Here is a 1,130,005-nt window from a genome sequence, read left to right as displayed (position 1 = left end):
CTATGAGTACGTTTAAATGTTCTTATGAGTATGGAGAAAGGTTGCAGAGGCTGGGAGAATGGATAAAGGAAGAGAAGGGAAAACAAGGACAATAATAAGAACACTATAGCAAAATGGAAAATAGGACTATAAAATTGTATCGTAACATTACAGTTAATGTGTGAACATTGCACATGAGTATGGACAAGATGGGACTCCTAATAGGTTACCAGCCTGTTAGAGTACAACATCTAAAGCCAGACTTCGGTGATTTAAGTACTGGCTCCGCCACTTTGCAAATGGTGACTCTGTTAGCCTTCAGTTTTCTCATGTGTAAAATGCATTTAATAATCACATCTGTCTTATGAGGTTGATATGATGGTACATTTTATCAGGGTTAATATGTAAAGGACAGTGTATGCCCAGTAAATGTTATTTACTGAAGTTACTATGTGAAATTGTTAACTTATATTGTGATTCCTGACATACTTCGGTTTACTTCTACCATCTTATTTTGTGTTTTCTATTTTTGATGAGCTTTTTGGTCTCATCTCTTTTTTGCCTTTTATTTATAGTAACCAATTTTTCTTTATCATCTCCCATCCTTCCCCAGTGAGTTCAGAAATTATGCATTCTGTCATTAATCTTTTAATGGTTACTTAAAAATTTTTTAACACACATACTTAACAGTTTTACATTATTCATTATCTCTCCCCTCCTCCCAAATTGTGTAAGGATTTTAGGGTACTTTTCCTCTGAATAGTCTCTGTCTCATCTTCTGTTACTGTTTTCTAGAATTTTAAAGCCTATCATTTCTGTGTGTCTTTCTGAGTCAAGTCAGCGCACCATATTGTTTGGAAGTCCTTCAGAATTTTTTCTAGGCATATACAAACATTTTAGAGTGTATGTGTACATATGTGTTTATAAATATGTATGCAATTTTTCTTTAACAAAAATATGTACTCACCTAAGCTTGTCTAAGCGTATTGCAGTCATCTGTCCATGACAGTCTGTAGAAAATTCATCTAATACACATTTAGAAATCCCTTCTCTCCTGAAGGAATGCTAGCGGTGGAGGGTGGCGTGGGGAATGTGTGGCCCTGGAAGCATTAGGACAGGTATAGTACTGCCAGAGGTGTGGGGAATTTTTGTTAGCCCTTGGGAAGGCACAGATCCATTGACAGCTTGTCAGTTGTCCTTAAAGCCATAAAGGTTTTTCCGTGAATCATTTCCAAATGGTTTTGATAATGGTTTTTCCTTAAGACTTTCCCAGGAACTCTGTAGAAGTGAAGTGTGAATGTATATTTAGAAAAGCATCACACCACAAATCTTAGAAGATTCCTACAGTGAGTGACCCACACGGAAAGGGTGATGAAGGCAAATAAAAAGCAGTTGATATTTTGGAGTCTGTTGGTTTGTTTCTTGAGAAATTTGCTTGGTTTGGTGGATTATATCCCTCCCAAAGCATTTTTTAAAAACATATATACGGGCGTGCCTGGGTGGCTCAGTCGATTAAGCGTCCGACTTCGGCTCAGGTCATGATCTCACGGTCCGTGAGTTTGAGCCCCGCATCGGGCTCTGTGCTGACAGCTCAGAGCCTGGAGCCTGTTTCAGATTCTGTGTCTCCCTCTCTCTCTGCCCCTCCCTGTTCATGCTCTGTCTCTCTCTGTCTCAAAAATAAATAAACGTTAAAAAAAAATAAAAACAATAAAAACATATATATGAATATGTATATGTGTGTATTTGTATTTACATTACTCCATAATAAAAACTTTTTGTATTTGAGCCCCTAGAAAAAGGATGCACTTATAAAAATTGCCATAAACTGAACAGTGAAAAGGAAGGTGTGGTTCTTTTTCTTCTAGCTCTGGACAAAGTTGTGTGCTATTTTTTTAAATGTTGATTTCCAGCTGAAGGTCATTCTCTAATGCTTTCTTTAGAATTCTTAATATTTGTATCCATTCTCACAATACAGAGAATCACTGACAATAACAGTTTATCTGTTACAATACTTTTTCTTAAATGTAGATGTCTACTTTTCCTTGTTTACTTTTTTCTTTGGTGACATGTCGATTTTTGATCATGAGGATAGGACTCTGAAGAAGCCCCAGATAGCAGAATGTGAGTACATAGCATCAGAGTCCTGCATGGTGGAGAGAACCAAGTAGATACTCCTCTCCAGTTGACCTAGTGTGTTCAGTATAATAAGCTGAGGATTTTGAATTTTACATTCAACAGTATCGGGAATAAACTTTTGTGCATTGTATCACAGGAGAACACATCTCTGCATCTAAGAACATGGTGGTCAATGTCATCTAGAGCTCCCAAGGACCTAATGGCAGACTTTGGGCTAAGAATGAAGAAAGCTATTTCTTCAGTTGAGGAGAGAGTGGGAAGGGGAGATGAGAGAAAATGTTTTCAGGATTGAGTGGATGATTAGTCACATTTGAAGCTCTTCTATTAAAAGATGGGACTCCTAGAACATGTTTATTGTCTCTTTCCACAAGGATAGGACAAGGGGGTCCCTGAGAGAAAGGTAAGTCTGGGAAGCCAGGAGTCTGGGCTTCCAGATGTAGCTGTTTCTTCCCTCTTGGAGAGTCCCTGTGTCTAACCTTGGAGAATCTGAGTTTGGTTATTTTAGAGAATCAGTGGGTTTCCTTTCAGTTATCTTTATATATGTAATCATTACTTGCCCTTCCTATTCTAGGTAATATATGCATGTGGCATTTGGCTTTCCATGTGGTACCCTTTAGGTCATGAATGCAGTAGCTTGTCCTCTTTCGTTTTTGGTTCTCAGATTAAATTATGTGCATTCTGATTTGGTTGTTTAGTCTTTGAGATTAGTTTGTTTGAGCCTGACCCTGAGGGTGGATCTGTGCTGAGTGTGTGGACAAGATCAGGCTCCAGGGTTTGCCACACAAAAGGACCAGGGACTAGTCACCAAATCCCTGATAAAAGTAGTGCTAAATTGCTTATGAATTGCATGTATGCTCCACATGGTTTCTCACCTCTGTTTGGACACAATATAAGAACAAATTGGGAGATAATCTCACCTCTCAGAGATTATCTCTGTTTATCTTTTGATGTATATTGTTCCATGTAGTTTAATAAACCCCAGGATGCTGATTTGGAATGTGCCTTCTTCATTTTTTTTTTTTTTTTTAGTGTTTGTTTATTTATTTTGAGAGAGAGAGCATGCATGCACAAGTAGAGGAGGATCAGAGAGAGAGGGAGAGAGGAAATCCTGAGCAGACTCTGCCCTGTCAGCCTAGAGCCTAATACAGAGAGCTTGATCCCATGAACGGTGAGATCATGACCTGAGCCGAAATCAAGAGTCTGACACTTAACTGACTGAGCCACTTCAGTGCCCCTGGAACCTGCTTTCTTTATGTAACAACATGTTAGGAAAAATTGCTATGTTGCTTAGCACTCTCTCAAATTAGAAAAAGAAAAAAATGAATCAAATCAGTAATCAGTATGGCTTACATAGTGTGGCCTTCCTCTATATACATTTTAAAAGCTGAAAGTTAGCCTTTGGTGAAAGAGTGCACACTCTTTCCATGATTAGTCTTTACTCCTGTCCTTCTGTTTGTTTGCTTTTCTTCAGCACAGACAAAAATTCCGTGACTGAATTTAAATATGGTTGATGTCATCATTTTGCTTTAAGACTTGGAGAAGGTATCTTATTCTGTCCAGGTCTTTTCCTATTTCTTTCTTCCTGCTATCTAAAACAGTTGTAGGCTGGAAGTAGTAATAAATATGCTGTCATTCATCATCTTGTAGGTTACTTTCTTTGTAAAATGCTTAGCCTTTAGATGTCATGGAACTCCTGAATGTACTGTTCTTTTCTTATCAGGACCTAGAGGAATCCCCCAGAATGAAGCTGAGTCTTACCAAGGTAGTTAATGGCTGTCGCCTAGGAAAAATAAAAAACCTGGGCAAAACAGGAGACCGCACCATGGACATTCCAGCCTGCCTTCTGTACACCAAGACCGGCTCTGCCCCACATCTGACCCATCAGACACTGCATGCTATCCACGGGGTTCCTGCCATGGCTCAGCTTACACTGTCCTCACTGTAAGTGTTAGATCTGATCATTTAAGTATAACTCTGGCAGCAGCTTAGATACCTTAATAAGGTACAGCAAAGAGAAAAGACTTTTATATAAATATATAATTTATTGTCAAGTTAGCTAATACGCAGTGTATACGGTGTGCTCTTGGCTTTGGGAGTAGATTCCCATGATTCTTCACTTACATAAAACACCCCGTACTCATCCCAACAAGTACCCTTCTCAATCGCCAGCATCCATTTTCCCTGCCCCCTGATGCCTGACCCCCCACTCCGTTCCACCCTCAGTTTGTTCTCCATATTTAAAAGTCTGTTATGGTTTGCCTCCCTCTCTGTTTGTAACTATATATATATTTTTTTTCCTTCCCTTCCCCCATGGTCTTCTGTTAAGTTTCTCAACTTCCACATATGAGTAAAACATGATATTTGCCTTTCCCTGACTGACTTATTTCATTTAGCATAATACCCTCCAATTCCATCCACGTTGTTACAAATGGTAAGATTTCATTCTTTTTCATTGCCACGTAGTATTCCTGTGTGTGTGTGTGTGTGTGTGTGTGTGTGTGTGTGTGTACACACCACATTGTCTTTATCTGTTCATCAGTTGATGAACATTTGGGATCTACATAATTTGGCTATTGTTAAAAATGCTGCTATAAACATTGGGGTACATGTGCCCCTACAGCACTCCTGTATCCTTTGGATAAATTCCTAATAGTGCTATTGCTGGGTCATAGGGTAATTCAATCTTTAATTTTTTGAGTAATCTCCAAACTGTTTTCCAGAGCAGCTGCACCAGTTTGTATTCCCATCAACAATGCAAGAGTGTTCCCTTTTCTCCACATCCTCGCCAACATCTGTAGTTTCCTGAGTTATTAATGTCAGCCACTCTGACTGGTGTGACGTCGTATCTCAATGTAGTTTTGATTTGTATTTCCTTGATGATGAGCAATGTTGAGCACCTTTTCATATGTCTGTTAGCCATTTGGATGTCTTCTTTAGAAAAATGTCTATTCATGTTTCTGCCCATTCTTCCCTGGATTGTTTGTTTTTTGGGAGAAGACTTTTTTGATTATATGTACAAAAACTTGTAGATTTTTAGAGTGAAATCAGAGATACCAAATATTATACATTATCTGACCCTAATCTGGAAGCCACAGGCCAGACCTACATACCAGAGCTGCTTCACTATTCTTCTGATCCAACCGTGCCAGTATGGCGGCTTTCATTGCCATTACTCCCAGAGGTGACAGGCAGGGAATGCTAGGTAAGAACTAAACTTAGACTCTAGAGTCTGTCTTCATGTACCAGCCTCAAACTTTTCCCTTTATCTGCATATGTACTTGCTAGTACTATTTTATGAAAACAAAACTAATGGAGTTAAATCATTTTATGTAATGTACATACTGACTTTATCCTTCATTGAAGAACATGCTATATGGTGAAATAACTCTGCAATATTGTGTTAATAATAGGGGAGGAAGGAAATCCGGGTATTAGAAGCACTTAATCTTTGGCAGTTTCTGTTCCCACAGAAACACTTGTAAAGTGAAGATCTATGCTCTGGCTAATGAACACAGCCCAATGAGTTGGGACTCTTGAATAATGGCATGCTTTGTTGTTCAAGAGTACATTTACTGTCAGCTGTTGCATAGAGTATCTGTAGAACAATTCATTATGTATTTTTCTGATTTGCTCATAGGGCAGAACACCATGAGGTCTTGGCAGAATATAAGGAAGGAATTGGAAAGTTCATAGGTAAAAATTGTTATTTGTGTTTGTCTTGTGATGTATTAATTTGAAGTTTGGAGGTGCTGCTGACTGATCTTTCATTCAGATACTTATTCATTAATTTAATGAGCACTTACTGGGCATCTGAGAACCACACATTGGGGATTCAAAGATGAATAGCAACAGTTGCTTCCCCAGTGGAACTCAGAGCCTGTCTGGGATAAAGATTAATAGGTAATTGTAGTAGGATACAGTGACCGCATTTGCAGGATTAGGAATATGTACATGTACCGTGAGACCCCAGAGAGAGGAGCACATAATTTGCTGTAGGGGGTACGTGTGGAAGGAGGTCGGACTAAAGAAAGGATTCTTGAGAAAGAGGATGAAGGGGTATCTCAGCTGAGTCCAGGAAAAGTAGAAGTTACCCAGGTCAGGAGGTGGGCACAGTGGTGGAAGTACACACGTGTGGGCAGACACACCAGGCACAGAGCAAAGACCCGGAGGTAAAAAGCTGCATGAGACATACCTAAGATTCAAAGCAGTCTAGCATGTTTGAGCCTAAAACATAATGCAGAAGATCAAGTGTTTACCTATAGCTATATTTTCATGTTAATATTTATTATCTTTTGTTCCAGAAATAGGATTTTATATGCAAATGTATGTGTCCATTTGTTTGTAGGAAAGCTTAGCAGTGCCAGCTTGAGAATCCATTCTTCTGTAGACAACTTTCTCCTGAAGCTTTCTCCCAATATCTAAGACTCACATAAGTGAATGAAAATTTTGTTTCCATTGGTTATTCAGTCCTCTGCTTCTGAGGGAAACTTCATGATAACTTGGTGGTAGTCACAAGGCCTTGTATTTCATTAGAGGAATTTATGTAATGTTTTCCTTGGACTGAAACCAATTTTAATTTTTCTTTAACGTTTATTAAGAAAATTTCTTTTAACATTTATTAATTTTTGAGAGTTGGAGGGAGAGAAAGCATGAGTGGGGGAACGGAAGAGAGGGAGACATAGAATCCAAAGCAGGCTCCAGGCTCTGAGCTGTCAGCACAGAGCCCAACGTAGGACTCAAACCCATGGACCGTGAGATCATGACCTGAGCTGAAGTCCAAAACTTAACCAACTGAGCCACCCAGGCTCCACTAACATTTATTTTTGAGAGAGAGAGACAGACAAAGCATGAGCAGGGAGGGGCAGAGAGAGAGGGAGACACAGAATCCAAAGCAGGTTCTAGGCTCTGAGCTGTCAGCACAGAGCCTAACGTGGGCTCAAACTCAAGAACCATGAGAATCATGATCTGAGTCAAAGTCAGACACTTAACTGACTGAGCCACTGAGGCCCCTCTAGACCAAAACCAATTTTAAAACCAGATTTAAAGTATACAATTATAAATATATAGTATAAGTACATACATATATATGTATTATATATGTAATTAAATATATAATTGAGTGAAAATAGCTAAATAAGCTTTCTAGGGATAACCATACTAACTGAAATTATGGAAATAGGTGGAGAGCTGCAGAGTTGTTTTTTGTTTTTGTTTTTATTTTTTAGTTTGCTTTATTTTCTGGGTCTTTTTTCAGTAAAATCCTTTTTTTAGTAAAATGCAGGGTTGCATATGAAATTTAAGCACATATGGTTTAGTAAGCACTTTTTTGGATTTTTTTTAATGGCAATATTTTTGAATAAACAACCTAAGAAATTGTCATCTTGAGTCAATGAAACTTACTGAGAATTTGATCCATTTTCAATATCCTGTAGCTTACCTGTAATTCTGCCTCAAGGTCCCATGTTGTGGGATGGCTTGCTTATTAATGAGATTACCTTTTGACCATATTGTTTTATCTTTCCAGTAGCTAGTTCCTTTGGATGGTACCTAGAATGAACATACTTGATATCAAATTTTTCTTCAAAACAAATCAAGTAGGGTCAATGTGGCCCTAAACACTTATTGTATCTCATACTTCAAGATGTACTTTTTTTGTAGCAACTCGTTGGTCATTCGACATGAACCTTTAATTCTTTTTTCAGATGAGTAGGTTTTAAAGGTAACTTTTTCATTCATGTTGACAGGCCTCTTATAATTCTAAGATCGGATATGAACAGTTTACTATGTTTAGAGTTGCTTTATCCAGCAGTACACTTATAAAGCTGCACTCTGTTACAACACAGTGTAATTGTTGATGTAAGTGCTTTCAAGAGTTCTTTTCTATGTCTATACAGGCATGCCAGAATCGCTCTTGTACTGTTCCCTGCATGATCCAGTCAGCCCCTGCCCAGCCGGTTATGTAACGAACAAGGTGTGTTCTCAGAAGGGCCTCCAAGGCTGCAGCTTTGTCCCAGATAGTCAGCCTATTGTATCCCTCCAATGCTGGATCCCACTGTCTGGGTTCCTAGCCCATTCCTGACCCCTTTATACCTTTTCCTTATGTCTGTGAATATAATGGGAGGTGTGGTTTATAGGAATTAGAGTAGGGCTGCCTGTGGATGGGGTTAAGGTAAGGAATATATCCTCAGCATTTTCATTGTTGCAAAAAATTGGGGGATGAAGGAAGGTCAAGTACATGGCAAAAAAAAAAAAGAAAAGAAAGAAAGAAATTGCTATGATGGTAGAAAGCAATAATTTTTTTATGCCATGCTTTATTTGCAGTTTTAACAACCTCAGGAAGTGCTAGGGAAGTTGCTGATGAGTGTTATCACATGTATAACTATATATAGTAGAGTCTCAGTGTAATACTGCTTGCTTTTAGAACAGAATTTGAAAAAGCTGGGTGCACAGCCAGAGATTTTAGCTAGTGAAGAACAGTATCAAAAAGACTTCATTACAAGTTTTCACCTGAGACATGGCACATTGGTCTTGTCTCTGAGGACTACATTCTGGCAAGGCCTCGGTATATACTGCTGCTTTACAAATGCAATTACTTTTCCTGTACCTACTTTATTGATGTCAACAATATCTGTTAATCTTGACTAAGTATTTTAAATTATTCTTCTGCTTTAAACTTTATTTTGTAATTTTAATCCAAAAGATGATATTTTTACTTCTGTTATCTACCCCATTTGTAAAGGAAAGAGGATTTATTTAAACAGTGTTTTGTTTTTTAAATGTTTATTTTTGAGAGAGAGGGAGAGACATGGAGTGTGAGCAGGGGAGGGGGAGAGAGAGAGGGAGACACAGATCCCGAAGCAGACTCCAGGTTCTGAGCAAGCTGTCAGTACAGAACCCGATGCGAGGCTCAAACTCACGAAACATGAGATCATGATCTGAGCCGAAGTTGGACGCTCAACCAACTGAGCCACCCAGGTGCCCCTAAATAGTGTTCTTAATTAAGCCTTAGGCCAGAATAAAAAGATGTATGTGGCTTCCCCATTTATGTCCTTGTCAATCTCTTCTAAGAAGAAAGATACTGTAGAGGAAGGAGTAACCAAAAAAAGAACATTATATGGAGATGCTTATGTATTATCTGACTTACTTTTTTTATCTGTATCTAACTCAAGCTAGTAAATACTTACTAACCTTCAATAATATGTAAGGGTCTAGACTAGGCTTTTGGGGTACAAACATGAATTGAGATATTCTAGCCAGAGTACTTATAAAAGTACTTATAAGGTACTTATAAAAGTATTTCTTATGAAAGAAATAAGTACAAATTACTGTAAGAGCTTAGAAGAGTGAGTGATGGATTATGCCCAGATAGGTTTGGGAAGCACAATACAGTAGATGATATTTGAAGTCTGTCCTGAAGGATGCATAGTATTTTACCAGGCAGAGAAGAAGGGAAGGGCATTTCAGCCAAAAGGAACAATGTGATCAAAGACAGAGAAAGATTGAAGTCTGTGGTGTATTTAGGAACAGCATGCATGGGGTGGGGTCTCAGAGAATAGAAGACTGGACTAGAGAAATATAACAAAGAATTCTTGGGGCTAGCTCAGAAGCTGGCTGTGTGGCCACCGAAGGGTTCTCTAAGAGCTATAAGGTCCTTGGAGAATTGGAAAATGGTGCAGGAAGCTTCTTCTACTCACCATAGCTAGGATATTGAATTGCCACCATATCTCCATTTGTAAAGAGGAATTAGGGGCGCCTGGGTGGTGCAGTCGGTTAAGCGGCCGACTTCAGCCAGGTCACGATCTCGCGGTCCGTGAGTTCGAGCTCCGCGTCAGGCTCTGGGCGGATGGCTCGGAGCCTGGAGCCTGTTTCCGATTCTGTGTCTCCCTCTCTCTCTGACCCTCCCCCGTTCATGCTCTGTCTCTCTCTGTCCCAAAAATAAATAAACGTTGAAAAAAAAAATTTAAAAAAAAGAGGAATTAAATTTACTATTGCTTTACCATTTTATTATTATTCTTTTTATTTGCATTTTGCTCTTGCTCATTCCTCATTATTTTGTTCCCTGACAGTCTGTGTCGGTGTGGGGTGTTGGGGGACGAGTCGAAATGACTGCTTCCAAGTTCATGGCAATTCAGCAGGCCCTTCAGGCAGACTGGTTCCAGTGCCTCTCAGATGGAGAGGCATCTTGTGAGGAAGCAACTTCCATAAAAAGAGCCAGAAAGTCTGTTGATCGATCACTTCTATTCCTGGATAATTGTCTCCGGCTGCAGGAAGAGTCAGAGGTAAGGCTGTACCGCTCACCACTCCTTTCTGTTTGAAACTGTCCCTTACTTAGGTTCCTTTTCTGCTCCTCCTCCCACTTCTCTGCTTCTCACTTCCTGGTCTCTTTTACTCTCCTGTTTTCTTTTCCTGAACCATAACTATTCTTGCTCTCTAGGATTCTGTCTTAGGCTCCTTTTCACCCCACTCTGGATTTTTTCCCTGGGCAGCTTTCCCTTAGTTTTAATTGCTGAATAATTCTGAAATTGCATGTACAATCAAGATCACTCTGCTTAGCTTCAGAATTGTATACAGTGGACTTTAGCCGAGTTGTATTAGAATATCCCTCATATGCACCTCAAACTCAAAGTAACCAAACTCAGTATCTGATCTCCTCAAACCTCTTCTTTTCTTCTGTTTCTCGGTTTATAGCAGCCACCAAGTTCCTCAGCCCAGAAATTTGAGTCTTTCAAGGCTTCGTTTAATACCCAATTTAATATCCAACTGTCCACTCCTTCTTGATTCCTAGGAATCCTTCTTGATTTCTAGGATCTGCCTCCTCCTCCCCATCCTTCTTATCACCACCTGGAGGCAGAATAACCTCATCATCTCTTATGTGGACAGTTACCTTTTAATTATTCTCTCTGTCTCTGGTGTCATTTCCATCCAATCCATCTTCAGCCCTGCTGTCTGAGAAGTCTTCATAAAACACGAATATGAGCCCATAAGAACTTCCTGAAAAGAATTTAATGACTTTCCATTCAGCGCTTATGTGGCAGGGACAGCCTGCTGTTACCTGGCCTCTGCCCACTTCTCCAGCTCAGGACTGGCTGCAGCTGGCACTCTGGCCCTTCTCAGTCACTTGCAGTTCCCAGCAGTGTTACCCTGTGTCATTCTGCTGACGCTCTACATGGACTTCCTTCTGGGCTGTTTCTTTTTTTCTTATCTCCAGTCGTATTCCTTCTCTTGCTTCCAGATCCAGCTCATTCCATTACATTCATTGTTCTAGGAAGCTGTCCCTGACCCTTCCAGGGAGTTCTGTTCATCCTTTGCCACCCCTTTAATTTGTATGTGGCCATATTATATAGCTCATTTTATATTGTAGTGCAATGATTTCTTCATGTGTTTGTCTTTATTACATTGTGACCTCCTTAAACTCATTTTCTGAGCATCATTTTTGTATCTCCATCATGTAGCAGAATGCCTGACATAAGGAAGCCCTCGATAAATGCTTGCTGATGGTAGCTGGGTATGACAGGGTAGGGAGGATGTAGCTGTGGCAGGAAATAAGAGATCCTGGGTGCAGAGTGAATGAAGCTCACTAGGAGAGAGCAGAGCTAGTGGGAGAAGAGAAGGTGTGACCACAAGGGAGAATTCAAGCATTGACACCATTGATGTGGAGGAATCCTGAGCAGTGGTTAGGTCCCACTGTGGCAAAGCGCATTGAGTCTGAAGAACATTGTTATCTTAAGTGTACCAATAAAAAATGTAATTGGCTACCAATGTTAGTGTACATGAAATGATTAGAAGAGACCTTAGTTGTCATTCTGAATAGAACGCTCAGTATCCGCAGTAAGAGTTCAGCGTGGGGACATTGCCGTGGGTCCTAATTGTTAGCGTTGCTCACTAGCAATTGTTTTGAGCCGGTAATTATCCTTGTAGGATGAGTAATGTTTCCATGAGTAGAAAGGAGGACAGGGAGTGTGACAGCATGATTATTAGAACAGCTGGATGAGCCTCAAGCCCCTCTTCCATGCTAGTCAGCCTTACCATTTCACATTATTGCTGTGTGTTGGTCCCTCTTTCTATCCCTATAATCATGCTATTGTCTTGACATGATTATTACATGGTTATTACTCTTACATGTGTCTCATTTTTTTCTTGAAAGGGAACTTTTTAGTACTATTATGTACAGGAAAAGCAACAGCACACACTTAGCCCAATTTGGTGACCAGTTCTTTAGCCATTGCCTTTTCCAACTTGGCAATGCAAACCACTGACTTTGGACCCAGGATGTTGCCTCCCCAGTGATGGCGGACCTCATCATATCTGTCATTGTAATTGGTCCTGATGGCTTCCAGCAGTTTAGCCAGAGCTCCTTTGTCTTCTGAGTTAACCTGTGTGAAGGGACAGTGGTGCAGGTCTTCCTGTGGACCAGATGCCCCACCTGGCCTTCCCCTTGATGATACAGTATGGAACTCCCATCTTAGGACCCACTGCAGGCAGGAAGACAACCAGCTCAATGGGACCCATATCATGTGCAGTCACTACCAGCTGAGCCATTTTGTTTTCCGCCAAGGTGGTAACAGTATTAGCCCCAGCTTGAGGAACGGGCGGCCTCTTAGTGGGGACATCCCCTATGTTGGCAGCTTTCTTAGCCCAGGCCTACAATCTCTTTCTTCTCTTGCTTTGGTCTGTATTTGTGGGCCAGCTTAGGCGTTGAGTAGCTGTGTGGCCATCCAAGACCAACGTCCTGAGTGGACTGGTTAATTGTGGGAGGTACTTTTAGACGTTTATGGAGAAGAGCCCTTTGCCGCTGCAACTGGATATAGTTGCAACTGGACAAAGTGGGTGAGGTCCCTTTTGGGCTGGATGTCCTATTTGATGCCAAAGTTCTTGGGCCTTTTCTGAGACTGGGAATTGACCACCTTCTTGGCCTCCTGCTTCTTCATGACAGCAGAGGCCAGAGCCACCTTCTTCCCCTTAGGCTTCTCTCCTTCCAGCATCTTGGATGGCTGGAGGAGAGAGCACCTATGTTCCATTTTAGATAGTAAGTTATATGATTATGCTTCTTACATCCATGAAAGGAGGTTTTCCAGATAGGGCTGTGTCAGTCATGGAAAGGGGCAGGCCTGTGTAACTACCTACTTTGTATGTCTGCATACCTCTTTTCCTCACTGGATCCTCTTACTCTCTTTTTTTTTATAATGTTTATTTATTTTTGAGAGAGAGAGAGCATGAGCAGGGGAGGGACAGAGAGAGAGGGAGACACAATCCAAAACAGGCTTCAGGCTCTGAGCTGTCGGCACAGAGCCCAATCTGGGGCTCAAACTCACAAACCGTGAGATCATGACCTGAGCTAAAGTGGGATGCTTAACCAACTGAGCCACCCACGCGCCCCTGGATCCTGTTATTCTGAATGCCCTTAAATACTTAAATACTGTTGCTGGCATTCTTTTCTTCATATATTTCCTAGGCCAGGGATGGCAAATGGGTTTCATCCCAAGGTGCTTGGAGCTGTGCCTGGGTGCAGCAGGAAGAGAGTTATCTGTCAGCCATGTCTGCCATGGGGAGTGGCAGCAGCATGCCAGGCATCTGTCGTTCTAGCCGGGCAGTCACATTTGTATCACACATGTCTGAAACTTTAGGTCTGTATACTTAGCGGCTGATACCTCAAACTCACAATGCACAAAACAGAATGATCATCTTGCCTCACCCTCCACTGTTTTCCTAGAATTTTCTATCCCTTCTCATCCTCTCTCTGGACTTCCAAAACAGGAGCTAGGAGTCATCCCAGACTTTTCCCCCTCTCCTTGGGCTACTAATTGGTCAAGTTTGTGGATCGTACCTTCTAATGAGTTTTCAGATCCTGCCCCTCCCCTTCACCCACTGCCACTGTTTTAGTCTGGGTCCTCTTGGTCTTTCATCTGGATTATTAAAGTTGCCTCCTACCCATCCTTTAGCCATATTTACTCTTAATTCATTTCTGTACACAGCAGCCCAAGTGTTCCTTCTGTTTGTGTCCCTCTTGCTTAAACTGAGAAGTGAAATTCCCTTTTCACAGCAATCCAGGCTCCTTCCCCATTCCTCTCTTCTACCAGAGAGCCACTGTCAATTTGCATTTTTCCATGCAAACCTTACTTTTTAGTTGCATATACATAGTGTTTACATATATACATGACTATATGGGGTTCTTATTGCACGAATATGATCATATGCTCAGAAGTGTGCTTGTTTTGTTTAGCAGTATCTCAGAATTTCATTTCTTGTCAATGCCTATGTTGCTATATCCACTGCATTCTTTTTAAAACACCTGAGTAGGAAGACACTATGAATGTATCATAATTTATTTAGGCCTTTACTCTATTAATGTATACTTGTTTCCAGTTTTTCATTATTCTAAACATTTTGTGAATATACCTTGGTGCTTATGAATGAATATACTCGTAGGAGAGATTCTTATAAGTGGAATTTTAGGACATAGGATTAAAGCATCGACATTTTGACAAGTTTTGTTTAGTTGGCCCTCCCAAAAAGCAGAACTAATTTCTACTCTTCTTTAGTTATCAGAGTATGTGTCCTTTCTCTAACACTTTTTCCTCCACTGTGTCACTATCTGTCTTTTAACAATTTTGTCAGTGTGATGGGCAAAAACGGTACCTAATTGTTGCCAATTTGTATTTCCCTACTGGTGAGGTTTAGTTAGCTCTCCATATGTGTACAGGGCATTCACATTTATTTTTCAGAAGTTCCTATTCACATTCACATATTTGCCCAGATGTCTGTGGGTTGTCATTTCCTTAGAAGGTTTGTTGGAGGCTTTTCTATGGTATAAGTATAGTATGGTATCTATTCCGACAAGCAGTGAGTTCTCCTTTGCCTCTCAACTCCTTTGTTGAGAGTGTGCTTCACTAGAGAAGTTTTGATGATTTTGTACTCAAATATGTTAGCCTTTTTGGGTAAGCTTTAGCTTGCTTAGGTAGGCCTTTCTTACCCTAAGATTATAAAAACTTGAATATATCTTTCTGATACTTCTATAACTATGTTTTTATGTTTAGATTATAGGGCTCTGTGGGATGTGTTTTTGAAGATGGTGTGCAAAGTAGTTTTTAGTTTTTCGCAAATGGACAGTTAGTTCCCAACCGTACAGTTCTTTTCTTTTTTTAATGTTTATTTTTTAGAGAGAGAGAGAGAGAGAGACAGACAGACAGAGTGTGAGTAGGGGAGGGGCAGAGAGAGAGGGAGACACAGAATCCGAAGCAGGCTCCAGGCTCTGAGCTGTTAGTACAGAGTCCAACACGGGGTTGAACCCAGGAACTGTGAGATCATGACCTGAGCCGAAGTCGGACGCTTAACCCACTGACTCACCATGTGCCCCCCAACCATAAAGTTCTTAAAGTCATCTCTAAGAGACTTGGAGGTAACCTAAATTGTACTTGCTCAGTGTTAATTTAATCTAAGCTCAAACATGACTATATGTGCTTATTGCCTCAGTTTCTACTCAGTCTTTTCTTACTTATTTGGGTGGCTTTCAAGTTGTGGTTTTTGGAGCCCTAAAGATTCTCAGGGAGGAGGGAGTATCATCCTCCTTTCATGCTTCAGCTGTAGCAACTGCACTGAGATCTCTTCTATCTCTTGGTCTTCCATGTATAGTCCTTTTAAACGAAGGTTTCCACTACTGGAAACAGTTAAAGCATCCAGTCTTTTCTTCCTGTAGGTCCTTCGGAAAAGTACCATCATTGGTGTGATTGAAGGTGGAGATGTGATGGAGGAGAGACTGAGGTCAGCACGAGAGACAGCCAAGCGGCCCGTAGGTGGCTTCCTTCTGGATGGCTTTCAAGGGAATCCCACAACCCTGGAAACTAGACTGTACTTGCTGTCATCAGTCACTGCAGAGCTGCCGGAGGACAAACCCAGGCTAGTGTTCAGTTAGGACGCAGGCCAAGTTTCGTGGGCTTCAATGCAGGGGTGCTGGTGATTGTGTATTATGCCGAGTCTCTACATGGGCATGTCTTTTGATGAACTGATTATGCCTTTTCTGGGCTGAATCTGCTCAGGCTGACTGTGGGAAGAGTTTCCATCACAGCTGTCCTGCCTTTGATTTCAGAATATAGACAAGGACAATTGTCATGTGAACTAGTTTATTTGATCCTCATAAGGGAGGGCAGGTGTTATACTGTTTCCCTTCATTTTTGTGCCAAGTGCAAATATTCTTCATTATAACATGGCCCCTGGGGACAGGAATAAAGTCGTATAGGACTGTGGCCTTAATCAAGGGAAGTTGAGGACAGATCGGGGGTGCCTAGCAGAACGAAGGTGGGCTGTAATAATAAGAACCTGGAAGAAGTTCTTAGATTTGAGGCATGTAGTAACTGTCATTTTTTTTTTAAATCAAGGGTACTGGCATCATTAATGGGACTAGTTCTTTCCATAAACAGGATTCAGTATGTACTGGTGTAGAGAGGTGATCTACAAGATTTAAAGCTAAAAATCCTAAGGTTCTAAGTACAGCTGATGTCTTTCTTATTATACTACTGCCATTTTTCTTTTTGTTTTGTTTTGTTTTGCTTTTTAATCTCTAGTTTTTGTCCAACGTGGTGTGAATATTTATGCTTTTTTCCCTACACATCTGTTTAGAGGTTTGATTATGGGATGCTGCTTTATACCTCTCGGGCTGTTGGATGCTATATAGTATATGTAAATTTTACCACTTTAAAAAAATCCCAGGATAACTTGCAATAAAGTGTATGAATCTTATGGACAGCGTGATGAATTTTTACACATGTATACAGCCCTGTAACACAGAGTTGAACAGCCAGAACCACCAACCCTTTGCCAGTGCAGCCAGAACTTCCCCCATCGTTTTAACCTGGTTCTCTTGTGTTCATTGTTCCCCCTCCTGTGATTATCTTGTTCTGGTGCAGATAGCAGTCCAGCACTAGTATTTCCAGTCATTTTCTAGACTTCTTTGAGCTAAATGCTCACAGATGTCTGTTACTGGATTTGAGTGCTGGGATTGTTTTTCATCCTATATGTGTGTAGAAATGCTGTCTTTAGTTGGAGAGGAGTTCTAAAACATTAGTTGAAGGAAACTGTAGTCATATATATAAATGTTCTGGTTGTTTAATATTACATAAGATTTTTTTGGACTTCTCTTAGAAATCAGGGAGTCTGTTAGCTTTTCTCTGCCAGTTCATAAAAGGGACTGTGGGTAGAAAAACAAACTAAGAAAAGCAGCCAGCAGCCAACCCTGATCCAGGGTGTCTCCCCTTCTTGTTTTAGTGGCAAAACCTGGTTGAGTGTGATTAACCCTCCCAGAATGCCTTACCCATTACCTCTGAAAATACCACCTCATTCCATGTAGACTTTTTATTAATGGAGAAAATACAAAGAAGAATAAAGCCAAATAGAGTTTTAGATCCTGTGGGCAGAGTTCAAATTCTGAGAGCAAGAGTTGCTTTGTAAATGAACCTATGAAGAATACAACAGATAAAAATGTCTTTGTTAAACCAATTATAAAAAAGAAACTATAGGTAAAATACAGTTAAGACATGGAAAGTATTTGAGGGGGAAATAAAGCACACAGCTTTGTACTTTTTTTGTTTTTTAATCTTTTAAAAATTGTGAAGTATAGTTGACCTATAGCTTTGCCCCCTTAAAAAAAAATCTGTGTAGTGGATAGATAGACTGTAAAGTTCAGTTGAAGACTAGGGAGGCTGTTCAGAAGGAATTGGCGGGGGAAGGAAACTAACTTTATTGAACTTCTCTTTGGGACTTGAAACTCCTCTGTGTGTTTTTACAGTTAACTCCTTAATCTTCGCAACACATCTGTGAGCTATGTATTATGCTTTTGTTTTTAAAGTTAGAAAACTAAAACCCAGAATGGTTAAGAAACCTCCCTAAAGTCACACAGTAAGTAAATAAAGGGCAGAACTGGGATTCGAGCCCAGGTCCCTCTGCTGCCCAAGTCCTGCATTCTTTCCACCACACCTTATTATCTGTTGCCTGCTACACAGTCTGGCATTGTCCTCACGTCAGTGTTCCTACTGTTGTTTTCACAGGCTCATCTGTGGAGTCAGCCGACCAGATGAGGTGCTCGAGTGTATTGAAAGAGGAGTGGACTTATTTGAGAGTTTCTTCCCTTATCAAGTGACAGAGCGGGGATGTGCCCTGACTTTCAGCTTTGATTACCAGCCGAACCCTGAAGAGACGTGTAGGTTTTCTGAAGTTAGTCTCTGTGATAGCCTCAAGTATCTTCTATTTCCTCTTCATTTTTGGCTTGAGTCACAAGCCAGAGATATGTGCATACTGTAACATCAGCCTTTTATAAAACTACATTTTTGTTTCTTATCTATACGCTCTGGCATGTTGGCACACAAAACCCGGTCGGTTCTTAGTGCTATCCCTGTAGCTCATCAATTATTTGGAAGTGATTTTATAGTGAGCAGAACCAAGAAAAACAAAACACTTTCTATTAACAATTTGAAAAAAGAACATTCAGAGTGAATAGTGATGAAAATCTAAGAACAGAAAACCTTTTAACTGCTTACTAAAAGTTAACTCAGTTTTTCACAAAAGAGTTCTTGTCTGCTTTTTGCCAAGGCCATGCTATCAAAATACAGAAGAGTCGTACCCCATCTGATCCTAGTGTCACTTTTGCTTTTTTGGGTTTTTCACAGAGATGTGAAAGCTGTTTTCCTCTGCTAATATTGCTTTGAAGTACCACCATCTTTTTTTATTGTTTAGTTAGAAGTCAAGAAAATCAGTTCCAGAGTCTGACATTTAACTGACAGTAGGAAAAGAACTGGGATATGGGCTATGGGCGTCGGGCTGGGGTCCCAGTTTCTCAGGTGGCTGTTGCATGCCCAGTCTGCCCGCTGGCCTTCGCAAGGGGCTCTCCCTTCCCGCTTCCTGCTGTCCTTTGAGCTCCTCCGTCACCACCAGCCTTACATTGAACTCAGGCCAGAGACTTCTTAAAGGTTCACTTTATTCCCCAGAAGTTATTAAAATTTCATCCAGAAGATGTTATAGTTTTATAAAGCAAACTAACCATTAACCGAAATTGGATTATTCTGGAAACAAATTGGTTTGCTCAAATTCTTATATATAGAAGGTCAGTTTTACTGTCCTTTAAACTGACCATAATATAATGTATGCTGATGAAAAAGCATACCACAAACTCTATAAATGTTCATTTACAAGCTTAATTATTTCCATAAAGACATGGGTAACTGTTATTCTGTACCATGAATATATAAAACTCTACAAAGAACCCGATACTGAATTCTCAGGAACACACAAGTTCCTTTTTTGGCTAGAGAAAGGTGTTTCTTCATGATTAGGAAAACTGAAACAGTTTGAACATTTTCCATTAAAGTATTATTAATAATCATATTTGTGTATGTGTGTGTATAGTAAGTTAAAGTCTTTTGCCAATTACAAAGTGACAATTGCAAAGGAGTAAGTTGCCTGTATAGGAACTAATATAGTTCCCCCTAGTGACAAGAATTTTGCAAAAAGCCAGGGTGTTATTGCAGTTTTCCACATCAGCATACAAATTCATGGCAGCAAAATTATAACAGCCTCAATGCTGAGGTCACTTCTTTCTTTCCTTTGATCTGGACAAAATTATCTTCTTAGTGCTGTTTATTTTCCTTGGGCCAACCCTGAACTTGTTACTACTCCTTCCCAGTAATACTTCTCTGCTTGCCCCTGTTCAAGACAGCTGGCTCTTTGCATAGTAACTGGTGTTTCTCTTATAAATCCAGGAACATTCTTTTCTTTTTTTTTCTTTTTTTTTTTTTAATTTTTTTTTAACGTTTATTTATTTTTGAGACAGAGAGACAGAGCATGAACAGGGGAGGGGCAGAGAGAGAGGGAGACACAGAATCTGAAACAGGCTCCAGGCTCTGAGCTGTCAGCACAGAGCCCGATGCGGGGCTCAAACTCACGGACCGTGAGATCATGACCTGAGCCGAAGTCGGACGCTTAACCGACTGAGCCACCCAGGCGCCCCAGGAACATTCTTTTCTAAAGAGTTCAGGGGAACAACTCAAGTCCCCATTTAGTTCTGGATAATCTGAGTTCCTTCCAGGGACTCCATACAGAATACATAAATTAAAACTATATTCTACTTTTAATCTATTTGGAACATAGGCAGTTACAAAGCACAATTTGCATGTACATTTTGATGAGACATAACTCCCAACACACACACATCCACCCGCTTCCAGGGGCTCCTGGGTGGCTCAGTCGGTTGAGTTTCCGACTTCGGCTCAAGTCATGATCTCACAGCTGGTGAGTTCAAGCCCCGTGTCGGGCTCTGTGCTGACAGCTGGGAGCCTGGAGCCTGCTTCAGATTCTGTGTCTCCCTGTCTCTCTGCCCCTCTCCCACTTGCATTCTGTCTCTGTCTCTCAAAAATAAATAAACATTAAAAAAAAAAAAAAGATTTCCACCCCCCTCCAAACACACACACACACACACACTCCCTGTTTTCTTAAAATCATTCCTTGACAGTAAGATTATATATTACATACTTGTAACCATAGTTTGCTTAGACATTGTTGAATCTCCAAGTTTTGATAATCTAGAGAATGTCAGTGATCATCTTGGTCCATATTACTACTTTCCTTGTGTCATTTCCTTAGGATAAATTCTCATGAGTGGAATTACAGAGTCAAAGGGCATAAAATAGTAACTAGAATAAAAATCTCCCAATGGCCACTCTTTATCTGATTTTCATTCAAGACTTTTTGTTGATTTGTCCTTTAGTATCACAACAAAATGGGACACAGGAAGAAATAAAATACACAGATCAAACAAAGAAAATTAAAACAACCAGTTGCAACCAAGAAATTACATCATTTGAAATTAATCTGAAGGAAAAAAAGTAAGGAATTTTTTTAAGTTTGGATTTTGATGTCTGACTTTTTAATTTCAGTCTGTTTTAAAAGTTTATGTAACTGTTCCCTTTTCAGTTTATGACTTCATAAAATATTTATAGTTGGATATTATTTGGGCCTTCTCAAATTCAGTTCCAGAAAAACTCTTTTTTTCTGCAGATGAATTTGTGTACTTTGTCTTGTCAGAAAACCGAGGCTAGATAACTGTTGTTTTAGAAGAGCTGTCAGAAACATTAGGCCAAATACATTGTCTGGTGTCTTCTACTCTTTCCAGTTACTTTAAATAATGACAGAGCAAGATAAAGATTTCAAGATAAAAAACAACAAAGTGTTTAAATTCTAAGGAACTTAGGTCATCTTGGTTATATACAGATTATAAATCTTAATAAAAGATTTCCCTCTATAAAGAATGAACTAAGAGATCTTGTAACTTTGTATTTGGCCTAAAGTGGTAATTATTAGTGAACCAGTGAGGGGGTTTTCTGTGAGTTTGGTACTCTCACTTCTGTGCTGGCGTGTTTTTGGTCTTATGTAAAGGAACACTCTAGGGATTTAGACTTACTTATGTCTTTCTAGTAATAGTACAGACTTGAAAATTTATGAAAGAATATGAAAATCCTAGGTCTAATCTATATTCTACAGGGGCTTCTTGATTGTAGGTCTGAAATGGTGATGTTTACCACATTTAACTTCTTGGAAAATGGCCAAGGAGATTCATTGCTGTTTTTAAAATGCTAGGGTAATATAAATGGGTTACTACTAAAATTCCCTTACATTATAGATTTAACTGGAAATTGCAGTTTTCTTATTGTCAGCACTAGACCTAAAGTTCAGATCCTAGCACTGCTCTTGACTCTGTGACCTTGGTCAAGTTGTTTAACTTAAAAGCTGATAAAAAGTGACACATGTAGTGCTTAGTATGTGTCCAGCAGTGTCCAAATCCTTTGCTATATCAACTCATTTAATTCTTGCAATAAGTCTCTAAGGTAGGTACTGTTATTACACTTATTCCCATTACAGATGAAAAAGTAAAGACACAGAGGGAGGTTAAATGACTTGCCTGAGTGAGTCGAGTAAGGCATCAAACCTAGGTGTGGTAGCATCAAACCCGTCCTCTTGACCCCCCCCCTCCCTGCCACCGGCAGAGATTAAGTGAGACAGTCTTTGTCAAAGTGCTTTGTAAACCACAGGAATCTATGCAAGTGAAAGGTCATATTGTGTCTTCGGGTCCTAGTTCTGGTGGCGAGTGGGAAAAAAGTGTCATTCATCAGAACAGTGTTTGCTATCATTGTGTGCCTTTGCAGTGTGACCGACAAAGCTCGGCATGAGGGAGTGATCACGTGACTCTCCTGATGCTCCTGTGTAAGCCTCAGTCCAGGAGGTTATATCTGTCAGAAGAAGACTCCCGAGTCTCCTGACTCATGCTCTGTGTTAACTTTTCACTTCGTTGTCATCTTAAGCAGGTGACCGGCACTACATTTGCCAGTGATGTTATTAACTATTGGTTATATACCAGCAGAATAGATAGCAGATTTCTTATATTCCTCACTTACTGGAATATTGTTGTAACTTCCTTTCTCAGGTACCAGGAGGACTTTGATCCACTTGTGAGAGGGTGTTCCTGTTACTGCTGTAAGAATCATACTCGTGCGTACATCCACCATCTGCTGGTGACCAACGAGCTGTTGGCTGGAGTCCTGCTTATGATGCACAACTTTGAACACTATTTTGGTTTTTTCCACTCCATCCGGGAAGCACTAAGAAGTGACAGACTGGCACAGTTGAAAGAGCTCATCCGCAGGCAAGCGTCTTGAGACCTGGCATACACAAATCAGACTTTTCACACTGAGACCGCCCCACTGTTGTCACACAGGAAGAAGAGAAGGAGAAACAATCTTAGCTTTAATTATTTGTATTTGAGAATAAGGTGTACGCAAATAAGGAATGTTTGTATCAAACTCTGCCTCCATGAGAAAGGAGATTTCTTATAAAGACTTAAGTGACCCCAACTGATCAGAAAGAATTAAACCATGACCTTTAATATTTCAATGCTAACTTTTTTTTTTTTTTTTTTTTGAGAGAGAGAGAGAGAGAGCACACATGTTTGTGCATGTGGGGGCAGGGGCAGAGGGAGAGGGAGAATCTTAAGCAGGCTCCATGCTCAATGCAGAGCCTGATACGGGGCTTGATCTCACAACTATGAGATCATGACCTGAGCCAAAATCAAGAGTCAGACACTTAACTGACTGAGCCATCCAGGCGCCCCTCAGTGCTAACTCTTTTAGTCAATGGAGATTCGTTTAGTCAAAGACGAAAGCTTTAGGTGAGAAGGGACAGCCTTGAAGTGGGGTTGATGAGATTGTGTGGGTTCATTGAATTAGATTAGAGCTGGAAAGGAGATGATTGGTCATGAGCAGCATGACTTCTGTAGACATATGGCTGTTGACTGTAAAAGGCATCTAGCTGATTTAAGAGCTTCCTAGTTTTAATTCTTATATTCTCAGGGCCCTCTTGGACACTTCTGCCTTCCAACCTGCCCCAGTACTGCAGTCAGTCAGAAAAGGTTCTTGGGACTTAACCAGGCTCACATCTTCATGGAATGTGGGGCTCACACATTTCTCCTATGATCAGTTGGCCGAGGATACACTCTTTCATTTGACCACGTTATCCGTATGTGACTTGTCTATGTCCATGCAGTGGCCTGTTATGAGCCGAAAAGTTTGCCCAGATGTTTTTGTCTGGTCATACAGATCCACTATGGTCTACCCTGGGCTCATTAATAGTCTAAGCACATAACAAGTGTAGCCCCATCACTGCACATCATTCACTATGTGCCCACTTGGATGGAGCCCTGGCCTGGCAATTATAAGATTGGGTTTCACTTCTACTCAGCTGTGACACCTGAGCAAATAACTTAACCTCCCCTTGCCTATTTCCTCCTGAACAAACAGGGACAGGTATGGTGGATAGCACCACATGACCTTCTAAAATTCCATCCAGCTCTAATGATTGGGGAGCAAAAAGTTTTAGATTGGAGGCAGCCTTCTTGTGTCCTGGTTTATTGATCACTGTTGGCCTGGTGAAAAATGCAGTGGGCAAAATGCTAGAATCGGGCAATAGTAGAGAAGTTTGCGAGCCTTGAAAGAGGTTAGCCTGTGAATTCTGAAGTGCTTGGTGAATTGGCATCAGATCCTGAGGCTGTGAAATCTTCTTGGGGCATCTCTGATTCTATGAGTTTTCTGCTCTCACCAAAAGAGTGACATTCATGTTGATGGTGCGACAGGTAATTTTCATTTTCTTTAGGCTTTTCTATATTTGTCATGTTTTCTGTAAGAATATATATACACTTGTGTACACACACAGTTTTTGTAAAAGCAACAGAACCAAAAAGATGCCTTTGTTTTTATAGGAGCATGGAATATATTTGTTTTACATTATTAGAATATATTTTGCTGTTTGTTCATTTCAGTGGGCATTACTGAACATTGTGTTTAATTATTATGTGGTTACTATATTTTTATGTGTTGGGTATCTATATGTTTTTCTTTTATTAATGGTTTAGGAAGGTTCATAGCATTCCTATAATCTCTCTGCCATGAATGGCAAGGGTACTTATGAAAGAGTTTCTGCTCTCAAAGAGCTGATTGCTTTGAAATAGATTAGACTTATTCATATGTTTGTATTCCTGTTCAATGTCAAATCCTTTGTTGGAGGAATATTAATAAATATCCCAGAATCCATATAAAATTTATGAGTTTTATTTATGTTCAAAACACTGAATATTCTCCCCAGCATTGTTCATTTTTCTGGGTCTTTTTCTTATTAGCACATTTGAAAAAAATGTTTCTTTCCTTTAATGTAAGTCTATTAAAGTCAATAGCCAATAAACACTTTTAATTAAAAAAATATACTGTCTTCTTTTCTGTAAATAGTAGTGAGTCTATTGAACAAAATATTAAATTTCCATGATACTAGAGATTTTCTCCACTGGAAAAAAGATTTTTTTTCTACATTTATTTCATGTGTAGTCATTGTTTTAAGGGCACTTAATGCTGAATGCAGAATCCAAGGAGATTCAACAATGTACCTGTCTCTTTAAATTATATAATTAGGGGCCTTAAGACCATGCTAGCACATAATAAAAATAATAATAACCACAACCTAGGGAGCATTTTTAATGTACCAGGTACCTTTGTAAGTGCTTTCCATATATATCTTGTTGACCCTTAGAATGAGGCTGTGAAGCGCTGATATTATTATTCATCTGTTAAGAACGAAGTTTCAGGAAGGTTGAGTAGCCTGCCTGGGGGCCTACCAGGCATTTCTGGAAGGTTGAGTAGTTTGCCTAAGGGCCTACCACTAGTCAGCTCCCAAGTTCAACTTCAGCGGCATCTGACTAAAACTCTGCGGTTAACCATTACACTAAATAGCTTCTTGTGACTTGCCCCTGGGTTGAGGGGGCTAAGGGAAGGGAGGAGAGAATAGAAGGGCCGTGTGGCCTGAGGTATGGGGTGCTTCTGGAGCTTCACTGCAGCCCAGCCCTGGCTCCCACTCCTCCAATGGGGAATGGCCGATATCGGCCTATGTAGTCCACAGTCCCATGCTGGCACCTGTAGGTGCTCAGCGTGAGTTGCCATTCCATGTTCCCCAATTCCTTCAGCCCCCAGTTTGGGGACTCTAATCACGTCCTGAATGGCGTTGAAAGGGTTGAGGTCTGTGATCAGTTCAAGTGGACTCGGGGAATCAATAGGAGTCGGAGGTGTCCTAGATGTCTTGGGGGAGCGATAATGTTATTCTCTGGGAATAAAGGGAAGAGATTCTTCTAAAATATTTTTTAAGCCAAATACTTGTGTAATTAAAGCATTTTAATAAAAATTTCAAACAAAGATCATCAAAAGGTCAAGATTAGAGTGTGTAAGCAACTATCTTATCCAGGATGGTTTTTTTTTTTTTTTCTGTCCAGGCAGCTTGGAGCTCACTGAGAAACCACAGAGTTAAATGATTATCCTGTGCCTTCCTGATTAGAAACAGGCTGCTCTCTGCAGTTTGATTAGTCTCGCTCGTAGCTATGGGATTACAGCTTATTAAAACTGACAGTGCTATGGAGGGCAGGGAGCCGGGAAGGTCAAACTTACATGCTGAGCCAGCCACCAGCAAGGCTCTGCCTTTACCTGAAGGTTTTGTGTAATTGGCATTCATTTTAATATTCTTTTTCATTTCTTTCCCTTTTTTTCAGCGTTTGGGTCTCATCCTCATTTTACTTACACCCTTTGTCTCCCTTCTTTCTTGGGAGAGTCCCTGACTTGTGACCACATGACCCAAATAACAGTGGGGGAAAAAAATCGAACCCAGTGTAAGCAATGTAAATTAGGGTAACCATACATCCTTGTTGCCCATAATAGCCCTGTTTTGTGTCTCTGCGTCCAGGCATAATTACCAACGGCACCCTCTTTTACCCTCAAAAGTGCCTTAGTTTGGATGACAAATTATATGGTTACCATAATGAGGGATAGAGATGGTCAGACCAGAGAGCAGGTGCTTTGCTTCATCTAAACTGGAACAGCTGCTACCCACCTCTAACCAATCGCTGCTGTGGGTCCACTGCTGTCAAATCTTCCAGTGTCTCAGCGAAGACCCAAATCTGGATTTTCAGAAATCGCACAATTTGTAAATGCTGGTTCCATTTTTAAAAAATATTCTGCTAGCCAAACAAATCCTAGGTGTGCTGAGTTTGCAGCCCCTGGTTTAGAATCTGGAGGGAAAGCTTTGACATCTTTAGCGTTTTTATATTTCTCAGTGACTCATCAAAACATACAGAAAAAGCACCTCTGGTTTCTAGCTCCGGCAGCTGATTACAGATTCCCAGATTAAGAGATCCCCACATTGTCCCAACTCCATGGCAGGATCCCCCGAGAACAACTAGCACAATTCTAAATCTGCTCAAAGGGAAAAGAAAGCATCATCCTGTTCAGCCAATTTTATGGATGAGAACTGTGAGCCCTGGAGAACGAAGACCAGCAGTCAGTCGGTCTTTCAAGGAGTTTAAACAGACACATGTTTCTTTCCAGTTACCACTTTGGCTCTCCTACATCATCCTGTATTTTCTGCTGAGTGGTGGCCTTCCAGGGTCAGCAGTGATTGCCCAGAACTTACTTTCCAATGATTCTGACTCACAAAGCCGGCTGGGACCGGGACATACGGGCTCCTATTGCACCTTCCAGCATTAATAGCAATAGTCCTAACACAGTGAGGGTGCAATTACAGTTTGTCAAGTGAACGAATATTCTTGTAGCTGTTGAGGCATCCTCTTCGGATTGTAGCCAGCTGAACACTGGTTAGAAGTGACTTGCACAGCAGTGCGTGGTAGGACCTAGGCTGAATGTCTCATCAGTGGTGGTTTTATGTCTCTCTATGCCAGGCAGGCTCCCAGTGACCTGGCACATTTTTTTCCTTCTTTTACTGGGTTCGCTTTGTACCATTAGCATCTCCTAGTGCTGGCCTCAAAGCAATTTCCTCTGCTTTGACAAGAGGAACTCACAGTGAACTTTTCTTTTGTTCTCATTCCTCACCATGCACTTTGAGACCAGGCTGAAGTTGCCAAGGAGTTCAAACGACCCGTGCTTCTGCCGGTATGATTCAGAGGGATTAGCACGTCCTCTCTGCACACTGTCCCTGATGTTCGCCTCCTTCCCTGAACTGCTGTCCCCTGCTGTCTGCTCCTTTGTCTGAGAAGCATATTTTCTCTTATTATCACCTAGTTCCCTGCCTGTTTCGAATGGCTTCAGCTCGCCTCCTAATGAAATCAAGATGTTGCTATTAATGGTCTTCTCTTTCCTAACAGCTTAGAGTCACTTCCTTTTGTTTAGTCCTTTTTCCCTTCCCTCCCAAACCACACACTCATCTCTGTTTCAAATAAAAATTTCCTAACCCTTTCATAACTACTGCTTTATAGCTGCTAGCAATAAGGCACAAGAGGGAGGAGATAAAAGTAAGTGGAGAGAACCCAGAAGGTGAGGGGGTGAGGGATCCTCCAATAACTGAGAAACAGGGCAAGCGTCTTTAGGAGGCTTCTTGTATGAAGAAATTAGGTCAGATTAGCCCTCCAGACTGAACGTTATAAACCCAGTAGTCTGGTGAAGTTTTCCTGTAGTTTTTACGAATGGAATGGAAAAATGGTTTCCCCTCTGAAGATCTGTTTTCCTTCCAAATAGTTAAAATTTTGTCTAGCAACATCCCAGTATCATTTGTGTTAGCCATAAATCCATTCATAAGATCCAGTGACATAATAGATGTAAGAGTTTCTCAAATCACGCCCCCAAAAGTTAAAATATTTACCCACATAATCCAGCATTTCCCATTCCCTACTTACTTATTTTTATTTTGGTTTAACATTTGGTTTAACAATAACATTTCCATCATAATTCCATTTATCATTCCCCATGCTGAAGAAAATACAAGCTATGCAAATATCCTCAGTTCTCCCCACATAGTAATTTACACATCAAAAGAGAAAAAAAGAGAGTGACAGAATATGTTCGATTTTTTCTTTTTTTATCCTATGTCTGATTTTGGTTAGACTCTCCAATTTCATGTTGTCTGAGTAGAAAAGTTGCTTCTAGTCATGTTGAAAAAGTCAGTTCAACTTTACTTTTCCACTCAAACATTCAGCTATTACCACAAATCCCACGTGTCAAAAAACAGATTTATTCTCTCTCATCAACCACACTAGTTCTCCACTGCAATTTCCTTACCTCTGTCAGTGGCCTCTGTCTTCTAGTCAGTCTGGTAGGGAAAAATGATAAAGTGGCGGACAGGACTGGTAGGGAAATTCCAGTCCCCACCCAAAGACTCCCCTTCCGGGTTCTTCTTCCTACCTTGCTTATTGCACATGCGCGCCAAATTACTACTAATGCGGAAGTAACAGACTATAAATTGTCCCCCATGCTTGCGCTCCGGGGCTCCGGGCTCAGACCTCTGGAGAACAATCTCCTCTGAACCCACCGATGTGAAATAAACCTCCTGCCTTCCAAGATGCCCAAGTGCCGCTTGGTTCTTCCGCCGGGTGATCCAGAGCAGGTTCCGTAAGATTCGGTTCCCTGACCAGGAAACCCGACCGCGCTGGCCCGTTGTTGCCACCGGTTTGGGAAAATGGTGAGGCGATGATGGAACGAGGAATCGCAGCCGAGAAGGTGCTCCCTGCCTGATATGCGTCATTCTCCCACTTCGTCGCCTCAGGCTGGCCCCGCTCTGCCGTTCCCGCTGGGCTCGAGGAGACTTGGCAGGTGAGGACCTGGACCTGTCATCGGATACCGGTAACGCCTAGGGCCCCTGACCCGGTCAGACCCACCCGTCAGGGTGGAAGGAGAGCCTGATCACCTCCTGTAGACCTTTCAGAGGTCTCACAGGTTGGGGTTCCCAGGGAGGGAATGTATTAACCTCAGGTCTGAATGTGTGAGTGAATGTGCAGTGCAACCTGGTCCTCCAGTTGGGACTGAATCTGTGGCTCCATGGGCAGGTACCCTTAAGGTCCCCAAAAGCCCAGGGAGTCTGAGTGGGCCTGTCTGTGATTCTGTGGTGAACGGCATACAGTTTATGGCAAAATTGGAATCGTTTCTGATCCTAAGTCATAAAGCTGAGACCGCTACTGCGAAGCGTCACCTAAGTTACTTGGGAACATGGCCAGATGGGCACCTAACTGGTCTCCTCATTAGAGGGGGCACCCCTACTCCTCTGTCTTTGCAACTCCGTCTCACGGGAACATTATGGGGTTGGGAAAAGAGCAAAAAAGGGGTTTTCAGGAGATTATGGAATTAAGATGACCCCCGGCAAGTTAAGGACCCTATGTGAGTTGAAATGGCCCACTTTTGGGGTAGGATGGCCCTTTGAGAGAACCTTAGATGTCCCAACGGTTCACCACATCCAGCATGTTGTCACCGGGGAACCAAGTCACCCTGATAAGTTCCCATATAATGACTCCTGGTTAGAGATTGCCCAAACCCTTCTCCCTTGGGTGTGATTTACCTGCAACAAACAGGGACAGGCTAGGGTCTTACTCGCCTTGACAAAGCAGCCCAAGGAAGGTCAACAGAAGTCCTGACCTCCACAAATTCTCACCGGTGACCAATCTTGCCCCTGCCATATGTTCCCCTGAGACTGTCAGCACCTAACCCCCCAGTTCCCAAAACTCTGCCACCTTCGGTCTCCCCACCACCTCCAGACTTGGCAGATCCTCTCTCCCCTAGACCAACAGCCAGATTGTGCCCTCTGCCAGGCACAAGTGCTCTCCAGATGCTGGTCCACATCAGCCAGTACCAAGAAGCTCTCCTCCAGGGTATCTGAGCAGGGCCTAAGAAGCCCATGAATATGCTCAGCAGCAAGGGGAATCCCCCAGGGATTATTATGAGAGGCTACACCCTGTTTGATTCCGAGGCACAAAAGAACCACGACAAAAGGATGGGGAAGGTCCAGCCACCAAAAGGGGGATGGCCCAGAACCTCCTGAGAAAGGGATCAGTGCGCCTACTGCAAGGAGAAAGAACGTTTAAACAATGAATGTCCCAACTGGGAAAGTCCCAGAAACCCAGCCGATATGCAGAATAACCCTGCAGAGGGGCGCCTGGGTGGCGCAGTCGGTTAAGCGTCTGACTTCAGCCAGGTCACGATCTCGTGGTCCATGAGTTCGAGCCCCGCGTCAGGCTCTGGGCTGATGGCTCAGAGCCTGGAGCCTGTTTCCGATTCTGTGTCTCCCTCTCTCTCTGCCCCTCCCCCGTTCATGCTCTGTCTCTCTCTGTCCCAAAAATAAATAAACGTTGAAAAAAAAAAAATTAAAAAAAAAAAGAATAACCCTGCAGAAAAGACCTCATAGGCCTAGCAGGAATAGATTCAGATTGAGGGGGGCCAGGCTCACTTCTTCTTGGCCCCCATGAGCCCACGGTCAAAATAAAAGTAGGGGGCCAAACTGTGACTTTTATGTGAACTCAGGGGCCACATGGTATGGCATGAATTCCTCTACCTACCTGAGTGCCCTATCCCTCTCCTTGGCGGGGATGTACTCTCAAAGCTGGGGGCCCAAATAACCTTTGAGCCAACAGGACGCACCAGCGTCATGTCCAATTGGACAAGAAGAATAAGTCCCCCTCATAATGGCAATCACTACAGCAAGAAAGAAAAAATGGAGGCTATTCTGCACACAGGTCCAACCGAGTGGCCCGCCCGAATTCAGGGCTGCCTTCCCCACTGTCTGGGCTGAGGACAATCCCCCTGGACTTGCCCATAACCAGGCCCCTGTCATTGTAAAGTTAATCCCAGGGGCTCAATCAGAGAGACAGTGGCAATACCCCCTCCCACCAGAGGCAAGGGCAGGCATCCAAGAACACCCTGCTCTTGCCAGTCAAGAAGCCAGGAGGAGGGTAGCAACCAGTTCAAGACATACAAGCTATCAACAAAGTAACTGTCTCCTTGCACCCAGTTCTCCCAAACCCGTACACCCTTCTCAGCCAGATCCAGACTCTGACAGCTGGTTTACTTAAAGGATGCCTTCTTCTGCCTCCGCTTGGCCCCCCAGAGCCAACCCTTGTTTGCCTTTGAATGGACCGAACCAGACACGGGGCGTCAGATGCAACTGACTTGGACGCACCTCCCATAGGGGTTTATAAAAACTCCCCTACCCTCTTTGGGGAGACACTGGCCAGAGACTTTGCTGGCTTTCCAAGGGAGGCCACATGCTACACCCTTCTCCAGTATGTGGAAGACCTCCTCCTTGCCAGCAATACCTAAGAGAATTGTACAGAGGGCACAAAGGCCCTTAACCTGGGTGCCAAGGAGAGGGATAGGACACTCAGGTAGGTAGAGGAATTCATGCCATACCGTGTGGCCCCTGAGTTCACATAAAAGTCATAGTTTGGCCCCCTACTTTCATTTTGACCGTGGGCTCATGGGGGCCAAGACTCAGGATATCAGGTCTCATAAAAAAAGCACTAGAGCCAGAGAGAAAGAAGGTCATCAGCTCCTTACCCCAGCCCCAAACTAAGAGGGGGCTATGAGAATTCCTGGGGGGTTGCAGGATTCTGCCAAATCTGGATTCCTGGGCTCTTGTAAATAGCAAGAATAATCTCTTGGTAGGACTGGATTGAGAACCCCCTGTCTGGACAGAGGAGGCCGAAGTCGCCTTCCTAGAGATAAAGGCCACCTTGGGACAGGCACCAGCCCTTGGCCTGCTGAATATAAAAAAGCCTTTTTAATCTCTTTGTGCATGAGAAGGAAAAGGTTGCCCTCGGGGTTCTCATACAGACCGTTGGCCCTTGGCAACAGCCAGTAGCATACCTGTGGAAGAGGCTGAACCCAGTGGCAGCAGGGTGGCCACCATGCCTTAGTGGCCACAGTTCTGCTCATTAAGGGGGCAGATAATCTCACCCTGGGACAAGAACTAAATGTCAAGTTCCCTCATGCTGTCGTGTCTCTCATAAACACTCAAGGACACCGCTTCCTCTCCAACTCTTGGCTACCACAATACCAGGGGCTCCTCTGCAAAATCCATGGGTCACTCTTAAAATAGTGCAGATGCTGAACCCCACAACTTTCCTACCCTCTGAGAAAGGAAAACCAGACCATGACTGTTCTGAGGTGACCAATAAAGTATTTGCAAGTCGCTCAGATCTACGTGACCAGTCTCTACAGAACCCAGACCTCACCTTGTTCAGTGATGGTAGCAGTTTTATCACAGAGGGTGTTCAAAAGGCAGGGTATGCAGTGACAACTACAGATGAAGTCCTAGAGGCCAATGCCCTACCTGTGGGATGGTCAGCACAGCAGGCTGAATTATATGCCCTAGTCTGGGCCCTCACCATCAGTGAGGGCAAATGATCTACACCAACTCGCAGTGTGCCTTCACTACCGGGACAAGAGGTACACATACACGGGGCAATCTACAAAGAGAGGGGCCTCTTCACCGCCGTGGGGAAGACCATCAAAAACAAGGAGGAAATACTAAAGCTCCTCAAGGCCATCTGGCTTCCAAAAGAAGTTGCAGTTCTATACTGCAAAGGACACCAGAAAGGAGATGACCCTACAGCACGAGGGAATCGTCTAACAGACAAAGCGGCCAAGATAGCAGCTGATAAGGAGGTATAGACATGGCTCTCTCCTTTATCCATGCCATGACCCCCCCCCCCAGGAGTTCAAAGAAGAAATTGTCTCCCCATTTGGCTTACTGGCCACAATCCACAGCGATAATGGGCCTGCATTTGTAGCGGACTGCTTACTGGCCTCAAAGCTCAGGGAAAGTAGAGTGGATGATTCACACCCTCAAGTGAACCTTAGCCAAGTTCTATCAGGAAACAGTCCTCCTGTGGCCAGACCTGTTGCCCCGGCCCTCCTGCATGTCCATTGCACACCAGGAACTAATATATGGGAGGCCCCCTCCATGTCTAGGGAGCCTCCCAGGTAACTTACACCAAATAGGGGATAAGAGAACAACTTCAAGCTTTAGGGGCCACCATAAATGAGTTACAATGTTATACCATAGAGAGGGCCCCAATCTCATTAGGATCTCCTGTACCTCCCCCCCCCCCCAGGGGACTCGGTCTGGGTCAAAGATTGGAAAAAAAGACCCTCTCAAACCACAGTGGACTGGGCCTTATACCGTTATTCTGACTACCCCTACTGCCCTCAAGGTTACAGATATCACTCCATGGGTCCACCACTCCAGAGTCAAGAGGACCAATCCTGAGGAGCCCCAGACTTGGAAGTCTGACCCAAGTTCGACAAACCTGCTCCAAGCGACCTTCCAGAGAGTCCTAGATTCTTGGGATCTTCAGCCCTGCTCCAGTCATACCCCAGGAGCTGGCTGGTCTATATATGGCAGAAGCTTGAAGAATCGCCAGTCCTATAAAATAAATAGACTGTCCTTACTCCTTGCCATCGGATTGGCAGAGCTTGCCCCAGGAAGCTGGGAAAACAGTGAGAGGTTCCTGTTTGCACTCTCATTGCTCTTATGGGTAGGATGTTTTGTTGGTATTGGTTGCATCAAGTCTGGGCCCCATTTGTAAACCTTCAGCCCTAAGGCCCAGGCTAAATGAATGGTGTTGCTACCTGTCCTCCTAGGGGCAGGAATAGCCATGGGAACAGGGACTGGCTTAGGAGGCATAGGCTCTTCTGTGGGACTACTCCCTAGTGTCCTTGCTGAGCCAAATAAGTTCCCTGGCAGGAGTTTCACTCCAGAACAGATGGGCACTTGACCTCCTCACTGCCAAGAAAGGGGGCACCTGCATCTTCCTTGGAGAAGAATGTTGTTACTTTGTAAACCAGTCGGGAATAGTCACAACCAAAGTCAAGGAACTAAGGGAAAGGACCAGCCCATAATAAATGAAGATGATGCCTTCTAATACAGCCTATATCTATTTAAGGGAGCATCAAAGCAGGGGAATGATAGGGAAAAATTATGTTATAAGACAGCTGACAGGACTGATAGGGGAATGCCAGTCCCCACCGGTTTCTTCTTGCTACCCCTCTTGCTGTGCACGCGCACCAAATTACTACTAATGTGGAAGTAACAGACTGTAAATTGTCCCCACGCTTGAGGTTGGGTATCAGACCTGTGGAGAGTGATCTCCTCTGAGCCCACCAGTGTGAAATAAACCTCCTCCCTTCCAAGATCTCCGAGTGCCACTTGGTTCTTCTGCTGGGTGATCCAGACCAGGTTCCATAACAAATCCATCTGGAAACCTGTTCCTTGGATGAATGATAGAACTCATAGAAGGGATGGGGATGGGATATTTTAAGGGAGAGATCAACAAGACTTGATGACTGGCTAAACAGCGTGATTCAAGGCTGATTTACCATCCATCCTGCCCTATGTCCCTTTCAGTCCTCCCCCATTCCTTTCTTCCTCCTTTACATATATCATTCACTGCTACTAGGCTAAGCTGTCATAAATATTATCTTCTGTGGGATACTCTTTAACTAAAAACCATCAGTGGCTCCCCAGTGCCCTCCAGAGCAAGGCTGGGCTGGCTGATGAATTCCTAGGCCTGTCATAATCAGACCCTATCCAATTGCTGTGGGCTCCCACTTTTTCCCAATGGTCATATCCTAATCGTACCGTTCTTCAAGGTCCAGCCTAAGAACGAAATCTTCCATAAAAACTTGCCGTTCTAGAATCCTAGACTCTCAGGATTGAAAGAGGAGGGGCAACTATTCTGGTTTTCCTTGTTCAGAAAGGCATCACCAACCAGGGCTCTAGGTGTTTTGTTTGCTCAGGTCTTCAATCCTGTAAGCCTCGTCTCCCAACTATGAGCTCTGTGAGGGAAGGGTAATTCCTCACAAAGGAATATCCCCAACTCTTGCCCCAGCTTACAACAGTTGTGTCCACTGAAATAATTAAAGGGGGAGAGTGAGACTAGTTTTCTTCCCACCACAGGCCTGCAGTATGCCTTCTGCTCCTCTGTCTTTAACGTAGTGCCTGTCCTATCCCTCATTGCATTACAATTTGTTCAATGATTCCTGTGCTTTAGCATACCACCTTCTTTACTGCTCATGGCAGACCTCTGAAGTTGATATTTTCCCATTTACAGAGAAGAAACTGAGACTCGGAGAGGTTAAGTGACTTACTCAAGCATACAAAGCAGGAGATCCAGGATCTAAACAGTGTACTATGACTCTGAAGCCCAGCATTTTCCTATTTTGCTTCCTGACCTCCCCAAACTACGCTTTTCTTACACAGAGCATCCGCTGTACTTCAAGAGCAAAGGCCAGAGGTAGGTAGAGGCTGATGTCTCCTGTGATCACCTCTCTTGGTTGTCCTCTGGGCTACCCCCATCATTACTCCCTGGCACTCCAGAACTGGTAAGTCAGGATGACTTAGTAACTGTTTTCTTTTCCCTTTTTTGTTCCCTGAAATCTACAGCTGCATTTTAATGATGAGAGGACTGAGGAGTGACCCAGAGATTGTAATTTTGTTTTGGTCAAAGGCTCATACATTTACATACAAATGAAAAGCAAAAGGACATGTAAATTGTAGAAAGGGGGAAAAATTAGCCTTGCTCCTTTTCAGAAAGAGAATTCTTTGGTGACGTGGAGAATATAATTTTAGAACCAGAAGAAATGTTACAGATCATCTATTCAACTCCCTTATTTTATAGAGGTGGAACCCAGGCCCAGACAGTGTGACTAACCCAAAGCCCAACAGGAAATAAGAGGCAAGGCAGGAACAAGAGCCTAGGTTTTCTTTCTCAGTCCCAGCCCTTTTCCATGTCCTATCTCTTGTTCTGCGTTGACGCATCCTGAGTACTCTAAAGCAGCTCCTACATGCTTAGGAGCATATACTACTTGCTTAGGATGGTTAATTTCATATGTTGACTGGGCTAAGGGATGCCTAGAAAGCTGGTAAAACATTGTTTTTTCTCGTGTTTGTGAAGGTGTTTGGGGAAGAAATTAACATTTGAGTCTGTAGACTAAATAAAGAAGATGCTCTCACTAGTTCAGTCCAATCTGTTGAGGGCCTGCATAAAATAGAAAAGATGGAGGAAGGATGCATTTACTGTCTTTCTTGAGCTGGGACATCTATCTTTCGTGGATCAATGCTCCTCAGGCCTTCAGACTTGGATTAGAACTTATAGCGCTGGTCCTCAGTTTCTCTGGGCTTCCTGCTTGTGGATGGCAGATCAGACCTTGGGACTTCTCAGTCTCTGTAATCATGTAAGCCAATTCCTGTAATAAATCTCTCCTATCTATTTATCTGTCTGTCTATCTATCTGTCTGTCTCCTATTGGCTCTGCTTCTCTGGAGAACCCTGGAAGAAATTATTTCACCACTCTGGCACTAGCTATAGCTTCCTAGCTGCTGGGATAACAGTGATTCTTGAACATAGTGGTTATTCTATTTGCAGATACTTTTTTAGAAAATTTTTATAGGAATATTATTATTGTTTTTAAGTTTATTTTGAGAGAGAGACCCAGCATAAATGGGGGGGAGGGGCAAAGAGAGAGAAGGAGAGAGAATCCTAAGCAGGCTTTGCACCGTCAGTGCAGAGCCCAATGTGGGGCTCAAACCCACAAACCATGAGATCATGACCTGAGCTGAAGTCAGATGCTTAACCACTGAGTCACCCAGATGCCCCGTAGATAACATTTTTAAAAGACTTCATTGACATAATATGACTATGGGCATCATGGAAGTTGGCAAAGATGTCTCAAGCCCTTTCTAATGTATTATGCCATTTATTATGCCATAATGTATTATGCCCTCTCTGCCTATGCCCAACCCATAATTATAAAGGACCCACTGATTTTTATGGGTTGCTGGTTTGTATCAGGAGAGGAGAAGGAGTGAGCAATGCTGCTCATCTCCCAGGATCCTCTCAGGTAATCCTATCTTTTTCTCAGGGTCCTTGATAGTCTATGGAATTTAATCCAGCCAAAAAGTACATAAAAACCAACATCTTGATCAAGGATTTCCCATATTTTGTCACCAGGGATATGCTCAGTCACATACATCTTCCTCACCCTAATTCTTTTTAGTACCTAGTATTCATTTTTACATGCAGTCAGTATCCACTTTTAAATAAGTTTCAGGCTGTCTTGACACTTGGGATTCAATGACAAATATCCCACAGAGAACATCTGCCTTCCTGAAACTTTCAGACCAGGAGCAAACTCCAAAATTACATGTATTCTACAGAATTAAAAAGCTTTACTTTGCTCATGTAATCTACCAAATCAGGGGAGGAGGAGTCAAGATGGCGGAACAGCATGGAAGTTTTTTGTGTGTCTCGCGTCCATGAAATACAGCCAGACCAACACTAAACCATCTTGCACACCTAGAAAACTGATCTGAGGATTAACACAACAATATGCACAACCTGAACCACAGAATTCAGCAGGTACGCGGCATGGAGAGGTGAACTTGGGGAGTGAGAAGCTGTGGGAAGGGAGGTGCTTTGCGGGCGGAGAGAGGACAGAGATGGGGTGGCGGGGGGGGTGGAGAATACGGGAAAAGCACCCCTCCCCAAAAGCAGCTGGAGAGAAAGTAGAAAATTGGAAACAGCCACAAGGACTAAACTAAAAAGGGAAAAAGGAGAAAGGAGAGGGTTTAATTCCATTAAGACTGTAAACAAGGGGAGCGCAAAGTCTGCAACTCTGCAGCTTGATACCTGGTGGTGCTCTGGTGGGAAGGGAGAATCCCCAGGAACAGAGTGGGGTCTGGGAGGTTCTTGGGCCACACAGGGAAAAGCGGTTCCACTGCTGGAAGGACATTTGGTAGAGACTGTTGAAGCCACCTGGTCCCAGCAGACCCCAGAAAATGGCCACATTCACTGGTGCTGGAACAGGTCATTAAGGGTGAAGACTGGTGCCAGATGTGTGTTGTGATTTTCCATAATCCCTAAAACGCTGCTGCTACACTATCTGGCAAACTTCTGGGGTGGGCTGGCACCCGGCTGCAGTCTCGGGGCACCGGCAGCAGCAGGGTCCAGCAAGCGTTCCTGGGTGCAGCCGACATTCGTCCATTGCTCATTTGGCCATTGCTCGGTGAGACCCTCCCACAGAAGGGTGGAAGGGGGTCAAAGCCGCAGTCCTTCAGACGTAAGGGGCCAGGGAAAACAGCTGCATCTGAGACAAAACTCGAGAGAGAGGTACTGCCTGGGGCCTGGTCATGGACAGTGAAAAAGTAGGAAGTGGACGAAGGCTGAAGACAGATGACAGGTGCGCAATTGCTGATCGGGGAGAACAGAGTTCCAATACTAGAGACTTGGTAGCTGGGTCACGCCATTTTCACCATTCCCGCACATGTGCATACGCACCTATGAGAGCCACAACACTCCACCCCAGTAGGCTAGCAGCGCCATCTAGTGGAGAACAGAGCTATTACACTGAGCCCTGCCCAACTGGGCCAACCTTGCTCTTCAAGAACACAAGTCTCACTGTCTACTTAGTTTATGGACTATAAAGCACTTCATAGTCTGACTTCTATGGGAAAATGAAGTAATTTCAGTCCTATTTCAATCTGTTAGGTCCATCTATTCAATTTTCTTTCTTTTTTTTCTTTTTCACTTCTTTTCTTTAATACAGAAAGAGAAAAAATTCATTTTTATTTTCAATTTTAATTACAAATATTTTTATTTAATTTTTTACTATATTTTTTACTTATGTGTAAATTTTTTCAAATTCTGTTTTACTTCCATAATTTTATTTTATTTTATTTATTTATTTATTTTTAATGTTTTTAGTTTTTTTATTTTATTTTTTCCAACGTTTATTTATTTTTGGGACAGAGAGAGACAGAGCATGAACGGGGGAGGGGCAGAGAGAGAGGGAGACACAGAATCGGAAACAGGCTCCAGGCTCTGAGCCATCAGCCCAGAGCCCGACGCGGGGCTCGAACTCACAGACCACAAGATCGTGACCTGGCTGAAGTCGGACGCTTAACCGACTGCGCCACCCAGGCGCCCCTTCCATAATTTTATTTTAGTCTACTTCAGTGTATTTACTTTTTCAGATTTTCAAATGATTTTCTTTTTCTTTTTTCTTTTTTGTTTCTTTTCTTTTTCTTGAATGCAGAAAAAGAAAAACTTAATTTTTACTTTCAATTTCTATTAAAAATATTTTTCCTTAATTTTTTTACTATGGTTTTTGCTTTTATGTAAATTTTTTCAAATTCTATTTTACTTCCATCATTTTATTTTAGTCTACTACAGTGTATTCACTTTTTCAAATTTTCAAACAATTTCCTTTTTTTCTTTTCTCTTTTTTCTCTTTTTCGTTTCTTTTTCTTGAATACAGAAAGAAAAAATCATTTTTATTTTTAATTTTTATTAAAAATATTTTTCTTTAATTTTTTTCTGCTATATTCTTTTGTGTAAATTTTTTCAAATTCTATTTTACTCCCATAATTTCATTTTAGTCTACTTCAGTGTATTCATTTTTTCAAATTCTCAAATGATTTCCTCTCCGCCCCCCCCTTTTTCTCTAATCTGTCAAACCACTTTCAACACCCAAACCAACACACCTAGGATCTAGCATCATTTATTCTATTTGTGTGTGTGTGTGTTTAATTTTTTAATTTTAATATTTTTTTAATTTTAATTTTTCTACCTCATTAATTCCTTTTCTCCCTTCAAAATGACAAAATGAAGGAATTCACCCCAAAAGAAAGAGCATGAAGAAACAATAGCCAGGGATTTAACCAACACAGATACAAGCAAGATGTCTGAACCAGAATTTAGAATCACGATAATAAGAATACTAGCTGGAGTCGAAATAGATTAGAATCCCTTTCTGCAGAGATAAAAGAAGTAAAAACTAGTCAGAATGAAATTAAAAATGCTATAACTGAGCTGCAATCATGGATGGATGCTGTGGCAGCAAGGATGGATGAGGCAGAACAGAGAATCAGCGATACAGAGGACAATCTTATGGAGAATAATAGAGCAGAAAAAAAGAGGGAGATGAAAGCAAAAGAGCACGATTTAAGAATTAGAGAAATCAGTGACTCATTATAAAGGAATAACATCAGAATCACAGGGGTCCCAGAAGAGGAAGAGAGAGAAATAGGGGTAGAAGGGTTGTGTGAGCAAATCATAGCAGAAAACTTTCCTAACCTGGGGAAAGACACAGACATCAAAATCCAGGAAGTACAGAGGACCCCCCATTAGATTCAACAAAAACCGACCATCAACAAGGCATATCATAGTCAAATTCACAAAATACTCAGGTAAGGAGAGAATCATGAAAGCAGCAAGGGAAAAAAAGTCCCTAACCTACAAGGGAAGACAGATCAGGTTTGCAGCAGACCTATCTACAAGAAACTTGGCAAGCCAGAAAGGAATGGCAGATATATTCAATGTGCTGAATCAGAAAAATATGCAGCCAGGAACTCTTTATCCAGCAAGGCTGTCATTCAAAATAGAAGGAGAGATAAAGTTTCCCAAACAAAAATGAAAGGCGTTTGTGACCACTAAACCAGCCCTGCAAGAAATTTTAAGGGGGACTCTCTGAGGGGAGAAAGGATGAAAAAAAAAAATATATATGTATACATATCAAAAGCAACAAAGATTACAAAGGACCAGAGAACGCCACCAGAAACTCCAACTCTACAAGCATCATAATAGCAATAAATTAATATCTTTCAGTAATCTACCAAATCATATCCCAACTACAAAAGAAGACTATAAAACTGTCTTAGGAGATGAGAGAATGTGGACAATCACTAGATGACAATATCAGTAGATAAATCAAAATGTTAGAGATGTTTATTATTCGTTCTCAAAGGAATAGAACTATGGACCAAATCAGTGAGGTGAGTTTGCCTCTGAGCTGGTGGCTGGGTCACTCCCACTAATTCAGTTTGCATGGTCTCCCTGGTAAGACTCCCAACAAATCCATAATCCCTCAAAAAAAGTATAATCATTCCCTTTTTATATTTGAGGGATTCCCTATTTATATTTGGCTGAAACAGTCAAATAACTGCTTAAAATTACTCTAATTTCAGGCATATCTGGTTCTGAAACCTGTGCTATTATTTCTACCCTCACCCCCTCCTCACTGGTGTGTGGGCCCAGGGTAAGCCCCTGCAATGGGTATGAAGACAATATAACCTGCCTACTCTTACTAAATGTGTTTTGGGACACCTGGCTGTCTCTGTCAGTGGAGCATGTGACTCTTGATCTCAGGGTTGTGAGTTCAGCCCCACATTGGGTGTAGAGATTGCCTAAAAATAAAATCTTTAAAACAAAATAAACCTGTTTCTATGGACCCATGTCACCAGATTTTTTTTAACAAAATTCTGAAAAATGTAATTTATTCTTGATATCTAAGAAGATAATCATGGGAATAGAGACCTTTTCTAATGACCCTGCAATTATTCAAAACCTTTTTGGAGCAGTATCTGGAAATCGAGTATGGGAAGGAGCTCAGACCAGAAAGTACATCAATGAGTACTCATAATGATAACACTGTATATATGCTTTAAATTTTAGAAAACAACAAAAAGGTATTTAAATCCATGTCTCATGAGAAGGTCAAGCTAAGTAATTCTGGTTTTTAAAAGGATGTGGGTATACGGGTTGAAGTGACTGCAAAATAATTTACTGCTGGTTTCCTTGTATGATTCTGAAGTCCATAACAAGATCCTAGCTACGTAGCCACATTTGGAGTGTTCATTTGGAGATTAGAAAAGCAAAAAGGTTGTCATTTCATAGTCTAAACCTGTTTAGATGCTCAGTGATATTTGTTGGTGAACGATCTATTCATTTCACAAACCTGTATTGCCTGCTTATGTATCCCACATTGGCTAGATGGTGGAGACTCAAAGGTGAAACTGTCAGGGTTTTTGCTTTTGAAATCAGAGCTTACTGGAGAAAATAAATGCTTCATTGCAAAACAGTACAGTAATCACTTTGCTGATGGGATATACAAAGCACCATGGTATAAAAGTGGGAAAATTTTTCTCACCATGTTTTCTGAACCAAAATAAGAACATGTAGTTTGATGAATGCAAATCTACTTATGGGAGCAGAATTGACTTGGTAACTTAAAAAAGGATGTATAGAGTTTACCAAGGGAGGAATATTCCAGGTCAGTAATTAAGTGGTCTGAGAGCTCCCCCCAGATTTGCCTATGTTCTTTCCACAACGCCCTGTTGCCTCTGATTATCCTTCCATTATTTATCACTGACTCACTTAACCACAATTTACTGACTGACTAGGGTGGGCAGTGTAAGTGATACAAAAGCAAAAGAGCATTGCCTTTTTTGATAAAGCAAAACCTAGAACCTGCCAAGTGTAGCACTGGAGGAAGGTGATGCTCCATGAGGGGGTAGCCAGCTGACACTAGCAATTCCAGTGTTCTCCCTCTGAGATTTAACCTCCTCTGGAGCTTTTAGGTGGTCTGTTTCCTGTGGGCTTCTCTCGAAGAAACACTGGCTCAAGCTGGATTTGAAACGTTTGTTTCTTTCCCAGAAAGCAGTTGAAATTTCATTTTTTCATGTAATAGAGCAGATTTAGACTTACAGTCTTTACCCCCCCCCCCCACCCCCTTCAGCAACTGGGGATTGATACAGAGTGGGAACACAGGGGAGACTGGCCAACAATTGGGTGTCTGCTCCAGAGCTAGGGGGTGTGTTGCAGCCACAGTCCTACCACTCCTGGAGTCAGAAGTGATTGATGTATTAATCAGGCTCAGCCTATCTCCAGTATCTCCTTTGCAGTGAGTTCAATAAACAAGACCCTCTCCATTCTTTGACAGTAACATTAGACAGCAAACTGGTGCCATTTTTTTTAGTGGTAGCCAGTCAGTTCATGGCCAGTCTTGTGTTTTCTATTCTTATCTGTTCCCCTTACTCCCACCTAGATTATTTTAAAGAAAATCTCTGACATTTTATAGTTTCATTTGTAAATATTTCAATATGTATCTTTAAAAGATAAGGACTCTAGGGGCACCTGGATGGCCCAGTCGGTTGAACGTTTGGCTTCAGTTCAGGTCATGATCTTGCGGTTCGTGAATCTGAGCCTCACATTAGGCTCCCCGCTGTCAGCGCAGAGCCTGGTTGGGATCCTCTGTCCCCTTCTCTTTGCCCTTCCCCCACTCACACACACACACACTCTCTCTCTTTCTCAAAAATAAATAAACATTAAAAATAAATAAAAGATAAGGACTCTTTAAAAATGTAAACACAGTACTATTATTTCACTTAAAAATTAATAGTACCTTACTATAACCAAATACCTAGACAGTATTAAAATCTCCTCCATCATCTCGTAATTTTTTACAGTTGGTTTGTTTGAATCAGCATCCATGTAGCTACTGACTGCTTGAAGTGTGGCTAGTCAAAATTGTGATATGCAAGTGTAAAATATACAACAGATTTTAGAAACTTAACACATAAAAAAGGTGTTAAACATTAATAATTTTTACATTGATATGTTTCAATAATAATACTTTTATATATTGGGATAACTAAAATATGGCATTAAAATTAATTTCATGTATTTATTTTTACATTTTAGATGTGGCTAGTAGAAAATTTTAAATTACCTGTGTGGTTTACATTGTATTTCTGTCGGATAGTGCTGATCTAGAGGCTTAATCAGGTTCAGGTTTGATTTTTTTGGCAGAACTATTTCATAAGAGGTGGTGGTTTGTTCTTTCATTTTGAGGCACATAATGGTTGGTTCACTTTTTATCCTGTTAAGGATTGATCGGTAGTTCTAGCATTGCAGCCTGATCCACCTGTGTCTAGTACTCCATTAGCTTTTCACCTAGTGGTCTGAGCAGCCACTAATGATCATTTCTCACATCCTCTCTTTCTTTTCTTCTTTTTTAAAAATTTATTTATTTAAATTCAAGTTAGCATTGCTTTCAGGAGTAGCACCCAGTGATTCATCACTTACATATAAAACCCAGTGCTTATCCCAACAAGTGCCCTCCTTAATGCCCATCATCCATTTAGCCCATCCCCTCACCCACCTCTCCTCCAGCAACCCTCAGTTTGTTCTCTGTATTTAAGAGTCTCTTATGGTTTGCCTCCCTCTGTTTTTATCTTATTTTTCCTTCCCTTCCCCTATATTCACCTGTTGTGTTTTTTAAATTCCACATATGAATGAAATCATATGATATTTGTCTGCCTGACTTATTTGGCTTACCATAATACCCTCTAGTTCGATCCATGTTGTTGCAAATGGCAAGATTTTATTCTTTCTGATTGCTGAGTAATATTCCATTATATATATGTACCACATCTTCTTTATCCATTCAGCAGTTGATGGACATTTGGGCTCTTTCCATAATTTGGCTATTGTTGATAGCTCCGCTATAAACATTGGGGTGCATGTGTCTCTTCAAATCAGCATTTTGTATCCTTTGGATAAATAGCTAGTAGTGCAATTGCTGGCTCATACAGTAGTTCAATTTTTCCAGATCCACTCTTTCATTAGAGGGTGCTGTTGACTGAATGTTTGCGTTCCCCCCACCCCTAAATTCTTGTTAAACCCTAACCTCAGTGTGATGGTATTTGGAGGTGGGTCTTTGGGAAATAATTAGGTTTGGATGAGATCACAATAGAGTCCTTATGTGGGATTAGTGCCCTTATAAGAAGAAACCAGAAAACTTAGCTTTCTCTTTCTACTCTGTGAGGATACAGCAAGAAAGTGGCCTTCTGCAAACCAGGAGGAAAGCTCTCACCAGGACCTGAGGTCTTGGCACCGCCAGCCTACAGAACTGGGAGAAATCAGTGTTTATTTTTCATGCCACCCAGACTATGATATTTTGGTTTAGCAGCCCAAGTTGACTAAGACAATCCATTGTTCCTTCTGCTTTTAAGTAGGAATATTTCTATTAAAAAATACTTTCCTTCATCAAAGATTTAGTTATACTGAAGTTCAAATTATAGGAGATGAAAAATTCTTTCCTGTGTTTACCAGTTGTCAAAAGAATGAGTTGGTTTTTTGGCCTCCTTTAAAAGTAGCCAATGAGGATTTGAAAAAAAAAAATATGTTTTAAGTATCATAATGAACTCATGGATTTTAACCATTTATTGTTTTAAAAACCATTACAGTTATTTATTTATTTATTTTTTGATGCTCAAATTGTTTGCGCTTTGACCACTGGAGGGACGGGGACCATCATGCAAGCTTCTGAGTCCTTCTGACACAACCCCAATCTTTTTTTATTTTTTTCTTGCTGGTATAATAAGATGTTCCAGGATCACATTTTAAATTTCCTGCCCCCCAACCTGGAATTAATTACTTTCCAAATAAGTTCTGATTCCTTTTATTGGAAAGTGTTTTTTTCAGAGACCATAATCTGGGTTCTAGGAGTATTTATTGCTAAATTTATGGTTGTTGCTTCTAAGTACTTTAGTGGAAAGAGCAAAGAAATACATTTTTTTTCAACGTTTATTTATTTTTGGGACAGAGAGAGACAGAGCATGAACGGGGGAGGGGCAGAGAGAGAGGGAGACACAGAATCGGAAACAGGCTCCAGGCTCTGAGCCATCAGCCCAGAGCCTGACGCGGGGCTCGAACTCACGGACCGCGAGATCGTGACCTGGCTGAAGTCGGACGCTTAACCAACTGCGCCACCCAGGCGCCCCAGAAATACATATTTTTTAAAAGAGAAAATACATTGTGTGTTCAAATTCAAATTTAGACTATGATGTTTTTACAGAACTTTTGTATTTTATATTTGTATCTCTTTACACTAAAAACTTAGGTCCTGATGGCATCAGCCTAACACTTATTTTGCTTCATCCACACACAGACATATGTCATAGTGTCAGAATAACAATTTCAAATATTATTACTAACAATGCGATATCTCATAACCGTATAAAGGTTCTTTATAATTCTTCATGCTCTTGAGGATATACATGTCTTAGAGAGGTATGGTCAAATTACCATGTTTTTGAAGTCACTTGAAATGACTCCTCTCTGTGGTTAAATTAACTCTCTTCACTCTCTTTTTAGGGGTTGCTTATTTTCATGAATATTTAATCCAGATAAGAGTGAGTTGTTTTTTTTCCTCTCAATATTTTTAAATGTTCCATTCCATTCTCTTGTTGCTTGCCTAGTTTCTGAAGAAGTTTGTCGTAATTCTTATCCTTGTTCTCTACAATTAAGTTGTTTTTTTCCCCTCTGGCTTCCTTCAAGGCTTTTTTCTTCCTTCTTTGTCATTGGTTTTCTGCAGTTTGAATATGATGTTCCTAGATTTATTTATTTATTATTATTTTTTAATATGTATCCTGTTCAATGTTCTCTGAGCTTCCTGGATCTGTGTTTTGATGCCTGTCATTAATTTTGGACAATTCTTCTTCATTGTTACTTCAAATATTTCTTTAGCTCCATTTAATCTTCTCCTTCTGGTATTCCAATTACTGATATGTAACACTTTTTGAAATTATGCCATAGTTCTTGAATATTCTGGGGTTTTTTGTTTTTATTCTGTTTGTTCTTTGCATTTCAGTTGGGGAAGTTTCTACTGACACATCTTCAAACTCACTGATTCTTTCCTTGACCATGTCCAGTTTGCTGATGAGTCCATCAAATGTATTCTTCATGTCTATATTTGTGTTTTTTTATTTACAGCATTTCTTTTTTATTTTTTCTTAGAGTTTTAATCTCTCTGTTTCATCTCTCCCATCTGCTTTTGCACCTTGTCTACTTTCCCCATTAGAATCTATAATATATCAATCATATTTATTTTAAATACCCTGTCTGATAACTTGAAAATCTGTCATAGCTGGTGCTTACTTTTTTTCTTCAGGCTATGCTTTTTTCTTGCCCCCTCAGATGCTTTGTAATTTTTTGTTGAAATCCAGAAATGATGTATCAGATAATAAGAACTCAGGTAAGTAGATCTTTAGTGTGAGGCTTTATGTTAGTCTGACTAGGAGTAGGGCTGTATGTAATGTTTGTTATAGCTGTAGGTGTTGAAAGCTTCAAATTCTTTTAGTACCTTTGTTTTTTCCCCACTGTTGTTTTGGGTTTCCTTAAGAGTTCCTTCTTAAATAGAATTTGTGCCTTGCAGCTCTTTCAGCTATAATCCAGTTCTTACATTGGAGCCCTGATGATATGGCAGTAAGATGTGTGGGAGGGGAAGCATTCTATAATCTTATCACTAAATCGCAGTCTGTTAGTGGGGCTGTGTCCCTGACCTGTGACTTTCAGAAGTGTTTCTTAGTTTTCTTATTCCTGCCTCCCTGGCCCTTAGGTGAGACAGAAAGCCTAGAGAAGGCTGAATTTGGGTAGTGATCCTTCCCATGAGGTAATATAAGACTCTGGTAAAATATCTTTCCTCTGTAATATAGGCCTTTGCTATGAAGAATACTTAGGATATTTCAAAATGGTTTTATTTCCCCTCCCCCTGCAAGAGACTGAAGAGTTTTTTCTTTTACTTAAAAAAAAAAAATGTTTATTTGTTTATTTTGAGAGAAAGAGAGAGAGAAAGGGAGGGACAGAGGGAGAGGGAGAGAGAGAGAGAGAGAGAATCCCAAGTAGGCTCCGTGCTGACAGGGCAGAGCCTGACGTGGGACTCTTTCTCACAAACCATGACAACATGACTTGAGCTGAAATTGAGGAAAATGCTTAACTGACTGAGCCACTCAGGCACCCCATCTTGGCTCTTCATCATGAGAAGCTGGTGTGGGGCCTCCCAATACAGTGGGCCCTTGGAGTCTCTCATTCTCACCGTAGTTCATACTCAGCCTCCAGCAATCTGTTAAAATGACCATTTAAGAGTTCCTACCAGAATCTTCTGCCTGACGTGAGCTGATATCAGAAAAGTTGTGTACCTGGGCGACTCAGTCGGTTAAGTGTCCAACTCTTGATTTCTGCTCAGGTCATGATCTCGTGGATCATGGGATCAAAACCCACATTGGGATCTGCACTGACAGCATGGAGCATGCTTGGGATTCTCTCTCCCTCCCTCTATGCCCCTTCCATGCTAGTGCACACATGAGCTCGCTCTCTCTCTCAAATAAATAAACATTAAAAAAAACCTCAAACTTTCATTTATCATAAAAATGTTCCCATGTTATGAAAATTCCATGTAAATATTATTTAAAATATTTTCTAAATCTCTACATCTGCTCTACACCAATGCTTTCCAATAGAATTTTCTGTGTTGATGGGAATGTTCTAATGTGTGGTGTTTACAGAGTGACCACTGGCCTCATGTGGTTATTGAGTACTAAAAACGTTCCTAGGGCAATGAGGAACTGGATTTTTAATTTTACTTAATTTCAACTAATTTAAATTTAAATAGGCATATATGGCCAGTGACTATGGGATTGCACAGCACAGCTCTTGACACACTAGCCTTCCTTCAGAGCTTCTTTTTTTTTTTTTTTTTTTTATATAGATGACATTTTATTTTTTTTTTTTTTATGAAGTTTATTGACAAATTGGTTTCCATACAACACCCAGTGCTCATCCCAAAAGGTGCCCTCCTCAATACCCATCACCCACCCGCCCCTCCCTCCCACCCCCCATCAACCCTCAGTTTGTTCTCAGTTTTTAACAGTCTCTTATGCTTTGGCTCTCTCCCACTCTAACGTCTTTTTTTTTTCTCCCTTCCCCTCCCCCATGGGTTCCTGTTGAGTTTCTCAGGATCCACATAAGAGTGAAACCATATGGTATCTGTCTTTCTCTGTATGGCTTATTTCACTTAGCATCACACTCTCCAGTTCCATCCACGTTGCTACAAAAGGCCATATTTCATTTTTTCTCATTGCCACGTAGTATTCCATTGTGTATATAAACCACAATTTCTTTATCCATTCATCAGTTGATGGACATTTAGGCTCTTTCCATAATTTGGCTATTGTTGAGAGTGCTGCTATGAACATTGGGGTACAAGTGCCCCTATGCATCAGTACTCCTGTATCCCTTGGGTAGATTCCTAGCAGTGCTATTGCTGGGTCATAGGGTAGGTCTATTTTTAATTTTCTGAGGAACCTCCACACTGTTTTCCAGAGCGGCTGCACCAATTTGCATTCCCACCAACAGTGCAAGAGGGTTCCCGTTTCTCCACATCCTCTCCAGCATCTATAGTCTCCTGATTTGTTCATTTTGGCCACTCTGACTGGCGTGAGGTGATACCTGAGTGTGGTTTTGATTTGTATTTCCCTGATAAGGAGCGACGCTGAACATCTTTTCATGTGCCTGTTGGCCATCTGGATGTCTTCTTTAGAGAAGTGTCTATTCATGTTTTCTGCCCATTTCTTCACTGGGTTATTTGTTTTTCGGGTGTGGAGTTTGGTGAGCTCTTTATAGATTTTAGATACTAGCCCTTTGTCCGATATGTCATTTGCAAATATCTTTTCCCATTCCGTTGGTTGTCTTTTAGTTTTGTTGGTTGTTTCCTTTGCTGTGCAGAAGCTTTTTATCTTCATAAGGTCCCAGTAATTCACTTTTGCTTTTAATTCCCTTGCCTTTGGGGATGTGTCGAGTAAGAGATTGCTACGGCTGAGGTCAGAGAGGTCTTTTCCTGCTTTCTCCTCTAAGGTTCTGATGGTTTCCTGTCTCACATTTAGGTCCTTTATCCATTTTGAGTTTATTTTTGTAAATGGTGTGAGAAAGTGGTCTAGTTTCAACCTTCTGCATGTTGCTGTCCAGTTCTCCCAGCACCATTTGTTAAAGAGGCTGTCTTTTTTCCATTGGATGTTCTTTCCTGCTTTGTCAAAGATGAGTTGGCCATATGTTTGTGGGTCTAGTTCTGGGGTTTCTATTCTATTCCATTGGTCTGTGTGTCTGTTTTTGTGCCAATACCATGCTGTCTTGATGATGACAGCTTTGTAGTAGAGGCTGAAGTCTGGGATTGTGATGCCTCCTGCTTTGGTCTTCTTCTTCAAAATTCCTTTGGCTATTCGGGGCCTTTTGTGGTTCCATATGAATTTTAGGATTGCTTGTTCTAGTTTCGAGAAGAATGCTGGTGCAATTTTGATTGGGATTGCATTGAATGTGTAGATAGCTTTGGGTAGTATTGACATTTTGACAATATTTATTTTTCCAATCCATGAGCAGGGAATGTCTTTCCATTTCTTTAAATCTTCTTCAATTACCTTCATAAGCTTTCTATAGTTTTCAGCATACAGATCCTTTACATCTTTGGTTAGATTTATTCCTAGGTATTTTATGCTTTTTGGTGCAATTGTGAATGGGATCAGTTTCTTTATTTGTCTTTCTGTTGCTTCATTGTTAGTGTATAAGAATGCAACTGATTTCTGTACATTGATTTTGTATCCTGCAACTTTGCTGAATTCATGTATCAGTTCTAGCAGACTTTTGGTGGAGTCTATCGGATTTTCCATGTATAATATCATGTCATCTGCAAAAAGCGAAAGCTTGACTTCATCTTTGCCAATTTTGATGCCTTTGATTTCCTTTTGTTGTCTGATTGCTGATGCTAGAACTTCCAGCACTATGTTAAATAACAACGGTGAGAGTGGGCATCCCTGTCGTGTTCCTGATCTCAGGGAAAAAGCTCTCAGTTTTTCCCCGTTGAGGATGATGTTAGCTGTGGGCTTTTCATAAATGGCTTTTATGATCTTTAAGTATGTTCCTTCTATCCCGACTTTCTCAAGGGTTTTTATTAAGAAAGGGTGCTGGATTTTATCAAAGGCCTTTTCTGCATCGATTGACAGGATCATATGGTTCTTCTCTTTTTTTTTGTTAATGTGATGTATCACGTTGATTGATTTGCGAATGTTGAACCAGCCCTGCATCCCAGGAATGAATCCCACTTGATCATGGTGAATAATTCTTTTTATATGCTGTTGAATTCGATTTGCTAGTATCTTATTGAGAATTTTGGCATCCATATTCATCAGGGATATTGGCCTGTAGTTCTCTTTTTTTACTGGGTCTCTGTCTGGTTTAGGAATCAAAGTAATACTGGCTTCATAGAATGAGTCTGGAAGTTTTCCTTCCCTTTCTATTTCTTGGAATAGCTTGAGAAGGATAGGTATTATCTCTGCTTTAAACGTCTGGTAGAACTCCCCTGGGAAGCCATCTGGTCCTGGACTCTTATTTGTTGGGAGATTTTTGATAACCGATTCAATTTCTTCGCTGGTTATGGGTCTGTTCAAGCTTTCTATTTCCTCCTGATTGAGTTTTGGAAGAGTGTGGGTGTTCAGGAATTTGTCCATTTCTTCCAGGTTGTCCAATTTGTTGGCATATAATTTTTCATAGTATTCCCTGATAGTTGTTTGTATCTCTGAGGGATTGGTTGTAATAATTCCATTTTCATTCATGATTTTATCTATTTGGGTCATCTCCCTTTTCTTTTTGAGAAGCCTGGCTAGAGGTTTGTCAATTTTGTTTATTTTTTCAAAAAACCAACTCTTGGTTTCGTTGATCTGCTCTACAGTTTTTTTAGATTCTATATTGTTTATTTCTGCTCTGATCTTTATTATTTCTCTTCTTCTGCTGGGTTTAGGCTGCCTTTGCTGTTCTGCTTCTATTTCCTTTAGGTGTGCTGTTAGATTTTGTATTTGGGATTTTTCTTGTTTCTTGAGATAGGCCTGGATTGCGATGTATTTTCCTCTCAGGACTGCCTTCGCTGCGTCCCAAAGCGTTTGGATTGTTGTATTTTCATTTTCGTTTGTTTCCATATATTTTTTGATTTCTTCTCTAATTGCCTGGTTGACCCACTCATTCGTGAGTAGGGTGTTCTTTAACCTCCATGCTTTTGGAGGTTTTCCAGACTTTTTCCTGTGGTTGACTTCAAGCTTCATAGCATTGTGGTCTGAAAGTATGCATGGTATAATTTCAATTCTTGTAAACTTATGAAGGGCTGATTTGTGACCCAGTATATGATCTATCTTGGAGAATGTTCCATGTGCACTCGAGAAGAAAGTATATTCTGTTGCTTTGGGATGCAGAGTTCTAAATATATCTGTCAAGTCCATCTGATCCAGAGTCTCATTCAGGGCCCTTGTTTCTTTATTGACCGTGTGTCTAGATGATCTATCCATTTCTGTAAGTGGGGTGTTAAAGTCCCCAGCAATTACCACATTCTTATCAATAAGGTTGCTTATGTTTATGAGTAATTGTTTTATATATTTGGGGGCTCCGGTATTCGGCGCATAGACATTTATAATTGTTAGCTCTTCCTGATGGATAGACCCTGTAACTATTATATAATGTCCTTCTTCATCTCTTGTTACAGCCTTTAATTTAAAGTCTAGTTTGTCTGATATAAGTATGGCTACTCCAGCTTTCTTCTGGCTTCCAGTAGCATGATAAATAGTTCTCCATCCCCTCACTCTCAATCTAAAGGTGTCCTCAGGTCTAAAATGAGTCTCTTGTAGACAGCAAATAGATGGGTCTTGTTTTTTTATCCATTCTGATACCCTATGTCTTTTGGTTGGCGCATTTAATCCATTTACATTCAGTGTTATTATAGAAAGATACGGGTTTAGAGTCATTGTGATGTCTGTATGTTTTATGCTTGTAGTGATGTCTGTGGTACTTTGTCTCACAGGGTCCCCCTTAGGATCTCTTGTAGGGCTGGTTTAGTGGTGACAAATTCCTTCAGTTTTTGTTTGTTTGGGAAGACCTTTATCTCTCCTTCTATTCTAAATGACAGACTTGCTGGATAAAGGATTCTTGGCTGCATATTTTTGCTGTCTAGCACCCTGAAAATCTCGTGCCAATTCTTTCTGGCCTGCCAAGTTTCAAAAGAGAGATCAGTCACGAGTCTTATAGGTCTCCCTTTATATGTGAGGGCACGTTTACCCCTTGCTGCTTTCAGAATTTTCTCTTTATCCTTGTATTTTGCCAGTTTCACTATGATATGTCGTGCAGAAGATCGATTCAAGTTACGTCTGAAGGGAGTTCTCTGTGCCTCTTGGATTTCAATGCCTTTTTCCTTCCCCAGTTCAGGGAAGTTCTCAGCTATAATTTCTTCAAGTACCCCTTCAGCACCTTTCCCTCTCTCTTCCTCCTCTGGGATACCAATTATGCGTAAATTATTTCTTTTTAGTGTATCACTTAGTTCTCTAATTTTCCCCTCATACTCCTGGATTTTTTTATCTCTCTTTTTCTCAGCTTCCTCTTTTTCCATAACTTTATCTTCTAGTTCACCTATTCTCTCCTCTGCCTCTTCCATCCGAGCTGTGGTGGTTTGCATTTTGTTTTCCATTTCCTTTAAAGCGTTTTTCAGCTCCTCGTGCCTGTTCATTAGTCCCCTGATGTCTGTAGCAAGAGATTCTCTGCTGTCCTGTATGCTGTTTTCCAGCCCAGCGATTAATTTTATGACTATTATTCTAAATTCACTTTCTGTTATATTATTTAAATCCTTTTTGATCAGCTCATTAGCTGTTGTTATTTCCTGGAGATTCTTCTGGGGGGAATTCTTCCGCTTGGTCATTTTGGATAGTCCCTGGTGTGGTGAGGGCCTGCAGGGCACTTCCCCTGTGCTGTGGTGTATAACTGGAGTTGGTGGGCGGGGCCGCAGTCCGACCTGATGTCTGCCCCCAGCCCACCGCTGGGGCCACAGTCAGACTGGTGTGTGCCTTCTCTTCCCCTCTCCTAGGGGCGGGATTCACTGTGGGGTGGCGTGGCCCGTCTGGGCTACTTGCACACTGCCAGGCTTGTGATGCTGGGGATCTGGCGTATTAGCTGGGGTGGGAAGGCAAGGTGCACGGCGGCAGGGGGGGCAGGCTTAGCTCGCTTCTCCTTAGGTGATCCACTTCAGGAGGGGCCCTGTGCAGCCGGAGGGAGTCAGATCGCTGCCGGAGGTTTGGCTCCGCAGAAGCACAGAGTTGGGTGTTCGCGCGGAGCGAGCAATTTCCCTGGCCGGAGCCGGTTCCCTTTGGGATTTTGGCTGGGGGATGGGCGGGGGAGATGGCGCTGGAGAGCGCCTTTGTTCCCCGCCAAACTGAGCTCTGTCGTCCGGGGGCTCCGCAGCTCACCCTCCCTTTGTCCTCCAGCCTTCCCGCTTTCTGAGCAGAGCTGTTAACTTATGACCTCCCAGACGCTAAGTCGCGCTTGCTGTCGGAACACAGTCCGTCAGGCCCCTCCGCTTTTGCAAGCCGGACTCGGGGGCTCTGCTTGGCCGGCGAGCCGCCCCTCCGCCCTGGCTCCCTCCCGCCAGTCCGTGGAGCGCGCACCGCCTCGCCGCCCTTCCTACCCTCTTCCGTGGGCCTCTCGTCTGCACTTGGGTCCGGTGACTCTGTTCTGCTAATCCTCTGGCGGTTTTCTGGGTTATTTAGGCAGGTGTAGGTGGAATCTAAGTGATCAGCAGGATGCGCGGTGAGCCCAGCGTCCTCCTACGCCGCCATCTTCTCTACCTCAGAGCTTCTTTTAAAGCTTGAACTCACAAGTGTTTTTTTCCCCTTCTGGGACCTTCACATGTGTTCTTTGCTTTGCATGGAACAATCTGCCCCAGACTCATTTCATGGAAACTTATTTCTTTTATTTTTTTTAATGTTTTATTTGAATTTTTGAGAGACAGAGTGCAAGCAGAGGAGGGGCAGAGAGAGAGGGAGACACAGAACCCAAAGCAAGCTCCAGGCTCTGAACTGTCAGCACAGAGCCCAATGTGGGGCTCAAAATCACCAACGTGAGATCATGACCTGAACCAAAGTCAGACGCTTAACCTCCTGAGCCACCCAGGCACCCCCATGGAAAATTTATTTCTATCCTAGACGATTTTCTATGCATTCCTTCTTCAGATTGGCCTTCCCTGGCCCTTCAATCTATAGAAGGTTAGTTTCCCCTATTATTCTTGCTCATAAAAGTGTCCTTGCTTCTTTTAGAGTATTTACCCCAACTTGTAATTATACCCTCATGTGTATACATCTTTATTTAATATCTCTTTCTCCTACCAAGCTATAAGTCCCATGAAACCAGGGAGCACACTTGTATCACTCATCATTCTATCTCTGGGCTCCAGAACAATTTCTGGCCCACAATAGAACTTCAAAAATCAAAGGTAAAACAGTGAGTAGCGTTCTGTTTGTGTAACTACTAGGGCAACACAACAAGAACCAATTGTTTATTTGTCCTCCTTAAGTTTTTGGGTTTTTTTTCCCTTGACAGGAATTAAAACACACATTCCCATTTCTACCCCAATGATGTTGCTCATCAATAGATAAAAGTAAACAAATAATATAAAAACTTTGAAATTTATCCTACATTTCCCAGTGTGAAACCTGGTAAAGGTTTGAAGGCAATGGTGATAGATGTGGGTGGAGATTGGTAGGATGGAGTTACCAGGCAAGCTTTTGTTTTCTTCTTCATTGAAAGGATACACTCCTAATTTTCTAGCTTTTCTCTAGCATTGTCACTGAATTCTTTCTTTCTTACTAACATTTCTCAGAGCTGCTCTTTCTTGTTTCTAAGCCATCATTTAATTTTCACTTGATAAAGATATTTTCCTTCTTTCTATTTCTACTCTATTAGAACAACTTCCCTTATCTCATAGGAACTTTGCTCCCTCACTTTTACCTCCCTTTGCAAATCCTGAGCAAACCTTGCCCTTATCTCCACTCCCCTCTCTCTATCTCAGTCTTCTAGACAGGTTTGTCTTTATAATATTTTCAAAAGTAAAGTAAATCATCTAACAGGATTGGCACATTGTTATCTCATGAAGCACTCTTATTTCTTTAGTCTTTTCTCAATTCCCATCTTTGTGGGGACAGGGCAATTCTTGAGTTAAAAAAACTCATTGCTTGGGGTGCCTAGGTGGCTCAGTTGGTTAAGTGTACAACTTCGGCCCAGGTCATGATCCTGTGCTTTGTGGGTTCGAGCCCTGCATCAGGCTCTGTGCTGATAGCTTAGAGCCTGGAACCTACTTCAGATTCTGTGTCTCCCTCTCTCTCTGCCCCTCCCCTGCTTGCACTTGTCTCTCTGTCTCCCAAAAATAAACATTAAAAAAAATAAAAACAAAAAACAAAACTCAGTGCTCAATGTTTTTTGCTCAAAATCTTCCCTTATGACACTTGATTTCTACTCAGTTTCACACCCAGAATCTCATCCTTGATATTTTCAGGCAACATATCAATGATTAAGCACAAGTAGTAGATACTCTTTTATAGATAGATCACGCTTTCCAATTTAAATTTTCTTACCCATGATTTCTCTGAAGTAGACAGGACAGAGATCATTGCCCTCATCTTACTCCTCAAGCAGCTGAGACATGGAAAGATTTACTCTTTAGAGTTTGTCAGCAGAAGAAGGTGGACTTTAATTGAAGTTTATAGAAGCAGGTACGTTAGGAAATGGAAATCCCCAGTAGTCAGGGGTTACAGACAGGGACAGCCAGTTCTCTCTACAAGTGCTTTCTTCATTTGGCTCCACTCATGGACTTCTCTGGAAGCAGTGGTAGGTGAGTTTTCCTGGTACTGACAAAGGCTTGCTCCAATACATGAACAGAAAGCATTTCAGTTCAACAAAAGCAGAATCTGGAAGAAAAGCCCAAGAGGCTTGCAAGCATCCTGGAAGGAAGCAGGAAAACAACCAGAGGGGAAAAGGACAAGAGGAAAGTAGGAGGGGGAGGGAGAATAAGTGACAGAGAAGGAAAAAGGTGTGAAATAATTTGCCCCTAATTTGTCTTTATGAAAATTTGATATATGAAAATTCCTACTTGAAAATGAGATAAATAAAGAGGTAATTATTTGCATTACAAATTAACTCTTCACTTCAAAAGAGTATTTACCACAGGTGTGATTCTATGATGTGAGAATTTAGAAAGGAATATGACTTGGGGGAGGTAGGAGATTTAAACAATAAAATCCTGATTATGTAATATAATAGGAAATAATCCACAGATAAAGGGGGAGCCATCTAAAGAAGGAGGTGGTTGTACAGGGAGCTCTCTGCAGAGCTCAGGTTTTTTAAAAGGTATATGAACAAAAGACAGAGAGAGGGGATTATAGATAAGCTTGAACACAAAAGACTATCATACACCTTCAAGAATGAAAAAAAGGAGGCTAAAGTCAGGAATAAACCTAGCTTTACAAAAGTGCTAAAGGCTGCTATAAGGATGTAAAAGCTTTGCTTAGAGTTGAGAGAACAAACATGGGGCAACTTGTTCTTTGAGTAAGTGAGGTTGTGCAGTGTTAACAGAAGTTAGGTAGTTCTTATGTTTTTCAATTATTTACTTTGCTTCTTTTCCAAGGTGCAAAAAGACACAGGAAATTGGATTTTTCTTAGACAGTGTGGAAGGAGGGTATTGATATTAGCCCACCTGGGCAAGGAATGGAGATTCCCAGGGTTTAGTCATCAAAGACAGGAGAAGATGTGGGGGCCTCCAGGCCAGATTTGGTAGAAAGGTGGGCAGGAGAAGACACAGCAGAGGGACAAAGCCAGGAAGACAGTGATCTGTCTCTTCCCTCTTCCACAATCTGCTCAGATGTTGAGTAAATTCCACTAAAACTTATTAATTGCTTAGTGTGAGTGGATTTCTTATAGAAATAGAAGATGAAACTCAGCCTGGCTCTCAAGGGCACCTAGGGAAAATGAAAACCAATTTTTAGATGCAGGGGCCAGAGAAAAGGGACAGTAGGATATACCACCTTCAATTTTGAAAAGAAGGTGCAATGAGAATTGAAGTCCCACAGAGTTGAGAAAGGAAGAAAACAGGGAACCTTTCTAAAGTGGATTTAAGTTTCTAGAGCCAGAGGAATTATATGCCAGGAAATTGAAATAATGTGAAATAATAAAGGGGTTCTCAGAGCCTTTATCAGTAATCTATTGGTGAGTACAGCTAATGGAAGAAGTGCCTGAAGGCTGAAGGCTTTTTACAAAGGGGAACACATTAGATTCTACCAACTATGGATCGGTGAGCCCTGACATCCATTCTACTGCAAATGATTAGCATAAGGTGAAGCCAATCATGGTATTACATTCCCTTTGCCAGGATGCATTGCAGAGTGCAACAGTGACTTAATCCTCATTAGGAAGACACAAGGGGAAGTCTGCTGGGGGTAACAGGCAAAGAAATGACACCAAGAGAAGGGTGGTTCTGCTGCTGGTAGACATTGTTGTGTTGGATAGGACTCCTGGAACTGCCCCATCATTACCTTGTACTCATGAGGTAGGGGATGAGGAGCCAGCTTGAGCACAAAACCAGTACAGGTTTCCCCTGTATGTGAAAGTGGGAGTGCTCCTATGAAACCTTTTGTAAGCCGAAATGGAGTAAAGTGAAGAATCAATTACCATTAATTTATATGGAAAATTATTTGAGCATTCCCAGACCACCAAAATAACCTCTCAGGCCCTTTCTGATATCTTAGGACACACCTTGCTAGCAGATACACAAAACAAATCAAGATAAAGCACAGATGCTCACAGACACAGTTCAAAGCTCTGACAGCTTGATGCTGAGATGCTACATGTAGTTCCTGGGGAAGGAGCTTGGTGGGGTCACTCTGGCGACTCTGAATGCCTGCAGCCTCTATAATGGCTGGTTGCAACACAAACTCTGAATGTTATTTTCGCTTTTCACCTTTTTTCATAAAAGAGAAAATCCTTTTTGGATTTCTTTTGTTAGAAAAAAATAGGTACTAACGTAGGTCTTTGTAAAAGCAAAGTGGCGTAACTTGAACTTTCAAAAAGCAAAGGATACCTGTACTCGGAGTTTAGCAGAGAGGTGAGCTAGAAAGAACCTAAATCAATGATGACATTGATAAGCCACTGAATCTGCGAACCTGAAGCTCATACTACCTATAGTGTTCTTCCTAAGTGGTAATAGTAAACTTTCTAATTAAGGCAATTTGAGACCGGGTTTTCTGCCAGTTGGGGCAAAGAAATTGTAACTGATACAATGGCATATGCTAATTTTCAACAAAACATTTTACAGATATTTTTATAGTGTCCTTGATATAAAACTAACTTGGGGCTGGACACAACAACTGCAAGTATATTTGTGGACTATTGAAAGCGTGATTATAACCTATGCCAAGTCCTACAAACATTGTTTGGCTCTGAGGATTGAAGCCTCATTTGTTTTATAAATAACTTGACGTCATCCCCTTTGATACCTTCAAAGCCAGTCTAAGACAGAAGATAGAGTTAAAATTCATTTAAAGTGACTTCACATACTGGAATGCTATGATAAAAGCAACAAGTTGAATAAAGGACAAATACAAGGTCCAGTACTGGCTCCAAAAATCTAGGACACATATTAGGACACAGAAGTTCAAAACTTTCATGGAAGACATCTGGGAACTTTAGGTGAGCATGGATAGTGGATGCTATTCTCTGCTGCCTAGATTTCCCTTTCAAAGCTAAGGCAACAGTTGCCCCAGTTGTGGGGTGTATTGGTGGCTAATGGCCAGTGGCTTTCAGCTGAATCCCTCTCCAGACATGGTCCTCAGCCGAAGAGAGCTGTGTCCCTCACTTCCCAAGTTGGGCCTCCTCCTTGGAGATAGCTGCTTTACATACTTGATCAATATGGGTATATAAAGGCCCATGTACCTAAGGGTGGGAAAAATCTGAAGGGCCATCTCAGATCCAGAAAACCATATGTGATCTTCTAAAGCCCTTGTTACAATTGAATCAGAGTGACTTGGGTCATGACCTGGTAAAGCCTATGGTATAGGAAATATCATTGATAGGAAAAAATACCCTGTAGATTTTATGGCAAGCCTTAACAGGAAAATCCAAAAAGACCCCTAAGATTCAGAAGTGAGCCAAGCTACCTGTAGCAGGGTACTATATACCTTTCGAAAAATAACTCTTGGTGTGCTACTGGTTCTTGGTAGAAACAGAGAAGCTGATGATGTGATATCAAGTGTTTATGCAGCCAGAACTACCCATCATAAGTTTTGTCAGACCCCCAACAACAATCAAAAGGAAAAAAAGTTGTACATCTGGGATCAAGTATGAGCATAGCCAGAGATAAATAATAAACTGCATGATTGGTGGCCCAGACTTCTATGTCACTCGCCACCCTTGCACTGATATCTCACCCTTAGCTCATATTTATGGGTACCATGGGGTGAGAGGAAAAGCTGAATTTGGTTTATGAATAGGTAAGATCAATATGTGGTTGAAAAACTAAGTAGACTATTGCTGTACTTCATGGGTGCAGCTCTACTCAGGGATGTCTCGAAAGAAAGGGATGAAAGGAATTCTTCCTAGTGGACAAAGCCTCAGGCAGCATGCCTGTCAAGAGAAATATTTTGAGGTAATAATATATATCACTAAAGGGCAGTAATGAATGACTTGGACAGTTAACTCTACACAACCTAGGAAACAGAAAGTCTTAGCTAGTCGATGCCAGCCAACTTCTATCAATGCTGGCACAGTAGGCACATTAAGGGATGAGCAGGTAAGAAATGGACTCACCATCCTAGAAAGGCTAATTGATCTTGATCATCAGGAGAAGGTAGTTCTGCTCCTACATAATGGAGACAGAAAAGAATACTCCCTTGCCCAACGCGCCTGGGTGGCTCAGTCATTTAGACATCTGACTCTTGATATTGGCTTAGGTCATAATCTCAGCATTTGTGAGACCAAACCCTGTCTGACTCTGCACTGACAGTGTGGAGTCTGCTTGGGATTCTCTCTCCCTCTCTCTACCCTTCCCCTGCTTGCTCTCTCTCTCTCAAAATAAATAAACATTAAAAAAAAGAAGAAGAAGAAACAGACCTTAAAGAATACTCCCTTGCTCAATATCAGTGGTAAGGGACAAATACAACAAACATGGCCTGAGAAATGGTGGCAAGGGAGAAGGTTATGTGTGGCCTCAAAACATGGGCTCCCAGTTGCCAAGGCTTATCTAATTACTGCTGCTATTGAATATCCAGCTTCCTAGTAACAGACACCTGCACTGAACTCCCAAAAAGGCTCCAACTCTTGAAAAGATCAACCAGCTTCTTAATGGCAAGTTACATACAATGGGCACTTCCACAGTGTGATTCATCCTGATAGAAATTGACTGGAATCAACTAATATTCCAATATGGACTTCTCCTTCCTACTCAGACAACCTTAGCCAGACAGTGCTTATGTAGCATTTGATCCACTGGAATAGAATTGCATCAGACCAAGATAATTGCTTATATCAGTGGAGGTATGGCCGTGTGCACATAACAATGAGATCCACTGCTTCTTTTACATATTACACCTCCCAGAAGCTGCTGGCCTAATGGAATATGCAATAGCTTTTTGCATGCACAACTGAAGCATCTGCTTGGAGCTGATATTCTGATGATGGAGCACCAGCCTTCAGACACAAGATACACTCTAAATCAAAGACCATTAATGGTGCTGACCCCATCAGTGGAATGCATGGATCTAGGAAACAAAAAATGGAAGTAGAAGTGCCCCCGCCTAATGTTATTTTCCCTGACGCGCTTGAGGGTCAGGGAAATTTTGTACTTCTTGTCTCTGTGCTTCTGGACTCTGCAGATTTAGAGGTCCTTGCTCTTCTTTTTTTTTTAAGTAACTTTATTGAGACATATTTTACATAGCATGTAATTCACCCACTTCAAGTGCATAATTCAATGTTTTTTAGTAAGTTTACCAAGTTGTACAACCATCACAATAAATCCATTTTAAAATGTTTGTGTTATCCCAATAATATTCTCATGCCCATTTACTATTAATCCCCATTCCCACCCTCTGCCCCAGGCAACCACTAATCTACTCTCTGTATAAGTTTGCCTTTTCTGGACATTTTATATAAATGGAATCCTACAATATATAGTCTCTTGCTGCTTGCTTCTTCCACTTAGTAAAAGCTTCTGAGATTTATCTGTGTCATAGTATGTACCATTAGTTTGTTACTTTTCATTGTTGAATAGTATTTTGTTGTATGGATACACCACATTTTGTCTATCCATTCACTAATTGAAGGACATTTGGGTTATTTCCAACTTTTGGCTATTATGAATAATGCTGTAAAGAACAGTAATGTGCACGTCATTGTGTGAATATTTGTTTTCATTTCTTTTGGGTAGATGTCCAGGAGCAGAATCACCAGATGATACGGTAAATCTATGTTTAACTTTTTAAGGACTGTCAAAACATTTTCCAAAGTGACTGCATCATTTTACATTCTCATCAGCAATGTATAAGGATCCCCATTTCTCTACCCACGCTCTAACATTTGTTATTATCTTTTTTTTTATTTTGTAGCCATTCTTTGATGACTAATAATGATCATTTTTTTTATGTGTCTATAGGTAATTTTTAAATCTTTTTTATTAAAATGTCCATTAACATATTAAGCCTTTTTTGGGGGGTGGGGTTAGGTGATTGAATTGTTTGTCTTATTGAATTGTAAAAGTTCTTTGTACATTTTTTTTTTTTAAGTAAACTCTGTGCCCCAGTGTGGAACTCACAACCCTGACTGAGATCAAGAGTCACATGCTGAACCACCTGAGCCAACCAGGCATCCTCTTTATATTCTGGATACAGTCCTTTATCAGATATGTGTCTTGCAAATATTTTGCAAGCCAGTCTTATTGTTTCTAAATGGTGTCTATGACATGCAAAGTTTTGAGTTTTCGTAAGTCCCATTTACCTTTTCTTTCTTTTTTATGGTGTTTGTAACGTCATATCTAAAAAATCTTTGCCTATGTTAAGGTCTCAAAGATTCTTACCTACATTTCCTTTTTAAAGTTTTATTGTTTAGCTCTTATATTTAATTTTATAATCCATTTTGAATTAATTTTTGGGTATAGCATGAGGTTGGGCCTAAATTTATGTTTTTGCATGTAAGTATCTAATTATCCTAGCACTATTTGTTTAAAAGGCTCTCCTTTCCTCAATGGAAAATCAAAAGGATTTGTTTTTAGACTTTTGATTCTGTTCCATTGATCTATATAACTATACTATGCCAATTCCATACTCTTGATAACTGTAGTTTTTTAGTAAGTTTTGAAATTGGAAAGTAAACATTCTCCAACTTTGTCCTTCTTTTCAAACATTATTTTAGCTGCTCTGGATTGTTTGCATTCCCATATAAATTTCACAATCTGCTTATAAGTTTCTGGGAGAAAAAAAAAAGATCTGTTGGACTTTTGAGAAGGATTGCATTACATACGTAGATCAATTTAGAGAGAATTGCCATCTAAACAATGTTGAGTCTTCCAATCAAAGAACATGGAGCCTCTAGGTCCTGTTCTTTTTTATATGTTTTAAATTAAAAAAAATATGAAGGTCAAATTCACATAACATAAAATTTACCATTTCAAAGTGAGCAATTCAGTGGCATTTAGTACCTCTATCTGTTGTGAACACTTTTTCTGTCTAGTTCCAAACATTTTCATCACTCTGAAAGAAATCATACATCCATTAAGCAGTTAGTCCCCATACCCTCTTCACCCACCTTTAGAAACCACCGATCTATTTTTATCTCTATGGATTTAACTATTCTAGATATCATAAAATATGTGACCTTTTGTGTCTGGCTTCTTCCACTTAGCATATTGTTTTTGAGGTTCATCTACATTGTAGCATGTACCAGTACTTCATTCCTTTTCATGGCTGAATAAAATCCCATTGTATGGATATACCACAATTCATTTATGCATTTGTGTGTTGATGGCCATTTGGATTCTTTCCAAATTTTTGGCTATTATGAGTAGTGTTGCTATGAACATTTCTACGCAAGTTTTTTTTTTTTTTTAAAGACTTGTTTTCAATTCTTTGGGATATACACCGGAGTGAAATTGCTGGATCATGAAGTAATGCTATGTTTAACTTTTTGAGGTAAAGATCCTTGCTCTTAAAGGAGAAATATGTCTAGTAGGGGATGAAAATCCCATTAAGCTTTAAGTTATGTCTTTCACCTAGTCATTTGGAGCTCCTTGTGCCGGGGGACCAACAGATAAGAGATGGAGCATCCTGGCAAAGATAACTGAATCCTGATAAGGAGAAGTTAAGGATGTTGTTACACAATGAGCACAGGGAAGAATACATTTGGTGCCAGTATGGTCCACTAAAGTGTCTCTTTGTCTTCCTTTGTTTAATTTTGCCAATATATGGATAAGTGTAGCAGCCATGGTCTGAGAAAGTTACCATATCCCTCAGGGTCACTCCATCAGATTTGTCCCTAGACCAGTAGAGTGCTAATCAGTAGTGAGGGGCATCTAGAATAGATGATGGAAGAAGACAACAATGAGAATTATTTTGACATTGAGACCAGTTGGTTTGACAAAGATTATAGTCCATCCCACTCAACTTCCACAGAAAGAGAGACCAACTAGATTCCTGACGAAGCTGTTTCTAGAATTTATCATATAAAGAAAGTGGAGCCAAATGGCATTTAGTGTATGCTGTGGTGTGCACCCAGATCTCCCCTTCAGGATTGGGGAATTTGTTCCCCCAGTTGCCAGGAGTGTTGACAATGAGAGCTTTCAACTGCAGAGAGCCTCCTTGCCTAAAGCACGCCTCCTTCCCAGGGATGGTCCACATCCAACTTCTGGCTGGGGGCCATAAAAGTCCCTGCTTGCTGAGAAATCCCAGAAAGACTAAGTTCCTTGTATGACTGCATCACAGTTCAACTCCTCCTTCTGCTGAATCTGACTTCTGACTTCCTTTACATATAGGTGTTGATCCCTAAAGCATATCCCATTGAAGTTATCTATTCAGCATGCAAATCTCCTTCTTAGGATTTCAATAGGAGCCCTAAGAGTCTGTATAATTTTTGGGGTCATTAAAAATAGAATATTTGAATTATGCAGAAATGAGTCCATAGCACTCTGAACTGGTTAAATAAATGGCATTTAGAAGATTGTATTCTATCTGGTGCCCTATATTTTAAGGGAAACACTAACAACATAGCTACATCCAGAAGAAATCAATGAAGATGGAGAGTGTAAGAAAATGTCACCTGGAGTAGAAAAAGGAATTGAGACTTTGGTGAACTGTCTTAATCCCACAAAGGCAGTCATTGGGAAGATGGAATAGAAGTTTCTGTGCTGGAGGAGGGAACAGGGGTGCAAAGGTAGATTTTATAAGAAGACAGATTTTGGTTGAAAGGAGGGAGGAATTTTCTGAAGGATAACCTGTCACTTGGTCACTTGTATTGGGGAGAAGTGATCCAGTTTCTTAATATGGCTGGATGATCATGGGTCAGAGATGTTAGAATTTCTGCAATAAGTTGGAGACTGGGCTAAAGTCCCTTCCAACTTCCAAATCCCATGATTTTAGGTTGTGATAAATGGAAGCTTTTCAGGGGTCTTTAATATAGAATCTTATGGAATCTGTAAACCATAATGCAGGTAAACTTAACTCTATTACGTTAAGTTTTCTTAGAAGGAAAATACTGTCCTTCACCTTAGCCCATCTGCAATGGTGCTAAATGGGGTAGGAGAAGTACATGATATTCCCTCAGCTTTCCTTAGCCCCAATGGGTTTGCTGTTGAATTCCTTTTTATTTTATTTTATTTTGTTAAGACAGTGAGAAACAACTAAGGATGTTCTTTGAACAGTTTTGACTTTTATTAATAAGCATGTTTGTAGGTTTTTAGGCCTCAGAAGATAATTTATGCCCTTCTAGAATTATTTTTAGCTTGTCTTATCATAGCTTAGGAATCCAGATTTACCACTTTTACTGATAACAAAGTTAAGCACCAGGAAGTTTGCAGAATTGACTCAAGCCACTAAAGAGACTATATGCCAAGGCTGGAATCTAACCTCATATTTTAAATGACAGAGCTTTTGTGAATTTACACAAGTCATCCAAATTCCAAGTCCTCTTGCCTTCCACTTTCACCATATTTTATGGATTGATTTGTGTTCCCCCAAAAAGGTATTTTGAGGTTCTAACCCCCAGAACCTGTAAATGTAAACTTATTTTGAAATAGGGTCTTTGCAGATATAATCAAATTAAGATTGGATTAGGGAAGGATCTAATTCGATGACTTATAAGAAGAGGGAAACTTGAACACAGACATATAGCAAGAGAACGCCATGTGAAGAAGGAGGAGAGATTGGTGTTCCTCTGCCCCACTTAGGGACATTAAGGATTGCTGGTAACATCAAGATCTAGGAGGAGGCTAAGAATGATCTTCCCCTACAGCCTTCAGAGAGTATGGCTCTGTCAACACCTTGATTTTGGACTTGGAGCTTCCAGAACCATGAGATAAATCTCTGTTGTGTTAAGCCACACAGTTTGTGGTCATTTGATACGGCAGCCCTAGGAAACTAATGCTCCATATCCAGTGTGCTTCTCTCAGGAGAAAAGAGATGGAGTAAGAAGAAAGGCTGTTAGGCTGAGACATCATGAGGAGCAAAGATGGAAAGTCTTGAGGAATACCTGTGTTCTGATCCTCATTCCCTGGCCAGGAGAGGAACAGAGGCCCCAAGGTCACCTTTAGCAAGCGCGTATCTGCCATTAGCCTGGCGTCATATCACTCTATACTTGGGCACATGGCTGGATGAGCAGGGAAAGGGTGTGCTGTTAGGGACTAGCCATTTGCCTAACAACTTCACTATAAATCCAGCCAAGTATCCTGGGAACATTTAGGGAATAAAAGACAAGAGAAAAATCAGATTTCATGTGGGAGGCTGAACAGATTGTGCCTGATAGCATGAGACAATTAGAGAATCAGCAAAGAGAAAGAAAGATGGGCTGTGAACCAGATAGCAATGATAAAAATAGCTGCTTAGGGGGATGATGATGATGATGATGATGATGAAGATGATAATAATATCAATGATAATAATCTCTCACATTTGTTAGAGCTTATCGTTGTCAAACACTTCTAATTCATAATGTAGTCTGATCTTCATCTAGTGAGTAAGGCCATTGGGATGGGTGGGGCAAGACGTCCCAGGACTTGTGCTTGGCACAGACTCCTAGGTTCTGCCTCTGCTAGTGTGTGCGACAGAGCAGGGCTGACATCGGCATCACCCTCCACTGAATCTCCGTGTCAGGAGGTAGTCATGGAAACTCACTTCCCTCCTAAGCTGATGAGGAGAGAATTAGGTAGAAAGGAGGAATCAAGTTAATTGCCTGTCATCCCCTCTCTGCTCTGTGTGTGTTGACTCAAATTAAGCTTTTTCAGCTTTCTGATATCAGCAGATACCAAAGGATGGGAGCACAGGCCTGGGAGTCAGGACCTGCTGGAAACAGCCAATTCTGAGCAAATCCCTTAACCTTTCTGCTCCTCTGTTTAGTTCTGACCCAAGCATTCAGGAAGACAAATCTCTTTGCTTGACCCCCTCGATTTCTGACCCAAACTCTCTGAACTGCCTTAATTTTAACCGTCCCTGATTCTACATCCATTCAGCCAGCCATTTCTCCACTTGTATAGAAAAGAGCAAAGAATTCAAATTGAATTTTGCATTTATTGAAATTCACTGTAGCACAGAGGGAAGTAATTAAATAAGTCAGTTAAGTAAGTCGTCTGTAATGTGTGTTGCCCACATGGAGGGAAGTGGGGGAAAGATCTAGAGGTTTTCTGCAAGTTGTATCACCACCTGCTCAGTTACCACCTAAGCAGAGCTGGAGGAGGTCTCCAAAGATGAGGCCCTTTCTTTTCCTGCCCTATGGCCTCTTCTCTACAGCCAGATGGAATTATTTGAGATGCCTTGAATGCTTCTTCCTTGTTTACATCTTTAGCCCTTCAAAGGTTTTCTCTGTCTGGTACACTGTTCCTACTTTTTAATTATGTCTTAACTCTGACAATACTTGTCTGGGAAGACTTGTTAGGGCTGAATATTGAACTTCCAAACACTATATGAATTCTTTTTACTATAGACAAAAAGTAGGTCATTGGTATATGCATAAGTTAGACTTTCCCAGTGTGCTACAAGCTTCTGGGGGCAGGGACCTTGTCTTCCTTGATGATGTTTCCCAGCACTAACACCATGCCTGGCACACAGAAGGTGATAAATCAACATTTATTTATTTATTGAATAAGTGATTGATTTAGTAAATGAGCAATGAAAGGAGAGTTAGAGGATATGTGCTAAGAAAAGGAAATATTTACTTATGATCTGGAGTTGAATGTTGGTTGCAATCCTTCCGGATTTCCACGCTTATTTGCATTTCACCCAAACAGTATGGGAAGCTCTGAGGCTTCATTAGGCCCCAGAACAGGTTTGCCCTCAACAACTCTGCTCTGCTTCATTCAGGGCAACATTTCTCCTGCAATTTTTGGCTATGCTGGCTCTGAGAGTGCAAAGCTCTGAGGTTAAGTGCTGGTTCGTAGTGGGAACTATAGAGGTCGAGGTGGTAGAATGAAGAATCCCAAGATGAAGAGGCTGAAGGGAGTGTTTGGTATTCCCTTAGAAGGCTCTGCCTGGATCAGAAGAAAATTCTGAGAAGGGAATGTTGTCTCAGATTAGAGATAAGAGACACTGTCTAGGAGAAAAGAAGCCTCTCAGCTTAATGGTGAAGGTGACAGTATGACTTTCTCCTTGTATCTATATGGAGTTTATAGTTTTTATAGAAGAGTTCAGTATATTTGACTGTGTGTCTGTCATTAGCCAACTGTGGGACAATAGTTCTGGACTTGAGTTTCCTTTTGTACAAATGAAGGAGAGAGTAGAAACAAATACTCTCTAAATTCTGTAGCATGATTTTATAAAAACAGATTATGAATTTCCTGGGTGACTGTTTTAGAAATTGAACATGGCAGGAGAGTGAGAGCAATGCCTCGGGCTGGGTTCTTCAGGAAGTTTAGGGGTGGCAGTGGGTCAGGTAGGCTGAAGCTCTCCCAGCGATCTTTGTCCCATTCTTTTCTCCCTGTCTTTTTCTCCCACCCATTTACCTCTCTGGTGGAAGGCAGTGTGTCATAGTAGTTAGTTGTATGGGCTTGCGAAGCAGGTAGAAGTATATTCAAATCCCAGCTCTGGGGGTGCCTAGGTGGCTCAGTCAGTTGAGTGTCTGACTTCGGTTCAGGTCATGATCTCACGGTTCTTTGAGGTTGAGCCCTGCAACAGGCTCACTGATGTCAGCACAGAGTCTGCTTAGGATCCTCTATCCCCCTCTCTCTGCTCCTCTCCCATTCCCTGCCCCTGTCAAAAATAAATAAACATTAAAAAAAAAAAAATCCCAGCTCTGCCACTATGTATAACCTGAGGCAAATTTCTTGACTTCCCTTAGCCTCAATTTCCTCACCTACAAAACTGAGTTTATCTTCTTAAGGTTATCATAAAGTTTTAATGATGTAAGGTTTTCGATGTAAGGAAGGATACACAATATTTGCTATTCATTCTTCCTCATAAATATATTAGTGCTGATGTGGCCTATGTTTTTGTTTTTAGTACTCTAATTTTGACATGGAATTTTATTAATTTTAACCCACTATCCTACTTGTTTTCTGTTTATTGTGCATGAGAAAATCTAGGAATCATGTACTTTTACTTCTTCAGATATGTAACTGTCTCAGTCCCCAGTTCTGCTTGCACCATAAACCTACTGAGCTAGATGGTATAAGGTACAAGAACTAGTGGGCACACAAAATTTTTCCACTGAGTTAAAATATAAATACTGATATACACAACAACATGTTAAAAATGCTGGCATTAAAAGCATTCAGGAGTAACAGGTAACTAAGTCACTGGGGATATATATTTCCTTCTTATACACTTAAGGGTTAGAGGAATAAAAATTGGGCAAAGGAAGCCTTGGATTCTTTGTGAAGTTCTTGTGCACTTTAAAGCTTTACCAGCACTGGGACACCTGGGTGGCTTAGTCCATTAACCGTCCGACTCTTCATTTCAGATCAGGTTATGATCTCACGGTTCGTGGATTCCAGCCCTGCATCGGGCTCCGTGCTGACATCAGGGAGCCTGCTTGGGATTCTCTTTCTCTCTGACCCTCCACCGTTTATGCATGCTCTCTTTCTCTCTGTCTCTTTCAAAATAAATAAATAAACTTCTAATAAAAAAAAAGTAAAATATTACCAGGATTGCTGTGGGCATCTGTCATGCCTGTGCACTAACAGCTCTTAACAGTAAATTTATTGAAGTTCGATATGATAACACTTCATAAATTATCTGTAAATTGTATCTTGATTCTGTAGTCAATAAGAAATAGCTTCTGTAGGTGAACAGGTAGTGGTGAGAATATTCAAGTTCCTTCTAAATGCAATTTTGAATGACATCGACACATTATTTTTATAATGCCTTTCATTTCAGTTGTTGGAGTGGTCACGTTCAGATTCTGCATTAGGCCTTTATAAAGACTGTCCGTGTGCTGTCTTTGGACAGCTACATGCCTGGTGCCCTCAGTTCTGAGGTCTACTGGCAGTCTAGGGGAGTCTCTTCCATGCTCACAAATGAACAAACATAGGAGCAGGTGGTGGGATCCTTGAGGGCAGGAGCTGTTTTATTCATTGTCATATATCCAGAGCCTGGGAGGTGACCGGCACTTTGTAGACACTTAGGACTTACTGGGTTTAGGGTCTGAAAGTATTTGGTCTCTGTTAAGCAGGAGATGATGCCTGGGAATAAAAAGTTTATAGCATTATGAAAAGCATATCTGAGGCATGTTATGAACTGCATGGTTTAAAGTGATACTACAGTGGGAGCCATCATTCCTTTTCCACTTAACAACCTCATCCTGAATTACTCTGAGGTTGAGTCTCTGGGATTATGAGAATGGAGTCAAAGGGTCTTCTTAGCTAGAGCTACAATACAGGGGTAACAAGGTTTGAAAGGAAGCCCATGTCCCAATGTGGGACAATGTCTTCCTCAGGGCGAGGAATTTTCCTCACCAAATGCAGCCAGATTCTACAGAGAGGTAGAAGCACTGGCCTTGTCCTTATAGTTCAGGATACAATGAACCAAAGGAATGACCAAAAGGGTCTTGGCCCACAAAAGTACAGGGTCAGCCTGATAGTTTAATTATAGGCTCAAAGGAAGAGAGACTGGCTGTTTTGCAAGATGGTTTACTGGCTGAGATTTCAAGGACCCCTGGCGAGTTGACAATTATGAGATCTGTTCATTTTTCCTTCACTGTGATGAATCATGCCTCGGATGACAATTTGGTGTGTGTGTGTGTGTGTGTGTGTGTGTGTGTGTGTGTGTAGAGTCGAGTCACGTTTTATCAGCTTCTCTCTGAATTATTGCTTATCATTCAGGGACCTCCCAAGCACTTGAAGATTTACAGGATGAAGTCAGAGTTTTAGCTGGGGAGGTAGAACATTCTGTTTAGGAAGAAGCAGTTGGTTACACCTGCTACTCAGGGATGTCCTGGCTCCAGGAATCTTCCTACCCCATGCCAGAGAACATAGCACAGTCTTTCTCAGCAGGCCCTGGCCAGTTGCCCAGTGGCCTGGTAGCTAAAGGTGGCCACAGCGAGTATGTTCTCCTCTCCTTCAGCAAGACAGGATCTTGAGGAAAGCTTTACGGAACTCAACATTGAAGGTGGTATAGATCACAGGGTTGAGGGCACTGTTCACGTAGCCCAGCCACGTGGTGGCGCTGTAAAGCTCTGGGGACACATGGCAGACTTGGCAGTGGGTATTGAGAACGTGGGTCAAAAAGAAGGGCAGCCAGCAGACAATGAAGGTCCCTGGGTTACAAAGGAAGAGAGAAATTGGGTAAGGGGTTTGCTCACTCTTTCTGTTATAACAATGAAAATGACTCATGGTTGTTATCTGCCAGAGGCTATGCTGGAATTTTACATACCCGTTTATTTGTATACCAACCCTATGAAGTAGGTGTGATTAGCCACTTTTTTGGCGGGGGTGGTGAGAAAACTACATGCTTACATCTTTGATTCATCTCAGGCCTTTGTTCCTAAATCAGTTTTCTAGTTTGCTATTTAGGTAGTTCTTTACCAGTCTTTTCTACTTCTCGATTCAATTCAAATGTTTATTTAATGTCTAGCTGTGCGAGACCTGATCCTAGGCACTGATAGGGAAGAAGACCTTAAAGACATGACTGACAGTTCCTGCTGTGGAGATTACATCTAGATGTTCTCACAAAGTCCCTAAGATATGAAAAAGTGAGGTTTGTCAGTGACAATGAACAGAATAAATTGCCTTCACTAACTCTATATGGTACCTGTGACTTATTGATTTTTTCTTAATTTAAATAAATCCTCTATTTTTCTCCTATAATGACTAACCCTGATTTTATTCATAACAGGAAATTTGGTAAATACAGAAATGTGAAAGAAGGAAAATAACCATCCACCACTCAAAGACAATCACTTTTGACATCTTGGTAAATTAATTTTCGTATTTTTTTCTCTGTATTTAAAATAATCTAGATGTTATTGCACCATATGACTGAAGTTTTTTGCATCCCTATTTTTTTCACTTAATAATTTAGAATACAAGTAAGCATTTATTAAATATCTAATACGTGCCAGAAATTTTTATTGAATTGTTATCTTCTTTATTATTTGATTTGTCCATTACAACTCCACGTGATGGGCAACAAACCCAATAGCTAAATGCAGCTCAACTAGGCCACTTGTTAAATTTCATGTTTCGTAAATTTCAGCCTAGGTCTTTTGAATTTTCACTGGAGTTAACATTTATACATAACCCCTCCTCAGTTGTATTGCAAACATTTATAAATATTACAGCTATTTGAATTTCCAATTTCTGACAAATGTGGTTCCTTAGTACCCCCGGTCAGCTCCACCAACTCAACCTAACCCGACCAAATCCAACGCAACTCAATGCAACATGACCCAAACTCACCAAGCACAATGACCAACATCTGGGTTGCCTTTTTCTCCCGAAGTGGCACTCCGCGGGATTGCAAGGGCCCCAACTTTAGAGATGTCGACAACCTGCCGTTACTGAGTTTTCGAACCTCTAAGCTGAGCTTGGGTGCCATGGTGGGGCTGAGGGAGTTCTGAGTCCTCCCCTCCCTTTTCAACTCTCCTCCTGCTTCTTGGAAGCCTGGTTGCCCCAAGGCAGTATCTTGGCAGATGCTGTAGTAGCGCTTCAGCTCCAGGTGTGCCCGGCCAGGGGATAGTGGCTGCAGGTGGGACAAGAGAGGGTCCTGAGACTCCTGGGGACACTGTTTACCTTCTGAATGTTCCTGAAAAGGAAAGAGGATGCAAAAAAGTTAGAGGAAACCATCATGCTGTGAAACCTACATCTGAAAGTAGTGGGATCACAAAAAGTTACGGTATGTGAAATCTACTTCTGACTTTACAACTAAAAAACACCCATCAGATATAGAACATTAGAGAATCACAATAATCCCCTTAGGAGGGTCGTATAGGGTTATAGCCTGGCCTTTTTGAGCTAGAATGACCTGGATATACAGAGGAACACATTAAATGACACTACTAAGATGTAAATCATAAAATCTGGAATGTGGGGAAGTCTGTAAGATAAATGACTCAGTTTTCTTTTTCTCCAACAAATAAATTGCGACAAAAACAACAGTAACATTTACCAGTTGCAAAGTATGGGTCTTATTTGAATTTTGATTCAAATAAACCAACTACGAAAAATTTACAAAACAATTGGGGTAATGTGAACACTGATTGGATATTTAATGATATTAAGGAGTTATTGATTTGATATTAAGGAGTTATTGATTTGCTTAGTGTGATGTCTTGTGGTTACATGTTTATAAAATAGTCTGTATCCCTTAGAGAGTCTTACAGAAATATTTTTGGCTTAAATGTTATGATACTTGGGATTTGCTTTGTAAGAATCCAGTAGGCATGGATGAGTATAGGTGGGAGTGTAGATGAAATAAGACTGGCCATGAGTTGATAATTGTTGAAGCTGGCTGATGGCTACTGAAGGATTTGTTATATTTGTCTTTCTACTTTTTTATTTTTGAAATTTTCCACAATAAAAAGTAGAAAGAAAGAAAGAAAGAAAGAAAGAAAGAAAGAAAGAAAGAAAGAAAGAAAGAAAGAAAAAAAAGAAAAAAACCCAGGATTTTCATCTCAGCTTTCCTACTTATCAGATATATCCTTGGGCAAGTTAATTAAATACCTCTGAGCCTCATTTGTAAAACAGAAAAGAAATTGGGGGAAAAAAAGGTTTAGGATGAGTAGACCCTGAGAGTAAAAAACTGCAGCTATTTGGATGTTTCTGGTATTTGGCAGGGATGTATGTGTTCAACATCTGAACTTCTTTCTATGCTTGAAGAATCAGACTCTGTGTCAATCTTGAGTAGTAGGCAGGACCCCTCAGCTCCCATTATTGAAACCATAAAAGCCATATGTTTACTCTCCCCACATCCTCACTGGTCATCTAGAACTCTGGCACATAAACCAAGCCCAGCAAATTAGAGAATTGTACCTAAGACCTTGAATTGGAGCTTGTGAAGCTGGGAGACTTTAGAATATGTCTAGCAGTTGGGGCACCTGGGTGGCTCAGTCAGTTAAGCGTCCGACTAGCTCAGGTCATGATCTCATGGTTCATGAGTTCGAGCCCCGCATCAGGCTCTGTGCTGACAGCTCACAGCTTGGAGCCTGCTTCAGATTCTGTGTCTCCATCTCTCTCTGCCCCTCCCCACTCGTGCTGTCTCTCTCTCTCATAAATATAAATAAAAACATTTAAAAAAGAAAAGAATATGTCTAGCATACTGTGGCAGTCAGTGTCCAGTGTCCTAGGTCTTCCAATCAGATTCTTCCTTAGGCATGAACAGCATCATCTGAAGTTATTCTTCATTGTCTGAGCTACTTTGGTATCCTTCTAGTAAATTCCTTTTTCTGTATGTTAGTCAGTGTTAGCAACCAAGAATGCTCACTACTTTCTCCTTAGTTCAAGGAATCACAGTGCTAGTGCACTGTACACACTCAGAAACATTGCTGAATGAATGAATGCAATAGGCCTTTAATATGATACAGTATTTTTAAAACTCTGCTCCATAGAGGTGTTCATAGGGATTCTAGTATAACATAATTTAAAAATTTTTGATGGGGTTTTAAAATAATTCATATAAACATATTGTGTTTTTTTAATTTTTAAAATTTATTTTATATATATATAGAGAGAGAGCACAAGTGGGGGAGAAGGGCAGAGGGGGAGGGAGAGAGAGAGAGAGAGAGAGAGAGAGAGAGAGAGAGAGAGAATCTTAAGCAGACTCCACGCTCAGCATGGGGCCCAACCCAGGGCTCAATTCCATGACCCTGGGATCCTGACCTGAGTCGAAATCAAGAGTCTGATGCTCAACTGACTGAGCCACCCAGGTGCCCTAGGCATATTGTGTTTTTATCTGAATGGCCATTTATAACCAATATTATTATTGTGCTGGCATCTAGTAATCTAAAAGTGACAATATTTAACTTCAAATGCATTACTTCTGAAACTAAAGGACTGGGGACAAATTCTTGAGTATTATGAAATCTCAGGTTTGAGAACATTGATCTAGTATAATTTGTCTCTATTTTACAGATGTGGAAACTCAGTCCTGAAGAAGCAAAGTGATCTTTTCAAGCATATATATTGGTGAGTGTATTTTTCAGCTCTCTGCAAATGCTCATCACTACCGTCATGACTGGCAGGAAGAAACACTGGATTCCTCTGGGTCTGGCTGACAGAGCCCTCCACTCCCAGGTGGTAGGACAGGACCTGTTTCTCCATACTCCTGGCAATGCCAGCCTCTTGGCTCTCCATTCTCTCTTTAGAAGTTACTGCTTTTCTTCCTTTTGGCCTTAGAGTCTCCTCAGACCTTAGATCTGCTATAGGCAACTTTAAAATTCTTGCCTATTTTTAAAAAATTATTTACAGCAAGAATCTCTATCTGCTATACCAGGCATGTGTAAAAAGTGGTTAATTAACTATACAGAGATTGGACAAAGCTCAGACCTTCATCATTATGAGGTTTTGAAATTTTATTCCTAATGTTTACTTGGAGTTCAGGGAGAGGAATATTGATCTTCTATTTAACAGCTCCATTCTGTGCTCAGCTTACTTGGGAAGGCAGGGCTGGATTGAAGTAAAAGGACAAGGATAAGGGTGACCACAAAATTGTCTTGGTTTTCCCCCATATACAGTGGGAAACAGAACACTTGAAAGTCTCACATTAGCATCTCTTCTCTGCTTTTTTGGCTCTGCCCATGTATGCTTCATTGATACCCTGTTCCCTCTAGGCAGGTGACTCTGGATGACATCCTCACACCACGCCAAGAGTCAGTGGCTCTAGTCATTGGGATCTATCTCCATAGTGATATGCTTTCTGAATATCATTTGGAGATTCCTATTCTGGAGCTCAAATCAGGATCTCATCTTTATTAACAAGTAAGGGATTGGGGCCAGTCCATTCTGGGGTGGAAGTGGAAGCAAGTCAAGTCAGCATCTTGAGAAAAGGTATCCTATTCTTCTCCTATAATCAAAGCCATGGCTTACTTACCATTTGCCCCGTGGCATCTGATGGAAATCTGTCCCTTATTGAAAACTGCCGAATGGGGTGCAGCCTCAGACAGGAAGACTAGGGTAGGTTGAAGGAGAAAAAGCTGTAGGTTAAGTTCTACATGGTTGAGCCATATAGATGCCAATGTTTGAAATATAATATGTTCCTATCCTCAGTCTCAGGTCCTTACCTCTTATTTCATGGGGACCAATATTCTTGTTCTACCCAAGTGTTGGAATTTCAACTTTGAGAGACTGACTCTCACTCAGGTCATTATAGGTTAATCTAAACATCCAAATTGGACCTGCCTTCAAGATCAAATTCAGTTCTTACTCTGTTTATGAAGCCCTTTCCTAAGCATATTGACCTCTCTTTTCTCATAACCTCCAGAGCACTTATATTTTGGTGCTTAATTGTCTTCATCTCAGTTCATAAATGTCGCATCCAGTTTGGGGCTGTTAGTTAACTTTGAGTGGAGGGAGGTGTGCTTTATTTGCTTGTCTGGATTCTAAACTCCATGAAGGCAGAGGCCGTATAATATTCCTGCTACCCCTTCTTTAGCAGATTGCAAGTGACTGGTATCCATCCATTTATGCTTCAAGTACATCTTGTGCCAGACACTGGGATAAATAGGCTTTATAGCTCAAGCAAATGGAAGATCAGTGCTGAGGTAGCTCTCCTTTTCAGGGCCTTGAAAGGCCCCATAAAACACATCATCAGTTTTCCATTTCACAAGCTGGGCAGCATCTTGACACAGGGGCAGATCTAGTAAGGAAAAGAGGTTTCCATGGACCCCAGTGATTCTTAGAATAAGATGTCTGCTAAAAAGTCAGTCCTGGGGACCGACCAGTGGTGCGTGGGACAACTGCACACTAAGACTGCGAATCCTGTGTGACATTTGAACTTCTGGCCATTTGGGAGCAATGAAAAACTCTGATGGAAAGGAGAAGTCCAGAAACCATCCTATAATATTGCCAAGCAATATGAGCTCCAAGGAAGACTAGCAGTGCACTTTTTGATTTAATTTCCTACTCGAAAGCATAGCTAATCCCAGCGGATTAGAAGGTGGGTGTCAGGTGTGTGTGTCCTGAGGGGCAGTATGGCAAAAGCATGTCCTGCTGGACACAAGGCTGGAGGCCACCAGGCTGGGGACTGTTTCTCCTCTGTCCCTCCAGGGTGCTTACTTGTTGTGGGAAGCTAGGTCTGACACTGATGCACTGACTGTTCTGTCGAGTGAGGATCCGTTTCCGTCTCCTCTGTCTCAACACCACATAGATCCTGGCATAGACAAGGACCGTCACTCCAAAGGGCAGGTAGAAGGACACCACTGAAGAGTAGATGACAAAATCAGGGTTGGAGATGGAGCAGACGGTGGGGTCTCCTGTGAGTGAGAGAAAAGGAGAAAGCAAAGCAGTTTGCCAAGTAGGAGACATCAGTGGGGAGTGTACAATATGGTCTCATATCTTGTGTGGCGTCTCCACCATCTAATCCACACAGAGCTTTGGGAAGCAGGGCTTCCCAGCACCCCCCACTCCCTCATCATGTCTCGGTTCACATCCTACCTCATATGCAGAGGCTCTTAAAAGCCAGGAGCAAAAGTGGGTATAAGTATGCTTCTATTTTTGGAAAAATGGATATACCCACACATGGACACACACATGTGTGTGCCTACATACTTGTTTCAAGCATTGTCTTTAAGATTACTAGTGTTTGCTTCTAGGGAGGGTCACAGGGCAGCTACCAATCTAGGGTAGAAGGGAGACCTACATATATGTATGTGTATATATATTCCCTCGCACCTTATGTTTTACCATGGGCAAGAATTTATTTTCCCATTAAAAATATTGAAAGCATATACATGAGAAAGAGCAAAGAGAAAACACAGAGCTATTTCAGAATCACTGACCCCTGAAGACCCTCAGTATACCATCACTGAGCCTGCACTGTCATCCTGTCCTTTCTCTCCTATCTGGATAAACTGCTGCCTGTCCCTAGATTAGGCTTTGAGACCTCTCCCACAATTTCTCCATGCTTGAAGTCCTGTGAAGCCTGTCAGTGGGCAGAGTGACACTATGGTGAGCAGTGAGTGGGGCCCTGCCCCAACTCCCATTGGGTCTGGCCTGAGTGTATGTCTTGTCAGTGGGGCAGCAATTCTGGAAGCTTCTCTCTGCTGAGTCCCAGATGAGGTGGTGAGGACAGTGAGTCCTCTCCCCCAGGAGATGAGGTGCTTTGTCTCAATTATTTCATTGAAATAGTACTGTGCTGTTGGTACAATAACTATTGGGTGAATCCAAGAATGATGAATATATGAGCAAAGCAGACAAATGAGCATTTTGCAGGAGCACAGAAGCAGTCATTGGCTGGAGCATAGAGGGGAAAGCCTCATAATGTGATTGACGATATTTACCCCAAATAATTTCAACATTTAAGGAGGAAAGGATGATAAGCACTCACCAACTTCCTATTTCAGCAAAAGTATATGGAACACCTACTATGTTCTAGGCACCATGCTGGATGATAAAAACACTAAGTAGCCTTACTAAGTGGTCAAAGAGGCTTTTGTGAGCTAGCCTGGAAACCTGAGTCCCACAGAGGTGTGAAGGGCAGGGCTGGAAGCAGGTTGCCTTGACAGGTTCATAAACTTAAAGCTAATTGAAGGCTTTGTCTTCAGCTTGTTTCTAAAGACAGAAGAGCCTGATGCATCTGAATTTAGGATGAGTCTATTATTCTTTTAGTTTTGGGTTTCTCAACTGGGATCCCACCAGCTCCCGTGTTCTGAAAGCCAGATGAGGTGTTCTGCTGCTCAAATCTAGATAGCAGTCCTCCATTTCCTTGTTTTGAAGGAAATTTAAGACCACTGTTTTTATCTGTGAAATGAAGGGATTGTGCTGCCCATTCAGAGATTTTTAGAGTTTCCTCTAGAGCCACCACTCTCTGCTCCACTGCTGTCAATGATGGGAATTTCAGCTAGACTGCTGGGCCTCGGTGGGGAGCTGGGGCAACTCTAGTGAGCCAGGACCCCCAACCTTGGGACTCTCTGCAACCCAAGATCCTGCCTTATTTCTTATCCAGAAATGCATGTTGCTCTTTTCTCGTACAATGAGGACAACTCCAAGATGGAAGAAACTGATGTTCAACATTTTTCTGCCTTGTGTTGTCTGACAATTCACAATCTCATATAGCAGCCTATTTCATTAAAAAGAGCTCTGCCAGGGGCACCTGGGTGGCTCAGTCAGTTGAGCATCCGACTACAGCTCAGGTCATGATTTCACAGTTCGTGGGCTTGAGCCTAGCATCAGGCTCTGTGCTGACAGCTCGGAGCCTAGATCTGCTTCAGATTCTGTGTCTCCCTCTCTCTCTGCCCTTCTCTCACTCATGTTCTGTCTCTCTCTTTCAAAAAGAAATAAACATTAAAAAAACAGCTTTGCCAGAAAGTTCTTTTGTGTTGCAGTTCTTAGTGAAAATCCAGCCACTTCCAATATCAGGTGTCATTGGCAGTATCCTGCCCTTTTCTCCTCTACTTTTCACAGGTGAGTAGGAAAAATGGCTGAGAGAAGTCATTTATATTGGGCTTTCAAATGAACTTGGGAACTTCCTTATAGATGGAAGAAGTGCTAGAGGAACCCACATCTATCACAATAATGAAACTGTACTGTGAAGGTCAGGCTGAGGCAGAGAAGGACAGCTGGGCTTCCTCCCTTTGAGTTCTGCTCACTAATTCCCTGAACTGTGCTCTAGGATGAGGTGACTGGTCTCTAGGTCCACCAGCAGAACTACTAGTGCTTAGATTTTCTTTGGAGCAGGTGCATAGTTAAATCTTGATGTATAGAAACCTTTTCTAATACACGTAATAACAACAATAGCATTAGCTCATATCCATTGGGCACTTACAATGAACCTGAAGCTTGGATGTGATACATGAATAAGTGGAGGGCTGACTATTGTCTTATGAATAAACTTAAAAGTAAGAGAGAGCAGGGCGCCTGGCTGGATCAGTCAGAAGGGCATGTGACTCCTGATCTTGGGTTGGTGAGTTCGAGCCCCACGTTGGATATAGAGATTACTAAAACAAAAATAAACTAAAAAAGAAACTTAAAAAAAATTGCAATAGAATAAATCATGTACTTAAAAAAAAGTGAGAGAGAGATTGAAAGAGATGAGACAGAAGTGAGTGTACGTGTTAAGTCATGGGCATTTTCTTCCTTCTTAATTCTATATTTGAAAATCCTTTTGGAAAGATTTTTCTGAATTTTGTTTCTGGAATAATAATGATCTCACTGGTGACAACAACACCAATTAGCTCATCATTCTTCTGCACTTTAGATGTAGACATTAACTGGGAACTCTGTCTAACGTCAGAGTTTGAGACTGTTTTAACTGTTACTAGGGTGTGTGTATCTGTGGGAGTGAGTAAAACAGCCCCCGCCAACCCCCATGAATGAGTAAGAGGAACCACTCACCCGAGTGAATGGTGGTGGGGATTTGCTGCTGGCCAGGGGCAAGCAGTGCCTTGGTCTAGCAGTGGTCGTGAGATCCCATACTACAAATTCCAACTTAGAATAATGTATTTTTGTATAGAAAGTAGGTTATAGAGGGTGGTTTAGTTATCAGACTAACCCAAAAAGCACATTTAACACTCATCAAAAATAGCATTTTATTTATTATTATTTTTTTAACATTTATTTATTCTTGAGAGACAGAGAGAGACAGAGCTTGAGCAGGGGAGAGGCAGATAGAGAATCCGAAGCAGGATCCAGGCTCTGAGCTGTCAGCACAGAACCCCACGTGGGGCTTGAACCCACAAACTGCAAGATCATGACCTGAGCCAAAGTTGGATGCTTAACCAACTGAGCCACCCAGGCGCCCCTCAAAAATAGTATTTTAATGCCAGGCAGCCTCTTAGAGTTGGGTTAGGGAATGTTGCTTTGGGGAGTAAATGTGTGTCCACAACCATGTTTGTGTGTATAAAGTGTCATGCAGTGAAAACAACAAAGTAACTAATGGTAAAGAGTAATGCAAACATGATAATAACATCGTATTTTAGGAACACCTTGAGTTAACTAGGCAAATATTTGCTGGATGATTCAGCTGCTTAACCTTTAATGAAACAGAGAAAGAAGCCTGACCTTGAGCATGCAGTGTGTGTTTGGCAGGTCTATGTATGTTATTCCAATTTATTCTTGACTTAATCATAAAAAGAAAAGCTCTATGAAGGAAGGAGAGTGGAATTATATCACATGTAGTGTCAGAGTCTAAGGTCAGTGATGAAAGTGAACATTATATAGAGCTGAAATTTGCTTTGAAAAATCTCCTGAATCACATACAAAGATATACATGGTTTTATTACAGCCCTGAAGAGCAGTAAGTAAAGATGTGTGATACATACATTAATATGTCATATATGTATTCTAAAGAGTTCAAACACAGCATGCAATTTTAGAAATGAAGTTACTAGGTTTATTTGCAGGAGGCCATATATACAAATAAATGCTGGTAACTTTCTGACTGAGTATATAGACTCAGTCTATATATTTCAATTTGCTCAAGTTTATGCTTCAGTGTATCCCAAATTTATCAATATGAAAACTTAGAAAAGTTAAGTAGATTGTTCAAGGAGACATAGCTGGTAAGTAGTAGAATTGAAGTTTGAATGTAGGTTTTTCTAATTCCAGAGCCTCTGTTTTCCTAAATGTGTTTTGACTTTTATTTTATTTTTTTTAATTTTTAAAAAATGTTTATGTATTTATTTTGAAAGAGAGAGAGAGAATCTCAAGCAGACTCCATGTTGTCAGCATAGAGCCTGACATGGGGCTTGATCTTATGAACCATGAGATCATGACCTGAGCTGAAATCAAGAATTGGACGCTTAACCAACTGAGCCACCCAGGTGCCCTGTTTTGACTTTCAAATTATTGGTCAGCAAATGACTCTTTGATGACTATTTATAAGTTAGGATTTGCCTGTAATTATATGCAATGTGTTACATATAATATCTGTATATATATAAATACACAGCTATGTGATTTGTACATATATACCAGAAATTAATGATCTTAGAAGATAGTAGGACTTAAATCAATCCAAATGGACAAAATAAGAATCCCAGGTGAACACTAAAACATGACTCAATTAGTTCTCTTTTAGCAAATACTCAGTGTTTATTATCAATACCTGTAACCTTACTGTATATGCTAATAGTTTTCATTCAACACATGAAATTCCTGAGGCTGAAAGATGGACATGGAACAGCGAAAGAAGACTGACCCCTATGAGGTATAGATTTGGATCAGGGTCTTACGTCTAAAAACCAAACATCTCAGATATTCACATTGTTAATCCACATGTCCGTCCATCCATCCATCCATCCATCCATCCATCCATCTGTCCATCCAATAGAAGATGTACCATGTGCCAACCATCATGGCCAGAATTTTTGTATATTAAGATATAGGAATATACTCTCAAATAATTTAGGGATCTATACTAGCTCTCAAATGCCAGAAATGATTGTTATTCAGTAAAAAATTAGAAATATAGATCCTGTTTGAGGGCTTTTATAGCATTATTTTGCATTGTAAGCCCATTATGAATTGTCATTTTTTCATTAGCAAACTTCACCTGAATTACTAAATAGCTTAATTTGTTAACTGGCACATTGCTTCAAATGAATACAATATCATTTCTTTCAAAATAAGGATGTGCTAGAGTTTTCACTAACTCAGGCAGAACTTCATGTGCCAATAAGTGATGAGATTTTGCTTTATGCTTTAATCAAAATCCAAAACACTGCAGCCTATGGTATCCTTATTTGATTACAAAGTATGCTGATCAGGGTCAGAAATTTCCAGGCTAAGTACCACTGATAGCCACTCAGGCGTGCTATGAATCACATGGGTGTTGTAAGAGGGACCATCATTTTTACCTGTGGTGTTGAAGCCAAGGAGGAGAGGGCAAGACACGGCAAAGGCTAGTACCCACACGGCTGTAATCATGAGGGCCACACGCCGACAGGAGCTCTGTCCTGTGCCATGTTGGTAGTGGACTGGCATGACCACTGCAGTGTACCTGTGAACAGAAGGGGAGAGAGGATAAACATGATGAGAAGGGATGGGGGAATTGTTCAAAAGACAAGTTGACAGAGGCTCGTAGAGAACTAATGTGGGTGATACATGTGGCAGGAGAGAAACATTTTGGTTGGAGGAAGAGAGAAAGGTTATTTGAGTAAAAATGCAGAAAGGCTGAGATAACAGAGATGAACCCAGTGAGCAGGGAAAGGGAGAAAGAAGAAAAAAGTGAGTAAAGCAACAGACTGGGCGGCTGGAAAGCTTGTTTGCCAGTGGCGGTTGAGGACCAGCATACCTGAGCCTTGTATTCATGTACCCTAACCCTAGACTCTGGGTACTGGTCCGTGCCTTTACTTTCTCCCACAGTTTTTCAGATAATGCTAGAACTGTGCCCAAAGAGGCTGTTCACCCCTGCTTGTATCCTAATATAAATTCCGACCCTCATAGTGACAACTATTTCAAGTGGCAGACATTTTAAAAAAATAGAGATGAGTAATATCTAGTGAAGGCTTATTTCAAAATCCAGTTTTCATGCTCTCTTAGTCCATTCAGGCTGCCATAGCAAAAATAGCATAGACTGAGTGGCTTAAACAACAAACATTTATTTTTCACAGGTCAGAAGGCTGAGAAGTCCGAGATCAAGGCACTGGCAGATTCATTGTCTGGTGAGAGCCCATTTCCTTGTTCATTGATGGCTATTTTTTCACTGTGTCCTCACGTGGCTGAAGGGGCAAAGGAGTGATCTGGGGTCTCTTTTCTAACGGCATTAATCTCATTTCTGAGGGCTTTACCCTCATGACCTAATCATCACCAAAGGCCTCATTTCCTAATACCATCACTTTGGGGGTTAGGATTACAACATACGAATTTGGGGGAGACATAGACATTCAGTCTACAGCAAAGGCTCTTGCATGGTTAATACACAGTTCTTTGTGTTATTGGACATCGTCTTTTCTGTGGCAACTCCTCTCACACATTTCCAGCTACTTAGCAGAAACATAGCAGGTCCTATACATTTGCTTACTATGATGTCTTCCCCATTTATCCATGCATCTCTTTCCTACCAGCTGCTTTCTGTGATGGCCACAGCCTCCTGCAGGTCTCTGCTGCCAGGTTCTAAAAGGAAATGTAATCATGTCCTCCCCATCCCTGACCCCCCAGCTGGAAACTGAGAAAGGCAGAATTTCTGCCCTGTACAATCCCCAAAGTTGAATGTAGACTGCACTTGAGAATAGGACATGATGTCACTGCTGTGATTGGATTACTAATCAATAGACTGAGTTATTCAAAAGAGAGATTATCCTGGGTGGGCCTGGCTTAATCAGCCTTAAAAGGGATTGGGCAAGTTCACTAATGAGACCAGACAACTGCCTGCCTCAGGGTTGGAGAGAGATAGCTCCCAAATGATTTGTTACTTGATGGCCAAATCATTTTATAGCCTTGGTATTCCTCATAGGTCCTTGCACAAAGCAAGTAGGAAGAAGCTGTTGATTGATTGCCTTGTGGATTCTGAAGGCCTTCCACATGAGAGGACAATTCTAATTCTAGTCAGGCTCAAGGAATCCAGTGTGCATTTCTGTGTCCATAGAGACTTAAGTTTTCTTTGTCCTCTCAGTGTCCAGGGAACATAGAGGCCAGATTCAGGGTAGGATCCTCCTTAGCTCCCTTGTTAGTCTCAAGGAAGGGGAGAACAGCCCCTGGGCGGGAGGGGGTGGGGCACATAAGCTCCTCCTCTCTGTGCCAGCCTGCCTAAATCATCAGCCCCTGGTGCACCTGGCCTTGGAGTTCATGTGTTACATTTGCATTCCCACAAGAGCAGCTTGAGAGTCAGCTCTGAGGGCTGAGATGGAGGCAGACTCTGCAGAACTTGGCCTTGGTACCATGATATGTGACAGAAGTGGCTCCTTTCTCAAGAAGGAGAAATAGAGGTCCTTATTTAATAAGTTCAAATTAAGATCCCACCATCAACCCCAAGGGAGGCCTGTAGGAACTCAGTTCCCTTCTTCTGATGCACAGACATTATAAATCCTGCCTGGAATCCCTAACTTGGCAATCAGGGAGCAGGCCTGTAGTACCTCATGTTCCTCTAGGCTTCTTGCTCTCCTCAGGGCTTTGGACTCAGGGCAGTGGGCTGCGGCTTTGAGTCAAGTATGTCTGGCCCTCAGCAGTGATCCCTGAGGCACCTTGGAAGAAAGACTGAGCCTTGAAAACAGCTGTTGGGAGCTGGGTAGGAGAGGTGTGACCAACTTCTTCCTCTCTAGACCAGCAGTTGGTCCTGGGGCCTTCTATTTACATAATGTCTTTTGATAAAAAAGAGCCTGGCTCTCCAGGTGGAAACAGCCCTAATTTGTACCATTTGTCAATTTCCATGGTAGAAGTACTCCCACCTTTGCCCATTTCAAGCCACACCAAAGGTTTACTAACTGGTTCAAAAATTCTTAAAATGTTGCCCTTTCAGCTCTTGCCAGCTATTAGGAGCTGGCTCCAGGCATGCCACTGAGCATTTTCCTAGGTATGCTTCAATGTTCAGCAACTCCTTGGAAGCTCCTGTTAATTCAAGAAGTGTGGGGAATGCTGGTTCCATTTTCTAGAGGAGGAATCAGAGACATAGAGAGGTTACATGATGAACCCAAGATCCCACAGCTGGTCGTGGAAGAGCCAGGTCTCCCACCGCTGAGGCCAGTGTCTCTCTGGTGTGCCTCACTTCCTCTCAAGGGCACTGTCAAGTCTCTGAGGCCTTGTGGGGAAAAGGGCTTCCTCAGGAAAGGAGGCATTCTATTCGAGAGCATGTGGGATTCCCAGAATTTTCCCCAATTAGTTTGATTCTATTAATTACGGGCAGGGGTGCGGTGGGGCAGCGCTCCTGTTAAAATACAGATTCCCAGGCCCCAGGCTAATTTAATTAAGTACTTCCAGAGTGGAACCCAGAAATGCGCGTTTTTAAATGCACCCCTACCTATCGTGGGGCCTATCCGGGGCTTGAACTCAAGACCCTGAGATCAAGACCTAAGCTAAGAATCAAGAGTCCAAGGCTTAACCGACTGGGTCACCCAGACACCCTAAATGTGCATTTTGAACAAGCAAGTGTGTCTTACAATTAGACAAGTTTGAAGTCTGCACCAAGGAAAATTTCAGTCAGAAATTCTTGTAACGGTTAAGAAGTGAGAGACGACGCTACATTTACCACTGTTATGTTACTTTTTTTTGGGGGGGGTATTATTTTTTAAACATGATTAAACTTCTAGAATAAACGAGGCCCCCAAGTTCGCCTGCAGGGTTTTCCGCCAGGAAGCCTGTTGCGGGTGACCGAGACAAAGGTGCTGTTCCGGAACTAGCCATCGGAGGGCACCATAATGCAGCGAGAACTGCCAGCGCGGCAGGGTGAGAAGTTCACGGCTCACCTGGTGGCGTTCCGGACCCCGTGGGGAGGCAGGGGGGCGGGGAAGGCTCGGCTCTGCAAGTTCTCGGAGGCCTGCGGCGGCCCAGAATTCCCACCCGGGTAGGCTGCTCCACAGCTGGTCTCCTCCCGAATCGGCCGCAGGTGACCGCCGGCAGCGAGGGCAGGGCTGGACGTAGACGCGAGCAGTTGGCGGGCCTGGGCTGTCTCTAAGTGCGGCCGCTGCGCTCGCCGAGCTGTTCCAGGGCGACTCTGCGCGCCACCTCGCTTCCTCGCCTCCTCCTGTTTCAGCGCCTAGTTCACCGGGCTCTTTCCGGCGTGGCTGGAGCACTGGCAGTGTGTAAAGTGGTTAAGTCCGTGGCGGTCGGAAACAGACTGATAAGCGTCTGAATCCCAGTTCTTCCACTTAACTGTGTGGCCACGGGCCAGAATTTGGCTTCTCCGAGATACAATTCCCTTATGTGTACATTGGGGATAATGATTCAGCCCGATAGGGCGGTTATGAACACTAAATAAGATTATCTCTGTGAAGTCTTTTAGCACAATGCCTGGTACCTATTCAACATTTAAAAAGCCCCATTATTATTATTATTATTATTATTATTATTATTGTCATAGTATTGTGCTAGCCCAAAGAATGTGATTATTCATATGGATGAGTTTACGGGTATCTTCCCCTTGTTCCTGGGAACATTAAAGGGAACATTATTTATCAAACAAATATATATAACACTTTCTATGTGCTAGGCAACTGTTTGAAGTGCTTTACAAATATTAACTCATTTGATTCTTGTAATAACTGTGTTACTATGATCTCCACTAAACAGATAAGGGAACAGAGGCCCAGAGAGGGTAACTGACTGGCCGGTGGCCACATTGCTATTAGGTGGTAGGGCCAGGATTTGTAGCCAGGCAGTGGGGCCCCGGAGCTAAGGGGCCCAGAGTGTGGCTAGGCGCCTCTGCGCAGGGCAGTGTGCTATAGAAGAAAGCGTGTGACTGGATCCTTACTCCTGCACCTACCAGCGGTGTGGTGTGAGCAGACTACACAGTGTAGCCTCAGACTGTTCACTTGTAAAGTGGGGATAATACACCTGTCTCGCTGGGGTGTTGTGACGGTTAGCAATAATGAAAAGCTTTTAGCGTGGCACACAGTACATTCTGCACAAGTGGTAGCTATTTGAGATTAGCACGGAGCAGCCAGGGCACTGAAGACATAGGAGATATGCCTCTTTTACTCCAAGTTGCAGTGGGCTGCCAGAGGCAGCATGGCCAGAAGCTTTGCTCTTGATGTCCCATCCCTACTTCCACCAGTGAAGGGGTGGCTCATTATAATAGAGTACTGGTGGGGGAGTCAGGAGGCCCCAGTTCTAGTCCCAGACCGAAGAGGCTGCAGGAGCCCCTACAAGCATGTAACGTTTCTGCACAAAGGAGTTAAACTACGATGCCCCTTCTGATTCCCAGTTCTGTGACTGGGCTTTGTAGGCTCCTCACTCTGCTGAAGCTCTCAGGATCCTGGCAGAACGTGACCTCCACCTGAAGCCCCGTCCTAAGGCAGGAGGTATGTGTGGGGGCACTGATGAAGGTGCCTCCTCAGGAAGCTGGCGTGCAGAGTGGGGGAGGAAAGAGACTGGTCTGGGTGGGAGGGCCTGAGTCTAACTCCCTGCCTGGGTTTAATGAGCCCCAGAGCTCTGTGAGGGCTGCTTTTCACCACCTTTTATTTGGTCAGACAGGGGGCTCAATAAATCTTTAGTTCTGTGGACTCCCCTCCTGAAATTGTTGAAGGAGAAAGCTTTTTGCAAATGACTGGAAAGCCCTTTGCAAATATAAAGTACTTATTTAGATGCAAACTAAAAATCCAAGGTGCCTGTGACTCATCTGGTACCTATTGTGCTTGCTGCAAAGACGCGGAGGCTTGCCTGTGTGATGGGTGCCATTTGAGAGCCACTTAAAGAACTCCCTGGTGAATGAATTTGGTTGCATTATTCCTGGGCCCCTAGCGGAGGACTCTAATTCTCACCACTCAGAATGTGTCCTCCTCCTCTGACACTTTCTCAGCCCTCTCCCAGAGTCAGTTCTGACCCAGGATGCTGTGGGAGGGGGCTGGTCCCCTGGGGAGGCAAGGAGCCAAGGAGGGGTGGGGGGGGGAAGTAGGGGTTTGTGCTTTTTAAAGCAGAAAAGGCAGCATTAATCCAAGCATCCAGGGCTATGCCTGAGAATCTAATGACAATAGTATTACTTGCTTTCAAAACCCCTTTTTATCATTTCCTTTTCTTTCCTATCTCTTACTACCCTGTTATTACATAGCAGGGCTTCATGGCCAAAAAATGCTGAATCCATTCGGTCAAGTTTGTCAGACTGGTGACTAGCATTGTGTGAAGACCAAAGGTCTGCATGAATGACTGCATTTTTAATGAATTGACCAGTGATTTGGCATCACATGAACAGAATTTAATGCTGTGTACTGCACACTGCCATGAAGGATGATGGAGACAGCTTTTCCAAGGCCTGTTTTCATCCCTGGAATAGAGAGGAGCCTCCATCTTGAGATTTGGTGAGGATTGGTTCATGTAGATGTACCAGCCAAGAAGAAAGCATCCTTCTCTGTTGGAGTCTAAGGCATGACTTGTTCCTCAGATTTCAGGTAGTGAGGGCAACGCCTTCTGGGAGTTGTCCCCTATGGGACAGAGCCAATTCAAGGTTTATCCTTTTGGTTGTGAAAGTGGTGAAAAGTAGAAGTGTCTGTCAAGCGTGGCTGCTGCCAGTGCAATGGTGCTCTTGTGCAGGCTAGGAAAAGGCCCCCTCTCCTGGCCGACTCAAGATTTGCAAAGAAACACTGGTTGAATTCAGTTCCCAAACGCTTGTGCAGGGCACAACCTGCACAACCTCACCTGCCAGCCCCATGCTTGTGAATGTGTGTGGATGGAGTGTGTAGGCACACTCTTAAGAGGGTGGAGAGTAGGGTCAGGAGCCAAGAGGCAAGGAGGGGGCTGCCCCAGAGCCTCTTCTAAGAAGCTCCCTGCTCTGCTCTTCACCCACTCTCTCATGTTCTTTCTGAAGGTACACATTTGTGCTATAAACGTTGGCTACCCTCAGACAAAGACCGCTCAGTTTGGTTTAATATTCTTTGTTCAAGGTCTGTAATAGGCGCAGCAGGGAGACTCACAGTGATAAGGAACTAGGACTAGTATAAGAGTTTGGGGAAGTGGAGGTGATGATATAGCAAACTAGATGCAGCCTGCTACTTATGTAAATTATATATTTAGGTACTAAATGGCCAGAAATCACACAAAAGACTTAGAAGAGTTCTGTTCTCAGAGACCTAAAAATATTATAAAATCCCCAACTATCCCTTCATTTTAAAACAGCTTTATCAAGATATAAGTCGCATGCCACATAATTCAATGTGTACCATTCAATGTTTTGGGGTATATTTATAGAATTATGCAACTATCTCCCTTGATTTTGAAATACATTCTTTAATGGTGGGAGTCCCAGCTGTATGAACATCTTCTTTAATTTTCCTTCTCAGGTGGATAGCCAATCAAAGGATAAAGACAAAAGACTATCCAGTTGACTGGTTGGCCTGCAGTATCACTACAAGGAGGGGTTTTCACATCCATTCTTCGGTCACTGTTCAAGATTCCCATTTCAGCCCGTGAAAGGGAGTTTAGGGTGTTGATAGGGAGGGCACAACCCTGGGTGGTGCAAATGTCCAACACAGGGAAATGAGAAGGACCTGCTTTAGATCCTTTAGCGTAGTTACAGAAAAAGCGCTATGAGAGTTCAGGGGTAACTGAATCAAGTTTGTAGAAATTGACAAGTGTGGTAGACCTTGAAGCAAGAGAGGAACTTAGGCAGGGCAACCCAGAAAGTGATGAAATTGAAAAGATAGACGGAGGCCATATTGTAGAAAACTTTGAATCCTAGGCTGTGAAGGTAGTTTTAACATTTATTTCACAGGCCAAGGAGACGCTGAAGGGTTGTGAGTAGGATAATGGATGTTTGGACTTTACTTCTGGGGAGAGTAATTCTGAGAGTGGTGTGCAGGACCAGTCAGGAGGCTGTGGCAAAAGACTGGGGGAGAGGTCATAGGAACCTAAAATAAGCAGGCATAGTAAGAAAGGAAAGATAGGGGCAAATTTGGGGGAAAATGGCAAAAATGGAGTCTGTAAGCCTTGAGTGCTTAGATGTGGGAGATGAAGAAGAGAGAGGAGTCGAACAAAACTGAGATTGTAAGGCAATGATGTTGCCAATAAGGGATGATCAGATTAAGATTGGTTTTGGTTCTTTGATGGTTTGATGGTTTGGCTTTTAACGTGTTGCCTTGAAGGAGCCAGTGAGGTATCTAGGTGGTAATGCGGTTTGAAACTCAGGGGAAGTATTAGGGGTGTAGCTGGCGATTTGAGGAGGCTTAGCACAAAGCCTAAGATTATGAACTTGGAGTCAGACATGAATTCAAATGCTGGCACTGCTCTGTACTAGGGGTGTGACTTTAGGCAAATTCCTTAATTCCATTCAGAAGCCCGGAAATGAAGATAATAATAGCAGCTGAGTTGTGAAGATGAAGTGAGTTAGTGCACGTTAAAGCCTTAGTCCAGTATGGTAGATTCTCAGTGATTGGCAGAGTTTGTTTGGGAGTGAGTGGATGGTTTTGCTGGGAGAAAGAGTATAGGAGGGAGAAAGGATGGAAGAGGAGGGAGGTGGGAGGGGACTCAGAGAAGGGAAGGTTGGAGGCTCTTGCATGGCAACAGAGGCTGTGGGCTGGAGAGCAAGCTCCTTTCCCCAGGGCCCCCTGTGGGCCTGGAGATGTCCATGGGAGCCATGAGCAAGTCCAAGGCCCAGGCAGGGGAAAAGGGAAAGAGGAGAGGAAACAAAAGGAGAGGAAAAGTGAGGAACAGAGGCTCCTAGGGCCAGGGCTGGGCACTCTCGGTAGGGAAAGCGAGGCTGCTTAGCTGGGACATGCATCAAGGTGACTCACAATCACAGAAATCCACTCCACCAACCAGAAAGCAATTCTAAAAACATCACCGTTTCCTTGTTTTCCTTAAACTCCACGAAGGAAATAAATAGATCGTAGCCATAATGCCTAAAATCGCCTTTCTCCCCATACACTTCTCTCTTCTCTCCCTCCTTGCAAATACTCCCAAGCATTTCTCTCTCCTCTCTCTTTTCCTCTTTCTCCTACCTCTTCATCAAAAACAAACAACATAATAATGGGAAATTTTTCCTCCAAAGTCTTGTCAGCTCACCTTTTTTGTCTGTGTCCTGCTCTCCCTTTTCTCCCAATTAGAAATCACAAAAACCCCAGAGGATGGTGGGAAGGCAAAACCAGAATCCTCTTTAGGGGTCTAGGAAGAAGGAAAGGCTAGGAAAGCTATAGGATAATTATTTTTCTCCTGCCACAGGGGTTTCTTCTCTTCTGCAAACATTAGTTTAAAAGAAAACGAGAGAGATGTCCTAAGTGGTAAATTCTACTTGACAGTGACCCCAGTGTCCTCAAGTGCAAAGCCTGGGCCTCAAATATAGCAGAAGCAGCTTTCCCAGGCTGGTTTCCCACGCCACCTGGCAGCCTAGACCTGGTAGAAGGGGAATCCAAGCTCTACCTGTCGATGCTGATGGCGCAGAGGTTCAGGATGCTGGCTGTACACATCATGACATCCAGGGTGACGAAAACATCACAGCAAATTCGGCTGAAAGTCCAGACTCCACCTGTTACCTGAGCATCAGAGACAAGGATGTTAGTGTTTCCCCCGACAACCCAGTCAAGTCTATTGCCTTCCCTAGGCTAGCCTGCACGTGCTGACATGCCCTCCCTCTGGCTGGTACCATTGTGCCAAAGGGAGTCAGACACTGAGGAGTTCCAGGCTGCTCAAGATGATCGGTCACCCAAGAAAGGACAGATTCACAGAATGTTAGAAAATTAGTGCTGGAATTAGTCCAGTGTTTCTGAAAGTGTGGTCCACAGTGGGGTGCTTCTTAAAGATACAGATTTCTGAACCCTTCCTTAGGTCTACTGAGTCAGAATCTCTGAATCTGGAGCCCATGAATTTTCATTTAAAAAAATTTTTTTTAATGTTTATTTTTGAGATGGAGACAGAGCACGAGTGGGGGAGGGGCAGAGAGAGAGGGAGACACAGAATCTGAAACAGGCTCCAGGCTGTGAGCAAGCAGTCAGCACAGGGCCTGATGCGGGGCTCGAACCCACGAACCTTGAGATCATGACCTGAGCCGAAGTCGGACACTCAACCGACTGAGCCACCCAGGCACCCCCATGAATTTTCATTTTTAAATACTCCCTCTGGCCCTCTCCCCCACTCCCTCCAAATACACCAAGATTTGAGAATTACTGATCTAGTTCAAACTCAGGAGGCAACTAAAGCTCCTCGTGGTTAAGTGGTATGCCCATAGATGCCCAGCTGGTAGTGAGAAGAGCTTGGGTGATAGCCAGATGTGTGCATTGTGCCAAGACTGCCTTTCTGAAGCCCTCCTCACAGTGGAGAGCTTACCATGTACCCAGGAAACAGGCTGGGAACACGTTTTTCATGACACTTACCTCTAAAATGAAAAATCTGTCTGGCTTCTGGTTTTAAAGCTTGGAAGCATTCTAGAACAATATCTGTAAGAACCTGTGTGAAGTAAGTCTGTGCCAATGTACCTGGCTTGGATGCCCTGGTTTCAGTCACCAGGAGGTGGGGGAACAATGGGTCCAGGGCATCAGAAAGGGGTGCTGATTCTATGACTCACAGCACCAGTAAGGATGGTCCTGGCCTCACGCATTTACATGTGTGTTCTAAGCTCCCAAACTTCCTCCTGGTCATGCTTACAGAGTGCCAGGAACTTAGGTAATTTAATTGGTATCCTAGCATATTTCTATTTTATTTTAAAACTTTTTACATAAGCGAATCAAACCAGACATGTTCAGGGAGACTGTTACTTTCACAGTGCCCATAAACTCCATTCTTGGGCCCTGAGGCATTTGTGCCTCTGCCCTTGGGGACCATGCTTCTCAAGGGGAAACCTGTGAAGCTTTGTGCCCCTGGCTGTAGCTGGGTGCTCATGATATCCCTTCTGGGCAGGCCCAGTGGCTCTCTAAGAGAAAGGGGATTGAAAAATAGGTACACTAACCTCTGAAGTAGCTTCTCAAGGGAAAAAACAGGTATTGTCCAAATGAGAGTGTGTGAAGATGGTGTTGTTCCTCTGGTTAGTTTTTCTCATCCAAGATTCATGTTACGTGGCCAAGTCACTTTACTGTTCATTTCTGATTTATTCCACTAAAGAAAGGTTGTGAAAGTCTCTCTTCCCTAATCACTTCTTTCCCCTTAGATTTATTTCTTTTCAGCACCCGATGTTAGCCCTGTATTTGGTCTTCTCCAGACTCTATTTTGAGAAGCCTTCACCAAGGATATTTTGTTTAAAAGCAACAATGAAAAGTTCAAACTAGTGATGAAGTTGTTATTTTTGTTCATTAGGTTGTGGATTTACTTTCTTATAGTTCAACCATTTGGCTCTATATAAATAAGGCCTAATATGAATTTATAGGAATTCTGAGAATGAGAAACTCATCAAAAGGGAGCTGTATAGTCATAATAACACAATGATTTAAGGGAGCCAGGAGAATAAAGGACGGTTTTCTCAGTACACTGGATGGTTGTATACTGTAAAAGCTTCTTGCAGAAGTTGAATTTTGTATACTAAGTCTCATTTTAACATAAGTCTACTATGCAATTTATGTCTTAAATTGGGTAAAGCCTACTTTTTTTTTTTTTTGCAAAATTGTGAATGCCTGTGTCTGTGAGTTGGGGGTGAAAATGTAGGTGAGAGAGGATAGTTACAATAATAGCAAACTCCAGTGCTTGCTGGGTATTCATTCATTTGTTCGTTCATTCATTCATTCATTCATTCATGAAGCAAGTAGTTGTGAGGCCCCTTAGTTTGTAGAAGGAGGATTTGCTTTGTGTTTTAAGAGGTCTTAAAAATGTACTTCAGGCCTTGTCCTTGAAGAACTTATGTGATAACTGAGGAGCAAGGCATTCTTAAATAAAATGACTAGAGATCATTATGAGATCCTAACATTGTTAATACAATCTAACATTTATTGAGAACTTACTCTGCACGAGTCACTGACCAACATGACCCATTCTGGGAATGTCTATACCTTTGAAGCTTTAGATTCTGAAAACTGAATTTGTTCTTTACTGTATGTGCCCTTAAAGCTTTTGGGGGACAAATGATATGCTTACTTGATAGGAAATTGAATTACTGTTCCTTAATTCTGTAGGAGCAGGGACTATTCTGAAAGAGTCAGTGGTCTCTGACATAACCTGTATTAGTACAAATAGCTAACATTTCTTGAATGCTTACTAAGTCTTGATTCTGCAAAGCACTCTACATACATGGCCTCTATTGCCACTTGTAATCCTATGAGAGACTGCTACTGTTTTTACCACAGAGAAAGGGACGAAAGCTGGGAGAGGGTCAGCACTTCCCCCAGGGTGGCACAGCTAGCAGAGGCAGACAGGGCATTGGGATGGAGGTCATTGCCTGCCCTGCTATAGGGGGGTAGTGAAAGCACACAGCTGGCAGGATTTTTGGTACCCTGCTTCTTTAGCCCCTGGAGGCCAAAGCCCTCAAGGTCTCCCCTGGCTTCCCCTGTGCCACCCTCTTCTGGTTTCCTCTCTCTTTTTTTTAAATCTTTATTTATTTATTTATTTATTTATTTATTTTTTGAGAGAGAGAGAGAGAGAGAGAGAGAGACAGAGGGCAAGCGGGGGAGGGGCAAAGAGGGGGAGACACAGAATCTGAAGTAGCCTCCAGGCTCTGAGCTGTCAGCACAGAGCCCGACGCAGGGCTCGAACTCACAAACTGTGAGATCATGACCTGAGCTGAAGTCGGATGCTTCACCGACTGAGCCACCCAGTCGCCCCTACTTTCCTCTTTTCCTGTCCCCACTTCTACCATCAAATTTCCCATTCTCCTTGATCTCAACTAAGTGTCAAAAGGAAAAAAAAAGTCTGATCAGCTGATTGAAGTAACTCCCACTAAGGTACCATCACTAGCCTTTCCTGGAGCTTACTCCTGAAAAAGAATCTCTAACTGGTGGGATATGTAATGGAAATCCTTTTTTTTTTTTTCTTTACTGGAGTCCTCCACACCAAGTAAATACTAATAAGCAATCAATAGAGCTGCAAAGGACCAAGCACATGGTTAAGTAACTCTCACACGTGAGGTAAATATTATTTCCAGGTTAAAGGTAAAGAAGTGGAGACTGAGAATGGCCAAGTGGTTTGCCTAAGGACGCATAGCTAGTAAAAGCAGCTGGCGTTACAAACCCTGAATATTAACGATTACTCTATTTTGCCTCTCACAGGTTAGCACCTTGGTGCACACCTTCTGGGAAGTCTACAGGTCCACCCCGTTCTACCACCTGGGAGGGAGAAGAGCTGGTCCTGGCCCATCCATCCACCACACAGCCAGTATCAACTGAGTGTCTGATACTTCGCTCCGGTGAGCATATTCAAGTGAGTGGAGCCTGTGTTTGCCCCCAGGGCCTCAGACCGTAGTGTGCACATGTTTGGGGGAGTCACGTATGAATGGGTCCGGGGGTGAGCTGAGGGCCCATGAGGGATACACGCAGGAAATAACTAGGATACAATGTGAAAAGTGCTCAGGGGGACATAAGGACAAAGTGTGGGGAGAACATAAAAGGTAAGGTGAGCTTGGAAATTGAAGGAGAAAAAAAAAAAAAAGCAAAACCAAAATCTGATCGATTTAAGGCTCTGTAGAGACATGATTCTACCTTTCTCCTAAATTCTAATGAATAACTCACTCCAGAATTGTGCAATGGCCAGGTGGTGTTACTCTCACTTGCTAATGAATATAAGTAACTCCCTTTGGCGATACAGAAGGTGGGAGTAAGCAAGGCAGCGTCTTCAGGTACTGAAATTGGCTATTGATTTCCAACAGACACAGCCTGAGGCAGCATTTCCCAAATTTACTGATTAGAAGACAGCATTCCCCAAATCACCTGAGGCTCTTGTTAAACAAAATGATTCTCAGGCCCCACTCGGAATAATAAGTCCCTCCAGTGAATCTTACTGCCTGGGAGGTTTGGGCATGCGGGGGTGGGGGTGGAGGGCAAGACACTGTCTTCAGAAACGGTCATCCCTAAAGCACAGCTTCTTGAGCATTCGGTGCCCCATGGATCCCTTTGGTCTGATGGTTCCCTTTCCAGAAGAATATTTTCAAGTGCATACAATAAAATACAGTGGATCACAAAGAATATCAATTATACTGAAATACAGTTACCAAAGTATTTTAATGTATGTGCTTCTTTAATAATGCATTAAATCACAAGACCTAGTGGCAGGCAGGTCCAAAATCTGTAATTTCAAAGTACTGGTGAGTGTAAATGGTATTTCAAAGTGTCTGCAACAACTGTAATGTGATTTGAAAACGTAAATATCTGTGATTTCTACTGGTGACACTAAAGATTTTTTCTGCTGTGGGTTGATGCCTACATTCATAATTGAAGAAAATACTAAATGTCAGTCTAGTGAAAATAAAGGAGTAATTTTATTTACATCCAAGTTGATGGCCTCCCCTGATTAAGAGTGCTTGCTCTAAGGGATGGATTTTTAGTTGTTTGGGAGATGTCCAAGAGGCAAACATGGAACTACTTCTCTAGCCTCTTCATTCCATTTTTGTTTGCCACATTTGGAATCTTTTGGGGGGTGGGCAGGGGGATTGCTGTGGGGAAAGATAGGGGATTCAATGATCTGAATCCCAATTTCCTCATCTGTGAAATGGGGGGTTTTACAGATTAGTGGTTCCTAAATGTCATATGGTAGCAGATGGCCAGCTGCCTGCACAAATTACTCAGGCTAGGAGTAGGGCTGGGGCAGGGGGTGCTGGTACAGTTACTACAGACTTCCAGGGCCACCCCTGGACATTCTGGTTTGGGAGATCTTGAGTAGGTCCAACAGTCTGTATTTTGAACAAGCAGCTCCCTATAATAAAGGTTTAGCTCAGAACTGCTCAAAGTTTAGACGTGTAAGACTCGTGGAGAACCCATTTAAAATGCTGACTCTCTTTGGGACACCTGGGTGGCTCAGTCGGTTAAGTATCCGACTTTGGCTCAGGTCATGATCTCAAGGTTCCTGAGCTGGAGCTCCGTGCGGGGCTCTGTGCAGATAGTGTGGAGCCTGCTTGGGATTCTCTCTCTCCCCTTCTCTCTCTGCCCCTCCCCCATACATGCATGCTCTCTTTCTTTCTCTCACAATAAACAAACAAACAAATAAATAAAAGCAGAGATAAAAAAGAGAATATAGAAATAAAATAAATAAATAAAATACAGACTCTCCTTTATTTCTAACAATCAACATCATTATAAGGGCCAGAGGCTCCTTTCCCAAAACCCGGTAGCTCTTTCTCATCATCACTATCTGACCTTGATGACTCCCTGGGGTGAGTTTCCTTGCCTGAACCCCACCCTGCTCTTTTTTGCTAGGTCTGCATAACTTAACTCTCACATCTTTTCGCCTGTCCACACTGGGACCCAAGTATTCTGAGTTTATTATTCTAAATGTTCCTCTGGCTGCTTACGTTGTCTTTCTGGCTTGATATAAGTGCATTAAACATTACAAAAGGTGGTTAACCGAGTGGAACAAAATGGGATGTTTGTGCTTGGAGAGGGAGCTCCACACAGACTGCAGTGTCTAAAGCAGGAAATTAAAACCTTGAGAGGGAATCAGAGATAGAACTATTTGTTATGGCACAGAAAAGAGTTTTCGAGAAAATGCTGCAAACTGAATTAATGAGACAGCCAGGCCAACGCCCTCTAAAATAGAACCTGCTTTGAGATCACCTGCATGATTTTTATCCTGAACTTCCCTGCTAGGCCTGAGGACAAAGAACACTGAAGAAGGCCTCTGCTAGCCCCCCTGCCGAAGCCTAGGCTCCTGTGAGCCTTAGTGATGAGAATGGTATCAGTGAAAGCCACTGTAGTGCATACTAGCTGGTTGTTCTCTGGAAAGAACACATCATCTATGCTAAACCAACTCTTCTATCCAGTGATTAGTTCAGAGAAAATCATGTGCCAGAAGCCAGTTCAATCAAAGTACACCTTGACACTTCTACTTGGAATTCTGAGACACAGATTTCCTCTCTTGGTGGAGTGGTATGGGGTACACATGTAAGGCCTATCGCTTACCCTGTGCCTGTGGATAAGGCCAATACATAAAAGAGAGCTGAGAGAATTGTGGGGAAATGGAGCTGGAGCCCTGTTCAAACTGTGCCTGTAGCCCACCCTACCACAGGACTTTTAAAGTTCCTGGTATGAGAGCCAATGCATTCTGTTTATTGGCTTAAACAGTCAATTGGAACTAAGTTTTCTTTTACTTACAACTAAAAGTATCTTCCCCTCCCCCCCACCCTTTTTAATTTAAATTTTAGTTAACAGTGCAATATTGGCTTCAGGAGTAGAATTCAGTGATTCATCACTTATATACAACTCCCAGTACTCATCACAAGTGCCGTCCTTAGGACCCATCATCTATCTAGCCCATCCCTCACCCACCTTCCCTATAGCAACCCTCAGTTTTTTCTCAATCATTAAAGGTCTCTTGGTTTGTTTCCCTCTCTTCTCTTCCTTACCCCCTTCCCATATGTTCATTTGTTTTGTTTCTTAAATTCCACATATAAGTAAAATCATATGGCATTTGTTTTTCTCTGATTGACCTATTTTGCTTAGCATAATACACCCTAGCTCCATCCACATCATTGTAAATGGCAAGATTTCATTCTTTTTGATGGCTGAGTAATATTCCTTGTAAACATATACCACATCTTCTTTATCCATTCGTCAGTTGATGGACATTTGGGCTCTCTCCATAGTTTGGCTATGGTTGACAATGCTGCTATCAACATTGGGGTCCATGTACCCCTTCAAATCTGTATTTTTGTATCCTTTGAGTAAATGCCTAGTAGTGCAGTTGCTGGGTTGTAAGGTAGTTCTGTTTTTAGTCTCTTGAAAAAGTGTCTTAACTGAGATATTTATAGCTCCCACTTCTTAGTTATCAAAGTGCCTTCTCAGTTGATGACAGTTAAGCCTATCATGAAGCCTGTGACATAGGGGAAGTATAGCTGTCACCTCCATTTGATTCACTTAATTCCATGTCCTCTGACTCCCAGTTCTGAGTCTTTCCGTAGAATAATCCTACGCTGGAATGACATTCATCCCAGTGAATTTCACCAGAAGTGCAATGTTATGGGACATTTTATTTGCCTATCTCACAGCAATTCCTCCCACCACATCTTCTTTTTATTTTTTTTTTTTTTTTTTCAGCGTTTATTTATTTTTGGGACAGAGAGAGACAGAGCATGAACGGGGGAGGGGCAGAGAGAGAGGGAGACACAGAATCGGAAACAGGCTCCAGGCTCTGAGCCATCAGCCCAGAGCCCGACGCGGGGCTCGAACTCCCGGACCGCGAGATCGTGACCTGGCTGAAGTCGGACGCTTAACCGACTGCGCCACCCAGGCGCCCCCACATCTTCTTTTTAAATAAAACCCACATTTTCACTTTCTTTTCTATCCTCCCTTGTATCCTTCCCTTATGATCCAGCTTTGGCTAATTAAACTTAAGTGAAGTCCTTTAGGAGATGCTTTGAGGCACTCCAGGGAAAGGGCTTCTTTCTTTCTCTCTTCTTTTCTTTTTTCCTTCCTCCCTTCTGTTCACTTCCCTTCCCTTCCATTCCCTTTCGTTAAAAAAAAAAAAAAAATTACAGTTTATTTACTATTGAGAGACAGAGAGAGACAGAGCATGAACCTGGGAGGGGCAGAGAGAGGAGGAGACACAGAATCCAAAGCAGGCTCCAGGCTCTGAGCTGTCAGCACAGAGCCCAACACAGGGCTCGAACTCACAAACCGCAAGATCATGACCTGAGCCGAAGTTGGGCGCTTAACCGACTGAGCCACCCAGGCACCCCTCGTTCCCTTTATTTCTTTTTCTACTGTCCCCACCCATCCTATCTATCTATCTGTCTATCTATCTATCTATTTCGTTTTAAATTTACATCCAAGTTAGTTAGCATATACCCACCCATCCTATTTTTGAATATGGCCATGATGCTGAGAGTTATGGCAGCCATCCTATGAGTAGCATGAGGCACTAAGCCAGTTTGCCAAGGATGGAAGAGATTGGTCCTTGATGACACCATGGTGCAACTGAATCAACACAAACAATTGCCTTCCTCCAGAATTCTGGTTGTGTGAGAAAAGTAACTCCTATTTGTTTAGGCCACAGTTAGTCATATTTTCCAATATTTATAGCCATACATACTGGAGCTGGCAAAATTTGGCAATTTTCCTTTGAAAGAAGGTATCTGGCTGGTATGAGCCAAAATTTCCTTCAAAGAATATGGATGTATTCAAGTCAAAGCACAGGAAGCTATGAATTTGGCAGCTAGTTTGGCCACCACATGGTGTTCTTCTCATTCCTGTGCTCTCCTCTTGGGTGCCCTCATGCCTACAGCAGTCTCTGTGCTATGGTCAACATTGCATCCTTTCCTCTTTCTAAGGGAGCTCTTAGGTATGATCATGTAATTACTCGACCAGCTGCTCAAATCGTATGACCATTAGGAGAAGTTAGTGAGAATAATGCTTTGCTCTTCTCTGAGACCCAGGGACTTATATAGTTACAGTCCCTTTAAGGACTCAAAGTACTCTTTTCTCTCCTTAAGATTCCCTGTCTACTTTTGAAGTCCACAGAAAGCAGGCAGGTATTTAAGATGAGGAAAAGTATATACTGTGGTTGGTTAGGGAGACCTGGTCCTTTGGATTAGAACCATCTAGTATCTTAACTGGCTGTCTGTTAATTATGGCTGCTTTAAGTCATGTTGTCTTTTATTGAGAGAGACTCTTAGTGGACTGTTGGCCAAATTGGTACAGAAATATTAAGTTGCATTGACTAGAGTTTTAAAGAAAATGTGTAAGACAAAAAAGAGGTCCCAAAGCCCATTTCCCAGTGGAGAGATGTCTCTCAAATTTTCTCTATAAGATTGCAGAGTTATTTGACCATGATTTTGATCACTGAATACTTGCCCCAAAGAACCTGTTGGACAGAATGCCTATGGGTTTTTATGAGAGGGAACCAAGAGCTCCACCAGAGCTCATCTCAGGAGGGAAAACTCATAATTTCCCAGGGTGCCTGGGTGGCTCAGTTGGTTAAGCATCTGACTTCAGCTCAGGTCAAAGTCTCATGGTTTGTTCATGAATTCAAGCCCCACATCTGACAGTGCAGAGCCTGCTTCTGATCCTCTGCCTCCCTCTCTCTCGGCCCTTCCCCTGATGGTGCTCTCTCTCTCTCAAGAATAAATAAACATTAAAAAAAAAAAACCCTCATAGACCTAACCTACAGAAAGTCCAGTAAACCTCTGGCAAGATTTCCTGCTGGCTCTCTGTGGGCTCAGTTAGTCTTCTACACTCAGCAGTAGAAGGGAGACATCATCAATTTTGGCAGGTGTGGCTAGCAGGGGATGGCATGGGTGTCTAGTGTGGAAAAATCACAATGTCCATATCCTACACTGGTATCTACAGAGATTTTCCATATGGTCTATCCAGAGTATTGGAAGCAACCACAAATGGACAGTTGACGAGTGACCCTGAATGGCTTTGTTATAGACACCAGAAGACTGGTTTTATTTCAGAGGCAATTAAGGTGTTCATTATCATGGAGGTCCTCATCTTGACCTGTCTGACTGAAAGACTTAAGAATCTTTGTAATGTATACCGAGAAACACTCTGAGGTGTGGGATGGTGGTGTGTCCATATTATTTATTATGGATCACTAAATAATCCATACTGGTTTGTAGCACCTAAAGTCTGCCTTACTCTTGAACAGAAATATCATATGTGTCTAACTCCTTTTCAGTCTCACTATTGTTAGATGTAAAAAAAAAAAAAAGGAAACAATTCATTGTAACAATAGATATAGCTGCAGACAGTACAAGCAGGAATTGCCCATATAATGCATACATTACAGAAAGGATGCATTTAATCATTCATATATCAAATATTTATTTAGTACATATTATGTGCCAGGTAGTACGTTTGGGCTACAGGAGAAAAAGAACAAAGATATAGCTTCTGACTTCAAGGTTGCTTCAGTCATTTTGGGTTGACAGAAAAGTCAAGATAATTATAAGATCTTTTGCCATCAGGATTATCCTAACTGGGAGAAATTAGTGCTTATTTTTTTGAAGTCTTCCCTCAGCCTTTACCTCTGCCCCAATAAGCCTAGATGTTTTTCTGCTTTTCCTTTACTTTTCTATTTTCTTGATTTCTTTCTTTTTTGTTTCCCCTTTGAGATCATAAGTCTAATTTTAGTTCCCAGTCATTCTTTAATAGGGGTACCAGCCTAGGCAGTCTATGGTTGAGGTTTTTACTCTCCTGTGATATGTCATACTTAATTAACTGTCACCTTCACTATTAATATTAACTGAGATATTAATTTGATGAATTTTAATTTCTCTTAATCATAGCATCATTTTGATCCTTCATTGGATACCTCTTTAAAATGATACATGATACACGGTGCAGGAGAGACATATTTATAGTACATTAAAGTGTTTTTTTAAAAAAAACTTCAGTAATTGCATGTTTTCCTGGTAAGAATATCTGTTTCTTGAACAGGTGTACCCTGATTCCTTTGTTAGCAAATGGATGTTTTGTCTTGATCACCTCCTGACTCTGTTTTGCACTTTCAAATGAAAATACTTTCAAATTTAAGAACTGTTTCTCTCCAGAAGAATTCTCCAGGGTTTGCTGCATTATCTGACTGGTAAGGGCTCTGTACTATTAATGGAGGCATCAAAAATATAAATGTGAAGGTTGGGTCTATTTGGTAGCAGAGTCTGTGGAGAGCTGGTACCCAGGAGGAAAGAACTGAGTCCGAGGGCAACTAAACCATCAAAAGAAGTCTGATCTATTTGCAGACTGTTTTTTTCTCTTTTTTCCCCTCATTCATTAAAAAATTCTTTCTGGTTTTTCTGTGATTCCTTCTGAGTCCCCCTGCACCCTCACTGTTGTCTCAGGTCCTTTCTGCACATCCCCAGCCCTCTATATATTGAAACACTGATGCAGACACCCATGGACTGCCTCCCCCAAGCCCCCACATCTTTGCAATGTGATTGGCAAAGAGAATAAACCTGATTAATTTTTTTAAGTAGGCTCCAAGCGCAGCGTGGAATGTGATGTGGGGATTGAATTTATGACCCTGAGATCAGGGGTCACATGCTCAACTGACTGAGCCACCCAGGCACCCTGGACCTGATGCATTTTTAGGATGAGTCTCCTCACTCAAGTCCAGTCACCTGGTTGTTGGAGACCCAGGAACACAATCAATTCCCAGCTCCTTGGTTCTGATATGGGCAAGTGAGGCTGGATAATGACAGCTCTCAGGCCTTCAGTTTCCTTATGAAAGGGAGAATGAGAGGGGCTCTCCTTCCTTCCCAGTCCCTGGATCATGACAGGGAGCATTTTGAACCTGGAAGGCCAGTACTCAGGGAAGACAAGGACAAGTACAGTCACACAGGCAGCCTGCACTTGGGGCTTACTCACCTCCAGGTATACCACCCAGGGCATCACCAAGGTGGCCACCAGCAGGTCCGCCACGGCCAGGCTCACCACCAGGTAGTTGGTGGTGGTTTGCAAAGCCCGTTCTCTCAGCACTGCCACACATACCAGACCATTGCCGAAGACGATGGCCAGGATGAGCACGCAGTAGGAGAGGGCATAGTAGGCATGTGGGCGGGCTCGGCTGGCCCCCGTGGAGTTCTCTGCCCCACAGGTGGAGTTGATGTGGCCACTCAGCTGGCTCAGAGGCGCCATAGCCCAATGGGAGAAGAGTGACCCCAATGGGTTTCCTGGGAGGAGACAGAAAACAATGTCTATAAAATTAGATACTTTGGAGCTTTTTTATTTATTGCTTTAACAAATAATTATTGAGCACTTTCTATATGCCTGGTAGTGTTTTAAGCACTGGAAATACAGCAATGAACAAAAGGGATACATATTCTTGCCCTCATGTAGCCCCCATTCTGAAGGAAAATACAGTAAGAAATAAGATAAATAAAGGATGTAGTATGTTCGATAGTGATATGCATTTTGGAGAAGGATAGATCAGAGAAGGAGGTAAGGAGATGGGGAGAATTGTGTGTGTGTGTGTGTGTGTGTGTGTGTGTGTGTGTGTGTGTATGTGTAGGATATCTGAGGGCAATTTTTAATCAGAGTAATCAGGAAGCCCTCGTGGAGAAGGGGACAACTGAGTCAAGACCTGGAGGACATGAGGAAGCCAACCATGCAGATATCTGCAGGAAGAGTGGTTCAAGCAGAAACGATAGCAGGTACAAAGGCAGGACAGGCTGATGTGTGGAAGGTGGCAGGGAACCATAGTGTCTGGAGTGAAGTGAGGCAGGTACAGAGCAGAAGGGGGTGAGGTCGAGAGGTTGTGCAGGGCCATTGAGAGAGCTGTGCTTGGACTCTGAGTGAGGTGGAGAGCTGTGGCTGGATTAGAATCCCAGCTCTGCCACTTCCTACCACTGGGCCCTTGGCATGTTATTGCATCTCCCTGAACTTCATTGTCCTCCTCTGTAAAGTGGAGGGAATCCCGTAGGGTTTTTGTGACTAGCAAGTGAGCTATTAAGTATGTAAGACATTGAAAGTTATGATACCTAGCAAGCTATGTAAGTGTGAGCTCTTTTTCTCTTACTGGTCTGTCTGCCTTAGCTTCCCATCCCCCTTTCCTTGTTTCCTCTGTCTTCTTCTCTGTTGCCTCTGTTTGCTTTTTCTCCTGCTCCCTCTGTCTCTTCCTTTAGTTTCCCATTCTCCCTCTTGTATTTTACATGAGGCATGGTAGGAATGCGATGCTGGCTTGTGGCAGAAAAACTCAAGAGTAATGGGGTATAGAGGCAGTACAGTGGTTTTTATGTTTAGGGAAAATCCACGTGTGGAATTTTATTTGAAACCTCCTAATTTTAAAAGATTGGTTACCAATTAAAAAAAATATTTAAGCCCCGTGGAGTCCCTCCTCCTTCCACCTGCAAAATCCCACATCCATGGGCCAATGACCCATGACCATCAGTTTTCGGCCTCTGACAGGGTCCAAAGCCCTCACTTTCCAAACAGGGAAATTGAGACCCAGAGAGGTGAGTAATATGTCTTAGGTCGTAAAGCTTGTTAGCAGCAGAACTGGCATGCAGGCCTTGTGATTTTTCCAACACTCTCCTGTGGCATCTGAAAGCTACAACAGTTGTTGTGTTGTGATCCCACTGGGATGAACTAATCCTCAAACTGTGGGGACTTTGGACTTAGAGTGGGAAAGGCTCAGAGCCCATCCATTGCCTCCATGACACCAGCCTGTTGGGGCTGAAGAAGAGACTCTGGGCTCTTAGAGCCACATTTGTGCATGTCTGGGTAGAGATGGGGGTGGGGAGGGAAGGAGACAAAAATCACCATCTCCTGTAGAAAAATATGGAAATACCTGTGTCACAATGGTAGCAGTGCATCAAAGCCTTATGTGCTGGAAGAGGGACTCTTGCCCTGCAATCTTTGCTTTAGAAGGTCCCACTCTGGACCCCCTCTGTCATATCCTCCCCATGGGATGAGGTCATGCCCCCACCCCTCCAACAGTGCCAAGGAATGGGTCCACCAAGAGTTCACACTGCTATTCTGGATCACACTCTGGGTACCAAAGTCACAGAATTCTCTGCCCCAAATGCATGGACCCTGTTTCCAAGGCACAGGCCCTATTTTGGATCTGTCACCCTGAGGGTAGACTGTGTCATGTGTATTTGGGGCCCCTGGGCTCAAGCAATAGCTCTTTCGGGGGCCTCACATGAGTGGCTTGGGTGTAGCCTGAGGTAAGGAGAGAAGAGGATGGTGTCCCTGGGGCAGGAGTTGGGATGGAAGGCAGCTTCTCATGCCCTCTCACATTTTGCATTGAACTTTTAAGTGCCCAGGAATCCTGAATTCAAACCTAGCCTTCCAGATGGTTATGAAGGTATATTTGTCAAGGCAGGAGGATTAAACATTTTATTCACTGGTTTGTTGGTTATAACTAAAATATTTAGACATGGAGTACACAGGAACGCTCGCTCCAGCGTATCCCTGGCAGAGATAGAGGCTGACTTGGTGGCCAGGATTTGCTGTCAATCCTGTATCTGCAGCTCTCCTTCGATGAGGGTATTGGCCTAATCATGTCTGGCATTTTATGCCTCATTTTGAAATGTTTCATCCTGGAATGCAAAAGTGTTAAAATGAATAAATGATTGTAAGGGGCTGACTTGGAATGAATGCAGAGAATTGTTTTTTTTTTAAATTGTTCTTTATCTTGGCACACTATTTGTACTCAATATATTTTAAAATATAATAGTAGTTTTTGACAATAATTATAATTTTCTCATTATTTGGAAAGGGCAGCTGCTACCCTGAATATATCAGTGCTGCTGCCAAGAGCTTTGTGAAAAATACAATGCTTTCTGATTGTTCAAGGATATTTTCACCTTTGAGATTGGCTTGGACACAGAACACCTTTCCTTCTGTGACTGGACCACTTTGAAAAGTAGTGGCCAGAAATTAGTCTCTCATGGGGTCTGTAGCTGACCAATGATGTCTTAGTCTCATCTTGTCTGATAGGTAAGATAAAGCACAAAACCTTGGGATATTTGTTCTGATCTTGGACTTCTTACTCTGCTGAGGTTTGATAGCTACTTAAAAATAGTATAGCTGAGGGGCGCCTGGGTGGCTCAGTCAGTTGGGCGGCCGACTTCGGCTCAGGTCATGATCTCACGGTCCGTGAGTTCGAGGCCCGCATCGGGCTCTGTGCTGACAGCTCAGAGCCTGGAGCCTGTTTCAGATTCTGTGTCTCCCTCTCTCTGACCCTTCCCCGTTCATGCTCTGTCTCTCTCTGTCTCAAAAATAAATAAACGTTAAAAAAAAATAAAAAAAAATAGTACAGCTGAGTGTCAATGACTAGTTATACAAAAAGAAACCCTCAACTCTGAAAGTCAATTCTGAGCCTGATGTTGGAATCACAACTGCATGGATTTCTGATTTATTATTATTATTTTTGCATTGTATCATATCTGGCCTAAGATTCTTTATAGTAGAAGGTAGGTGTGAACCTTGGTTGTCCAAGCAGTTCCTGATGAGTTGTGGGTGTGGGGGATGGAAGCAGAATATGAGTGAGATGCTGGATTACTCCCTGCCTCTCAGCTAATTGTATCAACTTTCTCCCTCCTTAGGTCTATCTATCCATCTTTTCTTTCTTTCTTTTTCTTCCTTCCTTCCTTCCTTCCTTCCTTCCTTCCTTCCTTCCTTCCTTCTTTCCTCCTCCTCCCCCCTTTGCCCTCCTCCTCCTCTTTCTCCTCCTCCTCTTCCTTCTCCTTCTCCTCCTCCTCCTCCTCCTCCTCCTCCTCCTCCTCCTCCTCCTCCTTCTTCACTAGGATTGCTTATATAACACATAGCTGGGCTGGGCTTCTTCATTTCCTTCTCCCTCTGAGAAATATATTACCAGATGGCAAACTGGTTTCAGGAGAGCCTGGAGAATTTGTTACCTTAATAATCACTCTCTAAGTAATATATATTTATAGTCTGGTTTCCTCATCAGCAAAATGAGGATATCATACCCACTCCATGGAGTTACTGTGAAGATCAATAAAATTATATATGTAAAGGTTTGGCAGTACTGACGATTTGGGCTGGATAATTCTTTGTTTGGGGGACGGTGTTGTCCTGTGCATTTGAGGATCTTTAGCAGCATCCCTGACATGTACACACTAGTACCAGTAACACTTCCCTTCACCCAGGTTGTGACAACCAACAAATGCCTCCAGACATTGTCAAATGTCATTTGGGTGGCAAAATTGTCCTCCCAGGTGAGAATCATGACTCTAGCATAATGCCTGGCACAAGCACTTGAAGTACTGTGGCTTTTATTGTTAAAGGAGAAGAAGGAATAAGTGAAGCGGTCAAGTAAACTACTACTGCAGAGTGGCTAATGGACCTGGAGATTAGGAGATTACTGGTGACCACAATAAAGAGTGGTAGTAGTTAAGAATGGATGGGAGGTGAGAAAGTGGAGAAGGCAAGGACTAGAAGATTATGGCTGGCCTTACTCTTTTAAGATTCATTCTACATAACACTACTCACAAATTTTAATGAGCCTTTGATCTTCTTACAAAGTATTGATTTATTTTGGTTTTTATAGTTTATTTTAGCATCTCTGAAAGTGAGTGCATAGTCTATTTTAAAAAGGAAAGTGACAAAGAGTGGTAAGGTCCCCATCAACTATGACATATATCCTGCTTCACTGATATTCAGTCCCTCAGGGCTGAGCTACCTCATGCGTGGAGCATTTGTGGGGTGCCTCCTTGGCACTTGGTTGCATACCAGGCTTGTTAGGAAGATACTCATTAAGGCTTACAAGGTTTTAATTATTTGTTCCCTTTCCTTAAGGATATTAAATTAGGCAAAAAACAAACACAATAAAAACTAAAACACTTGAGTTCTCATCTCCTTCTGAAGATAGTAGTCATCATCTCTTCTGGTTACTACCACGTGCCAGGCACTGGTACTTTACATGTATAATCTTAATATTTACAGTAGCCCTGAAGGTGGATATTGATATCCTTTTTTTTTACATAGATTAAAAAACCGAGTCAAAGAAAGGTTCAGTAACTTTCTCAAGATTATATACTATATAGGAAGCTGTATAGAGCCTAGCTTTGATCTTAAGTCTCCTTAAATATGAAACTCACAACTTATTTAATGTGTCTATTCTGGGGGTGGACATTGATGTATGGAGTCATTTCCAAGTAGAGATTTTTTTTTCTAAACCCAGAACAGAACACCTTAATAGCAGGGTTCCATGGCCAAATCTTCATTTGTATCATAGATTCCTGTCTTTTGCTATCTCTAACCTTTCACTCAGTTATATCCTGACCTCTAGTCTCCATAGCTTTTCTGGTTCTGGGCTTCAATGCAGATTTGCTATATTGGTTGAAAAGGTTGATAATTATGGCTAAAATTTGTAAGCATTTTCATATTTAAATCTCACAACAACCTGATAAAGGAGGTAGGTGCTAGTATTACTCCCATTTTGCTGATGAAGAAAGTAAGTAATAGAAAGGTTAAGTATATTGTTGGGGTCATACAATAATAAATGATGAAACTGATTCAACCCGAGATCTGTTTCTGGACCTTATTTTCTTAACTACTCCACTATTGAGGTAAGGAAGACAAACTTGAAATAGAGACTCATTTGAAAACCTTGCCTTTTCAGAGTATCTTGTTCATAGCACCTGACCAAGAACAGTGAAGTCAGTGCAGGTGCACACTGCATTTGAAATAGTGGGAGTTACATTGTCATTATTATTAGAGGTAGTCTTTAGCATTTCTATGGCACTTTGTTCTTGAAAGTTGTTGTCTAGTTTATTTTCCTAATGAAGATTCACAAATGCATTAAAACACATAGCATATTTATACATTCGGGCATATTTACACTGTTGGAAATTGTACAGGGAAAAACCATAGCTAGTCTCTGAGATCCAGTAGCTAAGGTAATATACATTTTTTTCTCTAATTAAACCTGCCCCATAGAGCAGAGAATTCCCACTTTCCATCACAACTTCGAATGACCAAGCATTTTATCATTCTAATCAGAGATAAAATGGGAACTCAATAGATCAGTCAATAAATAAGCAAATTATAATCAATGGCAAACTTCAGTGCATTAGGTATTGATTTTAATATTGAGTAAGACCTATTTGGTATTTGCTTTAATTCATATTCTATAATAAGCAACCTTATGTATAGATGCTTTAATATCAGGCATTCATTTGGATACTGTCAGTATTTTCCTTGCTTGAGACCCCTGCTCACTGCTAGCCATACAGACCTTTGAAAATGTTCAACTAAAAATAAACAAGTGTCTGAGTAAGAATCTTTTTCATATCATGTTTGCTTCTCTTTGGCTACAAGAGATCCAATGGTGTGTCAAGCAGTGATTCTTCACTCTTACCCCAGGACAGATATCTTACTGACCTTTTAGTATTAGTAAGCAAAGGGCTTCACCTATAAAGTGCAGATAGGAATGCAGAATGAGTTTAGAATCCAAGTTCCACTTTGCTATTGCTGCATTATTATTGTGCGTGCGTTTTGATAGTATTCAGTTAAACTAAATGCATGAACTGGATATGCATAAACTAAATGCATGCCTAATTACAATGACTTCCATTGACCCAATAAGCTACAATAAGTAATGAAAGTCCAACAATTAAACAACAACAATACCCTCAAAATCATATGCTATCATTAAAGAAAACATACACAATCATCATCTCAAGTACTGCATATCTCTGTTGGGAATAATTGAATTCTGACTTGGAAACAGCCTGACTTTAAATAGACCATTGAAAACAATGCCTCTCTAAACCCTCAGCCCTGGATTACCAGGATGCTAAATTGGGAAGTTTAAAATGACAGACCCTTACAATTAAGTGAGACCCTTAAGGGGAATACAATCAACTTCCATACAAATCCCAGGGATAGTAACAGCTTTTTATTTTCCATCTTTTAATTCTGTCTTGATATAGCCTCTAGAGCCCATGAGGATCTAATTTTGGGGGAAAAAGAGAAAGAGAACAGGTTTCTATTGTTCAAGAAATGAGGGAAAAATGACAACAGTTTCTTCGGGGATTTTAGGTTTTTAAATAAGAGAGGGTACAGAGTTTTAATGCATATTCTTAGAGAACCACAGAACCCCAAGCTGGTTAAATAACCTTCCAGGAAATGCTGTGTATTAAATTAGAAACAAAAGGAAGAATTACTTACCCTGAAAATTTCTTCTGATTTCTGGAGACTGTGGAGTTTAGCACCTCAGCTCCTGCAGTCATTTACTGACAGCAGACATGCCCAAGCAAAGCAAACTTTGCCTTTCCTAGGACACAGAAACTGTGGAAATGAACAGAAGGAAAATCACCCATTTTTGCTTCTAAGGTGAAATCACTTGTGGGCTGCTCTTAAAGCTTTCCTATTAGACCTTACTGCATGCTTCATAGCTGCTTTCAAATTCATGCGTTTTCTCTGGAGGACTTGGGAGGGACCCTAAACTGATCAGTGCTTGGGTCAGCCCTTCAGAGGCTCTGTCCTTGGTGCTGAAAGCGAGATGTAGCAGGCTGAAAGCAGGATTCGTTTTCTATCTCGCTCTCCTCTTTTCCCTCTGAGCCTCTATCTGCTGCGTGCTATGCTTTTTTAGTACATGTGTGTTTTCCCCTCGGTGCTCTTTTTATCCCAGTTATTCCACTGTCTTTCCTTCAATGCTTTAATTTCTTTTGAATAACTCTAACCTTCCTCAGCTTAATTGCCAGTGCAGGTTTCGGTGGGTGTAAAGATGATTGGTACAGAAGAAGCAACAGATCAACAAATCGATACCACAAGTGGTTAATATAAATCAGTGTAATTTAAAACACAATTGACAGAATAATTGAACTTGGAGGTGTAAGCTTGTCTGGGAAAAGAAAGTTAAAGGAAATATATTACAGTGGAAGCAAAACCAAGGCACGGAATATAACTGGTGATAAAGATGCGATAAGCTTAATACTGTGAGAAATGTTAAATATTTGTTTAACAGCACTCCTTGCATTCAGAGAACTTTACAAAATCATTTGTGGATTCATTCTCATTGTTCTTCTGAGGTATATGTGAGTAATTTTTCTTTTCTTTTTTAACTTTGCTTTATTTTGAGAGAGAGGCAGAGAGGGGGGAGAGAGAATCCCAAGCAGGCTCTGCACTGTCAACCCAGTGCATTATATGGGGCTCAAATTCACAAACCATGAGGTCATGACCTGAGCCAAAATCAAGAGTCGAATGCTTAACTGACTGAGCCACTGTGTGGCTGATGCCCCTATGTGAGTAAATTTTCTAATTTCAGAACTGGCCAAAGCGGGATACAACTAAGCGCAATGTAAGTAAAAGTCAGTTTCTGAAGCACCACTAGAACTTAATCTTAATATGGTCACCTGTCCATATAACATCCTACCATGGAATCCTAACTATTCCCTGTTCTCTTGTTTTTGAGCTCTTCTTCTTCCTTCAGACAGGGTGGCAATTCTTTCACTCCTTTCTCTGCCAACAGTGGATGTGCTTGGCAGTTGCACTGCAGATTGTCATGGGGAAGCTAGTCCCAGTTTGACTATGCTGGAGACCTCTGCTGGCTGAGAAAGAAGCAGAGGCAACAACAAGGTTTAAATACTGCTGTTACTAACAACAACCACGTTTATTGAGCATATACTATTTAGTCAGTCATTTTTAATGCACTCTTTCTTTTAATCCTTTCAACAACCCTGAAAGGTAGGTATTATTTTTACATCCCTAATTCATAAGTAGGAAAACTGAGGCTTAGGGAGGTTAAAATAATTTCTGAAGGTCACACAGCTGACAAACGGTGAAGTCAGGATTTGGATCCAGACATCTTAGTTCTGGAGCATGTTCTCTTATCCACTGTGCTATAATTCTTCAAAGGTGAAAAATTCAGATTTCCTCAGAGACTGACAATATGTCATAGAGAATAATAATTATAATGACAAAAATTATGATATCAATGATACACTATTTGTATGGTGACTTATAATTTTAAATTCATGTTCTTGTCTGCATCTTACATAAATCCTTATGATGCCCATTTTTATAGAGGCTGTTGTGGATTTAATTGTATCCCTCCACCCCCTACTCCCACCCCAAATCCATATATTAAAAGCCCCTCAGAACATGACTAGATTTAGAGATAAAATCTTTAAAGAGGTGACTAAGTTAAAATGGTGTCCTTAATCCAATCTCACTGTTGTCCCTATAAAAAGACAAAGAGATACAGGGAGACATGCAGAGAGGAAAGGCCATGTGAGGACACAACAAAAAGGTATCCATCTGCAAGTCAAGGAAAGAGGACTCAGGAGAAACCAAACCTGCTGACGTGTTGAACTTGGACTTCTAGCTTCCAGAACTGTGAAACAATTAATGTATATCATTTAAGCCCCAATCTGTGGTATTTTGTTATGTCAGCTGTAGGAAACTAATACAGAGGCTAGAGAGGTTAGGTCCCATATCCAAGGTTGCTTATGATTTATAAGGCATAAATACATTGTTATGTGGCATAATTGTATTGAATGTGTCCTAAACCTGGAACTCCCAGCTTGAATGTAAACCCTTAGTGTCTTCTCACGTGGGCTAGGGGATCAAAAGAATATGCACTGTCCAGGGTTGGCATGTCTGACATGTAAAATCAGAGAGAGTGTGTGAGTGGAATGAAGCAGAGGTGTATTAAAAATTCAAGGTCTTAAGTGCTCATTTTCAGTATCATGGTTCTGTGTTTATTTTCTTTAACATCTGAAGATATTGTATCTAATGATAATACAGCTCTGGTAATGCATAAATGTAGCAGGGAAGGCCACATTTCTAAACTTTCTGTGTTGGGATCCCATGGTGTATCCTCACAGGGCAGCTATAAATGTTGCTGGCAAAATTTTCCTCAGCATTTTTTTGAATGTCTTTTTGGGCAAAGTTCAAAGGAAGATAATGAGGGATAAAGATTCTTATTCTAATTCTATATAGGAGCAATGGATAGAGGAGTTAACAGATCCAGGATGTCACCTCAGTCTCCAACAGCTGTCTCTCTCATAGACTTCCTGACTGCCTTGGTGAATAGAAGGGGATTGGTGTAGGAAATGAAAGGGGGTGGTGAGTGAGGTGGTCTTTTCTCTCAGGACATCAGTATAGGTGAAGATCAGCAATTGCTCCTTTTAATCTGGCACTTTTCATTCATACTCACAACACTGAACAAATTTAATTATTTTAAGTAAATGGAACTCTTATTCATGATTGGCATTGAAGATTTTGAGATCTGCCTTCTGGGAAGAACTCCAGGACGCCTACAGAACAGACATGCTTGGGCAGAAATCAAGAAAAATGCAGATCATTTTTCTCATCTTCCTTCCAGGAACCCATCTCAATAGCATGACTGGAACATTCCCATGCATCAGCCAAACAGTGCTTCATGAGGGAAGTCTTTATCTTTTGAACTTGCAATAAGAGGTTTAGAGCAAGAGTTAAGAGGCAGTGAGTTTCTGATACATAGGCATGCTCAGTGGTTTTGTTTCAAAGGGAATTGAGGCAAACGTGTGGTAGAAATATTCCCTTATGATTTTTGCAGTACTGTTCCAGGGTAGCAATTCTTTGGTTTCATCACTGGAATCTTGCATTTCAGCACCAAAGACTGAGTGCAACATGGCTGTTTCGCACTACTCTAAACTTCCACAGAGCTCACACTCAGCAGGACAGTGTGGAGACCAAATGTGGAGGTGTGGGGAGCCAATTTACAGGGCCCTATATGAACAGAGGAACATTTTGTTTCCATGTCTCAGCAAAACTAGCATTTCTTACTGTGAAATGGAAGATTTGGTTATGATCATCTTAAATTGCATAAGTACCTATCTAGCCCCTCAGTGTGTTTTTCCCTGGAATCGGACCTCATGTTGTAGCATGTAAACGTAAGCTAGCAAATGCAGTAAGTGGTCCAGACAGTATAGTTGCCCCTTCCTATCCCAGCCCTATTCCTCCCAATGGCACTGTGGTCTTGCCATAGATGAGAACTGTCTGAGAAAGCCTTAGGTCTTATGTTTGAATTCACTCTGCTGCTGTCATAAATTTTTTGAAAGAGAAAAATAGCTGAATTCATTTATTATTGGCCAGTACTAGGCTCCAATATTGATTCCTTTCTACCAGAGAATGGCAGTAAATAACTTATTAGTCCTCCCAGCCAATCAGATTGGTATCCAGTCACTCTTTTACAGATAGCAGAGTGAGGGTAGGGAAGGTGGGGTGATATTTGTCTTCATATTCAGACGTACTGTTCTGTGGGCTTGCATCTTACTTCCTTCTTAAACATCCTTCCTCATTTTTCCAGCTATTTTCTTCCTGTTTTTTTCTACTCTATATCAGATAGTCGTCTATTCTTCTACCTTTTCTTCAATTTCTTCCAATGTATTCTATATTTCTTTTCTTCTCCAAAAAACATATAAATGGGAATGGAAGTGGGCTAGAATAGAAAATGTATACCATGATTAACTTATTGTATGTTCAAAAAGGATTTGGGGTTGATAAGTATGGCATATTGTATTTCCCAAAGATGACCACAATTGTATTTCCCATCCCTCATTGTCTTCTGGAATTTTGTCATTTCACCATCAAGAGGTAGAGTCTCTTGTCTCTCTTCTTGAACCTGGCAGGCCTTTGTAACTGCCTTAACTAATAAAGTATGATGAAAAGGATGCTGTGTTATTTCTGAGGCCAGGCCATGAAGATGCCATATACTTCCATTTTGTTGTTTTTGAGACACTTGCTTTTGGAACTCTGTCACCATGCTATGAGAAGCCCAAGCAGCCCATGGAGGGGCCCACATGGAGAGGAACCAACATGGTTGTCCCACAGACCTGTCTGAGCTTCCAGCTGAAAGCCATCACCAACTTGCCACCCATAAGAGTGATTCATTTTGAAAGTGACTTTTCTAATTTCCAATTGACCTATTCCACTTAATGTCATGTGGAACGGAGATAAGCTGTTGTGGCAAATTTCTGCCCAAATTTCAGATTCATGAGCAAAATAAATGTTTGATACTGTTTTAAGTTAGTAATTTTATTGTGTAGCAATAGATAATACATATATGGAGACTGAGTCTTTCCAGAACTTGTTGTATTTAAAATTTTTTTTATGTTTATTTATTTTTGAGAGAGAGGGAGAGACAGAACATGAGCAGGGGAGGGTAGAGAGAAAGGAGGGAGACACAGAATCCAAAGCAGGCTCCAGGCTCTAAGCTGTCAGCACAGAGCCCAACATGGGGCTTGAACCCACGAACTGCGAGATCATGACCTGAGCTGAAGTTGGACGCTCAGCCAACTGAGCCACCCAGGTGCCCCAAGAGAACTTGTATTTAGTGTTCAGAAATGCACATCTCAAATTTTATCAAATCCCATCACATTTTGAAACAATTGCCGTTTTGTTATTTAGTGTGTTTTGTTTGAATCTCAGATGCTGTTTAGCTTAGACATTTTATAAAAATCTTGTTACTCAAAGTATGGGCCATGGACCAGGTCTGGCAGCTTCAGTTTTACTTCGGAAGCTGTTAGAAATGGAGAATTTACAGTTGCACAAAAAACCATAAAATACCTAGGAATAAATCTAACCAAAGAGGTGAAAAATCTATATGCTGAAAACTACAGAAAGCTTATGAAAGAAATTGAAGGAGACACACACACACACAAAAAAAATGGAAAAAGATCCCATGCTCCTGGCTAGGAAGAACAAATATTGTTAAAATGTCGATACTACCCAAAGCAATCAACATATTCAATGCAATCCCTATCAAAATAACACCAGCTTTCTTCACAGAACTAGAACAAATAATCCTAAAATTTGTGTGGAACCAGAAAAGACTCTGAATAGCCAAAGCAATCTTGAAAAAGAAAACCAAAGCAGGAGGCATCACAATCCCGTACTTCAAGCTATACTACAAAGCTGTAATCATCAAGACAGTATGGTACTAGCACAGGAACAGACACTCAGATCAATGGAACAGAATAGAGAACTCAGTAATGGACCCACAAATGTATGGCCAACTAATCTTTGACAAAGCAGGAAAGAATATCCAATGGAATAAAGACAGTCTCTTCAGCAAGTGGTGCTGGGAAAACTGGACAGCGACATGCAGAAGAATGAACCTGGACCACTTTCTAACACCATACACAAAAACAAACTCAAAATAGATGAAAGACCTAAATGTAAGACAGGAAGCTATCAAAATCCTCAAGGAGAAAGCAGGCAAAAACCTCTTTGATCTTGCCCGCAGTAACTTCTTACTCAACACATCTCCAGAGGCAAGGGAAACAAAAGCAAAAATGAACTACTGGGACCTCATCAACATAAAAAGCTTCTGCATAGTGAAACAAACAATCAGCAAAACTAAAAGGCAACTGAAAGAATGGGAGAAGATATTTGCAAATGACCTATCAGATAAAGGGTTAGTATCCAAAATCTATAAAGAACTTATCAAACTCAACACCCCAAAAACAAATAATCCAGTGAAGAAATGGGCAAAAGACATGAATAGACACTTCTCCAAAGAAGACATCCAGATGGCCAACCGACACATGAAAATATGCTCAACATCATTCATCATCAGGGAAATACAAATCAAAACCACAATGAGATACCACCTTACACCTGTCAAGATGGCTAACATTAACAACTCAGGCAACAACAGATGTTGGCAAGGATGTGGAGAAAGAGGATATCTTTTGCATTGTTGGTGGGAATGCGAGCCGGTGCAGTCATTCTGGAAAACAGTATGGAGGTTCCTCAAAAAGTTAAAAATAGACTACCCTATGACCCAGCAATTGCACTACTAGGCATTTATCCAAGGGATACAGGTGTGCTGTTTCAAAGGGACACATGCACCCCCATGCTTATAGCAGCACTATCAACAATAGCCAAAGTATGGAAAAAGCCCAAATGTCCACTGATGGATGAATGGATAAAGAAGATGTGGTATATGTATACAATGGAGTATTACTCAGCAATCAAAAAGAATGAAATCTTGCCATTTGCAACTACATGGATAGAACTGGAGGGTATTATGCTAAGTGAAATTAGTCAGAGAAAGACAAAAATCATATGACTTCACTCATATGAGGACTTTAAGAGACAAAAGAGATGAACATAAGGGAAGGGAAACGAAAATAATATAAAAACAGGGAGGGGGACAAAACAGAAGAGACTCAAAAATATGGAGAACAAACTGAGTGTTACTGGAGGGGTTGTGGGAGGGGGGATGGGCTAAATGGGTAAGGGGTACTAAGGAATCTACTCCTGAAATCATTGTTTCACTATGTGCTAATTAATTTGGATGTAAATTTTAAAAAATAAAATAAAAAAAAAAAAGAAATGGAGAATCTTGAGCCCAATGCCACACTTACTAAATCCAGAATCTGCATCTTAACAAGGTGCCCAGGATATTCTTTAAAGTTTGAGAAGCACTGGTATAAAGAATAAGCTCATAAAACAGATGCAGGTATAGACGTTAGACAACTTATTATTTGTTTTCCATTTGCTTTTCTTACCACCCTATGAATGAGGAGGCTGTGTGTGGGGGAGGAGGGGAATGAAGGAAATGGATGACAGGTGTTACAACAGAAGTAGAAATGGCTGGGAAAGTGAGGACATAGGAGCCCAAAAGGGTCCTTGAGACTCTAGACTATGTGGAGTATGTTTCAATTGTTTTACTCTTGGAGGTTTGGGACATTATGGGGAATAAGATGGAGGGATAGTAGAAGTAATTTACTTTTTCATAATTGACAACATTCTATTACGGAATAGACTGTGATTTTCTTGAAGATAATATATATGTTTATTTTGTAAAAATCGTTTTAAAACCCTTTAGGATTTCCCAGGAGGAAATGTTCTCTGAGATTGGAAATAGACTATTATTATTGTTGCCATAAGTTGGGGTTTCAGTGTTCACATGCCATGCCTCTCTTCGGTAAGTGACTTTATAATGGCTTGATCCCTGCCCTAGAGTACAAAGGAGCTCTTTTATCTTCATATCTGATTTTTCAAGATACTCAGCATGTGTAAAGTATATCTATAGTCCATTCTCTACAGGTTACACTTTCTAATCCTCACAATTTAGTTCATACAAGCAGACAGGACTTGTAGAACTTTGTATGTTAATGACAATAATCTTGCATTCAGTGGTAGCTTTTGTTCCCTCCACAGCCCTTTAGCAAACTTTTTGTTGATGTCCAAATATCTTACTGCACTGCTATGATTGAAATATGGTCACTTCCAGAGTGAAGAGAAGTGACAGACAATTATAAATGGGCTGGTTTGAAAAAGGACAAATACAACCATCAAAACAAGGGCATTAGGTGTCATTAGAGCTCTTGAGGGAGTTAAAAACTCCCATTTATTGAGATATTATCCTTTTTCCTAGACATGGCTATTTCTTCCTCTTTCCTATCTTATTTTATCTTAAGAGAGGATTTCTCTCTCAAACTGGTCTCAACTCTTTTTGTCTTAAATATGCCCTATAAAAGTGCTGATGGTCATCAGGCTTTGGTCATGGTAGGATACTTAGTAGAACCATAACTGATAGCTCAAGGAAGTGGATTGTGCTTATATCCATCCTGACCACACCTCTGAAATGAGTCACTAGATAGAGAATTTCAATGTGGTCATGATTCCTATGCGTTAGGATTAGAAAAGGAAAGGAAAAGATGGGCGTATATTCCCCTCTGCATAAAGGTATCCAAGTGTGTTTTCCAATGTACAAAGGAAAGAATCAGTTTCATTATTTTGGCTGGAGCTTTGGCAAACAACAGAAAATCCTTTCTCTCAACTGAACTAAATGATAAGAAGTTGATTATCTCACAGAGGAAGTTCAGAGGTAGGTGACTTCACACTGATTCATCAGGAATCATTTCTTTCTTTCTGTTCTGCCAATCTTAGCATATAGGTCTTGTCCTCAGGCTAGCTTGCCTCATGGTCATAAGATGGCTGCATCAGCTCTTGGTCTTCTATTCTCACACACTATCCAGAGGTGGAGAAAGAGATCTGCTTATAAGATGGAAGAAGCCCTTTCCTAGAAGTTATTTAGCAAATTCTCTTTATGCTTCATTTGCCACATTTACATCACATGCCCATGCTTGAACCAATCCCTAGCAAAGAGAATGAGAACACTGCTATTGAGAGATTTATCAGGACGTTCCTGAGTCACAGGGGAAAAGACTGGATACCTGAACAAAATATGCAGTTTTGCTAGCAAGGAAGAGGGTAGGAAGTGGTGAATGGCTACTCTTGAAATTAAAATAACCCCCAACAATGTTGTTAGGGAGAACCACCTAAAATGGAGCCTAGGTGGCTCAGTTGGTTGAGCACTCAACTCTTGATCTCAGCTCAGGTCTTGATCTCAGGGTTGTGAGTTCAAGCTCCATGTTGGGTGTGGAGTCTATTTAACACACACACACACACACACACACACACACACACACACACACACACACACACATACACCCCAAACAAGAAAGGAATATCATAGCTGCATTAAAATGTTTGTAAAAAGAACAACAATCATGCTACTCTACTTTCATTATGCAATTTCATTCTAATCTTTTTTCACATATGTGTATACTTTTACATAGTTGAAAATTTGATTTTGTAGTCTGTGTTTACCATGCAAATTATTGTGAATAATATTTGTACACATTTTACATTATTGTTTTTACCTTTGATGACTAAATTATTTTTTATTGAGTTGATTTTAATCCATCTCTATCATTTGAACCTTTTACTGTCATTAATACCATTGCAAAAAAAAACTTTAAAAGAGATATTTGTAGTAAGCAAACATGAAATGTGAGGTTGTTACCGGCACATCAAGAAAAGCAAGGGCAGGTAGCTGAAAGATCATCAGACTCGGAATCTGAGACAAGAATTTTGTCTTAACCCTGCTATATGTTTGCTTTCACTGGATTATTAATCTTTTGGGCCTCAGTTTCCTTTCTTGGAAAAAATAAATTTGGAATAAATAAGGTATAGGATCATTTCCAGCTCCCATTTTCCATAATTTTATGAATTCTAAGATCCTTTGAAAAGCATAAGTGCTTGGGCCTCAGGCTGGAATATTGACTTAGTAGAGGCATCAAATTGAAAACTGGTGGCCACGTTATGGCTGCAGAAAACTTGGGTTTAGCCAGCTCATTTTTATGTAAAGTGAATGCAAGTACTTTTTAGATAGAGCATGCATGATCCATTTAGACCACAGTTTTCTCCACTGTTGTCTTTCAGAAAGATGCCTCATGCTCTCATAGTACTTGTCTTGTCCCTGAAGGACTTTGAGTTTGCAACCCCTGGAAGAGGGTGAGACTTGTGATTAAATGAATCACCTACCTGAATTGAGCTAGCTTTCCATGGAAGTCTTCTTGTGGAGTATTGTTGAGAGGCAGCCTTATTTGTTCGCAAGATCCAGTGATGGTTTCCATGTTATGCACATAAACACCTTGTCAGGCACCAGAGACAGGTTGGAGAGGATGATTGATGGGAGTGGGCTTGTGAAATCACACCTGCTGTCACAGCAGATGGGGAAAAAAGCCGGAGTAACCTGTGGAATTGCTGATTCTTTTTGAAAATTCACTCCTAAAAACATTATTTTAGTTCTTTTGCATACTTTAGAAAGAGCCAGTATCACAATCCAGGCTCTAGGGGAGTGACTACTCTATGAGTTTTCAGGAGCATAATTTCAATAAAATAGCAAGAACCCTTCAACAACCAGGTGAACTGGTGTTTGAGCTATGGGGTGGTGAGGCAACTCTTTCTTTGCCAAGCGAAAAAAAAAAAAAGATGTCATTCAAGCTGCAATTCCTGGCTAGCTGCCCACAGGGCATATAAGCCTATCCTCAGTGAATGTTATCCCAGTCCACACATAGCATTGCCTTTGGAGCACAAAATGCATCTTACAAAAAAAAAAAAAAAAAAAAAAAAAGAAAGAAAGAGATGAAATTGACTTTGCACAGAGCAAACCAATGAATGGTCAATGGGAAACAAGGGATATTTACACCAATAGGGAATCCATGAAGCAGTGCTCTGAGATCACTGTTTAAACCTCACTTATTGTTGGCTCTGTCTTACCATTATGTTATCCTAATTTTACCTGATATGCATTAAAAAATGTATTCAGCAAACTAGTTGACTCTCCACTATGTTTACTGCACTGTTTTATGGAAGGTACAAAGAAGTATGTTTAGGTGGGGAGAATATATGCACATGTGCTGAGCTAAGAAGCAGGGGACAAGTTTAACAGGACTAGGCAGCAGGCTATAAAAGAGAGGCATCAAGGCAGGATATGATTAAATCCAAAGGAACCCTACAGACATAGCTGTGTGAAGAGGGAAAAGGCGCATCATCTGAGTGGAGTAAGACTTTCCAGAGAAGCTGGGAATTGATTTGGGTGTTACAGTGCATAGGAGTAAGGTTTGATCTAGGGTATGGTAAGGGAGAACAGTTTCACATACTAGAGTCTAAAATCTCAGGCAGTTCAATTATTCACTCACTCATTCATGCATGTATGCATTCATTCATTTGTTCAAAAAATACTTATTGAGCATCAGTGCAATGCCACGCCTGTTTTAGGATGAGGGATACAGTGAATAATCATGACAGACAAATCCCTGCTCTGATATGGGAGACAGAGAATAAAACCAGCAAACAAAGGAAAGTTTCAGGTAGTGATTAGCATTATGCAAAGAGGTAGAATTGGGTGATGTGACAGTGATTGGGTGACTACAACAGAGTAGGTACTTTCTTTGCTGCTCTGAAGAGATGATGGCTAAGTGAAGATCTGAACGACAGAAAGCAGCCAGCCGTGCAAAGGTCAGGGGGAAGAGCATTCCTGGCAGAGGAAACAGCTGGTGCAGAGACCCTGAGATGGGAACATGTTTGGCACATTTGAGGAGGCCAGTGTCACTGGAGTGTAGGGGATGACAGGAGGGGTGGAACAAGGTGGGACTGGAGAGGGAATATGCCAGATGGTATAGGAGTTTGGATTTTATTCTAAGTGGGATGGAAGGCATTTGAAGGCTTAAGCAGAGGAATGATATATTTGTAATGCAGAAATTTCTGGCTGCTGTATATGAGAATGGGTCACAATCGGAGGAAAAGAGGAAGCAGTGGTCAGGGAAGGGGCTAGCGTGGCAATCCAGAAGCACACTGGAGGTTCTTGGACTCCAGTGGTGGAACTGGAGATGGGGGAGAAGTGATTACATTTGGGTTACATTTGGGAGACAGAGTTGACAGGACTTAACAGTAGGTTGAATGTGGCCGTGAGGGAAATGGAGTTGCCAAGATAGTGACAGCATTGGACTCACTTATTAAGAATGTGCTGATTTCTCTGAAATGCTTATGGAAACTCTATCACAGCATTGAACTCTCCAAACAAAAGTTAACGTATTGTGAAAATAAACAAAGACCAACCAAATGAGAAAACCAAGGATTATTTATTCAGAGCTCTTAAAAGCAAGAGAGTCAGCCACTGTCACTAGTGTTATGGCAGACACTCAAAGGCAGGCAGCTTTATAGTGAAAAAATGGAAGGCTGTACGTGTGCCCTGATTGGAGGCTGTTGGCCTGGGGGAGCTCTATGTGGGCTAGAGGAGGGTGTCCTATGTGATTGGTTAAGGGGGGATATTTGGCGTTCTGTGGTTAGCCCTAAGTTGGAAGTAGGGAAAATCATTAGGGAAGTTGTCAGTTACTAATGAAAACCTCTTCACTTCTGGCTGATTGTTACATAAATTATTATTTAGCTCCTGGGTTGTCACTAGAGATAGAAATCTGGCTTCCTGCAAGTCTGACTTACAGCAAGATGGCTTCCTGGGTTGTTTATTCTAGGTAAAGGGTTGCTTTCCTCAGAAGGTTGCTACAAGTTGTAGGGCCAACTTCTTTTTTTTTTTTTTTTTTTTTTTTTAATTTTTTTTTCAACGTTTTTATTTATTTTTGGGACAGAGAGAGACAGAACATGAACGGGGGAGGGGCAGAGAGAGAGGGAGACACAGAATCGGAAACAGGCTCCAGGCTCCGAGCCATCAGCCCAGAGCCTGACGCGGGGCCCGAACCCACAGACCGCGAGATCGTGACCTGGCTGAAGTCGGACGCTCAACCGACTGCGCCACCCAGGCGCCCCTAACTTCTATTTTTATATATGGTCTGACTATTGTAGTCAGACTACATAGACTCTCAATGTCTTGAAAATCCTTGTTTTTATTTTCAAAGCATGTCATAAATTTCTACATATCTTTTTTTTCCCTCCAAGCTCCTGCAAATCTATCTCTCTTCACCTCTTTCTTGTTCCATGTTTCTATTTCTGCTCCAACCTCAGTTTTCCATTGGAAATTAGACATTCCTTCAATGGCTTATAGAGCTCTCACCTCTCCCAGATAACTATTTTATAACAGATATTAGTTGAGTTTCCAATCATAAGACCCAGGGTTGCCCAATGACGTTTTATGTCCACCTATTTTAATCATCAAAAGAACATTCTCTAGATTTCAAAGAGTGGTTTACCAAGTAGTGCTGATAAGTAAACTTTGTTACTGGTCTGAAACAGGGTAAATACAGAAATTGAGAGTAAGCCTTCAGAAACATATGTAACAGTTTGACAAGATAAATTTATATCTGTTGAACTTAATATTTAAATTTTAGGCTTACAAGCTTTTTTTTTTTTCCCCCATTTCATCAATCCAGTGTATGGGTTGGAAATTAAAAAAAAACTCAGACTTTCATAACATTAGTTTGAGAAGCACTGTGCTAGAGTCCTCACAGGGATCAATACTAGAAAAACTGGAAGGAAAAGAGGAATGGAAAGGAGAACAAACAGTTAATGCTTCCATATAGGGTTGAAGATAGTGGCTGAGCTGACTGAAGAAGGGCTACTTCTCCAGCCTAGAAGGCTTCCTGTCCCTATATCTCAGAAGGGTTCCTGAGTCAACTGGGCCTACACTGGACTTTGGTTTCTTAAGCTCTGCCAACACAGAACATCCCTACTGTGTATGGAAACCTGCTCTGGCTTGGTGGGCAGAAGTGGGTACGGGTCAGGCAGAGGAGGAACACTTGCTCTTTCCTTGTTTCCTAACTGGAGTCTCCCTCAAACACTCACACCTCCTCTTCCTGGGGTTTGTATGTATCTAATCCCTGGAGTCCTTTACACATTAAAGACGTAGAGGGATACAATATCAAAGTCTAGAGAAAAATCTTAAAATAAGCATCTTAGATTTCATTTGTTCAGTTTTTCTGTGGATAAATGATCACACATGCACAGTTTGGGCATATGAACCAGGTTCAGTCAGCGTTTTTGTTGAGTTCACTGAGTAGATACAACTTAGGTTGTCTTGTTGCCCTATTCCTCCGTCACCATCCCTTCTGGGGTCTCCTGGTCAGTTCTAATTTAAAATATTCTATCCTATAAGTAAATTCCTATCTGTTGGATTATGTCTTCTGATTTTTGATTTATAGAATATGGTCAAGGTGTCAATCATATTCCATCCGTGTCCACCTCAGTGACCAAGGTAGCATGCCCTAAATGATATCCCAAAATGACAAGTGTGATTTTTGTCCTTCTCCAAGTCAGTGTTTTAAAGTCACTTTCCTCATTCTATTTCCATCTAGCTAGTGGTTTTCCTGTCTAGTTGTGTTTTGGAAGGCACATGCTGGCGGGTCCTCCTGAATCCTAAATCCATTGCATTTTCTTTCCTTCACACCTCTATAGACGTGCCAGGAATGCCAGCCTTTCTGATCTTATAAAACCATGCTGCATGCTGTCATCAGTTTTCCCTGGGATGACCTTGGAGTGACCACCTGCTTTTCCACGTTCCTTTGAAGGAAAGCATGTTGTCTTATTTCACAAAAGTCACTTCCTGCCTTGCCTCCTTCCACAAAAAAGACTGACATAAGTCTTGGGTCATATTGCAAAGATTTTTTTTTTTCTTTTGAAATCACTCAAGTAAAACAAAGTCTCCTCTTGCTTTCAAGTCATTTGCTACTAATGTTCAGAGCAAAATCTGCTTCTTGTAGTCATCCACAGTGAAGGAGGAACAACTTTCTTAAGACTTGGGGAAGCTGTCTGCTCTCAATTCTTGGGAAATTCCCCCAGGCAGCCATCTCCAATCAGCTCTAATCTACTCATCAGTGATTTTCCTTCAAAAGGAACCACTTGAGGCTGAGCCAGAGGCTTTTCAAGTGCTTTAGGTCTTTCGGGGAGTATGGAGGAAGGCAAAGAGGGTGGGTGAAGAAAGGGGGGGCGATGGAAGGATTTATGAATCTGCTACTAAATACCAGTAAAACCGTTTCTGGAGGAAGACTGAATTCTAAGAGGGAGGATGTTATTTCATGTAAGTTACTTTTGTTTTATTTTTGTCTTATTTTCAATAACTGGAAGATAGTTTCAGAAATCTCTGCAAAATGAAGGCCAAGTATGTACAGCCCTAGTTTAGTGAAGGGATGCCAAGCTGACAGGTCCAAAAATGATAATGCACCCTAGGAAAAACACGAACATCAAAATGAGGCAATGTTAAATGTTTGCAATCACATAGTCAATAAAATGTATAACATTATGGAAAGATTTCAATTTTTCACAAGTTGGCTAAGCAAAGTAAGTTCTATAGCTGTCTTTATTATTCACATAGTAGCAGAAACTGGCAAAGAGAGACAATAAGACATAGTGTGACTTTTAAAAGTTATTGGCCTTGTGACTGAAAGTCTAGATAGTTTTGCTTTCTAGTTTGAAGTTAATTCAAAGTGGGGAGGGATAGCTAGTATAATCAATGTTGGTTTTTGCAGTTAGGATTCAAAGGGTTAAACAGAAAGCATTTCTATTTATATCATAAAACAGTTTAAAATAAAAAAAATCTTAGTTCCATATAAAATATCAATTTATCTAAGTAGAGGATCTGACTTGACAATACCGTAGGGGATTAACACTTTGTGGGGAGTGGTTGATTGGAATTTAAATTTAAAAAGATTTAACTGTCTGAAAATAGGCAAACCAAAAGAGAGAGACTCTTGAATACAGAGAATAAATGAGGGTTGCTGGAGGGGTGTTGGGTGGGGGAATGGGCTAAATGGGTGATGGGAATTAAGGAGGGCACTTGTTGGGATGAGCACTGGGTGTTATATGTAAGTGATGAATTCTACTAAATTCTACTCCTGAAATCATTATTAAACTAATGTTAACTAACTTGGATTTAAATAAAATTTAAAAATTAAAAAAAAAGGATTTAACAGTCTGATTAAAGGAAATGTCCACAAAACTTCAAAACTATGCCACCTAAGGCTGTAGAAGCAAAAATTTACAAAACCAGGGAGAGAATGTTCTCTTTGTGCTCCAAACTGTCCAGGCAACCTTTGGAATGTTGCTGTGCAACAAGAGCACATTCTGAGCAGGACAGTCCTATTGGTGGAGAGATACACGATGATGGTATTCATGAGGAAGCACTGACTCATGCAGTGTCTCTCACACTATGTTTCATAATCACCCCTAGAATTTTTTCTAATTTGAAGTATGCAATTCGATAAGTTTTAACATAAGTTTGGCACCCCTGGGAACATCACTATGATCAAGATGGTGAACAAATTCATCGCCCACAAGAGCTTCCTTGTGCCTATTTGTAATCACTCCCAACCATCCCTTTCTGTATCCAACCCCTATTCCCAGGCAACCACTTTTCTGTCACTACAAATTAGTTTACATTGCTAAGAATTTTCTTTAAATAGAATCAGGCAGCATGCACTTTTTTTCGCCTTTCACTTGGCATAGTTATTTTGTATTTTCCTTCTTTTATTTTTTTAAAAAGTTTATTTATTTTGAGAGAGAGAGAGAGAGAGCGAGCACGTGCACACACATAGGGGAAAGGCAGAGAGAGAGGGAGAGAGAGAATCCCAAACAGGCTCCATACTGTCAGAGCAGAGCCTTATGCGGGCCTCAAACCCACAACCTGGGAGATCAGGACCTGAGCTGAAGTTGGACGCTTAACCAACTGAGCCACCCAGGTGCCCCTATTTTGTATTCTTTCATATGGTGAGTGTGTATCAATAATTCATTTCTTTTTAACACCAAGTAGTATCTCATTATTTATTTGTCTTAGTGCAGATATGTGCTCTATTTCTCATGGGTGAATACCTAGGAAGAATAGAATGGCTGGATCGTGTGATAGGTGTAAAAGAGTTCCACACTGTTTTCCAAAGTGGTGGTACTATTTTACATTCCCACTTGCAGTGTATGAAGTTCTAGCTCCCCACATCCTTACCAATACTTGTATGGCCAGTCTTTTTATTTCAGTCATACTGATAAATGTGAGGTGATAACTCACTGTGGTTTTAACTTGTGTTACCCCAATGAACAATGATGTTGAGCATATTTTCATGTACTTACTTACTATCTGTATATCTTCATGTCAGTGAAATGTCTATTCAAATCTTTTCTTCATTTTATAGAGGGCATTTATTTTCTTATTATTGAGTTTTGAAAGTTTGTTATACATTCTAGATATACGTATTTTATCTGATATTTTCTTTCATAATATATTTTTCCAGTCTGATTTAGCTTTCATTTTTTTAATAGTGTCTTTTGAAGAGTAAAAGTTTAAAATTTTGATGAAGTCCAATTTATCAATATTTTCTTTTCAATGGATTATGTTTTGGTGTCTTGTGTAAGAAATTTTGCCTAAGCCAGGCACAAAGATTTTTTTTTTCCCCTAGAAGTTTTATCATATTAGTTTGTATACTTAGGTCCATGATATGTTTTGAGTTAATTTTTGTTTATGGTACAAGACATGGATTGGAGTTCATAGTTTTGCATAAGGTTATCCATTGTTTTCTACCACCAGTTGTTGAAAAAACTGTTTTTTTCTGCACTGTATTGTTCTTGCCCCTTTGTCAAAAATGAGTGTCCTTATATGTATAGGCGTGTTTCTAGATTCTCTTTCATTCCATTAATCTATTTGTTTATCTTGACACCAGGACCACACTGTCTTGATTACTGTAGCCTTATAATGGCTTGAGATCAGGTAGTGTCAGACCTCTGACTGTTTTTATTTTTCAATTGTTTGTCTGGTCTAGGTACTTTGTATTTTCATACAAAGTTTAAAATCAACTTTTACTTTTTACCAGAAATGTCTTCAGGGATTCTGTGTATGTTACATGTTACTCCATAGATCAATTTGGAGTCTTCCTTACAAATGAATATTGAAATTTTCAACATAGGAATAAAGATATACCTCTTCATTTATTTAGGTCTCAGTTTTTCTCAGCCATGTTTTGTAGCTTTTAGTGTGTAGGCCTTTCATTTTTGTCAGATTTATCTCTAAGTATTTTATATTCTTAATGCTATTGGCAATGATATTTCATATTTCAAGTTCCAGTTATTTGTTGGTAGTATATAGAAATACAATGTCTTTTTTAAAAAAATGTTTGTTTGTTTGTTTGTTTATAGAGGGGGAGAGAGAATCCCAAGCAGGCTCCATGCTCAGCATGGAGCTCAACACAGGGCTTGATCCCACAACTGTGAGATCATGACCAGAGCAGAAATCAAGGGTTGGTCACTCAACTGACTGAACCACCAGGTACCCTGAAATGTGATTCCTTCTTATATATTGATTTTGTATCCTGCAATCTTGAACTTACTAATTCTAGTACTTTTTAAAGGTAGATTATTTTGGATTTTATAAATAGATGATTGTGTCATTTGAAAATACTGGTAGTTTCATTTTTTTTCCTATCTGACTGAGGTTTATTTCTCTTTCTCTTTCTCTGTTGGTATGACTCTTTCTCTATAAACAAACAAACAAACAAATATTTAAAAATTCTTACTGTGTTTCATATTTGATAGTTTCTATTTTTAATGTGAAATTTACTAATCTTTTCATCTGTGATGTCTAACCTGCCATTAATCCCATTCCATAAATTTTTCATCTCCCAAATTGTAGTTTTCTTATCTAGAAATTCAATGTTTTTTCCTTTGCATGCTTGTACTTACTTTCTGAATCTCAAGAATGCAGTTATAATAATTATTTTAATGTCTTTACCTGCCAAATTTAATACCTGGATCAGTTCAGGGTCATTGTTGTTTGATATCCACCCCCACACCCCCCCATTATAGGGAGTTAATAACTATTGGAACTAACCCCTGAGTGAGATTTAAAATTTTCCTGGTTTAACAACTGATTAGCAGGCCAAAAATTAAACAGTTCAAATTATAACGTAAATCAGAAGAGCCATGAAGAATGTTCTTTAAAGAGAGGCATATACATTATTAATTGGTTGTTGGGAACCTGGAAGTACAAAGTACATTACTGATGAGAAGTAGATGAATGAGAGGTGACAACAGCTGCAACAACAGGGAAATACAATTAGAAATTCAGAAAAAACTAAGTACATACGAGAAAGTCATGTTCTAAAAATGAAGTAAATTACACTGTATGAGATGAGCCATTGATGGAAATGGAAAAGCAGCATTTTCTGAAATAATGAAGTAAGATTTCAAATATTTCAGAAAGATGAAGAGAACGAACTGATGTTTTGTATTCATGCGTCATTTCTTTGGGCTTGTTGTAATTACTAGATTTAATAATATTCCTGCAACGTATTTAGTTTTTCCCTCTTGAAACTAATTTGTCTTTTTTATAGACTATGTTTTCTTTCAGAGCAACCTGTCCCTATTAATTTCCTTTAAAGTTTCAAGCTTTGTTCTCTTTTTAAATAAAAAAAAATTTTGTTCTTGTTGTTTAATCTTAGTGGTATCTTCAGATGCTTAAGAGACATTTGATGAAGTGTTACTTCTTGGAAAATTAAACTTATGCCCATTAAGAAACACATATTGAAAAACTTTCACGCAACTACTTAACCCTCTTAATCTCTTAATGATTTTCTTAAATTTTTTTTAACATCAAAGAAAAAAATTGGGGGATGCAAAAGTTCTTGTTTCAAAGAAATTATTTTCTGAAGTTCAGTGATGCCTAAGGTTTTTTTTTAGTACATTTTTTTCTGTCACATTGACAATAAAATTATATCTCATAGTTTTTATTTAAGAAGAAAAGATATATATTGACAGCCTTTGTGTTGGGTAAGAAGTTTATCATTCATTTATTTCTTTCCTATCTCCTCTCCCAAGTCCTAGATTTTATTTATAAAATTGGACATCTTATAATCAGATTATTTTTGTTATCTTTTAGATTATTAGCTTTCTGACTACAGAATTACATTTGGCATTATTTTAACTTCTAAAAACAGTGAATAGCAATTCTTTTTTATTAGATGTACTGTAGGTGGTTGTCCCTGGGGAGCAGACATGGAGATATATTACAGTTCAACTTGTTCCTCTGCCCAATCCTGCTTTCCAGGACCCTTGTTCCTAGAGAGGATTTCCTACATCTTCCCTTTTAGGCTTCTCCCTCAGATGCCACCACCATTGCTGTTTCCTCTTATTGAAATGTTTTCAATTTTGTCCTTCAGATTTCTGCAATATTCAATCTGTTATTCATTTGTTTTTATGACTGTTTTTAATTCTCACAATAATGGCTTGCTTGTTTTAAGTCTCCATGAAATCTTTCCTTCTTTTATATTGCTTTCTCTTTATTACTAATGGTTTTAGTTTTGTAAATAAAATGTTCTTTCTCGAGAATTCTAAAAGAAACAAGAACATTTGGGGGACATTTCTCCTTCAAAGAAGACTTTTTTTTTTTCTCCATTAGAGTGATCTTTTTCTTTGGGAGTATTTACATATATTTTAGATTATATTTTAATTTACTTATTGGTTTTTTAGCTAGAATATTTGTATTACATTTTATTGCTTGCTATAAGGTGTATAATTTACATCTGTAACTGTTCATTGTCTGTCTAGAATTAATATTAACAAGAATAGTATTCACTTCACATGAAATGTAAAAATATTTCAACCATAAAGGTCCATTTATTCCCACCCAGATCCAGATTCTTTAGGCTATGGTTGTTATATGTATTTCATCTGCATACATTATAAACTCCAACAAGGTAATGCTGTTGTTTTGCTTTAAACAATTTAATGTATTTTAATGGAAATGAGAAGAATAAATAGTCCTATACATTTACCAGGTATTAACAATTTCTGATGCTTTTCATTCCTTGCTGCAGATTTTTATTTCCATTTGACTTCATTTTCCTTTAGCCTGAAGAATGTCACCTGATTGCTCTGATAGCTCACATCTACTGCCGATGAATTCTTTTAACTTTCTTGATTTTGTCTCCTTTTTTGAAGGATATTTTTGCTGGATATAGAATCCTGGGTTGACTTTTTTTAATTTTTGTTTTCCTTTCAGGACTTTAAAGTGATTCTCTCTTTATCTTTAACATTTAGCGGTTTGACTATGATGCTGCTGCTACACATCGTTTTCCTTGTGTTTATTCTGCCTAGAGTTGAATCTGCCTAAAGTGAGTTTGTAAATTTATGTTTTTCACCCACATTGGAAAACTTTTGGCCATTATTTTTCAAATAATTTTTTATTACTCCTTTCCACACTTTTCTCCTTCAATGACACAAATTATATATGTTTTAGACCTTTTGATATTGTCTTATGGGTCTCTGAAAGCTGTTTATTTTTTCTTCCAATACTTTTTCTTACTTTTTCAGGGTGAGTAATTTCTATCACCTTATCTTTGTTCTCTCCTTTGTCATCTCCATTGTATTGTTAGGTCCATGCAGTGATTAAAAAAAATGTTTTGATTTTTTAGTTCTTGAATTTATATTTGGTTTTTAAAATATAGTTTCTATATGTCTGGTGGGATTTTCTATCATTTTTTTTTTTCATTGCAAGCATAATTTTCTTTAACTCATCAAGTATAGTTACCACAGTTGCTAATCTAGCATTTGGGTCATTTTGAAGTTGCTCTTCATTTATTTTTCTCTTGAGAACAAGTCGTCACATTTTCCTGGTTCTGTGTGTGTTGAATAATTTCATCCTTGACATCGTGAATGGTAGGTGTGGAATCCATTACATTCTTCTACAAATTTATTTTGCTGGTATTGTTTTATTAGGCAATTAACATGATAGTACTAAAAATGCAAATTGTTTTTTTGATAACAACTCAAACCTTAATTCATTTGTTTTATCTTTTAGTTGGAGTTTGCCCCATATATATGTGGTTCAGGAGCTAACCAGAGATTTAGATGGACTTTATACACAGAGTTTGAGGTTCTTCCACTCTGGCTCCCTTTTTTCTGGGATTCATCCCTCAATTTTCAGGGACTGTGGTTCTCTAACACTGTCATCTGGTTCTTCAGGCCAGACAGATTGTGATTTTCTGTTGGAGTTTTAGCTGCTCTGAACAGTTACTTACTGCAGCCTGCCTTCAACCTAAACACTATAAAAATGGCAATTTGACATGTGCTCATTCCTTTTTACACTCTTTTAACACTCCTCCATAATCTACCTGCTTTTGTTCATTCTCTGGTGCCTTTGGATAGTTCGCCTTTTGTATTTTGTGGAAAGTTCATAGCTGACATCTGCAAGAGAATCAGTCTGGTTGGAACTTACTTTGTCATAACCGGAATTGGAACCAAATTCTTTTCTTTTGAATCACAGAATCTTTATCAAGACAGTAATTTTCCTGTGCTTACTCATCTTTAAGAAGTCAATCTATGCTTGACATTTATCAACTTACTGTAAAGCAAGAGTTGGAATGACTTTTTAAAGAGATTGTTGTGGTCAGTTTCTCAACCCCCAAGTGCAAAATGAAGAAAAAAGTGTAAAGTAAAAGTTTACTTATTTTGTAAATCTGTGTTTTTAGTGTAGAGATGCTGAAGGCTTAAGGGAGTGAAGAGGCAGCTGGAGCCAGGAGCAAACTCTACAGGGGATTTTGTCTCTGTGCCAAAGGGTTTCTCTTTTGTGTTTGGTATGGGATAATCTTCATATGTTTCTGATTTTTTGCCTGGCAGGGCAACCTATACCATATATTATGTTGGAACTAAGCCTCGCCTATCCTCAGCTCAGTACATGAATTAACTTTCTAATAACTAGAGGTTGCCAGTACTGAGTTTGATCCCACATAAATAGTGAGTTGTTTATCACTGGAATTATTCAAATAGAAGTTTGATGATCATCCATACTTTCTTATTATTACCTCTACTTTTATTATGAGAGGTAGTGGGAGAATATGTTACTTTGTTCCCCCTGGTACATAGTAGGTGCTCAATAACTAAAGGTTCAATAAACAAGTATTTATTGAACTCATTGCATGAATGAATTGAAATAGAGGGTTTTTTTTTTTCTGCAACATGGGAAAGCATTTTGCATTTTGAAGGGCAAGGACTGAAGAATTAGGGTAAATATTATCTAATGTCTTTACTTTAGAATATTCTGGTGGAAGAGGACATGAATAGGGCATTAGACCATTTTTAAAAAAGCAATTATTTGATTACAATCAGTTATTTGAAACAATCAGCATATGAAACTGAAAATACCTATTTAAAAATAATTTGAAATTATCACTGTAGAAGAAATTTGGACCATGATGGGATGGCTCATGGCATGCTCTCAGAGCCTAGAAGAGTTCGTGTGTTTAACTCTGCATCTTTCTTTTGTTAGTTCTTTATGTTCTCAAAGAAAAAGCTGTTAGAGTGTTACACAATTGGAACACTCAAACAGGTGTTCCTTGTCTTCTGGTCTAGCTATCAGATAATCATTACAAACAGTACCAAAATGAGTCTTATTTCCTATTAAGAAAGGTTAGAACAGACTTGGTGTTTGTAATTAGTCATACTCAGGAAGCAGTGTGCTTTATCTGAAGATGTTGGCGCAGTCATATTGACTTTTCAAAAACATTTGTAACCATAAGGTGATCTGGACACTAGAAACTACCTGGAAGATTTTAATTGCTTTAGGGATTTCATCTAATTTTTACAGTTACTCCAGCCATGGCTATTATTCAATTCACACCTCCTTCCCTTCCCTGCCCCACTTCATTAGTTGAACAAAGCAAGATTGCATAATAGTACAATAGAATACCATTCACATAGTAAGTGTCCATTAAATATTTGAATGGAGAAATGAGGGGCGCCTGGGTGGCGCAGTCGGTTAAGCGTCCGACTTCAGCCAGGTCACGATCTCACGGTCCGTGAGTTCGAGCCCCGCGTCAGGCTCTGGGCTGATGGCTCGGAGCCTGGAGCCTGTTTCCGATTCTGTGTCTCCCTCTCTCTCTGCCCCTCCCCCGTTCATGCTCTGTCTCTCTCTGTCCCAAAAATAAATAAACGTGGAAAAAAAAAAAAAAATTTGAATGGAGAAATGAATGGTCTATTTTATTCATCAGGTACCTGGAAACTAAAGTTAAATAATTCTTCCCTCATTTAAAGTGGCACAGACAGATGTTTATAAGCTTGGGTAGGAAAGTAACTTTGCTCTAAAATACTATAAGCTGTCGTCTAATGTACACTTTGATATGTGCCAGGCCCCTTCCTAGATAATTCATAATTTCATTTATACTTTATAATACCTTACGCGCTAGGCATTGTTATCCTCATTTTACAGAGAGAGAGAGACTGAAGCATTAGAGACTTTGGGTAAATAGCTCATGACCAATCGCTCAAGAAGCTGCAGAGCCAGGATTTGAACCCCAGGACACCTGGCATCAAGTCTGAGCGCTTAACCACTGACTTAGACTGCAGTAGGAAATACAGCTGAGCAACATTAGAACCTGTGAAATCACTTCAAGTCCTGAGGGAAACTGAGGTGAAAAGAGAATGATCTAATGAAGGCAAATATGGCTTTTGTCTAATTTTTACCTGAGACCATGAGCATATGTCTGTTCTCTAAATTATCGTAGGCAATATAGTAATCTCTCCCCGATTCCTTCTCAGATTATTAGAGCTGAGAATTTACGGAAAGTATAGTGCTTCAAAACTGACAACCAAGGAAGTAGCTGTCAGTGGAAGCAAATCTGACTTCCCCTTACAGCCTCTTTTGTGTCGCAGATCTGGCAGGACATAGTCCAAGGCATCCACACTATTGCCTGTATGGCCTCTGCTGATGGTTAAGTATTTAATTCAATAATGTGTTGAGCAGCTAGTGTACTACATTATATTAATTATTTTTTTTAATGTGGAAACATAGATATGACATAAAATTTGCCATTTTAATCATTTTAAGTGTACAATTCAATGGTATTAATTACATTCATAATGCCACACAATCATCACTACTTTCTGTTTCTAAAAACCCTTTCATAATCCCAGACAGAAACTCTGTACCCCTTGTGCAGTAACTCCCCCCATTACTCTCTTCCCCTCGTCTCTGGTAATTTCTAATATACTTTCAGTCTCTATGAATTTACCTATTCTATACAAAGGTGGCAGTTTCTCCACATCCTTACCAACACTTAGCTCCCTTTTAAAAAAATGATAGCCATCTTAGTAGGTATGAAATGGTATCTCATTTTGGTTTTGATTTTCATTTCCCTAGTGACTAATGATGTTGAGCATCTTTTTATGTGCTTATCAGCCATTTGTATATCTTCTTTGGAGAAATGTTTATTCAAGTGCTTTTGCCCATTTTTAAATGGAGTTGTCATCTTTTTGTTGCTGAGCTGTAGGAGTTACATTCAGTATCTTTAATCTTTAACACAGCCCTGCAAATTAGGTATTATTACCCTAACTTCACAGAGGAGAAAACCAAGGCTTAGAGAGGTTGGGTTGCTTTCCTGAGAGCCTACAATAAGTGGCAGAACCAAAGTTTGAACCCATGTGTGGATGAGTGGTAGGTAGTCGCTAGGATGGCTCCCCATGATGCCTTCCTCCTGGTATTCATGCCCTTGTGTAATCCCTTCCCCTTGAGTGTGGGCTGCTGTTAATGACTCATTTATAATGGATAGAATACAGCAAAAGAGATGGAATGCCACTTCTGGGATTAGGTTGCAGAAAAATGTGACTTCCATCTTGCTTGCTCCCTTTCATTCTCCTGCTTTTTGCTCTGAGAGAAGCTAGTTGCCATGTTGTGAACTATGTGATAGAGAGACTTCTGTGGCAAGGAGCTGAAGGAGGCCTCTGGCCAACAGCCAGTGAGGAGGTGAGGCCTTCAGTCCAGAATACTGTGAGGAACTGAATTCTGCAACAACTGTGTGAAGTGCTTAGAAGTGGATCTTCCCTCAATCAGGCCTTCAGATGAGACTGTAGTCTTAGCCAGCAGCTTGATTGTATCCTTGTGAGAAACCTGGAGGTACAGTCTTCTGGCTGATATGCACCCACATTCTTGATCCACAAAAACTGTGAGATAATAAATGTTTGCTGTTTTAAGCTGCTGTTTTGGAGTAATTATACAGCAACCCATAACTAACGTACCATGTTTACTCCTCGTTTAGTAAGGACCTTAAATTGGCTTAAATACTAGGCAAAGATACTTTAAAGAAGATAATGGGGTAGGTCATCTTTGTGGGCCTGTTTGGGCACAGCAAGCCAGGCCAGCCTAAAGAAGAGCTAAATTGGGAAGTGGGAATAGTTGAGCTCTCTGTGGTTGTGAGTGGTATACAGAAAATATATCTGTGTATTGACTTCTAGATGGTTCAGGTTCAGCTGATACTCTAGTTTCCCTGGGGGAGCACAGAAGAACAATCTTCTGAAATATCTTTACCTGCTTCTCTGGCTTCTCTTTGTTCTGTCATTGGGTAGAAAGGTACAAGGGAGAGGGATGAATGGGTTATGATTTCTTCCTACTATAGAACTTGTTGGAATTGCAACCACAATGTTTATATTCTAGAGTTGTTAAGGCTTTGGGAAGACTGAATTGTACAAGCGAATCCACCACCACCACCATCATCATCATCGTCATCAACCACAACATCAGTAACAACTATTGATGGTGACTAGTGTTATGAACCTGTAGTTCTTGAATGAACTATAGGGGGTTAAACGAAGCCCTTGAAATTATAAGCATGACGGTGTATGTTTGTGCAAATGTACATTTTTCTGCAGAGAGGGCCCATAATTTTCATAGATTCTCAAAGGGCTATGGGATCCTGAAATAGTTAAGAACCACTGCTTGAGTTTCTTATTCCCTGCTGTAAGTCTCCTCACTGTTGTTGATTCTCTGTCTCAAAGCAATCTAGATGTTGGAGAAGATGTTACTAATGTTACTTACATATGTGTATATGTTTACATTATGTTATGTTTATGCACACACACATGTGGGTGTATATATATACACACACATATATGTGGTATGTATATGGTATATATACATATGTGTGTGTGTGTGTGTGTATGCCATATATACCATTACCAACAAGTGTTAACATCTAATTTCCCCGCCCTGTAAAGAGAAGCCAACGCTGTAGTAAAGTCTTCCTCTACCATCTCCACTGTGGGAGTGGTGGCAGAGAGAGTAAAGAACTTGTATTTTTAGTCCTATAGTACATGACTAATCTGAGGGTATCAGATGGCAATGTCTATGCTGGGAGTTGATCAGGGTACTACCAAACGGATTGAAAGTAAACTTACTGCCTCTCAGGCCAGTGAAAGCTTGGAATAGTTTGTATGATCAAAGAAATAAGGAGATATAACATTATTTAACAACTTGGTTCTTTGAGGTACTTTATACCACTATTTATGGTTATTTAGTTGTATCTTGTTTATGGGAGTTTTCATACTAGATTACCCAACTGGAATTTTAACACTACAATAAGGAGCTTGTCCATTTCAGGCTTGTGTCTAAACAGTGATGATCTTTTTGAGACAGTATACAATCTGTATTCCTGTAGCTCTTCCTAGTTTACGAAACGTTATTTTTTTTCCTCCAATAATCTTATAGCGTAGGCAGGGATCATTACCCTCTATTTTACAGATGAAGAAGCAGAGCCTCAGAGAGATCAAGGGACTTTCCAAAAATCATAGATTTGGTGAGTGGTGGTGGAGGTGGGTGGTGAGGGGGCTTCCGATGCAGGCTTTAGGTTCCAAGTCCTGGGTGCCATCTGCCACTGCACACAGTGGGGCATAGTGAGCCCGGAATGGAACTTGTGGGCTGTCCTTTTCCAGCTGGTACCAGAAAGGTAGGTTGGAGATAAAGTGTATCAGAATTGCCCTTCTTTTAGCTTCCTGTAAGAGACACAGAATAGTTTTTTAATAATGAAAGTATAATTTACATACAGTGAAATGCACAGACACTAAGTGTACAATTTGATCAGTTTTGACAAATGCAGATACTCATGTAATGCACATACAATCAAGATGTAGAAAGTTCTGTCACTTCCTGTCCTTCTCAATCAATCTTCCCCTCCCTCCCCACCAGTTCTTTCAATCACATCCTCTTGCCAAATAACTTCAGTTCTGATTTCTGTCCCGTAGATTTGGGGAACTGGTTTATGATGGTTCTGTTGTGGTCACCTATGGGAAGAGTTAGATGGGTAGCAGTGACTGTTATCTCTGGTTGCCATGGTCAACCTGGAACCAGGCTACATATGAGCCACTTGGATAGGTCAGCCAACTTTATCACTGAACAGAGGCAGTGTCTCTGTGACAACAAGTCCCTTCTGTACTCACTAGGCAGTGAGGAGCATTTCAACAGCTTTGAGACCTTGCCTGAGGCTCTTTTTGGCACGCACATAACATAGCACTGGAATCCAGTTAATGTTGAGACAAAATATCACCCCCATCCCATTCCACCTCTGGGGAGAGTAGGTTATAAGCACACAGATATGTACTCCCAGGTTCCTCCTCAAGACACAGACTGTCCCCTGCATACAGGGCTGGGAAGATGAGTTACTCCCCAATGCCCATTAGCCAACATCATTATCATCTTCAATTGCAACCACCACTACTCCCTGTTTATTAGTGGTGACTCTGGTGATTCTGTCTAGGTGATGTGCATGTGGGGGCCACTCCTTTTTAGGAGGGAAATGGGTTTGAGAAATTGCACAACAACCAGGAGGTGACAGGTAAGTGACTGGACCAGACTCAGGAGGTGCTTCTAAGGAAAGATGCCTGGCTTCCCAGTACAGTGTCCCATACCTCAGGGCCATTTCTAGCCAGGGAACCTCTTTCAGAGGGTGGGGTCAGCCAGGAGGTTTTCCCTTCCACCCCAAAACTGTCTTCCTTGCCAGTTCCTTGAAAGGATATTCTTTGTCTGCTTCCTTCACGCAGACTGAGAGAGTGAGGCCATTTTGTACTCGGAGCAAGATCCAGCTCATGGTTTTCCCATCCTAGGCTGAGCTCACTCTCTGCCCTGATTAGGAAAGGTGCTAGGAGTGTGGAGCACACTATCTAGCCAAGCTGGGGGCAGCAGCAGGAGAGAGCTTTTTTTTTTTTTTTTTTTTTGGAACATGCTCACTGAAGGCTCTTCTTGGTCATGCCAATGAAGTGCAGGGGTGGGGACCAGTTCACCTACACATTCCAGGGTATGAAAGAGAGCATGGATCCAGACAGTAACTTGTTTGCATTTGTCATTGCCTATCTTTGTCTCCAACTGGCAAGCTAGAATGGAGTTGGCACTCCAGCAACGGCAGCAGGGAGTCATAGCCTTTTCATAAACGCGTGGAGAAACAGGGGATCAGCAGGTACAGGGTACAATGGCTCAGGTGGAGCACAGGGAATTTATGGTTTTATAAAAAAAGATTCTAGGTTCTTCTTTTCCCCTCGCCAACTGATAATCAGTTTTCCCAGTTGCTTCCCTATTGCCCCCAACTTATTCAAAACTGCACAAATTCAGATAATCCCTCTTCATCTAGACAAAAAACATAAAAGGAAAAGACAGTCAGTCAAGAATCTGCTTGATTAGCGTTTCAGGAGAAAGCTAACACGAGTCTTCAGGGATGAAAATAAATGGCTCCGAGCCTGGGCTGTGGTCATAAGGCTGACCTTGTCACACTCTAAGCGAGGAAGGCAAAGGAAGGAATTAGAGCTCCCGTCCCAGTGTGATTACGGTTATACCCTTAACAGGACATGGCGGTGTTTTTTGGCATTCAATTATGTTTGCTATGCGTGCGTGCATACACTCACACACTCACACACACAGAGCTGGAATTGAAATCATCTCAAGTGAGAATTCTTGTGATGCATTTAAGGGCCTGCATTTGACAGGTTGCTACCTAGTTATGGACTAAAATCTCACCAGGCACCCCCATAGCTTATCGCCTGTCATTTCAAAACAAAGACATCCTGCTTCCCCTTTCTGTGTCACATCTCATCGACTCATTCTCAGCAGAATCTTACTTTCATTACAAGCTTGGTGCCACCTCCCTGACTTTCATCAGATGAGAACTTGAAAAAAAAAAAAAAAGAATAAAGACAAAAAATCCCGTTCCATGTTTTGACTTGGACTCTAGGTGTTATTCTCTCAGTCCAGCTTGAAAGGAAAAAAGCCCACCCCACGAGGGGGCAGGCCTGCTTCCCTGTCTTCTGCCACCACACAGTCTCTGAAGTGTGTGAAGAAGAGAGGAAGAGACAATTAACACTCAGCACCAATCTGCATTTCCTTTTTAGCTGCCATTTACACGCTGCTCAGGTTTTGAAAACCAGCATTTCATGCTGCTCCCTAGAGAGCCAGCACCAGCTTCAGCAGGACCCATCTGCACAGCAGTCACAGTGCTGAAAGCTTCAGCCAACCCAGAATTCATTTATTTATTTTTTGAAAAATGAAAGAGAGGAAGAGAGAGTGCGAGCCAGTGAGCCGGGTGAAAAGAATAGATTGGAATCTGGTAATATTTAACGCACATGCTTGACCAATCCCTGCGCTGGTCTAGACAGGGGTGAGTCAGTGGAGGTTTTCTTTGATCATCTTCTAGATTAGTGTGAGCAGTGAGTGAATGAGCAAGAGCCGTGTGACAACAGGGGCTGACAGGCTGTGAGGTTGGAGGCAGGAAGGACACACTCGATAAGTTTCGGCGCTGCTCATCAGCCTGTGTGTCAGCACGCTCTTGCTGACGGGGAACAGCAGGGAGGAAAGCCATACTGGGAAGTCACTGCTGGTGTGGGACAAGTTACAGGATGCTTCTGGAGGAGGGAAATGTGTGTCATCAACTCCTCAGGTCTGGCCCACTTGCTTTATTTCCTCCTGCCCACCACCCCCCCCCCCCCAAAGGGTTGGGAATGGAAGCATAATAGCTTCGATAACCTTTGTTATTTTATCATTATTATTTTTTAAACTGAATTCAGCACCACAGGAGGTCACAGAGTCAATGGTCACAGCTGGCTTTTAAAAAGGGGTTGAGTCATGTTGTGATTGGTAAACAGAGACTCAGCCTGAGATGAGGGCAATCAAATTTCCTGCTTCAAGGCATGGGTTGATCACCACAGGGGTCAGAAAGAAGTGTTTTTCTCATGCAAGTCCTGGCATGAATATCTAGGTGAATGCATAAAAAAAAAAGAAAAAAAAAGAAAAAAAAAGCTAACTTCTCCCTTTGAAGAGGGAGCAGGGCTGAAAAGCCCATCCTTATTTCAATAGACCAATGAGTGTTCTGATTCCATCTAGCTCTGCTCAAATGGCAGTTGTGATTATAGTGTTACAGATGCATTTCCCATCTAAGCAGGGCAAGATGTCACTGTCTGCTTGGGCGCAGATTTACCAAGGGACGTGCACAGGTGTGCTCAGATGGGGAAAAATACCTCAGGGCAGGTTTGGAGGGGGTGGTGAACATATGGCAGTTGGAATAGAAACTGCTGAGGGTTTTTTTGTTTGTTTTTTTTGAAGAAGACTCCTAAGAAACCCATAGTATCTATGGATGCAGTTACATGTCAGGTCAAACAAGATGTTCTCAGGATAGATACAAGGGTGTTTTGAATCTCTCCTAATAACACAGATATGTAACTTGAGTTTCTCAGCCTGCCAGACAGGGGGCAAAAATAAGGTTATAATAAACAGCTTTTGTTCTTTTGGCTCTGCCCTCACTAGGTGGAGCCTCCAATCCTTCAAATTCATGAATAGTTCTTAGAGGCACTGGTGGCAAGGATGTCCCTCTTCTACTGTTGTGACTCAATGCTACTGGAGTTAGATGGCATGGGTTTGAATCCCACATTCATTCATTCAAAATACATTTAGAAAGAGTGCCCACTATGAACCCAACACCATTCTAGATGCTAAGGAAAAGGTGGTCCAAGCTCCCTTTGTAATTGAGGTTCTAGTGAAGGGAGACAAATATAATAAATAAGCAACTAAATATATAATATTCCAGAGAGGGATAAATGCTATGGATAAAAATACATTGGCATGGGGGGGGGTAGGGAGAACAGGTGGTGAAGGTAATGGTGGTTCGATGTTAGATTAGGCAGTGAAGGGCTCACTTTTTTTTTAATTGAAGTATAATTGACATACAATATCCTATTAGTTTCAGGTGTACATCACAGTGATACAATATTTTTATACATTATGAAATGATCCCCACAATAAGTCTAGTTACCATCTGTCACCATACAAAGTTATTACAATATTATTGACTATATTCCCTATGCTGTACATTCTATCCCTGCGACTTACTTGTAACTGGAAGTGTGTACCTGGTAATCCCCTTCAGTTATTTTGCCAGGCCCCCAACTCCCTCTTACTCTGGTAACCAACAGTTTGTTTCCTGTATCTGTGAGTCTGTTTTCTGTTTGGTTAGTTCATTTGTTTTGCTTTTTAGATTCCACATACAAATGAGATCATACGGTATTTGTGTTTTTCCATCCGACTTATTTCACTTAGCATAAAACCCTCTAGGGTTGTCCATCCATGTTATTGCAAATAAAAAGCTCACCTCTGGGGTGATTCTTTTGTAGACACTGAAAGGGACAAGCTCTTTGGGGGAAGGAATCAAAGAAGAAAGAGCAGTAGGCACAAAGCCAAGGGAGCAGGAGTATGTTTTGTGTGTCCCAGGAACAGCAAGGAAGCCAGTTGACTACCAAAGTCCAGATATCAAAGGAGAGGTCTAGGCTGGACCTGTCACCTGAGGAATGATTGTAGCTGGAAGAGGGAAAAGATCTGAAACCCTAGGAGATTGTAACATCTCAATGTTGAGGGAGACCAGGAGGAATAAGCACAGGATACCGAGGTGGTCAACTGGTGAGGGAGGGTTGTCCCAGAATGGAAGGGGAAAAAAAGCATCTTAAGGAAGGTGTGGACACCTGCATCAAACACTACTGGCAGTTCATGTTAGAATGAGAATTTACCACTGCACTCAGCAATGAGAAGTCACTGCTGCCCTTGACAAGAGCTGTTTCCGCAGAATGGAGGGAACAAGAGCCTACTTGGGATGTGTTCAAGAAAAGACAGAAGAGAAGAATGGGAGGGAGGGTGTAAAGACAACCATTTTAAGGAGTTTGATTATAAAGGGGAACAGAAATGGAGTAGCAGTTTGATTTAGATGTGGAGTTAGAGGAAGTTGTTTGTGTTTTTGATCAGAGAAATAACATCCTGTTTGTATATGGATTCCAAAAGAAGGAAACTGGTACTAAAGCAATGTCCTTGGGTAGGCATGAGGGGGTGGGCTCTAGTGAAAAGTGGAGGGATTGGCTTTAGATAGCAGGTGGACAGTTCACCCAGAACAATGAGAGGCCAGGGAAACACATGGGCAGAAATGCAGAAAGATGGGCAGGCGTGATTGTAGAAACTTCACTTTCTCAGTGAAGTTATGAGCTGTGAGCTCTTTAGGGGGAAGAAGTATTGGAGATTTCAAGAGAGAGGAGGTGAAAGAGTCCCAGGAAGGTGAGTGGACATGGAAGGTAGGCTGCCAGGCACCGCAGGGCCCACTTGAGGTTTGTGGTAACAACTAAAGGGAGATCAGTCAGCATGGTTGTTTCCTTCAGTTGCACTTGGCTGCCCCCATGCAGACATGGGGTAAGGGGAGAGTTGAATAGCTTCGGGTTTTGCCAGCTGAGCATGCTGAAGGGAAATTGGTTGAGGCAGTTGAAGGTATACACAGGGAGTAACACCATCATGGTCCATGGAAGTTGGGTAAGGAGGGCAGAAGATAGTGAAGGGGTGAGAGGCAATTATAGGATACCAGGAACCTTGGCTTGTAGGTCCTGGTGTGGTCCAAGAATTTTTGGGGCTGGGGCATTAGAAAAGGTGAGCTGGAAAGTCCAAGAGGGAGATGCTGAAACAGAGTACAGCTGCAGTTGTGGTTAGTGATGATGTCTAGGCAGGAGCATGGACATGGGGGGCTAGCTGAGGTAGGTAGAAGAAAATCAGCTTCCTGTTGTAGTTTACATGGCGGTGCTCCCTGAAGCCCAACTCTGTGTTTAAAGCACCAGGAACTGTGATAGAAGTGGCTTTGGAAAGAGTCCAACTAAACTAGAATCTTCAAAGAATAAGTGGGAGGGACACAGAGGTCAGGGATAAGGAGGGAGAGGGACAGTGAAGAGGAAGTCTAGCTCACCCTCTGGCTTGAGAGAAGCTTGAGAGAAATGGAAGTGAAGACAACTCCATCTGGGGGGGTAGACAGTCCTCCATTTGTTAGCCATGTGACCCTGGGGGCGTTATTTAACCTCCTTGTGCCTTTGTTTTTGCAAATGTAGAATGGAGATAATAATTGTACCCTCATAGGATTGTTCTGAGGATCCAATGGGAATGTATGAGGTGTGCTTAGCACAGACCCTGGCCCAACATGGGTTTGTTTCTTTGTTTTCAATTGAAGCAGTTCTGTCAGCTTCAATCCGGGTCACTGGAGCTCCTGTTTTTCTGAAGGGACAAGAATGAGTCCTTGCCAGGTGCTGGGTGCTTCTCAGGGAGGGTGAGGTGCAGGGCTGAGACCAGGAAGAGATGCTGGCTTATCCACGAGAGGCACAGTTCAGAGAGGAGGGTGAGGCTAGAAGTCCTGCCGCCAAGACAGAGCAATTAAATATGTAGAAGGCGGAGAGGCTTGACAGAAGAAATGGAAGTAAAACATGTTTCTAATCAGAGCCACGATGAGGGCTGCCTGGAGGCTCTATTGGTAATTGATGTGCCTCTGACAATAATTAGAAACAATTTCTGGGGACTTACAGGATAGAGTCACCTAGTGATATTATTTACCATGGAGAGTAGTGTCTGGAGTGAAAATGGATGTTATTGTTTCCTCAGAACACATTAGAAGGTGACTTCATGGTGAATAGATTTTTCAAGATATTTGACATTCACTGACTTTCTATTTAACTCCTCTTAGTCACAGAGGCCATTACTGTAATGACAATACCTGGATTTATCTCTTTTAATGGCAGAAGACATGTGGGAGATAAATCCTCCCAGTGTTGGGTCCCTGACTCCCTGAGCTGCTGAGACACCTGAGGCATTCTGGGAATGCAGCAGCCCAGAGCACAGCTTCAGTCCAAGGGTGACTCACCCACAGAGGCCAAGGGGCAGGATTAGCACAAACCACATTGCCTTTTTCTAATGTGAGCTTTATTTTATGCTACTTGGGATTACGTGTGATAATGTATGTAAAGTGCCAGAGCTTGGCACATAGCAAGCACTCAGAAAGTGTTGGCTCATTAATTATTATTTTCTTGGGTTCTTCTGATAAGACTTTGAGACCGTGCGTATTTGGCAAACTCCAAGCCCTGGGGATGGTGGTAGAGCTGAGAGAGAATCAGTGGCATTATAGGGCCGTGGAGCTAGTGGGTTATATTCCTCTTGGGACAGCCATGGTTCAGTGGCTGGAGTTTTTCCTTGAGTTGACTTTTTTAAGCCTGTAGGCAAGATGCCAAATGGCAGTTCAGCAAGGGTACTACATAGGGGTTGGAAATAAAAACTTTACAGATCAGACAACATGCAATTGCCTTCTGCCCCCTCTGTGCTGGCGGACCAGGGAGCACTGATGTGGTGTCCATGGAATGGGGCATCTAAAACTGTAACCTAGCCTCCAGGCTAGAGGGGCAAATGGAGACCTGACAGCTTACCTCACATTCCTGCCGGTTCATCAGGATGGGAAACAACAATAAAGGCTTGTTGAGGTCTAAGCCCTACAGATGGTTCTCAAAAGGAGTATTATTGGCATTTGGGGTTGGGGTGGGGGAACAGTTCTTCACTGGGTGGGACTGTACCAACAATGCAGGATATATGGTACCTGAGGCCTCTGTCTCAGTAACGTCAGTAGAGCTTACCTCACAGGTGCTGCAAGAACCAAAAGGTTTCTTAACCTCCCCAGGTTGGGAACCACAGTGTGAGGAACGACAAGCCTGGGTTATCCTCCCTGCAAATATGCCTGCACACCTGCTAGCTGGTGGCCACCTGACCTCAGCTCCGTCACTCCCTCATCCTGGTTCTTTTTTTTTTTTTTTAGTGTTTATTTATTTTTGAGAGAGAGAGAATATGAGTGCATGAAAGGGGAAGGGGCAGAGAGAGAGGGAGACACACAATCTGAAGCAGGCTCCAAGCTGTTAGCAAAGAGCCTGATGCGGGGCTCGAACTCACGAACCATGTGATCATGACCTGAGACAAAGTCAGACGTTTAACCAACTAAGCCATCCAGGCACACCCCGCCCCCCCCCCCCCCCCCCCCGCCCTCATCCTGGTTCTTAAGTGTATAAGGCTGGCAGAGTGAGTTCTCAGAGTTGAAAAGTATTTAAAGATTGTAGATCCTGACTGGCCCCTCCTTGGAGATGTGGCCTTTCCTGAGGGGGCTGTATTAGTCACACTACCCCAGTCATGCTTGAGTATGACCGGCAGAGGGTGATTGAACCTAAGGCCAATGGAGCTTCAGATTCAGAACCTCTTCCAAGGCTTGTGTATGAACGAAACTTGATAAGATTCCCAAATTTGAAACATCCTAGAATTTTAGATGACATTACCAGTAACTCCTCACTTGAGAAGCTTGGCGGTGGAATGATATTAAGAATAGCTGCAGATTATTATGTCTGTGTGTGCCAGGCACTCTGCACCAGGTGCTTTCAATGGTTCTGTGCATTCCTTTTTCATTACCCCTATTTTATAATTGAGGAAATTCAGGCACAGAGAGGTGCTTAAGATCACACCTTACAACAGGGTTAAGAATCAGGATTCAAACTCCCACGTTTCTGACCCCAAAGTCCCATGTGTTCTGCATTTGGCTACACTGCCTTTCAGGCAGGGGGAATAGCTAATACCAGGAAGTGTGTGTCTAGTAAAGGGGTTTGTATTTATCTGAAGAGTGGGTGTCCAGCTTAGGCTGGCAGCAAGGGGTCCCTGCAGAGGTGGGCTTTGGGCGGGCACGGTGGTGAGTGGGAGCAGTTTAAGAGGAGAAGGGGTGGGGGTGGAACACTCTGGAGGGAACTTGAAGAGTCTGACCAGGCCAAGTTCAATCCAGAAGTTACTATTCATGAAACAACAGTGGCATTGCCCTTCTCTCACTGATCAGAGGCCATGGAGCCCTCGGACTTGCCAGTTCTGGAGCAGACAGGCAAGGCTGGGCCGACAGGCAGGAGAGTCAGCAGAGGCATTTCTCTGTTGGCAGAGATTTGGTATTTGAAGTACAGGTTGGGTAAGTATAGGCATTAAGAATGTACGTTTTCAGAAAAGAGTAAATAAAGGCACACGCACAAGACAGACACACCCCAGTATGCACTCACGTGGGGCAAGAGCAGTGCCCCACAGAGAGGAGAATTCCAGAGAGGCCAGAAGGAGACACATTATCTTACCCACAGCAAGTGAGGGGATCTCTCCAATGGTTTCTTAGTGAGGAAGAGTTTGAAATGTACATGAGAAACCCCTCTTATCTCACTCGTTCAGTGTTGTATATAATTATGCTTAACTAAGCTATGTGTGATTTTCATTATATAATGTAGCTTCATTATCAACATTCCCCTCTTTGCCATCATAAAGTAAAGAATTAAAGATTCACTGGGTAATCTGACAATTAGCAAAATGGAAAATGCACAAGCTCTGTGAGCCGCTTGTTGGAAGGTATCTGACAGAACTACTAGCACGGGTACATAAAGAAATATGGACAAAGATATTTATTACAGGACCAGTTGAATAAATTATGGGTCAGTAGACAGTGGATTACTATGTAATCATTAGAAAAGGCTTGAATAGATTTATATTAAGTGAAAAAAAAAAGCAATGTGTAGGATAATCTTATTGTGTAATGTGCAAACACAGTCTTTTTATTATTTTAAAATTTCTGTGTGTTATGTATATATCTACACATGTTTGTGTGAACAATGCAGAAAAAACTCTGGAAGGACTGTGGATACCTTTGAGAGCTGAAGTTAGAAATAAGAAGGAATTTTCAGTTTTTTATTTACACCATTCCCCAGAAGGTAGAAGTAGTGGGTTTGTGGGTGAGTTTTGTTTCCTTTTTGCACTTTTGCAATATTTTTCCAAATTTCCCATAAAGAACCCATGCTGCTTTGATGATCGAGCTTCATTTCTGCCTGGGAAGCAGCATGGTGTATGTAGTAGCCCCACTGTATGCAGAAGCTGAAGCAAAGCATATGGTTGTGCAGTCAGCACACCTGAGTTCACATTCCCTCTACTGCTGTGCAGTAGATGATGGCTGTGAAGAGATGACTTCACCTCTCCGTGTCACAGTTTGTATCCCATGAGATTGTTGGGAGGGTTCAGTGAGACCCTTTGTGCAGAGGGTGTGGTCAGGATTTAGGAATGGTTGAGTATGGACTTCCTTGCAGGAAAGATCAAGCTCCAGTGCACAGGTAGACAGGTTGATGTTGAGCCAAGGGCTATGTTTTGCTGTCTCCATCTAAGATCGGAGGGACAGGACCCAACTGGAGGCGAAACAGGCCAATGAAGAGATGAGAGTAGTGTCAGGACCCTGCTTGGGGTGCTTTTCCTCTCTCAGTAGAGCCACAGGGAAAAGGTCCAGAATAACCCTTAAATTTGAGTCCTTGCCCACCTTACATGTGGTCCAGTGAGGTTTTTCCTTCCTCCTACAGACCTCACTTCTGCCTGATTTTCTGGGACTGAAGTCTGAAGGTTTTAGTAGGGGACCTACCTTACCCTCCTCCACTGGGAGGCAGGGAGAAAGGGAACCTACCCTTTCTGCCAAGTTCTACAATGCCCTTAGCCAATCTGGTCAGGTTGCACCTGTTACCCAATCTTCCCTCAGCTTTCTTCATTTTGAAGCTTGAACAAACCATCAGTCACCGGGAGCTGGGTTCTGCCTATGGTGGAAATTGGTTTCTCAGAATTTACTGTTGGCCTCTAAAATCATGAACACTGAAAATAACTCATGGCCCCATTTGTGGTTCCTTTTCAGATAAATCATAAGCCAGACAAATCTAGTGTGAAAGTCACAGTGGCCAATGTAGATATCAGCATATTTAGGCTCTCTTATTTGACTGATTTGACTGTTTAATGAAACAGGCCTCCAAGTAACTGAAAATGGTCACCTGAAGGCCGTGTAAGGACAACTACACACTGAAAAACACCCGAGTGTGTGGAAGCTCCGTGTCTGAAAGCACCCCTCCCTCTTGGTAGGTGAGAACACAGCTATGTCACTTTGCCTCTTGAGATCTCTTACAGTTCTGAGAATACAGGGGAAGGCACAGATGGCCAAGATGTCTCACAGTCTGGCCCTAGTCATTATTGCCAGCCTCACCTCCTACCAACTTCCCTTCCTGCACTTTGCCCCCTGCCTCCTAAACCATCTTGAGAGACTTGCTCCTCTCTGACACCTAAGACATGTGTCTCTCTCCAAGCCAGCTCATGCTTTCCCATCCATAGTGGTTTGTGTTGCTTCTCTGATTGGCTAATTCCAATGCATTCTGAGTGACCCCATTCAGCTATAATCTGCTCTAAATGTCTTTCTAGAGTCTTCTACCTTGGTGTTTCCTAAGACTTTGTTCATACTTCACTGGTCTTACTGTTTTTTAATTTTGGTAATATTTTGTTTACTTAGTTACTATTTACTTATACTTATTTATCTTATCATGGTGTGTTATATACTTAATCAGTAGCTCTCAAACCTCAGGGGGCAAAAGTATTTACAAGTGGCAGTAGCAACAACAACAATTTATTGAACACGTATAACATGCAGGCCTGGGATTGGTAAAATAGTGGACTACACAATAGACTGGGTCCTAGAATGTATTCTGTTATTGTGTTCCTTCTTCCAGAAGGGACCTCTGATTCCAGAGCTTTACTGTGGAGCCTGGGAATCCGCAGGTACTAATTACAACCCTGGATGATTCTGATATAAGTTGTTGGAGACACACTCTTTAGGTAACAGTGTAGTAAACTTACAGTTTATATGAATGTAATGAATATCATTTACAATATTGCTGTAGAATAAATTTGAATCCAAGTGCCTTGAGCCTGGTGTGTGAGAACTAGCCACTTAGTTAGTGAGCAAAGCTAATTAACCATCTAGGACCCTCATCTCAACGATAGTGTGTTGTGTTTCTCTTACAGTCTTGTAGTAAATGGTGTAACATTTCCTAAACAAGTATACTAGTGAACCTAATTCTGCAATACATGGGAAAATGTACTAGGTGCTATAATTGCAGAATAAAGAAAGTGCTATTGGGTAACAGAAGAGGGAGAAATTAATTTTGACTGGGATAATTAATTTATAGCTAGCAGTTGAATGAAATGCCAAAAGCAAACAAACACACACAGGTGTTCAGGATTGTTTTTCTGACACCATTTGCTATTCATTTGTGTGTTGCTTGCTATGAGCAGGAACATGGGTATAACTGGAGATCTGTGAATGCCAATCTTCAAGACAAGGAGCTGCCAAGGAGGGCTTTGATATGGCCAAAGAATTTTATTTTGCATTTCAGAAATCTCATTACAATTATGTCTTAGTAGACAATAGTGAGATATATTCAATTCCAAGCCCACAAAAATCATAACATGGAGGAAAGGCTCTGTAGAGGTTACACAATAACTTACCTTTATGGAATTTTTACATCTCCCAGAGGAAGCATGAAATTATGCAATTTTTATACGATTAATCAATTCCAGAATAGTCTGTTTGTCCAAGTAGCGGACTTTTGGCTTCTCTCTCCCTGTAGTAGTGCTTTGTTGGTTGGTTGAGGATTTCGTCGGAGAACTGGGGAAAGATCCTGGAATTTAGCGAGAAACACCATATTAACATCAGACATGTATGTATTCATTAACAACTTCTAGAACTATTTGTTGAGCACTTACTACATGCCAAGCATAATGTTAAGCACTATAAGTCAATACCCCACAAAACAGGCCCTGACTTCACTCTCATGTAGACACAATCTAGTGGGAGTTACAGAAAAGTGAAGGGATATGGATTTACATTTGAAGTGATTGGTTAAAGTAGTTTGGTTAAAGTAAAGTGATTGGTTAAAGTCGTGATTGGTTAAAGACATTTTTCATGGCCCAAGAAGTAGGGGTAGGTAACAAGCAGTTCTTTGGGAGAGTCCATAAGCTGGCTCATAGGACAAATAAGAAGTACAGAGTCCGTAAGTAGGGACACCAAAAAAAGGCAATTAGAAGCAGCAATTTAAGGATTGGCCTCTGGGTGATCATTCCTGGGAATGGTCCTTTAGTCTGATGCCCTTAAAGACTGGCCATGGGTTTGCTGTGTGGCATGTTGTCTTAAGGGTGCTGCTCAGGGACTAATGCTCACAGAAGAGAAACCCCCTGGGCCTGGAACAAGGTCAAGTAGACTGAACAAGCCTGTGCCTGGTGCCCCAGACACTTACAGTGCACTCATTGAGCTTTGTATTGGTGGACTGAGCTTCATACAGCAGAAACCACTCTAGTGAACTTAAGTAGAAATATTACCAGATACTGCTATTACCAGATATTGGCTCAAAGAGCTAGCTCTAGGATTCTCCTCAAAGAACACTTCCAGGCTTCAAAGTCATACAAACCTCGGCTATAATCCAAGCAGTTGCATTTCTGCTTCAGGAGGCCACTGAATTAAGAGGCTGCTGACTCAGATTGCCTCTGCCTCAGTCCATACCAGCAAATGGATAGGTGCTTTCTGTCTTCCTCTTTTCAAGTTTATTCGGTAAAACTGGAGTTTTTCTGGAATTCTAGCTGCAAGGGAGCCTGGGAAATGTAGTTTTTGGCTTTCTGGACTCTTCAGCATAGGAAGGCACACTAGAAGGAGGTTAGAATAAATTTGGAGTAAGCTAATTACAGTATCTGCTATAGGTATGCATCTCTCCCTGGTCTAATCAGGTACAAGTGGGAGATTCAAATACAACATATCCAACTTCCACCATTTTAATTAATAGGATGAAGGTTTTAGGGATAGAATATTGGATCTCCTGGCCCTGCAGGGTCAGGGATTTGGGTACTTTTTCAAAGGTTGTAGGAGCTGGAGAAGGACAGCCATGAAACTGACAGCCAGGATGTGATGGAAAGGGCCAGGCACAGCCAACAGAGAATATTCTGGAATGCAGTGGGAGATGAGAGAGGAGTAATGGAGGTACATAATTCAGAGGGGTAGCTGAGCCTCAAAGGCCAGAGAAAGCAGTTGAGATTTCAAGAGCAGGAACTCAGGAATGGTTCACTTTGTTATTCTGATTAATTGTTGGAGAAGTCATGATGTTGACCTATTACTGAGTTAATTAGGAGGTCATATGCATACCACCCAGTGTCTTCCCAACACTCCGGTCACTCAGTGGTTGATCTTAGTCTCAAGATTTCCTGAGAGACGCAGATCACTCAATCTGATTACCTCACCGAGCAGCTTTCCTTCTGGGATAGGCTTTGTCTTCCCCAGTGGGACTGGGTCATGAGATTCACCTGCAGGCTCAGTCTGACCCAGATCCTGAGCCAACTGTGACAGAGGCAGGAGGTGAGAGAATTCCAGCCTCATCATTCAGGAGGATTCAAAGAGAAAACTAGATGCCAACAGACCTGGTATGTGGACCACTATGGGTTCATTCCCTTTATTCATTCACTTAACATTGAGCCCCTGTTATGCACCAGACACATGCACACTCTGCAGGGTGATCTAATGCAAGCAAGATGAGTCAGACACCATTAGGTGGAGAAGTGATGGAACAGCATATCATGCAAGAGAAAATAGGATGTGCATAAGCCTTGTGGCTGAAGTGGAAGTAATGAAAGTCAGCGTGGCTGGAGAGATGGGCAGGGGCTGGACAGTGAAGGCTTTATTGACTCCATTAGAGACTTGTGCTTTCTCCTAAGAGTATAGGGAAGCCATTGAAAAACGTGTTAGGTGGGAAGATGGACATTAGATCACACTTTATCATCAGTCCCATGCTTGCTTTCTTGAAGGATTGATAAGATGGGGAGAGGCTAAAGTAGGTACAGGGAGATCAGGTAGGAAGCTCTGCAGTAGTAGTGAAGGTAAGAGATGATAATCACACAGAGGGGGGTAGTGCTAAGGAGGAAGAAATTTGGAGGAGGAAGAAGACAATATAAGAAATGAACAGTTTTGTTCTTTTCTCTCTAGTCACTTCAAACACTATTTTCATTTTTATTTTTTTATAAAAATTTTTAAAATGTTTTATTTATTTATTTTTTTTTTCGAGAGAGAAAGACAGAGCATGAGTCAGGGAGGGACAGAGAGAGAGAGAGGAAGACACAGAACTTGAAGCAGGCTCCAGGCTCTGAGCTGCCAGCACGGAGCCCAAAGTGGGGCTTGAGTTCACAAACCGTGAGATTATGACCTGAGCCAAAGTCGGATGCCTAGCCAACTGAGCCACCCAGGAGACCCTATTTTCATTTTTAGACTTGTTTTTTATTCTCATATTTATCTTTCTAACTTTTATACTAGCATAAGAAAATCAAAGGGAATAGATCTATTTAGGAAAAGTCACATCACAATATGGATATGCTTGCATATAACACATGCCAAAGATTCTGAAGTGGTATATAGTCTGTATTATATATAGTGCCATGGTTAAGAGCATGGATTTTGCAGAGTAATAGTGATGTGACCCCTCATGAGCTATTTCACCTTTCTGGGCTTCAGATTCAGTGTCTACAAAATGAGGATTGATAGTACCAAACTCGGTGGCTGCTCTGAGAATTAAATGAGACAATCCCTATAAAGCCATTAGCATAGGTCCTGGCATAATGAAAATGCTTGATGAATGTTAACTTGTGTTGTTCTTCATAGATATTATCTGACCAACCTCTACACAGTTGGTTGATGGTCCTGTGGACCTTCAGAGCCACCGTGGAGCAATGTGTAAGCAATTATTGCAAGGACCCTAAAAAAGGTTATTCTTTAATTCTGCCTTTTTCCCCTAAAGCGAGGTTCTGTCTCTGTGACTGCAGAACTTGTTGGAGAAGGATTTCATGGCAAGGAGGGTGGGGAGGAGGGAGGAGAAAGGATTGGTGAGGGGGAAGACTATGAAGTGGGACACAGGATTACTGCTCCCGTTGGGTAATGTTGGTAATAGTTTTATTGTGGCTCATTTGTTGTAAAGCTCTCATTTGTTTTTTATTCCTCATTCATTGTGTGCCAAGCACTGATACAGGTATTGAGGATACTGTCATGAACAAAGTCTCAGCTTCTATGGAGCTTACATTTTGGTGAGGTTATCTTTTTTGTCAGCAATTTTATCTTCCTGGAAGTCTTAGTTGGCCCTCACTTCTTCCTCCATGATAGGAATGAAAAGATCCAGTAGAACACACTGCCTATTCTAGATCCATATTGAAAAGAGTTTTATTGTGTGGAGTTTGGTGTTTACTCTTCCTATGGAAATTCAGTTTGTCTTCTGTAAGGAAGGGGAATAATAGAGAAGTTAATCACTCCAAAGAATCATCCTCCTATCAGTCTTCAAAATATCCATGTTGTCAGAGATGAAGAAAATGAGGCTGAGAGCTTAAGTGATTTTCCCAAGTGGAGGTGGGACTCAAGATTTGGATTTTACAATCCCATGCTTGATTTCTGTTTTCCACCAACTGGGAGTTATTTGCTCAACTGTAAACAAATAAATTGAATGGCATTAGCCCAGTTGACAGTTGGCTTGATGTTGGTGGTTAGAGTTTCCAGTTAATAGATTTTACAGTGAATACACTTTCAGATAGAGTAGTCTTCTTGGCATATGACAGAGCTTAGTGGTTCCCAAATGCTGAGTCCACGGACCAATGTCTATGATAGAGTCATCACCAATCTCAACAAAATGCGAAATAAATTTAAGTTAAAGGCTGTTCTTCTCATAATGTCTTTTCAACTTTTTGTTATGAGATGATGATGAAAGTAAGAGGTAGTTAGGCGTTTGTTTTCAAATTGCTATTTTACAAAATAAAAGGTTGGCAAGCCTATGTCTTGCAATTCTTTCTTTGTTACAGTTTACTGCTGGGTAAATTCAAAAGGTTGGGGAAAACTGATGCAGCCAATGAAATGAAAAAATAGAAGTTCTGTTTCTAGAAATATGGAATACTAGGTGTTAAAAAAAGATCCTCCTAGTGCAAAACACCTAAAAAGGAAGTAAAATTGGAAAAATTAGATATAAAAAAATGCATAGTTGTATTGGCAAGAAAGGAAAATTCTTAGAGACCAGAAATGACAAGAAGGCACAAATCAAAGAAAACTACACCTGGGAGAGACAAGACAAATCTCAAGGTGTGAACAATGTGGGAAATAGGATCTAAGACTTTTGCCTAAAGCTAGTGCTCCCCAATGGTCATATCCTTGGTGAAAAGAGGAAGTAAGAAAAAAAAGTGCCCCTCAAAGGAAGCCCAGTATACAACTGCCTGTCTTACCCTTGGGATACTAGGAAGGATGAATTTCTCCTAAGAAATTCATAGCCATGAGTCATTCTCATAGGATTTAACGCTAGAATTCCCATTACTAATATGAGCTGAAAAATCCCAAGCTGAGAATCCAAAATAGTCTGAGTTGGGTAGTCTCTCTCCAGGTACCTGATGGGAGCAGGTAAATTTTCTCTGAAGGCGTGCTTCTTGATTTCGGCCTTAAAGAATTCCTACAGATATAATTCCAATTAACATTAGCTCAAAATTAAAAACCACAAAATATATGAAGAAATAAAATGTCATGGCTAGCAATCAAGAGAAACATCAAGAAACAAAATCAGAACTTTAAAAATTTCAAATATTAGAAATGTTGGATACAAAATATAAAAGAGGTATTAAAGTATAAGAAATTACCAGGTATATACCTGGTAATTTCTTAATTTTTAAAAAATTTTAAACTTTTAAACTTTAAACTTTTAAACTTTAAACTTTTAAAAAATTTTCATGTTTATTCATTTTTGAGAGACACAGCTCAAGTTGGGGTGGGGCAGAGAGAGAGGGAGACACAGAATCCAAAGCAGTCTCCAGGCTCTGAGCTGTCAGCACAGAGCCTGATGTGGGGCTCGAATCCACAAACTGTGAGATCATGACCTGAGCCAAAGTCAGTTGCTTAACTGACTGAGCCCCCCAGGTGCCCCCCCCAGGTATATTTTTTAAAAAGAACCAATTAGAACTTGTATAAGTGAAAAATAAAACCACTGGCATTTAGAAGTTTCACTTACACAGGTGGAAAGAGAGTTAGTGAACTGGAAGATAGATATGAAATAATTACTCTGAAAGCGTGGAAGAACCAGGTTGCAAATATGGGAGATAGATTAAGAGAAATTAAAGATAAAGTCAGAAGGTGCAATATACATCTAAGTAGAATTACAGGAAGAAATAATAGAGATAATGAGAGAGATGCATACCCAAAGTTATAATGAAGGGAAAATTTCCAGAACTGATGAAATAGAAGAAACCTTAAATTCAAAAATCCTTATGAATACCAAGCATGATAAATTAGAAAGCCACACCTAGGGGCACCTGGGTGGCTCAGTCGGTTGAGCGTCCTATTTCAGCTCAGGTCATGATCTCACAATTCGTGAGTTCGAGCCCCACATCGGGCTGTCTGCTGACAGCTCAGAGCCTGGAGCCTGCTTCGGATTCTGTGTCTCCCTCTCTCTCTGCTCTTCCCCTGCTCACATGCTGTCTCTCTCTCAAAAATAAATAAAGATTAAAAAAAAAAAAAAGAAAGCCACACCTAGACACACTGTATTGAAGTTATAGAATATAAAGATAAACAGACCTTGGAAAAGCTACAGAGAAAAGAAAAATAAGCTATGAAGGAATGATAAGAAGTTGATAGCTGACTTCTCAACAGCATCTATCGAAATTAAAGGAGAGATACACATTCACAATCCTTCATTGAAAAATAGGTAACAATATCTAAAGAATTGTATCCTCAAAAGGCTTACATTGTAGTAGCATTATGAAAACACCTTTTTAACCATAACTGGAATGAATTGGCCCACAAACTTGAAATACAGAATTTTTTCCCTATGTTTTTAGCCAGCCATTTGATCACTCATGTGTCCCACCTGCTTTATTTTCAGGAAGCTCAGTGTCTTCTTTCGAGAGTTACCATGCCCTTTAAATTGAATTGTCTAAGAACACTGGATACTTACTCCAAAGTGTATTAGTCCTCTTCTAATGCCAGATGTAGAGGGAAATGGATTTGGTCAGTTTATACCACCCAGTGCAGTTACTTTTTCACTGATGTATGTATTGTAGTTGAATTTGGCCTTGAAAAATTCCATGGATATTTGTCCATTGCAAAGACATTTTGATGAGTTCAGATCATTGTTTGATCAGTTTAACTTATAACTTTCTTGAGTAGAAATCATAACCTCCCAGAGAGCAGTGGGTCACATTGACTACTACCACCATTTTCAGATGGAAAATTACTGTACTTATTTCCCAGAGCGGTCACCTGCCTTCTCAGAGTGGAGGCAGAGTTTTAAAACCATAGGAAACACCAAAAGTCTTATATTCATCTTTCCCAGGGCAATGACACCTGCTTAGTCTATACTTATATGACCAGGGGGACTACTCAATGACCCTCACAGGATCTTCTCCAGGGGATCATTTCTCTTCTTCTATAGACTGAATGTTTGTGTCCTCTCAAAATTCATGTTGAACTCTAAGCTCCAGTGTGATAGGATTTGGAAGCGAGGACTTTTGGAGGTAATTAGGTCACGAGAGCAGAAGCCTCATGAATGGGATTGATACCCTTGTAAAAGAGACCCAGGAGAGCTCCCTTGTTCCTTCCACCATGTAAGGACACGGTGAGAAGACAGTTGTCTATGAACCAGGGAGTGGTTCTCACCAGACACCCAATCTGCTGGGGCTTTGATCTTGGACTTGGCCAGCCTCCATAACTGTGAGAAATAAAATTCTGTTGTTTATAAGCCACTCAGTTTATAGTATTTTGTTATAGCAACCTGGACTAAGACATTCTTCTAAGCTACAAGGTCTTTTCACTTCTCATTCACAGCCCACTTTCAGCAACTGATCCCAAATGGGCAGAATCTACTTATATCATGACACAGCTGCCAACTTCTCTTGCTAAAGGAGAACAAAACTCACAGAATCCATTTCTCATGGGGCAACTCTATGAGGCAGACTACTATAGCTGAAATGCCTGAACATACGTTTACCTGTGGGTAACAGGTATGCTTGTGTGAAAATCTCATTCCTTGCTTATTTCTAAATAGGGAAAGTATTTCTGATGGTATATGATTGCCAGTGAATGATGCGAACAAATATTCACATATATTGTGAGGGAGGGTGTAGGCAAATCTGAAGGTATAATCAGTAGATATCAAACTTGTTTTCCTTTCCAGAAAATAGGTCTGATTGCTTGGCATGAATATTACATTGGAAAGAGGCAGAAATACTTCATTTCTTCATTCAGAATGCAAACATGTATCATGAGGTCTGAAAGTAAATCCAGCATACCTAACCACATTCATTCTGCGGCAAATATCTAGAAATCAGCTGTGGCCTGCACACGTGTATTTATGTTTGTGTGTATGTGTGTGTGTACACAGATACATTGATTAATAGCAACGAGTACTTTCCTTGTGATCAAATCCAAGGAGATTAAAAACTTGACATCTAGTACCTAACCAGTTGCAAAAGGGTATTTATAAGTTACTAGGATTTCAAAGGAAATGAATGTTCGTTGAAGACTAGCCTATGCTGAGCTCTCTTTTATGTGTTATTCTACATATATGTTAGCTCAATGTTTTTAAGCTACCTTATCATTTATTAAATGTGGTCAAGTAACTTTGGATCCTTGATCTCAGCTTTTTAAAGGCATAATAAAAATCCTGTAAAATTCAGGCCTTATAAGATATAATAGGAGGCATTTTTACTCCAAGGTGCTATTTTTATTAAAATATTGGAATCAATTATTACAAAATAATATGTGATGCTCATTTAAGAACTTGCAGACAATATTTCAGTAAATAAAGTAAAAACTGAAAGTTCCCTACACCCCTGATGGATTCCACTTCCCACTAGGCCACTGGTAATAGCATTACATTTCTCCCTCCTGATCTAGTTTTATTTCCTGCATCATGCTCTTTTACTTAACACTGTATCTGGGAGATATGTTAACCTCAGTACTAACAGAGATAGATTGTCCTTCCATAGTACTTCATAGAACAAATATACCATAATTATTTCTTTACTGATACACACTTAGGCTGTTTTCAATGTTTCATTTATAAAAACAAATTTATAGCACTTATTTTTATACACATATCTCTGTACATTTGTCAGAATATTTCTCTTGAGTAGATTTCTAGAAATTGAATTAATATGTCAAAGGATCTATATATTTATATTTAATGAATATATTGTATTCATTAAAATTTAAAAAAAATTTTCCTTAAAGTTAGCTAGATTTTCTTTAGTTTGTTTTAGCTCCAATTTAACCTCTAGAAAACTGCTGACATGGTTTTGCAGAAGCCCCTCACAGAGGACTAAAGATGCTGAGAAAATGTGAGGGAAAGACTTTAGGCTCACCTGCTAAAGTCACACAGCTCCAGGACCATCCCTGTGTCCCTGACAAAATGAATCAAAGCAAGTAGACAGAAGTTAAGAAAAACTGAGAGTGCTGGGTGTTCAAAACCAAAGATTTAGAAAAAAAATACCTTAGAGGATCCTGGCTAGCTCAGTCAGTTAAGCATCTGACTCTTGATTTTAGCTCAGGGCATGATCTCACAGTTTGTGGGATTGAGCCCTATTTTCGGTTCCGTGCTAGGCATGGAGTCTGTTTGGGATTCTCTCTCTCTCTCCCTTTCTCTCTGCCTCTCCCCTACTCACTTTCTTTCACTCTCTAAAAAATAAATAAATAAACATTTAAAAAACTAAAATCTTAAATAGTCTCTCTTTTTTAAAAAAAGTATTTATTTTTGAGAGTGAGAGAGAGAGAGACAGAGTGCAAGTGAGGGAGGGGCAGACAGAAAGGGAGACACAGAATCCGAAGCAGGCTCCAGGCTCTGAGCTATCAGCACAGAGCCTGACGTGTGGCTCAAACCCATGAACTATGAGATCATGACCAGAGCTGAAGTCAGATGCTTAACTGACTGAGTCGCCCAGGTGCCCCTCTTTTTTTTTTTTTTTTTTTTAAGCTTCATGCCCAGTGTGGGGGCCAATGCGGGGCTTAAACTCATGACCCAAAGATCAAGACCTGAGCTGAGATCAAGAGTCTGGCACTTAACCAACAGAGCCACCTAGTCACCCCAAAATCATCTAAATCTTAAATGATGCAGGAAGTTTCACAGGCAGTTGAATACGTAGATCCTTATCTCCTTAATTATAAAATAATCTTATGTGGCACTATTTTAAATATTCTAACTTTTTACAAATTTCAAGTATTTCATGACTTAAGCCTTCATATTTCTCACAAAGACTTATGCTTATCAAGACTAGAGGCAGTGTTTTGGAATAAAGAGTGCATTCAACAAATCCTTATAGAGCGACTCTCAACTGTCCAACTCTCCTGTCACTAGCTGTAAGTGAATATGTATATAAAGGACAAATAAAGGGCCAGGCCCTGTTAGCTTTCAGATATCCCCAAGGAAAGAAATGTATGCACATTTCCTTGGGCGTGGCTTTCAGAGAAGTATGAGAGAAGCCGTGCACTCATTTGTTTTTGTTTTCTCTCCTGCTTCCCTTCTCCTTGCTCTTTTTTGTTTGTTTGTTTGTTTGTTTATTATTTTGAGAGAGAGTGAGAGCATGAGCAGGGGAGGGGGAGAGAGAAAGAGAGAGAAGGAGAGAGAGAGAATGCAGGAGCAGTAGAGGGAGAGGGAGAGAGAGAGAATCCCAAGCAGTCTCCACACTGTCAGCATGGAGCCTGACACAGGGCTTGAACTCACAAAATGTGAGATGATGAGCTGAGCCAAAACCAAGAGTCAGACCCTTAACCGACTCAGGCACCCAGGCGACCCCTTTCTCCTTGTTTTTTGAAGTAATCTTGAAATGGGCTCAGTGACACCTATGGAGAGAAGTGTGACTGACCTTTCTTCTAAGTGCCCTACAACCAAGAGGTCTTTCTCCCGCATGAATATTCAGATGTCAAGTAAGAGGTTTTCTGTGACCAAGTGATTTTCCATAGTAGTTAGATTCAAAAGTCCTTTTCCCTGTATAAGTTCTTGGATGTTGACTGAGGTAGGCACGTGCAAAGGCCCTCCCACATATCTTAATGCTCAAGGAGTTTCTCTCCAACATGAATCCTTCAATGCTGAGTGAGCAGTGAGCAGCAGCTTCAGGCTTTCCTGTATTCACTGCATTCAGAGAGTCGCCCCAGCATCACTCCTTGGGTGTCAAGGGAAGGAAAAGCTGTTACAAAGGGCCTTCTCACACTATTTGTACTCAGCGTTTTCTTTCTCTAGAGCGCATCCTCATGTGCCTCCTTTTGCGTGTGGACTAAAAGGAGGAGGGTAGGCAAAGGCTTTTCCACATTCACTGCACTCATAGGGCTTCTCTCCAGTGTGACTCCTGATGTGTTGAGTGAGGGAGACACTGTAGTAAAAACCTTTCCCACAGTCTTTACACTCATAAGGCTTTTGTGCATTGTGGGTCATGCCATGTCCAATAAAAACAGAGTGGTAGATGAAGGTCTTTCCACATTCGCTGCACGTGTAGGGCTTCTGTCTGGTGTGAATCCTCTTGTATTGAGTGAAAGCAGAGTTGTGGTGAAAGGCATTCCCACATTCGTTGCACCCGGAGGCTGGGTCATGCTACGTGGGACAAAAACAGTGATAGTTGAAGGTCTTTCTACGTTCACTGCACTTATAGGGCTTCTTGCCAGGGTGGATCTGCTGGTGATACATGAGGTGTGTGCATGGATGTTGTCAGCATGGGGCTAACAACCTTTCCACACTTGATGTACTTATTGGACATCTCTCCAGTGTGAATCCTCATTTGTCAAAGTCTACCTTTTCATGAAAGGCTTTCCCACACTTGTGGCATTCTTAAGGTTTCACTCCAGTGTGAATGCACTGATGTCAGACAAGGAGGCAATTCTTGTTAAATGCTTTCCTGCATTCTTTGCATTTGTTTAGGATCTACTCTGCATGAACCAAAGTGCCTTTACATGGTCCCTGTGAGTCACAGTCATGGAAAGCATCTCCTGCAGTGTCTTGCTTCTGTAAAACCCTTGAGTGCAGACTCTTCATCTGTCCCCAGCCACTTGTATTCAAGGCTCATCTTCTCCAGGAGGGCCTCCTTGTGGGAGACTGTAACTGGTCTCAAGTGCCCTTCCTGCATTTCCAACAACCATTCCTGATCTCTGGCTTGCCTCAACCTGCAGGACCTTCTGGTGTCCTGAGTGAGTCTTGAAGCAAGTCCTTCTGAGACAAAGCTGGCTACTCTTGGGTTTAACCTGTCACCTGGACAGGTGCTTCAGTAAAGACCTCTCTGTCTCTTACCAGTGCCTCAGCTGTTAGGTCAACTCTGATTTGGGAACTGCATGCTCCAGTGAGACCGGGGGTCTGCAGGTCTCCACACGCACTCCCCAGAATGGGGTCCTCTGGGCCTGGTCCAGTTGCCCTCACTCCTTCCAAGTGAAGGTCATGGACGGATCCAAACACTGCCTCCTGGAACGCTGTGCACAAAAGGCGCACGCAACACTGCTTCCACCTGCACAGAGCTTGCCTGAGACTACGGATACCAGAGCACACAGTGCCCAGCTGCTGCGGCGGAACTACAAGTCCCAGAGGCCTTTAGTTTAAGTTTTTTATTTTGGGGAATTGAACCTTCAGTTACCCTGCAACAAAGTTCATACGTGTGTGGTAGGAAGTACACTCCAGTTGTGTCAGGGAGAACTTCTAAACATGTACTCAAATATGCATGTGACCATGCTGCAAGGAATTTTGTCATGCGGGGTGTGGGGCGTGTCCTACTTGCCGCTTTATTCTCCGTACTGACCCACATAAAACTGTACACAGGGGCTGGGTATGAAAATCAGTCCAGTCCAGATACTGAGTGTTGGGGAAGGCAAGGAAATTCAAGATGTCTTTTATGGTGTGTATGGTTCTGTCTTTAGTAAAACTGCTTTGAAAAAGTGTGGCCTTGCTTCCTACCAGTCTTTCCAAGGAGAAGCTTTTCCATGCGTGCCTCAGGAGACATGTACAAGAATGTTCAAGACAGTAAACATCTGGAGGGAGTCCTGGAAAGAGGGTAGATGAATGCCTTCTCCACAGAATGGAACATTTCCTCAACCGTCTGACAGTGCTCTAGCCTAGGCTGTAGCAGGGAACTGGAAGCATCACAATTGACATTGCAGAACCTGGGAAAGTTAGGGCCCAGCAGTGCCAAGTCCCTCTGGAGCTGGTGAGGAGCAGAGGCCATCATGGGGAGCATGGGGAGAGAGTTTGAGCATGACCCTGAGCCACTGCCCTCCCCTGTCCAAGCTGGAACTAGTTATGACCATGAAGAGCAGATCTTGGGACTAGAGAAGGAGAGGCTAATTTGAAGGTTCTGGTAGGCACTGGAAAGAACACTGGTGGTCACTGACACTCTGGATGTTGGGACCTCCACCTGTCATTGCTCTTCTTGAAGTTGTTTGGAATGGTCATCTCTGATAGTATGACCAGCTCAAGAGGAGAGAGCTAAAGATGCTGCCATTGCAGGACTCCCAGTGAAATGGCTTGACAGGGTGACTTTCAGCCAATACTTAAACTTTGTTTTATTCTTCTGTCTTCTGTGCTGGCCAAAACCTCCTGTAGATGGAATGTTGAAGAGAAGGGGCGATAGCAAGTGCTCTTTTTATTTCCCTGATGTTAAAAAAAAATCTAGTATTTCATAATTGAGATTATGTTTAGTATAGATTTTTGTTGACATTACCTGCTTGATCACTTTCATAACATTTGTAAATATTAGGGTCAGAGAAATGAAAGACTAGACAAACATATCACCTGGGAAGATCCAACAGAGTTTTCTCATCCATGGGACTTATTGGAAGTCAGTGCAGTGAGGATACAAGGCAGAGAGGTAGCTGTGTTTTCTCAATATCGGACTCTCTCCAGAATAAGAGGCAATAGTGGATGGCCATGACTATGCCTGGCAGCTATGCATGAGATAATCTGAATAAGTGCTGGACTGTCTTGGCCAGGACAGGTGCGCCCATCAGCCTCAGGATGCTACACATTTGAGACAAAATTTTCTCCAGCAGTGGTTCTCCAAGTGTGGTCCTTGGTCTCAGCTGTATTCACTTTTAAGAGTTCAAGAAAGGCTGGCCCCTAAATACTGATGTCATAACCAGAATAGTGTGGGCAATTACAAAATGAGTTAGCTTTGCTTCTTGAAAAGTCCATTTTTTTCTTTAGTGAATTTAAAATAGTTTCAATCATATAGAGCAGTTTCTGAAATGATTAATACTTTCAGTCATTTGAGCCATCAGTAGCAATGCTTTTAAGTAGCCTGAATATCTTAGCCAGGAGTTGGTACAAATTAGGTCACATCAGAAGCAATGCTATACTCAGAGTCTGTTATTAGCCATTCTCAATGGCTTCACATGAGGCTTCTGTGTCAGCCAGGGCTGCTGCAGTTGACAACCATTGTGAGTGCACACTGTCACAACTTTTGGTTCCTGACCATACCCATGGTCCACCACTATTCCTCTGCCTCCCTTTAGCATTGTAGTCCAAGCATGAGTATAGACTTTTTCTCTGGTATTAGACCGGATTATGAGTTTAATAAGACTTTGCTAAAGGCTGGGGATTTTGAGGGGCTTCCACACAAAGAATAACTTCCAATTGGCTACTAGCTATCGTTCTTAAAGCCCTCAGTTCCTAGTCTGTCCTCCTGGGGCCTCCATAAGACTGCATTTCTATTCAGAGAACATTCTTTCCCCTTAAGGAAGAACCCAGGTTTTCTCTAACACCAAGAAACACCTTAAACATGCCTTAATTCCTCAGAGTCTAGGCCCCAAGACAAGGTGCAGGGAGAGGAAGTTTCCTTCCCAACTCCATCTTAGGCCTGTCTTTTACTACACCCACCAATCAGGAGAATGATATAGTATCTACTTCCTTTAGTGGAGACTCTGCCCCCATTCACACAGTATTACCCTGTGTCTTCGTTAGTACATCCCTTTAGGACATAACTGGGTAATATTTATATAAAATATACATACTTACTGGTTGATTGCATCTCCTGCAAAAGATGTTGAAGTCCTAACCCCCAGTAAGTACACACAAATGTGATTTTATTTGGAAAGAGGATCTTTGTGAATGATAAAGTTAAGAATAAGGTCATTAGGATGGTCCCTAGACTAATACAGTTTATCCTTATAAAAAACTTTTAGAAAAAAGAGCTGCTTTCATTAGAAAGAATGATTATGATGGGAAAGAATAATGTTTTCAACAGATGGTGCTGGGACAACTGGATCCTCATGCAAACGAAAGAACTTGAATTCTTGCCTCACATACACAAAAACTTAAAATGGATCATAGACTCAAATGTGAGAGCTAAAACAATAAAACTCTTAGAAGAAAACAGGCGTAAATTTCCGTAATCTCAGTTTAGGCAGTGGTTTCTTACACATGATACCAAAAGCATGAGCAACAGAAGGAAAAAACAGACAAACTTGGTTTCATACAAATTAAAAATTTGGGCTTCAAAGGACACCATTGACCAGGTGCCTAGATGGCTCAGGTGGTTAAGTGTGTGACTCTTGATTTCAACTCAGGTCATGATCTCACAGTTGTTTAGATTGAGCCCCACATCAGGCTCTGTGCTGGGTGTGGAACCTGCTTGGGATTCTCTCTTTCCCTCCCCCTTCCACCCCCCCCCAAACAAACAAACAAAAGAAAAGAAAAGAAAAGAAAAGAAAAGAAAAGAAAAGAAAAACAAAAACAAAGGACACCACAGAATAGGCACAAATATTTACAAATTATATACTTGATAAGGGATTTGTATTCCTTGTACAAATAACTCTTATGACTTAATCAAAAGACAAAGAACCCAATTAAAATGAGCAAAGAATTTGGAAAGCTATTTCTTCATAAAGGATATGTAAGTAGCCAATAGCACATGAAAAAATGTTCAGTGCCATTAGCCATTAGGAAAATGAAAATCAAAACCACAGTGAGTTACCATTTCACACTTAGGGGATGACTAAAACTGAAAAGAATAACAAGTATTGGTGAGGATGTGGAGGAATTGGAACCCTCATATGCTGCTGGTGGGAATATCAAATGCTGCAACTGTTTTGGAAAACAGTGTGGTAGTTACTCAAAATTTTAAATGTAGAGTTAGTTACCATTTTAACTTTTACCATTTTAGTTTTACTAAAGGCTAGGTTGTTTCATTTTAAATAACACCTTGTAGAGGACATCCACAGTGTAATCCAGGCTGCGTTTCCACAAGCTCTGTGGGGATCTCCTTTCAGAAGCCCCGAGTGAGGTGAAGATCATCTACTTGGCCACTCTTTGGAAGAATCTAAATCTATTGTTAGAAAGGACACATTCCTGCAGACACCCTCTACTGAGGTACAAGTTTGTCTGCCATGCAGACTAGGAACTGAGGTCCTGTGAACTGAGGTCCACAGGACCACACAGAAAATGTAGCTTGTTGGAAGCACAACAGCTCCATGATCTCTACTTTTCTGTGGTCTCCACCTCTTCTAGGAGGTGTTTCCATATGGTTAAGTTCCACTGGTGAATGCTGTGTTTTACCTATTCTGGAAAATATGTGTTTTATTTTCCAGATCTGTTCTGTTGCCAGTTAGCAGAAATACAATACAGTAAAACCTTGGTTTGCGAGCATAATTCATTCCAGAAACATGCTTGTGATCCAAAGCACTTGTATATCAAAGCAAATTTCCCTATAAGAAATAATGGAAACTCAGATGATTCGTTCCACAACGCAAAAATATTCATATAAAAACGATTACAATTCTGTAATATAATACAAAATAATAAATAAAAATAAATAAATTAACTTACCTTTGAAAACCTTCCTGGCTGGTCTGAGGGAGACAAGAGAGAAGAGAGTTATTGTGCAGGATGACTTTCACTATCACTAATGGAATTACTGCTATCTATTGGCTCAATGGAATCTTTTTCTTTCGTGCAACTTCAACATGGAACTTCTCCAATGACACTTACTTTTGTCTCCCTTTGAGGATTTCACAGAAATGTAACGTTGTGTTGTCGTTAAACAGACTTATCGCTCACACTGCTATAGCCTTATTCGGGTGGTGATTTCTATAAAAATTTGCACTATTTCCCACATTTTCCACATCTCCCTAATCTCTTTTGAAATAAGGGATTCCTCTGCCTTTTTCTCCTCCTCTTCTGTAGACAAGATGCAGACTTCTTATAAAATCTGGCAATTTTGGCCACTTTGCATACCTCGTTTGTACTTCTCCATGATTTCCTTCTTAACTTCCACTGTAATCATCTCCTTCTTACCACCTTTCTTTTCAACCTTTTTCTGCATGGGGGCCATTGTATATAGTCGCACGGATGTTGACTATAGTACAGTATTAATAAACTCTTGCCATATACTGTATTTAATGTAACTGGCAATAAGGCAGCAGAGGAAAGGGTCTCTACCTGCAGGCAGCCTGACCTAGATTGAAGCAAAGCATTCCTAAGCTGACTCTTGTATGGAAAAGCTAAGGACTGTCCATAGGCGCTTTGAAGTGATCAAAAGTACACTAGGGCAAGTTGTGGGCACCTTCCAGTGTTTTGAAAAATCACTGTTTTTTGCCAAACACTGCAGCCTGAGACTGAGCATGGGAGATGATCACCCACAATCTCACAGAGAGAGAAAGAGAGAGGAGAACCATTGGCTCAGTTGTGATCATGGGACATTCAGTGTCACGTACTACTCATATTGCAAGACATCACTTGTTTATCAAGTTAAAATTTATTAGAAATGGTTTGCTCATCTTGTGGAACACTCACAGAACAAGTTACTCGCAATCCAAGGTTTTACCGTATTCCTGTCATTTCATCTTAGAATCTGACTCCTGAGTCCATCTGTAGTAGCAAAGGATCCCAGTTCTGTCTCAAAGAAGACCGGGAGCGAGTTATTTCCACCTGGGAAGTCCTTGAGCATGTAGAACGCCCTTTGACTTCTTTCCCACTCAGCACAAGGTACTTCATGGGTTCATCAGTGCTGCTAAGCTTAGAGTCTTCAAATTTATCCTATGCAAATGTTCAGGCCAGGGCGATTGTCCTTCACTTGGTCAGATCCATTTACCATGGCTCTCTGCATAAAACATAGAGGAGGAGAAGGAGGAAGAGGAACTTATAGCATGAAAACATGTAGGACCTTGCTGTGGAGCCAAACCTCCTGTCCCCTTTTCACTCTGTGCTGGTAGAAAGGAGGGGAGCAGACGGGCCAGAAATAGGCCTGGGAAATGGAAGAGAACTAGAAGGCTCCCAGCCCTGCTCAGAACTTCTCTCTGGATGCTGCTGGCCCCACACCAGACTAGCTGGTGGGAAACCCACTCCAGGCAAACCCACAGATTTCTAGAATGCAGTGCAGTCCTACCCCTCGCATCACAGCAAGCCTGCCCAGCCACTCTTTAAATTCCTCAGTAAGGAGATGGGGAAGAGAAACTCCAAAAGCTGATGGGCCGGGGCTCTTAGCAACAAGATCTCCTGACCTGCAGGCAGGAAAATGAAAATCAAAACAGTGACTTTTAAAGAAACTGACAAGAGTGATATATTTCAATGCTGACACATACTTTGCCCCCAGAAGCAAAATCCAATGGAAAGGAAAGGTCTTGAAATGTTTTTAGAGGTGAGTTAAAACAGCTTTAAGGGCTGGTGGTCTTTTGATTGCTCCCCTCCCCCAGCCCAGGCTCCCAGAGGAGGGAAGCCCCATGGGAGATTCTCTATTTAAAGCAAAAGGAAGCAAAGAACTAAATCTCCCCAGGCACTTCTGGTGGCCAGCCAGATTCTAGAAACTTTGTTAACTCAATTTCCTTCCTCCTGTAGAAAGGCTTCTTGAAGAACTCATCCTTTCCAGACTCACCTGTGATTTCTTCCTTCACCTCTTTGCCTGTTTCTTGCCCCTGCATGGCAAGTTTTTATTCCTTCTCTAAATGTTCAAGGCCCACCTAAAATGCCCTTCCTCTAAAAACGTGAATTCTCCTTGATTCTCTGTATTAGGAATAAATTCTCCTTTGTATCTCTCTAGTCCTTTATCCTTTATCTCATACCACTTTCACCTTCTGCCTGGTGATAAGGCTAATATTGTGCTCAGCCTGACTCTCCCCAGAGACCACAAGCTCGCCAGACCAGAATTCCTGTTGAATTCATCTTTATATCTCCCAGAGTAGGAAACACTGTCCCTCGCATGTGGTCCTTGAGTGAATACATGTTTTGTCTAATTTGATTCCTTATATAACTCAGAAAAAAGGTGTTTTATACCCCTTTTTTATTGTGAAGTATAATCATCACACAGTCTCCTATCAGTTGTACATCATGGTGTTCATCGATCGGTTGTACATCATGGTGATTTGATACTTTTGTACATTACGAAATGATCCCCACAAAAGTCTAGTTAGCCATCTGTCACCATACAAAGCTATTACAGTATTACTGACTATATTCCCATGGCCCAAAGAAGAGAATGAAGTCTTACCAGTGCTTCCTGCTTCAAACAAGATTAAGTCTAACAAACAACAAACAAAAATACCACAACAAAACTCAGGGAAGTGTAGCCATTGATTATCTGTTTGGGGAGCCAGCTTCCCCTTGTGTGGGAGTAGTCCACTTCCAAGGCAGCAGGTTGTTACTCCTGCCACCTTGAGGACCAGCTCCTCCTCCTTTCCTTCTGTGGGGAGTTGCCTGTGGGAAACGGAGCTACTGCCATGAGCTGAACACCTGCCTCTCACATGCCCAGTGGACTCTGAAGTCCCTTCCCATGGTGGTTGCTGTAGGGAAGGATGAATTTCTGTTTTCTTCAGAAAATATCCTTTCTGACTAGAGGTTTCCCATGTGCTTCTTGTCTGTTCTACTTGTCTACCATTTGCTGACAGGTTGCCCAACTCCTCAATTATTCATATGCATATATATAAATAAATAAATACTTATTTATTTCTTCTTTGGCATGTTTCCCATTACCAGGCCAACGTCAGATCCTTCACAGGTTGTTATGAGATATCAAAGTCTCCCTCAGTAATATCCCACTAGAAACATTCAGGACTAGGAAACCGAGAGAAAACCTTGCTGTTTTTCGGTCTAGGAGAGTTTGACAACTCAAAATGTGAAGGCCAAGGTTTGAGATAGAATTGACTTGTTGGATAACCTTAGGAAATTCACTTCACCATTCAGTTTCTTCATTTGGAAAATGAAGGATGAGCTCTGATAATCTGGACCTATGAGTTTTCCTCTCACCACTTTTAGACTATCTCAGTCTTCAGTGAGACTATGGGATATGGGCCATATGGATCCAAGTGTGAAAAAAAACTACATAAATCTCAGAATAGGGAGGGTATATTAAAGAGAAAATGTGATCAGGGGCACCTGGGTGGCTCAGTCGGTTAAGCGTCCGACTTCAGCTCAGGTCGTGATCTTGCAGTTCGTATGGTTGAGCCCCGCGTGGGCTCTGTGCTGACAGCTCAGAGCCTGGAGACTGCTTCAGATTTTGTGTCTCCCTCCCTCTCTTGTGCCTCCCCAACTTGTGCTTTGTCTCTCTCTCTCTCAAAAATGAATAATCATTTAAAAAAAAAGAGAGAAAATGCCATCAGAAGCAGATTCATGAATTCGTAAAATCATAATTGCATGTATAACTCCAATTTGTAATTTAAAGGGCAAATATCACATGGACCACTGTGTTCTGTTTTAATTCAATATAACTCAGGATTCCCACCTCAAAGCTCTCAAAGTCCTTTGCCAAAACGTCTGATCCAGTCTTGGCCATCTCTAAGTGTTGGATGGATGACCATTCCACCTCTAAGAACTCATTAACTAACTCCTCCCATGCGTGTCCTTCCCAGCCTGCCACCCCCAGCCATAAGATTGGACTAAGATGAGGAAGGAAGGATCCTGAATACAGTCTTTACTAAAGCCTAACTAGGGGACCTCCCAAACCATGCTTTCCCAGTCTTGGCTGCCTTAGCCATTATCCGTGGCTGCTTCTTGTTTTCTTATCCTTCCAAAGGCTGATCCATAGAGTTGCCCAAAGCTGCCAATTTGAATTCAGTCCCTTTTGGGGCACCTGGGTGGCGCAGTTGGTTAAGCGTCCGACTTCAGCCAGGTCACGATCTCGCAGTCCGTGAGTTTGAGCCCCGCGTCAGGCTCTGGGCTGATGGCTCGGAGCCTGGAGCCTGCTTCCGATTCTGTGTCTCCCTCTCTCTCTGCCCCTCCCCCGTTCATGCTCTGTCTCTCTCTGTCCCAAAAATAAATAAACGTTGAAACAAACAAACAAAAAAAAAAAACTTTGAATTCAGTCCCTTCTATCAGTGACTGAATAGGTGTGGCTGTTACTGTTTGAGACCTTCAACTCTCCTGAAGATTTTTTGGCTTCCCTTCCACAATGGGAGTGAATGGAGCTCATCTGGGAATGTTCTAGAAATGTTTTGATCTTTGGTAGAAGTAGGACGGGTTGCTGTGGTACTGCTCTCTGGAATTAGCCTGATACAAGGTAGCCTGATTTATTCCAGCCCACTGTCTCTCCAGACTCTTCATTAAAAAAATGCCCAGTTTTGTAGGTTTTTTTTTATTATGCCCACAGTTTGAAACTCTCCCCTCAGCAATGTTAGGGGTTAGCTCCTCATCACTCCCATATTCAGAGTACATTCCAGAACCCCTCTACAACATTCTCCATAATAGAAGAGTATACATCCTTCAAAATACCCAACTGGTTTGGTCCCTAAATATTTCTCAAAGAGCCTCTTTGATTTATTCATTAAAGCTTAATAGATGGACTGTGGTTCTGGCCAAGATAGAACAGCTCCATTTCTCACTAGTCTTCCCTCTTACAACTAAAAAGTTCCTGATATAACAAACACAGAGACTCTGAAAGGTAAATGGAACAGATGTATTGCCTTGAAACTCAAGACTTGAGAAATGATACAATGGTGAGCTTCCTGGGTTTGTTTGTTTGATTTTGCCTCTATAGCCCAGACTTCAGGATGCTGAAGTCTTCAACCTGAAACCTACAACAGGTAACAAAACAACACAAAAACAACAAACAAACAGATAAAATCCAAGAAAAATTTTCTCTCTCTAGTCAAAAGAGCAGCCTAGTAGAACAGAAAATCTTTTTGGTACTACCTGGCTTACTCCAGCTAATGAATAGCCAGTATACTGGAAAAAGAACAATCAGTTTGTGGTGGCAGATGTATAAAGTACAAGAGTGAATGAAGACACATAGACAGGTCTTCATGAAGATGCAAGCAGGGCCAACACATGTCAGAGAGCTTGAGTGGTAGATGAAGTACTATTGCTGAAATTCTTTGGACTCTATTTTTTAGATAAATTTAGAGGCACTACAGACATGATTTAAGGAGATAACAATGGGTTCATATTTATTTAAGTTTTAGGTGCATCGTGTCAAGGGCTAACAGGAGGCAACTGAAGTATTCCATGTGAGAGATGATGAAAGCTTCCATTTTGGCAAGGACATTGGAGATTTGGAGGTGAGGGAAGATTCCAAAAATTTAAGGACTTGGTAATTGGATGTTAGGGTGGTGGTAAAGAAAAATTAGGTGTCAAGAATGACTTTTAGGATTCTAACTTGGATGACTGTGTAGATGGATGCCATCAACTGAGATAGAGAGTATAGAAGTGAGTGTGTTGGAAGTGGAAATGTTGAGTTCAGTTTTGAACATGGTGAGTTTTCAGTACCTGTGGGTCACCCAGGTAGAGAATTCTCCCCATATCATCAGTTGTTCAGGTGTGAAGGGGGTCTTACAGTAGGGAGGAGAATAGATCCTTGTTTTTATTTAAAGTCTTCTCTCTCACCAGGATCCAGGACCCAGGATCTAGATTATGACTAAGGGTTGGGAGCTAGGATGGATCCAAGTGACACATTCCATTCAGGAACTGACAGGAGCAGAGATTCTGAGAACTGAGGCTTTGTTCCTAAATCAGACTACCAGTGACTCATGCTGCCTTTTCATGCAGAGTCTTGTTTCTTGGGATTTCTGGTTTTTTAGCAAATTTTCCAGTCTTTCCTGGGAGGTCTGCTCATCTGGGTCAGACATACCCACATTCCAATTTTTACAATACAAAGAAGGGGTTGAGATGGGAGCAGGGCAAGAGGCATACAAGATAGAAAATTGATAGCTCTGAGACACAGGGGTGAGAGTTATGAGCCTGGTAAAATAGCTCAAAAAGGGAAACAGAGGGCATCACAAAATATCTTCCCGGCATGATGAAGAGATAGGGCGGGCATGGAGACTGTAGGAAGTCAGGACTTCCTATGACCTGGCATAGCAGCCAAGTTAGTGAACAAGGATCCACTATGCCAAAGTTGGAGTGTTTGGATCATTAGGAAAGATTCTGAAGAATTAATGAGGTCAGATGGCAGATGGGGCCTGAAAGGGACCATTTGGTTCTTATAAACCAGAGCCACCTTCATCGGCCCTCAAGAAACAGAGGGGAACTCATGGGACTAAGAATAACTAGTGTTTATAGAGCTCTTTTCATTTGAGTCAAGATGACTGAGTGGTAGGAAACTTTGTAGATGATAAGGCTGAACTGTAAATAGCTTACAGTAATTTAAAAAATGGCCCAACATTCTTTGAGACTACTTTCCATCGAGAGGTGTTGTCCATGTCCCCTCCTCTCAAATCTGAGCAGGTTTGTGATTATTTTGACCAACAGAGAATGGCAGAGGTGGAACTCTGTGACTTTTAAGTCTAGGTCATAAGTTCTCTTGAGGTATGCGTAGCATCCATGTAAAATATCTGACCACCCCAAGATGGCCAGGATGAAGATGCCATATGAAGGCTCTCTGGTCAACAGGCACAGTTGAACTCAGCCTTCCAGCCATCCCCACCAAGGTACCAGACATGCTATTGAAGCCATTTTGGATCCTCCAGACCATCCCATCTGCAAACTGAGTTCTAATGAATGACATCAATGAATGCACTAGAAGCAAAAAACTTACTGTTATGGCCCAAATTGTATCCCCCACCAAATTCATATATTGAAATCCTGACCACCAATACTTCAGAATGTTCCTAAGAGTGTGACTGTATTTGGAGATAGGGTCTTTAGAGTGGAGATTAAGTTAAAATGACGTTGCATGAGTGGGCCAGAATCCAATATGACTGGGGTCCTTCTAAGAAGAGATTAGGATACAGACACACATAGAGGGAAGACTACATGAAGGCATATGGAGAAGATGGCCATCTACAAGGCAGAGAGAATATTTTCCACAGCCAATTTACTGATGTAGTAGGTGTTTATTTAGTGATTCATGAATTAGCCAGCATCCATTCCAGAAGTTAGAAAGGAGCTCCAAAGCAAGAGGATTTTTAAAAACCAGAGTGAGCAAGAACAAGGATGTTATACTGGGCTTTTGCTGACTGGTTGAAGCATAGTTAGTTTTCTTGTGTGGAGAAAAGAAAGTCTTTGATGCAGGTCAGGTAACTCGTGGGAATTGGTTGATCCAGGCCTTCTTTTTTCTGGGAAAGCCTAACATAGAAACTTAGTTAAGTTTTGGTTTGCTGACATGTGGCTTAGCATGAGTGACTCCATCTTGGATATACTCTCATTACTTTAATAGGCCTCAGAAAATCAACCCTGCCTGGCAACACCTTGGTCTTAGACTTCAGAATCGTGAAGGTATTAATTTCTGTTGTTTAAACCACCTGCTCTGTGGTACTTTTTTATGGCAGCCTGAGAAAACTAAAATATTCATACAACTAAAATACGAATGTCTCACCTTACAGAAATTGTGAAAGATACTTAAATGGCTACTGTTTTAAGTCACTGAGTTTTTAGGTAGTATGTTACACAGCAGTGGGAATAGGAACAAGTTTGGACTTCTCAAGTTCCTCTTCCTCTTAGGGATATCTAGTTTCTAACTGCATTGTCAGTTTAGGATGGATCACAGTGAGTAACCTTGAAGAATTGAAACTACCAGAGAGAGAGAGAGAGAGAGAGGATGCTGTGAAAGGCCAGAGCTCAGACTTACAGCTTTTATGACACTGGAGAACCAGAAACTTATAAACAGAGGTTTGAAAATATTTTCTCATTAGTCTGAGAAAAATGGAAAGAAACTGTATGCAGAATGCAGCTTCATATAGTCATTCTATGGCTATGTCATTTGGTCAGGTGGGATTCCTTGGGAGAGAGAATTACAGTACCAGATTGCAGGCCGAGGGCCCCGTCTGACCTAGATTCTGATTTTTTAAAAGAGTGATTATAGCTCTGGAGGCAGGGGTTAGGTCTCATGGCCCCCACCAGGAAGTACTTTTCTTAGCCGTGGGGGATATTACATTACAGCTAATTACAGGCTGTCTGCTAAGATTTTCTAATTACTTCACTTACATTAGTCTTCCTTTCCTAAGGATCCTGTCAGCTTTTGGAAAGCATCTTGAGGACAGGGGCACACGTCTCTGGGTTTTCTACCCCATGCTGTGCCCTCTTCAGTACCAGCCACCCCAAAGACATCAGCTAGCAGAGGTAGACAGTAGAAGATGAGTCACTGTACGCATGGGCTCTGGGGTCAGCCTGGTTGTGTTCAAATCCGAATTGTACTTCTTATTAGCTTTGTGACCTGGGGAAAATTGGCTAACTTCTCCAAACCTGTTTCCTCGTCTGCAGAATGGGAATACTAACAGTACCTACCTTACTTATCATGCAGTTGGAAGTGTGCCTGTACTTCAGTAAATGAAGTAAATGCTTTATTCACATTAGTAAGTTCTCACATTAATATATATATACATATACATGTATATATATATTTACTTCCATTTGGTCTAAAAGTTCAAGAGCTTCTACCTCCTCACTGCTGTCAGGTTTGGGGTTTTGCATGCAAGGAGGGGAGCAGACAGGCAGAAATGGTTGCAGCTAAAGAGCATGGGTTTGGGAAAGATCTAAACCCCAGCTTCCCTCTCTCTATAGGCTGGGTAAATTTGCTTAAGCCCATGTCTTTGACATCAGGCCACATGGCAAGGATTTCCAAGGCCTGGCTGTCACCACTTCTCTCACCTACTACTCTTACCTCCTAGTGGACAAATCCCAGGTGGCCATCTGCTCCTGTGTCAGACCAGAGGCCCCCACCAAAGCCAGAAGGACTGAATATCTACCCCTGCCATAGCTGGGGTTTGAGAAATTAAAAGGGACCATGTTAATTAGAAAATGCTTAATTAGGAAACCAGTTCCCTAGAAGAAAGGGAATTAATTGAAAAATAGACCTTAATCAAAAAGTTTTGGGCACAAAAATCCAGTGTGGGATCTGGTTTGTACTGGCTTGCGGACATGATTGTGTACTTTTCAAAGTTCATGTTCAGTGACATCATGTTGGGAATTTGAAATCACCATGGTGGGTGTATTGACACCACTGACATTGACAAAGCCTACAAACTTGGGACTTTTTTTCTGGGAGAACTGTTGTTCATCATGTACTACCACACAACTGCAAAAATCTAACTTGTATTCCAGTCAGAGGGCTCACTTGTGTCTGGGTCTAGAAACTTGTAGAATCACAGCCTTTGCAATGTCTCAATTCCTTCAAAGCTGATGTCTGCAACATAAGTTGCAAAGATGAGTCATTGGGGTACTTAAAGAAGATATCACATTTGTTATTTAAATATTTTTACATAATATCTAACTTTTTCTATTCTCACGTTCTGTTTTATAATGTATAAAATATGTTACTACAGCCCTATGTTTATATACTTCATATATATAAACATTAGGGAAGTCATTGCTTAATATTTTTTTAACTGATGGTATATAAAATTAAAAGGAAAAATGTGGAGAGCATTGTTTTAGGGTAAAAGAAAAGAGAATTGGTTCTAAGAAATTCAGACAGGATGATGTAGGAGTAGTGTGTGTATGTTGGCGTGGTAGTAGGGACATGAGATGTTAGAGGTGAAGATAAAAAGTAGAAAAGGTGGCCTCATTGCTATTTTAGGGTAGGATATGTTCATTGACATGCAAGAAGGAAGGTGGGCCACTGCAGTGATCAAGGCAGTGAGGCAGGCTGCTCCTGGATCTGGGAGGAGGATTTCACAACCTGGAGGGTTGGTTACAGTGACTGCTGGCCCCACCCCCCAAGAGATTAGGATTCAGCTGGGTGGTGATGGGGCCTGAGAATTTGCATTTCTTCCAAGTTTTAAGCCATGTGATGCTGCTGGTCTAGGGTTACACTTTGAAAACAAGTGATTTAAAGATGAGTTTTCTCTTTTGAAGATAAAAGGGATATTGCTGATGGCAATCCATAGGACTTAGAGGGCAGAATAGGAGAGTTTGGAGTGGAGTAGGCAGGAAGGGTGGGAAATTGGGTCAGATTAAAACCTTAAAGGAAGAAGAGTCCAAGTGGCAAGCATTGACCTAGGAGCCTTCGACTTCTGGTGCTGGCTAAGACAAGCAGGAATATAAACCATGCTGGGCTTAGCCCTGTGTGCAATCTCCTTGTTGGCAGAGAGCTAAATTGAGAGCACTAAATCGAGCTCTGAAGACCACACCTTAATTTTGACTATTTCTTCCTATCTTGGCAGAATTCTACATGCTGTTGGTTATTCATTCCTCAGATCATTTCTCACCTTTCTTATGAAGTCTTCTCAGACACTCTGGAAAGGGAGTGTCAATTCTATAAGTCCAAGAGAATGTGTGTCTGTTTTGAGGCAGGACTATGAGTGCCACAGTCTGACACGTCCACTCGCCCTCCAGCCCCACAGGAGACATGGTGTCCCCAATACTTTTAGAGGAGCATCAAGCCATTTGTGCTTACCACTTGACCTGCTCGGCCAAGGGGGCAGGCTACGCACATCAACCTTGTGAGATCAGGTGGGGATTTATAAATCAATGTTCCCCACCTTTACCGAGAATTTGGTCATACCTTCCCTTGAGCTATGACACCATTCACATCTATAATGTTTTGTTTTTCACAGCGTATGTTTGTAAACATTCAGTCTAAGCATGCCCGAGCGTCCCATCATATTTCTGAAGTGTTGCCTAGGAGCACACGAATCTGGGTATGTGAATTAACACTGTCATCGCGACTCTGTCCAGGCATTGGCTGCATGCCAACACTTGTTACTGCTTCTGCATGTGCCTTCATATTATTAAGCTATATCTCCTTGCTCTAAGATTAGATATCCATACTTCAGCCGCACAACTACGGCTTTCTTTTCTTACCTAATACAAATGACAATCCTATAAATCTACCTTTGCTTGTCTCTGCCAATCGTTCGCACATATAGCCTACCTTATATTTTATGGTGTTTTTGTTTGGGCCTAAAACTTTCTACTTGGATTGTGAACTCCTTGAATAACCTTTTTCTTCTTTGTATCAACTATAATGCCTAGCACAGCAGTTTTGCAAAGTAAGTGCTCAATATTTGTTGATTGATTGACATGAAAAAATGTGTTAGGGCTGCTAGATTTGTTATGACAGAGAATCAAGCAGCCTTAGCTCAGACTAGGAACTGCCTACCCAATATGAGGAATTTGGCTAAATACTGAAAAGCTCTAGTTATTATGACATTTTAAATTAATTGTATATTTCCAACTGTATTTTTCAGTTTTATGCATAATTATTATTATGCTAAATGGTATTTATACTTAAATGTTTAGTAGTTAATGTAAGCGACTGAAATTAGTAATGTCTCACAGTCAAACCAAATTCATTTTTAATTATTCTCTTCTCACAGCCTTTCTATTGACAATTCCACCAATGCAATGCACCCTTGAATTCTAATCACCCTGTACCATGTTCAGGTGGGTTAAAAGACAGAGGCCGCAAGTTCAGTCCTGAAATAGGCAGGGGCCTCCTTGTAAGGGGTCTCCTCCCCTCCCTCCGCAGCACTGGCTCTTTGACCTTGGGCTTCCCCATCCTGACTGTGCATCCTGCCTGCTGCCTTCCTCTCCCTGCTGTTTCCTTTCCTTTAATTTTGACTTTTTGCTATGAATTTTGAGTTTCTAGACAAGTAGAATGATAACGCTTAATACCCATATTCCTATCACCTAAATTAAGCAGTCAACATTGTGCACCTTTTCTTTATTATTTTTTTAGGGATTTAAAAATCACATACATTATGGCATTTCACACTTAAAAGCTTCAGTGGAAATCTCCCCAGACTTTTCCTGTGTAGCCAGTGTCATTATCGCACCATAGTAGTTTGTTAGGGCTGGCATAACACTCACAGATACCACAGACTGTGTGGCTTAAACAACAGAACTTTATTTTCTCACAGTTCTGGAGGCTGGAAGGCCAAGATCAAGGTGTGGGCAGGTTTGGTTTCTTCTGAGGCTTCTCTCCTTGGTTTGTAGGAGATGATTTAAAAGAATATAAACATTTGGTTAAATTTATGATTTAAAAGAATATATTACATATATTGATTCAAGAATTCATTCATTCAAGAATATATATATTTATATATTATGTATATACATAAATCATGATTTAAAATCAATTGTATTTATAGTTCAAATTCAAATTTAATATTACAGGGGTTTATTTAATTATTTGAATGTATACTTCTATTTCCTCTTATGTTGAAAAGTTTGGTTTCTAACAACATTAATATAATTACCTATTTGTTATATTGTTTTTTCAAAATAATGAGAAAACTGAATGACTGGAATATATTTGTTTATCCTAGAATATATCCCACTAAGGAAACACAAAGTGCTAAGTTTTAAACTCAGTTAACTGTTTTCTCTGTGTAGTTATGCTGTTCATTTTAGATGCAATTAGATTAATTTGTTTCTTTATTCCTTCAATTTTAGGGATGGCCTTTCTTTCACTTTTGTTTTATATAATATGTATTTTTAGATATGTAAAACATTGACACCCTAGAAATTAAATGCTATACCCAAAGAAGTTTCTCTTCCATCTCAATCCCCCCTCTATCCCATCCCTCTTCTGCCATCTAACATTAACTAATTTAAAACATTGAGTTCTGATTAATTCTTAACAGTGTTCCTTATTACAAACATAGGCAAAATTGTGCTCACATTCTCATTCCCCTTTACCCCTTCCCATGAGGTTTGCATATTATACACATTTTTGGGCACCATACCTTTTCATTTAAGTCTTCTGGAGATCACTCCGTGTTAATATATCAAGATTACTCTCATTCTCTTCATGGTTGCCCAGTTATGCCTCACATGAGGGTGCCAGAGTTTATTCAATAAGGAACTGGGTGTCACAGTTTATTCAACAAGATTGATAGACATTTGAGTCATTTCATGTTTTTTTTGCTAGTACACGTAATGCCTCAACAAGTAATGTTTTGCATATGTCATTTCACATTTGTTTTTCTAAAATTATTTTAATGTTTATTTATTTTTGAGAAAGAGAGACAGAGATGAATATGGGGGAGGGGCAGAGAGAGAGGGAGACACAGAATCTGAAGCAGCTCTAGGTTCGGAGCTGTCAGCACAGAGCCCAAAGTGGGGCTCAAACTCACGAACCGTGAGACCATGACCTGAGCTGAAGTCAGACACTTAACTGACTGAACCACCCAGGAGCCCCTGTCATTTCATATTTGTGAAGTTATATCCTTAGAATAGATTTCCAGAAGTAGGATTCCCAGGTCCTTGATAGATACTGACAAATTCTCCTCCAAAGGAATGATGTCGTTTCATATTCCCAACAGCGTTCTATGGCAAGACTTGCTTCCCCACAGCCTCACTACTAGAGTGTATTGTTACAGTCCTGACGTTAGCCAATCTGGTGGGGGAGACATGGTATCCCAGTGTTGTTTTAATGCACGTCTCTCTCTTTACAACGGGGGTTGAAGAAGTTTCCATATGTTTAAGGAACATTTGTATTTCTCTTGCTATAAACCATCAGTTCGTGTATTTTGGCATGTTCAGGGTGGTTGGTCTTTTTCTTTTTTGATTTCCAGGAACTCTTTATGTTAAAGAGATGAATCATTTGGCTGTGAAATAAGTTCCAAATATTTGTTCCTAGTTTGTCATTTGTCTTTTCACCCCTATGACTTTTTAGTGCAAAAATCTTTTTTTTTTTTTTTTAAATATGTACTCATGGGTACCTGGGTAGCTCAGTGGGTGAAGCGTTGGAATCTTGATTTTGGGTCAGGTCATGATCTCATGAGTTCATGAGTTTGAGCCCTGCATTGGGCTCTGCACTGACAGTGAAGTGCCTGCTTGGGATTCTCTCTGCCTCGCTTTCTATGCCCCTCCCCTGCTTGTGCGCTCTCTCTCTCTCTCTCTCTCTCTCAAAAAAAAAAAAAAAAAATATGTAGTCAAATTCCTCACCATGTTGTATTTATAGATTCCAGATTTTGAGTCACAGTTAAAAAGGTTGTCTCCACTTCCAGGTTTCAAAGGAATTCACAGATGTTTTCTTTTAATATATGTATGGTTTCATTTAAAATTTTATTTGAATAGCTGATTCATTATGGAAAGTTTTCTTTGTATGACTTTTGCACATTTCTTGTTAAATTTATTCCTAAATATTCTTTCTTTTCTTTTCTTTTCTTTTCTTTTCTTTTCTTTTTTTTTGCTGCTATTGTAAATGTGGATTCTCTCCCAAATATCTTACAACTGGTTGATGATTGTATATAGGAAAACTATTTGTTTATTTATATTAATTTTATATCCTGCCAATTTAACAGAATTCTACTGTTTATGGTATTTTTCCCATTGATTCTCTGGGTTTTCTGCTTATACAAGCCTTGATAACTAGAGATAGTTTTTTATATCTTTATTTCTAATTCTTATGCCTCTAACTGCATCTTTTACTTAATCAAATTAGCTAATACTTTTGATCAGTGGTTAACTAGTTGCAGCAATAGTGAGTACCTTGTCTTATTCCTGACTTTAGTGGGAATACCTCTAGTGTCTTCCCATCAAAACAGATGTTGGCTTTGGATGCCCAGGTGGCTCACTTTGTTGAGTCGGCTCTTGATTTCGCCTCAGGTCATGATTCTGGGGTCATAGGATTGAGCCCAGCATTGGGCTCCATGCTGAGGATGAAGCCAGTTTAGGATTCTCTCTCCCTCTCCCTCTGCCCCTCTCCCCTGTTTGCACTCTCTCTCTCTAAAATGAAAAATTAAAAATAAAAAAGAAGAAGAAGCTTTCTGTGTGGATTTCACTGTCGATCAATTCATTCGCTCAAAAAAAAAAAGAAGATTTTGGTTTTGGGGCTGGTTGTGTGTGTGTGTGTGTGTGTGTGTGTGTGTGTGTGTGTAATTATGTTAAGAAAGAATTTATCGATTTTTATTTTGCTGAATGTTTTTTTAAAATAATTCATGGGATTGAATTTTCTTTTCAGCATCAAAGGAAATGACCATTTGCTTTTTCTATGTGGATATAGTATTTAATATTAATGAATTTTTTTTGGTATTGAGTCACCCTGCAATCATGGTATAGACTCCCTGGTCATTGTGTATTTTGCTTAATATGCTTTTGGCATCTGTGTGGCAACTTTTATTTAGAATTTTTCCTTCAATATTCATAAGAGATTAGGATCTGATTTTCTTTTATTGTGTGCAATCTTAATCATTTTTATATCAGTTTGAAATTCACTTCATAGAACTAATTTGGAAGTTTTCTTTTGTGTTGTATGTCTGTATATTTTCAGTAACATTGAAATGATCTTCTCTCTAAAGGCTTATTATAGTTCCCCTGTGAAATCATCTAGGCCTGGCATTCTTTTCAGTTGGGGAGGGAGAGCTCTTGATGGTTAGGAGGTTCCTTGAAAGATGTTTCCCTGTACTTCTATCCCTCATCCTATGTGTTTGCAATACTGAGGGCTCCAGGTGGCAGGAAGTAGGAAATAAGGCTGCAGGGGTAGAGGATACCTTTCTAAAGGCAGATGAGGTCTGGGGTGGATTGAAAGTATAATCACCTTTAGGGTGGAGAAGGGACAAGAGGGGAGTAATGTCGGAGGGGAGGTGTGGGTGCGCCAGCGAGAGAAGCCAGAGAGGCCCAGGCTGAGGAGAGATCAGCTGCTTCTTCCCAAAGATTTTTCTTCTGACTCTGCATTCCAACCTCTCCTGGGGGGTCTCTGTCCTATTTTCACAGCTGAGAAGGCAAAGGAAGTTTCCCGTAGTCCACAGCCTCTGTCAGGGAGGTTCTCAGAGTCACCTTACCTGAGGGAGCTTAGACTAACAACAGTCAGCAATCCCCTCCCCAAATTCTCCCCATTTGCATTTGTCCTGAGCCAGTTTTAGCCTACAAGTCCTGTGGCTCACAGACTTATTAAAAATCTTGAAGTCATAGACAGGTCTGAGGCAGCTCTCTCAACAAGAGGTTTGGAACAACCACTCCACTGCTCAGATAGCTCTGCTGTGAGATGGCTTTACTTTGGCAAATGGTAGATGGGGGTAGGCTCTTCTGGGTGCCTTGAGAGTCCATGCCACCTTCTTTCCCTTGCTTCCTGTCTCTCAGCTTCCTCAGCCCTCTGTGGACCTGCAGGAGACCCGCCTTGGCCACAATACAGCCTATCACCAACAGGTGCTGGGGTCTGTGAGGTAAAGAGTGGGAGCACTTGGCTAGAAAGGTCACCTCCCTGCAGCTTCAGGATGTTGCATTTGATCAAAGACAAGGAAGGGGAGGGAGAGGAAAGTTGTGATATCCCTGAAGCTCCCCACCACTTCTGAACCCAAGGAAAGACTTTGGAGAGGCTGAAGCTCACACGCACTGCTTAGAGATTGTTCTGTGCTCCAAATGGTGTTTCCTGAGTACAGGTTGCAGGCCTTGTGGAAAGTGTGACCACTCTCAGTGCCCCCCTCACCCTGTGCTATGATCTCTTCCAGGCCACAGATTTCTAGCTGGAGCTGATGGAGTGGGTGGTGGGTTTGCAGGGTGAGGGAAAGGCTGGGGAGTGCTTTACATTTTAGGCCAGCAGTGGGGCCTGCTTGGGATTCTCTCTCTCCCCTTCTCTCTGCTCCTCCCTCCCTGGGGCTCTCTCTCTCTTTCTCTCTCTCTCAAAATAAATAAATAAACTTAAAAAAAAAAAAGAGACACTTAAAAAAAAAGAAACAATTAGAGAAACTCTTTAACCTTTTTTAAAAAACTTAGTCTAAGTTTCTTGGGGTTTCTTATTATATAAGATAGATCCTACCTCTATGGCTTTCACCCATCCTACTGTGGAAACCCAGGCTGTAAATTTTTTATAACCCAAACTCCAGTGTCCCCCTCTCTGTGCTCTATTTCCACTACTTGCTCTCAGCTCTCCCACCCTGGGCTTCTCTGCCTGGATAGCCGGTTTTGGAAACACTCTGAACCCTCCCTTGGACACACATTAGGTATTACAACTTCCTCAGCTTCAGGCACTGTGACTGTTGAGAGGAGATTGGAAGAGATGTCTCTCCATGTGAGCCTTGAAGCTGAGTTAAGGCAGAGAGAAGTTGATGAGGCATATGTTGTCTAAGAGGCTGGAGGTGGGCTATGGGGGGATGCGTGGGTCGTGGTATCCAGTTAGGAATGGGTGGAACCCAGGGAAGACAGAAAGTGGTTTGAGATGGGGCATCCTGTGGGGGAGAAGGGGAACAGGAGGGCAGGAGCGTGGACAGTGTGGAACACTCAGGTTGCTTCTCTGGAGTGGAGGGGCACAGCACCAGGCTTTAGATGTTCCTCCTGGTGGAACAGCAGATTTTCAGGATGTGCACCATGAAACATGCCCAAGGTAGCAGAGGTGAGCCCTAGAGGCAGGTGAACAGAGACCCTCCACCTCCTTCGCCCAGAGTGTAGCTTCACTGGAGAGCAAGCTTTGAGTATCTGAAGGCAGGGGCTGTGATTATTCATCCTGTGTTCCCAGAGCCTGGTGCTGAGTCTGGTGTTTCGTAGGCTCTTTGGACTCTCAAGTGAATAAAAGAACAGAGGGAAGGAAGGAAGAAGGATGGGTCAGCAGTACAACTTGATAATGAGCTGGAAACTCCAGATGAGTATTGATCAGCTCCTTTCCAGGGTCAGGTAATTGGGGCTCATCCTCCTCTGCACTAGTGATTTTCATGGGCAGGGGATGGGGGGTCACCAGTCATAAGAAAACTCCCTCTTCTGGTCTCCTCTGACTCTGCTGGGTTAGAGAAACTAAGCCAGAGTTCAACAAAATCTCAGTCCAGATAGACGAGACAGAAGAAATCAGATTCAAGAAGAGGACCTCATTTAAAGGAAAGTTGCTCTGTTGTCTGAGACTTTTTGTCCTGCCCACATCTAGTCTCTGAAGTAAATGCATCTTGTTCACTGGCTCATTAGATTTCAAGCGCAAGTCTTGGTCTGTAAAGTGTGCAAACTTAGATTTCTCTTAATGGGTGCACATTTTTTAGTAGGATGAAGCCAGGGGAGCCCAGTGACCTCCACAGGCTCTTCAGAATCTTGGGCGTTACCAGATACACAGGGCCCTTGAGCTTGTTAGACAAAGGCTGATACAAAACAAGTGCATCAAGACAGAATTTAAAAACAGCAGATTAACTAATAGTAACCGAAAGACCAATGCGTCTGTAACCACATTTTTGTTTATTTTTTAGTGTGTTTCCTTCATGGTCTTTCTTGTGGCTCACCCTATGCAGTTTGTGTACTTGTTGAGAGCTTTTTTTTTTTTTTAAATCTGTCTCTGACATTGTTTCTGCTGAACTCAGTTTTTCCGAGACCCTCTCTCCTCATAGGCTCAGTTTTGGCCTGCCAGCCACAGTCCTCCAGTTTCCGTGGTAGAAGAGGCCTAGGCTGCTTCCTGTGGGCCCCCCGCTGGGCAGAAGCATGCAGTGGTATCTCCTCCTGATTTGGGCACAGGGGCTGAGGCAGGCTCCCCTCCCCACCTCAGGTAAGGCCTATAAATCCAGCCTGGAACTGGAGAAACAGAAGGAGGAAGTAAGTCTGGGAGTGGAAGTGAGGGAAGGAAAGGCATAGTTTTCAGAATCCTGTGGCCCCTCATGTGAGAAAAGGCAGCGTCTGGGAAGCAGGTTCTGTTTTGGGTGGCAGATGGAGGCCTTGGGGTTGGGGTGTCTGACTGGCCAACCCAAGAAAGGAAATGGGGAGAGAAAGGAAACAAGGAGGAGGGATGATCAGTTTGCTTGTAGAAGTTCACTCCCGTTTCATCGTTCTTTCTTCTGTCCTTGAGGAAACTTCTAGAAAGACATTGTACATTTTCTGTGGATCAAAAATGTCTTCTTCACAGATTCCAGAGAGTCTACCATTATAGACTGAATTTACATTAGATATGGTTCCTTCCATAATAAAAATCTTAGACATATGTTTCTGAGGGGGGCACAGATATTGAGACACTATATTATAATTTAATTTGTATGTTGTTTTTTTTGAACCATTTGAGGGTGGAGCTATACCCAGATGATGGGCGGTGGTCAGTGCTGAGGAGGGTGGTTTTGTCTGGGAGAAACAAGTTTCTCTCCAGTCTTCCTTTCCTTTGGATTTTGTGGCTTTCCTGAAGGTTTTTCCAGGCACCTCAAACAGCAGTCAGACAAACAGCAAGGTTTTATTTCAAGGAATAGTGTGCCCAGCGTAGAACTGGCTGCTGGAAGATGAAGTAAAACAAAAGTGGTGGCTGACAGGGCTTATGTTGTAGGTAGGGAGACAAAATAAGTACATGGAAATAATCAAAGAGCTTGTCATGAAGCTAGATTATAGCAGCATATCCTGAGTGGGTGAAGTGTAGCAGTTATAGTCCATGTGGGGAGTGACAGGATGGACAGGAGACACTGTCATTCCACAGACCAATTCTAGCCTCAAAGCCCTTTAGGATTTCTATGGGAACATTCCAGGACAGCTGTTGACATAGGACTCATGCACATTTTCTCCCCTTCCCTAGGAGCCGTGTCAGGCAGGATAGTAACAATGGGGAACGTTTCTGCAGAGGAAGGTGGCTCTGTCACCTTGCAATGTCGTCTCTCCTCTACCACTGCCAAAGTGACACAGGTCAACTGGGAGCAGCAGGACCAACTTCTGGCCGTTCATCATGCTAACCTGGGGTGGTACCTCTGCCCAGCCTTCAGGGAGCGAGTGGTCCCCGGGCCCAACCTGGGCCTCACCCTGCAGTCGCTGACCAGGAATGATACAGGGGAATACTTTTGTACCTATCACACCTACCCCGACGGGATATACAGAGGGACACTCTTTCTGGAAGTCCTACAAAGCTCAGGTATGCGCTCTGGAGCAGGGTGGCTAATGAACTTTCATCCTCCAGAACAGAAGATGTGTTCCTGCTAAACACTGTAAGAACAGGGTCTTTCAACCCTGGTTCACATTCAAATCACCAGGGAGCTTTTAAATGACACTGATGCTGGAGCCGCATCCCAGACCAATTTAATCAGAATCTCTAGGGGCAAAGTTGGGATGTAATAGATTCTAAAAGCATGCCTGGTGATTCAGATGTGCAGCCAGAATTGAGAGCCACTGTTTTGGGTAAGAAGGGCATCTTATATGTGTTGGTTAGGAAGAACACTTATTAAGGTCATTTGGGAAGGGTTCTCATTTATTGGTTTAGGATTAACCAGGCAAATTAGAACTAGCTTCTGGGGCACCTGGGTGGCTCAGTCAGTTAAGTGTCTGACTTTGGCTCAGGTCGTGATCTCACAGTTCATGAGTTTGAGCCCCACTTTGAGCTCTGTGCTAACAGCTCAGAGCCTGGAGCCTGCCTCAGATTCTGTGTCTCCCTCTCTCTCTGCCCCTCCCTAGCTCATGCTGTCTCTCTCTCTCTTTCAAATATAAACATTTAAAAAAATAAAAAGAAAGAATTAACTTCTAAGTTTTTTTTTTATGTTTATTTATTTTTGAGAGAGAGAGAGAGAGCAGGGGAGGGGCAAAAAGAGAGGGAGACAGAGGATCTGAAGCAGGCTCTGCCCTGACAGCAGAGAGCCCGATGTGGGGCTCAAACTCTCAAACCTCGAAATCATGACCTGAACTGAAGTCAGATGCTCAATCGACTGAGCCACTCAGGCGCCCCTAGCTTTTAAGTTTTACAAAGGATTAAAACACAGTGTGTGCTAAATGTAAATACATAATAATTTACCTTTGTATGGTACCTCATAGTTTCCAGAGTGCTCTCACATTCATTATCACCTGAACACTTAAACCAGTTCTCTGCAAAGTGGGAAAAGATTTTTGCATCTGAGAAACAGTATAGCAGAGTGGTGATGAGCTCAGACTATGACACCAGAGAGCCTGGGTCCAAATCTTGGTGCTGCTGTTGACCTCAGACAAGATTACTCAGCTTCTCTGTGCATTGATTTTCTCATCTGTGAAATGAAAATAGATGTAACCTTATGAGGTTCTAACATAGGACTGAATACCATACTACAAGAAAATGCCCTGAAACAAGGCCTGGAATGGGGCGCCTGGGTGGCTCAGTCAGTTAAGCATCCAACTCTTGGTTTCGGCTCAGGTCATGATCTCACGGTTTCGTGGGTTTAGGCTCCACATTGGGCTCTTCACTGACAGCACTGTGGAACCTGCTTGGGATTCTCTCTCCTTCTCTCTCTGCCCCTCCCCCACTCGTGCTGTCTCTGTCTTTCTCAAAATAAATAAATAAACTGAAAAAGAACAAAAGAAAAAACAAGGCCTGGAACATGGTAAGTACTGTTAGCTCTGACTGCCAGCCACTCCCATGTCACTATTTGATGGAGGTGGAGGCTGGGCCTTACAGCTGCTCAGAGCAGTAGAGCTGGTTTTAACACAGATGATCTGGTTCCATTAAATTACACCCTCAGAGCTTCTTGCTTTTTATTTTATTTTATTTTTTATTTGAGAGAGAGAGAGAGAATGAGAATCTTTAGCAGGCTCCGCACTTAGCGTGTAGCCTGACAGGGCTTGATCCCACAACCCCAGAATCATCGCCTGAGCTGAAATCAAGAGTCAGGTCCTCAACCAACAGAGCCACCCAGGTGCCCCTAGACCCTCAGAGCTTCTGCCTGTTACTATCGATTGTGTTGGAGATTAAGCTTTATGAGTTAGCAAAATATGTGTAGACTGAGAAGATAAAAGGCTACTTTAAAGTTCTTTTCAATGCTGCTTCTTGGCTGGCTCTGACATAGGTCAATGCTGCATGTGGGGAAGAGCCTATATCCTTTCTGGTTCTATGCACAGCCCGCCGCAGCCCTTCTGCCCCCAGAAGCTGTGTTCTCCATGACTACTTTGCTCCCCATCTGCCCTTTTCCCCTACCTGTGGCCAAAGCAAGAGGCTGAGTCTGCAGTGCAAGAGGAACTCATCCTGGGGAGCGTGGGCTCCCTCCCCCCTGGTACCGTGTGGGTCTATGGGCACTGCCTTGTCCTTAGTGACTGCAATTCCTTAGCCACCTTTCCCACAGTGTAAGCCCTTAGAGGGAAGAGGGCCTGCCTCTGCTATACCCTTCTCTCAAAACTTCCCTGCACCCCGGGGATCTGCCCAAGCTCCTAGGAAGGAGGTGGGAATAGGACAAGGCAGCCTGGAAACCCTTCTACCTACAGTACAGCACATATCTGAGCAATTGTTCTGTTTCTCTCTCGCTGTCCTTGGATCAGCTGTCACTCTTTTCAAAACTCCCTTTCTGCTTCTTCTCCTTACACTTTATGTCTTAGTGGAAATTCATTTGTTCATGCTTTAATTCCATATTGCAAATATTTATTAAGCACCTGCTATGTACCAGGTGCTGAGAAAAAACAGGATAAACCTCCAGAACGTTACTCTCTCCAGGGTCTCACAGATGGAAAAATGTTACAGGTTTAATGTGAAAGGTTATATTCTTTCCCCCCTCTTTTTTGTGCTTTAATTAATTAATTTTATTTTAATTTTTAATTAAACATTTTTTACTAGTATGATTATAAATGAAATTTAATAAAATGTTCACTCTCTGGGTTTTTTTTTCTGGATGTTATTTTTTGTTTCATTTCATGATTAGCATGGAAAGTGATTTTGTCAAATAGAGGAAGGGAGTGTTAACAATGGTCTGCTTTGGTTCCAGAGATTAGCCATTGATTTTACAGTGAGCCAGGTAGATGCTCTTCCGTTCAAGGAGCTGGGCTTAAAGACTCCAGTCCTATGGTTACAGAAAGACCTGGCCAGCCTGCACCTCTGTGCCCTGACACAGAGGCTTCCCTGTGTAATGGCTGCCCTTTGCTTCTGGCTTTCACCCCCCCGCATCTTCACTTTGTCGCCCCTCCAGTGGCTGAGCGCAGCGCTGGGTTCCAGATCCCACTGCTTGGAGCCATGGCCATAGTGCTGGCAGTCATCTGCATGGCAGTCATCGTGGTGGTCACATTGACCAGAAAGGTAAAGACTGTGGCTGCACATCTCAGTCATGGCCACTCTGCCCCTGCCACCCTGTCCTTTCATGTCCCCTTCCTGTCCAGAGAGAGACCTTGATGTGCTCTCCCCCACTGCCCTACATATCTGTTTTACGGTCCTTGCTCTGCCTTTCAGTGAAGTTGTTTACGCTCTTCTTCTGTCCCTTTCCTTGTCTGGGAACTGCAGAAAGGCTGGACCTGTATTCCCCCCCATCTTGCTGTCACCTACAGCTCCTAGTTCTTGCCTGTCCCTGAAGCCACTCCCTAGAGAGTTTGATTTATCTATTGTGAGTTTGCTGTATTTTGGGCATCTACTCGGTACTAGGGATTTTTGTGGGTTAGCTTATGTAATTTTAACAACCTTCTGTGGTGTTGGGATACTCAGCAGTTCTACAGGATGAGAAATAAACATTCCCCAAATTTAGGGGAAAAAGGTACATGGCAAGATCAGTAGGCTATACATTCTCTGTTGCTCTAGCTTAAGAGGTCATGCAGCTGAAAGAGTGCTGGATGGGGAAGTAGATGATGTCGTGTCTGAGCTCAGCATTGAGGGTGATTACAGGGAAAGTTGTGGAGTCTCCCAGGTCTCCATTTCCTCATCCAGAAAGTGGGGATGATGGTGATTCTACTTGCTCTGTATCACAGAGCTGTGATGAAAAGGTGGCACAGTACCTGTGACGGCCTTGTAAACAACGAAGAATTAGGTGAATGTGCTTGTGTTGTAAACTGGTAGCTACTGATTAGGATGAATGAAAGAATTTCTGCTCCCTGTTTTGTCTGCCCTTTTGGACTTTTAAAGCCATCCCAGGTCGCCTTAATTTCAGTCACCAAACATTTGGGGGAAAGCAAGTCTGTGATTGCCAATATCTTTTTCCACCTCATCCTAGACCCTCCTCCCTTGTTCCTGATTCACTTTCCCCCCAAACTGGGTTCGGCTCAGTGAACAACCCAGCTCTTCATCCCTGACATTTCTTTCTCTGGACCATGTGCTTGGTGCTGTTATTACTGATATATGTGGGTTTACAGCTACCACCTTATTTTCTTCATATATGTTTTGCCTGTTTTTTCCCTACTCTTTCTTGCTGTCTTTTGAATTAAGTACTTACTATTATAGAAAGATCTATTTGGTAATTATGCTAGATTTGCTATTCTTTTAGTGGTTACACTAGATATTACAAATCATACCCCTGACTTATTCAAGTACAGTATAAATTAGTGCTTTAATCATGTCTTGGATTTTGCAAGAATCTTAGGGCGCATTAACTCTTTTTTACCTACTTTCCCAACTTATTGCTATTATTACCATGTGTTTTAGTTTTATATATATTTTAGACCCTGCAAGAAATTAGTATTGTTTTTAGAGTCACTATTCACTTAGATTTATTTTCTAAGATTTTACTTTCTGTTGCTCTTTACTTCTTCCTGCATTTCCTGTCTTGTACCTAGGATCATTTTCCTTCTGTCTGAATAATATTGCTTATATTTCCTTTTGTGTAGGTGATGAATTATCTTGTTTTTTTTTGGTCTGAAAATATCTTTAATTTTTCCTTAATTTAAAAATGATATATTTGTTTTGCTGGGTATACAATTCTATGTTGGCAGTTACTTTCTTTCAGGACATGGAAAACATTTTTCCATTGTCTCTGGCTTCCCATATTTCTGTTGAGAAACTATGGGAATCTTATTTTTGCTCCTTTGACGATATAGCTTTTTCTTCTCATTCCTTTAAAAACTTTCTTTCTCTTTGATTTTCAGCAATTGTACAGTGATATAATTAGATACAGCTGGGAACATGTAGTACTCTCAAGGCGGGTGGCTTGAAGACAGTTTAAAACGGACAGTTACGAAGTACTGGGCAGCATTAAGGAAACCATTAGGAGAAGTGTAGCAGTGTATTGTCACCCCTAGTCTTTAAGGGAAAGGGGAGAAGGTGATTACTAGAACCTGGAAAGGGAGAGATGTGTGGAGGGGACCAGCTTGAGAAGTACTGTAATCTTTGATTGAAGGTTATAGCCAGTCTAAGGCAACTATGCAGAGAGAATGCCAGGGGTATATATATATATATATATATATATATATATATATATATATATACACCCTCACCTCACTCTCCTTGCCTTCATCCTCTACTGTTGCTCTGCATTGGTTGAGCCCAAACCCAAGCCTGAGGGCAAGGAAGCCTGCTGATGCAGTACACATAGTTCTGTCTTCTTAGGAAACAGAATCAGGTGCAGAAGGCTGGAGAGCAGAGTTGGCAGGTGAACGGATGGTATCCACCCTTGTTGCTCACAGACCTGGAAACTGGGCAAGAGATTTTGACTTCCCAGGGGTGGGTTGCTAGTCTCAGTCTTCTCTCATGTATTCTTGATCTCTCGTCCGTAGATAAGCAACACCCCTCCCTGTTGGTTGTCCATCCATATTTATCTTAGGAACACTGTGCTTTATTAGCCATCTTAATATCCTGGTGGGTCAGGCTGCCATTGCAGTAACTACATCCACTTTGTTTCTTAAGTGCTACCATCTGCCCCTATATCATTTTGGGGTCTCCTCATTCCTATTGCTACTAGGGATCCAGGTCTATAAAAGCATTCAGCCCCAGCCTACAGAGGAGAGATACCACTGAGGTTCCCAATGATGCTGGTGCTTTCTTCACTAGCACATTCTTTTTCACCTTTGTAAAAGAGTGTCCTCTGGATCTTCCCTAGAAACATAATCAGCTATTGGATTTTCAAAATTATGTAGTACAGGGATCGACCAAGTTTCTCTGTAAAGGGCCAGGTAGTAAATCTTTTAGACTTTGTGGGCTATACGGTCTCTGTTGCAACAGTTCAACTCTGCCATTGCAGCATGAAAGCACCACAGACAATATGTAAATGGATGAGTATGGCTGTGTGCCAACAAACCTTTATTTATAAACACTGAAATTTGAATTTCATATAATTTTCATGTGTCATGAAATATTATTTTTCTTTTGAATTTGTTTTCAACCACTTAAAAATATAAAAATCATTTTTAGCTCACGGGCAGTACAAAAATCTGTGGTAGGCCAGATTTGAGCCATGGGCCTTAGTTTGCCAATCCCTGATTTAGTAGGTTATATTGGGGAAAACTCTGTTTTTTTCTTCTTCTCTACTCTTAACACTGCACAGAACACTTCTAAACAACAGATGGGTGGGTTTATTCCCACACTGACCAATTCTTCTATACCATCTGGGTGTCCTACAATCAATTCAGTTCTGACACTATCTACTTGGAGTTAACATCAGAACCCACACATTAAGGGCTCAGTCCTACAGGGCTGCCCTCACTTTCAGACACCAACTGCAAGTCCCAGACTGTCACCTGTACTTCTGACTGACCAACTATAAATTGAAGCTTCTACAACCCCCTCCTTGGATTTGATAATTTGTTGACAGCTCACAGAACTCAGAGGAACACTGACTTACATTTACTGGTTTGTTATATAATAAAGAATATGATAAAGGATACAGATGAATAGCCAGATGAAAGAGATACACAGGATGAGGTCAGTAAGGGTCCAAGCACAAGAGTATCTGTCCCTGGAGAACTGGGGGGTGTTACCCTCCTGGCATCCTCCCAACGTCACCTCATTGGAACAAAGACACTCCTATCACCAGGAAATTCCAAGCCATTTAGGAGTCCTGTGTAAAACATTCCTATCACTCAGCAAATTATAAGAGTTTAAGGAGCATTGTGTCAGGAACTGGGGTTAAAGACTAAATATTAGTAGAAACTGAGGATAGAGACCAATATATATATGTTCCTTATGATTTTACATACGTCCATCATTGCATCCCTACTTGTCTGAGGGTTTGGGTTCTTTCTTCCTTAGTTTGCCAAAGTGGTGTTGGTATGTTTATTGACAGCAGTGTATTAGTATTGTCTCCCAGAGTCCTTGTGAGGGTGTTATATCTTAAGTCACGAGATGTGTCCCAATATTGGCCAGTCTCATATTTTGCTTGCCCAGCATGCCCCTTCGCTCTGAGAATTCACTCCCAGACATGTTCTCCCATTGCTGCCGGTACATGTTGGCCGTGTCCTTTAGGTATAACCTCTCTCCTCCTTAAGCATTCCTGGCATTCCCTCAGGTACTATAGGCTGCAGTCTTGCCCTAAATATGGGGCTGATGGCCTGTAGGGGACACAGGTCCTAACAGGGCCATAACTTCCATCAAGGAGAAGTGGGCCATTTTTGTAGTTCCATAGGATACAAGAGAAGCAGGTAGTTCTCAGTGAGTCTACCCAGAGATCCTCTTCCCAAGTCATAGATATCTCTCCTTTTCTAAGCATAAGAGACTTGCACAAGCTTACAATCCAGCCTACTTTGAAGTTCTCTCTCTCTTACAGTTAGGTCCTGTGCCTGGTCTTCAGTGCCAGAGATGTGTTTTTCTTGAAATGCTATCAAGAAGGAGCTTTGACTCTTCACACTTTGCTTCCAGGTGCTGAGAGATCTGAGCCTGTCATGCTCCCCGCTCCATGTACTGGGGAGAATTTAGTAAAAACTACTCAATCCCACAGTTTGAATAACCACTCTTTTTCCATACTTCGCAAATGTCAGTGATGTGGCACCAGCTCAGATTCCCCTTCCATCTGTGTCCCATCCCATTCCACCACCACCAGTGGGGTTCGTATTCCCATCCAGCTGGGGAGGGATCCCTCCACAATACCATCCTGTGTCTGCTTCTAGGGCCATTTCCAGGAGCAACTGTTTTGGATCAGATCCCCATAAATTGATCCTGACATGAATTTTGGTGAGAGTGATTTACTGGGATGGACTCTCAGGTGAAGGGTAGTGAAGGAGTAGCTGGATAGGGCCAAGGGCAGAAAGCTCAGCCAGACTTTGTCTCAGCTGGAGACTTGACTGCAGCAAGAATTAATTGTATGCAAAGTTGGCTGTACCTTGAGGCAGGGAGCCAGATTTTTGAAAACCCACCTTAGTCAACCCCCAATTCCATATGCTAACCAGAGAGGGCAGGGCCCAACCACCATTCCCCAGAGAAGGGGCAGCTGTGAGCTGCCCACAGCCCATACTCTCAGTGTCTGGGGAATGGGATCCCTGGTCTAGCAGGTAGGATCTGAGCAGGGTGCCAACAGCGTTCCTTATAGACCTGGAGAGCCCATTGGTTGCATTATTTAGGAGCGTGGACTTTGGAATCAGACAGACCTAGCTTTGGATCCTGGCTGTACCACTTCAGTAGCTATGGTAATATCTATAAAGTGGGAATAATTATGATGCAGCTCTCATAGCGTTGTGGGAAAACATCAGTCAAGTAATTCATGTAAGGCACTTGGCATTTTTCCCGGCATGTATTAATAAGTATTAGTTATTAAGTTCTTGTAATTATTATAGATTTTATTTACCGTGGCACTTTATAATACTTGGTACTCAAAAATATTGATATTGCATGGATGTATTATGACTAAATGAATGGATATTGTTTGCTAAGCAGGTATTGCAAAGAGTTTCCCTAGGGGATCTTCTGTGAGGGAAAAGAGAGATGGCTGTGTCCAGCTCCATAACACTGACTACCCACTGTCTGTCCTCCTCACGTCTCCCAGGGGGCAGTGTTTGTCCTCATAGGACCCAGCTGCAGTCTCCCTTCTTGCTCCTATAGGACCACTTCAGCCCCAGGCTTGTTTTTTGTACTGGCAATGACAGAGCCCCGATACACAGGGATTAAATGAAAACTGAGCAGCTGAGAGACCCATCTCAGGAATGTTTACATTTCCCAGAAGACTTTGGAAGCCAAAATAGTCAAGATTCCAGGGCAAGGGTGGCCAGTCTAAGAGTGGAAATGAGAACACACCAGCACCAAAGGTCACCATCAGTTCTTTGAGAAAGAATTGGATATTTATATGTTTGAAATGGATTGGGTTGCATCAAGGGATGTAGCACTCTTTTAGCACAGCATCAGCATGACCAATGATGACCCCTTTTCTTCATACCTATGGTAAGGGTGCAGCCATTGCATTGAAAAGGAATGAATGAAACAGTGAGTGGGAAGAGACCACCTGACTCCTGTGTGTCCTTCTAAGACCATGGCTTCTATCTAGGCCAAGTTCCTCAGGGCCTGCAGTGTAGTGCCACCCCTAATATTTGATATTTGTTCATGGTGTACATCCGTGCAGCCTATCCACCCTTCCCATTAGCCTATATGCGTGCACCGCTGAGCTCACGCTAGCCAGTAAGGATGCTATTTCGTCTCCTGGGAAGTAGTAGATGATGGGAAGAATGGGATTTGGTTTTGTGTTTGTTGTTATTTTCCAAGCCTGTGTGTGGCTTTTTGTAATTCTGTCATCCAGACCCGTGGACACACCCCATGGTGGGAGTGAGTGACATACTTTAGAGCAGAGTCTCCAGTAAGACTGAGAGGGTGTCACCTCTGCAGTTGATGCCATTAGGTGTTTCTTCTGCCATCCTGCTTGTGCCTACTGGTCTTTGATTTCCTTGGCTTAGCACAATCTTCACCTGTGATGCTCTCATATGGGGGCAATGGCTGACCTCATACCCTTTGTTTTCCCAAACAGATTTCACTGTCTATTTTCCCATAATAGCAATTGTAGCTGTCTGACTATGAGTCCCTTTGATTTGGAAAATCCTGTTCTTTTAGGTATGGGCTGAGGAAGAGTGTGTGTGTGTGTGTGCTCACGCGCGTGCATGCATGCCTGTGCACGTGCATGCATGTGTGAACACACACTTTTCAGTCCCCAAACATATATTGAATATCTGTTATGGGCTCTGAGGTTACACAGAGGAATACAGCATAGATCCTTCCCTCAGGGAGCCCACAGTTTGGAGAAGTAAGAGGGGTAAACAGATAAGTTCTAGACAGCATTGCATGTTACAACAGAGAACATCTAGAGAACAGGAAGAATGTCACTCTCACAGAAGGTCAGGGAAGGCTTCTTGGACAATGTGCTATGGAGCTGAGTCTGGAGGAAAGAGTAGACAACTTTTTGGAGATCATATAAAAAGTTGGGGGAGGCAGAAAACAGTGCATGGCCTTTGAGAAGCAATAGGATGAGAGGCAGCCTGGCGGAGGAGAAAGAGCATGGCCTGGACCCAAGTCAGAACGGGGATTGTCCTTGGGTGAGTGGCTTCACCTGTCTGCATATGAGCTCATTCCAAAACAGAAACTTCAGTAGGGTTGTTGCTGAGATGACACGAAGAAGCTAGCCAGTACGTGTTCATAGCAGCTTCTGAATAAATGCTCCCTGCCTGACACCCAGGCCGTATGCCAGGAGCTGGAGTGTTGAGTGGGGATGCACCACAGGTGATGAAGCTGCAAAGGTGAGTGTGACCAAATCACCAAAGGTGTTTTGGGGGGCATCACACACAATCTTCTGCAGGGAATGTAGTGAAATTATGGACTAACCTACGGTGTTTTACAAACCCCTTGACATCCACCTGCAGCCCCTCCAGGAGGTTAAGCACCCTTCAGTAGACAAGGGGAGCCATCCAAGGGCTTTAGGCAGAAGCATGGTGTGATCCAACTTCCAGTTCTAAATTACCACTGTGCTGGTGGCCATGTGAAAGTTGGACCAGAAGAAAGAGGGAGTTCAGAGGTAGGCGGGTGCTGGAAGCACAGGGCGAGATAAGACATGGGGGTAGGAATAGAGAAGAGGGAAGTGATTTCAGAGGGACTTAGGAATAAAATTGGTTGGGAATTTATGGCCGATTGGAATTTAACATTAGGCTTCTGGTCATCTGGTGCTGTGAACCAGGAAAGAGAACGTAGGGACAGGAGCAGGTTGTGGGGGAGGGAACATGATTGTCTTATTTGAGACAGAGTGAGTCTGAGCTTGCTGTGACTGGCCATTGGGTGGTCTGGAGCTTGGGGCTGGAGCCCGGGGTAATTTGGGTAGAGATCTGGGAACGTTCAGAGGGCAGATGGTATTTGTAGAGGTCCATATACATGAGGTGACTCAGAGAGAGTGTTCAGAGTGAGAAAACAGAGGGCAGAGCTTGGGGAGTCCCTTTATTTGGGGAGCTAATGTGTGAGCAGGAGAAAAGCAGGTCCGGCTGAAGGTGAAGGTGGGAGTTTGCAGGAGGAGGAGAACCGGGAGAGAGTGATACTGTGGGAGCCAGGGAAAGAGAACATTTCCAAAAGGAAGAGGTCAGCAGTGTCAGAGGCAGTAAAGAGAACAAGAGAATTGAGACAAAAAGCTGCTTCACGGGGTGTGGGGCTCACTGCATGTGGAACAAGGGTGGTTTCACTGGAGTGGTTAGTACTGAAATCTAGCTGCGATGAGGCTGAGAAATTAAGGTTAAGGAATTGGTATTGGTAAGAACACAACTTTGCTTGTGTGTGTGTGTGTGTGTGTGTGTGTGTGTGTGTGTAAGAAAGGAAGAGAGAGATGATTGTAACTATGTATCATGTTGGGGAATAACTTCTGAATGACATCCCCTCCTCCTCACTTTGTAGTTTGTTTGTTTTCAGAAGAAATCTCTCAGAGCCCATTCTTCGGAAAGTGGCCTCAGGAGAATGCCTCGTGAACAGGAGGGATGGAGTGCCGGCGTTCTGTCATCTGCTGGAAGCTGCATCCAGGCAGAGGCTGTGCCCGTGGTCTTCTGCACAGAGCAGAGGGGAGATGACTGTGCCGAGCCACATGAATACTTCAACGTCCTGAGTTACAGGAGCCTTGGAAGCTTCAGCTTCCCAGCAGAGACCAATTAGCTCCCAGAGGCATCGTCTGGGAGATACACTCCTGTCTCTGCTATTACAGGTGGATGATGTACAAGGGTCTGCAGTCTCCATTATTGCTGCGCGTGTGGGTGTGTATGTTCAGTTGAGTGAATGAATGCCATTCTCTTCTCCACATCTCCTCTGCCTTTCCCTTCCCTGGTGGCAGACCCAGAGTGAACAGCTTGTGTCTTGATTATGAATGCAAAGTTAAAAAAAAAATAACTTGACCTGGTTTGAGCGGATCTTGTGGCTCTGAGAAATGCATTCCCAACAGGAGCACTGGGCAGGGCTTTGGGCTGCAGTTTTGTGATGGATGATGATGATGATATGATCATCTCATTTGTCATGGTCATTTTCATCAACATTCACACATTCAAGGCATTTTATGAACAAGGCATGACATGGGCATGGGCTTCCATGGGGCGATTTGGGCATGACTAACCCACCCTCTCAGGTCTCAGCCCTTATAAACCTTAAAGTTAAATGGGGTGATGACATTTGCATTAAAGGTAGTAAGAAGACAGGGAGACAAGACATGTGTCTTTGGGAAGAGATGTGGTACAGGCTGAGGTGGTCAGGATAGGCTTTGTCTGGGGCAAAGTCCTGGGAGGATGGAAGGAACAGTGAGGCTTATGTGGTCAGAGCAGGAATTTTGTCCAGGGAGGTCAGAGAAACCGAACAGAACTACTGAAATTCCCACATGGAAGATCCTGGCACCAAGGGAGCCAACAGGGCTTCAGATTTTACTCCCTGAGAAGCTAATTCAAGTCTCCTTTTGCTGGGTGTGCTTGGAGTCCAGGGATGGGCTGCAGCAGGGGACCGCCGGTCTTCCAGCTGCCCGCTGGGGGGAGGGGGGGGGCTGCAGCTTAGCCCCTGGCCAGGATCCACCTTTTCTCTGTCAACCCACCACGGAGCCTGTGAGGAAAGAATCTGTGTCCACCAAAAGGAAAACCTGGATTTTTAAAACAGGGACTCTTCCTAGGGGGGAGAAAAAAGAGTGATTGAGGGTTTAAAAATGAACACCCTCCCACTAGCTGCTCTGAACCCTTAAATTCACCCTCTGACCTCTTTGTGCTGGGCTTTGGGTGGCATCTAAGTGCGAGTTTCTGTTTAGCTGACAATCAGGCCTTTATCCTGCCATCACCTCTCTTATAGGATTGAGGAGGAATGCTGGGCACGGAGGTGACAGATTTTCTTTCATGGGCACAGGAAATGAGAGAGGATGTGAAGCAAGGCTGTCATTTGCCAACAGCTGAAGTGAAGTATTGCTCTGCTCCCTAAGTAGGCAGGCTGAGCAAGAAGAAAATTCAACTCCTACTCCTTGGATTTGTATTTTTATTTTTCTCGCTTCTCTACCAAATAGGTATGTACTTAGGAGCAACGAGCCCAAATCTGTCCGGAGTGCTGAGTCCTTTGGAAGACAGACAGATGCATGTCAAATGCTGTTCTGGGCCATGGCAGCCCAGCACATTCTTCTTGCCGAACTAGTGCAAACGGCTTGGGAGTAGAATACCATTCACGAATTGGAAATGAACTAAAACGTACTGACAAAAGGGAGCTGCAGTTTGCTTTGGAGGAGACATATATTGAGGTCAGGGCTGGACTGAGTGTTGGGTGTTATTTAACATGATTATAGTGACAGGGAAATATCTACAAATACCATTTGGATGGAGATAAAAATACAAAAGAACCCATAGATGCTATAAATGGGCCAGGTTGCTAAAATGAGATTGAATTAGACAGAAAATAAATTTTCAAGTGGAATTCACTGAACTAGATTTTCCTTGGAGAACCAGAGAAGACAATTCCCTAAAAGCCAGATTCCTGGACAGGTGTCCTGTCCGGTGCGGTAGCCGTTCTCCACAGGTAGCTGTCGAGCAGGTGAGATGTCATAGTCTGAATTGAGATGTACTGTGCTGTAAGTATAAAATGCACACTAGATTTTGAAGGCCGGTTGTGTGTAATAAAAACAGAAACTATCACGTTAGTAATCTAAACATATTGATGACATGTCAGAATGATAGGATTTGGGATATTTTGGATTAAAATATGTTATTAAAATTAATTTCACCTGTTTCTTTTTAATTTCTTAATATGGCTACCGGAAAATCTAAAATTGCATATGTGGCTCCCATTATATCTTGATTGGGCCATGCAGCACTAGACTCTGGACCTGAGCACAGCTGGTACCAGGGAAGGGTGTCCATCACTGATTGGTGGTCTCTCTCTTTTGCTCTCATTCAACATAGGGTTTGAGGAGACTTTCTCCTCTTATTATGTCTTTTGAGAAACACATAGGAGAGGATTATAGGGGAGATGGAGTTAGGAGATTATTAAGTGCAGACAGGAAGTGGTCCTAAGCTCTCTTGGATCCCCTCTTGGATTTCATGATAGGAGAAGGGAAGATAAATGAATTAAAGAATGAGAGTTTGGGGAAGAATAAATGTACTGGCTCCCGACCCTTAGAATTACTCCACATTCTAAGCCTGGGCACGTACAGTCTGATCTCTAATCCAAAGAACTATCCTGAACAAATATGAGAAATTTTGAGTCATAGAGCTTTGAGGTAGGTGATCTTCATGAGTAGATAGAGTTTTCTCATGCAGTTTTATTTCATGACTCATTCCTTCTCACCTGTCAGCCCCTGGGGATGAATCATCACGCACTCAGGTTCATACGGATTCCATCAGTGCTGAAGCTAGACAGACAGGGTGGCTGTGTGCTGTGTGCAAATGGCAGCACTCTGGTGGGCGCGCCGTCCCCACAAGGCGGAGGGAAGCAGCAGCATGGCTGTGGCTGCCAGCTGGGGGATGTGAATTTGGTTCCATCTTCTGGGTCTTCCCAGTGCTGCTTCAAGGCTGTAACTAGTAAATTTCTGCATCCACTCCAAAGTACACCTGTCAAGAGGCTCAGAGGAGCCTTATGTGTGCAAGAGCCTGAGCTTTCAGGAAATCAGAATTATGAACTTCAATGTTTGATAGAATTTTTTTGCAGAAGGTAGAGTCTAGGACAGTACTATCCAGTAGAACTTTCTTTGATGATAGAAATGTTTTGCATCTGTACCACTCAGTGTGGCAACCACTAGCCACACGTTGCTATTGAGCACTTGAAATAAGGCTAATGTGACTACAGAACTGAATTTTAAATTTTATTTCATTTTAATTAACTTAAATTTATTTATTTATTTATTTATTTATTTATTCATTCATTCATTCATGAGAGGGGAAGAGAGAAGATGTGTGTGAGTTGGGGAAGGGCAGAGGGAGCGAGAGAATCTCAAGCAGGCTCTATACCCAGCGCAGAGCCTGACGTGGGGCTCGACCTCATGACCCTGAGACTATGACCTGAACTGAAATCAGGTCATAGTTGGATGTTTAACTGACTGAGCCCCCCCCCCCAAAGTGCCCCGTCAGTTAATTTAGACATCACAATTCTAGTAAGTCTCTTGCATGTGGAGAAAACACAGAAGAAGTATGTTTATAAGCCATTGGATGGGTCTACAGATGCTATGCATGTGGAAGGGCTCCCACCAGGAATAAGCATGGAGGTCCTCTTCCATTCTCCTGTGGACTTTCTTTGATAAAAACAAAGCATGAGGTGAAAAGCAGGCTGTGCATTTATTTATTTCAGACTCTTCCCCAAAAGGTATCTGAGGTAGCCAAGGGGTTGTGTTCATTTAAGCAGGGCTACGGTCCTCTAAAGGTTTGCAAGTCATAGGTGTTATGCAGGAATAGACATGCATCACAGGATTTGCCCTGGACTGCAGTCATTCTGACTTTATGTCAGAATGTTGTGAAGAATACATCCTCTGGTGCTAGAAGTCTAGTTGATTTTACAGAGATCAGAAGAGAAGTACCTAGGGTGTGTTGTGGACTGGAAGGGGTGGGGGGACCCGGTTAAGTGCTAAGTGCTGCTACTGAGCTTTATGGCATTTGATAAGCCACTTAACCTCCTGATCTTCATTATAAATGTTTCCTTATTTGTAAAATGGTGATAATAATATCTACTTCTTAAGGCTCTTGGGAAGATGAACAAAATGTGGTTGAGTCTTTGTAAGCTATAAAATGCAGAATTAATGTTATCATTATTGTGCCTGGCACTGCTTATGATGCCACAGAGGTCCCCGAGGGGGCATCAGACCTTGTTGGGAGCAAGCAGGGTATCTCGAATTATCAAACTCTTAAAAACTGGGATGTAAGGAATGCTAAGAGTTGCAGATATATCTGTGGGATCTGCAAGTTCTCTGTAAGTATTTTAAAATTTTGTGTTTGAAGTGAGACAAACTTTTAAAAAGTCAAACATATCTTGGATAATGATGACTTTTTAAAACAAGGTATTGTTGTTGCCTTCAGTTTCCATATTTGTGTTTACAGTTAAGTTGATTTCAAGACATGGAAGCTTAACTCATAGATGATCCATTTACTCCAGGAGAGTGGACTGGTGGGAGATTTTGCAGTAGTTGAAATAGTAGGAAAATGGTGGGAAAGCTGTTTTCACTCTGTGCGCAGTATGGATGCCACCCGCAGAGGGACATGGGACAGAGCAGGCAGTCCACCTCACTTTGTGAGTGGCAAAACATCACCCAGTATATTAAATTCATAGCTATTTTAAATTATTAAAATTAATAATCCATCAAGATGCTGCTACGGTTCACAAAACTCATGTAAGGGCAAACCAGGCATCATGAAATATTTTCTTTTTCTTTATTTTCTATTGCCTAGAGTATCAGGAGAACTTAGGGGTTCAGTGATTGAATTGCAAGAACTTAGTATTGTAATTCACAGAGGTCACCTTTCAGCCCAGAGTTCTCCTTAAGACCCTTCCCCCATCCCACACCCCTGCCTAGGCATCTGTATTCCTCATACTGGTGGAGATGTCCGTCCACACTCACTTCCTCCAACCCAAAGTCTGCAAATCCCTGGGAGTCCCCAAACTTGACTGCTTATTGCTTGGACCCTTCTCTGGCATGCCCAGCCCATAGATCTTTCTCTTAGTTTATCAACTTCCATGGCACTGACAGTCTGAATGGTACAACCTAGCTCTTGATTTTATATGAATCTTTCTTTCTGGTTGTTAGATTCTAAGGTTTACCAGGGCTAAAGTAATTTTCTTCATTTCCTTCATAAACAGCACAATGTTGAAGGAAATGTAGATGCTTACTGATGACTTGGTGAATGTACTTCAGTTGGGTTGACCTCCCTAGGTACAAACGAGACGTATGTTTTCTCCATCACACCAGTAATTTCTGTGAGGACCATGAGATTCGAGAGTCCTTGTGGGTAAAGCTGCACATGAGAAAGGGACTATGGAGCAAATAGCCTCTTACGGGGTTTCAAAGCCATCAAATGGGGGCATATTTTGAGCCACCAGCTTTCCTTGGATACATGGATAGAAGGGCATAGTGTCCTACAGTTATTTCCACAGGAGGCAGATAGATACTGATGTGCACACAGGAAGGGGGGAAAAAGGTGAATCAATTTAGACAGGGGTAAATGAGCCACATGATCACGTGTGCATTTTGGACAGGAAAAGAAGATGCCCAAATTTGCCTTATGTAGCCTCAAAGTGATATCAATACACCAACACTGGGATTCTTACATCTTGTATCAAGAGGACTGATGTGTTTAGAACTTCTCTGGCCTTTCAGGCATAATCCTCACTTTTGATAATCTCCAACTAGACCTAGACCACGGGGTATGAGAGAATGTGAAGAACTGCCTGAAACAGAAACCCTGCCACAGTACAAAGAAGACGCAATGGGAAACCCAGAGAAGAGTTGTTTTTTTTTTTTTTTAATTATTCCTTCATATTCAAACTTCACAAACAGTGTGAACTTGTACAATACCTCGGAAAGTGAAACTTACAAAAAAAGTGCTGGTAACATTTAAAAAAAAAACAACAAAAACCCCAAAAAACAAACATCATTCTTAGCAACATCAATTACTCTTCCACACAAAACAGAAACCTTGTAAAATTTATTTTCGTATTTTTAAGGCGTAATACTTCCGTATAAAGTATATGCAAGAGATAAAACTTCACAGTATTCCAAAATGTCACAATAATAATAATAATATAATAGTATAATGAAGCGCTACAGTTAATTTTTCTTTTTTTGAATGTTTTTTTCCTGTTTAAATAACAAATACAAGTCACAGGTAAATATACGTGAGAAAAATACGAGGCTAATATTAAATGGCAGGTAAGGATACTGTCACTGTAAGAAAAAACTGGCAGGATGTGTGTATTTAGTCTATATTTTAAAGCACTTGATAGAAAAGGCGTATGCAAGGTTTTTCAAAACAATTTTTGTTTGTTTGATAACTGACAACAATTTAAGAGTATAATGAGGAAAAAAAAAAAAGGAACAAACTCCCTCTCAAAACTATTGACCTGCTCATCCCAAACCATGTATATACTGATGGATGGATGGATGTGTGTGTTGTGTACACATGGATTTAGAGGGTACACAGATTGATACAAGCAGTGTTCCATGCCCACCTGCAAAGATCGGAGGGTATAGTCTCTGCAGTCATTGAGCCCAAGTTCCTGTTGGGAAATTATTCTTTCAATTTAAAGCTCACTCTTTCCTTGTCTTTCCCTCTTTCCAAACTCTTCCCCAGTTCTCAGGTCTTCAGTCTGAAAAGACAATCTGGTTAGAAAAGTTGCCCTCCATTCAAAGTTCACTGGGAAATAGATACTGCATAAACAGTGACACCCGCACAGACATTGAAAATACCACTTGGACGAATGAATATGTGCATGTGTGTGATTGTGTGTGTGTGTGTGTGTACAGTAGCAATTGCAAAAAAGGGACCATATTCCTTTCCATACTAAGATACAATGTGATAAGAAACATTTCTGTGCAGGGAATAGGGTTTCTTCGAATCTTATCACAACACTGTGGCGGGAAAATCAGGAAATGGGTTCACCTTTCAGCAGTCACCACAGTAAACTTCATTGAGAACACACATGTCCAGACGTCTGGTCTGTGCACATGCGCATGTTAACAGCTAGCCATTCAGCCAACAGGTAACAGAAAGACAGCAGATAGCAAAACACGTCGATAAGGTGCTCAAAGAAAAAAGTGGCACCCACTCCTTGAATGGATGGCCACATTAAGGTGCTTCAAAAAAGTTTTTTTTTTTTCTTCAGTTTTTATTTCAAACATTAAGAGAGTACTGATTTGCACATGGTAGTTCTGAGCCAGGCCAAGGGTTTTGAGATTTCTGACATCTTCCATTGAAAAGGGCTTTCACTGTAGTTTTATTCAGTTTGTTGTGGGTCACTTGAGTCTAAAAAAATTTTTTTAATGGCCAAAAACTGAAATCAAATCAACGTTGACTAAAAGAAATAACAGGTGAAATGGTATAGAACATTACTGCATTCCCATTGGATCAAGATGGTCTCGCCCATTTTTCCTCTTTCACTAACACTGTTCCTTTTTTTTTCTTTGTTACAATCCATTCCTTGTGAACATACAGAAATAACCAAAGTCACTGCAAGTGGCTGTTTTTATTTTTTGTGATCTGTTGCAAGAGTCCAACCTTGTTTCCTCTGCTGCTGTTTGGGTAGCATCTGTCATGAGCATCTGGGTTTATGATGAACATCTGATTTTGTTATGTGCATGTGTGTATATATGCACATATACACGCCTATACATGTATAATATATACACTATATATATATGGATATATATAGGAAGTGTGTATACATTTATACATAATATAGTGTATATTGTTTCAACTGGAGATAAACTGAACTGGGTTCAGACACTAGCACATGTTTATCTTTCCCCTGCTCCCTCTGTACATTTTAAACAGTCTGGAGCTTTTATTTATTTTTTAAAGTGCATTTTCAATGCAGAATAACTGTGATCTACTGATTCCTTGGAAAACATTTTTGATGAGAAAAATCTGACGGTTCTCAGCCCCAAGCAAGAGAAACCTGGGTTTGATCGTGCCCGGGGCTGACGTGGCAGTGCCAGGCTTGTGCCTGAGTGATTACTGGGCATTCTGGACTCCGGGCACCTTTAGCAGCACAGCAGCAGCAGCACCTTGACGAGAAGGCGGAGATAAAAGAGGAAGAAGGAAGGAAAGCTCAGATGAGGAAGGGTGGGTTTGCGGTGTGTCTGCAGGTCGGAATTGTTCGCTTTGTATGGGTTTGTGCAGTTCCCGCTCGGCTCCAGCTAAGAGATGCCATCTAGTCTCTTCCCCGCCCACCGACACCAACCTCTCAGTGCTCCCCCCAACTCCCTCCCCCGCCCCGCACGCTCCAGCATCGCCCGTGCGTCCCCACTCCCGAGGCTGACTTCCGTGTCCGTTCCCTGTGGGTATGTGAGTGCCAGCATCAAGTAGGAATAAGGCACCAGAGAAATCAAAATGTTACAAAAAGATGCAAAACCCCGTTTCAAAGAGCCTCTCCCATTGCTCCATTAAAATATTGCATGTGATACCATTCATTTGTGTGTACTTAAAGTGTGTCAAATGCAGTCTCTGGAAGGAACGCGAATCCCTTCAGCACCAGAGATCTATAGGAATGCACCCTTTATCGAAGCACACCCACTCCCCCACCCCCACGCCCACCCCATGCCACGCTCAAAAGCACCAAATCCGGAGAACAAGGCTCTTTGCCCTTGCTCGCCTCATTTTGGATAAACATGAAAGAAGTCTATGAAATAGAATTTTCAGGAATTGCTCTACAGTCAAATGGGTTCAGGCTGTTATGTGTCTGGTTATGCGATGCTCCAAGTTTCCAAAGAGCATCGAAGGGGTTGAAATGTTTGTGTCAATATTTAGGGGAATGTGTTCAACAAAAACTACTTCTCAAACGATACCCAAGTCCTCCACTAACACTTCAACCTCCCCTATTGTTTTAAGCACTGTAAAAAGGAAGAGGTTCATCTAACTATAAAAGGAAGAAATGAAGGCACATGATTTTATTCGGTCCCACAATCCTTAAGAAAAATGGTATTTTGCGTGTGTGTGTGTGTGTGTGTGTGTGTCTGGGTGTGGGTGTGTGTGTGCGCACACACACATGAAATGGGAGTCCGAGGGCCATTGGGGCAGTAGTCCAAGGGAAGGTGGAAAAGAACAAGAGAGAATTTTCAGAGAAGAAAGGAGAAAGGAGGAAATGGAGGCCTCTCTTCGGCTTTCTGTCATTGACAGTCTCAAGATTTGGCTGCTTTAGGGTCCAGAACGGTATTTGTTTGTCTTGGTCTAGAAAGTGCCCCCAGTTAAATATCTCCAGTTAATCATGTTACAGCTTTTGGTGTTTCCCTTTTCCCTTCCCTCCAGCCAAATGATTTTTTTTTAAAAAATCACAGTTTTTAAAAATTATTTTTTCAATGTTGAAAAAATATGGAAAGCTATTGAACAGCCTTAGGACACTCTGCCTCTCCATCTTCACAGTGAGCAGATGGATGGACAATCCACAGAATCAAAAACGAGGCAGACAAGATCCCTTGTGCTAGATGGTCCCTTGCCCTACCTTCCCCAGGGCTGGGGGTGTCTTTAAAGCACCCAGCTGTTACTTTCAGCTGGATCCTTCCTCCCCCAGCTGGTCCATAAAATATGGGCTGCGGAGAAAGGCAGAGCCAGTCTTGGAGAGCGGTGGTAACAGAAGGGTCTTAGAAGCTGAGGGTGGAGGTACTGGAAGGCTCTCTCCTTCAGAGGCAGCCTTCCAGTACCTCCACCCTCAGCTTCTAAGACAAGCAGTGTGCCCTCTGGGCAGCCTTGCCTCTGGCAGGGAAAGCGTGGGTCGCCTGCTGAGAGGTTGAAGTCCCCCTCACGTCTACTTCCTGAGACCTCCGGGCCCCCTCAGGCTCACCACCTTTATGCTTCTCTTTGCATTGGCCCCCCAGCCCTCAAGAAGGCGATGATCCAAGACGGAGAGGCAGAGCCCACTGGCTGCGTCATACAAAAAAGGGCTACGGACAGTGGGATTTCAGAAACAAATTGAACTTTGGTTTTCTGACTTTTTCGAACCATAAAAATTAAAGCAGGGCTTCAGTGGCTTCCATCATCTGACAGCTGTTATATTTTTCTCATTTGGCAAGGCTAAGGCAGGGGGGAAGAGAAAAGGGGTTTCCCATAATTGGTCGAAGACACAGGGTGGTAAAATGCTTCCACACTTAAACTCACAGTCCAGTGTTTTTGACATTTCATAAATAGCTTTTTTTTTTCTCTAAAAAAAGAATAAAACAAGAACAATCCCTTTACTTACTCATCTGAAACAAAATAAACAGCAGTGGGTACAAACTTCTTCTTGTAACAATTACAAAAAACAACAATATAATCCCAACTTTTAACACGCATCTTGAATCAGTTATTTTTTTTTTTTTAACCTCAAAACTGCAGCATATCCTTAAGGGCAAACTTTTCGATTAGTTTTTTTCTTTTTTTTTTTTTAAATAATGTCTTCACCAAAAAAACAGTCTTGTACCAATAAAATGCATTCAAAAATAGAAAATATTACACAACAAAAATATGTATCCTTCCTTTCCAAAAAAGATTCTTCACAAAAAAATGTAGAAAAAATTCCAACAATTTTTTTCCTCTCCTAAACATTAACTTTCAGTCTAGGGCACAATTAGTTATTGATTTAAATGTCTGTTTTTGCATAAAACATGGAAGATGCAAAACAATTACTGTATTAGGATTGTGAAGTTACATCCACTCCCACCCCTACTCCAAAACAAAACAAAACCAGAAAAACCCAGCAAACGTTAAACAAATGATACAGCCACGTGGCTAGGCCAAACACCTGTCCTTCCTTTTGCTGTGCATTTGTATGGGTTAACTGGCTGTGCTGGTATTGGGAATGCTGAAGAAGGGGGGTCAGGTTGGAGACAAGAGGTTCTTTAGCATTAGCTGATGTTCTAGTGAGTCATTTAGTCTCCCATGTTGCGGGCCTACCTGCCACAAATCCTCACAGAGGAAAGAAACACGTGAGGCAATACATGGGCAAAGGACTGAACGGCATCCGCCTGTGTCCCATACACATCCCTCTAGGCAAGCCAGGTTTTCAACCATAGCACATCTTTTTTTTTTTTTTTTTCTTCTTCTTCTTCTCAAAACGCAGCCCAAGCACAAGATAAAAGGTAACAGAGTTCTAGGAGTTCTGGGCTTATTTCCTCCATGGTTGCGTCTCCCACATTTAACCCCTTTGGGCATTAATTGGAACAATCGCAAGATCTCAGATCTCAAAGGAATGCCCCATTTTCACCATCCCCACTGAGCCCAGGTTTCTTTTATATTTTCAGCACTGTAACTTCTGTGACTTATCTAATTTGATATTTCTCTTTCGTGTGAGATGTACTTTGTGTATTTAGTATGAATAGATTTTTTTCATAGCCTTTTTTCTTGTTGGTTATTTGGTTGCTGGTTTTTTCTTTGTGGTTTTTGTTCTGTTTTGTTTTCTGAATTTGTTTCTGAACAGTGAAATGTGTCCAATTTTATTTCCAGTGCATTAAACAAATTTTAAATTAAAGAAAGAAATAAAACTTTTCCCCCCATCCTTCTAAAGGAAATGACTGAAAAGTACAATATAATAAAATCAGGCATCGCCAAAAATAGCATGATGTGCAACTTCAATTACATCAAATAAAAACAAACAGACAAACAAAAATTATAGAACAGAAGCATGAAGGAGCCAAGACTATATAATCCCAACTATGGTATGATTGGCAAGCACTGGTTAAAAAATAGGTAAGGCTACTCTTAGATTTCTAACTCAACATAGTTAACCACTGCTCTTCTGTCTTTTCCTTCAACTCTTAATCTTTTACTCACTAGTTCTTTATAACTTTAAAATGAACAAATTTGTTTTTTATATTTTTGGTCTACAGTAGAATTACATATTAATAATACAATAAAAAGATATTTCATTAACAGGTTGGTACTGCATCCATGTGGGGAAAATAGAAAAAAAAAAGTACTCAAATAGACATAGCAAATGGACTCTATTCTTATAAAAATAACCACAAATATAATAGAAATTATAATTGGGGCAACAGATTCAACAGAAAAACAGGTGTAGAAAGATCGATTTTGGATAATACAAACTCTTGACAAGCTATGCCCTAGAATCACAGCCTCCACACCCTTTCTGTCATTTCCACCTTTCCATAGGATCACTCAAAATTCAAATGAAAATGAAAACAAAATGAAAATAAAGTGACAGGTGGTTGAGCCAGCCACAGCTTCCAAGTTATCTTAGTTGACTGGTCAAGACCAGGTGGACAGCATTCTGAGAAACTGGTAGGCCACAGGGGAGCCACTGATGGTATCTGTTTTTAATTTTGGAAGAGTTCCCAGCCCACTGATAAAGAGAAAAACCAAGGAACCAAGTAATTCTTCTGGTAACATAAAGAAATGAGATGACATATAATTCTGATAGGACAGGGGGGTGAAGTGGGAAAGAGAAGAGAGAGGGGAAATAGATAAACTGTGGGTTTATCTATAGATAAACCCTTGTTTTTCTTCAACACATTGGTTTCCTTCTCTAAGCATTCGTTAGGACTAACTACAGGCCCAATGTGCTCTAGGCAAATATGTATCAGGTCGGCTCTCCATATCATATCTCTGCTTTGCAGCCTTCCTAAGGGCTTGGTGGCTCTGGAGGAGCCCTGCTCCCCCCCCCAATTGTCTCAAGCCCTTGATGAAGCAAAAGAGGGGCGCAAAGTTGTAATGACAGATGCTCTTTATATTAACTATTCCTACCTGATGGTTAATTTACACTGAAGGTTCAGTGTGGGGGGAAAAAAATGAAGGAAAAGAACACCAAGTATGAAGTTTTCTTTCAGGGAAAAGAAGAAGAAGGAAATGGAGAAGGAGAAGGAGGAGGAGGAGGAGCAGAGGCAGGAGGACGAAGGGGAGGAGGAGGAGGAGAGGGAGAAGGAGAAGAGGCATCAGTCAGAAAATACTGCTTTTGGTTTCATTTAACATTGAACCATCCTTGGTTTTTCTCTCATTCAGTTGCTCCAGTATGAAGTAGAGTTTAGAATCTAGTGCAAATATCATCAAATCACATCATTCCAGGAGCAATATCCTGTCCCTTCATCCTAAGCGAATACTATCCCTTCAGACCTCCTCAGAAGACTGGGGGTAATGGTCCAGAAAAGCCTAACTGAACAAATTATTGAGTACTTGCTACAAGAAAGGCACTGTCACAACAGGTCAGCCTCAGTATTGTCCTTGCCATGGGCAGGGACGTTTTAATCACTCCAGCAACCACTATGAAACCCAGATTGTGTCTTTTTCAATAACTGAATTCACTCACCAGTGATCTGACTCCCCCAGCCATTGCTGTTGGCTCTGGCCATAAAGAACACTGATCTGCTCTGTTGTCTACACCGCCCCATGTTTCACCAATGATCTTTGTTTGGTTCTGTATGATTTAGCTCACTCTCTTCCATGGAAGTTTCTTTCTCTCCATCAGTCTTCAGGTCATGACTCTATTGAAGACTAGTTTACAGTGTCAAAGTACTTTTGTTTATTTTTTTCCCTAGTTTTTTAAACCTCTGACCAAACCCCAAGTCATAAAGACAGTTCAGTAGCTCCTTTATTAACGAGTCTCCTGTAAGTATCACTGTGAACAGAATGAAAACCAAAGCGTCCTCCCTTGACCACCAAAGCATACCCTTCAAGCCTGTCATATTACTTTTGTCTGGGAGAGAGGAGATAGGGCTCTGGTGATTAAAATCTTTGGTGACAAAACTGGACCAGGTATGCAAGTTTCACGAAAAAAGGTGTTTCCCCAAAGCCTCAAGAGAGGTATCCTAGGACAGTTAATGTGAACGTATTTTAAAAGGTCAATTATTTCTTTCTATACCTTTGGTTTGTTGCAGTCAATATCCTCTTAGTGCTTTCTTACCCAATACACATCTCTAAGTACCTGTTAAGAGCTCTGAATTGAGAGTTTCTTCTTTAAAACTGAGATAATGCTTTGGGTGCTTAAGGGATTGCTTACATTAGTTTGAAAGCCCTAAGTGGTGTTTTTTCTGACTAGCAAGGCGGACAGTTTCCTTAAAATTTTTTTTTTTACCTTGTAATAGTAGACTTGGATGGATGCTATGGAGGAGAGATAGGTATCAATGTTGTAATCTTAGGAAAGACACCTCAATTGTTTTCCAAATTGAAGTCCCCACATGTGCTAGTGTTCAGAGAAATTCAACATTAGCCATTTATATGTGTTGTGGCCCTTTCTTACTGAACCAGAATCTTCACAGCTGTCACCTTGGGTTCTGGAAGAGCTCTTCGGCACCTTGGCTCTTGTGTTATTAACGCCCCACACAATTGATTGCTTTTCCTGTGGCGCAAGGTTCTTTTATCAATAGTCACTGAAGAGCTGTCACCCTCTCATTACTTCTCAGGTTTAAAAAGGCAATAAAAATAAATCCAGTAAAAAAAAAATTGAAAAAATTCAGCAACTTCAAAACTAAACGTTTAGGCACTGTTAAGGTCTTCTGCTTAATAAACGATAGTCTACGATGGAGCAGCTAGTAAGTAGGTTCTGATCAATTTTCCAACCCTTCCTTTAATTTCAAAGTTGGCCCAGCTTGTTTCAAAAGAAACCCTTCACCTCACTGGTTTTCAGTGTTTATTGCACTGTTCCCTTACTGCCATCTTAAAGGATTTTATCACGTGCATGGCCTTCCTCTTTGGTTAGCCTGATCTAGGTCTCACCCAGGGATGGAAAAGCATGCTCAGGCTGAAAGGATGTCTCCAACACAGACAAGGCAATGTTTGTTTGAAAGCAGCACACACCATTGCCCTCTGCCACACGGAATGTGCATCAGCAAGGGGCTTTGGGTGGAGGCCAAGGTGAAGCCTTCCAGGTCACCTTGGTTATTAGTTTCCTCACCTTTGCAACTCTTACCAAAAGCTTGGTTGGAGACAACATTGGGAAAACTTTTCTTTAAACATCTTCAATTTACTGTACTAGCCCTGCTTCTTTATAATAAGAAAACAGATCCTATGAGCATGGCAGTTTCTGGGCCCGATCAAGAGTTAGCAGAGTCCACAGATTCTCACCAACCCTGCTAAGACCAAGCATGACAGAAACAATTCTCCATTTTTGTGATGCGTCCTGTTTCATAACTGCCTCCTTCTTCCCCATATGTCACACACTCTCTCCCAGCACAAGTAAATACATTTCAGTAGTGCAATGCAGTGCAGTCATATTTAGTGCAAAAAAAAAAAAAACAAAACAAAAAAAAAAAACAACAAAAAAAACAAAAAAAACCCAAAAAACAAAAAACAAAACACAAAACAAAACAAAACAAAAACCAAAAAAGACCCCAAGACCCCCAAAACAAACCAAAAAAAAAAAAAACCAAAACCAAAAACAACAAAAAAACCCAAAACAAAGAACCCCCCCCCCCAAAAAAAAAGCCCTGTTATAGACCCAAGCTCAACCCTAAACAGCTCTTACTAAAGGTTACCAGTGCCACAAAAGTGGGAAATTCAGTCTTTACCTCACGCTTCTGTGAGTCATCTCTTGTTGCCCCTGTTTCAGCTCAGAGGAGAGAAACAACTAGCATGCACCTATGTATTATTCTGCAAAATGTTCAATCAATAGGCAGAAAATAAAGGGAAGTAGATGAGTTGAAACCAGGGGTAGTGTTTAGAAGAGGAAAATAGCTATTTAATGCAAAGGTCAGTAGTGGTTTTTATTGAATGGTTTTCATCATGTCAAATGGCTCTGATACTAAAGAGAATGGGTACAGAAAAAGAGAAAACTTTTCTGTTTCCCCAAACATGTTCTAAATTTAACAGTGCTGGGCTCTTCTTTTAGAATAGTGCAATCAACTCTTCCTGGAGGATTTCTGGCTGTAGCCACCTCACCTAACATAAATAGGGACCCGAGGGGCACTCACTTCTTCACACTGACCACCGTCTCCCTCCCCTCATTCCTCTCCTACGCACTTTTTTCCTGACTACATATAAATACAGATCTACAGACACATACACAGAAATTCCCGAGGCCCCTCTCAGGATGAAAATTGGTACAAATAGCTCAGTGACACACACAAAAAGTACAACTATTAAATACAAAGGTGAATTATAATTACACCCAAATTAAGAATCTGCATTGTACCTCTTCTTGTATTATTCTGTAAGAAAAAACATTCATAGTAGGATATGTCTTATGGAGCTTACTTCTCGCTTAAGACTAATCTGGAACTGGTTTTGGATACGGCAGTACTGAGTGATTCTGGAGAAATGCTTTGTATTTGATAATCTTAAGAGTTGATCGTTTTGGTTTGTCTGGGTCTCCATTCTCCAAATGTCAATTTGCTCGTCTGCTCATACCCACACATGCATGTTGGAAGTCTCGGGAGAATCAATATATAGTTCAGAATAGATTGTAGAAACAAAGGCATTTGGCATTGTGGGGTCAGCACACCCAAATTACTTTAAATCATACAGTTACCATAGATTTTCTCTATCTTATCAGCTTCTTGCCTTTGTTTGCCATGATGAGGATTACTAAGAGATTCTACTTTCATTTTTTTCTGAAAGCCACAATTTTTTCTACACTAGGGCAAAAAAGAAACCGATGTTAATTGGTATGTGGAAGCTACCGTTAATTTCTATCTCAATAGGCCCCTCAGGAAAACTGAGGTTCAAGTCAATGGGATAAGGAAGTTTAACAGCTGACAATGCTTTTGAGTATTTTCTCCTACAAATCTACATCCAGATGGTTCCAAATCAAAGTTTGTCCCAAGGAGAGCAGGAACAGAGAAACAAGCCTTATTTTTCAAAGAACCCTCTGCAGTGAACATACAGAAAGCACTTTAGACACTGTCTAAATATTTTATCAAATTTGAACCATTACTTTATTTTCAGATCTCTCTCTCTCTCTCTCTCTGCATATGCCCTGGAGAGATTAGTTATAGGAGCAGTCAAGGGTCTGCAGGATTTCTCTATATGGGTTTAATACTAATAAGAAGTCCTAAACCATAAAGAAGTGAGGTTTTCTTACTAATTCATAAGCCTATAATAGTAAGGATGGGGGAGAATGGCCAAGGGTGAGTGGTGTTAGCTTTCTCTGGTAACGCTGAACACTGGCTTTAAAAATCCAGAACTGTATCAGGTTTAGCCCAATCACATTGCCCTATCGCCCCTCTTTGCTTTTCCTCTGTTCACCTAATTGAAATTGCAATTATTTTAAAGATTGAGCTAAAAATGCAAATTATAGCACAAAAGACAGGTTATAAAAAGGTTGTCAGGCCATCTGAAAATTGAGTTGAATTAAAAACAGTTGCTTTCAAATGAAGCACTACAATTTCTCCTTTTTTTTTTTCAAAAAAAGTTTCTAATTTGGTTTTTCCTTCTTTTGTGGTGGTGGGGGTATGCCGGGGTGAAGGAAGTGCTGGCAATGCAGTGCCAGGCTCCCTCTGTGACTGTCACCTCCAGTGCCGGGTGGGGGAGATGGGAAGCAATGGAGAAGTGGGTGTCTCTCTAGTTAAGACCCCAAGGACACATCATAGTTTTGAAATGAATAGAAAAGAAACCTGAATAATTATAGAAATCTATAGATTGATTGACTTTGCATTTTAGTAGCATCCTTTCTTTGTCTTTTTTGGGTCTTCTGCATTAGATATTAATAAGAAGCATCCAGTGCAGGTTTTCATTGAATTAATTTATTCCCAGCCTTATTCCAAAAATTGGAGGAGGCAATAAGGATTTGTAGTGTAAAATACATGACCTTCATCTGCAATCAAGTCCCATTCTTTGGCCCCAGACCTGTTAGTTTAGGTAAATGGGGTTTCTCTCAAGAAGTAGTTTTGATTTTAACTATTCTACCCTCAAAGTGCAGAGAGAATCTCTCTCCTCAAAGCTCTCACATGTTTATTGAAAAAGAAGATAAGATTTTCATGGAGAAAAGACTCCTTAATGGTGGGAAGGAAAGCTTTCACTCTAAAAGGGCAAGAGTATGGGAAGGGTGGGCATGATCTGACTGATACGTATGGCCAGGGACAGTATCAAATTAAATAATCAAAATCTTTTACTATCTTGACAAAAAAGAGATAAAGGGAAACAAACAAACTTCACTAAAATACACATTCCCCCAGTTTCAGTTTTCTAAAAAGTAATAATTATGCTTAAATCAAGGTTTATAGATAGCAAAAACTGTTTTAATGTGTAAAAGTATTATCCCTTTGCTTTACTAGGTTAGTTTCACTTTCTTTGAAGGAATTGTATCTGTGCACACTTGTCCTAAAGTCCAGTGCAGAAAATAAACTGGTTTGGTACCAGCTTCAATCTCAGAACGTTTCCTAAGCTATATTTGCGAATCCTAAAACTACATATCTGTAAAATGAGATGCAGACTTTCTGAAATGCATTGTGGTGGTGGTAGGGTGGGATGGGGAAGCAAGCTTTTTATGGGGGGGAAAGAAGAAAGAAATCTCTTCTTATTCTCCCTATTATGTACTATAATGTTTATGACCATCATTTTGCTGCATTAGTTACTGATAGGGGCCTTGGTGCTCCTGACAGGTGTCAGTTTACAAAAGCAGGAGGCTTATAAGCAATAAGAAATTCACACTCTGTAGTCTCTAGAATATTATCAGGATTTACACAACAATCTAGACTAATGCAGAGGTTGTGGTGAGAAAACCTGGTCTCAGAGTTAGGGCTCTTCTTGGGGAGCCAGAAGGAACAATGTCAAGAAGGCATCCTGGAGAAACTTTTGTGATTGTGACCAAATGGGGCCTGTCAGAACTGGATCCTCTCATACTCCACATTACACTTTAAACAATAGTAGTTAGGATTTAAAAGAGAGTCTTTCACTGTTTCAGAAGCCAAAGCCTGAGGAGAAGAGTACTTTAGATGAAGAATACTTTTTTAAAAAGATAGAAGGAGTTAGAACAGACAAATGAAGAGAAAGACGTGAGATTGACTAGGAAAACATGGCCAAGGGAGGATCACCATCTTAGGCCACATAAATACTGGCTTTAAGAAATGTTGGTTTCCTACTAGATGTATGACTCAGGAAGGTTTTGAACCCTCTCTTTATTTCGTGGCTCTCTAAGGTGTGAGTTGACGTTATAGACTGATTTAGGGAGGAGATGGGTCAAGCCTCTAGTCACATTAAGAATATACCTCGGATAATAAATTTTGATTCTGTTTGTCAATGAGTAAAGCCAGAATTGAAATAGCATACCTCCAGTGCACTTCAAAGCAGGTAGTACTTTAAATGCCACAGAATTTGTCTGCATGAGAGCCAAGAGGCAATGTAGGAGCATGGCAAGAGGGGTGGACTGGAAGTCAGGAAAGAAGCTATTACAGGAAAGAAGCTATCCTTGTAAAGGGATAGATCCAGAATGACATCACCCCTTGGGGCAACGCTTTAGCAACCAGATAGTTATAACTCATTAAAATGAGATCTAGCATGATGACTAAATTATATGTTGAATGTTTAGGTACTGGGGAGTGTATTCAGTATCTAGTCAAGTATCTAGTATCCAGTCAGCCCTATTACATATATGGTTTACATTTTAAAAATAGCTGCTTGCAGAATAGACACTTTAGATACTTTATGTACCTTTTCATCTCTCAGTAAATTACTGCTTAAATTTCTATGTTAGTCAACAATTACTCGTTTTTCAGAAAGGTAACAAACGAAAACAATTCTTCCTAATAGTTTCCTCCTACTTGAGTGGAAGTGGCTTTACTTGTTTTAGAAGAGCTCACTAAGGCTTGAGCAGTTAGCAAAATTATTTTAAAATGTTACCTCTTTTGTTAGATTTCTTTAAATCTCTTATCTGGTTAATATATCATTTGCCTAAATATTAGCAGGACTTGAAAGGGTCCACATTGATGAATTTTGGTCTCCCTCAGAAATGGTCCTACTCATACCAGGAATTCGAATGCTATGATATTTAAAGAAAAAAAAAACAAACAGAAAAAAACATTTTTTTTTTCCTTTACCTTTGGCCACATGTGAAGGTGAAAGGGATTAATGACCTTTCTGGTACAGATGACATTTAAAACTGTGACTCAGGTCCTCCCACTCTCAAAAGAATATTGATAACTTTTAAAATTTGAAGGTACAGTGAAGACATACTTCTTCACTCTGCCTACGAATCACAAGGAGCTGACTCCTGTCAGTGCTTTTTAACTGCACAAAGCTTAGAGAAGGGCATTCAGAATGGGGTGGGGGAAGGGAGGGAAGTGAGCACTCAGGAGTCATAATTATTCGCGTTCTTCAGGGGTCCAGAAGAAGAGGTAATTTAAAGTAGTCCTAAAGAGAAACAAGAAATAAGGGGACATGGTTAGGAAAAGAAAAGGGGAAAATTGATACAATTTGGGTATTTTGCGAACACTGGAGAAAGCAACAGTCCCCTTGACTCCCATTTAATTCACAATTCTGTCTGTCCTGGAGACATATATTTAGTTGAAAGCTTTGGAGAAACAGATTTAGAATTTTGCTACTAGACTCAATATGAGCCCCTTCAAAGTAGGCTGGAGTAGGTCTACCAAGCTTCACAAGTGGAGGGTACTGCTAAGGGTGTGAATAAGGGGCGGGGCGATGAATCTTGTTGCCAGGCAGGGAAGGGGGAACACAGCAGAACAAAATGGGATTTGAAACTAAAAATCTATTAGGAAAGATGAAAGGATGGAATTGGTGTTATTTATACTGAGAGGCCTTAATATTGGTCCAGTGTGGGAAGGCCTTTCACACTGAGTATTATAAACAACTGTTTTCATTTTGGCCTGAATGGAGAACTGAGAGAAGGAATCTGGTTTTAGGTCCCCAGGATGGATGTAAAGTTTGTCCAACTATGGAGTTTTCCAGGCATTGGGTCAAGTAGCTAAGGGAAACTGAAGAAGCTCTTTATCTGAAAATACTATTTGAAAATGTTTCTGGCTAGGAAGACAGGATGCCCGATTTCTGAAGTTTCCATGATGGGCTGGCTAAAGAAGAAAGGCACTGAATCCCCACGTTGACAGACAAATGGAGAGAGACACTGAGGGGCAGAGACCCGAGAGCCAACATTTTATACATTCTGCAGGCTAAAAAATGAGATCCCTATTTCTCAGTTCTATTTCTATCAGCCTCTGTCATGAAAAAGTTCCTCAAATTCTGGTTTTATTTAAGAAAGAAAAATCTCCTAGGAAAATGAATGTTATATTGCCAAGCTGCCTCCAGGGAAGCATTGAAGACTAGTTAAAATAATTGTAAAGCACACTGAAAACAGAAATTAGTCAGGAAAGGAGCTGTATTAAAATAAATGTATGAAAACCCAGTTGGGACAGCTAGGCATTTCACTCCCTTATGCTTCTCAGATGAGCAGCCCTTTCAAATGCAGCCTGTAATTGTTGGTCAGATCATATGGAAGTTAAGGAGCCCCTTGGTCATATTTTCAAAAGCAAATATAGAACAGTGACAGTCCTAAAAGGGAAAATCACAGATACATTCATATGCACTTCTTTTGTTCTTCAGATATTGAGAGGGCCAGCTAAACAAGATCACTTTGGATATGAACCTCTTTGTATCGGCCACACTGGAAAAGAAATGTTTTCTTAAAAAAAAAGTTTTCACTTTCCTACATTTGCTAAGTCTGAGCTTTAAAAAAAAATTCTAAAATCATGTCAAGACAATACTGAAGCTGATAATATAAAAAGCGAACTAGAGCAGTAATGATTATTATTAAATGCACCAGATTAACTGCAGCAGGTTGGTGATGGGTGATAAATGCAAAGAAATAATATTTCAATCAACTCATGATCATAGGCAGATTCAAAGTTAAAATGACTATAATGTAATATATATTTCAATATAGAGTTGTTATATATAATGTGTATGTTCTAGCTTTCAGAAATACTGCAATGTAGTGTACTGTACTTAAGTAAGCATACCTAAATGTAACTCATATTCTTCCACAAAGTCACTAGTACTGTTAATTAAAAAAAACAAAAACAAAAACAAAAACGAACAACTCATTTTTTCTTCCAGTAAAAAGAAATGCCTATGGTTACAGTCACAGACTTTTGGATATAGAAAGACAATATACATTTTCAAAGAGAACAACGAAAAGCTGCTAAAGTGTAAGTAGCCTGCCTTAATGGGGGAGGGGAAAAGTCACCAAAATAGAAGAGGAAAGAAAATGTCCTCTGAATTCTGCAAATTAGCAGAAATAACCTACATGTCATAAAAAATAATAGTCCATCTAGTAAAAGAAGGGCATGGGAGTGAGAAAACTGAACCCGATGGTTTCCAGGCCACCCTTTAAGGTCGGCTACGAGAGCCAGGTCCATTTGTGCAGACCAGTGCCCCAGAGCAGCGTTCTACTTTAACGTTTGAGATGGGCGAGAGCCATCAATTCTTACAGACTACCAAAAATGATTCCCTCCGAGAGTCTATTGGTTTGCTAGACACAGTAAACAACCCACTCCTGGAAAGACTTCGGCAAAGGCCACGTTGGTTTCAGGAGACACAGTCTGGAATTACGGTGATGACCCCCCGATGCAAGCAGGATGAGGAAGCTTTAGTTTGGGAGTAAAACTTACGGGCGGGCGGGTGTTTGTGTGCACACACTGGGTTCCATAGAGGGAAGGAATGGAGGCTTTCAAGCCATGGACTGGCTCGGACCAAAGTTTGTCCCGGGCCTTGCTCCCTGGCCTCATGCCCCTCCTCCCCAGGAGACCAAGGGAGGTGCCCCAGCCTGCCGCTCTCTTGCTCTGCGTACCACTTGAGTACTTGTGTTCTACCTTCTCCTGGAGGAAAACAGCCTGTCCCTGTAGGTTTGCTGTGGATCCAACAAGCTGCCTTTGTTTCTCCCAACTCCGAAACGTTACAAAAAGCAACAGAGTGGGCAGGTGACTGCTTCCTGGGAAGGGAGCCACAAGTCTCGAGCACAATGGTAGGAAGAGGGAGCCGTATCTACGCACCAGGGCCTATGCCTGCGTGTGCCTCCTTTGAGAGGCACACACACTCCCAGACTACAAGTATACACGCAAACACATACGTATGCACACACGTCAGGAAATCCAGCAGAAGTACAGAGTTTGTTACGTGCACTCTACTCTGCACAGCATATTCAAGTTTCTCATGAAACAGGTACGTAGAAATGTCTGATGGTTGACCTCCTCCAGAATGCCTCAGCACAGATAGTGGATGGCGCTGATGCACCCAACTAAGGCAACAGAGCAGAAGCAGATAGAAGATATGTGAGACCGTTGACTAGCTAGAAATTCCAGAATCTGTCTTGTCACCAGGGAATATGAACGCACAACAGTTTTGTACTGAGAGCACCTCACACTGCGTGTGTACATGCATAATGTGTACTCACGTATAGACATTTTGGACAGCAGCCGTGACCTACTAGCTGGGTTAAGTCCTTTTCATTACTGGAATCTACATCGAAACGACAAGGATTTTGCTGGGCAATTCCAAACTTCTGTTGTAACAGTAGTGGAAACAGATGTCTCTTATGGGGTTAATTTTTTTCTTTTCTATTTTACGTGTATCAGAATCTCACTGAGGTATTTGGAACCAAGGAAACCCCTGAAATTGCAAGAGGACTGGTAGGGACTTTCTATATCCTAATTAGGTATCTCAAAAGCCGGGATTCCCATAACTGTGGCTAGGTTTCCTCTATGATCTGCAGATTATGCTCCATCATTGAAGATTTGCGAGTTGTGAGTTTGCATTTAAACAAAGAACCACCAGATGGACCAGATGCTCACCTACACTGAGGAAAACTGAGTCTAGAAGTAAATATATACTGTATAGGGAAAGAAAGCTTTTTGTAGAGACTAGTCTCCCTATTAAAGAAATAATTAAAACTGGCATACCAGGCACCTGTGATCATGTCTTATGGGATTTACTATTTGACTAATATGATGCCTATTTTACACCCAGCCCAGACCTATGTCACTGAAATAAGATATGAAAAAATAGCAGCCACTTCCTGAGAACTGTCAGTTCCAGAGAAGTTTGATGCCTCCCTGCAAAACCGCTGTTTTCATAGTCTTCACTCGTGAATAGGGCTCATTCTGATGATAATGCAACCATTAAAAAGCAAGAAATGTCTAAGTCTTCGCACCCTTCCAAGCTCTCTAACCTCTGTTCTCTTCCCTGGGCTTTCTGATTTAAGGCAATAATTCTTTACTGTAAGTGGCTTCTGGTGAAAATACCTCGACTGAGGTCACTTCAGATTAGATTTCAGCCTGAAGGTGTTCAATAGGCTGGGCCTCAGGAACCACTGGAACCCAGGGTGTTTCAGTCAGTTATTTCAACCCAGGACATTTTTACCACTTTTCAGTGAAATACATAGTTCTGACAAAGAACACCATGCTCATGCAGCCCTCATCCTCTACTTCTCCATCCTAAAAAGAATGCAAAACAAATCCTAGTGTTCCAAACCATTTTTGGGATCTGTTAAGGTGCATCTCTGACCACTGTGGATTCAGTGTTCAAGGACAAAAAATTATTGAGAGACTTAGAAAAATCTCTGGGCAATTTTGATCAGGCTCATTATCGTAATACCTAGTGCTAGAAATGATGCTTTGGGTTAGTAATTTCCATGTTTTGTGTTTACACGAACACTGAGTCACTACGGCTTTCCTCTTGCGGAGGTTTAAGCAGTATGAGAAATGGCAACTCCACACAGAGAGCCCTTGGGCATATGAAAATATTCTCACTGGAGAGCAAGAGCTCTTCTGCGCCCCCTTTTCTGTCTCCACATGCTGCCTGAGCACCAGGGTAGAGATAGCTTTTGAAAGTTTGCCCCATGCAATCTATTTCCTGGGCACCTCAGAGAAGGGTCTTTTTCTTCATGACAACGTGAAGAGAAAGGGGCTGCCCCCATCCCAATGGGGAGGTTATGTCGAGCCTCAGAAAGCCCCAGGGGGCTGGGTCAGCACAAGCACTCTCTTCAAGCACTGCAGATGGAAAGGCCTTGGGTTGCCTTGCTTTTTCTATGGAATTAGGAAATCTATTGAAATTCTAGTGCGCCCTTCCTTTTGTTTGTTACCAAGTCACATGGTTGTGTCTTTAGTGTCCTATTTTATTTTATTTTTTTAAATTTCTTTTTCTGGGGGATAAAATTGGCCATTTAAAGAAAGTTCTTTTCTAGTGAGTAAAGAGGTTTCTCAGAGCCAGAAATCACTCAAAAGAAAGTCTGTCGACCCTACTACCCATGGAAAAGCCCAGAGATTTCTCTAAATACTTCTTGCCAAACTTCCTAGGGTTGGGATTGGATGTTTTTTGGTTTCGCATTATTGGGTGCTGAATACAGTGTGCAGTCCTTTTGTTCTCTTCCCCAGGGCTTCCATTACCCTGGACTTCAACTCATGACTAAATTAAAGAATTCTTTCAGGAGATTTCTTTTAAGAGTCAGGTCACAACAGAAACGGCACCCTCCCTTCGAAATCCCAAGGGCATCTCAGGTTGTGTCTGCTCTTGCATTGCACCTTCATTTTGTTTCTTTTTTGCACAGCAGAAGCAGTCCTGATTTGGTTATCTGATACCTCTTCCGCAGAATCTCATACCCTCTGCTCCCAGCCTCAGCTGATTAAATAACATCTTCTGTAACAACAGAGAAAGTCTCCTGAATGGGTATGTCGAGTATGAATCCTGGCCAGATCTAGCTCACTGCTCCCTTTCCTAAAGGCAACAGGTGTTGGGGAGCATGATGGAGGAAGCACATCTAGGAAGGTACATGAACCTTTATTATGTTCTGTCAGGGACCTGAGGGATTTTATAAGGGGGACACCTCATTTTCAACTGCTGAGGGAAAACAGATTTGGGGTATGGGCTGGGCACATATTGCTGGTGTGCTTGTAAGATGGACACACAAGTAGGTCAAGGCATTAGGACTTACTTGAAGCTCATACACCCAGAGGAAACCTTTTTACTTCTCATATCAGAATGTACAAATTCTAATGGTTCATGGGTTCCAAAGGGGTTTCTTGGTCCTTATAGAATATTGGGATGGTAAATAAAACCCATAACTTTTCAACAAAGCCAATCCAAGTCTTTTCCTTCTAGGGCTGCGAACTATTGTGGGCTCCAAGATGCCTCAGAAGAAGGAATAGACTAAAGCTGGAACAGAAGAAGGAAATTATCCACCACACTTACTCATGGCACAAACAGTTTCAGAGCATTAGGAATCTGGGCAGGAAAAAGCCTATGAAACTATTATTAGGACCTAAAGTTTACAACTCAATTAAAATATATAGTAAAAGCCATTTTGATACAGACACTTTCATTTCAAATTATTTTTGCCTTGCTTGTTTCTTAATCTTTTCCCATGTGTAAATCTGTATCAGATCCATCTGTTCCAATTCCTTCCTTTTTGGGGACTATATTTTACACATTTGGGTTTTTTTTTTGGAACAAATATTGGCATTTATTATAGTTATTGCCCTCTATGCTGAGATGCTACCAATGTTTTCAGTGCTGGGAAATTTTATTTTTCATAACTATATCTAAATGTCATGAGATAAATATTCTCCTTTGACTTTTTTTCCTTTCCCTTGTTCAGCTAACCCACTTTTAAATCATAAATTACTAAAAAAAAATGTTCTTTTCCAAACCAGTTCTTGTTCCCTGTATTCATCCTAAGAGGTCTTAAATCTGGAACATTTGCTTCCATTTTATCTATTTTTTCCCCCTGACTACTGAAAAAAAATTTTTTTAGCACTCATAGCATCCTAGCATGAAGTTCTAAATGTAAGAAGATTGTTGCATTTGAAACTAAAAAATAAAGGATTCATGCTCATCGTCTATTCTTGAAGCAAAATGTTTTCCCCATTTCTTAAGATGTTGGGAATTATTTAATTTAAAAGTAAGGATTGCCGATCTAAAAGCATCTCTATCCTTTTGAAATAGGTACAGTCTAGTTTACATCGGTTTAGAAGGTAGCCCTTTCAAGAGATCAGTAATGACCCCGTAGCAAGTTCATGGCTCCCCAGTTTAGATCTGCAGTCTAGCTTCTTCCTCTCTCCAGAGAACAAATCTGCCAACTATTTTAGACTATGAGTGTTTGGGAGGAATAGACATACAGTAAGAAAAAGTCGACTGCTATGCAAACCTGGAGAGTCCGTGTGGTTATAATGACTGCATCACCTCCCCAAGAATTCTCGGGGAGTTCTCCAACATTTTTAAAAAGGAGATGCTTCATTTGAAAGGAAGGGATGAATATTAGTGTTTCAAACCCAAGTGGAAGTTCTTCCCTCTACATGTTCTATAACAAAATGTGGATTTTATTTTAAACCAATTGCTTAGATTTTAACATGGCAAATCAGCATTAGGGTAAATGGGTCTCCCTCTGATTTAAGAAGCAGATTGCTAAATGTGGCCCACTATGGCACCCAAGATCAACTTTTCTAGAAGTATTGTAAATTCTGCCTACTTTGCTAAGGTTGGAATAAGGACACTATCTTACTTAAGTCAGCTACTGTCAAATAACTGAAAAAATTTTGAAGTGGCTTTTGGCTTCTTCCTTTGTAGCACATGCTGAGTGATTTCATGTCATTTTTCCTCCAGATTAAACAACTTTTTTTCTTAATGTCAATTTTTTCTTTTTTATGTCATGGGTTGAATGAGTTGTTTTCAAGAGATCAAAACAATTCCATGACATGGTTAATTAACTAATGCTCCCTCTGTTGGCAGTAAGTGGAAATATAGAGTCTTAACAACACTGCTATTTTAAAATGCAAAATTAGCAGAGAAAAATGGACTTTATCTTATTTCTGAAGCTGTTCCCCACTAACTTTTAAAACAGGTCAATTTTGGACACATAGCTCTTGTTAGAACTCCTCTTAGAAATCACGATGAGTGACACTCATCAGTTAACCATCCAAGTCTACATTAAACTTCTAGCAAATTATTTACCGAATAAAGGACCATAGGACCAAATAAAACCCACATATACCCTAGTTGCACTAATCCTACTAAACATCACCAAGAACTTATGGAAAAGATCCGAGTTAACCAATATCTAAAATATACGAGTAAAAGCATTTTCGCCATTACAGAGTTGCTTCCCTTGGAAGATTTCTTCTCATTTGTTGCAGTTTTTGCAAATAAGTCGCTGACAGGAGAATTAAAATGCAAAGCAATTTTGAAACTAAAATACTGTCTTTGCTTCTTTTTTAAAATTGTGGTTTGGTGTTTCTGCTTTGTTTAAAGATGTCCTTTTCCCCCCTGAAGAGTGTTAAAACATGCCCAGCAATAAAACCACCTTTGGAATATTTGTTAGGCTTAAGAATTCTTCTATTTGAGATGGAATCCCTTCAGGACACTGTCTAGAATGGAAAAATCCCCATTACGATGCTTTGATCAGGACCGAGGAGAGAAATCCCAACTAGGAAGAGAGAGTGGCATCTAGGATGATGCAATGGACTGGTGGCCTTTTGAATGATGGATGTTGCCATCTGAGAAATATCTGTTAATTTCTTTAAAACTTTCCCAAAAGCAAGGGTTAAGAAATCATCTAAAGGACGGTCATCTTATTTAGCCCTCTCAACCATGGTGGAAATAGTCAGAAGGTGACATTTGAAAGGAAGAAAGTAATTTTGGCATCAAGGCATCCTGATCTGTACCAGGCTTCTGATAACGCTGCTCTCTGTAGTTGTGAAGGGTGAGGAGGCCTGAACTCCTCCTCCTGGCTGACCACAAAAGGAAAACCCATTTGTCACGGCCTCTAGACTACTAGCGTTTCCTTAAAGAAAAGAAGTAAAGTCAATAGAAATTCTAGAATCATAAGATCTCAATGAACTTATAGAGAAGCAAGGAATCTGTTTCTGAAAGATAAAGTCCTCCCATGAAAAAGAACAGAATTCTAGATGGATCAGTTGAAAAAAATATTCAGTGGAGCAACTTAACGCTTTGCTAAAAGTCAAAGAACTACGTATCAAAATACAAAGCAGCAGGTTCAAATTACAGCAGGGATGGGCTGGCCACAGAGGCCCTCAGCAACCCAGGCAATACTTAAAATAATAAAAATTAAGAAAAATTAAAAAAAATATGAAGAAAATATCCTTCCTCTCTTTCAAATATAACTTTAATTGCCTTTTATTCTTTCTATCTGGAAGCAGTAGCGCTAACCTTAACAGTCTTGACTTACCAAAAAATATATATACGTGTGTGAAATAAAATAAAAGAGAAGGGATCGGTGGCAGTGTATGCAAAACCAAAACGAAAAAAAAAATTACTTTTAACAATCTCACTTTTTTTTGTTTTTTTTTTTACACAAATACTGTCGTAAATATATTAAAAAAATCAGCATTCTATCTGGTAAACGTCACTTTTGCCCCTCTATAAAATTTTGAATTAAAAAAGCCTCAAGAACTTTTTATTATTCCCCCCCCACCCTCCATTTCTCTTTCTTTTTCTCTTCCACAAGAATATATCCTGACACTTTTTTTTTGTTTTTTTTTTTTGCAAAGATTGTTGGAAATAATCCTTCTCTTGTACCTAGAAACGTAGGTGCAAACCTCTGATATCTTTGTTTTATCTGCATTCCTGCCTTTCATGAAAGTCCCTCTTGATTGTGCTGAGGCTGTGGCTCAGCGAAGACACTGAATAAATACGATAGCCACTGTTGCTTGATGCTTGTCCAAGTCTTCCTGGCTTCTGCTGAAAGGGGGGATATGAAGGAGGTGGGCCAGGGGGTGCGGACTCAGCAGAATCTGGGGGAGAAGCCTGCCATTCGCCTTTCCCACACCACCCGACCCACTGCCCGTTCCCATCCCCCCCAGCCCTTTTATGAAATCAGACAACGTGGTAGGTGGAAAACAGCAGGGCCTTTCCTCTGGGTTTTCAACCAGAAGCGATATTCCACAGTTTTAACTGGTTACTGTGAAGTCCGAGCGGCCAGAATTGTGAAAATGTCCACTGAAACACTGCAAGCGGTGTACTTAAAGACAGTAGGCCTTTTAGATTTTGTTATAGATTTTTTGTAGTGCTCTTCACAAGTGAAAAAAAAAATTTTTTTTTTTACTTTTTTTTTTTTTTAAAGATTTTTTTTTTTTGTAAAGAAGGGTTGTATTTAGAGGCCAGTAGCTAGAGATCCAACCAGTGGACCTCTTGAAGCACTACCAGGCCTTAAGGCCACCATCCGAGGGAGGCTGGGAAAACTATCATTCACCCGAGCCTCCGGAAATGTAATGTACCAGCAGGCAAAAAACAGTTCTTCATGTAGTACAAAATGAAACGAAACAAAAAACAAAAACAGAAAGTAAAAACGAAACCAAAACATTTCTTAAATTCTAGTGCCATAGCTTTTTTTGTTTGTTTCTTTTTTGTTGTTTTGTTTTGTTCATAAGAAAGAGAGAAAGATAACTACTTATCCGTCAGACACGTGCATCCTCATGTGGTCGTTGAACTGCTCGATTTGGTCAAACTTTGCTGGACAGACGGAGCAGACGTAAGTGGTCCCCTCGGTGCAGGCCACCACCCCCGGGGGGCCGGCGCGGGCACCTGGGGGTGTTCCCGCGGGAGGGGTCCCGTTGCTGGCACTGTGCAGGGCCACGTGTCGCTCCAGGAGGGTCTTGTGGGAGAACTTCTTTTTGCAGATGTAGCACTCATAGGACTTCTCCCCCCGGTGGAGACGCATGTGCACATTAAGAGAGCTTTTCTGGGTGAAGCGCTTGTTGCAGATACTGCACTGGTATGCCCTCACTCCTGTGTGTGTCACCATGTGCTTGATAAGGTAATCCTTTAAGGAGAAGGAGCGCCAACAGATGCTGCATTGGTGGGGCTTCTCACCTGTCGGTGTGGGAAGAGACAGCGAGCAGGACGCAGCGAGACACAGCAAGGGAGAGAGAATGAGAGACGGAAGAACAAGACAACAGAAAACAAAAACAAAACAATTAAAAAACAAATCTGACTGGTTCACACTGCCCTGGAAAGATCCAGGCCTTCCTGACCTGTCATGTTCTGAGAGACCTTGCTTTAAGGTGATGCCAGGACCATCTAGTTTTCCACGTCCCCAGGCCAGAAAATGGCTCTCTTGGAAAGCTACAAGATAGTCCCCCCACTAAAGGCTTCCAAAGGACATTCTGTGATGAAAAGGGATGGCGACTTTTAGGGGGTTGTTTTCAGCATCATCATGAGGAGATTTAACTGTGTGTTTCCCATTAATTTTATCAAACACACGCAAGAAATAAGAGAGAGGAGAGATCTTTGAAGATGTAGGGTTCTCTAGAATCTTTAGAAACCAAGGACAGTGGTTATATAGCTTGGCTCTTCGGGGGACAGTCTCTGTTTCCAGTATTCTGTCTAGTGAATGCACCTGTGCCTTGACAGGTCTGGAAAATATTGGCCAAGTCATTAGTGCTCCAAAATATAGGCACAAGTCGTTCTGAAAAGCTACACTTTAAATTTGATTTATTTTACACAAAAATCTCCCTGAAATGTAACGTTAGAGTTAACTGGCTATTCCATCTTGACTGCGCTGAGCTGCAGACTGGCTTTGTCTGGTACAGAGGTTGAGTAGGTGGTGGACAGCACAACAGAGTCAAATGGTCCTGTTCAAATCCGGGCACCAACGCTCGGCATGGCTCTCGGATGAATCTCCAAATGCCTCTGAGGTATACAGTCCTACTTACCTCACTGTGCTAGTGTTGACATAAATACATATGAAATCACTTTGCAGACCACCAAGGGTGGTATGGGAATACTCTCATGGTATTCTTATTGCAAGACTATCCTTTCCCCCGACCCCCAATTAAATGGTTCCATACGCATTTTTGAACTCTGGGGTCAATTTAAAAAATAGTTTTCTCTTTCTTTGTTCTCAGCCTGTTGGCGGAAACCCTTCTTTCTCCTGTTTACTGCTTTGGTTTGCTGTTGGCTTAGAAACCGAATGTTCAAGCCTGTTAAAAAGATTAAGGTAAGCAAAAATACTGTTGCTAAATGTAATACTACTACTACTAAATGTAGTAACATCCACAGGTCTGTGACATCTCTTTGGATGAACAGACCCTTGTTTTTGTTGGTGCTGTTTGTTCTCAGCTCTGCTCTTGACAGGTGAGATGAAATGCATTAGGGTGTTTCCATCTGCCCCACCTCATTACTGATTGCCTAATGGAGGCACCCACCTCGGAGAAAAAAGTCCTTCTATGTACTCTTCCATAACCCAGCCCAAGGCCCCAAGCCTTTGAAACTCTCTAGTGTAACTGTTCAATATCTGGATTATGTATCGGGGTAGAAAATCTATTTCTTAAAATTGAGTTAACTTCCAATTAAAATATGTGCCTTGACTGTGTTTCCGTTTTCCCCATTATGAAACAGAAGAGGTTTGAGGTGTCATAGTAATAATGGCAATGAAAACAATCACCATGTATTCAGTGCTTAATATGTGTCAGGCTCAGTGTTAGTGCTTTATGTTCATGATCTGTTTTATAAAACTTGATCTCATCAGAAGCCTTTTCTCATTGTGTTTGTAAGTGTGAAAGGATATGTTTTGAAGCACAGGACAGTGAGGAATGGTTGTTTCGTTCAGGAATCACTCTACCAATTTCTTAACAATGTCATTGGTCTTTGAACCCTTTTTTCCTTAGTTATTCACAAATGTTTTGGCCTAGCTCCCTCTCCTCTTGACTCTTCTCTGATTTCTTTCCCTACATTCTCACTGATGGGACAGGATAGGTCCATAGGATCATAGGGTTAGAAGAGAAGAAGTTCACTTCTGGACAAATGGGGGACTTTAGGGAAGCCTCATTCCTAAAAGAAGACTTCAGTCTGTGCATGGTGTTTATGTAGGTACATTCTTTTGAAATGAGAGATTCCCAAAGAGAGACAGCCGTGTGTGTTATTTTTAGTTGGAACATTTCTGTCAGCTGTAAACATGCTTGAACTCAAGCTGGTCTTTGCCATCCTTGTGCTTTGAGTATGTACACTTTCTAGAGGCTACGATAGGCTGGCCAACCATCTTTTAAAACATATCCACCTATCACCTTTAATGGGAAGCTTGCCTTCTTAAGTTCCAGATGGTATTGTGGCTACTGAAACTTTATGTTTAAAATGCTCTTGCTATTTGAAACTTTCACCTTCTTACAGTGTGTTTTTCCTCTAGGCAAGGTCACTCATGAAGGCTTTTTGCTTTCACAACCTTCTAATCTGACTATAAATTGATTCTTCACAGTTGTTATCTTTCCCTCCATAGCATACATCTGTATGTTGTTTGTATGCATGTAGTGTTGGTTCAGCTGTTAATTATCTGTGTGACCCTGGGCTTTCTAAATCTCCCTGGGTTCATTTCCCCTTCTGAAAGCAAGGAGCTGGACCAAGCACTTGCCATGGCCCTTTGCAGATTTAGTGGCCTTCTGCCCACCCTGACCCACAACCCCTGAGGACTCTAGTCCAGGCCTTGTCAGCACATGACCTGAGGGCAACCTGCTTCAATCACTCACTGCATTAGCAGTCCCACATTTTAAATAGGACAAAGTATTCTGTTCCCTTCCCTGCCACAGAAAATGGTATGATAGTTAATGAGGAAAAATGTTTGTAAAGCACTTGGGAGCTCCTTAAAGGAAAGCGCTCTCTATAATTATTAAGGTGCTGTGTTGGTAGAGCATAGGTATTTCAAGAACTGTCGTACTAAATTGGGCATATTTTCAGATTAATCAGGTGTCCAGAACTTTCATTTATACATGTGTGAATTTGAGACACTATCACTCAGTAGAAATGTTAATATTTTTCTTTCTTGTTATTTTTCTGTCTGTTGCATATAGGGACCCCGAAAGGGCTTTCAACATTATACATGAAATGGATGTGGTCTGCTAATTGTTGCTTTCAGTGTGGAGAAATGAAGAGTTAAGATGATTGGAAGTGGATGGTTCTTCAGGACTGAGACTATAGTCAGGAATGGCAAGCCCAATCATTGTGTTAGAAAGAGACACAACATCCAAAGCAGACACTAGAATTATAACATAAGGGAGAAGCTCATATAAGCCCCTTCACTTTAAAATGTTCCATTTTGGGCTATACCGATGTGGGAGTCAGATATGAATTCCATTTCCTTGGCTGAGTGACTTGGGTATGTTACTTAACCTCTATAAGCCTCAGTTTCCTTATCTGTAACTTGAGAGTAATACAATAAGACCTGTCTTGTGAAGGTATTTTGAAAACTAAAGAGATAAAGCACTTAGCACAGAGTATGTGATCATTTTAAGAAAAAAAAAAAAGTCAACTGTTCTTTTTAGTAGAAAGAAACTGATGATAAATGAAACCAACTGAGAAATAGTTTGCATTGCATGGGGAAGCCAACTCAGGATAAGAAAATTTTTTTTCTGATAATCAATAAAGCAAGTGATTATACTGCAGCTATGTAATTCAGAGTTAAGGGTATAGTCCGTTCTCAGTTACATATGCTAATGACAGAAGCAGTATCATGAATAAAATGTCAGCAGACAGCACTGACAGAGGGTTTCTGAGCAAGCGACAACTGAGTTCTGGAGGCCAAGAAACTATACGCAAGTGGAGAAACCAAAGGGGCGGCAGTGTCCTTTACAATTCCAACAGTGTGGGGGGAGCGGTGAGCGTATATACTCCTCCAGTTTTTGATGTCTGTTCTCTAAAGAGCCTCTTTTAAACTCCTTCTCATGGACCAGCACTGATGCTCTACCATGAATGACAAGTGAGGGAAGAAAGAAAAAAAAAAAAAAGAAAAGAAAGGAAGAGAGATACTGTTAGGTTAGTAGATACAGAGGGTCTGCCCAAAGTTTAAGTAAAAGATATCCTACTGGGCTGAGACACCCCAATTCTGAATAGTGACTTCTGTATTGGGGGCTCAGCAAGAACCCACTTATTCTACTGATTCTTTCTCACTCTAACCAGGCTTCTCCAGGCTTGCAGAAAGTACAGTGAATGCTATTACCGGGATGTTTTCAGAGGCACTGTTCCCACCTGTCTCTACCATACTCTTGGCATCTCCATCATCTACTTTAACACGGCACCCTCTTTTTTAGGTGAGTATGGTGAGGGGTCAGAAAGCCAAAACTGGGAGCTTGGCGAGAGGGTAGGTAGCAGGGAAGGAAAAGGAGAGTAGGGATCAGGGAAAGTGGTCACTTGCAAGGAAGGAGTCCTGGAATACAGAACATCAAGGTCAGAACAGAAAGTGGGAAAGGTTCAGTGGCAAGAATGGAAGGGTGCTCAGACAGAGTCACAAAGAGCTTTCATTGGCTGGAAAGTCTGCTCTCCACCAGAGAAGTCTAGCTGAAGGAAGGCCTACACACCTGAGATATGGTTGGTGTCCTTTGCCTCCACTCCTGAGGGTGCGATCCTGGTACCAGCTTGGACTGTGAGGCTGACTGGGGGGGGGGACTGTTTACTGGGGACACATTGCATTCAGAGAACATCTGTGGCTTCAGTGACAGGTAACATATTTTGGTGTTGGCAGAATTTTGAAGATCTCAGGGAACTTCATCCATGTTATTTAACTTCTCTTACAACTTTATGAGCAGGTAGATACTAAAATCCCCAGAAGATGGTATTTCCATTAGAGAGGTAATGTCCTGAGGGTCACCCAAAATGTCAGTAACAGATGAGAGGATGATTTCAGCCTAGCCAGATTATCACTTCCTCCTCCTGTTAACGATTTCCTGCCCTCTGGATTATGCTGCAAAATGTATGATATTACTGTAACATATATCTTCTTTTTTTATAAGTTTATTTATTTTGAGAGAGAGAGAGAGAATGAGTGGGGGAGAGGCAGAGAGAGAGAAAGAGAGAATCCTAAGCATGTTCCATACTGTCAGCACGTAGCTGGATTTGGGGCTTGAACTCACGAACCATGAGATCATGACCTGAGCACAAATCGAGTTGGATACTTAACCAACTGAGCCACCCAGGCACCCCTAAAATATGTTCTTAAATGGCTTTGGTAATTTTATGGTGTTTGTGGTTAAGTGCTTTCACAGAAATTATGCTATTTGATTCTTAGAGCAACCATGTAAAGCAAGTATTATTAAGATCCATATATTTTGTGGCAAAAAAAACCTAAGGCTCAGATTGATTGCAGAACTTCTATAAGGTGAAGTTTACCACTCTCAGAGAGTGGTAAAACCAAGGCTTTCTTATTTCAAATCTTATACTTATTCATTTCTTCACTGGCTTGATATAATTAATAGCCCAAATTCTGTGTGAGGATTATCACATTATTACCTTGATCTCAGCATTTTTACACTATTTCTGACATGTTATGTTACTAAATTCCTATATCCATTTACATCAAATTCCTGGCAGAAATAGCTGAGCTTCTCAAAGTAACAAACAAAATTATCATATATGCAGAGGACACTAACAGACTAAAAAACGGTCACCAATAAATGGGCTGTTGATAGTATGATTCAGAAAAAGCCCAAACATCTACCATTTGTTAGTGAAGAAAACACAAGTAGAAATGCAGATACAATAAATTCTTCAGAAAATAAAAAAAGAAAAAGAAGGAAAGAAAAAGAAATTTAAGTCTTGCTAGAAAATAATGCATTTATGTATAAGTCCCTTGAATTAAATTCTCTGGGAAAACATGCCCACATTTCTGAACATTCATTCACTTACTCACTCAAAAAGTATTTGTTAAGCTGCTACATATGCTAGCTTGTATTCATATATAGAATTTAAAGCAAAGAGTCCTAAGATTGGGTCTTAAAAGAAAGTTCCACCTGGATAGTATTGCAAGATAAAATACATGACATCCAGTGAAATCTGACTTTCAGAAAAGAAATGAATAATATTTTAGTCTAAGTATGTCACAAATACTGCATGGGACATACTTATGCTAAAAATACACTTGTTGTTTATCCAAAATTCAAATTTAACTGGACATCCTGTATTTGTGTTTGCTAAATTTGGCAAACCTATACCTGCTGGTAAATAAATACTTCAAATGCCATCCTGGTCATTCAGTTCATTCACTGATCAAACATTTATTGAATGTTTATTATGTGTAAGGTATTATGCTGGGTATATTGAAGTATAAGGTATATAAATATCTTTATCTATCTATCTATCTACCCACCTACCTACCTATCAACCATTTCTGGCTCACAGAGTTCACATTATAATAGGAAGGTGCAGAGACAACCCCGTAATAATAATACAAGTCAGTATTTTAAGTGCCAGGAGGCGTACATCTGCCATGGTCCTTGTGCAGTTTGAGAGCCTTAGCTCACCTCTCATACATGAAATATTTGCCTCCGTAATATAATTTAGCCACTATAAAAATCAAGCTGTTATTTTCAACTGGTTTAGTTGTTGCAAATGCATAGGTTCTTATGAGTGGAATTTTAGGGAACAATGTTACGTAACAAAAGCAACCTGATGCGATCCTCGTCATCACCCAGCCTTCTAGGGAAATGATTCCTAGCTTAATGTGAATCAGGGCTCACTGAAACACAGATTACTGGGCGCCATCACAGTGTTTCTGATTCAGGTCTGGATGAGCCTGAGATTATGTATGCTGCTGCTATGGGGATCACACTGTGAGAACCACTGCTATTGGGTTATTTTTGCATTTTCCCTATTGCTTGACTTCCATATGCACACTGACACCAAGTCTTATCCTTCTGTGTCCTCTGTCCTTGCCTTCCTATTCTTTTGACTTTTGTTTTGTCTCTTGAGGGGAGGGGACATAGAAGAGCCCTGCTTTGCTCCATGACAGGACAGTTTGTGTTTTTGGTTTTTTTCTCTGACTCTCTTATTTTCAAATACCTCCTTAACTCTTGGTTTCCTTTCTCACAACTTTTATGAGGCTGTAGTAAAGTGAACTGGAGAAACTCTGAGGAGAAACTCTGAGGAGAAACTCTGTGGTTTGTTTGGGAGTGGATAGAATGGTTAGGTGAGGGGTTTTCTTTTACTCTTAAAAAAATCATTAAAGAATGAAAAAAAAATGCTGATGTTATGAAGGAAGTTCAGGGGAAATCCAAGGAGCACCACATTGCTTCAGCATTTGAATTCCATAGAGGATGGAAACCTGTTAAGAGCTTATTATTCAGAGATGTGAGACAGAGCAAAGAATCTCAGTGTCTCTTGGGTGGAGGGGGCTAAGATAATAATGATGATGGGTTTTTTTTTTTTAAAACATTAGCTAGTACTTTACCTTCTATGACAAGCTCTTAAATGTAGCATACCTTTACAGCTACTCAAAAGACAAGAAAATTATTATTTCCATTATAAACTCAAAGAATCTGAGGGTTATAAAATTAAGTGACTTGCTTATGGCCACACAGACAATTAAAGGAACCAAAACTGAACCCAAATAATATAATTCTAGTATAACTGTCTTTCACTTATGTCCCACTCTAAATTTTAGTGGTTCCCTGGTTCCCTGGTTCCCTAAGGGAACCTGGTTCCCTGGTTCCCTAACGTAGAGCTTAGCTCCAAAGTCAATACAATGGACTACTGATTTGTTTCAAACACTTCCCTTCAATGAATATGTGGATCATTAACCCAGAGCCCCACAGAATTTTATTTGGAATCCCGATTTCAGAATAGATTCTCTGCAGTTGTCCAAAATAAGTACTATTTACATTAAACCTTTGAGTAACTGAAATGCAAAGCCAGGTACCCTGCATAATAGCTGTGATGCAGAGATCTCAAATATCTTTCCTTTTAATTCTATCAAGCTGCTCTTTCTCAGTAAGATTCTTTTAGATTAGATTGTAGAGATTATATAAGATTATATTAGATTATACAGATTATATTAGATTATATAAGAATACTGAAACCATCCGTACTTTTCCAAGTATTCCTAGTACTTTCTAGAATCTTTTTAGAGCAACATTTGGACTTTTTTGCTCTGGATTTTTATCATTTCCACTGGGCTCCTGTGAAGCTGGGAGGCCCCATTTTTTTTTTTTTTATGTTTTCCCAAGAAACTGGAGAGAACTTTGTTTTGAAATGGAGGGCGCAGTGAATCCAGGTCCTGAATTACTTCCATATGTTCAGGCTGTCATGCCTTTTGAAAAATCTAGACCAATTGTTCTTTGACTTTGTTAGGTTATGGATTCGTTCTGTTAGACAAAGGTCTTGATAGACAGATGGCCCTTCCAAACTGCCACTGACAAATAATTCAGGGTGAATGGGAAGAATTATGCTTCTTTTGAATGAGGTGCTCAAGCGATATCTGTGTATTATTAATTGTTCCCAGACGTAGCCATGTCATACACACCAATGCAAAACCTTCATAACTTACTGAGGACCTTCATAGTTTACTAGGTTATCTAAAGGCTAAAGGTTTGAGAATAATTTAGATTTAGATTTATGAAATGACTTTACTTGTAGGTTTTGTATCTATGATGTCTAAGAGTACAAACCCATTGCTGGTTTTCTCGTGGGCAAATCTAGTTATTTGGGTTAACCACAGAATCCTTTAGTGAATCCACTGGATAAATGCGTTTATATAGCAAAAAGACAATTTTTGATAGGGCACTGAAAATTTTATGTTCCAAGTTTAAAGTCTTATTTCAATATGTGATCTAATAGAATTTGTGAATTTTATATCTACTGGGTCTACTGGAAGGGATGCACACTGGGGGAGGGGGGTGGTAACAGAAATGTATGGATCCAAGACAAGCAAACTAAACTTTGGCTGAGGATACACTTCCACAAATGGTCTCTTTTTCCTCCTTAATCTTTAATTTGATGGTTTATGTGACAACTATTCAGGAAAAGAAAGGGAAAAAAATTTTGAGAGCACTTTTGTAAGCCATAAAGTGCCACATAAATAAAAATATTACTGCTTGATCCATTTACCAAATAATGATGATACCCATACCACATGGAAAACTACCCCTGATTGATCTCAGGTGATTACTGAATTCACATTTACCCCAAATAAACATAGTGACTTACCTACCTGATTTCCTGCTAAATTCAGTAGTGAGTTACCATGTTTATTTGGAGGTATGAAAATTGTCATCTTTAAGAACAACTGATTCACATAAAGGCACATGCATAGATTTACATAATGTCTTGTCTTAAGCTGAGGGTTAAGAGGGCAAAGTTCATTGTAAGTAACGTTCGGTTTTAGTTGTTCACTTCCAGGTTGGGTACCTTATCTCAGTGTTTGTTTTCCTTCCCTTCTATTTCCTAACTTAAGTTTATGTGCCTTATGTCCTATCCCCTAGATGCCTGCTAGCTTATCTGAGAAACAAAGTTGCTTTGAGGAACTAATTTATTTTCATGTATTATAATTCTAGTATATAATTTTTTCTGGCAACTTTTTTGTTTTTTAACAGGGTGTTCTGGAACCAGAGGTATACCAGAAGAGTGACTCTTGTGATAAGAATTTCAAATATGGTGATCACCATTGGGGTAGGTATTTTCAGGTACAAGAGAATCTATGTGACATCATATCACATACATGGTCACTTAATATGGAGGAGCATCTGTGGAATTCTCACTGTGTCTGTTCTGTTACAGAGCTGGAAAAGGGCAGCTGGGCTGGGCAAAGGGCTAGGAGGGCAGGAGATCTTAGCTCTAGAATCACAGAATCCAGGGATGAAACACCATCTCACCCAATTACTCACCTAATGATTGGGTCCCCCCTACAACATCCCTTTGAAATGATCATCCATTCTCTCCTTGAACACCTCTAATTATAGACACTCAGTTCCTTTGGGGGCTGCCTATCCCATCTTAGAGCAGCTCAGACCATTAACAACCCTTTTCTTTTATTTAGTTGAAAGAATCTCCTTTATAACTTCCAATCATTGGTCCAGTTCTACCTTTTGGAGCCAAACAGAATAAGCTTAATGTCTCTTTCCTCCCAACCATTTAAATAAAGTTAGCAATACTAATGTTAGCTACCATTTATAGAGTGCTGATTATGGGCCGGTAATTGTTTTAAGAGCTTCATGTATTAATTAATTTAATCCTGAAAATAACACTATAAGAAAGATGTATTACTATTATCCTGTTTATATAGACAAGGAAACAAGTATAAAAAGATTAATCAACTTTCCCAAAGTGACAACGTTTAGTAGTGCCTAAGTCTAATTTCAAACCCAGGCAATGTGGGTCCAGAGTTCCAGCTTAACTACTACATTATGCTGCCCTTGAAGGTCAAATACTTGGATGTGGCTTCTATGATGCCCTGAGTCTTTCCTGCAGGTTGAACAGCCCTAGGACCTTCAACTATGATATGCCATGGCTTTGCCTTCCTTCGTCATCCTAATTATACTCCTCTGAATGGGCCCAGTCAGTTTATTGTCCTTTTAAAAGGTAGTGCCCAGACTAATCTGTGGTCTCTAGGTGTTGAAAATAGAGAATAAGCAGTAGAAAATAGAGTGAGTCTATCACTTCTCTTCATTTCAGGGACCACAAATGCAGCATAAGCTTGCATCAGCCTTGTTGTGGTCTCTTCAAGCTGATGATTCATACAGAACTTACTACAGACTAAATCTTTCATTCCTATTCTGCGTATATGACTTTAGTCATATATGACTTTAGCCTATGACCACCGCACTGCTGTGGAAGGAGTGCTCACGGTAAAATGAAGTGACTAGATTATATAATTTCCAAGGACTTTTCCAGTTCTAACCACCTAGGATCAAACAATGTATTACAAAGTCCGATGCATTTAAAGGATATTGTGCCTGCAAATTCTTCATCAGACTTTTTTCCCATTTGCCCTTCTACATAAAGGGTTTCTGTGATTTTGTATTTGGTGGCACAATGCTTCATTCCTATGACGGGGGCACCCTTGGGGCTTCTAGAAGATGGCTCCTTCTAATCTGAAAGATGACTCCAAGACTTGCCTTCCACTGCTGTCCTGCCCCTCCCTTCCTACAGCCCCCCTGACACCCACAGCCCACTTCCAGGTCTCCAGGAGAGCCTACACTCACCTGTGTGTACGAACATGTGCTTGACGTAGTTCTGTTTGGCGGTGAAAGTCTTGTTGCAGAGAGTGCACTCATAAGGCTTTTTTTCGCCCTGCCCACTGGCTGTGCTGTGGCCTGCGGATGGGGCCAGGGGCTGTGGCGCTGGCAGCTGTGCAGTAAAGGTCGACAGGCCGGGCTGGGACACTGTCACAAACTGGGTCTGCTGGCCTGCCAGGGGCTGTGGCAGGCTGAAGAGGAAAGGCTTGGGGCCACTGCCCGCGGGCTGGGTAGTGAAGAGGGCCGGCAGGTAGGTGTTGCCGGCTGTGCCAATGACCTGTGTGTTGCTGGTCAAGGTCAGAGGCATCCTCAAGTTGCTGGTGAGGGTTTCTGTCTGGCGTAAGTAGAGCTGGGTACTTGGCAATGGCTGCCCAATGGACGTGTTGACCGAAGGCTGCTGCAGGACGCTCTTGTCGGAGCTGTTGCTGACAGTGATGACCGTGTTGTCCATCTCTACCTCGTTGCTTCTCTCCGGGGAGGAGGCACCTGTTTCTAGCTGGTGCGGCTGCGGGCCGCCCTCGGCAGGAGCTTCCGTGGCCTGTTCGGCTTGGGCAGGTTCGGCCTGGCCATCCCGCGCTGCCCCCGGCCCGAACTGCTGCTCCACAGAGTCAGGCTCGGTGCCTATAGAGGAACTGACGCCCGAGTCGAAGCTCTCGCCCTTGGGCTCACTCTCGGTGCCCTCCGCCTGGTCGGTGTCTTCCGTGCACTCCTCGGATTCGTTGCGCTCCAGGATCTGCACCCTTTGCTGCCCATAGTAGTCATAATCGTCCTCCATCTCCTGTTTAATGTGGATGTTGCCCACCAGGGTCTGGATGCGCACCGGCCGGGGCTGCTTGCGGCAGTGCGTGGTCTCGGGGGTGGTGGACAGGTAGCGCTCCATCTGCTGCGAGCGCTCATGGATGCGCGTGATCCAGCTGGGGTCTTCCATGTGGTGGTCACGGGGCAGGCCGAGTGCAGTCTCGTGGTGGCTGACCACCGCACCGCTGTAGAAGGAGCGCTCACCGCTGCCGTTCTGCATGGAGCATGCGTAGAGTGCCGAGTAGATCCTGTCCACGCTGTGCTGCGGGTGGCTCTGCAGGTAGCCCGACTCAGTGTCGCTGCTCTGGCCCGATGTGCCTGACTCGGGAGTGCCCCGTGGCGTGTCCTGGCCGGAGTCCTGGATCCCCGGGAACACATCGCCCACGTTCTGCGACACGATGCGCGTGCACTCATCGATGACTGTTTTGATCTGCAGGATGCTGGCGGCCGTGAGGATCTGTAGGGCTTCCGACTGCGAGACGCGCAGCACGCCGCTGTACATGAAGTCAATGAGCTTTTGCACCGACTGCACCGACACCACGGATGGGATCTCGATGTCGCTGTAGCCCAACAGCAGCTTGTCCTGGAAGAAGGGGCTGCCGGCTGCCAGCACGCAGCGGTGTGCGCGCAGCATGCTCCCGTGGATGCGCACCGTCACGTCACAGAAGTGGCCACGGTTGCGCTGCTCGTTGAGGGTCTCGAGCACGGAATTGCTGAAGTTGTGAAGGTTGATGCTGTGAATGCGCTCGGTCATCCCCTTGCAACTGATGTCACCTGCACGGTGGGTGGCAAGACAGACACAAGACAGGGCGTGTGGGTCAGGGCTAACTGACTTCATTCCTAACACCCATGTCTTAGGTGGGTAATGCCCATGGCTCCTGGAAACAGCCCCAACCCCCCACCTTGCAGACACAAGCAGGCTCTGTGGCGAGTTGGACATGCTTTGCACAGCAGGCTGAGGTATGATGGCCTACGGGAACAATGCCTTTCTTCCATTTGGCCCCAACAATGCCCCAGCTATTTTGGGTACTGAATCCCTGTCAATGCCCTAGAGCTTCAGCCAGGGTTGTCGAAGTAGAGCAGCCAAATAAACAGATGGGTCATTTGCCTGCTCTTACTACAACTTCAGCAAATAAGACCTGAAAAACAAATGGAAGATTGGTTCTCATGGAACTGTCTACTTCCACTTTAGACAGGTCTCAGACGAGGTCCTTCGGGAAAGCTTACATTTTTCCCAGTTTTTCAAGGTTCTTGATTTTATTCATAGACAGCAATCATATTCATTGTTAAAAAATAAACTCCCTTCCTACTCATTTATATGTATATTTCCAAACCCACACCATGTATGCAAAAACTCTTGGAAAATTCAGTCCAGACTAAGACATCCACCAAACAGCTGCTGCCATGTTTTCCAGTTGAGGGACAGGTGACGGAATGCAATCTGCTGGTTGAAGGGGCGCTCACCCACTGTTTTCCGTATGTACACATTCTTCTTGTCATCTCTGACAATCTGAGAACTTTCTAACTTGGTTGTATGTGATATGGATGGTTTCCTGAGTTTCCTGAAACTTAATGTAGAAGGAGTGTTAAAAAGGTCAGAGATGGCAGCACTGACCTGGCAGACTGTAGTATACTAGGTGCTCATATTTAGTGTTCAAACTGGGCACTTCTGAGAGTGCAAGGGAGCACTGTTAATAATTAGGTGAGGACAGCAGGAGTAAAGCAAGAATGGGATGTGTGATCACCCAAGCCAATAGAGTGCTGTATGCACTTGCTACAGCTCCCCGTGGGAAGGCAATAGTGTACTATGGGGAGGCTGTGGATAGCCTGACCCATTGCTTATTCCCCACGTTCTGCAGACAAGGGATAATGTCGGTAACATCTGGATCACAGATTGAGAAATAAAATGGATGGCTGTAACACTAAGTCTTAGGGCTTTCCTATTTTTCTACCTCACTTCTCAAATGGCTCCAAAGAATCCTTTTCTCTGAACCATCCTTCATTTCTATTCCCTATTCCTGCCTTCATAACTGAACAATCAGCTTGAGAGGCCAAGTGAGGAGGCTTTTACCACCCAGGTGGCTCAAGCACAGATTGTTGGCCTGTGACCCGGATCTCTGTGTCTTGTGAGAAGTAACCCCCAGAGGTAATGACCTGCAGATGGGAGGAATGCCCACCTCCTTTGGTTCTTTCTCATCCACCTTAGGAGAGAGGACCGGTTCAGGAAAGTCTGAGCTTAACTAGCTCTACCTTGCTTCACTCGATCTCCTCCTCATGCTATTTGAGCTCAGTTGGTGTGACCACATCCTTTTACATACTCATTTATTTCCTTTGTTTCCATCTTTATATTTTGTCAGCCTCACATATATCCAGTTAACTTAATAAATGCCTAGAGGCTCTATGTTCACTTTCAGTGATATGATTTGCATTGGTTTTTACGTAAGAGAATTCCTTCTTGTTCTGGCTTCCATTTGGTCTATTATGTGCCTAAAATACTGTATTGGGCTACAGTTTCTATTTTTTTCACTGTTGTAAAACAAATGGTCTTTGCCAGATTCAAGAATCATGGTGAACCCTCTATAACCGTGCTAATACAAAATAGAGCCCCAGGGGAAGGCCCCAATAACCCAGGAAGAAATGTTCAGGAAATCAGTCAGCAGACCAAATTCTAAGACCTTGCTGAGTCCTCCATGCACATAGAGCATGATAATGACAAGAGCATTTATTTTTTAAAAGCTTACCACTTATTACCATATCATTTCACTGAATCGTCACAGCAACCCCTATCACATAGGTAGTATTATTATCCTCATTTTTCAAATGGGAAAACTGAGGCCAGAGAAATCAAGAAAATCACTCAAGGCCACTTAGGCAGTTGGTGAAAGAGTGGCATTTGAACCCAGGTGGTCTGGCCCTAGAATTCACATTCTTACCTGCTTCATTGCATTTGCATGCTTTGCCCCAAATGAAGTCTGGCCCTTAGGTGTCCATGGGTCCACTGTAAAGCTGCATGAAAAGGTTTGTCCAATATGTCCTTCAGTTACTTCTATATCTACCCATAAATTAGCACGGTGTTCATGTTTCTAGGCCTTGGGACTTCAACATGGTTTCAGTAATCTAACTTAAAGACATCTTTAAGTTGCACTAAAATGTAGTAAGACTACACTAAAATGTAGTAAGGCTTTTCTTTGTTTTAATATATTTTTTAAACGTTTATTTTTGAGAGGGGGGGCAGGGAAAGGGGACAGAGGATCTCAAGCGGGCTCCGTGCTGACAGCAGCGAGATCCACAAGATCCTGGCCTGATCCGAAGTCGGATGCTCAACTGACTGAGCCACCCAGGTGTCCCAAAATGTAGAGTTTTCTACATATAATTTTACTATCACTAAGGTCTTTTTTATTTAAGTTAACAGTGAGCACTAAAACTGGCCGAGTCTCTGATAAAATCACCATCTCTAAGTAGGATGGATTTATTAGATAACTTTTTTCCACACAGGTGAAAATACTCTTTTTTTTTTTTTCTTAACGTTTATTTATTTTTGAGACAGGGAGAGACAGAGCATGAACGGGGGAGGGTCAGAGAGAGAGGGAGACACAGAATCTGAAACAGGCTCCAGGCTCTGAGCTGTCACCACAGAGCCCAACGCAGGACTCAAACTCACGGACTGCGAGATCATGACCTGAGCCAAAGTCAGACGCTTAACCAACTGAGCCACCCAGGCGCCCCAGGTGAAAATACTCTTTAAACACACATTTGCTCATAGCACCAGTCACAGACATATCACCAGATTTGCCATTTATGATGAAGAGGTGTCTTCCTTCTGATTAATTCTAGAAAGAAACTCTACCACAAGTATCATAATAATTAATATCATGTAGCATTTCACAATGGACAAAACTCTTTCACATATAATATCTTAGTATTTTCTTAAAACTATCCTATATGTTTTCAGGACAAGTCCTATTACTACTATTTGATGTACAAATAAGTTGAGGCTATCAAAGTGTTTAAATGACTTAGCCTAGGTTTTACACAGCTAGTAAGAGGCAGGGTTAGGATTAGAACCCACACCCTTGATGTTCTTCCCACTGCATACCACTGGATCTCTGAAGAATGAAAACTGGATCGCCTAAAGATCTAAGGCCACCCTAATTCTCAGGACATAGAAGAAAAGATAAAAGCACTGAGAGTGATGATGAAGGTTGCTTTACAGAGGGAAATGGTCAACACCAAAAGCTGTCATCACACTGCACACATTCACACACACAATCTCATGAGAAAAAATTCAAACTGCTTGCTTGAGTGAACTGGTCGAGTCTATCCAAACAATCAGGTAACCCTATGGAGATAATCACAAAAAACCCATTACATGGTCTGAATTATGGTTTCTGCAGTAATGTCAACCAACTTCGTTAAAGACCACAAACTCCAACCTGCACACATGTACAACCTGACCTGACGAGCCTAGTTGGATTTTTATAGACACAATTTTTAAACATCTCCCTGAGTGCACTGGTCCCACACTGCAGTAAGCAGCCATGAAAGGCTGAATGGGCTTTACTGATACGGGTACAGATGCTATGGGGGACCCTGCCTCTCCATTCAAGCGCGCCTGGTTCCTCCCGCACACAATGCTGAAGCAATTCTTTCCCAGGCTTTCTTTTATATTTAACACTAATACAGTGGGAAAAAGTTTCTGCCACAGCAAGGCAATGTCCAGGCTTTTGTGAAGCAGGCCTTTTCATCCAATGGGCATTAATGTATAGATTCCAACGGAATAAATCTGAAATAGTCTACTGTAGAAGATTTGTTCCCCATTGAAAACAAATCTTGATTAGATGGTTATTCAGGGACTGTATAGGAAGGAATGGTGTGAAAATGCTAACTCCATTCTTTCCTAGATTGGCACTGAATAGGCATTTGGGCTATTCAAAAACAAAACAAAACAAAACAAAACAAAAAACCACCAACCACCCTCTTAACTCTACAAAACCATACAACTTTCCAAAGATTATGTATATTTGGGGACGCCACCTCACCCCAAAAATACCCCACGATGGTGTGAACATAGAACTGCGGGGGTAAAATGAAGAGTTGATAAAAATGGTTCTCTGTGTGTTTAAAAATAATAACCGACCTCCTTTCCACTAGAGTAAAAATATAGAGTCAGCCTGAGATGGCATTCACTAGAAACACACAAGGCATCCTACCACAGAAAGTGGTCATGTATTCTGAATGACTGTGTTCTGTGAGCGAGCACAATACGGATGGGGCTGAAGCGGGGCGAGCACCGAAGGGAAAATCGGCTTGTGGTGAAAGAGGTGATGGAGGGCCTGGCTCTGCCTTGTAGGAACCCGGCTCCTGACTGTCTCTTAAACTGCGGGTGTTCGGGGACAGGACTTAGCATGAGAATAAAAAGCTGCTTGTGCACAAGGGAAAATGAACAAGAAAGGAAACAGCAGGCAATACAATCTCCTTTAATTAGGTGTGAAATCCAGTCCTTTCTCAGCCCCGGATATATAAAATCAGACCAGTGCAAGGGTGAGGTGCTATAGAGGGAGATGGGAATTTGAAGTCTCTGTGATTTGGGAGGAAACACCAGCTCTCAAATTAAAACCAACATGAATTTCGGTCAAGTCAACACGTCTAAGTCAAATGGCAGGGCCGAAAAGCCCTTGAGCTTTCAATCTGGGCCAGCAGGCTCACATGAGGTAAGTGGGTCAGCTCACAAAATAGGGCTAGGGTGCCCAGGCCTCCACAGCCCAGGCTTTTATATCACACTCTTTGCCACCTTGCACCTTGATACTTTTACTGTGTTGAAGTTTCTCTTTCGTGTATCAGGTGATTAGTGGTGATCGTAAGCTACCGTGTGTTGGTGCTACTTACCAAGTTGGTCATACTAGGAAAGACCGACTCTTCTCCTGAGAAAACAGGGATGCATGTGGTCACTCAGGTCCCTTCCTCCCCAAATCTACATCTGTTGCCCCTGCCAGGGCCAAGACCTTGGATATTTGAGTTCACGTATGTGCTGGGGTGGGGAGGAGCTGCTGAGCCTGAGGAGGGCAGAGGTTGCTTCCTCACGGGCTTCACCATCCAAAGCAGATGGCCCAACACATTCTTTCTATCTCAGGGGCATCTTCACAATCTTTGTGAGACAGGGAAACTGAAGGACTCCGTAAAAACCTGCTTTTTGTTCCCTTTCCCACTTCTATTCTGCTAGGACCTGCATCCCTGCCCTACACATGCCTTAATGTATGTCCTCCTTTGTAAGGGACAAGGAGTTCATGATCTCTTTGGAGTCTTCCAGCACAGCAGATAACATCTAAGGACTGACCAGGCTAGGTCATCATGTGTATATTCCAGACCACTGGCGCTAGACATCTCGACGCCAACACCCCCTGGCTCCAGGGAGTAAGTGACTTATGATGGACACCTGGACTCTGTCCTCGTTCTGACCAGTTCCTGGATGACTGAGAGGACATGTGCACCAGACCACAATCATCAATAAAAAATCCCCAGGCCCCAAGTGAAGATGAGACTCCCTCCTTTCCTTTCCGAGTCTCCCACACACTCTGTACCCGCACTCTCTTTCTACCTTCAATAAACTCTGCTTTCACCTCCTCCTGGCTCGCGTTTGATTTCTATCCTGCACGCAGCCAGGAACCCTCTTGGCTGGTCCTGTGGGATGGCCTCTGGGTCGTGGGACCCAGCCTGTCAACATCATTTGGAGGGTGGCTGGGAGCACTGGAGAAATCACTTACCGCTGGCTCCATACACCTAGCATATCCTAGCTGTCATTGCCTCTGGATGTGGACCGTGGGAGGGTCATTAGCATACGGGAAAGAGAGCTGCACTGCCTTATGCACCCACTCCTGGGTGTAAAGGGAGTGTTTTGGTTTGTCTCCCAGTGAGAGTTGTCCTCTACCTTCCTGATTGTCTAAGCCCAAGGTACAGGAACCATTAGAGGATATTCTCTTTTTCTCTCTCTTTTTTTTTTTTTCTTTTCTTTTTTACCGTTGGTAACAAATTGTTCTCTTAAAGCATTAAAAATTTGTTCAACTTTCAGAAATTAGATTTTCAAACTATTTTCAGGAATATACCACCTATGAATGTCGGGAACAGTCTGTATTTACTTTTTAGTCACCACTTATTATTTTAGCTGGACAGAGATAATCAACTTACTAACTTGCCTGAAGTGTTTACAACACCATTCTACTTATGATCTCAGTACCATAGTTGGATATGTCTTTCATATTCCTTGAACTCTTATTCATACATGTAAGGAACTTTCATTCCTTCCGAAGCACAGTTTAAGTATTGAAAGGTCTTTAGGAAGTGTATGTGTGGGCTTTAGGGGTATCCACATATTATCATGAATGGGCATGTTTCTACTTTCTTAGGGATAAGGTCAATGTCTTTCATTAGAATCTCAAAGAGGTCTGTATTCCCCCCAAATTAAGACCCATGAATCGAGAATCAAGTATCTCTCCTCAGGCTGCTCTTAACTACTTTCAGTAATCAGAGCCTCTGAAACTGATGTCGCCTTCATGACTGCATCTGAGGTAACAGGCCCGGCAGGCTGATATTTCCCATTTACTTGAGTGGATGCTATTTTATGTGATCAACGCCACAGTCTTAGCCAAAGTGACAGCACTTACCTTTCCAAAGAGAATGATTCAAAAATAAAAATAGGATTGAAAAGGAAGAGAAAAAAAAGAGAGAACAGAAATATAGATGATAAAGTACTAACACTAGCTGAGATCTGGAGGAATAGAACAGACAATTGGTGAAGCCAACTATAGGTTTTTATCAGAGCGGATCCCCTTTGAAAGTTAACACAAATCCATATAAGAACTAGGAAATATCCTTTAATGTTTTTTGGACTGTTAAAAATGAGATATTGTGGTATAAATTGAACAAAGAATAAATACAAACTTAACATGCACTTCTTTTTTTAAAAATCTGAATGTGTACTTCCAATCTAGCCAACAAGGTAGAGTTCACCTGAAAGCCCTGTAGTACTTCAAACAGACGGCTTTTCTTTCTTTTTCTCCCTCCCTCCCTCCCTTCCTTCCTTCCTTCCTTCCTTCCTCCCTTCCTTCCTTCCTTCCTCCATCCCTCCCTCCCTCTCTCTGGTCTCTCTCTTCCTCCCTCCCTTTTTTCCTTCTGCTACACCCTTAAGTTTTCCTAAGCTTCAAGTATGGGGAACAAGGGGGGAAAACTGAATTAGTAACTCATATACTCTGTGATCTTCAGGCCCATTCCCAAATCTGGACTGAGTCTCCATTCTTGCCGTCCTTCCCCTCTCTTCACTCTACCAAAAAGCAAGAGCTTCATGCTTCGTCTGAAGGATAGGAAGAGACTGATACTGCCGGTGGGATTTCCAGGGCCAAAGGAAAAGTCCCACAGAAGCCTTTTGAGTTGGCTCTGGAGGCTCTCACAGTCTCTCTCAGACAGCCCAGACCTTTGGCTTGCCTGATTCCACATTCACTCTGCTGTTACCTCCAAGAAGGGACTGAGAAATGCCTGATTATGCATCTAACATTGCAAATACAACTGACTGATGGATGGAGGTGTTTTGGGGGTCACCTGAATATTCACCAATTCATGAGTGAAACATTTACTGAGAAAACCCTCTTGGAAATGGATCCATAAGGACACAGGTGATCTAAAATCTAAAACAGTGAAAAGAAATTCATCCATAAGGACCTTTGATATTTGAAACGTATACTCATCAATCAACTTCTCCCTGACCTCAGTGCCCAGGAAAAGCTGGTTCTGTGTTTATCTTTGTGGACCCTGTGAAAATCGTACCTGGAGCTCAGAATCAAAATTTAGGTCAAATTTCCAGAACTACATGGGCCCTCATGGTATGCTTTTCTAAGTCAAATTTACCCCCTGGCCTCATTCTAGTGTCAATTCCTTATTTTACTTCAACTCTGATTTCTTTTTTATAGTTACATGTAAGTATATTTTCCTACATATTTACTAATGTATTGAGTATTCTTTTAAGCCAACTCAAATCCCTTTAGTTATGAGGTGAGGATATAATCAAACAATCAAGAAGTAATTGAACATCAATTTTATGCAACCAATTCTAAATATAAGTTAAAACTTCAGCTTGGGGTATTATCAAGCTACATGCTTTGTGAATTTCTATACTTTGAGCATCTGATTCCAGTGGAACAAAACACTGAATGTTCAAACACCTTCTTTATTCTCTTATAGTACAGCTTGTGAAAGCTAAGTTTTAACTCTGGGAACAAAGGCATCGGACAGCTATAATTCTAGACAACATTCTGAAAGACACCTATGCCCTCATTCCAATGCTGAAATGAAATGACTTCTTCTTGAGAAGGCAGGACCTGCTGGGACTAAGGAAGAAAGTCATTGAAATCTGAGGTTGATGCCTTTAAATCCTCTTATATCATAAACCTTTTGAGACACCTTTTAGGAGTTTGATTTTTTTTATAAAGCTCTTTCCTTACAAATTTAGCTGCTGCCCTATTGTAACCTTTTCTTTTGTTCACTAAATCTGGGGAACAAAAACACAGAGATGCTGCATCCGTGGGTGGGATACAAAAATGAACAAAGGGATCTACTTACATTCACAGTTAAAGTATGCAGTTTGAACTTGGCTTTGGATAGGCCTTAAAGAAGGATCTTTATATTCAAATGTACAGTTAATAAGTTCAGTCCTTTTCTTCTGCTTGAAAAGAAATTAAAAATTTTAAAGTGTTTATATAGAAACCAGCATCTTCTTACTTACTAACCTGTTCTTCTTTTGATCTGTATATCATCCTGTACTTATTTTAAAGGAAAAACACATTTTTAATTTGACTGAGTTCAAAGATCCAGAATAACTCCTAGGAATGGCATTCCTTTGGAAAATATCAACTGGTGTTAAAGTATAGTTAAGTAAGAAATTAATTTTTTGACTTTGGGACAACTTTTATCTGAATTTCAATGAGTGAGAAAACAGAACCCCATAGTGTCATTTTTAAAAAGCTGTTTTTTACTCAAATAATCAGAACTTCCCAATCCACAGAACTTCCTTTGGTCCTCTGTTGCTGCACTGTTTTGAAAATGCTTTTGAAGCAGATCTTCAGATTTGCTCAGTGCTCAAATGTTCTCTTTGCTTACGTCTTCCGGGAAAAAATAAGTCACTTCCAATGTGACAACTGGTTTTCAAGCACAGTTCTGTGTATTGGTAGAAGGGGGCTACAGTGTTTCTCTATAGAGGGCATGGGCTTGAGCCATGATAGATTGTTTTACTGAAAAAATGAAGGCCTTCTATCTCAAAGCAACAAGGAAAAGCCAAGGAAAAAGGTTATTATTATTATTTTTTTCTGGATTACTAGAAAAGTTAGAAGCACAGAGGGGATTTGATGTTTAGGACAAGTAGTTGAAACTACCTCTCGACAGCCCAGCTAGGGCGATCCATCATGAAACCAGGCACAGAGTTTCCTTAAGAAAGAATAAGATGTAAGTCTTCTAGGATGAAGAAGATCCTAGGTAAGTGTTGTTGGAACTCAAAACCTTGGGAGACATGGATAAATAAAGGGAGTAGAAGGCATACTTCATATTATTCTAATGAGGAGTAAGATACTTCATTTTTATTTTATTTTTGTTATACTTTATGTGTTCTTTTATATAATATTTTAGTACTATTTACCTGTCATAGGAGAAAAGATATTAAGCTGTAAGAGTCTTCTATAGCTGTAGGTAACATTCTAAGAATCTCATCTCACTTCACTGGTTTGATCTTATTTTCCCATTTTCCCCAAATAAAATCTTTGAACTAATCGAAGAAGTTGGACATTTTGCCATCTCTTGCATGCACTGCAAGAGCTTATTCTTAATTCTCCTCTGCTGAATTTGTCCTGAGTTCTGAAATTCTGTGCTTTCCTCTACTTACCAGACCTTATGACCATTTGAGAACCCTATAAAAAGTTCTTCCTTCTCTGTGGAGCCCTTCTCTGATTGCCAGGTCCATCTTAATTTCTCTCTTTTCTTAGTTCCAACTGGTTGGTGAGGTAATAGATTGAAACATTAATTTCTGTTTTTTTTTTTTTTCTTTTCCCGACTGAATGAGAAAACTTTCATAGCAATAAGGCAATTAAGAAAAGCTAAGCTTGTGCACAGTTCTGGGCTCTCTTGTCTTAGGAAGTTGTGGCTTCACAGTCCAAATCAGAAGTTAAGCCCTAAAGACAAAGCCCCAAGATGGAGAGCTTTGTTTTGGGAATCTAGGCCCTCTAAGGGAATTAAGCTAGGCCCTTACTAGGGTGAGGAGGGTGAGGCTGGTGCTTTGGAGGTAGACTGAGGTGGCCTGTCAGGAGAGAACAATAATTACCCCTCAAATGGGGGAAGGTGCTATGAAGTTTGAAGTCTCTGCTTACATACAACTCTAGTTGGGGTAATTTCTTGGTACACTTCTGGAGGATGGACATAAAAAAAGGGTACTGCCTTGACAGGAGCAGTGATGCACCTGGGGCAAGGATGAGGGTGAGGGGCATCTCTAAACCCAGCTACAGCAGTAGTGCCCAGCAGTCAGATGGACCAGGGTCTTTGTCATGTAGACAAGCAATGTTGATGATGAAGACTGCTGTGGACTAAGGATCTGACCTCTCCCTAGATTTTGTAAGTCCCTGTACAAGTGTGGGGAAGGGAGAGGAACCTTGAAACCTCATGGAATTTCTTGCTATTTTAGTGACAGGTTTAATTTGCTTTAGAAATAAGGAAATGTGGGGCGCCTGGGTGGCTCAGTCGGTTAAGCGGCTGACTTCGGCTCAGGTCATGATCTGGCGGTTTGTGAGTTCGAGCCCTGCGTCGGGCTCTGTGCTGACAGCTCAGAGCCTGGAGCCTGCTTCAGATTCCGTGTCTCCCTCTCTCTCTCTGACCCTCCCCCATTCATGCTCTGTCTCTCTCTGTCTCAAAAAAAAAAATAAACGTTAAAAAAAATTAAAAAAAAAAAAGAAATAAGGAAATGTTTCTTCCACCTGAATGTTGAGAAATAAGTCTGAACTTCTTACACATGTACTACCTAATTTAGTATATTATTGACCACTGTCTCTTTTCACTTGTGCTTGTCTGGGTCTATGAGAAGACTCGAAGCATCCCGAAGGCTAGTACCCTGCCTTGTTATAACTACAGCTACAACTACAAATTACTGAACCTTCACACTGCCCATTTCTTTACATTGAGTAGGTCCTAACTGAGCATTTGTTAGGTCAAGTCTCTGTCGAACTTCCTGAACATGCTGACAATATCAATGGGAACTTCAGGCTACACCTTTTCTCTGAAGTACTGCATGTTGTAGTCCCAGGGAGTCTTTCTGTCTCTGAAGTTTGAGTGATGCTCTTCTCCCTCTCCTTTATTACTCTACTGCCTCTCATCAAGGAAGAGCCACAGTTCTATTTTCAGTACACATTTAAGGTCTAAGGCAATTGGTTTTTTATGAGTTCACTGAGTTTCTCACAAACTGTGCTCAATCATTTATGATTTCTGACACAGGCCTTACTGTCCCCATCTCCTGGATTCCATTTCTCCCAAAAGACAGCTCATTAGGTCCTCCTGTCGGCTGAGGAGTCAGTGGAGCTCAAAGCAGAGCCATACCTTAAAACCCCAGGTAAGAAGAGACGATCAGTCTCTCATGTGATCTAAAAATGATCAGGCTAAAGTCCCACCACCCTTGCCTGACTTAGGGAAGCTAAACTGCTTGCTCACAGATGTTAGAGAGATCTCTATCAATCAGTTGTGATAACTGGATATGTATATTTGCATAAACAGTGTCAGAGATTGTTTAGAATATTTTCACTTGGTGGCCACTGGGTGTCCTCATTTACAAAGTAAATAAGTAAATACGCGCTATTTAGTGTAGGTCACCAGAGGGAATAAAAGACACTAGATTTCTCTTTGGCCTTTCACATGCTGAGCATAATTTTTTTTATTGAACTTACAACCAGGTCAGATATCAGTACTGTTATAAATGTTCGGGTAAAATTGGTAAGGTTTATAACCAAAGTAACTTTTGTAGGTTCCAGACATGAATTCATAAGGCCATTTCCTCAACAGAGGGGACCGTGATCTAGCTATTAGAATGAGCTCTTATTTGTTTGAAAATTGGCATGGGATTTTGACTATCTGCGCAGAGAGCCAGGAGAGAGAGGAGCAGAGAAAGTCTTCATTTATTCTTAAAAGAAAAGAGAACACCAAATATCTCCATGGGATATTTGTTAGATTCTGTTTTTATTTCAGTTTTTCTGGAAACCAATTAAAAATAATAATGAGAAAGATAAAATATGTCCTTTTCCTGGGAAACCTAAAATAATGTGGAAAAACAGTACATTGAAGTGGGGCATATGATTACGAATCATTTCATATTGAAAGACAAAGAATTAATTTTATTTATTTATTTATTTATTTAGGTGGACCAGTTATCCCATCTGTAAAATGAAGATTCTTATGCTTCACAGGGATGTGGTAGGAGAATAAAATAGAATAAGGAGGCATGTAGGGATCCTAGGAAAAGAAACTTGTATACCAGACAGATTTTAGGGCAGTACTAACATTCTGACTGTAGCTGAGTCACAGTTGTGGATCTTGTTCCTAACAGCAGATGGGAGTCAAGGCCAGAGTTCATGCAGCCAACAGATATTTCCTGATTCAACCACTCTAACGCACCAAGTGTGAGGCACTGCGGGGCCGTCACTTTGTGCTCCGTAAAGTGATTTGTGCATGCCTAGGATTGTCAATGCTTCTAAACTTGTATTACATACATCCCTGATGAGATTCTTTCCTTGCAAGGCCAAAATGATTTCCATCTCCCTACTCTGTAAATTTCTCACACCTGAGATACAGAGCCACTGTTAAACTTCATATAACAATACTTGCCTTCCAATGTTGTACTTAACCGACTAGCTAACCTTTTTCAAAAGCAAAGTTAACTTTTCTGTAATAATTTTTTCCTCCAGTGCATATCTTCAGCTTAATTATTAGTCTCTGGCATGTCATTTCAGTATATAAATTATCAACATGATTCTGCGCCATAACCAACAGTTTACAACAGATAATACCAGGGAAATGAGGAAGCCCTGTGAGCTATTCACTGCCTTTCAGGGATGGTCTCAGGTCTTACTGGCATTGCTTAACAGCTTTTTTCTGTTTTTAAAAGACCACCCGCCCCCGCCTCTAGTAGACCTGTCGGTAACTCTCAATCAACCGTTTAAACGCACAATGATGCACAATAGCCAGGTCACTTGCACCCTTGGATTCTACCAAAGGATCACAATGTACTCAGAGTGTATGGAGAACTATCTCCTTTCTTCTAAAGATCCTTAAATCCCTGGGATTTATAGCATCCTCCAACTCTTTAATTAGTAGATTCATTTTTGAACTACCGTAACCCCAAAGACACATATCTGCAGAGCCCTTGTGACTGTGTTTTTCCCTAAGCCTTTACTCCTTTCAGTTTCCCCAGTTTGCTCCTTTAATTTCACTTTCAGAACTTCTTGAGGCTCAGTGGCTGAACACCACACAGCGCAGGTCTTATCTGATGTACCGGCGCCTGGTGTGGTCTAAGACACACTGGTGTTTTGTTCTTGAAGTACAGGACTGAAGTTCTGAAACCTAGACTCCAACACAAAGGAGATCATTAGCTCGTTTTAAGTGTCTCTTTTCTTCCCTCATGGCCCCCTCCTATCCACCCCAGTGCTTCCTTAGTCCTATGCACTGGCCACAGATGGCAACCATATTCCAATTCCAAAGCTGAGTATATACAAAATCCTTCCATGGAGAACAGAGTGGCTTCAAAGTTAGCTTTCTATTCAAGTGGGATGGTGGAGACTCTGGAGGAGTGAACTCATCTCTCATTCATTTAACCCTCTATTCATTCAGCCAGAAGCCTGTTTTCCTACACATTCTTCTAGTGTCCAGCCAGTTGCGGGAGGCCGGGTGTGAAGAACTCTCTTGAGGGCCCTTCCAGCAGGAGGGCACTGGGATTCTAAGCCACGCTCTTGTTTCCCTGGGCCAGCTCTGTCTGCTGCTGATCAAATCATGCCAGTCCCGTGAGAGGTGCTTGGGAGCACTGTGTAGGGGGTGGATTTCTCAAGAGCTGTCTCCTTGCTAGACTGACAGCACATACTGTATTCCCTAGACAAGGATTAGACCAGGGAAAAGGGTGAAACAAGGAGGAGGGTGTGGGGTTTCAGAAAACTCCGCAGGATGGCACAGTAATGGGAGGTGGGAGTGGGAAAACCTTTCCTTTTTCTTGTTTCAAGGTTTGCTGGAGCTTTCGCCTAATCATCTGTTTGAGCATCTTGAAAATAAGTATCTATTTTCATGATATCTATGAAAAAAAGGCACCAGATTATACTACAAAGTTGACCTTAACCCTGCCATATTGTTACTAGAATCAAAACATGTAGCAGCCTACATCCAACAGAAAAGGATTTTGTTTTCCCAGCATAAAAACCAGAGGGTATCTGCAATGCACTTTGTTTCATAGGTCTTCTGAAGGAAAAAAATCTGATAAAAAATCAGTACCTATACTTTCACAAATGGGCAAAATGCTCACAAACACCATACACCCTTGCTTTTGCTTTTGCTCCATTCTCTTGCTCCATTGCTTTTGCATTTGCTCCATTCTCCCACACCACATTCATTCATTCATTTATTCATTCAACAACTATCCGCTGAGCACTTACTATGGTCAAACACTCTGCTGGGTGCTCAGGATCCATCAGAGAACAAGACAGGATTTCTTTCCTCATGAGTTCTTCCAACTGGCCCAAAGAAGCACTTAATTTAACTGCTAGCATGTTATTTGAGGAACAGGGATGATTCGTCTTACCTAATATTTCTTCTGAGTCTTTCTGAAACATATTTCTTGAACGTCCAGACTCCTTCAACTAAGACGTTCTGTCTTGAATCTCTCCCGTTCTATTGTTATATCCATTCCTTTCTTGGCTACAATGTTGAGAGTTCAGATTGCAACTGCTACCTTTTTTTTTTTTTTTTCTTTTTCTTTTGGTGGGGCTACAACCCTGAGGGATTGTTACTTTCCAAGCTGCACATATATTTTGTCTGTAGATATTGTACCATCTAAATGGTGTCTTTGGATTCTGCTGAATAGCCGTCAACATGATTTAAGGAAGACTTCATATGAGAATCAGAAATCACAAAATTTCATTATTTTAAAGCTCTGACTTGAGATTTATGTGGACTTCACACAATCTAGGTTAGCATTTCAACTGCATCTCTTACTAAGAGACCTGTGAGCTCAAGTTCCATACCCATGTGTCTCTGGAATTCTATTCTCAGCGGCAAAAGTGCTCTGGAGGGAGGAGAAGCAAATGTCCACAATTATCTCCACGCATTACCCAAAACCCACGGGACAGGAAACGCGTACTCGGTACAATGAGCCAACAAGTCTTCCTGAATTTCTTAAGATTATATATATTCTTTCAGCTCCTGCAAACTGCTTCAGAATGGAAGAAGATAAGTGAGCTGGGAGATTCAGGGCAATCCTACTCTGCAGCAAAACAGAGTAACTGAGTTGGCCAACTAAGTTGGCCTCTATTTTCAATTCTTTCATAATACTCTGAAGCCATCGGGTGGACGGTCTTTCAAAAAGATGAAAGGTGCATTTCTTTAGTTGTAAGGATGTCTCTTTGGAGGGGGCCTGGAAGTGGCAGCACAGCTGTTGGCCCGTTCTGAGGACCTCATGTTTCGGCCTTTTCTGGTATTAGTGCTGGTAGGTGGCTTCAGGGAAAGGAAGGTGCGTGGGAGGGGTGTGTACAGATGCTACGAGCATCTGTATTCGGAGCTAATGCAGCACACAGAGCCATTGGAAAATCTCTCACTGACTGGAATGCGCTTGAGGACAAGAAGGAACTCCACAGATCAACACTATCAGACTGTCATATCATATAAAGAATAATCTACACCTTCCCCATGTCGAAAAGGAAACATTCCGAGAGATTTTTGAAGCTGTTTGGGCTGCAGATTCCTTATCTGTAAAATGGAGTGTTTTTTGTAAGAATGACAGAATGTTCCTGACACACAGTGGATGCGAATATCAGTCCTCTGCCAATGTCAGGAAAAAAACCAAAATCCACACCAAGACCAATGAGGGCGTAAAAGAAGGCCAAAAGATAATGGAGAGGCTTCCCAGTCCACCTGGGCCTGAATCTGAGAAGGGACAAGGAAAGGGAAAGTGGCCTTTTCCTGAAGTGAGGGGGAAAGTGTCCCACATGCTGTCCTATAGATCCAGGGCCTCTGTCTCCGTCATTCTCAAGGGGAAGTATGCGGCCCCTGCTGCTATGACATACATCATTTATGTTGCATCAATTTTAGTACATATTTACTTAATAATTTAAAACATTTAAACTATAGCTAATGCTCAAATTCTCTGAGTGTTGGCGGTCTTTCTGGTGTGGTTTTAGAAGCTTTACCTATAGCATTTCATTTACTCCTTATAATAACCCCACGAGACAGATACTATTCACATCCTCATTATGCATATGAGGAAATGGAAGTATAGGGAGGTTAAGTAAAAGCATGTAAAATGCATTCATAGGCTGAAGTTCACGTTAAAAAGAGCAAATAAGTAGACCGTGGGGGTGAGAAAACATTTTCTGAGCAAACCTACTCCATTATCAGGTGTTGAAGAAATGGCTTTAGAGGTCTGTTATATCTGCCCCTGCCCTGTGGGCATCTTGAAGGGACCCGAAAGGGCTCTAGGAATCAGTCCACATACGGATGTTCACATCAGACTTGCTCTTTTGTTTACTTTTGGGGGCCAGGTTTGAGCGTGCAGATTCTGTGTGGGCTATGTCTTGGGGAAGTGGCTCTTTCCTTCTTTTTGTTCTCTGAACCCAGCCTAATGAAAGCTATATACTGTGTCTCAGTATATATGCCACTTAGGCAAGCATACATGTGTGCATATCTTCTTAGGAAGTTCATAGACTCTGACAGGGAGGCCCAGTCATGGTATTTTGGTACCTCAACGATTCCTCTTCTAGGGGAATCCCTCTTCTGGAACTAGAGGGTGACATCTCCATGAAGCCTCGGCCTGTATCACTGACCAAGGACAGCAGGTCCGTTTGGAGTGCCTCTCAGCATGTAGACCCAGGATTACTGTCTACTTCAGAAGCCCAGGATCCAACCACTCCTCTGGGACCCTTAGGTCAGGAATATAATGGAATAGATCAGATTTCTGGGGGTTTTCTTAAAATTGGAAAAAAAAAATCCAAACCACCCTGTCCTGCATGCAGAAACCTACAATATTTCCCTGAGGAAAGGCTATGCATCCTTTCCCTTGGAGTTAACATCTAATGGTTGAAGTTCAGAATTTGCATGTGTATTTTCCATGAGACACAGAATTATGCTCTGTAGCTCAAATTTACATATACCTTTCTTCTACTGTCTCCTTTATATCTAAGTACCCAGTTGAGATATGGGGCAAAGAGACAATAAGTGATTATACAGAAAAGAAAATGATTACAAAAAAAATGACAAAGGTAATTTAGATACCACTTCTTGAAATTCTTCATGTGGTGTTCTTCATGCCATGCCAAGCACTCTTAAAAATAAAATAAGATAAAAACCAAGAGGGAGGCAAACCGTAAGAGACTCTTAACTATAGAGGACAAACTGAAGGTTGCTAGAGGGGAGGGGGGCAGGGGATGGGCTAGATGGGTGATGGGTATTAAGGAGGGCACTTGCTGGGATGAGCACTGGGTGTTATATGTAGGTGATGAATCACTAAGTTCTACTTCTGAAACAAACAAACAAACAAACAAACAAATTATGTATGCCTGCTTGAATACTGCGTGGGATCTTGGTATAAAACCAATAATATGAACTTAGTTAAAACCACTGAGAATAAATGAGTAGGAAGAAATTTTGTTTTGGAGTTGGATAGTAAAGGCAAAACTCAAGGTCCATTTTGGTATCAACTATGAATTCATTCTTGTGAGATGATAAAGACTCACATTCAAAATTCTCCCATATGGTTGTTTATATAACTTCTGGTAGTGACAAAATAATTTTCTTATTAGTTTCAGAGGTAATTTAATAGCAGAGAGTTGCATTTGATGTAGTTGGTTCAGAGCACCAACCTGAAGTAGAAGGAAGTGTAGATACTGTGTGTCCAGGTGACAGTGGCCTTAGGCATGTCTTCAGCCATCAAAGAGAACAATACAGCCCAAATAAAAAGTTAAAAAAAAAAAAAACCTCCCCAAAACAATGAACTTGAGGATCTCTTGTGCAAATGAAGAAGTACGTGAGACAACACATAAGGTTGTTATCTGTAAAGCAGAGCTATTTGAATTGAACCTATCATAAAAAAATTTCACAGAATGTGGCAGTGGCTCAGTTGGTTAAGCATCTGACTTCAGCTCAGGTCATGATCTGACACTTCCTGAGTTCAAGCCCTGTGTCAAGCTCTGTGTTGACAGCTCAGAGCCTGGAGCCTGCTTTGTGGATTCTGTGTTTGTCTCTCTCTGCCCCTCCCCTGCTCATACTCTGTCTCTGTCTCTGTCTCTGTCTCTGTCTCTGTCTCTCTCTCTCCCTCTCTCTCTCCCTCTCTCTCTCTCAAAAATAAATAAAACATAAAAAAAAGAATGTAGCATTTAAAAGATTATGCCTTAAGAGAACCTGTTTTAAAACATTTTTAGAAAATTTTAATGCTCAACGTATATGGTACCTGTCCTCTGGCTAATGCTTAGAGATTACTGAGGGTGAGTGAATGTTTGTGAAGGCATCCAAAGAAGACATGTACAATTCTTGCAGGGCATTAGTTCTTAGTAGCTGAAAGGAAAAGAAAGCAATGTTGGAAAGGAGTAGAGAAAGAACTAATATACAATTACTGATTTGTTGGGTTTGGGTAGTGGCTTCAAATTTCTTTTACATAAATTTATCATCCCAATTGCCATGCACATGGAAGGTCTAATTCTCTCTCACCTTGACCGGTTAATTGCAGAGTCTCCCATAACACTGGTTTTTATTCTTTTGTCTGTAAATGGGCTTGAGACTCTCATATCATAAAAATATTCCCTACCCTACCTTTGTATTACCTGTTCATTATTTCTTTGTAAAGTATTAAACTTCTTTAAAAAGTAGTGCATGATTGTTGCTTTCTCATTCATCTTCTCATTGCTCTTAAACCCCATTTTATGGTGTTTTTGTGAGGCATCTGACTCTGCTGTCTTAACAGCCACCAAAAAGCTCCCAATTCTTAATATCTGCAGCACCCAACACTGCTGACCCTTCTCCTCCCTGAGGGTCTTTCTGTACTATCCTGGTGTTCCTCCTATATCTTAGACCTTCCTTTCTTTTCCTTCTTTTGCTGGTTCCTCATTCTCTTTCTTTTCTTTTTTTAATGTTTATTTATTTTTGAGAGAGATAGAAAGACAGAGTGTGAGTGGAGGAGGGGCAGAGAGAGGAAGACAGAATCCAAAGCAGGCTCCAGGCGCTGAGCTGTCAGCACACAGTCCAATGAGGGGCTCAAACCCATAAACCGTGAGATCATGACCTGAGCAGAAGTCGGAAGTCCAACCGACTAAGCCACCTAGACACCCTCCTCATTCTCTTTCTTATCACTCACTGTAAATATTCCATTTCCTTTTTTTCTCTCAACAAAGCCTTCTCTGAATTTGCTCCTATATTCGTGGCATAAAGTATGGCTTCTTGGTGAAAGTATTTGCTAGTATCTGCTAATTTCAAATCTTCCTGCTGTACTCCACTACCCTATTTGTGACTCTGTTAATTGTCTCCATTGGGTTTACCCCTGGTGTCTCATTCTCAGTATTGTTTAAAACTGAACTGTATTATACTCCTCTAAACATTTCCTTTGTATCTTCTCTTTTTGATATCTTAGAGTTATCTTTGATATCAGATTTCCTCTCTCTTAACTAACAGTCAGCTCCTGGAGCTGTCCACCTTCATCTACAAGGTCTGTTGAACCTGGCTCATCATTAGTTCCCTTCGGGTTACCAAAATTCGGAACTACTGACAAAGCTTCCTAGGCTTTCTCCTCCCCCCCCACTCAGCCACCCCTTCCCACATCCATGCATTCTCAACACCCTTGCTGCTAAATTAGATCTTCCTACAGCAAAGCCTTGAGCATGGCAACCCTTACTTAAAACCCGTCCACAGCTTTGCACCAAAATGCAAACTCCTTACATATTATCCTAATGCCATGCCGCCAAAAGAGTTCTATTTGTTTTTCAAGAGAGTTCAAATGGAATCTTTTTTGATAAACTGAATGGATATTACTATTAACCACGTTATAATGTATTTTATGAACTTTCTAATTGCTATCTCATATAATAGCAACTTAAGAACATACACTAAGTTTTAAGATTCTTGGTGGCAGGGTCTGGTTGTCTCTACATTCGTATCCCCACAGAACTCAGTGTAGGGTGAGGCACATAAGACGTACCCTACACATGCCTGCCAAGTGAATGAATCAATGCTGTGGTGAGTCCAGGTAAATGGGGACATACCTTTAACCACTCTGCAGGGTAGTTGTTTGTGAATGTCTATGATATTCTCTACGAGATCCCAAGTCTCTGTGCACAGGGCTCCAGTTTATAAAACTGCATCCTGCACAACACAGAGATCCAGTCCTCCACATTGAAAGCATTCAGTAGATTGACAAATGAAGAGTCCTGACTGTTCAGAAAACATAAGTTGTTCTTGAAGCCAACTGGGTACCAGGCAGCACAGTATGATGGGAGGAGGAGTTGGGCTCCTGTTTGTCTCTTCCACTCACTCACTATGTGGAAACCTTTTGGTATGACACTGGCCCTCTTTGGGCCTCAGTTTCCTTATCTGAGTAACAATGGATTTAGATCAGGCAAACCTTAATCTCTTTCAGTGCTGGTAAAAAGTACTAACTGCTACACATTCCCTAAAGAAAACAAAGGATACAGAGGCAGAAGAAAAGCAAAAAGCGCTTATTTAGCTGATAAGTTAACAAGGGGGGTTGGGTTGACTATGGTAGTTGGATGTGAGATGATTGGTGGAAGGGTTTGACTTGAAATTTCTTAAAGCAAGCAATTTCTAGAATCTTCGTACATGGTCTCAATTGATCCTAAATGACCCATCTCTGAGGCAAATTTTTGTTTTTTTTAAGTCAGGATGTGAGAATCCCTGACAGATATGGAGGAACACTAATTTTATATAATGAAATTTGCCACTAGGGGAGGAAGCACATATGAAACTGCCACTAGCAGCTGCAGATAAGAATTAAAGATGGGAGATGGCAAGATGAAGAATACAGTCCTGAAAACCAGCAGGCAGTCTTACCAATTCTATGTGGGCAATCATAGGCACCTTTATGCACTATTTGGGAGAACAATAGGGCATGGGGTAACTTGAGGCAATGGGCCAGGATTTGCCAGGGGACCGGGGAGGACTTCATAAGAGGACAGACTGCTAGAATCTGGGGAGACCGTGAGTTAGTGACAGAGTTCCAGCGTGACACTAATAGGTGACTCTGTGGCTCCAAGAATGAATCTTCCTCAATAAGGAAAGTTATTTTGAAATCTACTCATCAGAAAAGTATTACCAGGTCCCTCGTAATACTTTCCTACATCTACTGATCGTATGAAAAGAGGGCATCTTTGCCCATTAGAAAACAAGTGGGCATCTTGCTTTACTTTTTATTTGGGGAGGAAATGTCTCTAGAAGGGATATACAATTCAGCCCAGCTGAATTTTAATGACAGGCAATGTTACCCACATATAAACTGTCCTATTAGGTTTATATTAAAATGAAGTAAAGCCTAAGAAGGTTTTAGTATCATAACTGAACTACTCTGTTTACTGAAAACACCGTGCTCTGTCTGTCCCTGTGGCTTCCCTTCTGTTCCTTCTGCTGGAATGCCATTCCCAACCTCTTTTGCCTTACACACACCTGCTCTTTCATGATCCAGGCCTAATGTCACCTTCCCACTGCTTCAGGCTCCCTCGTCAGGAACGGTTAACTTCATTTTATTTTATTTTTATCTTTAAAAATTATTTATTTATTTATTTATTTTGTATGAGAGAGAAAGCGTGAGTGGTAAAGCGGCAGAGGGGGGGCGGGGAGAGAATCTTAAGCTGGCTCCGTGCTCAACATGGAGTCAGACACGGGCTTGATCCCACAACTGTGAGATCGTGACCTGAGCCGAAATCAAGAGTTGGACGCCCAACCGACTGAAACACCCAGACACCTTCAGAATACTTTAATACTGCATTTGTACACCCTTCCTCCTCCCCCTTACAGGTTTATAGTTTTAGCAGGGTGTTGGGAACACTGAGGGGATAGTGTCCTGTTGCTGTCTTGACCCTTTGTCCTCACTGAGGACTTGGCATAGAAGCAGGGTTCAGTAGCATTTGATGGCTGACTAAATGAAGGAATGCATGAATGAGTGAGGGAGAGGACTACCAGAAATTATTGCATTAAGTGACCATGGAAGACAGCCAGTTAAATTTGTGTTGTAGGGAGGGAACAAATTGAAAAAGAGGGACCATTTTATAAAAAGAGGTAACTGTGACATGAAACTTCAAGAAAAAGACTTTTAAAAATAAATGTGTCCCCAGATATACTAAGTAGAGACTCTAAGAATTAGAGCAAAACAAAACAAAACAAAAAAAAAAACAAAAAAAAAAAAAACAAACGAAAACCACAACTAACTGGGCTTCTCATGGGCAAGTGCTGGACTAAGCACCGACATCTCTAAATAAGAGGCTATCAAAGGTAATAAAAATAATTCCAAAGAGATTATGTATCAATTAGCTCAGAGGCAGAAAGGTGACCATTTATAAAGGGAGTGACTATCTATAAAGAAATGAATCCACAGGTAAGAGGTTTACTTGGCTAATGATATAGCAGAAAGACAATTTAAACTGTTAGCTCTGAACAGGTAAATATGTAATTCTTTATGGTATAGGAGGTAGAATAAAGAGGAATGCGGGGCACTTGGGGGACAATGAGAACACATAGTTGTACCAAAGATGGCTCTATTTACTGTTTAACTGATATGGTCTCCAGTAGAAAATTGATAGCAAAGCCATAGGATAATAGCTATCTGTGGATACTCATTCCCTCCAATTTTGATTATGTTTCTTCTGCAAATTAGTGTGACCCCAAAATGTTTTCAGGATTGTCCAACTTGTCCTAAATTCCATAAATAAACTCTTTCAGAGGATGCTGTTTTTTGCCATGTCTCTATTACGGTTCTTCACAGATGGACCATTTTTGTCCTTCCAAAGCCTAAGAATAACTCTCTCAGTTATCAAGACATACCAAAATCCAGTTCAGCTGCTCCTGTGGGATTCCAGTTAGTTTAGACACATCTGCTGAGATACATGCATTTGAATCCAAATGAAGCTTTTGTTTGATTATACATTTTGAACAGTTAGGGAGGTTTTTTTGGGGGCCAAAATGTTTTTCATTTTTTGGCACTCCAAACAGAGATCTTCAGTTATAAACACTGCCTTCGGAGCACCTCCAGCAGAAATCCAATCTTTTCATGTGAACAGGTGCCTCAGGAAGATTTTGGAAGGTTTTACATTGCATCAGCTTTCTGATTGGAAACTTTCTGAACACACACACAAATTTGCCAAGGAGACCTTCAAACTTGCTTGAGCAGTTTTCACTCATACAGACAGACATTCACACATACAGACAGCCCAAGTAAAAGCAAATCAGAGCCTTGTAAAACTGAAGTATCTTTCCTAAAGGTTAAATACCATACGCAAACAAACTGAACAAAAAGGAATGCATGGCAGGAGAGAGAACGAATTGATAGCAAGGACAGAGGTTCAAATTCTTCATGAGCATGCTCCCCTTAAAGCGTTACTGGAGAGTTTCAGCGGCACATCCTCTTAGTAGAATGCTATCTCACCCAGTTTTGAATAAACGCCCAAGCGTTTGTGATTTTAAACACTGTACCTTAGGGTATTGCTACTGATCCCTTTCACTCACAAACTTGTTCAAACATTTATTTTGAAACACTTCCTTCCCCAATGCAAATGGGTCAACCGGATTCAAATAGGAAGAGAAAATACTACTCTCTCAACCGGGCTCATCAGCAAAGCCCATATTTTAGCTGGTTCCCTACAACTTTTCTAGTTTGAGCAGAAGCTGAAAAGTTGATCCAGAGTAAAATGACTTTTTAATCCTTAAGCCTGAAAAGTTATTACAGAGTAAAATCACTCTCCCATTGGGCATGCCCGGGATTCAGGGGGGCAATCTGCTTCCAAGTTGTTCTTATAGCCCTGGACCAGATGCTCTAAGGTGGCCAGAAACCTTTGTCTACACCCACTTAGCAGATTTCTGGCTCTCTATCAGGGACTAAGAGGTTTATTTGCAGAAATGAATCATTTCCTTCAAAATATCCTTTACCCTATTTACATGCTTGCATATTCCTTCCATTTTGTTTTCCCCCTACAGCTTTACTAAGGGAATTAATTATCTAGAAGAACAGGAACATACAGTAAGTACATCTGAGATCCAGGATGAGACACAGTATGTCATCTATTAGGCCTGGCTAAGACCAGCAGCTGATGCTAAATGGGAAGGAACATGCACCAAATGTTTTTTAATCACAAAGTTAGTAATTAATTGCTCTTTAAAATACATTTTATGCTTCTTTCTGTCTGTGTACATGAAATGCACATTTATTACATGCCAAAAATTACAACATTATGGTTTAAATGTGACTGGCACGGAAGTCCGGAAATCAGAGTTAATGTTCCCACAGCAACTTTAATTCTGTCCGTGTGCACATGTAGGGCCATAACAGCCTTCCGTTCCAGGATAATACATATAGATGGTTTGGGGAGAGAAGCTAAAGACCCATAGCCTCAACTGTAGTTACAGGAGAAAAACAAAGGGTAAAAGCCATGTTCCTTTCCACATACGTGGATAAGAAACAATGTTCCCGCGCCTGGTGTTGTGTAATCAGGGAATCAAAGAGTCTGCTGTGCTGCCTGCACTCAAGGGGACAGTTGCTGTTGCTGTGGGAACCTGAACTTTGCATTTCCTGACTTTGGGGTAATTAAAATGTCAGCCTTAATGTGGCATTAATGGAGTTTGCCATAAAAAATCCTCTTTGTTTTGTTCCCTAAAAATTGCTTAAAAGTTCAAACTGAACCAAGTGTACTAAAAATTTTAATCTTGGGGACTTGGATGGGGAGTGGTGGCGGTGGGGGGGGGAGGTGGGGGGGGAGCGGAAGATTGGGAGGGGGAAGACCAATGAAGGTAGAAGGCCAGAGAGGGAAAGGAGGGGCCCGGCAGGCTCCTCCACGGTGCTCAGCCCCAGCAGAGTCATGCTACCTACAGAGCTAAAGTTAAACCCACCCACACAACAGTTTGGTAATGTGTAAAGGTTAAATTAAAAATAAATAAAAACTGTTAATGCATAAGTGCATCTTGGCAAGGACACAAGAAATGAGACAGCCTGATGAGGCCGGTGCAAAACACTAGAAGGTAAGTAACCAGGGATGTCAGCTTCCAACAAAACAAAGACATCAGAATAGGTGGATCTACAGCCAAAAGTAGGGAGGATTGCCAAAGGAGTGGGGGATAGAATCACTTGTCTCTTCATTGGGAGCCTTGTTTGGGGGAAAGCAAACTGGAGGCAGCACGCAAGTAAACGTTCTGGTGGAGTCTGTCACATGTATAGGACCGTGACGCACTACAGCTTGATAGTTGTCAAGACAGGGAGAGTGTCGTCTGCCCCCCCCCCCCCCCCCCCCCGACTTGGTTTAGGCCTGTTTACGCATTTGAAGAGAGAGCCTGAGCTCAGCCAGTTCTGTCAAATACCTAGGGCTTTTCTACCCTTTGCATTCCAAAACTCCTCTTAACGCCTTCTGTTATTATTATCATCATCTGAGTCCATTTACCATTGGATTTTTAGAAATGGTGAGGGGGTGACAGGCTAGGAAGGCATGGGGGAATCCTGCTAAGAGGCCATTGTCAGTGGGTGCACTGCAAAGTAACACACATTCCAGTAGCAATAATAACCTCATCATCTCACAAAGGAAAACCTCTCTCCACCATGTTCCTTCTTGTTTTGGATATTACAGGGATCTTTTGCAAAATTTGAAGTGTCTCGGCAGGTTAAATAGACAACTGAGAATTTCATGGGTCAGACATGTCTAAAACACTGGCCTGTGTCCTTCAGATGCAGCAACACTACGTCTGACCCACCCTTATGGTTCATATGCTGAGAGGACCCTTCTTCTGTGGGGATGCTGATCCCCTGTGTTTTAGAACTCGGTCACCGATATGAGTAGTTGCACATTTTCAAGAATGCCATTTATAGGCTTGGAACAGAGAATTCAGGCTGCCCACAGTAAGAGCAAATCCATAAACATCCCTCAGTATCCAAATGAGTTAACGACTGAGTAAGTCATTCATCTATAGACGTGCCAATTTTCTCAGTTTTCTCATCCATAAATTGGGAAGAATTAGAATGACTGACGGGAAATGGGCATTAAGGCATGGCTAAGAATACTTCTGCTAAACACATAACAAATAAAAAGGTGCTATAAAAATTCAGGCACTTGTGAAAGCTTGGAACACCACACACTGGTGGAATGTTTCTGAAGTTAAAGAGACTAACAAGTCCAGGGCACTATTTTTAAATGCCCCAAATCTGTTAGTTCTAAATAGGAGCTGAATATTTTACCTTAAAGAAATTAGGCTTTTAAATTAATCTGTGGTAAGAATGACATTTGAAAGTAAAAAAATAAAATAAAATAAAATAAAATCTTCTTGAATGCAAGAAGAGCATCCAAAAAATTTAACAGCTTAAAATAAACCTCTTTCCTGTCTTCTCTCAAGCAATCTCCAAATGGACAGATTTCTGTGAATCTTTCCTAAAAACAATTTTCTTCTAAGGGTAGGCTCAAATCAGGACACACTACAATCCAAATATATTTGTAGAAAAGTATAATCGATTGAAACAACAGGTTAGAGAAGAGAAGACTTACACATCTTAATGGCAAAATCAGAATGACTTTCTAAGCAGCTGGAGATTAGGTTTCTCCTCCCTATTTGTTCTCCTTCCAACTGCATTCAGACACCTCGCTGTGAGCTCAGATCTACTGGCTCCCGCAGGGTCACCGAGGAGCTGTGTGGCAGCAGGAGGCTCATACAGTGTCTTGTACATAATCCACGCTGGTGCCAAGGCCTGGTCAGGGGATGCTTACAGTAAAGTACAATAACTGAAGCCCGGTGCCTTCTCTATTCAGCAAAACGTTCATTTTGCTGTAACAGGGGATGTCTGGGCTAAGGCGGTTCTATGCAATCTTCCCCATAAGGTGTGGCAGAAAGCCAGGCGATGAAGGTCTGCGTGCAGGAGCTCCAGGCCCTTCTCCACAGGAACAGGCTACCTTCCTGGTAGGTAGGGACAGTGTGCACATGTCTATGGGCACTGTGCCACGCTATTTTCCAACTCTTCCTGTAATTACTATTAGACTGGAGACTGCCAGGCAAGAAGGGCCAAGGATGTCACTATTACGATGGTCCACAGAACACAGTCCTTGCTTCTGACCCCCAGATTTCTCTATAGAGGCAGCAACTTTGTACAAGCCACACGGGCTGTAGAGATTTGGATCTCATTCTTTCTCGTTTCATTTTCTAGTGACAGTAGGGTCTCAGCCCAGCCACGAGTGGAACAAGCTCCTTTCACCCCAAACTCGATCCCTGCATTTTGTCCCTATACCTAGACGCTCTTACGATGAAACGAGTAAGGAGTGGGATCTCCCAGACTCATCCGCTTCGTGCCCACTTTGTGGAGTCAGGAAAATAACAATAGGAGATTTAGACTCTCATTTCCTAATTAATAATGTTTATGTTCGTGAATGGCATAACTGGAGTCCTTTTTTGAAAATGAAACTTTCTTGGTCTTATCTTCCTCCTTCTAAAAAAGAGCACATCAGCTCTCTGCCTGTTACTAGACATCCTTTATGGAGGTCAGTTCAGAATACTTGTTGGGTATCTCAAGACCGAAAGGAATATTCCTTCAGCCTGGACCCCAAAGTTATTCCATTCCTTTCCATTGTCAACACACATGTTCCTTTCTCTTTGAAGTACTGGGTTACACTTCAGAAAGAGAAAAGCTCCTAAACGTGATTTATCAACTTTCTTAAAATAGAATTTGAAGAAGTGACTCTCAGATTAGTGGGAAGACAGCAAAAATAAACAGCAATGGAGTGATTTCAATAGCGACGATCTCATTAAGCTGCCCATTTCCAAATTTAGCCCGTAGGCAGTTTTTTTAATTAAAAAATATTTTTAACCTGAATGCTTATTGGCTACGTGAAGTCTGGGTGGATTCTGAATTCTTGGAAGCCATTCTCTTTTCTTCTGTAAATTTATGCTATCCTTTAACCACTTCAAAATAAATTAAAAACTGGAAAGACGGAAATTCAGCCAAGCCAAATGAGACTCCAATAACTAATGCAAAGCTGACTTGTATTATGTAATTTCAAAATGGATGTTTCCTGTGTCTAACTGGCTTTTTGAGGTCCATATTTGGTGGTTCAATTTAGTCATGGTGGAAGTGCCATTATTCAGATCGCGGGGACAAAAGAATAATTAGAAAACAGTAACACAACTTCTTCTTCTTCCTTTTTTTTTTTTTTTTTTTGAGTGGATGCTATGAAAGAAAATGTGGTTCATGTAATTAATCAGCCTTTTGAGTCCAAATGGCTGGACACCTGGTTTTAAAATACACTGTAGCTTTGAAAATATAGATGTTGGCTGAATCAAAATGGAGGCAGGTTACTTTCGACTACTCTAGAAGACCAGAAGGAAACAGCTTGTTCTGAACGCAAAAACAAAAAAGCCAGAACCCAGGGGAGAAGCATGCTCCAAGCGTCGCGAAGACACCATCACCTTACTGGTGTACTCACAATCAGATGACCCGGTGTGAGCGTGAGAGTTTGTCAGTGAATGTGTTGAGTGGATGAGGGCTGGGTCTGGAGACAAAACAGCTTCAAAGTTCAGGCAGGGAAGGCCCGGCTTGGCGTTGGATCCACCCGGCTGAGTAATCTCATTCTCCTCAGATGCCTTCTGGTTTTCAGCTGTCTTGGGTTTCTTCCTGAAAATAAACAAAGGGCCCTTTGAAGGAACTGACTGCATATTTGGGAAAAGGCATTTTTAGAATCTGTTAAAGATAACTTGATTTTTTTTTTCTGAGGGGGGATGGGAGGGAGTCCAGTATGTCCCTTGTTTTAAAACAAGCTGATTCTTGTTTTTTTCCCTCCAGTAATGGCCTAACTGGGAACACATGAAAGCATATGGGCCAAGCAAACAGCACCACATTTGGACTCTGTTGGCTGCATAAAAAGACCCTGTCCCAGAACTTTAGACAGATTGAGCTACGTATGGCTGACATTATCCAAGAAAGCATCCTTTTTTCCCCCTTAAGAGTTTTAACATGGTCTGGAAAAATACTAGTGGAGGTTTACCGTTCTAGCATTTGTCAGGAAGCTTAGAGACAGGACCCGTGGAGTAATGGGAGGAGCACTGGACTGGGAGTCAGGAGACTTGAGCTATGGTACTAGCTGTGCCTCTAACTTGCTGTGTGGCCTTGGGCACCTCACTTCACCTCTCTGGGCTTCAGTTTCCTCATCTGTAAAATAAAGGGCTTGGATTAGAAGGCCTTAAATGTTCCTTCCAGCTTCAAGTTTCTATTAACGGAATACATTAAGGAACATTCAACTTTCTTGCTGTTATTAGGTTTACTTCAGATGAACACATAATTTCAAATCACAATCTAAATTTGCAGGCTGTAGAGATGAAAGGGTAGTGATGGAGGTTTTTGTTAAAGTAGCAAATGAAAAGTGAAAAGATGAGCTTAGCTGCTAGCAGGTAAAGCGGTAATGTGTCACATGGAGATCCTCTCTTCCAACTCTTTGCTCATCCAAAGCTTAACATTCCCTTTGTTTGTTGATTTGGTACATCATGACCGTGGAGTGTGGGAGTGCGACTGTGAATTTGGGGCACGAAGAAGAGATGGGTGAAGGGAATTAGAAAGTAATTGTTGCTAATTGCGATTTGGGGTCAGGAAAAGGAAGTAAAAGACCTCAGGTAGTGGTTGGCTCTGGTGTCCTCTCCCCAGGATGATGAAACTGATATAAACACAGAAATACTTAGCTTATACTGCAGGTGCCCTAGGCCCTAGGCACTCTGGATTATTAGTCATACCCTGAACATGCCCTCCAATTTCCATGGTCCGTGCCTTTTTTCTATCATTATTTGATTGGTGACCAGAGAAATTATTTGATTTAATTTTTCGGTACAAGATTATGTGTGCAACAGAATTTGTTGTAAGTAGCTTTGCTTCCATGTCTTTCTTGTTTCTATAAGCCTGGCAATGGACTTGTCATACAGAATATTTTGTATCGAAATTTGTTGTACCGGGTAGTTAAAATCTGCCCTCGCAGAATATGGTGTTATGATTAGCATGCTGTGTTTCTCGTCCAACAGGTTGTGAAATCAAATCTGCTTTTTCAGAGGGCAGGAGGCAGAGATGGCATGGTAAAGATGAAAAGACAGGGGAAGTTTTCAGACATATTTTTCAGTATGGAGGAAGCCAATAAGAGAAGCAACAAATTGCAATGCTTTACCAACTGTTTCTTGGATGGGTGACTATGGAATCAATCCCCAAGACTTGAGTGTCTACATGCACATCCAAGGACTACTTTCTGGGGTTCAGTTTAAGAAAATATCCAAGATCAAAGTCTCACCTTTTTTTAATCATCGAAAGCTAGTGCCTCCTCTAAGGTCCCATTTCCATCAGTGTTGTCTGTCACCAGGTTTGTCATCAGGTTAGAAACCTTAGGTTAAAAACACCTTCCTCTGCCTTAAAGCCAATTCATCAATACCTGAGAATACTGCTTCTTTCATATTTTTCGCATCCACGTTTCCTTTCCATTTCCACCGCTATCATCGTAACACTTTTATTTACACTGCTGTTAATTTTTATTGGCTCTCCATCCTCCTTGACCCCTCTGAGATAACCAGGTTAGCCTGACACCCCAAATGAGTTCTATACATGCTCTAGTTTAGCTCACATGTCCTACATGTTGGCCATACAGGACTTTCAAGTTTCTTTTCTTTTTTCTTTTCTTTTCTTTTCTTTTCTTTTCTTTTCTTTTCTTTTCTTTTCTCCTTTCTTTTTTCTTTTCTTTTCTCTTCTCTTCTTTTCTTTTCTTTTCTGTTTATTTATTTATTTAGAGAGTGGGAGAGTGTGTGTGCATGAGCAGGGGGAAGGGCAGAGAGAGAGAGAGGAGAGAGAGAACCCTAAACAGGCTCCACACTGTCAGTACAGAGCCCGATGCGGGGCTCAATCTCATGAACCGTGAGATTATGACCTGAGCTGAAATCAAGAGTTGGTCACTTAACCTACTGAGTCACCCGGGTGCCCAGGACTTTCAATTTTTTTGAATATTTGTAGAACATCTTTGGGAATCTGAACATCCTTGGCTCTACATCTTTCTTCAAGTTATTTCCCTTCAACTCTGTTGAAATTGTATTTATCTTTTAACTGTCTTGATTCCCCCCTCCACCAGATAGAATCTCTCTCTCTCTCTCTCTCTCTCTCTCTTTGAGATTCAACTCCCTCCCACCTTTTTCTGAAATTCCAAAAATTTTTTACTTTTCCCTATTTTACTCACTAAATTTTTGTTTCAATGATAATTATTTATGTGGTCATCACTCCTATGAGACTGTAAACTCTCTGAGGGAAATGTCTTAGTGATTTTTAAATCCTCTGTGTTCATCCTTTCCTTCCTTCTTCCTTCCCTCCCACTATTCCTCTATTCACATAGTCATCTTATAAATATCACGTGCCTATGGTGTGCCTGCATAGGTTAGGGGATGCAACGAGCGTGGTTGCTACCTTCCCAGAGTTTGCTCTCTAGTGTGTACTGTTCATCAGAGTAGCTTAGACAAAGCTGTCATTCAGTATTTGTTTGTTGATGGAATGAAGCGGAATTGAGATGTAGCTATATTTTGAGAATAGTCCTCGTCTAAATCCCAATTAAGTTTCCTACACTTTATGCAGCAGTGAAATCTACATTGACTGGCTGCTTTTCTTTTGAATCCATGAAGGGCATTCGATAAGAAGAGGACAATTTTGCTCCCCAAAGCGAGCTTGGTCTTCCTGAGTCATTTAAATATCAGGATGAAATACTAATGACAGATATCGCTGCACAGAAAAAATATTTATTTCTGATGCTTATACACAAAGCCTATGCTAGTTTTGGATGTGTGTTTCAGGCAGTTGAGAAAGCCCTCTTTCAAACATGTGTACATGACCACACAACCAACGTCACTCATTTTTAATGCTGCAAAAATGGTATTGTACTTCATATAAATGCCCTTGCTTCCTTCCCTAGATTTGATCCTGCTTCCTACCTGACATTTTGCACCACACCCTCTTGTTTGTTGTCTCAAGGATCATGCTCAGAGAACATTCATAGTACAGGGGCATTGAAAGCCACCTCTACAAATGAAAATATTGAAAATCCAACCTTTTGGTTCACTCCCTCATTTGCTTATCCTTATACCACTGGGCTTTTTCCAACTTCACAGATAACAGAGAGCCACTCACTGTCCTTAGAAGCAACTCATTTCCCTCCTCACCCTCTCTAATAGTTCCGTTGGACTCCTTTCCCTGGAGCTGAGAGACACTGAAACGTAGCAGCAGGCTGTGTCTAGACAGGCACAGGTGCTGTTATTTTGACCCCATTTTTTCAGTTCGTAGTTTATTAAGGAGGAAAGAGCAAGTCCTGTAGTAATTAATTGAAAATACCTTCTTTGGTTGTGTAAAAAGAATTATATAAACATGGCACATCTGAGGGTAACTCTGTCCAAGCCTCTGTGGCTCTGCATTATTCCTTGGAGCCTTTAGAGGGCAGCAGCATACAGGAGACTTGGGGCAGCATGTCAGAGAGGCAAACTCCCTACCAGACCAGAACCTTCTTCCCAGTCACCATGCCAAAGGTTGGTTTGCCAAGCTCTGGCCGCTCAGCCTCTTTCTTTCTTTTCAGTTCTCATTCTCTCTCTCTCTCTCCCTCTCTCTCTCTTCCCTCTCTCCCTCCCTTCCTCCCTCCCTCAATGTTAAAATTATACACTCTGATGAAGTCGCCCCTCAACCGGAAAATGAAAGCTCCAATGAAAAAGTTAGACAAGCCAACAACAACAAAGAAAGAAACCGGGAGAAAGGGGAAAGGGGGATGGTGAGGGGGAAGGATTTAAGAACAAGAAAAGGGCAGATGTTTCGTAAATATATGCAAAGCAAAACTGGGTGTACCCTGAACACTTCCACAGGGAAACAGACCAATCATTGTGCACTTCCTCCCGCCACACTGGTGGAGCTCTGCATTCAAAAAAAAAAAAAAAAAAGAAAAAAAGTGTGGCTGGAGGCACCTGCCTTTCAACGGTCAGTTCTGACATTCTCACTGAATATCTCCCAATTGTCCAAAGAGAACAAAAACATTTTCATCTCCCCACTGCATACATTTCTCTTACGAGAAAAAGGGCTGCTTCAAGAACTGGAAAGGCATTTTAAGGTGACTGGTGGCTGGTTTTTAACTCTCATTGTGCCGGCCCTGGCAACAAGCTTTGGGCTGAAACATAGCAATGAGTAAGGTTGTGGATGATGCTGGCTCTTTCCTTACTAGACATATTGCGTGTGGAAAGAAATATGCATTGAAACATATTGATGAGATGGTAGGTATTAGGCATGTTAAACGCGTGGAAATTAACCAGATCGGTGGCATTTGATGTATATATTTCATACTTCTTTGCACATATTGCACACATACAGTGATGGCAGTGCTTTCTGCAACATATGGAAAATAAATATTTTATCCGTGTGAGCTCTTATCAGGCTCCTGGGGCTGTTGAGAGGCGAGTGCTCTCTTCCATCTCCCTCTCCCAATTTTCTCTCTTCACTGGGCTCCCACCCTCTCCTGCACATTAACATGCCTTCCACTTATCAGCCTGGATGGATAGGAAAGAATTAGTCAGAATCTCCTTTTGATAAATAATTACTCAGTCATTGAATCATGACAATTTAGACCAATGATGCTCTCCCCTCAATTTTTGGGGGAATGGTAACCATTTCCTTATTCTCTTTCCCCAAAAACCATTGGAAAGGATCAAGAGAGTATTTGGGGAGGGGGGAAGAGGGGAGGTGTAACAAATCACCCAATGGAACACAGTCCTACCATCAAGTAGCTGTGTGCCCTAGGCAAATTACTGTGTTTCTCTGGGCCTCAGTGGAAACAATGGAGTAATAATACCTACCTCCTTGGGCTGATGTGAGGATTAAATGAGATCGTTCATGTCAAGTGATTGGCAGAGTGATGGCACATGGTCAGTGCCCAATGATGGTAGCTCTGAGAGCATCAGTTCTATGGTTTTCATCGTCTCAGCTATAAGAAGGCACTTCCTTTATCTTAGTAATCTTTTTTAATGTCTGGACTCGGGCAGGGACAATGGACTGTAATTGTAGCAAAGATGGAAAGAATGCTAGGATAAGCAATCTCCCCTTCAACACTTTGATCTTACTGTATTACCCTCCTGACACTGTCTTTCTGTTCACCTGTCTGTCATTGCTGCTCCTATACCAAAAGCTCCTTTTGAAGTTGAGGGTTAAGCAAGCTGCACCTGGACCATGGAAGTCTATCAAACCTGAGCACTATGGTCCATGCACTGAGGTAAACCCCTGGGATTCTCACTTATCATGTCTACTTACAACTTATTCCTTTACTACTCTGTCTAATGTTCCCAGATCAATTTAAGATGTTTTCATAATGAAAACATTTTATTCTCTCGATTTTTTCAACCTTCGTGGCAAGGCTGATTTATAATGTTTTTCAGCGTATTTCTCCCTCACTGTGTCAGTCAGGATCCTGGCAAGAAACAGCTGGCACACTCAAAGGTTTTAGCCGGAGAGGGTTTACTATAAGGACTGTATACTGAGGTGCAGAGGAGATAAAGGGGCGTTCGAGGGATGGTGAAGCACCACCAGGCTAGCAGCGGGGGAAAACTGTTACTCTCAGCTTTAAACTTAAATGGAAGGGGCCAGGAAGGCGTGGCATTTAGTCTAGTGAGAACTGCAGTTAGGGGGCTGGACAAATCAATACCTTGCCGAACGCGGGCTCCGTGAGAGTGGGGATTTTTGTTTTGTTTGCTGCCACATCCCTAGTCCTTAGAGCTGTGTCTGCAACATAGTAAATGCCCAGTGAATTTTAGCTGGTCAAGTAAATATATTCACTTCCGATGTGTCAGACATTATACACATATTATCTCACTTAATTATCATAACAATCCAGATAAGTAGGCAGGGCTGCTGAGCGTGGCTGTGCAGGTGGTGTGGGAGTGGGCAGGTTTTCAAATCTAACACTTGTGCCCTCCGTACTCACCCCCAAGCCTTGAGACTGGCCCAGGGTACTGTCAACCCACTGAAGGGCATATTTTTGTAATTAGTACACATTTTTATACTTTATTCACCTTAGTGGTTTGGTACCTAGCAAGTATGTAAGTTTTATTGCTGTTTCTTCTTTATATATGAGAGAGCCGAGTTTCTGAAAAGCAGAGCCTGCAAAAGTTAGAGCCCAATATGTCCCTGGTAGGACCTGTAAAGTGTGAAAGCAGGTGTTGCCACACAGGTAAAATGCTTCCTAGGGCAGAAACGGATGCTCACTTGTGGACCTCCCTGTGTTTTTCAGGACACTGGAAGTCCTGATTTCCGGGTCTGGATCACAGTTCTCTGCAGGAAGGTAGGAGTGGTAAAGACTCTTCCTTCTCCCAAAGGATACAGAACCTGGGAATCCCAGCTATACCCTAGCACAGCTGTGCCACTGGCACCAGCACAGTTATGCTGGAATGCAGAAAAACCCAGAAGACCATCCAGATGTGGGAATTTCTAAGGCACTCCTTGCACTAAAACTTAAGGATGAATGAAGGTGTTCATACAAGTAAGTTCCTTGCCTGGATATAAAGAATTTTTTTTTTTTTTTTAAGTAGGCTTCATGCTCAGCACAGCGGGGACTCACAACCCTCAGATCAGAACCTGTGCTGAGGTCAAGAGTCAGATGCTCCACCAACTGAGCTACCAGCAGCCCCTGAAGAAACTATTTTTGCTCTTCGTCATATCTTTGGTCCCCAGTAGTACTGCAGATAGCTCTGATGGTCCCCATGTCTGTGCTGTCCAGGCAAGCCTGCCTGTCACCTACACAGCCACTACCACCAATCACCATCCAGGTGACTGAAAGCATTAAAGGTGAAAAGCAATGCAAAGAACAAAACAAAACAAAAACACCAGCTTTATCCCTTTGGGTATGATTTATGCCAGAATAGCTAAAGACGTAGAAAATAGGAATGTGAAAATCCTACCTGAAAGCCTAAGAGGGATGTTAGTCTCCCAGGGTTAGTGTTTTCCAGTAACAGAGATGTCTGTAAAACACCATCCCATTACCTGCCTCATACCATACAGGAAAGCTCGAAAACACAACTAGAACGAGGTTTTGTCCTAAAATGTATAATTAAGTTATTTTGCAGGCAGAGCCTCTAAATAATTTAAATTTCTGGCTTTTCCAGGAAAAAAAAAAACGCATATATTCATCTGTTACTTTTAGCACCGGTTAATGAATACTTGATACCAAACTAAGTGTTTTCCTGGAGGCATCGTATCTCCCACCCCAACTTATTTCTGCACCTTGCCTTGTAAGGGCTGTACTTCTCCTACATCAATGGCTGACACAGAGGAAACTAAATCACACTCACACAGCCATGCATCCAGAGGGCAAGGTTGAGCTGAAAGCAATGGCTGCGAGACGTGGCTGAGGAGCCCAGAGTCCACAGGGAGAGCGTTGGCCTCCTAAAGGAGCAAGGAAGCAACAGCCCAGTGCCGGCATGCAACTCGGACAACAGGCAGATGCGGACGACAGAGCTGGCTCATGGATCTGAGCAGGGTGGCATGAAATGACAAGCTGCGGTGAGAGTCAACAGAAGGTGATGAGAGGCAAAGAGGGGGCGCGGGAGCCGCCTCGCTTCGGGTGGGGGTGCAGACGACCAGGCAGAAGAGCACCGGGCCCTGCAAGGTCTGCCTGGGTCTGGCTCAGCACAGCCCTCTGGTGAGGAGGGCGCGATGCTGCTCAGGGCGGGCGTGGCAGGCACCCCACTACTGAGTCTGGTGACCTCACTGTGTTCCGGACACGAAGCCATCTAATCTTTCATCTGCGTGAAAGTTACAACTGTGTGAGTTTTGTTTGTTTGTTTGTTTTTTAAACTGGGCGAACTAAGAAGCCTTTCGTTGGAGGCAGGGTGTACTCACAGTAGTTTCCAAATCAATGGTGTCACTCTTCAGGTAAATCACTCCAAGGCTTGGGCCTAGTGCAGATGTTCATTGGGGCAGGGAACAGAGAGCGGCTGCATCTAGAGCAGACAAGAAAGAAAGACAGGCTGTTAAATGATAGGTGGTGGTGATCATTCACATTGATGGAGACATTCACGTTGATGGAGACAGATCATTCACGTTGATGGGACTCAGGTGAGAGTCTGGGCCTGCACGTTTGCACCAGAGAGCAGCACGACAGGGGAGGCAGAGGAAGAAAAGAGGATGTCACCCAGGGTCCGTTCTCAGGGTGCCCACCTGATGGCCGGAGTGGTCTGGGATCTTCCACCACACCCTGTCTGTGCAGATGGAGTTGATTTTGTGGTGGGGAGATGCAAGCCTGCTTGGAAAATGGGGGAGGGTGGGGTGTCCTTCAACCTTGCCAAGCCAGCTCTTCTTCTGGTGTCCTTAACTCTACTGTAGCCCCTCCTGCTTCGCTGCCTAGTTCTTACCTGTTCTAAAACCACCACTGGCCTGGCCAAGGTCTGAGCTCTTACTGTGACTCCGCCCTATACTATGGAACCTCCACTGTCTCCTGTGTCCTCTAACCTGTGGCTCTCAGCCTTAGGGGCTACAGGACTGACCTCTGATTGTCTCCAGCCTCACACCCAGAGGCCCTTCCCCAGGTCTTGCCCCTTTGGTCACACGGAGCCCTGACAACCACCTTATTCCCGAAACTGTCCTCCCTTCTCACTGGAACACTGCATTATCCTGACTTTCCTCCCACCTCTCAGTTCTCTCCTCTGCCTCCTTTGCTGGCTTGTCTTCTTTCTCCTGTTCCCTAAATGTACCTATTCCTCAAGATTCTCTTCTCAGGCTTTGCCTACACCCACCCTCCATGAACTCAACAATTACTTCTCCATAGCGAACACCCACATGACTATCTTTAGTTCCTGCTTGTCTACAGAGCTCCAGATCCACATTCTTAATAGCCTCTGGTTATTGGTTCATTCACTCCTTTGTTCATTCGTTCATTCATTCATTCATCTATTCATTCATGCGTGTTTGCTTAGCATCTATCAGGCACCGGGAAAAGATGAATAAGGTAGGGCCACTAACTTCACACCTCCATCAAATACAGCACAGGCACGTCTAATTCAGAAAGTTTAAAACAGAATTCATTGCCTTCCCTCAAACTATATTCCCATTTCCTGCCATCGATCGGTACCCTCTTCACCCAGTTACTTGGTCCTACCATGGAGGAGTCATCTTCAATGCCTCCTTTTCTTTTGCTTCTCACATCCAATCAGCTGCCAAGAGATGTGGTTTGTGCTGAGGCTGTGCTTCCTAAATCAACACCTACTTTCTATCCCAACACCTATTTGTCCCTTTATCACCTGAGCCTGGGCTCATGCCAGGGCCTCCCTATGGCTTTGCTTCCTCCAGGTCCTTTTTACCTCTAGCCAGTCCTTCACACCAATACCACATTAATTTTCCTCCAGTACCGTTCTAAACATATTATTCCTTTGCTCTTTGCCTAGTGGATTAAATTCAAACTTCTCAGTTTGGTATTCAAGGCCTCTACAAGATAGCCCCAGTCTAATTTTTACTCCTACACAGCAGCAAAGTTCCGTTCTTTTGCATCCAAATTCCACCTCATTTATGAAGCCTTTCCCAAAGGAAAGTGTCCTGAGTCCTCAAGCACTTTCTGCACTACTCTCTTTGCACGTTCTACGGACTCGGATTGTTATTTATGTAATTTGGCTCCTTCTCTATAAGCTCCTAGGAAGTAGAGACAGTTTTTACTTGGTGTGCCCCTGTAGTGTGCAATGCCTTGCACACAGACTTGCGCTCGGCTGGTGTCTGCTGAACCAAAGTTAAAAGGAATCAAAATTCTTGCTTAGATTCATGGAAATGGAGACTGAATTGGAAAGACATGAAAGTTCATCACCTCTCATTTTTCAGATGAGATTAAGGGAACTTACTTGCTCAAGGCCACATCCCTGTTCCTGGTTGAGCAGCAATAACTGATAGAAAAGGTTACGAATCTTTAAATATCTATCCCTGCTTGCTCGGCACCAATAGGCCCAGAAGACCGTTGACAGTGACCAGATCAGAGAGAGTGAGGGGCTAATGGGGTACACAGCCAGCAAGCATATACTGGGTTCCAAGATACAAAGAATTTTGTTTCACTTGTTCACTTCAATAAACTGAAATAAATAAATACCCTTTTATAGATAAATGATGTTAAAAAAACGAGGTGGATTTCAAAGAACAAGGAAGGAAACCTTTCTAACATGATCCACAGAGACAATTATGAAAATATTGCAAACACCACTGGGGTGATAAACTCAGGGTGAAAACCAGGATGAAGAAATTCCTCATGCTTTTGAAAAGCAGTGGGCTCAGCTAAAGTTCTTGGTGAAAACATGCCATAGTAATTCTATGGTTAAATTCTCACCTTGTGGAACCAGAGGCTGTTGGCATTCCTGCTATAATGCAACCCACATCAGTACTTTTGCCACCTAGTTTTGTGTGGGATTTATCCTATAAGTTTGTTTACTTTGTCACTTATTTTTCTCTCCTTGTGTCACGACACTTGTGGAAATGCACAGGTGAGTGCTCCCAGGTCTGTTCTAACTTTCTTTCCTCTCATGATAGGAGAAACAGTAATTGCTTAATCTCCTTTCTATCCTCATCCTCAACCAGAATCCTTTCCTCTCACCCAAAGATGAAAATATCCACCCAGTAAACACATGGGGATGACAGTGTTCACCTAGGTGAAAAAAACAGGCTTTTCCAGGAATCTCCGTAGTGTTCACTTGGCAGGAAAGCTGGGCTCTTAAATGGTAGCCTACAGTGCTATAAGACCTCATCTGCCTCTCTCAGGTGAGTACTTACTCATTGTTACTCACTGGAGGAAAAACTTGGTACTATTAATCATATTCTTTTTGGCCAGTATGGTGGAGCCATGCTATGAATCGAGACATCCATTCAATAGCAACACCCCAGTAGCCACATAAACAGCAAATTGGGCTCAAGAGCTCTCTATAGTTCTTACTAAACCATCTTATGGCCAGACAGGTTATCAACACTTCACCAGATATAGCTTCCTTCTCTTTTCTCCCCCTGGCAACTACATTAAAATGATAAAGGATATCACTGACTGATATGTCTAGTACATTGCAATGAAAAATCACCTGAAAGCATACAAATTCATGTGTAATTAGATAAGTGTACATTTTAAATATGCCTAACATTTGATTTAAGTTGTGCATTTTATAATTAAATGGAGACGGAATCTTTCTGTTCTTTACTCAAACTCCCCTTTCTTAGCCTCACATCCCACTGCTGTAATCTTCCTTTCATTTTTTGGCAGCCTGTCACCTAATCCCCCTTCTTACATCCCTGCATGCCTCACCACACACCTAAGGGGCTATTAGTCAGAACTACTGCACAGTGTGGTATATTTTGTTGCTTAGAGGGTGGTTAGGCTCTAAAAAAGACTCCACGAGGGGCACCTGGGTGGCTTAGTCAGTTAAGCGTCAGACTTTGGCTCAGGTCATGATCTCGTGGTCCGTGGGTTCGAGCCCCGCATCGGGCTCTGTGCTGACAGCTCGGAGCCTGGAGCCTGCTTTGGATTCTGTGTCTTCCTCTCTCCTCTCTCTCTGCCCCTTCCCCGCTTGCACTTTGTCTCTCTCAAAAATAAATAAAGCATTGAAAAAAAAAACACTCCATGAAAATGCCTTCATGAGGTTTCATATTTATTCTATGCAACGGCTTTCCATATCCAATGTACTCATATTTTAAGTCAAAAGATCATCTTTTTTTAAATTTTATTTTTTATTTTTTAAAATTTACACCCAAATTAGTTAGCAAAAGATCATCTTGAGAGGCTACTGGGGCTATGCATGCTTCCCAGAATCTGGAAATCTAGCTGTTCTCTCTGCCTCTTACATCATCACTGTAATAAAGAATCTGCTCTTGGAACCCAGCTGGCAAAGTTCTTGATGGTGTCAGAGGCAGGGGAGACAGTGGGTCATTTCCACTCCAGTCTGTTTTATTGCTGTTGACGTCTCTGTAGCTCTGTCTTGCAAGCCCTTGGAGAGAAGAGCTGTTATGTAACACACTGCCGCAGATCACTGCATGGAATTTTCTGTGGAGGTCTCATTTCACTGTGGCTCCTCCCATTCTTTGGAAATCAAGCCAAAGCATTCTAAAATGACAGACGGGGCCTTTGTGACCAAAGCTTACAAAAAAGATAATAGTAACAATAATAGCTACCATTTGTTAGATGTCTACATTTTTGTTAGGGATGGCATGGGGAATTTTTACACATAAATACATCCTCACTTAATCCCCACAGCAACGTTGTACTGAAGGTGTTAGCGTGCCCATTTGACAGATGAGGAAAAGTGAGACTAAGAGAGCTCAAGTAACCACTCCAAGATTAGAAAGCCATGGATAGTGAGGTCAGAATTCAAGGTCAGATATGAGCCCGATCCCTCTGACTTTAAATCTGGGTTATTATTATTTTTTTTAATTATACAACTGTTCCAACACAGCATGGACACATTTCTAGTTCCCACTGTGACCTCAGCACAAGAAAGAGGCTTATGCTATTTCCATGATGATTCAGAGCCACTGGAAACACAAAAACCGGGAGCACAGACCTCAGGTGAAGGAACTCTTTCAGAAACTATCAATAAATGGAGCTTCCTCCTAGCTCCTTTCTATTTGAAGATGAGAACATCTTATATCGGCCTTCTCAAACGCTAATGAACAAACGAATCATTCAGGATTTCTGATTCAGCATGTCTGGGACTGAGTCTGTGATTCTGCATTTCTAGAAAGCTCCCAGGTAATGCCGATGACACTGGTCTGGGTACCACAGGTCTTATGTCTGACTCTCGCCTTCCTACTGTTTTCAAAGGAGCAGTTCAAGCTGAATAACTTGGCTAACAGCACACACGGCATGACCGGCTTCTGATTCTGGGCCAGTTTGTCAGGTCATCAGGCATTAGACAGAATTCAAGGAGTTTCTGGCGTAGAGCACATTATGAAAAAAAAAACTGTTCCTCGATCCCCCAGGGCTCCACTAACCCCATTGGAAATTAAAATGATAATGCCTCTAACATGTAAAGTTCCTATTTTTTACATTATTGTTATTTTTAACAATAATTATCTGGTAATAATTCAAATAACACCTTTCCTCTGAGAAATTCAACGAGCTTTACTAACCTTAATTGTCTAACAGCAATTCCCAGGTGTAGATAAAGCTGTCTCAAAGATCACAGTAAATTTAAAATTGTTCCACTTCCCTCCTTTCTTTGCCCCAAATGTAGTGAGGAATTAGTGGTGAGGGTTTCCTAATTGGCAAAGACCCACTGTCTCATAATTTGAGGCTAGGAAATTTTACAAAGGTGGGATAAATCCAAGAAATAATTGGCAGAGAGGTGGTTGTAGGACACAAAATATTGGTGAGAGAAAAAAGGAGGGAGAGTTAAAGAGAGCAAGAGGATGAAAAGGGAAAGTGAAATGATAGAACCAGCTGGACGACCTTGGATGAGTCATTTAACCTGTAGGAGGCTCAGCATTTTCCATTTTCCAGAAAACGTGGATTCTATGATTTTTAAGGGCCTTTAAAACTCTAATAGTCCCCTGAGAAGAAGGATGTGGGAATTAAGTTGCTCATCAACCTGTTAAACCATTAAACCTGTTAAAGAAATCTATTTGACTTTTAACTATTTAACTAATCACCTGAAATGAATTCCCAAGTCTACATCACTAATCCCACCCCTCTGGAAAGTGGTGAGAAAAACCATTCAAAGAATAAGGCACCAAAGGCATCATGGCCAGGCAAACAAGTCAGGAACCCCATCATCTTCAGCTTTCTAATGTTGTAAGAAATATTTTACTTTAAAATATTTTAGCTCTTTAATTAGCCACTAGTTAACCCATGTCCAGAAGAAATACCTCTGATGGCTTGAAGACCCCTGGGATGGCCCTGCAAATAGAAGGTCCTGCTGTTTGTCACATAAAATCTATGTTAATTTTCTCCATAGAGACCTCTGGATTCCTCTTTGACAATTCACAAACTCTGTTAATAACACTTGCATGTCCCAGGAGACATGGAGCTATCAGGTACAGTTGATTCTTGTTTTCAAAATAAGAGATCTTTCCGATCAGGTGACAGATATGTATCTCAATACATGCGTATCATATATGGATATATACATATGTATACATACGTATACAGATGGTAATAATTTTTCTGGTTTTAATGAATGACTGGTGATGAGAACTCCTTTCTCTAAGTCACTCGACTCTGGAATCTTTCTGAGCAGAAAGTCTGCCACAAGGCCTGGCAGAAAGGTCATTTGAAACTATATAAGGAGGACTCCAACACGGACACGATCTATGGTGCCGCATATTTGTGTTATAGCAGAGTTCTCTATACCTTGCTTCTTGTACTGAGTATGTTTTCTGGACTAGTCATTACAGGTTGTGGCTAAATGGAGAAAATAGGCACCAAGAATATCAAAATGACATTACCCTGGAGAACACACTGTCTCCAGAGTGAACATCACTCCACTTTTCTTGCTTCCATCACCTCCATTGTAACCTGGATCCTGTTAACTAAATGCTGTGTGGCATGTATTGTGCTTGGCACTTTTCATACATCGTTTAGTTTCATTTCTTATAATCACTTTGGGGGTAGAGATTATATTCTGATTTTATAGACGAGAAAACTGACATTTAGGAAAGGTGAAAAATATATACCATAGGTCATAAAGCCAGAGAGGGTAGCAAAGCTGGGCTTTAAGGCCAGGTTTTAATCACAGTGCTCTGAATCTTAATCTACACCTAGCTTGTGATCTCCTGCCTGCATCCCACTCCTGTTCATTGGGGTGCTTGCCATAGCTTTATACTAGATTCTGCATCATGGTTCTCTGCTGCTTTCTTGAACCTATTTTTAACCTTCGCCCAAACCTTCCACATTTGATTTTTATTTTCCCTCTATTTCGATCGATACTTTAGTACAAAATTCATTACCATTTTCCCCCATGGATTTTTACCACCACCTTCTCCAGTGACTTTATACCCCTCATCTTTGTTCCAATGTACTCTTTAAGGCTTCACATTTGACATCAAATGCTCCAACCCCAGCTTGAGAACCCCCTTCCTTAATGCCTAAGGAATCAACTCTTTTCACCTGGCCATTAGTAGGCCCCGGCTGACTTCACTGGATGTCTATGTCCAGCCTGGCCTTACTCTATGATCAACCATTTCAACATTATTCTCAATAACCTTTCAGATTTCCTCGATCCCCGACCCTCTGTATACAGGGTCTTTTCTTGTGTTCTTCAACCATGAATCCATCACCACGTATCATTCTCTCCCACCCTCAGTACAAAACCTGACACATGCATGTCATCTGGACCCTCACTCCTGCTCAGCGTTGCTTCTAAATACAAATCTCCAGTAATTTTTCTTTAAAAAAAATTTTTTTTAATGTTTATTTTTGAGACAGAGCATGAATGGGGGAGGGTCAGAGAGAGAGGGAGACACAGAATCTGAAGCAGGCTCCAGGCTCTGAGCTGTCAGCACAGAGCCTGACGTGGGGCTCGAACTCACGGACCATGACATCATGACCTGAGCCGAAGTCGGATGCTTAACCGATTGAGCCACCCAGGCGCCCCTCCAGTAGTTTTTCTTAATATGTCCTACTTCACCGAGTTCATGCTCCATTCTCTTCTTCAGTTGATGACCTTGCCTCCTACATTGGTAAGATGATCTAGACCATCCAGTGTGGTAAGCTCATTGGCTCTTCTTCTCTGATATCTCGGGATTTTCATCATTTTGCCCTTCAAGATATATCTATGCCTCTTCCCACACTCTCTCCATATGCTGGAGGTTATCCTCTTTTCTTCTGATCTTTCTCCTTCCCTTTGGTCCCATCAATGATATCTTCTTCTCTGTAGTCGATGACATATCCATTCATAATAGTGCCAGATTAATCATCACAAGATAGTGTTTTGCCCTGCCTCTAACTCCTGCCCTTCAAAATGTTTCCAGGTGGTATATCTCAAAATGAGTTTTATGGAACACTAGAACTCAAAAATGTACCCCAAAGAAAATTCTTTGGTTATAGGAATATAGGAAACACTGTAGGCAATATGTTTCTCTTGCAAACTTATAATGCACATAAGGATAGTAAAGGTGCTGAAGACACCCCCGCCATTGCCCAGAGTTATTAGATTGCAAACCATTCCCCTGTCCTTTTTAGAGGGACAGAATATACTTAGACCTCAGAATATACTTAGAGAAAAGATGGTTTAATGGATTTCCCTGGTTCCAGATTCTTTAGCCTGGACATGTAAGTTTACTGAATCTATACCAAATAGGCCCTCTCAGATTTCCTTTCTGTCAATACTCCATTTGGTCTAGCCCAGTTAACTTACAGGGTGTCAGAAAGACTGAGCACATTTGTATTTCTGAGCCCCTGAACACGGTATTTTGGCTGTTTAGTGCCTTTATCATTTTTTCTCATCTAAACCTTTCCCCTTCTTCAAGGCCCATGCAAAATGATGTATCCCTTATGAAACTTTTCCTTGTGAAACTGTCTTGGCCCATATTGAGTTCTGCCACTCACTGAGCACTAAAATAAATGCATATAGTCTAATGCCTGTTTTCTGTACCATTGGGGAGAGTGTGTATTCTCTAGGGCATGGATCTTGTTTTGTACATTACAGAAACTCTAGCACACAGTGCAGCCCTTTGTGCATAGTATGGGATTATAATCATATTAAAAGTTGCCATAGATACATATGGATAACATTGGGACATGGTAGATCCGAATTTGATTTCTGTAGCGATTGGGAGAGTTTAGTATGCTACAGACCCAGGTGGAATGTACCACCACCTTGTTGGGAAGAAATACCACCTACCATTACCATCATCACCTCTTCAAATGGTAACACACATGCTTTGAGGAGACAAAGACTAGACCTAGGTGAGCAAAGGCAGCTGTTTTCTTGGGTGAAAACAGGAATTTGCATTAGTTGACAACAAATGGGGAGAAGGGTAAAATACTCCAGGAACATCCAAGGACCTATAAAAGGTACCACTAGAACAGATGCCTCTCTACCAACGATGAGATTAACATTCATGATCATCAAATCATGGTAACCTGATAAAAAAGAAAAGGCTGTTTTCCTCTACAGGGAAGTCAGGGGCAGTCGTGTGTGAACATTCACTGCTTACAACGCGCCTGATACCCAGAGTATGTAGCGACCACCTGCAGAATGTCAAAGGACTGACAGTACTCTTCCTTTCACTCATATTCCAACTCTCTTTCTCTTTGGGTCATTGTGAAGACACGTTACATTGGAGAAGTCAAGGCAGCTTTACCACCATAGCACAAGATGCAACCCCCAAACAATGAATTCCATCTTTCTCATAAAGTTCTTTTACTGACACATCATTTAAGAGCAACAGCAATTGTAAGTCTCAGGCAATCGCCAGGTATTGAAAGGCTTTGCGTTTTCCAGATTAGCTGTTATCTGAAGTTGGGACTTAATGCGTTCTCTAATACTGAGTTTGTAGTGAGGCTAGGACTAGAAATTTGGTGTCTTGATGTCTAGTCAGGGAGTAGTATGAGGGAAAAGAGTATAGTTTTTTTCCTTAAAACTAACTAAAGCAGAAACAAATGATATTCATCTTTTAGCAGAAGAGGACATGCGTTTTATTTAAAGTACAGTCTGTGAAGTGTTTTGCTACCTTCCTGGATGCAAAGTGTTATACAAACAAAGACTTAGTTAAAAACTATTTATAAATGAAAATGTTTACTTAGGTTTACTTTAAAATAGGTATAGATTGTATTATGTAATGTGTGAAAATAGTAGGATAATGGTAGAAATTCTATGGTCCTTAGTTAAAAGTCAGGAGAAAGAATTACAGTATTTATTATTGGTAGTAATTAATAAATAAGTGCTTTTAAAACTGGGATTTTCATTGTGGGAGATTACTGGGTTGGTAAAGTGAAACGGCTTAGATATTTTTCTGCCATGCTCCTTTAGCGTTGTCTTTCTGGACAATTTACACATTTGAGAGTGAAAATGAACGGTGGCCTGACTTTTGGATGTGTGATAGGCCATTGGGTCAAGGATGCTGTTTTCTGAGAGCCATGGGCTGTCTTTACAGTAAAATATCTTAGTTCCTTCTTTTTGTAGTAAAATAGGTAGTTTACTTTTATGTTCTGGGTGAAGTCTGAGATCTCTGCATCCCTCTCCTGGATGTCACCTGTGGCAAGAGACAGGGGACCTATTGGCAATGCATTACATTGATCTAGACACATTAAAGGTTATGTGGTACTTTCGTGGACACTCTCTAAAAATGAGTTCTCCCCATCATGAGTTACCTAGATGAGAAGACTGAGGTGGAGAAGAGAGGTTTAAGTTTCCTAGATAATGAGCAGTAAAGCTTAGTCTTAAAACCAAGGTTTTCAGAAGAACCCTCCCTCATTTTTTCCCCTAAAAATACCATGGCTGCCAACAAGCTTTGTAGTGAATCTGAGAATCAGAAAACTAGGTGGAGAATCAGAAGATCTGGTGCATCTTCTGGATCTGGTAAGAATTAGCCATGTGACCATAGCCAAGTCACTAACTTTTCTGAACATTATAAACTCAAGTGCAAGGAATCAATGAATGGCATAATTACCTTCCAGCTATAAAGCCTCTCACCTGTAAAAGAGTATTGATTACAAAATGTGTGTTTTTCCTATCTTATAAAGTTGTGGGCTGAGGTAAGCTGAGTATGCGAAAGTAGTTTGCATTGTGAAGCACTGAATCATTGCAGTCTCAAAGAATGAGCACTAGAAGAATTAGGAATGGGTCCCCTGTGTGTGTGGGAGCTGACAGCCCAGTCCATTTCCATTCAGGTTTTGGGAGAAGCTGTAATAAATCAGTCAAATCCCACACTATCCCCTCCTCTCCCAGTCTGTCACAGAGCATCACTTGAGCCAAGTTCCTTGAGTGGGTGAGCCAAACCTCCAAGTTCCAACCTCTCTGAGTAGAAGCGACAGAGGATTCTGAGCCACAGTGCAGGTGACAATCCCTGTTCTTCCAGGTGTTTCTGAAACACTGGGGAGACCCTGGGGATAGTACGTCCAGGGAGCTGGGGAGGAAGGTCAGACAGCACTGCTCCCGAGGCCCAGTTTTCTCTTGCACGACTCTGCAGCCTGCATGATTTTACCTGACAGCCCCAGGAGACAGAAAAGACCCAGAATGAGCAGGGGCCTCCTATCCTGATAACCTAAGTGCTGCTCTGATTGAAAGGCAGAGGGTATCAGCAGAATGGCTGTACTGAGTCGGCATTGATTTCTCCAGCCTTTGTCTGCGTCTGGTTTCTGTCTCGTTTGGAGGTGGTTACTGTTACTACAAGCAGCATGAATCATGTCTCTGTTAAAAAACAGAGCTTCAATTGTCTTACATAACCCCTGGTAACTGAACGTCTAATAATAGCAAGCCATTTACAGGTAGGGAGTCTGTCTTCCTCCCAGACACACACATACACACACATACACACACACACACACACTACTCCCAGTGCCTCACAGTAAAGGGAGACAGACAGGGAGGAGCAGAGGGAGAAAGGGGACAGCACAATTGATTTTTTTTATTTTAAAATATATTGAGTAATCGTGCATCACAGGCTTGATGACTGGTATGTTTAACTGAGTTTGTTTCATAAACTGAAGGAAACAAGCATTCTTCTTCAAAGAATTCGAAATAGCAAGAAACTCCAAACACGGCAGACAGACACCTTCTCTAACATTCTACGGCTGTGTGTAAAAGCCCAAACCCCAAAGACGGAAGGCAGGTATACGTGGTAGGAGGAGGGTTAGAAGTCTCACGGGGCTGGCTGCTCCACCACCAGCGAGCTTTGATTTTCAAAGGACTTTTCCTCCTATCCTTTCTGCTCAACCAGAGAGAGAGAGAGAGAGAGAGAGAGATTCCAAAGGTTCTTGGCTACCGTCATTGCATAAAATTCCAGAGAGAGAAAAGCAACTGAAAACACGGCTGCAGTGTCCCACTATGCCTGTGATACAGTGTCAGGCACTGTAATCTGAGCCACTCTCTTTGGGAGAGAGAACCCATGCATCTGAAGACTTGTATTTTTCCCATGAGCCTAATCTCTGCCTTGTAAGACACGATGAGGTCTTTTCGTACATGATCCCCACTCAGCCACCCGTTAAGGTGATTACCAAAAAGCAAATAACAGGACAGGCTGAAAAATGACTCAAAAATTATAAAGGTAAGTTGTCTTTAAACCACCCATGTGGAGGAAAACATTAGGCTCCAGATGGCAAGTTAAAAAGTGTACGAGGGAAAAATAATATAAATTTGCAACTTGCATGTCTCCATTTCCTTACTGCCTCATCATGGCCAACCTAAGAACAAACACTGCAGGCATTACTTTTTGAGAGTGCATTCCCAAGAGCCCCACAGCTCTAAATATGGTGTAAAGTGGGCTGGGGGAAGACTTTATGGAAAATTACAGATGGAGGCTACATTCTGCCACTCATGTGGGCTAGGCCTATAGAAGGAAAACTTTCTTCTCTCTTTTGGTTACTCAGTAACATGGAACAGTGGACTAGGCTAGTTCAAACCAAAGACTGTCCTTGGAAACACCCATTTGGAAGACCAGCACCTGGGCTAGTCTGCTGCTCATCAGTTATTAGTGATAGAAAGCAGCGTATGGATATGGTTATCTGTCAAAGTGGTGTGTGTTCCCTCACAATAGGATTTACTGTGCCTCTTTTCCTTTTAGAATGCTTTCCAAATCCATAAGCAAAATAGTTTTAAGTAAAGAAGAGAAAGAATAAAAAAGAAGAGAAGAGAGAGGAAGAAAGAGAATTACTAATGTTTCATTAAGCCCACTTGCAAATCTGGCTGGAGAGCATAATAAAACTCCACTGCTATTCTCTGATGGTCTTTGCTACTGGCCATATGGATGTGGCTTCTGGAGGAAATGAGTTCTAGGTTTTTCTCACAAATACACAAACGCATAACGGTAGGGATCGTCACCACTAAATCACCCCGCCTAACAACAGGACCACAGTGGTGGGATGTGGCTGATGGGGCTAGAATCTTCTGCTTATTTCATTCACTTTGCAAAGTAGATAGATCTTAGAGTTGGTACAATGGTCGACTAAATGTTTAATATGAATAGCCACAAGACGCCACTGTTTTCTTCATCAAAGTCTTTCCCTTCTAACTACTGTGGTGATATTGCTGAATGATTCCTGCTTCTGGAAGAGCAGGCAGGTTGCCTCTCCTCCTCTCAGCCTCACAAATTAGGCTCTCCTCTGCGTTTGTGAGGGGATTACACTTACCTGAAATTTCAGGGTACTATGTTAGTTCCTTCAACAGTAGTGTGGTTGGAACCTGAGCAAGGACTTGGTGGGCCAGACACATTTCAAATGTGCAAGTGGATTATTAATATTATTTGCATTGCAATAATATGAGCATTTCTGGATTGTTGCTGACAGCTAGATCATAATAACCACATGTGGTGCAAGAAACCACATGACATTGTATCAAAAGCTTAGAGTTCATATTTCCAAATAATCTAGAGATTTTTTTTTTAAAGAGAAATGGCGGGTGCTGTCCATGCTGTCAGCATGAAGCCCAGGGTGGGGCTTGATCTCACAAACCATGAGATGACCTAAGCTGAAATCAAGAGCTGGACGCTTAACTGATTGTGCCACCCAGGTGCCCCCTCCCCTTTCATTAAGCATTTATTGAATGCGTCTTGTCAGTGATGTACTGTTTATTCACAGAAGGGAGCTGGGCTATGCCAGGCTCTCATCATGTTCTTTCTCCTCTAACACTGAACAAAATATCAGTATCAAGTCCAGCCTTTTTTGAACCTGATAGGCAATCAGTATGTAGTGACTGGCCATGATGATGATGGTAGGAGCTGGTGATACTGATGGCAGTGGAATGACTTCCTTATAAAGGCACAGCAGTCTGAGAACATCTCAGGGACAGCTCTGAGGGGGTAAATGAGCAGATCTGGTCTGATCTATTTACGCATTCCAACAAATGTCTGGAGCTCCAGAAACTTCGAAAAGTCTGATAATATGATCACGCTATTTTTACAGGAATGATATGATTCTTAGGAAAAAGAGGCATATATGTTTATCTAGTGAGCTTCTCCCTATTTGTAGAATACTCAGAATACTTCTGAGAACCCACCTTAATTTTTAGCATCATTTATAAGAATCCAGCAATTAATTATTATAAAGGAAACTTAAATCCAAAGCAATTTGAGAAGCTTGACAATTAAGAGACATTAAAACAACACTGGTGGAATAAGGCAAAGTTAGTGTTCTCTAAACTGATTTCAGAGAAACTTTAGAGATGACAGAATGGTTTGGCTGGAAGGCATCTGACTATAAATTGGAGGATCTGGGTCCCTGGCCATGTTTGTTAATAACTGCAACTGTAAGGTTAATGACCTTACAACTCATGAAGCTTCTCTTGAGCCTTACTTTCCTCATATGTACAATGGGAGTGTTGGAGGAGATGGTCTTTAAGATTCTTTCCAATTTAACATTTGCTGATTTTAACGTAAGGAAAGAAGACAGAGCAATTCCCCCTTCCTCTCATTTTGGTGAGTATGTTGCTTTCTCCTGATCTGTGTCTCTGTGGTTTGCATTAGGCTTAGGTTTCTGGATTCTAGATGTCATATAGCAAATAATCATGTCATTTTTTCCTAGTATATGTGGGAAAATAATAGGAGAATAATTCTCCCTTTCCTTCTATATCAATGTCTCTTCTCGATCAGATTTACACATTGAATAAAACCATGATCATCCAGGCCCTGAGGAAGATTCTTCCTTATCCTCATCCCAGCCCTCACTCATTCTCATGCAAGCTTATCTGATTGAGTTATTTCTATATTTACGTCCTGGCTATTTTTTCTCTTTCAACTTGTTGAAATCCCTGGTAAGCATAAAGCTGCAAAAAACCAAAACAAACAAATAAAACAAAACAGCTCTGTTTGAATAATTTACTTCAGTGAAAGCAATGTAAGAAAACACTGTAACACTCAGGAAAAAAGAAAAGCTTTTTAAAATGCTCCTGTATCTTAGAAAAGACCAAATAAAATGTTACTTCGATGATAGTTTCATATGTAGTTACTGTTTTTTCCTTTTCAAAGAGAATGTTACATATTGGGTTTAGAGTCTGTGTACAGACATGTCTATTTCTCCCAGTATTTCTCAGGCCACTTCATCCTCAACGCCAGGAAGGTCCAGAGTTTACTGAGCTAGCTTTACGTAGACAAAGGAGCCACACAGAAAATCCAATACTTGGAGCTTATATCATATCCTGACTAGGCACTCCAGTTCCTCATGACTTGCTCTTTTCCATCTCTCTCCTGTTTCTTTGCTGGTTTAATTCCCGTCACCTAGGATGCCCTCTGCTTGCCTCCCTTTACTGCCCAAGATTCTTCCTATCTTTCAAGAGCCACCTAGCTCAAGCCCCATTTCCACAAAGCAGCTTATGTTGACCCAACTTGGGACCCAGTGGTAATTTTCATGGCTAGCGAGTGAAAACTAGCCTATGTGACAACCAGGAATTACTGACAACACATATTTAGCAAGTGCTCAGAGAACACCAGAGAAAAAGACTGTTAAGAGTTGCAGGGTCCTCACAAAAGGAAGAAAGGCTTTAAGAACAAGCCCAATATAGAGGCCATGGTACATAAGAGAAAAGCTGTAGCTTTGTAAATAAGAGTTGTGGCCTTGTAAAGGAAAGTTGGAGTCTTATACAGAAGGGATTGTTTTAGAATGGCCTGACCTTTCTTTTCTTTTCTTTTTCTTAATAAAGGAAAAGTAAGAACTCTCTTAAAAGAAGAGGTTAAGACATGGGATATAGCAACATATAGTGTAATAAAGTTTGATTGTACTAATTATGAAGCTAAAATGTCAAGATTTTAATAGGGAGAATATGGGGCACAGCAAAAACAGGCAGACAGAGATTATGTGTATAGAATCTGAATTTTATCTACCCACAAACCCCCTCAGTCTGACGGCCACACAATGAATTATGATAAACTCTGACATTGCCTAGCTGGGCTTACATGATGGGCCATGATATACTCTGATAGTAAAAGATAGAATGAAGCTCCGAAATGCTGGATGCTGTTATATATGTATATGATTTTATTTATGTGTATATTTTTATATCTATATATACAAACATATATATTTGTATGATGTTTGGCAACCTCACTCATGGTATTCCTGTGAAGTAGGCATGTGGTAAACATAATTAGCCCATTAAACAGATGGTAGGGCTCTGGCATATCTCACCATATTCTAAAATGGTGGAGCTGTGAGCAGGAACTGAAGAGAAAGTGCAGTTTGATGCACGGTTCACTGCAAATCTCTGTGAATTGCTACTTTCCTAAAGACAATCTGGGTAGGCTGCGTTTGGCTGAGAACTGGGGATGGTTTGGGAAGCTTTAAAAATATACAAGGGGACAACTTTTCACATTCATTCAGATATAGTATCTTCATTTTTACTTACTAGGGACATTTTTTGAAAAACAGCTTTTTATCTTAACTCATCTGTGTTCCAAGCAAACTCCCAAATTGCTGAGCAGATTAAAAAAAAAAAAACACACACCCACATGCCAAGTAGAAACACTGGGTAAGTGTGTGTGTGTGTGTGTGTGTGTGTGTGTGCGTGTGTTTTAATTGTCTTAACAAAGTGCACTATTGGAAAGGATGAAGTTGAAAAGAGCTTTGGTACCATAAACATAAACACATAGCTATCACTGTAGCACAGTGATCAGATACGTGCAAAAGCACGTGATCCACTTTTACTCAGCTGAAGTATGTGGCTGCGGCATTGCCACTCCATGGTACAGCTGGCTTTCGAGAGCCTGTAATTAAATATACCAGCCCAATTCTTTGTTGACAGAAACAGGGGCTAGCAGAAGGGAAAGGGTTACTAAAAGTTAAGACTTGCATTTACAAATGTATTTGAACTGGCTTCAAGAAGACATGAAACATCAATACATCTGGAGAATAGAACTTGCACTTGACTGTTCTTTACCATCTGGTCTCAAGAACATTTTCTGCTTGGAAGTTGCACAAGCAATGAAAACACACACAAACAACTTCCTGTACCATGTTTTTGGTCACTTATAATGACGTATTACAAAGTAAACCAGCTAAATAGGCGCAGCGGTGCCTTACTCCAGATGCCACCATACGTTATATAACTAAGATCAATGACAGCGAACATCTTTATTTTAAAAGATCTGGACTTGAACAAATATTCAAGAATAAATACCCTTCCTTCCAAGGGGTTTTTCTTGAGTAGTGTTAGCTAGATTCTAGGTTTTCAATGTCACTGCAAGACTTCCTAATTTTTTTCCAAATTAAAAATAAAAGATCAAACAAAACAACAACAAAAACCACTCTGGGGAATGAAATGTCCCATATATATATGGTTTTTTTTAATGACATAAACTTGTCTCTTTAAGCAATAAACTATATATTACACTTTTTTCAATACAAAACTTTTACAAATCCCTGTTTTCATAAACAAACTAAGCGGATCGTGTTTACATTTTTTCATATGATACGAGGTCACCCTTGTGAGTGCCCATTGCTCCTGTTTTTCTTGAGATTTGGACTCATCTCTCACTGCTCAGTCTAAGGGCCATAGGCTAAGTGGCAGCCATTATCCACTGCTGTAGCTCCCTGGCGTCACTGTCCCAGTTTTTCAGGGCCATCTCCTTCCAAACCTGTATGCTAGGTATATTTTCTAGTCCACTTTGGGTTCGAAAATCAGGTAAATGAGTGCTATAGACACAATATTGCTTGGAAGGAGGGTTTGGTCAGAGACGTTGGGACACTCATTTGGATGTTTGAGGGTCTTTATTCACTTCCTTGTGAAGGGTTGTAATTCAGAAGTCTGAACTGCCAGAAAATCACAACCTCAAAGTTGTGATTGTGTAACACAGAGTGTGACATTTATATTCTTTTATTGCAAGCATTCGTGTTTTCAAAGAAGTTGCTCAGTAATCCATTCTTGATTACTTTACTTGTAGGTTTCTGATCCACTCCACTTCCCTCCCTTGATTTCTGCAGGCAATGTAACTAACATGTAACTTTGACAAGTAAAGAAATAGTACACTTTTAAGGGTAAGGTAAGTCTTGGAAATTCATCATAGGGGTGGAAGCAAAAATATATAGTCAAGTTAGAACATTTCTCTGGGCTTCCATTTTCCCCCTAGATTTTGAACAGGACTCTGGCCTTATTGGACATAATGTAAAGGCTTTAAAAATTGTGAAGGTATTTGTAATAATTTATACGTTCAGAAAAGTAACATCTGATCATCTTTTCTCCCTTTCCCCCAAAGGGTAAATCCAGCATCATTGACAATCTGTGATAAGATAGGGATTGTGTTGAAATATACCTTTTCCCTATCTCTGAAAATGGATTTTTAAGTAACAGAGATTTTTAGTTTTCTAAGAAAAATAATTGTGTTAAGACTGTTGGGGAAGGAAACGGGAGAACCATGTTTAACCTATAGGAGGGGAAAAAAACTTTTTAAATACTTTAAAATACACATATTTTATAAGCTAGTGACAATTCTTACTTTGAAGTCAGTTCTCAAGAAACTCTAGTTGTTAACAGTTTGAAATCTCAGTTCAAAGTACATAAAAATACTCCATGATGATTCATACTTTGAGCTAATGCAGATCAGTTGTCTGTTTCCTAGTTGGTCTGAACTGGTGAAGTTTTGCAAAATAAACAGCAAAGCTTCTTAGAGCTACATTTTCTACTTGTCTGATTGGTTTGTTAATTCTTGTAACCTGTTTATACGATGAAAAAATACTATGTAAGTGCTATGTCTACTTGTTACCGATTATTTTTGGATAAAGATTGTTTGCGGGAAAGTGTCGATTTTACAGCAGCCAAGGTTACTGCAGACTGAAGCAGAAATTCAGGCATAAACTGGTCTACCAGTTTTCCACAACAGCATCTGAGGACATGGTTAATGAGTTCTGAAATTCATTCGCAACATTGTTAATCTTTTAGGAATCTCATAACCTTGCCTGACCTTTTCATAATCGTGAGAGAGAAGCCTTGACGAAATTAGAACCAGTTGTCTTGTCCTGCCTTCCTTTCTTCTAGTTATTCACTTTCTTTTTCTTTCTTTCTTTCTTTCTTTCTTTCTTTCTTTCTTTCTTTCTTTCTTTCTTTCTTTCTTCTTTCCTTTCTTGTATTGGGACAATCAAAAGATTCCACGTTTTGAAATTCCATAGAAGACTAATGATTGAATAATTCTCTCACATCTCTGTTTGCACTTTCGCAGTCTGGTTGCATTGATTTGTGTCTCATAAGTAGACATCTCCTTTGTTGGTTACAAATCAATGGTATAGAACAAACCTGCCGACACATTCCCACCTCCCCCACCCCTTGCAGTTTGAAAAAACAAAGCATAGTTTTCTTTTTAGAAAATAATTTCATTGGTTAGTAATATACTAAAAGAAGAGAAAGCCCAGAGTTAAAAAAAAAAACAACACACAAAAAAAAACAGTCCGTGGGAACAAGAGCTCCTCCCAAGCTGGTCTCTGCTCCTTTCTCACCGCCTAAAGCAGAGAACTGCCTAGTTGGAGGGCAGTGCTCCTGTGCCACTGCTCATGATGTGCTCTGTTAACCCAATTAAGGTCCTCGCCTTCATACATCACAAGGCTACCCAAAGCAACACACCGTGATGTCACAGATATGATTTCATGGCAGGAAAAAAAAAAAAAAGGCAGAAAAGGTTGAATGTGTTCTGCTTTTATTCAAATCTTATAAGAGAGGGCAAAAAGGAAGATAATTTTTTGTTTTGAAGAGAAAAAGAGCACAAGCTTTCTCACGTGAATGTGAAAACTCAGTTCTGAAGATACCCTGGTGCTTTTACCCCCAAGTGGATAAGTATGAGTAAAGACGCACAAAGAAGTACTATCACCAGTCTGAATGCTCCTGCCTACACTTAGCTACAGGTGGAAAGCAGGCAGGCACGATCTGATTTACCTAGATTAAAAGAGCAATTTTCTGTCCTCTTTTTTTCCTTTTAAAAACAGCCAATCAATTTTGGCCTCGCTATTGCTGACTGCACCAGGCCCATTGTAATACACCACTGATTAAATGGTAGGCTCATGGCTGAAGGCACTACGGCAGGAACAAGCAGGAGCTGCTAAAGGAACGGAGATGGGAAACTGAAGCCCATTGCTCCGGAAAGCTGGCAGGCTTACTACGTTCGGCACTCCGTGCAGGCCACAAATACGAGCACTTCATCGGTGGACTATGAGATAGCACACTGTGGACTTGACCCAACTGAAATAGAAATCTGGGAGTTGGAAACCTGGAATTCATTTAAGCTTTTTAATTGTGACCTTAAGAATTACCGGAGGGAAAAAAAAATCAAAGTCCTTTGATTTTTTAAAAATACGGATGGGGGAATAAATATATGGTGTGTCCTAAGTTGCAATGATATCTGAAATGAAGGTGGAAATTTGCTTCTCAGGCACCAGTCTATTTAACTATATCATGAAAAAGTTAAATTTTCATAGGTTGCAGAGTTAGGGTCATCTACCCAAGGGGATATAGTTAGAGACGCTGCTTGGTGAAATTGCATGAAAAAGAAATAATACAGGACTTTTTTATAGGGTGGCTATACCCAGGGATTCGTTGGGCAGCCCGCAGAAAAGTGAGATCTCCACTAGTTGTGGGAAATAACCATCTGGATTATAATCAGAAAGTACAACCTTAACCAGAGTGTGTGGCGGGAAAAATATACAAGGGAGGGACTCTTTCAGGTTACTGTTAAAGAGACCTAATATCCACAGATGTTTCTTCCAAAAACGCCAAGTCTATCTGACAGGTGAGATTGTAGTTCCACAACTGACCCGAGGACACAGGAATTGGTCTGGGAATTTGTGAAATCCAGGTTTACAAAGTGAACCTACCTTTTTTGTTTCTTGTGCCTACTGCTTCTCCCTCCTATTATTTTTTTTCTCTTTTTTTCTCTCCTATTATTGTTTACTTAATTTTCATCATGGCCTTAATGGAGACAGAACTGTATCCACAGGTACTGTTAAGAAATTTCAGGAAGAAAGATTTAATGAGGCGCTTAGGAGTTTTGGGAGGAGGAACAGAAAATTATTTAGAGAGAAATGAGGGAAAAACTAAGAAGTTACATGTCAGAATCAGCGCAATGGCTGTAGACTAGCTTGTTCGAGACACAGATGGTCTGCATTCTCCAGAACAAAAACAAACAGGAAGTAACAGGGCCAGAGCCCCCTCTCCCCTCCATTCCTCCTTCCCGGGTAAACTAGAAACACACACACACACACACACACACACACACACACACACACAACCGAAATGTGTTCAGTTCAAAAAGTTTTCCTTTAAACACTGGAAAGTGACCAAAGTAAAAGAAACATGAGAGAGCTCATTCTAGCAGGTAAAATGCTAAAGGGACATCAGATTTTGGGGATTAAACCCGCACACTTTGGAGAAAAAGCAGGCTCTGTGGCTAACTAATATAGCACACAGGTGGCAAATTTGAATTCTGGAGGAGAGGGAGGACTTCATTTTGAGCAGTCTGTTTTCTGAAGGGGGTGTGTGTCCTGGGGCAAATGGCTACTGTTGGGGTGCAGAGGGGGACAGGTGACTCAGAGGAGGGAAGCAGAGGGAATAAATTGGGGAGCCATCTGGGGGCACACTGAGTCAGTTAGGGTTTCAGTCTGGATGGCAACAAGCTCTCGGGACATGGAAAAAACTGTCGCTGGGATGCATGGCTATTTGCAGAGTTAAAAACGACAAGCTATTCCATTCCTGAATTTGAATGCTGAAGTACTGCCTAAAGCAGCAAGCATATACATGCAAAACAAAGCAAAAAATCCGCAAAATGGGGGTTCAGGGCCAGAGAGGAGGTTCCTGACACGCACCTCCTTGCCCACAGCCCCGAACAGCATAGAGCTCTGGCAGGGTAATTGCCAGTGAAACCGGAGATTTACAAGCCTTCCTACAGAGATAAACCACCCCAGATCCCCTATGACTCCAGGCAGCAGTGAGGACAGTTTTCATGTTCCAAAACTAATTGGACAGTAAGGAGTGTCTGTAAGAGTAAAAGGGGGTGGGAGTGGAGGATGGAAATAAAAGGGAAAAAAGTGTCCTTGTTGAAAGTTTTAAATTACAGGCTCAGTAAAAAACTGGCATTCCACCACATCCGGTCTAGTTACCAAATGGAAAAATAGGGTCATTAACATGTTTATTTGAATTACATTAGTCCTTCTCTTTCATATTTAATTTATTCTGTTAGAAAAAAACCCACCACACACTGCATGCTGGTGAAAGGCGGGTGTGTAATGGATCAGGGAGCTGAAATGCAATGATCTTTACCCATTATCTACCCTGCTAAGGCTTTCCAGAACTTACTAGGATCATTCAGGGATTCTGCTCCTTAGGAAAAAGGGAAGGGTGCAGAAAGGAATAAGGTACAGATGCCTGTGGGTTATTAAAATAATATTGGAACACATTCAAATTAAGGAGTGGGAGTGGGATTTGACTACGGAAAGGAAGTTCAGGAAAAGAAGAAAACTGACCTCTTCTCTGGATTGAATGTCCAGACATAAGGTAGATGCTGGGCGTATAGGGCCTTCTCCACAGGGTATGGCTATTGAAGAACACAGAGAAATCTCTGTGTTCTTGGTATTCTGTGTATTAAAAGGTCAAATCTCCAGGATGATCTCATGAGCCTTGCCATTGTCCAAAACAGTTTAGATCAACTATAATGTGACACATTTAGGGGAAAATGGAAGAAAGTTTATTTTTGGTGTCCAGAGATGACCTGGTTATCATTGTTGTAGTGACATGAAAAGGACATAAAACTTGCCCTACGATTTACCAGCTATACTTGTACACATATTTTAATTCAATCAGTTTTCCTCATCCATAAAATGGGCACGAGAACGGAGTTGGGAAGAGAGCTGATCTATGTGAAAGTGTCCTCTAAAGCACTGTACACATGTAAGACATTCCTATTTCCTGAAGACTGTGGTACCCAGTACAGGTTGAACAGCATGTCAAATATCCTTAGAAACAGGGTTGGAAACAAAGGAGCAAAGACTCTGACAAAGCTGAGGAGGACACGGGTCTCCTATCTCAGTGCTGACTGTGTGTATGAGTTGCTCCCAGCAGGGATTTCTCACCGGGATGTTGACCTTGGGTTCACGGATTGCCTCCACCGTAAGTTGCCACCCACTCCCAATGAGTCATATAAAGTTCAAATCTTGCTTCATGCCGGCGATGCTAATGTAGAGGTAAGTAGTTTCAGGCTTGTTAGTGGCAGGTTTCTGCTGGCATTGTGGAAATGGTAGCCCCAGCTTCTCATTGCAACCCAGGCCAACCAGTCCAACCTAGACTTGGTTCTGGGTCCCTGAGTGTGCCAAGTCCGGCTTCCAGTTCCAACAGAACAAATGGGCTGGGCAAGCACTGCCTTGTATCTCTTTTTTAGGAACTCCAAAATGAGTAAACATTTCGGTCTCTCCCTTTTCCTTAAGGCAAGTTCCTCACTTTGCTACAGACAGAGTCGCATTTTCTGTGACCATTCTTCCTTTTGGTCCTGTTGGTTGGACATTTTGCCAGCTGCTTGTAAGCTGAATCTTGGCCCAAATATAATTGCATTCACATTAAGATAATTCTGGTTTGGGCCCAAAACCTCCTTGGGATATAATTTTGACAGAGGAAGGGGAGAGTTAAATCACAACAACTCTAGAAGATGACAGTGGCAACCCATGTGTGGGACAGTGTTTCTGGATGAAGTGCTTTAATACATGCATACATTCATATGTCCATATGAAGAGAAGAAAGCTCAGAATCAATTAAATAACCATGATATAAGATAAGGGTTTTCATCCATAACGATCAGATCCAGAAAGGGATATGGTGGTACATGTCTACAAGGAAATGAAAGCCTTGGTAAAGTGACTATAAATTTGTTTATCCAATTCTAAAATATGTGAATTAGAAGTCATCTTATTCTTCTTTGAAAGAAAGAGTTTAAGACAAAGTAAAATACTACTTTACACAGTAGGCAGTAAACTTATAAAACTCATTAGAGGTTGATGACAAACAGTATCACAAAGGCTTAGCTAAACTCATGGATGAAAATTCTATAGGGGCTTATTCATGGAAACTAGGATGTCCGAAGGAAAGTCTCTCTAATTCTTGAAGTTAGCAACAAGGACAATTGTGTCTTACATGACAATTTCCTGGTCCTGTAATCAGAAGGTGAATGCTGAGCTGAAAGGTCCATGGGACCAACCCAGTGGGGGCTTTTCTTATAAACATATGGTCATAAGAAACGAGGGCTAAATGCAGTGCTAATAGCAGGCATGCTGGGCCCAGAAGTGCCACAGATTCTTCAACCTACCGTCACACATATCATACTGCCTAAGTCATGTCATACCACTCCCTCTCTGCAGCAACTGTGGTTATCTCCATGTTACACATGAGAAAACTAAGAATCAGAGAAGTTCAGAGAGGAAAAGTAATTTAACAAAAGTTACACAGCTCATAGGTGGCAGATCTGGGATGTGAACTAAGGATTATCTATTTCCAAAGCTATGCCACCACACTGCTTCTGTTTTCTGCCCAGTAGCCTGACATAATAATGGTAACCTACTAAAGCTATATGGTCTTCTTTTTCACTTCCCTCAGAGTCTAAACAATGTGTGCAGTAGCTTCTTGCTAAGAAGCCACATAAATATCTACTTTATATGAAGATGTCTCCAGCTCTCATTAAGAGGGAACAAGAGAAGCAAGCAGATCATGAGAAGGTAAAAACATGTAGCTACCAACACATTCGGCTATGGATTACTACAGAGTACCACAGACTACAATGTCAGTGAACAACAGCGTTCTCTGTTGGCTCATCCAGAGATTCATTCTTAGTTTTCCTAATCTAAACTCATGTATTTCAATGAAAGTGACATCTAGGAAGTGAATGAATATCACGGACTCCAACAACTTCCTTGATTGACTAGTTCTTTAAAAAAAATTTTTTTTTTTATGTTTCTTTATTTTTGTGAGAAAGGGAGACAGAGTGTGAGCAGGGGAGAGGCAGAGAGAGAGAGAGAGGGAGGCACAGAATCTGAAGCAGAATCCAGGCTCTGAGCTGTCAGCATAGAGTCTGACACGGGGCTCGAACCCAGGAATGGTGAGATCATGATCTGAGACGATCATGACTGAGTCACCCAGGTGCCCTTTGATTGACTAGTTCTAATGTTGAATGGGTTATCAAAATGTAAGATGAAAAATGCAAGAAATTTCTGGGTGGTGAGGAGAAGCATTGAGACGAGCAGAGAAATTAAAGTCCAGAGTTTACTTTTCCAGATGCTGGGTGATCTAATCCTCCTGAGCTTTGTTTTCTCCATATTTTGAAGAGTTTAAATTCAGTTGCAGGAGATTCTGTGATGTGAGACTGTTGCTAACCTAAAAGCTGTGATGACATATTTAAGGAGCTTTCTGTCCCTCATAACAAAAATAAAAAGCCTTTCAAAATTGTTTATGCCTTTGAATATGTTGGTGAATATTTGTATCTTAAATTCTGTCCTTGTAAAATGAGGCCAGTTTTTAAAAATAGATTCAAAATTATTGTATATATTTATAAATGAATAGGAACTATTTATGCATATTATGAAAAATTCAGGTAAAGTAAAGTCATCTATAATCTTTTTTCTAGGGTTCTCTTTCTTTTTCTTCTTTACATTTATGTTCTTCCCCTTACTTCTCCCCCAGGATTTTTGCACAGATGTAACAGGTTTCTGTAACACAACTGACAATTCATTGCTTTCACCAATTTACCCCTGGAAATGGGCTCTTCCAAATAGTGACTGTCACCAATGGAAAAGTCAGTGTGGGTTGATATTATTTAGAAATGACTGAAATAATTCTCTGAGCAGAAATTATTTCATTCTTTAAGAACACTTCCCACTTAAAGACTTACTTTCCCTCAAAATTAATTTGACAATCTCACTGCAAGTAAGGCCTGGGATTGTGGCATTACTGACCCTCCCAGGCTATGTCATGATGTCATTGCTTAACTGAAATGAAGGAACTGATCATGCCAAAGAAGAAAAGAGAGTATGAGGGAATGTCAGGGGGTTTTTGTGTAGGCCCAGAAAAAACTTCTCAACGAAGACCTTAAATGTACTAAAAGATTCCCAACATCATGTACTGACTGTACTCTCTTCTTCCATGCAGCAATCTTGACTATAGTACTTAATTTTCATAGCCTCTTCTTAATGATAAGACCCCAGTGAAGACTGGTTAGCTCAGCTCAGCTCCTTGGACTGAATCCTGACAACCCTAAGTTGCTGGGGTTGATCTCTGCTTGGCTCAGGCCTTTTGACTTGGGGGAGGAAGGGCGTACAGCGGACAGAGCATTAGAGTGATGACCGCCAGCTCTGAGCTCTGGTTCTGGCTCTTGATGCTAATTAGATGTGCTGGGCAAAATGGACAGAATGACTGAACTGTCTAGGCTAAATGCCTTCCTCTGCAAAGTGAAGGACTCCTTTCAGATCTAAAGTTCTGATTTTGTGAGTCTTGTCTGGCTGGTTTTCTTAGTCAGAGTGTGGGTTTCATGAGGTTAACATCATAAATTCAGTTCTCATACAAATAAGATGGCCCTGTATAGTGCTTCACACATAGTACTTGCTCAATAGATACTTGTTCAATGAATACATGTCTTGGTCTAAAGAAAAACTCTATCATCTCATAATCAAAGATTCTACTTTAGGTTAAAATGGAGAGCTGTCAGGAGAGACCATAGGGCTTGGTACCAATGCATCCAAGCCCCTGGGAGAAATAAGTCAAAACACGGGTCTCACTAATGTTGTGCCTGTGGTATTGCTGTAGCTAGTGGTAATACAAACACAAGGTTACCATTTGTTATTCCTCAGATCAGCTGAGAGTATACTTCCCCGAACCCTTTTCCAAAAAGATATTAATCCTAAGAGGACTCCCAGAATTTAAGATGACATGAAGAGCTCATCCATTCCTCACAACGTTCAGCTGAGGTATGGAAATTACAGATAACTTCCTCTCCATTTTTCTCATGGGAAAAGAGAAGGCTGATTCCACTGCAAGTCGCCTTAGTTCCTGCAGTGGTGGGAAGCAAGTCAACCGGTATTAAAATATTTGAGCATAGACTCTGCCTATGCTCAGGATACCCAATGATTTAGGCAGCAATCATGTGCCTCAGATGATGAGACTCATGTCACAAAAGGACATGTAAACATGTAAATTAACTGAGACTGTATCAACTACCTCATCAGTGTGGTCAGATAAACTGTAATTTGAATTCTTTACAAACTAGAAAGAGGAATTAGAACCGGGAAGGTGAAAAATCAGACGTTAGAACAAGTAACCTGGGGTTATAAATGTTCTTTGACATCTTCAGTTTTGCTCCCAATATTTGGGTTCTGCTTGGCTTTCTTTGGTCTTTGGTTTCCCCTCTCTCTTTCTAGAGCCTGGCCAAGTGTAGACGTGGCGGGTGCAACCTAGTCACGCGGTGTCGACAGAGCTCCTCTTATGGCCTGCAGAACCGACCTACTGAGTCTCACATCTCCTGAGCAGCGGTGACAAGCAAACACTTGATTTCAGCAGCTCTGCTCTACTTCTGCGGGCGGCTGTCCTCACTGTATACAAGCAGTCCCTCCCTCTCTTCAGGGGGTGCTAACTCAACCATCAAAATACCAAAATATGCTCTGGTTTGAAACTTGGTGCACAGAGTCTCAAGCCCCGGAATGACTGTGGTTTGCGTCCAAATTTAAGAAAATATTGAGTTTTGTAGCTTACTTGTTTACTGTTTTCAGATATGTCTGAAGAGTCCTTTAAACTTTCCATAGGAAAATGTGCTAAAAAAGACATGCCATTTTAATACCTTTAATGATTCATTCTGAGTTTCAGCACACCACTGAAAAGGACTGAATGGTGGGAAAAAAAGAGTTTATTTGTTTTATTTTCTTACCAAATACAGATGTTTTGACCACTTGGGTCCTCATCAGTGTTCAAAATATTGGTGTGTTGTAACATAATAAAATAAAGGCGTTAACTTCTTTGTTTTGTTTCTTTCAGTGATGTGCAGAATGGATTAATGAGTTCTTGTTTTTGGCCCCTGTATAACTCAAAAACTCATTTCAACTTAAATAAATTAAGTAAGTAATTAGTTCATAATATGGCCTAATCACCTCTGGTATTTTGAAACAAACAAAAACACAAAAATGGCTGTTGCACATTTGTACTTAATTACTTCCATATAAAATACCCGTGTGGGTTTTATTACAGGTGACATAAATTTCAAGTGTAAGCTTTGTTTGTGAGAGAAACCTGGGCTATGGAATTCTGTAGACTCTGTACCCTTCCCTACTATTTTCCTGAAGAAAGACAGTCCATGGAACTACATTCTTGCTTTCTTAATTGGCAAAGGAGGGCACTTTTATTTCAAAAACTCTGGAGAATAGGCTGCTTCCTACAGAGGCCCAAAGGATGTTAATAAAAGAATAGTAGCATTTCTGGAATTTCTGTAATGTTCAATTTTTGCTCTTGGAGTCTGAACAGTTCTTGTTTGCATACATGTCTATCTGGGGATTGCTCTTGGTGATCAGGACAGCTTATGGAAATTCTTCCAGATGAATATACCCGATAGAGCAAAAAATTGTGCTATGTCTCTAATGTAAAGGAAAAAAAAAAGACTTTTTAACAACTGTGTAATTGTGAGTTCTAGCCTTAAAGGAACTTTCTTGGCTTAGATTTCTTCCAACCTCCCTCTCAGATACTTAATAATCAAAGTATATGCCAAGAAACTAATGATGCAAACCAGCGTATTGCACATGAACTTGGGCCTCTTTTCCATTGTGTAGTGTGTATAGTGTGACTAAGATTGGGCCCAGAAAGTCAATGATAGAAAAAGACGGTACTACATGATATACAGCCAGGTTTCACTATCTTGGGGGACATTCAAAGATCCATGTCTTAGCCTTCATACATAGGGATAAAGAGCCCCAGTATAGGTTCTGAAGTTGCTAGGCTAATCTGACAACCAGCTGCAAGAGGAAGAAGGATCAAACCTTCATTAGTAAACATCCAGGTCATTTGCTTGGCACGAAGCCACTGCTGTGTCAGCCGCACACCTCACAGCTCTCTAGGTGATACCTGATATTATCATGTATCTGTAATACCTTTTGAGTTCTGATGTGGAAACCTAAGCACAAATAAAAATTTTCCCCACACTGTGGCAGCTTTATGGCTGTCACTCATTTTAGAATTTAGACCAACTTTCTTTTGGATGTTTGACCCGGGAAAGCTTCTCCTTTAGCTTTCTGATTCATGCAAATCCATCGGATGCAGTGCTGTGACTGTTGCTAATTGTGGCCATTCATTCACTTAGTGATGCCTTAAACATAGTAGAAGGTCAATCAACCCTTGCTTTCCAAAATAGAACTGGCCTTATAGGAAGGGAAAAGGGAGTACATGATGGAGTTCTGGATGAACCTGGAGGAGGACTAATAGATGTGGAGTATATTAAAAAAATTCAAGCAGTGAAAACAGTTGGGCTTTGATACAGCTTCCCAGGGGAAGTAGTGGAAGCTTCATTACTCAGGGCACTTAAAACTAGAATAGACAAAACACTAGTGGGGTATGTTGAAATAAAATATGCCTAGTCCGTCTGTGAATTAGTGTTTACTTTCAATATAATTATAAGTGAAGCAACACTGTAATGGGAATTTTTCATACACACGAAAGCTATGGCTACTATGTTTCCACATCGACCATATGTTGCACATATTGGTTGGTGTGGATGTGTATCCCTACTGCCCTCTAGTGGATGAAATGTAAGACCTACCTGATCAGAAGGATCTAACAAGCTACTATGGCTTGGGGGTATATCAATCCTTAATCATTTAGGGTAGAAAGAAAATAGCTGTGTTGATGCATTTTCCATCAAATTATAAAATTGAAGGGCATTAAAAACAACAGAGTCAAACTCTGTAATTAAGACTGCCATTTAATGTTTGTTCGCACACGGTATTCATTTCTGGGTATCCCTGCCAAAGATCCATTGTGTAATGTTGTCCTCACATGACATTAAAAACACCAGTTCCCTGGAAAATGTAAAAAAGAAACCGTGCTGCCTTGAAATACATGGAGCTTACTTTTGGAAACAGAAAATTAATACAGATGCAGTAAGATAATTTGGAACACGAATAATGGCTAGAAGAAACTTGAAAATGAGGACTGCTCCTTAAATCTAAGCAAGCATATTAGCAATCTATGGGTGTGCTGGCTGATACTCAGAAGAGGCCAGGCAAAACAGGCTGCAGAACAGGGAAGCAGATTTGCAAAGGACTGACCGAGCCCACTTTTATCTATAGTAATGGGGCAGGAAAGTAAGTCTAAACACACATTTTCTGGGATATATACTTAATGCTATCATATTTAGGCTGCTTTTCAGGTGTAGAATCCAGATGTCTTACTCCACCAAAGAAAGATATGGATCTGTAGTTCGGCAGCATTTTGTCATTAGTCATGGGATAAATCTGAAGGCAGGTCTCTCTGTATAATATTAATTATTTTAAAGGATTTAGACTTTGATCACTAAATTTTAGTCACAAACTTAGCATGTAAATTAATCCTCCTAAAATACTGAGAGGAAACAATTGTATAACTTGAGTTGTGAAAACAGCTGATACACTGGGTTGAGTAAATGCAAACTGAACCAAGAGAAACATATCCTATGCATGCTGAGCGCAGCAAGCCAATGGCCATTACTAGGAACGTGGAGGAAATAAATGGGCTAATTATTTAAATATCATAAATTATTAGAAGCTGGTGATGTGGGGCTACATGTACAATTGAGGGGAGGGGATCTAGTTGGGCATGGAGCCAGATTGCTCCCTTTTGGTTAGTGACGGTTTTCACAGCACAAGATTTGGTAAGGAATGACGGTTTAGCTAGCAAAGGTAGATCCCAAAGAACTTCTTTTCAACTTAGAAAAAGAAAAAAAAAAAGCAACAGACCTACCTAGATGAAGGTGAAAAACAACACAAAAATCTCTTATTACCTGAGTGACCTAGAAGAAAATCTGACCCAATAAATATCCTGGAAGCTTGGTTTTCATCTCAATCAGATTTCCATACGGCAATTAGCATCTCTATAGACAAATGACTGGAAGCCCCAGGAGAGTTGGGGGTAAGCAGTATGGGCCACAGGGAAAAAGTACAGCCAATTTCCTACTTAGCACCACGGACAGAGCTGTCAGCAGCGAGAAACATCCCTGGAGTTCAAGAAACACAAAGAAATCAGTGCTGCATTTTAAAGATGCTTCTTATCCGCAGTATGACTGGTTTGTGGAATTGTGTTGGAATTGTGTCCCACAGCATTCCCATAGTACAGCCGTTGGAGCTGAACAGGGCTAGCTCTAAATAAAAAGATGTCTTGCCCACCTGTACATGTGGATGAAGGCAAGGTTGATCGAGGAGAATGATGTCTCCTTGACCTTTCTCTGTCACTTTCTGGTTTTTGAAAAATCACGGTGCTCTGAGGAATAATATCTAAGCTTTTCCATGACAAGATGAGTCCACATGTATTTCAGCCTTAGGATCTGTAGGGCACAGAGATTGCTATGGGGCAGAACTAGGGGAGAGAATAAGTAAATATAACTTTAAAGGGAAGTTAAGAACCCCTATTCCATCTCCTGTCATGGCAGATCACAAATCAGACCCTCTTTTTCCTCTCAGTTCTGGTCTTGACAGGGTGAAAGGACTTTTGATTTTGTATTTGAAGAACATAATCTGGGAAATTAATCCCTCTCACATCTGAGCAGTGAGTGGGTCTCCTTTTCTGCCCTGCTGGACCTTGATGTAGAGACCTCGTTTTATGAAAGAAAGCATCCTGGCACAAGCCATCTGACATTAAATCTCACTGTCACTTGCTGAGGATTTGGACTCATAGCTTCTTCTATTTGATTGCTAATAAGAAACATCCTATTTCTAAAAAGAATCTGATGGTAGGAAACTTCGGGGTTGCAGTTTTAATATATGTTTTTAGGGTTCTCTTTTATATCTTTTGTTTCTTAGTCCTTTACGTCCACAAAGAAGTTTGTGGAAGGTATAAAGGGAGTTGGAACCTGGAATTTCTGTCAGCTTACTACACATGTTCACCAAATGGTAAAGTCCTCACTTTAAACCCCAGCAAGACAAGATAAACTCCGTCTGCCCAGCAGCCTTTCAGAGGCATTAAGGGTAAGAGAGAAGGTAAGTAATTCACTATGCGTCCCCATTTCTATAATGGGGAAGGACGTCTTGATACATTTACAATACTCCTCTGGGGATATTTCATCAGTTATACCTAAACTCTAATGGACAATAATTGATTTGAACTTTCCACTTAGCACAGAGCTGTAAACAGCTTCACTGCAGCCGGCAGCAATGAGCCGACGTTTTGTAAAGTGGAGAGAGATTCAGAAAACTTTTGTACTGGGTCAGGCCGTAGCCTAACAGCTTTTGTATCCAGGGAAGAAACAGTTTGTCCTCCTGGTTTTAATAGCTGGGCTAATCGAGTTTCAAGCCTGCAGTAGGTATAGGTTATCTTCTGAAGGCATTCCATTTTCACCCCTCACTATTATGATGGGTTTACAGCCCAGCCGTAAAAATGCACTTGTGATTTAGACATACATCAAGACCCACTCAGAAACAGAACTTTCAGAATGCTAATTTCCTGATGAAAGGAAAAATAAGACATTATGGTCATTTTAAGACTGTAGTTGTTGTTGTTTTTCAAGCTCTCTGTGGTTGGTGAACCTCTCAAGGAAAATATTCCCTCTCCCTCAGTGTCCCTCATCTGGTTGACATCTGTCTCTTATCCTCTACCCCCACCTCCACTTTGTCTCTGGCCATATCGTCATGCAGCCAGCCTCTCACAGAATGACCCGAAGACTAATCTGCTGCAAGGAATGGGCCAAGCATGAGTGTGTCTGTGTCCCAGAGCTTCCACGGGCCCCTCTCCAGCCTTGAGGAACCGAGAAGCAGACCAAGTTTGGAGGAATTCTTATTCTTTTTGAATCAGTTTTCTCTCTCCCTCTGGCATGGCAGCAGGGTAAAGAATGAAGAGAAATAAAAGACTTACTACATTTTGCTTAGACCACTGTGTGTTCTGCACACACTGTGGCTTTCCCCCACCTTGTCCCGGGGATTTCTCACAACGGGATTCAGAGCACAGCAAGCAGCTGGTCTAAGACGACAAAGGACAGAGGCCCCCTTGGAGTTGCTGCTGCCCCTTCTCTGGTGTCAAAGATCTACAAACCCCATGGGGCTGAAGTAGGACCTTATGTAAGCACCAGTTAGAGCTTTGTCAAAGCCATTTTGGTCTGAGGAACACACGGCAAGAAGGTACATTTTGTGAACATATCACTCCCTGTCATTACTCACTCACCTCATGTGAGTTTCACACAGAATATGAGTTTTTTTGGTAATTCAGCTGATGAGATTATAAGAGCAAAAACACTTCATTGTCAGAGAATAGATTTAACCTCCACCCCAACTGTGGCTCCCTTTCTAGAAATCTACAGAAAAAATAGGACACAATCGGACATTTTGTATGATGTTGTCCAAATTCTGATGTCGATTAAAATCAAAGGAAATATAACTTGCTCCACGTGGCCCTGAAAACAACACTCTGTAGATTCTCTGTAGATAGATATCTGGTCTTGATTTTACCACTGATTGTACAGGTAACATTAAGCAAGGCACTTAACCTTATGGAGGCTTAGCTTTCCCATTTCACATTTGGGGAACATGGTATCTGTCCATTCATATTCATTCATATGTGTATTCATTCATATTCATGTACTGATGAGATGAAGGGAGTGATATGATAAGCTACTGGATGCAAAGTTATATATATATATATATATATATATATATATATATATATATATTTAAGGTCAGTCACATTTAGAGTTGCATGACCAATGACTGACCATCATCAAAGTTCACTGCATTTTATCCCCTCTTGGGTAGAATGCAACATGGAAATGGCATTTCCTATCTGTGGGCTGCAAGGGCCTAGCCCTGCCCATATTCTTCTCCAGGCAAACCCTTTTCTTCCATGGTCAAAGGGCAACATTTTACTATCTGATCTTTGAATCAAAATTTGCATTTTCAAGTTGGTTTTACCAAGGTTTAAAACTCACTTAGCTTTCAGTTAAGTCACCAAGACCCTCTTTCAACATCAGGCTCCCATGAAACACTCTTTATCCACAAAATTTCAGCCAGTGGTACCCAGTGACTTCAAATTACTTTCTGAATGATCAACAGCTTAACAATTACTAGTCTGTGAGGTGTTTATATTGCAAACCATTACTATATCAGGTTCAGCTCTCATAAATTGCACAAAGCATAAAATGTGCTTTATACATAAAATGATGACAAAAGTTAACAAGAAATGGATAACTTAAATTCACCCTGTGTTTTATATCAACCTTAGGATTCAAAGTTCCATAATTAATGGAAGTGGAAAGAGCTTAGAGAGGGTTCAGGGCAAAGGTCGAAGAACTTTCCCTCCTTTCTTGCCCCAAATATTTGAAGAGGTGATTTGATAATGGTTATCAGTAAGATGATGTGTTAATAGATGTTCTTTATCTATAATTCTGATTAAACACTTAAAAAGGGGGGTTAAGAAGCATCAGGGATTTGGTTTACTTAAAAAATTCTGACATATTTCAGGAGATATTAAATCCCCATATGAAATACTGTGATGTCCTATTACAAGTTTTATGAAATACATTTGGTCTCTTTTTGTCTGTGACAATTTAGGTAAAGTGTTGCTAGAAGGCAGGGCAACTGAACGAAATGAGTTCTAGACTTTGGATTTTATGAAAGTTAAAAATGAGTCGTAGAGCTTACCTTGAAATACTCTTTCACAAAAAGCATGTATGGAACACAATGACTGAAACTGCTCATATGCTAAGTTGACTACTGTCACAGGGAACCAATCTTATATGAACTGTTTAATTTCATTATCGATCGGTCTTTATAAATGCTTGGCAGAGGCTAAGGAAACAAATTTAATCCCCATAAAACAAATAAGAGATTTCCTTGTTTGCCTTAAAAAATAACATTTACTGATATTTTTCTTTACAGTATTCAGCTGTATGCAGCCATATTGTAATTGTCATATAATAACCTTAATTCAGGGGCACATCTTTTAAAACAATGTATTATTCAGCAACCTCAGGTAAATGTGTAATTGAGGAGTAGAAAAGATGCACACAGAGACAAGTAATCATAGATACAAAGCATGGTGAATTTCTGTGCCATGCACTTCACACCCCAACTCATTTCACAGGGAAACTAGAGAAGGGGCAGAACCATTTCTATTATGATAATTCACAAAGGGAGGCCATATAGATATGCATGCAAAGTCTCTCCCCACCTCTCCATTTACATGCCAGGATTTCAACTCTGCGACACTGAGTCCCTTCATTTAGCCAATTAGTCTTTCCAGCTTCATGTAATGCACGCCAAGAAGAAGGAGAAATAGAAGTGCTGACGTTCACTGCTTTGAAAGTTGCTATTCTAATGCCAAAGCTGCCTCTTGAGCAATTTCCAGAATGTATTAACATGGGAGCAAAGCTCTATTCCCAAAGACATAGATCACATTATGCAGGGGAGCCCCCTTCAACGTGTCACAATTGCACAGAATCTCCTCCATCCCTCGTAAGACCTTAACATTTGTAGTTAGCATGGGCTCAAGTTTATGGTACTTACTCAGGCAAAACCTAGGAGGTCTTCCTGAAGAAAAGGGTCCAATTTAAAAATATTTAGCAAGCAAAGCATGTTTTCTGAATTATGCATTGGCCAAGTCTTTGGATGGCTGTACTGAAGAGAGCCAGTCAAGGTCCAGGGCAAACCAGTTTCTCAGCTTAGGTTTGAGTTAAGGATTCTTCAGTTTCTGCCTTCTTTGTGTTGTTTTAACCAACTACATGTAGGTTCAATTTTAACTATTTTAACTCAAGCAACCCTAGGATTTCCCCTCACTATTAAGGACCAAGTTGAAGAGTTGATATTTCGGTAAAATATAAATATGCCTCTATGCTTACAAAAATGTATAGCTGTGCATCTTTAAGTGCCCTCTTCCACATGTGGTTTAGACACTTAGCAGGGAATGAGAAGTTGCTCTGAAATACTCAAAGGGATTCATTCCCCTTCTTCTGGTTGACCATCCTGGCCACGGCTGATGTAGTGACAGAGATTTTAATATCACTTTCTCCTTTTCTCTCTCATCAACGGATATACACAAGTCATTTTGCATTAGCCTGGCCCAAGACAGTTTCAGCCTTTCTTTGCTTAACTCCTAACATTTGCAAGAGGTGACTGGACAAGTCCTTCACCAAGGGAGCATAGCATAGTGGCAAGAGCACCTGACTATGATCAAAGGCTCCTATGCCCAAGTCCTGGCTCTTCTACAAGTTAGAAATTCTTCTGCTTCTCTCTCCTAGGCTTCCTTTCCCCCAGACACAGAATTAGGGCTTTGGCAGAGATTATCCTGCAAGGCTCCTTCAAGCTTGTTTTCTCCCTAAAAAGCTTCTTAAAATGGCTTCCTTTTTTGTCTTCGGTTCTATAGTTTAAAATCTTGACTCAATCTTCAATTGCTCCCTCACTGTTCCTTTACTACCTCCTGAATATGCTGTCCCACAAAAAGCTGACATGCCCATAGTATTTTCTTTTTACAGTCATGTATTTGAGTCCATGCAGTCCTCTGTCCTTTCCCATAACCTACGTCAATTAGTTAGGGTTAAGTTAACTTAGCTAACACTTCCTCTTCCAAATATCTCTGATCAGATCTTTTGCTACCAACTCAATTTCCATCTAGAGCATTCTTTCTTTCCTTTGAAATTGTTCTACAATCTGAATTCTATATAACAGTCCATGACACGATCCGATGATAAACTTCCACATTTTAAAATATGTTGCTTCTCACATATAGACAATTATCAAATCCAGAAAATTTCTTATAATGATCTTAACTCAAATATACATTTTAATTTTTTTTCCATTTTATTATTTTAGAGAGCAGGGGGCAGAGGGAGGAAGAGAGAGAATCCTGAGCAGGCTCCATGGTGTCAGTGCAGATCCCGACACAGGGCTTGAACCCACGAACTGATATCATGACCTGAGCCGAAATCAAGAGTCAGATGCTCAAAGAACTGAACCACCCAAGGGCCCCTCAAATATGCATTTTAAACTATTATCCTTGGGCAGCTTCTGATCACACTGCATGTGAGTTGTGAAAACTGCCTCCTCACAGCAAACATGTTCTCAGCGGTTTGACTGTCATCATTTCCTCTTCAGTCCTCCAGTGGATTCCCATCTTACTTTGGGTCAATTGTGAATTCCAAACTCCCAGCACGGAAAGCCCTCACTGGGTTTGCTCATCTAGTTTGTCAGAAAATGGTGCCACAAAAGCCCACTTATATCCATCTGGCCTCTTCCCATTGAGAGTCTTCCTTTCATGTGGGAAAAGTTCATCTCTGAACCTTTCCCCCATAAACCTGCATCTGTGCTATTCCACAGATATGCACAGAATCCCTCATGCACCGAAGAACATCTTTCCTTCCCTCAAATTATAACTTAAACCCCATTTCTGCGAGAGCGATTTCCAAGATTACTATCAGCCAATTAAAACAAAGTAAAACTGATTTCATCCACCATATCATACTTAAAAACCTTATTGTGCTTTAAATGGATATTGTAGTTGCTTATAAATTCCACCAATGACAGGAAAAATATAGTGGGCACTCAACCAAGAGTTATGATTAATTTGTTACCTTGCAAACTTAGGTCTTGATTTTAAATCCCTATAATATAAAAAACCCCATCTGTCCTGTTTCATTACTTTAAAACATATAAATAAAGCCACTTAAATCTCCTGATTTTGGGGAACTGTCAACTGCTATGCATGTGGCAGGTATCAGCAAACACTTGTTGAATTGGATTGAGAAGGAACCATCTTAAACAGTTTACTCATGAAGGAAGGAGTAATCAGAAGAAGACTATTAGCGTAAGTATTCCATAACAACATCTGAGTGTAATGAAAAATAATACCCAAATGAGAGTTTCTAAAATCCTCTTATTCTCTTGATTATTTGATATTATATTGATAAAAATATACTTTTAAAAATAGCTTTGATTTTGAAACACTAAATTTACACACTAAGAATTAGACACCAGCAAAATCTCATAGTCTGATTTATTTCTCTGTAATATATCTGTCTTGAGAACATCAGCAGGAATACACCAAAGAAATATGCCCCTCACGGGATCAACTATATAAAAAGACAGAACACATCATCAGCACAAAAATCATTATCCATCTAATTTCTCCCATTCTAGATGGCTCCGGTGAGCCCCTCCATCATTACTGACTAGGGTTAAGATAGACCTTAATGGATTAATTAAACCAAAGCGGGACTGCATTGCAGACCAAAGAGGAGGAGATCCTGACACAGACGAGGCAGCAACCCTGTTCTTTCATTCAAACGTGCAAGACGTAGTTACCCCCTAGAGCTGTGTGCATTTATATTGTAAAGTAGTCTCCAAATATAAGATTTGGAGTTTGTTGTGTGGGTCTTCTCCTGGGCAGTCATCAAAATCTAATACGTGGGTGCTTATTGAAACTTCTCATGGAAGAAATGAAATGTTAAGACTCTCTTTTTCTTCAGGAATGTGGGGAGCATTTGGAAAAGAGGTAAACCAATAGAGATGGCACACTCATTTTGCTAATCAAGAGGCACCAACGAGGGAAGAAGTTATGTGAGTGCCAGTGTGATTCTGCGATGGCCAGGACACAGAACATTCACAAGAGCTGAAAGGATGAACTGCCCACAGCCTCAAAGTCACCAGGGACACGCCCAACGGGCAACTGCCATAATAGAGACCTTGAGGATTGTTCTTTTAAAGAGGACTTTGAAATGCAAATGTACAAGGAGAAACTGATAATTCAAAGGGCACAATTTAGGGTCTTTTTCTTCTGGTAAAGGAAGAGGAAAAAAGGAGAGGGAGAAAAAAACAAAACAAAACAAACAAAAAACAACAAACCCAGAAGTGTTGTACCATACTGGCAGTTTGCTGTCTCTTTAATGAACCAAATCAGTGTATTAATGACATGAAAGCCTACTTGCCTAATGAGGACAATCAGGCTCTATCACACATGACATTAAATATACAGGTATTGAAAAGGAAAAACAATACTGGAAACACCCCACTCTTGAAATAGTGGGGCTGACTGAAGCAGACTGTGTCATTAATATCAAGCACACTGCGAGTCTAGGAAAGAATCTGTGTATCTAGACTGGAACTGGCAGACCTCACTTCCACCAGGGAGGAAGTACACTTAAAGTTTCCAGAAGGGGGACCTGGAAGCCTTCTGTCTCCTTTTGGGAAAGACAGAAACAGGGCGGGCTCCTCTGGGGTTCAGCATGACCCCACCATGTTGAGTCTGTGTCTAAATGATAAGTAATTGAAATGAAAAGACACCTATTTCAACGGCTGCCCTGAGTTTTAAAAGCAAGTACAAGTTTCCCGCCCCCCTAGATTTCATTTGTGATTTCTGCATTAGGGAAAAAGTTTGTACTAAGTTCAAACAATAGCACATCTCTCAAAGACAACATGTCATTTCTCACTAGAGAGAAAGTATAGAATTATGGAGTTGGGAGGCTTTCCTACCTTTGTCATTATTTAATCTAGTCATCTTGTAAATAAGGAAATAGGACTGGCCAGTGGTCACAGAGTTTAATTTTGTAGCTGGCAATTTTATCAGTAATGAGTCCATAGGTGGATTCAGGGCTATTAGTGATCCAATGGAATTGGGTCCCTTGAGGCTTTTTATTTTAAACAATTATATATACAAATATATATAAATACATACAAACAGAGAGGGGGGGTAGAGATCTATAGACATAGATAGGTGTGTATAAAATCTATTGCTGGCAGTAAAAACAGGATCCCGTGTTGTAACACTGTCACTACTGTGGTCAAGAATCCACTGGCTAGATTTCATTTATCCATTAGACAAACGTTTATTGAGCTCCAATGATGTGCAAGTCTTATGAAAGTGAAAAGTGTATGATTAGGCATGGTTTGTGCCGTTTCAAAGAGTTTTACATCTGCAGCACAACCACCTAAAATAATCGCATAGCCACACTCATTCCCATTGGATGAATATAAAATATAATCGTTGATTTTTAAATCAGGAGAGAAGACATAAACTCTGCACTATACTTTAGTCAGAGGCTGGAAATAATTTGGAATGTTCCTAGCACCCTGAATCTAGAGGTTGAGCCATTGATGTCAGCTGCTCCCAGAACTTGGGCATGTTTTCCCTTCAGAATCTACTCCAGATTCACTGCCCTAAGTAGCTCAGAATCAGGGCTCTTTAGGCCTTGCTGCTCTGCTTCTGCCTGGTCTCTGAGAGGGTATTTAGGTCAAGGATGAGGGTGGAGCTGGGGATAAAGCAAAGAACCTGGCAGAGCCTGCGTCTGTCAGATCCAGCACCCTCCCTAACCTTCAAGTGATTTCACTTACAGTTATATTTCGGTACATGGTAAAGCACAGTGATCTCCTTTGAGATAAACAAAAACTGAGTGGCTAAAACCTAATGAATATGCTTGGTTGAAGTCATCTGGTTATGGAGAAAAATCACTAATAGTAGGCTTAAGACCAAAGAAGTGAGCATGTCACCCAGGCATTTCTCTTCAAAAAGAAGGGAGGAGAGTAATAACATTTGAGTGCCTACCATGTTCAGATACTATGCTACATATCATTGTGATATGTGATATTCCACGTATCATTTCAAACCTTATAAAGACCTTCCAGAGTAGACATTATCATCCCTGTTTCTTCAGGTAAAGAAACTGAGGCTCAGTAAGGCTGTAGTTGGATGAGACTCACAAAGCAGAACATAATTTATGGCACTCGTGTGTGGATCCGAGTTTGTCCATCTACAAAGTTTACTAAGAGGGAGAACCCAAAGGAGAAACAACGATGAATGTCACTGGCCGTATTTTTAGTGAGTGTCTGCTAAATCGTGTGCAGAAGTTGATGCAAATATAAACACACATTTTCTGCCACCTTGACATTTAAATATGCTAACATGAACACACTGACTTTAGACCCACCAAAAAGAATATTCATGTGGAATTCAAATGGTTCATGTACAAAAGAGTGTACATTTTTTCAGTTATAAAGACAGTCTACTTGACATTGCAAAGCTTTTGTGCAACTAATGTTTAAAAAACATAACCAAACAAACTTTAGACACCGAAACACTTTCAACACCAGAAAAACATGAGCAATCCCCACAAAAATCTAGCATGGTCAGTTCTTCATTAATTGCCAAAAGATAGGGATTTGTCCTCAAAAACATTAAAGGTGAGCATACAGTTTATACTTGAAGCTTCATTTTTCACTCCAGGGTTGACATTATCACTGCCTCTGCTTACCTTGTCTTTCGTAAAGCATGGGAAGGGAAAGGTTTGAGTTTTTCTTCCACATAATAAAGGTTTAGCTGTAGGGAAAGACTGTTTCGGTGAAAACACTCAGTTGCTTTCCTGGTGGTAGGCTAGGGCATTGGGAGATGCCCTCCTGCCTGCCCTCCACCATCCACGCATACAAACTTCCTCGCCGAGTTTCATGCAGGGTAGAAAAAGAAAGGGAAGGAAGGAAAAGCACGTAAGGGTGTAGGAAAGGAAGAAAGAAGAAGGGATAGGACGAGAGTTGTGGGAAGTGGTGATCTTCTCCAAGAGGGCTGCATGAAGTGAAAGCAGGCTAAGAGGGAGCTGAGGCAGCAGGGCGCCTCCCAGCTCCCAGGGGACAGCTGCGTCCCTGAGCTCCAGAACTGAAGCCCTCTGTGGCCAGGATGCTGCTGAAAGAAGGCGGGCACTGGACAGATGCTGCACAGTTTTCCAGCCCCTTCTACACCACACATAAAAACAATTCTTCTGGAAGTACTTCACTTCCCAGAATATATTCAAGTGCGAGGGAAAGGTGCACTCTAAGATGAAATGTGATGTGAGAATTATTTATTATTTATCATGTGACAATTATTTATTGATAATTATTATCTAACGACGACACTGCAGGCTTTCATGGCCCCTTGCTAATCGAGTGTTGAGAACATGCCACTTTCATTGCTTTGTTAAAGAAATAAGAGGGAGCAACTGAGGTCGACATGAATTAATTGCATTGCAATCACAAGAACACATGACCCGTATCCCCAAATCAACAACAAAAAATGTCAATAGCGAGGGCCGAAAGCCCCGGATCTTTGCTTGATTTTTCCACAGTCAGAACCAAAGTGAAATTCGGGTTGTAACAGGCCCTCAACAGATAGTATCGATGGCTACTGCAGGCTAGCGTTTTCTGAATTAAATTTGTGATTGGGATTCCAGAGTCACCCATGCTGGAAGCAGCATTCACATTAGCTTTGCCAGCGAGCCACACATGGGAAGGAAAGGGTAGAAAAGGAAGCATTAGCACCAAAAATCTCCAGTCATCTTCGACCATCTTGACACGGGTTAGCTGAAGGCCATGGAGAATAACGGATGTGCAGTCGCCTCTTTCTTATACAGACAGCAGAGGTTGGGGGGCGGGGGGGAGCCACACACTTGTATTTTGCTAATGTAAAAGTCCCAGTGGAAACATTAGCACTCAAAGACATTAATGTGGATTTAGGACACTCCCTGAAGGATTTTGATTCCATTAGAAAAAAAAAAAAAGAAGCCGGTGACAGATATAATCCTGCTTTGATATGTTTAATGCCATTTAAAGAGAAACTGCACCCATTTACCTCAGGCCGGGACCCCAAGAGTTCAAAAAGTGAAATATCATTTCTCAGTGCAAAGAAAAAGCTTGGAAAATATTATGTGAAAATTAATTTGGCATGCTGCTTTGAAATTTTAGATTTCTGGGATGAGCAAATGGGTACAGTTTTCTTTTAACTGTTTTTGAACACCATGTGTTGAGAAGAAAACAACAGAATGGCAATTGCTCATCCAAAATGCTAACTTGTGGCATGGCACAGTCAAGATGGCCTGCCACAGCCAAAAAGCAGGTGTGCGCTATGCCTCTCGCTTCGGCAGCGTGCGCGCCACATGGCCCTGCGTTCCGCAACCTCTCGCATTTGCTTTGGGAACCTTTCTGAGGGGGACAGGAAACATGACTCAACAGAACGTCTAGCCTGGGAGGCACTGGCTCCCCCGGCTTTCTGTGAGACAGACTCTGAGGAAGAACCAAGGAAAAACTGGAATAACGTATCTATTTTGGAACTCTTTGCCACATCACGTCCTGTGACCCAGCGCAGAAGCAACGGGTTTCAGAGCATTTTGTGTGGATGAAATTTAGGACTTAATCAAGTTAGAGAGTAACGGTGAAGGCTTTTGTGTGACTGGAGAGAACCTATTAAATAGGCTGTCTCATTTGGGCTGAGGACACAGTTAATGTAGCTGCTACAGATCATAAGCACCTAATCTAATGGCTTAGGGTAATAAACCCCTCACCTCTACGGTCCAGGAAAAAGTTCAAAACATAGATATACAAAATTATTTGATATGCTGGGACGCCGAAGCTTCCTCAGTCTGACATTATGAATCTATCATGTTTAAAAATTAATTAATTAATTAATTTATTTATTTATTTATTTTGAGAGAGAGCACGTGTGCACAAGCAGGGGAGGGGCAGAGAGAAGAAGAGACAGAATCCCAAGCAGGCTCTGCACCATCAGCACAGATCCCGATGCAGGGCTTGAACTCACAAACTGTGAGATCATGACCTGAGCTGAGATCAAGAGTCAGACACTTAACTGGCGGTACCATGCAGGCGCCCCTGAATCTATTATGTTTTTTCCAGGAATTAAAAGATTTTTATACAGTCATAGGTCTCACTAAACTATATATAACAGTTCTATGAGGAAGAAGAGACAGTAAAAAATTTCCTCTGCCCTGTAACAGGTTTGATAAGGAGACCAAATTAAAACTCATGACCATTCTTAAGCCTATGCCACATACCTCTTGGAATGAAATCTCAGGATATCTATATTGTGGGGGTTGAAAGGGTCTGAAGAAAAAATGTAGAATGGGGATCAAAATGACTATTTTAACATAAAGAAATGGGAAATCATTGCTTTATTCTATGGCTTAAATTAATAAATCAATAATCATTTATTAAAAACCTACGATGTGCAAATACTGTCAGCCAAGAGTAAGGAAGAATGAAAGCTATAAATACTAAATTGGAAAAAAAAAATCCTTAAGCTTTACAGATACAGCTGAGTGCTGTTCTCTGTAGGCTAGCTTCCGGATAGGCATTTACAGAGTTTGGAAAAGAGTTTGCTGCCAAATACTGATATGCTATTGTTAATTTGACTCATTAAAATTACTATATTTACTATGTACCTTTTAGTTCTGCCGGTACTTTCTAGGTGTCGAAGGGGACACAAACTGTGTATAAACACAATCTCTGTATTTATGAAGCTTTCTGTGCAGTGGTAGGAGGAATGAGACACATAAACATACTCTAGTATAGAACAGTATGTAATCAGTGCCACATGAGACATATAAATAAGTGCTTTAACAGCTGGGCAGAAGTAAGACCTTCTGGTTATGGAACAACCCTTCCACAGACTTACTAAAATGGTTCAATGCACAAAAAGGAAGGGACCTGGACCAAGCTTCAAGTCAACTAGCCATCAGTGTGCATAGTGGTTTAGCTAGGCTGTTGGGAGGGAGGGGGGCGAGGGGAGGGGATATGTACTCTGTATCCACAACACCTCTCACACTGAATTGTCTTGTAACGTTTACCAAAAGCACCCATGGATGAAAGAGGAGTCAATATAGATGACAGGCTAGGTCAGGGGGCCTGCATCAGTCCTAGATATTAAGATGATGATTAATACTCTGTAAGAAGTTGGCATTGTAATGACATGACTTTTTTCCTCATACTAGTGTGAAAACTTCAATACTTTATCCACTCCAGAGTGATGGAAGGTGTGATTCAGGGTTTCATCCTTCTGAGTAAGCAAACACTTTGCCCATGAATTCCCTGCTAGCCCCTCAAAAGGATGAGTCAGAATGCATGCACTTTAGAAATAGTAATGGCAGTGGATCTGGGGTACCGCAGATATGTCGTGGTCCATATAAGAAGGCAGGCAGGCCCCCATGCAGAAGGAAACAGAATTTGGATGTTGTGGTTTCTAGGTCTAGGTTCTACCTATAGAATCACCTTTTTCAATTTTTATTCTTTTTGGAAACTCTAGCTCTTTGCATCATAAATAGTGGCCTTCCATATCTGATGTGTGTGTGTCTGTGTGTGTGTCTTTTTAAGGGGGAGGATGGCATTACTGATGTGCTTTTATAAAGGATTCAAGGTTGTCTGGATCCTCAAAGAATGCAATTGGAAAAAAAAAATACTGTTTCTTTGATTCAATGGTGCTTACATTTGGGCAGAGTTTTCTTTTTCCATCCTCAGATACAGTATTTGAGACAATCTGCCCACAATGGAAAGCTTTTAGAGCTTCAAAAGTGTAGGCGAACCAAATCAGAATTAATCTCTGTGAAAATGGAGACTCAGGCACATGGAAAAAGTTTAGACAAGAATCCAGGCAAGAGGCAAACCCATAGAAAGATATATGACATCTTCCCTAATTCCAGGTGAGCTGGAGTAGGACAGGTGAGGAAGGACCATGGGGAGTTCCAGCCACTCATATAATCCACCCTCTCACCTGTGCCTAGAGAACTGGGGTCTCTGTTACCAGGGGGTCTAGCTGATTTAGTTCCTATGTGTCCTGTGGTCTGACATGCATTGACCCAGAGGAGACTAACTAAGGGAAGTCTAGGCTAATTGGGGCCACGATAGCGTGGCCAACAGCTATTCACTCAAAATGAACTAACCAGATCAGTCTGCAGGGTAAAACCATAGCAGTGTTTGCTTTTATTATCATATTAAAAGCTGTGCATTTTATTGGGGGGAAAAACTCTTAAAAAAAAAGCCTTGCAAACCATAGAAGCAAAAAGGGTGGAAGATAATGATGATCACCTTTGAATACTTGGTATATACCCAGCAGTTTTTTTTTTTTTTAATATATGTGGATTTCTCGACATATGCCATCTATTTGATGCTCATACCGAAAGAGCACAGGACTCATAGGAAGGAGTTCTATTTTGATCGTTTTCTCTGTGAGGAGCCTAGGGTTCAGAGAGGTTAGGTGACTCTCCTGCAGTCACCCAGTTCACAGGGGCTAAGCTGGGATTCCAATTGGAGGGACAGGACACAAACCCTGTGCTCTTTGTCATGCCTTGTGCTTTTCGTGGCACAGAATCAGTGTTGGGGGAACTCTGCCCAGCATCTCTGGTTAGCAGAGTGAATCGCTTTTATCATTTGCCAACATGTCATAGAAAAACCCAAAACCACAAAAAACTTAAAACTTCTGCCTCTAGGAGATTTCCTATTGACCACCTGAAGTTTGGTGTGGTTACATATTATTTGAATATCTGTCCATCTTCTAGAAAGTCTGACAAGAGTAAAGAATTTTTCATTTATGCTAGCTCCTACATTAGTTAAAAGTCTCCTCTTCCTATATAATGCTGTGCCCTGGGAACTCTCTTGCTGCCAGAAACTCATCTGGAAATGCTGAAAAGTCAGAATTTGGGGCCTTTATACGGACTAATATTACCAGCTGTGAGTCGGCTTGAACATCAGTAATATGATATTTCCCGCTACAATTTGATTTGGTTAAAACGTGTTTGAAGTTCACCCTTTTATTAACTAGAATTACCACCTCCTGTAACTGGAGGGCCCCTGAGAGCAGGCTGCTAGTGCAATCCAACCTCCTACCCGCCATCAGCGCATTTCCTGGCAACAAATACTATTAAATTGATAACTACAGAAACAGGTCAAAATGTCTTTTCAATAGTTGCTAATGTTCTCCTAATGCTCCATGGCCTCTCTTTGATTCTCCTGCTAACATTTTCTATCACATCACAGCAGCAACAACTAGTGAAGAGAAATGACTAGAACATGGTGAAGCTTGTGGAGGATGGAGGCGCTCTTAGGAGTTTGCCAGATTGCTGGATAGAAGAGCTACGTATTCCTCAGGGCTGGGGGGCCCTAGCTCAGCTCTGCATGTGGGTTGGGTGACCCGGGAGAAAAAGCCGGGTCCCATCTAAGCCTTAATACCCATGTCTGCAAAAGAGGAAACTCCAGGTGACTGATTATTCAAATTTGCAAAACACTCTGAGTTCACAGGAGGTAGGAGCCTTGATTTATCACAAAGCAGTCAGTTTTAAACTTATTTACTCTACTTTCATAACCATACCCATTAGGGCCTTGACTATCCAAGATAGAAACTTATTTTCATATCAAAAAAAATGTGACTGTGGCATATTTTTGTAACAGAAGACCCTCTGCAATCATCTGGGGTTTGATTATTCACTGTGTAAACCTACATTCCCCCCCCCCCCGCGCCCCCGCCTCTCCCAGGAAGAAAGTTTGCTTTTCTGAGTTCACATCACATTATGTGACCAAAGATAAAGATGGGGGTGGGTGGGTATAGTTGCATCGGGATGTCGCTGATTCTAGGCAGACTAGTTTGGCTCCTAAGAGACAGCCACCTATACAGTAAGCCTCCTTGTTCATGAGGTGCATTTCAATTGCCAACACCTCTTCTGAAATGCAAACATCCTGTGTGTGGGGGGGTTAAGCCATTTGTGCCTCATGCTCTAAGCACTTTAACCCCAAGAGGGCTACCCCCGTTTAAAGTAGTTTTGGGGGAAAAAAAATAAAAAAAAAAATAAAGTAGTTTTGAATTAGAGCTAGGGGAAGGCAGGGAGAGGGAGAAGAAGGAAGTCAGATTAACACAAGGACCTTGGGCCCTGGAGGCAGAGGAAAGGAGGAAGGGAGTGGCTATGACTGAAAAGGACTCAATTTCCTTTGCCATTTTTGCCCTGGGCCTCGTCTGGAGAAGCCAAGGTTTATGAATAAGGCTTTTGGCTCTTCTGTTGTGCCACGGTTGTGCTGGTGCTAGACAGGAGATCGGCACTGATTTAAAAACTTGCCAACTTCAGCCTACCTGGTTCAGGCAAGAATAGGCTACTCTAATCTGCTATTTAAACTTGCAAAGCCAACACACAGTCTAGGACGATTCCACCAGATTCCTCCCTCTTTCTTTCCTTTCCTGGAGAGGAAGAGTAAATGTGTAGAAAAGAGGGTAGGGGAGAAGGAGCAGGGAGAGGTGCAGGAAGCTAACCCTTCCTGAGTGAGCCTCTCTCTGGGTCCTCCCAACAATCCTGGAGGCATTATAAGTGATAGGAAGTATTTTTATAGGTTCAGAGAAGCTAACTAGCTTAAGGTGACCAGGCACGTTCCTTTTTTACATGTAACTCTCCCTGCTCCTAGTTTCTCCTGTATATTTCCTCCTCCTCCTGTTTAGAAAATGGTTTATGGGCCGGTCATTTAGAATAGATCTTTAAGAATGTTGAGGGTTCTGAGTCGTCAAAAGCATATCTGGCTAGGAGTCTGGAGGTTTGGATTCTTCTGGTTAAATCCTGGTTCTAACACACTGTCACTGTGGACAGGCCCATGCATCTCCATGGGGTCTAATCCAGACTTTATGATTTTGTCATTCATACTCTTCTAGGTGGTGGCAGGGGTTAGCGTGTATGTACAAAATTTAGCAAGACTCATTCTTATTAGATGCCATATGGAGACTAAAGAGAGGAACTTCCTCCTCCTCATGCCAGTTTTGAGTAAGAAGGATGAAGTGATGGGCTGAAGGCAGGAGGGGACGTGGGGAGGACAGAGGACACAGCTATGGCGGCCGCAATGGTGGAAGTCTAAGAGAGACAGAAGCCCGGGGTCAGAGCTGGGAGATCAGCTTGTTTTTAAAATACCCTGGTATGTCTGATAGTATAATGCTTGGGAAGTCCTAGTCTAAGGTTACTTGAATGTTAGATGTTCTTTTTTTTCAATCTCAATTTAATGGTTGAAGTCTATGTTAATCATCCAATAAAGGGCAAAGACTTTAGTACCACAACTATTTCTCCCAAGTATCAACCTCTAGCAAAGGAAAAAAAAAAAACCAAAAAAAAAAAAAAAAAAAAAACCAAACTTGGCTGTGACAACTACTACTGAGTTTCTGATTACAAGACAAGACCATCTTGATTATAATCATCTCAAGTTGTCTGGAGGATGGAAGGAGTGATGGGTTCTTCAGAACCACATTATATGGACAAAAATCTTCTAAGTTTAATACAGGAATTAGCTTCTGAGGAATTGAAAGAGGATTATTTTCAGTAAGAAGAAAAGACATGTGCCTGATACCTTCAGTTGGCATGCCAGGAGAACATAAATTCCAGGTAGGACCGACTATATAATTTGTAGGGTTTAAGGTAAAATGAAACTGTGGAGCCCCTTATTTAAAAATCATAAGAATTTCAAGATGGCAAGAGCAGAGCATGAATCCCAAGCACACAGCCCTACTAATAAGCATGGGGCCCTAGAAGGTAGCCCTGATTCTAGTTATTGTTTTCACTAAGCCATTCTACTCCCATAGTTGCCAAGACCAAAATTAAGAAAGATGCACTACTGTTCTCAAAACTCTCAGTGAACCCTGTCTTTCTAGGGTAAGGACGCAACTGAAGTCTGTAGCAAGGATCAGAAATTTCTGAGGTCTGCCAACATGTTTGATAGATCGCAACTGCACTGGCTTCTGCTACGTTTGTCACAGACACTAATCCCCACTTCTGTCACAACCCAGAGATGCCCAGGATATTAATGTCTGGGAATTTAAACATATTTTCTAAAAACACAAATTTCCCTGAAAACACACACACACACACACACACACACACACACACACACACACACACACACACAGACACCAAAACAAGCAGAAGTTACTAAAAAGACACTGACTTTCCTGGATGTTAAGTCCTGTCCCTGATTTCTTTCTGGCCTTACCTTGAGCAGTTCTTGGACATGTGCACACAGGCTCAAAGCACAGGTGAATTACCACAATGACTCTTTTCAGTTTGGGAAAAAATAGAGGAAACAGGAGAACCTGGTCATAGCCCAGTAGAAACTCCTTGTTTCACTAACAGTATGCTTGTTCCCTCTCTCTCTCCTTATTATGCTAAGTTGGAACTATGACTTCACTTTTCATGCAAGCCAGTTTCTCTTTCTTGGATGCTTGGAATGGACCAAAAAAAAAGTTAGTAGTTGGTACCAGTCATGTCAAAAACATCACATTTATTTATCTTCACCTGCCTTCCTCATATCATTGCTATTCCACTGAGGTCTATATATAGAAAGTAGAGATTAAATAGCCAAAATGAACATCAAAAGAATTGTAGCAGTAGATAAAAGTGGCCTCCTTCCCAATGATCTTAGGGGTTTTATATATACTGAGTCTGATTCTCATTGGGACAGACGGGGAGCCTGGGCAGCTGCCTAGGATATTTGTATAGGTTGAAGCTATTCTCTCTTTATCCTTGTCCCATTTTCTAAAAAAGTAAGTGTCTAATACAGAGCACCAGTTAATTCTACAGCCAGAATTATACTTTGATACTACACCTTGATTCAGGATTTTCTTTACAGTGTCTATTGGCAAAGCTAATCATTTACTTTGCTTAGTAAGCTTCCACTGCCTTTAGTTCAGGCAACATGGGTCCATAAGTAGATAGAAATGTGTTTGAATCTCTATAATCATGCTTAGATTTCCAAAAGCTGTCCATCTCATAGAGGTGATAGAGGCTTACTTATCATTTCTGAATGTTTTAACAACTGGCAATTAATAACGAAGCTCTTAAAAAAAAGTGACTGACCTTCACTACAGTTGCATATATGAAATCCTGATTTGTTTATTTTTAAATCATTCTCCCCTCCTGTAAATAGATAGCTATAAATATATATGTTTATATACACATGTACAATCAGCCTTAGCAATACTGCTGTGAGGGAGATAGGATAGATGGTTTTCTATTCATTTGACAAATGCACTGTTATATAGAAGGGTTAAGTGATCTGTCCTGTAAGGAAGGGTGGAACTGGGTAAAAACAACCCTGCCACATCTGTTCTCAAGTTATACCACTCTGGAATGGGGCAGCCATTGTTTTTGGGCTACCTGATCTAAAGATTAGGCAAGGCAATTTTCTGAAAAAAAGAGTTTAACTCTTTCTTCTGTCTCTCATACTTTCTCTCTCTGTCTCTTCCCCCTGAGATTATTATAAACTATTGATAAATGTGCCTGCTCTGTGCTTATACTTGCTCTTTGTGGGCTCTGATGGGTTTTAGCTTTTAAGAGAGCATCAGAAAAAAAAATCACCTCCAAAATGTTCGAAGGATAAAGAGAGCTGGAACAGTTAGTTTGAGTTAATGTGCCTAATAAAAGTTGATATTGATACAAGTGAGGTCTTGGACTCTCCTTACACAAGAGTTAGTCCATAGGCTATAGAGTGATAGATCACTCAGCAGAGGCTTTTTGGAGGCAGGACTTGCTCATCCATACCCCTGTTGTCCTCCTGGGATCTCAGCTGAGGGCCAGAGTTTCTGTTGCCTCTTTCTGCTTTCACTTGCTCCTACTGTACCTTAGGGGTGCACCCTCTAAATTCCTGACCTTAGTCTTTCTCTGTGATTGGTACATATTTGCATGTCACATACAGTGCTCTTATTTGATTAAAAAGAAAGGAGGGGGGCGGACTGTTATTTGTCCAGAGAAAGACTATTCGGATATTATTTTAATTCCTTAGGAGCTATTTTGTTGATTATTTGTGGGAATAAAAAAAAAAATCTTACGTTTCTTGCCTCTGCTCCTACTTCCCAATGTTATCTGGTAAATGCTTAGGAAATACAATTTTAATACATCCTAAACAAAACTTAATTGTGCAAGAAAACCAAGAGAGAAGAACATATAATGAATTTGGAAGCTAAATGTGATATGTTACTTAATTCTGAAATATCTGCCATTCTTACTCGTTTGTATCAGAATGTAACACTGTTGACAGATTAGCTATCCACGTGAAGGTTCTTTTTTTTTTTTTTTTTTTTTTTTTGAATGAAGGGACAGAATTATAAGTTTCCTTTCTGGTGATAAGAACTACAGCCCCTGCAGCACAACAGCACCTGAGTAGCATCTGCTACATGAAGCCGGCTTCTGTGATTCCTCGTGAAGGAGGCTGTACTATCAACATGTTCAAGAAAGCTGCTTCTATTTAGGACCCAGACTCCACGCAGGGTGCCCGCATTTCCCTCGGAACCTCTGCTGGCTGTCGTCCCACGAGGTGCCCAGTCTGCAGCTGCCACTCAGACGTGTGTGTGGGCCAGGAAGGGACACGGAGCTCTGTCGTACCAGCGCAATTATTGTAAGGAGCTAGCTTTGCTGCAACGGCTTTGCTCTTTTATATTCCAGGCAACACGCCGTTGAATATAATTCATAATGAACATATTCAACATTTTTCCATCAGTTCAATACATTATTCATAAATATTAGAGATGGAAAAGACCTAGTAGATTACTGAGTCTAAACCGCCTTCCCGCACCTCCATTCCCCCCAACTGTTGATGCTAGCTCGAAACAACAACAACAAATCACCCAGGAAAAGCAACAGATTCACAATTTTTAAGTAAAAAGGAAAGCTCCCAAGAAGCCTGTGTGGAGGGTGGGGAAGTCCGAGGCCTTCCCTTCCCACTGCTGTGGCTCTCTGAGGACAAGGACTACTGGTGACTCTTTGCTGTGAAGACAGGCCAAGGGAGAGAAATGCCCATTTCTCCTCTGGAGAATCAGAATTCAGGGTAAAGAAAGCCCAAGAGGCGATACCATGTCCTGGGGCAAGTGCTTACTATCTGTTTCCACAACCCGGCGTGGACTCAGGCACTCTTCTCTCCAGTTAGAAGTTGAGATACTGACTATAATGATAAAAAGAAAATGTATAAATAAATAGAAAGTTAAAACTACTAGAGAATGCTCCCTGGGATTATCTGTACTATCAAGATAGGAAAACTTTGCAGATGCTACTGTCTCTCTAGAGGAATAAATGCTTGCATTTTAATATTCTCAGCAGCTGGTTCCTGTTGAATACCATCAGGATGATTCAGCCACCCACCAGGAACACCAGTAACAGCAAGTGCACACGCAGAAATCTGCAAAACTTTCTTCTCTTGATGCCAACACCATTACTCTGGCAAAGTCAGAACCCTTTACTGAATTACCAGTTCTACTAAATGTGACCCTCTCCCCCCCGAATACCAGCACACTCTCGAATAAATGGAACTTGTGGCTGAGTAAGAAGCAACATCCTTCCTGATTTGGGCATACCCTGCTAGCAGTCTCTCTTTGGCCATGGTCATATGACCTGCTCCTTTTGACATTTCTCATATATTCGCTGTAACCTTGAAAGACCAGCAAGATCCGTACACACCCCAAGTCCAACTTGCACGTCATCGCACTATAGTGGAAGCTGTGCACTTAATGCTGTATCTCTACACTGACCTGCCTCAGGTTATATCCTCACTTCCATTTTTCAGAAGTTTTCCCTTTCCACAGAATGTGGCTGCAAGCCAGGACAAACAGAAATGTGTTGATGAACGGCACTGACCACTGATATCATTAATACAGAATTACCATGCCATACTCGAGTTAGAGAAAAGTCTATACTTGCCCCCTTCTTCAAACAGACAAGATTAGGCATAAAGGGGAAAAAATGCCAAAGATGATAGCTGGCTATCAAAATTGTCTCACTGCCTCATTTTCAGGTCCCCAAAGTAAAATCTAAGGACATTCAACACAGATTCAGGTGCTCTCAACAGCCATGAAAATATATGGCTGGAGAGGGAATCTATAAATGTAATGAATACACAATTGGCTTATAACAGATGCAACTAAAATTAAATTCAATATCTTGACCTGCTCTCCAAAGTGAAAGTTTCTAGTTCAGGCTACAGACAGAGGTATAACAAGCTCATTAATCACATGAACCAGAACTGTAAGCTGACATTTCTGGGGATGCTGCAAAGAGCAATCCTAAGTGGTTGGGGGGGGGGGTCTGTGAGGAACCTGGAAGGGAACACGGCACTGATAGTGTACAGGGAGCAACAGATACCCTAATAGCATATGTAGGTCAGCACTGGCCACAACCAGCCACCATTCCAAACTTCCAGGAAACAAAGTAAGGCCCTCTATAAGGAAGTAATAGACCCTATGGACTTTCATAAGAAGACTCAATATAATTTTATTCAGTTCCTATTATGTAAAAGTCATTGTGTTTGTATTTGTTGCCTGAGGAGATAACGAACTCAATGAAGTCCATCTATGACCTCAAGAAGAATGTTGCTGGGAAAGAGCTACAGACAAGGGAATATTAATAACGGTAGTAGTAACAACAACAATGATATCAAGTGATAGCCACATGCTAGTCCTCGTGCCATGAACTTTCTATACTCCATTTCATAAAATTCTTACAATATCTCAGCAAGGTAGTTATTTTCCTATTTACAGATGTGGAAAGTGAGGCTCAGTGAAATTAAGTGCATTGCCCAAAATTACATAGACTTGTTCCTTACATTACAAATAAATACACAAATGCCTAATGTGTAAGACAGAACATGACAAGAGCCGTTAAAAGACAGAGAATATTGTCATGGTGCCTGGGTAGCTCAGTCAGTTAAGTGTCTGACTCTTGATTTCCACTCAGGTCATGATCTCACGGTTCATGAGTTTAAGCCCCACATTGGGCGCCCCATGGAGCCTGCTTGGGATTCTCTCTCTCCTTCTCTCTGTCCCTCCTCTGCTCATGTTCTCTCTCTCAAAACAAATAAATAAAACTTTTCTTAAAAATTTTTTTTAACGTTTATTTATTTTTGAGACAGAGAGAGAAAGAGCATGAGCAGGGGAGGGTCAGAGAGAGAGGGACACACAGAATCTGAAATGGGCTCCAGGCTCTGAGCTGTCAGCACAGAGCCCAACGCAGGGCTCGAACTCATGGACCGTGAGATCATGACCTGAGCCGAAGTCGGAGGCTTAACCGACTGAGCCACCCAGACGCCCCCAAATAAATAAAACTTAAAAAATAAATAAATAAAAAGAGTCTTGTAGTAATAAAGAACACCAGGGGAAAAGGAACAGGGATGTGAAAATGTGGTGTGTGCTTAGGAAGCAAGGAGTAGCCCAGTCTGTAATGTGTTTAAACTTGTTGGCTCAGCACCCTCTGATTAGAACTCATACTTTGATAAGATAATAAGATACATCCATCTGTACAAAAAGATTTCTAGGAAGGACTTCTTTTCAAAAGATCTTCTGGCTACAGTTTCTCAATTTTTTTTTTCTTTTCCTTCCTTCCTTCCTTCCTTCCTTCCTTCCTTCCTTCCTTCCTTCCTTCCTTTCTTCTTTCTTTCTTTCTTTCTTTCTTTCTTTCTTTCTTTCTCTTTCTTTTTTTCTGTCTGTCTTTCTTTCGGTGGGGGCAGATAGAAGAAGAGATATGACATACACTTTGGAGGAGATATGAATGTCAGGGGAGCAGTGTTAACTGCAGAGGATGTCCGGGAAGTGCAAGATCTGGATGCATTTTCTTTTATTCCCCAGAATGCCTTATCCTTAGCACATGTTTGCCCCTTCCCCATTAAGGTAAGGTTATTGGTTAAGGCAATAGGAACCCAAAGGGCTTGGTTCCTTTGCTCTCTTACTCAATTACTTCTGGAATATCATTTAGTTTTTATTTTTATAAAAAATGTTTTAGGGGTCAGAATGTGGTATAGGAGCAGTAGCTAGAAAACCTGAGTTCTAATACAATTTGCCTTCCTCATCTCGAGAAAATTTTGTCACTTCTCTGTTTAAACTTTCTTATCAGTAAACTAAAGGGTTTAAGCCCAGATAGCATTTCTTAATCTGTCAACCCCCTGTCCCTTTTGATGAAAATAAAACCTTATCCTTTTCTGAATTTTTTTCACTCTTCTCTATTTAGATCCCTGGTTCACAGAATCCATTGTACATCACCACTAGTCAAGATGAAATTCGTGGAGCTTTATTTTCTCTATTTTTTAAGCTTTCCTATTAAAATTTTTCCAAATATAAGTCATTGTAATACATAAAAAATACATATTTTCTCAAATTCTATGTGGTCTTGTGACCATATATTCAGTATTTTTTTTTCTGGAGAGTTTTCACTCACCCATATTGAGATATGTAAGGCTCCTTCAAGCTCTAAGATGTAATGATTATGATTCTATGATGCTGACATTTGCTTTGTTGACACTTAACGCAGAGCTTTTCAACTTCAAACAATAGCATAACAAGTTGCTATAACAATTACACTTATAGGAATCTTTAAGCAGATGTATACAACATCTCTTTACCAGTATCACACTGGACAGCCAAAGCTTAGGAGGTTGTTAAAATTCTTCACTTGATTATATCTTATAGAAAAAAGGATTGCCTTCCTATCTACTTTTAAAATTGATTGACTCTATTTTTTTCCGGCATGTTAATTTTCCAGCATGCCACAGCTTTAAACATTCTCCAATAACTTTAATCACTAGCCCCCACCCTGTCACAGCCCCTGTGTCTCACCCTTCTGACCTTCCCCACTGAGTTCACTCTTACTGATGTAATCATACATGCTTCTTTGTAGTGACATTCGTCACAGTGCTCATTTAGAATTATCATCATTCCTACTGCACCCTAGGTCAACGGAACTAAACGTGCTTATGCAATTTGTTGCCATTTTAATTTTGTCAGTTAGGACTTCTTCATCCAGAAGAACAATTTATTTTATCTGATCGATATATAACTAGCCAGTCAAATGACTCTGAAAAATTGGCACAAAATCATTCGTTGGGGCAAAATTTTATATCAAAGAGAGGGTTTTGTAAATCTGAAAAGTGGCATTTCACTGACCTTGAATCCACAGGTCCAAAATTTATTAGTGTGAACTTAGTTTTTCAGTCTATTAAAGCAATGAGCCTAAAATATAGGTGATTTATACTTACGTGTGTGTTGAATTTAATAAACTAGTCGAGAATCAGGCATTTTTAAAGAAATCTTCAGCCTGTTCCACATTGACTAATTCACTGATTTTGAGATATAGTGGAAAATATTCTTTTTGCTGTAGCTTAAACTTTTTTTTTTTTTTTTTTTTTTTTTAATAAATAGAGCTCAGAGACTGCAAAGTGGCAATGTGGGTCACTGCGACATTCTATATATTTCTCAACTTTGCTCTTTCTACTGTCAGGGTATGCACAAATAAATAAATCCACAGTAGTTTAAAGATAGAAATTTGGCTTAACTATGAAAACATAGCTTAATAGACCTGAAAGCTTGGCATCTCATCATGGCTGTATTTTATAAGGCTGACAATGCCACCTTATAAAAGATACATTCGGTTATTTTCATGTTCGATCAAAAGTGAGGGTTTCAGGAATGGGAATGGATTACAGATTGTTCTCTCCTGGTTATTTTTGGCTTTAAGTATATTGATCATTTTATCATTTTCTTGTTTTAAACTGCTTTAAACACAGCACAAATGTTATTCTCATCATGCCAGAAATGGGTTTGGAATTGATTTTGAGTTTCCATCAATTTTACTCTTTGCTCTCTGTGAGAAGTTTTTCACTTGCTTAAATTCAAAAGGATAGTTTTGTTCAAAAGATGTCAGAGTACAACATTTAGAGATCCTTAGCTGGACAAGAAAACTCACATTTTCTGCTTTAAAAAAGAATAAAAATCATGAATTTATTACCATGACTTTATTGAAATTAGTGAGGAATCATTCATACGAATGCAATTTCAAGGGCGTCCTCCCTCTTTCTCTTCATGTAAGTGTTCGACAAAAGCATGTATCTTCTGAGAAGCCGGCCTGATTGGTCCAGGTTGGCACTGTTTCAGTGTTTGGCCTACGGCGGCTGCTTAGGAATAATTTTGTCTCATCCTCTCTATTTTCCTGGACCGTATCGGACTCAGACACGTGGTATGCAAAGGAAATCCAAGTCCCTTAAAAATGCTATTTCTTTGGGTTCTAAAGCCAAGCCGAGTTCTACTTTGGCCAAATGATCTTATCAAGATTTAACAAGAGATATGCAATAATATCTCCAATCTGTGAGCAGACATTCACTAAAGAAGATAATTTACTACATACAGAATACATATATTTTCCCTCCTGATACTGGGGAGGGACATGATCGAACTTACTCTATTGGCACTGAGAAAAACATAACACTGAGACAAATTTTATGGCAATTATTCATTTCAGTTAATTTAGAAAGAAATAAACAAGTAGTTCTTTCCATATTAAAACAGATACCGGAGATCTATTTTCAGTTATTGCTGAAAATATTTTGGCTTCCATAAAGGCACCTTACTAACACAGCTGCTTTGCCCTCCTCTGCGCTGTCACAATTCAGAATTTGTAACATTTCAGCCAGGTTCTCTAGACTAATTGGATGAAACAATTGCATTACAGTGTTAAGATTCCTTTGCAGAATCAAATAAGAGGAGATCTGCACAGTTCAGATAGCCTGGAAGATTTGTAACAAATACAGCCCAAATCCTACATGTTCCATACATTTTTCTGCATCTAAAGTAATGATCACTTGTATAATAAGTGCTAGGATTTAACTTCACACTTAGGACTATCAACACAGGGAGATATTTAGATATGTAAACTTCATTTCCCTACCCCATCCTTACTTTTCCCCTGTACCATGTTTTGGGTTTCAGAGAAAAAGCTTTATCTCTTTTGAAAAGTGCCAGGAAATCTCTTCTCCAGTTCTCTAGGCCCTTGATTTTACATGTGTAGTAATGACATACCTTGAAACAGCCCCACAAAGCAGAGTGGGACATTAATTTAAATACAGACTTAGGGGGAAGAGCTCCATCTACTGAATCAGTTAGATCATAGTTTGTACCCTACAGTTATCCCATTCACTACTTTCAACCTCTCAGAGGCTCTGGAGAGAATAAAGAAAGTTATAGCCATCAAACAGCTTTGAGTCTGAGGCCATTTTGACTATTTCCCAGATACTCTGAGCCCCTTTCCTTCACCCTTCCCAATCTCCAAAGCTTTCCATGTTTCAGTACAAAAGAAAAATGGGATGCTTTGCTATATAAACCATCCTTGGAAAGGCAGGAAGCCTTTGGTTACTAAAGGAAAAGCCTAGATAGCTAAGGGGAAAGCTACAGAAAGAAAACCACTCCACCTGGCCAGTTGAGCAGCTCAGGTAAAAAGCAAAGAGAAGTCTACTTACTCCTCCCGCCTGGCATCATTGCTGGGGAAGTCTGCAGCCACCCAGGACCAGTTCTTCTGGGCTCTCCCCAGCTGCACAGTGTTGTTGTGGCATTGGGAATTTGCTGTGGCTTCGTAAGATTATGGGGATATGCTTCAGCAAGCCAAAAGAGTCACAAACAAAATTCAGGAGAGAAAAAAAAAAGTACAAAAACAGCTGATCTTACTGGAGAAGCTCTTGGCATTTTCCTACATATGCCACAATTTTCTTTGGTATTTCCTGGTTCTGTGATCAGAAAAATTATCTTATCATGTTGATTACTGTTGTTTTCTCAGGGTTGCTGGGGGTGAGGGGTAGCACAGTGAGGGCAAACAGACAGACTGGGCAATAGCAAGGTAAAAATGACTTCTCCCACTTGTTTGAAAGTTTTCCAGGCGATCACAAGGTTAGAAAGTTTCTTCTTCATTATACTGAAGATATATAGAAATCATATATAGGAAAAAATGGCCATAGTCTTTCTAGACTGGGAAAGTAAAAAACTTCTTAACACAGTCACAGATATGGAACAAAGCAAACCGTATCTGAATAAACTGGAATGTTAATATAGCTGCATAAAATTCAAGTGTGTGTAAGACTTATAAAAATGCTCTATAAATTAAGATACCTTATTAGAATACAAATAGACATTAATAAGTAAATACATATATTAGATAATCAGATGGAGACAGTAGTTAACTGGATTTCTAAATTATAGAAAAAATAGAATACAATAAATTAATAAAAGTTTGCAATAATGCTAATCCTCTTTTATGTAAAAATAAAATTAATATAAATGTAAAGTGGAGTTGCGTATCTGGGTCTGTGTGTCTACGTATATCTGCACAAAGTATTTCTGACTGACATTGAAAGGTGATATGTTGCATGGAAATTGAAACTTTGAATTATTTTAAATTGTTCATTTAAAATATCAACATTAACCTGGCAGTTTTTCTCTTTCTTTTTTTTTTTTTTATACATTTATTTTTCAGGTTCTGTTTTAAAGCATGAAAGGAAAGACAAATTAGAAAAACATTGCATATCAGTATGTATTTCATAAAAGAATCCACCTGGATTTGCTAAAATATTTAGTTCTCAAAAAAACAAAAACAAAAACAAAAATAAACCCAACAACGGCTCATTGGATTTTTTTCAAGTCTTTCCAAGACAAGTTCAGTTCTGAGTCAAGAAAACTATGAGAAATTTCACCTCAAAATGAAATTTGTTTGGATAGTTATAAAGGCCCGAAAAACAACATTGTCTCCATCATAACTATAACAAACAGCTAATGAATAAATATATTTCTGACAAGAATCGATCAGAATTGCAAAGCCTGGGAGGGTCATCGCAGACTTGAGAAAGGTAACCAAGTGAGGAAACATCAAACGGAGTTAATGGAGATAAAACCTTCTGAAAAATGGAAAGTGTTAACAATCACTGACAGGAAAAAATATACTTCCACAACAGTGACAACAACAAAACAAAACAACCCAAAACAACTGGAAACACATATCTCTAGGAGCAAAATATATGACTACTTATTAAACAAGAGGAGAACCTACTTCTTTGTCATTCCCTTTGGAAGCCTGGCAAAAAAAAGAAAGAAAGAAAGAAAGAAAGAAAGAAAGAAAGAAAGAAAGAAAGAAAGGTTGCACAAAAGATACATGTGTTCCTTTTCTGGTATTATTACAGGCCCACCTAGATTTAGCTTTCGATTCCAGATGAGATCAGGCATGTTCAGACTAGCACATCTTTGCTCTGTAAGAACAGAGCTGCTATCATTTCACTGGCAAATCCTCGTATCTCCAAATTTATGCACAATAGATGCCCTTAAAAATCTGCAGATTTTCTACTTCAGTCAAATACCTTACTGAGTTAAATTTTTTCTTAATTTAGTCTGCTAGTATGAAGCCGAAAAGTTAAGGCAAGCGACTCCTATAAGAAAGGAAAGTTGAATAGTACTTACCCTAAGTATAATGTGCAAGCCTGAATGGGGGAATCTACTTTTGCTCTATGATTTTTAGAAGGGAGTCCAGGTCTAAACTCAGCTCTCGCCCTTTTCCCTTCTGGAAAACTGAGTAGACTCCCTGAAGGTAGCTCTGAGAAAGATCATACAATTCAACAGCCTTACCTGTGGCCATTCAGAAGACTGCACTTTGGTGTGTGTTTAAAACTATGAATAAAGTCAGACACAGCGCATGCTCAGCAGGCAATTTAAAAATATTTATAACGTTGTTGTTTCAAAAACAAATTTCCTCAAACAAAGCAAAACTCACATTTCTTATCCATGCCAAGTTTAACGTTCTGAGACAAAGCTGTTTTGGAGTTTTCCGCTGGGGGAAAGAAAGGCTTCTAAAATTTTTTGTTGAACGAAAAATAGTTCTCCCTTCCCTTTTGGGTACTCTTAAAGGGGTGGAATAAATTTCCCTCCAAGTTTCAACAGAACTCACCTCTGGCTAAGATAAGCATTAGAAATTTAAGGTCTGTGAAAAACCATTTTAGAGAAAGTAACAAGGAACTAACAACAGTGGGCTTAAAGAATGTAATGGTCATATGAACATTCAGGGCTGTCTAGTTTATTACTGTACTTTAAAAAACCCTGATACAGACAGGATATATTATGCTTATGCGTAGATAAAGTACATCATGATGAGAATAATGCATAGGCAACCAGCCATTTGCACACACCTAGAGAAGTTATGTTTTTCTTCTGCTAACTAAAATCTGAACTCTCCAAAATTGAAAAACAGATACATCAAAAATTTAGGAGAAACCCCATAATAATGTTAGTTTAATTCCTCTGTTTGGTACAGGAAGCATGGAGGGAAGGCAATCACATTATCAATTGGCTAAATTGCAAGTTACACAAAATAAAAATAAAAATTTGATTAAATATGATTCCCAAAGTACCAAATGCAGCAGGAATGCCTGTGTTACTCCTGCCTAGGAATTTCTCTCTTTCTCTTCCCTGAGTATCCCCAAGTTATGCCATTTTACCATCTATCACCAAACCCTTCACGGCCCCCCAGATCTCAGAGATCTTCTTGAAATCTCCCACTTAATTCTGAAGTGTCTGAATGACTTTCAGCCCTTGCTCTACTTTGCAGGGGTGCTCAGCTGACCTCACAAAAGCTCCACAGACACATCGTTCAGGATCTCTGATGCTTTCAAACTCAGCAGAGGGTGCCAAAAAAAAAAAAAAAAGCCAACGATTAAAAAAAAAAAGTTTATTAAAGTGAAACTAGGAGTGCAGATTTGAAGAAGTTGCTTCTACTTTTATTTCCCTCTCAACTCGGCACAGGTGTTTCCTAACTCACACTCCCCTGCATGCTGAGGAAGGGGGGGGGGTGGTTAACTTAAGGTAAGGGAGTGGGCCAAGGGCCGACCCGCAGCCAGTTAGGATCTCTACCCTCATGTGTTAATGGATGTGTTTAAAAATGGACCCCCCAAAAAGCCTAGAATGAGGTTTCTTTCTGGCAAATGATTAAACCAGTATACTGAAATAATTAAAGCTTTGTCCTTAAATAAAGCATCAGATCAACAGAACAAAAACAAAGATAAAAATTGCACACACATATGCATGCGCGCACACACACGCACACACACACACACACACACACACACACCCTCTCTCTCTCTCTCTCTCCCTCTCTCTCTCTCACACAGATACACAAAACTAGCGGGTGAGGGGAGAAGGAAATTAAATAAAAGAAAACAAACAGAGTCCTAACAGGCCATTCTCCGAAAAGGAATCTAAATAAAAAGTCATATGATATCTGATAGTGCAGGACACGTCGCCAAGAACTGGAGCGGATTGCCTACAGGAAGAAAGGGCCAGTGTATTCCAGCTCAAAGAGCTTTTCTTTCCTCCTCCTCTATTTTTTTTCCCTTTTCTCCTCGACTGTGAATGTGTTACTCTCAGGTCAGATCCACGAAGAATCTCAGAATGACAGCTATCACCTTTCACTGTACTCTTGGCGGCACAACTAGCTGATAGGAGCTGCCTGAGTTGGGATCAAGAGGGGCTAGTGCAGCTTTCAGTAACAGCCTCTTACCCGTAGCCCTTCTGCCCCTTCATAGACCCCTTTGGTCACATAAAAAATAGACCAAAAACAAAAAACAAAACAAAACAAAAAAAAAAGCGAGAGCAAAAAAAAAAAAAAAAACAACAACAACAAAAAAAACCAAACCCCAAAAACCAAACCAAAACAAAAAACAAAAATGTAAACACAACAGCCCACAGCAACAAAAGAGTTCAGGGGAAAAAAAATCAGAAAGAAGCCAAAAGTGTGTGTGTGTGTGGTGGGGGGGGAAGCTCTTGCCTTCAATATAAAACTTTTTAGAGACTGAGTTTCTTTTCTCTTATTTTGATGACTTTCTCTTTAAAGATCCTTTTGTCCTGAAGCACTATTAGAAGCATAAAAATCTTTACAAAGAGAAAAGTCTGGAGGCAATACAAGAATCTTCCCGAAAAAAATACATAAATATAAGGGAGCTACCCTAGAAAATTTTGGATTTGTCAAAAGTTCCCCTAAATCTAATGTCTTTCAGGGAGTTCAAGTGGCCACCTAGTTCTTGTTTTTTGTCTGAGGGTCATTACTGAGGCAACACATACACAAGTAAGGTTTCCCGAAGAGTCCTTGTTATCAAGTTACTTCAAACATAAGGCGCTCACACCTCCCAGCCAGAAGGGTTTACTGACTAGTAGACATCACACTGCCCTGATATGTGTTACACTCTTAAGAAGTAGTTATATAAATGCAGTCTAAAAATATGAAAAAAATGTATATATCTATATTTTCCCTACAGTTTTTCTCCCCAGGGACAGGAATAGATTGTATTTTCAGTGAATGGAAAAAAAAAAAAAAAAAGAAGAGAAAAGAAAGAAAAGAGTTTCTGAATCTTGAAACAACTGTTGTAGCTCATTTTCACTTGGTAAAATAGTTATCTCTAGTTAGGTATTGTACATAATACATATTTAAGGATTTTTCTGGTGCTTGTGCATTTTCCTCCTTGTTCTGTTTTATGTCTGTTAGGTACCTTAAAAAGATTTCCAAGTGACAATCGAGATACAAATGCATTAGGAGGAGAACTTTTAGAAAGAAAGCATTTTCTTGAGTTTGTAATTCAAGAATATTAGTATAAAGATATAAATGCATTTAGAAAACGATGGAATTGGTTAGTACATTTTGCACATACAGTTCACATGCTGATTTCTTTTTTTCTTTTCTCGGAGCATTAATTTGAAAATGATAAGCATTCTGGAATGTTTGCTACAAACACAAATTCATGGTAAAAATATACAAGCATAGGCAAAAAATCAAGTGGAGAACACAAAGCTACATGGCAGTCAGCATCGCTGAAAAATCTCTGTCTAGACTCTATTTCACTTGAACTAGTGTATCATGGAGGGGGCAAGCCATCTCTCCGGGGGTTTTTGGCATTTACGTAATTAGATGGAAACAAAAATAAAATACAAATATCTGCTCCCTTTAGTACCTTTTCTTTAATAACTGACAAGTGACACAGGCAGTACCAACACTTGTGAGACTGAGTGAACTAGTGCACCCCATTGGCATTTGGGGAGCCCGAATCCCTTAATTAACTTTTTACCCAAGTGGCAAAAGTAGAGGATGTTCTCACCACTAAACTGATTATTTGGTGTACTCTCCTTCTCCCCTCCACAGGATTTTGGGACCCAGAAAGGGTAAAGAGATGATAAGAGAAGATACATCCTGAACAACTTTTATTGTGAGTAGAAAAAAATAGCAGAGTGAGCATAAGAACAGTTGGATTTAGAAAGATTAAAAGAGGAGAAAAGAGCAACATATCCAACTTCATTAGCCTTTTTCCTTTTTGTTTTTTATGTATATATCTTGGGGTGATGGGGAGAAAAGATAACCGGATTTCTTTTGAATGTCTTTGTGTCATTATAGAGTGAATGTTCTGTTCCTGTCTCTTTCTTTTTAGGCGAAAAACTAATAAAAATAGAAAAACATATATCAGACATTAAGCTCACTTCCCCCCCCCCCCTTCCCTTTGTAAAGAACTCTTTGTTCTCTAGTGAAAATGCTGAAAAATCCCCGGGCAGCTACTCCCTGAAACAAGTGCAAAACACTTAGAGGCTTTTGGGCTGGCTGGGAGCCAGGAGCCCTCCCGCTGTCTGCTTAGAAGAGGGAAAAAAGAGGAGAGAGGGAGAGGGAGAGAGGGGAAGACGGATGGGGGGGCAGAGGGAGAGAGAGAGAGAGAGGGAGAGAGTGAGGGAGAGAGAGACGGAGAGAGAGTGGGAGAGAGAGAGAGGTAGAGAGAGAGAGGGAGACAGAGAGAGAGAGAGAGAGAGAGAGAGAGAGAGAGAGAGAAATTGGAGCTTCCTTTAATAGACATAGGAAGCAACGTTTTTTTTCTTTTTCTTTTTTTTCAAAACTGGCGGTCAAGCGTTAAGTAACTCCCGTCCAAATCCACCTGCTAGAAATGAACTTGGGTAACCCCCCAGGGGTGCACAAAGACAGGGAAGACAGTAACATACTCCATACTCTTTCCCACCCCCCGTTGTACTGCTTCCATTCTTTCTGCTCCCATACACAAATGCCCACAGATCTCACGCCACCCCCCCTTACCCCCCAACAACAAACACAGCGAAATACATGCTCCCTCAGTCTCCTAAAAAAAAAAAAAAGGCTTTTCCATCTCGGTTGCGACACAGTGATAAGGGGTAGCGAACATCTCATACCTGGTGTGAATGCTAATCAGTCAGGAGTTCTCCTTTTCCCAAGACAGGGAACTGTTTCCTTCCAAATTTATTAGAACCTCCTCCACTGCCTCTTTGAAAAACCTTCTTTGTCACCCTCTCCCAAGTCCCGATACTTCTTTAAAAAAAAAATGGCTTCGGAGCTCCTTCTATTCTTGATATTGATTCTCTCTCTCTCCCCCCACCCCTCCTCCTCTCTCCTGTCTGTGTCTCTTCTGAGTGGTCTATTGATAAGTCCCTGGAGGCACTGGGTCAGCCTGCCCGTAGGAAACCAGACACAATGCACAAATCTCCGAGTGCCATTCTGCCATCAGCAAGCAGACCACGTTTAGGAGAGAGAGAGAGGAAAAAAAAACAGTAGAGCAAGAGACAGAGAGAGAGAGAGACCAACCGAAGGAGGGAGAGAGAGACCGAGAGAGGAAGAGAGAGGGGGGGAGAGAGGGAGAGGGGGGGGAGAGAGAGAGAGAGGGAGAGAGAGAGGGAGAGAGAGACACACACGGAAGGAGAGAGAGAGTGTGAGAAAAAGACTGATTGGAGCAGGAGGGAGGGAGAGAGAGAAAGGGAGAGGGAGAGAGAGCGCGAGGGAGAGCGACACTGCCAGTCAGGTTAATCATCCCTACTTTAATTAGCTGTTCGGCTTAGACATAAAACAATTGAATTTGAATGATCTGTCAGCAGGCTCGGCTGAACCAAAGGGGAAAAGCGAATATTACAAAAAGACTGTTGGTGTGTTCTGATAAGCAATACTGCTCGTACTGACAAATCCTCAAAGGGGGAACTATTAAAACTTACAACTAAACAAAAAGTGCAAATACAAATGGCACTAGATAGAGGTCTTTTAAAAAAGGGAGTTTTCTCCCCTAGTTTTATGAACAGTAGATATTTGTGTGCAGGTGCCCATATATTAGGGTCTGCGTGTAATGTGTGAAAGTTTATTAACGACGGTCTAGGAGCGTAGCAGACAGATGCTGCAGAGAACAAGACAGGTACAGTCAGATGCCTAGTCTAGATCTTGGAGGGAGATGGATGCTGGGAGAAGAGGCACCGTGGCAAGAGATCAGCACAGACAAAGTCAGTGGGCAGACAGGCAGACAGATTTTAGGCACGGCACGATCTCGTCTAAAAAGGCAAAAGTTCTGATGCAATAATAGGTGCAAAACAATCCATCCATCCTCTCTCCCGGGAGCACTCTAAGGTACAGTTAAAATGGATTAATCTTTGTGACAAACAGAGCTGGCAAGGCAGACTATGGCAGACACTGAAGGCGATTTGCAGACCCAGAGAATACCAGAGCCGGAAAAAGCCACGGAGATCAATCTCCCCAACGCCCTAATTTAGCAGACGAGGAAACTGAGGCCCGGAGACTCAGGCCAATAAATTACAAAGGCAATCGCAAGTTGACATTGGAACCCAGGGCCTCAGCAGCCCACCAGGCTGGTGCTCTGCCTGTCATACCAGCTAACCTCCAGTTTTCGTTACAGACTCTGGCCCAACAGGTATGGGTATCACCCTTGTCTCCAGAATAACAAGATTGCTCCATCCCTGCAGTTACTGCACAAACCTCCAGTTTTTAAAACGTCTAAATAGCTAAGTTGAACCATTTTCTTGTCCATTTTGAATTCTAAGGATAGGGATTTAAGTCTTAATTCAGTGTCAGGAAAAAAAAGTAGAAAAATACAGCGTGGTAGAGGGCCTGTCTCGACAAGGTATAGTTGGTGTCACATTCCAAGCTAATGAAGGCCAGTGGATCGACCCACAGAGATCTCTCCCAGAGTTTGCAATTCTCTCTATGTATATCATCTGCTGTATGTCACCATGTAAGAAGATGTTGTTTTCTCCTACAAGTCATTTTTAAAATGTAGGCACACTGTGGGTGAAAGAGATTGAGGCTATTAGCCTACAATGCCGTTCTAAATCACTGGTGAGATTTGCTACCTGGAACATTAGCTGTGGGCAACTCTTCCTATATATTTCAATTGAAATGAGCTTCTAAAAGAGAAAGGGAAAACAGTATTACCTGCCCATACATTGGATGGTATCTTTTTTTTTGACACATATGATCCTATTCAGTAAGGATCTCCCTTTTGACAACAGATAATTGAAGGTGCTTTTTTTTTTTTTCTTTAAGGGGGAAGAGGTGCTTATGAAAAGAGCAGTACCATCAGGTGTCACTGGAGAGATGAAGTCTCTTGTCCTAAAACAAGAATCATGGTGTACATAAAAGGGAAAACTCCTTCTCAGTCATGCTTCAGTGACGCTATTGCTACTTAGGGTGGAAGAAGAAAATTGACAGAAATGTCAGGCACCTGGGAGCCCACTGGAGGACGAGTAAGCCGAGAGAAGTCATAGCCAGAGTCATTTAGTTTATTTGTACATCAACTCTTTAACAATGGCTGCTGTGACATGTCTAAAACACCTGGTCCACAGTCAGTCAATTTAGGGAGAGGTGGGACCACCGATTTTGACACTGGTCCTCCTGCAGGTCTCAAAGCACCTGATAGGCAAGAACCTACAGCAGAGAAGTGATGTGCTTAGTAAATCCATGTGGGGTGAATTGGGTGAAGAAGGGAATGAGCTTTGGAGTCAAAGAGACCTTTATAACACTGTGTAAGTCATGGCCACTCTCAGAGCCTCAGTTTCCCTACCTGTAAAGGTGATAATATTAATCCCACATGGTTGTTCTAAGCATGACATGAGCTAACATATATACAGTCCATGGATGGTATTACGTGGTAATTATTATTGAGGTAGGCATACAGTGAGGGTATAAATAAATAAAACTGTGTGCTATGGATGTGCTGAGTGTGTTATATTCAAAGCATGTAGGTTCAAGACAGGGATACTCATAGTAAAGCAAGGACCTAATATACAGATTTCTACTGGAAAGCACTGGCAGTAGAGATTACAAAACTTAGAATCCCAAAGTTCTAGAATTTAAACTCCAAACATCATCTGAGAATTGTTTGATCTCTTTCTACCCAGACTTTGGTATATTTCCCAGCTCATAATAATAATAATAATAATAACCAACATATTACCGAGTACTTGATTTGTGCTCAGCCCTCTGCTAAGTACTTGATATTTGTGTCATACCTTAGTGTCACAGCAACTCTATGAATTAAGCACTACAAATCCTCATTTCATAGAAAAAAACCCTGAGGAATAGAGGGGTGAGATGACGTGTTCAAGAGCACACATCTAGTAAGTGTGGAGCTAGAGATGAAATCCAGGCAGGGTGACTTTGAAGCCTGTATCCTCAACCATGATGCTGGGCTGCCACATGGTAGGTATTATTCAGTAAATATGTGTTGAATAAGACACCAGTGTTTTGATTTCATTAAAAATAAGTGAAAATCTGTGCACAATCACTTGTGCTCGGATTATGCAATCTGCACCTATATCTCTTCAGTTGCTCACTTCAGGTAGCGGCCCTTCCTCAGAAGCCAGGGTGAGCCCTGTCCCTGTGTGCTGTTGCAAATGGATGAGGCAAAGATTGCTGGCTATGACCACCCAGGGCATTTAAATATCTGACGACATTTTCAGCACTTTGAGGGTAGTGTTAGCACACGGGTTATTAATTGGCTTAATTCCAGTTCGGATAATTACATCGTGTCTCTTTAATTTTTCCCCGACTATGCCATTCTTCATTTCCTGTCACAAATGTGCTCTTTAAAAAAGCATAGGAACACACAAAAACATATAGTTATATCTAAGGTTTGCATAATAGTATGGGGTGTTCTTTTCTTCTAACTGATTACTGTATAGGAGCCATGTAATAAATGAATGAATGGGCAAAAGAATTAAAGTCATCACAAAAAGATAACTAGCTGAAGCTAATATTTGAAATAAACAGATTTTTAAACGATTTCCTTGGTGACAGGATTCCAATCATATAGTTTTTTTCCTCATGGGCAGATATTTCAAGAGCTGATTTATCATGATGCTCATGATAAACTGATTTCCTTATACTGTATAGTTTCCAGCACAAAAATTAGCAATGAAAACTGATCTTTTAAAGTAGAAACAACACGGTTCTGAATGGTATAGTATACCGAACTCACGGGTTTTAGAACAGTCATTAATACAATTATTAGACCCTGACTTATTTGGCAGGTTTTTTCTTCACCAAATATATTACTAGAATAATCTTCAAAATTATGGAAGAAAAGGACAAAGGATCCCAACTTAGTAAACTTAGGAAAGTTTGACAGTCATAAACACACACGACCCTTCTTCTTTTCCCAAAGAATTCTTGGCCTTTGAAATACAGACTGTGTCGACATCATACCAAAGAAAATCTCCTGGAGGCATGTATTTGAATCATGTGCACAAATAGTTGAATGTACTCAAGGTAGAGCATGGTTTATTAGTCCTTTTCAGTGTACATTTGTATGAACAAGTCCACCAAATATAGGGAGCGCAGAAAGTAACAGAATAAAGGGTTAATTTATTTACTATGCATGAGAGTTTCTAGACCTTTGCTTCCTCGGCTTTTAGTTCAAAATTCCATGCATACTCTGCACATAATAATAAATGCCATAATTCAATGTATGCCATAATTTGATTTACTTTCAAGCACCTTTTCTGGTTCAGCTCTCAAAGCTTTCTTTCCTATAAACTTCCTCCAAATTATTCTTTGTGGCCCTCCGTAAATCATCATTTAAAATCAGTGTTTGTGGGATGACTCCCATGCTGTGGAGAGATCTGTATCAAACTAGCCCGATTTCCTTTTGTGAATCAGTGGTCAAGTTCCAGGTCTTATCTGAGAACTGAAAAAACAAACTGAAAAAAAAAAAAGCAAAAAGAATAAAATCTCAGCCCTTTTCCATCTCTTTGACCCTTATCATAATGACAGCAATCACTCAGTGACTATCCTCTAGTTTGTCATTCATGCCTTGAGACCGAGATCTTTGGGACAAGGTCTTTACACTCTCCTTGGCATATTTAATGTATTGTACCTGCTCTTGGTAGTAGATGGTATCTCAGATGAGCTGACACAACAACTATTCTCTCTTAGTTCTTCATATGCAATTACAGTCTATTCTTTCTGTGTTTCTAGTATCCAATATGTACAATACTAGTGATTTGACATTTAGACTAAAGTAGTATTATTGGATAGGATATTTAAGAATTAGGTAGCAAAAAGTACTTATACTGGCGATTTTCCTAGCCTCACCATGATTTTTACAGTAAGAAGTCCTTGGATAGCACAACTAAATTCAAAATTTAAGTGAATTTTGAATTCAAAAGAAAGGTGAACAAGATTTACTCTGAATATTAGAGGTGGTAAGCAAGCTTTTGCTTTTAGATTTAAATATCATCTAGATAGATTTAAGGAGGCACAGGATCTTAGATACAGGAAGTGTTTAGGAGATTCTTTGGTTCCGTCAGTTCACAGAGAAGAGCTGAAACATTTCACAGAGACATTTTGTCAGATGAGCTTAAGATTACACAACTTGGTAGAAGCAAAACCAGTTCTGGAACCTAGTTCTTCTGTTTCCTGGTTCCATTCCCTCTTCTTTATCATTGAACCTCTTACATACTGCTGCCAAGAAAGAAGTACCATGTTCTTAACGTAGTCTGAGAACCATATCACAAAGAGGCTGTGGCAGGCTGAATAAAGACCCCACAAAAGATATCCATGTCCTAACTCCTGGAAACTATGAACATTATCTTCTATGTCAAAGGGGTCTTGCCGATGTGGTTAAATTAAGGATACTTAGATGGGGAGATTATCCTATATAAGGTAGGTAGTCCCTAAATGTAATCATGAGGTTCATATAAAAGAGGGGCAGGAGGATCAGAGGTAGTAGAAGGATCAGAGCTAGTAGTAACTGCTAGTAGTAGGAGATGATGATGGAGACAAGAGGTTGGAGTTATTTGTGGTCCTGGGCTGAGTACAGATGGCCTCCAGAAGCTAGAAAAGGCAAGCTTCTTCCTTTTATTTTTTATTTTTACTTATTTATTTTAGCAGATGTATTGCCTTGTTGACTCAAACTGAGCCTGTGATAAAAGAAACTTCACCCCAGTCTTCAGAAAAACGTTGACTAGGATAGATCAAGAATGGGTCTCTCTTTCTTGCCATTAAGAACATCCTAGGTTGACATGGAGAAATCTATCTAAAGATTGTTGGTTAATGGATCAGTTGTCTATAGAGCCATCTAATCACGTTTGCCATGTCCAGTCTTAAAGCATTTCTTCATTGCTGGGTTGGCAATCAGATACCTCCAAGTTAATCTACAGTAGTAGGGTTTTGCTTTCGCAGTAAAAGGGTTTTGCTGTCCAATTCTTGAGTGCCAGAAGATTTAAACTCATTTTAAACAGCAAGGTGCCCTCTTACCAGCTCCCCTCCCCCCACCTGCTCTGCTCTTTCCCAGTGGAGGTCACAAATGGAGAAAAGAATGAGGCCTGAGGTGGCATCATGCAAAACAAACTTCCTCCTTATAAGACTATCTTGCCTTAATGTATCACTGCCATTCAATTACTGCAATCTGTAGAACAGCACTCCTAAAACAGTGCTCCTTGGCAGCATTAGAATTGCCTAGAAAATTGTTAGAAAAATAAATTCTTGGGCTGTACTCCAGACCTAGTGAATCAGATACTCAGAGGTGGATATATCAGTGCCTATGTTTTAAAGATCCCTTTAGGTAATTCTAAAACCTGGCTGAGAAGCACTGTCAGAGGGCAAATCTGTGAGCCTTGGCAAGTCTGGTGAAAAATATGGGCTATGAGTGAGGTCACCTGCTCACCTGGGTATAACTGTGGCTTTGTCATCAGCTATGTGACCACAGATCATGTTCTTAGTTTATCTCCTCATCTACAAAATGGGAATGATGATGTTGATAACAATAATAATAACAGTCCCCCTGTCCATGCATACGGCTAATGTAGGACTTAATAAGATCATGAATATGAAAACATGCTATAACTGCAGGATTATCATTATGGAAGAAACATTACTTTGGATTGTGAGTGTCCTGAGACCAAGGTGTTGGGGATATCGCCTTGCTTTTTTGCATCAGCTGGGGCTCTGAAGTAATAATAGCAAAAATTCAAGCTTCAGGTGCCAGGTCTAACTCTGCAAGCCAAAATGAAGGCTGGAAGTCTGTAGACTTGTAAAGGATGCATTATTGAATGGAGGACCCACCGATGTTTTTAGTTTCTGGAACTAAGTGCTGAATTTCTTGATTTGAAACTCCGCCTTTCTATTCATCAGGTAGCAAAATTTAGTGACAGCTCTGAATTCTATATTGCAAATGAAAGCTTGCAGCTTCTCGGATTCAGAACCATACTTCTTTATCAACTCCCAGTGATACGCAGTTTTAGTAAAGTGGCCCATGATCTCCATAATTTCCATACCATATTTTTAAATAAGCAAGAAGCTCCAGGAAGCCAGCTCAAAGACAACTGATTTTATTCACAGATTTTTCAACAGAAAAGACATAAATCTTGACAGGTGGGAAGGACTATCCAGGTCAGGATTGAAACTTTTTTAGATATTGAATCCCAAGCTCTTAGGGGGCTGGAAAAAACTCTGATACAACCAGATCAGACACAACTGTGATTTCATGGAAAACCATCAGGACTTTATCCAATCAGTAAGTATGAGAATTCTCAGAATTTACCAAGGACTCTATATAAGGGGAGGGGGGTGGTGCACATGTTATAAAAAAGACAGCTAAGCATCCCTTTTCCTTCTTGCATGAAATCATAGCAGGTACACCTCTTGGCCTGAGGGCTCTTCCATCCTCCGAAGATTTAAGTCTACAGGTCACACTCTGGCAACTCCTGTGTACCTTGAAGGATAGTTGTGGTGTGGCAGATTCTGTCTGGGTTGCTGTCTCCTCTGAGCCAGCCACACTGTGAGCATTAGAAGCAGGTGTGCCTTTTAAGAGCTCTGTGTCCTTAAGAAAGTCATCTGTCCTTGTAGACTTCATAGATTTTTCCATTTGTAAAATGTGGATAATGTGTGCCTTGCCAATCTCACAAGTTGTTGAGATCACACACTGAGGATCAAAAGGGATGATGTATCTAGAATGCTTTGTAAACTAAGGATCCCTTTTGCTTGGCATTATTGATGTTATTATAATTTACACTTCAGCAGAAGAGTAAGGTATGTGCAGAAATGTTGGGCATGGTAGTTTGCATACTTTGAGACACTTAAGTTGTATATACCTTCATGGTTTTCCCCTGAACTTACATGAACCTTCTTGTTAGGTTATGACTAAAGTGGTAACAAGAGATGTTATTTCCTTTTAGTCCCTATATGATCTCTGGGTTGATTATGATTGCTTATACATTAAACAGAATTTATTTTGGTTGCGTTCTGGTCAACGCTACTTTGAACATATCCACTACGTAAGACCAAATTCAGTATTATACAATTGCAGAAAGCATGGCTTCCGAAGCTGGTATTGAGTAGTGAAAATATCTCCAAAAGCCATTCCTTGGCTGCTTGACATCAAACATCTACTTAGAAATATCTATTAGTTCAACAAGTATTCCTGAAGGAAAGTTTGTAGTAAAGCTAACAGGCATTCAACATTTAAAAGGACAGGAACATGTATTCTGCCATAATGCAAGTTATTACTGCCTGAATTGTCCAAACTTTGTTGAAACATATCTGTGAATTGAATTCAGATGAAGATCTCATGGACTGTTGCTATTTAGGTGGCTATACGAATATATGGTACCCAATCAGTGAGTCCTTCAAGTGGAACAGAAATTAACTGTGTGGTATATTTTAATAAAATTATTAAGGTAATTGTGCAAAAAACACACTGGAATATCTTGAGCTGTTATTTAAATCTTTAGTTGTTGCGTGCAATTCCACTTTTTCTGTCATGTATCCTTGACTAGACTATAGGCTCCTGGAGAATAAAACCTGACTTCTACTTCTCTGAATTTCCCGTTGCCTCCAGTACAGTGGTTTACACATAGCATTTGCTTCAACATATCTGCTGTTTAATTGGATTCACTTCTTATTGGCTTTTCTTGGGGGGCAATTAAGACACATAAAATGCCCATAGATAAGCGCATCATTATCATTGAGGTAAAAGTTGTGATTCTTAATTTTTTTTTTAAATTATGCACTGGGCCACTTACTTTTCCCATGTGACACCTGACCTGACTAATTACATAAGTGAATAGAAAAACATGATTCTCTTTTAAACAGCTCACTTTACGTGTATGGTGATGAGGGTGATGGTGAGGCTCTAAGTATTACAGCCCTGATGGAAAATATTTTAAATTAAAGCAAGCTACCCATAAAATTATACCAACAAAAATATGCACTATCCCACAAACACACATTTGCACATTCTTAAACTTAAAATTAATGCAAAGAAAAGATATATTCTTTTGTTCTAGTGGAATACAAATGATGAAGACTAATAAATGAATAAATAAAGCACTGGGTAACCAAATCAATGTCTGCTCAATTCTGGTCAAGGAGGTGAAGTGAGGTTTCCCTTTGAGTCAGAGAATGTAGTGGATAAAAAGGACGTGAATAGCTGGGGGGATTTCCTGAGGCCATTGCAGACCAGCTCACACACTGTTAAGAGGCTCATTTTCATGAGACTTTTGGTTGCATTTGTAACACTTGCTCTAGGTCCCCTAGAGCATTAAGTGCCACATCACAGCACTACAAGAACAGGACTAAATGTGAGAAGGTACATTACAAGGTTCTTTTTCTTTCAGATCCAAATATCCAGGAGTTTGTAGATACTTTCATGACAGCTTTTTTCTCCTTTGTTTCTCTCCCCCCTCCCCCAAACCCCACATACTCTTTTCAAGCAGGACTGTGGGGAAAGGACTTTCTGTTTTCAGTGAAAATCTAAATTCTTGTACTTAAAAAAATAACCAACTGTAAAAGCTGTGGATTAGTACAGTTAATTATTTCCATAGGTACAACATATTTCATTAAAAAAAAAAACAAAACAAAACCTGGTCGGACTGCTAAATTTGTTCTAGATTACGGATTTAGCCACAATTTGGTAAGTATTTGTTCTCTATTAGGCTTGGTGCATATTAATTGGTACATATTTTAACATTCCACTACTGCATTAAATTATTAATAATTTGAAATTATTAGCTGCCACCATTTTCCTGAAGCAATGTGCTACCTATTTCTTCTAAGCTTGTCCCAAACAAAAAGTCTGGGATTTGATTTGTCAAGAAAACAAATGTGAAGTTCAGAAAAAGGATAAGAATCAACAAAAGAATGAGATTCAATCTCAAAATGATTAGGGAGAACAAGAGCTTGTTTAATCCTCAAAGTCAATGTAAAAGATAGGCATTCAGATTTTGTAGATGAAAAACCTGAGGCTCAGAGAGGTTAAGTAACCCCCTCAACGTGCACAGTGAAGAGGTGGCAGAGCTGTGTGTTAAAGCCTCATCTGTCTGACAAAGCCAGTTCTCTTTTCTTTTAAACGTTCTATCCCTAGACACTTAAGGTCTCTGGCTATCCAGGAGTTTCTCTGGGATCTGCCATTGGGTAAATGGGGTAAAAGAGCAATGACAATCACAATAGTTGTTAAATAGATATGCATATGTATTATTCAGTATGTATAAGTGTATATACTTAATATGCATATGATTATATATACTATGTATACACCATATATATGAATACTTAACAGCCAACACTGATTAGCACTTAGAGCGTACCAGGTATTATTCTAAGTATTTCGTTATTTAGTATGTGGTATATGGTACTATTAGGTCTCATCACATCTCTGTAAGATAGAAATCATTATGATTGTCCATTTTTACAGATGAGAAAAGTAAGGCACACAACTAATAAGTGGCACAGCCCAAGGTACTTTCCATTTCGCTACCTCTTTCATGAACCTTTTCCTAGTTGTTACCTCCTTGAGAACATACCTGACTTCTAGTCTATTCTTCTACGACTTTGTTTCCTCTTAGATGATAATGAGTGAATCTTAGAAGATGGGGGAACTCAACTATCAACTAGTCAATAGTTTGTTGCTAGGGAAGAAAAAGACACAATTTAGTGGAAAATCCCCATTTGTAGAAGAGAAAGTTCCCTAAGGAAGACATTATGGCCTGGAAAATAGGGGAGACACTTCGGGTGGATGGACTTCCTGGGTCCTTCAAAACATAATAGCCATTAATACATAAGCCCAATTTATCATATGAAACCAATTTAATATTTAATGAGGACCTGCTATGAACAAAGGACTTTCCTAGGATCTAAGCTCTAGAAAATAGCTACAAAGATAAATAAGAAGACATAAACCTAATATTTAGAATCTGGAAGAAAATAAACACCATATAATTAAAATACAACACAAAATAAGGCAAATACCATAAAAGGTTGCTAACAGAATTCTGTAGGTTTAGTGGCTTCAGGAATATTATTTGATGATGGACACTTAAAAAAGTTACCTGAAGAAAGCAGTGTTTGTGATAGACTTTGGAATATGGGTAAAGTTCTAACAGAACCTGGAAAAAGAAGTTTTAGGCAAGGGATACAGAATAAGAGCATGGGGAAAGGAAAGCACAAGGTGTACTTGGGATTGATTTGATTACTTCTAGACTACCCAAAGGACAGCAATAGGAGTTTGAGGTGCTGTGGGTGGCACATCCAGTGTAGATGTCCAGTGGCAGCTGGAAACCCATCTTCGTGGTACTAGAATTGACAGGTCAGAACTAGATATTCCAATCTTCAGGGGTGTTGTAGCTCTACGGGTTCCATGAACCTGCCCACAGGCTTCAAAGATGTCGTGAGGGAAAAAAGAAAGGCAAACATACATTTTGTAGGCACATGAAGGGAGAATTATTGGCGGATGCAATGGAGCCCAAAGCTAAAGAATGCTCTAGAGAAGTGGAAATAGATGGCCCAAACCGTCAAATCAGAAACAGTAAAAACTAACACTGCCAGGAGAGAGCTGGAGTCTTCAGCTCTGTACCCATCCTTGAAAGGACCACCTCTTACTCATTTACACTTTTTCCCCCAACTCATACCTGTACTCAACCACACACATAAACACACATTTCCTTTTTCTGGGGAAAAAAAATGGTATTATTAGCTCAAACTCTATCTGGAAGTTTTATGAGTAAAGTTCAAATTTTATTGCTTAAGTTTTACTTAAAAGATGACTGAGTTTTTGATGTGTGGGTCAATTGTTCCTTGGTGGGAGTGTAAATTTATTCATATTTTACTTAACAAATACTGTTGGAGTCTTTCCTATTTGCCAGGCACTGTGCTAAGTGGTGGCATCAGAAGAATTTCCACAAATGCTGAGATGGATTTTTCACCTGTGAGCTTTGCTTCCTATGGAAGCCAAGTGGGACAAAATTGCTTCCTATGGCCAAATGGGACAAAATTGATGCCTTTGTGATGATGAGTTTCAATTCCAGCCCTCTAAGAGTTTTTATGTTCATGTTATTAACTGCATATATATGTGTAGTTTTTCTGTTCCAAGGTGTTTTTTTTTTAAGTTTTTTTTTTAATTTTTTTTTCAACGTTTTATTTACTTTTGGGACAGAGAGAGACAGAGCATGAACGGGGGAGGGGCAGAGAGAGAGGGAGACACAGAATCAGAAACAGGCTCCAGGCTCTGAGCCATCAGCCCAGAGCCTGACGCGGGGCTCGAACTCACGGACCGCGAGATCGTGACCTGGCTGAAGTCGGACGCTTAACCGACTACGCCACCCAGGCGCCCCTTTTTTTAAGTTTTGAATAACTTTTGGTGTTAGCAAAAGGTGCTGTAGATGAACAAACCCATTCCAGGGCAACACAAGAATTGATTCTCCTGCTTTGCCATGATGACAGTCTAGTATGTGGTCAAGCAGGAATATTTTTCAAGTATTTAAAACAACGATGGAAATCTTATTCTTGATTGTATGCTCTAAAGTATAAAGGCAAAAAAAAAAACAGCTTTACAAAACTAATTGAAAAATAGCTCAGTATATGTTCCAACTGTTGGGTCAAAATGGAATAAGGAAGCTTTGGGGAAGTGAATCTATAAAGCTATCCTTAGGGCCTATTTATTTGTTTATTTGTACATATTTTTTACATATGTATATATTTTTCTAATACTGCCCTGAGACATCAGTTTAACCTTTTTCTTATATGCAAATTTTTCCCTTTTATACAATAAGAATCTTGCTGCATACATTATTTTGTAAACTGCATTCTTTTAAGACATATATTTTTAAACCCTGCATAGTATTCCATTCCACAGATATGTCAACATATATTTAAGAAATTCCCAAGTTTTGAACATTTTGGTTACATTCCAATTTTTGTCACATTCCAATTTTTGTCATTTTCAATAACGCTTTGTTGAGTGCTATTGTGCAAAGCATTTGTGGTGCTATTATTTACTGGAAAGAAATTTTTGGAAGCTTTAAAATTTAAAACTACATGCAAAGAAAGAAAGGAACTTGCTTTATACATCTACCATAAGCAAAGGAAGAAAAGTCAAATGCTTCTAGGAGCCAGGATGATAGAATAAATGGGGGAGGTGGGTGTGGCATAAAACATGGGGTGATAGGAATTTTGTCAAACTGGAAAGGACATGGCTTGTCTGCAGGGAGAGGCCACTGTTCAGGTCCAGATATTGGTGCCATGTAAGAATGCAGGTCTAATACTGCCAGATCTCCAAATTAGCAGGAGAAGCCGAAAGAAGCTGGATTTTTTTTGGTGAGATTTCTTGATCTTTAAAGGTTGGCTCAAACTCTCAAATTATTTTAAGATACTCTTTGGACACCAGTTTCCCCTCCTCCCCCCACCCCCCAATCTATGGGTTAGTTAGACACAGCTCACAGGCCACTGGTTTGTAATCTTCAAATGAAAGAAAGGGAAACATGGTGTTTGGAAATACATTTCTATGTAGGGAGTTAAGCAAATAAAGTTTTGCTTCAAGTTTTTCCAGTAACAAGGGATGTGATGTGGAGAAACTGAACCTCAATATGCAAACCTTGGGAGATGGGTAAATACTGCTCTCCATTAACTACAAGCTTCTAAAGGTTCTCAAACTTCTCAAAGAAACATGCTTTAATTCCATAAAACTTTAGCCCAGTGCTCTGTATTTTGACATCTAATGCTGATTTCCCTTCATTTTACATCTGAACAAACATTTCCCATTAACATCCACCTGCACTACTTCCTTGCGTTAAGAGGCGGTGGTATTTGGCTATGCTCTGGTTCTGATTCACGAGAACTCAGCCCAAGCCCAACATTTCTGTTCTTAACAGATTTTGGTTTTTAAATCTGTAGAACACAATGTTTCCCTGGGCTGAGTTCTAGCATGCCAAGTTTTGGCTGGCCACAGACTTTGACATCTGAGTGAAAAATCTTTCAACAATGGCATTTAAACTGAAGAATCAACAGACCTTTAATTATAACACTGCTTGTAATCCCCCCCCCCCTTTATCATGATGTTCAAATTGCCTCAAATCACTAACTGCACGGACAGCATGTTATTCATTTGCCATTCCATAATTTGGAAACTCAGTGACTTGAGATTGTGTATTAATTTTTGAAAACTCAGTATGACTTTATTCACTATAAATCAAAGAGGCCTATAGAATGCAGGTCAAAATTACTGATTCATTAGAAATAAGAAACAAAACCACTCAGCATACAATTTCTCAACTTATCTAAAACGTTCAAGATTTATTTAGATAAGAGTAATATTTCTACTTAGAAGTTAGGCATTAAATCTATCAAAATACGAAGTTTCTTTTTTGTGAGGTTTCACTAAGTGCCTCTGTATTTCTCCATAAAATGTTAAGTGACCGTTTTTTATGGCTTTTTTATGACACAGACTCAGATCACCCTATGTTTCCCTTATGTACAAAAGATACTTCTATACTGCTAAAGTACATTGGGAATCCTTTGAAAACTTCCTTTTTTGGAAATCAATGTTGAAAGGTACTTAGCTGATATTCAGCCTATCTGAATATATTTAGCGGGCAAATTGAGATTAAAAATGTAAATGTGCAAGATGTTTTTCTATTGTTAAATCCTACATAGGTTTTTGTTTGTTTTTTAAATAGAGAGACTGGTTATAAGGAATGTGGGCATAATTTCAGTCCCTTTTCATCTTGAAGAGAAACCTGGCTCTAAATTTCCAGGAAATGTATTTATTTAGACCAAACAACATGCCAAGCTTTTAAGCATAATTTCTAATCTTTATAATATGTTTACAAGATGGATATCATTAATCTTGGTCAAATTACTTGATTTATCGGAGCCTCAGTTTCTTTTTCAGTAACAGATTAATGATAGGGATTTTGGAGTCTTTTGTCCATGGATTTTAAGTGGTGGAGTTTGGAGGCAACTCCAGATCTGACTTCAAAACCTCTGCTTTCTCTTTTGTGGGTGGGGAGGAATACCTCCCTGGAACCGACCTTGCTTTCTTGATACAATGGGTTATCAGAGAAGTCACATTCTCAATTATGCTTAGCACTACCTTGTGATTCTGAAATTCGTCTTCATCTAGAGTATAAAATTCACATTCTAAGAAAGATATGGTAAGTCTCATAAGTCTCTGATTTCCTGGACAGACCTGGTTTCAAATCTTGCCTTTTACTATACCCACAAATATGCTTATATTTATAAAATGATGTCCTGTCTTTGTTCAGAAAATAAGGCTCTCATTATCTACTTTGTGTGTAAACTGTAATAAAAAGGTCCAGGAACCTAGTACCGACCAGCACAGAACACTGAAGAATTGGACCCTCCAAGGTAGAACCGGTAGAAGGAATCCAATTCAAAGTTGTTGAGGGGAGTGGAGATGATAAATAATATTAATAGTAGTAACTATATATATTGGACACTTAACAAAACGTTGCTGATTCTATGTATCATATTTAATCTTCACAGATGCCCATTTTACACATGAGAAAACAGAGGCTTAGAGATGATAAATAACTTGCTTATGTTCATGTCCCTAGTGATTAGCATCTGCCCCCCAGTGCTTAAGCTTCACTTATTTACTAAACGATCTCCAAGAGCAGGGGAACAAAATGTAAAAAGGTAAATTTAAAGAGCAGTTATAAGATTATAAATAGGAGATGGGGCACAACTCAGGATTTGGAGTGGGGACAGAGTAGGACTGAAGGAGGTAGGTCCAACATGGTGGAGGTCAGCAGGTGTCTGCTATAGGGGTGTCATGTGACATTAAAAGTATAGGGACATGCAGAGCTGAGAGAGACAGGAACCTTAGGTGGGGGGTGGTAGATAAGATACACTGGGATGCTTGGCTGATTGCCTATGTTGTTCTCTTTTACCAATGTAAATAAAGCTTTGTATGATGGGGGACAGAGGGTAAAGAGGATGTGTCTGAGAGACCTACTTAGAAACATCTCTTTTCACATGTCACTTCCTGGAGGGGGGAAGAAACCCAGTTGTCTAACAAGTTTCTTTTTAAAAATACACATTTCTCTAAGAGGGTTAAACCTCATTCACACCCTTGAGTAAATTGCTTTAATGAGGTTGCCAGACCACCTGAGTGTAATTAAAGTCACGGAGCCACAGTTTGGGGAAAGGTAACGTAACGGAGCTGAAGCATGGAAGAAGGGTTGTGGGCGGTGATACAAATGAGGAGAAGGACTTTCCTAGGAGAGTAGGAGGGCGCCACATCTAATTCTGTGCAAATACTGTGAAGATCTACAGAAATGTCAAGTACTAGCATCATCATTATCGTTAATTCTACTCTGCGCTTATGTTTAGAATTTTGGTAGTAGCCAGTGAGAAATCAAAATCACAATCGGTTGCTAATTTCTGATGTAAAGACTGAGCAGAATGCCCTACTTGTGGCATTTCCTCCATAAAGAATTGTCAAGCAAATGGGATGTCACAATTAGTTGTAAAGTTGGAAGCCCTCATATTTCCCAAATGCCAACCTGTTTCTGCAGTCTAGGTTAATCCAGCCCAACCTGTCAGTTTCAGCAGACTATTTCCTCAGTGGGAGGAAGGGAGAAAGAATATAGAAAGTGGAGGAAGAATGGATACCTCAGCCCTCTCCTGCTTTCCACCTGTGTGGCCCAGTACAGAACGCTCTAGGCTTTTGTGGGGACTTCAGAATGTATCTTCCATGAATGCTAAGCAATAAAGGAGCTATGTACAAGTTTAATTCTGAGGTGTGTGATGAAAAACGAACAAAGAGATGTTAAGAATGAGTCCATTAATGAGAAAGCTCATGTGCCCCCAGTAGAATCTCATTAAGGTCTTTAATGTCATTCCAGACCTGTGCTGGGTCTATGGTGTGGTGGGCATGTTTGAATTCCCCCAAATTCACATGATGTAATTGTAATACCCAATGTAGTGGTGTTGGGAAGAGAGGCCTTTGGGAGGTGCTCAGGTCACGAGGGCAGAGCTCTCCTGAGTGGGATTCGTGTTCTTATAAAAGATGCCCCACAGAACTTCCTTGTCCCTTCCACCACATGAGGATACAAACAAACAGAAGGGAACCATCACCGGCCTTGCTGGCACCCTGAACTCAGACTCTCAGCCCTCATAACTGAGAGATACATTTCTGATTATTATAAACTACCCAGTCTGTTATAGCAGCCTGGACGACTAAGACAGTCTACACAGGTACTTCAGAAATGCTCATATATACAATCTGACAGGTACAATCAGAGGCAGCACAAGGACCACACGCCTCGACAAGCACAGCCAGAACAATAAAATAATCTCTAGAGCACAGGTGGACTTGAATTCTGGGAATGTGGATGCTCCTCGGGTGTGGCTGGAGGAGAGCATGCTGTATGTGTGCATGGTCATACCCTCCTTGGTTTTCTTCCCCTTCCATCTTCCCCGTACACATATCTTTCCTATTTTATAACACCACAGGCATCTTCCAAATTCAGTGCTTTTCAAATACACTTTGTATTTTACTCCTAACTTAAAGGGGGGGGGAGTGCTTTGTTATAGATGCACTGAATTTGACAGCAAATTTGTTATTTTGGATTCTTATTGGTGACTTGTGGCTCAAAAAGCACATTTTGTCTAAATATTGATAACACTTCAGAATATAGGAGCTGGGAAGCCTAGCCCGGTGGTTACCAACCCATGCTGTCTATGAGTATCACCTTGGGAGGTTTAAAAAATACAGATTCCTGAGCCTTGGCCCCCACCCCGTGCTTCCCCAAGTGAATCTGATATAATGTCAGTTTTGGCTGCTTGCAGCCAGTTATGGGGACTGAGGATCTTTTTTTTTTTATTTTTTTTTAACGTTTTATTTATTTTTGAGACAAGGAGAGACAGAGCATGAACAGGGGAGGGTCAGAGAGAGGGAGACACAGAATCTGAAACAGGCTCCAGGCTCTGAGCTGTCAGCACAGAGCCCGACGCGGGGCTCAAACTCACGGACTGTGAGATCATGACCTGAGCCGAAGTCAGACGCTCAACCGACTGAGCCACCCAGGCGCCCTCTGAGGATCTTGATCAACCTTTTCATTTAACTGACAAGACATTTGAGACCCAAAGAGGAACAGTGACTTCCCTAAGGTCACACAGGAATATATACTATGTATGAAGATAAAGATTGTGGATGATGTGAAATTGACCCCATTAGCTATATTCCAAATTACTTCCTTACTTTAGAATATATTTTGTATGTTTGTATGTATAATGCAATAATTCCTTCATCACCAAGCCACTAGTGCGGCATTCCAAGTCTGATTAAGAAGAGGAAGGAAGTGAAAACAACTTGCACTCAGCCCAATCTGGCATCAGGTAAATCACACGTAAGTTTCTCTGATGGGCTTCGCTTCTTGCCTCTTTGTCCTCATCGTCTTTGAGACAGAGATGACTCCACATCTCTATCTCCAGGCCTGACCTTTTGGCTGCGCTGTAGTCTCACGTCTCCAAAAGCCCCTGGGTATCTCATGGATACCCAGTCAGTACCTTGTCTCAGTGTGTTCAAAATTAAGCTCGTGCCTCCTCCTCCCAAATGTGCACCTGCTCTGTAGCCCTCTGCTTCCATTTATGGTCCCACTCTGGCTCAAAAACATAGCGATGTCTTTGGTGCTTTCTTCCCCCTTGCTCCCCAAAGATGATAGGTTAATTCTCTTTCTGCCATGTCTCATAAATCAGCTCAGCAGCTCTGTTCGCTCCCTCTGCCCCTGCCCTAGTTAGGGCCCTCACTGCCTTCTCCTGCATTGCTGTGATTGTCTCCTACCTGACCTGTGCCCTCTGGTCTCACTCCCTATTCAGGTCCGCTTTATTCACCGTTGCCAGGTTAATCTTTTCGAGGCACAGCTCTGATTATGTTACTCTCCTACTAACAACTTTCAATAGCTCCCCGTTGTCTACGGAATAGAGTCCAAATTCCTTGGCCTGCTAATCAAGCCCTCTCACTTTCTGGTCTCCATCTGCTTCCACCGCTTTATTTCCCACTCCTCGCCTCTACATAGGGCATGCTCTAGTTAAACTCAACTAACTTCTCTGCAGAATCTTTCCCCTCTGATTCTTCCAAGCATTGTTCATGGTTTCAGAAATGCTCTTTTCTTTTCTCTATCTTTGTGTGCTCAAGTCCTCCTTGCCTTTCAAGGCCCAAATCCAGTATCAGCTCTTCTGGAAAATCCCCCCGTTAGCCCTTCTCTGAACTCCAGTATACTAGTTTATCTGTGTTATAGCAAAGTAGGCACGGGTCTCAGCTCTGCTGCTAGATTAAACCTTTCTGAGGGCAGGGTGTCTTGTTTTTCTGTGTATCCTTTCCATTGCTGTTCACACAGTGCACTGCTCACAAATATTTGCCACGTGAACGAGTTAATGCGTAGACTTTATATGCAACCTAAACAATGTTGGTTGTTTGTTTTCCTAGCCCAAACCAGATTAGAAGTAGTGCATTTGAGAAGGAATGAGGATCTTAGAGGCTTGCACAACAAGAAGTAACTTGATAGCTAAAGAAGATAAATAAAAACTATAAAAAGAAGACATGAGGACTAAAAATATTATGCAGTCTGGGGGTAAATAAGCACAGAAGCAAATAATCTTATAGACTAAGGACCAAATGGTTAATGCCAAATGGAACTGGTTGGAAACCACAAAACAATATTCAAATATACAGAATTATTTTTATACTTCCACATCCCCATTAGACACGCAACACAATTATTGTTTAAAATGATGACCCTGAGTCATTGAAAAATGTTTGAATTATGGTAAGCATATTATCAGAAAGCTGGATATGCACATAAATTTAAGGCACTATACATCAAAACTTAATGTTAATAAAATAAAAAGTCCTTTGATAATTAAGAGGAAATAAACTTCTGTTTATCTGTTATATGGAATATTCTGTTACATAAATTGTTTTCCATAGTGAAGTCAGATAAGTAAGCTCTCTCTTTACACAGGAGTAAATTTATATATTTTCCTAAATATTGGGGAAGTAATTTTTGTATCATTAAAAATGAAATATGCTCATGATAGACAATTTTGGAAATATTGGAAAGCAGTAAGACAAAATAATTTAAAAATCTTAGATTTGCAAGATCAATTTTTTTTAAGCTGAGATTATACAGTATGTAAATTAGGTATACTACCTTTTAACTAACATATAGCATAAAAAGTATAGGCTATTGTTATAAACTCTTTATAAATATTTTAACGGTTCAAACATTCCAACTAGTGGATATGTCATAATACACTTAGCCAGTCCCCTGGAGTTGAATATATAGTTTATTTCCAGTTTTATAATATAGATACATCTAACAAGATTTGCTGTGAGCTGATAAATTGTTTTTTTTTTTAATTTTTTTTTTTTTTCAACGTTAGCTGATAAATTGTTGAAGCTGAGTGTGGAACTCACAGGGGTTCACTATGATGTTCTTCATACTTTTGTAAATGTTTGGAATGTCCAAAATAAAAAAGGTAAAAAATACATTTATCTGTGATAAGTATCTTGTTTACAATGATTTCTGTTTATTTGTAATGATTTTCTTGGAGTTTAGTACTAGCTGGGTGGTTCAAAGTCTGATTCTACTATTATGTAGTTATGAAACTGTCACAAGCTGCTAATGCCTTCTCTGCTTCAGTTCCCTCATCTGCAAAATGGGTATTATAATGGTAACTTAAAAGACTGTTTTAAGCATTATATGAGACGATGTGCATCAAACGCTTTTCACAGTGCCTGGCACACTGTAAGTGGGTGATTAACATCAGCTTGAAAAGACAAAATGCTGGCTGCATAATTGTATGTGTTGTGACTCTAAAAAATCATCACGTATAAACTGAGAAACACGGCAGAAATAACACACTAAAGCATGCAATCACCTCCATCTCTAGGTTAGGCACTTAATTCCAAAGATACTGCCAAGGTTAAAATAATTTTGATTAATAATTACCATTATGGAGCATTTTTCTATGTGGCTGATACTGGGGTAAATGCTTCACAAGTATTATCTCATTTATTCTTTGCAAGAGGTCTGTGAAGTAATTACTATTACTATTCTTATTTTATAGCTAAGGGAATTGAGGTTTAAAGGTTAATTAACTTGTCCCAAAGGACACAGGAACAGGCAGAGCCTGTTGTCAAATACAACTCTGAGCCCCTGGAATTTGTCCCTCAGCTATTGGAAATGGCCTTTGGACTTCGGGCTCTTTTGCACAGATTCAGTGTTTCTAATCTTTATCCTTTAGAGACGAGATTTGAATTTGGGACAAATGTTTGGCCCAATTTTGGAAGTTTAACTGAATCTGTGGTTGGAGTATATTTTTCCTTCCCTTCACTTTAATCCGTCTTATTTATTTTAAAAATCTTATTCTAGAAGATAATTTTTAGAGAAGAAAAAGGGGTACTCCATAAAATAAGGTGCCCTTCAAAGAATGTGAATCTCATGGTCCAGAAAGATTAATATACATCTCGGTTTTGAACTATGATTTCTTACTGGTTTATCTTATGTTCACTGTAAGATAATCCATTACCAAACACACACCTATACATGCTCTTTAGAAAACTTATAAAGCGGTCCATATTTACATGTTTCGCTTTAAATGTGTGATCTGTAAATGTGTGCGCATCTTTGGGTATGTGTAAGACAAAGACAGTGAAAGTCTGAATTTTGAAAATGCTGTGAAAGTCTGCAAAAGGTGGCTTCCTACAAAGATTATGAAAATTCAGTCAAAGGTCGTGATTAAAACAAAAAAAAGTTCCATGGCAAATTAACTCTTTTTTATTCTGGGTGGGGGGAGGCTACCCCCCATGCTGTCATACTCTCTAGACAGGAACTACCAAAGGGGAGGTTGCTACCCCTCTGCCTCAGACAGCACATTTATGCATCTGTATCACAAAAAATGTGCCAGCTCCAGCAAGCTCACAGCACTGAGCAAAGTGCTACAGTTACAGCTGGGGATTTGTCTTTCAGGGCTGGCTCTATTTCCTGGTTGTTTTTGACTGGTCTGTTCCTCCCTGGGGGAGGGGCCCAGTGGGGTGTTTTTGTGGGGCGGGGGTTTGAAGGAGGGAGTTTTTGTGAGTTCTATTTTGGATTTGGGTGAATAAGAAAAGCAGGGAATTTGCCAGCCTGTTACTCAGTTATACTGAAACATGATACAAACTGCCTCAATTTGGAGCACAGAAGGTGCTGAAAATCTTTCTGAGGAGGTCTTGAAATATTGAAGCCTGTCTTCAAAGAAGGACTTATTTCTCTCAAAAATCGCCCTGTAAATAATAGAGGTGTGTTGTCTCTTTGCCCATCCCTGGCCCCGTAAGTCACTACTCAAACTATCAGAATCTAAAGGTAACCAATATGATTTTTTAAAATTACATCGTAGTGTTCTTTATTCCCAGGAGATTATTAAGAGGACTACACTTGAGTGTGGGCCTTCTTTAAAAAGTCACTTCTACGTGTGTACATTGTTAGGAACATGGGCTGCCAATGTGTGAACAAGCTGTACTTTCTATATTTGCATTGTCCTGTCTATTCTCTTTTGCCCTATTTTCCTGAATGTGCCTGAACATATGTGTCCAGTATAAACATACAATTGCATGGACAGGTCTGTGTGTGTTTCCAATTCTACACTACCTTGAAAATGGTTCAGATTTCTAGAAACACAGCCATATAATTTGTTTTGATTTGAAAAACTGCTCAGCAAATGCATGCCGGTCATGATGGCAGGTAACAGACCATTTATTGCAGTCCTGAAACAAACAGAAAACAAGTTCCAGGACAGCATCACAGAGCAGCACTTCCTTGTGAGATCCTCTTGGCTAAGTAAGGATTGAGTGAGACAATAATAAAACAAATACCTGTAGGCTTTTCAAACAGTAACAACCGGCTCAGGGTTATAGCAGCCTTTCTAGACCTTGATGGTAAATGGTATTCTCGACCTCTGCTTTCAGACACTGGATTGCTGCTTAAGTAGCCTTTATCATGCCCCCTACCCCCACCTAATTTTCATTGAGGATGCCCTTGAAATTAGATCATATTTGATCCTGACAAAGCATATGCATATTGTGGCATCACTCTAAAACCAAGGATTGGTTTTAGCTCTATGAGAAAAAAAATTCCAACAACCTTTCATGCTGAGATTTCTCATGCTAGTTCTCAGCACAGAAGTGATTTTTTTTTTTTAAGTTGCATAAAGCCTAGCAAGGTTTAAGTTTTCCCAGCAAGGAGAAAGTGTTTTTCAGCTGTTAAATTTTTCAGATGCTTTTTTTGAATTTGGAAAAAACTCAAAAACATGTTTGTTTTAAAATGTAAACCTTTTTATGTACAGAGGTTTGCATATAGAGAAATGCCATTACTATGTTTAAAGGTACTTGCTTTTGAAATAAAGAAGTCCTAGGCATTTAAAGATAATAAACTGTATGTTGCATTATGAACATCTCATTAGGTGCTAACATAAATACGGTGTTCTGGAGGACCACTGATACACACGTTTGCTGACAGGATGACCTATAATACTGCTAGTGAATGTATTTCTGTGAGAGAGCAAAGAGTGGCCAGGTTTGAACTGAAGAGCATCTTTACAGTTAGTATGCTTCTGAAAGATCTTTTTTACTCCTTGTATGAGGCTTGTTGGCCCCAAACCTACTTGATTCCTCAGCTTCTTGACTGGGCCAAAGTTGATACAACATATGGTATTTCAAGCACAAAAATGATGAAGAAACACATTGAGGTATAGCAGCAAGGCAGAGATGAGGGTAAATCATCAGAAGGCCTGCTACATGCCATTTTTAATGGGCTTAGTCACTCTTCAATTTTAAGCAAATTATAGATTGCTAAAAAGGAAAGATACTATCTTGATCTACCCAATTTCTTCAAACATTTTTATTGTATGTTTTAAACTGTGATCCAGTGGTTGTTTACATACATACATGGATATCTATCTATCTATCTATCTATCTATCATCATCTATCTATCTATCCATCTACCCATCCATTCATCCATTCTACCATCCATCCATCTAGATCTATCTCATTGGGATAAGGGAGTATGTGTGTACGTGTGTGTGTGTGTGTGTGTGTGTGTGTGTGTGTGTGTGTGTCAGAGGCAGAAAGTAACTTATCTATCCAAATTTTAAATCTTAAAAGATTCTTCATAATTACATTGATTATTTTATTGTTTGGAGAGCTAAATATCAAGGTCTAGAAATTCAGCACACATCAAACTTCTAATCAAGGATTTTCCAAAATTAAGAAATCTTAAGAAACCCGATCTTCTGGTTTAATCTTTGAAATGCCAACAAATTCTTTTTTCCCCTTATTCATTCATAACTTAATAATTTATTCATTTTCCAAACATTTATTGATACCCCACTACATGCTTTACACTACATACCTGCAACGTATTTTAGCCCAATTACTTTAACAGTTGCTTTAGGATTTATGGCAGGGTTGGCCAGATGGTTCTTGAAAAGGAAAATCTTCCAGAGTAAAACAACCTGTTCACAGTGTTTCTTATCTAGCAACCAAGAGCCCTGGTAGCATCTCTTCTAACCTCTTATTGTGGCTCCAGTATAAAATCATAAGTCTAGTTTTATTTACTTTTCATATTTAACCTTAATTAAAAATACTGAGTGCAACCATGAGATTTTAATGTCAGAATATTAAAAGACAATTTGCCCATAAGGTCTTCCTCATATATGACACATAGAATATTTATATAATTTTTTTGTGCTATAGAAATGCAGAGAACTGACCATTACCTACCTTTATAGTGATTTTTGAATAAATGAGCTAAAGCATGGTAAGTTCCAAGAAGTAGAGTAAATAAATAGATCACACTAGTGCCATTAGACAGTCTGTCTGCTCCCCTCTTAATGAGCACAGTATACATATGGTAATAAGACAGGTCCTAGATATTTATTACCAGACCTTCTTTAGGTAGCCATGTCCTTCTATTCCAGTAGAAGTGATATCTAAGTATATGGCTAGAGCCCAATTCAATTATTTACATGGCCTTTCCAGAAAATGGTTAATGCTATAGACCAGAGACTTAGAAAATGCGGAAGACCGAACAATACACAAGCGAATGAGACATTAGTCTCTATCCTTATGATGCAGGTCATGGTTCAAGGTCATGGAACTAATAGTAGGAGTTGCTACTTTTGAAGAGTGAAATGCTTTGAGGCTTTTAGGAGAATTTTAAGTAAATTAACTTAATGTTTTGGGAATTATGATTTGGGCATTATTAAAATATTATAATTGGCCATTGTTTCATAAATACAATTACAGGCCACCTTTTCAAACGGCCTTCTTAATAAGTCTTTCAATTTTTTATGGGTATGCTTTGTTGTTTCCCTAAAGTTATTCCATTTTCCAAAGCTTCTTACTGTCTGCACAAATGACAAATTGGCTCATGCTCATTGGCACAGGGAAAGAAGTAACTGCAAAGGTCACATAAGTAGGGATATGGCAGGCTTCAAGCACTGGAGGCCAAAGGCACCAGAAACACAGGCAGACAGCTTAAAATTGTCCTTTCTTATGTTTTTGCATTGTTTCTATATGGAAAATTACATTTCTCTGAGAGTATATGTGTAAATATGCATCTGCTAGTGTTTTGGCAACTCTCAGTTACCTAAATTAGTTTTGATCAACACTGTCGGATTTTTAAACCCACCAACGTAATAAAAGCGAGTTTAAAAAAACACAAACAAACCCTACAGTACATTGTGTGCTCTGCTGTTCTAAGCCTCAGCTTCAAGACAAAAGGAGAGTGAGACTTTGTCATTTGCTAGCTGTTAATAATCAAGAGAAGATCTGCCAGACAAGCTCTTCGAGGGCTCTGTCTGTCTGGACCAGGTATATACTGCAATACACAAAGGGCTTTGCAGGGGGAGAAAAATGAGTGTTCGTGGACAATGATGCAGCTTTCTTAATTAAGATTTTCATTACTGATACATACATTAAGTTCTGCAACTGCAAGAGCCAAAGCACTGTCATGTGCAGGTAGATGTCCCTGATTCCATCTTCAGGCAGTAAAGCTAAAACCTATTAAATGTGCACCCAGCAAATGTTGTGGGAGCCAGGAGAGATCCAGAAATATTTCTGTTGGAATGCAGAGAGGCCCCATTAAAAGCAAATTTGTAATGCATCTAACAGGTACCCGAAAAGCTTGCATCAATAGATTGAGTGTGCATGGGTGTATGTGTGTGCATGTGTTCCTGTATAGGACTGCTTTGAGAGCCTGAACCACAGACAAAGGTAGTTGTAGCTGACCTAGAAATAATCTCTATTTAAATACATCAATAGCTCAGGCCTTAAAAGGAACTTTGATCTTTAAGTTTTCCAATGCCTATTGTTAGGAAAGAAAATAAATGGCTGATCTGGGGTAGCTTTTGGAATATGGTGAAGACTCCTGTCCACAGCTGGCCCTGACTCTGTCCCTCTGGGTCACTCAGTCTATTTTCCCTGGATCCTCAGGCTGGTCCACAAGTCAGTGTGGTCTGCCAATGGGTGTACTGTTCCCATGAAATAATCTGACTGTGGTGTGGGGAAATCTTTGTTAGATCAAGTTATTTTTACAAAAAGAATTTTGCTAAGAGTTGAGAAGAACTAAACTCTGCACAGTCCTCAAAATGGATGAGTATCTACAGTGCATGTTTTTTATTTCATCTTAACTAAAGCCTAATTCCTTTTAGGGTTGCTGCTACTGTTGATGTGCACAGTGCTCTGTTGTTTTTCTGGTTTCTAGTTGCATCCCTTCCTGTTTTAAAGTTCACATGCATTTGGGGGGCTATCCTCTCTGTCTCCTCACTAAAGGAGACCTTCATCTCTTGGTGATCCCAGACTAGAGAGGAGTGTGAGATGTCGCACTTCATGAAATTTAATTTTATTATAATAGTCAAAAAGTACACATTCGTTTCTTATTAGGTAAAAACATTTATCTGGAATTTAAATGTAATCCCCCATTTTCTAAGAAGGAATAAACCAGAATCCAACACCAAAAGGGCTCAAAAGGAATTCTTCCAAGTATTTTGGCTGTAGTTCTTTGTTGTTTGGGTAAAAGGGAAAAATTCCAAATAATAGTGGCCAAGAAGATTACTATTGGATTCCTGCACCAAGATTCAGATCTCTGAAGTAGTTTTCTGGATGTTGGTGTATGTGTCTGAAACTCTTTCCTTAGGTGTATTAGAGAGCTAGGGCAGAGTGGTAAACACACTGCCCGCTGTGAGATGGCTGGCCTCTGAATATATTCTAGATGAGTGATGTTCATGACTGGTGGTAGTAAGATGATGAAGAAATCACTTCTTTATATGTAGATGCATAGATAGTATGCAGACACCCTGTTAACAGATGCTTCATGCATTTTGGGAAAAGTAAATAGCATTACGATTCTTCCTAATGGTTACCAAAAAGTACTGTTATAAAACTGGTTAGAGGAGTACGTGGAAGCTGTTGGTGAAGAACCAATATAGTAGACATTATCCAAGGCTTGTGATGATGTGAAAAAAAGAAGAGGAAAAAAATCCCAGAAGAGGATTTTAATTGCAGATTTCCCATTACTTCTCTTATGTGTCCGAGACTTCCTTGTAAGGACCAGACCAAAGGACATTGTTAAAGGATTTATGTGTACCTTTTCCTCAAATTCTCTCATGAGACACATGCTTCCCTTACTTGAAATACAGAGTCAATTTTAATTTAGAGGTGATAGTTATTTTCTACATACCCAAAATCCTAGAAATTTACAAGGAGGTACTAAATGTGGAATCCATTTTTGCCTACTAAAGTGTGAGGGGTAAGGTGGCCCACTCTAAATAATTACCTGGAAAATGATTCTCTGGGATAAGGAAGTTATGCCTGATTTGTTGTCAATGTGCCCACATTAGGAGAAATGAGGAATTAGAAAGAGGCTAGAGAAAGAATACATAAAAGAAGAATTTAATGGAAAAAAATCTTAATTTTATCACCACAAAGATTTCTTGTAGAAGATGCCTCTGCAAGTGCCCTAGTAGAAAACTTCTTTGAAGTAGATTGTGTAGGTACCACATAGATATAGGTAGAGATAGAGATGACAGAGGTAGAGATAGAGATAGAGATAGAAAGAGATAGAGATAGAGATAGAGATAGAGATAGAGATAGAGATAGAGATAGACATATTCCTCCCAAGCTTTGAACAGGCAACCATGATATTTGGGGAAGAAAAGAGAAGGGTGAGAAAGAACAAGAGGGATACTCATAATATTAATTAATAGCACTCAAGCTTAATCATGTCCTCATTTGGCCTCTGAGTATAAGCTATGTTGTAGAGGCAGGTGTATAATAGGTGAAGTTTTCTAAGGGCATAAGAAAGCCAGACATTCAGCACTCTGAGCCCTGGGTACACTGAGCTAGCTGTATGGCCTCTAACAGCACCAGGCACTACTGCAACCTGGCTCTTAACCATATCCTTCCTCTCACCTCCTGGGGAGTTAGACTGTTCAGGTAGAGAACAAGCTGCTAACTAGGCCCGGTTCCTAATGCTCGCCTTAGCTTGTGGTTGGCCTAACGGGGCTTCCATACAATGTTTGACATGTTTTGCCTCTATTTCTTTCTGGACACTGTCTAAGGATTTAAGGCACACAAGACTTCCTTGTACAAAGTTTTTTGCCAAAGACGGACAAAGAATGCCCTGGAGTACATGCCATCCCTTATCATCTGCAAATGAAATTCTTGTGCTGAAAGAATGCTCCAGTTACCACTCAGAACAGTTGTGTACAACTCCTGCTCCTCTGAAAGACTCAGGGAACTCACTCCCAGATTCCAGACGCTCACTCCCTATCCCAAAACGCAGAGAAGACGCCCTGTCACAGTTTGTACTGTGGAAGCAGAGGCTGATGCTGTCAGTGTGGCATTTCTGCCTCTCCCTGGCATTTCTTTCACTTTCCCTGAAGTTGCTGAAAAATATTCCATGTCATTAAGTATGTAGCAATACACATGGGAGTCAGAAAGAGAGAGGGAAAGGTGGAGGACATTGATGACATGGCCTCTAGCACTTTATTTATGAGAACATCCAGAAATCTCTATCTACATCTGGTAGAAGAATAGTGTCAATTCTGCCCTGGAGACATGGATCAGGCAATGTTGCCAGTGTGTATTTTTCCCTTCCCAATAATTTACTGATTTTGGAGTCTGATGGCAGAGCGCAGATGATCATTTTTACACTCATGTGAGTGAACAATTAGCTTGCCTCAATGGGGGATGGCAATACCAAATAAATATAAATATAAATATAAATATAAATATAAATATAAATATAAATATAAATATAAATATAAATATAAATAGAAATAGAAATAGAAATAGAAATAGAAATAGAAATAGAAATAGAAATAGAAATAATATGAATATGAATATAAATATAAATATAAAAAGTGTAATCAAGAGAAGTACCAACCGTCCCCCACCCAGAGACTCCTCAGGTTCCCTGACTGGTGCTTTGCTCCCCACCGTATTTCCCAGGCAGTGAGGGTTGGTGATGCCCCTGGGGAAAAGGAAACAGTGTTGGAGGTGTGCTCGCAGGACTTTGGGGAGCACTGCCTTTGCAGTGAAGAATGAGACTAAGCAGCTAAACATGTGTTAGACTGCTCGTTTGCCCTTCCGAATTTCTATTGTGTCATTCACCTTTTCATTGTTAATTTATAACCACTCTTAAAATATTAGGGATAGGTCACAATTTTTCCCAGTTAAAATTTTTTTTCTACCACAGTGATTTTTATTTTCATGTAATTACAATTTAATATATTTTCTTTAAGTTTTTAGGCTTTGGTTTCATGCCTGGAAAAAGCATCCCATACCCCCAACATGAAAATATTCACTTATATGCAAAAAGCACAAAAATTGGCATTTGCCAAATTAGTGAAGATGCAGGGAAATGGGAAGTGTCTTTTTTCATTGGTGGAGGTATAGCTTGATACATATGTACTGGAGGACAGTTTAGCAATAGATAAATTTTACTTTCATAGTTCCACTACTAGAAATTTATCCAAAGTAGATAATCAGGACAGGGCTTTTTAAAAATGTATGTGTATATAAAGACAGTTATTGTAGCATTGTTTAGTTAGACAAAAAGTCCAAATATCCTAAATGTCCATCAATAGGTGATTGACTAAATAAATTATCCATAGAGTACAATGTAGCTATCAAAAAGATAATGTAGATGTATATTTATGAAATGGAAAATGCTTATTACAATGTTGAGTAAAAAAGCAGATTAGAGAGTAAGCAGCTCTTCCTTTCATTTTGGAAAGAAAAAGACAAAGAGAAAGAAAAAGAGACAGATGAATCGGGAAGTATGGAAATGTATTTCCTAAAGCGTTAATCATGGTTGTCTTTGTGGAGTGAGATTTTGAATGAATTTTATGTTCTTCTTTGTATATCATCATTGTAACAAATGCAAACAAAACTAAGTGTATACTCTAGAACTAAAAATCAGAATTTTACTTTGAGGGTAAGAGAGCTTATATAAACCCTATAACAGCTCCTTAAAAATTCAAATGAGTTTGATAGTCATTAGTGATTAGTGTCTCTCTTAAAAGGATGACATCATTGCCTCTCCACTCTCTTGATCGGTGACATCAGTGCCTCCCTCAACATTCCTTCGAGTTGGACAATTCCAGGTGATACACTGTAGTTCTTGCCATATAGGACTTTAAAACTGAAATATTGGAAATAACCCAAATATGTATATTGAGGGCACGCTCGGTAAATTCTAGGGGGTTACATGATTGATAAAAAAACTATTCGGATATTACAGTGGCATTTATAAAGAGTTTGTAATTACACCAGGAAGCACTTATATAATATTTAATTAAAAATGGGATACAACTCTACACATACAATGTATGCCCAATTATGTTAAAATCCAGAGAAGAGACTAGAAGGTGATCTGAAAAATTATTAATAATAGTTGTTTCTGTATAGTGGCATTATAGATGTTTTCTCTATACTCTATACTTTCTTAATATTTTACAGTATGTGTGAATTGTAGAGTCATGAAAGAAGTAAATATTAAAAAAATACAGCTGCTTTGCTCAACAGCTGCCAAATTCTACCCCAGATGTAGCTGCAATTTAGTTTTGAGTCAAATGGCCCTAATGTCATTTCCTAGAGGAATCTAGCTAGCATAATGGAATGTGTTCAAATAAAGGAAAACTACCATTGCTACCACCTCTTTCTGTTACCATTTTATAATGCTCAGAATAAATCTGAGTAAGGAACCCTACTTCTACTGGAAATTAGGAATTTCCACATTCTCCAGTTCATGTCTTAGGTTGCCAGAAGCTGGATTTAATTATTCTCTAGTACTCTGGTATGTCTCCAGGTTTGGAAGCTGCTTTGGGGAGGCTGTGGATGTAGGCCACCACTAGAAACGGAGGCTCAATTATTCATTTTGAATGGGGGTTCCTCTGAAAAACAGGATGGGCTGTTAATATAAGATCTTCTGTAGTTAGTTTCCTTTCCTTCACTACCTTCCCTCCTCCTTCCTTCCCTTTCTCTTCTCTTCCTCCTCTTGCCTACCCACTCTTCCTCTCTCTCTCCCTCTTTTAAATAAATAGCCTTTCTGTACAGTTAGATGCCAGTTCTTAACATTTAGGGAAAATTCACACAGTGCTAACATCACACTTCAAATAGATCATCTAATTGTTCCTAAATGATCATATTTTAGCAAAATGATGATGGGAGAAGTCAGAATTGTCACTCACATGTTTATGATGCATGTTAGAGGCTTGGCAATAAGGCAGGCAGTAGATATTTTTTGAGAAGGCAAGAAAGTAACTAGGTAATGCCAGTGTGGGAGGAAGGAGCAGCCAGAAGAAAGAAGGAATGACATGCGTTTCTGTGTCTTTTGATAAAAGTTACCTAACCATGTGTTCCTGGACTTTTGGGCCAAATGGCAACCTCCAAACTTCCCTACACTATGAGCTATTTTAGGGCAGGGATTGTGCCTTATTCACCTCTGTTTTTTTTTCTGTATGCAATACAGTGCTTCGTGTAATGTAGGTGCTCCCTAGATACTTGGAGAACTGAACTGAGCCTTTTTTCCTGCCCTTTTATTTTGGCTTCAGCAAGAAAGAAAGAAAGAAAGAAAGAAAGAAAGAAAGAAAGAAAGAAAGAAAGAAAGAAAGAGAAGGAGGGAGGAAGGAAGGAAGGAAGGAAGGAAGGAAGGAAGGAAGGAAGAAGGAAGGAAGAAAGGAAGAAAGAGAGAAAGAAACTAAAACCCCTAAATCTTTACACATGTACTGGGTAAAACCCCATTTGAATTTGAACTCAGGTACTCATCTCTCTGCACTGCCACCTTGGTCACTGAATTGCTGGAGAAAATCACCCAAGACAAATGGATATCAACATTAACCCTCCAGACTCACCTAGGCCTTCCATATTGCCAAGGAGAATGCTCCTAGGTTGCTCTGGTCAACTTAGTGTCCCATTTGTCCCAAGAACTATTTTAAACTTTCACTTTCTTCAAATCTCCACCTCACTTATTCTTAGCAGGACCCTGACACCCAGGAGCTATCATTTGAGAAACCACTCAGCCTCTCAGTATGTGGCACACATCTGCCCCCATCCTTTCCTTTTTCTTTCTTGTAGCGGTAGAAGAGATGTGCGTCCTCCCATCCCTCATTTATGCTCAGGATTCCATGTCTCTAGGCTTACCAGGAATCTTACATTACTAATCATCCCAACCTCTTCTCCCTTCCATAAACTGAATCTCTCCTCTCTACTGTATGCTTCCCATATGCATACAAAAATACCAATATTTCCATTTTTCTCTAATCTTCTGACTTCACTCTCTCCTTCCCAAAGCATGACTCTAGCTCATTTTCCTTTATAGTAAAGCTTCTAAGAGTTATCCACATTTGCTCTCTATTTCTTTACCTCTCACTCTTTCCCCATACCATTACAAACAGGTTATTGCTTCTACCACTTCAACAAAACAGCTTTTGCCAGAGTCAACAGCAACCTCCACATTAACATACTAAATGCAATTCTCAGTCTCTGACTGACTTCTCAGCAGCATGTCTTACTACAGACCACCCTGTTCAAAATGCTGTCTTCTCTTGACGTGTGTGCCAATGTTTTCTGGTTTTCCTACTATCTCCTTAGCTGTTCCTTCTGAGGGTGTTTCACAGCCTCATTTTTTTTTCTACCGCTGATTAAATATTAAGAGTTCTTCAAGTCTTGGTTTGGGCTTTCTTCTCTATGGAACCCTGTTTCCTACGCAGTATCATCCCTGCCGACAGCCTCATTTGCCTTCACTGTACTTCTAATATCCAATTGTGTATATTAACCTGCCTATTCAATATGCTCAGTTATCTTTACCAGAAATGCCTCACACTAGATATCTCAAAAACAGACCTTGTAATCTTCCCTCAATTCCCATTCTCCTTTGGTATTTCACATAACTGTGAGTGGCACCAACCTCCATACAGTTTTATGAGCATAAACCAGTAGTCACGGTTGCTCTTTCTCTCTCCTCCATCTCCCACATCCAGTCCATGAGAACATCCTGTATATCTTGCTTCTATATTATCTCTTGGTTCCATTTATTTTTCTTCCATTCCCAGTAATTGCCCTAGTCTATCTCTTGTCTGTTATACTATAATAGCCTCCTTATTTTTGCTCCTGTGAAACCATTCACAATGATGGACTAGTTTGAGCTTTTTTGTTTTTAAATGTTAATTTTACGATTATTGCAGGTTAATATGCAGTTGTAAGAGATAATACAGAGAGATCTGGTATACCCTTTACCCAGTCTCACCCAATAGCGATATCTTACATAACTATAGTAGAATATCACAATCAGGAGATTGACCTTGGTTTTATAATGGTACAATCTACCCATCTTATTCAGATTTCACCAGTTTTATATGCACTTCGAGTGTGTTTAGTTCAGTGCAACTGTATCTCTTATGTAGTTTTGCATGATCACCACTATAGTGGAGATACAGAATAGTGCCATCGTGAGGCTATCTTGTGCTACCTTTTGACAGCCATTGGCAGCTCCGTCTCTTCCCCACTCCTTAACCTTTGCCAACCACTAATCTGTTCTCCATCTTTATAGTTTTGTTATTTTAAGGATGCCATATAAATAGAATCATAAAGTATATAATCTTAAAGTATAGAATCATAAAGTATAGAATCATAAAGTATATAATAAAAAAAAGATTGGCTTTTTTTCACTCAGCATACCTTTGTGATTAATCCAAGTTGTTGTATGTATCAACGGTTACCCTTTAATACTAAGTAGTATTCCCTGGTATGGATATACCACAGTTTGTTGAAACACTTGCTCATTGAAGGTAATTTGGGTTGTTTCCAGTCTGGGGATATTATGAATAAAGCTGTTACAAACACTGGTGTACAGGTTGTTGTGTGGATGTTTCCATCTGTCTGCAATAAATGTGCAAGAGTAGCACAATCATTTTAGAATACAAAATTGGGGCTCCTGGGTGGCAATTAAGCATCTGACTCTTGATCTCAGCTCAGGTCATGATCTCACAGTTTGTGAAACAGCCCCACGTTGGGCTCGGCACTGACAGCATGGAGCCTGCTTGGGACTCTCTCTCTCTCTCTCTCTCTCTCTCTCTCTGCCCCTCCCCTGCTTTCTCTATCAAAATAAATAAATAAATAAACTTAAAAAATAGAATATAAATTGATCATGGAACATTCCTTCTTAAGTTTTCTTTTTCTTAGGGAGGTCTTTAATACAGCCTACAAAGATGCTGACATCCTTATATGTCTTTTCAACCTCAGCCTGAGCTGCTCTTCCCTTCATTCTCTCAATACAGCTCTATTTGATGCCTTCACCTATGCTGTGCCCTCTCCTTGGAAACCTCTACCACCACCTAATCTCACTTCTTGTTTTTCATCTTCAGATGGTAGCTCAAATGTCACTTACCAGGGAAGGTCCTTGTGAACTCCTAGACTCACTTAGATTCCCCTCTTCTATTTGCTCTTAGAGCCCCTGGAACTTATATTTCATAGGGGCAAGCACAGTTTGTAATTACAAGTTCTTTTGTGTGACCATTTGATTAGCATGCCTTCCATCCCCTAGACTGTGAGTCGAGTAGGGCAGCGACCATATCTGTTTTGCTTTCCATTATCTTCAGCATTTAGTAGACATTCACTTTGTGTTTGATCAAATTTGGCCAAGGACTTTAAGACAGATAGTCTTGTATTCAAATTCTATCTTTATCACTCACTAGGCATTCTTGAAAAAAATTACTCAAACATGCTAAATCTCTGTTTCATCTTCAAAATTAGGATCACAATAGCATCTACCTAATGACTAGCTCTAAAGGTTAAATCAGGTAGCTCTTAAGAGTATTTTGTCCAGTGCCTAAAATAAGTCAAGCATTCAACACATGCTAATTCTTACTGTGATTATTAGTTTAACTAAAGACAAGATTTTTCTATATTTTTTCCCAATGAGGTTTCAGTCCATTATCTTAATTTCTTGCCTGTGTCCTGGGGTTCTGATTCAGGTAACTTTGAGACTCAAAAAGAAACCCTCAGTTTAGATCTCCAATAATCCTATGGCTACAGGCTCCAACCCAAGGTATGTCTCCTTAGATGGTACCTTTTTGGCTATGGTTCACATTTTCATCTCACTCAGTACTTCCTTCTCTTGCTTTCCAGACCGTGCATCAGGGGGCTGACTGGAATGCCTCTTCCCAACTCCTAGTGTTCAGAAGGAAGTTTTCTGAACATAACTTGTCTCTGCCTCATTCCTTACAGTTCCCCATGGAGGTGAATCATCTTGTGGATAAGATCGCTCTTGCTCCATGTCTCTTAATTAGGGGAACTGATATTGAGGTTTGTAACAGCAGGAGTTTAGCCTCTTTCTCTTTCTTTTCCTACAATGGGAGTTAGTAACCTGGAAGAGCAATGATCTTATGCTGATTCAATTTTCCTTTGGGAGGGCTTTTTCAAAGTATAGATAGAAGGGAAGGGAGTCAATGAGCCCATTTTACCTCTCATCCATCCTATATCTTTCAACGAAGCCTTACCAAAAATTTTTGGTCCCTAGGTTATAAGTTCTTTTGTCTTATTTTTCAACGGGTTTAGAACTTGAGTGGGAAAGAGCCGTGCCATTTATTGGACCCATTCAAAGATTCCAAAACTTAGGTTTATTCTTTTGTTTGGAATATCATTTTTTTTGCTCTTCATCATTTTTTTTTATTCTAACCATTTTTCAAGACCCAGCTAAATCATATTTTACATGAAACTTTCCAACCCTCAAGGCTCTCTTTCATGAATGAAATCCTATAGTACTTACTGGACTGTACCATTTGTTTTGGAACTGTCACTTATTGTCTTATATGCATATGGAATACTCAACAGTATAACTTCTTTTGCTAATCCAATTTTGAGTTCCTTAAGAGCAAGCAAGGGCAATGTCTTAGATTTATGTTTTAACCCCATACTAAACACAATTCTTTGTATTTAGTAAGTGCTTAATAATATCTTACAGGATGATTGTGCTTGAAGCTGGCCCACTGACCAAGCTGTGGTTTGAAGGATCAAGTTACAATTAATATGGGTTAGTGGCTGGATAGTTTCTGAAGGGGTGGTCGCAGTGGCTAAAGGGGGGAAAAAGGTTAATATGAGTATGTCCCTGAGATGTGTATCAGCACAAGTCTGGATACATATAGGTAGTGAAGCTTAATCTTGTTATGTGCTGAGTTTTCATCTTGATAATTTATTCCCCTATTTTCCTTTATGAAAAACATAGTATACTCATGGTCTGATAGGTAGAAGGCTAAGAGAAATGCAAGCAGAGGGAAGCAATGCTCCTAGGTGTGGTAGGCTGGTCTGTAGTGTGTTTTGATTCTCTAAATTAGTTAAAAGATTGAAAAAAAAAAAACCGCCACTACTACCTCAGGAAAAAAAAAATTAGAAGGAAGGGTCCTGAAAATGGTATCTGAGCAATGAAAGACAGTGAATATTTTAAAGATCACTGAATTTAATTTATTCAACCTAAATGCATAAAAGTACAGGTGGGAACATTATTTATGCAGGTATATGCAAATCACTTTATAAAATAGGCAAAGCCCTTCTGCTTTTTATAAGTTGCCAAGGTGGTTCCTGATATTTTAAAAGCTATGCACCTTTAATGTAATTTCCTAAGAGTTGGAATCCCTCTGTCGGAATCACAGTCATTGTCAGAGTGAGTATGTGTATTTTTCTTTCCTCTGGGACTTCTACAAGGCTCTCATAACCATCACAAAAAGGGTGGTTTCCACAGAGATACGACTGGAAAAATCACTTGGAAGTCACTGAGGAGCAAGTCACAATGTTCAAAGCAGAGAACAGGGCCTTTGAAAACATGAACCCATCTGACCTCTTGAATTTAGTACAGTGAATTCCTGAGCTCTGAAACATGGGGCCCGGCTGTGCATGCCATATTGGTGCTATAAGACTGGCAGTAGGTTGGCTGTGGCATGGTCTATTTCAAACTCCTTCACAGTGCCCAGTGTTGCATGTTCCCAGATGACATTTGGTTGGCAGAAGCTGGGCTTCCAAAGCTGGCAGTCTGGAATGCAGCCCACTATGTTTTGACAAACACATAATTGACCATCTGATCACCAGCCTACAGTCTACACTCAGGTCACTGGGGGGACCTGGGCTTTCAATAGGTCCCTACTCCTCATCTTGTTCATCTTCTCAAACCTTTCTCCAGAAAGCAATATAGAGAAGACTTAAACACACCCACACATACCCTCCCATTTGCAAAGAGAACATGGTCCATGAAACATAAGCTGTTGAAAATTTCCTTTAAATTGTCCTGGCAGCCCAAAGTGAACAAGAGAAAAGCACATTTATGGTGAACTCTAATTCAGAAAGAAGGAAGAGACATACTGAACTGTTTCAACACCAGCAGTATATATGTTGCCATTCAGTTCAATGGCTTGGAACTTCTCAGAAAAGGACAGTATAGACAAACGATAGGAAGTTGGGTATTGCTTAGCTGTAGGGGGACATTACTGAGAAATTGTTTCATTTTCAGGTGAAAGAAGGGAAAAGCGGGACACTGGAAATGGCTTCTTCCTTATCTGCCTGGCACTCCCCGAAATTTACTATGGAAAAGGAGTCACACATCTCTGGAGACCAGCAGGCAGCATCTCAGAGTGAGGTCAGATTCAAATTCAGGTCTCCTTTGGAGCTCCTGTAAAGAGTGTTTTGGCCTGAAATTTGGCCCCACATAACACATCAACCTTTCTCCTAGAAGGCAGGGACTGTGCACTGGGCCAAGATATGCTGGCATCATGCAGATGTCAGTGTCTATGTCAACACTACCAGATAGCCTCTCTTCTTCGCTCCCACCCCCACTGTACAGTCCGGGCCCTTTGTTTTCACTTGTGACCCGGTCTCCCTTTTCCCAATCAGCCATCTCTACACAGCCAGAGCACTCTTTGCTTAAAATTCTTCAAAGCCTCCTCAAGCCTGCAGCATCTCATCTAAACTCCCCTGCATGGCTGACAAGACCCTCCGCAATCTGCCTCCTTTCCACTTTCCAGCCTCATCTCCCAGGCTCCCCTTTCAACCACCATGTTGCGGCCATACTAAGCTACTGTCCTCTGGAGCAGGCTGCTGCTCGACACTCTTGACTTTGTAAATGCTCTTGCTTTTTTTGTGATTATGATGCCCTTTTCTTTTTCTTCCCCTACACTGACTTGGCAAACTGCAATTCATTCTGTAGACTTTTAGATCCAGCTTGCCGGTGGGCACTCCTTTCTCTTTGCTCCTTATTACACCTTTGTAACATCTCCTTGCTCCTTTTGTTACATCTTGTTTATGCCTCCATTCCAGTGTCCATCACATGCTATAGCCTTTATTTACTATTTATCACCCCTACCAGACCGTGAGATTCTTAGCAATAGGGAGCATTTCTTATTTATCTTGGAGTTCCAGGAATGACGCACAATAACTAGCTTTCCATAAATGTTTGTTGACTGAAAACTGAATAAAGAGCTGTGCATGATAATTAATCAAAATGAAGCCAAGCAGTAGCCTTAGCCTCTATAGGCTAAGCATGGAGCCTATTAGCAATCTAAGGAAGGCAGAAGATCGCAGCAGTAAGGCACTTTCTGGCGGTTCTCACAGGGTGAAAGGAAGAATGAGGGATAGAGAGTGTGATGGAGGAATGTCTTGTTAGCAGAGAATGCCACTGAGGCAGTGAATTTGCAGCCTTTTCAACACGGAGGTTTCAATACCGGAAGGTTTTGTTCTGAGAATGAATCTGAGTCTGAATCGTGGAGAGGTCTAATTTATAATAACCTGGTTTCTCAAATAGGCTCAGTCTGTGCTACCTGCTTCCAGGCAGCGTGGCAGGTTACGGCAGGCTCCTCTTTGTTTCTGCTAAAGAGTAACGGAATAGAAAACTCTTGGGGGGAACATCTGGAAGCTGTTCAGTTCCCATTGAAATCTGTGTCAAATCCGGATTGGGACTTTGGACTAAATGCAGTGCCAGGAGAGAAGGCAGCATTCTGCACCTGTCTGGAGAAGGCCATTGAAGAGGCACTAGGAGCTAGAAGCGCTGGGGAGATAATGTTCTGATCTGTTCCCAGGAACTTTTCTTTTCCCTTTGATAGGTATCTGGGGCACCACCCCTGGAGCCATCAGCTGTGTCTGTGGGGCACTTGAGGACAGCAGGGCTATCACAGGCCCTGTCACCCTTGAAAGAAAAGCAGCCTTGGGATTTGGAACAACCCAAGCAAGCATGAAGCCTGGCCCAGGGGTGGGACAAGGTTAGGGGGTACAGGAGTGGGCTATCAGCCCCATTACAGGTCATTCTCCCAGCTTTATCTCTGGTTAAAAATTAGGATCTCTCTAGAAGCTGCCTGATTAATGGTGGAGGTATCATAGAATCAGTTTCACATTTTCCTATGAGCCAGAAACAGCCTTTCAATTACGTTTTTATCTCAAAGGTCTCCCCCTCGATTTCTAATCTGTGACACAGGTCTCCAGTCCCCTGTACTGCTTGTGTCTGAGGCTTGCCCTACGGTGCTGACGTCATAATAGCTGAGCCGTGCGGGCAGGAGTGCACTGTGCTGACTCATCCCCAGTGATGTGAGGATTAATGCCTTGTCTAACACGGAGCTATTCTGTGAACTGTTTTTACACAAAAGAACTGTAACAAAAATGATTTGCCAGTCAGAGGACTAGAAATATGCAGTGCTAGGTAACTGAAGGAGGGACACGGAAACACAAAGTGGTAACCAGAAGCATGTACATTCACACCCTCCAAAGCATTGACAGACCCGCTCTATCAACATGGAGAATAAGGAATAACAAGACCTGCCAGGGACAGGGAGGATCCGGCCCTGCTGTATAAATGCATTACACACAGCACCCGTCGTCCTTGGGGAGTTTCACCAATCTCCTTTCTCTGTCAAACGGCTGTCACTTTGGACTTCAGTCTTAGTGTCCGTCCTTGGGGGGGATTCTGCTCCCTTAAGTGTATCTGCAACATGCCTCTAGGAATGCTAGTGGAAGCCACACACGTGCAAGAGAGCCATGGGACCCCCTTTCTGTGCAAATGAGGACCACACAAGAAACACCTCGGAGAAGTCAGTGAAGCAGGACAGAATGTTGTGAATCAGGGACAGTGTTCACCAGAGAGGGAGAAGCAGCTGGGAAGATCTGATGCTTATTTATCACAGAAGGTGACTGCCACCACCTGTAGCGTGTCTTGGGCAGTGTCTCATGCAGTGAGTGACTATGATTATTTGGGTTCACTGCCACAGAATCTCTTTCAAGCAGCCCAAGGTAAAAACTTATCCAACACATTTGATGCAGCCTGATTTGGGCTTTAAATAATAAATGTTCTCTCTTTTCATCTGAAATCAAGTTTTCTCTCTCGTTTTTTCTCCTTTTTCAAATGACTCCCCATCTTTTTTGAAAAAGGATGGTACCTTCTATAAACCTCTCGGCAGATGTAATCCTGGCTTTCTCTTTCTTTTTTTTCCCCCTGGACTTGTGATTACACACACAACTTTAGCCTAAATGGGTCAAGCCTTATAGTTCACTCTTGCACTTCTTAGTAAAAGGGTATGGAAATTTTGTCCATAAATGAAAGATGTGATGTAGAAGTTGAAATTAAAAACTACGGGATGTAGACATGGGTATATAGCTGATGAATAAATAATTGCCCATTGATTGACAGTGGAGCAAAAGCCCAACTATTGCTGATATCTGACTGAAGAATGCAGGCTATGGTTTAGAGGAGCAGTGACTTCTGCAAACAGCAGCTGCCGCTGAGAAAAATGCAGTCTTTATGTAGTCCAACGCCTGGGCCCTGGGCTTTCCAGCTCACTCATGGATGGCAACTACTACCAGCACCAACAGCATCAATTCCAAACCCAAAGTAAGCTAATACATAGTGAAGAAGTGCTGGAAACCACAACAAAGTCAAGCAGAAACCATGCCAATAAAGATCTGAATTTCCCAAATATGACACTTTATGGAAAAGTAAAGAAACCACTTTTACTTACAGAAAGAGAAGGGGCAGGCCACAGACTGATGGTCAAGGAACTGAAAAACAAAAACAAGGAATTAAAAATAAACCCAGTGAGGGGAAGGAGAACGAATCTAAGTTGTAGACAGAACTGGTTGCTCCTAAGGGTTAACAGTAGGAACCTGTTTTATTACCTGGAGCCCAAGGAAAAAGAGATCCAGCCCCATACAATTTTCCAAAGGCCATGACCTCCTGCTATATGACCAACACAGCACTCCAGCACATGGCATGCCAACCTCCTTCTTTGCTAACTTCATTCTGATCTGAATGGTGTGAGTACTTTCTAGAGCTGTGCTCCTCAGAACAGTAGCCACTAACTATACTTATCTATTTGAATTAGTTAAAATTTAGTAAAAAACTAAATGGTTAATTCCTGGTCACACTAGCCACATTTCAAGTGCTCAATAGCCACCTGTGGCTGGTGGCTGCCTTCTAGGGAGAACATTTCTATCACTCCATAAATATCTATTGGGCAGCACTGATGAGAATAGGTAACGGCCATCCCGCATAGCACAGGGCAAATCTTAGATAATTTTGACAAAGATGAATGAAACTGATTAATGTTGGCTCTTTTAAGGGTAAATACAGTATGTTTAATGCGCAGAAGACCCTCTGGAAAAATTCAACATGTACGTGTATCATTGGCCCTCAACTGAGGACTTGGTGTAATGTTGCCTCTTGTTGGCTTGGTGCCCACTGAGGACCATATACTGCCTCATCTGCCCCTTCTCTCCAGCCTAGGAATGTCCCTGCTGATAAAATGATTTTATTTTATTTTTTTTTAAATTTTTTTTTCAACGTTTATTTATTTTTGGGGGGACAGAGAGAGACAGAGCATGAACAGGGGAGGGGCAGAGAGAGAGGGAGACACAGAATCAGAAACAGGCTCCAGGCTCTGAGCCATCAGCCCAGAGCCCGACGCGGGGCTCGAACTCACAGACCGCGAGATCGTGACCTGGCTGAAGTCGGATGCTTAACCGACTGCGCCACCCAGGCGCCCGATAAAATCATTTTAAATGAAAGCATCTGTCTCCCAAAACACATCTCTAAGGATGAAAACCTCAGGTTTGCAGGGAGTTGATCTTAACAGTTCCTCCATCTGTATTTCAAATCAGATAATTCTCCTTTGTCATCTTCAACTCACAAGCCAAATGAGCTATGATGGGACTGGCCTGCTCACACTACTGTTTTGACAGCTTCTCTTATGGAAAAATAAAACTGAAGTAACAGAAGATCCATGAGAAATTAATAAACCAAACAGGGATACTGAAAAAACAAAGCAGGTCTCCCCACCCACACCCCACTCAAATATATCAAGGATTTAATATATGCTGATTGAACTCTTTCCTCTCTGACACCATGATTTTAACCACTTATATATAAGGCCTCTAAAAATATGCAAAACAAATTATACTAAAAGAGATCAAGTACAGAGATATGATTATATAGTTTGGCGTAGAATAAGGCTAAAAGCAAAAAAAAAAACAACAAAACAAACAAACAAACAAAAAAAACCCCAAAACAGAACAACAACAACAACACCCCTGTCAATTAAAGAGATTTCACTTCTCAACAAGTTTTCTAGACAGGTGCACTATCATAGAGATTCCTCCAAAGAAAAAGTTTCCTCTTTATGGCTGAGGTGAAACCCTGTACATGCACATGTAAGTGTGAAGGATGGTGTTCGCCTTCTTGAATAAGAAGAGTTAAGATGAAAATCTGCAGCCTATATCATAATGTATGCTAACATGAGAGAGGCTGGGAGTCTCCAATGCTTTCAAATTATTTCACAAAATTGATGAGTTTAGTGAAAACTTTAAGCAAGACAATTAGATTATGTATGATTCATTGGAAGTACATACAAACTTGAAATATATATAAAGATTGACTAGTCTTCAAAGACTTTAAAGTTCTAAGTTTTGCTAAGTTCTAGTCCCTTCTATAAGCCCAAATCCTAGACCATAGCACTAGTCTATTTTTTAAATCTCCTTCCTTCCTTCCTTCCTTCCTTCCTTCCTTCCTTCCTTTCCCTCTTCTTTCCTTCCTCCCTCCCCCCTCCATTCTTCCCTTCCTCCCATCCTTCCTTCTTTCCTTCCTCCTTCCCCCCTTCCTTCCTTTCATGCTTCCCTCCCAACTTTTTTGAGCTTGTTTTTTTCCTCAGCCTTTGAGAAAAAGGAGAAAGATGATTAGTGGTTATCTATGAAATATACTCACTTATCATTTCTCTGTTGCACATTTAAACCCAATAACTCTCAATAATACATTGTGCTTTTTAAAAACTATACTTAGCATTTATGTTCTTATATCTAAGCACATAGGTTTCCTTTTCAAATTCCAAGGAGCATTTATTCATAAAGTTAATCAGTCAAAATTAAATTTTTGATGTGATCAAAAGAGATCAATATAAATTGTACCCAGATTGACTAATACATCCAAGGTCTGGAATGAAGAAGAAATATCTTTCCTGGATGTTAAGTGACACACAGGCTGTCAATGACAGGAATCCAAGATGGAAAGAAAAATCACAGTGTGTATGTCACAGTCTAAGACAAATTAAAGCCAAGTTAAATTGGAGATTTTATTGGATATAATTGTTGTCTTTATATATTAATGAAAAACAATAATACCTATCCAAAATTTAATATTAAGGCAAAAAATTTAATCTCAGAGCTCTTATATAATTTATAAATGTTCATAAACGTCAAAAGGCCCCTACTTCTTGATTGAATTACAATCTGCAATTTTGAGAATATGTATTAATCTACATAGGTTTATTTCTCTTCAGTTCAAATTGTTATTTTATTGATAATGTGCCCTTTCTGCCTAAGTGATATTTACCTTATACGTCTGTAAGTTGTTTTCATCTGAAATGCAAAGAATTATCTATAATAGTTTTGCATATGATGAAAAATATTTGCGTTACGCATGCTAGGCTCAAAGCATAACTATCTAGCAAAGAATATATAACTGTAAAGCCCAAATGAATCAGGACCTTAATACATGGTGGGGGGGGGGCAAGAGTAGACAGGTGGAAAAGGGGTGGTTTGTGGTGAACTCTGATCGTGTTTTGTGATATTCTAGTAGAAATTATTGTATAGTGTCAATCTCCAAGGAACTAAATGTACTATTAATTAAATGGATTGTTAATAAAGATTAATCAATTCTGATTTCAGTTTACATTATGTAACGTTCAAGGGCAATGGTTTCCAATATTTCCAGGTGATATGGATCCCAATGAGAATCCCCTCCCAAAGAAACTCTTTAGAAACACCAAGTTTCAAAAATCTTCCAGACCCCATGAAGGTTGCTCATGAATTCCAGGTTCGTCACCCTTGGCTTAGGGGGAGAGGGGAGAAAATGCTCATGCAATCCCACTGCTTATCACCTCTAGGAAGCTTGACAAGTCGCTCCAAGCTGAAGCCAGAAAGAAGCAAACAAAACGTATAGAAAATAGAGCTCTTCACGGGTATGTGTGGCTAGAGACACACAGACTCCTCTAAAGGCCTCCCAGACTCTGACTTCCCTAGTTCTTTACGATTTCCATAGAGGCTTAGGAACAGTGAGATAGAGGAGTAGTGAGCAGAGACATAAGGGTTACTATTTACTTAGCACCTTCTGTGGTTTCAGGCATCCTGTTAAGTAAATGCTTCTCAGATTTGAATGTGGGCATATCCAGGGACGTGGAGCAGCGTAACGGGAGCGCACCAAGCCACAGAATAAGTAATAAAGACATAATCGTCTTTCGGGAGGGTCAGTTGTCCTTGTGGCTAAGCCATTTAAACCCTTATTTGTACACATATTCATTTTCTTGGAAGTTATAGGAGGAATAAAACAGATACTGTTTTGGTCCTCATGGAACTTCTAGTTTAGTGAGACAAACAAGAACATAATGAGTAGAATGCTAAATTTGTATGTATTTGTAGGATGCACCCTGAGCCATCACTGAAAAGTCTCATTTGTGGCAGATCCCTTCAGGCAATGGCCCAGCACCCTGAGTACTGGATCACTCACTTGAAAGGGAGGATCACCTCTGTGGAAGAGTTTGAAAAGCAGCATTAGCAGTGTATCATTTAATCCTGACTAGAAGAGGAAATACCATTAACTCCCAATTTACTATAGAAAAAGGGAGATTTGAGAAATTAGGAAACTTACCCCAAATCCCACAGCTGCTGGGATCTGAATAAGTCTGCCCCATTCCAAAGTCTACATATTTTTAACCACTAAATTACACTACATGTAGGTATTTCCCATTTTATGTTTCCCCTTGAAATCTGGGCTCATTCAGGATTTTGTAGGCTAGTTTAAGCTTCTCCTTTGGAAGGAGACAGGTTTGGCTTGATTTGTATTCTAAATATTTCACAGTGGTAAGGGAAAGCTATTATTATACCCATTTTATGGTGCGGAAGCTGAGCCACTTGCCAGCTGAGGTATCTGGCTGGGTTAAAAACGGAATCGGGCTGTCAGTCTTTCATTCCTCTTGACTGACTGAAGCCTAGGCAGCGGTCCTGTCCGAGGGCTTTTTTGTACATGGGATTCACACCGGCTGAGAAAGCATGAGAGAAACTTTGCAAAGGGAAAATAATAGTGCAATACAAAAATGGAAAATAAGTAATCATAACTCACTCATAAAAATTGGTTACTTTTAGTGCTGTGAATAGAAAAGAGAGAGCTTATTCATCACAAATGAATCAGAAAATTAGAATGTGTCACAGCATTGATGACAGAGCTGAGGAACTCAGACAAACTGAAGTTCAACACTTATCCTTCTATCTGAAGAGGGTAAATGGTGTGACAACAGGGCAGAGATGACCTCTTACACACACCTTTAATCCTTCCAGTCTTTTCTCTTCAACCCTCTCTCTAGAAGTTGGGTCGGTTTATGTATCTTTGTTTTCTATGGGTAGAGATAACATTTTAACATCCTTTTCATGTTCTAGAAGTATTGTGTTAATTAATTCTTATGTGGGAGTCATTCCAAATAGTAAGATGAAGATTTTTACCTTATTGATTTTCCTAGTACCTCTCTGGCTTCTGTGTTTTCAAAGGCTGAGGCACTATTGGATTTTTAGATTCATATGTCTCTCAGAATAAGTGCCAGCTTCATAGGTTCCTGTCAATTGATATTCCATCTTCTCTATGGATACATGATTTCCTTTATCTGACAGATTCAAGAAATTTTATGCTAGATTTAATGACATTTCATGCACCCTGAATTTGGAGGTTTTTAATTCTCTATTTTCTATCTGGCAAAAGGTTTACAAAGTTAAAGTCAGAGGGAAGGGTTATTCAGAGTGCACACAGAGCCTGTGCAATCTCCTGCTAGGTACTTCGGAGCTTCCCAAGGAAAAATCTCTTGAAGTATTTTCATTCCTTTTGGTCAGTCCTAAGAAGACTATAAATGCCACAAATGGTCATTAATATCTTAGGGTCTGCTTTTCAAGACCATCCACTTTTTTGGATCCATCTTGAGAAGAATGATAAAGAAATCACAATAATGCCTTACCTCTCCTCAATATGCTATATTAACTCTCAATGAGTTAATATCACTCTGAAGGAATCATGTCTACCTTAAAAAAATTTAGGTGATCAGATTTAAAAATGAAGGTTCGGCATTTAGGTCTAGGACTGTTTCTAGGCCTGAGACATTGCTAAGATATAACTCGACATTCCACCCCACCCCATACAAATCCTCGAGTCTTCCTGATTTTTACAGGTATAGGGACCTGAGAGACAAGAATGAATTAAAAGCCAGGGAGCCAGGTAGGGTGCAGGGCAGGGCAAAACGCAGTGTCAAGGACTGAATGTGTTTAATACAATTAAGATGATTTCTTACAGCTCCTAAAATAGACCAAACTCTTGTCAGGATGACAGTCAAGAGCTCTCTACAATCTGATCCCAAACAACTTTTCCTTCTTCTATATCTCAAACCTCTGCAGTTGCAGCTTCATGGATTCCAAACAGATCGGTATACCAGGGACTTTTACTATATATAGTATACTGATACCCTTTAGGGGATGCTAGAAAGGTCTGGCATTGTTATCATGTGGTCCAATCAATTAGAAATATTTGGTTAACACTGCTTAATGCCATTAATGCCATTTGGCACAAAAAGGTTGTGCCTAATACAGGGGAAACTCATCTTGAGACTCCTCAGTGTGTAAACTCAGAAAGTAACATGTTAGTGGTACAGAGGGCTTTGGAATAAATATGGGCACAGCAGGAGAAAGAAACATCCAGATCAGTGTGAACAGAAGGCTGTCTTTACTCAAATGGTTCCCTCAAGTGTTTTTTTTTTAATTCAAAGGGAAAAATCATGACATAAAATTTATACCAAAAGATATAAATCAAGAAGGTACTTATACCCAGTGATCTGTTAGATACTAAACCAAGAAGACAGCATGCACACAGTATGTGTTTTAAAGACCTGGAAAGAGCTTTCCACAATATAGACTGAAAAATGTTACTTTTGTCCTTGTCACCATCAACTATTTGCTTAAGGGAATCCACAGTCTTTCACAATCTGGCCCCAATCCACCTCTCTTGTTTTTTGTTTGTTGTTTCTGTAACCCCCCCCCCCCCCCCCGCCGCCACTGCTTCTTCCTTATATACTGTGACAGGCTATTGGCTCCTCCCTGAACATGCCTAGGACATCTTTGTCTTTGAGTCTTTGCTAACAGTTCACACTTGAATCTCCCAAGCCTAGCATAGTGTCCTAAACACAGCACGCACTCCAACATTTGTTGAAGAAATGCTGTCTGTCTATTTTAGGAGACAAAGATGATAGAAAAAAGTTGTTAAATCGGTAAATAAATAGCACAAGAGAGAGGTCAAGGAAAAGTTAATTTTAGTGTGTTTTAGGAGTGGGGGCAAGATAAGCTTTAAGATTAGGAAAACTGATGCTCTTTATTCTTGGGTCTAGCCAATGCTATGAGTCAGTTACTTTTTTGGGAACAAGTTTCAACCTCAAGGTTAAATGAACACAAATGCTCTGTCCATCAGCATATAATGAAAAAGCTGTGGCTATTTCCACATCAGCACAGTGAAATTAAAATATGCAGTGTCTTTTTCAGAGGCATCATATATGACAGAACTTTTTAAAATAGTCCCCTTTGCCACTCTCATACAGAAAGAGCTATAAAAACAAAAGTGAATGTTTAAAAAAAAACACTGGGATAATTTTGCTTCAGAAAGAAAATGCTGAGGTATATCTTCATGGTTTTCTGACTATAAGAGTTGTTATAAAGAAGATAATGATCGACATTTTTGTCCTAGGGCATGGTGATATTAAACTGTCCAGTGAAGAATTTAAGTTAAGACTTAAAGATGAACATCCTAAAGGTGCAAGTGGTAAATAATCAAATACATTGCTAAGAGCAGTTACAAAATTTCTATCTTCATGGCTATTTAAAAATAGGAAAGATCTTCATCTATTTTGGATGGAATAAATGCAGCTTTGCCTCCAGTCAGGAGATGGATTCAATAACTTCTCTCATCATGTTTAGCTCTATGTGACTACAAAATCCTATAACATGTTGGTCCTAAAAATTGTACAGAATCACAACACAGTCAAGTAAAATACATTCTACAGTTTGAAGAGGATTAGGCAATAAAAAAATCTGTAAATTACTAAATTCAAAATAGTATATACAATGCTTACGTCTCAATTCAATTTGCTAAGTGTATATGTCACAAATAGAATTGAGGAAAATGTACTTGAGCCTACTATAGTTTAAACATAATGATTAGCTAGATTAAAACATTCTAACAATTAATTCTTTCATGTCTAAGAAATTTAGCTGAATATTTCATAAACCTGGTATGAATATGCATATAAACTCAATCTCTTATTAAAAAAAAAGTTAGAAAAGACCAGAAAATAATATAAGAACTCACTATTTTTATTCCCAGGACTATCTTCAAAAACATCAGGAGAACCAGTGAACAAGTCCTTTTAAGTGACCAAAATGGGCCCCATATGATTAAGAATGCAAATCCAATAACAGACTTAAGGAAAGCTCTCACAGAGGTGGCAAGTTACTGGCTTTCTTGTCTATTTACCTTGCAGTTTTGGAGCTCAGCAGAAGTGTCCATTACATACAGCACACAGGGTTAGATGAACAGTTCCAATGACCTTGTCTGAACCAAATTCATTTAAAGCAGTTTGCTACATTTCTTAAATAGAAGATGAGCCTATTCTATCTATGGCCCACATTTGGACTGGATCACTGAACTATTGCCCAACTCTTATAAGCAAAGCACTAACATGCACCAATCAACAGGCAGCCCATAGCAGAGGCATCAGGAAGGTCAAAATACACACACATAAGAAATTGGCAGTACATTATAGAAGAAAGCTATTTCTAAAGATGAACTTTGGCTACTAAAGCCTTTGAGTGTTATTCAACCTTTGTTAGGAAAAAAAAATCAGTCCCAATGTAACCTGTAATAATCTAGCTAAAAAAATGTTGAGAGAAATATAGTTTTATTTTGCAACACATTATTTTCATAAGAACATGAATCAAAGAGATGGACTATGCCAATTTCTTCATAGCTGAATTGTTATAGGATATTGTTCTAGTCTTTACTAATGATTTCTTGAGGTTGGTTATGCTGTGATTAGGATTTGGAAGGATAGAGGTCTAAGACCTTTCAAAAGAAACTTTTTTTTTTTTGGTTCGGTATCACTACAGAAAAAAAGCATTAAGCTAACTTTGACAACCTAACGAGGATAATGGTAATTGCGTGTAGTCATTGCTTATGCTGTTTCAAATGATGGGAATGAATTGAAAAGCAAAGGTGTCAAGCTAACCACAAACTTGAATTTTGAAAAGTTATAGTATAATAAGCAATAACATCAGTTGTTAGACTTACTAAAACTTACACCAAAACTTATGGATGCAGCAAAGGCAGTTCTAAGTGAAAAGTTCATAGCAATAAATGCCTACCTAAAGAAATAAGCAAAAAAAATCTCAAATAAATAAGAAAAATATCAAATAAGTGACCTAATAAAAGCAGCTAAGAGAAAAGTTCATAGCAGTAAATGCCTACCTAAAGAAATAAGAAAAAAAATCTCAAATAAGAAAAGTCTCAAATAAATGACCTAACTTTACACCTTAAGAAACTAGAAAAAGAACAAACAAAGCCCAAAGTTAGTAGAAGAAAGGAAATAACAAAGATCAAAGCAGAAATAAATGAAATAGGGGCAAAAAGAGAAAAGATCAATAAAACCAAGAGCTGGTTCTTCAAAAAGATAAACAAAATTGACAATGTTTGGCTAGATTCAGTAAGACAAAAAGAGAGAGGGCTCAGATAAATAAAATCAGAAAGGAAGAGGAGACCTTAAAACTGATACCACAGAAATACAAAGGATCTAGGTGACTACAATGAACAATTATATGTCAACAAATTATACAACCTAGAAGAAAATGGATAAATTTCTGGAGATATGAAATCCGGATCATGAAGAAATAGAAGGTCGGAACAGACCAATTACTAGTAAGAAGATTAAATCAGTAATTTAAGAACTCCCTACAAACAAAAGTCTAAGACCAGACAGCTTCACTGGTGCATTCTACCAAACATTCAAAGAAAATAGAAGAGGAGGAAACATTTCCCAGTTTATTTTATGAGGCCAGCATTATTCTGATACCAAAACCAGACAAAGATATCACAAGAAAAGAAAGGTCAATATCCCCGAAGAACATAGACACAAAATTCCTCAACAAAATATTAGCAAACCTAATTCCACACAATACATTAAAAGGTTCACACACTATAACCAGGTAGGATTTATGTCAGGGATGCAAGGATGGAAATCAGTTTGATACACCACATTAAAAAATGAAGGATAAAAATTGTAGGATCATCTCAATAGACGCAGCTGAAAGCTTTTCCTCTAGGATCAGGAACAAAGCAAGGATGTCCACTTGTGCCACTTTTATTCAACATAGGATTGGAAACCCTAGCCAGAGCAATTAGTCAAGAAAAAGAAATAAAAGGCAATTATATTGGAGAGGAAGAAGTAAAACTCACTGTTTGCCAATGACATGATACCACATATAGAAAATCCTAGGGGTGCCTGGGTGGCTCAGTCAGTTAAGCATCCAACTCCTGATTTCGGCTCAGGTCATGATCTCACAGTTTGTGAGTTCAAGCCCCATGTTAGGCTCTGTGCTGACAGCATAGAGCCTGCTTGGAATTCTCTCTCTCTATCTGCCCCTCCTTGGCTTGCACACTTTCTCTCTCTCTCAAAAATAAATAAATAAACGTTAAAAAAGAAGAAAATCCTAAAGACTCCACAAAAAACCCTACAAATCTGTTAGAACTAATAATGAATTCAGTAAAATTGCAGGATGAAAAATCAATACACAGAAATCAGTTGCATTTCTATACATAACAACATACTATCAGAAAGAGAAAGTTAGGACATAATTTCATTTACAGTTGCATCAAGAAGAATAAAATACCTAATAAGTTTAACTAAGGAAGTGAAAGTCCTATACACTGAAAACTATAAGATATTGATGAAAGAAACCGAAGACACAAATAAATGGTAAGATACTCCGTGCTTGTGGAGTGTAATAATTAAGCTTATTAAAATGTCCATACTACCAAAAGCAATCTACAGATTCAATGCAATCCATCAAAATTCCAAAGGCAGTTTTCACAGATATAGAACAAAGATTTCTAAAATATGTATGGGAATATGAAACACCCCAAATAAGCAAAGAAATTTGGAGAAAGAAGAACAAAGCCAGAGGCATCATGCTCCCTGATTTCAAACTCTATTGCAAGCTATAGTAATCAAAACAGTATGGTATTAAAAGAGACATGTAGATTAACAGAACAGAATAGAGATCCCAGATATAAACCCACACATATATGGTCAATTAATTTATGACAAAGGAGCCAAGAATATGCAATGGGGAAAGGATAGTCACTTCAATAGATGGTGTTGGGAAAACTGGCCATACACAAAAGAATGAAACTAGACTACTATCTTACACTATACACAAAAATTAATTCAAACAAGATTACAGACTCGAATGTAAGACATTAAAACTCCCAGAAGGAAACTTGACATTGGTCTTGGCAACGATTTTTTGAATTTGATACCAAAAGCAAAGGCAACAAAAGCTAAAAATTAACAAGTGGGACTACATCAAACTAAAAAGCTTCCACACAGCAAACCATCAACAAAGTGAAAAGGCAACTTACTGAACGGGAGAAAATATATACGCGATAAGAGGGTGGTAGATATGCATAAATATATAAAGTACTAATACAATTTAATAGCAAAAAATCTGATTACAAAATGGGCAGAGGATTTGAATAGACATTTTTCTAAAGAAGACATGCAGATGGCCAACAGGCACATGAAAAGATGGTCAACATCCCTAATCATCAAGGAAATGCAAATCAGAACCACAATGAGCTACCACTTCACACCTGTTAGAACGGCTATTTATCAAAATGATAAGAAATAGGGGCACCTGGATAGTTCAGTCCGTTAAGTGTCTGACTCTTGATTTAGACTCAGGTCATGATCTCACAGTTGTGAGTCAGGCTCCATGCTAAAGCATGGAGCCTGCTTAAAAATCTCTCTCTTTCTCTCTCTCAGTCCTTCCCCTGCTCTCTTTCTCTCTCTCTTTCAAAAACAAACAAACAAACAAACAAACAAACAAACAAACAAGTAAAAGCAACAATGAAAAGTTCAAACTAGTGATGAAGTTATTTTTGTTCATTAGGTTGTGGATGTACTTTCTTTCGATTAAAAAAAAAATTCGTAGAACTTACTCATGGCCTCCCTCCCTCCATCTCTTCTTATCACCCTATTTCCACATCCATATGCTATCAGGCAGTTGAAGAAAAAGAAACAAATGTGACCGGAACTGCTTCTGTGGGGACACTCTCAGTCAGTTCTCTGTCCTCCTCAACTGCAACTTGCACTCACTTATCTGAAAATCTATCAATTTCATTGTTTCGATACTTCCTCTCAGGGGAATCTGCATTTCCTTAACTGTCTTTACAAGATGTAGATTCAGGTTTTTTTCACAGGCAATTAAGGAAGTATGGCAATTATGTTCGTATGTGGTGGTGGATTCTGCCTTGGACTTTTCAAATTTTTCAATTTCACCACTTCCCCAATTGAAGAAGCCAGTGTTGCTTATAGTTTAATTGCAAATAAAGATACATACATACGTTTGCCTACATCATATATATTTTTTTCCTCTCAAAAGTTATAAGAAATATTTAGGGATTTTTCTGTCCATATACTTCATGGATTGTTCCTACTGATGTCAGAGTGATTTACATAGAAGTAGAAGAAAACATAAATATTTTGCACTCAAACTTCACTAGCATGTTCTTCAGTGGTGCTTTCCTCACAGTCAATCTCCACCAGTCCCCGCGCTCTTGGTTAGCGTATGCTTGAAGACTCTTTTTCACAAAATCTTTCTTCCCTAGAAAACTCTGCCTGTGAAATTTCCCTGTAAATACCTGAATTTTCTGATTCACCTAACAATGATCTAGGAATTGAGGATGTTTCCTGCCTGCTCTTTCACCCCCTACTTCGTGAAAGGATTAGACTGTAAACAACCTGGTAGGGATCCTGCAGGCCAAACTAGGGCTGAGCTGATCTCAGCAGGCAGGGAACCTGTGGCAGTCCGTGAAACACAATTATGAAAATAGAAAGGATTCGTCCGTACTTTCAGGAAGACATTATGTTGTTTCCAAGACGAGACTTAGCAAGTAAGCCGCGTTAAAGAAACCAAGCGAGACAATATGATTTCAAAGAGTCCAGCAGAGGTAGATTTCAAAAAGTGCCGACTGGCCAGGGCTTTCTCAACTGCAGCTTCATTTTCAGTGTCTGCCAGTGGCCTGCACCAGACGCTTGAAGGGAAGGCCATTCGTCTCTCACCAATGAAGCCCAAAGTACTCGTGCTACAAAAGGATTCCTTTCTTGTCTCCAGAGGCAAGCATCAATTTGTGCCCCAGAGTCTGAGAGTTCATAGCTTTCTTTCAATTTTGTTAAGTCTGCACATGCGTGGTTCCTCCTGTGTGATTTGGTCCTGAGGAAGTGACCCACCCACAACTCCACAGAGCTAATTAACCCCATACTGAGTGGGTTTTTCCCCTCATTTCACACATCCACTCAGTGCTTTAAATGACCCAGCAGTAGCATGATCAGATGATTTTTTTTTTCTTCTCAAAAAAACTGTATAGTGATGGGAGAGCTAGGGTATATCTGCTCTAATTCAAAACAGCAGTGTAACCCTAAAATATTGCCCAATAACATTTTATCAGAGGGTGCAGAAATGCTCAAAAATGCTTGAATTAAACCCTTTAATGTTATTCAATTTATTGAAGTTTCTATTTTAAATAACAAGTAATACATAATAAATACTGAGGTAGAGAAGTTTGATCTCTATCCAGATTTTTTTTAACATCTCATTTTGCTAGAAAAACTAAAAAAGACCTAGCCTCCTTCCTTATCTTTAAGAGCCTCAAGAGAAGGGCCAATGAGAAGAATGATATAACTCATCTTTTTTTCCATTTCAAGGAATAGGCTCATGTTTTTCTAGATTTATTTTTGCCAAAGTGAATGCCTCGAAAACTCAGAGATGCTCACTGTTTTCTAACTTTTCAGAAAAGAAAAAAGTGAACATGATGATGGTGGGTGATTTAATGGAAGCAGCTTGTCGACGTGATGAAACTGAAAACGCTTTTACAGAATATGTCCACATGCTAAAATAAAAACAAAATCTTTAACATCATGTGTATGGTGTAGAGTGGTTTGTGTCACGGCAGAAGAAAGGAGAATTGTTAATTTAGACAGTAAGTGTGAGGTTCTGCTAGAAACCCTCATGGGTACATCACGGAAATAGTTCTTGGTCAGACAAATGGAGCCAGACAAGTTCTAGTTCTTTCAGAAGCTATCAAAAGGGCAATCAGATTTTAAGTCTGTCATCTCTGCTACATGATAAGAAAAATTCTTGGCTATTTCCTTCAGTTAGACTAGTCTATGACTTCAGAATTTTAAAGATTTATACATAAATGGACAAGAAAATGACCTCCCCTGGATGTCCCATCTTAGGCAAACGGTCAGTTCTCTCTCATTCTCAAAAGCCCGTGTGCCAAACTGGCTCATTCTGGTATGACTCGGTCATAGAGCATGCACGTCTTGTGTGAACTTTCAACCTCTCTTTCCTCTGCAAAGTGATTTATGTGCACACTAGTAAATGCCCAAGAATTCCATAATTCTTAGCACAGCAGAGAGTCAGTACAAGGGGAAACCTATCTAACATTTAAAATTCTTATTTGAAGTGTCTTAAATACTATGCTTTGGGACCAAAGACCTTATGAAGTTCTAAAACACATTCAATATTGTCCCCTAAGCTTCTTGTAGGTGTGGCTGCTAACGGGGAGTGTCAGGTGGGTAAAACTGATTAAACAGGCAAAAAGGAGGTCCAATGAGGCACAGGTTTTGTGTGTGTGTGTGTGTGTGTGTGTGTGTGTGTGTGTGTGTGTGTTTTACCTACAGTGGTCAGAAATTTTGCATTTGACATATAGCCTAAATCAAACTCTTATGTCTGTGCTTCCAGTCTTTGGCTGAAACTGCTTCATCTGCAATAGGGTTGTTGTGATTTCCAAGACTCCTGTCCACCAGGCTTTTTCAGACTCACTGATGCTTGGGATTCTGAAGCCCTTACCGTGGTCTATGAGACCCAATCCCTCATTACCTCTCTTGACCTCATTTCCCATCACTTTCATGTAAAAGTGGTCCAAGCAGAAGAGAATATGATTGCCTAGATGGGTGAACAAGAACAGGAATGTGAATGGGATTAAAACGAATAAATCAATAAAAATCAGTGACTTTATGCCCTTGTTAAAATTCAACTATCTCACTGGAGAAACTAACAAAGTTTCTGAACTTTCCTTGAGAATTGGTTACATAAGGAAGAATATGCAAAGCATTCCCCACATGGAGGCATGTATTAATTCATTAATTTAACAGATATTTTTTCAGAGCTTATTATCAATTACTCTGCTAATTGGACTTTACTCTTGCTCTCAAAGACCTTTCACTCTCATGTATGCTTTAGACAGTTATACCTCCATTACCACTGGCAAGTTATTAGCCCACCAGGTTAGGTAATGTAACAACCTCCCCTTGTTCCTTATTCATTCTTTTCAATTGCCCTGTGACAACCACTAAGGCCTCATGAATGACCTCCTTGTGGTCTATATTATCAACTCTATTTCTTACCTAGATAAGAAACCTCTTCCCCACCACCTACATTTTCTTTCTCAAACAGCCAAGAAAATATTACAAAAGTCTGCCCAGAACTATTCAAGTGTTAGAAATCGGTCCTTACAGACCTATTTGAAACATGAATTTTTTTTTGGAACAATTAATGGGGCCTCAGCCCCTAGGAAGCATATCTTGAACTACAGGCAAATTATGAGTCAATGGTCTGCCAGACACAGCACTCACTACTCTCCAGGATAGAACATTTCAGCACACAAAAGAGGATCCTGGTCTTATTCGAGTAATCCCCATCTCAGAGAGGATTTAATGGAGCACATGTCTCTGGCTTCTATGGTCCTTATATAGAGGAGTACCTCCATCATATTTTAGTCTTTTCTAAACTTCACTATCTTAGGTCACTATGTTAGTGAACATGGGATAAAAGACACTAACTCTTCCTCAACTTATTAAATTTTTTCTTCCTCATATGCCCAATAAACAAAAATGGAAGGATTTAATATATGTACAGAACAGCACATGTTCTCTCCCTACTTCTTTTCAAATACTTCCTTTTTATTATAAACAATGGTGATGGAATTATAAATACCATTGTTTTACATCTATGTTAATACTCTTATTATCTTGCATAAACAGAAGTGAACAAGTACGTACATGACACCAATCAATCCCTTCTTCAAAAATGCAGTTTTCATCTTTCTAAATAGTAGAGGGAGAATTAATGAATTCAACTTGTAGTTTACCTGTTTATATTTTGAATGTTAATAAAGTAAAACCAAATTATTTCTAGAGTTCTTTTTAGAGATGCATCAGCCATTAACACTCTCCATGCCAGCATGGGATGGGGGAGGGAGAAACGAATGGCAGTGGGTCCCAAGAGCCATTGGTGGCTTAAGGGGCTGGAGAGGATGTTAAGCTGCTAGGGCAGGAGATTCCAACCTGTTGGGTAGGTGGGAGATATTTGCTGGCAGTAGAAACATAATTTTTGTAGAACAAATGGCTAGGAGGAGGTCATGTGGGGCACTAGGTGAGAGGAATATCCAAACATAAAAAACACTCTTAGGGGACTGGGGCAAAGGGAAATCACTCATCATTCCATCTCCTCACTGGTTTTCCTTCTTCTCTAGCGTGCTTTCTCTTTTTATTACTACATTTTCTCTCTCTCCTCCGTTCGTCAGCTTTCGTTCATTTGCCTCTTTATAACAAAGAAGCATGTAGGGACAATTTTAGGAGACAGTGAGACCAAAAAAGAATTTAGAGAAGACTTATGATAATATACTATACATTCATATGTACAAGAAAATACAACCTATATTTGATTGACCAAGAACTAGAAACTGGGACTTTTGAGATGTAAAAAATTCATGGTATGTCTGGTCATATTAATCTCTAGACCAGCTGGTTTTTAGCAGTGCTGGAAAGAGCTTTAATAGAGTCATGAGTAGGAAAAAAAAAAAAAAGGAAAAAATGGAATTTTATAAGGATTTATATTTGTAAGGAAAAAAGGATCTTCTTCATAGTTGTCTATTGAAGTTCTCACCCAAATTATTTTTTGAACTTACAAATAGACCATATCAAGAGATGGAGCTTAAAAATTCTCATAGGTTGAGGCAACTACTAAACCCTGTGTATTATGTTCATCATAGTCACTCAAGCAAGTAGAGGATAAGTAGAGCATGGTATCTCACAGTGAATAACATGGTTGGTTACTTCGCCAGTCTGACATAGGGAGACAGGGCCCACAGGAACAGGGGTCTCCTTATGAATACCATAAAGAGACACCCAGGTTCATCTGAATACATAGGGCATGAGGGGTTAGTTGTACAGTGTCAGATGGGAATTACCTAAAAGTATTCTCTAACCAAGCACCAACTTTTTAGCCTTGTCTTTTTGGAGAAAAAAAATCCAATATAAAGCTTATGAGAATACTTTATTTGGTCACTGGGTGGGGGAAGGTTGCTGAGACAAATGACCACATTTAATGCCTAAAGGCAGGAGGAAACAAGGAAAAGAAACACAGAAAGGGAGAGTGAGTGCCAAAAGAAGGGTGCCAGCTCTGGAGACTCACTAACAGAATAGAGAATCTTAGAATGAGAGAAATAAATGAGCATGCTTTAAGGAAACATCAGTACATTTTTGGAATCAGGGGCAAAAAAGTAAAAATATTTGCCTCTTGTCATTTATCACCATTGCCCCATTTATTCTACTTTTATATACACAAGTAACACGCATTCCCTAAGGATCTGCAAATTGCAACAATGGTGGTAATGATGGCAAAGCATTGTTACTTTAAATCATTGGCTAAGTTGCGAATGAAATCTTAACCTGTAGGCTTTTTCTGGGTCCAGTCTATGCCCTCCAAAGTATTCAGTCTGCTTTCTGTGGTTTCTCTCTGACCGGTGTCAAAAGATATGTGTGGTAGGGGCAAGCTTCTAGAAAACATGGTTGCACAAAACAAGTACTCTACCTTCTTACCAAAGAGTTTTCGATTTTCACTTTTTCTCTCTTTTTTTCCCCCAGATTACTAATCTCCAATTTCTTCTCTACCATCCGGGACCCTCAAGGTTGTTAACTTTAAAGCACCTCATCCATGGTTCTCAAATGTACCTGGCTAGTTCCTGAGCCCAGATGAACCTGCTCATGTGTGTTCTCAGCTCTCAGGCTGCTGAACAATGCTGGAGAAGACTTCCCAAATTGTACAGCTTGGGGCCTCTCCAGAGTCCTGGTTTCCAGCTGGTGTTTCAGAACTGTTACAGTTCTTTTATTGTTCCCAGTAATTTTCCTTTTTTATTCCCTGGCTTCCATTTATCACTCTAATTAACTCCTTATAATTTACCTCCTACTCTTCATTCTCAACTAACCTTGTATCTTTTTTCAAAGAGAAACAGAAGTCATCAAATAGCATCTCATCCTTCCACCTCTCTCAGAACCCACCCATAACGTCTCAGAGACCTTTCTCTCTACTACTTACAACCTGCTCCAGGATCTCACTATATTAATTACTCCTTTCTTCTGTTTTTTCCATTTTGTTTATTGCCTGCCAACATGCTTCAGCTGCCCTCATCTAAAACAAATAATAAAAGCCATAACAAACCAGCAAATAACAAACCATCTTCTGTGGACAACATCTTTCCCTTCTTGTACCACCTTCAAGCTTGCTAAAACCCACATTTATTCCTCAATGCATTAAAATCTGGTTTCTTTAGCTGTCTCTAATTAAACTGTCAAGGTCATCAAAAACCTCTGAATTGCTAGTTTTCAAAGTCCATTCTTTAACCTCATCGTTTTATTTCTTTCTTTTTAAAGTCAGGTTCATTGATGAATAATTTACATACAATTCACCCATTTTATACCCTTCTATGGTTCGAAAAGTTTTGAATTCTGTGCTGGTTCCTTGATGTCTGTAAAATAAAGACCAAATGCCTTTGATTCCTATATAATTTCCTTCTGTATCTTTAGCAGTCTTCCCCACAAAACCCATTGTTGGTCACACATTATTCAACAAAATGTGCTATGTACATTCATGCCTCTTGGACTTTCTTCACGTTCCCCCTCTATATTATAAACACACAAGTTTTTGTGTAATATAGTAAATGCTATTAATATCACCATATCAGTTTCCATACAGACTCATGAAACTAGATGTTATTTTGAGAAGTTGATGTTTTCAAAATAGAAATTAACCATCAAAATAGTACTACCTTAAGATTTGTTATTTTAGTATTATGACACTATATTTAAATTCTACCCCCTTGTACCACAGAACACGACTATATTTGGGAATAAGGTCATTGCAGATGTGATTAATAAAGTTAAGATCAGGTAATACCGGAGTAATCTAATATGACTAGGGTCCTCATAAAAGGGGAAATTTGGACTCAGACATGAACACACAGAGAACACCATGCAAAGATGAAGGCAAAGATCAGGGTGATGTTTCTAGAAGCAAAAAAAAAAAAAAAAAAAAAAAAAAAAGAAAAAAAAAGAAAAAAAAAGAAAAAAAAAAGAAAGAAAGAAAATACTAAAGACTGCCAGCAAACCACAAGAAGTTAGGAGAGATCCATGGTACAGATTCTCTTTAGAGCCCTCAGATGGGACTAACTATGCGGACTAACTAGGTGTCCAGCTTCTACAACCGTGAGACATAAATTTCTATTGTTAAAGCCACCCAACTTATGGCACTTTGTTATGGCAGCTCTAGTAAATGAATATGCTTAGTAAATGAATCATTTTTGAGTACATGTGAATACTCATTATCTCATTCACTTATCAAATACTGAGTGCCTACTATGTCCTAGACATGCTCTAGGATGTTAGGATGCATGCCATCAAGATATATTTGTTGAATGAATGAATGAGAATTTTGTCATGTTCCTGCATTTTCTTTTTTAAAAAGTTTATTTATGTATTTATTTTGAGAGAGGTAGAGAGAGAGAGGAAGAGAAAGAGAATCCCAAGCAGGCTCTGCACTGCCAGCACTGAGCCTGATGTGGGGCTTGATCTCACTGATTATGAGCCAAAATCAAGACCTGAGCCAAAATCAAGAGTTGGACCTTTAACTGACTGAGCCCCCCAGGCATCCCAGTTCCTGCTGTAATAAGCAATTAATATATCAATCAACATAGGATTGATTGAATGAATGCTTTCCACTTACTCATTTGATAAATATTTCCTGAATACTTACTATGCATCAAATACCATTCTGGACCAAGAGGATAAAGTTATTGATAGGACAAATTCTCCACCTTCCTGGAGCTTAAATTCTAGTGGGAGAAACAGACATCAACCAAGAAAACTAGTAAATAAATTACATAATTTCTCTCTGTGCCCCACACTGACAATTATACCCATTATCCTTCTAATTCTTCAACAATGCTCAGGGCATCAGTAATACTTTGAAATATTCCTAAATACCATGCCCTGTTCTTTTTCTTACATTCCTGAAATCTCTAAATAATCCTGAAATATCCCTAAGATTAATGAACTTAAGCTGTTCTCTAGACTTTCTGATTTAAGTATGATTTTAGGAATTTGCATGCTACTTTCGAGTCTACAAAATAATGATCAACACAATAAAGTCTGATAGTGGGGGCAGGGTAATCTATAGGCAGTGCACAGGTTGGAAGTGTTTGGGGAGGGCTTCACCTCAAAAGCTGTGTTTCTCAGTCAGTCAACACATATTTCTTAAGCATTTACTGTGTGCCAGCCCCTGTGCTGAAGATAGTGGAACTGTGGGTAGAGCAGGCATGGTGCTGAGCCACACTGAGATTCTAATCTACAGGGAAACATCTGAACAACTAATATCATAGTCCATTCCTTAATTTCAATGATGATAAGGATATATGAAAAGTGTTAGGAGGATGCCTGGGATGGGGGACTTTGCCATGAGGGTTTTGTGAGAAGGCTTCCTTGGGGAAGCAATGCCTAAACACTGCTTTGGGTTTGGGGTAGGGGTATTTGTTTGAGCAGGGATGGCAAAGTCTTATGTTTTTTCTTCCTCATCTCCTTTCATCCACGTGCACACATTTCAAACACTTAAAAGCATTCTTCAAATATACTAAGAACACCAAAACTAAAACAAGAGAAGGGCCCTCCAGAGGAAAGAGGCCAAAAATAGAAGGAAAAAAAAAACCCCTAATCTCACCATTTGTTTTGAAAACACCCCAAATGATTAAAACATATTATAAACTAAAACATATGAACTAATCACTTGCCAAGTTTCATTTTTAAATGAGTGCTGTTTTTGAGGTTCATAAACTGAGAAAGAGTCTTCAAATATGAACTTGGTTTTTCTTTTCTTGGCCTCCACTTGGCTTGAAGCATTTGCTATTAGGCTGTGTAGAGGGAAAGGGATCCAGCTGGTTAGGAACATGTGGCACACATCTACTAGAATGTAAGCTCCACGAGATCAGGGTGTTGTTTGTTCATGATGGCATCCCTGATACAGAGAAGAGTGCCTGCAAGATAGTCGAGATTCAGCAATCATGTGCTGAAAGACCAACTGAATGAATATTCTGGGACTTTGCAGGAATTTTCCAACTCTCTTTTCTTACCCAGGCTACATCTTGCTCTAGGCCAGTGGTTCTTACCCTGGGGCAATTTTTGTCCCCACCAGGGTACATTCGGCAATGTCTAGAGACATTTTGGGTTGTCAAGACTGAAGAAGTTGCCACTGACATCCAGTGGGTAGAGGTCACGGATGCTACTAAACAACTTACAATGTGCAGGACGGTTCTGTACAACAAAGATTCATCAGTCCCTAAATGCTAACAGAGCCAAGGTTGTAAAATGCTGCTTTAGGCCCTTTGTTTCTATTGGGTTATACCTGGAAGTACAATCCTCCACTATATTTGAGAGGAAGTTGAGTCCTAGAGGAAGCAACCAAAAGAGACTTCTTACTTCATTCTCCTTCCTTTTTCCCAAAAGAATTGCCTCCACCCTAATGCACTTTGGGAGACAGCCATTTTGCCTTTTGCCCTCATGGGTCAATATGCATTTGCTGGGGAAATCATCTAGAAAAGTCTGTCTCTACAATGGCAGTGAATAATTTTTATAGCTTGTTGGTAATTTCCCTGAGTTTACCTAAGAATATATCCCACTGTCAGTAAAATTAGCTTGTTTACAGACTACTCATGTATCCCTAAGGAAAAAGAATGTCTTCCCCTAACTCAACCAGTTTATCTGTATCTGGTCAGAAGCTATGCACCAGTCTAGCTTTATTCATGATAAATAAGATCAACTTCATGAATTCCAACAAAACCCAATAATGTGCCTGTAGGAAGACTGAGTTTATAGCATTTCCTCTGCTTCCTTCCTTGCCCTGCATATTAAAATAGTACTATCTGATTCTAGTTTTAATGGGGAAACTTCCATGGTGCCAAAGGAATACATGTGCCGATTTCCCAACTCTGATGGTTGCTCCAGTAATCTTGGTATTGTGGCATGTGTCCCAGTTACCATAGAGACTGCATACACTAACAGTGTAGCACTAAGATTGGTGGGGAAGACACATTTCACAGAAGCTTTTTTGGAGGGATAAAGATAAGACACAAGAAAGAAAGTGAGACTGCCAATAAAGAGGCACAGCAAAGAGAAGTCCCTGACAATCACAGATTCTAGAAATTCGGGACAACAGAGATTACAACTACTACTATAAGACCAACATACACTTTCCATTCAAAGGCTGTCTCTGTCAGGAAAATTTCAACTATGAGGAGAAAGAACAGATACAAAATATTCTAAAATAAAAAGGTAAATAAATGAACCAAGGTATAGAGGTACCAAGGTATAGAGGTGACAAAAGTGGTATGGCCACAAAACATGTTTAGATAATTCAAGCCAAGGAAAAAATAAGTAATCTAAGAGCACAATGAAATTGAAAGTTATATTTCTATAGGATGAGTGACTTACAGAGAGACTGGTCCTCAGGGAGTAACTGAAGTTCTAAGTGCCTCTGTATCCTTCACTGCAAATGGAAAGAAAACCAGAAAAAGATGACCACCCTCTCATTTTTTAACAGAGGTCTCCTTAAATATCCCAATGGTTTGTGTTATGACAGATGAATATGATCCATGCCAAAGAAAATCAGACAAAAACTCTTAGAGAATACGTAAATTAGGGGACATTGTGCACCATGTAAATATGTTCATTCCATAGTTTTTTAAAATAATGAGAGCTTAGAGTTCACGAATGGTGTGAATTCATGCATGTTCTTTTTCTTTGCATACAATTTTGAGGTATGCATTTATTACAGCTATCGGGCATGTATGCAGTGTAAAGGGTCCAGGTGTTGAATTGTAGATGTTTTTAAATAAGAAGGCTGGGACAGGATGTGGGCTGGTATAGGGGATGAGTAGGAGTGAATTTAAGAGGAAATTAGTCTAGGAAAATGTCAGATAAGTGATCAGAAGTTCCTTAATGTCCAGGTCACATCTGTCTATGTTTATTCCACATACTTCACACAATTATGCCCATTGCCCATTAGACATCCATGTCCCCCAGTCTGAATTAACATCAATATGTTAATATCTTTCAAATCTGTATTTTAAGCCATTAGTTCTCTCCTGACCTCTGGCCCTCTATAGCAAATGACCTACTGGAAAATTCCAGTTGGATATTTCAATACGGCCAAAGCTGACTCATCTTCTCCCTCAAAGTTCCTCTTCTTCTGTTCTCTATGCGAGCAAATAGCATCACCATTCACCCATATGCCCGAGCCCCATACCTGGGAACCATCTGTTGCTTTTTCATCACCCCTCAAATAATCATCAGATTTGTAATTCTAATGTAATTTCTTTTAATAACTGAGGGAGGTTTTTGTGCATAGAAAGCAATATTTACAGTTAATTGGATTTAAAACTATTGTGTGTGTGTGTGTGTGTGTGTGTGTATATATACATATAAAATACTTTATCAGTCTAGTAATTTCAGTATAAAATAAGAAAAAAAAACTTTAAGGAAGGGTGAGGCCACTAGGTAGAAAATATGGAAACTCAAACTATTTCAGCTGTCAGTCAGGCAGTTGGAAGAATGAAAGTTAGGGTCTCATCTGGGAATGCCTTCCAGAATGATTCTAACAAAGTCACCAATGAACACACTGAATATTTTTGTAGTAACTATAACAATGAGGGATTCTAAGTCCGTATCCTACAAAGGGATTTTTACAACCATGTCTTCTAAGTTCCAATTCCACTCTTACCTACCTCTTTTATAACCACTTTCCACTTTATAGCTTGATAAGGATAGGCAGTATTTTATTTTCCCCCTCAACCCAGTTTCTTAATTCTGGTGACCTTTTACTTATTGATGTTTCTCATATTTCTAGGTCTCTTGTTCTCACTGTACCACATTAGCTCAGGCCTCTGTTGTCTGTCACTTGTGATATGGTAACAGTCCACTGTACTATGTTCTCTTTATTTTTCTGAGCCTCTGCACATGTCACTACCTGTGTCTAGAATGCTCATATTCCCTGATAAACATTTACCAAATGAAAAAGAAAAGTACTTTAGATGTTGCTGCTTTGGGTGCTAAACAGAAATAGTGGCCTATCTAATATTCTGGATAAACCTGCACAAAGTACACTTACTTTCAAAATTAATTTTGAAGAATCTGAAAATTTTGCCATGGAGAATCATGGGGCCCATGCCACAATATTAAGTTTTGTATTTAATAAAAACATCTGCAAACTCAGGGAAAGAAGCACTCATTCTTTCTTCATTCATCCAGCAAATATTTACTGAATACCCTTTATAGGCCAGGCACTGTTGTAGACACTGGGGATTTCTTAAAGTAGAAAATAGACAAAAAACAAACAAACAAACAAACAAACAAAAAACACCCAACAACCCAAAACCATACAACAAAACCCTACAATCATTGGGCTTATATTCCATGGCAAGGGTAAATAAATATATAAATAAAACCTATATCTGAACAGAATAAATGCTATGAAGAGAAAGGAAGCAAAGCTTCTCAGTGAAGCTTGAGAGGAGTGTGTGAGGGATCAGGTGCTCAATAAGGACATGGAAATTAATAGGGAAAACAATGTATAGTGTCTTCTGGACTACTGTAAAGGCTTTGGCTTTTCCTTTGAGTAGATGGATTCCTTTGAGAGAGTTCTGAGCAGAGCAGTGATTTGGGCTGACTTAAATGGCCTTACCTACATTACAAAGAACCACTCTGGCTACCATTTTGCGAATAGACTATACGTGGCAAGGCCACAAACAGGGAAGATAATTAGGAGGCTACCGCAATAATCCAGGTAAAAGGTGATAGTAGTAGGGGTGGTGAGGACAGGAAGTGGTTAAGATTCTGAATGTATTTTCAAGATCTGCAGAATTCATTGCTAAAGTTGAATTTGTGATGGAAATAAAAAACTGGGAGAGAAATAAACCTTTGGGTTTAGCAACTCTAAGGATGAGGTACTGTTTATCAAGGCGGGGAAAACTATTTGCTGAGTAAAATAAGGAATTCCATTTGGGGATGTTAGGTCTCTAATGTCCATTAGACTCACACTGGAGCTGTCGAGGAGGCAGCTGAACATGTGAACCTAGAATTTAGGCCTGGACTAGAGGTATGGGCTGGAACCACAAGCTTGGGTGTGACAATGAAGGAAGTGAATGGAGATAAAGACAGGAGGCTCAGGGATTGAGCTGTAGGTCCCTCCAATGTTTACATGTTTCAGAAATGAGAATACACCAGCAAAGGAGACTGAGAAAGAATGGCCAGTGAGGTAGGACAAAAATCAAGTGAGTGTGGGAGACTGAAAGCCAACCAAGTGAAGAAAGTGTTTTAATGTGAAGGAATAAGGAGCCATAGAAAACAATCCTGGCAGATGGGGGAAAGACAAGACTGAATTAAAGGACTTGGCAACTTGGAAATTACTGGTGATCCTAGTGGTGGGTGCAAACGTTAATGAGAGAAAGATCAAGAGAGAATTAGAGCATAGAACCGGAGAGTGTCTGTCGTTATTGGAGGCATTTCTTGAGAAGCTTTGGTATAGTGGGACTCAAAGGAATGGGATGGTAGCTGGCAGGGAGTGTGGGTTAAAAAAGAGTTTTTTAGAATGAGAGAAATTATGACATGTTTGGGGCTACAGGAAAGATTTAGAAGATAGGAACAAATTGGTAAAGTAAGAGAAAGCAGGGGTATCTTTCAGGGGCACTGTTCACGGGTGTGTGGGAACAGGGTGGGATTGAATGCACAGTGAGGGATGGACTGAGATGAGAATGCACAGGGATTATCCACAGTTATTGGGGAGGAGGCAGTGTGTGGGCATGCCTGCAGATGGGAGGGTAGGTGTGCTGGAGAGCCAGTGTTCATGCAAGTTCTTTTTTGACTGTTTCTATTTTCTCAGTGAAGTAGGAAGGAGGGTCATAAGTTGAGAGTAAGAATAGGGAAGGAAATGTTGGAGGTTTGAAAGAGGAGAAAGACGGGAAATGCTCTTGTGGAAATACCGGGAAGAGAATGGATAGGGAAGTGTAATATGGTTGCAGGGCAGATCTAAGAGCCTCTTGGAGTGATCAGGAGTTTACAGTGAGAGTCATCAGGTTACTTGTGTATTTTTCTCCAGCCACTGTTAGCTGGCATCAGGCCTGGAATAGGTATGGAACTGCAGATGATCACTATGGTGGGGATTTGCCAGGAGAGGTCAGTGAAGAGAAGATGAAAGAAGTTAAGGGCATATGCAAGGAAAAGATTAAAATTGTTGTCCAAGGAATCTAAACTATATAAGGAAGTGAGAATATGAGGGGCTAAGTGTGGAATCAATGAATGAGAGGTCATAGAAGGTTCAGGAGTTGTTGTAATAAGGGGGATTGCAAAAATATTAGGTGGTGGTTGAAGAGAGGGATGCTTGAAATTGAAATTATGGAAAAGTTGTAATTATTAGTAATTAAAATGCCACAAGTGTAACCATATAAGTGGATAGCTACAGTGGGGGGAGGACAGATCATAAGACAATCAAGGAATTGAGATGCAAGGTGTTGGGAAAGATTATATATTTAAACACAAAAATGACCAAGAACTGTCATAAGGTGGAAATAAAAAGAGGTCAGTGAGTCAGTGACAAAAATCTTTAAGAAATTGAGGGTGGCAGCCAAGGCTTTAGTGGGTCACTGCAACAAGGAGGGATTATGGGGCCAGAGAGCTTTCTTACCCCCTCCCCAAGTTTTCCTTTCTCTCTTTCCGTCTTCCCAGTTTATATGACTGGCATTAGCTTACTCTTAATTTCCCTGCCTACATAGCTATAAATCACCTGTGACGTCCCTTTGTGCATTCTCTTCAAATTATATCCAAGTCCTAAGAATTTCTACTTTCAAATATTTACTCTTTTCTCTCCATTTTGGGCCATCACTACTCCTGCCAGTGATTCTCTTTTCTACCACTCAGTTTAATGTTCTTCATGGCACTGATGACTCTCTGAAATTATCTTGTTCATTTATTTGCTTGCCTTTTGCTGGAGGGAGGTTCTAATTTCCCTCATCAGAATGGAAGTTCAAAAGGAGAAAAGCCTTGTCTATTTTGTGCCTGAAACATAATACACCATCAAAAAATATTTCTGGAATGAATTCATCAGTGACCCTATCACATGCTGAGGAATTCTGATTGTCTCCGTTTCACACACTGGCCTCACTTTACCATCCTAACTTGTTTTTCCTTACTCTTCAGCTCAAACCATCCATTTCACCCACCAATGGCATTTTACAGCTTCCCCAAAACACCCTGTTGATTTCTATCCTCACGATGTCATCATATTTCTCCCTGTTTTTAATGTCGGTTCCCCACACACCATTCTTCAAGTCTCAGCTTGGGTCTCATCACCTGGATGGCTTTTCCAGGATTACTCTAAGGTCAGCTTATTTCTCCCTTCCAGAAAATTCTGCAATGACTAATAACATCAACTGCCTTATTTTTTCTAATTGATGTAGGTGTGTCAATGTCAGTCTTATCTTCTCACTTGGAACATAGCATCGTTTTTTGGCTTAGGGATCCTGACTTATATCTATAGTTCACTCCCTAATAACTAACAATGTAGGACCAGATAATGGATGTTCAAAAAAAATACCATGGCTTCATTGGACAGTTTTACTGACTTCTGTCTTCCTCAACAATCTGACAAACCTGACTCCTGTCTCACCTTTTATTCTGCTTTTAGCTATATCTGACCATTCTTCCTGCTATACAGATATTGTGTCCAAAACCAGACCCTCTGTCCACCACACAGAATTCTACACCCTTGCATTGCAATTTCCATAACTAAATCATTATCTCTGCCATTATTGTTCCTGGAGTTTCTTGGCAATTTTAGTATATTCAGGACATAGCTGCCAAGATCATCTTTTTTGGTGGATTTGATTCTTTCGTTTAAAAAAAATCCTTGCAATTCTTTTTCATCAAACTTTATGTATCCCCTTGGGGTTTATTTTTCCTTGGCTCCATCCTTGGTCTGGTTCTCCTCCACTTTTTCTAACTATGTTCAGTCCCTGCTTTTAACTCGATTTGCCCTTTGTCTCATTTGAAGGAATCAGCTTTCACACCTTCTTTCAAACCACCCTGTATATTTAGAATAGTTTCTCAAATAATATAAAATTTATAATATTTATGAATAAATGACACAATGCCAAGATATTCTGTCTCTTCTTTCAAATAACATCTGAAGATGCACCTGCACCACTGAGTTCTATATTTAAGATATTGAATAAGTATCATTCATCCATCTGTTTTCATTCTGTCTTGAATTTTTTGGGACCTGCTTAAGAGTTGTATTGTGAGGTCTTTGGGGCTAGAGACTGTCTGGCATAGTTCACAAACTGGCCTTTGCTCTGTATATTCATGTTTCTTTGACAAATAAATAATAATAATAGCTCACTGTGCATTTTTACATTCCACTCATAAGTCCCTGGAAAAAGGAAAACTAATAAACAGGGATTATAATAGAAACACTGAAACAAAACTAACCTCTTACCAGGTTTTGCTACAGTAACATAGACGTCTATAGACTAATATTCTAATAAATAATTACCTACTTAAGTCATTTGTAAATTGTTCCTTTGCCAACATTATGTATCATATCAAATGCCTATGTGGTTTATAGGACAGGGAAAAACAAGTAGAACATTACAGCTATGTGGGGGATCAGAGCAAAAGCAGCAAAATAAGAGGTTTACTCTGCTGGGTGCACAGTTTGTAAGAATTAGTCTCACAAGTAGAACTACTTGACAGAATATGTGCCTGCTCTCCAGCTTCCCTCCCCCCCCCTTTCCCTGCAGTGCTCCACATCTCTTTTCAATAATGGAAGACTTTCTTTCTTCCTCCTCCTCTCCTCTCCTCTCCTCTCCTCTCCTCTCCTCTCCTCTCAATCTCTTTCTTTCTTAAATTTCAGGTGGGAAGTATACATTTTGTGTGAAAAATCTGTTTTCCTGTGAATATAACAAATGTTCTGCTTGAAGCTGCTCTATTAAAATGGCAGTATGTCTAAGGAAAAAAGAGGGGACTGTGTTTAATGGCTGGAACGCCCCCCTATTTGTCTGCAGATGAGCTACATTCAAACTCCAGTATTCAAAGGAAGACCAAAATGTTATGATTGCCTTGTTACTGCAGTGGCCACTAGATGGCAGGTCCAAAAATCTGATTGGAGCTTCACAGGAGGGCAATTTTTACATGGGAAATAGAATGTTTCTGCCACTCAAGCCAGTATGGGTTTATCAATAAGCCTCTTCTCTCTGTCAATACATTGGGTGGATAAGACAATATCCACATTACTTCACAGGGCTGCAGTGAGAAGGAAGCCTTTTAATATCAAGGTCTGTAGAGTACTGTCATCACATACTCACACACCCAGATGCAGCTGGATCTTGAAACTTCCATCAACAAACATTCTCAGATCTGGTGTTTATAAATGTTCAGCTGTATTTCATTACCTAACAGTCTTTGTAATACCTTGCCATAATCTCAAAGATATAAAAAGTAGTGGTCTAATCTACCTCTGTAGAAACACATGGAGAAGACTGTCAAACAGGCTGGATGGGTAATACACATAGCTGTATTCTGTACACTTAATATATATTTACCAGTAGTTCCAATTGAGTATTTTATATCTCTATATACCTCTCTCTCTCTCTCTCTGCCTCTAATTTTCTATATAGAGGGTGACCATATATTCATGCTAAGTATTCTGGAAAAAATAATGTTTATATAGAAGAGACCTATTATTTAATAGAAAAACATAATTAAGCCTCATGACTGAAACTGACATGAGTAAATTTAGGACAAATTCTTTGTTGTATCCATTTTCGTGCACTGAAAGGGAGACTTCAAGAAGCGGATCTTATGAGACCATAAAAGAAGTCATTCTGAGACAAATTCTTCTGAAAATAGATTGAATTCCTCCCTTCATAATTTTTTTTCTTTATCTTTTTTTTTTTTTTTGGTTACCAGATTATTCTGATATGAGTGATTTGACTACATGGACACTGAACACTTTTCTTTATCTTTTAATTAAAGAACTGACCTTATGATTTTTAAAAGTAAAGAATCACAAGTTCTGAGATAATTTATCATTCTCGCTTAAGAAAATATGTTCTAGAGTCAATTGTATTTTTGTACAAAAGCTGTGACATGCATTTTGATATACATTTAAGCATTGATACCAATTAAAATTTTATAACAATGAAAGCAACACAAACTCAATTATAGCCATCCGACTCACTTACCACTAACCTTAGGTTCCCTTTTTCTTTTAAAATTAGGTACAAGACTATCATTAAACATGCTGATTTCATCCACACTTGGTCTGTATATTTGGACTGTTAAAGATCTACATGAGATATAAGAAGAAGAGAACATATATACTAGCCATCAGAATAAAAAAAAGAAAGATTTTTTTTTCGTAAGGAGTAAATACGGACTATCCTGATTAGCACAGAAGAGATTTTACATCAGCACTAGCTGACTTCCTTTAGTTTGGCAGTAGAATTTAAAATACGATGACAGAAACAATTTATGATGAAGCTCCATGGTTATTTCTACATAATCATGGTGATTGGAACTTAACCCTTGCTCCTCCCCTGCAAAAATGCTACAACTTGTACCTCCCTCACTGAAAGAGCTCTGGAATGGCAGCTGACACCTGGGTTTTACTCTGGTTCTGACAATGCCTCAGAGGATGAGACCCAGAGGGTTTGGCCTCCCTCGCCTCCTCTTCCTTACCTTTAAAATGAGTTTTAAGGAGATAACCTATGATTCCTCTCTGCTTTCAGGTTTAATATCCAGTGAAGTAAATTAGTATGCATTACATATTTTCTTCTCTTTAATAAATGAATTTGCTCAGATCAGAGAACAATGGGTTGTGAAGGAGCTTATGTTGAAAGCTAACATGTCCCTACCGCCACTGTGGACCCTACCCATGCAGGTGAAGTTGGAACAGATCCTTCTTCCAACCCCCCCTTTTCCCATTCTGCATCACTTTTCCATGGACTCCCCCATAATCTCAAAGTCTAAATCCCACCCTTGAGACCCTCCCTGACCCTGGGAAGTCACTGGCTAATATTAAAAAAGCACTTTGTCTTTCCTCTTGGGTACAGAGCTCAACTCCCAGCTCTCCTTTCAGCAAGTGACCAAATTCTGGCCAGTGGGTGTCAGCAGAAGTGACAGGAGCTGCTCCAGCCCTGGCCCAACAACATTCCTGTGTAATCACTGCTGTTTCTCTTTACCAGTCTTCTGACTGGAAGTCACACCCAAGGTGACCTTGGAAGCTATGTGCTGAAGATGATGGAGCCTCTGCCACCCTGGGTCCCTGAGCACCCTTTACATGAGTAAAAGAGAAATTTCTATTGTATTCAGCCACTGAAATTTGGAGGTTTATGTATTATAAAAACCAACATTACCTTAACTAAGACCCCCTCTACACCAGAGATTGGCTCTCCCTCCAAGACACTTTATTCATGTTTCTTAGACCATGTTTTCACCACGGAATGAATTCTTTACTGGTGTGTAAGACCGTCGAGGACAGCACACGCTTTTTTCACTTTCTCATCCTCCATGAAACTCTAGTTGAGAAAATGTTGAATACAATAAAGTTTGGAAATTATCGGAGGTGGTAAAAAACATCCTGGCTTTTTTGTCTTGTCCTATTTAGGTAGAAGGTAGAGTTGATGAGTTTTTCTGGTGGAGAGATAGAAGTATGACATCCATAACCTTTTAATATATTTTGTATACTGCCTTCCTAATAACTGTGCTCCCCCAAATACAGTGCAAATTAAATATTTTGCAAAGTTAAAACAATACTAAAGGGAGGGATAAGTGAAGAAATAAATTGAGAAATATGAGAACTAAGGGATTTAAAAAAATGTGATGTCTACCACCACTACCCCTTATGAAATTATGGCTATAAACTATTATCTCAAGCAGATCACTGAACTTTTGGTACTTTACTCTCAGTGTCAGTATTGACCTTTTTGAGCCAAATTCCTTGGACATTTTCTGTTTTATTTTCGGTTGGCCTTACCACAGCCCCTCCCTGGAACACCTCACCCTTGGTTTCCTCAATGCTGGCCTCGTTTTCTCACTCTCTGGCACTGACAGTCCTCTCTTGTCTTTTCTTTGGCTTCACTTTCTTGTCCACTCCTTGAGACTGGGTTTCCTTGTATTCTGCCTGGAGTTTTCTCCTCACAACTCCTGGAGTCCTGCCTGCCATCCAGTCTTATGGCCGCACCTACCACCTCCTGACAAGTAAGTCCCAAATCTCTGCCACCACCAGAAGTTTCTCTGGAGCTCCAGACCTGGATTGTCTATGGCCTCCTTGAAATTTTGAGAAGATCTAAACATCTTGCAGCAGACTTAAATGCAAGTCCTAAATCAAAGGCATTATTTGCCTTTCTTGGAAAACCTCTTCTTCCTTTTCCCGTTTTCCCTCTCTCAGCAGATGACATCAATTTAGACACTTGAAACTTTCCATATCCTTCTCCTCTGTTCCTTATCTAAATTAGCTAATTACAGTCATTACTGTAAGTTACTTCACATAAACATATGAAACTGGCAAGAAGTATGGAATGACAAAAAGAAGATTTTCATACCCTTCTATCACACCTGAGTTACACTATAAATCTGCAGGGAATGATCAGTGTGAGTCTCACATTCCATTTCTCAACATTGGGACTGCTTTGAAACAAAATTGAATCAATGAAAGGAAGAATTTTTTGCAGAGGTGACAGGAGCTTTGCTCATTCCCATTCCTTTGGTAACCTTTGCAAAAAAAAAAAAAAAAAAAAAAGAGTTAAAGAATGCCCCTAATGGTTAGAGCTGCAAAAACTCAAGGCCCATGGTTTTCATTTTTTTAAATGTTTATATATTTATTTTGAGACAGAGAGTAGGTGCGTGTGTGTGTGCATGCGAGCATGAGTGGGGGAGGCGCAGAGAGAAAGGGAGAAAGAGAGAGAATCCCAAGCAGGCTCTGTGCTCCCAGCTCAGAGCCTGATGAGAGGTTCGAACCCACAAACCCTGAGATCATGCATGATTTGGGCCTAAGTCAAGAATCGGAAGCTTAACTGACAGAGACGCCCAGGTGCCCCTCTAGGCCCACAGTTTTCATTCATTCCTGGATATGACTATAAAGGCTCCCATTTATTTTAAGTGTTATGCTGACATTAAAATGAGATGTCCCTTCATCTAATCAGTTGCTTTGATTTCTTGGTCTTAAAATTCATTCTTCAATGTTTTCCACAATTCTTCAACATTAGTAATAACTTCCTATAGCAACTGCAGTCCTTTTTCTTTCCCTGGTGATATATTTATCATCTATTACACAAACCTCCTCTTTGCTTCCTCCCTTTGCACCACCAGCTCTAACATCTTAAATTTTCATTTGACATACTGCTTACCTAAATTATTTCATGTGTGTTCCCATCCATGGAAATTCATTTTTGTGTGACATAAATCCCTACCCTATTCTATTTCACAGTAATAAAACTTTATACTGAATTGCCAAAGAGATAGGTAACCAAGCACGCAGTTTAAATTAAGTGCAAGATACACATGTTTGAATATTCTGCTCTCTGTCTAAGATGTGTAGAGACAGGTCCTGTTTGTGTCTGAGCATTCTGTCATCTGACTCAAACTGTTGGGGTTAAATCATGTAAAAACAGTTTTTTCACTTTCATTCAAAAGTAACTTCTGCTACGCAAAATAAATAAATAAATAAATAGGCAGCACAGTAATGAAATAATACGTATATTAAAAAAACCTCTTCTAATTGATGATTACAGTTGGGCTCAGCCTATGAAAGATGCTCCATGACTGGTGCACATGCCAGCGAGATTAAAACTCTTCCAGGGTTGGCATTCTCATTGATTGTTGTCCTTCAGAACCTTCCATGGTTTCTAGGCCTTGTCCACACTAACCTTTGCTAGTCGTTGTAGCCATGGTAAATATCCTATTTATTGGATTTTATTAGCATTTCAAATTTTGACATTTGGAAAAGCACAATCCTCCTTCTTTCTCATCCTGTCATTTTTAATGTATAAGTGTCCTGGCTTTTTCCAATTTGAAGTTTCTTTTTCCTAGCGTCAGAAGAATATAATTTTGGAAAGTCAGAATTACTTTGTTAGTCTGTGGCCAGAACGTTGCAATTTCATATAACAAAATTTTAGGCAGAGGCATCATTCACATAAGTTAAGCATCAAAGTTTGCTTCTGCCACAATTATTTGGCATTTTTGGTGAAATAAGTTCTGGTCTGAATCATCTATTTAATTATGTTGCTTCTCCACCATTTTTGATGATATGACAGTTATAATGTTAGACATTTGCATAGCACCATAAAGTTTTCAAAGTGCTGCTATCAGCATAGTTCTTATTTGACTCTCAATATACATTGTGGCATAAGCAATCAGACAGCACACCCATTTTATAGATAATGAAACACAGGAACAGAGAATATCATTCTGGAGCATGCGTGGTAGGCAGCCGAGGCCGGAGCAAACTCTTATTCCATGTTCTCTCCTCTACATCACATTATTAGTAAGTGTTTACTTATTATTGCTTTCCAAATATCCAATCATCATACCCTCCTGCACGGCACTAATATCATTCCTACATACTTATTTGATTTCTTTCTAGAATGTGTCCACCCTTCTGGTTTCCCACAGCCCTCACTAGAGCTACTCAAGGGCCATGTTTCACCCGTGTTTGTATCCGGGGAGATCCTACTGCATGTTTGCTGAGTGACTCCAAGCTATCAGTGTTCTTCTTCTCTTAGTTGTAAACTGTTTCCAACCCATGTTTTTAAAAAATATGTTATACATGTTTGTATTATTTGAGAAGAAGGCGTTTCATCCACGTCACAAGTAGAAGAATGAAAAATCAGGAGAGTGAATGGCTTATTGGAGACTATCTCGTGAGTCAGTGGCAGAGACCTGAAAAAACCCAACACCAGCCAACCCAGGTGTCCTCCTGCTCCGGCAACCTCCATACCACACGGCCAGATGCACTGGGATGATACAGACTGCGCGGGCTGTGGAAGTGGCATAGACAGCACCACCGCATCCCTTGCACAGGCTGCAATTATTTAAAAGAACTGTGGCAAACTGGACATTTTGTTCCCTTCTAATTTATCTGTGTTCCTGTAGCCGTGTCTCCACTTCTAAACACTAATCACTTCTCTAGGTGAGCTTAAGTACCTAATTATTAAGAGCCCTCCAAATTTCTAGTGCCATCTTCAATACAGTTAGTGCCCTTTCTGTCCCATTTGCCCCCTGTGCTTGGTACTGAATCAGAACAGCAAATATCCCTAATGAGGAATCATGATACAGGATTAAATTTACAAATTAAGCAATTCCTTTAGTTTTTATGTCAATTCCTTTTATCTTTGAATCCCCACCCTCCATTTGCTTAAAATACATCCCACTGTGAAACTAAAAAAACAATGTTATTATGACAATTCAAAGAGAAACACTGAAACCTAGGTCATTTTCCAGAGACTCCTGTCACCTGTAAGCTCTTGCATATAGCATCAGATAACTGAGGCTTCCAGGGAATGGTAGGACAATGCATCAGCAGATTTAACATTAATCTCCAGAATCCCAGATTTATTTCCTGTCCAGGTTAAGTGCTCTTTTGATTATAATAGCAAAAAATAATACAAAAAATCGATTACAACCATTAATGGAGGCTTAAAATATTAACTTCCATAGCTTTAACCCAATATCTATAATTAAATGCAAAAAAGCTACGTTAATGCAATGTTAAGGTTGAGCTTCTAATTGCACAAAAGTCATGAAATTTAAAATTAAGGTTTCTAGTGCCACTCTCTGTCAGTTCTACAACATTCCTCGCATGATTTTTTTACAATATATGTTTAATTTAAATGAGTCAGTGATGGAGTTCCTCGGAAAGAATATAAAATATAATAGATTAGGATTGAACTTGTAGATGTCTGCTTAGAGTTTTACATAACCAACATAATTGGGAAAGTGCAATTAATTTTAAATTATGATGCCCCATTGGAGTGATTACCATACTCCTGGTTAGGAATTTATCCATTTCCCCTATAAATCCTTTCACCTTCACTTCTGATTACAAAGTAGCCATCCCTTGGAGGAGGAAAGGGAATTTGGATTTAAACAACAACAACAACAACAACAAAAAACACAAAGAAACACATAAAAGGTATTTATGTGGGATGATTACTTAAGAAGAATAAGTAACTCTGAATCTTCAGGTTGGTGGGCACATCTAACAGAACAAGTAAAGGGTCTAGAGGTGGGTAGATAGGGATTGAAATCCTTTTAATGCTACTTACCAGCCATGCGGACTTTGAGCAAGTTACAAGAGTAATCATGCCCCCTTTGTAGGGTTATTATGAGGATTAAATGAAGTAATATATGTAACATAGGCTTTGCAAAGCTCTCTTGGAATTTATGGCACCAAATCAGCTCTTACCATTAAAGAATGAATCGCCGCAATTTAACTATCATTTAGCCACCCATAGGTACCTCTGAAACACAAAACAATGATCATTTACAATTCATTTTATTGAAAGGCACATAGAATGTTTTTCATAATAGTTTCCTAAGGTTAGGTATGTGTCTGTGGTTTTTTACTGAGTGATCAGATATGTTCAATACATAATGCACTGAGGTGCATCAGCTACCTCTGAAGGCAGGTGAGTGAAATGAATTCTCGAATATTGGGCTGCCATGCCCAACGTTTTCTTCAAATTGTATGAAGCATTTGTGCCTAAATAGAGAATGTGCCTGAGAAATTCTAGTCGAACGTGCAACTGCGACAGAAAGTTATAAATTAGAAATACGAGGGCTTAAAGTGAAAGTGCCACCTCAACCAAAACAACAATAAAAACTCCTAAGTGTGTTCTGGCAGGAATAAATGCAAGCAGCAAAGCCTGTTGTGGACGGTGCGGAGCCCAGGAAGGTAACCAAGTGAGTAAACAGCTAAGGCAGGATTATCCTCATTTGGGAGGAATCCATTCCAGACAGGAATTAAAGGAGAGGGGGCTCAGGAGGGAGAATGGAGGCTGGGGGGAAGGGCTTTTGCATCTGAAAGCAGCTAAGTTATCCTGTGGAATGAAAAGGAAATTTGTTTTTCCCTGTCAACAGTAATCTGGCTTGAGGTCTAGCAGACTGGTACACAAAAGGTACATGTGTTCCACCTACTGGATTTTTCTCCTTTGGCAGGGAGGTACACAGGAGGGGTGAAGGTGAAGCAGTCCCACTCAGAATAATGGAACCAAATTCCCCTCCAAAAGTATAAATACTGATTCTGCAATAGCTACCAAAGTCCCTTCCAAAGGTATAAATACTGATTCTGCAATAGCTTTATTCAGTAGACAGATACCTTATTGCATAGTTCCTAGAACATTCACAGCCAGGTTTGCTCCTGGGAATACTACAATGCAAAAAAAAAAAAAAAAAAAAAAAAAAGGCGGGGGGGGGGGAGACCTGGGTGGCTCAGTTAGCTAAGGGGCCGATTTAACTGATTTAATGCATTTAGTGAGTTCGAGCCCGGTGCCTGGCTCTGCACTGACAGCGGGGGGTCTGCTTGGGTTTCTCTCTCTCTTCCTCTCCTTCTACCCCTCCCCTGCTTGTGTGCACTCTCTCTCCCAAAATAAATAAACAACAACAACAACAACAAAAAGGTTTAAATGAAAGGCAGAGATACCTAAAGATACCTATACCGAAACCATGAATCACAACTGGTAACAATTACTGAAACCAAAATATCTTATACATACAATACCCAGAAAGACATAAATAACCGATAATATCTGAGTCCTATTTGCTCTCCCTATGTTAAATAAATGGTGTAGACGAGATTTCAAACAGAGGATCAGAGAGGAAGAATCAAATCAATGAGGTCAGCATCATGTATCACCTCTGACTACCTGTGATATGAACCAAGTTGCCTATCTTATTGGCACTTCATATTCTAAACAACAAGTAGTAAATTCACTATAAAACCTTTAGGTGATATGAATTCTATTAGAAAATGGGCTGTTTCCAGAATAAGTCAAGGGCTATAGCTGTCTACACCCAAAGACTTGTATATCTGAAGCTTTTTTAACAACGACAGCATATATTTATAATAATACAGTTTACACTTCTAAGACCAAAGAAAAAGGTAAGGTTTCAATGGTCATAAAAACAGAAATGAAAGTAATGACTATTTTCTAAGAAAGGAAACAGCTCCCTTTCAGAATAGCCTAACTCAAAAGTCTTTTGAAGTCTTTTGATTTAAAGGCATTCATACAAAATTTACCTTTGAGAGTAAGCAGGAAGAGTCTCAGAAAATAGATAAATATTATGAATTTAAATGCTTTCCTCCAGGAAACCTTACAAAACTAAATGACAAACAAATTAGAGGTAATTAATTAATTAATTAATTAATTCAGCAACTATTTATTGAGCACCTACTATGTCTGGCACTGGACAAGGCAGTGAACAAGAGGGTCCGGGTTTCTGCTCCCACAGATAGTGGGAGCTATCTCCTACCATCACTAAAGAGAGACTAGTCATAGTTAGGCTTATTGGGTTTGGTCACGGAGATACATGAAGTTCAAAACAGTGGTCATTCAAGTTTCATCTCATTAAAGAATTTTTGAAATAATAGTTTACTTATATCATTTAAAGTATTTGTTTACAAATTAGCTTCTTGCTAAAATTCTGAGAATTGGCAACTAGAGCCATTTTTGAATAATGGAAACAAATCAATTAAAAAAAAGGATTTGGGCGAAGAAAACTATTTTATAAAAAAAGGACATTACCTGAGGTCAATAAAATTATACAATGTGCTCTTAAAAACTAGATTTTCAAATGTGTAGGATATCTCCTAGCTATGTTAAAAACTCTGCGACTCATTCATTCAGTCTGTATTTACTTAGTGTCTAGAACATGGGAGATAGTATCTCTAGGAGCTAATTTTACTCCATCAATAAATTTAGAAGAATGACTACCTATTTCATGTGGCTATCATGAAGGAACCCTGTCAGAAAGCTAAAATGAAATGGCTCATGAAGTTGATGCATATATTAAAATATAAGAATTCTGCTCACACCTGTTCTTTCTCCTTGGAATGGCATTTATCCACAAGTGTCCCTGTATACGAAGGAGAGAAAACCTACCTTGGATATTTAGGTTCCTGGCTAGGCTAGTCAAAAAGCAATAGGAATTCTGTTGTTACCGAATGGTCTGGATGCATTAGAAGAACAACTTATAGCTTTTTGTATATAACCAAAAGGGCTGCTACTATCTTTAAAGTGTTCAGAATAAAAGCCATTTATTAAAGTTCTTTTCAGGGTAATTTAGAAATTGTCCTCAGGATTTTCTGTCTCCTAGATAAACTACCATTTGTATACCACTTTACGGTCTATAAAATTCTTTCGTGTTCATCATGTAATTTAGTGGAAGACAGCAGTGTAGGGATTCAGAGCCCTGGTGTTGGCACCAGAAGATCAGAGTGGGTGTTCATCAATGACACTTACTAGTTGTATATCATGTGTAAGCCACCTGACCATGTTAAGCCTCAATTTTCTTATTTATAAGTTAGGGATAGTAATACCTACATTCCAGTGAAGTAGAGGTTAGACATGGTATAAAGTGATATTATCATTGATAATCCATAGCGTGCACACCAAGGGTTTCTCAGTAGTCTGCTTTTCTTCATCAGGCTGGAGGAAGCGGCTCTTCATCATTACTTCAGAATACATAATCCGACTCATCTGGCTCACAGAGATTGCCAAGATGCCTAACAGAAGCCTTTGTTCATTCTACTTTAGAGGAAACAGAAGTTGATGTAGACCTTGGAGTTTGGGAAGAAAAAGAGACCAAGGAGAACAACTCTAATTAAAGTAATGGTCTCTTCAAATCTTAGATCTGAACCATCTCCATAAAATAGTTCTTTAACTCATGGCCAAAAAGGCCTTTCCCTGTACTCTCACAAAGATGGTCTTCCTTTGGGAGCAAGACATAAAATTTAATCCTACTTCTTTAACCCTGGAACTATGTTCCCTAGAGCAACTCATGCACTGCCATCAGATTTTATTAGGTGGGCTAAAAAGAGTCAGAAGGATATTTCTTTACATAACAGTTGTCCCTATGGGACCTGCAGAGAGACTGTTAAAATTTTCTAATGAAGAATGTCTGAGACCTGTAATATTAATGGCCTCTCTCTTTTCCTCATTCATTGATAAATCTCAAACATTGGGCTGGCACAATGAGAGTAAAATAGTACATTTTGCACAGTGTAAAGTGGTGGGTGTGGATGTTTTTGGAGGCATCAGTCTCTGGCAGCTGACTGAGTCACACTTGTGTTTGTTGCCCACTTACATCTTCAGAGAGCAGCTTGGGTGGGGATGCTTGTCACATGTGCTCATTTAAGGACAAACCCATCTGAATATGATAACATTTGGCAAGCTTCCTCTACCAAATAGTGAACTTGCCCCACTGCCTCTGAGAACTACTGCTTGGCCAGGAAACATAGGACCTTTGACGTTCTTCACACAGAACACATTCAAGACCTTCCAACTCAACACCCTGCCTAAGAGTCCTGAGTGCTTTACCCATTCCTTAAACATTTTTAAGTTCCTGGTCTAGACCAGTAGATTATGGATGTGCAGTGAGTCCTTTTGCAACGTACAATGAATTTTAATCACAACTGAAGAATCCAAATGGCTTATTGAGATCTAATGGTCACACATTTCATTAAGAGGTTAGAGCAAACATTTACTGAGGTTCTTTATGGAGAGTTCTGTATCATACTTAGGAAAATGCTGTGTACTCCCTTAGGATGTTTATAATCTTGCTGGGAATGAGGAAACAACATCATCTATAGAGGCAAAACTTCTTAATGCTTCTAGAGCAACACAAAAGTGAGTGCACATAGAATATATACAGTCTTTAGGGTAAGCAAGAGGATAGAAGACTATGGCAGGGAGTGGTGGATATACATTTTCTAAGGTGAGAGAGAACAGCACCATATGGTGGAGAGAGAGCATAAACAAGGACATGGAGGTGGGAAAGGGTGAGTCCTTTGACTTGGCTAAAGCAAGGTAATGACGAATAGAAGTGTCACTGCAGATGCATGGAGCTGTATGAGACACCGACTCATCTGGCTCAAAAAGATTGCCAAGATGCCTAACAGAAGCCTTTGTTCATTCTACTTTAGAGGAAACAGAAATTGATGGGGACCTTGGAGTTTGGGAAGAAAAAGAGGCCAAGGAGAATAACCCATAATAGAGGAACTTTAGAGCCAGATGAAGAATATGGATTTTAATTTATAGGTAGAATGAAGCATGTAGATTCCTAGGTCAAGAAATGAGATCAGGGGAAATAATGGCAGGAACAATTATTTTAGATGCTTAAAAGGTTTTATGAAAACACCCTAAAGGAAGGGTGGTCTATTTCTAAATTCAGAAAGGAGATAAGGGCCACCCTTTTCAAGGCCCACTGTGAGGTCCTGAAAATGAAAAGAAAGAGGCCAATTGAAGAGATACTGTTGAGGAAGAACTGGCAGTATTTAGTGACTGAACGGAAGAGAAGGGCAAAAGAAGAGACTTTTAAAATGATTTTAGTGCTAGGGCCTGAGGAAAGGGTATCATGGAGAGTAACTGGGAAACGAAATGGATGGCTGGAGTGGAAGATGCTTTCGGCAGTGATGGGATATTCAAATGATTAGGAACGTGTGTGCATGTGTGTGTGTGTGTGTGTGTGTGTGTGTGTGTGTAAACTATAGACATGCAGGTCAGATTTAGGAGTAATGTCTCCTTTTCCCTAATGTTATGTGACAGTTTACAACTTTCATTCAATTATCTACTTCTTTATTAAACAAGTATTTATCAAGTCCCTACTACACGTAAGGTTTACAAGAAGATGGTGCATAAGGCTTACGGTAAGGAAATATAAAAGTTCCACCCTTAAATGGAAAATGGTTTAAACTTTATAGCAAAATTATTTAAAGGGTGCATTTTTAGTTTTTATATTATTTTTTATTGTTTGTAATTCTTTTTTTTTTTTTTCAACGTTTATTTATTTTTGGGACAGAGAGAGACAGAGCATGAACGGGGGAGGGGCAGAGAGAGAGGGAGACACAGAATCGGAAACAGGCTCCAGGCTCTGAGCCATCAGCCCAGAGCCCGACGCGGGGCTCGAACTCACGGACCGCAAGATCATGACCTGGCTGAAGTCGGACGCTTAACCGACTGCGCCACCCAGGCGCCCCTATTGTTTGTAATTCTTAAGCCAAAGACATAGTAGTGCTTTCATCATGATAGATGTGCCATCTCAACACAATTTATAATCAAGTAATTTTTCTTAGTGTACTTGGATATCTTCTTTTTTTTTCTCAAATAGCATTTATGCATTTACATGAAGCCAGTGAATAAGGTGCCTTTACAGCAGGTTTACATTTATACTCAGATTAGTCTTAATCAAAAATCTTGTGGTTCCCTAAAAGGGTTACATGTGTATGTGCATATTCTCTGCCTCACTCAGATTTGGGGCTTATGGCCATGGAATCAGAACTACTGTCAATTATATTGTGGATTCCTGCTTGTCTGGGGGTAAGAAGAGAAAGGAAAATTCATGCTTATTTTGCACAAAGCACTGTGCAGGAATCCAATGGTTGTAGCCTCTGTTCATCCTTAATTCAGGTATGATGAAAACTGTGGGAAGTCTACCTGTAGCACTGATCTCTTTTATCATCTCACTTTTCTCATGCAACTGATACCTGAAGAACCAGAGAGCTCCAGGAGATCAGTTAGTCTCAAAATTGAGTTCATCTACAAGTGCATCAAGAGGAAACCAAGTTTTAAAAACATGGCCAGATTATTTTTTTAAACAATTTATAAAGTAAAAGAAACACAGAAAATGGATGTAGGAATCTCATTTTTTCATAATTATTAAGATCTGAAAACCTACTTTGAAGAAAATCAGTCATGGGTAAGAAAATCATTTCTTTACAGTGGTTAAAGGAAAAAGCACCCAAAGAAATAAACAAACATATGAAAGCCTCTTAATATACCAAGGCATTACTATATTTATTTCTGACCTTTGACTACTGAGAAAATATGAAGGATGACAATTCTATAGCTATTCTATATAATGGCAGATGTTCCTCTTATTGAAGAAAAAATATTTTTAAGAAATTTCACTAAATACTATCTAACCAAGGAGAATTGTGTGTTCACTTCAGATAGTCCTTTCACCAGTCCTTAGAATTACAAAAAATACCTTTTATTAAGCAGGCCACCTTTCAGTAGTGTGTTAAAAACTTTCTTTAAGATGGATTCAGTGTTATATAGTACATGACCTAGTAGAGTGGGAAGACTATCTACAAAAATACTTCTATCAGTCCTATATTTCTACCCACTTCACTTGAATATTACCAAATTAATGGCAAAGTCCTTTTACATGTTCAATGTATATCCTCGATGCTGAAGTTTTTCACCTAGTAATAGTACCACAATGGCTCCTCCTATCTTAAATCCATGCAGCACAATCCATTCTCTACTAGACCATCGTTTTCTTTTTGTAAACCAAAATTTGGCTTTCACACAGCAATTTCTACCAGACTATAAAAGTGCTAATGATGCCTGATTTAGGACATAAACAATTTACTGCTGTCCTCCTTTGAGCCTTTCTCTTTTTTCATTTCCCTAATCATCACACTAAGGATATTCTTTCCTAGAAAGCTGTGGGCAGGGTAAATTCCATAATGAGTTACGAACTGATTATTTTTATTTATTTATTCACTGATGCTGATATTAGACTTTGGTGAACCTGTAAGTTAAGCAGTGCACCTTGAACCTGATATTTTTCTTGCTTGAACAACTGACCCCAGCTACTCCGTTTCTACTGCTTTGCTTTTACCACTGTGCTTCCTCAGTTTTCCTTCCATAAAATATTCTTTCTGCTTCTATATAACCATATCTTCTTTCATTATTTTTCCCTCACTTATCACATTCAATCCTATTTTTCTTATGTAATTAAAATATTTCCTGAGTACATTTTGGCTCAGTGGTAGTTGTATTTACATCACTATTCCATAGTTTGTTTGATGACTTGTATAGAGCATATACATTCGTCAAACTGATTCACATTCCCTGTAAATGGACTGAAATCCAAATTGCAAGTTGATTTGTCCATAGCTTTGTGTTAAGCATGATGCCAGACAAGACTACTATTCTTTAATTCTATTTCTTCTTCACTTATGGAGGAAGACTTGAGGACAATAAGTGTGTTGTTTTAGCCTTCTAATTTTTTTTGGTTGTCTTTAAGTATTTCCGTTTATCCTTTAGGAAGAAAATTATGATTTCTTATTTTCTGGTCCCATTCACAATCTGTTAGTTTTCTTCCAGTTTGTGTATTTGTTCTCCATTTAAAAAGTCATAATTTATGAGTTATCTTTTGAACATACAGAGTCTTAAGATGATTTTTAAAAAAGAGGATCTGGAGGGGGCACCTGGATGACTCAGTTGGTTAAGTGTCCGACTTCGGCTCAGGTCATGATCTCGTGGTTCATAGGTTCGAGCCCCTGAGCTCTGTGTTGACAGCTCAGAGCCTGAAGCCTGCTTCAGATTCTGTCTCCCTCTTTCTGCCCCTCCCCTGCTCACGCTTTCTCTCTCTCAAAAGTAAATAAACATTAAAAAAATAAAAAAAAAATAGAGAGGATCTGGAGTAAAATATGCCTGAGCATCTGAAACAAAGGGAGCTTATAGACTCACAAAGATTAAAAAATATTTTTATTGTCTTCGTAATTTTGAATATAAAGATGCTTTTATCTATCAGTCTGTCCTATAAGTAGTATGGGAAATTGTCAAGAAAAATTTCTGTTTCCAATGAAAGAGATTCAGTTTGAGTTACAATATTTATTGAGAATCTATTCTAAGACTTTATACCAAGTAAAGTTATTTCACTTGAATTCATACCTCGCAAAGGAATTAGACAAATTACAGATGATGATGATGATGATGATGGTGATGATGATGATGATACAAATTAGGTATTAAGTTTCATAAAAGAAGCACCAAAATTTTGTTAGGGAGTGTTTATAGGAAGAATCAATGACCTTTGCTACAGACAGAGGTGAAGAGAAGAAGGCAAGAAAGGCTTCATAAACATAGTGGCATTTGAGATGGGCCTGAAGGAAAGATACATTTGACAGAGAGAAGTGAAGATAGGGATGTATATAAGCAACAAAGTAAAGAGTGTTAGATCAAAAGTGGGTTACTGAGAAAAAAAATGCTTTCCCTTGGAAACCATAGATAATATTTTGGATTTTATTCTTGCAAATAATTCTAAGCAAAGTTGCCACTCACCCATTGGTGTGAGTGGTATTCAATGTAAATATTCTTCTAGCCTATAAGGTACAATAGTTTTAAAGCCAGAAAGGATTAAGTATGTATAATGATGTGACTAGACATACCCTGATTATGCCCAGATGTTTCTGTAAGCTTCTCAATATGGTCTTCAAGGAAAACAGCTCACAGAACTTTTATTGTTTTAGAACACTTTTAATTCTATAAATAAATGGAAACTCATCTGCAGCTAAAAACATGGACATTCTGGATATAGGTATATATTTACGATTACAACTTCTCTATATTTCCTTACTATTTTGTCTCTAGCTAAAATTCTCTGGAAATGAATATCAAGGGTTATCAAATACAATCCAAAAAGATCATGAAGTCAAGGACAGTGAAGTTTTACTTGACTTTTGGAGTTACTTGACTCTTATTTCTGTTGTTGTTGTTGTTGTTGTTGTTGTTGTTGTTGTTTGCTTGTTTGTTTTTACTTCTTTTAGTCATTCACTAATCAGTTCCACATTAAAGCCATTGAAATAATAGAAAGGTTACAGAGACTCAAATAAATGTTCTTATGGCCAGTTTCCAAACAGCACCAAATTAATGAAGGAAATGGTTAAAGTCAAAGAGCTTTTTCTCCGACATGGATTTCTAAACAATATAATTATGGTTCACTCCATGGTTATGAGTTTTAAGAGCTCCCACAAAAAAGTCTTTGCTGCAGATGTGGCCACCAGCTGCTCTACCAGACAATTTGATCCATGTTTGTAGTTATTTTAAAGCACACACATGTGTGTGTACACACACACACATGCACACACACACACACACACAATCTTTTTGTGTTTGGTAAAGTAAGATAAAGCTAGGCACAAAGGTCAGGTACTCCAATATGGTCTCTTTCTATTTGCTCTTTCATGACCAACACGGAAGCTTAGAAGGTCGATACATGTGAATATTGTGCCTATTATTTTGTGTTAGATTTTTGACTTCAGAATTATTGTTTTCAATAACACTTTTTTATATAAACACAAAAAATAATTCCAAGTTGAACTACTGATACTGTGTCACTTCAAGAAGTGTCCTCAGCATAGCTTCGAAATTTACCGTCTTCTCTCCAAATTATCTCATAGGGCAGTTATATGGTATCTTGCCAATAAAACAACTGAGAGTAATACCTCATGTTCAGCTGGGCATTTGGACTTGAGAAGCAATCCAGTCCAAGCCTTTACCATAGGACTGCCCAAACAACTGGATATTAGGGACTTACAAAAGACTTGAAGAGCTCTACCATTTTGTATTCTATATAGATGTATGATGTGGTATGTGAAGTGTTAATGCTTTATGAGAACAGTAGCTCAACTCTTACCAATTTCTGGCATGTGCATTAAGTTATTTTATAGGAAAAATATAACAGATTAAAAGCATAATTTAACTTTACTTTTCCTGAACATGTAACCTCTTCTTACCAACCTTCTTAAAGTATTTCTTTGATCTTTGGGAGATCAGTGAAAACAGAATTTTGTGTTTGATTATGTGTACATTTACTAAAAGTATACAGGGCTTCCTTTTTCTGATGCTATTAGAAATGTGTTACAGCTTTCCTAACCCAACCTTACTATTAGGCTGGTCAAATTATTTAAAATGAACACCATAAATTCATGATACAACTTATCTGGTACATTCCTTCTACTTGTAGTTTGAAAATGTGCTGTTCAATACTGAAATGGCTCAAATATAATCATATTTTATTTCAAGAGAAGCAATGACTCCATCACCAATTAACTTTGCCCTAATGGAACTAATACAGTGTACAAGTTCAGGAATGGGTAGATGAGAAGAGGAAGGGAGAATGAAACTTACTCACTCCCTTGCTAGGTTCCGCAGAATAGCTTCCTTATTCCCACAGTGTGACATTTCTCTTCCTTATTTCTAGCATAAAGTCAATAGCCTTAAAAATCTTCTACATAGAGGTTTGTGTCTCCCCCCCTTTAAAAAATATAAAGATAAGCTTGCAAGAAAAAGAAGATGTCTCCTGCTAAACTGTAATATCAGATTAAACAGTTACCAAGCCCAATTTTGAAGAGGTAGTCATAACTTCATACTACCTTTCTATCCTTGTCTGCTTCACAGATCTGAGGATGGGGGTCACAGCTAGCTGATCCCTTTGGGTTGGAAAGCCTTTCCAGATGAGGTCATCATTTTCATTACTCTGTTTCTTTTCTCTCACTAGAGTGTGTTTCTAAAGGCAACCGAGGACCTCTTTAGTGAAATATTGAAGGCAGGGGATGCCTGGAATGATTAAAAGAAACAAAGCTTTCCCATAGCACTTGTCCTTTTCTCTGTAAGGAGATGAGGTAATATATAATCTCCTTCCTATATTACTACCACAAGGGCAATTTGAGGGAGGAAGAGATGGATTTCTGGGAGTGAAATCCTACTGCATAGTCAGGGCTATTTTCAGAAGGGCTTATCTTCAATACCCTCATTTCAGAATTGGTCTCTTTGCTCAGAGCAGTACCTTGAGCAGCACCAAGAAACCCCCATCTTCAAGGTAAGAATGAAAGTCATTTCCTTGCTGTAGAATATCTGATGAAGAAAAAGAAAGATGAAAAAAATAAAACAAGAGATTCTGCTAATAAAAGGTGATGCATATGAATAAATGTCAAATCTTTCTGCTATTTCTCTTGTGGTTTGTGTGTGACACTTCTATTTGATCTTTTGCTCTGCAGTTTCTACTACCAGACCACACACACATGTGATCTGGACAGGCAGCTAGTTTGCGTATATACAAATTAAATAGCCTCAAGTGCCAGTAGACCTCTGCATCTTTTTAATACCCCAATAACTGCTTCAAGTAGGAATGGTTACAGAGAACCTTACTGTAGGACATGGAATTCGCACTTGCCAAAGAAATCACTGCACGTGTAAATTAGAAACTAATCATCACTTCCTCTCTGGATACAGTGGCAGCTTTGCCTGAGTTTATGTTGAAATATACATTTTTATGAAATATTTCTCACTGTAGTCAGCATCAATTTAGAAGTATCAAACATTGAGTCCCAGTTCTAGCACACCAGAAAACCAGGGAGGGAAGACCTGAAAAAGGAAATTGACAAAGTCCTGGACTTTTCTTACACTTTAAGAAGCTAATTGTATTTGTAAATGCCTGGTTAAAAACCTGACAATTGTCAGTGACAACTGTCACTGCCAGGCTATTCCTGGGCTTCCTCATCATATACTTTTCCCCTAAAGTCTCTCATGGAACTGAAGGGCTTCCAGAGATGAAAATGAACTTGACAATCATGTTGCAACTCAAACAGATACTGATTCTTTTCGTCACTTTTTAATTCATTGCAGATGGTGTAAATGGGATGTTTACTGGCTGGCAGGTAATGAGTCTTGTTGTAGATAATAGTGATGGACGGAATCTCACGCCTGTTGACAGCCTCGCATCTCAGCAGCTGTATGTGGCTATCACCCATTGCTTGGCAGCACATACAATATCGTGACAGGATGCAAAGTCAAGTCCATTTCCCCCAACAGAAATGATGATTTGTACACCTGAACCTCACAAGGTCACATATGAGTTGCCCTGATTCCATCCTCACTGTCCACATGGGTAGACAGTCTAAGATGTGATCTAATGTCTACTGCTCTAAAAGGAAAATGTAATCTGTTTAAACATCCAAACACTCCTCTTCCCAGGTACCACCATTCATCACAACTGTCAGTGCTTCTGTGGAAGAGTAATGACCCTCAGGCATGGGATAATGCTCCATAGGGGCCTTATGAATGCCACTGCCAAGCACAGAAATTGATCGGTTTTCAGTGGGGCTGGTATGTGCATCATGAAAGACCTGCACTTACTCACTAAATTACAAGTGGCTGTTTACCCCTTATACAATAAAGCCAGGGTTAGGGAGCCACAGACCCTGCTGATTTTAATTGTCCCAAACATGTGAGCACTAGATTTGGACTCGTCAGTGAGATAGATTTAAACAGCTTGAAACTGAAGTTGGATCAGAGTCATTCAAAAATACATTGGAAGATAACACAGGTATTGTTGCCTTCCACTCCTTCTGCTTTTCCTTTTTTTATTCTCTCTATCAATGGAAGGCAACAATATCCCACCATCCAATATAAACACAATTAAAAAAAAAACCGGAATAAGCATGCCAGTGAGAAATTAACTGTTTCCTTCCTGTGGGTGTTCCTTCACCTCTGGATTTGTCTACACATTCATTCTACAAAGTAGGATAAAGATGAACAGCTATGCAATATGAAATCATGATTTTCAAAGTGTCTCCCGACAGATCTGTTTCCTCATCTAACCTATGTTGACCTTTTTCTTTCGATTCCTTCTACCCTCCCAATCTCAACGGCATTTACTATCAAATCTTGTTGGGAGATAGGATATCTTGCACTCTATAGACTATTCATACCTTGATAAATGATCTATCACTATGAAAGTTTCATCCAAAATGTATCTCTTCCTCAGCTCTCAAGCATCCTTTTTAAATCTGGATATTCTCTTGTGATCTCTTTTGATCCTATCTCCTTTAGTTCTAGTAGTAGTACTCTATCTTCAAGGCTTTTAGATTCTAGAAAGGGCACCATATTTTTCATATTTCTGTGATGTGACTTCCTAATATACTCCTGATTTCTAATTTCTGTCCAATCATTTTTTTTGTTTTCTTTTTAAACCTGATAGCATTAAACACTTAACAACTATAGTTTATCTTCTAGTAAATAAATTTTGAATGTCCTGTTATTTTATTAGATCATAATATTTTTAAGCTTTTCCTTTTTTAGGGGGTAAAATAGGGACGCCAAACTGAAGGGAAAATAAATGATACCCTTCAGGATGTGACATCTACATTAACTCACAAAGCATCAGTTGGTCTTGCCTTGGAAATTATTTTCCAACCTGTATGAGTTGAATGGCTCAACATGACTAAATGAAGAAAACCACATCTTTTGCTCACAATGACTCATTCCATTTTTAAGAAAATTTACTAAGTAGTGAATCACCTTGTGAAATCATTTCAGTTTGGAGAGCTCTTTCTGCTTGGGAGTTCTCTGTTCTCTTGGCAGTTCAGGGTTATGCCCAGCTTAGCTATACATTTGGTGTTCACAAAATTCTGCTTATTAATATCTTTAGTGATGGGACTCAGACACTTTCTTGGGAAGAGAAACTTACAATTAGAGAGATTTTAATAATTAATGCAATATACCAATGAGATAATGAAATTGGGAGCTCTCAGTATACTGCCAGGGATGAAGAAATCTTTTTGAGAATTAGGAATATGCTAGAAGACAATAAAAAAGATCAGATAGTGAACTGAGCAAAATGACCTTTGATGTAAAGCGTCAGCTAGAAATGTCAATCCAATTCAGGACTGGATACAAAGGGACATTGTGTTGCTGAGCAGAGAGGTATTAAGTTACCTGATTATCTTCTCTGGAAGAATGCATTATGGTTTAGACACTTTTATTACCTGAAAGATGTAGACAAATCAGGGAAGATTAACAACCAGTTTTATTAGGAGGTAGCAGATGAGCTGGCATGAATAGTACTGGTTGTTAAGAGTTCTGTATTCTCTTCTCAGCTTTGATATTCTCTCACGTGGGAATAGTCATTCTTGAAATTTAGATAGGATAATTTACATTCTGTTCCCCAAAGAAAGGGCAGTTTGAGAACTGGAGGGAAGGAAAGGTTTAAAAAAGCATAAAGACCTGAAGTGGCAAAAGGGCAGGAAATTCTATTATAGTATTAATAGAACATTAAAACAACAACAACAAACAACAACAGTAATAACCATTTGTTAATCTTTCACTTAAATAAGCTCAGTGCATTTAGTATTTGCAACAGGTCTTTCATATATAGTACCTAATTGTTTCCGGCCCATGAAATAAGGCTATTTCATAATACTATACTATTATACTCAAGTTTCCCTGGAAATATAATTTGCATTATATTCATTCCAGGAACTCTGATTATGAAATTCAACATCACTTTCAGTTAGTTACCTTTAACTCTAGTGCAATTTGCTCACCCTGTGCCACTTACTCTGAAGCTGTAACTTATAGTCTCATAGGAATGGCAGTTGGAAAAGGCTACTGCCCCTTGCCTTCTGAATGATTTTCTAGACGTATTTTTATACATAGTTGCATATTTTACCAATCTGCATTATTTATGAGTGTCATTGAGCAATGATTAATATAATTTTCTAGCTTATTAGTGACAATAAGTTGTTTATAAACTAACAATACATCACTGTTTTTACACAGGTCATTATTCCTGGGTGTATTTATTATGGTTTACCATTTATTAAAGGATTTCAGTTGGTTGACAAAGTATAATAGAACTAAAATTCTTGTAAGCAATGTCGGTGACTCACTAAAGTTCCAATACATTACACTAACATCAACTCCTGGACTTAATCTTTTAATTTGATTGGGAAACACCTATGAACAACAGAATCCCTTGCTTTCCTGATGTTCAATCAAGTTACATTTGCCTCTAACCCCTGTAAGTGATCTTCTCTGTGGACTAGTTTGAGTGGTAGATGGTGGTGAGAAGCAGAACATTTAAACCCATTAGTTAAAAGGGGCAGAAGAAGAGTTCAGAAGACTTGTGATCTTAAGCTGGTCTGAGGAAAACAGAAGAAGCAGACTTGCAGTGAACCTTAGTGAAATAGGCCCAAACTCTCACTGGCATCCTTATCTACTGAGGTTCCTGATTGCTGGTGACTTCCTCAGTGATGTTAACAATCCTCTCCCCACCAAATAACTGCTTCATTGGCCAGTATCATTAGGCTTTGTTCATATTTCCTTTCTTCCTTCTCTCAGGAAGAACATTTGTAGGCCAAAACAATCCTTTAGTAGGCCAAAAACATAAGAGATGCTGTATTTCATAATTCCGTTTCTGCTCTCTTGGCTGGTCAACATAAGATATCTCGAATTTTCTGTGAGGCAATATAGATGTGGCCATGAGACTATAATCTTCAGGTTTGGGTGTCTTCTTAACTATTAACTATTTACTTAACTTCTTAACTATTAACTAACTTAACTATTCTTGCTCCCCTATACTCCATTTTCTTTATACAGCAACAACAATTTCTTTCTTTAAAAAAATTTTTTTAATGTATATTTATTTTTGAGAGAGACAGAGATAGAGTGCGAGTGGGGGAGGGCAGAGGGAGAGAGGGAGACACAGAATCTGAGGCAGGCTCCAGGCTCCGAGCTGTCAGCACAGAGCCCTATGCAGGGCTGGAACTCATGAACCAGAAGATCATGACCTGAGCTGAAGTCAGATGCTTAACCAACTGAGCCACCCACTCACCACAACAATGATTTCGTTATATCAGAAATCAGACCCTTCCATGTAAGTCTCCAATGGCTGCCCGATGCAACTAGAATAAAATCCAAACCGCTCAGTGTGAAGCCTATATAATCTGGCTCCTGACTGTTTTTCTGATCACATCTCCAATATACTTTTCCTTATTCACTGACCTTCCATAATTCACATGCCTAGCTCATTTTAATCTCCGAGTCTTTGCTATTCCACTCTGCTTGAAATGCTTTTCCTCCAAATTTTCATATGTTGCTGGTTTCTGACATCATTCAAGTCTCAGCCACATGCCATCTCCTTACACGCTATTTATATTAGGTTATACTCTTGTTTTCTTCTTTTCATTCATTGGTGTATGTTAGTGCATTTACATATTTATGGACTATATCCTCTAACTAGAATGCTCCCTGAGGAAAGGGGACCTTGTGAGTCCCACTTACTATTATATTCTCAGTGCCTACAACAGTAGGGGCTCCATAAATATTTGCTAAATGAATGAATAAATAAATGACTGAATAATAAAAGAATGGACAGTAAACAAGGACAATACCAGTGCTTTTCAGTGGTTCTTCAAATGCATCTCAAATGTTCTAAAAACAAAAATGTACATTCATAGCACATCAGCATCAAAAGTATTAATTTTATTGATTAAAAGCCTGGACCTTAGTGTACATTGATGACTGGTCCAAACTCATGTGGCAAAATAGTATTGCATAGGTCTGGTCTTGAATCACGTCAGACCAGTCAGTTCCAGAGTGTTTTTTTGAGAACACAATTGTAAACCAAGGATAATTAATCTGAGGTCTGTCATTAGGCTTGAGGGAGTCTATGAATCCTTTCACAGGGTGTTGTCCATCTTTGGGGAGATGTTTCACAGCTTTCTTGAGATTATTAATGGAAGCCTTAAACCAAAAGAAGCTAGAAATCCTTTTAAACAAACCCATTCTTTTTTTTAAATGTTTATTTATTTTGGGGAGAAATAGCAAATCAGGGAGGAGCAGTGAGAGAGGGAGACAGAGGATCTGAAGTGGGCCCTGCACTAACAGCAGAGAGCCTGATGCAGGGCTTGAACCCACAAACCGTGAGATCATGTCCTGAGCCTAAGGCAGATGCTTAACTGACTGAGCCACCCAGGCACCCCAGGCAATACCATTCTAAAGCATTTGCTATGCTATCTTCCTATGTGGTAGCATATGCTTTAAAAAAAAACATTTTTTTTAATCTTTATTTATTTTTGAGAGAGATACAGAGGGTGAGCAGGGAAGGAGCAGAGAGAGAGAGGGAGACACAGAATCCGAAGCAGGCTCCAGGCTCTGAGCTGTCAGCGCAGAGTCCGACAGGGGGCTTGAACTCACAAACCATGAGATCATGACCTGAGCCGAAGTTGGACGCTCAACAGACAGAGCCACCCAGGCGCCCCAAGCTTTTTTTTTTTTTTTTTTAAGTTTATTCATTTATTTCGAGAGAGAGAAAAAGATGAGCAGGGAGGGGCAGAGAGAGACAGGGAAAGAGTATCTGTGCTAAAAGCATGGACCTCGATGTGGAGCTCGATCTCATGAACTGTGAGATCATGGCCTGGGCCGAAATCGAGTCCCACGCTTAACCAACTGAGCCACCCAGGTGCCCCTCATGATTTAACTGTTATTTTTTGGAATAGCACTTGACATACATGTCTGTATCCTCCACTCTGCTAAAACACCTTTGGCCAGTGGGATTTAATCTCATTTTTACCTGAATAGGTTGGGCATAAGCATCTTATTAGCCTAAACCTCTATATAGACATTTATTAATTTTACAGTTTTAGGAGAAATTTTTAATCTTAGTCCTAGAAGATTTAAATGAGATAACACGGGGTATGTTGAACCATATCAAACTGCCATTTCTGTGGATGAAAAACTGACAAAGTGAAATGGTTCAACCTGTGGTAAGTATTCAAATGTCAACTGTGATTGCTCTTGGAGAAGCAATTCTCACTTTATAGTCCTCCCTTCCTGTAGATATTTCACTCATGTGAAATGTATTATTGGTAAGTGGTGCTGGGGGATGGGGCTGAATTTGCCCATGATTTTAATTTATAATACATAGGCTTTCTTAATTCTTACCACAGCAGGTACCTCCAAATGATACCACAGAGACAGCCTGGAGAATGGGCTTTAGAAGATGAAATTCATAGTCCCCAGATGCACTTTTAACTGGACAGCTTTTAAATGGAGATCAAATCCATGGAGCAGATTCATGGGTTCTATATCGGTCTCTTATTGTTGCTTAACCAAGTATCACAGTCTTAATGGCTTACAAAACAGGAATTTTTTTACAGTTCTAGAAGACAGAAGGCCCCAAATCAAGGTGCAGGACTGCATTCTTTCTGGAGCCTCCAGAGAAGACTCCCCCTTCTCATCTTCTCCAGCTTCTCAATGCAGCCTGCATTCCTTGGCTCACGGACCTTCCTCCACCTTCAGAGGCAGCTATCTTTCATCTCATTTTCTCTGAGGTTCTGCTTCATCCTCACATCCTCTTCTCTGATTCTGACCCTATCGCTTCCTTCTTCCTCTTCCAAGGACTATTGTGGTTATATCAGGACCACCCAGATAATCCAGTATAATCTTTCCATCTCATGATCCTTAACTAACATCTGCAAAGTCCCTTTTGCCATGTCAGGCAACATATTCATAGGTTCTGAAGATTAGGATAGAGAGGAGTTACCATGCTGTGTATCACAAGAACCAAAATTGCCCAGATACCTAAATTTCAAATAGCAAGCAAGATAGTATTTTACTTCTTTAAAGCTCCCATCACGGTAAACTGCATAGAAGGGTTTACACATACCCTCATATAATTTTTAAAGAGACGGAAATTTACAACTCTTCAGCTTCCCTTTTGGCACATGCGTATGGAAATCATAGTCTTACTTTTGGTTTGTAGTGTCTTATTTTACTCCTTTACCCACTTTCAGTTAATCCTTCTTCTATTCCAACTGGTCCCTTTTTGCAGAATTCATACTGCTATCCCTAGCCAAAGAATGATCAGTATGACAAATTCTCTCAGCACTACCTTCTACCAACTCTGAGAATAAAAGGTTGGGTTTTTTTTTTTTTTTTTTTTTTTAGCCAAGAACCAACCAGGAGAGTTTCAGTGTAGCTCATCACACCTTTCTGTGCCCTTCCTTTGGGCACTAATATGTACAACCTGTCTCTGAGGGCTAACCAGCATTTTCAGGTATTGACACAAATGACTCCACCATGAGAAATCCCTTCTTTCAGCTCCTTGTTTGCATAAATGTAACTCAAATGTCTTCCTTCTTCTTTCACCTAAAATATCTGCTCTCTTGACCTACATCTCCCCTGTCCACTATCTCCTGTGAACGCGAGCCCTCACACATTTAAGCCTCCGCGGCACGGGCCCATCGTGACAGCCTAACATCCTTGTCCTGCTGGAAACTATTCAGCATCCAGAGGACCATCTTTATGCTGATAACACTAAAATATAAAATAATGCCAACAGCTGGTGCTACAAATGGCTTTTAAAAACGATGTTCATTCACTAAAATTCCTCTTGCTACTTTTGACATGAAACACGCAGTCTCTAATTATTCTGATCAAGACGGTGAAATACAAAAACAAACTTTAATTGTGTTTAACAGATATTTAATCAGGACTCACTGAACTACAGATTAAAGCTGAAATTCATAAACCATAATTACCCGATTGTCGCAATCTTTTGGTCCACATTCTCCTTCCGTCTGGGCGTCTGGCACCTTGCCCCGAATTTCTTTTACTGTCTTCTCAGCTTCGTTACTGTTCATGTTTTTCCAGCAGAGATTTAGCACAGATTACAAAATATCTGTTCTTGGCAACTTTCTTCATTAGCTTTTTTTCCCCCTTGCAAAAAAGTTTATTTATTTATTTTTTTCCTACCAGAGTAGCTGGAACAGGCATACGTTTAGGGTGCTTCTGTGACACCAACTAATTATATAGTTATCAGGAGATAATACGGTAGTGATAACTAGCGTTACTATAGTTATCACGTAGGTATCATGCAATTTGTCCAGTATGCCAAGCGGTATGTCCCAGTCACCATGTAATTACCTCATGTCACTACTGCATTGTTTTATGGAAAATGCTTATCTCTCCCTAACAAAACCTTTCCACCACATTTGAAAATAAGTAATAAAAAGAAGTGGAATTCTGAGTTCTCATTTCCAGGACTGCTCATTTCCAGTAAGATGTCATGTGAATTAAGAGAAACACCTGTCCTCTCCTAAAATTTTGGTTAAGGAGCAAATGGAGCACTTCTATTTTCTTTTGCTTCATTCCGTCCAGGTGAGAGAAGTAATTACCAACAATACATACATTTTCTTTTTCTTTTTTTCCTAAAAAAGCAAAGTAACAAACAAAACATACCAAAAAACCCACCGCACCCCACCCTATTTACTTAGGATTCGTTTAGTCTGGCACTTCCCCCCTACTCTTCCCTTTCAAATCTCAGTCACTCACATTTGTTTTTTCCTAGAATTATGGTGTAAATCATTCTTAACAAGCTAGCTTGAAACTTGTCTCACTCGGTAGAAACATTTAACGCCACTGTAATTGAAACACGGAACTGCAAGCTTGAAACTCTTTCTAACTATTTTTTTTTGGGCCACTCTTCAGAAGGACACACAGAGCTTCCCTTGCCGTGCAATAACCCCTGTGTCACACAGTCAGGATAACATCATAGACCAAGGCAAGAGGATAAAGAGAAGGCTCTGGCAAAAGAAGAGGTGGGTGGTTCCTTTGTTCCCCCCAGTTGGGCACACAAGCCTATGAAGCAAGGACTGCAGTTCCTACTTATTTATCTCAAGTTCATGGCTTGAAGTCTGACCTCACTGAGACCTCTGGATAGGGCATTCCACCGAGAGTTCCAGTTTGAAACAGAATGGAGTGGCTTACTCTGCGGCACAGATGAAAGCTGTTTCCAATTCTGCTTTTATTAGTCACCTCCCAGTCTGATAGCTGCCCATTCAATTGTACACTTAACTCAAGTTGGGGTAAAAATCACCCCCAGATGATTTAGAAGGCCTGAAAAATTGCTATTCCATCCCAGCGCATTGTTCTTCAATCACATAGTTCCTCTAAATACAGTTGACAGCCTTTGAGATGCAAAATGCATCACTTTAATGTAGTAGAGGTCCCCTTCACTGCATTGCCAAATCTATTTAGCAGAATCTTCTTGGAATAATCTGTCCCTAGACCTGAGGATGCGCAGTGATTTTAAGCATTTTAAGCTAACGATAATGGTTAGTGCTGAGAACAGATGTACCTGGCTGTGATGTGATCTATTCCAGTAGGCTTTTATGAGCTGTTCATTCCTATTGACTTAGCATTTTATGTCTGTGCTTTTGCCTGGTGTGATGGTTGCATAGGGGTGTCATGTGTGTATTTTCCTGATGTGTGATGGCTGCACAGGGGGCTGTGTGTATTTTCTCACTGCAATGGCTACACAGGGTGTTGCGTGTGTGTTTGCCTGGAGTTATAGCTGCACGTGTTATTGTGTGACTCTTACCCCCATTTGATGCCTGCTTGCAGGGTCCTATGTGTATCTTTTTCCTAGTGTGATGGTTGCACTCGTTGCTCTGCTAATGATGGACATTTCTAGCAATTATCTATCTACAGGGTCCTGGGGAAAGAATTGCGGTAAAATCAATAAACAGTGCTAGACAAGCCCTTGTAAACATAGAGTAACACCCCTGCATAAATGCCTTTTCCTACTATAACATGTTAAAATCCAAGTGCTGTTACCGTATTGGCATCGGGATAAAATTTCTATGGTCTCTCCATCTCTTTCATATATTGCAGTTGTTTGGGTGAGTTTGAGATTACTGCTGTTTGGAGGGCTTTTACACATGAATCCATCTAATGACACTTTTCACTACATTGTCCTACATATCACCTCTTATACTCCACCCTGACTTGCTCTGGTACAATAGCTGATGTTCTGAAAGTGAATATGCCTTTCATTTATTCCTGCAGTCTCACCAAGCCCTCCCCACATGCCCCCTACATCACGCACGCACAGCTCCCTCCCATGCCTCCCTGTAGTCTCTGTATCCCTCCCGTGTTCACCAAATGGAACTGACAAAGGAAAGAACCAATGAGGTTAAAATCTTTTGAAACCCCTGGAATACAGATGAGCTGGGAGGCATCTGGAAACAAAACCAGACACTTGAAATCAAAGAGACAAGTAAATTACTATCCTAATCTAGGAAGAATAACTAAAGGTGTCAGTGGGGTTCCATTGATAGCACTTGGCCCTGGGCCAGAATGCCAAGGGTTCAAACTCCACACCAGCTTTGGGCTCAGGCCCAAGACTTGCCACTGCAGGGCGCAGCAGCATGTGTGGCAGTGTTAAAGGTGTCAGCCTTCTGCAGAGAGCTTAAGTCCAAGTCCTTCTGCCTGCTTGTCATTATACCCCAGAGGGATGCCGAGACAACCCTAGCTTCCTCTCCAGTGCCTTTCTCAACAGGACAGGCTGTGGAGGAGCTAGTGCACAGCGGCAGTATTTGCTAATATCAGTATTGTACATTTACAGAAATGCCCCTTTTCTGATGAGACTGCTTGAAGGAATAAAGCATGTGCAAGAAAATCCAACAACCCACCAAAAAACCTGATGTCTGGCCTAAAGATTCTTCCATCAATGCAAAGAGCTAAGTTTGGAAACCTAAAACCACGTGTCTAAATGAAAGGAAATGTTTTCATTGGAACAGCTTACATGTCTGGTACACTTGCATAAAAACTATTGCATAGCATTTTAGAGCTAAAATTGCTATAAAATGCTTAATACAGTAAGAATAATTATGAGATTTTGCACGCACAGCTGGTATACAACTAAAGTCTCAGCCACAGATTCAATGGAGCATGGGAAAACCATTTATAAAAATTCCTAGTATGCCAGTTTAAGTCACCATCAACAGCCCATCAACACTTCCTCCATTCTTTAGGTGGATGGGGAAGAGATTTACCTGTTAAATGCTTTATTTCTTCTTTCATGGATGTCATTAATACTTTATTCAGGGAATTCTAGTTATTACTTGACAATAGCAATATAAATTATAACAGGACACAAAAGATTTGAACCCAAGGCTTCCTTCCCCATTGAGCATAAGGGTTACAAATATAATAAATAATGAACCAACAGACCAAATTATGAGGTCTACCTGCAGTACCCTCCCACTTCTTTTACTTCTTTCTATCCCTTCACTTCTTCTTATCTCCTCTCTTCTCTGAGATTCAAATCTCTCAGTGACTTCCTGGGTGCTCTGCACCCTCCCTCCCTCCCCCACCAGTCACAGCCCACCTGGCCTGGCCTTGCCCTAGGTAACACCTCAAGGACAGAACTCTTCCTTCTCTTTCTCCAATCAAATTATAATGGTTCCTTCCTCTCCATTCCTTTTAGCCCCAACTAATAATCACTTGAAAGGAGCTAAAGTAGTTTGAATGAGCTTTTAGTGGCTAATAATAATTTAATATAGATTATTTCTATATTTAAAAAAAGTGAATTTAAGAGTCAAGGAAGAATTTCTTTATTGTGGCCTCTTAGGGTCTATAGAAAATGCCAGAGCAGGTGAGATGATTCTAATCAGAGGAATTTCTGGATGTTCCATCGCACTATTTTGGTCAAAGGATAAGAAGCCACTGTAGATATATGGGAACCCCCCAGAGGGACAGTCTGCCAACACAGAGCTAACATGGTACAATATAAACTGAACTGGACCAGAATCATGAAACCAAAGTTTGAGTATCAATAAACTTTGCCACCAAATGTTTGGGGAAATCATTCAGTTCCTTCAGCTGGGAAGTTAGGCCCCTGTATTAGCAAATCTCTATGGTTCTTCCAGCTCTAAAATGAGGGTCATGTCATGGCTCTCTGACTGAGGGTCAGTTGGCTCTTCTGGTTTTGCTGTTTCTTCCAGCTAAAATTAGAGGTTCTGAATAAAAATGGTTACCAGTAGTTCCACATGGAACCTAACTAAAGAAGTGTTGAAGCCCATAAGTAAGTTTTAAGTTCTCTGTTTACTAACTACATATACTACCTTTGAGCTGGCTCCTTTATGCTGTACAGCTATTTTCTTAGCATTTTGTTTTTTCCCATGTATTAATTCAAAAATCATTAAAATATTTTTTTTAATGTTTATTCACTTACAGAGAACGAGCAGAGGAGGAGCAGAGAGAGAGGGGGGACACAGAATCTGAAGCAGGCTCCAGGGTCTGAGGTGTTAGCACACAGCGCGATGTGAAGCTCGAACTCACGGACCAGACCGCGAGATCATGACCTGAGCCAAAGTCAGATGTTCAATGGATTGAGCCATCCAGGCGCCCTGATTCAACAATCATTTAATGAGCACTTTCTATATATGAAACACGGAGGTAGTCACTAATGATATAGCTTCTCTGCTTCCTAAGAAGCACAAATGAATCTACTGTTTTTGTCCATTCTCTCTGTCTCTCCCCTTCACTTCTATGAGTAAATACATATACCTCTAAAACTATAAAATTAGTATAGAAAAAATAAGAGGAATTAAATTTATCTAATCTGCACCCAGTCCAAAGTACTGTTTATCTTCAACAAAAGAATATGATAATAATTTTGTATTAGAAAATTATAGTCATTCAAATATGCACTTCAATAGTATCAATGGTATTTCTCAACATGTATTTTGAGGTCACTGGTTTACATTAAGGACAATAATTTGGGTGGCAAGAAAATTATAAAGGTGAAACAATCTCTTCTATAGATAAAATTCTTGGATAAAATCTGAGACTCCTATAAATAGCCTCTGAGAAAGTGAGAACACAGAGTATTTTTGTTTAGTCTTTTTTCCTCAGAGGATTTAGGGTTCTTATCCCTCCAAACTTTCTTTCCTGAATTAATAATAATAACTGCCATTTGTTGAGTACATATTAAATTCCAGGCACTTCCAATACATTACTGCATGTTAAGAAAATGATTCTGTAACGTAGATATTCTTACTCTCACTTTAAAGATGTGAAAACTGAGGACCAGGGAGGTGAAATAATTTGTCAAAGATAATACAGTGTGCAGAGTTAGACTCAGGTTTGCCTTGGTGAAACATCGTTCCATAAACATTTCTTGGTTCTACCAAATCTAACTTTATTTAAAAAATAAATAATCTTGCTTGAATGCTTTGTTCGCAAAAGGGGAAACACCCTTTACATTCTTTCTTCCCATTCATTCATTGCATTACATACAGTACAATGAAAACAGGAGATGGTTAAGATTTTTCTAAGTAGGTCTGGCTACCTTTTCATATTTATTTGGACTGAGATGAATAATTAAATTTGGGGCTCTCAATCAAAGGGAAAGAATGAGCTATTTGCTATCTGAATATGTGCTTGTTATTAATTGATCAGACATGGATAAGGTGTGCCATTACAACTATATTTGTGAGGTCTGATTTATGTTGTTCTATTGCATATTACTCTGTGCTGTTTTTCATTTTCTTGCACTTTGGACTTTTTGTTTTGTTTTTATGAATTTAGTCACAGTTGGTTGTGTTTTGAACTTTATAAAAATGTAATACTCAGAAAATTTAAAAAAGAAAAAGAAAATATTTTCAAAATGATGTCAAAATCAAATCTACCCTCACTAATTTGATTTGTAGGAAACGGAGAACAAAGTATTGCAAGCAGAATGCTTTTAAATACATCCTAATTACTTCAATGTGCAAATGCATTGACTAAATCAAAGCATGCATTTAACACTTTGCACTTCAATTGTGCTTATTCATCTAAGTTTTATAGATAGCAGGTCCACGAAGAAACAGGAGATAAACTTCAGTATAGCCAATCATTCCACAGTTATAGGAGCAAAACTACTGTTCTGAAGTTCAAGCTTACCTGTCAAGTAAGCTCACTTTTGGACTAATACAAAAGACCACCACTCCAACTAATACCAAGTAACAAATAATTTACTGCAGCTACTCAAGTTTTCCTGATTAACTCTGTCTTCCCTATTCTTCCCTTCTGCTTTCAATGGGGCAGGACGAAGGAGTGGGGGCAGTAAAGCCCCACTTAAGTATTCAGTAGGGTGAGTCCTGGGGAATGATGCCAGGGGGCTGCAGGCGATATGCAGCTGAGGGTGGGAGAGAGTCATGATGTCGGGGTTACCTAGAGCTTGGTCTGGGACCAGCTACACCAGAATCATCTGAGGAGCATGTCAAAAAGACATATATCAGACTCACACCCCAGAGCAAATCAACTAAATTAGTGTGTCTTGAGGTGGAACTCAAAGCATCTACATTTTAAATGAGCTTCCCAAGTAATTCTTATGCTACTAAATAGCCTGAGAAACACTGGCTTATGCACTTAAGTTCTCTGATTCTAGAGCCAGTGTGAGCCCTGATGGTATACCAACCCTCTGTCCCAGTTGTCAAGATACAAGTGCAAGTACAACCAGCTGTCCTGGGAGGAATTAATTCTGGTAATAACAGGCCCAAAGGGCTTAGCCAGGCATGATGCTGTCTGATATGCAAGATCTCATCCAGTCTCCACAGCAAGGACTATGAGATAAGCAATACTACTATTCCCATCTTTCACTTGAAAAAATCAAGATTCAGAGATTTAGTAACTTATTGTGGATTTCACACTAGTCATTGCAGGCACTCTTAAGAACTACACTACTTTAATTCTTAGCCTTGTGCCTTGCAGAAAAATATGTTCTTGAAAGATATTTACTTCCAAAGATGTTCATGATTTGGTGATAGCATCATTGTAATGGAACTTGCCTAAATGTTAGGAAAATAATACATAGGGTGTGAACATTTGAAACCAAGTTAACTTTTCCTTCATTTATCTTTATAGATACTGAAGTCATCTAAAGCAGCTAATCTTTCATTAGTTCATTCAACAATCACGCACTTTGCCAGATCCTGAGGTAACAAAGATAAATAGGACATAACCTCTACCTTCACTGGGTTACAGTTCTGAAAAAGAGATGAGCTTGTGTACAAGTAGTTCTGGGTTAACTTGTAGTCAGTCAGTGGAGGCCTGAGCTGGAGGGAGAGTGGTTCATTCTCCTGGCAGAAGGGAAAGAGGGTGCCGTCTGGAAATGTTTAGTTACTCCAGCACTTTGCCATTGGCTAGTGTAAGGAATTTAGATTTTTAAAGATTACATTTTCACTTACACAGTTTTGTTAGAAAAGGAGTGGACTAAGTTACTTGAGTATTTTGAGCCAATAAAACTTTATCTGGTTCATTCTTTCTGGCATCTAAGTGGGTTTCTTTTTTGGCTAAGTTCTCTGTACAGAGCCAAGTAAGTTGTTATGTTTATTCATTCTTACACAGAGTAGCCAAGATTCTATTCTTGAGATGGGTGCCTGATAAATGTTATCAGTAGTAGTTTATTCTACCAATAAAAGTGACTTTATGTTGACATATTGGCTGTGTCCTTTGCTTCATTTTCATATGTCTCAATTACTCAAAATGTTATTATTAGATTATTACATTATTACAGGATGAGAAATTTTGAAGTTAAAAACAATTGAGGGGCGCCTGGGTGGCGCAGTCGGTTAAGCGTCCGACTTCAGCCAGGTCACGATCTCGCGGTCCGTGAGTTCGAGCCCCGCATCAGGCTCTGGGGTGATGGCTCGGAGCCTGGAGCCTGCTTCCGATTCTGTGTCTCCCTCTCTCTCTGCCCCTCCCCCGTTCATGCTCTGTCTCTCTCTGTCCCAAAAATAAATAAACATTGAAAAAAAAAATTAAAAAAAAAAAAACAATTGAAAACATAAAGAGTGATCTAGATTTCTTCCTTTATGATAATCTTATATACATGTACATGTGCTTTGAGCATATTAATGTCAGAACTGATTGATGGAGTAAAGAAAATGAGGTTCTAGAATGTTAGAGCACAAGCTGAAAACCTGAGGCAAATGCACAAGGATCACAAAAATGAGAGAGAGAGAGAGAGACTCTGAGAAGCACTGAGCAATAGAAACAATGTGATGTGGCTCAGAAAATACACACCATATCATATTCAATATGATCTAATTCCAAAAATCTGTATCACAGATATTTCAAAAGCTTAATACATTGGAAAGCAAAACATTTTAATTCCATTAAGGGTGATAAATGTTAAACATATATTAATTTCTTAAATTGAATTATCAAATTTTAAATTAATATTATTTAAATTATTTGCTGTTCGCTTAAAAATTTATTTTTTATAATTATTAGCATATTTTTAGAACATTTAGAAAGTTTAAGAAAAAGAAGAAAAAAATCACTTAATTTCACCATACAAATGTGGTTCACATTTTAATGTATTTCCTTTGATTATAACCAAATATTTTCATTCTTATAATTTAGGATCATGTTAGGTATACAAATTTCTTTTGGATTATGCATTGTTAGTTACATTATTTCATGAACATTTCCTAGTAAAAAAGTTCTTTAAAATACCTTTAATAACTATGTAAATAATACTTGTTATGTGCAAAGATAACTATGGATGTTCCATAATTTGTTTAATAATTTCTCCAATTAAATATTTTTTAGATTTTTTTTTAGGATTTATTAGGATTTTTCCCCCCTTTTCCACTTTTGTAAATGACACTGTGATGAACATCTTTGTACATAAATCTTAGTCTGAGTTTCTACTCCCAATAGATAGATTCCTAGAAGTAAAATTATTGAGTCAAAAAGATACATTTTTTTAAAGAAAGGTTATTGATGATATATTGCCATTTTACTTTGTAGAATTTAGTGTCAATACAATACCCCCACCATCACTATATGAATGCCAGTTTAACTGCACTCTTACTAGCATTGAGAATTATTATTTTTATAAGTCATGCCAATAAGTGCTAGTATGTTATAATACTTTTTCATATGTTCATTAGACATTTGCATGTCCTCTTTCATAATTTTTTTCTTTTCATAATCTTTTTAGATTTTTTAAACAAATAAATATCTCAGTATCTTCATATCTTTGCTTCCATTCCATCTCTGATATTATCACTATATACTGCCTGTCTGTATTCTAGATTTCTTCTATTCTGATTCCTTCTTTATATTTATAATATAAAACATATTAATATAATATAAGGTATATTATAAATATAAAAAAGATGCAACTCTTTATAAATAAAAAAAAACTGACTCAAAGCATTCAATAAATTACCCAAGAGAAGAGAAACTGTTAAATGACAGAACTGGGACCCAAAACCAAGTCTCCTGATTCCCAGTTACAGTGACTTTTAAATAGAGAATAATGAAAATCATTTCTACAATGTAAAGAATAGAAACAGCTAAGAAGACAGTTTAATTTCAATCTGTTCTTACATACAAAATACTATTAAAATCATGCCACATAGGAGGCTTGAGTGTTCTTATAAACACAAATATGCACTTCTTATAAATCGATCAGATATGCCATTAAAATTTCCATAAAATTTGCACATCAGCAAATGATCCAGTTTATACTAGTTTGCGTTTTTCTTGTTAATCTACATTGTTTCATTTAATCTGCTTTGCTACAATAGAAGCATCATATATTTTTAAGCATGTTACAGATCATCATTAAATTTCTTGGTACTATCTAGTGGTGTTCAAAGGAAAATCCAATTTCCTAGCAACTTCTATAAAGAATTTCCTTTGACTATGACTGGGGATTTTAAGAACTATCCTTAAAAAGTAAAACAAAAGAACTACTGCAAAATGCCTGCATTTAAAGAGTAAACAACATGAATTACTGTGGAAGAACATGGACCAATAGCAATTGAATATGATTTAATTATTGATATTTAGTCACTATTTCATATTCAAGAATCACACATTATTTGCCAAATGAAAACGTAACAGTAGTCGCTGAGTGAGAATGGGAGTTGCCAGATATATTTATTATATGTAGGGGTAAGGCAGGATAAGAAGGGGCAAAGGTGGAATTAGCTGTGAGTGAAACGAACTTTGATAGAGGCTCACTGATTGCAAAGGGTTGGTTCACAAAGCAGGTGTCTGCCTAATAAAAGAAGTAAAAGAAAGAGTATTTACTAAATCATATGGTGGCCCAACAGTTTATAAAATCCAAGGTAGCAGTAGAAGTAGATTCTAAAGACATTTCAGATATGTTTTCTTTCTTTGTATGTATTGTACACAAAACAGGTCCATTCGTTTCATACTCAACACCTATTTATTAAGTACCTACTTTGTGTTAGAAGCTACTACCCAAATAAATGATTTAACTTTTTGCAATTATCCCCTCTACAGCTGTATCATAAAACTAATAATAATCTGTAACTGACATAATATGTTATAACAAAAAATGGGAAACTGAATAGGAGGAGAAATAAAGAAACAGCATCCTAAGTTTCTCATTTCATACAGCATACAATTTCATTAATGATGATAATTAAAGAAAATAGGGCTGGATTTTTAAAAAAAATAATAGTAATTGTTATTATAAGAATAAACTATGCTTTATAACTTCTAAATTGCTAGATTAATAACAAATAGAACAATCATATATCAAAAGAGAAAGGAAAGAGAGAGGGAGAGAAAAAGAGAGAGAGAGAAGGATAGAGACATGATCAAGGTTACATAAAAAAAACCAGACAATATAAAATAAGATTTCTGAGGTTTAGGAGCAGGTATATTTTTACAATAAATAACAGTTAGTTTATTTAATTTATTAAAATAAACACTATAGCATAGGTTTTTTTGTTTTTTGTTTTAAACACAAAATCTAACCAGAGGGTAGTACTTTAAGAGCACTAATTTTGGTAGTGGAAAAACCTGAGTTCAAATCTTACTTTTGCCATTTGCTGTTATAACCTCTTTCCTAAGGGGGAATTTAGCCTATCTGCCTCAATTTCCTAGTTTATAAAGTGGGAATAAAAATAACTGATTATAGAGAGGACTGAGTAAGATAGTATCTATAAAGTTTAGCGTCTAGTACAACTAGACATTCAATAATAACAACTGTTATTTGTAATATTTGTTTTAAAATGATATATCTAAATAAAAGAGAGGTGAAATCAAAGGAGTACCACCTGAGATATACTGTTAACTAAAAAAATTGATATGGTATAAAATGAGAAAATCGAAGAGGCAGAGTTGAATTTTAAAAAGGATCGTTTTTACAAAGAAACTAAAAGAAGCAAATGGGGCTGAAGCTATAAGCCTGCTCAAATCTGCACTCAGAAGCACACAGACATGGCTGGGAATCTAGCGGCTCTTTGGAGTAAATGAGGCCAAAAGGCTCCATATAAAATGGTGGACCTGAGCCTGGCTCACTACTTCAGCAAGAGGCTGCAAAAAATTTGGCTAACTGCTACGTTGGGCAACAGCCTATATAGCACTTTAGGCACTGAGAAGTAGAAGGATAAAGACACAGCCTCATGATCAAATATCCTTAAAGAGATAAAGCTGACAGCTACTGGTACAAAATTTGGATTGAGATTAGGAACCCAGAAATCCCAATAAGAGGCAACTGGAAAACCACTAGCCAGGGATGCATGAAGAAAGAAAAAAAGAGGAAGAAAGAGGACCAAGAGGCAAGTCAAAAAAAGCCTTATGACCAACATCAACCTACAAAATAAAATTCTAAAACATAGCAAGAAATCTAATGATAAGAAAAACAATGAATAAAATTAATAATTGGAACATTCACTATAGGTGAATTTGATTTTATAGAATTGTCTGACAACGACCTCAACATGAGTATGCTTGTGATGCTCAGATATAAGAAATCATACTTATAAGAGAACAAGAAATTGCTAAATAAAAACATAGAGCAGTAAGATAAGAATAGGTGAATAAAGAACCAATCAGAAATCTTAAAAATGAAAAATATGTTCATTGACATTACAAATGCAATAGATAGGATAATTTAAGATTGGGCAATTTCAAGAAGAGCATTAGTGACTTGGAAGGTAATATTAAGGAATTCACTCGAAAAAAAAATCACGGAAAGTAAAATATATTTTTCAGAAAATGAAAGAGCAATTGAAATATGTAAATTGACTAGGAAACACCAATATACATCTTACAAAATCCCAGAAGAAAATGGGGGTAATAACAAAGAAATAATAAAGGAAAAGATAATAACTGAGAATTTTCTAGCATTAGAGTCCTGAGATTAGAAAGTATACCCTGAGTTCATGACTGATAATTCAAAATAAATCCACATCTAGACACATTTCAGAGAAAATATAAGACATCAAGGATATAGAAAAATTTTTTTAAGTCACCAAAGGGAAAAGGTAGACTAACTACAAAGAGATGAAAACTAGATTGATATCAGATTTCTCTTAAGTAATGATAGTTGAAGAACAATTGTGTAAGATTAATTGAGTAATATCCTCTAATGCTGAACAGAAATACCCAGATAAATTGCTGTTTAAGACAAAAGATAAAATAAAGACATTTTTAGATATATAAAAAGAGTATACTCCCCAGGGCCCTCCCTAACGAATTACTAAAAGATGTAATTCAACAAGAAAAGTGCACCCGAAAGGAAGCCATATCATCCAAGAATAATGGTGGACACAGTAATAATTAAAATATACGAGAAAATACAATTAGGCATTAACTATAAAAATCAATGATAACCACTTCTGCATATATTTAAAACAAATAGGTAAAACTAAAACTCCATTCAGTACTTATAATAACAGATTGATAATTAGTAAGTAGATAAAACATGCTACATGCTAGGCACCTTTTTTTACATTAGGGAGAAAGTCAGAAATACTAAAAAGTGGACTTTATCTTTTATTAGAAAAATATATAGTTAGGTATACATATAAAAATTTTAATATGACCACTGAATAAATAGATAACATGTCCTAGGTCACAAAAATTAAAAAAAAAATTTTAATTAAATCCATATAAAACACATCGTCTCATTACAGGCAATTAAATTCAGAATTAGTAATAAAAATAGAGTAAATTTATATTTAGAAAGTAAAGACATATACTTCTAAGTTAAATATAAATCAAAACAGACATTACTAAATATTTAAAATTGAACAAAACTACATACCAAAAGAAGCTATGTGGCTAATGAAAAACTTAGAAAAAAGTTTAGAGACTAAAGTTAACTTTAAAATAATAAAAAGCATTGAAATTAAATGAGTAATAATTTAACTCAGGAATCTAGAAAAAGAAAAATGATCTAATTTTAAGTAGACTGAAGAAAATAATATTGATAAAAGCATAAAGTAATGATATAGAATATAAGAGACAATAAAGAAGATAAAATAAAAAGACAGTTTTTAACAAAAGTAAGTGAAACAGAAAATTGTCTAACAATGATAACAAAAAAGGCTCAGATAAATAATATTAGGCATAAGAAGGGGACATAATTAAATATAAAATTAAAAATCTAAGACTATTATGAACAGTTTTATACAAATAAATTGGAAAGTGTGGATTAACTGGGTTTTTTTAAATTAAAAAATTCTTTTAATGTTTATTTTTGAGAGAGAGAGAGACAGAGAGTGAGCAGGGGAGCGGCAGAGAGAGAGGGAGACACAGAATCCCAAGCAGGCTCCAGGCTCTGAGATGTCAGCACAGAGCCTGACATGGGGCTCAAACCCACTAACTGTGAGATCATGACCTGAGCCAAAGTTGGATGCTTAACCAACTGAGCCACCCAGGTGCCCTGATTAAGGATTAATTGTATATTTTTCTTTAAAAAAACCAAAAAACAAACTTACTTCCTAAAATTAAGATGAAATAGAACACTTGAATAAACCAATAACCATGGAAGAAACTGAACTGATAATCAGAAGTCCACCCTACTCTACCTACTCACTATGGACAGAAAATACCAGGTCCAGATGATTTTACAGGCAAGTTTAACCAAATTTTCAGAATAGGTACTCCCAATTTATATGAAAGCTATTTCAGAAATAGAAAAAAAAGAAAAAAAAATGAATGTTGCTCAACTTACTTTATGAGGCTAGTACCACTATAACACCAAAACTTTACAATAACAGTTGAAGAAAGAAAAATTGAAGACTAATCTCCCTGTGCAAACATATTACATAAAATATCAGCAAATTAAACTCAACTGTGGATTAAAAAAACATACCAGGACCAAGTAAAGTTTTATTCCAGGAATGTAAGAAATGTTTAATATCAGGAAATACATTAATATCATATAAAATATTAACATATTAATGGGAAATTTTATCATATTGATGCAGAAAATACATTAGATAAAATTCAACTAGTATTTCTGATTAAAAATGCATTGCAAACTATAAATAGATGGTGGCAACTTCCTTAACACAAAAATTCCAATTTATCAAAATCCTAGGCAAATATCACATAACAGATATTCCTAATATCGTTGCTTTTATTCAACATTATATAAAAGTCTTAGTGCTGCAATATGACAGGAAAAAGAAATTGAACACTTACGAATTAGAATTGAAGAGAAAAGCTGTCATTATTTACTGATGATACACATACCTATGTAGAAAATCTGAGAGAATTTTCAGTTTAGTCATTAAAACTAATAACAGAGTTAAGCAAAGTTTCTGAATATATAGTAATGATGACCAATAAACAATGAAATGGAAAGCAGACTCTACATAAAAGCTCAAAGATCCAAGTAATATGAGAAGAAATCTAACAAAATAGGTTCTAGCAAGACCTTTATGGTAAAACTTATAAAAAATGAATAAAGAACAAGAATAAAGATCTGATTTAGTAGAGGAATATAGTCTGTTAATGGGTAGAAAGACATAATGTTATCACAATGTCAATTCTTCCCCAGGTTATTCTCTAAAGTTAATGTCACTCCAAATAAAGTTCAGCAAGGCTTTTGCAAAACTTGACCAACTAACCCTAAAATTTATATTGAATAATAAAAGCCCAGAAGGAGCCAAGAGAACTTGAAAGAACAATGTAGAGATTTGTCTTACCAGTTAACAAGAATATTATAAAGCTATGATAATTAATTATAATTAATTATGATCATTATAGTGTTAACACAGGAATAGAGAAACAAATGGTTGAAATAAAGATCCTAAGAATAGTTTTAATGTAGGCAAAAGATGGCATTACAAATTAGTGGGTAAGGATACCCAACTTTAAATGGTGCTGGGATAATTGGGTCATCTATGGAAAAAAGAAAATGGGGTGCATTTAAAATACCACATACAAAAATAAATGCCAAGTTTACAGATCTAAATGTAAAAGGCAAAACTTTGAAACTGTTAGAAGAAAATCAAGGAAGGTTTTCATATGGAGGTATTTCTTAAACGACATAAAAACACAAACTATATATATATACATACACACACACACACACACATATACACACACACACATATATACACATATATATGTGTGTGTATGTATACACACACACACATATATATATATATATATATATATATATATATATATATAAACATATATGTACATGTTTTTAAAGTAGGCTCCACGGCCAGCATGGGGCTTGAACTCACTACCCTGAGATCAAGAGTTGCATGCTCTAACTGACTAAGTCAGTCAGGCGTCCCAGCACAAACTATAAAGGAAAATATCAATAAACTTAACTGCATTAAAATGAGAAACTTTAAAAAAATAAGCTACTACAGATATGGTTAAAAAAGAAATTACACATTAGAAAAATATATTTGCAATCTCTATTACCCAAAGGATGATAATCCAGAATACGACAACAACCAAAACGAAAACCCAAACCGGTCCAAATAACAGTAGCAAAACAAATAACCTAATAGTAAGATGGGGAAAGACCCAAACAGCCAACACACATGAGAGAGTCCTGATGGTTTATAAATTAATTTTTTTAAATGAGGCATTATTTAATACCTAACAAACTGACAAAAATTTTAAAAGCCTAGCCATTCCAAATGTTGTGAAGAATGTGGAGAAGTTCTCATGGGTAGTTAATGAGAATATGAATTGCCACCACTACCATTTTGGAAAGAGATTTTACATTCCTAGTGAAAGTGAAAATGCATGTTTCTTACAGTTAAGCAATTCTTCCTCTGTGTAAAAATATGTATAAAAATGTTAACTGCAGTATTTGTTGTGATTGGGAAATACTAGAAATAACGTTCAACAACGAGAGATTCAATAAATGCATTCTAGTGATATCTACAGTAGAATACATTTTATATAAGCCACACTATGGCTTTGGCTTGTGTAAAACTAATTTGTAGTGATAGAGGTCAGAATAGTTTTGCTTGTTTTCAACCTCATGTTAAAGCTTTGGAGAATATCACACATGGGAGGGCACAAGGACTCTTCCTAGGTATTGTGAATGTTTTGTATCTTGGATTGGGTGTTGCCTCATGGAAACACACTCACATAAAAACTCATCAAGCTATCCACTTAATTTATGTACATCATCGTATGTAACTTAGAATAATAAAAGACAAAAAACAGTTTTGAAAATGAGTGTGCCAAATTAGTTAAGGTTTGTTCAATTTGGGTGCGGGATTCTTGTATGCTCACGTTATTCTTTATATTTTTATGTGCTAGAAATATATTACTTTAAAATAATTGATAAGGCGAAGACTACTGCTTTTCCTAACTAGAATTAATCAAGGTGAAAGAAGGCACTAGTGTCATATTCTTTTCACTGTCCCTGACAATAGACCCGACCCCAATACTCCAGGAATCAGCAAGCGGTTCACAGCCCTTTAAACATACTTACAAAGTGCTCATTTTGTCAAACCAAAAGCAAACCTTTCATTTCTTGACTATGTGTAGAACCTAGGCTTTCTTAAGTGAGTGACTGGCAGCATATATTGTTGATGTGGCACTACCAGTGCACAAAGATCATCTATTTAGGTTTTCAACAAAGTGGGGGATGCCTCGCCAAGTGGGGGACAAGGTGGGGGATGCCTTGCCAAGGACTTTTCTGATATAAATCAGCAGGTGGTTTGGCATCAACATTGCTATTTGCTCGTGCGTTTCACCTCTGGTTTCAGAAAAGAAAAAGAGACGATACCTTTTCAATGCTGTTTCAAGTCGACCATATGGAAAGCAAGGTTTTATTCCAGCCAATTCTCTTTCTCTCAAAGCGTGGAGGAAAAGTGCCAGTCACTGCTACACTCGCCACCAGCCACGGTACAGATGTTTGGAAAATGCAAAAACAGAGAAATGAAACAAAAAGAAAACCCTCAAAAATAAAGTTTTGCATAAATGAAAAATAGCGTATATAATTATCATAGCTGCAAAAAGGTAAATGCATTTTTTTAAAATTTTCCCCTTGTGCTAAATTAAAAGAACCAAAACAAACAAAAACATTGATGTCTTAATCAGTATTTTGTTGGGGAAACTGACAAGGACCAACTCAAACATGGCTAAAAATGGGAATAAAAAACAGATTTCTTTTAATCTGATAAAAGATTTTTTGTCTCTAAGAATGTTAGAATATGATCTACTTAAACGAATATTTATTAAAGGAACAGACCCGTTTAAAAATATGTTTTCAGGTGCCAAAATGGGAATGGAGAAAGTGTTTCCTTGAAACCTTGTAAGAGAAAAAAATTCATTGAAATTGTAATGGTTCCTTCCATGACTCAGATTAAATACAGCTTAGGAAGAAATATCTCCAAACTATTCAAACATACGTCCCTAAACTGGCTTTGCCAGTATGCGACCCCAGTTATTCCAAAAATGAATGCCCTATTAGACTTAAGTACATCAATGTAAGTTATTCAAATGAGAGTGTTTGTTTAGAAGAAAGTTTTAGGCCTTGATCTGCCACAATCTTTTTGGGTATCTTCATTCATGTTATTAAACATCTTTTGGTCTCAGTATCCACCTCTCAAGCGTGAGTATGACACAAAGTCACTATAATCAAGTTCCTTTCCAGCCCTAAAATCCTATGAATTTAATGAGATTACTCCAGCAAAAGAATTTTTCTTTTATTTCTTCCTTTCTTTCTTAAAAAAATAGACAAATAATCAAATAAGTAAGTAAATATATATTAAAAACACATACACATACACTAATCAGCTATTACTCTGAATAGGAAGAGGGTACGTTTTTTATTGTTGGTACCATTATCTATTCCCTAATGTGTATTTAAAAAGAGAATTCCCATAAAAAAAGATTTTTATTTTTTTCCTGAATCAAAAACAGCATACTGTTTCTTTGCCATTTAAGTTCTATTAAAAAAGAAAACACAAAATCATTACAGAAATCCTATTAAGGAACTTTAAAAAACAAAGAAAAATTCACTAAAATTCCATTTAAAATTCAAAGAGTTTGTTTACAGGTGTTCTTTTTCAGAAAATGTAAGTGCCCCAACCTCAAACTACTTCCTCCTCCTTTTCTGGGGACAGATCCTTCCTTGTGTAAAACGTAGGACCCTGCCTCACACCCTTCCCACCTGTCTTCTGAGGTAACAAAGCTGAGGTATCGATTGCAGCATGAGATATTTGGGATGGGAGTAGAACATTTCATCTGGGAGACAGTACTGTGGTCAATTTGCCAAATCTAAAAGAAAGGTAAGCCCCATCACTACTTTGGCAAGAAATATGGGCTCCCGTGGCTGAACGATGATAACCATTTTTACACAAGATGGTTAAAAATGAAAGCACCTGAGGCAACAGCCAGAAAATAAGTCTGAGAATGCGAGTTTTTCTCATCGATAGTTAAACCAGACAAGACAGTATCATTGCACCTTTAACCAAGGGTCTAAACGGAATCCAGGGCACCTGACACCTTGATGAATAAGAGAAGCTCAGCTTTATGAAAAGGCTAAAGTCTTAGGGCCAATGCTCCATTGTTCAAGGGCTGGTATGCCCAAGGCACCAGCAGAGGCAGAATGCAACAGGCAAGTCTCCAGTTACAGGCGACGCTCAGCTCTGTGTGCTGATAAGCCTGAGACCCACCACACTGCACACTCAAGGAAGCTCAAGGGTGGGTCCCCCACGGGAGGAGGGCTACACAAACAGTAAGGCAGGAGTTGGAAGTTGCACAGTGTGTGAGCACTCCCTGCTGGCAGCTGAGGTTGGAGATCAACGGGGAGTGTGTTAGAGAGGGCTAATGAAAGTGTCTGCAAGGAGGCCAATGGACATTCCTCACTTTTCAGGGATAAGAGCATGGCTCTGACTAGGTTTAGATAGTTCCAGATGCTATTCTGAATGGGGAGGAGGTTAGGAGAGGCCACTAATAGGGGAACTCCAAGAACTGGCAAAAACTATGTTTGAAGCTGGCATACACTTTTCATTAACTTTCCCAGCTATTAATATTTTATGAAGTATATACAGGTCTGCGTGTGCACACGTGTGTGGGGAACGGAAGAGGTGCAGTAGGAAATGAAATCTCTGTGCATCTCCCTTTATCCCAGCAAGAGACTCCTTGGGACAGTGCAACGTGTTTGCAACATTTACAGTTTCCCAGGAAATCCTACCCATAACCCTGACGGAACTGCCTGGTGTGTCCCCTATACTGCTGCACCTAAGTTCTGAACAGGTGGTCCTTGTGTATCTGTACAGCCTGGGGCAACAACACTGGTATCTCCCTAGTGCTCCGCTCTGTTAGGGTTCTTCTGTAGAATAAGATGAAGGTCAAGATGGCAGCCTGCTAAAAGCAGCAGTATTTCAGTTGCAGGAATAACTTGCTTGTCATCAACTTGTTAATGCAATAGTCAAACATTTCTTTGACATGCACAGTATCAGCTAACTTCAGCAGATAAAGGGTCTAGAACAGGAAGATGCTGCAGATGCTTTAGCTCCGAGGAAGGCTTAGCAGAGCCAAAACGTCAGCAGGGCCTGTTTGTTCCATCCTTTCCATCGGGCTCTGTGAAAGAAATGTTAGATTACTGCAATGACAAGTTTGTGACAAGCAAGTCATTTGTGCAACTGGTGCGCTCCTGTTTTTATCTGTTTACCATTCAGACTTGTGAATGCCATTTCAAGCACTTACAGGATTTCTGGCTCCCATTAAGGGGAAATGGTTCCTCCATGTTTAGAATTTTCTGCCTCAAAGAGAATTACTAAGCAATTATTTATTCCTGTGGTCACAGTGTCACACAAAAGCACTCTTGAGTTGTTTAGTTGGACTCTGAATCATGAAATGGAGTCCTGCAGACTGGATAGCTTGGAGCATCAGAAATTTCTTGTCTAGTTTATTGGAATGACTACAAAGAAAGCCTGTGAGAGTCAATAAAATTGTGGCCAGCTTGAAATACCTTGCTCTTTTGCTCTGGGATCATATATCAAGGCCATATGCTTCAAGGCACATAAACTCACTTGTAATGAGTAGATCCTGGGAAGCCAAGGCCTGACTATGTCACAGACACTGACATGTGATCTAACATATGATAGTTTTGGTGACAAGGACTGCTTTAGCTGTTGAGAAGGGAACTGACACAGCTTTCTCCCTGTATCCTGTGGGTAATCAGAGGGCAAGTCCAAATCCAGAAAACATTTTAAGCATGTGGTAAAAACTAATAACAGAATATAAAATTTCCTGGGGGTCATCCTCTCTAGGCTGACTTTTTCTTAGTAAATGGAGACCCTGGCAGATTTTAGATCAAGATTTCTAGATTGATTCATTGGATTCCTCATCTGAGATCACTGAGTGACTTTTGGTGAGTCATTTTAACCTCCCAGGAAGACAGTATAAAATAATATCTTGTTCACTTGACATGAATGGGCTCAGGGTCAATGTTATAAAAGATGAAGAGTGCCTTCAGAGTTCAATAACAAGAACAGTATTTCCTAGAAGTCATGTATTCTTTTTATGATTTGAAATATTTGCACATTGTTGGTACTGAATTTACAAACCATTGTAAGTATACCTTTTAAAGAACAGAAGCATGAAGTTTTGAAGCAGGGAGATAACACAGTATCTGGGGAAGCAGGCCAAAGCTGAAACAGAGTGTGGAATGTCAAGGACCAGACAGAAAGTAATGACGTAAGATGAGGCAGGGTTTGGTGTAAGTGACCAGAAAACGTTACGAAAATGGGTAACAGTCCTCACTGAATAAAAATTTTATTGTTAATAATTATTTGCCAGACACTACATGTGTTACACAATTCACATGTGTAATATAATCTTTAGAAGAGCTCAGTGGTGTATGCATTATCAATTTTTTTAACATGTGGAAATGAAAACTTAGAGTAATTTAAATACTTTCCCATAAATCTATCTGTTAAGTAGCAGAGGATTGAAACCAACTTTCCTCACTTTAAGCCCTTAGACTCTTAACCACTAGAGAACTAAAGTCATTTCCACTACCTTCAGAAGACTTTTCTCTCTCTGGTGTACTGGAAAACATTTTAATCTGTAAATGTAGATATTCAAGATTTCATATAAAGGGGCCAGTGAGAATATTCTGGCTCTAGCTGTGTTGCCGCCCTTTGTAGGCCCCTGGGAAAGCTGAGCCTCATCAGGATGTCATTCCTTTTGCCTCAGCCTGACCTATTCCTACTTGCATACCCTGGGGAAGAGGCGAAAGTGATTCCAACCTAATCACGCATCTCTGCTGTGAATGCAGGGTGTTTGGCCGCATCTCCTGTGTCCATGCCAACCCCTTTCTCTCTCTTCGTGTGTGCAGCCTTTAGTCCCCCTACTCGTTGCTCCCATGTTACCTCCAGGGAGCCTCCTTTTGTCACTTGTCTGCTATTCTTTTCAGGTGGGGGAAGGGGCGGACATCTTTCTTACCATGACAAGGATCTCTGAAACAGTCTAAACTTCTAACTTTGCACAGAATGTATCCTTTGTTCAGTTTTCTGCTTTGTTTCTCTTTAATGATAGCTTTGCTACAGGTCCCATTCGAATGAAACTTGGAGCTATGCAAATCAAACTGGAAAGCAAGACTTTGCAGCAGCTCCGTCTTTAAATGAGTATATGTCCAAGAGGTAGAGACCTCTGAGGCAGGCATGTCTTCTGAATATTATGTGTCAAATAGCTGCTTTCCTTGTAAGAGTGGCAAAGAATAAGCTCAGTGAGATCTGTATTGATATTCCCTCATCTCTTTTTAGTGTGTGTTCAGAGTGGGTCACGAGCATTTAGCTCACAAACTGTTTCGTTTGTTTTTCATGATATTTCTACTTTTTTTTTTTCTTCTAGGGGTTTCCCCAAGCGCAGGATTCTTACTTAAAAGCTACTCGAAAAAACCCAATGCATAATATAAGATCATAGGATCAGCAATGTGTATAGAACTCTAATCAGTGGCCTGAGTTTTGACCTAATGCCTGAGTTTGCTCATGACGGTCATTCAGCCTTTGCTGCACACCATCAGGGGCATAGAGCTCTCAGCCTCATAGGCAACCCAATCCTGCTTTAGACTCCTTCTATTTGTACAAAATTTGGCACCAAATAAGGGTTCTTATGTTGAACCTTAAGCCATCTTTCTAAAATTCCCTTCATAGCTTCTAGTCTTTTCTCACACCACCTTTCAGTCGGGAGAGCTTCAGGGGATCCAATAGTTTAATGGCTCATTTAAAGACACCCTTTGTGCATATCATATACCAATAAATGGGTTTAGATTATCCTGCCTTCTCCCTCTCTCCTCACATCACACGAGTTAAATTCCCAGTTTCTTCCTCTGACAACGCTGGGAGAAATGAAAGTCAGTGTACTAAGTTTTTCATTTCTATTTCTATTTGAATGTAGACAACATGTGTGGCAAAGCATTCTTAATCTCTTTGATTGTCTGTCCTAATCTGTGGAAACTCTCGCTAGACAACCTCAGGCAGATTTGACGGCTATAGCTATTTATAGGGTAAACGTATAACTTACTGTCTAAACCAGGGCATATAAGGACCCTATGAATAATTAAACCACCATAGGCACAAACCAGAATTGTCCCAGGAAAATCTATAGAGTACCTTGCTTATACCTTTACTCCAATACATATCTATTTAACTAGAGTTACCCGTGTATGTGTCTGTTTGTTTTCAGTAGTCTGCGAGCACTCTTTACTGATGGAAACTTATTTGCCTCTGAACCTCCAGTTCCTAGATGAGTGCTTGGCAAATAGGAGGAGTTTGGCAGATTTTTTTCTTTTCTAATTGAGGATGTCTTCTCCCTAACTGCATTCTGTGGGTCTCTCCCCTTATTTATAGCAAATACCACCAACACTTATTGGCTTTATATTTTTGGAGATGAATCAAAAATATTTCACTTACTGCAGTAGGAAGGGGATGGTTTAAGTTTAAATTTTTTAAAATGTTTATTTACTTTTGAGAAGGAGAGAGAGAGAGGCAGAGCGAGAGCAGGGGAGGGGCAGAGAGAGAGGGAGACACAGAATTGGAAGCAGGCTCCAGGCTCTGAGCTGTCAGCATAGAGCCCGATGGGGGCTCAAACCCATGAACCATGAGATTATGACCTGAGCTGAGGTCGTACACTCAACCGACTGAGTCACCCAGGAGACCCTAGATGGTTTAAGTTTAATGGTAATGGGTTTGACTTTGAATACTGACACCAACAAGCAGAGAGTGAAATGTGATAACTTTTGCACTAAAAGTCTACTATACCTTTTTATAGAGCACTGAACAATATGCTCTAATTTCTTTGTTCACGAGCAAATTTTTTTTCAACCACTGTTGAAAGTTTGTAGTAAATCAATTGTTATAGGAAATGATTGTAACAGAGTGTGATGGCTACATAAGTGAGCATATGTAACACAGAGTAATCTAGTGTGATTCATGATTCATTGGTGGCTCTGCTATTGCTTTCCCATTTGCCAAGCACATTTAGAAATCCCCGTAGCTTCCCGCAGTTTTTGCCTCTGAATAACAGTGGCTTTAAAAAAAAAAAAAAAAGGGAGAGAAGAAACGTGTGAAAAATGTGAACCGCCTAGAGAAATCATTCCTTTTCTTCCCCCTGACACAGGTAAACTTGTCCAGAAGATGGGGGTCTATCCGATTTAAGTTAAAGAGCCTCACAGAAGCCAATCTCACAACTTCCCCTTCGGTATTCAGAAGCTTCACTATCAAGACCCTACCTCATTATCAAACCTAAAGATTTTTTGTTGCAGGATAAGGGTAAGCATATTTTATTACTATGGATCCTCAGTGAAGAAAACAGAAAATCTCATTTCTTATTTCCCTTAACTTGCTTAAAAGCTGGAATTAGCTCAGTAACTCAACTTTCCTTTTTCTAAGATAAGCAAAAAAGTCTCCATGTCTTTGAGACATTTGTCCCTTAAAGAACTTTTTTTTTTCTCAAAATGTTAAATTTAAATGGGGGGGGAAAGTGTTTTATAACTCTTTCTCACTAAGATGTTCCTTCAAATTTTAGTGAATTCAGAGAAGAATGATTAAGTGTCTGATCTATGCTCAGAGGAAATAGCGGCAATGTCTATATTCTGCATGCTTCTTAAGAATTTCACTATTACGGCTATTTTTAAATTTCTGTTTTACCTTTCACACTCCTGATTAACTTTCTGTGCTCTACTTCTAGGTGCTATTGTGCCCACAGAGCTAGTCATTCTTTATTTTCAGTCCATCAGTGACATTTGCCAAACCATGGTGGGTAATGGAAAATACAAGACTTAAGAGAAGATTCAAAAGAAACAAAGTTATATGCCTTCCCCTGCAGACTCTTTAATTTGTGGAGAAAGAAGACAGTCCCACAGAAAGCAAGCAATGTGGATATGTATGTTCAGGTATGTGGCATTAGTTTAGCAGCTGTTAACATATGCAAGCTAGTAGAGCTATTATGAAATTTTATATACATGTAGTGAGGGAGGTGTGAATGGACTGCCACTTGGGAGGTTTGCTTCCCCTCCTGTGAAGAATGCTACCTCTCCCCATTATTTAATGACATTCTGTTTATTTTCTGTTTTACTGAGTGTCCATTTCAAATGATTGTCCTCTCTCCCAAGTCTCAAATTACTGTAATTTGGCCACTGCGCATAAAAACACCATACTTTTAAAGCATGCATTCCCTGTCCTCGACGTCTAAAATCGTGATTTGCAACCATTTGAAATATCTGGTGTCCTGTTATCAATGTGGTTTTGCATCACTTTTCCCTTCTTACTCCTTCTTAAAATACAATTTTAAATTAAACTTGATTTTGCATATTGAAGTGCTGCTACCAATAATTTAGACTACACCGAGTTTGCTCATATTGGAGACCATGTGTTTAGATAATCAAGGCAATCAAAAACCAGAATCCAGGATGGACCCCAATGGCATACCATTTCTACACTTCTCCATATTGACTGATCCCTTCATAGACATTTCCTGAGAATTCTGAAGTGCTTGGCATCAAATAAAATAAATGAGAAATTTTAATGATTTATTCGTGGATTGTCATTTGAGGCAAAATTCAAAGCTCTGCTAGTTGAGTGGAGTGATATCATAACTCTAGCTTTGCCTTAGTTCACCAGAGCTCTCACTGGGCCAAGAAAGAAAACATACCAGTATGCATTGCATATTACCTAATGTCCTAGCATTGTCAGAGGATTGGCAAATCAGTTCACCGGGGTTTTTCTGGGGGATTTCCTTGCATGGAGGTTAGATTTCCATGTCAATAACTTACAGATAGAAGTATCAAAATGACTATTTTCAGGTACAGTTTCCCAAATAGTGAGTCTCATTTTGGCAGAGAAGGGACAATGAAGTCAAATGTGGAAGTATTATCACCCACAAGCTAAGCTAGAACATAACTGCAGCTTTCCTGGGTGATCAGCCACAGAGCACCATTCTTGTCAGAGTTTGAATTTCTATGATGATTTTATTTTAAAATTATATTAAATACAAATATAACAATGTTTTTAATGGAAAGCTCATTTATTAAATTTCTAGAGAATCTTCCTCTAAAATACTTAGTCCTATCTATTCTTAATCCAACCTATTCTCAATTTTTGACTAGCCTATTGTTTTTATAGAATTTTATTCTATAGAAAGCTATAGTGTATATTTTCTAACAGGATAATCCATTCTTTTTTTTTTTTTTAATTTTTTTTCAACGTTTATTTATTTTTGGGACAGAGAGAGACAGAGCATGAACGGGGGAGGGGCAGAGAGAGAGGGAGACACAGAATCGGAAACAGGCTCCAGGCTCTGAGCCATCAGCCCAGAGCCTGACGCGGGGCTCGAACTCACGGACCGCGAGATCGTGACCTGGCTGAAGTCGGACGCCCAACCGACTGCGCCACCCAGGCGCCCCAATCCATTCTTATACCTATTACAATTAATCTAATCAACTAATCTAAGCCCTGATCTAGTCTATTCCCAGCACACAATTCCAAGAGATTCACCTACAAAACTGAGCAGTCATTACTTCTGGGCACATAAATGGTCACTGGATCCATGGCTGCTATTTAAGCAGGTGGCATCTAAGTCACTATTACTTGAGTAGAAACTGAAAAGTATATCCTTTGTAATTATTGGGGAAAAGAGGGCTTTGATTATAGAGAAGCATATAGTTATTTCAAAAGCTCACTTTTTTCAAAAAGAACAAAGGCAACGGTCTCCATTCTGGTGTACGTACATCAGAAATTCAGTTTTTGCCTTTTCTTTAAACTAGATCTTGAGATGAGTCCTAAAAATCACTTCTTTAGTAGTAATAACACCTCTTACATGGGGTCCTTTTCAGTTAAAAGTTGGCAAGTAGACTTCTTAGGAGGGTGGAGGGAGTAACTATTATAAATCATTCAAACATTCATGAACTAAAAATAAGAATGACAACTTATTGATTAAAAAGTGGAGGGAGACTGATTTCTGAGTAAAGGTGTCCCTGTGACTGGGACCTAACAAAACCAGATAGACCCATTTACTTTTTGTGCCATGTGGGGTGGGGGTTGTGGATCTCTCTTTGAGTGATGTCTATCACCAACAAAGGTCATCTCCATAGCAATAGAAGATTGCACTTTATGTTAAGATAGGCCTTGTAAACAACCATTCAAGTGTTCTGTTGATTATTAGCCATCCAGTCAGGCAGCTATTTCTTTTCTGGAAGGGGTAGCCAATGCTGAAGAGTCAATGTATGCGCCTTCCCTGCTTAGGTGGGATCAGAGGTACTCCTTCAGCACTCTGTCCCACAGTCCTTATTTCTGTCACTTTACTCGGTGATCAGTAGACAAAATATACACTGGCAAAGAAAGAGCTGAAGAAGTGGCTAGCATCTCTAAGGGAGAAGAATCCAAGTCTTTCCTGGTTTAAGCAAAAGAACATTCTAGTATTAATGAAAAGAGATGGTTAAATTGCAGCCCATCAAATTTCAACTACAGTTCCAAAATGTGTCTGAAGTGATCCAAAAGAAAACAAAATTCCTTCTGTCCTTAGCTATAAATTCTGCAGGACGATTCTTTATTCTCATCTTATTCTGGTTTCTTTCTCTGCCCCAGAAAGGATTAGTGTCTAACATTAAACAAACAGTATATAATAAAGAACAGATATAATGTATATTCATAAGATTCTGAATCCAGAGTAAGAGGAGGTTACATTCTAAGCCCAGCAGATGAGTTTTACTGTTAGCAATAGAGACGTTTCTAATTCGTCCATGGAAGGTTCTGAAAATGTTCTCTATTATATCTCGAAATAAAGTTTTGGTAGTATAAAAATTTTATGACTAATGCCATATATTGGATTTTTCCTCTTCCTCTATTGGACCACAAAAAGATCTAAGTACAGACAGGAGACAGGAGAGCATTATTTCTTCATCAGCATCTGTGGATGTTACTATATATTTTTTGTAAATGAATTATGAAGAAAAATACCAAATCTCTTGATCCAGGCCATGTTACAAATCCATGTATACCTAGGCTCTCCTTTTTCCTGTTCTCTCAATCCTTGTGCCCATTTTTTTCTTTTTTGAATTCAAGACCTGCCCTTACACTGCCAGATGATCTTTGATGGTTGGAGTCCTTGTGACATTTCTTTGTCCATCTATGCTGTCTAGTTTAATATGACACTCCCAAGAGGCCTTCAGCCTACCAAAGATGATGACTGATTGGAGTTAAAAAATGATTTATATATTATGAAATAAAATCTGGAGGCAGCATTTATAGCTGATCAAGTGAACTTTTAGCCTTACATATGAGTCATAATTATGAGGCAAATAAATATGTGTGTTTCCTTTTCTGAAGTATAACTAGAGGTCCTAGAAGTCCTGAGTTTGTGTTCAGTTGTATTGAAACTACATTAATACTGTTAACTAGGTACTTTTTTCCTCAGTCCTAACAAGAACACTTCCCATGGTAAGTGAGTACTCATATGTTAGGGACCTAGATTGAAAATCCATACTGGGAAAGATCTGTGAATGAAATGAAGCTTGGGTGAATTCATTCAACTTAGGAGTTATTGCTGGTCTAATGAGTCCAAGGAAGCAGTAGCTAATAATTCCATCCAGGGGCATTAATAGTTCCAGGATAGTCTCTTGGATATAGGAAACCTGCATTATTTAATCTGAGCAGGACCTAAAGCTTGGCAAATCCTTCCATACCCATCCTTGGGTTGGATGTAGATCTCCAAGATAAGACTGGTTTGCTGGTAAACTCTCATCTTCCATGTTCCTTTCTTTAAAGTTCTGATTCCTGACAGATTCTCATTAGAGGATATCATCAAGATTATACACAGGTTGAGAGCGCACAGTATTTCCGTAACTAAAATGTTGCCCTAATATTGGTCTCTCTTACAAACCTCGAAAGGCCAATATGCTATTATCTAGGGTAGTTCAAGGGAAAGTTGACCAAATAATGCTTTAATGATTTAATTTATAAATGGCCCATTTCACTGAGAAGTAGAAAGGATCACTAAGAAATGTTTGAAAATGTAAACAGTTTTTGTTTACAAGAATTATCTTGTTTCTCCAACCTACTAATATTTCTTTTTATGTAGCTAAATCTCTATCACACTAGACTCATACATAAACTATGGAGACTTCACCTAGAAAGTCTTAACATATATATTTCTGCCATAAAATAGCAACAATAATTTTGGTCCACATACAACCAAAGCAAAAAAGAAATACCTCGAATATAATAAAGACTGTGTTTCCTATGCGTATAGCTATATACTATAAAACCTACCAAATCAAGATTGTACAATGATGCCATTTATTTTGGTTTCATAATAGCATGTTTCAGAGATTCCTATTTTTTTTACACAGAGGGAAAAGTGACATCATATACACAAACAGAAAGGTGCAAGAGGCAAATGCAAGATGCCCATATACTGTCAACAAAGTCTTGCCAGTTGTAAAAGAATTTGACATGCTAATATCCCTTCATTCGGACTTGTTACTGAGATACCAAGAGAGTGATCGCTGGCAGGCACTGCATTTAAGTGCGGTTACTGAGGCCCCCAAATATTGACAGAGTGCCACATTCCAAGAAACTATTGATGTACACAGCCAGCCACAGCTCCAGACACCTCTCAGACAGAGTCTTTAAATGTCACAGATAAATGAATTTTCATGAAACTGGGAGAGAAAGGAAGAACAAGAAGAGAGAAAGAACACACATGAGAGGCAGGATAAGAAAAAAGAAAGAAGAAAATTGTTTCCATACCACTGGCATGAAAGTATGTGGCATCTCATCCCTAAAGTACCTGATAAACGATGTGAGATCAAACCTTCTGAATGCATTCTATGTTACCAAAGCACTTAAATGCCTTTAATAATTCCATTGGGTATTTAAAAAGTTAAGGCGGATACATATTTTAGAATAGCTTCAGTAAACTATTTACGAACAAAATAGGATTCAAATATAAATACTGCAAAACTCCATCTTAAAAAATTCAAAATAAAGGAACTACAGGCACAAATAATCATGAGAAAGTCTCCTACATAGGTCTTCATGTATAGTAGAGGTTAAAAGTTAAGGTGCTATGATATCTGTGTCATCTGAAGACAGATGTGTCTTCTGACAGTTTCCTTTCCAGAGTCCCACCGAAAGCAGTGACACCTAGTGGGTTTATAACAAGATATTAAAGAATACCTTCCTCCACCTTTTTCACTGCCCTTCCACAGAAAACACCTGCCAGAGAAAAAAACATGAGGTAAGTCAGTTACTTGACACATGATTACAGAAATGAGCCATGGTTATAACTGCAACAACCAAGTGTTCTTCAGAAATCATGTGAAATGCAATATATTTTAAATGTAAATGAAGCTTTTTCACTTTGAAAGTCTTCCATCTGCTGAGGGCACCTTCTCTTGACCTCGATGCACTGTGTCATTAAAAGCAACCACATATTCAAGGTTAGAATATGGCTGGCTTGCGCATTTTCTTTTCTGTATTAGAGATGTGTGCAACCTCCACATTTTACATAGAGCAATCATGCCAATGCCCACAAACAAAATTCTTCCTTCAACTCAAAAGCACATAGGTTAATGTTTTATCAACCTGCAGCAACATGGTTTCAAAAAGCTTCAACTGCCTTTTTACTAGCATTACAATAGGTCTTGGTATGAATTATTTTCCTGCATCTGGCTCTGTCTTGGGTAACTGGGACCTTAGCAAGCACTTGGAGAATAAAGTTACATAGCTCATATATTCAAAGGAGGATTTATTTTTATATCAACTTTTTAATGATTTCTTAGGTACTTTTCTTTCTTTATGTCAGGAGATAAAATGAAAGGAATCAGATTCCCTGCCATGGAAATAAAATTATTTTCTCTGGTTTTAGAGACCTATTTATTTATTGTTCTTGAGGTATAATTGACATACATTATTATACTAGTTTCAGGTGCACAACATGGTGATTTGATGTTTGATTTGATTGGTAAATGTCCACCACAATAAGTCTAGTTATCATCTGTCACCATGCAAAATTAATATGGTATTGACTATATTCTCTATGCTTTACTTTATATCCTCATGCCATTTAATTTACAACTAGAAGTTGGTACTTCTTGATCCCTTTCACCCATTTTATACCCTCAACCCCTCCCCTCTGGCAAACACCAACCTTTTCTCTATATTTATGAGGCTGAGTTTTGTTTTGTTTGTTTTGTCTTTTAGATTGTACAAATAAGGGGAATCACGTGATACTTGTCTCTCTCTTACTGACTTATTTCACTTAGCATAATACCCTCAAGATCCATCCTTGTTATTGCAAATGGTAAGATTTTATTGTTTTTTTATGGCTGAGTAGTATTCCATTGTGTTTACATACCACGTTTTTTATCCATACATCTATAGATACAGAAAGGTTACTTGTAAACAATGCTGCAATAAACATAATGGTACATATATCTTTCTGTGTTAGTGTTTTTGCTTTCTTCAGATAGATACTTTGGATAGATAGTAGTGAAATTGCTGGATCATATGATAGTTCTATTTTTAATTTTTTGAGGAACCTCCATTCAGTTTTCCACGGTGGCTATACCAATGTACATTGCCACCAACATTACACCAAGGTTGCTTTTACTCCATATCCTAGCCAACACTTGTTACTTCTTGTCTTTTTTATTATAGTCATTGTAACAGATGTAAGGTAATATCTTATTGTGGTTTTGATTTGTATCTCCCTGATGATTAGTGATGTTGAGTAACATTTCATGCACCTGTTATCCATCTGTATATCTTCTTTACAAAATATTTATTCAGGCCCTCTGCCCATTGAAATTTATATTGTTTGTTTTCTTGTTATTGAAATGTACTAGTTCTTTATACATTTTGATAGTAATCCCTTATTGGATATATGATTTGTAAACATCTTCTCCCATTCAGTAGGCTGCATTTTATTTGTTGATGGTTTCTTTCACTGTGCAGAAGCTTTTTAGTTTGATATAGTCCCATTTGTTTTCCTTTGCCTTCAGAGTAAGATCCAAAAAGCATCACTAGGACCAATGTCAAAGGAGCTTACTGCCAACATTTTCTTCTAGAAGTTTGATGGTTTCAGGTCTTAGATTCAAGTCTATTCCATTTTGGGTTAACTTTTGTATATAATGTAAGATAATGGTCTAGTTTCATTCATTTGCATACAGCTGTCCAGTTTTCCAACAACATTTGCTGAATGGAAGGTCCTTTCCCATTGTATATTCTTGCCTCCTTTATAGTAATTAATTGGCCTTATATATGTGGGTTTATTTATGGGCTCTCTGGTTCATTGTTATATGTGGCTGTTTTATGCCAATATCATGTAGCTTTTTTTTTTAATTTTGTTTTTTTAATTTGCATCCAAATTAGCATATAGTGCAACAGTGATTTCAGGAGTAGATTCCTTAATGCCCCTTACCCATTTAGCCCATTCCCCCTCCCACAACCCCTCCAGTAACCCTCTGTTTGTTCTCCACATTTAGGAGTCTCTTATGTTTTGTCCCCCTCCCTGTTTTTATATTATTTTTGCTTCCCTTCCCTTATGTTCATCTGTTCTGTGTCTTAAAGTCCTCTTATGAGTGAAGTCATATGATATTTGTCTTTCTCTGACTGACTAATTTCGCTTAGCATAATACCCTCTAGTTCCATCCACGTAGTTGCAAATGGCAAGATTTCATTCTTTTCGACTGCCGAGTAATACTCCATTGTGTATATATACCACACCTTCTTTATCCATTCATCTATTGATGGACATCTGGGCTCCTTCCATACTTTGGCTATTGTTGATAGTGCTGCTATAAACATTGGGGTGCATGTGTCCCTTTGAAACAGCATACCTTTATCCCTTGGATAAATACCTAGTAGTGCAATTGCTGGGTCGTAGGGTAGTTCTATTTTTAACTTTTTGTGGAAACTCCATACTGTTTTCCAGAGTGGCTGCACCAGTTTGCATTCCCACCGAAAGAGATCCCCTTTCTCCATATCCTCGCCAACATCTGTTGTTGCCTGAGCTGTTAATGTTGGCCATTCTGACAAGTGTGAGGTGGTATCTCATTGTGGTTTTGATTTGTATTTCCCTGATGATGAGTGATGTTGAGCATTTTTTCATGTGTTGGTTGGCCATATGGATGTCTTCTTTGGAGAAGTATCTATTCATGTCTTTTGCCCATTTCTTCACTGGATTATTTGTTTTTTTGGGTGTTGAGTTTGATAAGTTCTTTATAGATTTTGGATACTAACCCTTTATCTGATATGTCATTTGCAAATATCTTTTCCCATTCTGTCGGTTGCCTTTTAGTTTTGCTGGTTGTTTCCTTCGCTGTGCAGAAACTTTTTATTTTGATGAGGACCCAATAGTTCATTTTTGCTTTTGTTTCCCTTGCCTTCAGAGACGTGTTGAGTAAGAAGTTGGCTGTGGCCAAGATCAAAGTGGTTTTTGCTTGCTTTCTCCTCAAGGATTTTGAAGGCTTCCTGTCTTACATTTAGGTCTTTCATCCATTTTGAGTTTATTTTTGTGTATGATGTAAGAAAGTGGTCCAGGTTCATTCTTCTGCCTGTTGCTGTCCAGTTTTCCCAGCACCACTTGCTGAAGAGACTATCTTTATTCCATCGGATATTCTTTCCTGCTTTGTCAAATATTAGTTGGCCATACGTTTGTGGGTCCATCTGGGGGTTCTCTGTTCTGTTCCATTGATCTGAGTGTCTGTTTTTGTGCCATATCATATAACTTTTTAAGTTTGAAATCAGGGAGCATGATCCCTCCAGCTTTGTTATTCATCCTCAAGGTTTCTTTGGTTGACATAGTAGGGTCTTTTGTGGTTCTATATGAATTTTAGGATTATTTGTTCCAGTTCTGTGAAAAGTGCCATGGAAATTTTGATAGGGATTGCACTGGACCTATAGATTGCTTTAAGTGATATGGACATTTTAACCATATTAATTTTCTCAATCCACAAGCACAGAATACCTTTCCATTTATTTGTGTCTCCTTTAATTTCTTTCATAAGTGTCTTACAGTTTTCACCTCCTTGGTTAAATTTATTCCTAGGTATTTTATTCTTTTTGATGAGGTTTTGAACGGTATTGTTCTCTTGATTTTGGTTTCTGGTAGTTCATTATTAGTATATAGAAATGCAATAATTTTGGGGGTGCCTGGATGGCTCAGCTGGTTGAGCATCAGACTCTTGGCTCAGGTCATGATCCCAAGATCATGGGATCAAGCTCCAAATCAAGCTCCACACTCTCTTTCTCTCCTTCTGCCCCTCTCCACTCTCTCTCTCTCTAAAAAAAGGAACTGCAACAATTTTGTATATTGATTTTGTATCCTGCAACCTTACTAAATTCATTTATGTGTTCTAATAGTTTGTTGTTGTTGTTGTTTTGGTGGAGTCTTTACGATTTTCTATATATATAGCATAGAATCTGCAAATAGCATCAATTTTACTTCTTCCTTTCCAAGTTGGATAACTTTCATTTGTTTCTCTTCATCAATTTCTCTGGCTAGGACTTGCCATAATATATTCAATGCCTATATTCAGAGTAGGCATCTTTGCTTTGTTCCTGTTCTTAGAGGAAATGCTTTTATCTTCTACCTTTAAGTATTATATTAGCTGTGGACTTGTCATAGAAGGTTTTTATCATGTTGAGGTCTATAGCCCCTTTGTTGAGACTGTTTATCACAAATGAATGTTGAATTTTGTTAAATGCTATCTCTGCATCTTTTGAGATGTCATATGATTTTGATCCTTCATTTTGTTAATACATTGTATGATGTTGATTGATTTGGGGATGTTGAACCATCCTTGTATCTTGGAGTAAATCCCACTTGATCATGATGTATGATATGATCTCTTTAATGTACTATTGTATTTGGTTTGCTAATATCTAATTGAAGACTTTTGCACTTATTGTTAATCAGGGGTATTGGCCTATAACTTTCTTTCTTTCCCTTTTCCCCCTCCCCCTCCCTCCTCTCCTGTTCTCTCCCCTCCTCTCTCTCTCTCTCTCTCTCTCTCTCTCTCTCTCTCTCTCTTTTTTTCTGGTGTCCGTGTCTGCTTTTGGTTTCATGGTAATGCTGGCCTCATAAAATGAGTTTGGAAATGTTCACTTTTATTCTCTTTTTTGGGAGAGTTTGAGAAAAATCAGTATTAACTCTCAATATTTAGTAGAATTTACCAGTGAAGCTGTCTGGTATTGAACTTTTGTTTTTTGGGAGGCTTTTTGTTACTAATTAAATTTCATTACTAGCAATTAGTCTATTCAGATTTTATTCTTCTTCATGATTCAGTCTTGGAAGACTGTAGGTTTCTAGGGATCTATCCATTTCTCCTAGGTCATCCAAAATGTTCACAGTAGTCTTATGTTCCTTTGTATTTCTGTGGTATCAGTTGTGATGTCTCCTCTTTAACTTCTGATTTTATTTATTTTCGCCCTCTCTCTTTTTCTTGGTGAATCTAGCCAAAGTTTTGTCATTTTTGTTACCTTTTCAGAACATCAGCTCTTAGTTTCATTGATCTTTCATTGCCTTTTAATCTGTATTTCATTTCTTTCTGCCCCAATCTTTATTATTTCCTTCCCTCTATTAACTCTGGGCTTCATTTGTTCTTTTTATGGTTCTTTTAGGTATGAAAAGTTGTTTATTTAAAAATTTTCTTGTTTCTTGAGGACTGTGTTGTTAAGAACATCTCCCTAAGAACTACTTTTGCTTCATTCCATAGACTTCAGTATGTGATATTTCTGTTTTCATTTGTCGCTAGGTGTTTTTTGATTTCTCTTTTGGTTTCTTCTATGACTCCATAGGTGTTCAGTAACATGTTGTTCAGTCTCCATGTATCTGTATTTTTTGCAGTTTTTGGTTTTGTTTTGTAATTGATACCATTGTGGTCCAAAAAGATTTCTGATATGATTTCAGTATTCTTTAATTTACGGAGACTTTTTTTGTGGCCTAACATATGATCTATTCTGGAGAATGTTCGATGGGCAATTGAGCAGAATATTTATTCTGCTGCTTTTGGATACAATGTTCTGTATATATCTATTACGCCCATCTGGTCTAATGTGTTGTTTAAGGTCAATGTTTTCTTACTGATTTTCCTAATGGATAATCTAAATCTATTCATTGATGTAGGTGGGGGTGTTAAAGTGCCCTACTATTATTGTATTGCTGCAATTTTCTCCCTTTAGGTCTGTTAATATTTGATTTACATATTTTGGTACTTCTATATTGGGTTCATGTATATTTACAAGTGTTATAACTTCTTGCTGGGTTGATTTTTTTATCATTATGTACTGCCTTGATCCTCTTTGTATTTTATTACACTCTTTGTTTTAAAGTATACCTTGTCTAATATGAGTAAAGCTATACCAGCTTTCATTTCATTTTATTTGCATGGAATATCTTTTTCCACCCTTTACTTCCCATCCCTTTACTTTCAGTATGTGTGTATCCTTACACCGAAGTGAGTCTCTTGTAGGCAGCATATAGATGGGTCTTATTTTTTTTATTAATTCTTCCACTCTTTGTCTTTTTATTGTAGAATTTAGTCCATTTACATTTAAAGTAATCATTGATAGGTTTGTACTTATTTCCATTTTGTTAATTGTTTTCTGGCTGTTTTATAGTTCTTCTATCCCTTTCTTCTTCTCTTGCTCTCTTCCTTTGTCATTTGATGACTTTCTTTAGTGGTATGTTTAGATTCTTTTCTCTTAATCTTTTGTGTATCTGCTATAAATTTTTGCTTTGTGGTTACCATGAAGCTTACAGAAACAACTTGTATGTATAACAGTTTAATTTAAGTTGATAACATTCTAAAGCTCTATATTTTAACTCCCTACTGTTTCATGTTTTTGATGTTACATTTTATATCTTTTTATTTATGTCTCCCCTAACTAATCATTATAACTTTAGTTAATTTAACTATTTTGTCTTTTGACCTTCAGAGTATCTTTCTAAATGATTAATCTGCTACTTTACTATATATTTATCTTTTCCACTGAGAGTTTTAGTTTCATAATTTTTCTTGTTATTAATTAGTGGTATTTCTTTTTAGCTTAAAGAAGTCCCTTTAAACCTTGATAGTAAGGCCAGTTTAATAGTGACAAACTCTTTCAGTTTTTCTTGTCTTGAAAACCCTTTATCTCTCCTTTGCATCTGAATGATAACCATGCTGGGTACAGTATTCTTGGTTGGAAGTGTTTTCCTTTCAGCACATTGAGAATATGTCATGCCACTCTCTTCTGGTGTACAAAATTTCTACTCAGAAATCTGCTGATAGCCTTATGGGGTTTCCCTTGTATGTAACTTTTTCTCACTGCTTTTAAGATTCTCTATTTGTCATTAACTTCTGACATTTTAATTATAATGTGTTGGAATGGATCTTTTTGGGTTCATCTTACTTTGAACTTGCTGGGCTTCCAGGACATGGAGGTGTGTTTCCTTCCCTAGGGTAGGGAAATTTTCAACCCTTATTTCTTCAAATAAGTTTTCTGCTACTTTCTCTCTTTCATTTTTCTGGGACCCCTATAATGCAAATGTTATTCTGCTTGATATCTTATAGATCCCTTACCTTGTCTTCATTCAATTTTTTATATTTTTGCTGCTCTGTTTGGATGAGTTCCATTGCTTTGTCTTCCATCTTGCTAATACATTCTTCTGCTTCATCCAGTCCACTGTTGAATCCCTATAGTGTAATTTTTCAGTTCAGCTATTGTATTCTTGAGTTCTATGAGTTCTGTTTGGTACTTTCTTATATTTTCTACACCTTTGCTGAAATTCTCAGTGTGTTCATCCATTCTTTCTCCCTGTTTGGTGGTCACCTTTAATGACCATTGCTTTTAATTCTTTTTTTTTTTTTAATTTTTTTTTTCCACGTTTATTTATTTTGGGGACAGAGAGAGACAGAGCATGAACGGGGGAGGGGCAGAGAGAGAGGGAGACACAGAATCGGAAACAGGCTCCAGGCTCTGAGCCATCAGCCCAGAGCCTGACGCGGGGCTCGAGCTCCCGGACCGCGAGATCGTGACCTGGCTGAAGTCGGACGCTTAACCGACTGCGCCACCCAGGCGCCCCACCATTGCTTTTAATTCTTGACCAGGTAGATTACTTATTGACCTATCATTAAGGTCTTTTTCTGGGGCTTCTTTTTCTATCATTTGAAACATTTTCTCTTCATTTGAAATATTATCTCATTTTACGTGGCTCTCTGTGTTTGTTTTTATGTATAAGGCAAAACAGCTATCCCCCGCAGTCTTGAAGGAGTGGCCTTATGTGGGTAATCAACTTCACTCTTAGTTGATTCACCCTTAGGGAAAAGTTTAGCTTTTCCCTAGTTCTTGGTTGTGTCTGAAACATTTGTGATTATCTAAACCACTTGATTTTCTTGATATGTTCCTATTGTTGTAGGTATGCCAAGACCTGTCAGTGTTCCAGGGGAGGAATTTAATTGAGCACCTAGTTTCAAGATGACTGAAAGCCAGACCCTCACTCAATAGCTTTTAATGTATATACGGGGTGCTTGGGTGGCTCAGTTGGTTAAGCATCCAACTCTTGATTTCAGCTCAGGGCATGTTCTCATAGTTGTGAGTTCGAGCCCTGTGTTGGGCTCTGCACTGACAGTGTGTAGCTTGCACTACAAGGCTAGAGAAGATAACCACGTTCATTTGGATTCTGTCAGATATGTCACCTTGTAATCTTGAATAAGAGTGAGAGCAGGTAGCAATAATACCTCTATTGGCCTATCCTTTTTAAAGTTAAATATCAATTTTGGGAGTGCCTGGGTGGCTCGGTTGGTTGAGTATCAGACTCTTGATTTCAGCTCAGGTCATGATCCCAGAGTCATGAGTTTGAGCCCCAAGTTGGGCTCTGTGCTGACAGTGTGGAACCTGCTTGGGATTCTTTCTCTCCCACTTCCTCTGCCCCTGCCCCCACTCTCTCTCAAAATAAGTAAATAAATCTAAAAACACACAAACGGACTAAAGTATATAAACCTATACAGTCTTGTGGGTCTGCAATAATAATCCCTGCTGCACTCCAGACTAGGAGTTACAGGGGTGTCCCCTGGGCAACAGGTGCAAAAATTAGGGCTCCAAATGAGTGTATATGTTCCTTTCTGGAGTCTTGTCAATCTGTAGTGAGGCCAAAAGGTTGTACAAGGTTGGTGTTTTCTTGTTTACATTCCTTGGGAGTACCACCTTAGTTTCTAGATATTGGGAAATCTAAAGCATATCCTTTAGGCTGAAGCTCCAGGCTAAGTATGTAGGCTTTTTTCACAGGAAGACTGGGATTGTGTTTCATTCTGCTGTCTGTTCAGTGCCCTGGGGGTGGCAGACTGTCAAGAACTGTCTTTCTGATTTCATGGAGCTCAAGAATGCCAACCCCCTTGGTCTCGAGGGCCAGGAAATAAAGGGGCATCCCCTGTGTGGATTGGTGCATCCATTGGCTTTAATTAGGCAGCTGGAGACTGTAAGAGCAGGCATTCTTGCCAGCTTCAGAAAGGCAGCAGGTAAATGTCTTGACTGGGTGCACCCATGGACTTCAAGAATGCAGGAGAACAGTGTCTTATCTGTGTGCAGGTGCCAACTTTAGGCTAGGAGCATATTGTGACTGTTTGTGCTTGCCAGCCCCACAGCCTGGGAGTAAGATAGTGTTGCAACCACCTGTACTCTCCTGCTCAGCAAGACAGCAGGATAGTGCTGTGACCACTTGCCCTGCCTGTCTTATCAAAATGGTTGGAGAGTGCCATGTCTAAACTCACTTGCCTGTGCCAAAAGTGTTGGTTGAGAGTGTAAAAATAGTGTCCATCAGGGCCTCCATCCCCAGGCCGTGTTTCAACTGTCCCCTGCCCCTCCAGCATATGATTTGAAATCAGCAAATAAGTGTCCTTCATGCATAGTCCAGGTGCTTTTCAAACTGCTATTTTTTCTCTGGGTCTCGGGGCAAATGAGATAGCATATGAACCCTTTAAAAAAGGTCAGCCCTGATGGTTTTCTAAGCCAGAAATTTTGGGGACTCATCTCTGGTGCGGATCCCAGGAGTTGGAGCATTTGAAGTGGGGCACCAGCCTCTCACTCCTCTAGAAGTGCCCGACTGATGAGATCCCCTCCTACTGTGGGTTGGTACACTAACAGTGGGGTTTTTGGTGAGACTATGTCTCTGCCTCTCTTAGCCATCTCAGTGTGGTCATTTCATCCTTTGTTGTGGAGATCCATTAATTTAATTTTCAGATCTTTCCCAGAGGGAAATGATCCATGTGAAACTGTAGATTTGTTGTGCCCCGGGGAGGAAGTGAGCTCAGGATCTTCCTACACTGGCACCTTGCAGAAGCCCAAAGACTTTTGTTTTGAAGACAAAATGAGTTTTAACTCAAGGGAAATTGCAGTAAAATCTCAGACACTGTAATCAGTGACTGCATTAAAACTCACTAGAAGTATGCCAACTTCCATGTGAGGCCACAATTCAGCCAGGATTACAAAGAAACATTATCCACTTTGCTTGTGGCCATTCTGACATTTTATACTGTAAAATTATAGATCAAGGCAATCATCTCTAATATGTTACACACAAATATACACACACACATACACAAACATACAGTGATTTTTCTTCTGTGATCATATAATAAACAGAAAGTTTTTAGTTTACTCCAGGCTAAGGTCTAGCAAACACATATAAAAAGCATATTACATTTTTCTGATTATAAATATAATAGTGTTCACCAAATATTCAGTGACTGGTTAAACAACTGTGGTACACCCTTACAAGAAATCCTATGAAGTTGCCCAAAAAAGGTAGATTGATATGTTATATGACAAGACACATGACATATATGATAAATCCTCTTGCATGAATAAAATGAAGATCTATGTGTATATATACTGGCATATATATAAATATTTTTTTCTGGGAAGATATACAAGACACTTTTGATTGGAGGGACAAGGAGAATTATATATTTTTATATATTATATAAAGTATATCTTTTATTTATATTTATAATACATTTTTCTATTGTTTGTATTTCCAATTATATGCTTAAAAATAATGCCAATAAGAACACCTGAGTAATAAGGTTATGGGTAATTTTTTCTCTCTTTTTCTCTGTATTAAAAAACACATATTTTAAGAGGAAATATCTCTAAAATATGTTATATAAAAGTAATTCATGTTATAAGAAATTTGAAAGTACTAAAAAAAGAATTTAAAAAACCTTGTAATTCTCTGGCTCAACAATAACCACTGTTGAATTTTTGGCGGGTTGTGTTCAGTTTGTGTAGTCTTTTTCCCCTCCACTTTGGGGAAAGTAGAAAGATTCTTTTCATTCTTTTAGGTGGAGGGACCTAAAAGAATGAACTGCTCCATGAACTGTTCTGCTATCTATCTTTCCGTACGCCCTCCATCAGTACACTGTTTTTGATTGCTAGGATGCTGTTGGAGCATCACAGGCTATATGTGACACTTCTCAAAATTGCACAAGTAGTCCTGGCATTGCTCCCTGAAACGCATGATCCCTGTATCACTTCATAATACTACCTGGCATCTCATTATAGACATCTTGTGATCTCTATGGAGTTGGAAGCAAAAGTATCCTCATCATGTCCCACAATTATTATAGTGTTGGCACCAAAATAGTTTCTGGAGGGCTCAGAAGTGCTCTGTTTTTCTGAACATATAGAGATGCTTCCCTGCAAGGTACTTGGGCCTTAGAATTTCTTCAAAGGTAAGGACGTTGAAAGAACACAGAGAGGTGACATACTTTGTGTTATTTCTTAGGCAATTGACTTCTAGATTACAACACCTTCCAGTACTTTATTTTTTGAGGATAATTTTCTGAGGTAGGATTTTAACCCTCTCTTCCATGCAAACACCTAGGTGTTACCATTCAGCTTTTAAGTACCTTATCCTCTTTTCAACAAATTTAAGAATTATCCCACCTTTGTTGTTGCTGTTATTGAATATAAGATAATAATGATAATCATTATTTTTATTATGGCTAACTTTCATTGATTTTTTTTATATGTTGGGCAGCCTACTTACACTATTTTTATTTAATTCTCAAAATACCACTATTGTTGTTGTTATTTTATAGATGAGAAAACCCAGACTCACAAATGTTGAAAAACTTGTCAAATGTCACAAATTCATTAACAGGCAGATGAAGACTCACATCTGCCTTGGGCTGATTCCAAACCTCCCTTAAGATCACTTTTCAGATTAAGTTTACATGACTCCTTACTCAGAAGTGCAAACTATGCCCACAGCTTTCCTTTTTGCTTTCTTATCTTTCTATTACTGTGTGTGTGTGTGTGTGTGTGTGTGTGCATGCATGTGTGTGTGCATGTGTGTGTGCAAGACAGAGAGAGAACTCCAAATAAAATAGTACAAAAATTCCTTCTTTAGGACTCCATTTTTCGCACCTCTAAAATGGATAGCAACTATCTCAGAGGTTTATTATGAAGACCAAATGAGATAATATACATGAAAGCACTTGGTACACCTAAAATAAAACATTATCCTTATTGCTATACATGTTTCCCTCCTTTGCATAATGGATGTGTTCTGGAGAAGGTGATTATGGAAATGTATAGGCTTAACTTCTATTATCAAATCACAGAGCAATTACATTATAAAATCGTAGAAAAAAGATTCCCAACAGATTGTGATGAAGACTTGATGTAAGGCAGGGGTTCAGGTGGAGGTTGTGCCTCTGAGTGTTACACTGGAAGCATTCTGTGTGTTGGCATCACTTTCCAAAACCCCTATCTCTTTCTCTGCAGCCTCCAGATAATTCCTGAATCTAACTCATCAGTTTCCAGAGATGATTTCATTCTTTTTTTTTGTCTGATTATGAGGTCCAGTGGAATTTGTATGAAACAATGATGCTTCATCTGATGGCTCCATCCCACACATGATATAGAATAGTTAGAAAATTCCTTTAATTTGAGATTTCCAGTTAGATACACTGACTCTGTATGTTGGGTTATAAGTTTCAGTAATATGTATTAATAATACTTAGATTCATCATATTCATCATACTGAAAGGCTTCTGGGTCAGGAACCATGTCTTCCACTTTTTTGGAAACCCTACACTTACAAATGAGTCCTATAAATAAAATAAAACTTTAAATAGTAATGACTTCACCTTCAACTCATAACTAAACCTGACTCTGGGATTGAAGTGCTATTTTCTCCCTCTAGTCTCATCAGACATGAGTGTGTTATGTTACTGACAGAGGCCAAGCTATATGCTCCCATAATTCACTTCTTTGTAACAACCAGCTGCATCATGGTGCTTGCCTTTTCTTAAAGAACTAGGACTTATTCTTAAATTAATGCCTTAATTATTCTTCTCTCGGGACATCCTTTATCTGTGAAAAATATTCAGAAAGAATGGAATTTTAAAAATAAGCCATCTGTTGCCCAAATCCTGAGAAAAGCAGCGATGTCTGAAAACACTAGATTCAATTAATCAGGGGGCACAAAAGCCTTATTAAATGTATTAGCTTTCTTATGTTTAGAATTCAGGTAAGAAACAAGATCCAACCTTAACATGCCAACAGGTATCAAGTAAGAGAGGTCAGCAGAGTCTACACTCTTATGAGGTAGCTTGGATACATCAACTAGAAATATTCTTTATAAATTCTAAGAGGAGACCTTGTTCCAGATTATCTTACACATGACAGCAGCCTAGGAAACCACCAGATAGCCTCCCTAATTCTAGACCAATTCAAACAAGGTACACTTATATTTCATTTAATATTTTCTCATAAGCAGACTATAGGATCTACTCAAGATCACCTTTATTTCACTGCCTGTTCATATTTCCATAGCTGTCCTCTATCCCCATTTCACTATTCATTCATTTATTCATTATACAACAAATATCAAATACCTTAGGAGAATGAGTAGATAGACATGATAAATGATTGATAAATGTTGATAGACAAAATAATAGCTAGCTAGATTAAAAATTTTTTATGTTTTTTAATTTATTTTTGAGAGAGAGAGAGAGAGAGACAGAGACAGAGAGCATGAGCAGGGAGCGACAGAGAGAGATGGAAACACAGAATCTGAAGCAGGCTCCAGGCTCTGAGCTGTCAGCACAAAGCCAGATACAGGGCTCGAACTCTTGAACTGTGAGATCATGATCTGAGCCGAAGTTAGCCACTTAACTGACTGGGTCACCCAGGCACCCCCAAGGTAGCTAGATTAAATATATGTGAGTCATGACCTAAAGAAATGGTTAAGGAAGAAGATTCCAGATGAAGAAGTCCTTAAACTAAATATTGAAGGATGGATGGGATTTCAAAATATAGAAAGGAAAGAGAAATCATTTGAAGCAGAATAAACCGCATGAACAAAAAATTGATCATAAACTGGGTAAAGCAAATCATTTAGTTTAGTTAGTAGCAAGAAGTAAAATTGATAATTTTGGGGTAAATTAGCACTAGATCACAGGGGAACTTGAGTGCCAACCAAAGAACATTTACTCTGTCAAGATTATAAATCTAAAGAAAGTTCAATAAACCACTCAACAGCATCATAATTTCATTGGAGAATTATAACCTGTCACAGCCTCTGAGGTTTTGGGCTCAACAGGGAGATGCTACATTAGTGGTAGAGAAAAGGTCTTCATCTCTAATGAGTCTTACTCCAGCTGAGATTATCATGCTTCATCTACTGAGGTTAATCACATCATATGACTTGAGCAAGAATCTCACCAGCTCCTAATCACATCAGCATTGGTCCTTCATTCTCAATAACAAATTCTATAGAGTTGCTTAAAGGGTGATGGTGAGTCTGGTTCAGATAAGAGAATTGAATATCTGCTCACATGTAAGATATCTGTAGAAAAGTTTGACATAAGCTGTCATTTGGCTTTAGATAGAGCCAATATGTTCATAAATGATTGGTTACCTACCTATATTTAGTTCTGCTTCTCCCTGTGATACAAATAATCATTTCAGTGTATTTGGAACTCTGAGATATCTAAATTGCTAAATGTGTAAAATTCTTTGATTCTAGACATCATAGAAATATCCCTTTCACAACATTTCCCAACCCCTTCCCACTTTATTGCTCACTATTGTACTTACTGATTTCTCATATGCTTTGTATTCTATGTGTGTTTATGTTTATTCTCTGCCTTTCCCCTCCAAATATTAGCTCTTTCAAGATAAGGAGTTTCTGTATGTGTCTATTTTATTTACCTCAGAACCTAGAACAGATACTTGTTGGAAGACCACTTTTGAAAGTGAAAGCAAAGGGGCGCCTGGGTGGCTCAGTCGGTTGAGGTTCCGACTTCGGCTCAGGTCATGATCTCACGATTCATGGGTTTGAGCCCCGCGTTGGGTTCTGTGCTGACAGCTCAGAGCCTGGAGCCTGCTTTAGATTCTGGGTCTTCCTCTCTCTCTCTGCCCTTCCCTTGCTCACACTCTGTTAATCTCTCTCTCAAAAAATAAACATTAAAAAAAAACTAAAAAAAAAAAGTGAAAGCAAAACATAGAAGAGGGTGAGCAAATATTAACTGGGAAAAAAGTTTTCTACCCAAAGCCCCCTTCTAAAAATTCATATATTATATAATTTGAAAATATCATGAACTAATAACTTTATGAACTAATTTTCTATAGAAAGCAAGGAACTTTTTTAAATGTACCTACTGGCTTTCTTACTGTTACCAAAATAACAATCTCATTCTTGCCATTTTATCCATATGGCAGTCATGGCAAAGAAAGATGCTCTGGGGTACAGCAAATGAACTCAGAGCCTCTGACTCCAGGGGCTAGGTTGTAGGCACTGTTTTACACCAGTTTGCATTTTATAAGCAACAAGATTTTAGTGCTGAATTGTAGAGGATACTAGAATTTGAACCAAAATAATGCCATTAGCTTATGACCTTTCTACTAGTAGACAGCCTTCTCACAGAAATAATGAAAGAAACAAACAAAAAAATAAAACAAATAGCAACATAGAGAAACAAAAGCTAATTTGCAGCAACGTGGATGGAACTGGAGGGTATTATGCTAAGTGAAATAAGTCAGTCAGAGAGAGATACCATATGTTTTCACTTATATGTGGATCTTGAGAAAATTAACAGAAGATCATGGGGGAGGGGAAGGGGAAAAAAGTTACAGAGAGGGAGGGAGGCAAACCATAAGAGACTTTTGGATACTGAGAACAAACTGAGGGTTGATGGAGGGTGGGTGAGAGGGGAAAGTGGGTGATGGGCATTGAGGAGGGCACTTGTTGGGATGAGCACTGGGTGTTGTATGGAAACCAATCTGACAATAAATTGTATTTAAAAATATTGAAGGTGTTCAATAAGTAATTACTGAATTAGTTAATGAATTCATGCATGCTTCTGGTCCAGGTCCAAAAATTCTGGAATGGGAATCACAAAAAAATAATTCTATAAGCTCAGTTACCCTTATGTACAATTCAGGGTTGATGGAATAAAAGTCTCATGTTTTTCTTTCTATAACATAAAAAAAAACAACAAAGGCTAAACATAGTCATTTTTAAGTTTAATTTTAAAATCCAGATTGTTCTTTTTCATTGTAATTGTATTGTATCCTACTGGCAGAAAGGAATGAGATTTAGTATAGTATGTAAATGATAGTAGGTCAGCCACAGCTCAGTAAGCTCTGGGAACATTATGGTTTCTCTCTCCTCAGAGCCTCCTTTATCCTGAAAATATTTTCTGGATTAAAATTCTCATTCTGTAAATCATATTTTTCAATACAAAAATCTAAACTATCAAAGTACTAAAAGAAAACATGGGTAAATCCCTTTATAATCTTGGCATGGGGAAAGACTTTCTACCTATGACTCAATATCTAGAAGCCATAATAGAAAAGATTGAATTAAAAACAAACTTCTGTCTGGCAAAAATATATGTACCATAATGAGGAATTTTTTAAAAAGATAAACTGGGAAAGATAATTTCAATATTCTCATGTAGATAAAATAATTCACAATATTCATATAGATGAGCAGATTATCTCTTTAATATATAAGTAGCAGGAAACCAATGAAAAAAAGGCTAAGAATCCAACAGAAAGAAGTAAAGGAGATGAACAGACACATGATAGAAAAATAAACACCCAAATTATCAAACACATTAAGGGATGCTCAGAATCATACATAATAAAGAAAATGCAAATTAAAAATATAATAAGATATCATCTTTACCGATACAATTGGCAAAAATTCAAAGGCTAAAGAGACCCTATTTTGTTGAAGCTGCGGTTAAAGGGGTACTTTCATATATTACCAATGGGGCTGCTCATTAATACAACACCTCTGGAAATCAATTTGGCAAAGTTTCTCGAATTTTAAGATGCATGTATCCCTCTGACCAACAATTTTACTTCTGAGAATTTATCCTGCAGAAACCAGCACATCTACAAAATGATTAATGTACAAAGCTTTTCACTGGAGCATTGTTTCAAATGACAAAAACTGTTTATAAGTAGGGACTGGTAGAATAAACTATGACACTGTTAAGTAATGGAATACCATGCCACTGAATAAAAGATTAAGGTAGCTCTCTCTGTTTTGATATGGAAAGATATCCAAGATACACTGGAGAATGTAAGATTGAGAGCTGCATTGAAAAGTATAAGAATGACCAATTCAAGAATAATCTCAGATGAAAGGGAAAATGAAATTTTCATGGCAATGATATAAACATTCCTGAGCTCCCCCATCTTTTAGCCACTGGTACAACCAACATTTGCGCAAATATGGTAAGCCAGTGTTTGACTTCCATGGGACTCCATCACCTTGAACCATAAGACGATTCAGGTTCTTCTCTCACAGGCTCAATAGCATTCTCATGATGTTATTAAATCTTATAAATTCCTTTCTAGGCCCAATGGAGTTATTAGTAAAATCTAATATGACATTAAAATGTTGTAATCATGAACTAGCTGGGATAAATTTCACTTAAAAGGCTGAGGTGATTCTCTATATGTTCTACTTTCCATGTGTTGAATGGAGATGTGGTTACCCACCTGTTGCTATATGAGAAGAAAACACATTTCAGTGGGAGTTTAAATGTATGAGATTATTAAAAATAATGACCTTAATATATTCATTTGCTAGATACTATTTATCAAGATTCTAGGGTACTCAGGTGGTAAATATTCAGTATGCATGAGTTTATTAACATGAGGCAGAATACACCATTAGGCAGATGATGTATGTTGAACACTTGGGGGTTCCTAAAAGAGAAGCCTATGTAAATAGTACATTATAATTAATTATAAATTTAATAACAACAGCCTAATTTTTGTACAATAAGCGACACATTTATTCACTGGTCAGAAATTATAGCATTAGTCCAACAAGCTGTTTCTCCAAAGGTTTCCTCATTCACAGTCAGAGTGCTATCTGGAACAACCTACAAAATTTGATTCTCCATTTCTTTTGTCCTATTACTTTTTTGGTAAATAGATAACTGATGAGTTATCCATTCAGTATAAGAATTTCTTCCTCTGGGTATTTATTTATTTTAGGCAATGATTTTAAAACATAGAGGAATGTAGGAAGGAAGTATTGATTGATTCTTTATTAATTAAACATCCAATATGTTCTGGGTATTTTGCTGGCATTAAAGATACAGAATCCCTGCCCTCAAATATTTTAGTCTTTTAGGGAGAAGGGAAAGTAAAATCCAATGAACTATGACATAGGGTGACATCTGCTATACCCAAATTAAGCATAAATAGCTATGTGAGAACAAGCATGGGACCCTGACTTTTAATGAGGAGGCTCAATAACAAGTTTGGAGGAGATGATGCCCGAGATGAAACCTATAGGATGGGAGGAGGCAAAGACTAGAAGATGGAAGGAAATACCAGGTTATGGTAACATCAAAAATACAAAATAAAATTAAAAAGTTTTTAAAATTACAGAGAAAGGCAGGGCATGGCCCATTCAGCAAATTGTAGGTGGTTCCAGACAGAGCACTTGGTGATGTTTGGGAGTAGGAGGAAATGGGGTTTCAGAGGTGGGTAGGGCCCACCCAGGTTGTGATGGAAGCACCACTTTAGATGAGGTGGTCAGGGAAGGCTGAGACTTGGATGAAGAGAAACTGCCAGCTATGCAAAGCTCAAGGAGAAGAACATTCCCAGCAGAGAAGTGCACTCAGTGCACAGATAAGTCTATTCCAAGGAGTGGTTAAAGAGCTAGGGGCACTGATTCCTGGGTGTCAGAGAAGAGCAGAACAATTCCAAATACTATTCCCCTGACTATTATCTAATCTCTTTTGTTGTCTCTGGAACCATGGCTCTTTCCCATCAATGAATTCATTCAGTCCCTGTAATCAACTCTGATTAGTGTTGTTTAACATCAATCTTTTCTACTTTTTTTCAAAGAAAGATACCAATCAGTTCTGCACACCCCTGCTTGTTAAAAGCAGCACCTCTCCTGCTGACTTACCGTTCTCTTAATCAAAAGGGCAGGAGGAAGCAGTTGGGATTCACTTTTCTTTTTTTTTCTTTCAAAGTACACAAATGTCAACTTCCTCGAGGATGTTTGGCATAGCTGAGTTCAGTCATGTAATGTACAAAGTCAGCTGCATCAAAAGGCTGCAGGCTGCCCACTGCTAAAATGGAGGGAGAAAAGGAAACCAAGGGCTTCTCTGAAGTGTGAATGAGTGCATAGGCCACTGTCATATGTGTATTTACACTGAGGACATGCTGAGCTGACAAGGGAGTTTAGGAAACATAAACCTCTACCACTATACTTCTCTGTCTTCACCTTCAAAACTCTGGAGCAGCATTTTCTCCCTTTCCTGTTTTTATTGCTGCACCCAGCCAAGCAGTTTTGATATAGCTTCATAACACTCCCAAGCTATGACCATTTATATTTATTTAAAAATTATCTTCATTACTAGTCCTTTGACATTTAGCTGAAGGGTATAATTCTCCATGCCTTTATGGACTTGGAAGTGTTAGCACCTAGAACAGGCACGAGCACCAGGTTGTTGGTTGGCTGGTTCGTTCGTTCGTTCATTCATTCATTCATTCATTCATTCTCTTACTCATCACTACCCATCATGTGACTTCAATATGACAAGCCCTTGTCAATGATTATCCTGGAAGATGCTTCTAACAGTTAGAAGCAGAACGGCAGTTTTCCAAAGAGTTTATTATCTTAAACTATAACTTAACTTAGTTTCAGAAATAGGTAAAAATTCTGGAAATAATATTTATGAACACGTCTAAACCTGCACATCCGATCAAGCACAAAAATCATCGTATATGGTTATGGTCCCTAAACAAAGTCTCAGAAGTTATTTAATATTTGTAATGATATAGAGCTGGTAATGGTTCACAAGTAACATTTTCTGCAACCTCATCATTGTTCTAATGTGAGCAGTTAAGCTATGAGGCGGTACAAGGTCATAAAGGTGAGAATTTCAGCCAGAACTACAATTCAAGCTCCAAATTCCTAATCTAGGAACTTCTATTTTACGTGATTACCATTTATTAGGTAAAGCAACAAACCCTGATCTAGAGAAAGACCTCCTTTACTCACTTAAAATGCCTCTGACTTCCTGGGAAGAACACAAGAGAAATGTACATGTAGGATCACTTTTACATGGAATAAACTGATCCATCACTCCTTCTTTTCGTGTCTTCTAAAAAAAGTCTCTTAGAGTAGTGTTTCCCAAATTTCCCTGATCATACCAACTGACTAGGTTTCTTGTATCAGATACAAATACCAAGACTGCTCCATGGAAGTTTCTGATTCTCTAAGTCTGGTGTGGGACCCAGAAATGTGCATATTTCACAAGTCACCCCTATGATGCTTAGGATCAAGGGCACACTTGGGAAACACTGTCCTAGAGAAAGATTTACATTGGCAGCTAAAAAATTCTTCATTCCTAATGAACCATTCCATTTTAACATTTTAAGCAGGTGCAGACTCTCCTAGCAAAACTAGAAACTCACTATTTTTAAAATAACTTTAGATATATTTGTGAGTTTTAGGGCTTTTATCAATAGCAACATAGTCAAATAAAGTTCTTAACTAGCTCACTCCCACAGAAGTATCAGCTTTAAACTCCCAAATATCAGTGTCTAATTATTTTTTTAAAAAGCTTGTGTTCAGTAAACATCCTTAATTGTAAACAGGGTTTCTTTTTTTCATTTTTACTTAATCGGCTGCCAATCTGGTTGATCAAATTATTAATTTCTATCCTTTTGGAGGTGGTCTTCAGAAAAATCAGTCTGCTTTTGCTGCATCCCAGACATATTAATAATAGTAATAAGAAGGAAACATATGAAAGAAAAATAATTCAGAATAGAAATCTCTATGTTTGAGCCCAGTACCCCTCCTGCTCAGTAAAACATCTGTCTTCTACCTTTTTGACACTCAGAAATAGGCCTTTTCACATCATCTCACCTCTCTCTGATGAGTTAGTCTCTTGCCTTCCAAATTCTGGCTGAGACAAAACTCTTCTGCCTTTCCCCCTACCTTTTAGAGAAAGGCACAGTCAGGAAACACTAAGAGGAGTTCCATTCCTTGTGTCTTTCAGTCAGACTTTTATTAAATGGATGCAAAGTCAACCAACCGAAAAACAAAAATACTCCTGTCACTTCTTTTGCAATAATTCCACAATCTTGAGGAAAATTGAATTTGGGGGAAAAGAATGGTCCATGCCCTCTTATAAGCATGAGAAGGAGGGGCAATGACTGTAAAGAATGCCTTTTAATTGTGGTTGTACTGTAGTTATATTAAGAATTGCACAATTAATTCCCACTATCAAATTAAACTGGTAAACGGGCCTAGATTAAAAACACAAGTTGGCTGTGCTTGTTTTCCTCAGTTATATACAAAATAATAATAAATTCAGCTTGCCATCACTACTATGTTGTTATTTTAGAGGAAAAATGTCTTTTTCTTCACAAGGCATATTGCATATTGATGGTCAAGACCAGGCACGGTGATGTATGTATTTGTAGGGGTGTGGCTGCTGCTAAAATAAGCACCGAAGATAGTAGACGATTTCCCTTAGAAGCTTGAAGCACAATGATTTTCTCCAACTGGTAGAGGCTGTGTCTCTTGAGTGGGGTAGAGGCTAACAGACAGGAAGTGGTAGAGGTTGCAGCAGGAAATGCACCTGACAGAATCCAGGAGGAGAAGACAGCATCAGAACAGCATTAGAGACAGTGCCTGGAGGTGGCAGAGAGGTAGGAGACTCTTGAGGTATAACTGAAAGATTATAGATGGTAGGCTGTAAGACCATGGCTGTAAGACCTCATCTCCACTGGCCACACAACATTGGCAGACAACATTTGTAAGGTCTCCTTAGTTTTGCCAGTGACCAGAGCTAGCCTCCTAGATTAGGCTAGAATGACAGCTGACAGGATTCCTCTGGCCTCCTGTGGGACTCAAATGATAAAGCCACAGCAGCAGCAGCAGCAGCAGCAGCAGCCAGAGCACAGCTTTGACCTGCAGTTCTCGCCCATCAAAGAGCTTGCCCTGTCTGCTCCCACTGACAGGCAGATAAATACAGAGATCTGTTGGCAAGTACATATTTATGTATATCTACAGCTCCTTCATACAGATCTACAGAGAATGCATAACAACTTCCAGTGGTGTAACACATTCACCCACTAATGGGGTGAGGCCCATTACTCACAAATGGGTGAAAGGAAGCATCAATATTCAGGTCTTAACCCCAGTTTGTGGGCAGAAACCTGTCATTCCATTGCAGGCCGATAGGTCTCCTATTCAGACAGTCCTTGTTTAATTTTCTAAACACTCTTCCTCTAAATGGTGCTACTCTACCCTGTGAAGACAGACAGGTTTGACGAGCAGAGCCATCAATTTCACATTCCCTATGCCAACTGCTGGGAAAAATTAGGCCTAGTATATATCTGGGACTATTGGCTGGGGACACCAGCGAGTTTGATACTTAGGAGGTATTTTCCAGATTAAAGACGCCAGACTTCATGGAGGATTGTCCCTGTTCCAAGTACATGAAATCGGGGGTGCCTGGCTGGCTCAGTCGGTAAAGCACATGACTACTGATCTCAGGGTTGTAAATTCAAGCCCCGTGTTGGGCGTAGAATTTACTTAAAATAAATGCATGAAACCAAGAGAGTCCAAAAATGTATACTGGTGGTCTACTGTGGGCATACATTATGCTGAACCCAGAACATAGAAATGTAAGGCATGGTCCTACCTAAAAGAGCTCTGAGTAGGCAAGAAAATACTCTAATATAGTATAAAATGGGGAGAGGGTGTGTCAAAGAATGAAACAAAGCAAAGTATACACACATTTTTTGGTCAACAGAAAGTTAAATATAGTCATTATATATTGGCCAAATTGTTACTCTCCAAAAAATGTCAGAACCATCCAAAGAAAGGCCCAACTGGGAGCATGATTGATAATGATGGGTGAACTAGGCACACAGCAAAGGACAAGTTAATGAGCATTGTTTCTCACAACAAAGTATGAGGATAGCGTTGGGATCTCTGAGACTGTCTCTGGATAAAGACAAAGCTTGGGATGGACTTGAGACTTATTCTAGCATATAGTCTTTTGGTTTTGATCTGGTTGAATTGAAGAAGGAAGGAGGAAAATGGTTCTATTGCTATTTAAGAGTTGGGCAGTGAGAGTTGGGAACTGTATAGTTAAGAAACTTCCTCCTGAAAAAAAATGGTGATGGATGGAACAAACAAACAAAAAGAAACTTCTTCCTAAATCCCCCTAAGCAAATCAGAACTTTATGGTATTTGAGATTTCCTGCACAGTCATGCATTTCTGGATCTCACAAATGGGAACCGAGAGATGTCTGTGTGTCCCCGAGTTTATTACCTGAGCAGTTGAACTTTGAGATCACATTAGGTTGTTCAGGGATATAATAAAGCCCTCACTGGTTGGAGGCTTGAGTGACCCCGGGGGTCCATTCCTCAATCTGGTTCTACCTTATGAGTAGTAACCAACTTCACTAAAATCAACCCAAAAGGTAAGGAGGACCCCACAGTTAGAGAAGATATTTTTCAGTGAAAATTATGGTTAGCTGGGACTAGGGTTAGGGCTGGTAGGGAAGAGACAAGGAGAGTGCTGTTAATATGTTTTAGAAATAACCGCCCCCCTTTTTAAATCTCCACAATCATGACTATATTTGAGTTTTGATTGCTCTACATCTGAATGACTGCAATTTTCTCCCAGCTGGCATCTCTGACTAGAATCATCTCCCTCATACCACTCTGCACACTATAGCCAGGTCAACTCCTAAAACACTGCTTTCATTATTTTTGCTTGCTCAATTATTCAGCAAACTTTATTGAGTTTTAATTGTATGACTGTATGTTCTCATCACCCACAAAGAATAAATTCTGGATTCCATCTGCCTTTCCAAATTCATATCTTAATTTTCACCAACATGGATCTCATCTCTAATTTCCTTACTTCCTCTACACGCCATCATTCCCACTGCCGTCCCTTCTTTCTGTTTGAAATTTTTCTTCATTCTCACTACTTCCCTGTTTCTGACAGCACACCATGGCAGTCCATCTTTCCTTCTCCCTGAAAGACCCTTTTTCCCTCATTCTTCAATGCTCAGCTTTTACATACACATATACATATACAAAAACATGTACAGTTAAAGCTCTCCCTCTACTATGAAGCCTTCCATGTATTGGTAGAGGTTATTCTGATATGAATTCTTATAGCATTGACTGCCTTTCATTATTGCTCATTTTGGTGCATAATAATAGACTAGTAATTTCCACATAATTAGCTTTAGGATCTAATTACTAATCTCTGCAACAAGACTATACAAACTATAAGCTCCTTGTAGGCAGGTATCATATCATTGACAATCAGTAACACTGTTAACTATTGTGACAGGTACTAATTAAGATTAGCATCATACTTGTTTCTAAATTTAAATTGTAACTCTTCTGGTGGTGCCTGGGTGGCTCAGTCGGTTAGGCATCCGACTTCGGCTCAGGTCACAATCTCAGGGTTCAAGAGTTCGAGCTCTGAGTCGGGCTCTGTGCTGACAGCTCAGAGCCTAGAGCCTGCTTCAGATTCTGTGTCTCCCTCTCTCTCTGTCCCTGCTCTGTCGCACATGCTCTGTCTGTCTCTCTCTCTCAAAAATAAACATTAAAAAAATTAAATTGTAACTCTTCCCATTTAAGAGTCTGACAAATAGTGATAATAAAGAGAACACAATAAATATATCAACATATAATGGTTAATGGTCTTTACTGGATGCAACAATGTTGCATTTTGCTTTTAGTTCCTCCCCCTTTCACATGTGATATTTACTACTAGACACATTCTACACTAATGCCAACATTGTCCAATTAAATTTTACATTAAGATTTGGATGTTGTTAGCACCAACCCAGAGGTAAAGCAGCTATAGGGCAACTGAGACCTAGTTCAGGATATAAGATCTCTGAAAATTCATCAAGGGGCTAAGATAAGGACCATTGTGGGAGGCATAGCAAATAGTACAACACAAAGTCTGCCAAGGTTGTTGAATGCTATCTCTTACAGATATGGCTTGATATCAGCTTTCATTTACTTATTATTGATATAAGCATATTTTCCTCAAAATATAATAAATATAGAAAGGGTTATGTGAACAACATGATATAAAGATCAAAATCAAGGTTGGAAACAAGGACATCAGATTAAAATGTGAATGGATAATGAATCACTTGTAAGATTAAATTCAAATTTCAAATGGGAAGAAGGCATAGGTAGAGGCATAAAGAACATAGTTGTAAAGATGATGTCCATGGCACGATGAAGGAAAAAATGAAGCAGATAGAAGGGTAGGCCTCTTATATTTATTTGAAATTTTTGTTGAGAGTTTCAAATCAGGCAAGAAGACAAAATTAACTGGGAGAGCTTGGACTGGAAGACTGAGAATAATAGTGAGGGACAGTGAATACTATGACCTAGGTAAATAATGAGGTCAGCATTTAGAACATCAGATAGCCAGGACTAAGACCTAAGTGAAGAGGCTGGAAGTAGAAGAACATTCATTCATTCATTCATTCATTCACCCATCCTACATTTATTGAGCTGACATAATAATTTATTGAACTATACTGCTGAACTGATCAACAGACCTGGATTTGGCCATGCTTAACAGAATCTACAGTTTAGTAAGAACTTAAGTGATAAGAAGAGAGGAACTAGAGTGAGTAGGTAATAGGAATGAGCCCAGCAACTGAGTAATTCTGCATCAAGTACTGGAAACCAGCTTTTAAGGCTAAACTAGAATCAAACCCACCACGTCCATGTATGAATTCCTTATATGTTCTCTGCTTAAGATGACATTGAGCTTAATGAGACATTGAGATTCATGTGAAGGTGAAGTTTAAGCCCACAGATGGGATAAGCAAGCCATCTTAGGTGGATAGGGTACGTGTGCGTGCTTGTTTGTATATGTGGGCATACATACGCTTGTGTAGGTTTTTTTCCTAACAGGTATTAACCATGACTTTACAGGGAAGGAATAAGTGATGACGAGGAGGATGATATTGGTGATTATAACAGCAGCCAATGTTTAGTGGGTGCTTCCTGTGTACCAGGTATTGGCTGAAATATTTTACATTCATTAGATCATTTACTCCCCACAATAATTTTATGATTATGGTATCATCATCTCTATTTTACAGATTAAGAAACTGAGGCACTGAGTATTAAACAGCTTTTCCAAATTCACACAGCTACTAAGTGGTAGGACCCAGGCACTCTGCCCTCTTAAGCACGCTGCTATGCTGCCTAAATCCAGAGGAACAATAGAAGAATTGTATTCTCTCATGTCAGAACTTGTCTATGTCTATATGATAGCTTTTACATTCCCATAAATATAAATGTTCTGAGGATACTCTTACTTGACCAATAGCCCTTCTCAGAAGTGTAACAATGGCATATTACGTTGTTCAAGCATATAATCAAAGTATCATGGTAACAGATGAGAGAGATTGGGCTCTTACAGATTTTAATTTTTAGGATACTACTTAAGCAATAAAGAAATACTGTGATGAAGTGGTAGAACAATAGGCAGGTCAATATGGAAAGTGAAAATATCAGTTTCAGTCGGCCCCTGTGTGGGGGTCCAGCTCTCGACATTTTCATTCTCCACTTCTCCACAGGGTGACATAAGAGTTAATAAGATGACTATTGAACACCTTTACCTTATGAGGAATCATAAGTTCTATTATTACTGTGATTTTTCTTAACCATGATAATTCTGCTAGAATTTCTTATTCAGACAGCATGTGGACAGATGAATCCTAAACCAGGAATGAGAGTGACCAAATAAAACATCAGGACCATAATGGCTGAAGGAGTTGGGACTCCGGTGTCCAATTCTGTAGTGTCTACTCTTGACAAAGTTGATTGTTAATGTAGGGGTATAAACATGAAATTTTCATTAAAACAACAACAACAACAACAACAACAACAACAACAACAACAAAACACACCATATTTAGCTTTGATTCTTTCTTTTTTTATCTCCTGGAATCAATTCCAAAGCATCATAGACATTCAAGTCAATTATTACTGCTTGCAATTTTCAGCTTGACTATATCTCAAGACAGAATGTCCCCTTTAGACATCAAGGGAATCACTTTCATGGAGCACTATATAAGCTTCATCTTACTGGGTACTAAGACTATCCAGTACTATTATTTTCATAAGTGATCTGGGTCAAAAAAAGAGGGGAAAGAATGGGGCAAGGACTTCTAGGCTGTAAACCCTGTTGTATACAGGTAAGTCCAAATATCCCTATTTTGTAGCCTCAACATGCCAGAAGACCCCGACCTCACATTCGATAGAGAATATCTTGAAGCAGAAAAACAGGAACACCCAACCTCTGAACTCGCTAAGGGTTTCTGCCCCCTTTTAGCATTTGACCTTCAATGAATAATATAGCTGCTTTTGGCCCTTAGCTTGAAGTAGCTGCAAAGGTGACTGACACCTGTCATATTTTAGGACAGCTTATCACCTCATCCCCTGGAGTGATTGAGTATTTATAGACACAAAGATAGAAATATAAAGCACATATGTATAGGCAGGAGTCCCCTGGAGGTGGCGATTAGGACCAGGCAGTAATTTTAGCTTGAAGTTCCTATGACTTAAATAGCCACTTGAGCTCTGCTCTTGCAGTTTACGATGTCAATAGAACCCCTAAATGAAATTACAGCCTTCTGATACGCAGCAGGATATCCTTTCTTTGCCATGCAATGTACACGGCCAGGAGAAATTGCTCTGTATATGGAGTTTCACTAAAGCAGAATTTATCATAAGGCTGCTCTGCTAAAATATCATTATGCTGTTATTCACTGGATAACACATCTAATGACTCGGGGTGCACTTGATAGCCATGTTTCAGTGAACACAGACGCACGCCCTGATGTGAACTGGGCACTCCAGTGCTGTAAAGCGCTATCGATTTCAATTCTACCATAATTTACACCTGGCTTGTTTTGCCAATAGCTTGAACCCATGCTAACAGTGGAACATACACATACAAGTATTAGAGACATCAGAAAGGAACTGTATAGCAAAAATGCATGCCGCCAACATTCTAAGATCCTGCTTTTATAATATCTCCCTTGATGCTAATTAAGTATTCCACACAACTTTCTCTGTTATGCATGGGCATTTCCTCTGTTCTGTTAGCACTGTTCCATGGCTGCTGGTGAGAGTAATAATAACCTCTTACATTTGTACAAACTGTAGGTACTTCCGGGGCAGGATCCGGGTGCCAGTCATCTTGGTTCCCCCACCATTTGGCATGATGACCGGCCTATGATAGTTGCTCATAATAGTCATCCTTTCTAAGGCTCCTCTTCCTCTCTCTGTTCCATCAATGTGGTAAACTCCTAAGGATCAGCTCCCTTTTGCTTTCTGTCAATAAATTTTCTTTGAGAAGAGTCCACTCTATAATTTTAACTACTACCATGATGCTGACAATTCAGATGATTGTCCAACTTATGTCTATCTCTGACCTATCTTCAGTTTTCCTGACTAAATCCAACAGCCTACCAGAAGTCTGGATTTTCCCGATGTCTCAAAACAAACACATTCAAAAGCAAATGCATCAGCTTTCCAGCCTACAAAACCTGCTCCTCCTCCTCATAGATTTTCTTGCTTAGTTGTATGAGGCAGAAACCTGGGAGCAATCCAAAATGCCTTCTTCTCTCAATGCCCAGCCCAAAGGTTATTAAATTGTGCTCGTTCTGCCTCTTATCTCTTAAACGTGTCTCCTCTCTATTCCCACAGTTATTGTCCTAGTTCAGGGCTTCACTGTTTCCTGTCTGAATAATTTCAGTTGCCTCCTAATTTTCCTGCCTCCATTCTCCCATTCCTCCAATCCATCCTCCAGCCTGCTGCCAGGGCGATCTTCCATAACACAATTTGATCATTAACCTTCTCTACTTAAAACTTTCGATAGCTCCCCAAATACCACAGGATGAAGTTAAAACTTCTTTGCATGGTGATCAAGGCCCAACATGATTGTTCCCTGCCTACATCTACAGCATCATTTTTCCCCACTCCTCTGCTAAACATTGGTGACACCGATCCCCAACTCTGCCTCATTATTTCCTATTTAAGTGCCTTTGCCCTTCAGCCTTTCCTCCCTCTGACCATCTGGGAAAATCCTTCAAAGCCCATAATGGATTTATTAGCTCCTCTGTGAAGCTTTCTCTGCCCCCTGCCCCAAGGTACGTTCAACTGAACACACTCTTTTGTGCCTCCAAAGTTCCTTGAACATCCTTCAATTATGATACTTAGCATATGGCATCATCCCAACTTGTCTGCCTATCTGTCCCTCCCGTGGAGCAACGTGAGGTCATGTCTTATTCATCTGTGTATTCTCACTGACAAAGTCAAAACCTTCACCACAGCATATAAAGGCCTACATGCTCAGGTCCCCACTGCTTCCCTTCCTTTAGCTCCCACCATTCGTCTGCCTGCCTACTCTGATCCTGCCACAAAGACTACCCTGTTACCATTCAAACTTGCCAGATGCATTCTTGTCCAGGGCCCTTGCACTTGGTTCCATGGCTAAAAATGCTCTTGCTTAGATATCTATAAAATTTTCTTCTTCACCTTTCTCAAATGTTGCCCCCTCAATGTGGCATCTCTTCTCTCTTCAATTGAAAATTACAAACTTATCCCTGATACACTCTTACTCTCTTTCCTTCTTCACTTTTCTCCTCTTCAACATGATACACTTGACATATGTACTTGCTTATTATTTTTGTCTCTTGACTAAAATGTAAGCTTTATGAGAACACAGACTTCTGTTTGTTGTGTTTACTGTAGTATCCCCAGCCCTTGCAAAAGTACTGGGTGTACATAATGTGCTCCTCCATAAATATTTGTTAATAAATGCATCCATCTTTAGTTTCTAGAATAATACCTGACACAGAGTAGGGGTTCAAAATGTTTCTTGAATTAATAAATAAATGAGTGAGTGAATGAATTAATGTTAAATCCATGCTTAATGAATGCATTGAAAGAACAGTCTTTGTAATGTGATCCTCATAACCACACTGGTAAGTAAGCTGAGTGGGTACTATTATCCTCGTCAGACAAATGAATTAACTGAAAGGTAAGGAGCCTAAATTAAGACTGCATGGGTAGTTTAAGGTTTGCTACACTTTTCATTTCAGTATTAAAAGGTACAGACAATTCTTTGCACTCTGTTCATGATGTAGTTCTAACATTTATTACACTATTTTGGTTCCTCTTGACTAGGAAGGCAATTAACGGGAGGTGCAAGGTGCTAATACTTTTTATTACGATTTGTGCCTTTCCTTATTAGGTGCCTTTCATAAAGCAGATTCTTTTCTTTCATTTTCAAAAGTGGATTAGGCACTCACACAATTTTGCCCCTCGGAGTGGTTCGTACATGACTACCCAAGAGGACATCATGCTACAAATCCTGCCAGAATGAACTGGAAGGTGAGCGTGGCATTTGTATCTTGAGGATGAACAGGTTGTTGATGCCAAGTTTGTGCTAATGGAGTTGTCCTTAATGTGTTAACACCCAAAGGAGAACAAATTCAACAACAAAACATTTTATTTTTTGGCATGTCTGTGGAGAGTTAACATTTCATTGTTCAAGGGTTAATTATCTATTATGTGAATCACTTCTCCTTCTCCCTCTGGCTGCTTACCTCTAGGAATTCAGTTTACTAAAGGATAAGTAGGGAAAATAAAAAGAGAGGAAAAGGAAACTAGTACATTTCATTATATATATTAGAAGTTCTAGAAAAGAATTCTGTGTAGGAGAGAGAATTAGATGTAGTCTGCACATTGCCAAGTTGACTGACCATTGGCAACAGATTTAATTAAAGCACATTTTACATAATATTTTGATTTCTTTTAGTTGTTGTTTATCAGGGTTGGTTTGTAGCATATGAAGTAACTCCCTGAATGTAATTCATGTCAGCAGGGTGCCATTCAAGGTGCTGGAATTTCTCCTCTCCTCTGATGTTCCCAGAGCACTAAAGGCTCCTTAGTATGCTGTGGTTTAATGACTGAAGCAGCACCAAGAGACCCCACCAATTTCTCTACTCATCCATGAGAAACAATTGCACTTTTTAAAGCTGTATCGTACCTAAAAAGGGGGCATTTAATTAGTGCTTGTTAGGATAGTGCAAATGATTTGGCTGCCTGTCCTCTTGCCCCTCTCTTTATTATGCTGTCTGTCTGCCCCACCCCTTCCCTGTCTAGTTCACAGGGCATTCATAGGCAGTCTTCATGCCTTTCCACATCTGACATCAGCCTGAGCTCCTAAGATGTTGGGTTTGAGGAAAGGAAGAACCACTGATTGACTGTAAGTGAGTACTAACACACTGGAGAGGCCTTTGGTCAATATGATATATTCTAGGTGAATCTGGTACTTTCAGACTGCATGAGCATAACAAGTTGGATATTTGGCCACCCTCAAGAGTCCTGGAAAATGAATGGAACCACTGCAAGCTCAAAACTCCATGTCCCATCAGAAATCACCTGTGCATTGTAGAAATCTGAGAAGGTACCTTGGCAAAGGGCTGCAGATGCTGTCAGATAGTTGGAAGATCTAATATGGGAATTTAAGGGGTTCAGATATAGAAGAGTTCATTGATTTGTTTTCTGGACATATTTCTTTTGTTATAAGTAAAACATATACATTGTCAATGAATTGACATACAGATATTCATTCATCACCTATTCCTCCATCCTCCACTTAGAATGAGGCAATTAGACATTGACTGGGAGGGCACTACATACAAAAAACTTCAAGTCAAAGCAGTATCTGATAAGGGCCAACCGATTTTCTAAATGCCATCAGTGTCAGAAGGGGAAGTTAACTTTTAGTTTGGGTTATCATAAAAAGCTTCAGAGAAAAAAGTGTAACTTGACAAGGATATGACATGGCTGGGTGTCTTGAAAAGGTGTCTGGAAAATTATAGTTGCTGATGCTGATATGTAAATACAGCATCAAAGTATTTAATGTACAACTAACTGAGAACATAGAATAACTTGGGACATTTGTATATAGACTCATTCTTACAAAATAAAGCAAATTCATTAAATATATTCTCAATTTCAAGATAATTAATAGCAATTTAATTTCCTTCCACTTAATTTTAACCACTTTATACATATAGCCATTATTATTTCGAAACTGTACGTAATAGAATCTAGGCTTATAATCCAACATTTATATTTGTCGGGGGATAATTACTGATCTTACTGGCTAACCAAATCTCACCTTTTGCAGACACTCTTCATAAATATTTGTACAAAATGTCTGTGTTGTCAGTATGATAAAGTGTCAACTACAGTTCACTTAAGGTCAATTTACAAAACGTCGGACTGAATTCAAAGGCAAGGAAGTCTAACTAGTAGTTGGTCATATTATCAATAGTTGAGTATACATATGTCATTATGCAAGTATATATGCGTTTACAAGCTAACATACATACACAATTACATGAAACAATGAATCAACCCCTTCTTTTTAACTTTTGAAAATATGCATCTTTTTAAAGGACTCACATCAATATAAAAAGCACTTTTATGTAAATAAAAAATTTACTTTTTTAAATTTAGTTTCTTATTGGTGTGATCATAATACTGTTATTTAGCAATGTCACTTTTGTCTAACTATGACTGCCTAATTAAATGAATGTAACATACGGGTAGTGAATGCTAACATGATGCATGCAAGAAAATCTACATTTTACAACATGCATCCTCTGAAATGACATTTCAGTTTTTCAAGATGAGCACTGAGAAACTGCATTACTGGTAGTACACTATTAACTTTTATAACATAGGCATTGAAAAAAATCAGGTAGTAATACAACCATTTAAACCAAAAGAAATACATTATTATCTTAACTTGTATATCAGAGATATACTGATCATATCCTGACTTATATACTCAAACTTAGCCGTGGAATTCTTCCACAGCCACGTGGACCTCCAGATCTTGCCAATAATAAGGAAAATCTCTCTGGCAGGTTATATATTTAAAATGTCATCTCTTGGGATACATTCTTAGAAATTCATGTTTACCTATTCTCTGCCTAAAGATGCTCAGAAAATTATATATATAGACGTAGGAGATTTCAACATTAAAATGTTTTCAAAGAGTTAGAGAGTCAGCCTGCCTTAGGTGTAGTCCTAATAGACATCCTTACCGGAGGCTTACGGATAGTTCTCCTGGGAGTCTGCAGCCCGAGTGTTAACTGAGGGAAGCGCAGCCTCCCAGTTAGGTCTTGGTGGTAGTGGGATAAAAGCTAGTTACTTTTTTTATACCATATTTAAAAATTTTTAACACCATTTTTCTATTCAACTTCTTTCTTTAGAAAACAAGAGACTAATGGAAAACCCCCAAGAAAACATTATAACATACAAACAGCATGGCCATAACTAGCCTGCCTAACTGAACAGGCAAACTTTACCATTACGTACCATTAAACTTTTGTCACACTGGCCTTAATAAAACTGGGAGACTGCTTCCTGTCACAATGACAGGTGAGGGATTTGATGTGCCTCACAAATTGTAGGTATTGTGATAGGAGCCTGACTCTTTGTTCTAGAGGTCATGACAGATCCTTGATGAGGCTGTTGCAGGGGTCCATCTCTGTAGAGAACTTGGGATATATGAGCATGTGTGAGTTTCCTGGTTAAGAATGTGAATCGCCCAGAGTAGCAAACAAAATTCCGAAGCTAAGTACCAATGTAATACGTTGGATGACTGCACCGGCTTGGACAAGAGTGCATACAACAGGCACACACAGTACACATCTGGTTCAATGTAAAATCAATGATTGCTAAAGCATTTTCAACTTTTAGGAGGAATCTACTGGCAATGTGTTAATAGCAAGGACAACTAAAACAATAAAATAGCATCTCTTTCCAAATATTTAAGAACATCGAGTAAGTGCCCCTTAGGCTGGGTTGTGGCTCTTGAAAGTTTTAGCCTATGAGAACCATATTGGGGACATCAAAGACTCCTCCCTCCTTCCAAAGAGCAATTCACTTCAGATGCTGCCACACAGTCAAATGTTTTTTATGGCCACCAAGGGTTTTTTTTTTGTTGTTGTTGTTGTTTGTTTGGTTTTTCCACTTTTAATATTTTGGAATGTGCCAGATTCTTGAAAGTGGAAAAGAAGATAAGAAAACACGGTAAGATCAAATACCTTTGAAAAAGCAGCTAAGTAGGCACCTGATGGCAAAGGGCATACACACATTCTAGCCGAAATTCCACTTCCATGGAGAGTGTGAGTTATCAGTAAGGACATGGAAGGCACATATTGGCTCTGGAAGTTCGTCTGTGGACTCCTCTGCTAGTCTTGTATCAGACAGGATGCAACCACCCTCATTCCATTCCTTCGACAACTTCCCAGAGCACACTCAACCAGTCTCTTATATTGAGGACAATACTATATTTGGGTTTAATACTGTGAGGACAGTCATCTAGTTTTCCTATGTCAGGATGATAAATTTCCCTGGAACCAAATAAGGATTCTCACTGCATTCTTCTATTCGATACCATGAATGCAGAAGAAGAAAGAAGAGGGTGTGACAAATAATATTTTCCAAGTGTCGGGTGAGGGGAGGTTCCCTAACGTTTAAAAGCAACTGGTTCTTAGCAAAGTGATCATTAGAAGAACAGTATTAACAATATTCCTTTGCTACGCATCTACGTTTCTTCCCTGCTCAGCTGGGTACGTAAGTATTCTGAGCAGAATGTAAATGCTTAGAATAGAGTTGCGTGAAGTTGGTAGAGAGAAACTCCAAACGCACGATGAATCCCACTTTCATTTCCCCCTCTTAACAGCCCGAAAGCTACCTCCCTGCCCTCACACACTCACCTACCTTCCTCCTCCCACAAGCATGTCTGCTAGGCATGTCAAGGCTGACATCCATCGGTGGCAGCGTGAAACCTATGCCTGCACGATCCTCCTGAGAACAGACTCAAGGCTCTGCCATTGTCCATAGAATGCTCTCAGCTGTGCACACTAAACTCTTCATCATTCCGTTGGATTGTTTGGTAGCGTTTGAAAAAAACTGTATTTTTTTTTAAACACCCTTTATTTCCTGACTGCCTCAGAGACACCAAGAATAGAATCCTTGACACATCAAATTCTGGAACCTCACCACTCACCAGGACTGTGGTTCCTGATCCAAGGAGTGTCGACTGAGAATCAGCACAGTCTCTTGAGAGTGTCCAGGCCTGGCTGCTAAGCTCCCTGCTCTGATTAGTTTGTCGAGTTCACAGTGTTCCAGAGTGCTGAAGCACAGAAATTAGGGAGGGGAGGTGGAAGGAAAATCACTGGAGCCTCTTACGATCTAACTTCCACTAACTGAGAGGAAATGTCTTATAAATAAACAACAGCAAGAGAAACAAAAAAAAACCCCATCCCGTCCTGCCAGAGGAATGTACATTATTGTCTCCCGACGGAAAACTTTACACCACACCAGAATGCAGCCATGTCTCCTGAAACTACCTCCCTCAAAACAGAAAGAAAAAGAGAATCAAGAAGAAAAAAGGAACCAAAAAAAAAAAAAAAAAGAGTTTTCATCCCCTTGAATTCTGTTGGGAAGTTCATGTGAGTTCCCAGTAGACAAACTAAACGAAGCAGTTTTAACAGTGTCACTGTTCCAGGATTTCTTGCGGAGGCTGCTTATTAGCAAAATTTCATTTCTGCCCAGATCATTGCTGTGCCATCCGGACATTTTCAGAAGGGAAGTTCAGGGAAGCGGGGGAGGGTACAACTGTGGAGGAGAGGAAGAAGAGAGGACAAAGGAACACTCCTGATGAACCGGAATGCCCTGGCCACGGCCATGAGAAAGCCAGCCCCCACCCACCACCCGACCACTGCTTGTTGAGGACTGGGTGATGCAGTGTGTGTAATCTACTTACTCTTTCTGCTCAGGAGGCTGAGGTTCCTACATTTCCAGCTCATGCTGGACTGTACCGTAAGCAACAAGTGAAATGAGTTCAGTGATCTCATTCTAGTCCTTCGACTCCTGTCCACATCGCTAAGCGACTGCACAGCTTGGCACAGGCCAGGATGAGTCAGCAGTCTCTGGTCATGAGAGGCCAGGCCTGGAATAGCAGGGGGGTTTAGGTCAGGAGCAAAATGAAGCAGAAAGGCAGTCTAGATGGCAGGGCTCAGCCCTGCAATACACGGAGATACTGCAGGTCAAAACGAAAGAGCCTCATCAGCTCTGGGGCGAAGACTGTAGGATTGTAGAGAAAGGAGCAGCAAGGGAAAAACTTAGAACAGCTGCCTACCAAAATAACAAGAACAAATCAGAGTATCCCAGGCAGAAAAAAGGGGCACTGGCAGAGCCCTGGAGGAGAAAAGATGTTCGTTAAGATCTCTGGAATTCCTTGTTTTCCAGTGTGCTCCTGAACTTGATTTCAGAAAGCAGTGGTTATCTATATACTATCCTGGTATTTTGGTATTGCTTTCCCAATTTGGTAAGCAGCAACACAAACAAATAAAAGCAAAGCACTGCAGTTAAATAGCAAGAAGCCTCTACTCCCTAAAAGAATGTAATTACAAATAAAAGACTGATATCTGAAAGATGTACAATTTGAGTCAGTTGTGTCTTTGTATATAACCTGCAAAATACTGGTCATAAAATAGCTAAAGAGTACAGAAGTACTCCTTAAGTCAAACTTGGGTGGGGGGTGGGGGTAAAGAAGAGCTGAGAAAAAAGAAAGGGACAAGTTCAGTGATGAAACACAATGGACATATGATATTGTGTCCTTATTTCTACTCCATGGGGTCAGCATAGATGTACATCAGAAGAAGAGGCCTCCCACTAACAGGACTTTCCAGCATCTCTCCCTGTACAGTATTGCTCCAATATAGCAAGAGGAGAGGGAAAATAAAATCTCAGAGGGAGGAACAAGTTTCAACATAAAAAATAAATCACTAACAGGGGTGCGTGGGTGGCTCAGGTCATGATCTCACAATCCGTGGGTTCGAGCCCCGTGTCAGGCTCTGGGCTGGCAGCTCAGAGCCTGGAGCCTGCTTCGGATTCTGTCTCCCTCTCCTTCTGCCCCTCCCCGGCTTGCACTCTGTCTCTCTCAAAAATAAATAAACATTGAAAAAATTTTTAAAAAGACCACTAACAGACATTTTGTTTGGGAGGAGGCAAATCACCCTATGAGCCAATGGATAAGGAAAAATCTTAGTATCTGAAACAACCTTAGAGGAACTGTATCTGGATACGGAGACTGGGGTGGAGACTGAGAATTATCAGCAAATAATAGTGATGACCTCATAATAAGGAGCAAAGCAATCTCAAGTCAGATGGTGTGCAGCAAGAACAACATGGAAAGAGAATAGATCTACAGAGTTGGGAAATACTAGTAGAATAATAAGGACCCACTATATGTTCCTAATTGTTATTCTTCAGAGTTGCATACATAAGATGTGTAAGAAAATGGAGAGTAAATTGCATTTAGTTCTCACGCCCCAGTGTATCAAATTATTTCAACACATCTTTATTAAATGCTCAACCTTGGGCAGATGACCTTTCTAGCCTCAATTTTCTTTTCTTTGAAATGGAATGTTATCACCCTTATTGAATTATTTATAAGGCTTGAAGAACTGTTGGTCAATCCTTATCATAGCAGTGTCCGTCACATGGTAAACACTCAATAAAGTGCTATTGTTTTTATTTGATTGTCATATCATCTTCGTAAATGCCCACTGAAAGAGTCATTTCCAGTGTTGTTTTACTGAATCCAGTGGAACCAATATAAAGGCTCCAGTAAAATCAGCTGCGTAACACTCTTCAGAGAATGCTACTTTAAAAAAGTTTATTTCTATTTGGATATATTAAACGTTATACTTGAACACAGAGGATGCTGAGAATCTATCATGTTAAAATCCTGACTTGGGGTATCTACATTATCAAAGCAGCTTGAAGCTTAACAGTGTCCAGTAACTAGAAGCCTAAAAAAAGAAAAGAGGGATTTTTAGAAGGTTCTCCAAAAGCAACAGGATAAAAGTGCTATTGGCCTTGACCGCATGATGAGGGTTTTTTACCAAAGGGGAAAACTTAGTCCAGTTGATCATCCCAGCCTAATTGATTAATTGTGGGTCTGACCATCTGGCTGATGAATGCTGACACCCAGCAGTGATTACTGTGTAACACAAATCCGGATGTGCTCTCCCTGATGCCTCCCACAATAATGGCAACTCTGAACTTAAGGTTAGTTTATTCAGGCCTCTTGGCTCAATCTCTTCATGGAACAGTGGTTGTGGCAGGGAATATTTTACTAGACCTGGTCAAGCATTATCTTCTCTTATTTCAGTTACCCCCTCCTTCCCAACTCCACGCCTACCCACTCCTGAGCCCTCACTTGCCTATAATCACTTTTCATGCAAAGCATTCCATCTGTAGTTTTCATCATACTGTCTGATTCTCTCATTTCCGGTTGCTCTATTCTGAAAAATATTTGGTCTAAAAGACCTGTACTGCTATTTCACAGGGAATCCTATTGAGACATTTTTATTGTATCTTCCTTGCCACTGGTTTGCTTTAAATTACTCTGAGCTTCTAAAGTAAAAACAAACAAACAAACAACAACAACAGCAAAAAAACAACCAATGTGTGTGTATACATGTGTGTGTGTGTGTGTGTGTGTATTTGCTCAAATTCTCCATGAGGTTAATAGAATACAAGGGTTAATAGAAGATAATTCTTATATCTTGAACATACATCTGATCCTCAGTTAGGAGTGTCCTATGGAGAAGACTCTGGAGCATTTTTCACTCCTGGAGAAGGAAAGCCAGGCTCCTGTAAATCACAGGGATCAATAGCAATGCCACCCACAAACCCATCTACACCTGGAGATAACCTGCACGTAGGAGAGTTCGCTAAGCAAATCAAATCTGAATGCATAAATATAAACCCGGGGGATTACAACCAAAGATTTTATTAGTTTTTGTGGGAAGGCATGGGGGAGTAAACTGACATAAAGTGTCTTGCACAAGCTTGGCCAATGAGTCACAACCAAGCGGGATCATCCATTTCCTCTCTCCTTTTCCCAGACTGATTTCCATCTCAAAATTCATCATGTTTCTTGTTCCCCACAGATGCTGAATCCTTCTATGTTCCAGGCTGGGTTAGTGTTAATTTTCAGTAGACGATGGCAATAGCACGCTGAACTACGGAGTTCCAGACTGGGAACTGGGAAATGTTTTTTGCCTGACTGTCAGTAAACAACTATGTGTCTAGGGCAAGTCAAGTCCCTTAACTCCCCGTGTCTCAGTCTCTTCATTGAAAAATGATAGGGTAGGACCACATGAACTCCATAGTCTCTGCCAACACTAAGATTCTATGGTCCTATAGCTCATTTCCTTTTTCTCTCTGGCATCAACTGCTCAACCACCCTGCTTATAGTCATTTCTCTGCTCTCAGTTACTGATGGAAAAATATCTCCTTCATTTACTACCCGGTATTTGGTATTTGTAATCCCGTTTTCTCTCTCTCTCTCTCTCTCTCTCTCTCTTTCATGCTGGATATTTGGAGTCATAAACACAAACATATCCAGATAGATGCTTTAAATTTGAAGGCATTTAAGGAGAATAGCTTTCCCATGTAGAGCATTTAGCATAGCTCGGCATGGAGGAAGCAAGCCATCCAAAAGTGGAGCAAAGGGGCCAATTCACAAATGAGAGGAAGCCTTTCATAATAAGAGTCTCCAGACTCTTCAATTTCGATAAAGCTAAATGCTACCAAATTCCTACTACTTTTCCAATCAATCTCAGACATCATCACAGACACTTGGGACTACAAATTTGAGGACCGGCACTGGCAGTGATGCACTTCTTATTTCACCTCCACTATGTATTGCCAAGTAGGATTTAGGATGGCATAGTAATAAGAGCCAAGAGGACAATCTGTCATTTATTTTCCTCCAAACTTTTCGAAATTTCCCATTTGGGCTCTGTTTCCCAGTTTTAATTTGGTAACTGCCATTTTTCAGCATTTCTTTTAACAGGTTACTAATAATTTCTGATACAGGATCTCATATTTCATTTTGTGCTGCTAGGACTGCTGTTAATATTTCATCTGCCTTCAGTTCAGCTAGGAATAAAGGCTGCTAGGTTTTTGATACACTGTTAACACTTTGGTTCTGAGGATTTGATGACCAGTATTCATCCAGTTTGTCCATATCTTGTTGGGTCAAAGTAAGAGATTGCTTGTCTCGGAAATATCTCAGGGTGTGGTATACATTCTAGGAATACTTCAGAGTTTTTGTTTTTTTCTGGATATTTGATGAAAACAACAAAAACAAATTTTTGTGTTTGTTCTCCCAGGTAACTTGCTATCTGCTTCAGTGGTAGTGTTCTGGAAGCAGAATACAGTGGCTAAGAACCAGGGCTCATAGGGATATCTAGGTTCAAGTTCTGGCTCTGAAACTTACCACACATATCATGTTAGGCCAGTTCCTTAACCTTCCCAAGCCCCTGTTTTCCCACTGGTAAAACAGAGATAATAATAGTATCCACCTGTATTGCTATGAGGGTTCAATAAATTAAAAAAAAGTGCTAAGGACTTTCCGAGTTCCCAGTAAAGGATGGGTGTCATTATTACCCTAGTATTAATAATCTACCAATTCACATTACAGTGTTATTTTGCAACATCTTTTCAAGGACAACAAATCACTTTTGAGTCCAGACTTCTGTTTTTGCTTTATTATATAGTCACATTTAAAAAATTCTAAGTGAAATCAAGTAAAATATTTTAAAGTTGATCCTTAACATGACATATACTTAAAAATAGTATATAACATCATATCATTATGTCACCTTTCAATGTAGCATCAGATTCTCAAAGTTTTTATTCATCTAATAGCCAGGCCTAGAGAAGGTGCCTTGTACCATACCAACGCTAATCCATTCCATAAAGAGATGGCTTATCATATTTACTTTCTCATACTCCCAAAGAATACAGATTATTCTAATATTCTTTGGGTATGTATTATTCCAGGTCCATTAGGAGAGAGAAACCACATAGCAATTTGAACAGGAAAAGTTTAATATAAAGAATTATTAACTATAACAGCAGATTGCAGTAATGAGGGAGTAGCTAGTAAGAAGTAAAGAGAATTCTAAATTATATAAGAATAGCAAATATAAGGAGCAATCATTACTTCTAGGGCTGAGACATGGTGCCCAAGGAAGAGTCTCCTGAAACCCAGGAGAGGGACCCAGATTTTGGTGGACCAGGCATGGATATTTATGAATGGTTGGCAGAGAAACTGCTGGGGAGCTGTACCGGCAGAACTTGCCGGACATCTGCACTCTGGGGAGCAGGGTGGTGTCTCACCTGAGGCACTCTGCTACACGAACCACCCAGTGTGAGAGAGTGTGTGTGTGTGTGTGTGTGCGTGCGTGTGCGTGCGTGTGCGTGTGTGTGCAGGCATGTGTGGTGGGTGCTGGAGGGAAGCTACCGGCACTGGGCCCGGAGAGGCTACATGTTCTTCAGCTGCTGGACCCCAAGGCAGTTGTGTGTGCTGCAGGGGCCGGGCCCTGGAGAAACCATGTATACTGCTGGAATCTGCTAAAGGAATACCCAGGAACCAGGAAGGAAAACCACGTCTTCCTGAAACTTCTTTCCAAACCCCCTGCTGACTCCCACCAGCTGGGAAAAGAAACATATTTAAAGAACTCATACATCTTCCTAAGGAATGTAAGGAAGGGTAAATTTGGATTTGAGAGGCAATGCATTGATAACTGGCCCAGTTATCATTATTTGCTCACATATTTTATAAAAATACTTAACTTTGCTGATTACAATCCAATGTTCTGTTCACCTTCACTAATAAATTAACTCTGTACGGCTAAATAAATACTGTCAGAATTAAGGAAAATAACATTCTATTAAATAAGAGTAGAAATACTAGTATTTGTATAATATTTTCCCTCAAGTGATGCCCATGTATGTTTTACTTGTTTATAACTTACAGATCAAGAAAAAGATGTACATAAATACTAAACTATTGACCTAAATTTATGCATCAGTAATCTCAGTCCAGAATCTTAACTAAGTGGGTAATCAGAGAGCCATTACAAAGAACCCACAGCTTTGAGACAGGTAAAAATTATCTTAATTATCATTTTTACTTTTTTTTCTCCTTTTCTTTTTATTGACTCGAGAAGTCATATTTGCTGTTGACTCATTTTTTGGGGAGACTGTTAAGTATAGGTTGCTAGTTTTCAGGAAAATGTATCATCTATTTAGCAGGAAATTTTTCCTATGGTTCCTGTCCTATATTGTCATATCCTCAATATCAAATAGAGAAGCATCAGGAAATGACCCATGTGGTGCATTCTTCAAGGTACACAGTGATCACTCTTAGAATTGGTTTTGCATATGAATAGGGAGCTATCTTGCCGAAATACTGCCCCTGTTTTGCCTAATTCCTCAATTCCTTTAAAAGGAGGCTTGAATCTGGCAGGCCTGGGTGGTTCAGTCGGTTGAGCATCTGACTTCTCAGGTCACGATCTCTTGGTTCATGTGCTTAAGCCCCATGTCAGGCTCTGTGCTGGCAGCTCAGAGCCTGGAGCCTGCTTCGGATCTGTGTCTCCCTTTCTCTCTGCACCTCCCCCGCCGACTCCATCTCTCTCTCTCTCTCTCAAAACTAAATAAACATTAAAAAAAAGGGGGGGCCTGTACTTTTTAGTCTCTAATTAGAGGTAGGGTTTTAAAACACAAACCTCTGACATTAGGAAAGGTTGTTGTGGTGAGAGGCTGAAGGCACAGTAAGCAGTTCTGTGGGGAGAGGGACTATGGAGCACAGACTATCGCCTCGTATCGACAAACACCACAAAGCACACGTCTCACTCATTTACCCGTTTCTACCCAGGCCTGGCCACAAGTTGTAATGCCCTCACTGTTATGGGAAGGACCTACTTGCTTCTTCACAGTTGTGTTTTCTGAAAACCAGTCGTATCATCGAGCCAAGCAAGCCTTGTTGGGCCGTCTTGCAGTCGTTGGAGGCAGGCAGGCGTATCTAGGATGTTCTTTCGTTTGTGTTGTGTGTGAGGACTGAGGTTAAATCTCATGACCCTATACACATTTGATCCCCACCTCCCCAGCAAACACTCACACACACACACACACACACATCTCTCCCTTGCAATTTCTGAGTCCAAAGGGAGATGATGACAAAGGAGAGCCGTACGTCCACGTGAATCAGGCGGGTGAGTCCCTTTTATTTTAGTTTGCCCTTCTGTTCAGCAGGCTTTTCTGCTCTGACCCACTATACTTACCCTGTCGGCTGCTTTTACTAGCAACATGCCTTTTTAATCAGCCTTCCTGGGGTCTGCATTTGATTACAGCATTTGTGTTCTATTTTGATTCTTTTGTACTGTGCCCTGTGGTGTTAGCTTGAAAGGTGTTATTTATAAAATGAAATTCTATTGTATTGCCACTTGGATTCAAAGAGGACATATAATATTAATGCAGAATGTATTTAATAATATCTTGAATCTATTAAATCAATTTCTTCATGAGAACACAGAATGGGAGGGAGGCCAGTTGGTTAGTAACCAGGTAATGAGATTTAAGAATTACCTGAACTTTCCTTCACAAACACTTGTGAAAGCCGGCACAAGAATCATTCTCTTAACGTCAGGGTTTCCAGAAGGAGGCGACTACCTTTCCTCAGCCAGCCCAGTGCAGCATGCACCTGTTTAAACATTCAATTGTGAAGGCCAAACATTTTCCTAGGCCCTTAGATGCAAATTTTTTGACTAAGGAAACCATGAGGCGAAACACGGATATGACTTTTTTACTACCTAGGAAAATTTAGGTAAAGAGGGAAATATAATCACCTGTTTCCAAGGAGCTGCTTGCAAGATTTGTAAAAGAAAAAAAAAAAAAAGACATTTCTTATGTTCCTGACTCCTCTGGAAAGCAGGCTAGGAAAATCCTAGTGATACTAATAATGGAGGCAGAGTTTTCAGGGTGGCTTGTTTAGAATGATGTTCTCACCTAGCATAAGTGCAGCTTTCTTTACAGCTGCTGGTTCTCTACACTCAAATGCGTATGGATTAGATCGATGAAGAAGTCCCCAGCTTCTCTTCTAATTTTAATGCATGCCCAACACTGAAACATTATATCACAGTACCACAGCTTGCTTATCACATCTGTTGCTGTACACATGCCATTCTTCCCCTATACCCTTCCCACCCAGCCCCCACCCCCACCCCCGTTGATACAACTGAAATCATCAATGGCTAAAGTGCTGTTTGAACATGGAATAAGGAAGGATCCAGTGTGGAAGAAGTCTGTCGGGCCCTACAGAACTTGCTAAAAGAAACTGTCACACCCAAGGAAAGTTGGCTGTGCAGTTCTGGATGACAGCTCCTAGATTTCCACGTGTTCTCACTCACTGGCTCATCATAGAACTCCAGGAAATCTAGGGTCCAGTTTCTAATCAGGAAAATGGGAATAATTACATTTATCTTTTTCTACATGCATTGGGCTTCTTTAGGGTTGATGGGATAATAGTTCTGAAATGCTCTAAGTTCTCTGCAGTGATGGTAGGATGCAAATGCACAATTTTATGAAAATGATAATTCAGACCCTCTTTTGGGTTCTTCAAATCCAGATATCAGAAACAGTGATGAATGAATTTGCACCCCTTTGGGAATAAATTATATACCCTCATTCATAAATAACATCCCAAATCCAAGGAGTGAGGATGTGTTGGGAAATAGACATCTCAACCTCGAATGCATCAAATTACAAGCTACTTATATAAAAAGATCATATTATTCATCTCTGTATCCATCCAGATTTCACCATATTGATTTGAATTATGTAAGTATTCTACTCATATTTCTTGAATTGAACTGAAAAATGAGATTATACAATTTTAGAGCTGAAAGTAGCTAGAGACCATGTAAGTCCAGTTAACTCATTTGGCAGGTGATAAAACCAATGCCCAGATAAATTAATAACTTATCCAAGTGCAATATTAGCAATGTTACAAGTCTTTGGAGGAGTTGTTAAAGATCTGCCACTGAAAATATATCCCTCAATCAATTAAAACAAAATAGATGTTCTTTTGTCAGATAAGAAGCACTCGTCAGATCAAATAAATCCAAAGTATTCTAATCTAACCAGGGAGGCTGAAGTCTAAAGTAACAAGTAAATTTCATTAAATGGCTATAGACCATAAGTGTGCTAAAAATGCCAACTTACTAAAGTTGCCTATTTTATTTATTTTTAAAAAATTTTTAAGGTTTATTTATTTTGAGAGAGAGACAGAGAGAGTGAGCAGGGGAGGGGCAGAGAGAGAAGGAGAGAGAATCCCAAGTAGGCTCTGTGCTCTCAGCATGGAGACTAATGAGGGACTTGAACTCACAAACCATGAGATCATGACCTAAGTCAAAACCAAGAGCTGCAAACCTAACCGACTGAGCCACCCAGGCACCCCTAAAGTTGCCTTTTTAAAACACTGTGCCTATCCCCCAATCCATTGGTGTACTTCTCAGGTAAAATCGAGGTCATACATATAAAAAGTAATGTTAAATCTTTGAAATTATATGGGATTCATGGTGGTGCAATTTAAAGATGAGATTACTTTTATCTATTATTTCAGTCTACTATTAAGCCATGTAGTAGACCTGTAAATCAAATTTAAATTCTAGGTTTTGGGAAATAAAATAGGACAAGAGACTTTATCCTTTGTTAAATAAAAAAAAAAAGCAGGCCTTATAGTGAGAAAGGCAATTTCTCTTTGGTGGAAGTTGCTTATACAGTATTTGCAGAAACAAGTTGGTTTGACTCTTGGCTGAGTCAAGAATTGTCCAGTTAAATTAGTACCATAACAACAAAAGTCAGTCAAACTATCCTTCTGACTGATTTGATTTCTTTTTTTTTTTTTGAAGAGTATTAATTTTTTTCTTTTATCGTAAATCAATCAAAACATTTAAATTATTAATTAGAATGTAAGCAACTTGTAGTCAGAGTTATTTCAATAACCTCCTAAAAGCTGTAGCAGGGTGACTGGCATACAACAGACCCTGAATAAATATAAAAACTTCAATTGTTGTAGAATAGTAATCGAGGAAATCTCCAATGAGCGACTTTTCATTTTTCAGAAGCTCCTAGCACACTGGAAATCCCTGGTCACAGAGAACAGAACTTGGAGCAAAAGGAGCAAAGGAGTGCTACGGAAGTGGTGCTTCCAGTGCTTGGAGGGCCTGTTGGACACTACTGTTTGTGTATCACCAAAACTGGATTCTGGAAACACAATTGGGCTTTCACAGGTCAAGTTCAAATTATTACCTTGGTATTTCAGCCTCCACTTCTTGCTCTACCTTGCTTAGGCATCCCAGGTCCCAATCCATCCCAACAAATATTCTGGGGTAGAGCCAGACTATGTTAGTTTTTCCCTTTATCCTGGTATTGTCAAGGGAGTCCTAAATTTTACATTTTCTCTTCTATTATCTCCATAATTTGTGAAGTCATGTCTGGACTTCTGGGTTGAAATATTATGCGTTCATTTACTGTGATTCAATAATCATCTACTGTGTGTGAGACACTAGGAAAATAAAAAGAAATAAGGCTTACTTCCTGCCTTCAAATAATTAAGGAATTCACAATGCGGTGACTACTTCTCATATACAGCATATGTGTTCCTGCTCTCAGCTTTTGTTCTTCTCTTGTTGGAGGGTCCTATCGTTATTCTTTTATTGATCTCATTGTTTTAGTTACTCGTAGTCCAGCTTATGTTCTACCTCCATATACATCATTTTCTAGTTTTTGTGGTACACATTAACTTCCCTTCGGTTCTGGTGAACACGAATAAGAGTTGACATGAATGCCCCCCCAATACCCATTCCCCCAATTCCTCCTAGCTACAGACCCCTATTTTGTTCAGAACGGCAATGTGCTCAGTCCTGGATGATGACTTGTGATATTTCCAAGCCAATTATGACAAATCTGTTTCCTGATTTCCTTGCCTCCCTAGCAACCAACGGCGGCTTTGGGACCCAGTTCTAGTCAGTAAGTTCCATATGGCAAATCTGCTGAGAAAGCTTTTTCTCTTCTGATAAAGGCAGAGGTAAAAGGTGATCCTTCGGCATCTCCCTTCCTCCCTTTTTTTTTCTCCTTTTCTAAGTGTGTATTTAAATTCTAGTTAGTAAACATATAGTGTAATGTTAGTTTCAGGTGTATGATATACTGATCCAACACTTCCAGACAACACCTGATGCTCCCTTCTTCCCTCTTTCAACATAGACATGATGCTTGGAGCTGTAGCAGTATTTTGTGATCCTAAAGCAACAGACACGAACAAAAGGCAAAGAGAACCCCAGAGATGTTGGCCCTGGCTTTATCACACACCAGCAATTCCCTACCTCTGGACTTCCTGTTCTGTGAAAAACACAAACCCTTATTGTTTAAGCCACTCAAGTCAGGATTTCTGCTACTGTACACTTTCTAATCAAGAAATAACTTTCATAATTTGAATTATCCAAACTATTCTTCCTAACGAGATGGCAAACACTGGTTACATTCTTGGCATTTAATAAATACTCATTTGCTTCCTATCTTGACTATGTATACTAGACATTCAATATACGTAATGAAATTCTCATTCTGAAAGCAGGAAAGGGGAAAATTGTACTAAGGCATGAAAAGAGAATTAAACAAGGTCAAAAAAGAAAAAAAATGAGTCTAAAGTAAGAAGTTCTATGAGAAGAATTTGTTACAACCCAGTTCAGTTACAACCTATAATGAAAGAATCTTTCTAAAGTTTTCCAAAATTAGTAGAAATATTTTTAAGTAAGAAATAAGACATTAGAATAAGCCCCAAAGGGATGAATATTTTAAAGAAGAGATCATATAAACAAGATTTCTATTAAATACAAAGAAGACAATGCAATGCAGTTCCAGCTGTATTAAAACTAAGTGAGGAACCAGCATTGTTAAATATCACTTTTAAGGAGACACTTTCTCTGTCCCTTAGGTAGCAGGACTGACTCATCCAAATGCTCAAGTTCTTAGCATGCTAATTAGTTTCCAAAATCTTTCACCTGAGGTTTAACCCATGCTTGAGGAAACTATTATATATAGAATTTGCTTTTGGAGAAAAACTACAGAAGCTGGGACAGAAGCTATTTTCAAGCCTTCCAAATATTACAGGTAATGGGGAACTGTTGAGAGAAAGAAGTAGCTTTGGGTCGTTTTAGGTTAGTGACCTTTAATATAAGGTGTGATTTAATCAGAAGCCAGAGTAATCATAGCAGGAGGTGGGGAAAAGGACTCAGAGCTGCCTGGAGTTAGTGATGACTTTGGTGGCCACTTTCAGCTTGAACTCAAACTGCAGGATTCTGTCAGAGGCTCCACAAACAAAGGGCTGCATTATGGAACACATCTTGTATTCCTTTGTGAAGGATTCCACAACAAAGTTTCATTAGTTCCCCTCCCCACCACATTTTTCCCACTTTCAGGCTGCAACCTGTCCAGAAGGGAAACTTTCTCCCTCAAATAAAAAGTTAAGTTGAAAAAAAAAAAAAACCTGACTTTTTTTTTTTTTGTTAGGAACTGAATGAAATTGATTTGAACTTTATACTGACTGGGAAAACACTTTTTTGTTTTAAATATTTAAAAAAAATTAATGTTTATTTTTATTCTTTTGAGAGAGAAAAAGAAAGAGCATGAGCAGGAGAGGGGCAGACAGAGGGAGACACAGAATCCCAAGCAGGCTCCAGGCTCTGAGGTGTCATCTCATGAACCATGAGATCATGACCTAGCCAAAGTTGGATGCTTAATCGACTGAGCCACCTGGGTACCCCACTGGGAAAATACTTCTTAAGCTAGGTGGAGAAAATTAATCTCATCTGAAGAATTTCCAACTAATTCAGCAACAGTTAGCAACGACTGTCAAACTCTCTGTCTAGATTTATCATTTTCTGGTAGTGTTACTCTGTTGGCTATACCGCTCTTAGAGGGTCACCATGCAATATAACATTTTAAAAAATTTTAACGTTTATTCATTTTTGAGAGACAGAGAGACAGAGCATGAGCGGGGGAAGGGCAGAGAGAGAGGGAGACAGAATGTGAAGCAGGCTCCAGGCTCTGAGCTGTTATCACAGAGCCTAATGCAGGGCTCAAACTCCCGAACCATGAGACCTGAGCCGAAGTCAGACAGTTAACCGACTGAGCCACCCAGGCACCCCTCAATACAGCATTTTATAGGCAAAAATGGAAGACTGAACATTGATGATGCATAGCAATATATTTTCATAAATAGTATCTTTTTTCAAAATAAAATTTATTTTTGTGCTTGATATGAGGATGTTCTAAGATTAAACACAATCCTATGCTATCATATTTAGCTTTGGTGTATAAAAATCTATTTTTTAGCCCTGTGTTTTTTTTATTAATTACTAACTTAAGACCCTTCCGTTACACGATATTATTTTGATCGGCTGTAAAAATAATTTAACTGCTGAACAGATTTTTCCCTTTTAACATTTGAAATGTTGGCTTAATGTTTGTCACTTAGATCCCTATAAAAGTGACTGAAGTTTACAGAGTAATACTGCATAGAACATGTCTTTTGGTCTGAGTCTGGGTTGTGCATAGGCAAAGCTTAGATGGGAGCCCCCAACTACCAAGTGGTATTAAAAACGTTAGGCTTTGAATTTCAACAGGTGACCCTCTTCCTTCTGACTAGGTCTTAAATGGATGTAACATTCCATCACCTCTTGGGCAGAGCGGGAGACTGAACCAACTTCATGGTAGCTGGAAATCAAGGCAAGTTACATGTGGGATACCTGGCTGTTCATTCGGCTGGTCTTTTTTCATTCAAAATGCATCACTTTTAGACTCAGGATTATGTCTTGTATATTGGGTAACCATATCTTCCCATCTAATTCCAACTGTCCAAGCACAATTATTAACAGTGGTCACTTATACTCTCAAAAGTGGCCCAGTTTGGATGATAAATTATAGGGCTATCCTACATATGAGCTTTAAAAAAGTTATTTATAACACCATTTGCAGTGATAATCATTTTCTTTAGAGCAAATTAAAATAATCACTATTGGTCAACTTCTGTAAAGAGAGGAATAAACTAAAAGCTTATTACTTTAATCCCAATGATTCAACCGTAGAGATTTTGCCATCTCAAAGTTTATTTTAAGATGAGAGTAATTTTGGAATATCATATTTCTATGAATTATTTAGGATTCCTAATTTTAGGCAGTATTGGTTTTTTTGTTAGCCCTATTTCAAACAAGAAGGCTCATTTCCCCTTAAAATTTGTTATAATGAAAAAAGCACAAGATCTGAAATGAAATACTTTGCATCTTGGATTTGAATCCTAATTCAACTATTTGCTTCAATTGGAAAATTCAAATAATCTCTGAGAACATCATTATTATTAACCCCTCCTAAACTGCCTTTAAGGACATTTTAGAAGCCATAAGTGAAAGAGCAATGTATATTGTAAAAAGGTAACATAATTTCAACATAGTTATTATTTATTTTTATAATAAAGACAGCTTATCCCTTTGCAACTTCTAGGACATTTGTATGCTGAAGAAAAACTGCTCCAACAGTAGCTAAGATTGAGCCACATGTGTGGGGGCTCTTCTCTGACACAGTTTCATCACATTTTGGGTGACACCTGTGCATGGACATCGATGGCCCACAAAGATCAAAGGAGGAAAGACTAAGGACCTTACGCACTAAAGCCAGAGAATGAAAGGCTGAACTTTAAAGTACATAACTCTGGTCAAAAGTTTTATTAGTGGTTTCATGAGTTTATGATATAGATCATCTTTCCTCAAAAGAAAAGGGGAACGTGGCAATAAGAGGGGCTGGAGTAGAAAGGTTAGTTCATGGAACAGGAGATTTTCTTTTTACTGGTCACATTTTTCAGACATTCCTGGATCCTATAGATACACTCCTCTTTCTTCCTGTTGATGTTCTGCTCTTTTTTCTCTGAAATTCTTTTTTTAAAATTTTTAATCTTTTTTTATTTTAGAGATTGAGAAGGAGAGATTATGAGCAGGGGAGAGGGGAAGAGAGAGAGAGAGAGACAGTGAGAGAATCTGGGCTCAGCATGACGAGGTCTCATTACCCTGGGATCATGACTTGAGCTGAAATCAGTAGCTGGATGCTCAACGGACTGAACCACCGAGGCTCCCCTCTTCTCTGAAATTCTAAATTCTCTGGCCCAGAAAAAACATCTGGGTGTTCAGACTTAATTCTTTTAAACCACCTGACATCAAAAATTATGTGAGAAGTGTTTTTAGTTTTTCATCTATATGAATGTAATTAAATTTTATTTTATGAATATTTTATTTTATTTTATTTATTTTTAAATGTTTATCTATTTTGAGAGAGACACAGCCAGCCTAGCAGGGAAGGGGTAGAGAATCCCAATCAGTCAGCCCAGAGTCTGCCAGGCTTGATCTCATGAACCGTGAGATCTGAGCGGAAACCAAGAGCCCGAGGCTTAACTCTTTGAGCCACACACACAACCCTCAAATGCTTTTATTTAAAAAAAAAATAATGACTGGGGCACCTGGGTGGCTCAGTTGGTTGTGTCGACTCTTGATTTCAGCACAGGTCATGATTTCACGGTTCCTGCATAGGGAGCCCCAGCTTGGGCTCTGCGCTGACAGCATGGAGTCTGCTTGGGATTCTCTCCACCTCTCTCTATGCCCCCACCAAACCTCCCTCAAGATAAATAAATAAATAATAAAAACATGACTATCTGATTTCCCCCCACCTTGTCATTGTTTCAAAGACATTTCTTTAGGGACACCTGGGTGGCTTAGTCGGTTAAACATCTGACTTTGGCTCAGGTCATGATCTCCAGTTCGTGAGCTGGAGCCCCACTTCAGGCTCAGTACTGATGGAACTGTCAGCTGTGCTTCGATTCTGTGCCTCCCTGTCTCTCTGCCCCTCCCCCACTCTTGCCCCTTCCCCACTCTTTGCCCCTCCTCCCTCTCTCTCCCTCAAAAATATTAAAAAATTAAAAAAAAGACATTTCTTTAGAACTTTTAGTAATTGTAAGAAGAGTTCTTATAAATTATCCTTCATCCCAATAATTACGCTAAAAGGAGAACTAATCCTGTAATATATGGCATTTTTGTCTGTTTAGATTGACTTCTCTGAGATTAGGGCTCTTGTATCTAATTTAAGGCCTCAAAAGATCTTTCAGTTTGTACAAGGTTCTGTCAGTTAACCCTGTAACCAATGGTCCTCACTTTTAAATATACTCTGGTTGCAAAGATGGGAGGACCCAAAGAGGAGTGAATGGCAAGAGACTTCAGAAAGCAACAGAATGCCACAACTACTTGGTATCCCTGGGCTGAAAAAGAGCTTTAGATATCTTCCCCCACCCCTTGGAGAGAAAAATCTCTCTCACACATTCCATCTATTAGAAGTTCATTTGTGTTTAACAAGCCCCTCTTTTAAAATGCAAATCTGCCTCGTGAACCTGTAAACCTCCTTCACACCTTATTGTTAATTACGTTGATGTTCTAGAATATGATCAACACTTAACTGATATTGGCAATCCAGGAATGAACAAATAGCTCAGAGTGGAAAAAGGGAATTTTCGGTGGAGAGGGACTGGAGGCAGTAGCGTAAGGATTTCATTTGTGAGCAACAGGGCGCACCAATTATTTTGTAGTTTTCATCTAGGAGAGTGGCAGTAGCTGGAGTACTATAAAAGGAGCATTTTTCTTTTCTTTTTTTAATTTTTTTTAATGTTTATTTATTTTTGAAAGAGACAGAGACACACATAGTGCGACTGGGGTGGGGGTGGGGCAGAGAGAGAGGGAGACACAGAATCCAAGCAGGTTCCAGGCCCTGAGCTGTCAGCACAGAGCCCAATATGGGGCTCAGACTCACAAAGGGTGAGATCAAAGGGGCGTCTGGGTGGCTCACTCAGTTAAGCATCCAACTTCGGCTCAGGTCATGATCTCACGGTTTGTGAGTTCGAGCCCTGGGTAGGGCTCTGTGCTGACAGCTCAGAGCCTGGAGCCTGCTTCGGATTCTGTGTCTCCCCCTCTCTCTGACCCTCCCCCATTTATGCTCTGTCTCTCTGTCTCATAAATAAATAAACATTAAAAAAATTCAAAAAAAGTAAAAAAAAAAAAAACAAAAAACAAAAAAAAAACAACAAAGGGTGAGATCATGACCTGAGCTGAAGTTGGACGCTTAACTGACTGAGCTACCCAGGTGCCCCCAAAGGAGCCTTTTTCTTGATTGCCATTGTCTGACTGAGATCAGAACAGGTCTGGAAATCTGCCAACTTAAGTTTAAATATTCAAACTTTAAACTTCAAACTAAGTATTTAGCCATAGCAACTTAATTGAGTTTAGTGTTTCCTGGAAACCTTTCTAGCTAATTCTCACTATCTCTAAAACTTGGCAACCTTGGATTCTAAGACTGTTCTGGTTCAACCTACCAGCTCTGAAGCTCAACTGATAAGTGAATTCTAAAAATAAGTGAATGTGGGCCAGTCCTTTTTCATTGTGTCACTAGTCATTCACTTCTTTGGAGATTATGGTATGTAATCTAGAACACTGTGAGCAACTTTAGAAAATGTAAGATATATTATTTCTATATCTGTTTTAGTAAGTGCTACTTGATCTGGTATCAAAGGTTGCAAAATTTGAATCAGACTTCAATTGACTTAAGTTACAAGTTTTAGCTAAACAAAAATTCAAGGAAAAATATTTTATGACATCTTATAATATCATCTGTCATCTCTCCATTTATATGAAAAATAAACATGCTAAAATCTTCACTATTAAGAAAAGGGGTCATCTTTCCCGCCCAAATCACTATTTTTAGTTTTCATGTGGTTGGATACATTTATAAACTATTACATAAAAACATATGGTTGGAACATGCTTATTCCTTCATGAGTTCCTCTTTTGAGGCTGCAGAACTTTCTTAGTTGTTCCATGTGCTTTTTTGTTGTGCTGATGACTTCTTGTTCTAAATAATTTTCTTCCTTTTCTATTGTTAATGGAATGAATTTCAATAAGGAAAAAAAGAAACCCTCTAATGAAAATCCCTTTCTTCATAGACATGGGCAGGGAAGTATTATAGGACACAGGGGGACAACAAATATGTTGCACATTGTTCAATTGATCCCTCTGTGGTTTATTCACCTGAATGCGTTTTGAAAAGCAGTCAAGCAACAGTGGGAAAGGGATTGTTTGTGTGGCTAATTTCAGTTACTTATAAAGTACTAGACAGGTTTGTCTTATTATTAAACATAAATACACACAGTTTTATGTTTCCTCAAATCAGTGAACCCCCATTTTAACGTATCTCTCCCATGAAGAGTGCAAAGTCCCAGAGGTATTAAAATTGCACCAAGCCTGAACTTGGAGTTTTGTTACATGATTCTCAGTTGACCTTTAAGTGTGACAGTCAACTATTGAATTGGTATAGTTGAATTACAGTTCTTTCAAATGGAAGAGTATTGTTGAACAATTGAGAATCCTTCCAACTATTTAATTTGATTTTGTACTTTATATTTTGTCTTTACCTTCCCTTATAACACTCTTCCTCCATTCCCTACATACTTTGACTCCCATACCTCTCAATTCTGCTTGACAGTGAGACTCAACAGTTTTGGCACATGCTGGGTTCTCTATAAATACTTGTTGAATGCAGGAAAAACCACCTGGATAAATATTGTGAAACAAGCAATAGGAAAACTTTTAATTAGGCAGATTAACAAATCTATAGTTTTGGGGGACATCCATGATAATAACAAAATGATTAAAAATTCCAAGGATATTTAGAAGGATGTAACCTAGAAGGTTAAAAATGAGAAGTTCTAGAATTGGAAAAGAAAAAAAATAATACAGCTCAATACAATTGAAAGCACATGCAGAAGAAAGCTAGTATATTGTTTATTAAAACATTAAATGGAAAGACTGAAATTAGAATGCTAGTTGGTATTATATCAAAGCAGAAAGTTCTTTCTTATTGTTCCAACTCTGGAGAGAACAAATTCTCCAATGCCACCAAGAACAGAATAGGGAGAAATGTTTGGAATTTAAGAGTTGCAGAAGATAAAAAAGCTAGATGTTCAAGGTAAGTCAGCTTGGTTTGTGTGGTAACCAGCTTCCAAGATGACCCCCCCCCCCCATGACCCCTGTCTCCTGGTATTCACTCCTTTGTATAGTCCTCCCTACACATTGTAGCAGGGTGGTCTGTGTGACCAATACAATGTGGTGAGAGTGACTCACCATGCTAGGTCAGAAAAGTCATTACTGCTTCTTCTTAGTCTTTTTGATCTTGGCTTCTGGAGAAGCCAACCCCTATATCATGAAGACACTCAAGCAGCCCTACAGAAAGGTTCATGTGGCAAGGAAGTAAGACCAACAGGCAACACTGACTAATGAGCCATGTAAGTGAGCCAACTTGGAAGTGGATCCTCCAGTGCCAGTCAAGCCTTCAGATGACTGCAACCCCTGCTGACATCTTGACCTCAACATCATGAAAGAATTGAAACCAGACCACTTCTCTAAGCTGTTCTTGAATTCTTGACCATGAGAGATCCCTGAAAGATAATACATGCCTATTGCTTGAAGTCTCTAGCTTTTGAGATTTTTTTTGTAGCAATAGATAACTAATACAGTGATTATGGCTTCCCCCCATCCCTACGCCCGAGGTGCACAGAATTGGATTAATCATAATCCTTGGTGCATGAGGCATACTCATTATTGGTCCATACTTGGCCTACTTTAATTCATATAGTTAGCTATTTTTTTAATAAGTTAATAAACACCAACCAACTAAGTCCATAAAGGAAGAGCTAGGAGTTTTATAATAACCTACATCTATCCATATAGTTTACCCCATCTTATCTTCTTGTCTCTCCCACCTAAGATAACCATTATCCTGATTCTCATGTTTATTATTTATCTGAGTTCCTTTTCATATAGTTTATCATGTCTATAGGTATGCTTAAATTTCTGTTTGTGTATATTCATGTATGCATATATATTATGTATCTAATATGTACATATTTTGGTTGCTTTTAACTTTATAAAATGTTATTATGCTGTATATAATGTTTTGAGATTTAATTATTTTCACTTAATACTGTTAAGGTTTATCCATGTTGTTGCATGTCACTGCAGCTCATTCATTTCATGTCTAATTATTGATGTTGCCAAGGTAGTAAGACAGAAAAATAAGACTAATAGACTTTACATCACAGAAATATGCAGTTGTAAGTGAGTAGGATAAAACATATCTAGGATAGAATTTCAATAAATTCACTAGCTCTAGACATTAAAAAAAGCAGAAAATTAATTTAGAAGTTAAAAAATTATTTCCTGGGGCACCTGGGTGGCTCAGTCGGTTAAGCGTCTGAGATCTCAGGTCATGATCTCATGGTTTGTGGGGTTCAAGCCCTGCATCAGGCTCTGAGTTGACAGTGCAGAGCCTGCTTAAAATTCTGTCTCTCCTTTGTTTTCTGCCCTCCCCCATCTCAAAATAAATAAATAAATAAGCTTTAAATATCTTAAACAATTCTTTCCTTATGGGTAATAGCATATTTTAGTAATGTATACATATTCATTTTAAATATAATAGTTTATTATACACACACACAAATGATGTACTCTACAGATGTTTGTTAAGCTCAAAGATCTATGAAAATACAGTAAGAGTTGCCTATATAAAAATAAAATGCTAATGTTTTGAAGGACTCATTGCAAGAGACCACATCGGTGAGTGAACACCAAAGATTATCTTTCTTTTGTTTAAGAATTCATTGGGGAACCTGGATGGCTTAGTCAGTGAAGTGTCTGACTTCAGCTCAGGTCATGATCTCACAGTGGTGAGTGAAAGGCCCACAAGGCGGGGTGCGGCTCAGATCCTGGAGCCTGCTTCGAATTCTGTGTCTCCCTCTCTCTGCCCCTCTCCCACTCTCACCCTGTCTCTCTCTCAAAAATAAATAAATAGTAAAGAAAGAATTCATATATTTTTATGTAAATAATATTTGTGTACAGAAATTTTCTTTACTACCAACTGTTCTTGCACACATACACAATTTCAAAGAATTCCTAAACATGATTACTTAATGTCTACCTCAAATCTTCATGCATACAATTTGAAGTATTACTGACAAATCGAATTAATTATATATCCAAATAGAAGGGTCTTTCAGTCTTACCTCTTAGCTTCTTTCCAATCAAAGTGCATATTCCACTGTCTTGACAGCACTATCCAGATACTAGCCTCATTTGTTAATTACAGACATGTTTCAACTATATTTGTGTCAGCCAACTATTTTCTGATATCTTTCTCACTGACATCAGTTTACAATGGATAGTATTGTTGAATGTAAAAGTTACTTTATTTTAAAATTATTAATATTCTTGCATCCCTCCCCTCCCCCAACCCCCACCCCCTACCTCCCACCAGTGCTTTATGAATGGATGTTGATTCATGGAGATTTAATATGTTTCCTTAAGCTAAATCGACTTCTAGTACAAGTAGATTTTTGTTATGGAGTAGCCAAATTAACTCTATCCATTAAATCAAGATCTATTTAGCCATTTGGCTTTACCAAAGAGACACAAACACTTTTCTCTGACTTGATACAATTACAAAGAATGTGTATGAAAACTATCTATAAAGCAAGAAATATTTCATTCTTGATTCTTCACTAAACAAATGGTGAAGATTTAAGGAACAGAAGGAAAAGAAATATTGATGGAATAGAGCCCTCAACTATGGCATAAAGTCCAAAGCATGCAGCAAGTAAAAAAAAAAAAGTAGAGGATTAGTAGAAGTACTGAAGGTGATGAGAAGTACTGATAGAGGAGAGTCACCTTTTTTTTTTCTTCTGTAGTCATTTCCCTAAGGCCTTTACTAAAAAAATTTAAAAAGAATACATTTTTCTTAAATTTCTCAGTTAAAAAAAAAAACCAAACCTCTACACAAGAAAGAAGGACTATTTGAAAAGCAGCTCAGTGGGAGGATGATAGGAGGTATGGGCCAAAAAGGAGGCTACCTGAGCCAGACCTTGCCATGATGCCCTCTCTCAGTAGCCTTGTGGTAGATGGAAGAAATTTGAAAAAATTTCATATGGGAATGAAAATAAGTGGAAGCCCTGGTTTAAAAAGAGTTAAAGAAGTATCTTTTTCTCCCTCGTACTAGAGTTTGTATTTGGTGAAGGAAGAGTCTACTTCCTTGTGATGAAAACGTCTTCCTAATGAACACTCCACTAGGAATGTTTGCAAATAGGCAAGACACAAGGCAATAGGCAATGGCAATGGGAAAGACAGACCAGGTTTAAGATTTGCTTCGGAGGTTGAACTGATAGAATGTGGTAAAGCTATAGTGTACACTAAGGCAAAAAATAGAATAATCTCTTTCTTCCAGTCTATTGTATAAGGGAGAGTTTGTTGACTTAATGCTGTAAATGTGAAAAAAAAAAGTTTCATTCATCCTCCTGTAATAATGCCAGTCTAATTTGCTATTAAATTTCCATTTAAATGCTCTATTTTATTTAGTTTTAAGGGATTAGATCCCCTTAAACTTACCCAGGAAGTTCCTATGGACGTCAGTTGCTGAGAGTATTCTTAGAGGAATCTCCAAAATATTGCAAGATAAATAACCTCAGTATAAGAGGAAGATTAAGTAGAGTGGAAGGCTTAAGGGTTACCTTTGGAAAGGAAAAGAAAGGATTTAGAATTCTGGGCTAGAGTTGCTAGTTAATCACTGATTGAAAAGAACTTAGTCAAGGTAGTTTTACACTACTTCCCAGGAAGGGAGGACTTCTACATTTTTCCTCATGGGAACAAAGCTAAGAGTTTTATCATGGAGAGAAATCCAGAGAGGAATGTTCATCATTCTCTCCCCTCCAAACACACACACACACACACACACACACCCTTCCTTTTCTTCTTCCTTTCAACTCCACAGCTCTTCCTTTGGTGACTTGAAGATAAAAGACCTAACAATAATAAGCCATAGATGGCGCCTGGGAAGTCTCAAAAGCCTAAAGGGAGGTTTAGCTTCTGGAAAAGGCTTTTGGCAATTTACTTAGGTTGAGTGAAAAAAGCAATGTGATAGGCAAAGCATGGGTTTAGGATCAGACAGCCAAGACTTTGAAGCTTAACTCTACTACTTATTATCAGTGTCACCTTGAGCAGGTTGGCCAACCTGTTTAAACTTCAGTTTAGTCACCTCTAAAATGATGATTACCTATGGAATCTGTGTTCCAAAGACCATGCAGGTACTCAGTAAGCACTCAGTACTTCTCTAGTGTCTCTCTAAACTGAATTTGGAGTAAGGAGCTAGTAAACAAGACATTTATGTGAAAGAAAGGAAAGATACTTAATCCTGAGAGCACTCACACTGTCTAACAATCATTTGTTGACATCTCTTCATTTGCTAATTGATAAAATGTTTAGAAGTGGAAGAAAAAAGATTAATCTCTAACTTCTATCATCTGAAAAAAACTAAAGGTCAGAACCAAGAAACAGAAGACAATACTAGATTAAGGTTAATCTTCCAGAGATTTTTCACAAACATATAGTATTCAGTGTTCTCACATTATAGAACATATTCTCTACTTATACTTTGATATAGTTGTCTATCAGAAGAATAAAAAGAAGTACTTTAAGTGTAAATTTTAATTAAATTTCGTGCTATGTTTCAATTGGTTGTTTTACCCGCACTATTGGATTTGCTATGACATTCCTTCCATTATTGTCCTAGCACCCCAGTTAATATGAAATTTACCAAGGAACCTATTAATTAACATAATTAATATTTGTTACTTATTATGTACCAGATATTGTACTAATCACACTATTATTAGTATTTTAATATCATTAAGAACTATAAACATATTATGTATAATAATAATAGGAACTACCTATTGAATGCTTATTGTATACTACATTTTGCTAAGGATTTTATATATATTTTCAGTTAATATTTTCAAAGATCTAATGAGCTAAGTAGCAGTAGATAAATGAAGAGACATGTTCATCTTTTCTTGTTATAGGAAAACTCACCATATCCAGTCTTTTAAGCACTGATAGAACAGAATGGTAATGTCTTAAATTTAGAAAGTGTCATTCATAAAAGTGTACTGTTGACTACTTTACTGACTCGTGCTACATGCAATAATAATCTTACATTACACAGGACTGAAAGGCTGCTCCCTAAAAGATAGCATTTGATAAGTTGTACACAAGAATCCATTAGAATAACAGCTTAATAGAGGAACAAAATTCCATTTGAAATATAGAAAGAAGTTAGAAAAACCAAACACTTTAGCTTAACTGCAATTTGTCCCAATCTATTTCAGAGTTCATAAATATAATAGGAAAAGATCATTGACACTGTCAGGGGATTATCATGAAGTTTCAACCCAAAGGCAACAAGCTCAAGCAATGCAGATGTAGAAAGCAGCGCCTCCTAAAATAAGAATAAAGCAAATATCATGACTTATTCCAGCTCCTACTCTTTTGACTAACTAGCAGGCTCAGAAATTAAATATGTAAAGATTTAAAAATACTACAACTTTAAGCAGTTGACCAATATGTTACTAAATAAAATAATCATTATTACATTTGAAGTGTCTCATAGTTCAAAAATTTAACTTATACTCATCTATCTCCTATATCCCCAAATAATAAGAAGAACTTAATTATCCCATAATTTAATCTGGCAGAGGAATCAAAGAAAATATGATATTCTTTCATTGCTACTTTACTTCAGGGTAAGGAAAACAATATAAATTTTATCGAAAACTTGGTGTGTGTGTGTGTGTGTGCATGTGTGCGTGTGTGCGTGCGTGTGTGTGTGTTCACTCAATGCTTTTGCAAGTAACCCTCTTGCTGACTGAATACAAAATGTTACCATTCAATCACATGAGTCTGCAGGAAGTTAGCAACATCCAAGTGGAATTTATAAAATAAAGAAGATAAATAGACTCCAGAATTTCCAGTTCTTGACAAGTGGATTATACAGAAAAAGACTATTAAAAGTGAAGGGTTAAAAAAGTGAAAGGGTTAGTAGAAAATCTTCTGAGTTCATTTAATAAGAGAATGTGCAATTCCATGAGATTCTTTTCTAAAGAAACCACTAACAATGCTGTAGATATACAAAATCTGTAAGAGTGCACAATGTACTCAAACCCCTGCTTTGTGACTCATGGGTATAGTTCATCAGGATGGACTTCCTCTTTTAGAGGGTCATATAGGTGAATAAGCTGACAAAGTCTACAGAGACAGAAATTCCAGATGTGTCACGGGGATAAAATGTATTTGATCTCAGGTTCTATATACACATAAAAAAACTAATTTTAATCCAAACCTTAATGAAGGTACTGTTGGTGGTCTTTTGCCTCTAGAATGTCCCTTTCTTTTCTGCCTCTAGAGAATAACTCAAATTTATTTAACTTTAAATTAACACTAGGTAAAACATAAATAAATAAAAGTAAATTTATACTAGGTAGATTTTATATTTCTCAAATCCTTTATAAAAAGATAAGCTAAATGAGATAACTTCTAACATCCAGTTGAAGATTTTCTTTTGAAAGTAGTAATACCAACAACAATATTAATATGACAATGATGAATAACTGAATACACACCATGTATCAGGCACTTAGCTGAGAGCTGTACATGCATTAATAAATTAATAAATCTCAATGCTTTTGAGAACCTACTCCAGACTAGGCACCATACAAAATGTGTCACACACACACATACAGAAGATAGAAGTAATTTTAATTATACAACACAGAAAATATAATGGATAAGACTATCATGGGAGATTTTTGGTAACACTGAATAGATCTTTTCATATTTCTCTGTTTGAATCTCTCCAAATATCCCTAACATCTGCTTTTAAAAAGAAAAAGAACTATAATAATTTTGAAAAAAATTATTCACAAAGAAAACTGCCACTCATATATAAGCACTGATGGTTAACTTCTTAAGATAGACAATATTCTCTACTATTCCTAAAAATCATTGACAAATAGCCATAAAAACCTAAATAATAACTGAAAATATTCTTCACAGATCAATAGGCCAGGAAAAATTATTGTAATATGCATTGGCCTCCACCTACATTTTTCAATGTCATGTACTTCTATCCATCAAAACTCTCTTCTGTGATATTTTTCATATTCCTAGATTAAGGAATAGCAACATTTATTTACAGAAATATTCTGAGAGTGTGCCTACAACTGCATATTTTTATGAAACCAAGAAAACAAGAAGAAAGCATGATAGCTACCTGGTGTCTTTTTAGTTTTTCTTCTTTTTCTTACTACCATTACTATTATTAAGCCTATTGCCTATTTCTAATAAGCTGCATCTTTCATTAGACCCAAAATACAGATCTCTTTATTTAGGACTTGGACATAAATATCAGTTGCTCAGTTGTTATTTTCATGATCATTTTAAGTTATTTCAACCATAACTGCTTTAATTCCCTGAATATCCTAAAGCTAAGTACGGATATACTCCCACCACATTCCTCTGGGCTAACATAGTAAAGCAGTTGTAGTAAAGTTTCATTAAAATATATGAGAGAAAATGGTGCATGATTAACACTTAAAAATTAAACAATAATAGAAGATAGTCATAGGACATAAGATACAGTCAGGTTTCAGAACTTCTGATGTGTCATTTTAAAACATCATTTATCATTTTGATAGAGCTGAGGTCAAGTTTCTAAAAATGCAACTTGTTAAAAGCAGGAATAAATGAATGAGGGATGAGTCAGCTCATTTGATGGAAAGGGTAAAAAAAAATAGTTCAAAAGCATACCACATGACTTGGTAAATATTCAGTGTATCAAAATGTAGTTGCCATCTGGCGTTGATAGACTGGACTAGAATATGTGTTAAAAAAAAAAAAACACAAGAAAGGAAATAACTCAGCCAGGTTAATGTGCTCTTGTCTACATTTCATAATTCAGGTACTAAGTGCTTTAATAAATATTCACTACAAAAGAAAGACTGCATTACAACTCAGAATTGGACAATGTTTGTTGAAGACATTCACAGATTTGTTGGGGGTGGTTGGAGAAGAATAAAATCAGATAAGACCTGATGAAACCTATATAAGCTGAAAACAAAAAAGTGTTTTAGGTAAAGTAGAATTCTCAATTATAACGATACCTCCTGGATACCAGCTTCACAGATAAACACAGGGAAGTGGTAAGCCTACATTCAGAAAAAAAAAAAAAAACAAACCCTGAAATCTTGTTTATTGTCAGCTTTGAATATTCAATTATTCTTTTCTTTGACTACGACTATTTTAAAGTATAGAGTAAACCAAGGAATAAACAAAGCTAATGGTTGGATTGGAGAAAGAAGGAAAAATTTGAAAACCCTGATATTCTTTGAAGTGTTTAAGCTAGAGTTTGCTATTAACTTTGCAATATGTAATCAAACAAAAAGTAAACGTGAAGGATTTTATTCCTCTTACTCAAGAAATGAATGAAGCACATTTACAAAACAATATCATTTGCAAAAGAAAAAAAAACAAAAACAAACATGTTCAATGAGCAGTGAAAACTTGCCTGTCCAAAGCCAAGTCTAGGGGGTTGTTATTAAGATACCTCTCTCCTTAACCCTGAATAGTCTCTGAGTTTCCACATCTTGACAATTTATGTTCTACCCACATCTCTTAAAATCATGGCAGTAGGCAGAAAATAAAAGTTTTCATATAGCTTTACAGGTCATTTAGAACAGAGTCCAGGGAAACTGTTAGCAAAATAGATGAAATACTTCAGGAGAGAGTTGATTACGGTCAAGCATTGATTTTTTTTTTAAATGAGGTAAAATTTATATGAAGCAAGATTCACAGATTTTAAAGTGCACAATACAGATTTTTGATAAAAAATATATGCCTGTGTAATCACCACCCTAACAGACATATAGAAAGTTCCTTTGTGCCCACTTCCTGTCACTTCCCATCTCTATAAACAATCAATATCCTGATTTTTATCACCACAGATTAGTTTTGCCTTCATATAAATAAAATCATACAATGTTGTAGTTTTTGGGGGTCCTGACTTCTTTTGCACAACACATTTCTGAAATTCATCCACATTGTTGTCTGTATTATAGTGTGTTTTGTTTTATTTTGCTTGGTTATTAGTATTCTATGAATACAGCACAATTTGTATATCCATTTTCTACATGTGGGTGTTTCCATTTTTAGACAATTATGAATAAACTTACTATAAACATTCTTGTGCAAGTCTTTTTGAGGGCACAGTTTTCATTTCTTTTTGTTAAATACCCAGGAATGCAATTGCCAAATCCTATGGTAGGTATATGCATTAAACTTTATAAGTTGTTGACCCAGTTTTCCAAATTGGAACATTCCCCACTAGCAGATGTAATAAGAATGCCAAGTATTCTACATCCTTGCCAACACTTTAATGTGTCAGCCTTTTTTATTTGAGTCATCCTAGTAAGCATGAACCATAATCTTGCTGTGGTTTTGATGTGACTTTTCCTGAAGATTAATGATACTGAGTACCTTTTTAAGAGTTTATTGGCCATTCTTAGATCTTCCATTGTGAAGTGCCAATTTAGGTCATTTGCCCATTTTTAAATTTTGTCTATCTGTTATTGATGTTTAGGCATTCCTTACATATTCTAGACATGAGTCTGTTGATATATTTTGCAAATATTTTCACCCAGTTTGTTGCTTGCTTTTCATTTTTTTAAGTGTTTTTTTTTTGATAACCAGAAATTTTTAATTTGGATAAGATCTGACATTATTTTCTTCTTTTATGTTTAGGGCTTTCTGTGTCCTCTAAACAATTTTTATCTACCCCAGTGTCATGAGATTTTTGTCCCCTATGTATCACTCTAAAAGGATTACAATCTTAGTTCTTGCAGGTTTAATACATATCAAATTAATTTTAGCGTGTAGTGTGAGACACAGGCCACAGTTTAATTTTTTCCCATATATTTATCCAGTTGTTCAAGCACCAATTTTTGAAAAGATTTTCCTTCTCCCAATTACATTATGTTGTCACCTTTGTTGATATCAATTGACTACATATTTAGAGTTGATACCTGGACTCTCTATTCTGTTACAATGACCTATTTGTGTGTGTGTGTTTTTTCCCCTGGGGGTAGGTAGGTTGATATATTCTGTCTTTATTATTACGTATTTATAGAAAGTCTTGAAATTACATAGTGTGAGTGCCTTAACTTTGTTCTTGGTTTTCTGGGTAATTTGCAATTCCACGTGAATTTTAAAATCAACTTGACAGTTTTTCCAAAAGTTAGAAAAAAAACCGTTGAGATATCTTGACCTCAGATTGTATGAACTCTATAGATCAACTTAGAGAGAAATGACACTTTAACAACCTGAGTGCTCAACCACGAACAGTGGTTGTTTTTCTAGGGCCTTTTTAGTTTTGAGAGTAGAAGCCTTATATTCCTTTGTGAAACTTATTCCTAAGTAATTTATATATTTTTGCTTTAAAAATCCATATTCAGATTATTTGCCACTACTACATAAAAACATAATTTTTGTATAATAATCCTGTGACCTTGCTAAATGCACTTATTAACTCCAGTAGTTGTTTTCTATATATTTTTAAGATTTCTAATGTGAAAAATCATGGTATATGTGAGTAAAGACAGTTTTATTTCCTTTCCTATCCTTATACCTTTATTTTTCTTGCTTTATTACTCTGGCTAGGGTCTTCAGTACAATGTGGAACAGAAATAATAAAAATTGATAACCTTGCCTTTTACCAGATCTTAAATGGAAAGCATTCATTCAGTCTTACATCATTAAGTATGATATTAATTGTAGGTTTTCACAGAAGCTCTTCATCAGATTGAGGAAGTTCCTATATTTTCTAGTTTTCTGACAGTTTTTATTATTAATGCCTATTAAATCATTTCAAATGCTCTTTCAAAAAATATATTTTTCTTTCTATTCTAGTAATATGGTAAATTTACATTTGTTTTCAAATGTTGAACTAAACTTGAATTCCTGAGATAAACTCCAGTTGGTTATGAGTTATTACGCATTTTGCATATTGCTTCATTTACTTGCTAATGTTTTTAAAACATTATTGTGCCCAGATCAATGAGGAATACTGGCATGTAATTTTCTAATAATATCTTTTTCAGGTTTTGCTAATAGGATTATCCTGGCCTCATAAAAGAATTCAGGAAGTGTATTCTCCCACTATATTTCCTGAAAGAATTTGTGTTGGGATTAATATTATTTCATCCTTTAATTTTTTATAGAATTCTTCACTGAAACAATCTGGGCCTGGGGTTGTCTTTTCAGGAGTGTTTTTGATAACAAATTCAATTGCTTGAATAAATACAGGGTTACTCAGATTTTCTGTTTCTTGTGTCAGTTTTGGCAACATGTTTCAAGGAATTTATTACCTATTTCATCAAAGTTGCTGAAATTATTAGTATATGTTTTCATAATATTCCCTTGTTATCTATCCTTTCAATATATGTGAGATATGTAATGATATCCACTCTTTCATTACTGGTATTGGTAGTTTGTATCTTTTCTTCTTGATCATTTTTGCTAGAGGTTTATCAATGTTATTTATCTTTCAAAGAGTAAAAAGTTTTGCTTTTGTAAATCTTTGTTTTCTATTTCTTGAATTTTTTACTTTGTTATTTATTTCCTTTTTTTCTAGTAGTTGGCATTTAATGTAATCATATATATATATATATATATATATATAAATATATATATATATTTTACTTTATTAAGGTGGAAACCTATGTTGTTGACTTTAAACCTTTCATCTTTCGGGGCATCTGGGTGGCTCAGGTGGTTAAGCATTGACTTAGGTCAGCTCATGATCTTGCGGTTTGTGAGTCTGAGCCCTGAGTCCGGCTCCAAGCTGACAGCTCAGAGCCTGCTTCAGATTCTGTGTCTCCCTCTCTCTCTGCCCCTCTTCTGCTCATGCTCTGTCTCTCAATAATAAATAAACATTAAAAAATTAAAAAAAACTTTCATCTTTCTTCTGTTTAGGAATGAAAACTCTTGATTTCTCCTAAGACCTTCTCTTCTTTAACCTATACTAAATTTTCAATATAACTTGGCTTAAAATATTTTATAACATCTCACATGACTTTATCCCTGCATATATTTAGAACTTAACTTGCTTAATTTCCAAATGGTCTTTTCTAGATATTTTATTGTTTTTTATTTCTAATTTAATTACATTCTGATCAGGGAATACATTTTTTTAGTATCTCAATCTTTTGAGGAATGCCTGAAGCTCATTTAATGGCCCAGATTATTGTCTACCTTGATAAAAGCTCCATGCATAGAGAATGAACATATAAATAATTTTTGTAAGTGTACAAAACAATGCATATTTTACAAGTGGGAATAATTTTCTATAAATATCAAACAGGTCAAGGTGGTTATGGTGTTTTAATATCTTGTCTATCTTTATTGATTTTTTGTCTACTTATTTTATCAAGTACCAGGAGAAGGGTATTAAAATCTCCAATTGTTATTATGGATTTTTCTACTTCTCTTTCCTGTCATTTTCTGTATACACAGTTTATTACTTATGTTTTTATGATGATTTAACACATTTCATTATAAAACACCCCTTTTTAACTTGAATAATACTCCTTGTCTTAAAGTTTATTCTGTCCAATATTAATATAGTCAATCCAGCTTTCATATATGTACTGTTTGTATTATATATATCTCCACATTCTTGCACTCTCCAGATATTTATATCTTTATATTTAAAGTGCATTTCTTGTAGACAATATATAGTTGAGTTTTACTTTTTTTCATCCAGTCTGACAGTCTCTGCCTTTTAATTGTAGTGTTTAGACCATTTACATTGAATGAAATTATTACTATGGTTGAGTTTAGATTTTCCATCTCATTACTTGCTTTCTACTTTTTCTTTTTCTTCTTTCTTTCTTTCTTTCTTTCTTTCTTTCTTTCTTTGTTCCTCAGCTTTTCTTTCTTTTTTTTAATGGGTCAAACTGGTACGATAATTTAATATTCTGTTTAAAATCCACTACTGGCTTGTTAATTGTACTGTTTTGTATTAGTTTTTAGCAGTTGTTCTAAATTTCTTTAATTTATTACTGTATACTCAGAAATTATATTGTAACTCTTCTGGTAAACATGTGAGTCTTACAAGAGTATAATTCTATTTAACACCACTCTGTCTTTTGTATTATTTTCTTATATATTTTAAATCTGTAAATATTACAAATCTATGATAAAATGTTATAATTTATACATTAAATGGTCATTTCAAAATTAATAAAGAAGGATATTCTTTTACATGTACTTACTTTGACAATTTTTAGTGCTTTTTTATTAAAAAACAAAACAAAACTGTTCCCATCTGATGCTATTTCCTTTCAGCCTGAAGAACTTCCTTTCACATTTTTTATAAGAGTTCTGCTGAAAATAAGTTTTATTCATATGAAAATTCTTTACTTTTTCCACTATTGGAAGATATCTTTGCTATATGTAGAATTCTGGGTTGACAGCTCTAAAAATAATTTTTAAAAGTGAAATTCCATTGTTTCTAAATTCCATCACTTATGATGAGAAATCAATTGACATTTACTTAATTGCTCCTCTATAGGCCATCTGTTTCCCATATCCCTTTCAAGATTTTTCTTTTTATCTTAGACTTATAGAAGTTTGAAAACAATGTCTGCATGTGATTTTTCTTGTATACTTTTGCTTTTACATCAAATTTTGGATATTTGCAACTACCATTTCTTTATTTTTTTAATGTTTATTTATTTTGAGGGTGAGGGCAGAGAGAGAGAGAGTCCCAAGCAGGCTCCACACTGTCAGCACAGAGCTCAACACAGGGCTGGAACTCATGAACCATGACATCATGACCTGAGCTGAAATCAAGAATCTCATGCTTAAGCAACTGAGCCACTCAGGTGCCACTCAAATATTGTATTTTAACACTTTGGTTCTTTTTAGTAATTCCATTCATTTTCTATGCTTCTGAGACATTCCAAGAATATTAGACTGTTTGATATCATTCTATAGATCATTGACAGCATATTGTTTTTCAGTCTGTTTTTCTTTTTGTTCTTTATTTAATAATTTCCATTGATCTGTATTCAAGTTTATTGTCACTTTCTTTTGCCATCTCCAATATGCTGTTAAGCCTCTCCAATTATATTTTTTGTTTCAGATATCATATTTTAACTTCTTTATTCTTTTCAATAACTTCATTTCTCTACTTATTTTCTCACCTGTTCCCTGATTATAATCATATTTTTCTTTAAGTCCTGAATAAGTTTATAACTTTCGCTTCATAGTCCATGTCTGCTAATTTAAACATATGGATCATCTAGGGATTTGTTTCTATTAACTGTTTTGTTTTTTTAAGTTAGAGGTTACATTTACCTGTTTCCTTGTCCAGTCATTATTTAATTGCATTTGGACCTTGTGTATGATATGTTGTGGAGACCCTGCTCTGTTATCTTTTCCTAAAGAATGTCTTTTTATTCTAGCAAATAATTAAATTACTGCCTGACCACTTTGACGTTCTGGTGGCTTAGTTTTATAGAGACTTTCAATGTTGCAATTTTGTCCCTTTTTCTTGAATTAATTTCTTAGTCCTGGGTAATCATCTATATTCTTAAAGCCTTCTGGGTTTTAAGTAAAACCTTAGACATTTACCAAATCCTTTTAACTTAGTAAAATTCAAACTTCTAATTTTGTCTTCCGTTCATCTGATGTATTTGTTCAGTTCTCTCAGCCTTCTAGTTATTTCTTTCCTCCAGGTTCTTACAGCCTCCCCTGTATCTGCACAGTTCACAAACCAACCAAAACACTAGGAGAGTTTATATGCAGATTTATGGGTAACTTCCCTCTATGGCTCCATCCTTTCCAAGATTTCCTCCCTCAATTTCAGCCATCTTGCCAACTACAAACTCCAGCTTCTGATACCTCAAACCAATAACATTGTAGCTTGCTTCTTGAATTCTAACTTCCCCACACCACATAGACTGGGAGGTTCCTTGGAGGAAAAGCAGTGATAAATGTGGATTTCACCCAGAACAGATTTTGTCTGTTTTTGGTCACTCTCCAATGCCTTCAAATAATTGTTTGTTAGTTTTTAATTGCAATTTAGTTGTTTTTAAAAAATCATAACCAGAGCTTGGAATTACTATCTGAGGAAATGTTTGTTTTAGAATGGGACAAATTACTCCTCCATTACCAAAATCAGAACTATCAAATGAATTGTTTTAAGGTAGATAGTACTTAGAAATGGATTTGGAAAATTGCATTATGATTAGTGTCAATAGGATTTTCTCTTCTAACAGACTGCATGTTCCTTTCGAGAAAATACTATTTAAAAAAAATTTTAGGAAAATCATTCACAGTGCCTAGGGAAATGGTATGGTATCCACTTACTAAGTATGGCCAATGAATATTTGTATAGTTAAATTTAACAGAATAATCTGGATAAGTGAAATGAAATAGAGTTAAAAGTAAAGAAAACCATAAAGAATATGCTTGGGAGATTAATGGTATGTGATATTTCTGATTATAACAGATAATCTGAACATGTGGTACAGCTATCCAGGGAAACTGGGTAACTCAATCATCACAAGTTTTCAAAATTTATTTATTTTGAGAGAGAGAGAGAGAGAGAGAACGAAAGAGAGAGAGAGAGAGAGAGAGAGAGAGAGAGAGAGAGAGAATCCCAAGCTGAAATCAAGAGTGGGTTGCTTAACCAAATGAGCCACCCAGGTACCCCCATACTCACCATTTTTAAAGCCTTATTTTAAGACAGGCATTTGCTAAGTATTTTGTATAGATGAACTTATAAAGTTGCCCAGGTAATCAGACTCCAAATTAAATTCCAACCATTCCCTCTTATTGCCTACTCAGAATTAATATCAAACTCATTCACAATACTCATCACTAGTTCTCCTAATACGTATCTCCTATTAATATTCTTCCCATCTCCTACATTAGCAACTTGCTTCCTCTGTCATGCAAACTTACTCTCCATCCTTCCTACAATTTTTGCTCATTTCACGAAGCAGTGGTAAAATAGAGATCTCAGATTGAAGCAGTGAGTGGTTAAGAAATACCTCTGGAATCAATAAACCTGAGACAACTTGTCCAGTTCTGCCCACCTCTCATCCTTTAGAATCAGTTTGAAATTCATCTCTTCCAGAGAGCCTCCAGTATTTAGCCTGGAACCACTTACCACTCCATCTGACCAATTACCCTGGCAAATTGACACAATAGGACAACCATTAATTATTTAATTTTATGTGTCAACAATATTCAAGGTGCTGTGCAAAAAACAAATGAAGAATAAGACAAGGGCCTTAGCTACAAGCACATTACACTTTGGTTAGGAAAATTTTACCCATCACAGTCACCTACAGTGTAAATTTCATCCAACTTAACTCATCAATCTCTATGAATACATATATTCCAAAATGTTGTTTTACTTTTCTTTCTTCTTTGTCATTATTTCATGCAAGCTATTTCAAGAACCTAACTGACTTCCTATTGGTACTCATCCCTTTAACGTTCAGAAGTGGGGCCAAGTGGAGCCATGTGACTCCTATCAGTTCTGTCTGGTGCAACTACTCCTTGCTGCCTCATCCAACCTTCCTCACTCAGCTTGTAGTCAACTTAACTTTTAAAGTCTTTGTACACATTAGGTAATATTTGTCCTCTGTACTCCCAGGGGACTGTGGTCACTGCCCAGCTAGGAAGCCCTACCCTTCATTATTCAGCAACAGCTTGAAGAGTATTCTAATTCTAACCTTCCGCCCTCTGACGGACCAGCTGCATCAAAGGCTGTGTTCCCTTGTTTGTTTGTTTTTTCCCTGAAGCAGAATCATGATTTCAAACTAAGTCATCTATTAGAAAAGCAAGGACTCTGGGTCCAAATTTTCAAAACATGTCTCTTCTGTGAACCACAGCAAATCTAAGCTGGATTATGCCTTATGTTAGAGTCAGAACTCATGTGGTCCCCTTTTCTCTGCCCCTCTGGATCCCTGCATGCTGTTCAGGGGAAGTTGCTGGCTTTTGAACTGACAGTTTGGAAATGAAGGCATTTTTCTTTTAGGGAGAATAGTCCTTCAGTGATTCAAACAACGAGCCTTGTGATCAAAATAATTCATAAAGGAAAAGATTTATGAAGTGACTTCACTAGCACACAATGCATTTTTTAAACTTTGTTTTTAAAATAAATCTGTCAGTACACAAGCCAAGACAACACATCTGAATGCAATATCAATGGACACACCCTGAATCTCTTCTTTGCTTGTCCAAGACTGTGGCAGAAAAGGAAAATGCTTCTCTTTGTCTTTTAAATTTAATATTAGTTTTTTTTAATTAAAAAATGCTAGTTTGATGAAAAGACTTTTAAAAATTATGCATATTATCGTTTCTACATAAAACCTGCCTTTAAAAAATGTGTTCTCCATCTACCGCTGAGCTTGTTTAAAGAAATAAAAAATAAATAAAAAAGTATAACTTATAATGAATTCCTCTGGCATAAGGAAGCCTGTTCTAATCTCCCTTTATCAGGTTTGAGTGATAGTTCTGCTCAACGAGTATTGACAGGGCTGTCCTGTTTCTCAGGCTTTCGTTTTCCTCAGTTGGAGAAGGATACAGTGCATTTTCACATTCTCAGAGTCTGCAGTTGTTTTTATATAAGAAGCAATTTGCTTGGGTCACGTCAGGTCGAATGGGATGCCTGCCCAGCTCTTGGTTTTAAAGGAAAAACATACAGAAAGACACAAAAACACAGCAGTTTCCTTCATTAAATTCCACTCTACCTGCCATGGGCTTCTAGCCACAATGGAATTTCCCACCCTGGCCTAGTCTAGCCTAACTTTTATTTTTAGGGATTTTTTTCCCCTTAAATCTTATGAGCTTTCTTTCAAGTGAACTTTGAGGTAAGGATTATTAAATGATAGAGTAATTGCCTGTTTTAAAAGGAATCAGATATAAGAGACAAATGCCTAGTGACCTTCATAATATTGTTGGGTAACCATCCTCTGGATGACAGCCTTTCACAAACCTGTTCATAATCAGTGCAAGACAGGTCATGTAAATCAAAATCAAAACCCAAATCATGAAGTGAAGAGGGGAACAGCACCTTCTCGGTAATACCCTCTATTTACCATTACATTAGAGAGAATTTTGGAGGGAAAAACAGAACTGAATGACTAAAAAGCAAGGAAATACACAGATAAAGAAGAGAGAAGACAGAATAGCAGAGAGTGAGGGGGAGAGGAGGAGGGGCAGGGAGGAGAGAGGGAGGGAGAGAGAGACACACACAGAGACAGGTTTTAGGACTAGGACCATTTTCCCCTAAAAACCATTTATGCTTTTGTCCATAGCCTAGGGGTAACTGATTTAATCAGTATTGTTCATGTGGATTATCTAAACTATGAAAAGCAACAGGGAGAACTTCCCAAGAAATCCAGACTGGGTTTGCTGCAAAATACTTGGTTTGGGGCCTCGAGCTAAGGAGACTATTCACATTGTACTCTGGGTCCTAAGGAAAGTGCCTCACCGCCTCTATAATTCTTTGTCCCTTTGATCTACCTCACCATTTGGTGTCTTTTGGCATTATAAATGCTCTTGAAAATGACCCTGCCTAGTTAAATGATTTACAATCTGAGGACAAAAAAAAAAAAAAAGGAAGAAAGGGGAAAAAAAAGTTTAGTAATGAGAGAGGAAGATATACCTACTTCCTGTCTTTGCTCAACATCATTAAAAACTGAAAGATGTGATTTAGGGGGATGTGAACCCCACTCTCTCCACTTTTAGCAATGGCACTGTCAAAGCCAAATGGAAGCCTTCTCTCAATAACTCTCTTTAAAACATATCAAGTTGGCCTCTTGTTCATTATTATCAGGCTGTATTTTACATAATCTTCCTTCACATGATGAAGTTTACTTTTCAGGCATGTCATTTGCCCTTAGCATTGCTGTTTTTCTTTACCCACAGCAGCTTCTTACCCTCAAATCCCTGATTCCTTGTTCAAGTTTATTGTTAACGTAGCCATTCTTTAGCATCGCAGCACGTATCTAACCAAAGATAAGTTCACTCTCTCTGACTTCCAAAACCATTTGCTGCTTGCGACCATTTCATGAGTTTGTCTACTCATGTGAATAAACAAAAGTGTGCCTATAATGTGAATTTGGAGAAGGAAAGTGCAGCTACATGGAACAAAGTCTACAGAACCAAAATTACTGTCACTAGTTTCATGGATGCCGCCCTTGCATATGCTATTCTATATTAACTCTATCTTAGATATTAGAAGAATTCTGCTTCTTAATGGATGCCATTTTCCTCCTATAAAACCATGTGGTTTACCCTGACATTTAATAGTGATTTAGTGATTTTAGAGTGTCTTCTAACTCAAAAGTAAATGTTCCTGAGACTCATGAACGTGAATCCAGACAATTAATCTCAGCATTTTAGCAGTTCCCTGAGGCTGCGTATAATTTCCCACAATCCCTTGCAAAACCTAAGATTTTAAACCACCTCTAGTTTGTGGTTGCACTGCCAAGGAATAAAGTAAAATCATTACTTATGGTGATTCTCTCTCAAGCACTGTAGCGAACTGAAGTACGAGGAAGTCTTTACTATATTTCAGATAGAACATTAGGATTAATGCTGACAACCAAGTAACTAAGAGCCTAAAAATATACCAACCTCAAGGAGAAGAAATTAAACAATACTGGAGTTTAGAAGCAAAAGTAGTACTGAATCAAATATGTTACTATGCAGCCAATCATTACAACAAAACTAACCAAAGCACAGCCTAAGCACCAACGCTACTTGAACTGGATTTGTAGAAAACAGTTCTCATGGGTCTATTACTCATCCTTCTTCCCAATGCACATGTGCACATCCACATGTATATATATACATATATATACATATATATGTGTATGTATACACATTTATACGTTATTAGACTAAGCCTATGGCTCCTGTATTAAATTTGTGTCTGTGAGCCACTGAGAGGCTGCTTTATATATACACCATAGAAGGTCCAAGTGAGAAAACGGATGTCACCATGGTTTTGTGTAATATCACAAGGAAACAAAACAAGCTCAAAGCAAGTGAAATGGACAGTGGTGGACATAGAGAATAATTCAGGATTCCTTAGGAATTGGTAATAGGCCTAACTTTGCATAACACATTTATAAATGACTTGGTCACCCCAGCATCTCACACTTTGCCTGGCACATAGTGGAAGCTCAGTTCAGTTTTGCTGAATGAATGGATGAATAATCTGTTATAAGAAGTACACAATAAATTATCCAAGTATGTGGATGAAATTAAACTTCCCTGAGGAAAAAAAAAAAAAAAGGTAAGCTGATGGGGCACAGTACTTGTCCAGGTATGCAGAAAGGTGGCAGTGTGAACATAGACAGCCAAAATATCCAAATTACAAAAAAAAAAAAAAATAGCTTTAAGTCTTAACTAAGAAAGGGACTTGAAGGCCACTGGACTGTTTCAGGCAAAAAAGCCTTGAAAATTTTAGTCACTGTTAAGAGAAAGAATGAAAATAAAAGTTATACTTTATGTAAAACCTTCTGCTCTTAGAGTACATTCCTATGACATGACATCCTGGAGTTCCTTACACAGGGCAGTTATTAAAGAATTCAAATTAGATTAATATAATAAAAGCTGGTAGAGAACAAGTTATTTTGTGACATCATAATACATATATGAATATGATTCACTGGCGATAAGAACAATGCAAATGGCAAGGTTGTTAAATGTTATTTAGCTGACGCCATATTGACATTTCTTAATAACTTGCTGCCATGGCACCTTCCTAGTAAAGTCTGATTTTTTTCCACTCTCTGAGCTTATACACTAGTGATCTTGCAGCTTTAGGTGTTTATATTTGTTAATCCATTCAACGAACTTCAACTGAGTTCTTACTTCAGCTGTACCAGGCTGGTAATAGCAGACTGGATCCTTTAGGTTTTGTCACTATCATAAGTGAACCCCAGGCCTCTTTTCTCTGATTTTTACTTGTGGTAATCTATCATGATTATACATCCAGATCCGTGATCCCAGTTCCTTTCCCACTTATTTTCCTTGATTTATTTCCTTTTTCCCCATGTGTCTTTTCCTATGAGGAGTCGAGAGGTTGTCTAGTTCTTAGCAGTGGTCATAGTGTTATCTAGAGCAGACCTCCATCAGCCCCAAACACATTGCCTTGTTGAAGAAATATACTTTCTGCAGTCAAGAATGATTTGATTTCCTTTTCCTCCATGGATATATTACAAGTTAACAGTGGTTCTCCTGTTATAAGCCACAATAGCAACCTATTACCAACATCAGTTACTAAATTGTATCATGAAAGAATTCTAAAATTCTTGTTAGACCTTCTTTCTACAGGTTGCCTCTTTCCTCTGGATACAGTTAATTTACCTAGCAACAAAGATTAATTAGCCACTTCTTATATGCAGTTAGAAAGAAGTATGGTTTTTCTTCACTTATAGAGACTTCTGGTAAGTGGTGATAGCTTTCAAAACCCTCCTCTTATTTGGTAACCATGGTTCAATTACCAGGAACTCCAAGTTCAGAATCTAAGAACAGTGATTCTGTTCTGTGATTTTACACATGCTAAGGATTAGTAAATTGCTGAAGACTTCTTAAATAAAAGAAGAGAAACTGTTCTCTTCGTCTGCAAGGAAAAAGCAGGCATTTTAAAGGGGTTTTAGAGTATCTGAAATACACGATAAACTCTTGGCTTTCTTTTTTAAAAACTATCCATGAAGTTCTCTTTAGAAAGAGGACAGACTATGGTGAATATGGTATCTCATTTCTATGAGGTATGGGTGGAAATCCCATCTGTAACAATACTTTGCAAAAAAGACATACTAGCGATACCTATTCCAATGAGACGCAAATACTAAAAATAGATATGAGCTGGGCAAGATAACTTAAAAATATAGGTAGAAAATAATCAAAACGACTGTGATAGTTTAGATTACATATGTAATATATATAAAAGACTTATAGAAAATCTTCTCTATTTTTTTAAACTATGCCAGAATTTCCCTCCTATGCTACCAGCATGCCTCTTACATGTTTGCCAAAAGTAACTTTTTTAGGTTCATGGAGAATGCCTTGATAACCATGCCACAACTGTAAGCAAAATAACTTTGAAAAGAATGAGTCTACATATATAATTTCATCACTTTTAGAAAAATGGATGTTATTAGACTTGCAGGTAACCAGTGGATTGAATCAGCCCATTCTGATATCAACCAAAATGTGATCTGATTGCAGGCTACTGTGATTAAACACTTTCGAAAAGAAATTGGTCTTCTCTATGCTTCTCAAAGTGCCCACCCCTCTTCCACCACAAAATAAAGCAGCCTCAACTCAAACCAGTAAGTTAGAGAATTGGATGAAATATCACTTTGGCATTATTTTTTTTAAATTACAAATGATCAAAAGAGGTGACCCAAATGTTTTAGTGAAGATGATCAGGATTAAATTAAGAACTAAGGGTATTTACCTGTTGACTAATATTGATGCTTAGAAAATTTTATGAATCAAGAAAACCTTTCAACCACAGGATTCCAGATTTAGGAATTTTTTAGTGGGTATAGTATATAAACAAAGATGCTTGGATATTCATAATTAAAAAAGACAATGACATCTGATTTATTTATTTATCTAAGTTCTTGTGTTTTCTGGAAACATTATTTATGAGAGGTATTTATCTGACTGTTAATGAAGTCAGAAGAATGTAGAAATCATCCATTGCAGGCCAACCATATTCATGAGTAAAATAATCTCTCAATCTCCAAGTGGAAATGGGGCATTAGAAAATAATTTGAGATTCTGTGGATGGAACAGATATTTTATGAGGATTCTATAAATATTATGTATTTTAAAAATAGTGTAGTACAATTATAATATCGCTGATTATTAAATATGTAAGTAACCCTTTCTTCTTAATCATTTTCCTCCCTTAAATCTGAAGGGTCAATTATTTTCTTCATTCATTCTTTTGCATAAATATCCTGTTCACAGATGCTTGATCTACAGCCCATGACTTTCCCTAAATTCTAATATATTTCAATGGACTTGAGAAGATCGACAACTGTGGAGTACTTACTAATTTGGAACTTGCCTCTGTCTCTCACAGGCTGTGTGACGTTGAGCAAGCTACTGACTTCAGTAGCTCAGGCTCCTCATCTGTGAGAACAGGGGTTATGCTGCTTCCTGGGGTTATGGTGAGGAGTGAGTTTTATACAGTCCAGATGAGGCTGCCTCTCTGCATCTTTGAAATTGACTGAAATCATGTTAGGTAAGCAAAACTTTGGTCTCTTCATTTGGCTAGTGATCTCCACATTTTGCTTGTGGCCTCTGACCTTCTGAAACAGGTGGAGCAAATCCCTGCTTGTGTATTTGCCATGTTTCTGTCTCAAAGCCAGGATGGATTTACCTGTCGGTTTTAGTTTCCACTGAATCTCTCGTTGGCTGCATGCAACTAAGGGTATCAACTATTAAACTGTTTGAAGCAAGTAAATGTTGAAAGGGGAATTTAGTTAAGTCAATAGCAGTGTGCCAGCTTGATCTGCCTTTCAGAAAGATCACCATAATAAGGAGACCAATAAATAAATAAAAAGAATAAAATATACATCTATGTCGAATCTTAGAACCCTTTCTCTAACACATATCATTAAAGGAAGCTCTGAGTCCTGCCTATGTAATTTGACATTTAAAATAGAACCCATCACAGTTCTATGGAAGAAATTCACAGCTGAGAACTACCAACTTTCTTCAGATCAGATTTTTCTATACTCCTTTATCTTTTTTTTTTTTTTTTAAATTTTTTTTTTCAACGTTTATTCACTTTTGGGACAGAGAGAGACAGAGCATGAACGGGGGAGGGGCAGAGAGAGAGGGAGACACAGAATCGGATACAGGCTCCAGGCTCTGAGCCATCAGCCCAGAGCCCGACGCGGGGCTCGAACTCACGGACCGCGAGATCGTGACCTGGCTGAAGTCGGACGCTTAGCCGACTGCGCCACCCAGGCGCCCCTCTATACTCCTTTAAAAATAACAATGAAAGCAAAACAAATCAACAACAAAAACAGTGGTTCTGGTTGCATGTAAAGTATACTACTAATCCAGAGGTTTTTAACCGGGGGACAACTTTGTCCCCTCCCTCCTAAGGACAGTTGACAATGTCTGGAAGTAATTTTGATGATCACAAGTGAAGGGTGCTATTGGCACCTCGTGGGTAGAGGCCAGGAATACTGCTAAATGTTTACAATGCACAGTACAGCACCTACCAGCACCCCCAAAAGAATGACCTGGTCCAAAATGGCCATAGTGCTGCTGCTCAGAAACCTTGTACTGACCTGTTATCCCAGAGACACTGGCCATAAACCATTAGGCGCATCAACATTTAAGAGACTCCATCTATGGGAGAGTCCAACAGTCGAAGAATATGCTTACAAGGAACACCACTTCAAATAGACACCTTGACAAATCTGGATATGGTGGTACGGAAAGAACTGGTAAAGCGAGTAGTTGTTTGGTAGCTAATTAGGCCAAATATTACACAGATAATTTTACATTACTGAGTCAAACAGACTCAGATCCTTTTTTTTAATTACAGCGGGGGTGGGGGGGGGCTAAAATTATGAAGTTACGGACTAATGCAATGTTATCCTGACACAGAGATCTTTTGAAATGATTTATAACAAGCAGTGAACACATTGAAAAAAAAAGATGGCACAAATGAGTTATGAAAAGTTAGGAGTCATTTATGTGGGGCAGATTTTTCTTCTGCACACAGGATTTTCCAGACGTATCACAAACACTTGTTTGTGCAGACCGTAGCACCACACTTGTAACACTGCTTCTCTCAGAAGGCAAATCAGGCTCAGGCTCAGAGTTTAAAAACCATTTCTGTGCAAGCATCATTTTCAGCAAAGGGAGTGCATGAGCTCTAAGGTAGGTGTGCAATTTATTTTTTTAATGAGCCTCAACTATTCTGCAAACATTCAACTCCATGCCACCGTTAAAGAATGATGATTACATGTGAAAGGAAGAACCCAAAAAATGAAATTGGAAAATAAAGAAGATAAAATATGTGAAAATTATTTTCATTATGGCTAAGATTCAAACATGTGACATTTTATTTTTTGAGGGGTTCCCTGTCAATGGAAACACATTTTTCTGATGAAAGAGGCTGCCTGAAACTGACAGGTGTCAGTTTACAGGAAACTCGCACACACTGGGGGTGCATGAAGATGTGCTTATTCACCTCTGCAGTGACCCTCTTGCTTTTGAATTTTATTTTGGTTAGTGGTACTAGAAGTTAAAATGTGTTGAGGGCCTCAGAAAAACTGGCTTTACTTCTTCTCTCTTAGACCCCTGAGAACTTGCTTCTGAGGCAGGCACTTCTCACTGATGAGGAAACAAGAGGTGAACTTGGCTTAGCCACATAGAGAATGGAAACTCACTAATTTCTGAGCTGCCAGTATCTTTTCCTCTCCTGTTTTCAATTTTAATTTCTAGATTTAGCTCCAAAACATTTGCTTTTTCTCCCTTAAGGGGAAGTTCTAGAGTCAGAAAGGTAGTGGAAGGGAGGGTAGGGATGGTTGTAGGTTTTCACAACAGTTCAATTCAAAACTGTTACATACACTTTTTATCAAGAGACCACCACTAAAAGCTACTTCTAGAACAAAGCAAACGAAGAGATCTAAAGTAAGGAAAAAATAAGAAGGAAACAGCAACGTTCTGGCACTGGGAAAGACTCGGGAGAAAAAATCTGATTTCTGCTCTCGTGATGCTTACAAACTTGCTCTAGACAAAAAAAAAAGATGAATGAAAATAACCAAATTACAGTAAGAAACAAAATAATTAAGTGAAAAAATGGGTGGTAGGAGCAACATGCTGTGGGAAGCCATGCCTCTTACATCTTTTCCAACTCAGAGCTAAGAGACAATGGGTCAAAAGCAACCTACTCTAGCTTCTGATACTAGTTTCATAATTCCGCTACAATCCCATTACAAAGAACTTCAAGGAACTGTTGACATTTTTTTGCTGCCCTGTAGTTTATTGTCTCAAGTATTGCTTGAAATACTATGCTACAAACAGAGGTGTCTGCCCCAATGGTATTTGTTGCCCTGCATTAAGTTAGGGTGAGCCTGAATAAATGGAAATGAACATCACAGGGAACCAGTCACTCCAATTGCTGGGAAGTAGGCTGGCAGTATTTTTTAGAATGCTTTATTACTTTTAACCTAAACACTAGACATTTAAAGTAGAACATTATTCTCAAATAATCTTATTATTACATAAAACAGTAATATTTATTATGGGTGCCTCTGTAAAGACCAAAATGGGGATATGCAGAGGTGGGTTTCCTGGGAATTTAATAAAACTTAAACTTCAGGGCCCTCACTTGCATGGCCCCTTGCAAGTGTCTGTAGTTAATTTGTAATTATAATTTTGTATTCTTTTTCTTAATGAGAATCTCCCAAATAGTTTAAGCTTCTGGCAAAATCTTGATTCAACCTGCGTATAAAATAACCTTGAAGGGATCAAACCTGAGAGTCCTGAAAGGCCTATTCTGAGAAGGGTACAAAGTGTACTATTACAAGGATATATAAATTACATTTCCAAATGTATCCCTCCTGTTGTCTCTGCCCTCCACTCTTGCCAAAGAATAGATGCCATCTTACCCCACTGTTGCAAGGATACTAGGTTCTTTTAAATATAAACTCTGATTATTCAATGACTGGGAATAATCACAGATAAAAAGATAAAAAATTCAGAGGCAGAGGATAATTTCTAGGAATAAAAGGTATGTTAGAGACCCCAAAAAATTTTTCACTAAAACAGTAATAATTCTTATTCATAGCTAAGGGATACATGCATTTAAGAAAACAAAGGACATGGAAATTTTCTCAGTACAATTTACAGTAGTACCTACTGAAAAATGTGGTAAGTTTATGCAGAGTGTGGGAATTTTTACCATGAGTAACACCACGTGTCTGTTTTCTGGTTTCTGAAAACCCCAAATAAAATCCACAAGCACCTCTAAACCCCACCATGGAATTCTGACACTTCTGAGTAAGAGGTTCAAAACAGAATAAAATCTTTAGATGCACTATGTCTGTCTGCAGTTTTTCCTATAATGCCTTCTCCCAGTTTTTGAAGAAAACTGAATAAAAATTAATTCAAGAAAAAATGAGTGAAATTACCCCAAATGGAATACTAAATTGAAAAATAATAGTTAAATTGTTCATAATCATTTCCTGTTATATTTTTTCTCTCTGTCTTAGAAATGGAGTAAGAATGCTTCAAATAAAAAAATGTAAAACCCATCCCATCCCATAAAGGGCCCACTCACGTAAACAGGAAGCTTATTAAAAGAGCTTTTCTTGGTTTTCTGGCAGAGCCCACTTTTTATTTTGGTGGCAGTACCTATTAAGGAGAGGACTCTTTTTGTGGGCAGAGTGAAAAATCAAAACATTGCAAATCCATCAGGCACCCGCTGGATTAGAGTTAGTTGACTGACTTGTTGGCTAGAGGGAACAGAATGGCTCTGAGATCGAGAAACAGGCTGTGTTCAGCCTAGCCCTGGCCAACAGATGACGGCTTTCTCTGTCCAGGTGTCACAAATCAACCTGAGGTTCCAGAGGAGCCAGTACACCAGCCCATAACGGTGCAAAGTGTTTCACATGCACGTTGAACTAATCTCTACTTTCCTTAACCTTTAAGTACTGTTTTGTTTCTCTGATTTCCTTTTCTAGGAAGTATTGTAGCATAATTAAAAGAACACTGGTTTTGGAATCTGAAAACTTGGTTTCTAGTTCCAGCTCTGCCAAATACGGTGACGTGTTGCCTTCCCAAGCCATCATTTTCTGATACGCAGAATGGGGACTAACAATTCTTCCATAATCAGCTCAGGTTTCTCAAAGCATAGGGAAGCATCATAGGTCTCAAAATCACTAGGGGTGAAAGTACAGATTCCAGGGCTCCTTTCTGACTTATTAAATTAGACTCTTTGTGAGCTAGAAAGCCTTGGAATCTGCACTTGAAGCCCATTTCCCAGATAATTTTTGCACATTAACGTTTTAGAGTCACATCCTAACTTGTCTTGAATCAGCATTAAATTAAACCATTTTGGTGAAACTTATCTGTGAGCTGCAAATCAGGACATATATGTGAGCTGTTCTCACTACTGTTATTTTCCAAGGTAGCTCAAGGCACCAAAGCCAGGATACAGGGCCATCTTCCCAAAGATCTCCCTTGGAACCATCCCCTGCCAGGCCACAAGCATTCCTCTTTATCTTCAATTAGGCAGGATGGGTTCACTGGGGTGGGAGGAACTAAAGCTCAGTTGTGACACAGGCAGGATTTCTGTAGAATTTCATTTATGTGACTGTACCTACCCTACAGGGTGATATAAGGATTAATTCCTATTTGGTAATTTACTGTGTGTAAAATGCCTCAAGCCCCTTGGAGGAAAGTGCTATATAAATGTAAAATAATAATTACAATAATAATAACCTTGACTATTTAACTGATCAGTGAATTAGCCAGAAGATTTAGGCTGCCAAGGGACAAGGCAGAAACCATTATAAGTAGGAACACTGTACATCATCATATCTCATAACTGTTATCACAAAAAGGGGAAACAAAGGTTGAAAATTAAGATAAATCCATGTTCTTCACTGACTTAAGTGACAGAAGATCACAAGTAATGTTTCATGAAAGCCAAGAAATGCAGAAGTGACAGCTGCATTGTAATTCTAACTCAGGCACACATCCTGAGGTTTAACACACTTTGGTCTTTTATTTGTATAGAATATATGTCATTGGTGCAACATCTAAAGTTTAACATTATTAAGGCACTTGACTACAATTTTGCTTACTTAAAATATGTTCATAAGTCATGCCTGTTGATAGGTAATGATTTTTCTATCTGAAAAAGTATTGATGTTACCCTATGAAGTTCCAGATAATATTTGAATCCTCTGTTTACTAAATTTGACTCCTGTGTATCTTCCTAAGAAAACTAGGTGTATTTCTATTTCTGAATTCAGGAAACTAAAACATACATAGATACTTTTCTTCCCAGGAAGGAAATATTTTGGTGCATAAACTCACATGAGCTTAACTGCAGTTCTTACATTATTTGTTTTATTTATTAGATTCACGGAGACCCTCCCACTAAAAGCTCAAGGGGCTGAACTCAGAACTTTCATATACTGAACATGAATCACTTCTTAAACCACAAAAAGCAAAAGAAAAGGCTATAGAAATCTTAATGGGCAAGCTTCAGATGCTCAAAAGCAATTGTTTAGTTACTCTACTTAGTTATGCATCATTCAAAACACTTTCTAAATCAGGCAAAAAAGGTTCTTTGTGAAGAATAGGCTTTGGGGCCTTGGACAAGTTTTAATTCTAGTTGTTTTATAGCTCACACACAAAGTAGTTTCGATGTGTATTTAAAGAGGTACTGTACTTCTAGGCAATAAAGTTTTCAGTTGAGTATTTGAAAGGGAAAGAAAGAAAGCAAGGAGAGGAATGAATATATGGTACCTTGCTCTAGTTTTAATTATTAACTCATAGACTCAAAGATTTACATAAAAAAATTCCAATATTGGGTAAAAATAGGTATAGACTAAAGTGAATGAGTACCACAAAATACAGTTAATCAGTAAAATTCATTATCTTGTACATAATGAGATTAAGTTTTACTATGCTTATAGGGTAGGGAGAGAAAGAAAGACAAAATGACAGAAAGAAAGTGAAAAATCTAAAAGACAGAGTTGTAATTGCTTTTCTTTGCATGAAGTAGTAAATATTAAAAATGCCTTTTAATTTATAAAAAGTCATAGGATACATAAAACCCAACACAGCAAAATATTCCAATGTGATGTGTGTTTAAACACACACACACACACACACACACACACACACACACACACACGTGTCAAAAATATGGGTGTTTTGGTAAAGCTTTTTGTTTTCAAAGGGCCTCTGAAAAGGGCAAAAGAAAAAGGGTTTCTGATAAACTGCTTCTGCCAGGGTCACTAGCAGAGAGCAAATCCAGCCAAGTGCTGCCAATAACCATTTCTATTATAAACATTTTTATTTTTTTTTTATTTTTTTTATTTTATTTTTTTTATATATATGAAATTTATTGACAAATTGGTTTCCATACAACACCCAGTGCTCATCCCAAAAGGTGCCCTCCTCAATACCCATCGCCCACCCTCCCCTCCCTTATAAACATTTTTAAAATCCGGCTTTCTTTTACATGCTTTTCCTTCCATATAGCTGATATGGTAGCCAACACCCTGGTCCGCTAGCCACATTGGAATTTCTTGCCCTGCATCACAAGCCCAGCTGTACTCATCAAAGTAGAAAAACTGACAGCATTGTCTGAAAGACACAGCTTGGGATAATTGCTCCTTGTAGTTCCCCTGTCAATGAATATTATCATATTCTTCTCACGAATAAGGTTACTGTACTTTTTTTTTTTATTTCTACACACTTAGCCACTAAGCACATTACTGTTCCTTTAATGAAATGGACTAAACGTGACAGTGTGAGCTAAGGTTTAGCAGTCCCAAGATTCTGTTCTAAGGTTTCTGTGTGCACATTTTTAAAAACAATCTAAGTACAGAAGACGTAAAAATGACAATAATTTTTTACTTGATATTACTGTTTTCTTAAGAAGGCTAACAGAAGTATCAATGGACAGGCACAAAGCAAAGCAAAAAAGAAAACACATGAGGCTCTCAAACATATCCTCTTACCGAACTTCTTTCACCCAAATATACAATGGAATCTCTGACATAATGCATTTTTTTTCCCATTGTGCTAGGCTGAAACTGAGTTCTTCGGTTGAAAGTAGGAAAAAAAAAAACCATGCTTTAAGACTTCTAATGATATACACCTTTGAAATATTAGTCTCTCTTTAAATTTTAAATGCAAACTCATTTAGATGGAAGAAATTTCAAAGTATTGCAGTCACTCATAACAACAGCAGAGCTAACATTCAATGAATGCACAGATATTCTAAGTACCACTATAATCACAAGTATTGATTGATTCATTAAATTTTCACAACCCTAGAGGTAATGCTATGACTCCCATTTTATAGATGGGAAAATACAGACACACAGAGATTAAAAACTTGCCCTAGAACACACAGCCAGTAAGTAGAAGAGTCAAGATGCAAACCGAGGGAGCCAGACACTGCCACACAGTAAATATTTGGTCCCATAAAGCCCAGTGCTCCTTATTTCTCCCAAATCTCCTCCTCAGCTAATCAGCAATCAGTGCTCACTTTCCCTTCTGAATGCTTATACGCCTGTTTACACACAGCCTACTTTGGTTATCATAGTTGTGTAATACTCAGGGCCCTGGAGTCTGACAAAAGGGTCTATCCCCAAATATAAGCATTGCTTAACTCTACTGATACCTACACATTAGTTTCCTCCTGTGTAAAACAGGAGTAATAAAACCAATTTCATATAGTTGTGAGGGTTAAATGGGAGAATGCACATTAGAGCTTAGTGGGGGTCAATGCTTAATAATCTATTAGCTTCATTATTACGGATTATAATCTTTTTTTAATTTATTTATTCTCAAGTTAGTTAATATACTGTGTAGTCCTGGCTTCAGGAGTAGAATCCAGCGATTCATCACCTACATATAACACCCGGTGCTCATCCCGACAAGTGCCCTCCTTAATGCCCATCACCCATTTTTCTCACCCCCCCAAACCTCCCACCCCACCAACCCTCAGTTTGCTCTCTGTATTGAAGAGTCTCTTATGGTTTGCATCACTCTCTGTTTTTATCTTATTTTTCCTACCCTTAATCTCTTAATACATGATCCTTTTCCTCAATTAGATTGTATCTCTTTTCAGAGAAATTATCAGTATGAATCCTCACTGTTTTGTGTACAGCTTCCCAGATATTTAATATATGTTATTGAAGTCTTAGATTTCCTAGACACCACTGTAATAACATGTATGGACTCATTAAATCTTCATAATAATTATATCAGGCCAGGTACTTATTCATAATATTGCAATTAATATAGTATTTATAGCAATATCTAAAACTTAGTGAACACTTACTATGTGCAAGGAGCTCTACCAAGTGCATTATGGCATTATCTCATGTAATTCTCCCCATAATCCTCCAAACAAGGGACTTTCATAATATTCACTTTACACAGGAGGAACCAATGCTCACAGTACACACTTAAGTGTTCAAGAATGTGAACCCTTAACCACAACCTTATACTAACTTCTAAGGAATGAATTTAAAGCAGGCATTAATAGGAGTGCCTGGGTGGCTCAATCGGTTAAGTGTCTGACTTCAGGTCAGGTCATGATCTCAGGATTCATGCATTTGAGTCCCACATCCAGCTCTGTGCTGACAGCTCAGCTTCGGATTCTGTGTCTCCCTGTCTCTCTGACCATTTCCCATTCACGCTCTGTCTCTCTCTTAATCTCTCAAAAAATAAATAAATATTAAAAAAAATAAAGCAGGTGTTAATAGATATTTGGTCTCAATGATGAACCAATTGAGTTAACTACTTTTGTTACCAGAAACTTTGTGCTTACAGCAAACTAATGTGGTGTATCTAATATTCATTCATTAGTTAACTATTACAAAGAGATTATTGTGTGCTAGGTAGAGCCAAGTATGGGCAATAAAAAGAACACTATGGGTCTAAAATTTTGTCATCAAAAGCAATTAAAATTTAATGTAATTTCACTACCACCATCTTCTATGCTTGCTCTTAGAAAATCAAACTCCTTCCTCTCCCTCCTTTCCAAGTTTCATAGTATTAAATTTATACAATTTTTTTGCCCATGAGAAGCTTAGATGTCAAGGCAAGGAACCATTTTAATTATATTTACTCTTCATTTTGAGTATATTTCTTTTTCATATCTGACAAAGACTTTTGAAGTGACTAAAGAAAGGCGAAGCAACCTGATTTTTTTAAAAAAATTCTTTCATGTACAATCTTTTGTCTGTAATATTCTCATAATAGCTTAGAAATTTTAAAAGAAGATTTTAGTTATTTCTGCTTCTTTCAAATTGGCAAAATTTGAATTTTTTTCTTCACATGTTTAGATTGGCTTTAAAACCAACAAACCAGAAAATAACAACTTACAAAACACACTCTTCATGGGTGCCTGGCGTCTTCAATTAGTGACAGCATCACCCTGAAAACTGAATTTCTGTTCTGTTTTTTTTTTAAAAGGTTGAAAAAAAGTTGAAAAATGCACACATAGAACTCACACAACACCAAGCCTGCTGTCTTAAGGACAGGAAAAGTTTCAGGGCAATGGGAGACCATAACCATCACTGTAACAAACTCTCCAATCAGCTAGCAGACCTTGTCAATATTTCCTTTGTCTCCACACTGAAGGTATAGGCATTTTGTCTGTGATTATAAACAATATCTATTTATGTGTTTGGAGTGGATAATTCTAAAGTTGGTAGTGTTCAGGTACACTTTGAAGAATCATTGTTTGTGATGTATGCCTTTTAGTTGTATTGAGTTGATAATTTCAAAAGGAGGGGACTTTTGGTAAAAGAAAGCTCTCTTGAAATTCTGTCATTAAATGGTTCAACTCAGCAGAATTATTTAAAACATAGTGCCAAAGAAGAATATTTTATATCTAAAATACATGGCATAAGAATGTTCTTCAGAAGTTAGATGAATGGGTTAATTCATTAAAGATAAATTTACTGTGTACCTACTGTGTGCCAGGCATTATAATAGACAGTGGCAATACAAAAAATGAACAACTGGATCTGAAAAATAGTAGCAGGGGTATAAATGAGGCTGGCGAGAGAGAACAGAGGAGGTGATAAGATGATTACAATCACAGCTCCCACGAGCTGAGGGCCTGTCATGTATCAAGGCAACGTATGAGGTGCTTTATGTGAACCCCCTCACACCAATCCTACAGGACAGATACCAGAATCTCACAGAGGAGAAAAATCAAAGTGCTGATTGATTACAAAGGGCTTTGTAACGACATATGATAAAGGTTATATTTTATTTTATAAGTAATGAGAAAACATTGTTAAGGTGAGAAATGATAAGATCAATTTCTTTTTTAGAAAGGTAACTTTGGTGTTGCATTCATTTTGATATAGTATCATTTTCATTGGCTAAAGTGGCTATCCTACAAGGATGTGATTTTTTGGGTGGAACTGTGATTCTCTATCTGATCCAGAGTTCATCACCAATGGAGCCCACTATGAATTAAGTAGTATCTGGCTTCTGAAAAGCAGATTGGATGCCACTGTTCTTTACTTAAAAAAAAAAGAAAAAAGTCATGTTTAATGATTTCCATGAACTAGTTAACAGAACTTCATTCTGAGGCATCCATGATCTGCTCCTGAACACTGGTACAGCCTCGTCCCCCAAATTTTGTAATGCCTTAATACCCTGCCACACTTGTCTCCTTCCTCACCATTCCTGAAACACACCAGATTCTTTCATGTCTTCCTGACTCAGTTCTCCTGACATTCCCTCAGTCTAGGTGGGTTTTTCTACCAGGTGAAAACCTCATTCATTCTCCAACATTGCTTAAAGACCACAGTCTTCCCAAGTTTTCCTTCTCATTCAGCTTAGATTCATCCACTTTCTCTGGTTTCCCGCAGCATTTTGTCTATTCTACCACAACAGCATCTTTTTCATTATACCTTATATTGAAGCTCTTTGTTTCCAAGTCTCTCTCCTTCTAGAATCTAGAAGATTAACAACTGAGGGTATTGAATTTAATCGTTCACCTAAGTTTTACAAACAAAAAAAGGATAAGAAGCAAGGAGTGTTGATATACTTGGCCAAGTATGATATCCAGATGCTACACTGCCATAACCAATGCTCAATAATTGTTAGATGAGTAAGATGGAGTCATTCAATCATTCACTCACTCATTTTTCATTCGTCATTAATTCTAAATGCTTATAGATATAAGGAAAAAAGCTCCTTTATAAAAAAGTTTTCTGTTCATTTGAATAAAAACCTTTCACAAATCAACAAGCACAGAAAGAGAAGTCTATTATATTTTTTTAATTTTTTTTAATGTTATTTATTTTTGAGACAAAGAGAGACACAGCATGAATGGGGGAGGGTCAGAGAGAGGGAGACACAGAATCTAAAACAGGCTCCAGGCTCTGAGCTGTCAGCACAGAGCCCGACGTGGGGCTCGAACCCATGGACTGGGAGATCATGACCTGAGCCGAAGTCAGTCTCTTAACCGACTGAGCCACCCAGGCGCCCCGAAGTCTATTATATTATAATTACTATTATTGAATCAAATAAACAATGGGTACATCTAAAGAGTACATTCCATGCTACAGTCAAGAAAACTGGTTATAAACTGTAGAAAACCGAAAAATGCACCAGCTTACCATTTAACATCACTACCTCCATATAGCCTATAGGTATTTATTGACTATCTCATAGTAATATGAGAGTGCTTGTGATACTGGTAAAAATAGATGAATCACCTGCCCAGAGATGCTACTGAAAGGAAATAAAACAATTTCATAGCAATACAAGGGAAAAAAGACTAACACTTAGAGATCTGTTTATTGTCTAGGCAAGGTAGTAGATTCCAAACATATATTATCTCACTTAAATCCTCATTAAAACACTAAAATGGCTAGTATTTATCCATTTTAAATAAAAACATAACTGAATGTAAGAATCGTAACTAAATTCCCAGAGGCCATACTATTAAGAGGCTGGGAGCCAGTATTAAAAACAATTTAGAGCTCTTACTTAGTTGGTGTTTTCCATTTATATTAAATTACTTCTTAGAACCTACTTATACCCAAAGAAGTTGAAATAAATGTGGATTTATATTTTAATGAAAGGCTTTATGGGAGACTTTAATGTAGGAATCAAAAGACAGAAATGATAGTTAATATTTATTGAATATTTACTACTGTTCTAAACATTTTGGATGTATTCACTCATTTAATCCTTACAACATTTTTTGGGAGGTGAGTGCTATTATTATTGCTGTTATCACTTTAAAGCATGGAAACTGAGCCAAAGAGAAGACAATAAACTTTCACAAAGTAACAAACTTAGTAACTGGGTGTGCAGTCAGACTACAGCCTAGAGAAGTTCACCATCATGTATACTGCTCATCAGGCTAAATGTTATTAAATGAGACAGCTTAAATAAAGTTCCAAGAATAGAGCATGGCACAGAGTAGGCCTTTACTAAATGTTACCGTCCTTCTTTTTCTTCAATTTCTAAAGTTTTATAATTGTGATAAAAATAATACTTTATTTTAAGGTATATTTTGCTTTTTAAAGACTTAATATCTGATTACACAAAATAGGTAGTGAATGTATAATACAGTAAGTTAGTATTAAAACGGTGTTGAAAAGTATTTAACAGTACTGCATGTGACTTATAGATTTTAAGTAACAAAGTATGATTCAAAACAGTGTATATCGTGTTTTACCAAAAATAAAAAGGCACAGAAAAAAAAAAAAACAAATAGAAAGCTATATCCCCAAAAAGTTTAAAAGGAAATTATTTCTGAGTGATTGTGGATGATTTTAATTGTCCTCTTGTATTTTATTCTATATATTTTACCATGCTTATATATGCTTTTCATAATAAGAAAAATAAAAAAGAATAGCTGGGACAGGAACATTCCTGATTGGTTGATACAATACTGAGCAACAACATTCATAGAATTGTGTAAGATTCCACACTTGCTTAGAGATATAGCTTGAGTAGAACCCAAGGCTCCTCATTTTTAACTTAGTGTGTTTTCTCTGACACCCTATTCTCTACTCAGTGCTTATCTTTACGAGGAATTCACAAGTAATCTATGAAGAAGACGTCTGGAGGGTGGTTAGAGATACTGTGATTGCAAATGTGTTATGAGCACACATACACACACAGGTGCTCTACCACGTCAAGGCTTCCTAAGTTGCTTAATGCAACTGTGTAAGCCATTTGTTTCTGAGTCCAAACCAATACCATATATGGAAGACTGATTTTCTCAAATTCTTCACACTCTTTCTGCAACAGAGCTGTACATCCACACAAAACTCATGATTTTAGCATAACTCTCAGTAGTGTGTGTTAATGTGGGGAAGAGAGTATGTATCCCTGTACTCTAATTTTGAGTTTGGTCAAGTTACTTGCTTTGACCAATGGAATGTTGACAGAAATGCCATGAGTAGTGATTTGGCTTGACTTCTTATGCCCATGGAATTTGGAATAAGAAAACTTTGTCTCAAGTATCTGGTCTCTTCATCCTGAGTCCCAGAATGAAAAGCATGTAGAGAAGATATGAAACCAAATGCAGCCTAAAATAGTGGTACCCAGATGCCACATAGACCTATAGTGAGAAATAAATGTTTACAATTATAAGCTACTTAAATTTGGGGGTTATTTGTTATGTAGCATTATCACAGCAATAGCAAACTAGTACACAAACAACTATTAATGCAATCTGTGGTAGCAGGTTTTATAATGTGTGTGTGTGTGTGCGTGTGTGTGTGTGTGTGTGTGTGTATACTATGCACAGACATGTATGTATTATATATCTATATCTGTCTATATATAGTATACATATTGTCTCTCTATATAGATATTTCTCTTCTCTCTCTCCCTCTCTCCCTCTCTCTCTCTCTCTATATATATATATAGACACACACACACACCCCAAATGCCATATATATCCTGAGACAGATATATATATGCATACACACATAAGTGTAGAAAACCTGCCATCACAGATAGCATATAGATATAGATATAGACATAGCTATAGATATTGGTGCATACACACAGATATATATATATAAAATGGTTGTCAGTTGAAACTTCATAAGAGGAGAAGTTACTATGCTTTTTAGTTAGCCATGTATGTATTTTTCACATTTCACTGCACAGAAAAATCATCTAGGATTTTATTAAAACGCATGTTCTCATTTAGTAGGTCTGGAATGAGGCCTCAGATTCTGTATTTCAAACAAATTCTTAGGTGATACTGATTTTACTAATACTTCTATACTCTGAGTAGTGAAGGCACAGAGGACAGATAACAATAGCCATATGTAGGAAATGGCTACAAACAGGGGAGACACTCTGCAACTAAGAATGGAAATAATTTTGATTACAATTTTTATCTTTATCTTATAATGAAACAATTCATGTAAAAGACAGAAGAGTCAAAAGAAATGGGCCCCGTACACAAATCAGATGACAAATCCAGTTAATGGTGAGCATATATTCCCAGTCATAGATATAGATAGAGATATATAGATAGATATAGATATAGATACAGATACAGATACAGATATAGATATAGATATAGATATAGATATAGATATAGATGGATACACATACACAAACATGCCTACTAATGACTAGTACTAGAGTCCCCCTCCAACAGTGTAAATGTAGCATCTCAGTGCATTTTGGATGAACATATATACTGATAAACTTATAACCTGGTAGCCCTTATGGAAAGCCTTACATATAAGTTCACTTTCTGAATTGCAGCTTTCTAATAGCAAACTTGTCTTTATTTGTCTATTTTCTCTTTTTGATACTTCATCTACTCTTCACTAATATCCACTGGATTAGTTGTCTTAGTTGGCTCAGGCTGCCATCATAAAATGCCATAGGCTTGGTAGCTTAAACAACAGAAATTTATTTTTCTCAGTTCTGGAGGATGAGAAGCCCAAGACCAAGATGCCAGCATGATTGAGCTCTGGTGAGGGGCCTCCTTCCAGTCTGCAGATGGCCACCTTCTCACCATGTCTTCATATGGCACAGGGAGAGGAAGTTCTGGTGTTTCCTCCTCTTGTTAAAAGGAGCCTCCAGCATGCAGGCTCCACACTCATGACCTCATCTACACCTAATTAGTCCCCAAAGACTCTACGTGCTAATACCATCACATGGGGGTAAGGGGAAGGGCTTCTACATATGGATTTTGGGAAGATACAAATATTCAGTCCATAACACTAGTACTTCTCAAGTTTTTTCAGGTCAGACATGCATAGAAAAGGGTAATATTGTCCTGGTCACTAGGATACACTAGGAGAGATTTGGAGCTTTGGAGGAGGCTCTGTTGGGCTATAAAAGACCAACCCTTGGGCTCCAGCTATCACTAGGCCTCCTTGAGGGGATCCATAACCATCTCACATAATGTGGCAAATTACACACTGGTTAAGACCACGAACTCTTCAGCCCACAAACCACATTACCAATTACTGTCACTGTTTCTGAGCCTCATTTTGGATCTTTCATAATTGAGCTTATATTTTCTGGAAAACACTAGTATGGAAAGAGGTTTCCTAGGCAGTTGATCAATAACCACTACAGAAAAGATGAGAGAATTTAGAACATTATGCTGGAAGGCATAGTAAAAATTTCAAATAAGGCCACTTTGAAAAAACAGCAGATAAGATAGTTGACTTTTCTTGAAGAATATGTTTTGTTGTTTTTTTTTTTAAATTTTTTGAAGAATATGTTTTTAAATGTTTATAACTTTATATATTTCTCAGGTATCACAACAGATGCTAAGAAAGTAAATGGGAATCACCATTTCTTTCTGAGGCACATACTTGTTTCTTTTGGGGGGCAAATTCAGTAATTGCTCAAAGCTTATCTTCTCAGAATAAAAGCTTAAAACATTTTTGAAAAGTAGGGAAGGAAACAGTTTTCTTCCCACAGGAATATAACTAACATGAAACATCAGGTCCTTTGGTACTCCAATGCGGACAAAATAAACTAGTTGGAAAACTGAGGTGCCTTTTCTTGTAGTATTCTTTATCCTTCACATTCTTCAGTCCAGATTGGGTCATTGGGTTATAAGGAGGAGGCTTGTGGTGTTAGGGTGATCTTCCTGGTCACCACACTCTGGAAATAGCTTTAAAATATCCATCGTCTTGGACATTAAGAAGCATAAAGAGAGTTTCAAACTTTCCATCTCATTATTATTTGTGTTCCGGAGCCTAATTCATTTCTATCACAGAAGCTGGACTCTTCCCTGGTGCTGATTATACATATTGTGGATCTTATGTTTCTGTCTAGAAAACAGGCACAAATAAGACTTCACCATGTTTTACTCCAGACTGGATTCACATGGACATAGAAACAAATATCCCCAAACAAGAGCCATTCAAAAGCCTGTTGAACTCGATCAGATATTTCAAATGGGAGCAGATACTGCCACCCTTCCTACAGTATGATCCTAAAGTCCTCAACCTTTTCCCCCCACCTTGAGGTATGAGAAAGATGATACTTAGATTTTAACACATTCTCATGGGTTTATCTAGAGTTATTTGCAATTTCTGGAGTCCAAACTAAAATATTACCCATTGGTTCCCACTTAATAAAGCATGTTAGAAAACACAAGGGGCTCCTGAGTGGCTAAGTCAGTTAAGTGTCCGACTTTGGCTCAGGTCATTATCTCGCAGTTTGTGATTTTGAGCCCCGTGTCCAGCTCTGTGCTGACAGCTCAGAGCCTGGTGCCTCCTTCAGATTCTGTGTCTTCCTTTCTCTCTGCCCCTCCCCTGCTTGTTCTCTGTCTTTCTCTGTCTCTCAAAAATAAATAAGCATTAAAAAAAAAGAAAACACAAGTATGTGAGGGTAACTATATATAGGAAAAATATTGTTTTAATTTAATCTTTAAAAGAGTAAATTAAATACATGTACTTCATAAATGTACTATTCATAACAAATTTACTGTAACACATCTCATGCTTGATTGAAACACCAGTATTTCTTGTTACTGACAATAAAAGTCATTGGTATAAATTATGAACTTATTCACTCATCCAACAAACATTAACTGAGCACTTACTATGTGTCAAGACAGTGCTAGGTACAGGAGTCCACAGATGAATAAAACAATGTCTCTCCAAGTGTTAACAATTATTGATGCGAGTAATTGGGCATCTATTTGACTTTGGGAACCAGGCTATGAATGGGCAATAATTCACTATAGGTAGTAGACAATAGAGAAGAATATGCTGTGACCTGACTAATTAAAACACACAAACAAACAGAAAATCTGAGTACCTGTCTCATTTGGGGATCTTTCCAAAGAAGAGTTTTCAACAAGGACCTGGGTACAAGCTGTAATTTGGAAGGTGATCTCAGAAGGCAGGTGTGAAGGAGAGATTGGTGAGTCACAGAGGAAAACAAGGCAATGATAAAAATGTGTCAAAGTAACACCAGTTTACCAACTGGAGCATAATTCCACTTGCATCTCTGAGACTTGTACATAATGCCTCCAGAGTCACCCATCTGAAAGAAACAGGCTGGAACATTTTTTCTCCAGTTCTGTTAGAGAGTTTCTCCCATTATGCTCCCAGGGCATTATTAAGCTGCCAACCCAATTTCCCCAATCCAGTGTAGATTTATTGAGCTCCCCTAGCCATGGAAAAGATCCTGGGAAAAACACTCCTGATGTGGAAGTCTGGGCTAACACAGAACTGCTCCAAGTGTAGCAGAAATCAGAGGTGAGGTGAAGGGCTGAGGTAAGTGTCAGCCGTATCTGCTAGACTAGCTTCTAAAGACTTCTGGGGAGTGGGGCACACTATACTGCAGCCTGATCTAGCAGCCCCTAAAGGATGGTCTGGGGAAGGTTAGAATGACATCTTTTTACTAATTATATTCCACATAAAGTGTCTCTGACTCCTGTAAGAAGTCAAACTTTGCGGCAGTAAATCCTGACACTGCCCAGGTAAGAAATAGAAAAATGATGATTTGCTAATCGGCTTACCTGATTCTCTGGCTAGAATGTCAAGATTGGACTCAGCAGTTCTTGTGAAAATCCTGACACTCATTCACCAATTATCCCCTAGAAGTTGATATGTATCGATCTCCCTGTGTTTCAGGGAAGAAATCTTTGAACTGCTTTAAGGAGATTTTCCAAAAATGGTGGTACATTTTTGCATCATTTTGTCATGACTGGGCCTATTGAAAAACTTCCTGAACTCTGAATTCATGGCAGTAATATCTATGTTGCTGTATTTGGCTTGTATTTTTTGTTGTTTTGTTTTGTATTAAAGTGGAGAAGAAATGGGTAAAGATTAAATATTGTACCTAAATGTATTAAGCTTGAAGGCTTTCAGTGTAAATGAGAAGGTTTATAGGAAGTTATTCAGACCTTTAAGCTTCCATAAACGTTTCATCATTGCTGACAATATCCACTTTAGGTAACCCTGCGCAAGCAGTTCCTGTGTTGCTATAAGGGTGAAGGGGAGTTTTTTGTGCAATTCACCAATCAGGGTAGGAGTCTGCTGGAGAAAATTTGGTTCGGGGGCCCAGAGCATAAGGTTAAACAATAGATACTTCTGTGGTGACCGGAGAATTGATAGACCCCTCTTTCTTTTATCATAATGTATAAGGGAAAGAACTGTATTCCTAATCCTTAGAAAATGTGGTGGTGGTGGTGGCAGGTAGCTAATGGTCCCTTATATGAACATATGTGGTCTCCCTGTGACAATGATAGGCAAGTCTTAAAAAAAAAAAAAGCTCTGAAAAAAAACAAAGAAAGAAAAGCCCCACAGACCATTTAGGCTCTGTCAGTGGGTTCCATCCTGAGACATCAAATCCAGTTGCACAGAAACCAAATGTCAATATTTCCAAAGCTCTTTCCATCTTGTATCCCACTTCCTTTTTCTTTTGTGCTTTTTCATCCTCTTTCTTCTTCTCTATTCCCTTGAACCTCTGTTTCACTCTTTCTCCCATTTGTGCTCACTTCCCCCACCATTAGTCAGGCCATAATCTGTTCATCCCCAAAGAGGCTTCAGTGATGGAAAAGAAAGGGCTTCAAACAAAGCCACCGTCTAGGACGGAGAGCTCCAGAGGCTGGGGAAGTGCCACTGGGGCAAAGCCTGAGGACGGGGCACCCACTGCTCGGAGGCTCTTCACCCAACAGGCGATTAGGCTTCAGTGGGCTTGATAGCTGTACCAAGCCTGGTGATTTCAAAGCTTTCAGGGGCTGACAAGGACTTGCTAATTTCAAACTTTCTAACCAATTACAACCACAAAGAACTCAGGACAATCATCAGTGAGCAGAATGAAACTGCTGGAGCTGAGCAGCCCTTTCAGGTTTCACTCTTGTGGGTCCGCTACACTGCGTGCAGCTCAGACTCTGCCTCAGCGAGTAAATAAAAATACACTATAAAACAAAAACACACACACTGGGTCCCGCTTGCTGTCTTGTTCCCGGTAGTTGGGCATGGAGGAACCCTGTCCTGCATGTAGTCCGTTAATTTCTGATGGTGTTAATTAAAAACTTTTGATGCTGGTTTGAATGGAAAATACCTCAAACAGTGTTTCCTTTATTGAAACACCAAGTTCCAAGTCTTGGATTATTAGGTTAAGCTCTGTCACAGCAGTGAGACCAACATAAATGCTTTTCATACCATTTGACTAATAATAATAATAATAATAATAATAATAATATATTATATAAATGATAATTATTTCATTAATAATAATGAAAAGAAAGAAGAGAGACTGTTTAGGTTGAAACTCCCTTATTTCAACCTGTTTTTTCCTTTTAGAACTAAATTGAAAATCCGGGTCCCTGAATGTAGAACATATGATATTTTAAAAATCTTTTTTCAAATCCTTACAGAACATTCAAATCACCCAATGTTCCAGGACCTGAATTTTTTATATTTTAAAATGGGGAAAGCTGCTTAAAATAAGTGAATCAGCTGCTAAGTGATTTCTCTCTGTCTCTTCCCCTACTCTCTTTTGAGAGGCTGAAAAAAATGCTTAAAATGGTATATGCAATTGATATGTGCTGCTTAAGAAGCTTAATATAATTACTGAGGACTCAGACTTTCTATTTAAAATGAAGATAGGCTGGGGCAATAGAAACTATGGGTTGTGAGTATTCCTCCCTCATGAGGTGTGGAAAAGGTTTCCAAACGTTTAATCCACGGAGCAAAGGAAGGGGTGTAAAGTAGTTATCCGCAGATCTCTCTGTCTTCCTAGTAAACCTCGGGAAACCTGGGAAACCCTACTAGTGATGCCAGGACCCAGCAGGACAGGTACCGAGAAGGAAGTGAGCAAATAAAAATGCATCTCTGCAATCCAGTGCTTTTGTGAAGTTCTAAGCAAACCACCAAAACGTTCTGATTGGTTTCTGAGACTCTCCTCTAATTTAATTTTTCAGTCGCTCTTCCCACTTGTACCGGGGCCTGAAGCTTTGGATGTCCAGTCAGAGAGGCCCTATAAACGTCATTGCACAGATGCCCTTTTCTCTCTTGTGCCTTCATATACTTCACTTTCTCTACCATTTTTCATCTCCCAATCTGTTTATTCATGCTGTCTGCAACATCAACTGAATCCTTGAGGGACGACAAAACTTTCCTTTTTTACCCTGAAGGTCTTCATCAGTCTTATTCTTGTTTTGATCTACATATCCCTAAAGTGGATGAAGTTCTCCATAAAGGAGAAGCATTCTGGCAAATCTCCTTCCCTTCCCTCCCTAACCGCAGGCTGCATTGACCTCACCCTCTTGAAACAGTTTGCAGAACCGGCCTCTCAGCCTGATGTGACATGATGGTGATCCTTCAGCAACATCAACAACAGTCACAGACAACCCTCCTTGTGAAGCACGCGAGGGGAATATGCAGAGCAATGGAAAGAGCTAAAACTCCAAAGGGGACGTAGGCCTGAGCAAACCACAGCATGAGTCTATTCACAAAATTTATGAATTTTCCTGAGTAAATTGACAGGCGATATTGTCTACAAAGGACTAGTAAATGTAAATTAACGAACAGATATGTAGCAAATGAGTGCGTTTAAAGATGATTTCCAGCTGAAATGATTTTTCTTCCTAGAGACCAAGTTTTTGTTAAACTTAATCCTACTCTCTTCCCTCTCCAGCAGCAGAAACATCTGGTCGGTTTTAGATTCCCCTTGGATTTCCAACTTCAAAGGGAATTATAAAGAATAACAAATTCATGTACCGGCACTAAAAAAAATTAGAGCAGCAGGAGAGAATGGTAAAATTGTCCTTATTTGACTGCTAGTGACAGGCGCCACAGGCAGAACTATGAGAAAAGACAAAGGCAAGATCACCGGTTGACAACCAGAGTTCCTAGAAGGGACAGAATCTTTGGCTTCATGCAAATATGCACAGGGCCCTTAGCAATCTATAAGGAAACTTCTCCGTGCTTAAATGAGAAAAAAAATTAAAGGAGTTAGGAGGGAAGGAGGGAGGGAAGGAAGGAAGGAAGGAAGGAAGGAAGGAAGGAAGGAAGGATGGAAGGAAGGAAGGAGTGATGGAAGGAGGGAAGGAAGGAGAAAGGGAGGAAAGGAAGGAAGGAGGGAAGGAAGGCAGGAGGGAAGGAAGGAGGGAAGGAAGGAGAGAAGAAAGGGTAAGTGAGTTCACATTTACCTGTCACATAGTAAGCATTAGCAAAAGTTTGTTCAAAGAATGGCATGGAGAATGTCTTAAGGACTCAGCCTCTGGGTTTTTTATTCTATCTACAGAAAACTGTGAGTTCTGATTCCACCAAGAGCTATAGAAGCCATGTCAGAAGTAACTTGGGCTCCTAAGAATCCGCTAGAACCATCATTTCCTCCTAAAAGATAGACCTCCAAGAGTCTCAAAATTAGTCTCTGTTTCTTCCTTGCTCTGGATCTTTATCAAAGGATGGCCAGAAATCAAAGTCCTCCAGGAGTGGAGGACTAGGGCTTGAATGAACTATTGATATTGGCAGTTGTGCTAAATTATGCTTGACATCACTTTATAGAACTGGATTTATCTTTCTCTTCTGTTATTTCCCTAGCAAACCTGAAACATACTTCTTAGAGTGCAATGTCTTGATATAATGAAACATTAGAAAATTAGAGAACAGTTAGAGAAAGTAAAATTTTGCCATTATAATTAGCTCTTACAAACAGCATCGTTCCTGTTTTATGTACAACGTGTACCACAACAACAATAAAAATAAACAAGACATGATTAACCAATCAACTTGTTTGTGGACAGAGAAACAGTTAAGGGCTAAAATGTCCTTAAATAATTCATTATAAAAGTCTTTAAACTGAGTGTTCAGAGGTTACAGCTCCCCACATCACAAATACATTAGGTTGATTCACAGAGTGGTCATCAAAAACCAAAAAGTAAATTACTTTTGGCCAAAAAGTATATATCAACAGCATGTTAAGAATATTTCACACAAGAGGACAGAACACACAGAACCAATTCCCTGTGGACCCTAGCATGGTTTGCAAATGGAGCAGTCTCCCAAAGAGAAGACCATCTCCAAAGTATGTTGTTTATATCACAGGCTTTGAGTAATTTCTAATGAAGGAAGAGAAAGTTAAGCCTTCTCTTCAGCATTTCCCATGTAAAGTGACTGCGCTGGCTGCAAAATCATCTTGAATGTCTGTCTTGAATGGGGTATTCAATCTTCCCTCATCACTCCAGGTAAAGCAGGATCACCCAGTATCTCACTCAGAGAATGTCATAATTCGTCCTTATGGTAATTGCACATGATGATGTATTACATATCCAATAAAGTTTATCCAGAAAATACACCAACTTCGGGAAACATGGATCTGATGATATAAATAAACCGTTTTTCCCTTTTGCAACTATCTGTGTCTTTGGTCTAAAATGAAAATCCTGGCTTGATGCAGGTATTTGCAAAGGATTCTCTGCCTTATACAAGCAGAATCATCCACCAATGATTCTGAACTTACACAGGGGGAAAGGTGTAGAGGATATGGAGTACTACTTTATTCCAAGAAATGCTGTTTTATAGCTTCAGGGTACATACAGTCACAAATGTAACAACAATTGAACAAACACCAGACCTAAAGGCCAAGCATAAGGAAACCTCATACATATATCAAGAAGCAAACACTATCATTAATAATAATAATTATTATTATAGTTATTATTGGAATGAGGCATTGATGGTTCACTTGGGTGCAGTGTATAATACATTAGCTAGAGAGAACCAAGGGCAAACTTATTCTTATCTTTAAAAGGCAGTTTATATTCTGGTTTATATGACATGAGCTATATAATTAACACACATAAGAAAAGGATGCAGGAAGAAGTGAAGACTTATGCCTTTATTTCACTTGTCTTGTTGTTAATATCAATCTTAAAAATAATGATGAAAAGGTTAGCTGTTTTACAATATGGGTGTTATGGGGTATGGTAAAATGTCTTTGCAGCTTTAAAATAGTGGCTAGTTCCTACCTCTTTCCTTAGAATGCCTGGCTCAATGCCAAGCTATCAGATTGTTTCCTGACCTTTTGAGGACATTTTAATGGTAGTAATGTCAGATCAGGGTAAAGGAGAAATAGAGAGGATCAGAAGACCGAGGGGAAAAATGAAATGGAAAGAAAAAAGTTTGCATTGTTTACACCATCCAGTCTGGCAAATTTTACAGATGCATTCTGTTTGCTTGGGATAGTTTATTGCTTATGTTATTTCTTTTCTTTTCTTTCTTTTTTTTTTTTCAAATGTGCTTTCCTCTACCAACTTTGGCTGAAAATACTTTGTATGTGTCCATACTGTAAGCCGTCATATTTTTCTAGAGATTTAGTGTAGTTGGAGAAGCTCTTTTTTTTTTCTTCCCCAAGGGTTATGCACATCAATATTCTAGCTACTCACTTTCGAGGCCAATGGAAAATGTGCTCCTAAGATTAAATAGACCTGAGTAACACATAAATCCAGTTTATACTGATGCAGTATGTTACATAGTTACTCACATCCTGAATTTCTGATGAGTGGAATACACCTTTTGGACAACACACTGCTACTGAACCGTCACTGACTGCAATTCAAAGACGGCGAGCAGGACTAAACCCTAAGTATAGGTTCTCTATGGAGAGCCTAATTTGTCCAGAGCCCTCATCATCTGTGGAGCTCTGTGTGTAAAGGATCTAGTCTAGCAACAGAAAACTAGATTCTTTAAACATTCTTAGAGTAAACTAGAACAATACATATAAGCAACATAAGGAGTGCCCTTTTTTATACAATGAACCATCTCCTTTGACCCTCACTTCCCCAAACACAGTGCTTTTCTTTTTTTTTAATTATTCAGACTATTAATATATAATTCCTCCCTTTTCAGACTTTGTAAATGCCCTCTTAGGAAGAAACCTTTCCTTTCTGCCAATATATCTTTAAAAAACCCGATACTTTTAAATCCAGTGTTAGGTCTGGTTTAAGTAGGTTGGCCACATTGATCCACTATGGGTTGGCTGTAACCATGCTGGACTTCTAGTCAGAGCACTATGTTTTCCTTTCCCCTCAGATACAGAATTGTATATAACACAGTGTATATCCCGTCATGAGTCTAACTAATGCTTTACAGAACTAGCAGCAAATTATCATCCTAAGTTTGAGGCAAGTAAAAAAAAAATGTCAAAGAAAAGTTCCCCCATGAAACCTAGCCAAATGTGTGAAATGTCTCTCTAGTCAACCAAATTGCGCTTTGGCTTACAGATGCATCTAAGAATATTACGAAACACTCTGCTGAGATTTTCTAATCAATTGTTACATTTTAGGAAACATAATGGCAGTATGCTCAGAAGAAAAATACTCCTATATATAATGATTAGAACTATTTATCTCAATATTTATAACATTAACATATGAAAATGTCCTTGTGGGCCCAAAATATTTACGGACTAAATGCTGTGATGTCTGGGGTTTGCTTCAAAGTAACATGGTAGTAGAATGGGAAAATGGCAGGCCATGAGTTCATCATTGTGCAAGCTAAGTGATGGGTACATGGGAGTTCGCTGTAGTAATGTCTACATTCGTGTATTTGAAAGTTTTCATAATAAAAAATTCAAAAATATATACTGATTTAAACGTTCATTCTTTTACTCATTATTGATTGATTTTGATTGATTCATCTACTCTTTGTATGCAAGATATTGTGGAAATGTGAAAAGTAAAACAAAACACCCAAAATGCTCTTGTCGGACACTTAGGTTAAATAAGCAATTCCTCTTCAGGAATGAATATATACACACACACACACACACACACACACACACACACACACACACATTCGTAAAATGACGTTTATAAGAACCATGTAATTACATGTAAAATTCTTAGGTTAAATTTTGAAATTCTATAGAAAGTATGTTTACAGCATGTTTTTAAAAATATATATATCCTCAGGGAAAAAATGAGAGTAAAGAAATACATCAAATGGTTACTAATGATTGGATTTAAATTATAGAAATAATTACTTGTATTTTTCTTCATTTTACTCCTATGTGTTTTTCCAAATTATTTTTAATGAACATGTATCATTTTAAAATGAAAATAAATATTTATTCATTACTGGATAAGATGTGCTCTCCTTTCCCAGGGAGCTTTTCACTAAAAACAGAGAAACTGCAAACACACAGCTTTGCCCAGATACTTTAAATCTTCATACCTAGAAGCGAAATACACCCACAGGAAAAGAAACGTCAATACAGATTTTATCTGATCATAGAAACATAAAGAGCTTTCTGTGTGTTGGACAGAAATAGGGGAGGAACCAGCTTCTCTGCAAGCCAGAAAGAGTGTGAAATTCAGGCCATTTTGTGATGAGATCCTTTAGCCATGAAAGCAATGGGAGCAACAAATTAAAGTTACCAAATAAGCCTGTCCCTGGACTCAGGCCGCTCACACTGATACGCGCGTTTCTTTTTAGTCAGTGTAACAAAAAAAGCGTGGGAATGCACATGGGGTGGTGGGGGTAGTTACAATCCTAAAGGCTTGAGGCCTTCGCTGGTGAGATGGATATGTTCAGAGGTAGATGTGCGACAGAATTAGGAACAAAAATACAGCGACAGCTATGGATTATGTGCCATGGATACAGAAAGTCCCTGTTAGAAAGCTATCTTTATTGCCCCAAGAGATTATTTTCCCCATTTTATGCACATTCATATAAAGTGAAGTCAAGAGTGTAACTTTTAAAAGTTTGGATGAATATGATGTTCATGACTAACTCGGCCTGGCTGGAGCCAGACAGAGTCTCATCAGATGCCAAGCAAGTCACCCCCTTTCGTCTTCCTCCCTCTCATTTCAGGGCAGGCCAACCTCTACAAATTCAGCTTTTATGCTCTTTCTGACTTGATGATGCTCTGCGAATATACCCTCAGTCCTGACCTGCACTCTTCCTCTCAGCCACTGACATCTCAAGAAATCAAGAAGGCCACAGTCCCAACCTTCCGGAAACTTCACAAATTTCCACTAAAAGACATGTAGACCTCAAAGTTTTCAAAGCGAGGCTCACTTGCAGCTCTGGTCTTGGCCCTATTAATTCATTAAAAAGGTGGCTATCCATATTCGTGCTCCTAAAGGACATTTATCCTCTTCCATTTGTGGGTGTGCACAAGAGCAATCAGGTCTGATTTTCAGATTGGTTCAAATGAAGCGAATGCATTTCAAATGTTTTGCCTATCATAGAATAATAATAAGTAGTTGAAAGCATCACAAAATGTGTTTGGAAGGTTCTGTGTTTGTTTGTTTAATGCCAAAGCGTCCGATGTTCCACATGGAAAATATCCACATGGAGACGTCCATTGAGGCGTCTCCTTTGGAAATATATATCTCCAGAGAGCCTGCCAAACAAGGCCTTTGAATGCTTCCACCTCTGCGTAGCAAAATCATTGTGAAATGTTCGTTGAAATCTGTGATCGTAGGTACTTGGGATCACATGTCTTATCATTCTAAATGATGGTATTTCAAATGAACAAACTGGATATAAAATATGTACCGTTCACCAATGTCAAAATACGTTCTGTTCAAATAGTACTTGGAGGTGGTGGACACCTTCAGGTGAGTTCTTTCAGAGGCTGGGAGAGGTGTACTTGACTTCTTTGCACCACAATATTCTAGACTGTCATTTAGAAATAATGAAAGTTACTTACCAGACAGCAATGTTGTGAGAAATATCCAGTTAGTGATGGTGAAACATTCTGAAATGAAAAGAATACGGTCAACCCTGGGTATTTAATAAATGTACGACAACACGGTGATCATGTAAAATAACCCATTCGCCTCTCACATTGGGACGGTGCCTCGGTGACACTGTATGAAGAGTAAAGGATGCTTCCTTTTGGAAGGAACATACAAGGGTGTGCTGAGAAGGTGATGCGTGCAACGGTCTGCATGTTCAGCTCGAAGGGCTCCAGCCAGTTGCAACTAGTTGTGAAAGACTTGCTGCCCATTTCTGCAAATGCACTGTAACTTGTATTGGGAAAGTTATGTTTTATGGTTAATTATCCATGGTCTGTTTGAAAAAATAAATCAAACCATTGTGAACCACCAGGATTTGCAGCTCCATTTGAACTTTACTGTACTTTTGATTAAACATTTTGTAAATAAAAACAAACTGGTTTCTTCTTGTTTTTGGTTGCTTGTTACTTGTGTTCTGGATATAAATATTGCGGCAGTGGTGGGAGAGCAAGTTATGGATTATTTACCCCCTGGTTTCATGAGTTGTGAGTTACTGGCCTTATTCTCCTTCATGAGCATAAATAAATGTATAGTATTATATTCCAAGTCCTGTAAGACAAATGGAACGAGTCAACTGAAACCTTTTAAAACCAAAACCTTTTATGCTAAGTCACAGAGCAACAAAACAAACCCCAAATTAACATTTAAAAAGCTTCTACTGTGGAGCAAGGAAATCCCCCAATATTATATAATCTGCATTTTAAAAACTGCTTGCCTAACAAGCAGCAGTCTATCAATAATTCCACATGCTTGTTTTTTCCTCTGCTTTTATAATTTAGAAGCCATAGATGGTTTATCAGAGATCACCTCCCACCCCCAATATCACCACCAGAATGACGCCTTGAAAATAACCAGCATAACTAACAGAAGCCAACATAGATTTAGAAAGATCTGGAATTATTGTAACTAAAAGTAATGAAACTACGTAAAAGAAAAACTATATAAATTTGTCTATATTCATCATCCTAAGACTTATATAAATAAAAGAAATCTAAAAAATAATTGTCCAGGGAAAATGAGAAAAGCCAAGATTCAAAGGACCCTGTAGCACAGTGCAAGAGGAATATGTTTCAGACCCAGAATTTCCTAAGTTCCTGACACATCTGCATATGAAACTTAATGAGAACCACCAAAGTAGCTTGCCAAAAATTATGTTTTTTTAAATGACCCACTGTTCGCAGCACTGACCAATGAAAAGGACCTCTAGGAAATACACAAAATTGCCTTCTGCAATTTGCTACTTTTATAAAGACAGAGGCAGGATAATAAGGGGTTTCTTACAAAATGGGGTGATCTGTCCATTGCTGGGACTTGAGCGCTGCATTTGACTTCATCTTATCCCTTTACTCCTCTCGTGGCTTACTGCTCACCTGCATAAGCACTGGGAGGAAAGTGCCACAGCAGGTCCCTCATCAGCTCATAAAAACGTGGTAAAATATTTATGAAGGGTCTACTATATGCTACTATATGCACAACTAGAGTAATTCTGTTTGGAAAGGTAAATCAGTGGCTAAGGGTCTTGTCACAGCATTTAAAAATATCTATTACTAATGCCAACAGCAAGGAGAAGTTAGGTTGAAAGTGTTGTGAAGGACTTCTGAAAAATGAGAAAATGTTTAAAACTCTCCCTAGCTTCTCGCATGTCCTGGGAACATAAGGCGTAGGCCTGCTAGCCCTTCTTAGCCTGGATCCCATATTACAAAAGAAAAACTAGAAGTGGCCTGTTTCCAGGGCCCTGGTTACAATTGAAAATGAAGGCTGAACGGAATTAGTTGGCAGCCATTGGACGCCGGAAGGTCAATTCTGCCCTAAGTATGGTCCAGAGAGTGTAAAAACCCACCGAGATGAAAATGGAAAACTATTCTGAGAAACAGGCAGAAAAAAAGTTCAAAGATATTTTACTTCAACACATTTTCCTCTATTTCTTTTATGATACATGCTTCCAACTATTTTGACAACCAAGAAAATGCTCATCGATAAGAGTTCTAAGTTGTCTTTTAAATCGTTCCCTGCATACAGAGTGTTACAGAGCGCTGGTTACTGAGAAATAATCATGTTCAAATTGTATTATAAAGTATGGTATTTTACATGATGCAGGTATATACAAACCGAATTGTATACTGGAATCTAAACTCAGCTATAACACATGTAGAGGGACACTTAGAAAAAATATACATAGGAGTATGTTTTCCTGGTGAAAGACTATTCTGATTGACTGTCATTATTTTTCCATAAACAAATCTACCTGAGCCATAGATTTTTTTTAAAGACAAAAACCAGGAAGTGTATTTATAAATGGTTAAAAATATATCCTAGCTTACTCATGATTCATTAAGACAATTAAAGATGCCCCCATCATCAGAGATGCAGAGACATGATAATCCCAAGCCTCTTGATCACTCGGTTGTTGCAAGAGAGACAAATTCAGGCAATGAAACCTGAAAAACCAGACAAAATTCGCCTGGCTTTGATTTTTATCTTTATGCACCAGATTTTCCCATACAAAAGGAGTCATAAATTTAATAGCTAACACATAAGAGAAAGGTAAACAAACTAGGAAATAGCCTAAATCTTTTTTTTTTAAGTGAAGGAACACTCATCTCTTACCTTCAGTAAAATCAAATGAACCATTTCATCTGCCTTTTCCATCCAGAAGGAAAGTATGACCTACAGCAATGTTATTGACCTCAAATACAAGGAGGTGAAGTGCCTCAAGAGTTCTACTCACGTCTGCCCTCTTCCTTGACTGTTTTCACCTTCTCACAGATTACATTAAGAACGATCAGAACTACCACCAGAAGTACCCCTCATACATCTGCTCTTACCTTCCTCTAGCAGATACCCGACAATGCCTAGTCAGGCTCTCTCTACCATTTTGGCATCCATTTTATAACTATTCAATAGGCAGAAACTCAAAAGGAAGAATAAAACAAAATCAACAAGTCCTCCAACCTCCCTCATCAGGTGTAGGTCTGATTCCCAGAGGACACGAGTCCGTTAAATGAAATAAAATATTGTAACAGGGAAGGAAGACATAAACTTCACACAAATCTCACCGAGTTCCCACTCATGCTGGGAAGGGAGTTATTCTAGTGAAAACACAGGGGTGTAGGAAAGGAGTGAAGGGCTACAAAGGGACTAGGAGACATAAAGGTGGTGCAATGGACCCAAAGGTGTTCCAGGGAATGGTGTGACAGAAAGTTCAAAAGGAAAATTCCAGAAACTGCAAGTTTTTAAGTGGAACTGTTGTTTAGGGGATAAATTCTATACGGAGTTTGAATTAAGTGTGTGCTATAGCATCTAGATGTTTTCTTTTTCATTAAGACTTTGGAGTTTGAATGTAGTTTGTCATGAGAAAAAAACATGAGAGCTTTATACAGCCCCCAAAGTAAAAGACACGAGAAAGACAGGGTTTATATAACTGGCTTTTTACATAAATATTACATCAGGATACTTTTCAAATGAAAACACACACAAACACACACACACACACACACACACACAGCCGTCTTCCTTATCCTCTATTTTAAAATTCATTTCATACTTTAAATGTTGTTGATTTTTCACAAAACAAGTAAAAACCAAGTCAGCATTAAACACCTCAGAATAATTTCAGTCTTATATTACTTGGAAAATTTACCACATCATGGTGGGTCACAAAATCCTGTTTAAAGCCATTTGAGGCACTGACAATTATGGGATGTTTTGCTGCAGCCTAGGGCAACTAGAAATGGCCACGGATGTTAACTAACTCCCTCCTCAACAGTCTGAGAAAAGGGAAAAAAAAACTGTAAGTTTCCCCATCTGTTATTTCCTTTTTTTTTCTTTTTGGCTGTGGAAAAGTAAAATTATGCAAGAGCTTTTGAATGTAAAGGCTGTGTGTGCTTTTTCCCTTTTTGTCTCTGTGTACCGGTTATGTGATGTTGCGTAACTGAGTACAGAGTAGGCGGTTAGCGTTTACTATTGATTTACACTATGCCATCTAATGAATTCATAGCACTCAAAAGAAAGGAACGAGAGGGGGAGGGAGGAAAAGGAAAGGAGGGAAAGGGGAGGGTAAAAAAGAGGAACAGAGGAAAGAGAGAAAGAGCTCATTTAGAGAAACAGTTCTAATGTCCAGAATAGTTTCATTCTTATTCCCTCTAGCTCTTTTGGTTGTTGTTCAGGTCTCAGAAAAAAGGACTTTGAGCTAGTGACCCCAATATTCCAATCTTATTTCTAATGAGGATCACTGACAGGTGAATGTCTGAAAGTACTAATGTGTCAAATGACTTGAAAGCAATTCCGCTAACCTGTCAGACTTCTCCGTATGCACTTATTTATGATTCTCTCTGTGCATTTGGGAATCTGTATCTATGATAGCCAATGCGATGGTCCGACTGGTTTACCTAGTCACAGATATTATTTGAAAGACACATGGGGCAAAGAGAAATATGTCCCACTCTACCCATCTCCTTTGAAAACTGCATAAAGGATGCATTTAGAAATCTTTGAATAGGTCACTATTTTACTTTGGAAGAAGATATGCCACAAATTATTTGGCTCCACAGAACTGCCTAAGACAGGAATGTCAAAGAGAAATGGGCAGAACGAGAAAAGATTCTAAACTGATGAACAAGACTTGAAAAAGAAATTTAAATAATTTCTTATATTATGCCTATGGAGAGCACTCAAAATATAACTTTTGATCAGGATGATGGTAGACATTCCTAGTCCTCAGTGTTTCCCCTGCTGTACAGTGAGCTCCCAAATTATAGGCTGGAAAGGAAGGGTGAAGTTGATTCTGCTGCTAGGCATGGGACCTTCCTGTACCTGAGTGCCCTCCAATGGCTGAGAACAACTACTAATGTGAGGAAGATAAGCAGATATTTTCTTTATTAGCAGCCAGCTTGAGGGCAAGGCAGGGAGCTGGTTTCCTTTCTGAATGCGGGTTTGTAAATGGTGACGGGGAAAAATCACATGAGGTCATCCAAAAGAAAGAACAAGAGTCTGAGGTTTCATTTCTGATCGTCCAATCATCTCCTCCACCCAATTTAGCTTATTCAATATTAAACAGATGCCTACTCCATCCATTTGCCAGGGATGCTTTAATTAATTGACAGCTGTGTGCACACGGTTGTATGCTGAGCACTTAGCACAGTGTTTGGCGCACTCTCTCTGCTCAGCAAGTATTTGTCGAAACAGTAAAATGATTATAGGAGACACGTCACTGTGGGCAAAGTAACCAGAAAAGCCTCGGAAAAACATATTCCAATGATTTACAGGCAATCTTAAGCTGTATTTCTCTATCATTTATCTGTAGACACAAAAGGTTGATATAGAGGAAGAATCGGGCAGTTATTTGGGGACAGTTGACTTCAGTTCCATTTTATTGGAAAAAAGCTTAACAAAAATTATAATGCTGATAGCATCAGTGAAGTTTCGTGTTCATTTCCACCAGCCCTTTTGGACTATTTTTCATTTCAGTCTTGGGCACAGAAAAGTCCATTTTAATTTCCATGGACACATTCTAAAGGGAAAGTCATGGGATATCAACATAATTCATCTTTTAAAAAATACTGAGAAGAATGTAGCCATTTAGTAATGGGAGAGAATATAGTTATTTATTTTTTTATTTTTTTTTTTTGTTGAAGGGCAAGGCAGGTTGAGTCTTGATTAGGTTATGCAAATTTAAATTAATAGCAGGGCAACCAAGAATGTATTGAATTCCATTTTCTTGGTTAAACAGGAGTTTTATATGAACAAAAATTCTGGAGTACAAAGTCAGAAATGCCATCTTTCAGCTAATTGGAGAATGAGACCTTTAGAGGAAAAGTTGCATGGGCAATCTCTCAGAAATTCCAGTTGAAGACTCAACTAAAAGCGTGTTTGGCAGTGGCAGCCGAGGTACTTTTTAGAGAGCGGGGCTACCTGCTAGTCCATCTGGGATGAGGCAACATTTCAGTCAAAACCTTCAAAAAAATTTTTTTTTTTTTAACTTCGGTCAATGATATAATCTCCTCAAACTCAGCAACTCCCTTAAATAAGCATTTGGGCAGTATGTTGACAAGACCATCCCATGTGTCATCTCATTTCACGAATTCTAAAACATGAATGAGAACTTGCTGGACCCCTTATTTCATTTATGAAGATTCTGAGGTTTGAGAGGTAATTTTCTCAGGAACATATATTTTGAGATAAAGCTGGGACTAGTGTCTAAAGCTCACAGTTCACTTCCCCACAGCATAGAAGAGGTTAATGTTGTATAAATGGAATCTTACTTTATTTTATTTTTAGTTATTTATTTTTAGCCCGTTCTTTTTTAAAAGTTTTAATTTAAATTCCAGTTAGTTTACATATAGTGTAATATTAGTTTCAGGATGTGTCTTATTTTAAATGCCATAGAGAAAGATTTGAAATGATTCTTTGATAAGGAATCCTTACATTATGTAACAATGTTCACCTTAAAACTATCTTATACTTCATTTTTTATCTTTAGTTGTTTCTCCTCTTTCCCGTCTTCCTCTTATTCTTTGGATCTTTGATTAGAGTCACTTTTAACTCTGTTTCTAGCTCATTCATGCCCATTCCTGACCTCAAATGCTTTCCTTTCTCTCTTTGCATCTGAAGAACCAATTTTTATTTGTTACTCTTCCTCATAAACATCATTATTTTGCTGATGTGATTTGAGAGCTTCAGAAATCATAAAGGAAGAGAAATTTTAAATTTAACAATATACAATAAATATATCTTTGGTATATATTCAAATTAAAAAATAAAATGTGCAACAGGAGACTGACAACTTGTAGGGTCTGTCATAGGATGTTACAGCTGTAGAGACCTGCATCATCGATGAGACTGGAGCCTCCTGTCACAAGAAATCTCCAGACCACTCATTTTCCACTACACCAGGTCACCTTTCTTTTCCCTTTTCTTTCTTTCCATTCCACAGACACAATTATTTTGGGACTAATTATGGCATAGCAGGAGCAGGTCGGGAGAAATCCTAGTGGCTGAATGTGGCTTCATGATACTGGCCAAACTCTCTCAATTCCAAAAAAAAAAAAAAAAAAAAAAAAAAGTCAGAAAGAGTTGCATACCAAAATTGCAGCTACACAGAAAGTGAAGTCTGAGGAGGTTAAAAGAAAACTTGGACTTTTTCGAGAAAAAGAGTCCCTGGATAACAGGAATGTTGCTGCCAGAATCATTGTAATTAAGATTGTGTCATTGTTTCCTTTATAAATGTTAACTCTTATGGGGTTTACAAACGATCAGCTAAAACGATCAGCTCTAGGCTGAAACATAGCTCCAAATATCTTAGATTGGGAAGTATTTTTTCCCTCCCTATTCCTTAAAAGAGAAAACATAAAGCAACTATTCAGAAATTTCAACGACATTGGATTCTGACCACATACCTTTCCCAAAAAAGAGTAGGTGCTAATTGAGGAGTCTAAACGTACAGTGAGCTGAGGTGAACAACATCCACTGTGGGATGAAGGACATTAGCCTGGTATATGAGTGAGCAATAAAATAAAAGGGTGTCCTATTATTTTAAAAGGTTTAATGTACATCACTTGGATAGAAATTTCATTCTGTTCTATCGATCTGAATAGGATTTTGGCAACGCTGTGTTGAAAAGTCTTTTGCTATTATTTGCTAACTAGAAAAACTTACAATTATAGGAGGCAGGAATTTTGATGGTTTCCTTATATGCCCATTTTCAAGGTGGGTATTGCATAATCAATAATTTTTTTAAACCCATTGCTCCTATTTCTCTGGCATTGGCTCTGGTGTTTAATGGCTGCAGAAAGATGCTCACAGTAGTGACGAGGGACAGGAGGAGGAAGTCACAGACTCACATTAAATTAATAGGCCAGGAGGAAACTAGCATTTACTTAGCACATATTACATGCCATGTACTTCATTAACATTATTCCATTTAATGCAACCCCCGCCCCCCCTCCGTGAAGTAAGTAAGATTGGCTTAAGTTTCAGAGATTAGCAACCTAGTCGAAGGGTTGTCAGCTAACCTGCTTAAGGACACAGCCAATTAAAAAGTTGTGCAGGTGAGGATCAGGACCTCTTTGACTCCCAGGCCCACAGGTACACTGTAAAACACCACAAAGCCAATGATGAGAGCCACCACAAGCTCCAAGTAGGAGGTGGGAAGGGTAAATGACTCCTAAAAAGAAACAGGTTCTTGCTTTGCTCTTGGTTCCAATAAATCCCTGTTTTCTAAATGTATATTTGGAAAATGCTTTTTTTTTTGTCATAGATAAGAAAATGCACAATTTCCTGGGAACCTTTAAATCAGACATTTGAGTGTTTATAAAAATCTCTTTAAAGATTTATACTAAATAACTAGATAATAGTTTAAAAAATATAATTCATATCAAATCAGATGATTAATACATAACAATTTAATGACTGTGTGTATGTGTGTATATGGGTATATATGATTTGTGTGTGTGTATATAATTTTTTCCCTTGCCAAAATTTCTGGTAATTTACTATATACAGTACTTGTCAAAAGCTAAACAATAAATACGTTAAGGCAGGAGAAAAGGAAAGAACAAAGAAAGAAAAGAAGAGTGTGTGTGTGTGTGTGTGTGTGTGTGTGTGTGTGTGTGCGCGTGTATGAGACGTACTATTCTCAAGCCCCCGGGGACATGTTTCAAATATGTTTTTAAAATCCTAGTTTGGTGAAGAACTTTACAACAAAGTAATTGTAGCCAAACAGATTTGAAAGGATGAATTAATAATTCTTTCGGCAGCACACATTTATCCCTCAACTTTTAATACATCCTTTGCTTTGTCCTTTCCTCCTTGTCTGCCTTAAGTCTAAATTTGATTGGGAGCAGGAAGGAAGAAATACTAACTTCTGGCTTAGCAGAAGCACGAAACAGGAGAGAACTAGAGTGTCTTCCTGGCCTTCTTTTCTCATCCTTATAAGGAAAAGCTACAGTAAACTAAACAACAGAAAAAGAAACAACAACAACATTGACAGTTTTGCTCAGGCAAAAGCAAGATTCATATCTGCACAACTTCAAGGACTTTCTTCAAATGTTAGCTTCTCTGCATGGTCTTAACAACAAAGCCGAAGAAGAGATGAGATCTGTTTAAGGAAACAGATGAGATTTGAGAGAAAATAGGAGGCCCTCCTTATTTTCAAATAGTATTTAAATGCATGACCAAGATAATAACTTGCAACGTTAAAAAAAATTACACAGTTAACTCAAACCTGCTAAAAATAACTCACAATACCCTCTCCGCTAAAACAAAACAAAATAAAGCAAAAACTCACAAACAATTATTTTGACTGGTAAAAACAGTGACATGAAAGTAACAGATGGGACAGCCCAGTTTTACTCACACAACACACTCACTAAACACAATTGCAAGCGTACCCACAAAAATAACTCAACAATGGTGACTTTGGCCTTGTGCTTCAAATATCTCCCTTAGGTGAGTTTCCTTACAGACTTCAAAGGGCTTGTGAGAAATAATGTAGAATAAAACCAACTTGTCTGTAGGAAACTAGGAACGGGAAGGGGCTGCCAGTCACAGCCTGCAAACAAAAGGGATCTTGTCACCTTCGTCAAGTCCTTTCTCAGGACTGGAATAGGTGTTCTTTCCCTGTGTATTATTTCTTGTTGTCTGGTAGTATTTTTAGGAAAGGTGACATATCTGTACTCTTAAGAAAACATCACACTACATACCATCTAAAAACTTTCATAAATCAAATAATTAAAAGTAACAAATCTTCCTGCTAATTGCTCCTCAAAGTTGAAAGACAGGTTATTTTCTTACCTTACACCATGCCTTCTGATCTGACAGTGTCATTCAATCAATAATTTCAATGTCACTTACTGATTTTCAACTCTTTTATTACAAAGACTTCAAGCAATAATGAAATGGTGCTGATCTGCTTGCTTTCACTCTATATAACGTCTATATTTATATGCTTTGCTTCTATTTGGATCTATATTTATCTGCTTTATCTGCCTACAGTGCATCTGTTTCTCATACACACAGACATATATTTATATATATACACACATACTGTATATATATAGGTTATATATAAACACACATACCCACAAAAATGTATGAATGTATGCTAGTGTGCTTATTTCAACAAGCATGCAGGTGCATAAATACTCAGACACATGACAAATATACCAAGAACATAAATGTACATGTAAACATAGTTGTACAGGGAAAAGTGTATGTTAACAATAGGCCTGTCTTTGATACTTGGCTGTTGGCCTTTGAGACTTACACACTCAGGAGTGACAGCCACAGACTACCCTGGGAAGGAGAAAAATCTTCAGAAAGTGAAACTATATAGCTAAATAGAGATCATGCATTCTGACTTACTCATTTTAAGATGAGGAAACAGAGACACTGAGAGGTTAAGAGAGAAGGTCTGACGGCTTTCTAGCGGCAGACCTGGAAGCAGAACCCAGGACTCTGCCTTCTCTAGATACATGCTCTACTATGCTGACCTGAAACCCAATTATCACCTTCTAATTTCCACTCTTTTCCTATTTTCCCCTTTCTTTGCTGCATGAAATGTAAGTAGCCAACAAACATTCAATGCGAGTCAGGCCTGCTTCCAAATGTTATAAATGTGCTATATCATTTAGTCTGCACAATAGCTCTACAAAGTAGGTATTCTTGTTCATGTCCATTTTACAGATAAAACATCTGAGGCCTGACTACTACGTAACTCACTCAAAGCTACACAGCTAGGAAGCAAAGAAGCTGAGCTCCTATGATACTCCACACCGTGTGCTGTTCCCACTAGATCATGATGTTTTCCCTTAATACACATCTGAATGCCTTTATGACCCACCCCCACCCCAGTACCACAGCCTAAGCATGATATAAATCTGTTTCAGGATATATAATAAGCCTAAAGCAGAGGTCCTCTCAGACTGAGAAAAAAATAAAGGGGAGTGGAACAGGTGTGAGTTCTAGTGCAAACCCTCTAATAGAAAACTGAAACATGTAAAATTCAGGCCCCCCAAATCACCCCAAGGGTAGTCTTATGTGATTTAAAGTCTTAATGACTTGTAGCCTATGAACATTGTATGTCTTCTCCATCAAAAGATCATGTCAAACTGATAAAATTGAATCAGGTGGGATATAGAGGCACAAGAAGGCAAAAGGAGGGTAGCAAAGGGAAGAAAGAACTGCACCCCCTCTTCTACTCTTGGGACAACACTTCCAAAAATAAACATCTTATCAAAAAATCCAAAGCCAGTACCAAAAAATGGTATTTCACTCCCAGTGAAGTGTTAAGAACAAATTCAGAAAAGAAAACATGTCTATGGTAATTTCATACAGATTTCCTTGGATAGTAACCAGTTGTGAGCTATCCCGACACACAGGAGTTTTACACGTTGTTCAGCTTACACAGAACCCAGCACCAGGAGATGCCATGTGGGTTTGTGAAACTCCCTGGGGCATACTGCATCCATAAGCCTAGGAACAGAAATTGCACTGATCCATACATGCAGCTCTTCATCTGTGACATATTGATAATTACTCTTTATTTGTGAATTAAATCCAAGTTATAAAAACAAGTTTCAGACATTTGTCACAAACAGGGTGCATTTGACTTAACTCTTTCAGAACTCGATCTAGCTACTGTCTCCAGGAAATGGGAGCTAGTGTTGAAAGGGCCTGATACTATGGTAGGATTATGGCCTTGATAGAGAGAGAGAGACTGGCTTGAATTTTAATCCCAAGTCTTCCACTGATTAACAATATAGATTTAGGCACATCACTTAAATGGATCTGAATCTCAGTTTCATTACCTGTGGAATGAAGAATAAAACCACTCATTTTGTAGGAACATTGTGAGGATTAGAGATAGTCCCACAGCAATGTCCTCCTCATAAAGGAGGCCATTAAATATTAATTATTATATGTTTAAGAAGACCTTTTGGCTGTGTCTTTCCATTGTATAAATGATACATAATTCTTTCGGGAGTAAAAGAAGAAGTAAGGTACTTTTTATGCTTGTTTAATCAAAGGCCAACTTTTTGGTGATCAGGTGTGTTCCAAGTAATGCTAGAAATGAAAGCATCTCATACTGTAACATTTTCACTGGAGGATCTTAAAGCACTTAGTAAGCCTCGACTTTTGTGATGCGGCTACTCTCATTTAACTATTGGGCCAAATGAAGCTCGGAGATCCATCCCCCAGATGAGTAACAACTTTTAAACAATCACCACCAGGGGTGAGTAGAAATTCTGTCTTTAACATCTAAACCACATAGTGTCCAGCTGGGTAATAACTGTGGCAAGGTCACAGATACAAAGGGCCATGCTCTCCCCAGAGCTCTTTGAGATTATGCAGTGAGGCCAAAACCATTAGGTAATGCTGTGTACATCTGCTGAGATAACAAGGGTGAGTCAGGGTTAGGTCAGGGTTTCAGGTTATAGGGGTGGAGTGAAGAGTGGCTTTCAGATCGAATGCTGAGAGCGGTTTGACTGCAGCAGCAGACAAGCCCCATAGTATTTAACATAAGAGGAAAGAAAGAGGGGGGAGCCACTGCCAAGAGATGGTGGGTGGGAGCACCGAACCCGTGGGGCTCCAACAGGGAACTGTGCCTCAAAGAGGAGACCCTCCCATGTGTGCACACACACTGAGAAGCGGACAAAAAAGCCCAGGGTGCAGCATAAATCCTGCTATCCCAATAACACACACAGATGTTCTACCATTGTTTTCTTTTATGCACATTTTAATTAAGAGATCAGAATCAAGCATTAAAATGTTATTAAATGGCTTGTTTACATTTTCACTATATGTCATTTATTATGCATTTTCTAAATGTGTATCTATTCAGAAGGGCTATTTGGAATTTTTATGTCACTGTTACAATTGTGCCTCTAATGCACACCAGTTTGAGCTAACCAAGAAACTGTCGGAGAGTAGGATAGAAACTCTGGCCTCTCTTACTCTCAGTCAAGCAACCCCATCCCCCATCACACCTCCCTGCAGTGTGACAAACGGCACTGGCACCACTGTACTCAGCACTACAGGATGTCCCAGGTCCACAGCAGCCTTGCTGATTATTCATGAGAGGCCCATTTTTGCATATTGTCCTGTTGTCTTCACAAGAAAACAGTCTCTCTATCCATGCCATACCCTTCCCTTAGCAGTTCTGAAAACCTCGGGAACTCAAAGCTACTACACGGAGGAACCTGGCCCCCTCCCAGTGGCACAGGCTCTCCCGGAGGGGACACAGTGGGAGAAGCCGGAACGAGATTTTTTTCTCTCCTCATCCCATCACTTATTTCTAGTCTACCACTTATCTCAAAGTATCCCTGCAGGAATCCCTTGAGTTTTCTGTATTATTCTAGAGTTGAAACAGACACCCAAACCTCACGTTCTCCCAGGCTCCACAGATACTAAGACTTATTCACACAATCCACCTGCAAATGTGGGGCACAGGTGTCCTGTAGTCTGCCTGCCCCATACGGCCCAGAAGCCCATGGTCATGTTATGCCTTATGAATCGTGGTGCACAGAATTATAAGGCAGAGGGCAGGACTCATATCTCATGCATGTTCGGTTCAGTGCCTAACATATTGTGAGTGCCCAATCAATCCAAATAAGAGAGATAGGTTTCCTTCCTTCCTCCCTCCTTCTCTCTCTCTTTCTATCTTTCTTCCTCCCTGCCCCCTTTCCCTTTGTCTGATTGTTATCCAGGATAAAGCAGGATGCTTGCACACAGCAGGCACAAGACAGGAACGCATTCTAATTCACTGTCAGGTTATATTGCTTATACTGTCTCATTTGCAGCATTACTGATCTATAGAAGTATTTCCATAACTCTAAATATAACCTTGAGGTTAAGAGTTGAGTTGAGTCTGCTATACCTGGTGGACCAGATAGGATCCTGAGAAAAGTAATGGCATAGCTTTAAATGGAGTTTCTTTTTAAAGGAAACTTTAAGATGTTACCACAGAAAGAGTAAAATTGGCACAATTCTCTGGAGAGCACCTTAGCAAATAATGCATCAAAAACTTAAAAAGATATGAAATACTACTTGACCCAGAAATTTCACATTTAGCAGTATATCTAAAAGAAATAACCAAAGGGGCGTCTGGGTGGCTCAGTCGGTTAAACATCTGATTTGGGCTCAGGTCATGACCTTACAGTTCATGGATTCGAATCCTGTGTCGCGCGCTCTGTGCTGATGGCTCAGTCTGGAGCCTGCTTCAGATTCTGTGTCTCCCTCTCTCTCTCTGTCCCTCCCCCACTTGTGCACGCTTTCTCTCTCTCAAAAGTAAATAAATAAATATTAAAAGACTTTAAAAAATAGGAGAAATTACCAAAGATCTACACAAAGATTTAGAAGCAAGAGTTTTTATCATGGCATTACTTATAATTGTGAAAATTTGGAAACTTTGACAATATATGGTTAAGTAAATGATTGCACATCCATGTGTTGGAATACTATGTAGTTATTAAAAATCATATATTGAACATTACTTAATGACATGAGAATTTTTTTTTGGAATATTGTTAAATTAAAAGGTTTATCAGCCAACAGTATGGAAAGGTTGATCTGTTATTTAAACCTTTCTAAATTAAGTATTTTTTTTTACTTATTTATTTAGAGAGAGACAGAGACAGGATGAGTGGGGAAGGGGCAGAGAGAGAGAGGGAGAGAGAAAATCCCAAGCAGGCTCTGCTCTGCCTGCACAGAGCCTGATGTGGACCCAAACCCATGAAACCGTGAGATCATGACCTGAGCCAAAATGAAGAGTTCAACACTTAAATGACTTAACCACCCAGGCACCCTGCTAAGTTAAATATTTTTAAAGAAATGATATATGTGTATACACCTAGTGAAAAAAGACTGGAAAAAAAGTGGTTGTTTCTGGGAAGAACAATTTTAAATAAGTTTTGTTTCTTTTGAACTTTTCCATAATGAAAGCCTATTATTTATATAGCAAAATATTACTTAAATATTACTATTTAATATTTACCATAAATATTACTATTACTTAAAATAGTAATCTACACATAATTTCCTTCCCTAAACATAAGTTCCTTCCCTAAACTTTCTATAGGCATTTTTGTACCTAGGAGTCTTCCCTTTCCCATTTTTATAGATACTGTGTATTGCTTTCAAACATCTTAAGTGTTTGATACTACGTAGTTGTAATAGATACCTCTTAAACAAAAACTTTTAGTAGTCTATGATTTTAGTCTTAGGCCTCTCCTTAGAAAAAATTCCAATGGCCTGTGAGTTAATGATATGGAATCTTAAGAAGTAGAACAGGGCTACTATGGCTGGTTCTCCTGAAGTCATAAATTTTGCTTTCAATTTAGGCTTCATAATAGTAATGTGTATCATCAAGTTGTATTACTTAAGCCCGCATACCACTTTTGCCTATTTTGATTTCCAAACTCTTATTTATGTCACCAATACTGTATCTGTCTCATATATGCTGATGCTATAGAGAATACATGAAACTTAGAGTCCATCATTCAGGAAAAAGTCATCACAGGTTTGGCCAAGCAAGGAGTTCAGCTGAATGCAGTCTAGTTCCCCCTGCAGTGTTTGATGTAATAATCAGGGTGCCTCTTGCACCCACAGCTCCTTGTTAGAGATACTACTCTTTCTGCAACTTTTACTCACACATACACCCACCAGGCATAGGCTACTCTTCAAGGGATTATAAAGTAGAAAGAAAATGGAGGAGTCATAACTGGTCACAGGTAATCTCAAGTCATAAAACAGGACAAGGACATTTAGTACCAACAGAAGAACTGAGTGGAGATGTGAAGAAAAGCCAAGCTCTGATACCAGGTCTATAGAAGTTCCATGAAGCCCTGCTGCAAAGGTCACTGGAACAGCCCTGGACCTGGAATAGTCTCAACAGAACTTCTCCTTGGAACTCCATCATTGTGCCATGTATATCTCAAAAACATATCCCCACCACTGAGCAAACGGAGTCTCTATTTCTTAAATAAAATAATAATACGAGTAATATCTGACATCCAAACTTTGAGATTTCAATAGAAGTAAAACACACTTTTTTAAGCCTGAGTTTCTGATTTCACCATGGAAATTTGAAATAGCTAAAGTGGAGCATCACAAGTTTCTATGTCAAGTCAATGGAATTATAAATTTAAGTGTAAATGATGTATAAAAGTGGGGACACCTGGGTGGCTCAGTCGGTTAAGCTTCTGAATTTGGCTCAGGTCATGATCTCATGGTTTGTGGGTTCGAGCCCCATATTGGGCTGCCTGCTGTCAGTGCAGAGCCTGCTTAGGATCCTCTCCCTCCATCTCTCTCTGCCCCTCCCCCACGCTCTCTCTCTCTCTCAAAAATAAATAAACATTAAAAAAAAGATGTATAGTGATTACAGTTGCGTGGCAACCATTTACTAAGGCAGGAAGTTACTCTTGAAATGAATTTGCAGGCTTCTGGGTTCCTACTGGATAATGGCGGCAAACTAAATTTGAATTTTTCAAATATTCTCTAAAAGTAATGTAGATCAACAAGAAGAGAAAATAAAACAACTCATGTCTATAGCATAACTAAAAGAGAAAGTTACAAACTTCAATTTCTGCATAAGTAGGGAAGTAAACATTCGGAAACGAGAAGAGCTAACTTGGGAGCCCGTACTAGAATGGTATCTGGAGGCAATGCTACCTGGGAGTCCAGGAGGACTGTTTTCTCTAGGAAATAATCAAAGCTTTAGGAAGGAGAGGTGTTCCGGAACAACCATCCTGTGAAAAGTATAAATGCCAGGGCCCTTCCAAGACCTATAGAATCAGAATTTCCAGAAGTGATATCCAGACGTCCACATTTTTAAACTCCAAAAGTGATTCTGAAATACCCCAGAGATGAGAACCAGTGTGCTACTGGGCAAGTTCAACCTTTATAAATTCATCTCCCCTAACTTCACAAGCACAAAAACTCTGCTCTTGCCAGGCTAGTCTCCTTGTTCTCCATCCTTTATTTTTATTTATTTATTTAGAAGCGGGGAGGGCAGAGACAGGGAGAGAGAGAATCCCAAGGACATTCCATGGTGTCAGCACAGAGCCTGATGTGGGGCTCACTCTCATGAACCGTGAGGTTATGACCTGAGCTGAAATCAAGAGTCAGACACTTAACCAACTGAGCCACCCAGGTGCCCATCCTTGTTCTCCATCCTTGCTTTCCCCCAAAGAGATAGTTAATTTATGTCTTCATGCATCTTCTCCCGACTTCTCTCTCTCTGAAATACTGTGTATTCTCCTTACTGCCTGTTTAAGTTCTCCCTACTTCCAAAATTGGGTTCAAGTTTTACCTCCCTTCTAACTCACATGCATTCCACCTACATTAATAAACTACAGAATATGTGCTTTCCCCTCTGTCTTATATCCTTATGGAAACAATAATTTATCTTTGTCTTACATCTCAGTGAGATCATAAACCATGTAAGTCCTCAGGACATGTTCATATGTTTTTGGTGGGACCTCTTTGCTATATATACATTCAAGACTTTCCAGAGACAGCAAAATGAATGAAAGTAGCACCTTTATATTCATCATCAAACAACATAGGGGATACATATTTACCTCAAAAACTGCTCAGAATCCACTCCTTGTACTCTGTAAGCTTACATTCTAAAGACTATGTATGTAGAAGTGAAAAAAGTGAAGAAAAAAAAAGATAAGCAAGGGTTTGCAGCTCTAGCACTATTCCTTCTTCTGCGTTCCTGAGTCATATATCCAAATGCCTACTCAATTTCTTTACTTAGATAAGAATTGCAAAGTCAACATGCCCCAAATCAATTCATAATGATCTCTGCCCCCAAATCTGCTTTCTTCCATTTCTCCCATAGCTCCCAATTCCACGGAGTTCATGATACTGCCATTCATCCAGTTGCTCAGGGCAAACACTTGGGACTCACCACACCTGGTGCATCTCCTTCTAATCTCTACCACATCAAGACCCTCACCAATTGCTTTCAAATTACATTCAAATTATTCGGAATTGAACTCCTTTCCTGCTGCCATTGCCCATCACATACTGGGCTCCCACAATAACCCCTGACTAGTCTTCCTCCTCTACCTTTGACCCTTTAAGCCTATTTTCCACAGAGTAGCCACAGATCTCTTTTAATTTATAAACTAGAGCAAATACCCTTTTGAAAACCTGCTAACAGCTTCCTGTCAGTCTTTACCATGGCCTCTGTGATCTGGTCTATATCTAGCCACGTGACCATTTTTGCTTTACTCCACTTGAGCCACACATTTCTTCTTCTTCCTGGGATAATTTAAGTTGTTCTTACAGATTTTATAATATGTATTCCCTCTGCCCCAAATCCTCTTCCTCCTGATCACCACATGCTTGGCTCCTTCTCATTATTTTAATCTCTGTGCAAATGCCCCCTGTTCAGAGAGAATTTTTCTACCTGCCCTACCTCAAAGGACACTCTCTCCATCATCTATCCCTATTTTTCACCCTGTATCCTCCCTTGGTTTCTTCCTAGATCTTGTCATTATTTTAAATGATATATTTTTGCTTACTTAATTATTGGTTTTCTCTTCTTTCATTATAAAGTAAGTTTCATAGGGGATTTTGGTTAATTTTTCATTATATCCCCAGTAAGTAGAACAACATCTAAAACATTATAGGTGGTTGATAGATATTAAATGACTGAATGAATAAAGTGTTCCAAATCTCATCCCAGTCATATCAACTTTAAACAGAAAATTTTTATTCTGCATGGTGTAGTAGCTGCCCTGGATTGTCCCAGACACCTCTGTTCTTTCAGTCAACTGCACAAGCCAATCTGGGTACCCCCCTACATGCTACAGCTCAGGTCTTAGAATATAGTTCTTGGGAAAAGTAAAGTGAAATTAGATAGTCAACTAAAACTAATATCTCCTTTGAATCTACAAAGGGAGAATTTCTCCCTGGTCCTGGTGTCTTAGACTGGCATGGAATGTTGACATGCCCATCTTGCACTCGAAGAATTCCCAATCTGGAGGGAAAGTGGGGTATCCTTTTGTACTCTTTATTTTGTGAAACTACCAAGTATGACTCATCCTTCTATCCACAGTGTTCAGAACATTGCTGAGCAGATAGTAGAGCTTCAATAAATGTTTATTAAACAAATGAACAAACCAATCCATGAAAGAAACAATAACAATTTTAAGTGCTATTCTTCTATGTCTTAAGTTTTGTAATAGTATTAACTGATCTCAGTGAATAAAGAAATTGCCTCAATTAGACATATACTATATAAAATTCATTCCTGCAGCTTTCCCCCTCTCCCCCCTTCACAGGTTAAATTGAAAAACTCCTTGTGAAGGACTCTGTCTTATCCAACTTGTATCCTCAGTTCTTAGCAGAATGTCTGGCTGTAAAAGGAGAAAAACTCCAAAGCAAAGGATAGAGAAGTTAGAAGTCCTGGCAGTAATCGGAGAGTATTAAAGAACGCCAGTCTGACATGATTATCAGATGTTAGGTGATGAAAATCATGCCAGCTAACATATGGATTCCTACCCTGTTTCTATGGAAGACTTGAGCTCTAAAATTATTTCCTGAACACAGGGGATCAGAGCTGATGCTGATTATTTACTATGAGACTGCTACTTTCCAGAATATTGCTGATCAAAGTGCTAGACACTCAATGCATGCAATTCTACACCTCTTTACTCAAGTCTCCTATAGTTAGGTAAAATGCTTTAGCAAATGGATGCTATAAAAAATAGTTCCTAATAGCAGGTTCTTTTCAAATATAGGATGAAATATACAACACAACTATTAAATCAATAGGCTCATTGAGTGTCCCTTTTGGTTAGGGTAACTGACTGCCTTCGTTTACCTGAGAAGATTCCTAGGATGTAGCACTTTCAGTGTTAAAACAGGGAAAGTTCTGGGTTAGCCAAGAAGAGCTGGTCACCTAATCATGACATAACTTGTTAATTTAATTAACAGCTATTCATATACATCTATACATAGCAGTTTTACACATATATAGAATATGATAGACCCTGGGCATTACCAGGCCACAAACATGAGAGGATTAAGGATGAGTCCACCTGTGTTGTGCTAGTACACTATAGGAAGTGCAATTCCCTTTGTTTAATTTTCTGTCTGTGTTCCATCTCCCCCACCACCATATTGGACCTCTTTCTTATGTTTTAAAATTGTATACTTGTATTGATTTTATTATAGTCAAAGGATATTAATTTCGGCTGTTAGGACAATTTCCTTCTCTCCAAAAGAAAGGGAAAAGTGAGACTGGTCTCCATTGACGCATGGACTCATCTGTTTTTTACAACCCCAAATGTGGTAATTTATGATGGTGATGTCACTGCAGAGAATTAAAATTTTCCTAACCCAGAATGTGTGTTTTCTACATATTCCAGGACTGAACACATGCAGATTAAATTCTAAAATCCAAAGTGAGATCTACAAAAGGATCCCAGTCTGAATTCTGCTGAGGTTTTATTGTAAGACAAATTGGGACAGCCTCTCATGGTTTCCTCCACATCCCGGTGGCCCCCTCACATGCATCATCTGGCTTTAAGGAGGTTGCCAAATAGTAGTCAGTCTGGGGGCAAGGGATAGTCATTTGAATCTGGATTACAATCTGAAAAGTATTGCATTTTGCAGAGTTTACACTGCTAGGCTTTAAACATTGAAGGGCAATATCTTCTTTCTAAATATCTCTGGTCAGTCTTAGTAACTAGACCTACTTTTGAGGCTCCATTTCTTTTATGTCTTTTAAATTTAATGATAAAGAGGAAAGATCTAAATTTATAATACACATGAAACAGTGAAATTAGGAAAAAAATTCTATTTGATGTGAGCCTGTTTTTTTTTAAGCTCCCATGACTAAAAAGATCAACAGTTACGTACATTTGTAATATTTATGCCTCCCAGACTCAGTGTAATGAGTTTCATCTCTGATCGAATTTTTATAACTGACTTTCATTTACCTGTGAAATAGAAAGCTTTGGTAGGCTCTTGCCCTAAAGAATCAGATGCAAAAGTTAGTTCTATTGCAACTAACGGTAGGAAAAAAATTCACCCTAACCTGCTACTACTGCATTCTTCTGCTTTTTACAGAAAAAGAAAGCTAGGGCTCTAGATACCAATGCTGCCATATGTGAAGTACAGCAGACTGGTGTATCAAAACCTGAGAAGCATGGTCATCAGCTCTCTTCCATGAAACTGTGGTGTGTCCTCTTGACTTGGGCCAAGTGCCTGGCTGAGAGAACTCTCCCACAAGATAAGCACGTTTCAGAGCACGCCCTTGTACTAGCTTGGGTTTAAAAAAGCCCAACTCTACATTCTGTTCAGGGCTGTGGTTATGTAGGTAAGCCCAAACAGAGGAGCACGACTGCCTCCATTAAACTGGCTGGAACCCAGGTTATACTAATTCAGCCTAAATAGAAAACCTCTGCTTTTCAATCCCTTTGTTCTCGTGGATGTCACAGCTCCCTGCTCTATTCGCTTCCTTTTATAGTCTTTCCTCACCAAGCATTTCAGGGGAAAAAAAAAAAAGCTAAATAAAGATCACAGCCTGTTCCATTGTGTCCCCTTCTTCTTCATCATCTTCTTTTCCATTTGTGCAATGTTGTGGCACCTATTAACTACCAATGTTTTCAGAATGACATTATACAAGGTGCAGGCTGTACCACTGTGCCCTAAAAATATCAACAACTGCATTAGTCTCACAATAATTAATGGCAGGCATTATGCAAATGACAACTTTTTCGCTGCAAAATAATGACATTTCTTCATTTTGAGCAGAGTTATGCAAAACAATGAATTTAGGATGATAAATCACACAGGAGAATTAAGAAAGCCATAACGTTCCTGCCCAGGCAGGCAGAAAGATAGACAGACCAACAATTTAGAAGACATTGTTTGTTCTCACACCACTATAAAAAATCATAGCCAGTCGGCCATTAATGTGTGTGGGTTTTTTTCCTTCTCCCCTTTAGGCAACAATGCATAAGGGGATGCTAAATTCTAGCAATTGGATCATTACAAGTCACAAGCAAATTTTTCTTTATTAACCTTAATAAGTCATTCACTCAGAGACTATAGTCATCAGGCAAATAAAAAGTATCACATGCCATTCTGCTACACATTAACTAATTCCTTATGCAAACATCACAACATATAGCAATTACTGCCGCTCAAAAAAACAAAGTCATTTTCAATTTATTTTATTGCTTTTATACTTGGCCATTTCCTGTAGCACATTATCGTTTCTTTCCATAACAACCCGAGGTGGAATGGAGAAGAATTTCAGTAGCAACAAGCACTTCCTCTAGCCACCTCTGTCATACCTTTTTCTCCTTCAGTGGCTGCTGAAAGAGGTTAGGAACAGGGTGGGTGTGCATGTGCTCCTTCACAGCTAATCTCCAAAGCTCTAATGGGAATGGCACTGTCAACCCCTACCCCTGTGACAAAGGGGGTCAGGAGTAGGCTAAGAGACTGGGTCTGTCTCCCACACTTGCTACCATAAGGCTGACGGCTTTCCTTGATTCTGTAGCACAGGGTAAGAGTGCGGGTTTGGATCTGCCACTAATAGGTGAACATTAAAGTCAATATATTCAGTGTTAAGCTGAGAGATGCCTGTTATGGTTAATGAGAATTATGAGGCTAGTTCATCATGCATCACTCAGCGCATAACCTGTCCCTTCAAGAGTTCTAAGTGAAGAACAATAATAAATATTGAAACCCCACCCTCCAATGTCAGATAGACCCTCTTTGTTGTTTCTGTTTTATTCCATAGCACCGTTTATCCAAGCTCTCAGGATGTAAGACAAACACTAAGCAAACCTTACCTGTGCCCAGTAGATTTTTTAGCCCATTTTACAGATTGACAAGTGGATTGTAAGCAACTAGGGGCTTTTCACAAAGTTGGACAAGGAAACAGGTCAGATCTGACTAATTCTCCAATGTTCTAACCTCTGAGGCCATGGCCTGTTTCTCATAATCATGAGCACACTTTCCTGCTGGTAAACAATTATGCTGAAAACAGCCTGTACATGTCCCTGTTCACACAATAGGATCATCATCTCTCTCTGTTCTCTTAAATCCACAATCCATTCCCCCTTTTAAAGGTAGAACATTTCCAAAATACACGAGGGAAAAGCTCCCTTTTCAGCTTCTCTTCCTGAAGGTAATAACATTTTGCAGTTCTCCTTAAATAAAATCCAGCCCATGCTGGATCAATAAGAATGATGCCCATTTCCCTAATGGCAGCCGATTGCCATTTGCTATTCAAATCAGACTAGATAAATTACAGTACATGCCAGGGAACAGGCCAGTGAATTAAGACAGGCCTCCAGAGGACCAGCGATATTATTAATCTTTTAAGACACTATCATATTTCTTCTTGACAGTGTGCGTAGACTCACAGACACACTGCACCCAGATTGAAATATCAGCTGCTGAAAAAATCAATAGTGTTAGAAACACAATAATTTTTGGTCTGCAGGGCCTACACTAAGCAACACTTGTACCCCTCTGTGCCATCTCTTCCCTTCCCAGTTCCCATTTTCTCCTCCTACTTTCTTGCTCTTCCCTTTCCATTTGGATTTAAAAGCTAGGAAGGGCCAAATGACAAGATACTATGAAGGAGTTTCCACTGCTAACACTAGCCATTGTGGTCAAAGCCTTGATTTTCCATGGGTTGTTTGCAACACAGTATCACTAGACTAGTACCGGATTTTGGTGTAGGATTGTTCTTCCTATGCACTTAATGCAGACCCCCTAACCCTATGCATTTGGTTCTGTTTTATGAAGAAATGCAGATATTGGGGTGCCTGGGTGGCTTGGTCTGTTAAGTGTCCGACTTTGCCTAAGGTCATGACCTCATGGTTTGTGGGTTCAAGCCCCACGTCGGGCTCTGTGCTGACGGCTCGGAGCCTGGAGCCTGCTTCAGATTCTGTGTCTCCCTCTCTCTCACTGCCCCTCCCCGGCTTGTGCTCTCTCTTTCTCTCAAAAATAAATAAACATTAAAAAAATTCTTTTAAATGTGGATATTTAGGGAGATGGGCATACTCAGAAATCCCTGGAGAAGTAGAATGGAAAGAAATATAAATAATAGAAACCTGGACCAAAAATGGAAAAAAGGGGAATCACTGAAAAGTGAGGTGAACAAAACAAAACAAAATAAAACAAAAGACTACAGGGGAAATAGGGAGCACTATGAGGTGGGAAGAATCTTTGAGTTATAGTCTAAAATTTGGAGTTTCAGCCCTGCTCCTGCTATCTACATATTGTACGATTTTGCCAGCTACTTAATCTTTCATAGTCTTGGTTACCTTATCTATTAAGTAAAACAATATAGCCACTTGCCTTGTAGCAGTCTTGTGAGGGTTAACTAACAAGATGTGAGAGCTTTCTAAATAATAAAGAGTTTGTAAGTGGTTAAAAACAATATAAATTTTATTTCTACTAAAGAAGGGTTTCTGGAAATATGTCTGTTGTTTTTTCCTTTCTGGAACTAGAATATCATAAATGGACTTTGCATGCTATCAATAAATAAGTAGGCAGATACAGAAATGGTATTTAGGGCCTTATTACTGGGAGCCGGTAGAATTTGACCTAAAACCAAAATCTGTTGACTTTCGGCCAATACCTTTCACAGTTTACCAGGCCGGTTTTGCCTTTTTCATCTCTTACTCCAGATCTGAGGCTTCAATTCTAATTCATATTGTTTTTCAACTGGGGAAGCAAATCAAACAAAGACAAAGCATAGAACAAGACAAGAAACCACCATGCTTTGCATATCTTTGTTTGATACTCTCTTGATCTCAAGTCTCTCTCCAGTTACTTTCCACTTGTCTTCCTTTCCTGGCAAAATTTATTGAGAGAATTGTCTCTATGAGCCATTACTGTATCTTCACTTTCTATTCTTTCCTCAACACAATCCAACAAGGCTTTTATCCATCCCACTCTACCATGTCTGCTGTTGCCAAATCCAAGGTGCACGTTTTCATTCTCATTTTACTCAGCTTCTCAGCAGCGACTTAACATGGTTAACAAATTCCTCCTACTTAAGACTGTGGCTAGCTTCTGGGACACCTCTCTTTCTACTTCTTCCTCCTACCTTATTGGGCACTTAAAACCTATTTAAGTCTCTTCAGATTTGAAATTTATTACTTATAATTCTACCTTAAGTGACTTCTGACTTGGGATAAACACAGCATATTTGGCAAAACAACAATCTTAGAAGGTGCTTGTGAGATATCCAGATTTTGAATGTCTGGCTTTATGACTCTGAAATGCAGAATAGAGCAGAAAATCTGGTTCTTCTAAATAAATGGCTTCAAGCTCATTTATTCTTACAGCAAAAATTATTAACAACTGACAATTATCCTTTGAGTAGAAACCAACCAAGTAGACTTCTACATATAGCCAAAACACAGAGTATCTTCAATGGCACAGAATTTCAGAGCACATGTTAAACTTGAAATGCACATATATGCAGCCCCTCATAGTCCTACCAGATTTACCTAACTGTTCCACCCACTTTCTTCCAACAGTTGATCTTTGAGGTCTACATTGCAAGAAGTAAAGATGAAAACCCAGAATAACTTGAATATGATTTCAATTCTAGGTTGGACCCGTGAACCCTAGCAAAAGCATGAAGATTTCTCATAAGAACACAATATATGCTCTCGCAATTGACAGATGAAGCTTGAGTTCGCCTTTATCTCAGGAGAAGAAACAGCCCTTTCTGACTTATGAATACATCCGAAGAGCAATACCTGAACAGAGTCATTTCACCACACATCTGTCTCTAAGTTTTGATAACATTGTAACACATAAGGTCACTGATATGACAAAATATCACAAGATAGCACAGGGATTATCAAAGCCTAAAATTAGCCAAATATGCTGTTTGGAGAGATTCCCAACAACTTCTTTTGAATGTGATATTACCAAAAATATGAATACAGGGTATTTTCTTAAGAAAAAAAAAAAAGGGTTGTTCTCATTATTTGCATGTCATTTGCAACCCAGGAGTAGACTCTGGCGTTCCTTTCTACTTAAATTCTTCCACAGTCAGCTTGCCAGGTCTGTAACCAAGGTCTTTCTTTTATCTAGATTAGAACAAATATTCCATTTTGAATCATGAAAACATATCAGCAAAATTCCCAGAGTTAATACTTTTATTTAATTATATACATATATTTATTATTTTTTTTATGAGCTGTTCCACTAAGTTAAACTTTAACCATATTAATCCAGGGGAAAAACTCCCTGATTGCCAACCAACAATTTTGTAAACAGTTATCTCATGAGTTAAATATTAACTTGAAAAATTTAACTCAAAACTCCAAACAAGCAGGAAGAGCCAAAAGGCCAGTAGAAAAGAATAAAGATTTTGTTGCCTCTGGTATATCAGATCCCCTTGGAAGAGAGTGACAGTTAGGCAAGGGAGTATTTTGGTGGCAGCTGAATGATGTGTAGAATTGGGGTAAGGAAGGGGAAAACAAGAAAGGAGTCTGGAAGACACCTACTGCTTATCATCAAAATCTCAAAACTTAGAGCCATGAGGTCAAGATCTCATGGAATAGAAAATTCATGGGAATATGAATCCACTGATAATGTCCACAGGAATTCAGGGACAATAAAGGTATGTGCTTCCAGAATATGGACACATTGTTTTTTTAAAACCAACATAGGTAAGCTATACAATATAAGGCTGGCTGGCCCTTATTGCCTGCCTGCCACTGAACCTCCTGTGGAACATTCTGGGCCCACTCTGCCATTAGAAACCATGGAATGAAGACTGATCTGCCTGTCCTGGTTCCATTTGATAATAATAAAATAAAGTTGAAATGCCTCTGTGCAGTACTGGGTTGTTAGGGACTATGATTTCAAGTTCTAAGCCACCATCACTGTCCATCAATTCATCTCCTGATTAATAGAAACATAGCACCTAAGGAAAAATTGGATCTAGGCAGTGGACCAACGTCTGAATGGTGTTATCATAAATATTGTCCTCTGGTTAGGTTTTTGGCTCAAAAATTTCAAGAAAATCCACATGGTCAGATAATTTACACAATTTTGATCTCTATGTTGTAAGATAAGCTTGATTCATTTTTCATGCTGTTTCAGGGGTGGTTAGGAATTATTAAGGTTCTTCCTGTTGGTCTGCTAAATAACAGTCCTGTTTGCTGATTAAAAAAAAAAAAACAAAACATTAAAATAGAGTCTTTTTAGTGAAGGTCTTTTAAGGAAGACTCTCATCTGCCCTGTAGATAGATTGAGGCTACATAATGTGAGTTGCTCAAAAGAAGGGTGGGATTAGATGGAAAAAGAGGAAATCCATGAATGCAGAAGGAACAATCCTTAGATAGACATGGATATCTTAGTTAGATACAAGAAATATGATACAGCTCATCAAACCTTACTGTTGATATTGTTTTAATTTTTTTTGTACTTGTAGCAAGAATTACTATTGAACTCCATTCACTGGGCCAGAGATCCTTGTGGTGTTAGTGAAAGACTTACCCCTCACATAGCACACAACCTACACTTGTGAGCTCATCGGCCAGTCAGAGGCCTCAATTCCAAGCTTCAACAATGTGCAGAATATTTTAAGTACATATTTAATACATGAATGCATGCTTAATTGAAGATATTTAGGCACTATAAACTATACCTTATGGTTATAAAGCTTTTTGCAGTTTATAAAATACTGTCATATACTGTTAATGTCATATCTATATACATATGCTATCATTTTTGACAACTCCCAAAAATAAAAAGAGCAGGTTCTATCATCTCTGTTCTATAGATAAGCAAGTATCACCCTAGCATTGATGTAGTTAGTACAGAATGAACTAGAACAGAAAAACCAGAGCCTATTAGCAGCCTGACTGAACACGATGGGTGAGGGGATAGCATGATGGCTGTGGAACGGAAAGGCATTATAAGTGAGTGATCAGAGAAGGGGAGCAAGGAGGGAGAAGTTTCAAAATATGCACAGACATACACTATGAATAAAGGACAAAATTCAAAGTGATTTGTCGGAAAGAAAAGGTGGTTAGAGCAAGGAAGAAACTCCAAATGGAGACCTCTTATTCATTTGGCGTATATTCATTGTATACTTATATTTGGGTTTGTTTGGATGCCACTGGAAAAAAATTATGTTTGAAACACTGACCTGTGTCTGAGGTACTTAATATCTAATTATTGAAGTAACCTCAAAAAACAATTGCAATACAAGGCAATTCAGTATTCAGAATAGGGATTTAGAGAAAATCACCTCTTATATCGAGGCTGACAATGGAAAGCTTCACTACAGTGAAACAATACACTTGAACTAAGAAAAATGTATAAGATTCAGGAAGTGATAAGACTCAGGTTAAGTGAAGAGCAAGAGAGAAGGCATGGAAGCAGAAAATTGAAAGACATATTTGGGAGCAACAAATAAACAAGTTAGTGGGAATTATAATAGGTAATAATGTTGGAAAGATAGGTTAGGTCTGGAATGTGAAGGGGTCCTTCAATATTGGGCTGACTAATGCACTTTATTCTATAGGCAAAAGAGGTCTGTTAAAGGCTTATAAGTAGGGCACTGGCATCATCACAGTGGTATTTTAGTATAAGTAACTGGGAATGGTAGACAGAATCAATTGAAACAGGGAAAGCCCAGAAATAATGACAGAGAAAGAGAAAGGGAGAACCACTGCAATAACCCAGGCACTATGAGATAAATATCTGACCTTGGTAGCATTGGTAGAGATAGAAAAGAAATGAAAAGTTCTAGAGACACTGTAAAGGAAGAAAGGATAATATTAAGCCCCTACTATGTACTAGGCACTGGATTATGTGCTTTATGTACATTAACACATTTAATCTGCATGTCAATCCTAAAAGGCAGGTCACTTTATTGTTTCCTTTTTAAAGATGATGATTAAGCAAATTTTTCAAGGTTATACAGTTAATAAGTGATAAAGCCAGAATTCAAACCCAGATCATCTGATTCTATAGCTTGCCTGCTTAACATCGATGTTTAGGAGTCTTGATGTTGGATCATATATGGCAAATTTTGACAGGACTTGATGATTGATATTTTATGAGTCATAAGAATTTAAGATTCTTGGGAATTCTGATTCTGAGATTTTGTGGTGATGGATAGATTTGTGATACTATGAAAAAAACAGGGAAATAGAAAAGACCTTTTGGACTTCATATTTTGCACTTGTTCTTAATGTTCCAATTGCTCTTTGGATTTAAAATGTCAATATACAGGGGCACCTGGGTGGCTCAGTTGGTTAAGCATCCAACTTCAGCCGAGGTCATGATCTCACAGTTTGTGAGTTCAAGCCTTGCCATCAGGCTCTCTGCTGTCATCACAGAGCCTGTTTCAGATCCTCTCTCCCTCTGTCTCTCCGCCCCTCCCCCACTGATTCTGTCTCTCTCTCTCTCTCTCTCTCTCTCTCTCAAAATAAATAAATAAACTTAAAAAATGTTAACATACAATAAAAGCCACAAAAGCAACCGAACCACCAAACTTAAAAGCTTTTGAAGATAGATATTAGGTGATTCTTCCTTCCAGGTTTCACTAATGTATATGTGGAGTATAACACAACACATATAGGAGGCGCTTAGCAATGTGTTAAATGAGTCAATTAGAGGGGTATTAACCATAAATTAGTGAGAATAAAGGGAGGAAGGAGAGTACAGTCAAAAGAGATTGGCCCAGAGTCAGACAAATCTTGGTTCAAATCCTGGCTCAGCCACTCTCTAACTAAAGGACTAATGTTTACTTTAAACATTTTGTATAAGACGGGGTAACAGTTCACAGGGAAGCCAGGTACCTTTCTGGATTCAGTTCCCGTATGAAAGGTAGTGGGTCCATGCAAACCTAGAAAGGATGCTTGAAAAGGCCAGTATCTCTGACAGAAGAAAACTTGCAACCCTCTTCTCTTATTGAGTTTAACTTCTAAAAATTACAGTGAGACTTATAGGAAAAAAATGTGTCAAGTAATTGCCAGTTTTAACAGAAAAGTAAATTATTTTCAGAGAAGTAAAAACTATAGAGCTTCAACTGAAGGGGAGATTTTAATTGCAGACAGACATATCAGCTGAATGGTTTAGCTTGGACTTGTGGGATCAGGAACAGCCAGTGGGATATATATTAAAGAAAAACCAAGTTTAATTAGCCTTAAGATTTTATATAGCTTGGCTCTTCCCTCCCACACCTGGTCTGATTCCTTCAGGTCAATCTCCCTTTCAATCACATGCTCTCCCATCCTTTTTTCAGTTGCTGTCATGACAAGCCAATAGGAGAATGACATACAGATGAAAACAAGGTTTGAATAATTACTGCACTGCGGCTGCTTGTTGTTTGAGCATCATTTTATTTCCTCCAATCACACAGGTCCTTGGACTTCACAGCCCCATGTTTCAGATGGGGGTGATGCTGATTACATTACAGCAAAGACAGGCAGATCAGACAAAGTGAATTTCACTCAGTAATTAAACTGCAGTATCTTTCGTCTAAAGTCCAGAGCAGGATTAATCTAAAGGTAGCTCTTTATCATCTCAATTAGTGCTGGGATTTGAAGAGTGAGCTCTGATTTGATAGCTAGCCCTGAGTTGGGCTGACTAGTGGCCCCATATCTGTCTATCTTGCAAAAATAATATGCGATCAAGATACATTTGCAAGGTTATGCCCTTCCCTTTTATTTTATTTTTATCTCAAGGAAATGCAGACAGATTAAAATATGCTGCTATTTCCATTACCCTGTTTTCTATTACAAAAATGTCTATTAAAAAGAACAGGTCCTTCCAAACCCCACAACATTTTACAGATGGTTTCTCATAATTCCACTTAGTACCATGCTCTAATGGCTTCTTATTTCTTGCCTTTTCATTATCTGAGAGTCAAATCTGAATATTTGGATAGCCCAAGCAACAGCTTCTCAAGCTGCTCATGAGTTCCACTTTTATTTCCAAGGACTCACTATAGGACTTATGGAGGGATTTTGCTTCCTTCAATTGCTCTTTTAGTAAATAAGATATTCTCAAATTCTTTGCCAAGTAATGAATTAGATCACTGATTCTCAATCCTACACGCCTATAGAAGCACTTGTGAGGCTTTATAAACAATCCATGTCCAGCCCCCACTCCAGACCCCATGACTCAGTATCTGTAGGAGTTAGACCCAAGCATCTGTGTATTTTTAAAAGTCCATAGGTGATTTGAATGTGCTGCCAAGGTTAAAAACCATTGAGTCGGCCATACAGAGGTACCAGCTGTATTTGCAAAAGATTTATCAAAACAAAGCATTGTTGAGGGAAATGAAGCCTGATATTGTTGTAGAAAATCCCTTAATAAAATGATAAAAACCTTTTTGTAGTGATCTTTGCATAGAATATATATCAGGTCTCTTAAGAACAATAGAAGACAAGGAAGACTATCAGACAGGTTTATGTTGATGATGCTTCCATTGATCCATCTGATAATATTGAAGGTGATGGCTTACTGATTGAGCCTGTCACATGATAACACTACAGCTACCAGTCAATAATGTAAGGACGACTATGGACTAACATCATAATATCTCAGAGTTTGGACACAAACCTGGAATTAGCTGCTGTCAGCTTTACTGTGCAGCTGGCTTTTTAAAAAGGGAAAGGCAGGATTGAAAAGATCTGATTTCAAATTGTGACTCACTCCTGTTTTGGAGTTTAAGAACACACATTCTGGAGTCAAACTGAATCCAATTACTAGGTGGGTGACCTTCAGAAAGGTAATTACTTCTCTAAGCCTTAATTATCTCATCTTTAAAATGGGGCCAAGAATACTTATATCACAGAATGATTTGGGTTTTGAACTGATTAATTTAGATAAGAGTACCTGGCAAACAAAAGTATCCAAACTAAATAAAAGTCTGTTGAAGGCAAATACAATAATAACTTAAGGTTGTCACTGAAGCTCTCTGCCTAAAAGACATCAGTGTTGAGACTCACTCCTCAGTTTTCTGGAAGATTTGATCCCCCAGAGGGAAAAGAAAAAAAAAATTAATCCAAATAAAAGTGACTTTTCAAATTTAATTGTGCATTCGCATCACCTGGAAGTGATTGTTACAAATGTAACTTGCTGGGCTCCAATCCCAGGGATTATAATTCAATATGTAGGGATGGAATCCAGGAAAATGCATTTTCGCAACCATCCATGTGACTTTGACTTAGGATCGAGGATCCTCACGATGATGGAACAGCTATAAAGCAATAGAAATTGGCCAAATATTTATCCCCCAAATAGTCACACATTGTGGCCTGTACCTGGGAGAGGCTAAGATTTCTTTTCCTTAGGTAAGAATTCAGCCAGGTGAACTTAAATAATGCACAAATATAACATGTTCACAGAGTATGTTATGCTTACAGATTAAAAGAAACCTTTTTTTTTCAATGAAATACACTTCCTGAATAATTACTATTTAGCTGCTAATATTATCTTCATTTTTTTCCATCACCATTATGTACATGCAAGTGTACAGGCAAGGGTCAGATTCATTTTCAACTTATCCTTTTTCTTCTTATAAAACAATCAACTAACTTCCTGAAAACTGGTAAATTCTTTAAATAACAAAAGTAGCTATTCCCTCCTTTAAAGGCATTTTTATAAAGTATTCTTGAAATGCATTTATTAAAATTGATGATAAGAATCAATGCACAATTGTGAATTGAATATTTTAAACGCAATCGATGAATTAATTTGCTAAAATAAAGATAATCTATAAGTGGACAGCTTTCTGGATCTAAGAGGAAATGTTAAAACCTTCACTTTCACGATTTTCCAAAGAAAAAGCCAGACAAATTCCAGAAATATCTAGAATTTGTAATACAATATGCCAACAGATATGCATTAATTCTCTATATTCTAAAAGTTATTGTAAAGACAAGAGAATTGTGGTCTTTAATTGCAATTGGGCATACAGTTAAGCTGGGGAGAATAAAAAAATACCAATATGAGAAAAGTTTATCAATGTTATTAGATAATATAGCATAGTGAGTAAGTCTAAAGGAGAATCTTCTTTTTAATACTTACCGTGTGAGCTAGGGTAAGCTACTTAAGATCTCAGCAACTCGGGCACAGGACTCTCTGAGAAGGTTGTGGTGACCATAGTGGGTACTAAATAAATGCAATGTTTATTGTAATAGTTGACAGTTTATTATAAAAGGTATCCAAGAAATGTCATAAGGCTTACATGAACAGTATGGACACTGAGAACTAAGAAAACCAAATTGAAAGAATGCTGACATGACTGGTAAAGTTTTTGCAAGGAACAGTATTTGAGTTGGATGATTCAGAATGAATAAAAATTTGTCTAGAAAGAGACACAAAGATCATTTTAGGATGGGGGCAAATGTTGGTATGAACAGCAAGTCGAGGTAAAAAGTATTCAATAGTTTAGGATACAACTGTGAAATAGTTTACAAAAGATAACTTGGGGTAAAACGATAGAGTTCTAAATTCCAAAAGTCACTGTTGTTTTTTTGATAGAGTTTTTACTTGCTCCAATATAATCCCAGTGTAATTCAACATCTTTTTAGAACACTGGTTCTCAAATTATATTATGTATCAGAATCACCTGGAGGGCTTCTTCAAGCACAAACTGCTGTACTCCACCCCGAAGTTTCCATTCAGTAGGTTGGGCTGAAGCCCAAGAGTTTGCGTTATAATATATTCCCAGGTGTGCAAATGCTGCTGGTCACTTTGAGAACCACTGCTTTAGAAGATGATGACAGTTGGATAGAGGAGGGTTTTCCTCAAAGTAAGAAATAATTGAATAACTGAATACCTTCTTTATTTCCTGTAAAATTTCATCCTCCTTTGCATACCAAGTCACAGAAGCACCTACATGGAAGTTACCCAAGGAAACACAAATGCTTACTTTGACTCCTCGTCTCTCTACTGAACTCAAGTCTTTAACTGTGGGAATGAGGAGACCCGTGATGCACGGGACCCCAAGCCAACCAGCCTGGAAACTTAGAGAACACTTCATCAGCATTAAGGTTATTCAAGAATTGAAAATAATAGAGCCAAGAGATTAAAGACAGTGGGTGGACTTTTTATTCTAGAGAGCCTCTATCGATCCATGCTGCACATTTTGTACCCGTGTTACACTTGATTGCCTGCCCCATAATCCTCAAGCTACTTTCAACTCCCTCTTAGGTGCAGGTCACTGCTTAACTATTTCCACCTCCTGCTTCAAAATCTCTCTCTTAAACAGACTTCCACTATTTAGTAACTACACTTTAAGAATTATTTTAAAAGGCAGAAAGAGGAAATGAAATTCTCTGACCCTATTTTCTCATGCATGACTCTGAGGACACCATCTCACTAGTTAGTATTTTATTTTCAATGGTGGAACAAAAAAATGTTCTGTTTGAAGATTCAGGTAGAATGTGCAAAAAAGGTCAAAAGTGGATTTAAAATGTTTGAAACTCCAAACATCTCTCTGTAACAGCAACTTGTTTATTTTCTAGCCATTTATCTTTCCTTAAAATAAGAAGCTATATAATTATGAAGTATAATTAATAATAACAACAATTACAACAAGTGCAACAGAAATAATGATAGTAAGCACCATGGGCCCAGATCCCCACAGTTTCAAAGGATAAAAATTTGTCTTAGTATTTTCAAGAATAGACAGCAGCCCAAAAATACAGGGGGAAAAAATAAAAGGAAAAAAATGTTTCCTATGTTCCCTGGGAAGTACCACAGAAAAACAGACAATAAACTTTAATGCCTCTTGTTAAAGATCTTCATTTTACAGATCAGTTCAGGCAATTTAAATAGACAAAAACATGAGGCCTCTAACGTCTCTTAGGAAACAGTATCAACGTTAATTCCTGGCTGGTCCCAATTCCATTTCTAGTTAAGCATCCCCATCCACTCATAAGAAGAAAGAAATAGCATTTGTACAGTGTTTTACAGTTTATAAAGCACTTTCACAAACATCATATTATTTGATTGTCTCGACAATCCCATGGGATAGGTAAGTAGGGAAAGGATTAATATTATACCTATCAGAAGGTGAAAGAATTAAGGATCAAAGAAGGAAATAAATTACATTGGGTCAAACTCTGTGCAGACCTGAAAAGAAGCCCAAATATAGAGTTTTACATAACATGGAATAGGCTCAGAGAATCTGATACCTGCCCGAGGTCACAAGTGGCAGAGCTAGGAGGCTGGGATACGGGTAATCCAGCTCAAGCTGCCATGCTCTTTCCAAACCAGAGACCCTACTCTCAGTTGTAAATGTCTAGTTACAGTAACTGGCCCTCTCAAGGGGAGGCAATGTTCAATTGCCAACTGTTACAATCACTGTTAGTGTTCAGGTTTTTTGTTTGTTTTTAGTTCATCTGACAAAAAAGGTATACATTCCTTGAGAAGACGTGCTACTGTATAATACTACTTAGTCTGTCAAGAGAAAAAGAAGAGAATGTATTATTTCACTGGCTTAGAATACTGGCTTTTAAAGGTAACTCCAACTACACACAGACACAAGAGACAACACAGCCCTATTTCCACAGAAATACTCGTTATAAGAAAGACAAACCAAAAGACTAACCAAACTCAGAGCCTGGCTTCTAGCATAGGTTCAACTTTAAACTGTTAGTTTCTAAGCATGGGGCCAATACCTATGCATATTAAAATGAGGAATAACAGCATTGCATGTATGAACAAAATAAATCATTCATTTGTTGTTCTGAACTCAAAAGCCTCAAAGCCGTAGATTCAGACTTTGAAACCTTTGGATTAAATTAACATACCTCTTGTTATTTTTACTTTTTACATGCATTTACTTGTACAACTTCCCTATTTCGCCTTTTTGTTTTAAGATAGTTACATTCTCCCTTCACTTACATATGCACAACTTCTGACTTAGAGCATTCGGAGGTTTGGCAAAGCAAGGTCTTCCCACAAAAGACACAGAGGTTTCACCTAGAATGCATCTCGGGAATTTGGGCTGAAGAAGTTAAGGGAGGTCTAGCATATGAGTAAATATTTGTGAATTAGACTGAAATTTCAAATAGTAAATGAAAACATTTATTAAAGAAGGTTGTTGTATGTACCGAACAACTACCTTCCGACTGAGCATTTCAGGGCATTGCAGAATTTCAGAGTTGATGCTCCACTAGAGATTTTATTTTTATAATGACAGAATATTAGTGTTGGAGTTCATTAAAATTATAGATTATAATTATCTAAGGCTTTAACACCCTGTAAAGCGTCTCTGCAAAGTGGCTGTCCATGCTCAAACACCCTGGTCTCGGGGAGTTAATATTTGTTGATATTAGGGACTGTTAGGGACTGAATATAACCCCTCCTCAATCTCCCAATTCACATGTGAAGTCCTAACCCCCAGTATGACCATATTTGGAGATAGGGCCTTTAAAGAGATAGATACGGTTAAATGAGGCCATGAGGGTGGGGCACTGGTCCAATAGGTCTAGTGCCCTCATAAAAGGAGGAAGAGACACCAGGGATGAGGAGACACAGTGAGAAGAAGGCCCTCTGCAAACCAAGCAGAGAGACCACATGAGGAATCAACTCTGCTGACACTTCAATTCCTGGACTGCCAACCTCCCAAACTGAGAAACACATTCCTGTAATTGAAGCCACCTGGTCTATGATAGTCTGGTATGGCGGTCCTAGCAAACTAATACAGGCGCTAAAGTTCTACAACTTGCAAGGTAGGAATTGGTTAAATCCACTTATTAGGTACAGAAACAGATTATGGGACATTTGAAACATGTCCCAAAGAGACAGAAACGATAAGTGGCATAACCAAAGTTTAACCTAGGTTTGTCTTCCAGACTAATATTTTTTCTTTCTTGTCTGTTTTCCAGCTTTGAGCACATAAGGGTGTTACAAAGTTAGTTTTTATAAATTGACCTGAATATATATTCTTGTATATTTTACCACTGGCTTGTGTTCTACTTGGAGTCACAGGAAACAACATAATCTATCTTCCATGTGACAGTCCTTAGTGTACTTGAACATAGTTATCATATTCATTCCTCAAGAATTTCTTTCTTTATTTTTTTTAAGTGTATTTATTTATTTAGAAAGAGACAGAGACAGCATAAGTGGGGGAGGGGCAAGGAGAGAGAATCCCAAACAGGCTCTGCACTGTCAGCACAAAGCCCAATGCGGGGCTCGAATTCATGAACCCGTGAGATCATGGCCTGAACTGAAACCGACAGTCAGACGCTTAACCGACTGAGCCACCCAGGGGCCCTGTGAATTTCTTTTTTTTAATGTTTATTTATTTATTTTGAGAGAGAGATAATGAAAGCAAGAGCACCAGGGGAGGGGCAGAGAGAGACAGAGAGACAGAATCCCAAGCAGGTTCTGTGCTGTCAGTGCAGAGCCCGATGTGGAGTTTGATCTCACAAACTGTGAGATCATGACCTGAGCTGAGATCCAGAGTTGTACATTCAACCAAGTGAGCCACCCAGGTGCCCCCATTCTTCATGAATTTCTAAACAATCCCAGTTCCCTTAACCATTCCTTGTATCACATGTTTCATTTCCCTATCATTCTGCTCACTTTCCTCTGAAGATGTTCCTATTTGTTTAGGTTTCTTATACTGGCTTGTTAAGCCATATACCACCCATATAACTCATGAATAGTCTTTAAAAATATGAAGACAGGGGCGCCTGGGTGGCGCAGTCGGTTAAGCGTCCGACTTCAGCCAGGTCACGATCTCGCGTTCCGTGAGTTCGAGCCCCGCGTCAGGCTCTGGGCTGATGGCTCAGAGCCTGGAGCCTGTTTCCGATTCTGTGTCTCCCTCTCTCTCTGCCCCTCGCCCGTTCATGCTCTGTCTCTCTCTGTCCCAAAAATAAATAAACGTTGAAAAAAAAAATTTTTTTTTAAAAAAATAAAAAAAATAAAAAAAATAAAAATATGAAGACAAAGTCTGGCCTTTATTCATTTTAGAACTTTCCTCTAGCTAGATGTATCCCATTGCTCCAATTTTCCGAGATGTCTTTGGAATTTGATTACTTAATTCAACAACTTTTCTATGCATTTGGATTCACGTCATCTGCAACTCTGATGGACGTGCTTTCATCCCAGTAATTGAAAAAAATGGTGGCCAAGAGAAGGCTTAGGTTATTCCTGAAATATTCCATAGGACTCCCTTCTAGTATGACATTGAGACATTTATTTGCACTTAATAGTGTGGTCATTCAACCAGTTACTAATCCATCTGTACATCTAACCAGGCAAGATCAGATCACATATTGTAGACCTGCTTTCACTGAAGCCATTCTGGTTTCTAGCAAGAACCACTTCTTCCGGGGGAATCATAAACCCTTGCTTTATGCTTTATTGTTTTAATAATACATTCTAGGCCTTTGCTCAGGGCCGACATCATGTTGTTTGTCCTTAGAAACTACCTTCTTCTACTTTCTAAAAATCAGAACATATTCTACATCTCTAGTCATCTAACTTTTTTGTTTGTTTGTTTTTTGCTTTTCCTCAGATATGAATGGCAGTAATTAGTCATCTTATTGACAAATCTTCTCACTAGCTTATGATTCTCTAGCCCTATTTTCAGGCTCTTCTCCTTTTCCTTTTTCATATTTCCTGCCAAGGAAGAGAGTCACTCATGTGTAATCATGGACTGCATCCAGAGATGGCATGCTGGTCAGAGGTGGATCTGCAAACTAAAAGAGTAGGAGAACTTAAGGTGTTGTCCTTGGGCCTGGGTGTATTGCCAGTGGAGAATGGGCTGTGATTAGGTGAGGCTTTGCTTCCATCTCTATGGATGGCTCTGCCTGGCTTCTGTTGTTGACTTCTAGCTGTGCACCTGGACACGGTTACATCCTTTTCTTATTCACTCTGGATGATTTTCTTTGCAAAAGATTCAAGACAGCTTTGTATTTTTCAGTCTTTAACAGAGAAAGGTTGTGACATATAATACTTTTATTTTCCCATGAAACCTTCTCTGAGGCAGGCATGTACCCCGACCTTTACCTAATCAAGAAAAGTTGTTTGGGGGATGGGAAATGGGAAGGCAGGTTGGACTTTAAATGCACAAATCACTTCTAATAAAAACACTAAGATTCAGGTGCCTGAGGTTAGAAATACTGGAGGGAATTCAATTACACTAATTAATATTTAAGAAGGGCTAGAGATCACATACTGAATGTGGGAAACTAGGCCAGTCAGACACGAGCATATGGGGAGGGCAAGATCAACTGATAAAAGTAACAAACAAATCATACATAAATGCTGCAACAGGAATGAAATAGAGAATAGGAAATAAATGTTTCAACAGACACTGAAGAGGAGGTAAATGGTCTACCACATAAAAGCAAAATGTTCTAACACACACAAGACATTTTATTGGCTTTATGTAAACACCTATATTATAAAAAAATGATCTTTTTCAAGTAAGTAAGTAGAAATGTTACCTATTTGTATAAACAGCCTTAGTTTGGGTTCTGTGAATTCACAGCATACTATATTGCTTTTGTTTCCTCACTGGCTCATCAAGTAGTGGTCTCAGTGAGGCATGACGCTCATACTGGGGAGCTCCCTAACGGCTAAGCTTACCTGGATACCCAAAACCTACGGAAGGGTGGAAAGCAACAGCGTATTCTGAGTTCTACACAAGTTTTTCTTGCTCTGGCTCTGATATCATTTGGTTGGTGTCATAGCTTATGCCACATTCTCTCTTTGGACTTGATTTTGTATTTGTGGCCCAGAGAGTCAATTCTGATTTTTGGCCACTCTTCTGCACACTTCAATGCTTTCAGAGAAGGCACTAGTCGTACCAGAACTATCTTGCCCCTATCACGTAAACGGCTCCTTCTTCCACACTAGCATTTACCTCACCTTTTCACTTCTTCTCTACCTCTAAGCCTCCTCCCCCTCCTTCCCTTTGCTCTAGTTTATCAGAAGGTCCTGTCCCTGAACCTTATTCCACCCCTCCAGCATTCATTCTTTCAAAGTGCCACCCTCAAAAGCCACAATTTGTGGATTCACAGCCCCATCTTGGAAACTCTGAAAACTGGAAGCCCAGAGAATTCACTGAACCGTTTTTGTTATCAACATCATCATGTGGGAACAGAAGTAGAAACATAGAGCGATAGATGAGAGGGGGGTTGAAACTGTGATTTGGGCCCTTTTTGCAAATTTTCTAGTGTGCACAGATGGTAACTATGACTGAACGAACCCCATGTCTATACACAATGTGTAATATTAGTCTCATGAAGAGAACAAAGCAAAGAAACAAAAACAAGATTCTTGCCCTTTAGGACTTTAACCTCTAGCTGAAGAAAGAATTCAAATATACCAAAACCCACAAGAAAAAGCATCCCCAAAGGGTTGAATTGTCTTCAAATAATAGAGGAACAGAGAGGAAAAAATAAGGTTACTTCCTAAAAATTTGAACCAAAGTAGTGGTTTTCAAACTATGCTTCATGGTCCCCAAGCTCACAAACAGATGATTACAAAGAGATGACTGAGATGTTAAATGTTTAATTAAAATGTAAATTTATAATTGTGATAAAAATGGCATGCAAATTAAATGTATTATGTAATTTTATTTTATTTCCTATTTCAAGTTTTTATTTAAATTCCAGTTAGTTAACAAACAGTGTACTATTTCAGGTGTAGAATTTAGTGATTCATCACTTATATACAACACCCTACTGCTCATCACAAGTGCCCTCCAAGTACCCATCACCCATTTGACTGGAAAACAGACTATTAACTAGAGAGAACAAACTGAGGGTTGCTGGAAGGAAGATGGGCAGGGGATGGGTTAAATGTATTTATGTAATTAAAAAAATTTTTTTTTTCAACGTTTATTTATTTTTGGGACAGAGAGAGACAGAGCATGAACGGGGGAGGGGCAGAGAGAGAGGGAGACACAGAATCTGAAACAGGCTCCAGGCTCCGAGCCATCAGCCCAGAGCCTGACGCGGGGCTCGAACTCACCGACCGCGAGATCGTGACCTGGCTGAAGTCGGACGCTTAACCGACTGCGCCACCCAGGCGCCCCGATGTAATTTTAAAAAACATATTGGAGACTAATGTGTTGCTAATAGATAAGTACATACAATAGATTTAACTAGTTTTCATGTAGGCCTCAAATTAAGACCCTGATATCAGAAGGCCAGCTGTTCAAAACAAACAAAAAACTGTTGGTATCTGCAATTGCATACGCGTATCTCATGATTTTCTTGACACCGTAAGTACTCCATCCCTCATACAAAAATACACTGAGCTTAGTCTGCTATAATAATCCAGTCCTGAGTTTCCACTTCTTCTCATATTCACCTTTATATTCTTAGTAATTGACTTTTATAATATTAAAATGCTACATAATTTTAATTTATAATACAAGTTTAATAAAATACTACTCTTACTGGTTCATATATAAAGGCTCCAATCATTTATTTTGAAAAGAGGATTCTGTTGTTAAAAGAAATATGAAAAATCTCTGGATCAGAAAATTTGCATGAACCCTCCAATTCAAGGCAGTACAATTCTCATGCATCTGGCTCCAGAATACTCAATTTCTGAATTTAGTGACTTGCTGGCTTAGAACATTTCATACAGCAGATATATTGGGCCCAAACTAGATTTCATATACTGGTTATTATCCCTTCAGGCTTAAGAAAGATGGTATTTTTACACTGAGGAATAGATTACCATGAAAACATCATGCAACCAAAAAAGTCACCTTGTCTTAAGTTTACTGAGTACATGAAATTTACCAGATAGTCTTAGAAAGCCAGATCATCAGAATTTAATATATTAGTTTAAAATTTAACCAGTACTAACCAAAAAATAAGCCAATGGAAACTTCTTTATTTAAGGACTGCTTTTATTAATTATGTAATACATGGACATTTATTCATTTATTTTACATTTACTCAAAATATATATGTCAAAAGACTCCAGAAGACTTTTTTGCTATCTAACATTAATCAGTCATTATTTCATGTTAAAAAAAGAGTGAGCCAAAAACAACTTTTCACCACTACAGAGAATGAAACTAGCAAACCTGAGTTGAAAGATCCATTTTCCAAAACCTGAACCATGCTCTACCATGGAAATATTTCAAAATTTCTTAACACTGAAGTATATGTCAATAATAAATTGACTTTAAGGTCTTTCATGGTCTCTACTATATAGTAGTCAAACTGGAATTTTGCATGTATTTATTTTTTAAAGGCTGTAACTTGTAAAGTACCATAGCATAAAGGTTACAGATGTACCTGAGTTTCTGTTTGAGCTCCACAGTCCTAGCTATGAGACCCTAGGCAAATTACTTAAGCTGTTTAAACCTCAGCCTTTTGCTTCCATAAAATGGAAGAAATAATTAAAATGCTGATTCTTGTAGATTTGTCAGAGGAATTAAACGTATAAAATAATGAATGAAAGTTGTTTAACATGTTGCCTAGAACATAAAATGCTCTTAACAAATATTAACTTTATTTATTTATTTATTTATTTATTTATTTATTTATTTTTTAACGTTTATTTATTTTTGAGGCAGAGAGAGACAGAGCATGAACAGGGGAGGGTCAGAGAGAGAGGGAGACACAGAATCTGAAACAGGCTCCAGGCTCTGAGTGGTCAGCACAGAACCCGACGCGGGGCTTGAACTCACAGACCGTGAGATCATGACCTGAGCCGAAGTCGGGCGCTTAACCAACTGAGCCACCCAGGTGCCCCTAACTATATTTATTAAAATTGCTCAGCACCTAAAAGCCAGTTATTTTCTGATTTTTCTTATAACCTGACTTTACTCATAATTAATTAACTACATGTTCTTCCCTTTAAGAATAATGTTCTATTTATGGGGTACCTGGGCACCTAGATGGCTCAGTCGGTTAAATGTCCGACTGCAGCTTGGGTCATGATCTCATGGCTCGTGAGTTCGAGCCCTGTGTCAGGCTTTATGCTGACAGCTCAGAGACTGGAGCCTGCTTCAGATTCTGTGTCTCCCTCTTTCTCTGTTGTTACCCGGCTCACACTCTGTCTGTCTGTCTGTCTCTCTCTCTCTCAAAAAAAAAAAAAAAATATTTTTTTAAAAAATTAAAAAAAAAATGTTCTATTTAGATTTCTTTTTCTTTGTTTCTAGAATGTTCTCTGATATGTTATCAGAGAATGTTATCAGATAGGATTGCAGGGCTTCATTTTGATAGTACTGTACTTGCTTTCTTTGAATGCTTGTGTTATTTTCTCGTTCCTACTCAGTGATTTAAAGAGTAAAACTCAAAGAAGAACTAAAAATTATGAGGAATTTATTGAGACTAATGGTTATCAAAATTGGGCAAAGAAGAATGTTATTAAAAATAAATCACACCAAGGGAGAGCAGCTGATGACAGCAGCTGTGAAATGACTGTACATGGTAGGAATCAGTGAACCCAAAGAAACAAAAGAAAAAAAAAAAGGAAGGCCATGAAACTTACATGATTTACAAGGAAGGCCTAAGCTTAATGAACAGACTCTTTAGAGTACAGGAGCCAGGGAAGTCATTTTTGGATGAATATTTGCACAAGACAGTAACACTGGAAGGACTGATATTCTCTGATCAAATGGAAACTACTAGTAAGAAAAGAAAGAGAAATAAGACAAATGAAAATTTTTACTACATTTTATTTCATTACTGCTTTACCTGCACTGAGGGGACAACATCTTCATGTAATATACTGATATAGATGGGATGCCGGAAAAAATGCTTGGTGCTGATGGAAATAGCAATAAGGATGATATATTTTTAAGAGGCAAAGTTAGAAATTCATGGGCAAGATAAATTAAAGTTAGAACTCATTTGGCAGACATTGGGACAGGGTATTCTATGACACAAAAGCTTTTCTTAAATAGGACTCTAAGAATTTAGCCGTTTGAAAAACATTTCAAGTAGGCAATAACAAAAACAAAAACAAAAACAAAAACAAATAGCTGCTTTACTGCAAAGATGCATACAGGCTTATAACTTTTTGCCTTGTGCCTAGATATGGACCTGCCTCTCAACCTCCACAAGCAGTAAATTCAGTTAAAAACTAAAAATTAAGATGGTACTATAACATCATGCTTGAGAGAATAAAATATCAAGATGATGATGAGCAAAACCAGCTGAAATGGGACTAGCAACTTAACCCAAGTCAAGGAAGCAGTCTACAGTGTTAAAACAAAAATACTACTAAATAGAACCAAACATGCTACTCATGGGAACAACACGTGAATTTTTTTCCTGAGAATCTAAGTGGATAATGCCTATGAGATTACTCTAAATGTGTAGATTGTTTTCAGAATTGCCACTGTTTCCAAATGAAATTTAAAGACATTTTATGAACCACGTGAAACCTTATAAAAAAAATGAAGTCTTTAAGCCAAAAACAAAAGGCTGGCCTAATTAGGAAAAGAAAATTTAAGTCAGTCACAAGTGTTAGATCACATTAATTCAGAGAGACATAGTCTGAAGTATTTCCATTAAAACCCTGATAGCTTCCCTTCTTGAGAAGAAATCACTCTTCCCTGCTAAAAAAACAAAACAAAACAAAACTATATTTAGTTGTAAACCAGTACTCAATGTATATTCACTTGAAATCTCCATGTAGGAAAAAAACAAGAAAAACCCCAAACCACCAAAACGCTTTCATCTCCATTCCAATATGAGCTATATAAACTTCTAAAATCATCTTAGAAAGAAAAACATCATTCTCTCTTCTTATTAAGTATTGTTGCTTTTTTCAGTATTTGGATATTTTAAAAATAACAATATGCAAGAGTATGATGTCATAGTGAATATAACCACCAGGTCAATATGATGATTTAATGTATGACTTTAAAATTGAGCTTTCCTTTAATCCTACTATTCTATAAATAACTTCATCATTCTGTCATGATTAAAATATCTTTTCATCAAATTTGATATAAATGCACTAGGTATGGTAAATATATTTCTGGCTTAAAATGGCAACAATGCAAATTGTATGATAAAGACTATATCATTGTCCCACTTTCATTTTGATAAAATCTCTTTTTTGGTGATATCATTTCATGTTAGGCTTTTTTGTGCTGCTTAATATTATAATTAATAATTCATATTTTTTCTTTCCCCTCTCACTCTGACAACTTTTATTTTTAATCGGTGGGCATGTGCCAAATTGGTTTGTTATTTATTTATAATGTAAAATGACAAGGAAATTGAATATGTGGAATAAGAGAGAGATTTTCTTTCATATGACAAAAAATTCTTAGCAATGGGATATTTCTTGCTTATCCTTATGGACTCAAGAATTTTCGAGGTTAGATCAGATGGCACCAGTACTTCATATGCAACATGTAATAGACATATTAAATGGAACTGTTCACTTATGTTTTTAAAATTCATTTTAGTTTTGTGAAGACAGCTGGGCACATGCATAAAAAGAGAACAAAAAAATAACAAAATTTGTAAAAGACTCCTTATTCCGATAGATCCTATAGTGCCAAATTAAGTAAAAATTCTGACCAAACAGATCTATTTGTATTCTTTCCTAAATGCTAAAACATGCAAATTTAGTAAGAACAAACAGATAACATTTTAAAGATATGGAATCTCCATTAAAACAAATAAAAAGTTCTGTCTTGCAGGGCTTTACAGAGCCTTAAATAATCCCTTCAGTTTTCCCCATAACCAGAAGCCACATAGTTTGAAGGCTAGAGCATTGAATGGCTATGACAGTAAATTCTGAGAATGGTCTCAAGGCCATCAGCAACCAAATCACCAGAGGAGCTAGTTAGAATGAAGAATCACAGGTCCACCCACGAACTACTGTGGAATCAGAATCTGTAGGGATATGACCCTAGAATTTGCAGCCAGCTCCTGAAGTAGAATTAACTTTGAGAACAGTCTTATGCCAAAAACCCTGCATCTTCCCCAGAGCTTCCCCTTGTCAGATAAGCCTTTTCAATTCATCCTTTGAGTTGAACATTGGAGAATTCACATAACACAAATAATACGCTTCCTGCAAGATGTCTCTCATTTCTCCCATTAATTTAAAAACCATAGTCCACTGCCACTGCCCTGCTTAAGGCCCCTTCTCTCTGGCTCTACCTTTGTTGTCAACCTGTACAAAACAATCAGACTGTGACATCATCCAATTAGTCTCCATCATTTGGAACAAGAAACTTTTTCCCAAGGATTTGGTCCAAATTTCCATTTAAAACTTGATCATTGGGGCGCCTGGGTGGCGCAGTCGGTTAAGCGTCCGACTTCAGCCAGGTCACGATCTCGCGGTCCGTGAGTTCGAGCCCCGCGTCGGGCTCTGGGCTGATGGCTCAGAGCCTGGAGCCTGTTTCCGATTCTGTGTCTCCCTCTCTCTCTGCCCCTCCCCCGTTCATGCTCTGTCTCTCTCTGTCCCCAAAATAAATAAACGTTGAAAAAAAATTTTAAATAAAACTTGATCATTAACAGACTGTATTTGTATCTAATATTGAACACTTAAAAATAACTTGATGACCTTAATTATTTTGATCGTTATTAACATGTAGGAGGTTGTAAGTTGACATTGAGCCAAACATGGGAACTGATGCACAGGGAAGTTAAATCCTTTAACCTTAGTTAACTCATTTAGTGGCAGAATCTGAACTAGAGCATGTACATTCTAACATTATACCACCGTGCCTTTCAACCTGCTCCTTGAGCAAACTTTCTCCTGCCTTTATAGAAAATGCCTATTTTATGGGCTCTGTATCTCTGAGATATTTCATTTAGACTTTGTGTACGTGGTGTTTATCTTTCAAAAATGAATTATGAAAAAAAATTTACTGCAGGATTATATAATCTGGGGTGGTCGAGTTAAAATGGCAATAATAGTGATGCTGATGCCAGTCTTGTGAGGCACTATCTCTGACCCAATAATAGCTCACTTTTAAAAAACTTTAAAAAAAATCATTTTGAATTTCCATAATTCACTTTAAGGTTTGGTGCTAACATGGATTTAAGAAAGAAATATAACTGCTGCCATGTTGAATGTGTATCAAAAAAACTACTAATAGTCTTGACTACTACTTGGCTAGCTATATTTCACTATTTGAATGTAACTATGGAAAGTGGTGTTCTAGAATTTCATTCATATAACTGCCATATAACAAAAGGAAATAGAAACTATTAGCATAGGTATATAATGTTAATGAACTGGTGAGTTTTCAACAGAGATTTATCAGACCAGATTATTTGAAAATGTTCCCTGTCTATAGGAAGAATACAACGCCCCCCCCCACACACACATACACACCCTCACATGAGCATATCAAAATTATTCATATTTAAGTTTCCAGGCAAGAAGACCAATAAATTTGTTTGTCAAGCACTTTTGCTTAAATGGTATTATAGGACCTTTTACAAATGGAAGTTGATTCAGATTTTAGTATACTCTGATCCCCGGAGTTTAGGGCAGGGGGTGAGCTAAGGAAAAGGAGAGTAGGCAGAGAATGTGTGTGTTGTGGGGGCTTGGAGTGTGTGCACTTGTGTGAATTTAAGTACCCTGAATTTAATGAAGAAAAATTTCATTATTCTGTGTTTATATATCTTTGTGTGAAACAAGTACTTTTCTCCATAACTGGAGTTTACATAGGCTCTATCATAACACCCTTTGAGAATCCCTTTAAACATCAAAATGGATTTTTCCAAATAAAAAATCCCATGATTTAGCTTTATTAACATCTGAATGAATGTTTCCATTGAGTTGTCCAGAAGAGGGACTGAGTAAGGTTTAGAGAGCAATTTTTTTTTCATGATGATTGGTAGCAATGTTTCCCTTCTATCAGAAAGCAAGCTATAGACATACAAAGCATTAGATATACACCTAGATAAAAGTAATATTGCAGAATCCAACTGGTATCCGAGAGGTGAGGACAGGCTGAGATGGACTCCTTGGCTTCCTTATGTCCAAAAATTTTCTGTTTCCTTATTTCCTATGGTTACCACCATGGAACATGTTAAAATCTCAGTAGGGACTCTGCTTCAACTTTTCCTTTCAAAACACAGTGAAAAAGCTTAATGGAAAAAAAATGTCCTTCCTATCTCCATGCCAGGCACAGTGTAAGATCCACAAACTTAAAAGCCAGGCAAATAGTCTTTTATGTGCCCCAAAGCTCGGCAAGTGACCTAGTGCTACAAAAATTCCCAAATAGGCATGTGACCTGACTAATGTGTGCTGTGAGATGAGTCAAGGAAAATGGAACCATCTGTACTTTTATTGGACAGTCAAATAATTCCCCTCTGTCCATCCAAAAACATAATTGGATACTTTAAGGAAGAAACAAGGGGAGTTTTTTCAAAACATCTAATTTTTTAAATTGGTGACATAAAATGTTCTGAAGTGTATAACCTAGTCAACATAGACACAAATAAGCCAATAGGTTTAAAAAAAACCATGGTTGCCTTTAAAAATTGTTATTACTCAACTGTATTAAAGCTTCTTTAAGACTCACAGGAAGAAATCAGGGAGAATGAAGGGAATTGAAACTGTAATCTTTAAGAAGTAGGGTATGGGCACCCTTCCTCCTCTGTGACAAAATCTACCAATGATTGAACTCTCAGAGTGGGTGATGGCAGAAAACAGAGCAATCACCTGGAAGGCCATATTGTTGTACATGTTTACAAAGCTTTGCCATTTATTTCTTAAGCATATTTGTCAACCATACATCACACCTCCATTACCCCATATGGGAATTACAGTGGATTTGTTCTATTTTTCAAGTTTTTAGTATTGATACGAAGGACGAGGACAGACTAGCAATAGTTGGTAAAATATAATAATAAAGGCTGAGTCTGTCAAAGACTGCACCTAACAAAATATGCGTATTTAGGAAGTGAAAGGGCCTGATGGAAAGGAGTAGGATACTACGGGTAAGGTGACAGGCAAGCATCTATACAGAATCCTAAAATATCTGTCTTCCATTTCATAAATTACTCTCTCACTGTACAGATTAAGAAATCAAAGTGCACTGTAACATTGGCTAACATGTAAATAGATCCATACCATAGGCCAGGAACTATGTTAAACATTTAAGTGCATCATCTCATTTAATTCTCACAAATATCTTACAAGGCTAGTGTTATTATTTGCATTTGACAGATGAGAAAACTAAAACTGACAGAGATTAAGTAACTTGTTCAAGTTTGCACCGTAACTGAGTGGAAGCACCAAGAAACGGATTCAGATCTAATTTCAAAATCCAGGCTCTTTAAGTGCTAGGCCTGTAGTTTTTAACCCAGATTACACATTAGAAACATCTGGAAAGCTTTTAAAAACTTCGGATGCTCAGACCCTACCCCCAGAACAGTTAATCCAAAGTTCTTGCACATGGGGCCCAGACATGGGTGTCTGTTTCAAAGCTCCCCTGGGTGACTGTGACCCACAGCCTGGAATGTGAACCATGGCACTATGCTGTCCTGCCCTCTGTGAAGATCAGCAGACCCACGCCAGGGTGAGGTAGCACTAGAAACAGGGTCCTCAACCTCTTTGCAGTGGCTTCTCCCCTTCCCCAACATGTATTCCTCACCAAATTCATCCATCATGACTACATGAAGAAGTAATATACATGTGGAAACTTTTACAAAGCACTGTCACAGCAGAATATGGTCACAAGTCCACCAAAAAGAACCCGTTCATATCTATCTATGGGCTATGATGAATGAACACAAAGAAGAGTCAAGTTTATTACTCTTATCCCCAAAAGGGAAGTATAAGGCTGGCCTTAAAAGCCCTTCATAGCAAAGCAAGTCACTAAATTTTGGAATGGCCCCTTCTTCTCTTTTCACAAATCCAATAAGAATAGCTACTAGATCCAAGGGGGGAAAGATCCAATTACCACTCCTTTACAAAGCTATTTCACTGAGGATCTCAAGGCAACTGAAAGTCATTCAAAACATAAAAGCAGTAGAACTAAAGAAAAATGTGTGCAGTGGAAAGACAGTAAGATTTCAAGTCAAAAGTCCCAGGTTTTTGACTGCATTCTGCCACTTTACTGCCATGACTTGAGATCACTGGGCCTCGGTTTCCTTTTCTGTACTTAAGCTACATCTCCCTTAGTGTAGTGATTTTATAAGTGTGGTTCCCACCAGCATCACCTGGGAACTTGTTAGAAATGCAAATCATCAGTCCCTACCCTAGACTCAGAATCAGATCAGAAACTCTGCGGGGCGTGGGGTGGGGTGGGGTGGGGGGTCCAGCAGTCTGTGTTTTAACAAGCCCTCCAAGTGACTCTGACACATCTACTTCCATAGGGTCGTTGCCTAAGGATAAGAGGAACTTGTACATAAAATTGTTACTTTTCATTACTGTCTGCTTAAGTCAGAATTCTCAAATTCTCTTGCAGAAATATTTAGAGAAATAATGTTATAGTCTACATTAGTTAGATTAATAACCTCACTTCTGAATTTCACTTTGAGTGTGTAGACGAGGCACAAGTCAACCAGAGGTTATGCAATTAGCTTGGAGTCAAAGAGAAAGCAAGTTGTAGAACTGAGAAGGAAACCCCAGAGTGAACTTGATTTTAATTCAATCAAACTGTTAAGGTACCAACCACGCACTTTCATCTATAATCACAATGAACCTTTTTATAAACAAATCTCTATCTTCTTAGCTTAAAAAAATTTTAACAGTGCCTTTTCAAATTTTAAAATGGATTGACTTCTATAATTAGGGGCTAAAGGCAGCTCTGGAAGCAATAAGAAGTCCCAAGCTTTCTATAGTGAGAAAGGGCAATTGCCCAGACCGCTCTTTGTGTGAAGTGCAGGCAATACTCCCCTTGCTCACCTCATAATTCTGATTACTGCAATGGTGGAAACCATGATAAATAAAAGTGCATATCTAGTGGTTGGGTTCAATCTCTAATGTTTCTATAATTATTTCTGTAATATTATTATTTGGATAAGATATATCATAAACTGGATTTTAGGAGATGCTTTGGAATGGTTTTCTTCCCCATGCTTCTGTCAGAAGCACTCTATTTTTTTTTTTTTTGCTGTAATTTATCTGATATAGCTCCTAAGATGCTTGATACTTTTACATGCAAGGGTGCAGAAAAACAAAGACAGGGAATGGGCTGTTAATGAAATTCTCTGATTGTAAAAAGCACTTTGCAATGATCAGGTGGTAAATAATAATAAGAGGAAATAACATAAAGTGCCTAGATGCCATAGCAATAGTCACTATATAAATGCAGAAGAGATCAGACATGAATAGAATTTGCATTTTATGCAGCTTCTGTGTGTGTATATAGAATATACAGTTGCTAATTTTTCCATAACACTGGTAAAATATTGTTCAAAATCTATTCTTGCCATCTTATCACTTTAAAAGACATCATATAGAAACACCCATCTGTCCTAATGAAATGGGAAATGTGTTCAAAGAGACTAGAGAAAGAGCCTCTTTGCACACAGGAGAAAAAAAAGAGCTCAAATAAAAGGAGAGGATGAAGAAGAAATAGTAACACTGGTAGAACAGCTTTGGAGACTTGCACAAAGGTGATCTTTGAGAAACACAAGGGATGAGTGACTGTTAATGTGTGGCAGAAGAGCTACAATGAAGATATATGGTCAGACACCAAAAATAGAGATATGTGCTGTCTCTTTCCTGGGCTGTTTTTACGATGGTGGTTCTTTTTAAATGGAATTGGGGAGAGGGGGTTTTCTTTGTTGTTATTGCTCTTGAGTTTAGCCACATTACTAACAGCAACTCCATACCAGATTTTTCCAACAGTTCCCTGACCTCTCAGTGCTTCTAATGAACTGCCTTCGATTTTGATGTTATTTTCCCTTCGTACTTGTTCATAATCCATGGCCCATTCATTAGGTATACTAAATCCTAGTCCATGATCACTTTACTTTTGAAGACATGGAGAAGATGCTAAGAGTTGGGGAGATTCTTTTAGACATAGGGCAAGAGTCTGATCCGGATTCTGAGAAAGCAGAGACCTTGATAAAAAGACCACTAGCCAAATAATACTGAGCACTGAAAACTGAATCAGCCAAAGTACACAATTCTCTCCCTTCCTTTGTCCTCTTTCTTTGTCAAACAAAAGATTGTTTCTAAAATCTTTTCTGCCTCTGGTCTTAAAAAGCAGGATTGGACTTGCACATACAGCTATATTTCAAAATATCTCAAATTTCCAACTTGGAAGAAGGCACGTAAACTTTCTCAGAGAAAGAGAAAGCAACTCTGCATATTCACAAAACTTTCACTTATTTCTAGAATAGGAAAACGGAGAGATCGTTACCAACATAAGAAAGGAGTAATAATATTATTAACAATGATATTAATACAAATACTTGGGATCCTAGAGCATGTTTTATCACAAAGATTCACCTGTATTAAGGGAGACTCCAGGACAAGGAGGTCGTTAAGGTTATATTTCTATCTTCAAGATTCAGCCCAAGTCAGACTCTCCGGAAAGCTGTAAATGCTCTCAGAACAGACCTTAGTAATGAGATTGGAACGAACGCTGGGACCGTGGCATAAAAGCATCTTCCTGTCCCTTGTTCTAAAAGTTAACTATTAAACCATATGTTGTTCATCCTGATTTGTTTTACTCAATTCTAGAAACAAGGACACTCTGATCAGATTGCCCTGGGCAACTGAATACCTCGTGAAACCTTTTTGAAGACAGTGTTCTTCCCACCAATGCTACCGAAAGGGCTTCTATTATCAGACTATCAATTCTGTACTACTGGTGAAGGATGGAAAGTATCTTCTTTTGAAGAACAAGTTCTTTCTCTCCCTGAGTTTTCTGCTTTTAGTATACTTAACATTTTAATTACTTGATCTCCCTACTCACCCCCATTCCCTTTTTTCTACTTTAGTTTATTCTTTTAATTATTTACAGACTTGCTTGTCTGGACACTTCATTTTAGTAGAACTTGGTTGATTTTTTTTTCAGCACCTTTTAGTGGAATGCAATAATAGACGCATAGAGAAGGGACTGGTCTTAATGGTATTTTTAGTTTTCTTTTTTTTTTTTTCTGTGACAGAAATCTTTTCCCCTTATTGATTTTCCCCCGTGGACTGTCCACTCTACAGCTTGAAATGGCTGCAACCGTGTTTGAAAAATTGGTCGTTAGTCACTGTTCAAACCATTTTTCAAAACAGCTCTTGCTAGCTCCATTTTACTCTGTTTTAAGGACAGTTTTGTTAGGGCTGGTTTCGTTTTCTTTGAGGAGTCATGCTGGCAAAGAAACACAGCCTAGAACTTTGCTTTTAAATGTGGTATGATTGGGATTATAACCATATTGAATCTATATTCAAAATATATTACATTGAGTCTGTGCAGCTAAAAGGAAAAAGAGGTCATAAGTCTTCAGTATTTTTCATAAAGATGAACACCAAGGGATGCAAATGTTAAAGTTTACCAAGCACAACATGATATCTCGCTGTTGGAAAGATATTTTCTCGTGCTCAAAATTCGTTATGGAGTGGGGTGGGAGGGAGGGGTCTGTGTGGTTCAATCGGTTAAGCATCCAACTCTTGGTTTTGGCTCAGGTCATGATCTAGCATTTTGAGAGTTCAAGTTCCACCTTGGGCTCTGTGCTGACAGTGCAGAGCCTGTTTGGGATTCTCTCTCTCTCTCTCTCTCTCTCTCTCTCTCTCTGCCATTCCCTGGCTCTCTCTCCCAAAATAAATAAATACTTAAAAAAAATTCATTGTGGGAAAGATATCTATATGAGGAATTTTCCTCCATGTTTTTAATACTATCTGTGAATATGCCTTATATCTATGTAATATCTATGCAAACAGCATGAAAGGAAGTCCATTTTGAATACAGCAAAAAACAGCACTTTCCTATGCTAATCTTCTAAAACAGTTAATTTTCACTTGTATTTCCAGGACTCAATGCTCTCCAGAGAAGAATAAAAGTTGAAGAATTTGGGGACCAAGAGAAAGGGTGAAAATAGGCAAAGGTATTCAGCTTCATAGAAAATGACAATATTTGTTTAAAAAGAAGATTTGGGGGGCGCCTGGGTGGCGCAGTCGGTTAAGCGTCCGACTTCAGCCAGGTCACGATCTCGCGGTCCGTGAGTTCGAGCCCCGCGTCAGGCTCTGGGCTGATGGCTCAGAGCCTGGAGCCTGTTTCCGATTCTGTGTCTCCCTCTCTCTCTGCCCCTCCCCCGTTCATGCTCTGTCTCTCTCTGTCCCCAAAATAAATAAACGTTGAAAAAAAATTAAAAAAAAAAAAAAAAAGAAGATTTGGGGCCAAGTTTGACAGTGATTATTGATAAATGCATAATATACCTTGCTGAATCTTCAAAAAGTGAAAGAATGAAATACCTACCTCATTTCAAATTTAGAGTAATAAAACATGGTGAAGACACATACCAAAATTGGCAATGGCTCAAGTTTGAGAGAAGGACATTGAAACGTTTGCTGTGACTGGAGGAGAGGCAAACATGAGAGACGCAGCCTGGGAAAAACCTCATACTGTGCAATCCAAAACTTGGCATTGGACAATAAAGTTTTCCTATTTTTCTTTTCAGGGACATATCTGAAGAAAGATGATTCCAAGGTTTTTACTATTCTTTTTTCTTTTCTTTTCTTTTCTTTTCTTTTCTTTTCTTTTCTTTTCTCTTTTCTTTTCTTTTCTTTCTTTCTCTTTCTTTCTATTATTATTATTATTATTATTATTAATTATTTTAGCTAAAATTTCACTCCAAATTCTGGGGAAATTTCAGGAGCTCCTCTTAGAAGAACTGACCCAAATGAAGTAAGTGGTTGTAGTACAATAATACACTAAGCCAGTCTATGCTAACCTCCAAGTCCTTACTCAAAGCAATGTCTCAGGGCTCAGAGTGCAAACTGGCACCTCATGGTCCAACTGCACAAGGGCAAATTAGAAAATCAGGCCTAAGTATTACCCTGAAAAATAACGATTCTCAATCTGAAAGGGAGTCCTACCAAGTCTTTACTGTATGCAGAAACTGTGGCTAAATTATCTCTATTTTCATTGACTCTATGGAAAAAGCAATGTGCCTTTTTTTTTTTTTTTGGTATGTATTTTCCAAACTGTAAACTGTAAAGAGGCATCTAAAAGTGGTATTAATGCTCAAAAGAGAAATATATAGATTGACAATGAATGGATTAAAAATGTATTAAGTGTTTGCTTTAAAAAAAATGCTAAACATTATGGTACTACTACTACTAATCCTTCCAGAAAGTTGGTGGGAAAAAGGTCTATGGAATACAATTGTTGACAATAACCAGCAGATTTTAATTTTAGCAAAAAAGACTAGGACAAGTCACAGAAGGCTTTTCACCAGAAGTCAAAAACCCTTGGTCTATATACCACCCATTTTAAGCTCCGGTTTCTTCAGAGCTAGTAATAACTTGTCTCCTAAAGCCAAAGGAAGCACTCCAGAAAGCTGCCTGGATTCATGTGCCTCACCCTTCTGGAGATCCAGTGAACCCATATCTTGGGGTTCATATTTCTATTAAAATGATAACACAGTAAAATCTCATCGCCACTTTGTTTGCTTTGATGAAATTGGCCATGCCCCCAATTAAATTATACGATAACCTTCTCTCCCACTCCCAACAAGGTAAACATAAAACCAGGCACAAACATTTGGTAATGGAGAAAGGATGGATTTCAGAGTCTTAGAACCTTGAGTTTGTATCCTATTTCCACCCTTTAATAAGTCATTTAACCTCTCTAGGTCAAAGTTTTCTTACCTATTAAGTAAAGATAATGGTACCTATCTCACAGGATTGTTTTAAAAATTAAAAGTAAAATGCTTGGTGTAGAGAGGTCACTCAATAAAAGGCAGCTGAATCACTGCCTGCAGTAAATCCAGATAAAACATATTTAGGCACACTATTGCTCTGTGAGGTACATCTGGTATCCACGCTACAAAATCCATCAAGACGAAATAATTTGGTCACTTTAACAATACTCTTCAGAGATTCTTTTTTTTTTTACTCTTCAGAGATTCTTAAATGACATTTCCCCAAAGCCAAGACAGCTTAGAGTTACATAGAATTGTTGCATTTAAAAGGGGGCTTTATTCAGTTCATAAAATAGTGTATCTAGTCTTGTCCCCCCAAATCTAGGATCAGAGAGACCATCAAGCGCAAAAGATAAGAGAGACGTTTAGAAAACCGGGTTTTTTAAAAACTATGGCAGGAAATGACCTCAGCTGATCAGGATGACAGGAAGTGCCCCCCCCAAGTCAAAGCAACGTGGATTAGAAATCTGCCCTGCAGATGAAGAAGGATGGCATGACACTCTAAACACTTGCAAGGAATAGAGGAGGAAAGAGCAATATTGAGTCCCAGAAGACTGTAAGTTAAAAAGTGATGGAAACTCTGACTCTGAGGTGAGAGGGAAAGGCTCAAGAATACATACCTGTGGGAAGAAAAGCAGTGAGAGCAAAATTCCTAGGAACTGAGAAGCAGTTAGGAGTAGAATCCTTAAGTGGATGTTCCAAGGTGGTGCTAGATTCAGAAAATACAAATATTGATGGGTTAAATCAGGACTGAGGAAAATATAAAACCAAATATGGGCAGCTCGGAGGGAAAAAAATAGGCAGCTTGGGACTCAACTGTCATCACAATTCATTTGTGTTTCACATCCCACTGTTTGTGACATTAACAGAATTTCGAATTTAGCAATGAACTATTTTTGTATCATGAATCTCTGCAGCCATTTTCCATATGTAGCTACCACTGCAACTAGCAATAATAGCCTTTTGATCTTTAAAATACTTCCAATTAATACTATTCAAATTAGGGGTCACCCAAGAGTTTCTCAAGTTAATTCACTTTTTCTCCTATTTGAAGCAGAGTGTTATCCCTGCTCTTTATTTGCATCAAGTCCAAATTATTTGACTATTTTAGTAACAAATTCTTTGGTGGCTTTTGCTTTTATTGTCATTTTTTTTTCAAAAGATAAAGTTAGTTTTAGATTTTTGAATTCTATTTTCATTTCACTAGAAGAGCTAAAGCAAATTTTGCATTTGAAAAATGCAAATGCTTTTGCATTTGAAAAGGTAAAGTTTACGCATAGAGTTCCTACTGTGTGTCAAACATTAAGCAAAACAATTGTAAGTATTAGTATTTTTATATTAACAAATACGAATTATAAATTTATTATATGATGAATTATATTCATTGTACCCAGGACTGTTATGTTTTCTTGTTGTCATTGCTGTCACTAGTGGATATCATTTACTGAGTTACCCATTATGTTCCAAGAGCACTTGTAGGCACTATACACCCATACCATGGAATGAGCCCACTATTGCTCCATTTTCCACTTGAGGCCTTAGACCCAAGAAACAGCACATCCAAGAGCATGCAGTTTGAATGGTAGAGGCGATGACCAAAAACATGGCTGTGCAAGTATGGAACCTGCATTCTTTTTCACTATGTACGTCTTCCTTTCATACAGAGGCAGGCCTACAGTTTTAGAAAGTTACCATAAAGTGTTGTCAAGATTGCATACAACTGCTTTTTTCTAATACATTGTTATTCCCTTGTGTCGTCATTCTCTTAAAATCTTTTTTGCATTTCCACAGAACATCTACACTGATGTGCACATGCCTTTTCTTATAAAATGTAATTCAATTTAAACAATTCTTTAAGCGCCTACTATGTGGTGCATGGTAGGCTAGATATCTTTGTTCACTATCATGTTAAAATGCAGATCTACAATGCAGAATCTTCTCCTTCCTGAAGATGCCTCTTTAGCTAAAATTGTCTTTCTCATCTTTTTCAGCCACTGATGGTATAAAGAAATGTAGCACTGTGTGAAAAACATGAGCTTTGGACTTAAAAGTTCCTTTTAATAAAACAAACTGGTTAGTCACAAATTGTTGAAACAAAATCTGTAACATGAAGGTCATTTAAGGCAGATTTAAACATCATTTCTACCTAGAAACAGAAAATTAGTCTGCATAATGTCATTTATCTACTGAGCTAAATTATATTATAATTTTCAGCTATAAACCCAGATTCTTAATGTGTGTCGCAAAGATGATATCTCTGACCTACCCCCCCCCCCAGTAGGAAATGTGTTTTGAGTTGTTTTGTCAGTAGTGATAATGGAGTTGCACTGGACAAAATATATTTTTGGCAACTTTTCTTGATAATGAAAATAACTGTAATAGTAATAATAATAATAATAATAATAATCAGCATCATAACAATAATAGCATTTGTTGAATACTCTACTATGTGCCAAGTACTGTGATTAACACTTTACACACACTATCTTATTCAGTTCTGAAAATATCTCACAAAGTCATTAAGTATATACTGTTGATGATCCAATTCAACAGAGAAAAACACTGAGACACAGAGAGGTCAAGTAACTTGCATAAGACCACACAGATGGAGAAACAGAGCCAAAATTTGAACCCAGTGAGTCTGACTCTCACAACTACATTAGGTAGGGGTTAGGGCAGGTGCTCTGATATGTGTGCAGGAGAATACTGCATTTGTGCCAGTCTATCTACATCAACGAGAACAGGATCCAGCTGGTTTATAAGCCCAAATCTGAAGACAGCGAACAGGAGTTACAATTTGAGTTGCTGCTATTCATACTGCCTGCTAATTAAAATGCTCCCTTCTGAGACGACAGTGGCCGGTTGGCATAACCCTAGAACATAATACATGTTCAAAAAAGTATCTGCTGATTGTTAACAATGGTTTCTCTAGGTACGGAGTTAATAGGTGATTTCCCTTCCCACCTTCTTTAAAAAAAATATGTTGTCCAATTGTCTAAAATATTTTCACCAAGGGCATATGTTACTTAGGTGATCAAGTGAAAAATTAGAGCTTTACTTTAAAAAATTCTTTTTGTTTTGTTTTACTGTTAGATTGTTAGTCTCAGTTAAAACATGACTCCCTCTGGGAAACCTTTCCTGTTGCTCTACTCTGATCTATTCTAGGACAGCACTCCTTACTCTGTCGTCCATAGAACCTTATCAAAGCTACATACTACTGCTAACTGTCTTTTCTACCGTTAGTCCTGTGAAGACTGACCCCAGAACTTATTTACCTTAATTTAGACCCCTGGGCATCTAGGGTGACTTGCATTCAGTTCATTAAAAACAAACAGACAACTGGGGCGCCTGGGTGGCGCAGTCGGTTAAGCGTCCGACTTCAGCCAGGTCACGATCTCGCGGTCCGTGGGTTCGAGCCCCGCGTCAGGCTCTGGGCTGATGGCTCGGAGCCTGGAGCCTGTTTCCGATTCTGTGTCTCCCTCTCTCTCTGCCCCTCCCCCGTTCATGCTCTGTCTCTCTCTGTCCCAAAAATAAATAAACATTGAAAAAAAAAACAAAAAACAGACAACACAGAACACATACACACACACACACAAACACACACACACACACACACACACACACACACATACCATGAACAAGCCAAAAAAAAAAAAAAGAAAAAGAAAATGAAAAAAAAAAAAAAGATCTTGTGGTTGACTGCACACTTTTTGGTGCTTGCTTTCTCCCTTTACATTATGTACCGGTCTCCCTAAGAAAAGGCTTCCCAGAACTAGGAGTATGCTGAATTGTCTTCTCTGTTTATGAAGTTTATAAATGCATTAAGGTAGATGGTAGGTAGATAGGTAGGTAGGTCAACAGATAGATTCACACACAGATTCATACAAACACATTATGAAATATCATGAATATAATTGAAAGTCATGGCAAATGCAGTAGGCAAAGTCTCAAAAATGAAGCATATTTTTTCATATTTATATTACTCTACATTTTACATTTAGCAATTTTACTTTCTATCACTAATATCCTACATACCCTAATATAAAGTTCATGAAGGTGTAAACTTTATTTTATTCACCACTGTATCTCTGGTTGTTAGAAGAGAACATGAGCTAAATATTCAGTGTGTGTTTTAAAAAAGGAAGAAAAAACGATATAGAAGTTCTCACAATATTTCTCATATTGTTCTGGAAATAATAAAAGGGGCGGGTGTTTTCAGTACTCTTCCAGAAAAACATGAATCAGCAATGAGATTGCAAGCTCTCATCCTGTTCCTCAGACCCAACTACCCAATTTCTTCATGGACAATATGTCCCTGCTAGCCTACTGATACCCAATTCTGAGACTTGGGGGAAGAGTACTAGGTGAGAGCAGCTTGAGACCCTCCATAATTTGCCCTGCCTACCAACTAGAGAGGCTGCTGCCATATAGACTCCAGTATTTCCTACCCATCAGCTGAGCCCCGAGAGGGGCAATGGAAACAGACACAGAAGTCCTCATATTGTCAGGTACACTCACTAACGTATTTCTTCCCTCCTCTCAAAGAGTATAGTGGTAACAAATCACTGAGTGGCGATGGGAGAAATGGAATTAGAAGGTCCCAGTGATACCTCCCATCTCACTCCTGGGGGATACAATCTCTGCTGACAGGGAAGATGGTGGACCCTGTAAGCCTCACTTATGTTTTGCAGTTTCCAAATTGTAGCAGGATTCTTCTATATGAAATTGCTGCCAGCAAATGTATACTTATACTGATATGATACAATGTAAATCTTGAGTTTTGCTCAAGAGGAGATTCTGTGGCAATTCATACTCACCCTAGTATGGAGAAGAAAATATTCTAGTGATAATAAATTACCCTAGATTATGAGTTTTTGCAGATAACAGACTTTCCAGTTCCTATACATCTTTGTATGTCTAGTATCCAGAGATACAACATATGACTTACCATATAGTAGTTTTCAACAAATGGTAGCTAAAAAAATTAAATAATGTTTTATACAACTCTGAGATATGGCTTAAAGGGTTCAAAAAATGCAGAGTTTTTCTAAGCTTGATCTTTCCAATTTTATTAGCAGGTAATCATCACTTATTAAATTGAACATGCATTAGTGTTTTAGTTAGTGTTAATATAATAAACTCTCATAAACTGTGGTATGGAAATCCTCCCATTTTATGTTCATATACCAGAAATTTTACAGTCAAAATCTCAAAACACTGGTTTACAAACTGAGTGTGCATAGCTAAGCTGGGTAGCTTTCTAAATTATAGATCTCTGGACTCCCTCCTCAGAGCTTCTAATTCAGAAATTCTGTAATGAGGCCCAGGAATCTTCATTTTGACAAGCAGCCTAGCAAATTCTGATACAGGCGGTCCTTGGACTATTAATGTGGGTTGAGTTACAAAGATAATGTGAAAAAAAATCCTTATGCTTCACCTTTTCAATATGGAGAAAAGACTAGCCTATTCAATGTGACTTAACCATCAAATTTACCTGTGAAAAGACCAGGCAGTTTGCGAAGACTTTTGAAAATGAACCAGGGGAGGATGCAAGGGCAAGAAACATTACATTGTAAGCTAGAAGAGTTTCCTCTGAAAACTTGACAAAGATTGGCAGTGAGCTTAAAGTAAAAGGGGAAGAATGTCAGCAGGGCAGCAGCGTTTCATGACCAACTTAGGGAAGCAATGTTGATTCAAGAGGTTTATTTGATAAAATGTGTTTTAATGGCTATTATAAATGCTGGTGCCTTCCAAATCTTTGGTTTACTAATAAAATATACATGTACATTTATATGAAATAATTTTTAAAATTCCCCCCTTAACTCCCAATTTGCCATAAGATCTTGGTCTTGCCAACATCATTGCACTAATCATAGCTTTTTTTCTCCCCTAGAAACTCATCCTCTAGGATTGAAAGGAGATTAGTCTACTTCTCCACACATGTCCCAGGGAAGGTATGGCTTCTGCCTCTGTCCTGGCGTTTAGGTCTCCACAGCCTATAATTGTTTTCAAGAGGAGTTGTCTTACCAGTGAGTTCTCTAAAAACTCAGGGTCGGTCATTTTTTACAAGCTCTAGCAATCAATGAGGGAATTTATTTTATATTCTTATGAATGTTGGAAAACCTGTCATGGTTTTCTCTTTGTTTTGGCTGCAAGGAAGTTTAAAGACAAATGTATAGCACTTCCCTGAATGTAATTTGTACGGTGACTTCACTCCTGATTCCACTTTTATGTCCTTGCCCTTGTTTATGGTTTTGTTTTGTTTATCGTTCTCATCTACTTCCAATTCATAGATTTCACTGTACTGTCTATTTCGTTTCCTTTGTCAGCCATTTTAATTCCCTCATGGGAACAGGGAGGCAGAAAGAAATGAAGAAAACAAAACAAAAAGTGTGTGTGTGTGCGCGCGCGTGTGCTAGGTATATATATATGTCAAACTCACCCAAAATTAAAAAAAAAAAAACTTGCCCTCTGAAATAATGGAAATATTTTGTAGTCTTTGGGCTAAGAGGTTCACTAGATTATTTGTAGGATTGCAATTTAGGGAGGCATAAAATTAAAATATCTCTATGAGAAAATCCATATGAATTTCAATATAGGTATTCTCAGCACCACAGCATTGATTCTGACATCCCTCAAGAACGGAAAGCCAACTATACCTGTGTTAAAATGTGTGTTCAGTCTTTAGACTAACTGTACATAAAAAGTCCTAGGCTTAATCTGCCTAACAAAGTGCACAATTTTGAAAACATGTTGCTTTTACAAAATTTTATACATATACATGTAATATTATGTGTGTATACATGTAATCTACTTATAGTATTTACACACATTTTATTTAGAATCTTCAAACCAAACACCTTAGTCCTTTACCTCCATTATTATTTTCTTTTAATTAAATAATTTTCATTAAGCAAAGGGACTGATAGGTCATCTCAACACCAATAAGTCAAGTTGGTTTCTGCATTTCTTATAATAATGATCTAGCTAGTCTCAGACTGATTTTAGTAAAATGCAGATAAGTTAAAAGTACTCCTACTGGGCACTAGACACCTTAACACTGATACTCATCTTGATTTGTCTTTATGTGATGGCTCTGGGCTGCAATGCCATTATGTTTGGGATTTCAATGTGATTTTTGTTCTTATATTAATTTCCAGATCTCATATCCTTCCAGATGCCAAAGAAACATAGTACTACCCTGGAATAATGTCAAGTTATGCTCATTTTAGGGGGCTTCCCCCCAGCATGGGCAACCAATAGCTGATTCATACTTTCATTACATCACAATTAGATTATAGAAGTGCTCTTTAGTGTGCCCTCTGCACGTCTCTTGCAACTCATTTGTAGATAGTCCAGAAGCTAGCAGCTGGACTTCGTTTTTGTTCCAGCAGTCACCATTTTATGTTTCTCCAATTCACTGAGAGTTTCACTATTGACAAGTCAACCCCAAATTCCAAAAGGCACTTAAATTTAGTGGGTTAAATCAGAGAGAAAATATTACCATTACCTTCCCATAGATTCATGTCACTTGACTACACTTTGCCAGGCATTCCGTACATATCAAAAGGGTGTAATGATACTATTCGCCCATAAAAGACTCATGAAAATACTTAGCAAAAGTAAGTGGCTGCAAAACACTTTTTAAAATCAAAACGCTGTAGATTTTTTTAATCTTGCATAGAACTCTGGTTCAATTTTTGAGCCTTTCCAAGTCCTCATAATTCTGTGGTATTCATAATAAAGCCGGCAGATGGTTTAGTCTCTGAACATATGCTTTAAATGCCCCCTTTGCTATTCCAAAATAATGGACCAAATTGTGCCCTCAAATAGTCACAAGAAACTTTAAGGAGGAAATATGAGGACAGAAGGTTATCCAGTGGGAATTAAACCTTAAAAATACACATTTTCTAAACTTTCTTATGAGCTCTATTCTACATACAAAGACAAACGATACTTTTTAATAAAGTAAGATATAGTAAGGAAAAATCCAACACAATATTGCATGGTTCGAGGAATAGATTAGAAGGTAAAATACAATTTTCTTATATTTATATTTTAAATTTCTCATTCTCTAAAACTTTTTGAGTCATCTGATCTAATTTCTGGGTGATTGCCAGATTTTCCATTTTTATTATTATTCCCACTATTATTACTATCATGTAGATGCTGTATCATTAAAGCACTTTGCAATTATTAATTAGTTAATTTAGTTTAAATTATGTTTATGTCTTTGTTTTAAATCCATGTTATTCATAGTTATTATAACCCTAAAATGCTGTTTCGCCAGCCAATTATTCTCATTTCAAAAACAGCTTGTTGTCAATGAAAGCAAATTTTCTAGGTTTTCACAGAATATAGAATTTACCCTCAGTGGATATACATATTTTGATAATGCTGTTCATATAAACTAGCTATACTTAGCAGAGTATCTCTGTTTCTTACTGCCTACATTTTATACATGGAATGAGCCTTTATTTCTATACTTATATTTTGATACATTTAAATTTGGTTTTGAAATAGCCTCTAAACTAGTCTCACTTATTTCACAACGTCTACAAAACTCAGTAACGTGATCAACATTTCAGATAAAAAGAGCACACAATTGATAATAAGGACACTTTTGTTATTACAGAAGCCTGACGTTTAAGTAACTATTCCAGAACTGTAATGTCCCTTTCGAAATTCTGAACAAGGACTAGCCTGGTGCAAATGCACAACTGAGTTTACTTCAAAAAATAAATGCAATCGTTGTATCCAAATATGTTTGGGACACTGTTAAAACAGGTCATAATTAAATGTTGAGAATAACTAAAGAGCCCTAACTCAGGAGATAATTTTATACAGGTATCCACAAATACCGGAGCAAAGTTTATAACTATTATTGGGGCAAAATATTAACACATATCCTTCTGCTGATAAAGACATAAAGTAACTCTAAGAAAACAGTCTCTCTCGTTTCTCTAACTTTCACCGTAAATGCAGCACTGAAACTAAATTCTCAGTCAACTTAGAAATACACCGAGCAGTATTCCAATAAACAACAAATTGATGTTAAAAGCCCACCAGATTAAAAACTCCCCCCATCTCTCCCTTGCTTCCCCTTGTTCTTTCACTTTCCATGCACACACAATCACACTTACCTGCACAAGTCTGAAACATCAGCCTATGTATTTTTTTTGAAATGTACTCTGTACCGATGCATTTTTCTGTGTTTCTTTCTAACCCTCGGGAATGTTAAGAATTTAGGAAGAGAGCCACAGCTTAAGAGAGCAATTATTTGCCAGTAAATACTCAATTTGCTTGTCCTGTGATTTTTCTTCTAACTTGCATATTCAATAATCCGTCCCTGACTGCGTCACGAGCACAAAAAGTCTTTTCTCCAAAGGAGAACACTTTCGCCAATCAACCTTCAGCCATGCCAGGGCACAGCTCGTCAGGGTGATTTGTTAGCTTTAATTAATAATTCCTCACGCTGGCCATTTTAACAAATAACACAGTGAGACTGGGACGCTAGATGGCTATGATTCAGGCCGATAAAACTACAGTGAAAGGGGGTGGGGAGGGGTGTGGGGGGGAAATTCAGACGCCGTTTATAAACACCTCTAATCATACTCTTTCAGTTTACAATATAGAGGACATCTCAGCTGAATTACCACGTTATGTCCACCAATTTGTATTCAGATGGGAGCCATATGTTCCTCCACTTTATCTGCTAAGGCCTCCTCGGTGCCAATGCATTTCGGGCAGACAACATTTACAAAAGAGGTCTCTAGCCTCCAGATTGCAAAAGTTTACTGCAGGGTGAAGTTGAGAAATCAGACATATAAGGCACTTCTCAGTGAGCCTGCGTAACAGTCTAGAAACACAGAGGTAAGAGTTACGAGTGTCAGATACTCTCTTATTCTGCTCTCTGACACTGGGCATTTCACTTAGTCTTTTTAAAAGAAATCTCATACCTCATCCTCAAAACAGTGAATAATAATGGCTGATTTGTTCATGCATTCCACATTTATTGAATCCCAACTATATGCCAAGCACTGTATTAAATGCTGAGAGTTTTTTATGCAAGTAAGACTTTTCTAGTGAACTGACACAACCCTTCTTTTTTTTTCCCCCACATACAGATAATATGCTTGAACAAAGCCACCAAACAGCATGCAAATAAAAAAGATTTGTAACACTGTCTCTGTGGTTCCATCAAGTAATCAGTACTTGATAGCACACCTGAGTCCATGTGCAAAAGAGACGCTCAGACTAAAAGCAAAGAATATGGAAAGGTAATTTTTTTCCCCAAAGATTAGAAAATTTCCCCCAACGTGATTAGAACACTCAGAAACATATCAATCTCTTCATAAGCAAGTTAAAACATTCATAAGCAGTTGAAAAACATGCAAAGACATAGGAAATTTTATTCGTGACCCTAATCTAATGTGTGTGTATGTGTGTCATTGCAAGTTCATTAATTTATTGGATGCATATTTATTGAACACCTACTTTATGCTAGGAACAACTAAGTAGTAATACTGGATATCTAGATATTAAAAAATAATAATAACACAGGCTTTGTCTTCAAGAAACTTACAATTTAGTCACTAGACTCTAAAAGAAAAAATACATAGCTAATGTGAAAACAGAATAATACAATATAGCGAGAGCAGTGATACGAATATGCATAAAAGTAGGAAACAGAGCTCCTAGAAGTAATATATGGACTATTCCTAATGGAAGAGTGGGAATATCACTGGTAGGAAGAATATTCTAGGGAGAGGCAAACCTTTGAACCCTTTCTAAAACTCTTACTAGAATTAGATGACCAGTTAGAAACTGTGGTATTTAAAGCATGGTAATTTCAGATCCATAACAGCAAACATTTCAGGATTTCAAAATAAATTAACAAAGGAAAAAAAGCTCCTGCAAACTATAATATCTTGACGTCATCAGATAAGTATGCAGCATCTCCAGGACTGGGACAAATAGTGACAATATATGTCTTTCTTACTTTTAATGTGTTACTTTCAGTGAGTTTCCGTTGGGTCAGACAAGTAGGAAGCATTCGTGACACACACTGCCTTTTTGTTTCGTCCAGGCCATTTATCTTCTTTTACTGTACATACTTGGACAGCTTGTTTTCATTGTACCATAAGATAAATCGTATCTACATGACTATTAAAGAGAGGGGAAAATCTATATCCACTTGGTGGTCACACATACAACTCTAGTCACAAAAGGCAGGCCATACTGTACTAAGGATAAAAATCTTGAGGAAAAGAAATGATACTCCCAACTCCCCAAAAAGGCTCTTTCAGAATCAATAAGTGCTTCTGCAAATTGTGTACGATTCTTAATGACATTGAACATTTTGTTTTATATTAAATTCAAAATGTGAGGCAGTAGCCAGAATACTGCATTTGCCAAAGATCAGTAACACATAGTTTAAAGAACTGATACCATGTATTCATCCATTCAATAGATATTTATTGAGCTCCTAGAACTTTGGATATATTATCTTATTTAACCTTCACAATGATATTATGAAGTAGGTCCTAGTACCATCTACGTTTAACAGATTATGAAACTCACAGGTAGCGAATCTGGATGTACACTATGTGGATTCATTCTAAATATGAGACCAGTGTCACTAATACCCACCGAAGATCAGCTCCATTACTTTATAGTTACATAGTCACACATGTGTTTATGTTATTATTTTTATTCTAGCAAAATTAAGGTGGTTTTAGGTTAATTTGAGAATTAAACTAAACTGTAACTACTGAGAGGCATGTCTCACAAAATAAGACTGGAAAGTAGTGTTTAGGGTATCAACAAGCTAGTAGGCTGCACTGAGAGATTAACTGACAACAAGCTCGAATGTTTTAGGTGATAAAAACTAGCACCAAAAGCCATATGCCACAACAGCAGCCCCCTTCTCCCTTGTTAAAACTCCATAGACTTGTAGAAGATAATGCAGAAACTTGTCCACTTTTAGAAGCAGAATGAGTGAGTGATTTTAAAAGAGGAGAAGAGGTCTTTAAGTCAGAATGGCTTACGTTTTAATCCTAGCTTGGCCACTTACTAGCTTTGTGTCCTCCGTCAAATGAAGTAGGTTGTCTGGGGCTCCGTTTTCTCATCTCTAAAACGGTGTCTTGGGAAAATTAAAGGACATGGTGTACATAAGGTGCACCATATAGAAACTAGGTCCTAAAAGGTGCACAATACATGGCATTTTAAGTATCCAAAGTTAAAGCTTATCAGATACAACTTAGACATACTATTTCTGGACTATCTAAGCCTGCCTTAGACAATAAATGTAAATAAGTCTTAGCTAATGCAAATTAGAGTTGGTAATCTGGCAGAATATCCTTTGAGAATGTTTATAATATAGCCAAATGGTTGTGTTTAAGAAAACAGCTGACAGACAAAATAGAAGACATGGGAATTTACCAGTTAATAATAGAAAAAAATTCCTACGTTTCCAAGTGAATAATACAATAAATATTACATCTTATTTAATGGAGATGGAAAAGCTTCTTTGGGATTCACTGGGGAAGCCACTCCTCAGCACAATCACACGCTCTCCTCAGATAACCCGACGTTGCTAACTTAACCAACCACCAGCCAACAACCAGTGTTCTCCAACTCCAGGCACTCTGATGCCCTCTCCACATACTTTCTTCTCTTTTGGACCTTGATTAAGTTCGGTCGTCTCCAGTTTCTGACTATTGGAGCAAATATTATTGTTATGTTCCACACACATTTATTGATGGTGATAAAGCTGGTTCTAGGTGAAATGCGGTATTTCTTCATGGAGGAGTCATTGGAGGGGCTTCACACAGGCTCGTCTCATTTACTTGAAAATGTATGTAAAGTTTCGCCTTTGGATACTTCTTTGGGATAAAGGACTTGCTAGATCCTGCATAATTGGTCCTTACCCTATGGCCTCTGGCTGAGATCAAGTTTGTATGGGAAAACTAGCAGATGAGTTAGTGAGCATAGGGAATGCCTGCACCATACTCACCTGGGCAGCCAGAGCTTTCTAGAATCTGCTCATTTCTCAGCTGGAAATCCTAACTGATAGGGAGTTAAAGTATAGAAGATTACTTCATGTGCTCTTTCCCTAGACTGGTAACAATGACTTTAGTGGTAACAATGACAATGAATTTTGGCCTGGTTGGTTCCCTCCTTCTTTATGAACTGCTTGAGTCTTCGGCCTTATAAAGGGAAATTTAATCTTTTTGTTGAAAATGACGACAAGCAGAAGTTATTACAGAAACATTTCAAAGTAGATGCTATTTGTATAAACTTTTCCCAAATAAGTCCCATATACTTAATACTTTACAAATGTATACATTTTTGCATATGTATATAAATACCGAATTCTTAAATGTTTTACAAAGTGACAATTAGATAATGAAGGAGGGGGAAGATGATTTACTTTCAGTTTCAAATTGAAATTTCTGTCTAAACAAAGAATTTTAGAATTCTAACATTCTGAAACTTGATCAAAATGTTGATCAATATATTTGGCTTACTAAGTTGAGGTTAAAAACCTTAAAGTTTTTCAAAAGTTTCTAGTGCCTGGAGGCATTGCTACCTCAACGAAAATCTCCAACCTTTACAAATGTGAAAATTGGGATTCCCTGAAGGAGAAAAATGTTTCTTGTCAGAAAACTAGTCATGGCTAGTTCAGAGTGAAGGAGTCTGAGATCTTATCAGCTTTCCTGTGACCTTGCTATGTGATTTGCTAAAAGCCATTTAATATCCTCCTATGTCTCAATTTTCTGTCTTCTTATCTATATTGCCTGAATGACATTAAGAGGACAATGTGGATCCAATATTTTGATCATCCCATAGAGCATGAGCTAAAACCCTAAATTTCATAATATCTGAATGATACTACCAGTATCAAATCGGCAGACACTTAACACCCTGCACAATCTTAACATATTTAGCACCTCAGTGTCTCTACTTTTTCAGCTATAAAATGGGTAGTCATGTTTACATTGTCCATCAAACAGTGTCTTGAAATGGAGAAATGGTCTCATAATCTATTAAAACTTTCAGCAAAAATTTCATACAATGTCTACGTTTTGACCAATATCGTCAGGCCACTAAAAGTGATATTCAAATATAGTAGAGAATTTATTTCAAAATACTGAGGCATACAATGAAGTAAATGTTTCCAGATACTTATGAAACAAGCCTATGAAAAGATAGGGAGGAACCCTTTTATTTGTGTGGCCACATTTTATGATAGATCCAAGACCCCAGGAATGAGAAAACAGAATCAAGGAAAGCAATTTTTAGCAGACTGGTGAATGATATAGAAGATAAAATGTATTCACTGATGGGTTAGCAGAAATGTTACACATGTGCTTGGAGAACCAGAACTGTTTAAGCAGCTTTTCCTACTTGGCAGAGCTGTGTTCCTGAAGTGTCCCCTTACAACCCCCTCCCACCTCTCATTTTTTGTCCTACAGTGCCAGGTGGGCACAGTGATGACCAAAGGGAGGGCTAAGACAGAGTCACTCACTGTGGCAGGACCCACTCCAAGGATCAAAGAGCCGATCTTGCTAGCCTGCCAAAACCGGAGCCTGCCGCAGAGGGTAGCTCAATGGCATGGTACCTTGGGAACCCCAGGGGCCGCTCCCGGTAGGTCTGCACCTGGGGGTGCGGGACGACTACCTGCTAAAAGCTGAATGTGCACATTTCCTTACCCACTCATAGCGTTTGATTTCAACACGATGCTGTGCTAGTAACAGGTTTATTGAACGTTCTCAGTAGAATAGATCCTATACACATCACAAAAAAGCATAATTTCTTTCTAGTCAGATTTCACACCTTATAGGATTCTAAGGAGAACTCGGATTCTCCTACATTAGTGGGTAAAGTCTTGGGCAACTAGTAGTCAAAATAATTCAACTTCCAATATTTTTATCACCTATATATTAAAAAAATTTTTTTAATGTTTATTTATTTTTGAGAGAGAGAAATATATAGAACACGAGTAGGAGAAGGGCAGAGAGGGAGACACAGAATCTGAGGCAGGCTCCAGGCTCTGAGCTGTCAGCAGAGAGCCTGACGCAGGGCTCAAACTCACAGACTGTGAGATCATGAGCTGAGCCAAAGTCAGACGCTTAACCGACTGAGCCCCTCAGGTACCCCTATCAGCTATATTTCTTTAGTTTACATATGTATCAGGAGAAAATTATACATTCATACCTCAGTTATCCAGCAAGCTCATATTCACTTATAGGCCTGTCTCCATTTAACATGGTAGAGAACCCAGAAAAGGAAAATAGAGCCCTTGAAAAACTTCAAAAGATGTTATAAAATATACACTGTTGCCCAAATTCCTCTTTACACATCAGTGAGACTTTAATTTAGAACCAATACATTCTTTAATACACAGTAACAATTCTTGGGACTCTCCATTCATGTTCAATGGGAAAATGGGACACTTCCAGAAGAAAGCACAATGGTAACTGTAAGCAATAACCCCTCTGTATCTCTGAATGAAGAGGAAAAAGAGAGAGGAGGGGAGGGATGAAGTATCCAAGGCTGAGAGCTATGTACACCTTGCAAACATGTTTATAATTGAGTCTCTCAAAAATCAATGTGATAGAACTTGACACACAAAAATATAATGTTCCTAACTGTCATGGGTTGAATTGTGTCCCTTCAAAATCACTATGTTGAAGTTATAATCCCCAGTACCTTAGAATGTGAACTTATTTGGAAACAGGGTCATTACAGATGTAATTAGTTAAGATGAGGTCATATGGGAGAAGGGTAGTCTCCTAATTCAATATGACTGATGTCCTTATAAAAAGGGGGGATTTGGATATAGACACACACAAAGGGAGAACACTATAAGAAGATAAAGGCAGAAATCAGGGAGATGCTTCTACACACCAAAGAAAACCAAAGATTGCCAGCAAACTATCAGAAGTTTGGTGTGAGGCATTGGACAGATTCTCTCTCCCAGCCCTCAGAAGGAACCAACCCTGCTGACAGCTTCATCTTGGTCTTTCAGCCACCACGACTCAGACACAATACAGTTCTGTTGTTTGAGACACCCAGTTTGTGGTATTTTATTTTAGCAGCCCTAGGGAACTAGTACAATGATGATGATTGAGGAATCGTGATGTAAATATTAAACCATGCTCAGAACACTTTGTTTAAGAAGATTGAAAAATAGAAGATTGACAGCAAAGAGAAATGTCATTAATATGCTTTAAATAAATAAATCACTTAATGTTTGAGTGGCATCGAGAGACTAATATACATGGAACATACAGTTTTTAACTTTTGCTAATTCAATAAAATGTTGCCACCTTCACTAAAAAGACAAAGCAACGTGCACTCCATAGAAGACACCAAAGAAAGACTCCCCAGCCTCTAATGAGCATTTCTACTAGCCAGGTTGATAAATACTAACTTATTTTTTTTTATTCATTTAAAATACATAGCCTAATGAGGGTGGGATGGTTACCACAAGAAGTTATCAGTACAGAAGAGGCTGCCTACATAGAAGGGAACTATTAAGAAATGGAATTTGAGTTTAGATTGAAATTAACAAGTATTCATGCAGATAAGAAGCTACACACATTTCTAAGTATGGGGGAAAATGGGGGAAAATAAGGAAACTGAGGCGAAGGAAAAGTGGAAACAATCGTAAAGAAAATGAAAGAAGGCTAGCTGGTATTGAGACTAAAACAATCTAAAATGGGCACAGAAAATGATAAAAGTCCTGCAGGTGGTAACAAAGACAAGAGATAGTAGTAATCCTGTATTCTGAACAGGAAGAAAGTTAAAAACATCTAGTCCAAGAATTAAGCTTTCTTTAACACTAGTGCTCTGAATGCTTTTGTGTGAATAAGAAAGACTGTACCTTGATATTTCTTTAAAAGGATTCAGTTGTGGAATGGAAACTTTTTTTTTTCTTTAAGCATAAACTAAGCAGTTATGGCAGGTAGGTCAAGGAAGAAATAAAATACTTCATGGACAGGAAGCTATAACTTTCTACAGTGTTCCCTGGAGAAGTTACAAAAAATAAAAATAAAAAACAAACAAGGATAAAATAGGACCATAAAGTTTGTTTGTTGTGTTAAATAGCTTTAAAATCCTACCTCTGCTAATTGTTCTTAACATTTTATTCAGCCAATTATCAACTTAATCTGGGAAAGAAAAATCAACTTGACTTTTTGACAGCCAAGTCAATCCAACTGGAAAATTCAAATCCTACAAGAACAGGGTACAGGGAAAACTCTGCACAGCAACATTTTCAACTGCCAACAGAAATCCATAATAACAATCATCTTTTTCTTTCTTTCCCAAGCTCATTCTCTCTAAAAAAAAAAATTAATGATGGCACAGAGATGTTGGATGAAATGAAAAAGTGAAGAGAGCTATTCACTCTTTATGGTAATAGAAAGTTGTTACTCAGGATGGTCAAAACTGTAATCTTTTTCTTTTCTTCATAGAAGCTGGAGCTGTCCCTGTCTACATCTCAAAAATAAGTCAATTATATCATTAAATAGAAGAATTACAGTTTAATTTCATCTATTTTCTATGTTAAACAATTCACACATCAATTTAATTATTTGTTTTATTTTATTTTTTCCATGGGGGAAATTTTAAGCTTAGGTAATTATGTTCAAATAGGGAATGAAAATGTTGAAAAGGAAGGTGAGGGATATTTTTTATGTGGGTATTACCTTTTCTTTCTACTGATTTCTGAATGCTTTCTGCTATAGAAATGCCTTTTGGAGAGATTCACTACTTCTGGTGGATAGTAAAGAATGCTCTCCAAACTGAGATGATAGTAAAATGAATAAATTCACACCAATGGGAAAATAAATGAGAAGGGGATGAGGAAAGGGATAATGTTATAGCATTAAAAAAAATGTTTTTGGCCCTTACTCAAAGTAGTGCTTACTCAAACTTTCTCCTCTGAAGAGAAGTAATTGAAAAGAGAAAGGGGAAGGAAGGAAGGAAGAGGAAGGAAGGAAGGAAGGAAGGAAGGAAGGAAGGAAGGAGGAAGGGAGGGAAAGTAGTGGGGGAGGGAAGGAGGAATGAAGGCAGGGAAAATGATTGAGTGATTGAGCATAAAAGCAAGAAAGTAATAAAGTGGAAAAGAAGGAAAGAAAGAGAGAAAGTCACTAATAGAGGTACTCTCTCATCCCTTTCTTAGACGCTGGCCCTCTAATCTTCCTTCCTCACTACCTACATGATCCAAATGTTTGAGACACAACTGGAATAGTTGAAAAGGCAGTGGAGGATGAAAATTTCTCTTTTCAAGTAATGTTCACTTAGGTACAGAATTTGAAATGCACTGGGTCCAAGTGTTTTTAAGCTCATGTGCCCTTTTGAGAATAAAAAAGTTATGATCCTCTCCAAGGGAGAAAGAAAGGACATATTTACAAATGCATATAAAGTATACATAAACATATTCATATACATACTTATAAAGTACATTTGCATACATTTTCAAAGGGTTCATATAAATTCTGAACTGATCCCTGCATTCCAATCACCCATTACTTCAATGTAAAGATCTATTAGCTCTAGAATCAGGACCAAGCCAAAATATATAGGTGAGGATAGGGACATGGAGAAATGGGAAATAAAATGAACCAAACCAACCAATGAACACATCCATAAAAAAGATGTCCCTTGCCCCCAAGTCAACTTTTAAGCTTTTGATTGTTTTCATTATTTTTGGAACTTAGAACAGAGAAAATTATGACTTCAGTAATGGACTATTTAACAAAAATAAAGATAAATATAGAGAAACATCTATAATGTTATAGTGATTCTGTATATTTTTAATCATTAATTTTACATTCTTCCTGTTAATTGCCTTTGGTAATGCACTGACATGTAATACTGTTCTGATTTTGAATATTAGCTCTAACATATACAATAGCATTGAAAACCAGTGCTACTTAATATTGGGAATAGCAACTCATCAGACACATAAGAAATGACATGAAGAAGACCTGGTAATGAAAATGAAAAAAAAAAAAGGAATAATAAACTAATTTTAACATTTTAATTAGACTGTACATATTTGAAGACAAAGACCATGCCATAACTGTAATAGTGAGGATTGTTTACATTTGTTTAAAACATAATAATTTTCATAGTATTTCATAATCTTTAAATGCCTTAGGGTATCTTTAACTCATCTGACTTGAGTACCAACACTGGAAAGTAAATAAGAGAGTTATCTTTATCTTATAAGTGAGGAAACTGAGGTTATAAATGATTAAATGACATGTTTAATATCATATATGTAACATGTGGCAAAGCAAAGACTTACAACCCCAGTATTTGGATTTTTCTGCTGTCCTATGTTTCACTCAAGATATGTTCATTACACATAACTTATGTGTTAGGAACTTAATGTCGCCTTACTTTGAAAATGAGGAAAATGCTTTATACCCTCAAATGAGTTCATATCCATGACATTTGTGTCCCACACCAGGATTTGGTGGATGCAGTAGAGTGAAACAGAAAGTATATTAGCTGTTTTAGAGGTGTAGGTAGATATATTTAAATGTATATTGAGTTATTATGGAAAGTCTCTACAACTGACATGTGTATGTGTGCATCCATGCATATGTGTGTGGAAACTAATGTGTATTTATTTATTCATCCTATTAGAAAACAATATTATCAAGTTAAACTTGCACTTCATTATTATTAATCTTGCATTCAGTGGTGGCACATATTGACAAACAATTTATACATCTTTCTTACATCCTAGAATTCAGGACCCACCTGGAGCAAAACTGTGAAGTGTAGATGAACCTTATCTCCAGTTACTCTCCCTTATCTCCCTTGACCTTGTTTCCTTTTGATCTTTTTAGCCCTTCCTTCAACCTTACCAAAAGATTTATTTCTGGTCCCTTTTCCCTGGGGTGCTAGAACCTTCCTCTTTAATTCCAGCTATAAACTGGGGTCCTTATTCAACTTGGATTCCTACTACTGAATTCCTACTACCTGCCAACCCCTGAATTGAAATGCTGCCATCTATCTGACTAATTTCACTTTGCCTTGTGCCATGCCTACACTTACCAGAGCACACATTCTTAGATACCAGGAAGAGACTTGATATTTTCCTATTTCATGGCAAGTTATAACTGCATGTATCCCAGCCCTCCAGGTAAATCATCTTTACTAATATTTCAACAACCCCATTTCTGGTTCACTCAATCTTGACTTCTTTTGGCTACCCTTTCCCAGCTGGACTACCACTATGGTTCTACCATGGAGAATAAAAGAGTGCTGATGAATAAAACCTGGACCATAAGCCAAAAAAACCTCCAGTCTAGCTCAGGTCCTAATGATCAGCTTGGTTTCCTGTGCCCTCATTATTCTATGTATCAGGTGAGAAAAAAAAAAAAAAAAAACTTTAACCAAATTCAATGAGATATATAAGGATCAATGTTTGTTAGGAGAAAATGTACTGACAGATTTTGTAAGTATTCATATCAAGTCTTTTCTTCTACTTCTAGATCAAAAAAAGAATACTCAGAATAATCTAGAAATATATAATAGAGGTGATCTATTCCTCTAGAATTCATCTATAGTAGGCTAAATAATTGCACCCCAAAAGTGCCCATGCTCTAATATCCAGAACCTCCAGAACATGGAAAAATGTTATGCTACATGGAAAAGGGACTGTGTAGACATAATTAAGATCGTTGACCTTAAAATAGGGATAATATCCTAGGTAATCCAGATGAGTCCAATCTAATTACCTTACAAGCAGAGAATATTTTTTCTGGCTGGAACTTGAAAAAAAAGATGAGGTAAAGGGGAAGTCAGAGAGATTCCAAGTGTGATAATGATTTGAGGCACTCTTGCTGGCACTGAGATGCAGGGACCTGTGTGCAAAAGGCTAAGAATGTCCTCCTCAGGTCATAAAGAGATGGGCACCATAGTTCCACTACCACAAGGAATGGAATAAGCTTGGAAGCAGATTCTTCCCAGAGCTTCCAGTTAAGAAACCAGCCATCTGACACCTAATTTTCATCTTGTGAAAACTGGAGGAGAGAAATCTGTTGAGCCAACCCAAAAGTCTGATCCACAGAACTATGAAATAATAAATTTGTGGTGTTATCAGCTGCTAAATCCGTGGTCATTTGTTATAGAGGCAAAAGACAAGTAATATACCATTCCAATGGTATATAGATGGTATATAGATGGCCAATGGCCAATGGCCAATGGCCAATAGATATAATAGTTTAAAATTATATGGTGAAGAGCTGGAACAGGAACCACTATTATGAACATAGTAGGTTCTTGGTATACTACAAACACATTTTGTCCCTTGATTTTCTTTTTTATAGTCATATCCCTAGAGAAAGTGAAATGACACAGAACTGAAGGACAAAGATCATAAGACTGTCTATCTTCTTAGTGCAGTGTCCTCACCAAGAAGCTTCACAAATATGCTTTTTCCTCACAGGCAAGAATACTATCCTACTAATGTAACATTACTCACACCAATTAAATTCCCTGTCCTGAAAAAGAAAAAGAAAAATCTTAGAATAGTCACAGGTTTATAAAGACATGATGATAATGGTCATTTAAGAGACACTTAAAAGAAGGTAAAGGAAATCCAAGCAAACATACCTAAAATTCAAAGATCATATGTATACTAGGGTGTGCTGTATGAGTTGTCTTAAAACCGTATCTTTAAAGGAAATTATTTTCTAACCTACAATTATGTATTTTTATATGGCATCACCAGAGCTATTTTTCAAAGTAACTTCCAAAATTAATTTTCTTTCTTATTCACATTTTTATACAGCCAGATTCTGGCTTCAACAGAATATAACAATATTGGAAGAAAGGCAATAACTTCCAATGATTTTTTTAAGCATGGAAGGTTTAGAACTTGACTTTGGAAGATTTACTCAAGTTCATAACCTAAAACTCTTTGAGGTATAACAACAACATGCTGAAAATGGATACTTTTGTAATCAACTAGAAATGATTCTCATGGTAAAGGGTAAATTCTCAGCAGGTTGTACATATCCTACTTTATAATTATATCACAGTATGAAATAATACCAAAGAAAATAGGAGGAAATACAAATATAGTGATTAAAAATTCTTGTTGAAACAGGATAAATGCAGTTAATTGTTTTTTCTGTAGAGACAGAAAATACACTAAAAATTACTAATGACACACTGTGCAGCTTTTCTTTTGTATTCCATGAGGCCATAACAGGAAGTATAGTTCTACTATACTTGATATAGCCTTGATATGGCCTGGTTAAGAGCAGTGCAGAATGGAGAAGGCCACTGGAGAAAAAGACACTCACCTTTCTCCTCTTGTGAACATTACATTCTGCTTCCTACAGACCTCTGAAAACTTATTTAAAAACTTTGGTCATTTTACCGGAAAATATCATAATTTTGAGGGACTTTGAGCCTCACACACAGCAAATTAATACCCATTTTATGTCTGTCCCAATTTAGTATTTCTAAAGGGGATGGATAATAAATCCTGCCAACTCTCTCTCTCTCTCTCTCTCTCTCTCTTTTTTTAGGGCTATTCAGATACTAAATAAACCAGGAACATTTTAAAATCCAATCTCACAAAAATCTGCTTTGCTTAACCTTCTCTCCTTCTTTAAAAAATAAGAAAGGCATGATGTTCTTTTTTTGTTAATTAATTCACTTTAGACAATTCCTTAAATTTTCATTTTAATAAATTTTTGTGTGGGTGCATTAATTACTTTCAAAGACGCTTTACAACTGTTACCTATTAAAAGCCTTTGTTAGTGAATAAAAAAAAAGGAAAAAACTTCCAGCATGCCCCCTCCCTTCTCCATTCTGAGCAGGTCCTTGCTATCAACTGCTGGAGTATGCTCGCTTTGCACCTAGAGCTATAATTATTTTGCTTTAATTTTACAAAACCTTTTGTTCCATTCCCACGAGCCCACCTGATCCTTATATTACACTCGCTCTATTAAAACACTCATGCAGAACAAAGCATGGCTGTACTGATTCATAAGTAACTTTTTTTTCTCAGTAAAATGCCACTGGCTAGGGTTTGGGACATAGTCCTGGGCTTCACCCTCCTCTGCCAGTTTTCATGCATTAGAGCAAAAAAATATGTTGTTTCAGAGTGCCGTATTCTTCCCCAACATCCTTTTTTGCCCTGCTGGTTTTTTGTGTGTGTTTAAAAAAATATTTTGTTATACTTCATTTTACTCTGCAGCAAATAAGTGATACAGTGTTGAGGGTTTCTTTCATTCATATGGTTAAATTCTTTTAAAAATCACTTGCATTGCCTTCTTTAATTTTCCTTCTCTCTCCTTACTCCACCCCTTTTCCTTGAGATCTTGCAACACATGTGGGCTTTTGGCAGAAAAAAATTGCAGTGACTCATCAAGAGAATTGTTTGTTTGCTCTGAGGAGCACCCTGAGGACCCTCTGGGCTGCACACGGAGCCCTTTGATCCTAGGAAATTTATTTCTTCCAGATGTTTTCCCCATAGCCACCTTTCTGCAATGTCCCTCTTCATTATGTAGCATAAGAATAAACACTCAAGACCCATTGCTACAGCATACAGTTTTCCTGAATGGAGTGTGACAGGGAATTGACATTTGATTGAGCTGTTGGGATGTCCTTGCCTTAGGCAAAATGATGGAGGAAGGTTAACACTGAGGAAGGCAGAACTGGGTCTCTTCAGGCAAGTGTCCTTAGGATTAAGATGGAAATTATGTGAATCGGGCCAAAGAAACTATACAAATCTGCACACCACTGCTCATGGACCTAGTCTTATCCAATCCTATAAAGTATTAATACTTGGATCTATCATATTACTTGTCCAATTGTTCCATCTAAAGTCTAAAGTATGGGTGGCCAGGAAAGCAAAGTCTTTGGATACCTCTTGTACTTTCTTGGTCTGGCTAAGGATGCTGGTAGAAATGAGAAGGGAGACAAAGCAGGAGATGGAAAGTAGGCACACAAGATGATGTGCACTCCCCCACCCAATGGTACCCACATAGTCTCCCTGAAACCTATGACTGTTAACCTTTTATAGAAAAATAGAACTTTGCAGATGTAATTAAGGATTTTGCGATGGGGAAATTATCTAGATGGGCCCTAAATGCAATCACACATAACCTTATAAGAGGGAGACTTCACACCGATACAAGAAGACAAGTCAAGATGACCGTGGAAGCAGAGACTGAAGGGATGCAGCCACAAGCCAAGAAATGATGGCAGTCACCAGAAGCTAAAAAAGACAAGGTTATGCATTTTCCCTACAGCCTCCAGAAGAAATGCATCTTGATTTCAGCCCAGCAATACTAAGTTTGGACTTCTGGTCCAGAATTTCAGAGAATATATTTCTGATGTTTTAAGTCACCAACTTTGTAAGTAATTTGTTAAAGTAGCCATGAACAAACTAATACAGAGGGTAACTTTAAGACCCCACTGTTGGGCACATTCCTGAAATCACCAAAGGTCTAAGGAGGAGTGGAAAATAGGATCCCAAGACTTTATGTCAAAATTCTTTATGGAGATGCTAGACTTCTTTTTTTTTTAAGTTTATTTATCTATTTTTGAGAGAGACAGTGAGCATAAGTGGGGGAGAGCAGAGAGAGAGAGAGGGAGAAACAGAATCAACAGCAGGCTCCAGGCTCTGAGCTGTCAGCACAGAGCCTGATGTGGGGCTTGAACTCACAAACAGCGAGGTCATGACCTGAGCCAAAGTCAGACACTTAACCAACTGAGTCATCCACACATCCTGGAGATGCTAGACTTCTTAAGAGAATTTTTGATCTACAGCAAGTCATGAGTGAAAATAAATAGGGCAAAGAGAGTACATGAGGGCATTTAACAGGTTGTATGGATTCTGAATGCAAATACTCTTTCTAATACAAATTTGCATATTTTATGAAGAAGGACAAGTCTATCATATTTTCCCTTTAAAATAAATGTTTATATATAATGTATTACTAGTCATTTTTCTCCCTAAATCATCAGTAGAGTGAATTTTAGTGACCATTGATTTGGCATGCTTATATGATATTTGGTGCATATACACTATACTATAAAAGGTAAAGATCCTCCGCCAGCACTTGAGGTAACTTTCCTTTAGTTATTCAAAAGACAACAGATTTTTGAAGATTAACCAAAAGATAAACCAAAATTCTTGATACCTAAACTCAAGAATTTTTAAATACATGTATTAAAACAATAACTGAAGTCTAGAAAAGCCCAAGAACAAAATGATTATTGTGTGACCAAATCACCCAGCTTATTACTTTTTCCAGCTCATGATAAAAAATCTATAGCAGCTGCATCATTAAAAAGGACCAAGGAAGACTCCTCAATTCCTGTAATTCTTTTCAGCTATTGCGCTTTTCAACAACCAAACTATTAATCTTCATAATCAACATGACATGATCTGTAGACTAGGTCACTGATATAGATGAAGAAATAAAGTTCTGGAGGGCCAAAAGAGATTCTAGATCAATCAGAAAATCAGAAGAGCTGAGAAAATTAGGTAGAAATGCGACTCTATTCTCCAGTACCTTTGAAAAGCAAATAGAGATTGAGTTCTCCTTTTGAGGCTAACACTCCAAAGACAGAACACGTAAAAGATGGTTATTTTTTGCTATTTTCATATTGTTACCACAGAACATTCATTTGACAGTGGGTTTAAAACCAGAAAGAACTCTATTTTTTAACAAAATAAGCAAATGATAATCTGATGATTAATACAACTATTGCACTGAAGAAATATATCCCAAGACATTCAAACTACCAGGAGGCAAAACACACACACACACACACACACACACACACACACACAACCCCAAAAACAAACAAACAAACAAACAAACAAACAAACAAACAAAAAACACATACATTTGGGGGAAGCATGAATAATGAGAATCCCAATATATTGTGTTTTTCCATTTCCTACCACTACTAGCTGTGTCCTGACCCGAGGCAGTTCAAGGTCTCAGGACTTCAATGTTTCACTATCTGGAATGGAGAGCAATCAATATAAATTCTACCTTCATACTCCCATGTCTCATTGTTTTATTTGCTTTAACACTATGTACACCTTATCTTCGGAAGAACAGAATGCATATCTTTGCTTTGAGTGTGGTGCAGGTTTTCATAGTACCATATAATTACAGTTACTCTTTACTCACTTATTAACCCTTCCAACAACCCAGAAGGCAGTTGTTAACATTCTCATTTACCAGCATCCCACCTATTTCTATAAGCTCCTAAAGAGCAGGGAATGTTTTCTTTTTAACTAGCCTCCCTTAGCTCTACAACATCTGGTAAATTCTTACGAAATAACTGCTATCATATAACCCAAGGTATAGGAGAATGGGTAGCCAGGATCAATGGGGATTGGCCCATTTGACTTTGCAAACTTTATAATAAAATACTGAGCACTGAAGAGATAAAACATGTAAGGATTTTTTAAAATCCTAATACAAAAGTACCTTAACTCCCTTAGCATTTATTATAATACTGAAAGCTAATAATCTACACTGCTCCATAACAAATATACTGTGTCATAACAAATACAGGAGAATGAGTTTAGTGTGATGCAGTTTGCTACAGTAGGGAAGTGGCTGAGATGAATAGGGCTTTAAAAATCAAGAGTCAAGGACATTTGGGAAGATATAAGATGTACTTGGGTACCTTTTAAAAGGATAAGGACTTGTCTCTAGCATTTTAGTCATCATGTTCTTGGGACCTGAATTAATCAAACTCCCAAGGTATCAGTTACTTAGTATAAATTTTCCAATAAACACCCCCTTGATTATGCACTTAGATCTTCAAATTGGGTAGATTTATACGGCCCCTTTTACATAGGCAAATTATGCACACACACAAAAAAGTAAAGCTAATATTTTTTTTCTTTGAAGCTGTTTAGTGAATTTTAAAAAATCCATAATGAATAAAATCAGACTTTAAATTCTGGGTAAAAATGTTCTACATCAATGACTGTCATAATGTGTCTTGGTTATAGATTACTATATTTTTTTCTTAATAAAATGAGATCATCATCAAATATACAGATAGATCAGTCTTCCCATAGGGAACTTTAAGATCATCTAATCCAATGCCTCATTTTACAGATGAAGAAACAATATGTGAGTGTTTTAATAAAGCCTACTTGAGGATTTGTGTTGAGACAAAATGGCTGTTACATGAAGACAGAAGCAGAAAAAGACTTAACAGGAGAAGGTTAATGAAGGAGAGAGGAAAAAGAAAAGAGAAGGGATTTTTCATGGAGCAGGGCACTAAGCAGAGATTCATTCTCTAATGTGTATCCAGTTCTTTGCCAGAGACTGGTTTAAATATTACAAAGATGGTAGCATCCATTTTTTAAAGAATTGCTTAGATTATTAACCTATAAACAGTTTAAACAGGTTTATCCCTCGAGAATCACATGACTTGTCACAAATAAACAAGCAGGATCTATATTTCTAACATGGTCACTGTCAACTCATTATATTGCGTATCACCACTCACTTCCCCAGCACATGCAAATTGAAGGGAAACACAATGACCATGGTTAAAATTTATTTTAAAATAAATATTAACCCATAACCAGAGAAAATGTGAATACTTTTTAGTGTTGTATAACGATAAATTTTAATTTGGCTACTTGCTACTAAGGAGAATGTAAACTTGTTAAAAGTGAAAACTCTGTAATCAGACTTCCTGAGACTGAATTTTGGCTTTATCATCTACTTGACCTTGAGCAAATTTCCTCCTCTGTGCCTCAGTTTTCTCACCAGTAAAATTAGAATAACAATGGCAACTACTAAAAGAGCTGTAGTGAGGATGGAATCATAGATCTTTACATATAAATATCTTAGAACAGGGACTGGCACATACTAATTACTCAATAAATAGCTGTTACTAATAATGCACACAAGGCTGTTAAACATTTTCAGGGGGTAAGAGTATTCTCATTAATGAGACTTGCTTAAGTATTCTGTGTTTCAATGTGTTGCCTAACTTAATTTATGCCAATATTCCATTTCAGTATGAATAATGAAATAGTATGAGGAAAAGCCTCAGTTTAGTTTGCTTAGATGTGTTTGAGACAGGGATTATCATCCTTTTGAAAGGAATAAGCTAAAAGGCTCCACTCGGTTCTGGCTTAAAGCAACCGAGAGGTGATTCTTAAAAAGCAAAGGAGAAAATGAGGGAGCAGGGGAGGTTTAGCAGGATGCACATATCCTCTGATGTTGTGGGAGCATGAGAGAACACTCTCAGAGGCAAGTGAAGGTGCTGACTCTCTGGCAAGCAAATGCCCCACTTATAGGACCCCATAATATCTTATGCATGTCTCAAAGCAATTAACCTTCTACTGTGTAATTAGCTATTTACATTTTTTTCTTTGATTATACAGTGATCTACTTGACAAAAATCGTTCCATTCATTTATGTTCAATAGTTGCTTAGTAAAATATTAACTGAATGAATGACTTAACGAGTTACTTGACTAGTTAATACTACAATAGGGGAGGCTAGTTAGCAGTCCCCAAAGGGAGAGGTAAGGCTCTCACAGGTACTCCTCAATGGAGGGAAGTGTTGAGGCAGAAATGACGGCTGTTATGGATCTCTGACTTCTGTGCTGGAGACAAATGCTTTCAGTAAGAATAAAATACACTTGAAGTTATGGATCGCCTGGGTGGTTCAGTTGAGCGTCTGGCTTCGGCTCATGTCATGATCTCGAAGTCTGTGGCTTCAAGCCCCATGTTGGGCTCTGTGCTGACAGCTCAGAGCCTGAGGCCTGCTTCGGATTCTGTGTTTCCCTCTCTCTGCCCCTTCCTTGCTCACACCCTGTCTCTCTCTCTCTCTCTCTCTCTCTGTCTCAAAAGTAAATAAACATTAAAAATATATATATTTGAAGTTTAAAGTTCTATTAAGTTTTATAAGGTTTTTTTTTGTTTTTGTTTTTGTTTTTTTACCATAGCTTTCTTTTTTAAAAATTTCACAAATATTTGGGGTACCTGGGTGGCTCTGGTTAAGTGTCCGACTCTTGATGTCAGTTCAGGTCATGATCTCACAGTTTCGTGGATTGAGCCCCATGTTGGGCTCTCTGCTGACAGCACAGACCCTGCTTGGGAGTTCTCTCTCTGACCATCCCCTGCTCGTGCTCTCTCTCTCTCTCTCTCAAAATAAATAAATAAACTTAAAAAGTTTTTCACAAATATTTGAGCATCTACTATGTGGCACTTTACAACAGGCAGAGGAACTAAGTGCAACATGGGGTACAAATATAATCAGACCAACAAACCATGGCAAATATCTAAAAGTAAATTTAATAAAAGTCCAGATAATGTGCTGTAGTACATCAGAGAATAAGTAACTACTGATAGCTGGTAGGATCAAGATAATTTTAGTAGAGGGGGCAGTATTTGAACTCAGTCTTAATTATAATAATTAATCTAAATCTGTGAAAATAGAGCATTGTACACTTAATCTGGAAACCAAATGATGCACAGATACACATGAAAATATCTGTGAATGAATGACATAAACATCAAAGGTGTGCCCAAGTCAAAGTACCAATATATATGAAAATCTGGCTATTAGTTGATGCATACATCTCTGTAATGGCAATCAGTCTGATAAATAAAATAATAACAATGCCCCTTAAAAGAGTCATACATTGATGAATACATGCATTCATTCTTTCAATCTTATGTGAGGACCTATGGTCTATCAGGTTTTGAACTGTGCTGAGTACATTGGATATTGTGGTTAAGACCAAAGTAGATTCTGCCCAAGAAGTAGATTCAGATAATTAAATTAATAATTACAATATGATACATGCTATGTTAGGTGAACAACTGGATATTCTGGGAAAACATACTGTAAGCTATTTATACTTTAACTCATTCCAGAAATATGGCAGCACTATATTTGGGCAAATATAAAGTGCTAGTGGTTTTTATTGACCTTGGATTTCTTCTGATTTGGTCTTGCTTATGTACAGAGTAGATTGCCATATGTGGGTCTTACACACACTGTTTGGTATTCAAAATCTTGTCTTTGAACTACCTACCCAATTATGGATACATCAAGTACAAATACATTTGTTTTCTTAATTTCTTTAAGACTAAATATGGCAGCATTTTTCCTACCTCAGTGTTTCTTTTTCCTGTTAAAGTATATCTTTTATTATAAATGACAGCAACCTCAAGAAGATGATGGTGACGATGTGTGAAACAGAAAAAAAAATATGCTCTCCTTGTGAGATTGTATCTACAGGCCCAAGAAAAGTAACATCTTGTTTGGACTGGTAAATTGAACGAACAACACAGGAGTCAGAGGAAGCAATTATAGGCAATGCCAATTCTTATCATTTTAATAAGTGAAGGTTTCAGTTGGTCTTTTTTTGTGTGTGCTTCTTTAAATTCAAGCTATAGCCTATACCTTATAACAAATATTCCACACACACACCCCTGCCCCACACAAAAAGTGTCATCCACAAAGAGCATCCTGCCTTAGAAACCAAAGCTCTAGAATTATTAAAGCAGACAACATGTGGTCCTCCTTCATTTCAACCTTAGGGAGGAAGAAAACTGCCTTTTTTTTCCTTTGCATGAAAAAATATACTTAACTAGAGCTGCCACAGGCTAAGGGACTAACAGGGTAAAACACTAAATGATCCAATACATAGGGCATTTATCTCACTGGATTTCATCTAGTTCAGCATCATGGCTTTGTAGTCTAAGCAGTAGATGAAAAGCTTCAATAAGCTGGGCAAATAATGTTTTATGTGAATAGCATAGAAAAAAAATGAATAGAAACACAACACTTCACCACAGCACAGAATACAATTAAATATGATTATTAAAAAAAAAAAAAAAGAAAAGAACAACAGCAGCCAACCCTCTGCCCCATCACTGAAAGAAATGTGATCAGTTCAAGTAGTCTTAAATATGGTGAAAATGTTCTTAGGACAAGCAGGATGAGAGAACAGAAAAGTCTCACTCTCATCTGCTGGACTCAGGGCAGTGTGCTGTGTAGCTACCATTTAACTGCTCTGTGTTTAAGTTTTCCCAACAATCCTATCAATTATGTATGCATGTTTGTGTTTTATAAGTTCATAATTTTTTAGATTAATTCGTGGAGCTGTGTTAAAGGATGAACAAATCATGCTGCAGGAATGAGAATGTGAATAAATGCCAATTCTTCCCCAGATAGGAGATGGAATACCCTCAGTCCTAGGATAAGAAAATGAAAGACAGGATCAGATGTGGACTAGTCCCTTCTCTTAAGGATCTCGAACTAATTAAATACATTGACGCTAATTGTCACAATAACAATTATTGAGCAATAGCTATGTGCAAGGCACTATTGCAATCATTTCACATACATTTTCTCATGTAATGATCACAACACAATATTACAGATAAGGAAATGGAGGCAAAGAGAAGTTAAGTAACTTGCTGAAGATCCACATGCTAGTAAAAAGTGGAGTTAGGAAACAAACCAGACATTCCAGAGCCCATGCAATTTTAGAATATTCTGACCAAAAGAGTTGAAAGGGGTCTAACCAATACCTTGGGAACATTATTCAGCTTTTCTGGACTTTAGGTTCTTCATCTAGAACAGGGTTGGGCAAACATTTTCTATAAAGAACCAGATCATAAATATTTTAGGCTTTGTGGGTCAAGAGGCAAAAATCAGGAATGCTGTATCATATTGGTACTTATATAACAAGTAAGAAAACAAATCACATTATATTCTTTAAATAAAATTATTTAATTTAAACATATTTAATTTAAAATTTTTAATTTCAAATAAAATTATTTAACATAAATCACACTTATTTTATTAACAAAATGTAAAATATAATAATAATTAAATATATTTTTTGTAATACAGGTCTATTAATGATAAGAATACAATTCTTTTCTAGAGGATAACATTTTGCTTAATTAGGGTCAAAGACAGTGTCCCTATTATGAAGTCAGTTGTAAATGTTCATTTGTGAAAACATTCTTACCTCATAGAGGCCACACAAGCTGGATTTGGCTTACCAGCCACAGTTTACCAATCCCTGGTCTAGAAAACAAAGTCAGAACCCTTCCAACTTTAAGATTTGATGATACTACCTTACTCTAAAAGCATAATAAGTATGATTTTCAGTGCCTTCAGTAAATCTAGATAAAAAGTGAAATTTATAAACCTTATCTATACTCTATACATTCTAATAATTAAGTGAACAGAATGAATGCAACTATAGTGTCAAATATTTGTATTTGCCTTGCGGATTATTGTTGTCTTAATTTTCGTAGGACAATTTAGATTTTTACCATATTTTCACAGGCCCCTTTCAATGTCACTACAGAGGGATAAGCTTTCTGTTGAAAAGGCATTTGAGTGGTAAAAGAAAATATGGCATTGAAAACATCAGCTTAGCCTTACAGAGAAATAAGAAAAGATTAAATACAACATATAGATAGTTTCCCTACTGAAGGGAATCCCCATATGACTTAATTCTGTGTTTCTATGCTAATATTTGGTATCTTAAACTAATAATCTGAAATGATACTTTATATAAATTGGTGCTGGATTTGCTAAGTGTGGTTGTTGTATTGTCTTATTATTATTATATTGTTGTTGGTATTGTTGTTATTACTATTATTACTGAAACTCCTATGGTTAGTCATGTGAATTTCCCAAAAAGCTTCTAGACTCATTGTCAGCTTTCATAGGAAGTAATAAAAACAGATGGCTTCCAGCATACACAGAATCTTTTCAACACACACTAAAAGAAGTAGAGATTTTGCCCTTACTTAGAGCAAAAATATCAAGAACTCACTGTCTCACATTCATTTATACTCAACTGCCTGTTTTCAAAAAAACATTAAAAAGTCAATCTCAGATTTGAGGTCAAATATCACATGATTTGTCAATCATTGAAAGCATAATTGAGCACTTCTGTAATATTAAAAGTAATAAAATTAACAATTCTGGAAACTTGGAGTAAGTTTCTGGTATCTGATTCCTGATTGAGTCAAAGATCTATTAAATGGTGCCATAATGCAAATTTTTTTGATGGTCCTAAATAAGGTTGGCCCTGGCAAAATTCAATTTTATATTTACTCCAAATACTACATTTTATTTTTCCCAGGTAAAAATGAATCAACAAATCAATTAATGCTATTTTGTATATACTTCCTAATGATTCTTCCAAGGCAATAGTTTTTAATTTTACAGGGGCTTTTTATTTGAAACTATTAAAAACTCTCCCTCCTCCATAAACATACAAAAGATAAAGTTTTAAAGAATTACAAACATTCCCACCACTTAAAAATAAATTTTAACAAGAAGTAAAAGAATCTTCCTCCATACCTTCAATCTTTCTCAGTTACCACCCAAGATAACCAGTTTGGAGTACACTCTTCCCATATCTTTCAGGCAGTTGTATTTCACTCTGTACAAGGTCAGATGAGAATTACCTACACTAACCTACAACTTCCTATTTAAGCTTAAAACATGTAATGCATATGTCATCACAGCAGTATGTATGGATCTATTTTATGCTTTGTAATAGTTTGATATAGTCTAATATAACAATGTTTTAAGCCATTTATCTTTTTTTTTAAATGTCTATTTTGAGAGAGGGAGTGAGAGGGAAGCTGGGAAGGGGAAGAGAGAGAGAGAGAAAGAGAACCCCAAGCAGACTCCATGATGTCAGTGCAGAGCCCCATGAGGGGCTCTATCTCACCAAGCATGAGATCATGACCGGAGGTGAAATCAAGAGTCAGTCACTTAAATGACTGAGCCACTCAGGTGCTCAAAGCCATTTATCTTTTTGATGGAAATCTAGTATGTTTTGAAATGTTTGCTATTATGAATAAAGCTGCAATGAAAATTGTTGTAATAGGGGCACCTGGGTGGGTCAGTCAGTTAAGTGTTTGACTTCAGCTCAGGTCATGATTTCATAGTTTGTGAGTTCAAGTCCCGCATCAGGCTGTGTGTTGACAGCTCAGAGCCTGGAGCCTGCTTCGGATGGATTCTGTGTCTCCCTCTCTCTCTGTTCCTTCCCTGCTCATGCGCTCTATCTCTCTCTCTCTCTCTCTCTCTCTCTCTCAAAAATAAATAAATAAATAAATAAATAAATAAATAAATAAATAAATATTAAAATATTGTTGTAATGTATGTGCATGTATGGAACCACAAGTCCCAAGTACCACAAGTGGATTACTGGATCTTAAGATATATTCCTTTGAGAAACTTGTTTTTGAAGGTAGATTCTTGAAACATTTAAAATACCAAGTAATTTTGTTAATTAAATAATGACCATTATTTAGTACCTAACATTCTAGGCAGTGTGGCATGACCTTTAAATGCATTAATACATTTCAACATATGAAGTTTATTATATATGGAAACTCTACTGACCAAATCCTGATCACACTTTGGAGTTGGACTGCACCTCTACAAGCAATGAGGGGTCAGTGAAAGTTTCTGAGTAGAAGAATGGCCCACTTTCCTCACACAGAATAAATCATTTCCAGGAAGGAAAGAGACCCTAGTAGCTGGAGGAGACATTAAATAATATCTAGTGAGCTTGGGACTAGACAATAAAGAACAATCCTTGCAAAGAGCTAACATGAAAAAGGCTTAACATGGAGCCAACTTCTGTATCCAAACTAAGGCAAAATGGCAGCATTAGCAGGAGAAACACATCTCCCTTCAAGTATTATCTGTCAGACAGACGATGGCAACATGCTGGGAGCAATAGCAGATTAAGAACATGCTGAGCCATCCTGCCTATTATATCCAATGGCCTCCAGACAGCTACTATTAATTGAAGAAGGCAGGGATAGGGAGAGCAAAAGGCCCTTTAAAAAATAAACACAGAGATTTCAGGCTTAAAAAGTATGCCTAGTTGGGGGCACCTAGTCGGTTAAGCGTCGGACTCTTAATTTTGGCTCAGGTCACCATCTGAGATCACGCCCCACGTTGGGCTCTGCACTGACAGCATGGAGGCTGCTTGGGATTCTCTGTCCCTCTTTTCCTCTCCCCCACTTCCTCTTTATCTCTCTCTCAAAATAAATAAACATTTAAAAAACATATGCCTAGTTGAGAGTTTCTGCTGTGGTTACTCACATACAGAAATTATCTAAAACAAATGGACCAGACCAACTAAGTGTCTAAGGAAACTATATTGACAAAAATATAAAAATAAGAAAAAAAGATGAGAGAGCATAACAGGATGGTGCTGTTCACAGAGAATGGGAAGAGGAATCAAGATCTTTTACTACATTTAAGATGCCTGGTGGGACATCCAATGAAGACAGCAAGTGAATGGTTGCTTTTATAATAAGTCTGGAGCCCAGGTGACAGGTTAAGGTCAGACTTGAGATAAATATCTGTTATCATCAGCATATAAGTAGTATTTAGAGCTACTGGATTGGATGAGCTCATCTAGAGTATATTGTGGAGCAGAGAAGGGGGATCTAACACAAGAGATTGACAGATCAGTAAGGTAGGAGAAAAATCAGGAGAGTGTGAGATCATAGAAGTCCAGGGTAGACATTATCTCTCTCCCTGCCTCTCCTTGACACACTAAAGGATTAAATCACATTTTGAAATGCTTCTGAGAGGTTGAATGAGAATAGGCCTCTATATATCAGGGTACAGACAATGTCCTGCAGCAAGGAATAATAAGCAAATTAGTGAATTATGTATGCTACATTATGATAAAAAGAAAATATTTGTTAAGAAGAATAAAAATGTTGCCTTTCTTGTCATCACTGGTAGCTAGATGTGAATCCTGAAAATAAATTTGGAGAGGTGAAATAACTTGCCCCAGCTCCAAAGCTACCAAGGGGCAGAAGTCAGGCTGTGATGCAGGTCTTCTAATTCCCAGAACAGGGCTGTTTTCTCTAAAAGAAAACGTGTGATTATTAACATAAATATGTTTTCATTTTTCCAAAATGTTATTTTAAAGTAGAGACTAAAACCCATTCAACACCTGATGTGGTGATCTTGAAGAATTTTATTTCAGGAACCACATTCTCAAATATAATTTGCCTCAACATTAGAAGTACGAACAGAGCTATAATTTGCTTTTTTTTTTCAGGTTGCCCTTTCCTGTTGTATCACATATTATTCATGTAACTGGCCAAGATATAGCAAACACTCAAAAACCATGTACTGAATGAATACAGTAATTTTCTTATATCTCATATTTATATAGGTACATACACTATCTTAAGTATGTTAGAATTTAGATATATAGAGGCAAAATTTTTTAGATCTTCAAAAAGGAAATTTCTGAAAAATTAAATGAATGTACTATCAGAGGGAGAAAAAAGGCAATTCTGAGAAGAGTAGAGAAAAAGCAACTGTATCAGAAATCTAAATATAATAGACCACACTTTCTTTTCCTGTGGGGGGAAAAAAGTACATACGAATAGAATATCTCTAAAACTAAATCAGGAAAGATTATGGCCACAGAATCACATTGTCATCTATAGTTTTATTTATTTTATAATTTTTTTTAATGTTTATTTTTGAGAGAGACAGAGTACAAGCTGGGTAGGGGCAGAGGGAGACAGAGTCACAGAATACAAAGCAGGCTCCAGGCTCTGAGCTATCAGCACAGAGCCCAACGCGGGCTCGAACCCAGGAACCACAGGATCATGACCTGAGCCAAAGTCGGATGCTTAAGTGACTGAGCCACCCAGGCGCCCCTCAGCTATACCTTTAAACTATGTAGTTAAAAAATGAAAAAAGTGTTTCCGCTCCACATCTATTACACTGACTAACGTAATAAACATACCTGTTGTCAAGGCTGTGGAGCAACTGGAACTCTTATCCATTTCTGATGGGAATACAAAATGATATAGCCACTCAGCAAAACAGTTCAGCAATGTCTTATAAAATGAAATATACATATGTCATGTGACCTAACAATCTGGCTCCTAGGTATTTACTCTAGAGACTGAAAACTTATGTCTGCACAAAATCCTATACACAAATGATTATAGCAGTTCTATGATAATTACCCTCAAGTGAAAAAAAGAAAAAAACAACCAACTAAATGTTTTTCAGTGGTTAAATGGATAAACAGTCTGGTACAACCATACAAGGGAATATTACTTAGCAATGAAAAGAAACAAACCATTAATACATACAACAACATAGATGAATCGTAAATGCATTATGCTGAGTGAAAGAAGCCAGCCTCAAAAGGTTACATACTATTTGGCTCTATTTATGTGAATAACAGTTCTCAGGAGGACAGAACTATAGTGATAAATGAGAGATCAGTGGTTGTAGGAGTTGTACAGGAAAGGGATAAAGAGATAGCATAAAGAAGTTCTTTGGGTGAGGGAACTGCTCTGTATCCTGATAGTGGTGGCAGCTGTAACACAAATATATATATGTATTAAAATTCATTGAATTTTAAACAAAGAAATTTATAAAAGGTAATAAAAATGTTCAGCATTTTCAGAAGGAAAAAAGAGAAAGCAACTGGCTTACATATTGAATTATTGGAAAATATGGAATATTTCTAAAAATACGGACTCATACAAAACCATGGCTTCTCCTACCAAGAAAATAATTTGGTAAGAGATAGTATTGTTGGTGAAAAAGTAGCTCTGCCTCTACCATCAGTTAATGAAAATGAGAACTCTAATACAGCTACGGCACTTAATAATAACCCTCTTTAAGATTTGGTCTCTATAGTTTATGACAGTCATTACTGCTTATGAATCAAGGATAATACCAGCACTTGAATATCATAAATACGACAGGCCTCAATAGCAAAGTAAAGATTATTACTTAAACTAATAAGTTATTATATTTCATAGAGCCCTCGTGAATCTGTGAATAGACTACTCAGTTCAGTTGCGCCTCTGCACCCTGTAACTATAATCCATTTGCAGTGAGAAACCTCAAGTTTTAAAATGTACGTTCCTTTATTTATTTATTTATTTATTTATTTATTTATTTATTTATTTTTATTCTTTTTATGTTACTTAGTGGTAAAATATATGTAACATAAAAGTTACCATTTTAACCATTTTTAGGTCTACAGTTTAGTGGCATTAAGTACATACACACAGTTGTGCAGACATCAGCACCATCCTTCCCCAGAATGTCTTAATCTCTCAAAGTGAAACTCTGTAACCATTAAACAATAACTCTTCCCTCCTTTTAGCCCCTGGTAACCTCTATTCTACTTTCTTTCTCTATGAATTTGACTGTTCCAGATACCTTGTATCAATAGAATCATACAGTATTTGTCTTTTCATGTCTGGCTTATTTCACTGAATATAATGTCTTCAAGGTTCATCCATGTTGTAGCATGTGTCAGAATTTCATTCATTTTTAAAGCTAAATAATATTCCATTGTGTTCATATGCCACGTTTTGTTAATCCATTCACCTGCTGATGGCCATTTGAGTTGTTTCCGCCTTCTATCAAATGCACATCCCTTTGACATTATTGTCAGCCACCATTCCCTCCCCACCCCCACATAAATGAGACGCAAGGCATATTCTGATACTCTTCAGCAACGCAAGACATTTCATTTACAATAGTCAAGTTTAAAGAGAAATTTTAAAATTTGGTCACCTATACATAGTTTCTAACTGATATCTATGGAAATAGCAATTTTATATTTCTCAAATATTTGTTCAAGTTTGGTCATTAGCTTAAATATGCGTGTGACATACATGTCTGTGAGACGCATAGAGCTGTATTATGCATGTTAAAGTTTTATTATTGTCTGGTTAGGAAGGTAGTCATTATCTAGAAAAATGGTTTTTAGTGTGAAGCAGCAGGTTAAACCAAACACGAATTGAAAATTCTGAGATGAAATAAGAGTTTGGCTCCTTTAATGTATAACTTGCAGCTAAACTCCACTTCCGACAAATCAAAACAGAATATCTGGGGGATGCCTGGGTCAGTTGGTTAAGTGACCAACTCTTGATTTCGGCTCAGGTCAAGATCTCACAGTTCGTGCTCTCTCTTGCTCTTTTAAAACAAACAAACAAAAAAAACAAAAACAAAACAGAATACCTGGGGTGGGGCCAGTGCATTGTTTTTGTTTGTTTTATTTTTTTTGGAGTTTTTCTTTTTCTTTCTTTCTCTTTCTTTCTTTCTTTCTTTCTTTCTTTCTTTCTTTTCTTCCTTCCTTCCATTCTTTTTTTTCTTTTTTACTTTTTACGTGATTTTAATATGTAGCCAGAATTAGGAAACTCTGAGCTAAAGGAAGAAATCCTGAGTTAAAGAGTATAAGAGTAATCAAGTGAAAGCAACTGTAAAAAGCAATTGGGGCCTGGTACATCAAAATGAAAAGAAGAGAAATTCAGAATTCTAAGTGGCAGAAGAATCTCTTAAACAAGGAGAAATTAAATAGCCTTTTAGTTAAAACAGAAGAATAGAAGAGTTGTCAATTATAAGAATAATTAACATCTATATTCTAAAGAGCTCCAGAACCTAAACTAGAATGTAAGCCATGAAAATGGTCTGAGAAAGTCCTAAGCTGAAAATAAGATAAATAGGTAAATATTTAGAGGAACAAATTTTTAGAGTTTTGGAAATATCAACTTTCTTGATTGTATATAGTTTCTGTTCCATTTAAATGTTTGTACTAACTGAACTTTATAGGTGTAACATGAAATAATTTCTCATCTAAGTAAACATTCACTTTATACACAAAAGCATAGTTTGAATATATCCATTGACCTACCTTACTTCTTTGGGCTTCTCACACATGAAGTGACAAGAGTCCTGTTTGCGCTGTACTAACCCATCACCAGGAGCTAGAAAATGTAACATCTCTGTCACAACCCTCTTCCCCCAATCACTCCACCAGAACTGAAGGGATGCTTGAACATTAAAAATGACCAGAACATGGTACCACAATAGCAGTCTATAAAAAACTGTCAGAAACATTATCATGTCACTCAAACTTGAGGTGAAATCTCTTTACTATAAAGGATAACAATATGAAAATTAACACTGATCAAAAGCGAAGAAACAAAATGGCAAATAAGGAAGAATATCCCAATAACACTTTTCCTTTTATTCCCTCTCTCTCTCCCTCTCTCTCTCTCTCTCTCCTTCTCTCTGGACATTTTAGAAAATGAAAAAAAAAATGGAAAAGAAGTGAATAATGACCTCTCAGAAATAAGCCCTAATATTTTATATGTTTTGTGTCTTGCTTTTTTTCTACCTAATATGAGCATTATTTGTCTCATTAAAATCTCCTCATAAACATTATTTGTTTTTCCAATCACACCTCTATTACACACCTTAATCACACACACACACATCTTTCTAGCTACAGTTACTGTTCTCACCAGCCTATTGGGGCACTGGTAGGAGTCACATAATAGACAAGAATTCACATTGTTGTGTAAATCCTCTCAACTGAAGGCATAGGGAGGAGAAGGGATCTACATTTTTGGGCAAGCTTTCCATGATCAGCTGCTTATTGATTTCTTCAGCTCTCTGGAGTTAAGAGCAACAAACATAATTGCAAGCATATTCTAGAGATTTCCTCACACCTGTAAGTGGTTTACTCTGAGTCAGCACTCTCAAAATGGAAGGAGAAGACAGCTGGCTGGCTGGAAGTGCCAAGACGACCCAGCCCACCCAGGGTAGGACCCATGAGGGACCAGGGAAGATTTGTGCAGATATAAACGGCTGGAGTGTCAAAATACATTTCATTTGTTCATGCTTCCGAATCTCCTAACCAATCACCTTCTTCCATTCATCCACCCTCTCTCATTTTTATTTGGGAGGAAGGATTCTCTCTGTCTCTTTTTCCCTCCCTGCATTCCTCTTTCCCTCTTTCTCCAATTCTCTTCCTCTCTCCTTCCTTTTTCGTAAAGCCTTTATCGTAATTGGCTATAGCATGAAGTAAAGTATGCTTGTTTATCATTAGTTGTGGTTATCATATTACAACTTCCCTGTGTTTTAAATTTAGCTCATGGTGCCTCTCTCCTGTATCCTTTTTTTTTTTTTTTTATTTTTTTATATGAAGTTTATTGACAAATTGGTTTCCATACAACACCCAGTGCTCATCCCAAAAGGTGCCCTCCTCAATACCCATCACCCACCCGCCCCTCCCTCCCACCCCCCATCAACCCTCAGTTTGTTCTCAGTTTTTAACAGTCTCTTATGCTTTGGCTCTCTCCCACTCTAACGTCCTTTTTTTTCTTTATCCATTCATCAGTTGAACTGGAGAGTGTGATGCTAAGTGAAATAAGCCATACAGTGTATCCTTAAAGATCAGTCATTGTCAGGACTACTCTGATGGGATGTAGAACATACTGACTCTTTGAAATATAGTACCTCAGACTGCACAGTCCTCTCTTGCCTGGTTCCAATTCAGATATTCTGCCCAATTCAGAGGCTCAAGGGGACCTTTGGTGCCTGTCTTTAACCTAAGGTTTCTGGGTCTGACCCTCTGAATACTTAAAACTCCTGTGAATTTTCTGTTGGGAATATAGTCCTGAAACCTTATCTTGCAGAGGTGTTTTTCTTTTCCTTCTTCTTTTTTTTTGTCCCCCTCAGTGAGTTAAAGAAGCCTGAAAGTCTAGTGAGATTTCCATCAGCAAGGGAAGAAAAAGACAGACCCAGCAAGGAGTTGAGAAGTGAGCAGAAAAGTTAATTGACCTGGGCCTGAGGAGGGTTAGTGAGAGCCCTTGAAAAGGATTGTGAGGCAAAGGCAACAGGAACGTTGGGGAAGCTATTGTGGGAGATGTATTGTGGATGAGAGATGGCCAAAAAACCAAAACAACCCCCAAAATGTTTAGAAATAACCTCTCAGAAATAAGCCCTAATATTTTATATGTTTTGTGTCTTGCTTTTTTTCTACCTAATATGAGCATTATTTGTCTCATTAAAATCTCCTCATAAACATTATTTGTTTTTCCAATCACACCTCTGAGTCTTTAGACTCAGATTACTTTGAACAACTTTTGCTTGTTCAGTTAATTCTTTGTATATGATTCATGTATGAACCTGCATCATGAAAGAGTTCAGCTTTGCGCACACACACACACACACACACACACACACACCACACTTATTAACAAGAACCAGTACCATCACGAAGCTCAGGAAATATTTGTTGAGTAAATGAAACACTCTATTTAGAGTATGTACTTTACTCTGTCTTATGGAGGTTGAGGCACTACAATGAAGTTGAAAGTTCTGTATGGTGATTATTTTTCTCGGGCTGCTTTTCCAAGGAACAAAAGGAAGTAATTTAAAAAATAATTTTACATATTCATTTTCAGACATACTTTCATAAAATTCATTATAACTAATGAAACAATAAAAAATGGTTAAAGAAAAAATTACTAATCTTCCATCAGTCCTTTGTGATTCTCAACCCTGTAAGATGACCATTGTGAAGAATATGGTCATAGAAAATGCACAACATTTATTCATAAATGTTCATTACCCTGAACATTTGCTCTTTTCATCTAATAAATATGGTCATCCTCCCAGGTCAATAGCGATAGATAGAATTCATTCTTTATCTATATCTATATCTATATCTATATCTATATCTATATCTATATCTATGTCTATGTCTATATCTGTATAGCTTATATCTTATATTTATATATTTATTGTATATATTATATAATATATATTTATTTTATATAATATATATACATATACATCTATATATTTATTTTCGAGAGACAGAGCACAGATAGCGGGGAGGGGGGTGCGGGGGGGGGGGCGGGAGAGAAGTAAACACAGAATCCTAAGCAGGCTCCAGGCTCTGAGCTGTCAGCATACAGCCCGACACGGGGCTCGAATCCACAAACCGTGAGATCTTGACCTAAGCCAAAGTCAAACGCTTAACCAACTGAGCCACCCAGGCATCCCAAATTCATTCTTTTTCTAATGGCTCTATAATCTTCAATAACATCTGTCCATATATGGTATATATATGGTCAAATTAATAAATTTAATATCCTTTTTAAAAACAAATTTTATTAAATTTTACTAAATTTTTACACAGGATACTCAAAACTGAACACCTATTTGGTACCAGCTTTACATACTGAGAAAACTAGTAAATTACTCATGGTTCTTTACCTCAAGAAATTCACTGTCTAATATGAGATAAAACAGTTAATTTTTTTTTAATTTAAGAGGAACTGCTCAGAGAATTTATAGTAAAGAATGATTTTAAAATAAATCTTTAAAAGGAGTAACATATTACTGGCAATTCATTCTTAGTCATTGCTTCAAATGTAGGAACAGTGCTTAGCAGCTACAGAGTAGCTCCCTATATGGCAACCCAAAAAACAAACTAATTTTCTAAACAGTAAGAACTCAGATAAAGCACCTTACCCCCGAGACCTCAAAGTGATTTATAATTCTACTAATACTTTTACTGTAATAGTAATACATGATATTTATGAGCTATCTTTATTCCATAGAACTCTAAATACTTCATATGTATATTTGACTTGTTTGTATAATGTCTGCAAGTTTGAGAAAAGTGTGCCCTACAGATAAGGAAAATGATCTTAAGACAAAACTATTTGACAATGCCTGAATCAAGTCTCCAGATAATCAGCCTCATGCTCTTTCCTTTCCATTACATTTGCTGCCTCCCTCGTGGTAACTGAAATGATAATGTGGATATTATGATGTAATCAAACAGAAAGTCTCATGAAGCATGAGAGAGTCAGTACTTATTAAAAAACAAGGGTTTTTCATGCAAACTATTTCTCTGTCTACTTAAAGGGCTTATTAATAAAGCTTCGCTGACAAGTTTTCTAGGTGAGATGAGTCTGTTAACTTATGGAGCAGCCAGTCTAATGGGCCCCTCCCACTAACCAATGCTGCAAGAAGATAAGGCAGATAAAGCCCCAAATGTGTAACCCAAATTCACTGCTGTTCCTACCAGCCCTAGTCCAGAGAACAGAACTCTGATAGTAATAACAGTGGCAATGGCAATAATGTTAGACATATATTGATTATTGACTATTTAATAAAGTCCTACAATATTCAAGTAAGTTAAGCAAAGAACAGTTCAGTAAAATTGTAGCAAATTTCATATGGACAAGCTTAGTGCAAAATTGCAAACAAGTAAATGTCAAAAATCTTAATCTTCGAATACTCAGTAACTGTCAACATGAGCAAACTTATTTTACTATATCTTTGAGGACATTTTATCATAGGAGGTTTATAAGTCAGAGAATCTGATACTACCCAGAACACTGAGTTCATTCTATATTCAATTTTTATGACCTTCTGAAAGAATGTCAGTTTAGCACGGCCTCTTCCCTTTTCCAGATGACAAAGAATGGTGCTTTCACATTGTCATTTGGGATACATGACGGGGTGCATTTAGAGCCAATGTACTGCACCTGATGTGTAAAACTCTTTATTGTTCTAGAGAAACTTGTGCCTAATTCCCTGGCAATTAACTGTTTCAAAGAGTCACAAGTCTCCCAATTGCTTGTCACCAGTCTCGAAGAGATTAGATAAGCTTCCTCCCTGTTACAAAAGCTTTTCTTCATTCAAAATTCCTTTGAGAACAAAACATTAAACCAGAATTGGATTTTTTTTAATGTTTATTTATTTTTGAGAGAGAGAGAGAGAGAGAGAGAGAAAGAAGTAGGGAGGAGCAAAGAGAGAGGGGGACGGAGGATCCCAAGCAGGCTCTGCATGGACAGCTTGGGCTCTGACAGCAGTGAGCCAATGTGGGGCTTGAATTCACTCATGAACTGCGAGATCATAACGTGAGCTGAAATCAGACACTCAACTGAGTCACACAGGCGCCCCCAGAATTGGATTTTTAACAAAATACTATAAGATTGTTGAAAACACTTCTTCTTTCTCCTGACAAGACTCAGCAGTTCAAAAGATATATTAATGTACTTTGATTTAGGGCTACTAGCAACATATTGCAAAGTGCAAGGATGAACCAAAGAACAAAGTCCCTTCTGCAAAGTAGAAAAGATGGTTTTCACTGAGTTATTTTGAAGACTTGAAGGGACCCTTTCACACAGAAAGACTTGGAAGTCAAACTCAAGAAACAGAGAGGACAAAGTAACAGCTGTAGGACCCTAACAAGTAGGCATCACTTTTAATTACCATGAACTTATGTGTATTGCTGCCATTCTACAGTGACAACGGGTTTTCAAATAATTGTTCAAGTATGTTGATAATAGAAAATGACCTTCTCAGAAATGAGAAGCACTGCTAAAGTTGACACATAGAAGGAAATTCAGTATCATGTCTGAGTGGGAGCTGCCATTAACAAGTGTTTCAAACATCTTCCTCTTCTTTCCCTTTTTTCCCTCCCTCTTTCTGTCTCTGTCTCTCCTACTTTTACCAAGAAGTTCACTTCTAATGTAGTTCTCAGTGGTCATTAGAAAACAATCTAACAATTCATAAGTATGTTTGGATTTTCAGTTTTGTGCTTTTTTTAGAAGCAGTAACAATGAGTTCTTTCATTAACCTATATCTCTGATCAGGCTTATAAGGCTTCAAAATAAGTTAATCTTGAGAAGGAAAACATAAAACTTCTTCCTTCTTATTGGCCTCATAAACACAATAATTTTACTTCTTTTACTTTTCAAAGGTGTGTTCAAGTATGGTATAGCTTAGCAGTATCATTGTCTATGATGTGATTGGGGTCTTGCACACAGACGCACAGTGAGTCGAGATAATGTGGAGATGAAAGACTAATGTCATAGATTTGACCTATCTTCCCAGCTCCTCATTTCTCAAAGAAGGAAACATATACAGGGCATTGCTTTTATTTCTAGACAAGGTGATACAACTTAATTATAAAAGCACCCTTCTGACACACTCTCTTCCTTCTTGGGAAGTTTATGAGAGCATTCATTACAATTCTACTTTGTCAGATAAAGAGCTGAGGTGTGAAGACCACAGAAGACTAAACAGCATCCAGAAAAACAGACTTGAAGGTTGGTGGAACAATGGAAAGAATACCTGGGATCAGACAGATCTGTGTTTGAATTCTAGTGAGGTTTTTACTAAGATGTGTGGGCAATTTCATCTCACTGAAACTAGGTTTCCTAAATTTTAAACTAAGGATTATAACATTGATCTTGAGGTACTTGAGGAAATTAAATGTGAAAAGATTTAAGCAGAGAGGGCACCTGCTAAATGTAACTTTCTTTCCTTCCTAACTCTTTTCAAAGTTTGAACTATTAGAGAACTAATGACCTATGTGACCACATGAGCTAAGGCAATAACAAAATGCAATAGATAAAAACACCAAGCAGGAGATAGTACAGAGTTTGAATCAGTTAGGCCTGGCATCAATACAAACTCACTTACTGGCTTTGCAATCTTGGATGTTACTTAATGTTTCTGGAGCTCAGTATTCTCATTATAAAATGGAAATGATTCCTACTTTGCAGGGTGGTTGCTGAGTGTGGTAGCAAGGATTAAAGACAACTTTTATAAAGCATCTGGTACATTAAGTAAACAGATTGTGAGTAATACATATTGTTCAGATTTTTATTAATTAAAGCTTGTCTATAGACTCATCTCCTGTACTTAATATTCCTTTTTCCACCCAAGACCTTAAAAGGGTGATTGTAGGGGTGCTGATCACTGATTAGCTGGTTTAGCTGTGTTAATCTAGCTCCTAAGAATTAGGGTTACAGTTCCAGCCTTGCCATTAACTATTTAACTGTATGTCTTAGATACGACTTCTAGGCCTGAATTTTGTTCATCTCTAAAATGAGGAGGCTGGAACAAATAATTCCTAAGGTTCCCTGTTGCTATAATACTTTATGATTATAGTGTCTTTTTATTGAGTTATAGCAGATAAATCCTCATATCTTTAGAGCTTAACCTACTTCCCTATGGTTTAATTTTCACATTCCCTCTACTGTATTTATTTTCTCCCTCCCTTCCTTTCCTTTCTTCCTTCTTTCCTTTCTTTCTTTTCTTTTTTCTTTTTTTTCTTTTCTTTTCTTTCTCTTTATTTCTTTCTTTCCTTCCTCCCTTCCTTTTTTCTTCAAAAGGGGGTAATTTCTATCTATATTGGTTTTCAAGCAAACCAATATCTCCATCTTGACTTAGTGGTATTCCATGATATTAATGCATCATACTTTAATATAATCTGGATTCGGGGGCACGTGCATGGCTCAGTAGGTTAAGTGTCTGACTTTAGCTAAGGTCATGATCTCGCGGTTTGCAGGTTCGAGCCGCGTGTTCGACTCTGTGCTGACAGCTGACAGCTCAGAGCCTAGAGTCTGCTTCAGATTCTGTCTCCCTCTCTCTCTGCACCTCCCCCACTCATTCTCTGTCTCTTTCTCTCTCTCTCTCAAAAATAAATAAACATTAAAATAAAATAAAATAAAATAAAATAAAATAAAATAAAATAAAATAATGTCGATTGTGTTTAATCCAGAATTCAGTAATATTATAGGTAGCAATAAAGAGGATAATGATGATACATTTCAAGCCTTTCTATGCCTCCAGGCCCCTGGTCATTGCACATAATAAAATATACCAAAATTAAAAATAAGATTAAGGTTTAACAGATAAAAATACATCCTAGGAGTAAAACACATTTTTGGTACTCATTCCGACATTACGCAATAAGCACTTAAAAATAAACAAAAATAAGAGATTCATTAACCAACAACAGAATCTTAACAATTATTAACTAGAAAAGAAATAAAATTAACTTGACCTTATCTTAGAAGGTTGTCAGAAATCAACTTTGGTTATGTAGATGGGAAATATGTTGTGAACTATTAGACCTTAGTTTCAGAAATCCAAACCCTCCTCAAACTCAGAAGTGAACCTTCAGTTAAGATTCGAAATAAATGTATAGATTCTATGAGCTTGTGCATAGTATTTACTTTTGAATTACTTTCATCTTAGTCTATTCAATTAGAATATACATTATATATTGTATTTACTTATTTATTTTATATGTACATCTATTAATGTGTTTTTCCAGTGTATTCAAAATAAAGTCCAAATTCCTCACCCTGGCTACTCCTCTGACTTCACTTCCAATTACTCTCCTCCTTTGTCTACTTTCCTCTAGCCACTCTGGAATTCCTTTATTTCCTTGAATACACAAAGTTTGTCTTTGCCTGAAGGCATTGTCCATGCTGTTTCTGTCTGGAGCTTTCTCTTCCTTCCATGTTTCTACCCCCACTCCAAATTCTTCACCTGCCTGATTCTTCCTGTGCTTCAACTATCAACTTAAATGACACTTTCTATGAGAATTCTTACCTAAGCACTCAATGGATAGCATAGCAGATTTTCTCCATGCATTATAATCTTACATACTTATTTCCTCTTTTCATGAACTAAAACTTGTAATTTTGTAATTATTTGTTTACTTATTTAATGTCTGATTCCTTTAGGAGACTATAAATTCCATGAGAGCCTAAGGGATCACTTCTATATTCCCAGGATTAAGCATGGTTGGATAATGAATTAATGATTCTATTGTGGTAGATTGTGTAGAGTTTAGAAATGTTAATTAAATATGGACTCTATTCCCAAAGAATTTATTTTCTAGTAAAAGGATAAAGCATACACATAAGTGTTGTTAAAAAATATAGAAAGTAATTCGTGTCTCAAAAAAAAGTGTAGGTAAATGCTACATTAGTTTCTTAGGCTATTGTGAAAAATTACCAAAAACCTGTTGACTTAACAGAAATATATTCTTTCACAATTTTGAATGCTAGAAATCCAAAACCAAATTGTCAGCAGAGCCACTACAGTGTTAAGTGAGTTTGGTAAGCAGGGGAGAGTGGATTATTTCTGGCTACATCAAGGAGGGAAGGTTTCATGGAATTAACAGTATTTAAAATAGACCCGGAAGGATGGGTTAGATTTGCACATGGAAAAACAGAATAATGGCCATTCCAGATGGCAAGAACAATATTAATAAAGGAGGGGGGAGGGGATAGTGAGGAAATTTGGCTCGAGTGTGTGGTATATTAAACCACAAGATTAAGTCAGAAATGAGGTTAGAATTAGATTTTAGATGGTCATGAATACTGGTTAGAAATTGTTTGGTAATTAATCTAGAATTACTAAAGTTTTGTATGAACAGAGGTGACATAATCTTAGAACTCCTGCTTCAGGAAACCTAATGAGGCAGCAGTGTTTAGGATGAGCTGGTCTTCCTTCCCCCATCTCTCTTAATTAGAAGATAGATCATTGCAGGCAAGAGAAGATGAAAGCCTAAGGCAGAGGTACCAAGGAAGGAGAATTAACAAGACTTGGCCACTTATTGGACACCTGGAGGATGGTGGAAAGTAAGAATGATATATTTTGAGTCAAGATGACCTGGGTAGTTGAGAGGAAAAAAATTAGTATAGTCAAAAAGAGGATGATTTTTAAATAGAAGGATAAATTCAATTTTGATATACTGACTCTGAGGTTTACATAAGGACATTGGAAATATAGGACTGGAATTTGGGAGAAATATCAGGACTAGAGATACAAATGTGTGAGTTATCACTAGTGAAATGACTGAAGTCATGCAACCCTGGAAAGCAGTGTCAAATTATGGGAAGAGTATGAATGTGGGGTTTGACAGATATATTCACATTCTATCCTTTATATTACCTGCTGTATGACCTGGGACAAATTGTTTAATCCCTCCACTTTCTCAAATACACGGGGGGGGGGGATAATATTATCCTTTAGTTAGGATTATAGGATTTAAGTATCTAAAAGGACCTATCTTTTTAAGATATGCTTTCATATTTTGGCGGCATGATTCCCAGTAAGAAATATATTTATTTTGCAATCCATTATCTTAAAAATTTGTAATACACTTTTTATCAATTTTTCCCTGTGATACTATTTCATTAAAAGCATATTGACTGTGATCTTTCAATTGATTCCATGACATATGAATGAGTTGCAACCCACGCTTTGGAAAACACTGGTTCCAACCAGTATCCTATACTCAGATCTCACCATTACTATTCACTGTTCCCTCAACTTGTATTTTTGTTACTTCCTCTACTTGGGCTACTTAATATCCTGTAATTTCTTGATAGTCCAGAAGAAATGATAACTATTTACTTACTCCACTGCACCCACATAACATTCTGTCTTTAAGAAAGACATATCTATTGTCCAAACAGATTATGAACTCTTTGATGATAGGAACTATATGTTATTTACCTCAGTAAGATGATTTGTTCATAAGGGGCACAGAATAAATTTTAATTTATTATTATAGAGAAAAGAGAGAAGCGGTCTGAGGAGAGAACTTTGTTGGACACTTATATCCAAGGCCCTTCCCTGGCATCCTCATGAATGCTTCAATTCTTCCTTCTCTCTATGCCAAAGCTTCCACTGAATTTTTTAAGGCAGAACACCATCTCCTCATTTGGGGCACAAAGACATAAGCCACCGATATTTGTATATAGAAACTTGAGCTTCTTCACAGTGGGGATGGAAAGGTTTGGAAGGTATAAAAAAAATCTGAGGAAGAAAGTAAGATATATCCAGGACTTAGCTGTGGGTAAAATAATAGAAAAGTTCCTACACTGGTCTCTTTGGATTGCTAAATGACAGAATCCAATAAAGGCAACCTGAAATAAATTACTAAGGCAAGTAATTCATTTTAAATTATTAAAGTTTATTTCATTTTTTTTCAGACCCTGAAAAACTTTTCTCTGACAGAAATGACCCCTGGCAACAGTGACATTCTGACACCATGTGTGATGCACTCACTTGGGAAGTCTGAATTCCATGTCACAATGGCTCTGTTCAGATTACTGGTTTTATCATGCCTATAAGCACAATTAAACTACTGAAGTTTCCAATGGTCTTCTGTCCACTTAGTAAATCATCATAAAGAATATTAAGTCAACCAAATAAATTTGCTTCCATGTGACTCATTATACAACCGGAGGCCTGATATCAAAATGTATAAAAAAATGAAAAAAAAAGAACTTTTGTTAACAATGAATGTTTTCAGAATACCCTTATATATTAACTTTGGGCTAGTCAGTGGAGGGGACTAACAGTTCAATGGGTCTCATAAAATGAGCCTAAGGCAATTTGTTCCTTAGAAACACTGTTCAGGCCCTGAGTACAGAGGAAAGATCAAAACCCCAGTGTCTAAATTTGGGTTGACTCTCAGGCCTAGATGTCTAAAGGGTGATCTGCACTGCTGGTCATTATGGTTTGGGTAATTTACATGTCCTACCCTGGGCCTCAATTTATTTATTTCAAAATGAGATTATTGGACTTCTACTTACAGACTTTCTACCTATAATGTTTGATGAAGCTCTACCTTAAAATTCCTTTCACCTCAATTATTAATCTTAAAAAAACGTTAAATGTGTTTACAAAGTTCTTTGATGTCCTTAAACGTTATTCAACATGATAACAGTACAATTCACTAAGCCTAAATTTTATCATTTTAGTTTTGCCTCAGAGGCCACGTTTTATGAAAGCCTTAATTTGCATCACCAGCAGCTGATTTAATAAAAATGAAGGGACCCCTTTTGGAAATAAATTAAAATCGGTGGGGGAGGGCAAAGAACTGTATGCAAAGAAAACACCAAAACAAACAAACAAACTCAGGAAGCTAAATTTAAAAGGGGTCAACAGGTTCTGAGTTCTAAAGAATGTTGTGGTCTTATTAGTGCTGAGAAACTGGTCCTGGCTTTTTATGCACTGAGAGTTGAAGTTTCTAATCACAACTTAGACCAACGGGTGAAGAGTCCATCCTGGAGTCAGGTAGATTTATCTTTGGAGACAACTCCAGTGTATGGAATGTGAGACACAACCTAAATGGAAAACTTCTGGAAACCATTTCACAGAAAAAGGATATAGTATGAATGCCCTCCTCATCCTGGTGATGAGAGAGAAGTGTAAAATCAATGAGGAGAAAGACTGAGAGACTGATACCTGATGCGATATGAGGAACAGCTCGTTTGCCTTTGACAAATTCCTTTAAAATTGCCTTCCTGTCAAAAACTTTCTTCAACCCCTCTCCACAATAAATGCCCTCTGAAAGAATTAATCCTGAAGTTCTGACTATTAATAAATTTTGTAATTGTATTAATAACAGTAGCTATTTCTTGATTACTATTATTATGCCAAGCACTGGAGATTACAAAAATGAATAAGAAACAGACCCTACTTTTGGAGACCTTCCTGTCTACGAGTTTGAACTGTTGTAGTTATGACAAAAACATGATAAGCATCATTTATCACTCATACTAGCCAAGCACTGTGCTCAGTGGGCAGCATGCATAAGCTGTCTGTCCAGGCTCCCTTTCCATTCATCAGATACTCTGACTGTGAGATGATCTTGCTCTGTTCATGCATCATCTCTCTCCTCCCACCAAAAAAAAATGGACGTAGCAGAAATTCAGACCATAGGTAGAGATATTTCAACAACTTCCGGACTATCTATAGTCAACACACAAGAACTATAGCCAATAGTGAAAGGGTGCAATGAACCAAAGTGAAAATGGAAGAAACCAAATCACCTTTAGTGCACTCTGTTGGACAGACATGGTGGCACTCTGAAAACCACAATGCAGTGTACCCTGCATCCGGGATTCCAACAATGACTCAAGGAGATGAATGTTATTGAAGTGTTTTGAGACTCTAAGAAAGACCTTGCAATACATTAAATTGCAAAACTTAGGAAGACATCATAACCTTCTGGATTTCATTACCAAAACGTACATTTTCATCTAAAATTAAAAAAAAAAAAGATTGACTTTTCTCCTCGTATTTCACAACCTTTGAGTGCAGCATTAAAATGCTTTTCTTTTATCCCCCACCAACTATAAGCTTCTGTTTTCTTACCCTGGGCGTCTGAATCTTTTATATGCTCGGGTTCTATTCACTGCCTGTTATTCAGACATTGAAATCCCAAGTGTTAATTGTTCTTCCAAGTACATTGACAAAACAGCAGCTAAATAAGGGTAGACCAGACTGTGGTAGACTCTGACATGCATTTATGGAACAATGGGGCTCTGAGAGACAGCCTTGTAGCTCACGGGAAGACATAAGATGTGCTATTTTGACTGCTTCATAGCAGAATGGGGAACACACGCACACAAGGGAATTATGCATTTTACTTAGTTTTGCCCAAAGTCCTCAAGGCAACAGAATCTTGTGATGTCATCATGAACTTTTTTTCTATCCATTTCCATTGACACAAAGGCTAAAAATTTCTAATGACATCACAAAGGAAAAAGGAATCTATTTTGATTCCATAAGAAATCTATTACCTTCCATGAGACTTAAACAAAAATGTGAGAATCCTTCCTGTCAGGGTGTATGTCACTGTGCGGATTCACAGTGGGTGACACCCTCCCTAATGCAATTCAAACCAGGCAAAAAAAAAAAAAAAAGAGGATTCACAATTTGGGTTGAATAAAAAAGACATATTGAATATTGTGCCCAGCAAATTTTCTTTTTTTATAGAAGGAAATCATTTAAACATATATTTCTTCAGGGATATTCAAATTTTTACTCATGCTTGGTTACTATGTTACCAATGTTTTTGTCTTTTCTTGGGTTGGTCACAAAATCACAGAGAAAGAAGGTACAGGAAGCTTTCACTTACAGGAATGCAGTGCAGCTCAATCTTTTGTTTTTAAGGTGCAGTGATTTTAGTCTCTAAATGTAACTTCAGGCAGTCTGAAAAGAAACAGGTTAAAATCTCTTTCAGTTATAATTGGTATTTCAGATTTAATTAAAAATTAAACTTTCATAATGTTTCACCATCCAAAGCAATGCATTATCAGTCAAGCGTGGCTTTTTTTTTTTTTCTGTTAAGGAAAAAAAAAAAAAAAACCCTCTTCCCAGACTAGTTTTTTAATGAAAAGAAAAGGATCTAAAGAGTAAAAAAGAAAAAAAAAAGCAATTCTGAAAAACAAAATACGCCTCCCTGTTTAGGACTTCATAATGATACGACTAGAAGCTCAGTACCTCTGAATTTTAGCTAAATTTTATCTGATTTTTTTTAAAAACTCCTAAACAACAATTTCACACCCTAAAGATTACATAAAATGTTAATTTTAGAGAATAAAGAAGAAAATCTATTATCTGAATACACATGTTGAAGGGAAATTAGGACTTGACATAGAATTGGAAAAAAATGTTAGATCTACTACTTTCAAGGGACTGAATTGGTGGTGGGGCAGATGGTAAAGTAGAGGTAAATGGACATATTTAGCAATACAAAATGCCCACTGCAGTGTATTGTGGGTTTGGCATGCCGTATACCACATCATCTATACGTATATCTCATCACATGCAGCTACTGCTCTGTGAAGCAGCACGGGAAGACCCTCAGGATTTGAACCAGAACTTCCTGGTTTAAGTAACTGAACCACATTTCTTAATATGTATTTCCAATCTTCAGATTGAGAGTCCAGGCATTAAAATCTCCAACTACGTCATAAATATTTGGGCTTAGAATGTCACAGTATTTTTTCAATCCTTTCTTTCTTCATTCGACACCATCTCTAAATAAGATAACAGTTAAAAAAAAAAAAAAGAAACAGACTAGATTAAGTCATCCCTATTTTTAGCTTTAGATAACTGACACTACAGGATTTAGAAAAATATAGCTTTTTTAGTGTGAAATGAAGATAATACAATTATCTTTCGTTTACTTCACACCATGGCAGTACATTTTTTATATATTTGTAGCACTAAATGTGGTATGTTTATGTCCACTTTCACATTAGTGCAAGGTAATATTTTAGTATCTCCACATATGAGAGCATGATCATAAATCACCCCTGAAATTGCCTCTATTATTAGAAATTGCATCTAGTTCCAACTTATGAATTCTATTTTCTTTTTCCCTTGAAGTATATGGAGGAATATTTTAGGTATTGTGTCTACTTGATATATATATAGATTTTAAATGCAAACTGGTTGAGATTCACAAAATCCATCCATGAATGGATCAGAAAAAAAATCACTGACATTGACTAACTAAACTTTTCCCCTGCTTCTCACATGCCTGAATTAGACTAAAAACGCACCAGTGTAAAGACAGAAATTATGGAGGCGTCACCAGGGACAACTGAATGAGAGGAGGGGAGTGCACATATTTCCTTATAAGGCAACAAAACATTCATAAAAGAAACTGACAAAAATAACTCATGCTCAGAATTATATGGAATAACAATAATCCTCGATAAATGATTCAGAAATATAGAAACTGCCCACCTCTATATAAATCTGAACTACCGATTGGTATTGTTCTACTCACCACTCAAACAAGGTTAGTGAAAAACTGATTCACTATCTAGTTCATGCAAGAAAATGTGATGAAAACTAGGCTGCATATTTATGTATAAACTATTTAACTGACAACTAGCAGTTCAATTTAATCAGTCAGATTTCCTTTTCCTCAATTCACCAGATGTTGAGTCAACTGAACTATCAGTTCAAAATAAGAAAGTAATTTCTATGAACAGACTGTCTGCTATGTTACATTCTCCTCCTTCCTCATGTATTCCTCCTCTTTGACCTTTCTCTTCATTTCTGTTTCTGCATGTTTCTTCCTTACTTTCACTTTCTTCCTTATTTTTTTCCCTCTCTTTTTTTTCCCCTTGGTGAGGGTAATGAAGCTCAAAAATAACATCTTGTATCCTGTTGAGGGAAACTTGGTCACAACTATCCTTCCAGATGACAAACTCATTCTTAAATGTCTGTTTCTCAATCCAAAGAAAACAGAGCAATTGAGAAAATAGAGACGCAACATCACTTACCACTACCAACACCACCACTTTTAATTCCCATGCTACATTCATCACAAGGAGGACTAAAGTTTATTTATATTATCCCCTAACCTCAAATAGGACCACAAATAAGACTAATAACAGGACCATTTTGTGGCACTCAGGCAAACGGCTGGGCAAAACAGATGGATCTTACTTTGCGCCAGGACTCAAAAAATACAGTCGCCAACTCACTGTTGGCGACTACATATCTTGGCCCAAAGATGGACCTGGAAGTGGGACCAGTTGTCTTTGATATGAATACTGTTCCTATTCATATCTGCCTCATGAGATAATCATTAACTCTGTCACTATGTAGTGGGGTTAAGTATTGGATAGAAACTGGAAAAATGGTCATCAAGGAAGTGAAATATTCTGAAGGCATGTTGGATTAGATTAAGGAGCACAGAGTCAGGGCTGGAACACTTTTGGCACTACTGTCCACTTTTCAACTTCCTGTTTTTTTTCAAGTTCAGTACTGTACACGGTACCCACCTTTAAAATAGTAGATTTCCAGAGTATGTGTCAACAATAAGAATATTTTGTTCTTGACATTTCAGGTTCTAAAATCTGCTAATTTTTTTTTAAGTCACCGAGATCGACCTCGGTCATTATTAAAATTGACCACCAGTGTTAGACTTCTTTAATCAGGACAAAACTATGTAAGGCTTTATAGATTACAGTCAACACCCAGTGATGCACTGGGAAACAGCTCAGTCAGTAATCAATGCAAATTACAAAGCCCGGAAGAATGCTTCTCTTGGCAGAGACCCTTTAGCAAAAGAGTTGTGCATTCTGCACTAGTTAGAGATTCTGAATGGCTTTCCAGAGAAGTAGCAAATGCATTATATTACAGTAACCTATCCTGTAACTCACGAGTCCAAAAAACAAAGCCCTAGACAATAAAGAAAACTGAAGGGGGGTGAGGAGCTATAGATCTTAACACTGACTAGTAACAAAGGGCTGCTTCTGACCACACTCTACTTTTTAAAAATCTTCACATGCATACAAGTTTTAGGCATCACCAGGTCACAAAACTTCAAGAAAAGAACAACAAAGCACTCCAGTTTAGGAGGTCTATGCTAATTCAGGCATTGCTCTTAATGTTCTCTCAACGATTCAGCATCGATTGTATCTTGCTCAGATCATTTTTGAGAGTTTATTCACCTATGATTTATCCATTCTGACACTGCTCAGATGATTTTTAAGAAACAAATCCTGTCTGTGGTCAGTGTAGAGGGAAATTATAATATTTTAAATATTTCTCTTAGTCTTTTTTTTCTTTTCACTTAAAAATTTTTTATTATGGAAAATCTCAAGCACATGCAAGAGTAGGGAGCTTAGTAAAATGAGCTACCATGTACTTACTCATCACCCATGGTCCATCTTTTTTTTATCTATACTCATCCACTTTTTCTTCTATCAGCTCATTTTAATGACAATTCCAGATATCATATCATTTTATCCACAAATATGTTAGTATGTAGTACTAAAAAATAATGACTTCTGAAAATCATAACAAATATCATCATACCGTGTCAAAAATAATAGAGATTCTTTAATTTATTAAATATCTTAGGTCAAATGATTGAATTTTAAATGCTTTTTGTTCTTTGTTCATTTTTATGACTGGTTAGTTTGAATTAGGATCTAAATAAGATCCACATTACATTTAAGTCATAACTCTCTTTGAACTGATAAATCCCTCATTTTTTATTTTAACTTTTTATTTTGGAACAGTGTCATGCTTATGGAAAAGTTGCAAAGATACTTCAGAGAATTCCTGTATTTTCTTCACTACCTAACATTAACATCTTATATAACCGTGGTAAATTTGTCAAAGGAAGAAATTAACATTGGTACAATACTATTAACTACATACTTTATTCAGATATTACCTGTTTTCCCACTAATATCTTTATTCTGTTCCAAGGGTCTAATTCAGGATACCACACTGCATTTGGTTGCCTTTTCTCCTAAATCTTCTCTAATCTGTGAAAACTTCTCAGTTTTTTCTTGTTTTTTTTTTATGACCTTGATAGTTTTGAAGAGTGGTGGTGGGATAATCCTCAATTTGGATTTGTCTGATGTTTCTCATGATTAGGTTGGGGTTATAGTTTTAGAGAAGAATGCAAATGAATGAAGAGCTCTTCTTGTAACATCCTATCAGGGGGTACATGATATCCATATGACTTATCACTGGGGATGTTAATCTTGGTCATTTGGTTAAGGGAGTGTCTGCCAGGTTTCTCTTTCCTTAGTTTTAATTAGCATAATTTCATGATTTTAACAGTCTATTGAGGTGTAATTTACATAACATAACATTCATCCTTTTAAGTGTACAGCTTAAGGATTTTAAATAAATTTACAGTGATTATCACCATAGTCCAGTTTTAGAACATTTTTGTCATCCCAGAAAGATTCCTCATGTCCTTAGTCAACCCACTCTTACCCCAACACCAGACAATAACTAATCAGCTTTCTTTATACCTTTACCTTTTCTTGACCTTTCATATAAGTGCAATCATACAATATGTGGTGTCATGCATGTGGCTTATCATACTGTTTTTCAGAATCTTCTATGTTGTGGTATGTAGCAGTAGCACATTCTCTTTTATTAACAAATAGTATTCTATTGTGCAGGTATACTACATTTTGTTCATCCATTCATCAGTAGGCGAACATGCGGATTGTTTTTAGTTTTTGACTATTATGAATAATTCTGCTCCGAATGTTGACATAGATACAAGTCTGTGTGTGGACATATGTTTTCATTTTTCCTGAGTAGATATCTAGAAGTGAAATTTCTGGGTCATAAAGGTAACTTTATTTTAACTTTTTAGAATGGTTAAGCCATTTCCTAAAGTGGCTGTACCATTTAAATTCCTACCAGCAATGGGGTGCCTGGGTGGCTCAGTCAGTTAAGTGTCAGACCTCAGCTCAGATCATGATCTCGCAGTTCATGAGTTCAAACCCCGAGTTGGGTTCTGTGCTGACAGCTAAGAGCCTGGAGCCTGCTTCGGATTCTTTGTCTCTCTCTCTCTGCCCCTCCTCCACTTATGCTCTGTTTTTCTCTCTCTCAAAAATAAATAAGCATTAAAAAAAATTTTAAATTCCTACCAGCAGGTTCCAATTTCTCAGCATCTTCACTAACACTTGTTACTACATGTCTATTTTTATTGTATCCACTCTAGTTAGTGTAAAGCAGCATCTCCAATGGTTTTAATATCCTTTTTTCTAAGGATTGATGATAATAGGTATCTTTTCATATTCTTATATCTTCTTTGCTGAAATATTTATCCAAACAAATTTTTAATTTGGTTGTCTTTTTATTATTGAATTAAAGAACTCTTTATATATTATATGAGGACAAAAATCCTTTATCAGATATATATTTGCAAATAACAAATCTTGCAAATATTTTCTCCCATTCTTTTCATTTCTTTAGTGGTAGATTTTGAAGTATAAAAGGTTTTAATTTTATTGAAATCCAAATTATCAAGGTTTTATGTTCTGTATCATGCTTTGCTGCCTTATCTAAGAACCCTGTCTAACTCAGGCCATGAAGACTTTTTTCCTGTTTTCTTATAGAAATTTTATAGTTCTAGCTCTTACATTTAGGTTCATGATCCATTTTGAGTTAATCTTTATGTGGGTATGAGATCAGGACATAAGCTTATTTTTTTCATATAGGTCTAGCACCACAGATACTTATTTTTATTGCATATAGTCTTAGCGCCAATTGTCCTAACACTATTTATTTAAAAGCAAAAATAATACAAAAAAAACCTTATTCCTTCCCCCATCAACTTGCTTTGGCACCTTCATCAAAATCAATTGACCAAAAATATAAAGGTTAATTTTCTGAACTTACAATTTCATTCCATTGATTTATGTGCCAGTACTATACACTCTCTTCCTTACTACAGTTTTTATAGTAAGTTTTAAAAACAGGAAGCACAGGTCATCTACCTTTGTTTTCCTTTCCAAAATTATTTACACTGTTCTAGGTCCTTTGCATTTTCATATAAAGTGAAAATTAGGATCAGCTTGTCAATTTTTACAAAAATGCCTTTATTCTTTTTGATGCTATTGTTTTTAAATTTTACTGTTCACTGCTAGTATACTGAAATACAATTAATTTTTGTATAATGCTCTGGTATCCTGCAAACTTGTTGAACTAATTTACTTGTATGTGAATGCATTCCTTTCGCTTTTCTACATAGCTTGTTTTCTGCAAGTAAAAAGTGTTAACTTTTTACTGTCTAATTTGGATAACTTTGATTTCTTTCTTTTCTGTCCTTTTTTTTAAACTCCTTCCCTTGCTTTCTTTCCTCTCTTTTCCTATTTGTTTGTTTGTTTGTTTGTTTATTTTTATCTTTCTGGAAAAAAAACCCAGTAAAATGTTGAATAGAAGAGATAAGATCTGACAACCGTGCCTTGTTCCCAATCTTAGGATTAAACCAGAGTTTATGAGGGTTAAATGTGATGTCAGTTGTAGATTTTGCATAGATGCCCTTTACCAGGTTACAGAAGTTCTCTTCCAGTCCTGGTTTGTTGAAAGTTTTAGTCATGAATGGACAGTAGATTTTCTCAAATATTTTTTGTGTATCTATTGTGATAGTCATAGGGTTCTCTCCTTATTCTACTAATATGGTATATTGCATTAATTAATTAATTAATTAATTACTGAATGTTTAACCAGCCTTGTACTCTTAGGAAATATCCTACTTGGTCAGGGTGTATAATACATTTACAGATTGCTGTATTTGGTTTGTGAAAATTTTGTTGAGGATTTTGATGTCTAAATTCATGAGGGATAATGGTTTCATTTCTTACAATGCATCTGTCTGGCTTTGATATCAGGATAATATTATTGTCATAGAGTGAATTGAAAAAGTGTTCCTTCTTTCTCTATTTTCAGAAGAAGTTTGGTGTTGTTTCTCTTTAAATATTGGATAGGATGCAGTGAAGACATGCATCCAGATTTTTCTTTGTGGGATGATTTAATAAGTCTCTTTCTTTACAATTATATATCTATTCAGATTTTCTATTTCTTCTTGAATCAGTTTCAGTACTTTGTGCATTTTTGGCAATTAGATGATTGTACCTAAGTTGTCTAGTTTCTTGAATATATTTGTTCATAGTATTACCTTTTAATCTTTTTAATTTTTAATTTTTTTAGGGTTGGTAGTGATGTCCCACTTTTATTCCTGATTTTGGTAATCTGTTATCTTCTCTACTTTTCCCTCCATCATTCTAGTTAAATGTCTGTCAATTTTGTTGTTCTCTGCAAAGGATCAACTTTTATTTTCATTGGTTTTTCTCTATCATTTTCTTGTTTTCCATTTCATTGATTTCTGGCCTAATCTTTATCATTTTCTTCTTGATTTGCATTCCGTTATATATTTATGCCATGTCTGCATTTATCTACATAATAACATTATATAAGTGCAATTTATTTCTTTGGGTGGGTTTTAATCATTTTTGTCATTTCCCTTAACCTAAAGGATTTTCTTCAGTATTTCTTATAAGGCCGGTCTGCTAGCAACAAATTGCCTCAGTCTTTGTTTATCTTGGAATATCTTTCTTTTATCTTCATTTTTGAAGAACAGTTTTGCTGAATATAAAATTCTTGATGGTCACTTTTTAAAAATCTTTTTTCTTTCAGCACTTTGAATATGCTGTCCCTCTGTCTTTTAAATTTTTTTTTTTCAACGTTTATTTATTTTGGGGACAGAGAGAGACAGAGCATGAACGGGGGAGGCGCAGAGAGAGAGGGAGACACAGAATCGGAAGCAGGCTCCAGGCTCTGAGCCATCAGCCCAGAGCCCGACGCGGGGCTCGAACTCACGGACCGCGAGATCGTGACCTGGCTGAAGTCGGACGCTTAACCGACTGCGCCACCCAGGCGCCCCATCCCTCATGTCTTTTGACTTTAATTGTTTCTGATGGGAAGTCAATTTTTAGAGTGTTGTTTCCTATAGTAAATGAGTCTTTTTTCTCTTGCTTCTTTCCAGAATTTCTCTTTTTCTTTGGCTTTAAAAGTTTGACTAGCATGTGTCTATGTATGGATACTTTTGCATTTATCATACTTGGAGTTTGTTGAGCTTCTCATATGTGTAGATTAATGTCATTCATCATATTTGGCAAACTTTTGGTCATTATTACTTCAAAAATCTTTTTTCTGCTCTTTCTTTTTCTCCTTCTTTCCTCTTTTCCCATTACACACATGTTAGTATTCCTGAAGGTATCTCAGATCTCTGAAGCTCTGTTTATTTTCTGTTTTTTTTTCTTTCTGTTTTTCAGATTAGAGAGTTTCTACTGATTTATCTTCAAGTTCACTGATTCTTTCTTCTGCTATCTCAAATCTGCTGCTGAGTTCCTCCAGAATATTTTTCATTTCAATTTTTGTGCTCTTAAACTCCAGAATTTTTGTTTCTTTTAAAAATAATTTCTGGAGTGCCTGGGTGGCTCTTTGAGTTAAGCATCCAATTCTTGATTTCAGTTCAGGTCATGGTCTTATGGTCATGGGATCAGGCTCTGCAACAGGCTCCGTGATAAGCATGGAGCCTGCTTGCAATTCTCTCTCTCCCTCTTCCCTTCTCTGGCATGCTCTCTCTCCCTCAAAATAAATAAATAAACATTTAAAATTATTTTAAAAATTCTATCTTTATATTGATACTCTTTATTTAAAAAGTAATTATACTAATATTTTATTTAATTATTTAACATGGTTTTCTTTAGTTATTTGAGTATATTTACAATAGCTGCTTTCAAGTCTTTGCTAAATTTGACACCTGCTCTTCCCCCTCCAACCTAGAGATAGTTCTATTAACTACTTTCATAACTGGGTATTAGTTACACTCATTTCCTTACATATCTGATACTTTTTTCCTTGTAAACTGACATTTTATACAATATATTATAGCAACTCTAGCTTCTGATTTTTCCTTCCAGGGGCTTGTTACTTATTTGTTTATTTAGTGACTTATCAATCTAATTCTGTGTGGTCTGTCTCCCTCAAGCTGTGCAGCTGCTGATGTCTCTGGTCAGTTTTTGTAATTCTCATTTTCATTTTTTAGGTAAACCTTGCCCCTATGTCAGTACAGTTTGTAATTCACATCTAATAATTTGTCTTGGAGGCAATAAGCTAATATTCCTTTGCTGATAAATATATGTATGGGATGGAAATGCATTCAAAGCTCAGACAGTTTAACATGTTTTCCTTGAATCTTACTTTTCACTGGCATTCCTCTTCTCTTTGCACAAGGCTCTAGGGTCAGCCTTGGGTATGTGGATACCTTGGACCCTCTCTGGTTTGTGACACCTAGGGGCATGTGGTTTTTCATGTTCTACTCCATCAAGTCAGGACGATGTGAATTTTCATGGCTTGGCCTGTCCTGGAAGATCTATTGTTGTCAATGGAGTTTGGGGAAGGGTAAGTAGTGGAGGCAGTCCCAGCTAAAATACCAGATCTCACTTATGCCTGTTGTCTCACCACAATTTTTAATATGGCCCCTTTTACTCTCAGAAGTATCCAGTTTGGGTGATATAATTTATGATCTCCTTTTATATAGTGAGCATAAAAAATTATGATATTCCTTCAACAGATAACCATTGCCTAATTCTTTTCCTTGTAATGCAAGATTTGGAGGCCCACCTGCAAGGGTGTGTATAGGTGGGTGGGGAGGTCCAACTGCCATTGAATGAAAGTTTCCATGATGGTTACACGTATATAGCAAATCCTCAATTGCCTGTTCCACTACATTTCTAAAAGGTTTAAAAGTTTTGGAGATTAAGAATGTCTGTCAATCATGAGGATTGGGAGGTAATTGGAGGATGAGGGTGAAGGGGCAATACCTCCCTTATGGGAATTCTGCATGACTTTTTTAAAATTTTATTTTATTTTTTTTTTAATTTTTAAAATGTTTTTTATTTATTTTTGAGACAGAGAGAGACAGAGCATGAGCAGGGGAGGGGCAGAGAGAGAGAGAGACACAGAATCAGAAGCAGGCTTCAGGCTCTGAGCTGTCAACACAGAACCCGACGTGGGGCATGAACTCACGAACTGTGAGATCATGACCTTAGCTGAAGTCGGACACTTAACCGACTGAGCCACCCAGTTCTGCATGACTTTATAGACCTGAGGGAAATCAGTCAAGGAGAGGAGCTAGAATTACATGTTTCAAAATGGATTGCTAGAAAATTTGGAGCTGGACTGAGCTAGAATAAACCCATTCCAAGCAATTATGGAGAACATGGCATCTAGATTTAATCTCATACAAAGTAGTAGCTCCAAGATCTCTATAAAGAGGCCCAAATACTGAAGTGAATCAAGTTAGTATTTTCCAACTTATTCACTCATAGTTTCCTGGCATGGCCAATCCATATTTCCTCAGGAACATACCAAAGGAATATACTTCTCTGGGAGCTTAAACACTCTTATAAATCAGAAAGTTCCCATATTGAAATAGGGAGAAATATGCACTTTAAAATGATTTTTCCTTTACATAATGATCCACAATAAAATTCTCTTGAGAATAGATTCTTCTAGCGCATTTAAATTATGAATAGATTTACAAAATCACTCATCACATAAAATGAGATAAACACGTAGTATCTGCCTCTAGGATTTTCAAAACTTTTTTTTTCTAAATGGAGACTGAAAGGAATGGGAAAATCAGCAAACTTTGTGCAGTAGAAATTCAGCGTGTATGATGCATTAACTCTGAATATCTTATTGACATTTATGGATCAACATTAATCCTTCACATTTATAAAGTGTCAAAGAAATCAAAGTATTCACCAAACTTCATCTTACTGAAATGTCATAATAATTCACCTTTAACCCAGGAACCTGTAACAAGTAAATATTACTCTTTCTATTTGGAAAAAAAAAAGGAATCAAATCCATAAGTTAAAGCATGGAAACATCACATAAATTGCTTAAGGACACAAATAAGTCTGGTGATGGAGCATGTGATGAAATTCCCTCACCTAGTGAGAATTAGACAATATCCAGGCTGTAGCAAAGAAGAAACTGGAGCCTCCACCTCCCATTTGTCTGTGTGTTATGGCAGAATGAAAATAAATGTTTAAAGAGGGTTTTTTTTTTTTTTTTTTGGTCCTACGAAATGGCACTTCTCCAGCTAATTTCTCAGGTAAAGTGGGTGGACATTTTTTTGGCTGTGTGTTTTTCTTGGGCTTTGCAATTTCTACAATAGAATTTCAACCCAACCCCTAACTTGATTACTGTTTCTGCTATTAATTAACAAAAATAGCTGTTTTCCAGTCATACAGTCTAGAATTCACCGTTATCTCAATTAAAGGCATAACTTAGAGAAATAATATCTATAAAAAATTGCAGTTCTTCCATTAGGGTTTAGCATGTAGAGATACTCTAAAATCTTCCTTTGAATTATATCAGAATGGAGTGTCATCTACCTAGTCTGTATCTTATAAGACTGAAAATACCAAATTACACATCACTGAGATAGAAGTATTCCTATAAAATATTCTTTGTTTCTTACAAAAGTGGGTATCTATCATTGGTATTTATGATATAATACAGTGATCCCTTTATATAATGAAGAGAATTAGAGGAAGACAGTTCTTTCTAGTCTGAGTATTGGCAATGTATTTCTTCAAAACATATGGTTAAGAACCCAATTTGTAAATATATATAAGACTCTATATAAGATGATTTTTTTAATATATAGTTCTAATTCTTACATTTTTACCTTATGTTTTTAGTTTTCAATTATTTCACTTATATCATATATTTCTTTATATTTTATTTACATTCATTTATATATTATTTACATGTATATGTATAACATATATCTACGTGTCTTTTAAAACATCTTTCTTCTCAGAACAAGGAGATGTCCATCTATGTCTCTTTTTATTTACCCTTTGTATATCAAGCCATCTAAAGTTACAATAAGATATCCCAAAATTTTAGATGCAATTTCAAAATGCAACCTAGGTCTTCTAGGAGCCAGACTTGATAAACTCATCTGTGCTTTTGTGGTGACTTTATTTCATTTCCTTCTACCTCAATGCTATTCAAATCAGATGTCTGAAGCGAAGTAATAGATTTGTATCATCAGGGTCCCAGACTAACTTAAAGCTTAGATAAGCATTTTTTTGTTAAGTCACCTGAAGGTGATTCTTGGCTTTCTGCGCAAGAAAACAACAGTATGGAACCTATTTCCAAATCATTAATAAAGCATAGAACATAGGGTAGTCGTGACTGAGTGTGCAGGTTGTGTCCTGCACAAGGGCACCCAATCTAGGGGTGTGCTCCACTCTAGAAGCTATCCTCCTTGGCCCAAGCTGCATCAGCTGGAGCAAACTATTTTTTTTTTCAACGTTTATTTTATTTTTGGGACAGAGGGAGACAGAGCATGAACGGGGGAGGGGCAGAGAGAGAGGGAGACACAGAATCGGAAACAGGCTCCAGGCTCCGAGCCATCAGCCCAGAGCCCGACGCGGGGCTCGAACTCACGGACCGTGAGATCGTGACCTGGCTGAAGTCGGACGCTTAACCGACTGCGCCACCCAGGCGCCCCTGGAGCAAACTATTTTTATAATTTGCACAAAGGTGCTGAAAGACGTCACATTTTTCTAAGTTGTACTAAACATTTATGTAAGTAACAGAGGCCTAAGGTAACATATTTCTATAGTATTTCTAACAAAAATAATTAATTCCATTAATATTTAGCTGGCTTTCTGTTACATGTTACATAAATATTCAGGTAAGCCTCCTAGTAATGCCCTCACCACATGAACCTGAGTCTCCATGACTTGGACTAAACAGGATGGTAGTTATACATACAGTTCTCCTCGGGGAAACTAACTTTGAAACAGACTAGGAGATAAAGGATCCTTCTAACACTTTCACCATAGATGACGACAACATATAGCAGATCGTATTCTCAACATAGTAAAGCTTTTTGTCCTAAGTTGAGTCAAAAAGTGGGTGCAGAACATAATGTTATTCATATTATTACTATTTCCTTGATTAAGCCGTCTCCAGTTTGGAAGTTTCAAACTGAGAAAGTGATATCAAAACTTCAATAAGTTCTGAGACAATGAATTATATGTGCAATGGAATACTTTGCCTTTAAATTTAGCTCATGGTGGGGCGCCTGGGTGGCTTAGTCACTTAAGTGTCCAACTTCAGCTCAGGTCATGATCTCACAGTTCGTGGTTCGAGCCCTGCGTCGGGCTCTATGCTGACAGCTCAGAGCCTGGAGCCTGCTTCAGACTCTGTGTCTCCATTGCTCTCTCGTTCTCTGCCCACCCCCCTCCAAGTCGCCGCAGCTCATGCTCTGTCTCTCTCTCTCAAAAATAAATAAACATTAAAAAAAAATTTTTTTAAATAAATTTCGCTCATGGCTTTCACTCTCCCTAGGAGACTTTATACAGTTAACTCAATGAATTATTTGCAAATGAGGATAATACATAACATATTTGTACATAAACTTTTCCTGACTACAAAATTATACATGCCCATTGGGAAACACACACACACACACACACACACACACACGCAGGAAAATACAGAAAAATGTAAGAAGAAGAAAAAAAAACCCAGAAAGTCTGATCACAGAGACCATCAATTACTACTGGCATTTCAGCATTTCATTCAAACATGACAAATTTCAATCCCAGTTTGGCTTCTTTTTCTCCAGCACATCATTCAGTCGCCTCCATTCCCACTATTTGGTATGCACTCAACAATAATAATTATTTGTTACAAACTAAGTTAGCAATGAACCACGTACTATTATACTTCATAGGTCTGTTATTATTATTCATTCTTATTATTACTCATTATTATTGCTCATTATTACATGAGTTCAGTTTTATCCAATCATGCCCTGTGAAGACTATCATATGTAACAAAATGTGACATTACACAAATGTTAGACCATTTCTGTTCCATAATATGGATGTTAGAAATATGGATGTTAACCCATGGAAAACAAAAATAAAATGGTATTTTGATGCTAAAAAGTCAAATGTTGTATATGGAGGCCAAAGAGAAATTATTTTAGATAACAAGATTGTTTATTTTTATTTTTACTATATTTACCACAACACGATATTAGTATAAAAACCCGAGAGTTAGCTGTGCTTACAAAGGTAAAGCACTATAAAAGCCCGAAAGCATGTATCTCAAGAGTCTAATCCAATTCTATCTGAGGAGATATCCTCTTTCCGTGAGCTCTGTCATGTAGAATTACATCATCTCCCATGGCTCAGATTATCTCCAATTCATAAAATGCTTTAACAAAAACTGTTATGAAGTAGGTTCTATTTTATATTCACATAACTTCCTCCTCACTTTGGTTTAGCACGGAAATACACAATACATCAATATGTGTTTCATTAAGACAGTTGTTTCGATATAGTAACAAGCTGGGCAAATAGAGGAAGTGTGCTGGATGTAATTTATTTACATTTTAATAAGACCTCAGATGAATGATACCACACAGGAAGCTCATAGTAAGGTTAGAGAGAGTGGTGACTGACAAACTGCCTTGAAGTTTGGAAGCTGTAAATATTACTTAATCAATACTATTACTTCTGAATTAAGATAGGATAACAGTTCCTCAGGGATAGGTATTGTGGTCTATGACAAACATTATGCAATGCAGACACTAAAAATTGAGGGGGATATAAATTTTCCAAAATATGATAAAATTTTAAGGTTATAACTTAGAACATAGATCAAATGCTAAAGTGTAAAATAGATATCTCCATGATATCAAAATCTCATCAAAGCCCAAAGGATAGGACTCTACTTCCTTAATACACCAAAGATTACTGCTAAAATTCCCATTTAGTAGAGATGCTAACTTCATGTTAGCATTTGGATTTCTCCTACTTTACATGTTATCTCTTGTGTGAATGGTTCTAAAAATCAGGGCAAGTTTTTTAATGAAATAAGAGATTCAGAAAGCAATGATTTTCAGTCTACAATTACAGTAGCCTGCACTACTCCTGTTTCCAAATGCTGGGCAAGGCCATCTTTGTATGAGACAAATTATCACTAATAATATTTCAGAAATTAATGTGCATGACATTTGTCTATCTGGTGTTGTTCCAAATAGAATTTTAAAAATCTTGCAAAAGTAAATACAACATTTAAGCAGCAGGTGAAGAAATAATGGTAAAGATACAATAGAACAGGAAAAGTATGAAGAGGCCAGGGTGAGGTCAATATACAAAAGGTGCATTGTAAATTCTAATACATTTGCTTGAATGCAAAACAAGACTATGATCATATTTATATTAGCTACTATAAACATAAATATTTCATTAGGATTTGCTGTCATGCATTTTTTTCTTGTTTACATCTTATCTACCAACTAGAAATTTAAGTTTCCTGAGAGTTTGTGATTTATGTTTTTCTCTACTACAATTCATAACAACTAGCATGATGCTAACTAGAAAATTGATTCTTGATCACTATTTGCTGATTTGATTTGTGTGAAATATAAAGAATCTGGTCAAAAGGGTATAGTTTTAAAATATCAGATGCTCATGCATATTATATAAAAGAACAAAATAAAGAATTCTGAAAAATAAAATAAATTAAAACAGTGGATTGGAAAAACTAGGAACATTATGCTAAACTCCATTAAAGCAATAAAATTAATTTAAAAAAACTTCATTGAAAATAAATCAATGTAAGTGGACACTTAAATCCCACAGATAATACAGAAGACTCCCAGAGAAATGAAAACACAATGTTGGTTTCACATAAAAGTGATTTGCCCCCAAATCACATATCATTTGTGTCATACGATATAAGAAGTGATAAAGTATGATTGGAAATTCCAATTTGCTGATTGTATAGAACATACGCAATCTATATTATAGAGGTCTATGAATTTTCTGAGACGGTACCAGGTTTTATAGATGCTCTTGATTAGAATCTGAACACTATTATTTCAGATGTAAAAACTCATAATTTTGATTTTAAATAATAATTTTAGTTTTAGCAATTTTTAAAATCCACATTTTGACATGGTATACAATTGGTTTATAAAAGCCTTCAAAGTGTTCTTCATAAAATACTAAATGTGATGTTTTACTAGTTATGCAAGGACAATTTAATAATGGGAAATCAATTACTATAAATCCCTTGCTGAATTATCATGCTCCGAATAATCCTATGTTTTTAGAGAAAGAAACTATGCATCTGAATTCTAATGCCCAGCAAACAATTTCTGGCACATAGTGTAAGTACTGAATAAATGTGTGTTAGAACTGACCTGAATTGAAAAAGACATCACAATAGAACTCTATGTCCATCAGTTAGAGTTTAAAAATATTTATTCAAAAAGGCATGTAATGTACTTCAACACTCATTCTTAATAAACAAAGAAAGGGTTAGAAATAGTTTTCTAAAGAATGTCTTAAATCAACAACTAATATCCACCTTGTGACTACGGGAAAAAAAAAACCAAACAAACAACTAGAGACATTACCACATAATCAAGAACAATGATGCTTCCTATCTTCATGGTTACTTAGCTGTTTTGGAATTTCCAGTAATGAAACAGGGTATTAAACAGAAATAAAAAGGAAAAAAGATGATAATATCATTATTTGCAGATAATTTAATGACCTTAAAAAACTCAAGACAAAAAACTTAACTAAAAAATTATTACGAAAGTTGAATAAAGTAGCTAGATAATAAATATTACACACTGCTATATGATATACAATGATGTTGTTAAGACAGTAAATCATAAGAGTTCTCATCACATAGAAAAATTTTTTTTTCCTTTTCTTTTTATTGTATCTATATGAGAAGATGAATGTTGGCTGCACTATTGGAATCACTGAAAAATTTTAAAATTATATAAAATCCTAACATATCATAACAAAACTATTATAAAGAAAATATGGCTTTTCTTGGAATATACACAATTAAGGACAACAACAAGGACATAGCATGCCTTTACTTAAGTATAATAAAGAATTTGGGTACCTATATGAATAGAAAGACACAATTTATTTACTATAAAACATTACATAAATAAAAACATACGATGCTGCTGAATGTGAAGACAATATTTCAAAGATACTGATATTAATTTATAGGTTTAATAAAATTCCAATAAAAATTCCAATGGAACATTTTTACAAACTGAATGCAATAAGTTAATTCTGAAAAATGAGTAGGTGACAATACAGCCAAGTATCTTTGAAAAAAGAAAAATAAGGAAGGTTTGACTTAACCGATGTGTAAACTTACTATGAAGCTCTAATGGAAACAGTATAGAACCAGTGAAAGAACAGATAATTCAAAAATAGATCCTAATGTTGATAAAAATTAGTAAGCAATAAAGATGGTACCAATTGGGAAACGGTTTGGGGACAATTGATTAACTATGGGGAGCAAAATCGAGATGCTTATCACATACCTTAGGCTAAAATAGTTTCTGGAAGGAATAGAAAATTAAAAATACAAAATAAAATCATGATAATACCAGAAAAATGGTGAGTTCTTATCAGACTTCAAGCTGGTAAAAAGAAGATAAAAGCAAAGGCACGGTCATAGGGAAAGCAATATAATAGAATTGTGTTGCTTCTCACATCAACAACAACAAAAACTATTCAATGGAATATGAAAACTGGGAGAAACATTTTTACATTACGTTGACAAAAGCAGTGATTTAACATTTTAAATATCTTGCAAATCATCAAGACAACAACTTGAGTAAAGAACAGGAGCAAACAATATACAGTAAGAAAAAAAAAACAATGGCAAATAAGCATTTGAAAGACATTCCAGCTCCATATTAATCAAATTGTTGCAAATTACAACAAAATAAACAAGGGTGTTTTTTTTTTTTGCCTGCTGAATTAGTAAATATTTGTAAAATAATACTATTCAAAGGAGGTAAGAGTGTACTTAGAAAAGCACTCTCATATACAATTTGGGAGGAGTTATCAAAAGAACCTTGAGAAGTTTACATACACTACCCCAGAAATCAACCTTCTAAAAATGATGCTGAAAACATAATCCAAGATGTAGATAAAAGTATGTGTGTAAGAATGGTTGTCAGAGTAGTAGGAAAAATGGTGGAAAATAACTTACATGTGAAATATGGAGAAGTCTAAAAGTTTTTGGTACATAAATAAGACATAATATTGTGCAGCCATTAAAAGTATTTCACGATGCTGAGAACTAATAATATAATTAATGCTAATTGAAAAAAGCATAATATTGACTATATGATCCAAAATTTTTAAAGAAAATACACACACACACACACACACACACACACACATCCACATCCACTTAGAAATATACATAAAATTGGAAGGAAGCAGAGCAAAATCTTAGAATTGTTCATCCCTGATTTAAATTTATGCACTATACATTTTTTCTATTTCCATAATTATATGCAATGAGCATATTTTATGTTTTAAGCTGAAAATAAAAACTCAAAACCTTTATTTTAAACCTAAAATGAATTTATATGTGTTCAGAACCCACTCGGGAAAACAAACACCAATAGAAATCACTTTTCTTATATATATGGAATTATTGTGCTCATTCATTTGTGGATCTCCATAATTTTGTGCATAAGGAACCTCTATTGAGATATTTGATTTTCTTATTTTATTTCCAAAGAACATAATATATCTCCTGAATTAAAAGCAAAGGAAAATAAAGTCACTCTTAAGTACCATATTTGACCACAATGCTCTTCCAATGCTCTGCTGGCCCTTTCTCTGACCACTTCTACATGAAGTTTACCTGTTTTGTTAATAACTATTTTGGTATCAAGTTCAGTAATATTCAATCTGAGAATGTTTATCTAGCCCATTAAGCCAACACCAAGAAGTCACCTTCAACCAACTGTGACCAACACAGTGAATAGTGCATTTGATTTTCACATCTCCTTTGCCTGGAACACCAGCCATGCTGAATATTCTGAGAGTAACAATGGATGGGACTTAGATTTTTCATCAGTGCTTAAAAAATAGCTGCCAAAGTCAAGACATGCAGTAACCTTCTAAGTAAGTTTGCTGGCTCCATATTGTGTTTGAAGGCACACCCCCTCCAAACGTCTGCACTCACCATCTGCTACTCAACTGCAGAATAATGCACTCAAGTCTGGTGTTGCTTGGCATAGGCAAGGATAGTCAATGTCCAACTCCATTCAGACATGTGCACCATATCAGGAACCTTATGACACAGTCCTCAACATCAATGCAGCACTTTCAAGCCCCAGTGCACATCAATCAAGTATGTATGACAGTCAAGCTGATAGACAAAATCTAAGCCAACCCTAAACACCTACTGTGCATGGATCTCTCCAGTTTGCCTGCAGCTCACCTTCTATTAAGACGATAGCTTTGGCCTAGTCTTCCATGCCAAAACAAGTCCATGGAGTCACTCTGGCAAGAAGAAGGGTCTATATCAATGTCAACGAACAAGTTCCTTGCTGCCGACCCTACCATCTGTCCTCCTGCTTCCCACCTACCTTACTTTATGTGGACCTTGATGAATGGGATTCTAACAGTCCAAGATTCTAGGTTAGCCAGCCTTTGCAGATGGGGTCAACATGACTGCCCTCTGGCCAAACACCCAGAGTGACATAGCTGAAGGTTACCAAGAGAGTGCCTTTTTGCAAATTTGATATTGGAAATAAAGCAAATAAAGATGTTCCTACCTGTTTTTGAGGTTTGGGTTTGTGAAGAGAATGATATGTTCAGTGCTTAAAATGAGGATGATTTCTCTTTAAATTTTTTGAAAATATTAAAAATGCTAAAGAATAAATCCCATTTCAACACGATGGATAAGAGAAGTAAGGTAAATAAAAATAAAACTGAGGTTGTTTTAAAGTATTTACAAAGTAGGTTTGAGGAAATGACTTGAAAAATCTCAGAAATATGTAGAAATAAGACTTTATAATGTAATAATATAGAAATAGAACATTTCAATATACATTAGATGCAACAATATTAGAGAATAATGTATATGCTAAATGGAGAATAATAGCTTTCAGACCTATTCTCCATCAGTTGTATAGCACTTACAGACTTCATGGCTGAACAGTAGAATTTGATATAATTTTAAATATGAGTAGTTAATGGAGAAATCAAATTTTTTGATCTTAAAAAAGATATTATATGAAATACAATAAATGAATATTGCCTTAAAATTGAAAATAAACTGTTTTTGTGAACATGTTGACAAATCTTTTCAATTAGGTCATTACAAATGCACTGGAGACTGAGCCTAATGACGTATAAAACCAACAGAAACACCACTATTTTCAACCCAATTCAGCTTAATAAAATGATATAATGATATGCCTTTATCTTTTCATTCAAGAGAAACTAAATGTACTTCTAGAATGGTCTCTGGACTCACCAAAAACAAAACTCTACCCTAAATTCAAAATATAGTATCATCTAGGCAATTTAGATAAGTAATAATTATAAAGTGAATCTTTACCACACCAATAAGATAATGAACGTGAAAAATATGTTACACATATTAAGTATCATACACAGAATTATTCAGAGCTTCTATCTCAGTGTTTTGTACATAGTAAGCACTTACTAAATACTTGTAGAATTGATTAGAATTTAATTGAAAAGAGAGGTATAATGAGACTTCTATAAGTAGAATTCAGATCCTTTCAAGATCATGGGAAAAAGTTCAATCAAATTATATTACTAGGTACATCAGTTGTCTTTGATGTTATAAATCAAGATGAGTTTCTATTGTATCTAAAGAAAATTTTTGTAGGATTATCTTTGGAGAAATCACAGTGGAATAAAAAGCATGATTACTTTTAATTTCTAAATATATCCAAATTTTTTATCATTCTTTGGTCAAGTAAGATAATGCTATAGAAATCCTACATAAAACCCGAATTTACAATGTCCTGGCCTAATCATCTGGATAATCTCTTTGAATTTTCCTAAAATATGCTCCCATCCCATTTTCTATGGGAATTCTCCCACTGATTAACACAGAGAATGAGAATTTGGCCTGTGCTCTATAGACACCATTGAAATGTGGCCACCTGAGGCATGTAGGGAGGGCATCCAGCTGGCACGCCACATGTTGCCCTGGAGTAGAGTACAATGAGAGGGATATTTTGGCTAAGACTACCTGGACAATCTCTACAAAGGCCCTGATTATGAAAAGGACTTCAGTATCATCATTGTCTCTTGAGTATAATATGAGCCAAGGAAACTTCTGTTTCTAAGTTTATATATTTTACCAAAAAAAGCACTTATAAGAAAAATCAAAGAAGCCTGGGCCATTGATATCAGAATCTGAGCATTATCCATATCACTGGGGGCAACTCTTTTGATTTTGAGAACCACAGACACTTTAAAATTGATGCTAAAGCATACTAAAGACTTGACCATAAACTGCAACATAGTAAACTCTGTAAGGCAAAGGATGCAAAAACACAGAATGCAAATTTGTCTTTAGTGCAATTGCTAGATTATATATTATGAAAATCAAGAAGTTCATATACTACACATTTAAGAAATATTTGATTTTATTTGTACTTTATGCAACTTGTGGGAAAGAAAAGCCATGCAGTTGAACTGCAATGCCAATGAAATAATTTTGTCAATTTTGAATCCTTTTTTTCAAAACACCATACGTGATTAGAACACATAATAATGCACTACTATTTTTGCCAATTTTTGTTTTAAAACCAAAGTTGTTTTTGTATTACATAAGCACAAAATCAGAATTTCAAAACCAGCAAACATATTTAGGAGTGAATTTTAAATTAAACCCACTTGATTCTTTGTTAGATCAACTTTGAGCGCCAGGAACATTTTTGTAAAATTCCACTGGGGTAAATAGGGTAGCTAGGAAACGCTCCTCATAGTGAGAAGAAGCATATGCATTATTTTCAAGTTTTGTTTAGATTTTTTCATCCTCCTACTGAATGGTTCTAGTGATATTTACAATACAATATGAGTATAAATCTTAAGGGATTTATGATGTCACCAAATGCTGAGAAACAATTACAGCTGGGATTTACATTTGTGTTTATGTATTATTTTGCCTATAGATTCCAAAAACCAATGAAGAAAAACTTTTGATACAAAACATATCCTGGAACTGAAAGACAGATTCCATCTATCATTATAACCAGTTGATAGTAATTCTAAGACAGAGTTTGACAGTAAGTGAAACAAACAAACATAATGGTTTAAATATGCCACTTCAGCCACTAGAGCTGTCAGTCAAGAGGCTTTTTTTTGTATCATTAATTCAATGCCATAAAAATAGGAATTCTTACTTTTCAATAAATTTTGGTGACAAGTTGTCTACACAAAGAAAACCAATACCTATAGGGAAACTTTTAATTTGTCATCATGAATGTCTATTTGAACTTATTTAAAATGTTATAATTGTGGGCTTAATTTACACCCATTTTTTTTCCCTACAAGCTCAAGAAAATCACAATGATCACAGTGTTCCTAAGCCTAATGAGTCCCAATTTATGACAGAGAAAAATGGAAGCTCAGAGAGATAAAGAGTACTGGGAAGGATTATACTGGAAGTCCAGGAATATATTAAGTTCAGTCTCATGGAATTTTAATAAAACCATAAAAATTACCCTTTTATATTTTTCATTAACTTATCATTTTACTTAACTCAAAATATTGTGCAGAAAAGTTTTATTGCTGACTTAGGTAACTGAACATTTTTATTAATTTAATTAGGTTTTGCAATTTGTGACCAATAAGATTTGGCTTACATCTTGCCTTTTTCTTCAGGAATTTAGAGACTTTACAAATCTTAATACCCTGATGGCTACGTAAGACTTACGAGGCTAGGAAATAATGAGATTGAACTTGGCCCCTCTTCCATCTTTATTGACAGATAGCCCGAGTGCCAAAAGCCAGCGCTGCTGGTTGTCCATCATCATATCTAAATATTGATTTTCCTAAAACTTGTATTTTGAGACTTTCTTCATTTTAGAATTACAGGTAAAGTCACTTCCCTTTGATATAAACTGCATGCAATAAAGAAGGAGGCAGTCCTACACAATAAATATGTAGGGAATGGTTTTCCACCTCTGCATGCTGCAGAAAATCCCACTGAGTTAAGTAGGGTTCTACCAAGGCCACTTAAACATATTAGCCTATTATGCTCCACATTTCTTTATTGTTCTCAAAAAGCTAATGAAATGTTCCAGTGTAATGTTTATGCTGGAGCACTTTTAAAGGCATTTCGAAGTGATATTTCTCTCATAACTCCAGAAGGGGGTTCCACTTCCTACAAGTATTTAGTAGACCATGCAGAGACCATGTAGTCTCATTACTGAGACTGTTTAGTTGCATGGCTGGAGAAGAATTCTTAAAGATGATCACTTACGAGTTTCAGTGTGGGCTTTAACATCACTGTAGAGTGACAGGAATTACAAAAGCTGGCAAGCACACATGGCATATTGTCCTACTGAATAGATAGATTTTTTAAAACTGTGTATTGTCCATTCATAGGTAACACTGACTTATATTGTCAATCTATTGGTTCAGGGTATATCAGTGTAAAATTAAACAACTGGTTCTCTAGATTCAGTTCTTTTTAGAAAAATAAGAGACTACGGTCTTCTATCATGAAAACAGTCAGTATGGAGAATGAAACCCCATCAGTTACCTTAGCTGTTGGGGTGTCAGTTTCATCTGTAAGAGACAGGAATCAGACCTATTGATCTCCGTGGTATCTTCCAGTTCTTATATATATGCTGGTTTTATGATTCCAAATACCAACACTGTGTATTGAGAAATAGCAAAGTATGCAAAGAATAAGGGAAAGAACTTAATTAAATTATTAGCTTTACAGCAAAACTGAAGTTATATAATTGTGCCTTGAGTTCTCATACACAACCACCTCACTTACTAAACATCATCAATAATATGAAAGAAAGGGTGAATATTAAGGTCACATGTGGTAAGGTTAAGGTTAAAGCCAAGACTAAAAATATAATTAATTGAGAACTGAAAAAATTAGAAACTTCTACCAAAATAATATGTAGTATGCCTTGACAAATGACAATTCCTTATATAATCATTCTCAATTAAAAGCAACAATTGGGAGAGATCTTGGAATTTTTTGTTTTTTATTTTCAAGAAATCATACTATAATCCTAAAAAGTATTTAACAGGAGTCATAGCTCTGACTTCCACTGGATAATGCTAAGAATGTAATATCCTTATTCTTATTCTTTTTTTTAAAAAATTGATGTTAACATTTAATATAGATACTGCACTTAATTAATGCCAACTATGTTCCACATGGTTTATTTGCATTCACTCATGCATTCACTCATGCAATCCTTCCATCAACACTAGGGAGTAAGTACTATTAGAACACAGAATCATGGAGGTGGTTATCAGTAATGCTAGACTATCAAACTGACTTATGGGTGCCCCCACTTTTTTTCGGTGTGCAAAGCTAACATAGTGTGCCACCGTGCTTCAAGAATATCACACCTATCAAATTATTATGTTTTTGTATTCTTCCTAATATTAACCAAAAGATGTAAATTCTTCCATGTATTATTCTTCATTCATGAAAGTAGAGATTGAACAGACATGAAATTAGGGGCGCCTGGGTGGCTTAGTTGGTTAAGGGTTCAACTCTTTTTTCAGGTCATGTCATGATCTCACGGTTTGTGAGTTCGAGCCCCACATCAGGCTCCGTGCTATTAGCATGGATTTTCTCTGTGCTATTAGCACGTGCTATTAGCTTGGGATTTTCTCTCTCTCTTTCTCTCTCCCTTCCTCTCTCTTTGTCCATTCCCCGCTTGTGCGTGCATGTTTTCTCTCAAAAGGCTTTTTAAAAAGAAAGAAAAGAGATGAAATTAGAAGGTACACACACTTTTTTTCTCACTATAAGTGTGAAGACATATCCATAAATTACTAGAGGCATAAAAACCAATAACCAGTGAGAATGAAATGGTTTCAAATGACATTATAAGCTCTTTAATAAGTGGATTCTTATAGAGTAATGAACACTAGAATGGCACAAGGAACCTATATTTTAGTCCTGAAGCTACCACTATCAAATTGTATAATTTTGGGCAAGTTAACTTAACATTTAAGTGCATCCATTTGCTTATTTTTTTTTCCAATATGGGGAGATTTAGATCTCAAAAGTTTCCTTCCAAAAATAGCATTCTATAGCATGCTACCACAAAGTCAAGTCATGATTTGCTTTGTTTCATTTATTACATAACAGCCATTGATGTAAATGAATGGTATTATATTCACAGCTTTAACTTACAGCAAAGATTGGGCCTGCTTTGTACTCATCTCTCTAGCTGCAGCTCTGATATAATAAGGTGCTATCTTGAACATTGTGAGATATGTCATGTTCATTCCTGCTCAAGATATCTTGGCAGTAATCAGATCATATAAAAACTAAGAAGTGCATGAATACTTGGACTTAATCTTTTTTGACCTCTCCCATAATTTTTGACCTTGACTTAACTATCTCAGCCTGCTCCCCTTGACCTCTAATATTGCTAAATACTAAAGAAGTTCCTGGATATTATGTACCCAAACCAAGAGTGGCAAGCATAAAACAGGTGGAGGTAAGGGCAAGAGTATTATAATTCAGTAACATTTCTCATGCTCCCCATTATTTATTTAGTTATATTTGTTCCAGAAACTATTTTAACATATGACTATAGGAGAAGTCATGTGCAGCAGGCTGGTATTATTAAGTAAAATAAAAAAAAATCATGGGAACATGGAATATCAGGTTCTATCATTTAAGCATTTCTACCACTAGAAATACTTGACGACCATACCACTTTCTTTGTAATCTGGAAATTGTTTTAAGATAAAGTCAGAAAGTAATCCAGTTTCTATATTGTGGGCGATCAAAGGTCATTTGAAAGGAGAGCAGAGGTCAAGAGCAAACCCCTAGGTCTACTCCAGAAATTTCACTAGAGGGTGCTCTTGGGCTTTCATGAGTTGTCAGTTCTCCAATAAGAAAACCAAGTATTGCTTAGAAAATGTTCTGCCTTCCCACAAGTTGGATTCCATCATGGAACCCATGTCCAATACCTCATTATAAATGTAAGGATACTTCAAGAAAACCTTGAGCCTGGTTCCTATTTCCCTTTGAAATTGACTTGTTTCTACCAGTATTATATTTGTAGGCTTCACAAATGTAAGACCCACGAGAGATCTCACAAGTCTTCAAAAGTCTGCATTCTAATTAGGTAACCACAGAAACTTCCTGAGAAATCAAAATGAGCTTAAATGGGGTTAACTGATGAAGCTATTTTTGCAAATGTATTTTTGCAAACACAATTTTGATCTTGTAATTGGTTCATAATTTATATATCTACTGAAAGAATTTTCATTATTCTATAGGACCTGTAGATGTAATCTTACTGTCAAGCGGAACCAATCTCAAGCAATTATTTATATATTTATTATTTGTTTTAATGATAACAACTAATACTGAGCACTGAATAAGTACTCAATAAATATGTCTGTATCTTTTACTGGGTATAGAAATTTCTGCAGTATATTCCCGAGAAAATGTCATATAATTAATTCATAATCTCTACTCCATATGTTAGACAATTTTCCTTTATGACTATAGTTTTCACATTTCTTGAATTTATATTAAATGACTTATTCTAATTATTCCTGATGCTAGCTTCTTTCTATATGCTTCTTGTTTTTGCTACATTCTTAAGAGAAAATGGAACATGGAAATTGTTTTCTGTGATTACCTTTTAATGTTTATTTTTTATTTATTAGGAAGACTGAGCATGTTTTTTGTTTGCCTACACATTTAAAAAATGGCAATAGCATATGATCATACATGGCAATGCTCTTCTTAAGAATCAAAATTAAAGTCTAAGTAAATTTCTTCTTCACCTTCAGAATGTAAAGAGTTCTGAACCACTGATGGCCACTGGCCATTATGCCTGGCATCACGGTGACCTCTCATCATGCATGCTTGCAATATTGATGGCTTTAGCATCTTTACAGTTGATCGGATAATTCTGAAGATGATTATGGAATACTAAGGCTTTGTCTGCATTTCTAATATGGTTAAGTTTGAAGTTTCATTATTCTTTAATTGAATCAAGTTAAACAGTTTCTCTCAAAAATTGGCTTGAAGCTTTTGACAAATAAATTCAGGGCCAAAGAGTAGCCCTTTATACTGCATGATTCTGTATAAAGATATGTTTTAACTTCTCATTTGATAAAAGACAAACCAGTACCATCTGTGAATTCCAGCTCCTTTCAACATCCTGCATGGATTGCAACCAGCATGAAAGGTTGGGAAAATAAGTGGATTCTGAGCTTATGAGGGGCCCTCTGTGAGAAGCACCAGATATTTAAGCACGCACATCGGATACATGTTATTCCCCCATTCAACCTGCAGAGGATAGAGTCACCAGCATATATTCAAACTATGCTTCATCCAAGTTGGTTATACATAAGTTTAAAGCACTCTATAAAGAATTGGCAAAATTCCCATGGATACTGTGAAAATAAAGGGAATCGATGAAAAGATATAATTATTTTAGCCCTAGATGTAATTAATTTGTGAGTGAGGTCATTTTCTCTCAAATACATTCAAGTTTCTCCAAATACAGGTCAATGTTTGCTGGCTGATGGGAGAAAAGACCTATTAGGTTTGAGTTTGCCCACGTTCATATTCATTTCTCTATCATAGCAAAATAAAATGTCTTATAAATCTTCACATCTGCAAAGAGGGTTCAAGCTGAGGCAGAGTGACAAGTATTGCTGATTGGCAACAAGAAAACCTCTTAACTATTCATAAGTATCATTTCTATGATTTCCTATTCTAGTCTTTCTATTGGAAAGAAACAAAATAGTTCTACCTCATTTTATGAATCAGATGCACTAAAATGTTTAGCTAGAAGTTACACAGCAGATCTCAGTCTAACCTGATTATTTCACAATTAAGACACTAAAACACAGGAAAAACAAGTGGCATCCTTTCCCAGGCCATGCAGTTAGTAGTGGCAGGTATTTTTCAGCGTTCCTAATCTGGTGTTCTTTCTATTGCACAATTTTCCAATGCCACTTGGTTTTTCCCAAAGGATCTGTGTATCATAATTTCATGTTGACTTCCATTGAAATTTCAGAGAAAGAAAAAGAGATATGGGGAAAATTACTTTTAAGTAGCCAACTCTTCAATGTAGGCAACATCCCTATGTCCAATGGTCTAGTAGTCAGGTGATCTACATGAGCTTGCATGCTCATTAAAAATGTATGCATCACAGGGCACCTGGGTGGCTCAGTCAGTTGAGCGACTGACTTCAGCTCAGGTCATGATCATGCGGTTTGTGGGTTTGAGCCCCACGTCAGGCTCTGTGCCACAGCTAAGAGCCTACTTTGGATTCTGGGTCTCCCTCTCTTTCTCTGTTCCTCCCTCATTCACGGTCTCTCTCTCTCTCTTTCTCAAAAATAAATATTTTAAAAATGTATGCATCATAAAGTACAATTAATATTCTCCCTGACTACAGCACCCTCTTATGTTTTCCCAGTTCCCAGCCAATGCCATACTGAATTCTGGAGGCACTCTTATTTCCCTGAAAGTCAGCCCAGCATGAAAACCCTGCTGTCTTGTGGGAAGAAGAGTGCAGGTGTACTCTTTGCTTTAAGAAGACTCAAAAAGCCAAATTCTGAACTTACCAAACAGGCAAATTAGGGGGTGATTATTCACATGATAAAAGCATTCACCACAGGATGCTTTTAAATCATAAGCTGCTCTACTACATTCAACATAAGTTATATTACAAGGCTTCCTTTTCACATTCTAGAGTCCATGGTCCCTTACGCAAAGGCGGTGAATGATTGATTGGTGGGGATAAAGTCCTACCACTTATTACCTGCTAGGCAAACCTTCCTTTTCCATACACAAGAGGAATTGGGAGTGTAATTCATTTTTTAAAAATTAATGAATCTTCGGGGCGCCTGGGTGGCGCAGACGGTTAAGCGTCCGACTTCAGCCAGGTCACGATCTCGCGGTCCGTGAGTTGGAGCCCCGCGTCAGGCTCTGGGCTGATGGCTCAGAGCCTGGAGCCTGTTTCCGACTCTGTGTCTCCCTCTCTCTCTGCCCCTCCCCCGTTCATGCTCTGTCTCTCTCTGTCCCAAAAATAAATAAACGTTGAAAAAAAAAATTTTTTTTTTAAATTAATGAATCTTCATTCCTGAAAAAAACTAGTATCTTTTGAGCACTTACTATGTGCCTGGCACAGTGCTAAGCATTTTATGTAATGACCTGATTTACTCCTCCTCACCATATGTCTACAAGATTAATACAGTTATCCCAATTATAGATGAGGGAACTCGGAGTCAGAAAAGTTAGACTGAGTACTTAGTTAAGTACCCCGACTAAATCTAATAAAATGATACTGCCAGAATTCAATGCCAGATCTGTCAAGAGCTCTGGCCCTCACATGCCTTACAACATTATTTCAGATGAAATGTAATGTCACCCCTTACCTCTCACCTGAGCACAGCTGTACTCTGACACTCTGATGTACCTTCCCCACGCAGCAATCCTGTCTACAGCAACAGGAACCACACACGCAGCCTGTATACACAGACAGGGAACTCACTAACAAGGTGACTTATTTTGATTACCACACTGCTTTATTAAGCCAGAACTCATCTCCTTACAATTCCCACCCATGGGTCCTAACTTTATTCTGTTGTTATTGAAAATTACTAGAATCCCATTTCCCCATAGCTATCACATTCCTCCCATGGTTTCTTCTTTATCTAGGTAAAATTCTTCAGTTCTTCAAACCTTTTATTTTATATAATGGGTATGTCTGCTGTTCACACATATTCTATTCTTTCTTAAAACCGGTTCTTCTGGAGCACTGAGAATTCATCCATGCCATTTCTAAGCAGGTATGTAACTCATAAATGCTTGGGAGGCTGCATAGCACAGTGGTTAAGGGCAGAAGCTCTGGAACCCAGACCGACTGGCTTCAAATCCAAGCTTTACCACTTACTCTGTTTCCCTAGTGAATTTACTTGGTCTCCTGAGCTTCAGCTTCCTCCTTCAGTTATGAAATGAAAATAGCAATAGTACCTACTTTATATGGCTCTTATGAAGATTTAAAAGAGAGACTATAAGTAAACCAATTAGGGTCCTTCTCAGCAGGTTGTTAAATGTTTGCCATTATTATTCATGCTACAGGAGTGGGCGAACACTTAACTGCCTAGGAAAAAATATATGGCCTACATTATTCTATGGTATTGACTTTATTGTCCAAATATAAAGAAGTCAAGCTCTGCTAGAAATGCATTCGACTAAAGACCTGCTTCTACTCCCAGCTCTTCCAAGCACTCCAACTTAAAGATCTTGGACTAGTCACCTTACCCAACTCATCTATCACACGGGAATGGGACAATCTTTCTACCTCTAAAAGGATATGGTTTTATTCTACGATTCTACAATTCTATGATTCTATTCTCCTATGCCCTGCTTAAATTTCTTTACTAATTATGTTTGAAGACTACCATTAAAATACTAACTTTTTATCTGAACATTTATATTAATCTTTTGAGATTTCAAGCAGCTTAACTGCATTATTTCCATGAAAGAGAATAAGCCTCTAAGATTCTATAGACAGGTCTCCTGGAAAATGAAAGATGTTATAATTACATAGAAAGGAATTTAATGTTACTTTTGAGGTGATAACCCAAAGTCCTATTCTGCCAGGTCAGCAGAATCCTGCCCTCTTTCTGCCCCACTTGGCCCAGGCTGTTCTCAGTCATCTTGTTGAATCTCAGAGTAGCCCCTTAGATAAACACAACTCCAGGTTTGGGTGGAATGCCAAGTTGATACAACAATCATTAATGTTCTTGTCCACAAAAGTGCATCCAGGTTGGACTGCTTCTTCCCTACCCCAAATCACTTCATTCTGTAATATATATAATGTTCAGCTAATTCTGTTATGGCTGAGTGTGCCAGTGCTACTTGTGTGCCCTATTGTTTATCTCCACATCTAATAAAAGCATGGGGACAGGTGTCAATATCCAATCAATTGTCTGTCAAAGAGTGTGACAATCTACTCTAACAAAGCAAATTCCACAAAGCAGCAAAGGGACAATCCCAAGTTGACTAATGCCAAAATCTTTGACATTTTGTAACTGAGAATAATGTATTTTTCTACCAATAAAAATGGCATTATTATATTCCTAAAGCTATGAAATGTTATCTTTTCTATTTCTAGAATTCTCTATGTTCAAAGTTAACAAGTTTAATTGACTGTATTCTTAATTGAATGGACAGCTATGATATTTTAAATCTTAAATACTAAATTTGTGCATTAAACTAGTCTCGCCCACTTTAGGTATGACCATTCTTGTTCGTATATAAAACAATTAATATTTTAGGCCAGTGTTCTGTTTTGGTTTTTGGTTTTGGTTTTGGTTTTGGTTGTTGTTGCTGCTGCTGCTGCTGTGTGTGTGTGTGTGTGTGTGTGTGTGTGTGTGCTCTGTTTTGATAATTGACTTATAGCATCTATTTGAGAAGGTAGAAAGGTGACAACTTATTTCAGGATATCTACAATTTCATAACACTAATATGGCCTTTAAATATTCTGCTTAAATAATATTTAAGTATCAGTCTATCTATAGCCTTTGCATTGTAAAGAGGAGCTTAAAGCTGAAGTAAAGACTTCAGTAAAAAGGATCTGAACCTTATATTCTGGAAGGTAGAAATCTTACAAAAACCAAAGAAATGAAATTACAGATTTTGGAATTTCTGTTTTTTTTCTGTACATAAGAAAATAGTGTGGTGTATATTCATTTACCAAAAAATCATAATATTACTCAGATTGTCTAATACTAATTTTGCTATGCCAGCTTTGTTTTGGTTAACATTTGCATGACAACTCTGGTTATGTTTTTAACAAAATGCTCGGCAGAAATGGAGTCATTTATATGTATATTGCATTACATGTGTACAAAGTCATCCCTTAAAATGCAACACTGTTGCCTTTGAGAAATAGAATGTATACAAAATTTGTTTAAAAGATTAAATCAGGGGACACTGGGTGGCTCAGTCTGTTAAGCATTCAAATCTTGACTTCGACTCAGCCCGCATGAGACGGGGTCCACACGGACAGGAGAATCCCTGCTTAGGATTCTCTCTCTCCCTCTTCCTTTGCCTCTGTCTCTGTCTCTCTCTCTCTCTCTCTCTCTGTCTCTCTCTCTCTCTCTCTCTCATCTCTCTCAAAATAAATAAACATTTTTTAAAAAACAATTTTTAAAAAACATTTTCATAGCACTTTAAGCTTCCCTAAGACTATTATTTCACTGAGTGTTTAGAGACCTTTACAGATAGGTATTATTAACTCCATTTTACAGATAGAAAAAAAAATAAGGCACAGAAAGGTTAAAATGAGTTGCATAAAGTCAACAACTGGCAAGTAGAATATTTTAGACTGCACTGACATACTAAGTATAAGGGAAACCCATCATCTGTGTGTATTGCCCCTCGATAATACAGAAAGGTAAAACACTATCCCATCAGAGTTTTGTAACACCTATTAAACATTTTAAATCTCAGTGGCATTGTCAAGTATTTTAAATCTTAAAGAAGTAAAGAATAATAGCACCAACTTTGCATCCCTTCAAATTTGTAACCCTTGGAAACCCAAAGTAAATTTCTAACTCCTAACTTATAACCCCTCACGGAGGAAACTTAAAAGAAAACCAGAGACAAGCCCTTGGTTCATGGTGCCTATGACGCCATGGATATACAAATCTGCCCCATTTTACAGTACACAAAGAGGAATGGAATTCAGCTGTTATCAGAGATAATAATAAACTTCTGCTGGTGAGTCAGTCTCTTAGCCTCAGATTTACATTCCCACTGTCAGCAAGAGTTTTTCAGTTAAACACTTTTTAAAAGTAAAAATTCAATAAACAACGTTTATATTACCAACAGAATGTATTCTCATTGCTTTGGTGCTAAACTATCAGATGCTTTTCGACTTTGCTCTCTTCTTTCTCTCTTTTGTCCATTTCTTAGCTCCCTCACCGCAACCCTTGCCGCTCTCCATACTTGCTCTCTCCCTGAAGCTGCAAACTGCCTGGACGCCTGCACCCTCACGCTTCTGAGATTAAACCCAGACCAACCCATGGCATGGCTCCCGTTCTTTGTCTGAAGCCAGTGTCTAATTGAGTCAGATATGGACTTACTATCAAATTGAACAGCAAGCCCAGATTTTTTCCTGTTTAGATAAAATGTATGATACTTATATATTTGTATAAAAAATGTCCATCTAATAAATTCTCTCAAAGAAAATGGTCTCATTATATTTTCACCTTATTTTCTCATTCTATTTTTAAAGCCACAGTGAAAGGAAAATTATTGTGGTCACTCTAAAATATTCTCTCCCCTCCCAGTTAAGGTCTGGTTTAGACAAAGCTAAGGCAGTAATTTCTAGTTTGTATTTAAGGACCCTAGTTACTGTTTACCTATAGATGTTTGCATACTTGGACTAATGGGGGGTGGGGTGGGGAGGTTATCCTCGGAGTGATAACTAAAGCTTGCCACTTCGTTGTCATTATGTTGTAGGTGTCGGGAGGGTTTTTGTAAAGTTAATTTTCTCCCAGTACCATTTTATTCCCCCAGGGAGTGAGCAAGAGGGAAGAGTTGCTTTTCCGCAAAGTAAGTCTTACAGCATTGACCAGGGCATTTAAATGTATCTTTACAATTCTCCACTTGGTCTCCCAGGAACAGTTTTTATAGATTTAGATTTTTTTTTTGTCATAAAGTATTCTATTTATTTCTCAGCAGCTGGTGTCAAAAAAGTTGTTGTTGTGTTTTTTTTAATATTCCTTTTAAATAAATAAAATCTGTTTTCATATTGTGTAAAATTAGTTTTGCCTGCTGTGAGTTTGTGGCATTATGAAGTGATCATTTCTTCCCATGAATTATTTAAAGTGAGGATATCAAAATCTGACGGAACAATACAATGTACTATACAATTTAATTTTATAATATACCAGTTCATACTAGTACCTCACAATGCACAGCAGTTATATAGTACATTGGCTCAGAAGTAGCAGATCAAGACTATGCCCCTCAGTTTCATATTTTAGTATCTGAGAGTCCCTTCTAAATTTCTCAGTGTGCTAGAGAATCACTCCATATTTGGCTAAAGACATTTTTGCTAACTACTCATGCAGGGCACTGATGTTCAACTAGCCTGGATGATATTTAGCTTCTTTTTTTTTATTTTTTTTATGTTTATTTATTTTTGAAGGAGAGAGAGAGAGAGAGAGAGACAGAGCAGGCGAGCGGGAGGGGCAGAGAAAGAGGGAGACACAGAATCCAAAGCAGGCTCCAGGCTCAGAGTTCTTAGCACAGAACCAAACGCAGGGCTTGAACACACGAACTATGAGATCATGACCAGAGCTGAGGTCTGACGCTTAACCGACTGAGCCACCCACGTGCCCCAAGCTTTTTTTTTTTTAAATTCTTTAAGACACTGCGTTTGATAGTTGTTCACTTTCTCATTACTGTTGGCATTATTAGCCTTTTCTCTGGAGTCTTCTGATCACTTTGTCTTATGGGACAAATGTATGTATGTAACTGTCATTATTCTCATTACAGCATTTGTAAAGGAAGGGAAAAACAAACCACTCAAATTTCCCACTGCATCTATGGGACTTTTAGCAAAGTTGTTACAAACTTTTAAGGTGAGTGGGGTGTCACGAAGAAATTTCTAATGAATAGGGAAAGGCATGATTAGAAGCTATAACAAAGTTTGGATCAAGGAGACAGCATTGACTTGTATTTGATATATATGTTATCTGATATTTATATTATGTGGTATTTATGTTATGGTAAATTATAACCAAAATACTACATGGATTTTTTTCCTCAAAGGATTTTGTAGCACTCTATAAAACAGATTACATCTGATTAACTCACTATAGTGAAAGGATGGAGTCAATCGACATATGTTATGTAAGCATCAAATAGCCTATGACAAAATTCAACCACAAACACTAAAAAAGAAAAACAAAACTGAGGAGGAAAGAAGATATTATGGGATGTCAGAAGCAGTTTTCTAGACTAAGAAACTGGGTTAAAGCATAGAATAGAGATTACTGGTCACTTCTCTTGTTAGTTTCACATGATATAGACTAATACAATGCATCCAGAACAAAATTCCTGATTGCATAGCACCCACCAACAGGCCACCACCTCCCCCACCAATCAGACTGCACGTCCTCAGTGAAAGGTGCCACATCCATCCAGTTGATCAGACTGGGACCTGGAAGCCTTGGAATTCCTTTTGCCTGACCCAACGCATCTAATCCACCAATAATCACCATCAACTCCATCCCAAAACTACATTCCAAACCCAACCATTTCTCACCCTCTCTGCTATCACCAACCTAAGTCACAATTATCTCATTTGGTCTCCTAACTGATTCTCTGCTTCCACTCTGCTTCTTAAAACCCACTTTCTGAACAGAAGCCAGAATGGGCTTGAAATGTAAAACAGATCATATAATAATTCTCTTGTATAAAATCTACAACACAGAACAAATTGAGGGTTGATGGGGGGTGGGGGGGGAGGGTAGGTGATGGGTATTGAAGAGGGTATCTTTTGGGATGAGCACTGGGTGTTGTATGGAAACCAATTTGACAATAAATTTCATATATTAAAAAAATAAAAATAAAATAAAATCTACAACGCATATATGTTGCAATAAGAATGAAATTCAAATTCAAAATCATGATCAGTAAGTCCTATTATTGCTGCACACCTATTAGATGTCATTTCTTACCACTCAGTGGTCCTTTCTGTCCCTCAAACAAGCCAAGCCTATTCCTACTATCCCTACTCTAGCTATCTCCTATACTTGTACTGTTCTGCCCCTGTATCTTCACATGACTGACGCCTTCTCATTTACTTTCAGCTAAAACATTATCTTCACAGAGAGGTCTTTCTCTCCCTGATCATGATATCCAAAACATCCCTAATTCACTCTACCCTGATTTATTTTCCTTAGAAAGAATAACTACTATCTTCCTGGCTTAAATATATACATATTGTGTGTGTGTGTGTGTGTGTGTGTGTGTGTGTGTGTGTAGCCTCTATCATACTTTAGGTTCCATGAGAGTTAGGTTCTTAGCCATATTGCTACATTAGTTATCTATCATGGTGAACGAACTTATCCTAAAACTTGGTAGCTTAAAAAAATTCATTATCTCATAGTTTCTGTTGGTCAGAAATCTGGGTGCAGCATGGGTGAATCTGGGTCAAAGTCTCTGGGTCAAAGTCCTTCAGGAGGTTGTGATCAAACTTGGGCAGCTCTATAGTTTCATTTGAACTAGAATGGAGAATCCACATCCAAATTCATTCACTTCATTGTTGGCAGGACTTGATTCCTTGCCAGTTGGGTTTATCCACAGAACTGCCTCATGACAAGGCATTTGGCTTTCCCTGTAGAAAACAACCCAAGAGAGAGTGAAAGAAGTACCCAAGATGAAAACAACAGTCTTTTCTTTAACTTAATCTTGGAAGTGACAGCCTATCACTTTTGTCCTTTTTAGAAATGAGTCACTAGATCTAGTCAATACTAAAGGATAGGGAATTACACAAGGAGGTGGGACATAGAATATGGAGATCATTGGAGGTCCAGTGAAGTTAGAAGTTACTTATCATAACTGCTTACCTCTTACTCTCAGTGTGCAAAAACAGTTCCTGGAATTTAGTGAACAAACGAATAATAAATGAATTTCCCCTGGATTAGCACTTGAACTTATCCTAATTCAACATTTTGTCAATGATCAAGAAAAGAAAGTAGTGAATAAAATTTCACTCAAAGTAGTGACATTCACACCATTCAAACTAAAGAGATAACTAGTAGGAAGGTTAGGTTCTGTGAGTAGCAAAAAGTAGCAATACAGCCACAGTTTCTTCATCTGTAAAATACAGAAAGTAGTTGTACCATGTTGTTAGAGATTTAATGAGGTAGCTCATCTGGAATGTTTAATTTGGGGCCTCAAAAATCAAAGACATTGGATAAGTGTTGCCTATTTTCTTTTTTGTTGTTGTTGGCTATTATTCTTAATGAAAATAAATGCAAGCCAAACATTTTGGGAGAAAAGAACACAAATTATGTTTCTAAGATGATGGTATCTGAGATATCAGATACAACTAAAAAAATCTATGTATCACTTTGAACTATTTACTAACGATATTACAGTTTAATATGAAACTATGGCCAAAAATAAAATGTTGGGACTAATCAAGTGCTGAAAACAAGGTGCAAAAGTGTTTTTTTCTATTTTTACGTAAAATTAAGACACCTTTGAATGCGTGTAATTATGCATTTCCAGTCTGTACAATACGTGAAAGCTTTTTTATTAAAATTTTAAAAATCTTTATTTATTCTTGAAAGAGAGACAGAGTGAGAGTCGGGGAGGAACAGAGAGAGAGGGAGACACAGAATCAGAAGCAGGCTCCAGGCTCTGAGCTGCCAGCACAGAGCCCAACACGGGGTTCAAACCCACAAACCCTGAGATCATTACCTGAGCTGGAGTCAGCTGCTCAACAACTGAGCCACCCAGGTACCCCTCAATCCATGAAAGCTTAAATGGAGAGGGATGTGTGCAGCTTTGGGATTGGAATATCCACAGTGTGACTTGGGGTTGAACTTTCTGAAAAGTTAAAGGAAGGGCACTAAATCCTGATCTATTATATAATGGGGTTATGAAAGTTATGAAGAGAGTTAAGCATAGAACTATTTATGAAATACTATTTAACTATTTATGAAGTCCTGAATATTAACACTAGAGGACAAACTTCAAGTTCGGGGAAGCACAAATAGGGTCAGAAAATGAAGTACTATTCCGTATTTTAAAGAATTCCTACCTTGAAAGGCAATAAAGATTAAGAAATTAAGTAAGTAGTTGAAGAAATTCATAGAAGATACCAAAATACACTATAATGGTATATAGACTTGAGGTTGGCATCAGAGAGAGAAACTAGATGTCTTATTATGAGGTCTCTATTTGCAATCAAATAGGCAAGATGAGTCACAGCTTTAGTGAAGCCCCTCCAAAATCATGAACAGCATCTGATAAGATTTTATCATTCTTGTTCTATTAGTGAGAGAGTGATACTCACTATTTTACAGATGGTCTTGATGAATGAAACTTTAGCTTTCTGAATTTTGACTAGTAAATATTCCAAAGGTTTATCTACTGTTTTGAGAGCAAAACAGTTCCTACAATAACCAATGTATGAGGTTGAATGGTGGCTACCTAAAAGATACACCTACATCTTAAGCCCCAAAACTTGTGAATGTGATCTTATTTGGAAAAATAAAATAAAATAAAATAAAATAAAATAAAATAAAATAAATAAAATAAAAGGTGTTTGCAGATCTAAATAGTCAAGGCTCTCTAGATGAGATCATTCTGGATTATTCAGGTGGGCCCTAAATACAACGACAAGTCTTTATTTTTAAAAAATGTTTTAATGTTTATTTATTTTTGAGAGAGAGTGAGACAGAGCATGAGCGGGGGAAGGGCATAAGGAGAGGGAGACACAGAATCCAAAGCAGGCTCCAGGCTCTCAGCTGTCAGCACAGAGCCCGACGTGGGGCTCTAACTCACAGACCACGAGATCATGACCTGAGCTGAAGTCGGACGCCCAACTGACTGAGCCACCCAGGCGCCCCCAATGACAAGTCTTTATAAGAGACACAGGAAGAGAAGACAGTAGACACAGAGGAGTAGTCCATGTGATGATGGAGGCAGAGACTATAGTTATGCAGCCACAAGCCCAAGGAGCAGCTGGAGCCACCAGAAGCTGGAAGAGCAAGGAAGGATTCAACCCTAGAGTTTTTAGAGGGGTTGCAGCCCTGATGATTTGTTGATTTCAGATTTCTGTCACAAATAACTGTGAGAATATTTCTGTTGTTTTAAGCCACTAGGTATGTGGCAATTTGTTACAGCAACCTTGAAAAACTAATACGCCCGGAATAAGTCATGATTTCACAAGGAGGTGTTGGAATGGAGTAGAAAAATCACTTAAGCAAGACAGATTCAGATTTAAGCCTGGGGTTTCTCGATACAAGTTGTGTGATACTAAAAGCAAGTTACTTTATATCCTGGATCTTCAGGATCCTCATTAGTAAAATGGTGGTAACTTCTCACTGTAGGATCACTGTGGGATATGGAGATATGTAAAGTGCCCCACTTGCTGTAAGCTTTCCAACAGCAGAATATTATTCTGCTCAATAGTCAATACTCAATTAACCTGTTAATAATAAATTCAAAAGTGTGTCACATATCTATAAAAGTTAAAAAAAACTGTTGTTTTCCTTGAGAAAACATTTTAGCAAGGTATTAATTGGAGCATAAGGGATTACTTCATGTGGAAACTGGTTGTGCAATACCAAATGTCTCAATGAACCTTTATTACAAACTGACTATGCCATTTTAAGCAACCTCCTTGGCTGTCAGTGGAACCATATTCTGTCAGGTTCCTCACTGTCTCATCTTTAATATTCTCTCTAGTTACTTATAGGCGGATACTGGAAAGCAATGCCAGAGCATTACTGAAAAATGTTTCCATCTAGCTTGGGCTTAAGACAGCCAGGTACAGAGGCAAAGACTGTGATAACAGAATTTTCCTAAATGTTAGTCTAAGAAAATTGACAACAGCATAATAATCTCTTGGACAAAGTTGTCAAATTCATTCCAATTAAGGCCAACAAAAAAATAATAAGAGGAGATCTAACAATAATTTTCCTAGAGAAAAAAATATAGGAATCATGCCATTCAGATATTTCATATTCAGGAATAACTCTTAATACCAGAAAATTGAGACTCTAGTGAGATTTATTCAAAATACATAAAATAAAATGAAACAAATTTTCAAGAAATGCTATTTTTTAAATTTTTTTATTTAAATTTTTTTTTTTACTTTTCTAGGGACAAACTGGGCAAATATCACACAAAAAAAAGTTAAACTGAAAAACGTAATGGATTAGCCATAACATTATTTCTGCCTATTCAAGTTATTTATTCATTCATTTACTCATTCATTCACTCAACAAATATCTATTAAATGCCTAATCAATACCAGGCATTGTGGTAGGCACTATGGACATAGCCTTGAAGGAGATTACTATTCCCTATCTTAAAGGTAATCTTGGCAAAACAATCAATAGAAATAAACCACACATTATAGGAGTACAATGTAAGGCAATTTTAATTAGCTGGGGAATTAGGGAAGGCATCCCAGAGAAAATGAGATTTTAAGTTGAGATTTGCTAAGTTATTTCAGTGTATCTGAGCACAAGGGGAAAGAAGGGAGGAATGGAAATGTATTCCAAATAAGGGAGGAGAGACTCAGGTGAAAGCTAGAAATGAGAGTGAAGGTGGTGCAATGCAGGCACCAAAAGAAGTTCAGTATTATTGGAGCATAGAATGCTAGAGAAAAAGTGATTTGAGTCAGGCTAGCAACAGAGACAGGAACCAGCCTATAAGATTAAAATTAAGGAGATCTGAATTTTGGAGAGAAAGATGGGCTCATAGATCAGCATAGTAGCTTTGGTAAGGAGAAGAGTAGATAGAGTTAAAGAACACTTAAGAGTAAGCATTAGTAGTGCTCAGAGAACAGTCTGAGCTGGAGAGAAAAATGTGGTCATCATCTATACGAAGATGGTAATCAAAACTATGGAAGTGTATGAGATTGACCAGGCGGACTGCCCAGAGTGAGGAGAGTCCTGAGAACGTCAATTTTTAACACTGCAGTGGTTAAGTAACATTGTCTATATGGGACTTTGTGACCCATCATAACAAATGCTTACGTTTCTACAGCAATTCAACACTTACTCTTATATCCATTGTCTCTTTTGGCTCTCAAACAAGACTAAGGAATAAGCAGGTGGACAGTATAACTCTTATATGTATATGAGAATCTAGTTTCCAAAAAGTTGGGCCTGAAGTCATTGCATTTCAATGTTAAGAACGGAATTTGGGCCTCCTTTTTTCAGATTCATTTTATTTCCATGACACCACTGTACTCTCAAGCATCAGCTGCTTATGGCTTCTTCCTTAGTATCAACCTGGGCAAAAGCCTAGGTCTTGATTCTAAAGGTGTTATGCTTTATGCACATCTCATCAAAAACCTCTCCATTTGGAACTGCTCTTAGGACAGAGAGCTAACCTGAGGCAAACAATGAAGGGGGAGAACTGTTTCTTAGCCCTTTGAGCTTCCTACGGTCTCCATCCCTGTCTTCTTTTCTCTAAGGACATTTGTTCGTTCACCCAAAAACTAGTTACTAAGCCAGATACTTTGTGAATACAGGAGTTAACAAGTCATACCCAGTCCCTCCCTGAAGTTTTGAGTTTTGAAAGTCCTTCATATTTTCTGGATACAAGCCTTCATCATATATATTCTTTGCAAATATAACCTTACCATCTGTGGCTTGTCTTTTCATCCTCTTATAATGTTTTCAAAGAGCAGAGTTTTTAATTTTGATGAAGTCCAATTTATTCTTTTATGTATCATGCATAAATGGGTCATGCACTTAACAACTCCTAACATATTTCATCTTTTTCACTGATGGATCCCAAGTACCTAGAATAATACCTGATACACAGTATGTAATCAGTAAACATCTGATGAATATATAAAAATTTCAAGGAGTGAAATGCAATTGTAGAAATTTAGTTTGTAGGCATCTTTGAAAATAAAGTATTCTTAAGTGCAAAGTCATGTTTAATTTTTGTTATCTGATCTAGTATAACATTATATTGATATAAGGACCCAAATGTATTAAGTTCTCCTAACTAAAGAACCTGGTACTTTTCCTGGAGATAATTCTTTCTCTCCCAAAATATTAATTTGAAATTCTGCAGAACTTCAATGTAAAGCAGTAAGTCCCCTACCCATTTCCATTTCCCACCTCCTCAATAACTCAAATACTATATTAATCCCTGTAAATAAATCAAAGCTGCTGAATTCTCGAAAACTCTAATTGTGCCAATTATAAATAAGCCTCAGGATGGATTTCAACCAGCAGCGTCCCCAAAACCATTATCTGCAACTATAATCCATTATTTTTTCTTTCATAATTAATTTTTCTAAGTAGGTCAGTACTATTCATTTTATTTAAGTGCTGTTCCAGCAATCCCATTTTCCCAACAACTAAAGTCAACTGTAACTATATACATATTTTTATTAAATACACCAAAACATTCTTATATTACACAAAACACTAAAGTAGGCAGTAAAGCTTTTTCTAATAAGTAATAAGGTGATGTACTACATTGGTCTTCAATTACACATGTTTTGACCATATGAAATATGGTAGAATCTTGAATAAACACCTTCCAAATATGTGGTGCTTAAATAGATACCAATCCCTCCCCCCAAATTCTTCTTTTCATAGATTTTAGCATCTAAATCACTAAGAACAATTAGAAGATATGTAAATAGGTAGATGGATAGATGAATACACAATGTTCTAGGCATATATATTATATGTCATATAATATATTTTATATATACCTATATAGTGTGTGTGTTAGCAATCAAAACAACTCACTGGAACACAGGAGAGATAATGGTCAAGTAATCAACAGGATTCACCTTACTGATAAGCTTGACTTCTAACAGAGCTGCTCACGTCCTCACTGGAAGTCTATATATTCTCCATTTAGACACAATTCTAAAAACCTTTGGGGATGTGCTTTTCCATCAACAACAGATCAAATTCAAGAATGTAAATGAGCTTATGGTTGATACTAGCTATAAGCAGCTTGATGTAGGGAGAAATGAGAGCTCTAATAGGGCCCATCCAGGTAGTATCCTGGCAGGAGCACTGAGGCCTGCTCGACAGGAGAAGGCCTAGTGCATGTGGGCAAAACTTCTTGGATGAAAATAATTAATCAGGGAGTTCATTTGGATGAAACCTTTGAGAACTCAGTGACAAGGGTATATGGATCCAATAGGACACTAACAACAAACAGAACTTAATGATTTTGTTATATAGTGCTGGGTTTTTTGTTGTTTTTTTTTTTAATGAGTGTCTCCCTATCCATTTTACCACCAGGTATTTGTGAACCATTCTGAGTGAATTTATTACTGTCTGCATTTTTTAAACCACTTTTGACACTATATATTAGCCAAATCTTTCTATACATTAGCCAAATCTTTCTTAAAAGATAGAGAAGATAGTGGTTTGCATTTCTCATAAAGGGAAAAGAATACCACAAATGTACTCATTACAAGTGTATACATTACACACCATGTATTCATTATACACCTTTGAGGCATGAATTTAGGAGAAATTAGGTTGAATATGGGATTACTATCCTAACTTTCTATAACACCCTGTGTGGCTATCACCAGAGTTCCTAATTCAAATATGTACTCTTGATCTAAAAAGTAAGCTAGTCCAAGGAACTGAGCTGAAAGCATAGTGATTTAGTGAGGTAGGAGAAGTTTCATTTCACTCCAGCAAATGGTTTTGTGTTCCAGCTAAAGGACAGCTTCATCATGTGGGAGCCATCATTATAAAGGGATGTGACTGGATTTTTTAAATGTATTATAACATAGACCTCTAATAAGGGCTATTTTTCATAGTGGTCATCCTGGGAGAAACTTCCTCCAGGGATCCTGTCATTGCTTGAAAGATGGGGCACTGTCTTTAGAATTAGCTCATGAGAAAAACCAGTCCTTTCTGCTTCATAGTTACCGTTTTCCCTTTACTACATGCCCCTGACTTCCCTACTTTGAATGTGCCTCATTTACACTGATCAATGAAAATCCTCCTCCCCGACATTGGTTTCACAGACTGTCCCGGGCTTTGCTGGGGGTCAGGGGTTGGAGAAGGTTTCTGGGAATTAAAAAAGTCTATTTTTGACCGTTGCATTCGTATGGCATATCAAACTCCTTTGGCCAAAAAGGCAACAGAAAACTAAGACTATCAGGAGGTTTTTATCCCTGGAACTCGTGAATGGGAAAAATTCTCCATGCCCAGCTAGAGGTCTTTGAGGTATCGTTTCTCATCTGAGGTTTGAGTGTGTGTGTGTGTTCCTGGGTTTTCTCCTTGCTGAACTGCTCTTCCAGGATCTACTGCAGTCATTTGCAATCTGGAATCTGAGAGAAACCTCCGACCTCACCCAGGCAGTTGTAGAGTAACACAGTAAATAAAGCACAATGAATTAAGCTTAAGCACCTAATGTGAGGTTCTGTGTACCCTGTGGGTCTTCAGTACGTATTTGCTGATTGACTGAATGTCTGATTCACTACCAATGTGAATAAAACACACACATCTTGCTTTTAAAATAAAGCAATTAACACAGATGCTTTCTAACTTCCCGGAAGTAAAGTAGCAACTTGGCAGAACCATTCTCACCCTTCCTAATCCTCACTCCCTCCAAACCAATTCAAAGGAAGAGAAAGAATATGAAGAGAAAATGAACATAAGAAAAACAATTAGCCAATGCACTCTGCAAAGCCTGTAACATTATCTAGAATGACAGCACAGCCGTTGTTCGGGCTGCCAGAGCCCTGCATGCTTGCTAGCTCACCCGAGGCCCTGGGAGAATAATAAACTAAGCAGATTAGATGTAGACTGATGCCTCCATGCCACCACCGCCTCACACAACACACACACTGTTCTGAGTGTCTGAACACACGCAGGCAGGTAAACCTAGAGAATGGGCACTCCATGTTGGCGGGAGGGGAAGAGGCTGCCAACAAACAGGGCCTGTTTATTATTTAACAGTTGGTCCCGCTAGAGGCCTGGCGCTGCTATAGAGCACTCTCTGTTCCAGTGCAAGTCAGCCTGATTATGAGAGCGTGTGAGCCAAATCGTGTTTACCGTAGTCTGTGAGAGCCTCAGTGCCCCCAACAGACATGGAAATTCTTACAATAGCTCTTGTCCAAACAGAGAAAAGCATTCCTGAGATGGACAAAAAGGGCTCCACATCCTGAAATCTTGTCTGGTCATCTGCTCAGGGTTTCAGCATGTACCTGCTTTTCCCTACGCAAGACCAGTCATTCCTCTTCGGTGATACAGTTTCTACTCCTCTGCTTCTGGTTCCTTTGCTTGGGATCTAAATCGGCCAAATAATGTATGAATCACCCATCTACTAATGTTGCCCATGCTGTCCTATGCGCTTTGGCTTTCCAGCAAAAGAATCTGCTACCCAGGACAGCTACCTCCTACTTGGCCAGGACTGCCTCACGGCAAGTCTCTTCCTGCCAATGTGGCCACAGGTGGATGCCTTCCTACAAATCCAATCAGCAGGATAATGTGCTACTATCACAAGAGTGGACCTTAATGACAAAGAGCCCTGCTTAGATGGTCACCCCATTAACTTTGATTTGATTATTCTGCCCCAACAGAACACTTGGCGTCACAACCACAGATGGCACCAGCCCAACATAAAACCTGTAGAGAAAGTGGTCTTGTTGGGTTTATACATTTTCAAATATTAGATTTGATGTAAAAAATATAAACATGAGGTAGTATTAGATACTCTCTGACTCCCCAGAAAGGCACAAACTGTGTGTTTTTTTTTTTTAATATACTAAGGTCAGAGCAGATGAGACAATTGCGATAACTAGGCAACACAGATAATCTAATCATTTCCTTTGAAATTCAACATAAATCAACATTTCTTTTCATGTAAGAACCTTGGCTTTTATCTTCGATATACAACCAAGGCAGGCTTTGATACTTTATGTGACTCTTTTCTATACAACTGTTTATAAATTTGAGATAAAATTGGCTCCATATAAGCTAGTTCAGTATTTTGAAACTTAATCGTTCCTTGGATACACTTTCTCTGTGACCACAAGTAAATCACCGGATGCTTTCTACCAAAGAGGATAAAGGCAGAGCAAACTAGAATTCTTACTTGAAACTGTATATATTAATTTTTTTAATTTTTGTTTTCTAGTTGACAGCTGATATTCATATGCTTATATAATAAGCTGTCACCTTCAAATACTGCTCAAAAAAAAAAAAGAATATATGCTGAGTAAAGTTAAATAAAAAACAATTTTATATTTTCACTTTATTGTGTTTTTCAAAGAAAGCAGTTGTCTTTAGGTCATAGATTATATACACACACATAAGAAATAAAACTTTACAAAACCAGAGAAAAAATGAAAAAACAATTCCTTTTTTAGGATGAAGTTAATCCCTAGTTCACTTTAATTGCTTCCTCTATCGAACAGAGATGATTAATAAACAATCCCAAATTAAGGAAGGTAATTCTAGGATTATGAGTCTTCTTCCAACATATCCTGCATGTGACAATGCTCATAACTACCAGTTAATTGAAGAGCAATGGATCCAATCGTAGGTCCACAAGGGGAATGGTGCTATTTCAGCCATGATCAAAATGTGAGGAAAGATTGTTCACAATGAGTAGATTAAAGACAGGTTATGTGATTATCTCTGTGCTAAGAGTTCACAACTAGTAGGAGACATTAATAATAGTTTGTGCTTGCGGAGAGCTTCCTCTGTGCTGGGCACTCTTCTAAGAGCTTCCTATGTATGTACTCATCTAATTGTCATGATGACCCTATGAAGTGGGTACTGTTATTTCTCCATTTTACAGATGAGGAAACTGAGGTACAGAGAAGTTAAATAACTTTCCCTAGGCCTAGCAGTAAGTAAATAAAGGGGCTAAAATTTCAACTACAGTGGTCTAGCTCTAGGGTATCACTGCAATCACCATGTTTGTTCTGCTGTTCACAATGATGATGATGATTCCATCTGAGGTCTGTGTTCAGTTTAAAGCTGTACAGTCCCCGAGGCTGTATAAAGCAATTTAGAATTGTCTAGTGCAGGGCTCTAGAACTCTAGGTGTGGAGAGGAGGTCTGTGAAGAATGTGAAGCCTTAAAATTTTGTGGATAGATACAGCTTTCTGGGAAAAGAATATGAACCAGGAATGTAGTCCAAATCTCTTAGTTGAGAGATTTAAAAAATAAAGCCATAGAGCAATGAATGCAAATGTTACATACTATAAGCCAGAAGTAGCAGAACCCGACCTAGAAACCAAGGCTCTTTTCATTCACCTCTCAGACCTAACTCTGTTTGAGGCAGAAGAAACCTGAGTGAAGGACACAGAGACAAGTGCCTCTACACAGCTCCCCACAACACAGTTAAGCAAAACAATGAGGAAAGATGTACCCTCCTGAAGAAAGAACAGAAATGGCCAGAAGAGTCTGTTCTTGACTACTCAGTGCTAATGGAAAAAAGTTGAGGGCACATTTAAAAGATAAGAAAAAAAGTCATCTCTTAACCAAGTTGACGAACTGATTTGTTTAGCAAACACACATGCACACACACACACATGCTTTATTTAGTGGTAGCCCTGAAACTTTCTAAATTTATTTCTATTTCTCTTGGATCAATCTATATTTACCTAGGACACACCCATTGTGTCTAAAATATTCAAATTTATCGGTAAACTATTCATTATAATTATTTTAATTCCTTCTATTTCTATGGTTACTTCCCCTTTTGTATTTCTAATTTTGTGCATTTGTGGGCTTTCTCCTTCAGTAATTAAACCATGTGATATTTATTTATTTATTGCTTTGTTATTCTCTTTGAAAAACCCAAATCTTTATTAGTGTCTTTTCTGTTTCTGAATTCATTAATTTCTGATTTTATTTTTTATCAATTCGTTATTTCTGCTTGGCAGATTTATTTATTTTTTAATTTTAACAAACTTCATGAGATAAATGCTAATATATGAAAAAATTTTTTTTCATATCATATTAGTATTTAAAGCTATGGATTTTCCTCTGAACACTGCTCTATCTCTATCCATCTGTGCTTATTTTCCCTAAGTTCTATAATCTCTCTTTAATTCAAAAATGGATTTTGAAAGTTTAAATTCTACAGAGAGATATTATTTAAAATTTTTCTTTCTGATATTAATCTCCAGCTCATTACATTGTGATAGAATAAGGTCTGAATTTTCTCAAATGTCCCTTAGGTATCGTATTTTTTTTCTTTTTAATTTTTTTTAACATTTATTCATTTTTTGAGAGATAGAGAGAGACAGAGCATGAGTGGAGAGGGGCAGAGAGAGAGGGAGACACAGAATCTGAAGCAGGCTCCAGGCTCTGAACTGAGAGGACAGAGTCAGACACCAGGCTCGAACCCACAAACCGTGAGATCATGACCTCAGCCGAAGTCGCACACTTAACCAACTGAGCCATCCAGGCGCCCCTTTTTTTTTCTTTTTTGATCTTTTAACCTGGTTAATTATACTGGTAGACTTCCTAATAGTAAACCATATATATTTTATTATTTTAAAATTTTTTTTATTTTTGAGAGAGGAAGAATCACACAGAGCGCAAGTGGGGGAGGGCAGAGAGAGATGGAGAGACAGAATCTGAAGCAGGCTCCAGGCTCTGAGCTGTCAGCCCAGAGCCTGACGTGGGGCTTGAACCCACGAGCTGTGAGATCATGACTTGAGCCAAAGTCAGACACTTAACTGACTGAGCCACCCAGGCAACCCAATATACCATATGTTTTTAAAAGATGACTTTAGCCCTATATTTATTGCTATAAATGTATACTTGATCTTAATTTTCTCATCCTATTTCACAGTATTTTAAACATCACTTCATTTCTTTTCTAATGATTTGCTTTGCTACTCTTGAGTTTTCTTCCTAACAGTTTGAAAGTTTTATCTTAGATTAATTCTTCTACTGCAGGGTTTCTCAGACCTAGAGGATTTATTGAAAACACAGATCCCAAGCCTCATTCCTCTCTACCATAAGATCCAGTAGGTTTGAGTTGAGATACTGGGAATGTATTTTTTAAAAAGACCTTTGTAATACTCATCCTGATGGTCTGATGATCCAACTTGAGTACACCATTCTAATGGTTAACTTTATACATTTTAATAAGAGAGGTAAAGTCCTATTTTTGATTTGATAACTTTAGAATACAACTTTGGATCCTCGAGAAAATTATGAAAATACCCCCACTACATTTCCTTTTGTCCTCCACTCTCCTTCCTCTTCACCACCAGACTAGGATTGAATTTTTACTTTTAATTCTTCAGCTTCATAGCTTTAGAGAACACACCCACATCTGTTATGTAGTTTGCCAGCTTTGATGGTATTGATCCCTTATTCTCTACTATGAAACACAGGTAATCAATGCACTCCTTCCTCCTTCTATTTCCTCTTCTCCTTCCAAATTTCTCAGGTTCTGCCATGTTATGATGTCTATGTCATCAAGATTTATACCACTTACATTCCAATCTGTGATATACTCCCCACCCACTCCCACTGTTTAGTGAGAAGTCTAGTTTTGAGTCACCTAAATCCACTTATCTGTCATGGCTTCTCTCAATCTTTCAGTAACCAAAATTTATCATTCACCATTTTGCTTTGTTTGTTTACCAGAATAGGTAATGGTGTTACAGTCTCTGAACTCTAGCAGTTTAAAATTTTTAGGCAAATCCAATCTCTCCCTTTTGGATACTGTTTCCTGTAGGCTTTCCATGTTTCCTTGCTCTGCCTTGACGTTCTGTAACTTGATCAAGATAGGTCTCAGTTCTTACTGCTCAGCACCACAATTTTCCTAGGATACATTGTGCCCTTTCAGGACTACCTTTATTCCATAAAAATTGTATTCTTTTACATACTGAAAACAAATTGTTTTCCATTTGTTCTGTTCTTTTTTTTTCTTTCACAAATATCAGTTGTCCCTATATTTCCTTTGCCTTTCATAGGTATAACATAAAATTTTCATCCATTCGCTTTTAATAGATAACACATTCACATTATTCCAAAATACAAATACGTGAAATGATATATGGTAAAAAGTCTCTCTCTCATCCTGTTTTGTCAATCCAGTTCTTACACCATTTTCTGACAGATAACCACTGCTATTACTTTGCTTTCCAAAAAACAGATATGCAAAAATAAGAATAAAAATTAAAAAACAGATATGCCAATGAAAACAAAAATAGATTCTTTATATATATTGTTACATTATACACACTGCTCCACATCTTGCATTTTTCATTTAAAATATATATACTGGAAGGATATCCAATAGTTAACTAATCTAGTTCCTTACTAGCATTTACATTATTTCTAATATTTCCAACAACAATGCTGTAGTGAATAATCTTGTGCATATATTATTTTATTCATGTGGAATAAGTTCTTAAAACCAGAGCTGATAGGTCACAACAAGTAATAACATGTACTTGTTATTTTGGTAGATATTATAGTATTTAACTCAATTTGAAGTTATTTTTAGGATTTTGATAGATGAAAAATGCATCTTGATATATTTCTAATTCATTTCTCTTATCATGCATATTTTAATCTTTAGTTCTCTTATTATATATGAATTAAATATCTATTAGTATGTTTAAGCGCCATCTGAATATCCTGTGCTAGTTTTCCTATAGAGTTGTTGGTCTTATCAATTTGCAGGAGCTCTGATTTATTAGGGAGATAATGTTTTTGTCTAATATATGAGTTGCCAATCATAATTATCACTTTGTCCCATCATTTTAAAACTATTTTAAATTCTTTTGTTTTATTTTTCTTCCCCAAAATTCTGGTGGTATTGTTAGAAGTTCTTTCCTTCTATTTTCTGCATCTAAAATGGCTCTTTGTCCTAAGACAGTTTTATTTTTCTCTTCCATTTCTTTCCTGTTTTCTCACAGCTCATTTTATTTCCCTTTTTGTTATCTTATCTCTTTGATCCTATATATCTAATCTTTGACTTCTTATTTTAAAGAAGCTACAATTTCTTCCATTTCTTTGCTACTATGGAAAATATGTTATTTTCTGGTATAATCTTCTCCTAGTATATATCATAATCTGCTTTTTCTAATGTTACTTTTGTCTTATAATTTGGTAAGCATGGGTCCAATGCTGGTTTCTTTTTGATTATTTCTCATTTTTCAGTCAGTTAATTTTATCAGCTGTTTGCTGAATAAGAAAGGCTGGGGGAGTAAATTGCAGGAGTAGGGAGTTTCATTTTGGTGCCATATTTCTTAGCACATTACAGCTTTCTCACTAACTCCACACTACATCCATTGTTCAAGGGATATGCCTCTGCTCACTGATTTCCCCACTTAGGTTAACAGTAGCCTAAAAAGATTTGCATGAAGTCTTGTGCATTACACATCTTATGGGTCATGATTTAGTGTTTCCTTTTCTTTTCCTCAATGTGATCAACATGGCTAAGCTGATGTGGTTTATTATCTCCACCTTGCCACCCTCACATGCTAACTCTGGTTTCTCATTCACTGCTGCCTACTCTGTTAACCTCTGCTGTAGAATGAGGCTCACAGATACTTCCAGAGACCATTTGTGGCCTTAGGCTTTCCTGGTCCATGTAAGTAATTGTAGCATGTGTCCCTTGGGATCTTTCTATCTATTTTTTGAAGCTTCTGCCTTCAGCATGTATTTCATTTACTCTCAACATCCCCCCCTTGACTAGATCTAAATTTCATAGTATTCCATGTTTTGTGATTTGGGATTATTCTTACCTTTTAAAGAAGAGGGTTTTCATGTGTGTCATTATACTTTGTTTTCTTGGGGGGGTTTGCATAAGAAGATATAAAATGGGATTGCATTTTTTTTCCTATATGTCCTCTTAACGGGCAAAAGCAGAACTTTCACTTCTTAGCTCCTCTCCAACCTTTTCCTCAATTAAGTTCTTGGCCATTTCTGTCTCCAAAACTGGACTAATCCATTGTAAGTTGTCAAACATAGTATTCATATTAGTTGACCATTGCATGTCTCCCTTCATAGGAATATTTGCATTTAAATAGGGAACTTTACACCCTACGCTAAACCTTGGACTTCCAGATGAGGCCATGAAATGAAGCTGTGATTGTAGAATGACAAGTAATATGGTAGTTGTAGGAAGGAAATAGAGGACCCCAATTAGTAGCTGTAAAATTATCTCATGTGGGTGAGTGATCAAGTTGTTTGAGTTGCTTCAATCTCTTGAATTTGCTACTGCAATGCCTCTTTTTCCCCCCTATAATAGAAGAATAACAGGAGAAAGTAAGTTTTCTAGTTGACTGAACAGCTTCCTTTTAAATGTTAGGTAAAAATCTTTAAAATAATTTCCTATTTTTTAAAATAGAGAAATGACTTGATAAAGTGAAAATATACTGAAGTAAGTGCACGGGACTTTTTTTTATGTTTTATTTATTTTTGAGACAGAGAGAGAAGAGCATGAGTGGGGGGAGGGGCAGAGAGAGAGGGAGACACAGCATCCTTAGCAGGCTCCAGGCTCTGAGCTGTCAGCACAGAGCCCAGCACAGGGCTCGAACCCACAAACCATGAGATCGTGACCTGAGCTGAAGTTGGACGCTTAACCAACTGAGCCACCCAGGTACCCCATTACACTGGGGTAGTTTATCCTACACAATCTGATATGATTTTACAGCCCTTTTGTGCACTTTTTCTAATTGTTCATCTAAGCTCTGAACTACCATTTCATTTCTCACTGCTTTCCGTGAGTCTACCTCCAGTAACAACACTTCTCTTTTCCTGCTTCCTTTTCCCCAGCACATTTATACAGTTCTCGTTTGTTTCTTTGTGTTTTTTGTTGCCTTAAATCTGCTACAGAAGATAGTACTAATAAAAAGAGAAAGAAACTTTGGAGTCAGACAGACATGGTTTGAATCCTGGTGTTTTGTAGTTGTGCTTATGTTAACATCCTTGAATCTGTTTCCTCATCCATAAAATGAAAGTTATGAGTATTGTTATGAGAAAAATTAGACAATATCTACACAAGGTTTGGTACACAGTATTGGATCCATAAATAGATTTTAAAATCAGAGATTCCCTCAAGGGCTATCTAGTGTAAAAGTTCTTGGACTTTATCAAATCTCATTTGCTTTCTTAAAAGCATATTTTGCTTATTTCTATGTTCTTAATTGAGATTTCATGACACTTGACAACTAATCTATTCCCATGCTTTGATCAACAGCTTTTCTATTCCATGAACCATTTCACTTATTTCTAAATGGCACCATAGAATCTACTTTTCCTTAAGATCTACTTTTTGTTGATGTCCTTGACTAATTTTGGAGTTACAAAAGTATCTCTGTTCCAGTTAACAGCTTTTGTCTTAACTAACTTTTTTTCTCTTATAAAATCATATATTCTACTTTTAACCTTCAGGACAAAGATCATATGGTCTCTGTTTATAATGCATTGGATATTCTGTAAAAACTATACCACTATTAAGTAATCATTATATATGTGAGCGTTCTAGATTCGACAGAATTTATCTACTCTGAGCTCATTAATTCTCATTCCTAGAAGAGCACAGATTATTATATATATATATATATATATATATATATATACACACACATATGTGTATGTATATATATGTACACACATATATACACATATAGTCATTCTGCAAACATTTCATAATCATTTAATGGAGGTCTTCAACATACTAGTATAGACTGGTCTTGTTATTACTATTGGCAAGAAGAGGAAACAAAGATGGAATGATGAAATCTTGTCAGATCTCAAATCCCATGCCACCAGGAAAAACAGAAGTAGGACTCAGTCTCTTATTCTCTGATCTGCTGATACCTTGTTGAGCTAGGTTTACGTTAGCATCAGAGGAAGAAATGGATCTCTTCCTTTCCAAGTATTATTATTTGGAAAAGGTCTCCTCGGTATTAAAGAGGTGGTTCTCTTTATTTTCAAAATAAATAAAAAGCAAATCCTGGTGATTCTTGGGACTTGGGGTTGGAAAGCAGGACAGGAAAACCACAGGCCAGGGCAGGAAGAAACCATAGAGCAGGAAGAAGGTAAAGGAGATAAAATGGGTTATGGGTGCATCCTCATCCATCATTACATGGGAGAAATATTTAAAAAGGAAGGCCACTACCTTCTCTCATCTGAGACTTTCTCCAGAACCTGTAGGAAAGGAAGGCATACTGCTGAGTCCTCATTTGGGGAGCAGCAGGACAAGGCAGTTTCTCCTTAGTCAAATGAACCCCTTCCTGACAGCTGTGGGGAAATGTGCCACCAAGTCCCTTTGAAAATTACTCCTAAAATTACTAATGTTTACTCAGTTAAAAAAAAAAAAAAAACCAACAACTTCAAAAGGAAAACAATGTGGAGAGCAAATAACATCCCAAACTTGATGTGACCCTCCTAACATTTCCATAAGGCCTCTGAAGGTGGAGAGTGGAAAACACCCTGAGCTGGGATTTAGGAATCTTGATTTTAGTTTCAACAATTTCACTATCTGGCTGTGTGGCCTCAGATAAGTGGCTTAACCTCTCTGGCTATGTGATCCTTCATACTTCAAACGATGGAGGTGGTTATTAAGTGATGTCTAAGAGGTCTTCTAGGGGTAAAAGTTTCCCAATTCATAACAGTAATAATTAACGTTTGATGGTGCTTTACCACCTATAAGTGGTTTCCACATATATTATCTAATTTGATCCTCATGCCAGTTCTGAGGTAGCATTATTATGATCATGCCCATTTTTACAGGAGAGATTCAGAAACCACAAAATGGCAGAGTTGGCATTGAACAGATGTTCCCAAGAGGAAAGTACCCCTTCAGTAAAAGAAGCAGCTGATGCTAACAAGGATAAGCAATAGCAGATAATTTAGGCTGGGAGCCCTTGTTTAGGGGTGCAACAGAATTTCTGGATGCTGCATCGGGGCAATGATAATCCACTATGTGGAATGTTATCTGATGATGTATTTATCAAAAAAAAACTAATAAAAAGAAAATTAAAAAAAGATACAATAATTGTTACTGCACTACACCCTAATGAATTATTGTGTTCAAGGTTCCTACAAAAAAAAAAGTAATATTATACTCGGCTTATGTTTTAATTGATTTATTAATATTTTATCACAGGAATGTAATTTAAGCTCCTCATGATTTAGATCTCATAAACCTTTAGCATTTTGCAAATTCAAATTCCAATTTAAAGCCAGGGCGAGCAATTAACTTTTCTATCATCTTGTCAGGGGAGAAGGTTCGTGTTTAATTTGAGACAAAGTGACAGAAATATATATACACTGTATGCATTACTCCAATTTAATTTATGAGTCAGCACCATCCACCTTCAAAATGTAGATTTAATAGAAGGGGAGGAAGAAAAGGCCGTGCTGTCATGATAGGGCTGTGATATCTGCCCCGAATTTCTTACACATATATCCATAGTCCCCTGTTTCTTGAGATACCAGGCTAGATTGATTGCGGGCCTATTTCCAATTCTTTTGTTTTAAATTCTGTTAGTAATTATTTGCTCATATAGCACACCATCTCATGGATACCACAGGTAGCTCCTACCCCTGTGTCCATGCCTACTCCTAACCCCTCCTCTATTCTCGGTTTCTGGAGAGCTGCCCCTCCAGGTTTATCCTGAAGCTAGCTAAGTGAGACACACTAGGGAAAAGACTGCCTTTCGTTTATTTCTTCATCCCCTTTCTCATTTTCCAAAGCAATCTTTTCAATGCTCTTTACCTAAAACAAATAAGCAGACAAAACAAAAAACAAACAAACAAAAAACAAAAAACAAAAAAACCTCCCCACAACTTATAGGATACACATTACAAGTTAAAACCATGGTATTTTCCAGTGATCCTTTACAAAATATTTAAGGACAGGGTCAGAAGAAATGAGCTCAAACCCCAGAAGGTAGTCAGGTGAACTGAAGGGAAGTACTTCCCTTTGGTGGTTATTAAACACTGGAACAGGGCTGCAGAGAGAGGTTAAGGAATTCTTCCTAGCTGTTATCCTATAATTCACCAAAGGCGCACAATGCTCTATGCTGATGAGATGAGTTACATGACATCTCCTCCCTGGTTCAATCAAAGGGAAGCAATTTACATCTCAAACCAGTTCTCTCATCAGTGGGACATAAAGACTGCAGAACAGAGACACAGCAAATGTGCTTATTTATACAGCATCAACTCAGTTGCCACTGTTCTTTATTATTTTCCTTTGCTCCCTCCTCCTCTGTATGGTGGCCATTTTGAATAGGATGCTTTAAATTCTAAAGTGAGAAAAATACAGGACTAAGAACAATTCAGGATCAAAATTAACTAAAGATTTCTTGTGATTCTGACAATCACTGGCCTTTGTAGTGTCAGGCCAATCCCTTTGTTCCATTTAAAAATAAAATTGGATTCCCTTTGCAGACCACAAGAAGGGAATTAGAAGATGGTTAATGGAAAACTCTGGAAGGTAGCCTGACAAATGTTTATTCACTTTCCAGGCATGCAATTCAGTGGTACATAAGTGAATGCAGTGCATTTGTCAAAGAAAGGCTATGTTGAATGAGTGTGAGTTCTTCATTCATAAAACAAGCTTATTTTACTAATAGTCTCTATTAATCTCAGCTTAATTATGTCAGACGTTTTGCACTTGCACACAACCGTGAAAATCGCCAAAAGTGCATTTACTGCACCTGCTTAAATGCAGTCATATCCCTAAAAACTACTGCAGGAGCAAAAGCTCCCACAGACATGGCTTTTAGGCAGAATATGGGATTATGGCAGAGGGGTTTAAATACATGAGGTAAAAATGGTAATCATATTCATCAAGTACACAAAGAAGTAAAAACAAGAAGCTCTAGATAATTCTTTTTAGTGGACTCACTAAAATAACAATAACAGCTTGATGAAGAGAACATGATTGTCGAAAGCTTGTCCATTTTACATTTTCTCTTTACACAGTGCAATAAAAAGGGAGCACCTGCAGTTTCTACTTGTGTTTTTTTTTTTTCTTCTTCTTCTTCTCTGATGTTAAAAGAAATCATGGGCCATCATGTTTGTTTTAGGAGCTAGTAGTCTAATCTCTAATACACACTCCCTACCACAAACTTACATTTGAGCCCTATGGGAATACCTGTGCTGTTCAGAGGCGATCTGCAGTCTCAAAGTAGTCTTTGCTTCACACCCCTTTTCTTCATTCAAATACGTCAGCCCTTTATCACTTCGGAAATTCTGCTCAAACAGGGCTTCTCTGTCATGAGCCTTTTTAGACAAAATATGTTGTGATTTCCATTATTTGGTTGCATCTACTTTAGTATAGATACCAGCTGCTACAGCATCACCATTGTGGTGTCCTAATACTTATCCAAAAAAAAAATAATCGTTAACTACACATTGTGGATATTTGAAAGTGCCTAAGAAAGCCATAAACTTAATTACATTGGAGAGCTGGTGTGAGCTCACATGAAATTTGAGCTATCATTATTAAAAATAGAAATTGCATTTACTTAGTGCTTCTTACAGTATACCAGTCAGCCTTAAATTTTCAAGGTTTTATAATGAGACAAAACAATATTTTTAAAGAAAAAACAGAAAATGAAGAATTTAACAGAAACATTTTACATGTCAAAAGAATCATTCTTCCTCTTTGTCCCTTTTTACCTCCCTCTCTTTTCTTCCCTCTCTCCTTTTCTTCCCCTTTTTTCCCCTTCTTTCCTTCTTTTCTTCCCCATTCCTTCCTCCTTTCACCCTCCCCTGACCCTCTCTTCTTTAATTTGGGGGAGGTGGTATTTAACTTTGAGTAAGGAAATCATATTTTTGTTTCAGAATCCATATGCTTTTACTACTCAAAGCACTGAGTTAGAGGAGGAATGAATTCTTATGGTATTCTTTTTTTTCCCTCGGAGTCTAGAACTATCCTTCAGGTATCAAGCTATTTCCAAACAGTCCTACAACAGCCTCCAATATTCCACACTGTAGTCTGTATTATACCTTGGGAAGGTAGTCTTTCATAAAAGACTGCAATAGTCAGTGAAGAACTATTTTTTTTCCAATTATTTTTGTAAAGGCACAGAGTAAATGACAGTGGAATTAGATAAAGCAAAGGTTCAAACTGAACTTCACAACTACAATGTCACTAACAGGCATCATCTGCTTGCGGTTGGTTCTACATATCTAGATTCAAGTCTGAGACTGTGAATAATCTTTAATAGACAAGACAGGATAAGGGACTAACTTGCCTTTCATGTTCCAATACTATAGAAGGTATTGGAGAAAAATTTCTTTCCACTGTGAATACCATATATACAAAATTCTGAAATTATGTCAAAGTGAGGATCTGATTATGTGTTTTACAAAATGATTTGCCATAGGCTTCCACTGAGGAGATAGCAACTCCAAGTATGTCAAAATTTAATTTTCTTTTATCTTCATAAACTTTTTAAGAAAGGGTGCCATAATATAAGATATGTCAGTATCTTCAGAACAAGCAAAGGTTTCCCGAGGCAGAAAAATATTATGGATTACAACATTACAACAGACGCTCCTCATACTCCTGCATCTAACAAGATCGGTTCAACCAGTGGGCAGAAGGTGCTTATAGGTGATCATGAGGTTAGATGTTTTCTAAGTGGAGAAAGGCTAAAAAATAAAAGAGCACCTACAGGTGTGCATTCATTCATCTCTCTTGCCCTACAGTCACCCTGCATCTCTCATGGATGTGCATTAACTGTCTTGTGGCATTACTTCTCAAAGCACTCTTGGAGGAGTAAACTTCAGGTGTTACTAGGAGAGATTTGGTCCTGTGCCACCAGACAAGGCATTCAATCCTTCTATGGTTTTACTAAAATCAAAAATAGCATGAAGACACCTTAAAATCTAAGACTGGAACTCACATTGTAAGGATGTCTCAATGTCTTCCGCCATATAAGGTTGTATAAGGAAAATTAAGTGTACATCATATGGGTCAGTTTCTACCTGGCTCTTCAGGATTTTAGAGGTTGTCAAAGGTCATAAAGTATTCCTTCTTTCCTGGGACACACCAGGCCAAGTCCCACCTCAGGGCTTGCAAACTTTATTTTACCTACGCCTAGAATGTTCTTTCTCCAGAGATTGGCATGTTCACTCTCTTTCTTTCATCTGGTCTCTTCTAAAATTGCCTTTTCAGGAAATCTACACTGAACTTAATATTCTAAAAGAGCTTGCCACGCCCCACCCTTGCTACCATACCCTGCTTGATTTTCTTCATTGTATTCATTCTTTCCTAAAATTATCTATTTACTTGCTTCTTATCTGTCTTCTCTACTAAAATATAAGCTTGGTGAGCCAGACTTGTTTTATCCCCTGTGGTATCACTAGTGCCAAGAACTGTGCCTAATGCACATGGTGGGTAGTCACTATATATTTGTCAAATAAATAAAACTTACAGCTAAGATACTCAGCTTTGAATTTTCCAATTTAAACTCATTCCATCTGCTGAAGAGAGAGCATCACATACAATGACCCTTCACAGTCTAGACAATGTTTGAAGTAAACATGGAAGAATCACTATTCTGGGAAGAGTGTCTTCAGACCTGGTTTAAAATCACAGCCTGTTGCTGTGGGACATTTATGGTCTGCCATTTTGGTTAGACCACTGAATGGATGGAGTTAACCAAAGGGCTGACAAGACCCACACATGCACACACACACACGCACACGCACACACACACACACACACACACACACACCCCAAATAAACCCCACAAAACAACAACAAATCAAACAAAAGCCCTCCTTACTCTTGGAATTGGAGTGCATTACTACTTTAGTCCAAGACCACAACAGCTAAAGAAGAGAGGCGAAAAGCAGAAGACTTTGGAAACCATTTCACCAGAGCTGCCACCTGTCATTTATATTAGAAGAAGCAATCATCCATCTGTCCAGACCAGAGAATCATAAAGTCCTAAATATCATATACTGACCCCAAACTAGTGATTTCTTAGACATGTTTTGTATCACATAATAATGAAATAGCATGATCTTTATTTATTTTCCTTAGATATACATTGAACATTTTCTTTAAGGTACATTCAACTTTTAAAATATGAACACCAATTAACTGAGGTGTTTTTTGGTAGAGGAAAAAATGTCTATCATAATTTTAGCGGCAATAATAGTTCTGTATATTTCTCTTAGCAAATTTAACCTCACATTTCTAAGCACTATGCAAACATTAATTTACTAAGTTCTGCTGTGTTCTCCATGTGAATTAGATGATCACATCTTCATTATTTTCAGGTGAGAATAACATGGAAGGGCTCATAGCTTGCCAAGACCAAACAGCAATAATAATAATAATAATAATAATAATAATAATAAAGAGAGATATCTTTTTCTTTTTGAAAGGGAAGATTAATGAAATAAAGTAAGAATATACCTAAAATAGCATATGCTGATAACTCAGCATAGAGGCTAAGGGCTCTGAATAAACATCCCTGAAAATAGTAGAGTCAATCTTTAAAAAGAGCAGTTAGCAATTACTGAGCATTCAATATGTGCTGGGCACTGTTCTAAGAGCTAGAGTACACAAGGACTTTGTTTCTTGCTCACCACTGTGAACTAGGACTGTGCCCAGGCCAGAATGTACGGTGAATCAATACTTGTGATCAATGTATGAATGACAGAAGAATCCTTGGTTCCAAGTGACTCAATTGTCTAGATTTGTAACACAACCTGTTTGTATGTTGGGAACAGCCTACACAAATGCTTGCTCTTGGAAATGGGGGAAAAAGGAAGAGATTTGACTTGACCTAATGTGTAGGTAAATCTAGGGTAACAATGAGTCTTTTTATAATAGAGTTCATCTATTTAATAAACATTTGTTGAACACACACTATATGCCAGGTATTGTAAGAGGTTCTAGAAATAAAGACAAGGTGCTTGTTGCTGCAGAGCTTAAATTATTGTTTATGTGTCTGAGAGGAGGATATATTTGTATATAATGTAATTACAAGGCAAGAACTTTCTGTAAACCAGTGATTCTTGTTTGTTTGTGTTTACCATTTTACTATCCTAACTTGCTAATGTTATGATAATTCAGCCCATAAGGAAACTTTAGCAAAATGTAGGTGTACTGATTAATTAAAACATATCTCCATAAAATGGAGTGGCTATCTGACAATTACCTAGACAAATTGATTAACGCATGGAAGACCATTTAGGCATGAGGGTGAGTTCTGGAAGGTATGAGTCATCTATTTTACCTACCTATACTGTCAATTCTCAGCTTCATCTATACAAGTCTTCAGCTTCATTTGGGCTGTCCCAAATTGGAATCCAGATGCAGCTCTTAATAGATAAATTTAAGGATAACACCATTTCAATGAAAAGAAATAAGTACACAAAATAATATAAGACAAATAAGGTCTTCCCAACTCCCTATCACATATGGACTAATTAGAAAAGTTATTGCTACGAAGGTTGGCAGTCTCACGCGTGTTCACCCTCTGGGACTATAACATGTGCTAGTTCCTTCTACTACACAAATTCTCTCAAAGCATAACTGACCAAAGTATAGCTTGTTGAGGAGTATGCATAAATGAATTAATTTCACTCTGATAATCCACTTGAGATGTCTGGTTTCTCTAAAACAATCTCAGTTCTTTTGGCTTTACTTTTACATGAAATTAAGCTTTTGCTCGTTCTCTGTCTCTCTCAAATATAAAATAAAACATGAGAAAAAAAGGGAGGGATGCCTGGGTGGCTCAGGCAGTTAAGTGCCTGACTTTGGCTCAGGTCATGATCTCACTGCTCATGAGTTCAAGCCTTGCATCGGGCTCTGTGCTGACAGCTTGGAGCCTGGGGCCTGCTTCAGGTTCTGTCTCCATCTCTCTGTCTGTCCCCTGCTTGCACTCTGTCTCTTTCAAATATAAAATAAAACATGAAAAATAAATTTTAAAAATTAAGCCTTTGCACATATTTCTACTTGTAAACTGACTCTTCACATATACTATGGAAGCTGAGCTCTGTAAGAAAACCAAGGGGTCCAAGGCAACCTAAGTTTGACGTTTAACCATTTCTAGCAGCCTACTTAAGGTTCCTCCTCCAAAAATAAAGCTGAAATATATGTTTTAGCTGGGAACTCAGCAATGCTGGCAAAACATTCTAAGTACTTTTTGGCAAATGACAAAAATTTTAAAAATTACATTTGATTTTCAGTATATTGAAATCAAGAACTAAATACAGGTAACAGATCTGCTTCAACCTGCTGCCCTGTGCATTTGTAATACTGAAATTTGATATTTAAAAATTACTCTTGTATACAGAATTACTCAACATTCCCTTTCTGTTTACACACATTTATGTCAATGATACAACAGCCTCAGGCATGCTTCTACTAATCTCCCTGTACATGTCCATTGACATTGTCTCTATCAAATTCAACCCAATAAAATTAAATGGAATTAAATAAAGCAGTCTGCTTGAACCTCAGTCTTTCTCATCTCTTATTGTATTGTACGTCTTATCATTTCTTATTTATTTAGCTAAGGCAAAAAGGTTTCTAGACACAATTACATTTTCTTTCCTGGTCTCCTATTTCTTATATTTTTTTCTTTGAGTAATGTTGTTCATGTCAATTGCCACAAATAAGTAAATAAATAATCCTAATAGTTCTATGAAAATAAAAAGGGTATGATAAAGTAACTGCTATCTCATACCAGAGAAGACATTTTCATCTGATGTTTACCCACAAAATTTTCATCTGATTCCATTCGTTTTCACATAACAATATCTACAACTATTGCCTACTTGCAGAAGATTCCAAGTTGTAGGAGGCAGGTGGGTGGTAGGTAACTCAGAGAGAAACTTGGTAAGGAAGGTTTCCACCACAAGCTTCAGGAGTTAAAGTTAAAAACAAATCAATGAGAATACAAAAGTGGTGACGATGAAACGCAATTCACTTCCGGTTTCTCCCCCCACTCTCAGGCAAGAAGGTGCCTCCCATTTTTCCCCATTGTTTCCACATTCCCCTCAACCTGCACATGGGTTTTATGTTTCCCCTTCAAGGCTACCCTTAATATTAATTTTAACCTGATTTCAAGTGTAAATAAATATTTTGGAGTGAGGGGGAAATAAGACACACAATGATTTTCTCTGGAGTGCTCTTTGCCTAAGCAACATCCAGATGACAACCAACCTCTCATTAATCTCTTGAAAAAAAGTCAGTAAGTTTCTTATGTCCTTCATACAGGATTGCTGTTTATTATAAATTGTGCTGAAGGACCCCACACACAGCAAACTGAAGCATGTGGCATTTAATCCATCACACAGAAGGATCAAGGATTGAGTCAATACTTCTAGGGCTTCTACCCCCCCAACTATGCATTTCCATGGTGCCCATTTCCATGGTGTTTAGACCTTCAAACAAACACATTTGTCTAAAAACAAATACATATGTAGGAAAACAGTTCTCCAGGGCTCTTGCCTTTTCAGCGGCTTTTGGTTGACAGATGACAAATCAGATACAACATTCTGAAATTCTGAGCCTTCTTGTCTTATATAGTAGAGAGAGAAATATCTGGTCCCAGATAGTGGATCTTTCATGGCTTCTATTAAACAGGCAAGAGAGTTACAAAATGAGGTCCTAGGATTTTCAGCCCACAATGGACTCCTCCTTGACTTCTTTTCACCTCCCATCCATTGGTTTCAACTTCACTTGGAGGATACATGCAATTATTCTGAACAAAAAACATTATTTTTATTCTCTCTCTCTTTCAAAAAAACAAGTTTTCTAAGAAATTTGTTTCAAAGAAATGCTATCTATAATATGTTAATGTGCTTTTAATACTTTTCTAGATTTCATAAATCTTACCCATCTTAGGAACAGCTGGGATAATTTGAAGGCAACTGAAGAAATCTCTCCTCTACAGTCTTCCTGTGGCTGAAATTCTATCACTTAAAGTTTATAGATGAAAGCAATATCCCTAGAAATCTTTTGATTCTTTGTTAGTCTGGGAAGGATACTATTTTATTCCTATCTTAGAGATGAGGAAACTAAGACATAGAGAAGTTAAGCAACTTGCCTAAAGTTTCTCGGTAAGTCAAAGAGTCAAAATTTGAACTCACGGAGTCTAACACCAGAGCCTTAACTATGACATTATACTGCTTCCCTGCAAAATAGAAGTTAGCAGAGAAGAATGACTAAATGCCTCATTTCACCACTTACTAGCTATGTGACTTGGGCAAGGGTCTCAATCTCCCTGAACCTTTATTTCCTTGTGCAAATAAAAAGTAGCTAGCCTTCACTGAGTACTACACTATGTCCCAGTCTTCAAAGCTAAGTGTTTTATATGTATTATTTCATTTGATTCTTACAATAACTCAACAAGGTATATAATACTATCATACCCAATTTAGACATGAGGAAACTGAGGTTAAGTAACTTGCTTATTGTTAGACAGCAAGCGGGGGAGACGGAATTTGACTAAGGGCAATCTCACTATAGAAATCATACATTTAATCATTAAATTTGGTGATAATAACCAATAGTATTTACCTCATTGAGTTTTGGGCTTTATTTTGGCCAGGATTAAATTAGGTAAACCATGTGTGATTGTTACTTTTACGTATCAGCCTCACTGGGCCACAGAGTGCCCAGATATTTAGTCTGATATTATTCTATGTGTATCTATGAGAGTGTTCCTGGATGAGATTAACACTTGAGTTGGTAGACTGAGTAAAGCAGATTGCCCTCCCTAATGTGGGTGGGCCACATACAATCAGCTGAAGGACTGCATAGAACAAAAAGGCAGATCCTCCTTGGAGTAACAGAGAAATCCCCTTAACTTACTGCCTTTGAGCTGGGACATCAGTGTTTTTCTTTCTTTGGATTCTAACTAAAACACTGATCCTTCCTGAGTATTGAGCCTACTGGCCTTTGGACAAAAACCACCCCATCGATTTCCTGGGTCTCCAGCTTGCCAACTGCAGATCTTGGGATTTATCAGTCTTCATTATAATGTGAACTAATGCCTTAAAATAATTTCACATATGCATAAATACAACTCTGTACATATCTATCTCCTATTGATTTGTGTATATGTATAATGTATATATACATATATATCTCCTATTGGTTCTGTTTCTCTAGAGAACCCGACAAATAATGGCATGCAGAGTGCCTAGTGTCTGACATACAGAAATAGTCAATAAATGCTTCTTAAATTTCTTTCCCAAGTAAAGCCAACATAAAAGAAATTATAAAAGGACAAAGCCTCCTTCAGTAATGAGAGCAAAGATCAGTGCAGAGGAAGAAGATGAATAGTCTGTGGGCCCTGGGCTCTTAAGAAAGGAGTGGGGGCAAAGGGGAGTGGTTAAAACACAATTTGCAGCAGGTCAGATGCTTAGCTTCTTTCTGTAAAAGAAGAGATGGTAGAGACACTGGTTTGATCTGGACATCTAGAATAAAAGCTACTAGCATCTTTCCCTAAGTAACATGGAAGGGAATTTTGGCTCCCTACCATAATGACAAACTCAGTGAGAATACAGAAGTGAACTTCTCCTTACAGAGGTAAAAGGTTACAGGGAATGAATTGACAGAAAAGGTCAGGTTTGTTTAATGCCTGACTTACAGTGCACTAATCCAACCAATCCAGCTCCTACATATGTACTTCGTTCCCAGCTATAAACTACGCGGAATAAAAAGACTTCTCTATGGAACAGGTTAGGGCCCCAAGTTTTTCAGCTAAAAACATCCTAGAAATGGCATATTGAAGTTTCCTAACGTATGTGCTTTACACTGATACCCTTGAAATACTGACTTAATCACTCCTATCCACCACGGCCATCACTCACAAACATCTCTCCTTGAACGTCTCCTTCTAAATATCATTATTCAGTTAGGGTTAGCCAGTAACGTGACCTCAAGAAGTCCACACAGGAGGAAAAAAGTGGGCTTTCCTCTTAAGAGAGTGTGTGTTTCGCCCATCATCTGAGCTAAAAAACAAGGAAGCTGCAACAGCTGGGAAAAGAAGGAAAAGCAAATTTAATTCTTTAATTGTTAAAATAGAAAATAAAAGCAATTTGTACAATTCCAATGTGTGGCATCTATGCTGATTTTCTCAAGGAAAAGTGCTTATTGTCAACCAAATCCCCAGAGTAACCACAGCTGACACACTTCTCAGCATTAGAACGCTTGGCAACTGGCAATAAGGCCTGCTCCTTTCCCAGGCAGATGAAAAGCCAGGCCCTCCCCAAACAAAACCAGTGCAGCTTTTCTTGACTCTTCAGCTGCCTGCGTGTCTTCTGAACATAGCAGTTTGTCCTGTGCAGTGGGACTCTTGTGGAGCAAATGTATTTGGCCCAAAGCACCAAAACCAATACAATGAATATTTCTATTCTTTTGGCTACTTTAACTAAGGAACCCTTACCGCCCACTCAAACGTTGCCACTGCTGATGTACACATAATTGTGCAAAGACCTGAGGAGTACTGTCAATAAACAGAAAAATAAGTCCTGCTAAAGAATGCCTAAACATGCAAAGGAATGCAAATCCTTTACCATACACAGGATCTTTGTTTATACCAGTTGCGCATGGCCAATAGAAGAGGACATGAAAAACACTTTTTAATAAACAAATTGTCATCTCGCATTAGCTTATACCAATAGAATTCTTCCAAGGTTTTTTTCATAATAAAATGTGTATAGATTGTTTTGATTATTTTTCATTCTCATCAGAGGGGAAAAAAATCACCTAACTTAAAGTGTTTCCTCTTGTGCAAAAGCAGGAAGCCAATTTCAAAGGCTACCATTTTAATAACAAACGACTTCATTTATACTTTTGTTAAAAAATAAGCCTATTTCCTTATCTGAGTTCTATGGAAGTCTTTCTTACTTTTCACACATTAAACTGCATGTGTGAAATTCTATCAGTGTTATTACCAATATTTATTCCTGATGGCCACAGCTTTTCTAATCTTTGTGTAGCCATATGTTTAACGTTACATAATCCAGTGGGAATTCCTTTTTAAAATACAATAAAATAAATGTGGGTTTATTAAACTATGTTCTTTTTTTTTTTTAAATGCCAAAAGTAAAAACACAAGAAAGTTTCCCAAATGGACATTAGATAATGTATACAGTTCACCTTATAAAAGATGTTATTTATGTCAGGAAGTCTTCACACAGACGTGGAAATCCCAGCCCTGGGGTGGCACCAAGTTCCCAGACACATCAACTGAAGTATGTCCACATATGTTAGTAGTCAATCTTACAGAGAATGATTTCATGACATAACAGTTACGCTGGTTGAACTATAACTAATTCCTAAATAACAACGACAACTAACAGCGTTTTATTAGATAATGTTTACTTGCTATCATTTCTTATAGGAATCTTAATTACCTCTCATCCTCCAAAGATTATTCCAAAACATAATAGTGCCTGAAATAAAAAGTTTTTTCCTTTTGAATTCCTGAATTTGCTGTGGTTAATATGAAATTGCTTTGCAGAGCTGACCCCTCACAAGTAAAAAAACATGAATTAAGAGCAGCACGTAGGTGAAATGTACTAGAAATCAGGCCATCTTGAGGGAACTGCCATCTGATACGGATCACATACTAGTCGGCCATCATCCTTCCTCTCCTGTATTTTTCTGGTGTTAAACTTAACATCAAGAACAACTGATAAACAGAGCATAAATCACAGAAGCCCACAGATTCCTGAACACTGGGATAATTCTGAGCCTCACTTCTTCACTGTGTTGTGTTGGTGATGGAGGTGGAAATGTGAGAACAAAATTGTGGCGATGTTTTACCTAATCTTGTTTACAAAAAAAAAAAAGCTGCCAAGGAGAAAACACACTAAAAAACAAAACAAACAAAAGAAAAAAAAAACATCCCATTTTGTTTAGTTTCTCAAAACAAAACAAAACAAAACACACCAAAAGGAGGGAGAGAAGAATCCCTCCTCTTTGTCTTAGCCACATTGAATATGGACAGAAACAGTGCCCTAGAATCTCTCTCATTTTCACCTCCAGCACTGACCTCTCCTCATCCTGTCTTTTCCTCACAAGTATCCCCCACTCCTTTCTTCTTCCCATTGTTCTTCCCATCTCTGTTCTTTTCCTCTTATTCTAGTAAACTCTTGCCACTTGGTAAGTCATCTGCCCCTCCCCCAGCCAAGGTCACTTTTCCAGTTGTTTTCCATTCCCCTGGTTCTACATTACCAAAGTCCTGACACTTCACCAGCATGAACAGAATTCTTAGAAGGAAGGGAAGGAGGGGAACTGAGAAGAATTTTCTTCTGTGATAGAAGAAAGTCAAGGGATATGAGCACTCATATGAAAATATGCAGGCCTCAAATTTTGTAAACCACTTGCTGCTATCCTCTTATTAAATCCTCTGCACATCGCATCTCCCATGTCATATTTTGGTTAGTTATCAGTCATAGATAGTTAACTTTCAACACACAGGGTAGGGAAGTTAGGTTACTCCCTGGCATCTTTTTTTCCATCAGGTCTATGGGTCTATGTCTACGCCCCAAATGCAAAAATCCATTAAACCGATTTTTCAGTATCTCTGCCTTCTTACAGTCTTCTGATAGCCATCATTTTATTTTTATTTTTAGAAGACCTTTTCACCTTCTTCCGGCCAGAACAATATCGTTCTTATTCATTTTCCTTTCCTCCCCAAATATCTTACCTCTGGCTTAACATTACATGTGCTACTAGTACAAATTCATTTTTCTCATTAAACAAGACCATCGTCTTCAAATCATGAGATCCAAACCATCCAAAGTAGGAGCCCTCTTTAATTATAATCAATAGAAGTGACTTAAGCTCATATACATTTAAATGAGAGGTAGAAAGTGATGTTAAAGGATACATGGTTCAGGAAGATGAAGTGAATTATTTAAGGTCATAAAGCAAGTATGGAATCCAGCTTGGACTTGGATTCAGACCTTGATCCCTCATTGTTTTTTCCTTGCATTCATTGATTGCTAAATCTCACCATTTCTTTTTTCACACATAAAAAAGCTCCTGTCCATATTCTTGTGACATAGTGTTGTCTTGAACACAAAAATACATTCATGTTGGAAAGTGAAGATTATTCACACAAAACATTAAACAGCTTGTAGGTCCTTCATAATACATTCCCAATTTAACTTTCTAGACTTCCTTTCTGTCACCTGATCCCCTGCTTTCCTGCCACCAATCAACTGTTTGTACACATAAGCTCTTATTCCTGCATAAAATTTATTTTTCTTCCCTCTTTCCTCCAGGAAAAGAAAATAAGAACTTTTTTTAAAGGGCAAACTTAGACATTATTTGTTCTTGGAAGCCTTCCCAGTATCTACTACACGAAGCCTCAACATCTTCTCTTCCTCAACACTTTTCCTACTCGTAGATCATACGTGTTACTGTTTTAAAACTCTTGCCCCTTGTTAGCTTGTGAGATTCCTCTTGGTAGAGCACATGATAAATATTGGGAATACAAGAATTAAAGACACTATCCTTGCCCTCAAGAAGTTTCCAGTATGGTCAGAAATCAAAAACATAAACAACTATAGTCCAGCTCTGACTTAAACAGCATATTTCTGTATAATTGACTTGAGTTATAGTTGCACATATTTTTTGTTGTTGCAATCAAGGCTATATTACATATGGTAAACACAAGTACCCAAAAATTGACTCAGAAAAAGCAGGCAAGTAGTCAACGTACATAAGAAGGAGAGCAAGGAGAAATAAACTATAAAGATGTAATGGGAGAAAAAATACCAAGTTAATTGAAGTACAGGCTTAATGCAAGAAAAAGCAGCTTGGGGAAAGGAAGTTGAATTAGTTCAAGATATTTTTGGTAGCAAGAGCCAGAAAGGCTACAGTTGCCAGAAATGAAAAAGGGACTGACTATGGAGCAAAGCTATGTTCCAGGGTGCCGCTGGGCATTGACTTCAGTGATTTATATAGTTTATTTCAACTAATACTCATAACCACCCTGTGAAATAGGAACTATGAGGAAACAGAGGCTCAAAGCAGTTATGACTTGCTCAGCTAGTAACTGAAAGAGCCAGGATTCAAACTCAGTTAACGGTGGATTCCAAAGTCCACCCTTTATATATTCAATTTTGACCTAAATCCAAGGAAGCTGTGTCCACAGAATTAGTCAAAAATTACCTTATTTTCTCAAAGATCAAAGTCTAAGAGAGACTGTGTATGAACCTAAAGCTCTTCACATCATTAATAGAGAATAAATTCATTTTATAGTATAATCAGATTATCTAAATAACTCTAGCACAGCATATTTGAAATGAAGATACCTTGGAAACCATCTAGTACAACTTCTTATTTAGCAAATATAAAGATACTAGTGCTAGCTAATTGAATTATATAGATTACTAAGGAGAAAAGTTTTGAGAAGGAATAAAGTACAAACTCTGTGTTCTTAAGCCTGCAGATCATGAGAAAAATACCATCTTGTCCTGTGTGGGTGAGCTCCATAATGCTGGGCACTTGTTTCTTTTTGAATAATTGCATCTCCATTATTCAGGATGGTAAATGGTACTTTTACTGGCACATAATACACATTTTATAAAATAGTAGTAGTTTCATAAAGGGATGAGTGGGTCTGTGTGTGGGAGTGTGTGTGATGTGGGTGCAAGTGTGTAATTAATCAGAAGTTTGGACATATTAGCTAAATTAATTTTTGTTTGCCATTTGGTTCATATCATTTTCTCCTTGAAACCTTCCAGCAACCTCTTAAAATGCCTTACATAGCAAGGTCTCTGCTTTAAAATGACTTCATCAGAAATCAAGTTTAGTATACTGTCAATGAGTGGAACTGGCAAGGTATCCTTTGGGTAGAATCATTGGGAATTTTTTAAACTTATCAAGAAATAACTCAAAAGACTTTTGATAAAGTGGTAATATGAACATTTCATCTTAATCTTAGTTTTGGGGGGGATGGGGAACACAGAAGCAATGTTTCATTTCTGAAACCATGTTCCCATGAAGCTGAGCAGAAGGACTGCTTATAACAGAATTTTCCAGCCAAATTCTCAAAGGGCCCCCAACAGGCTTTCTCAATTTGTGGGCGCTGTCCTCTAACAATCTATTCCTTTCCAGACTCTCCTTGGAAACCAAAGATTTATGACATTCTCTTCATATTTTAAAATGAAATTGGTCCTGGTTAAAATAAAAATGAAAACTGAAGGCCTGTCTTTATTCCAATACCAGTGCTGTCTGGACAAATCCCTCATTAATATGTCCTACTCTGAAGATATCACCCATGACTTTGCCTCTGTAGGAGTCTTACCATTATTTGGACATTTCCAGAAATCAAGCTCACTACAGGCATTTGTGAAGATGAGCTGTACTTAGGCAGAGGCCTGAAAAGGAAAAGTAAATAAATACTTGGTTTATCAGGTTGTAAAGGGGGAAGCAGACCCTCCCCTTTATAAATGACTTCTAAATCTCCTGCTCAAATTCCAGAGTAAAGGAAAAGTCACATGGACCGAACATATTTCTTTAAAAAAAAAAAAGAATATTCACTTAGTAATCCTGAAATGCTTTCTGCTCTTTGAATACATTCAAACAAGTGGGTATCGCAGCATTGCATGATAGCTTATCAAACCACAGAATAGAACAGGAGGAGTGAATAAAAAGGGCTTTCCTAGGGGAGCTCCATGGTCATTGTTCTATAAAAACATATGAACATATTGCTATAAACTCATCTTCACAGGAAGTCACCCAGCTTAATAAGCACAGACCTGCAAGTTAATATTAAAATTCACTTTGATTTCTGCAGCAACAAGGCTGATCCAACTAGGAGCTATTACATAAAACTCTTATTGTCATATTCGTCATCACCACCCTCAGTAGAGACCACTGCCAGCACCAAGAAGCCCTCAGTTCATCTCAGGAAATATGCTACACAGACGGCCATCCCACTAACAATGTGGTGGTGAGATGGCCCTGTTTATTTTATCAGAATGGCACTCCTTTAATTGTTCAATTCTCTTTATTGATGTCCTCTTTCATGTATAGGTCTATTAGATTCTACTTCCTCTACTGTCCTCCCAGGAATTGGTGCTTGCCAACTACAATAAGTTGTTTTGACAACTTGTCTAGCTATACAATACTCTGTTTCTTTCCCTCTGCAGTCTTTTTGGCTTCAAATGAGTGCCTTCAAAATATAGCAGAGACTATCCAACCAAACTACGCAACAGGGGGAAAAACAGCTTTCGATGCGTAAGCACCGTCCTGCCAAAACCACAGTCTTTCGTGTGCTCATAGTTCTCTCTCCTTTCCTCCTTATTTTTATGGAAAAATCCCCTTGCTATCTTGTCTACTCCTATCTTAATAAGGAATGACTGCCGTGACTACCCCATCAACCAACGCCATTCACCGCCAGCACCTCTGCTCTCCTTGTGTGCTTCAAGAAGAACTGATTAGCACTTTGCATAATTAACCTGATTAGCACTGTGCATAATCAAACTGATTAGCACTTTGCATAATTAAAAAGAAATAATAATAATAACAATAATAAGCACTAAGTAATATCAAAAGCTGTTAGTCCCACAGCCCTTTGGTTACCTCCAAGATGAGTTCGGTAGGGCATATTTTGCACCTTCACATGGAAATCTTTTCTTTTACTCAAAAGTCAAGAAAAATACATTAAAATGCTTTCAATCCATAGACCCATCATGATTTTAATATCCATATCAGTTATCAAAATAACCATTTTTGCCCATGTGTGCATTCCTCAGTTTCAGCCTTGCATATTTTACCTATATCAAAATGGACAACAGGTGGCTATAAAACCAAATAGATAAAAAATGTTTGGAATCAAATTAGAAAAAGGATGTATGCTTCTTTCTTTTTTAAATTTTTTTTAGTTTATTTATTTTGAGAGAGAGAGAGAGAGAGAGAGAGAGAGAGAACATACGTGCAACTGAAAGAGGGCAGGAGAGAGAGAGGGAGAGAGAATCCCAAGCAGACTCTGCACTGTCAGCATGGAGCCTGATGTGGGGCTCAATCGCATGAACCATGACATCATGACCTGAGCTGAAACCAGAAGTTGGATGCTCAACTGACTGAGCTACCCAGGCACCCCCAGGATGTATGCTTCTTATGTAGCTATAGAACTATCCTATGCATTGTTTCTGGGTGATAATGAGGTATATGAAAAGAATTGAACAGCTTTTCAGGAAAACCTGGCTCTGATATTTACCCTGTGACCTCAGCTAAGTCACTTAACTTCTCAGTAGTTCAGTTCCCTCACCTGTGAAATGGAAATAATAAGGCCAGTTCTGAAACCTCAAAAGTTGTTGTGATAATAAAATAAAACAGTAATTTAGGAAGGTACTTTGTAAACTGTAAGGCACTACCTATACATGAGATTCCCCAATTCTAGGTCTCTAAACCTCTTATCCCCTAAATTTTATTTCATACCATGGACAATCTTAAACATTATGAACAATAATATAATTTTATATATTTAATGCCTTAGAATTAAAAAGTTATAAAATTTTTTGCATACTTTACCTTATTTCCTATTCAGTAGCTGAATGTGATTAGAATTTTGACTTGGAGTTATAATTTAGCTTTCGTCATTCATGTATCCATTACACAGCTCTCATTTGTGTTTCTACAGAGGTTAAAATCAAGCTGTTGCTGGAAATGCATAAGAGAATAGAAGAAAATCTAGTATGTTTGTATTAACTTGGTACTGCAACTTAGAGAATTCTGCAACTTGCCTTTTCTCTACCAACCATGGCCAACCATCTGCTCCTGGTGACCTTCAAAGGATTCATTCCTTCAATCCCACTTTCCTCCAGGAATCTAGGAAACCATCTCAGATACTCTTCAGTCAGAATTTCTCTCCCTCTTGCTCTCTCTCTCTCTTTTTCTGGTGCTCCCATAATATTTTAGCTGTAACTCTACTGTGTATGGTTAGCTATGTTTTAAGTAGGTGGTATGTGTCTGATTCCTCTGGAACACTAGGAGCTCCCAGAGAGAAACCACTCTGGCTTTTCATTTTTGCCCCCCACAACAGCTGCCATAATGAGTGATGGACATGGTGAGCACTTGACACATTTGTTACTGTGGGCTTGAGGAAACTAGACAGTAAAGTATGTATTTCACTGTGTGCTTAACCTGTAACTGCTGTATGCAAATCTGGGCAATTGCTTTACTAACTGTTTGCTGGGGACTACAAAAGTATTTGACATACCCATAACCACTTTATTGACCATTAAAATGTTTAACATATGTCAAATTACTTTTTCTTTATTTACTCAATCATTCATTTAGTCTTTCAAAAATAAATGTGAGTGCCTAGTAAGTGCTAAGTATTGTGCTAAACATTCAATATAGCATTGATCAAGCTCAAAAAGAACTGTTGGTTCCTCTAAAGAAGTTTATGGTCTACGTATCTTTTAAGGAGCCTACAGTAGCTTTTATAAGGCTGGGGTGGACTAGCTTGGAAGGGGAACCTTAAAGTAGCCAAGATCATCAGTTGCAAGCTACCCACCATGGAGCCATAAGCCTCTCAACCTAAAGGAAAGGAACCCACAAAAGCAGTCAGTGTTCCTGAGCCAATCATCCATTTTACAATTCATTTAATTCAAGAAAGAAAATGCTGCTGTGGAGATTATTCAAGTCCAAATGTTCCTGGTGAAGGTGCTTCCAGTAATTCTGGGAAGGAAGCCAATCCCCTAGTTTTATATGTAAATATTTAAAAAACACACACATATATATAAGCACAAAGGAAAGGTCAGGAAGACGTAAGTCTTTTAAAAATCTATTTTAATAATTTTTTTCTATAACTGTCCACAGAAGTTTGGGCTTTTTTGTAGCCTTACATTTTCTTTTACACAATACACCTGCTTTTTTTTTCTAAACTAAATATTTCTTCCATCTAATGACTCTCTTTATTAGACAGCATCTAATTTGCATACATTTACATACAATTTAACTGCTAGCTTGTGAGAACAAAGAAATGGCTCTGTATTGTACTGAAGGACAATACTCAGTAAAGGAAGGTATAAAAACCAACCAGCTCAGTGACTGTGTAAGCTCTTTGTTTCAAATATACCAGGCTTTTTTTTTCAACATACCAGTTAAAAGGGGCAAAAATTATTTCATCAAACAATGAAAGATACAGCACTACTTTGTTTAACTGCCCATTTCTTCCCCAGCTTGGTTACTACAATTCAGGGGTCCAAGTTCCCTGAATCTACTATAATTTCCTTTATTAGATTTGATGGATTCAATCCCTCCACATATTTTTGTTTAGAGTCTTATTCCTAAATCCACCTGGGATTCCACTGTGATAACGCTCTGTTCCAATGCTAATTTGTGCTGCCACAGGCCTTGTTCCACTAACCGTCAGGGTAGATATGACATGCTGTTCACCAGTGAAAAATGCCTACCCTTACCCTTAGTAAGAACAGATTTTACTGAGACTTCAGGGCTTTCTGTACGTTATGAACCAACTCTTCAAAAGAAATGTTTTTCAGCATCCACTGGGGAGTAGATGGGAAAGGAAGACCTGAATATAGGGAGAGAATATATGCTGAAGGAGAAGTGAGAGATAAAGAGTTGAGTCAACGGCTCTCCACTTTGCAATGGCACCATTTTTGTAAGTCTCCAAACCCAGAAGACTACTGAGAGATTTGAATAAGAGAAGAAAAGAAAAAAAAAGAAAGGAAAAAAAAAAAAAAGAACTGGAAACGAGGGGTCCTTGATCCTCCTTTGAAAGTGAATTCATACACTCTGTGACACAGGGTAAGTCACTATGACTCTTCTCTGTACCTCTCATCTTTGACGCATGGAAAGGGAGATTATAGAAAGCAATCTTGAAGAGTTTGTTCAGTGTTTTGTAAATATTAACTATTGAAAACACATGAAATAAGTAATAAAGCTGCGGTCACAACCAACTGAAAATAAACACTAGAGGGATTTAAGTTTCTGAAATGCCATGTGTAAAATACCACAAAAAATGAAATATGGTATACATAAATACTTTAAAATTATAACAAATGATACAGATATAAGGCAATATAGGAGGACAAATGAAAAAACATAAAGCCGCATATGAATTGGCCCCACAGGCTCAATGAAAATATAATCCATAAGTGGGTGCTAAAAGAGGTCATGGAAGATGCATTTTCTTGGAAATGCATTTAATATCATTAGTTTGGGCTGTTTTCTGCATCTGATAATGCAGATTTACAATTTTAATGACCAAAAGAGGTGTGAACTTGTCAGTGATAAGTGAAGAAATTCTACCACTCTGTGGGGCTGCAGAATGCCCACATGATTTGGAACCTTCAGCAGCCAAACAGATTGCACAATCTCTACCAGCGATCTTGAAGCATGTCTGATTTTTCCACCTGGTGAGAAGAAGCCTGAGTTAGAGACTTGTATTAATGCTGGAGTGCTGGCGTAGACCAAGTCTGCCAACTTCCTAACCCATAAGCAATTCCAAATAATGATCCAAAATAGCACTTAAAAGAAATGATGAGACGCTGTCCTTTTAAAAACCCCTAGGTACTGACTAGATTCTAGTCCCTATAATGAGGGGAAAGGAAGGAGTTGATCCGCTGAAAACCATGACTTAGCTCGAAAAATCCTTAAATTCCAGGGAACCTGACCCTGACCCCCATACCCCATGCTCCATGACAGATTGAGGCAATCACCTCGTGAGTGACTGTCAGTAAGTTTTACGTGTAAGTTCTGTTTCTAAGGCTCATTAGCTATCTCCTGTTGATATAAATTTGAGGTTGTACTTATTTTTCATGTCACAGAATATTATCTGTTGACACCCAGCATCAGACCTATTTTCTACACTCTGACATATTAAATTCTGCCTTGTTTGTTTGTAAAGCATCTCCTAATACTAACTCAGCCAACATCACCTGTGTTGGAGGTGGTTAAGATCCACCTCCCCAAAGCATGTTACCACGGTGACAAAGTAGTGACCTAATTTGCACACACCTGCTGGGTTAATTGGGCCAAAATGAAAGATGATATATATGCTCAAAATCCAAAACTGATTTTTTTTCCTCAAAATTAAATATTTGATTTTTTTAAATTAGCAGTTTCTAAAGCTAAGTAACATACTCCAGGTGTGCATTTGCCAGTTAGTATACCCTGAATGTTTCATGACTCTTGAGGAGCAAAATATATTGAGTGATGAATACAAATCTTTTATGTATTTTCTGTGTGCAATGATTAGTATGAGTAAGTGGTCTCAATCACTGAATACATGGGGTGTGCCTGAGGGGTCAAGCCATTGCCTCAAAGCAAATAGGGACATTTCAACTGTGCCAAGTTAACATTCAGAGTCTGAACCGCTTCTGAAAATGCAAGTTCATTTTGGAGCTGCTCTCCATAGCCTGTGGCAGCCTGCAACATCTCCTAGACAAAAACGTCACTTAACTCTGGTTGACCTCCTCTACCCCTCTGTACTCATCCTTCTGAGACCACTGATAGTTTTTCTTTGAGCCATATAAAGTTACATATCAAGAACTGATTAAGATATGAGCAGACACTTGCAAAAACTGCTGACCAAGCCGCAACAACAGGTAAGTGGTATAGCTAAATGCGTCAAAAGCTTGAAAAACGCATATATTTGTGACTCTATTCTGCTTATAATAATTTATCCAAAGGACATAATCAGGGATGTTCATAAAAATGTGTACACAACAACATTCATCATATGTTATATTTTTTTAATTTTTTTAATGTTAATTTATTTTTGAGACAGGGAGAGACAGAGACAGTGAGCAGGAAAGAGGCAGAGAAAGAGGGAGACACAGAATCTGAAGCAGGCTCCAGGCTCCAAGCTATCAGCACAGAACCCAATGCGGAGCTCAAACTCATGAACCGTGAGATCATGACCTGAGCAGAAGTCAGATGCTAAACCGACTGAGCCACCTAGGTGACCCATATGTTATTTTGAATAGAGAAAAACTGGAAGCAACTTGCATGTCCAAGAGTAAGAGATTGGCTAAATTATTATAACACATCCATTGAGTGGAACACTATAAAATCAACAAAAAAATCATGCCACAGAAAATTTATTTATTAACACAAACAAATGTTCACAATATATTGCTACTTGAACAATCAGAATCCACAATCACGCAGAGTATAATCCTATATTTTTGAACGCACACATACACACATCAAAATGTTAATAATGATTGATCTTCTAAGTGACAATCATAATATCAAGGGTGATTTTATTGTCTTCTTTTCTGTTTTGTGTTTTCCAAATAGTTTTACAAGGCTGATGTCTTACTTTTACAATAGAAAAATGAACATTCTATTAAAAATAAAGGGTAGAAAAAAGTTAAATTACATTTCCTGATTCCTCTCCCTCACTTAGATTTCACATCTCACCTGTCCTTAGGTCTCTCCTTGTCAATTCCAGTCATGAATAGAACAGCTGTTAAATTGAATAATATTCTTTTATTGCTAAATAGTCCACTCTTCTAGCTTAATTATTTACTTTACTTACTTACAAACTTTCAAAAATGAAAGCCATCAGACCCCTTCTAGTCTTTGAGCTGCTTTTTAAGCATTAGAAAAGCAAACGAAGTAAATGCCCTTCGGTAATGAAGGTGACTGGAAGGGAACTTTTCAAGGTACAAATATGTCTATTTATCACCTGGCTATTGCATCCTGCTTAAATTACAACGTTCATATTTTGATTTTATTTGTACAGTTATAAGGTCTTACTGATAAGTAAGTGCTTCTCTTAAGTAAGTAAAATTAACATTACCATATGAACTGGAATTACTGTTAAAAGTATCTCGCTAGGGGTTTGATTTATTCTATGATGCTTTCACTGATTTAATCATTGCTGGAATTATCAAAATACAATAATTTATTCTCACAAGTAAAAAAGTTTCTCGAGATTTTCCTATGTCATAAACAATAGACATCAGTGATTGATAAATAAAAGAAAAATATGCCATTTTGACATTTTAGTTCTTATTCTAGCACTTTTTTTTTCTGCCTTAGTGCTTTAGTGACTTCCTATAAAAAGTTCAGGGGACAAAAAAGTGACTCTTTTATTTCAAATAATGAAATAAAAATTTATTTTCATGCCCCAAAATAAGTGTTAATAAATATTTTTAAAACATATAATGCACAAAAATAAATTTTTGTTGAATTAAAGATGTAAATATTGAAAGAGACTAAATCACCAAGGTACTAGAAAAAAATATGGATAATTTTTTGATAGGAGTTTTCTATACCATAAAGGAACTAACTGATAAATCTAGCCACAGAAAAAGTCTATAGTAAAAGTCAAACAGCAAATTAAAAACTAAAAAATGTTATATTTTAATTTTTATTATTTTTTTAAAGTTAATTTATTTATTTTGAGAGGGAGAGAGAACGTGCGTGGGAGAATGAGTGGGGGAGGGCCAGAGAGCAGGGGAGAGAGAATCCCAAGTGGGCCCTCACTGATAGCCCCAATGGGGAGCTGGAACCTGTGAACCATGAGATCGTGACCTGAGCAGAAATGAAGAGTCAGAAGCTTAACCAATTGAGCCACCCAGGTGCCCCCAAAACAAAAATATTTTAAACACCCCTTACAGAAAGTGTTACTTTCTGTGATATAAACACCGGTTATACACATCAATAAAAGATTTTATAAAAACCTCTACAGAAAAAGTAAAAAAAAAAAAAATTAATACCAATTTACAGAAAAAGAAATACAAACACTAGTAAACACTTTAAATGTTTTTAAATCTAACTCATAAATTAAAAGAGCAAATCAAAATAATGATAAAATATCATTTTCACTTTTCAGATTGGAAAAAAGTTGTTCAAACTCAGTTTTGGTGAGGTTGTGGAAAAGCAGAAATTCTCATACACTGCTGTTACAAGTATATATTAGAGCAATGTTTATGAGGGGGGCACTTGGGTGCCTCAGTCAATTAAGCTGTCCGACTCTTGATTTCAGCTCAGGTCATGATCTCACAGTTCATGGCTTCAAGCCCCACATCGAGCTCTGTGCTAACAGGACAGAGTCTACTTAGGAGTCTCTCTCTCTCCCTCTCTCTCTGCCCCTTCCTCACTCGCATGCACAGTCTCTCTCTCTCTCTCTCTCTCAAATTAATAAACTCAAAAAAAACCAATGTTCATGAGGAAAAATTCTTAATAGCCATAAACACTTTAATTATGTAAATATTCTAGATTATATTATGTATATTAAAATGAGTACAAAATACATGTAGAAGGCTGTTTATTATAATATTTTTGAATAGAAAAGAAATTGGAAATAACCGAACATCCATAAATTAGGCACTAGTTAAGTACATTTTGTTAAATCTATAAAAGAAAATATTAGGTAGCAATTAAAAAAGATGATACAGCATAATATACTATAGTATAAATACCATAAAATCTCTGAGATATGGTATTAAGAAAACAAAGAAAATACATGGGAAACTGGAATGATATGATTTTCTCTGTATTTTTATTTATTTGTTTTTCCCTCTCTATTTTTAAAATGAAGGTATGTTGGCACATTTCTGTACATAAATACACTTGGACCTGTTTAACTCTGGGAATAGCACTGGAAGTTGAGGAAGAAATATTTTTCATTTTATATCCTTGTGTACCACTTTATTTTCAAAATTTTTTTACCATTTGCATGCATTTTTAAGATAAAAATAGCAAAAATGATTGTTCGGTGTTATAGAGTATAAGGAAGAAGAGTACCGCATTGCTCATCCCTCACTCTGTACTTGTCTAGACCTATTCGCTGTTTCCATTTCCCCATCTATAAAATAACTGAATTACATTAGAAAGATGATATGTAAATTATTTTATAATTCTACAGTTTATATTTTTACGTCTTAAAAATCCAGTACAGAATAGTGGATAAATACATTTGAGATTTCAATACCTACTTTGAGCATCGATAGCTACTACAATGAACAAATCTCTATTTGGTACTTTGTAGACAAACTGTATTCATGTCTTTATGATGACAGAAAATGATGTATATTGCTGAAAATTTTGACAGGCTGAATAAACTAAATATACTCACTGTACAAGTAGTGCTTCTGGGTCTCAACAGGTCTCAGGTGTTGAAATATGCCAAACAAAACTGATCAGAAATGTATTTCTTATATGCTTTACTGCCAACTTCTAACCTTGGCCCAGCTGTTTTCTTGAATTTGTCATTGATATATGCTCTCAAATACACAACTTGAGTAGAACAAAATGTCAAAATGGTTTATAATTTCAGGCATATATTGCCATACACACTCTTTAAGAGTACGTGATATTCTATAACATTTTAGTGCATGATTGCAAATTATAAGAAGTGCTCTGTATCTTTTTAATTTGTAGTACCTGAAGCTGCAGTATGATAATGACCTTCTTCCATTATGACTTAACATTCTGGTCACTTGGATAGTTGTTTTTAAAAGCAAAATTTCTCAGTCATGGTTTGGATGACAAATATTAGCTCATTTAAGTTACATAGTGAAGATTTTATACTGTGTTTTTTTTTGAGAAAGTAGTTCTTTCCTCCATTTCTGGTTGCCATGATTGTGATAAGAACAGCACCATGATTCATTCAATGGTATCACTGATAACAATGTTGTGTTATCAATCACATCATAGTTTCGTTTACAAATTGGAATGGAGGTAAAGCCTATCAAAAATTGTATTTAGAGATTTTTTAGTTTCTCTGGTGAAAAAAAAAATTAAGCCCTCTCATCTAAAAACTTAATCGTTTCTGAAAATGCTATTTGGCTCCATTTTTCAAATGCCCACAGTAGACTGTCTACTTCCTTGTGCATTTTTTCATATAGTATCAGCCTGGGTCATGGTAATGCTGTCATCTGTTACAGCAGCAAGCAATGGGAAAATAATAATGCTGTGAGTGTAATGTTGATTAGACACATTAAACTCAGGAAAATTCAATCAAATCTCATCAATTTCAATAATTTACCACTACACGTCCTTGTCTAGTTAGAGATAAACAATTTAATTTTGAATGAAGCATTTGGAGAAATTTCTACTTTGGAATGAAAGTAAAGATGAAAAGAACAGATTTCCTGTACTCACCTGAAATGGAAAGATAACTACATATTCTTGAAAAGTTCTGTGCTAAATCTTGGCCTGCTATGAGAGTAATACTTAAAAAAAAAAAATAAATCTAAAGATACTCAGTTTGACCGTCCACTTTCACTTATGGCCTGGATACACAGAAAAAGAGATAAGGGGGTGATGTTACTCCTAGAAAAAATGATTTGCCAAAAGGATACATGATGGTTCAAGAAACCCTGTGCCTCCTTTACTGATTCCTGTTACCAGAGCATGCAATGGAACTCAAAAGGAAAGCTAAGAGTAGCAATGAATCCAGTCCCTCTGTGGCCAAACCAACTTTGTTTTTCACACACAGCAAGTTTGTTAAACTTTAAGGAGATACAGTTGAGCATTTTTAGTCCATTTCTGAGTGCTTACTATTGCTGTGTTTACTATCAGGATAAAGAGGAAAATCAATTTGTTGCCCTGAAGCATACCTCTTAATTATACATCATTAATAGCTAACAGACAGCTCCTTGCTCCTCAACTCTAATACATATACACGTTGGGAGCACAATTCTGAGTAACCTGTAAGAATACGGAGATCAAATTTCTCGTACTCCAGATGTTCCCTTGACTGGATCCTTCATATTATTCAGCATTAATTTAGTTCTGGTATTATTTCCTCAGAAAGTCCACTCATGATCATTCCCCGTGCCCCCAGCCATTCTTCATCCTATTTTTTGTTGTTGTACTTCTTGAATAGCACACACCACTTTCTAAACATATTTATATATTTGTGAACATGAAACTGCTTATGGTCTCTGCACATACACACACACTACCACCCCACCGCTGTATTAACTCCATGAGGTACAGGATCAGGGTCTTCTTGTTTAAAATGTTTGTTTGTTTATTTGTTTGTTTGTTTATTGTGAGAGAGACAGCATGCACCAGTAAAGGAGGGACAGAAAAAGAGGGAGAGAGATAATCTCAAGCAGGCTCTGCGCTGTGAGTGCACAGAGCCCAACCCCAGGCTCAATTTCACTAACCGTGAGATCATAACCTTAGCCAAAATCAAGAGTCTCATCTCAACCAACTGAGCCCCAGGGTCTTCTTGTTTAGATCTCTATTTCCAGTGTCTGTGACTAGGTCTGACTTTCCCTATTGTATTAAGAGAGTGATCCATACCAGAGAGAAATCTGCAATTCGGTAGAAGGATACTTTGCTCTCTTTGGTTCTTCTAGCACCAAGAACAAGCCAAATTAGAACAGGTTAATTCGGGAGCACCTGGGTGGCTCAGTTGGTTAAGTATCCAACTCTTGATTTTGACTCAGGTCATGACCTCAGGGTTGTGGGATTGAGCCTCGAGTCTGGCTCTGGGGTCCCATACTGAGCATGGAGCCTGCTTGGGATTCTCTCTGTCCCTTCCTTGCTCTCTCTCTCTCTCTCTCTCTTTCCCTCTCTCTCAAAATAAATAAAGAAACATAAAAAAAGAATAGGTTAATTCAATTAATGTAGTTTGGGTGCTAATCACAGTTTTGTAAATCAAAATCACATTTTCACATTTAACTACATTACTATTTCAGAAAATATTTAATTTTCATTTTCACCTCTTATTTTATCCTGATTTTTTTGCTGGAAAGGAAGTCTAATACCTCTAAATTTTTATGTCCTATTAGCATACTATTATGTGTTAACCAGAACACAAGTGTACCATAAAAGCTGTAACTTAATAGAATTGTTCAGCAGATAAGACTGGTCATAATTCATATAACCACTCTCCTAATTATCTATTTTTAAAATTCAAATTGTTGATTTATTGAGTATTCTTAAAGAAAACACACTTGTAACAGACCATAATCATGAGGTGGAAAGGACCAACAAATGCTTTCACTTCTATTCCATTTCTTTTAGGATTCGCTCTACTTTGCTACCTCTGTTGGCCCTCATCTTAATAGTAGTCTACTCCTTATGAGAAACAAAAAACACCGTCCAGAACTTGAGAATCGACTTGGAAGAAGTACAAAGAATGCAAATGTTTCAGGTGGGCAGAGCTGAGCTTACATTCTGTCCCAGTCACTAACTGGCTACACAGAGTTCAAAACTGACCTTTCTGAGCTGAGCCCTGCGTTTTCAATCTGGTCCTGGAAACTCACGACTTCCAGTTATGAGTATACTTAATGGCTATATATTTTTATAGATAGCCAAATGGATGATTCTCTAATAAAGACCTTGCCTATGCTAAATACAGAGAGAGATTAGTATAGCTAGTTCATGGTTTCAACAGCTAAAATCTAGCATAATGACTTTGTCACCCTACAACACTAAATTTCAGTTGCATACCTGGTTTACACAATCTGGAGACGATCATGAAAAAATGATTCAGGTTATGAATAAAACTATTTTAAAGTTGTACTTTATGAGATATTTGGTATCTCAACACACATGGACTCACAAAAAAGCTGAATAATACTCAAGTCAGTTTTTAATTTTGCACTGCACCTGTGGAGTAACTGTAACCCTGTGAATTACCGAGTCTATGCCTCAAGTTTAGCGTTTATAACAAAGAGAAGTTTCAGTAGTTTAAAAGAATATGCAGGAGAATGACTCATGATTCAATTAAATCCATAAAAACACCAAAGAGCTAAGGCAACAAGTATTCTATAAATTCTGAGCAGATAAATTTTGTCAACTGCAGAGCAGAGAAAGGATCAATATGTGAAATGTAAATAAGCCTTCCACAGATATTAACTATAGAAAAATAAAGTTACTCTCTATAGTAGGTTGAATACTGTCCCTCACAATCTCATGTCTACCTGGGACCTCATAATATGATTATTACTAGGAAATGAGGTCTTTGCAGATGTAATTAGTTAAGCATCTGGAGATGAAATCATCTTGGATTTAAGGTGAGCCTTAAATCCAATGACTGGTGTCTTTATAAGAAGAGGCGAGAACAGAGAGACAGAAAGAGGAAAAGGCCATATGAAGATGGAGGCAGAGTATGAGCTCATGCTGCCAAAGCCAAGGGATACCTGGGGCCACTAGAAGCTGTAAGAGGCCAGACAGACTCTTACATAGAGCCTTCAAAGGGATGTGGCCATGCTGGACCTTGTTTTTGGACTTCTGGCCTCCAGAACTATGAGAGAATAAATTTGCTTTAAGCCATCCAGTTTGTGGAAATTTGTTACAGTCCAGTCATCCTAAGAAAGTAATACACTCTCTCTGTACTCCATAAAAGTAGAAGCTGACACAGCAGTTTCATGAGAGTAAATGGTGACCTCAAAGTCTCCAACTGATAAGGGCATAGAAGTATGAGGAAAGATCAAAGAGAAACTTACTGGGAGGTTGGGGTGATCATTGCTAGTAGTCGTAACTCAACTTTAAGAGGAATATACTGCCCACTATTTAGAGTTGTTACCCCTTAAATCCTATGGAAAGATGCTATCCCAAAGTAGTGTAAACTCTTCTAATCCTATACTTACAAGAAAGCCAAAGACTGGTCTTAAACAGGTGCTGGTCATTTTTTCTTAAGAAAATGATGAGATGGGGCGCCTGGATGGCTCAGTTGGTTTAAGCATCTGACTTCAGCTTGGGTCATGATCTCGTGATTCATGAGTTCGAGCCCCACATTGGGCTCTGTGCTGACAGCTCAGAGCCTGGAGCCTGCTTCAGATTCTGTGTCTCCCTGTCTCTCTCTCTGCCCCTCTCCTGCTCTCTCTCTCTCTCTCTCTCTCTCTCTCAAAAATAAATAAACATTAAAAAATTTTTAAAAATAAAATGAGATAATAAATAAAAAGATATTTAAAAATAAAATTATGAGATTTATATTTTTTAGAATCCTAAGTGAAATATTGACATGAATAAATAATAAATATTTTATGATGGTGCATGATCAATGGAACAAATATTCTTAAAATCATTTAAGTAAACATAATTTAAATCAGCTAACAAATTAAAAATTATTTACGCTGTTGAAGAACTGGATTCAGAAAAATAAATATACCCATTTCTGATCAATGGAAATTTAAGTATGACATCAAGTGACAAATATACAGGGGAAAAAATCAATTTCTTTTGGCCTAGGGTTTATCCTATCCTGACATTGGCAAAGACACTAATAAGTATGTATCGCTTTGCTTGAGGTATCAGACCAGCATTATTAAAAATTATGTTTGTCTCCTAATATCCAAAATTAATCATTTTTTAAAAATAGTTCTGAACTCACCTATCCCATTTGCTATATAAATTTAAGACATCATAAAAGCAACATGTTTAGGTAATTTTCAACTCACCAATTTTTTCTGTAAATACCATTATTTTCTATACTTGCTTAAATCTCAAAATTCAAAACTTACATTTTTTATCTTTAAAAAGTTATGTACTATAGTACAATCCTATTTTTATCTTCTTAACAAAAAAATGAGAATAGTAAATAGTGTGAAAGTTTCAAATACTTTAAAGAAAATGTATTTTGAGAAATAAAAGATTTATTCATACATTTTACCCGAAATATACAGAAATGCATATATTTAAAACATTAGAAATTAAATATTTTCAAAAATTCCCTTAAAGACCCTCAAAATCATAAGAATGCTACATGCAGATATCCATCATTAAATGTTGCATGTTCAAATCAGGAAATATTGAAGGAATTATCCTTCTAGGAAGCAGCAAGTATCAATTATTATTTTTCTCTCTTTTTTTTAACCCAAGAGATATGCAGTAATCACTGACTATTAGTAAATGAAATTGTTTCTGTAGTTAGTACATTTTAGTTAGCCAACCTTCTGATCAATCTTCTAGTCATCAAATATTCTAAAGGTGGGAAAAAATGGTTCTTAAAACTCAGAGATGAGTTCATTTATATTCAAATTGTTTTCGGAGACTTGGTCTCTGAACACTGTATTAGCTCAGCAAGATGTAGCAGATTAAGGTATTTATTATAATCAGGTGGAAAGTTGTGGGTTCGGCTTTCGGCTTTGTCCAGCAAAGCCAGGACGGCAGAAAGCATTACTCAAGACTCCATGCAAGTCAAGAGAGGAGAGAGGGAGGCTAAGGGAAATCTCCCTGAGCTGTGCTCAAACTCCTGTATTTACTGAGCATGCATTCAGGGAAACAATGTGCAATACGTCAGTGGGCTACGTGCCAGTAAGAACATACTGAAAACGTGCAGAAAAACAAGTTAAGACAGGGTAAAATATTCCATGCGATAACATGGTCTAAGGAATTTATGAGTATAGGCAGGACCGAACCCCTAGATATACATTAACTAGATAAGTGAAGTGAGTGCCCCCTAGATATACATCAACTAGATAAGCGAAGCACAACCCACAGTTTTCAGCAAGGCCAGAAAGCAGCGTTCTGCTTTGCAACGCGTTCCCTATAATCTCCTAATCCAGGACATAGCAATTTGATTTCCCACAAAAGTGAATACAGTTATGTCAATAGCTAGAACAATTTCCAATGAATGAATGAATGGATGAATCAAACATATAAAGGCAATGTTTAAAATGGATCAATATAAAAAATTAAAAAAATAAATGGATCCATATAAAACAGTTGCTCTAAATATATAAATTATTAATATTAAATAGTTATATTTCAAATGAAAGAGAATTGAGGAGCTATTAAGTTATGGAGGAGCAAATGATTCAATTATAAATATTAGTAAGGACTAGGTTATGGAGTGTTTCTTAAATTCTTGGTTTTATTAGAGCAAATAATAAAAATGGTAGGGGAAGAAGGATCTATATAGACCATGTTAAACATTTTAGTACATGGTTTCAGGGTAATATTATGATAATGAGGATAAAGGAAAAGAAAGAAAAGGAGGAGGAAAAGAAAAAGAAGAAGGAGAAGGGCTAATTGTATTTTCAGTCTTTGGTGTACTGTCATCTCTAATATACAGATGAGCAAACTGAGCCTAAAAGCACACAGGGGCCTGCTCAATTTCTCATAACCAATAATATGGAATGCAGAAACTTAAATCCAGATCTTCTGTTTGTAAACCTCACACTCCTTCCACCATAATGTATTGTGTCTTTGTTCCCTGAAACAAGAAAAATGTACTAAAATCCTTAAATACTATGGTTAAAATAAAAATCCCCCAAAATTAGTGTTGAGAGTGCCGTAATATTTACAAAAGTAAAAATCAGTTTTTAAAAAAATACTGTTGTTACATACCTTTATAGAGGACAAAATCCTCTTTTTTTTTTTTTTCAACGTTTATTCATTTTTGGGACAGAGAGAGACAGAGCATGAACGGAGGAGGGGCAGAGAGAGAGGGAGACACAGAATCGGAAACAGGCTCCAGGCTCTGAGCAGTCAGCACAGAGCCCGACGCGGGGCTCGAACTCACAGACCGCGAGATCGTGACCTGAGCTGAAGTCGGACGCTTAACCGACTGCGCCACCCAGGCGCCCCGACAAAATCCTCTTTGAATCACCCTCAATTTTTAAATATAGATTACTGGCAGTGAGAAGATGCTCCCCAAACTGTTTTGTACCATGAAGGACAAAAATAAGAAATTACAGAAACATAGGAGAGCCTAATTTAGATAGGAGAAGTCAATGAAGTTCTCTCTGACAAGGTATTGTATAATAAATAATAATATAATACTTCATGGAATTTATAGTCTATCAGAGGAGAAAAACTTTCAACTAATAATTACATAACCACCTCTATATTTACAACTGAGGACCATTCATTATCCTTGATTATTCACACAATTCCATACTTAACTCATTTGTTCATAGAACTCCTCAGCCTGAAAACAATCTCCTTTCTCTTTTCAAGTTACTTCTGTCTTATGTTTCATGTTATTTCAAGGCCTAGTTCAAAGTCTCACTTCTTACTTGCAGCTCACTGAGCTCTCATCTCCACGGAATATCTTTAGTACTTAATGACTTTTTCAGCAATGGCAAATTGGTTTCATCTTACATCCAACTTCCATCAGTCGGTAATGGTCGTCTAAAGTGTTGACTTCAGGAGTCTTAGATCAAGTTCTGGGTTAATGGCAGAGAGAACCATGACAGATTGTGGTGATGTACTTCATGGGCACCGAAGGGAAATAGGAGGATATCAGATCCAGGGCATTTATTTGACAGGAGTGCTGATATTTTCACTTTTACAGCATTCGTTTGACACCACACCAAATCCAGGTCTAAAGCATGAATTTAATACTGAGGGTGACTTATTTTCTTTTATTTTTAAATTTATATCATGTCTCTTCAAGAATACTGGAAGATTCCTACAGTCAAGGACCATCTATAACTCTTTTTGTCCATAGTGTCTAGGCCGGCCTTGCAAAGTAGGCATCTGCTGATGATAATGAAATTTCTTTTTTTTCATAATTCACTATTACTATTATTCATAAACTCAATTTGTCTCTTGGTTTCTCCCAAAAGATCAATGTCAAAACCATGTTAAAAGGACTCTGTAACATGAACTATAAACTTTAAATACATTGTCTTTGTCATCTCCAGGTTGAAATGAAACACTAGGAAATTGGTAATATTTAAGGGTTAAATATACGCCTATCAAATAATATAGTGGGATGAAGAGAAGATAAAGTAAATACACATTTTTAAATGGATTTAAACCTTTTATAAAAATTCCGAATCTGTATCTTTTAAAATATATTTTGTATATTTAGTATGTCCTAAAATTTTTTCCCGTTTTTAGTAGGCTGCCCTTCTTGCACATAATAAGTGTTGAAGAAATCCATGTCGATTGGAGTTACATTAGAGAAATAGTTCCATTTTACATTTCCCCCCTGCTAAGCAAGTGTATTTATCATATTCCATAACAGCTCACAGTTTGTTATACATTAACTGCTCATTCTCTGTGCCAATAAGACTGTGCTGGAACAGCAAATGAATTTGGTGCGTTCATTTAAATGATTCTGCAAACCACAGGCTACCCAGTTGTCTAATGATAAGAGAGCCCCAAAGCCACCTGATCACCATTATACTCCCTTTTTTTTTTTTTTTTTTTTGGACTAGCATGGTCAGTACTGTCAGGATCCCGATGCTGAGAAGAATGAGAAGGAAAAGTATACTTCAGACATAATCATGAAAAGGGGGCTTTATTAATTCAGGCACCAATGATGATGTGGCTAGATTGGAAGGAGAATGGAATATAGGGTCTGAAGTGCTTTATCTGCTCCAAGACCAATGCTGGTTTTGGCACTTCTCTCACTCTAGTGAGTTGCAAAAAAACAAGCAGGTGCTAGCAATCTGAGAGACCACATGCCAGCTACAGCTGCTTCAAACTGATTCAATTACATCTGCCTGAATAGTCCCAGGACATCAAACCAGTTGAAGAGATCCATAGGTTGCAAGGAGACCTAGTCTGTCCTGAGACAACCACCTGCAAATATCTCCAGGTTCGGATATGAGTGATTGTTCTACCCTGAGGCACAGGAAAAAAGACGGGTGGGGGCACAGGGAATGTGATTTTAATTCACTTTAAAATTAGAAATTGGTTGGAGAGAGCACAAAAGACCCCTTCTAATTTTCATGTTTAAAATCTGACAGTAGCTGAGGTCTTAAGGATACCTTGAAACAGCCTGGTTTTGTGAGAACATTTCCCAAATCATTGGGTACAGCACATTTACAGAACATGCTCTTGGGATCCGGACTTCGCTCCAAACCTTGTTTGTACAAAAAGGGGCCAAGCAGCTGGGAAATTCTGGAGTGGAGTGTGTCCTCATTAGTTCCCATCTGCCACCAGAACTCAGCTCATGGCAAGTTTGGCTAAGTCCTGGTGTACTCAGGTCCAAATGTGGGTCAGTTTTAATTACACTATACAGAATTCAGTGTGCAATTTTAAATCCTTATTATACAGCACAGAGGAATGGGCAGCTCTCCAGCTAATCAATTTTTTAAAAGTACATATATAAAATTTTTAAACCAGGGTAGACAGACAGTGGGTGGAAAAAATCTTATAAATGAGTACAAGGGTTACTTAAGAGAATTATTAGTGAAATTAGGTCATGAGCAAGTTCTGCTTTAAAACCTCAAAGTGAGAAACAAACTGTTCCATGGGTAAGATACGAAACTTAAATAAGGTACACAATGCCCCTTGCTCTGGTAGTTTGCATAAGCAACAAGGCTGCAGCCAGTTTATAGTAAACACCTACAGAGGCACTAGCTTTCCCGTAAGCAGAGATATTTCCTACACTATCATTCTTCACACCTCATCCCTTTCAATGTTTATCACTCGTGGCAGGAACTGTAAAAAGGGGGCAAAAAATCACAAACTACCTGTTAAGAGTAAAACAAAATCAAAAATCAAATATAAGGGAGAATGCACAGAAAGCGGAGCAGTGTGCACATGTGCTGAGTAGCAGACCCTGGGCACGACTTGGCTCTCAATGCCGTCCACACAAACTGGGGCCAGGATCAATCCATGCAGTCTATGTTCAGAATCCATCCTGTCCAAAGGCTTCATCAGGTGCGGAAGAGCTAAAACACTAAGACTTCAAAGACAATTATCAGCAAAAAAACATCAGGAGTGAAGAGGTAGGCAGCCAGTGCTGGGCATTTAGCAATAATAGCACAATGCACCATTTTCGAGGGATAAAATGTCCTTTGGCACAAGCCCTAATAATGACAAAAAAAAAAAAAAAGGAAGAACTTCCTCGAAGTATTCTGGGGGCTTGTGACTGAGTTGTTATGAAGATCATCCATTCAAAATGCAGCCTGGAATTATGTGGGTTCAAATACTAGCAATTTAACATGTACTAGCTGTGTGATCTTGGACATATTGCTTATTCTCTCCAAGTTTAAGCTTTCTCACCTATAAATGGGAAAAGTAACATCACCTAATAGATTGTTGTAAGGACTATCAATAATATATATAACACATCTGAAATACAAAAGTCACCCCATAAATGTTAACTATTAACCCGACTGTTATGAGTTAAATTGAGCCCTCTCCTCTAACAAAACAAAACAAAACAAAACAAACAAACAAACAAAACAGGTAATCAAACTAAAATAAGATAGATGGGGTCCTAATCAATATGAATAGCGTCTTTATAAAAAAAGGGAAATTTGGATACATAGATCAGCATGGAGAGACGATCATGTGAAAAGACACGGGGAGAAGATGGCCATCTAATATAACCATTAAGAGAAAGACCTGGACGAGATGCTTCCCTCACAGCCCTCAGAAGGAACTGACCCTACCAAAACACTGATTTCAAACTTCTGGACTGGGAGAATATGGATTTCTCTTGTTTAAGCTGCCCTAGCAAACTAATACCTAACTAATTAAAAATTTCATTAATCATCAATGTTTACTTTGACTCATCATGATCAAAACTGTACACTTGACATCAGGCAACACAACTTTATGAACTCTGCTGAGTAATGGTCTATTCCATGTATTATCTAGTGCTTTTCCCCTTCTTTTTTGATTGTTGTTCGGGCAGATACTGTTGCAATATAAATAGGATGACAGGAAAAAAAGATGGTTTACCATAATTAAGATCATCTAGTTTTTATTAAAGATAAGTAAGGGAAAATCATACACACAAATTCATAATCCACTTTTCTACTGTTGAGGGAGTTTGCATAGGAGAGTATCAGGATATTTTACCACACTAATTTCCTTCTTAAGGAAAAAAAAATAAAAGCCTCACACAGCCATTTACTCATTGCCAACCATGTTCCCTACATCTGAGGCCGCTTACACTGTGACACCCTTCCCAACAGAACCACGTTCAGTTCACTAGGATGCATATGAGTCCATGGTTTAATGGGGAAGACTGGTTCTTCCCTGTTTGCAAGAGATTGTTTTCCTGGAGTTGTATCAACAGACCTTCCATTGAAAGGCACATTTCCATAATACAGACATTGAAGTGGATGGGATTATCCTCATCCTAAATTTTTCTTTAAACAGCCCCAGTCTTCTACAGACATGTAGCATGTATAGTTAGAAATGGTGAGTCTAACCATGGCGAACTGAGATACTCAACCACCATCACTGAAGATTTAACTTTGCCAGAATTAATTTTCTTGGTGAGTGAATCCTACACTTCCTCCCAATTCCTATACAGCACATCATAACAACTTTTATATTTTAACAAGAGGAGAAAGAAGAAAATTAATATGTAGGGAATACTGGGAACACTAGTGAATGTTGCACACTAAATAAAGCATTTTGTATACCTAATCTACTTTAATCCTCACATCTATCATTGAAAAGGTAGATATTCTTATCATTATATTTTAGACAAAAAATGAGGTTTAGTAAGGTCAGGTAACCTTCCTCAGGTCCCACAGCTACTGAGGTTTTGGACTAGGATTTCAATGCAGGTTATTTGGACTCCAAAGCTCCTAAATTCAAATTCAGGCAAGAGATTTAGAATCCAGATATCCTAAAAGGTATTTGCAATCCAGGGACTCCTTTAAAGCATCTGAAGTCACAAAGATAGTAAATGTCTTGCTAAACTTGACTCAATTTATCCTCTTTAAGAAGATATCAATTATTCACAAACACAAACTGAGAAGCTTTAATAAGCTTAGATAAAATTAACACCATTATAAAAATACCTGTAGGTCTTTTAGATTCAGTACTATGATAGTTTTTCTTATGGTTAATATTCTTGCAACTTGACCTAGTCCATTTACTTCCTGGAGATAAACAATCAGCTCTCAAATCACTAGTAAGAAGATATTCCACATGAGGTATCTCACACTAGACCAAAAATCAAGAGTCAAATTTACATCTCTCACCTACTGGGCTGTATAACACTGACAAGTACATGAATTTTTTCTGAGCTTCCTTCCTCACCATGGATATAATAAAGATGTTTGACAGATGACCATTAAGGTCCCTTCAAGTTCTAACACTGTATGACATTTAGAATCTCTTCTTAGGTATAAGAAGCAGAGGTAAAATTGGATAAAACCTCTAAAACAATCTATGTGACAATGACCAGGCCAGGATCTCTGCTTTCAGGCAATTAGATGTCTTTCTTCGGTATCTAAGTTATAGTAGTGGTGGTAGTGATAGAAATAATAGTAGTATAGTTAAGATTTATTGGGCATTTGCTATGTGCAAATCATCAAACTAAGAATTTTACATGTATTGTCTGATATCTAACTTGACACAACACTATATGAGGTAGACACTATTATTTTTCCAATTTTCCAAAGAAGTCACAAAGGAACAGAAATATTAGATATGTTGACTGGGCCCATACTCATGATAAGTGATGAAACCTAAAAGAGTTCTAAACATATCTTTGCTTCCTGTACTAGTCTGTATGCTCTCTGAGGACAAGAACTTTGCTTTATTCATTTAGCTTAGCACTGTGTCTGACAAATAGTAGGCATCCATTTACTGTGTAGAATAAAAAGAAGAAAGAAAATGAGTAAGGGAGGGTGGAAGGGAAGGAAGGTGAAAAAGAAATTATATTTAGACATTCTTAATAAATGTTGACTTTCTTCCTTTATTTCTTTAACTCTAACATCACAGAAAAATCTGTAATTATGCCCAGGAATCCTGGCGCTTGGTGATTTCTCCTTCCTGGGGATTCCATACTATAATTTCTGGTACAAGTCTGTGAAACAGCTACCATTATCCGATTTAGTAATCTAGCTAATCAATGTTCTTACCTCATCTCTTAATTTCTAATGTTGAGACTAAAAGAAGAATATAGTTTATTCTACCACACTAAGCTTCAAGGGAAAAAAAAATGTCCTTGATACTGGCCTCTCACCAACTGGTGTAAACTAAGGTGAAAGAAAAACTGTTCCCAGAGGAAAGGTACTTCCAAGCCTAACAGTACCTATGAATAACATTAATTAGTGGTACCAAAAATTGAGAAACATAAAATAAGAAAAATGTTTTGATGCACTAGAAGGACATTGGCTCTTACTGCACCCTCTGCCATTGTTACGTGACTGCCGAATGCCACACAAAATGGATCTCGAGAAGGGCTTATCCAAGCAGGTCTTAACCACTCCATTTTGACTGTACCTCTACTTGGCTTTATCTCTACTTATTTACAGTTAGAATTTAGTGAATAGCAGAAACCATAATTATAAACATGTATACAGTAAACATAGGACCCATTACTTAATGTTTAGCAAAAACAGTTACAGATTTTTAATATAATCTGATCTTATCTGACCTGAAGAAAGTTAACATACATTTTACTTTTGTGTTTTCAGTGAGGTAGAGATTGGGAATGAGGGAGACGGTGATGAAAGAGAGACAGAAACACAGAGAGAAAGAGAGAGAGAGAGAGAGATGAAGAGAAAGTGATTATTCAGGGAACCTATGGCATTGATCATACAACGCAGAAGATTTGTTTATTCCTATGCTGCAAAGTATTTCTAAAGTTACAGTAACTTAGTCATTGAATGCCTCAGCATTGTGCAAAAAAACAGGTATAATATACTTTTCTCATACTCAGCAAAAATATATTGCAAATCGTGTTATGTAAATTCTTAATTATAATGAGGATCAATTCTTACATATTCATTTCTCATTTTAAGGACAGAATTTATCAGTAGTCTCATCTCTGTCTAATCAGCAATATGAGAACTAGAAGTCCAGAGACCCATTCAGAATATATAAGAAGTAACAAATTTCTAAGACTCTCTATTCCTCTGTTTCTAATACAACTCCAGACATGTTTTATTCATATATACCCTCATTTCTTAATGACCACCTACTATGTATAAAACATTGTATTATAAGTTGATGATTAAAAAAAATTTTAGATGGATCAATAAAAAGAAAAGATATACAAGTTCTAAGATTTTGTTACTAAATACTAATGGAAACTCCTTAGGCTTTTTTAAAATATAGTACTCTTAAGGAGAATAATGCAAATTATTTGAATAAGTTTTCAATATCAGGAATTTGGGACTACCAAATAAATTATTTACTTAAGGACGTTTTTTTATATTAAGTTGCCACTTTTTATTTTGCATTTAAAGAGCTTCACCTAATTAGTATAAGACGCAGTTTCTCATAGCTTTTCTACACTAAAAATTTAGATATTTATCAGAAAATAGAGCTATTGACATCTAAAACATCAACACTTGGGAAAAAATACCAGGTGACAATGATTTGATGAAAGTAAATATTAATATTCCAGCCTTAAAATCCTCACCTGGATTTTAGCCCCTTTTCTAGGACTACCACAAAGTAAGTTTTACTTTTTTTTTCCTCTCTCACTTCCACCCAACTGCAACAGACACATGCACAAATCAAGAAATCATCTTACAATATACCCTTAAATTTTCTGAATATGCCCCATGTGTCCACTAATAGCCAAATGCTTTCAAATCTGTTCAGCTAAATGGATCAATAACTACATCCAGCCTCATATAGTGGGGTTGCCAACATGGTGAAACTGAGCCAAACACAAAATGTCTCTACCAGGACCAAAATCATTATCCACCCAGTAATCTAGAGAGATCGACTTTCCCAGGTATCCCTTAGAGAAGTTAACATACACATTATCTAGGGCAGTCAACAGCTAGTTAAAAAAAAAAATGAGACTCAGAACGAAGGATTTGGAGAAAATAATGAGTTTTATAATAAACCAATGTAATAGTTCAAGGTCTATATCAAGTAGGAATCCTTCACACTCAGAGTACACAAAATACGTAACAGCACGAGCAAACTGCTAACAAGCTTCTCTGTGCACTCACTCATATGACACAGCTGCAAGAAACAATTGAGCAGGTGCAACCAAGCTTTTGAGAATTCCTGCCTGTTGCCCAGGAACCACAACACTGCACAGTTGAGATTTTAAACAGGTGCAAACATTTTTTTTTTCCATTCCTGTAGTGCTTGAGACAGTGCAGCAGACAGTACATCTGCAACCACTCCTTACCTAAAACAACCACCACAGAAAATAAACTCACAGCAACAAAAAAAGTTTGAAAACAAAACAATAATGTCAAAAACAGTGGTTTTGCAATAGTCTCTGACCCCATATCAGCAGTCGCTTTAATAGAACAGTTCCATAAAATACTCTCTAATCTCTTCACCAGATGAATGCTTTGTAATTAAAATTATTCTGCCTCATCAAATCTTAGAAATGTTTATTTGATTCTTACAATAGAGTGAAATGCAAGGTATGTATAAAATGCACTTCCCTCTGAAGCTGTCAGTATTAATAAGTACTCAAAAATTAACATTTTCACATTATGAAATCTGTAAGCAATTTTAAAATACAAAATTGTAATAACTTGCAAGTTCATACGTAGATTTACATAACTATTGGTAATTCATATACATACCTGTGCAGCTATGGGGCACAGACAGACGTGCAATCTACCAGGCACTCTGAAATGCAAAAGAAATATATCATATAAGTAAAAATTAATTTTCTAAGTGGAGCCAGTATTTATGCTGAGGCAGTCTCTGCAGAGAAGTAGAAACGACTGCTGTCCTTAAAGAGGTAGGTAATTTTATATCTATATTTTCCCCAGATGATATTTCAGATCACCCCAAATTTATATGTGTGAATAAACACACACAAAGAGTCCCTTAGCAGTGTTATCAAAAACAAGTACCAGCAAGGGACTAAGACGCATCATGGCCCCTGAAACAAAATGCTTTCACTAGAGAATAAGGTAAACACTTAAAAATGATTTTTTTTATTCTTTCAACACTATTGCTTTCCTAAAACAAATATGACGCTACTCTCTAAAAATGAAACCACTCAGATTCATCTGCGCTAAGTTTGGATTGAACACTTGTGAGGAAGAAAGGTGCTTTTCATAGGGCAGTCCACAAACAGGCATAAATAAATAAATAAATAAATAAATAAATAAATAAATAAATAAATAAAAGTAAGCCTTGAATGTTCATTAACTTCAGGTTATAACAGCGATAGAAATGAGTGTTGTTTACCTACAAGAGAGAACACTAAAGTCACACCAGATAGAATGCCCCAACCCAACACACTTTAAGAAAATTGCCAGTGATGTGGTATCAATACAGAAGGTAACGGAAATTCTTCCGGCTCAAAGTATGCAGAGTTTACAACTAGACCTGAAACATATTTGTTTGTAGGTGGAAACTGTATTGCAACAAGTAACCTCTGAGCTACTGTGACCCTTGAAAATATTTCATAATTCTTTCTGAAAGCAAACTGAAGTGTTTAATTTATATACTTCTGAACATAGTGAATGAAGGTAACATATTCAAGTCAGTAGGTCTACTGAGTTAACCCTTGCTGAAAAGCGTGTAGAGGAAATAATCCATTTGGATGGTGACTCAATGAAACACCATCTTCATACACTTCTGATGGGAGTGTTAATTGCTACAAATTTTCTGGAAAACGATTAGGTAATGTGTATCAAAATTTTTACTCCGTCGTTTTTAGTACTAGGAATCTATCTTACATAACTGGAAACCATAAATCTAAAAAAGAAAATTTGTATGATAGCAAAAAACTAAAAGCAAACTAAATGTCCAACAGTGGAAAAATAATTAAAGCATGCACATCCATGTAAAGGAAATTTTGCAACACTCCAAAAGGTAACTTGTGGTACTATAATATTATATAAGCATATAGGGTACCAGTTGCATAAACATACTGCAATTGTGTAGATGAGTACAAAAACAGAAAGAACACACAAAAATATTGAGTGATTATATCTGGATGATAAGACTATGGATAATTTTAATTTTTGCTTTTTTAGTTTTGTATATAGTTAAACTATACAGTAAACATTAGTTTTATAATAGGAAAAAAATATTAGTTGGTAGGGTAGGAATAAAAGAAAAAAGTTACAGACTGCCATATGGAAATCATAAATCTAACCTTCATAAGTGAAGTAAATTAATTCAGTCACACATAAAATCCACAAAGTATACCCACAGTGAGAAACTCATTCACTGCTTCCTCAGAGGGGTACGGCCAGGGTCTCTTTCATCCCACTGCTTTAGAATCTACACCAGTAATTCAATAACACATTTTTAATCATCTTAGTTAAACTTCTTTAATTATGCAGAGTGAAATGATGGCAAGAACAATTTAGGACTGCAAATCTGTTCAACCTATTACAGACTAATTTATTCACTAAGTCAACAACATTTAGTGAGCATCTAGTACACGCAAAGGGTTGTATTTGGCATTATGATATGCTAACAGATAAAACAGAACATATCTTACCCTCATAGAGCTAACTATGTAACAGTGCTAAAAAATATGTTCACACACCTTCCTATTAATTTTGCTGTCAATCCAACACTGTTCTTAAATAATAAAGACAAACAAACAAAAAAACAAAATAAAACAAACAAAAAACCAAAATAAAAAATATGTACATATAGCTCATATAACACAATACAGTTTAAGGTATTTAAACATCTGTATTTAAACAGATATGGTACATTTTATTTTTTATTTTTTAAATGCTTATTTTTGAGAGAAAGAGAGAGAGAGAGAGACAGAGAGAGACAGAGGGAGAGAATGAGTAGGGGAGGAGCAGAGAGAGGGAGACAGAAGATCTGGGGCAGACTCCGTGCTGACAGCAGACAGCTCAACGTGAGGCTTGAACTCGCAAACGTGTGAGATTAAACTGAAGTCGGATGCTTAACCAACTGAGCCACCAAGGCGCCCCAGATATGGTACATTTTAAAACAAGAAAGCATATATCAGACATCTCCTTTCATATTATTGCACAACAACTGATACTTAGGTAACATCCAAGAAAATGTCATGAGTACATGAGTGTGTATCACTTATAAAATACCCTAATAAATTAAGTGTTTAGTTTTGTTTCTTACGTGATCTATTTTTTGTTAATACAGAATTATATAACAGGAGACCAGTTATGAAGGCATATTAACCCAACCTCAGATGCCAGATGTCTAACTAAGCTTGTCTCAGATTATGTAAGGCCACACAAAACATATGCACAATTATTAACAGCTATAGTTATTTATTGGCAACTAAAGTAAATAAGTGGTTACTTGCTAACCTTGCCAAATGTACTGTTACAATACTACCAGGGAAAGGAAAGGAGATAGGAGTGGACAGACTAAATGCTGAGGGGATCTCTAACAGCAGAAGGTGGCGATGGAGGTGGGTAAGACCATTTTTGTTGTGCAGATAAAGTGATGCAGCAGAGTTTCTCTTAATAGCAGCTCAGCTTCCTTTTGGCCTGTAAGCATAATGTAACCATCATGTGCCCTTCTGAAGCGAGTGACACACGATGGTTTTGAGGTTCGGTCAATGGGGTCAGCCTGTGTGAAGTGGTGCCAAGAATGGAGAGAAGCTACTCATATGACCAATTATCTGTAGTTCTGTCCAGAGTTCTGGACAGCATGAGAGTTATATGAGGTAGCACGGTGGTTACGAGATTAGCTTTTGCCATCAGACAAACCTGCAATTGAATTCCAGCTCCCGCTCTTCAACTGTGTGGTGTTGAGCAAGTGACATTTTCCCTGTCTGTCAAATGAAGATCATGTTACCTACCCTGTAGGATTGTTTGTGCCTATTACATGTTAAAGGCATGTAATGGAACCAACACAGTTCCTGCTATAAAGTAAGCATTGCTGAAGGGAGGCTATTAGTTTGGCCCTAGTTGTGTGAGAAAAAGAGAGGATGTCTGTCCCTTTAAGTTAAAGTGGTAAACTAAACAGCAAGTAAGGAGATAGAAAGCAAGCTTACTCAAGATATCACTCTATCTTCCACAGCTCATCCAGGAGCCAGTATGGATGTTCGCAGAGTATCTCTGAATCAGGAAAACACTGTAACAATAGTAATAGCCACAGTACCCAGCCCTAACCAGCTTTTTAAACCACCATTCCTATTACTGAAGAGGAAGGCAGTAGGATCTCAGTAATATATGCCCATTTTTCTGAGTGAAAATGAAAGTTTATTTTCCATACTTAACTGAAACAATCCAGGAAATAGAAAATAAGGATGACATAAATGTAATTATTCAACTGGAATTAGGCCAAGGTGTTGTGGGCCCTTAACAATAACATGTGGCAGAATCACATTTTCATGTTTTCTAAAGAGACCCTGCAAATGACATGAGCTCACAAAGAATACAAAGTTTGCAAATATAATGAAAAATATTATAGTCAGTTTTTCTCTCATGGTTTGGAATACGTAAGTGAGTGTATAATGATGTTGTTATGACAGTCCTGAGTTCTGTTTTGATTTGGAGGACAGCACAGATCTAGAACTGTTAAATGGTATCTTGAGAGTCCCTAGAATAGTTTGGGTCACATGAGGGTGAAGTTGCTATCAGCACCATTCCAGATGGAGATATACTATAGAGGATTTGTGTTAAGTTCTTTTTACTTGCAGGCTGGCACAGCTGTATTCCCCAGTGGGGACTGAATAAGTCCAATTCCATGCTGTGAAGTGCAGGAAAGTTTATCTTCCCTCTATACTGGTTAGGCCTGACTAGACATGGAAGAGGGGGGTAATCGGTGGTGCCTCCTGGGCCATTAATAAATTGAATAGCTAATTCATTTAAGGCACTGAAAAGGGCCTCAGCAGGGTCTGCAGGGGACAGTGGCTCCATAAAAGAACTCTGAACCTAAATTAGACTGCAGACCATTTCCCCAATGACCTAGTGAACATCCTTAGGAACATCTTAAGTGCTTTACATTTTAAGTTTGACCTATTTTGAGAAATGACATTATGTGATCCAAAATATTTTTATTTTATTTCATATGTGTTTACTTTTGGATCCACTACCGAGCTGAGCTTGGTGCTCTATCATTGTTACATTGTTATTATAAAATGTTGAATTTAATCATCAATAGAGGCAATTTAATTTTTAAAATCGAGATGCCCCAATTTCTGTGGTTTTATCTGAACAGAAAGCCTATGAAGAATAAGAGGAATTATAATTTTAAAAGTAGACTCAAAAAACTAGTTAATTATGCTTATTTTTATAAATTACTAAGCTAGATTTAGCCCTTCACACATAAAAAAATCTATCTTCCTATCAGAAAGAGGAAGTATGAGAAGCAACAGTTATCTATTTATCTATTCTGTGAAATGGAAAGAGATAAAGGGTAATAAGGAAGGAAAAGGGAACCATACAATAAACACCCATTAACCCAAGAGCACAGCAGGTCTGTCTAGACCTCAGGTCAGACCAGCTATAATGAAGCCACTACCTGTATGAAAACCTAAGCTTATTAAAAAAAAAAAAAAGTGAGGTTTGACTTTTCTAGTATTAATGGTTACCACTTAAAATGAAACAATATCAAATTTTATGTATAAACATGATGAATTTGAACTCTCACATAGAAGCCTGATCTATAATATATTATAAATAACTCTATTCTGTAATCCACACTTCACAGTTTATTAAGGAGAAAATAGTTTTATTAAACAGATGATATCTTAAAATTTAAATTCTTTAAATCAAAGTTTAAGAGCTAGTCAAGAAAATGCACAAAACTAGAATTTAGATAAAAATTGGGAATTATATCCTCAAATATAACTTGACATTATGATTATGGAAAGAACTTATTCTTGGACAATGTGAAAATTCTACTGACCTGCAGGTACACATCCCTGGGGTATCAGTTTAGATATTTTCTTCCTCCAGAGTCTGAAGCCCTGTCCTTAATCTTGTCATAATAATCATAAGACTGCATTGTAATTGCCTTTAATAGAAGACATGGGAACAGCGGTTTTGTCTCATTCATTGTTACATCTCTAGTCCTTAGTACAATACCTAAAAAATAGTAGGTATGGCTTAAATATTGGTTAAAGAAATACTGAACGAATTGGGTTACCATCTGTTCCCGATGATTAAGAAAATTTACACTGCATAAAAAAAATTAAGGAATTACATTCAACTTTTAAAGGACTAACCTTCCAAACCTCTTTTTACTTTCCCCTCCTACTTTTCCTCTTATTTTGTAGAAAACTAAATGATGACAATCCTAGTCTCAAATATTCACAACAGATTAGAAAGCCTGGTTGGTGTGGCCCCAGGGTGGGCAGGGGAGAATGCTCCAAATCCCTCTTGTCCACAGACACATTGAGTCATAGATTTCCGCAGTCCCTGACCAACTGCGTGCTTCTATTCTCTCTGAGAGGCCACCTCCAACTATTGTTTCTGAGACAGATCCTGCCATTATTTTATTCTCTTGTAGCATTTATGACAGTTTGGATTATTCATGTGGTCATGGGTTTATGTGTTTATTCTCTCTTTCCCCAACTAGGTTGTACACTCCATAGAGGTCACATTATTTAGTTTGGCATTCCATATCCAGGGTCTAGTTTTGTGCCTGACACACACAAAAACACTCAATTACTATTAGTCAGATGTATAAATATGAGGCTTGGAGCAGCAGGTTTCAATCAAAAGAGACTGTGAAATCTGATAGGTAACAGCTACCCCTACCATTGTTTTTTCTACATTCCAACTCTGTCTACCACTTGGAAACCTCTGTGCTGTAAGAATGCTTTAATTATAAATTCCATTCAATCAACAGCAAGTCAGGAAAACTTCAGAAGCAATTCTAGGTAGGCTGAAGGTGGAATATCTAGGAGAAGGAATGGAATTATAATGAGAACAGCAACCACTTCCAATTAAAAGTTTGGGTTTGAATTCCAGCTTCCTAAGTGTGTATCCTAGGGGAACTTACATAATCTTCCTAATACTGTTTCATCTTATTTAGAATGGGGGGATTTTATCTAAAACACAGAGTTTTTAATGGCAATTGAATGAGATTATATATATGAAAGCAGCTGGTAGTATAATTTATGGCATTTAGGAAAAGGGGCTGGCTACAAATTAGTTCCTTTGCATTGGCCAGCCAGTCTGCAGCAAGACAGAGAGATGATTTGACTAAAAGCCCAGGAACAGACATTTTGGATGGAGAAAAATGGAAGAAACAAGAGCTCAAAGGCAGAATAAAAGCAAGTAGGTGCTAAGGACTATAACTAAAAAAAGCATAAGACAGACTAGTAGGACTATAACAACAGAAATGGAAAGAGATTTTAACATGATAGAAAAATTGCCAAGAAATCTATTAGCTTTTCACTTACGTGATACAGCATTCCCCACATATAAATAAAATAATTGCCACTCTTATAGTTAGGAGAAAAATCAACTGAAATGTACATTAAACACATATTAGAGGTTTAACATTCTTCACATGATTTCATGTGCTGGAAACTCAGCCCGTGTAAATATAGCCACGAACTTTATTATTTACTATGATAAAGTAACAGCATATCCTCCTGTATGTACTACCTGCAGAGCTATAAAAGGCAAATGTGTACTTGCTCTTTAGGTACAATTACAAGGCAGCACAATGTAGAAGTAGGACCTTTCTTTGCATTCTGTGCTTATCAGACAGTGGCTACCATCACTGAAAAAGAAACAGTATCATCAAAACTTCATTAGAAATTCTTTTTTCCACTCTTAGGTGCTTTCATTTTTCTCACTGCTCTAGTCAAACTTATGTCAGCTCCCTTGTTAAAACTGTTTTCTAAATCAGTGTCTTTCTCATCCGTGCATCCGTGTGTGTGTGTGTGTGTGTGTGTGTGTGTGTGTGTGTGTGTATTCTTTGAACTGTTCTTACACAAATCAAAAAAGAGAATAAGAGGTCTTAGATGTACTGCATACCAAAAGTAACCACCATGGCTCCATACTTGCACCTCAAGGAATGCTGACCTGGTATCAAAAAGTTTACCAAAAGAGTCCTTTTGAGTTTATAGCATTTGCCCACCTGTGGTGATAAAATGTTTTCTAAAGTCTATGTTCTCTTCAAGACTGTCATCTTCATGAGGGCTGAAATCGTGTCTATTTTTCTATCTTTCATAGCATCACGACTTCGTTCAGGGATAGGCACCCAATATACAGCCACTGAATATTTCATTCACTTATTAAACAAAAATTTATTGAGTATTTACTATGTACCCGTCATTTCTCTCGATAGCAAAGATACAGGAATGAATAGATGAAAACTTTTGGTCTCATGGAGATTACATTTTTGTGTGGCAAGTGACAATAAGCAAGAAAAAAAAATAAAATATATACAATAATAGACAATCATCCATATTGAGGAATTAAAATAAAGCTAGGAAGAGGAAAATAAATGTTGGGATGGAGGAATTGGGGGGTAAAATTTTAGAAAGGGTAATGGGTGATGATATCATTGAAAGATCACATTCAGGTAAAGACCTGAAATAAATCAGGGAATGAGTTAGGAAGATATTCTTAGAGAACAGGTATTCAAGCCAAAGAAATAGAAGTCGAAAGGCCTTCTAGGAGGAATATGCTCTTCTGTTTCCTATAAAATGTCAGGCTAGATTGATAGAGGAATGTTCCTTTTATAACACAGAGGTGCTACATTTAAAAGAGAAAACACACAAACACATATACAAACAGAGTCTTTTAAATGTTTGATCTCACAAGAAAGAAATTAAAATTACAAAAAGATAGAAACAAAAAGGAATATAAAGGACAGGGCATTTGGCATATTACTATGATGCTGCCACAACACTCAAGGGTTTTATGCAATTCAGTAATTGCATATTCAGTCAGAGACACAAAGCAAGTTTATGATAACTGCAATCATAGAGAATGGCAACCAAGTAATATACCTGGACTACCTAGAAGAAGCAAATCTACTCTGCTAGAACAACTTCAACAAAGCATACTGCAATGAAAAAGAACTCACATAGCAAAAATATCAAACACATGAAGAAAGGTTTTCCCATAAATAAGTCAGAAGATACAAAAGTGCTTTATATTAATTATGATCATTAAGTTAGAAAATGAACAGAGCACAGTCTTAAGAACGGAAGTAACAACAGTAATCTCAGATTTAGTGGGGCAAAATGTTTAAAATGCTAAGAAATTTAAAAAGAAAAGGGTGAAACTAAGGAAGAAAACCTAAATAGGTAGATTTGATTAAAAAATAAAGAGATTCTGGGTGGCTCAGTTGGTTGAGTGTCCGACTTTGGCTCAGGTCATGATTTCATGGTTCATGAGTTTGAGCCCCATGTCGGGCTCTGTGCTGAGAGCCTAGAGCCTGCTTGGGATTCTGTGCCTCCCTATTTCTCTGCCCCTCCCCTGCTCATGCACATGTGCTTGCTCTCTCTCTCTCTCTCTCTCTCTGAAAAATGAGTAAAAATTTAAAAAAATTTTTTAAATAAAGAGATTCATAGAATTGAATTTTTTATTAAAATTAAGGTCTGAAATGAGGCTATACATCACATTAGACGCAGCTAAAGGAAGAATTACTGAACTGAAAGATAATTCCAAGAAATTTACTCAGAATAAAAGGGTGAAAAACATAAAGGAATATAAGAGACAGAATAAAAAGATCTAATATATGTCTAAAAAGTATTTGAGAATGAGGGTAGTCTGAATTTTAAAAAGTCCTACTAAATGCTGTTTATGAGAGACTTAGCTAATACATAACAAGAGAGAATGTTTGACACTACAAGAAAGGTAAAAACTGAGGTAGGCATATTAAGCCTTAATAAACCAGATTCTAAGTTAAAGCATTATTAAAAAATAAAGATAGTCATTAAATAATGAAAATGAAACAGTTCATAACAAGACACAGTAAATTGTTTAAGCATCTAACAGCACAGATGTAAAATATATAAAACACAAACAGCAAAATTCTTAATCATAGTACAAAATTTGGTCATATTTCTATCATTAATTCTAAGAGAAAGCAGGCAAAAAAAGTAATGATAATTTAATAAGGCAGATCTAATTATAAATATAAAACACTACAACTAAGAATTATAAGACACACATAACTTCAAAGCACGCAGGAAAAATGTGCAATAATTGACCTTATGTCAAGCCACAAAGTAAGTCTCAACACATACTAAATAATTAAAATCATTAATTATCTCCTCTAAGCACAATTAAATTTATATTTAATAACAAAAACATAGTCTTGCCCCCTAAATACCTGGAATAACTGGAATTTTTCTTAAATTAAAGCTTCATAAAAATCATGGGTCAAAGACTAATGAATATTCAAAAATTACAGAAAAAAATAGAACTTAATGAAAATGAATAAAACAACAAAACTCACAGGATGCAGCTTAAGAAAAATGTATAGCTATAGATTTTTATGTTTAAAAAAACTAAAATCATCAAGTTAGAAAAGGTAGAATAAAGTAAAACCAAAAATGTAAGAGCAGAAAAATTACAAAATAATATCAGAAATAAGTGAAATAAAAAAACATACAGATAGTCAACAAAATAAAATTTGGTTCTTTGAAAATATTAATAAAATAAAATTTTGGGAAGTTTTATTAAAAGGAGAAGGTACAAATAAACAGCATTAAAAAGGAAAAAAAAGAACAAATCTGTTTAGAGATTTAAAATGATTACTGAATACCATGAACAACTTTATGCTATTATTTAAGCTAAATATTCAAGCTATTTTAGAACTTCCATGAAAAGACAATTTTATTGAAAAATTTTAACTTGCTTGAGAGGAGTCAGAAAACCTAAACAGACTATTGTAAATAAAAATATTACATAAGGAGTTAGAAACCTACACACACACACACACACACACACACACACACACACACACCAGCAAAAACAGGAAAGTATGTCAACTTACTGTATAAGACAATTAACAATCACTAGATAAAGGTGTTATGAGAAAGGAAAATTATTTGCAATAATGAAAATTAAGAGAGACAACCAAGCAAAGAACACTCAGGAAAAAGATTAGAACAGCTATCATTTATATAGCCCCTATCACGTGCTTTTTCAAGAGTTTGTGTGTGTGTGTGTGTGTATATATATATATATATATATATATATATATATATATATATAATCTATAATTCAGCCATGTGAGGGAGTTTTATTTTCATCTTTATCACTATTTTATAAAAGAAGAAAATGAGGCTCAAGTGATGTTCTTTTCTTTGAGACAAGAAACTACCTCAAGGTCAAAGATCTAGCTAATAAATAGCAGAGCTTAGTTTTAGCAGACTAAAGCCTATTACTTAAACACTACCTTCTACTGTTTCCTCATCTTTCTAAGAGTAAATTTAAAAAAAAACCAAAACTAAATCTGATTTTGAATGCAATATAATTTTGGCTTTCAGCAGCTTTATTATGATACTCTTAGACATTGTTTTCTTAAATGTATTGTGTTTTGAGTTCACTAAACCTTGAAAATCTATATATGTCTCTTGCAAAATTTGGGAAGTTTTGACCTTTATTCTTAAAAAAATTACAATATTTTTTCTGCCCTATTCTTATTCTTTAATTACCTATATGCTAGATCTTTTTTTTTTTTTTTTTTTTTTTTTGCTAGATCTTTTAAAATGTCCTTCAGGCTTCTGAGGTCCTACTTATTTTTTTTCCATTCTTTCTCTCACTCCTTTCTAGATAGGATGCTTTTTATTGAACTATCTTCAAGTTCATCAACTTCTTCTGTCACTTCTATTAATGCTATTAAGCCTATTAATAATTTATTTCAGATAATGTATTTTTCTGTTCTAAATTTTCCATTTGGTTATATGTTTATATATATTATATATATGTAATATATATGCATTTCTCTTTGAGATTTCCTATCTTTTTATTCATTTCAACAGTATTCTCTTTCACCTCACTGAGCACAAGTAAAATAGCTACTTTTTTTTAAGTTTATTTATTTATTTTGAGAGAGAGAGAGTGTGTGTGTGAGCAGGGAAGGGGCAGAGAGAGAGGGAAAGAGAATTTCAAGCAGGCTCTGCACTGTCAGCATGAAGCCTGACACAGGGCTTGAACTCAGGAACCGGAGTTCATGATCTGAGCCAAAACCAAGAGCCAGCTGCTTAAGTAACTGAGTCACCAAGGTGCCATTGGAATAGCTACTTTAATTTTCTTGCCTGATAATTCCAACATTTGGGTCCTTTCAGGATTGTTATCCGTTGATTTTCCTTTAGAGTTTTTGTTTTTTGTTTTGTTTTGTTCATATTTGACTCATTAGGGTTTTATCTTGGACATTTTCAATGTTTATTGTGGATACAGTGAATTCTGGTATATAGAGCCAAAGAGTAGTGATATTTTTGTTTTAACAGGCCACTAACTTGCTTCGTCTCAAACTGCAAACTCTGTCCTGTTCAGATCTCAGTTGATTGCTTTCAGGATGTCATATACATATGTTTTTCAGGAGTCAGCCATAGTTAGGCAGGGTTTATATACAGAATTTGAGATTCTCCCATCTCTATCTCTTTCCTTTCCTGAATTGCCCCTTATTCTCTGGCATCTGTACCCATTTCCAGGATTCCTCCAATCAGAAAGCAGTGGGTTTTCTTTTGGAGTTCAGTTGCCCTGTTGCCACCAGAGCTATAGTTACCCTCAGGAAAAGCCACAAAAATGTGAAACCACCCCACCCCATTCCAGTTGCTTAATCCAAGTTTCACTCTCCTCAAAAATCTTCCTATTATTGTTCATTCTCCATAACCTTCGATCATTGTATTGTTTTTTGTTTTATTTTTCAAAAGAAAAAAGTTTTTTGCTTTTGTTCAGAGTTTTGTTCAGTTGTTATTTGCAGGTGGGGTGTTGGTTAGAAGTTTCTTTCTTTATACCAGAAGCAAAACTCATATATTATTATTAATTGGGGGAACAGAAAGCTCTTAAAAAGTATCAAGAAGTATAGATAAAAATTGTAGTAAATGGGCTAGTAATATGTCACTTGCTTCTGGAAGAGGCCTGAACACATGAAGAAAAGGGGCAATAAAGTGGGTAATAAATTTAAAAAAATATGTGCCACCAAATGAGTAAGAATAAAAGTGAAATTCATATACATCAAATCCTCAAAAGTTTTGGAAATGGGAAAAAATGTCAGTCATATGTTCCAAGACCAACATTTTTCATCAAATCTCAGAACCAAAGTAAGGAAAACAAATAGATAAAAGAACTTCTGTTCAAAGAGGGTTTTTTTTGGTCAAGATTTACATTAACCCACAACATATCTTAAAGTTTGAAAAACTGTCTCAAGAACTGACAATGATTAAGTTCCCAACTAAATTATATTTTCTAAATTAAAAACAAGCACCTACTCAAATGTAACTTTTTTTAAATGAAACTAAAGCACATTCACTTTATAGATGAAAATAGAGCCCGTACATCTTTATCGTTACAAGATCTGTTTCCAGACTTGATACATTATAGGACATGATAATATCAGGCAATGAGAAAAAAAACCTCATTGAAAACTCAGCAAAAATCTAATTTCTGCAAGAGATCTATCACTGGAAGTAATTTCACTATACTCCTTTCTCCTTTGGTATACCTCTGGATCTAACTGCATCAGGGTACAATGAAATATACCTTCAGCTATCAGAAGATACAGTTCCACCATCAAGCAGCCGAGGGATCTTGGACAAGTCCCTTCACCTATCAAGGCTTTAATTTGCTTATCTGAAATGTGAGGCCAGAACACATGGTTTCCACTCTCTAACTGCAGCATTCTATGACTATATACATAGTCTTATTTCTGGATTTTTCAATGTTATGGGCATTATTGTATGATTTCTGCATAACAGATCTGGCAAATTCCTCAGATCCCAGGCCTATGGAAAAGATTTAGGAAGAGATAGATTATCCTCATCACAAAGGAGAGTTAGGCAGGGCTTCCACATACAATTTCAAGTAAATCATCAACTGACATCTGAAGTTGCCATGTCTCCAAAGATAAGAACTGTATTTACATCAGTACTTCAGGTGAGTGGGATAATTTCGTGAACGGTGTGTTAACATAATTTTAAATGTGAAGATTAAGCAATTGGACATTTATTATGAATTTCAAGGAAATGATGTTACAATATTGTTTAAGATTCTAAGAATTTTAGATGTATCTCCTTATAAAAACTGCTGAATCACTGGGTTCTAGTCCTAAAACCAATAGCACACTGTATATTAACTAACTTGAATTTAAATAAATAAGTTAAAAAAAACACTCTGCTTAGAACCAAAAAGCGTTACAAGCAGTGCAATGTTCTTTAGAACTGCCTGAATTACATTCATTCAAATAACCTTAACAAATATGCATTAAACACCTGGTTGGTACAAGGTGCTATACTGTTCACTGTTCACACATACATATAAGAAAGAATTTTATGCCTGCCTTTAGGGAGTTTATAATTTATCAGAAGCAATGCATACTAGAAGGCATCCAGACATAAATAAGAATAGTGCATAGCAGGAAAAGGTAAATACAATGAAGGAGGAAAACAGAGAACCCTGTGCTTCAGGCTTTGCTCCCAGCAGAGAACTAAACAAGTGGGGATGAGGATCATACTGCAGGAGGTGGCCAACCAGATAGCCTGAAGGACACTCAGAGTTAGCTAGTGAAGCGGGAAATAGGGGGATTGCTAGAGGAGCCTGGAGAAACAGGCAGAGCTGTGGACCTAGAAGACCAGCAATTAGTGAAGATCTGACAGGTGGCAACTTGGAAGATAAAATTCCTATATTCCTATCCTGAAAGGACCCAAGGATGATTCTGTGCAGCTGGGAGTTGAGAAAGGAGAGAAGTGAAGTAAGTTTTCTGTTATGGGAACAAGATTCTTCCAAGTTAAGGAAATAGGAGCAAAACCTAGAAGAAGAAATTTTGAGTTTGTCAAGTTTTCCACCTCACGACCATGTCAATATAAGCAGAAATTGTATGAACAAGTAACAGGTTTTTATCAGTTTACAAATTCTGGCAGGCTAAATTAAACCTGAAGACGAGGACAAAATTACCTTCAAGTTCCTGTTTACAACTTTCTATTCCCTAAAAGGCTATTTATATAGGTCATATGTGCAATTCAGTTGCATCCTTTCTAAATAATTTTATTTAAATGTGAAATGGTTGGACTCAAATATCACTGGTCTTCATTTTGTTTTGAAAGGACAGTAAGAACAAATTAATCTATAATCACACTAATGATAAGAATCAGAATTTTAACTCCTTCCTTTGAAATGAAGAGGCAAATACTTTAGCCAAGAGCTTGCAAGTTTAATTTACAATTCACAAAAATCTACAAACATAAATCAAGTGATGAGAATTTCCCTTATCCTTACTTGAATATCACTGTAATATTTTGAATATCAGTTTTAACAAAATGAATAAGAGCGCAACAGAGTTCAGATGAAGCTTATTTCTTGCCAATATCCATATGAATGCCAAATACCATCCAAGCAGATTGTGTGGCTACTTACTACAAATGAATCCTCTTGCTCTCCATTCAAACTAAAAAAAAAAAAAAAAATTCCTCAGATTGGGCACTTGCCACTAGTTAGAGTCCCCCTAGTCACTGCTTCATAGTGAACAAGATCTAAGAGAGACACAGTGACCTGTTGAGGCCACCTCGGTACCATATTGTAGATCACTCATGTTGTGCTTCTTCAGAAACAAGCTATGAATAGTAGAAAGAGAGGGTATGTTACACTTTGCCTGTGAATCTTGCTTTTTGGATGGAGGAAGGAAGAATGAAAAAAAGGAAACCAATATTTAGTTACGCTCTGTTTTGGGCTAGCCACTTAGCAAATGTTTTGCTATTTAATTATCACAATCAAAGGAGGTATTAATCCCATGTGATGTAAGAAAGGAGTGGAGTTCAAAAAGCCAAGTTACTTTTGTGACATCATGTGTCATCCCAGTTTGACTCTGAAGCACCTGTTCTTTCCCATACATCTTATTTTTGTTCATTATCCACTTTTAAAAGGTAGCATACTTCCTTAGGATTGCAGCTCTGGTTGGCAGGAGAGTCCCCTCAAGCTGTTTTCGGGCAACTTGTTCAGGGGTTGTGCACTGATTGTGTTAATGGTCACCTCCTCTCCAGGTCTAGTGTCATGGATCACCTATAACAAAACAAACTGAAGGAGTATTTGCCTATGTACAACCAAGAGAGTTGATTTCAAAAGTACTGAGCCTCACAACTAAGATAGTGGCAGCAGCCTGTACAGAGGCTGATCAATGAAATCATGTTTTTGTTCCACTGGTTTCTGTTCTTTGGAGTCCCCAGGGTGCACTCTATCACTGTTGGATCTATGACTATAGTCTCCTTTCCTTCCAGGCTTCTCTCCAAGCCATAATTATCATGTCTAGTTTTTTGATATCACAGATATTGTCAAACCCTAGGCCTCATAAATTTTCTACTCTTTGAACCCCTTTTATATTGTCTTTCTATCCTAGCCCCAACCCCATAACACATCACTTTCTTCTTTTGTTAATACCCTCCATTCACTTTCTGATTTTGCTTCATTTACCAAGCTCTCTTGGTTGAGATTCTAAGATGGGAAATTTAGTGTAAGTAGTTTATTTGGGAGACAACCCCAGGAAACACTAGTAGGGAATAAAGGAAGTGAAGCAGAGAAGGGAAATAGACTGTCAGCATCAACAGTTCCTCAGGTCCTTGTTGTTGAATATTGCCCCTCATTTCAAAAGGCAAAGTTTAATAAGAGACTCTTAAATACAGTGAACAAACTGAAGGTGGATAGGGGGTTGGGGGGAGAGGGGAAAATGGGTGATGGGCATTGAAGAGGGCACTTGGGATGAGCACTAGGTGTTGTATGTAAGTGATGAACCACGGGAATCTACCCCAAAAACTAACTGTAGTTAGCCAATTTGACAATAAATTATGTTTAAAGGGGGGGGGCAGAGTCTGTTTCCCTTCATCTTGAATCAGGGTTGGACTTTGACCTTTTGACCACAGATTGCAACAGAGGTCACACTGTGCCCGTTCTGAACAAAGGCTGGAAGAGTCCTGGCAGCCTCCTCTTTTGCTTTTTTGAGATGCAGACACCATGTGAAGAAGCTCTGACTAGACTGGTGAATGATAAGAAGCCATGCGGACAGAAAGAGGTTCAGACAGACCCCAGCTATTCTAGCCACTGCACTGAGGCCTCAGACTTTGGTAAGTAAAGCCATTATGGATATTCCTGACTGAAACAGGCTTGCAGTAAAGTGCAGTTACATGTGTGACCTCTGGTATCAGTAGGCAGGAAAGAATACCCCAGCTAAGTCCAGCCACCCCACAGTGCTATAAGAAATAGACCCTTATTGTTTGAAGTAACTAAGTTTGGGGGTAGTTTGTTACACAGCCATAAATGAAACATGTAGGAAGTCCATAAGGGGTACATTTATTAAGCAGCTTACTGCTATGGTGAATTGGAGCTCAATCTTACTGGGACATTTGGCAAACAGTGCAGAACATGCTGACAGTTAGCCCATGTAAAGGGTGAGGATCTTAATTTATCCAACAACTTGCCACCAATTATTTGCTTAAGGCTTCTTCTAGTGACATTAGCTCTTTGGCACTTGAAGCCTGCCCAACATATTCGCTTAACATCCAGAAAAAAAGCCTGGGAGAAAGTCACAAGTATCAGCCATAAGTCCTCAGTGACAAGATAGGAGTGGTGGGGAGAAACAAAAAGAGTGCGGACACTGGTGAAGACCAATTCTGGAGCACCTGCCTTCTCCACTCCTAGAGTTCAGAAGCTACAGAGGGTCTTATAAATGCACAGACTGTAACTACTCCCTCCACGCTTAGCTGGGCCCAAAGCTGCTGAACAGTCCTCCTCTGTTTCCCTAAGCAACATCTCTCCACTTTTGTATATGATGTCTATTTCAAATCTTCCCTCTTCCTGAAATCTAACACTACACCCTCTGTCCATTCAGTGTCTGCTACCCATCCTAGTGAGAATATAAAGGTCATTAGATCAACTTTTTTGGTAGCTTACTTACAAACCAATTCTGCTAATATCCATCTGTTCCCCCTTCCCTACCAATGCCAAAGGAAAGGACCAACTTCAATCCATCATTTACCCACCCACCTCTCTGTCACTGAAACCCTCTGCTTTAGGGCTTCTGCCCCTCTTATGTAATTGCCCAATCTCTCTCTCTCTCTCTCTCTCTCTCTCTCTCTCTCTCTCTCCCTCCCTCCCTCCCTCCCTCTCTCTCTCTCTCAACACACAAATATGATCAAGCCACTGAATTACTGAAATTCTACATACTTTTTTTCTCCCCTGACATATACTCATTTCTTCCTCACCCATCTGCCAGACTCTTCCCTGGCAAACTCCCCTTCACCCTTTAGCTAAACTTAGCTATTTCCTCCTCAGGAATGCCTTCTCTAACCCTGCTGTGCATCACTTCCCAAATCTCCGCTTACTCCCATCAGCGCAGCTGGCTCTCTATTGAAAGCTCCATGTCCCCTTTCCTGATATTCCCCCCTTTCCTCCCATTGGATGTAAGGTCCTCCAAATCAGATATTTGTCTTATAAATTTTTGACTACAGTCTTTCTACCTGGAACACATTGGGTGCTTAATACATATTTATTGAATAAATAAATGACTGGGGTCCTTTTATTCTCCTCTTCTTACCATTCCAGAGTAACTTAAGCGAGAGCTGCATTCAAGATATAAATAAGCATGCTGTGGTCCTTCTTTCCATTCTCTTTTTTTTTCTTTTTAGTCTTCTATAAAAAGGTATCATACTGACACCTTCTTTTCAATTTGTACACTGTTTAGTAAAATAAATAAATAAAATAACAGAGCAAAATGCACTTCCTTATTTGCTCAGAAGCTCAGAAATCCCTTGCTAACTTGGAACTTTTTGTCTTTTTATAATGCTATGGAGAAACAGACTTCAACACTGGTTTCTAAAATGGAATTTGTATTTCTTAACATCAAAACTTCACAATTTCTTAAGTTTCAAAAGGATTTTCATAGGTAAGAACATATACTTATATATTCACAGTGAGCTTAGGAAAATTTTTCTAAAAAAATGTTAAACAACCTCCTTTTTTTTGTAGTCAAATTGACGAGCCTGTCAACATCAGTTTTTACAGTTATGGTTTTTATTTTCATCAAAAAATGAACCATCACCTTTAAGAGAAATGAAAAAACAATCAGTGTGGGTTTATGGTCACTTGAGGGCCCTCCTACCTAGTCTTAGAGTCATTTCTTAAACCATAGGCCAGATTTCCCGGGAAAGGATTTGGAACAAGGAATAATTCTCTCTGCCTCCTCCCCACCACATTCTCATCGATTAGGGAATGTGAGACATTTTAAGTCTTTAATATGAAGTAAAGCTCACCACTTAGAATGCCTGAAATCCCTTTCCCACCATGCCACCCTTTGGAATAGTAGGGGAGGAAAGGTGGCTTTTACAGGCTGGTCTTCAGGGAGATAAGAACATTGAAATGTTATTATTTTTATTTCCTGCCACCTCAAATTCAGAGTATTTTTGATATGATGAAGTCTTTCTATTCTTCACTAAAAACACCCTGCCAATTCAGATTGTTAAAATTTAAATTAAAGCAAAAAAAAATTTTTTAAAGGTGAAATCAGATTAGCAAACCATCTGAAAAGCACTGTCGTTTATAAAACTCGGTAAAATGTAGGAAGAAGCATATTTCCTACTCTATTTTCTTGGTCTGTGGATACCTGGGACATAATTCAGTTTTCCATCCCCTGTTCCCTGATCAGCTCACTCTTTGTTCAGCTCTATCTTCACTCTGGCATATAATTACTTCTTCAGCTCCTGTGCTATTTGGTTTTAAGCACCTCTTACCCCCAAGGCCTCATGGCTCTAAGGGCTTGTTGAATTTAAACAAGCACATTTAAATCTTTGTCTTTAAATGAGTAAAATAAAAGTCTTCACACCTAACAAGGAGAACTATGCTATCCACCTACACTCTAAATGCGCATGTTATAATTGTCTACCAGATCATAATGAGCATCTATCCATCCTCAAAATCAGAGAAAGGAGGATTCATTCTAGAGGTAAATTTACAATAAATGGTTTTATCCTCAATTAGCTATGTGTGTTTGGGGACACAGAGATTGGCACGTGCATAATTTAACCTAATAAGGATTGGATGATCAGGGACATCTTAGAAATAAAGGTGGGGGAAAGATAGTGGAAGAAAAACAAAAGAAAAAAGCAAGATTACTAACAGAAAAATATAAAAGACAACAAAGTGAAGCCTTAACTCTCACCCAGCAAACTCGACATACTTACACACATCCTCATACTCACACGTGTGCATGCACAGGCACATGCACGTGCACAGACATACACACAGTGTAGTTATGTTAAATGTTAAATGTTAAAACGCTAGGCCTTCCCTAGAGACCTACAGAAGGCCTGACTCTCTATCACTGCTGCTGCTAGAAAATCATAAATAGCATCTATGGTCTTAGTTTAGCCTTGAGTAATCAGTGATCATGATATTTGTTACATGTTCTTAATTTACCTCAGCCACTGGTAAATGAGTATTGAATGAGAGTCTCATTTAAATACACTGTCAAAAAGAAGTGTTTAAAAATAGGTATTATAAATATAAACTATATGAAAAGTTTTTAGTGAAAAAATGAATAAATTTTAATAGATCTCAAATGAAAAACAAGAGATATTTAATCTCATGAAGGAAATACAAATTTAAAAAGTGAAATACAATTCTTTCATCTATCAAATCAATGAAAGTTAAAAAAAAAAAAAAAAGGAAAGAAAAATCCAGTGTTGGAAAATTACACTTCAGTGAGGATGGAAACTGGTACAAAGTTTTTTGAAGGAAAATCAAGCACTCTGTATCAAGAGTGTGAATAATGATTATCTGCTGTGTCGGTTTGGGTCCTCTGGTGCCAATGCCAATTGGGTGTGTAGGATACTTATTAAGGCAATAGACTGTGAATGATAAAGAGTGAGAGACTTAGGCGAGGAGAATTCTGAGGCCATGATGCAAGTATGACACCGATAAAAGAAAAGAGGGGAGAAGAGTTTTGCACGCAGAGCAGCTCTGAGAAAGTCTCAGCCAGGTTGGTGGGAAATCCTAGAGTCAAAACTGCCCCTCAGAAGAATCTCACATGCAAAGAGTGAGTACTCCAAATAAGGTTGGTTACTGCCTAGGAGCAGCCCAGGGTAAGCACATGGATGCCTGAGTGCTTTGGTGAACCTAAAAGTATGGCATCTGGAAGCTGCTAACTACCCATACTGTCGAGAACAGCTTCTCTTGAAAAGAGATCTAAAAAGGGCATTGTCATGGTCAAAACATATGACTTTATTCCAAATCTAGGAATTTATCCTAAGGAAACAAACTAAATACTAGGGGAAAAAAACTTTCTACACAAAAAGCTCATCATACTCTTTTTAAAAATAGCTGAATCTGGAAACAATTTAAATATCTAAGTATAATGACTAAATCACTATGGTATATCTACTCAGTAGAATATGCTGTAGCTAGTAAAATGGAAAAGCCACCTATATTTTCAGTCAAATTTAAATATTAGACACAACATAGTGTAATCATTAAAATTAAAGCCTTTGAAAAGACTGGGAGAAAGTGAACCAATATGGTGATATAAATATTTTTCTTTGAGACTTTTAAATTTTTCCAAATTTTATTCTTTAATAAAGAAATCTTTATTTGGAGGAATGAGGTATAAAAAATGAAAGAAAAAAACATAATATTTAAAAGGATTTATAATGGAAAGTAAATAAGAAAAACATTAAGATATAGAAAAAAAAACCAAAGAAAACAAATACAAGTTTGATGAATACTATCTTTAAGAATTCTAGAAAATGGCTTCCCGGATTCGACACAGTAATTTTTTTCTTAAATGTAAAATGGCTTCATGGAGTCAACACACTATTTTTTTTTAATGTTTATTTATTTTTGAGAGAGACAGAGACAGAATGTGAGCAGGGGAGGGGCAGAGAGAGAGAGGGAGACACAGAATCCAAAGCAGGTTCCAGGCTCTGAGCTGTCAGCACAGAGCCCTATGCGGGGCTTGAACTCATGAGCCGTGAGATCATCACCTTAATTAGCATATTATATCATGACTTGATTAGCATGTTCATTTTTCAACTTAGAATTGAACAATTTTCTGAGAGTTATCATATGCCGGGAACTATGCAGGTAACTCAAAGGTCACAGAGTAATGTGATAAAATGTTTGCTTTACCCTGTATAGGCATACCTTGTTTCATTGTGCTTCACTGTATTCTGCTTCACAGATACTGCAGTTTTTACAAATTGAAAATTTGCGGCAACACTACATTGAGCAAATCTATCAGTGCCATTTTTTTTCTGACAGCATTTGCTCACTTCATGTCTGTGTGTCATATTTTGATAATTCTTGCAAGATTTCAAAATTTTTCATTATTATTATATTTGTTGCTCTGTGATAAATGCTCTTTGATGTTACTATTATAATCATTTTGGGTCAACACCAACTGTACCCATACAAGACAGCAAAATTAATTGATAAATGTTGTATGTCTTCTGACTGTATGTGTTCTGACTGCTCCACTGACCATTCCCCCATCTTGTTCCCTTTCCTTGGGCCTCCCTATTCCCTGAAACACAACATTATTGAAATTAAACCAATTAATAACCTCAAGACGGCCTCTAAATGTTCTAGTGAAGGGAAGAGTCACATGGCTCTCATTTTAAGTCAAAAGATAGAAATGATTAAGTTTAGTGAGGAAGTCATGTCAAAAGCCAAGATAGGCCAAAGTTTAGGCCTCTTGCTTGGCCAAATTTTGGATGCAAAGGAAAAGTTCTTGAGAGCAAATTTTAAAAAATAAATAAATACTTATGAAATGATGAAAAACTACTCCAGTGAACACAGAAATAATAAAAAAAATAAAACAGTCTTATTACTGATACGGAAAAAGTTTCAGTGGTCTGAATAGAAGATCAAACCAGCCACAACACTCCTTTAAGCCAAAGCCTAATCCAGAGCAGGGCCCTAACTTTCAATTCTGGGAAGGCTGAGAGAGGTGAGGAAGCTGCAGAAGAAGAGTCTGAAACTATGAAGTTGGTTCATGAAGTTTAAGGAAAGAAGCCCTCTTTTCATCTTTAACATAAAAGTGCAAGGTGAAGCAGCAGGTGCTGCTGTAGAAGCTGCAGCAAGCTATCCAGAAGATCTAGTTAAGATAATAGATGAAGGTGGCTGCATTAAACAACAGATTTTCAATGCAGATGAAACAGCCTTCTATTTGAAGAAGACACCATCTAGGAGTTTCATACCTAGAAAGGAGAAGTCAATCCCTGAAAGCTTCAAAGAACAGTCTAACTCTCTTGTTAGGGTCTAGGACAGCTGGTGACTTTAAATCAGAGCCAATGCTCACTTACCATTCCAAAAAATCTACAGCCCTTAAGAGTTCTGCTAAATCTACTCTGCCTATGCTCTGTAAATGGGACAACAAAGCTTGGATGAGAGCACATGTGCTTACAACATAGTTTACTGAATATTTTAAACCCACTGTTGAGATCTACTGCTCAGAAAAAAACAAAAACAAAGAACAAAACAAAGATTCCTTTCAAAATTATACCGCTCATTAAGAATGCACCTGGTCACCTAAGAGCTGTGATGGGGATGGACAGTGAGATTAATGTTGTTTTCATGCCTGCTAACACAGTATCCAGTTTGCAGCCCATGGATCAATGAGTCATTTGACTTTCAAGTCCTACTGTTTAAGAAATATATTTTGTAAGGCTATAGCTGCAATAGATAGTGATTCCTCTGGTGGATCTGGGCAAAGTAAATTGAAAACCTTCTGCAAAGGATTCACCATTCTAGATGGCATTAAGAACATTTGAGATGGGATCTACTCCTGGTAAAGATACCAAGAAGACCGTTGAAACAATAAGGATTTAAAATGTGACATAAACTTCTACTCTGGGTAAAATGCTATTACACAACATTTCATGCTACAGAGAAATTATTTGCGAAAAGTAAGATGCAGAAGCTTCATTGTTGTCTTATTTTAAGAAATTGCCACAGCCACCCAGCCCTTCAGCAGCTAGCACCCTGATCAGTCAGCAGCCATCAACACTGAGGCAAGAACTTTTTCAGCAAAAAGACTACAACTAGCTGAAAGCTCAGATGAAGATTGACATATTTTAGCAATAAAATAATATTAATTAAGGCATGTATATTGTCTCCTCAGACATAATGTATTGTACACTTATTATACTACAATATAGTGTAAATATAATTTTTATATGCACTGGGAAATCAAAAAATTCATTTGGCTCTCTTTATTGCAATATTTGCTTTATGTGGTGGCCTAGAACCAAACTCGTGATATATCTGAGACATGCCTGTATTCTGAAATTGTTTATAGGAAATACATATTTCAAACCCATATGTCCATGTCCTTAGAATATCTGTCCATTTGAGTATAATGTGTTTCATTGCTTTTCAGATTTTATTTAATATATACATGAGGGACAGAGTCTGATTACAATTTGATTAATTCACATAAATGAAGAAAGGAGGACATTATCCATTTATTTCTTACTCTCTTTTGACTGTCAAAAGTATCCTGAACCCTGCTATAGTGAGCCAAACCCTCTCCAGGTAGAACTCACAAGCACTGGTTTCATAGATTGCTGTCATGCTCCCTAATTAAGCGAGTTTTCTAGGTATACTTGCATAACATCTCTGATATAATGCATACCTATCTTCTTATTCAGCTTAAGCATGCATTTTTTTTTCATTTAAAATCCATCAACTAATGATCTGTGTCCTTAAGTAATTAATTCAATGATTACATGAATTAATATAATGCATATCCCTTTAAAGGAGTTAATATTTTCTATGTTTATGTTACAGAACTGGCCTTGGGTGACTATTATCCATGCCCTGAATTTCATAGTGGTTCAAGGACAAACTATTTCCCCTTTGTAATTCGGTAAGTTTGCTCCAAAGGAGCCTAATGCTTCTCCACTCAACAATGAGTAAAATGCATTCAGAGACCTTAGGGGACCTATTCTTAATAACATAGAGTTCTGTCCCAGTTTGTTAAATTCACTGAATTTATAACTCATTGTTACTGTCAAAGAAGTAATCCAAACATGTTACTGGTTTGATCTCCTAACATCCACAGAGCAAATTTGGAGCCATTTTTTTTCAAACAAATAGAATAACAAAAACAAAAATACACTAGATACCAATAAGTTACACATAGGAAGGCAGACTTCATATTTACCACTAGAAAAGCTATAGAAAATTTGTCTCAAAACTGTTTTATGCTTTTGAGCAGTGCTATAGCCATCCACTATCATCAGCACCAATAACGATGATGAGAACAATAATAATAGCCCTCTACATCTGCGTGATAGTTTCACTTTGGGAAAAGACTTTCACATGCTACCTCTAATGTGGTCCCTGTAATGACTTTGAGAAAGTAAGGTAAATGCTTTCAACGTCTCATTTAATGAAGGAGGAAATTGGAGTCCGGAGAAGATAAGAGCCTTGCGTGACAGCAACATGTACCTGGAACTAGGTCACTGGCCACTTGACTTTGACTTCCAGGTTTGTATTTTAATACTTTCAAATCAAAAGAATACATGATTTGCAATGTCTTTATAAATTATGTACAAACCACTTGAAATCAAAGCAATTTATGATATAGACAAAAATTTGAAAGATATGTCTTTGATCGGCAGGGCCAAAGGGGAGATAAGTCAAAAGATATCTAAGGATTCTATAGCCCTTGAAATAATTACTCGGTACTTTTACTTATATTTCATTCTTTGTTTCAGAAAATATTTAACTTTTGAGGGTTTCATGATTATAAAATATAATGGATTGTTAATAACAATGAATAAATCTTCATTCTGTTTAAATAGGTGTGCTTAGAAAAAAAAATTAAAAATAAATAAATAAATAAATAAATAAATAAATAAATAAATAAATAGGTGTGCTTATCCAGGTCCTTACTATTCAACTGTCATTACAACTGGTTCATTTGACTCAAGTTTCCAGGAGTGGATCCACTAGGACAAGCACTGATATATCTGCTGCTGCTGATTTTACTAATTGAATATTATATTATACCAATTCATCACATTATCCAGGGAGACAAGAAAATTTCAGGAAAAAAGTGAGTAAGTCAAAATTCTTTAAAAAATTATTTATACCCCACTTACAAAACTATTTTCTACGCCTAGTTATTTACTACTCTCACCACAAGATATACATGAATGAGAGTTTTTAAATGACATTGACTTCCCTTTATCGACCCCTTTACCCATTGTTAAAGGAAACTGGCACCAGTTTATTACAAAGGAAAACATTAATCATGGTTTAGAACACAAAGTGGGGAAGAATATTATAGCCCACTAAAACTGCCATTTTTATCTGGATTCTCGGGATGCATGTAACTAGAAGGTTTCCTTTGTACCAGGTATAACCAACTACATTTTAGAAAACAGTAATGGTATTTTTGGTGATTTTTAAATTTCAAAACAGTATAGGTTTAGCTAGGGAGATTAATGTAAGTGTTCAAATGGAGATTTATCAATTTGTACAAGTCAAATGAACTTCACTAACAAATTCTTTTTGTACTTTTAAATACCAAAGAAATAATGGTTAGGTCCAAATACATGTAAGAAATTCATATAAAGAGGAGTATAAATATATTTGAAAGTGCAATATATCTTCATATATTACTTTGTAAAGTAACAAGATAGTTAACTCAACCTACCCCCAAATAACCTGTTAACCAAAATAGCATCCTGAGAGGGCCCCCAGTTCTACCATGATAGAGGGGCTTGCATCAAAGCACCCATCCTGCTGAGAAAAACTATACAAGGTAAATAAAATAATTTGAAAAACTGTTTGATAAAGGGACCAGGAACCAACCAAAATGTTTTTAACTTAAAACTCAAGATATTGTTAAGAAGAGAAATGCAATAAATTAAATCCTGTCTGTGATATCTACCCCTTTTTCACTTAAAGCATCTAGTGATCCTGAGTAGCACTGGGCTGAGACACAGAGCACAAAGCTCTGGATCAGAGCACTAAGTACTCTAGTGGATGGGGAACAAAAATTGCCCTTGGGAGCTGTCAAAATAACCATGACATCAGAAGCCAAGTTCCTGGACAGTTCGTAAATGCAATAAGGTGAAAACTATATTGTTTTACACTTTTAACCCTTGAGGCATTTGCAGATTCCTTTTCATGTAGTGAAAACCCCCTCCCCCTGCAAAAAAAAAAAAAAAAAACAAACAAGCAGAAAGCATCAACATGGACACTAAAAAATTAAACAATGTTGGATGCCAAGTTCTTATGATCTTATGGTGTCAAGAAGGCAAAACCTGGAGTTTAGGGACCATATAAGAATTATTCCAGAATTTTATTTGAACCTCTAAATAGCTTTTTATAGAGTAAGGGCCAAACAGACAGAGGCTAGCTATCACAAAGGTAGAAACCCAACTACAAATTGTCTCAATTCCTGATTAGATCAAGGTGAATTAACTTTAGTCTAATTATCCACAAGAAGAAAATTAAATACTCCTTGGAAAAGCACAATATCACACAAAGCCTTTTTAATTTTTATATGCAAAGATCATCAGACAAGCCAGGAGGTATGATCAGATAACCAAAAACCAAGGGAAAAAAATAAACATAATCTCAAAAAATATAAAAGACTCATAGGGCACAAACTTTTAAGTAATGTGATTAATGTGGTTTCAAAAGTAGAAGAAAAGATTGTGAATTACCAGAGGACTGGGATCTATAAAAAAATTAAATGATACTCTAGAATTAAAAATAACTGAAATCAAGAACTCAATAGATGTGGCTAATGCAGATTAGACAAAATATTAGAAGAGATCATGAACCTGAAAATAAATCAACAGACTAAAACAGAGAGAAATAATGAAAGAGAAAATACGAAAAGAAAATATGAAAGAGAAATAATGAAAAATACAGAAAAAAGACAATAAAACGTGGTTAGGAAAAAAGTGTCTAACATACAAATGTTTATAGTTCCAGAAGGAAAGGGTAAAGAACATAAGAAGAAGTAAAATTCAAAGTAATAATGGCCAAGAATTTTCCCAAATTGAGAAAAGATATCAAGCCACAAATCTAATTAAGAACGTCTAAGTTACCCCAAGCAGGATAAACACAAAGAAACTGACATAAGAGGACAGATGTTGTTTTTTTTTAAGCTGCTTAAAATAAAATATAATTAAAGAATAAATCTCAAAAAAGTCAGAGGAATAAAAATGCATTACTTTTTAAGGAGTTATAAGTCTGATAGCTGATCTCTCAGGAAAAACAGTGGAAATCAGAGAACAAAGCAATAACTTTAAAGAGCTTTAAGAAAGTAATTATCAACCTAGAATTCTATAACCAATGAGAATATCCTTTAAAATGAAGTAAAATAGCAAATGTTTTTAGGAAAATAAAACTGGAAAAAAAATCACCAATAGAGTCTTACTATAAAGAATACCTTCTATCTTTCAGGTAGAAGGAAAATTGTCTAACAGTGATATGGAAATTTAGGAAGAAATGAAATATACCAGAAAAGACTAATATCAGAGTAAAACAATATATATAGGCAGGGAAAAAATAACAATAATTTCTTATAAGAATTAGAGCCCTGGAAGTACCTTTTAACTTAAATTTTAGTTAGTTAGCATACAGTGCAATATTGGTTTCAGGAGTAGAATTTAGTGATTCATCACTTACACATAACACCCAGTGCTCATCACAAGTGCCCTCCTTAATATCCATCACCCACTAGCCCATCTCCCACCTTCCTCCCTCCATCAACCCTCAGTTTGCTCTCTATTGTCAAGAGCCTCTTGTGGTTCTCTTCCCCACGCCCTTCCCGTATGTTCATCTGTTTTGTTTCATAAAATCCACATTAGTAAAATCATATGGTATTTGTCTTTCTCTGATTGACTTATTTCACTTGGAAGTATTACAATACAGTACAACAATAGCACAAATGGTGAGAAAAGGACAAATGCAATTTCCTTGCTGGAAAGAGATAAAAAGTATAATTTTATAGTAGACTTTATTGGATAGCCATTAAAAAATGAAAAATATATAATTAGCAAGGTAAAATGGAGGGAATAAAATAAAAAGATTGACTAGTAACAGAAGTTAAGAGAGAAGAATTGGCAAACATAAAACAGGTAGAAAAATATAGTAAAATGATAAAATTAAATCTACAAATATTACTAATTGTATTTAATGTAAATAGACTAAATATTATAGTTGGAAGACAAATGCCATCAGACTGCAAGTTAAAAACAACAACAATATGCTGTCCACAAGAAACACACCTCAAATATAAACATATAGAATAATTGAAAGTAAAAGGACGAAAAAAAAATTTACCAACCATTTTCTTATAACATCAGTCTAAGTAGAATTCAAGACAAGATATAGTAGAAAAAAAGCATTTAGTAATGATCAGAAATTCTAGTTTATCTAAGATGGATCACATTTCTAATTTTGTATACAACTAATAATATAGCCTTCAAAAGCAAAAACTGACAGAACTAAGAAGAGAAATAGACAAATCCACAATCATAATAGTATATTTTAAATGATAAATATCAATAAATGATAGAACACAAGAGTAAAAAACCAATAGAGAAATAAAAGTTTTGAGCACCAAGATTTAACAAATTTAATCTAATTGATATGTATAGAACTCTATACCCAAAACTACAAAACACACATTATATTCAGGCACATATAGAACATTTACCAAAATTTCCCTTAAACTGGGTCAAAAAGCAAGTCTCAATAAATATCAAAGTATTTAAATCACATAGCATATATTCTCTAACCATAAACCCAAGATTAATTATAAAATGTTAACCACAAAATACCTGAAGTATTTTGAAATAAAGCAATATATGAACAAATCCAAAAATTCCTTTTTGTTAAGATAAATGAAAGTGATCATCCTCTAGAAATACAGATTTTAAAGCAAAGAGGAATAGGCACACATAACCCTAACAGAAATGAAAAATGCAGCATTCCTCTAGATACTACAGACATTACAAAGGTAAGAGGATATGATGAGCAATTTCACATTGATAAATTTGAAAACCTAGATGAAAAGGCAGATATTACAAAGATAATAAGAGGATATGGTAAACAACTTATCAATACATTTGAAAAATTAGATGAAATGGATAAATCTTGTGAAAACACATATTACCAAAATGGACACAAGAAGAAATGGAAAAACTGCATACTTAATTTAAAATCTTTCCACTAAGAAAGAAACTGCATATTTAATTTATAACCTTTCCACAGGGAAAACTTCTGGCCCAAATAGCCAGGTAAATTCTTTCTAATACCTAAAGAAAAAAAAAATAGCACCAATCGTAGACAAATTTTCCCAAAGGTAGGAAAAGAGGAATACTTCCTAACTTGTTTTATGTAAATACTATAGTCTGCAATCAAAACCTGACAAGAACATAATATTATAAGCCAAACTCTTTTTTTGAGTACAGACAAAAATATCTTAAGGAAAATATTAGCAAACCCAACCCAGTTCTCTATAAAAAGGATAACACATCAACATTAAGTTTATTCCAAAAATTCAAGGATGGATTAACATTCAAAAATAAATGAATTTAATTTAAATGTTAACATATTAAAGGGAAAAAAAGGATTTCAATATATACAGAAAAGTATGTAATAAAATTAAAAACCCTTTGATCATTTAAATAAACGTGCGCATGTGCGCGCGCGCGCACACACACACACACACACACACACACACACTCACTCACATAAAAGCCAACTCAGAAAACTGAGAAATCAAGAGGAACTTCTTTAATTTGATAAGGGCATTTACAATTAAAAAACAAACAAACAAAAAACCGAGTGAAAATATGCTTTTTTATTCAATATTGTACTAGAGGTGCTAGCTAATGCAACAAGAAATAAAAATTAAAGGTATATAGAGAGCACAGACTTCAGTTATAAGATAAACAGCCTGTGGGGATACAATATAACAATACTGTATTGTATACTTGAAAGTTGCTGAGTTTTCTCTTAAATGCTTTTACCACAAAAAGGAAGTGGTAATTATATGAGGTATCAGAGGTGTTAACTAATCCTGCTGTGGTAATCATTTTCTAACACAGAAGGCTAAAAATCATCACATTTTACACCTTAATCTACTACAATGCTATTGGTCAATTATATCTCAATAAAGCTGGAAAATTAAAATAAAGTTATATGAAAAGGAAGTAGAAATAAAACTGAAATTATTTACAGAAAACATGATTGTGTTACTAAAACTCCAAGAGAAGCCACAAATCTAATAGAATTAATAAGTGAATTTAGCAAGATCCCTAGCTACAAGGTGAATTAATATACAAAAATGAATAGTTTTCTTATATACTAGCAAGAGACATTTAGAAAATGAAACTTAAAGCCTGGGTGGCTCAGTTGGTTGAAGAACCGACTTCAGCTCAGGTCATGACCTCACGGTTTGCATTGGGCTCTGTGCTGACAGTTCAGAGCCTACTTCGGATTTTGTCTCCCTCTCTCTCTTCCCCTCCCCTGCTTGCACTCTGTCTCTGTCTCTCTCTTGAAAATAAATAAAACAGAAAAAAAAAAGAAAAGAAAACTTAAAATATAATTTATAAAAACATAAAAATAAATACTAGAAATCAATCTAACAGAAAGTATACAAGTCTTCTGTACAGAAAACTACAAAACATTACTAAGAGAAATTAAAGACACTAAAATAAGTAGGAAATGTAATGTTTTTATAGATTGGATATCAATTTTCCCAAAATATAATCTCAATCAAAATCTCAGAAAATTCCATTTTGTGGATATTAACAAGCAAATTCTAAAATTTTTATGGAAACACAAAGGACCAAGAATGACCTAAACAATCTAAAAGAAGAATATATGTAGGGGCACCTGGTGGCTCAGTTGATTAAGTATTGTACTCTTGATTTGGGCTCAGGTCATGATCTCACAGTTCATGGGGTCGAGCCCCGCATTGGTCTCTGTGCTGACAGTGCAGAGCCCACTTAGGATTCTCTCTCTCCCTCTCTTTCTGCACCTCCCCTGCTTGCTCTCAATCTCTCTCAAAATAAATAAACATTAAAAATTGTTTCTAAATGTCAAGGAAGAAAGAAAGAAAGAAGGAAAGAAAGAAAATATGTAAAGGATTTACACCACCAGATTCAAGATTTCTTCTAACTTGACACTAATGAGCAATGTATTATCGGTAGAGGGAAAGACAAATTCTGACGGGACAAATTCTGGGAACAGAAGAGAGCATCCAGAAATAGATCCATTGTTTATGTAAGCACTTGATTTATGATAAATTTACTGCTGAAGTAACTAGGGAAAGAGCCACCTTTCTAACACATGGTACTTGATCAATTAGACATCTACACTAAAAAATAAAGAAAGAAAATTAAATGAATCTTTTATACCCAACCCCCAACTTCGCACCTAATACAAAAAATACATTCCAGGGAAAATTCAGACCTAAATGTTAATGGCAAACAATAAAGCTTCTAGAAGATAACAACAGAAAATATCTGCATGATCTTGTGGTAGGCAGAGGTTTTTCTTTCTAAAATAGGATATAAAAAAAACTATAGAATAAGAGATTGGCAAATTAAATTTTATTAAGATGAAAACTCTTGTTTATCAAAAGACAATTATAACATAATGAAAAGACAAAGCTTAGAGTAAGAGAAGATATTGCAATATGTATACCTGACAAAGACATACATCCAGATTATATAAACACCACCAGAAACAGTAACAAGCCCAACTGTAAAATGGGCAATGAATGTCAAAATGTACATTACAAAAGAGGATACTAACTGGAAAATAAACACATGAAAAGATGCTTAACCTTCACTAGTCATTAAAGAAACGCAAACTAATGTCATAATGGTCTGCCATGTCACACATACCAGAAAAGCTAAAATGAAAAATACAGATCATACTAAGTATTGTCAAGGATTAGAGCAAGTGGGACTCTCATACTGATACCGTGAGTAGAAATTGGTATAAGTTTGGAAACTACTTCGCAATATCCACTAAAGCTGAACACAGGCATATCAGCAATGTGACTCTTTAGTATACATCGAACAGAAATACTTAGACAAGATACACAAGAATGTGCATATGATAACCCCTATTCACAATGGTTCTAGGTTGGAAATAACCCAAATTTCTATCTACAGCAGAAGAGCCTTAAATGAGTTTTAATGTATTCATACACAGGAATATCATAAAGCAATGAAAAGTTTTTTAAAAATCTGCAGCTGAGGGGCACCTGAGTGGCTCAGTCGGTTAAGCGTCTGACTTCAGCTCAGGTCATGATCTCACAGTTCATAAGTTCAAGCCCTGCATCAGGCTCTTTGCTGTCAGTGCAGAGCCCACTTCAGTTCCTCTGTTCCTCCTCCCTCTGCCCCTCCCCCACTCATTCTCTCTCCCTCTCTGTCTCTCTCAAAAATAAATGAGATGTTTAAAAAAAAATCTGCAGCTAAACACAGATGCAACACAACAGGAATGAATCTCATAAACATAAGCAAAAGAAAAAATACGCCACATATATTGTTCAAAAACAATCAAAGCTAATTTATTGTATTAAAAGTCATGATAGTGGTTACTCTTGGAGAGTAGGAAGGGAAAAGAGCAGACCTCTGTGGTCTGGTAATGCTTTGCTTGTTGGTCTGGGCAGTGCTTACATGGGTATATTCACTTCCTGAAAACACACCTAAATGTATACTTATAATTTTTGCACTTTAAAAAATATATGGCAATTAGACAATTAAGAAATTAGCTTAAAAAATAGTTGTGGTCCCATGAGGGTTTGGTGAACTCCCACTGCATTTATTTTGCTCTCTCTGTGCTCTCACCACTTGGCCTTGAACATAGGCAGTTACAGAAATAGGCATGAGAGTACAGTAAATAAAGCCACAGCTTGCTACCTGGAGGGCCAAAAAAGGCAACTGCAGGGAAATGAAAAATACCATCAATATCATGGAAAGAAAAGGGCTCAGAAAGGTAATCCCATAAAATTGTTATGAAATTCTGGGCTCATCCCAGATACACATATATGTATCTGATTTTAATCAGCATACAAAAGAAATTATGAACTAAATTAACACATAGGGCTGTGCCTAGGTCCAAGACTGGCCTCTGATACATACACAGGACAAATCTGAAAATAAAACTAGCATTCCAACTATAGAATATACAGCCTGTAACTTGTGACCTGAACCTAACTACAATTGCCTGCTAAAACAAAATTATCAACATTCTCCATAGAATTTAAACAAAACTCAAAATCTCATAATATTTAAAATGTCCAGATTAAAGTGAAATAAAAATTTCTGGGCAAATGAAAAACCAGGAAAATCTCAACTCACATGAGAAAAGATACCTAACAGTCACAAACACTGAAATAATACAAATGTTGAAATTATCTGACAAAGACTTTAAATTAGCTATTACAAAAATGCTTTAACAAGGAACAGTCTTGAAACATAAAAATAAAATAAATAACAAGAAAAAGATCACAGATGCTCTCTCAATTGCAAAATGAAGATGACAGAAAAAGAGTCTTTGACCTTTAGGATAGATCAACTGAAACGATCTAATATGAACAATAAAGAGGAAAAAAATTAACAAGATTCAGAGACCTATAGGACAGTGACAAGAAGTCTAGCATTCCTGTCATTAGAGTATCAGAAGGAAAGGAGAAAAAGGGTACAGTGCTGAAAAAAATATTTGAAAAATATTTGGAAACTTCCAAATTTAGTGAAATAGATAAAACTACAGATTCAAGTATAGTAAGCTCAAATAGGATAATAACAAAAATAATCCACACCCAATACATCATTTCAATCTATCTGAATATTAAAGTGTAGAAACTGAAGATCAGAAAAAAATATCTTGAAAGCATTCAGAAGAAATCACATGTCACTTATGGGGGATTAACAATTCATAGGGCTGTGGATTTTTCATTAGAAGCCCTAGAAGCCAGAAGGAACTGATACAACTTTTTAAAAGTGCTGAGAAGAAGAAAATGTCAACATAGAATCTATATCCAATAAAAATATCTTTTCAGAATGAAGCAAAATAAAGACACTGTCAGTTGAAAAAAAAAAAAAAAACCTAAGAAAATATGTTGCCAGGAGACCTGTTCTAAAAGAATTACTAAAGGAAGTTTTCCAGACAGAAGGAAAATTATACTACGAAGAAACTTTATACAAGAAGAATAAAGAGAAACAATAGAAATGATAAACATATCAATAAAAACAACAGAATTGTTCTCTGCTTGAATTCTTTAAAATATGCTTAGCAGTTGAAAGTGAAAAGTATAACATTATCTGATGGGGTTTCAATATATGTAGATATAATAGAGTACAATAACAGTGCAAAACTGGGAGAGTAAACAAACTTACATGGTGGCATGATTTCTACATTCTCCTTGAAGTGATAAAATACTGATTCTAAGAAGACTACGAAAAGTTAAGTATGTATATTGTAAACCTTACAACCTTAGAACCCCTAAAAAACTACACAAAGATAGTCAAAAGCATAATTAGTAACTTACAGTGGAATACTAAAAAAACATTCAAGTAACCTGAAACAAAGCAGGAAATGGGAAATGGAAGAATGGAAAAGAGAGGGAAAAAAACAGGAAACAAAATATAAGAGGATAGACATAAATTCAAACATGTCAATAGTTATACTAAATGTAAATGCAATTATTGATACACACTCACACTCTCTTACAGTTTCCTGGGCCATATATGTTACGGAGGAAGTAACCATGGTACTGCGGTATGGATTAACAAGAGGGTCTTACTTTAGAATGATCTGAGAAAGTTGCTTTAGAGAGGTATTTTTTAAGCTGAGACTATTGAGTCAAGACAAACCCACCCAAACAGTGAGTTTAAGAAGTGCCAGTTCCAGTCTGCTTCAATAATATGCTTAAACAGGGATAATATGCTTAAACAGGGTGGCTCAACTGGTTAAGTGTACGACTTGGACTCAGGTCATGATCTCGAGGTCCATGAGTTCGAGCCCTGCGTCAGGCTCTGTGCTAACAGCTCAGAGCCTGGAGCCTGCTTCAGATTCTGTGTCTTTCTCTCTCTCATTCTCTCTCTCTCTCTCTCTCTCTCTCTCTCTCTCTCGGCCCTCCCCTGCTCATGTGCGCACCCACGTGTTCTCTCATGCTCTGTCTCTCAAAAATAAATAAACATTAAAAAAAAAAAAACGCTGAGAAAAAGTGAAAGCCGAATAGTTGCAAGTCTCTTCTAAAGTAAAGGATTTGTGGCACCTCAAGTGCATTCAACAGCAAATACTATTTATTAGAAGCCTGGGAGAAATACCAGAGGAAGAGATACTGGGTCCTGGCTAGAACAACATCTTGTCAAGCTGGGTAGATCCTACCCTACTTTGACTAATACTAGGGAACAAGGGGGAAAAAATGTGCTTTCACCTGCAGCTACCATTGCTGCAGACAAAGCTCCTTTACTATAGAAAGGCTAAGAGTCATTGCAAAGGAAACCACTTTTACCATAGCAGAGAAGTGGGAGTTTTGGACTGTGCTTCATACCCCACAACTATCCCACCGGAGCAGGCGGGTCCAGTACTACTGCCACTATGGTCACCTGGAAGTTAGAGGTCAAGTGTTCAGCCACTCACCAGCCCAGCCTAACTAGTAACAATAGGATGAGCCATCCCATGACTGTGAATGAATTCTGACAACTCCAGCTCCAGAGACTCCTGGGCAAGTCCCTAAATGGCAAAACCAGCGACAGGACAGCTGTGCCTCCTTCTACGTACATGGACACTCTAACTAAAAGTCAGAATATCTATCCATGTCCTCTTTTGAGGACCAAAAGAAACAAGAAACAAATTCCTGAGCTCTGTTCATAGGGTTCACCCAGATCCTACAAATATAAATCTCCAATTCATTACTCAAGCCATTCTGTAATTGTCACTGGATCAACACAACAAAATCAAGGATGAAGCTAAATCCTGGCTTTTTCAGTCAAGCTGGTGAACAAATGCTCATGAGAATAGCACGTGAACCAGAAGGATGACAGCAGAAAATTGCCCATGCTCAACTCACCTCTGTGTGACTAAATGCTGTTCTGCCCAGTTCCTGATGACTTAAGAGAGCAGGGTAGGTATCTTGGATAGCCAAATAATCATCCTCTGCTAGGAAGACATATTAAAATCACTACAAAAGCTTTTTTTTTCCCAATTAACCTTTCCCTCCCTCAGCTGAGAACTGTGGACTAGATTTAATTGGTACAAGCACTCCAGGTGAAGGACATGAAGAAAATTAAGGCTTGCCATTAGTAACTATGTCCCTTAAAAGTACTCTGAAAAGCCAATATTCTGACAATCTTCTAAGAAGCCAAGAATTTGGTTAACTTTATACAACCATGATAAATTGGGCACCACACCAAAACATGCAGGCTACTTGGCTTCACATTTTCTTCAATCAGCAACATGCAAGGGCAAGGAGGCCCAATATGGCAAGTCACCATCCCACAGCTTAGGGATGACCCACTTTGACAGGAAGAGCAGAGTGTTTCACACTCAACTCACTGAATCTTGTTCACTGTAATGCAATACCACAGAGTTCCTAATATGTACCACAGAGGCCACTTTGAGTCTTTGGATCCAAATGCTGTGAGGGAAATGAAAGAGTGCTCTCAGTTTTTCTTCCCTCACTGTCATGACAACAGAGGACAAAGGAGGCTATCAGGCTTTATACCTGGATGGTTGGCACACAGGTCTAGCCTCTCCTAAAACGAAATTTGGACCATAGTCACACATGGAAATTTTGAGCTCTGCTTAGGATAAAAGGAAACCAAGTCACAATAGAGCAACACTTCAGTTATTTTGTCTTTATCCTGCTCTTACCAGGAAATGTAGATCTCTGCAACACCGTTTTTCAATTTGTAGGGTGTACCTTTAGTGGTCTTGAAATTAAGGTAGTGGGTTGTAGACTTTCAAAGAAAAGGAAAAAATAGCATAGGATAGAATGTAAAATATTTGTAGGCATCAAGCATAGGAAGGGTAAATAAATACTGTCTTGTGAAATTTTTTGTTTAAATTATATATATATATATATATATATATATATAATATCTGTGTGTACTAGGTTATGATTTAATTGTATTTCTTTCAGTTAGCTACTATGAAAATGTCTAAAAACTACTGCTATAAAAGATACCTGATTGCCCAAATAGCATTTCTCTACAGGAATGCTACTGGCTTTGAGAGCTGGCCAAGTCTCCTTCCTAAGTAATCAGTTCACATACCATAGAACTTAAAGCCATCTCTTTGCCCTACCCACTAAAATACAATAGTGCTTCCAGGTCATTGTAGCAACCACACATTTCTGAATGCTACTCCTGAGGTGATGTCACTCTCTGTAAAGAAATATGAATCCACAGACAAAAAGGTTGCTAGTTCAATTCATACTTGATGAGAAGCAAGTGTTTGCAAGTATCCTTTTCTATCTAGAGCTTGACGTCCAATAGAGATCACTTTGCAGGCCTTTAGCTGGGATATGTACAGCTGCTCTAACTACTTCTGCAAATTGTCTTCTGTTCCAAGCACCCATCAATCTGATACTAAATTCATTAGCAAAATAATATGAAAAGAACACAACATGCATTGCTATTAATGGACTTCCACGCATGTCACTCCCCACACAATGTACTAAAATTGGACTCTTCTCTATTTGAGTGCCTCCACACTAATATCTGTGCTTTTCAATACATAGCATTTCAGGAGAGAGATTTTCCCTAAAGCTAACCAAGATTACTTATTTTAAAAGCTCCCTTTCAAAGCTAAACTTCAGGTATTTTCACCATCAATTTATGTTGACTGAGTATTTACTCCTTGGAGGATCTTCCACAGAAAAGATCCATAGAGAAATCATGGTTTCTGGTCTAAAGAATTTATATTGTAATATTTTTTAGAGTCCAAATATTTCTTACTTCCTGTGACTGACTTTGTGTGACAGTGATAAACAGCTCATAATGCTTCATCTGCCATCCTTACCCACAGAATCAGGGACTAGTATAATATATAAAAAATTTTAAATGAAGATGGTATCAGCTGGTAGCTTCCTATGGAGTATAATATTTACATTTTCACTTGAGTTGGGGAATTTTTCTCATTTAGAACAGAATCAAGTCTTTATTCAATAGATTTTAAGTTTGAAATAATAGACATTTTGAAGATATCAAGAGAAACAGTCTGAATTTATAAATAACCCAGAGATGGTAATCTTACACTTATTTTTTTTCACAAACTCTCCCATTTCTGGCTAGCTTGGAACCAAACTATGTGTAACCATAATTTAAGGAGACCCAAAACTAAAAGTCATAAATACTCTTAATTATTCAGCTATTTTCCTTCCAGAACCTAAGAGGAAATGATCTCTCATTTCCTCTGAAGAACACTAATAGACAATTAATTAGAGATAGACAAGCAAACCTTAAAGGAGTGTATTTATTTATTTATTTGTAATAAATTGTCCAACGTGGGGCTTGAACTCATAACCCCAAGATAAAGAGTTGCAGGCTCCACTAGATGAGCCAGCTAGACTCCCCAAAAGGAGTGTTTTTAAAACAGAAAATCACAAAGGTTGTTCAAACATTTACTTTTTTATACAAAATGTCAAGGACTAAAAACGTGAGCACAAAGGAAGAGAAAAGTGGAAATAGAGACTATCACACTATATGTTTAAATGATAAAATGAACAAAGAAATATGAGAGAAAGACCATTTATTTTTTAAATGGAAAGATTGCTCAGATGAGTAAAATTAGGCCACATAGTGGAAGGCCGGAGGGGATGATCCAGGTAGATTACACATTGCAAGTGTTTAGTAAAAACTATCCAATCGGAGAAAAAAAACCGCCATTAGATATTGCATAAGGAACCTAAGTAAGGAAAATGAGGCCACATTTGCAAGGAACAGCAACACCAATACGAAGTGTGTTTTCTCTTGTTGTTGTTTCAGTTCTTTGGTTTTTTGTATGGCAACGTAATAAATTAGCTACCAATAAGTAGGAAAATTTAAAGATTAGTTTTACTAAATTGATAACAAAAATATGTAGGTACACACACACACACACACACACACACACACACACACAGAGTAGGAAAACATTAAGTTGATTCCCACACCTCAAACATATTTAGAGCACATAAATTAGTAGATTCTAGTTTCAAAATAATGACAAATACAAAGGTCATTTTAAAATTAATTAATATGCTAGATCTAGACCAATCATTAGCATCAAATGGGCACCAACCAAAAATAAAACTGTGCTGTGAATATCTAACTTAATATGTACTTAAAGTGGCCATTTTCACAGAGTACTGAAAGTACACTGGCAATGTCAACCAATCACAAAAAACAGGTTTAAAAGCAATGTGGGTAACCGAACACAAACAAGGGAAATATGTACAAAAGTGTAAGATACCTACAAAGCTTACCCCCAGGAGTTAATTGAACACTTCACACCTGGACTTCTTGTGGTATTAAATGAATATCAATTAATATCTGCAAGTATAGAAACCAGAATCCATAATCTATTCAGATTGTCAAAAAGTTTTTGATAAAATTTCATGGCAAAACTGTCTAAAATATTTTTAAGCAAACATGGAATTAAGAATATGTATTTCCATAAGCATGGAATTACCTTAAATAAAGGAAGCAATGTGTGAAATGTAGATGTGGAAAAGACAAACATTTTTATATAAACTTTGACTATGGAATTCAGTGTCATCTGAATATCCTTTAGACTTTACTAACCTCTTCAGATTGTAAAATAGCAAACCACAGCATCATGAAATCTTAAAAAGCTGGGATGGCTCCCCATATACTACTGATTAAGAAACTAAGATTCTGGGGCACCTGGGTGGTTCAGTGGTTTAAGCACCCAACTCTTGGTTTCATCTCAGGTTGTGATCTCATGGGTTCGTGGCTTTGAGTCCCACATCCGGCTCTGTGCTGACAGCGTGTAACCTGCTTGGGATTCTCTGTCTCTCCCTCTCTCTGCACTTCCAGTGCTCACTTGCTTGCTCTCCCTTAAAATAAATAAATAAACATTAAAAAAGAAAGACACTAAGATTCAATGAGGATTAACAACTGCCCAAGGTTAAAACATAAGCATCAGTAAGATTTTGTAAGATATACAATTACAACCAAAGTTACCATATGAGTTCCCCTATGGGCATGTGTTGAATGTTACATACACATTACTTAGTAATAAAGAATAAAAGAATATGTATTTAACCATAATCTTTGAAATGTGGTCCTCCCAAAAGAACTTTAAAAGAATTATGGTACATTCTCCAAAAACATCTTAATATGTTGTGGCTACAAAGATGCCCCAAATGCTGGGAATCAACAGAAATGCTTTGAATCTAACCTTGACAATTACCAACATTCAATAGCTGGATATGGAGACTAAGACTGCAAATGAGGTATCAGGGAATAATAAAGGGCATAGGGAAAATATCAAGAGTATGAGGCCATGGAAAATGAGGGTGCAAAGCATTTCAAAAAGAAGGAAGTGTGACTACTTCCACAAGGTCAAATGTCCAATGAGATCTCAATAAGAGTTAGTTTGTTGAAGTGATAGAGGTCTCTGAAACAGACAAGGTGAATTTAATGTATTGGTGAGGAAATGAAAACAGACAGGATAAACATCTCTGGAGAAATGAGTGTATTTGGGAAAAGAGAGAAGGTAGTAGCTAATAGCATTTTCTATCTTTTTATAAATGACACTAAAACTCACAAAGCCAGGAAACTGACTCATTCATGACTGCTCCCCCACCTTCCATATCTATTTGATTATTATGTGGTATAGATTATATCTCCACACTCTTGAATATATCATCTTAACATTCATCTTCCATTGACTTACCAACAGTGATAGGATATCCAATCTCCTTAGTGTAGGATTTATGGCCTTTTTTAATCTGACCAACATTACCCATCTAGCCTTACTTCTTACTTCCACACTAAGACACAGATGAATCAGTCAGGCTTTCCCATTCCTTTGGGCTTCCTTGCATACTGTTACGTTTTTCCAGAACATTCCCCAATACGGCCAGTCCCCCCCTCACCTTCATGTATCAAACTACTATTCACCTTTCAAACCTCCATTCAAGTATTATCTTTATGAATTCTTCCTTGATCTCCTACTATGTTCCCATAGTAACTTTTTTAGGCCCCTCTTAAGTTATTAATACTTACAGAATTCTACTGTATTTGAGACCTCTGCAGCCCACAGGTCTCTTGAGAGCAGCCACCCTATATTTTCATCTGTATGCTTCACAAATAGTTAGCATTAATAAATGTTTTTAAGTGAATGAAAGGATGGATTTGTTACTAAAGACATAGTACAAACCCAGAGTATACTAGCTTTAGATGAGGTCATAGGTGGGATATACATAATTGGCTACTAGGGGAAACTAGTGATTTGGGAGTCACAGGTGAACTTATTTCCTTGAAAATTTTATGTATTTGAAAATTAGGATGAATCATATTCTGATATAAAAAAAAGTTCACTGAATTACCTTTCAATTTGGTGACTCTCTTCACTGACCTCAGCTTGTCCACATTAAAAACAAGAATCACCTAAAAATGCACTACATACCTGCAAAATCCAAAGCACTAACGAGGATACAAAGTTATAAATAATACATTCCTTGCTCCCACACTTCATAATCTGGTGTGGGATTTAAGAAATGTGAAAATATATACTGCTTTGAACCACTTTCAGTGCTGATTAGGCAATAAGTGCCTTATAAAAATCAAGAAAGGTGATTTTTATCACCTTTGACAGAGTGATCCTGTCAAATAAAGGGTTTGGTGAATGCCCCCATAATGAGAAAACATTTCATCCTAGAATTCACAGCCAAGGAATATCCTGATTCCACACAAGGATGATCTCTCCTGTTTTAAATAGGTTTTAAGTATCCTCCTGCTTAGAGGTAGTAGAATAGCCACAAATTAAATCACTTTGCCTATCCTTCTAGCATCCTATTTAAACTGTATAATAGAAAATAATTAGAAATTAAAAACAAATCCTTTTTCAAAAGGATTCAGTTTAAAGTTTTATGGTACAAAACAGTTTTGTCCTTTCTTATTGCTGTCCAGGATAGATGGGTGATTAAAAAGAGTTTAATGATTTTGTGTGTGTGTGTGTGTGTGTGTGTGTGTGTGTGTCTCATTCAGAAAACTTGGCGTTCTTTTACAAGTGTTCATTTTTTTTAATGTTTATATTTTTTTGAGAGTGAGAGAGACACACACACACACATAGAGGGAGAGAGAGAATCCCAAGCAGGCTCCATGCTATCAGCACAGAACCCAATGCAGGGCTTGAACTCATGAACCATGAGTCAGATGCTTGACTGACTGAGCCACCCAGGCACCTGTTGCTTTTACAGGTGTTTAAACCCCAAAATTAGCAGCCCCTTTGTCTTCCTTAACATTTATATGTTATTAGGGGGTTTGTTGTTTTTTTTCACTGAGCCCCCAAACTCAGTGTCTGTTAACATAAGATAGGAAGATATAACAGAGGGTACAGGGAAATACTGCAATAATAAAATCTTTATTCTGTTCTCTCTATTTAAACTTCAAAGGAATGATAGCAGCTAAATTATCAACTTCTAGTATCTTGGCTCTTAGACAATTGTCTACACCAATAATTGTCAACCTGAGGGAGGTTCATTTGGAAAGACCCCACAGGTGGTGATTCCACCTCTACTTCCTCCACTTTGAGAATCACTGTTCTTATTCAGGCAGCTGATGCATTGCAACTGTAGTGACTCACCCATTCTCTTTTCAACAGTGTTATTTTTATTCTTTGGACTTCAAATTTTATCCAAAGCTGTAGAAAAAACAAAAACAAAAACAAAAACAAAAACATGACCACTGGTCAATATAAAAGTCCAGGCCCAATGATTTTAAGAGGAGATTTAATATTACTCATAATCATGCTTTTTTCACCATAATTCCCAGTCAGACCTGTCATAAGCCAGGAAAGAAGGCCTCAAAAGAACTTACTCAGAGCTTCTCTCTATTAGGATGGAAAATAAAAGGCATCCGGTTTGCAGTAGGGCTATAGACCTTGCAAGACTTCTGCATTTTGGTTTAATCAGAGATTTTCCAGAAATCTAAAATGATTATGCATCTTAAAAAAAATAAGAGAACCATACAGCTAACTAGCTCTGTAAACAAAGAGAAAACAATGATCTTAAGAGATGCCTATAGGCTCACTGTTTCACATGATGAAATGAGAAAGACTGGGTGTGGGGGGAAAGTCACAGAAGTCTTGGATCATTGGAATTGTTCTAATTGATGAATCTTCTTCAAGGAAAAAAGTGGGCTCCATTTCTGTTTTTAACAATCCAGAATGTCTGTAATAGTGCAACTAATGACAACCTTCCCGTTGTTCTCACTTAGGAGGAAACCCTATAATAAGAGCTTCCCAAAATGTCAAATAATACTTGTCTCATAACAGGGCTTCTTTGTTCATTCACCATGTCTCTTTTGATATGCACAGATAATAAAAGTTCATGTAAAACTAAAGGTAATATAGAGCAGAAGCCAACACTAATTCTGTATAAATATGTCTGATTAATAAGAGTGCCATTGTTATGGTTATTTCGTAATGTCACGATTGTTACAAGAACAGAGGATAGAAGTACTCTTACTCTCACTGTTTTTGTTCATCCTCTGTCATCCAACCAGTTTGTGAATTTTTGTTCAATGGGGGAAATGAAGGATAGAGTTTCGTCCATTAATTATTTCTGTTTCATTAGTTCATCTCGTGAGCTGTGAAACTAGCTTTAAATTCTGGGGGAAAAATTAAGGGTTTTATTCTAAAATTAAACCTCACATCCTCTAAAAAAAAAAAAAAATGAATACATGCTCCAGGCTTAATACATGCTCTAGGCTCCCTTTTCCACATGCACAACTACTATATTGCTCTGGTGCTCATGAGCTCCTGAAAGATAAAATTTAGCATGATAGCACTAAGACCTAACTAGGAGCCTAATATGTTAAACCTAAACTATGGTTTAATTCTACAACCATAAGAAAGGTTTTAGGTCAGATTCAGTTCCATGAATTAGAAATGCACCCTGGTGAAATAATAATGGTTCCTTATTGGAAAGGAAATAGGAAACAGGTATTTGAAAACAGAATACGTTCACAGCAAGCAAAGACAGGCTGACAGATTTTGAAGACAATTCTGAGGCTGGTAGATAAGTTTGTATTGTCATTACTTTGCTTTTCTCTTTAAATTCTTATCTCCCAGATCCTGGCCTCCCCTCTTGGGGCAGCAGCATAATATAAAAACTTAACAGTCGATCTTAAATTTAGCTGACATTTTTATATCCTTCACAACATACTCTTTAGATTGCACCCAAGAAGGAGATTATTAAATAGTAGCAGGAGACCAGTTACCAGACCATTTTGACTGAACAAAAAACAGCACTATGCCTTCTTGCTGACAAATCAAACAACATTTATATAATCATTATAATCAATTTCATAAGTAAAGGGCTATAAATGACTGGGGGGGTGGGTAGGAAAGAAATTCTATTTCTCCCAAGTCCCTTCATCGACTCCTCAAACCCTACATTAGATTCAGCAGTGGAGGAAGCTACGCATGAAAAAGAGAGGACTCAGCTGAACTGGAGTCTCCTGTGAAGCAGATTCTGTCAGTCAGAAGGCAAGGACACATTTCTGTGATTATTTCAGCCTATTTTTTTTGTAGTAATTAGCCAGAGTTCCATTTTGCTGGGGCTGGCATCGCTCACAGCTCACTTATTTTTTTTTTAATTTAGGCTTTTCTTTCCTTTTTATAAAGTAAATTTACATATTTTCAGTCTCTCAATCCCTTCTATGTTTTATTTATGAATATAGCCCTTCTTGGTGGTAACTTTAATGTGAAAGAGGTAGTAATTAATGTCCCAATCTGCTAGGTTAATCCCTTTCCACACTCTCTACAGAGAAGTTTAAGGTAAGTAACAGTTTACAGTCAATATTAGGTTTAATTATGCTTAATGAGAGTTAGTGTCTCTGTTTACTAACTGCATTTAGGTGTGTGGATCCTAGATGAGTTTTCCCTTGGCCTCATTCTGATTTGTTAATAGTGCCACTGTGTACTGTATACTCAGTGCTTAAATCTATAAAGCTGCTTCTAGAGAACAAAGCAAGTAAGGCACCTGTTTCAGCTGAGACACGATTAAATGAGTGCAGCCTTAATACAGCAGCATCTTTCTTTGGGCAGGGAGCTATTATTTTATAATGCTTTCCAAACAGATCCATTTGAGAGGCTAATATTGCCTAAATTTCAGATCCTGGGTAAGTCTATACATATACAAAGCTGTTTCAAACTAAGTACAATCATCAATAATGGTTACTATAAAATCATAGAGCATTAAACACTCTTAAGACTTCATGTTATTTCACATGTGAAGATCTGAAACTGCCTTGACAAGTCACTGGTTTGTTCCTCTTTTTTTTTTTTCCTAATAAATGTTTTTTGTCTTAAAGTTGTACTTAACTTTATGCCTGTAGGCATACCAGCATATAGAACACAACATTTATTTCCTTACTGAGCTATAGAAATAAACACCAAAACAAGTACTCAGACCTAAAGGAAATCATGCAGTGACACAAAGGAAACTTAGTACACATATTTTTTAAAGGATCCCTTTTTGCTATGTTTTTGTTGTAGATAAATTCTGAGTACAACTGATAATACAGTTTCTCTGATTCCCTTGATAGACAAATCAATTCAAGAAAAATTTATTGAATACCTGGTCTGAGATAAACACAAAAATGAAGAAGGCATATTCCCTTCCCTCAAGAAGCTTATCATCTGAGAAAGGAGACAGGCATCACTAAAAAGTAACTATGAGACAGTGTTAGAAGTGTTATACTTATGTGAGCAAATGTGAAGGAAACACTGAGAAAGTATGTGTTGACTCTGTATTAGAGGGTAAAGACAGCATTTTGTGGGCCACATGAAAGGCCACAGCAGGCTGACTGAACTGTAAGAACAAAGGCATAAAACATGACAGGACATAGCGTGTTAAGACAGCAAACAGTGCAGTGTGGGCAGGAAGAGTTATGTGCTTAGGGAAAGAAGGTGAGGCAAGGTGGGAAAAGCAGGAGAGAACTTTAGAAGTTAGGGGCTCAAAAACTGGACTGGGACCTAATTAAAAATAATTTTTAATGTCATCCTGTACTAGCTTTTAAGTAATATGAAGAATAGGAAAAAGTGAATCTTTATCAAACAATGGTGAGGTCAGTATAAAACTTGAAAATTAAACTGAAATTTTCTCAGTCTACTGATCTCTAAAAACTATTTTCAAATTTCATAACTCCCATAATGTGTTTATAAGCCCTTAAATTGAGTTCAAAAAATGAATGATTTGCTATGGGAAAATAAAATTCCTAAAATGTGTCCATCTAAAAGATTGTTTGATTACATATTAATCGAAGCTAGTGGGGAGAAAAGCTGGTATTCATATCCCTGAGAAATCTGAAAATGATCAAATGTACTTAGTGAAATAAAAATTTGCTTTGAATTAGTTTCATAAATTTTTTACCTCTTAAAAATTCTACATTTAGTTGGTATATACTGCCTTTACTTTTGCTTTCAGAAAAAAAAAGAGGTAAACATTTCCTTAAAAATCACAAACTCATGGGTCTAAAAGAAAAAGAATACATTCTAAGCTATATACTTAATCAGAAAAAGATCCATACATCTGGATGTCTCTCTACACTTAGCTAAACAGACCTTTCTGCTATGTCCTTTTCAGAAAATCTCAGTACTCTGAGCTATGCACATCTGTGAAAACCACCTGACTAGTTTATATTCTTCCCCATCAAGCTACTTTGAACCATCTAGAGGACTTTCAAGTTACTGTCAGACACTGGCCACTCATAGGTAGGTACCCACTTCTGTACCCTTGCTTAAGGAAAAGAAAAAAGCCTGATTCAAATAATAAAAAGGTCTCCATCACCGTGATAAACATACATAAATAAAAAGTCAGTCTCCTCCTGATACCAGAGTTATATAAAATAAGTCTGATCTTTGTGTTAACTCACAGGTTATTATAGAAAAATCTTTATGGGTATGTATAACAGACTTGATATACTTGTAGAAATATGCATAAATACACTTGATTATAGCATGCTTATGCAATATATTATAGCATATTCAAATATAAATATATATTTATATTATAAATTAAATATATAAAAATATATATTATTATATATTATATAAATATATATGTAAATAATAAATAATTTATTTATAAATATTTTATTTATAAATAATTTATTTATAAATAAATATATATGTAAACACACACACATACATTTACATGTCAGCATTTATTCCTGAAAGTTAAAGAAAAAATACTTAAACTGTTTTCATAACACAAATTCTAACTGAAATAAAATGTCCTTTAAAAACTATAATTAATGGCTGCTGTGTCAAACAGTGAACCAAAGGGTCAAACCTTATAATTCACAGTTTGAGAGGTCATAGCTCAAATTATAACTTTAAAAAACTGATTATCTGTGAGTAATTTGACAAATCCATCTAATATACTCTGAATGCATATAAAATCTTTTTGAGAGTAAAAAGGATGTATGTCCAAGTGGACAGCTGATGGAGGAAATGGCCTTTTTACTGAACAAGGCTGAAGTCCAGCATAATGACTTGGAATGCCTTTGAATGGGCATGCAAGGCTTGAAGGCCAAACAGTACACACATCCAAAGCGAGCATAATGAACAATCTGATCAGAAGACAAAAATATTCCACACACATGTCCAAAGAGAGTAAGGAAAAATATACATTTCGATCAGCTACTATTTTATCACCATTACTATAACCCAATTAACAGGTAAACTCTGGACTATTAATAAACAATCTTTATAAGAAATAATATTTTGTAATTTAAAAAATACTAGAAATTTCCAGGATTTTTCAACCTGAGATTTGAAAACACCTACATCATATATATTAAGCCTGGTTTACAAAACTGTTTTATTTATGTTTTAAAGCAAATATTGCTTCATCTATTTTCATTCCAAGGCCACCCATCCCATAAAACATAATCTGAAACAATTTGAACAACCTGCATTTTTTTAAAAAAATTTTTTAAATGTGTATTTATTTTTGAGAGAGAGGGAGAGAGAGCATGAGCAGGCGAGGGGTACAGAGTGGGACACAGAACCTAAAGCAGGTGCCAGGCTCTGAGTTATCAGCACGGAGCCAGATGTGGGGCTTGAACCCATGAACCATGAGATCATGACCCGAGCCGAAGTTGGACACTTAACCAACTAAGCCACCCAGGTGCCTGTGCATTTTTTTTAATCTAGAAGTGATCTACTATTATTAATAAGGACAGTCATTGAAGATAATTTCTCCACTATAAATTCCCTAACCCACACCAGAATTGAGAAGTCCAGCAAAATAAGTCATTTAATTACATATCTATGTTTGTAATGTTTATTTATGTGTTTATTATATTTTCCTATTAGACGGTAAGCCTCACAGGAATAAGGACTATGTCTCTATTGTTTGGCAGTTATATCTAACAACTGGGATGTTCCTGGCACAGAGCAGACATTCAATAAATATTTGCTGGAGGCAGGAAAGAAGGCATGGAGAGAAGGAAGATGGGAGGCCTATGGTTAGCAAACCTTCTCTCCATTATTTGTGTGGCAATGGGGAGAGAAATCTAAAAGCATGTACATTCTATTTGGTCAATTTACCTACCCAGCAATTCACTGATCCATCTATCTGTCCCAGAAACCAAAAAGATTTAAAACAGCTTCCAATGGTACATAGTTACAAGATAAAATAAAATAAATGGAAAATGAAAAATATGGAAATTACAGTAGGAAACAAGATGTTTATATATGCATACATGTAAAGACAATTAACTCATAGGAAAGGAAGGGAATTTATTTTCTCAATTTCTTCAGCTTAAATTAATCTTATTATAACCACTATTATAATGCTCTTATTATAACAAAACACTAAGAAAATATTTATTTGATCCTAATCTGGTCATACACTATAAAAACCACCACATAACCTTATATCATAAGCCATACAGTCTATTGGAGGAAATAAATATTCAATTAAAATAAAAATGTAATAAGTAAGTTATAATAGTAAACACATAGGTTTGCATGAGAGAACAAAGCAGGATTCTTCTCTGGACCAGCAAAAGTGCTTACATGGTAATTGCTTTACTTTGATGCCACTATGTCCTATTCCCAGAGTCTTTTCTGATGTATATAAACATTCCTGGCTCTTGATGTACAGGGAAGTATATACTGTCAAATGTTACTACTACAAATGAGGTCTAAACATGCAAATCACTATATCATAAGAAAACACATTTGAAAAACGTCCTTTTTCTTATAAGTGAAAGCCTAACTCTGATTCCACTTAGCCTGGTAATGTGCTTCTGTCATTCCGTTGGACCAGCCCACACATACTGGGTTCTTGATAGGTCCTGGGCTCGGCCATCTGGCCCTTTATTTACTTAATTCTTTTTTAATACTGACAAGTGTATTAGTAACACTTCCTTGATCACTGGTAAATATAGAGCCACCACACAACCAAGATTTTCCCTAATTCTGAAAGTCACTAATTAGTTGTGGGTAGGGGTTGGGGAGTATTACAAAGATATGTTGAGCAGTACTACAATAAGTAATCTAATTCCCAAGAAGAAAGCATGTTAATCTGCTTCCCACTTCATTAGAGGAATAAAAAACATCTTGTCATCACTAAAGGATACAAAGAGAGACCTGGATATTAGGGGGGATGGTAGATAGGGAGGAAGAATGAAATCATCATTTAGGCAAGAAACACAAATCCCCTACATATCTTGGACAATGTTCACGGTTTTTCTTGGTATCTTTTGACTGATCTATTTAGCAGTGTGTTTCATGAGTGTATTTTATTCATTAATAAATACAAGCTTGCAAGGGAAATGAAGGTAAATGAATCCTATTCAGCGGAACTGGTACTTACGTTATATAGTAGGCTACTCTGGAAGCTGCCTTAATCTTTTCAAACCAGTAAGGTCTCAATTACTTGAGCTTGCAGAATAAAGCAGTGTAAACTTAAAGGAGAGAACACAATTTCCAAAGGGGCCAAAAGTCATTTAGAGAGAAGATATGGTCAAATTATAAATACTGAAACTGGAAATTTATGTATTTTAACTCCATTAGGAAATATATTTATTTTCAGGGTTTTTTTTTTCTGTAGGATAAGAGACAGTCTAACAGATTTAATATTCCATAAAATTCTTCAAAGAACATTAGATGATCATTGTATGTGTTAACACCAGCATCAAGTTTAAATTATCAACTCCAACTCCCTGAAATTAAAGATTCTAACTGTATAACACTAGGTCAATTGTTCTCATTTCTAGAAACAATGCAACATCAAGCAAAAGCCTTTTAAGATTATTTTGGGTTTTAGTCTATCTCCTTTGTTCATAAACATTTTTGGGGAAAGGATGACATTCTCTTATAGTACTCACCCCAAATAATTAGAATCTCAATGAGAAACTTATAAAACTGTGAATTGTGAGGTAGCTGTTAGTATTTCCTTGACCAAATCCCATTACTAATGAATAAAAGTTAATTGGTACATACATGGAAGTAAATTGGTGAAAGGCAGATGAATATAGTAAGGGGGAAAAGTATGTTGTTTAACATGTAATTTAAGAATTGTCAACAAAGTGTGACATGTCTTATTTATCAGTATTTGCAAAAAGAAGAATAGATGTTTGGTATACAAATAAATGCAGGTATAGACACATAATAGAAGCTTTGTGTTACAGGGGAACTTAAACTTCTCTGGGCAGTGATCTGCTAAGAAGGAACAGAGACAGTTACAATGCAGTGATTAACTAGCTGACAAATCTATTATTCATGGCAGGTATGTAAGCAGTCAGGGCAGCGATGTTGGTGGCCTCTACTCATCAAGCAGCTTTGCCAGTACAGACTGGATGTCTGGAACCAGGCAATACACAAAAACAATAAAACCTATATCCAGCTAGAGGAAGATTCAGCACAATCCATCTCCAATTTTAAACAGTACTAGAAATCTCCATGCAAGAATGTTTTCCCTTAGGAAAAGATGCTGACCAACATTTATGTCTATTTATCTTCCTTTGCAAAGCAACAGGCCTGAAACACCTAGGTAGAAATTCCCAACATATTATCCCCAAAAAGTGATTTTAACATTAGTTGGCAGAAATTTCTGTTGATAGGTATGACCATCATGTCGTTATGTGAACAGATGGTCAAAGTGTGTCCATTTCACTGACAGTGTATTATGTGGGTTTTTTTAATCCCTGAACAACCAAACCAAACAAAAGCACAACACAGAAGAGGTCATTGTGCCTTCCCTCATTTGGCTGGCAGCTTCATCTGTGAAATATGAATAAAAAACCAACACAGACTATAATTCCTGTGTAGTACCATTTCTGCATAACATTTAATCGAATATTTAAGTATTCATATCCAAAAGTCATCATCACGTTTGTGAAGATGGAAAAATACACGGAATCTTTAAAAATCTTTTAGCTCCATGATCTCCAGTAAAAGAAGAAAAACAGTCATATTTCTTGTTCTTTAGTTTTGTTTTTTTTTTTAATCTAACCGACAGTTTATAGGAAAAAAGGCAAATTAAAACTCTTTATTGGCATTCAGGTCTTTTAATGAAACCTCAGGAAAAAAATTATTGAAAAAAAGTAAATCCCTATATTAAAATCTATTTCCCTTTGAAACAGAGGTGCTCTCCCTTCGTATATAATATTCTTACTGAATAATTTCTAAATATTACAGCTGAAATGTTCATAACCAGATGAATTAATAGTCTAACAGATATCCAATCACCAATGACTACATCTTATACCATGAGATCTCTTAAAATACACACACACACACACACACACACACACACACACACATTGCTGTTTGGATGCTTAATATGGTAGCTTCACCTCTGTAACCTAAAATAGTTTACCTTGATTTTGTGAAATAAAAATAAATAATATTATGAGGAAAATGAGAGATTGAAAATTAAGAATATATTTCTATCTATAACAGCTACTAGTAAAAACAACAGCTGACAATTATATTGCCAAAATGCATCTACACATGTGGCTGTAGAAACTTATGTGCAAGAATACTGCTGCTACCCACCTTCAAAAAGGGCTGATGAAGTACGAGGTTTAAGAGTACATGTTTCATATTTCTGTAACTTAAAATATTGCCGAGTATTAATTTTTCATCAAGTTGTCATTTTCTCTGACATTTGGTTTTATTAATCAAGGCATTTATCATTAATTTGTAGAAAATATCGTAATTAAGCCAAATAAAATAAAATCCTTAAAAGGTTAAAATTAGAAAGCAGGTGAATTAGAACTTTGACATTACCCTGTTGACATACTGGAGCATTTTGAAAGTATGGGAATCAAGTCTTTGCAGTGAGTTTGGTGCCTCAATCTTGGGGCTGGCTGGTTTTTAAAAATGTTATAAAGATTTGATTTAAAGCTCTCTGACAGTTTTGACATTCAGGTGAAAGTACTGCTGCTGCATTTGGAACAATTTGCATATCCCACTGCTAAATGGAATGTTTGAGGTGTGCACTGGTGTAAAGAAATTAAAAACAAGCTATCACACATGCTTAAGTGTATGTATTCACAAAACTGATGGTTGGATTGCAGCGCCCCATCCCCCTCCAATGTAATCCGTGATTTACTCTTCTATAATAAATTACCCTACCATGTTATTCTCGCTGGAAGATCTAACCATGCATGTAAGAAGCAAAGTAATTACAGCCCCCTCTTGTCTCAGAAACCTTCTTCAATCCCTATGAGCTCTTTACACACAATGCAGCAACGCAAGTCTATTGTAAACTTCTTGCCTGAAATTCTGGACTTCTCGCTATGAGTAGCCACTAAATCTCATCTGCATGGTTTCCTGTACAGTTTTGTTGCCCGCAACAAATGCATTTTATCACTTATAGTTAGTTGTAAAGCTCTTCCTGAGGAGGAATGGGTGCTGACTTCTTGGGTTTGAGCCAATCTATTTAAGAAAAGGGCAAGGTAAAAAATCAGAAGAGTTCCCAACTGATTTCAAAACCAGGGAAGGGCCATCATACATTCTCACAGAGAAGGAAGAAGAGGTATAGCAACACCCAATTAGGCTGAGACATTCTGAGATAACACAAGGGTTCTTCTTTTTTGACTTATAATTTTAGTTTATTTTTAGGTAGACATAGAAAAAGATATTTAATGTGTTAAGGGGCAATAAGGGAAAGACCTGATACAGTAAACACAAGACCTTAAATACTACGAAACTTTTCAAGAAGACAAAACTCATTCAAGAAAATATCACTGGACATTACCTTCAGCCTTCAGAGTCTCAAAGGGCAATTCTTAATACTCCTTTTTGTGTGACTGTAAAAAGAAAATACTTAAAATTAAAAATCTTCAAGGAAACAATTTACATTTCCATAGCATATTTATGACCAGTCATGAGAAGTATATAGCTGAGTTTGTGTATGTCAACTAATATCTACAGTTTTCAAAAGAAAAATAAAGGCTAACACATTTATTTGTGTATATGCAGTACAAGTACATAGTAAAGTGTGGCGCGAATACACAATTTAAGTCACTGTGTGTACAGGGCTTAGATGTAGACCAGGGTATTTATTACAGTATTATTAGGATTTCTTAATTTACACAATTAAAGGTTTTTACACTTATGTTTTTATAAATAAAAAAACTAATACCAAATAGTTTTTATCCCATGTATTTGTTTATTCTTCATTATCAGAGATTTTGCAAAGATCTGCTGTGTACAATATGTTGGTAAGTACTGATGAGTTAGGAAAAATTCAAAGATAAAACACAGGCGCTATCCCCAAAACAATGAACGAGGTAAAAGAGATTTGCATAAGGGAAGATAATCCAGAGAATGAAAAGTAAATGGATGGAAAAAAAAGGGACCAGAGGCTAACATGTCCAATATAGCTCGAACTGGTGCACAGTACCTAATGCACTGACATTAGAACATGGCTTTATGTTTCCTGTCTCAGCAAGAAAGCTATGATTATAGGGTCCTACTCAGATTTGGAGTCAGGGATGTCAAAAAAATGGATGAGTCACTTTTACACTGCTTTCCATCCAAATGTATATGATAGTATAGAATCAAAGCTGAGACTGGGAGCAGTCAAGCAGGCAGGATGTTGAGGTGCCTTTAAAGCCAATTTAGTGAGTTTGAATAAAAAAAAATTAACTAGAAACAACTCTCCTATTAAAAATTGAACTTGATATTTTACGTCCTCGGAAAGCTATCCCTCCAAATTTGCTATGAAATTTCAATGATGACCTTGATGTCATATTAACTAATAATCTCCACAGAGATTCAGCCATTCAAAGTCTCAAAAGCAGTTTTACTAATGGAAACGCATACATGAACATAAGCCAATCCTATCAGCCAGTGCATCTACAGTAAAAACAAACAAACAAACAAAAAAACAAAAAACAAAAATGCAACAACAACAACATATTAAAATGAGAAAGATCTAAGGTTAATTGATTGGATATTTAATATGCATAAGTAATATTTTATGAAGGGAAAACAAAGAACTAAATAACAAAGTATACTAGTAAACTAAAACAAACCTGAGTTTAAGCTGTACTGATAAATGGGATAGAGAAAAGGAAGGTGATATCCCTGTCATAGTCAGGATACATGAGTAATACAGTTATTCTGCAACACCAAACTTTAGAAGAGGCACTGAAAATTAGAATCTTTTAGGAGGAATGAGATCAGAACCATTCAGCATGGATAAACAGAGGATAACAAAGAATAGGGAAAAAATGTTCAGATTGTAGAAATGAGGTCGGGAAATTTAATTTGGAGAAAATTAATTTGGCCATTACATGATATATTATAAAAGTAATTTTAATTTACCTATTGTCTCCCCCACTAGAATGGAAGTGCCATAAGGGCAGACACTGTATTTTTCACCGTATTCCCAATTTCACAATGAGTGTCTGCCACATACGAAGATCAATGAATATTTACCAAATGAAAGAATGAACAGCTTGACCAACCTATGAGACAGGTACTAGGTCTATATCCATTTACAGATAAAGAAATTTAGGCTTAAAGAAGCTGAATTTTGTATATTAAACTTTGCTGTTTTGCAACTCTAAACATTTACAACCCATCGTTTAGTCTTCCATTCAATATTCATTCTAGCAGTGGAAAACAAATAAGCAAATAAGCTGTTAAACTTATAATGTCATATAGCTAGTACTGTGAGTACAAACCACAAGGTAGCAGCATTGAGAGTTACATGGGCTTATATTTTAAATAGGTTTGCACAGGAAAGGTTCTCAGAGGAGGTGACAATAAGGAAAAGTGTGCATGAAGTGAGAGAGTCAAAAAACTATCTGGAGGACTATTACAGGTTATTACAAGAGGTAAACAAGTTAGTATATATTACCTTGCTTTCTACAATGCACACAGCAAACAATACTCTCAATAACTATTATTTTATTATATTGCTCTTATTTTTTATAAATAATGAATTTCCCCACTAAATTATAAATTTGTCAGACATTCATTTTTCTTTCCCTATAGCTCCTTAAATAATGCCTACCAAATATTCAATAAAAATTTATAGAACTGAAAACAGGAAGACACAATTATCATTTCATTAATTAGAAATAGTAACAGACTATATATAAAGTCATCATATTTCATATGGCTGAGTCAATCTGACTCTGTTAAATCACTGTCACTTAATCTCTTCTGGATTTAAAAGAAAGACAAGGAGGAAAAAGTTATACAATGTCTAGAGTCAATAAGTCATAGATTTAAAAAAAAGAGTAAAAAGAATCAGAATAAAAATGAAGTTACCAATATTAGGCCACTATCTTGACCATTTACATGCTCTGTTTGCCTCCATCAGATTAATACATTTTTCTAGCGCAAGGACTCTACCACACAGGCTTCCAATTCTTTATGTCTTCCTAAAACAAGCACAGGGACTGGTATATAGCAAACATTCGATAAATCTTTATTTAACTAAATTGGACTAAAATTAACTTTAGTAGTTCTGATGCTTTAAAGTTAGTTCAAATTTTAAAACAAAACAAAACAATACAAAACAAAACAAAAAAATAAAATAAAATAAAATAGGAGGTTACAACAGAAAAAATATCAAGTGTTAGGTTTTGACTCTGCAGTAAATGAGTAGAGAACAAGGTGAGTTTTTACCAAAGACTGAAATAAGTGATGGTGTGGTACAGGCAGTGTTAGAGACAGACTAGTGGAACAGACCATAGGGACTCTAGTATGGGGTAGCATTTTCACAGTGTTGAGATTTTTCTCTACCTCCTCCCAAGCACCAAAATATAAATCAGATTGATACATCTGAATATAATAAGTAATCAAAGAGCTGTAAGAAAACATATCTATAAGGGTGCCTGGGTGGCTCAGTCAGTTAAGCCTCCAACTTCAGCTCAGGTCATGATCTCATGGTCTGTGGGTTAGAGCCCAGCATCGGGCTCTGTGCTGACAGCTCAGAGCCGGGAGCCTGCCTTGGATTCTGTGTCTCCCTCTCTCTCTCTCTCTGTCCCTCCCCCAATTGCACTATGTCTCTCTCTCTCAAAAATAAAAAAAATTAAAAAAAAAAACATTAAAAAATTAAAAAAAAAAAAAGAAAACATACCCGAATGGATAAAGATGTGATATATATGTATATATGTATACACACACACACACAATGGAGTATTACTCGGCAATCAAAAAAAATGAAATCTTGCCATTTGCAACTACGTACGTGGAACTAGAGAGTATTATGCTAAGCGAAATTAGTCAGAGAAAGACAAATATCATATGACTTCAGTCATATGAGGGCTTTAAGATACAAAACATATGAACACAAGGGAAGGGAAACAAAAATAATATAAAAACAGGGAGGGGGACAAAACATAAGAGACTCTTAAATATGGAGAACAAACAGAGGGTTACTGGAGGGGTTGTAGGGGGCGGATAGACTAAATGGGTAAGGGGCATTAAAGAATCTACCTACTCTTGAAATTATTGTTGCACTATATGCTAACTAACTTGGATGTAAATTAAAAAAAGAAAACATATGTATATAATTTTCTGAACTCCAAGGTGAGAAGATGTTTTAAGCCACATAATCAGTAGTAGATTATAACCTAAGCATAAAGATTTATGAATTTGACTACTTAAAATTAAAAATTTTTCAAAGTCAAAAAATATCTTGAATAAAATTGAGGCCAACAAAAAGGGTAAATATTTTTTTAATGTATATGACATCATAGAGTTAATCTTAGTAAATAAATAAGTGAAAGAAATATCTCATTTTTTCAAATGAATAGGAAATTCACAATAAAAGATATACAAGCTAAGATATATAAAATAATATTAATCTATAATAGATAATTATCTGTAATAAATATTCTTTAATAATTAATCTGTACTGAAAAATGCAAAAAAATAGCCTAAATATTCCATAACAGTGAACTGGTTAAATAAATAATATGTGATGCAATAATAAGCTTTCATTAAATACAGCAAGTGAAAATTTACAAAGCATCATGAAGCTTAAAAAGCAGGTTGCAGGGGTGACTGGTAGCTCAGTCAGTTAAGTGTTTGACTCTTGATTTCAGCTCAGGTCACAATTTCACCGGCTATAAGTTCTGGCCCTGCATCCAGCCCCACATGGAGCCCAGCATCCATTCTCACTCTCTGCCACTCCCCAACTGTGTGTGCGTGTGCACATGCACTCTCTTTCAAAAATAAATAAATAAACTTAAAATAAACAGGTTGCAAAATGGTATGAATAAGTAACAATTTTTAACAATGCTTTTAAATTTTTTTAATGTTTACTTATTTTTGAGAGAGAGAGAGAGAGAGACAGAGATCAGAGACAGAGCATGAGTGGGGGAGGAGCACAGAGAGAGGGAGATGCAGAATCTGAAGCAGGATCCAAGCTCTGAGCTGTCAGCAGAGCCTGACGTGGGGCTTGAGAACCAGGAGATCATGACCTGAGCCAAAGTTGGATGCTTAATTGACTGAGCCACCCAGGTGCCCCAATTTTTAATAATTTTTTTGTATGATATATATGTATATAGACTATGCACAATGTTTGATAATATGAGTAAATAAATGTAGATCTTATGTATGTATGTATATATGTATCAGAAAAAGCATTTATGCATTAGAAAAAGCATGTAAGGACCTATACACTAAATTATTCCTAGTACTGATCTCAGAGAGTAACATTATGGCAGATATTTTTCTTCTTGTGATTTCTTTCCAAATTTTCTACAATAAACACAAATTACTTTTTATAAACATAAAAGTCACTAAAACAAGTCCTAGTCTATGTTGCAGAAAAAAGATTAGATAATATATTACTAGATTTCCGAAATGTTAAGTAAGCCTGTTGAAAAAGTCTATCTGTACCTAGAAGTTTACCTCTATAAGCTGCATAGACTTAAAAAAAAAAAAAAAAAAAAAAAAGTAAGGATGGAAGGAAAGAAGATGGAGTGAGGAGGGAGGGAAGAAAGAGAATAAAGAAAAAAGAAAGGAAAAACAAAGGAAAGAAAAATAAGATTTGGCAAAAACAGCAACCACTTGTAATGGTATCTATTAGATTTCTGGAAGCCAAACTTTAATCGATCACACCTTTAACCAAATTTTCAAAGAAATACACAGAGTGGAATGAAGAAAACTTGAGAAGTTTGAGGGTATATTTATATAGTAAACGTACTATTATAAAAGAAAACAGATAAAACATGCATCAATTTCAGTGATAGAACCATTATAGTTACAATTTCAAATAAGTAAAAATAAAAAGCAAGTAATGATAACTTAGAACAAAATAAATAGAAACTGCTAAAGGCTATTCTCTACCAATAATCATAGAAAACAAGTCTTCCTCATTAAATAAAAATTTAGGTATGAAGTTTGGTTGTATCTCATCAAAAATGAAAAATGAAAACCAATTTATAATCCCTAAAAAACTTCAGAAAGAACCTGTACATACATGGTTAAGAGGACAAGATGCAGTCCCTCGAAGACAGGAAAAGGCTACTTCAGTTCTAGCCCATGATGGTGCTTCTCAGAATGAAGGTATTCATTCTGGCTTAGGATATTACCAGAGTTTTTAAAGCACCGAAGAATCTGATAAGTTCTATGGTAGACGTCTCCAAGAATCCATAAAAGTGACCTGGCCAAACTCCATAATGAAGCCATCTAAGATCAAATCAAATTCCACTGAACCAGCCTCTAGGGCAACAACAAAAGACTATTCACTTGACTCAGTCATAGTTGCTGTTAGGTATTTCAGTTTCTCTTCCAAACAGAGGGGAAAAGTTCAGAAAGATTATGTACTAAACACTTCTTTTAACCCTGAAATCCAATCAATTTCTTTTTTTGTCACTTGTCTCTTTAAAAGTAACCCAACCCCTTTCCTTTATTATGTGCAGCTTTACTCTGTTCATTTTTATTTCCCAATAGCAGAATGCCTTAAATAAATTCTTAAAAACCAACACACCAACAAATAAATAAATTAAAACTCAATGACTATAAAAAGTACACCGTCTAACCTGCTTAATTATTAAGAGGTAAACAGAATGCATTTCTGAATTATTTAATCTCCTTCCACTAAAAACTTTAAAGTTTTTGAGCTTGGAATGTGTACCCTTTCTAAGAACCCATAATCAATTATTTTAAAATATTCTATTAAGCCATTTTAATAAAAGCAATTTAAAAACATCAAAGTAAGTGTGAATTTAAACATTTGCATAAGTGCATTAGAAATACAACACATTTTTGGGGCGCCTGGGTGGCGCAGTCGGTTAAGCGGCCGACTTCAGCCAGGTCACGATCTCGCGGTCCGGGAGTTCGAGCCCCGCGTCGGGCTCTGTGCTGACGGCTCAGAGCCTGGAGCCTGTTTCCGATTCTGTGTCTCCCTCTCTCTCTGCCCCTCCCCCGTTCATGCTCTGTCTCTCTCTGTCCCAAAAATAAATAAACGTTGAAAAAAAAATTTAAAAAAAAGAAATACAACACATTTTTAAGATTTCAGAGGTCAGTAAAATTTCCTTCTTTCTAATTGTCCATTGTCCTCTTTCAAATACCCTACTCCACAATACATTTCAACACAATGAGTAGAAATGTTCTCTTCTAAATTATATTAATGAGATTGATAGAATACTGGCTTTGGAGCATTTATATAATGTTCTTGCTCCTAAGCATATCATAAGAAATATACCACTATAAAACTATGGAAAATGTTAATAATTCTGAAACTATAAGGAAATAAAGAATGAACAGTAAATAAAATTTATCATTTTCTCTGGACAAAATACTAGCTCAGCTAAGAATGACTGCTGCTTGACACAAGTAAATACTGATTCCCTGGAAGGCCAGCTAATTAAATTTCTGGCTAGCTAAGTGTTCACCAGAGAAAATAAAGTTTTGTTTTGATTCTTTTAACTAAAAACCTAAGATGTACTAGCAGATTTCCCTGCCTTGGTAAATAGGGTTTTATAATTTTTTCTTCATTAAAGATGAAAAATTTATACTGCCATAGAGGATGGCCCTTAATCTTTGGGGGGGGGGTGGTCATAAGCCCCTCTGAGAAGATGATAGAAAACCAAGGATCTCTTTCTCTAGAAAAGTGTACATGTTCTCAAAATTTTATATGTTTCCAGGAGTCCAGGGACCCACAAAAAGATCATGTGCCTTAGAATTTTATAAAATTGTAAATGCATACACACTGGAGATTGTACAGACAACACAGTGATCCCAGGCAGAATAAGGATGTTTAAAGTTGCTTTTTGAAGACATCTTTAATAGTGAAGTACTTTCTTATGATTTGTTTCCTTTCCTCTAAAAGGGGAGTGTAAAAACAACTCTGCTTAATTTAGTCTTGGTTAAAGGTTAAGTATGTTTCCTTTTAGGATAATTGCACTACCAGAGTTTGAGCTTTAAAACAAAATAGTACTGTTTTCAAATCATTCCACATTCTAGAAGCGGCAACAATTTTTTTACACTTTTTTAACTCTTAGAGGAGGCAGTGTCAGAGAGAAAGCTATTTAACGTTCACCTTTACTTCTAAAAATTATCAGATAATTGCACATACATAAACATTCCCTGTAGTGAGGTTTTATTCTAAGTACTTTATGTGTATTTACTTATTTACACCTGACAAAAACTCTAGGTGGTGGGTACCTAGATACCAGATGTCATTTTCCACAGTTTACTGACATTTAAACTAAGGCATAGAGAGATTATGTGATTCACCAAAGATCGCCTCTCTACTGAATGGCAGAACCAGGATGCATTCACAGTCTGGCCACTCATTCTGCACTTCTGCAAACAATATTACGTTTCCAGTGTCATGAGCTGATGGGTTTTCTTGCGTGGTTGTGTATTTAACACAATATAGTCTTCACCACCATGCAAGACACATTCATACTGGTTTTCCCAGACATAAACATTTGAGGAATTGTTCCTAGGTTGCTGACAAAACTGGCACCACCTATGTGCAGCTGGCAATTATATACTGCTGTTCACTTAAATGCCCAGATGGAAAAAAATAAAATGTCACTATGTCAGTAAATGTGGAATCCTACAATAAAATCTGACCCTTCATTTCCTTTTTGGAAAAAGTTCCAGTGAGATACAAAATTCAATGATTGTACAGTCTAAAGGCCAACCAAGACAACAGGATGAATGGCCCATAGTGTCATAATCACAGTTCCCAAAGGTGAGGGCCTACGAGATGCTCCAGTGGCTAAGTTAGCTGCAACAACATGAACATTTCCTTGGCATATCCTTCTCACTGACGGATTGAGAGCTCCCAGAGATAGCGACATACTTGTCTCATCTGCTTTCAGTGCACCAACCTTAATATTTCATGTAGTCCCATAAAGAGCAAAGGGTGGTAAGAAAGGAATAAAGGAAGAGAGAAAGAGAGGAAGAAAGGGAGAGAGCGAGAGAGAGAGGGGAGGGAAGGAAGGAAAGAAGAAAAGAAAGACACAAAGAAAAAAATTCCATTTTTATAGTTTGTACAGAAGAGTTTTCAGTTAAAAATTTGTTCCATTTAATTTTTATTCAATTATTCCTTACACATAAATGCAATGAAGCAGGTACCAGTGAGATACAAATATAAAAGGGCAAAATAAGGCAGAATGTTCAGAGTCCTAAAAATGGTTAAAGATCAGATAAACAGGGAAAAAAAAGCACAGCACAAGGCTAACAGGAATATAGATGCAAGAATGCAGCACAAGAAAGAACCTTGGTAACTGAGGCAGCTTTTCTTCATTAGACCCAGGGATTTTTATGAAGTAATTGATTCCAAAGCAGCCAAGTCAGGCTGGGAATGAAAACCTGGTCAAAATAAAATAACATCTTCAGCAACTTTTGTCTCTAACTCATCCTATATGCCATAATAAAACAAATATTAGGAAATCATCTAGCCATTACCTTATTTCCTGTAGTGATTCCCAATCATGTAGAATATCAATGTGTTTGGTTTATAAAGTCTTCCATAATCTGGTTGTGTTGTGTATTCTGTCTTCCAAATAATAAAGAAATTTTACCCTCCAATCCAATCAGATAAGATTTTAAACCAGTATACATTGATTTGGCAAACATTTATTGAGGCCTATAATATGTTAAGGAGTGTTCATATAATTGAAATCTACATGGTCTGGGAGCCAAACAACGAATGCTAATCTCCAATTTCTCCAAAACTCTATCTCAATGCTTTCTCTCTTTTCTTATTCTTATCCACACATCTCTCCATGGTCTTCCCTTGGACTCAACAAAAAATTGATTCCAATACGATCAGTTCAATCACTCTCATTTTAGCTCAGACACATTTCAGTTTTGAAAATCTGATCATAAAGACATACATACAGAAGGCTATCCTTATGCGCTGTTCCCACTAACACTCTCACACAGACACAAACATGGATCTCAAATTAACATGACACACATAAACTCTTACTAGGATCCAGACACACTTGTCTTCTATCTATGCCTTTATCAAGCCACACTTGTTTGGGGCTTTGGAACTTGGTCTTCTAAGGCTCTTCCCCCAGATCATTTCATGGTGGCTTCCCCTTCTCATCATTCAGTCTCAGCTCAAATGGCACCCCATTATTCTTTATCCCGTTATCCATATTTTCTGACCCAAGTCACTCTTTCCTCCACCATCCAGTTTTATTTTCTTCATAGGTTATCACTCTCTGCAATCATTTTGTTTATTTAAAAACTCATTCACTGTGTGTCTTCCTACATTAGGGATCCTACCAATTTAGCTACATGTAATTCACTGCCAAATCACTTTCCCCTGGCATTATGCCTGGCATACAGTAAGCACTCAAATATCTGAAGAATGAATAAATATATACAAAAATAATTATGGAGTTAATATTCAATCTGTAAATATTTTTACCTACAGTGAACAATATGATTTTTTTAAGTTAAATCCCAGACTGAGGAATGCTCTGCCCCTAACATAATTACATTTAGGAGAAAGATCCAAGATACATTTGATGACACTTGAGAGTTTTAACAAAACAGAGTATCATAGAATTAGACCTAACTTTTCTTAAGACTAACATCATTGCTCTTCTTAACCACAGTTCCCTCTGTATTCCCCCATTAAACCTACTGATATATCATCATCAACATTTATAATGTCAAGAACAGTTGAATTTAACTGAATGAAGGCAGTGACAGTGTCACATATCTCATTTTGGATGTTTATTGCTAAAATGGATGAGTCAATACCCATGAAAGATGGAAGATGCAGGGTACGACTAGACCCTAAGTATAACATGTACAGATTCACTGCCTCCCTCATTCAGTGTACAAATATTCTACCTATGCCCGTATTTGACAAAAATTCTAAATACTTCTAAAGATTAAAAAAAAATCATTCATTTAAACCAGGGATCAGCAAACTTTCTGTAAAAGGCCAAATGATAAACGTTTTTGGCTTTGTAGGTAATACAGTTTTTGTCTCAATTACTCAACTCTGCCATCATCTCATGAAAGCAGCCACAGGAGGAGCGCCTGGGTGGCTCAGTCGGTTAAGCGTCAGACTTCAGCTCAGGTCACGATCTCACGGTCCGTGAGTTCGAGCCCCGCGTCGGGCTCTGGGCTGATGGCTCAGAGCCTGGAGCCTGCTTCCGATTCTGTGTCTCCCTCTCTCTCTGCCCCTCCCCCGTTCATGCTCTGTCTCTCTCTGTCTCAAAAATAAATAAAACGTTAAAAAAAAAAAAAAGAAAGCAGCCACAGGCAATAAATACATAAACAAATGACATGCCTGTATCAATAAAGCTTTACTTACAAAAACTTTGGGATCATCAGGGAAATGCAAATGAAAACCAAATCACCTCACACCTGTGAGAATGGCTATTTTCAAGAAGATAAGAAACAAGAAGGGTTGGTGAGGATGTGGAGAAAAAGAAACCTTTGTGCACTGTTGATGCAAATGTAAATTGGTACAGCCAGTATGGAAAACAGTATGGAGGTTTCTCAAAAATTTAAAAATAGAACTCCCCTATGATCCAGCATTTCCACTTGTGAGTATATCATGAAGGAAACAAAATTACTCTCTCAAAAAGATATCTGCACCCTAATGTTCAGTGTAGTACTATTTACAATAGCTAAGACTATTAGTTGATAGATGGATGAATGGATTTTAAAAAAAAGTGGCATGTATATACAATGAATGGAACATTGTTCAGCCATAAAAAAGAAGGAAATCTTGCTATTTGAGGGCATTATAAGATACGTGAAATAAGTCAGTAGAGAAAGGCAAATATCATATGATCTTATTTATATCTAATGGGATTTTATATATGTGGAATTTAAGAAATGAAACAGATAAACATAGGGGGAAAAAAGGGAAAGGCAAACAAACCATAAAACAGACTCTTAGCTACAGAGAACAAACTGAGGGTTTCTGGTGGGGAAGTAGGTGACGGGATGTGTTAAATGGGTGATGGGTATTAAGGGCACCTGTGATGAGCACTGGGTGTTATATGTTAGTGATGAATCACTAAATTCTACTCCTGAAACTAATATTACCCTATATGTTAACTAATTGGAATTTAAAAAAAACTTAAAAAGTAAATAAAATAAATAACCCCCCCCCAAAAAAAAAAAACAAAAAAACTAAACTCATAGAGACAAAGAACAGATTGGTAGTTGCCAGGGTGTGAAGGAGGGGCGGGGTGGGGCTGGGTGGGTGGGTTGGTTTGTATGTGAAATGAGTGAAGGTGGTCTAAAGGTGCAAACTTCCAGTTATAAAATGAATAAGTCCTGGGGATGTAATGTGTATTATGGTGACTATAGTTAAAATATTATACTGCACATCTGGAAGTTGCTAAGAGATTAGATCTTAAAAATTCTCATCACACATACAAGGTGTTAACTATGTGTGGTGATGGGTGTTAACTAGACTTCTTGAGGTGATCATTTTGCAATATATACATATATCATATCATGTTATATACCTGAAACTAATATACTGTTATATATCAATTATACCTCAATAATAAAAATAAACAGTAGGACAGATTTGTTGACCACTGATCTAAATTCACCAGTAAAGCCTACTGAATTTCTACATAGAGATTTAACAACACAATTTAATTGGAAGGGGTACTATGAGGACTTGTGTCAGAAGCTGTTTTTGTGAGATATGCATGTTGATTTTACATGAATTATAATACTATCTGGGGGAATGATGCGAATGTCAAGGGACCTAAACCCCTCAGGTCACCCTTGTCACTGCCATCTGATCGCACAATCAATTTGGGGGTATTTTTGGCATTACATTTTGGCCTTATATATGATTCATTGTCTTTCCATAAATATCCAATACATCAGATTATTTGTATCCTAACATTAAAATTATTTTTGAAAAGCCACAGTAAATACTTGGTTGAAGTTTAAAAAATATATTCCCTTTATCCATGCTAATTTTGCAATTCTATTTTAAACAACTATTAATTTTGTCAGACATGATTTGTTTGTAATAAACTCATTTTGTTCATTGCTCATGATTCCTTTGTCTTCAAGATGTTTACTGATTTCTCTGCCAGTGTTTTATTGAAAATGTCAGGCTATTTCAAGTTACATTTTCATTACATCTATCATAAGAATTGTTTCTCCTTCAAATTCCTTTAGGTCATCTAAATTTCTCCATTAGAACATACCTTCATATATCCAAAGAACTAAATATCCCTTTACTTGATTCTTATTGATAACTATTCTTAAAAGACATTTTAAATCCATTTTATGCTTCTCAAAATTGTATCCCAACACCAAAATAGCTACACAATTAAACTAAAATTTGGTGCATAAAGATTCCAAATGATCCACATTGATCCACATTGTCATGAGATAAACTATTAATCAGTAACACTATCATTTTCTATTCTCCACTTTACATTTGCTATAATAAATTCTCGTGCCAATCAGCTTTCATTAACCTATCAGCCCTTCTATCTGTGATAACCAATAATCCACCTTTCTGACATCCAATTCTGCTTTCTCTCTTCTGGCTACATAAATCTCTAGAGCCTATGGTGTCAAAATATTTTTTTGGCTTCAACCAGACTACTGTAAAAACACTACAGCTATAACGTTTAAATGTAAAGTTTGCCATTATGTTACATCCGCACATCATACAGCCATGAATTTTAAAATAAAATAAGAAAATATAAGATTTTTAGATAATATTATAAAAACTGCTTCAATTGTATTCAGTATTCAATAAATGAAAACACTTGAGAATTCTAGCAAAAGTAAACCTTGAGATGGTTGAAATATCCATTCTAAATAATGGGAACATTTAGGTAATTGTCTGTACAAAACAAGGATCCGACTTTTTGAGGTCATAAAAAGCTTGACCTTCCCAGGTAAGATGAATGTGGAAAGCTTACCACTAAATTACACAATAGGGATAAGATTATTGAATCTGTCTGCAAAATAACATTCTCAAAATCTTCATAGAGTAAGTGATTCATTAAAGAAATAACTGAAGATTCTTTCTCTTTTGAAAGATATGAAAGAGAATCGCAAAACATTGCAATATTTACAAAAGAGGATGGAGTGCTCATGTCTCACTTGTGAAACATGAATACCTCCTTTATTACCTATGTTCTTGCTATGTATTGAAAATACTGAAGAAAAGCAGTTCCAAAAGAACACAGGTTTGCTGATCCTGGGTTCCTGTTAATATCACATGATAGAGTAGAAGCCTTCACATACAATCAAGATGACAGTTACTTTGTACTCTGAGGGACCAATTTTTCTCTGTAGACATGAGCACAGCACAAATCACAAAGTACCAAAAATTGAGCGTAAGTGCAAACCTCTCAACTTCACTCAGGTAACAGCAAAAGGACAAGTTTAGCTACATATGAAAAGAAATTGGGTCCAAGAAGTTGAAGGGGAGAGCAGACTGGCATTAGGATCATTTATCTGACTCTGTAAGTTCATCTGCCTCACTGAAAAGAATTAAAGCAGCTTTGCCAAATATTTGTCTTGTTTAGCTACAAGCTGTCTTACTGCAATCTCACCCACACCCCATCCTCGCCCTAGCTCCCGTCCTCTCCTCAGCTATCACTTCCTTCATAATGGTCTCTCTTCCCACCTAAACTCTGACCTCTCTCTCCCTCTCCCTCCCATCATGTACACACACACACATACACACACATACACACACACACACACACAAAGAAATACACACTGCGTGATGTTAACTGTTAAAGGATATTTTCTTTGAAAAAAATCACATATGATTATTGATATGACAATACAGAAGTATGTCAGCCACTGAAGAATTACCATGCTATAAACAAACATGACAAAGATTCACATAAAGTGCCTAATGGACCTATAAGAAGTAGTCAGGCTAGTATGAAATGCTATTAATTGCAATAAATATGTCATATTCTACTAGTGATTATATCTCTCCACTTCAAATACACAGATATTTAGGATAATTTTGATAATTAAAAAACTAAGCCAAGTTAGAATGAAAGATAGAAAAGGAAATCTCTGATTGTCAGAAAAGAACAGAGAACTCAAAGGTAGAGCCAAGGGTGGAGCTGAAGCCTTGTTGGACCCTAGAGCATCATATTCACATATACCCAGGTATTTATGATGTTATATGGAATATCAACACCAAAGCATGGGCAACAGACAAGACCTAAATCCAAAGAGAGGCAAGGAGGAACAATTGAAACATGCTTATTAATGGATTCCCCCTCCATAAGGTGTAGAAAAAAATATACTAGCATGGAGAAGCAGTAAAGATGCCTGAATTCTTCTTAGGGCTCTGGGTGGTATAAAGTCACATGAAAGATATTTGAAACCCAGATATGTTCCATAGGCACCTTAGGAGTCAGCATTTACACTATTCTTTTAGAACATAAAATCCAAGTTTAAACATTAACACAAAAACAATCTGGATTTCTTTAGACTCTTATGGGCACAGATCTAGGGTCATGGGATAAAAGAGAATGCCAAAACACTTTGGAAGGAGCCACAGAACTCTCACATAACAAACTCCTTCAACTGAAAAGGAGCTCACCGTAATATCAGAAATAGCTATTCTTTTGTTCATTCAGTCAACAAATATATATTAAATGCCTGTTGGAGGCAAGTATGATTTTCGACCCAGAAGGTAACAATAGTGAATAAAACATTGTTCCTGTCTTCAGCAAGTGTATTTTCCAGTAAGGGAGACAATGAACATAAAATATAAAATACAATGTCCCATACTAACAAATGCCATAAAGAAAAAGCAGGATGAGGGAAAAGAGAGAGAAGTTCTGAAGAGGCAGGTGTTTTTTTCCAGTTTTTATTTAAATCCAAGTTATAACATACAGTGTAATAATGATTTCAGGAGAATTTAATGATTCATCACTTACATATAACATCCAGTGTTCACCCCAAGTGTCCTTAATGCCTATCACCCATTTAGCCCACCTCCCTCCAGCAACCCTGAGTTTGTTCTCTATAGTTAAGAGTCTTATGGCTTATGGTTTGCTTCCTTCTCTCTCTGTGTGTTTGTGTGTGTGTTGTGTGTGTGTGTGTGTCTTTTTGTGAAGAAGCAGGTATTTTAGATAGAATGCTGATAAAAAGGCATTCTAAGGTGAAATTCCGAAAGAACTGTGAACAAAGTGAAAGACTGAATCCCGAGGCAGAAGATACTTCAAGAGATGAGCCAAAAAAAAAAAAATCAGTAAAGATATAGAAGATTTAAACAATATAATTAATAATTTTGAACTAGCTGGTGTGTAGAAACTTTTCCCCTCGAGCCTTGTATGTTCTTGCCAAACTTACGTGTAGTATGTATAAAATTCAACAGTAACTGATCCATAAAAGAAGTCTCAACAAACTCAAAGAATTCATACCCTACAAAGCATGTTATCTGGCCACAATACAATAATATCAGGAATCAAGGCAAAAAGACAATTTAAAAATCCTTATATATTTGGAAACTAAAAAACACATTTATAAATATTCCATGAGTCAAAAAAATCATAATGGAAATATTAAATATTTAAAACTAAACAACAATGAAGACACTACATATCAAAACCTGTGGGATGCAGCTAAAGTGGTACTTAGTAGAAAATTTATGACTTTAAGTGCATATATTACACGTTAAAAATTTCTAAAATTAATTAGTTAAGGATCTAACTTAGCAAGTTAAAAAATAATAGCAGAATAAAGCCAAATAAAGAAGGAAATAAATAATAAAGAATATAACAAGAATTAATGACATAGAACTTATGTACAGTAGAGTACAGTAGAGCTAAAATAGGTCCTTTAAAAAGCTGAAACTGGTTCCTTGAAAAGACAATAAAGTATTGTTTTAAACCATATGAAATTGTCAAAATTCAACCTAATAATAAAATCTATACTGATCAAAATATTATTAATCATTAAATATTAAGCAGGAAGAGGCACTGATTAGAAACTCTAGGAATGAAGAGAATATATCTCTAAAGATAGAGGAAACATTAAAATATTATGAGAGAATATACTAAACAACTGAAGGACAATCAACTTACAAACTGAAATGAAATGGGCAATTTCCCAGAAAAGTGCAACATAACAAAATCAATACAATAAGAAATAGAAAACCTGAGTAACTTTATGATCAATAATTGATAGTAAAAAAGAGAACACAAGAAAGGAAAAGTATAGTCAATCTCACTTAAGAACTTAGATGCAAAAATTCTAAATGAAATAACAAACCAAATAAAGCAAAATGAATGTGCATTTTTATACATATACACATAAATACATAATAATTATAGGAAATTTATCCCAGGAATGTAAGAATTATTCAACATCAGAAAATACAAATACAAAAACACTAATTCAAAAAAATATATGCACTCCCATGTTCACTGCACCATTATATACAATAGCCAAGATATGGACACTACTTAAGTGTCTATCAGTGGATAAATGGATAAAGAAGGTGTGGTATATATACACAATGGAATACTACCCAGCCATCAAAAAGAAGGAAATCTTGCCATTTATGACAACACAGATAGGCCTGGAGGGTATTATACTAAGTAAAATAAGTCAGATAGAGAAAGTCAAATACGATATGATTTCACTTATATTCAGAATCTAAAAAAACAAAACAAAAAAAATTCATAAATACAGAGAATAGACTGGTGGTGACCAGAGGGGAAGGGGTTGGGCAAAATGGGTGAAGGGGTTCAATTTCATGGTGATTGGTAGTAACTAGATTTATCATGGTGATCACTTTGGAGTATATACAAATACCAAGTTATAATGTTGTACACCTTAAACTTATATAATCTTATATACCAATTTTACCTCAATAAAAACAGAAAATATATTGATACACACCATATTACCATATTCAGAGATTAACTGAGAAAAAAACCATCGTTTCTCAAATATAAACTAACAAAAAAAACTCCAAACATTATAAACATAAATAAAAGATATGCAATAGACTAAGAGAAGTTATTTGCAACATATATAACCAATAAAGCATTCCTATCCAAATATATAACAAGCATCAACAAATCATGAAAAACAAAACAAAACAAAAGCATTATAATTTTAAAAACTGCTGAGAGAATACAAATGGAGAAATCAGAGAAAGCAAAACATGTTTGGCCAATAAGAATATGAAGAGAAGCTCAGCTTTATAAAACGATTAAATTAAAGTAACAAATGGATACACTACCGTATCTTCTTATCAAAAGTTTAAAAGTCTATCAATATCGCTAATTGGAAAAGGTATGAAGAAAGGAGAACTCAGAAAAATCTGGAGACCAATTTCTCACACCCTTACCTTTACCTTGTAAAGTTAAAAAATGTATATTCTCTAAACCAGCAATTCAAATACAGAAGTTATCTCACATTTATACAAGGAGATATTTACAAGGATATTTACTGTGACAATGACTGTAACATAAAAAAGAAGAAAGAAAAAAAAGGAAGGAAAGAAGAAAGGAAGAAAGAAGGAAGGAAGGAAATAAAGAAATGAGTGAAGGTGAGGGAATGAAGGGAGGGAAGGGAAGGGAAGAGAAGAAACTTTTAAATGTGTTTCAGTAGGAAATGGATAAATTGTGGCTCAGTCACACAATGGAATAATGCACAGGACTATATACAGCAGCTAAAATGCCTTGGGTCTGTAAGTACCAACATAGATAATCATAAAGATAATGTTAAGTGAAACCAAAATATGCTGTAGAATGACTCAATATTTCTCAGTTCACAAGAACCTTCAATGTCTCATTCTTATTTTTTAACAGAGTCCTTAGTGTCTTAGTAATGTTTTCACAGCAAACTTAGCCTAAAAATATACCTAACAGAACCATTTATTTTGTAGTTTAGTTCTAAGCAACTCAATAAGTATTTATGTCCCAGCCACTTAGTGGTCATACAAAAAATAATAAACACAGATTAAAAGAAAAATATTATGTTAATTCAGCGCTTACATAACCATCCTTAGTTATTATTGGGATGTGTGTACCTGTTGAGCATTGCACAACTTCTCAAGCCTTGGAATCAGAATGGATGTGGCCACCTTTTCTCCCTGTTCTATATCAATTTTCACACAGTTCCTGCTTTCTATGACAGCACTTGACAAAAAAACCAGCTTCTCAAACACATGACACCATCGAGATTAAATTAAATTTATTTTATTAATAATTAAAATATTATTAAATTAAATGCTGAAATTAAAATGTTGAAATTGTGAACTACTTCAAGTTGGTGACTGACCTAATGTTTGAAAAATGTGGAATATTGCCACGTTTCTCTTGAAAATTGAAAATACCCCACAACACACAAGTAGGTTCACTGTGGCACTCTGGGAGCACCTTGGTACCTACATTGGAAACCACAGCATTATAGTAAGGTATGATGTATGTATAACTTTTGTTAATATTCAAAACTACACCAATTTCATGGGGACACACAGGAAAATTTAAAATATAAGATAGTAAAATTATGAACTGAAAGCATATATATTAACCTCAGGAGAACAGTTGTCTCTGTGTAAAAAGATGGGGAAATGTAAACAGGAGGGGAAAAGATAAGGAAGGTAAGGAAAAGATAAAAATGAAAGGAAGGAGGCACAGCAAGAGGAAGACACAGACAAGACTACTAAGAAAAACATACAGGGCACACACACAGAAGGATGAAACAAATAAATAAATTAAAAAAAAAAAAAGTAAAATTTTCATTTTTTTAAAACACATAAACCCTGCTCTACAACTGAGCAAGTTACTTCTCCCTAGAATGTCTTTTCTTCCATCCTCACCCGTCAAGGTTTCCATCTGTGTCCTTCTATGTTCAATTTATCCATCATGCCCCAGTTAAAACAAATCCCTCTCTCTCTCCTGTATTTATGTAGTGCTTTGTAACTCCAAGAGAACACTGTCTTGCAGTAGAGTCGTTGAAAAGTATTCCCCTCTCTATTTATTCTCTGCATTTTGCCTCAGCGCCTACTACAGTGTTTTGCATAATATATATGCTCAGTACATATTTACTGCACTGTACTGAAGTTACATATCAGATATCCAAAAATCAAAGACTTAAATATCCTCTGTTGCAGTGGAGGTAGTATCTTTATTCCATAATTCTACCATTTTCAAAGCACTGTAAGTTATATCTCTTTTGAAATTGCCTTTAGAGACTGCACAAAGCCACACAAGATAAATGGTTTTGTCAGTTCTGTATTAAAAAAAAAATGCCCTCATTGATCATGCAAAACAGACAGGCCATACCCCTAGAATTCTAAGAGTAGTGTGAATGGAGTGGATGGGACAAAGGGCATGCAATTGTGTTGCAGAGTTGGAGGTGAGGAAATGATAAGGGATTTTAGAGAACTGTACCAGTCAGAACAGGCCAGGTTTTGCTATGGCAATAGACTTGTTTCTATTCAGTAAACATGGCTCTAAATTACTCTTGACTATTTCTAAAAATCAAACCAAATTAAAAGTAGTGGTCAGTGAAAATATTCAAAAGTTTATGTTGTTACCTCTAAAGGCAATTCAGGGGCACCTAGGTGGCTCAGTCAGTTAAGAACCTGACTCTTGGTTTGGGCTCAGGTCATGATCTCACAGTTCGTGAGTTTGAGTTCCACATCAGGTGCGATAACAGCACAGAGCCTGCCTGGGATTCTCTCTCTCCCTCTCTCTCTCTGCCCCTCCTTTGTTCTGTCTCTCAACATAAATAAACTTAAAAAAAATAAAAAATAAAGATAAAGGCAATTCAAACACATTAGGATGTTTAGAGCAATGGCTCTACTATTTAAATGAAGAAATATCTCTCAAGATGACTACTTTACAAAGAATAATACTCATTTAGATGCATAAAGTTGCATTACCTAATAGATGGTTGCATTTGTTTAAAAAATATGAGTTTTGGAACATGGAGTTCTTTTTTATGTTATAAAGCGCAAATCAAATTTTATAAAGAAATTATACTTTTAAAATATTTTGCAAGCCATAATTCCATATAACAAGCCACTGTTCCTTAATTTATCTCTTTTTGCAAATCTTACCTTTCCATAAATTAGGTTCTTAAAAAAGGAGATCACCTGAATTATTATGTGGAAATATTCTAATCTCCAGGATAAATTTCTCTTACTTTTTATTCAAACTATTTTGAATACTGTGTCTTAAAGGCCAAAATACTGCCACTGTTCAGAAAAAAAAGGTTCAAACTGCAATCAATTCCTAAATCCTTAGACTGATGTGTAAATTGCATATTTATGTTGATCTGAAAGTCTAGCCATGTTTAAGATGCCTCTTCTCAGTTTTTTGTTTGTTTTTTTAAATGAGGACAAGGACAACATTCTCCATAGAAATGTGTGAAATATTTTAACGTAATACTTAGTTTAACAATGATACGACCATTCTAATTGTAAGAATATACTTTTTTAAAGGATGGTGATTTTTGGGGTATGGAGGAGAGGAAACTAAATAGTAAAAGTAGAACTTCGTGTTGACACTGCAACAGAATGATGGTATTGTCCTTCTTTCAGACCTCCTCAGTGTGTATAGCAGGACACAGGCAAATATGGTTATTTTTGAAAGGATTCATGTTTGCATTCATTATACGAAAATTTTAAAAACTTTTCACAATATAGGATATCATTGAAAAGAGCAGCTTCATTACACAGAAACTTCATTTGGTAATATTTGTAGTATGACATAAATACAGATTTTAATAAACTGTGTGTGCATATATGATATACATAAAAATATATACTGTCCCCATCTTTACAGTAAGATGTTAGACATTATTATGTTACAACATAATAATGCTTTTTCAGTAAGGTTGCTTTTGTTGTTGCTGCTAGACTTCATAGGTTTAAGCCTGACTTCAATGAGAAATCAGAATTATACCAAAAGTTCAAACATGAAGTTCGTTTTACTCACGCAAGTTATTATCCAGGAAAAGAACAGTTAAAGATTTCTTCTAAAAATACCATAAATTAAAAATGGTATTCCAAATATATGAAGGAAGAATCAAATAGCACACATAATATAAAGCTGACTTTTGTCACAAGATAAAAATCGTCTGCTAAAGGACGAGTTATAGAAATAACTAAGAGATAAAAAAACCTGTTGTCCATGACTGCTTCTTGTCCTTTACTCAATCTAACAGCCTGCCAAAAATTTAAATTAGTTTAGAGTTCTACAACTTATAGGACATCCAACCACACAAAGTTAAACTGTAACAATAATGTTCTGCCTCATTATGGTATTAAAAGAAGGTAACATTTAATAGAAGGAAAGCCTTCATTTGTAATAGAACTATTTGATGTAAAATCAATCCACCCCAAACAAATATTTCAGCAAATGTTCTAAAAGATTTACTATATAAGCATAAATAGAAGATTATGAAATATATTTCCATATAGAAAAAGTACATATGTGTAATATATGTTCATTTAAAGAAAGAAATGAATAAATGTAAGGGAGCAAACTAGATTTATGTGTTAGGCAGGAGAGAGAATATAATGAGTACAGTACAATGAAGTCTCTACATTTCATCTTTTCTCTATTACTCTCAAAAAAGACAATTAACTGTTTTTAAAAGAAAAAGAAGAAAAAGAAAATATTTCTTCGCTGAGCTGCTTTTAAGATTCTTTTACTCAAAGTTAAAGACTGTGGCTGCCATCATCTAGTCAGGTCATTAATTTACCTAAATCTGTCTAGACCTCACTATAGTGTTTCTCATTATGTGTCTTCGAATTCATTATCATTCGTAAAGATCTGAAACCTCTGCCACCAAAACCACTTTCATGGGATTTAACAAAACACTTTGAAGGATTTTTAAAACACTGAGGCTAAATTGACTATGTTGATTGACTCTGATTGGTATTATTTTTGGTACTCCATAGATGCAGCATGACCATGCTCACACACATACCAATTTGAAAATATCATTTGTCTTTCTGGTATACACCATAAACCACAACAGGCAGTATATTACCTAAGACCCTGGGTGCTTCAGGTGGCTGAAGACATGTGGCTTTCAGGACTTTACTTCCAAGTACATTTGCAAAAGAGCAACTAATCCTAATGTGGTGTAGTGTTGCCCAGTAATGCCTCGCCTGTCAACTCTTACAGGAAAAATCAAATACTTCATTTCCAAACATCTCTGCTTCTTGAACACACAATTTTAAAATCCTTTTTTGTCAGCTGGACTGCTCTGCACTGACATCTCCGGAATTTTTGTTGTTCTTATTTTTGTTGAGGCATTTTATTTCTTCTCTAATTATTTCTAGCTCCTCCCTGCATTTTTCTTTTATTTACTCAGTTTTTCCTTCTACTGCTTCAGTGCCACCTCTTCAGAGCTTTCTGTCCGACCAGAATTTTTTTTGCAGTTTTCTATAACCACAGGGACTCTCCTGTCGCTTTTGGAAGCCTGGACCGAAGTAGGAAGAGACTACACTTTGTTTCATAAATGTTCCTCAAACATCTTCCACCTGCATTCAGTATATAACCAGACTTTATTTCACATTCCTTCAAATTCCCTTTCCGCCCTCAGTCCATTAATTTTTCAATATAACTTTTATATGAAACAAATGTTCCTAGGCACACTGAAGACTAAAAGAACGAATAAGGTACTCAGATATCGTCTAATTTTCCATGGGTCTAATGTTAACATTGAGACCATTTCAATTTCTATTAAGTCTGTAACTTGTTTTTATTGTATGTACATCATGAATATTTGCTGCTTAAAAACTAAAAAACAGATTGGACATGCATTAAGTGCCTCGGGGCACCCCATATTAGAGAATTCCGCACACTAAATCCCAGACAATTCTCAGCCTTCATTTTGTTTAAAATACAGTAATTTCTTTTGGTGAATCATAAGTCTCTTTTTATTTCTAATACAACCCTTGAATATGATCATTAGTGATTCATCAACAAACTATCTAGGTTCAAAATTAATCCATCTCAAATTGTTTTCTCTGTCAAGAAGAAGGACAGATTTAAACTGCTATCTAAAAGACAGATAGGTAACTAAAGCATTGGGAAAAAATTAGATTTTTCTTTTTTTGTGGCAGTACTTACAAAGTATTTAGTCGTAAGTGAGTAAACAGCTAAGGTTCAAACTATAATTTGACCTCAGCTCAAAGGACAAAAATCACACAATCTAGAAGGGAGAAAAGTTAACACTGTACTAAAATTGTCAAGCAACTTCTAAACTAGATCAATTGCCTTCATAATATTCTCAGAACAAAATGTTCTCTAAGAGCAGATCTGATATGAAGAGCCAAAAAATGGAAAACATTCACTACCAATTTACTGCAGTCACCCATAAACTATTACAAGAACATTACGTATTGGGGTTCAAGCCAGCAAGCTATTAAAGTGGACTGCCCTGGTGTCTTTTAATTTTACTTTAATGCTACCAAAGCATTAATAAGTCCTCGGGGAATTGTACTTATGTTGAAACAGTCTTATCATGTAATCAATTTTTCAAATATTCCAAGACTTTTAAATGTGCTTTATTTCTTTTGTTTCTTGTTGGTCAATGTCATTCCACCTTCACAAATGCCATCATCATTTTTTGTCTGCTCCAAGTCATGCTTTCACTTTGGAAATATATCAATCTAAATGGTGCTAATTGCCATAACTAATGAGTGCCAAGACATCTAGCACCCTTGGCCCCATTGCCACTCTATGTGCTTCTGCTCATGTAGAGATCAAAGAACAAAGGATGGAAAGAATCATCTTCAAAAAATAAAAAGATGTCACATACACACCTTTTTAGATTTGTTTGTATGTTTGGTTTGGTTTTAAACTTTGATTGAGGGCATAAATAACCCTGCTGAAATTACTTTCCTTTATATAGTCGCTGGTTAATTTTAACTTGTTAAAATTTTTCTAACTTAATTTTTTTTCTTATTTAAAGAATAGTAATGCTACTCTGGCAGAACATAATTAACCCAACTATTTAATGCTTTAACTCACTCTTCACTGTTTTCCCTTGGTGGCATAAATTCCAGGCAACTGAGGCATCTTCCAGTAATAATGGAAAATATTAGTGCATAAAAACATCCTACAAAATAAGAAGTCTCTGTAACCTTCATGGATCAAAGCAATGATTCAATTTATAACTGAAATATAAGAGGAAAAAGAACCTTTAGGCACACAAAAAAACTTTAGGCATAAAGCACAAACTTCAAGCATTTTTTTTTTTGGAAAAAGTCACTGAAATATGAATCCCAATGATCTAGGTATTTCTTGCTATTACAAAACTAACCACAACTTAGTAGCATTATGTGAAGTAAATATTAATATATTTTTTGATTATTTAATATTTATATGTGTATGTGTGTACATGTGTGTAAATATACATATCTATCTCAATTATGTTGTGAGATACAGGAGCCATGCTTCATTTTATCACATTGTATCTCATATTGCAGCACAGTGCCTGTAACAGCATTTACTCAACATATATTTGTTGAAGCATTATAAGTAGGTAATAATACAAATGCAATAGTACACAATTCAAACTTTTTAAATCTTTAATATAAAAGAAATCCTGGGGAAACAGTGAGAACATACTTCTTCAATAGGTAGTTCAATTCATACCTCTCCATGCCAACTTATTATGCTTTTTTTCTTGGCCTACTACAATGAAGATTGCCATCTTAAAACATTAATTAATTAATTTATTTTTTCAATAAATGAAATTCATTGTCAAATTGGTTTCCATACAACACCCAGTGCTCATCCCAAAAGGTGCCCTCTTCAATACCCATCACCCACCCGCGCCTCCCTCCCACCCCCATCAACCCTCAGTTTGTTCTCAGTTTTTAAGAGTCTCTTATGCTTTGGCTCTCTCCCACTCTAACCTCTTTTTTTTTTTTTTCTTCCCCTCCCCCATGGGTTCCTGTTAAGTTTCTCAGGATCCACATAAGAGTGAAACCATATGGTGTCTGTCTTTCTCTGCATGGCTTATTTCACTTAGAATCACACTCTCCAGTTCCATCCACGTTGCTACAAAAGGCCATATTTCATTCTTTCTCATTGCCACGTAGTACTCCATTGTGTATATAAACCACAATTTCTTTATCCATTCATCAGTTGATGGACATTTAGGCTCTTTCCATAATTTGGCTATTGTTGAGAGTGCTGCTATAAACATTGGGGTACAAGTGCCCCTATGTATCAGCACTCCTGTATCCCTTTTAAACCATTAATTTATACCATGAACTATCCTTGAAGATATTTATTGGCAATTCGGTCCAAAATAACTTTATCAACCTATCATACAGCAATGAAACAGTATGTTTCTTTTATCTGTGCACACACCATACCTTCTTTTTACCTCATACTGCTTATCTTAATTAGCAGATCTAGAAAAGCTGTTTTATGTTTCTTGTATAACTCTCTCATGTAATTAGTCACATTCTAATCAAACTTACATTAAAATAATAAGCAATGATTTCTACCTGCAATAGCATATAGGGCATCTGAGACTCATCACACAGCAAGTAAATAAACATAGCTCTAGCTAAACTTCTCTGTTCCCCTTGCATGTTTGGCCCTTCATAAAAGAGCTACAAGATGTGATGTCATTAGAACAGCCAGTAAGGTTTTCATCAGAGTTGTTTCCACAGGCTTTTAGAAGCAACTGCAACTTTATAAAGTGACAAGTGATGCCAGACAATGAAGAGCTGGTTTGTTTTGTCCTGTCCTGTTTGGTTGGGTTTCACCAGACTCCTTGACAAGCTGCTTACACCAATGTTTTAATGAGAAATGTTTTAAACCTCAAATAAAAACCCAAAAATTAAACAGAAACAAACAAACAAAAAGACACTGAGAAACATTCTTTGATCAACAGACACTTTGAATTTGGAGTCACCTCTCAGAATTAAACACTAGACTATAACCTCCGTGAGAGCACTATTTTCGTTCACCGTAATAACTGCAGTACCTAGGAAGCCCCATGATTCACAGTAAAACCTCTACAAATATTTACTAAAATGAACTGATTCATACACATACTTTAATGACAAAATACAACAGACCAGTCTAAAGGAGGCAAGCAATTTGAAACTAAAAATGCCCTCTCTTCTTCTACTTTCTGTGTTTTCTGATTAGACAAATTCATAAAATAGGCTGTAGATGAATTGGGGTGGTAATCTAATGTAAACAAAGCCAACAAAAAGAATTTCTCTAGAAACTTCTTTTTGGGACCAAGAAAAAACTTTAAAAACTATATCTGAAATACTAACTTTTTTGTTTATTGTTATTTATTGAGAGAGAGAGAGAGAGAGAGAGAGAAAGCAGGGGAGGGGCAGAAAGAGACGGAGACAGAATCCCAAGCAGGCTCCACACGGTCAGCACAGAGCCCTATGCAGGGCTTGAACTCATGAACTATGAGATCATGACCTGAGCTGAAATCAAGTCGGACACTTAAAGGACTGAGTCACTCTGATGCCTCTGAAATACTAACATTGTTATGAATGAAATTTTATGACATCTGGATTTGCTTCAAAATAACTGGGGGTGGATATGGTTTATCAGCCTCTTATTGATAATTATTGAAGCTATGAGATGTACACATAAGGATTTATTATATATGTGTAAATCTGAGATTTTTCATAATAAATCTTTTTTTAGAAATGAGAACACACATAACATACATTGTGTATTTTAGTATTTTCAAAATAAAATAAAATTAATTTGGAGGCTTCTGACAGAACTTTTCTCAGTCCCCCCAAAGAAAATAATTGCCAGCAATAATTAATAAAATGATGGAACACAACTTCCTTCCATAACTATAGAAAAGTTGTGGCCAAAGAAAGATGGACAACTAACATACCTCCTAATTTGCAACATTCTGTTACATCAGAAATAGTTTTTAAAAACTGAGTGGACAAAATCCTAAACAGAACTTTACTGATAGCCCCCCAGTTTGGAGAACATTTAAGAGAAGTGTGAAAATCTTTAGGTGGGAGTACAGGAATTAAAAAGAGAGGGAGAGAGAGAAAGAACACTAGAAAACCCTTCAAACTTCCTTTGGTGGGAAAGGTAAATGGTCAAGGGTCACCATTATGTTTTTTCTTTACTGGGAAAAAAATAGGAAAAGGAAGACAAAACCATAATAATTTCCCAAAGCTAACTATCTTTACTAATAAATAGGCACTTAGTAGAATGTAAAACAAAAGAGAAAAATAAATAATACAGACTAGTCTGAGGAAAGAGGTGGCTGGAGGGAAAAGCCACATGAACAGGCACAAACAGAGTCCCCATTTGTCAGTTCTAGTCTTTTATGGACTGAATGTTTGTGTCTCCTCCAAGTTCATATGCTGAAATACTAACCCTCAGTATGATGGTATTAGAAGGTGGGGCCTTTGGAAGGTCATTAGGTCGTGAGAGTGAAGCCCTCATGAATGGGATCATTGCTATTTTAAGTTGAGGCCAGAGAGCTACCTTGTTCTTCCCACATGTGAGGGTACAATGAAATGTCAGCTGCTTGGAACCCAGAAGAGGGTTCTCACAGAACCTGACCACGCTGGCACTATGATCTCAGACTTTCAGCTTCCAGAACCATGAGAAGTAAATTTATGTTAATAAGCCAACCTGTGTATGATATCACAAGCTAAGACAAGTATAATTGTAATATCAAAACCCAATAATTTTCACCTGATTTGTCCTCATACTCTAAAAAAGGATGAAAAGGGATGGCCTTAAACAAAAGCTCAGAAGATAAATCAACATGTTTGGATTCACAGAGGGTGGGAAGAGCATCAAAGGGTGTATACCCACACTATTTTTAAACATATATATTGAGGACTATATAGTGGTCTGTATATTGCATATTAAATGAAACAAATGTGTAAGAATAGTACAGAGAAAGAATATGTAGCATGAAAAAATATATCTGAAGAGTATGTTCCAGAAGAAAACCTAACCCAAGAAACATAAGAAAATTGAAGAAGAAAAAAGCGGTCAAAGGATATTAAAACATGGTTCATAGAAAAAAAATATAAATGTCCAAGAAACATATGAAAGTATGTTCAATCTTATATACACACATTTTCCTTTATCAGATTGACAAACTTCTTAAAACTGGATAACATTCAGGGGCACCTGGGTGGCTCAGTCGGTTGAGCATTCTGCTTTGGCTCAGGTCATGATCTCACCGTTTGTGAGTTTGAGCCCTGCATTGGGCTCTGTGCTGGCAGCTTAAAGCCTGGAGCCTGCTGCAGATTCTGTGTCCCCCTCTCTCTCCGCCCCACCCCTGCTTGTGCTCTGTCTCCCTCTGTCTTTCAAAAATGAATATACATAAGTTTTTTTTTTTTAACTAGATAACATTCAAGGTTGGTGAGCACATAGGAAACAGATATCATACATGGTGGGTGAGTAAGTAAACAGTGTAAAAATTTTGGAGAGCAATTTAGAAAAACTCTCAAATTTTTTAATGTACAGTAAAATTCCACTAGCAGAAATTTACATTGTGTGTATATACATATATTTGTGTATATATACATAGATATGTGAATGTATATACTTTGTTTAGACTCTGCATCCTATATTATTATGCCCTGATTTATCCCCTACCAAAAAGAAATGTTTGTCATCACACAGATTGGGGGCATGGAAGCATTACTTATTTCTAATATTAAAGAAATACAAAAATTACAGAAGTAAACCTAGATTTTAATCCTTGTTCTTTCATTAACATGTCTTTATCTTAAATATGCATCTCCTCTCTCTAAGACTGTTTCTCCATATATGATTGCTGTGTGGGATTTTTAGAATGTTCAAGGACCCTTCCACCTCTTAAACATTCAATGTTATTTACTAAGAATTGTCCTTTGCATTTAACCTACTCATTACCAGGAGCATTTTCATGGTTATTTTTCCAAAATTGGTTAGGGTATTGATGACAAATTTCCTCTAAGAGAGACATACATTCTCCCCTCACTCTGCCTTCGATCCCAGCATACAGATCTATAAGGCAACTGTAGGAGAATAAAGGAAAGAGCAAACTCAAGGTTCTTCCAGACCACGCTGGTGGATGATAATGCCATTCAAAGAGATGGAAAGAACAGAAGAAATATGACATTTTAGAGTGAAGACGATATCTGCAGTTTTGACCCATGTTAAGTTTGAAGTGTGTATGGAATGAACATTCAGCTGAAAATATCCAGTGGCCAGGTATATGTGGAAGTCTGGAGGGGGATAATAGAGCTGACATATGTGTTGGAGCTACAGATCTGAAAGTCATCACAATAAAGATGATGGTTGAAACAAAAGATGTGAATATAACCACCCAAGAAGAGTCATGATGTGAGAGCAAGAGAGGGAAGGAGGAGGAGGAGGAAGAGAAAGAAGAAAAATGAAAGAAAAAAGAGAAGGAAGAAGAGGAGGAAGAGGAAGAAACGTAAGGGCAGGAAGAAGACCCTGAAAAGGAATTTAAGAGAGGCCAGAAAGAGGAAAAAAAAACAAAAAGTATCATGAAACCAATGGGAGGACAGAGTTTCAAAATAAAGGAGTTGTCAAAGTGTTAAAAACATCTGAAAATAAAGTAAGGTCAAGACTGAATATATTCTATTGGATTTCACAATTTTCTTGTGTGTAATCTTGGTCACAATACTTTAAATTCTACTTCAAGGACAGGAAGTCAGATTTTAGTGGTCTATAGAGATAGCGAGAGATGAAGAAGTAAAAATTCTTTCCTGAAGCTTTGAATAGAAATGAAAGAGAAGAAAGTGGAAACAAAGCAAATCTTAAAAAAAAAAAAGATTTTCCTTCTTTTTTTGTTGTTTGTTTGTTTTGTGGTGTGTGTGTGTGTGTGTGTGTGTGTGTGTGTGTGTATTTGATGGGAAAGCATTTTGTATATTTTCATGGGAAAGCACAAGTTTATATGCTAAGAAGAAAGAACTAGTAAGGAAGAAAAGGTTCAGTATAGAGTTGATAAGAAGTGATAAATAGTATAAAAATAGCAAGTGTTGTATAAGTATTTACTGTACAGCTAATTTTGAATTAGCAGAGTTCTGGGGATGAAAGTGTGACAGCATTCAGAACACACATAGCACACTTTATTTAAAATATTCTTTAATTATCTCCTTTCCTTCTCTTTCTTTTCCTTTTCTCTTTTTCTTCAATTTAAGAAAATGGTATCCCTCCTTTATTCAAATTTAGTAGATGTCATTTGGTAAATGATGAAGTACATATAGGAAACAATATCTCAAGAAGCTGAAGTCACAAATGATATTTCACTTGATTTTATCAATAAAACAGACATGTTTTTCCGAAGAACCAAGAAGAAAATACAATAAATGTATTTCAGAAATTTACTTAAAACATTAAACAGGGGTATCTGGGTGGCTCAGTCGGTTAAGCATCTGACTCTTGGTTTCAGCTCAGGTCACGGTCTTAGGGCTCGTGGGTTCGAGCCCCATGTCGGGCTCTGTGCTGACAATGCAGAACCTGCTTGTGAATCTCTCTCTCTCTCTCTCTCTCTCTCTCTCTCTGCTTCTCTTTCTGCTCCTTCCCTCCCCCCCACCAAAATAAATAAATAAGCATTAAAAAACATTAAACAGATTCTGGTGTGAATTCAATGATTTGAAAGAACAGAATTGGCACAATGAGAAATGGAAACAAATATAAATGAAAATATTTTGCAGAGAAATTCCAAATACTCCTACTCTCATCATTAAGTTTACTAACAATCGAAAAGACTGAACCAAAAAGAAATTTTCTGATATTGCTACGTTAATTCAGGGGAAAAGTCACCTTAATTGAATTTCTAAATAAAAAGAAACAACAAAATTAGGTTAAACTGAAAAGATTTCAAATGAATCTAAGGGCATAACTAGTAAAAATTCAATAGACAGGAGAAACCTGGAATGATTAAACACCTACAACTCTAAACATAAATGTCAGACTGCTGAAACACATTAAGAATTAGATGGGTTTCCTTGGAAGATGTTTAGACCCTTGAGCCTAGTGATGTCCAAGCACAGTCCCCACGAGCACGTGGTGGAAGATTTGTAGAGGAGGCTCAGGCCGCAGGGGGATGATGGGAATAGATGGGGTTTAAGGGGCTCTTCAGCTCCATGGCACTATGATTTTATGATTCTTTGAGGTATTTTTCTGAAACATAAAGCCACAATATGTTTTGGGTTGGCCAAGCAGGAAAATTATATGTTCTGAGCAAGGAATAATATTCAAAGGAAATAAACGAAGTGCCATAATTTCACATATGCCAAACTTTACTAAAGGAAAACAAAAATACACAAAGTGGTAAAGAATAAAATATACATTGCCAATTGGGTAAATTTTATGACTATAAATATAATTAATATGAAAACTGATTGATTGATTGATTTGGTCAGTCATTTATTCATCCAGTAAATATTTACTGAGTGCCTACAGTGCTAAACATTGCATAAGGATAACAAATAGAATATCCCTGTCCTCATAGAAATTTCAGTGTACTGTGGGGAAAAGGGAAGGATAGATGGTAAACCAATAAAATAAAGGATTACAAATTAAGAAGGTCCTCTGACAATAACTAACAAAGATCCAAGCAAGGTGGAGAGGGTTTCTCTTTTAACTGTGGTATTTTAGTTAAAATTCCAAGAATGAGAAGAGTCTGATGATGCAGAAAGCCAGAGAAGAGAACAGCATGTACAAATGCTCCAAAGAAGAAAAGCACTTGACATTGTCTAGGAACAAAAAGGACATCAATGTGGCTAGAATGTCCTGAGCCTAAAGGAGAGAGGATTTGAGATGGGGTTAAAGAAAAGTGGGAAGAGACCATAAAGAATATTACTCTAACTGACATGGGAAGCCACTGGAATTCATGGACATAATCCAAGAATACATCTCCTTTTCATGTAGAATGGTTGGAGGCAGCAAGACAATGAAGAAACAGTTAAAAAGACTAATCCAATGGTCTCGAATAGTAATCACAGTAACTTCCACTAATGCAGCAGCGGAGATGGAGAAGTAGACAAGAGATTGCCAGGTCCTGAATCACCTTAGTTGTTACCTACTCTCTCTGAGCCTCAATTTCATCTTCTATAAATAGGAGTTAATTATACCAAAGCAACGTGATGTTCAGAGCATTGTGTGAGACAAGACGTAATACGTACATGGAATGAGGTAGGTTGCAATGAATCTTAGTTCTTGATGAATACCTATTTAAAAACAATGTTCACTCCAAGTTTAAAATAGTGATAACAACTAAATATCTGGTCCTATATGAATTTCTTGGCTTTAAAAAGAGGTATATCATTTCTGAGATAACAAAGGAAAATGTTTAGAATTAGATTCATGAAATATTTGGAATCATTCAAAAGTTAAACAGACATTAACTCAATGCCCTATTGGCTACAACAAAAAAATTAACCCAAAAGGTGGAAATTTCTATTTAAATTAGTTTTCAACATCAGTGTAGCAAACCTTTAAAAAACATATTAAAAATAGAGAATTAAAAATAAATTCTTCTGAATAAAATTCTTCTTCCTAGAAATGTGCCTAATGGTTCAAATGCAATGACTGCCCACTTCCCCTCTGTCTCTGTTTCTCCTCCAACAAAACACACACGCACACACACACAACACACACACACACACACACACACACACACACACACACACACGAGCTTTTAGCAACCTTGTTTAACTTTTGGAAAGAAATAGCTGACACAATAGAGGGGGGAGAAATAAATACATGGCATCGGCTGTATATAAATGAACATTCTTCAAATTCTTTAAACAGAAATTTCAGTACCATGGAGATCCTTGAAATAGACAGATAAATGTGACCAATTATAGCCAAATATCTCTTGCCAAAAATTTAGAGAAATCTTCCATGAAAATGACAAGTAAATTAAAATCTCACTTTGTAATTATATTATAAATTGTGTTCCTCAGTTCAAGTATTATACCCTTTAAAATAGAGCAAAAGAAAAACTGGCTGTGTTCTGTGTGAGAAGAAGCCTCATCTCTGAACAAAGAATGAAATGGAACCGAAGAAAGGGGACTGTGGCAAATGGAAGACCCTCTTCTTCTTTTTCTTCTTGTCTTTCCTTTATTAATGTATAAAATTGAAAAAAGAACAAAGGTACAAACTCCAGGGCTTATTACACTACACAGAAACTTGTTTTCTAAGAGTTAGTGCTAGATCTTGCCATTTAAGTCCCCAATAGCTATATTCTAATGAAAGATAAATACCCTGCTTCCTAGAAAGAGGAGGTGGGGAGAAGGAAGGAAAGAAGTTAGGAAGGAAGGAAGGGAGGGAGGGAGGGAAGGAGGGAGGGAGGAAGAAAGGAAGGAGAAAGGGAGGAAGGAAGGGAGGGAGGAAGATAGTAATGTAGAAAAGAAGGAAAAAACACCTTTTATCTGATGTTTGAGAATACTTCTCATAGACAAACTCAAATTTGGGTAAACTTTTACAATATGGAGTTTTCAACTACTCCTCTTTGTACTTCTTTCTTTCCTTTTTTCCTCTCTCTCACTTCATTTCTTTTTTCTATCTCCAAATTGTACGCTTTTTTTTCTGCCTACATTTTCTTTCTCTCCTAATTTACGTAACAATGCTGATGTCCACAGAGAGGGGGAAAAAGATAATAAAGGCAAATATTATTTTCAATCAGGACATTACTAACAGTACTTCCAAGTATTGTCAGTTCAATCATGCAGGTTCAGCTAGAATTTTAAAAGAGGATTTGAAGTGATATCTCCCTTCTGAATTAAATATTAAATGACTAGTAGTTTGGAGATAAACTTATTAAATGATTTTTAGAGAAACCAAGTCTTTTATATTTGATATGTACATTCTACTTCCCAACTATGCTGCCCTAATTTATAGTGCACAGAAAGTTTCTTTAGCTCTCCACTACTTGCAGGATGAAATCAGAGGACTACTACTACCAGAAGGCAACACTGGTCAAGGCAAAAAAATGGACCTGATGGGGTTTATCAGACCCTCCATAAACCTGATCTCCTAAAGCCCCTATTTTCTTTTATTCATTTGATAAATTTTTGCTGAACCCTAACTATTTGCCAGGAACTATGATAGGTGCTATTGATAAAGAGATGGATTAGGCTTTCTCTGACATGGAAAAGTTTACACCTAGGTGGAGAGGCAGGAATGGACCTAATCATTTGATAAGGTCCTTAATGAAAGTAAGAACAGATTGCTATCCTCATTATGCATCTGGCTACTCAGAGTCCTCTATTTTATTCCTTAGGTTTTCCCTGTACTTGCAACCCACCTCTCTCTTCTCATTAAACTTACCTGTTGGTTAAGCCCATTTTTCCATAAGGTACACCTCTTGGACAGGTGTCTTGGGAAAACAATCTCACAAATCAACTCATACTGGACATTAAATGAGTAAAGCATGCACATCACATCTCACATTATAACAAATCACTCCATTGGAAGAGAACTGGTTGCTAAATAGTGGGGATTACAAGAACTATATAGTAAGTTCTTAGGAGAAAAAACTTAGGAAGAACTTCTCATACACATCAATCACACCAGCAAGGGGTTAATTCTTCTACATGAAATTTCCATTTATATGCCTTGACATTATTATTTTTAAAAATTTTTTAATGTTTATTTATTTTTGAGAGAGAGAGAGAGAGAGAGAGAGAGAGACAGAGCATGAGCAGAGGCAGGGGGTACATAGAGAGAGGGAGACACAGAATCAAAAGCAGGCTCCAGGCTCTGAGCTGTCAGCACAGAGCCCAACACAGAGCTCGAATCCATGAACTGTGAGATCATGACCTGAGCTGAAGTCGGATGCTTAGCCTACTGAACCACCCAGGTGCCCCTTGACATTATTATTTTTAAAAAATGTTTTAATGTTTATTTATTTTTGAGAGAGAGAGAGAGAGCATGAGCAGGGGAGGGGCAGAGGGAGAGGGAGACACAGAATCTGAAGCAATTAAGTTTCTCAGGATCCACATAAGAGTGAAACCATATGGTGTCTGTCTTTCTCTGTATGGCTTATTTAACTTAGCATCACACTCTCCAGTTCCATCCACGTTGCTACAAAGGGCATATTTCATTCTTTCTCATTGCCACGTAGTACTCCATTGTGTATATAAACCACAATTTCTTTATCCATTCATCAGTTGATGGACATTTAGGCTCTTTCCACAATTTGGCTATTGTTGAGAGTGGAAGGAAAAAAAAAAAAAAAAGAGGGTAGAGTGGGAGAGAGCCAAAGCATAAGAGACTCTTAAAAACTGAGAACAAACTAAGGGTTGATGGGGGGTGGGAGGGAGGGGAGGGTAGGTGATGGGTATTGAAGAGGGCATCTTTTGGGATGAGCACTGGGTGTTGTATGGAAACCAATTTGACAAAAAATTTCATATATTAAAAAAAATAAAAATAAAAATAAAATAAAAACTCAACCGTAATGCAAAAAAAAAGAATCTGAAGCAATTATTATTTTTTAAACAACACAGCACGCAACATACTTCTTCACTTAAGAAATACAATTGAATTTGGGTGCCTGGAAGTCTCAGTTGGTTAAGTGTCTGACTTTGGCTCAGGTCATGATCTTGGAGTTTCTGAGTTCAAGCCCCTCGCTGGGCTCTGTGCTGACAGCTCAGAGCCTGGAGCTTCCTTCAGATTCTGGTTCTCTATCTCTCTCTTCACCTCCCCTACTCATGCTCTCTCTCTCTCTCTCTCTCTCTCTCTCAAAAATAAATATTAAAAAATTTTTAAAAATTTAAAAAGAAATACAACTGAATCTGATTACTACTGTTAGTAGTAGTAGTTACTATTAGAAACTACTGTTACTAAAATAGGGATTATAATTATAAAAGTTTCCCTTATTCTTTGATGTTATTATGAAGGTTTACATTAGATACATAAAAATAACCTAGGATTGTCTTCTAATTAGAAATACATGATTCTGCAATAATAGAAATAAAACAAAATTAGACATATTTAAGTATATCAAGAAAAATGATTTATGGAATCACAAAATCAAAATTGTACCTATCAAGGAAAACAAGGATTATTTAAGATAATATCTATAGGAAAAAATTATTTAATATCTGTGGATCTAGGTATCCTCCCCTGGAAAATGAAGGGCTTAAATCAGAATAAACTGTTTGTTCCCATGCTTGATATATGTGTAAATATTTTGCATAAATATATCCCAATATTTCTATGATATGAAATTTTATAGATCCTGCAATATCATAATTGAAGAGTCTGCATGAATAATAGGAACCTCTTACATTTGTGTCCACAATACTAATAAAATGCCTAACCCAAAGTAAGTGGCTTAATAAACTTTAGCTGGATAGATTGAAAATTATATGAATAGAAAAACACATTAATGTAAATGAATGTTGCAAATTACTCCTGGTAGTTTGAAATCATTTCACCTGTAACATGCAAATGCCCCACATACCTCACTGCACAAATCTCAGATCTCATCTCACCAAAGTCTCCTGAAAATTAATGGTTCTTCACCTAACATCTAAAACTAAATTCCTCCACCTGTAGAACAACAACACCTATATTACAGAGCTATTGTGATAATCCACTCAATGGATATCCACTCAATGGATATCATAATTTCATTTATTTATCTTCCAACCCACTATCATTATCCTTCTCCTTGAGGCCACACCCTCCACTTGCATACTTGATTTTTATAATCTCCTAAAATCTCTAGGACTTTGCTGTATCAATTATCACTTCTTTCACCTTATCTTCAATGTCTTCTATACTGGCTCTTTACTTTAAGAACATATAAATCACCTTCACCCTAATACAGATCTCCCTTAACCCCTTGCCTGTCTTTAGCAACACCTCTCCCTTCTGTTCTCACCTCGGTTTATTGATTAAAAAAATAAACAAATTCAAAGGATTTACCTTTTGATATGAAAAACATATGTGGGATTTTTTTTAAGTTTATTTATTTATTTTGAGCAAGAGAGAGAGAGAGCATGTGAGTGAAGAGGGGCAGAGAGAGAGAATCCCAAGCATGCTCTGCACTGACAGTGGGGCTTGAACCCACTAATTGTGAGATCATGACCTGAGCGGAAATCAAGAGTTGAACGCTTAATCAACTGGGCCACCCAGATGCCCCATGTGGGCTATAAAAAAAAAGGAAACAACAAACACCTGTTGTCAAATGCAGGAGTTTCTTCCCATGTAATAAATAGTTACATATAACTTAACTGGACCTATCATCTACAGTTTTGAATCCCAATATTTCCACCTAACAAACTTATATGCCAATTCTCCCCAAAACAATTCATAAATTTAATGCAACCCCTATCAGAAGTCCAGTGAAATTGAAGATTGGGCAGGATAGGGTAGAGGGAGCTTGATTAAATTATTCTGAAGTTCATATGGAAGATTAACCACATAAGAATAATCAGTAATATTTTAAAATGAAAAATAATAAAAGGAAACTCTCATTAATAGATTTAAACTGTATTGTAAGAGCTACAGCAATTAAAATAGCATGGTTCAAATAAAGAATACAGAAACTAATAGAACTGAAGAGAAAAAATAGAAAGGCTAGAAATCGAATAGAAAGGCATGAAACAAATCCATTTGTAAATTAAGTATTTAGCATATGATAAATAATGCATATCAAATCAACGAGGAAAACAGAGATTTTTCAATTGATGGTGCTGGGACAACTGGTTAAATATTTAGAACAGAGTAAATTTAGAGCCTATCTCACACTGTATATCAAAATAAAATTCCAGATGGCTTAAAGAGTTATATGTAAACAATGAAACCATAAAAGAACTAGAAGCAAATATAGGAAAAATTTTAATCTAAGTTGGAGAAGGTCTTTCTAAGCATAAAAGCAAAGGCAGAAGCCATAAAAAAAATGTAATAGATTTTTTTAATAGTAGATTTGAACACATAAAACAAAGAAAAGGTCTACATAGCAAAAACAAATGAAATTAAAAGGCAAACAATAAATTCAGAAGAATCATTTGAAACATATGACAGAATACTATGTTAGCAATTTTTTAATATTTTATGAAAAATAATTAAGTACCTGAGAAAAATGATCAGCAGATGCTATTAAATGAAGAAAGCATTACAAATCAATATATACATTATGATCCCAACTTTGTAAAATATATGTATGTTTGGGTATAATGGCTTCCCCCACACACTATGTTGTTTATAATCTCCATAGTTTTACTCATGCAGTTCCCTCTGACCAAAGAGATCCCTCCCTCATTGTTGAGTCCTCTCCTATTCATTTTTCAAGGATCATTTCAGACATCTCTGCAGATATCAAGAACTTCTGTCTGAATTATCGGGCCACAATAGGTACCCTTTCTTTGTTTGCTCATAGCACAATGTTGCACACCATTAAATTAATGTCCCATAATATTAATATTATCTGTTCATATATGTCACTGTATATGATTAAAGTTCCTCAAGAGAAAAAAAAACTGTATTTTACTCTCTGTGCATCACCAGTACTTGTTACTATATCTATCATGTAGTACACATTTTAAAAAATGGTTTGAATTATTGTTGAAATCTCTTCTAATCACGCATATTCCAAAACAAGAGCTAATGCCAACAGGGAGCTAAACAGCATAAGAAGGATCAAACAGTATAAGATGGATGAAAGAAAAAAAAAAAAGACATAGCTATTTAATGAGAATTCATTCTATGCATCTTTCCAAGACATACCAGAAACTTCCTTCAGGGTACAACTAAATGATTCACCCTAGAGTATCCCAGGTATATATTGATCTTTTCAAAAATCTTAAGATGTACTATTTACAGACTGTGCCCACAATTTATCACCTAAAGTTTATTTTTATTTATTTATTTCTCATTTATTAATCTTTTCTTTCTCATCAAATGCTGAGCTCTGTTATAGAAAGAAGCCATGCCCTATTCTAGTGAGGTATCCTACAATACATGTGGCTAAATAGCTCATTACATTGATAAACATTCAATATATATTTATTTTCTTTATAGCTCTGGATGATTATCTATGTTTTTATGTACATACTTCTCTAATTCTCTAGGCTAGGGAGAGTCAATTCCAATTCCCTCCTTTACCTATTAACATTCTGAATGGTGGAAGCATATGGAGTATTACAAAAATACTTGCACTCGCTGAGTAAACCTGATTTCACCTAATCAGAAGGACAGCTTCCATTATGCTTACTTCTATCTGTGCCAGGCCTCAAAGCTTTCCTAATTTTCATTAATTACTGGAGATGATGTCACCTCACTTTTCTAGTGAGAGTACATGAGAATATATAAATGAGCTCATCTCTGTACAATAAAAAGAATAATTTTCACTAAAAAGTATTCAGTAGTAGGTCTTCGTGAGATAAATCATGAGAAGACAGACTAGTGAGGGGTTTTTTTGTTAGTCAAAACATTTTTCTACATATAGCTTAGTATATACAATATCCAAAACACACAATCTTAATTTACAGCTAATGTCAGTTTACTACCACATTGTTTGATATATTCCAAAGTTTTCCAATAAGATATTTGACTTCCTATAGACTGAAAATAAAATCATTAGATTTTAATTATTTAATGCCAAGGAAGAAAGTCATCTTTTTCTCCTTCTTATGTCTTTGTTTCACAAAACTATTATCAGAGAGGCCATGCAAACAACTAAAAACAAAAAATTATATGGTGTAGTTAATTGAAAAAATGCTTTTGCTGCACACAGAAATTGACACTAAGTGCTGTATTAGCAGGAAATCAGTGATTTTCAATTGACATTGCACAGGAAATCACTTAGTGTCAATTGATATTAAATGGGCAAAATTGTACTGAATTAGTACAAAATGATTTGGTGGAAAGAAATGTGCTTCCATCAGGTGACTTGGTATTAAGTGGGCTCAAATGTAATACGTTTTAGAGGTCACTAGTCAACAAAAATTAGGGCATGCTATCCAACCCTGAGTACATCAGACTGGTTGCTTTTAACATCCTTATCAAAAGATAAGATAGTATCATATTATCAGGACAAAATTGTCTTCCTATGAGCTTTCAAGGGAAGTGGTAAAATTTAAATTGTTTAAATGAATTAAATTAACCAGTGGTAAGAATCATGACTTCTTTAGCCCATTTAGTTCTATTTCTTTAAAGAAAAAATACACACACACACACACACACACACACACACACACACACACACTATACTACACTATAGAATCTTTAGCATGAACTAAAAGACAAAATAATAGCATCCGTTTTATGCAATATGGTCCAGATTGACTTTTCTCTATAAAATGGCCTCAACAGTAAGCACACAATACGTTATTGGTTGGATGAGTGATATCAATGGATTTTATGAAGAAATTACTTAATGTCATTTAAAGGAACTGATGCTTTTCAATCTGAGTAATGGGGAAAAGAAAGTGTGTAGATGCAGGAGCTATGGGGAGTGGGAAGAGGTGGGAGAAGATATGTTTTACAGTTACTACAAAGAGAACAAATTACATAAAATATTTCAGATATTTTCTGAGAGTAAAAATGGGAATGTTTGAAGTATAAAAAACTATAATATCACTTGTATTAGTAATACAAAAAACAATTATGGGGTAATGGGCATACACAGAGCTCTCTGCCAACCATTAAAAATATACATTCTTCTCAAGTGCACATGGAACATTTTCCAGTTTAGATCATATATTAGGCCGTAAGTTAAATCTCAATAGATTGAAAAAGATACTCATACAAAGGACTTCTCCTTGTTCATGAGGAAAAGATAGGCTTTTCAATCAATGGTGCTAGGAAAACTGGATAGCCATACTTAAAAGAATGAAGTTGGACCCTTATCTAACATCATATACAAAAATTAACTCAAAATGGATCCATGATTTAAATGTAAGCCTTAAAACTGTAAAACTCTTAGAAGAAAACATAAGGTAAAAGCTTCATAACATTGGATTTGGCAGTGATTTCTTGTATAAGACACCAAAACAACAAAAGAAAAAGTAGACAAATTGGACATCATTCAAAATTTTAAAATTTATGCAGTGAAAGATTCTATCAGAGTAAAAAACTACTCACAGGATGAGAGAAAATATTTGCAAATTATGTATCTGATAAGAGATTAATATCTAATATATATAAAGAACACTTAAACTTATCAAGGGGCACCTGGGTACCTCAAAGAGTTGAACATCCAACTCTTCGTTTAGTCTCGGGTCATGATCTCATGGTTCATGAGATGGAGCCCTGTAGCAAGAAGCCTACTTGGGATTCTTTCTCTCCCTCTCTCTCTGCCTCTACCCTGGCACTCTCTCTCTCTCTTTGTCTCTCAAAATAAATAAATAAATAACATTTTTTAAAAAGGGGGAAAAAAACACAACAACAACAACAACAAAAACCAATCTGATTAAAAAATAGGCAAAGGGTGTGAATAGATATTTCTCAAAAGAATATATACAAACGGACAATAAACACATGAAAAAGATGTTCAACATCATTTTTTTAATTGTTTATTTATTTTTGGGAGCAGGGGGAGGGGCAGAGAGAGGGAGACAGAGGATCTGAAGCAGGTTCTGCGGTGTCAGTACAGAGCCCAATGTGGGGCTTGACCTCACAAACTGTGAGATCATGACCTGAACTGAAGTTAGACACTTAATCAACTGAGCCACTCAAGTGCCCCTCCACATCATTATTTATTAAGGAAATGCAAATCAAACTATAAGATACCACCTCCCACCCATTAGGATTGCTATTACAAAGAAAGAGTGGGGGGAGGGAGGGAGGAAGAAAGGAGAGTATTGACAAGGACGTGGAGAAATTAGAAAACCTGTACACTATTGGTGGGAATATAAAATGTTACAACCACTGTGGAAAACAGTAGAGCAGTTCCTAAAAAAATTAAAAATAGAATTACCATATGATCCAGCAATTCCACTTCTGAATATATACTAAATTTTTCACATATGCTACAACAGGGATGAGCCTTGAGGATATTATGCTAAGTGAAATAAGTCAATCACAAAAAGATAAATATTGTATGACTCCCCTTATATAAGGTACTTAGAGTAATCAAAATCATACAGACAGAATATAAAATGGTGGCTTCCAGAAGCTAGAGGGAAAGGGGAATGGGGAGCTATTGCTTAATGGGTATAGAGTTTCAGTTTTTCAAGATGAAAAGAGTTCTGGAGATGAATGGCTATTACACAACAATACGACTGCCACTTAAAATTGGCTAAGATGGCAAATAGGTTATGAGTATTTTACCACAATTTTTAACATGGGAAAAAAATGGTAGCAAAGCTTTGTAACTTTTTACTTGCCCTTTCCAAAGTAAAAGAAAATTGTGGAGAACTCACCCTGCTGAGCATTGGGCTGAAGAAATAGTAATAATTTTCTTGTCCTAATTTGACTTAGACAATGAAAAAAAAAATTCCTCTGGAAGAACTTGAAATCCTCAGAGAATTCATCATGAAGCACAAAAAATTAAACTAAGAACATTGTGTAGAATTAACAGGAAGCAACCCAAAATAAAACTCAGCTTTAACCCCGAAGGAAGTACACAAGAAAACTAGAGGTGCATTCAGGATAATCTTAAAGGGATGGGAGCTAGTGAATTAAATGGATGATGCAGAGAAATATGATTGGATAGTAATATATAATTATGATAATTAGTATTTATTGAGCCCTTATTAATGGCAAACACAATGTTCAGCATTGTTTATAAAATATTACAATTTTTTCTCTTAGCAGCCTGATGAACTCTGATATTTTAGAAACAAAGATCATGAGACCAAGAAAACTGACCAAAGTCACAAGCAGAGTGGTTGTTAAAACTACATCTATCTGAATCCAAAGTCAAGGATTTTAACTAGGTAAAGAGGACTTTCAGTTGGTATTTAAAAGAAAAATCCTCTTGCAAGAGCACCTGAAGCTAAAGAATAGCTGCAGCTGACCTGCACACAAGCTAGGAGGTTTTAAGTACATGTATGAATACACTGGATGACTTCATCTGGGGTGAGGAGGGAAGCTGAAGCAGTGATTCACAGAAGATCAGTACAAAAGACACATATCTATGCCTCAACGTGGCTGTTCCTTTACATCTTGCTTTGACTGTTGGGGCGCCTGGGTGGCTCAGTCGGTTAAGTGTCCAAGTCTTGACTTTGGCTCAGGTCATGATCTATCTCATGGTTCATGGGTTCAAGCCTCACCTCAGGCTCTGCACTGACGGTGTGGAGCCTGCTTGGGATTCTCTCTCTCTGATTCTCTCCCTCTCTCGCTCTCTCTCTCTCCCTTTCTCTTGCTCCCACCCCAGCTCTATCTCTCAAAATAAGTAAATAAACTTAAAAAAAAATCTTGCTTTGAGTGTTATTTTTTAAAATAAATACATCTACTAGGAAACATTTATTCTGTCATTTTAATACAGAATTCTAGTTTAATTTCTAAACAGCACAAATGAGTTGAAAATTACAATTAAATAATTAATTTTGTTATTCTAACTATAGAAAATTAATCTATCTTCAAGTAATGAAATTTCTCACATGTGCCACTACCACTTACATAGTCACACATTATCAGGTTATAGACAAATGTGTATGTGTATATATATATATATATATATATATACACACACACACACACATATATATATATATATATATATACACATATATATTAAAAAAAGAAAAAACAACTAAGCAGCTTTTCAGGTTTAACCTTCCAGTTTAAATCCTACGTATGATGATAAATGTCATAGGCTCACAGACCTGTAAGGAAAATTTATGTGAGCTTTAACGTTGGCTAACCAGTATGTACATCCAAGACGCATTTGTTAAGAGCAAGCAAGTACTACACACCCTCACTCTGAAGGTACTCACAAACCCAGTTAACAAACTTCAGTAACAAAACTTGCCCCTTGTGTGCATATCACCAGAAAATTCTATAAGAGCAAGTATAGTACAAGCAGAAAACTGCCTTGCTTATACAGATTTTATAATAGAAAGTTTAAAAATCACAAATAAATAAATGGATACACAACCAGTCAAATGAGTAAATATACTCCACACACTTAGTAAATTATTAAGTATTTAAGAAAGTAAGGAATGAAAATAACAGACATAATTGTTTAATGGGCAAAACTCATCTGATGCAGTTTCCTTAACAAATTTTTTGCTATGTAAATCATATTTTTTCTTAAATTTTTATTATAAAATCAAAGGTATATTTTACTGAAACAAGTTTATTTCTCTATATAAAGAATTCACCCAACCTTAGAGAAGTCACAAATTCCATAAAAATAGATGTTTTTGATAAACTATTAACACTGTTGTTATAGTCAAAGGAAATGCTAAAAATGAAATTTAAATTATAATGTGGTTTTAAAATCTCTAATACTATCAACATTTGCTTAACATATTGCAATAAAAATTCAGCAAAATCTAAAAGTTTAGCATATTTTCAATAACTTCCAGCAATTTAATCATATTTATATTTAGTTCACACAATTTTCTCCCTTTTGTTTATTTTTTTTTTCATTTTTTCCATTCTCTCCCTTTACTGAAGATCACTGGCTTCTTCTCTGACATCATTGTTAGATACTATCTCAGTGACCTGTTATTGTATCCTTGGATAGGAAGAGATAGTATCTCCAGTAAGGTCAATATGACTCAACCATGTGATATGGACATTAAAAAAAATCAGATTAAATCTTAAACTGCTAGCAGAATAGCAATATCTACAATGAGGGAGATAAGAGCCCTCACTCTCGTCAGCAATGGTCAGATGACATGATGAATATCATGATACAGAATTACCCAGAATCACTAGAATATTCTAAGAAAGGAAACAAGAAAGAGTGCAAGACTAGAATCATGGAACGGTTGAAAGACTCAAGGGTATTGAATGCTACTATTTATGGGATTGCGGAAATAGAGTAGAACATTTCCAAACGTTTGAAAACTTCATATTAGACTTATTCTGCATGGTATCAAAGGATATACTAAAATAATGGGCTGGTAATACTAGATACAGATTTCAATTCAAAATAAATAAGAACTTGAACATCATAATTGATCACAGAGATATTAGTGAGTATAAGTGACTGAAGGTATTTATTCAAAAAGTGAGGATTACCCTAAGAACAATTTTTTCAATATTGATTCAGTGATTCTTCTCAAAACTAAGAACTAAAATGTTTAATCTTGCTAAGCTGTGGATGTTTTTCCCAGGAGTCTGCTGTTATCAATCTATTATTTCATTTTTATCAGCAAAATATCAAAAAGTTGTTCTTTTCCCAGTAAGTAGTTTATGCAATGGTGAATGCTTTTCAAAAGTTGTGGGGGGTTTTCTGCTTCAAGAAATATGGACTGACAAAGTGCTAAATGACTCATTGACTGATTGAATCATTCAGTTATTCATTCAACAAGTATTTATCCAGAGCCTGATATGTGCCAAAGACCCCAAGGAGGCATACAAAAAGAGAAGAGAAAGAGCCTCTGCTTATAATCTATTAGGGTAAGTAGACACATACAAAAATCATTTATAAAGTATTGGATCTTATTGTAGAAGCATGTGCTCAGGGAACATACTGAAATAGCGTTTAACTTTCCCAGGAGAATCAGGGAAGACATTTAGAGGAGATGGTATTTGAGCTGGGTTTTACAAGATTATTAGAATTTCACTAGATAGTAATGGAAGAGAATGGTATTTTAGGCAGAGGAAGCATCATGTACTCTGAGGCATGTAAATACACAGCATGTTTAGGAGAAATGGCAAAAAAAAAAGTGTTAAGGCTAAAGTGTAAGACATAGAGTGAAGAGAGAATATAAATAAAATTGACAAAGCAGCTTATGGTTAAATACCTGAGGACAATACAAGGATTTGGGTTTACCTTGAGTGCAAAGGGAAGATGTTTCTAGGCAGAAGGGTGACATGACCAGATATGCATTTTTAAAAATTTATGAGCATCAGTGTGAGAAATTCATTTTCTTCAAATACTAGTTTTTGCTTTGAAATATACTCAGGGGGAGTTGAATCCTCCAACCATTGGCACCAGCAAGGCTAAGTTAATAAGTGCCAAATGGCAGCACAGAGCACCCAATTCTTTACAATATCAGTTATCATTTCTGAGCCTCTATTTTGACTTAAATAATTCACTTATTCAAAAATTCCATAAATGAATGAACACTATTTGGACTGATTGGTATGAAGGAGATTACCGTAAAAGGAATAATAAGCCTTTTTAGACTTAAAGACCATGTTGATGCACAATGGAGAAAAGGCAGTTAATTCAAGAAAGATAAACATATCTGGATCGACTTAGAAATACAACCTTGCTGGGGCGCCTGGGTGGCCCAGTCGGTTAAGCGGCTGACTCTTGGTTTCGGCTCAGGTCTTGATCTCACGATTTGGTTCATGGGATTGAGCACCGTGTTGGGCTCAGCGTGCACAGTGTGACATAACAGAGCCTGCTTGGGATTCTCTCTCTGCCTCTCTCTCTGCCCCTCATTTGCAATAAATTAAAAAAAAAAAAAATTCCAACCTTGTGTTCAATGGACTCTTAAATTTTTCTTGGAGAAGTTGCCATTTATTTTGAACTTATAACAACACATATGTATGTATTCCACCTAAAATTTGTGAAGTGATTTCATATTCATCATCTTTCCTCTCTGCCTTGATTCCCATATGAATATGAATATACATTACTATTCCCATTTTATCAGGAATAAAACTGAGGTTCATAAAAATTAAATTACTTGCCCAGTTTACATGTTACAGATAATAAATGATAGTGTCAAAACCAAACCTCTAATTTGTGATTATAAGTCCAATCTTCAGTTCACTTTATCATGCTTCACAACTAAAACACGGTTGAAAACTAGGACAGAAAACTAGTAGGTGACAGAACCAAATGATTCTATGTAATTCTGTGGAAAAGAGACAGAAAGAGAATGGAAATACTATAAACTGGATTTGCATTATTTTCTAAGAATTATTTTGAAAGAATTTTTCATGTCAAAGAAAATGATGACCAATATTTAGGACCATTAGGGAATTTACTAGAAAAGCTCTTTACTTTTTTTTTTTTTTTTTTTTTGGTTGGAGGTGCTAATTATCAAAACACACAGAAATAACTTACTTAGAACCTAAAAAACTTCAAATGACTATAAATTCTTTATGGAGAAATCAGTTCTCTTTGTCCCATGTCATCATATCTTTAAAATTAGGCACAAAAACGTGGATAGTTAACAATGAAACTGTATATTTAGTAATGTGGAAGGTCACCTTCACTCTATTTCCTATGGGGAAGAAACTATAATAACTCATCCTGGATTATGAAAATAAAGAGTTCTTTCTTTTCTCAGAGAGGTTATTCTAACAGTGAGAGATAAAATTTTTTGCAAATTTGAAAATGTCCATGAGATCAACAGCAAGAAACTAGACCTTTTCCATGCTTTCTTACTACACTCCACTTTTGCAACTAAACAAACAAAACAGTTATGCAAAGAATAGAGACCGATACATTTGATCATAAGTGTTGTAATCCAAAGTTAAATCTAACCTTTTGGTTTTAACACAAAAAGAAAATAATTAACAGAAGACATGTCATTTGGAAATATTTCATTACCATCTATCTCCAGAAACTGGTTTTTCCCAATTTTTGGCTTCATGTTTCCAGAAATGTACATCCTTTTCCTTGCCTCACTCTGAAAATAGCATTTTTATCCATAAAGTTTCATGTTGACAGTGTTTCACATCTTGAGTCACAACTTTCTATGATATCAGAATGAATCAGCACATTTTATATGTGGTATTTTAACCCTTGAAAATACATTCTCTTAAATTAAATATAAAAAGGTAACTGGACTAAGAAAAGAAGAGGTCATCAACCACATCAGAATAGGTTTGAGATACAGTTTTACTTCACATTTTCTTTGTCTCTTATCCCTTCTCCATCATTTCTACTTTCTTGAATTCATAAGCCCTACTTTCAGGATTTATTCTCTAAGAGATTGCATATCATGTAAGACTGAACTCTGGCATGTTGCTGCCAGCCAGGCTGGTTTACCCTCTTTTATTCCCCAGTGAGAAAAAAAATCACTTAATTCATAAAGCTCATTTTGATTTAAGAGGTAAACAGTCCTTTTATTTCTAAGTATCACACATACATTTCTCCAAGATTCAGACCATAAAAGAGAAGGTAAAGCCTAATGTATCTCAGTCCTATTACCTGGTTAATCTAAAAGGCAAAAATAAACAACATTTTAAAAACATTAAAAATAATTTAAAAAAAACCACCTAAGCCAAATGGCAGTGGTTTATGGACATTAATGAATAGTTATTAAATTTGCACAAAAAATGAAATTACTTTGGTCATTATCTATGTCAGTGACTTCAAATCATGGCTAAGCATAAGAATCACTCGGAACCTTTTAACACATACCAAAGCTAGAGCCCCACCCTATACTGATTACATCTCAATCAGCAGGGCCAAGTTTAAAGCATACCTGGGATAGCATTTAGTTGCTGCTGCTGACTATTTAGCAGTTATTAAGAACACAGGCTGCTTTTAACCTATAGGTTAAAAGATTGTCAGTTTCCTCAACCCCAAAATGGGCATAATGATTATGTTATGTGGATACTGTGAAGAGTTAAAGGAAATAATGCTTGTAATGCTTGTAAGGAGCCTAAAACAGTGACACACCATGCACTCAAATATTTGTTGGTGCTGTTGCTATTAGAACTCTTGCTGTTCTGCGTGGATATGGGGCCTATCAGTGCAACAGAAGGAACATGGTGTTCCTGTGAATAAGAAGGAAGAATATTCTTCTAACATCAATCTCAGCAAGCAATGTGCTACAGGGTGAAGCAGGGGGAAAAGCAGCAAATCATATTTGGGCTTCCTCTGATAGATGTTACCTCACTGAAGTATCTTCATGCCATGCCATGACACAGGGTCACAAAAACTCTGTGGAATGCAACGTTTAATTTACTGTAAGAATTTATCTAGACACCCAGGGGTGTCTGGGTGGCTCAGTCAGTTAAGTGTCTCACTCTTGGTTTCGGCTCAGGTCACGATCTCATGGTTTCTCATGAGTTCAAGCCCCATGTCAGGCTCTGCGTTGGCAGCACATGGAGACTGCTTGGGATTTTCTCTCTCCCTCTCTCTTTGCCCCTCCCCCACTCACACTGTCTCTGTCACTCTCAAAATAAATAAAGTTAAAAAAATTTTTTTTAATTTATCAATCCCATTCAGTTAGTCATCTTGAACATTCCTCCTCAATTTCTCTATATCAAATTTCAACCACAAAACATGTAGCATATGATCCTATTTATATATGCATATATAAAATAAACATATACGTTTATATATACATATATAGAAAATTTTGTTTGGCCTATATAATTTTTTTTGCAGTGGCTGAATTTTCTATAAGAAGCACACACCATTATTATGATAAATAAAACAATAGAGTTAATGCCATTTGAATTAAATAAAATTTATATCCACTAAAAAAATTAAAGAAACTATATTTTTCTAAAACTAAATTTGTAAAGAGGATATTTACAGCAAGGTTTGTATTCTAAAGAAGTTCTGCTTTCCTATCTCAACTAAAAATCATGTTGACTTTATAAGTTAAGGCCATTTAAAAACTGAAACATATAACTTAATGATGCTACTTACAATTATAGGAATAGTCTGGATAGGCATTATAAGCATTATGAAGAAATATTTCTCTCATTCCTCATTCATACTTGCCAAGGTAGCTTATGAATTGGCTTTCAAGAGAAACCATTTTGATTCATGTATAACAAAACTTCACCTTGATATGGGCAAGATTCCCTACTCCATACTGTAACAATGACACTTCCAGTCAACATCACAGCTCAGAAAATCATTATTAAAAACAAACACAAATCTCTTTTGTAGAGTATGGGTTTTTAGTGATAAGCAGAACAAAAAGTCATCAAGCACTTCTCCCTCAGATATTCTTGGCACAAATGCCAAGAGCTGATTCAGACCTTCCAACTTGAAATTTAATTATCTGCTAGCACATACATTAGACGATATCTATGTTTCCACAATGCATTAATGTGTCGATGTTATCCCAAATCAAGCACTGTGGTTTGATAAAGGAATCTTATCAATAGTTTCTTCTCCTTTGTCTCTAAGCATATTTGCCACTAACTTTAAGGTTGATTTGCCAGTTTTTAAAGCAACCCTGTGCATTACTTGTATCTGTTTTTGCTTTGAGGAGTACAACTCTGAATTAAGCCTTTGTAGTTTTGATCTTTTCACCCTTGGCAACAAAAGTCATCAAGTTTTGTACCAGGAAGCATTAAAAAGGAAGTTTCAGTGGCTTCCATTGATTATGTGACAAAGTTTGAGAGAGGCAACAGTAGGAACTAGGAGACGGCTGCTGGTATTCATCACTAGGCTTTTCCAATTATACTTCTCGAGTACTTGTATGAAATCATCACATCTGCATCTTCACTTTTCCCAGCATATACCAAATATACATTCAGTATCACTCCAGAATATTCACTATAATATTATTACAAATTATTTAGTTAAAAATTTTACCTATATTTTTATATTTCAGTGAGGCTTTTTTAAATACATTTTTTATGAACTGGGGATATAACAGAAAACAACAATCTGAAAGGGTTTTTAAATTTTTTTTAATGTTTTTACTTATTTTTGAAAGAGAGAAACAGAGACAGAGTGTGAGTGGGGAGGAAGGGCAGAGAGAAAGAGACACACACAGAATCTGAAGCAGGCTCCAGGATCTGAGCTGTCAGCACAGAGCCTGACCCAGGGCTCAAACCCAGAAACAGTGAGATCATGATCTGAGCTGACATCGGATGCTTAACTGACTGAGCCACCCAGGTGCCCCAACAATTTGAAAGTTTTATAAAGACATCCTAGCTAAGACATGTCATATACTGTATCCCATTATTAATTGAGATAAACTGTCTTTGCAATATGTATATGTGAACAATTCACAATACATATATGTATACAAAAACTCGTGAAAATATAATTTATGCTGTGAAATGACTGTGAAATTAATGTGAACAAAATTATTTCATTACTTTTTTCCCTCTAAAACTACCAAAATTCATGAGTCACTTGATAAATTGTCAGGTCCACAGGCAACAAATTAGGGAAACTGTTACAAAAGGACCAAAACTGGAAGGTCGGAGTTGGGGCAGGTGAAGCAGGAAAGACAGATCTTTATTACGCATTAAAAAACTAAGTAATTGAGACACTTTCAATAGCAACCCTTTCACATCATAAACAATCCTCCTTGCCTTCATCTGTGACTGAAAAAACGTGCTTCATCTAAATACTTTGTTATGAAACACTGAAAGAAAGCACCAGCCATAATCACATTCAGTGGATCTCTTGAATAATATAACATCGATGCAGTCTAGTCTATATAAAAGTGGACTTCCTTAGTACAGCATGGCTTGGATAGTATCTGAAAAGGATCTTCTCTTGATCAATGGTTCAAATGAACAAGCAGAACAGAATGACGTATTGTAGATATGATTTCAGAAGATTTTCATTACAAATGTTAGTTTTATTTTTACAGCAAACTCATGCATGTGTGTGGCACTTGAAGATACAAATCCTAATGTAAATACTCACCTACAAATAACCACACACTTCAGTCACAGTACCATGACTTCTTTAAACATATTGCAAAATGAGAGGTCAAGAGGCTATGGTAGTAGAACCAAGAACAAAGAAGATTACAGATAGGAAGTGTGGGTTCTTTCAAAACCATAGGCACTTTCCTCTCCCTTGGTATTATTTTTCATCAATTCTTTTTTTTTTTCACTTTTTTTCTACTGCAGTATTAATATAATGTCTGACTTGGTAATAAACTTGTTTCTACTCACTAAAAGAACACTGTAAGAGGTTCTGCTTTTGGGAGCACAAGACTTTTCTGTCCCAAATATGGATGGTCTATAGGCAGGTAGTGAAAAAATATAACCTGGAGAAGCTACCTCCTACACTTCTGCTGAGTTTGCTTACTCTATACATACTGCAACCAAAATTTCCTTAGGAAAAAAATGTACTCAGGAGTACAGACTATAATTTATTTCTCTACTTATTAAATTCTTAGTGTCTTCTGGCATATGGTTGGAATTATTATATTTTACAGGAAACAAAAAAACAGAGAATATGAAGCTATGTCAGAATGTTGTCACAATTTACTCAACACAAACAACTCAGGCTTTAATTGATGATAAATAGCTACTCTCATGTATAAGTTTACCTCACATATGATGGAAAGGGGTGCTGACAAGTCTTGCTCCCTGTGCAGTTAACCTGGAAATGTGGCAAGTCCCTGATCCCAGAAATAGTATGATCATGATGTTGGAACAAATCAAATACTCATTAATAGCTGATACAATTTTCTATATCAAATATCAATTTTCTTTTTACTTGAAGTATATCTACACACACAAGAAAAATCTTTAATTTTTATTTCAACCCAATTAGTCTTTATTCCTGAATTGGTTTGGATAAAAGAAAAAAGTCCCCACATAAACCTGTCCATTCTGAGACCACCTCAAGTCCTGTCTACTCAAGGCAATTTATTTTTTTATTTTTTAAATTATGCAACCAGATTTATTAAATGGACACAAGTCAATGAGAGTTGATATAGGAAACAGTTTCCTGCCCACCTCCCCTACCCATTGCCTTCAATAATATTATGCTCTTATTCTTCATTTTTCCACCTCCTGTTTTTCCTGGGTCTTTTCTAGGATCAGTGGTGGAAGTAGGGAAGTAGAAGGAAAGGGGCAAAAATCTTTTTGCTTATTTGGGTGCTGCTTATCCAGCTCTCTCTTGGTCCTTGATGATGTCGATGTGTGACATGCTTACACGTATCTTCTCCCTGTGAGCTGCTCTTCTGAGTTCTTTAGAGGACTCTGGGGACCTCTCTGCTTCATTGTCTTTGATACCCTCTGAGCTCCTGCTCCTGGAGGTTGACCCCAAAATCTGTTACTCAGTCAGCCCTTAAATTTTTTAAATTATTTTTATAATATAAATATATAATATTATATTTTAATATATTACATTATAATACATATATAATATTATATATTATTTTTATAATTAACAGTGTTATATTAGTTTCAGGTGTACAATATAATGATTTAATAATTCTATGCATTACTCCTATGATAAGTGTACTCCTAATCCTCTTATGTATTTCACCCTACTTAATGTGGTTTAAATCCTATGCCAAAGTCAGGACCTTGGGTTCATATAATTTATATTGATAACTGATAACGATAATTGTAATAATATCCCAACAGAAGTGTCTGTTGTTTCAGGTAAAATAAATAATCTTGGCTGAATTAAACCAAATGTTGAGATGATTATTACTGTGTACATTTCAAAGCAGCCATAAGCTTCACAAAATGAATCAAACTCAACAATTGTTGCTATCATAGAGTTTATGTATTAAGAACTACTTTGAAAGGTCATTCCTCAGTCTTTGCTCACACCCGTAGGAAATAAAACCAATAATCTGTCCTTTGTTTATAAAGATGTGGCTACTTTTAAATTTTTATTTACATTTTAATTGACATTTCTTAAACACTTGTCTTAAAATAGTAACTCTGGATGATCTACAAAAGAATATATATTAAAGATTTTCTATCTAAAAGGAGATTTATAGTAATCCATGCACATTCTAGTTTACCTCTACAACTTCATCTTTTACAAACTCACACACACTCACCTACAAACTTCACTCCAGCATATTAAAGTGTCTGCACACTCATGAACCTGTCACACACTGTTTTTCTGCTTCTTTTTTCTTTTTTTTTTTTTTAACTTCCAAGTTTTAGACAAGCTATTTCCTTTTCCTGCAATACCCTCAACACATCTGCCCCTGGCTAATTCCTACTCACCTTTCAGTGCCATCTTGCACATCATATCCTGTAGGAAGCCTTTCCTGGCTTGTGTTAGGTGCCCCTCCTATATGTCTCCATACCTCTCTGTAGTAAATTGCTTCTACAGCAATTATTGTACAGTATTGAAAATGTCTGATGACCTGCTTGTCCCTCCTTCTATACCATATGTTCTTTGAAGACAGGGAGTATTTGGTGATTACATTTATACCTGTATCTAGACAAATAGGAAGCATTGACTAAATATGGTAAATTTCTGGATACAAGGCAAAATGTTTACTCAATGTTATTCTTCATAAGAGAGGTTCCATATTATGAAACACATTCTCAATTACTTTATTTTAAACAACAAAGTACTACTTGGGAAAGATGTATTAGCTAGAAATGACCTCAATCAGTACTGGTTTTAGATGGTCTTATAGGTCATTCTGATAGAATAGTTAAAAATGGAGACAATGTTTAGTGTTTTTTCCTGGCAATTTTATTCAGAATCGTATTAGATGTCAATGTAGATAAGGTTTTCAAAGATCATTTAGAAAAACAAAGAATTATATGACTATATCATAGAGGTCATAGTATACAGTTGAGGGACAGTGTTATTTTAAAAAATAATTCCCTAGTGTTATGCAAATGGCATTTGTGTCTTCTGATGTTATTTTAAGTGACAGCATCAAACCTGTACATAAAATGTGCTATAACCAAACTAAATTTAGGTAAAACTAAAGGTAGACTGAAGAAAACTTTAAAAGATTCTGACTTTAAAAATTTATGTGAAGAATCTGAATAAACCTCTGTAAATTAGAATTAAAAAATAATATTAGTAAATTATAATATCTTTTTATGTGACATTATTTTTAATTATACACATGTTACTAAATTACCAAGATAGGTAGGTAAACATTTATCTATTTCATCTGAAGCTCTCCCAATCTTTTTTTCCATGATAAAACAGGGAATCCATTGATTTACAATCAGATTATGGAATTTGCCAAATGTATGATTAAATGAGTAAGTGAATGAACTAAGTTCTCGTCTATCCTCTCTTATAAATCAAAACTTGGATTACATTATCAAACACTTTATGCAAAGACAATTTACAATACATTTTACAAGTTAAGATAACTTGGGAATTGGGGCACCTGGGTGGCTCAGTCAGTCAAGCATCTGACTTCAGCTCAGGTCATGATCCTGTGGTTCGTGGGTTCAAGCCCCACTCGGGCTCTGTGCTGACAGCTCAGAGCCTGGAACCTGCTTCAGATTCTGTCTCCCTCTCTCTCTGCCCCTCCCCCACTCATTCTCTCTCTCTCTCTCTCTCTCTCTCTCTCTCTCAAAAATAAAACATTAAACGATTTTTTTTAAAACAGATAACTCGGGAATATGTGCATTTATACCATTACCATTGATCCTCTACAGCTCACAATCATTTCTTGACTTCTTTTTCACTTTCTATAATCCCTGCAATAAGTATTCAAGTACATACCATCTCACAAATATAGCCTAATTGCCATGTAAATTTAGGGATCTTTTCAACAAAATTTTTTATGTGTGGATGCTAGTTCTGATTAAAGTCTATGATCAATATGTCAACTAATATGGACATGTGGCTAGAATATTACTATGTAGTCTTATCTACAGAAAAGGGTGGCATAAAAGGATGGTACTAATAAAAGCTACTGCAAAATTCAATTAGAACAACAGAAAGTTAAAGTCACTCCAAAGTCATAGGAAGACAAATATTTTGTTCACATTTTTATACATTGTTTATCTGTTTATTTGTTAGGTGAAAGAAGTTTTTAGATATTCTGAATACAAATAATTGGTCAGATATATGTATTGTAAATATTTTCCTAAAGTATATGGCTTACCTTTACATTTTTTAAAGAACCTATTTAAGGGGCGCCTGGGTGGCGCAGTTGGTTAAGCGTCCGACTTCAGCCAGGTCACGATCTCACGGTCCGTGAGTTCGAGCCCCGAGTCGGGCTCTGGGCTGATGGCTCAGAGCCTGGAGCCTGTTTCCGATTCTGTGTCTCCCTCTCTCTCTGCCCCTCCCCCGTTCATGCTCTGTCTCTCTCTGTCCCAAAAATAAATAAACGTGGAAAAAAAAATTAAAAAAAAAAAAAGAACCTATTTAATTTTACTTATTTGATGAAGTTTATTTTATCTTTTATTTTCTTTTATGGTTCATGCTTTTCGTATTCTTTTTCAGAAAGCTCTCCCTACTCCAAGGTTACACACATTTTCTCTGGTCTTCGAGAAATTTTTTAGATTTAACCAGTTGTACTAATATTATTTGTTAGGGAGATTTTCTCTGCCTGTTGAATTATTTTTGCACCTTTGTAAAAAAAAAATCTACTAGCCTTATATCTGTGGGTCTATTTCTGGGTTCTCTATTCTACATGGGGGTCTACATGTCTATCTTTATTTCAAAAACTACCCATCTAGATTACTACTGCTTTAGAGTTAAGTCTTAAAATCAGGTAATATAAATCTTTTTACTTTGTTCATTTTTTAAATTATTTTGCTATTCTCAGTCATTTACATTTCCAAATAAATTTTAGAAATTCTTTGTCAATTTTTTATAAAAAGCTTACTATAATTTTAAATGAGATTGCATTGAGTCTACAGATTGCATTGGGAAGAATCAACATTGTTAACAATATTGCGTTTAGGGATCCATGAACATGGTTTATCTGTCATTATATTTAGGTCATCTGTACAATTTCACTAATATTTTGTTAGTTTTCAATGTACAAGTCATATGTATCTATGTGTATATGTCTTATGTACCTATCTATGTATACAGAGTTAATTGTATACCTAAATATATCCAATTTTATGCTATTATAAACATCATTTTATACTTTCTAATTATTTGTTGTTAATGTAATGCAGTATAATTGATTTGTGTATATTTATGTTGTATACTATAGCTATGACATATTATCTTACAAATTTTAGTAGTTTTTATAGAATCATAAGGATTTTATATAAAATTTTGCTTTTATAAACAAGATGATGTCATTTGTGAATAAAGTTCTTTTTCCCTTCCAACAGGTATGCCTTTCTTTCTCTTGCTTTATTGCACTTCCTGAATACATTAAATAAAATTGGTCAGGTAAACATTACTTTGCCATTGATATACATAGGAAAGCATTTAGTCTTTACTTCATCATCAAGTACTAGGTTAGCTGTGTCTTGTGGAAAATTTTCCCATTTCACCTAATTGCTCAATAATTGCCATAGAGCTGTTTGCAATACTCAAATATTCTCTTATTATTAATATAATATCTAAAATACCTGTAATGATTTCTCTCCATTACTGATATTGGTAATTTGTACCTTATTTTTTTTAAATCAGTGTACCTAAAAATTTATCAATTCATTCGTATTTTCAAGGTAAAAGCTGTTTTCATTTTTTCCTACTGTTTATGTATTTTCATTTATTTTATTTTCAGCTTTCTTGTTTACTTATTCCTACATATTTGTCATCACTTCCCAAGTTTTGTCTAGCTCCTCAAGGCAAAAGCTAAGATCAATATTGTAGATCTTTCTTAATATAAGAATATAAGAATTTAAAGCTATAAATTTTCTTCTAAGCATTACTTTAGTGGCATCTCCAATATCTAATATTTTATGTTTCATTATAATTTATTTAAATATATTTTCATATTTACCTGGTGTAGTGAGTTGAATGAAAGCCCCAGAGATATGTCCATGTCCTAATTCCTGGAATCTGTGGATATTACCACATATGGCAAACAAGTAAAAATTACCTTAAAGACAAAAATGTGATTAAGGATCTTGAGAGGAGGAGATTTTCTGGACTACACAGGTCAGTCTCCTGCAACCACAGATTGTCCTTAGAAATGAAAGGCAGAGGGAGTTTGGACACACAGACACACAAAAAGATGTGGCCACAGCCAAGAATACAAACAGCCACTAGGAGGTAGAAGACAAGAATATATTCTTCTGTAGAACTTTGAGGGTCTATCTCTGCCAACATTTTGATTTCAGCTCAATATAGATTATAGGTATGTCTGGTTTCTAGAACTATAAGAGAATAAATTTGTGTTGCTTTAAGCCATCCAGTTTGTGGTAATTTGTTACAGAACCCCCAGGAAAATAATACATCTGGGATTTTGATTTTTGACCCATGGATTATTTAAAATAATATATATAATTTTAAATAATATATAAGACATAAAATTATATATATACATATATATATATGTATATATATAATATTTCCCCCATGTTCATCTTTTTTGTTTCTTAAATTCCAAATATAAGCAAAATCATATGGTATTGGTCTTTCTTTGACTGATGTATTTTGCTTAGCATAATATACTCTAGCTCCATCCATGTTGTTGCAAATGGCAAGATTTCATTAATTTTTATGGCTAAGTAATATTCTATTGTGTATATATACACCACTTCTTCTTTATGCATCCATCAATCAATGGATATTTGGGCTCTTTTCATGATTTGGCTATTGTTGATAATGCTGCTATAAGCCTCAGAGTGCATGTATCCCTTCAAGTCAATATTTTTGTATTCTTTGGGTAAATACCTGGTAGTGGAATTCCTGGATCATAAGATAATTCTATTTTTAACTTTTTGAGGAACCTCCATACTGTTTTCCAGAGTCGCTGCACCAGTTTACATTCCCACCAACAGTGTAAGAAGGTTCCCCTTTCTCCGCATCCTCGCTCACATCTGTTGTTTTCTGTGTTGTTGAGACATTCTGACAGGTATGAAATGGTATCTTATTGTAGTTTTGACTTGTATTTCCTTGATGAAGAGTGAAGTTGAGCATCTTTTCATGTGTCTATTAGTCATATGCATGTCTTCTTTGGAAATGCCTATTATGTCTTCTGCCCATCTCTTAACTGGGTTATTTGGTTTTGGGGGGTTGATTTTGAAAAGTTATAGATTTTAGAATACCAATCCTTTATCAGATATGTCATTTTCAAGTATCTTCTCCCATTACAAAGTTTGCCTTTTAGTTTTTTTTTATTGTTTCCTTCACTGTGCAGAAGCTTTTTATCTTCATGAAATCCCAACAGTTTATTTTTTATTTTGTTTCCCTTGCCTCTAGAGATGTATCTAGTAAGAAGTTGCTACAACTGATGTCAAAGAGGTTACTGCTTATGTTCTCTAGGATTTTGAAGGTTTTCTATCTCACATTTATGTCTTTCATCCACTCTGGACTTATTTTTATGTATAGTGTAAGAAAGTAGTCCAGTTTCATTCTTTTGCATGTTGCTGTCCAGTTTTCCCAACACCATTTATTGAAGAGACTGTCTTTTTTCCATTGGATATTCTTTCCTGCTTTGTCAAAGATGAATTGATTATATAGTTGTGGGTCCATTTCTGGGTTTTCTATTCTGTTCCATTGATCTATGTGTCTGTTTTTGTGCCAGTACCATAATGTCTTGATTATCACAGCTTTGTAATATAACTTGAAGTCTGGAATTGTGATGCCTCCAGCTTTGCTCTTGCTTTTCAAGATTACTTCGTTCTAGCTCTGTGAAAAATGCTGATGTTATTTTGATAGGGATTGCATTAAATGTGTAGATTGCCTTAGGTAGTATAGACATTTTAACAATATTTGTTCATCCAATCTATGAGCATGGAATGTTTTTCCATTTCTTAGTGTCATCTGTAATTTCTTTTATAAGTGTTCTATGTTTTCAGAGTACAGATCTTTTACTTCTTTGGTTAGGTTTATTCCTCAGTATCTTAGGGTTTTGGGTGCAATTGTAAATGGGATCAATTCCTTGATTTATCTTTCTACTGCTTCATTATTGGTGTATAGAAATGCAACAGATTTCTACATGTTGATTCTGTATGCTGTTACTTTACTGAATTCATGTAGTAATCTAGCAGTTTTTTGGTGGAGTCTATCAGGTTTTCTACAGAGAGTATCATGTCATATGCAAATAGTGAATGTTTGATTTCTCCCTTGCTGATTGGGATGCCTTTTATTTCTTTATGTTGTATGATTGCTGAGGCTAGGTCTTCCAGTATAATGGTTAAGTAACAGTGGTGAGAGTGGACACCTCTGTCTTGTTCTTGAACATAGAGGAAAAGCTTTCAGTTTTTCCCCAGTAAGGATGTTATTAGCTGTGAGTCTTTCATATATGGCCTTTATGATGTTAAGGTATGTTCCCTGTATCCCTACTTTGTTGAGGGTTTTTATCAAGAATGGATGCTTTACTTTGTCAAATACCTTTTCTGCATCTATTGAGAGGATCATATGGTTCTTATCCTTTCTTTTATTAATGTGGTATATCATGTTGATTGATTTGCAAATATTGAACCACCCTTGCAATCAAGGAATAAACCTCACTTGATCATGGTGAAAGATTCTTTTAATGTACTATTGGATTCAATTTCCTAGTATTTTGTTGAGAATTTTTGCATCCATGTTCATCAGGGATATTGGCCTATTATTCTCTTTTTTAATGGAGTCTTTGTCTAGTTTTGGAATTATGCTGGTCTTATAAAACAAGTTTGGGAGTTTTCCTTCCATTTCTATTTTTTGGAACAGTTTGAGAAGAATTGGTGTTAACTCTTCTTTAATTTTTGGTAGAATTTCCTAGTGAAGCAATGTGGTCCTGGACTCTTGTTTGTTGGGAGATTTTGTTTACTGATTCAGTTTTTTGCTGGTTATCAGTCTGTTCAAGTTTTTCATTTCTTCCTGTTTCAGTTTTGGTAGTTTATATGTTTCTAGGAATTTATCCATTTCTTGCAGATTACCCAATGTGTTGGCATGTAATTTTTCATAATATTGTCTTATAATTGTTTGTATTTCTGTGGTATTGGTTGTGTTCTCTCCCCTCTCATTTGTGATTCTATTTGTATTTTTTTCTTTTTGATAAGTCTGGCTAGGGGTTTATCATTTTTAGAAACTGGTTCAAAGAACCAGCTCCTGGTTTTATTGATCTGTTCTACTGGATTTTTTGTCGCTGTTGTTGTTATTGTTTCTAAATCATTTATTTCTACTCTAATCTTCATTATTTCCTTTCTTCTACTGGCTTTAGGCTTCATTTATTCATCTTGTTCTAGCTCATTTAGGTATAAGGTTAGGTTTTGTATTTGAGATTTTTCTTGCATCTTGATGTAGGCCTGCATTGCTATATAGTTCCCTCTCAAGACTGCTTTTGCTGCAACTCAAAGGTTTGAACTGTCATGTTTTCATTTTCATTTGTTTCCATGTATTTTTTTATTTCTTCTTTAATTTTCTGGTCAACCCATTCATTCATTAGTAGGATGTTCTTTAATCTCCATGTATTTGTGGCCTTTCCAATTTTTTTTCTTGTGGTTGACTTCAAATTTCATAACATTGTGGTCAGAAAATATGCATGGTATGATCTCAATCTTTTTGTACTTGTTGAGGCCTGATTTGTGACCTAGTATGTGATCTATTCTGGAGAATGTCCCATGTGCACTCAAAAAAAAAAAATGTATATTCTGCTGCTTTAGGACGAAATGTTCTGAATATATCTGTTAACTCTACCTGGTCCAGTGAGTGTGTCATTCAAAGCCATTGTTTCCTTATTGATTTTTGCTTAGATAATCTGTCCACTGATGTAAGTGGAGTGTTAAAGTACCCTACTATTCTTATCAATGATTTCCTTTATGTTTGTTATTAATTTGTTTTATATATTTGGGTGTTCCACATAGGGGGCATAAATATTTACAACTGTTAGATCTTGTTCAATAAACCCCTTTATTATGATATAGTGCCTTTCTTCATCTCTTGTCACAGTGTTTGGTTTAAGATATAGTTTGTCTGATATAAATATTGCTATTCCAGCTTTCTTTTGATGTCCATTTGCATGATAAAGTTCTCCATCCCCTCACTTTCAATTGGCAAGTGTCTTTAAGTCTAAAATGAATCTCTTGTAGGCAGCATATAGATAGATTTGTTTTTTTATCCATTCTGACACCCTATATCTTTTGATTAGAGCATTTAGTCCATTTACATTCAGAGTGATTACTGACAGATATGAATTTAGTGTCATTTTATTACTTATTTTGTCATTGTTTCTAGAGATATTCTCTGTTCCTTTCTAGTCTTTGTCACTTTTGGTCTTTCTTTCCCACTCAAAGATTTCCCTTTAATAGTTCTTGCAGTGCTAGTTTAGTGGTCACAAACTCCTTAGTTTTTTTGTCTGGGAAACTCTTTATTTCTCCTTCTATTGTGAATAATAGCCTTGCTGGATAGAGTATTCTTGGATGCATACTTTTCCCATTAAGCACATTGAATACATCACTCTTTTCTGGCCTGCCAAATTTCTGTGGAGATATGTGCTGCTGTCTTCCCTTGTAAGTGAGGTACTTCTTTTGTCTTGCTGCTTTTAGGATTTTTTCTTTATATCTGTATTTTGCAAATTTAACTACAATAGGTCTTGGTGTTGACTTGCTTTTATTGATTTTGATGGGAGTTCTCTGTGCCTCCTGGATTTTGATATCGGTTTCCTTACCTAGATTAGGGGAGTTTTAAGCTATAATTTCCTCAAATTAACTGTCTACTCCCTTTTACTTCTCTTCATCTTCTAGGATTCGTATGATATGAATGTTATCATACTTTATGGAGTCACTAAGTTCCCCACATCTACATTCGTGATCTAATATTTTTCTTTCTCTCTTCTTTTCAGCTTCATTATTTTTCATAATTCTTTCTTCTGTATCATTTATCCATTCCTCTCCTTCTTCCATCCTTGTGGTCATTACATCCAGTTGGTTTCAAATCTCAGTTATTGCGTTTTTCATTTCAGCCTGACTAGATTTTAGGTCTTTTATCTCCACAGTAAAGGACTGGTGTCCTTCTATGCTTTTCTCAAATCCAGCTAGTATCATTCTGATTGTTGCTTTAAATTCTGGATCGGGCATATTACTTATATCTGTTTCAATTATATCCCTGGCTGTGGCTTTTTCTTGTTTTTTATTTTGGAATGAATTCCTCTGTTTTGGCATTTTGTCTAGGTCTCTGTCTTCTTCTCTGTGTTAGGAAGGTCTGTTATACTTCCTGCCCCTTACAGTAATGGCTTTATGAAGACTGTTCAGGGCTTGGCACTTCAGGATGTGTCTCTGGTGTATGTGGTGTGCACTCTGCTGCTATATCTTGGCTGTTCTTTCCTTTAGGTCAGTTCTCTGCAGAGTTTCTTCTTGCCTGCAGTATGGAGTGTTTGGACTTTGGCCAGAGTGCGGCAAGTTTTAACTAAGTCTGTTCTGGTCTGCTTGTTAAAGAGACCTGATGCTATTTCCAGTAGAGCTGAAGCTTTGCATAACTCTAGTCAGTAGACATGGTGTGTGCAGGGGTTGTGTGTGGCAGTCTTCTGGGGGAGGGTCCTGCCGCTCTGGTTCTCAAGTACACTTCCCTAGCAAAGCAGCACCTGCAGAGTGTGGGGGGTGGATGGTTTAGTGCAAATGGTTTAGGCCACCATTGTTGGCACTGCGCTGCTTACTGAATTTAATTTATGCTAAGGGGCGGGGGAGGGAGATGGCACCCACCAGCTCTTTGTCCCTGGTGATTCAATGCCACCTCTCTCAGATGTGCTCCACGAAGAGGAAACTGTCTCTTCCAGTGTCTCAGAGGATCTTCAGATCACAGTGTTTGCCCCCAGGCTATCTGCCCTCCTTCTCCACAGGAGAACTGCAGCACCCTCAGGGCTCCACACTGGCCACTCCACAGACCTCTAAAACTTCAGTCTTTGAGCCCTGCTGGCTGTAAAAACTGATGAAAATAGCTCCTCATTTTCCCAGTCAATGGCCTTGGAGAAGTGCTTTCCTTGTGTCACCACCAGGCCTCCCTTCCCTCTGCAGCACCTGCAATCCGTTTCTCCAACAAACCACATCTCTGCACCTCCTGCTTTCCATGATGTCACCTCCTCTCTCCCTCTAGTTGTGCAGTTTGTTCTGTCAGTCCTCAGGTCAATTTCTCTGGTGTTCAGAATATTTGATATTCATCTAGCTGTGTTTGAAGGATGAGACAAGCCTAGGGCCCTTCCCCTACTACTTTGCCATCTGAGCTCTTCCCAACTTTCTTTATGCTTCTTATTTCTAAATTAACCCATTGTGTGTAAACAATATATTTGTATGACTTCCATCATTTAAAATGTATTGAGACTTGCTTCAGGGCCCAGCATATAGACCATCTTGGTGAATGTTCCATGTGTACCTCAAAAGTTATGTATTATGCTACTGCTGGATGTAAGATTCTATAAATGTCAATTACATCAAGTTGGTTGATACTGTTATTTAAGTCTTCTACATCTTATTGGTTGTTTTGTATATTTACTCTATCAATTACTGAGAAGTATATTAAAATCTCCAAGTATAATTATCTACTTTTTCTCTCATTTTTATTAGTTTTTGTTTCACTTATTTTGAACCTGTTATTAGATGCATACATCCTTAGGATTTGTATATCATCTTTATCTATGGCAATATTCTTTGTCCTGAAGCATACTTTTTTCTGTTAATACAGCTACTCCAGCTTTCTTATGATTAACATTTGCTTGGTATATCTTTCCCATCCTTTCATTTTTAGTATTTTAAATATTTGTCTATTTAAAATAGTAATATTATAGACAGAATATAGTTGGTTTTTATCTTTTATCTATCCTAATAATCTCTGTCTTTTAATTGAACTGTTTAAAGCATTTAATGATATTTAATTGATATGGGTGAATTGATTAATTCACTTCAGAATTTTGCCAGAGAGAAAGTTAACTCTGTAGATTACAGAATTTGTCTTTAAATTTTTACACATTTGCTTATATCTGGTATTTGATACCTTCCAACTCTCCAAATGTGATCATATCTAGAAGTTATGAATTTCAGTGGAAAAAGCATAGCCTTTGGAGCAAAATTCATCAAGTTTGGACTCCAGATGCCTTGATGAGTTGAAAATTTTATTTAATTTCAGTTAACATATCTGTAAGTGGAGAGCATAGTCTCTTCTTGGGTATAGTGAATAAAAAATGAGAGTAAATAAAAAGGTATGAACTAGTGCCTACTATTCAGAGTAGTAGTAGCTACTTCTCAGGATCACTATAAGCATCTAGTGAAAATATATGTTGACAATTCTTTGAAAAACACACATGATATAAATGTGCAGGGTGCTTTTTTTTTTTTTTCAAAAATTATGGTTAGTACTATCATTCTAGAATAGAATTTGCCAAAGTCTATGGAGTTTGGTTCTAAATTTGCAAAAAAAAAAAAGCCTCTTAGTAACAATTCAATTGTTGATTTCCATTTCCTTCTTCCAATTTGAAGATTTTTCCTCTTAGCAAAAAAAAATATATATATATGTAAACAAAGTAAATGTTCATCAATTCTTCCTTCTCTGTATCACCTCCTAAAATTATGCCATATTCTTCCAAGTAATAACCCTTTCTGTTTAGTATGACGTGACTTTTCATATACTTATAAAAGTTTATGATTATAAAAGAATAGATTGGACATGTTATTGGACATAGAGATAAAAACTTAAAAAAACTGGAACAGATTTTCACAAATAGCAGAAAATATTTAATTAGGATATCCTAAAAAATCAATAATTAAGTATAATTAATACTAAAAGTCAATTATTTATTTTATGAAGGAAATATTTCAGTGTAGTTATATCTGAGTATCTACTGAATTTTTTTAGGTCATAAACATTAGTCCCTTCACCAACCACTACACAAAAACTAAATAATATGCACTCTATGCCACAAAAAGACAAGTACACACACACACACACACACACACACACACACACACACGTGTGTGTGTGTGTGTGTATTCCTATCTCTATTAATTGACCAGAAAGTACTTTCTGACCCTGAACTTAGACTAACCATAATACAGAAGCTGTCATTAAGTGTTCAGTTCACACACATACACTCCAAACTGGTCCAACAACTTCTATTATGCCAGTTACCAGCATTGCCAGCCCCTTTGCCCTTCACTGCCTGGAGAATGTCCATCAGAAACAGGGAAGCAGAGCAAGCTGCCACAATGCACCATTGATGTGTGAGCAAGGCTGCCCAAGCAGCTGCAACAACAGGGCAACTCTTCAAAGTGTCAGCATTGAAACTTAGAATTCTCCCTCCCGTACAACCATCAATGAAAACCTTTATAAGCTACAATCAATTACAAAATAAATCTTTGAGACAAATCATGTTCTTTCTTCATTTCTTCTCTCCCCCTTCTCCTCTCAACACCAAATGTCCTTGGTTCAAAAAAAATATATTCAAAGAGAAATTCCCTTTTTCTACCTCGGTCTCTGTTTCTGCCTCTCTTATGTTCTAAAAATTCTTTCAAGGAGGTTTAAGATTGTCTGCTAAACCCTTTTGTTTATAAGACATGTTCTGGGGTTTTTTTTGTTTGTTTATTGTTGGGTTTTGTTGTTGGACTTTTTTATTTAAAAACTTCAAAGGCACTTGATATTTTGAGCACACTTGTAATGGATTTTTGGCAAAGCATTTTTTGATTATTGAAAGATAATCTAAATTCTGAACTGCATGCACTGAATCACATAACCTCCATATTTTTGTAAACCACAGCCAAAGTGGTTTTACATTAGCTATAGATGAATAGGTAATGAGTCAGTGAACAGTTAAAAGCATTCCATGAGAATGCATGAACTAGCCATGTGAAGTTTTCAAAAGGAAAAAATCTTAAGTATTTAGACTACTTGGAACGAGTGGAGGCTATTCTTTGTTTAACAAATAAACTATGTTTAATTTGTCTTATATGCCTATATCTACCAAATCAAATGGAAGTCTGTTCACGAGTTTTCCATTTCTCCTAAGCCCTCTGTCTTTTATTTGGAACACATACTTAAGGTCTGAGAATTGTGGCAACAACTTTAAGATTTCTTACCATAGTTTTCGCCATGCAAACAGCACATGTACCTTATAGGGATAAGAGGAAACCTCTCCAAATAATAGTTAATCTCCAGAAACAGAATGCCCAAATGTCAGTAACGCCAGGATATAAATGATTTAGTTCCTCCAAATAACTAAAATATGTACTTAATCAAGAGCTACTCTTCTATATGAAAAAATCAAAATCCAAAATACTTCTATTTCCAGTCTTCTAAATTTTAAAATTATAATTTCTCATTGTTTCCAAAGTAGTACATCTATATAGTTTAGTAAATAGTACCACAAGGTTTAAAAACAAAAACGGCACCCTATATTCTACCCTTTCAGATACCCTGTCAAAATTATTTCTAGTGTTTATCTCTTTATCTGTAAATAATATACAAAAATGTATAATTCTTATTTTTTATTTGTATGTTGTAGAAAATCTATTACTTTCCTATCATGAAAGATAAAGACTTAGCTCTCTTATACCACCCACTTTTCTTCCTTTCATCCTCCCAATATTCATCCAGTTAGTATAATTTTAATACATTTCCTTCTTTGAGTAACAATGTTTCCTGCCTATAGTTAATATTGCCACTTTGACCCCATTCCAAGTGTCTACAACAGAAATGTAAAACCTGTCTGAATATATTTCACACTCTTAAAATTAAGCATTCTGTTCATTCTAATTCTTCCTTCTGAACATACCCATTTCTGGAGTTTCTCATCTTCCTGCCCAGCTAAGGACTAGTTACTCTTAAGGCCAATGCATAGCTGCTGTCCAGAAAATTCTCTTGACCTTTCTCACCTCATTGTCATCACCTATTTCCTGAATCCTCTTTCCTCCTCAATTTCTCCTCATTTGGATGTAGCACATACTTCAAAAGATTCCTAAGAAAGCAACAATGTAAGGTAAAGTATGAGGATCATTTGTCTAAAAATGTCTTTTTCCTAACCTCATCTCACATGTGATTAATAATAGTTTGGCTAGGTATAGAATTACAAGTTAAAAGTTATTTTCTCTCAGAATTTTAAAGCCACATATGCCAGTTTTGAATATAGCCATTAAAAAAATCAGATACTATTCTCATTCTTAAGCCAAAATGTAAGGTTTATATTTTCTATCTAGAAGCTTCTATCATCCATATATTGCTGCTAGTCTAAAATTTTCCAATATGTATCTTGGTACAGATCTGCTTCATATTTTTTATGAGCACCCAGCAGACTCTCTCAAACTAGAGACTAATGTCCTTTAGTTCAGAACTTTCTATAATATAATGTTATGATCATTCCTTCCATATCATTTTCGTTGCTCTCCTCTGTTTTCTGGAACTATTAATCAGATTTAGGGCTTGTTAAATTATTTGTCTGATTTTATCTTTTCTCTCCATTTTCCATTTAACTGAATTTTTGCTCTGTTTTCAGGATAATTTCAATCCTTCCATTAAAATTATTTCATCAGCTATTGTAAGAGTGCTTATTCTGATTATTCTTTTTTTATCATCCTATCATGTTTCATGGAAGTACTATCTTTCCTATCTAAATATATTAAGTATAATTTACTTTTACTTCAGCTGTTGTCTTCCAATTCTTGAGCCAGTTCTTGAGCATGAACTGACTTGTTTTCTTCTTGGCATAACACTCTCCAGGCACCTGTATTTAGATTTCTTGGTTCTACAAAATCCTCCATCCACTTTACATCTTCCAAAAACTTTGATAAGTTGCTTCTTCTTCCTTATGTTGGTGGATTCTTTTTTTTTTTTGTCTTTTATTTTTTAGTCTATCATTTATACTTTTAGTTCCTTACCAGAAGGGAACAAGGAAAAACATGTGTTCAATCACCAGGTTTAACTGGAAGTCGGTTGTTAAAGTTCCAAAGATGGTAATCCTACAGGTGTAGTCATGGTATTCAATGGGTCATAAAATCATAGGATTTTTACTGTTAAGAATCTTTTCAGAAATTAGATGGTTCAACCCTTCTATTTTAGAGGTGAGAAAACAGAAACTCAAAAAGGTTAAGTGGCTTGTACAAGGTTATTTAACTAGAAATTTATATGGCTAAAACTTGAACTTCCCTTCATTTCCATATGGCCTCCTCATATAAAGAACACCTTAAAGCAGCTGCTCTCTGAGGACTCCCAGACACATCATAATGTTAAAATTTTTGAATATGCCAGTCTAGCTTTTGGTTCACAAAATGGAGGAAAGCTGCCATGAGGAATATCTGGCAAAAATGATTCCAAGAAAATAAATATCAGATTCTAAACTTTCTATTTTCCCTTCAAATCCCCTACTCAGTACTCTCCCATGAAACTCATTCTTGTTAGTCTGCTTCAGCATGGCAGACTTACCATACTTTATACTCTTATAGGTCACAGCATCACACCATAGTTTCTCAAAGCAAAGTAAATTTATGTTTAAACTCAACTGAATTATATCCTTCCTTATCTCCCACCCTCACCGTCTCCCTGACCTCACAATGGCCAGTAACCCGTTTCTTCTAAAATAATCCTTTCTTCCATGAATAGTAGTACCCAGGTCCTCAAGCAAAAATCTTGAGAGTCACCTTTTTTTCCTTAATAGCATCCAACTCCCACCTAGGCAGTCCCCAGATGCCACCTTCTAAAAATCAATTCCGCCTTCCAAAAATCTCTGGAACCCATCCTTCTTGATGTTCCTCACAACAACACAGCTACTGCTTCAGTTGAGGCCCTCAATGTACTTCATCCTGATTACCATTAGTTGTTTTGTCTCCAGACTGTAGTCCTTTCTCTTTACCTGAAGTGTCTTTTCTCAACAGAACTAAGTAGTCATTTCCTCACTTAAAACCCTTCAGTGGATCCCACCTCATTTTTAGCTCCTTAGCAACATACATAATACAAGTTACTTCATGGTAGGCACTTGCATATCTCTCCATCTTCATCCCCTGTGGTTCCTAACCTTGTATTTTATTGAACTAGAAACCAGGTGGAAACCAAAAGGCTTCTACCTTGGTCACTACCAAATGTCAATTGTCCTTTACCATCTCTTCTCCCAAATAAAAAAGGAATCAGATGAAAGGAAAGAGGGTGATATGACTAAAATCAGTATTGTATCTATAAAAAGTATTTGATAAAGTTATGATTACCATAATACTTTATATTTATATTTAAAACATTCTATGTTATCTTTAGAGATTATAATCTGCTTAAAGGTATTGACATTACATTAAATTCAGTATACAGAATACTAAAGATGCAAATTAAATATTTGATCATAAAAAACAATAATTAGACCGTTAGGATGTAAAATAGGTAAGAGACCAACATATTATCATAGTAAAGACCAAATCTAAGAATGTTTTATATAAAAGCCACTAAACTACAAATTTTAGTAGGTAGGAACATTGTCTTTTTTTTTTCAATTATTTTAAATGTTTGTTATTTTTGAGAGACAGAGACAGAACATGAGCAGGAGAGGGACAGAGAGAGAGGGAGACACAGAATCCGAAGCAGACTCCAGACTCTGAGCTGTCAGCACAGGGCTTGAACTCACAAACCATGAGATCATAACCTGAGCCAAAGTCAGATGCTTAACTGACTGAGCCACCCAGTTGCCCCTGGCAGGGACCATGTGGTAATCATCCTTGCCTTACCTACCACATACAATCCCTAACATAATAGGTGTCCAGTGAAACAATGAATGAATGAATGAATGAATGATTAAATAAAATAATAGATAACATCAGGCCAACAAACTTAGGTAGCAAAAGCTTATTTGCTGTTTGATAAGCTACATAATTCAATGGAACTTAATAGCTGATCAACTTAGTCAAATGTCATGAATACATATTTTAAGTATGTGTATATATATCCAGCAGATCTTTATATGAAACATCAATCTGATCTTTTTTTGAGCATCTGTTAAATCATTCAATTGATAGCAAAAAAATTCAACGTAACAAAAAAATATACTATTTGAAAAGCAAGTAAAAGATGTTCCCATTGTTAGCATTCTTATTTTAGATTGTTCTCCCTACATCTCTCCAAAACAGAGAAATGAGAACTTAGAGAAACTAGAACTGTGATCAAGTTACTACCTTTCATATTTCATATCATTTGCAATGATACCCAAACTTCCCTTCTAAACAAAACAGAAATAGCATCATTGTATATGAACAAAGCCTAATTTTACATTCCTTCTACCATATCAACTTAATGTTTCATGATATTCTGAACACTAAAGCCAACTTTCTTGCCTACATAGCAAATCACTACTAATCACTATGAACCCATCACCTGGGGTTCAGCAAAGCATCCCTAGCCAGTTACAGAAATACCTTAATCTATAAATTAAAATTTAAAATATCAAGGGGCTGGTCCCCAGGGATATGAGTCAAGAACACAGCATTCTGAAGATATCCAAACTGAGACTCTTTTCTCTGCCTAGAAAGGTGCTTGGCAAAGGGTTCTGAAGATCATGTTGACTGACAGGAATTTCATATGAAGAAAGATATTCTCGTGAATTTTAACTCTTTAAAAACATCTTGCATAACCACAGGATGTAATGAGTAGGTCCTCATTGCATAGAAACCTGAATACCTAGTTTATTGTTCTTCAGTATAAACACTGCTATTTTCTAGGATACTGCCTAGTTTTTATAAGTTCTACTGTTGTCTTCATGTGAAATAACTCTATGGAAATGCTATAGTTAAAAAAAAGTGGGCTAAATTTAAATCAACAAATTTAGGAATAAAAGTGTAGGTTACAAAGATGGATACAAGTTAACAAATGATGATACACAGAAGAGAAATTTATATATATATAAATAAATATAATATATAATATATAATAATATATAATATATTATATAATATAATATATAATAATATATAATATATAATAAATATAATATATAATATAAATATATTATTTATATATATATAGATACATACCTGAGGACAGCTGAAATTGGGAGGACAAATGATTGAAATGAAAGCACAGGAAAGACAGACTATAGGAGAAATTTGAATAACATTCATGGGTAGGAAAATGTTGTATGAGCTGAGGTAATCCCAATCTTATGATGAGCCATGAAGTAGTAAAACAGTATTTCTTTTAATCAAAAATATTATGACAGGTAAGGGTAGACTACAATACGAAAAACAAATAGACCTAATTCCATAATAGCCATAGAAAGTGACCAACAGTGATACTTGTAATACTTAAAAACACAAAAGGGTACTTAACAAATTTAGATTATGCCACTTAAAGTTTTTTGAACTTTGGAAAATGTCTTATACTCTATTTTGCTTCCTATTTGCTTTATTTTTAAAGATTATGGAAGTGCCACATAAATCATTTATACAAGGCAAATAATATCACTTATTTGAATGATAATAATAATAATAAATGGTTGATAAATTATTCACTCTAATGCCACTGGAACTGAATCAATCACTAACATCCAAACCAAGGGGGAAACTATCAGCAGTGCTGGTGTTTTCTCTGATCCTGAAGCACAAGCTTCTTTCCTATAAGGAGCACATTCTAAGGTAGGAAAACTGAATGTAAAATGGTATGAAAATGTGTGTGTCAACATTCAGAAAGAAAGCAGGTAAATGCTTAATTCTCCTCTGAAAAGCAATTTCTAAATATGGATTCAATAATGAAAACCTATAACGTACCAATTTGCAGAAGCGTTTAGGAATTGATGGCACACAGTAGAAGGCTACTGTTCTAGGCAGTATTTGACTACCACACAACTGTTCAAGTTTAGCTAACAGGGTATTTTTGTCACTTTTTTTCCTTTTCCTTTGCTGTTTACAGTTGTGAGAGGGCAGTGATCGTGTCGCTTAGTATTCATTTAAGTGAGACATCCCTAGACTAGATCTAGGCTCCACGTGGGCAGGTACTATATACACATTCCACACCACTCCACCACAACATGCTAAACTCTCCTTTCCATAGTCTTCAGCTGAGACTACACCTCGCCCTTTCACTTACATCTTACATACAGTTTCAGCTCTTAGCATCTCCTGAGAACAGGTATAGTAAAACTTCTTCCTAAAAATCCTGAAAAAAAGGGTGCAGTGAAAGTTGGAAATACATAGTTTTGCTAACTGAAATAGAATTATTATGTTTTACTACTAAAATATTCCAATCACTGACAGTATTTTAATATAAGTATACATGAGCCCTATAGCAGATAATCTCAGATGATGATGATGATGATGATAATTAAGAAGACAACTCTTTTTTTAGTACTTGTGACAGGCATTGTTCTAGGTGCTATGCATGTACTATTTCATTTAATCCTCACACACTCAAAAAAAAAATCCTTGTCAGTAAAATTATTTTTATCTTCCTTTTACACATGACACTGAGACAAAGACAGAAGCTGGTTAAAGCAATTTTCACATATTTAGTTTATTTAAAGGTAAAACATGGGGCACCTGGGTGGCTCAGTCGATTAAGCCTCTGACTTCGGCTCAGGTCCTGATCTCGTGGTTTGTGAGTTCTAGTATGTGTCAGGCTCTGTGCTGACAGCTCAGAGCCTGGAGCCTGCTTCAGATTCTGTGTCTCCCTCTCTCTCTGCCCCTCCCCTGCTCACACTCCGTCTCTCTGTCTCTCTCTCTTGCTCAAAAATAAACATTTTTTAGAATTTTTGTTTTAAAAGTAAACCATAAAAACTTTACACCTGTGGACTAACCTTTTGATGTAGGACCAATGGGCTGTCACTGATTCTTAGTCAGCTAAGTCACATTATTCTTCCTGTTCAAACTGTACCACATCATATCATCTATTGAAAGATGATATTGAAAGTCAGAGTTTAAAAGTTTTTGATTCCTTAAAGTCAGTGAGCGATTATAGGGACTGGCCAAGCAAATTCAGTACGAGATCTTTCCAGAATTTTTACATTCATCTCCTAACCCCAAACCCCGGTAATTTTACAGTTATCTAGCCCACACCTCTTTAGATTGTAATCTGTTTTGGTAATTCACTTTCAAAAGTCTTTCCAAAGCATTCAACTTAAATTTCATAAAATCAACAATGCTTTATACCTTTTTACTCAAATTTCATCAGTTTGCATAATTAAATTACAACTGCACATTCAACTAGCATAAACAAATCTGAAAACAAACACAAATGACCCTAGGTCAGCATACTAGCAGGTAAACAGATAACCAAATACACCATTTTTCAGAGTATCCTATTGGCCTGAAGCAGGGGTTGGCTAAAAGGGCTTCTATTATATTCATGTCTTCCCTAATTGCAAACAATACTATTTAATAGGTATATAGATAGGTATATTAGATTTACAACAGAATGGATATGCAATTGAAAAATACAATCAAATTTGATAGAGGAGTTCAAAGTAACACCAAAATTCTACACTAGAAAGGTAACACATTCCATCTTATTTTTCTTAATTAGAAATCTTAGGAGACTCCTTCACTAATAAAACTAGGGCTACAAATTGCATCCCAAACTCAATGGAAGGGATGCCGCTTCCCAAAACATGAACACACACACTCACACAAACAAAACCTTGTAGTTAATCAATAAGGAAATTTAGGTTTTAAGAAAAGAAACTTTCCCCCTACTATAGGAAACCATCACCTTACGTAGGAAAAATTCTGAATTTAAAACTCAGATTCAGCCAGTTACTACTTACTTAATGTGGGCTAAGTTACTTCACCTCCCAGAGCTGTAGTATCTTTATCTGAAAAAGGAGGCACTAATAACGTTCTCCCCACCCCACAGAACTATGGTGAGAATTATATAAAATGAAATATATGAAAACACTCTGCAGACTATTAATCATCATACACATACAAATTATTACTACTGGAAATCCTTGTTTGTATTTCGGACACAGAACTTCAGAGTCAGGGGAGGTCATTTCACAAATGATGAGGCTGAAAGCCAAAAGCCTAAATTACTTTCCTACTGACAGTGGCATGGATGACAGAGCAGAAATAGAGAATTCTTGATTAACCAGGAAAAGAATATCACAGCCATGGGAGTGGGATCATTTGGAGATTCAAGGAAACCAAAGGGCCCAGAATGAACTAATGCTGCAGCATAGACTGTGAACAGAGATGAAAATTTAAAGGCTGAGCAGTTTCATACACGAAGTCCTAATAGTGACTTTAGTGAAGATATTAGGAAAGAGATAGAAAGGTCAATCAAAAAAAAAAAAAAGTTGCACTATACCAAACATTACTGTTATTTCATCTTATATAATAAAATTTTGATAGCTTGTCAAACTAAAGAAAATAAGGAATTTAAGATAATCCTCCTATTTATGTTATTCCTTTTCACTGGTCAGAATAATTAACCATAGGTTAGGAAGTTAAGACAACAATAGGATGGACGTCAGTGAAGTTCAAGTACTTTAATTGGATTCCTTCGGGTACAGTTTGTTTCCCTTTTTCTCTGGCCATTAATCCAGCAGAGGAGAGTGATCTAACACAGCACCATGGCACGAAGGGATGGACCCTAGAGCCTGTCTCTCTATGATGACTGTTCTTGTGCATCCAGACTGCCTATTGAAACTAACAATGCCTGCTGCTGCTGCCGAGGAGGATCATCCAAACTCTGAAAATGAAACACATCACACAAAGGGATGAAAGAATTCTTATTCCACAGGGTTTAGCTTGCAGCTGGTCATGCATGCCAGAGGGATGTGCCATGAGGATGAGAAAGAAGCTTCCAAAGAGAACGGCTGGGGCAGCCAGTTGAACATTTTGAAATACTTAGGGAACTAATTCTTTTGAAACTTAGGCAAATAACTAGACTTCTTTAGAGCTGAACTTGAGAGTCAGGGCTTTTTAATTTCTGCAATCCACCTAGGTGTGAATATTCCTGTAAGCAAAAGAAACAGAGAATTTCTAATTGCTTATACATTTTGGTGGTTCCCCACTCATAGTAAGAGATCATACTACATATTTTTCCCCCCTCTGGGCTACAGCTCAGTAATACTTTGGAGTTTAACACTGTTTGCAGGCATAGGTTGGGTTTTTCTGCAAGTGATGCAAGTATACTGATTAATATGCTTGTTATACAAAACAGCACAGTAGTTAAGACTGAGGTCAGATCAGTTGTGAAACTGATGTGGAACTCCTTACATGGTATTGGGTCCCAGGGGCTCTAACTGTGTAGAATAGCTATGCCAAGTAACTTTTCCCACACAAGGTATTCCTAATAGAGTTATAAGTTGTAAGAACACTTCCTTGTGGCCACCATTGCTCCTGGTCTCTCAACTGGCCTCATCAAGGTATAATGGTTTTCAGGTGCTCTGGACATCACTGTCCAATGGATTGCCAAATAGTATCTTTGCTTTGGAAAGATTTGCCACTGTGAGGAATCGGCCCTTTTATTCTCTGATAAACTCACTCTGTCAAAAACACAAACATTTCCCTCCTCTCCTGGCCCTTTTCCACTTCAGGTCCGAGAAGCTCATCTTCCTCTGTTTACTGCATAAAAATGAGCAACTTTTTTCATTGTATATAACAGTACACACATCAGACTTTGTGATCCATTTTTACCTGTTATAACACTGATTTCAAATAACTCCACTGTAACCAGATGTGTAGCCTTATGAAAGTTACTTAATCTAATCGTTGATTCTTCATTGATAAAATGTAAGTAATACCTGTCTTACTAAAGGTATCTTGTTACTGAAGAATAAGATAATATTTACCTGCTAGTCCAGTTACCAACACAAAGGGCAATTCAATAAATAATAGGCATTGTGTCATTCTCTATAACAGGAGTACGAAATAGTTCACATCAGACACTGAAATAAGAAATGAAATATAATATCAAAAATATTCCCCTACCTTGTCAGGATGCTATTGTTGACTTGAACATTGTATCATTTTTCTTTGGTTAGGTCATACTTCTCAAGAAGCATTAGTTCCTTAGAGAATTATGCCAAAGTGAATAGAACAAATTGGGAGAAATTTTCCTTCCACATATTCAATCTGTTAGTTCTAACTAATGTCCTTCAGACCCCACTGTAAACATGTTCTTGTTAGAAGTGTCTTAACTTTTCAAATAGCTACTATTATATTATATACATAAATATTGGCACTGGAGGGTTTCCATAATTGTTTTAATGTCTCTTGTTCTCCCACTTCTACCACTGTTTCCACTCTCTCATTAGCTCTTCTAATGTCTCTCAAAAGGAAAAGAAAATTTGGGTGACAGGCAGTACTACAAAATCAAAGTTAAAATATATTTGAAAAAAATTAATTCTCACTCTGGGTCATTCTACAGGTACTATCTCACTCAACTGCATAAAGTGAACTTTTAGCCCTGAGTTCATTACCAACATATTTTAAAGACTAAAAGAAGCAATCTTTCAGATAAAAATTAAACTAACAAGGAAAGGTGTATATATGCTATATATATTATCCAAAGAAAAGGGATTATAATGAGGAAAAATATAAAGAGATAATGATATTTGTAGTACAATAGAAAATTATCTCTACATAAGAAAATAAAACCCATAAGCCATTTTCCTTTAAAAATTATAAAATACCTTAAATTCTGAGTGTATTCTAGTAAAAAAACTAAAGCAGAGTTTAGATAAACCCTTAACATTAATTATTTCTTTACATTGCGAAATTTAGCTCTCAAATTTTTACACTAAGATCCTTCATTTAGGTGCCAAAGAAGACAAAATAACCTAATATTTCATTCTAAAGGAATTGATCAACAATGTGTGAAAACAAGTCTTCATTTTTCTCACCATTCCTTTTAAAAGTGCCCATCCAAACAACCCCCAGATCCTGCCAATGCTCTTTCTTTTCCCACTGTTATTGCCGAAAATCCTAAGTAATCTAATTATTTTCAACGCCTAACCTTTTTTATCTATCTTTATGCTTCTAGAGTTATCTTCTTTTAAAATATATATATATTAATATATATATATAATTATATATATATATATATATATTATATATATAATATATATATATAAAGGCTCAGGGAATTTCCCTCACCTCCTCAAAAATCCTGAGTGATTTGTTAGTGAATAAAATCCAAACTCTAGTGTAGTATTCAAAGTCTTTCACAGTATTGCACAAAACTACAATTTGTAGCAATTAAATTAAAAGTAAAAGATATCCATTAACTATCTGCTATGTGCCAGACTCCAAACAGTAGTGGGTTGGTAGTGGGGTAGAGATGAACCAGACATAGTCCCCATTCTCAAAGAAGCCAATGCAGTGAGGAGGCAGATAAGCTAACTAAAACTTGGAATGCAGGTAGTGAGTACAGAACGAAGTACCCAGCTACAGGGTGTAACACAATTAGATGATAGGTCCCAAACTCAATAAGGAGAAAAGTGAAAGCAATGTGTTGGTCTTTTGCTTCGGAAAATGATGGAGTAACAGAAACAGGACTTAGTCTCCTGCCTCAAACTGCTAAAAACTAGACAAAATAATGGTTTACAGATACTGGACAATAGGCATAACATGCCATGATCAGCTCTACAACTGCTGTAACTTACTGCCTAGAGCTACCAGACTACATCTCAGAGACAGAAACATGAACAGAGCCTGATTTGCCCAGGGCCACACAATTAATGAGTGGAGCTGGGCTTCAGAAACGAGTCTTTTTGACTGCAAGGTCCCAGAAGTTTTATTTTTAACTTCTCTACCACCTTTAAATCTTTACTTAGACTATTCACTCAACCTAGAAATCAGTTTGCCCCTACCTTTCCATTCTTCCTTGCCCTATAGAAATCATGCTTCAAGGTTTCAGTTTAAACATTACTTCATCTAATAAAGCTCCCCTAATTCCATTCCCCAGCCACAGTGAAAATTACTTCTACCATCTTCTATAATACTGCTTACTTTGTATTGTTTTAAGGCATTAATTTTATTCTGTTCTACATAATAATAATATTAATGCTCACCAATATTTATTGAGAGCTTATGTTATTGCTCTAAATTCTGTGCCTGTACCCGATCATTGAATCCTCAGGACAATCCTATTCAGTAGGTACTATTTTCGGCCTCATTTCATAAGTAAAGAAACTGAAACACAAATAAGATAAATAACTCACCTAAAGTTATACAACTAGTGTTAAGGCAGGGATTCAAACCAAATAATCTGGCTCCAAAATCCTTGCACATAACCTCAGTGTTTCCTGTCTGAACAATCTACTAGACTTCTTGAGTAGGGACAGTTCATGTAACTAATCTTGCTATTTCATAGATCTCATACCACTCAGAACAATGTTTTGAACCTAGTATATACTCTATGTTATTTCCCATACGAATGAATGAACAAAGGAGCTCTATGAGGCTGTGGAAGAATAATTATACTGAGTGCTAAGTCAGAACTCCATAAAACTCTAACCTATGGACAAAATGTACCTATAATTCTTTGAGAGAAATTATTCTTCATCCTTGCAGCTCCTCAGAAATTTCATCCACAAGCAATGAAAACTTTCACATCCTCCAGTGATGGGAATCTTACTTCCAACTTAGCAAATTTCAATATTGAAAAATTATATAAAATGTTATTTATGTTGATTTTTTAATGACCAATATGAGACATGTTTCCCACATTTATTCTAAGCATAAACCAACACTCCTAGTAAGACTATATCTAGCTGGAAAATTGTGTGGGGGGGTGGGAGTGAAGAGCCAGCAAAGGTAATAATAAAATAAAAGTAACAAAACCACTACCATATTCAAGCACTTACCATGAGCCAGGCACCTGCATTATCATATTAATGGCAATTATAATGCCAGTGCATTATCTCACTTAACACGCAAAACAACCATTCATAGGAATAAAATGAACACTGAAATTCTGGGATTTTCATTTTTTAGCAATAGATTGTGTCAGATGAATTAAGAATGTATCCGCAAAGTTAGTATTCATTTCACTAAATTAGAGTAGAAGTTCAAGTCATGGGACTATTACAATGAATTACATTTTTATCACTTACTGTTTTTCATCAACTTCACAAGTGTTATATAATGGGCCAGCAAACGCTATTATTCTGCTTACATCAATAATATATGTTCAATATTTATTCCACAAAAGTTCATTCATGATTTAGTGCATTGTTTACTAAGAAAATGTAGTGAAGTCACCAGATACTTGAGTAAAACATAGTGGTTACAAGACTTTAAATTAGATGCTCACATCCACTTAGGTAGGTAATAAGTGCTAGAATCAAAGTGATCCATGAATTGGTGTGAATAATCACTCTAGGTGATCAAGAAGTTCCCTCCAATTGGTGCAGCCACTCTGGAAAACAGTGTGGAGGTTCCTCAGAAAATTAAAAATAGACCTACCCTATGACCCAGCAATAGCACTGCTAGGAATTTACCCAAGGGACACAGGAGTACTGATGCACAGGGGCACTTGTACCCCAATGTTTATAGCAGCACTCTCAACAATAGCCAAATTATGGAAAGAGCCTAAATGTCCACCAACTGATGAATGGATAAAGAAATTGTAGTTTATATACACAATGGAGTACTACGTGGCAATGAGAAAGAATGAAATATGGCCCTTTGTAGCAACATGGATGGAACTGGAGAGTGTGATGCTAAGTGAAATAAGCCATACAGAGAAAGACAGATACCATATGGTTTCACTCTTATGTGGATCCTGAGAAACTTAACAGAAACCCATGGGGGAGGGGAAGGAAAAAAAAAAAAAGAGGCTAGAGTGGAAGAGAGCCAAAGCATAAGAGACTCTTCAAAACTGAGAACAAACTGAGGGTTGATGGGGGGTGGGAGGGAGGGGAGGGTGGGTGATAGGTATTGAGGAGGGTACCTTTTGGGATGAGCACTGGGTGTTGTATGGAAACCAATTTGACAATAAACTTCATATACTGGAAAAAAAAAAAAAAAAAGTAGTTCCCTCCACTTACTCTCCAGAGCTAAGGAGTCTTGCATGCAATAATCAAAATTAAAGCAGAAGTGATGGAAATATATGTGCACAGATGTAAAGTACCCTAATCTTTAAATTAATCTTTGGTCCCCAGTGCATTAAATCACCAAGGTTTATGAGAAAATTTAAGTTTTTTTCATTTCTTTAATTCACTCCATTCTTGTAGTAAAAACTGATATGATAAACTTTCAATAATCGAACAACATATTAACCATACTTTAATAATGACATTATTATGTTACATTACATTATGTCATATCACATTACATTATTAATGGATATCAGTAATTGAGTGCCTACTATGTGCTGGGAAAAATATTAGGTGTTTTACTATATATGATCTTGTTTACCCTCCACCACTCTGGGGGTTTGGTTTTCTTATCTGTGCTCTATAGATGAGTAAAATGGCTCAGAATAACTTGTCCATAGTTTTCACAGACACCAAGCACTGTTCTAGAAGCAGGGCTCAAACCCACCTTAGGCAACCATAAACAATTAGAGAATTTTGCAAAGTGAGGGTTTGCAAAATTAACATACAAAAATCCATAGCCTTTCTATACAGAAACAAAAAGCCAGTTAGAAAATATTATGGGAGAGGACTCTGTTTAGGATAGCAAGTTTGTAAAAATATATATATAATAAGCAGTTGAATAAACAAATGAATAGAACACCAAGAAGCAAACTTAGTAACAAATGTTTAAAACCTTTATAAGGAGAAAAGGTGCAAAACTTTTGAAAGACACAAGTTATTGAACAAATGGAAAGAAGAAGCAGGTTCTTAAATAAGGGAACTCAAACTCGTAAAGATATTAATTGTCCCTATGTTAATCCATGAATTTATCATAATTTCAATAAAAATACCATCAAGTTTTTCCCCCCTCAAGGCCTGCTTCTTGATTATAAAGTTCATTTGGAGTTACAAGAAAGCAAGAAAGTCAGGAAAACCCTGAAAAAGAAACATGCTGGTGGGGGTGGGGAGGGAGGCCAACACTTCAGATATTAAAGCATATTCTAAAACCTCTGTAATTAAAATAATGTGATAATGGCATATGAATAGACAGACCAATGGCATAAAGTAGAAAATCTAAAAATATGTATGACTGCATAGGAAAATTTACAATAGGAAACCATGTAACTACTGGAAGAAAACATGGATGAATTCCTTTACAAACTGCAAGTGGGAAAAATTTGTCCTAATTATGCCTCAATGACATAAGTCCCAACAAATTCAACTAAATATTATTAATGGCAAATGCCTCTCTTGGTCAGATAATCATCATTTTTATGGATTGTATGGAAAGCAAAATCCAACACACCCCATGGAAATTGCACAATCGTTCAGTAAAATAAACTAATACCTTCTCTTTCTTCATCATCATTTTTAAACCCCAACAAAAAGATTGTATTAATATAACCAAAACCTGGGAGAAAGAAGCTAAACCACATCTGTTGGATTTAGTTGGAAATAAAGTACACTACGTCATATCCCAATTCATTCAAGACTTTCTGGATTTTAGCACTATACTTACCTTTATTTTTTTAATGTTTATTTACTTTTGAGAGAGAGAGAGACAGAGCAAGAGTGGGGAGGGGCAGAGAGAAAGGGAGACACAGAATCCAAAGCAGGCTCCAGGCTCCGAGCTCTCAGCACAGAGCCCTACAGGAAGCTTAAACTCACCAACTGTGAGATCATGACCTGAGCCCAAGTCAGGCGTTTAACTGACTGAGCCATCCAGGCGCCCCCATATACTTACTTTTAAAAGGGAATGCCATCCTTGAATATCTTAATCCACTGTTTATATCAGCAAATGTATAAGTAATTTCTATGTGCTACAGGGTAAGGGTGCTTAATAGATATTTAGATTTATCCTATAATTAAAAAATAATAATAATGCAAATGTATGCTAAAGCTCTGTAAACAGTATCTTTAAAAAATTTCTTGTGGAGAAGGACCCCTGGTGTCCAGCTGGATTCAAGCCAGTCTATAGTGTGGCTGTTGACTGCATAGCATTTGAGTCCATGATGAGACAGCATCTTTGTTTACTCTGAGATATTTTACTTCACATCAAAGATGTCAAACCTCTAAAATTTGTAAAGATGACGTGTAGGAAGAAATACCTTGGTTGTTTTACATTTTTCCCAATAAACATTTCAAGAAGCGTAACATAGATTCTTTGGACACCAAATACGCCATGACTGACTGCTAGGAATATATCTCAGACACAACAGTTACAGTGTCTGATTGGCATCTCCAGAACATATAGATAACACCTACATTTATTAAAATGACTTCTATCTCCACAAGTAGCTTCTGAAAAAGGCTTTTTAAAAACAACATAAAAAACGGTGTGTTGGCAAAAGACATGATCACAGCCTTGCTGTACACTAACATTGCCTTGCAAATGAAAACGTGCACCATTCCTTATGATCAGGGTTTCACCCATTTATTTGGTTAATCATTCAAATGGCTAAACAGACCTCTAATTTGAAAATAAAAACCAATTGATGCAATCACAAACAAGTTCTAAAATTGCGGTTTATAAAAATTGAAATCTTGTTCTAAGCCAAAACACACACACAGTTACCTTTTCCTAATCAGAGCATTCATTTCTCCTCATTATGATCTCACAAGCACATTAAAATCTTATTAACATTAATTACTTCTGAGCGCCTATGCATGAGCAGTGACAGTCGTGAGCGTGCGCGTGTCTGGATCATATCTACATTTATATACCTTGCTGCACTTTGCTTATAAAACATGTGAAAATATTTCTGCTAACACCAATTAGCTAATTTCACACACACACAGATAGTAAACTGCTGTCTCACTGCACAGCCTATCAGAGACCCATAAACATATGGACAAACGGACAAGAAAGAAAACAGAAACACCTCTTGAATGTGAGAAATAAAACGCCTTATTGTTGAGCCTTAATTCCTGAGGTACAAACAAGTTGAAAGAACAAAATAGCAAAAAATAAAAAACCATTAAAAATTTAAAAACCAAGCATTTTATTTCCTACCCAGATGGATTCAATGATAAAAATGATAGACACAAAGAAAAACTGGCAAGCAAAAAGCAGCTGACACAGGAGAGATGGAAAGAGACAGATAAACAAAGAGACGGAAGTGAAAGTGTCCTTCTTTACATGTGTACACATCCACACGTGTGCGTGCCCACACACACACATCTGCTCCACATAATTATACTCATACTACAATTTGAACAAAAACAATATAAACTTTACACTGACCATAAGGTAAGAATAATAGCACACCACACCTCAAAATCAAACAGGTCTATTTCCATAAGCAAATAAAATTCCTGCTCAATCCAAATGATTTATGAATTCTACTTATACCAAGAATGTTATACATAGGAGCCATTTGTCCCTACAACAGAAACTCAGAGTAAGTGCAGTAAAGGAGGCAATGATAGCCACAGAACTACATATAATCCTTATCTCTTTTCTTCACACTCTCCTTCTCTCAGCATGCAACTATTTTACCCTTCACACATACACTCTACCAAATTGTCCTTCTTTCCGTCCTTTAGAAGGAATTTCGTAGGAATTTTCATAAAGAATTAACTATTGATCATTACAGCCACATTTTCTTGCCGATCCACATGTCCATCTTCTTTCATAGCCTACAATTTATACTAATCCAAAGACCTATGAAATACACTGTATCTATATCCATACATCCTATCCTGAGTCTTTCTGCCATCTTTAATTTCTTGTTTACTATTGACCACTATACCAACACTGTATCATTTTCCCAAAGAAAATATTTCAAAATTCCTAGGAAAACACCAGGCATCGGCAAAAAAAAAAAAAAAAAAAAAAAAGGTCATGCTTAGTTCCATAATGACTTTTTTTCTGGTGAGAAAAACACTTAACTTCATTTGGTCACAATACTATGTTTGTAGGAAAAGAGAAATAATATAACTTAATCTTAAAAGTATTTTAACAATTGACTATAGTCATTAAATGATTTTAGAATGTTTCACTAAGAATGAAATAGAGAGAGAATATGAGATATTCAACCATCCAGCACAATTAATGCTCAAGTTGATTTAAGTGGGTATAACTCATTCTAAAATTCCAATGTTCTACCTACTGTCTAGCAGCCTCACTGGTATATTATGGGGGCCAGTGACTTAGAGCAATACAAGTGTGCACTCTACAGGTATGCTATGTAACAGAGGTCTAAGTGCATATAAGGAAGGAAATGGTGGAGAGTAGATTTTTGAAACTTTATGAAACCATATTTAAAATATATGACATTGGTATCAATATAAAATTTAAATGATAGCCAAGAATACTGAAGTTTATTTTAATTTAATGTTTTATTTAATTTATTTTAATTTAATATTATTCAACATGCTCATAACTCAAAACAAGATGTGGTGGACATTCTCTGGGAAACTCAAAACATGCCAATATAAACATCATTAGCAAATGAAGTGTTAAATTTTTTTTTTTAATAAACTAGAAGATAATAAAATAAGGCCAAATACAATAAAATGGTATTACAGATGAGCAAGAGTTATTTCAAGTAATTACCAACTTATCATAACAATTTAAAATAAAGTGGAATTATCATCCCTATGAAGTTTACATAGACATTATATAAGTCAGTAGCAATTGTTAGAGTACTATATATGACTTGCAAATATTCTGATTTACCAGATTTAGCAAACAGAATCAAGTGTGGCCTTTACAAGAAAGTCTACAGAACTGACAAAACAAAAATTTGAAACTAAAAAACTAGTGGTTGCCTATCACAACACAAGAGAACTCTATGCTTTAAAAATATACTCATTTTTAATTAGTAACACCTAAATATTTGTTTATAGGTCATTAAGAGTTTAACAGATTCTGGAAACCAAAAATTAAAGTATTAGCAACCACTGCCAAAGGAAGATTAATTTGATTTTATTTTTAAATCTGTAAATTTACAGATCAGTAGAAAAATATGAGATATATAAAAAAAATTACATTGACATTTTCAGGAATATATTGCATTAAGATAGACCTCCAGTGATCAGAAAAGTATGGAAAAAGAGTAGCCACCAAAGAAATAATTTGGGGTAGACATCAAAAAAAAAAAAACAAAACCTCACAATAGTACAATATTAGTCTGCATGTTGCAGATAGCTTTACAGTGATCCACTGACAAATGACCATGACAGAACTAGCAAAAAGTGTAAAAAAATAGGTTGAGACTTAGAACCCACCTTCCCTCTCATAAATACCACATCACAAACTGCAGAGATTAGGTGGCCAAATTTCAGCGTCAAAGGTATACTTGGCATTTAAACCAGATCTAAGAATTATGGTCTTTGTTTTCTAGTAAAAGCTAATAAGCTGAGGTTTACTTAACTCTTTCCTGGTTTTTCTGTTTTTGTTTTTGTTTTTTGAGCTTCTCAAGGATTACTGAAAATGAAGAGTACATATAAAAAAGACAGTTCATCATTTCCAAAAAAGATATTCATCCAGATTGCCCTCCAATCCGTGAAATCTGAGATGCCTAAGGAGTCTTCTTTGTGAAAGCCTTACAAATATATCCAAAGATGGTGAGTCCCATATGGCTCTGATAAATGAAACCCGTTATTGTGAATTTCAAGCTCTTCTTTAAAACAAAACACTACTGGGTGAATTTGGTGCTCATGAAATAAAGCACTAATTGCGTGGCCTAACAACACTCTGAATCCTCTCCCTAGCAGACATTTTAAGTTGTGCCAAATTGGTTTTGGGATGTGAACAAATATCCTGGAGCCAGACTCTCACATGCACGCACTACTCCCTGGAAGTAAGTTGGACACTCTTGGAAACTGCATTAACTCTTTCAGGCCACCAGGGAACCTAAAAAAAAAAGTGCCTCTTTTAAGAGGAAGACAAGTCACTCGGTCTAAAGTTAAACCCAAGTAAATGATGAAATAGCAAAAACTGATTTGGGGCCATTTCAACATAAAGTATCCATTGATATTAGATAGCCCCAATAGATGCTTATTCAAATGTATCCAGAAAATCTTATTCCTCTTTTCCTATGTGTGCATAATTTCCAAGACATTAATAAGACTTGTGTGCATTCAGGAGAGGAGAATTCATTTTAAGCTTAATATGCCACATTTGCCTCAGGCATAGTGATAAGAAACTTTTGTTTCTTTGGTAACCGCTTTCACCTTATTAGAACAGAAAACTTCTTGACTTTGTGTCTCACCACATGAAATATAATTTCCACACTATAATTTTTTCTATGGTGTTTCCATCTTGGTTCAGAAAGATGACTACAAATCTGGAACTGCATATTTAAATGGAAATTAATCTAATCCCATCTCCCTCTCACTTGAATTTAGGAATTAATAAAAACAATTTTTTTAATTAAAAGTACCTACATGTAAAAAAAATTTGTAACTACCAGATTCTTCTTTCTTTCCTTTTTCTTTTTTCTTTCTTTTTCTAGTCCTAATTTCTTCAAAAGCAAAGTAATTCTTAGTTAGAAGTTATTATACTTTTAAGGAATTTTAACCGAGCATTTTATGTACAGTATGCCACAAGCAGCACATCCCCTTGTAACTCACTGATAAATATCCTGACTTATATTTGTCCTAAAGATTACCCAAACTCCACTGACTATAATTTTACACTTTTAGGTCACTGTCATTCTGTGGCTACCATTCTCTTCTTTCATCTTAAAGGTTTAGTAAAGACATAGATAGAAGAAAAATTACTTTTTCTGTGGGTAGAAAATAATTAAATGCCTATGAAGAAGGTTTTTTAACCACTTCTAGTTTAAGCCTTCTACAATATATTTCCTAGAGAACCATATTTTATTTCCTTCCAATTGGTATGAATTGAAGAATATTACCAGAAGTCTATGTTCCGTTTCTAACAAAGCATTATATTCCAACAATTAGCCTGTGTAGGCTACTGCCAATGACTTTATTACTGAGATATAAAACAACAACAACTTTATCAGACCCTAAAAGGAAATTTACAAGTAGACAGGACATTTAGTGAACTAAATGTGGAGCTGCTTCTGACCTCGATTAAATCAAACTACAATTCTTAGAAGAGAAACCAAGTCTGCAGATGTGTCAATATAAGAACATACACCTGACTTTCACAGAGGTGGTGGCATTCTGAATAACTCTTAAATATTTCCTAATAAAAATTTAGAGGATCTGTTAGTGCACTGGGGTCTGTTTGTAGCATGTCTGACATCACTGCATTACTTCTATGCTCTGTTGCATATTTGTGTAGTTAGTTGCTGATAACCAAATAAAACTCACATTCTAGTTGAGTTTATTTGGAATTTAGAGCCATACTAATGGCATTAAAAGGTAATCGGTTAATACTCAACAGGCACCTCAACATCAAAAAAACTTTTATCTATGCTTAAAGCCAATATTCATTACATCAGTGAGAAACTGACTCAATACATACCCACCACTTCAACAAAGTAATAATAGGGCCAAGAAGCAATTTTCCCATGAGGTCCAAACAGAGAGGATATTTGGGGTAGTAACAAACCCCTTATGGAAGACTAAAGTTCTGATTCATATTTCTACCATGGTCCCCTTTTTCACCCCAAATTCATATAATGACATCAATTTAGGAGAAAAGGTATCAAAATGTAGCATACGTTCATTTCAAATTCCTATGACAAACTACAATTAGGACTTATAAAAACAATGGCCTTATCAGGCACCTGGGTGGCTTAGTCGGTAAATGTCTGACTCTTGATCTCAGCTCAAGTCATAACCTCATGGTTCACAAGGTCAAGCCCCATGTCAGGATCTGTGTTTGGGATTCTCTCTCTCCCTCTCTCTCTGTGCCTCGCCTGCCCAGGCTCATTCACTCTCTCTCTCTCTCTCTCTCTCTCTCTCTCAAAATAAATAAATAGACTTAAAAAAATAAAACAACCAATGACTTTTCTTTAGTAGTATGCTTGTATTTTTTATTAAGCTTTTTATTTTAATTCCAGTATAGTTAACATACAGTGTCATACTAGTTTCCGGTGTACACTATAATGATTCAACAATTCTATACATTATTAATTGCTCATCATGATAAGTATACTTGTAAGCTTATATCTCTCTTTATCTTTTGTGTATTTACTGTATGTAAACCTTATGGTAACTCACAAAAGGTAAAGAGAAAGGAATATAAGTATACAACTAAAATCTAACCACAAAGAGAGCAAGGTAAGAAGAAATAGACAGGAAATACAAAAATAGTCAGAGATAATTAACAAAATGGCAATAAGCACATATCTATCAATAATTACTTTAAATGTAAATGGACTAAATTTTCCAATCAAAAGACACAGAGTAGCTGAATGGATTAAAAAAACAAAACCCATCTACAGGCTGCCTAGAAGAAATTCACTTTAGATGTAAGGATGCACACAGACTGAAAGTGAAGGGATGAAAAAAGATATTCCATGCAAATGGAAACTAAAAGAAAGCTGGAGTAGTTATACTCTTATCAGACAAAATAAACCTTAAAACAAAGACTGTAATAAGAGACAAAGAGGGGAATTACATAATGATAAAAGGGTCGATCTACCAAAAAATTATAACATTTGTAAATATTCATGTATCCAACACAGAAACATCTAACTATATAAAGCAAATGTTAACAGACCTAAAGGGAGAAACAGACAACAATACAATAACAGTAGGGGACCTTAACACCCTATTTACATCAATGGATAGATTATCCAGATAGAAAATTAATAATCAAACATTGGCCATTGAAAAAAGGAAATAACAAAGATTAGAGCAGAAATAAATGAAATAGACCCTACAAAGACAATAGAAAAGATCAATGAAATTCTGAGCTAGCTCTCTGCAAAGATAAACAAAGTTCACAAACTTTTAGCTAGACTTAATAAGAAGGAGAAAGAGGATTCAAATAAATAAAATCAGAAATGAAACAGGAGATGTTACAACTGACACCACAGAAACACATAACATTATGAGACTGCTTTAAATAATCATATGCTAACAAACTGCACAACCTATAAGAAATGGATAAATTTCTAAAAACATACAACGTACCAACACTGAAACATGATGAAATTGAAAATCTGAATAGATCCATTACTAGCAAAGAGATAAAATCAGTAATCAAACCCAAGAAAGTCCAAGTCCAAGACTGGAATACTTCACTGGTGAATTCTACAAAACATTCAAAGATGAATTAATTCCAATCCTTCTCGAACTCTTCCAAAAAAATTGAAGAGGAGAGAACTCTTCCAGACTCATTTTACAAGAGTCTGATTTGTAATCAGAATTACCCTGATACCAAACCAGACAAGAATGTTACAAGAAAAGAAAATTATAGGCCAATATCCCTGATGAACATAGATGCAAAATTCCTCAACGAAATATTAGCAATCCCAATTCGACAATACATTAAAAGGTTCATACACTGTGGTCAAGGGAGATTTATTCAAGGGATGCAAGGATGGTTCAACATCTGCAAATCAGTTAATGTGATATACAACAGTAACAAAAGATAAAAATCATATGATCATCTCAATAGATACAGAAAAAGCATTTGACACAATTCAACATTTATTTGATAAAAACTCCCAACAAAGTGGGTATACAGGGAACATATCTCAACATAATAAATGCTGTACAGGACAAGCCCACAGCTAACATCATAAAGCTTTTCCATTGAGATCATGAACAAGACAGGGATGGCTACTCTCACACTTTTATTCAATATAGTACTGGAAGTCCTAGCTAGAGCAATAGGAAATAAAAAGAAATAAAACCATCCAAATTGAAAAGGAAGAAGTAAAATTGTCAGTTTTATGTCATTTGCAGATCACATAATATTATATATAGAAAGCCTAAAAGACTCCATCAAAAAAAAAAAAAACATCAGAATTTTAACAAATTCAGTAAAGTTGCAGAATACAAAATTAACACACAAAAATCTATTGTGTTTCTATACACTAATAATGAACTATCAAAATGAGAATTTGGGGTGCCTGGGTGGCTCAGTCAATTAAGCATCCAACTTTGGCTCAGTTCATGATCTCATTGTTCATGAGTCCAAGCCTGCATCGGGTTTGCACTGACAGTGCAAAGCCTGCCTGGGATTCTCTCTCCATCCCTCTCTCTCTGTCCTTCCCCTACTGGTACATGCATGCGTTTTCTCTCTCTTTTGCTCTCTCTCAAAATACATAAACTTTAAATTAAAAAAAGAAAACTATAAGACATTAATGAAAGAAACTTAAGAAGACACAAATAAATTGAAAGATATTCCATGCTTATGGATTGGAAGAATTAGTATTGTTAAAATGTCTATGTCATTCAAAGGAATATACAGATTTAATATAATCCTTATCAAAATTCCAATGGTATATTTCACTGAAATAGAACAAATATCCTAAAATTTGAATAGAAACATAAAAGACTTTTAATGCTCAAAGCAATTTTGAGAAAGGGGAACAAAGCTGGAGGCATCATGCTCCTTGACTTCAAACTATATTACAAAGCTATAGTGATTAAAACAGTACTGCATTGGCATAAAAACTGATACACAGAGAGATCAACATGACAGAACAGAAAGTGTCGAAACAAACCTACATATATATGATCAATTAATTTATGACAAAGAATCCAAGAATATATAATGGGGAAAACATTCAATAAATGGTGCTGGGAAAATTGGACAGTCATATACAAAAAGATGAAACTGCACCATTACCTGACACCACACACAAAATTTAACTCAAAATGGAGTAAGGACCCGAATGTAAGACCTGAAACCATAAAACTCCAAGGAGCAAACATAAGCAGTAAACTTCTTGACACTGGCCTTGGTGATAACTTTTGAATGTGACACCAAAAGCAAACAACAAAAGCAAAAATAAGCATGTGGGACCACATCAAATTAAAGAAATTCTGCACAACAAAGAAAACCATTAACAAAATGAAAAGGCAATTTAGTGAATGGGAAAAAATATTTGTAAACCATATCCCTGATAAAGGGTTAATATCCAAAATATGTAAAGAACTCAATAGCAAAAATACAAATAATCCAGTTAAAAAATCAGCAGAAAATCTGAATAAACATTTTCTCAAGAAGAAATACAGATGGAGAGTAGGTACATGGAAAGATGCTCTACATCATTAATCATCAGGAAAATGGAAATCAAAACCACAATGACATCTCACCTCACACCTGTTAGAATGACTATTATCAAAAACACTAGAAATAACAATTGTTGGCAAAATGTGGAGAAGGAACCTTGGTGCACTGTTCGTGAGAATGTGAACTGGTACATCCATTAAGAAAACCGGTATGGAAGTTCCACAAAGAAATGAAATAGGACTATAATAATATGATCCAGTAATCCCACTTCTGAGTATTTATTTGAGGGAAATGAAAACACTCATTGAAAAAATATATATGTACCCCCATGTTCATTGCAATGTTATTTACTGTGGGCAAGATATGAACACATCCTAAAGGTCCGTCAATGAAAATGAATAAAGATGTAGCATGTATACATAATAGAATATTATTTGGCCATAACAAAGAATGAAACTGTGCCATTTGAGACAACCTGAATGGACCTGTAGGGCATTAGGCTAAGTGAAATAAGTCAGACAGAGAAAGATAAATACATGATCTGTCTTATATGTGGAATCTAAAAAAAATTTTTTTAATTAAAAAAAAAACCTTGGGCGCCTGGGTGTCGGTTAAGTGCATCTCACTCTTGATTTCAGCTCAGGTCATGATCTCACAGTTCCTGAGTTTGAGCCCTGCATCAGACTCTGTACTTATAGTGCAGAGCCTGCTTGGGATCCTCTCTCTCCCTCTCTCTCTGCCCCTCCTCCACTCATTCTTTCTTTCTCTCTCTCTCCCTCTCAATAAATAAATAAACCTAAATAAAAAAATAAATAATAAAAAAAATACTTTACAAAAAAAACAACCCTAAGCTTATAGATAGAACAGATTGGTGGTTGCCACAGGTGGGGGACAGGAGGTGGGAGAAATAGTTAAAATATTTTTGCTTTTTTATTGTTGTTGTCTAACTAAATTGAATAAGAATTTTTAAAAACCTAAGGAAATTTGAATAAACTATGGATAATCGTTAATAATAATGTATCAACATCAGTTCATTATTTTAACAAGTGGGCTGTATTAATGTAAAATGTTACTAATAGGTGAATCCATGGTGGGGAGGAAGACTAATATGTGGACTCTGTACTATCTGCTCAATTTTTTTTTTTTTGTAAATCTAAAAACAAACAAACAAACAAAAAACAATGGCATGTCTTTTATTAGGTACCCACCCCATTTTTTTCATATTTGGAAGTCTGCCAATGAGCTCAGAACTAATTTATTCAAAGCCATTTGTTTTCTGCTCCATGTTCATTACCTGTGTACACCAATAAAATAGAGGCAAAAAGCTTAACATGATACACACCGCCCTTCTAGGTCAGCTAGTTCTCAATAGTTTTAGTAGTCAAAATATACTTGTTCAAATAGCTTCTAACCCGGAAATTATAACCAGAATGATTTTTTAGATGTTAAAAGATAGCAGCAAAAAAAAAAAAAAAAAAAGGAGGAAAGTAAAAGGGGGTAAGAATATTAGAAGGGCATCTTGATCTATAGGGAAAATGGACTGACTAATCATCTTATTGAAGCAATGAGAAACCTAGTTCCCAGGACCAACTCAAATACTGGAAACTACTGTGTAACTTTAGCCAACTTATTTAACCTCTATTGGCGTCTGTTTCCTAATCTGTAAAACAGGGGTAAACTGCAGACACCAACTGCTTTCTTTATCCCTACAACTGGCTAGGATCTTTTAAAATTTATTCCCTGAGCCAAAACCTCACCCACATGCCATCCGTTATTTTCCCTCCTTTTTCCTGTCTCCTTTGCCTCTGCAGAGAAATAAAATTAGCAGTCAAAATTAAACAAGCCCAGTGGGCAAGACAGCCTTTGGTTTAAGGAAAGGGATGGAGTAAGTTGTGTTAAATTGCTTATTTGGCCCCAAAAGGTTCATTGTTGGGATATTACCTCCCACAACTAGCTCCACTGGAATTTTTCTCAGGAAAATGGAGAACTGTTTTAAGATAGACATGCCCTTTAAGTTGGTCTCAAATCAAAATAAATTTAGGATATTCAAAAACACCCTACAGGATTTTCCCTGTGGAGTCTAAATAAATCACTAACCAAATTTTCCAATTTATGCTCTACTGCTAAATGGGACTTTCTAAAAAATCATGTTTTAATTTTTACATATGAAAAGAGAGTATAGGTAAACTTCTTCACTATGTGTTTTCACCCTCCTTTCTTCATGGTAGCATTCATTTTCTTCATAGAATTTAAAAGAATGCCATTTGGGAAAAGACTTAAAGAAGAAAGTTGAAATACAACCCAAGTTTCCAATAAACTAGAAAGTCAGCTAAAGACAGCACTATATACCTTGGTTAGTGTATCTTTTAAAATATAATTATAGAGGCATTAACAATACCTCCCAAATGTATGCATATTAAACTGTAAAATCATGATTAGTTTTACACTTAAAAAATGCATTTCAGAGCTCCTTTAAATTAATAACTCTACTGTATTTAAAATATTATTAAATCTATAAAAATGTACATAAATATCTAGCAATTCATATACTTAGTAAATGAGAAATTGTATTAGTTTGTACACTGCACTGTGTACAATAGGCTGTCATTGTATATGAGGTTTTTTGTTTTTTTTTTTTTAAACAAGAACATCAAAAAATGTTCAGGAATAAGTTTTTAGATATTAGGAAGCCCTGTGGCATTCACACTGTTAATACACACATTGGATTTTATTTATTTATCATAAAGGTTTTTTGTTTTGTTTTGTTTTGTTTTGTTTTTTAGAAAGAGAGCGCGAGCAGGGGAGGGGCACAGAGAGAGGGAGACACAGAATCTGAAGCAGGTTCCAGGCTCTGAGCTGTCAGCACAGAGCCCGAAGCGGTGCTTGAACCCACAAACCGTGAGATCATGACCTGAGCCGAAGTCGGATGCTTAACTGACTGGGCCACCTAGATGCCTCTATTTGCATTGGATTTTAAATACAAATACATTACTTTAAGACCAACAACAATGGCTATGTTATGTTATGAAATTATTGTTTCATGGCATGTCATTCAAATAATCTCTTCCATCAAAGAGTTTAAACTCTCAAAAATAAAAATATTAACAAAAGATTATTCACTTCAATGGATATTCCCTAAAATATTATGCATTAACATCAAACTTTACAATACTTAAAAAAAAAATACTGGACTGATTAAGTGTGGCAAAATGGTTTGTTCCCCACAAAGGAAATGAATTTAAGTCCCAAAAAGTTTAATTAGCATTTAGTGGTTTGAACTTACCAAATAGAGGAAACGGCCTGACTCTGAAGGTTAACTGTAGAGTCAGAAATTATATATACTGGTGGTTAAAAGCACCGACTGCTATCAAATTTAGATTGAAACAGTTCAATCTCAGTTCTGCACTTACTAGATCTGAAATCTTTGGTAAGTCACTTAAACATCCCAAATCAGGCTTTTCTTCTCTGTAAACTGGGTTAAGAAACTCCTCATAGCAAAGGCATGGGAATTAAAGGAGATTCCACAGACAATGTTCTTTAACAGTTCAATAGTTGTGATTATTATTACTTAGACCCCTTGTGATCATTCAGAAAACTTAAATTCTACCTCCGGCTAAAAGTTACTTCTCAGTGGCAGAATAAGAAAAAAATATATATCAATTTAGTTTACATGGGATAAGTAGTAGTTATTATACCATAGCAGTAATACACTTTCTGGCCCTCAAAGCTAGACATTATCATTTAACATAATAGAATCCTGGTAAAGATTTATTGATTAGGGAAAAATACAATATGATATAGTAGAAAGAGTATGGGCTCTGAATCTGGCTTTGATGCTTAACAGCTGTGTCAAACTGGCTATCAATGAGCTTCATTATTTTTTGTTGCTTTTGTCTGTCACAGAGACAGAAAACCAGGGTATACAACAAAGTCATTGGTAAGACTATATTAAGCAATGTCTATGAAAAGTCCTCAGTAATTTCTCTTTGCCTTAATTCTGAGGTTATAGGGCAAGAATGGTAACTGTTTTTCAAGGCCGAACTTTTCTTACTCAGCTGTATCAACTTTGTCCTTCTATGTAAAATGTGATTAGATTTCATTAGGGAATATTGTGAATTATGAGAATGAATTCAGGTGCAATGGTAAATAATATACTCTAAAGACAATACACCATAAAAACAAGAGCAGTGATTCCCAAACCTTGCAATATTATTAGAATCTATGAGATAGTTTTTTGTAAAATATTGATGCCCAAATCCATATCTAAAGACTCTGATTTAGGATATCTGGGAGTAGAACCTAGAAATGTGTTCATTTAGAAAGCCCCCAGCTGATTATGATGTACAATAGCCAAGGAAAGTAGCGTTTCTAACCCATGTGAACCAGATAGAACCCAGGATGCCTGAGTTCCATCCCAGAACTTTTAGAGATGGAGCTCAGAAATATGAATTGTCGCAAACACCCTAGGTGATTTTAAAGTACACTAAAGTTAAAGAACCACTAGAGTAGAGTCCAATACTACACTATCAAAAAGGTATATACAATTCTTCATATTTGGTTATTTTAAATTTTTTACCTTCTATTTTAATAAATTTATCACTGTCAAAAATGAACTTATGAATGATAGGTAAAAACTTTATCCAAAGAAAACACTAATTTTAGACTCAAAGGCATTATCACTGTCATTATCACAGGTTTTTAAACCAAAACATAGGAAATAGGGTAAACATAACATCCATCTCCAGAGCCTAAAACCAAGAAACACTACAACTAAGAAAGAGATGGCATCAGTTTCAGTGTTTTTAGAATCTATGTTTTTTTGCTTTGACTTAGGTTTCTATTATCTATCCCTTCTCTAATTAGAACAGTAATAATGATAAATATTATTAATATTGGTATAGGGCTTTACTATTTATGAAGAAATTCCATATACATTAACCATTTTAATCCTTACAATCCTACCTTGTGAGGTAGGAAGGAAGGGTAACATCTACTACTACCTTTCCACAAATAAGCAAAACAGCTTAAGCAACTTGCCCAAAGTCATATAGTTTGCTGATGTTTATGGTAATACATGGATTGAAATCCCAGATGTAAGTTCCATGCAAACATTCTGAAATTTAAATTTTAGCACTCATTTTTAAGTGTTACTTAAAAATCTTCAAAATAGCATGAAAGAGTCTCTGAATTGCAAGTAGTCTATGGTCTCATACCAAAGCATGAGTTGATCTTACTATTTAAAGTTACTGTAATTTATTTATTCTACAGTTGAAGGATAGAAGGAAAGTGGAGCTCAAGTAACCAAACAAAACAAACAAACAAACAAACAAAAAAATTAAACAAAAAATTGGAATCCCCACAAGTTATAATTTCCCTGCCCACTTGCAGTTCAACCCTCTATGGGAAAAAAAAAACAAAAAACCTTCCATGCCTCAGTTTCCTCTTCTAAAACATGGTATATTAAATAATACTGTCAAAGGATAGCAACTTAATTTTCAACTATACGGTACTTCAAAAAGCGTTAAACAAAATGTACAACTAGAGTAATACTACCAAATAACCAATCCCTACAAAAACCCTGAGTCAAAAGTACCTTAAGAGCAACTAGTCCAGCCTGCTCATTTTATGCACAGGGAACAGACCTAGAAAGGTCAAATACCTTACCCAAGATATCAGCAAATTTGTAATAAAGCTAAAACTAGAAATTAAGTATCTCTACCCCAAAGTCAACTACAATATATTACCTGTAAATAGGCAATGCAATCTCTTATCAAAAAAGTCATTTTAATGTGAGAGAAAGTCAGTCTTTAAAGGGAAATTTGGAAAGGAGGTGGAATCAGAGGTGTTTTTTCCAAAGAGAAAAGGCCCTAAAATTATTTAAAACCAAAAAAAAATGAAAACAAAAATAACAAATAAGAAGTCATAAACCATCTGAACATAACAATTCATTCAGATCTCAAACATCTGAGTACCTCTGGGCTGAAAACCATAGAAAATTCTGGAGGCAGAAGGATGAATAAGACACACACTCTATCCTTGAGAAGCTCATGGTTTAGGTGAAAGATAGGCTTACAAACAGTACAAAACAATGCAAAAAAGTATTACAAACAATATAATGTGAGAGTGGTATTAGCAGAGAATATAAAAGTTGCTCTGAGAATGTGCAGAAAGGAGTCCCTCACTGTCTAGAACGATTGGGCTAAGGCTTTCCAAGTGGTAAGAATTAGGTGAGTATCTTGGACAATCCCTGCCCTCTTCATCCCCAATTCTAAATTGAACATTTGTGCCTATTGTATCTAAAATGTTTTTAATACAAAGTGGGATGAGGGAAGGGGTAAAGTGCACACATAATTTCTCCTTGGGTAGCTAGAATTGCCAAACACACTAAAGCATGTATTTTTGTGCAGCTACTGCAAAATCAGAGCTTAAAACAATCTGCCAAATTTTTGCAAATGTCCTGTTCTTTCCTTTTCACTGGCTCATGCATCAGGGACACAAGGTGGCACTGTCGTGCTGACATTCATTTCAGGGCCCTTTCTAAATGGACAATTTGGAAAGAGGCAAAAGGCCCTACTGTGATAACTAAAACCAGAGTGGTAATACTGGCCTTCTGCTATGTCTACCAGCATTAATGGTGGCTGAGGAAAGAGTAAATCATTTTGTATTTCATGAACATCACATGATGCCTGTATATAAAAGAGAACATATTCTCTGATGGTTCCTACAAAATGTCATGTTGTGTGTTCATAGAAATGTCCAAAGGAATACAGTGCCCCTCTGCCAGTGGAAAGCCGTAAGTGAACTGTTTACCATGGGCAAGGCCGTGGACATGGACCGCCTCTCCATCTAGTGGCCAGTGGGAAAGAATGGAACCATAGTGTTCGCTTGGTTAAAAGCAGGCCTTTTATCAAACCAACCATAGGCAATTATGTCACTTTGTCTGACAAATGACAATTTGGGGTTTATTGCATTCATTGAATCATTAAACAGACCTAATAATACACTGAATTGACATCTACTTAAGCTAAAGACAACAGCAACCAATAATAATAATAATAATAATAATAATAATGATAAAGTACGTGGGCTCTCTCAGAGCAACTAAAATCCCTTTATTCTTCCATCATTACCAACTTAAACTTCTCTCCAGATGTTTATGATTTATAGTTAGAAAATATAAGCAATATTGTATAGCTATTTAAAATAAAATTATACATTCTTTAAGATAAAAGAAAATCTGCAAAGGAGCTTTCCTCTTCATTTTATAGGCAAGGAATCTGAGGAATAGGGAGGTTATGATTTATTCAAAGTCATTATAGTCAGGACTAGAAACCAAGCCTCCAGATTTAACCACTTTAAATCCTTTTTGGCATTAATTAATGCCTCCTGTTCTGCAGAGTAGTGTTTTTTTTTTTTTTTAACCATGCCATAGTGTTTCTCCCAACATGCTAGGAAAATAGTTTCTAAAACTTTTATTCACATATTTTGATGCTAGGTTAATAGGACTGAAGCTATTGTATATAAGTCCTTACACATCATCATATGCATGGGTATATTCTGAGGCTATTATAATAACATGCTTTTAAAAAAAACTAACCAATTAGTCACATTCATTCAACATTTAGAAAGCAAAGTGGGCAGGGAATAGAGTAGAATGTGCTAGTCAAACTCACTATACAGAAATGGTTTCAGAAAGCCATTTTGTAAAAAGAAACCTAAATCCATTCAGACTGACAGGAAGTTTAGAGTTGTTTTTTTGTTTTATTTTATATAAAAAGTATTTGATTTCATTTTAAGAGGAAACACACACACAAACTTACACTGTCGATCACTTCAACCATTTTAATTAAACTCATGATGCAGTTTTGCTACATGCCTTGGGAATGCTTTATTGGGAAGGTTTCATATCAAAACAAATGAAATCTGTCCACCAAGTATGAAAATCTGGTCACAACTCCAAACCTAACACTTAAAATAAGACAAAAGGTATGAAGAAATCCTGGCAAGTGAATATAGAAGTATGAGATGTTCTGGCTTCCTCTTCTATGATCTTTTGGTGGCAACTTTGGAATCTTAGAGTGGAGGAGGAATTTAGCAGATCTACAGTAGATAGGTGTAGGAAGAAGGTAGTGCTGTTGTTGGATAGGCTAGATGGCTTTTACGGGGGGGGGGGGGGATTGGGAAGTCTTTTTCTTTCGCAATAAACATAGAAGCTTCAAAAGCACCCACCCCTCCACTCGCAGCTTTACTTGTATTCTTATCCCCATTTGCTTCCTAATCATCTCTATTCTTCTCCCCTCTTGAGATGAGGTGAGGCAATAAAATCACTGTTGATGTGAGGAATTCAAAAAAGTTAAGAACTATTCCAATTCTTTTTACCCAACTTACAGTGCAGGTGGTAGGTGCATAAGACCAAGAAGATGCAAACATTAGTAAATATGTGCAGACCCATAGTACATTTAATGTGCCAAAGAAATTGTGTAATGTTCAGTATTTAAAAACAGAAAAACCCAACACATAAAGCCACTCTTGCAACTCTATTTGCCTTGTTCCCGTTTAAACGTAAAAGAGAGGATAACATTTACACTGCTTAAATGTCTTGGTACCTAAATAAGGTGTTTTTGTTTGTTTACAATAGTAGCCTTACAGTTTTCATATAAATACATACATCTACCAGATAAATTACATAGCCTAGGACATTCATAGTTTTCTGCTAGCAAGTTTTTTACTAGGTTTTAATTTTGTACCTGAACAAACTGACAACTTTACTTTAATTTTCTCTCAGTTGCATTTCATTTACTGGAAAGAAGCTCAAACTATAAAAGGAATTTGCCAACAACAAATCACAATTTGATTACAACAGTAATTCAGAGAACATTTCTGAAAGAAAGGTAAAAATAGCAAATACCCAGGTTCATTTAGTAAAAAACCCAAGGCTTCTAACCATTAGATAGAATTAAAATTTAATTAATTTAAAGTCAAACATGGATTTTTAAAAGTTTAGATTAAGAATTTTCAAAAAAAATACCATTATGTATGAGATTAATAATTATTGCCATTTTTAGTTTCAATTTATTGAACATTGGTTTAATTTCCAAAACCATAAATTCCATTTAGTAGTTTCATATGTATTGAATGCAAATCTTTACATTAGTTTTTTAATATTGAAAGTTTTCAAATACTTAACATTATAACATATGTACATTAAATTCACGATACCTTGAGACCCACAGGTATTCAGTATCAAAATACTTCTAATATCAAGGAGGTAAACATATTATGCTATAATGGCCACCCTTTGAATCAGTTTCAAAGGCTAACTATTCAGAAATTAATAATATCCCCAGTTTCCATCTAGTAACGAGATAGGTCAATGAATTCAGCCATTGCTCCTTGTCTCAATATTCCTACTTGGAAATCAGTAGCTAACTTTCTCCGAGTTAAAGCAGTTATAAAAGGGTTGCTTTGGTTAACTGAACTGTAAAACTGCTTGGCTGGAGTTTCACTTGAGTGTCAAAAGACTCCCTAAAGGTAAGTGCCATGCCCTCAAGCTGATTACTGTCAAGTGAACTGCAGAATCACCAAAGGCTAGATCCTGGAGTAGAGGAAAGGTTCTGAAACCAAAGTTAAGCAGAATTTGCACACCACTTAATTATTATCACAGTCGAACAGCTAGAGTGGCAGAAAAGCCCTTTTTTCTTATGGGCCCTTGAATGTTGTCCCCAGCATCTGTTGTAGTGGTTACTACATATACTACAGTAATGATAGATGGCATTATTTCCTCCCACAACCTTAAAAGCTTGCCTATGATAAAATCAGAAGTAAAAGAGCTCAAAGAATATATTTTTGATACATTAAATGTAATTGGTATCAATATTATTTGATGATTAAATGTAAAATAACTATGTTACAGGAAAACATAAATTCAGGCATTCTCTAGAATTTCTTGATACAGATATTGCCCTTGGGTTTTTGGTAAAGAATTAAAAGGATTTTACTAGCGATTTGACATTGGCGATAATCCCTGAGGATTCTGCGAAATGCCAGAAATTACTTAAGCAATGAAAATGCACAAAACATAAGTCTGTGAGAAAATTACACATTTCAAGTTTTGCCAAATACCTACGCATCCTATACAGAATTTGAAAGTTCGGAACAAAGAATCAAATGGCCAATGATACTCTAGTATCATTATAAATAATACCTAATGATTATACAAGGTAACCAAAATGGCTTATACAATATGAAAAAAAAAAAAAAACATTTGAAAGAGTTGATTTCTAAGTTAATACTAATGCTTGCATGTATACACTTACTCAACTGCTAGGTGTTTATTGTCCTTGTTGTAGGTGAACTATAAGTGATATTTGATTTCCATAATTTGCTTGTGATAGTTACACAGCCATAAAAACAAAACTATTTAGATTTTCTTTTCAGCGCTATGCAACTTTTCATGCTAATAAGATTCTTACTGGTTAAGGAACTTGAGATGGATATACTATTTTACTTTTTTCATAGAAGTTCGGTATATTCTCCAGTGACAACTGTAGTTTGTTAAAATGTATTTGTAAAGTGGCCTGCAAGGCAAATCAGCTCTAATATCCTTTATCAATTTTAGACCTAAGGAGGCCACCCTTGAGACTGAAGAAGACTGGAACTAGCATTATTCAAAGAATGTCCACATCAGTCCTTCCTTTGCCAGGAAGGATCACTAATCAGCAATTATCAGCAATATCCACACACCTTGCCAGACCCTGGGACAACACATTTGCTCAGAGTCTGAACTTGGTTTCCTATGTGGTAGCATGGCCAGCCCCTACTCAGACTTGGGTAAGTCCATGAACACATCCACTGATCATTTCTGTATTTGTAGAAAGCCAGGACATGTGTAGATAATCACACAATTGGATATTTATGAAGTGCCAGATTTTATGAATACGGGAATTTGTTAATTAGCACAAGGACTAATCATTAAAATTCAAAAATAGATAAATAAACAGGAATGCCATTTATTTGTTCACATTTCAGAGGAAAGTATGCAGCTGTGATCCTTTTGATGAATGTAGACTTCTGGAGAAAAATGTGAAGAAGTAAAGTATCTGCAAGTTTTAAAATCTTAATGAGTAAAATCCAGGAAATTACTATATAGTCTTTATATTAAAAATAATCATAGTAATTCTTTCCTTAAGTTAAAAAAAAAAAAAAGTTAAAGCCAATGTGTGCTTAGCATTTGAATTATACTGTCTTGCTATTCCACTGTTTTTGGTCCTTTCCAAGGAGCCAAAGCTAATTTTTACCACACAGAAGTTAAAAAGCACACACACGTCACTCTGTACCAAATTGTTTTAGCTGTAGGGCATGGCAAAGCATGAAATAACTGCTTTAGAGCACTTCCTCATGTGGGTGTGTTAGATAACTGTCTGCTCCAATATTAAAATGAACCCCACTGTGACCTGACCAAGACATCAGGGCTCTCAATAGTCTTCATGTGCTGATAGGAAGGGGCCACCATAACCAGTAAGGCTACTTAATGACTTTTCCGGCACCCGATAGACCTGCAGTGACACACACCTTTCAGCTTTCCAAAGCTCCATCTAGCAGAGTACACTGGTTTTAAGTTTACTTATGCACATTTTACGATGGTCTGTACTATACAGACTTTGACAGTCCCTCCCCAAAGAGGCCAAGATTATTTTTCATACTAAAAATATTTTATACCTACTGAAGGCCAACAGTTATAATGCAAAGGAAAACATACGCACATTCTAAAAATCAAGCCAACCATAAATATGACTAAATTTTTGCTTTCTTATATTCTTTCTAGAAGGTTAAGATAAATTTTCATCTCCTAAAAGCCTGTCCATTTTTTGTTGGCTTCTCATTAACATAAATATACTTAACATGAAATTTTTAAAATGTCATATCTGCAAAGAATCTGTGATTTCTTTATCCATACCTGTGTGAGAATATATACATACTTTCACATATATGCACACACATATCTCCACACATACACATAAATAGAAAAAGAATTGTTGATCAAGAGATACATGAAAGATTTCTTAAAAAAAAAAAAAGGTAGAATTTCAGATAGTCCTCACAATGTTAATATAGAAAATGACAGGTGCATGAGACATACACACTTTTGACATACACTTTTTTGTTTTAAAACAAATTTTTGGGTCAAGAGTTTGAAATGGAGAAAAATCACATTTGAAACAGTATATACTATGTACCATATTACATGCACTTTCAATAGACTCCCCCAAAAACTTTCCCTTTAAATCTTTGGGGGAAAAAAAACCTCTGACAGGACCTGAATGTACTTAGTATTTGTTCTGCAGTTGGTCAAAGCTGTCCTTTCCAGTTTAAAAGACACTTTAGGCAATAGAAGAAAATTAAAAGTCTCCAAATAAATTTTTAAAAAGAAAAGGGGAAAAAAAGACTTTTAGCAGTAAAAGTTCACCACCCTCTTGGAATAATGGATTTTTAATAAACATTTTACTAGGTTTGAACCTTGAGAATATGTTTGGGAATCTGCTCTAGCGTCCCAGGTGGCTTAAGAATATTGCTTTATGGACTTCTTTGTGTTGTCAGAGAGGCCTAATGGAATTAAAAAAAAAAAAAAAAAAAGTCTGCCACTTCTATTAAATAAATATTTTATTACGAAAAAGGTGATTGTTATTATCAAAGATCTTTATAGATCAGCGTCCATTTTTTATCATTCCTCCTGTATATGCTCAAAAACGTTTGCGTGTCTTACTGACTTAATTTTTATCAAAGGAATGGCAGTTTTACTTTCGGACAAATCCGAATAAAACTCCATTAAGAGTCCATTTCAAATGGACCTATTTAACTACTCTTTTGAATTTCGAAGAACACTCTTCTGGGAAAACTGTTCAACAATGTCAGCTAGTTGTGAAATGCAACTTTTCCCACCATAAAAAAGAAAAAAAAATAAAGGAAAAACAAAGCACCTCAGAACTATGTTTGAAATAACAAATACATTATTTATAGTTCCCGAAATGTTCAATGAATCCTTGCAGTTGTGCATAAGATGGCCTGATACACTTCATAGCTTCCACTTTATAAAAAGATAGCCAGCCCCCACCCTGTCCTCCCCAAGCATAAATACACAGTAACATACTGAAAAGAAACTGTCCTAGGATAAAAACTGTTTGTTAAGAAAGTTTGCATTCTTACTAACCACAGTGATATCCCTATAAATGCAAAAGTCCATCTGCAAAATAAAAGTTACAAAACAGAGTACCTTGTTCCTTTCAAAATACACCCCCCAGATGTAACATAGAAGAGTGTATGATGATAAAAATAATTTCTAGATTCTTACCCACCCTCAGTGACTACCCCTCACCTTACAGCCAATGCCATAAAATAAATATGCTGGCAAAAAGTATTCAACCTGCTTCAAGGATTTAAACTGTAAATATGGACTTTAAACTTCAATGTAAAACAAAGAACAAGAGTCTCACTTTAGTAATACCCGCACTGGCACTGCAGCTAAAACTCATTGGCACATAACTAACAAAACCCAGTTAGCAATAAATAAGGACAACATGATATATAGACAGACAGATGGAATTGCATAAACAGACAAGAAAAGCAAAGAGACTAACAAACATACGGAGGGGTCTGTTATAAAGAGTGAAAGATACTGATTTATCTGGTACTGTAGTGAGAAAAATAGGTTTGTTTGTAATTATTTTTAAAGTAATTAAACTGAATCACAGGGGCACACCCTTAAATAAGTAAGAGGAAAATTGGTAGAGGGTAGGCCTCCTATAAATGTTCCAAATTTCAAGCTAGCAACAGCTCTGTCAAACTTAAATCTGGAAATTAAAATTCAAGGGAGAAAGAATAAAAGCATTGGGGGCTAAAGGAGATGATAGGTAGAGGGGGGATTGAGGAAGCAGGCATTTTTTTTTTATGAAAGTTGTCTGCCCTACCTTCTTCCCCAGCGCTGAGTTTCTCTTCTCATAATCGGTGTCTCCCTGGAAGTACAGTGTGAGTGGTAATGACTGCCTGCCTCCCTAATGAGTCCATTTTCCTGCTCTTGATGTTGTGTATATACACACACTGCAACCTACCTTACAAACCACAGAGACGGGAAGAGAGAGAGAGAGCAAGAGAGAGGGAGGGACGGGGGGGGGGGGGCAGAGAGGGAGAGAGAGACAGAGACAGAACAAGCGAGTGAGAGAGAGAGAGAGAGAAGAGGAGGAGAGAGAAAGAAAAACAGAAAGAAACAGAGAGAGAAAGGCACAGACAAAGCCCTCCTACCAGACAGCAGACAGCCCTCCTTCCCCTATCCAGCAAAATGCAACTCGGTCTAATGCAGCAACAGGTTCAGTATTGCCAGACTAACAGAGTGAAAAAGGTATATTCTCTATATCATTACTGCTTGCAAATAAACAGTTTAAGAGCAGCTGGCTCCACCTTCTTTATTTATGCTCCATTATGAGGAATGTATTGTTTCAGTTCTGGCACACAGTACATGTAATTATCATAAATACATTTTTGCATATTAGCAGGAACTAGTGAAATGCATAGCTTATTTGTGCAATCTTTTAAAATTTTTTTAATGTGAGAAGAGTGTCAACAAATCTGCTCTGACAAAAGCCTAGTAATGATTTTAAAGTCAGAGGCAGTCTTAAAGGAGGCTCTGAAAGAAAGACTCCATACAATAGGAAACTGATCTCAGACAAAACTGATAACTGCAAAGAAGAAATCATTGCTCAGTACATAAATCAAGACCATACACAAAATTGCAGACAAAAACAGAATTAAGTTTAATTAAGTACTAATAGACTAGTACTCTAGAAGACTTAGATTGGTTTCTTATTTGAAGCATCTATCTGTACAAATATCACAATGCATTGTACTCTGTGTGAACAGGTGCAATGCATATAGTACATAATGTTACAACAACAGAAATAAATCCCATTAGGAGCTTCTGTCATAAATAGGACAAGATTTCAATGAATATGGGTCTGAAACCATAGCAGAAACCCCTTGTTCTTTTATAAGGAGGGAAAAATAAAATTAATCAGTGTTTCTAAATAAGTCTTCCTTAAAAGGGAAAAACAAAACGAACCAAAACAAAACTGTTTTTCTTTGTCTGATATACGAACCATTTTTTTCATGGGCTAGAACCAAAATACTGCTGGTATTACACTCCCCACCACACTATGTGATCCTCACACCTTTTCTCTACTCCCAGGTGACTTTTCCTCCCTTAAGTGATATATTTGCAGCTATGGAATTACAAACATCAAAAAACAGAACAAGTTTCAAGCTCTTCTTCTTGTCCCCAGATTTTTTAAAACGATACTCTGCTTGTCTACCTACACATCCACCTTCCTTAAAATATTTCTATACAGTTTGGCTGTGTGTCACTATGTGGGACTTAGAAACATCACAATAGAAGTTAAATATTCTAAAGAAAATTTACACAAAAATGAAAAATGTGAGTGCCTCTGACCTACTTAAACCCTGAATCTGGGCACCAATAATTAATTGCATATTAAGTATATTAATTTTAAAATCATCCTTTTTATATGGTTTTGTGTTTTACCATGCTTCAAAAATTAGAATACGTTCCTTTGCATAAACAAAACTACTGTACCATATAAGCATCAATTCCTTCCTTTAAAAGCCAGTTTTCAGTTAATAAAATAAAGAACTTAATCACTTCAATATATAACTTATAGATCAAGTCTATCATGAGCTGATTCACAAAAATATTTTAGAACATCAGTTATACCTTGGGTCATTACGTTGGTTCAGAATGGAGATAGGCACTGATTTAGCTATTATAAGGGTAGATAACCTATAGAACAGAAATTAGAAGATGCTGTCTAGCCACACATTGTGCAAACTGTCCTGGGAAATTCTAGTAGGAAACCAAGAGTCCAGCCCTCCACTCTCACTGAAAACCACTAATTCTAATTCTCAGGTGCTGCTGCAATAGTGTTTTACCCCTCTCAAGGGTGGTTGCGTAATAAAGAGGGGACAGATACACAGGAAAGGGGATGTAATAAAATAAACAGATATGCTTTTGGTCTCACGTCTTAAGAAAAACCTTTCTAAAATACACTCAGTGTTGCCTAAGGTACCAGCACGCATCTCACCCCTTACTGCTCAGCCTGGCAGTTCTGTTTTTCTACTATTACCCTATTGTTTCTCTGAAGCTGTATTCCAATGTTTGAAGAAAAATGCCACTTAAAAAAGCACACAGGCCTCACAGTTTGACAGACTGATTCAAATTAGATATAACCATGTCCTGATTTTTAAAAAAAGGTTCTAGGTATTTTTGTTTTGTATCGTTTTGTTTTAACCCAAGGAGAATAAGAAGACATTATTTGATTTCCACCAGCAGGAGTCAAAAGGAATGTAAAGGACCGTGAAAGCTATTCACCTTTTCTAAAAAACAACTAGCTAGTTGAATTTTAAAAAGAAAAAGAAATATTTTGGCTTAGTGCAAAATGTACAACACCTCAATGCTTTCTCCATATCTTCACACTTTACTAGATTCCAAGCACAGTAAGTGGCACATTCTTAGTATTTTCTGGAGTTCAAGATACACTCTCCCCGCTGGGACGCAAGACCCATGCACTGAATTAACCATAGCACCATGTGAAACAATAATCCTAATTGACTATCAGACTCTGGAAGTTATAGTTATTAAATTAAGTGGTTTTGTATGCTGATATGCCATGGAGCAATTTCATCTGGTAGAAAGATCCTAGAGTGGGAGTTAAAAACTGGTTTTGGTCTCAGCATGGCCACAAGTAGATTGTATGCCCTGCACAAGCTATGTAACCATCCAAATGGAAATGAAGTTTCCACTTCTTCAAATAAAAAAATAATTAAATTTAAAAGGAAGGAACTGAAGTAGATAACATAACAATGATTACGATGATAGCTAATGCTTAGGTGGTTACTATTTGCCAGGTCCTCTTCAAAGTATTTTTCATTTACTAACTCATTAAACCCTAGTGACCCTATGAAGTAGAGATTATTTTTAGTGGCACTTTCAGATGAAGAAACAGAGAGGTTAAGCAATTTGCCTGAAATCACACAGCAGAGGAGTAATAGCATTTGAACCCAGCCTGTCTGGTTTAGAGCACAAGTTTAATCCCTGCATCCTACTCTCTCCCAGTATCTAATGGCAGCTAAGTCCCCATCTAATCACAAGATTCTGTGCTTAGGAGTCAAACTCAACACATCCTGACGATTTCTCACATCTTGCTTACTAATACAGCATAGTACAGATTTGCTCTTCTAATTTACAGAGTTCTCAACACATCTGGTTTAAGAGTCTAGCAACTCTATTTAAAAATTTACATAATCCATTCAGTTGCCTTTCTTTGTTTCCAAATGTCCATAAATATGTGCTTCCATTTGCTTGAACTGAAAAACAACCTGTAATCAACAAGTCTATCAATGTATAAAGCCTACTTGCATTATATATAATTCCCATAGATTATTTGCTTAAGTGCCTCTGTTTAAAAAACAAACAAAAATTTTAAAAAATCTACATAGTCCTTAAAGTTTCCTTAGTTCAGGTATCAAATATCTAATACTAATGCAAATAATTGCTTTAAAAAAAACTAAATAAATAATAAATAAAATACAATAAAAAATACCGTTTTCCAATAGCCTGAGAAAAGCGTGGAAAAAGCAAGGATTCAATTATACATGATTTGTGAGAGATGCTGAATAACCATCATTAGATTTTACACACTTGGTTTTAACTTTGAATTATTTAGAGATATATTCTGAACACTTTGATACTAATGACTCATTCTGCAAGAAAGAATTTGCCCTTGCTCTGATCTTTGTGCATTAACTAAACATGGATTATATGCCCACTCTGTGCCATTCAGGATACTTGGGGGTAAAAAGTGAAGATAAAACATATGATTTAGTTTCTGCTTTTGAAGACTTCACAGCCTGGTTGGGGGACAGACTTGCAGCAAACAATATTAGTATAAGCAAATAATCTTGCCATTACATGGCGTGATATCTCATGTAATGCAGTGCCTTAAACTTTGTGCTTCTCCCTCAGAATAAAGTCCAACAAAATAAATACCTAAATTTAATATATGGCTTATGAAAGACATGTGTACGCACGCACAAGACAGGGACTAGTACTAAGGTTAGATTGGAGACAAATGTGGAGCAGAGGGAGGTACTGGAGACAAATGGTTTATTCTCTAGCAGTGTAGTTTATAGACCCATTGAGTACACTTTATTCATTGCCCCCAAGGCGCCTAGAAAAGTGTCTTCTACAAGTACACAGTACATGAAATTCTTAAATGATTGTGGAAATCAGTGATAGATATTAACCTGCAGCATACAGTTTCATTAATTTTAGAGTCACAGAGTACTCTGGGAAATGAACACTTCCAAAAGTACATGAAAGGTGAGATTTTTTTTTTTAATCTTGAAGACAAAAAAATTCAACTAATTTCAAAAGCATTTACCACTATCCTGAACACACTTTAATCAAGTCCTTTTTCAGACATCTCTAATGTTTTTATATCATGTGAGGCTAAACAGGAAAAAAACGTTGAAACATTTTAAGATTGTTCAAAGGAACATTCCCAAAAGAAAAGAGAAGGGGGAGTAGTTAAAAAAAAAAAAAAGTCATATTGCAATGAAGGACAGAACAAGATTTAGCCCTGGTACATGGTTGGAAAAGCAAAGACTGGGGTAATGGGTCAAAATGAGTAAGTGCTATACTAAGTACTGATTTTGTCATTGAGGCCACCATCATAAAGTAATTCTATTGTGGTATATATAATTAGACAATAATCCTTAATTTGAGTCATCAGTTTTAAAACTGTGTCCCAGGAGTCCCAAGAAAAACTAGAAGAGCCTGTAGATAAATCATAGTTTCCTAGTAGAAGACCAGTAGTATGATCCTTAAATGGGAAGAGATACATTTCAATTCTAGTCAACAAATATTTAAGTTTTAAACAAAAACAAAACATTACATGAAAACTACATCATTGGGAGTATCTTTAGTATGCCCTTTGCAGTGCTACAGTCATTTTATCCTTTAATATACTTCCCATTGCCATTGGACTGAAGGACCCACCAGAACAGGGACTCTATTTATCAAGCTTTGACAGCCTAATATCTGGAAGAACACCTGGAGTACAGTTAAAGCTCAATAGAGCTTTCTTGAATGAATGAATGAATGAATGAGTGAATGAATGAAAAAACAAAGCAACAATGTATGGAATTTATAAACCTTGGTTAAATATTTTAACAAACTTGGGTTCTAAGGATGATATAAACCACCTCTAAATAGCATTTAAACTTTTTAAATTATATATAAAACATATTCTTACTTTAAGATCTTGTGAAAAATGAAAATGGTACCAAAAAAGTAATACTATTCAACTTTTCTCTATGTATGAAAAATTTTTTAATAAAATGTTGAATAAAAAAGTATTGTCCTATATAGCTAGCAGGATTTTAATTCGAATAATCTCTGAGAAGAAAATTCAGCTTCCCTTCACATTTCACTTATCCATTATTTCTTTCACTTCTACTACATAAGTGTTCAAGTATAAGTTGAAAGTTGGCCTTAAAATTCCTCATAGGAGAGAAACAATCCCTTTTGAAGAAAACACTTTAGTAAGCTGGTTAAGGTCAGAAAGTGGGTGGGAACTGAATAATTCTTCTTGTGGTGCCAAAGTGTACTCCATAAGAAACTAATGACAATTTGAAGGCAAGGGAGCATAGAGATGACAGAAGAGGAGGAAGAGAGGAGAATGATAAGAAAGAAAGGTGGGTAGTGAGAAATTCCCAATGTCAAGGTGGCCAAAAGATTTTTCTAAAAAGAATGATGCCTAATATTAACTTCTAAGACATTTACATTTTGCCAATCTTCTTCTCTTCAAACCTTCTGGAAAGCTTGTATGGCTTTGTTTACTATGTAATGAGGAGTACAAGGATGGAAAATGAAGGTACTGTGATAAATTCATCCATATACTGTAGCCCTTGCAAACATAGAAGCTTCTTAGAGAGACCAGAGTTCCAAGGAGTGACCAGTGGCACTGTGAACAGTGGTCAGTAAACGGTGGATGGTGAATAGCAAAAAGTCAAAAGCATGTTTAACATAGAATGACTCAGATATAGATATGAGTCAATCACCTTTTCCCACAAATATACAGGAGAAATATGGTCAGAGAGAAAAAGCATATAGATTAATGTCTGAATTACAATTTATTATAATTTAATTGTTAATACCTCCATCAATTAAATGATATGAATATCTCCAGAAACACAGGAAAAGAGTACCTTCATGACACAATAAATTTTAAATCAAAGGGTTAAAAAGCATTAAAATGTCATTTGCAATATCTCCCTCGCTCTAGAAAAATGTATTAGACATGTATACTACATGAACTTTTTCTGCTCCCTGCTCAATCGTCTCTCTTAAACAATCTAGGACAGTGCTGGCAACTGTCTTTAAAGTTTCAACACTTACATAATAATTTATTCATATGTACAGGTTATATTCAATACACAAGGAAAAAGAAACAGAAACTATGGCATGTGTTCTATAGGAAAAATAAAAGTCACATAGAAGATACATAACAGGGGTGCCTGGGTGGCTCAGTCGGTTAAGCGTCCGACTTCAGCTCAGGTCATGATCTCGCAGTCCGTGAGTTCGAGCCCCGCGTCGGGCTCTGTGCTGCCAGCTCAGAGCCTGGAGCCTGTTTCAGATTCAATGTCTCCCTCTCTCTGACCCTCCCCCATTCATGCTCTGTCTCTCTCTGTCTCAAAAATAAATAAACATTAAAAAAAAAAAAAAGAAGATACATAACAGAGGCATCTTAATTGCTAATAGCTGTTATTTGTCCAGCAGATTGGTGAGCTCTCCACCATCCTCCTTGGTGATTCTACCCGCAAAAACTCCATCTTGTTCTTCTGATCTAAAAAGGTGCTACTGGGGCGCCTGAGAGGTTTAGTCATTTAAACGTCCGACTTTGGCTCAGGTCATGATCTCGTAGTTCGTGAGTTCCAGCCCCAGTTGGGCTCTGTGCTGACAGCTCAGAGCCTGGAACTGCTTCAGATTCTGTGTCTCCCTCTCTCTCTCTCTCTGCCCCTCCCCACTTGCACTCTGTCTCTTTCTCTCCAAAATAAACATTTAAAAAAAAATTAAAAAGCTGCTACTATTAGAAAAGATTCATTCTTAAAATAAAAATTACCACTACTACATGTGTCAAGAACTGTGCTTAATGCTACTTACGCATGTCATTGAATCCTCCCTACAGCCTTGTAAGAAAGGTAATATTAATGTTCTCATTTATAGATAAGGACACTGAGGCTCCAAGTCACCTAGCTACTAAGTGGTAAAGTCAGGCCTAAAATCAATCCAATGGAATTTATGAGGGATAGAGGGAGAGGCTTGACAAAATTACTTTAAAAATGTTCTAGAATAATAAACTGGTGGTATTAGTAAGATTTTGAAAAAAGACTAATGGTGGGAAACAGGTTTGAGGGCACATGGATTTCCCAGATAATTTCAATACTTATTTCACATATTTTGAGAAAAATCGTATTAATTGTCACAAAGTAAAATTTAAAGAAAGGATAATGAAGAAAAGCAGCATATAAACAATGTTCAAAAGTGATAAAAGAAAGCTACCATGAACCAGTTTGATTAAGGGGTTGGAAACATTAGTAACAATCTGTCCAGTAATATTGAAGCCAGTTATTAATAATAGAGTCAGCATGACAACAGCCTGCTAACTCCTCTGAGGCAACAGACCACACGGATGATTCAAAATGGGTGGAAACAGTATCTCTTATTTTTGTTTAAGAAAGCCCATTTGACCCCAATAACTTATAAGTTTACAACCACAGCCTTTTAAACATATAAGGACATATCAAGTTTTTAGAAAAGAAGCTGCGTAAAATCTCAATCTTTTTCATTTCTATTAATAACAAATACAGAAATATCTTATTAATCAGTGTGTATGTGTGTGTAATGTATATATTATACATTCTGGTGTGTATATATATACATATATATAAATATGTAAATATTATAAATATTTATATATATTTATATATATATGTAAATATATGTCTGGTACATGTATATATATATTTACATATATATATATATATATATACATATACCAGACATGTTTTGCAGGATTCTTATGAAATAGAAATTTTGAAATGAATTATATTAAGTAAAATGTTATTTTAATAGTTATATCAGGTATTTCAAAATTATCAAAAGTATCAACATAAATTCTATTTCATGTTGAAAATCCATAAATCTAGGCTTATGTCCTACTCTGTTTCAAACTGACGACATTATATTACTTAAAATGTAATAATGGGATCTTTCAAAACACAAATAGTATGTCCAACATCTGTTAAACCTATATAGAACAGGAGCCTAAAAGAAGTGTCTCACCAATTGAGGAAATAGTTTTACTAGTAATCAGTAAGAGAGGAAAACTGCCCATAATTAAATCTGTATTAATTATGAAAAGGGCTATGAAAGAACTGAGTCGTCATTTTATGGAGTTCATTTTAGAAATTTAGTGGTCTGCTACTCCAATACACACTTCTTATGATGTCATATCTAGAAGTCTGCAATTGAAATAAGTGAAAAACACTCTAAGCTAATAATTAATAAAATGCCTGTTGTTTTTGCCTAAAATAACTAAACTTCACCTACACTCTATCCACCAATAAGTGCATTAATTCAATGTGCCACTAAACAATTTATGCTTTAGGAGTTTAATCAGATGTTTAATGTATATTTTATAATAAAATAATAGATATTATAAAACATAATATTAGGCATTATAAATTAAACAAATTCTGAAGTCTTCAGGTGCTGCATTTTCACTATCGTTATTACCTTAAAAGTTAAATTAATAGGGGCGCCTGGGTGGCGCAGTCGGTTAAGCGTCCGACTTCAGCCAGGTCACGATCTCGCGGTCCGTGAGTTCGAGCCCCGCGTCAGGCTCTGGGCTGATGGCTCAGAGCCTGGAACCTGCTTCCGATTCTGTGTCTCCCTCTCTCTGCCCCTCCCCCGTTCATGCTCTGTCTCTCTCTGTCCCAAAAATAAATAAACGTTGAAAAAAAATTAAAAAAAAAAGTTAAATTAATAAATGTATAGAAATTAACAATAAATCAGAGGAGATTTTAGGAAGTGGTGGATGATATACAAAATATTTATGACTGAAGGTCTGGGCACAGACCAATAATAAATGTCACTGTAACTAATCAAAACAAATACTGGCTGTAAATAAATGATACAGTGCCAGTGTTTGCTTCCTGAATAACAACGCTAGCTTTAGATAACAAACTAGAATACATTCTAAAACAAATAAATAAAATTTGAGGATGTAGTTTTACTACTGCTATACTCTAGAGCAACGGTTTCTCCAATTTTTAAAAACTATAGATCCCATCATTAAAAAATATTTTAAACTCTACAGCAATCATTTATCTGTTGGTTCCCAACTCCATTCCCACCCCTTCCATAGTCTTCTGTGTTGGAACCTGAAAACTACATTTCCCAGATTACTTTGCCAGAATGAGAAGCCCTGGCAAATGATCAAAGAACATTTTTTTTCTTCTTTTGCTTTTGGCATTAGCAACCTCAACAAAGGTACTTCAGCAGCCTCTGCAGTGCAGGGCTCTTGGGATCTGGCTCTTAGGACTGCTGATGGCAGCACCAGTACTGCGGTGCAGAACAGCACACACTCTAACAGCCTTGGCAAGTAAAACAGCATTGGTGGAACCGTGGACTGCTGGGCTCTTGCCATGTCAGTAGGAGTGCGGGTGCCTGGCTTCCTGCAAAGAGTGGCAATGATGAATCCAACAGCCACAGCAGCAGCAGTGCTCCAGCTGCCTCTGCAGCACAGTGCTTGTACGCTCCGGGTAACAAAACTTTCCCTTGCTTTCTGCAGATATTCATTGTTACATATCATTGCCACTGTCTTTCCCTTCCATCAGACTTTCCAACACATTTGTAACCAATTCTCGGATTAAAGTCTCTCTGTCTTGAGTCATTTCTGTTTTTCTGACTGGGCACTGATCAATATAAGCGCACACCTCAATATATATAATGATTTGTAAGTTATAGACTTATACTACCATGTTATATACATTACAGAACATATGAATAAGCCCTTTAAAGGATAAGCACTTTAAAGGATAAGAAAACAAGAAATAAATGATGCTTTTAAATAAATTTTAATTTTGTTGTATTTATTAGCAATTTTAAAACATTTTTGCTCTCACTAAAACACAACACTTTAGAGTAATTTGGTTAAGTATTTGCCGTTCTTTTATATCTTACCTTGGTTTTACACTTTGTGACACAGTCACGTGAAGATCTGTTACTACAATCCGGTTATTGTGATACCTGCTGGAATGGTCACAGTGGGAGAAAAGCCTCACAAAATAATAGAACCAAATGGAAGAAGGGCATCATTGGTTGTGCTTATTAAATCACAATACTCAATTTTCAATCTCAACCAACAATTACGTTGAAGATTTTCTTGAAATTTGCCTAGTAAATTTTCATCTTTCCAAATGTCCATGAGTTGTTCTTATAAACTAAAAGGTATTTGTAGTATTCTTTTTATTAAAAAAAAAAAGAATTTTAACGCCTCTTTAAAGATTTCATTTGGAAGATTTTGAAACAAGTTATAAAATTCTATTCCAAATTTTAAAAAGTTCTCAGATACAGTTTTGATACAGTTTTTCAATTATGCAGAAACTAGAGTTTTACAATTACATTGGTTTTGGCAACAAAATCACATTATAATGAATATAACTACAAACATTCAATATGAAAATGTTCTCTCCATACCCTGAGTCATTACCTTCTCAACTCATTGTTAGTATCACTAATACTCAGCCACTGAATAACCAGTGAAACTCCAGTGGTGCAAATAATATTCATGTCCACTCTCCATCTTATTACGAACTATCATAAAAATTCTACGAAAATTTTAAGATTCTTCTATATTTGATGTATTTTCTACTATATTGCAAAGCATCTGTTGAAAAAAAAAATTAACCACATCAATGATATCCTACAGTACCCATGTATACTTTTGACCTTGACTGATTTGCTAAAATAAGTTGCTTATAAATGATGAGTAAAAGAATTTCATGTGTAGAAGTACCTCTGTAATCTTACCTAGAAATCTTTTTTTCCATTCCACCCAAGCCCTCCGAAGCTCCAAAACTATGTTAACACAGGTTTTTCAGTAGGCATTGTTTTACTTAAAGAGTATTTTGAGGCTTAGCAAGTATCTCCCCCAGCAAGCCTTCTAGTGTTTCATAAAAATGTAGTTCTTTGTAGTAGTGAAATTGAGCCTAACAAATACCATTTGTTGAAATATTGGAAATATCAGTACTTTCATTTAACTATATAGTAAACCTTTCACACCGTATAATTTTTTCAAGGACTTACTTTTTTTTAATCTTCAGCAATGTTTTCTATGCATCTTCTAACATTTGCTGACACATAAATGTGATATAGTTTTCTGCCACTTATTTTTCATGCATTATTTCAGTCACTTTGGCTCAGGGCACATCATACACTAAGGGTGAGGTTCATCCTTAATGAGAATGAATATAAGTATACATTTCAAATATGTATATTTGATTATTATTTTTGGCTGACTTGTATTCTTGTATCTTGATCATTGATGTATTCTTGATCATTATTTTTGGCTGATTTATTGTCAAATGACTAAATCGTCATTGTTTTTACTTTATAATATAGCTGACATGTGCATAATATGTATTAAAGATACTCTTGTTTAAATATGCTTGACTATTATTCTATCTTTGTTCTGTTATTTTTTTTAAGTCAGTTGTCTGTTTTGTAAGAGTTAGTTTAGTTAAAACTGGATAGCATAAACTGTGATTCCTCACAACAAGGCACAAATAAAATTCAGTACCCCCAAATCTTAAAGCAAATCCACTCCCACTCTCCCTTCAGGATACTTTGCACAATGCATACAATGCATACAATGCATATGATTGATACTTTGACATTGCCAGCACCAATCTGCATACTAAAGATTAGTAAACTTTAATCTTAGTTTTGTTAAAAAATATATATATACATAAAAGTTTTGATTATCTTCTCAAACCCTAATATGTCATCCTGCATATTCCTTAGGGCACATGCCCACTGTTTTTGAGACTACTGTTCTACAGTATGAGCCTTGAATTCAGATCTGAATAATACTTATTGACTATGTATCCTTAAGCAAGTTATCTATCCCTGTCTTTGTATAGTTCATCTATAAAATGAGAATAAAAATAGCTATCTTATAGAATTGCTTTAATGATTATATTTGATAATAGTAACAGATAATATTTGTTGACTACTAAGCGGAAGGCATTATTCAAAGCACATTGAATGCATTAATTCTTGAGTACAGTGTCTACATATAATGAACACTTGATTAAAAAAAAAATAGTTTTCTTCCCCAGGAAAGACAGAGATTAATTGTACAAAATCAGTAATATTTATTAAGGCAAATAGAGTTGGTTGTTTGCATACTTATCCCTTCCACAAAATTTCAAGTTTCCTGGAGGCAAAGTTATGTTATAGCCATCCTTGTATCTTAATAGAGTGCAAAGTACAATGCTTTGAATGTATTAAGTGCTCAATAATTAAATAAATGTTGTTGAATGAATGTACATAGGATACCACCATAACTTGCTGTTTATTGTTTTTAAAATGTCAGCCAACTCCATAACTGACAGGAATGATCAGTTAACTGCACATGCACTGCAAAACACGCTATTGTTTTATACATACTCCATTATACCTTTGCAGTAAGAACAACACTCTCCACAATTTTTGAAAATACAATAACCCTTGATTATTTGTATAAACAGATGAAAAGTAAGGTATGGATAATACAAAAGTAATTTCTATTTGGATTTTGACATGTGTTTCTATATTTATATTAAACTATTGATATGCCTAATATTCTATAAAAGAGACTGCATGTGAAACAAAATAAGCTACATTATGAAAAGCTGACTTAGAAGGAAGTTGAATGCAATTTAGTTTCTGTGATCTTTCCCTTTATTTAACTCTTCTGTGTATGTAACCCACACCACTTTGATTACTCAAACTACATGGAACTTTCTATTTCTCAAGCCCTCCCCAGAGAATAAGAAATGTTTAAATGTTGCTTTTCATGGGGATATTTTCTGTGTAAAGTAGGCAATTCTCATCAGTGAATCTGAAATCATGACTGCCTATGTATTATAAAAAATCAGTTAAAAGACATTATGAAATACACTATTTGCTTCACTTACATTAAGAATTTTCATTTTTTATAAAATATTTTATTCATTTGTGAAATGCATTATAAATGTTCTTCATGACTTTTTTTTTCAGGTAAGTGACCTGAGGTAGAGAAAAACCAGCTGGTGATATACTTAATCACATGTGAAATCTCACAAAGTTTTCTATCCAACTCATAATGCTGTTATAAAGGGAAAAAAAGCAAATTATTTTCAAATATTTAGAGAAAGTAAAGGAAGTAATAATAAATGCAAGGCATCACTGTGTCTTAATGAGAAACTAAAAGATTAGCTTTTCATCTTTCTCTTAATTATTCATGAATGGTACACCCCATCTCTAGGTGTACAGAAGGTAGAGTGTTTAGGTAGAAAGAACATGGGCTTTAGAGTCAAACAACCTGAGTTTGAATCAAGCTCCCGTATTTACTAGTCGTGACCTGAAGTAAGTTATTCATTTTCCCTGAATTTCAGTTTCCTCATTAGGGAAAATTGAGCAAAAATATTCAATGAAAACAGATACAAAGTGTTTGACTTATAGTGAAAATTCATTAAATGATAATCCATTTCCTCCTTTTATTCCTAAACCAGAGGTTCTCAATTTCTTTTTTGTACTATGGATCTCTTCTAACTAGCAATGATTCACATCAAAAATTTATATTTATTTGTCTATCACATAACAGCTTAAAACATTTCTTCATATCAACTACTGAATTTGATCTTCACTGTCACCCTGTGAAGTTATTTGACATTATCCTAATTATTCACAGTAATAAATTGAACTTCAAAGAGAGTAAAGAATTTGTACAAGATCTTGCAAGTAGTAAGTTACAAATTGAACTTTCACCTACCATTCCATCAAGCCTGGTTACCCAATTACTCAAAGGAAAAAAAAAAAAAATCCTAGCCAGAACTAACAAACAGAATGCTTTATACTAAGAAAATTAAATCTAATTAATACATATTATGAAACTATTTACCTGGGCCCAAAGTGAAGTAAGGACATATTCACATTATTATCACTAGTGGTTCTAGGACCTGAGAATTGGTTGGTGCAGCCAAATATTTTAGTAACACTTTCCTAGAAGATAGCTTTTTATGAAAAAACAGTGAATTAACGAAAATATGAAAACTTATAATAGCTAATCTGGTTGTTCATTGTAGAAAATGACTTTAAAATAAGATTTAGAGTGTAACTTTATATTTTTCAGTAATACACTAAATGTCCCCAGTAATCAATATATTTCTTCCCAAATGACAGTATAAGATGAATAAGTTCTGGGTAGCAAACATACAGAATAGTGATGATAGTTAACAATACTGTATTGTATATTTGTAATTTGCTAAGAAAGTAAATCTTAAGTGTTCTCACCACAAAGGAATAAAAAAGGTAACTATGTGCCGTGATAGATGTGTTAATTACCTTGATTGTGGTTATCATTTCACAATGTATACGTATATTAAATCATCACATTGTACATCTTTTAAAAATTCATTTTGTACAACCTAAATATACATAATTTTTATTGTCAGTCATACCTTATTGAAGCTAGAAAAAAAATTAAAATAAAAAATACAGATAATCTTAAAAAAAAAGCAGTTGTCTCTGAGTACTGAAATCATGTACTTTTTTCCTATAAACTTTTCTGTATTTTCAATACTTCCTATGTAGTACATATACTATTTTTATAGTTATAAAATATCTTAATAAAATACCTCTTCATCAAAAACAAACAAAAAAACCCACAAAATACTGAAAAAAATAGGTGTGTCTAAAATATTGGGTGGGCCATTCAAACAAGATAACCATTTCATCCAACCAACTCTGAAGGAACAGCTAATTAATCACTTAGATGATCAAAGAATCTCAACAGTACACTTAAAGAATCATTTATTTGAGCCCTTATCTTTCCTTGTATCTGTTTCTTACTTATTAGGAGGAAATAAGAGCATAAAAATTAAAGGTATGTGGGTTCTGGATTCTGACTGCTGAAATTCAAATCTTGGCCCTACTACTTTAGACAAATCCTTTCAATATCATTAAACCTTTTGTCCTCTTCTTTAAAATGGGGGAGGGGCAGCTAGGTGGCTCAGTAGGTTAAGCTACAGACCCTGGGTTTCCTCTCAGGTTCCTGCAATTGGGCTCAGCACTCACAGTGTGGAGCCTGCTTGGGATTCTCTGTCCTTCTCTCTCTGCCCTTTCCATGTTCACTCTCTCTCTCTCAAAATAAATAAATAAACTTTAAATTAATTAGTTAATTTTTATTGATTTTATTAATTCATTAATAAAATGGGGGAAATAACAGTACCTATAGAACAGGTTTTCATGATGATTAAGTGTGACAATCTAAATATTGGTAATAAGTAGCATTTATCAAGCACTTTATCAAATAGTGAATACCATGTTAAACACTTTATATATATTATCTTATTTAATAATCATAAAATCCTGTAAGTACTATTATTATCCCATTTACAGATGAAAAAAGTGAGGCCCAAGTCCCACAACCAATAATAACACTAAACCAGGATTTACATTCAGCAGACTAATTCTAAGTACAAATGCTTAGAGGCTAAATTCAATAAGCTTAATGCCAGGCACATAGTAAGCATTTAATAAATCTTATTTTGTGCTCTGTGTTTGTTTCTACTTCACCTAAGTGTCAATTTCTTATTTAACAGTTCTAAATTGAATGAAGTAGTTCTCAAAGACTGCTATTTCAGGATTCCTTGGACTTACCCTACTGAACACCACCATTCTAAAAAGGGATTTTTAGGGTGGTGAAAATACTCTTCATGATATTATGACAAGGAATATATGACATTGTACATTTGTCCAAACCCACAGAATAACATCAGTGGTAAACCCAAAGTGAAAAAAAAAAAAATGGACTTTGGGTGATTATGATGTGTCAATGTAGGTTCATGCTTGGTAAGAAAAAAAAAAGTACTATTTTGATGAGTGATGATAATGGAGGAGGCCATGCATGTGTGGGAGAGGGGTATACAGGAAATCTCTGTACCTTCCTTTCAACTTTATCATAAACCTGAAACTGTTTTAAAAATATAAAGACTTTAAATGTAACATGGTATCCTGGACAGGATCCTGAACCAAAAAATTATATTAAATAAAAAAAAATCTGAATAAACCAGAGACTTTAGTTAATAATAATATGTTAACACTGGTTCATTAATTGGAGCAAATTACCATACTAATACAAAATATTAATAATAAGAAAAACTGGGTATGGGATGTATGAGAACTCTGTACCATGCTCTCATTTTTTCTGTAAATCTAAAACTGTTCTAATAAATAATATTTATTTGAAAAAAAGATCAATTAAAAAAGTCAATAGAAGGGGCACCTGGGTGGCTCAGTTGGTTAAGCATCCAACTCTTGGTTTCAGTTCAGGTGATGATCTCATGGTTCATGGGTTCAAGCTCCATGTTGGGTTCCATGCTAACATTGTGCAGAGCCTGCTTGGGATTATCTCTCTCTCCTGCTCTCTCTGCCCCATCCCTGACTCACACTTTCTCTCTCTTTCTCAAAATAAATAAATAAACAGTTTTTTAAAAAGTCAATAGGAGTTGTTTTGGGAATGCAAACATATGAAGTGAAGACTTGAGTAGGATGTGACCACAAGGATGAATTTAAGTCAATGACTTGAGTCATTTAAGTCTGTCATTTAAGACAGAGTGTCATAGTACCTTAATCTAGGAAAGGAATTTTTTTTAAAAAGTAGCTTTGAATGGTTAAAAGTCCCAAAATGACAAATTAAAGACAATTTCAGATTAGAAGATTTTATGGAGTGAAATAACTACACAGAATCATTAAGCTAGTTCATGGAAAGCTGCGACTGAAAACTCTTCACTCCCAATCCAGTGCTCTTTCTACTACAACAGATTGGTGCATTAGCACATGTTTGACTCAAGGCAGTAATTAAGTAAACTGAAGGGGGGAAGAAAGTGACAAAATGGAAAACCTTTGAATCAGACTCACGTATTCTAGTTAGTATGGCAAGGAACAGCCACAATTTCAAAATGGCTTTAACCAGAAAAGAAACAAAATAGACTAGACATTTGATAAGGGAGGAAACATTGGAATTGAAAGAAAATGATGGCAGGCTCCCTGTTTGGTGGTTTCAGATCCAAGCTTTTGCCTTGAAGGTAATAATTCAAAGTGCTTTAAAGCCTGGACTGACTATACTAAATAACATAGAATTATAACCTGTTGAGATAAGATCATTTTATAGTCTGTACCCTGAAATTCCCAAATTCATATTATTTCTAACTGGGCAACAAACCGATTGTTGGTTGGGCTAATTTATCTTATTTTTCTGACTGCATTAAAAAAAATTATCAAAATTTTCAACCATACAAAAATAGCATATAATAAAGGATTTCTCTTGTACCCATTATCCAGTTTCAATAATTCGCAACATTTTGCCTATTGCCACCACCACCTTTCCCCCAACCCCAAAGGGACTGAACTCACTTAATATGAAGAACAGAACCATCTTTGGGAAAAGGAAAAAGGATGGAGGCAATGTTTTCAGTCTGTCATCCATTGAGACTTAAACCAGAAAGATTCCAGACTTTGAGGCAAATAAATATAAGCCAGGGATAATAAAGTGAAAGTTTGCTAGCAGGGTAGTCTAAATATATTATTCAAGAATCAATGGAACTGTTGTCTTTGTGGAAGGAGGATATTTTAAAGAATTATTTTCCAACTTTTTAGTTTGACACAAACAGGTGGGGCAAGAATGATTATAAAGCTTCATTGAGATTATAGTTTCTAAAGATGATTTTAGTTTTGAGGAACACAAAGTTTAATTTCATCATCATGTTTACATTCACACAATCACAGACCTACCATATTCCAATAAGCACCTAAACAAAGAACAGTTGGCACTATTTACCAAATTTCAATATCACCAAGACCCAGTTTATTTTGAGAGCTCAGTTTATTTTTATAGTAAAATATTTTCCTATGAAGTCTCTTTGTGTGCTTGAGAATGTTTTCCCATTTTTAGATTTAAATTATTTTAAAATTAGAATATATAGTGACTTTGTCAAATTCAATGGTCTTTTTGTAATCTTAATGAAACTATATATTTATGGACCCTGGAGGATTCTTCCACACATTTAGAATTTCACTTCAGTTTCCTGTCTAAATGTTGAAGGCAGAGACTATTAGAAGCTGGCTATGCAGCAAATATAAGTACATCTAAAACATCTTCATTGAAAAGAAAACATGAACGTTATGCTGAACTATTTCAATTTTCATCATGAAACAAAAGACAAAAATTAGCAGGTAGAGATGGGAGATGATGGGGAAAGGGGAATTAAAATGAAATAAGTAGCAAGGCTCAACTGAAGTTTTAAAGCATGTATCTAAATACAGGTGGGTACTTTGGTAGGAAATGTGGGGCAGGCTGGACAATGAGAATATCCACCATCTGAGCCAATAAAGTTACACTGGTTTTGAAAAATACACACATACATACATACATACATATCAAGATACACATTCTCCTTCTCAAATCTGAACCTCCCAATTGGCTTTAGATTGCAAATGGCAATGAACAGAATTTAGTTCTTTCCTCCATCTTCATTAGCAAAATGTTAACATGTAGCTGTTTCTTGCTTTCCATTCTTTCTTAAATTATAAAATTTTTCTCAATCAAAAAATTCCTTCCTATGTTTCATATAAACTAAGCTGTATCTCTGACAGTCCTACATCTCTCAGGATATCCTTAGTTCTCCACAGATTTTAATTCATTCAATAGTATCACAGCCCCATAATGCCTTTATATGCCCTGGTTCTCCAAAAAGTCCAAGCTCAGACTTCTCCAAAGAACATTTGTTTATAAAGACCATCCACACATTGATCCTATTCTTCATTCTTTCTGACCACACACTCCTACAATTGCTATACATTCTGACTAATATATTTCTACCCCTCATAGGTTATATCCCATTTTAAGAACCACAGCGTCCATCCCCTACTGGCAATCACCTTTCCACTCACATAGCTAGATCACTCTCCAAATAACTGCTCTCCCCTCTAAAGTCTGCCTTCCTTATATACTAATTTCTAATACCAAACACCCACTCTTGAGGCAAAAATATATCAGCTAAAGGTCAGGGCCTATTAATTTATCACAAAATTCCAATCATCATGGGAAACATGCACGATTTTCCATAAAGTTCTAACTCTTGCTACTTTCTAAATGATCTGTCTTGGGTAGTTTTGTGTACTGTGCTATACTACATCTCTCTTTATTGTATCCACTACAGCTCAGTGAAGGTTCTTTCCTCTGCTTTCTTAAATCTACATCCCCCTAAGATATCTGGTCAGCACACAGGAAAAACATTAAAACTCTCCTATATCAGCTCTTTGTCACCATCTCTTGATATTTTTGCGAGCACCTATTTTCACTCCATCACACAGAAACTTCTTTCTCCTTAACGTTTGCCTTTCACATAATTTAACAAATAATACCTAGAATAGATTAAACTTGAAGATGTTTTCATATATGAATTATTAATAAAACATGATCATTTACCTATCTGGTTGCATATTTTTATTTTAAAAATCAAAATAGACACAGAATAGGAAACAAAAGAAATAAACATTTTAGAAACATAAAGGATTAAGAATGGAGACAGATTAAATTGTCAAGTGTGTCTTTAATAGAAACAGTAAATAGAATACTTGTCAATCCTCTGACAAATATACCACTGTACAAGCTCTGGACATCTGAGAAGGGAAAAAAGGAAGCGAGTAAGAGAGGTTCCCCCAGCCAAAGCGAAGAATGACCTGAGCCCTGAAGCTATGTCATGTATACAATCAACCTACTACTCAAAACCAGTAATTATATATCCAATCCCCCAATTCCAAAGCAATTTTATATATTTCTTCAAGGTTATGTACTTTATATTTTATGTTCCCTCTCAAGATTGGCTTTGATATCAATTTTTAACTTGATTCTCCTGAATAAAAATATTTGTCTTTGAGGCAGAACTGAGGCTGGTATCTAACTATCACAAAATTAGTTTTGCTGAAGGATAGCCCAGTGATATTTTCATAGAAAAACATTTCATAGCACCATCTGGACTTACCATCTGAACCCCTACCTAATAAGTAAGCTACCAGTCTAGTTGATCTCTCTCAGTTTTTTTCCTTCATCTATAAAATGGGGATAATAATATTAACTACCTCATAAAGTTGTAAGGAACAAAGGAGTTAAAAAATGTTAAGTAATTAAATATTGTCTGACATTTGGTGATATTAAAGAGCTGAAAATTATAATAATCCCTGAATGGTTGTGATTCCATAGGTTATATAATTTATCTTTAGCTTTATTTTTAAAAACTGCTAAAAGTAATGTAAGTGTACAGTATATGTTTTTTGTTTTGCTAAATTAAAAAATTATGATAACCTGAAATCCTAAAAATAAATAATTAAATTTAGAGTGGTATTCAAATTGAATTAGCTTAAATACTTTAATATTGGCTTTAAATTTTGTTGTTGTTGTTTTTGGTTTTAAATTTCACTGGCTGGCATCATCAACAAACTGGAAGCCAAAACAGTAGTTACTAGAAGAAGTGTTTTGGATAAACTTGAAGATACTTACAAAAAAAAAATATATATATATATATATATCAATAACTAGGTTGTATACACAAAGAATGAAGCAAAGCATATAGTTTCTAATTAAAATTTAGCTGAGGCTGGAAAAGGCTGACATTTAAGGAAATGGTAGAACTAAAAAGATGAATTCTGGGGGCCTCTCCCTATCACACATAAGAACTTATTAGAAAACTCTAATAATTAAGAAAATGTATTGTGGTCATAGGGATAGTCAAATCAACCAAGATCACAAACAAGCGTCTACAATCAGACCATTGCCTTTATGGACCCTTGCTATATGAGAGGTGGCAGGACAGATCACTGAGGAAAGATAATAACATACATTAAATATAGCCGGAAAACTGTGTCTCTCTTAAGAAAACAACTTAAAGTTTAATCTTTACATAATATACAAAATCAATGCCAGGATAAGCTGCATTAAAAGATACAAAAAGCATTAACTATAAAAAATAATGATGAGTATGGCCGCATAAAAATTAAGATTTTTCTGTTCATTAGGATACACTAAAGGAAGTGAAAAAACAACCTATGAATCAGGAGAAGAAATTAGTATCTAGAATATATAAAGAACTCATGCAAATCAATAAAAAGGCCCACAGAAATTTAAATGAAGAAAATGGGAAAGCCATGAACAGCTATTTTACAGAAGAGAAACACATATACATGTTCACAACTTCATGGTAAACTAGAAAATGCAAATCAAGACCACCGTGAGATATTTGTTACCTATTCAAGTAGCAAGAATTAATAAATCTGACAAAATACCATGTGTAAAAGAGAATATGGATCAACAGAGATATCTTATACATCATTGGTGAGGGTATAAATGGGTAATACAATTTTGAAAAAATAATCTAACAGTCTTTTGTAAAGTTGAGCAATTATATATCCTATGATCCAGCAATTCTAAGCTCAGTATACACCCAAGAGAATGTCTTGCAAACATCACCAAGAAACATACACAAGAATGTTTATAACAGCACTCTTCATATTAGCAAAAAAACAAAAAACAACCCAAATGTCCATTAAGGAGAAATGATAAATGGCATTGTCATAAATATTATATAAAAGCAAAAATTAACCATATGAATTTCAGTTACCTACAAAAACATGGGTGTATAATCTTAATAACTTAATTTTGAGATAAATACAGCATGATATGAATATATTAATGCATATTATTATATTATATTATATTATATTATATTATATTATATTATATTATTATTTAGTCACAACTTTATACAACTTTATACATGGCATAGCTATATATATTATTTGCGGGAAAAAAAACTATGGAAAATAAACACAAAATTCAGAATGGTGGTTACTTTTTTTTTAAGTTTATTTATTTTGAGAGAGAGAGACAGAGAGAGAGGACATAAGTGGAAAAGTGGCAAAGAGAGAGAAAATCTCAAGCAGGCTCCAGCGCTGTGAGTGCAGAGACTGATAGGAGTTCCATCTCACAAACTGTGAGATCATCTCATAAACTTGAGCTGAAATCAAGAGTTGGGCACTTAACCAACTGAGCTGCCCAGCCTCCAAAGAATGGTGGTTACTTCTGTTTGGGGAGAATTGATGTGAATAGGGGAAGAGCATATAGATAAGTGTAAATTATTGTTAATTTTCTCTTTGGTTGGGTCTTGGATTCACAGATATTTATTTTGATTAAAAATAATGAATGAATGAATGAATGAATGAATGAGTGTAATAAAAGAGGATAATAAATGAACAATGACTCTGAACTATATTATAACTAACCAATTCTGTGCACCTTAAGTCCAATTAAAAATGACAACATTTTAGTATTACTTTTCAAATTTTAATATACATATGAATAACTTGAGACATCTTTAAAAATGAAGATGAGGGGCGCCTGGGTGGCTCGGTCGGTTAAGCGTCCGACTTCGGCTCAGGTCATGATCTCATGGTCCGTGAGTTCGAGCCCCGCGTCGGGCTCTGTGCTGACAGCTCAGAGCCTGGAGCCTGTTTCAGATTCTGTGTCTCCCTCTCTCTCTGACCCTCCCCTGTTCATGCTCTGTCTCTCTCTGTCTCAAAAATAAACGTTAAAAAAAATAATAATAAAAAAATTAAAAAAAAATGAAGATGATGATTAATAGGACTGGGATGGAATTTGAGGTTCTGTATTCTAAGCTCTCGTATGTGGATGCAGCTGGTTTCACAGACCATAATCTATCAATACTATCCACTGATTTCCAAATAAGAAGTACAACGGATGCTAAAAAGATTGATACACTCAAGGCAACAATAAATGTAAAGCTTGCCATCTAAGGGTTTAAGCAAGTAAGCATTTTTACTTGGTCAAGATAAAATCCACTTAAAAAAAAAGAAAGAAAAAATTTAAATAACCTTGACTTTAAGATTGAGCATCAGTGACTCAATAAATTCAGAGGATTGAAAGGATAAACTAAATAAACTGACCTGACCTGACCACTGAATGGGATGATAGGCACCATATTTTGGAAAGTTGATTATGCCTTTAAGAAATAATGATTTGGTTTCACCTCATTCCAAAGTGACACAGAAGATATTGATAAAAGATACTGAGATTCAGAGTTTACTCTGAAGTGAAAGAAACTTCTTTCCTGAGTTTTAAGAAACTGAAAGAATATTAAGAATTAATGAAAGATCACTTTGGTTTCTTTAGGATGAGAATAAACAGATTAACTTAAAGATTTCCTCACTCTTCTCTATCACACTACAACTTACATTTGGGGAATAATCACTGGTGATTAGAAATTTTCTTGGAAGGAGGCAGAAAAACAATTAAAAGATGACTGTAATGGCACATACATCCAAGAATGCATGCAGCATATTCTAACAAGTACTTCTACTGCTTTAGCAACACTAGTATTGCTAAGCAAGAGTAGAGAGACATGTTTAAAAAAGGTATCTATAATTTCTGTTAATTTCATGTTGAATAAAGATAATCAATACACAAAGAGAAAGTAGAATATGCCTGATTTTAGAATGACTTCATTAAGTGAAATCCATGGTATCAAAAAGAATCAATTCAGGTAGTTTTTACTACTAGTGTCAGATAAGGTCTATTTAAAGAAATGCAAAGGCAGATTGCTATCTCTTTTAAGATTCTCTTTTAAGATCTACCTTTTCAGCTTCCTAATAACACTGTCTCCATTACTGGAATAGTAAAAAACAGAAGGAAATTAGACCAAGGAAATAGCAAGAATATTTCTAGAAAAAGTGAAAGCTGAATTATTGGGGCAAGAAAATTTTAAAATAAGGATGTATTCTTGGAAACAGTCAGGTATAATAATATTCGAGTTAGGAAAACACATTTATACATTCCATTTTCTCCAAACCAAAATCTAGATGGCTTTAATAGTATTCTACAGTACAGATTCTAGAGAATTAAGATTATATTTATGTTTCTATAATAAAAGAATGTAAATGTGTTTTTTGTAGTGTTGTGTCTAATAAATTACAACATAGGTATTTCCTGATAGTTAGTTGCCTATCCCCCCAAAATTAGCCAATGGCAAATTTGGTGTCTGGCAACTAAAAGATAATAAAGATTTTACTATTTAAAGTATTCATGCTATAGTCACTAGTAATTGTAGCTATAAATTACAAGGAGAGAATCTGTAATGAAATATAACAACAGATTACACAGCTGTGCTTAGCTGTTCAAGGCCATTTATTAAGTCAAAACACAATGCAACATTATCATTATGTCCAGATGTGATGAAGGCCCAGACATCCCACAAAACATTAATATCTCTATATTAGAAGAAGAGGTCATCAGGAGATATACCTGAATAAACAATTTCCCACAATCACCAGAAAAATAAACACAAAAATTCTGGAGACTCATCTTGGACTTTAAGCAATTAAATGTATTCACACCTTCCATGAATCCCACTGTTTTGTCTGTTTGAGGCTTTGAAGCTTTATCAGTAATATGTTCTATTATTGAAATGTCAAGAGGCTTAACATCAAACATACGACCTGAAATATATATATATGTCATATAAATGTATCATATAAATATATGTCTATTAAATGTAAAATATGACTGCCCTCAGATTTTCATTATCATCATTTTTTTGCACAATGCATGGTTTTTCAAAGCACTTAAACATTCATTACTTCCCTTGACAAAAAGATTATGTGAAATAAGTGAGGAAAATATTCTATTCTAAATATTAAGATTCTGAGACACAGAAGTCATTTGCCTAAAAATCATACATATGCTGACTTTTAGTTTCATTTAAAAATACCCTTATATGCTTTTATTTCCACATTTGTTACCTTGTTAAAATCATTACTGTACCTAAAATTATGTCAAGTCAGCAGGTATTTAATAAGCAACTTCTATGTGCAAGTCTTCCAATCATGCATAATTGTTGTTATAATTACTTTGTAACATTGACAGGGGTGATATTAAAAACACTTAACAATTAACAACAGAAGGTACTAACCAAAGAAAATGAACACATGAACAAACTGAAATATATCACCTATATTTTACCAAAGGATATCAGCTGCATGTCAGTGCTGACATAGATATGACTCAGAGTTTGATTTGATCTTAAAATACCAATCATTTGTAGATAAGCTTATTTGGTCTGAAATGTTAGATTAGCTAAAGATTTGTTAGAATATGTAGAAAATTCTAATAGTATGTGGTACAAAATTAAAGAAATCGCAAATGTAAAAGAAAAAAATATTTCCCAGGTGAGAATCTTTGAAAATATGGAGTCATTACCACCAAAAGTGGTCATACTTATATTTTTATTTAATTTCTCCAAACATATATGTTCAAATTTAATTACTTTTATTAAAAAGCATAAGTGGGATTCTGAACATGCTTTTACTGCAATTTTTCTTTTCCTTCCATTACTTGACTCTATTCTCCCACTGCATTTCCCCCCATCCAAAGTAATCCATTTTAACAACTTAGTGTGCACCCTTCCATGTTCTTCTCCCTTTGCAAATAACTCTGCTATACAGCAGATATATACATATACATATCTTACATATAAAACACTTTTCTATACCTTGCTCTTCCTGCTCATCAATGACTCCTGGAAATTCTTCCAGATCACCTGAAACAGCTGTAATTCACATCTTTTAATGACTGCATTATAATCCATGTTGTAAATTTCCATTACCTATTAGCATTACCTTATTAATAGAATTATTTTTTCCTCCAATTTTACCACTATAAGCAAGTTGTAACAACTTTGAAACCAAAAAAATACATATGTCCTTAAACATTGATACTTAACTTCTGTGGGATATATCCCCAAGGAGGGCATTGTTAAATCAAATATTATGAATTGCAATTTTTAATAGGTGTTACCAGATTGCATTTCAAAACAGTTAACATACACATTTCTACCAGGAAAAAATAAGCATCTCCTTCCCTTTATCTCCACTAGCAGTAGTTTTAAACCCATTAGACTAACAAACTTTTTAAATACTAAGACACATTGCCTATTACTTAAATGTGAATTTCCCTAATTTCCTAGTGAAATTGAACATCTTCTCATGTCAACCAATAGAATTTGCTTTTCTATGAATTGTCTTTTCCTTTTATATTGGGTTGTTTTATAATTTTTTCTTAGCAATATCAAAGAGATCTTGGCTATTAACCTTTCATGTTAACACATATTACAAACATTTTTCCAAAACTGTATTTCCCTAAATGATTTCAATAGTTTTTTTTGTTTTTACTGCTATTGTTAACTCTTAAACTTTGTTTGCACTCTTGTTAAAAAGGTTTTATAACTAGTCTTCTAGGTTTTTTGGCAAGTTTTTTGTTTTGTTTTCATTTAAGCCTTTCATCTTAAATTATTTTTGTATGGGGACACCTGGGTGGCTCAGTCAGTTAGTCGTCCAACTTCAGCTCCGGTATTTTTTCATGGTTCATGAGTCTGAGTCCTGCATCCAGCTCTGCACTGAGAGTGAGGAGCTTGCCTGGGATTCTCTCTTTCCCCTTTTCTCTGACCCTCCCCCTCTTTCTCAAAATAAATAAACTTAAAAAAATTATTTTTGTATGATGTGCAAAATGAGAACATACTTTCACTCTTCCACAAAGATAACCTGTTACGCTAATCCCACTAATTAAATGATCCATTATTTTCCAACTGAATTGTCATCTGTTTTAGGATTCTCTAATCTGTTCAATGTATCTACTTGTCTATTTCTATGCTATTACCATATTGTTCTGGTTAGCTGGCTTGGTAATATGTTCTAGCATGTATAATGTAAATCCCTCCTCACTGTTCTTGTTTAAATTTTCTTGCTTTTTGTTAACACTTAATCTTCCATGTAATTTTGAAAAAATATTTTTAATTAAAAAACGTCCTCATTGAGAATCTAACTGTAATTGCATTAAATAAATATATTTAATGTATAAACATAAAATATAACTGGAAAAATTAACATTTTGCTATTGTTGTCCCATACAAAAACATAATCTGTCCTTCCTTTAATCAGATATTGTTTGTCTTTAAATAAGATGTTACCCCTTCTTCATACAGATCCTATATCACTTTTAATAATTTTATTAATAAGCATTTTGTAAATTGTGTTTCAATGGGAAATGAAATAATTTTTTCCTACTGGGAGAAAATGTTTCTTAGATACCAATCACTTCCAGAGAAAATCTATTGATTTTCATTCAATTATCTTCCATCTTAACTACCTTTTAATTTACCTTACTAATTTTTCTAGAGTCTTAAATTAGAGTTCTATAATTTTTTTAAGGTCACATATCAGCCAAAAAGACACTGTAAGGTCTTCTGTACAAATGTTAGTATCATCTATATCATTTGCCTACTATAGCTGCTAAGCGTTCCTCTTTAGTATTAAATAATTATAATAATGATTACTTTTCTCGTTTCTGATGTTAATTGAAATATTTTTAGGATTTAACAATTTTGGATTATATTTTCTGTTGGGTATGAATGAAAATACCTTATTATATTCAAGCAATTCTATTGAAGATGTATGTATTTCTCTTTGTTGATACAATGAACAATGTTGATACATTTCCTGTTGTTGAATCATGCTTGAATTCCTATTTAACAACAACAAAAAAACCTCCTATATCCTGATATATTATTCTTTCAGTCAATTGCTGATATATTTCCTAGCATTTTATACAGAAATTTTGCACTTATTTCATAAGTGAGATTGGACTAATTTATTTCATACAATCTTTATCGGTTAGATTTTAAATAAATTAGGAGAGGCTTCAATATTTGTTAATGACTTAGAATGATTTCAATTACATCCAATTATTTATTCCTTTAAGTGACCACGTTTGGTCAACTTTCCAATCTCTTCTATGCTAACTACTAGGTATGTTTTCTACTTCTTCTTAGGTCAATTTTATAATTCGCATTTGAATAAAGATGTTCCATTTCTCATAGGTTTCAAATTTATTGCCAGCCAGTTGCATTTAGATTTCTTTTAAAATTCTTTCCATCTTCCAGTTTTATCTACTTTCTCATTCCCAATTAGTGTCTATATTTGCTCATTCTCTTTTCCATAAACTTTATTATTAAGATAAAAAATTATATAACAAACTTCACCATTTTAATCACATTAGTGTATAATTTGGTTGCTTTTAGTACATTCACAAGGTTGTATAAACATCACCAACTACCTGGTTCCAGAACATTTCATCGCCACGAAAGGAAATCCTATACCCATTAAGCTGTCCTTGCCCATCTTGTCTTCGTCAGGCCCTGGCAACCACTGATCTACTTTCTGTTGCTAAATATTTGCCTATTCTGAATATTTCACATAAGTGGAATCATGTAATATGTGGCTTTTTATTCTGGATTCTTCCACTTAGCATAATGTTTTCAAAGTTCATCCATGTTTGTAGCATGTATCAATACTTCATTCCTTTTTATGACTGAATAATACTCTATTGTCTGGACACACTACATTTTTATCTATTCATACATTAGTTGATAGACATTTGAGTTGCTTCTACTTTTTGGCTACTATGAATAATGCTTTTATGAACACTTGTTTTATGTGAACACAAGTTTTATGTGAATATATGCTTTCAATTATCTCCCACTTCACAAAATTGCTGGGCTGGTTTTCTTTTTTGCTTTTTCATCTTCATAAGGAGTTTATGTATTTTATTTGTCTTTCCAAAAAGCCAGCTTTTAGATTGATTTTTATTATATTTTGTTTTCCATTTCATAAATTTCAACTTTAAAAAATTAATTCCTCGGGTGCCTGGGTAGCTCAGTTTGTTAAGCATCGGACTCTTGATTTCAGGTCAGGTCATCACCTCACGGTGTGGGATTGAGCCCCACATTGGGTTTTGCACTGACAGCACGGAGCCTGCTTGCGATTCTCTCTTACTCTCTTTCTCTCCCCCTCCCCACTCACATGTGTGCACTCACACTCTCTCTCTCAAAAATAAACTTAAAAAAATTTAATTCCCTCTTCTTCTACCTTAAATTATTCTTTATTCTGATTTCTTAAAGTTAGTAAATTGCCCTTTTTTCCTTCTTAACAATGAAGGCATAGAAGGCTATCAACTTTCCTCTGACAATTCCATTAGGTATTTTCCATAGGTTTTTACATAAAATAATCTCCTTTCCATGGTTTTTCAAGTGACTTCCTCTTTACCCAAGAGTTATCTATGAGTATTTAATTTCTAAGTGTTAATAATTTTTGTTACCTTTTAAATTCTATTTACACTAGCTTATAATCAGAAAATGTGCCTGTAAAATCTTTCTAAAATTTAGTTTTCTTTGTACCTAAACACAGAGATGTTCAAAAAATTTTTTAAAGAATATCAGATTTTACATATATATATTAGATTATTTTTATGAATTACATTCCATTACTCTCAGTCATTAATTGTATGGTTTAACAGAACTGTCTGGACCTTTCCTGTAGTTTTTGCTTTATGTACTTATTTGCTACAAATAAACCTGCTGTATATACAGATTTATGCGGTAATTTTCTTCATTAACTGCCTTTTATCAGGACAGTATCCCTATCAATGCTGTCACTTTTTTTTTTTTCTATTTTCATTTTGTTTGCATTGGCCTAATGTCTTTTATGTCCACCATTTTAAAACCTGTCTCTTTAACTCTGTCATAGGTGTTATTCCTGTAATATAATTTGAGTGCTTTGTGTTTTTAAACTCAATCTACATGTCTTTTAATTAGAGAATTTTGGGGGCTCCTGGGTGGCTCAGTCTGTTAAGCGTCCGACTTCAGCTCAGGTCACGATCTCACGTTCCGTGAGTTCGAGCCCCGAGTCGGGCTCTGGGCTGATGGCTCAGAGCCTGGAGCCTGCTTCCGGTTCTGTGTCTCCCTCTCTCTCTCCCCCTCCCCCATGCATGCTCTGTCTCTCTCTGTCTCAAAACTAAATAAACGTTAAAAAAAAAATAGAGAATTTTGTGCATCTACATTAAACATAATAATTGATGTGTTTGTTTATATCTCTTCCAATTACTTACATTGTCTTATTTTACATTATTGTTTTCTTGTTACCTTTTTAATATTTTTTATTTGATCAAGTAGCTCTGCATTCTATTTTCTCCTTGCTAATATGGAAGTTCTACATGGTGCTCTATTGTATTCCTTTCTCTACCTCCCTCTTCTACTCCAATTAACAGACAATTTCCCCCCTACCAAGAGATTCTATCCCCTTTTGCTTTTCTCCTAAATAGATGAGATCTTCAGGAAACATTCACTTTCCTCCGTCTTCTCATCCTTCTTTCTTCTCATCTCCACAACTCATTTTCCTCCTCTTTTACATTCTTCCAGCCCATCCCCTCCATCAACTAAGTTTCCATGAGACAGTTTAGTACTTAAAACATTTCTTTACAGAAATATGATCTTTTTATTTCAAAAGTCTGAAATTGTGTTTTATTACATATTTGCAAGTCATCTATCTTTATCTTTTTTAAAAGTTTTATTTATGTTTTTTTTTTCTTATCTTTATTTATTATTTTATTCAGTGTAGTATTTTTCTATGCCCAATGTGGGGGTCAAACTCACAACCCTGAGATCAGGAGCCACATGCACTACTGACTGACCCAGTCAGGAGCCCCTATCTTTATCTCTTAAATGAAATTATAACACACACACAATCATATTAAAATGCTTATTATTCACCACTATATTCCTTTCATCTTCTTCAACTTGAAGTCTTTGTTCCAATTCATTTGTGATTGATTGTAATCTATTCTCAGGCATTTTCTCAGATGGGGTATAGTAATTATATGTTCTGAGTTCTTGATTATCTCTTAATGTATTTCTTTCACCTTGACGAGCAAATGGCAACTTCGGGGGTGTTGATTCTTGGACTGTAGTCATTTTCCTTTTGTAGTCTATAGATGTCACTTCACTATCTTCTACCTTGCTAAGTTGCAGATAAGAAGCTGTATATTTTGATATTTTTCCCCTTTATAGAAACTTGTTCTATCTATAAGATAGTTCAATGCATTTTTAGAGTTCAGAACTTTTATCAGGATATGCCTATGTAGGTCTTTTCTTTCAAGCGAAACCATAAACACTTTCAATCCACAGATTCTTATCTTTCTTAATCTCAGATTTTCTTCTGTTAATTTCCTCTCTTCCATCTATTCTTATTTTTCCCCTCTAAAATTCCTATTATTCACATTTTGACTTCTAATCTGACCTCAAAGACTCATCCTTTCTTTCAAGATTTTCATCAGATTTACCTATGTTCTATGTGCTTTGATATAATTTTTGCACTTGGTATCTAAGTTCACTGATTCATGTTTCAACAGTGATCATGTTCTCCGTCATGAGAAATTGTTCAATTGAGATATGTTTTTTATTAGTATCTGGAATTCCTTTTGTTCTGTATTTTAATTTCCTTAAATGCTCTTAATTTTTTTTTTTTTTTTCAAATTCAGGTTGCACTTATTTTTGCCAATAGCACTAGTTGCCTAGGGTATGTGCTTTGATTTTCCTACCCAATCTTCTATCTCATTCACTACTGGGTCCCCTTAAATGGGCTGTTATTTTCCACAAATAGCTCACTAGAGCTTAGATCTGGTTGTGTAGTATCCTCCATGGAAGAAGCATCACAATTAGTAAAATGCAAAGGTAAACAATCTGTCAGATCCTGCCAAGGCACAAGAGGAAGATTTTTGTTGTCCTATCTCTTTTTAGCCTCAGGGGCAGAGGAAATCCAGCCAGCACATTTAGTAACTTTGGCTTCTTAGTCAGTTGGGGAGACGTGGATACTTAAATGAGAAATACTGATACTTTCCCATAGTGGTTCACACATCTCTGAAGCCCAGGCCCTTCTCAATGTCTGCAGTTTTCCGATAGTTATCTGTGAACTCCAGTTTGTCCAAGTGAAAGTACAAGTTTCAAAGCAGCATCTCTGCCTGACATGTCATGGCAACTGTATTCAAAAAGGCAGTCAGAAATTGGAAGTGGAGGGGAAGATAGTCATACACAGGTCACTTTGTTTTCAGAACCCTTATTAAGTTTTTTCCTTATTATCATTTTATTTTGAGAGAGAGAGAGAGAGAGAGAGAGAGAGAGAGAAGGCAGGGTAAGGGACAGAGAGAGAGAGAATCCCAAGCAGTGTGGAGCCCGATGTGAGGCTTGAACTCATGACAGTGAGATCATGACCTGGGCCAAAGTAGGGTGCTTAACCGACTGAGCCACCCAGGTACACCCAAAATCATTGATTTTAAAAATGTTATAGGAGGGAGGTATATGGGTCTGAGATGTGTCTGGGACCTCATTATAATGATTCCCAAGAATCAACACTTCCCTCAGAAAGCATATTCCTAAATATATAAAAATGACAACGTGTTCTCTTTATGCTTTGGGATACAGATCCCAAAATACACTACAGCTATTAATCACTTGAAGTAAGCTTTAATGCAATCCCAGTTTTAATTATTTCAGGACATAATTATCTTTTTTTTTAGAAATAACTTCAAATCAATGTGCTGTAGTTGGTAGAAAGACAAATTATGACTTTGCCCAATCACATAAGTCTCCCAAAGTCCAACAGCAAGTCTTATAAATATGAAAAAGCAGGGCACCTGGGTGGCAGGGTTGGTTAAGCATCCGACTTGAGCTCAGGTTATGATCTCACCACTCATGAGTTTGAGTTCCATGTTGGGCTCTGTGCTTACAGCTCAGAGCCTGGAGCCTGCTTCAGAGTCTGTCTCCCTCTCTCTGCCCCTCCCCTGCTTGTGCACTCGTTGTCTCTCTCAAAAATAAATAAACATTAATAAAATATAAAAAAGCATTGTCAGTATTATATAGGAATTAAACATGCATCCTGCACAGTGGTTTACATGACATTACCCTCCATATTGTTCATAGCCCAATAACCCTTTTTGCTTTCTCGAAAAGCTAATGGTATCACCTAACATTAAAATGTTTCTCTGGACTAGACTTCTAAACAACTTAGATAATAAGCTAAAACTCTTGTTTTTTAATTGTATGAACTTTTATGAACTTTTTTTTTAAGAATTAGGAAGCTCATATAAAATGTTCAAAATCTCAATTGCAATCTAGTAAGAGCAAAAAATACTGTGGGTTATTTGTCCTACTATCCTGATAGGAATCATATAGGATATGAAATTTGGGTTTCATCCTTGAATCACTAGGTAATGTAATTCTGTGTACTCTATTCAACACAATATCCTGAATTGATTGTAGATTTGCTTTACCATTGATGGGTGATATCTGATGTATTTCTTTTCTGAATCACAGTACATATAATTTTATATTGAAACTTCTGCCATGACAGAATTTCATTAAGTATCGAAAAGAATAAAAGATCATGAGCATGTGTAAAATGTTTGGGTCTTAGAAAAGTACAGAGAAGGCCTATAATAGGTAACAACAACTGTAACAAAGCTAAATTTGAACCAGTCAACAGAAAATAAAGGAATGGATAGCCTGGTAAGGAAGAATCCAAGTAATCTTCCTAGGACAGCTACAAAAGAGCCTGATCAACAATGAATTCCTCCAAGTGTGCCAGGTAATATCTTCGACACTAGGACTTTAAAGATTAATAAAACATGGTACTTGCCCTTAAAGAAGTGCAGTTCAGTGTAGTATAATTCTAAATGCTACCTTTCTTGAGTGATGAATGTCAAAGAATTTGAATTATGAGTTAAACTGCATCTAAAACATGAAACTGAAATTTACTTTATACTGGATGTACCCATTTTTGCATAATAAAACTCATAATTACACAAATAATAGAAATAGAGGTATTATGCATAACATGAAATTACAGAAAAGCAACAATCATTTATTTTTGGCTTTTATACACTTTGTGAATTTACTTTATAACAAATATTGAGAACATAATGTAGAATATTTGAATCAGAAGTGCCTGGAATCCTGCTCACATTTTTCCATACTGTTTTTCAGCTCAAGTCACCCATTTCAGTATAGTATTGCCTTGTTCTCAACCCTTTACTAGAATAAGATTACTGAGAGCATGAGTTTCTCTAAGGGTCAGATAGATATATAAAGGAAGGTTAGATGCAAACAATATAGCTGTTAAAAAGACTGGGTACCAAAAGATGCCAATCCTGAATACTCATTTACCTTTCTACCTTCACAGAATATTTTTCTTAGTGATGTATTCATTTAAAACATACAAAATGAATATTGTACTGTATTTCCTAGTACACTAAAATTAAGAGTCTGAGGAAAAGATCAGAGATATTGTCCTAAGGAACAGTGAAGGCATAGAAGTAGTGGTATAGTACTCTCACTATTCTTTGACCCCATTCAGATGATCCGACTCATATAATATGGCTTAACATTGAATATTAGCTCTTGAAAACTTTTGAAGTCTCTAGTACCTTGTAGACAAAAGTATGAGTATGTATGTATACATGGCATATATAGCTGTTTGTCATTGGTTTGATGTCTTTAAAATTATTTGAATAACAAAACCTCACTTGGCAAGTTTCTATAATTCCCCTTTCCTTAACTCATGCTGACTAACCTAAATATAATCCAAACTCATATATGCTGACTTTGCCTGGGCTGATCATTTGAGCCTATTACTCTGACAGAAATGCATTTATCCTATCAAAAGAATTAAACGTTTCTTTCAATATAGTGACAAATTAAGGAAAAGTTACAGTTACATAAGAGAAGTCTAGACTCTATTCTACCTTAAGCCCTGTGGAGCCTGATTTAAAACTCCTGTGGAAAGGAGGAGATCAAAAGCTAAGTTACATAATGAAATAAAATAAAAGTATAACTTCATCATTCAAATCCTTAGAAAAGCTAACAGGTGTTTTCTTGTATTTGAAAACTGGACAGCAGACAGCAACTTATAAATGCCCCTAAAAACAGTGATTTATGAATTGAGTGGCACATAGTAGATAATAAATGACAGCTATTCTCAGGTTTACCACATAGGTTTCTGTGCTAAACTGCATCTCTCTGTAATGCATCTAAACTTAGTGCCTAATTCTAAGTTATTATTGATGAGCATGTTTTTGTGTGTGTGTGCCAAAACCATAGCAATCTTTCTATCCCAAACACTGGGTGGCCCCTATTTAAGCCAGCTGTTCATTTCTGACACAAATGTAAGGGAACAAACAATAAATTTAAGGGCCTTCCAAAGTCCATAGAATCTGTCCCAGTTTTATATATATTGTTTCTATTCTGCTTCATCCTTTTTTTTTTTTCCCCTGTATGATCCCTAGTTCTTGGTTACTCAATACCTGCTTAGATTTAGTTCTCCTTTTTGACCTCTACCTTCCCAGGATCCTCAGTATCTAATGCTTCCTTTGACCTGCTCCTACTTAGGATTTTTTTGGCCTTCTTTAACATGTTACCCAGCTCCACGGTTGTCCACTGAACCAAATCAGGCAGCAGCTACCCAGTCCATCCACTGTGAAACCTTTAGACAAATTCCCTCTCAGCATTTGTAATTCTAGACTGGAGAGTTACATTTTAAAAACAGACTCTACCATAGCAACCATTCCTCCCACTTACAGCTCTTTCACCTTGTGCCCTTCTCTGAAGCCTTCTCCAAATCCACTATGCCTTTCTTGAAATAAAATTATCAGTACTAATCTGGGCAAGCACTGAGTGAAAATGATCCCAGAATTGAGGCATGTGGGGTGGTGTTTTAGAATTTAGGTGCTCTAGAGTTGGACTTGAGTTTGAACTCCCAGCTGTGTGACTTTGAACAAGTTACTAAACTTTTATGAGCCTCAGCTTGCTTATCTTTAAAAATGCCATAATAAAAATACATGTCTCATAGGATTATGGAATTAATGGAGAAAATGCAGATATAACCAATGCCTGGTGCAGAGTATGCTCTCAATAAATGTTGGCTACTGTTGTTGTTATTGTTATTATTGGTTTATTTTCACATTTTCACTATGCTTTCCACCAGTAATTTTCCTAGTCTTTTTGGCACAATGCCTTTGGAATAGAGTTTACATTGAGGCACCTAGGTGCCTCAGTCAGTTAAAGGTCTGATGCCTGATTTCAGCACAGGTCTTGATCTCATGGTTGTGAGTTCAAGCCCTGCATTGGGCTCCATGCCCACTTAAAAAAAAAAAAAAAAAGAAGAAGAAAGTTTACATTAATTCTTCAATATGTGTACTGGGTTTCGGTTAACTAATCATCTAAAATCAGTTTCCCTTCTAAATATCCCTTAGAATATTTTTCCCTTATTTGCACGCATTAAAGCAATCATATCACCTTTTGTGTCCTATGTTGGATCTGTTTTCTTGACATTTCTCCCTATTGGTAGGCCCGAATAGCTGGTTATTACCTACTACATTGGACAGTGTGCATATTTGGCCTAGGAGGAGATGTATAAAATGTTTATAATCAATACCAGAACATCTACAGCTATGGGTGGGTGTAGGGAAGAGGGAGGACCCAGGGATTGTATAGCTTTTTCCAGACTGCTGTTTCCATTTGTGAATAGGTAAGTACGTGATGTTTTTGAGCCTCTCGCTATCATTCATACCAGCTAAAGAAATGTGAGTCAATTAAAAAGAAACTGAGAGTGAAATTTTAAGTGAAAACTTCAAGGTTACCCTTAAATAAATACCTACAAGTAGGCATACAAGAATTGTGTATAGCTGTTTGTTTCTATATATGACAGAACATTATTTGCAAAGCCTTCTCTAACACAGATTCTTTCCGCTTTTCTTCACCAAATAAGAGTTCATTTCTTTGTCTTCCTTGCATCCTTTCTATGTAAATCTATCAATGGATAAGTATAACGAAGGATCAAAAATCAAATGAAATAGTTAATAATTATATGGAGATGGCCCGATTACCCACAGTATATTTATTTTTTGCTTAGAGAAGCACAAAAACCAAGTTTACCTTTTTTCTTTGAAGAAATGTATCTATTTTTCTATATATTTTATAGAATTAGAAAATGACTCTGAGTTACTTCATGCTGTCATTACCTGCTTTCTCCAGTTAAGCAACTTTATGTGGAATAAAATGCAAGAAATTCTGTTAGCAACATATCTTCATAAGCGAAAGTGAGTTGGTGAAATTTATGTAAAAATAGTAAGTTTATCAGTTACTAACTATAAAAAATTGTTAAGTACTTAATTTTTATATGTATGTATACTTTTATAGACATGCTATATTTGCAAGCAAGTATCACTAAAATGAAATTTGTATCAAGGACTAAAAGTAAAAAGCAAAGTCAAATATTTTACATAGGCTTTTTCCCAGTGCCCTACATATCACTTCCAGTCATGTTACCTAAAGCTAAAATAGGGACCCAAGTGTCAAAAGAAACATACTCATATTATGAGAGCTGAAAGAGACCCTGAAGATGAAAAAGCTAAGGCAGAGATTCAGATTATGTGACATGCCCAAGATGTTACAACTGGTGGCACCACTAGACCCAGAACAACCTCTCCTAATTCTACATCTGAGATTTCTGACAACGTGCAATGAAAAAGTTAAATCTAATGCATGAGAAATTGATTAAAAAATTAGATGTCCCCTCAAATTGAAAACCTTTGGATTTCATAACCTCTACTTACATGATTTTGTATTAATAGGAAAATAAATTTTAAACAACATAAAATTGTAAAAACTGACTAGAAGAAATGAAAACTACAAAGAAAATTTATACTTTTCCTTAAATCAGAACCATGGAAACAGGTGTTTTTTTAAAGTCTAAAAAAAGCCAGAGATTCATTTATTGTGTATGCATGTGTGGTAGTAGTGGGTTTGGTTTGTCTTGTATTGTTTTATTTTGTTTTGTAAATTGTTAGAGGACCTTCCAGTTTCCTGTGCAATGGTAATCTGTGTTCCAAAAACGGGGGTACATATAAAATTAATTTCTGATAATTTATAAAATAACCATGAACAACTAAGTCTCTAGAAATTTTAATGACAGAAAGAAAAAAGTACCAAGAATTTCAAGATGAAAAATCTCTATCTTTTTAATGTTGTGCAAATTGGAGATAAAGAACATCTTTTAAAAAGTCAAAAATAATTGAAAAAGAGATTAAATCAGTAAACCAATTGTGTATATTTTTCCTGAAGTGCATATTCATGAGCTGACAGTAGAAAGAGGCTTGCTGCTTTGTTTGACTATAGTTCTGTTTACCTCATACTGTCAAGAATGGATTTTGACACTCACAGTATTAATATTGCTATTTTTATTGATATAATTAGCACTGCTATAAATAATTCCTCAGTCTGCTATATCTAAGTATATCATTACAATCAGCAATATTAGAGCTTCTTTTTCTTATATGATGCTTTGGAAATAGACTGGTAGCCCAAAGAACCACAGTGACCTCATGATGTGGAAGTTACTAAAAAAACACTGCCCTGTCAATAGAGACTACTGTTTTGTGTATAACTTCACTAAACAAACTAGTTTATATTTGTTTGAAACTAAAGTTTCTCACCAATCTGCTGTTTCAATTTCACATCACACCATATTGTACCTAAAACAGGCAATCTGGATTCCTGTTGCTACTTCCCCCCCCCCCAACCCCACCCCCAAACAGCTCAGGAACAGTTTGAAATACAAGGCTTGCATATATAAAGCAAAAGAAACCAAGACACCCAAAATTCAGAATGGGTGGGTGAAAATACGTGTGCTTGAAGTCATTTGTATAACTGCTAGTGGGTGGCCCACTTGTGAGTTTTTGATCATCACATGAAAGCAAAATCAAAACATATTTTATCATGCCTCTGGATCACATCAGCTGCGATGATAACCTTATCTAGACCTTGAATAGTTTGTTCATAAAACAAAGTGGGGTGACCAACCCAGTGCATATTCAACACAGAGAATGAAGGCCAAAACAAAATGACAATACAATTCAAAACAAGTTTGTAGAAATTTTAGGCTAGTATATTAAACCTTTCTTTGTCTCTATCACTTGACAGATGGTTAGCCTTCACACAGCCTAGTATCTCTGGCAAAGAAATGACTGTATCTAGCCAATAACACCCCAAATTTTTATTTAAAATGCAGTGTACACATACTTACACTTACCTTAAAAATATGAATATTAATAGATTAGTCATTTTATTCTATTTCTTGTTTTATCACTATAAAAACTTGTCAGATATCAAGATTTGCCTTTTGCCCTATGAATACCTCTTTCAAACTTTCAACTTTCTTATGTGGATCCAGGGTTCTAAGAACTCTTCACTTTCGATTTTGTTCATTTAGGGGCTACTGGCTAATTATGCTTTAAAAAAAAACAAAAACTTCCAGTAACTTTTAATCCAAAATTATTACAAAAGTTACAAAGATTTAATTAGCTTATGTTTCTATGTAGCTTGGAGCAAAGTTTTGGTAGTAACAATGAGTTAAACAAAATCACCTGGGAACATGTCAAGGACCACAAGGCAGGACTGGAATTATTTATCCAATACTGAAATACGTCTTTATTCAAAAACTGCTCATATAAAAATGTATACTCACACACACATAAACACACACTAACCAACCATTAGAATTAGCAAACACTCTTAGTTTTTAACATTCTATCAACCATTCTTCCCCTTTCTCTTTAAAAAAAAGATTTCATCTAAGACAATATATTCCATTAGCAATATTCTCTGCTTTTCTTCCTAAATCTTCCTATTTATAGCTTTCCAATGCTGGCAGGTCGGTATACAAATAGCCAGAGGCAACCTCAACGTTTTCTAAAGTGCATTAATATGTACCCTTTCTAGAAGAGGTGATTATGCTACAAATTAGCATAAATAGAGATCTAATGTAGGTATAGAAATTCAAGCCCTTCACAGCAGGGGATAGGAGGGCTGGCAGTGGGAGGATTGTGTGTAAAAAAAAAAAAAAAAAAAAAAAAAGTTATCCTACTTACCAACTGAACACTGATTTGGCTAACAAAACAAGACTCACTGTGGCAGAGAAAAATCGCGAAAATCAGAACTTGTTATTTGAGAACTATGAACTAAGTTTTGGAAAGGTGAGACACCCACTACTTAAAGCAACAAACTCAGCGTTAAATCATATACTCTGTTAACTGAGCACCAAGTTTCCTTCTGTTAGAAACCTAGGATTTTTACACCTACAGACTAAATGATTAAAGTAATGCTAAAATCTTCTGTAATGTTCCTCTTGCATTACAAATGGTCTATTAAATCAGAGAAGTGCCAATCAAATGCCTTTGTAGTTTGAAAGAAAGGTTTAAATAACAAAGCATTTTTTGCAGGCCTCTCTCTTTTTCTCTCTTTAATGTCACCTATAAATTAATTACAACAAATTTCCATCTTCTCTTCATAAAACCACAACTGAAAAAGATTTAGGCACTTAATTTTTCAGACATACTCCTAAAACAAATTCTTACTAAAAAATTAAGATATTCTAGCTTATGTTTTACCACAATTTTCTAACAAGACCAAAAGCTCCATCGGAATTTTACAGTAAATTCCAAGACACAGATTTTTTTTTTAATATAAAGTAACATTTTATTTATTTCAAAGGCATGCTTAAAATTATGAAAAAAAGAAGACCCCTATCTGTTAAAAAGACCTACTAAAATGTATGGAGAAAGTTTCATGACAATAACGAAGGGTACAAATAAAGTTAGCTCTTCCTTTCTTGCCATTGGCAATTAGTAAACAGCTCCATGTCCCTCAAACTTCCGTACATTCTTTCAAATTGTACTCTCCAAAATGAGAAAACAGCTAGGTTTTAAAATTTCATACAAAAATCTCTTCTCCTAGCAATCTTAAGTACGCAAGGATATGTGACATTAGAATGTAAACTCCACAAAGGCAGGTTATTTTATGTCTTGTTCTCTGTTACATCTCAAGTGTCTAGAACAATTTTGTGAATGTAAACATCCATTTCAGAAAAGCATGATTATTTCAAAGAATAAAGCAGAGCTCATCAATCTCCACTTCTATATTCCAAATGTTTTAAAGAAGTCTTTGTCACTCATTCTAAAATATTTGAAATAATTTGTAATTCACTTATAAATTTTAGATCTTTTACAGTAATTTAGTTTAAGTATCTAAACTGACCTAATTATTCAGTCAAGTCCAATTTGGTAAGAAAGCCTTCTTAAGACTTTCGCTACTGAGATAAAAATAATTCATTTAACCTGGCTTTTTCCCTAGATTTTATTCCTATGCCAAGTAGTCAGATTCATATTAATTTGACAGCAAAATTAGTTGGGTATTTGTGGGTCACAAAAACTTTCTGAACAAACTACATAGTAAACTGCCATCTCATCTAGTAGTTCTAAACACACACACCCAAAATTGTAACTCTCACTAGCCACACAGACATAGAAGTTTTTTCTTTCCTCTAAACTCATGTTGTCTTTCAGCAGCCAGTGAGTGTACACATGAACTGTATCTGATTTTCTTGCTGTAGTAGTAAGCTTAAAATACTGGCATCTTAATTGAGCTAGACAGATAAGCATAAAGACTTCTTCCCCAAAATGGATAAAATTTAACAATTTTTTAATCTTAAACTTTTTTCTTTAGTCTGTTAAAATTGGGACCTCACCATGAAAGGGCGTATTGCTTTGGAGGCTGGTAGACAGTTAACTTGTCACCTGATCTTCATATGCAAAAGGCCTGTATTCCACTGGTCTGTGAGATCTGAAATCACAAAACCAAAAATACCCAACTGCTGGACTCACTGAGCAGCTAGTATATTTCTAGAAAATTCACTTTTCTTCTTCCTCTCACCTGTTTCCTTGAGCACCATAGATTCTTAAGCCTAAAGCCCTCCAAAATTGAACTCAATGGAAATCACAACCACAATCTTAAGAATTAAACCTTGAGCCCTGAACAAAGAGTAACATCAGCAATTCTTCAAGGGCAATTCCAAAAGCTTTTTTGAGAGAAGCCCATTCCCAAGAGGGCACAGTGATATTTCCATGCACAATTTGTACACCAACTTTGATACATTCTGATTAAGAATGAGAAGAGTGAACAAAGGCATGTAAAATCAATGTAAATTGTTTTTTTTGTTTGTTTGTTTTTGTTGTTGTTGTTGTTGTTTTCCTAGAAATCTAGACGTACCTAGCTGTAAAGCTGAAATGCAGAAAGTAGCCAAATCTGGCCTGGTCAAACTTACGTGAGGGGCAGAGGAGAGTATATCTGAACTATTCCCATGTGATAGCAAATGGTATTTGAGATTAGGAGCAACAGGTAAGAAAGTAAACCATTTATGAACTGAATTTGCTAATACAAATGCTTATCATTTAAATTTAGTGTTTACAGCTAAAGAATTTATTTACAAAATGGTCGCTACAATTTGTTTTCAAACTTTCACTAGCAACAAGTTAAGGATAGCTAACTTTGGAATAGAACTCGCTTGAAATCATGGGGAACGAGTGGCCTCTGTTAATTCTATTAGCTGAAACTTATACAGGACCACGCAGTGAGAAACTCTCCACTTTAGCATCATCTTGGCATACTTTTTAGCATCATTTACCATACTTTACCATTAATGGTTAAGTGGTGAAGACAATTTCCAGAGGTCTAGAAAGTTTACGTGTGCCAGTGCTGATTCTGAGGACATTATTTAGCCCACAGACTTCCAAATTACTTCCTATTTCTTCCAGATTTTTATTTGAGAACTGTCATCCTGCCACTGACCCCATTCAACTGAGTTCAGTGTTAAGAGATCAGCGGATTACCGTGCTAGGTAGTGTAGCTGTACGCCATATTGTGTTTTTCGCTAATGTTTATAGTTTATGTGTGTGCCTAGCATATGTTTGTGCAAGTGTGTTTATCAATAGAACTTTTAGAAAATCCCTGCCTCCTGCCTCTTCAGCATCCTTAAAAAGGATAACAGCTGCGGAGAGGGGGGTGGGTGGCGGGGGGCGTGAGGTGGGTGGTGGAAGAGGACCAGAAGCCACACAGTAATGCATTTAACAACGTAGGAGAGTGCATTTCTTTTCAACTTTCAAAAAGCTTCCAACCGTTCTATCTCAACTATCGAAAAGCGTAAACATTGTTTAATGTTTCCAAAGGGGCCCAAAGGACAGAAAGAAGGAAAGGCGTATCTTCCCTTCCCAAGCCCCCTCCTCTATAGTCGTAGCAGCGAAGCAGGCGGGGGCCGGTAGCTTTGGTGTCTGGAGGGGCGTCCGGCGGCTCTGGGGCCAGGACACCTCCCGCCCCCCCCAGTTCTCTGAAGACGCTCCAGAGACCGCGAGAGCCACGGCAAGCGGGGGGAGGGCGAGGAGGGAGGGGGCGGAAGACAAGCCGGCGCCTCTAGCAGCTCCTGAGCCCCGGCTAGTCCCCCTCAGCTCCTCTTCTTGGAAGCGGCAACTCCAGGCGCAGGGAGTAGAGAAAAGAAGGCAAAAGACACGTTTCCAGCTGCGGGACTGCCCGCCCGCCCGCTCCTGGGACCCGGGACCCTCCCGCGCTCCCTCCCTTCCCGCTGGGTCGCGCGAGGCCGCAGCCACCGCCCCGCGCGAGGAGGGGCGCCCGGGGGGGAGGGGGCGCAGGCGGGGCGGGGCGCGGGGGCGCGCGCCCTCGGCCGGCCGACGGCTCGCGGGCTTGTCTCTCTAACTCGCTCCCCCAACCCCACCCCAGTCCCTTCCTTTCCCGTCCCGTCGCCCCTCACTCCAAGTGTCTCGCGGACGCCTCGCCCCCCTCGCACGCACACTCCCCTCCCTCCAGCCCGCCCCACAACAAATTAGAGTTTTGGGGGTTACCTCCTCGCGCTCTTTAATCTTCTTTCCTCAACTCCTAAACTTCCCCCCGCCCCTACTTCTTCGGCAGAAGGCCCACATTGGGTACCTCACGCCGCGAACCCTCTATCTTTTTCCGCTATTGGGTTGTTCTTATGCCACTCTTGGCTTCAGTGGGCCAATCAGAATGGGGCGCCCCTCGTGAGGTTGCCGCCCATAAACAAAATGCACTCTTCCTCCTCCTCTCCCCTGTCCCCGCCTTCATATGCTTCTTCCCTCATCTCTACCACCTTCGATTGGGCTAGAAGAGGCCCAATCCGCTATCTCAAACATCCATTGGGGCACGGAAACTTCGCTCAGAGAATCCTTAATAGGCGATTGGTCGACATTCTTCCCACTCCCCCTACCTCTGCCGCACCTTCGCCCACTCTGGAGAGGTCAGTCGTATCTCGTTGTTCAGTGATCCGAGAGGTGGAAAACTATTGGTTCAGAGAGCCCGTCAGACCGGATTGGAGTGAGCCATGATTGGTCAGCACCGACACGATCAGGTTTGGTTGTCTGCTCCTCCGCTCCTCCTCCCCTTTTCCTCCACCTCCGCCTCCCCCCCACCACCGCTTTTACTTTCTACGCATTTCTATTTCCTCCTTTATTTATTTATTTGTGATAAACTTAAATGACCCGGCGACGGAGGCGGGACTCGCGGCGAGGCGGAGGATGACGAGAGACGGCCCGGGGCCAATTGCCGAGGGGGCTGCAGGGTGAGGGGCAGCTTCGGTGGCCAGTGAGAGGCAGGTGTCTGGAACGCGCTAGGCCTGTGGAGCCGGGATGCCCCAGCGGAGGCGGCGGTTACCCGCTGTCTGGCGCGGCGAGCTGGCGGGGAGGGGTAGCCGCGGAGGGGAGGAGGGGGTGTCGCTGTCGCAGACAGCTGAGGCAGCAGGATGGAAGCTGGAGCTAGGGCCGTGGGAGGAAAGCTGGAGGGAGGGTCTGGCGAGGAGGCGGCTCGCAAGGCCACACTGGGTCACGCTTGATTCCTGCGGGGTAGGCTGCAGGTTGCCAAGCCAGGAGGTCAGCAGAGGCCGCTGAAGCAATGCCAGGGCGCAAAGAGAAAATTTGTCCGTTCAGGAGGTTTAGAAAAATACTATGTAAAACAGTTCGTAGTAAGCCGCCCTTAATAAAAATGAGGATATTATCCTAACGGGAAAAGCAGATTATGTTTCTTATTACTAAACGCCTGAAGTACCAACGACCCAACCGGAGCCCACAAAATTCAATATCCTGAGGGCTAGAAGGAACAAATAAAGCAACATGGAAAATTAAATGCGGTTCAGATGCTTCAATAAAACCTTCCTCATCCATTTGTCACTCAACATAGCATTCCCCAGAGCCAAATTCTTACCAAGTTTTGGTCCAGTACTCAGGCATTGGGAGAAAAAAAAAAAATGAGGCTCAAGGCCAGCAAGATGTTCAGGAAGGATTCCTAAAAAGGGGTAAGATAGAAAAAAGTGTATATATTCCCTTTCACTATACAAAGAAAAAAATAAATCTCTGCCGAAATAAAAAGTTGCATTTTTTAGGGAACTTATATAACAATAATTTATCACAAATTAAGGGACTTTATGAAAAATAAAGAATTTACACTCTGCAGTTTGAAAACAGAATTTTTTATGGAACATACATTTGGTGTAGAGTTTCTGATAGACTGTGTTAAGTTCTCTGAATTTTATCCTAGACTTCCTTGGGATATGCAGCATGCATTAAAGAAAAAAATATTCCTGACTTGTTAGAGATGGTAAAAACAGACTTTATTCAGGATCATTGAGATAGGTATAGATACGACACTGTGATAAAATTTTTGCAGTGGAAGGAGATTGGGTTGAACTCCAAGTATATCATGGGCAAGTGGGAATTTTAGCCAGAGAGCAAGGTGGAGCGGTTGAAAAATTACGAAGAGGCAACATTAGGCGTAAGTGGGAATTTTGGCTAAACCAACCTAAAACGATTCTTGCTGAAGACAGGCCAGGGTGATCAGGGGGATGGTGGAGGAAAAGGACCCTGGTCATCTATGAAGAGTGATCAGATTGGGGGTAGGGGGAAGGTGCTTGCTAAACTGGCTTTGAGGAGTTCTTGCTGAAACTGGATTTCACAAGAAAGTGCACAGATGCCTGGCTTTGATTAGGGGTCTTTGGCAGAACCTAAGCAAAAGAAATTGGCCCTGGGGGGAAAAAAAAAAACAAAAACGTAGAAGCCTTGACCTCATAAATACAATTAGCTATCTTTTGAGGAGTATATGAGGGTTTCAGAATGTATAAAATGATTGCATCAGGTGTCAAGCTTTGAAGTCCAATAAAGTGTACAAATTGCTATTGAATCTGGAAGCTAAAATGTTTCAGAACTTACATATAAATCTTAGAAGTGATGTAGTGACTGTAACATGTTCCATACAGAATAGTCAGCTTTACATGAGAAAATTCAGTAAAATTTAACGAAGATGTTTAAACAGTTAATCCCTTAACTTTTCCAAGGGGCAGTGGCCACTCCCTTTATGTACTACTTAAAACTCATCCTTTTCAACAAGGTTGGTGTTTGTTTGTGTTTATGTTTACTTATTTATTTGGAGAGAGAGTTCCAACAGGGGAGGCACAGAGAGAATCCCAAGCAGGCTCTGCTCTGTGAGTGCAGAGCCCAATGCAGGGCTTCATCTCAAGAACCAAGAGATCATGACCTGAACTGAAATCAAGAGTCCAGCACTTAACCAGCTGAGTCACCCAAGTGCCTCTTTTCAACAAGTTTTTAAAGCTATGATTCAGTGTTATTGGTGTGAGACTTGTTAGGATTGTAATGATAAAGGATTAGGAAAGCAATGTAAGGTGCTCCAGTGGTGCAGTCGGTTAATGCATGGTGCTTATACAGGAAAGCAGTGTAAAATAATATTCTAATTTATAAATATTTGTAAAATATTCTCATTTATATCCAGTTTTCCTGATGTCAGATTCTGGGGTTAGAATGATGTGTCTATAAGGAATATGTCAGTCTTTATATTTACATTACCCACGCACAGACTTCAATCACCAACCTACCCACACACAGATATACAAAAGTCCCGAAAGATGTATCAAGGGGCAAAGAGATGTTTCTTTGATGTAGCAATTAGCAGAATTGAGAAAAGGGATACAATAAGAAGGATGTGGTAACAAAGAATGAGAGGGTGATGAAGAAGGCATGATTGATAGAAAATGAAAAAAGGATTGCTTAGCTAAGGAAGAATTTTATAAGGAATTTCTCTCAGGACCTTAACCTGTTTCCTTCACAGATCTTAAATAGTATACAAGCCCTAAAATTTTAAAGGTGATTAAAAGAAGCCAAACTAGTAGTAAGTGAATTCTTCGTATGTTACAAATGAAGATAGACTTTCAATGCTTTATCTGCATCACAAGTGGCAGAGCTTGTTTTCAAACTCGTCTGTTTTCCTTTTTTCACTATGCCATTTACTCATTCATTCATTCAAGAAATACTAAGTGCATTTCCTCATAACAGATATACTTATGAGCCTTTAAAATCCCTGGGAATTTAAAAACCAAAGATACACAAGATTTGGCATTTTTCTCCAAAGAGTTTACTGTGTATTGGGAGAGAAGTAAAGGAATCAGTTACTATGCTGTGTACATATGTGATATATGTAACATGGAAATACAGAAGAGAGAATGCCTAACTCCTTAGAATTGGGGAATATTTGTAATACACTGAAATCACTATACTGAATACAAAATTAGATCATGCTCCCAAGTGGCTTAGATTCTAATAAGGGCACTAATTAGACATATACAGTAAAAAAAAAAAACCTATATTACTAGCCAAAACAAGAAGAGTTTTTAAAGAAGAGTCTTAATGATAGAATAAATAGTGTTATGGGAGGTCAGAAAAATACTGTTTATAGCTTGAGGGATGCAGGGGTAGGAAATCAGGAAAATTTTAATGGCAGAAGTAACTTTTGAGATGGTCTTTGAAGGATGTGTTAAGAGAAATTACCACCTTTCCACACATAAAACCATATATGAAATACACTTGATATTTTTGCCATTTACTCAAAGACAGGTACCACTTTTCTGTATATGTGCTCACCATTAATCTAAGCAAATAATAGCCAATAAAAATGTTAAAAGAAATGAATCTTTTATAGTGAAATAAAGTTGAGTTAAACATCAAAATGTGTTAGGACAACATGCCAATAATAAAGGTTAGACAATTCCATCTGAATCTCTCTAAAGAGAGATTTCTATAAATCCAGTTAACCCAGATGTGATATAAGGTATTCTAGCCCTAGGTACTTATTTAAAATTTGCCGTGACCCCCCAATATGGTAGAAGCATGAAGCCCTTTATAATATTTCACTGGATTTGCAGGGGCTTGTGTTTTCTTAAGTTCCTATACCCAGATACTCATTTCCTTTTATGTTTTCTCTTTTGCCCCAAGCCATTGATTTCAATGGGAAAGTCACAGCAGAGCCATGAGTTTCCACCAAAACCTCATTCACATAACGAAAATATAATGGACTTGGCTAAAGATTGTGATGTTGGGATAGGAAAGTAGAGAGAGTAGAAAAGAAATCTGCTAACTGGTGAGGGGCTGGCCCAGGATAGGCAAACTGAACAAGGGAATAGAAGAGAACCCAGAAATAGACTCATGCTCATGCATAAATGACAATTTGATAGTATTATATATCATCAACACAAATTACTGGGAGAATAGAGACTATTCAATAAATGGTGTTAGGAAGATAGGGAATAAAGGATATTGAATCTCTAGTTTACATAAGATATAAAAAAAATCTGGGGCACCTGGGTGGTTCAATCTGTTAAACATCCAACTTCAGCCCAGGTCATGATCTCACCATTCAGACCAAGCCCCGTGTTGGGCTCTGTGCCGACAGCTTAGAGCCTGGAGCCTGTTTCAGATTCAGTGTCTCCCTCCCTCTCTGCCCTTCCCCCACTTGCGCACTCTCTCTCAAAAGTAAATAAACATTAAAAAAAATTTTAAGCATAAAAAAATCAATTTCATTTCAGTCCTAATAGGACTAGATTATGTGTTTGACCTGCAAATGGGAGGTGGGCACTATAATTGATGGTTCTGTCTGAATTACATGACTGGATTCTGGGAGGAACAGTCCCCAACAGGAGCACAGGATAGACAACAACCATACAGCATAGCACAAAGCTCAGAGATCTCCTGAAGTCCTTAGACCCTGTTGTGCCTGAGACCAACTATATCCTTGTCATTCTTAATTATCACAAGTAAATGATTTTCTTTTAATTGGTTAAGGTGGTTTGAATTGGGTTTGTGTCACTTGCAATTTTACATTTGTAAGTCTTAAAGTCCATTGGTAATTTTACAGTTTATTTACATAGATCACACGAAGTTTCATCATTGCCACCGAAAATGTTTTATAGTTGTTGCCCACAATTGTACACAGGGACGTTTTTTCATTACTTATATGTAGGAAAACTACTTGTGTTTATATATTGACTTTATACTCAAGACATCTTAGCAAAAACTTTACTTAACACTCATCATTTGATTTCTCTTGATTTTATGTTAAAATTCATATCATCTCCTAACAGTGGTGATTCTTCTCTCTTTTCAGTGTTTGTGATGTATGGTTTCTTTCTCTTGTTTTGTTGACCAGACTGATGGCAAAATGTTGAACAATAGTCATGGTACAGTGCATCTTTGTCTTCTTTCTGAATATTTGATGTTGCACCTTTAAATATGTTTCTTGCTGAAAGTTCTGTTAAAGCAGTTGCCATATATTCATAGTTTGCAAAGTGTTGTATCTTGAAAATCATGAATAAGTATTGAATTTTATCAAATATCTTTTCTAAGTGTACAAAATAATCATTATTATTTTCCCTTTATTCTGTCAATGCATTGAATTACAATGACAGATTTACTGATATCGACCCATTCTTCCATTCCCAAATTAATTTTTTAATTTTATTACTATTTAAAGAATAATGTATTTAATTTATTGATATTTTTATCTGGGAATTTGAAAAATTCAGAGATTGATATTTATAAGTAGGATGAACCTTGTTCAGCCTTTATCTAATTTTGAGATTTTTATTGAGATACTCTCCTAGAATTAGTAGGGAAAATTATGTCTTTTACCATGCTGATGGTTTTTATTCTTTTTTTTTAAGTATAGATTTTTGTTTTTGTTTTTGTCTTAAATTTATTTATTTTGAGAGAGGGAGAGCGAGCAGGAAAGGGGCAAAGAGTGCAGGAGAGAGAATCCCAAGCAGGTTCCACACTGTTAGCACAGAACCTGACACAGGGCTTGAACCCACAAACTGTGAGATCATGACCTGAGCTGAAGTCAAGAGCCAGAGGCTTAACAGACTGAGCCACCAAGGCACCCCTAAAAGGGTAGACTCCATCTATCTTCTCAGTTCTATAGTTGTGGACACTATACCTATCTACCTCCTCCTGATTCATTTTGATAATTTAAATTTTCTTAGAAAGGTATTCCTTTCTCAAATTTAGGTGTTTTTTTTTTCAAATTTCCATATTTACTTTTTAACTTACATAGTGTTATTTTATTTTTTAACCACTTGTCTTTTTTAAGTGGCCATAACTGGTGTCTTTGACAGCACCACATTTATTTCTTTGTGAGCAGATGATATTATTTATGTATTTATTTATTTATATAATTGTGTTTGCAGTTTAATTTTTTTAGCTGCAGGTATCTGAATCATCTTCCTACATCTGAGGAATTTTAGAATTTTGGACCTTATCTATCACTGTGTAACGAACTATTCCAAAACTAAGTGGCTCAAAACAACCACTGTTTTCTTTGCTCCCTATTATATGAGTTAGCAATTTGGGCTAGGTTCAGTTGAGTGGCCCTTCTACTGGACTTCCTATTGTTTGGGACTTCACTCCAGATCACAGAAATGTCAAAAGCCCCACTTGTTTCCCCTTTACATTACTAGAGTCACCCTGTGTATGGCAGGCCTTACTCTCCATACATGTACAGACGCAACAGATACTTCCCAGGAAAAAGTAGCTGGCAAATTCAGTTTACCCAAGAGAAACTCTTCTCCCTCTGGTATTTTGGTTTCTCAATTCTTCTTTGTATCCACAGGTCTCTGGTTTTCTTAAAAATACAGTTTGGTAATGTATGTAATTTTTTTTTTTTCTAGTTCAAGTGGGAGTTATGGCCTGTTACTATCTTCTGCATCTTGCCTGGAGGCAGACATTTAATATTTAAGTTTTAATTTCAGATATTTTTCAGTTGTAGAATTTCCACTTGATTCCTTTTGATGAAGTCATATCTATGCTGAAATTCTCCAGCTTTTCCTCTTATTCCAACATATTAAACTTATTTAGAACATACTTATTTAAGTAAAACTCCCACACCTGTAGGCTTGTTTCTGTTGTCTTTCTCTTGGTTTGAATCATTCATTCGTGTTTTTTTAGTATGTCATATAATTATTTACTGAATGCTGTTATTGTGATGAACAATTATGAAGATTAAGTTTTCTTCTGGGAGGCAGAAGAATGTAGGCAGATCACTTTGATCCTGATGCAGGCTGGTGTTAGTGTTTATTTAAGAATGTCCCTTTGAGACAGGTTTATTTCCATAGGCAGAACCTTTCTAGGGTCTCAAATGAAAGCCTTGGTATTTACCAGTTCTATTTTAGCAGTCTCTGAACTCCATCCTCTGTCCTGAAGCAAGAAATTTCTGCTCAGCTGTAGCCTTACAGCTGCTGTTTTCTGGTGGATTTCTTGAAGTTACTCTCTGCATATATAGCTTAAAGTCCACAAGCTTCTCAAGATAAATCACCTGCATAATTTTGGCCTTACTTGGGTCAATCCTTCCTCTCTGAAATTTGCCCTTCAAGTGTCAACCACTTTGGCAGAGTCAAACCCTGTCCCAGCATGCCTGGAGCTCTCTACTCAGACTCTATTCCCCACTTTGTGAATTAGCAAATGGCTCGGGGAAAAGGCCAGACTGACTTTCAAGTTCACCTTGTTGTGCTTCTCTTCTCTCAGGAATCATAGCCCTTCAAACCCTGTCTGCATCGATTGTCTTCAAGTATTTTATATATTTATAATTTATTCAGCTTTTATAGTTGTTTCTGGCACAGAATTAGTCTACTAAAAGTTACTCTATCATAACTGGAACCCCTATGAATAATATATATCACTTTACCATGTTGAACACATAAAACCAGTTTACCTGTCCTTTAATATTCAAATTAAATATTTGTAATCATCATCTAATAGAGTAAAGATGTCCTTCATTCCAATTCAGGATATCCCAGTGATAAGTCTAAAATTCTCAGAGATGCTTACTAAGTTATGACAGTCATTCATGCCTTCGTATCATGACCAAAACATCTGATTTACTCACTAGGAAAGGTTTCCATTGATTCTGTTGCTTCCATCCAGTGTTGCTTTCAAAACTGACAGATCTCTCTCTAAGATAGAGTGCCTAACACATATGTCACTACAGCTGGTCCCACTTTGGTTTCTTAAGGGTCAGGCATGGTGTGGAAACCTCTTTCCCTATGTTAGTATCATTTATGGACCCATGAGCCTAGACTTCAAACCTTATAGTGATTTTGTTATAGAGATCTTCCAAAAAAAAAAAAAATTAGAGATAGTTTACTCTTGGCATCCATGCGGTGGATGGGTGGTGGCTTCAGAAAGATTTCTTGCCTCATCCACATGCTGGGCCAGAATAAGCCCTTTCCTCCAAACTTTGTGTTCTAATCCTCAGGTAAGGATGGAATTATTTCCTTCATTGTCCTAAGACTTGCTGTAATTTCTGTCACTAGATAAATCAATAAATCACATTTTTGCTTGGGAAAAATTTACAATAATGTCAAAAAATAATCTCTTAAATATTATTTACCCAGTAAAGTTCTCCCTCTCTAAGGTTCCATTGTTCAGTGAATGCCTCAATGTTGACGTGTGGACCATTTCAGTGTTAAAGAATGTCCATAGATGTGGTATACATTAGAAAGCTACTAGAGATATGTTAGTTTCCTTTTGCTGTTGTAACAAATTATCATAAGCCTAGTGACTTGAAAAACATAAATTTATTATCTTACACTTCTGGACATCAGAAGTCCAAAATCAATCTCAGTGTGTCAAAATCAAGGTTGTCACAGGCCTTGATCCTTCTGGAGGTTCTAGGAGGAAACCCATTTCCTTGTCTTTTCTAGTTTCTGGAGGCCACCTGCATCCATGGAACCATGAAGCCCCATCCTCCATCTTCAAATCCAGCAGCATAGCATTCCAATCTCTCTCTACTTCTAATATCTTCTTGTTTTAACTCTGACCCTCTTGCCTTCCTCCTATGAGGATCCTGGTGACTGTATTTGGCTACCTGGATAATACAGAATACTCTCCCCATCTCTGAGATTCTTAATCCCATCTGCAAGGTCTCCTTTGTTCTGTGACATATTCTAAGGTTCTGAGGTTTAGATTATGGACATCTCTGGGAGAAGGATAGATATTCATCCTATCAGAGAAGGCCTCTTAAGCACTATGATCTATATACTCTCAAAAAACCCAAGGAATATAGGGCTCTTGTTTTAGAAATGGAACCTAATAGTCTAAACATAACTTCTTAAGTCTTAACAACAATCCTTGAGTATATGCATTTTTACATAGCAATTCTATAACCCAAAGACTGAAACACTCCATTTCTATAGCTCAAGGATTTCTGGACTATTTCCTAATGTATAGACATTAGAGTGGATGAGGTGGAGATGGCAAGTAGTATTTCTCCATTGCTAAATGTTTTTTAGAGAACAGTCCTAAAAGCTATTCTTTTAAGATCTTTCAAAATCATGCAACAGTCTAGAAATAGCTCAGTTTATCAAAGATTAATTACACTCTCTCTCACAGGCTGATGGAAAATGCATTGGAGTCTAATCCAGAATCACAGCCAGAAATCTAGAGTCACAAGAATTCACAAGTCCATGAATTTCACCAAGATCCTTTTTTATGCCCCTCCTCAAATTCAGTAAGTGCGCTCTCTAAGCTATTTTATTGATTTATTGATTTATTGTCTATCTGTAATTGGCAGAAAGGAATAAAAAGACCTTTGGTGACTTGTTTTTTTTCTTGAAAAATATGACTTAAAGACAGAAGTCACTATCTTTGTGAACCCTACAGAAAAAATGGATCATGCCTCTACATAAGGAAATACTAAAGTCATCACCTAGTAGAGAAAAGCATAAAGGAAATTAGAGATTTTTTTTTTCAAATTGTGTATCCCTAAACTATTTGTGCAGAAAACTAATCTGCTCTGTATTAAATCTCCAGAGAAGATTGGTTTAAAAGTAACTCCAGTGTTTCTTCAACATCTTAGTTAGAATTTTCATGTTTCCAAGTTTATGAAATGCACCTAAATGAATGATATTCTAAATGCCAAGGACATTTTGAGTTTCAAAACAGGATGCCTTCCTGAGAATCAGATTTAAGCAGCTATCCTCATAAAAATCTTTGGCAAGTACAGAAGCCACAGGGGGAAATGACAATAAACTTTTAAGTTTGAAGACTGGATATTTGAAAATATGATGCCTATTTTCAGCACCTTTTATAGATATACAGTAAACTTGGTTGTTTAAGAATATGCAAGTATATTATGTTTAACTTGATTTTCTTGGCCTATTTAGAGATCATAAACTCCCCCACAAGGTAAGATTTTTTCCTACTTTTTAAACAAGTCATCATGAAAAATGTTTTCCTCACCTTCTAATTTTACCATTTCCTTCAAGCCTTCATGGGCTATACACTTTGCAAATAATGTCCAAAATTGGAGACTGAGGGAGTGTCATTTTAAATGAAAAATTTTCAATGGATCCATACACATCTTTCATTATGGCTGGTAGTGACTCTGGGAAGGGGAAGGCTTGTTTTGGAGCAAAAAGATTTAAACTTGTTGAAGGATTTCACTGAAAGACTGGTATTGTTCAAAGCACATAAGAACTAAACACTTGCAATAAGTGGTTATATTCTCAGGAAATTTGGATGATTTAGATTTGGGGGACAAGCAAATGAGTGGTTCCCTGTAAATAAAAGGTCCAGGAGCATAGACTCACAACCCTTGCTAGCTCTTCTGCTTCCTGTATATCCTCAGACATTTTAGTGCTTCCCATATCAGTAGTGTAGGAGAAGTAGTACATATGCCTGAGGTAAACTTGAGTTTCTTCATAGAGGACCAGAGACCAAGGGAAAGAAAAGGAAAGACGTTTAGACCTATTTCCTGATTCTCATTGGGAACATTCTGATTTACTTTAATCTGTACACATTGGATCGTGCTTGCGTTCTTTGCATTCTCTACTACCTACCCTTCGAATTCAGAGATGATACAACATTTGAATTTAGAAGGAATGCAAAGCACAAATCTTGAAAATCAGCACATTATTACATTGTTATTTGAATTTATATGTGATGATTTAAATATGATTTAAATATGAGTGTCTTTTTCCTGTTTTCTTTCATGGCCAAAGTTTAAACTCTAAAATTCAATTGAGAACTTCCTAATTTTGCTAAATATTGTATGCATAAATACACATTACCCTTATGCATCAGACAATCTCCTGAAAGAAGCATGTTAATTCTACTGCAGTCTAATAAGGGCCATGGTGGAGGTATGTCCTAAACCTAACATTTTTTGAATGTTTATTGCATGCTTAAGGACTATATATACAGTTAATTTTTCCATAGCTTTATGAGCTAAGTACAATTATTATCTCCATTGAAATACAGGAAGAATTGAGGCTTAGCATGTTTAAAAACATAGTGAATTTTTGGGGAATGTCAAATAGTTTACAGTGACTGACATCTAGGTTTCTGTTGAGATATCCTTTATTGTGGGATAGAATTGATTCATTAGGTTTGTTTTTCTTTTTCTTTTTTTTTTTTTAAGTTTACTTATTTATTTTGAGAGAGAAAGAGAGACAGAGAAACAGAGAAAGAGAGAGAATCCCAAGCAGGCTGCATGCTCAGCATGGAGCCTGACTCGCGGCTCAGTCTCATGACTGTGAGATCATGACCTGAGCTGAAATCAAGAGTCAGACGCTTAACAGACTGAGCCACCCAAGCATGCTTCATGAAATATTTTTTTGATAGGCTGGTTGAAGTATCATCTCATACAGCTTCTCTCTCATCCAATCTGTATTTTAACCATTGAGCTTATGGCCTTCTAGTCTGACTCCTCTGATGTTCGTTCTGTCCATTTGTGAGAGGTGAAGGGTGCTGGGAGTAGAAAAACTCTTGGAAAGAAGGGTCCAAAATTCATGTGACAATGATAGATCCATGAGAGAATAGTCTAGAATAGGATCCTTCCCCATAAAGATAGCATCCAAAGAGGAGATTTCAAAAATAATAACTGCAGAAAGAAGAATAAAGCCATAGCAATGTCAAACCTCTTGTTTTATATTAGAAGTTTTATCCCTTAGCACTGGAGACGAGCAGAACCTTTGGCCTTGAGCCATGCAATCTTTCTTTATTCATGGTTGTTTGGAGAGAGAGAGGAAGCTTTGAGTGTCCTTTGGAGCCTGGAGTATAAAATAGATAATAATCATCCAATGGGAGCATATAGAACGAGCCCCAATCAGTATTGAAAGGATGATGTAATTTATCTAAGCCATTTTTGAACTTTTTCTGTAATTTTTAGTTAGTACTATCTCTTAAAGTAGCAAATTGGTAATTTTGCCTGAATGACAACTTAAATTAAGGTGTTCTGACCAATGGTTATATTATATTATATTCAGAACCTAGTTCTGAAAGATTATAGTATTTGTTTTATCTCTGTTTTGTTTTCACATCTAGTTCTTATGATGGCCTTTACGATTGGAATAATAATTCAGTCTTGGAACCAATAAGAAACACTACTGAATTTGTCAGGAGTCCACATTTGCAAGTAGAATAAACCCAGCTCAAATCAATTTCAATAAGAAGGGATACTATATTAATTTACATATTAAGGAGGAGCCTCATTGCTGTTACCAGCACTCAGTCTCTCCAGCTCTCTTTCCTGGCTCTTCTTTTCTTCACTTTGGCTTTATTCTTGGGTGGGCCATCTCCATGTAATGGCAGATGTGGTAATGAAAACTTCAGGCATACATGATCTTAAGTGCAAACTGGTTTAAATAATAAATGTACTGGATCACATGACAGATAGAAGTCCAGATGTAGTGCAGTTTTGGATGGGTTCAATCAAACTCTCTGGGATTTTCTTAGACCTTCGTAGCTTTCTAGGCCTCACAGATCCATAGCTCATCAATGAGAGTAAGAGAACAAATCTTTCCCCTCAATTATTGGATAGAAATCCTGCATTTCATTCTGTGAGAACTAAGCTTAGGTCATGCCCCATCCTGGAACCAATATCTAGGGCTACAGGGATAGGAATTCTTCTGATTGGCTTATACTACTCAAGACCCACCTCTGGACAGTGGGTAACAGTCCTACTCAAGACAAATGCCTGCTGTGTAACAGGTGACAAGTGAGATTGATACTGGGGAAGGCAATACCCACAGGACAGAATGAATAGTTCTTCATTATTCCAGCAAAAGTGTTGAAGGAGTTTCCCATTGGAGAGTTCCATTGGCTCAGGCTCATCTAGGCCCCACTTGACTGAAGAGAGTGAATGGGTCTTCATAGGCAGAAAAGAATTTTGAGAGCAGTCCAAACAATAGCTGTGTAGTATAAAATACTTCCAAATCACATCTCCACTTGCTCCATTTTAACTTCTAAATGGAAGTTAGTCTTGTCTACTGCCATAGACACACAGACTAGAAAAATAACATTTTAAAATTCTTGAGTACTAACAGCTGAATTTTTATTTAGAGTATGAAAAGATTAGGTAATATTTTCCAGTGGGAGGGGGAAATTGAGATTTATAGCAATAGCATTTCTTACACAGAAAGAAACAATGTCTGTTTTTCTGGAAACAAAAGCTGGAAGAGAATAAATCATGTTTTAGGAAAAATTGGTAGAAAATGACAGTTTCTCCCAATCCTTTCATAAAATGCTAGAATTAGCACGGTTTTCAAAGGGCAGAAATGCAATGGTGGCTGATATAGGGACTTAATTCTAATGAAACAACACAGAGAATAGTCTCTGCTTTTAGGAAGAACATTTGTGTTTTTCTTCTTTTTCTTTTTTAATTACAAAAACATAGTACACTCAATTTGATCCTGAATATATTTTAAAAATACATGATTTCTTTTCTTGCATCTTTATTGAGTATATTAAAAGGTAAAGCTTTAAAATTTTGTGAAAGTTTCAGATTCAAGTATAGACTTCCAGGGAAGGATCAAAGTTATGAGATGTAATTTAAGAATATTGCTAAATAAAATCCTTCCAAGGTAACCTGCCTTTGATTTATCTTTTCTATTAAAGATTAATAGTTTGAAATGTCATAACATCACAGACTTGAGGAAAACTAAAGCCTCGTAGAGTTACTGTGTAAACTTATATATAATGAGCCTCTGGTGTGCTGTCAGAATACAGTGTGGAGATGGAGGCTGAGAGATAATACCCCACCCCCTACTTCTATTCCCCAAGGTGGGTGTGGCTAACTGTGGGGAGTGCAAACAGCTGGCAATATAGTTACCTGGTACTTTTCTGGCTTGCCATCATTTCTCATTCTTCTTCTTCGTAGTATTTTTTTCACCTCCAGATATGGTTTGTATTTATGCAAGGAACCAAGGGGTGAAAAGTTTTGCCAGCAGATCATTTGGTGCTATGAATACACACTAGTAGTTTAAGGAAGTTGCTGGCTGTTTCTCTGTCTCTAGTGTAAGTAAATTAAATGCAGAAGAAAATAATAGATTCTATAAACTGTTCTGTTCTTTCTGCTGTCTGGGAAGAAGTCTTATAGGACATCCTACATATGAAAGAAAGAATTCAGCTGTCATTATTGAAAATAGCATGTAACAGATACATTTAGAATAATTTTTAAGTTGGCTTTAGGAAGAATATTGGGATTGGATGTCACTCGAATTTAATATGTTCTTCCTGGGGGTTTCAGTGTGTCTGAAGACTGGGCTAGCTCCTTTGGGAAGATACATAATGTCTCTGCCTTCAAAGAACTGATAGTCTCTATAAATGTAAAGACAGGCATGCAGTTTGCAACAAAAGACACAAGAGAGCAAATAATAAATGGCTAGTGTTTTAGTTAGTTTCATTTCCAATCATAGGGACTCACTGGGGGTGGGGGTGGGGGTGTCATTAGAATTCATCTAATAAGAGAGATGGGATCTCATGGAGCTGTAGGGTAAAGATCCATGCCACGGAGTCATAGAAATACAAGAGCTGGACGCTTGTCCTGGATTCAAGGCAGCTGATAGAACCCCAGCACCAATGCTCTACCATTAATGGGATATGACTACTGTCTGGGTCTATTCTTCTCTGTTTTTCTCTCTGCCCCACTCTCTTGTAGAGTTTGGGTTCAGATTCCTGAGAGAGAATCTCTTTGACTTAGCTAATTATTAGAACCTCACTTAGCCTGAGCTAATATTTTCCAGTGGGAGAGGGTAATTCTCACCCAGCCATTGGCAAAAGGATAGGTGAGCCAGCTGTTTGTTGGAGTTGAGGGGAGGAGTGATTTGTGAAGGACACAAGGGCTGCCTCTTCCACAAGGCATTGTGAGTGTGTGGCAGAGGGCAGCAAAACAACATGAAAGACGGCAGTTAAGCATATTACTAATAAATGCAGTGTGAGAACAAAGAAGGGAGTACTTAATCTGGAATTCTCAGCCTAGTGAGACTTTATGGCAAATAGGGATTTGAACTGTGTCCTGAATGGTGAACAAGAATCTAGTTTGTAGAGAGTAGGGAGGAAGGGATTCTAATATAAAAGTATTGCGCTGCCTGAATAATAGCTACAAAACAGCCTTTATCTTTATCCATAGTAACTGGGACACATTTTTAATATAACTTTAAAAATTTGACTGTGAGCCCAAAAACACTTATAGCATTTAATTAGTCTGATTAAGGACTAATTTTCTAGTTGTGGAGGTGAAGCCAGGAGCAGTTTTTTTTTCCCTCTACTAATTGAGTGGGTCTTTATACAGAGATGTGATCTCCAAGTGGAGATAAGCATACACTAGCTATATTGTCATCCTCACATGAACTAGAAGGGAGGAAAGGGGAGAATCCCCAGCAAATAGAAAGAATTAGGAAGTGCAGTTTCTTCCCACTCCAGGAGAAGTACTGAGAAATTTCCTTTGCCTCCCCATCCACTGGCAGAAACTATGTTTTCCAAAAAATTTGTATTTGCCATTATGGTTAGTCCAAGAACCTAGATGTGAAATATTCTGTTTATATCCCTGATGAAAAATTTTTAGGACAAGAACCCATTTGCCCAACTAGGACCAAATGTCCACCCCAGAACAAGTCAACTATACCTGGGATGTGGATCTCATTTTAGAAATGGAGCATCTCTCTCTTTGCAAATTTATGGTTGCAGGGTTTGATGGAGGCAATACTCAGAAAAGGAGTGCTGTGTAGACACCACAACAATTGTTCATTTTAGTGTCCCTTTCATACCAAGGAAAGTATCAAGCCTCTCTTCCCATATGGGGCTTTGTTTTGACTTTCCTTCCTTCAAAACCTGAGCTGCTGATATCCTTAGCTGAAATTCTCTAGAATTTAACACTGAAGAAAGTTTGTGAGGGAGCCTAAACTAGTTTTGGTTGCTCCTCCACATTTGTCAGAATTGTAGGATTCCCTGGGCACCATAAAGAATACAGTATACTTGTCCTTTCAAGAGATCTTTTAGAGGCCTCTGGTATAGATTGGAAACTGGGCAAGATTATGTACCTTTCCTGGGCAGTTCTTCAACAGCAGCAAGACTTCTAATAGGAGGTAAAGGAACTGTTATCTGTATAGATTTCCATTTTCTTCGTTGGTCTTTGTAAGTTGCTAGAGAGAACCATCATCTTCCTTTCTGGAGGAAAGCAACTAAACCAAACATTAAAGTCCCATGGGAATCTTCTATTCATCGGTTTAGGGTCTACTTCCTCATACCTGCTGTGACATAAGAGTAATTATAAAAATTGCCAAAAATTATTTAGTACTTATTATGTGTCATGCACCTTCTAAGTCAGTACTCTACAAACTATTATAGATTGGCCCAGTTCAAATCCAGCCTGCTACCTATTTTAGTAAATAAGTTTTTATTGGAACACAGCCACTCCCATTTGTTTACATATTGCCTATGGCTGCTTTTGCCTCCCAACAACCAAGCTGAGAAGTTGCAACAGAGACCCTATGGTCTACAAAGCTGAAATATTTACCATCTGGCCCTTTTTGGAAAAAGTGGCTGACCCCTGACTTAAGCACATAATGTTTATCTCTTTGAATTCTCACAATAATCCCATAAAGCAGATACTTTTTTTTTCATTGTTATTTTACAGATGGCAAAAATGAGACACAGAAAGTTTTAAAAACTTCCTCAAGGTCACACAACTAGTAACTGTTAGAGAACTAGACTTATTCCTTTCAGAATTTTGAAACATTGGTCAGATCTAATGTGCGTTTAGACCCCAATGATAATAGTTACCATTAGTAAAGTACATATATATGAGGGCTATATAGCTGCTGTTGGATTCGATGCTAATTCATAACTCAGTGATGCAAAGATAGTGTAATCCTGGGCCTTGTAGCAAGGTAATTTGTGGGTAAAGAAAACCTTGTGGCAGTGTGATAAATTGCATTAATGACCCTTGTTCTTTACCCTTTCCTGTATCTGTGCTGTTTGCCATAAGACTTCACATTCTTCCTGCTAAAGAGGTACAATATATTTTCTCATTCTTTGATTTTGGGTGTGGCCACATGGCTTATTTTGGCCAATGGGATGAGACAGAAATGGTAGTATGCCAGCACTAAACCTGAGTCAAGAGGGACCTGCATTTTTCTTATCTTTGTGTGCTTCTGTCTTTGCCACAGAAAGAGCAGACCTGAGCCAGACTGCTGGACCCAGGAAAAGAAAGAGGGACATGCAGAGCATAAGTTCCCTAACTGGCTCACTTCCCTTGGTCCATTCCCGATCAGTCAACCTCTGGTCAACCCACCCACTGATACATGAGCTAAATGTTGCTGAGACTTAGAGGTTCTTTGTCATACAGCAAGAGCTAACTGACACAGGCAGATTTCTTCAACGTAAGTCTGTGGATATGGTAGCTTTAACCAGAATGGTTATGAGAATGGCAGGCAGTCAAAGTGCCACAGACTTCCCTTATTTCTTCAAAATATGTCTGAGGATGTGGAAGCTTTAACCAGAGTGCAGTTGTGGGAATGGCTCCAGGTGTCCCAGATTTTCCTCCAGAGGTGGTTCCCTTAAAGCCCAAGACAAAGATATTGCAAACAACTCAAAAGACTGATTAAACAACAACAACAACAACAACAACAGCAGCAACAACAACAACAAAAATCTCCAATAAGGAAGAATGTGTCTTCTTGTGTGAGTACATACAATATATAGGGACCTCAATCCTTGGTACTCTAGGCTTTAAAAAGTATGGCCAATAAATCTAATGTAGTGGTTATAAAACCAGGCAGTAGAACCACAAGGGAAGGAGTGCCAGACATCTACTGGAATGGCAAATATATTGGTAGCCAAGACTTTCTCATACCTTTCCATAATGTTAAGCAATGCTCATGGAGAGCTGTAGAAAATGCAGGACAACACAGATATTTGATGAGATCAGGAAGTATAAATGGAGTTCAGGTGTGACTTGGGCAAAAATCCAGGACTCAAGAATGGGATTTCCTCTGGTGAAATATCTTGGCTTTCTGAGGCTGGCTGGGAATTTCAACATAACTGAAGGTTGAAACTACACAGAGACTTTTCCTATCTACCACTTTTTATGGCACATGGCAAGAATGACCACAATTAGTATGTTTGAGGCATTTGTAAGCATGATAGCCACTACTGTGATTTTCCCCTCACATGCTATTTAATACCTTTAATTGCTTTTATTTAAATAACACTTTGTTTAATAACACTTTTTGGTACTCAGTGGTTGGTGTGCCTTCAAGAAAAAGAGAAGAGTACATGTTAAGTTTCCCAACATATAGAATGAAATTTTTTCAGGCACAAAGTATGGCTGAACCCTACAGAAGTATGTGATGCTTAGAGCTATAAAGAGCAATGTACAACATTTTCTCTGTCTTCTATGTATTTACCCTGTTGTTGAAGAGACAAAATTCTTATGTAAAAATAATTATTAACTACAGAAAAATGCTAGCTGGCTGAGGAAATTCCTAGCAAAGTCTTTTCTATAAAATCTTTTTGGATAATATTTGGCATAATAGAAGTAAGGTTGTTACAACAGAACTTTTTTTTCTTTAAACTGGTAAATATGTTAGAAACTGTAAACTGTGTTATAGTCTAGGACAAACTGTACTATTAATTCCATAAAAGCTTTTTAATTTATGAGTAGGCTATGGCAATCTGGTCAAATAAATGAAGACTCATGTAGACATGAGTCAGACAATCAAACATTATCATTCTTAATCTGTTATGCTTTTATGACCATACACATAATTTTATTTTAAAATGTTAAGCTTACAATGGTGCAGAAAGGATTTCATCTTTAAGATGTTGATTCTGAAAAGTTTAGACTTTAAGAAACAATTCTGGCATTTCATAAACGGATAAGTTTCCTTGGTTCTCTTTCTATTGTTAATATATGTAGTAAAGTATACCACCACAGAAGTGTCTCTTCTTCAGACGTATAAATAACAACAAATACTACTATAATAACCACCTTGAAGTGAATTTTTAATTGGTTTGATGACGATAGTAGCAATTCCCAAAATATGCTAGCTCTGTTTACTCTCAATTTTATTCAGCATATGGACATAGGAAAGCATTAGCATTTTCCAATTCCAAGGACGAATGTGTTTAATGTTAAAATAACTCAGAACAGTTCTATGTTTTTCATCATAAAGTTCAAGCAAAAAATATAAATACAAAAATTCAGTTCTGCTGCTGTTATTCTCTATAAATTTGGTCAGGCTGTCAGGGATATGACCTTGTGGATCAATTATCGGGGCTTCCTTTAGCCATCAACTCAGTTGAACACAATATTGTTTCCACAATATTCTGAATATCCTTTCCATGGAGGCTAGAGCCACAGTGATTGGTGGAATACCTGGTAGTAAAGTATCAGACAAGCATAGGAGTTTGGGTTTGAGTCTCAGTCCACACAGCCAGCTTGCAAGAAATATAACTTTCATCTCTTATTTCTCACCTGAACTTAATTTCAACTTTCAAACTGCATTCTGCTGAGTGGTGGAAACTTAATCACTTTGGAATTACACCCCTGGTTTCCCAGTGTTGAGTCCAAAGTCCATGGGATGGGAGTAGAGGAAGAATCAAACATAGTTTGTCTTCTGTCAGTCCTGGAATCTTCAGGGACAGCTTCTTTCTCACCTGACCTTCAGTTATCTATCAGCACAGAACATTTCTGGGTTTTCATTTTTTCCTGGCAACGAGATTCTTTCAAGGTTTCTCCATAAGCTTGTCAAAAACAAATTTCAAAGCCAAGCCAAGCAGAAATTTATAAAGTTTGACCATTCTCTATTCAATCTTCAGGGAGAAATTTTCTTGGGTGAGGGCTGCTATAGCCATGGAAGTACATTTACGGCTTCTTGTGGAAGCTAAACCACCCTTTCCCTCTGCTGATTTGCTTCAACCCAGCAACCATGGCTTGACTTAACCTGTGCTATGCGCTGGGAGAAGAGGCTGCCATGACACTGGAGAGCTCTGTCCCTAGACCATTCTTTGGAGTACCACACTCTGGTGTAGTTTTGCCTGTGAGCCGAGATCAAGAGTCAGAGGCTTAACCGACTGAGCTACCCAGGCGCCCCAGGATGTATTTTGTATAGCATCATTCTCAAGTACAAAATACCTCAGCACTATAATTGATGGTGAGGACTGAGCCAGAAGTCACAATACAGTCTTACTTCCCACCCACACAACCTTTTTTTCCCCTAACAAATGATGTCTTTAGGAAATCTTATAGTGTTCATGTTAAGAAAGAGTCTATTTTTAAAATGTTCCAAAAACAAGGCAGCAGAAATTATAAAATATTGCCCAGAGTAGGGGCTCCTGAGTAAAGCGTATTTCTGAGACCAGCAGCATCAGCGTCACTGGGAAACTTGCTAGAAATACAGTTCCTTGAGCCCTTCCAGAGACCTGCCTCATCAGAAACTGGAGATGAGGCCTAGAAATCTGTGCTTTAACAAGCCCCTTAGGTGATTCTGATGCATGCACAAGTGTGAGAGCCACTGGCCTGAGGCAAGGGTGGGCAAACTATAGCCCAGAGACTAAATCTGCCCACCTATTATATAAGAGTGTTATTGGAACACAGCTTTGCTCCTTGTTTATGGCTGCCTGTGCTGAGCTACAACAGCAGACTGGAGTAGTTCTGATACCTTAAGCCCCACAAAGACTAAAATATTTACTTTCTTATCCTTTACAAAAAGTTTGCCAACTCCTGGTCTAGAAAAAGGAAGCCTCTTCAATTTTAGCTTGTACATATTTTTTCTCCATTTGAAGTACAGAATCTATCTTAAGCATTTACCCCAAGTATTCTATGACAAAGTGGCCGTGAACTTAGAACTTTAATTGAATATGCTGATGTGGATTCTATTCGTGTAGACTTTTTTGGAATGTGGAATGACCATTCTTGCCTCCTATCATTTACTTCTCTCCTAGAAATAAATATTAAGTGTAAGAAAACAGTAATTCTTAAAAATGAAAGCCCAAAGACAGATATTGCTGTTTAAAGTAAGAGATAAAATAAATCTAAAGGGTTCCACCTGCTGGTGGAAATAAAAAATGACTACAAATTAATGTAAAAATTACCTGGTCAGTCAAAAATGATAGTCACAGAAGTTTAGACTGAAAGGACAATCACCTAGTTTCTTTATTTTAAAAAATGAATTAATATTAATATGAAAATAAAATTAGAATCCATTCCTAATAGGTTATACAAAGCATACAGACAATACAGTTTTTTAGACTATAAGCTTTGTGAAGGTAGGGGCGGGGTCAACTTTGTTTATTAGGATATTCCCATCCCTAAGTAAGGTTCTTTGCAAATATGTATAAATAATTTTGTCCTATGATTTAGAGTTGCATGAGACACTAACCGTTGCAGAAAGTTATGTATTTTTAATTTAAAGAATCATAAAATTATGTTATGAAACTACAAAAAAACACATTTTGTAACAATTTTACTCCTTAAATGAAAAATTTTCATGGAAGAATCTAACATAAATATGTCATAATACATTTTATTTCTTAGAAAACTAAATGTGCCAATCGGGATAGGCTCTATTATGCTTAAATCTTGGTGACTTACAATGACAAAAGTTGTTTTCTGTTCACATCCATTATGGTTTGCCTATAGCTCTGTTCCACGCATGTCTTCATTTTGCAACCCAGGCTGTTGAAATAGCATTTGTCTGGAACATAAATGGTCGTCTTGATACAGAGAAGAGAGACTTAAATCACACACACAGACTTTTTTTTTACTTTTTAAAAAGAGCTTTATTGAGGTATAATTTCCATACCCATTCTAAGTAAACAACTTAATGATTTTTAATAAATTAACAGAGTTGTGCAACTGATCATGGCAATCCAGTTTTAAAACATTTCATTTTTAGCACTCCCAAGAAATCTCCTGTCCCCATTTGCAGTGAACCCACATTCTTACCCCCAGCTGTAGGCAACAATTAATCTGCTTTCTGTCTGAAAATTTGCCTTTTAGGGACATTCTTTTTTTTTTTTTTTAATTTTTTTTTTTTAACATTTATTTATTTTTGAGACAGGGAGAGACAGCATGAACGGGGGAGGGTCAGAGAGAGAGGGAGACACAGAATCTGAAACAGGCTCCAGGCTCTGAGCTGTCAGCACAGAGCCTGACGCGAGGCTCGAACTCACGGACCGCGAGATCATGACCTGAGCCGAAGTCGGCCGCTTAACCGACTGAGCCACCCAGGCGCCCCAGGGACATTCTTTATTAACGAGGGAATACAATATATATTTTCCGTGTCTGACTTCTTTCACTTACCATGTTTTTAAGGTTCACCTGTGCTGTAGGGTGTATTGGTAGTTTGTTTCCTTTTTTATAAAGGAATAATTTTCTGTTGTATGGATGTATCACATTTTTAATCTATTCACCAGTTGATGGACATTTGTGTTGCTTCAGGTGTTCAGTTATTGCACATAAAGCTGCTGTGTACATCCATAGCACAAGATTTGTGTTGACATGTGTTTTTATTCGTCTTGGGTAGATACCTAGAAGTAGATTTGCTGGGTTGTAACATAAATTCATGTGTAACTTTTCAAGAAACTGCCCAACTTTTACAAAGTGACTACCCATTTTACATTCCCACCAGCAACACATGAGGGTTCCACTTTCTCCATCTCTTCACCAACAGTCGTTATTGTCTTTTTTATTATAGCCATCCCAATGGGTATGGAAAGGTATTTCACTGCAGTTCTAATTTACATTTTCTAGTTCAAATGACTTAAGCATCTTTTCATGTGTGTATTAACCATATCTTTGGTGAGATATTTATTCAAATCTTTCACCAGTTTTTTTTCAGTTGTCTTATTGAATTTTAAGGGTTATTCATATATTATGAATAATATCTTTATCAAATACATGATGGGAAGATTTTCGCAGTCCGTAGCTTGTTTTTTCATTGTCTTAGTGTCTTTTGAAGCACACAAAAAAAGTTAAGGTTTACAAAATCCAATTTATGAACTTTTTTTTCTTCTATAAAGTATGCTTTTGGTGTCACATCTAAGAACTCTGTGCCTAACCTAAGGTCATGAAGATTTTCTATTATATTTTCCTCTAGAAGTTTTATAGATCTAGTTCTTATATTTAGGTCTGTGATCCATTTTGAGTTAATCTGTGGTTTAGTATGAAGAAAGTTGTATCATCCTTAAATCTCCCCATTATATTTCTGACAAATCTGGCAATCTGTTGCTTGCCCTAATCTTAATCACAATTTAAGACTACCTGCAATATTGTCCCTCCCAATTGTCATCAAGTTTTTGACAGTGCCCTGGGCATGGAGATTTTCCATTCTGTTCCAAATCAAGTCAGTCCACTCTGGCAGTGAAGATGATAGTGTTCGTGGCCTGCTTTCCCTGAGGGTGGTGTTGGAGCCTCCCTTGGCTAAAATGCCATAAACCCCACTGTTCTTACCCAAGGTTTGGTAGTTTTTCTTGAACAGATGTTTCTTAGTTAATTGTATGCCTTTGGTTAATTTTCATAGTTGGGAATATATATTTTTAATGTCCAGCAATGTTGTTGCTTTTGGGGAAGAGGATTTGCCAAGCTACTCACTCCACCATTCTAGAAGTTCCAGCCTCTCTGAGGTAGTTTTCATAACATAAGGTTTTAAATGCTTGAAACCTTATAAAGTGTCTTATTTCTGCCTAGATTACATGAACCAAAGCAAGTCACATAGTTCAACAAGATAGGGCTGCATAATCCTCATGTAGCAGAACATCACAGAGATGATTTGGCAGGCAACTTCTGAAATGGTTCCTAATGGTCTTGTCTTCTGGAACTCACACCCTGTGTCATCCCTTCCCGTGGAGTGTGGCCTGGACTTAGTGACTGGCTCCTAATAAATGGAATTCAGCAGAAGTTTTGGGATATGATTTCCATAATCAAGTTATGTAACAAGACTGTTACTTCCATCTTGCTAGTACTCTCTTTCTTGCTGGCACTTTCTCGTTCTTTCTCTTGCCTGCTTGGGTTGTTCACATTGACAAAGCAAGATGCCATGTTGGAGAAGCTCATGTGACTAGGAACTAAGAGTGACCTCTGGCCACAGCCAACACAAAACTGAGAGCCTCCTACTAAGTGCAATAGCCAACAAGGAACTGGACCCTGCCAACAATCACTGATGAGCTTGAAAGCAGATTCGCCTTCAGTTGAATCTTGAGATGACTTCAGCTCTGACAACTTGATTGCAGCCCAGTGTGAGACCCTGAAGCAGAAGACCCAGTTAAGCTTCCACATTCCTGATCCGCAGAAACTGAGATATTAAATGCTTATTGTTTTAAGCCACTAAGTTGTTGGGGTAATTTCTTATGTGGCAATAGTTAACTGATACAGAGAGGAACTGAAATATTTGGTGAAGAGTCATATAATCTACCACAATAAGCATGTTAGGCATGGAACTGGGTAGATTGCTTTTTGTCATATACAGGATCAATGCTTCTAAATGAATCAAATTTTATTCAAAATGGATTTCCATGGGACTTATAACCTGGCATTTGCCATGAATTTTTATTCTTATTTTATAAAATCATAAAATATTGGGGCGCTTGGGTGGCGCAGTTGGTTAAGCGTCCGACTTCAGCTCAGGTCACGATCTCGCGGTCTGTGAGTTCGAGCCCCGCGTCGGGCTCTGGGCTGATGGCTCAGAGCCTGGAGCCTGCTTCCGATTCTGTGTCTCCTTCTCTCTCTGCCCCTCCCCCCTTCATGCTCTGTCTCTCTCTGTCTCAAAAATAAATAAACGTTAAAAAAAAAATTTTTTTTAAATATTGGAATCACAATTTTAGTATTTCCAGAAATTATAGAAATACTGCTTACCACAGCAAAATAAAGTATGGTTTTGTAAAATGGGATTAAAAAATTATATTTTCTTGGTCATTCTCATTGATATTTTATAATTGCTAAATGTTTTGATAACTGTTTAATCTTTATAATATATTTTAAAAGTCTATAAATGCTAAAATCAATAACCTTCACTTATATAAAAATATTCAGTTAAAAATATAAAGGGAGATTATTCCAAAGAGTAGATTGTGGAGAAGAAGACCAAAAATGGTAACTTGACAGCAGAAGAACCTGACTAACATGACCTCAAGCCAGGTGACCAAGGTTAACATCAACAGTGATAAATCGTATTGGCAATATGTGCCTTTGATATCACATGATGAGAATGCCACTTTAGCTCTTTGGATTCCTTCTCCAAAACACATTACCCTAGTCTAATCATGAGAAAAATATCAGATAAATACCAACTGAGGGACATTCTACAAAGTACCTTACCAGAATCCTCAAAACCGTCAAGGTCATGAAACCCAAGGAAAGTTTGAGAAACCATCACAACCAAGAAGAGTTGTAGGAGATATGACTGCTGATGATAATGTGGTATCCTGAAACAGAAAAAAGACATTAGGTAAAAGCGAAGGAAACCTGAATAAAACATGGGCTTTAGTTAATGATAATGAACTAGTATCAGTTCATTAATTGTGACAAATGTACCATACTAATGTAAGATGTTAATAGCAGAGGAAACTGGGTGTGGAGTAAAGAAGAACTCTCTTTATTACTTTCACAATAAATTATTTAAATATAAAACTTCACTCAAAATTGTTTATTATAATACAAGAAAGATCTCCTTCTTAATAACAACAAACCCATAAAATATCTCAAAATTTTAAAAAATTCAAGATCTATATGAACAATTTTTCTAAATAAGGAGATAAAAGATTTGAATAAGATTTAAATAAGTATGTTGTGCTCCTGGATCAGAGGGCCAAACATCAAGTTTTTTCTGCCCACATGTATTTATTATTTCAAAGTAATTCTAAATATACCAATAATATTCCTTCTTGAACTGGGAAAAATGTCTTATCTGTTAAAATAAATGGACAAAGGTACTCAAACTACTTTTTAAAAATAAAGTAAATTTGATGATATATCCAACCAGATAGTAAAACATATTATAAAGCTATAGTTAAGTCATTAAAATAGTGTAGCACTGGTAAAATAATACACTCTCATTTTTTTCTTTTAATACATACTACTCATCACTTTGGTAGGCACTAAGAATAGTGTGGAGGAGGTCAGACATTATCCCTGTCCTCATGGAGCTTACAGTCTATTGGAGAATGTAGCTATTGTTTACAACAATTACAACACAATGTACTGAGTGAGTTGGGGAAGATTTACTGGAGGAAATGGTATTTCAGTGAAGGCCTCAAAGATTTTAGTTAGTTAGGTACAGGAGGGAAAAGAGTTAAAAAGACCATAGTGGACAAAGTAAACACTCCATGTGAATGAAGGAAAGATATTAAGCCAGCTGGGGATAGAAACCAATGGGGAGAATGTGAGATAGGCAGTTAGAGTTAGGCAAGTACCATAGTGCATATATTCTCATGAAGGGTCTTAGTTTTTACCCTGAGAACAATGGGAAGTCACTGGGGATTTTTAAACTGGAGAAAGACCCAGTAAGATTAACATCCATAAAATGATTGGTATGATTTCCCTGAGAAAAATAAATTAGAATAGAGCTAGAAAAGTATGCTGGGAGATAGGAAACTACTGTAATCAATGAGATTATAAAGATTTAAATATAAAGGCAAGAATAGGAAGATGGTGGAGATTTGAGTGTGGTTAAAGAGAAATGGACAAATAAGAATGTTATTTAGGAAATTTAGTCTGTATTGTAGTGGAAGAAAAACTTTCAAAAAATAATAGCAATGAAAAAAATAATTTGCCAACGTTAAAATTTATTTTTATTTTGTATATAAAAAAATTCAGGTACATGGTGCATAGTTCAGAGAAAGAGAATAATATTTGTAATAAAATCAGAATAAGATAAATACTCTCATGAAAAATGGACAAAGAATATTAACAAGAATTTTATAAAACAAGATTTACAAACACTTGAGAAATATATAAAAACATTAAAACTCAGCAATGATAATTCCTATTATAATCAATAACCAAGGAAATGCAAATTTCAAAATAATACAGTCCCAATTTTAATTTCTGGAATAGGGCAATTTAAAAGCAGTGATAATTTCCAGTGTGGGCAAGGATTTGGAGAAAACAGTCATTCCACAAATGAAATGTGAGTTCTTTTTTTTTTTAATTAAAAAAATTTTTTTTAATCTTTATTTTTGAGAGAGAGAGAGAGAGAGACACACACAGAGTGTGAGTGGGGGAGGGGCACAGAGAGAGGGAGACACAGAATCCGAAGTAGTCTCCGGGCTCTGAGCTGTCACCACAGAGCCCGACGCGGGGCTGGAACTCAGGAACCGTGAGATCATGACCTGAGCTGAATTTGGATGCCCAACTAACTGAGCCACCCAGGCGCCCCAAAATGTGAGTTCTGATGAAAAGTTTAAATCAGAACTCTTTTGGGGGCGCCTGGGTGGCTCAGTTGGTTAAACGTCCGACTTCGGCTCAGGTCATGATCTCGTGTTTCATGAGTTCAAGCCCCGCTCGGGCTCTGTGCTGACAGGTTAGAGCCTGGAGCCTGCTTCGGATTCTATGTCTCCCCCTCTCTCTGCCCCTCCCCTGCTTGTGCTCTCTTTCTGTCTCTCAAAAAATGAATAAATGTTAAAAAAAATTTTTTTTAAATCAAAACTCTTTTTACAGAAAACATTTTCACCATCTACAGTATAAAGAGATTTTAAAAACATTCATACTTTTTAACTCAAAATAATTCTAGGAAATTAACCTGAGGAATTAATCTGTGATGTAAATAAATATTTATATAATAAAATATTTTCACTACAATATTGGTTATAATAGCAAAACCAATTTTAACAATATGAATAGGAAAATGTTTAATGGCAAGTGAGAAATTACTTAAGTCATTGAAAATGATATATTTGAAAAGCTTTAATAACATGGGGAATTATTTATGACCTAATTTTAAAAGAATAAAGTTATTATACAATGTTATGCAATAATACCCCAAATATATAATGACTAGTTTATATCAGAAAGAATGCAAGAAGTTGGATAAGTGAATAAGAGAGTTTGAAACACTCCGATATTCAAATGAAGACCTTGAGCATAAACACGGAATTTGAAAAGTATGGAATGCACTTTGAAGACCACCCCATGAGAACATACCTCTGGCTGGATTGCAAAATCCATATTTTGAGGAGTAAAAGAAAACATGGTAAGTCCTAGAAGCTGAGTTCTAACTCCTTCTCGTGGCTACCAAAACCCTGAAGGAATAGAGGTCCAAGGAGCTTCAGTTTACTATAGGGATGTGGGGCATTGCTTAGGAGGATTAATTTTATAGCAGCAAGCAAAATAAGAGATGGAAAACAGAAGAGGAAGTAATACTGGTAGGGAAGCCGATATTCAGTTGATGATTGGTGGTTGAACTGAGATAGTGTTGGTGAGAATAAAGAGGAATGTGGGTTACAGATATTGAGGAAGTAAAATCAATAGGATTTAGCAATTGGATCTATAGACACTGGGAGCTAGAGGGGTTTCTAAAAGGTGATTAGAAGGGTGATGCCTTAGTCTGCTCTAGCTGCTGTAACAAAATACATAGACTGGCTGCTAATAGACAACAGAAATTTATTTCTCACAGTTCTGTAGGCTGGAAGCCTACTACTAAAGTGTTAGAAGATTTGGTGTCTGGTGAGAGCCCTTTTCCTTGTGCTGTCTTCTCATTGTGTCTTCACGTAGGAAGGACACAAGGGAGCTCTCTGGGGTCTCTTTTGTAAGGGCATTCATCCCATTCTTGAGGGCTTAGTTCTCCTGACCCTAATCATGTTGAAAGTCCCTACCTCCAAATAGCATCACATGGGGGATCAGGTTTCAATATGGATTTTAGGGAGATACAAACATTCAGTCTATAGTTGATGGTATCGCCATCCTTGGAAATGGAGGAGATTCAGCTTATTGTGCGGGAAGTTGATGAATACGTTTAGATGTTTTGAGTTAGATCTACTAATGGAGAACACCAATTGGAGATCTCTTCCATACAGTTGGAAATGTAGGGTTTAGGCTGTGAGACAAATGGGGCCAGAAATAAAGGTACTCTTTCTCTCTCTCCAACCCACCATGAAGCCTGGAAGAGGTTGGAGTTAGCAAAGGAGTCAACATGGGAGAAAAAAGGTATTACCAGAACCTATGAAATTGACTACATTTAAGGGGAGGAGGGAAAAGAGAAGCAGAAAGGAGACCAGAAAACTGAAGTGCAAAGTGAAGTGTGGAGAAAACTATCTGAACCTGAGCCTCTGTATACAACGTTTAGAATTTGGGCCTGGTTAGGTCAGGAATTAAGGGAGAAAATTGAAAAAAATGAATAGGATTTTATGTATTTTAAGACTTATTATGATGGTGACTATGACATAGGATGAAAGCAAAGAGTGGACAGCAGGCATTCTAAAAATTACTATAAAGAAATGCACCAATAAATAAGCTTTTATATTTTCCTACAATTCCTAGTTTCTCTTTATCATGCAGGTTATTTTCTCAATAACTATTAGTAATAGTATATAAAATAAATCTTTTTTGGGGAGGCAAATGTGATATAAGGGACAAGGAACAGCCCTATCAAGCTAGTATAATTCATCTGTAAAATGGGGATAATAATACTTATCATCAGCTGATCTCGGAGAACTGTTATGTGAGCTAATTGAAAAGAACTATGCAGCATTGCCCGCATGTAAAAGCTACAGTAATGTACCACAGAATTAATATTTAGGGAATTTTTTTGCTTCTGATTTTATGCTGGTAAAATTGTCATTACTTGAAATAAGCCATAAATATCTATTTTTTGCTCTATGTTCAGTAAACAAATGTTCTATTTCTTACACTTATAAATTTACTGTGATTTTGCCTTCTGTGAGATGTTTGCATTTATCTTATTTTTGCCCGCTTCTGCTCTGGCAAATACGTGCCAAATAAAATGTTAGTATCAGCAAACAAACATTTTTGTTGGGTGTGTCCTCACTGTCCAAATGTTTGTTTTTAGCCAGAGCTATTTGTTTCTGAAGCTTTCATGAAACATGCATTTGTTTTTGAACCCTCCCAACAGCTCGGATATTCCTGACTACATTTCCTTAGGTCACCTTTTACTCAGCACTTCTTTCTTATGAATTCTCCTGTTGGCCAGAATTTTTTCTGAGGCTTCAGTACTTGCCTGGTAGGAATGCTTATAAAAACATTTGTGGATAGCCCAAACATTTTCAATAACATTTGCTTGGAAAAATTTTACTGGCAGTCAGGACACATTATTTAAACATATTTCAAAATATTTATGAGTCCCTGCAATACTTTGGCGGTGTCTGTATAGCAAGGCTGAATTGATGGTTTTCTAGTTAAGTCTTTTTGTTTGTTTGTTTTTGGTCATTCATAACGGTTGATTGATGAGTGCTTGATAGACTTTCCATGCAGTTGATTTGATTAACTCGATAGTAGGGTAGCTATAATAACCAGTGAGTGGTGTTTGAACTTTCTTCCTTCTCCGAGAAGGGAGCTTTATAAACAATTTAGATTAACCTTACTGTAATCTCTTCAGATGCTTGATTCCCAGTTGTTATTTTAGCTCTTTCTCTTCATCTCCTTCCCAGCAGTAATTCAGAAAATGGTAGATTTGTTAGGATCATGTGGGGATTAGGATTTAGTAAAAGAAGCAGCTGAGACCTATGTTTCTCTATATAGGATTTACATCATTTTTAAAAGTCATTTTTCATGTTTCATGACTATGTCTAAATGAAGAAAGAAAATGAATGAATTATTTATATATTTAGGTGGAACAGCTAAAATAAGAATTTGTTTTATTTTGTATATGTGTTATTAGTAGAGTACTTCTTTGTGTTTTTTCAAAATAAAGAGGGAAATCTAAGTCTGTGATTATATCCAATCCTTGATTTTAGATCATCTGACCTGCAGGAGAAAAAGCAGGACATATTAACTTTGGCTACCAGGGATGATAAGGCCACATAAATTTAAAAGGACTTAGTAAGTGTATCTTTAAAAACCATATTAGAGGGTTTTAATTCATGAAAGCCTCCTTTCTGACTTTGCCTGTCCCCATGTTGCTAAGTCTACTTTCTGCATATCTTATCTTGCATCTCTCTGTTCTTTTGTGTGTAGATTTTTTCCACATGTGCTTGTGCTGTATTTTTTTTATGTGATTTCACTCTATATACCACTGTGTATATACATCTGACTGTCATTTTCTTTGCCTCTGCATGTATGCCTAGCCTACATTTTCTTTAGGTGTCTCCATTTACTTTTAATCTCTGTCTATGCCTTCATCAGTGCACCTCTCCATATATCTATGTTTGTGTGTATATAGATGTGTAAAAGGTTTGTGTCCTCTATTTCTATGCCCATTTTGATGTATCCCTCTGCTTCTATGACTTATTCTCTCTCATTGTCTTCCTCTCTGTGTTTCATTTTATGTGGCTTTCTCAACTTTTATTTGATTTCAGTTTGTTATAAATATCTTCCTTCTTTTATGATTTGTATGGTATTATATTTACTAACTAGAATTTAAAATTTCCTGTTCCATTCCACTAGAAAAGTGAACAGACCATTCATAAAAGAAATAAGTGGGGCAATAAATTTATAAAATGGATATATTCTCATTAGTAATTAGGTACATACAATTAAAATAATGAGATTATATTTATTGACTATCAGGTTGACAAAGATATCCATCATAAAAGAATAGTCAGTTATAAATTATAATGGCATTGAATCAACATTGTAGGAAAACAACATGTGTTGAAGTTTTAAATATATATAAATTTTGATTCAGCAATTCCACTTTAGGAATTTGTCTCCTCAAAAACTGGACAATTGTACAACTGTTTATTTGGGAATTGCCTTTAGCAGTATAAAATTGAAAGTAAATTATCCTTAGTAGGAGCTTGGTTAAATGAATGATTATACTCAAATACAACAGAATATTAGATTTATATTGCTACAGAAAAATTCTGTGGTATATTGACAGCTGGAAAATAATCAGTTTCAAAAAAGTGTGTAAAAATGTACATGTTGTATATGCCATTTATTTATTTAAAAAAAATAGGGTGTGTGGGTTGCTCAGTCGGTTAAGTGATTGGCTCTCTATGGGGATTCTCTCTTTCTCTCTCTCTGCCCCTCCCCTACTCACTCTGTCTCTGTCTCTCTTAAATAAATAAACCAAAAAAACCCACCAAATTTATAAATATATATATATATTAGATATATGTAATATATATTATAAAATAAAAAATAAAATATATATTATACAAAAATATACAAATATATATATAAGTCTATACGTATATAGTGTGTGTGTGTGTACTTTCTATGTGCTAAGCACAATAAAGACACTATAGAATCATTCATATTATTTTATATGGGGTGTAAGATAATGAAAGAACTTCCACCTTCGCTTTACTATGGATTTAACAAGCACATAATGTAAAAAAAAAATAAAGTTGCAGCAATTTTTACAAGAGTTTTCTTAAATTTTTAAACAGACAAATGCTTTTCTACTTTAAAATATTAAATTAAGTTGATCTCTTCTTTTGTGGTTTTTCTTTCCTTTTTCTTCTCCCTCCCCCACACTGTGGAACAGTGATCCTCTATATAAAGTGATCCCCAATCCTGGCCAAGAAAGTATTCTTAGGTATTCTGGAAATGCTATGCCTTAGTATATATGCCTTAGTATAATTCTTAATGAGTTGTCAAGAAGAAACATTTATCTAAAGCTTTTGGAAAAATAAAAAAATTTAAGCCATGTACTTGTCAAAATGTCATTCCAATGTGAAACATGGAGAGTCTGAGCAAATGTAATATGAAACAATAAAGGTGAACTCTTGGCTCAGTCATTGGAAATTGACACTAATGTCAATGGAAAACCAAACTTGAAAATCTAATGTTTACTACAATAATTTTCAAATTTTTTTTTTAATTTTTTTTTCAATGTTTATTTATTTTTGGGACAGAGAGAGACAGAGCATGAACGGGGGAGGGGCAGAGAGAGAGGGAGACACAGAATCGGAAACAGGCTCCAGGCTCCGAGCCATCAGCCCGGAGCCTGACGCGGGGCTCGAACTCACGGACCGCGAGATCGTGACCTGGCTGAAGTCGGACGCCTAACCGACTGCGCCACCCAGGCGCCCCAATAATTTTCAAATTTTTAAATGCAGATTCTTAGACCCCACCTTCAGAGATTCTGATTTGATAGATCTGGAGTAAATCATAGATTCTGTAGTTTAATAAGCTTCCCAGGTGATTCTAAGTTTAAGGGCCACATTTCAACAAACAGTGCTGATAAGCTAATCTACAATAGCTGATCTACTTTAAAAAGTTGACAGATTTACCTTCAATCATATCTACTAGATATATTTCTCAGAGAATTTTTTGCACATGATTACTTAAGGGATCATGGAAGTTATTTAAAGAGATTGTGAGTTCATAAGCAGGTTATATTCCAATTAAAGACCCATTGGCTTTCTGGACCACAATTCTGAGCCAAAATTTTAATGAGCTGCCAATGTTTACTTCCATCAAATAAAAATTATCATGCTTTTTCTTCAAAAAATAGCATTAATATTAATAGGTTTCATTTCATTGCTATTATTTTCTAATAGGTAGATAGTGTGAGTTTTCAATAATAATGTCATAAAAGTATGACAAAAATGTATAAATAATAGAAGACTACAAATGCAGAATTCTGATCAATAAAAGCAGCTATGTAGTATAAATAGAAGACTATAGTATAAATAGAAGACTACTTCAGAGCATTTGGACACAGTCAAAATAGCAGATCTATGAGTTTTAAAAGATTGAATGATATGCAATAAATATGTTGTTAGAAAAAATTTATATGTCTAAAGTAGAAGTTTGCCTGAAAAATAACTCTGAACTTCCTGCACAGAAGAGTCATGAGATGTACAGCAAGTTTATCATGTTTCTATAAGATATAACCTTCCTGTGTATATACAATTAAGGTGTACACTAAACACACAATTTAAATATTTTGTGGTCATTTAACACAAATCTATTTATAATTCTATTTTAAATAAAATTTATATGGGTGGGAGGGGTATCTGGGTGGCTTGGTTGAGCATCCCATCCTTGATTTCAGCCCAGGTCATGATCCCAGGGTTGTAGGATTGAGCCCTGTGTCAGGTTCTGTGCTGAGTGTGGAGTCTGCTTCAGATTCTCATTCTCTCTCTCTCTCTCTCTCTCTCTCTCTCTCTATCTCTCTCTCCGCCTCTGCCCTTTTCCCCCACTCACGTTCTCTCTCATGCTTTGAAAAAAAAAAAGAAAGAAAAAAAAAAAGAAAAAACCAATTATATGGGTCAGGATCCAAAAAACTTCACACAATGTAGCTGATAAATGAAACACCTGACCAGTTCAGAGAGCTTTATAGCCGTGGAACCATTTAGTTCTGTGTTTCTCAAACTTTACTGTGCCTATGAATCCACTTGGGAATCTTGTTTAAATGAAAATTCTGATAGTCTAGAGTATGTGACCTGAGAGTCACATTCCAAATAAGCTGTTGGTACAAGGACCACCCTTTTCATTGCAAAGATTTATTTCAACCCTTTTGTTTACTAGATGAAAGAATTGAATGTGGGAAGACATGGCTTTGTAAGGCATTACTAGGACCTTGGTGGACTTAAAGTCATGGAACTGAATTGTATTAATGGTATCAAACTCTTTTATCACTAAGGTAAGGCTTTTTTGTTGCCCTTCCTGAGTTGAGATTTCAGCTTTCTCTTTCATTCTGTGAGAGAACCAAAAGACTCCTTTCAATAAATTTCCCCTTTTTCTTTAAGTTTCCAGAAACAGTTTCTGATGCCTGCAATCAAAAGAATATATTATAGGCTCTGTGTTGGGACTTGTGTTGCAAAGAAATATACTATATTTATATCACAAGGAATAAATTATTCTACCCCTGGAACATAGTTACGTATATATTTCCTTAAAAATTTTATACAAGTCTGCTGGTGGCTCTCAAACATCTCTCTCCAGCATGACTCTCCCCTCAGTTGCTGAGGTTAAAACCTAGGAATCATTCTCCGTTTCTATTTTTCCCTTCCCACATTCAATCCATTAACAAGTTCTATCAGTTCTGCCTTTAAAATCCAGCCAGAAATCAACCACTTTTCATCTTAACCACTTTTCATCTCATTCTAGTCTAAACCATCACCATCTTTACCCTGGACATCAGCAACAGTTTCCTAATCCTTCCTTTTGTTTCCACTCTAGCTTTTCCACACAGTAGCCAGTGTGATTCTTTTAAAATGTCATCAAGGGGCATCTGGGTGGCTCAGTTGGTTGTGTCTGACTCTTGATCTCAGCTCAGGTCATGAGCTCACAGTTTGTGGGATCAAGCCCTGCGTAGGGTTCTTCACTGTCAGTGTGGAACCCTCTTGGGATTCTCTCCTTCCCTCTCTCTCTGTCCCTCCTCCACACTCTCTCTCTCTTTCTCTCTCTCAAAATAAATAAATAAACTTAAAAATATATATATATAAAATAAAATGTCAACCAGATCATGTTACATTCATGCTCAGAAATGCTCAGTAGCTTCCCATACCATGGAGAATAAAATCCAAACTCCCCGCCATGATTTACATGGACTTATGTGATATGACCCTTTACTAAACCTCTCTTACTTCATCTTGTTTCACCTTCCTCCATGTACATACTGCGTCACCTATACTACTCTCCCTGATAACTCTTTAATTGGAATGTAAGTCCCAAAGACAAGGATTCTGTTTACTCACTCTTGTATCCCTAGTACCTAGGATGATGTTTGGCATAGACTAGATTTCAATTACTAGTTCTTGAATGAATGAGGGAATGAATGAATGAAGAAATATATAATCAATGAAATCAATTAGGCACAGTAAACAAGATACACCCAATTACTAGAACTCTGGTAGAAGTAAGTGGTTGGTTGTGGAAGTGAGACAGCAAGATCTTAGTTATTACTACTAACTTTTTATTACTACTTATACTACTAATTATCTATACATTAAAATCACCTTCATTTTTGAAGTTCAAGGCCCTTCCCAAAGAACTTAGGGCAAGACTAGCAGTAAGGTAGGTTGGCTGACACCTGAGCCTCTTGATTTGTCCCAGCCAGAGGAATACACACCTTGGTGGCCTTGAAGTGGCCTTAGAGTGTAGAAGAGAGATGTCAAGACAAGCAGCCAGACAGATGATTATGTTGTTGTTGTGGACTAAATGTTAGTGTCCTCCAAAATTTATATTTTGAAATCCTAACCCTCAATAAATGGTATGAGCATGTGAGGCCTTTGGAAAGTAATTACATCTTGAGGATCAATCCTCATGAATGAGATTACTGCCCTTATAAAAGAAGCAATATAAGAGGTTGCTTTCTGTTTCTGATGTCCAGTATAGGAGGATATAAAGAGAAGACAACCATCCGCAAACCAGTAAGTGGCTCTCACCAGAACTAAATCTATATACACCCTGATCTTGAACTTTCCAGTCTCTAGACTATGGGAAATAAAAATTATTATTTATGCTAACCAGACTATGGTGATTTGTTTTGGAGTGTGAGCTAAGATAGTTGCTGTGACTATAGAGAGTTACTATGGTACCTTTGGTAAGGAAATAAAGTGGATACCTTGCAATGCATCAGTTAACCAAATGAATTGCTTATCATTCATTTTTAAGCCTGTTCTCAGGAGGAGAATAGAGGCACAAAACACTCATAAAAACTTTATATAAGGGAGTTGTCACTGAGAAATCTTTTAATTTTTTTTTTTAATTTTTTTTTTCCACGTTTATTTTTGGGACAGAGAGAGACAGAGTATGAACGGGGGAGGGGCAGAGAGAGGGAGACACAGAATCGGAAACAGGCTCCAGGCTCTGAGCCATCAGCCCAGAGCCCGACGCGGGGCTCGAACTCACGGACCGTGAGATCGTGACCTGGCTGAAGTCGGACGCTTAACCGACTGCGCCACCCAGGCGCCCCGAGAAATCTTTTAATTAAAAGAGGTGGGAGTGTTCACAAGGACAAAGGAATAAACAATGAACAGAGATTTTCTTTTTAATCACTCAACACACCTCTGCCATGGAAAGATGGCATTCTAGTTTCTGTGAAGTAGTATACATGAGTATTGCTGTTCTATGGGCATTTAAGTATCTTTTAGTCCTTTTGCCTTCATTTGCTCAGGGATATATATTGCTTTCTCAGTCTTGTCCAGATGCAAGCTCTAATGACCTTTCTCCAATAGGCTCAATGCTGCAACTACCTGAACCAGTGGAAACCAGATTTTAATCGCTCAAATTAACAAGTGAATAGGGTCTGGAAATAATCTGTGGCCTTTAGTCTGAATTTTAGTATCCTGGGCAAAGCTCATTGCCACCTGCTTTTACAGTGAGGGGCAATCTGCCCAGTAATGTCCAACATATGTAACTAGTCCATGTGCCAGGCTTTCTGCTTCCTTTTTGGTGTGCAATCCAGCTTCTTGCTGGGACGGTAGCCTTGGCTTAACCTCTACGTCATTTACCTGGTGCTTTGATCCTCTTTCTTTTTTTCTGCTGATCTGCTTTTCTGGGGGCGACCCTTACTTTCAGGATGTCTTTCAACCTAGCTTAACCTAACTGCAACCAAAATATTTGCCCAAGAATTCAGAGACTCTTCGTATAGTGCCCTGTCTTCTTAGGAATCCCTTAAACATATCAGCATAAGCCAGGACTAGGTTCAAATTTATACACCTCTTTGTGACCTGCCCTACTGCCACATTAATTCCCTTAGCCCAATCCTCTGCTCTGGCTAACTCTTTTTTTTCTGCTATTTACAGCATAGCATGCCTGAGCACAGAGTCTATGTGCATTGGGACACATCCCTAAAGGTCTGAGAAAGAATGAGATAATTAAGATGCTTGTGAATGCTGCTGTGTTATGGATTTGAACCTGTTGCACAATTCTGTGCTCTGGGGAAGGAGATAGATCACTAATGGAAATGAGAATTTCATATGGCTCTGTGAGGACTTCTAAAAGTCCAAGGTTTTACCTGTTGGTTTACTACAAGTTAGACAGTCATAACAGAGATAGGATCTCTACTCTGAATCATGTAAAATAATAATGCTGATTTATGGAAAGGTTAGGAATGTCCTAGTTGGGATGAAACCATTCTTTTTTCTCTCTAAGTGAGACTTTTCTCATTTAGAGATTACAGGATTGGGATCCTGTTCTAGCAAGCCCATTCTCACTAATTTATTACCAACATTAACAAAAATGAAATGATAGTAAGAGAGGGCAGGGATAGACATTTGCCATAGAAGGAAAAACTGCTAATTGAGTTGCTATGTAGACAATTCCAGGATGCATATGAGACCTGCGTGGATTAGGATATCAGCAAAAGGCAAACTTAATAACTTAAATAGGAATAATTGGTTGATAAAACAGTATAGTATTCCTCAGTCAGCTTGGTCAAAGGACATGTGCTTTTCCAATTTTGATAGAACTATTAAAATGTTCTCAGTAGAGGAAAATAATATTTTAATGCTGGATTTTAAGAAATTACTGTTAGGGGTGCCTTGGTGGCTCAGTCGATTCAGCGTCCAACTTTGGCTCAGGTCATGATATCACAGCTTGTGAGTTTGAACCCCACATTGGGCTCTGCACTGAGAGCTCAGGGCCTGGAGCCTGTTTTGGATTCTGTGTCTCCCTCTCTCTCTGCCCCTTTCCCACTTGTGTTCTGTCTCCCTCTCTCTCTCTCAAAAATAAATAAACATTAAAAAAGTTTTAAAAAGATGTCAAAAAAAGAAACTACTGTTCGTAGAGAGTATCTATCATTGCTAATCAAATTAAGAACAGTTTGGAAGGCTATGTCTACTCTCTGGAATAATGACAAGTGGGAGATGGCTAAGGATTTCATCAGGTGACAATGACCACCATTTTGATACAAGCCAGAAAAAGTGGAAACATGTAATCTGGTTATGAACAAGATAAGCATGTATCTCTGGAATGTCATAGTTATATAGATTGTATACATTTTATGGGATTTAGGTCAAAAGGGATTCTGTACTGTGATTAAGATTTTATTTCTTCTTTACCAGAAGATGGAGTGAGCACAAAAAAGAACTATACTCCATAAGGCTACATGACCCTAGTTATTCCAAAAATGTTTTAAGAAATTTGTTCATTCATTTATTCATTCAACATGTACGGATAGGGTACTTACTAGTAGGAACTGTATAAATCACTATATACAAAGGGAGACAAAATAGTCACGGTTCCTGACAGCTTCACTGATTATAATCCAGTGGGACCTTTAACGTGCAATAAAATATTAATAATTATAATTGTGAATAGTGCTAAGAGGTCAAGACAACAGTGTCTATTAGAAAAGCAACATGGTCTCATAACTTTGATTTTGTTGGTGGGGGGAGGGGCAAGGAAAACCTCTTTGAGAAAGGGACATGTAAGCTAAGAGCTAAAAGATGTAGAAGTTGATTAGAGTGGAGGCAGGAGGAATTCAGGCGGAAAAGATCAGCATGAAGGAAAGCTCTGAGGCTGGGGAAAGGGTTTAGTGTGTTCCAGGAAATGAAGGCTCAGTGAGGTTAGGACAGAGAGAGTGATAATGGTTCCAGATATGTTTGGAGAAGCAAGCAGGGACCTGATCCTTGCAGAGCTTTGTGACTGTGATAAGTTTATATTTTAAACACAGTCGGAAGCTAATAAAAAACAGACTGATTTGTGGATGGGAAGTCACACAGACGTTATCACATGTGGTACCCACCCCATCTCCCAAAAGGCAGATTTATTTAGAATGGAATGAATGTATTGAATTATGAACTACAGATTTAAGTAGAGCAATGCTTTATAATGTGTATCCTGCTTTTTCTGGTTTCCTTCTAGAGAACCCATTATTTTTGACATCAAACCTACAGTATTTACTTCCAAATAAATAAATAAATAAATAAATATAAATATATAAATTTATAAATTTACATATATTTATATAAATTTATAATATATTTATAAATACAAATTTATAAATATGTATTTATAAATATAAATTTGTAAATATAAATAGATATTTATGGATATAATTATAAATAATAAATATGTAAAATATATAATAAATATATAAATATATATGAAATAATATATATAAGTAAATCTATAAAAATTTATTTACATATATATACATATACATATATATATATATATATATATGTCTGGTTCCTCTAAGACACAAAGGACAAGAAGGGATTAATTAGGGGCACCTGGGTGGCTCAGTCAGTTAAGCTTCCAACTTCAGCTCAGGTCATGATCTCACAGTTTCTGGGTTCAAGCCCCGCATTGGGCTCTGTGCTGACAGCACAGAACCTGGAGCCTACTTGGGGTTCTGTGTCTCCCTCTCTCTCTGCCCCTCCCCCACTCATGTTCTGTTTCTCTTTTTCTCTCTCTCTCTCTCAAAAATAAATAAACATTAAAACATTTTATAAAATAAAAGAAGGGATTACTTAAATGTATTTAATTAGGGAAATTGCTGGTGTGATAAAATGGTGAGGGAGCTATCACATAAGATAGATGGAAGTCTGACTCTGAGTGAAGGACAAAAGGAAGGAACTTTGATGAAAGCATCCTAGAGTGCAGACCAGTCTAAGCAAGGCCCACTGGAGAGTTCTAGAGCCAGAGTTGGTTTTCAGATGCAGGAATAGACCTGTTAGTATCCCTGCCCACTCAGTCTGGCTGGAAGGAGCCATTGGGAAGCACGGCCTCAGGGCAACCACAGAGATGGATTTCAGAGCACAGCAGCTGGACCCTTGCTGGTTACATGACCAATAATTGGAGGCCTGTGAGGCACATCTGAAGGCCATCACAGACAGAGAATACTTTTTGTAAAAACTACAATTTTTTGCTTTTGAGGGTTTTACAACTTGAGGAGATGCTCCAAGAATTTAAAGAGGGTCTATATAGTAATGTAATGTGCAAAGTGGGCTAGATCTCTGAGAGAGTAACAGTGATAGATGAGTCAAAGTAGTCCTGTCTGTCTAAATTCATTTTTTTAAAAGTATATTTATTTTTGAGACAGAGAGAGACAGAGCATGAACAGGGGAGGGGTAGAGAGAGAGGGAGACACAGAATCTGAAGCAGGCTCCAGGCTCTGAGCTGTCAGCACAGAGCCTGACGCGGGGCTCGAACTCACGGACCGTGAGATCATGACCTGAGCCGAAGTTGGACGCTTAACCGACCGAGCCACCCAGGTGCCCCTAAATTCATTTTTTTAATTGAGGAAGAGGAGAAGAAAAAGATTGCAAAACAAAAGAGTTCCAAACACTTGCAAAACAAGTATCAATAATTGAACACTCACGTTTTTGAAGAGTAAATAGTGATGTTACTAAATAAAGTGCTGATCTTTAAGGGTTTATTTTTAGTCTTCAAATAATTGGACAATTGATATTGCGTAATACAAAACACACAATACAAAAATGCCCTGCTGAGCATGTAGAGAAAGTGAAAATGTTAAGAAAATCTATACATGGACTAAAATAAAATATTAAGACTATTTATTTTATTTTATTTTTTTGACTTAACTTTATTTTTTATTTTTTAAAATTTACATTAAAATTAGTTAGTATATAGTGACACAATGATTTCAGTAGATTCCTTAACGCCCCTTACCCATTTAGCCCATCCCCCCTCCCAGAACCCCTCTAGCAACCCTCAGTTTACTCTCCATATTTATGAGTCTCTTTTGTTTTGTCCCCCTCCCTGTTTTTATATTATTTTTGTTTCCCTTCCCTTATGTTCATCTGTTTTGTCTCTTAAAGTCCTCATATGAGTGAAGTCATATGATATTTGTCTTTCTCTGACTGACTAATTTCATTTAGCATAATACCCTCCAGTTCTATCCACGTGGTTGCAAATGGCAAGATTTCATTCTTTTTGATTGCTGAGTAATACTCCGTTGTATATATATACCACATCTTCTTTATCCATTCATCCATCAATGGATATTTGGGCTCTTTCTATACTTTGGCTATTGTTGATGGTGCTGCTATAAACATGGGGGTGCATGTGTCCCTTCGAAACAGCACACCTGTATCCCATGGATAAATGCCTAGTAGTGCAATTGCTGGGTCATAGGGTAGTTCTATTTTTAGTTTTTTTTGAGGAACCTCCATACTGTTTTCCAGAGTGGCTGCACCAGCTTGCATTGTCACCAACAATGCAAAAGAGATCCTCTTTCTCTGCATCCTCACCAATATCTGTTGTTGCCTGAGTTGTTAATGTTAGCCATTCTGACAGGTGTAAGGTGGTATCTCATGGTGGTTTTGATTTGTATTTCCCTGATGAGTGATGTTGAGCATTTTTTCCTGTGTTGGTTTGCCATCTGGATGTCTTCTTTGGAGAAGTGTGCATTCATGTCTTTTACCCATTTCTTCACTGGATTATTTGTTTTTTGGATGTCGAGTTTGATAAGTTCTTTATAGATTTTGGATATTAACCTTTTATCTGATATGTCATTTGCAAATATCTTCTCCCATTCTGTCAGTTGCTTGTAGTTTTGCTGATTGTTTCCTTCACTGTGCGGAAGTTTTTTATTTTGATGAGGTCCCAGTAGTTCATTTTCGCTTTTGTTTCCCTTGCCTCCGGAGACGTGTTGACTCAGAAATTGCTGCGGGCAAGATCAAAGAGGTTTGTGTCTGCTTTCTCCTTGAGGATTTTGATGGCTTCCTGTCTTACACTGAGGTCTTTCAAATAAACTTTGAGTTTATTTTTGTGTATGGTGTAAGAAAGTGGTCCAGGTTCATTCTTCTGCATGTCGCTGTCCAGTTTTCCCAGCACCACTTGCTGAAGACACTGTCTTTATTCCATCGGATATTCTTTCCTGCTTTGTCAAAGATTAATTGCCCATATGTTTATGGGTCCATTTCTAGGTTCTCTATTCTCTTCCATTGATCTGAGTGTCTGTTCTTATGCCAGTACCATACTGTCTTGATGATTACAGCTTTATAGTACAGCTTGAAGTCTGGGATTGTGATGCTTCCTGCTCTGGTTTTCTTTTTCAAGATTGCTTTGGCTATTCGGGATCTTTTCTGGTTTGATACAAATTTTAGGATTATTTGTTCTAGCTCTGTGAAGAACGCCGGTGTTACTTTGATAGGGATCGCGTTGAATATGGAGATTGCTTTGGGTAATATTGACATTTTCACAATATTTGTTCTTCCTATCCAGGAGCATGGAATCTTTTTCCAATTTTTTGTGTCTTCTTCAATTTCTTTCATCAGCTTTGTATAGTTTTCAGTGTATAGATGCTTCACATCTTTGGTTAGATTTATTCTTAGGTATTTTATGGTTTTTGGTGCAACTGTAAATGGGATCAATTCCTTGATTTCTCTTTCTGTCACTTCATTGTTGGTGTATAGGAATGCAACCGATTTCTGTGCATTGATTTTATGTCCTGCAACTTTGCTGAATTCATGAATCAGTTCTAGCAGTTTTTTGGTGGAATCTTTTGGGTTTTCCATATAGAGTATCATGTCATCTGCGAAGAGTGAAAGTTTGACTTCCTCCTGGCCAATTTGGATGCCTTTTATTTCTTTGTGTTGTGTGATTGCAAAGGCTAAGACCTCCAATACTATGTTGAATAACAGTGGCGAGAGTGGACATCGCTGTCTTGTTCCTGACCTTAGGGGGAAAGCTCTCAGTTTTTCCCCACTGAGGATGATATTAGCGTTGGTCGCTCATATATGGCTTTTATCATCTCGAGGTATGCTCCTTCTATCCCTACTTTCTTGAGGGTTTTTATCAAGAAAGGATGCTGTATTTTGTCAAATGCTTTCTCTGTATCTATTGAGAAGATCATATGGTTCTTGTCCTTTTATTGATGTGATGAAGCACGTTAATTGTTTTGTGGATATTGAACCAGTCCTGCATCCCAGGTATAAATCCCACTTGGTCGTGGTGAATAATTTTTTTAATGTATTGTTGGATCTGGTTGGCTAATATCTTGTTGAGGATTTTTGCATCCATGTTCATCAAGGAACTTGGTCTATAGTTCTCCTTTTTAGTGGGGTCTCCGTCTGGTTTTGGAATCAGGGTAATGCTGGCTTCATAGAAAGAATTTGGAAGTTTTCCTTCCATTTCTATTTTTTGGAACAGTTTCAAGAGAATAGGTGTTAACTCTTCCTTAAACGTTTGGTGGAATTACCCTGGAAAGCCATCTGGCCCTGGACTCTTGTTTTTTGGCAGATTTTTGATTACTAATTCGATTTCCTTACTTGTTATGGATCTGTTCAAATTTTCTGTTTCTTCCTGTTTCAGTTTTGGTAGTGTATATGTTTCTAGGAATTTGTCCGTTTCTTCCAGATTGCCCATTTTGTTGGCATATAATTGCTCATACTATTCTCTTATTATTGTTTTTATTTCTGTTGTGTTGGTTGTAATTTCTCCTCTTTCATTCTTGATTTTACTTATTTGGGTCCTTTCCTTTTTCTTCTTGATCAAACTGGCTAGTGGTTTATCAATTTTGTTAATTCTTTCAAAGAACCAGCTTCTGGTTTCATTGATATGTTCTGTCTTTTTGGTTTCGATAGCAATTGATTTCTGCTCTAATCTTTATTATTTCCTGTCTTCTGCTGGTTATGAGTTTTATTTGCTGTTCTTTTTCCAGCTCCTTAAGGCGTAAGGTTAGGTTGTGTATCTGAGATCTTTCTTCCTTCTTTAGGAAGGCCTGGATTGCTATATACTTACCTCTTTGCTATGTCCCAGAGGTTTTGGGTTGTGGTGCTATCATTTTCATTGACTTCCATATACTTTTTAATTTCTTGTTGAACTGCTTGGTTAGCCCATTCATTCTTTAGTAGGATGTTCTTCAGTCTCCAAGTATTTGTTACCTTTCCAAATTTTTTCTTGTGGTTGATTTCGAGTTTCATAGCATTGTGGTCTGAAAATATGCATGGTATGATCTCGATCTTTTTGTACTTACTTAGGGCTGATTTGTGTCCCAGTATATGGTCTATTCTGGAGAACGTTCTATGTGCACTGGAGAAGAATGTATATTCTGCTACTTTAATATGAAATGTTCTGAATATATCTGTTAAGTCCATCTGGTCCAATATGTCATTCAAAGCCATTGTTTCCTTGTTGATTTTTTGATTAGATGATCTGTCCATTGCTGTGAGTGGGGTGTTGAAGTCTCCTACTATTATGGTATTACTATCGATGAGTTTCTTGATGTTTGTGATTAATTGATTTATATATTTGGACGCTTTCACATTTGGCGCATAAATGTTTACAATTGTTAGGTCTTCTTGGTCTATAGACCCTTTGATTCTGATATAATGCCCTTCTGCATTTCTTGATACAGTCTTTATTTTAAAGTCTAGATTGTCTGATGTAAGTATGGCTACTTTTCCGGCTTTCTTTTGTTGACCATTAGCATGATAGATGGTTCTCCATCCCCTTATTTTCAATCTGTAGGTGTCTTTAGGTCTAAAGTGGGTCTCTTGTAAACAGCATATAGATGGGTCTTGTTTTCTTATCCATTCTGTTACCCTGTGTCTTTTGATTGGATCATTGAGTCCATTGACGTTTAGAGTGAGCACTGAAAGATATGAATTTATTGCCATTATGATGCTTGTAGAGTTGGAGTTTCTGGTAGTGTTCTCTGGTCCTTTTTAATCTTTTGTTGCATTTGGTATTTATTTATTTATATATATATTTTTTTATCTTTTGTCCCCTCAGAGAGTCCCCCTTAATATTTCTTGCAGGGCTGGTTTAGTGGTCACAAACTCCTTTAATTTTTGTCTGGGAAACTTTTTATCTCTCCTTCTATTTTGAATGACAGCCTTGCTGGATAAAGAATTCTTGGCTGCATATTTTTCTGATTCAGCACACTGAATATATTCCACCACTCCTTTCTGGCCTGCCAGGTTTCTGTGGATAGGTCTGCTGCAAACCTGATCTGTCTTCCCTTGTAGGTTAGGGACTTTTTTTTTTCCCTTGCTGCTTTCATGATTTTCTCCTTGCCTGAGTATTTTGTGAATTTGACTATGATGTGCCTTGTTGATGGTCGGTTTTTGTTGAATCTAATGGGAGTCCTCTGTGCTTCCTGGATTTTGATGTCTGTGTCTATCCCCAGGTTAGGAAAGTTTTCCACTATGATTTACTCACATAACCCTTCTACCCCTATTTCTCTCTCTTCCTCCTCTGGGACCCTTATGATTCTGATGTTGTTCCTTTTTTTTTTTTTTTTTTTTTAAATTTTTTTTTTTTTTCAACGTTTATTTATTTTTGGGACAGAGAGAGACAGAGCATGAACGGGGGAGGGCAGAGAGAGAGGGAGACACAGAATCGGAAACAGGCTCCAGGCTCCGAGCCATCAGCCCAGAGCCTGACGCGGGGCTCGAACTCACGGACCGCGAGATCGTGACCTGGCCGAAGTCGGACGCTCAACCGACTGCGCCACCCAGGCGCCCCTGATGTTGTTCCTTTTTAATGAGTCACTGATTTCTCTAATTCTTAAATCGTGCTCTTTTGCCTTAATCTCCCTCTTTTTCTCTGCTTCGTTATTCTCTATAAGTTTGTCCTCTATATCGCTGATTCTCTGTTCTGCCTCGTCCATCCTTGCCGCCACTGCATCCATCCATGATTGCAGCTCAGTTATAGCATTTTTAATTTCCTTCTGGCTATTTTTTACTTCTTTTATCTCTGCAGAAAGGGATTCTAATCTATTTTAGACTCCAGCTAGTATTCTTATTATCGTGATTCTAAATTCTGGTTCAGACATCTTGCTTGTGTCTGTGTTGGTTAAATCCCTGGCTGTCATTTCTTTGCGCTCTTTCTTTTGGGGTGAATTCCTTCATTTTGTCATTTTGAAGAGAGAAAAGGAAATAATGAGGTAGAAAAATTGAAATTAAAAAAAAACATTAAAATTAAAAATTAAAAACACACCCACACAAAAATCGAATAGATGATGCTAGATCCTAGGTGTGTTTTGGTCTGGGTGTGGAAAGTGGTTTGACAGATTAGAGAAACAAACAAAAAAAGGGGGGGAGAGAGAAAAAAAAGGAAATCGTTTGAGAATTTGAAAAATGAATACACTAAAGTAGACTAAAATACACAAAAGTAGAGAATATAGTAGGAAAAAATTATAGAAAAATATTTTTAATAAAAACTAAAAAGAAATATTATTTTTTTCATTTTATGTATTTAATAAAAAAGAAAAGAAATGAAAAAGAGAAAAAAGATAAAAAAGAAAAAAGGAAAAGAAAAAAAAAGAAATCGTTTGAAAATTTGAAAAAGTGAATACACTGTAGTAGACTGAAATAAAATGATGGGAGTAAGATAGCATTTGAAAGAAATTTACATAAAAGCAAAACATATAGTAATAAAAATTAAATAAAAATATTTTTAAAAGAAATTGAAAGTAAAAATGAAGTTTTTCTCTTTCTGCACTCAAGAAAAAGAAAAGAAATGAAAAAGAGAAAAAAGAAAAAGAAATAAAAAAAGGCAAATGTTTGAAAATTTGAAAAGGTGAGTACACTGAAGTAGACTAAAATAAAATGATGGAAGTAAAGTAGAATTTGAAAAACTTTCCACAAAAGTAAAAAATATAGTAATAAAAATTAAAGACAGATAATTTTTAATATAAATTGAAAATAAAAATGAGTTTTTTCTCTTTTGGCATTCAAGAAAAAAGAATTGTAAAAGAGAAAAAGGAAAAAGAGAGAAAAAAAATTGAATAGATACACCTGCTGACAGAATGAAGTAGAACTGAAATTGTTTAATTTTCCCCTAGAGGTCAGTCCATGTAGCTCTTTATAGTCCATAGATTAAGCCGGTGGTGAGGTTTGTGTTCTTGAAGAGCGAAGTTGGCCCATTTGGGCAGGGCTCGGTGTAACAGTTCTGCTATCCCCTAGATGGCGCTGCTAGCCTACTGGGGTGGATTGTTGCGGTGCTCGTCAGTGCCCATGCGCATGCACGGGAGTGGTAAAAAATGGCGCCACCCAGCCATCCAGTCTGTTCTCTCGGATCAGCAGTTGCACACCGGTCCTCTGCCTTCAGCTCTCGTCCACTCCCCGCTTTTTCACTGTCCATGACCAGGCCCCAGGCAGTACCTCTCTCCCAAGTTTTGTCTCAGATACGGCTGTTTTCCCCGGCCCCTTACTTCCGAAGGACTGCGACTTTGACCCGCACCGCCCCTCTGCGGGAGGATCTCACTAAACGATGGCTGAAAGAGCAATGGCCAAATGTCGGTTGCACCCAGGAACGCCCACTGGATCCTGCTGTTGCCAGTGCCCTGAGACTGCAGCCAGGTGCCAGCCCGCCCCCCAAAAAAATCTTGAGAGAGTGTAGCCACAGCGTTTCAGGGACCATGGAAAATCGCAACATGCATCTGACACCAGGCTTCACCCTCAACAACCTTGCCCCAGCACCAGCAATTGTGGCTGCCTTCCGGGGTCTGCAGGGACCAGGTGGCTTCAACAGTCTCTACCAAATATCCTTCCAGCAGTGGAACCACTTTTCCCTGTGTGGTCTGAGAACCTCCTGGACCCCACTCTGTTCCTGGGGATTCACCTTTCCCACAAGAGCACCACCAGGCTTGGAGCTGCGGAGTTGCAGCCTTTGCACTCCCCTTGTTTATAGTCTTAATGGAATTTAAACCCTCTCCTTTCTCCTTTCTCCCTTTTTAGTCCCTGTGGCTGTTTCCAATTTTCCACTTTCTCTCCAGCTGCTTTTGGGGAGGGGTGCTTTTCCCGTATGCTCCCCCCATCCCCAGTCTCCATCCTCTCCCTTCCCGCAAAAGGGGTTCCCTACCTTTCGGGGCTTCTTGCTCCCCAAGTTCAGCTCTTCATGTCACATACCTGCTGAATTCTGTGGTTCAGGTTGTGCAGATTGTTGTGTTAATCTTCCGATCGTTTTTCTAGGTGTGTAGGATGGTTTAGTGTTGGTCTGGCTGTATTTCATGGATGTGAGACACACCAAATATTAAGACTATTTAAACACACAAAAATTACATTTTGGTTTACAAAAACAAAGTAATGCAAAAAAAAAAAATACAGAACTAGAAAAAGAAAGAAAGAAAGAAAAAAAAAGAAATTTTGACCTCAAGATAATTGGGAATACTGGAGGAAGAAAACCAATTCTAGCACATAGAAACTATTACAAAATCACCAAATGATATTTTTATTGAAATAAAAGATATCTCCAGGATTTGACTTCCAATCAGAAAATATTCTCAAAGAAAGACTTCCTACACATTCAATTCTTATATTTTTTAATATTTAAAAGATTTATTTCAATCTGCTACATAGAGAAAACTATACAAATACAAAGATTACAGTGATTTCAAATCTGTTTTTTAGAGTTAAGGGGGAAAATACTTGAAGCTTTATTTTTCTTAGGTAATTTTAACTAAACTTTTTTTTTTTTCTGAAGGAAGAAAAAATATTTTATTCCAGAGAAATATGAAATAATTTTTCAAGAGGCAAGAGCCAAAAAGATCAGAATGAGGAAAAATAGAAACTTCAGAGCAAATCAGAGTTATTTGTAAAGTGATTAGAATATGAACATTAATTTTTCAATTGAATGCTTTATCATGAGAATTTTAAGAAATTTTCTAAAAATTTGGCAACTTCCAGAATATAACAAGGAAGAGAGAATGTGAAAAGAAATGATAAACTCTGTGTTTTTAAAAAATTTTAATGTTTATTTTTGAGAGACAGAGCATGAGTGGGGGAGGGGCAGAGAGAGAGGAAGACACAGAATCTGAAATAGGCTCCAGGCTCTGAGCTGTCAGCACAGAGCCTGACTTGGGGCTCAAACTCACGAGCTGCGAGATCATGACCTGAGCTGAAGTTGGATGCTTAACCAACTGAGCCACCCAGGTGCTCCAATAAACTCTGTGTTTTAAAGTAAATAAAAAGTTACTAAATTCATAATAAGTTTGAGTATATAAATTGTTTAGATATTATTATAGTAATTGTGTTAACCCTTGAGAAAAGTTGAGAATTAACCATTTAAAAAAAATTTTTTTTAACGTTTATTTATTTTTGGGACAGAGAGAGACAGAGCATGAATGGGGGAGGGGCAGAGAGAGAGGGAGACACAGAATCTGAAGCAGGCTCCAGGCTCTGAGCCATCAGCCCAGAGCCTGACGCGGGGCTCGAACTCACAAACTGTGAGATCGTGACCTGAGCTGAAGTCGGACGCTTAACCGACTGAGCCACCTAGGCGCCCCGAGAAATTAATCATTTTAAAATATAATAAATGGTTACATAATTCTTATTCCGTGCCCAAGTCTTATTCTAAATTCCTTACAAATGTTAACTAATCTGCAAACAGTTCCATGAGGTGGGTGCTAATATTATCCCAGGTGTACAGGTGACCTCAGGTCACTTGGTTCGTAAGTGGCAAAGCTAGCATCTGGACCAGGCAGTCTGTCTTGGTCTTTACTCTGCTGGACTGCCTTCCCAATTCGGTGGTAATGTTTCTGTAGGGTTAAGCTAAATTGGTTTTTGTTTTTGTTTCCTTTTTTAATTAAAAAAAACAAAACACTTTATTTTTTTTTTTAAAAAATGGCCACATTTTTAATGTGCTTATAGGGGTACCTGGATGGCCCAGTCAGTTAAGCTTCCAACTTCGGCTCAGGTCATGATCTCACAATTCATGAGTTCAGGCCCCGCATGGGGCTCTCTACTGTCAGCATAGAGCCCGCTTTGGATCCTTAGTTCTCCTCTCTCCCTGCTCTACCTCCGCTAGTACTATGTCTCTCTCTCTCTCTCTCTCTCTCTCTCTCTCTCTCTCTCTCAAAAAGAAGTAAAATCATTAAAAATCTTATTAAAAAAATAAAGTGCTTACTCTAAGTGCTTTACCATTATCTCATTTACTCTTCAGAACCACCCCTTTTAAAAAGTTACCATTGTTATCCTATTTTGCAGATGAAAAAAGTAAGGCCCAGAAAAATGAGTAACTTGTCTGAGATCACAAAGAAATAACTTTGGAATCTGTACTCAAGCAGTCAGGTTCTAGGACTAGCTTCTTAAACAATGTGCTATACTGCTTCTTTGATTATAAAATTAACATGCTTGTTGTATAAAAACAATGTTAACTGAAGAGTATAAAAATTGTTCTTAGCCTCTTGGAGGATATATGAGTTTCTGAAAATTAAACCTGAAACAAATAAACAAACCTATAGTATTTGTGGATATTGGATGTTTTCTTCAAATAACATTTGGCTCAATTGAGAGCTCTGCGTAAGGTTAAGCTCTGGTAAGAATCTTTTAGTCCTGTAGTCTGGGTGGGCAAGCAGTCCATATACAGTTGGTGAATTTGTGTTAGATTATATTGAATTTGAAGGCATTACAGGTATCTATATTGAGTTGTTCTAGATTGTTTTTGGGAAAAACACATACACAGAATTTAAAATCAAGACTATTGTTCAGGGGTGCCTGGGTAGTTCAGTTGGTTAAGCATCTGACTCTTGATTTACGCTCAGGTGATGATCTCTTGGTTCTTGAGACCAAGCCCTGTGTGGGCTCAGTGCTGATAGCACAGAACCTGCTTGGGATTCTCTTTCTCCCTCTCTCTCTCTGCCCTCCCCCACTTGCACTCTCTGTCTCTCTCTCAAAATAAATAAATAAATAAACATTAAAAAAGAAAAAAAAAATACTGTTCATAAGCCTGGCATTACTCAAGAGAAAAAGGAGTGTTCACAGTCAAAGGCTGGAAACTGTCATACCCTGGTTCCTTAAAACATCCAGATTACATGCTTTATTTTATACAAAACTATATCCTCAGACTTCTCTGAGAATTGCTTTGTGTTGGGGGTGGAGGGAGTTATAGTTATAGTTCCTAGGAGACTAAAGATATTGAAGATAATTTTCATTGAAGATCAGCTATGATTTAAACTTTTAGGGGCACCTGGTTGGCTCCCTTGGTTAAGCATCTGATGCTTGATTTCAGCCCAGGACATGATCTTGTGGTTCATGAGTTCGAGCCCTACATTGGGTTCTGCGCTGATAGTGTGCAGCCTGCTTGGGATTCTCTGTCTCTCCATCTCTCTCTGCCCCTCCTTCACTCATTCTCTCTCTCAAAAATAAATAAATAAACATTTAAAAATAAAATTTTTGAACATGTGACAAGAGGGTCTGATGATCATAGAGGGGCTGATTTTCTCACTAGTAGGTGTTCTGAAGATTTGGGTGTAGAATTCAAGAGGGGTCAGAAATGAAGGTGCCAACCAGAGAATGATTATCATAGAGGTGACAATTAAAAGCACATCAACTGATAAACTGACCCAGGAAAGAGTGATGATCAGTGATTCATACTTTGGGCTGCAATTAGGTTCATCTGGAGAGCTTTTAGAAATGGCGGTGGTAGGCCCCACTCCCATAGATTCTACCTTAGTTGGTTTTAGGGATTGAGCACCAGGTTTCTATAACGTTCTCCAGGTGATCATAATATGCACTCAGTTGAAAACCTCAGTAGAGGTAGAAATGAACTAACAATAAGTGGCAGTTATGTAGGGTGTGTTAGGCAGAATTTTGGCCCCCAGGATGACTTTCACCCACTGGGGCTACTTGTAAATTTTTTACCTTAGGTAGCAAAAAGGGATTTTGAAGAGGTAATTTAGGCTCTTAATCAGCTGGTCTTAATATAGGAGCTTCTCCTGATATCCAGGTGGACCTAATCTGTAGATAGGTGCCCTTAAAAACAGAGAGCATGCTCTTTCTGGTAGAAGGAGGAAATCTTATGCTCCTAGCCTAAGAAGGATTAGAAATGCCTGTGTGGGTATAAAGATGAAGGGGCTTGTGTGTCAAGAAAATAGGGAACTGAGTTCTGTCAACAACCAGAATAAGTTTGGAAGTGGAATCTTCCACAGGTAAGAGTTGAGCCTGACTACTTGATTTCTGCCTTGTGAGGCTCTGAGCAGAGAATCCTTGTGAGTTCTCTGTGCCCAGACTTCTGACCCACTCATTGTGAAGTAATAAACGGGTGTTGTTATAGGTGGCTAAGTTTGTGACAATTTGTTGTGACAGCAATGGAAAATTAATACAGAGGAAGAGAGCTGGTGGAGTCTAGTATCACAAAAGCCGATGTAGAAAGAAAAGATATTGTATTTGTCCATTTAGAAGTTGTTGATTTTTGAGAAAGTAGTTCCTTCCCCTTAACGAATAAGGTGTGCTTATGACCAGGGCTAGTTTTGGTAATTACCGTGGCTCATACATCTGGATTTTAAGTATATCCAGTAGACAGCCTCATACATGAATTATTTCTTATACATCGCATTTTATTTTTTCTAATGCACTTAAATCACTTCAGTTGGGTCCTGGCTCTTTTTTTTTTTTTTTCTTTAAGTTTATTTACTTACTTTCAGAGAGAGAGAGTGAAGGCAGGGCAGAGAGAGAGGGAGAGACAATCCAGAGGCAAGGCTGAAACTCATGAAACTGTGAGATCACGACCTGTGCTGAAACCAAGGGTCAGATGCTTAACTGACTGAGCCACCCAGGCACCCCTCTGGGTCTTTTCACAATTAAAGTGGCCTCAGCTGTAGCAATACCAGTCCTTACTACGGCATTTTGCTATGTGGCTAGGGTCTAGAGGTAGGAGTTGGGGACTGAATTTGGTGATAGAGGGAAGGGAAACAAGGTAAAGATAGAAGCAAATATTTGGGAGAGAGGATGGGACACAAAAGTAGACCATCGATCTAAAATTGTCAGGAGGCGATAAGTAAGCAAATGCATTTATTTGGATCAGAAAATTGCAATTCAGTGTACACAGATTTGGGCAGCAACCTAAATAATAATCCCTTAGGGAACAAAAGTCGGGGGTTTTAAAGACAAAATGGGAATGCTTGTATATGTTATTCACAAAGAATTTTGGTTGGTATTGGCCACAGAAAATGAACCCTGGCTAAACCTTATTGGTTGATAGGCTGTCACTAAGCAGAAGTCTGTTACTGTAGCAAGTTGCAGGCATTTGTGCAGACTCCTTGGAATGTTTTCAGTTTGGTCTAGTTCAAAAGTTTGTGGTTCCACCTGGTGAGGACATGCATAATGCACACCTCTTTATTGGCTTCTGTGCTTCATTTTAAAACCCCTGACATAAGTGACTATTTAATTTCCTCTTTTACAAGAGTGGGAGCAGAGTCTTGTGACAGAACAGTGGGCAAAAGCCTCCATGTGGTAGGAGGCACTTCTACCCAGTTGAAGCAGATACGTGTGTTCTGGAGTGAGATACTGGGATTTATAATGAGAAATATATATTTGGTCTTTGTCCTGTTTCAAGCACAGAGCTCCCAAAGCTCTCCCAATTTCCTAAAGAGCTTACAAAGGTATTGTTATGTTAATGAGCCCACTTTTGGATACACCTACAGAAGGGGGCTGGTTGCCAGAAGAACCAAGTGTATGGATGGAGAGTGGAAACTTTCAGTCCCACCCCCTGACCTTTGGCCTGGAGGTTGAATCAGTCACCAGCAGCCAATGATTTAATCAAGTGTGCTTCTGTTATGAAGCCTATGTTATGTCCTTATAAACCCAAAAGGACAAGGTTTGGAGAGCTCCAGGCTAGTGAACTGGAGGTACAGGGGGAGTGGCCCTGGGGAGGGCACAGAAGTATCCCTTACCACATACCTTGTCTTCTACATCTTTGCCATCTGCATGTTCATCTGTGTCCTTTATCATTCTTTTACAAAAAATGGGCAAGCCTGAGTAAACGGTTTTCCTAAGTTCTATGAGCTCCTGTAACAAGTTAATTGAACCTGAGGAGGAGCTCATGGGAACCTGTGATCAGTAGCCACTTGGTCAGAAACATAAGTAACAACCTGGGCTTGTGACTGACCTCCAAGGTGGGTGTGGGGTATTGGGAGTTTGGCGGATGGGGGACATGGGCACATGTGCAAGCAGTAGCAGTCTTGTGGGACTGAACCCTTAACCTCTGGGATCTGATACAATCTCTGGGTAGATCACGTCAGAATTGAGTTGAATGGTGGGACACCCAGCTGGTGTTGGAGAATTGCTTATTGTTGTGGGAACCACCCCCCCACACACACACACACACTGCATCTTAGAATTGGTTCCAGGATCCTAAAAGATGGCATCTCAGAGGAGTGGTGGGAAAGCCAGCAATGATGTAAAGTGACTGGGAGAGGGTTGGCCGCTGGGAGAGTAACTGGGATGCCAGTGGGGGAACTGCAGTTCCTGGCCCCCATGTTTTCTGTAAGCTGTTTATTGTTCTTTCCCTACCTTGTCAGTCAGGTCTCTGCCTCTGTGCTGCAAACACCATATTTATGCTTGGTTACAGTGCCTCATCATCCCAACAAATAGAAACAGTGAAAGTTCTCTTCAAATAGATAGTGAACTTCTGGAAGATTGGACCCTTGAACGACATGAGGCTTAGGGGTATGGACCCTGGTGCAGTCAAAACTCCATGTATAATTTTTGACTTCCCAAAACCCATGTTGTTCAAGGGCCAACTGTATATCTAGTTATCTCTGTTTACTAAAAGAAGCATTCAATGTGTAGCTGGAATTCATGGTGATTTGTTATATGTCTCATACTTTTAAAAAAAAAAATTTTAATGTTTATTTATTTTGAGAGACAGAGAGAGAGAGGGACAGAGAGAGACAGATAGTAAGTGGGGGAGGGACAAAAAGAAAGGGAGACACAGAATCTGAAACAGGCTCCAGGCTCTGAGCGGTCAGCACAGAGCCTGATGCTGGGTTTGAACTCACAAACTGTGAGATCATGACCTGAGCTGAAATAAGATGCTTAACCAACTGAGCCAGGCACCCCAATGTTTCCCCTTTAAAATGTGCACATTTGGGGCACCTGGCTGGCTCAGTCAGTAGAGCATGCAACCCTTGATCCTAGGGTAATGAGTTGTAACCCTATGTTGTGAGTGGACATTATATAAAAAATTAAAAATAAAATCTTAAAACAAATTAAAAGCATGTTTACTTTGATACTAAAGGTGTGGCCCATAGACCATTATCCAGGTATGGGCATCACCCAGGAGCATTCTGAGAAATGTTGAATCTTGGGATGCCTGGATAGCTCAGTCGGTTGAGCGTCCGACTTCGACTCAGGTCATGATCTTGTGGTTCATGAGTTCAAGCCCCACCTTGGGCTCGCTGCTGTCAGATTGTTAACACAGAGCCCACTCAGATCCTCTGTCCCCCCCTCTTTGCCCCTCCCCTGCTTGCCCTCTCCCAAAAATAAATATTCAAAGAAATGCCGAATCTCTGGGGTGCTTGGGTAGCTCAGTCAGTTAAGTGTCTGGCTTTGGCTCAGGTCATGATCTGCAGTTTGTGAGTTGGAGCCCCGCATCAGGCTCTGTGCTGACAGCTCAGAGCCTGGAGCCTCCTTTGGATTGTGTGTCTCCCTCTCTCTTTGCCCCCCCCCCCCCCCACCGCTTGCACTGCTTGCTCTTGGTCTACCTTTCTCTCAAAAATAAATAAACACTAAAAAAAAATGCTGAATCTCAGGCCCAAGACTTGGTGAATCAGGGTCTGTATTTTAACAAGAACCCCACATAGTTCATATTTACAGTATAATTTGAGAAGCACTGGTGTAGGATATAGTTCACCTAATAGAGAGTTCTTTTGCATTCATGACATACAAAGCCCTTGCTAGTGTTTTCCACATATATTCTGATGGAGTATAGCTTCTTAGGAGTTGATAAGCTTATCCCACCATCCAGAAAAAGCTTGCCTTGCATAACAAAGTCCATTACTCTGAAGAAATCATTTATTAAAGGAATTTATGCTCCTGAATCTAGGTAATTTTCAAATGGTGTATTCTGTAAAGTAAGCTGAAAGCAGCTATCCTCCAACTGCGAGGTGGCCTCACTCATCAAAGCCCTGACCTTTCTCATGGACAGTTCTGGCATTTGCTTTGGCCTCTCAGCCAGTGAAAATATCTGCTTTTTTGTTTGTTTGTTTGTTTGCCTGTAGAAAAGAAACCGATAACAAACATACTTATCTTGCATTGCTTCTGTTACTCTTATGTCTTTGAAAGCTTACTCTAATTTCCCATTTTCTTATGTTCTCTGAAATTCTATTCATCCATCACACTGTCCTTAATATAGTCTAATCTTTTACTCAACTCTTGTCTCAAGAATATTAATGAGATAAATATGAAAGGCTGCATATCGACAATTCCATAGTCCTTTATTTATTCTTTAGTTCTATTCAGTTATTCCAGAGTTTTGAATAGAGCACAGCATCTTTATATATATTACCCCTTTATATCTTTCCATATCCTAGCATTATTATTAAATATTTACATGTGGGCATCAATATTTTTTTTTTTTCCTGGAGTTGTGCTCATCTACCTTGAGCAGTGTGTTCCTCTTTGCTTTGAGGACTTGATTCGTCTCCGAAAGCAGACTTCTACTTGAGGTCTAAGCTCCTGTTTTTCAAGCTGGCCTTTCTTATGCTTAAAATACTCCAGATTTTTCTTGAATAGCATCATCTCCAGTTTATTTTTTTATAGCAATTAGTTTGTATTGTTTCACTTTGCTTCTGCAAATTTAATAACATCCTTCCTTTTAAAATATCCTTATACCTTTCAACACAGGCCAAACCATTTTTGTTGGCTCTTCCATAATTTTCCACCAGTGTGTCAGAGGACACGTCCTGTTAGCAGAGGTAACCAGCCTTTAACAAAGGTCTTAAAGTCTCCTCAGAGTCCTTTCCTTTAAAACTTTACGGTCCAACAACACAATGTGGTTAAGCAAGGTGAAAGGAAAGCAGGGGAGAAAACAGGAAATTATACTATCACAGGAAATTGTAGTAATAAAGTGAAAAGCCAAGAAAGCAACTGGCCAGCAAATCATAAAATTCTAATCATGCAGCAGGGATAAATTGAACCTCTGCTCACTGGCTAGCAGAGTATTGTATTGTTCTTTTAGTCTTTATTCACATCTGTTTACCTTTGTGACTTAAAGGCTATCTGGTCATTGTACAGTTGAAGTAATTAAGAGACTTAGAGTGATGTGACTTCACCACTATGGCTGGCAGAACCAGGTCTGGGATTTGGGTCCTCGGACTCCGAGAGCAGGACCTTTTCCCTAGTTCAGGATGTTTCTTAAATTTATTAGAGTCAACAAGTTGCTAGGTCCTGTCCTCTGTGCATTTTAATGCAGCAAATCGTTCCCACAAAACAATGAAGTCTACTTCCCATTTTACAGATGAGAAATCTGAGGCTGTGGGAGGCAAACTTGACAACGTTCTTTGCTGTGAAAATGTTCTCTTTTGCTCCCGAAGGTAGACTTACATGCATGAAATGACTTTACCAAGTCAGCAATAGTATCTTAGGGACCTGAGAGGGGCAGAAAGAAGAATCAACCTTTCCTAAGGATAGGTGCCCTCTAGTTGCTATAACATCTGGAAGCTGATGCAAAGGCTTTTCTGCTAGAGATTTTTTTTGTATGGAAGGGATTGTCCTATCTGACCAGTAGCTGAAAGAGTTTGATTAGCCTTCTTAATTAAAGCAGAGGTATCCCAAATGGGGGACATGGACCCTAGGAAATACGCAAGTCAGTCTCTTGAAGTTTGAGAAAGTATTGTTTAAAAATATTTCCTAATGAGGTATAATATATACATAAGTACACATTTCATAAGGGTATAACTTAATGAATTTTTCAAACTAAACACATTTGCCTAGCCAGCATCAAGATCAAGAAATAAAACCATAGTAGTATCCTCGAAGTCACCCCTGTTCTTCCCTCTAGTTAGTATCCTCCCCCACCACCACCACACACAGGTAATCACTGACTCCTAAATCTATGCATTAGTTTTGTCTGTTTTTCAGTTTTAAGTCAATGGAATCCTACAAAAATGTATTCTTCTGTGTCTAATTTATTTCACTTCATATTATGCCTGTGTGTAGTAGGACTAAGTTTTCATCATCTTTCTGTGTATATATTTGAATGTATATAATATAACCGTTCAGTAGTAGATCCATATAATGGATAATGTATATTGTATAATGTATACATTATATAATGTATATATATACACATATAATGTGTATATATATACACATATAATGTATATATATACACATATAATGTATATATACGTACATATATATACACACACATATATAATGTATAATGTCTAAATAAGTATAACATTTGTTGGGAATGCATTCGCAAAATTTAGAGTTCCTGGCTTAAATTATGATGCCACTTATATGCATATCCTGACTTTAAGGCACAAATGGACTCATTCTCTTTGCTCAGAGAGAACCATTCATAACTAGACTATGATCTTGACCTCAGCTAGACGTTTGCTTTCAATAAACCTATTTTTTGAGCACCCACTATGCACAAGTCTTTGTAGGTACTTTGATACTTAGGCAAAAACCGAAATGGCCCAGGCTCACAAGGAGCCTATGACCAGTGGGAGAAACCGAGTAGTAAACTCAAATAATTACTACAGGTAGAACTGAGTCTATAAAATAGGCACAACTAAAATGAGGTAGGAGGCTGGATGAAGGAAGCTTCCAGGAAGCTAGGAAAGTCACATTAAAAGTCTTAGTATATGAACTTTGAGCCCTTTCAGCTTTCTAAGATGTAATCAGATTTCTCATGACAGAAACAGGATTTTTATTCCCATAGTCTATCATTGCATTATGTTTCAGGTTTAAGGCTGTATGGTATATATAGCTCTTAACAGTCAAAAGGGGGCAGCATTCACCCTTTTTCTGAAAATCAGAATCCTTTGGCCACATCCCTTTCTTTCTAGGAAAAGAATACTTTGATCAGATAGCATTTTAGAACATACATATATTTTAAGCCCCCCTGTTTTAATTGTTCATTTGCAGAGATAGCAACTGATTTGCACCTTCATGTCATTGAGACCAATATATCACACGTCTATAAATAAAGTCGGGCTGTCTCTGTGCCCAGAGTTCCCCTATTTCTGCCTTTGTCCCATGACTGGGCGTGGCAGTCTTGCTCAGACTCAGATTGCTAAAGGGCGGTGGCTGGAATGAACAAAAGGAATCAGACCTCTACTTTTACCCTGAGAAAGATTGCCAGGGGAAGCCTGGGGAGAAAGGAATGCTGTGCGCCTCCATTATTGTTTGAATTACCAAATGCTTTTTTTTTTTCTCTTCTGAATTTTTTACTCTTTAAAAATCTTTTTTTATGAGCATAAAGATTGTATTAAAGGTAAATGAGATATGTGCGCTATGGGGATATATGACTACCCTCAATCTTCAGGGCATTCTTTATTAGCCAAGTAACCTTTAGAGTTTAAGTAATGCAGTTCTTTTCTTGCTGATGCAGTAGCAGAGGGTGTAGTGGTGGAAAATGAGAGGTTTAATGCTCAAGCTGTCAGACTTGAGTATCTCTATGACCTCTAACCACCAGACCATCAGATGACTGATTCTGTTTTGTTAGTCAAAACACTGATTTTAATGACTGACTTCTATTGCCTCTGTTCTCCTTGATTGGTTTTCAGAAAATCGATGTTAATAGCCAAAATACAAAATTAACTATCTCTTTCTAGATTTCCTCACACCATGTCCAGCTCTAAACAGTACCCTGACTCTTCTTTTTTTAAAGACTAGACCTTAACCAAATGTCCCTGAATGATAAAGGACACTTGCCCGCCCTATAATTAGCTTTTGTAAATATCGAGTCAAGGGTCAGAGCAAAGGTCATCTGATTTCTCTTTTGTGAAGAAAACAAGGGTTTTAGTCACTATGACTGATTTCAGAATAGTAGCTAAGGATGAGGTCATTGCTTCCTTTCTGAGCGGAGACTAGGATTGCATTTGGAAGAGTCACAGAAACATATTAATGTTAATATTAGAGAACAATGATAATTTTTGTAGCAGTTACAAATACCTATGACCCTTAGTTTTAGATTTAGTGAAGTGCTTTGCCCTGTCAGATAAATGATGCTGAGAGAGCAGCTCTTGAGATGATTGCTGATTACATCATGTCACTGTGCTTTCCCACTTCTAGAAGATGCCATGCCACACAAGAATTTCACAAGGCAAAATAAAATCTCAACCTTTGACTGTGTTAGCACTCATTTGACTAAATTAACAAACATTGAACAATCTAAAAAGACTAAAGCCCATGTGAGAAAGAAGACAAAAATGTTTGCATTTCTGTTGAAATTAAACCTCATGAGGTTGAGATTGTTGTCATTTAAACCAAACAGTAAATTGAAATGTGTGTATCCAGGCACGTGGGTGGCTCAGTCATTTAAGCGTGGGACTCTTGCTTTCAGCTTGGGCTATGATCTCCTGGTTCGTGAGTTTGAGCCCTGCATCCAGCTCTGTGGTGATGGTGCAGAGCCTGCATGGGATTCTCTCTCTCTCTCCCTTGCTCTCTGCCCCTCCCCTGCTCATGCTCTCTCTCTCTCAAAAAAAAAAAAAAAAAAAAAAAGAAAGAAAGAAAAAAGAAAAAGAAAAACTTAATAAAAAAATTACTTTAAATGTGTGTATCAAGTGAAGAGTCAGGGCTTCCTCACAGACCAGCAGAGAAAGTTGGGTGACCACCTCTCTTAGGCTGCCAGGGACTGAGGGGATCTCTAGGATGTGAGGCTTTCAACTTTAAAATCAGGGCCACTTGAGGCAAACTGGGAAAAGTTGGTTAGCATAGCTGGAGGACCTCTTTGAGGCCATCTAGTCCCATTACCTTGTTTTACAGTTGAGAAAACCAAGGCCTATAAAATTTTCTTCAAATCTGAAGATCTCTACAGAATCCTTTTTCTCCCTCATTCTTGTCAATGTCTTGTCTTTTCCTAGTTTCTCAGGTCACATATTACATTTAGACCATAGGATCCTACAATGGAAATAAATGGCCCTTCTCATCATGTGGGCCTAGAATGGGGCTGAGCATGGGATTGAGTAGCTCTATTCTTTGATTTGAAGGTCACTTGGCTGGCTGTGGGAATGCCTAGCTACTCTTCAGGGGGCGTGGAGAACACCCTTATCAATAGCTTGTACACTATTCTGCACTTTTCTGAGGGACACAGCAAAGTACCAAAGATCTGCATTCACAGTCACAGAGAAGGGGGAACCAGGTCCTGAGTCTTGGGCTACATCAGGAGTTTAAAACCTTTCCAAAGTAAGGGAGAAGTTGCTGACATCTGTTCATTAGGGTCCTAAGGAAAACACAGGGGTAGAGGCTTAATTCACTCCTGGGAGGATCTGCCTTTCCAAATGAGGACTGTAAAGGGTAATCATTTCTTAAATGAATGTATAGGCTGAGTGGGAGGCATAATATAGCTGTGTGTATTGATGAGTTAGGTGATAGAGTGGGATAAAGACTGCTTTCAGTATTTTCTTCAAATCCTTTTATAGAGAGGAGTGCTTTTATCAGAAAGAAAAAGAGAACTAACAATATTTCATTTCTATTCATCACGAAGAGTAATTATAGAACTGAGAGAACAAACATTGTAAAAACATGGTACAAATGAAACATATTCAGAAACCATGGGTCCCTGGATAGTCAAAGCCATTCAGAGCCCTGGTACAACCCTGGTTACCTTCCACTGAAATAGAGACCTGGCTCTTCCATCCCTATTTCCTTTCACCTGCCAAATACATTTCCCCATCTCCTTTTACTGGATTCACCTGTATGCATTCTTCGTTCTCAGCCTGAATATTACCCCTCAGGAAAGTCTCCTCCCTCACCCTCTAATTCTACTTTAGGTCCCCGTGTTAAATGCCATTATAGCATTTCTGTAACTTTTTTTTTTTTAACCATGATTTGACGTAAAATGAAACAACATGAATTAAACTAAATTTATACTTATAATAATGTCTGTATCCCTTTTAGACTTAAATTCCATACAGGCAGAGACTGTATCTTTTTTGGTCATTGTGGATTGAGGCTCCAGGCACATAAATACTAATTTTTTGCTGAGTTAATAAACTAACCATTTGGAATGAGTTCAGGGTTTCAGATTTTGTGTAGGCTTCCTATTGTATAGATGTATAATATGTGGAAAAATCAATAAAATGTATTATATACAAAAGCATTTCCAATGTATATATATAGTATTGCTGTTCAGAATTGTCTCTATAGAGGACAACTGGATCCAAATGTTGGCTCTTACCTCTAGAAAGTGGTTCTGGAAAGGCTTTGTTTCCCTCATTTGCAAGATAAGGATAATTGTGTCTACTTCACAAGTTTCCCCTGAGGATTAAATGAGATAATACAGGGCAAACATTAAGCATAGTGTCTGGAACACAGGTTTTCCATAATTAAGTTATTAATTTGAGTAAAAATGTAGAAACAGGTAAATGGTCAGTTTTTCAAGACAGTGGAAAGTGTAAATGGCTATGTGATTAGAAACAAGGATTTAGTTCTAGTTTTTCCATGGAGTCATCATATGACATTAGGCAAATTACAAATATCTCTGGGCTTAAGATTCTGCAAAATGAGATTTAAAGTGTTCTTTTAGGGTACATGGTGAGAATCAGTGTTGTGAAAGTCCAAAATTTATATAAAGTTGAATGTTATTCTAAGCAGAGTTAGATCTTTTATTAGATTCTTAAAGAGATTGTATTGTAGGTCTGGTTCTTGGAAAGCAGACAGAGATGGAGGTTAGTGTGCAGGAAGTATACCAAGTCGTATTCTTAGCATTGACACTTGTTGGGGAAAGGAAGGAAGTAGGGTTGGGCAGAGGGAGAAGCAAGCAGTCAAATCAAAGGCCTTGGCCAAGCCTTCCTTGATGAACATTTGCCAGATTCTTTAGGGTGAACATGACCAATATGACCAGTATCATGACTTCAGCATTTTTTATTTTGAAGTTTGTGGTAGATATTTTGCTACTATCTTCCCAGCATCCACCCCCCCCCCCCATGACCTCTTCCTTGTCTCATTCCAACCATGGAATTTATAAGATAGAAGCCATATTCTTACAGACTCTGCTCCAGGGTTGAGTGCCTACCTTAAACCATGGGCATTTTGAGTCAGTTTTGAGAAAGAGTCATTCTTTGGCAATGGGGGACAAAATGTGAAATTCAGTCTGGCATTGCTCATGACCTCTGAGGAAATCATGATGGATTTCAAAACCTACTCCTGCATGTGACATAATAATAAAGAATTTAGTCTCCAAGAAGTCGTAACAATCCTAAATATACATGCACCTAACACATTTCAATTTATATGAAGCAAAAGTTGTTAGAACTGAAAGCAAATATAGATACACTTACAATTATAGCTGGAGAATTCAACACTCTCAGTAATTGAGAGAAGACCAAATCAGTAAGGATATAGAAGACATGAACACTCGAAACCAATTTGAACTAGTTGACATTTATAGAACTCTCTACCCAATAGCAGAAGAATATACATACTGTTTAAATGCATATGAAACATTGATCAAGGTAGACTATGTTCTGGGCTATTAAACCAAAAGAAATTTAAAAGATTGAAATTACAGAGTACATTCTCTTACCATAATGGAACTAACTTAGAAATCCATAACAGCAAGATATCTGGAAAATTCACAAATATTTTAGAAAATAAACACCACTGCTAAATAATCCTTGGGTTAAAAATAAAGTCAGAAAGGAAATTAGAAGATATTGTGGATTAAACGAAAGTAAGAATGCCACACATTAAAATGTGTTGGATGCATCTAGAGCAATGTTATATGTGCAATTCATAGAATTAAATGCTTATATTAGAAAAGAAGAAAGGTCTTAAATCCATGATCTAAGCCTTAAGAATCTAGAAAAAGAAAAATTAAACCTCAAAGCAAACAGAATAAAGGGGAAAAATAAAGAGTAGAAGTCAAAGAGAGAATCCATGAAATGAAAAGCTGGTACTTTGAAAAGGTCAATATAATTGATAAACCCAAACTGAGTCAAGGGGAGGGGAAAAGAGAAGACCAAAAAAAAAAAAAAAAAAGACGAATATCCACAATGAAAAAGGAAACATCACTATTCTATAGACATTAAAAGGATAAGGGATTATTACAAACAGCCCTATGTCCGTATAGTCAATAACTGGATGACATAGTCTTTGTCTCGAAAGTCTAGCAAAACTCCTGCAAGAATAGATAACCCCAATAATGTATCTCCTAAAATGTGGTACTTACTAAACTTCTAGGAAAGAAAGAATACCAAATCTACACACACTCTTCCAGAAAATAGAGGTGAATGCTTGTTAACTCATTTTACTATAATGCCAAAACGAGAAAAAATATTACAAATAAACTAAAAATATTCCTAATGAACAGATGCTAAAATCCTCAAAATATCAGAAAATTGAATCCACTATATAAGAAAGGATAATACATTATGACTAATTGGAGTTTATCCTGTAAATGCAAGGCTGGTTCAGCATTTGAAAATGAATCTGTATAATTCATCATATCAGCAGACTAATGAAAAAAACTACATATTTACAATCTACAAAAGTGTAAAATTTAATACATATACATGACTTATAAAACAACAAAAATTCTCAGCAAACTAGGAATAGGAGACTTAATCCACCTGTGATGGGCATGTACCAAAAAATGTACAACTAACGTCATATTTAATAATTAATGCTCTTCCCCTAAGATTGGGGGAAAAAAAAACCAATCACGTCTACTCCTACCACTCCTGTTCGACATTACACTGGAGGTCCTAGTTAATAAGGCAAGATCAAGAAACTATTGATACATGCAACAGCATGAATAAATATCAAAGACCATTATGCTCAGTGAATGAAGTCAGACTTAAAAGACTGCAGACTGTATGGTTTCATAGGACATTCTAGAAAACGCAAAACTGTGAGGACAGAAAACCCAGTCAGTGTTTGCCTGGGGATGAGGTTGCAGGGAGAGTTTGATTGCAATGGCTTGAGGGAGGTTTTGGAGAGTGAGAAAACTATTTAATATTTTGTTTATAATGGTGGTTATAGGGCTGTATGTGTTTGTCACAACTCCTTGAACTGTATAATAAAAAGGGTATATTTTGTCATACGTAAATTTTACCTCCATATACTTCACAAAGAAAAGGAGATCCCACCCACAGAGAAAAAAACATGACGCAGATTTGTCTTTGGAACAAAATTCTAGTGGTGTTTTTTTGTCTATAGTTGCATTTTTTTTTTTTCCCAGAAGCCTAGATATATCTCTGGTCTTTTTGAGGTTTGATTGTTCATGTGTTCTATGAATTATGTGAGTGACTCAGGATATTTCCAATTTACTCTCCATATTTTTACCCAAGCAAGTTCAAATTAGGTTCCTATCCCCTACAACAGCCAGTCCTGAGTAACGCATGGAAATACACTTGCACAGGTAATTGTTATATGAGGATGTGTGAGGAGTGCTATAACAGAGGTAAAAAGTATATGAGAGCAGAGAGGGAAAAGTGATTAAGTTTGACTGGGGAATCTTAAGGATAGACAGTAGATGAGTTGGCCTTGAAGACTTTTTGCAATTGGAGTCAGGGGAAGCATATCTCATTTTGAGCATTATGATATGATTAAACAGACAGATGGATGATTATGTATGGTGTCTTTAGGGGTAAGAGGTGCAGTAGGGCTGAAATGTAGAGACCATGGAACCAGGAAAATGGTGGAAGATAAACTTGGAAAGGTAGACTCTTACCAGACCGAGAGACCTGCCTGTGTGCAAGTGTTTGAACTTTATTCTACAGAGAGTAGGCAAGTGGCATACTCAGAAAAGCATTTTTGAAAGGCAATATAGATGCAGTTTGAGGAATTAGCAGACACAGTTATGGATAGGTCAGTGAGGAGGCAGTTGCACTAGATTAGAAGCCTAAAGATGACATACTCTGAATAGATATAAAGGGTGCGATACTGTTGATGTTATGATAGCAGTTACCACTTATTCACCACTTGCTGTGAGCGAGGCATTGTGCTTAAATGCTTTAAATACACTCTCACACTTCATCCTGATGATCATATAAGGTGCTTGGTATTATGCCAAGATAGTAACCAATGATTTTTCACCGGGGCCATATAGGTGAAGCTGACCTATTGCCTTTTCCAGCTTCCCAGAGGTGGGAACATTAGGGATAGGCATGTGTTTTAGGCCATCTAAGAAGCATCCTTTTTTTTTTCCCCCCTCTCACTACAGCAAATGGTGAGGGACAGATATATAACTCACCATATTTATCTAGATAATTCCTACCAAATTTATAGGACTAATTAGTAAAGGATTAATTTTATCTGCATTTGATAAAAAAAATGGAAAAGTTACTTGGAATCATTTATTAATTGATTCTTTATCCCTGTGTTTACCAATGGCTTTTCTTTAAACATTAGTCTTAAGAAATATTCTGTGAAAACATTTTCTATTTTGCACATTACCTGGGAAAACCTTGCATAGAATATCCCCCTCAGAACATATTAAGGCTCTAGAAATCCAGTAGAGAAATCTATTTAACTGTGTTTAATTCACCTTTCTCAAAGTTATGCAATGAAGGTGCCCTTTTCACACATCTATTGGTTACAGTCTACCACATTTTGGGAAATACAACAGTAGGAATTTATCTTCCAAACTATAGTTAAACCATTCAAGATTTTAATAGCTGGATAAAGGCACTGCTCACCTTATCTCCATATCTCTTGAGGCAGCATTTCTCAGCCTTTTTCCTCTAACACTTTCAAAGGTGCAGATCATGATCTGAAAACAAATTGTAAAATGTAAGTGCCAGGGGCATGTTTTGGTCAATTTGGACTTAAGCAATCCCATATAACACCATTACACAGCCTTCAGGATACTCCAGAATTCATTACTTGACAACTGTGGAGAAAATGGTGTCAAAGTTGGCTTATAATTTGCCTGGGACTCCCAGACATAATACCTAAACAGATTTCTTAAGCAAATGAAGGGTTATTGAATGATGTGAGGTAGAAGTTTACATGCTCTGCAGCACAATTACCTGAGAGTCTCACTTTAAAATTTGGAATGTGAAAACAGGCTTAAGGAGTAATTGAGAAAATGCCCAGCATGCCTGGCATAGTACTGGGTGTGGTAAATATGGCAGTAGAAAGATCCAACATTGTTTTCATGGAGCATTCTTGTTGTAACTTCAAGTGTGATATCTCTGATAAACCTCCCATCAATTTATAATTTACCTCAAATTTCTTTCCTTATAAATTTTGATGAAGTGATACATAAAATGCAATGAAAATGAGAAAGAGCAACGTCATTCCTAAAAGAGAAGCATTTTATAAGATCTAAAAGCAGGTTCATACAGAAGGCCATCAGTGGGGCACCTGTGACTACCATAGGATCTGAAATAACAATTATAATTACAAATAGTTCTTAGTCATTTCAAACGCAAAGGAACTCTTCTCTCCTCAGGAAACTTCACAGCGTTTTGCTGATGACAAACTGGTGTAATAAAAATAAAGACACACTGAAATGGAATTTTTACAATTGTGATTCTTAAACATTTAGCACTGCTATGGAAAAAAATACAGTACACTTTTACACACCCAAGCTATCTTATTTAAACACTGTTTTGCAAACAATTGAGAAGTCTTAACAATCAATCCATGCTAAAATTAGCTCAAAACATGTGCTCTCTGAATGAATTACATTGAACATGTTCAGGGAATCCAAGATGATTTTAGTTTTTCATTTAGGAAAAACCCACAACTAGTGTTTCTCATTATCTTGTTTAGTAGCTTTTTTTGCTTACCAGAAGGGTTGAGAATTATAGAAACTTCTAGAAGGTATACATGTCTTAGAGATGATGATTTTGAAGCTGAAACAATATGGGGGACAGAAAAGATCATGGGCAATGTTTGAAGGGCAGTATAATCTCTGTTCTGAAAGAGCTTACAATTTATTCGGTGGGAAACCATCATGTATACAACTGATTACAATTAGGGGAATCATGGAGTGAGCATGGAAACTATCCACAAAGCTTACTTTTACAATGACCTGACTTTACTCTTTGCTCTTGTCATCAATATAACATTATTTCTATATAAGGGAAGAAACTTTTTTTCCCTCTGCCCTACTAGGTTTTCCAGCTGGGGCTCTGCAAATTAGACCAACAGGAGAGAACAAAAATTTGTTTTATATGTGTATTCCACTTATAAATGGGAGCACTCAGATGAGTAACTCAAAGGGGTTGTTAGAACTTGGGCTTAGGTAGCATCTTAACAAAAGAACCATGAATTTTTAGAGAAGTGACAACACAAAGGTCCTAAAGGTTCTAGGGGAAGTAAATTGTAGGGAAGTAAATATATGAGAAAACTAATGAAAGACAAGGGCTAGTTAAGTTATGTAGATTCCTCTGGTGCCATCTCTGCACTATGAATCTAGGGTTGTCTTTGATGATGAACTTTCTGTCCTTCCTGTTAGAGAGTGGAGAATAATACAAATTATATATAAATTTTAGACAAATAGGGGTGGGAAAGAGGTTTTTTGTTTTTTTTTTTAATTTGCTTTTCCATTGCCTTGAGAGTTCAAAATAATCTTCATGCCAAAGTGACATGTTTTGTGGTAATGCTTTCTACTCTTCATCAGGATGTTCTTGTCCTGGAAGACAAAAGTTACATATAACTTCATTGTTCATTCCAGGAACTTCCTGAAAGGCCCATTGACTCTTTAGTAGAAAATATCAAAGACCATTTATACCCTAAGACCTCAGAACTTCTTACTTCAAAATACTTGTGTCTACCAACATCCTAAACCACCATATGATGGTTCTTATCCATTTCTAACCAAGTGTCTTCATTGAAGGAACTGCTTTATTATTTTTTTTTATTTATTTTTTTATATGCAATTTATTGTCAAATTGGCTTCCATACAACACACAGTGCTCATCCCAACAGGTGTCCTCCTCAATGCCCATCACCCACTTTCCCCTCTCCCCCACCCCCCATCAGTTTGTTCTCAGTATTTAAGAGTCTCTTATGGTTTGCCTCCTACCCTGTCTGTAACTTTTTTTTTCCCCCTTCCCTTCCCCCCTGGTCTTCTGTTGAGTTTCTCAGGATCCATATATGAGTGAAAATATATGGTGTCTATCTTTCTCTGCCTGACTTATTTCACTTAGCATAACACTCTCCAGTTCCATCCACGTTGCTACAGATGGCCAGATTTCATTCTTTCTCATTGCCAAGTAGTATTCCATTGTATATGTAAACCACATCTTCTTTATCCATTCGTCAGTTGATGGACATTTAGGCTCTTTCCATAATTTGGCTATTGTTAAAAGTGCTGCTATAAACATTGGTGTACAGGTGCTCCTATGCATCAGCACTCCTGTATCCCACTAGCAGTGCTATTGCTGGGTCATAGGGTAGATCTATTTTTAATTTTTTGAGGAACCTCCACACTGTTTTCCAGAGTGGCTGCATCAGTTTGCATTCCCACCAACAGTTCAAGAGGGTTCCCATTTCTCCACATCCTCTCCAGCATCTCCTGCTTTGTTGTCTCCTGTTTTGTTGAAGGAACTGCTTTAAGCCAGACTAAAATCTCAATGAATATCCCCGCTTTCTCTCTTTCCCCTCTGAAATGCTACTAAGACTACCAAGGCAGTTTTCTCACTTAACGCAGTGAGATTTGTTTTGTTAACAGGTTGTCTTGCTAATCTTTAGTATATTTGGGGGAATCAGCATTCAAAAATCTTGGGGGCTCCAGGAAATCCAATTGAAATGAGAACACCTTAACACTCTGTTTTGACCTGAACACAGTTTTTCCCTTTGGCCTTTCAAGCCTTTTCTTACCTTACCTTCAGGGGAGTCTCTGAATGGATCACACTTTGGTTTCTTTTCACTGAGCAACTCAAATGTTAGGTTTATTTTTAATTTTAAAAGTAAGAAACCCCTTTCAGGAATCTTTGATTATCTGATCATATTTTAAAAACCTTATCTATGGTGGAAATCTGCCTTATTACCAGTAATGCTGCTATTTGTCTCTATGGCTTACATTTTGCTCTTTCCTTTCTCCTAGGATAGAAGCCATTATTACCAGCTCCTTTACTGCAGAGGCCCAGATTGCTAGAGTTGGTGTCCACAAGGGAATATGAGGGCAGAACAAAAGCCTCATGGAGCAAGGAGTTGATGAAAATACCTATGGAATAATGAGCTTCATCATTCACTCCTTTGCCCTGCCCCATCCCCGGGAGATTGTTTCTTTCCCATGCTATCCTACACATGGAAAGGTGAAAGTTTGAAACTCTTTCATAAAAGGATAAAAGCAAACAGTGAACAAAAGTTGCTGCATGTGGTGGTGGGGAATGGTTATTTCTTGGTCTGCTCAGGCCATAACAAATATCATAGATTGGGTAACTAAAATTTCTTAACAGTTTCAGTGGCTGGGAATTCTGAGATTAGGGTGCCAGCATGGTTGGGTTCTGGTGAGAACTCGCTTCTGGCCTTGTAGATGGCTGCCTTCTTGCTGTATCCTCAACACGGCAGGGAGGGTGAGGTAGGGTGAGGTAGGGTGGGAGAGGAGCAGGCACTCTGGTCTCTTCTTCTAAGGACCTGAATCTCATCAGGGGGACTCCACCCTCATGACTTCATCTAAACCTAATTATCTCCCAAAAAGCCTATCTCTCTAAATATCATCACCTTGGGAGTTAGGATTTCTACATATGAATTGGGGGTTGGGGGATAAAAGTTCAGCCCATAGCAGGCTGTAATCAAGAATAATTGTGTTCTTCTGGTTTCTCCTTCACTAATTCATCCCTGTACCCTCCTTCATATCCCTAGTAGCTAACAGCACAGTGATCTCACTGATGCAGTGATGAAGTTTTACTAAGTAGTAGGTAGGTGTTAGCTACATAGCTTGGGGCTTTGATAGCCACAAGCACTGTGATCTATAGGATAGATTTTAAGAGGGAGTGGTGGTAGTAGTAAGATCACTTAGCTAAAAGGTAAATCAAGAAGGATAAGACCTAGTTTCAGATGCTTGGAAAGGCCCAGAGAGTTTTCAGCCCTGTGAATGGGGTAAGGAAAGTTAAAGAATAAATGCAAGATTTGTGAAAGCTTCAGGGAGTCAGAACTATTCAGAAATAAGTCCTTTTAGGTAACAGGTTTACCAACTTAAAGTTTTATTTAAAATTTAAGGCACTTATTAAAGAAATATTTCTAAAATGGATTGTACATTTTTCTGCCTTAATTAAAGAAGGTTGAACATTATTTAACCTTTTCTTGATGACTCAAAGTCCTCATTGTGCACATCAATGATTATTCTGCAGAGCAGTGATGCCCTCCAGGGCCATCAGGGTATACCAGGCACTCATTTCTACATTACTCTTTCTAGATTGCTATGATATTTGAGTTTGTATCCACTTTTAATTGTCTTTCATGTTGCGGGCACTGTGCACATACCTTTTCCCTCCACTATCAATGAAGGTCTTCTCGCTAATAAAAACATGTTGCTTATAGTACACTGTGGTCTTGTAAATGACAGACAAACTTGTTAGAATTATACACAAAGTACAATTGAGAGTGATTAGTTTCTGATTGGAATGGTAGAATGAAAGAGTGCTCTGGCTCATAGAATTTAGTGACAATGACTTTGGCTATTTCGTTTCCCCCTGTATATACCTACCCTACTCCAGGTAGGGTAAAAAAAGAAAAAAAAATAGCTTATGTGCTCCTGATAGGTGAGGTTCTCTTGAAATAGTGTACCACTATGATTATCCGTTCTTCAGTGACATCATGGCCATCCTGAAAGGTGAACGCTTAGCTGCTGCTCTGTGCAGGATTTCTGGCACAAATGTAAGAGCCCAGTATCCCTTTACTTGGAATGTTAGCCATTTTGGAAGTTTCCATTTTAGTCTCTGATTTAAAAATCAAACAAAATAGGGGCACCTTGGTGGCTCAGTTGGTTAAGCATCTGAACTCTGTTTAGGTCATGATCTTGCAGTTCATGAGTTGGAGCCCCACATCGATCTCTGTGCTGTCAGTGCAAAGCTACTTTGGATCCTGTCTCCCTCTCTCTTGCTTCGGATCCCATCTCCCCCTCTCTCTGCCCCTTTCCCATTCTTTTTAGTCCTCTCCCAAAAATAAACATTAAAAAAAATCAAGGTAAAAATGATAGCAAATGTATTAATTTGGCACCATTATTAGCATTTCAATGGCACTTCCTTCTTTTTTTTAATCCCTCACAGTTTCCAGATATGTTGTATGATTTCCTTGATTTTTACCACTACCTTCTGTGGCAGAACTGCTCACAACCTGGCACTCACTCAGGGCCGTTCATTTCCCAACAGACAGGCTGTACGGATTCTCTCTTAAGCTCGATGTCTCTGAGATCCTTCCTGAATGTCAATGAGGAACCATCACAAGCAGTTGTAGCAATTGTCTCCCTCAGAGGTAACAGATACACTCATTAAAAAATTGCTGAGGACAAGGGCGCGAACCTTGAAAGCCTCCATCAAAAATAAATACATAAAATTATTGTTCGTACTTGTTTAGAAGCCTCTGGGGAATTCTCAACAAATGAATGACTGTCTCACAGCACCCTAGCTGCATTCTTCACTAATATTTTAAACAATCTTCAGCATAAAGGTCATAAAAAGCAAGGGACATTTATTTGCAAGAAGGAAAGCCACTTTTACTCTTTTACTTTTTCAGTTCAACCTCTCAACCTGCACTTCTGCAATGCAGCACATTTGTTGAGCTTATGATTGCCTTCTCTCCTGTGAAGGACTTTTTCCCCTCATCTTAAGTCAGTATGTGAGAACACAAGATGAGCCTTGGATCTTGCACTAAGCTTGCTGTGTTCAAAATCTTACTCATCTGAAGTAGCTTCTATCCAGTCAACACATTTCTTGAGCTCCTAATGATAGTCCAGGCGTTGTTCTAGGTGATGGAGCTTCAGCAGCAAACAACAGATGAGTGCTGGAGGCTGGAAAAGACTAACAGATTCTCCTGACCTGCACTGAATGGGTTACTGTATAGACCCCTTCACACATGGGGGTGGTACTGACAGGCAAGAACACCAAGCATCACAACCCATCACTGCTTTTTTGCCCCCAGTTTCACATTAGTGTCAGAGAGCTTGGGAGGGATGAAAGAGTTTAAGATTTTACTTACTTTAGTGGGCATTAGGACTTGTTTCTTGCTCCTTCCTGGATTTGCACTAATGAAGTTTTAAATGTGGACTTTTAATATGGTGCTAGTTGTGGTAGAAAAGTCATTAGAGTCAGCACACTAGGGTGAAGCCCCAGATTTGGAAGAGTACATGATTTAGGGCAAAGAGTGCAGGCTTTGGGGTCAGATTTTATTTGCATCCAGGCTCTCTGACTTCTTAGCTGGGTGAACCAAAAAACACTCTGAATTTTGGTATCCTCTTCTGCAAAATGAGCATTTTAATACTTAGTAGAATTAGGAGTATTAAATGAGGTTTATATACATGAGTGTCATTCTAGCTAATATTTCTCTTACTAACTAGCTGGTGTGTGTGTGTGTGTGTGTGTGTGTGTGTGTGTGTGTGTGTACTTTGAAATTATTTTCCTACCTCTGGGGATTGAGATGGTATCTAGATATTCGTTATAGTCTATCATGTGCATAGACAAGTCATCTCTTGCAGAAGCCAAATAGTTTAGGTGCCATCTCAGAATTGGTTCACACCATGGAAATCCATGTAAATTTATACTATTTAGGTTGAGTAAAAGTTGGCCAAAAATTATAGGAAGTGCAGTATATACTGTTTGGTGAATTTGCTTTAGTGATGATAAAGTGCTGTGCTAGACTACTCTGTTGGGTCTGTTTCTTCTACCTAAAATGCATGATGTTGTTCTGGGGGAAAGTGGTGGAAATAAATCTAGTCTTCTCAACTGGGATATGAAAATACACATTATGGTTTCTCATTGTTAAAGTGAAGTCGCAGGATTTAGAATATGGAAAAGACAAATGTAAGTAACAGCATGGATTGGGTTATTTAAAAGTTTTAATGGTTAATAAATAATGAGTGCATATGTTGTACTTAAGCTTAAGCTAAGAGGGTGCTACTCTGTAATTTAAGACCTCAATACCCTAACACTGTTTATTAGGAATAAAAATGTTTCTCTCCTCCTCTTGCTTTAAAATACATGAAGACTTAAACTGTTACTTTACGACGGATGGAAACACTTACTACATTCTGTAGGTATGTGAATAGCTATTTTGAAGCAAACACAGGGTTCAAGAAGCCTGGGAGCAAATCAGGATTTCCTTCAAAGGGGGCTCCTGAATCAAGGATTCAGAGTCGCATGAAGGAAGAGTGGCAGATGGAGGGCAGTAATTTGCCTCTCTCTTTCCCTGGCTGGTTATGCCTGATTGAAAAAGAACTAGGTATGTTCACAGTAATGAGTAAGGAATAGAGGAGATGTATCAGATCAGGTTAGAGCAGTGGATCTCAACTTCTGTATTAGGTGGCTGACAAAGGGGAAGCTATTGCAGAGGTGTTTTGGAGCTGTCTTATTTCAGTTCATGAGAGTAGACTGTTAAATTTTTAGGAATCCTGTGAATCAACCATTATAAAAATTAAGTTATACTAACATACACTTAAATACATAAAGTTAGGAAAACAAAGGCAATACATACTCCATCATCACTTCTTAATTGTTCCACTGCATTTTACTTTATGCTGTTTACATTTACTGTATCAGTATGCTGGAAATGTCATCTAAATAGCATGCTCCTGTGCATCTTTTCCCAACTCTGAATTCAATGATATCATATTGGCACTTGGAATTGGCCATGGTAGTATTTACGCTATGAAAATTGGCAAATGCTGCAAACCAGGGCTTTTCTCTTTTTTTCCCCCTAGAGCTGGTTTGCAAACATTTACTAGCATACCGCTGGATGTGAGAATGAAGTTTTAGATAGGATTGGACTGAATTTAGAAAAAAACTGCTTTAGGAAAAATTTCAAATATACATGAAAGTGGAATACTATTAAGAATACTCATATGCCTATTTTCCAACTTCAGTAATCACCAACATATTGTCTGAAGTATTATAAATCAAATCCCAAGTACCTCATAGGTTTTATTTAAAAACATTGCTGCATATATCTCTAATGCTTAGGAACTTAAAGATGTAATCACAATTTTATTATACTAAGTATTAACAATAATTTTCATGATACTCTTTAATAGTAGTCCATATTCAAATTCTTTGACTATTTTAAAGATGTGTTTTTAGAATTGGTTTATTTGAATCAGGAACCAAACAAGTGAACTGGTCTTTTTAATAACTGGAAGAGAGCAGAAAGCTATGAAGTCTGTCTGAGATGTCATTAAAGAGCAGGAAAGGAAGATTTGACAGAACATAGTTCAAAGTAAGGATTAGAGAAAAATAAAACTGTTTCATGTTTATGCCCTGCTGAGATCAGACTCTTCAATAAACTGGTTATACAAAAAAAGCACACAATATATTTGGTGCCCTTAAAAAGTTCATGTTTTAGGGCAGTAGTGGATGTTTAACTTTTTTTTAGGTCATAGGCACCTTTTGAGAGCTAACGAAAGTTACCTGCATGTGTGGACCCACATTTGCACACAGTTATGCATGCTATTTGAAGGCGCATGGAACTCTCCAAAACTCATCCTGGAGCCAGTGGAACCAGAGCTAAGACCTGGGATTTGGAGGGTAGGAGGAAGACATGTTCATGAATAATTAGAATCTGTAGTAGTAATGTTAGAGCCTAACATATTCCAAGTGCTTTTGGGACACAGAGGAAAAGAGTTGCTAATTCCTTTTAAGGCACAAGAAAATTGACATTGGAAGTGGAGTTTGACATTTGGAGTAAGAGTTTCTCAATCAGAGATGGTAATTAAGGCTGGCATACTGAAGTTGGAGGTGACAAGAGATAATACTAAACAGACAGCTTAGCTAAGAGGTCAAGAACCACAAAGAGCTGTATAAAGGAATTTGAGTTTCAGTTGGTTTGTCATTGCAGGATTCTAAACCAGGGAGTGACACGATCAGATTTGCATAAGGGCAAGTTCAGTGCAGCAGCAGTTTAGGGGGTGGGAATTTCAGGTGGAGACTGAACACAGTGAGGCCTGGTAGCAACTGTAACTATTATAATAGTTGAAATTAAAGATGACAGGGTCTGGACTATGGCACAATCAATGAGGTCGGAAAAGAAGGAAGGACTTTAGGAGGTATTTAAGAGATAGTAGATGAAATAGTGTGGGTGCATGTGCTAAGATTCTTAGCTTTAAGGCTCTGATAGAAAAGGTAATGCTATTTACTGAAATAAAGAATATAGGATGCATAGCTGTGGTCTAGAAGAGAGAGAGGACAGAAGAAGGCCATTAGTTTGGAGCACTTTGAATTTGAAGTATCTATGGAACAAACAGGAAGGGATTCCCATAAGGAGCTAGAAAGAAAAGATCAGCTCTGGGAGCTGGCCCAATGCTTTAGGTGCAGAATGAGTATAAGGAGGCTTAGTCTAGTTTGGGGTCATTTCTGGTTTGAAGTTGTTTATGGTCAGAGATGGACCATGATTAGTTATGGGACCCAGTGAACCTTCAGGGCTTCTCCATGGCAAAATTTTATCCTTCAAAAATTTACCCAAGAAGCATTTCTACTGAGAAAAACAAACGAACAAAACAAAAAAAAACCCTGTTAATCTCACAGTATTCTTTTTTTTTCTTCAATCCAATTTCATCTCCAAATGGCAGAACTTTACAAATATAAATCTGGTCATATCTCCTGCCCACTTAAAACCTTTAAATAGTTCTCCATTGCCTAGGACAAAGCTCAAACTCTTCCTTACCCTCTCCTAATTTTAATGACAATGATTGCTTTTTTCATGTGGATAGTAATTCTTCAGGGAACCCTTTCTAACCCTTCAGGGCCAGGTCTCAGTGATATTGAAAGTATTGTAGATAAGTTAAAAGTTGATTACATTTCCCTCTACTAAGCAACTTTTTTCAGCAAACTGGTATCACTGATTTAGAAGATACTACTATGGAGTAGAATTGAAGTCCTGCTATGTGCTGGGTAGTTTGAAAGCAGTTGTTTGAAACTACAGTGATGAAGAAATTGAAGTATAAGCTCCAAATTGCCTTGTCTCAATTATATATTGTTTTGTCAAGAGATTAAAATACTACACTTAGTGTTTAGGCATAGGATAATCATGTTCCTGGTCATTTTTCCTGGGTTGATCATAGAATTGTTTGTGGCTGTACAACTGGATGCCAGTTTCTACCCTCTGCTGACTCCCAGCCAGATTATTCTTTAATCTGTCCTCAATTTGATTTTCTTATCCAAAAATAAAAAATGGGACTCTAAGAGTCTAAAATGAAGGTGAGAAAGAAGGCATAGAGGCTGAGTGAGAGAGAAACAATGTGTAATTTTTACTTGGAAAGACAGCAAGGGAAATGAGCAAAAGAATAGGCTCTTGGAGTCATGTTAAATTCTGTGCTGTGCTATGTAAACACATCATGAGAAAAGTGTTAATCTAATGCTAGGCACCCTATGAAAATCTGTCATTCCAAAACTATGTTCCATTTTCAAGGGACTAGAGCTTTGCATTTCTTGGAAGCATTGATCAGTGTAAGTGCAGGTCGATCAAGGCTTTTGTGTTTGCATTTAAATGTTAATCAATCACATTTTATTAAAAATTTAAGGCAGGAGTGAGAATGGAAAATTGTATGGGTCTGTGCTTATGACAAAGAAGTCAAGTTGAGATCCATTTTGAAATGACTGGAGAATTTCATAATGTGTACAGTATTAGGGACCCATCTGGACAACAGATACTGGTGGTTGTAATGATGGGCATGGGTTGGGGTTGGGACTAATGAACATTTATTGACAATCTCTACTTTGCAAGATGAGAAAGTGCCTTCCGTGATGTCTGGACAACTGAACAGTGCATCCGGAGATCCCATTAATCATTCCATACATAGTTATAGTAGTAGTTATCATTTTAAGTGTTCTGAATATACCATTTAAAAAGCTTATTGTGATAACACATATATAACCTAAAATTTACCATTTTATCTATATGAAGTGTATAGTTCTATGACTTTAAGCACATTCACGTTGTTCTGCAACCACCACCACCATCCATCTCTAGAATTCTTACATCTTTCTGAACAAACTTCACACTCATTATGTAATCACTCTTTATTACCCCTTCTCCTGAACCCCTCGCAGCTACCTTTTCTTTTTTTCTATCTCTGTAAATTTGACTACTCTAGATAGATCATATAAGTGGAATTATACAATATTTGTCCTTTTGTGACTAGCTTATTTTACTTAGAATGCCCTCAAGTTTCATCCATGTTGTAGCATGTATCAGAATTTCCTTTTTAAGGGTTGTGTAATATTTCATTGTATGTACCATATTTTGCTAATTCATTCATTAATAGATCGTTCAAGTTTCCATCTTTTGGCTATGGTGAATAATGCTATGAACATACGTATACAAACATCTGTTCAGTCCTTCCAGTTCTTTGGGGTTTATACCCAGAAGTGGAATTACTGGATTACATGGTAATTCTGTGTTTAATTACTTGAGAAACCAGCATACTGTTCTCTACAGTGGCTGCATCATGTATTCCAACCAGTAATGTGCAAGTGTTCTAAAAAAACATAAAAATATGTTTTTCTGTAACTGAAAGTTAATAGGAAAAGTGCTGTAAAATGTTAAGAAGGAAAGCTGGGGTACAAAAAGTCAAGTGGAAGAAGGGTAATTTGTTCTTCCTTTTTAACTCTCTAAACCAGAAGAGCTTCCCAACTGATGAGCTTCAAATATGCTGCTCTGATGTCGATCCCCTAAACTCTTAGGTGGGGTAGACTGTGGAGGATGAGGTCCTGGGACAATAGGCAGGTCCTGGGGCTAACAGCTGGGAGAGTCTGGAGCAACCTCCCCTATTTACTACAATGTGCCTAACAAACCTAATCATTTTCTCTGTGGGCTAGTATTTGAAAAAGGTTGGGAAACACTGTTCTGAAATATAGGGGTAAAGCCAGTATTCAAATCAGGAAGAGATGTAGAAGCATGAAACAAAATAGTTCAACGACCATATTTATGGAGTACCTTCTATGTTACAGGGCCTAGGTCAGACTGGGGCAGGGTTGGGGGAGGATACCTAGTGGATACTATGGGGTAAATGAGGTAGAATCATTATCCTTTCAAAGAGCTCAGTCTCTTGAAGCTGAGAGATAGGTAAAGGAACAATGGCAATTACTTCTAAAGTAATCTGCTGAGGGATGAGGGAACTACAAGGTGCCCAGCCCCTGCCTTTTCAGGCCTTGAGATTTGAAAAGAGAGTTAGAGAGTTCTCTGAACTCTTTTCATTGTCCCTCCCATGGGAGGCCAAATGTAATCCCTGCTTCTCATTTTGTGGGATGTGGATGCTCAGGGTAACTTGGCCGTGTCAGGAAGCAAATGAACTGTCTGAACTGAATGGAGCTGCTTGTTAAAAAGCTTGGAAGTAGTGTTTGGATAAGGTGTCAGGACTTAGGAAAATCATTTGCAATACAACAGAATTTTGAAAACTCAAGGAAGCCCTCCCTGAAGACTTTTCCTCATATCTGGGCTCTGGGCTCAGTTGGGCTCTGGTTATCCCTATTCTCGGCACCCTGGGTTTATTTCTTATGAAGGCACATAAGTACTGTGGTTGTCTGGTTATTTACCTAAATCTCCCATTTGTCCCCAAGTGTCATGGAGACAGAGATCCTACCCAGAAACATTTGTTGGATGAGTAAGTAAGTGAGCAGAGAGAGAGCTACAAAGTAATCGGGTCCATTGACATGAAGTAGTAAAGGCACTCACAATCACTTAGATTGCTTTTGGAAAGTAGATATTCAATCTCTGTTGTTAGAAATTCTGACAGCTACAGAATGGTGACATGGTGCTATCATAGTTCTTGCACTGTAGCTCAATACTTTCCAAAATGTTCTATTAGGTCTCTATCCCAAAGTCTTCCCTATCCCATCCCCCAAGTAATCAATATATGACTGAATGTCTCTATAGGTTGCAATTGTCTGAGTTCATTATGTTGTTGTATTTTTTTGCTAAATGTTTGTAATACTGCATGTGAGACACAAAAATACTGCCACACTTTATGTAGAATAATTTTAAGAGACTATTGATATAATTAGCCCAATCATTTCTATTTTTCATCCAATTTGATTATATTATACCTACCTTTGATTCTAGGTAGGAGGATGATAAGACCGTTTCATTTTAGCTTTCCCATTTTTAACTGGAAGTAATATGATTCCTAAAATATCAATGAACGATATCCCAGAAGAATTGAGGAAATAATGGGATGAGGACTACGGTAAAAAGTGCTTTGGTGACCAGCATTTTTATCTGAAGTGTTGTAAAAGTATACACATCCTGCTGGGAAGAGGATCAGTAATCTCTTTCTAACTCAGAGCAGCAGTATTCCAATCTGGCTGAAATTCTGGGAAGTGCTGGAAATCCCCGAAGCAAAGTGCCAGATGTCATTTTTGGATCCTGGGTATGTGGGCTTGGTTGCTAAGAAGATGATGACTTCCTTCTCCCCTTTGCCACACTCATCTGACGCCCGAGCGACAGGGAGTTGATGTAAGCAGAGCAGGGATCTAACAATGTCAACTGTGCTGACATCATTCTAGCTGTGTGGGGCTGATGGGAATTTAGAATATCAAACATCATATCAAGGGCAGTGACCAGGTGTGAGTCATTTCCCTGGAGAAGCAGGAGAGAGGAAGAGAGGGCAGGATTATCTCACGCTGACACATACAGCATTTCAGGCTGAGCTATTTGACTGGCTTATTTAAAAGCAGAAAAACCTTGTGTTTTCTCTCTCTCTCTCTCTCTCTCTCTCTCTTTTCTACCGGAAATACTTTGTATTCTGGTCCTGTGTGTGTCAGTATAGATTCGAGTGTTTCAACATCATAATATATTAAAATACACATTCTTTAGGATCATTAATTTCTATATTATGTAAGAGATATGAAAACTCAAAGAATTTTGTTTTTCTCTATTTTCCCTTCAGGTATCACCTAGTGAATTGTTCAGCTATCACTGAATTGAAAAGGAGCTGAACAAAAGAGCATGCTCTAGGGCTGATGACACTGTTTTGGGATTGCTAAATGAGTACAGCACTTCAGTATTCTAGCAGAGTATACGGCTTGGTGCAGGGAAAGGGGATGTGCAGTGAATATTTCTTGGATAAACAATATAAAAATCCTGTAAGTTTGTGAGTGTGGATGTCAATATATAGGCTCTCACCTACTTTATGGAGTTATTTATCAGTTGCTTTTAAGGGATAATACACGTGGAGCCTGGGTACGGTAACCATTTTGGTGTTAATGAAGATACTGGTTTCACAAAGCCTTTGCCCATTTCATTAGAATGATTGTGCTAGGGCAGTTAAGTCAGAAAGGAGTAAACATCAAAGCATCCAAAAAGCCTTCTGCTTCCCAAAGATTCAGTGTTTAATAGTAATGCAAGAGGTATATTGACATATGGTTGTATGGTCTCCAAAATAATCCCAATTGTGTCTTGTCACTCTGTGGAGTACTAATTTATCTGTCTTATGTCAGCCATAATGCAAGGAACTGAAGAACAGTCGTTGTTATCCTGTACTCAATGTTAAAAAAAAAAAAACAGCATTTATTATTCCATTCAATGTGAATGTTTAGTAAAATGGCATATGCATGACAGATTGTGCAACATATTGGAATTGATGTGTATCAATTGTGATTGGTGTGGATTGGACAGTGCAAACAGAATGGTGTGGTTCAGATCAATCTATCGGGCAGTACTTGTATAATACAGATGGTGTTGGAGGCAATGGGAGGGGAGAATGTGAAAAGGGAGGGATGGCTTCTTTAGAATGATATGTAGAATGACATAAAGAACTCCAGGTTGTTGTTATGGGATAATAAGTAAGTTGATAAGAGAGATGAAAGGGTGTTAGCATGTTCCTAGAAGGCATCTTAAATGTCTGAAGCAGATGTTAAGAAATGTAGAACAAATTTACATTTCATTTCCTTTCCTTTGAAAGTTACTTGGTAAGGGATTTCTCTGTCTCAATCACAATTTCTAATATAGGGAGATTGAGATTCAAACAATGGTTGATAGTAACGTTTGATGATGGTCTGTGCACCCTAAACAAGTGGTTCTCAAACTGGCTCTTAGGATCCTTGAAAAAAGGAAAAAAAAATCCCAGGGGAACATTTCCACATGCCTGAAAATTGACATCACAGTATTTCTTGGCTCATAACTGCTATAAAAGTCTACTCTGGTTTTCTCCTTCCACTTCCAGAAGGACCTACCTAAAAGTTCCATGTCCTTTTTAGGATGACATGGTGCTATTATGGGACCCTCTAAGAAGGAAGTGGAAAGGGTAAAAAAGATGTGAAATAATTACTGAGACAGATTATTACTTCAGATGAGAGAATTTGGTTAACACTATTTTATAAACAATGAGAACTATAGCAAATCATCTTGTGTATCCCACAGAGAGAAAATAGCAGCAGCCCTTATCACCAATGGATGGAAAAATACTGCAGAATGTCTGCCTTTGTGTGTGGGGGGTCCACCTTAATATTCAGACTGAGATGTAAAGGAACGATTTAGAAGCTATATGGGGACAATTTTCATAAGAGCTCAGCAAATTCCTCTTCTCGGGTTAGGTTGAGGGGAAGTGTGATTGGTGGTCATGTCTCAATTTCTTTTAAAGAGAGGCATGGGGCGCCTGGGTGGCGCAGTCGGTTAAGCGTCCAACTTCAGCCAGGTTGCGATCTCACGGTCTGTGGGTTCAAGCCCCACGTCGGGCTCTGGGCTGATGGCTCAGAGCCTGGAGCCTGTTTCCGATTCTGTGTCTCCCTCTCTCTCTGCCCCTCCCCCGTTCATGCTCTGTCTCTCTCTGTCCCAAAAATAAATAAAAAACGTTGAAAAAAAATTTTTTTTTAAAAAATAAAGAGAGGCATAGTTGTTTAACTCTTCAGATAACCACGTCTAGTAAAGAAAACTATATGGTTCTGCACAATAAGATACTGAATTGGACCAGTTGTAAAGAAAGAATGTGGGATGCTTGAAAACTTCTTTAGCAACATGCAGAATAGAACTCACAACAGTTATAAACAATGTGATCTGTTTCTTTGTTGACTAGAGGATTATAAAACTATTAGCCCCCTTCAAGGTCCTTTATGCTAGAATTGCATAATCAAGGATTATTGTTATAGTTGGGCTTATTTGTCTTGGAAAACTGTACTACTTAGGCGATTTGGAGAGTGACTATAAACATACATGGGAGGGAAATTTGCTATTTACAGATTAAAATTTCAATCACAAATGGAGCTCAAAATACTGTAGTTTAAATAAGAGTTTATTTCTCTCTCATGTAATCCAGATCTGTAAAATAGTGCTGCCAATCTCAGCCTCAGGCTTTCGTCTCTGGGTTTAGGAGAAAAGTTCCCTTTCTTTCTGTCTCTTAGGCAGTCAGTGGGAAGTAGAAAGGAATCAGGGGAGTATATGTCCAATTGTTTTTAGAAACAAGACCTGGAAGGGACACAACACTTCTCACATCCCAGTGGTCTGAATTAGTAACATTGGACTCTTTCACCTTCACCTACAATGAAGACTAAAAAAGATCCTTAATTAGGTAGTCATGTACTCAAGTAAAACTATTGCTGTGGAAGAAATGGAGAGCAGATGTTAGGGACAACTAACAAGGTCTTATGGCTAAGCCCATAGGAGATCTGGGTTTGGAGTGTACTGAGAGATAACAAGAGACTCTACTATACTGCCCTTCAAGGGATCTTTATAGCCCAGAAGAATCACTCTAACCTAAAGGAGAGTAGAAGGTTTATGCCTATTGCAGGATCAGAGAAGGAACGCCTATATAGGGATGTGCTAACATGTGATGCCAGGAGGAATTGTTTTACCTGGTGACAACTGAGAGAATGATTGCAAAACATCACCCCCAAACTCCTTCAGAAGGCTTATAAGGTATATACATGTTCTCAATGGAGGCTAACAAAGCCTAATCTTTAGCCATAGAATAACAGGAATAGCCAATAGACTTGGAAGCTGAGTAATGAGGAGAAGGGAGATTTGGGGAATGTTAACGTGAGTGGCTGATGGACAGAAATGTGTAATGTGGAAGATAAAAGGCTTGGGGACATTGATCTGTACTCTATGGAACCTGGCCCATTTCTAATTGAACCTTTGCATGGTGTTTGGTCTCATGGCCTTAGCCAAAACAGTGCCTGAAGCAGTCTACATGCTCTGCAAAAGTTTCAGAGAAGTGGTTCTCTGTCCAAGTAGAAACTACTTACCATGGACCTACTAGCTTCATTGCTAAGATAATAGAATACTCAACCTACAACTTCTAGGGGATTTGTAAGTACTTAAATATGACATTATGGTTTGTATTTCTTGTAGCAACAGAGTCATGTCAAAATAGGATGCAAGTTACCTATGCTTGTATGCTGTTTAAATGGTGTAATGGTATTTGGCTAAAAGACTTAGAGTCCAAATCTTTCCTGGCCATTCTCACCTAGGAAGACTCTAGGAGATATTTTCACAGAGGAGGCCAAAGCAAGAAAAAAATAATATATGACCGTTAGCTGGAGCTTTGGATCCCAACTCCAATGTAGAACTCTGGTGCAGAGAAGTCTTTTTCTAAACGATGTATATTGAATGGCCTAAAACCAAAGAGGCCGAGAGGCTTACTTGCATCATTTTCACCTTCCAGCTAAAACCCAGGCTTGGATATTATAGTTCAGGCCTTACATACACCCTTGAGAAGCAGAGGAAAATGCAAAGTTGAGAGATCTAAATAAGGTGGATAAGAGTATGCATACTTGGATCATATCTTAAATCTCCAAATTCTTGGGACAATAAGTGTACAAAAAGGAACCTGAGGGGCATTATTAATTGATTGTTGAAATTTTCAACATTTGAAAGGCCCAGTGTGTGTCCTCTTATTTGAACAATTTGGATCAGCCAATCTGGAGGAAGGTGGGCAATGAAGAAGATAAAGACAGAGAGGTACTATCCATATGTATCCATCAATCAAGCTCTTTGAAGAGGCCAATAGTGACCTCGTTCTCTCCAGAAACTCTGTGTGTGTGTGTGTGTGTGTGTGTGTGTGTGTGTGTGTGGTCTTTGTTTTGTTTTGCAACACAGTGTAAACCTGAGTAATAGGCTGTATTTGTTGGCTATTCCCTATTGAGAACTCTGCTATTAAATGTTTATGCTTCTGGCTTTACCTGGGCTCATTATAGCATAGCTTCACTGGATGAATATTGAGAAGGGGTATATGGAAAATACTTGGGACTCCACCGACAGACATGGTCTGCCTCAAATCATCACAGTAATCTCAATGGAACAATGTGAAATAGAACCCAGAGCTTTTACTGTTAGGGTCATCGCCCTGACCAGATCAAGCTTTTTTCCTTCCTTTGAAGAAATGCTGCCTGTGGTGAGTTCTGCACATATGTTTTAAATAGCTCATTATTTTCTCACAGGATCCCTTGCTAATGTTAAGTTATTTAGATATTATTCCCCTGATATATATTTCAATCTCTTCTTTCTTACTTTACAATATTAATTTTGTTTTAAATCCCGTATCTCCTAAAGCTCACCCTTTTCTTGCCTGGGGATATAGTTTTCATTTTGGCACTTCCATTTTGATTGAGGGATTGAACAATAAAGGCTCATCTTTGTACAAAGGACAATTTATTATTTATGTGAGTCAGACAAATGTACAGTTTTTTGCAGTATGTGGGTAATGCAGGGAGTGAATATCCAACCCATCCGATTGATATTTCTATTAAAGATTGTAGTCAGCTAAATAAGTCCTTTGGATTGATATAAGAGCCTTATGTTTTCACTGAAATATTACTTTGGTAAATATTTGTTATTTATACTTTATTACTAGTCCTGATATATTCTTTAACTGCTGTACACCAAAGGATCACAATAGGAATATTGTTAGTTTTTGAGTCTGTTTTGAAAAATATTGTTTAACAAAACTAATATTTTGAAAACTATGGGCTTCCTAAAACTAAATATTGACATTTGAGGTCCTAGGTTATTGCATTGATCTTTCTCTAGTGACTCTGGAAAAAAAAAATCCCTTCAGGCAATATTATTTAACATAATTGGTTTCTTGGCATTCTGAGAGATAAGGAACAATATAGTCTAGTGTTCCAATTTGGAATTGGAAAAATCATACAGACCAAGGCCAAGCTATAGTTTTTCTCTACTGCAGGGACTGGTACATTTTTCTAGGTTGAAGCTTTCTTCTTTCTTTCTTTATTTATTTTCTTTTGAATACCAATCCATTGTTGGTTATTAGAGGATATTTCTAAAAGAAAAGAAAACTCTCCACACACGTTGTGAAGGTAGAGGCTGAAAAAATTTTTAAATGTCACCAGGTTGTTTTTAACTTTTCATTTGGTTACAAATATTTTAGGAATTGAAAAGAGTCAGTGTGAGTAATATTCTGAAGTAGTAACACTATTTGTCTATATGAATTGGCCATAGTGTCTCAACTGTCTAGATATTAAAATTAAGCCTTTTAATTCACTATCAACATTTATACTGTTTTAGAATTCCTGAGGCTCCAAACCATACTGAAATAATAATTGCCTTTACAAAACTAAAACTACTTTGTAACATCCTCTTGTTTGGAAATGAAATGGGCCATTGGCTGTATCTCTTTTTTTTTAATTTTTAATTTTTAAATGTTTATTTTGAGAGAGCACAAGTGGAGGAGGAGCAGAGAGAGAACCCCAAGAAGGCTCCATGCTCCTTGCTGAGCCTGAAGCAGGGCTTGACCTCATGACCATGAGATCTTGACCTGAGCTGAAATCAAGTCAGATGCTTAACCAACTGAGTCACCCAGGCACCCCTGGAGGTATCTTTCAAAATGATTATATGATGGGGTGGTTTTCACACTGTCCAGTCTTCTCCAAATACAAGTGCTGAGGACTTCACAATGCACCCTGCTACCAACTAACTTTTGGGTATCGAGGTATACACCATCTGTTTCAGGGGCTTACAAGTGTCCTGAGAGTTCAGTGAATTCTCATTTTATGGTTGGATGTGAGCACAATTCAAGATGTCCTGCAGGACCTCACTTACAGGAGGAATAGAATATCCAACTTGGACCTCAGTATATGTATTGTGCTCAGTTGAATGGTGACAGATGGTCTGCAATTGTAGGTTTGGTTCCCATGTGGATTCCCTTTAAGGGGGATCCCAGGTCTTTCCCCTTAGTTCCATATTAACTAAGCTATTGAATTAGAAGATAAAGGGCTGGCAAGGATATAGCATAGATTTCTTTGGCACCTGACAAAATGAAGTACTGTAATCTAGCTATGAAAAATAATCTAGAAATTTCTATTACAATCTGAAAATAGATATTCAATACCCAGTGACCTCCCCACCCCCATAGAGTTTCATCTTAGAAATAAAAGCTGTATGTAAGCCATATGCACAGGAATGTTTAACCGTGGTGCTATTTGTAGTGACAAAAGTATCTAGAGAAGAGTTGAATGGCCATCAACAAAAAAATGGTGGAATAAACTAATATATAGTTTGGGGCCATTATGCAGCTTTTATCAGAAATGAGTTAATTCTTTTATCTATGGACTTGATGGAATATCTATAATATACTATGAGGAACAACATTCACTGAAAGTTTATAGTTTTTGAGATCTCATTTTTACTTATTTTTTTAAATGTTTATTTCTTCATTTTCAGGGAGCAGGGAGGGGCAGAGCAAAGGGAGAGAGAATCTCAAGCATGCTGCACACTGTCAGCACAAAGCTCCATGCAGGGCTCGATCCCACAAACAGTGAGAACATGACTTGAGTTGAAATTAAGATGCTTAACCGACTGAGCCATGTAGGTGCCCCAAGATGCCATTTTTATAAAACAATTACAGCCACCACAAAACACTGTGTATACTTCTGCTTGAAAATCTTTGTGTAGGTGTGTGGTAAGCTATTGGTAAGAAACATAAACTGTTAGCTTGAGAGACTAGAAATGGAGGAAGGGTGAGGGAAGAGACTTTTTTTTTTTATATGTATCTGTCTTTTTTCACTACTTCTAATAAGTATGTATTTATATATAGTATTTTTAAATAATACATTTTGAAAATACTTATCATACACAAAGATTTTCAAGCAGAAGTTTACACAGAGTGTTTTGTGGTGGCTGTAATTGTTTTATAAAAATGGCATCTTGGGGCACCTACATGGCTCAGTCGGTTAAGCATCTTAATTTCAACTCAGGTCATGTTCTCACTGTTTGTTGGATTGAGCCCTGCATGGAGCTTTGTGCTGACAGTGTGAAGCATGCTTGAGATTCTCTCTCCCTTTGCTCTGCCCCTTCCTGCTCCCTGAAAATGAAGAAATAAACATGTAAGTTTGCATTGAGAATATTGCAAAGGGATCTGTTTTGACTCTCTACGACCCATTCTGTGGAAGATTTTGTTGGATAATTACAATGTAAAAAAAAAAAGTCTATTGGGTTCTTACAATATAATTTATTTTTACTGATGTTGAGAAGCTATTATAATGAATCTATAACTCTTAGATTATAAACTCCTTGAGGGTAGGGTCTTACATATTTTCTTATCTTTCTCAGGAGTTTGAACAGCATTTGTTGAAAATGGGTCAAATAAAAATATCTCCCAAATTGTACTTTTTTCTTTATCATATTCCTTCCAGACTTCAACAAAAGAATAATATGAATTGAATTTTATTTGGAAAATCAACAATTGCAGTCTGGATTCAAACATCACTGTTTGATGCACCCAACCTGAATCAAAGGATCTTTCAAATCCCACTAGGCTGGAAATAAATAAACTCAAGGCTTTGAGAGGAGTCTCTTAAGGGAGTTGAGAATGAGACAGCCTCTCAGCTTTATTTCACAATTTTAACTATCAAAAGAAATAAAGTAAAACCATCTTGTAACCAATTAAAGATTGCCAGGCCAATCTAGGAGTTAATCTTAGCCACCAATTTTAAATAAAGTTAATTTTAATACTTTAAATGATTTCTGTAAAATGCTGTATTTATTGTCAAGTGCTAAAAGAAGCATGATGTTTCACAGAGCATAGTGATTCAGAGTATGGGCTGTAAATCCAGACTGTCTAGATGCTCAAGATTTCAGACCTGGCAGAGCTGGTTTCACAAGTTAATCTGTGTGCCTCAGTGGCCTTTTCTGTAAAATGGGGATAATGAGAGTACCTATGTCCTGTGGTTGTTGGAAAGATATTAGAACACTTTTCGGCATACAAGCAAATGACAGTCCCCAATATTATATGCTTGATAATTAGTATTACAAACTACTCAGAGATATGGCTCATAGATCAGAAACCTGTGCAGAGATCTGGATGCTGAAAACTTTCATTCATGGTCTCTAGCAATAGAAAAATCTGCATGCACAACTCAGATATTCATTATTTCCAATATTTCTCCTCAAACCCAATGGAAGTTTTTTGGTCTTTCTTATTCTTGTGCTTATCACAACCATGATGGATTAATGTATTAGTTATATATTGCTTTGTAAGAAATTATCATGAAATTTAGGTCTCAAGGCCATAGACCTGTTATCTCACAGTTTCTGTGGGTCAGGATTTCTGAAGCAGGAGAGTTGGGTGATTCTGTCTCAGAGTACAGTCAAGATATTAGCTGGGGCTGTAGTCATCTGAAGATTTGGGTTGGGGAATCCACTGTCAAGATGGCTCACTCATATACTAAACAAGTTGGTGCTGGCTGTTGGCAGAAGAGTTCAGTTCCCCACCATATGACCAAGCCATAGGACTACCCGAGTGTCCATATGATGTGGTTGTTCCCTTTCCCAAGAACACGTATGGAAGAGAACATAAAGTGGAAACCACAGTATCTTTTGTTAAAAAAAAGACAACTTTTTAGAGCAGGTTTAGTTTCATGGCACAATTAAGGGAAAAATACAGAGATTTTCCGTATAACCCCTGCCTTCACAAATGCTAGCCTTGTCCATTATCAACTTACCCCACCAGAGTAATACCTTTGTTACAATTGATGAACCTACCTTGACACATCATAATCACCCAAAGTCCATAGTTGATGTTATGGCCACTCTCATGTTCATAATATCTTTTATGACATTATGTCTGAAATCCCATTCTGTCATTTCTGCAATATCTTATTGGTTATTCAGTGTGGGAGGAGGTTACACAAGGGCTAAATACCAGGAGGCAAGAATCCTTAGAGACTATCTCAGATGTTGACTACCCTAGTGTTTTACCCATTTCATAAATTTCATTTATTCAGTTAGCATATATGTACAATATCTCTTATAGCCAAGGCACTAGGCCAGATGCTATATTGGTGCATAGACATGTATAAGTTTTCACTTCTCTTAAAAGTATAATACTGGTGGAAAGGATGAAATTTGCATTGTTGTAGTACAAGGCAATATGGAATAAATACCAAGGAAGTAATGATATCTAAGCTCCCTAGGTGTTCAGAGGAAGAATAATTTTTGGTTGGAGTTTCGGAAGAGAGGGAAAGTAATCTCCGTCATTAAGGATGAAATAGAATCACTGTGGGTGGAAGCAAGAGAAAGTGTGTCTTATGCAGAGTAAAAAATATGAACAAGATCATAGGGCTGAGAAAACAAGGTGAGTTTTAAAGGCCAGAAACCAGAATAGAAGTTTATGTGGGGTGAGAGGTAAAGGGAGGGAGAAGTAGACAGAGGCCAGTTTATGGAAATCCTTAGAAGCTATGTTAAAACTTTTAAAAAGTCATTCGGCAAACAATGGGAGAATATGAAGTTTTTTGTGTGTCTTTTTTAAAGTTTATTTAGAGAGAGAGAGAGTGCACATGTGTATGCATGCCAGGGAGAGGCAGAGAGAGAGGGAAAGAGAGAATCCAAGCAGGTTCAGGGCTGTCAGCACAGAGCCTGCTTCAGGATTCAGTCTCACGAACCAAGATCTCAGTCTCACAGAGATCATGATCTGAGCCGAAATCAAGAGTGGGATGCGTAACTGACTGAGCCGCCCAGGCACCCCCTCCTTTTTTTCTTTTTTAAACTGGCAGGTAATGTGATGTAAAGGGTCTTTTAGGTTATACTTCAGTTGGAGTTGAGAAGGGAGAGATCAGAAATGGATACTGCATAGGAAGAACTTGTAATAATACTAAGGAGAGAAGGTAGTACAACAAAGGTAGTAGTAGGATTAGAAAGTAACAGGAGTAATTTTGAAGAGGGAATTTGCAGCATTTAGCATCTCATTAAATGGTCCTTCATTTGAGTAAGCTGTCCCAATAACTTGAGATTTGGTGCTTGCTTTAGAAGAGGAATTGATTTAAAGAGGAAGAGGAGTTTGTAATAGGACAGTGGGTTACAAAGGACTAGATATGTTATTTCCTTTATCCCACACCAAGGCTGAATCTCCCTGAGTAGTTGCTCTCTGAGATGGATTAAATCTTCAAAGTTTGGGGGTGTCTGGTTGTCTCGGTTGAGTGTCCGACTCTTGATTTCCCCTTAGGTCATGATCCCAGGGTCATGGGATTGAGCCCTAAATGGGCTCTGTACTGAGCATGAAGCCTGCTTGGGATCTTCTCTCTCTCTCTCTCTCTCTCTCTCTCTCTCTCTCTCTTTCTCTTTCTCTTTTTCTCTTTCTCTTTCTCCCCCTCTCTCTCTCCCCCACCCCTCTCTCCCTAAACAACAACAACAACAACAAAATCAAAAAACAAGCCAAAAAAAAAAAACAATTCAAAGTTTGGGAAGTTGGGGAATCCTACCTAGCATTGAGGTGAGGAAAGAGTGGCGTGTGGGGCAGAACCTCAAGAAATTGAATTAGTTGGCTCAAGATTCTATTGGACTCCACTGGAAATCGTGATGGTGAGCAAAAGATGAGAAGGTGAGACTATTATGGGCTGAGAATAATACAGTTAAGGTACTAGGCTTGGGATCATATAGACATAGTTTGAAATCCAGCTCTCCATTTCTAGCTGACTTTTGATTACGGTATTCAATTTTTAAGAACCTCAGCTTTCTAATTTTTAATAGGATTTATAATAGGGTCTTGTGAAGTTTCAATGAAATGTTTGGCATGCAAAACTCTTGAAATGGTGGCTAGAAAATTTATTACATCCTGTAATAAATTAAGTAGCTTTACAGAGATGGTAAGCTTTATGCTACTGAAATATGAAAATTGATATTGTCCCAGGATCATTTAGACCAAGTGAACAGAACTGTCAATCTCTTGGAATTCAGTAAGTCCCATATTACACACATTTGGGGGAGAGGAGACCCCACATGTGCTTATATTATGATCTGTTTATATTAGGAGATATCAAGTAGAAGGCATCAACAAAACCATCAGCAAATGTGCCCATTAATAAACACACCCTAATATTCATTCTCCTTCCCTAGGAACTTACATTCTTGTTCATTGGTTTTAAGTGTAGTGTTACCTTTATCCAAATTAACAAATGAGAGTTGGTCTGTACTTGTGGATTCCTTCCTGATGGGAAGGCATAATTAAAATAAATTACATACTTATACAACTATACATAAAAATCATAAATGTGATTTCTTAATGATTATCTTTTCTATCAGTTAAGGGTACTAGAAGGAAAGTTGATAGCCTTTGGGATAATTCATCAAATATACAAATAGGTTTGTTAGTATTCTTTGAATTGCAACTGACAATAAATCCAATTCAAGCTGGGTATGGAAAAAAAATTCTCTTTTTTAAAAGTTTATTTCTTTTTAGTAAGCTTTACTGCCAACATGGGGCTTGAACTCATGACCCCTAGGTCAAGAGTCGCACACTTCCAACTGAGCCAGCCAGGTGCCCTAAAAAATTCTCTTAAGTAACTGAAAATTCTAAAGGGGATTGTCTCTGGAGGGGTTGTTCCTAAGGGCTGCAACAGTGGCTTTAGGGTTCTTTCTTTTGGCGCTTGTCTCTGGATTAGTTCTCTTCTGCCTCTTTTAATGGCAATATGGTTGCCAGCAGCTTCAGATCCTTAACCTATGCTCTCATAAACTTCCCCAGAAATAAGGTATCTCTTGGTGACTCTGGAAAATAGTCTCAGATTGCTCTGACACTATCATGTGCTCTCTCCTGAACCAGTCAATCACTGTAGTTAGGGGAATGCCATGTGCTGGTCACCTTAGCTTACATCACATTTCTTCCCCTGTTACAGGTGATGGAATCAGTTTTAACAAATGTCATGGGTTGAAACTAGGAAGGGGATTTTCCCAAGGCAAATCATTATCCTATTACCAGGGGTGGGGCGGGGGGAAATGGATACTCTGAAGGCAAAAACTTCCCACAAAAATTTCCTATAATTCATGAGTTAAGTTGTGAGTCAAGATTCAGGTATAAAAGAGCACCAAGTACAATAGGTGAGAGAGCTTTAATCACTCTCCTCTCTGTAGGTTTTTTACTTTTTAGCTTGCTAACCCTGTGATAGCACATTGTAGGCAGTCAATCAATACTTGTTGAATTGAGTTGAACCTGATTCAGACTCCTGCATTCTCTCAGGGTTGAATGATTCAGGTTTTCTCCCACCAGTCATTCTATTTAGCTTACACAACCATTTTTATGGATATGTGATCCAGAGCTGGAAACCAGGGGTTCTAAAAACAAAATGAATCTTTACTTTTTTCTTTCCCCAGATTGACCCCATTCTCCCATCCTCCTGCCCTTCAAACTTCTCAAAACTTTTTCAGAGAAGGAAAAGTGGATGTTTCTGAATGACCCATTAGTTTTTAAGAGGAAGCTCTGGTGGAAAGTTGGAAAAACTATACCAGATGTAGAAAATTAATAGATGGAAAAACTTAAGCTGCTCTGGATGACAGAGAAGAAGGCATCTCTTTCTAAGTGCTCTGGAGGGGTAACTCAAAGCACTTTAATCTTTGATGAATGTGATTGAACTCTTTCCGCTACTCAAGGAAAGACAGAAGTGCTCACAAGGGCTCATTCTGTGCTGGCTCCCTGCCACTATCAACCCTGCCTTCTGCATAATTATCAGGCCTTTAACTTTTCTGTTCCTACTATTTTAAAATTCCTCTCTCAGACAAGAAAATATGAGATGCGTGTAGCAAATGGAAGCCAGGTATTGCAGTAAGAGTGTTAGAATGGGAGCCAGGAACTTAGACTGGGTGCTGCATTAGTGGACTCCGTGTAGCTGTAAGTCTCCAGTGTCTGTTCTCTTTCATCGACCATGGCCTCCACTCTGAGTTCCTTTTAGCAATATTGTCTAGGAATCATGGAAGAGGTACACATACAAAGATGCTATGGCATTAGAAATCTAGTCATGTTAGGATTAAACCAAGGAGTAAAACATATCCTCTGAGTCAGTATGTAAGACTTTTACTAGTTAACTAAAATATCTTTTCATTTGATGGTAAAATACTTATGAGTACACAGAAAAAGGTACACAGCTCAACCACACTCCAAGGCCGACAAACACCATGATGCTTCTCTCTGGGAATACTGTGTACTACCTATGCCATAGATGGAACTGGATTGAGAAAAACACACAAATCAACAAACCAACAAAATAATGATGGATCCAGACTAGAGAAGACTGAGGAAACATACTGGCCAATCACCAGGATCTGTGCCCACCACAAATCCAAGCTATTCTTCTGCCCCCTGTGGAATTCTGCTTTTTGCATTGTCTTTATTTTGATGCTACAATTTTCTAGCAATCCTTCTATAAGCATTCAGAAATAATTGAACGTCAGAATAAGGAGTATTTGCGTGTGTGTAGACTAATGTGGCACATTCCATCCTGGAAGGTGTACTTCTCAAAGGAATGTAAAAAGGATCTGGGTAGTAGTATATGCCCAGAGTTTCCATGTCCCATGGTCTTTGTGGATTCAGAGAATCAGAAAACGAGATATGTATGTGACAGATTCTGCAAACTTAGTAGAGGGGAGTTGCCCCAGGTAACTGCACAGAAATGAGAAAGGAGACTTTTTAGCCCGAATATAAAGCTGTGCATCTGAGAAAAGACTTTGTCTGTGTTTGCATTTCTTTATTTTCCAAATTTTCCCAAATCAAGAAAATACAGAGAATCAACTTCCGTTCATTTTGCACTTTGTAGTTTTAAAGCATATTTTATATTCATCTCTTTTTTTAATGTTTATTTTTGAGAGAGATAGAGAGGGACACAGGATTCAAAGTGGGTTTTGCTCTGACAGCACAGAGCCCCATGGGGGACTTGAACTCATGAACCATGAGATCAAGACCTGGGCTGAAGTCAGACACTCAACCGACTGAGCCACCCAGGCACCCCTATATTCATCTCTTTTGATTCCTGAAATAATCCTGTAAGTTGGGCATGGTAGATGTTATGCTACAAATGGTGCTGCTAAGGCCCAGGGAGATTTAATGTCTTGCTTAGCTTGTGAAAAGGGAATGGAAGTCAAATGTTATTACAGAAGACTAGTTAGCTTTTTATGAAGTTTCAGACAAACCACCAACAAGGACAAAGGGTTAAATCAAGATGTACCAGAAATGTCTGGTGTCATTTGGATGTCTCCAAATGGAGACCAAAATAGAGTGAAATGGTGACAAATGGCTATCTTATAATTATGGTCTGTATATCCAGGTAAAACAGTGCTGTGGAGAGAAGGGATTTGGGGCTCAAAGCAAGGGTGAAATGAAAAAGTTAGGAAAGCTAATGTGGTGGAATAATTTTTGTTGTCATTGGTAGTGCCACTCTGTTTTTAACTTTCCAAACTGTATGTATGACAGAATACTTATTCTTGAATTTATGACACTTTTGAAACAACTGTTTGTCTCTCACTTTCCCCTGTGGCTTAAATAATTAAGTTTTCTTTGCTGCCAAGTCACCTCTGCAACCATAATCCAGAACTACCAAACTTCCCTGTTGGTTTTGTGGAAACACCTGTAATTATCTCCTAGCAATATCTGCCTGATTTGTGTACCCAAGAGGCAAGCGCTGGGAATAATTATCCATTCTGTAACCTACCTTGAACAGACTTGCAAAATACCAAGCCTTGCTTTGCCCCCTTTATCCTTCCTGACTTTATACTCTAGCCCCAGGTCATTGCATAACACTGTGCACCTCACTGGAAGCAGGGCTACAAGCCAAACAGGTAAGCATGGAGCTTTGTGTATGAAGGACATGCAGGTTTACTCTCTCTGCTTCAACTCCTTAGTGTTTGATGTCTTTATTCCTCACAGCTCTGCAAACCTATGTCTGAATGTGTGCTCCCCTAAAACCCAGAAGCAGATGAAACTCATTAGGTCACACCAGTGCTGTTACTGATCTTTATCCCAAACCTCAGGAAACAAAGCCAAGCATGATATCCTCAGCTTTTATCTTCTTCTTCTTTTTTTGGGGGGGGGAGTGGGGGGAGTCTAGGCCTGGAAAGCTGTAGATAGGATACATCTAAAATCAGAGTTTGGGAGGAACACTTTTTCAAAGGGTTTTTATTGGGCAGGAAATGCCACATCTTAAAGTGTATCTGTGTGTTTCTATAGCTAATGCAGACATCTGAAGTTTTTGAAAACCAGCAGGAAAGATAAGCAAATTTTGGCCTATAAACTCATAGAATAGAAGAAAGAGTTGGCAATTATTTGGATTGTGTATTCACTGTAAAGACCCAATTAAAATATAGATAATTCAGGATCTTTTGGATTTAGTTTGTTGGCTAACCAGCAGCATAAATGAATCACAAAAACCATTATTTCTATTACTTTGAATGTGTTAAGTGAAGCGATGACTTCTGAAACATTGAATGAAAAACTGAGGACCTAAGGCTGGGTCAGTACAGAGTAAGCCTTTGCAATTGGCACCCCCATGGTTCCGGCTGCTTTTTCTGGCACAGCACTAAAATGGCACGTACAACTTTCATCAGCACTAGCGTGTTGCTCATTTAGCATTTAGGAAACACAGTGAATAGCAATTATCAGCCAAATAGCTGGGAAGTGAAAATGACCTAGTAATCAGAGTAAATATACATTATGCTGTCATATTATAATGTGTAAATATTGGAGAGAAATTGCAGACCATGGACATGCAGTATCTTTCTTTTGAAGCCTTGTACGAATGCAAGTCCTGTCTTTGCTCCCCAGCTTGTTTTCTGGGTGACTGGTACTAAACATGCCAATTTGGTGAATAGTAGGTCATCCTCATTATTTGCTTGCTTACAGGTATCATGACCAGGAAAGGCATTGCCCTGATTTTTGTCAATTCTAAGCTTGGCTCCCAATGACCAGGAGACATATGGAGAGATGATAGCAGCTTGGTGGGAGTTTAGACATCATAAACCTTGCACAGCCAGTTGCTTTAGTTGCTTATTCCCATCCAAATGCATGTTAATATTACAGAAACCTCCTTCCTTTGTTAAACTTGGAAAATATGAAAAGCTGCCACTGTCATTTTGGTTATCATCTTTGAAGCAAGGCAGGTGGGGATAGTAGCAGTGTTGCAAAATGTTACTGAACGGAGCACCTGGATTACGTGCTGTGATCCAGAGGGGCATAACAGTAAGAAGAATATAGTACTAGGGAAATTGTGCTAGCTGATGGGTCAAGTTCATTAGCAAGGTTCTAAACAGCAGGCACATATAATTTCCCCACTTTGTCTGTTAAGGGCTAACAGAATAGATCTAATGATATATCTATGGCAGAAGAGAAAGTGGGATGTTGGTTGTAGTGGATGTTTGTTGTTTTGGAGGCAAACAATATCCTTTTTCCCATTGCTTAAAACTTCTTGATATTTGGGGAGTGGATGTAGTAGGGGGCAAATTCTCTCCCTACGTGGGCTGCAATCTTAGTGGATTGGTGAATTCTGGAGCCCATCCTGTTTCTATGGAATCATGGCCTTCCTTGGAGGTTCCTACTCCTAGATTCTCTCTCCGGGACAGCCAAGCACTGAACATGTGCCCTAACCTTAGCTAATAACACTCTCTTGGCCAAAACAAAACCCCAAAGCTTGCTCACTGGAAGCATCTGCTGAGATAATGCTGAGACCTTTGGGAGCTACCTGGTTCTTAACTGTTTTAAGTTGGGTTCTTCAGGCTTCTGTTTGATCATGTGCATTGCCCAGTCACTTTCCAGTATTACAGCCCTTGTTCAAAGTAACCAGAGCTGTCTCTGTTGCTAGCAACCAAAGAACCCTAATTAAGTTTTGTTTGTTTGTTTGTTTGTTTGTTTTAACTGAAATGTTGGGACTGCCTACTTAACAGAAGGTCAAAGGGACTGTCAAGTCCGGGGTGGATCTCTGGTAGTAACAGTCAATTTGAATATGATATTATAACATTTGGAATGTCTAAACCGCAAAGACCATCTAAATACTTCAAAATGGTAGGTCCTACTCATGTTTCTAGATATTTCTCTACTTCACACTTGATTAATTAAGGTGGAGTTGAACCATCTCTGCCCTTGGCCTTAAGATGCATGTGCATAAGGCAATATTACTAGAGAGATCTTTAAAAAATTTTTTTTACATTTATTTATTTTTTTGAGAGAGAGAGAGAGAGACAGAGCACAAGTGGGGGAGGGGCAGAGAAAGAAGGAGACACAGAATCCGAAGCAGGCTCCAGGCTCTGAGCTGTCAGCACAGAGCCCGACCGGGGGCTTGAAAGCACAAACTGAGATCATGACCTGAGCTGAAATCAGACACTTAACTGACTGAAACACCCAGGCACCCCAGAGAGATCTTGATTCAATATATATACCTCAAACACTATCTGATTTCAGTAGGCGAGGTTGCAAAGGAAGCTGCAACCAGTGTCCCCAGATGGAATCATTTCCCTTGTCCACATATCAGCAGCAGTCAGCAAGTATTTTAATTTTTTGTCTTTACAGAACTCTAAAATCAAAACTTTTATTAACAAGGACATACAAGTTATTTGTCTTAGCTGCTGTAAGGAAAACAAACATAACATAGAGTTTCTGCCCAAAGAGAACATGTAACCTTTTTTTTTTTTTAATGTTTCTTTATTTTTGAGAGACAGAATGAGCAGGACAGGAAAGGGACAGAGAGAAAGGGAGACACAGAATCTGAAGCAGGCTCCATGCTCTGAACTGTCAGCACAGAGCCCAACGCGGGGCTTGAACTCACAAAGTATGAAATCATGACCTGAGCCGAAGTCAGATGCTTAACCAACTGAGCTACCCAGGTACCCCATAACATTTTTTCAAAAGTTTGCCAGATAAGCAGATTTGAAGGTTTTATAAGAAAGAATCTTCAAGCTGGAGAGACTAGGAAAGACTTGGTGGAGTAAAGTAGAATTCTGTCATTGAGAATTACTGCTGACTTTCAGCAACCTGCTGATTTTACAGGACTTCCTGGTCCAGGGTGGACCTGGACAGTTCACTGCTCTATCAGGCCACTCTTGCAGTTGATTTTACCTAGGATGGCCCCTACCAAAAAGGACTTGGGATAGTGATAACTAAATGATTTTGCTTTAGGGTGTGTGTGTGTGTGTGTGTGTGTGCGCGCGCGCGTGCGTGTGTGTAAGATAAAACTCCTCTGCTGTCTTCCATGAGCTTTCTTGAAAGAAGTAGAAGTAGAGTATATCTCAAAGCAATTTATTTCCTAATTTTGTGAATTGCTGTGAGAAGGAAATTAGTGAAAAATCTATTGCACTGCACAAATAACAAAACAAAATGTTTGAATTGGAGCTCAGAAGATGGGTGCCCCTCTCTCTACGTACTTGCTCTTTTATTGTGGGTGAACAGGACTGAATTCTCTTAGAAGGTTCAGTCTCTGAACCTGGAAGGTCTGTTTGCACATGGCTAAATTGGGCTGGATTGATTATATTCACTTGCTCTTATTTTGTAGCATAAGAAACAAACAGAACCAGTACATTCCAGTTTCTGTTCTGAGACAGCATGTGAAAGAATTAGGATTCATGATAACATTGAACACTTTTATTCCCCTTCATTATAATAAAATATAGGGGGCAGAAACTATTCTCCACTTTTTTCAAATGGGGAAAACACTGAGGAACTTTCCAAATATAACTCAGTGGCAGAGTCGGAATGAAAACTCCCATTTTCGGACTTCAAAACAGCTTGATTCACTAGGGCATGTTGCTTCCTTTTGAGCATAAAATAAAAATAGCCCAACTTAATCAAACTATGTTTGCCAAGTTCTAGTCTATAGGGAACTTTTATTTTTATAGCCAAGAGTAACACATGCTTTATACTAGGCGATTTTAATGGCAGTATTGGGACAAACCACACTATAGCTTCACAAATGGAGTACAAAAGCCCGTGGGTATTTTTACCTATTAGAAGTTGTGTTTGAGAAGAGAGCAGTCCACAAATATTAATGCAGGACTACTTCACCTACCTGGGAAAAATCCCTTGTTTAGTTCCAAAACTGGAATCTTGTTTGCAATGCTTCTCCTCCCATACTACTCTTTTCAACATTAGCAAATTATAATTCCTACAAGGCAAGACCTACATCTTGTCTCTGCCTTTCAGAGATACATATTTGTTGAATAGATGAAGAATTAATATAGTTAATGAACATTTTGTTTTTTAAAGTGTATGTGTGTTAATGAGGGGGGGGGTGGTGAGGGAGAATCTTAAACAGGCTCCATGCCCAACATAGAGCCTGATGCAGGGCTTGATCTCATGACCTTGGGATTATGACCTGAGCAGAAATCAAGAGTCTGATGCTTAACTGACTGAGCCACCCAGGTGCCCCTGAACAATTTTTAAAGCAAAAAAACAATTTATATCTGTATGAGTAGGAAGCAATGAGTATATAGACAAACTGAATCCAACTATAATGTAATAGTGTTTGAGTACCAGTAGTATTTACTATCACTCAGAGGTGGGTTCATTATATAACACAACCTTTTTCTTTCTTTCTTTCTTTCTTTCTTTCTTTCTTTCTTTCTTTCTTTCTTTTTTTTCTGTTCTAGGTGTTTTGTGTATAGATTAATTCATTTAATTGTTGGAACAGTTCTGTGAACTACGTATTCTTAGCTCCATCTCAAAGATGAGGAAAAAATGTGGGTGTGATCAAGTCACTTACTTACCACAGTTTCACAGCTAGTAAAGAAAGGAATAAGGGATTTGACTCCAAAGCTGGTACTTATACCATTTACTTACAGTTTGGTGTACAAATAGCCATGGCCAATGCCCATCAGTAGGCGTCTCCCAGATGAAGTCCTTTACACTGACTACTACTATGTAGCCAAACCCTTAATTTGACTGTTTACGCTCAGTCACAAAAACCAGTGCTTTCTTTTCCAGAGGGGCTTTGGCTTGATTTCATTTAGAACATGGGAAAAAGTTACAGAAAAATTCAGTAGTCTGTAGACAAATTGTAGAATTTCAGAGGAAATTGTAAATGTGAATATTCCAGTATCACATTTTCTGGAGAAGGTTCAAGTGTGTATTTTCTTGGGTATTCAGGGCCAGGGGAGTCATGTGAGAGTCTCATTCAGTGGTGGGTTCATTACAAAATGCAACATTTTTCTTCTTTCTGAATGATTGTGTACCCTGGCTACAGGATAGCCCTCAGCTTTCAGCCTGATGTCACCCTGACCTTGGAGTCCTTCTGACTTCTCGATAGCAGGCTGGTGAGTCTTTCCTCAAGGACTTCCTATCACATTGGCTTACTGCGACACCAATTTGCCTGCTCTCCCCTCCTCCAAATTTTATTCTAAACAAATCCTACGTAAGAAGAGTCAATAACCTAGGATTCTCAGTGAAAAGAAGGGTCACCTCCATTTCCCTTCTCTCATCACTGGTACAGTGGTGGTCTCTGCATTCAAGCTTCCTAGTTCTAGAGCCTGACTTCATTCTCCAAGGTGTGAGAGCTCTGAGGGAAAAAAAGGCATATCAGAACATAGAATCTGTTTTCACTAAACAAGATACTTAGAAAAGAAAAAAAGTCAAATTGGAATTTAATGTAATTTGGCTTTTGGTTTTGGAAAATTCGTGCATGTTTTTTTTTGGTCCATACATGTGAAAACCTGTTCTGAAATCTACTGGCCAAACTTATCTGGCCTTAGCAACTCTGAACCAGGTTGCAAATCCCAAGAAAATGTCATTGTGTGACATGACATGGCATGGTGAGAGCTCTGGGATCAGGAGGTACAGAGGTGTTCTGGGACATATAGGGAAGCAAGGCGACATGAGTGTAGAGATGGCCCAGGAGTTTTCAGACTGGAGCTGCAGTGTATTGATTTTGCTGTAGCGTCCAACTACTTGGGGAGGCCATACTCTAGATGAAAATCTGGACACTCCCCTCTCTTGCGATTTTACCATCTTGTGCATGATGAAGGGACCAAAGTGGCCCCACAGCCCCCATGACTACTTCTCCTAGAGTATCACACACTCCATTATTGGTGCAATTCCAGAAATATGTGTGATCCTTTCTGCTGTTTCTAACTTGACAAGTGTGATCCACAAATCTCTAAAGAATTTTGCTCTGCTAAATATTCAAGAGGGTGTTTGACAGAGTGAAGGAAGGGAAATTAGCAGAGACAAAAAGGAGCTGGGCAAGAGAAAACAGTTATGAGAATGTAAAAAATAGGAACTTTTTACATACCAAAGATTCTACCGAATCCTAGTGGGAAAAGTGAATCCGCCATATTAACATATTAACCATTTCCATTAAACTATAATATTTCAGAAAAGAGGATAATCAGCTTATGGTGGCATGATTCCCTTATAATTTTATTTCATTTAAAACATCTTTTGGATAAGTTATTTGGAGAAAGTATCCTGTTTCCTAGTGAGAGGAAAACTCCACCCCTTTTTACATGGTGCGATGATTCTAGTCCAAACGCAATGAGTTTCTGGAAATGGCAAGTGAGACACTTGTTGCCATGGTGATTGTTAATAGTTCTGACTCAGATGTAGTGTTGCTATAGCAACTGCATGGAAGCCCTTGGGAGGTGGTGCAGTCTTTTTTTTTTTTTTTTTTTTTTATTCAGCAAAAAAGAGTCTGGGAAGAACCATTTTAGTAGCTTCTTGCTGCACTGCAGTGACGAAGCTTTCAAGGCTATTTCATCCAGATGAAAGATCGTCCTGTTCCTGCACTGATGAAGAAGATATGTTACACTGCAGGATAAATATAGTCCCATATATCATAGTAGCAAGCACATTATCTGTCTGCTAATGAATTCTAATTTTCTGACTAATGGTTTCTAATAACACAGGCAATATCTTGAAAAATCCTAATGTTACTGGCAATAAAAGAAAGCCAAAGGTTGAAGGCTGAGCAGGTCCACATCATTGAGATGTAGACTGTTTCAGCTTAGATGCATCCCTGTAAGGGTGAGACACATAGCTAATAAAGCATTTAGAAAATCTGTTTTGGATGGTTTGGTTTGGTCCCCCAGATTGTATGCTTGTATAGCATCTTATATGTATCCAGTGATTGGCACGTAGAAGGTCCTCAAGAAGTCGCGAGGTGAGTGAATGAATCAACTTGTCAGGCAGTGAACAGTAGTGGTTACTTTTCCCTAAGACTGCTCACATAATTCCGCACCATTGCAAGGCCTTTGCTACATTCTGTGGTGCTTAGAAATGAATGCGTGCAGTAGGTCTGTGTTCTAAAAAACTGGTAAGTGGGTGCAATTCTCAATGTTAGGACTTATTCCTGGCTTTCAAGTGTTAATTATCCAGGATCAGACCTTCCTTGAGCTCTCAAGCTTTGATAGAGATATGGGGGCAGCTGGAATGGAAGTGAATGGCCTCTTCTCCAGTCAGTAGATCAAAGCAAGGCTCTAAGACTGTCCTCATTGCTGAACCAGGATTTGAAAGGGATGAAAGAATCCCTGGCTCTACCCTGAGACCACCTTCTCCCAATTTAGTTCACTATCAACAGCCCCCTTCTGTTTCCTCCCATAGACTCTTGTGCTAAGGTGAGTTTTCCCTCCTCAAGTTCCTTTGAGGACTAGGATGGTTCTTTGTTCATCTGTGCATATTTCCTAGCACGTACATGATGGTTTCATTTGGTAGGATCTGAGTAAAACCAACTTAAATAAACATAAAAGAAAACTAAATGTCTCCTAATATGACTTGCCTTTTGAGTGCATTCCTTCTTCCTGCCTCTGAAGGTAGCAACTAGTTAATATGAGAAAAGCATAGGTGTTAACTGATAGGTTTGGTGTTAATAGGAACATTACCTTTTGGGTGGAAAGGAAGTTAAAAAGGTGGCTGGTGAGCAATCAGAAGCAGTGAAATTCTCCATTATAACACACCATGGAAGGTAGCTGCTGATTCTGCTCATTTAAGAAGTAAACCTGATTCTGTATCTATATAATAAATACTTGTGAAATAAGTGATTATCTTTTTCCATAAGATTTATACATGGACTGATGATTCCAGAGAGCAGTGGACTTAGTATATTCTCTTCTTAGTTCCCTGCACAGCTGGAATGTTGGCTATGTGCTAATGAACAATCTACCCCTCATTAGGCCAATATTGAAGACAGTTATTCCCTTAAGCTGGTTGAAAAAGAATTTTATTTACCAGGATGGCTCTTTGTAATGTCTTCTTCTTATCCCATGTTATTAGACCATGCTTTAAATGTTTGAAAATGCCTGGAACCTCTCATTTCCCATCTTGATATTTCATAGTTTCTTCTACCCCCATTCTAATCAGTTTCTAAAATTTTCACGGACTCAATATCAGGCTACTTTTTTTCTTAGTTGAAAAATTTTAAATATGAATGGAAAGTTGATTTGAAATATTTTAATGAGCTTTCCCTTTTTTAATGTTTATTTGATTTTGAGAAAGAGAGACCTCATGAGCAGGGGAGGAGCAGAGAGAGAGAAGGAGACAGAGAATCTTAAGCAGGCTCCACCCTGTCAACACTGAGCTGTTGAGGGACTGGAACCCAAGAACTGTAGATCATGATCTGAGCAGAAATCAAGAGTCCAATGCTTAACTGACTGACCCACCCAGGTGGCTTTAAATGAGCTTTCTTTTAAAATGAGCTGTTTCTGTAAAACAGCAGCTTGATAGTGGCTCCTAATAAAATTGTCTCTTCCTTACACATGTACCTACAAAGGTGAGAAAAAGGTGAAAATTTGCAGTTGACAGTGACCTTCAACTTAGTGCTGGAATCCAGGGGAATTTCCATCAGCTACAATGTCTTTGGGTCTATAAGGAAAGACAATTAGTGGCTTACTTTTGTTATGCTCAACTGAAAGTAGTTAAGAAGACCTTCCCCCCTCCATCCTCACCCCCAGGGTCTGTGTCTCCTTTCACAAAAGCTAGTTTGTGTTCAAATAAAAATCTGGGCAGCAACCCTCTGCCACTTATCTGCTGCCTTTTGAGGGTAGCCATAAGGCTGGCTGTCTTCTATCCTTTTCCTTTTTCTTAAACCTAATCAAGAGCTAACTCTCTCTTTTTTTTTTTTTTTTTGAATTATGGTAAAAAAAAAAACAAACAGCAAATTTATCATGTTTACTGGTTTTTGGTTTTTTTTTTTTTTTTGTATACAGTTCAGTAGTCTTAAGTATATTCACATGGTTTAGAAGACCTCTCTTTTTATACCCAGTTAGAACCTGTAACACCAGAAAAAAAAAGTGAGGGGAGGAAGTAACATGGAGGTTGGGGAGGTGAAGCATTGCATCACGGGAAGTGGAATCTCCACAGGTAAAATATACTAGTTGAGAAAAAGAGGTCAGGAGAGTGATGGTTAGTATACAGGTTTCCCCCACTATCCAAAAGTGGAGTGTTTCTATGAAATCTTTCGTAAACAGAAATGGGATAAAGCATAGCAATTACCATTAGTTTATATGAAAAAAGATTTGGAGCTTTCCTAGGCCCCCAAAATAACCTCTCAGGTTTTTCTGGTACTTCAGGACTCATCTTGCTACTGGCTGCACAAAATTAGATAAAGCAGAGATGCTCACAGACACAGTTCAAAGCTACAGCAGCTAGATGTTGAGATGCTGAGTGTAGCGCTGGGAAAGAAGCCTTGGCAGTGTCTTCTACCTTTATACTGGCCTGCTGCAAAACCAATGCTGAATGCCATTTTTACTTTCCACCTATTTTCATAAAAACAAAACTTCCCTTAGATTTTGGTGGGGGGTGGTTAATGAAAACAAGTACTTAGGTAGATCTTTTGTAAAAGTGAAGTTGTATGATGCAAATGTCAAAAAGTGGGAGGCCCTGTTTAGAGTGTCAGCAAGCCAGGAAGTGGGCTGTTCCAGAAGAAGTTTATAGAAATACAAGTTGTAGACGTCAACCCAGACCAGTTGTGTATCTGAAAAGAGGATTCGTCTGGTGCTTAACTGTGCAGGGAGGTAGTATGAGCCAATATGGTGAGTATGAAACAATACTGCAAAAAAAGGGGAAATATAATTATGAATATGTAAGAGAAAGAGATACTGTTGAAAAGGATTTTCTAAGATCTAGGAGAAAATTTTAGGAAATTGGCCTTTCCTAGACAATACAATAACACATAAAGTCTAGGAAATAGAAGCAGAAATCTGAAAGCATTATAGATAGAGGCAGATGGTTGGCATAACATATAATGTGTAACACAGTGTCTAGCCCCATGGACTGCTATAAATCATTTGAACCTAAGACGTGCTTGAATATTAACATGAAAGAATGCCTAGAAATCAAGACAACATGCAAAGGCCTATTAATTAAGGGCCCAAGTAAATGATCTAGATCTTCTGTGCACTCGGAGATCAGGAAGAGGCAAGATCAATGTTGGCTGGAATTATCAGAGAGCTGAAAAAATTTGGCTCAGTAGGAGAGAAGGGAGAATAGAATTCCAGGGGCAGTGGCATGATCAGAAGCTTTTATTTGTTTTGAACAAATGCCATCTTCTTCAAACTCTCCTCAGATAGTCTTACTTCTATAATTTTTTTTTCATTAATTTGTTTAACACATCAAAATCTGACCCTACTTTCTGGGCCAATATTCTCTTACCTGGAATTCTTCTGAACCTTTACATAAGGTTTAGTTCACCTGTCTCCAACTCATGGACTTCGCTCAGGCAAGGTTCTCAAACATCTAATGTCTTAATAATATGCTAATTTTTCTAACTTCAGTCAGATCAGGCATTTTTCAGGCAATTTCATAATAATTTTGTGTGGTAGTGATGATAAATATTCCATTTTATAGGTGAGAATATTAAAAAAGCTAAAGGGTTTTCCTAGACTTTTTTTTCTATAGAATAAGAAGGTTGTTAAAAGGTTTTAAAAATTCCAAAATTTTGATTCCCAGCCTCGTGCTGTTTATAACAAGGGCAGTAAGTGACTGAGTTGTAAGAGTAAGGGAAAAGAAAGGTGGTGGAAATGCACAAATGAAGATGTTTTATTTATTTGTGTCAGGTAGAAGTAGGGCTATGAGTGCTTGAAAACACTGGGAAGGAACCTGACTTCCCTCCCCCAAAACAGATATCTACCCCAATTGTTTATTCAGCTAGGGGATAAAGGATGTTAAGATCCAAGTATTCTTCTTGAGAAATAAAGGTTAGGGCATATAAGATAATGGGCCTCATGACAAGGAGAGTCTGTTTGGACAGGGGCTGGGACCATTGACCACATTCTGGAGAAGTGACAGTATGGAATATAAAATTCACTTGATTTAGCAAGTCAATGCAACTGAGTAAAGGGAGAAAAAGCAAAATACAAGAAGATCAGACAAAGGAGAAAAGCAAAGAGGGATAATGACCCAGGGAAGAGCATAATGTCTGTAGGGCACATCCTAGAATAGAAAAATCATATAACCAGAACTGTGATGCAAGCTTGGTAACAATCATTTGACAACTGACAGTGAGAAAATCATACATTCTTTTTCAAGGCAAGAGAGTGTGTCTATTATCACTGCTTTCCACAGTGCTACTGACCTTGGTCTACGTAAGGGAATGGGAGTCACGCCTTGTTGATGGAACAGAACTGTTAGGGGAAAGCAAGATTCAGGGATGACTGGAAGAATGGTTTGTGGTATGAAGTTTTCACATGATAAATGTAACATAGTACCTCAGTATAGTCAAACTAGTCCAGTAATCTGATGCGACATTTGCCAAATTATTTTATGCAATTGTATATGTGATTGTTGTTATATTTTCTTGATGAATATACTTTTGATGGTTGAATACGTTTCTCATTGCTCAAACTTAGTCTTTCTCTCCTGTTTTTAACGTTTTCTAGCTTTAGGAATCATTATGTTCTTTGTCCTCGTGTACTCATACACACATTGGATTTGTTTAAGCTACAATTTTGATAATGCCAGTAGCCACTTCTCCCTGTTTGAAAGATGTGTCAGGACTCCTATGTAGGGATATCATGGCCAGAAGTCCTATAAGTGAGAACAATGTAACTCTTTATTCATTACCCTTGCAAACTTACAGAGCTCACCTTAGTCACATTTTCAAAGAGAATAGTTAAAAGTTAGCCTGCATTTTAATTTTGTTCTGTTTTACCCAGAAAATTACCATTCAAGCTGCAGGCACTCAGGTTCTCAGCAGTATTTTAGGCCTAGGGAGAACCAGACTGCTGGACGGGTCTGACTTATCAGGCTTATCATGTCCTCCACCTTGCCTGACCTGTTTGCTGCCAGGAATGGAATTCTGAACCCTAGAAGCACTTGGTAACCCTCTCATTATTTTAATGCATTTTGGATACACATAATAAAATGTCTGCTTTTCCTCCTTTTTCATTGAATGAACACTAATTGGCAGTTTCTGTCCAGCTGTTGGTTCCCTGTCTGCCCCGTTCCTAATTCTCTCCAATTTCTAGATGTACAGCAGAGAGAGCCGTCTCTTTGGACAAACAGACATGGACCCATCTTCTTGAGGACCACTGCAACTGTCTCGGAAGCCGTTGGTAGGGCTGCTGTAATAAAGTACCACAAATTGAGTGTTTTAAAAAGAAATTGTTTCGCTGTTCTGAAGGTTAGGAGTCTAAAATACATGCTTTAGCAGGGCTGGTTCCTTCAAAGAGTTGTGAGGTAGAAATCTGTTTCATGCCTCTCTCCTAGTTTCTGGTGGTTTGCTGGTAATCTTTGGTGGTCCTTGGGTGCTAGAAACATTGCTCCGATTTCTGCCATTATCTTCACACAGTGTTATACTTGTGTGCATGTCTATTTTCAATTTCCCCTTTTTATAAAAATACCAATTTTACTGGCTCGGAACCCACCCTAACAACCTCATTTGAACGTTATTTCTGTAAAGACCCTGTCTCCAAATAAAGTCACGTTGTGAGGTACTGGGGATTAGGATTTCAACATATTAATTGAGGTGGGAGTGGGGGGAGCGTATGGCACAGCTCACAGCTCAACCCATAACAGGAGTATAGACTTTCTACATCGGAAAACAACAAAATAAAGACCTTGGAATCTGGTGGGTTTGTTTGTTGTTTGTTTGTTTGTTTGTTTGTTTGTTTACTGGTTTGGCTTCTTCCTGTGGTCTTTATCTTTTTCTGTTTGTCTCCTTTAATCCTTTCTTGTCTAGGACCCTCCCTTAGAAATTTGTTTTCTTTCAGTTTTAATTATCTCCTTCAAAGTTTGTTTTTCCTTAAATTGTGTTTCTTGATAATTTCCACTTTTTTTTTTTTTTTTTGGTGGATATTTGCTTCTGCTCCTTTTATTCAAAAGAAGGGTTAACATCTCTGGGTGTTTGGGTGGCTCTTTCCCTTAAGCATCTGACTCTTGATTTAGGCTCAGGTCATGATCTCAGGGCTCCTTGAGATGGAGCCTTGCCCTGGGCTCTGTGCTGATAGTACAAACTGCTTGGGATTCTCTCTCTCTGCCCCTTTTCTGCTCAGGAGCTCCTCCCCTCCCCCCCCCCCTCCCCACTTCAAAATAAATAAATAAACTTAAAAAATAAGAAGAAGGATTAACATCTCTCTGAACCGGTGATTATCTGCCATGGAGGTGAAGTAACCTAGTGAGTCCCAGGGTTGGGAAATAGGTCTGAACCAGTGATTATCTGAACCGGTGATTATCTGCCATGGAGGTGAAGTAACCTAGTGAGTCCCAGGGTTGGGAAATAGGTCAGATAATTTATTCCTTACCGTTGGTAAAATATCCAATTCTACCAAATGATTTGCCTTTTAAATATGTATTTCAGAACAAACCCTTAATAGTCACCCATTCATTTACATTTTGATATGCTGTCTTGATGCAGGAAGAAAGGGAAGTTCTAGCCAGTGTGTGGGAATTTGTATGTAATGGATAGATTATCATAACTGTTCCCACGGAGTCTGTAACACATGTGACTTATCCATCATGTGTGTTGAGGCAGAAAACAAAAGGGTGAGAGTCCTTCCTTTAGACCCAAAGAGTTCTTGTGGACTGGGGACCTCCCTTGAGGAGGTAAAGAATAATTTTTCAGTCCCAACATGTCCTTTTAAAGTTTAAATCAAATTATATATACATATTCTCGGATAAGACAAAGCGGATTTTGTTTATATGTGACAAATTTAATTGACTTTACCTTTATACTTTGATATTCATAAAGTATTTGTGTATTAATAAGTTTAAATTTTCTCATCAAATTTAAAATATCAATGATCAGTATCTCACAGCGGTGTTGACAGTGGGCAGGAGTTGTGAAATCTGAGTTTATCATAGGACAGACACTGACAATTTACTGTCACTTCAGCAAGTCACTTAGATTCAGTAGGCTAAAACTTCTTTGTGAATTATGATGTTTATATCAGTAGCTGCCAATTGTTTACAAGTTTTAAAAGATAATTTAAAAAAACGTATGAATCTCCTACTAATATAAATGAGCACCTGTCAAAGACTTTGATTTAACTCATTAATTAATGAGGGAGCCAGTAAAATGTGACAACTAGTTCCCAAAATAATTCAAAGACATACATACTATATAGGTAATAAATAAGTTTACAAATAGATGCAAAGCCAATACCCACAAGGCAATATTTCACCCGAAAAAAATAATTTGCCTTCCTATGGACAAGAATCACTTGCATTACTGTGTTTTATAACTTACAGAGTTGTAAAATACCTCAAAGACAACAGAAGGTCCAGGCTTCTCCAAGTGAAATAACCCAGAAGGACTTAACAGGATTCCCAGTAATCTATTTTTGTCCATTTAGAAATCCTTTACAATTTCTGCGGTAATTATTGGAGTCCTTCATCCTTTCAGATGTTCTATGAAATCAATCTCCATAACACACATGAAAAGCAAAATCACTTTGGTTGAAATGAGTATGGGGGCTTCTGGTTAAACTTCCTTTTTATTCTTAGATCATTCACTGAGATCCCAACTCAGAGTTTTCAAGCTCTATGTAAATCACAGTTTGAAAACCATCAGATGTGGGGTGCCTGGGTGGCTCAGTCGGTTAAGTGTCCGACTTTGGCTCAGGTCATGATCTTGAGGTTTTTGAGTTCCAGCCCCGCGTTGGGCTCTGTGCTGACAGCTCAGAGCCTAGAGCCTACTAACGATTCTGTGTCTCCCTCTCTCTCTGCCCCTCCCCTGTTCACGCTCTGTCTCTCAATAATAAATAAACGTTAAAAAATTAAAAAAAAAAAAACATCAGGTGATTTCTTTAATTACTGAAATCATATTCAGTGCCTTATATTCAGTCCCTCACCTTTTTTTTGGTAGTTCCCATGCCCATACATTGTACCCATGCCTCTACCTGCCCGCTACTGAACACACAGACAGAAACACAAACCCATACTGCTATATCAGGCAATAAAGTTATTCCTTTCAAGGTCCTTATATATCCTTACAAATCTGAAATTCTAAGACTGTCCATGACTAGAATTTTTCATCTCTGAATTTCATGGAATAATTGCAAGTTACTTAAAAGAATACTTCCCACTTGACTAAATAACCTATACCCTAAGAGCCTTAGAGTATTTTTGAAAATGATTTATAAATAGATCGGTTGGGTGTTTACTGTGATGGCATCTTTATCGTTAATGTATTCTCTTTATTTTGAAAAACAAGGCCATATTTTTTAAATGCCTCTGGGCACATGTACTAAAATATATCTATAAATTCTGCAATCATGTTTTCCTGTTCTTTATTTCTATTTTAAGTCCTATGGATTGTGAAAGTCTGTTGTCATGGGAAAAATAGTGAAGGACTTCTTCACAAACAGGACATAGTTTACTTGCTACCCATTCTGGTCTAAACACTTTTCCCCTCTATCCTGTCTGTAGATTTGGCCATAGTCTTACCTCTGTCTTAGTCTTGGGCATGGCATATGTGAAATTCTTGCCTTAGTGGCAATGGTAGACCCAGACTCACTGTTAGGAATTCCCATCTTACGACCCAATGTCTACTGAACCAGATCCTCATAGTGAGACTTAGATGGCCAATTTTCTGATTCTTGCTGCTTGTTCTTAGAACTGTACCCTCCATCCCCTTGACCTATACCAACTATATTAAGCTGATCTCCTTAGACTTGACCTTTTGCCCGCCTGAGCCCAAGATGCCTTCCCATTTTCTTTTTCCTGCCTTATCTAAGAATACCTCTATACCCTCCAGTCCTGTGTCATTTTGGCTAGTCTTTCCTGGTCCTCTCTGTCCTTTAGCTGCCCAAATGCTGCACTGACCTCCTTTCCACTGTGTCATCTCAGAGTTGTGAGAGACCAAAATACTTAAAGTAAGCTTCAGTATTGCTTAGCAATATCCAAAAAGTAGCTTTTCTTGTCCTAAAACTGTTACTCCCTCTCCCTGTCCCAACATTCATTCACAGCGATAATAGAGACCACTGTTTTCTTAAAGCAGCATTAAATGAAATCACTCTTCTTGTTCTACAAGAATCACTGTTTGGAAACTTCTTTGCTTTTCCCTCCTTTCTAAACTTTGTCTCTTGACTAGACAGAAACATAGACAAAGAGAAAAGGATAGGTTATTTTATTTAGTAAGGACTACCTACTAGGTAAATGTTTAAAAATGTTTAAATGTTTTAAACATGCTAAATGTTTAAAAATCGTATTTATTCTGGACAAATAATAATGTAATAAATAAGCTTTTCTAACTCCAAGCTCACTAAATTCTACATCCTCCCAGGAGAACAGACTAACATTACAGTTTTTTGTAACGAGATACTGTGATTGTGGCAACCTTGACTGATTGTCATGTCAAAACATGTATGTTCACTTGTGGTGGAAATTTTTAGAGACAAATCATTAACCTGAAGGAAATCTCAGAAAAAGAGAAGACTCAGAAAGCAGAGGTGAAGATACAGGTCACTAGACCCAGGTTCTAGTCTGAGCTCATGGGCAAGAAGCTCTCAGGATTTCTGTTCTCTCCTATGTAAAATCAGACTTTTACACTAAGTCATCTCTAAGGTTTCTTCCAAAAATGTAGCTGCTTCCTGAGTGGCCTTAGAAAAAAAAATCATACACAGTATAATCAATTTCTACAATTGAAAGAAAGTTTTGGCAGCACTGTTCGTGGGTTAGGCTTGTGTGGTGAGGTTAATTATGCAAGTCAGTCCAACTCACCTGTTGGCCTTGTCCTCTCTTGCTCTGTATCAGGGCAACTGCTGAATGAATCCACTGACAACCAGGCAAATTTGGGCAGCAGAGTTACTTCTTAAGACTGCTGTCACCAGGGGCACTTGGGTGGCTCAGTCGGTTAAGCGTCCGACTTCGGCTCAGGTCATGATCTCACAGTTCGTGAATTCGAGCCCCGCGTCGGGCTCTGTGCTGACAGCTCAGAGCCTGGAGCCTGCTTCACATTCTGTGTCTCCCTCTCTCTCTGCCCCTTCCCTGCTCATGCTGTGTCTCTCTCTGTCTCAAAAATAAACATTAAAAAAAATTAAAAAAAAAAAAAAAAGACTGCCGTCACCAGAATGGCAGGTCATATCACCAACAGGAAGGTGTGGGATGCATTCTGCCCTAAAGCCAGTCTCTCAGCATGGAGGAAACATCTAACCCACAGCCACTAGGTTGGGCTTATGTGGAAAAAGGGGGAATGTTAAGAGATGTATCCATAGCAGATGATGTATTGCAAGTGAGAGTCTAAAACTACAAGATGGAAATTTCTAAAACATGCCGTACAGATTCCTTGGAACACAGCTTGCAGGAGGGAGGCCTGTGTATTGTTGAACAACAAGAGCAGCAGACAGATCCCATATATACAGTAATCAAGAATGAGGGTGTTGGAACATCTGTTATTTTGTCTGCCTGGCTCCCCTTTCTTTGGAAACTGCTTCTCTACTACACCAAGCAATTCTGATGTGCCCTTCTTTCCTGCCACAGGGGTGGGCAAATGACTCAAGGTGGCCACTCAGAGTATCTCATTCCTCCGGGGCCCAGATATTCATTGACTAGGGGTGGCTGTGAGATCTAGGTAGGAACAATCAGTGTCCTGCTGGGGGAATTGCTATTGTTACAGGAAGAGAGAGAGGATCTTCTTCTGTGCTCATGACCCGTAAAGATCATGGTAAGGTGTGGGACGCCTGGGTGGCTCTGTCGGTTAAGCGTCCAACTTTGGCTCAGGTCATGATCTCGCGGTTTGTGGGTTCGAGCCCCGCGTCAGGCTCTGTGCTGACAGCTCAGAGCCTGGAGCCTGCTTCAGATTCTGTGTCTCCCTCTCTCTCTGCCCCTCCCCTGCTCACACTCTGTCTCTCTCTGTCTTTGAATGATAAACGTTAAAAAAAATGAAAAAAAAAAAAGATCCTGGTAAGGTGTGAGTGACAGGTGGGCCATTGGAAAGAGTAAGTCAACATGGAGGACGGGAGGGCAGGAGACATAGGGCTAAGGACCTTGCTTAAGTACTCAGCCCCAAATATGTCTGAAAAAGAAAACACCCAGCCTTCTTACATATATGAGCCAATAAATACTTCTCCCCCTGTTTGAACATGTCTATTTGGGTATAATTTACATGCAGTAAAATTCACCCTGTTTAGATAAATAGTTACATGAAATTTGATCAGTGTTTAAAGTGTGTAATTACTACCACAATCAAGATATAGAATATTTCTATCACCCCAGAAAGTTCTATCCTGCTTCTGTGTAGTCTGTCTTCTTCCACCCTTCCTTCTGGCAACCACTGATTTATTATCCCGTCCCTACAGTTTTGCCTTTTCCAGAATGTTAAGTAAATGAAATCCTTAAGTGTATAGCCTTTGTGTATTGCTTCTTTCACTTGATTGAATGCATTTGAGATCCATCCACATTGTTGCAAGTATTAATAGTTTGTTCCTTTTTTTGCTAAATAGTATTTCATTATATGGATATATCACAGGTTATATATTCACCAGCTCATGGGTATGTGGACTGTTTCCAGCTTTTGGTGATTATGTGGAAAGCCACAATAAATAATTGCATACAGATTTTTGTATGAGCATATGTTTTCACTTCTCTTGGGTAAATACCTAAGCGTAGGATTGCTGAGCTATATGTTAAACATTTATTTAATGTTACAAGAAACTTCCAAACTCTATTCCAAAGTGGCTATACCATTTTGCTTCACTACCAGCAATGAGCATTCCCATTGCTCTGCTTTCTCACCAGCATTTGATATATATATTTTTTAATTTGAACAATTCCTATATGTGTGCAGTGGTATCTTATTGTAATTTCAAGGAAAAATAATGTTAAGCATCTTTCCACATGCTTATTTGTCATTTATACATCTTTAGTGAAGTGTCTGATCAAATGTTTTGCTTTTTTAATTTTTATTATTATAATGTGAGAATATATATTCTGGATACAAGTCCTTTATCACATTTATGTTTTGCAAATATTTACTTCCAGTCTGTTACTTGTCTTTTTATTTTTTTAGAGGTGTTTTTCAAAGAAGCAAAGCTTTGAATTTTGAGCAAGTTCAATTTATCAATTGTTTTATTTTATGGTTCATGTTTTTCGTTTCCTCTTTAAAACTTTGCTAAACCAAGGCCATGGAAAATTTTCCTTTTTTTTTTTTTGCTTTTGTTTTTTTTGTTTGTTTGTTTTTTAGTTTTTAGAGTTTATATATGGGACCGGGGTTGATTCTTGCCTGCAGTGCTCCCCTCTTTTAAAGATGACTTAGTTGGAATTTGTTTCTGGCAACCAAAAAGTTTTGACTAATGTAGATGGGATTGTTCACAAATGTTAAATCATTTCTTAAAATGTTTGTCATTTATCTTTGGAGTTCTATTTCAAGACAACATGTCAATTCTTTCCAAAATTAATTTCAGTGAAAATCCCATCAAGATTTATTTATTTGAACTTGACAAAATGAATTTTTAACCAGGAAGAATAAGTGGATGAAAAGAGCAATGAGAATTTTAAAAATGAAATAGACTTTGGCTATAAGGTATTAAAAGCTACAATAAACCGTGATAATCGAACCAGTGTGGGGCTGGTGTGGGAATCAATGGGCAAAGCAATGGAACAACATAAGGGGTGTAGATACAGGCCTAGCATGTATGTTTTATATTAGAATAGAAAATAATTCTCTAATCAGTGGTACTGGTAAAATTAGTTTAAAAAATATATCTTTAACTGTCATCAAAATGCCATATGAATTAGAACAAAATATGGAAAACTGAAAGATTCAGAGTCTGAAATTGCAATCCTGAGCGGGCTGGCACCTTCTTGGTCTTTTTCTCAAATCAGATTTGCTCTTTTTATGTGATTTAACCAGATTTCATGATTGCGCATACAGTCTGCATCCCATTACAACACACTCAGGTCATGCAGCAATATAGGTTGTATTGGTCTTCTTTGTTGAAAGCAGAAGTACTCTGTTTTGATGCACAAATTTATTTATTTTAGTCTACTACTCCTCAGAAGCATTTGTATTCAGGCAAGATTTGTGAAATAGTTTCCCCGCCAAATTAAATGTGGCTTCTAATATATTTCCAGAGGGAGCATTTTATATATATTCTTGAGAGTGTGGGGTCTAGGGAACAAAGTAGAGGGCCTGGATTGACTGTAGTGTTTCCTGTGAGGTGAAGCCACATTTTTCTTCTCTTCATAGATGCTCCAGCCTGCGGGATTAATGTTTACCTTGATTTAATGTCTCATCAGAAGCATGACATCCACAGCAGTCTGGCTGCAGCAGGATTAAATGAAGCATGGCCGTTTCTTCAAGACAGACTTAAACCTCAAGCCTTCAGCCCTAGAGGGGCAGGGTGGGAGATGAAGAGAGAACAAAAATCTATTGAACTCCCAGTGGTAGAGGGAGAAAGAAAAATTTAAACCCCTTCACCACGGGCACAATTTAGGGGCTGAGATGAGGTTTATATTTAAAAAAAAAAATTCTAGGAGTTAAATCCAAGTTTAGGAGGGTTTTGGCTCATAGGTACACCACTCTGGGGGTCAAGGACGATGTGCAGCTGGCCCTGGACCACTTCTACCCCACACCCCATCAAAGTGACCTTCAGACAAGGAGACAAACTCAGTCTTTAAGGCAGAAAGAAAGGGAGATTATTTTCAGTGTTTGGAAATTGAATCTAAAGCCCTGTCAGGACAAATTGTGCCAGAGCAGCATATTCTTCCTCCGAGAAGCAGGTCAATGAATATAGGAAATGCTAAACTAGGGCAGGGTGAGGTCCATCCTGCCCAGAATTCTGCCTCTGACTGAGGATGGGTGGAGGGCTGTGGGAACTGAGCTTTATGGGTTTCTCTTTCCACCCCCAAATTTTCTGGGTTCCTTCACCAGAATCATTAAAGTATCTGGCAGTCATGAAATTTTTTTACAACCCTTGTATTTTTAGCCAGTATTATTTCAATGGGATAATGAGTACTTTAGTTCACTCAATGCTATATAAAGTGGTACTTATTTGTCCTAGAATCAACCACTTCCAGTTTCAGGGGTAGATCTAAAGTCTTACATAGCAGAGTTTGGGATTCTCATATTCATTCCTTCCATCTTCTGTATGATTTCATAGGCTCTATCCAGCCTTTCCTCTTATGGCCACTCTTCCCTCCTCCTCACATGGAGTTCATTGATTATCTCCTCCCCCTTTTTTCGTTCCTTTCTGGCACATTCTTTCTCTCCATCTCTCTCTCTCCTTCTCTTTCTTTCCTAGTTGTGCTAAAGAGACTTATACATGGTAGGCCTTTGGGCCATGCCTGTTCTTCTGTCACATTGTACTCCTCTTCCAGTCAGTGCCTAGCCCTGTAAGGGCAGTGAGTAGGCAGAGAGAAAGAACATTGGGCTAAAGAGACAGACCAAGTTTAAAAATCTTTCAGAATCACTTAATACCTGTATGACCTTGAGTAACTCAGCTTCAGGTTTGTTTTTTTATTTGCTTTTTTGTTTTGTTTTTCAAATGAGAATACTTCACACATCTTTATAAATGATTTGAAAAGCCTTGGGTATGTAGTTCAACAGTCTGATAAAACTAGTCTATGTTTTGAACAAATCAGTGCAGGTCTCAATACAGGGTCTGATTTGTTATCATTTCACTCCCATACTATAAGTAACACAGCTGAAAAGTCTAGTGGGTCCAGGTAATTAGTGACATCCACCTTCTTTGTCTAATTGGCAAGAACATGGCAACCAGTGGCCAGCAAGTAGAGACTTATATCATCACTTCCCCATCATACCTTGTAGTAGCAGTCTTTTTTTCCCCCTTAAGTCTATTTATCTATTTTTTTTTTTTTTTAATTTTTTTTTTCAACGTTTATTTATTTTTTTTTGGGACAGAGAGAGACAGAGCATGAACGGGGGAGGGGCAGAGAGAGAGGGAGACACAGAATCGGAAACAGGCTCCAGGCTCTGAGCCATCAGCCCAGAGCCCGACGCGGGGCTCGAACTCACGGACCGCGAGATCGTGACCTGGCTGAAGTCGGACACTTAACCGACTGCGCCACCCAGGCGCCCCTATTTATCTATTTTTGAGAGAGAGAGAGAGAGAGAACAAGCAGAGGAGGGGCAGAGAGAGAGGGGGCAGGGACAGAGGATCTGAAGCGGGCTCTGAGCTGACCACAGAAAGCCTGATGTAGGACTCGAACTCATGAACCATGAGATCATGACCTGAGCTGAAGACCTGAGCTTAACCGACTGTGCCACCCAGGTACCCCTCTTGTAGTAGCAGTCTTAAGGGAACATAATGATGAGAATCCTCATCGAATGAACCTAAAAGCTGGACACATAGGGGCTAATGTTTGCCATCACATTCTACAACCTCAAAGAAACTATCTCCAATACAACTATCCTCACAACTTATTTAAAAGCCTTGGGAAAATCCATTAGGGAGCTCTTGAGCAAGAATTGCCCATCAGCAATGTCACCTTTTGGGCTGAAATTGCTGGGACCTCATATTCCCATCTCATTCAGTCATTGGGCAGTCCCAGAAAAGGCATGACCTTTGGGAGGCATTTCTCAGCAGCTGAGATAAACTCTGAAGGAGATGATAGTTGGAGGCTCTCTGCTAGCTGCATGCCCCACCCCTGGACAGCAAGTCTTTCTTGAAGGGGGATCTGGACAGCAAATATTCTTGTCTACCATAATAAGTTATTGTTTTTTAAATATACTCTAGTGCTATGTTTTCATTCCTATGTCTTTAATATAACATTGCAACATGCATTACTTATTGCTGCATAACACTCCAAAATTTTATTGGCTTAAGTGACAGTGATTTAGTATTTTTCAAAGTTTTGTGTTGGTTGGGATCACCTGGGTGATTTTTCTGCTGGTCTTCTCTGAGGTCACTCATGTAGCTGTAGTCATACTCTCTTTCAGTCATAGGTAGAAGGTCTGAGATGATCTTACTCACACATCTAGGGCCTTGATGTTGGCTGTTGGCAAGCTATGTCTCTTTCTCCATGTAATCAATCTCTCATTTGGTAGCTTAGTCTATTTTTTTTTTTTAATGGAAGTGGATTGTTCCAAAGGTAAATATTGAAGCTGAAGCCCAGACACCAGAATTGGTTAAATCCTATTGATCAAAGCAAGTCATAAGATAACCCATATCTAAAAAGTAAGAGTAGACTCTACTTGATGGTAAGAGCTGTGACTTACCATTACAATTGTGACTCCATTTTTCATCTACCACAGTCTATTCATTAGCCTTCAAATACAGAACGTGCTTACTCCCCTCAAAGTTATTCCCATTACAGCATCATTATCAAGCTTGGAGACCACAGTCTCCATGTAATTTGGAACAAAACTGGATCATTTTGAAAGCCATAGATATGGTTGTGCTAAAAATAGCTGCATCTAAGAATTGCCATTCCTAAAAGAAAAACTCTTGATATCCTTAGTGACACAGATTATTGCCTAATCTTTGCTTTGAGGTTGGCTGGTTTTCCTGGGTGACTTATGGAAAGATCTTTAGATTTGTCATAAAGAATGCAGACATAACTCACATCCTACATTATTAAACACCAGGGCTTCTCATTGTAGAAAATCAGTCTTGTTAATGTCAAATCAAATTCTGAACTTGATCAGTTTGTATGGTAAATAGGTATTTCATTGGTTCATTCCATAAGTAAGTCTTATTTCAGCCAAAAAGTGGAAAAGGATTGTTTCTCAAATATTACCTTGAAAACTGTTGCTCTTCAAGAAAAAGTTGAGGATGAGGGTTTATTTATTTATTTATTTATTTATTTATTTTTTACCTCAAAGCATTCTGAGCCATCTAAAACTTAACCACATCTATTGTGGAAAAGTATGCTTGTGAGAGTGGTATCTCAAAATTTTTCTTGGCTCCATCTAGCTTTTGGGAGTCATGAACTCATTAAAAATCTAATGGCAACCATTAGAAATTATCATATGCTCAGGATTTGGGGTTAATGGATCCCTTGGTATCTTTCATGATAATGTTAGAGTTCTTAAAATTTAAGAGGCCTATGAATCAGCTCAGGTGCTTGTCAACAAAGGTAGAATCCCAGCAGGCTCCAGCATTTGTAATTGGTGTAGCCTAGATAGGACCAGGAATGCCCACCCGCCCCCCCCCCCCTTGTTTTTTTCTTTTAACAAAAACAGCAAATGAATCTGATGCAGGTTAATTTTGGCTGCATTTGAGAAACTTAGGGTTCATAAACCCTCCAATTAAAACCTTTGATGTTTCTGGATACACACACACGAATGCATGCACACATATAAAAGACTAAAAATAGCAGATGAATTACTTTTTTTCCTTTCCTCCAGTCCCAGTTACTGCACAAGAATTTGAGGGGTGCCTGAGTGGCTCAGTCTGTTAAGTGCCTGATGTTTGATTATGGCTCAGGTCATGATCCCACAGTTTGTGGGATAAAACCCTGTGTTGGGCCCTGTGCTGACAGCACGGAGCCTACTTGGGATTTTCTTTCTTCATCTCATCTCTCTCTACGTCACCTCCCACTCCCACCCCATGCTTAGGTACTCTCTCTCAAAATAAATAAATAAACTTAAAAAAGAAAAAAAAAGAATTTCAGTGATTCAGCGATTACATCTGCATCAATCTAATGATTACACTGGAGTGGACTTCAACTGTATAAATTTGTCTCATTGTATATGTAGAAATATATGGACTTCTTGGTTACTTAGTTGCAGTTTTAAAATCTTGACTCCTTGAGGGGTGCCTTGGTGGCTCAGTTGGTTCAGTGTCTGACTTCTCAGGTCATGATCTCATTGTTCTTGGGTTTCAGCCCCACTTCAGGCTCTGTGCTGACAGCTCAGAGCCTGGAGCCTGCTTCAGATTCTGTGTCTCCCTCTCTCTCTCTCTGCCCCTCCCCCACTCATGCTGTCTGTCTATCTGTCTGTCTCTCTCTCTCTCAAAAAGAAACATAAAAAAAAAATCTTGACTCCTTGAAATTGCTATTGAAGACTAAACACCAACTATATATTCTCCAAATGATGTAATTACTGTTAATTTATATGTATTTATTTTCACAAAGTTGGAATCAGTGTGGTTATCTGCTGCTTATAACATTTTCCCTATGCAGGGATGCCGTTATTTCCATATATCAACATCATCCATATACTTGCTATTTTATAAAGCCATAATACTCCATTGGGAAAATAAGCCAGAATTTATTTCTCATTGGCAGGTTGTGTGTGTGTGTGTGTGTGTGTGTGTGTGTGTGTGTGTGTCTGTGTGTGTGTGTGCAGGTTCTATTTAACATCAGCTGTATGCTGTGGCACCTCTTTTTTAAAATGATTATTGTGACCAGAAATTATCAAGTGAAAGCAAGATGGAAACATCCTACAAGATACTTGGGTCTTAAATTGATACATAATTAGGCCCCCAAATACGTAATAAATTTAACCCAATATATTGTCAAGAAGTGAAACACAACTTTCGGCATTAAGAAGTTTGATGTTTTTAGATTCTTGACAGGAATGTAGCAACTAGGAATAGGTAGAGAGAAGCTCCTCCTGTGGGAAATATCAACTGTATGCAAATTTATGAAGTTTAGTTCATAAGCAGGGTAAAGGGCAGTTGGATGATACAGAAAGAGAACTAAATTGAAATGATAATGGGTGTTGTTTCACAGACTTCCTCAACAGACAAAATAAGCTTCTACAATGGCAGATTCTAAAGATAGATATTGGTGTTTCAGGAGACATCAGCTCTCTTGAAATCTGTTGGAAGTCTAATTTGGCTAAACGGAGGGCATCTGAAAAATTTTTGACTATGAGACCATTACTGAGAAAGTAAAAGATTTAATATAGGCAAATATCATCCTAGACTTGAACCAAAGAAGGAAAAACTGATTTATTAATGTAATAGTAAATGCCTCATGCCAAAGAAAAGGAACACTGGGCTTAGTTATTCATGTGCCATAGGCTTTAAAAGCCAATTGTTAAAATGCATCCTTGACATTCTGAAAGGGAAAATAGATGATGAAGGGTGGAAAGCTCTCTAAATGTAATTTGGACTGTACAAAAGTTTTGGAAGGTTCAAAGAGAAAGGCAAAAGGAAAGACATCTAAGGAAAATAATGTGGTTGCATAGGTATTCCATTCTACATCCAAGTGAATAAAAGACTTTTGCAAAAGATATAAATAGACATATAATGAAAGATAAATATAAAAGAATGACAGGAATGTAAGAAAAGCACTAAGAAGCCTAAAGCACAGGAGAAGTGAATGGGGTTTAGAGAGAGACAAAAAGAGGAACAAACGTTTATTCTAACTATGTAGAATAAGAAGTTATAGGTCCATGGTATCAATGAGGGGTACAAGAAACCCGAGATTTGCACATGCTATTTCACCTTTTTTTTTCCTTAAAGTAGGCTCCATGCCTAGCTTGGAGTCCAGTGCAGGGCTTGAATTCATGACCCTGAGGTTAAGACCTGAGCTAAGATCAAGAGTTGGACCCTTAATTGAGCCACCCAGGTGCCCCACTATTTCACTTTTTATTTTTATTATTTATTTTTTTAATGTTTTTATTTTTATTTTTGAGAAAGAGAGCATGAGAGGGGGAGGGGCATGGAGGAGGACAGAGGATCTGAAGAGGGCTTTGCGCTGACAGCAGCGAGCCTGATGTAGGGCTCAAACGCACAAACCTTGAGATCATGACCTTAGACACTCAACCACCTGAGTCACACAGGCACCGTATTTTACTTTTTAAAGGGAGACACGTTAATGCAAGGAAGTATGACCTAAACAACTGAATTTTAATTTTTATCAGCATTTGGAATTAAATTTTAAGTAGAAGGCTTGTGAACTTTTAAAGAAGAATGTGATGATCACCAGGAACCTATAAGCATTCACCAAGTATGAGGGAAGCATATTGATTTTATATCATTTTAAAGTAGTGATCTTGACTGCTAATTCAGGAAAATATCATTGGCTTAGGGTTTGATTTAAGTGTAGAATTTGATCCTTTTTCCTTCTTGTTATTTAGGATAAGATGGTTAAAACGCTTTGTAGATTATTAAAAGAATTAATAACTTGTCTAATAGCTATTGTTTAATATTTAAGGAGAGTCTTTGTCTTTTTGTCTAGAATATGGCTCTGTCCTGGAAGTTCAAAATGTGCACCAGTGACTTGAGAAAAGGAATATATTCAAACATGAGTTTTAGATAAAAAGAAATCTCACTATGACAATTTTATGTGGGATGTTGCTTACTCAGATTTGACTCTTGGACACCACAAGTGAATCCAAGCTAGCCGCAATGGACTATAAGGATGACAAGAAGGATTTGTTGACTTTTTCTAACTATCCCTCAGTCTGTGAAAAGAACTGAGAGTTCACTCCACTGTGGTAGGCTGAATAATGGCCCTGAAAGACATCTAAGTCTTAATCCTTGGAGACTGTGAATATGTTACCTTTGTGGTAAAAAGCACTTTGCACATGTGATTAAGGATCTTGAAATTGGAAGTTTCTCCTACTTTGTCTAAGTGAGTCCAATGTGATCATAAGTATTAGGAGAGGGAATAGGAGGGTCAGAATCACACAGGAAGATGTGAAGATAGAAGCAGAGGTTGGAGTACATGGGCAGCTTCTAGAGCTCTCCCCTAGAGTTTCCAGATGGAATGCAGCTCCTGACTTCTGACTTCCAGAACTGTTAGATATAATGAATTTATGGTGTTTTGAGCCATCAAGTTTGTGATAATATGTTACAACAATGAAAACTAACACACCTACCATGAGAAAACTAAGGGTTGTATGATGAGATCTGATATAAATTTCTAGTTTTTCCTCAGGGAGGAAGAGATGATAACTGTTTATTAGTGGGACTAAAAGACTCATCCTTATCTAGACCCATCTGTATATATCTTATGTTGTTTTTGTTCCATTTTGTTCGACTATAGTATAACTGCTTACTCAATGCCTTTGTTACTTGGCATCTTGCCAAATTTTAGTTGGTGGAAACAGCCTTTTTTTTTTTCTTTAGACTGTAATTCTAGCCTTTATTAATAATTTTATCTAAGGGATGTTTCAAACATTTTGTGAAAAATTTCAAACCTACCTTTGGACACTGTTAAGGAGTTAGCTAATCATTTATGTTCTTTTCCCCCAGCTTTATTGAGATGTAATTGATATGACATTTTTTAAGTTACAATGTGATGATTTGAGACATATGTATATTATGAATATTTACCACAGCAAGGTTAGTTAACACATCCTTTGCATTACATAATTACCATTTGTTGTTATGATGGTGAGAACATTAAGGCTCTACTTTCAAGTATACAGTACAATATTGTTAACTATAGAAACCATGCTACACATTAGATGCCTGGAACTTATTCATCTTATAACTCAGTTTGTACTCTGACCAACATCTCTCCTGTTTAAGCCAACCTTCAGCCCCTGGAAACCACCATTCTACTGTTGGAATACATTCTACCTATGTATTTAGCTTTTTTTTTTCTTTTTCAAGATTCCACATATAAGTGATACCATGCAGTATTTGTCTTTCTCTATCTGGCTTATTTTACCTAGTACAGGTCCATCATATTGCCCAAATGGCAAGATGTTCTTTCTTTTTGTGGCTGAATAGTATTCCTGTGTGTGTATCTGTATCACATTTCCTTTATCCGTTGATGGGCACTTAGGTTATTTCCATATTTTGACTATTGTGAATAATGCATCAATGAACATGGGAGCACAGATATCTCTTAAAGGTAGTAATTTTATCTTCTTTGGATATATATCCAGAAGTGAGATTGCTGGGTCATATGTTCTATTCTATTTTTAATTGTTTGAGGAACCTCCATACTGTTGGCTATAGTGGCTGCACCAATTTATATTCCTAGCCATAGTGTACCGGGGTTGCCTTTTCTCCACATCTTCACCAGCATTTGCTATCTCTGGTCTTTTTGAAAATAGCTATTCTAACAGGTATGAGGTAATCTCTCCTTGTGGTTTTGATTTGCATTTCTTTGGTAGTTAGTGATGTTAAGTACCTTTTCATGTACTTGTTCATTTACATGTTTTCTTTGGAAAAATATTCAAGTTCTCTGCCCAATTTTTTAATCAGATTGTTTATTTTTTTTTTTTTGCTATTGAGTTTTAGGAGTTCTTTATGTAATTTGGATATTAACCTTTTATCAGATATATGGTTTGGAAATATTTTCTCCCATTCTTTAGGTTGTCCTTCAATTTTGTTGATTATTTCTTTTGCTATGCAGAAGCATTTCATTGGATGTTGTCACACTTGTTTATTTTTGTTTTTGTTGCCTGTGCTGTAAGTGACATATCCCCAAAATCATTGCCAAGATGTCAAGGGGCTTTTGCCCTGTGTCTTCTTCAAGAGTTTTAGTCTCAAGATTTACATTTAAGTCCTTAATCCATTTCAAGTTAACTTTTTTGAGTGGTATAAGATAGGGTCCAATTTCATTCTTTTGCATGTGTTTATCCAGTTTTCTCAACACCATTTGTTGAAGGGACTATCCTTCCTCGTTTAGTAGTCTAAGCTCCTTTGTCAAATGTTAGTTGACAGTAAATGTGCATTTGTTTCTGAGATCTTGATTCTGCTCTATGGTCTGTCTTTTTTCTTTTTTTAACTGAAATATAGTTGACATACAATATTCTATTAGTTTCAGGTATACATCATAGTGATTTGATATTTTCATAGATTATGAAATGATCCCCATAAGTCTAGTTACCATCTATCATCACACAAAGTTATTGCAGTATTATCGATTATATTCCCTATGCTGTATATTATATCCCCACGACTTTTAGAACTAGAAGTTTGTACCTCGTAATCCCCTTTACCTATTTCATCCTACCCTTCCTAATTCTTCGTACCTCTGATAACCAAATTTGTTTACTCTATGTGAGTCTGTTTGTTCATTTGTTTTGTTTTTTAGATTCTGCATGTATGAATGAAATCATATGGTTTCAAACCCTGATTTCAAATTATGTGTCTATTTTTATGCCAGTGCCATACATACTGTTTTGATTATTACAGCTTTGTAATATAGTTTGAAATCAGGAAGTGTGATGCTTTTAGCTTCTTTCTCAAGATTGCTTTCTCAAGATTGCTTTCTCAAGATTTGCTTCAGGATCTTTTGTAGGTGCATACAAATTTCAGGATTGTTTTTTCTATTTCTATGAAAAATGCATTAAAATTTTAATATGGATTATGCTGAATCCACAGATAGCTTTGGGTGGTATGGACGTTTTAGCAATATTAACTCTTCTAATTCATGAATGTAGGTATCTTTCCATTTGTTTGTGTTGTCCTCAGTTTGGTTCCTCAATGTTTGATTTTTATGGTATATGGATCTTTTGGTTTCTTGATTAAATATATTCCTACTTATTGTTTTTTGTTTGTTTGTTTTTTTGTTTGTTTGTTTTAAGTAGGCTCCATGCTGGGTGTGGGCTGGGCTATATGCAGGGTTTGAACTCATGACCCTGAGATTAAGACCTGAGCTGATATCGATACCAACTGAGCTCCCAGGTGGCCCTATTTTATTTTTTTGATGCTATCATATAAGGAATTATTTTCTTGATTTCTTTTATAGATAATTCATTGAGAGTGTATAGGAATGCAACTAATGTTTGCTTTTTTGTTTTTTTATCCTGAAACTTTATTGAATTTGTTGATTAGTTCTAATAGGTTTTTTGTAATCTTTAGAATTGTCTCCATTTAAGATCATGTCATCAGCAGAGACAATTTTACTTCTTTCCAATTTGGATGCCTTTTCTTTTTCTAATTTGGATGCTTGATTGCTTTGGCTAAGCTTTTCAGTACTATGTTGAATATTATGTTGAATATTAGTGGTGAGAGTGGGCACCTTTTTGTTGTTTCTGATCTTATAAGGATGGTTTTCTTTTCTTTTCTTTTTTTCTTTTTCTTTTTTTTTTCTTTTGAGAGAGTGAGAGAAAGAGTGAGAGTGAGCGAGCAAGAGAGAGAGGGGAGGGGAGGGGCAGAGGGAGACAGAGAGAATCTTAAGCAGGCTCCATACCCAGCATGGAGCCCTACATGGGCTTGATCTCACAACAATGAGCTCATGACCTGAGCTGAAGTCAAGAGTTGGATACTTAACAGTCTGAGCCACCCAGATGCCCTGGGATAGTTTTCAACCTTTTACCATTGAGTACAATGTTAGCTGTGGGTTTGCCATATATGGACTTTATTATGTTGAGTATACTTCCGTATTCAGTTTGTTAACAGTTTTTATCATAAATGAATATTGAATTGTATCAAATGCTTTTTCTGTATCTATTGACATGATCATAAGATTCTTTTGTTTTTCCTTCTATTAGTATATCACACTAATTGTTTTTCCATGTTGAACAAACTGTGGCTGCATAGTCTTCCCATGAGACTGTGCACTGCAGTGGATGCCAGTGATATGGGTTGGGCCAGGGTGTGCAGTTGGACAGCTGGAGGGTGATTTTGGCTAGTTGCAGGTGAGCTGACTGGTGCAGTCCAATGGTAGGAGACAGGCCCAAAAGAGGCTGTGGGGGCCTTGGCTATTAGAGTATTTCCATACCTACAAGATCTTGCCATGGGTGTGCACATGGCAATGGGCGTCAGCTACCTGAGTGTAAGCTGTTACCTTGCACTCAGGCATCTGCAGAGGCCTGGGCTGGCTACTTGTGTGGGTCCTAGGCTCCAGTGGTGGGGGTGGGGGGAATGAGAGAGGAATTTAAGTGTCTGGCATCAGTAAACATGAATATCTTTGGGGAAAAAACCCAGTGAAATATGCAGGGGGGTCCACAACAGCTGTTCTGGCTATGGCTTTGTTTCTTCAGTGGTGGTGAAAGCTACTGGGATTGTCTCCAGAGCTGGTCACTGGGAAATGCAGTCACTTCTGCTGTATGGATGATATTGGTAGCTTCTGCTTTTCTTCCCTCTTCCTCCCAGCTATTTCATCTTAGTTTTGCCTGTCTCTGGGGTGAAAATGAAGTGCGTTCTTTGTGCAGTATCCAAAAAGGCTGGGAAACCTGATGGCTCACCTTACTCTCCCTTTCCCTGTGAAGGGAACTATTTCTCATTGGGAAGTTCTCTTTTGTTGTTGAGCCATGCCAGTTTGGGGAATGTGATGACAGAAGCAAAACGAAGCTGGTACTTCTTTTGTCATGAAGTTATTCTCAACTTTCCCCCACTGTGCTGCTAAAGTTTAAGTGGATTCCAAAGCTCTCACAGTGCAGTTTTGTTCCTGGATAGCTATCTAATTGATCTTTGTCGGGGGACGGAAGCTGGAATCTCCTAATTTGCCATCTTGATGACATCACTATGGAAACATAACTTTTCAGTGCTAGCTCTTCATCAGATTATTTTCACTAAAGATTTTGTTTCCTCCAAATGCCTGCACTGTCTGTAGAGTATTGTAGCTCTCTGTCCAATCCAAATGTCCTGCATTGGTGTTCTTTTTTGTGATAAGTGCTCTCTGCTCTGGCACCATAGTTTTTGGTGAATTGTGTCGATAAGGGGAGCTTTAAATCCCAGAATGTACTCAGTTGAAAGAGAAACCTAATCATAGTGATTCAGAGGATGTCTGGATAAAACAAATTATATCAGTAAAATGTCAGTAAAAGGTGTCAATTCAATTGATAATAAAGGAAAGGTACTGGAAAGAGCATGAAGAACCAGTTCCCATGATAAACACACAACCAAGACCATTCTTAACACTTCAAATGAAGGGATGACAGTCATCTCCACAGAGAGGTAATGGGGAAGAGGATCTTTCTTAAAACCATCCGCTTTACTGAATAGTTTATGGGGTTAGTGATTTATTTCAAGTCTCAGTGCCAACCTTAACTATCTTAATCTGGCCCTTCAAGTTTAAATCAAAGGATGACACTTTTATAAAAGCCAGAGTCATAACAAAGGTGTGTTTTACATTCAGTCAGCAAACCAATGGATAATTACTATCCATGTTCCCATAAAAAAAACGAGATAATTTTCTCTTTGTGAAGAAGGGAATAAAGCTGTTAGATTTGTACCGACACCACACTCTTGATAATCCTTAGCAGTAACATAAACAGGCCATGAAAGGACATTGGAACCACGTTAGAATCCAGACATAATGCAAGATAAACTTTGATAACATAGAACTTCATCACTCTACAGTTTTACAATATGTAGCTTTTCCAACATGAGAGATATGTGAGGTCTAAGGTGAAGAATCATAAAATGAGTAAAATGTGTAAAAAAATATGATTGGGGCAATTACACAAAAATAACATTATTCCCAAATAGCCCAATTAGTGGTAGAACCAAGGATACAAGGTCAATTAGCACTCTTCCAAGTAATACAGTGTGAATTGGCTAAATTGGAAATGAAAAAATACTTGATCGGTGAATATCAGAATTGCTCTAGTTCCTACCACTACCCAAACCTACAGCTCAATCTATTTACTTTCCTTAAGTATTCTTAGCTCTGCTCCCATTTAGTTTGTTTTGTTTTGTTTTTGTTTTTTAAGTAGGCTTCTCACCCAATGTGGAGCCCTACACAGGGCTTGAACTCAAGATGCTGAGATCAAGACCTGAGTTGAGATCAAGAGTCAAACACTTATCCACACTTAACCGGCTGAGCCACTCAGATGCCCCCATTCAGCTTCTGTTATTATTCAAGGGAATTATAAGAAACTATTGATCTGTAACTTAGAAGCGTGTTTCAAGACAAATGTCAAAGACCGTTCTGTAGTGAAAAATCTGCCTCAAAAAGGCCTTTCTGACCTGAGAACATTCTGACTCTAGTCCTTCAATTAGAACATAAAGAGGGAATTTAATTAGCATGTCAAATCACGAGGTATTAAATACTGATAAAAATAATTTTAAACTGAGACTGCTAACTACTTTATTATTGGGGAGGATGGAAAGGAGAACCTCTCCCCAAATTCGTAGTGTGTGTTAATTTGACTGCCCTGTAATTGCATAGTCCTGTGCCATAGGTTCTTACCTGCAGCTGCTCAAATGAGCACATGAACCACTTATCCTGACAATTACCTGCCACAATTCCTGTCTGCCCTCTCCCTCACCAATCCTGTTAATCCTTCAAGACCCAGCTTGGACATTATCACCTTTGAGAAGATAAGACATCCTGGCCTAGGCTGGATGCTCCCCCCCTTAGGAGCTCCTATATGATACTGCACTCTTTCTTTCTCTTTTTGTAGTAGCATTGACAGTTTATTATTTCACTCACTAGATTAAACCACTTAAGGAAAGGGACTGGTATTTTTATGAATGCATCCAAAGCAAATTCTGACACATTGTAGATGCCCAGTGATCTGTTGAATGAATAAAAAAGGAATGAATATATTATTCCCCATAAACCAGAATAGAACAGACTTCTGAAAGGGCAGTTTCTTAGCAAAAGTCTCTAAAGGGTGGGACGTTAGAACTTAATGGTCTTTATTAGAATGTAAGTGCCATGAAGGCAATGACTTGGTTGACTTTATTTACTGTTGTGTCCCTAGTACCAAGAATAATTTCTAATATACAGTGGACACTCATTGAGTGTTAAATGAATGATTAAGTGCAAATTAATGAATAGAGGATCATTTGAAAAAAAAATTCGGTTTCAAAGACTTCTATGGGAAGAGTCTCAAAGGTAACCACAATTATAATTTGAATGATATTTTATAGTTCATAAGACATACTTATTTAATTCTCTTAACAACATTGCTCAGTATATTTTATTGTGACCATGTCCATTATGAAAATGAGGAAACCTGAGCTGAGAAAATGGCAAGCAGAACTGAAAACCTGGTTCTGTGACCACAGATTTTGGGACCTTTGCACTACACTGAACTTTCTCAACCCATGACATTAAACTCAATGGTTAGTTGGGAAAAAAGGAGCCCTGTTTCATGGGTAGCATAACTTTATTTAAAAAATAGACATTTGAAATATCTGACCTTCAAGTGACTAGACATAAAAATAAATAACTATGGTTCCCTGAATAACATAAAAGAAAGGTGATATAGGATACCATGTCTAGGGTATAATTCTCCTTTCTAAAAATAAAAGAAAATTAACAAAAAAGATGCTCTGTGAGACCTTCTGTTGATAAAGAAGACAGATTTGATTTTTAACTCACTGAGTGAAACTGTCAGTATGCTTGCCTTAAGTGACAAGCAACTGACAAGTCTTGGAATAAACCAGAAAGAATAAATTATTTGTAGTAATTAATATAAACACTTATTTACCATTTATTTATTTACGATTGTGCTATAGGTAATGATAAATATGACAGATTGAGAAAAAATTAAAAGGATTATACTCAGCTGTATCTAGGGAAGATTATATCAATTCATCTTATGGATATGCAAAGAGATGATGGAGTGGATTTTGGAATCCAGCCCTAGATCTCTTCACCTAATCAGTGATATGTTTAAAGTCATTGCTTTAGGCTGAAGAATGCCCTCTCCCAAGAGATAATCCATGTCCTAATCTCTAGAACAGGGCAATTTTACATTATACAGAAAAAAGGAGGGTGGCTTACCGATGTGATTATATTAAAAATTTTGAGATGAGGAAATTATTTTGGATTATCCAAGTGGGCCCTAAGTGCAATCACATGTGTCTTTATAAAAGGGCATAGAGAATTCTCCTCACCTAAAGGGAGATTTGACATAGTCAGCAGAAGGGAAGGCAATGTGACCAGAGAGGCAAAGGTTGGAGTTGACCTATCCACAAACTAAAGAATGCTGGCAGTCATGAGGATCTGGAAGATACAGGGAATAGATTCTTCCCTAGAGCATCTAGAGGGAGGATGGCTGTGCTGACACCTTGAGTTTGGCCCAGTAAAACTGAGTTTAGACTCCTGGCCTCTAGAATTATGAAAGAATAAACTTTTGTTTTTTAAGCCACCGAGATTGGGGTAATTTGTTATAGCTGTCATAGGAAACAAATACACCCACCACACATATAGCATTAGCAGGTAGTTTTGGAAAGTGCTGCTTTCATTTAGTTGAGGGGGCCTGATAGAATCAATGGGGGACAAGTATCCTGTTTGAACTTGACTCTGGTCCTGAAAACAGGAAACATTCTGCTTGATACTAGAAAAGCACATTGTTTTTTCTCTTCCCTAAAGAATTCAAATTGGATTTGAACATTTTGGGGGCGGGGGAGCTAACACATGGAAGCAACCATGTGGATAGCATGACGGAGATAATAGTCTTATGTTTAATGATCTCCCCTGGAAAATTGAGGAATAACTCTTAGGTTTTTAGCTTGGGCAAGTAGAAGCCATGGAGGAGACTACTAGAAGAACCAATTGGGCTAGTGTGGGCAGAGGTATAAATTGAGAATTTCATTCTCGACGTGTTAAATTTAGGCTCTCTGTTAGGTACCTAAGTACATAAGTCAAGTAGTCAAATGAACATAGGGATTTGAAGCCCAAGAGAGAGGTTAAGGCAGAAGACAAACATTTGAAAGAGTTAAAGAGAAAGTAAATGTTAGAAATCTAACTTAATATTTTGTTCTGACTATCTAATATACTGATGCATATTTTATTGATCATGTATTTTATTTTATTTTATTTTATTTATTTTTTTAATTTTTTTTTCAACGTTTATTTATTTTTGGGACAGAGAGACACAGAGCATGAACGGGGGAGGGGCAGAGAGAGAGGGAGACACAGAATCGGAAACAGGCTCCAGGCTCCGAGCCATCAGCCCAGAGCCTGACGCGGGGCTCGAACTCACGGACCGCGAGATCGTGACCTGGCTGAAGTCGGATGCTTAACCGACTGCGCCACCCAGGCGCCCCGAATGTATTTTAAAATAGTATTTCTATTCCTTGCCATTTTTGCAGCTCTCTTTGTTAGTTAAGATTATATAAAATATAATTGAATCC

At 38.0% G+C, this 1,130,005-nt stretch overlaps 5 protein-coding genes, 3 long non-coding RNA genes, 1 other non-coding gene and 1 pseudogene across 15 annotated transcripts; 4 read left to right on the top strand and 6 right to left on the bottom strand.

Annotated features, from left to right (window-relative positions):
• Positions 1-3,835: 3,835 nt before the first annotated feature.
• Positions 3,836-23,115, top strand: QTRT2 (queuine tRNA-ribosyltransferase accessory subunit 2). The gene is made up of 8 exons (XM_047100026.1): positions 3,836-4,056; positions 5,753-5,808; positions 8,010-8,086; positions 10,182-10,394; positions 15,809-16,008; positions 18,153-18,304; positions 20,864-20,981; positions 22,577-23,115. The coding sequence occupies exons 1-8, from the start codon at positions 3,857-3,859 to the stop codon at positions 22,806-22,808; spliced, it is 1,248 nt and encodes a 415-aa protein (XP_046955982.1). The 5' UTR covers positions 3,836-3,856; the 3' UTR covers positions 22,809-23,115.
• LOC124526844 (uncharacterized) lies at positions 10,097-11,269 on the bottom strand. The gene is made up of 2 exons (XR_006965754.1): positions 11,000-11,269; positions 10,097-10,376 (listed from the first exon to the last, which is right to left on the bottom strand). It is a non-coding gene; the product is annotated as an uncharacterized LOC124526844 (long non-coding RNA).
• On the bottom strand, positions 12,306-13,112 carry LOC124526842 (60S ribosomal protein L7a-like; annotated as a pseudogene).
• Positions 23,116-71,713: 48,598 nt separating the features above from the next.
• On the bottom strand, positions 71,714-105,024 carry DRD3 (dopamine receptor D3). 2 transcript variants are annotated; one of them, XM_047100161.1, is made up of 7 exons: positions 104,755-105,024; positions 92,744-92,856; positions 83,602-83,744; positions 77,864-78,060; positions 73,199-73,334; positions 73,052-73,099; positions 71,714-71,910 (listed from the first exon to the last, which is right to left on the bottom strand). In XM_047100161.1, the coding sequence occupies exons 1-7, from the start codon at positions 105,022-105,024 to the stop codon at positions 71,714-71,716; spliced, it is 1,104 nt and encodes a 367-aa protein (XP_046956117.1). The 2 variants fall into 2 exon arrangements, with proteins under 2 accessions (XP_046956117.1, XP_046956116.1); XM_047100160.1 differs by having other exon boundaries at positions 73,052-73,334.
• A 41,389-nt stretch (positions 105,025-146,413) lies between these two features.
• Positions 146,414-164,133, bottom strand: ZNF80 (zinc finger protein 80). The gene is given in 5 exon segments (XM_053722210.1): positions 146,414-146,579; positions 149,069-149,161; positions 163,427-163,812; positions 163,814-163,884; positions 163,887-164,133. Coding segments are annotated over 5 exon segments (963 nt in total).
• Positions 164,134-187,629: 23,496 nt separating this feature from the next.
• TIGIT (T cell immunoreceptor with Ig and ITIM domains) lies at positions 187,630-203,098 on the top strand. Of its 4 annotated transcripts, XM_047099799.1 has the most exons (5): positions 187,630-187,840; positions 188,843-189,172; positions 192,171-192,277; positions 200,738-201,038; positions 202,362-203,098. In XM_047099799.1, the coding sequence occupies exons 1-4, from the start codon at positions 187,777-187,779 to the stop codon at positions 200,987-200,989; spliced, it is 753 nt and encodes a 250-aa protein (XP_046955755.1). In that variant the 5' UTR covers positions 187,630-187,776; the 3' UTR covers positions 200,990-201,038; positions 202,362-203,098. The 4 variants fall into 4 exon arrangements, with proteins under 4 accessions (XP_046955755.1, XP_046955754.1, XP_046955757.1 ...); XM_047099798.1 differs by lacking the exon at positions 202,362-203,098 and having other exon boundaries at positions 187,631-187,840; positions 200,738-201,053; XM_047099801.1 differs by lacking the exon at positions 202,362-203,098 and having other exon boundaries at positions 187,632-187,840; positions 200,756-201,053.
• A 27,896-nt stretch (positions 203,099-230,994) lies between these two features.
• ZBTB20 (zinc finger and BTB domain containing 20) lies at positions 230,995-994,920 on the bottom strand. 2 transcript variants are annotated; one of them, XM_047100214.1, is made up of 20 exons: positions 994,820-994,920; positions 992,656-992,750; positions 853,252-853,338; positions 844,112-844,163; positions 833,470-833,526; positions 790,141-790,186; positions 764,109-764,181; positions 692,796-692,869; positions 639,794-639,882; positions 583,320-583,367; positions 484,346-484,459; positions 476,955-476,993; positions 464,051-464,148; positions 412,811-412,865; positions 390,110-390,149; positions 282,004-282,104; positions 274,121-274,284; positions 273,563-273,750; positions 242,814-244,418; positions 230,995-231,729 (listed from the first exon to the last, which is right to left on the bottom strand). In XM_047100214.1, exons 17-20 carry the CDS (start codon positions 274,129-274,131, stop codon positions 231,308-231,310), a joined length of 2,226 nt encoding a protein of 741 aa, XP_046956170.1. In that variant the 5' UTR covers positions 274,132-274,284; positions 282,004-282,104; positions 390,110-390,149; positions 412,811-412,865; positions 464,051-464,148; positions 476,955-476,993; positions 484,346-484,459; positions 583,320-583,367; positions 639,794-639,882; positions 692,796-692,869; positions 764,109-764,181; positions 790,141-790,186; positions 833,470-833,526; positions 844,112-844,163; positions 853,252-853,338; positions 992,656-992,750; positions 994,820-994,920; the 3' UTR covers positions 230,995-231,307. The 2 variants fall into 2 exon arrangements, with proteins under 2 accessions (XP_046956170.1, XP_046956171.1); XM_047100215.1 differs by lacking the exons at positions 390,110-390,149; positions 412,811-412,865; positions 464,051-464,148; ... (10 more) ...; positions 992,656-992,750; positions 994,820-994,920 and adding an exon at positions 348,183-348,466.
• On the top strand, positions 232,771-244,235 carry LOC124526982 (uncharacterized). The gene is made up of 4 exons (XR_006965773.1): positions 232,771-232,855; positions 235,804-235,934; positions 241,206-241,281; positions 244,081-244,235. It is a non-coding gene; the product is annotated as an uncharacterized LOC124526982 (long non-coding RNA).
• Positions 610,839-610,992, bottom strand: LOC124527413 (small nucleolar RNA SNORA62/SNORA6 family). The gene has a single exon (XR_006965864.1). It is a non-coding gene; the product is annotated as a small nucleolar RNA SNORA62/SNORA6 family (small nucleolar RNA).
• Positions 994,921-995,409: 489 nt separating the features above from the next.
• LOC124526679 (uncharacterized) lies at positions 995,410-1,066,836 on the top strand. 2 transcript variants are annotated; one of them, XR_006965719.1, is made up of 3 exons: positions 995,410-995,553; positions 1,004,711-1,004,828; positions 1,066,494-1,066,836. It is a non-coding gene; the product is annotated as an uncharacterized LOC124526679 (long non-coding RNA). The 2 variants fall into 2 exon arrangements; XR_006965718.1 differs by lacking the exon at positions 1,066,494-1,066,836 and adding an exon at positions 1,019,292-1,020,205.
• The last annotated feature ends 63,169 nt before the right edge of the window (positions 1,066,837-1,130,005 follow it).

This window comes from Lynx rufus, unplaced genomic scaffold (genome assembly GCF_022079265.1).
Source record: "Lynx rufus isolate CCGP_SWC_20201006 ecotype Redwood Valley unplaced genomic scaffold, mLynRuf1.p SCAF_5, whole genome shotgun sequence".
NCBI lineage: Eukaryota > Metazoa > Chordata > Mammalia > Carnivora > Felidae > Lynx > Lynx rufus.
Note: the sequence above shows the minus strand (reverse complement) of the source record. Positions and strands in the feature narration are given on the sequence as shown.

What these genes read in the sequence shown, in the direction of transcription:
- ZBTB20 (XM_047100214.1), bottom strand. An exon ending in TCACACCGGGTCATCTGATT is followed by an intron (nt 244,419 to 273,562) that starts GTGAGTACACCA and finishes CCCACCGTGCAG; the next exon opens with GTGACATCAGTTGCAAGGGG. An exon ending in GCACATGTTCGTACACACAG is followed by an intron (nt 231,730 to 242,813) that starts GTGAGTGTAGGC and finishes CCACACCGACAG; the next exon opens with GTGAGAAGCCCCACCAATGC.
- DRD3 (XM_047100160.1), bottom strand. Translation starts at nt 105,024, where the DNA reads ATGGCGCCTCTGAGCCAGCTGAGTGGCCACATCAACTCCACCTGTGGG. An exon ending in CCTGGGTGGTATACCTGGAG is followed by an intron (nt 92,857 to 104,754) that starts GTGAGTAAGCCC and finishes TCTGATGCTCAG; the next exon opens with GTAACAGGTGGAGTCTGGAC. An exon ending in CCTTGGCTTCAACACCACAG is followed by an intron (nt 78,061 to 83,601) that starts GTAAAAATGATG and finishes TCTCACTCACAG; the next exon opens with GAGACCCCACCGTCTGCTCC.
- QTRT2 (XM_047100026.1), top strand. Translation starts at nt 3,857, where the DNA reads ATGAAGCTGAGTCTTACCAAGGTAGTTAATGGCTGTCGCCTAGGAAAA. An exon ending in CTGCCGGAGGACAAACCCAG is followed by an intron (nt 16,009 to 18,152) that starts GCTAGTGTTCAG and finishes TTGTTTTCACAG; the next exon opens with GCTCATCTGTGGAGTCAGCC. An exon ending in GCCGAACCCTGAAGAGACGT is followed by an intron (nt 18,305 to 20,863) that starts GTAGGTTTTCTG and finishes TTTGTCCTTTAG; the next exon opens with TATCACAACAAAATGGGACA.
- TIGIT (XM_047099799.1), top strand. Translation starts at nt 187,777, where the DNA reads ATGCAGTGGTATCTCCTCCTGATTTGGGCACAGGGGCTGAGGCAGGCT. An exon ending in GGAAGTCCTACAAAGCTCAG is followed by an intron (nt 189,173 to 192,170) that starts GTATGCGCTCTG and finishes TCGCCCCTCCAG; the next exon opens with TGGCTGAGCGCAGCGCTGGG. An exon ending in TGGTCACATTGACCAGAAAG is followed by an intron (nt 192,278 to 200,737) that starts GTAAAGACTGTG and finishes CTCACTTTGTAG; the next exon opens with TTTGTTTGTTTTCAGAAGAA.